The sequence below is a fragment of the Gopherus flavomarginatus genome, chromosome 12 (assembly GCF_025201925.1).
Source record: "Gopherus flavomarginatus isolate rGopFla2 chromosome 12, rGopFla2.mat.asm, whole genome shotgun sequence".
NCBI lineage: Eukaryota > Metazoa > Chordata > Testudines > Testudinidae > Gopherus > Gopherus flavomarginatus.
The window spans coordinates 129,628-1,238,320 of record NC_066628.1 but is presented as its reverse complement, the minus strand read 5'-3'; the positions used below and the strand labels follow the sequence as shown (position 1 = coordinate 1,238,320).

The following is a 1,108,693-nucleotide window of genomic DNA, read 5'->3' as shown; positions in this document are numbered from 1 at the left end:
AACACCTTCATGTGTTAATCCCCAACTGACCTGCCTCATGGGGAACTGAAACACAGCCAGGGAGAGAACCCAGGAGTCCTGGCTCCCAGCCCCTTACTCTAACCCACCAGCCTCCACTCCCCTCCCAGAACTGAGAATAGAACCCAGGAGTCCTGGCTCCCAGCCCCCACTCCCCTCCCAGAGCTGAGAATAGAACCCAGGAGTTCTGGCTCCCTGACCCCCTGCTCTAACTCCCCCCCAGAGCTGGCACCACCACACTGCATGCAGCTCTTGGCTTCCATTGAAAGAACAAGTAAGTTTCTGGCTCTGGTGGCTTGGGAACATGTGGCCTGAGGGAGCTGGGGGCCCAGAAGACAAACACAATCTCTGTCCATTAGTGTTCAGCAGAACTCAGGATCTGTGAACGTTCCGGGCTGGCAGTTCTGTACATTGGGGTGGGGACATTTGGGGGTTTCAAGGAGGCACGTATGGGGGTGCAGCATGGGCATATGGGGGTGCAGCAGGGAGACATGGGGAGTTGCAGGGGCACATGGGAGCCAGTACTCTTGGGTTCTATTCCTGATCTCTGGGGCGGGAGAAGGGTCTGCAGTAGAGGCATATGGGGTGCGAGGAAGGGAAGTGGGACAGTGGAGGGAGGGGTCCTGTAGGGGGAACAGCAGGGGGGTATGGGGCCAGCAGAGACGGGACGGGGGGATGGAGAGGGCGGCAGGGTGGCACATGGGGAGTACATGGGGGAGACGAGGTTAGGCGGCAGAGATGGAATGGGAGGTGGAGGGGGCACATGGGGGGCAGCAAGGGAAGATAGGGCCGGCAGACACGGGATGGGGAGCTGGAGGAGGGCACATGGGGGACAGCGGGGGGACATGGGGGTAGCAGCAGAGATGGGACAGTGCAGCGGAGGGATGGAGGAGGGCACATGGGGGCAGCGGGGGGACATGGGGTTAGCAGCAGAGACGGAATAGCGCAGCAGGGGGATGGAGGGGGCACATGGGGGGCAGCGGCGGGACATGGGGTTAGCAGCAGACATGGGACAGCGGGGTGGGAGGATGGAGCGGGCAGCAGGTGGGGGCACATGGGGGCCAGCGGTGGGGGATGGAGTTTGCCGGTAGAGACGGGACAGTGTGGGTGGGGGTGGAAGGGGCACATGGGGGGCAGCGGGGGGAGATGGGGTTAGCAGCAGAGACAGGACAGTGCAGCAGGGCGATGGAAGGGGCACATGGGGGAGACGAGGTTAGCCGGCAGAGATGGGATGGGAGGTGGAGGGGGCACATGGAGGGCAGTGGGGGGAGCTGGAGATTGCCGGCAGAGACGGGACAGCGGTGGTGGGGGGTGGAAGGGGCACATGGGGGCAGCGGGGGGACATGGGGTTAGCAGCAGAGACGGGACAGCGTAGTGGGGGGATGGAGGGGGCACATGGGGGGCAGCGGGGGAGATGGGGTTAGCAGCAGACATGGGACAGCGCAGTGGGGGATGGAGGGGGGCACATGGGGGCAGCGGGGGGACATAAGGTTAGCAGCAGAGACGAAATAGCGCAGCGAGGGGATGGAGGGGGCACATGGGGGACAGCGGGGGGACATGGGGTTAGCAGTAGATATGGGACAGCAGGGTGGGAGGATGGAGCGGGCGGCAGGTGGGGGCACATGGGGGGCAGTGTGGGGAGATGGAGTTTTCTGTCAGAGACGGGACAGCGGGGGTGGGGGGTGGAAGAGGCACATGGGGGGCAGTGTGGGGAGATGGAGTTTTCTGGCAGAGACGGGACAGCGTAGCGGGGGGATGGAGGGGGCACATGGGGGACAGCGGGGGGACATGGGGTTAGCAGCAGACATGGGACAGCGGGGTGGGGGGGATGGAGTGGGCGGCAGGTGCGGGTACATGGGTGGCAGTGTGGGGAGATGGAGTTTTCTGGCAGAGACGGGACAGTGGGGGTGGGGGGTGGAAGAGGCACATGGGGGGCAGCGGGGGGATATGGGGTTAGCAGCAGAGACGGGACAGCGCAGCGGGGGGATGGAAGGGGCACATGAGGGCAGCGGGGGGATATGGGGTTAGCAGCAGAGACGGGACAGCGTAGCGGGGGGATGGAAGGGGCACATGAGGGCAGCGGGGGGACATGGGGTTAGCAGCAGACATGGGACAGCGGGGTGGGAGGATGGAGCGGGCAGCAGGTGGGGGCACATGGGGGCCAGCGGGGGGGGATGGAGTTTGCCGGTAGAGACGGGACAGCGTGGGTGGGGGTGGAAGGGGCACATGGGGGGCAGCGGGGGGAGATGGGGTTAGCAGCAGAGACGGGACAGCGCAGCGGGGGGATGGAGCGGGCAGCAGGTGGGGGCACATGGGGGGTAGCGGGGGGGGATGGAGTTTTCTGGCAGAGACGGGACAGCGGGGGTGGGGGATGGAAGGGGCACATGAGGGCAGCGGGGGGAGATGGGGTTAGCAGCAGAGACGGGACAGCGTAGCGGGGGGATGGAGGGGGCACATGGGGGGCAGCGGGGGAGATGGGGTTTTCTGGCAGAGACGGGACAGCGGGGGTGGGGGGTGGAAGAGGCACATGGGGGGCAGCGGGGGGAGATGGGGTTAGCAGCAGACATGGGACAGCGGGGTGGGGGGGATGGAGCGGGCGGCAGGTGGGGGTACATGGGGGCAGCAGGCGGGTCCCAGCCGACCCCCCCGCCCCGAGCCCCTTTCAGGGTGTAAACGGGCAGAGTTCGCGCCGCCAGAGCATACGGAAAGCGAAAGCGGCTCGGAGCCTGGCCGGGGGGGCTGGGAGGAGGCTGAAGCCGCCCGGATTCCGCAGCCCCCGGGACCCGAGCCGGGCAGTGCTCCGGGGGGGCCGATCCAAGCCGGGCAGCCCCTAGGGCAATTCATGGGGCGCCCCCACTTTACCCCCTCCTGGGATTCCCCCGCAGCGGATCCCCCCCGGCCCCACTTACCCCCGTGCGGACCTCCCCGTCCGCCCAGCCGGGCCCCCCGCAGCCCGCCATGGTGCAGCGACCCCGGGAGCGATGCACCAGCGCCCGGGACAGCTCCGGGACCAGCCGCTCCCGCGCCGCCCTCCCTGCAGCGCCGCCCAGCTTCGCCAGGGGGCGCCCAGCAGCCAGCGCCGCTCGGAACCTGTCCCGCCCCGCTCTGCCGGGCAACAGGTGATGCCCGGGCCTGGAGGGCGGGGCTGGGAGTCCCTCCGTCCCTCCCCCGGCGTCCCAAACCGCTTCCCCCATCCATCATCTGCTGGGCCCTGACACCGGGTGAGAGGCGGGTGGCGCCGTGCCTGCCTATCCCGGGCCATACAGGAACCGCCTGGGCGGCTGCACTGGGCAGGGGGGCTGGGCCACGGGCCTGGCAGCTGTGGGGACCCCTATAGCCCTGCGCACCCCCAGCATCTCACTGGCTACAGCAGGGGGTCCTGCCCCCCGGGGGTGGGAGGCCCTGGGCGGGGTGCAGAGTGAGCAGTGGGGCTGGCTTGGCTCAGCTCTGGGCTGGCCCCACCTGTATCATGGGGCTCGCTGGGCTGGGCTCTGGGCCCCAGGACCTGGCCCCTGGCCCACAGGGTCTCAGTGCCACTCAGGGTCCATCCACACGGGAATAAAAGCCCCTGGCGCAGGCAGCCGGGTCAGCTGAGTCGGGCTCGGGTTGCTGGCTACACGCCACAGTGTGGACAATCCGGCTTCCCTGGAGGCCAGGGCCTGACATCTCAGGGAGGGCCCCAGAGCCGGGCTCCAGCCCCGGCCCCAACATCCACATGGGATTTCTTGTCCCGCCATCCTGAGTCAGCCGGACCGGCCCTGAGACCTGGGGGGGGGGCATGGGCCTTTAATGCAGTGTGGACGTCCCCTCAGTCACCGAGACCTGGCCAGGCCGCCCCATCCCCCCAACCCCTGGCAGACAGGCCCAGGCAGGCGTGTTACACCCACCAGTGTCCAACCAGCCTCCTGAAAGGTCCCAGGGGCCAGGTTGCACCGCCGGGATTGGGGAGCCAAGCCCAGCCTCTCCCACAGGGCAGGAGCCACTTCAGCCTGGATGGGGGTGGGGATGGGGGTCGAAGCGGGACAGTCCAGCGAATCCCAGGACCGCTGGGGGCTCTGCACTAGCCGGGGGCTGGAGAGACCTGGGTCCAGCTCCTGGTGCTGCAGGGCCCCCAGCTGTAACCTGGGCCGGTAGCCCTGGAGGGGGGGCAGCAGGGGTGTGACAATAATTCCACAACTGCCTGTGAGGTGCCCAGAGGCCACGGTGACGGGCGCAATGTGAGTCCCACAGCTACAGAGACCTGCCTGGACCCCACGGCCTGGGCTCAGTCTGAGCCCTCGCTGCGCCGGGCTGGCTGGGAGCAGAAATCCTGCGGACACATGTGAGCTTCAATACCCCCCTCCCTCGAGCTGCAGGTGCAGGGAGGGGGATCTGCGCCATGGGGGGGGGATTTATTATTTCATGCAACAGTAATTCACACCCAGCCTCTGCCCCAGGGTCCCTGCCCCCTCGCCCCCAGTCAGCGCAGAGCCCCCAGCCCGGCTGTAATTGTGCGGAGCCAGGGGGCGTCGCTTGCTATGGGGCGGGGGGGGCAGCTCCCCCCGTTATTCATAGGTCAACAGGCTCCATTATTCCCCCCCGCTCAGCCGGGTCCGAGCTCATCCCATGTAACGCGCTATGGCCCCCCCGGGCGGGCTCTGCGCTAATCCGGTTTCACTTTCACTTTCGGGAAGCCGCCTCCTTTCCCAGAAGCGGATCCGGGCAGCCGGGGACTTCCCAGGGCGGGCGGCGAACCGGGGTCCAGACCCGCCTCTCTCCGCCTCCGACCCCCAGTTCGCGGCTCCTCGCCCAGGCCGGGAGTTGCGGGCGGCGCGTTTCCACGGGGCAGCTGCGGAGCCGGACCAGGACTTGCCCCCGGCGCCTGGGATCCGCTAGCCCCGGAGCAGCCGCATCCAGACCCCGGCCCGCACCGGGAAAGGGGGAGACCCCAAGCGGAGTGGAACTGGATCGGCAGGACAGGTTCTGCGGTCACTCCGGCGCGGCTCTGAGCGCAGTGACCCGAGCGGCCGCCAGAGGGCGCCCCCGGCGGGGACCGGCCGCACCGGGTCTAGGAGACTTAGACACTCGCTGCTGAGCGCTGCAGGGACCAGCCACAGCTGGGACTAGGAGATTTAGACACTCACTGCTGAGCGCTGCAGGGACCGGCCCCTGGCATGAAGCTGGCCGTGGCCTGGGTCTCCCTGCCCCTGGCAATGCTGCTGGATTTCCTCACCCTGCGCCTGGCCCTGCTGCTCTGTCCCCCGCTGCAGGCCTGGGACCCCCTGGCGCTGGCCTGGGGGGTGGCGCTGGTGCGATGGGCATTGCTGAGCCTGAGCGCCCAGGCTGCCTGCGGCAGGGGGCAGGGCCTGCCCGGGGGGCTACGGGACGCGCTGCTGCCCCTGGCTGCCCTGCTCAGCCTGCTGCTGCCCAGCTATGTGACCCTGCAGGCGCTGGCCCAGCCCCGGGCACCCCCCTCGGAGCTGCTGCACGGCTGGGGCCGAGGGGATGTCTTCGGCCTGACCTACGGCGTGGCGGGGCTGGTGGCCGTGCTCTGGCACCAGCTGTTCCCTGCCGGCAAGGGGGATCTGAGGCCCTCGGCCTCGCTGGGCCGTCTGCTGGCCTGCATGAGGCCGGACCTGCTGCGCTTCGTGGCCATCGCGGGGTTCCTGGTGCTGTCCTCACTTGGTGAGTCAGGGGGACCGTGGCTGCGGGCGCGAGGGGGAAAGGCCCCGTGTCCTGTTCCCTGCCCCCCTGAGCCAGCCAGTCCCTGCCCAGGGGCCAGATAGGACAGAAACCAGCTGTGTGTTTATACGCCTCTGTCCTGTTTCTGGGCAGAGACTGTCTCTTCCTCTTTGTTCAGCGCCCGGCGCGACGGGGCCCTGACCCTGACTGAGTCCTGTGTGCATTACTGGGCCCTCTGACGAGGTGTGTGTGGGTGGGTGGGACGGTCACAGGGTCCTGGGCTAGTGTGATTTGTGTCTGCTGGGCTCACTCACAGAACGAAGGCTGCACAAATATAGGAAATGACCCTGAATGGGTGAGAGGTGGCCTCTCTGGACTCTCCCACTGGACCCCACTCCCCTCCTAGAGCTGGGAGAGAACCCAGGAGTCCTGGCTCCTGGCCCCCCCTGCTCTAACCACCAGCCCCCAGTGCCCTCCCAGAGCTAGGGAGAGAACTCAGGAGTCCTGGCTCCCAGCCCCCCCTGCTCTAACCACCAGCCCCCACTTCCCTCCCAGAGCTGGGGAGAGAACCCAGGAGTCCTGGCTCCTGGCCCCCTGCTCTAACCCACCAGCCCCCAGTCCCCTCCCAGAGCTGGGGAGAGAACTCAGGAGTCCTGGCTCCCAGCCCCCCCCTGCTATAACCCACCAGCCCCCACTCCTCTCCCAGAGCTGGGATAGGACCCAGGAGTCCTGGCTCCCTACTCCCCGTGCTCTAACCCACCAGCCCCCACTTCCCTCCCAGAGCTGGGATAGGACCCAGGAGTCCTGGCTCCCTACTCCCCGTGCTCTAACCCACCAGCCCCCACTTCCCTCCCAGAGCTGGGGTAGGACCCAGGAGTCCTGGCTCCCTGCCCCCCGTGCTCTAACCCACCAGCCCCCACTCCCCTGGAGAAGCCAGGAGTCCTGACCCCATGTGCTGTTGGGTTGCAGGGGAGATGGCGATCCCCTACTACACGGGGCGCATGACCGACTGGATTGTGAGCGAGAACGACCCCTCGGCCTTCGTCCGGGCCATCTGGGCCATGTCCCTCATCACCGTGGGCAGGTAGGGCTGGGGGAGCTGGGCTCACGGGGTGGGGTCAATGTGTATGGAGCGTGGGGAGAAGAGGTGGGTCATGGGGGGTGGAGGGGAGCTGGGGTCATGGGGTGCGGGATGTGTATAACAAGATCCCTACAGGAATTCAGGGGCATGTCTAGGGGGATCGTGGCTGTGTTGGGGGGACAGTGAATTGGGAGGTAGGTCTGGGGTGATTCTGGCTGGGTTTGGGGGGCTGGGGGTTGGGGGGCAGGTCTCGGGGATGGTTGCTGAGTTTGGGGGGATGGATGTTTGGGGACAGGTCTGGGGTGACTGTGACTGTGTGGGGGGCAGGGAGTCGGGGGCTGGTCTGGGGGGATGGTGGCTGGGTTTGGGGGAGCAGGGAGTTGGGGGGCAGGCAGTAGCCCCAGCACTAACCACTGCCCCCCACCCCCACAGCGCAGTGACAGAGTTCGTGTCCGACTGTCTCTATAACGGCACCATGAACCGGATCCACATGCGAATCCAGAGCCGGGTCTTCAGCTCCGTCCTGCACCAGGAGATCGGCTTCTTCCATGCCAACCGCACCGGTATGGGACCCACTCCTGCCCTACAGACCCCCCTGTCTCTGCCCCACACCGACCCCACAAACCCCCCTGCCTCTGCCCCACACCGACCCCACAGACACTCCCCCCGGACTCCCCCCCCATCCTGCACCAGGAGATCACCTTCTTCCATGCCAACCGCACTGGTATGGGACCCCTCCCCTGCCCCACAGACCCCCCACCCAGGGCTCCCCCCCACCCTGAGCCCCCTGCCCCACACTGACCCCACAGACACCCCCTGGGCTCCTCCCCCTGCCCCAACCCACAGCCAGGCCCTGCCCCATTGTCACAAACTCCTACTTCCCTGCTAGGGCTCCCACCCCCACCCCCCAACTAGCCCCTAAATACATGAGCAGGGCTGGCTGGAGACGCTGTGAATGAGGGAGGGAGGGACAGGAACAAGGGTGATGTGTGGCTGGACGGCCCAGGCTGGACGGGTCCCTGTGGAATCGCTCCAGGATCCGTCCCCCTCTCCCCCCACTGACCCTTTCTGCTGCCCCCGCCCAGGGGACATCACGTCGCGGGTGACGGCCGACACGGACGCTGTGAGCGAGGCGCTGAGCGAGAAGCTGAACCTGCTGATGTGGTACGGGATGCGGGGAGTCTTCCTCTTCGGCCTCATGGTGCAGGTGTCGCTGCGGCTGGCGCTCTTCACCGCCGTGGGGCTGCCCCTCGTCCTGCTGGTTCCCAAGCTCTCCGGGAAATTCCACCAGGTACCGGGCCTCCGCCCCACAGCCTGTCCCCAGCCCCCCGCCGTGCTCAGCCCTCTGCCCCCCAACCTGCCCCCAGTCCCCCACCCCACAGCCTGCCTCCAGCTCCCTGCCCCACTCAGCCCCCTGCCCACACCCCCCACTGCCCCTCGTCCTGCTGGTGCCCAAGCTCTCCGGGAAATTCCACCAGGTACCGCCCCTCCGCCCCACAGCCTGTCCCCAGCCCCCCGCCGTGCTCAGCCCTCTGCCCCCCAACCTGCCCCCAGTCCCCCACCCCACGCCTGCCTCCAGCTCCCTGCCCCACTCAGCCCCCTGCCCACACCCCCCACTGCCCCTCGTCCTGCTGGTGCCCAAGCTCTCCGGGAAATTCCACTAGGTACCACCCCTCCGCCCCACAGCCCGTCCCCAGCCCCCTGCCGTGCTCAGTACCTCGCCCGCACCCCACGCTTCCCCTCATCCTGCTGGTGCCCAAGCTCTCCGGGAAATTCCACCAGGTACCGCGCCTCTGCCCCACAGCCTGTCCCCAGCCCCCCGCCGTGCTCAGCCCCCTGCCCCCAACCTGCCCCCCACTTCCTTCCACGCTGCTCAGCCCCCTGCCCCCCAACCTGCTCCCCACTTCCCTCCATGCTGGTCAGCCCCCCACCCACACCCCCCGCTGCCCCTCGGCCTGCTGGTGCCCAAGCTCTCCGGGAAATTCCACCAGGTACCGCCCCTCCGCCCCACAGCCTGTCCCCAGCCCCCCGCCGTGCTCAGCCCCCTGCCCCCCAACCTGCCCCCCACTTCCTTCCATGCTGCTCAGCCCCCTGCCCACACCCCCCGCTGCCCCTCGTCCTGCTGGTGCCCAAGCTCTCCGGGAAATTCCACTAGGTACCACCCCTCCGCCCCACAGCCCCCCAGCCCCCCGCCGTGCTCAGTACCTCGCCCGCACCCCGCGCTGCCCCTCATCCTGCTGGTGCCCAAGCTCTCCGGGAAATTCCACCAGGTACCGCGCCTCTGCCCCACAGCCTGTCCCCAGCCCCCCGCCGTGCTCAGCCCCCTGCCCCCCAACCTGCCCCCCACTTCCTTCCACGCTGCTCAGCCCCCTGCCCCCCAACCTGCTCCCCACTTCCCTCCATGCTGGTCAGCCCCCCACCCACACCCCCCGCTGCCCCTCGTCCTGCTGGTGCCCAAGCTCTCCGGGAAATTCCACCAGGTACCGCCCCTCCCCACTCCCTAGTATCTCCCCCCTTCCCTCACCCCTACCATCTGCCCCCTCTGCACTGCTCCCCACTGCCCCTCCTTCCCACCCCCCACGGCAGCCTGTGGGTGCCCAGGATCCACACAAAATGGGTTAAAAACTGGCTAACTGATTGGTCTTCAAATGTAACTGTAAATGGGGAATTGTCATTCGGGGTGGGGGTTCTAGTAGGGCCCCCAGGGATCGGTGCTTGGCCCTGTGCTATTAAACGTCTTATCCATGATCTGAAAGAAAACCTACAACCCTCACTGAAAAAAGAACAGGAGACCTTGTGGCACCTGAGAGACTAACACATTTATTTGGGCATAAGCTTTTGTGGGCTAAAACCTACTTCATTGGATGCATGCAGTGGAAAATACAGTAGAAAGACAGATATACACAGAGAACATGAAATAATGGGTGTTGCCATACTAACTATAACGAGAGTAATCAATTAAGGTGGGCTATTGTCAGCAGGAGAAAAAAACTTTTGTAGTGATAATCAGGATGGCCCAGTTGATAAGAAGGTGTGAGTAACAGTAGAGGGGGAAATTAGCGTGAGGAAATAGTTTTTACTCTGTGTAATGACCCATCCACTCCCAGTCTTTATTCAAGCCTAATTGAATGGTGTCCAGTTTGCAAATTAATTCCAATTCTGCAGTTTCTCGTTGGAGTCTGTTTTTGAAGTTTTGTTGTTGAATAATTGTGATTTTGAGGTCTGTTACTGAGTGAGCAGGGAGGTCGAAGTGTCTCCGACTGATTTTTGAATGTTATGATTCTTCATATCAGATTTGTGTCCATTTATCCTTTTGCGTAGAGACTGTCCGGTTTGGCCAGTGTACATGGCAGAGGGGCATTGCTGGCACATGATGGCATATATCACATTGGTAGATGTGCAGGTGAATGAGCCTCTGATAGTGTGGCTGATGTGATTAGGTCCTATGATGGTATCCCCCGAATAGATATGTGGACAGCGTTGGCATCAGGCTTTGTTGCACGGATAGGTTCCTGGGTTAGTGTTTTTGTTCTGCGGTGTGTGGTTGCTGGTGAGTATTTGCTTCAGGTTGGGGCACGGTCTGTAAGTGAGGACTGGCCTGTCTCCCAAGGTCTGTGAGAGTGAGGGATCGTCCTTCAGGATAGGTTGTAGATCCTTGATGACGCACTTGAGAGGTATTAGTTGGGAGCTGAAGGTGATGGCTAGTGGGGTTCTGTTACTTTGCTCAAATAAATGTGTTAGTCTCTGAGGTGCCACAAGGACTCCTGTTCTTTTTGCGGATGCAGACTGACACAGCTGCTACTCTGACACCAGCCCTCACTGAGAGAGTCTGCAAATGACACACAAACTGGGGAGGGGTAGAAAAGAAAGTGTCGGGTCGGTGACATGGGGCAGGTCGCTGGGTAAGCCGGGTGCAGGCAAACGATCTGCGTTTTAATTCGGCTACGTGTACATGTACGGCTAGGAGCGAGGAGTGCGGGCTGGACTCACAGGCTGGGGCTCTACCCTGGGGGCAGCGACTCGGAAACAGATCTGGGGCTGGGCAGGGGGATGGAGGCGGAGGGGTGCCCAGAGCCCCCTGTTCTGACCCCCCCGCTCCGCCCCAGAGCCTGGCGCAGCGGGTGCAGGAGTCCCTGGCCAAGGCCAATGAGGTGGCAGTGGAGACCTTCCAGGCCATGGCCACGGTGCGCAGCTTTGCCAACGAGGAGGGGGCCGCCCGGCGCTATGGGCAGCGGCTGCAGGAGACCTACCGGCTCAACAAGCAGGAGGCAGCCGCCTACGCCGCCTCCATGTGGACCAACAGCGTAAGGGGGTGTCGTGGGGGCGCCACGGCAACGGGGGGAGGCGCCACGGCAGCGAGGGTTGTAGGGCTGCCATGGCAATGGGGGTACAGAGGCAGGGTGCAGCCGGGGAAGGCGCTGGCAGACTGTACCAAGGGGCCAGGGGAGAGTGGTAACCCTGGGGGCAGGGGGCAGAAGACACTATCCCTGGGACGGGCGGGCGGGGCCTGGTATCCCATGGCCGTGGCAGGAGCACGGGGGGCGTATGCTCAGGGTCAGACAGGAGGGGTATCTCTGGGGGATAGGGAGGTGGCAGAGGGGGCCAGGGAAGGGCAAAGGGGCCCCCCTGGGGGAGTCATGCTGGGCCCCTTCTCCCCATCAGAGTGGGGTCCCACAGCCTTGACCAAAGCTCCAAGCCCCCATCACTCCCCCATAAGATGGGGACCCCCCAGAGCTCCCTGGGGTGGATGGCAGACCCCCATTAACACTCTGTCCCCCCCAGCTGTCGGGGCTGGCGCTGAAGGTGGGGATCCTGTACTATGGGGGGCGACTGGTCACCGCCGGGGCCGTCAGCACCGGGGACCTGGTCACCTTCGTCCTCTACGAGATGCAGTTCACCACGGCCGTGGAGGTGAGTGTGGGGGTCCCCTGTTCCCAGGGGCTGCTGGCCACCTGCCTGGGGATGGGGGCTGTGGGGGGGTACACCCAGCCCTGACCTTCTGGGCCCCCCAGTGATGGGGGGTGAGTGGGGGGCTGTGGAGTGAGCTCACTCAGCCTGTCCCCCCCTGTCCCCCAGGTGCTGCTCCCTGTCTGCCCCAGTGATGGGGGGTGAGTGGGGGGCTGTGGAGTGAGCTCACCCAGCCTGTCCCCCCCTGTCCCCCAGGTGCTGCTCTCCATCTACCCCAGCGTGCAGAAGGCCGTGGGCTCCTCAGAGAAGATCTTTGAGTACATGGAGCGGACGCCCCAGATCAGCCCCCCTGGGACGCTGGCCCCCCCCAGCCTGCGTGGGCACCTCCAGGTGCAGGACGTCTGGTTCTCCTACCCCGGCCGGGATGATGCCCCTGTGCTCAAGGTACCCGGTGGGGGACCCAGCACAGAGTTTGGGTCAGGAGTGGGAATTCAGGGGGTTCCAGAGCAGAACCAAGGATTTGGGGGGCAGTAGCTGGAGGGGTTATGGGGGGCTGCAGGGGAGGAGGATCAGGGGGTCAGACTGGGGATTGTGGGGGCAGAGCCACCAGGGGAGGAAGGGGGGAATAGGGGAGGGGTGCCGGAGGGCCCAGGGCTGGGGGAAGGTTCCCCATGTCTAACCCCCTCCCCCGCAGGGGGTGTCTCTGGAGCTGCGCCCCGGGGAGGTGACGGCGCTGGTTGGCCCATCGGGCGCGGGGAAGACGTCGCTGGTGGCCCTGCTGGAGCGTTTCTACGAGCCCCAGTGCGGGCGCCTGCTGCTGGACGGGCGGGACCTGCGGGAGTACGAGCATCATTACCTGCACAGCAAGGTACCCCCCCTGCCAGCCCCCCACAGCACTCCCCATTGCTACCTGCACAGCAAGGTACCCCCTGCCACCCCCCCACTGCTCCCCCCATTGCTACCTGCACAGCAAGGTACCCCCCTGCTGCCCCCCATTGCTCCCCCGGCATCCCCTTCCCCCATTGCTACCTGCACAGCAAGGTACCCCCCTGCTGCCCCCCATTGCTACCTGCACAACAAGGTACCCCCCTGCCACCCCCCCACCTCCCCTGGCATCCCCTTCCCCATTGCTACCTGCACAGCAAGGAACCCCCCCCCGTCACCTCTCAGCTGCTCCCCCCATCGCTACCTGCACAGCAAGGAACCCCCCCCGTCACCCCTCAACTGCTCCCCCCATCGCTACCTGCACAGCAAGGTAACCCCCCCCCCCGCTGCCCACCCACCTCCCACGGCATCCCCTCCCCTATCGTTACCTGCACAGCATGGTACCCCCCTGCTGCCCCCTCACCTCCCTCCCCAGCATCCACTCCCCCATCACCACCTGCATCGCAAGGTACCTACCTGCCCCCCCTTCCCCCAGCATCCCCTCCCCCCACCACTACCTGCACCACAAGGTACCCCCTGTACCCTCCCACCCCGCTCAGGTGTCTCCACACCCCCTGGCGTGTCAATGTCTGGGGCATCGCCCCACCTCCCTCCGTCACCCCACGTGGGGCAGGGATCCCAGATGTTGGGGAGAGGAACTCCGCGGGAGCAGGATCCTCTCAGGGGGGCCTGATCCAGCCAGCTCCACACTAGGTCCCTGGGGCCCCTCAGCCTCTGTCAGCCCCCCGTTAGGTGCGGTGAGTCTGTGCGGTCTCAGCCCCTCGATCTCCTGGTCCCTTTCCATCTCCCCTCGCCTGCAGGTGGCGCTGGTGAGCCAGAAGCCGGTGCTGTTCGCCCGCTCACTGCACGAGAACATCGCCTACGGGCTGGGGGGGCGCAGCCGCCAGGAGGTGACGGGGGCTGCCCGGCGCGCCAACGCCCACGGCTTCATCGCCCGGCTGAGCCATGGCTACGACACAGGTACTGAGCCCTATACACCCCCTTGGGACCCCTATACCCCTCCCCAGCACCCCAGTGCCCCTGGGACCTCCCACTACCCTGGGACTCCTATACCCCTCCCCAGCACCCCAGTACCCCTGGGACCTCCCACTACCCTGGGACTCCTATACCCCTCCCCAGCACCCCAGTACCCCTGGGACCTCCCACTCTCCTGAGACTCCTATACCCCTCCCCCAGTACCCCCCTGTGACCCCAACCCCCGTGGGACCCCAATACCCCTTCCCAGCACCCCAGTACCCCTGGGACCTCCCACTACCCTGGGACTCCTATACCCCTCCCCAGCACCCCAGTACCTCCTGGTACCCCCCACTCCCGTGGGAACCCTATACCCCTCCCCTAGTACCTCCCTGTGACCCCCAACCCCCCTGGGACCCCAACTGCCCCCTCCTCTTCCCCACTGGCCATAGCACAGGCACCAGCCCATATCCCACCCTGTGACCCCCCAGTAAACTCTCTAGCAACCCCAGAACCCTTCCCCACAGGCCACGACACAGCACCCAGCCCTGTCCCAGGGTGTGTGTTAGGGGGGATGGAGTGGGGGGGCGCTACCCACATGCCTCACAGGGCACTGACCTCAGCTCCCCCCCACAGATGTTGGGGAGATGGGGGGGCAGATCTCGGGGGGGCAGAGGCAGGGGGTGGCCATTGCCCGAGCCCTGCTCCGAAACCCCCGAGTGCTGATCCTGGACGACGCCACCAGCGCCTTGGACACGGAGAGTCAGCTGTGGGTGAGTGATATGGGGGGGCCGCAGGCTGGGAGTGAGGGGCAGTGGCAGGGCTGGGGGAGAGCCCAGGGCTAGCAGGGGGTTGTGGGTCAGGAGTGAGGGGTATTGACAAAGACTCCATTGGCTGGGGCAGGGGTTGGGGTGGGGGGTGGCAGCTGGTGAAGGGGCGTTCCCCACATAGCCCCCCGCATCAGACTGTTTCTTATCCCGGGCATCTGCCATTGCAGGTGGAGAAGGAGATTTACGAGGGGGCCCGGGCCGGGCGCGCGGTGCTGCTCATCGCCCATCGCCTGAGCGCCGTGGAGCGAGCCGACCGCATCCTGGTGCTGGAGGAGGGGGAGATCCGGGAGCAGGGCACCCACCAGGAGCTGCTGGCGTGTCGGGGCAGCTACTGGCGCCTGGCGCAGAAACAGCTCAACGGGGACGCGGGGGGCGGCTCCGAGGGTGGGCTGGGGGCTGGGGGGCCGTGAGCCTGGCACCCCGGGGATCCTCCGGGGAGGGGGGTTTCAGCTCCTCCTGCATGTGTGGTTCCTCCCCAGGGTGGGGGGTTCTCAGAGCTTCCCCCCCATATGCGGCTCCTTCGCCCTGGGGACCCGGCACAGGACACAGGACCAGAGGGTGCGCAGGGGGCTCCATCTCTGGACAAACCCCAGCTCTGAGACCCATCGTGCTGCAGAGAGACCGGGGCCCCTCCCCAGCACGGGGGCTCTGCTGGGGGAGTCGAGGCGAGCGAGTGAGGGGTGGGGCGGCTGGTGTTTGTCTGGCTTGTGTGTAATAAAAAGTGTCTGTTTTCTCATGTGTTTCCTGCCTGATCCTTGGGGTCTGCTGCCCCCCGCCCCGCAGCACCAGGTCACCCCAGGGCCCAGCCTCACATCCAGGCGCCTGGAACCCCGGGGGGAAGGATCCCTCTTGGAACATGCTGCTGTGTCCCTTCCCCTGTGCGCTAGGGGGGTCCCTGCCCGGGGTAGGGGGGACCCCAGGGTGCCAAGGAGCTGGTGCAGACTCTGCTCTGTCTGAGCTTTGCAACGCCCCAGGCTGGGAACGGAGGGGCAGTGCTGGGGGCGAGGAGCTGTGAACGCCCCTGGCAGTGCTGGGGGGGAGGGAGGGAGGGGAAGCTGCGAACGCCCCAGGGCAGTGCCAGGTAGGGGGAGGTGTCATTAGCCGAGCCCCGCCCAAGGGGGGGACTCGCGTCAGCAGTTACCAGGCAGATCGGGCTGCACCAGGTTAGAGCTGCCCCCCTGCCCCCGTTTGCGCCCAGCGCCGGAGCAGCGCCCCTGGGGCCGGATGGGGGCAGCGCAGGGAGGGTCACACCCCTCCCCTCCCGCTGCTGTAGGGTGTCGGGCGGACCGGCCCGTGGCTGCTGGGAACCCCCTGCGCCCCCCCCCGTGCCCCGCGTGGGGGGATCCCTGCGCCCTTCGGTGCCACATTCCACGCTGGCTGCCCAGGGCCCCGCCCCAAGGACTTCCCCTGGGCTCCCCTGCGCCCCCCGACCCCCCCAGCGCTCTCAGCCCCTCTCCATGCGCCCCTGGACCGTGCGGGCACCGCCGCGCCCGCCCATGCCCAGGTGTTCCCTCCCCTAAGAGCCCCCGCACCCCGTGCGCCCCCTCCGCCGGGACACCCCCTTGCGCTCTCAGCCCCGCCCCGTGCGCTCTCCGTGGGCCCCTCCCCGGACCCCCCTGCGCTCTCAGCCCCTCTCCATGCGCCCCTGGACCGTGCGGGCCCCGCTGCGCCCGCCCATGCCCAGCTGTTCCCTCCCCTAAGAGCCCCCCACACCCCGTGAACCCGCCAGACCCTCCCCAGCGCACCCTCCTCCGGGACACCTCCCCCCCGCGCTCTCACTCCGCCCCGTGCGCCCCCCCAGGACCCCCCTGCGCCCTCAGCCCCTCTCCATGCGTCCCTGGACCGTGCTGGCCCCACTTGCCCGCCCATGCCCAGCTGTTCCCTCCCCTAAGAGCCCCCGCACCCCGTGCGCCCCCTCCGCCGGGACACCTCCCCCGCGCTCTCAGCCCCGCCCCGTGCGCTCTCCGTGGCGCCCCCCGACCCCCCCTGGGCTCTCAGCCCCTCTCCATGCGCCCCTGGAGCGCGCTGGTCCCGCTGCGCCCGCCCATGTCCAGCTGTTCCCTCCCCTAAGAGCCCCCCGCGCCCCAGCCCCCCTCCCCAGCGCCCCATGACATCTCCCTGCGCTCTCACCCCCTCCCACTGCGCCTCTCCCCAGGGCGCCCCGTGCGCTCTCCGTGCGCCCCTCTCCAGCGCGCCCTTGGCCGGGCCGGTCCCTCCCCAGCTGCCGCTTTCGGTTTCTCTTCCCCCGGCGCTCAGAGCAGGCGGGAGGCGCAGCGAGGCGATGGCGCTGGTCGAGGTGTGCGGGCCCCCCCGCGGGGGCTGGGACTGGGCCCCCCCCGGAGCCGCCGCTGCGCCCCGGGGATCCGATCACTACAGCTTCGGCCTGCGGGCGCCCGAGCTGGCCCTGCCGAGGGGGGAGCAGGTCAGTGCGGAGGGGCGGCAGGGAGAGGGCAGCGCCAATGGGGGGGCTGGGGGTCAGTGCAGTCGGGGGTGGCGGTGGGGAGTGGGGGCAATGCCATGGGCATGGGGGGGCAGGATGGGGCCAGTGCCCTGGCGGTGGGGCAGAGGAGGAAGTGCCATGGGGGGGCAGAGAGGGGGGTACTGCTCTGGGCAGGGGGGACAGGGCTGGAGAGCCTCCCTCACCATCTTCCCCCCCCCCCCAGCCGGCCCAGTTCCTGCAGACCTACTCCGAGGAGGGCCGGGACCGGGTGCGGATCCAGCTGGCCCACGGCACCACCACCCTGGCCTTCAAATTCCAGCACGGGGTCGTCGTGGCTGTTGACTCCCGGGCATCGGCTGGCAGCTACATTGGTGAGACGAAGCCCCCCAGCTCTCCCCTCCTGGGCCACTTTACCCAGCCCTTCCCCCCGCCCCCATCCCTACAGCCCCTTGGGCCTGGCTGGCTCCGTCCGCCCCTCCCTCGTGCAGGGTTGTGTCCAGGAACCTGGCAGGTGAGAGCAGGTGTCTACAGCTCCAGCTCCCCACCCCATCCTCATCCCTCTGCCCAGCGCCTCCACCCCACCCCTTGGCCTAGAGCTGACCCAGCTCGTGACCCCATATGCACCTGGAGGATCAGACCAGCCCCCCCATGCCCCTCCCCACACACACCACCACCACCACCACGACACCCTCCCCCAGCCATCTGCCCGTGTCACTCAGGGCCTGTCTCTCCTTCCCTACAGCCACCCTGGAGGCCAACAAGGTGATCGAGATCAACCCCTACCTGCTGGGCACCATGTCGGGCAGCGCCGCCGACTGCCAGTACTGGGAGCGGCTCCTCGCCAAGCACTGCAGGTGCCCGCCCGGGGAGGGGGGCAGGGAATGGGTGTGCAGGACAGGGGACTTAGGAGATGGGGGCTCAGGGAGGGTCTGGAGTGTGTGGGGGGGTGGGTACTCAAGGAGGGGACCCCATGGTGGGAAGGGGTTTGAGGTGGAGAGCTCAAGGGTCTGGGATCTGAGACTCACCCCATGTTGGGGTCTGCCTCCCCCCTACCCCAGGCTGTACCAGCTGCGGAACAAGGAGCGGATCAGCGTCTCAGCCGCCTCCAAGCTGCTGTCAAACATGATGTGCGAGTATCGGGGCATGGGGCTGTCCATGGGCAGCATGATCTGCGGCTGGGACAAGAAGGTATTGTCTGGGCCACCTGCCCCAAGCCACATGGCAGGGGACTTTGGGGGGGACCCCACAGGCTGCCTCAGTGCCCCATAGCTCAGCCCTCCCGCGTCTCCATCCACCTTCACCTCTACAGGGGATTCCCCTGGCTCAAAGACCCCCTGATATCAGAGTCCACAGTCTCCCTGTTGGGGCCCCCCTTTCCTTTGAGATTCAGGCCCCACAGAGCTTCTCCCCACCTCTGATCTGACCCGGGCAGCTCCAGTCCTTAGACGCACCCCCAACCCCCCGCTGGTCTCAGCCATGTCTCACCAGCTGCCCCATCCCCGCAGGGCCCCGGCCTGTACTACGTGGACGATAATGGCACCCGTCTCTCCGGCCCCATGTTCTCCACGGGCTGCGGGAACAGCTACGCCTACGGGGTGATGGACAGCGGGTACCGGCCCGACCTCAGCGTGGAGCAGGCCTACGACCTGGGGCGCCGCGCCATCGCCCAGGCCACCCACCGCGACGCCTACTCCGGGGGCGTCGTCAACAGTAAGGCATCAGGACGGGGGCGGGACCCCTGGGAGGTGAGCACCAGGACCAGGGCCGGCGCTTCCATTTAGGCGACCTAGGCGCTCGCTTAGGGTGCCAGGATTTGGGAGAGTGGTATTTTCCTGCCCTTGGCGGCAATTCTGCGGCAGGGGGGCGTCCTTCTGCGCTCTGGGTCGTCGTCGGCAATTCTGCAGCGGGTCCTTCACTCGCTCCGGGACCTGCTGCCAAAGTGCCCCGAAGACCTGGAGCGCGGAACGACCCCTCCCCGCCGCAGAATTCCCACCAATGACCGGCAGCGCGGAAGTACCCCCGCCTAGGGCGCCAAAGACCCTGGCGCCGCTCCTGACCAGGACACTGGGGTCCCATCCCTCCTCAGGGATGAGCATCCTGCACTGCTGTCCCGGACGCCTGGGTCCCATCCCCTCACTCCATGGGGGTTGGGAGCACTGCTGGGCTCACCCTAGGGATGCCCTTCCAGACTCCTGGGTCCCATGTCCTTGGGGGCTGGAAGCGCTGTGGGGTCCCCTGCTGGCTGCCCTTGACCCTCCCATGTCCTTCTCCCCCCAGTGTATCACATGAAGGAGGATGGATGGATCAAGGTGGAGAAGACCGACGTCAGCCAATTGATCCACAAGTACCTGGAGGCCAGGAAGTGAGACGGGCCAGCGACCGGGGGCTCCGGATTCAGGGACGCAGGAGACTCAGGGCCAGAGCGATGGAGGGAGCACGGGATGCGGTTAACGGGTTTCTGTGCGATGCAATAAAGAGAAACAGTGAAAACTCCAACGTGTGGCATCGGTTTAAAGTGTCTCCTGGCGGCTGGGCCGGGAATGGGGGTGAAGGGGATCTGGGTGGTTGATGAGGGGAACTGAGTTTTATAATGAAGCAGAGGCAATGGGAGGCAGGCACAGAAATTCCCAGGGGGTTAGTGCAGCGCCAGGAAAACCAGGAACCATTTGCCCTGTGCTGCTGGTGCCCCCAACCCTGCGCTGCCGGCCCTGGGCTCCCTTCCCGCCCAGTTCTGCCAGCACCTCCCAGTCTGACCCTGCCCCGCTGGTCCAGCCTGGGGGTCCCCCCATACAGCTCTGCCCAAACTCACCCAGCCCTGAGGCCTCTCTGCCCACAGCTCCACCAGTGCCCCTCAGTCCTGACACTCAGCCCCCCAACTGATCCAGGCTCTGCACTCCAAGGGCAGCGAAAGGACCCCGGGGAGCCCAGCCCCATCCCCCAGGCTGGATCCCACCGGGAGCCGAGGTTTGAAGCAGAATCTCAGACACTCACCCCGGGTGTCTTTAACCCGCGGGGATCTGACCTCGCCGGACCCGGACTCCCTCGGCGGCTCTGGCCCGAGGCCGGGAGTCTCCGGGGCAGCTGGAGGCTGAGCCCAACCCCGGGACCCCTTCGACTTCCAAGCACCTGTATGTCCAGAGCCCGCGCCCCTTCCCTGCAGTGACCAGGCCCCTGGCCCCAGCCCTGCGGGTGCGGGCTGCACGGGTCAGCCGGGGCTCATGCGGGGGCAGGTTGGCCCCGGCCCCTCTGCTGGAGGTAAGGGCACCAGATGTCTCGGTTTTAGAGGGACAGTCCTGACTTTCGGGTCTTTTTCTTACATAGGCTCCTGTTACCCCCACCCCGTCCGGTGTTTCACACTTGCTGCCTGGTCACCCAGCTGGAGGATGCTGCTGAGCCGCTGGGGCCGGGACAGGTGCATGGGGCCGTGGCGGGGGCCGGGGGCCGGGACAGGTGCATGGGGCCGGGGGCCGGATGGGACCGGGAGCTGGAGCCGAGCGCGGCCGGTGCAGCCCGGGCTCCCCCTGGCGGCCGCAGGCGGCAGCAGCAGCGGGCGGGGCCCGGCCCGGCCCGGGAATCCCCCGAAAGCGAAACCGGGCGGGCTCGGCGGGGTCCGGGGGCTGCCGCCCCGCGAGAAGGACCCGGAGCCGGAGCCGGAGCCGGAGCTGGAGCCGCAGGTGCCGGGCCCCGGGGCAGCAGCGGGCGCGTAGGGCATTGCCGGGGATCGGGGGGTGGTTTGTTCCCTCCCCCCGGAGCCCCAGTGTGTGGCTGGGAAGGGCTGGCTTTGCTGGGGTGCGGGCTAGAGGGGCGTTGGGATCTGGGGGGCATATCGGGGTGGGTGGGGACGGGGGGAACCGGGACTGGATCGGGGTAATGAGTGGGAGGTACGTGGGGGTGCTGGGTAGGGTGCAGCTCAGGGGCATAGGGTGGAGATGGAGCTATTGGGGGTAGATTGTGATTGGGATGGGTGGGGGGCAGGGGGTGGGAACTGGAGTCCAAGATAGTGGAGATTCGGGTATAGGGCAGGGTTGGGGGACAGATTGGGGTAAGGCATCGGGGGTCATCCAGTGCTGTGGGCCCCCAGCCCCCCTACCCTGTGTAACTCCCCTCATTCTTTCTGCAGACTGTCTTCCACCATGCCGCTGCCCCTCACCCTGCGTCTGGGCTGTCCCCTGCTGCTCTGCGACCTGGCCCTGCTGGCCCTGCTGGGCTGGGGCGTCCCCTCGCTGGCCCCCCTGGGGCTGCCGGCCACCTGGCTGGAAGCTGCTGTGCGTTTCCTGGGGCTCTGGGGAGCCTGGGGGCTGCTGGCCCCGGATCAGCCCCACCTGTCCCTCCCCAGGGCCCTGGCTGCCCTGTGCCTGCTGCCCCCCCTGTACCTCACCCTGCGGAGCTGCCTGCCCCTGCCCGACGTGCCCCCTGCCCTGCTGGCCGGTGCCCCCTGGGCCTGGCTGCTGCTGAGCTATGGGGCAGTGGGGCTGGCCCAGCTCACCTGGGGGGCCCTGGGGCAGGGAGATAGGGCCGGGGGGCCCGGCGCAGAGGACACGGAGTGGGAGTCCAGGGCCACCCTGCGCCGGCTGGTGGGGCTATCCCGGCCCGACGTGCCCTTCCTGTCCGGGGCCTTCGTCTTCCTCGCTATAGCTGTGATTGGTGAGTGGGGCCGGGGGGCGGCAGATACATAGGCTTAGGGGGAGGGGGCTTGGGGTGTGAGCGGGGGGCTGTGTTACTAACAGAGCCAGACAAAACCTTCCAGCCAGAGCCACGCAAGAGTGGCCCAGCAGCTCAGGTGCCAGCCTGTAAACCAGGAGCCCTGGGTGCAACTCCTGGTACTGTCATAGAGTCCCTGGGTGACCCTGGCCCTGTCACTTGCTTCTGCTGAGCCAGGGGTTTACACACAGATGGGCACTGGTAAGATTTACAAAAACACCCTGTCTGCAGTGTTAGGTGCCTAAACCCCTTGGGAAATCTGGCCACTGAGTGGTGAGGCCACTCTTGGAAGTGGGACTCAGCACCTGGTTCATGGGGTGATTTGGGAAATGGTACAGAGCTGGCCGTGGGGTCTGTGCAGATGTGAGCAGGCCCCCTTGCATAGTTCCCTGAGTCCCAGACCCAAGGCAAGTACCGCAGGGAGCTGCGGATGGGCGTGGGGTTTGGAGGGAGGTGGAGGGGTGTGCCTGGGAATGGATGGAGGTCGGCCAGTGTCACGGAGTGTGGGGGAGTCCGGCCCTGCACCCCTCTTCCTGGGACCCACAGTGACTCTCAGCCAGCCAGTAAAACAGAAGGTTTATTGGACAACAGGAACACAGGTTACAGCAGAGCTTGCAGGCACAGTCAGGACCCCTCCACCGAGTCCTTCTGGGCTTTCAGGGTGCTTGGATCCTAGCTAGGATACCTTGAATTCCACCCATCCAGCCCCAAGCCCAAACTCAAACTGCTTCCCTCCTGCCACTCCCTTCCTTTGTCCCCTTCCCGGGCAAAGGTGTTGACCTTTCCCCTCCCTTACCTAGCTCAGGTTACAGGCTCTGGCATCGTCCATCCCCTAAAGTCCTCCCCTGCTCTCCCACTCCCCACACAGACAGTCCCTACTGCATCACATCTCTCCCCCCTTCGAGACTGAACTGAGCGGGGTCACTCTGCCCAGTGACCTGGGGAAGTTCAGGGTCCCCTCTCCGGGACAACGCATCCGCTGTCAGGTTGGCACTTCCCTTCACATGGACCACGTCCATGTCATAGTCCTGCAGGAGCAGGCTCCACCTCAGGAGCTTGGCGTTGGCTCCTTTCATCTGGTGCAGCCAGGTCAGGGGAGAGTGGTCGGTGTACACGGTGAAGTGTCGCCCAAAGAGATATGGCTCTAGCTTCTTAAGGGCCCACACCATGGCCAGGCATTCCTTCTCGATGGCCGCGTAGCATTGTTCCCGGGGTAGCAGCTTCTTACTCAGGTACACGATGGGGTGTCTCTCCCCCTTTTCATCCTCCTGCATTAACACCGCCCCCAGTCCCGTGTCTGAGGCATCGGTGAACACCATAAAGGGTTTGTCAAAATCTGGGTTTGCCAGAACTGGGTCGCTAACCAGAGCCTCCTTCAGCGCCCGGAAAGCCTCCTGGCACTGCTCAGTCCAGATCACCTTGTCTGGCTTCCCCTTTTTGCACAGTTCAGTGATGGGGCCGGCTATGGCACTGAAGTGGGGCACGAACCTTCGATAGTACCCCGCCATCCCAATAAAGGCCTGGACCTGCTTTTTGGTTTGGGGAGCAGGCCAGTCTCTGATCACCTCCACCTTGGCTGGTTCCGGCTTCAGGCAGCCGCTCCCCACCCGATGGCCCAGGTAAGATACTTCAGCCATCCCCACCTTGCACTTCTCAGCCTTTACTGTTAACCCAGCCTTTCGGAGTCGGTCCAGGACTTCTTTAACCTGGGACACGTGGTCCTCCCAGGTCTGGCTGAAGACACAGATGTCGTCAATATACGCCACGGCAAAACTCTCCATCCCCCTCAGTAGCTGATCCACCAGGCGCTGGAAGGTGGCCGGCGCTCCCTTGAGGCCGAAGGGCAGGGTCAAAAACTCATAGAGCCCCAGAGGGGTGATAAAGGCCGATTTCAGCCTGGCATCTGCGTCCAGCGGCACTTGCCAGTAGCCTTTGGTAAGATCCATAGTGGTGAGGTACCGTGCACCTCCCAGCTTGTCTAGGAGCTCGTCAGGCCTGGGCATAGGGTAGGCATCAGATACGGTGATGGCATTGAGCTTTCGATAGTCCACACAGAACCGGATTGACCCATCCTTCTTGGGAACCAGCACTACTGGCGAGGCCCAAGGGCTGGAAGACGGCTGGATCACCCCCAAAGCCAGCATGTCCCTGACCTCTCTTTCAAGATCCTGGGCAGTTTTACCAGTGACCCGAAAAGGGGAGCATCTTATAGGGGGGTGTGACCCCGTCTCCACCCGGTGGACAGTCAAATTAGTGCGTCCAGGCTGGTTGGAAAACAGCTGTCGGTACAGATGCAGCACCCCTCTGATCTCAGCGTGCTGGCCCGGGGTCAGTTGCTCAGAGAGGGGAATCGCCTCCAGGGGGGAACCAGCTTTTGTCCCAGGGAATAGATCCACTAAGGGGTCATCTCCCTGCCCCTCCCAATGTCCACACACGGCCAACACCATATTTCCCCTGTCATAGTATGGTTTCATCATGTTCACATGGTACACCCGACGGTGATGTGCCCGGTTTGACAGCTCCACCACATAGTTTACCTCATTCAGTTGCTTGATAACCTTGAAGGGCCCTTCCCAGGCGGCCTGGAGTTTGTTTCTCCTCACGGGGATAAGAACCATCACCTGATCCCCGGTGGCGAAGGCATGGGCCCGTGCCGTGCGGTCATACCAGACCTTCTGCCTCCTCTGGGCTCGGGCCAGATTCTCCCTGGCCAGGCCCATGAGCTCGGCCAGTCTTTCCCGGAAGGTCAGGACATACTCCACTACTGACTCTCCCTCGGGAGAGGCCTTCCCCTCCCATTCGTCCCTCATCAGGTCTAGGGGCCCCCTCACCCGCCTTCCATACAACAGTTCGAAAGGTGAAAACCCGGTAGATTCCTGGGGTACCTCCCTGTACGCAAACAGCAGGTGAGGTAAGTACTTGTCCCAGTCCTGCGGGTGCTGGTTCATAAATGTTTTTAGCATCATCTTCAGCGTCCCGTTGAACCTTTCTACCAGCCCGTTGGACTGGGGGTGATACGCTGAGGCCCAGTTGTGCTGGACCCCACATTTCTGCCATAAGGACCGGAGCAGGGCCGACATGAAGTTGGACCCCTGGTCCGTTAAGACCTCCTTGGGGAACCCCACCCGGCTGAAAATTGTCAGCAGCGCATCTGCCACTGTGTCTGCTTCGATAGAGGACAAGGCCACCGCCTCGGGGTAGCGAGTGGCAAAATCCACCACCACCAGGATGTATTTCTTCCCTGACCGGGTCGTCTTGCTGAGAGGTCCCACTATGTCCATGGCCACCTTCTGGAAAGGTTCTTCTATGATGGGTAAAGGCCTCAAAGCCGCTTTCCCCTTGTCCCGGGCCTTCCCCACCCTCTGGCAGGGGTCACAGGATTGGCAGTACTGTCGGACATGGGTAAAGACCCCAGGCCAGTAAAAGTTCTGTAGCAGCCTCTGCCTGGTGCGCTGGATTCCCTGGTGCCCTGCGAGAGGGATGTCATGGGCCAGGTACAACAGCTTGTGACGGAACTTCTGGGGAACCACCAGCTGCCTCCTGATCCCCCATGACTCTACTTCCCCTGGGGGAGCCCATTCTCGGTACAGGAACCCCTTCTCCCACAGGAACCTCTCCTTGCAACCTCTCCTCATGGTCTGTACCGCACTAAGGTCAGCCCGGTCCCTGTGCTTCCGCAAGGAGGGATCTTTCTGCAACTCGGCCTGGAACTCAGCAGCTGGGACAGGAATGGGGACCGGCTCTCTCTTGCTGGCTGGGTCTGAGGCCGCAGCCTCTCTGCACCGTGCCCCTGGGCGTTCCCCGCTCCCTGAGTTAGGGTCCTGCACCTCAGGTCGAGTACCTTCCCCGTTTTCGGGGTGCAGTGCCATTTGCCGACTCTGACTACGAGTCACGACCAGGGCACTCTGGGTGTTACTAGGCCAGTCCTCAAGGTCCCCTCCCATTAACACGTCAGTGGGCAAATATTGGTGTACCCCCACATCCTTGGGGCCCTCCTTGGCCCCCCATTTCAGGTGTACCCTTGCCACGGGTACCTTGAATGGGGTCCCGCCCACGCCCATCAGGGTCAGGTAGGTGTCGGGCACCATCCGATCTGAGGCCACCACCTCGGGCCGGGCCAGCGTCACCTCTGCGCCCGTGTCCCAGTACCCAGTGACCTTCCTCCCATCCACTTCCAGGGAAACAATGCACTCTTTCCGGAGGGGCAGCCCCGCACCCACCCGGTAAACCAAAAACCCGGAACCGGGAGCATCCATAGGTGGTATGTTGCCAACCCCCCTTTCCTGGGAATGTAGCCCCTCCTCCGATTGGGTTTTTACCCAGTCCACCCTCTGCGGGTTGGGTCTGCTTGGTCTGTCCCTGAGCTTGGGGCACTGGGCCCGTATGTGACCTCGTTGGCCACAGCGATAGCAGCCCATATCTCGTGGGTCCCCTTGAGTGGATCGGAGGGACCTGCCGCTGGATGTTCCCCTTTTGGGGGGGTTCTCCATAGGCCCCCTTTGGGAGGTTCCATGTTGACACTCTCTCTGCGTTGAGGCAGGCCTGCTCCTTCGAGACTCCTCCCTGCCATCCCCTGCCCGACTGTCCACAAATTGGTCGGCCAGCTGGCCTGCATGCTGCGGGTTCTCCGGCTTCTGGTCCATCAACCACAGCCTCAGGTCGGACGGGCACTGCTCGTACAGGTGCTCCAGTATGAATAGGTCAAGCAGGTCCTCTTTAGTTTGGGCCCCAGCTGTCCACTTGCAGGCATACCCCTGCGCCCGGTTGACCAGTTGTAGGTATGTGACCTCACGGGTTTTACGCTGGCTCCGGAACTTTTTCCGGTACATCTCAGGAGTCAGCCCAAACTCACGGAGCAGGGCCTGTTTGAACAGTTCGTAGTCCCCTGCCTCCGCCCCTTTCAGTCGGCTGTACACCTCCACGGCTGTGGAGTCCAGTAAGGGGGTGAGAACTGCGATCCTGTCTGCAGGGTCAACCCTGTGCAGCTCGCAGGCATTCTCAAAGGCCGTCAGGAAGGTATCTATGTCCTCCCCCTCCTTACGCCGGGGCAGCAAGTGCTTATCAAAGCTCTTTGTAGGCTTGGGTCCCCCCTCACTCACCGCAGCCGGAGCCTCACTGCTCCTCAGCCGGGCCAGGTCCAGCTCATGTTTACGCTGTTTCTCCTTCTCCTCCCACTCACGCTGGCGCTGGTTCTCCTCATGTTTACGCTGGTTCTCCTTCTCCTCCCACTCACGCTGGCGCTGGTTCTCCTCATGTTTACGCTGGTTCTCCTCATGTTTACGCTGGTTCTCCTCATGTTCACGCTGTTTCGCCTTCTCCTCCAGCTCTCGCCTCTTTAACTCGAGCTCCCCCCGTCTCAGCTCCCTTTCATATTCCAGCCGCATCCGCTCCACGGATGCCGAGCGTTGCCGGGAGGATCCCCTGCTGGCCGGGGGTGTCACGGTGCCCTCGGTATACACTGGGCTCCTCCCCGCCCTTCCTCTACGCCTAGGAAGGGGGGGTCTCGGGAAGCCCTCGTCCGCCGGCTGACCACTCCCAGCGGGGACAGACACTGGTGCCTGCGCTGCATCTGCTCGGCTGCTTCCCTCAGAGACAGGGCTCCGTTCATTCATGCGGTCTCCCTCCTCCAGCTGGGCAATCAGCTGGTCCTTTGTGCGTCTCCCTGGGTGCAGCCCCCTCTGCTTGCACAGCTCCACCAGGTCACACTTGCGCCGCTTGGCATACATCTTCCTGCTGGCCACTCACAGGCCGGGGTGCTCGCCGCTCCCCACGGTTTCCAGGGGGACCCCTAGTGCACCAGCCCTTCTTGAGGTCACCACCTCACTGCCAGGGTCGAGCTGCAGACTCCTCCGCCCCTGGGACCGCTCGCTGCAATCCCCCGGGGGACCCTGTTACTGCAAAGTCCTTCTCACTGGGCACACACTCCCAGGGGCTAACCACCCCTTCGTTTTACTGCTCCCCAGTCACTTACTGCAGGAAGCGCCGTCCACGGGGTGCAGTATATCCCACCGCTGCCACCAGTTGTCACGGAGTGTGGGGGAGTCCGGCCCTGCACCCCTCTTCCTGGGACCCACAGTGACTCTCAGCCAGCCAGTAAAACAGAAGGTTTATTGGACAACAGGAACACAGGTTACAGCAGAGCTTGCAGGCACAGTCAGGACCCCTCCACCGAGTCCTTCTGGGCTTTCAGGGTGCTTGGATCCTAGCTAGGATCCCCTGAATTCCGCCCACACAGCCCCAAGCCCCAACTCAAACTGCCTCCCTCCTGCCACTCCCTTCCTTTGTCCCCTTCCCGGGCAAAGGTGTTGACCTTTCCCCTCCCTTACCTAGCTCAGGTTACAGGCTCTGGCATCGTCCATCCCCTAAAGTCCTCCCCTGCTCTCCCACTCCCCACACAGACAGTCCCTACTGCATCACAGCCAGCAGTTTGCGAAGGGCTCAGCGTGTGAGTCTCAGTTTTTGGGTGGCAGGGTGGGATGTTGCATGAGAGAATCTCCTGCTGGAGGATTCCTCTCCCTGAGGATCCAAGGAGACTCCCCCGCACAGGATGGCCCCTCTCTCACCCCCCGTCTCTGTGGCAGGTGAGACGTTCATCCCCTACTACACGGGACGTGTCATCGACATCCTGGGCAGTGCCTATGACCCCAACGCCTTCGCCACCGCCATCGTCCTCATGTCCCTGGCCTCCTTTGGCAGGTGAGACCCCCCAGTGCCCCTGTGGGACCCCCAGCCCCAGGGAGACCCCCCCAGAACCCCAGGAAAGCCCCATCACCTTTCCACTGCCACCCAGGACCCAGCCCTTGGAAGAAACCCTTCAGCCTTTGCTGATCCACAGCCTCTGACCCTCTCCCATGACACCCCAGCCCTGAGGAGACCTCTGCTGCTCCCAAACCCCAATCCTAACACAGGTTTCCCCCCACCTCACATGCTGCTCCCCCCATGGGATCCGAACCCTGCCCTCGGGTTTCCCAACCCAATGGGGTGGGGGCCGTGCTAGGCAAAGTGGGAGGATGGTGTATCTGGAACGGGCTCTGTATGAGGTGCTGGTTCCAGCGGTGGGATCAGTCTGCCCCATGTCTGTCTGTCCCCTCCCCCAGCTCCCTGGCCGCCGGCTGCCGTGGGGGGCTCTTCATGTTCACGTTCTCCCGGCTCAACATCCGCACCCGGTGCCAGCTCTTCTCCTCCCTGGTGCGCCAGGACCTGGCCTTCTTCCAGCAGGTCAAAACAGGTGGGTCCTCCCCCAGTGAGGCCCTCCTGCTTCTGCAACCCCAGCATCTACCCTATTGGCACCCCCCCTCCCCACCTCTGCCCCAACCCCCAGCCTCTGCTGCACCCCTACAGCCCAGCTCCCACATCCCCTGTATCGACATCGTCTTCCCCTCAGCATCTTCCCCCAGCCCTGCCCCGGCACCCTCCCAACACCCCCATGGCATCCCCTCTCCCTCAGCCCCCAACATCGCCCTCCCATTCTCCCCAACACTCCTCCCCCCAGCACTCCCCCTGCCCCAGTCTCCCTCTATCAGTGGGGCAACCTCTCCTCCCCCCAGCACTCCCCCTGCCCCAGTATCCCTCTATCAGTGGGGCAGCCTCTCCTCCCCCCAGGTCTGGACATTAACAAGGTCCTTGTTGCTGGCTGCAGCATTAAATGGCCCAGTGCAGCCCCACAGCCCCCATTCCTACCCTGCCCCCCCACGAGCTCCAGGCCTCCTGGGGCAGATCCTTCTCTCACTGTGTCCCCTCTCCCCCTCCAGGGGACCTGACCTCGCGCCTCTCCAAGGACATCACCATGATGAGCCGCTCGGTGCCGGCCAACGCCAACATCTTCCTGCGCAGCCTGGTGAAGGCGCTGGGGCTGTACGGCTTCATGCTGGGGCTGTCCTGGCGCCTGACGCTGCTCACGCTGCTCGAGACCCCCCTCACCATGGCCGCCCAGAACCTCTACAATGCCCGACACAAGGTACAGGTCTGGGGAGACCACCCCTTACCGTCCTGATCCTGGGGAGACGCCCTCCTCCCAGGATCTGGTGTCCCAGACCCCCAGCGCAGGGGGGCAGTCCCTTTATGAAGTTCCCTTCTCTGATCCCTGAGAGGGTCGCCCTCCAGTGGGGTGTTTCTGAAGGGTCCTGCAGGGCTGTTCTCCCCCCAGTGCTGTCCAGGGTTGTTATCGGATCTGGGGGGGAAGTTGGACCCCAGCTGGTTAGTCTGCAGGTGACACCGTGATGGGGACGGTCAGTCACACACAGTGAGCAGGGTCCTTGGTGAGCTGGGCCCATTCAAACAGAACTGTGAGCTCCCTGGGGCAGGGCCCATCGTTCTGTTCTGTGTTTGTACAGTGCCTAGCGCAGTGGGCAGCTGGGCCAGGACGGCTGCAGGGCCCTATTGTAATACAGATCACACAGCCAAGTGCCAGGTCAGACACCGCGGAGCCAGTGATGCGGGTTACACTGGATTGGGCTGGGGGCTCCATCCTAGGAAGCAGTGACTGGACAGGAGAGAGAGAGGCCACGCGGGATGAGCAGCTCTGTGTGATGCTGTGGTTAGAGGGGGGATGTGACCCTGGGCTATACAAAGCTGCCTTGTAATCTGGAGACTCCAGGAGCTCAGGCTGAGTTATTTAAAGGCATTTAGGTGTCTCTGCACTCAGCCCTGCAAGGCCTGATTGATTCAGGAGCTTGTCTCATTTTCAAAAGGGGTTTAGGCACTTGGGAGCCCAAATCCTCTTGATTGTGCCTAACCCCCTTTTGAACGTGATACTAGGCTCCTAAATCAATCAGGCCTTGCAACGCTGAGTGCAGCGACACCTGACCTCTCCAAACCTGGGCCTCCCGCTACATAGTTTATCCACAGGAAGGTTCAGGGGTAATTTGATCCCAGTCTGTCAGGACCCACACGGGGAGCAGATTTCTGGGAGCAGAGGCTCCATTCTCCCCGACAAAGCAGAACGAGAGGCTGCCTCTGGGAGCAGATGTGAGAAGAATTCAGACTGGAAATGAGGGGCAGATGTTTACCAGGGAGGGGATTAGCCACTGCACCAGCTGACCCAGGGACGGATCGAGATTTGAGAATCTCCTCAGAGCTCCACACCAGGCGGGTTATGGGGCTGGATGCTGGGGGCGATTCACTGGCCACGGCTATGCAGGAGTCCAGGCATGATGGGCGGGCTGTGACATCTCTGACCCCACGCCCCCAGGCCATGCTGAAGGCGATCCAGGACTCCATGGCGCGCTCCGCCGAGGTCGTGCGCGAGTCGGTTTCCTCCATCGAGACCGTGCGCAGCTTCGCCACCGAGGAGGAGGAGTCGCGGCGCTACGAGGCGGCGCTCGCCGAGACCCACCGGCTGAAGAACCGCCGCGACCTGGAGAGGGCACTCTACCTGCTCTTCCGCCGGGTGAGCCGGGAGGGGGACCCAAGTGTCTTGAGGAGGCACCTGGGGGCGGGGGAAGAGACCTAGGTGTCTGGGGGAGGTAGTTCTGGATCTGAAGGGGGAGCTGGGGAGGAGACCCGGGGAGGGGACCCAGGCATCCGGGGAAAATAGGCATGATTTGACAGGGGAGCCAGTGAGAGGGGACCCAGGCCCCCGGGGATGGTAGCTGATTATTCAGGGACAGGTGTCCAGGGAATATGCTTTGTGACTCAGTGGGAGAGGGAACCCAGGCATCTGGGCATGGCAGTTCCTGATGCAGTGGATTAGCTGGAGAACAAGGGACCCAGGCGTCCGGGGATGGCAGGTTCACGGTCTGACATGAGCTGGGGAGCAGGGCATTTTGCAAGCAGATGGGTGGGGGGAGGGGGACCCAGGCATCTGAGGGAGCTGCTGGTCATGCAGCCAGTTGGCAGGGGAGTGCGGGATGCTGATTTCAGGCTTGGGGCAGCCCCCTGCCCTGCTCCCCACTTGACTCTGTCTCCTTCCCCCCTCCAGCTGCTGCAGCTGGCCATGCAGGTGCTGATGCTGTACTGCGGGCACCAGCAGATCCGCGCCGGGCTCCTGACCAAGGGCAGCCTGGTCTCCTTCATCCTCTACCAGGGGGACGTGGGCAGCTATGTGCAGGTGAGGGGCCCTGCGCCAGGGACGGGGCCGTACTAGGGTCACAGCGACTGGTCCGTCATCCTCTGCGCATCCGTCCATCCTCACTCCCAACCACCCATCCATCCGTCCCCGCATTCCCCCAGCATCCATCCATCTACCACTCCACACCCCACCCTTCCATCCCTCCACACAGCTGAGTCTGGCTCTGTGCATCCAGCCCTGCCTCATCCATCTGTCTCCCTGTCTCTGGGGATGTCTACACGACAGACTCTGCCAGCGTAACTACGGCAGCGTAGTGATGCCAGTGTAGACACAGCCTGCGCCGATGGAAGGGGTTTCTCCATCGCTGTGGGAACTCCACCTCCCTGAACGCTGGTAGGTACATTGACAGAACCAACCGTCCCTCGGCCTAGCTGGGTCTGCACCGGCGTTTTGTCACCATAGCTACAGTGGCTGGGGAGTTTCACACCCCTGACTGTTAGCTGGCTGTGTTGACCTAACTTTTAAGTGTGGGCCGGGCCTCTGACTCGCTCTCCCCCCCGCCCCAGACCCTGGTGTACATGTACGGGGACCTGCTGAGCAACGTGGGGGCGGCGGAGAAGGTGTTTGAGTACCTGGACCGGGAGCCAGCTGTGCGCACCGACGGGACGCGGGCGCCGGAGTCGCTGCAGGGACACGTCTCCTTCCGCAACGTCTCCTTCTCCTACCCCTCCCGCCCGGACCACCAGGTCCTAAAGGTACCTACAGCGAGGCGGCTACACCCTACCCCCAGCTCATAGCCCCTGGGGAGGGGATCCACAGCTCCAGCCCCTTCCCCCGGGGTGGGGATCTCCCAGCCCCAGGCCCTTCCCCCGGGGATGGGATCCCCCTGGCTCCCAGCCCCTGTGATCCCCCATGTGACAGGCACTTTGATACTCTCCCCACTGTCCCAGGCCGTGTCCTTCGAGCTGCGCCCCGGGGAAGTGACGGCGCTGGTGGGGCTGAACGGCAGTGGGAAGAGCACGTGTGTGGGGCTGCTGGAGCGGTTCTACGAGCCCCAGGCCGGGGAGATCCTGCTGGACGGGGCTCCCCTCCGGGAGTACGAGCACCGGTACCTGCACCGCCAGGTGAAGGCAGTGGGGGGCAGGGGCAGGGCTGCTGCTCACTGGGTGTGACATGTTGGGGGTCTCAGCCCCTAACGCTGCCCCCTCTCGCTGGCAGGTGGCCCTGGTGGGGCAGGAGCCCGTCCTCTTCTCCGGTTCCATCCGGGAGAACATCGCCTACGGGCTGGGGGGCTGCGGGGAGGAGCAGGTCACCAGGGCGGCCAGAGCGGCCCACGCCTCTGGGTTCATTGCGGAGCTGGACAGCGGCTTTGAGACAGGTGAGTCACCACCACCCACGCTGCAAGGGCTTCTGGGAAAGGTCCTCTGCTGTAACCACTAGGCTCCCCTCCCCTCCCAGAGCCAAGGAGAGAACCCAGGAGTCCTGGCTCCCAGCCCCCCTGCTCTAACCCACGAGCCCCCACACCCCTCCCAGAGCTGGGGAGAGAACCCAGGAGTCCTGACCCCTCCCTCTCTCTCTAACCCCCTGCAGATGTGGGGGAGAAGGGTGGGCAGCTCTCAGCTGGGCAGAAGCAGCGGATCGCCATCGCCCGGGCGTTGATCCGCCAGCCGGCCGTGCTGATCCTGGACGAAGCCACCAGTGCGCTGGACGCGGAGAGCGAATGCGCGGTGAGTGGTGGGGGCGGTGGGATCCGAACTCCGAGCCTGGACAGCCTGAGTGTCTCTGGTCTGCGTTGGATGCGGATGGATCCTAACGCAGCTCTGCTCCTCCCCCTAGATCCGCCAGTCGGTGCTGAGCCGGGGGCCCCGGACGGTGCTGGTAATCGCCCACCGCATGCAGACGGTGGAGGACGCTGACCGGATCATGGTGCTGGAGGGCGGGGCCGTGGCCGAGGAGGGGACGCACGCCGAGCTGATGGGGCGCAAGGGGCCCTACTACAGACTGGTGCAGAGAGACCTCGCCGAGTAACCCCCCCCAGCACCAGCCTGACGACCCGTCCCCTCCTCCCCCCGGCACAGGGTGACATGGAACATACTGACAGTGTCTGATTAGTGTATGATGTCGGGTCACTGGCTTTATCGTCTGCGTTAGGGTGTCAGTTCTGCGCAGGGAGTCCTGGGGGGGGGCAGGCGTGTTCGACTGCCTGAGTGCGAGAAGAGTGGTTTGTAAAATACATTAACGAGGTGAAACATCCGACCGGCGTCTGTGACGGTCTCTGGCTGGAAACGCCGTCGCTGGTCTCCTGGCCCAGCCCAGGGCTGCAGCGTTCGCTCAATGGAACTGTCCATGGCTCTAACGCCCCACAGAACCAGTCGTGTTTAACGAAGGTCGTGGCCTCCCGGTCAGGCTGGTGCTCTGCGACCCGCCCGGAGCGCTGGGAATTGTGGGTCGGCGTGTGGCTGGGGCTTGGCCAGGGCAGTGCCAGCGCACGGCTGTGGAGAGCCAACAGGAGGCGCTCCAGGCTCCGAGCGGGTGGGTCTGTCACACAGTAACAGCAGCCGCTGTCTGTCAGCACCGGGGCCGGTGTCACTCCGGTTTCTGTCCCAGGCTGGCGGAGCAGAGCTGATCCCGGGAGGGGCTGCAGGCTCCGAGCGGGTGGGTCTGTCAGCACCGGGGCCGGTGTCACTCCGGTTTCTATCCCAGGCTGGCGGAGCAGAGCTGATCCCGGGAGGGGCTGCAGGCTCCAAGCGGGTGGGTCTGTCAGCACCGGGGCCGGTGTCACTCCAGTTTCTATCCCAGGCTGGCGGAGCAGAGCTGATCCCGGGAGGGGCTGCAGGCTCCGAGCGGGTGGGTCTGTCAGCACCGGGCGGTGTCACTCCGGTTTCTATCCCAGGCTGGCGGAGCAGAGCTGATCCCGGGAGGGGCTGCAGGCTCCAAGCGGGTGGGTCTGTCAGCACCGGGGTCGGTGTCACTCCGGTTTCTATCCCAGGCTGGTGGAGCAGAGCTGATCCCGGGAAGGGCTGCAGGCTCCGAGCGGGTGGGTCTGTCAGCACCGGGGTCGGTGTCACTCCGGTTTCTATCCCAGGCTGGTGGAGCAGAGCTGATCCCGGGAGGGGCTGCAGGCTCCGAGCGGGTGGGTCTGTCAGCACCGGGGCCGGTGTCACTCCGGTTTCTATCCCAGGCTGGCGGAGCAGAGCTGATCCCGGGAGGGGCTGCAGGCTCCGAGCGGGTGGGTCTGTCAGCACCGGGGCCGGTGTCACTCCGGTTTCTATCCCAGGCTGGCGGAGCAGAGCTGATCCCGGGAGGGGCTGCAGGCTCCGAGCGGGTGGGTCTGTCAGCACCGGGGCCGGTGTCACTCCGGTTTCTATCCCAGGCTGGCGGAGCAGAGCTGATCCCGGGAGGGGCTGCAGGCTCCGAGCGGGTGGGTCTGTCAGCACCGGGGCCGGTGTCACTCCGGTTTCCATCCCAGGCTGGCGGAGCAGAGCTGATCCCGGGAGGGGCTGCAGGCTCCGAGCGGGTGGGTCTGTCAGCACCGGGGTCGGTGTCACTCCGGTTTCTATCCCAGGCTGGCGGAGCAGAGCTGATCCTGGGAGGGGCTGCAGGCTCCGAGCGGGTGGGTCTGTCAGCACCGGGGCTGGTGTCACTCCGGTTTCTATCCCAGGCTGGCGGAGCAGAGCTGATCCCGGGAGGGGCTGCAGGCCGGCAGGGGGTCACTGGTCACAGATACTGAAATGTCAGACAGGCCTGAGCGCCTGGGGGCCGGGGGTGAGACAGGCTGTTAACGATGGCGGCTGTGGGAACATTGACCGTCTCTGTGCTCAATAAAACTTAACAAGGCGAATGGAAACTCTCCGCTCTCTGGGAAGCGGGTCAGTGTCACTGTGGTGCAGTAGGGACTGTCTGTGTGGGGGTGGGAGAGCCGGGGGTGACTTTAGGTGAGGGACAGGACCTAGGCCTGTAACCTGAACCAGGAAGGAGGGTCAGCCCCTTTGCCCGGGAAGCTGGACAAAGGAAGGGGCCAGCTGTAGGGAGTTAGTTCAGTTTCGGTTTTGGGCTGGGTAGTCAGAATTCAGGGAATCCCAAGCTGGGGTCTACGCTCCCTGAACCCCCAGAAGGATTTGATTGAGGGGTCCTGGTTGGGCCTCCAAGCTCTGCTGTAACCTGCGTTCCTGTTGTCCAATAAACCTTCTGTTTTACTGGCTGGCTGAGAGTCACTGTGGGTCCCAGGAAAAGGGGTGCAGGGCTGGACTCCCCCATTCCCGTCACTATCTCCAGGGGGGGAAACTGAGGCAGAGTAACAGGGGAGTGATTGTGTCAAAATTAGACAGCAAGTGAGTGGAGTCCCAGCTCCCAGCCTTCCCTCCCATAACCCACTAGCCCCCTCTCCCCTCCCAGAGCTGGGGAGAGAACCCAGGAGTCCTGGCTCCCAACCTCCCCCTGCTCTAACCAATAACAATTCTCTCCTGAACCTTTGTGGACTAAGCTGGCAGAACCAGCACTGCCTCCTGCTGCGCTGGGTGAGGTCGCTGAAGGAGGGGGGAGCAGGAGGGACAGATTTGGGGTGTGGGGTGCAGTGTTTGTAGAACTGGCTCTCATACCAGCCCTGCTCTGGAGGACGGGCTTGTTGCTCTGTAACAGCAGTGTGGGTGCTGGGGTTCTTCGAGTGATTGCTCAGATCCATTCCAGTTAGGTGTGCGCGCCGCGTGCACGTTCGTCGGAGAAACTTTTACCCTAGCAACCCAGGCGGGTCGGCTGGGCACCCCCTGGAGTGGCGCCGCTGTGGCGCCCAATATATATCCCAGCCGCCCTGGTCACCCTTCAGTTCCTTCTTACCGCCCGTGTCGGTCGTTGGAACTGTGGAGCGCGGCCTCGCTGACCTCCACACTCCCTAGCAGCTCATTTCGCTATCGTTGTATATAGTAGTTATAGTTATTATTGTACATATATATAGTTGTTAGTCAGTCAGTTATCTAGTGTTGTTAGTGTAGTTTTAGTTGTAGTTGAGGGGATCGGGGGTACCCCCCCCCTTCCCCGCACCGGGAGCCGGAGCTCATGCCCGGCTCATCGGGCTTCAAGCAGTGCTCGGCTTGTCACAAGCCCTGCCAGTTGGAGACCCCCATGACTCCTGCTTGAAGTGCTTCGGGGAGTCGCACTTATCGGCCAAGTGCTCGATCTGTAAGTCCTTTAAGCCGAGAACCAAGAAGGAGTGGGACATTAGATTGAGACAGCTCCTCATGGAAGCGGCCCTGACACCTTCGCCCTCGGCACCGAGCACAAGTCAGCCGGTAAGCAAGGGCACCGCCACGGCACCGAGTGCTACCACCAGAAAACCGGCACGGAAACCGGCCCAGAGCCGCTCCCTCTCCCCGAAGGCGAAGGCGCAGATCCTTTTGCCATCAACCGCCCCACAATCAGAGCCTGCGCAAAAAGCGGATCGCCCGACACCGACACCTGCCGCGGCACCGTCTAAGCCGGTACCATTGACTCCAACCCCGCGAGGGCCGTTGAGTCCGGCACCTGGCAGCTGCCCGGTGCACACCGTGGTAGAGCTGGCTTCACCCTCTACCCCGGAGGCGTTTGCTGCAGCGAGAGAGCTAATCGCCATCACCGAGGCTCCGTTGCCCTTACCCCTGGCACCGCCGGTGCGGGTACTATGCTCTATGGGCAAACCGACCCTGACCAGACCAGCTTCGGTCAGTGTGGCAGACCGGCACCGCTCCAGATCGCGGTCCCACGAACGCTCGGCATCGAGGCGCCACTCAGGCTTGCGACGTCGATCTCGATCCTGGCACCGGTCAGACTACCGGCACCGATCACCCCGGCACCGGTCAGGCTCCCGGCAGCGTTCACCTCGGTACCGTTCACGCTGTCGGCACCGGTCAGGCTCCCGGCGCCGGTCGACGTCCAGAGCGTCAACCCGGTACTCCCGGCACCGCTCCAGCTCACGGCACAGCAGTGGGCGCCGCACCTCCAGGAGCAGATCTAGACAAAGACACTCGAGATCCCAGTCGACCTCCCGGCACCGAGCCGGTCGCAGGTCCCGGTCTCGCTCCCAACACCGATACCGACACTGGTCACCACTATCCAGAGGTGTGAGGTCTGTCGGTACCTCGGCACCGACTTTCGCCGCTCCACCGTGGCCATCTAGAGGCACGTCAGCATCCTCCCAGGCGGGTAGCTATTACGAACGGGACCAGGACCCCAAAGTACCGCTGGGAGTGTTCCAAGACCCCCACCTGCAGGACGCAGGTGCCCAACAGTGGGGTTTTTGGACACCCTGGGCTTACCATCAGGCCCAGGGTGCCCTCGTGCCTCAGACACGTTCTACCGCCTCAGAACATCGGGTGCCGAAGGCCACCGTTTCCCGCCCCCCCGTGGTTGAGTCGGACAATCAGCTGCCTCCGGACTCCCCGGGTCAACACGAGCAGGAACCAGGCCAAGAACAAGAGACCGCGCAGGATACCCTCATCCCCGGAGTATCCTCCTCCTCCTCCTCACCGGATGAGGCAGTGGCTGGGTTGTCAGCGTCGGGACCCCTGCCTATAGACCTCAGGGCCCACCAGGACCTCCTCCGTAGAGTGGCCCTTAATATCAACCTACCGGTGGAGGAGGTCTCAGAGGTTGAGGACCCGGTAGTGAGCATCCTCTCGGCCGATGCACCTACCCGGGTAGCCCTCCCATTCATAAAGACGATCCAGTCTACCACCAAGAACCTGTGGCAGTCACCAGCCTCCATCCCGCCGACAGCTAAGGGAGTGGAGAGGAAGTACATGGTACCCTCTCGGGGGTACGAGTACCTGTATGTCCACCCTCATCCCTCCTCCCTAGTGGCCCAGTCGGTTAATGACAGGGAACGGCATGGCCAGCAGGCACCGGCCCCCAAATCCAAGGAGGCTAGGCGGATGGACCTCATGGGTCGCAAGGTGTACTCAGCTGGAGCCTTGCAACTCCGTGTGGCCAACCAGCAGGGCTTACTGGGGCGTTATAACTACAACATATGGGCGGAGGTGGGTAAGTTCTCCGAACTGCTACCCCAGGACTCACGCCCGGAATTTAACGCGTTCCTGGAAGAGGGTAAGAAGGTGGCCAGGACCTCCCTACAGGCCTCCCTCGACGCGGCTGACTCGGCAGCCAGAACCCTTGCTTCCGGAATAACCATGAGGCGCATCTCATGGCTTCAAGCCTCCACACTACCCCCGGAACTACAATATACAGTCCAGGACCTACCCTTTGACGGGAAAGGGTTGTTCTCGGACAAGACGGACTCCAAATTACAAAACCTGAAGGACAATTGAGTCATCATACGCTCGCTGGGGATGCATACACCTTCCACCCAGCATAGACCCTTCGGGCCCCAAGCACGACGCCCATACTTCCCACCCTGTCAGAGGCAGGACCTCAATAGACGGAGTGGCCGGGGGGGCCGCAGACGCCAATCCAGCTCCCAGGGAGGTCAAAGCCAAGGGCCTTCCAAGGCACCGCCGGACCCCAAGTCTGGCTTTTGAAGGTGCGCCCGGGGACGACATACCAGACTCAAGACAGGATCCTTCCCCTACCTTCTCCAACCGCCTCTCCCACTTCCTCCCGGCGTGGTCCCGGTTAACTTCAGACCGTTGGGTGCTACGCACGGTGAAGCACGGATACCATCTGCAGTTTGCTTCCTTGCCCCCTTCCCGCCCCCCCTTCCCGGTCCCTCTTCAGGGACCCCTCTCACGAGCAAACCCTCCTGCAGGAGGTTCGTTCCCTCCTTGTGGCGGGAACTATAGAGGAAGTACCTCTAGGCGAGAGAGGCAAGGGGTTCTACTCCCGATATTTTCTGATCCCCAAATCCAAGGGAGGTCTCAGACCCATCCTAGACCTGCGGGGCCTCAACAGATGGACGCTCAAGTTGAAGTTCCACATGATCTCCCTGGGAACCATTATCCCATCCCTGGATCCTGGAGACTGGTATGCTGCCCTCAACATGAAGGACGCGTACTTCCATATCGCCATCTTTCCACCGCACAGGAAGTACCTTCGCTTGACGGTCAGACATCAGCACTTCCAGTTCGCAGTCCTACCCTTCGGCCTCTCCACGGCCCCGAGGGTGTTTACCAAGTGCATGGCCGTTGTGGCCGCCCACCTCCGTCGGCGGAACATCCACGTCTTCCCGTACCTCGACGACTGGCTCCTGAAGGGGTCCTCCCAGTCGCAAGTGCGGAGTCATGTCGAGACCGTTACGGACCTATTCTCCCAGCTAGGCCTGCTTCTCAATGCTGAGAAATCCAGCCTGGTCCCCACACAGAGGTTGGACTTCATAGGCGCGACCCTGGACTCTACCCAAGCCAGGGCTTACTTACCTCAACCTCACTTCCAGACGATCGTCGTGATCATATGGAGCTTGCAGGCCTCCCCAATCACCTCAGCTCGCACCTGCCTCACACTACTAGGGCATATGGCTGCATGCACTTACGTGACAAAGCATGCCAGGCTCCGAATGAGGCCCTTCCAAACGTGGCTTCATTCCGTATTCCGCCCAGGCAGGGACCACCTGGATGTGTTGGTGACGGTCCCCCCCCAACCCTCTCCGCTCCCTCGACTGGTGGCTGACCCCATCCCTAGTATGCGCGGGAATGCCGTTCCATCCACAGCAACCGTCGATGACTCTAACAACCGATGCATCATCCCTGGGGTGGGGAGCCCACCTAGAACACATGTGTACCCAGGGCCTCTGGTCGTCCCAGGAGCTGTCACTCCACGTAAATGTCCGGGAGTTGAGGGCAGTCCGCCTCGCCTGTCAGGCGTTTCAGCGACGCCTACACGGCCGTTGTGTTTCCGTACTCACGGACAACACAACGGCCATGTATTATATCAACAAACAGGGGGGAACCCGTTCGTCTCCCCTATGTCAGGAAGCCATTCGACTCTGGGACTTCTGCATAGCCCAGTCGATAGATCTGGTGGCATCCTTCCTCCCAGGGGTCAAGAACACACTGGCGGACAGACTCAGCCGATCCTTCCTCTGCCACGAATGGTCGATCAGGCCAGATGTCATCCATTCCCTCTTCCAGAGGTGGGGCTTTCCCCGCATAGACCTCTTCGCAACCAAGTCCAGCAGGAAGTGCCAGGAGTTTTGCTCCTTTCAGGGTCTCTCTCCCGGGTCGATCACGGACGCATTTCTCCTGCCATGGTCCCGCCAGCTCCTGTATGCCTTCCCTCCGTTCCCTCTGGTGCACAAAGTCCTGTTGAGGCTGCGCAGGGACAAAGCGCGTCTAATCCTGATCGCACCTGCGTGGCCCAGACAGCACTGGTTCACCGCCTTGCTGGACCTGTCTGTGGACCCTCCAATCCCCCTTCCTCTCCACCCAGACCTGATTACGCAGGATCATGGCAGGCTCTGTCACCCAGACCTACAAGCCCTGCACCTCACGGCGTGGCTCCTGCATGGCTGAACACGGCGGAGCTCAGCTGCTCCGCACCGGTCCAGCATATCCTCCTTAACAGCAGGAAGCCTTCCACTCGCTCAACGTACAGGGCCAAGTGGAAGCGCTTCTCTTGCTGGCGTGCTACTCAGGGGGTGAACCCTACGCAGGCCCCGATTCCCACGGTCCTAGACTACCTCTGGTACCTTAAGCAGCAGGGCCTGGCGACATCCTCCTTAAAGGTGCACTTAGCGGCCATATCCGCCTTTTGACCAGGAGAAGGTGGCTGCTCCGTATTTTCCACCCCTTGGTCACCAGATCTGTTAAAGGCTTGGAGCATCTCTACCCCCCTGTACGCTGCCCTGCTCCTACCTGGGACCTTAACTTGGTCCTAAACAGGCTCACGCTCCTGCCATTCGAGCCACTGGCAACTTGCTCGCTCACGTACCTGTCATGGAAGACGGCCTTCTTGGTGGCCATTACATCGGCCAGACGGGTCTCCGAGCTCAGAGCTCTCACAGTCGACCCACCCTACACCGTCTTCCATAAGGACAAAGTGCACCTGCGACCCCACCCGGCGTTCCTCCCTAAGGTTGTTTCTGCCTTCCATACCAACCAGGACATCTTCCTCCCGGTCTTCTTCCCGAGACCACACTCTTCTCGGCGGGAGCAGCAGCTACACTCCTTAGATGTATGTAGAGCGCTCGCTTTCTACATTGAGCAAACAAAGCCGTTCCGGAAGTCTCAGCTGTTTGTGGCGGTCGCAGAACGGATGAGGGGTCAGCCAATCTCCTCTCAGAGGATTTCCTCCTGGGTAACTGCATGCATTGGCGCATGCTATGATCTAGCTCGTGTCCCCTCTGGCCACCTCACGGCACATTCCACGAGAGCGTAGGCGGCGGCGGCAGCCTTCCTGGCGCACGTGCCTATCCAGGAGATATGCCGTGCAGCGACCTGGTCATTGGTCCACACGTTCACCGCGCACTACGCGCTAGTCAGACAATCAAGAGATGACGCGGCATTTGGCGTAGCAGTTCTAAATACCGCCGCATCTCACTCCGACCCCACCGCCTAGGTAAGGCTTGGGAATCACCTAACTGGAATGGATCTGAGCAATCACTCGAAGAAGAAAAGACGGTTACTCACCTTTGTAACTGTTGTTCTTCGAGATGTGTTGCTCATATCCATTCCAAACCCACCCTCCTTCCCCACTGTCGGAGTAGCCGGCAAGAAGGAACTGAAGGGTGGCCGGGGCGGCTGGGATATATATCCGGCGCCATAGCGGCGCCACTCCAGGGGGCACCCAGCCGACCCGCCTGGGGTGCTAGGGTAAAAGTTTCTCCGACGAACGTGCACGCGGCGCACACACACCTAACTGGAATGGATGTGAGCAACACATCTCGAAGAACAACAGTTACGAAGGTGAGTAACCGTCTTTTTTTGGGCAGGTCCTACACCAGCTCTGGGTCATCTTCCACCCCCCGAGCTGTGGCTCTGGGATTCTCAGTCGGGGGGTGAATGGAACCAGATCTCCACTGAACGGGTGGGGAAGGGGGTGTGGCAGCCCCCCAGGGACACCCACCCATGGGAGGGGGTGGGAGGGAAGGGGGGTTCTGCTTACCCAGGGTAAAGGTACAAACTCCCTCCCTGGGTGTGTCGGCTGCCTGGAAGGAACAGGACCCTGCGGCTGGCCATTGCTCAGGGGTGATCCCCGACTGACCCCCCCCCCCCCCCCGCCAGTGTAGCCAGCGCTGTCAAGGGCAGAGCTGCTCCTGTCCACACAGCTCCTGCCTCTCCCGGAGGTGGAGCACCGACTCCCGTGGGAGACGCTCTCCTGGCTGCATAGGCGGCCGTTTCGCTAAGCATCCCAGCAGAGCAGCTGCACCGGTGCCGCCCTGGCAGCGGGGACCAGCCACAGTAACACTGACAGGAGAATGAAGCAGACGCCCAGTCCCCACTGTCAGGGCTGCCTCCCAGCAGCACCAGCCCCTTGACTAGGTCAGGGGCACGAGCCTGGGGGCTGGTAAATGTGGCTCCTGCTCTAGATCCCCCCGCCCCCCACTCACCTCCACCCATTAAACTGGGCCCCAGCTAGGGCAGGTGGATGGTTCTCAGGTGCCAGACTGGGCCTGGCCCAGCCCCCACAAAGCCTGTGTCTGAGCCTCTGAGCGAGACTCCCAAGGGGAGATTAGCCCCCTCCCCACCTCCTTCCCCTCCCCTGCACCACCCCGTCCACACACACGCTGGTCGCTGCAGCCAGGCCGGTGTAACCAGCGTGGTGTGTCGTTCCGCCCGGGGCTGCAGTGAAACACGGCTCGGCCTGTACAGGTGGGGGGGTGGGGGGCCTGCCAGGTGTGAGCATCTTGCTAGCAACACAACCTGTCCCGGTGAGGCACCAACTGACCTACCCCCATCAAAATGTCCCTGCCCTGCCTCCACCCAACCCAGTGACCCTGGTGCAAACCCCATATGAATCAGGCCTTAGCAGGCAAAGGTTTATCCCCCCGCGGGCGAGTGTCCGTGTGAAACCCCCAAGCACCACAGAGCACGTCACACACCAATTTACTGGGGTAAGAGACATGACTGGTAAAGGCGCAGAAACCCCCTAAACCAGCACCCTGATCACCCTCCCCTCGGGCCCTGTCAGCGACAGGGAGGAAAGGCCCCAACTGAGGTGCTGCTCTCTGAAGGATTCATTCTCCCCAGCTGGCACCACTCCTGTAACCCTGCGCTGGGCTGTGAGAGCCCCCAGGCGCCCCCCCGCCAGCCCCATTCCAGGATCTGAACCCATCCTAACCCGGGGGTCACTGTGTACAGTGTCCAGGCTACGTGGCCCCACATGGGGCGTACTGGCACTACAGCCATGGTGACCACAGCCTCCTGCAGCTCAGCCTGGCTCAGCCCCCCTGGTCAAGGGACAGCCAGCCCCGGACCCAGCTTAGCCCCCCCACTCTCCACCCCTCCACATGCTCTCTGCCCCAGCTGGAGGAGGGGTTCATGGATTGGCTGCTCAATGATTCATTTGAGCCCGAGTTTAAAGGAAGAGACCTGTGAGGCAGCTTCCCAAAGCACTAAGGGGTTTAGGAACATGAATCCTGGTATGCATGCTCCTAAATCCCTTAGGCACTATTGAAACTCTGCCTGAGTCACAGTCCCTGTCCCGTCATCTCTGCTTTGTATCCGATGAATGTTCAGCAGGGGCAGTCTGGCCTGGCTCAGACACCCTGTTACTCGGGGCAGGGCAGCTCTGGGTGGCTATGTCTCATTAGTGTCGCTGGTGCCCAGCCCTGCCCAACACCCATTATTCACCCCCAAACACGTCAGACCACCCCAAACCCAACGTACGCACACCAGCCCCTTCCTGCCAGGCCCCCGCGCTCCCCAGCACTGCCAGGCACCCCCCCATTCCCTGACCCGCCACAGACAGAATCCTCCAAATGGGCTGGAGAGAGATTAAAACCCCAAACCTACATTTATTGTGTCCAGCTGAAAATTGCCAAGAGATAGAACGTTACTATTTAAAACTGGTTTTAAAATCTTAAGCAAGAAAAAAAAATTACATACATCCATCACACACAAAATCAACCCATTTGGGAGCAGAGTTGGCGCCAGCTTAGGCTTTGTCTACACACAAACGTGCACCAGATCAGCTGGGGACACTGATCCTGGGAGAAGAAGTGGCTTTTTCTGGTGTCGCTTAGGTCACTTGGGAATCAGTTTAAATCAAAAGAAGCCTTGTCTTACACCAGACTAAGTGTCCACACAGGGATTTAACTAGGGCACTTCAAACTCACACCTCTGTAGTTGCACCGGTGCAAATCGCAATGTAGACAAGGCCTGACACTGGGGTGACCAGTGCCCTGACAGCAGGATTTAGCCCATTACACAGGAAGCTCCAGCAGCAAAAAGAACAACATCTTAATCCCTTAATCACAGCAGAAACTGAAATCTGGGTCTGTAACAATCACAGCAGACAGAACAGTGTGTGCTGGGTCCAGCCTTACGCTAACAATTCAGTCCAGCCACCCTGGTTATTTTTCTATACAAAAAAAGATCCCCATAGATTTAAGTTTTAAAACACGACAGTTCTGCAGAAATCAAACAATAAGCGACCCCGACCATCCCTGACAGTCTGCAGCCGGGGAGGTTTCAATTCTAAAGAGAATGTTGCAGTTGCTGTCTCACAGCTGGGCATTTAGCTCGGGTACAATCAAGGCAAAGGCTTTAAGCAGGATGTGGAAGGTGCTGATGAGCTGTTGCATTCCCAGGAGCCTGATCTGCTCCGGTCTCTCCTTGTGTCTGGGATCCCCCCAGCCAGCTGCACAGGGGCCGACGGGCTCCGTTACGCTGCAGAAATGAGACAGACAGTCAGCGCCGGGGTCAGGGTGAGCAGACCCAGCAGTGCCAGCTATGGTACTGGGCTCCCCTGGCGCTCGGGGTAAAGCTCTGACTGGGCGCTACACCCCACGCCGAGTGGGAGGAGACCGTAAAGCCGACAGCGATCACTGCTCCCGGCGCCCAGCGCAGCAGCTGTGACGCATCCCGACCCCTTCCTCTATAGCCAGGGACACTCCGACCCCCTCCCAGAGTCCTGCTCCTGGAACCCCTCCCTGCAGAGAGGAGATGCAGACCTGCCCCTGCATTCAGCACCCCCACTGCAGGGAGATCAGGGGCAGGGCTCCCTGGGGCCAGCTCATCAGAGGGGCAGGGCCTGGGTGACTCTTGGGAAGGGGTCTCGCCCCACTGAATCCCCCTGGCTAGTGTCCCCCTCACTTACCCTTGATACAGGTGTCTGATCCCTGGTTGCTTCCTGGGAGGGAGAAGGAGAAGGGGGGTGTTAGTGTCTCCGGCGCTGACCCCCCGCCCGGCCCCTTGTGTCAGCATTTACCCTGCTGCAGGGTGGGGGTGACACTGCCCCAGCCGATCGGCTGCACTTTGCCTGGTGTGAGGGACGGCGCAGGGTGAGCCAGCAGGAGTCAGGGCTGGTCACTGCTCCCCGGGGCTAAGATCCCTGCGCTGCCCCCCACTGGGGACTCGTACCTATGGGGGTGGGACTCTCAGAAGCACCTTAGTGACTCGGGAGCCCAAGCCCCATTGAAATCAGTGGGGCGGAGATTCCTACACCCCCCCTGCTCAGAGTACAACACGTCCTGTCCCAACAGCGCCAAACCCAGCTCCCGGCTGCAGCAGGAGGGTGAGGGGTTAGACCCAGGCCAGACACCACCAGGGCAAAATGCTGCTCCAAGGGGTCAGACGCACCCCAGCCCCACGGGAAACACACACGGCTGGTCTGGCATGAGAGGGGTGTGTGCCACCCTACCGACGTCACAGGCTGCAGCGGGAATTTCAATGCAGCCGCGGGGAGTTGGGTGCTGACACTCCTCTGACTCCCAGTAACTCCCCTAGGTTCCTCTGAACTCAGCCTAATCAGGGTTTTCTACATGGGGAAATGGGTCAGCGCAGCTGTAGCTGAATAATGTAGCTCTTCCGGTTGATCTCCCCATGCAGCCAAACTCCCTGTATCACTGAAACAGCAGGGACCCCCCCACCCCACAGAGGGACCCTGGGGTGTATTAACATGTCCTGTGCCTCCCCCAGCAGCCTCAGCGAGAGCAGCACGTCCCCTGGGCTAGTGTCACCCTCCCGTCACCTACCGGAGCTGGCAGAGCCTTCGTGAGCTGTGGGGGAGAAGGAAGCCGGGGTCAGTATCTGGCGGAACACAGGGTCCCGGTTCCCCCCGCCCCACACTGGTTATACACGTACACACCCCAGTGACTGACCCAGGTGTTGGTGTTTTGCTGTTGTGCCCAGACACCACGGTGATGGGTGACCTACACAGAGCACCCAGGCACAGCCAAGGCGTTAGTGTCACTGGCCAGTCCCACTGCTGCAGCTCCCCAGCCGTGGGGGGCTAGGGGAGGTCTCTTGGGATTGGCCCCAGGCTGCCACATACCGGGTCACACAGTGACAGGGACAGGGGAGAGGCTCAGCACTTACCTGGAGCCGCTTTGTAGCCGTCTTTCTTCTTCTCTGCAGAGACAAGGCAGATCGCAGTGAGTGCGGCTACTCCCGGGGCAGGAACCGGCTCCGCTCTGTGCCCATGGCTCAGAACCCAGGGGCCCGGCCCATCCCCAGGGCAGGACGACAGGCTCTGTACGAACCATTTTCCTCCCTGGGTTTCAGGCTGGTGGCTCTGGCCCAGTCAGGGCCACATAGAGTTTTGGGGGCCTGGGGCAGAGTCTGAGGCCCCCTCAAAGGTGTAAAAACACAGGGGGAGACCCAGATGATGAGGGGCAGAGAGCAACCCTGCCTCACATTCGTGCTGCCTTGGGGGCTCCTGTCCTGGGGGGCTGGGCCTGGCTCCCCACTCTTGGCCCTGCGACCTGGCGCATGTGGTCACAGCACAGACTCAGGTGTGACGCTGCAACCCCACGTGCCAGGTCAGCACCACTCAAGTTCTGCGGCTGGGGGCCCAGAGCAAACTGCCCCTTTGTTCCCCACCAGACAGCCCTGGGCCCAGCAGCAAAGTGGGGCAGCCACACAGCACTGCCGCCAGGGGCTGTAGGGGTGGGTGCAGGGGCCCAGCCAGGCCAGAGCAGGTCAGCAATCCCAGCCCAGGCTCTACGGTGATGGGCACATCACCATGGCCTGGCATAGACGGCGCGCCGAAGCCCCACCCGGCACTTACTGAGGAAGACAACGGCTCCAGCAATGGCAGCGACCAGCACGAGAACCCCGATGACGACACCCACGATCAGCATCACATTGGACTTGGGCACTGAAACGGGAATGGGCCGGTGAACAGGGGAACCACAAACCCTCTTGCTCTGTTATATGGGTCAGTCACTCCACCCCCCATTGGAGCCCCATACCCGGTGCCAACCCTCTTTCCCCATCCCAGGACCACACACCCCTTACCCCAGGGCACTCTCAGATCCTGCGCCAGGGTGGGGTGCTCCACGCAGCAGGTATAATTGGTCTCACTGCTGGGGTCGATCTCGATGGTGGCCCGGGTCTGGTAGGTCCCATCACCACTAGGAACGACCCCCCACTGGATCGTCTCCTGCGGCACGGCCATCCCCTTCTTCAGCCACACAACGGCCACGTTCTGTGGGTAGAAGCCGTGGACCCGGCAAGAGAGGGTGGTGAGCCCGTCCCGGCTCGGCCGGTCGCTCACCTGCACCCGCGGTGGCTCTGGGGGGGAAGGAGAGACGGAGTTACAGGGAATGCCCTGAGCTGGATCCCCTGGGGCTGCATCAGCCGAAGGGCCTGGCCAGAGGGACAGGAGCTGATTCAGCAGCGCTCTCACATCGGATTCTGATACATGCGGCCCACGGCCACAGCACAGGCACCCGAGGGGCTCGGCTTGGCTGGGGGGGTGGCGCTGAACAGAACGTGATGGGACAGGGAGACGAATGGCGGCTCCTGCAGCAACGCTGGGGCCGCGCCCAATGGGGGAACAGAAACGTCCTGCCAGGGACAACGCTCAGTGTGATGGACGTGGGGGAGCGATCTCTGCCGTGAGGATACACCCCGTTCAGTGACCCCGGGGTCTGACGTGCCCCCTCACCTCTCCTCTGCAGCGTCTCCTTCCCGTACTGCACGTACTTCCCCAGCCACTCGATGCAGGTCTCCTCCAGGTAAGCTTTCTGTCTCTGAGTGTAGCTCCTGTCAGCATCCCATTTCCCTTTGGTGATCCGAGCCGCGTCATCCGCCGCCACCCAGGTCTCCTTGTCCTTATCCAGGCTGATGAAGTCTCCCCCGTCGTAGGCGTACTGGTAAAACCCCCCTTTGGAGCCGTCAGCCCGGAGCTCACAGCCGTACTTCAGTTGGAAAGTGTGAAACCCTGAAACACGGAGCCGGGCCCAGGCTGGGTCAAGGTTGAGCCACAGGGAGCAGCTAGAGATTCTCCGACACCCCCAGGCCCTGTGACGGGGGCACCCGCCCTGAGACCCCCTGCTGGAGCCCCCCCACCCCCTGCCCCGGGAAAGGAGCAGTAGAGGGGAGTCCCCCAAGCTGCCTACAGAGGCTGCGGGGAGCAGCCAGTCAGGGACCAGCAGGACCATAAAAGGAGGAGCTGCTGGGCAGAGCCCCCCCCTTAACCCTGCCCTGCCCGGAGCGATGCACAGGGGCCCTCTGCCCCCTCCCCACTCACACAGACCCCACCCAGCAGCGCCCCCACCCCACACGTGCCCGACGTTCCCAGCGTCTCCCCGCTCACACAGACCCCACCCAGCAGCGCCCCGCCCCACACGTGCCCAACGTTCCCAGCGTCTCCCTGCTCACACGGACCCTACCCAGCAGCGCCCCCGCCCCACACGTGCCCGACGTTCCCAGCGTCTCCCCGCTCACACCGACCCCACCCAGCAGCGCCCCCGCCCCACACGTGCCCGACGTTCCCAGCGTCTCCCCGCTCACACCGACCCCACCCAGCAGCGCCCGCGCCCCACACGTGCCCGACGTTCCCAGCGTCTCCCCGCTCACACCGACCCCACCCAGCTGCGCCCCCGCCCCACACGTGCCCGACGTTCCCAGTGTCTCCCTGCTCACACCGACCCCACCCAGCAGCGCCCGCGCCCCACACGTGCCCGACGTTCCCAGCGTCTCCCCGATCACACCGACCCCACCCAGCAGCGACCCCGCCCCACACGTGCCCCATGTTCCCAGTGTCTCCCCGCTCACACCGACCTCACCCAGCAGCGCCCCCGCCCCACACGTGCCCGACGTTCCCAGTGTCTCCCCGCTCACACCGACCCCACCCAGCAGCGCCCCCGCCCCACACGTGCCCGATGTTCCCAGTGTCTCCCCGCTCACACCGACCCCACCCAGCAGCGCCCCCGCCCCACACGTGCCCGACGTTCCCAGTGTCTCCCCGCTCACACCGACCCCACCCAGCAGCACCCCCGCCCCACACGTGCCCGACGTTCCCAGCGTTTCCCCGTTCACACCGACCCCACCCAGCAGCGCCCCCGCCCCACACGTGCCTGATGTTCCCAGTATCTCCCCACTCACACCGACCCCACCCAGCAGCGCCCCCGCCCCACACGTGCCCGATGTTCCCAGTATCTCCCCACTCACACCGACCCCACCCAGCAGCGACCCCGCCCCACACGTGCCCGACGTTCCCAGTGTCTCCCCGCTCACACCGACCCCACCCAGCAGCGCCCCCGCCCCACACGTGCCCGACGTTCCCAGTGTCTCTCCGCTCACACCGACCCCACCCAGCAGCACCCCCGCCCCACACGTGCCCGACGTTCCCAGCGTTTCCCCGTTCACACCGACCCCACCCAGCAGCGCCCCCGCCCCACACGTGCTCAACATTCCCAGTATCTCCCTGTTCACACCGACCCCACCCAGCAGCGCCCCCGCCCCACACATGACCGACGTTCCCAGTGTCTCCCCGCTGACACCGACCCCACCCAGCAGCGCCCCCGCCCCACACGTGCCCGATGTTCCCAGTATCTCCCCGCTCACACCGACCCCACCCAGCAGCGCCCCCGCCCCACACGTACCCGACGTTCCCAGTGTCTCCCCGTTCACACTGACCCCACCCAGCAGCGACCCCGCCCCACACGTGCCCGATGTTCCCAGTATCTCCCCGCTCACACCGACCCCACCCAGCAGCGCCCCCGCCCCACACGTACCCGACGTTCCCAGTGTCTCCCCGTTCACACTGACCCCACCCAGCAGCGCCCCCGCCCCACACGTGCCCGACGTTCCCAGCGTCTCCCTGTTCACACCGACCCCACCCAGCAGCACCCCGCCCCACATGTGCCCGATGTTCCCAGTGTCTCCCCGCTCACACCGACCCCACCCAGCAGCGCCCCGCCCCACACGTGACCGACGTTCCCAGTTTCCCCCCGCTCACACCGACCCCACCCAGCAGCGCCCCCGCCCCACACGTGCCCGATGTTCCCAGTATCTCCCCGCTCACACCGACCCCACCCAGCAGCGCCCCCGCCCCACACGTGCCCGACGTTCCCAGCGTCTCCCTGTTCCGGTTTGTAGGGCACAGCTCCAGGCGCCGCCTAGCGCCCCGGGGGCGACCATGGCCAAGGCGCAAACCGCGCTGGTTCTGCTCCTGAGCCTGGCCACCTCTGCCACGGAGCTGGAGCCGCAGGACGCCCTGTGCTAGGATGGCCCGTTTCCCTACCAGCGGCAGAGACGCTGCCCCCGGCTAAGGTGGCCCCATGTGCCAGGGAACCCAGAGCAGGGCTGCCCTTGGTACGTGGCTGCACCCTGGGCTGTCAGGAGGTGGGGACGGACATGGGGGCAGGAAAGAGAAGCTAGTGGCAGGGAGGGCAACTGGCTCGGCAAACAGAAGCAGGGAGCCCATGGGTGCAGTGGGGGGAATGGTATGAGAATAGCCCAGGCGGGGACCCAAACACCCTCGCATACCCCCATCCCACACGGAGAAAGCCACAGTCTGGGCTGCGTGTTCACCAGTGACAGGCGATTTTGGGGAGGGGTCTAGCCAGAAACACTGAAAGGGGCCCAACGCTCTCACCTGGAAAGGCGAGCTGGGCACCCCCCCCTGCGAATCAGGCCCCTGTAGGGCGTGCAGCCAGCCCCCCACCTCCACTCACTGCATGGGGTTCAGGCCAAGCCAGTAACGGCAGCTCAGGGCCTGCTGGGGGCCGGAGCCAACCCCAGTAACCGTCCCCGCAGCCGGCACCGGCCTGAGCTCAGCGCAGGTTGGACACAATTAGCCCCCGTCTGCACACAAACCCCAAAGGTAGCCAGGGCTGGGCAGGCTGCTGGGTTCCACCTGCTCCCCCCAACACGGCACGTCTCACAGCCCTGCCACCACGCTGCTGGGGCCACGGGAGCAGCGAGACAAGCTAGCCAGAACGGCCCCCCTCCAGGCACTGGGGGTGCCCACCTCGCTTTCCTCCCCAGGCTCTTCCCATTTCCTGGGTCTCTCCTCCTGACCATCTCCTGCCTTTTGGGGTCTGCTCCCCATTGATTCCCACCCAGGAGAGTCTCCGCTCCAGCCCCTGCGCTGTCCTGCCCCCCAGCTCTGGGCACCCTCCCCCCGATGATGTCCTGTCTCAGCACCCTATGTACTCCCTCCGCACCCGCTGCCACCCTACAACAGCTCCTTCCACCAGCCTGATCCTGCAATTGCTCCCTCTGCCCCGGCCCCTCCACCCCGTACCCCAGCCCCCTCCGTACCCTGCTTGCTCTGTCCCACCCTGCCTCAGCACCAGCCCCTCTGCACCTTCTGTGCCCCCACCCCCCCTCCTTCTGCACCAGCCCCCTCAGTCCCCCCAACCCAGCTCCCCTCAAGATGCTGCCGTCCTCAGTCACCCCTGCCCCCCCCCCCCCAGTTGGGAGTGGAGCCTCCTGCCCTGTCAGGGAACAGCCTGAGCTGGCTGGCTGAGCGCGGCACGGCCGGGACACGCAGGCAGCTGGGAGCATGGGAAGCTCAGTGTAGACAGGACACGGAGGGGCCGGGAGTGGGGGGCACAGAATTAATGGATGAGGACACTGGGTTTGGAGAGAAGGTGGAAGCTCAGCCCCCATCCAACAGCCCCCGAGCCCTGCAGTGGGGCCAGAACCACCCAACTCTGGGCTAGTTCAGAGCTAGGGGAGCCCTGGGGCTGCGTGTGCATTCCTGGTTAGTGTGACCCCCATATGCCCTCACACGCCTTGGGTGGGGGGAGTCCCCCAAACGCCTCAGCCACGAGAAGGCTAAACAAACTATCCCCACATTAGGAAACTGATCCTGACTGACTGAAGCTTCCTCTTGGGGTTATTGGGGCCATAGCTCCGTCCCACACCCCAGGCCTGCTGTAGCTGCACGGGCAGACCAGACCCGCCAGGCACTGCTTGGGGAGGGTCTGGCCAGCTACCCGCAGAGCCTGCCTGCGGAGACAGCTCCCCGCACGGCCCAGGACACACGTCCCTGTGGGCAGACAGTCGGGAATGAGCCTCTAGGTGTTACAGAAATAAACGGTGAATTCCTGCTGCAGAGGAACCGGGGCATGGACCCACTGGGCTTTTTATCAACTCAGAGAAATGCTCCAAAGAGGGGAGCTGGTCATGGACCTTGTGACTCGAAGGAAATGGTCAGTCTGCCAGGCCATATTTTCCTTTTCTCTCCCTGCCACACGAGCAGAGACCCGTACCCCAGAGGATTCCCACAATGGGGAGCCATGAGGGGTGGGTCTAACAGAATGACAAGCCAGGGTGCTCAGCTCCTTCTCTGCTACCGGCAGACCCAGCGCTGGGCCCTCTCCCACTGACAGCAGCGTGGGCTGGTGCCAGCATGTCCAGCTGTGACAGTGTGGGAAGGTCTGAACCGGGCCAGGCAGATCTCACCACACAGGGCAGTACGGATCCTGCAGCCCCGTGGGCTGTTGCTGCCACTCTCAGCGAGGGGGGTGGAGGCAAGGTGCTGGGGCGGCTCTGACTTGTAGGCTGCGGGCTGCACCATCTCAGCCATCCTGGCATGGCAGATTTTGACAGTTTGTCCTTTAGTTGTGGGATGGCAGAGAACAAACCGAGCCCTGGCCATGCACAAACACCGTGTGCAGCGTATGTGGATCTTGAGGGCTCCATGAACACCCAGAGTTCCCAGAGCTCCTCCCTCGGTGAGATGGTGCTGGACAAAAGGAGGGGAGGTGCCATTCCTTGGGCCCCAGGACAAACAGGGGTCATCTCTGAGATTAAAGCTGAGTCTCTGTCTAAACAACCCCCTGATCACTGAGGGAAAATGGCCACTAACCTTTCTATAACCACTGTCCGTCGAGATGTGCTACACACATCCGTTCCCATGTAGGGGTGCGAGCTCCCCGAGCATCACTGCTGGAACATTTCCCCTAGTGCTACCTGTCGGGTCGGCTCTGGAGCACCTGGTGCCATGGGCTCATAGTGCCGGTATAAGGGGCCCTGCCGAGCCCGCACCCCTCAGTCCCGTCTTACCAACAACTCCGAGAGCGGGGCCGGGGGGTGGGTGTCTCATCTCAAAGAACAACAGTCACAGAAAGGTCAGTAACCATCATTCCTTCTTCGAGCACTTGCTCGTGTCCATTCCGATGTCGGTGACTCACAAGCCACGGCACTGGAGGGGGGCCCAGAGTTCAAGGACAAGCTGACTGCTGTAGCCCTAACGATTAATCTGCTGGTCTGTGTAAATATATCTCTTATAAATTTGAGTATTTGATGTAATAGGCTTATAGATTTATATTAAGAATAAGTTTGGCTGTAATGCAAGAGACCTACAGGGCCAAAACCCTGTATGTTAAGCTAATGCGAAGTTAACACATTTTGGGACCCTTACCCAGATATCAGTAAAATTAGACAAAAACACCCACGCAGATGTCTAGAGACCTTTGCCTGAACCAACAGTAAAGGGTGGAAAAGCAGGATTTTTGCCCACATATCTAACAAGTACACCACAAATGCATACATACCTGTCATTCATACGCACATACATATTAGCCTATGGAGTAAGTGTACCCTAACATTTCCATGGGGGAAGGATGAAATTTGGGCATAAGAGGAAGGATTTCTGACTAATGCCCTATAAAAAGGCGAGGTAGCTCACCATCAGGCAGGCAATCTACCCACCTATCTGCTCCCGTCTACTCTTCATTGCCTCCACCTTCAACAACGTGTCGATGCTACCCATCTGTGACAGTTATTAATATTAACAGGCCGTAGTTTATTTCTTTCAAACTGTAAGCGTACAGGGATTTAATTTCCCTTATGTTTTATTTTAGGCTCACAGGGTTAAGTTAGAGAGCAAACCGCTTTAACAGCCCTGCATTTAGCTTCCTCTGCCAGAGGTGTGAAAACAGAAATTGCCACAGGCGTGGTCTGTATCTTCCAACACCAGCTTATTAAAACAGAGCGTGAGTATTAACCATGTTTGCAGCTTACAATATTGTATTGTCATCTGTATCTCTCAAATAACAGTAATTCTAACTGTTTTACCATTTGCTTACTATTTTATTGATTTTAATAAAAGGTTTTTATAACTATACCTGTCTCAGTGTGAGCTTCCTGTCATAGCCCCAAAGTTCCTTTTATAAACTCTGTGAGGCCTGATTCAGGACGAACTTTATCTTCTGATCAAACAAATTGGAGAGCCAAAACCCATACTAATTAATATACATTTTAATAATTATTAAAATTATTTATTAATTAAAAATTAAATACAATTAAATTAAGCGGATAAATTAAATCAACACTACTAACACACCCCAAGTCAGGCTACGCTGCAGCACAGCACGGCCAGAGCATGCATTGTCCCTGGCCTGCTGAGTGACAGCCCAGTGCGCTGAGAACGTGTGCGCCGAGGAGCAGGTCGCAGAGCTGCAGATATCCTGAGTAGGGACTTGCGCTAGAAAGGCCGCTGAAGAGAACTGAGACCTTGTGACGTGAGCAGTGACCTTCGGCAGATGGGGAATCTCCGTGAGGTCAGAAGACACCTGGACGCGCGATGTAACCCAAGACGAAATCCTCAGAGCGGAGATGGGGAGCCCCCTTGTTCTTCCCGCTAGCACTGTGGAAAGCTGCGGGGATTTACGGGAAGGGCTTAGTCCCCGAATGTCAAATGCCAGCGCCCGTCTGGCATTCAGCGAGTGCAGGCCTTGTCCTGCTCGGTCTGCGTGTGGCTCAGGGTACAGGACCGGGAGAAAAATCAGCTGGTTCATGTGGAACTGGGGAGCCCACTTTTGGGAGGCACTTTGGATGTGGGCATAGCTGGACTCTGTCTCTAAAGTAGATTGTGTCCGGGGGCTCCACGGTGAGGGCTCGGATCTGACACTCGTCTAGCCGACATGATGGGAATCGGAAAGGCGACCTTCCCACAGGGGTGCAGCAGTGTGCATGGTGCTAGCGGCTCCAAGGCTGGGCCAGTTGGCTTTGTGAGGACAAGGTTCAGGTCTCGGGGGGTGATCGGTTCCTTCATCTGAGGGAAATACCCTCTCCAGGCCTCAAGCTGGTACGGTGAGAGCTGTGCCCAGATGATGTCTGGAAGGGGAGTGTACCACAGCCAGCCAGGCTGGAGAGGTCCGAGTCTCAGCCTCACGTGTCAAACCATGTACACGCCTGATGCCATGTGGCCAAGGAGTCGTGATGGGTGTGTCTGCAGGGGGGTTATCAGGGCCCAGGCTGTACAGAAGCGGTGCGCCAGAAGGGCCTTCACCCCCACCGAGTCAAGAACTGCCTCAGTGAACTCTATTCTTTGCACAGGAATAAGTGTCAACTTCTGTATGTTTCTCAGCAGACCTAAAGTCTGGAAGGTGGATTGTATGAGGTCGATGTCAGGCTCCACCTGAGCTCGGGACCAACCTGATCAACCAATTGTTGAGATATGGGAAAAAAACAGATTCCTAATCAGAAAGGCCCCTACTACTGCCACACACTGGGTGAAGGCTGCCGGGGCGGCCGACAGACCGAATGGCAGGGCTGCGACTTGCTAATGGGTCTGGTTTACCACAAATTTTAGACACCTTCTGTGGCCCTGGAAAATTAATATGTGAAAGTATGGACCTTTCAAGCTGAGGGCGGCAGACCAGTCCCCTGGATCCAGCCACAGGATGATGGAGGCTAAGGAGACCATGCAGAACTTTCACTTTCTGAGACAGTGGTTGAGCCGAGGCAGGTCTAGGATTGGTCTGAGATCTCCCTTGGCTTTGGAGATGAGAAAGTTAATGGGAATAGAGACCCTTCCCCCTCAGTGGGTGCGGAACCTCTCCCACAGCTCCCATCCAAAGGAGGATTGTATCTCCTGCTCCAAACGATGCTTGTGAGAAGGGTCCCTGAAGAGGGACGGGGAGAGTGGGTGGGTGGGAAGGAGTAGACAAAATTTGGAAGCTATACCCAGATTCCACTGTGTTTAGGACCCTGCACTCCAAGGTAAATGTGTTCCCAGGCACTGAGGAATAGGACGGTTGGAAGATACAGGGGTAACTGGATCCTGGTGTGGAGGGACTGGTATGTCGTTCTCAAGCACCATGTCGAAACGAGGGCTTTGAGATGCTGAAACGAAGAGGAGCCAACTGGGATGGCCCCGTGGAGGAGGAGGGTGGAAGGGGCCTATACGCAAACCCCTTGTTCTGTCTCCTCCACTGCTGGTGTCTGGGCAGTGGAGAACAGCATTGCCTGTATTGCTGGGGCCTATAGTGCCTTCTAGCTCATGCGGGCGAGTGCAGGCCCAGGGATTTCAGTGCTGCCCTAGAGTCTGGTGTCTGTCTGCTCTGAACAGAGCGAGGAACCTTCAAATGGGAGGTCCTGGGTCATCTGCTGCACGTCCTGTGGAAATCCCAGAGTTTGTAACCACGAGCTCCTGCGCGTGGTGACAACCGTGGCCACTGACCTGGCCGCAGAACCCATGACATCCAGGGTTGCCTGCAGAGAGGCCCAGGCCACTGCTCTCCCTTGCTGCACAAGGGCAGGGAACTCCAACTGGGCGCCCTAAGGGAGCAGGTCCTGCCATTTCTGCATCGCTTCCCACTTGCAAAAATCACAGCGACCCAGCCAGGCCTGCTGGGTCGCCACGCGGAGCTGCAATCCCCCCAGCGAGGGGGTTTCCTCCAGAACAAAGCCAACTTTGGGGATCCTTTGCATTTCCTGTGGGCCCCGTTTGAACTTGATGGTCCCTTTCTTCAGCAGCTGCCACGACTAGGGACGCGTGATTGTGAGAGAGAGAATAAAAATTCTCAGCCCTTGGCAGGTACAAAATATTCCCGCTCCGTTCGCTTAGGAGGGAGGGAGGCTGGGTTCTGCCAGAGCCTCAGTGGGCTCTGGGATCGCCTCACGTAGGGGAAGAGTGATGAGGGGCCTGCTGTCGCACAGCTAGCCGGGAAGGCCTGAGTGACTCTTTCACCACCTCTGCCTGGACACCAGTTTTGTGCCACTCGCTTCGATAAGTCCTGGTGGGCTTTGTGCTCACCCTGGGGTGGGGCACCTCTGGGGCCACCAGCGCCTCGTCTGGCAAAGAGGAGGAGGTGGTTAAAGCTGTTAAGGTCTCTGCTCTCTCCTCTGAGTGGGGAACCTGCTTCAGCTGCTCGGTACTGGGATGCGTACTGGGATTCGGGTCTGGTGTGTCTCGGTGCAGTACCGGAGGGGCTCTGCTCTGAGGCCACTGAGTCAGAGTGCCTGGAGCCGGTGCCCTGAGCTGGCGGAAACCCCCACAAGTTCCAGAAAGGCCCCTGCATGGGTGTCAGCCCCCGGTCCCAGTGTTCGGGACCCCATCGCACTAGATGTCCCTGTTGTGTAAGATGGCCATGGAGAACAGTGTGGATGGTCCTGACGATATGAAGCGAGGAGACCATGGCAGTGCCGACCCTCCCGGTGTCGGTGCCATGGGGACACCCTGGGCAAAGTGACCAGAGGGGGTTTCCCCGGAGAGTGGTCTTGGAGCCGTTCTACAGCTGGGTAGGGTCTCTTGCCGACGATGCCAAGTCCTGGACGTCCAGGGACCATGGTACCGGCAGTGTAAGCAGGTCCCTAGCTGCCGCGTACGCCCCTGGCGTGGATGGTACCGTGAAGTGTCTGGTACACTGACAGCAGGAGGGTGGTGCATCCCGTGGTGAGATACGAGGGACCCGCGTGGGTGTCTTTAGCAGCGGCTGCAGTGATGCCGGTGAGGGAGAGCAGCCTGGCGTGGGTCTCGCACTGTCCCGGTCTCCTTGCCTGTCCCCTTTCGGTGTCGGGGAGCGGCTCATGTCTTGGTGCCCGCGGTTCCTGTCCTTGGGCACCGGCGAAGAGAAGTGGTGCCGTGAGCCCCAACTGGTAGAAGGATGAAGCAGGGATGCAGCTGGGAGCAAACGCTGGATATCCTAGCGTACAGAGACCCTCTCCCTGCCCAGGGAGAGCACCCACTCGACGTGACATTGAGACTGCCAAGCCCTGGGTCCGACCCTCCTGCAGGAATTCCAAGACCTACATTAGAGCCGGTGAAGAAGCAGAGAAGCTCCGTCTCCTGCAGCACGGCTTGAACTGCCCCCGGCTCTAGATCAGGCAGACCCGGTGCAAGGTTTCCTGGATGCCAGCGGGATCCCTTCCAGCCGGGAAAGGAGGGACCCTGCAGCGTGGGTGAGACACAAATGGGTCTCTCAGTGAGACTGGAAATTCCCTCAGTAGGAACAGTAGGACGTCTGGGCGCAGGCTCCTGAGTGCCTGAGCCAGCTCTTCCCTGCGTCGCTCGTCACGCCTCATTCCTCGACCACGCTGGGGGCTTCGCTCCACACAGGACATCAGAGGGTCGGCTTCCTCCTGCTGGTGTGACGACCTCGTCCCGCCCTGTTCGCTGACGCAGGGCACTGCGCTGGTGTCGGTTCGGAGCAGGAGGAGGGAGCTGTTCAACCCTGGGGACAGGGCCAGAGCCCGCAGCCAATCACCCTGAGCTGCACCCAGTTCATGCCAGGTTCCGTCTCCTGCTCCGTACTCAGCTCACCTCACGCAAGCACCCAGCCCCACAGGCTGGCACTGCCCGTAGCGCTCTCCTGTCTGGCCCGGCTACAAGAAACGACAGGTGCTGAGCCCCATCCGAGAGGTGCTGAGGCTCCGGGGAAGCCAGACTCTCCTGTCCGGCCCGGCTACAGGAAACGACAGGTGCTGAGCCCCATCCGAGAGGTGCTGAGGCTCCGGGGAAGCCAGACTCTCCTGTCCGGCCCGGCTACAGGAAACGACAGGTGCTGAGCCCCATCCGAGAGGTGCTGAGGCTCCGGGGAGGCCAGATTCTCCTGTTCAGACGCACCAAGGTCTGAGCAGGCAGGGACAGCAGGAAAGACTGGAGCTCTCGTGTGCACTCACCCCAGTGTGTCCACACACAACACACCCAGCAGTGACACTGGGGCAGGCTGCGACCTCCTGCAGGCTGCTGGCCGTCCTGAACAAAGCAGGGAATTGTCCCATCTCTCCTGAGCAATAACCCGAGAGACGGTGGGTCATTCCCAGCCCCAGGCGAGCTCTCCGTGGGGTGGAGCTCAGGCGTCTCTCTTCCCAGCGCAGAATGAACCCACGGTTCCAGGATCCGGAGTGCCTGGGAAGTGGTTTGTGGGGCTCACCCTCTGGCTGGAGCGGCGCTGAGGATGGCCAGAGGTGACTCCTTCCTGTTTGAGGGCAGTGACCCTGACAATGAACCCGTGGCAGGTACCCGGGGGCTGTGGCGAGGCCGACGGGCGAGGAGCTGAACCGGATGTGCTGGGATGCAGAGGTGACACCGAGCTCTGAGGTGATGCTGACGAAGGGGGGTGGGCAGGGCTGTGTCTCAGTTCCATGGAGCACAGACAGGCCCTTTGCGGATCACCGCCAGGGTGGGACTTAAACATCTGTCTTGAATTGGGGCTGCCCAGGGCTCTTCCAGAGATGTTCCAGACCGAGCACGGTCCTATTGCCCCAATTTCTCCTTGAGCAGGGCCAGGATGGAGTACAGGCCCTGTCCCCTCTCTGGGACTGGTCCTATGGCCCCTGTCTGCAGGAGATGGGGGACAGCCGCCTGTACCCCCATTCTGAGGGGCCGGGGGAGAGGGAGAAGGGGCCAATCTGGGCAGAACCAGCGCCCACGCTCTCTGGACAGCACAGAACTCACCTGGTGCGGAGATCAGAGAAGAAGGATACGCACACTGGTGAATACGACCCCATGTGCTGCTCCATCCCCCTCTGCTCTGGCATCGAGTCACACCAGCTCCTCCCCCTTTCCAGCCCCTCGGGGTCCTTCTTCACACTGATATCCCGCCAACACTCACCCCCAATTACGTCTGTCCCCTCGCCCCATTCATACCACCCTCCCCCCACGACCACCGTGACGTTAGCCCCCTCGTGAACCCTCCCACACTGAGCCCCCACTCTCCTGTGAGTCCCTTTGTCCCTTCCCCCTCAATTTCCACCGACCCCCGCCATGGGTCCCCCTCCTCTGCTCCCCCACACCGACCCCCCAGCCCCCCCTACTGTGAGTCTCTCTGTCCCCTCCCCAAGTCACACTGACCCCCCCACAGGTCCCCCTCCTCCGCTCCCCCACACTGACCCCCAGCCCCACCCTGCTGTGAGTCCCCCGTCCCCTCCCCCCCAATTCACACCGACCCCCCCCACAGGTCCCCCTCCTCCGCTCCCCCTGTCCCCTCCCCCCCAATTCACACCGACCCCCCCCACAGGTCCCCCTCCTCTGCTCCCCCATGCTGACCTCCCAGCCCCACCCTGCTGTGTCCCTCTGTCCCTTCCCTCAATTCACATTGACACCCCCCATGAGTCCCCCTCCTCCGCTCCCCCACGCTGACCTCCGAGCCCCACCCTGCTGTGTCCCTCTGTCCCCTTCCCCCAATTCACAATGACAGCCCCCACAGGTCCCTTCTCTGCTCCCTCAAACCGACCCCCCCTACTGTGAGTCTCTCTGTCCCCTCCCCAAGTCACATCGACCCCCCCCACAGGTCCCCCTCCTCCGCTCCCCCACGCTGACCTCCCAGCCCCACCCTGCTGTGAATCCCCCTGTCCCCTCCCCCCCAATTCACACTGACCCCCCTCACGGGTCCCCCTTCTCTGCTCCCCCCACACCGACCCCCCAGCCCCACCCTGCTGTGTCCCTCTGTGCCCTCCCCAAGTCGCACCGACACCCCCCATGGGTCCCCCTCCTCTGTTTCCCCACACTGACCCCCCAGCCCCACCTTGCTGTGAGTCCCTGTGTCCCCTCCCCCCAATTCACACCGACCCCTCCCACGGGTCCCCCTCTGCTCCCCCCACACCGACCCCCCCCCGCTGTGAGTCCTTGTGTCCCCTCCCCAAGTCACACTGACCCCCCCCCACGGGTCCCCCTCCTCCGCTCCCCCCCCGCTGTGAGTCCCCGTGTCCCCCCCCCGCGCAGCCCGAGCCCCGTGTCCGGCCCGCACTCACCCCCGCTCTGGTTGTAGCGCTGGCGCGCGGTGTCCAGGTTCGCTCGGAACACGGGCTGCGCGCCCTGGAAGATCTGTGTGTTCCGCTCCCAGTACTGCGCGTCCAGGTTCCGCTTCGCCCACTCCGCGCGTGGCTCCGCGCTCCGCCGCTCGCTGTTGTACTGACCGAAGAGCTGATCGTCCACGTACCCGACTGTGATGAACTGGGGCAGCCCCGGGCCGGGCTCCGACACCGCCGTGTAGAAATAGCGCAGCGAGTGCGGGCCTGGGTCTGCGGGGACACGGGGGGGGGGGGGTGTCAGAGCCGGCACCGGGCACCGTGCGTGTGTGTGTGTCGGGTCTCAGCTGTAAGAGCCACGCGAGAGCGAGGGGGGGCAGGGAGCTGGACACGCCCGGGAGGGAGGCGGGGCCCATCGCATGGGACCGAGGGGCGGGGCTGGCCGCGGCTGGAGCAGGGGCGGGGGGGCCGCACACTCCTCTGGGAAGAGGTGGGGGACAGCAGGGGACCGTGAGGAAGGAAAGGGGTCCAGGAAGGGGGCAGGGAGAGGTGAGGGGGTTCAGGGCTGCAGGGGGCATGAGGGGGAGGGGAGCAGAGATGGGAAGGGGGGGCAGGCCTGCAGGGGGAGCAGGGAGAGGTCAGCACATGATCCCAGGAGCCGCCCTCTGCAGACATGGGGCAGGAGAAAGGGGGGGCAAAGCTTGGCAGGGCTTCGGGGGTGGGGCGAGGGCAATGCTGGATGGCCCTTGAGGGGCAGGAAGAGAACAGGGTTGCAGGGGCTGTGAGGAGGGGGATGTGGTTATGGGGGGTGGGGAACAGCCACTTGGAGCAGAAAGAGGTTATGGGGGAGGGCAGCACATTGTCCCAGAAGCAGCCCCCAGAAGGTGGAGCAGGAGAAGATGGGGGGGTTTGGAGATGCAGGAGCTGAAGCATGGGTGGGTCTACGGGGGGGGGGGGAAAGAGTGGTCCAAGCTGCAGGGGGACAGGACCCAGGGGCCCAGCTGCACACACACTGGGTCACTGATTCAGCCTATGGCTGCCCCCCAGGTCCCCGGTCGGGATTATGGCCTGTTGTGCCAGGCACTGCATGAGCCCTGCCCCATCGAGCTCACAGGCTGATGCCCTGTCCCTGCTGTCAAGTTCACCCCATGGGCCGGGTCGGGGGGGGGGGGGGAAGAGGAGAAAGGCTGCAGCTCCCAAAGGTGCTGCAGAGACTGAACCCCCAAGTCCCTTCACCCTGTGAGTGTCCCCCTGACATCAGTCACTGCTCAGGGGGTTGGGGCCTGGGGGTCAGGCTGATACAGCTTGTTTGATCCCACTAGCTCCTCAGCGTGTCAGGGGGCTCAGACCCTGCAGAGTTGCCATGTGGACCCTCCCTCACCCAAACAGCCCCACTGGAGCCTGCCTCACCTGAGTAATGTTACACACAGTGTACGCAGGATCAGGGCCTTGTTCGCTAGTTAGACCAGAGCCCCCCTGCGCTGGGCACTGGACACACACCAGGGACAGCCCTGCCCTGGCTTAGCTCTGTCTGGTTTCTCCCAGCTCAGACGTAACCGGAGTCAGACACCCCCTTTTCTTCTCCTCCGCTTCCTTGGCTGCTGATTACCCTGTATCTCCCCCCCCCCTTAACGCCAGCCACTTTCCCTCTTACTCTCCTTTGTTCAGAGCCCAAGGGCCCAATCCAGCAAGCAGGGCTGCTGCTGCTCCTCCTCTCTGGCCAACTAGTTATTGAATCAGTGGAGCAGGAGGACTGCCCACCCCCCCCCATCTCCCCCCTCCTTGGTGAGGGCTCCCACCACGCAAGAAAGGCCACACTGGGTCAGACCAAAGGTCCATCTAGCCCAGTATCCTGTCTGCTGACACAGGCCAATGCCAAATGCCCCAGAGGGAATGAACAGAACAGGGAATCATCCAGTGATCCATCCCCTGTCGCCCATTCCCAGCTTCTGGCAACAGAGGCCAGGGACACCATCCCTGCCGAGCCCGGCTAATAGCCATTGATGGACCTGTCCTCCATGGACTTATCTGTTCTTTTTTGAACCTTGTAATGGTCTTGGCCCTCACATCATCATCTGGCAAGGAGTTCCACACATTGACTGTGTGGTGTGTGAAGAAAAACTTAAACCTGCTGCCTGTTAATTTCACTTGGTGACCCCTAGTTCTTGTGTTATGAGGAGGGGTTAACATTGTTTGCTTTTTTGACTGCCACTGCACATTGAGTGGATGTTTCCAGAGAACTATCCAGTGACTCCAGGATCTTTCTGGAGTGGTAACAGCTAGTTTAGACCCCATCATTATATGTATAGTTGTGAGGATGTTTTCCAGGGTGCATTACCATTACAGTCATCAACATTGAATTTCATCTGCCAGTTTGTTGCCCAGTCAACCAGTTTTGTGAGACCCCTTTGTAGCTCTTCACAGTATGCCTGGGACTTACCTATCTTGAGTAGTTTTGTATCATCTGCAAATTTTGTCATCTCACTGTTTACTCCTTTTTCCAGATCATTTATGAATATGTGGAATAGGACTGGTCCCAGTATAGACCCCTGGGGGACACCACGCTTTACCTCTCTCCATTCTGAAAACAGCCCATTTATTCCTACCCCTTTGTTTCCTCTTTTAACCAGTTACCAATCCCTGAGAGGACCTTCTTCTCTTATCCCATAACAACTTTGCTTAAGAGCCTTTGGTGAGGGACCTTGTCTGGGGCTTTCTGGAAGTCTAAGTTCACTATAGCCAGCGGATCCCCTTTGTCTACATGCTTGTTGACCCCCTCAAAGAATTCTAGATCATTGGTGAGGCATGATTTTGTTTTACAAAAACCATGTTGACTTTTCCCCAACAAATTGTGTTAATCTCTGTGTTTGATAATTCTGTTCTTCACTGTAGTTTCAACCAATTTTCCTGGTCCTGAGGTCAGGTTGCCAGGATCATCTCTGGGGCCTTTTTAAAAAAATTGGCATCACATTTGCTATCCTCCAGCCATCCAATACAAAAGTGGATTTTAATGATAGGCTACATACCACAGTTAGTAGTTCTGCAATTTAATATTTGAGTTCCTTCAGAACGCTTGGGTGAATAGCCTCTGGTCCCAGTGACTTATTACTATTTAATCAATTTGTTCCAAAACCTCCTCTAATGAGACCTCAATCTGGGACAGTTCCTCAGATTTGTCTCCTAAAAAGAATGGGTCAGGTTTAGGAATCTCCTTCTCATCCTCAGCCAGGAAGACCGAGGCAAAAAATTCATTTAGTTTCTCTGCAATAGCCTTGTCCTTGAGTGTTCCTTCAGCACCTCCATCATCCAGTGGCCCCACTGGCTGTTCAGCAAGCTTCCTGCTTCTGATGAACGTAAATGTTTTGCAATTACTTTTTGATTCTTTGGCTAGCTGTTCTTCACTTTTTTTTGGCCGTTCTAATTATATTTTCACACTTCACTTACCAGAGTTTATGCTCCTTTTTCTATTTTCCCCCCAATAGGACTTGTACTTCCTAAAGGAGGACTTTTTGTCTCTCAGTGTTTCTTTCACTATGTTATTTAGCCAGGGTGACACTTTTTCAGTTCTCTGTTGTTTTTAATTTGGGGGTATACATTTAAGTCAAGTCTCTATTACGGCATCTTTAAAAGGTTTTCATGCAGCTTGCAGGGATTTCACTTTTGGGACTGTACCTTTTAATTTCTGTTTAATGAGCTTCCTCATTTTTGTGTAGTTCCCCTTTCTGAAATTAAATGCTACTGTGGTGACTGCTGTGATGTATTCCTCACCACATGTATGTTTAATTATATTATGGTCACTATTACCAAGCGATCCAGCTATATTCACCTCTTGGACCAGATCCTGTGCTCCACTTAGGACTAAATCAAGAATTGCCTCTGTCCTTGTAGGTTCCAGGACTAGCTGCTCCAAGAAGCAGTCATTTAAGGTGTCAAGAACCTTTCTCTCTGCATCTCATCCTGAGGAGACATGTACCCAGTCAATGTGGGGATAGTTGAAATCCACCATCATTATTGCATTTTAAAAAAAAAAAAATCTTATAGTTTCTCTGATCTGCCTGTGCATTTCACAGTCACTATCACGCTCTTGGTCAGGTGGTCAGCAATCAGGGTGGATAAAAATCTAGGATTAAAAAAAAAAAAACAGATTTTTTTGATAAAATGCTCTTTTAGGAAAAACCTATCTAAAGATACATTACGGAACAGGGATTATAAATTCTAATTCTATAGTATGAGATGATATATTCATGTCATGTTTAGGAAAAGTTTTGTAAATTGAGTTCCAATAGTTCATGGATTAGGGACCCAATTTTAAGGGGTTCCAGGGACTCCAGTATAGATTATTTAGGTTAATCTTTTGGTCTACCCAATGGGACTCAGTGCTCAGTCTAGAAGATATCAGCAGAGATGTTTAGTTTTTCACTTCTCAAACTGTGGATTTGTGTCTCCAGAGATAACATGCTTGTTAATAGCAAAAAATGTTTTAAAATAAATATATTGAGGGAGGTGAGAAATAACAGACCTCAACCCTATTGTCCCTCTGCAAATTTGTGTGCACAGCATCAATCCCTTACCTCTCTCTAAAAGTGCAAAGTTTCAAAAAGTGCAATGAACAGAAGATTGCTGGGGGAGGAATAGATCTGGACAAGGAGAAGTCTGGAGATAAACATAAGAAGGGAGGGACAGGCAGTAGAAACAAAAGTGGAACTGTTTGAGCAGCATATTCCAGAAGTCTTGAAATCTTTCTGAGTGTTGCCTTCATTGATATGAGATCTGCCAGTACTGTTCTCCCACTAGAAAGGAAAATCTGTAATGGCAGCAGGCCGTAAAAGAGACCCAGTTTGGGAATATTTTAATAAAGTTCCTCTACCTGTGGATAAGACGGGGATGCATCCAAAATGCAAACAGTGCAGCAAGGAAATGCAAGGCCTGGCTGCCTGAATGAAACATCATGAGAAGTGCTTCTTCTCAGGGGGAAGCTGCGTTGAAGATGATGAAAGGAACTTGTCTTAACATGAAGGATCTTGAAGTTGGTAAACTTTATTTCCTACTTCTTTCTTAAGGACTGCCTGTCTTCAGGACTATTGCTGAATTCTCATGTTTGAGCAAAAAAAAAATATATATATATACACACACCCCATAGAGTAGCAACTATCTTAGATGCATTTCTGAAAAATAAATAGCTGAAATAGGCAGTATGGTAATAATAATTAAATAGCCGCATTGACTTATTTTGTGTAGGAGAATCCATCCTCAATATACAGGATTCTGAAGACTATCCACCTTCAAGATCACCATCATTTTCTATAGTTTCAAAGTTACCTGCCAGTGATAGTGTTTCAGTCACATCATGTATGTCACATAGCCACAGTATATCTGTAGCAAAAAGAAAAAAATCTCCATCATCCAAAACCAACCACAGATAAGTCTGTGATAAGAACTAGATTACAAAAAGAGGTAATCGATGAAAAAAATTGTCCAGTTTGTTTATGCAAACAACTCTCCTTTCCCTATGACTGAGACCCCACACATCAACATAGTTCGGTCATGAGGACCAAGATACAGTCCATCCAACAGAGCAGATGTCGCAGGCAAATTGCTGGATAAAGTGTATGAAAGAGAAATTGAGCAGTGTGCAAAAGGTCTAGAGGGTGAAATTGTTAACCTGAGTCTTAATGGGCGGAGCAATGGCCACAGTGATCCTGTTGTGTGTGCTTGTGTGACAGAGAAACAACTGATACATCAGGACATGCACACGCAGCAGAATACTTACAAGGAGTAACAGTAAAAGCTGTAACAAACTGTGGGGAAAAAAATTCAAACGTCTAGTACACAGCTTGGTCACAGACAATGCTGCAAAGGTATCCAGGATGAGAAGAAATTTAGAAGAGAGTCCCAAGCTAACAACATACAGTTGCAGTGCCCATTTGATGCACCTCCTAGCCAAAGACTTCGGTGTTCCAAAAATAAAGGCTAACGTTGTTGGAATTGCAAAATATTTCCATAACAACCATTTTGCAGCAGCTGCTCTGAAAAAAGTGGGAGGAACCAAGCTAACTCTCACAAGATGTGCAATGGAACTCAGCAGTGGACTGTTTGAGCACTATATCAAGAACTGGCCTAATCTGATGACAGTTTGTGAACAAAATTGTGATAAAATAGATGGCACCGTCACAACCACAGTTGTCAACACTGGGTTTAAGAGAAATGTTGAACACATGCTGAGTACCCTGAAGCCTATTTCTCTAGCCTTGAACAAAATGCAGGGAAATAGCTGTTTTATTGCTGACGCTGTTGAAATTTGGAAGGAACCGAGTGAGACATTAGAAACAGAAATATGCAATGACAGAGTTAAATTACAAGTATTAAAAAAACAAATGGGACAAGCACTATCTCCAGCTCATCTTCTTGCAAATATTCTCAATAGTTGGTAGCAGAGTCAAACCTTAACTGCTGAAGAAGAGGAATTGGCTCTGACATGGACATCCAGCAATCATCCCTCCGTAGTGCCAACTATAATAAACTTCAGAGCTAGGGTGACCATTCAAGAAATACATGTTTGCTGATGCTATTTTAAAGAAAGGCACACCAGTGAACTGGTGGAAGTCACTTAAGCACTTAGATTCAGAGACTGTTGAAGCAATAAGCTCAGTTTTAACAGCAGTAGCTTCTTCTTCCAGCGTAGAAAGAATATTTTCTTTCTTTGCACTCATTCATTCCAAACTGAGAAATCGTTTGGAACCAGAACAGCACGAAAGCTTGTTTTTCTTTTCCAGATTATGAACAAAGAGGAAAACGAAAGTGCACATGACTGAGTTAGCTGCAGAAGCTAATATTTTAAATTTCTCATGTTGACCTGGCTGACAGTCAATTTAATTTTTTTTTAAACTTTTTAAACTATTTTAGTTAAACAATTTTAACAAAAACAAACCTGATTTTAAAAAACTTGAATGTTTAACTAAATTCAAAATTTATGCTTGTTTTGTTAAATTATATGTTTGCTGTTGAAGAAAAAAATCCAGAATACATAACGTTCTTGTTTTAGTTCAGGGGTAGGCAACCTATGGCACATGTGCCGAAGGCAGCACACGAGCTGATTTTCAGTGGCACTCACACTGCCCGGGTCCTGGCCACCGGTCCGAGGGGCTCTGCATTTTAACTTCATTTAAAATGAAGCTTTTTAAACATTTTAAAAATCTTATTTACTTTACATACAACAATAGTTTAGTTATATATTACAGACTTATAGAAAGACCTTCTAAAATGTATCACTGGCACGCAAAACCTTCAATTAGAGTGAATAAATGAAGACTCAGCACACCACTTCTGAAATGTTACCAACCTCTGTTTTAGTTAAATAAAACAGTTTAAGTGTCTGTTTGGTGATGTTCTCCTCCTAATACAGCACAGCAAGAAAATCCTCCAAATATTAACCTGTTGAATTGGAGATATTTATTAAGTCACTGAGAGGTCAACTGTCTGCTTCAATTATCTTTGGTAAATGAAATAACCAAACAATCATTCATTTTCTGATATAGCTGTAAACCTAATCTGAAAAGTTTTCAAAATAAATCAATCACTTAAAAAATGTATAGTGTGTACCTTCTAAAAATGAAACCTACATCTCTGAGTTGTGAAGAATATGTATTAAGGTTATAACAACTAACAAGAATGCACTTTTATTTAAAGTCTTCCTGACTAGTAATTTAAATCATGATTTAAACCATGATTTAAATCCAATCCACTCTGTCAGTAATATATCCCTACTGCTATATTCTTATTATTCAAGTATAGAATTACTATCCATGGAGACTCTATGGTACAGTTTGGTTCATTTAAGATTTTTACTTCATTTGAAGCTATGCTTTCTTTCACATCCAGTGCCACTCCCCCACCAGCACAACCTGTTCTGTCCTTCTGATATATTTTGTACCCTGGTATTACTGTGTCCCATGGATTATCCTCATTCCACCAAGTTTCTGTGATGCCTGTTATAGCAATATCCTTATTTAATATGAGGCACTCTAGTTCACCCAGCTTAGTATTTAGACTTCTAACACTGGTATATAAGCACTTTAAAAACGTTACCTTTTTTTAGCTGTCTGCCATTACGTGATGTAACTGAATGGGACTCTCATTTGACTGTTTCTCACCAGATCCTACCTGTATTTTGTCATCTTCCATCCTCTCCTCCTTATTAGGACATGGAGAATTTCCATTAACAAATCCTCCCCAAGGGATGTCTGTCCGAACCATGTGCTCCTCCACAACTGTCAGCGTTCCCCAGGCCTTAGTTTAAAAACTGCTCAATAACCTTTTTAACGTTAAGTGCCAGCAATCTGGTTCCATTTCGGTTTAGGTGGAGCCCATCCTTCCTCTACAGGCTTTGCCTTTCTCAAAAGTTTTCCCAGTTCTTAATAAATCTAAACCCCTCCTCCCTACACCATACTCCCTATACAATTGTCTCATCCAGGCTTTGAGACCTTGCAGCTCTGCCTCTCTACCTGGCCCTGTGCATGGAACTGGGTGCATTTCAGAGAATGCTACCATGGGGGTCCTGGACTTCAATCTGTTACCTAGCAGCCTAAATTTGGCCTCCAGGACCTCTCTCCTACCCTTCTCTAGGTCACTGGTACCTACACATACCACGACCACTGGCTCCTCCACAGCACAGCACATAAGTCTGTCTAGATGTCTTGAGAGATCCGCAACCATCGCACCATGCAGGCAAGTCACCGTGCAGTTCTCCCGGTCATCAAAAACCCAGCGATGTATGTTTCTAAAGATCGAATCTCCCATTACTAACACCTATCACTTCCTATTAACTGGAGTTCCCTGCCCTGAAGAGGCATCCTCAGTGCAAGAGGACACCACGGCATCATCTGGAAGGAGGCTGTTGTGATTCATTCTCCCCTATCCTCAATACTCCTGCCCCTCTGACCCAATGCAAGATTGGCCCTGCTAGCCCCCATCGCAGCTCACCCCCAACATCTGCTTCCTCCATTCCTGTAGCGCACTGCGGAGGGTCTCTGGCAGAAATCTCACTGCCAGGCTGATGTTCACTACAGATTTGTTCTCTTGTCCCTCAGTTCTGACATTTTCCTTGAGACACACCTTGACTTCTCCAGCCTCGCTGGATCCCCCACCCACAGTCCTAGCTGCCTCTTCTCCAACTTCGACTCCCCCCTCAAACTCTCCCCACCTCCTGCCCCCACTGTGCTCCGGACAGGATCTCTTCCCCGAAAAATTTACACAATAACCCCTCCCCTCAGCTCCCCTTTCCACCCTACAATTCCTGCCTCCTTCTCCCTCCTCGCAGAGGCAGATGTTTCTCATCTGCTCTCCACCAAACCCCTCTGCTGATCCCATCCTATCTCCTGATCTCCTCACTGCACTCCCCTCCAGCTCTTCCCCCTCACAACACAAACACGTTAGTGTCTTCCATCGTAAAGACCTTTGGCTCCATTTGCCTCTCCAGCGACCTCCCCTTCATCTCTCAGCTCACTGAACGTGCCTCTGAATCGCTGTCTGGAGTTCCACTCCTCCACTTCCACCCTAGTCTGTCCCCACCCCGGCTTCCACCCCCTGCGCTCCAGGGAAATCGCTCCTGCAAAGTCTGTAACGACTCTTCCTAGCTAACACTCGCACCCAGTGCTCCTCCTCACCCTGCTTGGCCTGCCAGCCGCTCTGACACCGATCACCAGGCTAACCTAGAAATCTTGTTCTCCTTGGCTTCCTTAGCACTGTCCCCTCCTGGGTCTCCTCCTACTCCTCTAACCACTCCTTCAGCATGTCCGCCAGAGCATCTTTCCCACCTCCCCTCCAGCTGTCTGTGGGGCTCTGCCCCCCTAGGGCTCTGTCCTGGGTCCCCTTCTCTTCTCCCTCTACAACTTATCTCTGGGCAAAGTCATCCACAAATTCAGCTACCGTCTCCATGCTAACAACTCACAGCTCTGCCTCTGTACTCCAGGCCGGTCTCCTTCTGTCCAAGCAACAATCTTGGCCTGTCTCTGACGTCTCCTTGTGGAGGTCCTGTCATCAGATCAAGCTCAGTGTGGTTAAAATAGAGTTCCCTATCTGCCCCCCCACACAGCCTCCCTGCTACCTCCGTTCTCAATTGCTGTGGACAATGCCAGCATCCTGCCCGTCACTCAAGCCCAGAACCTGGCATCATCTTGGACTCACACCTCTCTTCAGGTCCTCACATCCAGGTTATGTCTAAGTCTTGGTCACTCGTTCTGCAGAACATCTCTAAGATACAGCCCTTCCTCTCCACCTCCACAGCTAAAACTCTCACCCAGGCTCTCAGCATCTCGTGTCTCAACTGCTGCAACAGCCTTTTCTCTGGCCTAGACACACACAGTCTCACCCGCTGAGGTCCATTCAGAACATGCTGAAAAGATCATTTTTCTAGCTCGCTGATCAATATCACCTCTCTTTGCATCCCACCACTGGCTCCTTCTCCATCACACCAAACAGACATCACCTGCCTGTCTTCAACTGTGAGGCCCTTCGTGGCCAATCCCTACCCTCTCTTGCTACCGAAGTGTCACCCCTCACCTCCAATCGGCCCATGATCGCAACCTCCATCAGGCACTTGTTATATTTGCAAACAAGCCCCTTTGTCCTGTGTCCCATGCTGCCCCTCATGCCTGCGAGGAGCTCCCCATAAACATCCGCAAAGTGACCTCGTTACCCTGCAAACCCTCCTCAATGCTCTCTTCTGCCAGGCTGCCTAAAAACCAGATAACGGTTGGGCTACTGGTGCGACAAGCCCACGGCTGTCAGGCTGGCCTGTGCTGTCTCCTTGTTCCCTAGCAGTTCCCCACTGGTCTATATTCATCTCTGGTCTCATACTCAGATGGGACAGTCTGTGTATTCAGTGTCTGTGCAGCACCTGGCACAACAGGGGCCTGGACAATGACAGAGGTTCCTGGCACAAGACAATAACAAATAACGAGGATGATGATGGCAGAGCAGGGAGCTTTGCTTTTAAATTGGCTTATCCCCCACCCCCACCCCCCTTAGAAAGGCCAGTTCTATTGACCCTTTTTTCCTGAAAGACCCTGTGGGCAGCTGGAGAATTGGAGGGGAGGACGTGAAATCTGAGAAAATGAGAGGGGAAGGAATTATTATTTCAGGTTGTGGTAGCACAGATTAGCTTTAATCATGCTGGGGCTCCACTGTGCCGGGCGTTGTCCAGACAGAGCACATGACAGTCCCTGCCCCAAGCAGCTCACACTCTGCAGCCAGAGCCACACATGGTTTTTGTTCTGATTTAACTATTTCAGTCGGGGATGTGATTTGTTTCTCTCTCTCTTTTTACCGAAATAGTTAAATCAGTACGACCCCTTGTGTGAGTGCAGTTACACCTGCACAGCCCGGCTTTACACAACCCCTCGTGCGAGTGCAGTTACACCCGCATAGCCGGGCTTTACACAACCCCTCGTGCGAGTGCAGTTACACCCGCATAGCCGGGCTTTACACAACCCCTCGTGCGAGTGCAGTTACACTGGCACAGCCCGGCTTTATGCCAGCACCACTTATTGCTGTAAATGTAGGAGAATCATCTGCCCCTGTGCAACTGTGTCCACACTGAGCGGTTGTACTGACTTCACTATGATGGTTTCAAACTGTATGAAAGTGATACAAACACTGCATGTAGACCAGCCCTAAAAAGTTTATTCCAACTGTTTAAAAACTTCGTTAACACCTTGGTCTTGTCTACACACAACTGTAGAGTACTAGTCTAAGTTAAGGTGTTAGTTAAAATTGATTTAGTTAAACCAGTGCAAAAGGCTGTCTGGACAGCTGTTCCTGTTTAAGAGTGGTTTTTTTCAGTTTAGCTGAACTTGGTTGGGCCCTGTCCACAGGAAGAGTTGCACCAGTATAATTAAATGTAAACTGGTTCAGTTAAACTGGTGCAAAGCCCTATGTAGACACTCTTATTCCGATATAAGAGGAGCTTTTTTCAGTTAAGTCACTATTATACCAAAATAAGAAGGTCCACAACGGGGCATGCACTGATTTCTCTAAACCAGTTTAAAGTCTGATGTGTAGCAAAGGTCCTACTTAACCAAAGCACCTGTCAAGTAGTAGGAAGAAAACCATTCTTGGTAAAGATTCAACACCCTATGGCCCTTCAGCTGAGGACTGAGAATTTCTACCCCAGGTCTCTGGTGCTCCAAGGAGACCTCCAGCAAAACAGGGCAGACAAGAGCTACAATAAAACAAGCTGGGGAAAAAAACCCTTTGGGGCCTTCGCTATTCATTAGGAAGCAGCAGAAATGGACACAAAACCTATTCTCCCCCCTTATCAGGTCACCTCTGTCACTCAGGTATGAAGACAAAAAAACCCACCCTCCTGAATGCCAAAAGTTTTAATGGTGAAAAGTGCCAGCTGTGGACAGTGCTTTGTTAGGGGGAAGATGCTCTCCTGGCAATGAAGCTGCGGCCCCTCACTGGGATAATTTTCTTTTGTTGGGGTAGCTTTCTTTTGTCATCAGGAGAGCTCTCCCCTGGCAGCAGAGAGCAGCTACTCTGCGTGCCTTACAACAGCAGGGCTGTGCCACTGAAAGGTTGCCTAGGGTGACCAGACAGCAAGTGTAAAAAATCAGGACGGGGGTGGGGGGTAACAGGCACCTATATAAGATAAAGCCTTGAATATTGGACTGTCCCTATAAAAGCCGGACCTCTGATCACTAGGTGTGCAGTGTAGACCCAGCCTCAGTGAAGAGGGCCTGGCCAGGCATGGATGGGAGTTGGTGCTGGATTCAGTGTCATTAAACAAAACCAGACACACACTGATCTTCATTAACATCCTTCTCTGCACACACACCCAGCCCTACAGGCCCTGGGCCAAAGCTCTGTGCAGCTGGAGTTACACCAGTGCTGGGTGTGACCTCCTGCAAGGGCCTCCTGTCTCTTTGACCCAGAGGCACCCAACGTACAGACCCCCACTTCCATTCCCAGCCCCTAATGTGACTCGTCCTGTGGGGCCAGGCTGCACTGGGGCCTAACCCTGGTTACATCAAACCAGCCTGGCACTGAGGTGATGCGAGGGCAACCATGTGCCTGATACCACTTCAAACAAACCCCCAAACCCACCCTGCAGCCTCACCCAGCTGGCTACCGGCTGCAGAGCTCCCCGGGTCTGAGCTGCTCCCGCCTGGGGAACTCTGGGGCCAGGCTCGGGCCATGGGAGAGTCACGTCCACGCCAGGAAAAGCAGGACGTGCCCCTGCCCCTCTCCCCACACACCCCATGGGGATCCCGAAGCTCCTGCCCAGCAATCCCAGGAGATCCCAACAGCACACAGGCAGCAGCTGCTCTGTGCTCTGCAGCGGGCGCTCGCCCCCAAACTGAGCCCTGATTAACGCAGATCCTGGGGCTCCAGCTCTCCCCTGCCCTGGGCACACGGCCAGAGACAGGGGGTGGGGGTGACACATCCCCCCCTAGGATGACACCTCTAAAGCCTCGTCCCCACTTACAGACCCATCGCTGCCCGTGGGGGCGGCTGGCCTGGTGTGGACACAGCTCAGCCTAGCCCGGGCCAAGCCCCGCTCAGGTCTAGACACGGGTTAAACCCGGGGGCGGGGGGCGGGATATTTACCCCTGTGACTGACCCCCCGGGCTCTGCAGACAGCGGGAAGGCCCACCTGCCGGGAAGGACCCAGCCTGGCAGCGCAGCACAGCGGGGCCCCCGACCCCAAATCCTGTTCGGCACCGATCGGCGTTATCGTTATCACTGGGCCGGGATGGCCCCTGCAGTCCGGACCTTGCCCAAGACACGTGACCCCGGACCGCACAGAACTGACCCCCCGCCCCCCGCCTGTGAGCCGCACGGGCCGCTCGGGGTGCGCAGCGCCGAGCACAGCGGGGCCACGTGGTGGCTGGGAGCGAACCCGCGACACGCGAGAACCAGCCCCCGCGGGGGAGGGTATCCCGGCCGGGCACCGACCGGCCCCCCCGGCGGTCCGACACCCCCAGGTCTGGTCGAACCGCCGGCACCCCCCGCCCCCCGTGTCCGATCGGACCCCGCCCCCCGTGTCCGGTCCGGACGCAGAGCCCCGCCCAGCGCTGCTGACCCCCCCGTACTCACTGCAGTGCCCCCCCTGGATGGCCGCCACCACCAGCAGCAGCAGCAGCTGCAGCATCGCCATGGCCGCCTGGTCCCCGCCGCCAGCCGAACCCCGAGCCCGGCCGCTGTGAGCGCTGCCGCCCGCTGCCCGCTACTTATACCGCGCACCGCCCGCCGCCACCGATTGGCCGCGAGGGGAACGCGCCCGCCAATAGCCGCGCGCAGGCCCGTCCGCGTCACCGGTCGCTGGGCAGAACCCGGCCGGGCAGGTTGGAGCCGGGAAAGCGAAAGTCTGAGCAGGCGTGAGCGTAGCGGGGAATCCCGGGCGGCGCCCCGCCCCCGCCCTGAGGCCCCGCCCCCGGGCTGCGAATCCCGGGCGGCGCCCCGCCCCCACCCTCAGGCCCCGCCCTATAGTCAGAGCACCCTGGACAGCGCCCCGCCCCCAAACTCAGGCCCCACCCTTTGGGCCCACCCCTATCTGCCTTTCCCAGCCATCAGAGCGCACTTGGGTCAGGAGTTCAAACTTTCCTCCACAGCCCCAAGAGCTGGAAACCTCCCTTTGACTAACACCGGACGAGAGTCTCCCCCGCTCACCTGACTCCAGGAGCTGGGGCTTTACAGAAACACCAACAATACCGAGACCCACATTAGAGTCACGAGCAGGGGCAGCCCTGGCAGGGGGACACTGGCACCCGCCTGGGAACCCCCAGGGCCCAGCCTCCTACTTGCTATGGTCACTGGACGGGAGTTTGGTCCAGCTGAGAACTTGGCCCCAGGGCTTCAGTTACCAGAACAGCAATTAACTAACAAAGAATTAATTCTTTGCCCATCACCAGTGCCACCTCTAGAGATTTTTTTCTTTAAATTTATTCTAAGACCAGAAGGCACCATTGGCTCATCTTGTCTGACCTCCTGCAGCACCCAGGCCGGAGAACTTCCAGGTACCTCGGTCTGGAGCCCAAGAACCTGTCTGTCTTGCTGGGAACGTCAAGCACTTTATTAATGTAATAAACTAAACACCATAGCTGCCCTGTGTGGTGAGTGACAACACAACAATCCCCAGTGCGTCCAGAGCATCACTGCCCCCATTGCATGGGTGGGGAGGGGCACAAAGATGACATCGTCATCATCTGGACCCATGGAAACGAAGCCCTTGAGGAATTCCACCAGGATTTCAACAATTTCCATCCCACCACCAACCTCAGCCTGGACCAGTCCACACAAGAGATCCACTTCCTGGATACTACAGTGCTAATAAGCGATGGTCACATAAACATCAACCTATACCGGAAACCTACTGACTGCTATACTTACCTACATGCGTCCAGCCTTCATGCAGGACACACCACATGATCCACTGTCTACATCCAAGCTCTAAGATACAACCACATTTGCTCCAGCCCCTCAGACAGAGACAAACACCTACAAGATCTCTATCAAGTGTTCTTACAACTACAACACCCACCTGATTAAGTGAAAAAACAGATTGACAGAGCCAGAAGAGTACCCAGAAGTCACCTACTACAGAACAGGCCCAACAAAGAAAGTAACAGAACGCTACTAGCCATCACATTCAGCCCCCAACTAAACCCTCTCCAGCGCGTCATCAAGGATCTACAACCTATCATGAAGGACGAGATCCCTCACTCTCCCAGACCTTGGGAGACAGGCCAGTCCTCACTTACAGACTGTGCCCCAACCTGAAGCAAATACTCACCAGCAACCACACACCACACCACAGAAACGTTAACCCAGGAACCTATCCTTGCAACAAAGCCTGATGCCAACTCTGTCCACATATCTATTCGGGGGATACCATCATAGGACCTAATCACATCAGCCATGGCATCAGGGGCTCGTTCACCTGCACATCTACCAATGTGATATATGCCATCATATGCCAGAAATGCCCCTGTGCCATGTACATTGGCCAGACCGGACAGTCTCTACGGAAAAGAATACATGGACACAAATCAGACATCAAGAATTATAATATTCAAAAACCAGTTGGAGAACACTTCAACCTCCCTGGTCATTCGATTACAGACCTAAACGTTGCAATACTCCAACAAAATCTTCAAAAAGAGACTCCAATGAGAAACTGCAGAAGTGGAATTAATTTGCAAACTGGACACCATTAAATTAGGCTTGAATAAGACTGGGGCCATGTCTACATCTAAAATTTTGCAGCGCTGGTTGTTACAGCTGTATTAGTACAGCTGTATAGGGCCAGCGCTGCAGAGTGGCCACACTTACAGCAACCAGCGCTGCAAGTGGTGTTAGATGTGGCCACACTGCAGCGCTGTTGGGCGGCTTCAAGGGGTTTTGGGGAAGGCGAGAGCAAACCGGGGAAGGAGACCAGCTTCGCCGCGGTTTGCTCTCGCGTTCCGCGAACCACCCTGCAAACCGCAGGGAAGGAGACCTGCTTGCTCGGGGGTTCGGCGAACGCGAGAGCAAACCGGGGAAGGAGACCAGCTTCGCCGCGGTTTGCTCTCGCGTTCCGCGAACCACCCTGCAAACCGCAGGGAAGGAGACCTGCTTGCTCGGGGGTTCGGCGAACGCGAGAGCAAACCGGGGAAGGAGACCAGCTTCGCCGCGGTTTGCTCTCGCGTTCCGCGAACCACCCTGCAAACCGCAGGGAAGGAGACCTGCTTGTTCGCGGAACGCGAGAGCAAACCGCGGCGAAGCTGGTCTCCTTCCCCGGTTTGCTCTCGCCTTCCCGGAACCACCCAGCAAACCGCAGGGAAGGAGACCTGCTTGCTCGGGGTTCGGGGAACGCGAGAGCAAGCCGGGGAAGGAGACCAGCTTGATTACCAGAGGCTTCCTCAGGTATGCTGGGATACCTGCTTATTCCACGGAGGTCAAGAAAAGCGCTGGTAAGTGACTATACTTGATTACCAGCGCTGGATCACCAGCGCTGGATCCTCTACACCCGAGACAAAACGGGAGTACGGCCAGCGCTGCAAACAGGGAGTTGCAGCGCTGGTGGTGCCCTGCAGATGTGTACACCTCCTAAGTTGCAGCGCTGTAACTCCCTCACCAGCGCTGCAACTTTCTGATGTAGACAAGCCCTGGGAGTGAATGGCTCATTACACAAAGTGAAAACTATTTCCCCACGCTAATTTCCCCCTCTACTGTTACTCACACCTTCTTATCAACTAGGCCATCCTGATTATCACTACAAAAGTTTTTTTTCTCCTGCTGATAACTATCCACCTTAATTGATTACTCTGGTTATAGTTAGTATGGCAACACCCATTTTTTCATGTCCTCTGTGTATATATATCTTCCTACTGTATTTTCCATTGCATGCACCCGATGAAGTGGGCTGTATCCCACGAAACTTATGCTCAAATAAATTTGTTAGTCTCTAAGGTGCCACAAGTACTCCTGTTCTTTTTACAAAGAGGAAAGTGACTGATTTGCTATGTGACAACAGCAAAGATGGGAACAAAATCTAGGAGTCCTGGCTCCCAGCTCAAACCTCCTGGACCCTACTCCCCTCCCAGAGCTGGGATAGAACACAGGAGTACTGGCTCCCACTCCCTTCCCAGAGCTGGAAGAGAACCCAGGAGTCCTGGCTCCCAGCCCCCCTGCTCTAACCACTAACATGTGTGTTGTAAACAAGACATGAGAAGTCATTCTTCCACTCTACTCTGCGCTGGGTAAGCCTCAACTGGAGTATTGTGTTCAGTTCTGGGCACCGCATTTCAAGAAAGATGTGGAGAAATTGGAGAGGGTCCAGAGAAGAGCAACAAGAATGATTAAAGGTCTTGAGAACATGACCTATGAAGGAAGGCTGAAGGAATTGGGTTTATTTAGTTTGGAAAAGAGAAGACTGAGAGGGGACATGATAGCAGTTTTCAGGTATCTAAAAGGGTGTCATCAGGAGGAGGGAGAAAATTTGTTCACCTTAGCCTCTAATGATAGAACAAGCAATGGGCTTAAACTGCAGCAAGGAAGATTTAGGTTGGACATTAGGAAAAAGTTCCTAACTGTCAGGGTAGTTAAACACTGGAATAATTTGCCTAGGGAGGTTGTGGAATCTCCATCTCTGGAAATATTTAAGAGTAGGTTAGACAAATGTCTATCAGGGATGGTCTAGACAGTATTTGGTCCTGCCGTGAGGGCAGGGGACTGGACTCAATGACTTCTTGAGGTCCCTTCCTGTCCTAGAGTCTATGAATCTATAACCACCAGCACCCACTCCCCTCCCAGAGCTGGGAGAGAACCCAGAAGTCCTGGCTCCTTGCTCCAACCACCAGCTCCCACTCCCCTCCCAGAGCTGCAATAGAACCCAGGAGTCCTGGCTCCCAGTCCTCCCCTGCTCTAACCACCAGCTCCCACTCCCCTCCCAGAGCTGGCAGAGAACCCAGGAGTCCTGGCTCCCAGTCCCTGTTCTCAGCACAGGCAGATAACAATGACCCAACCCCTGGGTTTTCTCTGTCTTTACAAGCCACTCAGCTGTTTACATCATTTCTGGGAACTATTTTGCGTCCGTCTCCTCCCCTTGGGCAGGCAGCTCTGGGCCGTGTGAAGTTTGCCCCGTGCTGCAGCACAGTCACTGTGGGCGTTGGTATTGGTGGGGATCGGATCCTGCCCTGGGCTGGTCTCTCCTGGGCTGGGGAGCCAGGCTAAGGGGAGCTGCCCCCATCTGGGACATTATCCCACTTGGGCAGGTCAGTGGGGGGTGTTCACAGGGGTCGAGCCCCAATGCAGCTTCTTGTTTCCCAGCTCCAGAGCTATCGGTGGATCCCCCACTTGCTTTTGGTTTCTGCTCTATCACAGCAGGGCAGTTTGGACACAGACCAGCATCACCCCCGTGCCATGCACTGCGCGCCTCTCGCCCCTGTGCCATGTACACCTCTGGGTCTCTCCACAGCCCCGCTCAGAGCCTCCCCCACACTGGCTGGGGTGACGGTCTCTCACAAGCCAGTGACTCCAACACTTTCTGTCTCCTGGGGGTGGCTCTGAGTTGCTGGCACCGACTCTACACACAGGACATTTCTGGCCCCGTTCTGGGTCAGGTAGACATTTTGTGTGTCTGACGTGTGTGAGCGAACACAAGATGGCTGCTCCGATGGGGCTCCCCCTTTCGTCTGACGATCGCCCCAATCAGTCTGTCCCAGGCTGTGGATTAGCAGCTCAGGGCTGTGGGTGGGGCAGCCCCCCCAGTACTGTTTCAGAGCCTTGCCCTACGGCCAATGTTTTCAAAATGGCCTCCACAGCTGGACGTTTACATTTTTAGGTGCTCAGCTGGAGACACCTGGGCCCTGACTCTTGAGGGGCTGCGCACTCCCGGCTCCCTGGGATTTCCCCCAGCATTGTGGGTGCCCAGCACCCTGCAACATCAGCCTTGGGGGGGGCTCAAATTGTGCACTCAGAATAGGAGGCACCCAGAATTAGGGGCCACTTTTGAGAGCGTGGCCTTAAATCCCTCACTCCAGGGACCTCTCGGCAAAGAAAGGGGCTCAGCACCCCGCCCTGCTCTCCAGGGGGCCCCTACCGCCACTGAGGATCTAGCAGGGTGGGGAAGCGCTGGATCGGGTTCCCTGGGGAGGTGGTGGAATCTCCTTCCTTAGAGGTTTTTAAGGCCTGGCTTGACAAAGCCCTGGCTGGGATGATTTAGTTGGGGTTGGTCCTGCTTTGAGCAGGAGGTTGGACTAGATACCTCCTGAGGTCCCTTCCAACCCTGAGATTCTATGAGTCTGTGACCTCGTCTCCTTCCCCCTGCTCCAGAGACTCAGAGCTCAGAGGACAGGACGTGCCTGGGTGGGTTTCTTTGGGAATCTGGAGTTGGAAAAGACCGTCCCTGAGGTCGAGACTTGGGCTAAGGGGGTGGGGGTGGATCCCCCAGCCAGGCCAGTAATTCACAGTTATCAAGCTGGGAAAGTGGGCTCCTTACCAGCCTCTGAGCCATGCTGGGGTAGGGGCTGTGATCACCCTCAGAGCAGTGCAGCGAGCACCAGAGCCCCCGGGGAGGGGGTATCCTATATTCCCTGCCCCCTGTCAGGAGGGAGAGCTCCCCCTACTCTGGGGTTCACTGCTTTCCTGCCATTTCTGTAGTTCCTTTCACACCCAAGGGCTCACAGACTGTGCACAGCTCATGCAGCCCCATGGAGATGCAGCCACCTCTGGGGAAGAGTGCATCAGTCAGACACACAGGGCAAATGTCAGATGAGGTCTGTGGGGCAAATCCCTGCTCTTATGGAAAGTGCCCCATGAGGCCTTTAACCTACACCCGTCGGACAGGCCATGGGGTTTAAGGGCTGCCCCAAGGCCCCCTACATGATGACCTGGCAGGAGCTCAGTCCCAGGGGGAGGAAGCTGGGATTCCCCCCTGCAGTGCCCGTGTGTCACCCTGATACTCTCAGCCCTGAATCATCCCCCCCAGCTGCTGTGAATACACATCACTGCCTGAGCCCAGCAGGGACCCAGCACCCATTTAAACAGCCAACCCTTTTTTCAGCATGGCTATCTCCCTCTGTGTCTGTGGGGCTGATACGGGGAGCACAGGAGCAAAGATACAGGCTGAGATGGCAGAGTTCACTCTAGCTCCTATCTCTGGCTCACCCTGCCGGGCCTTTTCTCCATCGATCTGGGCTCAGGTCCCCCTTCCCCTGTAATGCAGTGGGGAGAACACGTCTGGCTCTGGGCTGGGGGTCCTGCCCCCCATTCACCAGGGACACTCTGTGTTTGTGGGGAACTTTAGCCTGGGCACCAAACTGACCCCCCAGGCCCAGCTCAGCTGCTCTCTTTGCTCCTGGGCTCCCCGTGCCCTGCTGGGGGGGTGTCCCCTGAGTGCCGTTAATTATCCTGGGACCAGCATGGCTCCAGCACTGCCCACATCAGTGATCCCATCCCACAGCCAGGTCCCCCAGGCACCCAGGGGACAGAGGTTCCCAGGCTGGGTCACACACTCAGGGGATTTCCCAGCCAGGGGATTTCCTCTCCCTGCCACCCCCGATTCCAGCTCCTCCCCAGCTGCAGCTGAGTCTGTGCTGAGCCTGCAGTGCCCCTGCAGCCCAGGGAGGGAACATTTCTGCCTCCTCACATGATTTCCCAGAAGCGGCAGCGTCTGACTCACTGGGGCTGGGATTAGACAGTGCAGCGTTTCCTTGTTCTCTGCCAGCGCGGGGCATTCCCTGCACCCGGCCAAAGAGCTCAGCTGGCAGCCAGGCCGGAGCAGGACACAGGCAGCCGCAGGGCTGGGGCTGAACGGCCGGTCCCAAGAGGAGTTTGCAGAGTGACCCATCCCTGCCCTGATCAGTTCCAGGCTGTGCCAGAGCCATGCAGCATCAGTGTGCGACACACACACCCTGCTGGGGTCACTGTCCTGTGTGAGCTGGGGTTAGCCATGCAGAATGGCTATACATGGCTGGCACGAGCCCCAGTAACCGAACAGGGTCGCTCCTACCTAGTCTAACCGGGATTAGTCACCCAGATGCAATCGGATTAGGATTAGCTGAGGCTGGGATCTCTTCACCCTGCACAGAGGCAGTCTAGCTGGGTTTGGGCACATCCTGGGCTGCTGTGTATCACGAGTGTGTCTGTATTTCTCTGGTCTGACTGTGTGGGGTACAAGTTATAATCAATGTTACTGAACCTCGGAGTAGTGGGAAACAAAGGGATTTACCTTCCCCCCTCCCCTGCGCCCCAGCATGACGACTCCATTAAATCCACCCGATAGCTCTGGACCGTACGAGCTGTCCCTGGGGCATGAGCAGATGCCCATTAGGAAGTCAGCCGCTGTTGGAGCATGGCCCAGCCAAAAACGGAGGGTCTGGGGGCGGGGGGGGGGGCCGCTGGACCCTTGTGTATAGTGGGGGGCTGAGAGCCATTGAACCAAACTGTGAACCCTGTGTGTGATGGAACCACTTCCAGCCAGGGGGTGCGGCAGCCCCCAGCCCCCCTAGTTCCAGCCCCTCTGTGCGTGTGAGCACAACAGGCAGTGGGTTTAGAGTGAGATTCACCAAGGCACCTAAACCCCACTGGATTTCAATGGGATTTGGGCACCGGACTCCCTTGGCCCCCTTTTGAAAATCCCACACTTCCCCCAATAGCCCCCGCCTTGGTAGGGGGCCACGCTTACCCCACTGGCCCAGGGCATGCTGCGATGTCCCACCGTTGCAGGCTGTCACCGCGGGGCACCTGGCAGAGACCAGAAGAGGGTCAATGACACACACGTGGCTGACATGCCCCGGATGGGTCCAAGCAGTGCCATAACAAGGGTTGTTCCCTCCCTTCGTGTGTCCCTGCAGGCGGCTGCCTGGCTAACAGCAGCCCCAGCCCCTGCAGCCCCCCAGCCACCCCTTTCCTCGAGCACCGGGACTTGGTCTGAGAGATTCCAGCCCCCAGCTCCAGGGCAGCCTACCAGCCACTGCCCGAGTCCCCGTCTGACCCCTCCGGCCTGAGCCAGCCCAGGCAGGAGGGGGAACGGGGAGAACCACTACCACATTGTGGCCCAGACGAGCCCCAACCCTGGAGAACTGGCCCGAGCCGCGGGGCTGGCAGGGGATGAGCCCGGCTGCCAGGAGGGTTTTAGTAGGAGCCAGAGGCAGGCCCAGTGCAGCCCGTGGAGCCCCGTGTCCTGTGGCTCCGCAGCTGGGAACTAGGAGCGGGGCCCAGGTGCAAGCAGCGCCCAAGTGCTACCCTGGCACAGCAGCTCCCTGGCTGGGCCCACAGCGCTCAGGGCCTGGGGCAGCGGGTGAGGTGCTCTGGGAGCAGCCGGGTTATTTCCCTTCCGGCCTGGCCAAGGATCGCAGCGCAGAGCCTGGGGGCTGAGCCGGCTCTGGGGGCTTCGGGCTCTTAGGTCCCAGCAGAGTTTGGAGGGGAGGCTACGAATGGGTGGGGGGCAGCTTGGCTGCGTTCGTCTAAGCAGCGAAGGGGGGGAAAGCTGTCCAGTCCTAGGGAAGGGTAAACCTCGGACATGCGGGAGGAAAAAGCAACAGTGCCCGCCCGCTCCAGCAGTGACCGGTTGATGGAGACGGTGAAAGATGAAACTAAAACCAACAGTTTTCTAGTTACAAACGTAAACAAACAGAAGAGCTTCCCCACCGTGTTTGCCTAAGTGCCGCAGCATGAAAAGGGTGGTGCACGGTTAAAACTTCCCGTTCTGGTGATTTCGTAAAGAGCAGTCGTTCATAGTCCGAACACAAATGCTCATGATTTAATTGGGAACAGAAACAAAATCCCTGATTGCTGGTGTTTCAAACAATATTTTTGTTCTGAAGACTTCCTAGTTCAAATGGATCTTATGATTAAAATAAATAAACGTTCTATTGTCGTTATTATTCTTGTTATTTATGTATTTTCCTTTTTTTACAAAGTAACTACTATGAAATTATATGGGGGGGAGGGGCACAATTTTATATTCTTGCCTTGGGTGCAAAAATAGCTAGTTACGGCCCTGGGTCCGAGTCCGAGGCCCAGCTCAGTGACTATCAAGGGAGATTAACACTCAGTCTCCTCTGGTTACCTGTATCCCCTTGACCGACCAGACAGCGCGCTGCCTCTCTGATTAGTGAGTAGGGGTAGGAAATCCGCTCAGGTTCTCTCCCTTTTCCTCTCCCCCCCCTCCAATAGTGATGTAACCCCCCAGAGTCTGCCCTGTCCCCCTCTCGGGGCTGCGCTACGCACAGATTTTACACCAATGTAACACTGGATTTCTGAACTGTAAAGTTAAATGGGTGTCTCCCCTAGTGTGGACACAGTTATATTAACACAGCTGAGTTGGTACATTTGCCAAACAAGCTAACCCAACAGAACCCCTTTCACACCGACTTGCCTGGGTCCACATTAAGGAGCGGTGCATTGATTTAACCAGATCAGGTTAAAAAAACCCAGCTAGTTAAACTGACACAAAACCTGGGTTCAGCCCAGCTCTAATTCTCAGATCCGGGTCCAGTGCTGCCAGCTCTGGCTATTTTATTGCAAATCTCACAGTATTTGGCATTTTCCCAAGAGCCTCAGCTCCTGGAGTCATGGGATGACGTGAGAATTTCAGCTTTAAAAAAATGTAGATTTCTGGCCCCCACAGTTGAGGGGAAAAGCTTGGAAATGTGACAGCCACAGGTTCCAAACCCAGAAGGCAAATTAAATAAACTCCCCACTTCTGTTATTCAAAGTCTCAAGATTTTTGAGCCAATGTTCTGACTTTTGGAGGGTGTAAGAGGCACCTGCCATCCACACACACCCCCGGCTGCTAGGTGCAGCTCTGCAAGTGCCCCTGCCCCAGCTGGGCCCTCAGGACGCTGACCGAGGCTTTTACACACTGAACAGCCCCACTCCCGGGGTTTGAATAGTTAATGGAAAGAGCCATAGACCCAAGCTCGCCCTTCCCCCAGACCCTTGGTGTGGGGCAGACTCCATGTGAGTGTCTCAGCCCCATGGCCAGGCCCTTCGCCCCCAGGGCACGGCCACCCTCCATTGCCTCCTTGCAGCCAGGCCCTCACCAGCCCACTGCAGCGCCTCTCCCATCCGCACACAGCTCCTGGCCGGCTGGGAAACCCCCCCAGCTCCCTCCCCTGGAGCTCTCCTGCTCTGTTCCCTTGGCCTGTTCGCTCCTACTCCCCTCCGGGAGCCTGTTCTCAGGGCCAGGGGCTCGTTAGCTGATTAGCTGTGACCCAGTCACCTAGAGTCAGGCCCAGCTCCCTCCCCTGGAGCTCTCCTGCTCTGTTCCCTTGGCCTGTTCGCTCCTACTCCCCTCCGGGAGCCTGTTCTCAGGGCCAGGGGCTCGTTAGCTAATTAGTTGCGACCCAGCCACCCAGAGTCAGGCCCAGCTCCACCAAGGGATTTAGGTTCCTCCCTTCCATTGCAGTCCTTGGGGGAGCCGAGCCGTGGTCCCTGACAGCTGGCTACAGGGGGCTGGTTCTCTCTAGAGAAGCCGTCACAGATAGACCAGGCCCTGACTCCCTTAATGGCTCAGCCAGCCCGGGAATGGTGCCTGACCGGGATCTGGGAATGATCTGGAGCTGGCTGGGCTCTGAGCTAAAATCCCCTCCGGTGTCGCCCTTTCCCCTCCAATGCACCACTACAGACAGACAATCCCCCCGATCTGGGGCCTCCTGCAGGTTTAACCCCAGCCCCTTTCCCTGGGCTTGGAAGGAGAATTGTTGTCCCGAGTCTTTGCCTGAGCTGGGGGTCCTCAGGGACAGTTCAAACCCCACAGCCATCAATTGTCCCCTCAGATACCGGAGTCAGATCCCTTCCCCGTCGCCATCAGTAACGCGCCGCCCGTCCAGGGTCAGCAGAGCTTTCCTGTTCGTGGCAAACACAACTGGTGGGTTGGTGACAGACGTGACTTGTCCCATATTTAATATTCACCTGGTGCCTGACAGGCCAGGCTGTTATTTCCCAGAGCCCCCACGGCCCCAGCCGTCCCCTCCCCTAGGCTGAGGTGTCCGTGCACCATGGACAGCACCTGGCTTTGTGGAAAATACCCAACCAGGCAACTGCTGCCCACTGGCCTCCTGCCCCCGGCATGGGCAGCGCCAGCTACCGCTGACTGGCTGCAGCCTGGGAGCACCTGAGTCCGCCTGACAGAAGACCCGAGCAGGGCCTGGAATGGGGCATCCCTGTGCCCCCAGGGGAGGGGAGAGCTGGGACGTTGGGTCTCAAACCCGGAGCTTCACAGGGCTCTCAGGCGCCTTTTCAATCTCCCCAGAGCTGCTCACTGCCCGCAGCGTAATTATTGGTATTGCCAGAGCAGTACTTCGATAAATGCAAAGTAATGAACATCGGATAACGTCATCCCAACTATCCCCCTGCAGAATGACAGGGTCTAAATTAGCTGTTACCACTCAAGAAAGATCTTGGCTTCACTGTGGACAGTTCTCTGAAATCATCCCGTCAATGTGCGGCAGGAATAAAAAAAGCGAACAGAGTAGTGGGAATCACTAAGGAAGGGATAGATAATAGGAGAAATATCATGTTGCAGCTATATACATCCATGGTACGTCCACATCTTGAATACTGCGAGCAGATGTGGTCGCCCCATCTCAAACAAGATGTATTGGAACTGGAAACGGTTCAGAAAAGGGCAACAAAAATGATGAAGGGTCTGGAACAGCTGCCGTATGAGGAGAGATTAATAAGACTGGGACTTTTCAGCTTGGAAAAGAGGCAACTAAGGGGCTATGATAGAGATCTATAAAGTCATGACTGGGGTGGAGAAAGTAAATGAGGAAGTGATATTTATGCCTCATAACGCAAGAATTAGGGGTCACCCAATGAAATGAATAGGCAGCAGGTTTAAAACAAACAGACAAAAGGCAGTATTTCTTCACACAACACAGCCACCCTGTGGGACTCGTTTCCAGAAGACATTGTGAATCCAAACCTATGACAGGGTTCAAAAAAGAACACGGTAAGTTCCTGGAGGACAGGTCCATCAATGGCGATTAGCCGAGAGGGGCAGGGATGGTGTCCCTGGCCTCTGTTTGCCAGAAGCTGGGAATGGGCACCTGGCATTAGCCACTGTTGAAAGACAGGACACTGGGCTGGATGGACCTTTGGTCTGACCCAGTGTGTTCTTATGCTACCTGGAACCCCGGACTGTAGCTGTGTAGTGCTGGGCACCGCCTAGATCTAGACTGAGATCAGGGCCCCATCACACCAGGCGCTACCCAGATCCCAACCAAAATCAGGGCCCCATCATGCTGGACACTGCCACACCCCTGCTGAGATTAAGGCCCATTGTACCAGGTGCTGCACTGACCCCCCCATTGAGCCATGTGCTGTATGCACAGATGGGGAAACTGAGGCACTGAGGTTCCATGCCCTGCCCAAGGTCGCACACAGAGTCTGTGGCAGAGCCAGGCAGTGAATCCAGGAGCCCTGAGCCCCAGGCCTGTAGCTTCACCACAGATCATCCCGCTCCTGGGCCACATTTGCAGAAAGGCTCCTGTAGCCTAGCGGGGAGGCGCCGTGGAACCAAAAACCTCCAGGGCCTGTGCATGGCTGGGCTGAGGGGAGCCGGGGTCTGAGCCCAGACAGCAGGTCCCATCCAGCAGCTGAGTCTGACTGTCCCAGGGAGAAGGTTCCTGCTTTGCACTGCGGTGCCGCTGGAGCGTTTCCCCTCCCCCGGGGCAGGCGCTGCGGGCGAGGGGCACCAGGGTGACCCAGGCCAATGGCTCCCTATCCCCATCAGCCTGGTTCCCCCCTGCCTGGCATCTTGTACTGCCAGTGGTACCCCTGCAGCCTGGGCATAGACACCTCCCGACAGCATTTCCCCCCGCTCTGCCCTGGCCAGCAGCAGGGCAACGGTGGGTGAACCAGGCACTGTGCGAGGCTGGGCAGGGTCAGAGACACCAGGTTCCCCCATCTCCCTGGGAGTCCAGCCACAGACCCCTTCCCCGGGAACGGCGGGACAGCCGGGAGGCTGCAGCTCGGCCTGAAAGCAGCGACTGAGGCAGGAACAGTGCCGTGGGGGGAGGGGAGGTTTGTGACCATATGATTCGTGTCAGCAGCTACAGAGTGGGGCCTAGTGGGTCAGAGTGCGGGGGGTGGGGGTGGGCCTGGGAGCCAGGACTCCTGGGTTCTGTCCCCAGGTTTGCTGCTGAGTCAGCGTGTGACCATCGAGTCAGCTCCCTTTCCCCTCTGTGCACTGGGGACAAAGCTCCCCACACCCTGGGTTGGGACCCCCAATGCTGACTGTGCACCCAGCACCTCTGGAGGAGGCGGTGCCAGGTGGGCAGAGGCCAGAGCAGCCCCTTGTGAACAGAGCCGGCTGCGTTTGCGATGCCTCCCCGGCCACAACAATCCGCTCCCAGGCTGGGCCCTTTGCCCGCTGTGGGATGTTCACTGGCGATCCCTGCCCTGGCTGTCAATCATTGGGCTGTCAGTGTCACGGCATCGGGGGGGTGGGATAGAGTGCCAGGGAAACAGCCTCCTTCCCCTCAGTCCATAGCACCCCACAGGCTCGTTGGCATTTCCATCCCAGCCATCACGTGCACCCCAGGACCTTGGCTGTGTCAGCCCTGCCCTGTGTTTATCCTGGCACAAGCAGAGTCTGGTCTCTGCACCTGGCCCCCTTCCAGCTGAGCAGTGACCCCGCACAGGGCCGGATCGCGGTGCCGGTGCTGACTGCCTGTGCCTGGGGCCTGGCCCTGCACTTGGAGCTGGCAGCGAGTAAAGCCGGCAGCGTCTAGCCTGGCTGGTTGCACAGAGGCACTGAGAACATGACTCCAGCAGTGACACTGCCTGAATATGCAGAGAGCCTGACCCCGTCGCTGGCGGAGGGAGCTGCCCTGAGTGTGACAGACTCAGCGACGCTGCCTGGGTCTGCACAGAGCCTGAATCCATCGCTCCAAGAGGGAGGAGCTGCCCTGAGGGTGACCAATGATGCCTGAGCGTGCAGAGAGCCTGAGCCAATTGCTATGGGAAGGGGCAGCTGCCCAGAGTGTGATCGATGCAGTGACGCTGCCTGGGTCTGCAGAGAGCCTGAGCCCAATGCTGAGCAGGGTCGGGGGGAGCTGCCCTGAGTGTAACTGGGGTAGGCAGGTGAAGGAAGGATTTTCCCATTTTACAGAGGGGGGCCTGAGGCCCACAGGCTGGGATTGTCAGAGGAGCCCAAGGGGCTTAGGCACCCCCTGCTCACTGAGTTTCTCTCAGCCAGATAAATTCAATGACTGGCCCAGGCAGGAACTGAACCCAGCTCTCCTGAGCCGTAACCATACACCTGCCAGCCAGGCCTGCGTGCCCCATGGTAGTGCCGCTCAGCCGCTCCCTGTGGGGCATGGGCACAGCAGCCCTGGACTGGGGCACAAATCAGGGAGGCCTGTGTCACGGAGTCCCTGGGCGATGCTCTGGAACTGCTCCCCACCAAGCCAGGCAGGACTTTGGGGAGCCTCCTCTCCCTTGGAGCAGACTGTCTGCAGGGCAAGAAGCTCACACAGCTTCACCTCCTGGGTCTCTCCTTGGAGCATTCAGCATCCTCTGCCCCTCCGTGCGCTTCCCACAGCGAGCCTGCCCCGGCGGGGTTCTGGGGAAGCCACAGGGTCCTGCACCCCACTTTGCAGTCAGATGTGACTCTCAGCCAGCCAGTAAAACAGGTTTATTTGATGCCAGGAACAGGGTCTAAAACAGAGCTTGTAGGTACCGTGAACCGGACCCCTCAGCCAGGTCCATTCTGGGGGACAGTGAGCCAGACCCCCAAGTCTGCACTTCACTCCTCGTCCCCAGCCAGCTCCAGACTGACAACCCCCTCCAGCCCCTCCTCTCTGCTCAGCCCCTTTCCCGGGCCAGGAGGTCACCTGATCCCTTTGTCTCCAACACCTTCAGCTGGCACCTTTGCAGAGGGGGGGCCCAGGCCATCAGTTGCTAGGAGACAGAGTGCCAGGCATTTAGGTGCACTGGCCCTTGCTCTGCCAGATACTTAAGAACTGCCATGGGGACACTGAGGCACCAACACAGTACTCAGAGAAAACATTAAGAACATTCCCAGTTCGTCACAGCCTGTCCCCTGGGAACAGCTGTGGGGGTGAGGGGCTTTGCTTGCATTCGGAGGTCCCCATCCCACCCCGACTGGGCAGATGCTGCAGCTCCCGTTGGCAGGTCTGAGCGACCTCCGGGGTAACCTCAGCTCCCCGCTGGAACGTGTCCTGGTGTGTGTGGGGGGGTGAGATACAGGCGTGCATGGGGCTGGGCGGGGCCGGCTGGAAAGTCCAGTCTCATGGCAGTGTCAAGGCTCAGTTCAGAGCAGGGAACATCCTTGCGGTGTGTGTGGCACCCCACAGGTCAGCTGTGCCCCTCAGTACAACAAAAACCTGATGGCAACTCTGGGAGCAATGGGGCAGGGGCTGGGACCACAGATTCCCAGCCTGGACGGAGGGGAGATCAGAGAGGCACAGAACTGGGAGAGAACCCAGGCGTCCAGGCTCCCAGCCCCGGCTCTCAGAAAGGCTGGCAGGGCTCCAGGTACCCAACTCCTTGGGTAGTGCCCAAATCCCTGGCGAGGCCTTTGCCCCGCACACGCTGCGCTGCCCTGTGCCCAGTTCCATGGCCGCTCTCTGGCTGCTGGGTGAGTCACGGGAAAGTCCCTCGGTGCCCGGGCTGGAGCTGGCACTGTGCCCGGCTCGCTGCCCGAGGCTCCCCGCCCCCTGCCGGCCACACGCCATGCACACCAGGATCTCGGCTGGTTTCCGAGAAATCACCTGGGTGTGGTGGGACGGTTAGAGCCGGTCACGAGGGCGGAAGGAGTGTGACCCTGTGACCCCCGCCGGGGGTGTAAACAGCCCAAGATTGTAGGGCCTGGCCTGCGATTCGGGGCTTTGTCTGACTCTATCACCCCTCCCCACCAGCCCGAGTTTTCACACTTGCTGTCTGGTCACCTGCCCCTGTCTGCCATGGGCCCACACAACCCACTGCGGGGTGATCCTATCGGAGCCCCTGGGAGAGAGACAGAGCCCCCCCACTGCCCAGCGAGGGTCATGCAGCAATCTCAGGCCCTCAGCCCCATGGCACAGATCCCACCCGACTCCTAGTGTGTTACCCACCTGCTGGGACTCCCGGCCCCTCGTCCTGCTCACATGCCCGGCCTGTTCCCTGGGCCATGTGCCCTATTTACCACTGCTGTAAGTCCAGCCACCAGCTGTGGGGCACTGGGGAGGGGAGGACATGACTAGACAGCCTGGCTCTTGGGGCTGCAGGGGTGAGGGGTACCAGGGTAGATGGGCCCCTGGGTCTGACCCGGGGCAGCAGGGCAGGCGGGGGGACACAGGGGCAGACGGGCCCCTGGGTCTGTCCCAGGGCAGCAGGGCAGGTGGAGGACACCGGAGCAGACGGGCCCCTGGATCAGACCTGGCACAGCCAGTGCCCTGCCCTGCCGGCAGGGAGCGACAAGGGGGCAGCGGCATCTCGGGGGGTCTATGACGGCGAAGAGAGTTTTCCCGTCAGTCGAAGCACCGTGGCTGGGGCTGGTCCTGGGCAGGGCCGGCTTCAAGTTTTTTCTTCCCCAAGCAAAATAATTTTCTCGTGTCCCCCTGCCCCCGCCCCGACTGCGCCCCATTCCAACCCCTTCCCCAAATACCCGGGCTCACCTTCTCCCCCAGGAGTGCAGCATTTCCCCTTCTACCCCTCCCTCCCTCCCTCCCAGGCAAGCTTGGGAGGGAAGGGGGAGAAGTGGAGAGAGGGTGCACCCTGGGGAGCGGAGGTGAACTGGGGGTGGCGGTTCTTCAGCCCCTGCAGGGTTACTCCCTGCGGCCCTCCCCGTGCCCCCCACCGCCGCAGCTCGCCTCCACTCAGGGACAGCTCCAGGCTTTTTGTGCCCCAAGCGAACAAGAGAGCCGGAGTTCTGCCCCTTGGAAAGTGCTGCCCCAAGCACATGCCTGGAGCGCTGGTGCCTAGAGCCGGCCCTGGTCCCGGGACAGGATCCAGACACGCAGGGGGAGGTCAGAGCTTTTCCCGGCCCCACGTCGGCTGCGGGAAGGGAGGGGCCCATGGGCGGCAGCACTCGGCGTCAAGGGTCGGGCTCAAAGCAGCAGAGCCGGGGCCCGGGGCCCGGACCGCTCAGCACCCAGAGTTAACGTGCCGGGAGTGACCGACAGTGACAGCCACGGGCAGGACAGCAGGTTGTCGAAGTCTCTCCCCTCGCTGGGAGCTCGCCGAGAGCTTGGCTTTCCTTATACCCCAACCAGTGACCGGTACCAGCTGCAGCTGGGAACCCCCCTCTCTGCGGACTGGGGAGCGGTGGGGGCTCCCAGCGCCTGGGGGCTGCTCCAAACCAGCATTGAGATTTACCGTCGCTGTATGGTGCATCCCACGGTAACGTGCCCCAGTGCTCCCTGGGACTGACCCAGCGAGAGGCCCTGCGGCTGGCTGGACTCCCCGGCGCTGAGAGCCGCTCTGCCCCCACGCGTGACTGGTACCAGCGGTAGCTCTGTCTGCTCCGAGTTCACCAGGCAGTGGGGTGGGGGGAAGCACCGTTGGCACCCACCCTGATGAAGCGGGGCTGGAGCAATCCAGGGGAGGGGAACACCAGCAGGGAGCAGAGCCAGAGCCCACCTCTGACTGGGACGAGGGTTTGGGGGCTGATTCCCGCCATATGCCCCCCATCAGCAGGGACGGCACTGGGGCGAGGGGGGCTGTGCAGGAAGAGGCTGGGCTGCATGAGAGAAGAATCAGGCCGCATGGGGACAGGAGCAGGTGGGATGGGAACTGCAGGAGATGCCGTAATGCCAGTTGGGGAGATAAAACTCCACAGCTCAGAGTGATGCTGAACCAGAACATGGGGGTCTGGGACACCAGGGACGGAGTGTTAAACTGTCTGTGCTGTTTATTCGGTGAGCTGTTCGGGGCAGAGCCTGTCTCTCACTGCAGGTCTGTGCACCACCCGGCATGACGGGGCCGTGATCTCGGTTGAGGTCTGGGCAGTGCCCAGAGCGATGGGGCCCTGATCTCCAGGGCCTTCAGTGACCACTGTATTAAATGGTAAAAGATAAACCCGAGCACTGTCTGTGCAGAAACGCTCCGAGAAGTTGGGGAGTGAATTCGCTTTGTGAGCGGGTGCTGAGCCGAAGGCTGCATCGTCTCTGGATTGTTGCACCAGGGCATAATGGGAAGTAAAGGTGTGTACTGAAGACCATGTAGCTGCTTGACATATCTCCTGAATAGGTACTTGAGCTAAGAAGGTGGCCAACGAGGCCTGGGCCCTGATAGAATGTGCGGTAATATGACCCGGAGAGGCATGAGCTAGATCATAGCAAGTCCGGATGCACGCTGTTACCCAGGATGAAATCCTCTGAGAAGAGACGGGTTGGCCTTTCATCCGGTCCGCCACTGCAACAAAGAGTTGGGGCGTTTTGCGGAAGGGCCTCGTTCGGTCGATATAGAAGGCGAGCGCCCTACGGACGTCGAGTGAATGCAACTGCTGCTCCCTACAAGATGTATGCGGTTTGGGGAAGAAGACCGGGAGGAATATGTCCTGGTTGAGATGAAAGGCCGAGACTACTTTAGGGAGGAAAGCCGAATGTGGACGTAACTGCACCTTGTCCTTGTGGAACACCGTGTATGGTGGGTCCACCATCAGAGCCTGAAGCTCAGAGACTCTCCTAGCCGATGTGATGGCTACAAGGAAGGCTGTTTTCCATGACGAATATAGGAGTGAGCAGGTTGCCAACGGCTCGAATGGAGGGGACGTAAGTCTTGTCAGGACTAAATTGAGGTCCCAGGAAGGGGCAGGGCATCATACTGGGGGTATAGACACTCCAAGCCTTTGAGGAACCTCGAGACCATAGGGTAGGAGAAGACAGAGTAAGTACCTTCTTGGAGGTGGAAAGTAGAAATAGCCGCCAAGTGCACTCGCAAAGATGAGATAGCGAGGCCTTGCTGTTTAAGATACCAGAAGTAGTCCAAAATAGTGGGGATGGGAACCTCCATAGGAGCAACATTTCGCGTTTGACACTAGCAGGAAAACCGCTTCCACTTGGCCAAGTATGTAGACCGGATGGAAGGTTTCCTGCTGCCCAGGAGTATCTCTTGCACGGGGCAGAGCAGCGTAACTCCGATTGGGTTAACCATGCAGGAGCCACGCCGTTAGATGGAGGGATTGCAGATCTGGGTGGTGAAGCCTGCTGTGGTCCTGCGTTATCAGATCCTGACGAAGGGGCGGGGGAACGGGTTGGCTATCGAGTGGTCCAGCAACGTGGTGTACCAGTGTTGTCGGGGCCATGCAGGGGCGATCAGGATCAGGTGAGCCCTGCCCCTGCAAAGCTTTACGAGAGCCCTGTGCACCATCGGGAAGGGTGGAAAGGCGTAAAGCAGGTGGTTCACCCATGAGATTAGGAAGGCGTCCGATATTGAGCCTGGGGCATGACCCGGGAAGGAGCAGAACCTCTGACACTTCCTGTTGTTGCGGGAAGCGAAAAGGCCTATGTGGGGAAAGCCCCACTTCTGGAAGATGGAATGTACAATGTCTGGGCGAAGCGACCACTCGTGGGAGAGAAAGGATCTGCTGAGATGGTCTGCCAGAGTATTCCGGACCCCTGGGAGGAAGGACGCTACAAGGTCTATAGAGTGGGCTATACAAAATTCCCACAGTTGGATCGCCTCCTGACAAAGGGGGGAGGATCGAGTCCCTCCCTGCTTGTTTATGTAGTGCATTGCTGTTGTGTTGTCCGTGAGTACTAGAACACAACGGCCCTGCAGATGTTGTTGGAACGTCTGGCACGCAAGGCGGACTGCTCTCATCTCCTGGACATTTATTTGCAACGCTAGCTCTTGAGATGACCAGAGGCCTTGCGTGCGACAATGGCCTAGGTGCGCCCCGCAGCCGAGAGACGACGTGTCCGTTGTTAGGTACACTGAGGGTTGTCTCGGTTGGAACGGCAGTCCTGCACACACCAGGGAAGGTGTTAGCCACCAGTTGAGGGAGCCTAAAACGCTCTGAGGAACAGTGATGACCATGTCTATGGCGTCCCTGCCTGGGCGGTAAAATGAGGTGAGCCAGGTTTGAAGGGGACGCAGGCATAGTTTGGTGTGCTTGGTTACAAAAGTGCATGTGGCCATGTGACCGAGAAGGCTGAGGCAGGTGCGAGCCGAGGTTGTTGGAAAAGTTTGGAGGCTTTCTATAACCGAAACTAGTGCCCGAAACTGGGGTAGTGGAAGGCAGGCTGTTGCAAGTTTGGAGTCTAGAATGGCCCCAATGAATTCTATTATTTGAGTGGGCACTAGAGTAGACTTCTCTAGATTGATCATCAGGCCCAACCGCTCGAATAGGTCCGTGATGATGGCAACATGCCTTGGTGACTTGGGCTTCGGAGGTCCCGCGAATAAGCCAGTCGTCTAGGTAAGGAAAGACGTGTATTCACCAACGACGGAGGAAGGCGGCCACTACAGCCATGCACTTTGTATACACGCGCGGGGCAGTAGAGAGGCCAAACGGAAGGACCGCAAATTGAAAATGTTGATGGTGCACCATAAACCGTAGGTACCGTCTGTGCGGAGGGTAAATGGTGATGTGAAAGTATGCGTCTTCATGTCGAGAGCAGCGTACAAGTCTCCGGGATCCAAGGATGGGATGATGGTCCCCAGGGACACCATGCGGAACTTCAACTTCTTCAGAAACACGTTGAGTCCGCACAGGTCCAGTATGGGTCAGAGACCTCCTTTTGCCTTGGGGATTAGGAAATATTGGGAGTAAAATCCCTTGCCCCTGAATTCCTCCAGTACCTCCTCTATAGCTCCGATGGAAAGGAGTGTATGAACCTCTTGCCAGAGGAATTGCTCGTGAGAGGGGTCCCTGAAGAGGGACGGGGAGGGGGCAAAATAAATTGGAGGCGGTATCCAAATTCCACCGTGCGTAGGACCCAACGATCTGAGGTTAATTGGGCCCATGCAGGGAGGAAGTAGGAAAGGCGGTTGGAAAACTGAAGGGGATCCTGAGGAAGGACTGGTGCTCTGCTCTTGGGAGCAGCTTCAAAAGTTTGGTTTGGGTCCCACTGATGGTTTGGTGGGACTGTTATTCTGGCCCCCTTGGGAAACCGATTGCCGTCTGCGGTTCCCGCGACCACACCTTCTGCCAAAGTCTTGTCGTGGCCTGGGTGGAGGGTAAGGGCGCTGAGGCTGGGTACGGAAGGACCTTCGTTGGGTTTGCGGAGTATGCATCCCGAAGGAACGCATAATGATGCGATTATCCTTGAGACTCTGGAGTCTAGGGTCCATTTTCTGAGAGAAAAGGCCCTGTCCATCAAACAGAAGGTCCTGGATAGTGTGTTGCAGTTCAGGAGGTAGGCCTGACACCTGCAGCCACGATATCCTCCTCATTGTAATTCCCGAGGCCACGGTTCTGGCCGCCGAATCAGCAGCGTCGAGTGAGGCCTGCCGGGAAGTCCGTGCCACTTTCTTCCCTTCCTCCAGAAGGGCCTGGAATTCCTGGCGGGAGTCCTGTGGGACCAGTTCAGCAAACTTACCCACCGACTGCCAGGTATTATAAATTATATCTGCTGAGCAGAGCCTGTTGGTTAGCCACCTGCAGCTGGAGGCCTCCGGCAGAGTAGACTTTACGTCCTAATAGGTCCATCTGTCTAGCCTCCCGGAATTTCGGGACGGGGGCTTGCTGGCCACGGTGCTCTCGCTCATTCACAGATTGAATGACCAGAGAGCATGGAGGAGGATGGGTATATAAGTATTTGTACCCTTTAGAGGGTACCAAGTATTTCCTTTCCACGCCTCTGGCCATGGGAGGGATAGACGCTGGAGATTGCCAAATGGTGTCCGCTTTGGCTTGGATGGAACGGATGAATGGCAGAGCCACGCGAGTTGGCGCATCTGCCGACAATATGTCTATGACTGGGTCTTCCACCTCCGGGACCTCCTCCACCTGGAGGTTGATATTTAAGGCGACTCGCCTCAGAAGGTCCTGGTGGGCTCGGAGGTCGATTGGGGGCGGGCCCGATGAAGAAGGACCGGCTACTGCCTCATCTGGTGAAGAGGAGGGTGACAGACCTGGCATGACTGGCTCATGCAGTGACTCCTGTTACTGAGGAACATCAGGATCCGGGAACACCTGAGGGTCCGGTGCCAGAGCCGAGTCGTCTGTACCCGCTGGAGGAGGGCAGCTAACAGTGGCCTCTGGTGCGCGATGTTCCGATGGGGCGGAACGAGATGGTACCGTGGGTTCGCCTTGGGCCTGGTGATATGCCCAAGGCGTCCAGAAGGACCACTGAGGCGCTTGTTCTGGGCCCTGAGCCTCCTGGAGGACACGGCTCTGTGTCTCTGAATCCCCGTAGGCGGTGCTATCAGCGTGCGAAGACTCAGATGGGTGCCGTGACGGCCATGGCGGAGCAGAGAGCACGTGAGGAGGAGCCCTGTGCGCAGGGTACCGTACGTCGTGCCGCACCGGAGAGCGGTACCGGGAGTCATACCACTGCCGAGAGGTTGACCGGGACCTGCGACCGGCGCAGTGCCGGGAGGTCGACCAGGATCGTGAAGCTCTATGGTGAGAGCGGCTGCGGCGTGAATGGTGCCGGGAGCTGGACCACCGTCTGGAATATCAGTCCGGTGAGCGGGATCTTGAGCGGTGCCGCGAGTACGACCGGTACTGAGAAGGAGAACGGTACCAGGACTGTGAGTGGCGCCTAGATCGGGACTGGTGGCGAGACCGGGAATGCTGGCGAGACCTCGATCTTGAGTGCTGCCTGCCTGCGGCATCGATGGAAGGTGGCCTGACCAGGGCAGGCTTCCCTGTTGATGTAATAACCCGTACCGGTGGTGCCGGGGGTTGAGGCAGGGTGGGCTCCGTTAGGGCAATGAGTTCCCTCGCCGTCGAAAAGGTCTCTGGCAGGGTGGGAACGATAAGCTCTACCGAGGCATCTGCCGGGGAGCTGTCATGCACCGGACTCGACGGCTCTTGCATGGCCGGAATCAACAGTGCCGAAATTGGCAGTACTGCGGCAGTTGCCGGTGCCGGGCGGCTTGGTTTCGGCTGCTGCTCAGACTGCGGTGCAGACATTGGAGCCGCAGGAGCTTTGAGCTTTCTGGCACACGGGGAGAGGGAGCGGTGCAGGGCTGGCTTCTGGGCCGGTGACGGCTGGTGCCAGGGCATCTTGGCAGTGCCGGCGCTCTCTGGTGCTGACAAGGCACTTCTCCCCTGCACGGACTGAGTGGCACTCGGTGCCGAAGACGGAGGAGTGAGGGCTGCCTCCATTAGGAGCTGCTTAAGGCGAAAGTCTCGCTCCTTTTTTGTCCGCGGCTTAAAAGACCTGCAAATCCGGCATTTATCTGTGAGATGGGATTCCCCCAGGCACTTTAGGCAGGAGTCGTGGGGGTCTCCCGTTGGCATCGGCAGCCGGCAGGCTGAGCATGGTTTGAAACCTGGTGAACCAGGCATGGGCCTGGGCACCAGGAGAGGGGAAGGGGCTAATCCCCAACCCTCTGAACTATATACACTAACTAACTACAACTATAAAACTAAATTATATACACAATAAGTACTAGAACGGTGAATAGCTAGGGAAGTGGAGATCAGCTAAGCTGTGCTCCACTGTTCCAATGACCGACAAGGCCGGTAAGAAGGAACTGAGGAGCGGACGGGTCGGCAGGGGTATATATTCGGTGCCATAATGGCGCCATGCCAGGGGGCGCCCAGCCGACCCCCCGGCACGCACACACCTAACTGGAATGGATATGAGCAACACACAGGGCTGGTGCAAGGAAGTTTCGTGCCCTAGGCGAAACTTCCATCTTGCGCCCCTCCAGCCCTGCAGCAGCTCCTCACCCTGAAGTGTGCCCCTCGCCTCCGCGGCAGCTCCCCACCCCCTGGCCCGAGGAGCCCTGCGGTACCTCCCCACCCCGGCTCACCTCTGCTCCGCATCGTCCCCGAGCACAAGCACGCTGTCCTGCTCTAATTCTCCTCCCAGGCTTGCGGCGCCAAACAGCTGATTGGCGCTGCAAGCCTGGGAGGCGGGAGAAGTGAAGTAGCAACTGTGCAGTGGAACGTCCGAGCTGCCGGTGGCACGCTGACCCAGGCATGCGTGGCAAGTTTGTAGAAATTTTGGTGGTGCCCAGAACCTGCCCCCCCAAACTCTGCTCCCACTTGCCTAAGGCTCTGGGAGGGGTTTGGAGGGAGAGCTCTGGGGTACAGGCCCTGAGCTGGGGATTAGGGTGCAGGAGGGGTGCAGGCTTTGGGATGGAGTTTGGATGCTGGGTGCAGGCTCCGGGCTGGGGCAGGAGGTGGGTGTGCAGGAGGGGGTGAGGGGTGCAGGCTTTGGGATGGAGTTTGGGTGCAGGCTGGGGGTGGGGGTGTAGGAAAGGGTGAGGGGTGCAGGCTCTGGGAGGGAGTTTGGGGATAGGAGGGAGTGCAGGAGGATGAGGGTTGGGGCTGAGGATGAGGGGTTCATGATGCGGGGGGGCTCAGGGTTGGGGAAGAGCATTAGGGTGCAGGAGGATGAGGGCTGGGGCTGAGGATGAGGGGTTCATGATGCGGGGGGGCTCAGGGCTGGGGCACAGGATCAGGGTGCGGAGGGATGAGAGTTGGGGCTGAGGATGAGGGGTTCATGCTGCGGGGGGGCTGAGGGCTGGGGAAGAGCATTAGGGTGCAGGAGGATGAGGGTTGGGGCTGAGGATGAGGGGTTCATGCTGCGGGGGGGCTGAGGGCTGGGGAAGAGGATTAGGGTGTGGGGGTTGAGGGGTTTGGGGTGTTGGAGAGACTCATGGTGAGGGCGGAAGCACAGGGTAAGGGCAGCCTGCCCTGCCAGTAGGAGATGGGGGGTACTAGGACCGTGGGACAGCAGACAGCAGTTCTGCCGGGAGCCGCTCTGCTCCAGTAACAGAAGCAGGCAGGGGAGAGACGCTGCGCTGCTTTCTGTGTGGCAGGGACGCAGCGGGGCGTGTGGGGCGGAGACCAGTGGGGGTCGGGGCCGGCCCCGATCCAGACAGGGCCGGGGGAGAGACCCAGCTCCAGATATTGCTGGAGCAGGGCCCCCAGCCCTGAATATTGCTGGTGCTCCAGCACTGCAGACATAACCTGCCCCCTATAAACCCTGGGCTGCCGGCTGCCGCGGCGGCGCCCTGACCCAGGGGACACCCTGGGCTGCCGGCTGCAGATGCTGCCTCCAGCAGCTCCAACTCCCTCTCTGTCCCAGTAGCAGTGGCCGCTCAACCACTTAAAAAAATTTTGGGGCCCTTTTTGGCACCCCCAAATCTCGGCGCCCTAGGCAACCGCCTAGTGCACCTAAATGGTTGCACCGGCCCTGGCAACACATCTCGAAGAACAACTCTTGTTCTCAGTCGGGGTAAATAGAACTGCAGCTGTTCCCCAGAGCAGGGTGAGGAATGGGGGGCCAGGGCAGCCCCACCGGGGGACACATGCCAGGGAGGGTGCGGGAGTAAAGGGGTTATTTTGCTTATCAGGGGTAAAAGTACCAAGTCCCTCCCAAGCAAGGGACAGCAGCAGCAGGAATGGGATCCCGCGCTGCGGCTGTATGTCACTAGCACTGACAGGAGCACAAGCAGATGCCCAGGCCCCTCCCAGCTGCACCAGGCCCTTGATCAGGTCACAGTCACTAGCCTGGGGGCTGGTAAATGCAGCTCCTGCTCAACTTCCTCATCCGCACTCACCTGCCACCATTAAACTGGGACCCGGCCCGGGCTTTTGGGTGGTTCACAGGTGCCAGCCTGGGCCTGACCTGGCCTCCCCAGATCCACTTGGCCTCAGCCTCTGAGCGAGACTCCCAAGTGGCGACGCTCCATCTGCCCTTCTCTGCACAGGCCCTGTCGACACAGACTGGTCACTGTGGTGCGTGGGTGCGGTTACACTGGGATGAACATGTCCACACGATGTGATGGGGCAGGGCCAGGTGGCTACAGTAAAGTGCTGAGGAACAGGTATGTTAGCCCCAGGCTAAACAAATCCCTGGTACCATGGCAACCAAATGGCAGTTGCTCCAGGTTAATCAAGATACCTGGGGCCAATTAAGATCCTTCCAGAAAGCAGTGGAGACAGCTAGGTTGATTGGGACACCTGAAGCCAATCAGGGGCTGGCTGGAACTAGCGAAAAGCCTCCCAGTTAGTCAGGTGGGTGTGCATGTCAGGAGCTGTGGGAAGTTGTGCTGTACACACCACACCACATCAGGCACAAGAAAGAAGGCCCTGAGGTAAGGGGGATGTAGCTCAGGGAATTGTACGTGTCCTGTTCTTAGAAGGTCAGCTACCACAGCTGATACTGTTAGGGTCCCTGGGCTGGAGCCTGGAGTAGAGGGTGGGCCGGGGCTCCCCCCTTTGCTCCCCTGATTAATCACTGAGACTGGGAGACAACAGAGACTGTGCAAGGGAGGGGAGCTTTGCCTCCCCTCCCTCCCTGGCTTACGATGAAAATGGCTCAGTAGACTGTGACCCTTCTCTCTAGAGAGAAGGGCTCTGTGGAGGGTCACAGTGAGCCTCTGAGGCTAGTGAAATCCCCTAGGGAATGTGGGACCCACAGAGACAAGGACAGAGCTTTGTCACAACGGGTACAGCTTGTTTGTCTACAGCACCATACGTGGCACCAGGGTAAGCACCATTATAGTGATGCAGCTGGTTTCTGGCTGGAGTTGTACTGATTTAACTACCTCACTAGAAAAGTCACATCTGGCCCCCACAACCGATGTAGTGAAGAGCTAGCGCAGGGGTCGGCAACCTTTCAGAAGGGCTGGGCCGAGTCTTCACTCTAAGTCAAGGTTTCGTGTGCCAGTTATACATTTTCATGTCTTGTAGAGAAACCTTCTACAAGTCTATATATTATATAACTAAACTAGTGTTTGTATTGTAACATGAACAAGGTTTTCAAAATATTTAAGAAGCTTCATTTTAAAATTAAATTAAAATGTTGATCTTATGCTGCTGGCCCGCTCAGCCTACTGCTGGTCTGGGGTTCTGTTCAGCTAGGCTGGCAGCCAGGACCCCCGACTCAGCCCACTGCTGCTCAGGGGTTCCATCTGCTGGCTCCTGCCAGCCAGGATCCCGGCTGCTGGGCCTGCTCAGCCCGCTGCTGGTCTGGGGTTCTGTTCCGCAAGGCTGGCAGCGGGCCGAGTGGGGCCTGCGGCCGGGACCCCAGCTCGCAAGGGTCCACCAGCCAGAACCCCAGACCAGCAGCAGGCTAGGCTGTGTGTGTGCGGGGTGGCCAGGAACCCAGACCGGCAGTGGGCTGAGCCGCTCATCCCACTGCCGCTCAGGGGTTCCATCTGCTGGCTCCTGGCTGCCGGACCCGCTCAGCCCGCTGCTGGTCTGGGGTCCCAGCCCTGCCCACGTACAGTGGGTACCTACCTTCTCCCTGGTTCTGGCCCATTCTCTTCTTCTGCACTGAGCTGAGGGTGGGAGTGGACCGAGCACAGGGCTGGGGGTGAAGGGTCTGGGCAGAAGCTAAAATGAGGGAGGGAGCTCAGGATTGGGGCAGGAGGTTTGGGTGTGGGGGCACTTACCTGGGCAGCTCCCATGTGGTGTGAGGGGTGCAGGTGGGAATGTGAGTAGGGGTGCAGGAGCTCCTGTTTGGTGCTCAGGGTGGGGATCTGTGGGGTGCATGGGATGTGGGGGGGCTGGGGATGTGTGGGGTGCAAGAGCCAGAGCAGAGGGCTGGGGGCATGAGGGGGGTGCAGGTGTCCAGGGTAGGGAGGCTGGGTATGTGTGGGGGTGCCAAAGTCAGGGCTGGGGTCATGGGGGGGGGGTGGAGGTGAAGGAGTCAGAGGGCTGGGTGGTACAGGGCTCAGGGCAGGGGTCGGGGGGGGCAGGGCTCAGGGCAGAGGACTGGATGACTTGCCCCCCCCTCAGAACCCCCAACCCCCTTGCTCCTTGTCCTAAGTACCCTCTCCGGGACCTCACCCCATATGTAAGCTTCCTTGTCCCCTGACTGCCCCCCTAGAATCCTACTCCCTACCTGTCCCTGACTGCTCCAACCCTTATGCACCCCCCCGCACCCAGACAGACCCCTGGGACTCCCATGCCTAGCTAACTGCTCCCTGCCCCCTGACAGGACCCCCAGAACTCTGGACCCATACAACCCCCCACAGCTCCTTGTCCCCTGACACCCCCTCCAGAGACCCCCCCAGGACCCTCCTTGCTCTCTAGTCCCTGACTGCCCTGACCCCTATCCACCCCTCACCCCCTAACAGACCCTGGGACTCCCATGCACCCCTGCTGCTCCCTAACTGACCCTCCAGAGACCCCCTGCCTCTAACCACCCCCCTGGGATCCCACCACCCATCCAACACACCCTGTCCCCTGACTGCCCCCACTCCTTATCCAACCCCGCCCCCCAGCCCTGGACCCAGACCCCTTTCCAGATGAGCAGGGAGCCTCATGGTGTTTTGTTGCTGCTGCACGTGCACCACCCACCCCTCAGAGCGCTGTGCACGCTGCAGCGTTGCTCCGGATGAGTGAGGAGCAGTTTTCCCTTCCCATGGAGCCAAACTTTGTCCTGCAGGAGTGCGCAGCCCCGGCCCCAGAGCAGCAGGCTCCAGCATGCCATTAAAAATCGGCTCGCATGCCATCTTTGGCACACGTCCCATGGGTTGCCGACCCCTGAGCTAGTGTAAACCCCATGTCAACAGGCTTTAGTGGGCGAAGATTTTCTCACCCTGCCTGAGTGTATGAAACCCCCAAGCAACACAGAGCACAGCACACATCACACACCATATTTATTGGGATAAGACACATGACTAGTAAAAGCAAAGAAACCCACCCAAACCTGAGCCTGGTCCGATACACTTGCCCCCATGTAGCCTGTTAGCTACAGAAAGGCACGTCCGCAGCCAAAGTGCTGCCCTCTTCTCCCCAGCTGGCCTGTCCTCTTAATCCTTGACAAGGCTGTCAGAGCCCCCACCCTAGGGCTAGCCCCCTGCCTTCACCCCCCACCCCAGCCCTGTTACAGGATCTGAACCCTGTTCTAGCCTGGAGGTTACTGTGTGCAGTGCCCAGGCTGGGTGGTCCCATGCAGGGCATATTGTCACTTGTAGCCCCCATTGCTCTAGGATCCAAACAGCCTCCTGCAGCTCAGCCTGGCTTAGCTCCCCTGTTCAAAGGGCCTGTCAGCCCCTGACCCAGCTGAGCTGCCCTGTTCTCCCCGCTGCACCCTGCCTGGAGGAGGGGTTCATGGGATGGCTGTTTGAGGCCTCATTAAGCCTGGGTTTAAAGGGACCTGTGGGGAGGTTTTCCAAAGCACTAAGGGGTTTAGGAGCATGTCCCATTGACTGTCCTTGGTAGTCATGCTCCTGAATCCCTTGGGTGCCCTTGAAACTCTCCCTCTTGAGTTACAGCCCCTGTAATGTTCCTGACCCCTCACCTCTGCTCTGTATCCGATGAGCGTTCAGCAGGGGCAGCCTGGCCTGTCTCAGACACCCTATCGCTCTGGGCAGCTGCCTCTCATCAGGGTCGCTGGTGCTCAACACCCATTCACCCCCAAACACCAATGCACATGCACTAGCCCCTTCCTGCCAGGCCCCTGCGCTCCCCAGCACTGCCAGGCAACCCCCCCTCCCCTGACCCGCCACAGACAATCCTCCAAACAGGCTGGAGACAGAAATTATAACCCCCAAACCTACATTTGTGTTCAAATGAAAATTGCCAAGAGATTTACAATGTTACTGTCTAAAAATTCTACTTCATCGGATGTAGCCATGAAAGCTTATGCTCAAATAAATGTTAGTTTCTAAGGTGCCACAAGGACTCCTGTTCTTTTTGCGGATACAGACTAACATGGCTGCTACTCTGAAACCTGTCTAAAAATGTGCTTAAAATCTTAAACAAAAAAATAAAATTACATCCCTCACACACAAAATCAACCTGTGGGAGCAGAACTGGCGCCAGCATAGGCTTTGTCTACACACAAATGTGCACCAGCTCAGCTAGGAGACACTGATCCTGGTAGGACACAAGGCTTTTTTGGTGTCACTTACGTGACTTGGGAAACAGTTGAAATAAAATGATGCCACTTCTTACATGAGAGCGTGTGTCCACACAGGGATTTCAATAAAAATTTAAATTTGCACCACTGTAAAGGTGTGAAACTGCAATGTAGACAAGGCCTTACGCTAGGGCCTTACACTTACTCAAGATAGTTAAGACCAAAGCAGATTGCGAAGAACTTCAAAAATATCTCCCAAAACTAAGTGATTGGGCAACAAAATGGCAAATGAAATTTAATGTGGATAAATGTAAAGTAATGCACATGGGGGAAAAATAACCCCAACTATACATACAATATGCTGGGGGCTAATTTATCTACAATGAGTCAGGAAAAATCTTGGAGTCATCATGGACAGCTCTCTGAAGATGTGCAGAAGCAGTCAAAAAAGCAAGCAGGATCTTAGGAATCATTTAAAAAAGGAATAGAGAATAAGACTGAAAATATATTATTGCCCTTATACAAACCCATGGTACGCCCACATCTCAAATACTGCGTACAGATGTGGTCTCCTCCCCTCAAAAAAGATACTGGCACTAGAAAAGGTTCAGAAAGGGCAACTAAAATGATTAGGGGTTTGGAGAGGGTCCCGTACGAGGAAAGATTAAAGAGGCTAGGCCTCTTCAGCTTGGAAAAGAGGAGACTAAGGGGGGATATGATAGAGGTACAGGACTGGTGCTAGTGTTTTTAGCACCCTAGGTGCATGGCCATTTCGCTGCCCCGCGTGCTGGTCCCGCTGCTCCAGTGGAACTGCTGCAGCTGTGCCTGTGGGAGGTCCACTGGAGCCGTGGGACTAGGGGACCCCCCCCGCAGGCACGCCTGCGGGAGGTCTACCGGAGTCACCTGCTGCCCCCCAATAATCCTAGTGCCTTAGGCCACCTAAATGGAAGCACCGGCCCTGTACAGGTATATAAAATCATGAATGATGTGGGGAAAGTGGATAAGGAAAAGTTATTTACTTGTTCCCATAATACAAGAACTAGGGGTCACCAAATGAAATTAACAGGTAGCAGGTTTAAAACAAATAAAAGGACGTTCTTCACGCAGCGCACAGTCAACTTGTGGAACTCCTTGCCTGAGGAGGTTGTGAAGGCTAGAACTATAACAGGGTTTAAAAGGGAACTGGATAAATTCATGGTGGTTAAGTCCATAAATGGCTATTAGCCAGGCTGGGTAAGGAATGGTGTCCCTAGTCTCTGTTCACCAGAGGATGGAGATGGATGGCAGGAGAGAGATCACTTGATCATTGCCTGTTAGCTTCACTCCCTCTGGGGCACCTGGCATTGGCCACTGTTGGTTGACAGATACTGGGCTAGATGGACCTACAGTCTGACCCGGTGCGGCTGTTCTTATGGGGTGACCAGTGCCCTGACAGCAGGATTTAGCCCATTACACAGGAAGCTGCAGCAGCAAAAAGAACATCTTAATCCCTTAATCACGGCAGAAACTGAAATCTGGGTCTGTAACAATCAAAGCAGACAGAACAGTGTGTGCTGGGTCCAGCACTATGCTAACAACTTATTCCAGCCAACCCTGCTTGCTTTTTTCTATAGAAACAAGATCATCAGTGACAAGTTTTAACTTGTTCAAAACCCAGCTAAAAGTTCTGCAGAAATCAAACAATACACAACCCTGACCATCTCAGCCAGTCTGCAGCCAGGGAGGTTTCAATTCTAAAGAGAATGCTGTAGTTGCTGTCTCACAGGCGGGTGTTTAGCTCGGGTACAATCAAGGCAAAGGCTTTAAGCAGGCTGTGGAAGGTGCTGATGAGCTGTTGCATTCCCAGGAGCCTGATCTGCTCCGGTCTCTCCCCTCGTGTCTGGGATCCCCCCAGCCGGGGCTGACAGGCTCCGTTACGCTGCAGAAATGAGACAGGGACAATCAGCGCCGGGGTCAGGGTGAGCAGACCCAGCAGTGCCAGCTACGGTACTGGGCTCCCCTGGCGCTTGGGGTAAAGCTCTGACTGGGCGCTACACCCCGTGCTGAGGGGGAGGAGACCGTAAAGCCGACAGTGATCACTGCTCCTTGCACCCAGCGCAGCAGCTGTGACACATCCCGGCCCCTTCCCCTAGAGCCAGGGACACCACGACTCCCTCCCGGAGTCCCGCTGCCTGGAACCCCTCCCTGCAGAGGAGAGATGCAGACCTGCCCCCGCACTCAGCAACCCCCTTGCAGGGAGATCAGGGGCAGGGCTCCCTGGGGCCAGCTGGTCAGAGGGGCAAGGCCTGGGGGACTCTGGGCAAGGGCTTCTCCCCACTGAATCCCCCTGGCTGGTCTCCCCCTCACTTACCCTTGATGCAGGTGTTTGATCCCTGGTCACTTCCTGGGGAGAAGAAGGAGAAGGGGGGTGTTAGTGTCTCCAGCCCTGATCCCTGCTCGGCCCCTTTGTCAGCATTTACCCTGCTGCAGGATGGGGGTGACGCTGTCCTGGCCGAGCGGCTGCACTTCGCCTGGTGTGAGGGACGGCACAGGGTGAGCCAGCAGGAGCCAGGGCTGATCTCTGCTCTCCAGGGCTAAGATCCCTGTGCTGGCCCCCACTGGAGTCTTGTACCTATGGGGGTGGGACTCTCAGAAGTACCTTAGTGACTCAGGAGCCCAAACCCCATTGAAATCAGTGGGGCTGAGGCTCTGACATCCCCTCACTCGGAGTACAACACGTCCTATTGGCACCGAACCCCACTCACAGCTGCAGCAGAAGGGGGCGGGGTTAGACCCAGGCCAGACAATGCCAGGACCATGTCAGGCCCGAGGCAACACTGAATGCCAGACTGCACCGCAGACTGCGGGCTGGGAATTTCAATGTGGCCGAAGGGCGTTGGGTGCTGATACGCCACTAACTCCCCTAGGTTCCTTTAAATGCAGCCTAATCAGGGCTCATCCACATGGGGACATTGACCAGCACCAGGGGCGGCTGCAGGCCCCAGCACACCAAGTGCGGCAAGCTGCGGGGGGCCTCTGCCAGCACCATGAGGGCGGCAGGCAGGCTACCTTCGGCGGCTTGCCTGCGGGAGGTCCCCTGGTCCTGCGGCTTCGGTGGACCTCCCGCAGCCTGCCTGCCGTGCTTGGGGTGGCGAAATGCCTAGAGCCGCCCCTGACCAGCCCAGCTGTAACAGAATAATTTAGCTCTACCGGTCAATCTCCCCGTGCAGCCAAACTCCCTGTGTCACCGAAACAGCAGGGACCCCCCCACCCCACAGAGGAACCCTAGGGTGTGTTAACACGTCCTGTACCACCCCCAGCAGCCTCAGCGAGAGCAGCACGTCCCCTGGGCTAGTGTCACCCTCCCGTCACCTACCGGAGCTGGAGGAACCTTCGTGAGCTGTGGGGGAGAAGGAAGCCGGGGTCAGTATCTGGCGGAACACAGGGTCCCGGTTCCCCCCGCCCCACACTGGTTATACACGTACACACCCCAGTGACTGACCCAGGTGTTGGTGTTTTGCCATTGTGCCCAGACACCACGGTGATGGGCGACCTACACAGAGCACCCAGGCACAGCCAGGGCGTTAGTGTCACTGGCCAGTCCCACTGCTGCAGCTCCTCAGTCATGGGGGGCTAGGGGAGGTCTCCTGGGACTGGCCCCAGGCTGCCACATACCAGGTCACAGGGACGGGGACAAGGTGTGGCGGTGGGAGGGCTCAGCACTTACCTGGAGCCGCTTTGTAGCCGTCTTCCTTCTTCCCTGCAGAGACAAAGCAGATCGCAGTGAGTGCGGCTGCTCCCGGGGCAGGACCTGGCTCCAGACTGTGTCTGCAGCCCAGAAATGGGGTACCCGGCCCTTCCCAGAGCCCTGGGACTTACTGACCAGGGATGGGATCTGTATGAACCATACCCCCTCCCCAGGTTTCTGGTTGGTGGGCAGGCCTGGCCCATCAGGGCCACACAGAGGTTTTGGGGGCCTGGGGCAAAATCTGAAGCCCTCAATCCTTCCAAGAGTGTAAAAGCACTGAGGGGAGGCCCCAGGGGTGGGTCAGGAGAGGAGTTACAGAGCGAGCCTGCCCTGCACTCACTCCATAGTGGTGGCTCCTGTCCTGTGGGACTGGGCCCTGTGCCCTGGTACACAGGGTCACAGCACAGACTTGAGTGTGGCGCTGCGACCCCACGTGCCAAGTTAGCACCATTCAACTTCTGTGGCTCGGGGGGCCCAGAGAAAACTGCCCCTTTGTTCCCTGCCAGACAGCCCTGGGCCCAGCAGCAGAGCGGGGCAGCCACACAGCACTGCCGCCGGGGGCTGTAGGGGTGGGTGCAGGGGCCCAGCCAGGCCAGAGAAGGTCAGCAATCCCAGCCCAGGCTCTAGGGTGATGGGCACGTCACAATGGCCTGGCACAGATGGCGCGTCGGTGCCCCACCCGGCACTTACTGAGGAAGATAACAGCTCCAGCGACGGCAGCAACCAGCACGAGAACCCCAGTAACAACACCCACGATCAGCTTCACGTTGGACTTGGGCACTGAAATGGGAACGGGCCAGTGATCAGGGGAACCCCAAACCCTCTCACCCTATTACAGGGATGAGTTTCCCTGCTCCCCACTGGTGTCCTGTGTCTCTCCCCTGAAATCCCCATTACATGGCTCAGTCATCCTGCCTCTCATTAGAGCCTCATAACCCTCCCCCCCCCCCGCAAAATCCTCACTCTGCCCATCCCAAGCCAGTCCCCGCTTACCCCAGGGCACTCTCAGATCCTGCACCAGGGTGGGGTGCTCCACACAGCAGGTATAATCGGTCTCACTGCTGGGGTCGATCTCTATGGTGGCCCGGGTCTGGTAGGTCCCATCCCCGCTGGGAAGCACCCCCCACTGGATCGTCTCCTGCGGCATGGCCACCCCCTTCTTCAGCCACACGACAGCCACGCTCCGCGGGTAGAAGCCGTGGACCCGGCAAGAGAGGGTGGTGAGCCCGTCCCGGCTCGGCCGGTCGCCCACCTGCACCCGCGGTGGCTCTGGGAGGTAGGAGAGATGGAGTTAGAGGGAACTCCCTGAGCTGGATCCCCTGGGAGAGGCAGCAGCTGAGAGCCTGGTGCCTCCCATCACAAGGCGGCTGGGGGTGTTAGAGACCCTCTAGCACTAGCCAGAGGCACCAGCCCAGCCCCCAGCTCCCCTGTACCCCGCCCAGTACCCACAGTCTGCTCCCCCTTCCAGCTAGAGCAGGCAGCGCTCGGACAATGCATGGCAGGGGACAGCACTGCCCTGTCCATGTCCAGAGCGATGGGAGCTGGTGCAGCCGCGCTCTCACATCTGATTCTGATACATAGGACAATGGCACAGGCACCCTGAGGGGCTCTGCTCCGCTGAGGGGGTGGCGCTGAACAGGGTGGGACGGGACAGGGAGACGAAAGGCGGCTCCTGCGGTGATGCTGGGGCCTTGCCCGATGGGCGCGGACAGAAACGTCCTGCCAGAGACAATGCTCAGCATGATGGACGTGGGGGAGCAATCTCTGCAGTGAGGATACACCCCATTCAGTGACCCCGGGGTCTGACATGCCCCCTCACCTCTCCTCTGCAGCGTCTCCTTCCCGTACTCCAGGTACTTCCCCAGCCACTCGATGCACTCCTGCTCCATGTAGGTTCTCTCTCTCTGAGCGATGCTCCTGTCAGCATCCCATTTCTGTTTGGTGATCTGAGCCCCGTCATCTGCTGCCACCCAGGCCCCTTGGCCCATATCGAAGCTGATGAAGTCTCGCCCGTCGTAGGCGTACTCAAAAAAAACCCCTTTGGCGCTGTCATCCTGGAGCTCACAGCCGTACTTCAGTTGGAAAGTGTGAAATCCTGAAACACACAGTGCCGAGGCCCAGGCTGGCTCAAGGTTTGAGCCACAGAGAGCAGCTAGAGATTCTCTAACACCCGCAGGCCCCTGTGATGGGGGGCACCAGCCCTGAGAGAGGCAAGTCCTCTAAGCTGCCTAGAGAGGCTGCAGGAGGGAGCAGCCAGTCAGGGACCAGCAGGACCATAAAAGGAGGAGCTGCTGGGCAGAGGAGCTCAATTGCTGGCTGGAGCCAAAGGAGCAAGTACGGTGCTCCTGGCTGGCTGCAGGGCTGGGCAGATCAGTGCTGGATGGAGCCAGGCTGCAAGAAAAGTCCCGGGGCTGTGGGGTAGTGGCCCAGGGAAATGCAGTAGCAGACAGTTAAAGGAAAGCAGCAGACAGCTGCTACTTATAGGGTCCCTGAGTCGAGACCTGGAATAGCGGGTGGGTGGGCGTGGGTCACTCCTATCAGTCTCAGTGGGTGGCTAAAACTCTGAGGAAGGAGTAGCCCAGAGGGTGCTGGAAACCCAGAAGAGTCACAAATTGTTATGTTGCCGCCCAGGCGAAGAGCCCCCAGGGAGGAAGCAGTGGGGGGCACGGCTCCACACCAGAGCAGGGGACAATACCTGAGCGAGCCCAGGAGGGGCTGTAAGCTGGGTACACTGATAGGACCTGTTGGACGGCATACCCCAGAAGGGGTCTATTTTCTGTGTGTTTCACACACAGACTGTGAGACTCGGCCAGGGGGGTGAGCCACTGACAACCTGCCCAAGAAGGTTCACTGCTGGCAGGGGTCACCACAAATCAATGTAAACTTGGAAAAAGCAGACACACATCTGGCTGGCAGGGGTGTTCATGAGAGGTGAGTGGGGCCCACCGCACCCCCTTACTGCAAGCTGTCTGCAGCCTGGCCATCCTGGAGTCCCCTCAGCCCTGTGCCCACCAGAGCTCACACAATTCCACATGTGCCCCCACAGTGGTGGGTGGGTTTCCCAGTGCAGGTGGGGCTCTGGCTGCAGCAGGGGAAAGCCCACCCACACTGACATTGCTCCCATCCCTTGTCCCTCACACTATGGTCAGTGCCCCACCTGTTCTGGGGGCCAGTCTCCCCATCCACAGCTCAGCCCCTGCTCTCTGGAGGGAGCCCCCAACACACTTGGGCTACAGCCAGAGGGGTTGTGATGGGAGCCCACCCCCTGGCATGGAGAGAGGGAACAGGGTCCCCATCTTTAACCCTGCTCTGACTGGAGCAACCACATAGGGTCCCTCTGCCCCCTCCCCGCTCACACCGACCCCACCCAGCAGCACCTCACCCCACATGTGCCCCATGTTCCCAGTATCGACTTGTTCCAGTTTGTAGGCACAGCTCCAGGCACCGCCCAGCACCCTGGGGCGTGACCATGGCTCAGGAGCAAACTCCCGTGGTTCTGCTCCTGTTCTGCCTGCCTGCTGTTTCCCACAGGGCTGGAGCCACAGGACGCCCTGTGCTAGGATGGCTCCTGTTCCCCTACAGCTGGGCAGGCGGCAGAGACTCTGCCCCTGGCTAAGGTGGCCCCACATGCCAGGGTTTGCCAGGAACCCAAAGCAGGGCTGCCCTTGTACATGGCTGCACCCTTGGCTGTCAGGAGAGGGACATGCTGGGGCAGAGGGCATGGGGGACAGGAAAGAGAACCTAGGGGCAGGAAGGGTGACTATGGGGGCAGGAGAAACACTGAAGGGGGAGCAGGACAGGCCCCTGGCTCAGTGAACAGAAGCAGGGAGCTGTGGGTGCAGTAGGGTGATGAGAACAGTCCAGCCAGGGTCCTGAACACCCTCACACTCCCCCCATCCCAGACACAGAGAAAACCACAGTCTAGACGGCTGCATGTTCACCAGTGACAGGCGATTTGGGGAAGGGGCCTAGCTGGAGACACTGAAAAGGGCCCTATGCCTAGGGAGAGCCGGGCACCCCCCTCTGCGAATCAGGCCCCTGTAGGGCGTGCAGCCAGCCCCCCACCACCACGGGTCACTGCAGGGAGTTCAGGCCAAGCCAGTAATGGTGGGGGCAGGAGCGACCTCAGTAACCGTCCCCGCAGCCGGCACCAGCCTGAGCTCAGCGCAGGTTGGACACAATTAGCCCCCGTCTGCACACAAACCCCAAAGGTAGCCAGGGCTGGGCAGGCTGCCGGGTTCCACCTGCTCCCCCCAACACGGCACGTCTCACAGCCCTGCCACCACGCTGCTGGGGCCATGGGAGCAGGGGAATGAACTAGCTAGAACGGTCCCCCCTCTCCCTCCAGGTACTGGGGGTCCCCGCCTGGCTTTCCTCCCCAGGCTCTCCCCATCCCCTGGGCCTCTGCTCCTGACCATCTTCTCCTGCCTTTTGGTGTCTGCTCCTCGTTGATTCCCACCCAGGAGAGTCTCCCCTCCAGCCCCTACACTGTCCTACCCCCCAGCTCAGGTTCCCCGAGCTTCTTAACCCTTTACAGGTAAAAGGATTTTGGTGCCTCTGGCCAGGAGGGATTTTATAGTATTGTACACAGGATGGCTGTTCCCTTCCCGTCACAGTTATAACAGAGTCCTTCTTTAAGGCCAGGCAGCCTGGCATCTGTCTGCTCTGAACAGAGCGAGGAACCTTCGAATGGGAGGCCCTGGATCGTCTGCTGCACGTCCCGTGGAAATCCGGAAGACTGTAACCAGGAGCTCCTGCGCGTGGTGAGAGCCGTGGCTACTGACCTGGCCGCAGAACCCGTGACATCCAGGGCTGCCTGCAGGGAAGCCCAGGCCACTGCTCTCCCTTGCTGCACAAGGGCAGGGAACTCCGGCTGGGCGCCCTGGGGGAGCAGGTCCTGCCATTTCTGCATCGCTTCCCACCTGTGAAAATCACAGTGACCCAGCCAGGCCTGCTGGGTCGCCATGCGGAGCTGCAGCCCCCTGGCGAGGGGGTTTCCTACTGAACAAGGCCAACTTCTTGGGGATCATTTGTGTTTGCCGTGGGCCCCACTTGACCTTGATGGTCCTTTTCACCGGCTGCCACCACTGGGGGGCGGAGAGAAGAGAAAGAGGGAGAGTGTGTGTGTGTGTATATAAATAAATAAAAATATTCCTGCTCTGTTCGCTTAAGAGCGAGGGAGGAAGGCTGGGTTCTGCCAGAGCCTCAGGGGTTTCTGTGATCACCTCAGGTAGAGGAAGAGTGACGAGAGGCCTGCTGCCACCCAGCTAGCCGGGAAGGCCTCAGGGACTCTTCCCCCACCTCCGCCTGTACGCCCAGATTTGAGCCACTTGTGCAGTAAGTCCTGGTGGGCTTTGTGCTCACCCTGGAGAACAGTCTCGGTGCCGTTCTACGGCCGGGTGAGGTCTCCTGGCCACCAGATGGTGCTGACGATGCCGAGTCCTGGACGTCCAGGGACCCTGGTACCAGCAGTGTAAGCAGGTCCCTAGCTGCCACGTACGCCCCCAGGGTGGATGGTACCGTGAAGTGTCTGGTACGCTGACAGCAGGAGGGTGGTGCATCCCTTGGTGAGGTACGCGGGACCCGCGTGAGTATCTTTAGCGGCAGCTGCAGCGGTGCCGGCGAGGGAGAGTGGCCCGGTGTGGGTCTCGCTCTGTCCCGGTCTCCTGGCCTGGCCCCTTTCGGAGCCAGGGAGTGGCTCTTGTCTCGGTGCCCGCGGTGCCTCTCCTTGGGCACTGGCAAAGAAGAGCTGTGCCATAAGCCCCGACTGGCGGGAGCCACGCTTTGCACTGACGCGGAGCTCAAGCACTCGCACTGCTAAAAATGACTTCCAATTAACCAACGACACACAATGAACTGAGAAACCCACTAGAAAATCCGGCTGAAGCGAGGAGGGAAGTTCCAGCAGCTGCCATTGGCGGTAAGAAGGAACTGAAGGGCGCAGGCTTGGCACGGCCCCTTATACCCACACTGTGAGTGCATGGCACCAGAGGCTGCCAGAACCGACCCGACAGGTACCACTAGGGGAACAATTCCATCCACGGTGCTCGGGTGCACACACCCCTACGTCGGAATGGACGTGTGCAGCACACCTCGAAGAACGTGCAGGACGAAGCCGTAAGAGATAAGGCCCCGAACTCCTACACCCCCAGGTGCAAGGGAGGGCAACCAGGGGAGGGCGGGCTATGAGGGGAGCCTCCTTGATGGACAGGAAACACTGGGATATCGTCCTGAGAGGCTCAAAGGGGCCCTGAGTCAGGGTGAGAAGGTCCCACACTGGCGCTGAATGAGTCTGAGAAGTATGAGACAGGGATGCATCTGGGAGCAAACGCTGGATATCCCAGAGTACAGAGACCCTCTGCCTGCCCAGGGAGAGCAGCCACTCGATATGACATTGAGACTGCCAAGCCCTGGGTCCGAACTCCAAACCCTGCATTAGAGCTGGCGAAGAAGCAGAGAAACTCCGTCTCCTGTAGCACGGCTTGAACTGCCCCCACTTCTAGATTAGGCAGATCCTGTGGGAACTTTCCTGGATGCTAGCAGAGAGATGTCACCACACGAGCCTCACATGAGGCTGCTCAAAGCCCAGGCTGTCAGTCTGGGGTGCGCTGGCTCTAGGGGACAGAGCGGTCCCTGGGATAGCACATCCTGCCCTAAAGGAGGACAAGGGGGTAGACTGAGCCACACTGGGATCAGGGAACCAGGGCCCCCTTGGCCAATAGGAAGCTGCTGACATCTCCGGCGCCCTCTCCCTACAGATCCCCTGGAGAGACAGGACTCAGTCTCATAGACTTTAAGGTCAGAAGGGACCATTATGATCGTCTAGTCTGACCTCCTGCACAACGCAGGCCACAGAATCTCACCCATCCACTCCTGTAACAAACCCCTAACCTATGTCTGAGTTACTGAAGTCCTCAAATCATGGTTTGAAGAGCTCAAGCTGCAGAGAATCCTCCAGCAAGTGACCCATGCCCCATGCTGCAGAGGAAGGTGAAAAACCTCCAGGGCCTCTGCCAATCTGCCCCGGAGGAAAATTCCTTCCCGACCCCAAAAATGGTGATCAGTTAAACCCTGAGCATGTGGGCAAGACTCACCAGCCAGCACCCAGGAAGGAATTCTCTGTAGTAACTCGGATCCCATCCCATCTAACATCACATCCCAGACCACTGGGCATACTTACCTGCTGATAATTTGGCAATTGATCTTTGATTAATTGCCAAAATTAAGCTATCCCATCATACCATCCCTTCCATAAACTTATCAAGCTTAGTCTTAAAGCCAGATATGTCTTCTGCCCCCACTACTCCCCTTGGAAGGCTGGGCCAGAACTTCACTCCTCTAATGGTTAGAAACCTTTGTCTAATTTCAAGTCTAAACCTCCTAGTGTCCAGTTTATATCCATTTGTTCTTGCGTCCACATTGGTACTAAGCTTAAATAATTCCTCTCCCTCCCTAATATTTATCCCTCTGATATATTTATAAAGAGCAAGCATATCCCCCCTCAGCCTTCTTTTGGTTAGGCTAAACAAGCCAAGCTCTTTGGATCTCCTTTCATATGACAGGTTTTCCATTCCTCGGATCATCCTAGTAGCTGTTCTCTGTACCTGTTCCAGTTTGAATTCATCCTTCTTAAACATGGGAGACCAGAACTGCACACAGTATTCCAGATGAGGTCTCACCAGTGCCTTGTATGTTACTAACACCTCCTTATCTTTACTGGAAATACCTCGCCTGATGCATCCTAAAACTGCATTAGCTTTTCTAACAGCCATATCACATTGGTGGTTCATAGTCATCCTGTGATCAACCAATATTCTGAGGTCCTTCTCCTCCTCTGTTACTTCCAACTGATGTGTCCCCAATTTATAACCAAAATTCTTCTTATTAATCCCTAAATGCATGACCTTGCACTTTTCGCTATTAAATTTCATCCTATTACTATTACTCCAGTTTACCTGTCACCCAGATCTTCCTGTATGATATCCCGGTCCTTCTCTGTGTTAGCAATACCCCCCAGCTTTGTGTCATCCGCAAACTTTATTAGTACATTCCCGCTTTTTGTGCCAAGGTCAGTAATAAAAAGGTTAAATAAGATTGGCCTCAAAACCGATCCTTGAGGAACTCCACTAGTAACCTCCTTCCAGCCTGACAGTTCACCCTTCAGTACGACCCGTTGTTGTCTCCCCTTTAACCAGTTCCTTATCCACCTTTCAGTTTTCATATTGATCCCCATCTTTTCCAATTTAACTAATAATTCCCCATGTGGGACCGTGTCAAATGCCTTACTGAAATTGAGGTAAATTAGATCCACTGCATTTCCTTTGTCTAATAAATCTATTACCTTCTCAAAGGAGGAGATCAGGTTGGTTTGGCACAATCTACCTTCTGTAAAACCATGTTGTAATTTGTCCCAATTACCATTGACCTCAATGTCCTTAACTACTTTCTCCTTCAACATTTTTTCCAAGACCTTACATACTACAGATGTCAAACTAACAGGCCTGTAGTTACTCGGATCACTTTTTTTCCCCTTTCTTAAAAATAGGAACTATGTTAGCAATTCTCCAGTCATACAGTACAACCCCTGAGTTTACTGATTCGTTAAAAATTCTTGCTAATGGGCTTGCAATTTCATGTGCCAGTTCCTTTAATATTCTTGGATGAAGATTATCTGGGCCCCCCAATTTAGTCCCATTAAGCTGTTCGAGTTTAGCTTCTACCTTGGCTGTGGTAATATCTACCTCCATATCCTCATTCCCATTTGTCATCCTACCATTATCCCTAAGCGCCTATTTAAAGTCTGAGGCAAAGTATTTGTTTAGATATTGGGCCATGCCTACATTATCTTTAACCTCCATTCCATCCTCAGTGTTTAGGGGTCCCACTTCTTTCTTTATTTTCTTCTTATTTATATAGCTATAGAACCTTCTACTATTGGTTTTAATTCCCTTTGCAAGGTCCAACTCTACATGGCTTTTAGCCTCTCACTTTATCCCTACATGTTCTGACCTCAATAAGGTAAATTTCCTTGCTGAGCACTCCCATCTTCCATTCCTTGTAGGCTTTCTGCTTTTTCTTAATCACCTCTCTGAGATACTTGCTCATCCAGCTTGGTCTACAACTTCTGTCTATGTTTTTTTTCCCCTTTCTTGGGATGCAGGCTTCTAATAGTTTCTGCAGCTTTGACGTGAAGTAATTTCAGGCCTCCTCCGCCTTTAGATCCACGAGTTCTTCAGTCCAGTCCACTTTCCTAACTAATTTCCTTAATTCTTTAAAGTTAGCCCTTTTGACATCAAAAACCCTAGTCCCAGATCTATTTTTGTTTATCCTTCCATCTAGTTTGAACTGAATTAGCTCATGATCACTTGAACCAAGGTTGTCCCCTACAACCATTTCTTCTGAGGTCCTCACTACTCACCAAAACCAAATCTAAAATAGCATCCCCTCTTGTTGATTCTTCAAACTACTTGGTGAAGAAATCCATCAGCTATCACATCCAGAAAAATCTGAGCCCTATTATTGTTACTAGCACTTGTCCTCCAGTCTATATCTGGGAAGTTAAAGTCTCCCATGATCACACAATTCCCATTAGTGTTTACTTTATTAAAAACATTAAAGAGGTCTCTATCCATATCCAAATCAGATCCCAGCGGTCTGTAGCACACCCCAAGCACTATCTCAGGGGAGGCTCTAGTAGCTTTCTTTCCCAGTGTGATTTTTGCCCAGACTCTGTCTTGTCTATTCCATCACTTATTTCTTTACAGTTAACCTCCTCATTGATGTACAATGCCACTCCACCACCTTTGCCTTTATTTCTGTCTTTCCTAAACAGCACATAGCCTTCAATACCCGTACTCCAGTCATGAGTACTATTCCACCATGTTTCTGTTATCCCTATAATATCCGGTTTCACTTCCTGCACCAGTAGCTCTAGTTCCTCCATTTTGTTACCTAGGCTCCTCGCATTAGGACATGGGACAAAGAGAGCTCTTGGGTCATGGAGTCCTGTCCGTGCCGTCACAGGCAGCCCCGCCATGACCCCATTCATAAACTGATCGCCATTAGCTCTGGGGAGCAGGGGACAGGTGTACAGGGGACCGACTGACCACCCCGGGAGATGCCCTCTGTGCCTATAGCCCTTGGACCCCTCTTTCAGCCAGGAAAGGAGGGGCCCCTGCAGCGTGGGTGAGAGGCAAACGGGTCTCTCAGTGAGACTGGAAATTCCCTCACTAGGAACAGAAGCACGTCTGGGTGCAGGCTCCTCGGTGCCTGAGCCAGCTCTCCCTTGCGTCGCTCGTCACGCCTCATTCCTTGACCACGCCAAGTTCGGCCACGCTAGGGGCTTTGCTGTACACAGGACATCAGAGGGTTGGCTTCGTCCTGCTGTGATGACGACCTCGTCCCACCCTGTTCACTGATGCAGGGCACTGTGCTGATGTCGGGTCGGAGTTGGGAGCTGCTCCACCTGGGGACAAGGCCAGAGCCCGCAGCCAATCACCCTGAGATGCACCCACTTCATGCCAGGTTCCCTCCCCTGCTCCGTGCTGAGCTGAACTCCACGCAAGCACTCGCCCCTCCCAGCTGGCACTGCCCGTAGCACTCTCCTGTCCGGCCCGGCTCTGGGAAACAACGGGCGCTGAGCCCCACCCGAGAGGTGCTGAGGCTCCGGGGAAGCCAGACTCTCCTGTTCAGACGCACCAAGGTGTGAGCAGGCAGGGACAGCAGGAACGACTGGAGCTCTTGTGTGCACTCACCCCAGTGCACTCAACACACAACACACCCAGCAGTGACACTGGGGCAGGCTGCGACCTCCTGCAGGCTGCTGGCCGTCCTGAGCAAAGCAGGGAATTGTCCCTTCTCTCCTGAGCAATAACCCCTGAGAGACGGTGGGTCATTCCCAGCCCCAGGCGAGCTCTCCGTGGGGTGGAGCCCAGGCGTCTCTCTTCCCAGCGCAGAATGAACCCGCGGTCCCAGGATCCGGAGTGCCTGGGAAGTGGTTTGTGCCGCTCACCCTCTGGCTGGAGCGTCGCTGAGGATGGCCAGAGGTGACCCCTTCCTGTCTGAGGGCAGTGACCCTGACAATGAACCCGTGGCAGGTACCCGGGGGCTGTGGCGAGGCCAACAGGCGAGGAGCTGAACCGGATGTGCTGGGATGCAGAGGTGACACCGAGCTCTGAGGTGATGCTGACGAAGGGGGGTGGGCAGGGCTGTGTCTCAGTTCCATGGAGCACAGACAGGCCCTTTGCGGATCACCACCAGGGTGGGACTTAAATGTCTGTCTTTAATCGGGGCTGCCCAGGGCTCTCCCAGAGATGTTCCAGACCGAGCACGGTCCTATTGCCCCAATTTCTCCTTGAGCAGGGCCAGGATGAAGTACAGACCCTGTCCCCTCTCTGGGACTGGTCCTATGGCCCCTGTTTGCAGGAGATGGGGGACAGCCGCCTGCACCCCCCCCCTCCCGAGGGGCCGGGGGAGAGGGAGAAGGGGCCAATCTGGGCAGAACCAGCGCCCACGCTCTCTGGACAGCGCAGAACTCACCTGGTGCAGGGACCAGAGAACAAGGATACGCACACTGGAGAAGACGACCCACCTGTGCGCTGCTCTGTCCTCGTGTCACACAGTGACTGGGACCAGAGGCTGCCTTGTGGGTGTCCCCCCGGATCAGCCACCTCTGGGTGTCGACACTTTCCCTGCAGTGGCTGGGATCATCTCACCTGCTGCATGGCTGGTCTGGATGCTGGGAAAGGCAGCCTGGGTTTGGAGCAGGATTTACAGCCCCCCGGCGGCCTTGGCAGGAGCCGGGGCATCTTTGCTTTGTCCGAGGAGTCATCCGTTGCCTTCCCACTGATTCCCCAGCTGGCACCATCCACGTGTGGGGAGGGGAGTTCAGGTCACTACAGCCTGGCCAGCTGTCTTCGGCACCCAGCTGCACACGCCGACAGGCAACCGCACTGCAGCCCTGGCCCCTGCTGAGTCCCGCAAGGTGTCCAGAGGGGAGTCAGACCAGATGGCTGCTGCCAGGGGAGTCGTTCTGAGCGCCCAGACCCAAGCATTTGCTGTTTGTGAAAGGGCCAGATTCACACAGGCCAGCTGGTCCTGCTGGGCAGAGCGCGGGACGCAGCAGGACTGTGAGGGACGTGGTGTCTCCAGGGTGCTGTGCCCACCCTTCTGGTTAGGGGCCGTAAGATTTCCGTCTCCCTGCAGAGGCCTTGCCGTGTCCTGAACTAGGGGTGTTCGTGCTCCATCGACCTCAGGAGAGGAAATGAACTCTGGCTCCAGCTGGTTCTTAGCCCCCCTGCTCCATCTCTCAGGGCACCTGCTCTTCCTGGATCACGTCTGTCGAGGTCAAGCTGAGAGAAATACCAGGTGGGTTTGGGAACCACAGGGGTAACACTGCTGAGTGGGGTCGCTGCTGTTCTGACCCCGCTCCTCCTCATCTACATTTCCTCGGGCGGTCGCTCTGAACTGGACGCCGCCCGTTTCCACGTGGCTTCCAAGAATCCCGCCTGGAGGAGTTCCCTGCTCTCCCTCTCCCATGGCTCCTGCTCCGAATCCAAGCACTGTCCCTTCTCCTGGGGGCACTGTTGGCTCCTGCGCCTCCCAGACCTGGATTCCTGCTTCCTTCCCTCAGCCCTCCCTGGAGAATCGGCAGCAGCAGACTCTGAACCGGACCGAGCTGCCGGATCCTGTGCCGGGGTCTAGCTCCCTGGAGCTGCTCTGCTTTTCCTGTGGCTTTGGAGAGGAGGTGGCGGCTGACAGCCATGGGGACTGGTCCAGTTGTCCCGTGGCTGCTCCCCAGCGCAATCTGAGGGTGACAGGGATGTCTCTCACCGCAGGGCTCAGAGGATGCCCTAACAGAGGGGAGAGTCCCGGTCCATGGGCCTGACCCCACTGTGTGCCCAGCACTGAGTCCCTGGCCTGTGTCCCCAGAGCAGGAGACTCTGACCGAGTCTGAACAGCGCAGGCCACTCCAGGGAAAGGTCACTATGGCGGATCCGGGTCCATGATGGGAAATCCCAGGGTTTGACCCTCCTCCAACTCGTGCTGGACAGAGCCTGGCAGGGACTGGAAATCTCCCCCAGGGATCAGGCTGCAGCAGGGGAGGAAAGGCCCTGGCCCTGGGTACACATCTGATGGGGGTGAGGGGATGAGGTGCCCAGCCTGCGGCTTTGCTGCTCCAGACTCAGGACAGGGGCTCCAGGATGGTCCCTGGCCCGGCCGGCTCTGCTGGGACATGCTGGGCGGCTGACACAGAACACACACAGACCCCCAGCCAGGGGCCCGAGGGGGTGCATGTCAGGCAGCCCCATCCCTCTTCTCCCCCACACTGCCCTCCATGGGGTGAGCCGGGGGGGGTGTATGTGTGACTGATGGGGTCTTGGAGGGACCAGACTTGTAGCTCCCCCATGCAGGTGGGGCCCAGACACAGCTACAAAAGCAAACTCTGTCCTGCTCTGCAGCAGCACCTTGGGGACCGTCCCGCAGCGCTGGGGGGCAAAGCGGGAACCTGGCGGCTCCTCTGGGCAGCGATGGGCAGGTCCAGCTCTGCCTGGGAGCTGCAGCGGGGGCAGCCCCTGTGGACAGAGCCGGGAACACACAGATGGAAGGAAATTGTGATGTAAAATCCCAGGCTACTGAAACTGATTTCACGAGGGGTCTAGGTCTGACGCGGGACGTCTGAACACTCAGGGTTGGGGACGCTGATTTCCAGCCTCCTCTCCCAGCCTCCAAGAGCCACCTCCCTGTAGGGCCCATCCTAATTACACACCCACCTCTGCCCCCCACTGGCCCTGCTCTAGCCCAGGCCCCTTCCCTGGGGCTCCCCTGGCCAGGAGGCGCCGCCCAAGGCCCACAGGCTCTGCCCTGGGTGGGGGGAGAGGAGGCAGCGCAGGGGCGGCAGCAGGGCCAGGACACCCTGGGGTGCAGATCTTAAAGCTCAGTGCTGGGAGCTGTTCCCAGGATGGGGGGCTGTGAGTGGGGAGACTGTCCCCCAGCACCCCCTTAGCGAGGGGCATGGGACTTGAGAATGGGGGGCAGGGGGGATGGGGGGCAGGAGGGAGCAGACCCCCTCCCATATATCAGCAGCAGGCGGTGAAGGCCACTCCTGCCCCTGCAGCCCTGACTGCTAAGGGGATGGGGGCAGAGAGGAGAACTCGCCTCTTCCCCCCCCCAGCTCCAATTGCTAGGGGGATGGGCAGACACCTGCTGGGGCCTCTCCCCCTGCAGAGCCCCATCTGCCTAGCGAGCTGGCAGGGACGCCCCCTGCATCCTGCCCCCTCCTTGGGCAGGAGGGCTGGCACCTAGGCCAAGAGCACCCTGTGGGGCAGGTGCTGCAGGACCAGAGCCCCAGCTCCAAGGCATCTGGGTGCACACGAGAGGAGCTGCCTTGGGGGGTGGGGCGCTTGCACTGTGTGTCACGGCTGGGCCTGCAGCCCCGTCCTTCAGCACCAGGGATTATCGCCTTCCCCACGCTCAGTCTCGCTCACTGGCCCCCTGGTGCCACCCCAGTGCTAACCATGGGGGGTAGATCTGTGTGTGGGAGACACTGACGGGGACTCTGCCGCACCCAGTGCTGAGGGGGAGTTTGGGAGACTCAGAGGGCAGCCCCCCACCCAGGAGCCAGAGGGGGAACAGGGCAACGTGGGAGTGGGTAGGAGGGAACTTGGGGGGGGGGGGGGCAGAGGGCTGTGGGAGGGGGTAGGAGGGAATCTGGAGGGGATAGCAGGTGGGGCAACCAGAGGTAAGCAGGAAGCTGCAGCGTCACCAACCCCAAGAGGGTGAAACGGCCATACAGACTCACACCCCATGGGAGTGTTTGTGTGTCAGGCTGAATTCCTGCTTCCCTCGGCTCTGAGCTGGGCACCCGGGAGGGGTGTGTGTGGGGCGGCCCTGGGGGGGGAGGGGGCGGGCTGGGCACTGCAGGAAAGGTTGAAACCACCAAAACTCACACACAGACTAATGGGCCCCTGCCCTGTACTGCTGGGGGGGTGGGATCCTGACCCAACACCTGCCCCGGTCCCTGCCCATGGACACACACCAGCTCCCTCGCCGCACACCTCCCATCCCCAACACTGCCCAAGCCAAGCCCCTGTCTGAGCCAGCAGCAGAGGGGTAGTTGGGGGGGGTGAGTGCAGCCAGGCTGGAGATAGGGGGTGGAGCTCACCCATGGGATCCCGCCCCCCACCACTCACTTTGGGTCCCCTCCGTCTCTCCAGATGGTAGTAAGTGGGGTCAAGGGTCTGGCAGGAACTGCCTCTGAACCATAGAATATCAGGGTTGGAAGGGACCTCAGGAGGGATCTAGTCCAACCCCCTGCTCAAAGCAGGACCAATCTCCCCCTCCCCCCCATACACAGTCCCACCAGCCACAGCCCCCTCTGCACACACCACTCCTGGGGGAGTTCTCTGCCACTCTACACATGCAGAATTCATGTCCCCCCCAGATTTTTTTCCTCTGCAGAAGATACATTCAGCTGGAGAGGTGCTGCAGTTACACCTTCATCCCACCAGGGGCTGCTATGGCACCAGAACAGCCAGCGGGGTTCCCCACAGCACCCCGCCTGTGGGGCCAGGTCGGGATATGGGGGGGCGGGACAGAGAGCGGGACACATGGGGCTACTAGGGGGTCACAGACTGGGCTCAGCAGGGCTAGTAGGGGGACAGACTGAATGGGAATGGAGGTGCAGGGCCCCAGGGGAACAGGGGCAGATGTTCCTCACTGAATGGGAGAGGCTGGGATCAGCCAGGGTCTGCAGGGGGGAGGCTCCCCAGCTCCCGAACAATCTCCCACCAAACAACCTGTTCCACAATTCTCCCAGCCACCCCCAATAACTCTCCGGGTTCACTCCTCGTTCCTGCTCAGCAATTCCCCCTCTCTCAGCTCCTCAGTTACCCCGACTGCTCCCAGCCTTTGCACTGCATCTGAGCCACAAGGAACCCAGGTGTCAGGAACAGGCAGGGAATTTGCTCTCACTGCTGCTACTTCAGTGTTGGGGGGCGGATACCAGGAGGGGCTAGGGACACTCCGGGGTGAGGACCGATGCCACAGGCCGGTATCCCAGACACAGGGAGTCACGAGACCAGGCAGTGATAGTCCCTGCTCAGGAAGGGCAGGGCAGGGCAGGCACGGTGGAGCAAAAGCAGCAGAGACCTGTCCCTAGCAGGGGAGGTCAGCAGCGCCCGGCACTCAACGCTTATGGATCACAACGCACAACAGCACAATCTCGGGGCCTGGCCAGGGGGCTACAGCCCCCCCTCAGGGACCCAGCATGAGGAACGGCTCTTTACCCCTCTATTGATAGTGAGTAGGGGAACCTGCCTCACTCGGGGGGGTCCAACCGGGGGTGGGGGGAAGGGAAGCCACACGTGCTGGGGTTTGTGCTGCCAGGAGTCAGGCAGCCAGGGAGTTTCTGCACATTACAGGGGCTGATTCTCTGAATCGCCAGCCCGAGTCGATGTCAGACCCTGGTTCTGAGCAGGGGAGAGGAACCGACCGTCAATAAACTCAGACTGGAGACAAGACAAAACTCCTTCTAGGGAGGCTCCCTGCTAAGCGGCTTCTCCCCAGGACTGGGTGAACGCAGGGCTGCCGCTCGCCTGACTGTACTGTGCCTCTCAGGACACTGGGTGGGTTTGGTAAAGACCCAGCGCCTGGAGTCCTGGGATTAGGGGGAATCTCAGCTCTTCCTTACAGCCCTCCTAGCGGCAGAGAGAACCCTGGAAATTTGACCCCTAAAGACACAAACCAGAGGCAAATAAAAAGAGAGCACAACTCCATTTATCCAACCCACCATTGGCAGCTCTCTGCATTAACCGGACACCCAGGAGTCCAGGGCCAGAAGCAAGAGCTCTCTCCTATGGCCGCTAGCTGGCCCTGTGGCACTGCATTTCCCCGTTATCCGGATTTCTGATGATCTGATCTCGCTCCAGATCCCAGCTAAGATCGGATACACAGGGCTCTGCTGTAACCGCCAACAGAATCACCACAAAACTGATATTTAAGCCAAACTCAGGATTTGTGGGACCTGACTTGTGATTTCTGAACATATGGGGCAGAGGTGCTGGCACTAGGGGGTGCTGCTGCACCCCCTGGCTTGAAGTGGATCCCACCATACCCAGGGTCCCAGTTTGGTTCAGTGGCTCTCAGCCCTCCCCCTCCATGTACAAACTGTCCCAGCACCCTGCCTTGGGGTGTCGATATTGGGACAGTGGCGCTGTCCCAGCAGGGAGGAACAGGGTCCCGCATGCAGGATCTGCAGGTGGGATTTTCTGGCCAGGGTGACCAGGAGACAGGACTAGCCAGGTCTGATGGGACCTTCTGGCCCTCACACTTGTGAGGGTCTGCCTGGGAACTGACCACAGCTGGACTAGGGGGCAGGGGGCCCTGAAGGGGGGCAAACTCAGCTGGAAGTGGGACTGATAGAAGTCTCGGGTGTTTGGGGTGGGGACTGCGACGAATTGTGGGGGGTTTCTTGGTTTTTCCGTGTTTTCCAGTGGGTTGCATGCAGTGGGGGTGGGGGGGGGCAGACTCAGTTTCCCTGGGTGTTACTGGTTTAATGAGGTGAGAGGAGAGGGAGTTTGTTGGTACACAGGACCAGAGAGGGAACTTGGGACCCCAGCCGATGGCCTGGAGAATGGAGACCCCAGCGACTGGTGACCCGGAGACCCGGCTCAGGAGACCCAGCCGGTTCTGGCCAGTGGGAGGACAATGGGCTGCAGGGAGAGGACCCCGGTGATCTGACCAGCAGGCTCCAGCCACATGGGGGCTGAGAGGAGAGGAGACCCAGGCCTTCCATTTATGACCCTGTTTCCCTGGAGAGAAGCCAATGGACAGAGGGGCTCGGGGCCGGGGATATGGGAGGCCCAGCTGGGAAGCAGAGGGGCTCGGGGCTGGAGAGGGGGAGCAGGCAGAGCCCCCGTGGCTGCAGGGGGACTGGGATGTGCTGTGCTGAGGGAAGCCAGGCCTGAGCCCTGAGAGTTTCCTGTGCTGGGTTCAACTCTCAATAAACCCTCCTGTGTTACGCTGGCTGAGAGTGGCTCCGGGCTAGAGAACAGGGCGAGCGGGGGGGGATATCATCTCCTTCGGGGGTGAGGAGGCCCAGGGGGTCCAGAGCGAGGGGACTCCCTGAGGGGGCCCACGGCAGAGACAGACATGCTGAGGCTCAGAGAGGTGCAGCTCCAGGAGGTGGAGGGGCCTGACCCCAAGAGAGAGGACCCCCGAGAAGGGTTGTCGCACTGGAAGGGGCACCCCCCACGGACCGCACAGGGCCAAGAGGGGGCACGATCTGTGAGTCCGTGACAGGGACAGCAAGAGATTCACACTTTGGAGGGCATCAAAAACGTCTTTCACATGAACCCCTCCCCACCCTGCAGCCCCCCCCGTTCACACTGACCCCCCCCATGAGAAATTGCCACCATGGGTCCTGTCTCCTCCACCCCAATTCACACTGCCTTCCCCTGAGGGTCCCTCAGTCCCCTCCCTCAGTTCCACTAGCTCCCCCCCTCCCAGCCCCTCGGGTGCCCCTGTTCACAGACTCCCCGATGCAACCCCCCCTCCTGAGAGTCCCTCCATCCCCTCCCCCCCAATTCACACTGCCTCCCTTGAGGGTCCTTCTGTCCCCTCCCTTCATGCACACCAGCCCCCCCTCCCCTCCTTCCAGCCCCTTGGGTGCCTCTGTTCACACTGACACCCCCCGAAGTTGCGTCCGTCCCCTCTCTCCATTCCTACCACCCTTCCCTCGCCCTTCCCCCCACAGAAACTCTGTTCACACCGACCTGCCTGACCCTAACCCCAACCCGAGTCTCCCTCCTCCCTCCCCCCACACCAACCCCCCAGCCCCCACCCTGCTGTGAGTCCCTCTGTCCCGCCCCTTCACACCAACCCGCCTCCGAGCCCCGTGTCCGGCCCGCACTCACCCCCGCTCTGGTTGTAGCGCTCGCGCAGGGTGTTCAGGTTCGCTCGGAACTGGGGCAGCCAGCCCTGTGATCTGTGTGCCTCCTCCTCCCAGTACTCCGGTCCCACGTTCCGCGCCATCCATTCCGCGCCAGGCTCCGCTCTCTGCCTCTCGCTGTCGTAGCGGTAGATGAGCTGATCGTCCACGTACCCAGCCTCTTTGAACTGGGGCAGCCCTGGGCCGGGCTCCGACACCCCCATGGAGAAATAGTGCAGTGAATGCAGGCCTGCAGGGACATGGGGGGTGCGGGGAGTCAGAGCTGCTGCTGCAGTGTATTAAATGGCTCCGTGTAGGAATGTGCTATTTGGGGTGCACTGAGTGCATCTACTGAAGCCACTGCCCTTCACCCTGCCCTTATACCCGTAAGATTCTGCAGACTGCTTTTGACAGGGGTTGAAAAGTGGAAAGAGGGCAAATCAGAGCAGGGGGGTGGCCAGGGTCTGAGCGGGGGGTGGAAATAGACTGGTCAGGGGTGTCAAGCAGCTGGAGGCAGGATTAGGAGAGGGGCTAAAGGGCAAAATCAGGGATGAGGGAGGGGGAGGAGGTGGAGTTGAGCCCAGGAGTGAGGCGATGCCAGAAGGCAAACCCCAGCACAGGCCGAGGCAGAGGGGGTAGCAGTTACCCCAGTGGCACTGAGACACCTGTGTTTGCAAAAATGGTGGGGGGCAAAGGGGCTTTTTTATTTCCCCTCTCACAGCCAGCAACTCTCAGCATTGGCTTCCCAGGGCTGGGTTCTCAAAGGCACAGGCATCCCACTGCCTGGTCACTGCCACTCTGTCTGATCTCACCGACTGAGGCTTTGTCTGCACCACAAAGTTCAAAGCGCTGCCATGGGTGCCAACGCTCCTGGCAATCCACCACAATGAGGGGATTAGCTCTGAGCACTGGGACCCGAGCATGTCCACACGAGCGCTTTGAAGCTCTCAAACTCGCTGCACTGGGGGGCGTGTGATTTTTCACACCCCTGAGCCAGCAAGTTATTGCGCTTTCACTTGCCAGTGTAGATAATCCCTGAGACTTAATTCAGTGAAACATTTTACACAGATCCCCTCAGAAACAAAAAATCCCTTATTGCTATATCTGATTGCATGGAGTCTCCGAGCAGTTTCCCAAATTGTCTTATCTGCTGCTGGGATTTCCTGAATTCTTAATTCTAACTTTTTCTTCTCATTTTTAGAGCAGATGTTTATTCTGTTGGATCAACTGACTTCCACTCTGACTGAATTTCTGGCCTAGTGTCAAAACTTTGTTTTGACTCCATCCACCAATGCAGATTGCATTTTTACAACTGTTATTTTGCCCTTCAGTCCAGCCCTTAGTGTTTTTCCGCATGCCATTGCTTGTGTGTACAACTTGATTCTCAAATATTCATTAAAGGCCATATACTCTCTCCTATAATGTCCTTCTCAAAAGCAAAAATCTATCGTAATTTTTGCTGAACATTAGAACTGCCGTAGTGGGTCAGACAAATAGTCCATCTAGCCCAGTATCCTGTCTTCTGACAGCGGCCAGAGCCAGGTGCTTCTAAGGGAATGAACAGAACAGGCAATCACTGAGTGAATCATCCCATTGTCCGCTCAGCATCTGGCAGTCAGAGGACACTTTAGGGACTCGCAGAGCATGGCGCTGCACCCCTGATTATCTTAACAACAGCCCTACTGGATCCAACCAAAGATCCACCTAGCCCTGTATCCTGTCTGCCAACAGTGGCCAGTGCCAGGTGCCCCAGGGGGAATGAACAAGACAGGGAATCATCAAGTGACCCATCCCCTGTCACCCATTCCCAGCTTCTGACAAACAGGCTCGGGACACCATCCCTGCCCATCCTGGTTAATAGCCATTGATGGACCTATCCTCCATGAACTTATCTAGTTCTTTTTTGAATCCTGTTATGGTCTTGGCCTTCACAACATCCTCCAGCAAGGAGTTTCACAGGTTGACTGTGCGCTGTGTGAAGAAATACTTCCTTCTGTTTGTTTTAAACCTGCTGCCTATTAATTTCATTTGGTGACCCCTAGTTCTTGCGTTATGAGAAGTAGTAAACCACACTTCCTTATCTATTTTCTTCACACCAGTCATGATTTTATAGACCTCTATCATATTTCCCCTTAGCTGTCTCTTTTCCAAGCTGAAAAGTCCCAGTCTTATTAATCTCTCCTCATACGGCAGCTGTCCCATATGCCTAATAATTTTTGTTGTCCTTCTCTGAACCTTTTCCAGTCCCAATATATCTTGTTTGAGATGGGGCGACCACATCTGCACATAGTATTCAAGATGTGGATGTACCATGGATTTATATAGAGGCAACATATTTTCTGTCCTATTATCTATCCCTTTCTTAATGATTCCCAACACTGTTCAGTTTTTTGGCTGCTGCTGCACATTGAGTGGATGTTTTCAGAGAACTATCCACAATGACTCCAAGACCTTTCTGAAGTGGTAACAGCTAATTTAGACCCTGTCATTATATGTACAGTTGGGATTATGTTTTCCAATGTGCATTATTTTGCATTTATCAACAGTGAATTTCATCTGCCATTTTGTTGCCCAGTCACCCAGTTTTGTGAATCCTTTTGTAGCTCTTCACAGCGTGCCTGGGACTCAACTATCTTGAGTAGTTTTTATCATCTGCAAATGTTGCCACCTCACCATTTACCCATTTTTCCACATCATTTATGAACACGCTGAATAGGACTGGTCCCAGTACAGACCCCTGGGGAACACCACTATTTCTCTCTCTCCATTCTGAAAATTGACCATTTATTTATTCCGACCCTTTTTTTCCTATCTTCCCACCAGTTACTAGTCCATGAGAGAACCTTCGCTCTTATCCCATGAGTTTACTTTGCTGAAGAGCCTTTGGTGAGGGACCTTGTCAAAGGCTTCCTGAAAGTCTAAGGCCACGTCCAGACTAGGGTATTAAAATCGATTTTAGATACGCAACTTCAGCTACATGAATAACGTAACTGAAGTCGAATTTCTAAAATCGAGGTACTCACCTGTCCAGACGGCGCGGCATCGATGTCCGCGGCTCTCCGTGTCGATTCCGGAACTCCGTTCGGGTTGATGGAGTTCCGGAATCGATGTAAGCGCGCTCGGGGATCAATACATCGCATCCAGACTAGATGCAATATATCGATCCCTGAGCAATCGATTTTAACCCGCCGATGCCGCGGGTTAGTCTGGACGTGGGCTAAGTCCACTATACCCACTGGATCCCACCTGTCCATGTGCTTGTTGACCGCCTCACAGAATGCTAGTAGATGGGCGAGGTGTGATTTCCCTGGACTAAAACCATGCTGACTCTTCCTCAACAAATCATCCATGTCTGACAATATTGTTCTTTATTATTGTTTCAACCAGTTTGCCGGATACTAAGGTCAGCTCGCGATATGGGAGAGTCACCTCCACGCCAGGAAAAGCAGGACATGCCCCTGCCCCTCTCCCCGCACACCCCGTGGGGATCCCGAAGCTCCTACCCAGCAATCCCAGGAGATCCCAACAGCACACAGGCAGCAGCTGGTCTGTGCTCTGCAGCGGGCGCTCGCCCCCAAACTGAGCCCTGATTAACGCAGATCCTGGGGCTCCACCTCTCCCCTGCCCTGGGCACACGGCCAGAGACGGGGGGTGGGGGTGACACATCCCCCCCTAGGATGACACCTCTAAAGCCTCGTCCCCACTTACAGACCCATCGCTGCCCGTGGGGGCGGCTGGCCTGGTGTGGACACAGCTCAGCCTAGCCCGGGGCCAAGCCCCGCTCAGGTCTAGACACGGGTTAAACCCGGGGTCGGGGGGAGGGATATTTACCCCTGTGACTGACCCCCCGGGCTCTGCAGACAGGGGTGGGGGGGGGCAGGGGAAGCCCCATCTGCCAGGAAGGACCCAGCCTGGCAGCGCCTGGCACAGGGGCTCCCCACAGCCCCGGGGCAGGGCGGGCAGCGGGGACCCAGACCCCAAATCCGGTTAGTCACCGATCGGCACCATCGGGCCGGGATGGTCCCTGCAGCCGGGACCCGACAAACCAGAACCGACCCCCCCGCGCGATCGGGCTGCGCAGCGCCGGGCACAGCGGGGCCACGAGCCTGGCGGCGCGAACCCGCGACAGGCCGAGAACCAGCCCCCGCCGGGGGATCCCGGACAGGCACCGACCGGACCCCCCCCCCGCTCCGGTCCGACCGCAGAGCCCGGCGCTGCTGACCCCCCCCCCCCGCACTGACCGGACCCCCCCGCTCCGGTCCGACCGCAGAGCCCGGCGCTGCTGACACCCCCCCCCGCACTGACCGGAGCCGCCCCCCGGGCTGGCCGCAGCCCCCAGCAGCAGCAGCAGGAGCAGCAGCGCCATCGCCACCCGGTCCGCCCGGCAGGGATCGGGCCCTTTCCCCCGTCCCGGGCTCCCGCCGGCCCCGCCAATAGCCGCGCGCAGGCCCGTCCGCGTCACCGGTCGCTGGGCAGAACGCGGCCGGGCAGGTCGGACCCGGGAAAGCGAAACTCACCAGCGCTGAGCGCAGCGGGGAACCCCGCCCGGAGGCCTCGCCCCATGGTCAGAGCACCCCGGGCAGCGCCCCGCCCCAGCCCTGAGGCTCCGCCCCTGGGCTGCACATCCCGGGCAGCGCCCCGCCCCCAGCCCTGAGGCTCCGCCCCCTGGGCTGAACATCCCGGGCAGCGCCCCGCCCCCATCCCTGAGGCTCCGCCCCCTGGGCTGCACATCCCGGGCAGCGCCCCGCCCCCAGCCCTGAGGCTCCGCCCCCTGGGCTGAACATCCCGGGCAGCGCCCCGCCCCCAGCCCTGAGGCTCCGCCCCCTGGGCTGCACATCCCGGGCAGCGCCCCGCCCCCATCCCTGAGGCTCCGCCCCCTGGCCTGCACATCCCGGGCAGCGCCCCGCCCCCATCCCTGAGGCTCCGCCCCCTGGCCTGCACATCCCGGGCAGCGCCCCGCCCCCATCCCTGAGGCTCCGCCCCCTGGACTGCACATCCCGGGCAGCGCCCCACCCCCAGCCCTGAGGCTCCGCCCCTGGGCTGCACATCCCGGGCAGCGCCCCGCCCCCATCCCTGAGGCTCCGCCCCTGGGCTGCACATCCCGGGCAGCGCCCTGCCCCCAGCCCCAAAGCTCCGCCCCCTGGGCTGCACATCCCGGGCAGCGCCCCGCCCCCATCCCTGAGGCTCCGCCCCCGGGCTGCACATCCCGGGCAGCGCCCCGCCCCAGCCCTGAGGCTCCGCCCCCTGGACTGCACATCCCGGGCAGCGCCCCGCCCCCAGCCCCGAGGCTCCGCCCCCTGGGCTGCACATCCCGGGCAGCGCCCCGCCCCCAGCCCCAAAGCTCCGCCCCCTGGGCTGCACATCCCGGGCAGCGCCCCGCCCCATCCCTGAGGCTCCACCCCCTGGCCTGCACATCCCAGGCAGCACCCCGCCCCCATCCCTGAGGCTCCACCCCCATCCCTGAGGCTCCGCCCCCTGGGCTGCACATCCCAGGCAGCGCCCCGCCCCCTAAGGCCCCACCCATTGCACAGTGAATCCCGGCCAGCACCCCACCCCCTTGCTGCCTTTCCCCGCCCCCAGGGCACTCTTAGGTCACAACTTCAAACTTTTCTGCACAACAGCTGGGGGCGTAAATGTCCCCTTGATGAATGACGGATGAGAGTCTCCCCCGCTCATGTGACTCCAGGAGCTGGGGCTTTACAGAAAAGCCAATGATAGCAAGACTCACACTAGAGTCAGGAGAGGGGGCAGCCCTTGCAGGGGTGTATGGTGGCACCCATCTGGGAACTGCCAGGGCCTGGCCTTGGCCTTGCTACAGTCACTGGGTGGGAGTTTGGCCCAGCTGAGAACTTGGCCCCAGGGCTTCAGTTACCATACCAGCAATTAACTAACAAGGAATTAATTCTCCACCCATCACCAGTGCCACCTCTAGAGATATTTTTTTCATGAAATTTATTCTAAGACTAGAAGGCACCATTGGCTCATCTTGTCTGACCTCCTGCAGCACCCAGGCCGAAGAATTTCCAGGTACCTCAGTCTGGAGCCCAAGAATGTGTGTGTCATGCTGGGAACGTCAAGCACTTTATTAATGTAATAAACTAAACACCAGGGCTGCCCTGTGTGGTGAGTGACAACACAACAATCCCCAGTGCGCCTAGAGCATCACTGCCCCATTGCATGGGTGGGGAGGGGCACAGAGAGGAAAGCGACTGATCTGCTGTGTGACAACAGCAAAAATGGGAATAAAATCCAGGATTTCTGACTCCCAGCTCAAACCCACTCACCCCCACTCCCATCCCAGAGCCAGGGAGAGAACCCAGGAGTCCTGGCTTCCTGCTCTAATCCACGAGCCCCCACAGCCGGAGAGAGAACCCAGGAGTCCTGGCTCCCAGCCCCCACTGCTGTAACCCACCAGCCCCTACTCCCCTCCCAAAGCCAGGGAGAGAACCCAGGAGTCCTGGCCCTGTCAGGCTGGAGCGGGTAACCACCCTGCTACACTCCCCCATCTGGGAGCTCACCCCTCTTGGGGCAGTCAGTGGGGGGCGTTCACAGGGGCCGAACCCCAATGCAGCTTCCCGGGGCAGCAGGGAGGGGGAAGACTGACTGACTGCCCCCCTCCTCATGTCCCCCGCTCTTGCCCCAGGCCGGTTGAGTCACCTTCATCTACCCACCCCACTGCTGTTAGAACTCAACGGCTGGGCTGGGGTGCATGCACCCCCTCCTTAGCAGCCACACCAGCTACCACCCTTCAAATCCCCACCCTCTCCCCCCATTCACAGCAAGCAGACACACCCCTAGTTCTCCGATTGGTAGGAGCGAGGCAAGACCCGCCTCCTTGAGCAGCTAGGCCACCCCTGTGCTTTTCATTGGAGCACCCCACCTCTTTTCTTCTAGTTTTCCCACGGGAGGGGGGGGGGGGTCCCACCTCCATTGCTCCCCATTGGCTGGCTGGGGCATGCACCGGCATGAGGCTCCAGTGCCCCGTTGGGATCTCAGCTGGTTTCCGAGACATCACTCAGGCATGAGACAAGGTGGTTGGAGCCAGTCAGAAGGAGCATGACCCTGTGACTCCCATGGAGGGAGGGGCAAATAGCCCAAGTTTATAGCACCTGGCCAGATGGGCCTGTTGGGCTGGGACGGGTCAGAGTGTGGGGGTGGAGGGATACCAAGCCACAGGGGTATATGGGTCTGTGACGGGGTTGGGACTCACCACCGCAGCGCCTCCCGCTGGTTGCTCTGGGATTTAGCTCAGTCTATGGGGAGCGCCCTCTGCTGGTGGTGTCCCATCCATCATCTGTTCCTCCATTGGCATCTTGACCTGTGTTGCTCCCCGCTCGGCCGTGTCCTCCTTCAGGCCACTGCCCTCCAGCAGTGCTCCCTGGTCCATCCTCACCCGCTTCCGGGCCGGGGTTAGCAACAGTCCTTGCACTGGCCTCAGTGGCCAGCCACAACCTCAGGCCGGTTGCAGTTTGCCTCAGCCAGCCTACTGCATGGCCAGTTGCAGTACAAAGGGGAAGGGGAGGAACCCAGGCCCACCCCCAACCCAGGGACCCACTAGTGGGAACCTCTCTGCCCTCCTCCTCTCCCCTTGTCTGACTGTCCCTGGGCCACTCCCCCCCTGGCCCCTCACACCCTCTAGGCCCTTCCTATCAGGACACACAGTCTGGCAGGTATTGGGCCAGAGCCCTACTGTGATCCCCCTGAGCCTGCCCAGCACTGCTCTGTCCAAGGTGAAATCTCCTGCCCTGGAGACAGACAGACAAACCTCCCCCCATGAAGGTCTGGGACAGACTGAGTACTGCTCTCCTGGGCAGCCTTTATATAGGGCCTAGCCTAGCCCTGATTGGCTGGCTCCAATCTCAGCCCCGACTGGCTCTCAGTAGACCCTTCTCTGATTGGCTACCAGCCTGCGCAGCTGCTCTGCCCTTCTCTAGCCTTCTCTTGCATGGGAGTGGGGCAGCCACAGGGTCTGACTGGGGTTGCCAACCCTCCAGGATTTTCCTGGAGTCTCCAGGAATTAAAGATTAACCTTTCCGTGAAGATGAAACCTCCAGGAATATGTCCAGCCAAAATTGGCAACCCTAGATCTGATGCCAGGAGGCAAGGGACACCATGCTTTCCTGTCTAGAAAACTCTGCAGCCATAAAACGTGGTGCCCAGAGTTCTGCAACAATTCTACTTTGCCACTACAGTCTATTCTATTATTTTAAAAATTGACACAGTATAATGGGTTATTCTGTGGAACTCCTTGCCACATGATATAAAAGGCAAGAGCTAAGAAGGATACCAAACAAATCAGAAAATATCTATCTAATGCTGCAATGTCTGAGCACCTCACAATCCTTTTATCCTCATGCCCCCTTGGCAAGAGGGAAAGACTATTATCCTGATTGGGGAAACTGAGGCCCAGAGAGACGAGGGTCACCCAGGAAGTGTGTGGCAGAGCCAGGTCTCCCAGGCTAGCACACTAATCACTGGAAGGCCACAGGCATACTCAGCACAACCAGCTGTACACTGGGATTCAAAGATATAACAGATATAAATCCCCTAGCTCAGGGCACAGGCCCGTGACTAACCGAGGGGCTGGAGGTGTGAGAAGCACAGACTGATTCGGGGGGGGCTGGGTGGCCTTTGGCTTGACCGGCTGGTATCCACCACCCTGGGCCCCCCAACGCTCTGGATCCACGTTGCTGAGGGAAATAAATGATCAATGCACAGGTCAACTTTCCCTCGACAGGCAGCAGCTGCCAGGTCTGGTGCCCGTCACTGGGGGATGCTGGGGCAGTTCTAGGGATCAGCCCTTGGTGGGGCTCAGAGTCTCCTCCGGAGCCCTGACGTCTGGGGAACAAACAGCCGAGCCGCCCATGTTCCATGGTCTGTGTTTTATTAGCTCAATAGCCGAGCAAAAGCATCAAACAAAATATGTACAAATGGAAGAACATGAAATCGTCCAGTTACTTACTGTGCTCAGGCAGGTTCACTAAACCACCCCACGTACATTAACAGCCCCCGCTAAGGGCTACGTAACACTCCGGGAGGCGGCGGATCTGGGTCGCTAGCAGCCCCACAGGCACCGCGCATCCCCAAGGCCAAGCTGGATGTTTCGGTTCCAGCCCAAGGGCTGACAGAGGGAGGGTCCGATCGCTCCCTGGTGACGTGAACAGCAGCAGCAGAGCTGTCGGTGCCATTAAGGCGCCTGCCCGGATTATGGCTGATTCGGTAACAGCCGATCTCTTCCCCCCACTCCCCTAGAGTCACATTCCAATATGCCCGGTTACGCTGAATGCTCATTGATGAATGTAGTGAAAACATCAGGACTTTGAAGGGTTAAAGGGACAGGTGCTAATCCCGAAATACCTGCCCATGTGTGATCTTTCCAATAGCGAGGCTGTTTGACCTAAGGCTGGTGTCAGGATCTGAGCAGCTACTCTATAGGCGCTGTGCTCATATAGATTCTGTGGGTCTCTCAAACACACACACGCAGGCCAGAACACTAAGCCAGAGGCATCTGCACCTACTACGAGAACTAGAAAACACCCAGAGAGGTGGACACTTTGCAGCTGTTCCAGCGCGACCCTCAGGGGTCCATTCAGGCGGCTGGACTGCTATTAGCCAGGGGCCTTGTCAGCCCATGTGTGTGAAGGTCGATGGCTTTGCAGGCCAGCTAGTGGTGACGCGCTTGTAGGTGTCAGATCTTTGACGCCCCCCGCTGCTGGATATTACCCCTCGGTGGCCAGCGGGGGGTGAAAGAGGCACAGGTGTGGCGACATGGCACAGCCAGAGGCTGCCAGCCTGGCCTGAGATGTGATGGCCAAACCTCAGGCACCCGTGGCCAATCAGAACGGGGTACTCGCTTTCTGAGGTCACTGGCATTACCCAATGGGGTCTGATTAGGACCCCTTTATGCAAATAAAGGACCTCCTCATTCTTGTAATTTTGGCCTCAGAAAGCCCTCGGATCCAAAAATATATGCAGTCCCCAGGTCCCTGAGACAATGGAGGTCCTGGATCAGCCCCAGACAATATTTGACCCTGTCTGCGAAAGTCCTGGTCTTACTGAAAAGGATTTAAAAAAAAAGAAAGCCAGCAAAAAGTTGGAACTGAAAAGGAAAACCCCCCAGTTCTGCATTCCCAGAGCGGGACAGGTCCTTGGCCTTCCGCTGTTCCTGCCCCCCAGAGACACACACACACGTATTACACACGTGCTGAGATTCTGACACTCAGCAGCTCAGCTTTATGCTGAATTTGCGGTGGTTTGACACACAACGTTCAGGGCAAAGCTCGGACCTGAGCGCGACCAGAGCACAGTCTTTTCCTCTGAAAATCACCATTTTGGGATTCGATTTTCCAAGCAGGCCCATTTGTCTCTCAGATGGGGGTGGGGTAGCCCATAATTCCCTGCTGTGGGGCTCCCCCGCCCCCATCTTTGCCTGCTCATCGGGCTCTGTGGCGGTTCCTGCTGCAAGGGGACCTGCCCGTCCCTGATGCAGGCAGCGCGGCCCCTGCAGAGACGAGACACTGGAGCGAGTCGGCCCTTTGGGGAGAAGGTGAGGCTAAGTCCTGGCTGCCGAAGCATAGACACAAACCCTACAATAACAGAGCCTGAGGCCCAACACCCCCAGGAGGAAACTGCTCTAATGATCAAGTTGGAATCTCCCCCGGAGCAGGGGGGAGTCAGAGGACAGAGATCGCCCAGCCAGCGGGGTCAGCAGCTGGGCAGGGTCACGGCCCCTAGCTCCAGGGTCCCATGCCCTGGGGGTCTGTTCCTGATGAAGAGCTGGAGGCAGAATCTTCCCCGCTCTTTGCTGTGGAGAGAGGAAAATCGTTCAGAGGTGGCGTAAGCTGTGGGGATCCTAGCTAGGGAAGGGGGATGAGAATTCAGCTCTGGGCTTCCTCCACACTGCACCCCCCACTAACTCCTCTCTATGGAGCGACCTGCCACGGGCTGGGAATGGACACGGGGTTTGAACCCCAAATGCAGCGCACGACCCTACTCATAACGGCCCCCGACAGACACTGCCGGGCTCTGGCTTTTCCCCACACACTGGCAGCTCCCGGATGGCTGGTCCAGCCTGTAATGGGTGTAGGAGTGACGTGTCTGGCTCAGTGTAAGGGGACTGCTGGCCTCTCACTGACACTGAGTGGGGGCTTTGGTTGGCCCTCCCCAATACCAAAAGGAAGAGGAAGGGTCGATGGGAAATCAGGACTCTGAGACCAACAGTCCCCAGGAGCAATGGGGAGAGACGGATGCTACAGGTCAGCCTGGCTAATGAGGGAGTCAGGAGGCCAGATGTCCCGTTCTCTATGTCAGCTGGAGCTGCCGGGCTGGAATGGACAGAGCTAAGGGGAGAGCAGGGGCCCGAGCTGAGCTGGGAAGCAGAGTTGCACCAAACTGAGTCAGAGGGGCCAGAGGAGCAGCCTGGGGAGCTGGAGGCAGAGCAGCAGCCGTGCTGAGGCAGAGCGGAGCTGAGTGCGATGAGCAGCTGGAGAGACCGAGGGGGCCCAGTGCAGGGACACCCCCCCAGCCAAGAGGCCTTGCAGGCCAGACTTGAGGGGAATCATAATCCCGATGCTGGGACCTCAGCCATCCAGAGCCAGAGGGCATGTGGCCATCGCCAGAACAACCTGCAGCATCCTTGCAGCACAGCCAGGGCCTGGGCAGGGGCCTGGGTCTTGTGAGGAAGACAGAGATGCTGGTTGTGACGCCCCGTGTCTCAGAGCAGAGTGACAGGTTTTCCTTTCACCTTTCCCATTTTTCCCCTCATTTTTTCTAATTAGTTGCTGTTTAATATATTATTTGTTTGAGCTGTAGGCAATGATCAGTGGGTCAGGGAAGTGTCCAGTGCGGAGAGAGCACCCTGGAGTGGGAACACCCTAGCCCCTGCCCTGAGTGACCATGACAGGGTTGGGGGTTGAGCCCCCAGGAATCCTGGGCCCAGCCTTGTCGGGGTTATGAGGACTCTGCCAGACAGGAGGGTGGCAGGGGAGCCCTCGAGGACAGGCAGGTCTCTGGGTAAAGGAAGTGGGAGCGAGGACTCAGATCCTTTCACTAACCCACTTCATCGGGGTAGCGTGAAGCCAGGAAAGTTCCCCACAATAGTGGGACCATCCCCTGCTTACATCATGCGGCCCAGCGCTGCTCCCCTGGAGCAGGGGAAATCAGTGCTCATGTCCAGTCACTACTGGGCTCCCTTCTCCCATCATGGGGACCCCCTACACACCCATAATGCACTGGGGCATGTGGGCCCCATACCCAGGATTTACTCACTGGCTGCTGGAGCATAGCCAGGTTTCCTGGGGCCTGAAACACAAGCAGAGAATGAGGGTTAGTGCAGAGGAGCAGGGTAACCCCTCCCCTCATCCCCCAGACACAGGGCTCCCCACCACCCCAACTGCACCTCACCCAGGTCAGTCTGACCCTAGTGCCCCCCACAACAGGCACACGGTGCCCAGCCAACGACAGAGCCCACTCTGCCCCCAGCAGGGCCAGGCTATGGTGACCCAGGGCTCACGGCACCTCCACATGGGGCCCATTGGCCCTGCCCCATCTCTCCTTGGGGGGCAGTGGGAGGAACGATTCCCCCTTGGGCTGGCAGGGCTGCCCCACTCCCCAGACCTCCCCACATCCCGGCTCCGCGGGGACCAGCTTTTACCTGCTGATTTTCTCCTCCACAGGACGACGCCGGCCCCTACGGCTCCACCCAGAACCAGCACAGCCAGGACGATGGCGGCCAGGACCCCAGGGGGCAGGGGGCGCTTCTTCCCAGGGGCTGTGGGATGGAGAGGGGCCCAGGTCACCGAGGGGAGCAGCCGCTGGGGCATCCTCCTGGGGCAGCCACAGGTCTTTGCCTCGAACGCCTCCCCGAGGGCATCTGCAGAGACCTGGCCCCAGGGGAGGGGAAGGCTGAGCCGGGAGGGGGATGGGGATGGGGCACAGAGTGCGGGTGCTCTGCCAGGCACTGCCAGACATGGAGCAAATGTAGCAACCAGGCCCCTCTCTCATAATAGCATCAGTCTGTGGAACTCCCTGCCACAGGATATCACCACAGCCAGGAACTTAATGAGATAATCTGAAGCATCGGCCATTTCTGTGGGTCACACAAATATCCAGAGCCAGAAGAGTTCACACTGACAGTGGGCAGGGATATTGACCTTCCTGTGGCCCAGCCTCATCCCCATCTCTGTAATTCCCATGGGGCTGTGCCCTGCCATTCACCCTTCCTTACCCCAGATGAGCGTGGGCTCCCCCAGGCTGCTGTGCTCCACCCGGCAGGCGTAGCGGTGCCTGTCCTGCTGCGGGGAGATCTCCAGGGATGACTGCATGTAGTAGGTGCTGTCGGCATTGGGCAAGATCCCGCTGGAGTCCGTCTCTGCCAAAATGTCTTCTCCGTCCCGCACCCAGGAGACATGGATGGGACGCGGGTGAAAGCCCCTGGCGCAGCAGGAGAGGGTGACGGAGCCGTCGACGGAGCCGTCGAGGGCGTCTCTGCGGAAAACTGAGACCTTGGGAGGCACTGGAAGGAAGACAGAGTATGTGAGCCACATGCCAGGAGCTGGGACCATGCAGCTAGGGTGACCAGACAGCAAGTGTGAAAAATCAGGACAGGGAGTAGGGGTAATAGGAGCCTATATAAGTAAAAGCCCCAAATATCGGGACTGTCCCTGTAAAATTGGGACATCTGGTCACCCTACATGTAACAGACAGAAGACAAAAGTGCACAATGCATAGGCACCGACTCCACGGGTGCTCCAGGGCTGGAGCACCCACGAGAACAAAAAATGGTGAGTTCTCAGCACCCCTGACAGCCCCCCCATCAGCTCCTCCTCCCTGCCTTTGATCAGCTGTTCAGCAGTGCAGGAGGCGCTGGGGGGAGAGGAGGAAGAGCGAGGGAGCTGTGCCCGGGAGAGGGGGACAGGGGCAGGAAAGGTAGGGTAGGGGTGGGGTCTTGGAGGAAAGAATGGAGTGAGGGTGGGGCCTGGGGTGGAGTGGGGGTTGAGCATGCCCCCAGGAAAGGACAAAATTGGCGCCTCTGCCGCAGTGTGTCAACCTTCCCTGTGTATGAGAGATGTGGTCTGCACCCATTTACACTGATTTGTAAATGGAGTTAGTTAATCTGGTGTAAATCCCCTCTGCAGAGTCAAACTGCTCTAATCCTTGCTCACATCTGGCAACTACCCAGTTCAGCTGCACCAAACAAGCCTGGGCCCAGGTCTCCTTCGCTGCGTGCTAGCCATGTTATAGCATGGGATATGTCCCAGCAGGTTGTCAGTGGGTCACCCAAACATGTGTGTGAGATTTAGAGGCTAAGGGCCAGATTTCCAAACGCCCCTCGGTGCCTCACCCCGATGATTTCATGGGGAGCTAAGTGCCTCTGCTCGGAAATCCCAGCTGGCCTGTCTGCATTGTCAGATGCTTAAATCCCTTTGTCACATGGTCCCGAGTTCCTGTCCATGTCTCTGCCCTTGACTGTGGAGGTGCCAGCGCTGGGCATAAGAACCTCAAAACAAGTTTTTCTTTGTACAGAGACACGTATCGCCCAGCCCTTTGAGAGTGTGAAGGGGGCAGGGAGGGGCTTTTCTGGCTCAAACATGCCAAACAAATCAACTCTCAGCCCAGAGCTGGGACGTTTCAGCCTGAAAAGGGAAGTCTGAGGGAGCTGGAAACCACGGGAAAGGCCCTGCAGAACGGAGATGCCCAGGCCGCCAGAACCAGCTAACAACGCTTCTGCTCTAAACAAGAGCCCGTAGCTCTTGTCTAGTGCTTGTCAAAGTGCTTTACAAAGGAGATCCGTGTCACTAACCCCATTGTACATGTGGGGAAATGGAGGCACAGAGCTGAGGCGTGACTGGCCCAAGGCAGCAGTGCAGAACCTCGGTAGATGTGGGGGAGTTACAAAGCCCTGCACCCTCCAGGACCTTGCCCCAGCCCCTCCCCTTCCCTTCCCCAAAGGCCATGCCTCCTGACCAGGCCAGAAGTTGGAGCTGGGCAGGGAGCCCGGGTTGCTGTGGGGAGCCACAGTACCTCCACCTGCCCTGGACAGGGGCTGGGGTACCCAAAAGCAGCCCTTGCCCCATGTCCACACCCCGGACCGGGCTCCCTGGGTGCTCCCACCACATCCTGGTTTCAGCTTCCAGCCTGGCGAGGAGGCAGGGCCTTGGCAGAAGAGGAGGAGCAGGGCTGTGGCCAGAGAAAGGGACGGGGCCTCGTGGTGAGGGGGGCTAAGGCCGACCTCAGCTCCCCCAATATGAACAGGCTGGTACTGCCAGCAGGGGCTGTGCTTTGTACCTGCCTGAGACTTGCATTTTGCGCGGGGGGAGGGGGGGAACGCGGCCTCCTGCCCCTCAAACTATGCCCATGTTAAAAAGTGGGTGAGAATGGCCCCAGCCCAAGGTCACCCTGCAGGCCAGTGGCAGAGCTGGGATTAGAACCCAGTTGTCCTGTGTCCCAGCCCAGTGCAATATCCACTAGGTCACACTGCCCCTTCTGATCAAGTCCAAGTCGCATTGGTGTTGCTGAGCCCTGTACCCCACTCCCCATAAGTCGTCCCCACTGCTCACTCACCCTGCTGCTCCAGCACCGCCCGCCCCTGCAGCACCAGGCTCTGCAGGGTCCCCAGGCACTCGGACTGCAGGTACTGCTGGACAAACTTGGTCCAAGCCTTGCCCGCCGTCTCCCAGTGCTGCTTCGGGGCAAAGGCCGGCTGCACGGCCGCGACCCACGTCCCCGTCTGGTTGTCAAAGCTGATGAAGTCCCTCCCGTTGTAGGCGAACTGGAACCTTGGGTCCATGGGGGCCTGGTCACTCAGCACACAGCCCACATGAACCTGCTCGGTGTGAACCCCTGCGGAGGGGAGAGAGAGAGAGAGAGAGAGAGCGCTCAGACCCTGCACTGAGAGCTGGGAAATGTGTCTGCAGGCGGGTGGGGTCAGAGGACACTCGGCGGGTTGGTGACACCAGCACTTTACCGTCTCTGACCGTGCACCTGGCCTCATGCTGAGCTAGCGAACAATCCCAGAGGACGCTGAGGGGCAGGAGGGGTCAGAGCAGAAACATGGGGAGGACTGAGGGGTTGGGGTCCTGTCAGACAGTTACTGAGCTCCTGGAGTCTCTCCAATGGTGAACATGAGAGGTGCCATACGGAGTGAGACTAAGGTCTGACAGTGACCAACACCAGGGACTCAGGGAGAGTGCACAGAACAGGGCAATTCTGGAGTGATCCTCCTGTCTTCCCCTCCTGGGTTCTGGCAGGTGGAGATTTAGAGTTGCCCCAGGCACAGGGCTGCATCCCAGACCATTTTGGTTAATAGCCATTGATGGACCTGTCCCCCAGGAGCTTATCTAGTTCTTTGCTGAACCCAGTTATACTTTTGGTCTTCACAACATCCCCTGGCAGTGAGTTCCGCAGGGTGACCGTGTGTTGTGTGAAAAAGTACTTCCACATGTTTGTATTAGACCTTTGATTTCATCAGGCAGCCCCTGTTTATTGTTGTAGGGAAGAGTAAAGACCACTTCTCTATTCACTTTCTCCACCCCAGTCATTGTATGGACTATCATATCCCCCGTTAGCCGTCTCTTTTCTCAGCTCAACACCCCGCATCTTTCTGGTCTCATGTACGGAAGAGGCTCCATACCTGTGATCATTTGTGCTCCCTTTTCTCTGAGCCTTTTTCAGTTCCACTCTGCTCTTTTGGCGATGGGGTTTGTGATGTTGCACCCCATCACGCAGTGAAGAACTGAGTCATGCAGGGACATATGACTTGCCCCTGTGACTCCAAAACTCCATCGTGTAGCTGTTTCTCTACCCAGGGAGAGAGGTGTTTCTACCCACAAGAGAGGTTATATAAGCCCCTGGGAGACCCCTCCATTTGGGCTTCAGCTGGCTCAAGAGAGCCCCTCCACCCCCAAGGACGCCAAAAGAAACTGGAACAAAGGGCAGTAACCACAGGGGTGGGAGTGATCGCTGGACCCAGACTACAAGGCGGCTAGTCTGTAAAAGAAGCTTCCTGGAACATCTCTGAGGGCGAGATTTACCTGCATTTAGTTTCCTTCTGTATTAGGCTTAGACGTGCATGTTTTATTTTATTTTGTTTAGTAATTTACTTTGTTCTGTCTCTTATTACTTTGAACCACTTAAATCTGACATTGTGTATTTAATAAAATCACTTTTTACTTATTAATTAACCCAGAGTCTGTATTTATATGGTGGGGGAGAGGGGGGAACAACTCTCAGTGTTACAGAGGGTGAACAACATATGATTTTTAAGCTTTATACAGGGTAAAACTGATTTATTTGGGGTTTGGACCCCATTGGGAGCTGGGTGTCTGGGTGCTAGAGACAGGAGCACTTCTTAAGCTGTTTTCAGCTAGGCCTGCAGCTTGCAGGGGACGTGGTTTAGACCTGGGCCTGTGTTTGCAGCAGGCTGGCTTGCCTGTCTCAAACAAAGCAAGGTACTGAAGTCCCAAGCTGGCAGGGAAAGTGGGCTCACAAGTAGTCTAGGCACATCAGGTGGCAGTTCCAAAGGGGTTTCTGTGATCAACCCATCACAGGGTGACCAGACCTGCACACAGTATTCAAGGTGTGGGAACACCATGGATTTATATAGTGGCAATATGATGTTGTCTTATTTTCTATCCCTTTCCTGGCCAGAAAACATTGATTTTCAGTTGGGGAAATTGGTCCTGGGGCTGCCCGGCTCCCTGCCTGGGATTCTCCTGAGATGGCATTTCTGAAAAATTTCCGTCCCATGGAAACCTCCCGTTTCTGACTTTCCTTCCAATCCGGAATGAAACCGCTTCTGGGAATAACATTTTCTGTGGGAAGAAAGCTCCATTTTCCTGCCAGCTCTGGTTTGGGCAGCACCTGGCACAGCGAGGCCCCAATTCCCTGGGGGAGTGATTCTGAGCAGGCAGCTCTCGTGTGTCCATTAACAACAACTCTCAGACACTCACCACCTGTCTGGTTGTACAGCTGCATCCACCTCCTGGTCTCAACTTTAGAGCCCTCCTCGTGCCTCCAGAACTGCTGGGTCTTTTCCTGGAGATACTCAGTGCCCAGGGTCTGTGCCACCCACTCCTGAGTGGGTCTGACCTCTCGTGTGTCGCTTCTGTAGTACGCGATCTTAACGTCATCCAGCCGGGCGATCATGATGAAGTGATGGGTCCCATCTTCGTTGATGACGGCTGTGACTAGCACTGCCAGGCTGTGATGCCCTAAAGCAACAGAATGGAGGTTGAGTTTACCAGCAGCTTCCTCCCTTGTTCAGGGGACACCAGGGTCACCCAGTGGGGACCAGCAGAGACCTCCCACCCCCATCCACATCCCCCTGCCGTCAGCCCCATCCTGGGTGAGGGACAAGCTGGGATCTGTCTGTAATACACAGGAATCAGGTAGGACAAACTCTCAGCCTGCACCTCTGAAAGCTGGTGGCTTGTTTGGGGGGGGCAGGGAGGGTCAGACATCGGTGTGTGTGGGGGGGTTAACTGCCCCCTGAAGGGCTCTCTCCCATGGGAAAGTGCCCTGAGGATGGGAGAGGTGGATGGGCAAATTGCTCACAGCAGAACCTAGGGCATTTGTGCTGTGTGTGCCTGCCTGTGGGGTGTGCACGTATGTGGTATGTATGTGTGCAGGGGACGGTTGTGGGTGTGCATGACCTTCATTGTCACTTTTTACTGAAAAAAAATTGTGGTTTCGATAGAAGCATTTTTTTGGGTGTTTACTGATTTTCACCCCAATTTTGGCTCAATCAGCTAACTGGAAATACTGATTGTTGTAAGAAAATCCAACCCGTGACAGCTGGTCGATGTGTTTGTGTGAACAATAGATGAGTCTAAGTGTGAGTGCAAGGCTGCCTGTTAAAGTGAGGAGATGGAGAGGAAGTTACACACACCATTACTGTGCAGTCCAGGAAATACACCACAGCATTAAACTCCTTTGATGTTCCCTCTGTGTTGCTGTTGGACCGTCTTTTCTCCCAGGTTTTAAATGTTTAGAACAAATACACCTGCACCCAGCTGGAGCGAGGTTGTTACAGGGAGCTGTCCCGTCTGACACCCCCAGCCAGGGGCTCACCCTGCCCCCTCACCCCGCCCCAGCCCGACCAGGTACTCACCGCCAGACGCAGCTGGTGCCAGGAGCCCACAGAGTGCCAGCAGCAGCCCCCAGGCCATGGCTCTTGTGTTGCACGGGGAGGGTGACCGGACAGTCCAGGTGGGGTGGGTAATAGGCACCTGTATAAGACAAGACCCTGAATATCTGGACAAGAGACTCAGCCCAGGTGGGCTGGTAAAGCCTGGCACAGACCCTGGCATCCCAGACCAGAGGGACCCACCGCCACTATCACTATCACTTTCCAAAGTGTCACAGCTGCCTGTGGCCATCGAATCAGGACACAGGCAGAGGCTGTTTGTCATTGGTATCCAGGCAGAAGTAGCTGTGTGAGGTTAAGGTGCAGAGCCCGTGACAGCAGAGTCCCGCCCCATGCCCAGGGGGGTGTGAAGGGAAGGGCAGCGCTGCTGGGCTGGGCAGGAAGGGGCTGGACCCACTCTGGGGCAAGGCACCGGGTGTGGGTACCATGGGCACAAAGGGGCCAGGAGTGAATCCCAGCTGGGAAGGAGAAGGAGGTTTTGGACCCTTCAAGGGGCAAGGCTGGAGCAGCCCCCATAGGAGCTATGGAGGCACAAACCATTCCTCCATTGCCAGAGTGAGCTGGCAAAGACCACAGGACTGTCTAGTGGGCGATGGGGGTCCAGGCTCAGCAGTTCATGTCCTGGTTACAGATCATGTTCCTAACACTCATGCTTCAGGGCCTCAGCCAGCCACTGGCAGGGGTCAGGAAGGAATTCCCCCACCCCACAATAAAATAATTCGTTGTGAGGTTTGTTTGTGTTTTATCTCCCCCCTCTGCAGTGGCAGGGCCAGCCCCAGCTGGAGATGGAACAGGGCCCCCCCCCACAGGCACTAGAGGGGCACCCAGCATTATCTCACCCACAGGTGAGGCTGGCTGGTCCTTGCACCCATGCTCAGGGTGTAGCTGATTCCCTGACTCCACCCATGGCAATTCCCCCCCCCAAGTCAGACTGGCAGTGACTTGGGGGTTCTCACCTTCTCCTGCAGCCTGGGGGCAGATCACTGGCCAGGATTATCAGCAGGGTGGGGACGGGGGGGGGGGGGTAGATGAGCAGACTCACCCCTGCAGCACCTCCTGCTGGTCTCTCAGGGAATTAGCTCGATTCAGCTCCAGAGAGCCCTCTGCAGGCTGGTGATCTAACCCCATGTCCCTCCCTGGACCCCAGTGCCCTTTTAACTGGGGTGCTGCCCCTGGCAGTCCATCACCAATCTGGGTCTCCCCTCCCTGTGGAACCCCCACCCACTATCCCCACCTCAGTATATGGCTACTGCCAGTTATCATCTAGCCCTGGGACAGACTGCAGTATCAGTCACTCATCACTGGCAAGGAGGGTTTGGACCTGCTGCCTTGGCCTACCCCTGGGCTGCCCTCTGCAACCCCCAGTACCTGTTAGCCCAATGCTAGGCTGCAGCTTGGGGCTTTCCAGGCTGGAGCTCCCCCTCAGCCCTGCTTCACCCAGGTACCCTGTGTCCAGCTCCTTGCAGCCAGGCCCTTCTCCCTCTACAGGCAGAGGAAGAGTTTGTGGATTTCTAGCTCACAGCCTCTTATAGGGGCCAGCTGGGCCTGATTGGGGAATGGCCCCAGCTGCAGCCACTTCCCTCAATCAGCCCAGCCTAAAAGTTGCTTTCTCCAGCTATAGCCCCCTCCCAGGGCTGTTATTAACCTTTCAGGGCAGAAGTGGGGGTCCAATCTGCTATGAGGGGGAGGTCTCTCACTTAACCCTGTCCCTGCCATTGCAGAGCCTTGGGCTTTGGTGCCCCTCACCTCCCCCTCCTCCCGTTCTCAGCCTGTGGCAGGTAACAGTCCAGTCTCCTGGGGGCTGTGGCCCTTCAGTCTCATTGTGGGTGTTGGGTTAGTGAGCAGGGGGCTGGTGGCCTGTGACGTACAGGAGGTCGGACCAGTTGAGCTGCTGGTTCCTTCTGGCCTGAAGCTCATGATACAGCCGGTCCAGGGGCTGCCCCGAGACGTGGGGTGATGAGTCCTCCATGTGGGATGAGCCGTTCCCGTGCCGGGCTCAGCCAGTCCCCGAGTCAGGTGCTGAGCTGGTGACTCTCAGGGCCAGTCAATGAGCCTCACAGGAGAACCAGCAGCTCCGTCTGCCCCACGTCACTCAGTAGCTTGGACCTGTCCCCTGCCTGAGTGCGGGATGGACCCCACAGCCGCAGGCTTCAGCTCTCTCCAGCCTGGCTCCCAGCCCTGAGTGTGCCTTGCCCTCAACTCCTGATTCCAGCTCTGAGCACTGGCTCTGGTTCCTGGCCCGACTGTCACTGCACCAACCACTGGGCCAAACCCTCTGCAGCTCGGTGTCTGACACACGGTCATCGCTAGGGTGACCAGCTGTCCCAATTTTATAAGGACAGTCCCTACTTTTGGGGCTTTTTCTTACATAGGTGCCTATTATCCCTCACCCCTGTCCTGATTTTTCATAATTTCTCTCTGGTCACTCTAGTCACAGCAGACAGACAAATGAGTGACAGACACAGTAGTGTAGCTAAGTGTAACCATTCTCATTTGGGGAAGATAGTTTGGGTTAATTTACCCTGGTCCATTTTACCAGTACACCACTGGCTAGATCGATTGATAGATATTCCAATACATACAGCCTGTCTGAGCACCCACCTCTCCATCCCTGCCCACACCCCTCCTCTGCCCATCCCAGGTCTGAGAGCGGCACCCATCACTGGAGATTGGCAGTGTCTCCCGTAAATCAGACCAGCAGCTCAGGTTCCTTTCTCCCTCCCCTCCAGCAAGCTGGGCCAGGCTGGGTTTGTTTGGGATTTATTTAATGAATACACAGAGCTGAGCGTGAGGAGGCTAGCGGGGGAAGCACAGAAATGGGCTATGTGGTTAGCTTGCAATGGAGAGAGTTTAGTGATCATCCTCCTCAGAGACATCCCTGGTGGGTGGGTGGAACAAATCAGCCTCCCTGCTAGTCTCTTCACCGTGTGCCCTGCACGCCCACCCACCACTCGCCTCCTCACCACCCTCCCCGCCTGCCGCTCTCCTCATTGCCGTCCTGCCTGTCCACCTGCCTCCTCACCCGTCCCGCCTGCCCATCTGCCACTCGCCTCCTCACCACCTTCCCCACCTGCCACTTTCCTCATTGCTGTCCTGCCTGCACACCTGCCACTGGCCCCCACGTTCACCTCCTCATCACGCTCACCCACTTCCCGCCTCACCTCCCCCACACCTCCTCATGGTTTTCCCGAAGCTTGGGGGCCCCCCAAAGTGTGGGGCTTGGAGCAGTTGCTCCAATTCGCTGTGCCCAGGGATGGCTCTGATCTCGTTTCATGGGGTTGATGGCTTCCATAGTCCCAGTCCAGCTCCTGAGATGGTTCCATTGCCCGTGGCTGGAGATTCCCTCGTTGGTCACCGGTTTCGTTGCCCAACTGGAACGGAGCCATTGTGAACATAAGAGCATAAGAACGGCCATGTTGTGTCAGATCAAAGGTCCATCTAGCCCAGTGTCCAGTCTCCTGACAGTGGCCAGTGCCAGGTGCCGCAGAGGGAATGAACAGAACAGGGAATCATCGAGTGATCCATCCCGTTGCCCACTCCCAGCTTCTGGCAAACAGAGGTTTGCAGACACCCAGGGTATGGGGGGGTCTGTCCCTGACCATTTTGGCTAACAGCCATTGATGGACCTGTCCTCCAGGAACTTATCTAGTTCTTTTTAGAACCCAGTTATACTTTGGGCCTTCACACCATCCCCTAGCAATGAGTTCCACAGGTTGACTGTGTGTTGTGTAAAGAACTACAGCCTTTTGTTTACTGCCATCAGGGTCCAGGCAATGTAATGGGTGTCCACTCAGCAACAGGCACCTTCCTGCATCTGCGTGCAGCGAGGCAGCTCTCTTCCTTTCTAAGCTGGCCAGGCCACCATCTCCACCCGTAGGATGACCTCCTGGGCCAGCTCCATCCTAGGACTTTCCCCCGCTGGGGCAGTCCACAGTACAGGGGAATGAACAAAACTCAGAGTCCAGATGAGTGGGAGAGGGGGACGCTTCCCTCTCAGGTTGTGTCTGTGGCAGGCCCTCCCTTCCCTCAGCTGTCAGGGGCAGAGATTCTGCCTTTCCCACCGCTCTCCTCTGCTGGAGCTGCAGGTTGCAGGCGGCTCTCTTCCCTGGGCTGCCCCCAAACCAGACGCTGCCCTGCCTTTGAACGCCTCCTGCAGCTGGTGCATTTCCTGCAGGTGTGGTGGGGCAGGGCTGGCTGGGCCCAGAGCAGCTCCTTAACCCCTGGCTGCCCACTGTGGGGTTTGTACACCCCATCGCACCCCCAGCGGTCGTCTCTCCTCTAAGGTGAACAGTCCCAGTGTTTTGAATCTCTCCCCATAAGGCAGCCATTCCACACGCCTCATCATTTCCGTTGCCCTTCTCTGCAGCTTGTCCAGTTCTGATATATATTTTTAAGATGAGGCGACCAGAATTGCACTCATTTTTCAAGGTGTGGGTGCACCATGGACTTCTATAGAGGCATTAGGATATTTTCTGTCTGATTATCTATCCCTTTCCTAACGGCTCCTTTGAGGAGGAACCTTGTCAAAGGCTTTCTGAGAGGCCAAGTACACTCTAGCCACTGGATCCCCCTTGTCCACACGTTCGTTGACCCCCACAAAGAATTCTACTAGATTGGTGATTTTCCTTTACAAAACCCTGCTGACTCGTCCCCCAAATACTGCGTTAATTGATGTGTCTGATCATTCTGCTCTTTACAACAGTTTCAACCAATTTCCTGATTCCGAAGTTCAGCTCCCCGGCCTGTCATTGCCAGGATCATCTCTGGAGCCTTTTGAAAAAATCTGCATTACATTCGCTACCCGCCAGCTATCTGCTCCAGAGGCTGAGAAGGGACAGGTCACTAGCCATATTTAATAGTTCTGCAGTTCCATAGTTGAGTTCCTGACGAAGTCCTGGGTAAGTCCCACTGATAGCAGAGAAACTCCATCTCATGTCCCTACCGTTCATCTTAAATAAGCCAGAGTCTCTCCCCCATTAAATGGTAGGTATGGGGCACCCAGCGCGCCAGACCAAAATGGCGGGAAAAGGGGGTAAACGGACATAACGCTGTGAGGTAAATTGAACAGGGGCTAACGGGCACAGGGGAGAATTGGCGGGAAGAAGGTTGTAAACAGCAATGATTGACAGAGCAAGGGTCCCACGACGTGATTGACGGGGCACGGGAGCAGAAGGCAGAGGGGGGCCGAAGGAGGCGAGGGGGGAATGGAGGTGAAGAAGATGCGAGGGAAGGGGAAGAGACGGATGAAGCAGGGGAGGGAGGGAAAGGAGAAACAGACACTGCATAGGCAGCTGAGTGCGTCAGACTCAGGGACAGGGCAGGGCAATGTCTGGGTGGGCGTAGGGGGTAACATTGATGTAGCTACGTGTGTGATCGCGAGAGGGATTTATCGGTGTCAAGCCGAATGCGTCGCTGCCCCTTGCTCTCACCTCCCTGTGAGCGCCTGGTCCCAGCCGCAGGGAGCAGCCACGTGGCGTCATTTCAAACTCTCCGGCAGGGCGGTGTGAGGGCTGTAGGGCTCCGGGTCTGGACTGTTACTGTGCCGGGGCCGTTATTACTGCTGTCAAGAAAAGGGGCCTGGCTTTGGAAAGAATACGGCCTGTGTCGGTCATTGATCAGAAGGCTGGAGCCGCGTCCTCCACGTATTTCCTCAGCCACCCCAGAGACCCCCACATTGAAGGGGGCAGATTGAGGGGGCAATCAGTGGGCTATGCAGGGGACACCCCAAAACCAGTTTTTCAGGGTAACACCTTCTGGTTCTGGTGTATAATTACTGTTTAATTGATCAATTTGTTCCAAACCCTCCTCTATCAACACCTGAATCTGGGACAGCTCCTCAGATCTGCCACCTAAACAGAATGGCTCAGTTGTGGGAACCTCCATCACAACCTCGGTTGTGAAATTCGATGCAGAGAATTAATTCAGCTTCTCCACAACGGCCTTGTCGTCCTTGAGTGCTCCTTTCGCACCTCGATCATCCTGTGGCCCCACTGGTGGTTGCCTCACTTCCTGCCTCTCATGTACTTAAAAAAACAATTTGCTGTTAGGTTTTGTGCCTTTTGTTCATTGCTCTTCAAATTCTTATACGTTTACACTTGACTTGCCAGCCATTATGCTCTGTTCTAATTTCCTCAGTAGGATTAGACGACCAGTTTTTAAAGACGCCTTTTTACCTCTAACAGCCTGTTTTACTCTGCTGGTTAGACAAGCTGGTATTTTTTTGGTCCTCTAATATTTTTTTATTTGGGGTACACATTTAGTTTATGCTTCAATGACAATGATTTTTAAAGGATTCTATGCAGCTTGCAAGCGTTTCACTCTTGTGACTGTTCCTTTCCATTTCCGTTTACCTAGCTTCCTCATGTTTTTGTGTTCCCCTTTTTGAAGTTAAATGGTGGGTGATTGTGGAGAAATACCACAGGCTTCCCCCACCTTTAACCCACTAAACACCACACCCTAGCGCTGGTGCAGGGCTGGAACCCTGGATCCCAGCGAAGAGGACCCAACTGTAAAACCGGCAGTTTCCAGACAGGGCCAGATGATCCTTGTCCTGCTAACTCGTCCCAGGTGCACACAGCTTTATCCCCACCCTGCTGTCTATGGGCACAATTTATCCCTGGTGTAAATTCAGGTAGCTGGTGTGGAGCAGCAGGGAATACCAGGCCAGACGGGTGTATGGGTCTGACACAGGGAGGCCAGGGACATCAGGTTAGACAGGCCAATGGGTCTGATCCAGTGTGGCAGGGACAGGCCCCAGGTCACACGGGGCAGCTGTCTCCTCTTGGGCTCTGCAGGATCCATGGGATGAAACTAACAAAGGGAGCCTCAGGTTGGGGGTCTGTGAGCTGGGATTCCCCTACCCAAGGGAAGGGCCAGGGTTTGGGGGTGTGAACTGGGGAGCAGTAGCCCTTGGGACTGGTGCATCTTTGGCCCAGGGATCCCCTCCCCAAGGGAAGGGCTGTGAGCCCCCAGGATCAGCGCAGATCCCCCCAACACCCACCAGTCATTTAAACCCCCCCTCCCAGAACCCCCCAGGCATGGGCACATGGTGGCTGTGAGGCAGATACAAACTGACAGTTTGCATAGCATTCCCGCACCGCGGCTCCTGTACAATGCACGTCCCTTGTGAGCACTTAGAATGAATCAAAATAGTTGTGTTTAAAAACAAGAGAGATGCCTCTAGAAAGCAGAGCAGTAGAAACAAGTGGTTACAATATTAACCCAAATCATAAAACAGGAGCTAGGGCCTGCCCTTATTAGCAGTTACCTTTCCTAGCTCCTAAGGTAGGTTCCCCCCACAGTCCAGTCTGGTGCAGAGCTGGTCGGTTTCCCAGGATCCAGCCTTTGCTGAAACCCTCTCATTCCACGAGACATCTCTGCTGTGAACGGATGCAGAGGGTCTTTCCCCACCCTACGACGCACCGACTCAGTCTTTTGTCTATTCCCAGCTAGGACGATCCCCACTCTGCTATAACCTTCCCTTTTTACCTCTAAGTGGTTCCAGTTGTTTGCAGTTGTCTTTGATGGGTTTCCATTGACTGTTTGGAGATGGGGCACGGGTAGATGACTGAGCCTTGCAACATATCACCAGAGGACTAGGGATGGGTAACACCTTCCCTCCGTGTCCCGCATGAATGGGCTGCTGGGAATCTTTTTTAATGTGTATTGGTACAGGGGGGAAAGTCTCTTTTCTATTGTCTGTAAGCTAAAAGACCCTGCAATGTTTACATCTTGAAGTTACAGAGATAATTCTTTGCTTTTCCTTTCTTTTATTAAAAGATTTCTTTTTAGAGAACCTGATTGATTCTTTCCTTGTCTCTCTTGTTATTCCAGGGGATTGGAATAGCTCACCAGGACTGGTGGGGAGACGGGAGGAAAGAATCAATCAGGTTCTCTAAAAAGAACTCTTTTAATAAAAGAAAGGAAAAGCAAAGAATTATCTCTGTAACTTCAAGATGTAAACATTACAGGGTCTTTTAGCTTACAGACAATAGAAAAGAGACTTTCCCCCCTGTACCAATACACATCAAAAAAGATTCCCAGCAACTGCACATACAAAAGTTAAGCCAACCAGATCCACAATTGCAGAGAGAGTAAAACAAATAGAAAGCCTAAGCCGCTTTTCTAACTTTATACTTACACAATTGGAACAGAAGATTAGAGAGCTTGAAGATAGACAGATCCTCTCAGAGCCGAGAGGGCACGGAACAGAGACAAAGGACACATGACAGCATCACCCAGACATATCCCAAGTGACTAACTTTTACATCAAAGCCCATAAGTTAGAATATTCCTTCAATCTTACCCACACACCCATTTCCCAGTGAGCAGGGACAGGTTACGAGCTTCTGCTGCAGCCCTCAGATGCTGCCCTTCCTGGCTCAGTACCATGGAAGTGCTGTGGGAGGTGCCGTGAGTCTGTCAGGTCTGGGACAGTGACCTCTTTGCCAGCTGGCACCAATGGGCCTGGCTCACAGGCAGCCCTTTGGAGGAGACCCTGAGCAAAGCCCTGGCTGGAGAAGGGCCCAGTGATCAGTGACTTGGAATGAACATGCTGCAAGAGAGAATGCAAACCCTGCAGTACAACAGCCTAAAACCCAACACCTAGAGGAGAAAATTGTTATAACGACCTAGCGAGAATCTCCCCAGGGCAGACAGGATCCATGGACAGGAGCTCTCCTAGCCAGTGGGGTCATGTCACGGAGTCACCAGGCGATGCTCTGGAACTGCTCCCCACCAAGCCAGGCAGGACTTTGGGGAGCCTCCTCTCCCTTGGAGCAGACTTGTTCAGGGCAAGAAGCTCACACGGCTTCACCTCCTGGGTCTCTCCTTGGAGCATTCAGCATCCTCTGCCCCTCCGTGCGCTTCCCACAGCGAGCCCGCCTCAGTGGGGTCCTGGGGAAGCCACTGGGACCTGCACCCCCACTTCGCAGTCGGACATGACTCTTAGCCAACCAGTAAAACAGAGGTTTATTCGATGACAGGAACAGGGCCTAAAACAGAGCTTGTAGATACAGCGAACCGGACCCCTCGGCTGGGTCCATTCTGGGGGTCAGTGAGCCAGACCCCCACGTCTGCCATCAGCCAGCTCCAGACTAACCCCCCCCAGCCCCTCCTCTCTGCTCAGCCCCTTTCCCAGGGCCAGTAGGTCACCTGATCTCTTTGTCTCCAACACCTTCAGCTGGCACCTTTGCAGGGGGGGCCCAGGCCATCAGTTGCTAGGAGACGGAGTGTCAGGCATTTAGGTGCACTGGCCCTTTGCTCTGCCAGATACTTAAGAACTGCCATGGGGACACTGAGGCACCAACACAGCAGCAGGGCACACGGCACCCAGCCAACGACAGAACCCACTCTGCCCCCAGCAGGGTCAAGCTATGGCGATCAACCCTGCCCCATGGCCCTGTACCACCTCTACTTGTGGGGCAGTGCTAGGAGCCACTCCCCCTTGGGCTGGCTGGGCCGCCTCACTCCCCAGACCTCCCCACATCCTGGCTCCATGGGACCGGCTCTCACCTGCTGATTTTCTCTTCCACAGGATGATGCCGGCCCCTACGGCTCCAGCCAGAGCCAGCACAGCAAGGACGATGGCGGCCAGGACTCCGGAGGACAGGGGGCCCTTCTTCCCAGGGGCTGTGGGATGGAGAAGGGCCCAGGTCACCGAGGGGAGCAGCTGCTGGGGAATCCTCCTAGGGCAGTCACAGGCCTTTGCCACGAACATCTCTCCGAGGGCGTCTGCAGAGACCTGGCCCCAGGGGAGGGGAAAGGCTGAGCCGGGAGGGGGACGGGGATGGGGCCAGAGGGTGGATGCTCTGCCGGACACTGCCAGATACACACGCCACACAGCAACCAGGCCCTTCCCTCGTAATGACGTCAGCCTGTGGAACTCACTGTCACTGGATGCCACCACGGCCAGAAACTTAATGAGAGTCTCTGAGGGATCAGCCATTTCTCTGGGTCACACGAATACCCAGAGCTAGACAAGTTCACACTGACGATGGGCAGAGATATTGACCTTCCTGTGGCAGGGCCGCACCCCATCTCTGTAACTCCCATGGGGCCATGCCCCCAACCCCTGGGTCCTGCTATTAACCCTCCCCCCCCTTATCCCAGACAAGCACGGGCTCCGGAAGGCTGCTGTGCTCCACTCGACAGGCATAGCGGTGCCCGTCCTCCTGCTGTGGGGAGATTTCCAGGAATGACTGCATGTAGTATGAGTGAATGTCGTTGGGCAGAATCCCGCTCGAGTACTTCTCCGCCAGGATGTCTTCTCCATCCCATACCCAGGAGACGTGGATGGGACGCGGGTAAAAGCCCCTGGCGTGGCAGGAGAGGGTGACAGAGCTGTCTGGGTCGTCTCTGCGGGAAACTGAGACCATGGGAGGTGCTGGGGGGGGAGACACAGCGTGTGAGCCACATGCCAGGGACTGGCACCAGTAAAAGACAAGAGATAAAGGCCCCACAGCGGGTGGAACACTCACATGTGTGTGAGACCTGGTCTGCACCCGTTTACACTAATTTGTAAATGGAGCTAGTTAATCAGATGTAAATCCCTTTGTGATGCTGTATGGAATTGAGAGACACTTTATATTATGAATAATAACAATATTGTAAAATTGCAATAAATCATGCCAGATATGCTGTGTAAGGTGTCATTGAGAATGTTAGATTTGTGAAGGATGATCACCTGGTTTAGATGTTTGTATCACCTTTGTACTATGAGTTATAGATTTCTATGGTTTCAAAACTTGTGCTGTGTTTCTGAGCGACGCACTCAGACAGATTGGCATCAGCACTAAGCCTGCTAGATGGCCCGCCAAGGGACATCAGCTGTACAATGAACCCATTGAAAAAACCCAGGGACTGCACCGTATGAGTCAGCAAGACATGTAGGGGCTGCCTATGGACACAACCCTAAGGCTTTTCCCTGTCATGTGCTGGGAGCTTGTGTCTGGGACACAGGAAGTACAAGCCACATGGTAAAGGATATAAAAAGGCAGCTGCATCATCTCCATTTTGTCTTCAGTCCTGCTTCTTACTCCGGAGTCACTTCTCTACACACTTAAGCCTTGAACAAAGCACTGAATGACCCACTCCAGCGGTGGATGTTCCAGAGGGACTTTCAAGCCAGCAAACTCACCAACACTGCTAGGAACCTGATAGATGGACTCCGAAGTTCTATGTGTGTCCCTGATTGCTTTACTGTTCAACAACTTTTTCTTTTCTTTTCTTTTCTAATTAACCTTTAGTTTTAGACACTAAAGCACTGGCTGGCAGCACGGGATTTTGGGTAAGATCCAACCTAATACTGACCTGGTAATGTGGCTGGCCCTTTGGGGTCAGAAGAACATTTTGTATAGTGAGCAGAGTCTTTAAATAACTTCTCGCTTTACTGGACCTAGGAGCTGATTGGGAGCCTGTAACAAAGCTGCCTCTGGTGGGACACAAGTGAGAGTATCAATTCAGGACAAATTGCTCAGAGCAGGGCAATCACAGCCCAAAGCTGGAATTCCTTTACTATTAAGGCACCAAACCCACCAGCCAGAGAGGACTTTGGTCTCACCCCACTGGCTAACCACAAGTCACACAAGCAATTCCCTCAGACGCTCCAGTCTCCCAGTGTCACCACCAGGGCCACTCGTTATGGGAATGAATGGTTATGAAAACCAACACCCCAGTAAAAGAAAAAGGTTCTCTCCAACCCAAAGGCCCAAGCCCCAGACCCAGGTCAATATACACATCAGATCTTACCTACAAATCACGCTGTTGCCAATCCTTTAGAATCTAAAATCTAAAGGTTTATTCATAAAGGGAAAAAGATAGAGATGAGAGCTAGAACTGGTTAAATGGAATCAATTACATACAGTAATGGCAAAGTTCTTGGTTCAGGCTTGTAGCAGTGATGGAGTAAACTGCAGGTTCAAATCAAGTCTCTGGAGAACATCCCCTGCTGGGATGAGTCATTCAGTCCCTTGTGCAGAGCTTCAGCTTGTAGCAAAGTCCCTCCAGAGGTCAGAAGCAGGACTGAAGACAAAATGGAGATGCTGCTGCTGCCTTTTATAGTCCTTTTGCCATGTGGCTTGTGCTTCCTTTGTTCCAACCACAAGCCACCCAGCACATGGCCTGGAAAAACCTGAGTTCTGTCCACAGGCAAGTCCCTGCCTGCCTTGCTCCTCTCAATGGGTCAGTTGTGTAGCAGATGGTCCTTAATGGGCCATCAAGCAGGCTAGGCAGAGCTGACACCAACTTGTCTGGGATGTCCCCCAGAAGCAGAGCACAAGTGTGAAATACAGACAGGACAGAGCCAATACTTGTAACTTGAAATACAAAACTGATGTATGCACCCAGATAGCATCATCATAACCAGCCAATCACAACCGTGGTTGCACCGATGAGCTATACGGTCACCGTTCATGTCAATAACGTCCCTGAGCCAGAGAACAGGAATGCAATAAAGGGGGCTTTGTGGTTTCTTTTTTTCAGCTTATTGATAACCAGTGTGGGGACTGAGAAGCACACAGGGGTGGCAGGTTTGTAGAAATTTTGGTGGTGCCCAGAACCTGCCCCCACCCAAACTCTGCCCTGGGAGGGAATTTGGGTGGGGGGAGGAGGTCTGGGGTGCAGGCTCTGGGAGGGATTTTGGGGATGGGAGGGGGTGTGGAGGGATGGGATGCAGAGGTGAGGGCTGTGCGGTGGGGCTGGGGGTTTCATGATGCAAGAAGGGGCTCAGGGCTCAGGCAGAGGGTTGGGTGTGGGGGGATGAGGGCTCTGGCTGGGGCCAGAGCTGAGGGGTTTGGGTGTTGGAGAGGCTCAGGGCTAGGACAGAGGGTTAAGGCGCAGGGGGGTGAGGACTCCGGCTGGGGTGTGGGCTCTGGGGTGGGGCAGGGCTGGGGATGAGTTTGGGGTGCAGGCAGGCTGCCCCGGGGCTGGAGCCAAAGAGGAGGACTCACCCCAGCCCTCTCCCCGCAGGGAGTAGTAAGCTCAGGGTGGGAGCCCCCCTCTTCCCCCGTCTCCTCCCCAGCAGCACACTCACTTTGCACCACTGTCACTGCACTTGCTCCTAGGGCACCTCTCAGGTCCAGGAAGCCTCCTCCCATCCCCTCTGGTGGGTGCCGGGGGGGGGGGGGAATCACATGTGTGCCTCCTCCCCTGCTGCTGCCCCTCACTGGGGGTGGGAGATGGGGCTGCCCCTTGCCCAGCGTGGGGCAGGAGCGGTGACTGCGGGCAGGGGGCCCTGTGCTGGTGGAGGGTCCCGCCGGAAGAGGGATGGGTCTGAGGCGGAAGGGCAGGGTAAGGGCAGCCTGCCCTGCCATTCATGGATGGGGGGGCACTAGAACCCTGCAGTGGCAGCTGATGCCAGGAGCCAGCAGAGCAGAAGCAGGTGGAGCTGCAGGGGAGAGGCAGGGACACACTCTGGGGCTGGGGGACACTCGGGGGAGGCGCGGGGGGGAGGCGTCAGGTAAGGCCGGGGGAGAGACCCGGCCCCAAACATTGGTGGAGCCCGGGCACCACGGGCCCATACAACTCACTGCCCCTGAAAGCACAGTTTGTAACTGGTTAGTGAATCAGCTTCAGTGTTAATCACCAGTTTTGGGAGAATCTGCTCGTCTGTCTGCAGCCTGCCCTGAGCTGGGCATTTTCAGTGAGGGCTGCCCCAGGCACCCGGCTCACACCCCTCTGCAGACTCACGCAAACTGCGCACATTGGTGGTAGCTGAACTGGGTAGTAACCAGAACAGGCCTGGGCCTGGGTCTCCTTCGCTGTGCATGATCCCGCGCTGTTAGGTAATAAAGCAAGTCCTCACTCACCTCTCCAGCACCCGAGTTCGTGCGGAGTTGGTATGGGGCACACAATTCTGTCAGAGACCAGACACCAATGCGTTGATCAACGGGCTCACACTATCCTTAGCTCTAAAAAGCTTTAGATTAAGTGTGGCCCCTTTATTAGGGGTGAGCATCAATATTTATACACAGAAGTAAACAAAGTGATTAACAAAAGATAATGGTCATGCATAATTAATCAAGATTTTACAGGAAAAGCAAGTTAACAAGTAAATGCATAGAGATAAAGGCTAATGGCTACTAGGGAAAGGGGGTGTCATGAGTAGTTTGCAGGTCAGTGCTTTGTTCAAAAGGGTTCAGGAAGGATTATGCAGAGACGGCCAGTCTGGGTGTGTTTTGGCTCCCCAAAGTTCACCAAAAGTTTAGACCCAACATTCCTCCATTTGTAGCTTTGAGATAACTATTAATCAAAAAGCTACACCCTATTTTAAGATCTCAAGGGCCGCTTGGCAATTTTAGCCTGGGCCAATTTGAAGAGAGTAAGGCTTTTAGCTGAAGTGGGAAAAGAATAAACTGACTTACATGAGTTTATGAGGGAGGGGACACACTGAATACAGCAACACAGTATTATAAGGACTACTATGGCCCCAACAACACCCACCAAGAGTTTTTTTTTTTTTTTTAACCCACCCAAATCCGGGCAGCCAATTTCATAAGGCTCCCCACCAATTATAAGGTGGCTGGCCAGAGGAGTAGTTTTTAGCCATTTCCCTTAGGTGTTTGGTACGTTGAAAAGTGTTAGAGTAGGTGTCATTTACAAAAACACAGCATTCTTCATAAGCAGAAAATAAACTAAAAAAGCATAAAAAAACATACAGTTGTCAGAATAAAGGGTCCTCTCATTTTTTTCGAGTCAATTTAAGTCTAATGTCTGAGAGAGGTAAGCTGGTCCACTGGTCGAAGGCAGTGTCCTCAGTGGTGACAAGAGCTGCTGGTCCGTCACTGTGGTCCACTACGGCTGGCTTGACGTGGGAGTGGTGGATCCAAGATTTGCGTCCTTCCAGGAACACTGCAGTCTGGGTTGTTAAAAGAACCTGGTGGGGTCCAGTAAACCTTGGCTGGAGGGTGTCGTCACGAACGAACTTTTTGGCCCAGACGAAGTCCCCTGGTTGGAACGGGTGGATCTGTTCCTCCAGCGGCACGGTCTGGGAAAACTGCGAGGCTTTCCAAAGGGTACGGAGGCGAGCCTGTAGGGAGAGAAACTGACACGCGGTTAAATGATCCCCTCCCAATAGTGAAACATCACCACGTGGTAGCGCCCCGCCTTTGAAAGGGGGGTGTCCATAGAGCAGTTCAAAGGGGGATAATCCCAATGCGCGGGTTGGGCGAGTACGAAGGTGAAACAGGACCAAGGGAAGTACCTGAGGCCACTTTAATCCTGTTTCCTGACAGTATTTAGCCAATGTAAACTTAAGTTCCCTATTCATACGCTCAACTTTCCCGCTAGACTGGGGGTGGTAGGGTGTATGAAAGGAGTGTGAAATGCCCAGTCCTTGTTCTAAACGGCCAAGGACATGACCAGTAAAGTGAGGTCCGCGATCTGAGTCGAGCACAAGAGGGATGCCAAAACGGGGTACAATGTCTCTAAGGAGAATCTTTGCCACTGTGGCAGCAGTACAATTAGCAGTAGGAAAAGCTTCGACCCAGGAAGTCAGAGGGCAAACCAAAACAAGGAGGTGCTTTTTCCCAAAAGCCTTTGGCATATCTGCAAAGTCAATTTGAAGATGTTGAAATGGAGCAGCAGGCGGAGGTCTTCCACCCTTAATTTTGTTAAGAGGTGGAGCAGGTTCATTACGCTGACATGTGCTGCATGCTTTCACTATTGATAGGCAATAGGGTTGAATGCCTGGAGTATACCAAAAGCGAGCGATGGTGTTCACGAGGGCGTGCGTGCCGTAGTGACCCCCTTTATCATGGTGCCAGCGAACTGCCACGGGGTATGTGGAGCGAGGGAGGCAGGCTCGGCCATCTGGCATAAGCCAGGTCCCTTTGACCAGAGTGGCCCCGAGGCTCTCCCACGATTGTAGTTCAGCAGCGGGTACTGGTACGGGGTGCGGTGGAGTAAAGGAGGAGGCTGCAATAGCCAATGTGGGCATGGCTAAAGGTAAGGTGGCAGCCTTCTTAGCGGAGGCGTCAGCCAGGGCATTTCCACGGGTAACGGGGCTACTATCTTTAGTATGGGCCCGGCAGTGAACTACAGCCAGGACAGAGGGTTTTTGGAGGGCGTCCAAAAGCTTGTGGATGAGGGGGAGGTGCTGAATGGGTTTACCGGCAGCTGTCTGGAAACCTCGAAACTTCCAGAGGTGGATATGACAATGCACAACTCCAAAAGCATATTTGCTATCAGTAAAAATGGTAACGGTTTTACCAGCGGCCAACTGGCAAGCTCGGGCCAGGGCATAGAGTTCAGCGGCTTGGGCTCCCCAGTTGCCTGGCAGTGAGGCGGCCTCTTGAATGTTCCATTCAGAGGTGACAGCATAACCAGTGAAACGCTTGCCATTAACATAGAAGGAGCTTCCGTCCGAGAAGAGGATGCAATCGGGGTTGTCCAGTGGCACGTCAAACAGGTTGTCTCTTATCTGTAAGATGCTGTAAACTACTTCCACACAGTCGTGCTGATCCTGGAGGACTGGCAGGTCAGGAAGCAAGGTAGCTGGATTAAGGGGTCCACACCTTTCAAAAATTAGGTTAGTGTCTTCTAAGAGTTCGGCCTCTAGCTGTTGCTGACGATGGGCCGAAAAGACTTGGGTTGTGCCCCTACGCAGAAGGGCTGACAAGGCATGAGAGGTCCAAACCGTGGTAAAATGACCCAGGGTTAGGCTCTTTGCCTTTGTGATCAGCAGGGCAGCTGCTGCCAGAGTCCGGGTGCAGGATGGGGTTCCCTGAGCGACAGGGTCGATTTGCTGAGAGTAAAAAGCAAGCGGGAAATGGTGGGGCCCGCTCAGCTGGGTAAGGACACCACTAGCAATTCCGCCCCTCTCGTGGACAAAAAGGTGAAAGGGTTTGCTGTAATTGGGGGGGCGGAGAGACATGGAGGAGGCCACACTGTCCTTGAGTAACTGAAAGGCTTGAATAGTGTCCGGGGACCACTGCAAAGGGTCAGGAGCAAGGTTAGCAGTGAGTCGGTGGAGCGGTTTGCTTAACTCCCCGCAGGACGGCAACCAGGGGCGACAGAAGCCAATTAATCCTAAGAAACCTCGAAGTTGTTTCTTGGTGTTCGGTAGAGGGCAGTTTTGATAGTCTTTATGCGGGCTGGGTCCATCTGTCTTCCCTCTGGGGTTAACAGGAAGCCCAGTGAGACCCACTGAATCTTTTTAGGGTCTACCTTGTGGCCTCTGGTGTGTAGGTATAATAAAAGTGCCTTACCATCGATGCGGAGGGCAGCTTCTTCGCGATTACCTAATAGGATGTCATCTACGCATAGGACCAATGTGGATCCCTGCGGACTGGTGAAACCTTCCAAGTCGTGGCGGAGGCACTGGCTGAAAATCGTGGGGCTGTCTCTGTAGCCTTGAGGAAGTCGTTGCCAGACATAACTTTGTCCCTCCCAGGTGAAACCAAAGAGATACTGAGAGTCTGGGTGCACAGGAATGCTGAAAAAAGCTGATTTTAAGTCAATAACAGTGAACCACTCAGCATCCCAGGGGATTTGGCTGATGATAGTAGCTGGGTCAGGAACTACTGCATGAAGAGGGACCACATACTGATTAACAACTCGTAGATCCTGTACAAAGCGCCAACGAACAGGGTCTCCGTCCTTTTTAGGAGGCTTTTTGACAGGCAGTATAGGGGTGTTACAGGGAGTGCGCTGAGGGCGGACTAGCTTTTGTGCAATGAATCCCTCGATAATGGGGCGGATGCCCTCCCGGGCTTCCAGCGACAGGGGGTATTGAGGGACTGACGGGGGGGGTTAAGGAAGGCTTCACCTGAATCCTTACGGGCTCTGCCGAAAGGAGCAGGCCAACATCAGTGTCAGAAATTCCCCAGAGGGTTGAAGGCAAGTCAGTGAGGTCAGGGGAGAGAGAGGGGGGTGTTTCCCAATTACCCTGAGTAGGGGCCGAATCTCCTAACACTGTCATCAATAATCCTACCCCTTCAGGAGTGCAGGTTAAAGTAGCCTCAAGCTTACAGAGTAAATCCCGGCCCATCAAAGGGATCGGACAAGCTGGGGAAAAAAGAAAACGGTGAGGAAAACATTTATCAGCATAAATAACATTCAAAGGCAAAGTGAGTCCCAGAGACTGTGGGTTGCCCTCCACCCCAGTCGCAGTTTTAACCTCAGAGGATAGCCAGGGAGAGGGGGCATGATTTAAAAGAGAGAAAGTAGCCCCAGTATCAATGAGGAAAGAGACAGGCAGTCCCTGGACTGAAAGGGTTAAACGAGGCTCTTTGCTGGGAGGGGAGAAAGTGAGAAAGGAGCCGGCTAAAGACATTAAGGAAATAAGACCATCACATTGTTTGTCTTCGCCCCCGGGGTACCGTCATTGAGGAGGCTGAGTTTGCTGCGGCTGCTGCTGTTTCCCGTAGTTGATCCAGGCCTGGGGAATGGGCTGAGCTGGTGGTGCAGCTGTAAAGGCATCTCTCTAACTATACTTTTATTACTCGCAAGAGATTTGACGGGGACATCCTCTGGGCTATCCTCAGGGGGGGGCATGCACCCTGCTGTATCTGTTTGGACATTAGCCTAGTAACTACTCCTCCCGAGGTTTGCCCCTCCATTTCCTCCTCATCCTTCTGCAGAAATTCCAATTTGGGATTCTGCAGATTCCCCTCTGCTACATGGAGAGAGTCCCCCTGCGGAGGAATAGGGGCAGGTGCAGAGGGGACCAGCTGACGAGTCAAAACACACCGTGGTTTACACCCTTCATCGAAATAACCTGGAGGGGGTTCACTCTCAGGAGAGTACCTGACTGCCATAATTTTTAAAGATTTCCACAGCTCTGCTGCTGTGTTCCAACAAAGCCAGTAACATAACTGTCCCGGATGGTCTTTTTCGATCTGGCTCTTTACTCCTCTTAAGGCAGCCTGTTCGAAAGAGCCATACGAAGGCCACCTCATCTCCGGGTCGGCCAATACCGCGGTATACCCAGTCCAATTCCTTACACATAGTGTGTACAACTTCTTCCTAGACATTCCTGTCTGTACTGGGAGTTTCCCTTCGTTCCATAACTTATTTACAATCCCCAACGGACTCTCAAGAGGCACGCTAGTCCCTTGACCCATGGTGTCTGACAGGAGCCCTCCAACTGGCGTTTACCCTGCTGTCCAATACACGACCCCTCAATATTGAATTGGCTGGGAGAAATCTCCTGTGGCGCCTTGCCAATTCATATATGAGTGGTCTGACCACTGGACAGAGGTACCGCACCAGAAGGAATCCCGGACGAGCCCCCAAATTGTTAGGTAATAAAGCAAGTCCTCACTCACCTCTCCAGCACCCGAGTTCGTGCGGAGTTGGTATGGGGCACACAATTCTGTCAGAGACCAGACACCAATGCGTTGATCAACGGGCTCACACTATCCTTAGCTCTAAAAAGCTTTAGATTAAGTGTGGCCCCTTTATTAGGGGTGAGCATCAATATTTATACACAGAAGTAAACAAAGTGATTAACAAAAGATAATGGTCATGCATAATTAATCAAGATTTTACAGGAAAAGCAAGTTAACAAGTAAATGCATAGAGATAAAGGCTAATGGCTACTAGGGAAAGGGGGTGTCATGAGTAGTTTGCAGGTCAGTGCTTTGTTCAAAAGGGTTCAGGAAGGATTATGCAGAGACAGTCAGTCTGGGTGTGTTTTGGCTCCCCAAAGTTCACCAAAAGTTTAGACCCAACAGCGCTATAACACGGCTACGCCCAGGCAGGCTGTCACTGGGCCACCCAAACACGCGTGTGCGATTTAGGGGCTAAGGGCCAGATTTCCAAACGCCCCTCAGCATCTAACCCCAGTGATTTCATGGGCAGCCAGGCGCCTCCGTTCGGAAATCCCAGCTGGTCCCTGTCTACATTGTCATGCGCTTAAATCCCTTTGTCACATGGTCCCAAGTTCCTGTCTATGTCTCTGCCCTCGGCTGTAGAGGTGACAGCACTGGGCACAAGAACCTCAAAACAATTTTTGCTTTGTATAAATGACAGCATGCATCCCCCTCCCCTCACCCGCTTCCTTCACACTCACAAGGGGCTGGGCCTTTTCTGGACCAAACTTGGCAAAATTAATCAATTCACAGCCCAGAGCTGGGACATTTCAGCCTGAAAAGGGAAGTCTGAGGGAGCTGGAAACCAACGGGAAAGGCCCTTCAGAACGGAGACGCCCAGGCAGCCAGAACTGGCTAATAACCCGTTTGCACTAAAAACAACCTGTAGCTCTCGTTGAGTGCTTGTCGTCGGTCGATCTCAAAGCACTTTATAAAACAGGTTGGTGCCATTATCCCCATTGTACTGATGGGCAAATAGAGGCACTGAGAGAGGGAGAGACTCACCCAAAGTCACCCAGCAGCAGAGGTGGGAATAGAACCCCTATGCACTGAACTGCGACTCAGAACACTATCCACTAGGTCACACTGCCCTTTCAGACATGCCCAAGTCCCACTGGTGTCCTTGTGCCCTGTCCCCTCCAATCCATAGCTGTTCGCTCACCCTGCTGCTCCAGGACCGCTCTTCCATGCTGCACCAGGCTCCGCAGGGTCTCCAGGCACTCGGACTGCAGGTACCTCTGGACGTACTGAGTCCAGAACTTATGCGTCTCCCACAGCTGCTTCTGAATGAAGGCCGGCTGCACGGCCGCAACCCACGTCCCCGTCCGGTTGTCAAAGCAGATAAAGTCCCCCCCGTCGTAGGCGAACTGGAACCTCGGGTCCATGGGGGCCTGGTCACTCAGCGCACAGCCCACGTGAACCTGCTCGGTGTGAACCCCTGCGGAGGAGAGAGAGAGAGAGAGAGCTCAGACCCTGCACTGAGAGCTGGGAAATGTGTCTGCAGGCGGGTGGGGTCAGAGGACACTTGGCCGGATGGTGACAGTTACTGAGCTCCTGGAGTCTCTCCAGTGGTGAACATGAGAGGTGCCATACGGAGTGAGACTAAGGTCTGACAGTGACCAACACCAGGGACTCAGGGAGAGTGCACAGAACAGGGCAATTCTGGAGTGATCCACCCGTCTTCCCCTCCCAGATTCTGGCAGGCGGAGGTTTAGGGACACCCAGAGCATCGGGTTCCATCCTTGGCCATCTTGGCTCATAGCCATCGATGGGCCAATCTTCTAGGAACTTCTCTAGTTCTTCTTTGAATCCAGTGACACTTTTGGCTTTAGAACGTTCCCCAGCAACATGTTTCTCGGGATGACTGTGTGTTGTGTGAAAAAGTACTTCCACGTGTCTGTATTAGACCTGCTGCCTATTCATTTCATCAGGTGACCCTTGTTTTTTTATTGTGGGGAAGAGTAAAGAATTATTCTATTCACTTTTTATCCACACCATTTTTCATAGGAAAATTTCAATTTGGCCAGAAAACATTGATTTTCTGTTGGGGAAATTGAAAGGAAAGATCCCAGGGCTGCCCAGCTCCCTGCCTGAGATGGAATTTCTGAAACATTTTCTTCCAACAGGAAACCTCCCATTTCCGACTTTCCTTCCAATCGGGAATGAAAACACTCCTGGGAATAACACATTTTCTGTGGGAAGTAAACTCCATTTTCCAGCCAGCTCTGGTTTGGGCAGCACCTGGCACAGCGAGGCCCCGATCCCCAGGGGGAGTGATTCTGAGCAGGCAGCTCTCGCATGTCCATGAATAATAACAATTCTCAGACACTCACCGCCCGTCTGGTTGTGCAGCTGCATCCACCTCCTGGTATCGCCTTTAGCGCCCTCCTCATACACCCAGAAATCCCGGGTCTTTTCCTGGAGATACTCAGCACCCACGGCCTGCTCTGCCCACGTCTGGGTGGCTCTGACCTCTCGCACGTCACTGCTGTAGTACGCGATCTTAACATCATCCAGCCGGGCGATCATGATGAAGTGATAGGTCCCATCTTCCTGGGTGACGGCTGTGACTAGCACGGCCAGGCTGTGGTACCCTAAAGCAACAGAAGTGAGGTTGAGTTAACAAGCGGCTTCCTCCCGTGTTCAGGGGACACCAGGGTCACTCAGTGGGGACCAGCAGCAGAGACATCCCACCCCCAGCCTCGTTCCCCTGCCCTCTGCCCCATCCTGGGCGAGGGACAAGCTGGGATCTGTCAATGACTCACAGGAATCAGGAGGGACGATCTCTCAGCCTGCGCCTCTGAAAGGTGGCGGCTTGTTTAGGGGGCTCAGACATTGGCGGGGGGAAAAGGTGTAGGCCAAAAGCCTAATGCGGCAGACACTGGTCGGGGGTAGCTTGCGTGTGTGTGTGTGGTCTGCATGTTTACATATGCGTGTGCCGGGGGTGTATGCATGTGGGGCGTGTAAGACACTTTGTTTTCAGTTTTAACTGACTTTTTACTGAATAATTCCCAGGTTTGACAGAAGCCGTTATTTGGGGTTTACTGATTTTTCACCCCAATTTTGGCTCACTCAGGCACAGGGAAATACTGATTGTGGTAAGAAAATCCAACCCGTGACAGCAGGTTGATGTGTTTGTGTGAATAATAAATGCGTCTGTGTCAGTGCAAGGCTACCTGTTAACCTAAGGCAATGGAGAGGGAGTTGCAAACACACACACAGCCCCCCACACGTGTACATACCGTTACTGTGCAGTCCATGAAATAACCCCCCCCTCTGTGCTCCTGTAGGCCGCCCAATGGGGTGCCCTCCCGCCCAGCTGGTAACTAGTCTAGTGCCCGGGGCCAGCAAGCATCTTTGTGCCCCCTACCCAGTTTTTTCATCATATTTCCACCCCATTTTCCACCCCTGCAGCTTTGCACCCTGGGCGGCTGCCCCCTCGCCCCGCTCCGGTTACAGCCATTTAAGCCGTGGGTGTAAACTGCTCCAGTCGCCCCCCCGCCCATCATTCACGGAATGTGTCGCGCCCCCGCCCATTACTGGTAATTGGCATTAATCCCTCGTCGTTGCTGCTGGCGGGGGCGCTGCTTTCAGAGTGGGGGGGCGGAGAGTGGAGGCTGCTGGCCGGGGTGGGGCGGGAGGACTATTATCTTACCCCTCTCCGCCCCGCAATCCCCCCCCCCCCGTTTATCCTGCGCCGCTATCACGGCAGAGGGTCCTGCGGGACCCCCAGGATCCCACTTTGTTCAGACCCCCCAAGAACCTCTTGTGCCCCCCAGTTTGTGCCCCCCACGCGTGTCACAGGGAGCTGCCCGGCCTGTTCCGGTGACACCCCCAGCTGGGGCACCCAGCGCCCCCCGGACTCACCACCCGCCGCGGCCGGAGCCAGGAGCGCCCCGCAGAGCGCCAGGAGCAGCCCCCAGGCCATGGGGCGGGGGCGGGGGCGGGGGGGGGCAATAGGCGCCTGTGTGAGACAAAGCCCCGAATATCGGGACGTGGGGTCACCCTGCACGCGGGGGGGCAGGGGAGCCGGGCAGCGCCGTGTCCCTTGCACTGACTAGCACCAGCGCTGCACCAGCACTGTCATAGCACTTCCACTTTCCAGTCTCTCAGCTGCCTGTGGCCGTCCAATCAGGACGCAGGCCGAGGCTGTTCGTCATCGGTATCCGGGCAGACCGGGCTGTGCAGGTCAAACATCCCCTGGCTGCGGGCCCGCGGGGATGCCCCAGCCTGGCCTGGGCCCGGGGTGCGAAGGGCTGAGTGGGGCGAGGGCTGCAGGGCCTGGGGGAGCCCGGGGGCTGGACCCGCTCTGGGGCAGGGCACCGGGTACCATGGGGCAGGGCACCGGGTACCGGGCCAGGAGCGAATCCCGGCTGGGAAGGAGGAGGTGGTTTTCGATCTTCCGAGGGGCGATGCTGGAGCGGCCCCATAGGAGCTGGGGGGCACAAACCAGCCCTCCATTCCCAGAGCCAGGGGACACAGTACAGCTGAGTCCTGAGTCCCCGGGCCTCAGCCCCTCCCCAGCCCCTCCCGTACTCACCCCCGGAGGCACCAACAGACCCGCAGGGCGACAGCCAGGCCCATGGTACCTGCCCTAGGGAGGGGTCTCACCCTCTGGCCATGGGGAAGGAGCGGGCGAGCCAACCGGCAGCCCCTGCAAACAGCCTGTGCACTTTGCTCACTGCACACCCAGGCAGTGCCAGGACCGAGGCCTGACCAGAGCAGGTAGCAGCCGTGTGCCAGGTGTGGCTCCCCGCGGGGTGTGACGTGCTGTGTGCACAGCTAATCCTGACACCTGACCGGCCAGCATCCCCGTGTGCCCCCACACAGGGCTCAGTCACCAACCAGCAGCCACCTGCCTTCCTGCAGCAGGCAGGGCTGCCCAGAGGATTCAGGGGGACTGGGGCAAAGCAATTTCGGGGGGCCCTCGCATAAAAAAATGTTGCACTACTATAGAATACTATATTCTCATGGGGGCCCTTGCAGGGCCTGAGGCAAATTGTCCCACTTGCCCCCCTCAACCCCCCCGGGCGGCCCTGGCGGCAGGACGACGCTGGGAGCAGACAGCATCCATGGGCGCTGACCCGGCACTCTGCAGGCCATAGACCCCCCGGTGCAGGGAGTGTCCCCGCGCCAGACACACTGTGGGACAAAGTCCTGATTTCCTCATGCTGCAGCCCCAGCCAGACATCCTCAGTCCCACTCGGTCACGGGGAATCTTCCAATCAGGGGCAGCAGCTGTGGCAGCTGGAAGAGTGGAGGTCACTGATTGGCTGGAGGCCTGATCACCATCTGTGATGAGGTGAGTGGCTGCTGTAACCCCAGGCAGAGGAGGCCCCTTGTGCCCAGGCTGGGGGTGGCTTTGTTAGCAACACTGGACACACCCCCCTGGGCCCATCCAGCCCAGGATCCAGATCAGACCAATGGGTGCATCTAGCCTGGTACCTAAGCACCTGCCCTTGCACCATGCCTTCCTATCTAGAGACAGGGCCAGCTCTACTGTTTTTGCCGCCCTAAGCAGCGAGCCAAATTGCCGCCGTGGACGGCGGGAACTGTCCGTGTGCCGTCAGGGCGGCTCGCGTGTTTCCGTGGTGGCGGCAATTCGGCAGCAGCATCTGTCTTTAGCCGGCTGAACAGGACAGGTGAACATAGAAGCTGCCGCTGAATTGCTGCTGCCGCCGAAACACAAGCCGCCCTAACGGCACACAGACTGCCCCCACTGTCCGCGGCGGCAATTCAGTGTGCTGCTTGGGGGCAAAAACACAGGGACTCACGGCCCGCCCCTTGCAGATTGCCGCCCCAAGCACCTGCTTGGAATGCTGGTGCCTGGACCAGCCCTGTCTAGAGAACACTGTAGCCATTAAATATGGTGCCGATAGTTCTGAAACAAATCTACTTTGCCATTAAAGTCTATTGTAGGATTTTTTTAAACAAGTGGAGTGCCCCAAGGGTCGGTCCTGGGGCCGGTTTTGTTCAATAGCTTCATTAATGATCTGGAGGATGGGGTAGACTGCACCCTCAGCAAGTTTGCAGATGACACTAAGCTGGGAGGAGTGGTAGATACGCTAGAGGGAGGGACAGGATACAGAGGGACCTAGACAAATTAGAGGACTGGGCCAAAAGAAATCTGATGAGGTTCAACAAGGACAGTGCAGAGCCCTGCACTTAGGATGGAAGAATCCCATGCACTGCTACAGACTAGGGACTGAATAGCTAGGCAGCAGTTCTGCAGAAAAGGACCTGCGGGTTACAGTGGATAAGAAGCTGGATATGAGTCAACAATGTGCCCTTGTTGCCAAGAAGGCTAACAGCATTTTGGGCTGTATAAGTAGGGGCATTGCCAGCAGATCAAGGGACGTGATCATTCCCCTCTATTCAAAATTGGTGAGGCCTCATCTGGAGTACTGTGTCCAGTTTTGAGCCCCACACTAGAAAAAGGATAAATTGGAGAGTCCAGCGGAGGGCAACAAAAATGATTAGGGGGCTGCAGCACATGACTTATGAGGAGAGGCTGAGGGAACTTGGATTGTTTAGTCTGCAGAAGAGAAGAATGAGGGGGGATTTGATAGCTGCTTTCAACTATCTGAAAGGAGATTCCAAAGAGGATGGATCTAGACTGTTCTCAGTGGTACTTGATGACAGAACAAGGAGTAATGGTCTCAAGTTGTAGTGGGGGAGGTCTACGTTGGATATTAGGAAACACTATTTCACTGGGAGGGTGATGAAGCACTGAAATGGGTTCCCTAGGGAGGTGATGGAATCTCCTTCCTTAGAGGTTTTTAAGGTCAGGCTTGACAAAGCCCTGGCTGGGATGATTTAGTTGGGGTTGGTGCTGCTTCGAGCAGGGGGTTGGACTAGATACCTCCTGAGGTCCCTTCCAGCCCTGATATTCTATGATTCTATATAATGGATTATCCTGTGGAACTCCCTGCCACATGATATAAAAGATGAACTAAGAAGGATACCTAACAAGTTGGGACATTTCTATCCAATACTGCAACGTCTGAGCATCTCACAATCCTTTTATCCTCATGCTTCCTTGGCAACAGGTCAGGCTATTATCCTGATGGGGAAACTGAGGCCCAGAGAGACTTGGGTCACCCAGGAACTGTGTGGCAATGCCAGGTCTCCCAGGCTAGTAGCCTAACCACTGGAAGGCCACAGGCATACTCAGAACAACTAGCTGTACACTGGGATTCAAAGATATAACAGATATAAATCCCCTAGCTCAGGGCACAGGCCAGTGACTAACTGAGGGGGTGGAGGTGTGAGGAGCACAGACTGATTCAGGGGGGACTGGTTGGCCTTTGGCTTGACCGGCTGGTATCCACCACCCGTCCCTGGGCCCCCAACACTCTGGATCCACGTTGCTGAGGGAAATAAATGATCAATGCACAGGTCAACTTTCCCTCGACAGGCGGCAGCTGCCAAGTCTGGTGCCCGTCACTGGGGGATGCTGGGGCAGTTCTAGGGATCAGCCCTCGGTGGGGCTCAGAGTCTCCTCCGGAGCCCTGATGTCTGGGGAACAAACAGCCGAGCCGCCCATGTTCCATGGTCTGTGTTTTATTAGCTCAATAGCCGAGCAAAAGCATCAAACAAAATATGTACAAATGGAAGAACGTGAAATCATCCAGTTACTTACTGTGCTCAGGCAGGTTCACTAAACCACCCCACGTACATTAACAGCCCCCGCTAAGGGCTACGTAACACTCTGGGAAGGCGGCGGATCTGGGTCACTAGCAGCCCCGCAGGCACCGCGCATTCCCGAGGCCAAGCCGGAAGTTTCAGTTCCAGCCCAAGAGCTGACGGAGGGAGGGTCCAATTGCTCCCTGGCGATGTGAACATCAGCAGCAGAGCTGTCGGTGCCATTAAGGCGCCTGCCTGGATTATGGCTGATTCAATAACAGCCGATCTCTTCCCCCCCTCACACAGAGTCACATTCCGATACACCCGGTTACGCTGAACGCTCTGATGACGAACGTAGTGAAAACAACAGGACTTCGCAGGGCTAAATGTACAGGTGCTAACCCTGAAGTACCTGCATGTGTGATCTTTCCAGTACTGAGGCTATTTGGCCTAGGGCTGGTGTCGGGATCTGAGCAGTGGCATAGCCAGGTGGAGGGAACAGGGGGAGCGATCAGAAAAAAAGGTGCCACCTGCTGCGGCGCTCGTACTCACCCGAGTCTTCGGCGGCACCTCGGCAGTGGGACCTTCACTCGCTCCGCATCATCCCCCTGCACCAGCAGCACATGCACCCCCGGCTGGACCCTCCCTCCTGGTACTCACACCCCACCAGGGGCACTCCTGGGCCAGACTCCTGGGCCCTCCCGCTGCTGCTCCCTGCAGGCTGTGCACAGGGCTGGCTGGATCGGTCCCCACAGGGCGGGCAGGTCCCTGGGCTTCCCCCTGCCTTGGCTCCACAGCCACTGCCAAGGCAAACCGCTTGGAGCCCCTGCCCCTGGCCGGACGGTGGACTTTGTGCATGCGTGAGGCTCTGCCCTAAGGAAAACCACGATTTGAGGACTTTAGTAGCTCAGCCGTAGGTCAGGGGTTTGTTCCAGGAATGAGTGGGTGAGATTCTGTGGTCTGCATTGTGCAGGAGGTCAGACTAGATGATCATAATGGTCCCTTCTGACCTTAAGTCTATGAATCTAATAAGGGGCGGCTGGCAGTGATGTGAGGGGTTCACATTCTCCTGCCTTCCCCTGCGGGCCGCTCCTATTGCTTCGGGGACTGGACGTGGGTGGGGAGGTGGGGCTCTCTTAAAGGGAAAGTAACACTCCTTCCAGCCCCCTCCTCCTCAGCGCTGTGTTCTGTGGCGTTTTTACTGACGGGGTGATGCTCCGGGTCTTCGGCGGCGGGTCCTTCACTAGCTCCCAGTGTCTTCGGCAGCACTGAAGGACTCGCTGCCGAAGCCCTGTGGAGCGAGTGAAGGGCTCGCTGGCGAAGACTGCGCCACAGCGGGTGGCGCATTTTTTTGTGAGTGAGTTAAAAAGGTGACACTTCTGGGGAATGTGCTCAGGGGGAGCGGCCGCTCCCCCTACTTCCCCTCCCAGCTGCGCTACTGGATCTGGGCAGCTATTCTATAGGCGCTGTGCTCATATAGATTCTGTGGGTCTCTCACACACCTAGAGGCCAGAACACTAAACCAGAGGCGTCTGCACCCACTAATGAGAATTAGAAAACACCCAGAGAGGCGGACGCTTTTGCTGGGTGTTTCAGCACGACTTTCGGGGGTCCATTCAGCCGGCTGGACTGCGATTAGCCGGGGGCCTTGTCAGCTCATGCGTGTGAAGGTCGATGGCTTTGCAGGCCAGCTAGCGGTGACTCGCTTGTAGGTGTCAGATCTTCGACGCCCCACGCTGCTGGATATTACCCCTCGGTGGCCAGCAGGGGGTGAATGAAGCACAGAGCACGTGTGATAAATACAATGTGGCGGGGGGGGGATAGCTTCCTTTTATGGACACCAAGCCAGCCAGTTAGCTATAAAGTCCCTCTTAGTAGCTGTTCTCTACTTGCTTTACCTGTGAAGGGTTAAAAATGCAGAGAGGAAGGGAGTGGGCACCTGGGCAAAAAAGCCAATGGGAAGTCTAGAACTTTTTAAAATTGGGAAAAAACTTCCCCATTGTCTGTCTGTGGTTGTTCTTGGGGAGAGGCAGATAGGGAGCAACTATGCTTCTATGACTGGGGCCTGTGACGATGTTGCCTGTAGGAGCCAGCCGAGGTCACTCAATCAGGGTGAACTGCAAACAGAATGGGACAAACAAACCCCCAACACTGGTAGATATTCCAATGCTGAGATTTCCCAAGCCAGCACAAAACAGCTTCTATAATATCTCACTGGTTGCTTAGAAGTGCCCAGCCTCAGGCCTCCGTCCAGACACACCTCAAACATATGATGATAAATTCTGAAAATCTTATCAAATTGTTAGGTAATAAAGCAAGTCCTCACTCACCTCTCCAGCACCCGAGTTCGTGCGGAGTTGGTATGGGGCACACAATTCTGTCAGAGACCAGACACCAATGCGTTGATCAACGGGCTCACACTATCCTTAGCTCTAAAAAGCTTTAGATTAAGTGTGGCCCCTTTATTAGGGGTGAGCATCAATATTTATACACAGAAGTAAACAAAGTGATTAACAAAAGATAATGGTCATGCATAATTAATCAAGATTTTACAGGAAAAGCAAGTTAACAAGTAAATGCATAGAGATAAAGGCTAATGGCTACTAGGGAAAGGGGGTGTCATGAGTAGTTTGCAGGTCAGTGCTTTGTTCAAAAGGGTTCAGGAAGGATTATGCAGAGACAGTCAGTCTGGGTGTGTTTTGGCTCCCCAAAGTTCACCAAAAGTTTAGACCCAACATTCCTCCATTTGTAGCTTTGAGATAACTATTAATCAAAAAGCTACACCCTATTTTAAGATCTCAAGGGCCGCTTGGCAATTTTAGCCTGGGCCAATTTGAAGAGAGTAAGGCTTTTAGCTGAAGTGGGAAAAGAATAAACTGACTTACATGAGTTTATGAGGGAGGGGACACACTGAATACAGCAACACAGTATTATAAGGACTACTATGGCCCCAACAACACCCACCAAGAGTTTTTTTTTTTTAACCCACCCAAATCCGGGCAGCCAATTTCATAAGGCTCCCCACCAATCATAAGGTGGCTGGCCAGAGGAGTAGTTTTAGCCATTTCCCTTAGGTGTTTGGTACGTTGAAAAGTGTTAGAGTAGGTGTCATTTACAAAAACACAGCATTCTTCATAAGCAGAAAATAAACTAAAAAAGCACAAAAAAAAAACATACAGTTGTCAGAATAAAGGGTCCTCTCATTTTTTTCGAGTCAATTTAAGTCTAATGTCTGAGAGAGGTAAGCTGGTCCACTGGTCGAAGGCAGTGTCCTCAGTGGTGACAAGAGCTGCTGGTCCGTCACTGTGGTCCACTACGGCTGGCTTGACGTGGGAGTGGTGGATCCAAGATTTGCGTCCTTCCAGGAACACTGCAGTCTGGGTTGTTAAAAGAACCTGGTGGGGTCCAGTAAACCTTGGCTGGAGGGTGTCGTCACGAACGAACTTTTTGGCCCAGACGAAGTCCCCTGGTTGGAACGGGTGGATCTGTTCCTCCAGCGGCACGGTCTGGGAAAACTGCGAGGCTTTCCAAAGGGTACGGAGGCGAGCCTGTAGGGAGACAAACTGACACGCGGTTAAATGATCCCCTCCCAATAGTGAAACATCAGCACGTGGTAGCGCCCCGCCTTTGAAAAGGGGGGGTGTTCATAGAGCAGTTCAAAGGGGGATAATCCCAATGCGCGGGTTGGGCGAGTACGAAGGTGAAACAGGACCAAGGGAAGTACCTGAGGCCACTTTAATCCTGTTTCCTGACAGTATTTAGCCAATGTAAACATAAGTTCCCTATTCATACGCTCAACTTTCCCGCTAGACTGGGGGTGGTAGGGTGTATGAAAGGAGTGTGAAATGTTCTAAACGGCCAAGGACATGACCAGTAAAGTGAGGTCCGCGATCTGAGTCGAGCACAAGAGGGATGCCAAAACGGGGTACAATATCTCTAAGGAGAATTTTCGCCACTGTGGCAGCAGTACAATTAGCAGTAGGAAAAGCTTCGACCCAGGAAGTCAGAGGGCAAACCAAAACAAGGAGGTGCTTTTTCCCAAAAGCCTTTGGCATATCTGCAAAGTCAATTTGAAGATGTTGAAATGGAGCAGCAGGCGGAGGTTTTCCACCCTTAATTTTGTTAAGAGGTGGAGCAGGTCCATTACGCTGACATGTGCTGCATGCTTTCACTATTGATAGGCAATAGGGTTGAATGCCTGGAGCATACCAAAAGCGAGCGATGGTGTTCACGAGGGCGTGCGTGCCGTAGTGACCCCCTTTATCATGGTGCCAGCGAACTGCCACGGGGTATGTGGAGCGAGGGAGGCAGGCTCGGCCATCTGGCATAAGCCAGGTCCCTTTGACCAGAGTGGCCCCGAGGCTCTCCCACGATTGTAGTTCAGCAGCGGGTACTGGTACGGGGTGCGGTGGAGTAAAGGAGGAGGCTGCAATAGCCAATGTGGGCATGGCTAAAGGTAAGGTGGCAGCCTTCTTAGCGGAGGCGTCAGCCAGGGCATTCCCACGGGTAACGGGGCTACTATCTTTAGTATGGGCCCGGCAGTGAACTACAGCCAGGACAGAGGGTTTTTGGAGGGTGTCCAAAAGCTTGTGGATGAGGGGGAGGTGCTGAATGGGTTTACCGGCAGCTGTCTGGAAACCTCGAAACTTCCAGAGGTGGATATGACAATGCACAACTCCAAAAGCATATTTGCTATCAGTAAAAATGGTAACGGTCTTACCAGCGGCCAACTGGCAAGCTCGGGCCAGGGCATAGAGTTCAGCGGCTTGGGCTCCCCAGTTGCCTGGCAGTGAGGCGGCCTCTTGAATGTCCCATTCAGAGGTGACAGCATAACCAGTGAAACGCTTGCCATCAACATAGAAGGAGCTTCCGTCCGAGAAGAGGATGCAATCGGGGTTGTCCAGTGGCACGTCAAACAGGTTGTCTCTTATCTGTAAGATGCTGTAAACTACTTCCACACAGTCGTGCTGATCCTGGAGGACTGGCAGGTCAGGAAGCAAGGTAGCTGGATTAAGGGGTCCACACCTTTCAAAAATTAGGTTAGTGTCTTCTAAGAGTTCGGCCTCTAGCTGTTGCTGACGATGGGCCGAAAAGACTTGGGTTGTGCCCCTACGCAGAAGGGCTGACAAGGCATGAGAGGTCCAAACCGTGGTAAAATGACCCAGGGTTAGGCTCTTTGCCTTTGTGATCAGCAGGGCAGCTGCTGCCAGAGTTCGGGTGCAGGATGGGGTTCCCTGAGCGACAGGGTCGATTTGCTGAGAGTAAAAAGCAAGCGGGAAATGGTGGGGCCCGCTCAGCTGGGTAAGGACACCACTAGCAATTCCGCCCCTCTCGTGGACAAAAAGGTGAAAGGGTTTGCTGTAATTGGGGGGGCGGAGAGACATGGAGGAGGCCACACTGTCCTTGAGTAACTGAAAGGCTTGAATAGTGTCCGGGGACCACTGCAAAGGGTCAGGAGCAAGGTTAGCAGTGAGTCGGTGGAGCGGTTTGCTTAACTCCCCGCAGGACGGCAACCAGGGGCGACAGAAGCCAATTAATTTTAAGAAACCTCGAAGTTGTTTCTTGGTGTTCGGTAGAGGGCAGTTTTGAATAGTCTTTATGCGGGCTGGGTTCATCTGTCTTCCCTCTGGGGTTAACAGGAAGCCCAGATATCGGACCTTTTGTGAGACCCACTGAATCTTTTTAGGGTCTACCTTGTGGCCTCTGGTGTGTAGGTATAATAAAAGTGCCTTACCATCGATGCGGAGGGCAGCTTTTTCGCGATTACCTAATAGGATGTCATCTACGTATAGGACCAATGTGGATCCCTGCGGACTGGTGAAACCTTCCAAGTCGTGGCGGAGGCACTGGCTGAAAATCGTGGGGCTGTCTCTGTAGCCTTGAGGAAGTCGTTGCCAGACATAACTTTGTCCCTCCCAGGTGAAACCAAAGAGATACTGAGAGTCTGGGTGCACAGGAATGCTGAAAAAAGCTGATTTTAAGTCAATAACAGTGAACCACTCAGCATCCCAGGGGATTTGGCTGATGATAGTAGCTGGGTCAGGAACTACTGCATGAAGAGGGACCACATACTGATTAACAACTCGTAGATCCTGTACAAAGCGCCAACGAACAGGGTCTCCGTCCTTTTTAGGAGGCTTTTTGACAGGCAGTATAGGGGTGTTACAGGGAGTGCGCTGAGGGCGGACTAGCTTTTGTGCAATGAATCCCTCGATAATGGGGCGGATGCCCTCCCGGGCTTCCAGCGACAGGGGGTATTGAGGGACTGACGGGGGGGGTTAAGGAAGGCTTCACCTGAATCCTTACGGGCTCTGCCGAAAGGAGCAGGCCAACATCAGTGTCAGAAATTCCCCAGAGGGTTGAAGGCAAGTCAGTGAGGTCAGGGGAGAGAGAGGGGGGTGTTTCCCAATTACCCTGAGTAGGGGCCGAATCTCCTAACACTGTCATCAATAATCCTACCCCTTCAGGAGTGCAGGTTAAAGTAGCCTCAAGCTTACAGAGTAAATCCCGGCCCATCAAAGGGATCGGACAAGCTGGGGAAAAAAGAAAACGGTGAGGAAAACATTTATCAGCATAAATAACATTCAAAGGCAAAGTGAGTCCCAGAGACTGTGGGTTGCCCTCCACCCCAGTCGCAGTTTTAACCTCAGAGGATAGCCAGGGAGAGGGGGCATGATTTAAAAGAGAGAAAGTAGCCCCAGTATCAATGAGGAAAGAGACAGGCAGTCCCTGGACTGAAAGGGTTAAACGAGGCTCTTTGCTGGGAGGGGAGAAAGTGAGAAAGGAGCCGGCTAAAGACATTAAGGAAATAAGACCATCACATTGTTTGTCTTCGCCCCCGGGGTACTGTCATTGAGGAGGCTGAGTTTGCTGCGGCTGCTGCTGTTTCCCGTAGTTGATCCAGGCCTGGGGAATGGGCTGAGCTGGTGGTGCACTTGTAAAGGCATCTCTCTAACTATACTTTTATTACTCGCAAGAGATTTGACGGGGACATCCTCTGGGCTATCCTCAGGGGGGGGGCATGCACCCTGCTGTATCTGTTTGGACATTAGCCTAGTAACTACTCCTCCCGAGGTTTGCCCCTCCATTTCCTCCTCATCCTTCTGCAGAAATTCCAATTTGGGATTCTGCAGATTCCCCTCTGCTACATGGAGAGAGTCCCCCTGCGGAGGAATAGGGGCAGGTGCAGAGGGGACCAGCTGACGAGTCAAAACACGCCCTGGTCTACACCCTTCATCGAAATAACCTGGAGGGGGTTCACTCTCGGGAGAGTACCTGACTGCCATAATTTTTAAAGATTTCCACAGCTCTGCTGCTGTGTCCCAACAAAACCAGTAACATAACTGTCCCGGATGGTCTTTTTCGATCTGGCTCTTTACTCCTCTTAAGGCAGCCTGTTCGAAAGAGCCATACGAAGGCCACCTCATCTCCGGGTCGGCCAATACCGCGGTATACCCAGTCCAATTCCTTACACATAGTGTGTACAACTTCTTCCTAGACATTCCTGTCTGTACTGGGAGTTTCCCTTCGTTCCATAACTTATTTACAATCCCCAACGGACTCTCAAGAGGCACGCTAGTCCCTTGACCCATGGTGTCTGACAGGAGCCCTCCAACTGGCGTTTACCCTGCTGTCCAGTACACGACCCCTCAATATTGAATTGGCTGGGAGAAATCTCCTGTGGCGCCTTGCCAATTCATATATGAGTGGTCTGACCACTGGACAGAGGTACCGCACCAGAAGGAATCCCGGACGAGCCCCCAAATTGTTAGGTAATAAAGCAAGTCCTCACTCACCTCTCCAGCACCCGAGTTCGTGCGGAGTTGGTATGGGGCACACAATTCTGTCAGAGACCAGACACCAATGCGTTGATCAACGGGCTCACACTATCCTTAGCTCTAAAAAGCTTTAGATTAAGTGTGGCCCCTTTATTAGGGGTGAGCATCAATATTTATACACAGAAGTAAACAAAGTGATTAACAAAAGATAATGGTCATGCATAATTAATCAAGATTTTACAGGAAAAGCAAGTTAACAAGTAAATGCATAGAGATAAAGGCTAATGGCTACTAGGGAAAGGGGGTGTCATGAGTAGTTTGCAGGTCAGTGCTTTGTTCAAAAGGGTTCAGGAAGGATTATGCAGAGACAGTCAGTCTGGGTGTGTTTTGGCTCCCCAAAGTTCACCAAAAGTTTAGACCCAACAATATAAAAGAAAAGGTTCTTCCAATCCCAAAGGATCAGCCACACACCCCGGTCCAATTATAACTTAGATCTTGCCCAAAATACACGCTATAGTCAACTCTTATTAACTAAACTAAAATTTATTTAAAAAGAAAAGAGAGAGAGAGTTGGTTAAAAAATTAATATACAGACAGACTTGAATTCAATTCTTGAGGTTCTGACACAGCAGAGATGAGTTTGTAGTTGCCAAAAGTCCTTTTAGAAATAGTCCAGAGGTTACAGTCCAAATGTCCATATTCAGGGTGGCTCCAGTCAGTGACTGGGGATCTCAATCCTTGTGGCTTAAGGTTTCCCCCTCTTGAAACCCAAAGCAGATCTGAGATGAAGCAGGATCGGGTCCCAGGGTTCTTATGCATTTCCAGCAGCCTCTTGGCCTGAGAAAACAATAGGCTGAACTCTCCTTCTCCCAAACATCCTGGCAATTAGCACAGGGTGATTTATCCATTAAACAGTTCAGATCCAGGTTACCACATCCTTCAAAGAGACACAGAGACAATAACACTATTTCCCTCAAGTATCTTCCTAAATGTTAATATTCCTTTTTTGATCTTTGAATCAAAACTATAGCAATAGACAAGACTTGTTTGCTTACTCACAAGACCTGAGCAAACACCTCCCCTTCTAACTCTAACAATGCAGACTTGCATTTCACAGCTCTGTTCATTTACAGATCTTCCTAACCCGTCTCTAAAGTTCGGCCATGGGTCAGGTCAATCTGTGAGGGAATTAACTTTTTCTGGCCCTGTCACCTGTCAATGAGATATTATATTACACTCATAACGTCACAGGGCCAGGTATGAAATCTTCATTGCTATCATACCTAGAAACTGTTCATTGGAAATCCCACATATGTAAGTAGATCAGAAAATGTCTAGGAAGACGTGATTAGGTTTATCCTTTTTATTTCTTTATGGCTTGTGGACTTCTCTGTGCTAACCTCAAAAGCTTTTGTTTTGCTTGTAACTTTTAAGCTGGACCTCAAGAACATTATTCTTGATGCTTAATCCTTCTAAGTGTTTTTTTTTTTAAATCTAGCAATAGCCTGAATTTCCAGATGTATTTTCTTTCTTTATGTTTTTAATAAAATTTACCTTTTTGAAGAACAGGATTGGATTTTTGTGTCCTAAGAGGTTTGTGCACACGTTTAATTAGCTGGTGGTAACAGCTGATTTCCTTTGTTTTTCTTTCTCAGCTCTTCCCCGGAGGGGGGATGAAGGGGCTTGAGGGTACCCACAGGAAGGAATTCCCAACTGCGCCTTCCTGGGCTCTCAAAGGGGTTTTGCACTTGGGTGGTGGCAGCATCAACCCATCCAAGGTCAGAGAGAAGCTGTAACTGTGGGAGTTTAATACAAGCCTGGAGTGGCCGGTATTAATTTTTAGAGTCCTTGCAGGCCCCCCCTTCTGCACTCGATGTGCCAGAGTGAGGCATCAGCCTTGACAGCACGTTGTGTAGACAGACTTATGTGTAGTGCTGGGGAGGAGCCGGTGGTCGTGGTACATGTAGGTACCAAGTATATAGGGAAGGGTAGGAGAGATTTCCTGGAAGCCAAATTTAGGCTGTTAGGGAAGAGACTGAAATCCAGGACCTCTATGGTTGCGTTCTCAGAAATGCTCCCAGTTCCACGTGCAGGGCCAGGTAGGCAGGCAGAGCTTCAGAGTCTCAATGCGTGGATGAGACGATAGTGTACAGAGGAGGAGTTTAGATTCATTAGGAATTTGAGAAACTTTTGGGATGAGGGGAGCCTATACAGGAGAGATGGGCTCCACCTAAACCAAAGTGGAACCAGACTGCTGGCACTAAACATTAAAAAGGTTGTAGAGCAGTTTTTAAACTAGGAGATGGGGGAAAGCCGACTGCTGCAGAAGAGTATGTAGATCGGACACAGACTTCTCTTAGGGGAGAGTCTGATGATGGAGAATCTCCAGGTTATAGTCAGGAGCAGAGGATGGAAGAGGATAATGAAAGGGTCAGATCAGATGATAAACAGTCACATAAAAAAGAATCTGACACATCAGAAAAGGGAAGACAAATAAACAGGGACAAGTTTTTAAAGTGCTTGTACACAAATGCTAGAAGCCTAAATAATAAGATGGGTGAACTAGAGTGCCTTGTGATAAAGGAGGATATTGATATAATAGGCATCACAGAAAACTGGTGGACTGAGAGCAATCAATGGGACACAATCATTCTGGGCTACAAAATATATCGGAAGGACAGAACAGGTTGTGCGAGGAGGGAGTGGCACTATATGTGAAAGAAAATGTAGATTCAAATGAAGTAAAAATCTTAAGCGAATCCACATGTTCCATAGAGTCTCTATGGATAGAAATTTCATGCTCTAATAAAAATATAACATTAGGGATCTATTATCGACCACCTGACCAGGACAGTAATAGTGATGATGAAATGCTAAGGGAAATTAGGCTATCAAAATTAAGAGCCCAATAATAGTGGGGGATTTCAATTATCCCCATATTGACTGGGAACATTTCACTTCAGGACGAAATGCAGAGATAAATTTCTCGATACTTTAAATGACTGCTTCATGGAGCAGCTGGTACGGGAACCCACAAGGGGAGAGGCAACTCTAGATTTAATCCTGAGTGGAGCGCAGGAGCTGGTCCAAGAGGTAACTATAGCAGGACCGCTTGGAAATAGTGACCATAATACAATAGCATTCAACATCCCTGTGGTGGAAAGAACATCTCAACAGCCCAACACTGTGGCATTTAATTTCAAAAGGGGGAACTATGCAAAAATGAGGGGGCTAGTTAAACAGAAGTTAAAAGGTACAGTGACTAACGTGAAATCCCTGCAAGCTGCATGGGCGCTTTTTAAAGACACCATAATAGAGGCCCAACTTCAATGTATACTCCAAATAAAGAAACACAGTAAAAGAACCAAAAAAGAGCGAGCATGGCCAGCCATGTAAAAGAAGCAGTGAGAGATAAAAAGACTTCCTTTAAAAAGTGGAATTCAAATCCTAGTGAGGCAAATAGAAAGGAGCATAAACACTGCCAACTTAAGTACAAGAGTGTAATAAGAAAAGCCAAAGAGGAGTTTGAAGAACGGCTAGCCAAAAACTCCAAAGGTAATAACAAAATGTTTTTTAAGTACATCAGAAGCAGGAAGCCTGCTAAACAACCAGTGGGACCCCTTGATGATTGAGATACAAAAGGAGCGCTTAAAGACGATAAAGTCATTGCAGAGAAACTAAATGGATTCTTTGCTTCAGTCTTCATGGCTGAGGATGTTAGGGAGATTCCCAAACCTGAGCTGGCTTTTGTAGGTGACAAATCTGAGGAACTGTCACAGACTGAAGTGTCACTAGAGGAAGTTTTGGAATTAATTGATAAACTCAACATTAACAAGTCACCAGGACCAGATGGCATTCACCCAAGAGTTCTGAAAGAACTCAAATGTGAAGTTGCAGAACTATTAACTAAGATTTGTAACTGGTCCTTTAAATCGGCTTCTGTACCCAATGACTAGAAGTTAGCTAATGTAATGCCAATATTTAAAAAGGGCTCTAGAGGTGATCTTGGCAATTACAGACTGGTAAGTCTAACGTCGGTACCTGGCAAATTGGTCAAAACAATAAGTTAAGAATAAAATTGTCAGACACATAGAAAAAACATAAACTGTTGGACAATAGTCAACATGGTTTCTGTAAAGGGAAATCGTGTCTTACTAATCTATTAGAGTTCTTTGAAGGGGTCAACAAACAGGTGGACAAGGGGGATCTAGTGATTTCCAGAAAGCCTTTGACAAGGTCCCTCACCAAAGGCTGTTATGTAAATTAAGCTGTCATGGGATAAAAGGGAAGGGCCTTTCATGGATTGAGAGCTGGTTAAAAGACAGAGAACAAAGGGTAGGAATTAATGGTAAATTCTCAGAATGGAGAGGGGTAACTAGTGGTGTTTCCTAAGGGTCAGTCTTAGGACCAATCCTATTCAACTTATTCATAAATGATCTGGAGAAAGGGGTAAACAGTGAGGTGGCAAAGTTTGCAGATGTTACAAAACTGCTCAAGATAGTTAAGACCAAAGCAGACTGTGAAGAACTTGAAAAAGATCTCACAAAACTAAGTGATTGGGCAACAAAATGGCAAATGAAATTTAATGTGGATAAAGGTACAGTAATGCACATTGGAAAAAATAACCCCAACTATACATACAATATGATGGGGGCTAATTTAGCTACAACTAATCAGGAAAAAGATCTTGGAGTCATCGTGGATAGTTCTCTGAAGATGTCCATGCAGTGTGCAGAGGCGGTCAACAAAGCAAACAGGATGTTAGAAATCATTAAAAAGGGGATAGAGAATAAGACTGAGAATATATTACTGCCCTTTTATAAATCCATGGTACGCCCACATCTCGAATCACCTCGAAAAACATATTCTAACACTAGAAAAGGCTCAGAAAAGGGCAACTAAAATGATTAGGGGTTTGGAGAGGGTCCCATATGAGGAGAGATTAAAGAGGCTAGGCCTCTTCAGCTTGGAAAAGAGGAGACTAAGGGGGGATATGATAGAGGTCTATAAAATCATGAGTGATGTGGAGAAAGTGGATGAGGAAAAGTTATTTACTTGTTCCCATAATATAAGAACTAGGAGTCACCACATGAAATTAGTGGGCAGCAGGTTTAAAATAAATAAAAGGAAGTTCTTCTTCATGCAGTGCACAGTCAACCTGTGGAACTCCTTACCTGAGGAGGTTGTGAAAGCTGGGACTATAACAGCCTTTAAAAGGGAACTGGATAAATTCATGGAGGTTAAGTCCATGAATGGCTATTAGCCAGGATGGGTAAGGAATGGTGTCCCTAGCCTCTGTTCATCAGAGGGTGAAGATGGATGGCAGGAGAGCGATCACTTGATCATTGCCTGTTAGCTTCACTCTCTCTGGGGCACCTGGCATTGGCCACTGTGGGTAGACAGGACCCTGGGCTAGATGGACCTTTGGTCTGACCTGGTACGGCCGTTCTTATGTTAGGCATGCCGACATGGCACGGCCAGAGGCCAGCATCCAGTGCAGGCCAGGCTGGCCTAACAAGTCAACGCCAAACCTCATGCTCCTGTGGCCAGTCAGAACAGGCACTCTCACTCTCTTTACTGGATTTAAATGTGGAGGAGGCCTGGAATTACTTTAAGTCACAGCTGCGGAGACTGTCGGAAGCCTGCATCCCGAGAAAGGGGAAAAGAACCATGGGCAGGAGCTGTAGGCCAAACTGGATGAGCAAGCAACTCAGAGAGGGGATTAGACAAAAGCAGAAAGCTTACAGGGAGTGGAAGGAAGGCAGGATCAGTAAAGAAAGCTACCTTGCTGAGGTCAGAACATGTAGGAATAAAGTGAGGAAGGCTAAAAGCCACATTGAACTGGAACTTGCAAAGGGAATCAAAACCAATAGTAAAAGGTTCTACAGCCACATAAATAAGAAGAAAACAAAGAAAGAAGAAGTGGGGCCGCTATACACTGAGGATGGAATGGAGGTTAAGGATAACCTAGGCATGGCCCAACATCTAAACAAGTACTTTGCCTCGGTTTTTAATAAGACTAGTGAGGAACCTTGCGATGATGGAGGGATGATAAACGGGAATGTGGATATGGAAGTGGATATTACTGCAACTGAGGTAGAGGCCGTACTTGAACAGCTCGATGGGACAAAGTCGGAGGGCCCGGACAATCTCCACCCGAGGATATTAAAGGAACTGGCGCGTGAAATTGCGAGCCCATTAGCGAGAATTTTTAAGCAATCGATAAACTCGGGGGTTGTGCCGTATGACTGGAGGATTGCTAATGTAGTTCCTATTTTTAAGAAAGGGAATAAGAGTGATCCGGGTAATTATAGGCCTGTTAGCTTGACGTCTGTAGTATGTAAGGTCTTGGAAAAAATTTTAAGGGAGAAAGTAGTTAAGGACATAGAGGTCAATGGTAATTGTGACGAATTGCAACACGGATTTACTAAAGGTAGATCGTGCCAAACCAATCTGATCTCCTTCTTTGAGAAGGTGACGGATTACTTAGATAAAGGAAATGCGGTAGATATAATTTACCTAGATTTCAGTAAGGCGTTCGACACGGTTCCGCACGGGGAGCTGTTAGTTAAATTGGAAAAGCTGGGAGTGAATATGAAAGTTGTAAGGTGGATAAGGAACTGGTTAAAGGGGAGACTCCAGAGGGTCGTATTGAAAGGTGAACTGTCGGACTGGAAGGAGGTCACCAGTGGAGTCCCTCAAGGATCGGTTTTGGGACCGATCTTATTTAACCTTTTTATTACTGACCTTGGCACAAAGAGCGGGAATGTGCTAATAAAGTTTGCGGATGACACGAAGCTGGGGGGTATTGCTAACACGGAGAAGGACAGGGATACTATTCAGGAAGATCTGAACCACCTTGTAAACTGGAGTAATAGAAATAGGATGAAATACAATAGTGAAAAGTGCAAGGTCATGCATTTAGGAATTAATAATAAGAATTTTGGATATACGTTGGGGGCGCATCAGTTGGAAGCGACGGAGGAGGAGAAGGACCTTGGGGTACTGGTTGATAGCAGGATGACTATGAGTCGCCAATGTGATACGGCTGTTAAAAAAGCAAATGCGATTTTGGGATGCATCAGGCGGGGTATTTCCTGCAAGGATAAGGATGTGTTAGTACCGTTGTATACGGCGTTGGTGAGACCCCATCTGGAATAGTGTGTGCAGTTCTGGTGTCCCATGTTCAAGAAGGATGAATTCAAACTGGAACAGGTTCAGAGACGGGCTACGAGGATGATCCGAGGAATGGAAAAACTGCCTTATGAAAGGAGACTCAAAGAGCTTGGCTTGTTTAGCCTGGCCAAAAGAAGGCTGAGGGGGGATATGCTCGCCCTATATAAATATATCAAGGGGGTTAACGTTAGGGAGGGAGAGGAATTATTTAAGTTTAGTACTAATGTAGCCACGAGGACGAATGGGTATAAACTGGATATTAGGAAGTTTAGACTTGAAATTAGACGAAGGTTTCTGACCATTAGGGGAGTGAAGCTCTGGAATAGCCTTCCGAGGGAAGTAGTAGGGGCAAAAGACTTTCCTGGCTTTAAGACAAAGCTTGATAAGTATATGGAGGGGATGTTATGATAGGATCGTTAATTTGGGCAATTGATCTTGAATTACCACCAGACAGGTCTGCTCAATGGTCGGCGGGGAGATGTTGGATGCGATGGGTACTGAGTTGCTGCAGAGAATTCCTTCTTGGGTGCTGGCTGGTGACTCTTGCCCACATGCTCAGGGTTTAGCTGATCGCCATATTTGGGGTCGGGAAGGAATTTTCCTCCAGGGCGGATTGGCAGGTGCCCTGGAGGTTTTTCGCCTTCCCCTGCAGCGTGGGGCACGAGTCGCTTGCTGGTGGTGTCTCTGCAGCTTGAGGTCTTCAAACCATTTTTGAGGATTTCAATAACTCGGTCCTGGGATAGGGGTTGTTATAAAATTGGTTGGGTGGGGTTCTGTGGCCTGCCTTGTGCAGGAGGTCAGACTAGATGATCAGATTGGTCCCTTCTGACCTATGAGTCTATGAGTCTATGAGTCTTTCGGAGGTCACTGACATCACCCAGTGGGGACCTGTAGAGCGGCGCGGCCGCGGTTTGTCCCTCCGCGGGGCTGTGGGGTATCCCACCGCCTTGCTACAGTCTGAGTCCGGCTCAGGCCCTAGGTCAGAGTGGAACAGCGAGCACGGAGTCCGAACGCCAGGCCCTCAGGCAGGGCTGAGCAGTACTCAGAGGCTCCAGCCTCCTCAGGCCAGGGGAAGGGGGAGACTGACACCCCAGAGTGGGGTGGCGGGGGGGACGCAGGCCCTCCCACTCCACTGCGTCCCAGCCCGGGGCCCTAGCAGCGGCGGGGAGTCACTGCTGTCAGTGGGGATCCTGGCCGCAACACACTGACATTGGCTCTGCCAGTGCTGCAGCCAGACGGGGGTCGGCTGCCCCCGGGCTGCTTCCACACTCCGCCTCGTCGGGGATCTGAGTCGGCGTAGCGTCACCGGTGGTCGGCTCCTCTGGGTGAGTGTGTGAGGGGGGGCTCAGTGGCTCCTCGGGGTAGCTAGCGAGAGGCAGGCTCGGCTCTTTCTCGGGGTAGCTGGAGCGGGGCAGGCTCAGCCAGTCCTCGGCGTAGCTGGAGCGGGGTGGTCCCGGCCAGTCCCCCCCGAGCGTGGGGCAGGCTCGGCTGGACGGGTGTGAGCTCCGGCTGGCAGCGGTCGCAGACGTCTGGCCCCTGCGGCGGCTGGGCCTCGACTGAACTCTGCCGGTCAGCTTTTATACTTCCGGGTCTGCGCCGTGAGCTCTGAGGACCCAGCGGCTCCGCCCATGGTGGTGGTAGGGGAGGTTTGTCCCTCAGCGGGGCTGTGGGGTATCCCACCGCCTGACTACAGGACCCCTTTAAGCAAATAAAGGACTTTCTCATTCCCATAATTTTGGGCTCAGAAAGCCCTTGGATGGAAAAATATAGTCCGCAGGTCTGTAGGTATCTAAGACACTGGACGTACTGGGTCAGCCCCAGACAATATTTGACCCAGCCTGTAGAAGTCCTGGCCTTATATTAAATGATTTAAAAAAATGCAAAGCCAGCAAGAAGTTAGAACTGAAAAGGAAAAAAACCCAGTTCTGCATTCCCGGAGCCAGGGCCAGAGAGGGACAGGTCCTCGGTCTTCTGCTGTTCCTGCCCCACAGAGACACACTCACGTATTACACACGCGCTGAGATTCTGACACTCAGCAGCTCAGCTCTGTGCAGAATTTGGGGGGTTTGGTGGGGGGAGGGGGTTTGACACACAACATTCAGGGCAAAGCTCGGACCTGAGCTCGACCAGAGCACAGAGTCTTTTCCTCTCAAAATCACAATTTTGGATTCAATTTTTCCAAGCAGGCCCATTTGCCTCTCAGATGGGGATGGTGTTGCCCATAATTCCCTGCTGTGGGGCTCCCCCGCCCCCATCTTTGCCTGCTCATCGGACTCTGTGCCGGTTCCTGCTGCTGGACCAGGGGAACTACCCGTCCGTGATGCAGGCAGCGCGGCCCCTGTAGAGCCGAGACACTGGAGCGAGTTGGCCCTTTGGGGAGAAGTTGAGGCAAAGTCCCGGTTGCAGAAGCAGAGATGCAAACGCTGCAATATGAGAGCCTGAGGCCCAACGCCCCCAGCAGGAAACTGCTCTAACGACAAGTGGGAATCTCCCCCTGGCAGGGCCAGCCCACAACATTTTGGCACTGGAAGTGGGAGCTCAAATGATACCCCCATGCCCCCTCGCTTGGGCCAAAACTTTGAAAGGTCTCAATTCTGCCTTCTTCCTGTTCTACTCCTCTCATGGTACTGCTCTGCCACCTACCCCAATAAAGGAGAACTAATAACTTAAAATGCCTTGTCCAAAAATTTTAAGTAACACTTAACTTTCAGGTTTCAGAGTAGCAGCTGTGCTAGTCTGTATCCGCAAAAAGAACAGAGTCCCTGTGGCACCTTAGAGACTAACACATTTACTTGAGCATAAGCTTTCGTGGGCTACAGCCCACTTCATCAGATGCAGGCAGTGGAAAATATAGTAGAAAGATATATATATATATTCACAGAGAACATGAAACAATGGGTGTTACCAGACACACTCTAACTTTCTAACTTAACTTTCAAATGTCTGAACAGCAAATGTAACTTTTCTTGTCTGCATAGTAAATACTGGCATTTTTATCTGTTTGAATAATCAAAGTGGTGCTTTCCGTGCCTTCTTGGTTGCAAAGATTTGAACTGCTTCCTCCTGAAGGTCCACAGTCTGGGCCAGCTCATGCTCTTTTGAGATGGTTGCAAGGCCGACTAGCCTCTCCTGTGTCATTGTGGAGAGTAGATGTGTTTTTATTAACTTCACCTAAATCACTCGCATCAATATCGTGCATGTCATCTTGTGTCAACACTGTCTCTAGTGCCCTGCATTGCTGGTGCAGGTCTTCTTCAGGTATAGTGAGGAGTTTTGGAATATCATACAACATCTCAAATATACTGCTGTGTTCCTTGAGCTGCATGAAACATTCTTCAACTTGCACAATCTAGCACCTGATTAAAGAATTCAACTTTGAATTGTTGTTTAGGGTCTCTTATGGGATTATCCTGTGCCTTGTCATCAAAATGTCTTCTTCTTCGGTGACTCTTGTATTCCTGAATGGGTGGGGAAATAGCTTCAGTGTGAAGTTCTTCTGCCAACTTCTGTGCACACTTCAGAACGTTTTGAAATCCCTCATCTGACCGGTAGGACTGTAGATATGACTTTGCTTTGTCCAGTTGTTCCATTGGTCCAAATATATCAAGGTCAACACCTTGGAGTCTCTTGCTTACACCATTTATTTCAAACAGTATGTCATGCCACAACACTAAGCCACACAGAAATTTTAAGTTACGTATGTTTCTGGTGACTCCATTTCCCTCTGTCACTGTTCTCTCATGAACAGTTCCTGTCATAGCATTATCCTCCATAATGGCAACTAGGGCATCATCTATCTTCCCCGTTTGGTGTTTGATAGGCTTTATCACCTCCACTCGACTTTCCCATCGCGTGGCACTCAGTGGTTTCAGTATCAGAGATGTTCCCAGATGTTGCTTCAAAATTTGCCGTCGATGAGCTGATGCAGAGAAAAATACATAGATGCTTTGAATTGCATTAAAAAATTCAGCAGCCTCACTAGAAGCTGATGCTGCATCACTGACCATCACATTCAGTCAATGAGAACTGCATGGGACAAAAAAAGCCAGAGGGTTTAACTCTCGGATCCGTGTCTGCACTCCTCTGTTCTTTCCTCTCATGTTGGCACCATTATCGTAGCCCTGACCTCTCATGTCAGCTATCGCAATTCCCATATCTTCCAGCTTTTTAAGGGGCACATTTGTCACACCAGCTCCTGTAGTATCATCAATGTCAATACATTCTAGAAAATGCTTTTTGACAGTCACCATTGCAGGGACATTTTCACTAGGTTCTGTTGCTGTTACAAAATGCACCATTGAAGTTATTTGTTCCGTATGGCTGATGTCAAGTGTGCAATCCGGAATAACAGAGTAATATCTTGCTGACTTCAGATCTGCCATAATCTTCTGTTTGACTTTTGTTGCCAGTAACTGTATGATCTCATTTTGAATTGTTTTTCCAAGGTAGTGGTGCGTGTAGATTTCTTGGGTGGTGACTCTTCTTAGATGCTCCTGGAGTACAGCATCAAACTCAGCCATCAGCTCCACAATTTTAAGGAAGTTTCCATTGTTTGGCACATACAGCCAATCGAAAGTGCCACGCAGTGCTAGGTTTTGGGTAGCAAGCATTCTCACAATGGCAACGAGCCTTTTCAGAACATTTTGCCAGTAAAGAGACTCTGATGCAATCTTCTCTTGATGCTGATCATCTGTGGTGGCCTTTAACCTTAGTCTCATCTCAAGATCTTTCCACCTATGGAATGCTCTCTGGCGATTTGCTTCCTTCTCATGGCATGCCAGATTTCTAGCCAGATTTTTCCAATCCTTTGTTCCTGTAGAACCCAAAGTGGCTGGAATATTAGACTGGAAGAGTTTGCAACAAAAACAGTATGCAGCATTCTGGGTTTTTGAGTACATAAGCCATGGCCTCTCCACTTTGTCACCATTGGGGATTTCACGCCAGTCATGTGTTGGATGGAAACTTCTATTTTCATTGTCTTTGGGGAACATGAAGTTTTTCACTTGCTGTGGCCCAGGCAGTACAAGGAAGTCCCTCAGGATACTGCTCAAGTGGGTCCACAGTCCTGGATCATCTAGACTTAAGGAACTAAACTCAGCAGCTGCTGTTTCCTGCACCTCCACCGCACTCTGCTGTGCAGCCCATGAAATAAACCACAGCATTAAACACCTTTGACTTTCACTACTCAGACTTTTCCCTCTTTGTTACTTTTTTCCTGCCCTCCAGTCCCCCAGGTGTAACCCCAACTTATGTTTCCACCTTAGCTGAGCCTGGTGCCCCCTATTTCTCCCCCGAGAAGGGTTACTGAACAGCCCTGCCAGAGGTAACCGGAGTTCACCTGCATCTCATTGGTGACATGGAGTTTCTCTGAGGTTAGGTGACCCACTGCTGTATCTACCATGACACCACTGCCCGCGAGGGTCGCTGGGCTGGTCCCCCTCTATTCCAACTTACCCCTGTGGGTCAGGTGGGGGGAGTCTTGGGCTGGGTGTTGGGGATTTCTGGCAGGCCCCCAAAGAAGGATGGGGGGGCTGCGGGGGGCTCTGGCCCATGGAGGAGAACGGAGCCGAGGGGCTGGAGGGTTAAGGAGCAGAGGCCTTGGCAGCAGGCTCTGCAGAAAGTTCTCACTGGCAGGTCATTTCTCCGCCCCCCAATGTTTCCAGCTGACTATCCCTGGTCTGTCTCCCCCTCCCTTCACCCCAGCTCTACTCACCATCTGCCACTGCTGCCCCCAGTGTCCCCCAGCACAGCCCCAGGGCCATGGCTCCTGTGCTGGGTCAGGGTTTTCCCCCAGTTTGGAGAGGAACAAACCCCCCAGCTCCAGCCCCTGGGAATCTGTAGCTGTGAGGTACGGGGAATGTTCTTGCTATGTTCTGTGAATGCTGAGTGGGGAGTATTGACCTGGGAAGGTTGCAGGGGAGTTGTGCTGGGACTGGCTGTCTTGGGGAAGGGAGGATACCTGAGCATGTAACCTGAGAACCCAGGAGGGGGATTGGAGGCCAGGTAACACCTCTGCCCCGGAAACTGGACAAAGGCTGGGGGAGGAGTCAGGGGGAGGCTGAGTGAGAGGCTGGGGGGAGTTTTCAGCTTTGAAGCTGGCTGGGAAATGGAGGGGTGCCCTGACGGGGCTCGGGCCTCCCAATGGGGCTGTGGCCTCCCTGGGGCCCCAGATGGACCTAACTAAGGGGGGTCTTGTTGTCTGTACCTGCAAGACCTGTTTGGGACCATGTTCCTATCATCTAAATAAACCTTCTGCTTTACTGGCTGGCTGAGAGTCATGTCTGACTGCACAGTGGGGGTGCAGGACCCTGTGGCTTCCCCAGGACCCGGCCTGGGCAGACTCGCTGTGGGAAGCGCACGGAAGGGCATATGCTGAATGCTCCTAGGAGAGACCCAGGAGGTGAAGCCGTGTGAGCTTCTTGCCCTGGAGACAGTCTCCTCCGAGGGAGAGGAGGCTCCCCAAAGTCCTGACTGGCTTTGTGGGGAGCAGTTCCAGAGCATCGCCCAGGGACTCCGTGACAACTGGTGGCAGCGGTGGGATGTACTGCACCCCGTGAATGGCGCTTCTTGCAGTAAGTGACTGGAGAGCAGTAAAATGCAGGGGGATTGACAGGGACCAGGTGGGCTGAAGATTCAGAGAGAGATGGCTTCAGGGGGCGATTAACCCCTGAGAGGTGGAGACCTCAAGAAGGGCTGGTGCACTAGAGGTCCCCCTGGAAACCGTGGGGAGCGGTGAGCACCCCGGCCTGTGAGTGGCCAGCAGGAAGATGTATGCCAAGCGGCGCAAGTGTGACCTGCTGGAGCTGTGCAAGCAGAGGGGGCTGCGTCCGGGGAGACGCACCAAGGACCAGCTGATTGCCCAGCTGGAGCAGGGAGACCGCATGAGTGAACGGAGCCCTGTCTCTGAGGGAAGCAGCTGGGCAGATGCAGCGCAGGCACCAGTGTCTGTCCCCGCTGGGAGTGGTCAGCCGGCCGCTGAGGGCTTCCCGAGACCCCCCCTTCCTGTGCCTAGGGGAAAGGCGGGGAGGAGCCCAGTGTATACCGAGGGCACCGTGACCCCCCGGCCAGCAAGCGATCCTCGCAGCAAAGTTCGCTGGCCAGCAGGGGATCGTCCCGGCGACACTCGACATCTGTGGAGTGGAAGCAGCTGGAATGGGAGAAAAAGCTAAAACTGAGAGAGCTGGAGGATCATGAGAAACAGAGGGAACATGAAGAGAGACAAAGGCAGTGGGAACTGGAGGAGAAAGAGAGACAGACAGAGCATGAACTGAAGCTGGCCCGGCTGAGGAGCAGCAGGCCCCCGGCTGCAATGAGTGAAGGGGGGCCCAGGACCGCGCGGAGCTTTGAGAAGTGCATCCTGGCCCAGCGTAAGGAGGGGGAGGACATGGATGACTTCCTGGATGCCTTGGAGACGGCCGGCGAGCTGCACCAGGTAGCTCCGGCAGACAGGCTCCGGGTTCTCACCCCCTTACTGGACCCCAAGGCCGTGGCATTGTACCACCGGCTGGGAGAAGAGGAGAAAGGGAACTACGAACTATTCAAGCAGGCCCTGCTGCGCAAGTTTGGGCTGACTCCTGAGATGTACCGGGAGAGGTTCCGGGGTCAGGATAAAACCCCTGAGGTCTCATATCTGCAACTAGCCATCTGCATGGAGGGATACGCCAGCACGTGGGTAGATGGGGCCCAGACGAAGGGGGACCTGCTTAAACTGCTGGTACTGGAGCAACCGTATGAGCGGTGCCCATCCGACCTGAGGCTGTGGTTGAGGGACCAAAAGCCAGAGAACCCGCGACATGCAGGGCGGCTGGCCGAAGAGTTTGTGAAGAGCCGGACGGGGGGTGGCAGGGAGGAGTCCCAAAGGAACAGGCCCGCCATGATGCAGAAAGAGAGTCATCCTGGGACCTCCCAAAGGGGGAATAGGGAGAACCCCCTCCCAAGGGGGACATTCGGCATTAGGGCCAACCGACCAGCTCGAGGGGACCAATGGGACATGGGCTGCTATCACTGTGGCCAGAGGGGCCACGTACAGACCCAGTGCCCCAGGCTCAGGGATAGACCGAGCAGACTGGACCCACAGAGGGTTAACTGGATAGTGGCCCAGCTGGATGAGGGGCAGGCTTCCCAGGAAAGGGGGGCTGGCAGCTTATCAACTGTTCAGGAGAGAGGAGGGCCCCAAGCCAACAACTCCGCAGAGCTGGATGCTCCAGACACCAGGTTTTCCGTTTACAGGGTGGGCGCAGGGCTGTCCCGGCGGAGCGAGTGCCTTGTTCCCCTGGAGGTGGATGGGAGGAAGGTCAATGGATACTGGGGCACGGGCGCTGAGGTGACACTGGCTCAGCCCGAGGTGGTAGCTCCAGATCAGGTGATGCCCAACACCTATCTGACCCTGACGGGGGTGGGTGGGACCCCCCTTCAAGGTGTCTGTGGTGAGGGTACACTTGACATGGGGAGAGGAGGGCCCCAATAAAGTCAGGGTGCACCCCCATTTACCCACTGAGGTGTTCATGGGAGGGGGACATGGAGAACTGGCCAAGCAACCCCCAGGGTGCCCTGGTCATGACCCGTAGCCCGAGCCTGCAAGGGACACTGTGCCCTGAGGCGCAGGACCCTAACCCGGTGGGGAGAGAACGCTCAGGGACACGGCTCAAGCAGGCTGCAGCTTCAGACCCAGCCAGCGAGAGAGAGCAGGTCCCCATCCCTGCCCCAGCTGCTGAGTTCCAGGACGAGGTGCAGAAAGATCCCTCCTTGCGGAAGATAAGGGACCTGGCTGACCTCAGTGTGGTACAGAGCATGGAGGGAGGTTGCTGGAAAAGGTTCCTGTGGGAGAAGAGGTTCCTGTACTGAGAATGGGCTCCCCCAGGGGAAATGGAGTCAGGGGGGATCAGGAGGCAGCTGGTGGTTCCCCAAAAGTATCGCTACTAACTGCTGTGCCGGGCCCATGACATCCCCCTCTTAGGGCACCACGGAACCTGGCGTTCCTGGCAGAGGCTGCTACAGAACTTTTACTGGCCTGGGGTCTTTACCCATGTCCAGCAGTACTGCCGATCCTGTGACCCCTGCCAGAGGGTGGGGAAGGCCCGGGACAAGGGGAAAATGGCTGTAGGACCCTTGCCCATCATTAAGGAACCCTTCCAGAGGGGAGCCAAGGTCAAAAGGGGGGCTCTGAACCAAGAGAGCCCGAATCACAGCCCCCCAGACTGGAACGCGTGGAGAAGACCCCAGCCCAGCTTGAACCCCAGGGGTATTGGGGTGGGGAAAGGACATGGGCCGCATCAGCTTTCCCACCTGCGAACTACGAGTGCCACCGAGCCCCCCCCCCGACCTAAAGAGGGGCAGGAAACGGGAAGGGCCTGGGGTAACACTTTCCCCACGAGGGGGCGGATGCTGGGGCATCCATGGGAACGTTGGTGGGTTCGAACTTCCCCAGGTCACTGGCTGAAGAGACCCCACTCAGTTCGGTCTCGAAGGGGGGAGATGTGACAAAGTGGGAATGTTCTGGCTGTGTTCTGGGAAGGCTGAGTGAGGAGTGTTGGCCTGGGAAGGTTGCACGGGAGTTGGGACTGGCTGTCTTGGGGAAGGGAGGATACGTGAGCATGTACCTGAGAACCCACGAGGGGGATTGGAGGCCAGGTGACACCTCTGCCCTGGACGCTGAACAGAGGACACAAAGGCTGGGGGAAGAGGCTGGGGGGAGTTTCAGTATGGAGCTGGCTGGGAAATGGAGAGGGGCGCCATGACGGGCCTTGGGCTTCCCAACAGGGCTGTGGCTTCCCTGGACCTAATTAAAGGGGGTCCTGTTGTCTGTACTGGCAAGACCAGTTTTGGCCTGTGTTCCTGTCATCAAATAAACCTTCCCAGCTGTGTCCCGGCTGGCTGAGAGTCACGTCTGACTGCGAAGTGGGGGTGCAGGACCTGGTGGCTTCCCCAGGACCCCGCTGGGGTGGACTCGCTGTGGGAAGCGCACGGAGGGGCAGAGGATGCTGAATGCTCCAAGGAGAGACCCAGGAGGTGAAGCCGTGGGAGCTTCTTGCCCTGCAGACAGTCTGCTCCAAGGGAGAGGAGGCTCCCCAGAGTCCTGCCTGGCTTGGTGGGGAGCAGTTCCAGAGCATCGCCCGGGGACTCCGTGACAGCAGCCCCACCTTGTCACTTTCCCTTTCCCAAGTGTTGCCAATCACAAGCCCAGCCGGCCAATCAGAATGCAGGGAGGGATCTTGCATCGCAGTATCTCAACAGAACCGGGTCTGGGAGGTTTCTCCCCAGAGCTGCAGGCGAAGAGCCATTCACTTGGCAGCACCCCAGGGAGGCTCTGCTAGCTGGTGCTGGGGGGACAGACTCCAGCACCTCGGGGGTCAGTCCCCACCCCCACAACCTCCTGCACGTGGGAGACCAGCCGTCAATTCTCACAAGGTCCTAGCTCCTGAGGCCAGACAGGCCCATCTAATCTGAGCTCTGCCTGGCCCAGGCCAGAGCCCTGCCCGGCATTCACTGCTGGTTGAACTGGGGCAGATCTCTGAGCAAACCTCTAGTCTCGCACGGTTTGGAGTCTGTTCTGAAAGCCCCAGCTCCCGGAGTCCTCTGGGTCTGTGAGAAGGACACTCTCCTCTTTGATTTTAACAAGCAGGTTCCTAGCCCTGGGGTTTGTGAAGAAAAGTTTGAAAACTTCAAGTGAGAGCGACTGAAAGGCCCAGATACCAGGCAAAAAAAGAAATACTATGCACAGTTAACCTGTGGAACTCCTTGCCAGAGGATGTTGTGAAGGCCAGGACTATAACAGTTCAAAAAAGAACTAGATAAGTCCATGGAGGACAGGTCCGTCAATGGCTATTAGCCAGGATGGGTAGGGATGGTGTCCTGAGCCTCTGTTTGCCAGCAGCTGGGATGGATCACTTGATGATTCCCTGTTCTGTTCATTCCCTCTGGGGCACCTGGCATTGGCCACTGTCAGAAGACAGGATACTGGGCTAGATGGACCTTTGGTCTGACCCAGTCTGGCAGTTCCTATGCTCTTAAGATATACTGGAATTGGAAAAGGTATAGAAAAGGACTGACAACAACATGATTATTGTGTGAGGTCTGAGCTATATATTGACCTGGCTGTGTGGCTGATCCCTTGGGATTAGAATGACCTTTTGTTTGATGAAATTGGTTTTAAATAACCACTCATCGTGAAGTCTAGTGTCCGGGTGATGAAATGAGTGCTGCAATGTCTAAGGACTTGACTTTTTGTTAACCAGTGAGGTGAGACAGTTTACTTTTGTTACTGGCTTAGTATATCTTATGGGAGAGTCACTCCCACTCTGGGATGCGTCTGCTCTATTTCTCAGCAGTTTGTCCTGAATTTGACATCCTTAGCTATGACCCACTGAGGCACAGTGATAGCATTACGACACTTTTCCACAGGGCCCCCGCTGTGTAGCTGGACTGGAGAATGGGAAGCAGACGCAAACACTGCGAGTCTTGTACGTTTCTATCCCTTAACCCAACATAATGAAACAAAGGGCAGCTCGAGCTCATGGAACTAGGCTGCAGCAAATCAAAACAAGAACTCACCAGAGCTCCCCTCTCCGGCATCACGTGCGCCAGAGACAGAGTGCTGGGACTGGCCTGAGTCCCCGGGGTGGAGAAGAGGTCCTGTCTCGCCAAGCTACCAGACAACCCTGTCACCTGTCCCACCTCATCCTCCATCTCCACTTCCTCCTCGGGGGTGAGTCTGCTGGCTGCTCTCTCCAGCCCCCCGAAGTGTCCACAGGGCTCTCGGTGATGGAGGTGGGGCTGCTGCTGAGGATGGCATCCAGCTCCTTGCTGCACCGGAATGACGGTCTGCCTCCCTTGCCTTCTGGTACGCCTGCCTCAGCTGCTTGATCTTCACACGGCCCTGCTGCATGTCCCGTTCATGGCCCTTATCCAGCATGCCACGAGAAATCTTCTCATAGGTATCAAAGTTCCTACAGCTGGAGCAGAGCTGGGAATGCACAGCCTCCTCCCCCTACAGACTGAGCAGATCCAATGTCTCAGCTGTGCTCCAAGCAGGAGAGCACTCGCCGCGTGGAGCTGCCATCGTCAGCGGGGAGGATGCAATGTGAGCTGTCCACACTGAGCAAACAGGAAGTGGCATTTCAAAAATTCCCGGTCCTTTAAAAGGGGGAGGGCAGATGCCCATGTGCCTGGGTGCAGGGCAGCAGAGTTTGAACTGCTGACCAGAGCGGTCAGGGTGGGCATTGTGGGACACCTCCTGGAGGCCATTTACAGTGACATAACCAAGCGCAGTGTCTACACTGACACTTTGTCAATATAATGTTGCCGCAAAAAGCTCTTTGCCTCTCATCAAAGTGGTTTTATTTTATTGGCATAGCAGGAGAGTTAAATCGGCGGGAGGAGCAGTGGAGTGTGTACACCTCCGCTGTTTAGTCGACAAAATTGTGTAGCGTAGACATGGCCTCAGTATCCCCCTCTGGAGATAGTGATGTTGACCAGTGGCCCAGGGGAGCGGAGAGATTCCATTCGCCTTGTTAAGTTTTATTGAGCTCAGAGACGGTCAAGGTTCCCACAGCCGCCTTCGTTAACAGCCTGTCTCACCACCGGCCCCCAGGCGCTCAGGCCTGTCTGACAATTCAGCATCTGTGACCCAGTGACCCCCTGCCGGCCTGCAGCCCCTCCCGGGATCAGCTCTGCTCCGCCAGCCTGGGATAGAAACCGGAGTGACACCGGCCCCGGTGCTGACAGACCCACACGCTTGGAGCCTGCAGCCCCTCCTGGGATCAGCTCTGCTCCGCCAGCCTGGGATAGAAACCGGAGTGACACTGGCCCCGGTGCTGACAGACCCACACGCTTGGAGCCTGCAGCCCCTCCTGGGATCAGCTCTGCTCCGCCAGCCTGGGATAGAAACCGGAGTGACACTGGCCCTGGTGCTGACAGACCCACCCGCTCGGAGCCTGCAGCCCCTCCCGGGATCAGCTCTGCTCCACCAGCCTGGGATAGAAACCGGAGTGACACCGGCCCCGGTGCTGACAGACAGCGGCTGCTGTTACTGTGTGACAGACCCACCCGCTCGGAGCCTGGAGCGCCTCCTGCTGGCTCTCCACAGCCGTGCGCTGGCACTGCCCAGGCCAAGCCCCAGCCACACGCTAACCCGCAATTCCCAGCGCTCCGGGCGGGTCGCAGAGCACCAGCCTGACCAGGAGGCCACGACCTTCGTTAAACACGACTGGTTCCGAGGGGCGTTACAGCCACGGACAGTTCCATTGAGCGAACGTTGCAGCCCTGGGCTGGGCCAGGAGATCAGCGACGGCGTTTCCAGCCAGAGACCGTCACAGACGCCGGTCGGATGTGTCACCTCATCAATGTATTTTACAAAACACTCTTCTCGCACTCAGGCAGTCGAACACGCCTGCCCCCCCCCCCGGGACTCCCTGCGCAGAACTGACACCCTAACGCAGACGATAAAGCCAGTGACCCGACATCATACACTAATCAGACACTGTCAGTATGTTCCATGTCACCCTGTGCCGGGGGGAGGAGGGGACGGGTCGTCAGGCTGGTGCTGGGCTATTCCTCGGGGCCAGGGGGTTACTCGGCGAGGTCTCTCTGCACCAGTCTGTAGTAGGGGCCCTTGCGCCCCATCAGCTCGGCGTGCGTCCCCTCCTCGGCCACAGCCCCGCCCTCCAGCACCACGATCCGGTCGGCGTTCTCCACTGTCTGCATGCGGTGGGCGATTACCAGCACCGTCCGGGTCCCCCGGCTCAGCACTGACTGGCGGATCTATGGGGAGGAGCAGAGCCGCATTAGGATCCGTCCGCACCCGACGCAGACCAGAGACACTCAGGCTGTCCAGGCTCGGAGTTCGGATCCCACTGCACCCACCACTCACCGCGCATTCGCTCTCCGCATCCAGTGCGCTGGTGGCTTCGTCCAGGATCAGCACGGCCGGCTGGCGGGTCAGCGCCCGGGCAATGGCGATCCGCTGCTTCTGCCCTGCTGAGAGCTGCCCACCCTTCTCCCGCACATCTGCAGGAGGTCAGAGAGAGAGGGAGGAGTCAGGACTCCTGGGTTCTCTCCCCGACTCTGGGAGAGTCTCCTCGACTCTAGTTAGTTACGGGGGGGCATTTCCCAGAAGCCCTTGCAGCATGGGTGGTGGTGACTCACCTGTCTCAAAGCCGCTGTCCAGCTCCGCAATGAACCCAGAGGCGTGGGCCGCTCTGGCCACCCTGGTGACCTGCTCCTCCCCGCAGCCCCCCAGCCCGAAGGCGATGTTCTCCCGGATGGAACCAGAGAAGAGGACGGGCTCCTGCCCCACCAAGGCCACCTGCCAGCGAGAGGGGGCAGCGTTAGGGGCTTAGACCCCCAACATGTCACACCCAGTGAGCAGCAGCCCTGCCCCTGCCCCCCACTGCCTTCACCTGACGGTGCAGGTACCGGTGCTCGTACTCCCGGATAGGGGCCCCGTCCAGCAGGATCTCCCCGGCCTGGGGCTCGTAGAACCGCTCCAGCAGCCCCACACACGTGCTCTTCCCGCTGCCGTTCAGCCCCACCAGCGCCGTCACTTCCCCGGGGCGCAGCTCGAAGGACACGGCCTGGGACAGCGGGGAGAGTATCAAAGTGTCTGTTGCACGGGAGGATTGGGAACCAGGGGGATCCTCTCCTTGGGGGAAGGCCCATGAGCTGGGGGTAGGGTGTAGCTGGGGGTAGGGTGTAGCCGCCTCGCTGTAGGTACCTTTAGGACCTGGCGGTCCGGGCGAGAGGGGTAGGAGAAGGAGACGTTGCGGAAGGAGACGTGTCCCTGCAGAGACTCTGGCGCCCGTGTCCCGTCGGTGCGCACAGCTGGCTCCCGGTCCAGGTACTCAAACACCTTCTCTGCCGCCCCCACATTGCTCAGCAGGTCCCCGTAGGTGCATGCCAGGGTCTGGGGAGGGCAGGGATGAGAAGAGAAGAGGAACAAAGGAGAAAACTACTAGCTAGATACAGCACTTCCCATCTCCCATTGTAAAGACGTGAAGGCCAGAACTGACCATCAGCTTATCCAGTCTGATCTCCTGTATAAAAGGCCGATGAGCCGCACCCTGTTACCCCGTAACTCAGGCGTCTTTCAGAAAAACTTCGAGTCTGGGCAACACCAAATAACAGAGAATCCATCACTTCCTCGGGGAGTTTGTTGTTCCAATGGTTAGGTACTGTCACTGGGAAAAATGTGTGTTTCATTTCTGATTTAAATTTGTCTGGCTGCAGCTTCCAGCCACTGGTTCCTGTTCTGCATTTCTCCGCTAGACAACGGAGCCCGTTAGTACCTGGTATTTTCTCCTGATGAAGCTCCGTCACGCACAATAATCAAGTCACTTCTCAACCTTTTTGCTGATACACAGATTGAGCTCTGTCCATCTCACTGTCTGACACGTTCTCCACCCTCACATCCTGTGTGTGGCTCTTTTCTGCATCCTCTCCAACTTCCCCAACACCCTTTGTACAGGATGTGACCACAGTGTTCCAGCATTGGCCTCTTCAGTGCAGTATAGAAAGGGAAAGTCACCCTTCCCCTACTAACTGCTCCCCTCTTTATACACCCCAGGGCCACATTAGCCCGCTGCCGCAGAATCGCACCGGGAGCTTGTGTTCCGTTACGCAAAGTCTACACTAGGAAATTAGATCAGCAGCTAAGTCCCCTCTAAGCTGTGTGGCTGCGTGACTGTGCAGCAGGCTATCAAAGGCCGTGCAGGTGGGAGAGGCACCCCCCCCCCCGAGCCCAGCCCTAGCTGAGCCCCTGGCTGCTGCAGCCTCTCCCTTGGCCCCGGGCTGCTGTAGAAAGAGAGGGCTGGGGGGAGCCCTGGGGAAGTCTGTGCCCCAAACCCCTCATTCCCGGCCCCACCCCAGAGGCCACACCACTAGCTGGAGCCCTCAGTCCCCCACACCCCAACCTTCTACCCCAGACCTGATCCCCCTCCCGTACACCCCTCATCCCTGGCCCCACCCCAGGGCCTCACCCCCTGCACCCCAACTCCCTGCCCCAGCCCAGAGCCCCTTCCCAAACTTCAAACTCCTCAGCTCCACCCCTACCACCACCACCTCCATATTGGCGCTTCTCCCACCAACACAGCTACTGCCTCTCGGGAAGGTGGAGCACCTGAGGGCAGACGCCCTCTCGCTGCTGTAGGTAGCGTCTTCACAAAGTGCACTTTAAGTGTAGACCTGCCCTTACTTGTCCACTATGACCCTAAAGTCTGCAGAGTCCCTGCTTTCCAGGATCCTGTCCCCTAGTCTGTGGTTATGTCCTGCATGCCTTGATCTTAGCTGTCTGACTTTGCACGTGGCTGTATTAAAACACATTCTGTTTGAACAGGTACAGATTACTTCCACAATCTATATCACTCTGCATGACTGCCCCGTCCTCAGCATTATTCACCATTGCCCCGATCTAGGGGTCAACCACAAATGTTATCAGCAGTGATTTTATATTGACTTCCTGATGACTGATTAAAATGCTGAGTAGTGCCAGGCCCAGTACTCATCCCTGCAGAGCCCCACTAGAAAACCCCACATTTGATAGTGCAGCAAGTTGGTTACCCGCTCCTGCCCTGAGGGGTTTAAAAAGCCGCCTGGCAGGGCCTGAAAGCTCTGCTCTAAAAGCTGGGCTGACTGGGGAAGCAGCTGCAGCTGGGCCACACCTGGCCTGTATATAAAGGCGCAGGCACAAACAGACTCCCTCTGCCTGTAGAGGGAGAAGGGCCTGGCTGCAGGGAGCTGGACACAGGGTACCTGAGTGGAGCAGGGCTGGGGAAAGGTAGAGGAGCTGGGGAGCTCCAGCCTGGAAAGCCCCAGGCTGTGGCCTAGGGTAAGGCCAACAGGTACTGGGGGTTGCAGGGGGCAGCCCAGGCAGCAGGTCCAAACCCTCCTTGCCAGTGATGAGTGACTGATACTGCAGTCTGCCCCAGGGCACGGGGCTAGATGATGACTGGCAGTAGCCATATACTGAGGTGGGGGTTCCACAGGGAGGGGAGACCCAGATTGGTGAGGGACTGCCGGGGGCAGCACCCCAGTTAAAAGGGCACTGGGGTCCAGGGAGGGACATGGGGTTAGATCACCAGCCTGCAGAGGGCTCTCTGGAGCTGAATCGAGCTAATTCCCTGAGAGACCAGCAGGAGGTGCTGCAGGGGTGAATCCGGCTGTCTACAGATAGTCACTTCCTACTGACACCATCTGAGACTGGCCAGCTTGTTTTTCAATCTAAAGTCCAATAACTGGCAGTGATAGCACTTGTTTAACTCTTACAGGGTTCGTTGCTAATCCCAACTAACATGGGTCTAAGCACCCCTGGGTTTAGCCTGCTTGTAAGTATCTTGATCAAATGGTTATAAATGTTTTGTTACTGTCTGGGTGTGGTAACTTGCTTATTACTTAGGTTTTTTAGCAGGGCTGTCAAGCAATTGGAAAAAATCATGATTGACTATGTGCTTAATCACACTGTTAACCAATAATAGCAGTTATTTAAATATTCTGGATGTTTTCTACATTTTCAAATTGATTTCAGTTACACCACAGAATACAAAGTGTACAGTGATCACTTTATATTTTTATTACAAATATTTGCACTGTAAAATGCTAAACAGTATTTTTCAGTTCATCTCATACAAGTACTGTAGTGCAATCTCTTATGAAAGTAACTTACAAATGTAGTTTGTTACATAACTGCACTCAAACAAAACATTGTCAAACTTTAGAGCCTACCAGTCCACTCAGTCCTCCTCCTTATTCAGTCAATCGCTCAGACAAACAAGTTTGTTTACATTTGCAGAAGATAATTCTGCCCTCTTCTTACTTACAATGTCACCTGAAAGTGAGAACAGGCATTCGCATGGCACTTTTGTAGCCAGCATTGCAAGGTATTTACGTGCCAGATATGCTAAATATTTGTATGCCCCTTCATGCTTCAGCCACCATTCCAGAGGACATGCTTCTATGCTGAAGATACTCATTAAAAAAATAGTGTGCTAATTTAAATTTGTGACTCAACTCCTTGGGGGGGAAATTTTATTTCTCCTTCTCTGTTTTACCTGCATTCTGCCATATATTTCATGTTATAGCAGTCTTGGATGATGACCCAGCACATGTTGTTCATTTTAAGAACACTTTCACTGCAGATTTAACAAAAAGCATAAAGAAGGTACCAATGTGAGATTTCTAAAGATAGCTACAGCATTCGACCCAAGGTTTAATAATCTGAGGTTACCTTCCAAAATCTGAGGGACACAAGGTGTGGAGCATGCTTTCAAAAGTCTTAAAAATGCAACACTCTGATTCAGAAACTACAGAACCTGAACCACCAAAAAAGAAAATCAACCTTCTGCAGGTGGCATCTGACCCAGATAATGAAAATGAACATGCATTGGTCCACTCTGCTTTGGATTGCTATTGAGCAGAAGCCATCATCAGCATGGACACACGTCATCTGGAATGCTAGTTGAAGCATGAAGGGGCATACAAATCTTTAGCACATCTGGCATGTACATATCTTGTGATTCTGGCTACAACAGTGCCATGTGAATGCCTGTTCTCACTTTCAGGTGATGTTGTAAACAAGACTGGGCAGCATTATCTTCTGCAAATGTAAACAAACTTGTTTGTCTGAGTGACTGGCTGAACAAGAAGTAGGACTGCGTGGACTTGTAGGCTCTGAAGTTTTACATTGTTATTTTTCAATAGTTATTTTTTGTACATAATTCTACATTTGTAAGTTCAACTTTCATGATAAAGAGATTGCACTACAGTACTTGTATTAGGAGAATTGAAAAATACTATATTTTTTATAGTGCAAATATTTGTAAAAAAAAATAGTGATCACTGTACACTTTGTATTTGGTGTTGTAATTGAAATCAATATTTAAAAATGTAGAAAACATCCAAAATATTTAATTTCAATTGGTATTTGATTGTTAATTATGCGATTAAAATTGCAATTAAATTTTTTAGTTAATTGCATGAGTTAGCTGCAATTAATCAATAGCCCTACTTTTTAGGCATCTTTAGAACAATTGTGTAAGTGCCATTCGGTCTCTGGATTTAATAAAGGAATTGATGGTTAAGTTAGCGTTGTGATAATACTCTCAAATAATTATAATTGCAACACACTCCCTCTTTCCCCAGGGACTGCTTTGGGCCTACAGGATCCCTAAGTCCAGCCCAGGAGGGATTTGAACCCAGCTCCCATCAGCATGTCAGACAAACACCTGCATGAGGACAGGCTGAGTCCCAGAAACCCTCCTTCCTCTCAGTCTATTAGGTGGTGGTCCTCTAGTAACCGTGTAGGGAGATCAGGCCATATGGGCCCATTAAGATCCAGCCCCTTACCTTAATGCAGCCCCCTGCATCCCACTGGTAGAGGATGAAGGAGACCAGGCTGCCCTTGGTCAGGAGCCCGGCACAGATCTGCTGGTACCCGCAATACAGCATCAGCGCCTGCACGGCCAGATGCAGCAGCTGGGGGAAAGAGAGAGTATTATACATGGTGTTGGGACAGGGGGCCCAGACCCCCAGCTGACCGGCTGTACAGTGTGGTTCTAAGGGTGCATCCCCTGGACACCTAGTTCCCCACATGCTGGCTAACCCATCCAACCACAAACTGCCTCCCCCGGACGCCTGGCTCCCCTCACCCCTGTTCACCTGGCAGAAGAGCAGGTAGAGCTCTCTTTCCAGATTGTGGCGCTTTTTCAGCCGGTGGGTCTCAGCCAGCGCCGCCTTGCAGCGCTGCGACTCCTCCTTCTCGGTGGCGAAGCTGCGCACAGTCTCAATGGAGGAGACCGACTCGTGCACAATCTCGCCGGAGTGCGCCATGGAGTCCTGGATCGCCCTCAGCACGGCCTGGGGAGAGAGGGGTCAGAGATGGGGGAGCCCCAACAAAAGGGACAGTCCCTGCTGCCCCAGGTACCTCTTCACATGTAGGGTCCCTGGCATGGAGGGAATCTCCCCTGCCCCATACCTGGTGTCGGGCATTGTAGAGGTTCTGGGTGGCCATGGTGAGGGGGGTCTGTCATAAACAGATAGCTAAGGGTTAATGTCTCTTCCACCTGAAGCACCTGACCAGAGGACCAATCAGGAAACCGGATTTTTTCAACTTTGGGTGGAGGGAATTTTGTGTCTGAGGTCTTTGTTTTCTGCCTGCCTGCTTTCTCTGAGCTTTGGAGAAGTAGTTTCTACTTTCTAGTCTTCTGTTTCTAAGTGTAAGGACAAAGAGATCAGATAGTAAGTTATATGGTTTCTTTTCTTTGATATTTGCATGAATATAAGTGCTGGAGTGCTTTGATTTGTATTCTTTTTGAATAAGGCTGTTTATTCAATATTCTTTTAAGCAATCGACTCTGTATTGTATCATCTTAATACAGAGATACCATTTGTATGTATTTTTCTTTCTTTTTATATAAAGCTTTCTTTTAAGACCTGTTGGAGTTTTTCTTTACTTCAGGGAAATTGAGTCTGTACTCACCAGGGAATTGGTGGGAGGAAGAAATCAGGGGAGATCTGTGTGTTGGATTTGCTAGCCTGATTTTGCATTCCCTCTGGGGAATAGGAAAGTACTTCTTGTTTCCAGGACTGGGAACAGAGAGGGGGGAAGGGAAAAAGGATTATTTCCCTTTGTTGTGAGACTCAAGGGATTTGGGTCTTGGGGTCCCCAGGGAAGGTTTTTCAGGGGGACCAGAGTGCCCCAAAACACTCTAATTTTTTGGGTGGTGGCAGCAAGTACCAGGTCCAAGCTGGTAACTAAGCTTGGAGGTTTTCATGCTAACCCCCATATTTTGGACGCTAAGGTCCAAATCTGGGACTAAGGTTATGATAGGGTCTCGAGCAGCGTGAGCAGCGTCAGGTGCCAGGACAGCCCCAGCATGAAGCCGTACAGCCCCAGCGCCTTCACCAGGCTGCGCAGGAAGATGTTGGCGTTGGCCGGCACCGAGCGGCTCATCGTGGTGGTGTCCTTGGAGAGGCGCAAGGTCAGTTCCCCTAAGGGGCAGGGGGAGGGACAGGATGTGGTGAGACATGGATCCATGCCAGAGAAGGGACCTGGTGCTGGGCTGGGGATGTCTCTGTGGTAGGGGTTTATGGCACAAAGAAGCCTCTGTCCGATGTTGTCTAGAGTGGGTGCAAATTCCACAATGTAGCTTGATCTCCCAAGGCAGGAGACAGGACGCTTGGGACAAACTGGATGGGCCTGATTCCCAGTTACCTGATCCCAGCAAGGGGGATGGGAGGTAGCTGGTTAAGGTGGCTTTAAACCCTATTCTGGCCCCTGTCTGCCCTCTGGGATAAGACAGAGCAGCATCAGGGCTATCACATTTAAAAACCTTAGTGTAGACAGGGTTGCTCATCAAGTGAACTTCACTGGAAGAGAGCTTAGGCTGTGACTCCACGGGACCCAAGGCCCCTGAGGTGCTGCCCTTATGGATAGAGAGACTGTGGGGAAGAGATGCCGGGGCCAGGACCCACCTGTTTTGACCTGCTGGAAGAAGGCCAGGTCCTGGTGCGTCAGGGAGGAGAAGAGGAGCTGGCGGATGCGGATGTTGAGCCGGGAGAGCGTGAACATGAAGAGCCCCTCGTGGCAGCCGGCAGCCAGGGAGCTGGGAGGAGAAGGGGAGACTAAGACAGAACAAAAGAGGAAAGACACACAGAGATTAATCCTACTTCTGCAATCAGCTGTGCATCCCCATACAGAGCTCACGCTGGCTAAACTGGGCAGGGCTATCTCAAACCTCACCTTTCAGAAACCCCACTCCACCCCAGAGAGACCCTCGGTGGGGAGCAGTGTGCGCAGTGAACAGTGGGGGCAGTCCATGAGTGTGACACTCTGTACCTCAAAGTAGCACCCCGGAACCATAGATTCACCATGGTGATGTGATTATGAGAGGTTTTGTACAAAGTATGCCCTGAGTCTTGATCTGCTGAACATAAATATCTTGTTGGATTGTACGTGCTCTCATTGTGTGGGAAGTTATGAAGTATTGCTGTGTGTATCACTGAAATATCTTGTGAGGTTGGGAACACCCACAACCAGCCTTTCAGGTACATCAATGCAGTAGCCCTCACTAGCCCGACAAGCGATTAATGGCTCATTAACACCCAATCCGCTATCTCAGAGGCTTCTCAGAGAAGGCACATTTACACCATGGGGGTGGACTAACATGTCACAGCGAGGATCTTTCTAGCAGCTGGAAGAAAGTATAAAAGAGGACCAGTGCCATCACCGCTTGGCTTTTCTCCTCCCCTATCGCAACATCTGGAAGCACAGCGGGAAGACAAAGACTTTGAGGAAGACTGGTCCCAGTCTGGAATGGGGTCTAGTCTGTGTACTGAGGCACTGTAACCGGCTTGCACCATCTGTCGGGGTGAAACACCTCTTCATTCAAATCTTGCTTAGTCTATTTAAGTTAGAATTTAGACTGTGAATTTATTTTTGTTTCTTAGGTAACCAACTTTGATCTCTGCACCTGCTACTTATAATCACCTTAAATCTCTCTCTTGGTAGTTAATAAACCTGTTTGATAGTCTACTTCCACCCACCTAAACCAGAGTGTTTTGGTTGAAGTACTTGGGAAACTCTCAGCTCAGTTGATAAAGGCTGGTGTGTGCCCTCTCCGCTCCACAGTCCAGGCTGCACCCCGGGGACCCCGTCACAATGGGGGTATCAGCTTAAGAGACAAGGCTCTTCTCCAGGGCAGGGTTGGAGTCTTGTGGGGTAGCAGTGCTGGTGGGGAAAGTGGGATCTCACCTGCCAAAGGAGGTCAGGCCCATGAGGACGATGGCGGTGGTGAAGGCGTGGCCGTAGCTGCTGCCCAAGATGTCGATGACACGTCCCGTGTAGTAGGGGATGAACATCTCACCTGCCACAGAGACACAGGGGTGAGCCAGCCCTAGGACAAGCAGGGCGCTATCCCCCAAAGCAAAGCCCTTCCTTCCTGCCCTACGAATCTGTGGACTTGTGTTTCTCTTGACCCTCATTCAGTATTTTCTGTCCCAGCAGGGGACTGTCAAACCCACCATTTCTCTTCTACTGGAAAGATATTAATAAACTTTAGGGACGTTCCCACATGCTGAGCCCTCTGCAAATTCTGCTCCCAATGGCAGGCTCAGAGAACACACTGGTCATGGCTGGAGGGGCGGGTGGCCCCCTTGAAGAGGAGTCAGGACCCATTGGCTTCTTTAAGGAGAAGGAGACCATCTCAGCCAGCTGTGAGTAATTAACTAACCAGATGCTCATTGGTTAACGAGCCCTGGCCCTGAGAACAGGCTGAGAAAACAGAGCAGGAGAGCTCCAGGGGAGGGAGCTGAGGGTGTCTCCCAAACAGCCCGGAGCTCTGTGCTGTGTTGCTGGGAGAGGTGCTGAAGTTGGTAGCAAGGGCCTGGTTGCAGGGAGGCCATGCCCTGGGGGCGAAGGGTCTGGCCATGGGGCTGAGACACTCACATGGAGTCTGCCCCGCGCCAAGGGCTGGGTGAGGAGCTGCCTTGGGTCTGCTGCATTAAAGGGGCAGGGGGGCTAGTCAATGCATAAAGCCTTGGTTACCTTACTATGACCCAGCTGGGGAAACTAAGGCAGGGGGTACATGCAGAGCTGCACCTGGCTGCTGGAGGTCTGTGGAGCTGGCATGCACCTTGGACACTGCCCCATAAAGCACTTGCTTTGTGTCTGTGACTTTACAGCCTGATGGGTTGGCTGCTTTGGGAAAGCCCCAGTCCCACTCACACACAACCTGAGACACAACTAGCTCTTTACAGCAAAAGCAGTAACAAGAGTTGGCTTCAAAAATGGAGGGGGGAGAAACGAGGGTGGGGTGACCAGACAGCAAGTATGAAAAATCGGGATGGGGTGGGGGGTAATAGGAGCCTAAATAAGAAAAAGCTCCAAAAATTGGGACTGTCCCTATAAAATCGGGATGTCTGGTTACCCTAAACGAGGGGGAAACAAAAACTTGTTTCTGCTTTGGAGGGTTCTATGGGTTTTTAAAAATCTTTCAGAAACATTTTATTTTAGGTGGGTTTTCCCCCCATTTTGCCTTGGGCTGGTCTGCAGTTTTTCTAAGCGTCTCAACCACTGGAATAGTGACAGGGCAGCAGAATTACACTCGTTTCTCCTTTCTGCCACTCGGTCACTTTTCCCAAAGCCGATGACGTTTGGATACTGAGTTGCCAAAGTAAACGGGGGGGGGGAGGAGCAAGAGTGGGGTCAAAATCACCTCTCCCCCGCCTACTCCCCAGGGCGATTGGTGAACCCGGGACAGGTATTCCTTGGCCTACAGGGTCCAGTCCGGAGATGTGCTCAGAGGCATCTCGCTGGCTTGAGCCCCATTCCGAATCCCAGAGAAGGTGGCAACTCCCTTACAGCTTTTAGCCCAACGCTTAGAGCCCACACCGGGGATGCTGAGAGACCCTGGTTCAAGTCCCCATCTGCCTGAACAGGAGAAGGGGTTTGAAGAGAGGTTTCCCACCTCTCACGAGAGGGCTCTGAGTTCTGAGCTGTGGGATATTGGTCTGCCTCAATCTCTCCTGGTGAAGTTGTGCCACGGTGGACAGACCCTTACAAGAGCCCTTGGGCCAGAGAGCAGGTGGGAATGACTGTGTCATCCAGCGGTTAGGGCCCCCACCCTATTCCAATCCTCTTTGCTCATCGTGGGGATGGGCACTTAAACTAGGGGGCTCCCACGCCCCAGGCAAGGTCGCTATCACTGGGCACCTCCTCCAGCACTTTCGCGCAAGACACAGCGCCTGCCTCACCAGGTGAGGGGCTCCCATGTGTGGGTCACAAGCAGTGGCTGGTGCCTCCCTGAGCCCTGGACTTAGGCAGCTGTCTCCGAAGGGGTTGTGTGGGGGCTCAGTACACGAGCCTCTCGTCAGCATCTCCTGTTGGCTAGCTAAGGCGGCTCCCCCCCTCTGTGCATCCACCCCCACCCCCCGTTGGCTGTACAGGGAGCCTTGGTGCTGGACTCAGGCTGTGTCGACCAGTGTTCCTGGGATTTCAGGGTAGGTGTTGCAATCCCGGCATCTCTTGAGGGCCAAGGCCTGTGTGACCTGTCAGAGCAGCCTGGGCGCAGCACGGAACTGAACCCGGGTCTCTGACTTTCTGATCGAGCTCTGAAGTTGTTCTGTCAGTAACTCCTTTGAGCCTGGCACCTGCAATTAGCACCCCTGCCTGGCAGCCTTCCCCCACAGGGCCCACTCGCCAATCACACCCAGGGTGAGGAAGATGAAGGCCCCAGGCAGGAAGGGCACATCGGGCCAGGACAGCTCCACCAGCCGGCGCAGGGTGGCCCTGGACTCCTGCTCTCTGTCCTCAGCACCGGGCCCCCCAGCCCTGTCCCTCTGCCCCAGGGCCCCCCAGGTGAGCTGGGCCAGCCCCACTGCCCCATAGCTCAGCAGCAGCCAGGCCCAGGGGGCGCCGGCCAGCAGGGCAGGGGGCACGTCGGTCAGGGGCAGGCAGCTTCGCAGGGCGAGGTACAGGGGGGGCAGCAGGCACAGGGCAGCCAGGGCCCTGGGGGGGGACAGGTGGGGCTGATCCGGGGCCAGCAGCCCCCAGGCTCCCCAGAGCCCCAGGAAACGCACAGCAGCTTCCAGCCAGGTGGCCGGCAGCCCCAGGGGGGCCAGCGAGGGGACGCCCCAGCCCAGCAGGGCCAGGTCGCAGAGCAGCAGGGGACAGCCCAGACGCAGGGTGAGGGGCAGCGGCATGGAGGTGACAGGGCCTGCAGAGAGACAGCAGAGGGGAGCAGTCAATTGAGGGGTTCATGCACCGACTGACCCCCCCATGTCCCTCAGTCCCCCAATTTCCAGTTTGCCCTCAATTCATCCCCATCCCTATCTGCCCTACTCTGCATCCTGATCCACCCCCAGATCAGTGATCTCCCTACACCTCCCCTGAATTCCCTCCACCCCCAGTTTTGTGAACTAGTTACATGGCAAACCTGGTGGCTGAACTTTGTGACTTTGTCCTCACCCACAGCTATTTCACATTTGGGGACAATATATACCTTCAGGTCAGCAGCACTGCTATGGGTACTCGCATGGCCCCACAGTATGCCAACATCTTTACGGCTGACCTAGAACAACGCTTCCTTAGCTCTCATCCCCTAACGCCCCTACTCTACTTGCGCTACATTGATATCCTCATCATCATCTGGACCCATGGAAACGAAGCCCTTGAGGAATTCCACCAGGATTTCAACAATTTCCATCCCACCATCAACCTCAGCCTGGACCAGTCCACACAAGAGATCCACTTCCTGGATACTACAGTGCTGATAAGCGATGGTCACATAAACATCAACCTATACCGGAAACCCACTGACCGCTATACTTACCTACATGCCTCCAGCTTTCATCTAGACCACGCCACACGATCCATTGTCTACAGCCAAGCTCTAAGATATAACTGCATTTGCTCCAACCCCTCAGACAGAGACAAACACCTACAAGATCTCTATCAAGCATTCTTACAACTACAACACCCACCTGATTAAGTGAAGAAACAGATTGACAGAGCCAGAAGAGTACCCAGAAGACACCTACTACAGGACAGGCCCAACAAAGAAAATAACAGAACGCTACTAGCCATCACATTCAGCCCCCAACTAAAACCTCTCCAGCACGTCATCAAGGATCTACAACCTATCCTGAAGGACGATCCCTCACTGTCACAGACCTCGGGGACAGGCCAGTCCTCGCTTACAGACAGTGCCCCAACCTGAAGCAAATACTCACCAGCAATCACACACCACAGAACAAAAACACTAACCCAGGAACCTATCCGTGCAACAAAGCCCGATGCCAACGCTGTCCACTTATCTATTCAAGTGACACCATCATAGAACCTAATCACATCAGCCACGCCATCAGGGGCTCGTTCACCTGCACATCTACCAACATGATATATGCCATCATGTGCCAGCAATGCCCCTCTGCCATGTACACTGGCCAAACCGGACAGTCTCTACGTAAAAGAATAAATGGACACAAATCAGACATCAAGAATAGCAACATTCAAAAACCAGTCAGATAACACTTCAACTTCCCTGGTCATTCAGTAACAGATTTAAAGGTGACAATTTTGCAACAGAAAAGCTTCAAAAACAGACTCCAACTAGAAACTGCTGAACTTGAATTAATATGCAAACTAGATACAATCAATTTAGGCTTAAATAGAGACTGGGAATGGCACTCAGCCCCTGCACCTGTCCCATCCCCGGCCCAGCTCCCTGCGCCCAGAAACCCCCCGTCCCGCCCCAGCTCAGTCCAGCCCCAGCCCTAGGTACCAGACACACCAGTCCCAGGTTCCAGCTCTCAGCTCCCTGCCTTAGTTTCTCAGAGCCTGGTGCACACAGGCCACAGCCCCTGCAGCTCAGATCCCAGCACACACCCAACTAGCTGGGATTCCCATCCCATTCCCCCCCACCCCACCCCCGGTGCCATGGGATTCAGTCTCCACTCTGAGTTCAGGCCAGGGCCAAGCACCCAGAGAGCTGCAGGGTAGGGGCACCGGGTCTGGGCTCTGGGCAAACAGGACTCTGGGGGACTTTCCCCAGCTCTGAGCTATGGGGTGTGAAGGTGGCCAGAGCCCCCCAGGTGACTGTGGGGCTGGGAACAGGCCAGGGGCTCCTCACACAGGGAGGGGGTTGGAGAGGTGGAAATCCCTCCAGCCCAGAGGTGATTCACCCACAGCGCCCACCCAGGGGCCAGGAACCAGGGAGAGGGATCTCCACGGGAATAGGGGCACTGCAGAGATTATCCAGGCACCCATCCCCAGGCACCCGGGCCCCCTGACCTGCCTCAGACACCGAGTACAACATTAAACAGGACAAGGGCAAAGTTGAGGCTATATTGAATTCTCCCCCTCCCCAACAACAGGGACCCCATCCCTCAGGTCACGGAAATCACTCTCATCCTCCCCACCAGGAATCTCTCCCTACCCCACCTCCATCCCACTGGGGGGTACAGGGACCAGGCAGCTGCAGCCCCAGCGGTCAGGGAGATGGGGCTCCTGGGGAGACCCCAAATGATGGGTGACATGACAAAGTGTGGAAGGGGGACAGTTCATGCTCCGTCCCCTGGTGCCCAGCGGGGCAGGGCCTGGGGGGTTGGTGCCTGGCTAGAGGGAAGGAACTGCGGGGGGGGGGCTGGTGCTCAGAGAGGGGGAGGGGGTCCTGGAGCCTCACTGGAAGGCAGGAACTGGGCAGTTTTGGAGGGTTTCTAGTGCCCAGACAGGGGGTCCCAGCACTCGGATAGGGGGAGTAGGACTCAGCCAAGCGGTGGAAAGAACCCCCAGAAAATATGCATAAAAATACAGATTTTATTACAAGCAACGAATAATAGAATAATAATAGAAACAACTTGATTTCCCCCCTCCAGGTCTCCCTTCCTCCACCACAACCCCCTCAATGTGGGAAGGGGCGGGTCCCCCTTTGCAAGGATGTCTCTGGCCCTGGTGCACACCTATCACAGCAGCTGTGCTCAGTGTGTGTGTGTGTCCCACCCCTGGTCTAGCAGGGTGTGAGTGACCTTGCACTCAGGAGCAGGAGGCTGCAGAGAGGTGGAGTCCCAGCTGAAGCCTGGTCTCCTGTAATCCATGCTCAGCACCAGCTCTGCGTCCCCTACTCAGAGCCATCAGCTAAATCAGGAACTAACTCAGCAGAGTTTAAACTCCCCCTGGGGGAAGGAGCAGCCACATGCCAGGGGCAGGGGGTCTGAGAACCTCCCATCCTGCAGAGGAGGGAGTCACACACCAGGGCACCCTGAACTACTCCCACCCCAGGGATGCCCAATGACAGCATCAGAGCCCCCCAACCTCCACGCTATCCCTGGAGCTGCCCTCTTCGTCCCCATTGAGCTGTTTCTGCGCCAGGCGCCAGTAGCAGCCCCGGCGCGCCAGCAGCTCCTGGTGGGTGCCCTGCTCCCGGATCTCCCCATCCTCCAGCACCAGGATGCGGTCGGCTCGCTCCACGGCGCTCAGGCGATGGGCGATGAGCAGCACCGAGTGCCCGGCCCGGGCACCCTCATAAATCTCCTTCTCCACCTGCAACGGCAGACGCCCGGGGTAACGAACCATCCCATGTATGGGAGCTGGCCGAGGTGGGCTGGGTGGTACAGGGCAGGGTGTGTGCAGTGCCCCATTAGATAATCTCCATAATCCAGCCCAGTGTATCAGTTACTGTCACACTCGACAGATTAAATCCAGTGAGGAAAACTTTCCACAAGTGGAAACAGGCCGTTGTTGGGATTCCTGTATCTCCCAGATGCCTCGTCCGGGACACCCCAAACTTTGCAGAGAAATTCCACCCCGGGCTGAGATTTGGCCCATGAAATGTCAGGGGAATCGGCTGGATCTGGGCAGTTAGGAGGTTGTCCAAGTGGAAACGGGAATCCAGCCTAGCACTGGGTTCTCAAACAGCTGCATGGATATTTATGAGCTGAGATGAAGAGGGGAGGGAGACACCAGGGGTGGGGATGTGTCACTCACTCGCAGCTGACTCTCCGTGTCCAGGGCGCTGGTGGCGTTGTCCAGGATCAGCACTCGGGGGTCTCGGAGCAGGGCTCGGGCAATGGCTACCCCCTGCCTCTGCCCCCCCGAGATCTGCCCCCCCATCTCCCCAACATCTGGGGGCGGAGAGCTGAGGTTACGACACTATGCAGCAGAAACACGGGTTCTCTGCCACCCACAACACAGGAGAGCAGGGTCCCAGAGGGGTGGGGAAGGGAATCATGGAGTCCCCAGGGCAGTGGTGTTATGAAGTTGCAGGGGGAGGGATCAGGGGGTGTCTTGTGGTCTCAGGGGCACGGGAGGGGTTGGGGGGGTCCCAGATGGAGGGGAAGTCCCAGGGCAGGGTGGGATCAGAGCTAATACCTGTTTTAGCCACTGGGGCAGGGCCTTGGGGATTGCACCTGGCTCAACAGGGGGAGCCTGGGGGGAGGGCGGTTGGGAGCAGGGGGGAGGAGTATAGGGTTCCTAAGGGGGAACTGGGGTGATGGGGGGAGGGGTGTTGGGGTCCTGGGGGGTCCTGGGGTGCAGGGTACAGGGGTCCCAGGGGCAACTGGTACCTGTGTCGTAGCCGTGGCTCAGCCGGGCGATGAAGCCGTGGGCGTTGGCACGCCGGACAGCCCCCGTCACCTCCTGGCGGCTGCGCCCCCCCAGCCCGTAGGCGATGTTCTCGTGCAGCGAGCGGGCGAACACCACCGGCCCCTGGCTCACCAGCGCCACCTGCAGGCGAGGGGAGATGCAGTGGGACCGGGAGGGGACAGCAGGGTGGGGTGGGGAGTGAGGGACCCGGGATAGAGAGCGAGAGGCTGAAAACGGCCAGACTCACTGTGATGGTGCACTGCATGTGCTTCATGAAAATATGTTTGTGAATGTGTAACTGGAATATGCTTCATGCCAAACGTCTCTTGTAAGGGATCGTTACAGAGCTTTTAATCTCTGAGCGTGATCATCCTGTTTGTATGAATGTCGCACTCTTGGATCTGAAACCAGGAATCTGAACTATAACTCTGAGGGCCGATTGTAGTTACGCAAAGTGTGGGCCGTTAATGGCTTGGAACCTTGCTGGCTCCCATGAACCAGGACAATCGGCTGTAAATGCTCTGTTTACTCACAAACCTTCCTGGGTCTGTGCAGGCCAACCCTGAAAGAATGGAGAATGATGTCTTGCAGTGACATGTGATCATGTCACCTGAACTGGAATCCATCTTTAACCTGGTGTTTTTCCATGCAGAAGGAGGGGGGGACCCAGAGAGGGACAAAGGATTCCCGCCTTGTGCCAAAGGTATATAAGGGGGAGGAACAGGACAAGGGGGGCTGCAGTCATGAGACATCCCCTAGCTACCACCTGAGCTGGAACAAGGGCTGTACCAGGGAAAGGACTGGGCCCAGACCAGGATGGCGTCTCCAGTCTGTGACAGAAGCTGATTGGAACCTCTGAGGGTGAGATTTTATCTGTGTTCACTTTCTGACTGTATTAGGCTTAGACTTGCATGTTTTATTTTATTTTGCTTGGTAATTCACTTTGTTCTGTCTGCTACTACTTGGAACCACTTAAATCCGACTTTTTGTACTTAATAAAATCACTTCTGTTAATTAATAAACCCAAAGTAAATGATTAATACCTGGGGGGCAAACAGCTGTGCATCTCTCTCTATCAGTGTTATAGAGGGTGAACAATTTATGAGTTTACTCTGTGTGGATTTATTTGGGGTTTGGATCCTATTGGGAGCAGGGTGTCTGGGTGCTGGAGACAGGTAACCTGCTGAGTGGTTTTCAGTTACATCTGCAGCTTTGGGGTTCTGGCCCAGACCTGGGTGTGTGTTGCAGCTGGTTAGCATGTCTGGCTCAACAGGGCAGGGTTCTGGAGTCCCAAGCCGATAGGGAAAACAGGGTCAGAGGTAGTTTCAGCACATCACATGAGAGTCCCAAGGGGGTCTTTGTGACCGAACCTGTCACACTCACCACGCCCACGGGGGCTGTTGGTGACGTCTGTTCCCCTGCAATGGGTACCCAGTAGGTACCTGTGGAGGGGGAGAAAAGGGCATGGGGCTATTGGGGGATGGAGAGTGATGCCGGGGGTGGGTGGGTCATGTCCATGCCTGTCCCTCACCTTGCTGTCCAAGTATCGCTGTGGGGGAGGGGTGTAGCCTATAGGGAAATGTTTGCTAATGTTAATTGAAAATGTGCTGGGTTCAAAAAAGAACTAGATAAGTTCATGGAGGACAGGTCCATCAATGGCTATTAGCCAGGCTGGGCAGGGATGGTGTCCTGAGCCTCTGTTTGCCAGAAGCTGGGAATGGGCGATGGTAGCGATGGGGGGAACAGTGGGGGTTCAGAGGGTACCTTGCGGTGCAGGTAGCGATAGGGGAAGGGAATGCCGGGGGGGGGGATGGAGGGGTACTTTGCTGTGCAGGTAGCGATGGGGGAGGGGATGCTGGGGGGAAGGAGGGGTACCTTGTGGTGCAGGTAGCGATGGGGGGAGGGGATGCTGGGGGAGGGGATGCCCGGGGGGCAGCCGGGGGCGTGGCAGGGGGGTATCTTGTGGTGCAGGTAGCGATGGGGGATGGGGGGAGGGGATGCTGGGGAAGGTGGGGGGATGGCAGGGGGGTACCTTGCGGTGCAGGTAGCAATGGGGTTAGGGGATGCGTGGGAGTTGGGGGGTGGAGGGAGGTTCCTTGCGGTGCAGGTAGTGAAGAGGTTAGGGGATGCTGGAGGAGGCGGGAGTGGCAGAGGGTACCTTGCTGTGCAGGTAGTGATGGGGGGAGCAGTTGAGGGGTGGCAGGGGGATACCTTGCTGTGCAGGTAGCAATGGCGGAAGGGGATGCAGGGGGACGTGGGGGGTGGCGGGGGGGTACCTTGTGCAGGTAGCAATGGCGGAAGGGGATGCAGGGGGAGGTGGGGGGTGGCAGGGGGGTACCTTGTTGTGCAGGTAGCAATGGGGGAGCAGTGGGGAGGTGGCAGGGGGGTTACCTTGCTGTGCAGGTAGCAATGGGGGGAGCAGTGGGGGGGTGGCAGGGGGGGTACCTTGCTGTGCAGGTAGCAATGGCGGAAGGGGATGCTGGGGGAGCAATGGGGGGGCAGCAGGAGGGTACCTTGCTGTGTAGGTAGTGATGGGGGTGGCAGGGGGGTACCTTGCTGTGCAGGTAGCAATGGGGGAGCAGTGGGGAGGGGGCGGGGGGGTACCTTGCTGTGCAGGTAGCAATGGGGGGAGCAGTGGGGGGATGGCAGGGGGGGTACCTTGCTGTGCAGGTAGTGGTGCTCGTACTCCCGCAGGTCCCGCCTGTCCAGCAGCAGGCGCCCGCACTGGGGCTCGTAGAAACGCTCCAGCAGGGCCACCAGCATTGTCTTCCCCGCGCCCGACGGGACCACCAGCACCGTCACCTCCCCGGGGCGCAGCTCCAGAGACACCCCCTGGGGAGGGAGCAGGTGGGGATTAAACCAGGGCCATCCACCCACACTCGCCCGGAGTCTGGGGATTCTCTCTGAGCTTCCTACTCTCGGTTCTGATCCATCCAAACCACACCCCCATCATGCATTACTCCCCCTTCTCTGGGCACCAGGGCTGTGAATCCCCCCATATCTCAACCAATCCCACCCACGACCTGCTCCCACGTCCTTCCCCCGGGTACCTTGAGCACGGAAGTGTCGTCCCAACTAGGGTAGGAGAACCAGATGTCCTGCACCTGGAGGTGTCCACGCAGGGCAGGGGGGGCCAGCATCCCGGGGGGGGCTGATCTGGGGCATCCGCTCCATGTATTCAAAGATCTTTTCCGAGGAGCCCACGGCCTTCTGCACACTGGGGTAGGTGGAGAGCAGCCCCTGGGAATGGGGGGTTGTCATAAACAGATAGCTAAGGGTTAATGTCTCTTTCACCTGAGGCACCTGACCAGAGGACCAATCAGGAAACCGGATTTTTTCAACTTTGGGTGGAGGGAACTAAGTGTTTTTGTCTTTGTTTTCTGGCTGCCTGCTTTCTCTGAGCTTTGGAGAAGTAGTTCTACTTTCTAGTCTTCTGTTTCTAAGTGTAAGGACAAAGAGATCAGATAGTAAGTTATATGGTTTCTTTTCTTTGGTATTTGCATGAATATAAGTGCTGGAGTGCTTTGATTTGTATTCTTTTTGAATAAGGCTGTTTATTCAATATTCTTTTAAGCAATTGACCCTGTGTTGTATCATCTAATACAGAGAGAACATTTGTACTTATTTTTCTTTCTTTTTATATAAAGCTTTCTTTTAAGACCTGTTGGAGTTTTTCTTTACTTCAGGGAAATTGAGTCTGTACTCACCAGGGAATTGGTGGGAGGAAGAAATCAAGGGGAGATTTGTGTGTTGGATTGCTAGCCTGACTTTGCATTCCCTCTGGGGGAATAGGAAAGTACTTTTTGTTTCCAGGATTGGGAACAGAGAGGGAGATTCACTCTGTTTGGATTCACAGAACTTGTGTCTGTGTATCTCTCCAGGAGCACCTGGAGGGGGGAAGGGAAAAAGGATTATTTCCCTTTGTTGTGAGACTCAAGGGATTTGGGTCTTGGGGTCCCCAGGAAAGGTTTTTCAGGGGGACCAGAGTGCCCCAAAACACTCTAATTTTTGGGTGGTGGCAGCAGGTACCAGGTCCAAGCTGGTAACTAAGCTTGGAGGTTTTCATGCTAACCCCCATATTTTGGACGCTAAGGTCCAAATCTGGGACTAAGGTTATTACATGAGTGGCAGCTGGTGGGAGACAGAATCCAGAAGCCAGTAGAAATATTATATTTTCTTTTCTCTGCTAAGGGCTTTTTAGCAGAGAGAAACAGTTGGTTTTAAAAGGGAACCAGAGAGAATTTTTTTTTTCTGCTCTCTCTCGCAGTTTGTGGCTTGCATGTTAAGGGTCTTTTGTCATGCAATAGCCCTCCCATTAGGGGGCAAGTACCAGCACTTATAGGCATGCAAATAAAGTGGTTTTTCTGGTTTCCCTTCATTGAACATTAGCTAGAGAGAGAAAGGGAAAAAAGCACTGTTGCTAGGCAGACTTCAGGAGGCAACAGAGAACCTGCAGTTCAGAAGATAAACACCGGAGGGCACCCCAACACAAGAAAACAGGAACCATGACTTCTAAGGCAAAAATTGAGGCCGAAGAACAAATCAAAGAAGCTGAACACAGGCGACAGATGGAGATGAAAGAAAAGGAAGAAAGCATCAAACTGGCAGCCTTCCAAAGAGAACAGGCGGCCCAAGAGGCAGCACACAAAAGAAAACTAGAAGAAGAAGAGGTGGCCCACCGCCGAGAAATGGAAAAGCACCAAAAAGAAATGGAAAAACAACAAAAAGAAATGGAAAAACAACAAAAAGAGAATGAAGAGAAGGAAAAAACAGAGAAAACATGAACTGGAATTGGCAAAAGCTGGGCTGCATGTGCCAGCCAACCCTAACAACCCGGTGCCAAATATTGCTCCACAGCACAGGAAATTTCCCACCTACAAGGCAGGTGATGACACCGAGGCCTTCTTGGAAAATTTTGAAAGAGCCTGTCTTGGGTACAAGATCCCCGAAGACCAGTACATGGTAGAATTGAGGTCACAGCTCAGTGGACCTTTAGCAGAGGTGGCAGCTGAAATGCCTAAGCACCAAATGAATGACTATAAACTTTTTCTAACCAAGGCCAGATACAGGATGGGGATAACCCCAGATCATGCCCGTCGGCGCTTCAGAACCCAAAAGTGGAAACCAGAGGTGTCATTTCCCAAACACGCCTACTACATTGCAAAAAACTATGAGGCCTGGATAACAGGAAACAACATTCAAACCTTGGAAGAACTGAACCTCCTCATACAAATGGAGCAGTTCTTGGATGGTGTTCCTGAAGACATCACGCGGTACATACAAGATGGAAACCCCAAGAATATCGCTGAGGCGGGGGAGATTGGAGCCAAATGGATGGAACTGGCAGAAAGCAAGAAAGCTACTGTCAAGGGGAACGATTACTCCAGGGGGCACACAGACCATAAACCCTACAACCGAGGACAGCCAAAGACCCCACATACCACCCAAGTAAAGCCACAGATACCCTACCCTTCAACCTCACCAGTCTCCAGTAACTCACCTCGGCCCAGTGACCCATCAGATGGAAGATGCTTTAAGTGTAATGAACTGGGACATATCAAGGCCAAGTGTCCCAAGAAAACCATGCGAGTGCAATTCATTACACCACCATCACACCAAAGATCCCCAGGCCCGGATGCCTCTCAAATACCCTTGGAGCGAAGGGAAAATTTGAGAGTGGGCGGAAAGAAGGTTACTGCGTGGAGAGACACGGGGGCACAAGTGTCAGCTATCCACCAATCCTTCGTTGACCCCAAATTCATCAACCCAAAGGCCAAAGTTACAATTTACCCCTTCATGTCACAAGCTGTAGACTTGCCTACAGCTCAACTGCCTGTCCAGTACAAAGGCTGGTCAGGAATGTGGACTTTTGCAGTCTATGACAATTATCCTATCCCCATGCTACTGGGGGAAGACTTGGCCAACCAGGTGAGGCGGGCCAAGAGAGTGGGAATGGTTACACGTAGCCAAACCAGGCAAGCTTCCAGACCCATTCCTGTTCCTGAACCGTCCACAGAGGCCCCGTCTGTGTTACCAGAGACCCAGACAGAGGTAGTGGACCCAGATTCCATGCCTACCACTGAAACAGCCACAGCATCTCCAGTCCCAGGCCCGGAACTGGAACAGCAACCAGCACCAGCAAGTGCAACTACATCTTCAAACTCAACGCCAGAGGGCGCCAGCGAGCCAAAACTGGCAGAAGCAAAAGACAGCCATACCCAAAAGGCTCAGCCAGAGCCTGAAATACCCTCAGGTGCACCAGCGGAGAGCGGTTCACCAGCAACGGAAACAACCCCATCACCTACATCGCTTCCAGAGGGACCAAGCCCAAGTCCACAGTCTGAGGAAGAACTGGTGACCCCAGCCTCAAGGGAACAGTTCCAGACTGAGCAGGAAGCGGATGACAGCCTTCAGAAAGCTTGGGCGGCGGCACGGAGCACCCCACCGCCTCTCAGCTCTTCTAATCGATCCCGGTTTGTTATAGACCAAGGACTTTTATACAAGGAAATTCTTTCTGGTGGACACCGGGAAGAATGGCAGCCGCAAAAACAGTTGGTGGTTCCAACTAAGTACCGGGGGAAGCTCTTAAGCTTAGCCCATGATCATCCCAGTGGCCATGCTGGGGTGAACAGAACCAAGGACCGGTTGGGGAAGTCCTTCCACTGGGAGGGGATGGGCAAGGACGTTGCCAAGTATGTCCGGTCTTGTGAGGTATGCCAAAGAGTGGGAAAGCCTCAAGACCAGGTCAAGGCCCCTCTCCAGCCACTCCCCATAATTGAGGTCCCATTTCAGCGAGTAGCTGTGGATATTCTGGGCCCTTTCCCAAAAAAGACGCCCAGAGGAAAGCAGTACGTACTGACTTTAGTAGACTTTGCTACCCGATGGCCAGAAGCAGTCGCTCTAGGCAACACCAGGGCTAACACTGTGTGCCTGGCCCTAACAGACATCTTTGCCAGGGTAGGTTGGCCCTCTGACATCCTTACAGATTCAGGGACTAATTTCCTGGCAGGGACCATGGAAAAACTGTGGGAAACTCATGGGGTGAATCACTTGGTTGCCACCCCGTACCACCATCAAACCAATGGCCTGGTGGAAAGGTTCAATGGAACTTTGGGGGCCATGATACGAAAATTCATCAACGAATTCTCCAATAATTGGGACCTAGTGTTGCAGCAGTTGCTGTTTGCCTACAGGGCTGTACCACATCCCAGTTTAGGGTTTTCACCATTTGAACTTGTGTATGGTCACGAGGTTAAGGGGCCATTACAGTTGGTGAAGCAGCAATGGGAGGGGTTTACGCCTTCTCCAGGAACTAACATTCTGGACTTTGTAAGCAACCTACAAAGCACCCTCCGACACTCTTTAGCCCTTGCTAGAGAGAACCTAAAGGATGCTCAGGAAGAGCAAAAGGCCTGGTATGACAGACATGCCAGAGATCGGTCCTTCAAGGTAGGAGACCAGGTTATGGTCTTGAAGGCGCAACAGGCCCATAAGATGGAAGCATCATGGGAAGGGCCCTTCACGGTCCAAGAGCGCCTGGGAGCTGTAAACTACCTCATAGCATTTCCCAATTCCTCACTAAAGCCTAAAGTGTACCATGTTAATTCTCTCAAGCCTTTCTATTCCAGAGACTTACAGGTTTGTCAGTTTACAGTCCAGGGAGATGATGCTGAGTGGCCTGACGGTGTCTACTACGATGGGAAAAAAGACGGTGGCGTGGAAGAGGTGAACCTCTCAACCACCCTGGAACGTCTGCAGCGGCAACAAATCAAGGAGCTGTGCACTAGCTTCGCCCCATTGTTCTCAGCCACCCCAGGACGGACTGAACGGGCATACCACTCCATTGATACAGGTAATGCTCACCCAATCAGAACCCCACCCTACCGAGTGTCTCCTCATGCCCAAGCCGCTATAGAGCGGGAGATCCAGAACATGCTACAGATGGGTATAATCCGCTCATCTACCAGTGCATGGGCATCTCCAGTGGTTCTGGTACCCAAACCAGATGGGGAAATACGCTTTTGCGTGGACTACCGTAAGCTAAATGCTGTAACTCGTCCGGACAACTATCCAATGCCACGTACCGATGAGCTATTGGAAAAGTTGGGACGTGCCCAGTTCATCTCTACAATAGACTTAACCAAGGGGTACTGGCAAGTACCGCTAGATGAACCTGCCAAGGAGAGGTCAGCATTCGTCACCCATGCGGGGGTGTATGAATTCAATGTCCTTCCTTTCGGCCTTCGAAATGCACCCGCCACCTTCCAGAGGCTGGTAGATGGTCTACTAGCTGGACTGGGAGAATTTGCAGTTGCCTACCTCGATGATGTGGCCATTTTTTCAGACTCCTGGCCCGAACACCTACTACACCTGGAAAAGGTCTTTGAGCGCATCAGGCAGGCAGGACTAACTGTTAAGGCCAAAAAGTGTCAAATAGGCCAAAACAGAGTGACTTACCTGGGGCACCAGGTGGGTCGAGGAACCATAAACCCCCTACAGGCCAAGGTGGATGCTATCCAAAAGTGGCCTGTCCCACGGTCCAAGAAGCAGGTCCAATCCTTCTTAGGCTTGGCCGGATACTACAGGCGATTTGTACCCCACTACAGCCAAATCGCTGCCCCACTGACCGACCTGACCAAAAAGACCCAGCCAAATGCAGTTAAGTGGACTGATGAGTGTCAAAAGGCCTTTACCCAACTTAAGGCAACGCTCATGTCGGACCCTGTGCTCAGGGCCCCGGATTTTGACAAGCCATTCCTAGTAACCACAGATGCATCTGAGCGTGGTATAGGAGCAGTGCTCATGCAGGAAGCAACAGATCACAACTTCCATCCTGTCGTGTTTCTCAGCAAGAAACTGTCTGAGAGGGAAAGTCACTGGTCAGTCAGTGAAAAGGAATGCTATGCCATTGTGTACGCCCTGGAAAAGCTACGCCCATATGTTTGGGGACGGCGGTTCCAACTACAAACTGACCATGCTGCACTAAAGTGGCTTCATACTGCCAAGGGGAACAACAAGAAACTTCTTCGTTGGAGTTTAGCTCTCCAAGATTTTGATTTTGAAATTCAACACATCACAGGAGCTTCTAATAAAGTTGCTGATGCACTCTCCCGTGAGAGTTTCCCATAATTCAGTAGTTAAAAAGTGTTCTTAAAATGTAGAAGTCTGTTAGTTATATACTTAGGAGTATATGTAAAGGTGTATGTGTTGTATTAATCTGTTTATTTTCAAGTTCTAGAAGGAAATCGCCGCCAGTGAGCTTCCCCACTGTCTGCAATTTGGGGGGCGTGTCATAAACAGATAGCTAAGGGTTAATGTCTCTTTCACCTGAAGCACCTGACCAGAGGACCAATCAGGAAACCGGATTTTTTTCAACTTTGGGTGGAGGGAACTGAGTGTTTTTGTCTTTGTTTTCTGGCTGCCTGCTTTCTCTGAGCTTTGGAGAAGTAGTTCTACTTTCTAGTCTTCTGTTTCTAAGTGTAAGGACAAAGAGATCAGATAGTAAGTTATATGGTTTCTTTTCTTTGGTATTTGCATGAATATAAGTGCTGGAGTGCTTTGATTTGTATTCTTTTTGAATAAGGCTGTTTATTCAATATTCTTTTAAGCAATTGACCCTGTGTTGTATCATCTAATACAGAGAGAACATTTGTACTTATTTTTCTTTCTTTTTATATAAAGCTTTCTTTTAAGACCTGTTGGAGTTTTTCTTTACTTCAGGGAAATTGAGTCTGTACTCACCAGGGAATTGGTGGGAGGAAGAAATCAAGGGGAGATTTGTGTGTTGGATTGCTAGCCTGACTTTGCATTCCCTCTGGGGGAATAGGAAAGTACTTTTTGTTTCCAGGATTGGGAACAGAGAGGGAGATTCACTCTGTTTGGATTCACAGAACTTGTGTCTGTGTATCTCTCCAGGAGCACCTGGAGGGGGGAAGGGAAAAAGGATTATTTCCCTTTGTTGTGAGACTCAAGGGATTTGGGTCTTGGGGTCCCCAGGAAAGGTTTTTCAGGGGGACCAGAGTGCCCCAAAACACTCTAATTTTTGGGTGGTGGCAGCAGGTACCAGGTCCAAGCTGGTAACTAAGCTTGGAGGTTTTCATGCTAACCCCCATATTTTGGACGCTAAGGTCCAAATCTGGGACTAAGGTTATTACAGGGGTAGGGGGAGTATCAGGGCTGGGTGAGCTGCCCCCACCCCACAGTATTCCCAGTCGCCCGCCATCAGGAGATAGCGAATCCACCGCTTCACACAGGAGTTGGTTTCTGTGGCTAATCACCCTTCACGTGAACCAGGAGAGGCTAATGAGCTTTAACTTCTACACGTGAACGTCGCCCCTTTGGTTAGCTCGTGGCACCTCTCCTGAGCATCCCCACCCAGGCGACCCCCAGCTCTCTCACTGCCCGGCACTTTCTCCAGCCTGCAAATCATTTTCGTGGCTCTTCTCTGCACCCTACAACCTGCCAGCCCCCTGAAGGTCCTTTGCAACATTCTTGTTAAAGGATGTGCCCATGAGAACTGTGGGTGTTATTCCAGTGTCTCACCAGCACCACCTACATAGGGAAAATCCCAGCCCTGCTCCTACCGGCTACCCCCGTTTTTGCACCCTAGGGTCGCATTAGCCCGTTTGGTCACAGCGTGGTCCATTGCCTGCCCACTATGATCCCTGAATCCTCTTTAGAGTCACTGTCTCGGACAGTCCCCCATGCTGCCGGTGTGGGCTGCAGTCCTTGTTCCCAGATGGGTCACCTTCCTGTCACTACCACACATTTCCTCTGAACAGGCTTCATGTCCCAAGCGATCCATATTGCTCTGTACGTCTGCCCTGTCCTCACCAGTACTCACCACTCCCCAGTCTGCGTGTGTCTGTTATCAGCCGGGATTGGAATGACAGAAATGTGATGGGATAACTCACTGTCATGGATGGGTATAAACTGTTCAGGAAGGACAGGCAGGGCAGAAAAGTGGAGGAGGAGTTGCATTGTATATAAGGGAGCGGTATGACTGCTCAGAGCTCCAGCATGAAACTGGAGAAAAACCTGAGAGTCTTTGGGTTAAGAGGCAAGAGCAACAAGGGTGATGTCATGGTGAGGGTGACCAGATATCCCGATTTTATAGGGACAGTCCTGATTTTTGGGTCTTTTTCTTATATAAGCTCCTATTACCTCCCACCCCCTGTCCCAATTTTTCACACTTGCTGTCTGGTCACCCTAGTCGTGGTGGGCGTCTGCTATAGAGCACCCGACCAGGAAGAGGAGGTAGATGAGACTTTCTTCAGAGAATTAACTGAAGTTTCCAGATCACAGGCCCTGGTTCTCATGGGGGACTTCAATTCCCCCTGACATCTGCTGGGAAAGCAATACAGCAGTGCACAGACAAACCAGGAAGTTTTTGGAGAGCGCTGGGGACAACTTCCCGGTGCAAGTGCTGGAGGAACCGACTAGGGGCCGTGCTCCTCTTGACCTACTGCTCACAAACGGGAAGGATTGGTAGGGGAAGTAGAAGTGGGTGGGAAGCTGGGCAGCAGTGACCATGAGATGGTCGAGTTCAGGATCCTGACACAAGGAAGAAAGGAGAGCAGCAGAATACGGACCCTGGACTTCAGAAAAGCAGACTGACTCCCTCAGGGAGCTGATGGGCAGGATCCCCTGGGAGGCTAATCTGAGGGGGAAAGGAGTCCAGGAGAGCTGGCTGCATTTTAAAGAAGCCTTATTGAGGGCACAGGAACAAACCAGCCCGATGTGCAGAAAGAATAGCAAATATGGCAGGCGACCAGCTTGGCTTAACCGTGAAATCTCAGTGAGCTTAAACACAAAAAGGAAGCTTACAAGAAGTGGAAATTTGGACAGATGACTAGGGAGGAGTATAAAAATATTGCTCGAGCATGCCGGGGTGTAATCAGGAAGGCCAAGGCACAGTTGGAGTTGCAGCTAGCAAGGGATGTGAAGGGTAACAAGAAGGGTTTCTACAGGTACGTTAGCAACAAGAAGGTCAGGCAAAGTGTGGGCCCCTTACTGAATGGGGGAGGCAACCTAGTGACAGAGGATGTGGAAGAAGCTGAAGTCTCAAGGCTTTTTTTCCCTCAGTCTTCACAGACAAGGTCAGCTCCCAGCCTGCTGCACCGGGCAGCACAGTGTGGGGAGGAGGTGAGCAGCCCTCAGTGGTGAAAGAACAGGTTAAGGACTGTTAGGAAAAGCTGGACGTGCACAAGTCCATGGGGCCAGATCTAATGCACCCAAGGGTGGTGAGGAACTTGGCTGATGTGATTGCAGAGCCATTGGCCATTATCTTTGAAACTCCTGGCAATCGGGGGAGGTTCTGGATGACTGGAAAAAGGCTAATGCAGTGCCCATCAAAAAAAAAGGAAGAAGGAGGATCTGGGGAACTACAGGCCAGTCAGCCTCACCTCAGTCCCTGGAAAAATCATGGAGCAGGTCCTCAAGGAATCAATTTTGAAGCATTTAGAGGAGAGGAAAGTGATCAGGAACAGTTAGCATGGATTAGCTAACAGTTAGCAAGGGCAAGTCATGCCTGACTAACCTGATTGCCTTCTATGAGGAGATAACTAGCTCTGTGGATGAGGGGAAAGCAGTGGACGTGTTATTCCTTGACTTTAGCAAAGATTTTCATACAGTCTCCCACAGTATCTAGCCAGCAAGTTAAAGAAGTCTGGGCTGGATGAATGGACTATAAGGTGGATAGAAAGCTGGCTAGATCGTCGGGCTCAGCAGATTGTGATCAACGGCTCCATGTCTAGTTGGCAGCTGGTTTCAAACCGAGTGCCCCAAGGGTCGGTCCTGGGGCCGGTTTTGTTCAATATTGTCATTAATGATCTGGAGGATGGTGTGGACTGCACCCTCAGCAAGTTTGCAGATGACACTAAGCTGGGAGGAGTGGTAGATACGCTGGAGGGTAGGGATAGGATACAGAGTGACCTAGACAAATTGGAGGATTGGGCCAAAAGAAATCTGATGAGATTCAATAAGGACAAGTGCAGAATCCTGCACTTAGGACGGAAGAATCCCATGCACTGCTACAGACTAGGGACCGAATGGCTAGGAAGCAGTTCTGCAGAAAAGGACCTAGGGGTTACAGTGGACGAGAAGCTGGATAGGAGTCAGCAGTGTCCTTGTCGCCAAGAAGGCTAATGGCATTTTGGCTGTATAAGTAGGGGCATTGCCAGCAGATCGAGGGATGTGATCATTCCTCTCTATTCAACATTGGTGAGGCCTCAACTGGAGTACTGTGTCCAGTTTTGGGCCCCACACTACAAGAAGGATGTGGAAAAATTGGAAAGAGTCCAGGGGAGGGCAACAAAAATGATTAGGGGGCTGGAGCACATGACTTATGAGGAGAGGCTGAGGGAACTGGGATTGTTTAGTCTGCAGAAGAGAAGAATGAGAGGGGATTTGATCGCTGCTTTCAGCTACCTGAAAGGGGGTTCCAAAGAGGATGGAGCTCGGCTGTTCTCAGTGGTAGCAGATGACAGAACAAGGAGCAATGGTCTCAAGTTGCAGTGGGGGGGGTCTAGGTTGGATATTAGGAAAAACTTTTTCACTAGGAGGGTGGTGAAGCTCTGGAATGGGTTCCCTAGGCAGGGGGTGGAATCTCCTTCCTTAGAGGTTTTTAAGGTCAGGCTTGACAAAGCCCTGGCTGGGATGATTTAGTTGGGGTTGGTCCTACTTTGAGCAGGGAGTTGGACTAGATACCTCCTGAAGTCCCTTCCAACCCTGATATTCTAGGATACTTCCAGATCACTGACAAAAATGTTGAGGGGTGTGTGTGTGAGGGCTGCGTGTGTGCCCCCTACCCCCAATTGACCTCTCCCCATTTCCTTATGCCCCATCCAGCTCCCAGCACTGGGACACACCAACAGCAGGGCCTGGTGTGGGGAGGAAAAGGGGGTCAGATGGAGGGTGTCTATGCTCCCCTCCCCACACTCCCATCCAGCCCATCTCCACCCACTATGGGACACACTCAGAGCAGGGCCTGGGGGGTAGAGACAGGAAGGCCTGGGCCTCACCAGCACCCCATGTCCCTCTGTGACTGTTCCCCACTCTGGGGTGTGTCAGGGGCAGGAGCTTGGGGACACAAAGGGCGGGGTCAGTCTGTGTCTGAGCATCACCTTCCTCCCCCCAGCCCCAATACCTGTTCAATCTCTGCAGCCCCAACTCACCTCCACGGCCGTGCTGAAATTTGTCGCATAGAGGACGAAGGTGACCAGGTCTCCGGTGCTGATGTCCCCTGCGGCGACCAGCCACCCCCCGTAGTACAGGATCCCCACCTTCAGTGCCAGCTCTGGCAGCTGGGGGCAGACAGGGGGTTAATGGGTTAGTCCTGGGGTGCTGGCCGTTTGGTCACACTCTCTTCCCTGCCCTTAGGGGCCGCCTTGGGGTGGGGGGCCTGGCTCACCCTGACACTAAAATGCCAGTGCTGAGAAATGGGGGGATGAGCCAGGAGGGGACAGCAGACAGACACTGGCAGGCTGGGGGGAGCCCAAAGGGGGCCCTCTGCATTCCCCTCCCCCGGTCCCCTAATGTCAGCCTCTCAGCCCCCCATGGCTGCCCCCTCCCCAGGATACTGCATCTCTCTGACTTCCTGCTACCAGGTCCCCATCCCTCGACCCCCTAATGCTGCCCCCAGGATCCAGCCTCCCTCTGACGTATCCTCCACCCCCAACGCCTCTCTGCCCCCATGGTGCTGAGCCCCACTGCTCCTTCCCTGTGAATACCAGGCCCCTCCCTCTGCCCCACCCCCTGAGTCACAGCCTGCTGCCCCCAAGCCCCCTTACGCTGTTGGTCCACATGGAGATGGCGCAGGCGGCTGCCTCCTGCTTGTTGAGCTGGTAGGTCTCCTGCAGCCGCAGCCCGTAGCGCTGGGTGGCCCCCTCCTCGTTGGCAAAGCTGCGCACCGTGGCCATGGCCTGGAAGGTCTCCACTGCCACCTCGTTGGCCTTGGCCAGGGACTCCTGCACCCGCTTAGCTAGATTCTTGGGGGAGGGGGAGGGGAGATGGGAGCCAGGTCACATCAGGCACTCAGGGGCTAAATGCTAAAGGGACAACACACGGGATACCCACACTCAGCCAGGCCGGGCGGGCTCCGTGCCTGGGACAGGCCCACAGTGCTGAGAGGATTGCGGGGACCCGGCTAACACAGGGTAACTCTGGCCACAGTGCTTAGAAGGTGGTCAGCACAGTTCTCTGGGGTGGGGAATGGGGCACATCCCCTCTAGGGGGTGTCGGCTCTGACCTGGCCCCAGGACGGGGACTGGCTGACTCGGGGGGCTGGGGAATGGGGCCTGGGTTGTGGTGCCCAGTGGAACTTCCCCAAGAGCCTGGGCACCAGCAGGATGACAGGCAGTGCCAGGTGCAGGTGGGACTGAGCAGGGTGGGGGCAGGCGCAGGGCAAGTTGTGGGGCGGAGGCGCGGTACCTGGTGGAATTTCCCAGAGAGCTTAGGCACCAGCAGGATGATGGGCAGCGCGGGGCGTGGGGCAGGGGGATGAGCAGGGTGGGGGGCAAGTGGGGGGCTGGGGGCAGGTTAGGAAGGAGCGGTACCTGGTGGAATTTCCCAGAGAGCTTGGGCACCAGCAGGATGACGGGCAGCCCCACGGTGGTGAAGAGCACCAGGCACAGCGACACCTGCACCATCAGGGAATAGAAGAAGACTCCCCGCATCCCGCACCACATCAGCAGGTTCAGCTTCTCACTCAGCACCTCGCTCACGGCGTCCGTGTCGGCCGTCACCCGGGAGGTGATGTCCCTGGGGACAGAGATGAGGATGGGGTCACATCAGTGCTAAGAGAAGGGGGAGGATCTATCCCATGGAGAGGATCCATCCATCAATAACCCAGATCAGCTCATTAGTAACCCTAATCAATCCATTAATAACCCAACCAATGCCCTTAATCCATCCAATCCACCACTACCTTCAACCAACAACCTCAATCTAATTAATCCATCAATAACACCCAGCCAATAATTCCAGTGAATCCCTTAACAACCCCAACCAACAACCTCAGTGTAACCAACCTATCGATAACCCCAATCAGTAACTCCAGTTCACCATCAACGGCTCCCAGGAAACAACCTCAGTCACTCCATTCATCACCCCAATCCATCCAACAGAGGACTGATTCATACAAAGCCTGGGGGACAGGCTGGGGTCTGTGAGTTGTGGGTACCAGCGGGGAGGGGTTGAGCTGGGGATGTAGAGGGAAATGTGGGGTTAAGGGAATGGAGAGGGCAGAGGGGGGCAGGTGAAATTGGGTCAGGAGAACACGTGGGAAGATGTGCACAAAACAAAGGGGCAATATAAGGGCATCCAAGGGTGATGTGGGGAGACTGGGGGCAATATGGAGGAGACCCTGGGGGTGCAGAAGGAGATCTGGGTTAATATTGTTACCGGTGCGGTTGGCATGGAAGAAGGCGATCTCTTGATGCAGGACAGAGCTGAACACCTGGCTCTGGATACGCATGTGGATCCGGTTCATGGTCTCCTTATAGACAACGTCACAGATGAATTTGGTCACAGCACTGGGGGAGGTCGGGGGAGACCAGGAGGTGACATGTCAGTATGAATTTTCCCTCCATCTGTTAGAGATCTGAGCCACATATACACTCCCAACTCTCCTGGGCACTTTGAAACTCAAGGCCACATGGTCTCACTGGGGCTAAGAGGATGGGACACTTACATGGATACCAGGAATAGCCACGGTTACATTACAGAGGCCGAAACATTTTATAAGGGATCTAAACCCCCATGCCTCAGCGCACGAGCCAATCTCTGAGTCCTGGGGTCCAAGAGGAATTTTCCCTGGAGACCGGCTACATTTGTATCAATAATACGAAAGGGGTGTCAGAAACACAATATGAAATTGCTTCAAGTTGAGTATTTTTATAACAAGTTTACAGCTGTACGCCAAAACTTTTCTTGTAATCCAACCACAAGAAACACAACATGAAAACAGAACCAAACATTGTGAAGCTAACATTAAGAAGGGGCAATCTACCTTTACACTTTTCTTTTAAAGAAACGAGGTGAAACTATTTCAATTCTTCATCAAAAAAGCAAAAATGCCTGAAAACTGAAATATTTTGATTTGGAAATGCTGCGGTGGTGCCCCACGGGAGTTGTAGTTTGGTTGTCTCGAGACCCCATTGTTTGTGTAACAGGCTTCCTGGCTGCTCTACATCTCCCACGATGAAAGGTGGCCAGGGACTCCCATGATGCATCATCTCCCCTCTCCAAGAAGGAACACGGTGGTGCATCATGGGAGATATAGTTCAACTGATCTATAAGGAGAATGGAAGCATCAGGCACCTGAATTACAACTCCCATCAGGCACTGCAGCAGCATTTCCAAATAGAAATATTTCAGTTTTCTATCCCTATTTTTTGATATTTGAATTTCAGCAAAAAACAAAACATTCCATGGGGAGCAGGGACGCCAAACATTTTTCACCAAGCTCTACTTTTGTGCTTAGAAAGTGGGTCTTCTCTCTGTCCATCGGAATTGAAGAGTGGGAGCTTTACATTTCAGTATGTGATTTTGGACTACAGCACATTACAACCTGCCAACCTGAAACATATTCTCACCAGTAACTGCACAGCGCACCATAATAACTCTAGCTCAGGAACCAATCCATGCAACAAACCTCGATGCCAACTCTGCCCACATATCTACACCAGCGACACCATCACAGGACCTAACCAGATCAGCCACACCATCACTGGTTCATTCAGCTGCACGTCCACCAATGTAATATACGCCATCATATGCCAGCAATGCCCCTCTGCTATGTACATCGGCCAAACTGGACAGTCGCTACGGAAAAGGATAAACGGACACAAATCAGCTATTAGGAATGGCAATATACAAAAACCTGTAGGAGAGCACTTCAACCTCCATGGCCACACTACAGCAGACCTTAAGGTGGCCATCCTGCAGCAAAAAAACTTCAGGACCAGACTTCAAAGAGAAACTGCTGAGCTTCAGTTCATCTGCAAATTTGACACCATCAGCTCAGGATTAAACAAAGACTGTGAATGGCTTGCCAATTACAGAACCAGTTTCTCCTCCCTTGGTTTTCACACCTCAACTGCTAGAACAGGGCCTCATCCTCCCTGATTGAACTACCTCATTATTTCTAGCTTGCCTGCATATATATACCTGCCCCTGGAAATTTCCACTACATGCATCTGACGAAGTGGGTATTCACCCACGAAAGTTCATGCTCTAAAACGTCTGTTAGTCCATAAGGTGCCACAGGATTCTTTGCTGCTTTTACAGGTCCAGACTAACACAGCTACCCCTCTGATACATTACAACCTTGTAACACGTTGATGTGACGGGCATGTAAAAGCAACTCAGTTAAAACAGATGTTTTTAAAATGTGATCACTGTCATACAGGGTCTTTATGAATTCCTAGAAGCAAAAACCCATTATTATTCCTTTATTCAGTTCATAAAATGTGCAAATCAAAATCTTCTTTATGTGTGACTTTAGCGAGGCGAAGTGGCTCCCCTCCCCCTCAGGGAGGGTCGAGCCCCGTCAATCATCCCCAGGGGCGGGACCGCCAGGCAGAAGTCCCGCCCCTCAGAGGGTCAGGTGGTGACTCAGAAGAATAAAAGGCGGGCCCCAGCCGTCAGTTGGAGCTCGGCCACCGGCGGGAGCAGACGTGTCCGCCGAGGCTCGTAACTGGGAGGCTGCCCCAGCCAGAGGCCGAGCCCAGGAGCTGCCAGAGCTTCCCCGCAGCCGATACGACGAGGAGCCGCCAGAGCTGCCTCGCCCCTACTACGGCCCCGAGGAGCCCCCAGACCAGGCTTGGCCGCATTTCCAGAGACGCTGCCGGCCCTGCCGCCCAGCCGGACTGGGAGGAACCGATGGTTCTGGGCGTCCCCGGACCAGTTAGGATCAGAGGAGGAGTTAGGAAGTAGCCCGGGGGCAGCTGACTCCAGTCAGGCTGCAGAGCTACCATTGCCCATGTCAGTGTGTTGCGGTCAGGACCCCACTGACCACCGTTAGCGGTGATAGCCGCTACCAGGGCCCCGGGCTGGAACGCAGAGGAGTGGGAGGGCCTGCGTTCCCCCTGCCACCCGTAACCGGGTGGCAGACTCCCCCTCCTGCCTTTGCCACTGCTCTGCCCTGCCCCAAAGGGCCAGAGCAGATAACTGTGTTTGGTGCCCTGCCCGAACCAAGGGCTGGGCCCCTTTTGACTTTGCCACTTCTCTGCCCTGCTCCAGAGAGCCAGAGCTGATTGAACCATTATAACTGTGGTTGGTGCCCTGCCCGAACCAAGGGCTGGGCCCCTTTTGACTTTGCCACTGCTCTGCCCTGCTCCAGAGAGCCAGAGCTGATTGAACCATTATAACCGTGTTTGGTGCCCCGCCCGAACCAAGGGCTGGGCCCCTCTCAACTTTGCCACCGCAGGGTCCTCCCCACAGGGACAGACCTCCGCGGGGCAGGACTGCGGGCCTGAGGAGCAGATCCGGAGACGACAGCGAGGCCGGAGTGGCTCCCCTCCCGCTCAGGGAGGGTCGAGCCCCGGCAGAACCCGTCTACAGTGACATTAACCCCTACAGAAGGCCCATGCGCCACTTAAATCCCTTTTCAGCCCCGTTTTGATTACTTAATTTTTGTATAAGCCACATACTGGGTGAATTTCCCCATAGGCACAATATCAGGCATCCCCATGGCTAACACCTCTCGTGCCATGACTACCGTGGTCTCGGCAGGGCTTCTCTCCCTCTCCTGTGAGTTCAGTTCTGGTCCAGGCACTATCGTTCCACCCCACCCCCAGCTGATGAAGACCCCGTCCCCTACCTGCCAACGGCAATGAGGGACATGTACCAGACGGCCCGGCTGAAGACTGAGGGGTCAGCCTCATTTATGATCCAGTCGGTCATGCGCCCCAAGTAGTAGGGGAATGCCATGTCCCCTGCAAAAGAACAGCCCGGGCTGAGACCAGGGGGCCAAGGCAGACAAGGGGAGTCCCAAGTAGAGTCTCTGACACCATGGAGACCCCTCCCCATATACACACACACCCCTCTGTTAAGAGCAATTTCTTAGTTAAAGACACTCCTGCCACGTATAGGTACCGCAACAGGCCCCTGAACCTGGCCCCATCCTTGCTTCACCCTAGGGAAGTAACTTGATACCTTGGGGGGTTGAGCCCCTGGAAGGACTCTGCACCTATCAGCACAGCATGTGACACCCCCAAGTGAGGAATCACAGAATCCTAGGACTGGAAAGAACCTTGAGGTCATCTAGTCCGGTCCCCTGAACTCCTAGGAGGACTGAGTGTTATCTAGTTGTATCATCTTCTCAAAACCCTGATCTACACTACGAGTTTAGGTTGAATTTAGCAGCGTTAGATCAATTTAACCCTGCACCCGTCCACATGACGAAGCCATTTTTGTCGACTTAAAGGGCTCTTAACATTGATTTCTGTACTCCTCCCTGACGAGGGGATTAGCGCTGAAATTGACCCTGCTGGGTTGAATTTGGGGTAGTGTGGACACAATTCGATGGTATTGGCCTCTGGGAGCTATCCCAGAGTGCTCCACTGTGTCCGCTCTGGACAGCGCTCTCATCTCAGATGCACTGGCTAGGTGGACAGGAAAAGCCCCACAAACTTTTGAATTTCAATTTCTGTTTGGCCAGCGTGGCGAGCTCAGAGGTGACCATGCAGATCTCATCAGCACAGGTGACCATGGAGTCCTAGAATTGCAAAAGAGCTCCAGCATGGACCGAATGGGAGGTACGGGATCTGATCACTGTATGGGGAGACGAATCCATGCTAACAGAACTCCGTTCCAAAAGACGAAATGTCAAAACATTTGAAAAACTCTCCAAGGGCATGAAGGACAGAGGTTATAACAGGGACCCACAGCAGTGCAGTGTGAAACTTAAGGAGCTCAGGCAAGCCTACCAAAGAACCAGAGAGGCAAATGGCCGCTCCGGGTCAGAGCCCCAGACATGTCACTTCTATGATGAGCTGCATGCAATTCTAGGGGGTGCCCCTACAACTACCCCACCCCCGTGCTTCCCTCCTCCCTCACCCCTCCCGGGCTACCTTGGCAGTTATCCCCCCATTTGTGAGACGAATTAATAAAGAATCCATGAATTTGAAACAACACTGACTTTATAGCCTCTGCAAGCAGAGATCAAAGGGGGGAGGGGAGGGGAGGGCAGTTGGCTTACAGGGAAATAGAGTGAACCAAGGGAGCATGTTTCATCAAGGAGAAACAAACAGAACTTTCACACTGTAGCCTGGCCAGTCATGAAACTGTTTTTCAAAGCTTCTCCGATGTGCAGTGAACCCTGCTGTGCTCTTCTAATTGCCCTGGTGTCTGGCTGCGCGTAATCAGTAGCCAGGCGATTTGCCTCAACCTCCCACCCCACCACAAATGTCTCCCCTTTACTCTCACAGATATTGTGGAGCACACAGCAAGCAGTAATAATGATGGGAATATCGGTTTAGCTGAGGTCTAACCGAGTCAGTAAACTGCGCCAGCGCACTTTAAATGTCCAAGGGCACATTCTACCACCATTCTGCACTTGCTCAGCCTATAGTTGAACTGCTCCTTACTACTGTCCAGGCTTCATGAGCCATAGGAGCAAGGGGTAGGCTGGGGTAAGAGCGAACGCGCAGTGCTGCCCACTGGGAGAGCAGCCTGATGCTGAACCCTTCAGCTGGCATGATATTCCAGGCAGGACTGAATCTCCATTAGATGAAATTTAAAGAAGAGAATGACCTGAAGTCATTCCCATTTTTGTCCAGGCCCCCCTGACTGACCTCACCGAGGCCGGCCAGGAGCACCCGCGGGATGACAATGATGGTGAGCAGTTGTATTGCACCGTCTTCCGTCGGCAAGGCAAGGAGCTGGTGCTGTGTAGCACTGCAGTACCACGTCTGCCAGGAGCACCCAGGAGACGTACGGTGACAGTGAGCTGAGCGGGCTCCATGCTTGCCGTGGTCTGTCATCTGTGACGAACTGGGAAAGTTCTTAATGTTTTCTCTGAATACTGTGTTGGTGCCTCAGTGTCCCCATGGCAGTTCTTAAGTATCTGGCAGAGCAAAGGGCCAGTGCACCTAAATGCCTGACCCTCTGTCTCCTAGCAACTGATGGCCTGGGCCCCTCCCCTGCAAAGGTGCCAGCTGAAGGTGTTGGAGACAAAGGGATCAGGTGACCTCCTGGCCCGGGAAAGGGGCTGAGCAGAGAGGAGGGGCTGGGAGGGGTTGTTAGTCTGGAGCTGGCTGGGGTCAAGGGTGGAGGGCAGACCTGGGTGTCTGGCTCACTGACCCCCAGAATGGACCCAGCCGAGGGGTCCGGTTCGCTGTATCTACAAGCTCTGTTTTAGACCCTGTTCCTGTCATCGAATAAACCTCTGTGTTACTGGATGGCTGAGAGTCACGTCTGACTGCGAAGTGGGGGTGCAGGACCCTGTGGCCCCCCCCGGACCCCGCTGGGGTGGACTCACTGTGGGAAGCGCACGGAGGGGCAGAGGATGCTGAATGCTCCAAGGAAAGACCCAGGAGGTGAAGACGTGTGAGCTTCTTGCCCTGAACAAGTCTGCTCCAAGGGAGAGGAGGCTCCCCAAAGTCCTGACTGGCTTGGTGGGGAGCAGTTCCGGAGCATCGCCCGGTGACTCCGTGACAACTGGTGGCAGCGGTGGGACGTACTGCACCCCGTGAATGGTGCTGCTTGCAGTAAGTGACTGGAGAGCAGTAAAACAAAGGAGGGATAATGAGGACCAGGCGTGCTGAAGGCTCAGAGAGGGACGGTTTCAGGGGGCAGTTAACCTCTGGGAGTGTGTGACCAGCGAGAAGGACTGTTGGAGTAACGGGGTCCCCCTGAGGATTGCAGCGAGCAGTCTCAGGGGCGGAGGAGCTTGCCGCTCGACCCTGGGAGAGAGAAGGATTTTTGCAGTAGCAGGGTTCCCCTGGGGATTGCAGGAGCAGTCCCGGGGTGGAGGAGTCTGCAGCTCGACCCTGGCAAAGAGGTGGTGATCACGAGAAGGGCTGGCACACCCGGGGTTCTTCCTGGAAACCATGGGGGAGCCAAGAGCACACAGGCCTGTGAGTCCAGAGCCACTTGGGAACGGTGAAGTGATGGTCTATCACCATCTCCTTAAGAAGGACATTGTGATCCTGTGCACAAAGAGAGGGTTACGCATGGGGACATTCACCAAGGCACAGTTAATCGTGCAGTTGGAGGAGGAGGACCGCTCTGAGGAGCAGATTCCTGGCCCAGATGGGGCTACAAGAGGATCTGAGAGCAGCTGGAGCATCAGCCAGGCATCCCCGGGAGTCTGGTCCCCAATCAGACGAGGGTCTTCACGATTGGGTTCCCCATCAGGAGATTGGAGACGGATGGGATGGGAGCAGAGCCCAAGAGAGCGAGAGGACCGTGAGAGAAAGCAAGAGCCCGAGGAAAAGCTGCAGGAGAAGCAGCAGCAGCGTGGACTGGTGATGGTGGAGCAGAGAGACATAGGGGGCTGCCCAGGGGTCAGTGGGAAAACACGCCTGCGGGGGCGAGACCCTGGGACAGAGAGAACTGTGGTGGTGCAGCCCCAGATGCTGAGGGACTGTGGAACCTGGGTGAAGTTCCCTGGGGTGAAGCCCCTCGCCCTGCCTGTGGCCCGGATCCCTGTGCAGACCCAGGAGGGGTCGGGCTGGCTGGTAGTCGGGATTCTCCACGATATCGGCTGGGAGGCCCTGTTGGGGGGTGACTGTCTCCCCATAGGACAGGATCCAGGCCCTGCTCCTGTAACGGCCGAAGGTTTGAATTCAAATCCAGGGAACCAATTGGCTAGGATGGAAATGGTCAGTGAAAATGCAAATGACCTGGCTGGCAGCGGGGAGGGGCTGCTGGGCTCAGGATACCTGCCTACCTGTAACCAGCCCCCTGGGGCTGAGTGGGAGGGAGAGATGCTCCCCGCCCCCCTGCACACCGGAGAGGGGGCTCACGCTGGCTCTGATGCTGTGACCAGAGCAGAGAGCTCGCTGCCTGCCCCCACTGGGACAGCAAGGGCAGTGCTGAGCACGGGGGCAGCTGAGATCCCAGCTGAGTGGGGGGACACCCAGGCAGGGCAGGTCGGCTGCCAAACAGGTTTGCCTGGTCCAGACGTGCTGCTGGGAAGTGATTACACAGCAGGGAGGGAGCTACCAGGGACAGGGCTCAGGGGGGCTGTGACCCCAGGCCCAGCCAGTGAAAGGGAGCAGGTCCCACTCCCTGCCCCAGCGGCTGAATCCCAGACTGAGCTGCAGAGGGATCCCTCCTTGGAGAAGCTGAGGGAACTTGCTGGCCACAGCGCTGCAACCCCCCTTGGGGAAGGCTGCAGGGACAGAGTCCTGCAGGAGAAGGGATTCCTGTACCGGGAATGGGCTCCCCAAGGGGAAGTAGAACTGGGGGGAATTGGGAGGCAGCTGGTGGTACCCCAGGAATCCACAGGGTTCTTCCCATTTGAGCTGCTGGATGGGAGGAGAGTGAGGGGAGCCCTGGACCTGAAGGGGGAGGACTGGATGGAGAGGGGGGAAGACCCCCTGGGGGATCTCTTCCCTGAGGTGGGAGACAATCTCCCCATCAGGTGTTCCCCATTCAGAGTCACTGGGAAAGCAGCCCAGATCCTGGAGAGAGAGGTCAGGGACATGCTGGCTTTAGATGGGATCCAGCCGTTTTACAGCCCATGGGCCTCACCCATGGGGCTGATCCCCAAGGGATACAGGATGATCTGGTTTTATGGGGGCTATCAGAAGCTTAAAGCCATCACAGTGTCCGATGCCGACCCCATGCCTAGGCCTGGGGAGATTCTAGACAAGCAGAGGGGGATGGAGAACTTGGCCCTGGCAGACACTGATAACATGTGCATCTTTAGCCAGACCTGGGAGGAACAGGTGTCCCAGGTGAAGAGGGGGCTGGGCTGCCTCAAGGAGGTGGGACTGATGGTAGAAGCTGGAAAGTGTAACGTGGGGACGGCAGAGGTGTTGTGTCTGGGCCACAAAGTGGGAAGCGGCTGCCCAAGCCCAGAGCTGGCCAAGGCCAAGATGGGGGCTCTTAACCAAAAGAGCCCGAATCACAGACCAGAGGGCTGGGAAAAGACCCAATCCCAGCTTGAACCTCAGGGGTATTGGGGTGGCAAAGGGTGTGGGCTGCATAAACCTTCCCACATGCGGCCTGCAAGTGCCATCAAGCACACCCGACCTAAGGGAGGGCGTGAGACTGGACTGTCCTGGTGTAACTCACACCAAGGGATGGGAGAGATGCTGGGGCATCCATGGGAACCTTGGTGGGTTCGAACTTCCCCAGGTCACTGGCTGAAGTGACCTCGCTCAGTTCGGTCTCGAAGGGGGGAGAGATGTGACGAACTGGGAAAGTTCTTAATGTTTTCTCTGAATACTGTGTTGGTGCCTCAGTGTCCCCATGGCAGTTCTTAAGTATCTGGCAGAGCAAAGGGCCAGTGCACCTAAATGCCTGGCACTCTGTCTCCTAGCAACTGATGGCCTGGGCCCCTCCGCTGCAAAGGTGCCAGCTGAAGGTGTTGGAGACAAAGGGATCAGGTGACCTCCTGGCCCGGGGAAAGGGGCTGAGGAGAGAGGAGGGGCTTTGAGGGGTTGTTAGTCTGGAGCTGGCTGGGGTCAAGGGTGGAGGGCAGACCTGGGGGTCTGGCTCACTGCCCCCCAGAATGGACCCGGCCGAGGGGTCCCATTCTCTGTACCTACAAGCTCTGTTTTAGACCCTGTTCCTGTCATCGAATAAACCTCTGTGTTACTGGCTGGCTGAGAGTCACGTCTGACTGCAAAGTGGGGGTGCAGGACCCTGTGGCTTCCCCAGGACCCCGCTGGGGTGGACTCGCTGTGGGAAGCGCACGGAGAGGCAGAGGATGCTGAATGCTCCAAGGAGAGACCCAGGAGGTGAAGACGTGTGAGCTTCTTGCCCTGAACAAGTCTGCTCCAAGGGAGAGGAGGCTCCCCAAAGTCCTGACTGGCTTTGTGGGGAGGAGTTCCAGAGCATCGCCCGGTGACTCCGTGACATCATCTGCTCAGGTAACCCAGGAAAAGAGGCAAGAAACAATTTTTTGCCGTTGCTTTCATGGAGGGATGGAGGGAGGGAGAGGGGGGCCTGATGACATGTATCCAGAACCACACGTGACAATGTTTTTACCCCATCAGGCATTGGGAGCTTAACCCAGAATTCCAATGGGCAGCGGAGACTGCGGGAACTGTGGGATAGCTACCCACAGTGCAATGCTCGGAAAGTCGACACTAACCCCGGCACTGTGGATGCACACCACCGACTTAATGCGCTTAGTGGGGACACACATAAATGACTGTATCAAATTGATTTCTAAAAAAATTGACTTCTATTAAATCAACCTAATTTCGTAGTGTAGACATACCCTCAGTTCTATGTCTCAGGGGGTTGGTCGTTCTCGTTACTTCTGTTATATATAGGAAGAAACTGAGGCACAGAAAGGGGATGGGACTTACCCAAGGTCAGACAGTGGCACAAGCTGGGGATAGAACCCAGGAGTCCTGGCTCCCAGCTCCAACCTACCACACCCCTCCCAGAGTTAAGATAGAACCCAGGAGTCCTGGCTCCCTGTTCTCTGCTGTGAGCACTACACGACGCTGCTACCTTTAACAAAACGTCCCGTCCAAGCAGATCCCACCATAGGGGTGTTAGACCTCAGGAAAGCGTCTCAGCAGAGAGAGACGTGGTGTCACTCCGGGCTGACGACCAGGAGCCCGAGAAGTGAGTTACAGGAGTGCAGGTCTGCGCTACGTCCTTATGGCTCTTTGTGGTAGTTGTGCCCTCACGTATCTCACAGACCTAGAGCCCATCGTCCCGGTGTGTCATTGTGATCCTCTGTCTGACTCCGTCCTCGGATACTAATACATTTGTCTGCCCCTCTGTCTGTCCTTCTAGCCTTCCCACCACAGTCTGTATCTCCAGCCCTTAATCCTAGCCTATCCACCCATCCGTCCCCACCGTCTATCGATTCCCCACATACACCTGCTCTGTCCATCTGGCCCCAGTCATTTAGAACAGTTATAGGACATCAGTTCCCCCGTATCTACACTGCTGCCCCTTTGCTGCCACGGCCCCGGGACCCACTTACCGAGGGAGGACAGCACCAGGAACCCCGCGATGGCCACGAAGCGCAGCAGATCGGGCCTCATGCAGGTCAGGAGACGGCCCAGCAAGGCCAAGGGCCCCGGCTCCCCCTTGCCGGTGGGGAACAGTTGGTGCCAGAGCGCGGCCAACAGCCCCGCCACGCCGTAGGTCAGGCCGAAGACGTCCCCTCGCCCCCAGCCGTGCAGCAGCTCCGAGGGGGGCGCCCGGGGCTGGGCCAGTGCCTGCAGGGTCACGTAGACGGGCAGCAGCAGGCTGAGCAGGGCAGCCAGGGGCAGCAGCGCGTCCCGCAGCCCCCCGGGCAGGCCCTGTCCCCTGCTGCGGGTAGCCTGGGCGCTCAGGCTCAGCAGTGCCCATCTCGCCAGCGCCACCCCCCAGGCCAGGCCCAGGGGGTCCCAGGCCTGCAGCAGGGGGCAGAGCAGCAGGGCCAGGCGCAGGGTGAGGAAGTCCAGCAGCACTGCCAGGGGCAGGGAGACCCAGGCCATGGCCAGCTTCATCCCCGGGCGCCGGACCCTGCAGCGCTCAGCAGAAAGTGTCTAAATCTCCTAGTCCCAGCTGCAGCCTGTCCCTGCAGCACTCAGCAGCGAGTGTCTAAATCTCCTAGTTCTGGTGCGGCCGGTCCCCGCCGGGGGCGCCCTCTGGCGGCCGTTCGGGTCACTGCGCTCAGAGCCGCGCCGGAGTGACCGCAGAACCTGTCCTGCCGATCCAGTTCCACTCCGCTTGGGGTCTCCCCCTTTCCCGGTGCGGGCCGGGGTCTGGATGCGGCTGCTCCGGGGCTAGCGGATCCCAGGCGCCGGGGGCAAGTCCTAGTCCGGCTCCGCAGCTGCCCCGTGGAAACGCGCCGCCCGCAACTCCCGGCCTGGGCAAGGGGCCGCGAACTGGGGGGCGGAGGAGGAGAGAGGCGGGACCCGCACCGCATTCGCCGCCTGCCCTTGGAAGCCCCCGGCTGCCCCAATCTGCTTCTGGGAAAGAAGGCGGCTTCCCGAAAGTGAAAGTGAAACCGGATTAGCGCAGAGCCCGCTGCGACCGGTTCTCGGGACCCACCAAGGTCATAAGCGGAATTGGGCTGTTCCCGGGGGGGGCCTTCTTCCGCTGCCTTTTTTCTTTTTTTCCAATTTCCCGCCTGCTCTGCTGGTTCGTTAACTCCTGGGGGGGATTCCCACGCCGGGGCAGAGGCTGGGTGTCAATTTCCGTTGCATTAATTAATGACATTCCCCCCCCCCCCCCGCGCCCCAGCAGTCCCCTGCCCCCTCCCCTGTGCGTCATCACGCAGAAAGTCCCCCCCCCAAAACTTTCTCATTCTCCACAGCCCTTCTGCCGGCCGTAAAGGTCATCTCTGTGAAGCCGGAATGCAAGATTTGACAGAAGCAGGATTGCAACACAGACAACACTGATTCAGTGCTTTAAAACACAGCGGGTCTAACACACCTGTCACTAACTGGCTGATCCCAGGCAAGCAGGCACCGCTGCAGAGAGCTGCTGGGCTTCCAGGATAGCACAGTTCCTGCTGCTCTTTCATTACTTGGATTTGGAGTTTAAGTCCTGCAACTTGGGACTCAGCTTGCAGCAGGTCCGTTCCCTCCTGTGAGATTCTCCGGCTCTCTCCTGCGCTGGGCCAAGGCTTGCTGCCCCTGCCTCCGAAGTTCTGCCATTTCTCTCTGGTGCTGACGAGCGCCGTTTTGATTCTGGATCACTCATAGTGACTAACTTTAACATTTAATACCCTCAGTTTTAAATTTCAGATCTGGAATAGTGTGGGGTTCTGATCCAAAACCCAAATGATCTAGTTCTGTGGATCCTGCCAACTAAGCCAGTGTGACCCATGGTGCCCGGGCTAGTCCTCACTGGAAATACCAAGGGCAGTCACAAACTGCTTCTGATCCCCTCCCCCTCCACCAGGCCGGTGCAACCACCAGGCGAACTAGGCACCATTTGCCCTTACACACACTGTGGGGGCTGGCTGGCTACCTGTGCCACCGCTGAGAGCCCCGGGGAGCCCGGCTCAGCCCGGCTCTGCTCTTTGGGAGGAGAAGCTGGGTGTCTACTCCACCTGCAAAGTACCTAGCCAGGTCGCAGGGAGCCGCACGGGCCACGGAGCGCCTGGGGGTGGGCAAGTCCAGTCCCTGGCCTGGGGAATGGTCTATGTGGAAGCAACCTAGGCACCCCTCCCCCAGCCAGCACCACCACCCCCTCCAACACCCACCGACCAGCTACCTTCTCCCCTGTGCACCCCCTGCCCCAGCAACCCACCATGTCCTACCACTTTTGCCTCTGGGCAACCTCCACCCAGCAAACTCCCCCCCCCCCAAGACAGCCACAGTCACCTTCACCCCTGCATCAACCTTGGGACACCCCCCCCCACCATCTCCCTCCTGCCCATTCCTCCCTGTGCAAACTCCTCAGTGCCACCTTCACCCCCCTGCAACAACCCCAGGCACAGACACTTCCCCCAGCCTGCCAGCCCCTTGCAACAACCCCCTCCTGCCCACTTCTCCCTTGTGCCACTCCCTCCCTGCCACTGCACCCCTTGCAACAAGCCCCTTTTGCATCTGTGCAATCTCTTCCCTGCCATTACACCCCCGCCCCCTCCACCTCTTGGCCACCTCCACCCCCTGCAACAATCCCATGCATCCCCCTCTCTGCCACCTTCACTCCCTGGAAGAGCCCCCATACGACCCCCCTCTTTGAAAACCCCCTGTGCCCTCTGCACTTTGTGAACATCTGGGCCACTGGGGGGAACTTGGCCGTAGGAAGGTGGGGCTGGACATCAGAGAGGGGGTGCAAGGTGGAAGTTACGCCTAGGACGCAAAATATCCTTGCACCGGCCCTGCCCTCCACACTGGTTATCAAGAAGCAAAATAAGAAATCATACAGCCCCCTTTATTGCATTCCAGTTCTCTGGCTTCCAATCAGCACCTAGGTCCAGTACAGTGAGAAGTTATATATGCTCACATATATAAAATGTTCTTCTGACCCCAAAGGGTCAGCCATGTCACCAGGCAGTATGGGATTGGATCTTACCCAAAATCCCACACTAGAACAGAAAAGAATTCTTACATGAAAAAGTAGATACATACAGAGACTTAAGAGTCTATATATGGGATGCGTTAACAGATGTGTTGTGAGCAAGACACGAGAAGTCATTCTTCCACTTTACTCTGCGCTGGTTAGGCCTCAACTGGAGTATTGTGTCCAGTTCTGGGCACCGCATTTCAAGAAAGATGTGGAGAAATTGGAGAGGGTCCAGAGAAGAGCAACAAGAATGATGAAAGGTCTTGAGAACATGACCTATGAAGGAAGGCTGAAGGAATTGGGTTTGTTTAGTTTGGAAAAGAGAAGACTGAGAGGGGACATGATAGCAGTTTTCAGGTATCTAAAAGGGTGTCATCAGGAGGAGGGAGAAAACTTGTTCACCTTAGCCTCCAATGATAGAACAAGCAATGGGCTTAAACTGCAGCAAGGGAGATTTAGGTTGGACATTAGGAAAAAGTTCCTAACTGTCAGGGTAGTTGGACACTGGAATAGATTGCCTAGGGAGGTTGTGGAATCTCCATCTCTGGAGATATTTAAGAGTAGGTTAGATAAATGTCTATTAGGGATGGTCTAGACAATATTTGGTCCTGCCATGAGGGCAGGGGACTGGACTCAATGACCTCTCGAGGTCCCTTCCAGTCCTAGAGTCTATGAATCTTTGAATCTATATCAGGTTCTTAGCAGTGTTGGTGAGTTTGCTGGCTTGGAAGTCCCTCTGGAACATGTCCACAGCTTCGACGGGTCGTTCAGTACTTTGTTCAGAGCTTCAGTTTGCAGCAAAGTCCTTCCAGAGTCAAGAAGCAGAATTGAAGACAAAATGGAGAAGATGCAGCAACCTTTTATAGTCTCTTGTTATGTGGCTTGTGCTTCCTTTATCTCAAACACAAGCTGCCCAGCACATGGCGTGGAAGCCTCAGAGTTCTGCCCATAGGCCTGTCCCTGCCTTGCTGAGTCACAAGGCATATCTGCCTTCTCTCAATGGGTCAGTTGTAGCTGATGGTCCTTAACGGGCCATCAACCAGGCTAGGCAGAGCTGATGCCACATTCTCTGGGGGTGTCACCCAGAAGCAGAGCCCAAGTTTAAAATACAGACATACATACATATCTGTAACTTATAATACAAAAGGTGATACAAACACATAAATGAGTTTATCGTATCTGGCACAACTCATTGCAGTTTTATAATGTCAGTATTTGTAATATACTCAAGCGTACCCCAGATCCCATATAGCGTCGTACCTACCTTCATAGGTACGCAGTGTGACGAAGGGGGGTTTTCTTAGCCTTTTGCACGAATACTGTGTGTGTCTCAGTTTCCCTGTGTGCTGCATGTGTAATAAGAGGGTGGGAGAGGGTTTGTGGCCAGGCGTGACCTCGCCTAGCAGCCGGGACCCCAGACACCAACCTGGAGACTGGGGACCCAGCCACTGGTGACCCCAGCCCAGCTTGAGAGCCAGCCGGTTCTGGCCAGTAGGAGGACAATGGGCTGAGGAGAGAGTGGCCTGGTGACCTGGCAAGCCAGTGGGTTCCAGCCAGTGGGTGAACAAAAGATGGAAGAGAGAGGGCCCAGGTGATTTTTTTTTGTCTGGGAGCAAAGACAAAGGACGAAGGAGGGGCAGTTGGGGGAGGGGATATAGGGGGCTCGGCTGGAAGGAGGGGGCGACTGGGCTGGGGACAAGGAGCAGCCTGAGCCCATGGGGACGGGGACAGACCCAGCTGGTCGGTGCTGAGACTGGCCAGGCCTGAGGGCCCTGAGAACTGCCTGGGCTGGGTCCAGATGGTCAATAAACCTCATGTTTGATGCTGGCTGAGAGTCACTGCAGGCTGGAGATCAGGGCCCATCTCTGGGGGTGGAGAAGGGCCACCACACTGAAGGGGTTTCCTCCTGGGGGCCGTATGGAGCTGAGAACACAGGGCCAGTGAGTCCATGAGAGGCCAGGTAACACCTCTGCCCAGGAAGCTGAACAAAGGCTGGGGGAGGAGATGTTGGAGAGGGAGAGAAGTTGCAGGAGGTGGCTGGGGAATGGAGGGAAGGACAGACAGGGATCTGACCCTCCCCCCCCCAAGGGGATTGTGGTGCTCCTGGGACCCCAAAATGGACCTAACTGGGGAGGATCCTGCTGTCTGTGCCTGCAAGACCTGTCTTGGACTGTGTTCCTGTCGTCTAAATAAACCCTCTGCTTTCCTGGCTGGCTGAGAGTCCTGGTGAATCGCAGACAGCCGGGGGTGTAGGGCCTTGACTCCCTCATACTCCGTGACAACTGGTGGCAGAGGCGGGATCTACTGCACCTCATGGACGATGCTTCCTGCAGTAAGTGACTGGGAAGCAGTAAAACAAAGGGGGATTGACGGGCACCAGGTGGGCTGAAGATTCAGAGAGAGACGGTTTCAAGGGGCGATTAACCCCTGAGAGGTGGTGACCAGAGAGAAGGAATTTGCAGTAACAGGGTCCCCCTGGGGGCATTTCAGGAGCAGTCTCAGGGGCGGAGGAGTCTGCAGCTCGACCCTAGCAGAGAGGGGGTGACCTGAAGAAGGGCTGGTGCATGAGGGGTCTCCCTGGAACCAGTGGAAAGCTGAGAGCACAGGCCGGCGAGTGGCCAGCAGGAAGATGTATGCTAAATGCCTTAAGGGCGACCTGGTGGAGCTGTACAGGCAGAGGGGGCTGCGCATTAGGAGGTCCACCAAAGAACAGCTAATTGCCCAACTGGAGGAGAAGAATCGCTTGGATGAACCGAGCCCTGTCCCTGAGGAAAGCCACCCGGCAGATGCAGCTTGGACCCCGGGGCCTGACATGGCTGGGAGGGGCCAGGCTGCTGCTGAGAACACCCCGAGACCCTGCATACCTATACTTGGGGTGAGGTTGGGGGAAGCCCAGTGAATACCGAGGGCACCCTGACCCCGGCAGCCAGCAGGGGATCGTCCTGGTGGAGATCCCCGTCCCTGGAACGGATGTGGCTGGAATATGACAGGGAGCTGAGACAGGAAGAGCTCAAGTTAAGGAGGCAAGAACTGAAGGAACGGAAGAACCAGTGTAAGCATGAGGAGAACCAGCGTAAATACGAGACGAACCAGCACCAGCATGAGCTGGAACTGGCCTGGCTGAGGAGCAGCGGGGTCCCGGCTGCGGTGAGCGAGGGGGGACCCAAGCCTACAAAGAGCTTTGATAAGTGCTTCCTGGCCTGGCGTAAGGAGGGGGAGGACATAGACACCTTCCTGACGGCCTTTGAGAATGCCTGTGAGCTGCACAGGGTTGACCCTGCAGAGAGGATTGCAGTTCTCACCCCCTTACTGGACTCCACAGCCGTGGAGGTGTAAAGCCGACTGAAAGGGGTGGAGGCGGGGGACTACGAACTGTTCAAACAGGCCCTGCTCCGCGAGTTTGGGCGGACTCCTGAGGTATACCGGAAGAGGTTCTGGAGTCAGCGTAAAACCCGTGAGGTCACATACCTACAACTGGTCAACCAGGCGAAGGGGTATGCCTGCAAGTGGACAGCTGGCGCCCAAACTAAAGAGGACCTGCTTGACCTATTCATACTGGAGCACCTGTACGAGCAGTGCCCGTCCAACCTGAGGCTGTGGTTGATGGACCAGAAGCCGGAGAACCCGCAGCACGCAGGCCAACTGGCCGACGAGTTTGTGGAGTCGAGCAGGGGATGACAGGGAGGAATCCCAAAGGAGCAGGGCCGCCACAATGTGGAAAGAGAGCGACCTGGGGACCTCCCAAAGGGGAAGCATGGAGAACCCTGCTCGAGGGGACCCATGGGACATGGGCTGCTATCACTGTGGCCAACGAGGCCACATACGGGCCCAGAGCCCCAAGCTCAGGGACAGACTGAGCAGACCCAACCCACAGAGGGTTGACTGGGTAAAGACCCAGCTGGATGAGGAGCAGCGTTCCCAGGAAAGGGGGGCTGGCCGCGTACCGCCTGCTAAGGAGAGAGGAAGGCCCCAGGGGTCAGCTCCTCTGGGGGGCTGGATGCTCCGGACTCCAGGTTTTTGGTTTACAGGGTGGGCGTGGGGCTGTCCCTCTGGAGTGAGTGCCTTGTTTCCCTGGAGGTAGATGGGAGGAAGGTCACTGGGTACTGGGACACGGGTGCAGAGGTGACGCTGGCCCAGCCCAAGGTGGTGACCTCAGATCCGTTGGTGCCCGACACTTACCTGACCCTGACAGGGGTGGACAGGAACCCATTCAAGGTACTGGTGGTGAGGGTACACCTGAAGTGGGGGGACAAGGAGGGCCCCAAGAAAGGGGGGTACACCCGCATTTGCCCATGGAGGTGTTAATGCAGGGGGGACCTGGAGGATTGGCCAAGCAATGCCCGGGGTGCCCTGGTCGTGATCCATAGCCAGAGCTGGCGAGGGGCACTGCACCCTGACAACGAGGAGGGTACCTTGCCCGAGGTGCAGGACCCTGACCTGGTGGGGAGGGAACGTCCAGGGACACGGCTCAGAGAGGCTGTGGCCTCAGACTCAGCCAGTGAGAGAGAGCAGGTCCCCATCCCTGCCCCAGCTGCTGAGTTCCAGGCCAAGTTGCAGAAAGATCCCTCCTTGCAGAAGGTAAGGGACCTGACTAACCTCAGTGCAGTACAGACCATGGGGGCACATTGTCGGAAAAGGTTCCTGTGGGAGAAAGGGTTCCTGTGCCGAGAATGGGCTCCTCCAGGGAAAATGGAGTCGGGGGATCAGGAGGCAGCTGATGGTATCCCGGAAATATCGCCGCCAGCTGCTGTGCCGAGCCCATGACATCCCCCTCTCAAGGCACCAGGGAATCCGGCGCACCAGGCAGAGGCTGCTACAGAACTTTTACTGGCCTGGGGTCTTTACCCATGTCCAGCAGTACTGCCGATCCTGTGACCCCTGCCAGAGGGTGAGGAAGGCCTGGGACAAGGGGAAAATGGCTGTAGGACCCTTGCCCAGCACAGAGGAGCCTTTCCAGAGGGGGGCCCAGGTCAAAAGGGGGTCTTTGAACCAAGAGAGACTGAATCACAGCCCTCCAGGCTGGAACGCTGGGAGAAGACCCCAGCCCAGCTTGAACCCCAGGGGTATTGGGGTGGGGAAAGGACATGGGCCGCATCAGCCTTCCCACCTGCGAACTACGAGTGCCACCGAGCCCCCCCGACCTAAAGGAGGGTGTGAAACTGGAAGGGCCTGGGGTAATTCTCACCCAGGAATGGGAGGGATGTTGGGGCATCCCTGGGAACGTTGGGGGGTTCGAACTTCCCCAGGTCACTGGCTGAAGTGACCCCGCTCAGTTTGGTCTCGAAGGGGGGAGAGATGTGAGGAACTGGAACTGTTCTTACTGGGGGCTGTGAATGCTGAGTGGGGGGTGTTGGCCTGGGAGGACGATCTGCACTGGGGGATGGGAGACTGGCCTGGAGGGAGAGTCACTGAGCAGGTAACGTGAGACCCCAGGAAGGGGTGAGAGGCCAGGTGACACCTCTGCCCGGGAAGCTGAACAAAGGCTGGGGGAGGAGATGTTGGAGAGGGAGAGAAGTTGCAGGAGGTGGCTGGGGAATGGAGGGAAGGACAGACAGGGCTCTGACCCTCCCCCCCCAAGGGGGCTGTGGTGCTCCTGGGACCCCAAAATGGACCTAATTGGGGAGGATCCTGTTGTCTGTGCCTGCAAGACCTGTCTGGGACTGTGTTCCTGTCGTCTAAATAAACCTTCTGCTTTACTGGCTGGCTGAGAGTCGCGGGGTGTAGGGCCCTGACTCCCCCACACTCCGTGACACACGAAGAACCTGGGAGTAGCTGGCGGGGGGCAGTCTGTGTAGCAACAGGGGATCCACTAGGCCTGGTTTACCAGGCAGCAGAGAAGCTCATGGAGAGAGGCATGCTGACACCTCAGAGGTGCGGTCCCGGGCGGTGGCAGGGCTAAAGGCCTAAGCCCAGAGAGCAAATGCAACCCTCTCAGAGGGCTGTTGCACTGAAGGGGGTTACTCCCATGGACGGTATGAAGCCGAGAGAGCACCGGCCTGTGTATCTGTGACCACTTGGTTTCCCTCCCCCAGTGGATTGGAATTGGAGCAGAGAGCGAAGAAGCTGGAACCCACAGAGGCATCCCAGGAGTGAGGCCAGGTAAACCCAGAGGTGGAGGAGAAACCGATGGAGGGACTTCAGAGACCGGAGATGTGATTGCTGCAGGCAGACAGAGCGTAAGTGGGTGCGATGCCCAAAGATAAAGGGAATCTTGGCCCCGGAGAACCCTCGAAGGGCTAGCTTGGCAAATGGAAGACAGCCTGTAACACAGGCTCAGAGAGAGCTGCATGTCTGTCCCTTTGGGAACCGGAGGAAGCATTCACCCCACCAGCGCCTGGGGCAGAGTGGCCAAGGGAGGAGTGACAGATGGGCTTCCACTCCAAACCCAGTGGGAGCAAAAGGTGGTGGTCTGTGGGGAGGCATTCACAGGGTGTCGGTGTGGGGCAACCCCACCGTAACTTGGGGGAAGGTTCCCTGTGCAGACACAGGAAGGATCGGGCTGCAGGGCTGGTAGCTGGGGTTCTTCAGCACATCAGCTTTGATGTATTCTTGCGAGGTGACTGTGTCTCTCTAAGATCCAGATCCTGAGCCAGTAACAGCCCAAGAGCTGAACCCAGAGATCGGAAGGTGGAGAGGGCAGGAGCATGTGAATGGCCGTCCGGCAGGGAGGATACTTTCCCCCCTGGCTAGTAGCACAAGGGAATTGCTGAGAAGCTCCAGTTATCTGCCTGTCCCTAGCCAGCCCTGGAGCTGAGTGGGAGGGGCATGCTCCCCACCCTGCACATGCTAGCTCTGATGCTGTCACTAAAGCAGTGGGCTCGGTGCCTGCCCTCACTGGGACAGCAAAGGCAGAGCTGAGGCTGGTGGGAGCTGAGACCCCGACCGAGCGTGGGCAGAACTGGCAGGGTGGGATGGCTGCTAACCAGGTTGCTTTGTCCAGAGGTGCGAGCGGCCCAGGGAGGGGGAAGCAGCTGGAAGGGTGCAGCTGGAGACAGAGCCATTTGGTCAGAGGGTGGCCATGGCCAGAATGGGTTCCCTTAACCAAGACAGCCCAAAGCTCAGTCCTCCAGACAGGGGGGCCAGGAGACAACTCAATCTGCAGGGGGCACAGGGCAGAGCCCGCAGGGCAATCACCACATCATCACCATCAAAGGGTCCAGGGGCAGTGGGACATGGGTGCGGAGGTGACATTGGCATGGCCGAGGTGGTGGACTCAGACTAGGTAGTGCCCAGTGCAAACCTAACCCTGAATGGGATGATCAGACCACCCTGGTTAAGGTACCTGTTGTGAGGATACATCTCAAATGGAGGCCCCAAAGGGGGATCTCAGGAGGTTGGGGTGCATGATCAGCTACTTGTGGAGGTGCTGGTGGGGGATGGTTTGGAGAACTGGCCAGCTGGTGCCCTGGATCGTGCCCATGGCTGGAGCTAGGGAGGGTCACTCAGCCCAGCACTGGGGATCTGCCCAACAGGGAGTGTGGAACCTCTAACCAAGGCTTTGTCCTGAGGTGGAGAAACTGAGGGCTGGGGCCCCAAAGCCAGCAGCTGAATTCCAGACTGAGCAGCAGAAGGATCCCTACTTGGAGAAGCTGAGAGCCCTTGCCAGCCATGGTGCTGCGATACCCTGGGGGAGGACTACAGGGAAAGATCCCTATGAGAGAAGGATCCAACACCAGGAAAGGGCTCCCTGAGGGAAAAATGAATCTTGGGGGATCAGGGAGTGGCTAGTGGTCCTCAGATGTACCACTACCAGTGGTTGTATCTGGCCTGTGACCTCTCTCCAGACATCAGGGTCCCAGCACACCTGGCAAAGGCTGGTGCAGAACTTTTACTGCCCCAGGAATTCACAGGGGTCCCCCCCTTCTGAGGTGTTGTCTGGGAGGAGAGTGAGGGGACCCCTGGACTGGATGAGGGATAAGTGGGAGGGGAAGATCAAGGGGAAATCGGTGGTGGAGTATGAACTAGCGGTCTGGGGAGAGCTCATAGAGCTCATGGGCTTGGCCAGGGAGAACCTAGCCAGGGCCCAAGAGAAGCATAAGGGCTGATACGGCCGCCTGCCAGCTCCTAAGGCACCGGGGACCAGGAGAGGGGTCTCAGCTCAGTGCTGAGGGCTTCTGGGACAGGCCCTGTCAGGTCATCAAGCAGCTGAATGAGGAGAACAATGTGCTGGAGCTGCCCAGTTGGGCTCACAGCCACCAAGGGGACCAGGTGAACATTATGGAGCCGAACTGTGACAGGGAGAGGCTGGTCCTGGCTGTGTGTGTCCAATGGGAAAAGGGGGAAGATCCCCTGGTGGGTCTCTTCCCTGAGACTGGAGCCAGCCTCTTGCTGGAATCAGCAACCCTCTCTGACCAGCTAACCCCAGTCCAGCAGGCAGAGATCAGAGCGGTGCTGCGTTGTCACCAACGGCTGTTCTCCAGCCAGCCTGAGCTCACTAACCTGGTTGTGCACCAGGTGGGGACAGGAGCCCACCCTCCTGTCAGGTGTCCCCCGTTCAGGGTCACTGGGAACCCAGCCCAGGACCTGGAGAGAGAGGTGGAGATATGCTGGCTTTAGGGGTGATCCAGCCATCCGCCAGCCCCTGGGCCTCGCCAGTGGAGCTGGTCCCCAAAAAGACAGGTTGATCCAGTTCTGTGGGGACTATTGAAAGCTTAAAGCCATCACTGTGTCCGTTGCCTACCCCATGCCTAGGACCGATGAGATCCTAGACAAGTTGGGGGGGCTGTTACCTCCCTTCTGTGGGTCTCGCCAAGGGCTACTGGCTGGTGCCTTTGGACCCAGATGCCAGCTTGGAATCTGCCTTCATCATCCCTATAGATCTCTTTGGGTTCCTGGCTCTCCTTTCGGTCTCAAGGAGGTGCCGGTCACATGTCAGCGCCAGGTGGATCAGTTGCTCAGGGGTCTGGAGGACTTTGCTCTGGCGTATATTGACGATATCTTTGTCTTTAGCCCGACCTGGGAAGAACATGTGTCCCAGGGGAAGAGGGTGCTTGGTCACCTCCAGGATGCAGGACTGACCAGAAAAGCTGAAAAGTGCAAGGTGGGGATGGAGGAGGTGTCATACCTGGGCCACAAGGTGGGGGGTGGCCACCTGAAGCCGGAGCCGGCCAAGGCGGAGGTGATCCAGGACTGGCCCGCTCCCCAGACTAAGAAGCAGCTCCAGGCTTTCATTGGGATGGCGGGGTACTACCAGAGGTTTGTGCCCCACTTTAGCTCCCTGGCAGCTCCCCTCACGGCAAGCCAGACAAGGTGGTCTGAACTGGGCAGTGGTTTCAGGGGCCTCTGGGCCAGGCTCCCGTCTGTGCCAGTGACTGGCGCCAGCCGGGTCAGAGCCAGGGGCCTCCGGGCCGGGCTCCCATTCACGCCAGTGACCAGCGCCGGCCGGGGCAGAGCCAGGGGCCTCCGGGCCGGGCTCCCGTCCACACCAGTGACAGGCGCCGGCCGGGGCAGAGCCAGGGGCCTCTGGGCCAGGCTCCCGTCCATGTCAGTGACCAGCGCCGGCCGGGGCAGAGCCAGGGGCCTCCGGGCCGGGCTCCCATCCACACCAGTGACTGGCGCCGGCCGGGGCAGAGCCAGGGGCCTCTGGGCCAGGCTCCCGTCCATGTCAGTGACCAGTGCCGGATTGGCCTCAGCCCAACCGCATTGCACTTATCGCACAAACCCCTTCAGTTCTTACTATCCAATCGGGTCAAGGATGGGCAGGTCTCCAATGCCTGTGTGGTCCATTGGGCTTTGTTGTTACAAGGGAAGGATATTGCAGTGAAACCTGTTAGGACTCCATCTCTGCTTCCAACTACTCTATTGTATCAACGGGAGCCCCATGTTTGTCCAGACACGGATGAACTGAGTCCAAGGAGGGTGGTAGAAAGGAAATTTTTCCTACCTTTGATCCCGGAGAAAGATTCCTTCAAAGGATACCACTTCTGTGTGGATGGGTCGAGTTATGATTGGGGAAACCATGCACAGGGTTTGGAACCTCTGTCATTGCTCCCAAAGGGGAAAACCTTGGGAGAAAGGATACCTGTGCACCCCACGTTAGCCGCGGTGTCTTGTGTATTGGAGCACTGTGTCCAAGCCTCCATCAAACCTCGGACTGTTTTCAGACTCAGCTTGGGTGTGCAGTTCTCTCACAGAGTTCCTACCCCGTTGGGAAACCAATGGGTTTACGTCCTCTGATGGGTCGCTGATCACATATGCATCACTAGTGAGGTACATCCATGACTTGGTGTTAAAAATCAGTCCCAGGATGGCCAGTTACAGTGAAAAAGGTCAAGGCCCACTTGAAATCAGACCCAGTGCTGTTGAGAATGGAAAGGCTGATAGATTAGCCTGAGAGGAAGCCCGATCAGGGGAGTTCTGGAGGGAGAAGGTCCTAGAACATTTCATCATAACCCTTGGTCCTAAGTGCCCCGTTGCTGCTCCCAGAGTGGTAGGAACTGACATTTCTGACGTAAAGGAGAAGCAAACATGAGACAAGGACAGAGTGGAAATAACCCATTCTAAAGCAGGAGAATGGCCACCTGTGTTAAACTGTTTATAGGGGAGATATAGGCAGTCTCTACAGGTGGTAGATGGAATCCTCATGTATACGGGAGGGTCCTTCTCCTGTGTGGAGTCTCAACTCCCAGGAGAAGGGAAATGATAAACATGGTCCATGACACTCCAACAGGGGGACATCAAGGGGTGGACAAAACGATCCAACGTCTCTTAACTGTGGGATGGTGGCTGCTCCTTAGATTGGATGTACAGCAGTCCTGTCACAATTGATTGGCTTGTGCCCAACCCAACCCAACTCCATCCAAAAGAAATGCACCATTGTAATCTCAGGTGTATGAAGGACCATGGATGGCTTTGCATATTGATTTCATAGGCCCTTTACTGAGGACCCAAAGAGGCAATCAGTACCTCTGGTGATCATCGATCCTTTCTTGAAATGAGTGGAGGTCTTTCCCCTGGAAGCCAATATTGCCAAGCCAAGGTCCTAGTAGAACAAGTCTTCTCTCATTGGGGGATCCCTGTGAAAGTGGAATCAGATCAGGGATCACATTTTACAGGACAGTTCTTCAAAGACTGTCTTAAATTGATGGGAGTCCTGCAGAGACTACACATCCCATATAGACCACAGTCATCTGGGATGGTGGAACGAACTAATCAGACCATCAAGGTGATGTTGAGGAAACTGGTTGATGCTGAAGGATGCAATTGGGATTCCCTCATGCCTCTGATTCTCATGGCATTAAGGGCAACTCCTGCTGCATCCACTGATAAAACACTCTTTGAGGTTATGACGGGCAGAAATATGAGATTGCTGGAACACTTGATCTGGCACACAAGTGGCACTCAATTGGAGGGAATCAAAATGGACGCCTACCTGCAAAATCTGCAAGAACATTTAAATCAGGTCCATCTGCAGGTAACCGCTAAATTGGGGAAATTCCGGCGTATTGGAGTACACATTTAGTTTATCCTTCGATGACGATGATTTTTAAAGGATTCCATGCAGCTTGCAGGCATTTCACTCTTCTGACTGTTCCTTTCCATTTCCGTTTACCTAGCTTCCTCATGTTTGTGTCGTTCCCCTTTTTCAAGTTAAATTGAGCGGGGGTTGGAGAAACACCACAACTCCCCCCCCCACTTTAACCCACTAAGCCCCACACACCCCGGACTGGGGTTAGAACCCTGGAATCCTGATGTCCCCAAAGGGGACCAAACTGTACAATCAGCAGTTCTCAAACAGGGCCAGAGGTATCCTTGTCCTGCTGAGAACTGGTCCCAGGTGCACACAGCTTTATCCCCACCCTGCTGTCTATGGGCACAATTTATCCCTGGTGTAAATTCAGGTAGCTGGTGTGGAGCAGCAGGGAATACCAGGCCAGACGGGTGTATGGGTCTGACACAGGAAGGCCAGGGACACCGGGTTAGACAGGCCAATGGGTCTGATCCAGTGTGGCAGGGACAGGCCCCAGGTCACACGGGGCAGCTGCAGCAGGGCTGGAAATGCATCCAGGGCTCCGGGGTCACAATTGCCTCAATGACAATTCAACTTTCCTCTTGGGCTCTGCAGGAGCCATGGGATGAAATTAACAAAGGGAGCCCCAGGTTGGGGGTCTGTGAGCTGGGATTCCCCTACCCAAGGGAAGGGCCAGGAGCCCCCAGAACCAGGGCTGACCCCCCAACACCCACCAGTCATTTAACGCCCCCTCTCCCAGAATCCCCCTCAGGCGTGGGCACATGGTGGTTGTGAGGCAGATACACACAGACACGTGCACAGCATTCCCGCACCGCAGCTCTTTTACTGACCAGACAAAGCCCAGGGAGGACAGAGCAGATAGAAACCACAGTCAATTGTGACCCCTGTGGGGCAGGGCCCCTATCCTTGGTCTGTGATTTGGCAGCACCAGCACAACGCCAGCCTGGACCAGCACCAATATTTAAATCACTGAAGAAATGCAGAGTTGGAGCAGAAATCAGAGGACAGCCCCAGTCGGTCATTCCCTCAGCCGTGCCAGAAAGGGACAGACACAGGCTCAGAGCCGGCTCTGACATTGGGAGACTCAGCGGCTCAGCCCTGAGCAGCTTGGGGTGGGTGGGTGAGGGAGTTTGACCCACATAATCAGGGCGAAAGCCCCGAGCTGAACTCAGAGTACAGAGATGGGTCCTCCTGCTGGTCACAAGCTGGGGGTTGGTTTGCCAGGCTGGCCCATCTGCCCCACGGAGGGGAGTGGGATCCCATAGAGTACCCCACTTGCCCCAGCCTCTGCCTGCTCGTCTGACTCTGTGCTGGCTCCTGTGACTGGAAAAGGGGAACTGCCCCGTGACCGGCACTGGCAGAGACGGGAGACAGGATTGTGTCAGACCCTTTGGAGGGAAGCTGAGGTGAAGCCCTGCTGGAGAAGGGCCCAGTTACCGGTGACTTTGAATGAAAAAGCTGCAGGAGAGACGCAAACCCTGCAATACAACAACCTAAGACCCAAGACCCAAAAGAGGAAACTGCTCTGACAACCGCGCCAGAATCTCCCCCAGAGCAGAAGGGAGAGATCACTGAGACAGCAGGGTCAAGAGCTGGGCAGCGTCACCCCAACACCGTGGTCCCACGCTCCGGGTGTCTGCTCCATGAAGAGCTGGAGGCAGAATTTTCTCTGATCTATGCTGTGGAGAGAGAAGGAAATCATTCTGAGGCGGCTTTAGCTGTGGGGGATCCCAGCTAGGGAAGGAGGATGGGAATTCAGCTCTGGGCTCTCCCCTCAGTGTCACCTATGGACCCCAAACTGCGCCCTGCACAGAAACCCCCCAGTTCTGACAGCAGGACAATGGACAGGCACCCAGGAGAGAGGGTAACACCCCTACGCAGCTCCGGGTACCGGCCTGCAGTCCTGTTCCCAGAGTCACGCTAAGGGGGGCCAGTGCATGCTGGGGTGCTGGCTGAGCTGAGCTCTGCTCTCAGGGTGACCTGTGGATGCTGTTCCGGCCCTTTGGGGTTCTCTGGGTTTGGGCGAAGGCAGCGTGTGTCAGAGAATCCCGGGGAGCCGGGGAAGAGCGACGGCTGGGGACGGCCTCGCAGATTCCCACACGCTGAGGAATTGTGAGACCCAGAGTAACCAGCAATCGGGGGCTATCTCCAGTCACTGCTGGGCTCCCTTCTCCCCTGACGGGGACATCCCCATGCACTCATAATGTGCTGGGGCATCTGGGCCCCATACCCAGGATTTATTCACTGGCTGCCAGAGCGTAGGGGCCTGAAACACAAGCAGAGAATGAGGGTCAGTGCAAGGGAGCAGGGTAATCCCTCCCCCACGGAGACCCCGACCCCCTGTCCCCTCCTACACAGGGCTCCCCGTGACCCCAACTACACCTCGCCCAGGTCAGCCCCATCCCAGGGTCGCCCACAGCAACGACAGAGCCCACTCTGCCCCCAGCAGGGCCAAGCTATGGTGATCAGCCCAGCCCCATGGCCCTGCCCCACCTCTCCTTGGGAGGCAGTGCTAGGAGCCATTCCCCCTTGGGCTGGCTGAGCTGCCCCACTCCCCAGACCTCCCCACATCCTGGCTCCATGGGACTGGCTCTCAACTGCTGATTTTCTCCTGCACAGGATGACGCCGGCCCCTACGGCTCCAGCCAGAACCAGCATGGCCAGGACAATGGCGGCCAGGACTCCGGAGGACAGGGGGCCCTTCTTCCCAGGGGCTGTAGGGTGGAGAAGGGCCCAGGTCACCGAGGGGAGCAGCCGCTGGGGCATCCTCCTGGGGCAGGCACAGGTCTTTGTCTTGAACGTCTCCCTGAGGGCGTCTGCAGAGACCTGGCCCCAGGGGAGGGGAAAGGCTGAGTGGGAGGGGGACGGGGATGGGGCCAGAGGGCGGGTGCTCTGCTGAGCACTGCCAGCCACACACACCACACAGCAACCAGGCCCTTCCCTTGTAACGATGTCAGCCTGTGGAACTCACTGCCACTGGATGCCACCACGGCCTGAAACTTAATGACAGTCTCTGAGGGATCGGCCATTTCTGTGGGTCACACGAATACCCAGAGCTAGACGAGTTCACGCTGACAGTGGGCCGGGACATTGACCTTCCTGCGGCCCAGCCTAACCCCATCTCTGTAATTCCCATGGGGCTGTGCCCTGTCATTCACTCCCCCCTCACCCCAGACGAGCGTGGGCTCCCCCAGGCTGCTGTGCTCCACCCGGCAGGCATAGCGGTGCCTGTCCTGCTGCGGGGAGATCTCCAGGGACGACTGCGTGTAGTAGGTGCTGTCGGCATTGGGCAGAATCCCGCTGGAGTCCTTCTCTGCCAGGATGTCTTCTCCGTCCCGCACCCAGGAGACATGGATGGGACGCGGGTAAACGCCCCTGGCGTGGCAGGAGAGGATGATGGAGCTGTCGGGGGTGTCTCTGCAGGAAACTGAGACCTCGGGAGGCACTGGAAGGAAGACACCATGCATGTGAGCCACATGCCAGGGGCTGGGACCATATAACAGACAGAAGACAAAGGCTCCACATTGTGTGGGTTACTCACGTGTGTGTGAGACCTGATCTGCACCTGTTTACACTGATTTGTAAATGGAGCTAATTAATATAGTGTAAATCCTCTGCTCACATCGGTGCAGCTGAACTGGGTAGTTGCCAGAACATGCCTGGACCCGGCTCTCCTTCGCGGCATGCTGTCCCGCGCTATAACACGGCTACGCCCAGGCAGGCTGTCACTGGGCCACCCAAACGCATGTGCGATTTAGGGGCTAAGGGTCAGATTTCGAAACACGCCTCGGTGCCTCACCCTGGTGATTTCATGGAGAGACAGGCACCTCCGTTCAGAAATCCCAGCTGGCCCCTGTCTGCATTGTCAGCCCCTTAAATCCCTTTGTCACGTGGCCCCGAGTCCCTGTCTATGTCTCTGCCCTCGGCTGCTGGGGTACCAGTGCTGGCAAAAAAACACAAAACAAATTTTTCTTTGTATAGAGACATCATGCATCCCCCTCCCCCCACCCACCTCCTTCACACTCACAAAGGGCTGGGCCTTTTCCGAACCAAACATGCCAAAAGAAACAACTCACAGCCCAGATAGGGAAGTGTGAAAAGTCAGGACAGGGGATTGGGGGTAATAGGAGCCTATATAAGAAAATGCCCCAAATATCGGGACTGTCCCTATAAAATCAGGACATCTGGTCACCCTACGCCCAGAGCTGGCATGTTTCAGCCTGAAAAGGGAAGTCTGAGGCAGCTGGAAGCTAACGGGAAAGGCCCTGCAGAACGGAGATGCCCAGGCAGCCAGAATCATCTGACAACCCGTCTGCACTAATAACAACCCACAGCTCTCATCTAGCACTTGTCATTGATCATTCTAAAGTGCTTTACAAAGGAAGTCATTGTCATTATCCCCATTTCACAGATGGGAAAACTGAGGCACAGAATGTGGGAGTGACTGGCCCGAGGTCACCTTGCAGGCCAGTGACAGAGCTGGGACTAGAACTGAGGTGTCCTGAGTCCCAGCCCAGTGCACTATCCATAGACCAGTGTTTCTCAGTGACCAGTTGTCACGGAGTCCCTGGGCGATGTTCTGGAACTGCTCCTCACAAAGCCAGGCAGGACTTTGGGGAGCCTCCTTTCCCTCGGAGCAGACTGTCTCCAGGGCAAGAAGCTCCCACAGCTTCACCTCCTGAGTCTCTCCTTGGAGCATTCAGCATCCTCTGCCCCTCCATGCGCTTCTCACAGCGAGCCCACCCCAGCGGGGTCCTGGGGAAGCCACAGGGTCCTGCCCCCCCACTTTGCAGTCAGACGTGACTCTCAGCCAGCCAGTAACACAGAGGTTTATTCGATGACAGGAACAGGGTCTAACACAGAGCTTGCAGGTACCGCGAACCAGACCTCTCAGCAGGGTCCATTCTGGGGCCCAGCGAGACAGACAACCCCATCTGCCCTCACTTCCCATCCCCAGCCAGCTCCAAACTGACCCCCTCCAGCCCCTCCTTTCTGGCCTTTGTCTCTTTCCCGGGCCAGGAGGTCACCTGATCTCTTTGTTCACCTTTAGCTATTTCCTTGCAGGGAAGGAAGGGCCCCAGCCATTTGCTGCCAGGATACACAGTGTCGGCCATTTATACACACTGGAGACTTAAGAAATGCATAGGGGAAACTGAGGCACCCACACAGTATTCAGAGAAAACATTAAGAACAGTCCCACTTAGTCACATCTCTCCCCCCCTCGAGACTGAACTGAGCGAGGTCACTTCAGCCAGTGACCTGGGGAAGTTCGAACCCAGCAACGTTCCCATGGATGCCCCAGCATCTCTCCCATTCCTGGGTGTGAGTTACACCAGGACAGTCCAGTTTCACTCCCTCCCGTGGGTCTGTTGTGCTTGATGGCACTCGCAGGCCGCATGGGGGAAGGTTTAAGGGGCCTGTGCCCTTTTCCCACCCCAATACCACTGGGGTTCAAACTGGGACAGGGTCTTTTCCCAGCGCTCCAGTTTGGAGGGCTGCAATTTGGGCTCTCTTGGTTACGAGCCCTCAGCTTGACCTTGGCCACCCTCTGAACAGGTGTCTCTGTCCCCAGCAGCTCGGCATCAGCCCCTTGCATTTGACGCCGCCACGTCGGAGGAGTCAGTATACACAGTAAAGCGCCACCCAAATAGATACATCTGCAGCTTTCTAAGGGCCTGCACCAAGGCCGGGCATTTCTTCTCTGAGGCCACAGAGTTCTGCTCCCAGGGCAGCAGTTCCATGCTCAGGTACCCGATGGGGTGTCTGTCCCCCCGAGCATCAGCTGGCATCAGCACCGTGCCCAGCCCTACGTCTGAGGCATCAGTGAACACTGCAAGAGGCTTGGCAAAGTCTGGGTTTGCCAGATTTACTGGGCCCTGGATTAGAGCCTCCTTCAGTGCACAGAGACTCTCTGGCACTACTCGGTCCAGAGCACCTCATTTGGCTTCACTCTCTTACATAGCTCCGGGATGGGGCAGCTAGGGGGCTAATGTGGGGTAGAAATGCATAGGGGAAACTGAGGCACACACACAGTATTCAGCGGAAACATTAAGAACAGTCCTACTTTGTCACATCAGTCCGTGGCCCACGCCTGGTCCGTGGCAGCCTCGTTGCCTGAGATTTCCCCAACATAGAATATTAATATGCAAAATGTAAAGGGCCAGTCCCTGGTATCAGAGAGGTTAAGAAGCACTGCACTACGCCACACCGCCCCTTCTGGACATGCCCACGTCCCATCAGAGTCACTGTGCCCCGTCACCCCAACCCATGACAGATCCCTGCTGCTCACTCACCCTGCTGCTCCAGCACTGCTCTCCCCAGCTGCACCAGCGCCGCAGGGTCTCCAGGCACTCGGACTGCAAGAGCCACTGGACGTACCGAGTCCAGGTCTTGGCCAACGTCTCCCAGCGCCGCTTCACGGGGACAGCCAGCTGCACGGCCGCGACCCACGTCCCCATCTGGGCATCAAACCTCAGGAAGTCCCCCCATTGTAGGCGTACTGGAACCTCGGGTCCACGGGGACCTGGCCGCTCAGCGCACAGCCCACACGAACCTGCTCAGTGTGAACCCCTGTGGAGGAGGGAGCGAGCTCAGACCATGCATTAAAATCAGGGAAAGGTGGGGTCAGAGGGGCCTCGGCCAGACGGTGACACCAGGGCACTGAGATCCAGGAAAAGTGTCTGTAGGTGGCTGGTGTCGGAGGGTTTTAACCTTTCCCAGTTCTACTCTACTCTTTTGGAGAAGGGGTGACCAGACCTGCACACAGTATTCAAGGTGTGGGCGCACCATGGATTTATATTGAGGGTTTATGATATTTTCTCTCTTATTTTCTGTCCCTTTCCTAATGGTTCCTGACGTTTTGTTAGCCTGGGGACAGGCTGTTTCTGCAAAATTGTTATTTTTTGTGAAAAAATTTTGGTTTTTGCCAGAAAACATTGAATTTCTGTTGAGGAAATTCAAAGGGAAGATCCCGGGCTGCCCGGCTCCCTGCCTGGGATTCTCCTGAGATGGAATTTCTGAAAAATTTCCTTCCCATGGAAACTTCCCATTTCCGACTTTTCTTCCGATTGGGAATGAAACCACTTCTGGGAATAACATATTTTCTGTGGGAAGAAAACTCCATTTTCCAGCCAGCTCTGATTTGGGCAACGCGTGGCACAGCGAGGCCCCGATCCCCAGTTGGAGTGACTCTAAGCAGGCAGCTCTCGCGTGTCCATTAATAACAGCAACTCTCAGACACTCACCGCCCGTCTGGTTGTGCAGCTGCATCCAACTCCTCGTAAGGACTTCAGAGTCCTCCTCGTGCAGCCAAAACTCCTGGGTCTTTTCCTGGAGATACTCAGCGCCCACGGCCTGTTCTGCCCACGGCTGCATGGGTCTGACCTCTCGCATGTCACTGCTGTAATACAGGATCTGAATTTCATCCAGCTGGGCAATCATGGTGAAGTGATAGGTCCCATCTTCGTTGAGGACGGGCTGTGACTAGCACGGCCAGGCTATGGTACCCTAAAGCAACAGGAGCGAGGTTGAGTTAACCACTGACTTCTTCCTTTGCTCAGGGGACACCAGGGTCACCCACTGGGGCCCAACAGAGACCTCTCAGCCCCAGCCACATCCCTCTGCCCTCAGCCCCATCCTGGGCGAGGGACAAGCTGGGATCGGTCAGTAACTCAGACTGCATAGAGCTGAGAGGGAATCAGGTAGGACGATCTCTCAGCCTGCATCTCTGAAAGCTGGCGGCTTGTTTGGGGGGTGTGTGTCAGACATTGATGGGGGGGTTAACAGCCCGATAAAGAACTGCCCCCCATGGCAAAATGCCCTGAGGATGGGAGGGGTGGATATGCCAACTGCCTACAGCAGAACCTTGGGTGTTTGTGACCCGTGTGGCTGTCTGCGGTGTGTGTGGGGGGCATGTGAGTGTGATGTCTGTACAGCTGGGGCAGTGGGGGTGTGGGTGTGCAAGGCTCTTCGGTGTCAGTTTTAACTGATTTTTACAAAAAATTCCCAGAAATGAGTTTACACTGATTTTTTACAGAAGTGAGTTTACACTGATTTTTCACAGAAGTGAGTTTTTACTGATTTTCACCTCAATTTTGGCTCACTCAGCTACAAGGAAATGCTGATTATGGTAAGAAAATCCAACCCGTGACAGCAGGTCAATTTGTTGGTGTAACCCCAACTTTTGTTTCCACCTTAGCTGAGCTCGGTGCCCCTCCATTCCCCCGTCCCTCCGCTGGGCTATCGCACAGCACTGCCAGAGCCGGGGTACCAGGGGTAACGGGAGCTCACGCATTTCCCATCGGGGAACATGGTGTTTCACTGTTAGGTGACGCACTGCTGTTTTTCCCACTACACCACTGCCCGCGAGGGTCACTGGGTTGGTCCCCCTCTGCTCCAACTTACCCCTATGCATTGGGGGGGGATCTTGGGCTGGGGGTTGGAGATTTCAGGCAGGCCCCCAGAGAAGGATGGGGGTTGTGGGGGGCTCAGGCCCATGGAGGAGAACGGGGGTTGGAGGGTTAAGGAGCAGAGCCCTTGGCAGCAGGCCCTGCAGAAAGTTCTCACTGGCAGGTCATCCCCCCACTCCACCGTGTTTCCAGCTGATTTTCCCTTGTCTGCCTCCACCCAATCCCCCCAAGTGCCGCTAATGCAGCTAGTGCCTGACTCCCTTCACTCCAGCTCTGCTCACCATCTGCTGCTGCTGCCCCCAGCACCCCCCAGCACAGCCCTGGGGCGACACCCAGGGCCATGGCTCCTGTGCTGGGTCAGGGGTTTCCCCCACTCTAGAGAGGAACAAACCCCCCAACTCCAGACCCTGGGAATCTGCAGCCCCCACCCCCTGTCACTTTCACTTTCCCAAGTGTTGCCAATCACAAGCCCAGCCGGTCAATCAGAATGTGGGGAGGGATCTTGCTGGCAGTATCCCAGCAAAACCAGGTCTGGAAGGTTTCTCCCCAGAGCTGCAGGCAAAGAGCCGTTCACCTGGCAGCACCCCAGGGAGGCTCTGCTAGCGGGTGCCAGGGGGAAACAGACTCCAGCACCTCAGGGGTCAGTCCCCACCTCCACAACCTCCTGCACGTGGGAGACCAGCCGTCAGTTCTCACTATGTCCTAGCTCCCGAGGCCAGACGGGCCCATCTAATCTGAACTGTGCCTGGCCCAGGCCAGAGTCCTGCCTGGCAATCACTGCTGGTTGAACTGGGACAGATCTCTTAGCAAACCTACAGTCTCGCACTGTCTGGGGTCTGTTCTGAAAGCCCCAGCTCCCAGAGTCCTGGGGTTCTGTGAGAAGGAGACTCTCCTCTTTGATTTTAACAAGCAGGTTCCTAGCCCTGGGGTTTGTGAAGAAAAGTTTGAAAACTTAAAATGAGAGAGACTGAAAGGCCCAGAAACCAGGCAAAAAATACGAAAGAAAGAAAGAAAGAAAGAAAGAGAAAGCCACAAATGTATTTTTCTTAAAATCTCTCTCAATTTTTAAGCTGAACGTGATCAGGGCTGCAGACGCTGCAGACCGTGGCGTGAGTGATGTCCTCGGCACCCCTAGGCCAGTCGTTCTCAAGCTTAAATGCTCACTCCCCCCTTCTTTGTGTCTGTAGCAGTTTCACACGCACTAGTACATGCACTGATATACGCAGTGACGGTGCCTCACATGAATCCGTTTCCGCTTCTTTGTGCTTCACGTGAGATGGTTTTGCTGTTGTTGCACAAATGAGCCAATGAGCCAATGTAATAAGAGCAAAAGCAAACCTGCGGTTGTGGGCCATGCTTACAACAACCAGCTGTGCACGCCGCCTTGGAGCAACTGGGTTAACGTACCGATAGTAGCGCCTGCGTAAGGCCATGCAAGCTTAACAGAAACCCATCAAAATGCACCACGGCATCTCGAGTCTAACGTGCAGCGCCACCTGAGGACCGGATCTGTCTGGCGGAATCAGCGGTGCTAGTTATTCAGTGCTGGGGGTACAATGTGCGCAGTGTGTTGGTTTTCCCTAAAAATTCTCAGCTTCCCCCCCAACCCCCGAATACATTCCACATACCTCAGTTGATGAATCTCTGCCCTACGTCACTGGGGCACAAACTGGGGGGCACAAAGAAACTGGATCCTGTGCGTCCTCCAGGACCTGCTGCCATAATAGTGGAAGTTGGACAAAAATAAAGCAGATGCTGTGGGGTGGGAAAAAAAAATTAAAATTCTCCTGTGCAGCAACCAACACGAATGCCCCGACCAGCAGCTGCTGCTCCCCAGCCGCTCAGCCCTGAAGGCAGCGTCGCTGCCAGCAGCAGCGCCAATAGACTGATTAATGTCAATTACCAGTAATGGTGGGGGGCAGGCGCAACACATTCCGTGCATGGAAAGCGGGTGCACGACTGGAGCAGTTTGTGCACCACTGTCTGAGGCAGCTGATAGCAGAGCCAGGGATGAAGTCACATCTCCCTGAGGACATTCCCTATGTCCCACGGCAACAGGGCCCTGTGATCACCAGTCTGCCCTGTACAACACCAGGCCAGAGAACTGTCCCTACGTAAACCCTGGAGCAGATCTTACAGACAAGCAGCCAGTCCTGGTTCACAAACTGCCAGGGATGGAGAATCCCCCACGGCCCTGGGGCAGATGTTCCAATGGTTAATTCCCGTCACTGTAAAACTCTGCTGCTTATGTCCAGCGCCTGCGCACAGGCTGTGCCTGCTCCCAACAGCCCCGTGAATCTCGGCAGAGAAGTGCAGCTGTTATTGCTGGCGGGAGAAATCTCCAGCCCCTCCAAACCCCCAGCCCCAGGCTGGACTGGGCAGGGCCTCCCGGGGGCGGGGGGCAAGTGGGGCAATTTGCCCGAGGACAGGAATATAGTGTTCTATAGTATTTCAACTTCTTTTTTATGGAAGGGGCCCCTGAAATTGGTTTGCCCCAGGCCCCCTGAATCCTCTGGACGGCCCTGGGTCTGGGCCCGACACAGCAGGGGGGCTCGTACCCAGCCAAACACTTCTCAAAAGGGCCCCTGGCTTTGGGTGACACCGCGACCTTCCCGGGGCGCGTGAACCAGAGCCAGCCCTAAGATCCCTGGGGCTCTGCACGGCCCCCCTTCTGCCTCACTGCCTCCTCCAGATACCAGGGGACACGGTGCAGCTGGGCCCTGAGTGCCTGGCTTCAGCCCCTCTCCAGTCCCTCCCGTACTCACCCCCAGCAGCCGCTGCCCCCAGGAGGCACCAACAGACCCCCAGGGCGACAGCCAGGCCCATGGTTCCTGCCCTGGGGAGGGGTCTCACCTCTGGCCACAGGGAAGGAGCGGGAGAACCAGCTGGCAGAACTTCGCCCATTGTGGACTTTGCTCACTGCACGCCCAGGCAGTGCCAGGACTGAGGCCTGACCGGAGCAGGTAGCAGCCGTGTGCCAGGTGCGGCTCCCTGCAGGGTGTAACGTGTGCTGTGTGCACAGTTAATCCTGACACCTGACCGACCAGCATCCCCATGTGCCCTATGCACAGGGCTCAGTCACAAACCAGCAGCCACCTGCCTCCTTGCTCCAGGACGACGCTGGGAGCAGACAGCGTCGATGAGCGCTGACCCGGCGCTCTGCACAAGGCCATAGACCCCCCGGTGCAGGGAGAGTCCCCGCACCAGACATGCTGTGGGACAAAGTCCTGATTTCCTCATGCTGAAGCCCCAGCCAGACATCCTCACTCCCACCTGGTCACGGGGAATCCTCCAATCAGGGCCAGTGGCTGTCGCAGTTGGAAGAGTGGAGGTCACCGATTGGCTGGAGACCTGATCACCATCTGTGAGTGGGTGCTGTAACCCCAGACAGAGGAGGCCCCTTATGCCCAGGCTGGGGGTGGCTTTGTTAGCAACACTGGACAGACCCCTATGGGCCCATCCAGCCCAGGATCCAGATCAGACCAATGGGCGCATCTAGCCTGGTACCTTGGCACCTGTCCTTGCAGAAAAACACCATGCTTTCCTGTCTAGAGAACTCTGCAGCCATAAACATGGTGCCCAGAGTTCTGAAACAATTCCACTTCATTAAGGTAAATTATAGGATTCTAAAAAATGATACAGTATAATAGATTATCCCGTGGAACTCCCTGCCACATGATATAAAAGGCAAGAGCTAAGAAGGATACCAAACAAGTCCGAACATTTCTATCTAATGCTGCAGCATCTGAGCACCTCACAATCCTTTTATCTTCATGCCCCCTTGGCAACAGTCCAGGCTATTATCCTGATGGGGAAACTGAGGTCCAGAGAGACTAGGGTCACCCAGGAAGTGTGTGGCAGCACCAGGTCTCCCAGACTAGCACCCTAACCCGTGGAAGACCTGAGGGATACTCAGAACAACTAGATGTACACTGGGATTCAAAGAGATATAAATCCCCTACCTCAGGGCATAGGCCAGTGACTGAGGGGCTGGAGGTGTGAGGGGCACAGACTGATTCAGGGTGGACTGGTCGGCCTTTGGCTTGACCGGCTGGTATCCACCACCTCGGACCCCCAACGCTCTGATTCCACGTTGCTGAGGGAAATAAATGATTATCACACGGGTCAACTTTCCCTCAACAGCCGACAGCTGCCAGGTCACTGGGGGATGCTGGGGCAGTTCTAGGGATCAGCCCTCGGTGGGGCTCAGAGTCTCCTCCGGAGCCCTGACGTCTGGGGAACAAACAGCCGAGCCGCCCATGTTCCATGGTCTGTGTTTTATTAGCTCAATAGCCGAGCAAAAGCATCAAACAAAATATGTACAAATGGAAGAACATGAAATCGTCCAGTGTCTTACTGTGCTCAGGCAGGTTCACTAAACCACCCCACGTACATTAACAGCCCCCGCTAAGGGATACGTAGCACTCCGGGAGGCGGCGGATCTGGGTCGCTAGCAGCCCCACAGGCACCGCACATCCCCAAGGCCAAACCGGACGTTTCGGTTCCAGCCCAAGAGCTGACAGAGGGAGGGTCCGATCGCTCCCTGGTGACGTGAACAGCAGCAGCAGAGCTGTCGGTGCCATTAAGGTGCCTGCCCGGATTATGGCTGATTCGGTAACAGCCGATCTCTTCCCCACGTCACACAGAGTCACAAACTTTAATAACCTATGAACTTCTTTCACTAAAATGTCTAGTCCTGTGAACCCCCTCCTAAAAATCAATATTTACATGGATTTTCCCCCTTACTCAGCATCAATTATAAAAGCATTGATCTTGGACATAAAAAATTTGTTTTTATGACATGCTTATTACACACTATTTATTATTATTTATTATTTCAGTATTTTTATTACATTATGAAAATGGCAACACTCTTCCAAGATCTCACTTCTGTAGCTTGTATCACTTTTGATTAAGCCTGTTATAAGACAAGGCTCCTATCAGAGGTGACAATAGAAAAAAGGGGTGTGGGGGCAAAGCCCCCACGCACTCCTGGCCCTGGGGGGGCACTGCCAGAGGCTGTTTGGCTGTTTGGCCTGGGGGCTGGTGTGAAGGTCGATGGCTTTGCAGGCCAGCTAGCCGTGACTCGCTCCTAGGTGTCAGATCTTCGAGCCCCACACTGCTGGACATTACCCCTCGGTGGCCAGCGGGGGGTGAATGAGGCACAGGTCGGCACGGCCAGAGGCCAGCAGCCAGTGCAGGCCAGGCCAGCCTGAGAAGTGATGGTCAAACCTCAGGCACCTGTGGCCAATCAGAACGGGGTAGCCCATAATTGCCCGCTGTGGGGCTCCCTCGCCCCCTTCTTTGCCTGCTCATCGGGCTCTGTGCTGGTTCCTGCTGCTGGACAAGGGGACCTGCCCGTCCCTGATGCAGGCAGTGCGGCCCCCGCAGAGACGAGACACTGGAGCGAGTCAGCCCTTTGGGGAGAAGTTGAGGAAAAGTCCTGGCTGCAGAAGCAGAGACGCAAACACTGCAATAGCAGAGCCTGAGGCCCAACACCCCCAGGAGGAAACTGCTCTAACGATCAAGTGGGAATCTCCTTTGGGGCAGAGGGGAGTCAGAGGACAGAGATCGCCAAACCAGTGGGGACAGCAGCAGGGCAGGGTCACTGCCCCTAGCACTGGGGTCCCACGCTCCGGAGGTCTGTTCCTGATGAAGAGCTGGAGGCAGAATCTTCCTCGCTCTTTGCTGTGGAGAGAGGAAAATCGTTCAGAGGTGGTGTAAGCTATGGGGATCCCAGCTAGGGAAGGGGGATGAGAATTCAGCTCTGGGGTTTCCCCACACTGCACCCCCCACTAACTACTCTCTGTGAAGTGACCTGCCCCAAGCTGGGAATGCACACGGGGTTTGAAGCCCAAACGCAGCATATGACTCTGGTCGTACCGGCCCCCGACAGACACTCAGAAGCTCCCGGATGGCTGGTCTGGCCGGCAACGGGCTGTTGGAGTGATGCCTGTGACTCACGCAGACCAGCCCCATCAGTGCCCACATCCCTTCTCCCCTCATGGGGACCCCCCCCATCCATAATGCACTGGGACACTGGGCCCCATACCCTGGATTTACTCACTGGCTGTTGGAGTGTAGCCAGGTTTCACAGGGCCTGAAACACAAGCAGAGAATGAGGGTCAGTGCACGGGAGCAGGGTAACCCCTTGTGACAGTGCACTCCATATGATTTTATGGAAATATGCTAATGAGTGTGAATATAATGTAACTGGAATATGCTTCATGCAAAAGGTCTCTTGTAAGGGACCGTTACAAAGCTTTTAATCTACTGAGTGTGATCATCCTGTTTGTATGAATGTACCACTCTTGTATCTGCAAGTAGAAATCTGAAATATAACTCTGAGGGCCAATTGTAATTATGCAAAGTGTGGGCCATTAATGGTGCTTTGGTATCTTGATGACTCCCATTAACCAGGACAATTGTCTGCAGATGGGTGTGTTTTACCTTAAGTCTTCCTGTGTACGTGTGTGCTGGCAAGTGGGCAATGATGTCTTGCAGTGACATGTGATCATGTCACCTGCACTGGAATCCATCTTCAACCTGGTGTCTTTCCATTGAGAAGGAGGGGGTGGGAACCCAGAGAGGGTGTCATGGAGTCCCTGGGCGATGCTCTGGAACTGCTCCCCACAAAGCCAGTCAGGACTTTGGGGAGCCTCCTCTCCCTTGGAGCAGACTGTTTTCAGGGCAAGACATGACTCTCAGCCAGCCAGTAACACAGAGGTTTATTCGATGACAGGAACAGGGTCTAAAACAGAGCTTGTAGATACAGCGAACCGGACCCCTCGGCCGGGTCCATTCTGGGGGCAGTGAGCCAGACCCCCACTTCACTCCTCATCCCCAGCCAGCTCCCAACTAACAACCCTCTCCAGCCCCTCCTCTCTGCTCAGCCCCTTTCCCGGGCCAGAAGGTTACCTGATCCCTTTGTCTCCAACACCTTCAGCTGGCACCTTTGCAGAGGGGGGGCCCAGGCCATCAGTTGCTAGGAGACAGAGGGTCAGGCATTTAGGTGCACTGGCCCTTTGCTCTGCTAGATATTTAAGAACTGCCGAGGGGACACTGAGGCACCAACACAGTATTCAGAGAAAACATTATGAACATTCCTAGTTCGTCACAGAGGGACAAAAGGATTCCTGCCTGGTGCCAAAGATAGATAAAGGGATGGAAGAGAGCAAAGGGGAGAGAAAAGCCATCATGAAGAATCCCCTAGCTACCACCTGAGCTGGAACTATAGCTGTACCAGGGGAAAGAATTGTGCCCAGGCCTGAACGTGTCCAGTCTGAGGAAAAAACTTACTGCAGCATATCTGAGGGTGAGATTATCTGTGTTCAGTTTGATTAGACATAGATTTCTGCATTGCATTTTATTTTATTTTGCTTGGTGACTTACTTTGTTCTGTCCGTTACTACTTGGAACCTCTTAAATCCTACTTTCTGTATTTAATAAAATCACTTTTTACTTATTAATTAACCCAGAGTAAGTATTAATACCTGGGGGGGGAGGGGGCAAACAGCTGTGCATCTCTCTCGATCAGTGTTAAAGAGGGCGAACAATTTACAAGTTTACCCTTTATAAGCTTTCTACAGGGTAAAACGGATTGATTTGGGTTTAGACCCCACTGGGAGTTGGGCATCTGAGTGTTAAAGACAGGAACCCTTCTGCTAGCTGCTTTCAGGTTAAGCCTGCAGCTTTGGGGCAAGTAATATAGACGCTGGGTCCGTGTTGGAGCAGATGGGAGCGCCTGGCTCAGCAAGACGGTGCTGTATTTGGGAGCTGGCAGGGAAGGCAGGGGCAGAAGTAGTCATGGCACATCCGGTGGCAGCTCCCAAGGGAGTTTCTGTGATCCAACCCATCATACCCCTCATCCCCGTGACCCCGACCCTGTGTCCCCTCTGACACAGGGATACCCATGACCCCAATTACACCTCACCCAGGTCAGTCTGACCCCAGCGCCCCCCAGAGCAGGGCACATAGCGCCAGCCAACAACAGAGCCCACTCTGCCCCCAACTGGGCCAGGCTACGGTGATCGGCCCTGCCCCACCTCTCCTTGGGGGGGCAGTGGGAGGAGCCATTCCCCCTTGGGCTGGCTGGGCTGCCCCACTCCCCAGACATCCCCACATCCCGGCTCCGAGGGGACCAGCTCTCACCTGCTGATTTTCTCCTCCACAGGACGATGCCGGCCCCTACGGCTCCAGCCAGAACCAGCACGGCCAGGACGATGGCGGCCAGGACTCCGGGGGACAGAGGGCCCGTCTTCCCAGGGGCTGTGAGATGGAGAAGGGCCCAGGTCACCGAGGGGAGCAGCCGCTGGGGCATCCTCCTGGGGCAGCCACAGGCCTTTGCCTTGAACGTCTCCCTGAGGGCGTCTGCAGAGACCTGGCCCCAGGGGCGGGGAAAGGCTGAGCCGGGAGGGGGACGGGGATGGGGCCAGAGGGCGGGTGCTCTGCTGGGCACTGCCAGCCACACACGCCACACAGCAACCAGGCCCTTCCCTTGTAACAATGTCAGCCTGTGGTACTCATTGCCACTGGATGCCACCACGGCCTGAAACTTAATGAGATTCACTGAGGGATCAGGCATTTCTGTGGGTCACACGAATACCCACAGCTAGACGAGTTCACACTGACAGTGGGCAGGGACATTGACCTTCCTGTGGCCCAGCCTCATCCCCATCTCTGTAATTCCCATGGGCTGTGCCCTGCCATTCACCCCCCCTTACCCCAGACGAGCGTGGGCTCCCCCAGGCTGCTGTGCTCCACCCGGCAGGCGTAGCGGTGCCCATCCTCCTGTTGCAGGGAGATCTCCAGGGACGACTGCGTGTAGTAGGTGCTGTCGGCGTTGGGCAGGATCCCACTGGAGTCCTTCTCCGCCAGGATGTCTTCTCCGTCCCGCACCCAGGAGACGTGGATGGGACGCGGATAAAAGCCCCTGGCGTGGCAGGAGTGGATGACAGAGCCGTCGGGGGTGTCTCTGCGGGAAACCGAGATCTTGGGGGGCACTGAAGGGACAGACAGTGTGTGAGCCACATGCCAGGGACTGGGACCATGTAACAGGCAGAAGACAAAAACCCACAGTGTTGAGGACTCAAATGTGTGTGAGACCTGGTCTGCACCTGTTGACACTGATTTGTAAATGGAGCTAGTTAATTTGGTGTAAATCCCCTCTGTAAACTCATCTGAGCTGCTCTAATCCTTGCTCAAATTGATATAGCTGAACTGGGTAGTTACCAGCACAGGCCTGCACTCAGATCTCCTTCGCTGTGTGCTGTTCGGTACCTTAAGATGGGTACGCCCAGGCAGGTGGTCACTGAGCCATTATAAGAATGGCTAGACTGGGTCAGACCAACGATTCATCTTGCCCAGTATCCTGTCTGCTGACAATGGTGTGACCAAGTGGGACTATTCTTAATGTTTCCTCTGAATCCTGTGTAGGTGCCTCAGTTTCCCCATGCATGTCTTAAGTCTCCAGTGTGCATAAATGGCTGTCAATCTGTTTCCTAGCAACAAATGGCCGGGGCCCTTCCCCCCTGCGAGGAAATAGCTAAAGGTGAACAAAGAAATCAGGTGACCTCCTGGCCCGGGAAAGAGACAAAACCCAGAGGCGGAGGGGCTGGAGGGGGTGTCAGTCTGGAGCTGGCTGGGGACAAGGGTGGAGGGCAGACCTGGGGGTCTGGCTCACTGCCCCCCAGAATGGACCCAGCCGAGGGGTCCGGTTTGCTGTATCTACAAGCTCTGTTTTAGACCCTGTTCCTGTCATCGAATAAACCTCTGTGTTACTGGCTGGCCGAGAGTCACGTCTGACTGCAAAGTGGGGGTGTGTGCAGGCCCTCTGGCTTCCCCAGGGCCCCCGCCTGTCCTCCAGGAACTTATCTAGCTCTTTTTTGAACTCTGTTATGGTCCTGGCCTTCACAACATCCTCTGGCAAGAAGTTCCACAGGCTGTGTGTTGGGTGAAGAAATACTGCCTTGTGTTTGTTTTAAACCTGCTGCCTATTAATTTCATTGGGTGACCCCTAGTTCTTGTATTATGAGGAGTAAACAACACTTCCTTATCTACTTTCTCCACACCTGTCATGATTTTATAGACCTCTATCATCTTCCCTCTCAGTCATCCCTTTTCCAAGCTGAGAAGTCCCAGTCTTATTAATCTCTCCTCATACGGCTGCTGTTCCATACGCCTCATCATTTTTGTTGCCCTTTTTGAACCTTTTCCAATCCCAATAGATCTTTTTAAAGATGAGGCAATCACACCTGCACGCAGTATTCAAGATGCGGGTGCACCATGTATGACGCAGTGAGGAGCGGGGTGGATTGACCTGGGAATGTTGTCTGGTTTTACTGGTGTCAAGTTGCATCCGACGAAGTGGGTATTCACCCACGAAAGCTCATGCTCCAATACGTCTGTTAGTCTGTAAGGTGCCACAGGACTCTCTTGCTTTTAGTTTTACTGGGACTGTCTGCATGGGGGAAGGGAGAGCAGGGGGTGACTTTAGGTGATGGTACCTGATCCTTTAACCTGAGCCGAGGGGTGGGGGGTTGGGGGGGGTGAGGTGACACCTTCACTCCGGAAATGGACAAAGGGAGAGGGGGAGAGCCTGCTGGAGGGGTTTTGGTTTCAGTTTTGGGCTGGCTGGGAAGAGGCAGGGAACCCCAAGTCTGGGGTCTAAACTCCTTGCCCTCTCCTGCCCCTCCCTCCCAGAAAGTCCTAAGCGCAAAGTGCTGGTAGGGGAAGGAACAGCTGTTTGGTAGTGCTTAGGACTTTGGGAGGGAGCGGGAGAGATGTGCTGTATTCCAGAGAGGAGGTGGGGTGGGGATGGGAAGAGGTGGGCCTGGAGCATTCCTAGCAAAATCGGAGCCTGTTCTCTGGGGAAGCTGCTGCGCAAAGGTGCTTCCTAGTGTCCTGGCCTGCAGCAGGCTGTGCCTGTGTGGGGTAAGCCGGGGCACTTCCTAACCATGGTACAGTACATGATGCCTTTTGTCTGCGCCAAAAAAATTTCCTTGGAACCTAACTGCCCGCATTTACATTAAATCTTATGGGACACCTGGATTCGTTTAACATTGTTTCACTTAAAGTTGCATTTTTCAGGAACAGAACTACTACTAGGTTAAGTGAGTTACTGTAGCAGCCGGTAGCTCTCCTCCAGCACTTGCTCTTAAAGTGCTTTACAAAGGAGGTCAGTGTCATTAGCCCCATTGTACACATGAGGAAACTGAGGCACAGAGCATGGGACTGATTCATCCAGCAGGCCAGCGGCAGATGTGGGGCTGGAATTCAGGTTTCCTGAGTCCCAGCCCAGTGCACTATCCACTAGGCCACACCACCCTTTCTGGACATACCCACCTCCCACTGGTGTCCCTGTGTCCTATCACCCATGCCCCACGACAGATCCCCGCTGCTCACTCACCCTGCTGCTCCAGCACCGCCCTCCCCCGCTGAACCAGGCTCCGCAGGGTCCCCAGGCACTCGGACTGCAGGAACTGCTGGACATACTGAGTGTAGCTCTTGCCCGTCTCCCAGCTCTGCTTCGGCGCGAAGGCCGGCTGCACAGCTGCCACCCATGTCCTCATCTGGGCATCAAAGCTGATGAAGTCCCTTCCATCGTAGGCGTACTGGTACCTCAGGTCGCGGGGGGCCTGGCCGCTCAGCGCACAGCCCACGTGAACCTGCTCGGTGTGAACCCCTGCGGAAGAGAGAGAGAGCTCAGACCCTGCACTGAGAGCTAGGAAATGTGTCTGCAGGCAGGTGGGGTCAGAGGACACTTGGCCGGACGGTGACACCAGCACTTTACCGTCTCTGACTGTGTGCCTGGCCTCATGCTGAGCTAGCGAACAATCCCAGAGGATGCTGAGAAGCAGAAGGGGTCAGAGCAGACCCACAGGAAGGATTGAGGGGTTAGAGTCCTGCCAGACTGTTACTGAGCTCCTGGCTTTTCTCCAGCAGTGAACACGAGAGTTGCCATACTTGGCATGACCAAGGTCTGACAGTGGCCAATACCAGAGATTAGGAGGAGCATACAGAACAGGGCAATTGTGGCAGCTGGAGGTTTAGGGTTGCCCCAGGCATGGGGGTGTGTCCCTGATCATCCTGGCTAATAGCTGTTGATGGAACCATCCTCCAGGAGCTTATGTAGTTCTTTGTTGAACCCAGTTATACTTTTGGTCTTCACAACATCCCTCGGCAATGAATTCCACAGGGTAACTGTGCGTTGTGTGAAGAAATACTTTCTCATGTTTGTATTAGACCTACTGTCTATTCATTTCATCAGGGGACCCCTGTTTTTTTATTGGGTGAAAGGGTAAAGACCACTTCTCTATTCACTTTCTCCACACCAGTCATGATTTTATAGACCTCTGTCATATCCCCCCTTAGCTGTCTCTTTTCTAAGCTCAACACCCCGCATCTTTCTAGTCTCTCCTCAAATGGAAGCTGTTCCATACCCGTGATCATCTTTGTTACCCTTTTCTGAGCCTTTTCCAGTTCTACTCTGCCCTTTTGGAGAAGAGGTGACCAGACCTGCACGCAGTATTCAAGGTGTGGGATGCCATGGATTTATATAGAGGGTTCATGATATTTTCGGTCTTATTTTCTATCCCTTTCCTAATGACTCCCGACATTCTAGTAGCCCTGGGAAAGGCTGTTTCCACAGAATTGTTATTTTTGTGAGAAGATTTCAATTTGGCCAGAAAACATGGATTTTCTGTTGGGGAAATTGAAAGGGAAGATCCTGGGGCTGCCCAGCTCCCTGCCTAGGATTCTCCCGAGATGGAATTTCTGAAAAATTTCCTTCCCATGGAAACCTCCCATTTCCGACTTCCCTTCTGATCAGGAATGAAAACACCTCTGGGAATGTGAAATTTTCTGTGGGAAGAAAACTCCATTTTCCAGCCAACTTTGGTTCAGGCAGCACCTGGCACAGCGAGGCCCCGATCTCAAAAATGATCTACTGGAATTAGGAGAGGCTCAGAAAAGGGCAACACAAATGATTAAGGGTAGGAAGCAGCTTCCATATGAAGAGAGATTAGTAAGACTGGGCCTTTTCCGCTTGGTAAAGAGACGACTAAGGGGGGATATGACAGACGTCTATGAAATCATGACTGGTGTGGAGAAGGTAAAGAAGGGATCACCAAGTGGAAATAATAGGCAGCAGGTTTAAAACAAAGAAAAGGAAGTAAGCTGGGAATGGGTGACAGGGGATGGGTCACTTGAGGATTCCCTGCTCTGTTCGTTCCCTCTGGGGCACCTGGCACTGGCCACCGTCAGCAGGCAGGACACTGGGCTAGATGGACCCTTAGTCTGACCCAGTGTGGCCGTTCCTATGTTGTTATGACCTCCGGTAGGAGTGATTCTGAGCGGGCAGCTCTCCGGTGTCCATTAATAACGATAACTCTGACACTCACCGCCCGTCTGGTTGTGCAGCTGCATCCACCACCTGGTCTCGACTTTTGAGCCCTTCTCGTGCCTCAAGAACTCCTGGGTCTTTTCCTGGAGATACTCAGCGCCCACGGCCTGTTCTGCCCACGTCTGGGTGGGTCTGACCTCTCGCGTGTCACTGCTGTAGTACGCGATCTGAACGTCATCCAGCTTGGAGATCATGAAGTAGTGATGAGTCCCATCTTCCTGGGTGACGGCTGTGACTAGCACGGCCAGGCTGTGATGCCCTAAAGCAACAAGAGCGAGGTTGAGTTAACCACTGACTTCTTCCTTTGCTCAGGGGACACCAGGGTCACCCAGTGGGGCCCAGCAGAGACCTCCCAGCCCCAGCCCCAGCCCCGTCCCCCTGCTGTCAGCCTCACCCTGGGCGAGGGACAAGCTGGGATTGGTCAGTGACTAACACTGCCCAGAGCCGAGAGGGAATCAGGAAAGACGATCTCTCAGCCTGCACCTCTGAAAGCTGGCAGCTTGTCTGGGGGGGACAGACAATGGTGGGAGGTAGGAAGTGCATTCCCAGCCTGGGGCAGGTCACTTCCACCTTGTGCCCTCCCCCGTCCCCGAGCCCCCGCCCTGAGGTGCCCCCCCGTGGCAGCTCCCCCCACCACGGCAGCTCCCCATCCCTCAACCTCCACCCTAAGAACCCCCCCGCAGCTCACCCCTACTCCACACATGAGCACCCCGAGCATGCCATCGCTGCTTGACTTCTCCTGCCTCCCAGGCTTGCGGTGCCAATCAGCTTAGGGGCTGCAAGCCTGGGAGGTGGGAGAAGTGAAGGGGCCACAGCGTGCTAGGGGAGGAGGTGGGGCAGGGGTGAGCTGGGGCAGGGAGCTCCCCTGCATGCTGCCCCCCCCTTACTTGCTGCAGGCAGCCGGGGCCCTCCCCGTGCCCCCCTGCCCCAGCTCCCTCTGCCTAAATGCCAGAGGCGACCAGGGAGGCCGAATATCCGACCGCTGTGGTTGCTGCTCAAGAAAATGGCGCCCCCCAAATCCCAGCACCCTAGGCGACCGCCTAGGTCGCCTAAATGGTTGCACTGGCCCTGCTCCTGGAAACGTAAGTTACTTTCTTTTGTTTCCACTTCAGATGAGCCTGGTGCAGCCAGCCCGGTTACTGCACAGCGGTGCCAGAGCCGGGGTACCAGGGGTAACTGGAGCTCACCCCCTTCTCATTGGGGACATGGAGTTTCGCTGAGGTTAGGTGACCCCCTGCTGTATTCACCCCGACACCACTGCCCACGAGGGTCGCTGGGCTGGTCTCCCTCTGCTCCCGTAGCGTGGGTGGCTCCTCCCCCTAGGGGTGGGGGGCAGTTCTTGGGCTGGCATGTGGGGATTTCTGGCGGAGCCCCCAAAGCAGGATGGGGGGGGCCACGGCTCAGGCCCATGGAGGAGACAGAGCCGAGGGGTTGGACGGTTGTAGATTTCAAGGTCAGAAGCAGGGCCGGCTCCAGGCCACAGCGCGCCAAGCGCTTGCTTGGGGCGGCATGCTGCGGGGGGCGCTCTGCCGGTTGCCGGGAGGGCGGCAAGCGGCTCTGGAGGGTTTGCTGGTCCTGCGGCTCCGGTGCAGCATCCACAGTCACGCCTGCGGCAGGTCCACCAGAGCGCGGGACCAGCGGACCCTCCGCAGAAACGCCTGCGGGAGGTCCACCGGAACCGCGGGACCGGCGAGCGGCAGAGAGCCCCCCATGGTGTGCCGCCGTGCTTGGGGCGGTGAAATAGCTAGAGCTGGCCCTGGCCAGAAGGGACATTCACTATCTGGACTAGGGCAGCGTCCAGGAGCCTCCATCGTGGCCCAGGACCGGGCTGCGCGGGTGCTGTACAAACCCAGAACAACCCAAGGAGCTCACAACCCCTCTGCGCCACTGTACGGCCACCCTGGGGTGCCCCCAGCCCGCCCCCAGCTGGTAACTAGCCGGTTTAGTGCCGGGGGCCAGCAAGCACCTTTATGCCCCCCCCCCGGGGTTCTGTCATATTTCCACCCCTGCAGCTTTGTGCCCCCCCCCGCAGGTTTTTGTCATATTTCCACCCCTGCAGCTTTGTGCCCTGGGCGGCTGCCCCCCTCGCCCCGCCCTGCTTACAGCCTCAAGCCGGGGGTGTGAACTGCTCCAGTCGCCCCCCCATTACGGGTAATCGGCACTAACCCGTCTGTCGGTGCTGCCTTCGGAGCCGGGGGGCGGACAGCGGCGGGGTGGGAACCAGTTTGCTCAGCCCCCCCCCGAGAACCTCTTACCCCCGGAAGGTCGCATCCCGCAGTTTGCCCCCCACGCGTGTCCCAGGGAGCTGCCCGGCCTGTTCCGGTGACACCCCCAGCTGGGGCACCCAGCGCCCCCCGGACTCACCACCCGCCGCGGCCGGAGCCAGGAGCGCCCCGCAGAGCGCCAGGAGCAGCCCCCAGGCCATGGGGCGGGGGCGGGGGGGGCAATAGGCGCCTGTGTGAGACAAAGCCCCGAATATCGGGACGTGGGGTCACCCTGCACGCGGGGGGGCAGGGGAGCCGGGCAGCCTGGCTCCCCCCGCTGTGTCCCTTGCACTGACTAGCACCAGCGCTGCACCAGCACTGTCATAGCACTTTCACTTTCCAGTCTCTCGGCTGCCTGCGGCCGTCCAATCAGGACGCAGGCCGAGGCTGTTCGTCATCGGTATCCGGGCAGACCGGGCTGTGCAGGTCAAACATCCCCTGGCTGCGGGCCCGCGGGGATGCCCCAGCCTGGCCTGGGCCCGGGGTGCGAAGGGCTGAGTGGGGCGGGGGCTGCAGGGCCTGGGGGAGCCCGGGGGGCTGGACCCGCTCTGGGGCAGGGCACCGGGTACCGGGCCAGGAGCGAATCCCGGCTGGGAAGGAGAAGAAGGTTTTGGACCCTCCCAGGGCCGAGGCTGGAGCAGCCCCCACAGGATCTGGGGGGGCACAAACCATCCCTCCATTGCCAGAGCGACTGGCCCCCGGGACTGTCTGGAGGGCGATGGGGATGGTGGGTCCAGGCAATGGGGCCCATGTCCCGGTTACAGCTCGTGTTCCTAACGCTCATGCTTCAGGGCCTCAGCCAGCCACCCAGGGGTCAGGAAGGGACTCCCCCCCTCAACAAAATAATGTGTTGTGGGGTTTGTTTGTGTTTTATCTCCTCCCTCTGCAGTGACAGGGCCGGCCCCAGCTGCAGATGGGACCTGTGTGTGGAGGCGGGGTGCTGAGGGGGCACCCAGCATTATCTCACTCGCGCTGTAATTAAAAAAATAAAAAATTAAAAACCCAGGGCCCCTCTGGAGCAACACAAGGGGTGAGGTGCACAAGGAAGCAATGTTAAAAACACTGAGCCTTAAGACGGCTCTGTGTAATCAAACTGTCACTTTAATTCGGATACATAAAACCTGTGTAAGCACAAAATAACCCAGTTACACCTTATGTCAAAATTAATATGGCTAAAATAATGTTATAAAAGTTAAACTATGGAAGGAAGGTGCATATCCCAGGACACATGCAGTGTATATTGGAGAGGGGGTAAAAGAAATGCAAACAAAACATGGTACTTAATTAAAATCCTATGAGGGCTCCAGACAGAGCCACACTAGGCTGAGTTTTCTTTTTCAGATCTTGCTGTGTTTTAAAAGCAGGAGTTGAAAGTGAAAAGGGATCAGAACTCACAGGGGCAGCTCTAGACATTTTGCCGCCCCAAGCACAGCGGCACGCCTGTGGGAGGTCCACCGGAGCTGCCTGCTGCTCTCCCGGCGACCAGCAAAGTGCCCCCCGCAGCATGCTGCCCCAAACACGCACTTGGCATGCTGGGGCCTGGAGCCACCCCTGAGAACTCGGGTGGAAGTTGATTGTGGCCCTTTTAAGACAGAGTCCCTGAGTTGCGGCTGGCCTTGGGTCCAAAAGCATCTGTGTCAATGCAAATTACCTGATAAAAAACAAAACAGCCCATAAATGGCAGCATAAAGGAACTGCAGATAAAGGACAGACCTGGTCAGCAAACAAACTACCCAAAACTAAAAGGCTCAAATTCTGATCCTCCACAAAAAGATAAACCTAAAAAAAAAAATACAGTAAAAGTTTTGTTAAATCCACTATTAGCAAAAATAAAAATTGGTATAAATTAAACTCAGCTAAATGTGTCTAAATTGGAACCTAAATGTTCACCCAACTCCCTTCCTATTATAACAGCCTAAATAAAAACACATCAACACCCCAATGGCTCAGCTAAAGAAAATACCTCATTTTGTTTAGCTCAGCCATTGGGGTGTTGATGTGTTTTAGACACTATATTAAAAAATGTTTTTAAAACAAAAATTATAAATACTATAAACCTAAAGGTAATTAAAAATAAGTTAAGTTCCTTGTCACAACCGCAAAATAGTCTCATTCACAAGCAGGCAGATACTACTATAAACTGGGTACAAATCAGTCTAAAAAGCTAAAAGCCACATGGAATAGACTCATAGACTTTAAGGCCTGATCAATACGTGGTGGTAGCTAACCACCATCTCCTGGCTGCTGTATAAACCACAAAGTTAAAGAATAAAACTGCCTGGGCCAGAGGCTGTACTGAGCTACAAATTCTTAGTTTAGCATCACTCGAACACAAAATATTTTGGGTAATATCTGGGAATGTTCGGGTATTAACGCATCTTTTAAAACAAGAAAAAAGGTCCTTGTTCAAAACCTACAAACATAAACGAATCAATATCTTCCCAGCATAATTAAGCCTAATTCGTTATTAGGTAAAATTATTGTTAAAATTGCTCACCAACAGTATAAACACAAAACTATTAAAATTGAGCCCGCTCCCAAAATTGACCATGGGATCCTTTTGGCTACCCCGGGTTATGGGCCAGTGGGCTGGAAAAGAGGAGAAATTATTGGACACCCGAGGGTGTACGGCGTGGAGCCCTCAGAAATGGGTGCACTTGTCCCTACACAAAACCATGTAGCAAAAATACCTCATTGGGAACATGTGTGTGGGACAAATTAGAAAATGCAACGCGTTTTGTACGACGGACAATGTGTATGTGTTACATCCTGGGATAATGCAAGTGTCAGCCACCCCCCAGTGGATGAATGTAGATGCAATGCCAATGTGTTATATACTAGCAATCACACGTACCATTCACCAAAAATTAAAAAAGCACAGAGCATTGTAGCCGCTACTCCGGTTAATTTCTCTGTTACCCTTGGCCTGCATTGGCACAATCTAACTAATCACTTTTTGTCAAAAACCAAGGTGACTCCGTTTTTACAACAAACACCAAAAAATATAAAAAAGTGTCATTCAAACATGATGTGCAAATGGAGACTTGCTAAAAATTGCTCGGTTTAAAACACAACGGACAGCCTATCACGGGGACGACGTTTTTACAGGCTGGTCCCCGACCTCTAAGAGTAGATTGCCTATTAGGTTTCACCCATTGCTAGTCGTGTTAATAGGGTCCTGTGTTTGCTTGCTAGGAAAGTGTTGTATGTGCTGTTTGACAAAAGGAATGTTTGTTAAATTACAACCACAAGCTCAAATGGCCTCTCGGTGTATTGTTCTGAAACAGTCATATAAAATATGACCCAGTCAAGAATTGTTCTTGAGGGATCAAAAGGGGGACATGTAGTCTTAGGATTTTATGTTTGTATAATTTACAATAAAAATTAATACTGTAGCATGTATTAAATGTATTGGTGTAGGATTTAATCATAGCCTGCCAGCCACCCTTTCTGAAGAGCAGGAAGGAATGGCCGAATGGGCCATTGGTAGAGAGGCATCAGTCGCAAACTGTGTCTGGGCTGATTGTTTTTCTCTTGCGCTGCAACTTGATGTTCCTGTTCAAAATGTTCTGTGTAAATTAATCCTGTGTTGTGTATAAATAAAAAATATGTGGATTAAAAAATAAGTGTAAAAGCCATCACCAAACCACGGGTTCTAAACAAACCCCAAACAAACACAAAGGCGCCAAAAAATTACAACACGCCGCTATTAAAATGTCAAAAAAAAGCAAATTCACAACTCTAAAAATAAAACAGGCACCTATCACCGGGGACAAACAGCTATAATCAAAGCCAGCCTGGGGCAACTCCCGAAAAAAACTTAATAACAAAATTAAAAATTAAAAAAAAAACAATTTAAGAAAACGAGCACTCGTCAAAGGACAATTCAGCACGACGGTGCAGAACTCGCTGGTCCCAAAGAAGAAAGATCATTGTATAACCAGGAGGCCTTGCCATGAAACTGTGGGTTCATCCTGCCAAGACTTCCCCGGAGCATCGTGTCTCGACCGACAGGACCCGACTCCTCCCTACCCACAATCAACCCAGCTGGGCACTAGATTGATCCAGACTGGACTGGTCACTGTAATATCGACTGGCAGGACAGAGAGAGAGAGAGAGAGAGAAAGAGTGTGTGTGTGTGTTGCCTGAGCTGCAGGGTCTCTCCCAAATACACCCCGTCTCGTTATGAGCTGCCAACGCACCAGCAGCTCTTTGGTGGGGGGGGGGGGGGGGTTTGCAGAAACCAGACCAGGCCCCTGCCCCAGACACACCCGGGGGGCCCTAGGGAGCGATGTCCAGAGGCCGGGGAGACAGAGCAGAGTCCCATGTAACACAACACTCAGCGCTCGTGTGATTGTTCAGCCACAGCCCCGGCTTGTCACCTGCTTGGAGGTTTTCTCGTAGTGCAGCAGCAAATCCCGGGTCTTTTCCTGGCAATACGCCTGGCCCCAGCCTCCGCCATCCAGGCCCCGGCAGGCAGGTTCTCAGAGCTGGCGGGAAAAGGCCACAAACCATCCATGGTGGGGGAAGCGCAGGTGTAAGGAGGGTGTTGTCAATGGCAGGTGTCATGCCAGAAACTGCTCAAGTGAGGGCAGGGGGAAGGGCAGTGGCTTCAGCAGATGTTACTGAGCATGCTCAGTGCACCCTGCACAGCACATTCCCACAGGGGGCAGTTTCTCACACTACCCCAGAAGGTCCCCCAAGCCCTCGGGTCTCTCCCTACCCCCACCCCAGCCAATTGCACCAGGCTGGTCGCTAGCCAGGGCCACTGCTGGCCAGGCCGGGTGCCCCTGGCTGGAACCCACTGCTGGAGTTAGGGTGCAGCCACTGCTGGGGGGGCAGAAGGGACTGGCCCAGGGAGAGGAGAGATGTGGGGGGACTCAGGGCTGGGCTCCCCCAGTGCACTACCCCAGCCCCACACTGCTCTGCTCAGGGGAACCCCAACACCCCCCTATGGCACACAGGATGTGTCTCCCTGGGGTGTGGGGCTCTGGCTCAGCATGGGGGGGTCCCTCAGATTCCAGGGAAGGATGGCGGCTCACAAGGGGCTGGGGTGGAGGGAGCAGGGACCCCACCCCCAGGTTGCCCCTTGCATCTCCCCCACACCCTGTCACTCACTCCAGGCACCTCCTGCCCCCAGCAGCCCTGTGTCCCTCGCGCTGTGGCTGAGCCTTGGCAGGGGTCAGGGGGCCAGCTCCACCAGGGCTAGGAGGCCATCACAGGCAGATCCCAAGGGGTCTAGCTGGCCCAGTATTCCCTCTCCCTCATCAACCCCATCCTGCCTGCATCAGACCCATAGCCCCATCCAGACCATCAGACACCCCTGCCCCCAGCTCTGGGGGAGGGGAGTGGGGGCTGGTGGGTTAGAATGTGGGGGGGAGCTGGGAGCCAGGACTCCTGGGTTCTGTCCCTGGCTCTGGGAGGGAAGTGGGGGCTGGTGGGTTAGAGCAGGGGGGGCTGGGAGCCAGGACTCCTGGGTTCTATCCTGGCTCTGGGAGGGGAGTGGGGGCTGGTGGGTTAGAGCAGGGGGGGCTGGGAGCCAGGACTCTTGGGTTCTCTCCCCGGCTCTGGGAGGGGAGTGGGATGCAGGGGGTTAGCTCTGGAGCAGCAGGGATGGAGGGGGCAGGGGGCCGGTGGGCAGTTAAGCCCCTTGGTCAGAACTCATGCAGCATCCTCCTTCCCCACGGGGGGGCAGCACTGGGGCAGGGATAACTACATATTTCCCACACTGCGGCTTTACCATGAATCCCAGAGCCGCGTGGGCTGGGACAGCAGAGCAGAGACCTGCTGTAATGACCTAGGCTGCTCAGTGCCAGAGCCCCTCGAGCCCTGGGGTGCAGCAACGCCCACGGCACCACGACCAGCCCCAGGGGTCCCAGTAACACTCAGACACTGTAATAACCTTAGTCCCAGATTTGGACCTTAGCGTCCAAAATATGGGGGTTAGCATGAAAACCTCCAAGCTTAGTTACCAGCTTGGACCTGGTTTCTGCTGCCACCACCCAAAAAATTAGAGTGTTTTGGGGCACTCTGGTCCCCCTGAAAAACCTTTCCTGGGGACCCCAAGACCCAAATCCCTTGAGTCTTACAACAAAGGGAAATAATCCTTTTTCCCTTCCCCCCTCCAGGTGCTCCTGGAGAGATACACAGACACAAGCTCTGTGAATCCAAACAGAGTGAATCTCCCTCTCTGTTCCCAATCCTGGAAACAAAAAGTACTTTCCTATTCCCCCAGAGGGAATGCAAAGTCAGGCTAGCAATCCAACACACAAATCTCCCCTTGATTTCTTCCTCCCACCAATTCCCTGTGAGTACAGACTCAATTTCCCTGAGTAAAGAAAAACTCCAACAGGTCTTAAAAGAAAGCTTTATATAAAAAGAAAGAAAAATACATATAAATGCTCTCTGTATTAAGATGATACAATACAGGGTTAATTGCTTAAAAGAATATTGAATAAACAGCCTTATTCAAAAAGAATACAAATCAAAGCACTCCAGCACTTATATTCATGCAAATACCAAAGAAAAGAAACCATAGAACTTACTATCTGATTTCTTTGTCCTTACACTTAGAAACAGAAGACTAGAAAGTAGAACTACTTCTCCAAAGCTCAGAGAAAGCAGGCAGCCAGGAAAACAAAGACTTAGACACTCAATTCCCTCCACCCAAAGTTGAAAAAATCCGGTTTCCTGATTGGTCCTCTGGTCAGGTGCTTCAGGTGAAAGAGACATTAACCCTTAGCTATCTGTTTATGACATGCCCCCCAAATTGCAGACAGTGGGGAAGCTCACTGGCGGCGATTTTCTTCTAGAACTTGAAAATAAACAGATTAATACAACACATACACCTTTACATATACCACTAAGTATATAACTAACAGACTTTTACATTTTAAGAACACTTTTTAACTACTTAATTCTGGGAAACTCTCACGGGAGAGTGCATCAGCTACTTTGTTAGAAGCTCCTGTGATGTGTTGAATTTTAAAATCAAAATTTTGGAGAGCTAAACTTCAACGAAGAAGTTTCTTGTTGTTCCCCTTGGCAGTATGAAGCCACTGTAGTGCAGCATGGTTAGTTTGTAGTTGGAACCGCCGTCCCCAAACATATGGGCGTAGCTTTTCCAGGGCGTACACAATGGCATAGCATTCCTTTTCACTGACTGACCAGTGACTTTCCCTCTCAGACAGTTATTTGCTGAGAAACACGACAGGATGGAAGTTGTGATCCGTTGCTTCCTGCATGAGCACCGCTCCTATACCACGCTCAGATGCATCTGTGGTTACTAGGAATGGCTTGTCAAAATCCGGGGCCCTGAGCACAGGGTTAGACATGAGCATCGCCTTAAGCTGGGTAAAGGCCTTTTGACACTCATCAGTCCACTTAACTGCATTTGGCTGGGTCTTTTTGGTCAGGTCGGTCAGTGGGGCAGCGATTTGGCTGTAGTGGGGTACAAATCGCCTGTAGTATCCGGCCAAGCCTAAGAAGGATTGGACCTGCTTCTTTGACTTTGGGACAGGCCACTTTTGGATAGCATCCACCTTGGCCTGTAGGGGGTTTATGGTTCCTCGACCCACCTGGTGCCACAGGTAAGTCACTCTGTTTTGGCCTATTTGACACTTTTTGGCCTTAACAGTTAGTCCTGCCTGCCTGATGCGCTCAAAGACCTTTTCCAGGTGTAGTAGGTGTTCGGGCCAGGAGTCTGAAAAAATGGCCACATCATGGAGGTAGGCAACTGCAAATTCTCCCAGTCCAGCTAGTAGACCATCTACCAGCCTCTGGAAGGTGGCGGGTGCATTTCGAAGGCCGAAAGGAAGGACATTGAATTCATACACCCCCGCATGGGTGACAAATGCTGACCTCTCCTTGGCAGGTTCATCTAGTGGTACTTGCCAGTACCCCTTGGTTAAGTCTATTGTAGAGATGAACTGGGCACGTCCCAACTTCTCCAATAGCTCATCGGTGCGTGGCATTGGATAGTTGTCCGGACGAGTTACCGCATTTAGCTTACGGTAGTCCACGCAAAAGCGTATTTCCCCATCTGGTTTGGGTACCAGAACCACTGGAGATGCCCATGCACTGGTAGATGGGCGGATTATACCCATCTGTAGCATGTTCTGGATCTCCCGTTCTATAGCAGCTTGGGCATGAGGAGACACTCGGTAGGGTGGGGTTCTGATTGGGTGAGCATTACCTGTATCAATGGAGTGGTATGCCCGTTCAGTCCGTCCTGGGGTGGCTGAGAACAATGGGGCGAAGCTAGTGCACAGCTCCTTGATTTGTTGCCGCTGCAGACGTTCCAGGGTGGTTGAGAGGTTCACCTCTTGCACGCCACCGTCTTTTTTCCCGTCGTAGTAGACACCGTCAGGCCACTCAGCATCATCTCCCTGGACTGTAAACTGACAAACCTGTAAATCTCTGGAATAGAAAGGCTTGAGAGAATTAACATGGTACACTTTAGGCTTTAGTGAGGAATTGGGAAATGCTATGAGGTAGTTTACAGCTCCCAGGCGCTCTTGGACCGTGAATGGCCCTTCCCATGATGCTTCCATCTTATGGGCCTGTTGCGCCTTCAAGACCATAACCTGGTCTCCTACCTTGAAGGAACGTTCTCTGGCATGTCTGTCATACCAGGCCTTTTGCTCTTCTTGAGCATCCTTTAGGTTCTCTCTAGCAAGGGCTAAAGAGTGTCGGAGGGTGCTTTGTAGGTTGCTTACAAAGTCCAGAATGTTAGTTCCTGGAGAAGGTGTAAACCCCTCCCATTGCTGCTTTACCAACTGTAATGGCCCCTTAACCTCGTGACCATACACAAGTTCAAATGGTGAAAACCCTAAACTGGGATGTGGTACAGCCCTGTAGGCAAACAGCAACTGCTGCAACACTAGGTCCCAATTATTGGAGAATTCGTTGATGAATTTACGTATCATGGCCCCCAAAGTTCCATTGAACCTTTCCACCAGGCCATTGGTTTGATGGTGGTACGGGGTGGCAACCAAGTGATTCACCCCATGAGTTTCCCACAGTTTTTCCATGGTCCCTGCCAGGAAATTAGACCCTGAATCTGTAAGGATGTCGGAGGGCCAACCTACCCTGGCAAAGATGTCTGTTAGGGCCAGGCACACAGTGTTAGCCCTGGTGTTGCCTAGAGCGACTGCTTCTGGCCATCGGGTAGCAAAGTCCACTAAAGTCAGTACGTACTGCTTTCCTCTGGGCGTCTTTTTTGGGAAAGGGCCCAGAATATCCACAGCTACTTGCTGAAATGGGACCTCAATTATGGGGAGTGGCTGGAGAGGGGCCTTGACCTGGTCTTGGGGCTTTCCCACTCTTTGGCATACCTCACAAGACCGGACATACTTGGCAACGTCCTTGCCCATCCCCTCCCAGTGGAAGGACTTCCCCAACCGGTCCTTGGTTCTGTTCACCCCAGCATGGCCACTGGGATGATCATGGGCTAAGCTTAAGAGCTTCCCCCGGTACTTAGTTGGAACCACCAACTGTTTTTGCGGCTGCCATTCTTCCCGGTGTCCACCAGAAAGAATTTCCTTGTATAAAAGTCCTTGGTCTATAACAAACCGGGATCGATTAGAAGAGCTGAGAGGCGGTGGGGTGCTCCGTGCCGCCGCCCAAGCTTTCTGAAGGCTGTCATTCGCTTCCTGCTCAGTCTGGAACTGTTCCCTTGAGTCTGGGGTCACCAGTTCTTCCTCAGACTGTGGACTTGGGCTTGGTCCCTCTGGAAGCGATGTAGGTGATGGGGTTGTTTCCGTTGCTGGTGAACCGCTCTCCGCTGGTGCACCTGAGGGTATTTCAGGCTCTGGCTGAGCCTTTTGGGTATGGCTGTCTGTGGCTTCTGCCAGTTTTGGCTCGCTGGCGCCCTCTGGCGTTGAGTTTGAAGATGTAGTTGCACTTGCTGGTGCTGGTTGCTGTTCCAGTTCCGGGCCTGGGACTGGAGGTGCTGTGGCTGTTTCAGTGGTAGGCATGGAATCCGGGTCCACTACCTCTGTCTGGGTCTCTGGTAACACAGACGGGGCCTCTGTGGACGGTTCAGGAACAGGAATGGGTCTGGAAGCTTGCCTGGTTTGGCTACGTGTAACCATTCCCACTCTCTTGGCCCGCCTCACCTGGTTGGCCAAGTCTTCCCCCAGTAGCATGGGGATAGGATAATTGTCATAGACTGCAAAAGTCCACATTCCTGACCAGCCTTTGTACTGGACAGGCAGTTGAGCTGTAGGCAAGTCTACAGCTTGTGACATGAAGGGGTAAATTGTAACTTTGGCCTTTGGGTTGATGAATTTGGGGTCGACGAAGGATTGGTGGATAGCTGACACTTGTGCCCCCGTGTCTCTCCACGCAGTAACCTTCTTTCCGCCCACTCTCAAATTTTCCCTTCGCTCCAAGGGTATTTGAGAGGCATCCGGGCCTGGGGATCTTTGGTGTGATGGTGGTGTAATGAATTGCACTCGCATGGTGTTCTTGGGACACTTGGCCTTGATATGTCCCAGTTTATTACACTTAAAGCATCTTCCATCTGATGGGTCACTGGGCCGAGGTGAGTTACTGGAGACTGGTGAGGTTGAAGGGTAGGGTATCTGTGGCTTTACTTGGGTGGTATGTGGGGTCTTTGGCTGTCCTCAGTTGTAGGGTTTATGGTCTGTGTGCCCCCTGGGGTAATCGTTGCCCTTGACAGTAGCTTTCTTGCTTTATGCCAGTTCCATCCATTTGGCTGCAATCTCCCCCGCCTTAGCGATATTCTTGGGGTTTCCATGTTGTATGTACCGTGTGATGTCTTCAGGAACACCATCCAAGAACTGCTCCATTTGTATGAGGAGGTTCAGTTCTTCCAAGGTTTGAATGTTGTTTCCTGTTAGCCAGGCCTCATAGTTTTTTGCAATGTAGTAGGCGTGTTTGGGAAATGACACCTCTGGTTTCCACTTTTGGGTTCTGAAGCGCCGACGGGCATGATCTGGGGTTATCCCCATCCTGTATCTGGCCTTGGTTAGAAAAAGTTTATAGTCATTCATTTGGTGCTTAGGCATTTCAGCTGCCACCTCTGCTAAAGGTCCACTGAGCTGTGACCTCAATTCTACCATGTACTGGTCTTCGGGAATGCTGTACCCAAGACAGGCTCTTTCAAAATTTTCCAAGAAGGCCTCGGTGTCATCACCTGCCTTGTAGGTGGGAAATTTCCTGTGCTGTGGAGCAATATTTGGCGCCGGGTTGTTAGGGTTGGCTGGCACATGCAGCCCAGCTTTTGCCAACTCCAGTTCATGTTTTTTCTGTTTTTCCTTTTTTTTAATTCTCTTTTTGTTGTTTTTCATTTCTTTTTGTTGTTTTTCCATTTCTTTTTGGTGTTTTTCCATTTCTCGGTGGTGGGCCAACTCTTCTTCTGCTTGTTTCCTTCGGTAGGCTCTCTCTTCTTCTTCTAGTTTTCTTTTGTGTGCTGCCTCTTGGGCTGCCTGTTCTCTTTGGAAGGCTGCCAGTTTTATGCTTTCTTCCTTTTCTTTCATCTCCATCTGTCGCCTGTGTTCAGCTTCTTTGATTTGTTCTTCGGCCTCAATTTTTGCCTTAGAAGTCATGGTTCCTGTTTTCTTGTGTTGGGGTGCCCTCCGGTGTTTATCTTCTGAACTGCAGGTTCTGTTGCCTCCTGAAGTCTGCCTAGCAACAGTGCTTTTTTCCTTTTCTCTCTCTAGCTAATGTTCAATGAAGGGAAACCAGAAAAACCACTTTATTTGCATGCATATAAGTGCTGTTACTTGCCTCCTAATGGGAGGGATATTGCATGACAAAAGACGCTCAACAGCCTCTTAATGGCTTCTCGCTTAACATGCAAGCCACAAACTGCCAGAGAGAGCAGAAAAAAAAAATTCTCTCTGGTTCCCTTTTAAAACCAACTGTTTCTCTCTGCTAAAAAGCCCTTAGCAGAGAAAAGAAAAATATAATATTTCTACTGGCTTCTGGATTCTGTCTATCTCCCACCAGCTGCACACCATGTAATAACCTTAGTCCCAGATTTGGACCTTAGCGTCCAAAATATGGGGGTTAGCATGAAAACCTCCAAGCTTAGTTACCAGCTTGGACCTGGTACCTGCTGCCACCACCCAAAAAATTAGAGTGTTTTGGGGCACTCTGGTCCCCCTGAAAAACCTTTCCTGGGGACCCCAAGACCCAAATCCCTTGAGTCTTACAACAAAGGGAAATAATCCTTTTTCCCTTCCCCCCTCCAGGTGCTCCTGGAGAGATACACAGACACAAGCTCTGTGAATCCAAACAGAGTGAATCTCCCTCTCTGTTCCCAATCCTGGAAACAAAAAGTACTTTCCTATTCCCCCAGAGGGAATGCAAAGTCAGGCTAGCAATCCAACACACAAATCTCCCCTTGATTTCTTCCTCCCACCAATTCCCTGTGAGTACAGACTCAATTTCCCTGAGTAAAGAAAAACTCCAACAGGTCTTAAAAGAAAGCTTTATATAAAAAGAAAGAAAAATACATATAAATGCTCTCTGTATTAAGATGATACAATACAGGGTTAATTGCTTAAAAGAATATTGAATAAACAGCCTTATTCAAAAAGAATACAAATCAAAGCACTCCAGCACTTATATTCATGCAAATACCAAAGAAAAGAAACCATAGAACTTACTATCTGATTTCTTTGTCCTTACACTTAGAAACAGAAGACTAGAAAGTAGAACTATTTCTCCAAAGCTCAGAGAAAGCAGGCAGCCAGGAAAACAAAGACTTAGACACTCAATTCCCTCCACCCAAAGTTGAAAAAATCCGGTTTCCTGATTGGTCCTCTGGTCAGGTGCTTCAGGTGAAAGAGACATTAACCCTTAGCTATCTGTTTATGACAGACACGCAGCTCGGTGGAGGGGTATTTACTGGGGCCAGCAGCAAAGGGGGCGAGGGCAGATCCCCCCCAGCCCAGAGGCAGCTGCAGTTCCAGGGGACCAATAGCAGCTCCAGTTCAGGGCCCTGGGGTGGCCCAGTAGAGACTCCGGATCCGTCAGCTGCGTGCCGGGGGCACCCGCTCCAGTCCAGCCCCTAGCCCAGCCAATCGGTGTCTGTGGGATTCTGGGCCCGGCTCGGAAAGTCTCTCTCCTGGGGCCCCCGGCTCCTGGTCTCTGCTGCCCCGAGTCCTCCGCAGACCTGCCCCGGCTGAGATGCCTGGTGCACTCGCAGCCTGTTCCCCGCGCGGCTCTGGCACCGTCCCTGGGCTTTGCTCCAGCTGCCCCACGGCTCCTGGCTGCTGTGTCTGGGGAGGAGCCGTGCACACAGTGCCACGCGTGGGGTCTCTGCTGCGGGCGACTCCTGGCAATCAGGGGCTGTGGGTGGTGGGTTCAGAGAGTCACAGATCCCAAGGCCAAAAGGGATCACTGCGATCATCGGGTCTGATCCCCTGCACAGACCTGCCATAATCCCAGAGCAGATCCTGGAGAAAACCAGCCAATTGTGAGTTAAACACGCTGGGGTGGAGAATCCAGCAGGACCTTTGGGAAATAGCTCCAGGGGTTCATTCCCCTCACTGGTAAAACCTGGCGCCTCATCTCCAGCCTGGCTGAGCAGCACTCGGCGTCTCACACAGGCGGGGTCCGACGCGGGCCAGCGGGTCCAGTCTGGCAGGGGCAGTGGGTCACCGGGTGCCCGGCCCATCACACAGGCGGGGTCCGACGCGGGCCAGCGGGTCCAGGCTGGCAGGGCCTGTGGGTGGTGGGTCACCGGGTGCCTGGCCCATCACACCGGCGGGGTCCGACGCGGGCCAGCGGGTCCAGGCTGGCAGGGCCTGTGGGTGGTGGGTCACCGGGTGCCTGGCCCATCACACCGGCGGGGTCTGACGCTGGCCAGCGGGTCCAGCCTGGCAGGGGCTGTGGGTGGTGGGTCACTGGGTGCCCGTCCCGTCTCACAGGCAGGGTCTGACGCTGGCCAGCGGGTCCAGGCTGGCAGGGGCTGTGGGTGGTGGGTCACTGGGTGCCCGTCCCGTCTCACAGGCAGGGTCTGACACTGGCCAGCGGGTCCAGGCTGGCAGGGGCTGTGGGTGGTGGGCCACCGGGTGCCAGGCCCATCACATCGGCGGGGTCTGATGCTGGCCAGCGGGTCCAGGCTGGCAGGGGCTGTGGATGGTGGGTCACCGGGCACCCGGCCCATCACACAGGTGTGGTCTGACGCAGGCCAGCAGGGTCCAGGTCGGGCGTGGGATCCTCTCCTGGGGAGGCGGAAGAAGGTTTATTCCGTGTTCCCAATTTCACAGTGTGACCCTCCTCCTCCCCCCTCCACCCCTTGGGGTTTTCCAGACTGAGTCTCTGGGGGCCCTGCCCAATGGACGGCAGCTAACCCCGAGCCCAGCCCCAGGCCTGGCGTCGGGTGGGCACAGAGGGACTGGCTGCCCCGCTGGGCACTATGGAGGCGGCTGCAGGGGGTCAGTGACCTGGACCAGCAGCCCGGGGGCAGGGCCCAGCCAGCGAGGGCCCCCCCGATGTACCCACAATGCACTGGGGTGGGCAGTCCCGGGCGGGGCGGAGGATCTGGCCCTGTGTCCCCGGGTCACTCACCAGCAGTCGGGGCGAAGCTGCTTCTGCCAGAGTCTGAAATGAAGTAGAAAGCATAAGCGTGTCATGACCGGGCACTGGGGGAGGGGTGAACTGGTTGTGGGGCTCCCACCCCCCCCAGCAATCCCTGCCCTACCTGAACCCCCCTTCCTAGTGACCCCCATCTCCACCCCCCAGCCAGCCAAGGACACCCCCATCCCACGGTGATCCTGATCCCACCTACCCCAGCTCAGCTCATCACCCGTCTCTGCCAAGGCAAGAACCCGCCACGCCACGCCCCATCCCATTGCCCTGTGCCATGGAGCTACCTACCCCACCGCACGGCCCCGCGCCCCGGCACCGCCTCACCCTCCCAGAGGAGACTGTCGCCCTCTCCGCGCCCCTCCCCAGGCTCTGCCCCCAGCCCTGCCTGATGGGGATCCCCCTTCAGTTGCTCCCTTTACCCGAACGCTTTCTCCTCCGCACCACGACTCCAGCCAGCACGGCGCCGGCCCCAGTCAGCACAGCGAGGCCGAGGGCAGCCAGGATCCCGGGGGCCGGATCCCCATCTCCCCAGGAGCTGCGGGGATGAGGAAAGAGGGTCACTGGGGTGAATGGGGGATTTACTGGGCGTTGGACTCAGGGCCCTCCCTGCTCTGTGTCGCTGCCCATGGGGGCCGAGTTACCTCCCGCCCCGGTCAGGGTCCAGGTCATGCTGGGACAAGCCGGCTTGGCCTGGGATCCCCACCCGGGGCTGGCAGGGCCCTGAGCTGGCACCGGGAGAGTCAGGACAGGCCATTAGCCCCGGGCAGCCCCGGCTTGTCCCTAAAGCAGGGAACCTCCTCGCAGAGTCTGATTTCAGCCGCCCCCCCACCCCCCCGCACACAGAGCGCGCAGGAGCCAGGGGCTGAACTCACAGGCCCCATCGGGGTGAGCTGGGTCGTGGGGCTGCCCCAGGGTGCTTGGGGGTCAGCCCAGCAATGGTGTCACTGGGGACAGGCTGGGGAGAGCCCAGCTGGGAACCCGGGACAGTTCCTATGGGCTGGATTGGAGCCAGTCCCTGCTGCAATGAGCACCGGTTCTGGGGGCAGCGGGGCTGCAAGGGCCCCGAGGGAGTGGGGCAGCCCAGGGCTGCAGGGCTGAATCTCGCTCAGGGTCTGGGAGCGGAGCTGCGTCCGTTCCCCCCTTTGCAGGCTGGTCGGCTCAACAAGGAGGCTGCTGGGACATCAGTGTAAATACGTCCCTGTCCTGTAACCACTGAAACAGGGGGTTTGGAGCCTGTGCTTCCCCCTCGATCCAGACCCAACAGCAAGAACTTAACGTTCAGAGCAGAACAAATGTTGGGTGTCTCCTTTTCTCTCCCCGTACAGCCCTGCCCAAGGTCTCGGTTTCCCACAGAGACTCCCCTGATGGCTCTGCCACCCTCTCCTGCCGCGCCAGGGGCTTTGACCCACGACCCATCCACATCTCCTGGGTGCGGGATGGGAAGGAGACCCCGGCGCCCCCCATCAGTGACCCGTCCCAGCTCCAGAGATCTGTGGGGATCCCACAGCAGGGCGGGGCCGGGCACAGCTACTCCTGCCGCGTGCAGCCCCACGGCCTGCAGGAGGAGCTGGCGACCCCAGGTAACGGGCTCTCTCGGGGCAGGGGGAGGGATGGGACCCCCGAGCAGGTCTCCAGCATGAGCTATTGCTGAGCACGTCCTGCTACATCTCCTGCCCGAGGCGGGGACCGAATTGATGCCCTCGGATGTGGCAGCAGGAGCCAGGTGACCCATTGCCCATGGCCCCCACACTGTGCCCACCCACCTAGCCCGATTGGAGTCCCCTGAAAGCCGGGCCTCTTGGGGACTCGGACACCCGCCATGTTTGCTCCCAGCTGGGGGAATGAGACATGTCCCTCCCGACCCCCAACAGGGGCCTGCCCCAGACTGCACCAGGGCAGAGGGTAACTCAGTCCCCATGGGCAACGACACAGAGCAGGGAGGGCCCTGAGTCAAATGCCCAGTAAATCCCCCATTCACCCCAGTGACCCTCTTTCCTCATCCCTGCAGCACCCGGGGAGATGGGGGGCCTGGCCCCTGGGATCCTGGCCGTCCTCTGCCTTGCTGTGCTGACTGTGGCCGGTGCCATGGTGGCTGGCGTCGTGGTGTGGAGGAGAAAGCACCCAGGTAAAGAGAGCGACCGTGGGGGGGGCTGGGGGCAGAGCCTGGGAAGGGACACGGAGAGGACAACGATCTCCTCTGGGAGGGTGGGGCGGTGCCAGGACATGGGGCTATGGGGTGGGGTGGGTAGCCCCATGGCAAGGGGGCTGTGGGGTGGGGCAGGTTCCTGCCTTGGCGAGGTGAGTGATGAGCTGGGCTGGGGTAGATGGGGTCAGGATCACCTTGGCTGGCTGAGGGAGGTGAAGACGGGGTCACTAGGAAGTGAGGGTTCAGGTGGGTCAGGGATTGCTGAGGGGGTCCTATGCTGGCTGGGGGGGTGGAGAAGGGGTCACTGGGGAGGAGGGTTCAGGTGGGGCAGGGATTGCTGGAACGGGGGTGTGACAGGCTGAATCAGAGAAACCCCCCTGGGAGCTGCCACGTGATGTGCCAAGACTACTTCTGCCCTCTGCTTTCCTGCCCGGTCATCTTAGGACCTCAGTGCCCTGCCTGGTTTGAGCCAGACCCGCTAGCCTGCTGCAAACCCAGACCCCGGTCAGAACCACAGCCCCTAACACCGGCAGGCTTAAACTGAAAGCAGCTTAAGAAGTGTTCTTATCTTTAACACTCAGATGTCCAACTCCCCGTGGGGTCCAAACCCCAAATAAATCTGTTTTACGCTGTATAAAGCTTATACAGGGTAAACTCGTAAATTGTTCGCCCGCTATAACACAGATACAGAGAGATGCACAGCTGTTTGCCCCCCCCCAGGTGTTAAACACATACTCTGAGTTAATTAATAAGTAAAAAGTGATTTTACTAAATACAGAAAGTTGGATTTAAGTGGTTCCAAGTAGTAACAAACAGAACAAAGTGAATTACCAAGCAAAATGAAATAGAACATGCAAGTCTGTGTCTAATCAAACTGAATACAAATAACACCTCACCAGTTCCAGTGAGCTTCCTTTTACAGACTCGCCTCCTTCTAGTCTGGGTCCAGCGATCACTCAGGCCTGGTCTACACTACGCTCTTAAACCGATTTTAACAGCATTAAATTGATTTAATGCTGCACCCGTCCACACTACACTGCTCTTTATATTGATTTAAAGGGCTCTTTAAATCGATTTCTGTACTCCTACAAAACGAGAGGAGTAACGCTAAAATCGATATTACTATATCGGATTTGGGTTAGTGTGGACGCAAATCGATGTTATTGGCCTCATTATTTTACAGTAGCTACCCGCAGTGCACCGCTCCAGAAATCGATGCTAGCCTCGGACCATGGACGCACACCACCGAATTAATGTGTCTAGTGTGGACGCGCACAATCGACTTTATAATATCTGTTTTATAAAATCGGTTTAAGCTAATTCAAATTTATCCTGTAGTGTAGACTTAGCGTCACACCCCTGTCGTTACTGTCCTTTATTCCAGATTCTTTCAGGCATCCTTGGGGGTGGAGAGGCTCTCTTGAGCCAGCTGAAGACTAAATGGAGGGGTCTCCCAGGGGGTTAAATAGACTCTCTCTTGTGGATGGAGACCCCCCTCCTCTCTCCTATGCAAAGTCCAGCTCCAAGATGGAGTTCTGGAGTCACCTGGGCAAGTCACTGTCCATGCAGGACTCACAGTTTCTCACCAGGTAGCAGCCATGGGTCACATGCTGCCTTGAACGTCCTCAGGTCGACTTCTTATGTGGATTGGAGCCTCCCAAGATCCATTGTCCTTTAAGTGTTTCTTGATTAGGTACTTAACTTGCACATTCCTTTCTCCGGGAACTGACTAAATGCTCTGCTAAAGTTGTTTAGAAATCAAGCCAGTATGCGGCCAATATTCATAACTTTGAATACAGCAATGACACAGGCATACAAATAGGATGAATAGATTCCGCAGATCAGAACCTTTACAGAGATCTGTTACATGGCCTATGTAGCATAACACATACTCCAGTTATGTCAGATATACATTCATAAGCATATTTTCATAAAGCCTTATGGTGGGGCGCCATCCTTGGCTGGCTGGCGGGGTGGAGATGGGGGTCACTAGGAAGAGGGGTTCAGGAGGGGCAGGGATTGCTGGACGGGGAGGGTCCTTGTCTAGTGGGAGGGTGCAGATGGGGTCACAGGGAAGGAGGGTGTTCAGGTAGGGCAGGGATTGCTGGAGGGGCAGGGGTACCCCAACCAGTTCAGCCCCCCCACCCCAGTGCCCGGTCGTGACACGCTCTCTGCTTCCATTTCAGACTCCTGCAGAAGCAGCTACACTCCGACTGCCAGTGAGTGACCCCGGGGACACGGCCCGATCCCCACCCCACCACCGGGACTGCCTGTCCCAGTGCATTGTGGGTACACCGGGGGGGGAGGAGAACAGCACTGACTGAATGTGGGTGCTGATTGCCCCCCAGGGTGGAGATCAGGCCCATCATGGAGTCGGTGGGGCAGAACTGTATTTCCATTTCCCCTCCCCCCGGGGTCACCCCAAAACTTTCTTCATCTTCCTCCAACACACAAACTCCTCCCGCCCCAGCTCCTGTCCCGGCACGTCTGCATCCGGCTGGCGCCCACGGGCTGGGGGCCCTGAGACGGGCGCTGCCACAAGGTGGCTTTGGTTGGCTCAGACCAGACCCACCCCCTAAGGGTCCTCTCCTGCCTGGCCCCGGCTCGCTGGCCCCTGGGGCTCGCTGGCTCTTGTCTGGGCCGGTTTGGAGCTCTCTCCATGGGACTCTGGTCACTGTGGGGCTGGAGCTGTCGGGTCCATGGAGTTGGTGTCTTGGAGTAGCACCAACGCCTCCAGGGCCCGTGGGGCACAGCCAGGACCCCTGAGCTGGCCTGTGTCTGCAGCTCCTGAGCTGGAGCCCCCTGGGGCAGCACCTGCCTGTCCCCTTGCTGGCTGGGCCCTGCGCAGGGCTGCTGGTCCAGGTCACCCACCCCAGGCAACCCCCTCCATAGTGCCCAGTGGGGTGGCCAGTCCCTCTGTGCCCACCCAACACCAGTCCCGGGATGGGGCTCGGGGTCAGCTGTCATCCATTGGACAGGGCCCCCAGAGACACAGTCTGGGGCTCCAGGACCTGGGAAACCCCAAGGGTGTGGGGGAAGGGGGAGTCACACCTGGTTAGGGTGACCATATGTCCCAGTTTGGCTAGGACAATCCCTTTTTTAGGCCCTGTCCTGGCCGTCCCCACATCTCTGACAGAAGTGGGCATTTGTCCTGTTCACTCCTGCCGACTGATCATCAGTTGGCAGAGCAAAGGGGACAAATGCCCACTTTTGCCAAAAAAGCGGGGTGGGACCCCTAGGGAGGCATGAAGGAACATCTGTGGGGGTGCGGGAGTGGCACCCCAGCCCTGCGCTGGAGGGAGGGCGAGGGAGAGTGGCTCGGGCCAGCCCATCCTGCATGCAGGGATGATGAGAGGACCTTGGGTGGCCCTGGGCGGGGGCTTGTGGCAGGGGGTTTGGACAGCCACCCCAGTGCGTGGAGGCGAATGGGTCTCAAGGAGGAAGGGGGATCGCAGGTGGGCGGTGGAGGGGTTTGGAGGACCAGCCCCATGAACAGGCAGGCAGTGGGGAGGCTCGGAGCAGCCCCATGCAAAGAAGAGGGGGGCAAAGGTGGCTGTGAGTGGGCATTGGGGGGCTCGGGCCAGCCCCGGGCACCAGTGGGGTGGCTGGCCCCATGTGGGTGGGAGGCAAGGAGGGCTTGGGCTGGGCCCACGTGTGTGGGGGTGAGGGTGGCCTCGGGTGGCCCCATGTTGGTGGGAGGCAGGGAGGGCTTGGGCTGGGCCCACGTGTGTGCGGGGTTGAGGGTGGCCTCGGGTGGCCCCACAGGGAGGGTTGCGGTAGGACTCAATCCAGCCCTGTGAGGGTGAAAGGCAGGGAGGGCTTGGCTTGGTCCCACGGGAAGGCGGGGGAGAGGGGCTATTTTCCATTTGGAAAAATATGGTTGCCCTGGGGAACACAGACTAAACCTTCCTCTGCTTCCCCAGGAGAGGATCCCGGCCTGGACCCCGCTGGCCAGTGTCAGCCCACGCCTGTGTGGTGGACCAGGCACCCGGTCACCTCACCACCCACAGCCCCTGCCAGCCAGGACCCCGCCAGCCAGCCTCAGACCATGCCTGTGTGAGAGGCCAGGCACCCAGTGACCACACAGTGACCCCAACACCCACAGCCCTGCCTGCCAGGAGTCACCCACAGAGACCCTGAGCGTGGTACCGTGTGCATGGCTCCTCCCCAGACACAGCAGCTCCTCGGTTGCCAGAGGCTCCGGCTGCCCAGGCCCTGCGGCTCTCGCACTGGCTCAGAACACAAACGCCCTGTGCAGCTCGCTGGGCCTCTGCAGTTCCAGCTCCCAGACAGCCGTGCGGAGCCCTGGGGAATTGGATGTGATCAAGGCTGGATTAACCTTTTGTGGTCCTGGCGCCAACATATCTGTGGACCCCCATGGGGACAAAGAAGCCTGGCGTGGGGAGGTTGGTCCCCAGAGCAAGGGGCCAGCCAGGAGCAGTGGGGTATAGCGTGGTGGGGCCAGCCCCGCTCCACCCAGCCCAGTGCAGGGCACGATTTACAAACCGGCCATTGCCAGACGCACACTGGCCCTCCCGGCCCTGTGCTGCCAGCGTGTCCCTTCCCCTCAGGGGTGGGCCCATGCCGCGCCACACAGCCCCCAACTTCCTATGCCCAGCATCCCAACACACAGACCCTCCACCACAAATGCACAGCAGCCTGCACACCCCTGCCCAGCATCCCCCCCAGCCCCACCACTACTGCCCAGTGCACTTCCCCACAGCCCACCACCACAACTACACAGCACCCCACTCAGACCCCCCCACTGCCCAGCATCCCAACACACAGCCCTTCCCCACCCCCCCAAGAGACCGCCCACTGGCCAGCAGCCCACCCCCCCACACCTCCAGAGACCCACTCCCTCACACCCTGCCCCCTGGTCACACTCACCGGCTGAGCTGGCAGCACGGCCGGGGTCGGTCCAGTGCCAGGGCGGGGAATCACTCCAGCCTCTCGGGACTGGCACTATTAGCCAGGCCAGGGTCTGCCCCTGGCCTGGCTGGACTCCCTCATGACCCACTTGCATGGAAATAGGGTGACCATATGTCCCCGTTTGGCCAGGACAGTTCCCTTTTTGACCTCTGTCTTTTTTTGAGCCATCCTGACTTTTTTTGACAAAAACTGGCATTTATCCTGTTTGCTCTTCCCAACTAATCAGTTGGGAAGAGCAAATGAACAAATGCCCAGTTTACCAGAAAAGTCTGGTGCGCCTCCCGTGCGGGTCATGGAGGAACATGTGTTGGGGGGGTGGGGGTGGCAACAGCAGGACAAGATGTGACCAAGTGGGACTGTTCTTAATGTTTCCTCTGAATACTGTGTGGGTGCCTCAGTTTCCCCTGTGCATTTCTTAAGTCTCTAGGTGTTGGGATAAAGGCCAGGGTGCATAAATCACTGACACTCTGTCTCCTGGCAACTAATGGCCCGGGCCCTTCCCCACTGCAAGGGGATGCTAAAGGTGAGGGAGAACAAAGAGATCAGGTGACCTCCTGGCCCAGGAAAGAGACAAAGGCCAGAGAGGAGGGGCTGGAGAGTCAGTTTGGAGCCGGCTGGGGACGTGGGGTGAGTGCAGACGGCTGGTTCACTGCCCCCCCAGAATGGACCCGGCCGAGGGGTCCGGTTCTCTGTACCTACAAGCTCTGTTTTAGACCCTGTTCCTGGCATCGAATAAACCTCTGTGTTACTGGCTGGCTGAGAGTCACGTCTGACTGCAAAGTGGGGGTGCAGGACCCTGTGGCTTCCCCAGGACCCCGCTGGGGTGGACTCGCTGTGGGAAGCGCACGGAGAGGCAGAGGATGCTGAATGCTCCAAGGAGAGACCCAGGAGGTGAAGACGTGTGAGCTTCTTGCCCTGAACAAGTCTGCTCCAAGGGAGAGGAGGCTCCCCAAAGTCCTGACTGGCTTGGTGGGGAGCAGTTCCACAGCATCGCCCAGGGACTCCGTAACACAGGGCTTTGGGGGGTCAGCCGCAGCCCCAGGTAGAATGGCGCTTGGGGGGGTTAGGGGACAACCCTAGCCCCAGCCCTTGGCAGCGGTGTGGGGAGCTGGGGCGAGGGAGGGGGTCAGCCCCTGGCTGCAGCGTGGGGAGCTGGGGCGAGGGAGGGGGTCAGCCCTTGGCAGCGGTGTGGGGAGATGGGGCGAGGGAGGGGTCAGCCCCTGTCCTGGCAGCAGCATGCGGAGCTTGGGGAGTGGGGGGTCAGCCCTTGGCAGCGGTGTGGGGAGATGGGGCGAGGGAGGGGTCAGCCCCTGTCCTGGCAGCAGCATGCGGAGCTTGGGGAGTGGAGATCAGTCCCTGGTTGCGGTGTGGGGAGCTGTGACGGAGGAGTCAGCTCCAGTGGTGGATTTAGAGTTAGTGGGGCCCTGTGCTCAGCTTCATTTTTGGGGCCCCTCCTTGGGACCCAGCCAAGAAAAAGAACATTCTCTCTTACCTCTCCCACCCCCATTTTTCATTCTTTTTTTCTTCATCCGCCTCCCATAAATAATAGCAAGGAAATGAAAAGAAAGCGAGGTCCCTTGATTGTTTTTGTAGTCAAACTTATTTTTCTACAGACCACTTAAAAATCGCTGGGGATCTTGGTGGACCATGTAATGATCCTTCCAAATATTGTTTGTACCATTATCTGACTATTGTAAAGCGCTTTGGATAAGAGCCCTTTATAAAAAAAAATAAGTAAAAAATTGTTCGGGTGCGGGGTCTGGCCAGGCGCTAGGGTGAGGGAGGGGGCTCAGGGCTGGGGCAGGAGGTTGGGGTGTGGTGCCCTTACCTGGGGCAGCTCCCATTTGGTGCTCAGGGTAGGGGTGGGGATGGGGGGGGGTGCAGGAGTCAGGACACGGGGCTGGGGGTGTGGGCTGAGGTCATGGGGGTGCTCCCAGCCCCCTGCCCTGAGCGGCTCATGGCAGGTGGGGTACGTGTAGGGGGACTGCAGGGCCCCGCCTTTGCTCTGCTCTGCCCCAATTGCACTCCCTTCCCCAAGGCCCCGCCTCCTCCCCGTCCGGGGTGCAGCGGGCGCCCCCCGGCACCTGGCTGATGAGCCTGGACTCTCCACTGGCTGCCCCAGGGCCCTGAACTAGAACCGCTCTCGCTCCCTGGGACTACAGCTGCCTCTGGGCCATGGAGACCTGCCCTCATCCTTCTGCTGCTGGCCCCGGTTGCCCAGTAAATACCCCTTCCCTGAGCCGCGTCTCTGGGGCTGGGTGCGGTGCCAGGGTACAGCGGGTGCTGCTGGCACCCCAGGGCTCGGGGGGCTCTGGCACTGAGAAGCCTCAGTCATCTCATGTGTGAGGAGGGGGATGTCCCCCCGTCCCAGCCCACTGGGCTCTGGGAGTCTCAGTAAAGCTGCATTTCATGCCCTGGGACAACATGGCCCTGCAGCACCCTCCCACGGGGCCCCCAGCCCAGCGCCAGGCCTCTGGCCTTTCTGCCCCTCAGCTCGGGGGGCCTCACACCCCCTCCCTCCATGGGATGCGAGGGGATCCCAGCCCCTTCTATGCTGCTCCAGGGCCACCTCTAGCCAGCAGCAGCGGTGCCCCTGCCCCAGCCCTGGGGCTGCCTCTCCCCTTTGGGTCTCCTCAGGGTGCCTGCCACCCTCCGCCCTGCAGCTATGGCATCTCCTCTCTTCCTCCCAGGGCTGGGCAAGTGCCGGCTGATTGGGACCCCCGCCCTGGGCTGCCTTCCATGATCCCAACCTCTCAGCCCAAATCCAGCCCCAGGGGCCAGATAGCTAAGCAGGGAATCCCATTGGGGGGGGACGGCCCCCTAGAGGGCTGTGCAAAGGGACCGCTGGCTGGAGAGAGACCTCAGGATGGCTATAGGCCTTCCTCCTATCTCCCCCCCACCCCTCCCAGGGTGTGTCAGCACCAGATGTGCTGCGGAGTCTCTCACTGTCACAGACCCCAGAATGCCTGACATCTTTATACAAAACACAGCACATTGGGGGGTTCCGTTTTCTTCCCTTGCTGCCCGCCTTCTGAGCCGTCCGGGCGCCCTCATGTCCTGGTCTCAAGCCTCTTGCCACCAAAACATGGATCGAGACGTCCTGTTTTACAACAGCCGCCGCGAGACGCCCATGATCCCGGGACTCCAGGCGCTGGGGCTTTAAGGAACAGCGCCAGACTGGCGAGGAAGCAGTGAGAGTTGGTGACGCAGCTCACCAGCAGCAACTGGTTCCAGCTGGGGGAGGGGGGGGGGCTGTGCTGGGTCCTTCCTGTGGCCAGCAGGAGGTTCCTGCCCCGGGCCCTGGGTTACTTGGGAGCATTTCCCAGCAACTCCAGGTGGAACCACCAACTGCTTGTGTCTGACCCTGCTGGGCGAGGGCTCTTCCCACGCCCTGATTGGACACCCAGGCCACTGGCAACTTGAGTGAAAGCAACCAGGGGTTTGCAGAGTTTGCTGGAGCAGGGACAGGGGTCTCTTCTTTCTGCAGGGGGGAGACCCCTGGCCCAGCACAGGAGCCATAGCCCTGGGTATCACCCTGGGGCTCTGCTGGGGGGTGCTGGGGGCAGTGGCTGATGGTGAGTAGAGACGGGGCGAAGGGGATCAGGCATGGGGGGGAATGGGGGAGAGGCAGACAAGGGAAAACCAGCTGGGAACACTGGGGGGAAACACCCAGCCAGGGAGACCTTTCCGCAGGCCCCCCACCCCCCACTCCACTGCCAAGCTCCCTGTCCGTGTGTGGCTGCAGCTCGCACAGCTGGGACGTGCTGCCAGGGCCCCCCAGAGTGGACGGATCCCACTGGCACCACGGCAGGGCAGCTGGATGATTTTAAAATGCTGGATTGAAGCCCGCCAGGGCCTGGATGGCAGAGGCTGTGGGCCAAGTGTATTTCCAGGAAAAGATCTGGGATTTCCTGCAGCAGGAGAAAACCTCCAAACTGGTGACAAACTGATGGATGGGTCTGAGCAATCACACAAGTGGTGAATGGTTCTGTGGGTCTCCCTCCCCAAACCCAGGGACCACAGCCTGCTCTGGGGGTCACTCCCTAGGGCTGCACAGGGGGTGTCTGGGGCAGGGGACAGGTCCCACTGAGGCCAAGGATTCACGTGCTGCTGCGTTGGCTGAGTGGCGAGGGGACAGCCCATCACACCAGAGACACCGCAGTCAAACCAGCAGAAATGAGTGGGTGTGGTTCCCAGCCCCGGGCTCTGCAGGAGCTCAGACCAGCCCCATCCCTTCCGGCCTTGACCTCTGTAAAGCTGCGTAAAGTTAGAGCCTCACGTCTGGGCTTTGCTGGCTCAGGGCCTGGATCTGCCAAGGCCTGGCACCTGCTCCAGAGTCTCAGCATTGCCTGGCTTTAGCACCATGGCTGGTATCTTTCTCCAAGTTCCAGATCCTGGAGTCCTGGGACTATGGAAGCATCAAATGTGAGTTTCTGGGTCTCATGGGCAGAGGAGACACGACCAAAAGCTGTGACCCCAGTAGGTGCAAACCCCAAATGAGGTAATAACCAGACCCTAGACATAGTGATCGCTATAATCCCTTCCCATGGGTTTGCGGGCCCAGCTGCCTAGTGATCTCTGAGCGCTTGTGGCTGATGATTTAGTTCTGTTCCTCTTTTCCCCCAGAGCCCCACATGATGCAGGTTCTTGTGGGCTGCACTCTAGACAGGGACACTCCCATAGGGGCGAAGTTCCAGTACGCCCCGGGGGGACTTCATCCGCTTCCACACAGCGCAGCTCCTGTGGGTGGCGGCCGTGCAGCCGGCTGGGACCAGAAGCAGCTGTGGGACCCCAGCCTACACTAGGGCTGCTTCGCTCAGTGGTCCCTGCAGAACGAGTGTCTGGAGCCCGTGCGGAGCCTGGCGTGGGTGGGAATGGGGACCCTGGAGCGGTGGGTGAGTCTGGGCTGTGGGCCGGGAGGGAGCTGCCGTTCCCTGGGAACTGGCCCAGCCTTGTCTCTACCGGAGCATCAGTTCAGGCAGGTTGGAACCTTCGATCCCCCTGAGCTCTGCGCCTAAGAAGTGATGAGGAATTGAAAGGGATTGAAGCAGCTATTTTGGGAGCGGGGGCTGCATCTTGGGAACCCCTGGGCCAAATGTCCCCAAATTTGCACCACAGACTCTACACTGGACCCTGTTGCTGCGCCCGATTCCTCACCCCAGTCTCCCGTGCGCTCCCACGTTAGAGCAATGGGATCATTACAATTAGCGTCTCCTGAGAGTGCCTCTATCTGGGGCAGCCCAGGACCAGACACCCTCAGATCTGCCCCCTTAACTCGGCTCCGACTCTGATGCACCATAGCAGCTCTCAGACCAATCCGTTTCTGGATGGGACCCCAGCACTCGCTGCGGTACCAGCTCAGAAACCCCAAGCATTGAGCTGCTGAGAACAAAACTCCCTGAAGCCGCAGCAGGCCACGAGCGACGGGCACAGCTGACAGTCTCCGCGCTGCTGGGAGAGACTCGAACTCACAGCCTGCGGGTGCTGCTCACAGTCAGCACATCCCCTCGGGGGGGGCCTGGCTGCCTGCAAACCCCCTGGCATCAGCACAGCCCCTGGCCTGCGGCACGAGCCCATTTCACACGCTGCACCTCAGTGTGGCGCGACCCAGGTAAGGGCTCCCAGCACACCCCTGTTTGCAGTACAGCTTCCCCCAAGGGGCAGTGGGGGCTGGGCGCTAGCTGGGGGCTGTCCCGAGGGCTGAGCTGGGCTTGGGAGGGTCACAGCCAGAGTTCCCAGAAAACAGCAGCCGCACTGGAAAATGTTGGTGTCACATGGTATTTGGGGGGGTCTTGGTCTGCCGAACCCCCATCCTCAAACAACCTCAGATTTGCACCACTCACCCCACCCCAAAACCCAACCAGGGTCAGTCCATTTCAAGCTGATCTGAGTCCACGGGTGGATTTTGGAGCACTTAGAAAAATCAGCGACTCTCAGCCTGGCTTGCCAGGCTGCTGCCTCCCCCAGCAATGGACCCGCTCCCGGGGCAGGGTCACACTGTGCACCCTGCCTGGCACGTCTCTGAGGCCTGATGAGACCCAGCAGCTGGACAAACTGAAACAGGGACTTGGGCAGATTTTCCCCCGCTAGGGGAATGACCCTCGGACTCCCTGGGCCGGGTTCTCCGTCCCTGCACGTGTAACTCCAGGGAGACATCTCTCTGAGATCTGTGCTGGGCCAAGCAGGGGTTAACCCCCGGTAGGGCAATGGCCCGGGCTACCCAGGGGTCTGACCAGCTGGGCACAGGACCCCTCTGGCCTGAGTGTGGACCCATGACCCCTCTTTTGCCGTAACTCACGGCAGGGAGCAAAGACCGGACATGTGAGCCCCCGGGTCTGTCGGCTCCGCTAGCTGCCCAGGCCCCATCAGGGGAGGGGTCACTGAGTCAGGCCCTGCCCAGCCCCGCAGGGACGTGGGGCTCCTGCTCCAGGACGCTGAGCCCCACATGAAGGGTGAGGGAGGGAGCTGCAGCCAGTGCCTGGCTTTATGGCAGATGAGCAGACGCGTCAGCTCCCCTCTGCACCCCTGGACCTGCCCTTCCACAGCCACCGGCTCCTGCCAGGCCTGGGTGAGTGTTGGGGAGGGAGCTGGCAGGGGTGGGCACTCCTACTCGTTTGGGGGGGGCGCTATGGGCAGAGAGACACTGGCACAAGCTGGACTAGCCAGCGGCTAGGCCTGTCTCTCCTGCCTGTTACACTGTCCTGGCCTCTGGTACGTGGCTCCCGCGCTGTGTCTCTCCCCAGCACCCCCCGAGGTCTCAGTTTCCCGCAGGGACACCCCCGATAGCTCCGTCACCCTCTCCTGCCACACCAGGGGCGTTTACCCGCGTCCCATCCACGTCTCCTGGGTGCGGGACGGAGAAGACATCCTGGCAGAGAAGGACTCCAGCGGGATCCTGCCCAACGCCGACAGCACCTACTACATGCAGTCATCCCTGGAAATCTCCCCGCAGCAGGACGGGCACCGCTACGCCTGCCAGGTGGAGCACAGCAGCCTGGGGGAGCCCACGCTCATCTGGGGTAAGGGAGGGTGAATGGCAGGGCCCAGGGGTTGGGGGCACAGCCCATGGGAATTACAGAGATGGGGTGAGACAGGGCTGTAGGAAGGTCAATATCCCGGCCCACTGTCAGTGTGACCTCTTCTAGCTCTGGGTATTCGTGTGACCCACAGAAATGGCCGATGCTTCAGATTATCTCATTAAGTTCCTGGCTGTGGTGATATCCTGTGGCAGTGAGTTCCACAGACTGATGATGATATGAGGGAAGGACCTGGTTGCTACATTTGCTGCATGTCTGGAAGTGCCTGGCAAAGCACCCACCCTCTGGCCCCATCCCCATCCCCCTCCCAGCTCAGCCTTTCCCCTCCCCTGGGGCCAGGTCTCTGCAGACGCCCTTGGGGAGACGTTCAAGGCAAAGGCCTGTGGCTGCCCCAGGAGGATGCCCCAGTGGCTGCTCCCCTCAGTGACCTGGGCCCTTCTCCACCCCACAGCCCCTGGGAAGAAGGGCCCCCTGCCCCCCGGGGTCCTGGCCGCCATCGTCCTGGCCATGCTGGTTCTGGCTGGAGCCGTAGGGGCCGGCGTCATCCTGTGGAGGAGAAGATCAGCAGGTAAGAGCTGGTCCCCGCGGAGCTGGGATGTGGGGAGGTCTGGGGAGTGGGGCGGCCCAGCCAGCCCAAGGGGGAATGGCTCCTAGCACTGCCCCCCTGAAGGAGAGATGGGGCAGGGCCATGGGGCAGGGCTGATCACTGTAACCCGGCCCTGCTGGCGGCAGAGTGGGATCTGTCATTGGCTGGGTGCCATGGGCCTGCTGTGGGGGGCACTGGGGTGGGGCTGGCCTGGGCGAGGTGTAATTGGGGTCACGGGGAGCCCTGTGTCAGAGGGGACAGGGGGTCGGGGTCACTGCGGGGGAGGGGTTACCCTGCTCCCCTGCTCCCCTGCACTGACCCTCATTCTCTGCTTGTGTTTCAGGCCCCTACGCCCCGGCAGCCAGCGAGTAAACCCTGGGTATGGGGCCCAGATGCCCAGTGCATTATGGGTGCGGGGGGTTGGGGCCGGCTCTGGGTGTCATATGGAAATACTAGCCGGGCGCTGTTGCTCCCTGCAGCCCGTGCTGGGTCTGGGACCCTCCGTTAGCCCCACGAGCCCCGTGTGTTCCCCTGGTCCACAGGCGCGGGAATTTCCCATCCCAGCCTTGCTGCATCCTGGGCCCATCGCTGCCACGAGGGCGACGTTCCCAGGGTCACACCCAGACCTTCGTGCGGCGCAGGGAGCTGGGAGCTCTGGCCTCACTCCATCCCCAGCCAAACCCCGACACACACAGCGTGAGGACGGGGGCTGGGATTCATGGGGGTGCAGCAGGGGAAGCCTGGAGCTGAATTCCTTCGGGGACAGACCCTGCCCCAGCTGCTGACCCCACGGACTCCGTCCTGCCCTGGGGGGAGAGTCCAGTTTGCTCACTACAGCAATTTCCTCCTCTGGCTGTTCAGTCTTAGGCTATTGTATTGCAGGGTTTGCGTCTCTCCAGCAGCGTGTTCATACCAAGTCACCGGTCACTGGGTCCTTCTCCAGCCAGGACTTCGCTTTCACTTCTCCCCTTGGGATTTTTGTGTCTATCTAGATTCTTCTGTGTCCATCCCTGTGGTATCCGGGCACCTCCCAGGAGCATAAGAAGCTTGGTTTTGGTCTGGACATCCGTACAAGTGTGAAAGCGAGGGGCTGTCCCCGGAGAAGCCAGGTGAGGAGGAGGGATGTGAATGCAGCGAGGTTAGAGCCCATTCTCATTTCATGGGGCGGGGAGTTCCACAGTCCATGTCCAGCCCATGGGAAGGGTCCAGGACTCCCTTGCTGGGCGACAGCTGCATGGTTCCCGTGGAGCACGGCTGTCTGATGGCCGGGAGGGAGGTGTCTCTTCGATCCATCGCCTTTAAGGCCAGAAGGGACCTTTAGCTCATCTCTGACTCCTGGCAATCGCAGGCCACCACATTGCACCAGTCACCCTGCTGCAAGCCACTAGCGTGGGGTAACCTGAAGCATTTCAGTCCTCAGGAGACTAAACATGTGCCAGGCAGAGATCAGAAGGGACCAAGGCCCCTGCGACGGCTGGGCGCTGGACAGGTGGGGATCCGCCCGGTATCTCTCAGGGCTGTGAATGTCACGACTTTGCTGACGGTGTCAGAGCTGGGTCCCAGGGGATCTGTCGCTGAGCAGGCAGCTACTGCTGGTACCGATGCCGCAGCCTGTCTCTGGACATGGAGCTTTGTCCATAGGCAGAGAGAGGAACCCTGCTCCGGCCTGTCCCTCGCCCAGCGTGGGTCTGAGCCCTGTGCTCATCAGGCCACGCACAGACAGGGGGTGACAGGATTCTGCTCCCCGGAGCTGTGTGTGTCCCAGGGCAGTGTGAGGGACAGGGTTCCCTCCCCATTCTGAACTTTGGGGTACAGTCGTGGGGACCCACATGAAAAAACCCTAAGCTTATATTCTACCACCTTAGGTTCAAAACTTCCCCAAGGCACAAATTCCACCTTGTCCTTGGACGGTATCGCTGCCATCACCGAGTGATTTAGACAAAGATTCAGGAAAAGGACCACTTGAAGTCCCTGTTTCCCCCAAAATATCCCCCCAAGCCCTTCACCCCCTTTCCTGGGAGGCTTGAGAATACTATACCAACCAAACAGGTTAACCAAATGAGCACAGACCAGACCCCTGAGTTTTTAGGACACTAAGATCAATCTGGTTCTTAAAAGAAGAACTTTATTACAAAGAAAAACGTAAAAGAATCGCCTCTGTAAAATCAGGATGGAAGGTAACTTTACAGGGTAATAAAAAGATTCAGAACACAGAGGATTCCCCCTCTGGACTCAGCTCCACAGTTACAAAAACAGGAATAAAACTACCTCTTAGCACAGGGGAGATTCACAAGCTAAAACCCAAGAGAATCTAACACATTTCCTTGCTATTACTTACAATCGCTGTAATTGTAGGTGTATCATTTCAGTAGGAGCTGGTTACCTGCTTGGTCTCTCTCTCTCGCTCTCTCTCTCCAGAGGGAACAACAAAGAGAACACAAACAACCCCCCCACCCCACCCCAGATTTGAAAGTATCTTATTTCCTTATTGGTCCTTTGGTCAGGTGCCAACCAGGTTAGTTGAGCTGCTTAACCCCTTACAGGTAAAGGAGGGATTTGATGCTCCCCTTGGCTGTATGTTTATGGCAGTGGGGGACAGGGCCCCCGTGCTCTGCTGGTGGAGGTTACCCTGTGGGGCAGTCGCCTCTGCTGGCCGGAGCTCGTTGTGGAGGAGAGGGTCAGAGCGCTGCCCTCTTCCCACCGCGTCACCTGAGCCGGGGAGAGCCTAAACAGTCAGTGACTACAGGCCCCAAGGGAAGCCTTGGCCCAAGGGGCCCATCTAGCCCAGTCTCTGGGCACCGCAGCAGCCAGCACCAGCCGCACGAGCGGCAGAGGCACTGTTACTAAATAATTGTGTTATGGGAGCACAGAGGAGCTCCAGTCACAGCCCAGACCCCCAGTGTGTAAGGTGCTGTATGTTATATATTAGGTGTATTACGGTAGTGCCCGGGAGCCACAGCCACAGCCCAGGACCCAAGTGTGCCAGGTGCTGTACATTTATATTAGGTGTATTACGGTAGTGCCCGGGAGCCACAGCCCAGGCCCCGAGTGTGTCAGGTCCTGTACGTTATACATTGGGTGTATTATGATAGTGCCGGGAGCCACAGCCACAGCCCAGGCCCCGAGTGTGCCAGGTGCTGTACATTATATATTAGGTGTATTACAGTGGTGCCTGGCAGCCCCGGCGGCTCAGGCCTCCAGTGTGTCAGGCACTGGACAGATACAGAACAGATGGGCTGTGCCCCAGTAGCCCTGCCCAGGGCAGTTATTGGCTGACCCACCCCTAGGGGGCACCCCCCCATCAGTCAGTCACCGACTCCCACACGGAAGCATGGGGATGCCTAGTGTGATGCTCGATGGGCTCTCTGCCCGCGCCCTGCCCCGGCTGGCACTGGCTAAGTCCCAGTGTCAGTGGCAGCGGGTAGTGCACTGGGCTGGCACTCAGGAGCCCCGGGTGCTATTCCCAGCTAGGCCAGCTGGGTTAAGTTGGGCCACACGCATCCCCTCCCTGTGCCTCAGTTTCCCCACCTGTTTGACTGAGTGCTGAGCCTGCCCTCTTTTGCGGCGTGTGTGGCGATCTCTGGGGGCAGCACTGGGGATTGTTGTTTCTGGAGGATGCCTGTGTTGGCAGGACGGGGTGCAGTCATGGTGCAGGAATCGCACTCCTGTAATTGCACCTGCGTGGAGGGAAGGTGTCCCTGGGCAAAGCCCCTCCTGTGGGTGGGGGGGTGGGTCGCCCGGGTTGTGTCAGACAAAGCTGCTGTGCATTAACGCTCTGTGGCGTCCTGCATTATTGCGGTGAACTCGCTGCAGGGCCCCCTCCGAGGGGAAATCCCAACAGCCCTGGTCACGGCACCAGGTGGGTCACCGACCCAGAGCACGATCGAACCAGCAGAGTCACTACCCTGGGCACTAACAGACCCACCTCTGGACTGGCCCAGCAGCCTCTGTGTGTCCCAGCCACCAGGAGCCGGGACAGGGCCAGGATGGGCTGCAAACACACATGCCTTATGAGACCCTGGAGAGGGAAATGGCTGTGGGAGGGGAGTAGGGGCTGGGAGCCAGGACTCCTGGGTTCTCTCCCAGGCTCTGGGAGGGGAGTGGGGGCTGGTGGGTTAGAGCAGGGGGGGCTGGGAGCCAGGACTCCTGGGTTCTATCCCAGCTCTGAGAGGGGAGTGGGGGCTGGTGAGTTAGAGCAGGGGGGGCTGGGAGCCAGGACTCCTGGGTTCTATCCCAGCTTGGGGAGGGGAGTGGGGGCTGGTGGGTTAGAGCTGGGGGGTGGGAGCCAGGACTCCTGGGTTCTATCCCAGCTCTGAGAGGGGAGTGGGGGCTGGTGAGTTAGAGCAGGGGGGGCTGGGAGCCAGGACTCCTGGGTTCTATCCCAGCTCTGAGAGGGGAGTGGGGGCTGGTGAGTTAGAGCAGTGGGGCTGGGAGCCAGGACTCCTGGGTTCTCTCCCAGGCTCTGGGAGGGGAGTGGGGGCTGGTGGGTTAGAGCAGGGGGGCTGGGAGCCAGGACTCCTGGGTTCTATCCCAGCTCTGGGAGGGGAGTGGGGGCTGGTGGTTAGAGCGGGGGGGGCTGGGAGCCAGGACTCCTGGGTTCTCTCCTGGCTCTGAGAGGGGAGTGGGGGCTGGTGGGTTAGAGCAGGGGGGCTGGGAGCCAGGACTCCTGGGTTCTATCCACTGTTCCCTCTAAGCTGTGCGTGTGTGCGCGTGCACACAGATCCTAACCCCCCCCCCACACACACAGCAAAACACTGTGCACAGAAGCACAAAAATTTGCACAGAAGAAATTTGCCTGTCAAAAATTAGAGGGAACATTGGTTTCTGTCCCAGTTCTGGGAGGGCAGTGGGGGCTAGTGGGTTAGAGCAGGGGGGCTGAGAGCCAGGACTCCTGGGTTCGATCTCTGGGTGGGGAGGAACCAGTGCTACATTCCTATCCCTCTGTCCAAATCCCATGTCCCCACCCCCTATGGCTGAGGCCATGGGCACCATCCACAGAGCATTCCCTGCTGCACCAGAGAGGATCTTTAATGGGGGGAGAGGGAGATTACAACAGCCAACCTCTCCGTACACACAGCACATGGTCAGCACCCTGAATCAGCTACCCGCTCCCTATAGCCCTGCCCCACCCCATTGTGAATAGTGCCAGGTGAGGGTGTTGTGCCTGCTGGGGGGGGGGGGGGGGGAAAGTGGGGGCTGGCTGCCATGCTTGAGGGGTGGCTGGGTGAGTAATGGGGGAATCGTATGATGACCCAGGGGGGAGCCCTGGTCTAGGGTGACCCCTGGTGGGGGAAGTGGGATTGTACCGGGGCTGGGATTGTACCAGGGGGTGGAGAATTGGACACATCCCCCAGTGCTGAGGGATCTGTGGGGCTGGGGAGAGGCTAGGGGTCTGATCAGGTCATTATATCCCTGTATTGCCCTGCTGAGCTGTACAGGGCAGAGGGCTTCAAGTCTGTGGGGATGGGGATCTATTACTGGGGTTCCTCTAGCTCTTTATGGGCCCTGCTATACACAGCGGGGTGCATGGGGGGCAGTCCTTGTGGGCTCAGGGGCTCTGTCTGGAGGGGGTGGCAGGGGCTGGTCCCTATCTCCATCTATAGCCTCAGTATACAAGTGTGGTCTGTATGGGCTCTGGGGCTCTGAGCTGGGGAGAAGTTGAAGGTGGGGGTATGTAGGGGATCTGTATTCAGGTCATTATATCTGTGTATTGACCCGCTGGTCTATATAGGGTAGCTGGCTCTAATCTTGGGCTTGAGGCCAGCAAGCAGGTCATTATATGGTTATTTTATCCTACTTGCCTCAGACACTTGCAGTTGGGAAGGGGAGGTCTCTATAGCCATGTATAGGCCCCAGTATATACAGCCACAGTGGGGGGAGGGGTGCAGCAGGTGCTGGTCCGTACGGGCTCCATGAGCGACCTGGTCTGAGCTGTCCTCGCTGCGGTGCCCGGCTGGCCCGGAGACATGTCCTGTCTCGGTCCCACAGATCCCAACTCCATGGGGAGGGGTGAGGGGGCGACAGACAGGACGAGCCGGGATCCTCCACTGGGGTGGGGGGACTGGAGCCAGGGGTCTCGGTGCCCACGGGCGTTAGGTGCTGCCTGCAGGGTAAACAGCACGAGAGAGGCGTGAATGAACCAGGACAGACAGAGGGGGGCAGACGGAGACGGGGGGGGCAGACAGAGGGGGGCAGATGGAAACGGGGGGACAGATGGAGAGAGAGGGGGCAGACGGAGACAGAGGGGGGCAGACGGAGACAGAGGGGGGCAGCATAGTTACCTCCAGCATAGTTGTGCCCTGCGAGGGGAGAATAACCTGGAAGGGGGAAGGAAACAGAGTTAGTCTGAGGTGATCCTGCCCCCCTCCCGCACATGCTTTGCCCCAGCCAGCAGGAGGCAGCGGGGCACACACACACACACACACACACACACACACACACACACACACACACACACACACACCCAGCAGGGGGCAGGGGGACACACACACAGAGCAGGGGGCAGCGGGACACACATACACACACACGCACACACACACTAGGGTGACCAGATGTCCCGATTTTATAGGGACAGTCCCGATTTTTGGGTCTTTTTCTTATATAGGCTCCTATTATCCCCTACCCCTAGTCCTGATTTTTCTCACTTGCTGTCTGATCACCCTAACACACACCAGCAGGGGGCAGCGGGACACACACACACACACACACACACATGCACACACAAGCAGGGGGCAGCGGGACACACACACACCCCAGCAGGGGGCAGCAGGACACACACACACACACACACACACACACACACACACACACACACACCAGCAGGGGGCAGCAGACACACACACACACACACACACACGCACACACCAGCAGGGGGCAGCGGGACACACACACACACACACACCAGCAGGGGGCAGCGGGACACACACACACACATATGCACACACCAGCAGGGGGCAGCGGGACACACACACACCCCAGCAGGGGGCAGCAGGACACACACACACACACACACACACACACACACACACACCAGCAGGGGGCAGCGGGACACACACACACACCAGCAGGGGGCAGCGGGACACACACACACACACACACCAGCAGGGGGCAGCGGGACACACACACCAGCAGGGGGCAGCGGGACACATACACACACACATACACACCAGCAGGGGGCAGCAGGACACACTCTCACACACACACACATACACACACACACACACACCAGCAGGGGGCAGCGGGACACACACACACACACACACACACACACACACACACACACACACCAGCAGGGGGCAGCGGGACACACACACACACACACACACACACACACACACACATGCACGCACACAAACCGCAGGGGGCAGCAGGAAACACACACACACACACACCAGCAGGGGGCAGCAGGACAAACACACACACACACACACACCAGCAGGGGGCAGCGGGACACACTCTCACACACACACACATACACACACACACACACACCAGCAGGGGGCAGCGGGACACACACACACACACACACACACACACACAAGCAGGGGGCAGCGGGACACACACACACACACGTACGCACACAAACCGCAGGGGGCAGCAGGAAACACACACACACACACCAGCAGGGGGCAGCAGGACACACACACACACACACACACCAGCAGGGGGCAGTGGGACACACACACACACACACACACACACACACACACACACACACACCAGCAGGGGGCAGCAGGACACACACACACACACACACCAGCAGGGGGCAGCAGGACACACTCACACACACACACACACACCAGCAGGGGGCAGCAGGACACACACACACACACATCCCGCCAGGGGGCGGCGGGATACACACACACACACACACACACACATAGCAAGGGGCAGTGGGACACACACACACACCCCAGCAGGGGGCAGCGGGACACACACACACACACACACCAGCAGGGGGCAGCGGGACACACACACACACACACACACACACACCAGCAGGGGGCAGCGGGACACACACACACACACCACACACACACACACATAGCAAGGGGCAGTGGGACACACACACACACACACACACACACACATACACACACAGCAAGGGGCAGTGGGACACACACACACACACATACACACCAGCAGGGGGCAGCGGGACACACACACACACACACCACACACACACACATAGCAAGGGGCAGTGGGACACACACACACACACACACACACACACACACACACATACACACACAGCAAGGGGCAGTGGGACACACACACACACACACATACACACACAGCAAGGGGCAGTGGGACACACACACCACACACACACACACATAGCAAGGGGCAGTGGGACACACACACACACACACACACACACACACACACATACACACACAGCAAGGGGCAGTGGGACACACACACACACACATACACACCAGCAGGGGGCAGCGGGACACACACACACACACCACACACACACACACATAGCAAGGGGCAGTGGGACACACACACACACACACACACACACACACACACACACACACACACAGAGCAAGGGGCAGTGGGACACAGACACACACACACACACACACAGCAAGGGGCAGTGGGACACACGCACTCTCAATCCCCAGCTCCTGGGAAGTGCGCCTCACGTTGTCCCCGTCTCTTGTAGGGACCCCAGGGACCCCCCCCCCGTTGGGAATTGGGTTGGGGGCTCAGGACCCCAGACGAGGGGGACACATGGCCCCAGCCCCCCACTCCTTACCCGGGGCGGGCGCCCTCCACCAGAACACCAGGCCGGTGCCCAGGAAGATGAGGCCGAGGATCAGCACCACGACAGCCACGCTGACCTTGACCGTCAGCCCCGGGGACAGGCCGGGCCCTGGGGGGGACAGCAGGGGAGGGGTTAATGGGGGGTAGACTGGGGAGCCCCCCACAGCACCCCTGCACCCCCAGTTGGAGTCCTACCCAGATCCCCTTCACCCTGTGACTCTCTCCCCGCTCCCTGCCCCATTCCACTGCCCTGCACCCCACTCCTACTGCCCCCCAACCCCCAGCATGAGCTTCCCCAACCCCATACTCCTGCCCCCAGCACCCCATTGCCCTGCCCTGCACCCTACTCTATGCCCTGCCCCCCAGAACCCCATTCCCCTGCCCTACACCCCACTCCATGCCCTGCCCCCCAGCACCCCATTCCCCTGCCCTGCACCCCACTCCTGCTGCCCCCAACCCCCAGTACACCCTCTTCCCATCTTGTACCCCTGCCCCCTGCATACTCCCACCCCGTGCCCCTACCCCAAACCCCCCACTCCATGCCCTGCCCCCAGCACCCCATTCCCCTGCCCTGCACCCCCTCCTGCTGCCCCCCATCACCCCAACTACCCAGCATTCTCTCCCCCCCACCCTCTGCCCTTGCCCCCCAAGCCCATACCCCACCCTGCCTGGCTCACCCCACTCCTCCTGGTGGGGCTCTGCCAGGCTGGCGTGCTGCACATGGCAGGTGTAGGTGTCCCCGGGCTTGGGGGCGGTGAGCAGGCTGACTTGGGTCTGGTAGGTCCAGTCGCCATTGGCCAGCGCCGGGCTCAGGCCGCCCTCGGTGGGCTCCACGGGGCTCCCGTTCCGCAGCCAGGTGACCCCCACCTCCGCCGGGTAGAAGCCCCAGACGTGGCAGGTGAGGCGCACGGTCCCCGCGGGGTTCGACAGGGCCGTGGAGACGATGCGGACACTAGGGGGCGCTGTTGGGGGGGAGTCACTGTATGGACCGGCTCCTGGTACCCCCACCGCCCCCACATACATGGGGGTCAGACCCAGTATCCCCCGCCTCAAACCTGTTCCAGACCTCGTCTCGGTGCCAGGGCCACCCCACAACCCAGCTCTGTGCCAGGGGCCCCACAGTCTCTCCCCTACCCCGGTTCAGTGCCATGGGCCCCGCAGCCCCTCCCCCACCCCAGCTCATCACCAGGGGCCCCGCAGCTCCTCCCCCACCCCGCTCAGTGCCCCGCAGCCCCTCCCCCATCCCGGCTCATCACCAGGGGCCCCGCAGCCCCTCCCCCACCCCGCTCGGTGCCCCGCAGCCCCTCCCCCATCCCGGCTCATCACCAGGGGCCCCGCAGCCCCTCCCCCACCCTGCTCGGTGCCCCGCAGCCCCTCCCCCACCCCGGCTCATCACCAGGGGCCCTGCAGCCCCTCCCCCACCCCGCTCGGTGCCCCGCAGCCCCTCCCCCACCCCAGCTCATCACCAGAGGCCCCGCAGCCCCTCCCCCACCCCGCTCGGTGCCCCGCAGCCCCTCCTCCACCCCGCTCGGTGCCCCGCAGCCCTTCCCCCACCCCGGCTCAGCACCAGGGACCCCCAGCCCCTCCCCCACCTCGCTCGGTGCCCCATAGTCCCTCCCCCACCCCGGCTCAACACCAGGGACCCCCCACCCTTCCCCCACCCCAGCTTGGAACCAGGGGCCCCGCAGTCCCTCCTCCAACCCGGCTCAGCACCAGGGACCCCCCCAGCCCCTCCCCCACCCCGCTCGGTGCCCCGCAGCCCCTCCTCCACCCTGGCTCAGCACCAGGCACCCCCCCAGTCCCTCCTCCACCTCGCTCGGTGCCCCGTAGTCCCTCCCCCACCCCGGCTCAACACCAGGGACCTCCCACCCTTCCCCCACCCCAGCTCGGAACCAGGGGCCCCGCAGTCCCTCCTCCACCCCGGCTCAGCACCAGGGACCCCCCAGCCCCTCCCCCACCCCGTTCGGTGCCCCGCAGCTCCTCCCCCACCCCGCTCGGTGCCCCGCAGCCCCTCCCCCACCCCGGCTCAGCACCAGGGACCCCCAGCCCCTCCCCCACCCCGCTCGGTGCCCCGCAGCCCCTCCCCCACCCCGGCTCAGCACCAGGGACCCCCAGCCCCTCCCCCACCCCAGCTCGGAACCAGGGGCCCCGCAGCCCCTCCCCCACCCCGCTCGGTGCCCCGCAGCCCCTCCCCCACCCCAGCTCATCACCAGGGGCCCCGCAGCCCCTCCTCCACCCCGGCTCAGCACCAGGGACCCCCAGCCCCTCCCCCACCCTGCTCGGTGCCCCGCAGCCCCTCCCCCACCCCGCTCGGTGCCCTGCGCCCCCACTCACTCTTCCTTTGCGCCGTGCGGCTCCAGAGGTGCTGGCTCTGGCTCTGGCAGGCCTGGCGCCCCCCTGCCACGCGCTGGAGCAAGCCGGGGTCTGTGTTCATGGCGGCGGCCATGTCCACGGCCAAGGGATTGAGCAGGCCCATGTCGCAGGCCTCGAAGAGCCGGTCCTGCTCGTTGTAACACACCAGCGGGTTCTTGTTGAAGACGAAGGCGAAGTAGAACCGGAGCACGGAGCCGTCGGCGGCCAGGGGGCACTTGCTGGCCAGGTGCATCAGGAACCCGCCTGCGGGGACGGCGCCGTCAGGAGCGGGTTCGGGGCAGGGGCTGGGCTGGGGTGAGGGAGGAGATGGGGCAGGGAGGGCAGGACATTGGGGAGATAGGGATCAGAGAGGTGAGGGGGACAGATGGGAACACGTTCCACACTAGCCTGTGTCCCCGGGGTGTAGACCAGGGGATGGTGGGTTTACGCCCCTTTCAGATGGTTCCTTTGCAGCTGTAGTGCCCTACTGTGGGTGTGTGCGCTGGGAACGACAGGGCTTAACCACCTCCTACAGACACACACAGCCCCCAGGGGTACAGACTGGGGTTATACCCCCATCCACACACACAGACACAGCCTCTAGGGGTATAGACTGGGGTTAACCCCCCATCCACACACAGACACAGCCCCTAGGGGTACAGACTGGGGTTAACCCCCTTCCTCACACAGACACAGCCCCTAGGGGTACAGACTGCGGTTAACCCCCCTCCACACACAGACACAGCCCCTAGTGGTACAGACTGGGGTTAACCCCCCATCCACACACAGACACAGCCCCTAGGGGTACAGACTGGGGTTAACCCCCCTCCTCACACAGACACAGCCCCAAGGGGTACAGACTGGGGTTATACCCCTATCCACACACACAGACACAGCCCCTAGGGGTACAGACTGGGCTTATACCCCATCCACACACAGACACAGCCCCTGGGGTACAGACTGGGGTTAACTCACACACACACACAGACACAGCCCCTAGGGGTATAGACTGGAGTTATACCCCCATCCACACAGAGACACAGCCCCTAGGGGTACAGACTGGGGTTATACCCACATCCACACACAGACACAGCCCCTAGGGGTACAGACTGGGGCTATACTCCCACAAAAACAACCCCCTAGGGGTACAGATGGGGGTTATACCCCCCCAGACAACCCCCCAGGGGTACAGACTGGGGTTATCCCCCATCCACACACAGACACAGCCCCTAGGGGTACAGACTGGGGTTAAGCCCCATCCACACACACGCACTGTCTCCTAAGGTTAGACAAGCCCTATCCTGACATCGCCAGCAAGGGTACTGATCCGGGGCACAACTCTGGGGAACAGGTGGTCGGACACTCGCTAGGCTGGTCCCTGAAGCGGGGACCCCCGGATAGGATTCTAGGGGGCAGGGACCCCAAGCTCCCCCCAGGCCTGTGGCACCGACGGGTGTCCTCACCTGCTCCGTGGTGGCCCAGAGCCATGGACAGCAGCCACAGCACCAGCTTCATGGCGGCCCCTCAGTCCCAGGCCAGGGCAGGTCTGTCGGGGTCCCCGGCTCGGTGCGGGGGTCTCGGGTCTCTGCTCCTTGAAGCGAGTTTCCAGCTCCCTGGCTCTGCTGTGGGTCCACTCTGGGATCTCTGGCTGGAGGATCCCTCGGGATCCCACACACCCTGCTCCCTGCTCTGCGGGGGGAGATCTCTGGATCCCAGGGGCACCGGGAGAAGATCTCTCTGCTGCTTTGGGGTGATCCCACTGGATCCGGGGCTTGGTGGGGGCGCTGGGGATCCTGGGCTCTGTTGCAGGAGATCTCTCCTGGGACCCCTGGGTCTAGGAGGGGCAGATCTCCCTGGGACCCCTGGGTCGGGGGGGCAGATCTCTCCTGGGATCCCTGGGTCTGGGAGGGGCAGATCTCTCCTGGGACCCCTGGGTCTGGGAGGGGCAGATCTCTCCTGGGATCCCTGGGTCTGGGGGGGCAGATCTCTCCCTGGATCCCTGGGTCTGGGAGGGGCAGATTTCTCCTGGGACCCCTGGATCGGGGGCTGGGGCAGATCTCCCTGGGACCCCTGGGTCTGGGAGGGGCAGATCTCTCCTGGGACCCCTGGGTCTGGGAGGGGCAGATCTCTCCCTGGATCCCTGGATTGGGGGCTGGGGCAGATCTCTCCTTCGGACCCCTGGGTCTGGGAGGGGCAGATCTCTCCCTGGATCCCTGGATTGGGGGCTGGGGCAGATCTCTCCTGGGATCCCTGGCTCTGGGGGGGGGGCAGATCTCTCCCTGGATCCCTGGGCTCTGCAGGGGTCTCTCTGGATCCCGGCTCCGGACCCCGCAGGCAGCTCCCGCTGTCCTGACCCACATCCCGCCCCCCGGCCCTGGCCAATGGCAACCGGCTCCGCTGCGGCATCACCCGTCGCTGGGTGGAGGCGGCCGGCCCGGGAGCCCGACCGGGAGATGTCCCGCTGCGCCTGGGGGCCGGGCCAGCCTCGGAGCAGCCCGCGGTCCGGGGTGGGTTTATCTCCCCAGATCTCCCGCGGCGTCAGGGGATCCTGACACCCCTCCCCCCGCCCCCGTTACAGGTGGGGAAACTGAGGCACGGAGCAGCCACGGGACGTGCAGCGAGGGGGTTGGTTGCAGGGGAAAGGGACGAGTGATGGTGGGGTGGGGATCCTGGAAGAAGGGGGGCCCTGATGGGGGGCTGGGAAGGGGATCCCGGCAGAGGGGCAGCTGGGGGGAGGGGCGGCTGCCCTGGCCAGAACAGGGGATGGGCCCCATGTCTCCCAACGTGGGGATTTCACTTCCCCCGTGGGCCAGGGCGTGTCTGAAACCCCGATCCTGCTGCTTCCCCTATTCTGGGCCCAGCTTCCCCTATTTCAGGGGTTCACAACCTTTCTCTTTCTGAGCGCCCCCCCCCCCGCTATAAATACTCCACAGCCCACCTGTGCCACGAGCCGTTTTTCTGCGTATAAAGCCAGGGCCGGTGTTAGGGGGCAGCCAGCCAGGCAGTTCCCCAGGGCCCCACCCCACAGGGCCTCCCACAGAGCTAAGTTGCTCAGGCTGCGCCTGCAGCCCCAGGTGGCAGGACTCAGGGCCCCGGGCTTCAGCCCCATGTGGTGAGGCTTCGGCTTTCTGCCCTGGCCCCTGAGAGTCTAACACCAGCCCTGCTTGGAGCACCCCGAAACCTGGTCCAGGCCCCTGGGGGGGCCTGGTGGAGAACCACCCCCCATTTCCTCACCGTGCACCAGACGCTTCCCCTCGGCCCAGTGCCAACAGCTTTCTGTTTCCAGCAAAGCTAATGGCCCCTCCCCACGGACCCCCTCCCCCAGCCCCCTTATGGGGAAGTGGAGCCTGGCACTTCACAGGCATCTGGGCTGCAGCTGGCCCCCCGATCTCCACTCCCGGCTGCATGGGGACCTGAAACCAACCAGGCTCAGCCTGAGACACGTTCACTTCCTCTCTGACCGGGACAGAGACTTTGATTATCCAGAGGAACTGGCCGGTTCGGGAACGGGCGGCGAGGAGTGAGACATGGGGTCTGTCCCTTCTGGGGGTCACTGGTTCTGATACGGCCCCAGGGCAGGGACTGGCTGGCTCAGACAGTGAGGAATGGGATACAGGGCGTTTCCCTTCCCGGGGGGGGGGGGGGCGCTGGTTCCGATACGGCCCCAGGGCAGGGCCTGGCTGGCTGGGGAGGCGGGGACGGGGACACGGGGCCTTTCCCTTCCAGGAGTCGCTGGTTCTGATACAGCCCCAGGGCAGGGCCTGGCTGGCTGGGGAGGCAGGGATGGGGACACGGTGCCTTTCCCTTCCGGGGGGCGCTGGTTCTGATATGGTCCCAGGGCAGGGCCTGGCTGGCTCAGGCAGCGAGGAATGGGACATGGGGCCTGTCCCCTCTGGGGGTCACTGGTTCTGATACAGCCCCAGAGCAGGGCCTGGTTGGCTCAGGCAGCGAGAAATGGGATACAGGTTCTGATCAGTGTCACGAATTTGGTGGGTCTCAGCCAATATCCTAGCAGGACAGGTGCCCCCGGCACGAGCAGTAACTGTCCTCTTCGCTGAGGGCTGAACTGGCTGCAGCATGTGAGCTCCCCCCCGCCCCAGCGGGGTCCCTGCAGGACAGGAAGGGTTGGGGTGGCATGGCGGGAGGGTTATGGGGGTGTGGGGAGAGGTGAGGATGCAGGGGGCAGAGGCGTGACAGCTCCAGGAAATAGATCTTTATTAGCAGGAGGCTGGATAAGGCACCGATACGCCAGAGTGGGGCGACCCCTGGCACAGACCGCGAGTCGGAGGCTGCCCCAGGCACGCTGCACAGCTGGAATGCTGGAGGGGGCAGAACGTGGTACCCCCGGAGGAGAGGCACCAGGTTCCCACGGACGTGGCCCGTGTGTAGTGATTGTGTCCGGTCTCAGCACCATGCTGACTGCAGCTGGTTCCAGGAACTGCCTTTCCCACAGTTCCCAAGGGCTGGGGGGCTGGAATGGGGAAGGGTTCGGGGCTTCTCCTCACAGTTCTTCGGGTGTTTCCAGCCACCGGAGTTCACTCTGAGGGTGAAAACGCAGAACAAGGAGATTCAATGGAAGGGATAGAACCCAGGAGTCCTGGCCCCCAGACCCCGCTGCTCTAACCCACTAGATGCACCCTCAAGCCAGGGATGGAACCCAGGAGTCCTGGCCCCCAGACCCCGCTGCTCTAACCCACTAGATGCACCCTCAAGCCAGGGATGGAACCCAGGAGTCCTGGCCCCCAGCCCCCCTGCTCTAACCCACTAGACGCACCCTCAAGCCAGGGATGGAACCCAGGAGTCCTGGCCCCCAGCCCCCCCTGCTCTAACCCACTAGACGCACCCTCAAGCCAGGGATGGAACCCAGGAGTCCTGGCCCCCAGCCCCCCTGCCCTAACCCACTAGACGCACCCTCAAGCCAGGGATGGAACCCAGGAGTCCTGGCCCCCAGCCCCCCTGCTCTAACCCACTAAATGCACCCCCAAGCCAGGGATGGAACCCAGGAGCCCTGGCCCCCAGCCCCCCTGCTCTAACCCACTAGACGCAACCTCAAGCCAGGGATGGAACCCAGGAGCCCTGGCCCCCAGCCCCCCTGCTCTAACCCACTAGACGCACTCCCAAGCCAGGGATGGAACCCAGGAGCCCTGGCCCCCAGCCCCCCTGCTCTAACCCACTAGACGCACCCTCAAGCCAGGGATGGAACCCAGGAGCCCTGGCCCCCAGCCCCCCTGCTCTAACCCACTAGACGCACCCCCAAGCCAGGGATGGAACCCAGGAGCCCTGGCCCCCAGCCCCCCTGCTCTAACCCACTAGACGCACCCTCAAGCCAGGGATGGAACCCAGGAGCCCTGGCCCCCAGCCCCCCTGCTCTAACCCACTAGATGCACCCTCAAGCCAGGGATGGAACCCAGGAGCCCTGGCCCCCAGCCCCCCTGCTCTAACCCACTAGACGCACCCCCAAGCCAGGGATGGAACCCAGGAGCCCTGGCCCCCAGACCCCGCTGCTCTAACCCACTAGACGCACCCTCAAGCCAGGGATGGAACCCAGGAGTCCTGGCCCCCAGCCCCCCTGCTCTAACCCACTAGACTCCCCTCCACCCCCAACTGGGGCAGCCCCCTGGCGTACCTGTGGGGCTGGGCCTGCGGGATTTGAGGAGGAGGACGATCCCGGTGACCATGAAGAAGATGCCCAGGGCGATGGCCAGGCCGCACAGCGCGTTCTCCAGCAGCTCTGATGGGATGGGGTTCTGGGGCACTAGAGACACAGCGGCAGGGGGAGGGGGATACAGAGTGAGGCCAGAGCTACCAGGGAGATTGGGGGAGGGGCTCCCGGCAGCGGGGCAGGCGGGAGGGGGCCAAGGGTGGGGAATCAGGGAGGGATCCCAGAAGTGGGGGGAGCTGGGGAGATGCAGGGTCAGGTGGAGGGGGATTGGGTATGGAGGGGATCAAGCTTGAGGGGGGCTCGAATTAAGTGCAGGGGGGAAATCTCTCACCCCAGTGGGCCATGGTGGAGAAGCAGTCCCAGGGGCGGCTCCAGGCCCCAGCACGCCAAGCGCGTGCTTGGGGCAGCATGCCACGGGGGGCGCTCTGCCGGTCGCCGGGAGGGCGGCTCCGGTGGACCTACCACAGCCGTGCCTGCAGAGGGTCTGCTGGTCCCGCAGCTTCGGTGGAGCATCCAGCACGCCTGCGGGAGGTCCACCAGAGCCGCGGGACCAGCGGACCCTAAGCAGGCACGTCTGCGGGAGGTCCACCAGAGCCGCAGGACCGGCAACCGGCAGAGCGCCCCCCACGGGGTGTCGCCGTGCATAAGGTGGCAAAATGGCTAGAGCCACCCCTGAGCAGTCCCCAGGCTGTACAGGTAGGGAGACGTGCAGGGGAGGGATAGCAGGATTGGGGAGGAGTGGGGTGCAGAGGATGGATCGGGGGGGGTCTCTCACCCCAGTAGGCCACAGTGGAGAAGCGATCCCTGGGCCGCGTGATGGTGCAGGTGGGAAGACATTGGGGAGGGATAGAAGGATGGGGAGGATCGGGGTGTAGCAGAGAGGAATGGGGTGCAGCAGGGAGGAATAGGGTGCAGTGGGGAGGAACGGGGTGCAGCGGGGAGGAACGGGGAGTGGATCGGGGGGGGTCTCTCACCCCAGTAGGCCACAGTGGAGAAGCGATCCCTGGGCCGCGTGACGGTGCAGGTGTAGATGTCCCCCTCCTGCGGGATGAACTCCAGGTAGGAGAAGAGCAGGAAGCCCAGCTCCTCGGTGGGATAGTACCGCGTGGTGTTGACACCCTGGCTCACGGGCTCCCCCAGTCGCTGCCACGACACGGTCACCGAGGCCGGGAAGAGGTTGCCCACCTGGCAGATCAGGGTGTTGGGTTTTCCCAGCTCCAGGGGCTGGGCTGTGAACACGTTGGCCATGGGGGTGCCTGAGGGGAGAGGGGAGATGGTAAGCGGGGGCCTGCGGGGGCTGGAGCACTGGGGGTATCTGGGGAGGAGGAGGGAGTGCTGGGGTGGCTGGGAAGGGGGGATGGGGTTGCTGGGGGGATGTGGGCAGGGAGGGGGTACCACCGTAAGGGGCTTGGGCACCTGTGCAGGGGGTGCTGGGCAGTGAAGGGCCTGGGTGCACAGACACTGGGGTGCCACGGGAAGGGGGTGTGGGCACCTTTGCCTCGGGCAGGGGCAGGGCAGTATCAATGATTGCTGGTTGCTGGGTGATTGTGGGGGGCCCACGGGTGCTGGGCGAGACACGGGCACCAGGGGTCAGGGCCCTGGGGGGGGCAGGGCAGTATCAGTGATCGCTGAGGGTGCTGTAGGGGGGGACACAGGCACTGGGGAAGACACGGGCACTGGGGGAGACCAGGCGCCGGGTACCTCTGGCCTCGGGCAGAGGCAGGGCAGTATCAGTGATTGCTGGGTGCTGGGGGGCCTGTGGAGGGGCCGCAGGCGCTGGGCTAGACATGGGCACTGGGTACCTCTGGCCTCGGGCAGGGGCAGGGCGGTATCAGAGATCGCTGGGTGCTGGGGGGCCTGTGGAGGGGCTGCAGGTGCTGGGCTAGACATGGGCACTGGGTACCTCTGGCCTCGGGCAGGGGCAGGGCAGTATCAGTGATTGCTGGGTGCTGGGGGGCCTGTGGAGGGGCCGCAGGTGCTGGGCTAGACATGGGCACTGGGTACCTCTGGCCTCGGGCAGGGGCAGGGCGGTATCAGAGATCACTGGGTGCTGCGGGGTCGTGGGGGGGCCCATGGGCACTGGGAGAGACATGGGCCCTGGGGGCCGGGCACCTTGGCCTCAGGCAGGTGCAGTATCAGTGATCCCTGGGCGTGCCATGGGGAGGGCTGTGGATGCTGGGGCAGACACGGGCACAGGGGGCTGGGTACCTCTGGCCGGGGCAGGGCAGTATCAGGGATTGCTGGGGGTGCCGTGGGGGGGGACATGGGTGCTGGGGCAGACACGGGCACAGGGGGCTGGGTACCTTTGGCCTCGGGCAGGGGCAGGGCAGTATCAGGGATCGCTGGGGGTCTCGTGGGGGGGGCCGCGGGCGCTGGGGAGGACGTGAGTGCTGGGGGGGCAGTGGCCACTAGGGGAGACACGGGAGCTGGGGGAGACCAGGCGCCGGGTACCTTTGGCCTCGGGCAGGGGCAGGACAGTATCAGGGATCACTGGGGGTGCCATGGGGGGGACACCGGTGCCGGGGAAGACACGGGCACCAGGGGCTGGGTACCTCTGGCCTCGGGCAGGGGCAGGACAGTATCAGGGATCGCTGGGGGTGCTGTGGTGGGGGCCGCGGGTGCTGGGGAGGACATGGGCACTGGGGGGACAGCGGGCACTAGGGGAGACACGGGCGCTGGGGGATACCGTGTACCGGGTACCTCTGGCCTCGGGCAGGGGCAGGACAGTATCAGGGATTGCTGGGGGTGCCGTGGGGGGGACCCGGGTGCTGGGAGAGACACGGGCGCTGGGGGATACCGTGTGCCGGGTACCTCTGGCCTCGGGCAGGGGCAGGGCAGTATCAGGGATCGCTGGGGGTGCCGTGGGGGGGACGCGGGTGCTGGGAGAGACACGGGCGCTGGGGGATACCGTGTGCCGGGTACCTCTGGCCTCGGGCAGGGGCAGGACAGTATCAGGGATCGCTGGGGGTGCCGTGGGGGGGACCCGGGTGCTGGGAGAGACACGGGCGCTGGGGGATACCGTGTGCCGGGTACCTCTGGCCTCGGGCAGGGGCAGGGCAGTATCAGGGATCGCTGGGGGTGCCATGGGGGGGACGCGGGTGCTGGGAGAGACACGGGCGCTGGGGGATACCGTGTGCCGGGTACCTCTGGCCTCGGGCAGGGGCAGGACAGTATCAGGGATCGCTGGGGGTGCCGTGGGGGGGACGCGGGTGCTGGGAGAGACACGGGCGCTGGGGGATACCGTGTGCCGGGTACCTTTGGCCTCGGGCAGGGGCAGGACAGTAATCAGGGATCACTGGGGGTGTCATGGGGGGGACACCGGCGCCGGGGAAGACACGGGCACCAGGGGCTGGGTACCTCTGGCCTCGGGCAGGAGCAGGGCAGTATCAGGGATCGCTGGGGGTGCTGTGGTGGGGGCCGCGGGCGCTGGGGAGGACATGGGCACTGGGGGAGACCGTGTGCTGGGTACCTCTGGCCTCAGGCAGGGGCAGGACAGTATCAGGGATCGCTGGGGGTGCCGTGGGCGCTGGGGGGACAGCGGGCACTAGGGGAGACACGGGCGCTGGGGGATACCGTGTACCGGGTACCTCTGGTCTCGGGCAGGGGCAGGACAGTATCAGGGATCGCTGGGGGTGCCGTGGGGGGGACGCGGGTGCTGGGAGAGACACGGGCGCTGGGGGAGACCGTGTGCCGGGTACCTCTGGCCTCGGGCAGGGGCAGGGCAGTATCAGGGATTGCTGGGGGTGCCGTGGGGGGGGACATGGGTGCTGGGGCAGACACGGGCACAGGGGGCTGGGTACCTCTGGCCTCGGGCAGGGGCAGGGCAGTATCAGGGATCGCTGGGGGTGCCGTGGGGGGGACCCGGGTGCTGGGAGAGACACGGGGGCTGGGGGATACCGTGTGCCGGGTACCTCTGGTCTCGGGCAGGGGCAGGACAGTATCAGGGATCGCTGGGGGTGCCGTGGGCGGGACCCGGGTGCTGGGAGAGACACGGGCGCTGGGGGAGACCGTGTGCCGGGTACCTCTGGCCTCGGGCAGGGGCAGGGCAGTATCAGGGATCGCTGGGGGTGCCGTGGGGGGGACCCGGGTGCTGGGAGAGACACGGGCGCTGGGGGATACCGTGTGCCGGGTACCTCTGGTCTCGGGCAGGGGCAGGACAGTATCAGGGATCGCTGGGGGTGCCATGGGGGGGACGCGGGTGCTGGGAGAGACACGGGGGCTGGGGGATACCATGTGCTGGCTACCTCTGGCCTCGGGCAGCACGCCCGTGGTGATGTTGGTGAGCACCGAGAGCAGTTGCCGGCACAGACTGGAGTCGTTGCCGATCTGCTCCTTGCTCTCCTGGGTGCCCAGCCAGGGCTGGAAGTCGGGCAGCCGGGCCTCCCAGCGCGCCCCCGGGAAGTCGAATGAGAACAGCTGGTCCCCGTCGAAGGTGTCGGCCAGGCCCAGGGAGGGGCGGTCAGGCTGGCAGAACAGCACGCGGGACAGGACGTGGGCTGTGGGCGCTGCAGGAGAGAGACACCGACTGAGGTCACAACGGGGCACGCACGCGCTGTGCACACACACACCCTGCACACACACACTCATCATCATCCTGTACACATACTGTCACACACACTGCGCACACAGTGCCCCCCCTTTTCTGTGCACACACAAGTTCACACATTCCTCAGGCACACAGGCACACCCACCCTATGCACACAGTCACACGCACACAGAATCACGACAGTCCCTAAACACACACATTCCTTTGCATACACAGTCCATTCACCCTCACTACAGCCCCTGTACACACACAGCTCCCACCACACAATGCTATCCCTCACATACAAATACACATTACAACCCATGTGTAAGCACACTCTTCCCATACACCCACACTCGCCCACACTCCACACCCTGTACACACAGCCACACACGTGCATTAAATACCCTACGTACACACACAGTCTGCATATGCACAGTGACAAAACACAACACAAGCTGCCCAACCCTGACCCCACACTGCACACCTACACAATCACACACAACCAACACCCCCATACTCTGCACTCCCCTGTGTGCACAATCACACACACACACAAAATCGACTGCCACGCCACACTCCCATTTACATGGTTACACACCGTGCAACCCCATGCACCCAGCAATACCCATGAACACAACATTGGACACGGACACACACTGACAGAGCAGGGATAGCTTCCTCCCCATACACACTCAGGCAGGGCCTGCTAACTCCTGGGAAGTGCTTGCTCTCACACACACACACACAGTATAACACACCCTATTTACACACAATCTCCATGCACGCCCAATTCCACAAACACTTTCACAACCCCGACACACTTTCACCCTCCATGCAAAAACACACTCCCCCGAGATGCATCCATACACTTGCATACACACAGCCGCACTCATACAGTCTCCAAGCATGCACACACAACCACACATACAATCCCCAGCATGCACACACACGGTGACACACACAACCACACATACAATCCCCAGCATGCACACACAACCCCCGTGTGCACACAGCTGCACTCACTCACACAATCCCCGTGCATGCACACACACGGTGACACACACAATCCCCTTGTGCACACACACAACCACACATACAATCCCCGAACATGGACACACAACCCCCGTGTGCACACAGCTGCACTCACTCACACAATCCCCGTGCATGCACACACACGGTGACACACACAATCCCCTTGTGCACACACACAACCACACATACAATCCCCGAACATGGACACACAACCCCCGTGTGCACACAGCTGCACTCACTCACACAATCCCCGTGCATGCACGCACACGGTGACACACACAATCCCCTTGTGCACACACACACACGCTGGCCGTGCAATGCTCCCCTCCCTCGCCCGCCAGTAACGTCCGTGGGCAGCTCCTACCCTCTGTCGCGGCGGTGGCCGCCGCCCCCCGCAGCAGCCCCAGGGCCAGCAGCAGCCCCCAGCAGCCGGGCGCCTCCATCCCCGGCGGGCTGCCTCTGCTCCCGGCCCGCCCCGGGCTCCGTGGGCACTCCGGCCGGCTGCCGGCCAATCCGCGCGCGCCCCGCCGCCTCCTGGCCAATGGCTGGGCCCCGCTACCCCTTGTCACCTGTTACTGGGGAGACGTCCGCAGCGGAGCGCCGGGGAGCGCAGATGGGCGGCCGGGACGGGAACACGTGGGAGGGTCCGAGGCCAGGAGGGACCCTTGCGAGCATCTGGTCTGACTCCTGTCTAGACGATCCAGAGCCCTGCTCCGGATTCACCCCAGATAGCCCCTGCTTCGGATTCACCCCTGTCTAGACAGGCCAGAGCCCTGCTCTGGATTCACCCCAGATAGCCCCTGCTTTGGATTCACCCCTCTGTATAGCGCAGGCCAGAGCCCTACTTCGGAGTCACCCCAGATACCCCTGTTCTGGATTCACCCATGTATAGACACTCCAGAGCCCAGCTCCAGGTTCACCCCAGAGAGCATCTGCTTCGGATTCACCCCTGTCTAGACAGGCCAGAGCTCTGCTCCGGATTCACCCCAGATAGCTGCTGCTTCAGATTCACACCTTTCTAGACAGGCCAGAGCTCTGCTCCAGATTCACCCCAGATAGCCCCTGCTTCGGATTCACCCCTGTCTAGACAGGCCAGAGCCCTGCTCTGGATTCACACCTGATAGCCCCTGCTTTGGACTCACCCCTCTGTATAGCACAGGCCAGAGCCCTACTTCGGAGTCACCCCAGATAGCCCCTGTTCTGGATTCACCCACGTATAGACAGTCCAGAGCCCTGCTCCAGATTCACCCCAGAGAGCCCCTGTTCCGGATTCAACCCTGTATAGACAGGCCAGGGCCCTGCTCCGGATTCACCCCAGATAGCCCCTGCTTCGGATTCACCCCTGTCTAGACAGGCCAGAGCCCTGCTCTGGATTCACACCTGATAGCCCCTGCTTTGGATTCACCCCTCTGTATAGCACAGGCCAGAGCCCTACTTCGGAGTCACCCCAGATAGCCCCTGTTCTGGATTCACCCACGTATAGACAGTCCAGAGCCCTGCTCCAGATTCACCCCAGAGAGCCCCTGTTCTGGATTCACCCCTGTATAGACAGGCCAGGGCCCTGCTCCGGATTCACCCCAGATAAGCCCTGTTCCGGATTCACCCCTGGCTGAACCAGAGCTGATCTCTCTGGGATGTCCACACAGCAAAGCGAAACCCGGGGCCGTGCAGAGCCAGGGTCTGCAGACGTGGTCGGCAGTGCCAGTGTTTCCCCCAGGAGTTGAACTCAGAGGGCAGAGAGTGTTGGAATTTCCAGGGAGTGAAGGGCGAGGCCGCGATGGCGAAGGTGCACCGTACGGTTTCACCAGGAAGGCCATTCGGCTCTAAGTCTCGGCCCACGCTCTACACAGGGTACGACACCAATAAGCAGCAGCCTTGGGACTGAGGATGATTTATTGTTGTTTATAAATCAGACTGTGACATGGTCAGGTTGGCCAATGCGGCCGAAAGGAACGTGCCGGGCGCCGGCTGCTGGCAGCACAAACGCAGCGATGTGAGGAGACGAGGCGTCAGTCCCACTTTCAAACCTGTCGTATGTTTTCAGGGACGAGCCTTTTATCACCCGTCTGCTCTGAACGTGACTCTTCAGGTTTCAGTTTCAATTCAAATTTCCAACCAGACTAAATGGGACTGGTTCCAAACTAGAAAATGTGTGTGTGTGTGGGGGGGGGAACGGATCTAGCTGGAAAATAACTAAAGTGGCGGCTCTGCATATAACGAGTTGACCACTAGGGCACATGGGGGTGCTCGGGGGGGGGTGCACACCCCGGTGTGAGGGGGGAGGGGAAATGGGCTCAGACACTGGACCTGGAGGGGTGCAGAACCCGAGCCCCAGCCCCAGCCCAAATGGCTACTCGGCTATTTTCAGTGCCCTCGCATGAGCCCCAGTCTGTAGACCCCTCACAGGGTCTGAGACTCACTGCTGGGGTGGGGGGTTGCCATGTAGACACACCCTGACAAACCACCCCCATCTCAGAGCTATGCATTGCCAGGGACGGAGAACCCACTGCTGCCTGGACCTCTTGTCCCGGTTGTTAGTTCCACTGGGGTAGAAATTTGCACCCTATTTCCAGTCAGAACTTCTCCAACAAAATATAAAATAAAAAGGCGTCATATAAAAAATGGAAACTAGGTCAGATCACAAAGGACGAATACAGGCAAATAACACAGGGGCAAGATTAGAAAAGCAAAGGCACAAAATGAACTCAAACTAGCTATGGGAATAAAGGGAAACAAGAAGACTTTTTATCAATACATTAGAAGCAAGAGGAAGACCAAGGACAAGGTAGGCCCACTGCTCAGTGAGGAGGGGGAAACAGTAACAGGAGACTTGGAAATGACAGAGATGCTTAATGACTTCTTTGTTTCAGTCTTCACTGAGAAGTCTGAAGGAATGTCTAATATGGTGAATGCTTACGGGAAGAGGGTAGGTGTAGAAGATAAAATAAAAAAAGAGCAAGTAAAAAATCACTTAGAAAAGTTAGATGCCTGCAAGTCACCAGGGCCTGATGAAATGCATCCTAGAATACTCAAGGAGTTAATAGAGGAGGTATCTGAGCCTCTAGCTATTATCTTTGGGAAATCATGGGAGACGGGGGAGATTCCAGAAGACTGGAAGGGGGCAAATATAGTGCCCATCTATAAAAAGGGAAATAAAAACAACCCAGGAAACTACAGACCAGTTAGTTTAACTTCTGTGCCAGGGAAGATAATGGAGCAGGTAATTAAAGAAATCATCTGCAAACACTTGGAAGGTGGTAAGGTGATAGGGAATAGCCAGCATGGATTTGTAAAGAACAAATTGTGTCATACTAATCTGATAGCATTCTTTGATAGGATAACGAGCCTTGTGGATAAGGGAGAAGCGGTGGATGTGATATACCTAGACTTTAGTAAGGCATTTGATACAGTCTCGCATGATATTCTTATAGATAAACTAGGAAAGTACAATTTAGATGGGGCTACTATAAGGTGGGTGCATAACTGGCTGGATAACCGTACTCGGAGAGTAGTTATTAATGGCTCCCAATCCTGCTGGAAAGGTATAACAAGTGAGGTTCCGCAGGGGTCTGTTTTGGGACCGGCTCTGTTCAATATCTTCATCAACGATTTAGATGTTGGCATAGAAAGTACGCTTATTAAGTTTGCGGACGATACCAAACTGGGAGGGATTGCAACTGCTTTGGAGGACAGGTTCAAAATTCAAAATGATCTGGACAAATTGGAGAAATGGTCTGATGTAAACAGGATGAAGTTCAATAAAGATAAATGCAAAGTGCTCCACTTAGGAAGGAACAATCAGTTTCACACATACAGAATGGGAAGAGACGGTCTAGGAAGGAGTATGGCAGAAAGAGATCTAGGGGTCATAGTAGACCACAAGCTTAATATGAGTCAACAGTGTGATTCTGTTGCAAAAAAAGCAAACGTGATTCTGGGATGCATTAACAGGTGTGTTGTGAGCAAGACACGAGAAGTCATTCTTCCGCTCTACTCTGCGCTGGTTAGGCCTCAACTGGAGTATTGTGTCCAGGTCTGGGCACCGCATATCAAGAAAGATGTGGAGAAATTGGAGAGGGTCCAGAGAAGAGCAACGAGAATGATTAAAGGTCTTGAGAACATGACCTATGAAGGAAGGCTGAAGGAACTGGGTTTGTTTAGTTTGGAAAAGAGAAGACTGAGAGGGGACATGATAGCAGTTTTCAGGTATCTAAAAGGGTGTCATCAGGAGGAGGGAGAAAACTTGTTCACCTTAGCCTCCAATGATAGAACAAGAAGCAATGGGCTTAAACTGCAGCAAGGGAGATTTAGGTTGGACATTAGGAAAAAGTTCCTAACTGTCAGGGTAGTTAAACACTGGAATAGATTGCCTAGGGAGGTTGTGGAATCTCCATCTCTGGAGATATTTAAGAGTAGGTTAGATAAATGTCTATCAGGGATGGTCTAGACAGTATTTGGTCCTGCCGTGAGGGCAGGGGACTGGACTCAATGACCTCTCGAGGTCCCTTCCAGTCCTAGAGTCTATGAGTCTATGAGCTTCAACTTCCAGCCACAGGAGCGCGTTAGACCTCTGGGCTGGGCCAGTGGGCGCCTGGCCAGTGGGGTGCCCCCAACGCAGAGCCTCCCTGCGTCCTTGTGCCCCCCCGTCTGTCTCTCTGCACAGCCCTGACCCAGGACTGCAGTCTGCTGGCACCCCAATGAGAGAGAGAATCATTAATAATAGGAGGCGAATAAGAGGGTACTTGAAAACAGTAACAGCTAGCTCGTCTCCTCAGCAGCTCTCAACGCATTGTGCAAAGGAGTCAGGATCATTATTCCCCTCATACAGAGGGGGAAACTGAGGCACAGAGAGGGGCTCTGACTGGCTAACGTCACCCACCAGAGCCAGGTATCCTCACTTCATCACGCCAAGTTTCCTGAGTCCCAGTTCAGTGCTCTAGTCACTAGAGAACACTGTCTCTCCTACAGTTAGACTGTGGAACTCATTACCACAAGACCTCACTGGGGCCAGGAGCTCAGCGGGATCCCGCAAAGGGGGGGAGATTTCTATGGACAATGAGACAACCCAGAGTGACACTAGATAGGATCAAACATCAATTGATTGGGGATGTAAACTCTCAGACCCAATCTGATATGGCTGGGGCATGGGGACTCATCCCCTGAGGGCAGGTCAGCCCATCCGTGTAGGGTTTTTGCCCAGTCTCTGGAGTAGCTGGTGCTGGTCACTCTCGGAGCCGGGATGCCGGGGTAGATGGGTCCATTGATCTGAACCAGCGCAGGAATTCCACAGTTCCATAGCTAGAAAAATTAGCGAAATGATAACAATACAAAGCTAATTCTGCTTTGCTCTCCAGCCCCTGCATCTGTACCAGCTCCCGTTGGATGTAAGCAACCCAGGGCCGGGAAAGTGCTTATCTGTGCCCAGATTCAGCAGCGCTACTACGCAAGCGTTCAGCTTTATGGGACTAACTTAAATCCCTTTGGAGTGAATGGGATTTAAGCACATGACTTATCATACAGCACCGAGCACAGGCCCCGATTCAGGAAAGTATGTGCTGTGCCAAGCACAGACCGAGGTGCTGTAAAACAGCCATTGGTAATGCTTTATTTATACCGATCATGATGTCTGTATGCGTTGCCTAGGATAGGGGCACACAAATACCACCCTTCCTATGGATTTATTTCTATTCTGCTGATATCCGTATATTATTTATTTATAAATATTAACATTAGGATTAATTAATTATACGCAGTTCTGTGATTTCAGTTAGAGCCTGTAGGTGCTCTGGGAACATGATTTCTATCGGGGTGGACTGATTTCAATCAAGTGGTGCCATCACTAGCAATGCTATTCGCCGTCACTGGCAATGTTTTTCTGGAAGATTTGCTCTAATTCAGGGATGGGCAATCTATGGTCCCTGGGCTGGATCCAGCCCACCAGCTGTTTTAATCCGGCCCTCGAACTCTCGCTGGGGAGTAGGGTATGGGGCTTGCCCCACTCCAGCGCTCCAGCTGGGGAGCAGAGTTGGGGGCCACTCCACATGGCTCCTGGAAGCAGCAGCATGGCCCCCCTCCGGCTTCTACACATAGGGGCAGCCAAGGGGCTCCCCTCTGCATGCTACTCCCCACTCCAAGCACTCCCCCACAGCACCCGTTGGCTGGGAACCGCGGCCAATGGGAGCTCCAGGGGCGGTGCCTGTGGACACGGCAGTGCGCAGAGCCACCTGGCAGTGCCTCCACATAGGAGCCAGAGGGGGTGATGCCGCTGCTTCCGGGAGCCGTTTGAGGTAAGTGCCACCCGGAGCCTGCACCCCTGAGCCTCTCCCTGCAGCCCAACCCCTGCCCCAGCCCTGATCCCCCTCCTGCCCTCCAAACCCCTCGATCCCAGCCCTGATCCCCCTCCTGCACCCCAAACCCCTCATCCCCAGCCCCTCTCCAGGGTCTGCACCCCCAACCAGAGCCCTCAACCCCTCCTGCACCCTAACCCCAATTTTGTGAGCATTCATGGCCTGCCGTACAATTTCTATTCCCAGATGTGGCCCTCGAGCCAAAAATCCCCCTCCCCGCCCCCGTCTAATTCACTCAGGATTGAATTCAGGGCAGTCCTACGGCCTGTGTGTATATGAGGTCAGACTAGAATGATCACAGTGGGTCCCTCTGGCCTAAGAGTCCATGAATAATTAATCCCAGCTTCATTATGGGAAATGAAATTCACATCATCACCAAGCAGCAGGATTCAAAAAGTCATGAGTCAATGCCTCCCCCCAGCAAAAAAACCCATAAGTCTGTGTCACGGAGTCCCCAGGCGATGCTCTGGAACTGCTCCCCACAAAGCCAGGCAGGACTTTGGGAGCCTCCTCTCCCTTGGAGCAGACTGTCTGCAGGGCAAGAAGCTCCCACGGCTTCACCTCCTGGGTCTCTCCTTGGAGCATTCAGCATCCTCTGTCCCTCCGTGCACTTCCCACAGCGAGTCCGCCCCGGCGGGGTCCTGGGGGGCCACAGGGTCCTGCACCCCCACTTTGCAGTCAGACGTGACTCTCAGCAGCCAGTAACACAGAGGTTTATTTGATGACAGGAACACAGGCCAGAACAGGTCTTGCTGGTACAGACAACAGGACCCCCTTCAGTTATGTCCATCTGGGGCCCCAGGGAGGCCACAGTCCCGTTGGGAAGCCCAAGCCCCGTCGGGGCCCCTCTCCATTTCCCAGCCAGCTCCAAATTGAAAACTCCCCCCAGCCTCTCACTCAGCCTCCCCCTGGCTCCTCCCTCAGCCTTTGTGTCCTTTGTTCCGTGTCTGGGCTCAGTGGTTTGAGCATTGGCCTGCTAAACCCAGAGTTGTGAGTTCAATCCTTGAGGAGGCCGTTTAGAGGTCTGAGGTAAAAATCTGACTGGGAATTGGTCCTGCTTTGAGCAGGAGGCTGGACTAGATACCTCCTGAGGTCCCTTCCAGCCCTGATATTCTATGACCCACTTTGGGATCCTTCTGTCAAATGTATTAATTTAAAGCCATGACCTTTATGCCTCATCAATGCAGTTACCGTGCCTGTATTTAATTTATCTTCGTAGAATGGCCTGTTTTGAATGACTCTTCCGGGCTCTGAGAGACTCCCGAGGCTTTCATCTGAAGAGGTTACAGAATGCACCTTCCATTGGGCAGGTCTGCACTGGAGGCTTTATTAACTGAAGCTAATTGCCTGCCAATTAACCTGCCTTTAGAAATGCTAGTCAAGGCACCCAGTGGGCCTGGCACAATGAAATCCAAGGGAGTTGAAGCTAGATACGTTCAGAGTAGAAGTGAGGGGCAATTCTTTAAACAGTGCGGGGAGCTAACCTGGGCTCTGGTGGATTCTCCAGCACCATCAGGATTACATCTCTCTCTAAATAGGGTGCCCAGACAGCAAGTATGAAAAATCAGGACAGAGTGTGGGGAGTAATAGGCGCCTATATAAGAAAAAGCCCCAAATATTGGCACTGTCCCTATAAAATCGGGACATCTGGTCACCCTATTTCTAAAGGACAAGCTGGAGCTCAGCCAGTGCCGTGGGCTTGATGCTGGGTGAGATTCTCTGCTTGTGATGTAGAGGGGGTCAGACTACAGGGCACCCTTCTGGCCTTAATATCTATTCATCAAACTTCAGGTGGGATACAAACATTTGCAGCTTGTCTCATGGAACAGAGGCTGTGTGGCCAGCTCTCTCGCAGCAGGTGAGTGGCGTCTCAGCTCCCGGGGTCGTGAGATTGTGTAAGAACCTCAGCACTCGTCTTTAAACAGTAAGTTGTTAACTCTAATGGTTGTGGAGAAAATCTTGACACGATGATCCCGAACAGCTCAAAAACACCAAGAAGAATAGGAGGTGAGGAGAAAGAACCCAGCCGTTATTACTTTCTTTTGCTGGCATGATTTTTAAGCCAATCTCATTATTTCTGCGGCTCTGGCTCACGATGGGTTCTTTGTCAGGGGCAATTTTTACACCAAGCACGGTGGTTTTTCTAGAAGGTGTTCTAGCTCAAACAGGGGTTAATTCGGGGCAGCCCTGTGTCCTGGGCGCTGCTAGCCTGGATGATCACAGTGGTCCCTTCTGGTCCCGGCCTCACTGAGTTTTGAATGCAGGGGTGCCACCGCTTGCCCCCCAATGATCTGATGTGACCAGGGGGGTTGAGGAGATGCTGGAACTATTTTATCCCTGACCCTTGCAGAGGAGTTAATGTCACTTTTTATCATCATTCCTTGAGTTAATTGCATGCAAATCACAACCTTCAGGTCCTGTCCCTGAGGTCACTGTTCAAAGGGGTGGGAGGTGTCTCTAGACTAACCTTTCCAAAGTACTTCACGCTGTTGAGTTAAACTGTAAACTGCAGAATGGACGGGACTCCGCTTTAACGCCAAAAAGTGCGCGTCCCTCCACGTCAACTGCAGCAAGAACTCAGTGCAGGCTACGGACTTCCTCATCCAGGGTGAATCCGTCGTCCCCCTGGCCGAGGGGCAGGCGTACCAACACCTCGGCACGCCGACGGGCTTCCGTGTGCGGCAGACCCCCGAGGACACCATCCAGGAAATCCTGCAGGACGCCGCCAGGATCGACGTTTCCCTGCTGGCTCTGTGGCAGAAAATCGATGCCCTCAACACGTTCCTGATCCCCCGCATTGCCTTCATCCTGAGAGGATCCGCCGTAGCAAAGGTGCCCCTCAACAAGGCGGACAACGTCATCCGGCAACTGGTGAAGAAGTGGCTGTCCCTGCCCCAGAGAGCAAGCAACGAGCTGGTCTATATCGCTCACCGGCACGGTGGCACCAACGTCCCCCGCATGGGAGACCTCTGCGATATCGCGGTCGTCACACACGCCTTTCGCCTCCTGACGTGCCCGGACGCCATGGTAAAGAACGTCGCGACGACCGCCCTGCGCTCCGCCACCGCAAAGCGAATCGACAGAGCTGCCTCTGGCCAAGATACAGCCAACTTCCTGAGCGGCTCCATGGACGGTGACTTCGCCCGAGACAGAGGCGACATAGCCTCACTGTGGACCCGTGCCCGCAATGCCACGCGCCGACTGGGGAAACGACTAGGCTGCCGCTGGGTATGGAGCGAGGACCGACGGGAGCTGGGAATCCTGATACCGCGGACCGAGACGGAGGACAACACCGTCATCAGCCCTGGAGCCAGAGGCACACTGGAGAGGTCGCTGAAGGCCGCTGTACGCACGCTCTACTTGGGCACGCTGAAGAAAAAAACAGACCAGGGCAAGGTTTTCGAGGTCACCAGCAAGTGGGACTCCAGCAACCACTTCCTCCACTCAGGCAGCTTCATCCGCTTCGCTGACTGGCGCTTCATACACCGCGCCCGACTAAACTGCGTCCCGCTCAACGGAGCCGTCCGCCACGGGAACCGAGACAAGCGCTGCAGGAAGTGTGGGTACGCCATGGAGACCCTGCCCCACGTCCTGTGCAGCTGCAAGCCCCACGCCAGAGCCTGGCAGCTGCGTCACAATGCCATCCAGGACCGTCTGGTAAAGGCCATCGCTCTGCACCTGGGAGAAAAAGCCACCAACCGCACCATCCCTGGCACCGACAGCCCACTGCGCCCGGACATCGTCGTCACGGATGAGGCTCGAAAAAAGATCATCCTCGTTGACGTGACGGTTCCTTTCGAGAACAGGACCCTGGCCTTCTGCGAGGCCCGAGCCCGAAAGCTCAAAAAATACACCCCCTTGGCGGACATTCTGAGGTCAAAGGGCTACGAGGTCTATACCGACACCCTGATTGTTGGGGTCCTGGGCGCCTGGGACCCTTGTAATGAACGCGTGCTTCGGGCTTGCGGGGTAGGCCGTCGCTACGCGCAGCTCATGAGACGCCTGATGGTCTCGGACACTATCAGATGGTCCAGAGACATCTACATGGAGCACGTCACCGGTCACCGCCAATACCAGGAGTAAGCGGGCGTGACTCCGTGCACCCGAAGGGGGGAGGAGATCTTCACAGTCCCCCATTGGACTCTATCCCCTGAGCCCTGAACCCACCAAACCAAACTCCAGTATGTGAGGGTCGCCCTCTCCTCATCACCCAGCTCGCTCCTTTATTCCCACGACTGTCTGTAACCTGTTTGTATGAGCGATGTACCCTCACTGCCTCTCGACTGTATCTTGATCTCACCCACCGTTCACCCCGCATTGGGGACATGACAGACTGTATATGGTATATGCTGCCCAATACCAGAATACTGACCCCCCCCCCCGTAGTCTGTATGCTATCCCCGATGAAACAATAACTGATGCTTTAAACTCTCTGTATCGTTTATTTTCAAATATTCAATAATAAACATTAATGTCTGTGGAAACTTTTGTACCTTTAATTTCAGCTGTGATCTTAACTGTGTGAACGGTTTGCACAGCCCAGATCTGAGCCCTGGAAGATTCACAGCTGGGCTGAATTAACACCTCATTGAGCTGAATGAGGTTTTGCTGAAGCCGTTATTTATTTCCTGCAACACTGTCCGGCGGACACGGTAAGAAATGACAGGGTTCATTCCATCTTTGCTGCAAAATTAAATAGAAATCTTATTTTTTTTAAATCAGATCTTAAACTCTGCAGAAGACGGCACTCAGACTAAACTACCCCAGGGTCTGAAGTCAGTTTTGGCAGCAGGTAGATCCCAATACCTATTTACTTTTAAATTCCTTTCTGCCCAATTTTAGGCTTGATCCTCTCATGCCCTAGAGGCAGTATGGAGTGAGCATTCAGTGCTTTACAGCACTGGTCTGTCTTCTCAGATAGGGACCTGCATGTATTTTGCAATATGTGATTTCATATTGCATTGCCCACCACTCTTTTACTTTGCACAATTGGCGATAATATTTCACAGAGCGCTGCCCTGTTTTATGCTGTCATATGCTGTTGTGCATTGCACTGCATTTTCTCTTGTATTGCCTAGAATGATTTCCTGGGTATAATTTCCCATTTTTATAGTGCATTGTAGTAGTGATTATCGGATGGTTTTATTTCATTTGACATCAAACTGCACTGCATTATTTTACAGTGCAGGGCTGTATTCTGTGCTGCATTGTATAGGTCACACTGTACAGGCCCGGAAGCTATGCAGTCACAAGCTGGAGTTCCTATATCTAAACCCCAGTACTGTGATGTACATGTGTAAGCGGGCTCCCAGGGGGCCATACTGGAGTTACTTAATGAGGGTGAACTGCAAAGAATGGGGCAGACAATCCCCAAAGCTGGTGGATATTCCAACACTTAGATTCACCAAGCCAGCACAGCACAGTTCCCTTAAAGCAACCCGGCCTTGGGCTCCCACCCAGCCAGCCAAGTCAATATGATGACAATTACTGAAAATCGTATTCGTCATGTAAGAAAGTTCTACCAATCCCCAAAGGATCACACACACGACCTCCCAGGTTAATTGGTGGTAAGCAGGGTCAGGCTGAGCTCTACCCTGACATCTGGTGGTGAATTATGGCGAGTGTGGAAAAGAATTTCAGGGGCTGAGCTTGTTTGCATAGGCACACCCACCCTGCCTAGCATAGGCCACGGCAGCCTAAAATGGTCACTTTGACAGCTGTGGGATCCCCAATTTCTTTGTTAGTGGGGCAGGAGGAATAAAGTGTTGTTACCCTGATTATGTGAATGAGGAACTATGAAACTGCTTTATGACAGAGGATCTCACCATCAATTAAGTAGCATTCGCTAGACAAGGGACATGGGTGCCAAAACCCAGTGAATTAAGTGAGGCTAGGGATAGGTGTGTGAGTCAGAAGCATTAATTACACTGTTTCCTCTCTCCACTGTGGAATATCAGAACTGATTTTTGATTTCTTTAAGAATCTAGTAACCGGTTACTGATTTGAGCTCTCTTTGGGCTAATAGTGCACCAGCACTGGGGCTCCCCTACTACGAGCTGCAATCGCTGAGCTGAAAGCATTGAGTGCTGTGGTAACTAGTGGGGGAGCAGAGATGCTGGCAGAGCAAAGCAGTTTGTGGGACCACTGGAGCGGATCATGGGACTGTTGGTGGAGCAGAGCAGCTGGCAAAGCGGAGCGGAGTGGCGCTGAGCAGTTTGTGAGGACGGCTGGAGGAGCAGAGTGGAGTGGCTGGTAGAGCGAAGCAGTTCGTGGTGAAGGCGGAAGTAGAACCCCACGGAGAGGCAAGGCAGTTGGCCCCGGACCATGTAAGGTGCCCCTTTCTACCGGGGGGGCGGGAAAACCCCCTGCAGATAGACTCTTGAACTCTGGGGCTGCACTGACCTGGGACAGAGACTTTTGGGTTGTGGTACTTTTGGGACTGTGGGTGATCTTTGGTTGCTGGACTCTAGGGACATTTGGTGTTTTGGACTTTGGAGTCTTGGGGTGATTTGAGGGTTGCTGGACTCAAGAGCCCAGGGAAAAGGACACGGCCCAGTTCCCTGGGGTGGGTCTTTGCTCACGGTTTGGTCTATGAACTCTAGTTGAGGTGTTTTCCCAATTTAATGCTGATGTTGTTTATCTCATGTAATTAAACATTTTCTGCTACACCGAAACTGTACTTGCGAGAGGGGAAGTATTGCCTCTTTGAGGCGCCCGGGGTGGTGTAAGATTTTCCCAGGTCACTGTGTGGGGACTCGAGCTGGTTTTGCATTGCTTTGTAGGGAAGGGACCCCTATGTATTGAACCCGGCCCTTGCTGCTATCAATTCGGCCTGGCAGAAGGGTTACATGAATATTCCAGATCTTACCCAAATACATGCTGCAGCCAATTCTTATTAACTAACCTAACATTTATTTAAAAAGAAAAGAGAATATTGGTTAAAAGATCAGTCTACATGAGTACAGGTCTGAGATCAGATTCATGGTAGAGATGGTGAGCTTTGTAGTTGCAAAGAGTTCTTTCAGAACCAGTCCACATGTTATAGTCCAATGTTCATACTCAGGGTGATCCAGATTAGGACCGGAGATCTCAGCTTTATGACTTAAGCTTCTCCTGCATCAAACATCAAGCAGAACTGAAATAAAAAGGATCAGGACCCAAGGTTTTTTTATACTGTTCCAGGCCTTCTCTTGACAGCTTGGGGTCCTGAACAATAGGCAATCATGGATTCTTTGAAGTAGACCTATTTCCTAAGCATCACTGGTAATTAGCTACACAGATTAATATATGGCAATTAGCTGTTATTCCACCATTTGCAGATTATTTTCTGTACATTTCAAAGCGAGATGAATAGTGATATCATAGAATCATAAAAGATTAGGGTTGGAAGAGACCTCAGGAGGTCACAGAGTCCAACGTCCTGTTCAGAGCAGGACCAACCCCAATTAAATCATCCTAGCTAGGGCTTTGTCAAGCCGGGCCTTAAAAACCTCTAAGGATGGAGATTCCACCACCTCCCATTCCAGTACTTCACCACCCTCCTAGTGAAACATTTTTCCTAATATCCAACCTAAACCTCCCCCACTGCAACTTGAGACCATTACTCCTTGTTCTGTCATCAGGTACCACTGAGAACAGTCTAGATCCATCCTCTTTGGAACCCCCTTTCAGGTAGTGGAAAGCAGCTATCAAATCCCCTCTCATTCTCTTCTGCAGACTAAACAATCCCAGTTCCCTCAGCCTCTCCTCATAAGTCATGTGCCCCAGCCCACTTGACTCTCTCCAATTTGTCCACTTCCTTTCTGTAGTGGGGGGCCCAAAACTGGATGCAGTGCTCCAGATGTGACCTCACCAGTGCCAAATAGAGGGGAATAATCACTTCCCTCTATCTGCTGGCAATGTTCCTACTAATACAGCCCAATATGTCGTTAGCCTTCTTGGCAACAAGGGCACACTGCTGACTCATATCCAGCTTCTCGTCCACTGTAATCCACTCAGCTAGTCAGTCCCCAGCCTGTAGTGGTGCATGGGATTCTTCTGTCCTATGTGCAGGACTCTGCACTTGTCCTTGTTGAACCTCATCAGATTTCTTTTGACCCAATCCTCCAATTTGTCTAGGTCACTCTGGACCCTATCCTTACCCTCCAGTGTATCTACCTCTCCCCCCAGTGTAGTGTCACCTGCAAACTTGCAGAGGGTGCAATCCATCCCATCATCCAGATCATTAATGAAGCTGTTGAACAAAACCGACCCTGGGACACTCTGCTTGAAACCGGCTGCCAACCAGACATCAAACCATTGATCACTACCCATTGAGCCCAACAATCTAGTCAGCTTTCTATCCACCTTATAGTCCATTCATCCAGCCCAGACTTCTTTAACTCACCGGCAAGATACTGTCGGAGACCGTATCAAAAGCTTTGCTAAAGTCAAGGAATAACACATCCACTGCCTTCCCCTCATCCAGAGAGCCAGTTATCTCCTCATAGAAGGCAATTAGGTTAGTCAGGCATGACTTGCCCTTAGTGAATCCATGCTGACTGTTCCTGATCACTTTCCTCTCCTACAAGTGCTTCAGAATTAATTCCTTGAGGACCTGCTCCACGATTTTTCCAGGGACTGAGGTGAGGCTGACTGGCCTGTAGTTTCCTGGATTCCCCTTCTTCCCTTTTTTAAAGATGGGCACCACATTAGCCTTTTTCCAATTGTTCGGAACTTCCCCTGAATGCCAGGAGTTTTCAAAGTTGATGGCCAATGGCTCTGCAATCACATCAGCCAAGTCCCTCAGCACCCTCGGGTGCATTAGATCTGGACCCATGGACTTGTGGACATCCAGCTTTTCTAAATAGTCCTGAACCTGTTCTTTCACCACTGAGGGCTGCTCTCCTCCTCCCCATACTGTGCTGCCCGGTGCAGCAGGCTGGGAGCTGACCTTGTCTGTGAAGACCGAGGCAAAAAAAGCATTGAGTACTTCAGCTTTTTCCACATCAGCTGTCACTAGGTTGCCTTGCCCATTCAGTAAGGGGCCCACACTTTCTGTGACCAACTTCTAACATACCTGTAGAAACCCTTCTTGTTACCCTTCACATCCCTTGCTAGCTGCAACTCCAACTGTGCCTTGGCCTTCCTGATTACACCCCGGCATGCTCGAGCAATATCTTTATACTCCTCCCTAGTCATCTGTCCAAATTTCCACTTCTTGTAAGCTTCCTTTCTGAGTTTAAGCTCACTGCCATATTTGCTATTCTTTCTGCACATCGGGATGGTTTGTTCCTGTGCCCTCAATAAGGCTTCTTTAAAATACAGCCAGCTCTCCTGGACTCCTTTCCCCCTCATGTTATTATCCCAGGGTGTCTTGCCCACCAGTTCCCTGAGGGAGTCAAAGTGTACTTTTCTGAAGTCCAGGGTCCGTAATCTGCTGCTCTCCTTTCTTCAGGATCCTGAACTCAACCATCTCATGGGCACTGCTACCCAGGTTGCCACCCACTTCTACTTCACCTATCAATTCTTCCCTGTTTGTGAACTGCCCCTGGTCGGTTCCTCTAGCACTTGTACCAGGAAGCTGTCCCCAACCCTCTCCAAAAGCTTCTTGGATTGTCTGTGCACTGCTGTATTGCTCTCCCAGCAGATGTCCCTTGTCACTATGTGTACAATTTATGTAAATGTTAATGTTTCCTTTGGTCTCTGAATTAAGAGAACACAGCATAGGCAGGGACGGTTTGATTCCATATATATTATTAGAGGTTAACAGTGTAAACACACAAACATTATCTACCAAAATGCCTGTAAAGGTTGAATTTGGGTGATTTATCCTGCAGGATGCTAAACCCTTTCTGGCCATGCATCACAACATGTTTAACTCGAAGCACTAGAATCATTCCACTGACTACTTGCGAGAGTAAAATCAGGCACTTGCTTAGCTGTTAGCAGGACTAGGACCATTTAAAATTCTTTCTAAGTTTGCCTTCCACCACTTCATGCAGTATTCTTCTTGCTTTGCATGTGCTGAATTTCCAACTCCACAGCATCTGTGCTTTGCACTATTAATTAGTGTGCACATGGAAATTCTGCAATGCATTTTCCTGCTGTGCACTTTTCAATTGTTAGCACAGAATGCTGCATGCCCACTGCACTACTTTACTTGGCACTGTTGCATGCAGCATGGGGTTATTTCTCATGGCACGCTGCCAGCTGGCAGTGTGGTTCTGTGCTGCACACTGCACGCCGGTATCTCACAGCGGGACACGCTCTCTCCCTGCAGGGTTGTCCCATTGGCACTGCAGGCTGTTGCTTGCATTCATCTCCTTTGGCACTGCCCAATTCCCAGGGCCTGGTTGATGTGGTTTCCCGTGCCGGCTGCCCCACGTTGCCCGCCCCAGGGATACTGCACCCCTGTTAGCACTGCAGTCACGTGCACGAACACACTGCACGCTCCCTGGACACTGCAGAGCCCCTGCCCCTCCCCCGCCCGGCCCTGGAGGAGGGGGTCGGAGCTGCAGCGAGAGCCCAACGCGCATGCGCATGCGCCCTCCCCGCGCACGCGCACTGGGCTCCTTGTGCCGCCGCCATGCTGACATTGACCCAAAGCAGGAGCCGGGGGGGCTGGTGGGAAGGGCCCCCCCGCGCGCCCCGATTCTCGGGCCCGGCCGGCCCGCGGCCCCCCGGCGGCTTTGCCGGCTCCGAGCGGGGGATCGGCCCCGGGGGGGTAGAGAGAGAGAGAGCGCGCGTTGGAGCGTCACGTGACGGCGGCAGCCAATCAGCGCGGCGGTGACGTAGGCGGCGGCTCCCTCCGCCCCGGGATGCGTTGGGCCCCCGGCCGGGGATCAGGGCCGGGCTCCGCCGGGGGCGAGGAGATGGGACCCCCGCGCCTCGGGACGGGGCTTTGCCGCCCGCCCGGCAGCCCCTCCGGTGAGTGCTTCGTGCGCCTTTAAGGGCGGGGGGGGGAGAGCCACGTGGCGTGCGGAGCTGTCAATCACCCGCGTGCCCGCCCTGGCTCTGGTCCTCCGCCAATCGGGGCCGAGCATGGCGGTGACTGACGGGCGCAGAGAGCCTCGCGCCGATCGATGCGTCACGTGGTCTGCTAGTGGGGGGCGCCACCATGTGGGGCCGAACCGGGGGGGGGTATTGCGCTGTAACGAGCAGTCTAGCGGGGTAATTAGCAAACATTAGCATATGGCTTAATTTGGGGAAGCTGGGGTGGGGGTGAGGACAGGCACTTGGGGGGCTGGGGATTCCTGGGCACAGGGGCCAGGCATGACGGGGGGGGCCTGGTGGGGGTCACTGGGGGGTAGGGGGGAGTGAAAGCCTGGGGTGGGGCTGGTCAGGGCAAGGGGTGGGGAGAGATCCCTGGAGGGGGGTCACTGGGAGGCAGGGGGCATGAGAGACTGGAGTGGGGCTGGTCAGGGCAGGGGGGTGGGGAGAGGTCCCTGGAGGGGGGTCACTGGGAGGCAGGGGGCATGAGAGACTGGAGTGGGGCTGGTCAGGGCAGGGGGGTGGGGAGAGGTCCCTGGAGGGGGGTCACTGGGAGGCAGGGGGCATGAGAGACTGGAGTGGGGCTGGTCAGGGCAGGGGGGTGGGGAGAGGTCCCTGGAGTGGGGGTCACTGGGGGACAGGGGGAGTGAAAGCCTGGGGTGGGGCTGGTCAGGGCAAGGGGTGGGGAGAGATCCCTGGAGTGGGGGTCACTGTGGGACAGGGGGAGTGAGAGCCTGGAGTGGGGCTGGTCAGGGCAAGGGGTGGGGAGAGATCCCTGGAGGGGGGTCACTGGGAGGCAGGGGGCATGAGAGACTGGAGTGGGGCTGGTCAGGGCAGGGGGGTGGGGAGAGGTCCCTGGAGTGGGGGTCACTGGGGGACAGGGGGAGTGAGAGCCTGGGGTGGGGCTGGTCAGGGCAGGGGGGTGGGGGTCACTGGAGGGAAGGGGACAGTGAGAGCCTGGGGTGGGGGTCACTGGGGGTAAGGTGGTGGGGAGATCCCTGGAGTAGGGGTCACTGGGGAGAAGGGGGCAGTGAGAGCCTGGGGTAAGGCTGGTCAGGGCATAGAGATTGTGGGGAGTTGGGGAGAGTTTCCTGCGGGGATCACTGTGGGGAAGGAGGGAAGTGAGCACTAGGGCAAGGAGGGCTGAGGGGTCGCTGTGGAGAGGGGGGCTGAAGGAGCTAGGGGTGGGGATTGCTATGGGGAAGGGGGGCAATGGGAGGAATCCCAGGAGTGGGGGGTCACTCAGAGTAGGGGGAATCCTTGTGGGTAAGGTGAATAGGGGTGTCCCCGTAGCTCAGGGTTTGCGCCAGGGGTTCTGTGGGATGGAGGTTCTCTTGGCTTGGGATCTGACTTTCACCTGGGGTAGAGGCAGCGCAGTTACCAAAGGGGGGCTGGTTTCATCTTGGCCCAGTGTCTGTTGGTGACCTTGGGCAAAGAGGGTATTTGCCCCTCGAATAAGCTGCCGTGAGGATGACCTAGACAGGGAGATTTGCTGTGAGTGAGAGACGGGCGGAGAGCTGGTACCAACCATAAAAGATACTTAATACCAAGTATTAGTACAAAGCAACCGTATGAAATCACTGGGTTGAATGTAAACCAGGAAAAATGAGGTTTAAATCTGCCTGGGCCTTCCCAGCTCTTCACTCCCTGCAAAGTAAGGGGGGGTGTTTAGAGGGGATAGTAATGGGGTTAAACACCCCCAAAACCCTAGAATCATCCCCCCCCAATCCACATCTATCCCTGCAGGAGTGATCACTGCAGTTAAGGCGACAAAGCAGTTTCCAGTATAATATATCTAAGTTATTTCCTGGTGCAAATCATGCCGCAGCAGGCGAGAAGCCGTGAAAATGCTGTGTCACGGCTGTAGGAGGGAGTGGGCCCTGCACCAGGGGGTGGGACCGCCTAGCACAAAGACCTGGTGACTTCAGGGGCTGAAATGACTCATGTGCCTCGCTGTCCGCCTCGTGTTACCACCCTGGAGGGGCAGCGCCTGATCCTTTCAGGGCGTTATTAGGGCGTCGAGCCTGGGATCTGCGCGAACGCGACTAGGGCTTTCCATGTAAAATGGCCGCTGCAGACAGACCTGAAGGGTGGGATCCACCTCCCCACCATGTCTGGCACTAACCCCCCGTTCTGAGATCACTGATCCCCCACGCCACCACCTTCCCTTCTTGGGGGTCAGCCCTGGACCGAGGCGTGAGCGGGGAATTTCCATCTCACTGGATCAGGGAGGATGAAATGTGGAGAGACAAGGAGAGGTGGGGACGGACGGGCAGAGAAAAGGGAGGGAACCCACGCCCGCCCACAGGAAAAGGGAGGTGAAAAACCACCAGACGCCCCCTCAAGTTACCCCATAATCGTTCCGCTTTCCCCGCCCTCCGGAGAGCTTTCGGGAGGAGGTTTGCTGCCTATATTAAAGGGGAGGCGGAGGGAGGGGGGAGCTGCCAAGATGGTGGCTGCCTGCACCTTGGAGACAGCCTGACAACAGAGGGGAGAGAGAGAACAAAACGTGTTTCGAGGCCAAAACCCTTTAGTTCCATCCGCATTCCTTTGTGTTTTGGGAGAAGCCCTGGTCACTTACCTTTGCTAGCCACTTTGGGGGAGTTTCAGAGTAGCAGCCGTGTCAGTCTGTATCTGCAAAAAGAACAGGAGTACTTGTGGCACCTTAGAGACTAACACATTTGTTTGGGGGGGGATGACTCTAGAAACCCCACATCTGCCCCCTCTGTGAGGACCTTTAACCCTTCTGAGGAGCGAAGCCCGCTCCCTAATGGGGTTCCGTGTCCCTAAGCTGAGCTGGTCCCACGGTGTGAAAGGTGCTGGAGCAATGGGTGGGGGTCATTGTGTGTGTGTGTTGGGGGGGATGGCACCATTAGCATCCACGCTGTGGGGGGCTCAGCTCAGAAGGGGTGTCGGGTGTGGAGACAGGAATTCCTGTGGGGTTTCTGTTTGCATTCCGTGGTACACGGGAACGGTGGTGTCTGTGCTCGGGGTTGTAGGTGAGGGTTGGCGTGAGTGCCGAAGGGGATGGGGAGGTGGTAGTGCCGCAGGGGGATTGGAGTGGTTTTCTGACAGTATTTTTGTGACATCCGTGTTTTATCGGGGTTTGGGGGGTGAGGTGGGATTGGAGGGGACGGTGCTGTTGACATCTGTGCTGATGGGGAGGGTGGAGGGGGTTGGCCTGAGAGCATGCAGGGGGAGGGAAATGGTAGCATTGTGGGGGCATAGGGATGCGTTTCTGGCGGGATTTCGGGTACCCTCCATGTTTGAGGATGATTAACTGTGTATGTGGGGTATGGTTGGAATGAGGGGGACGATGCTGTTGTCTTGCGTTGGGGGGGCTGGAGACGGCTTGGTGTGAGAGCTGGATGGGGGAGGGAGATGTTAGCATTGTGGGAAGCATATGGATGTTTCTGGTGGAATTTCGGGTACCTCATGTTTGGGGTACGGCTGGGAAGGGGGACAGTGCTGTTGACTTGCATTGGGGGGGTTGGAGAGGGGTTGGCGTGAGAGCAGGATGAGGGAGGGAATTAGATGTTAGCATTGTGGGGGGCATAGGAATGCGTTTCTGGCGGGATTTCGGGTACCCCATGTTTGGAGTACGGCTGGGGGGTGGACTGTGCTGTTGACATCTGTTCTTATGGGGGGCTGGAGAGGGGTTGGTGCGAGAGCAGGATGGGGGAGGGAAATGGTAGCATTGTGAAGGGCGTAGGGATGTTTCTAGTGGGATTTCGAGTACCCCCCCATGTTTGGGGTATGGCTGGGAGGGGGGACTGTGCTGTTGACTTGCTTTGGGGGGGCTGGAGAGGGGTTGGCGCGAGAGCAGGATGAGGGAGGGAGATGGTAGCATTGTGGGGGGCATAGGGATGCGTTTCTGGCGGGATTTCAGGTACCCCCATATTTTGGGGGGGATTAACTGAATATGTGGGGTATGGCTGGGATTGGAGGGGATGGTGCTGTTTACATCTGTTCTGATGGAGAGGCTGGAGAGGGGTTGGCTCGAGAGCAGGATGGGGGCGGGAGATGGTAGCATTGTGGGGGGGCATAGGGATGCATTTCTGGTGGAATTTAGGATACGCCACATTTGAGGTACGGCTGGGATGTGGGGACAGTGCTGTTGACATCTGTTCTGATGGGGGGGGCTGGAGAGGGGTTGGTAGCTTTGTGGGGGGCATAGGGATGCGTTTCTGGCGGGATTTCAGGTACCCCATGTTTGGGGTACAGCTGGGAGGGGGATGGTGCGGTTGACTTATGTTGGGGGGGCTGGAGAGGGGTTGGCACGAGAGCAGGATGGGGGAGGGAGATGGTAGCATTGTGGGGGGCATAGGGATGCGTTTCTGGCGGGGTTTGGGGTACGGCTGGGAGGGGGGACTGTGCTGTTGACATCTGTTCTGATGAGGGGGCTGGAGAAGGGTTAGAGGATGGGGGAGGGAGATGGTAGCATTGTGGGGGGCATAGGGATGAGATTCTGGCGGGATTTCGGGTACCCCCCATGGTTGGGGTACGGCTGGGAGGGGGATGGTGCTGTTGACATCTGTTCTGATGAGGGGGCTGGAGAAGGGTTAGAGGATGGGGGAGGGAGATGGTAGCATGGGGGGGGCATAGGGATGAGATTCTGGCGGGATTTCGGGTACCCCATGGTTGGGGTACGGCTGGGAGGGGGACGGTGCTGTTGACTTGCGTTGGGGGGGCTGGAGAGGGGCTGGTATGAGAGCAGGATGGGGGAGGGAGATGGTAGCATGGGGGGGGCATAGGGATGAGATTCTGGCGGGATTTCGGGTACCCCCATGGTTGGGGTACGGCTGGGAGGGAGATGGTAGCATGGGGGGGGCATGGGGATGTTTCTGGCGGGATTTCGGGTACCCCCATGGTTGGGGTACGGCTGGGGGGGGTGGTAGCATGGGGGGGCATGGGGATGTTTCTGGCGGGATTTCGGGTACCCCCCGTGGTTGGGGTACGGCTGGGAGGGGGGGCGGTGCTGTTGACTTGCATTGGGGGGGCTGGAGAGGGGCTGGTATGAGAGCAGGATGGGGGAGGGAGATGGTAGCATGGGGGGGCATGGGGATGAGATTCTGGCGGGATTTCGGGTACCCCCCATGTTTGGGGTACGGCTGGGAGGGGGGATGGTAGCATGGGGGGGCATGGGGATGTTTCTGGCGGGATTTCGGGTACCCCCCGTGGTTGGGGTACTGCTGGGAGGGGGACGGTGCTGTTGACTTGCGTTGAGGGGGCTGGAGAGGGGTTGGTATGAGAGCAGGATGGGGGAAGGGGATGGTAGCTTTGTGGGGGGCATGGGGATGTTTCTGACGGGATTTCGGGTACCCCCGTGGTTGGGGTCCGGCTGGGAGGGGGATGGTAGCATGGGGGGGGCATGGGGATGTTTCTGGCGGGATTTCGGGTACCCCCATGGTTGGGGTACGGCTGGGAGGGGGATGGTAGCTTTGTGGGGGGCATGGGGATGTTTCTGGCGGGATTTCGGGTACCCCCCGTGGTTGGGGTACGGCTGGGAGGGAGATGGTAGCATTGTGGGGGGCATGGGGATGTTTCTGGCGGGATTTCGGGTACCCCCCATGTTTGGGGTCCGGCTGGGGGGGGTGGTAGCATGGGGGGGCATGGGGATGTTTCTGGCGGGATTTCGGGTACCCCACGTTTGGGGTACGGCTGGGAGGGGGATGGTAGCATGGGGGGGCATGGGGATGTTTCTGGCGGGATTTCGGGTACCCCCGTGGTTGGGGTACGGCTGGGAGGGAGATGGTAGCATTGTGGGGGGCATGGGGATGTTTCTGGCGGGATTTCGGGTACCCCCCATGGTTGGGGTCCGGCTGGGGGGGGTGGTAGCATGGGGGGGGCATGGGGATGTTTCTGGAGGGATTTCGGGTACCCCCCGTGGTTGGGGTCCGGCTGGGGGGGGTGGTAGCATGGGGGTCATGGGGATGTTTCTGGCGGGATTTCGGGTACCCCCCGTGGTTGGGGTACGGCTGGGAGGGAGATGGTAGCATTGGGGGGCATGGGGATGTTTCTGGCGGGATTTCGGGTACCCCATGGTTGGGGTCCGGCTGGGAGGGGGATGGTGCTGTTGACGTGCGTTGGGGGGGCTGGAGAGGGGTTGGCACGAGAGCAGGATGGGGGAGGGAGATGGTAGCATTGTGGGGGGCATAGGGATGAGATTCTGGCGGGATTTCGGGTACCCCCATGGTTGGGGTACGGCTGGGAGGGAGATGGTAGCATGGGGGGGGCATGGGGATGTTTCTGGCGGGATTTCGGGTACCCCCCATGTTTGGGGTACGGCTGGGAGGGGGGTGGTAGCATGGGGGGGCATGGGGATGAGATTCTGGCGGGATTTCGGGTACCCCCATGGTTGGGGTACGGCTGGGAGGGGGGCAGTGCTGTTGACTTGCGTTGGGGGGGCTGGTATGAGAGCAGGATGGGGGAGGGGGATGGTAGCATGGGGGGGCATGGGGATGAGATTCTGGCGGGATTTCGGGTACCCCCTGTGGTTGGGGTCCGGCTGGGAGGCGGACGGTGCTGAGGGCTGAGCAGAGGCTGGACTGACGCCAGGCGCTGGCGTTAGTTGGGGGGCACCGGGCAGGCTTTCGGGGCCTCTCCCCGTCTCTTGCGGCGAGGGCCGATGGCGATGGCCGGGCCCGGGCCGGGTGAGTTCGGGGGCACGTTCGTGGCGGGATGTTTGGAGCGGGCCGCGGTGTATGTGGGGCGCACTGGCGGCAGTGGCGCGGCGCAGGGGCCCTCTGAAGGGAGCAGCCGGTTCATTGTCCGCCCTCTTCCCCGCTGCAGCTCAAAATGGCGCCTCGCTCCTCTCCTCTCCTCCTCCCCCGCGGGGAGCAGCGCAACAACAGCCAACTGCCAGTGCCAACGGTCGCCCCGCCCCACGTGACTCGGCAGCCAGTCAGCCAGCAACCAATGGCAGCGCTGGCCAATGGCAGCGCGCGCCGCCTAGGCCGGCGGCTCGAGCGCCCTACGAGGGGGCGGGGAAGAGCGAATATGTGACTGATGGTTTTGGAGGCCCATCAGAATGCGGCGTCTGGCAAGCTTCCGCCCAATGAGCCGGCGAAGGGGCGAGCCCGGATGGCGGGGTGATGTCACATCTGTCGGCGCCCAATCGGAGGCAAGCCGCTGTCTATATAAGGCCGACCGGGGACAGGCTGAGAGGCGCCATTTCGCTGAAGCGGAGGAAGGAGCTGGTCGAGGATTAGTCCGTGAAGGGGGCGGATTCAATCCAGATCCATCCTCCGCCGGGCAGCCCCCAGCCACCGCCTCTACACCACCTACGGGCCCGCAGGACCTCCCCGGCTTCCGTAGAGACCTCTGCCTGCGGCCTCGAGGGCCCTGGCGGAACGCCCCATCCCCCTGGCGGCCAAGATGGAGCCGGGGCAGTGATCCCAGTACAATCCAGTGCCATCCGCCTCTCTGACGGGGACCATCCTGCCGGGGACCGGCCTCTACGGGCAGAGGAGGCGCCGGCGGACCCAACGAGCCCTATATTGACCGGATCCCGACAGGATTTGGAGCCCGTCGGGGGCTCCGAAGAGGGGGCCCCCACCCTGCACCCCCCTCCGTTCAGCCGCCGCCATTTTCTTTGCGTCCATTCATGTAAAGCCGGTGAATGGTGCTGGGGCCCCCGCCCCCTTCTGGCGCTGCTCGCCTCGCTGGAGACCATCGGCCCCGCGGCGGTGCCTCGGCCCGGCACCCGGCCGCTGCTAGCCTGAGCCCCTGCGCCGGGTGCTAGCCCGCTGGGGGGAGGGGAGGGGGTGCCGGGCTTGTCCCCCTCCCCCCGCGTGACGTGATGCTCGGCAGCGGGCAGCCCTGCTCCCAGCGGTGCGGGAACAGCGTGTGTCGCTAGGGCTCCTCCTCCCCGCCCCTGCGCCCGCACCCTGGCAAAGTGGGGGTCCCCCGAGGGCCCAGGATCTGGAGGAGGAGGAGGAGGAGGAGGACTCCTGGGGGAGAGACCCTGGAGAGCAGCCGCTGCAGGCATGTTGCAGAATGTGAATCCCCACAGCAAGTAGGTACCTAGGTCTCTGCCGGGGGGGCAGGGGTGGGGGGGCGGTGTATGCCGTGGGGGTGCCATGCTGTTACCTGCGGCCTGCCGCGGGGGTGTTCTATGCAGAGCAGTTTTGCACTGTTGTCTTTAGTGGGGGGGAAGTGGTGTGTCCGCAGTGACCCCTTGCCATGGGCTTGGATTTATTTACACCCTCCCTTTCCGTTACTGGGGCCCGTGGAGGGTTTGCGTTCAGCTTCCCTTGCGAAGCGCTGTTGTGTGTAAGGTGGGGAGAGTGGCTGTTTGTGCAGGGTTAGGGGCTTGGATTGATCCCGTTCTGTGGTAACCAGGGGCCTGGCACCCTGTGTTTCTGCAATGCACAGTTAATGGGGGGTGCCAGCCCCTACTGACACGTCTGTACCTTGCCTGCTAACCTCACTGCATGTGGAGGTGCCGCTTCTCCTGAGGGCGAAAACATTGTCTGCTGTTTGCTTCATGAGGTGGATTGGGAGTGCCAGACACTGCCAGTGTATTTGTGGAGTGGGTCGTTTTTTAAACAATGCGTTAAATGGGCATGTGGATGCGCTGCCTCTGGGATTCCTGTGTTATGTGGGGAGTTTATGCAGTTGATGGCTTGGGTTTATTTACACAGAATCAGTTTCTATCATGCCCTTCCTTTTGGGAGATGCCCTTATTTTAGCCACTTTTGGCTGTCAGGGCATGTGTTTTGGGTGCTTTTTATTTGCCTTTGGTGAGAAGATGCTGGATCTGCCCCCCACGTGTTGGCGGTGTGAGCATGGGAACTCAGACCTGCCACTGCTGTGATGGGGTGTTTGAGAGGTAGGGCTGTGCTGTCACTGCAGTTGTGCCTTGCGGCAGGGTCATTGGAGTGGGGTCTGGGCTGGGGGGGGGGGTGAGTTTTCTGGGCAGTCATGCTTGTGGCAAAGGGAGGAGGGCTGCAGTAGGGGTGAGTCAGGCACATGTCAGCCCTGGCCAGTTTGCCCGCTTGCCCCTGGCCTGCTCCCACCACTGTTCACTAGCCCTGCCCCTTTGGGAGAGAAGGGAGGTTGCTCCTAGTCCCTGGAGGTAGAAAGATTGGGTTCATGTTAGGGCAAGAAGAAGGGGTCATTAGGAACAGATCTGATTTGTACAACATAGAGGATTCTCCTCAGTGGTCCCTGCTTCCTGCCCCCTTGTTATCTGGAGTGGCTGAGAGGGAACAGGTGTGAGGTCAACCCTTTGGGATTGCTTACAGCCTCAGCCTGTCTCCAGACTCCCCAAGGGGACACTGAACCCAACCCAAACAGAAGCAGTAAGCTTCTCCGGTGTGGACTAGATCTGCTAAGTGGCTTTTCAGCTTGGCTCCAGTGATCCCCTCCTCCATTGTCCATTGCTGAGTAATGGGCTCCTGGCTCTCTTCAGGCAGAGGGTGTGGAGCAGGATGGTGTATTGGCAACAGGGCTCTGTGGGGTGGTGCAGCACTGGAGCAGATGGACCCCTCTGTGCTGCACTGTCCCCTGTGTGGGAAAGGAGGAGTGACCCTCACCCTGTCCTCCTGGGAATTACTCCTGGCTAATCAGAGGTACAGAGATTCCTGTCCCTTTATCCTTGGTATCTGAGTGTGTCCACACAGCCTGGGGAATCCCCCACACAGGGCCTCCTGCCCATGACAGATGAGCTGTCAGCGACATGACCCTGATGTGTCAGCGCAGGGCATTCTGGCAGGGAGATCTGGCCCCCCAGGGAAGGCAGGAATTGTCAGAGCTAGTCCCCTGGCAAAGACCACTTGCCCTGGAGTTGAGTAGTAGTTGCTTAGGGAGGGGTGAAGTGGTGATTTTGCTAGGTGTCTCACGGAAACAACAACTCTCTCCCTGGATGACAGCTTGAGGCCCCTGCTGCTGCTTACCGGCTCCTGACTCCACCCCTGCGGCCCCCCCCCCCCAAATTCTTGTTAAGCAGGATGCAAGCTCTGAACTGGGATTGTAACACCAGTTTGGTTCCCCTGGTTTTTGCAGGGCTGTGATTAGAGGCCCTATAGCAACCTGGTGACACAGTCCCAGCCCGTCAGTGCCTTGCTGTGTGCACCTCTGAGGAGAGTGGTGGGGATGTCTGGTTTGGCCCTGGGGATGCTGTTCCCCTGAGTGTATTCATTGGCCAGCTCTGACTAGTTTGCACAGCTCTGTACAGAAGCTCCCTGACTTACGCATAAGTCGAATTTTGCATAAGTGATATCTCCGACAATTATGCGCCCAAAAGAAGCTTGGTTTGCGTAACCCGGGGAGTGTCTGTATAGCACAGGTGATTTCATTCACTGGAGATGGGGTTCTCCACAAAAATTACTAAACAACCCCAGAAGGGGGAACCTGAGCCTGCCGAGGGGCAGCGGGGAGGTCAAAGCAAAGGCCCAGGAGCTTCATCCCTGGGGGGTTCTGTAACCTGAGCTCTGTCGTCCAGGGCTGAAGCAGAAGCCTGAGCCCTGGGTGATGAGGCTTGGGCTTAGTGCCAGCCCCAGGCAGTCTAATGTGGGCCCTGGTGACCCATCCCGACTTTGGGGTCCCGCTGCATTAGAGAGAAGTGGTGAAATATACCAGCCTGGGATACACAGAAGGTCAGACTGGCCTACTAAAGTAGATTCCATGCTAGATTGCTGAGCTGCAGGAGACCCCCATGTGGTGTGACTTCTGCTTGTGCTACCTGTGTCTCCTTGGCATGTAATGCTACCTAAGTGGAGTCCCCATCTCCTGTCCCTTCCACATCCTCCTGGAGGGCCCTGCCCTGTGCCATTGGGACCTTGGGCAGTGACTTCTAGGGAACAGTCCTGTCCAGAAGGCATAGAAATAAGAGGCTTTTCATGGAGCTCATCTGCCACCCTTTGTTTCCAGACATAACCTGGATGTGTGCCAGAACCTTGGCTCTGCAGCCCTGAATCTCTCTGGTATCTGCAGTGTGGATTCATAGCTAGTCCCTCACTGGTGACACACTAGTGTTGTGTGGGGTGTTGGTGTTCGACAGCAAGGTCTCTGGGGTCTGGGCCCTTAGGAGAGACCCTTGGTTCGTGCTCCCATAGAAACAGTTGGGAATGCCACCCTAGGCTAGCGGCAACTGAGGAGAGTTCATGGCCTCTCCCTGGGCATGCATGTGGCTGAGAATTCACTCACATCCCAGAGGCAGATTGCCTTTGTATACTTTCCTCTCTGCCTTTTGCTTGGTTTTGGATGGATGTTTTCGTAGAAGCAGCACAATCTTTCCATCACTAATTGTGCCCTAGGAGTGGGTATAAATAGCACAGGCGCCTCTCAGCTTTGCTTCAGGAATGGCTTTTGGGAAGACTTTTCAGAAGAGCTCCTTCCCGGACCCAGGAGTAGCTGTCGCCAGCAGGCACATTGTTCTTTCTCTCCACCCCAGGTGTCCTGCCCCCATGGTGTCTGCGAGCCCTTTTGCTCTGTGTTGCTGTGTGCTGGTGGCCCAGGGCCAAATGGCATGAGCTGTTTAGTCCTAGAGTTAACCTGTTAATGGTGTCTTTGCTCCCATTTCAGGATTTTGGGGGAGGGCAGTACTGGGCTCATGGGCCTGGCGACGGAGTCGACCCCAGGCAAGCGGATCCGCAAGCCGTCACTGCTCTACGAGGGTTTCGAGAGCCCCACCATGGCGTCAGTGCCAGCCCTGCACCTGCCTCAGGTGAACCCTCCACCACCGGAGGTGTCCAACCCCAAAAAGCCAGGCAGGGTCACCAACCAGCTGCAGTATCTCCACAAGGTGGTGATGAAGGCCCTGTGGAAACATCAGTTCGCCTGGCCCTTCCGCCAGCCCGTCGATGCTGTCAAGCTGGGCCTGCCGGTAATGAGCCCTATGGGCTGAGCATGAGAGTGACTGAGGCCCAGAGGGTGGGAGGTGTGTGTGTGTGTGTGTGTGTCTGTCTGTCCGTCCCCAGTTGATCCTTACTGGCTTGGGGAGTGTGTACCGTTCCAGGGGTGTTAGGAGGGTGCCTCATTCAAATATTGCTTCACCATGTGGCCTAACCTAAAGTATTCCCCCCCAGCCTGACAGTCCCAGGGACAGCACTGTCCCATCCTGGGGTCTGTGCCACAAAGATGCAGCTGCAGGTGCCTGGGCTGTGCTATCCCCAACTCCTCCTTCCTGACCTATGGTGGTCCCTCAGCTGGTTCCATGCTGTCCCAGAGCTGAGGGTCTCCAGGTCCCTGTAGATCTGGCCTGGTTGGCTTGTCCTGGGAGCTTCCCCAGACCAGCTGCCCCACTCTACTGCTCCCTACAAAGGTGTAGATGAGGTGATGCAGCCCCTTTACAGGTAACCCGGACACTTCCCCACCTAATCTCTTGTGCCCTGAATGCGTTTTACAGATTCCCATCCATGAATTTGTAGAAGACATCACGTGACCCCAATATTAAACGCCAGCCCCCCGTGCACCTGTGGCGCTCAAGGATTTAAAGCCCGGAGGTAAATTCCACTTAGGTTTGCACTTTCCTTAGCTTTAGTCTCCCAGCCCTGTCGCCTCCCTCCTGGGACTGGAGTAGTCCAGGTTATTGCCTCACTGGGACCGCAGCCATTCATGGTCACCAGCTGTCCCAGTAGCTTAGCCGTCACTGCTCCGGGGTGCGCAGGGGTCCCCGTCCATGAGTTGTATGCGAGGCTGAATCCAGCGCTGGAACGCTGCAGGCACCCTAGGAAGTGTCTGTGAGCGGATACAAGCTCTGTCCTTTGCCAGGTGACTTGAGTGTAGAAACTGGAATGAGATCTGTGTGCATGAGTGACTTTACACAGCTCCTGCGTCCGTGTGCTCCTCTTGGGTATTTCTGGGCTGAAATGCCACCCCACTCCCTTGATCGTGTGACTGGGATCCTTGTTGTAGGGCTCACGCCTTGTGACTGACCTCCTGGCCCCTTGTGCTCTTCTGCTGGCAGGATTATCACAAGATTATCAAGCAGCCCATGGACATGGGGACCATCAAGCGACGTCTGGAGAACAACTATTACTGGGGGGCGGCGGAGTGCATGCAGGACTTCAACACCATGTTCACCAACTGTTACATCTACAACAAGGTGAGAGCCAGGCCTCCCTGCAGTGCTCTCCTCCTTGGGCTTTCCCTGGAGCCGGCGTTAGCCCCAGCCCCTTCCCTGCACCCTCTAATCCCTCACCTCTGCGTTGGCCTACAGCCTACGGATGACATTGTGCTGATGGCCCAGACCCTGGAGAAGATTTTCCTGCAGAAAGTGGCTCAGATGCCTGCAGAGGAGCAGGAGATTGTGATCACCGTGGCCAAGAACAGCCACAAGAAGGGGGCTTCCCGGGCGGCAGGTACGTGCACTCTGTGATGGGGAGACTGGCCGGAGTTTGCTCCAGAGGGGTGGGGGCAGCAGCTCTGGTGTGGGGGTTAGCAGATCCCAGACATGGAGGAATGAGTGTCCCCCTGGAAGGGTGGTCTGGAAATGTGGGGGATGTAGTGGTTAGAGATGGGTGGGCTGAGAGCCAGGACTCCTGGATCCCATGGTCAGCTGTGACATTGGGCCAGTCCTTGTGTGGTGGTGACTATATTCCCAGGTGCTGGTGCTAACTGGTGCTCGCGTATTCCCCCAGCTCTCCTGGCAGGAGCAGTCACTGCAGCTCACCAAGTGCCCGCAGTCTCCTCAGTCTCGCATGCCTCGCTCTACACCCCAAGCGCTGAGATCCCCACCACTGTGCTCAGTATCCCCCACCCCTCGGTGATCTCAGCACCGCTTCTCAAATCACTGCACTCCGCCGCCTGCCAGCCAGTGCTGGCTGTGCCCGCTCCCACGCAGCCTGTGGCCAAGGTAGGCACTCACCTGTCTGGCGTGGGGCTGGGGGTGGTCGAGGGAACAATTGGTGAGACTGGCAGGGGGGTTGGTCGGTCAGGCCTGTGGGGCAGAGGGGTTTGGCTGGGTTGAGCCATCTGCAGTCTGTCCTGCTGTGGAGGGGGTGGCATTTGCAGACCTGGAGGAAGGGGATACGGTTGGCCACATGGAGGTCAGAAAATACTTGGCTGTGGGGGTGCTGTTTGCATTTGGGCCACAGGATGGAGGGGTTTCTGCAGTTGTCCCACGTGGGATAGGTGCTGGGTGGTTTGGGGTTTCAGTTGGTTCTGTATAGGTATGAAATTGGGGGGCTTGCTCAGCGCAGTGCTCATATTCTCTGTCCCTGCCCCACAGAAGAAGGGTGTGAAGCGAAAAGCAGACACCACCACCCCCACCACCACAGCCATCATCGCCACTAGCGGGGAGTCATCCCCGTCGGCCACCCTCCTGGAGCCCAAAGCGGCCAAGATCCCCACCCGGCGGGAGAGCGGGCGCCCCATCAAGCCCCCCAAGAAGGACCTGCCCGACTCGCAGCAGCACCAGACCTCCAAGAAGGGCAAGCTGTCCGAGCAGCTCAAGTATTGCAACGGCATCCTCAAGGACCTGGTGTCCAAGAAGCACGCTGCCTACGCCTGGCCGTTTTACAAGCCCGTCGATGCCTCTGCCCTGGGGCTGCACGACTACCACGAGATCATCAAGTGCCCCATGGACCTCAGCACCATCAAAGTACGTCTGGGGGCTCTGCAGGGAGGGAGGGAAAGGGAAAGGGGTGCTGGGGAACCTCCGGGTGTGTCGTGGAGTCTTCCTCCAGGGACTGGGAGAGAGCTTAGTACCAAGGCATCACTGAAGTGCAGCCTGTGACCTGGCCCTAGGAAGGGGGCATCCCAGAAACCTCCGTGCTGTCCAGGTATGAGCTGAGGCCTTCCTGGTGCCAGTCTGCAGGAGATAGGTCCCCCACTGGGGAGACTGCTGGATCGCCCCGCATCTCCGCCATGTGGCAGCCTGAGACTCTGTCCCTCCTCGGGGACGGTGGGGGCTGTGCTGCCCCCAGCAGTGCCAGGAAGGCTCTGGCCAGTGGTAACTGCCTGATGGGCTGTTCTGAGCCCCCTTGCTGCAGCCCGGTCTGGGGAGAACCTTGGGGGTGGGAGGGTCTGTGCCCCTTCCCTGGTGCAGCCACCCCCACTCACCCTGTGTTCTCTGCCCGTGGTGCAGCGGAAGATGGAGAACCGGGATTACCACGATGCGCAGGAATTTGCTGCCGACGTCCGGTTAATGTTCTCCAACTGCTACAAGTACAACCCTCCCGACCACGACGTCGTGGCCATGGCTCGCAAGCTGCAGGTGAGTGGGGCAGCGGGGGCCAGGTGGAACTTCCCTTCCCCTGCCCCAGGACTCAGCACGCCTTTGTGTCCCCACTGCACCTGCTGACCCTGGCCTCCCTCGCCCTCCCGCAGGACGTGTTCGAGTTCAGCTATGCCAAGATGCCGGACGAGCCCCTGGACACCAACCCGCAGTCGGCCGGGCTGTCTGGAGCCCTCTCGAAATCCTCCTCCGAGGAGTCGTCCAGCGACGACGAGGATGAGGATGAAGATGAGGATGAGGACGACGAAGAGAGCAGCAGCGAGAGCTCGTCAGAGAGCGAGGAGAGCTCCGACTCGGAGGAGGAGCGCGCTAACCGGCTGGCGGAGCTGCAGGAGCAGGTGAGGCCGTCGACGCTGACCATAGGGGTGTGGAGGCAGTGCCTTCTCTGGGGGGGCCAGTGCTTGGCTTGGTCCTTCCACTCAGCACTTAGGTCCTCCGTGGGGTGCTGTCTCCCTGCCTCTGGGACAGCCTCTTGTCCCATAGTTAGCAGTTAGATCCCTCTGCCCCTAGTTGTGTCTTCCTTGCTGTCTCTGGTTTCCATGTCCCTCCTGGCCACAGGCAGGGCGCTATCTTCCCTGGGTTCCCTGGCTGTGTCCTGGCCCCCTTGCACAGGGGCCCTGTCTCTGGGCTAGCGCTGAGCTCCCTTCCTCTGCTCCCTGTCATCCCTCTCCAGCTGCAGCTGGTGAGAATTCATGTATCTCTGGGTCCTCTCTCACTGTTGTCTCTTCCCCCCCAGCTGCGGGCAGTGCATGAGCAACTGACCGCCCTGTCGCAGGGTTCGGCTTAGCAGCCCCCTCGTGTCTCTAGGTCCCCTCACTGGCCTCACTGGGTCCCCTCTCACTGGTGTCTCTCTCCCCCCAGCTGCGGGCAGCGCATGAGTAGCTGGCTCCCCTGTCGCAGGGTTTGGCTTAGCAGCCCCCTCGTGTCTCTGGGTCCCCTCTCACTGGTGTCTCTTCCCCCAGCTGCGGGCAGTGCATGAGCAGCTGGCTGCCCTGTGCATGGTTCGGCTTAGCAGCCCCCTCGTGTCTCTGGGTCCCCTCTCACTAGTGTCTCTCCCCCCAGCTGCGGGCACTGCATGAGCAGCTGACCGCCCTGTCGCAGGGTTCGGCTTAGCAGCCCCCTCGTGTCTCTAGGTCCCCTGGCTTCTGGGTCCCCTCTCACTGGTGTCTCTCTCTCCCCCCAGCTGCGGGCAGTGCATGAGCAGCTGACCGCCCTGTCGCAGGGTTTGGCTTAGCAGCCCCCTCGTGTCTCTGGGTCCCCTCTCACTGGTGTGTCTCTCCCCTCAGCTGCGGGCACTGCATGAGTAGCTGGCTCCCCTGTCGCAGGGTTTGGCTTAGCAGCCCCCTCGTGTCTCTAGGTCCCCTCTCACTAGTGTCTCTCCCCTCAGCTGCGGGCAGTGCATGAGCAGCTGGCCGCCCTGTCGCAGAGCCCGGTCTCCAAGCCCAAAAAGAAGCGAGAGAGGAAGGAGAGGAAAAGGAAGAAGAAATCGGAGAAGCACAAGGGCCGGGGAGGCGAGGAGGAGGCCCGGGCACGCCAGGCCCAGCTGAAGAAGGCCAAAAAAGCAGGGGGCAGCAGTGGAGGGACGAGCGGGAGCAGCAGCAGCAGCATCACCAAGTGAGCAGGGTGGGGCGTGGGGGTGGTGGGGATACGTAGAGGTGGCAGGGCAGCCCATGTTCCACCCAGCAGCAGAGCGGCGAGGGCAGCCGCGTGATGACTTTCTTTCCCCGGCGGATCGACCGTGGCGATGACCTTGTGTGAACAAGCCAAAGCGTGTCTGACGGCTGCCTGTTCCCTGAGATGCCCTTGGCTGGGTGGGGGTACAGGTCCTCACTGGGCTTAGCTGCTCCTGGGACAGTGTGAGTCTGACATCCAGTGGGCAGCTCCTGGGGTCCCCGCACTGGCGGCAGGGGCTTCCAGGGTCCCTAGGAGCACCTCAGTGTGTGAGCACCTCTCCCCTTCCACGTTAATCCCTGTCTCAGCAGCATCAGCTTCCTGATGGGTGTGTCTGACAGGGTGTGAGCAAAGGGTCTTGCTCACCTCTCTGCTTCCACTGGCCCCCCATGCCCACATGAGTTCCACAGCAGATCCCTTGGGTGGTGGGTTGGCTCCTGCGATCCCCACAGGAGGTAGATTTGTGGCCATCACGGTGGATTGATTTCAATCAAGAAGCAGAAAATCTGGATTGAAATTCTGTTTTGCCATTGTATTTAGTTCTTTTCCTACAAAGGGTCATTCTTGTTAGTTGAGAACCATTAAAACATGTTGATTTGCAAAAAAGCTAAGAGGGTGTTGGGAATCATTAAGAAAGAGATACAGACAGAAATATATTGCCACTATATAAATCCATGGTACCCCCACGTCTTGAATACTGCGTGCAGATGTGGTCACCCCATCTCAAACAAGATGTATTGGAATTGGAAACGGTTCAGAAAAGGACAGCAAAAATGATGAGGTGTATGGAACAGCTGCCATATGAGGAGAGATTAATAAGACAGGGACTTTTCAGCTTGGAAAAGAGACGACTAAGGGGTGATATGATAGAGGTCTATAAAATCATGACTGGTGTGAAGAAAATAAATAAGGAAGTGTTATTTACTCCTCATAACACAAGGGGTCACCAAATGAAATGAATAGGCAGCTTATTTAAAACAAAAGGAAGTATTTTTTTTTTCACACAACACACAGTTAACCTGTGGAACTCCTTGCCAGAGGCTTTTGTGAAGGCCAAGCCTATAAATGGGTTCAAAAAAGAACTAGATAAGTTCATGGAGGATAGGTCTATCCATGGCTCTTAGCCAGGGATGGTGTGTGTCCCTGGCCTCTGTTTGCCAGAAGCTGGGAATGGGTGACGGGATGAGTCACTTGATGATTCCCTGTCCCGTTCATTCCCTCTGGAGGGCCTGGTTCTGGCCGCTGTTGGCAGACAGGATACTGGGCTAGATGAACGTTTGGTTTGACCCGGTACGACCGTTCCTATGTTATGTAACTGAATATAAGCTTTATGCCAAACTTAGTGATACTTTTTGCTGTTCAGGAGGAAACAGTAGATCTCTACATTTTTATTTAAGCCGTTATATTGCATGTTTTATTTTGCAAAGAAATTGGGAAGGATGCATTTATTTACTATATTTGTTGTGATCTATTTTGATGGACATTGGAATGCAATTTAAAAAGGCACACAACATTTTTGGGCTGATTTGTAATTCAGTAAAATGACCTCATGTCTTGGAAACGTAAAAGAAAAGAAGCTTATCAAAAACTTTGTGTTTACAACTGATCTGGTGAGCAAGTTAGTGAACTGAAGTGGTTGTTTCTGGTCACTGTGTCCTTCAAGCCTTCGGAAGGAGTAGCTCTGATCGTCTCACACCTAAGTTCTCCTCAGAGATTGGAAAAGGATAAACAAGCGTTGTCCTGCCTTTTCAGTTCCCGGTTAGGTTCTTTTTGATTTCCACTCTGGCCATGTGGGTGGCCAGGGTGTGTGGGGAGATGTGGGCTGGATGGGGTCTCTGGCCATGTAGGTGGCAGGGCTGGCTCTGTGGTACACGGTGGCCCAGAAGAGGGGTATCTGGCCATGCATGACATCCACCTCCCCCCCCCGGACAGGAATTCCAGTAAGGTGTCGAAGGGGGCGCTGCCGGCACCCCCCATGCTCTACGACTCCGAGGAGGAGGAGGAGAGCAAGCCCATGACCTACGACGAGAAGCGCCAGCTCAGCCTGGACATCAACAAGCTGCCGGGGGAGAAGCTGGGGCGTGTGGTGCACATCATCCAGTCGCGGGAGCCCTCGCTGCGCGACTCCAACCCCGAGGAGATTGAGATCGACTTCGAGACCCTCAAGCCCTCCACCCTGCGGGAGCTGGAGCACTATGTGCTGTCCTGCCTGCGCAAGAAGCCGCGCAAACCCTACAGCGAGAGTGAGTAGGGGGATGGTCCTGGGCTGGGCTCCGGCCTGGGATGTGGGAGCCCTGCTACAGACCCCTCGATTCAGTCCCTGAGCCTCGTGGTGCTGACGTGAGAGGCTCTGCCATGCTGCCGGGGTAAAGACGTGGTGGAGGGAGCGCCCCAAGACTTACCGCAGAGAAGCGCCAGATATGAGCTGGGGGGCTGGGAGCCTTGCAGCAAGGGTGGAGGGGGGTGAAGTTGTTAGGATGGGAAATCAGGGAGCTTAGGGGGTTGGGTGCCTCCCAGTGAGAGCGTGGGAGGATGTTCTGGGGTTAGCATGAGAGCAGTGAGTTAGCTGGGGGGAGATCTCAGCAGTGACCCCCTCTCCTGCCTGTACACATCCCCGAATGCATTACGAGGGATGGGGGGACATTGGGGGAGCCTTGGGGAGCAGTGCACTCTGCCCCGTGCACACTGTACAGAGATGGGGTGGGGCTGAGTGCAGGGCTGGGCTTGTCTGCTCCCCAGGCGGGTGGGTGTAGGGGGAGCTCAGGGAGGCAGCCAGCCGGGGAGCCCTCTGAGCACGTCTGTCCCGCTCACTGCAGCCATGAAGAAGCCGGTGGGGAAGACGAAGGAGGAGCTGGCGCTAGAGAAGAAACGGGAGCTGGAGAAGCGGCTGCAGGACGTGAGCGGCCAGCTCAACTCCACCAAGAAGCCCCCCAAGAAGGGTGAGTGCTGGGCAGGGGGCGGCAGGTCCCTGCCTTCCCTTTGTGGGGCATCAGCGTTGGCGTCCGTGAGGCAGGGATTCAGAGCTGGGTGAGGGGGAATGATTCCAGCTCTGCTGGTGCCCCTCACTGCCGACCTGCAGTCCCGGCTAGCCCAACCCTGGCCCCCTAGCTCTGCCAGTGTTTCTCACTGCCGACCTGCAGCCCCAGCTAGCCCAACCCTGGCCCCCTAGCTGCCAGTGCCCCTCACTGCCGACCTGCAGCCCCTGCCAGCCCAGCCCTGCCCCCCTAGCTCTGCCAGTGCCCCTCACTGCCGACCTGCAGCCCCTGCCAGCCCAGCCTGGCTCCCTAGCTCTGCCAGTGCCTCTCACTGCCGACCTGCAGCCCCTGCCAGCCCAGCCCTGCCCCCCTAGCGCTGCCAGTGCCCCTCACTGCCGACCTGCAGCCCCTGCCAGCCCAGCCTGGCTGCCCAGCGCAGGATGAAGAGGGCGTGTTCTGTTTGCTGACCAGCTCCCTCCTTTCCCTGCAGCCAATGAGAAGCCAGAGTCTGCCCAGCAGGTGCCCGTCTCGCGGCTCAGCGCCAGCAGCTCCAGCTCCGACTCCAGCAGCAGCAGCTCCAGCTCCTCGTCCTCGGACACCAGCGACTCGGATTCCGGCTAGAGCTGGGCGGTGATGGCAGTGGGTGGGCGGCGGCGTGGCCGGGTGGAAGCGTGGGAAGGTTCAGAAGAGGCTCTGCGGGACCGGACCCCATGTGAACCGGACTGAGCAGCTCCACCCGGCGGGCAGCACCCCCAAGGCAAGGGAGGGCGCCAGTGACTGCCCCCTCCCGCACATGGGCACTGCCCCAGCGTTTACAGTTCGGAGGCCCCTGGGGGTTGTCGGCGCAGAGGCACCTGCTGGGCACAGCCTGTGCAGGCCCTGGCACGACCCCAGCCAGGTTTTACCGTTTGGTTTGGTTTGGTTCTGACCCATGGGAGCTTTTCCCAGGGCAGAGTTTGGGTTTTAAAGGGTTTGGAAGTCTCCACGTTTGGATTTGCTCTTGAGGGGTGGGGCTGGGGGTTTGAGGGGGCCTGGCTGGACAGATGGAAGCTGCAGGCCCCTCACGTGCTCTGGGCTGCATCGCCGGACCCCCCCCATCTCACGTCCTGCTGGCGGCCTCGTCCCCTTCTCCGGGGAGGCTTTATTTATTTGAGCAGCGGTTGGGCCACGGCCCTGCAGAGATGGGTGTCACCTGCCCGGCTCCAGGACTGCAGTGTACATGGCCCGCGGGGCACAGCCTGGGCAGCATGCTCATTACTGGGGGGGCAGGGAGGGGAGGGGGGCTGTTTTTTATGTTGACTGTACAATTGTTTTCTACTCCTTCCTTTTCCCTTCCTGTCCCCTGCTCACCCTGTCAGACCCCGAGGGTGGGCTCAGCTGTTCTGACCTTTCCAGCCTGGAACATGTAAATAAAGAAAATATTATTGGAGTCCCTGGTCTCTCTGCGGGTGTCTCTGCCTGGGCTTCGTTCCTCGGTGCCCGCTGGGCCTGGGAACATGGTCACTCAGCCCGTGGCAGACGTGGGATGGAGTCCTAGACACCCCCACTTGCTGAGATGGAACCCCAGAGTCCTGAATCACCGACCCCGTCCCCCTCCAACCTCTGTAGACGGAGCTGAGACTAGAGCCCCGGGCTCTGCAGAGCACCCCGTGGAGGGGGACGGAGCCCCAGGGGCTATAGCGGCCTACAACTGCTGAGCCGTGAGCCCTCGGGCTGGAAGGGGGTGAGGAGGGAGCCAGAAATGCTGGGGGTTGGGGACCCCCCCTGCAGTGTTGGGGTCTCCCAGCACATCCCATCTCTTCCCAGCTGTCGGACCCCTGGTATGGAATGTGCAAGGAGGTTCTGTGGCCAGGGATGGAGGTGGGGTCCCTAGTCCCTGCTTCGGCTTCAGAGCTGGTGCTGGCACATCCCCTCCCTGAGGCTTACAGCCTGGGGCAGTGGTGCCAGTGGGGAACCCCAGACCTGCCCCTCCCAGCACCCTTCCTTCCCCCCCCCCCCCCCCCCGGGCATGAGGGCAGTGAACCCTGGGAACAGCTTCTGAGGGGGTGGGTGGAGGCTCCAGCCTGCCAGGGTTAGATCAGGCTGGGATGGCTTCCTGAGAGCTGTGCTGGGTCCCAGCCAGCCATGTCCCTGGGCAGGTGCGGAAGCCCTGGACCAGGTTCCCTAGAGAGGTGGTGGAATCTCCTTCCTTAGAGGTTTTTAAGGCCCGGCTTGACAAAGCCCTGGCTGGGATGATTTAGTTGGGGTTGGTCCTGCTTTGAGCAGGGGGTTGGACTAGATACCTCCTGGTGGTCTGTGATTCTGTCTGTGCTAGAAACACACCTGGGGGCAGCACTGTCCTGTAGACACGCCCTGGGGGGCAGGTTCTGCCATTGCTAAATCCACCTCGATGGGTGGGGGCGAGGTCGCTGGAGAACTCTTGTTGGCCCAGCTCCCACTCCGCTGGGCTCGGGCTGGCTGAGCTGTGGTGCCCAGGAGAGGAGATTTTAGCTCCGGCTCCCCATATTCTTGGTCCAGCCCGGGCCCAGCTCGGTACAGGCTCCTTTGCCCTTGGAATCCTAGGGCTCCGGCTGGCGGAGCTGGTTGCTCAGAGAGAATTTGGTGCTGGCCTGGCCTGGCAGCAGCACCCGAGGGGAGGAAAGTTGCCATAACTAAGAACAGTCGGGGGGTGTCTGCTCAATTTTTTTTTATTTGAACCAAACTGCAGCCCAGGATTTTCTACAGCCTTTTCCAGGGCGCTGACTCTGTCCGCTGGGTTTTGTGCAAACGGAGACAGCCACGAGGGGCAGCAGGGGGTGGCTGGGAGCCAGGACTGTGTGCAGTGGGGTAAATCCCCCCCTCTCTGGGGTTCTGTTCCCAGCTGTAATGGGGGGGGGGGGCGATTCCCCCCTCTGTCTTGTCAGGCTCCTGCAGGCAAAGCCTCTGGGTCTGGGTAGCACCCGGCACAACACAGCCCTGCTGTCAGCCGGGGTCTGTACAGCCCAGGGTGGGGGGCACTGGTACATGGGGTCTTTTCCGCCCTCCCCCCTGTGAGCGCTGGCTCCACTCCAGCACTGGGACGGGCACTGGCCGTCCCAGGGGCTGGGGATTGGGGCAGGTTGATTCCATTTCATTCCAAACTGTTAGAACACATTGGGTTGCTGCTCACTGGAGCCTTTATGCCGCCATTCCCCTGGGACCGGGGCTTTCTACCCAGCAGTGTCCACTGCTCTGCCTGCGCAGTCGCTCGCCTGGTGCGATGACCAAACCAGTGACCCCCTTGGCCATTGCTGAGTAACGGGCTCCCTGCTGTCTCCAGGCAGAGGGTGTGGAGCAGGATGGTGTGTTGGCAACAGGGCTCTGTGGGGTGGTGCAGCACTGGAACAGATGGACCCCTCTGTGTGCCCCACATGTTTCCCCTGAGTGGGAAAGGAGGAGTGACCCCTGCTCTGTCCTGGGAATTACGCTCCTGTCCCTTTATCCTCACCGTGGCCCACACCCACTTATTGTCTGCATGGATGTGGTCAGCCGTGCTCGACTTCCTGTGGACCTGCAAGCGTGGCTGGCTGTGGTCGGTATCACTGGCAGGCAGGGCCTTGGACCAAGTGGTCACGGGGCCAAGCCACATCTTTCGGCCCTGGACTGGTGGCTGGATCCCAAGTTAGTGCTGCAGGGAGCTCCCTTCGTGACCCCATTGCTCACCCTGGACGCAGACGCGGCGGTTCTGGGCTGGGGAGCCCATCTGGGTGAGCTGAACACCCAGGGCTGGTGGTTGTAATACAACCTGGCCCTTCGTATCAACATCCGGGAGCTCAGAGCGGTTCCCCTGGCCTGCCCAGTGTTCTCGCTCCAGCGGAAGGGCCGGGGGATACAAGGCCTGATGGACAGTACAGCCGTGGTGTGTTACTTCAACAGGCAGGGTGGGGCCAAGGCTTCAGCCTGGTGTCGGGAGGTGCTCAGCCATTCACCTGGTACCCGCCCACCTGCCTGGTGCGAAGAACATCCTGGCCGATCCCCTCAGCAGGGCCTTCTCATGAGTAGTTGCTCCATACGGTCGTCGTCCTCTCTTGCAGATGGGGGCTCTCCGACTGAACTGATCCGAGTCCCGGCAGAACAGGAAATGCCCGAGGTTCTGGTCTCTGCAGGGCAGCGACAAGGGCTCCCTGTCAGACGCTTTCCTGATCCTGTGCTCAGGGACGCTGACGTTCACCTTCCCACCAGTGCCGCTGCTCCTCTTGGTCCTGCTAAGGGTGAAGCAGGACAAAGCGACTGTCACTCCATAGCCCCGGCGTGGCCTCCCCAGCACTGGTCCGTCAGCGGCCAGCCCCTACAGCTGCCTCTTCGGCTGGACCGGCTGTCCCAGAGCCCTGGGAACCTGCTGCACCGAATCTTGCGGCACTGCCTGACAGCATCTGCACCTGCCTTTCTGCCCAAGGTCGTCTCCCTGTTCCATACTGGTCAAGACATTTACTTACCAGTCCTCTGTCCAAAGCCTCATGCAATGGAGGAGGAACGCAGGCAGCATCCCTGGATGTCAGAAGGGGGCTGGCCTCCTACATGGATAGAACAAAACCATTCTGTAAGTCAACGCCATTGTTTGTTACTGTTGCAGACAGGATAAAGGGTTGCGCAGTGTCTAGCCAGAGAGTCTTGTCCTGGATCACGGCCTCCATCCCCTCCTGTTACGAGCTAGCAAAGGTCCCCCCACTGGTGATCATGACGGCTCGCTCAGCTAGGGTGTAGGGACCTATCCAAGAATTCTGTTGGGCTGCTACCTGGTCACCCATCCTCACAGTCGCTTTGCACTAAGCACTGACCCAGCGAGCTCGAGGTGACGCTGGTTTCGGCAGAGCAATTCTCCAATCGGTAAGACTGAACTCCGAGCCCACCTCCGTGGAGTCTGCTTGTGCGTCCCCTAGAATGGAATCCACATGAGCAGGCGCTCGACGAAAACCGGTTCCCTGCCTCTCGTAAGTGGTGGTCTTCAAGGTGTGTTGCTCACGTCCCTTCCTTTACGCGCCCGCCTGCCCCTCTGTCGGAGCTGCTGGCGAGAAGGATCCGAGCAGGTGCAGGGCCGGCAGCGCCTGATATACCAGCGCATGAGCACGGGGCTCCAAAGGGCACCAGAGCCGGCCTGGGGATACTGCTAAGGCAGAAATCTCTGCCACCAGCGCACGTGGGCGCGCACCTAGAATGGAAGGGACGTGAGCAGCCCGGCTCGAAGAACGTTGGTTGGTAACCGGGTTTGGGGGGTGGAGGGGTTGGTGCAGACTCAGCCTAGCTGGTCACAGGGATTTTGCCCTTGAAATCCCAGTGCTGTCGGTCCAGGGGCGCAGGCCGGCTGAGCTGCATTGTTCAGAGCGAGTTTGTCACGCCCTGGAGCGCTGCAGCTCCCTTGACCCAAATGTTTGGTGCAGACCAGGCCTGGCTGGTTTTGGGGCCCTTTGCCCGTCAATGTCTGTGACTGGGCCCTGCAGGGGCCTTAACAGACCCCCCGCCCCCCAGCCTGCCCCTGCCGCTTCCACTGTGGCTGCTGTTCCTGCCTTGCCCTGCAGAGGGCGCCCTCCTCTTTCCCATGGGGCAGGGGCTGGGCTGGCTCTGGGCTGGGGGGGTCTACGTGTGGGGCTGGTGGCTCTTGCCTTGGGGTCTCTGGGTCTCCCGAGGCTCAGGTGGGAAGAAAGCCTGGACTTGTTCTGTTCAGCACTTGCGGAAACAGTTTGGTACAGTTGCTATTTGGAGCACTCACAAAACCATCTCTTCTGCCCTGAGTCCAGCCCTGCTCCCCACCACCACTCACTGGCCCCCATCCATCCCTGCCCACTGCCTCTGCTCCCCAGCCAGCCTTGATCTCCTGTCGCTGCCCCACGTCCCCCCTCGCTGCCTCTGCTCCCCAGGAGTGAGCTGCCATCACAGCCTTAGCAGGCCCTGCCGCTGGCAGCAGCACCCGAGGTGCGGAAAGCTGCTGCAGCCCAGAACGACTGCGGGGTGTCTGCAAAGAGTTGTGGTGATTGCAACCAAACTGTGGGCCGGGAGTTCCTTACAGCCCTTCCCGTGGTGCTGCGTCTGCTCGCCGGCCAGCAGGGACGTGTGTAAGGAGGGAGGCACCCACTAGGGGGCAGCACGGGCTAGAGCCGGGGCTGGAGGTGGCTGGGAGCCAGGACTCCTGGGTTCCGCTCCCACCTTTGCCACTGATTTCATGTGTCCTCTTGGGCAAATCCCCCCCTCTGCCCAGGGCTCCGTTCCCAGCTGTAACGTGGGGCAGCTGATCCCACCTTTGTCCCGTGGGCAGAGCCTGTGGGTCTGGGCAGCGCCCGGCACAACACAGCCCTGCTGTCAGCTGGGGTCTGTACAGCCCCTGGCAGGGGGACTGACTGGCTCGGACGGGGGGCATGACTGGGACATGGGGTCTTTCCCCTCTGGAGGGCCCCAGCTCCAGCACTGTCTGGCCCAAAGGGTCGAGGATCAGGATGGGCTGATTCTTCAAGTGCTCGTTCCTGTCCGTTCCTGGTCAGGTGTGTGCGCTGCGTGCCCCGGTGCTGGGGATTCCCCCCCCCCCCCCCCCCCCCCGCTGGTATCCATAGGGCTGGCTCTAGGGCCTCTCCTGCATTAGTATAAGGGGCCTCACACGCCCTGCCCCCGTCCAGCTCCTTCCTACCCCCCGTGGCGGTTGCTGGAACACAGGGCCGTCCTTAGGATTTATGGTGCCCTAGGCGAGATTATTAAACTGGTCCCCCTGTGCCTGATCTGCTCTTAGCAACACAAATATAAGCTTACAGTATTGGAAAACTTGCCACATTCACATTATTAAAACCAGTTTAACTTAATTAAGCATACTGTAATGCTGATGGACTAGCACTAAAGAAGCAGCACTATAGAGAAAATTCTGATATGACAGAATGATGCAAATTTTTTTTAATTTATCAAAATTTTATTGGAAATTTATATAAAGAGGTATTGGAACAAGGATTTGTTTTTAATTAAAAGCAATCTTTCTGGCTTTTTTGGCTGCAAAATCAGTAATAATGTCATTGTATGACAAAGACAAAGTTGTGTCTTGTTCGATTGCAAGAATAGCAAGACCAGTTAAGCGTTCCTGACTCATTGTAGAGCGGAGATAGTTTTTAATGAGCTTTAGTTTTGAGAAACTCCGTTCTCCTGATGCTCCTGTTACAGTAGAATACGAGTGGCAATGTACACGTTAGGATATATGTCAACAAGTTTGCGGGTATGAATAAACTGTACAATGTCCATCACCGATTTTGCATGTGGCAACATTTGATGACAGCGTACTCAATTCTTCGTACACTTCAAGTCTATTTAAATCAAAACTATCACCGTGCTTCAGGAGGCTCTCTAGGTTCTTGCACTTTGTCATTAGTTGCTCTTGTTTTCCTATTTTGTTTGATTTAGTTATGTCATACAAAAATCCAATCCTGCTCAGGCCACTGCCAGCTGAGTAAATGAAACCCCAAACTGGCAGCGGGCTGGTGGCTGGAACCCTAGACAAGGATCCCAGGCTCTGCTCAGCCCGCTGCTGGTCTGGGGTTCTGACCACCAACTCCTGCCAGCCAGGATCCCGGCCGCCAACCCCCCTCAGCCCGCTACCAGCCTGGGATTCTGCTCCCCCAGGCTGGCAGGAGGCAGAGTGGGGCTGGCGGCTGAGCTCCTGACTGGCAAGGGGCCGGCAGCCGGAACCCTGGAGTAGCAGTAGGCTGAGTGCTGCTGGCACCCCAGACTGGCAGCAGACTGAGCCACTCAACCCCCCATCGGCCCTGCTCAGCCCACCACCAGCCCACTCAGCCCGCTGCTGACTGAGTGAATGGAACCCCAGGCTGACAGCAGGCTGAGTGGTTCAGCTGGCCTGCTCAGCCCACTGCCAGCCTGGGGTTCCTTGGGGGTCCCCAGGCCAGCAGCAGGTGCTGAGTGGGGCCGATGGCTGGTATTCCAGCTGGCAATAGGGCAGCAGCCGGAACCCCAGAGCAGTGATGGGCTGAGCCGCTCAGCCTGCTGCTGCGTACCATCAAAAATCAGCTCACCTGCCACCTTTGACACGTGTGCCGTAGGTTGCCGACTCCTGCTTTATACACTAGTAAGGAGATGAGCATATTACAGTTGTTGGAGGGCTCTTATCAGGAGTAACAGGCTATAGGAAAGTCAGTCAACATTTTTTGTTTCTCTGATGAAAACTGGCCCACTCCCTGCCTCAAACCAAACCTGTCACTAATAATTGTCAACAACTTAATTTTCTGTTTTTGGCTAAGATATTGATTTTTTTTTTAAATAATATTGAAATTGGATTCAGGATTGTTAGCAAGAATTTTTGGCAAACAAAGTTGTTAAATGACAATTTAAATGGCAACACAGTACTGCTTTCATGCTTGGCTCACCCCCCAGCCTGCTGGTCCAACAGCTGCAGTAGAGGAGGCGATAGGTGGAAAACTGCAGGACCCCAAAATCCACCTCTTGGGGTGCAGAGTGGCAACAGCAGCAGCAAACCCTCAGGTCCAATCACACGCCAATGGGCACCGCCGCCAGCCTTACGGACCATGGTGAAGTTAGCACAGCATCTGATCTCAGGGACAGGGCACCCATGGAGCCACAGCAGCTCATCCTGCCCTGTGCAGCTCCCCCCGGATGAGATGGATCGCTGGCAGCTGCCAGCCCGAGGAGAGATGCTCTCCAGCTAGGGTGATAGATCCAGATGTCCTGATTTTATAGGGCCAGTCCCGATATTTGGGGTTTTGTCTTATACAGGCACCAATTACCCCCACCTAGAGTGACCAGACAGAAAGTGTGAAAAATCAGGACAGGGTGTGGGAGGTAGGGGGTAAAAGGAGCCTATATAAGAAAAAGACCCCAAAATTGGGACTGTCCCTATAAAATAGGGATATCTGCTCAACCTACCCCAATCCCCTATCCTGATTTTTCACACACCTGGCTAACCCCAGCCAAGCCCTGTGTGACATTCCAATCCTGGCTGCCTGCCCAGGAAGTGAGTTACTTTCACTTTCATTCCTCAGCAGGCAGCCAGCCAGCCCTCCCCCCACCTACCCCCCAGCACCTCACCCAACCCAGCCCTGACGGAGGGGAGGGAGGAGAGAGAGAGGGGTGCTCCTAGGGAGGAGGGAGAAAGGAGGGGGTGCTCCGTGGGGCAGGGGGGAGAAGAATGGATGTTATGGGGACAACAGAGGATACTGGTTCCAGAGCCACAGATCCTGCCTCACCTGACCTCAGCCGGGGGGACAGAGTCACACTCACAGGTGAGCTCCTTTCCCAACCCTACCTCCTCCCCTTCCCAGAGACCCCAGCAGCCAATCCCCTCCCTCAGACTGTGCTGCATTCGGCTCTCTCTAGGACCCAGCAGCCCTGCTTCTACACTGTCTGGGCTGCCTGCAGAGCGGTGCCCCCAGGCAGAGTGAGGCCCTATGCAGCTGCCTATTCTGCCTATGCCTAGGGACGGCCCTGCTGGAACAGTCTCTCTCACTCTGGCAGCTTCCTGCAATGGTCATTGCTGGACTGTTGTGAGGAGCTGATAGTTGTCAGGAGTTAGTCCCTAAAAAGGGACCTTGTTCCCGGCCTGGGGCCGGCCCTGGTGTCCAGGCCTCAAGCCAGGCCCAGGAATGGTCCCTGCACTAGTTGTCTGAACGGCCTGGGGGAGACACATGGACAGGCCACATGCAGGATCTGCCAGAGTTTCAGGCCCTGCATGTGAAGGGACAGGGACATTCAACTGATGTGACCCGTGTCAGGCCACTCGCCTTCCCATCAAAGGCGACAGCCCTGCTCACGAGCAGCGTCTCGCCCAGGAGCTGCCGGCCCTGCTGCGGGTTGGGTCGGTGGAGGTGACTCCCCCGGCGCGGAGAGCAAAGGGATCCTCTTACTGCTGTTTCCTTGTTCCCAAGGCAAAGGGGTGTCTACGCCAACCCTAGACCTGCATCGACTCTCCACGTCGCTCAAGAAAGTGAGCTTCCGCCCCGTCTCCCTGGCCTCCATCATCCCCCCTAGATCCAGGGACTGGGACACCACCCTCGATTTGAAGGGCACGTGTTTTCATATCTCCATTTTCTGGGCACACAGGCGCTTCCTCGGGTTTGTGGTGGGCCACGCTGCGCTTCCCTTGGGCCTTTTGGTGGCCCCACGAGGCTTCACACCGTGCAGGGCATTGATCACAGCCCACTCAGATCTACCCGTACCTGGACGAGCAGGTGATAAAGGGCGATGCGAAAGGTCATGTCCAGCACAGCATCTCGGTGGTACAAGGCATGTGCAGGGCACTGGGCCTCTTAATCAATGAACAAAGTCCACGTGGGTCCTGGTACAGAGAATAGAATTCACAGGGGTGCCACTCGAGGCATCACAGGTCAGGCCCTTCCTGCCAGAGGCCAGGTTCAAGGCCGTGACAAACTTAATCAATGGAACCGAATGGACATGAGCAGGCACTCGAAGAAGAAAATGCGGTTCCCTGCCTCTCATAACTTGTTCTTCCAGATGTGTTGCTCACGTCCATAGGCGCCAACTCCATGGATGCTCCGGCGCTGGAGCACCCAAGGGGAAAAATTGGTGGGTGCAGCCAAGCTCCCTGCCCCAGCTCACCTCGCCTCTTCCCCTGAACGCGCCACGTACCTGCTTCTCCTCCCAGCGCTTGCCACCATGAAACAGCTGTTTCAGGATGTAACAAGCTGTGGGAGGACTGCGGGGGGGAGCGGGAATGAGGCATGCTCAGGGGAGGAGGTGGGGAAGAGGCAGGGTTGGGGCGGGGATTTGGGGAAGGGTTTGGAATGGGGGCGGGGAAGGGGTGGAGTCGAGGTGGGGGGGTCAAGCACCCACCAGTGCCAAGAGCTTATGTTTATGTCCATTCGTAACCCACCCGCCTTCCCCCCTGTTGGAGATTGGGAAGAAGGAACTGAGGGTGCAGGGCCAGTGGTATCTCATTTACTGGTGCATGAACACAACGCTCCAGGAGGCATGAGAGTCGGCCCGACAGGTACCACTGGGAGACAAATCTCTGGCAATGGTGCAGGCTGTGCATCCATCTGACATGGAATGGACGTGAGGAACACACCTTGAAGAACAACAGTTATGAAAGCTGTTTTTTGTCATTAGTTGCAAACCCTTAAAACATGTTAATTGGTAACTTGCTGTAGCCTGTATGCTAAATCTGGCCAGTCCCGTGCTGTCCCTGTGTACCCCCCACCATCGGTCACCCGTGCTCCGTGCCCCTGAGACGGGGGGTTCTAGCCAGCATCTCTGTGCCTGCGCAGTCGCTCGCCTGGTGCTCCGAACCGAGAGGCTCAGGTGTGGCCCAGACCAGTGGCTCTCCAGGGCATGTCGTGGCTGCCTGGCCTGAGGCACCGTACTCTGTGTCCGGTGCTGCCTTCACATCCTCTCTTTCCAGCAGCTGTGAATACGGCTGTATTTGTACGTGGTTACTGGTGTTCTTGGCTTTAGTACTCACTGTCTAGGTAATTGAGTGTCTGCTCACCTGGGGGGCTTCTCCCTGCGGAGCAGGACTCTGCCCAGAGTCCCGGGGTTTAAGAGCTGTGTCTTCTCACGCCCCCCACCCCATCAGCTGTGAACACAGCACTCCCTCTGCAGCCCCAGGGAGACTCACAGCACCACCGAGTGCAGCATGTGTCCCTCCCTCCCTCCCCAACCTGGGAGGCCCCAGATCTCTGCCTGAGAGACTCCAGGTCAGGGACCCCCCTGTACAACAGCCTCAGGCTGCGAGCAGGGCCCCTCCCAGCACCAGTTCTGGTCAAAACTACTGAGCCTACAAAACCGCAGCCACAAGCCTCTGCCAGAGCAAGGGGTGTCTTGTGGGTGCAGGGCAGGTCCCCAATCCGCCTGTCACAGAACAGATCCCTCCGCCACTCGGCCCAGGTCTGGTGGGTCCTCGGGTGGGGCTCCGCCCAGCAGGGAAAGAGAGAGGATGTGGTTGTATTGAGACCAACGGGGAGCAGCACATGGCCTCCCCTTGGACAGCCCAACGTGTTCCAGGGGGGACCTGCCGCCTCCCTGCCCTCGGTCACCCCAGATCTGCAGTCCTGACCCTGGAACTCTGCCAACTCCGAGAGGGGCTGAAACCTTCCCAGCAGCTGAGGACCTTTCTGCCTCCCTGGACCTGCAGCCTCTCCTCCTCAGGCCACAGCTGCACAGAGACGCTCCCACAGAGAGAAGGGGACTTTCCCCTACCCCTGCTCCCTCTCGAGACCGTCTCCGTGGGTGGGGCTGGTGCAATCGCAGTGGGTCTCTGGGTCTGTCCCATGGCAAACACTGGAAGGAAGTTGTGATTTTTGTTGTTGTTTGTTCAAAAGTTGCAGCCACCGTTTGTTAAAGTTGTGGTTTTGGTGTGATCACCTGAAAATCACAACTCCACCCCACTCCCAGCCCCCCCCACTCCCACATCCAGCCCTGCTCCCCCATCTCTGCCCCACACCAAGCCCCTCTCTCCGCCCCACACCCAGCCCTGCTCCCCCCATCTCTGCCCCCATGCCCAGCCCCACCACTCCCACATCCAGCCCTGCTCCCCCATCTCTTCCCCATGCCCAGCCCCCCCACTCCCACATCCAGCCCTGCTCCCCACTCTCTGCCCCACGCCAAGCCCCCCTCTCCACCCCACACCCAGCCTCCCTCTACCTTGTCTCCAGCCCTGCTCCACAAACACCCCCCTCCAGCCGGTAACAGGTGCAGAGGCCCAGCACTAGCAGTGGCCCAGGCTCCCCCACATCCCGGTTGTGGGGCGAGGGAAGTCGTCTCCACTAAGAGTGGTTGTGGGGTGTCTGTGAAGAGTTGTGGTTATCACAACAAGACTGCAGCCCAGGATGTTCTTACAGCCTTTCCCAGGGCACAGCTGGGGCTGCTCACTGGGGGCCCTGTACAGGAATATCTCCCCCCAGTACTAAACAGGCCAGTTCTTATAATGAAAGGAACATGGGGCCCCTTGCGCTGCTCGGGGCCCTAAGCAATTGCTTGGTCGGCTAGTGCGGGCTCTGCCCCTGGCACTGAATCCACCTCAGCTGTAAGGAGGGAGACAGACGCAAGGGGGCAGCATAGGCTAGAGCGAGAGGGGGTGGGGTGGGAACCAGGACTCCTGGGTTCTATCCCCCGCTCTGGAGAGGGGGAGCCTATGACGGGGGAATTGCTAATACCAAGGGCACCAGAGCCTTGTAGAAGTGAGGGGGGGCATGGCCCCCTGCCCCCTCCCAGTTCCAGCACTGTTGGTGGGGGTGGGAAGAGGAGCTGAGGTTTGCTGAGGCAGAGCCCCCCCCAGAATTCCCCTTGCCGAGAGTGGCAGGGTCCTGAGCCACTACCCCAGGAAGGCGAGGAGAGTCCCTCGGGGATGGGGGGCAGAGTCTGTCTGTGGAGGGGTGGGGGCTGGCCCAAGCATGGCAGAGATGGGGTGGGGATGAGGGCAAAGCCACAGCTCTGAGAAGCAGATGGGGGCAGGGAGGTGCGTGGGTTACCCTCTGCCCAGATGGGAGGAGGAGAAGGGGAAGGACCCTGCAGCATGGGGGGCGGGGAGGGGCTGAGTGTCCTTCCTACCCCCAGAAGCCTCCTCCCCACTGCCCTCCATTTACCTTCTCCCGCTGAAGCCTCTGACCCTGGCCATCTTGTCCTGCAGCCCCCCGCCCGTCCCCCTTTCCCATGAGCTGACTGAACTGGCTGGGCTCACGCTGCAAGCGAACCCCAGCCCGGTGGTGCCCCTACCTCATGGGTGGGCCTAGGGACTTCCTGGCCAGCTGAGGAGGGAGTGGCCGTGTCAGCGCAGGAATGGGGAGGATGACTGGGGCAGGTGTTAAGCAGCATTCAGGGGAAAAGTGGGGGGGGGCATGGCCTCCTTGGCGGCCTCACCTCCTCCTCCCCCCCCAGTTCCAGCACCATTGGTTAATACAGTACCAATTTCTAACAAAGGTGTGTAGGGAAGTGATCCAGGAAACTACAGGCCCACTCATTTGACCCCAAATGTACACAAGGTCTTGGGACAAGTTTTGAAAGAGGAAATAGTTACAGACATAGAGGTGATTGGTAACTGGGATAAAATACAACAGGTAGATCGTGCCAGACCAACCGGGTCTCTTTCTTTGAGAGGATTACCCATTTTCTAGGCAAAGAAAATGCAGTAAATATCATCCACTTGGATGTCAGGAAGGCATTTGAGCCAGTTCCACATGGGAAATTAGTAGTGAAACTGGAGAATTTGGGCATTAATACTAGAATGTCGAGGTTGGTAACAAACTGGGTAAAGGGAAGACTGCAACAGGTCACACTGAAAAGTGAACTGTCAGGGTGGAAGCAGCAAAGAATCCTGTGGCACCTTATAGACTAACAGACGTTTTGCAGCATGAGCTTTCGTGGGTGAATACCCACTTCGTCAGATGCATGTAGTGGAAATTTCCAGGGGCAGGTATATATATGCAGGCAAGCTAGAGATAATGAGGTAGTTCAATCAGGAGAGTATGGCATAATCTCTCACTGTGGTCTGTGTAGTATGTAGATAGCAGTGGATTTTTTACCTTTAGTCCATTTGGTATGATGTCCATCCATTTGCATTTGGAAAGGAAGATGATATCTGTCTGTATTTGTGCAAGTTTCTTCATGAGGTTGATGATATATATACCTGCCCCTGGAAATTTCCACTACATGCATCTGACGAAGTGGGTATTCAGCCACGAAAGCTCATGCTCCAAAACGTCTGTTAGTCTATAAGGTGCCACAGGACTCTTTGCTGCTTTTACAGATCCAGACTAACATGGCTACCCCTCTGATACTTGTCAGGGTGGAGAGAGGTTGCTAGTGGAGTTCCTCAGGGATCGGTCTTGGGACCAATCCTATTTAACATTGTCATTAATGACAAAAAGTGGGAGTGTGCTAATAATATTTGCGGATGACACAAAGTGGGCAGGTTTGGCCAATACAGAGGAGGACCAGAATATCCTACAATAAGATCTGGGTGACCTTGTAAACTGCAGTAATAGAAGTGGGATGATCTTTAAGAGTGCAAGGTTGCATTTAGGGACTAACAACAAGAATTTTTGCTCTAAGGTGGAGATGTATCAGTTGGAAGGGACTGAGGAGGAGAAAGACCTGAGTGTATTGATTGATCACAGGATGACTATGAGCTGTCAAAGTGATGTGGCCGTGAAAAGGCTCACATGGTCCTGGGATGCATCAGGGGAGGCATTTCCAGTACAGACAGGGAAGGGTTATTGCCATTATACAAGGCACTGGTGAGACCTCACCTGGAATACTGTGTGCAGTTCTGGGCTCCCATGTTTAAGAAGGATGAATTCAGACTGGAACAGGTGCAGAGACGGGCTACTAGGGTGATCAGAGAAACCGCAAACGTGTCTTATGAGAGGAGACTCAAAGAGCTTGGCTTGTTTAGCCTGACCAAACGAAGGTGTAGGGGAGCCATGATCGCTGTCTGTAAATACCTCAGATGGATAAATACCAGGGAGACACAGGAGTTATTTAAGTTAGGCACCAATGTGGGCACCAGAACAAATGGATACAAACTGGCTATCAACAAGTTCAGGCTTGAAATTAGAGGAAGGTTTCTAACCATCGGAGGAGTGAAGTTCTGGAGCAGCCCCCAAGGGGAGCAGTGGGGGCAAAAAACCCTAACTGGCTTCAGGACTGAGCTTGGTGAGTTTGTGGAGGGGATGGTTTGATGGGACTGCGTACAACTGTGTGTGTGGCCCATCGGCGACTGCCTGTAGCAAAACTCCCCAAAAGCCAGAGACAGGACCCTAGCTGGAGAGGGCTCTGAGTTACTACAGACAATTCTTTCCCAGGTGTCTGGCTGCTGGGTCTTGCCCTCATGCTCAGAGTCTAACCGATCCTCAGATTTAGGGTGAGGAAGGAATTTCCCCTGAATTAGATTGGCCAAGACCCTGGGGGGTGAGTGTTCACCTTCCTCTGCGCAGCATGGGGCAGGGGTCACTGGCAGGTTTAAACTCATGTAAATGGTGGAATCTCTGTAATGTAAAGTCTTTGACCAAAGAGCTGCAAGTTGGGGGTGGGGGGAATTGGGGGGCTGGCTGGCTTATTGGGGGGTTTACAGCCTCTCCCTCGCAGAGGCTCCAGCTTTAGTCTAGCCACAGCATGAGGAGACAGGCTGGCCGGGGGGCAGTAAGCTATGGGGCCTGTCCCCTCTAGGGGGCACTGGCTCTGATGCAGGGGCTTGTTGGTTGCAATGGCTGTTTGCCCCAGCAGGGACGTGGGGGCCCTGCCAGCAGCCAAAGCTCTGTGTGCCATGGGCTCTGTGCTCCCCTTGCCCTAGAGACGGGTGATGTGGGGTCCTTCTCTCTCCCCACTGGCCCCGCCACAGGGCTGCCTGGCCCAGGGGAACCGCCCAGCCAAAGCCGCTTCCCCTCTGAGCCCTGGAACCCTCCAGCTTCTCCCTTTCACTTCCCCCAGCACTGGACTCTGCCCAGTGCGGGGTGGCAGGGGGGGAACCGAAACCTCGGGAGTCTGCAGCGTCACTCAGCCCCTGCGTGGTGACCCCAGCACTGAGACGCTGGACCCAGGGTCAGCTTCAAGGTGCTGGGGACTTCACCCATGGAGAGCTGGTCTGATCCAGCCCCAGTTTCAGTCGGGGTCTGTGCAGTGCCTGGCACAATGGGGCCCTCATCTCTGTTGTGGGAGTTTGGGTTGTGCCTGGCACAGTTGAGAGTGGCCTCAATTTCAGTCTGGGATGTATGTGTAGCACCCAGAACAAAAGGGACCCCAGTCTGAGGCCTGCAGACCCCACTGTACTAGAAACAATTAATACAAGAACAAGGGACAGTCAGTGAAATCTGAAGGTGGCCAATTTAAAGCTGGCAAAAGGAAATATGTGTTGTTGGCCTGTGGAACTCACTGCCACAAGATCTCATGGGGGCCAAAAGTTCAGCTGGATTTACACAAGAGCTGGAGATTTATAAGGATGGAGTGTATGCAGTAAGGGTTAACAGGAGTTCCCTGTCAGGACTGGAGCTGAACTCTAGCTAGTGGGGGTTAAACATCCTCTTGGGCAGGTTATCCCATCCCTGAGACTTCCTGTCCTCCACTCCCAATGGAGCAGCTAGGACTGGCCCCCCTCAGAGATAGACCCAGGAGTCTGGGCTCCCAGTTCCCCAGGTACTGGGCCCCGCTGGCTGTCTTGGGGCAAGCTGGGCACTGGGGGAGGGCTGGGTTGGTTGGGGGCTCGGACATGGGAGCCAGGTTGAGGGGGGCACTTCAGCAGGGACACCCAGAGGATTCAGGAGGCCTGGGGTGTTCGGCGGCTGGAGTCCTTCTGCTCCGAATCTGCAGGGCAGTTTGGCAGCGGGTCCTTCACTTGCTCTGGGTGCGTTCGGCGACACTGAAGGACCTGCTGCCGAAGACCCGCCGAAAATGCTCATGGGGCCCCCTGAAAACCCTCTTGGGGGCCCCTGCGGGGCCTGGGGCAAATTGCCCCACTTGCCCCCCTGTGATGAACTAGGAATGTTCTTAACGTTTTCTCTGAATACTGTGTTGGTGCCTCAGTGTCCCCTGTGTAGTTCTTAATATCTAGTGGTGGGATAAGGGGGTGTGATTGCTGCAGAGCAAAGGGCCAGTGCCCCTAAATGCCTGACACTCTGTCTCCTAGCAACTGATGGCCTGGGCCCCTCCTCTGCAAAGGTGCCAGCTGAAGGTGTTGGAGACAAAGGGATCAGGTGACCTCCTGGCCCGGGAAAGGGGCTGAGGAGAGAGGAGGGGCTGGAGCGGGTTGTCAGTCTGGAGCTGGCTGGGGTCGAGGAGTGAAGTGCAGACGTAGGGGGTCTGGCTCACTGCCCCCCAGAATGGACCCAGCCGAGGGGTCCGGTTCTCTGTCCCTACAAGCTCTGTTTTAGACCCTGTTCCTGTCATCGAATAAACCTCTGTGTCACTGGCTGGCTGAGAGTCACGTCTGACTGCAAAGTGGGGGTGCAGGACCCTGTGGCCCCCCCAGGACCCCGCTGGGGTGGACTCGCTGTGGGAAGCGCACGGAGAGGCAGAGGATGCTGAATGCTCCAAGGAGAGACCCAGGAGGTGAAGCCGTGGGAGCTTCTTGCCCTGAACAAGTCTGCTCCAAGGGAGAGGAGGCTCCCCAGAGTCCTGCCTGCTTGGTGGGGAGCAGTTCCGGAGCACCTCGTGACACCCCCTCCCGCCCCCTGGACAGCCCTGCAGTTCTGTCTCTGGTGCCCCCGCCCTGACTCTGATTTCAGGCTTTGCACAAAACTCCTCTGGGCTCAGAGGGCAGCTGAACTCAGCTCCCTGCCGGGGCGGGGCTGGACTGAGCCTGAGGGGGGTGAGGGATCCGCTGCCCCCCTCCTCCAGCCCAACCCGCCGGCCGCTCCAGCCCCTCAGCCTGCCCCAGAGCAGCCTGGCCTGGCCGGAATCTGCCGGAGACCGATGACGCTGCCCAGAGCCGCGCGCTGATTGGCTGGGGTGGGGGGGTCACTTGAGTTCAAGGTGGGAAGGAAGCTTCTGGGGAAAGCCCTGGCTGCGGGTGGGAGAGGGGGAGAGGATGAGGAGCGCTGCGGGGAGGGGGGGCAGATGGGGACACTGGACTGGGTGGGGGAGGGGTGATGAACCCTGGGCGGCTCCTGAGTTCGGCCCTGCCTGCAGCAGAAGTGGGTCCAGACAAAGCTCTGAGCTCCTGGAACCCACCCGGCTGCTACCGCACCCTGCAAAGTACTTGTTGGGGCAGGGATCTGCAGTGACCCCCTAGGCCCTGCTCTGGGTCACGGCTCTCCAATCCAGGCCCCATCCTGTGAGTCTAACCGGCATTCCTGGTGCCCAGCTGGGTCCGTCCCTGATGCTGCTGCAATGGTAACAGAAGGTTTCCCTTCGCTAACCAAGGAGGAGGTGAAGCTGCTAAAATCAGAGACTTTCAAATTAACAGTCCCTGATAATTTACACCAAAGAGTGTTAAAGGAACTGGCTGAGGCATGCTCAGAGTGCAAATACAGCCCAATGTCAGGTCGTTTACTTCCCCTTTTCCCAGCCTTTGTACTGACCAGGCTTCGATCTCCGTCCAGCTCCAGGCTTGCATGTTTCAGCCATCCAGGTGTTCTTAAAAGCCTTTGGGAACCCAAAGCCTCAATCCTGCTGGGGGCTGTCTGTGGGTGGGCTCCGGTGCCCCTGAAGAACTCAGCGGGGCTCCCCAGACACAAGGTCTGCGTGTACAGATCCAGTCTCAGGTTCACGGCTGTGTTTGGAGAGCAATGGGCTCCCACTGGCTCAGCTGTGCTAATGATTAGGAGCCCTCCCTGTTAAAAATGTGCTCCTTGTGTCTAGTCTAAGTTCATCTCACATCACTCCCCAATGCCAACACTCACTCTGCTTTGTCTGGGAGACTGAAGAGCCCTCTGCGCTCAGAAATCTGCTCCCCATGTGGGTACTTGCAGACCTGGTCCAGGATCAGGTAACCCCTGAACCTCCTCCTGGAGGAATTGCACAGAACAGGCTCCTTCCGTCTCTCACTCAAAGCAGGTTTCTCCAGACCTTCATCTTTGTGGCTCCTGTCTGAACTCTGCCAACATTTCAGCAAGTGTCCACGTTGCAGGGCCAACGCCAGGGCTGGACACAGCAGCAGTGACGATCTCACCAGGGCCGTGTACAGAGGTGACGCCATCTCCCTGTGCCTGCCCCATATTCCCCTGTTCGCACAGCCCAGGGTCACACCTGCCCCCTAAGCCACAGCATGGCACGGGGAGCTCATGTTCAACTGGCGTCTACCATGACCTCCAAGTCCAGTTCAGAGTCACTGCTTCCCAGGGTACAGCTCCCCCTGCCCCCTAGTTTGTGGGGCCTACATCCTTGGTTTCTAGATGCCCAGCCGTGTATGTGGCTGTATTAAAACACATGTGAATGGGCCCAGCTCAGTGAGTGACCCAGCTGCCGGTGTGTTACTGACCTGTCCCATCATCACCTGCTGCCCCCCCAGTCTCAGTATCACCTGCAGATGTGCAGGGCAGCGAGTTGTCTGGGCCTGCGGTGCCCGGGCTCCAGGAAAATTACAGGCCTGGAGGCCCTGTCTCCACCCATGTTCAGGGCTGGATCTCTCCCCCCGCACTGCACACCTCTCTTGAGTGTCCCTGCCTGCCCTGGGCAGTGGGTGGCTGCCCTGCAGCTCTGTGCTGTGTTTCCTCGCCAGCCGCTGCCGGCTACAAGGGAGCAGTGCCGGGGGCAGGCTGAGGCAGCTGCTGCGCCTGCAGAGGGGGAGGGGAGGAGGCGCATGGTTCCCCCCCCCCCCACAGGTGACTCCGAGTGGGGGAGAGTTATCCTGGCTTGACCTCCTGAGCACCAGCCTGGGGGGCCTTAGGTGAGTGTTATGCGAGGGGCCGGGGGGACTTTCCCCAGAGCTCACTGCTGCTGGTAGGAAGAGGCCTGTGGGGAATCCTCCTCTCTGGTCCCACGCCCCAGGCCCGGGACAGCATGGCTGCTGCACCCCAAACTCCTCATCTCAGCCCCCTGCCTGCTCCCACACTTCAAACCCCTGCCCCAGCCCAGAGCCTGCACCCCAAATCCCCATACTGCACTCAAATTCCCTCTCAGAACCTGCACCCCAACCTCTGCCCCAGCCCAGAGCCTGCACCCCAAATCCCCATACTGCACTCAAATTCCCTCTCAGAACCTGCACCCCAACCTCTGTCCCAGCCCAGAGCCTGCACCCCAAATCCCCATGCTGCACTCAAATTCCCTCTCAGAACCTGCACCCCAACCTCTGCCCAAGCCCAGAGCCTGCATCGCCTCCCACACCCCCTTCCGCACCCAAACTCACTCCCAGAGCCCACACTCCACAACCCTCACCTCCTGCACCCCAACCGTCTGCCCAGCCGAGAGCCTGCACCCCAAACCCCTTCCTACACCCAAACTCCCATCCAGAGCCTTAGGCAGGTGTGTGGGGGGTGCAACTTGGACCCCTTCTGGGCACCACCAAAAATTATACCTGCCTGGTACCCCACATCGTCTTTTGGCCCCGCCAGACCCCACTGCAAACAGCCCCCCAGCCGCGTGCGCAGCCCCCTAGGGCCAGGTCCTGCCAGACCCCACTGGAATCAGCCCCCTCCCCAGCCACGTGCCCAGCCCCCCAGGGCCTCCCCAGCTGGCAGGGCCCCAGGGCCTGTGTCTGGAGCTGCCTAAAGGGAGCTGGGAACATTCCCCCCAGGGACAGCTGGACGGCGGCAGCCAATGGGAACGCACAGGAGGCTGGTCCAGGGCTCCAGCGGCCAATGGGAGAGCTTGGTCGGTTGGTGGCGTTATTGGCAGGTTGGAGCAGCCAATCGCTGCTGGTGGGAGCCAGGGTGGGGCGAGGTCTCCCAGCACATGCCAGGGGAGGGGTGTGAGGAAGCTGGGCTGGGGGCTCGGTGCCATGTTCAGGGGGGGCGGGGCATCTGCCCTTCATGTCACAGTGACCCCAGCCTGGGAGACGTCACCGCAGCCCCCAGACAGGCCAGCGTCTCTCTGCAGCCGCTCGCCTTGCGGGGTTCAGTCCCGGGGGAGCCTGGCTCATGAACCCTGCCCTGCTCCAGGGCTCCTGGCCATGGGATGAGCTCAGCCCTTCGTGGACCATCCCTCAGCTTCAGAGCTGCCCCCACCACTGCCCAGGAAGGGACTGACCACATTTCACACAAGGGGAAACTGAGGCACAGGAAATGTCACACCTTGCAGTGAGCCAGTGTCAGGAACGGGACTAGAACCCTGGAGTTCTGACTCCCAGTTCTCCCCGACTAGCCCCTCCCAGAGCTCAGACAGAACCCAGGAGTCCTGGCTCCTTCCTTACCCTCATACCAAACTCCCTTAACTCCCAGCATGACCCGGTGCCCTGGACACACTGCGGCTAGGCTGGGATAACACAGGCTGCCACAGGCACGGTGCAGACTGACCAGATTTTAAATCACAATCAAAAACTCAGAAATGACCCAAACCCACTTTATTGCTGTTGGCAAAGCTGCAGAGTGATGGGGGCGCAGGACTGTGGACACACCTGGGGCACAGGGCGGGGGCTGTACAGGGACTGGGTCCTTCCCACACAGACCCCACGCTGGGCGCTGGGCTCAGCAGGGCTGGACCCCAGGGGAGCTGCACATGGGCACAATGAGGCCTTTAACTGGGGCTGCTGCCCCCCTACCCCAGGCATGGGCCCAAAGCCTTCGCGGTAATGGCAGGAGGGGCATTACCTGGGGTGACTGACAGCAGCCTCTGGCCAATAGGGGCCGGGCTCGGGGCCCAATCCAGCGCCTACTGGAGTCAAGAGAAACCTTCCCCATGACGGCAATGGGGTTTGGATCAGCCTTGTGGGCCCTGCTGCCCCCCGATGAGGGGCAACCCCCATTCCCAGCCCCATGGGGCAGCAGTCCTCTCCCCTGATGCTCCCTGACGAGGTGCGACCCCCATTCCCAGCCCTATGGGGCAGCAGCCCTCTCTCTGGATAGGTGCCCCCCCCCAGCCCAGCAGGGGGTGAGTGAGGGAAGTCCAAGGCGCTGGCTCCCCAGGGAGTCTCTAGTGGGTTGGCTCGATGCAATTACAGGGCCGGGGGGCTCCCGCTTGGGTACAGCAGCTGGCACTGATGGGAGCAGAGCAGGGACGCTGAGGGCAGTGCTGGGTGTGTGTGTGTGCGTGAACAGGTCTCACGAAGGCACTTGGGGGATTCGGGGCCCCCGGCTCCTCCCCGTGTTTATCTGAAAGGCAAAGAGGGTCAGTTACCAGGAGACCTGGACCCAATGCAAGGCTGGCAGGGATTGGGGCCGAGCCCCAGCACCCAAAGGAGACTCCCATTCAAACAGGGGGTGTGGGTGGGCCATGGGGTTGTAGCTGGGGGGGCACAGCATGTGGGGGGTCTCCGCAGTGGGTGCTGGGTGAACCCAGGGGCTGCAGGTGCAGTGGGTGCCTCCCTGGGCAGCGGCTACTCACAAGGGGCCCCGCGGGTTGCGGGCGGCGTTCATCTTCATCCCCTTGATGATGAGGATGGTGCCCACGATGATGCCGACGATGCCCACGGCCAGGCCCAGGGCGCACACCAGGGTCTCTGTGGTCTCGGGGACAGGGGTGGGCACTTGGGCTTCTGGAGAGAGGGACCGGGCATGGAGTGAGGGAGGCTGTTCCCACCCTTCCCTCCCAGAGCTGGGAGAGAACCCAGGAGTCCTGGCTCCCAGCCCCCATACTCTGACCCACCATCCCCCACTCCCCTCCCAGAGCTGGGGATAGAACCCAGGAGTCCTGGCTCCCAGCCCTGTGCCCAGCGGGGTCCCCTGGCACCCCAGCCTCACCCCAGTGCTTCGTGAAGGGCTCGGGCAGCCCCCAGTGCTCCACTCGGCAGTCGTAGAAGTCGCCCTGGCTGGGGAGGAAGGGCAGGTAGGAGAACTTGCGGAAAGAGTAGTCTGGGCGGGGGTAGAAGTCGGTCTCGGAGACGCCCTCGGTCACCTCCTGCCCATTCTTCAGCCACGTCACGCTGAGCACCGGTGGGAAGAACTTGTCCACGAAGCAGATCAGGACGTTGGGCTCGCCCAGCTCCACGGGGTCTTCAGGGAACATGGTCACCTCAGGGGGCACTGGGGAGACAGGGGTTAGTGGGTCCCATTGCCTGGCCCTGAGCCAGCCAGGCCCTGCCCTGGGGCCAGATGGGAGCCAGCGCCCCCCAGAGGGGAAGGGCCCATGCCCCATTCTCTGCCCCCCTGAGCCAGCCAGTCCCTGCCCTGGGGCCGGATTGGAGCCAGCACCCCCCCAGAGGGGAAAGGCCAGTGCCCCATTCCCTGCCCCCCTGAGCCAGCCAGGCCCTGCCCTGGGGCCAGATGGGAGCCAGCACCCCCCAGAGGGGAAAGGCCTGTGCCCCATTCCCTGCCCCCCTGAGCCAGCCAGTCCCTGGTGCTCACGCTCCAGCTCAGGGGTCTCTCCCCAGGACTGTGGGGGTGTCACCGGGGCCGTCCCAGCTCCCTGCCCTGACGGCTCATGGGGCACAAGGGGCAGGGGAGAGAATCCCTCAGTGGCAAGGCCTGGCACTGGGCAGGGGCCACGAACAGCCCTCGGCAAAGGAGCTGCCCTGGGCCCCCAGCCTGGAGGGTGTGAACTGCCCGGCCCCCCTGCCCTGCAGAGCCCTGGCCCGGCTGACTGGCTCCCCGGAGCCCTGCAGGGGCTGGGATGTCTCTATTGTGTCTGGTACTAGGCCCATGTGAGCAAGGTCCCACAAGCAGTGCCTGACAGCGAAGCTGCCCATCCCCGTGCCGTACCATTCTCAGCCCGTGTGTGGTTGGACCTCTTGATCAGGATCTCCAGGTTGTTCTTCAGCACGGCGATGTTGCTCAGGGCGCCCTGCGCCTCGAAGCTGGTGAACTTGCTGAAGTCAGGCAGGCGCCAGACGGTCTCCTTCCTCTCCAGGTCCACATAGAACATCTCCTCATGGTCGAAGTCCTGCATGTACTCACCCGACCCCCGCTGGGACTGGTCCGTGCGCTGGTAGAAATTCACTTGAGAGTGCATGTGGTCCCCTGGGGGAAGGTGAATGTCAGCACCAGCCCCCCTGCACACATCCCCTAACCCCCCCCCCTTGGCATTCACACTGGGACTCCCCCGTGTGAGCGGAAAGCAGCTGCAGGGAGCACAGGGACCCCTGGTATCACGCTGGGGCACCGGGGTCAGCGCTGCCTGGAGGGGACAGCACCCCATACTGTACCCCCTGCACACATCCAAGTAGTGACCAGGTCTCTACCCACTTAGCTTGGGAAGGGTCCAGAATCATGTGGGAGGGGGAAGTTGGAAGCTGCGCGTGCAAGACATTTCATTCTGCCATCTGTGCGTGAGGCTGGGTCAGTGTTCTGGCAGTGCCATGACCTGTTCTCGGGGCAATTTCAGTCCCTGGCCCCCAACACTCACCCCCAAGGACTGGTCACTGGGAGACCCTGGAACTCCCCAGCCAGAGACAATAAAGCTGTGCTGCGGGGAGGGGGGAGTCAGACACACTCCGGGAGGGGGAGGGGTCTGGCTCCAGGCTGGGACTCCCCAGGGCCCAAGGGAGTTGGGCACCTGCATTCTAGGGAGTTGTTCGCTGACCCCAGCTCGCCCGGCAGGATCTCACCGAGCGACTGCAAAGGAGGGAACCCGCCACCACCAGCCAAGGAGAGAATCTGCCCCACAGAGGCTCCCCCAACCCTGGGGGTCTGAGCCCTGGCGGGAAGGGGGACAACGGGGACAGGCCGGGGAGCGGGGCTAGGGGCTCCCTGTTCTGCACAGACGCACTCACTGCTCAGCAGGGTCTGGCCCTGGTGCGGCTCTTTGGGGAATGTTCCCCCATCCCCCCTGTACCTGGCGACCGCCTCGAGGAGGTATCAGCCCCCAAGTCCCTGTGGGGGAGGGGGCTGCACCCCTAGGGCAGGGCAGTGTCATACCCAAACCACAGAGACTTCCCCGCGATCCCTCTGCTGCCCCCGCACCAGCCTCCCCTCCCCCACTGGCATGGAGGTGAGACCCTCCCCTGCCTGCAGCCCCCATTCTGCCCAGATCAACCCCCATCCTCCTTCCTGCCCACCCTATCCCCTCCCCACTATGGGGTGAAACCCTCCTCCCAGTAGCCCCCACCCCAACTGGCTCACCCCATGCCTCTCTCTGCCCCATCAGCCCCCATTGTCCCTCCCCTGGGGGTGGGAGCCGGGTGCTCCGGTGGTGAAGCCCAGGCCAGGTGTCCCAGCCCGCGCCCCGCCCGTACCTGTCACTGCCCCGGCACCCGGCAGGGCCAGCAGGGTGAGCAGGGCCAGCTGGGCCATGGGGACGCCCCGTCCTGCGCCCATCTCCTCTCCCCGGCACTGGGCTGGGTGCGGGGCTGGCAGTGCTAGGGGACCGGGGGGCACATGTCACACCCGGGGGGGGGGAATAGCACCTGGCATTGGCCAGGGGAGCCCAGCCTAGGGCCGGCACCCAATGGCAAAAATCCCTGCGCTGACCAGGCTGTTACCAGGCAGAGCAGCAGTGCTGAGCCTCCCTGAGAGGAGATGGAGAAATTCAGGGTTCTCAGCTCTCAGGATTGTGTCAGGATAATTCTTGTGTTTTCCTAAAGCCCCAGCTCCAGGAGTCATGTGGGTCTAGGACAATTCCAGCCTCATTCTTAGAGACCAAGGGAGTGTCCAGCTCTCGGGCTGTGGGGAGAGCTTCAAACTGTGACCCCCGGGCACCCTAAGGCTCAAAGAGCATAAGGCAAATAAACCCCACAGCTGGGATTTGTACAGAATTGCAGGATTTTTTAACATTTGGGGTTGGCAATACTACAAATCCCCAGCCAGAGACCTGCTCCTGGGGTTGGATCTGCAAAGTGGTGCAGCATTACTGGCAGCCCAGAGTGGATCCAGCACCACCAGGAGGGCTCCGTCCCCAATGTAGCGACAGAACCTCCCCACATGGCACTAATTCCGGCCACAGATGCCCTGTTCTGCATATGGGGGTATGTGCACATGGGGGGCTTGGCCAGTCCAGCTCTGCACTGGGGGGTCACACTGTCACAGAGTGTGAGGGGACACAAGGCCCTGCACCCCTGGCTTCCTGCAATTCCCCAGGACTCTCAGCCAGCCAGTAAAACAGAGGGTTTATTTAGACGACAGGAACACAGTCCCAGACAGGTCTTGCAGGCACAGACAACAGGATCCTCCTCAGTTAGGTCCATCTTGAGGTCTCAGGGACACCACAGCCCCACTGGGGGGTCAGAGCCCCGTCTGGGCTTCCCTCCATTCCCCAGCCAACTCCTGAAACACTCTCATTCCCCAGCAGAAGCACTGGGTGGGTGGGGGAAGCCCCATGTACAAACCTCATTTCCCCAGCAGGAGTGTGGGGGAGGCGTGGGGGGGGGTACTACAGGTGGAAGGGGCAGGAAGGGGCCCCTCTTGCTGTGGCCCAGGGCCCAACAAAACTGTAATCCACCTTTGGGGATGGAGCACCCCAGGCAGGGCTGGCTCCAGGCACCAGCCCAGCAAGCAAGTGCTTGGGGCAGCCCCTGGAAGGGGGCGGCACGTCTGGCTCTTCAGTGGGTCCTTCTGTCTGTGTCGGAGGGAAGGACCGGATGCCGAATTGCCACTGAAGAATGAAGTGGGCATAAGAGATACAGACCTGGATCGCAGCTTTTAGTTATTTATTTATTTTGCTTGGGGTGGCAAAAACTATGGAGCCAGCCCTAAGCCCAGGCCCGTTGCTGGGGGCCCTGCTCTGGTGGGGGCTGGTCCCTGGGCTGGCCCCGCTCTCCAGCTGCCCCGGGGCCATGGCAGGTGCCGGGTGAGTCCTGCAACCCGACCCCAGGCCCTGCTCTGCCCCGTACGAGGGAGAAGTAGGGAACCGAGCCCTGCTGGGGCCGGCTCTGCCTGGCGACTGGTGATGCTGCCCAGCCCCGGTGCTGACTGGCCCCTGGGCTGGGGGTGCCCAATCCCCGGGGCCGTGGGCAGCGTCCCGGGGCTGGTGCTCGGAGCTGGACAGAGAAGGTCTCAGTCTGGGGGGTGCCGAGGAGTTTCCAGGTCTCTCCCTCCTGAGCAGCGATGGGGGCGGGTCGGATCCTGGGGGCCGGGAGCCGCTGGGCTGGGGCTCTGCTAGTGACACTGATGGTGCTGAGAACCCACTTGGCTCATTGCATGGAGCCCCCAAGTGAGTAGAGACCCCAGCGCCCCAGGGAGCCCCGTGCTGGGCGGTGCTGGGTGTATCCGGGGGGGGGGTCAGACCCCAGCGCCCCGGGGAGCCCCGTCCTGCCTGTGCCAGGGTGCCCCCATCCAGTCTCTGCTCTGCTGCCCCTGCGGACTGTGGTCCCATACCCCTGCCCGCCCGCCAAGCCCCCAGGGATCCGGGCGGAGTCCGGCTGTTCCTTCCCCCTGCCCCGGCGGTAGGACGGGGAGCAGCCGGCGGCGGGTCCCTGAGCCCAGCCCCCATCTCCCGCAGGGGGGTTCGTGTATCAGCAGAACGCGGAGTGTTACTTCACCAACGGCACCGAGCGGGTCCGGTTCCTGCACCGCTCCATCTACAACGGGCGGCAGGATGTGCACTTCGACAGCGACCTGGGGGTGTTCGTGGCGGACACGGAGCTGGGGCGGCCCGACGCCGAGGGCTGGAACAAGGACCCGGCGATCCTGGCGCAGGCGCGGGCTGAGGTGGACCGGTTCTGCCGGCACAACTACGGGGTGGACGCGCCTTTCACCGTGGCCCGGAGAGGTGAGTGCGGGGGGGTCCGGACACACTGCCCCCCCCGGGTTATCCCCGTGCTCCCGACCTGGGCCAGGGGCGGGGGATGGGAGGGGCTGAGAGGGTTCTGCGGCCCGGGGAGCAGGGAGAGGGCGGGGCCCGGGCACGGGGAGCAGGAGCCGGCGGGGGCGGGGTCAGTCAGCGGCAGGTGTGGGGGGGGGCGTCTCCTCCCATTCCCCCCGCTGCCCCCGGGTCTGGCTGCGGCGCCCCCTCTCTGCAGGGAACAGAGCCCACCTGGGTCAGTCTCTGGGTGCCTGTGTGACTGACCTACCCCCTGCCTCTCTGGGGGTTCAGCCTCCAGTGCCCCCCACTCAGACCCCTGGGGCAGGTACTTCCTACCCCTCTTCCTGAGCTAGGGGGGCTGGGTGATGGGGCAGAACTTTCCCCTCCTCCCAACCCTGCCCCTCCCCCCTTGGGGTGCCCCTGCTGTGGGGTGGGAGCAGCCCCTGGGCTGACACCATGGGCCCAGGGTCTGACAGTCCCTGGCTCTGTCCCCATGGGGGTGACGGGATGCGACTCCCCTCAGGCCCCTCTACCAGAGCCTGGAACATTTGGGGGGTTGGGGCCTTTCCCTGAGAGCGGGCTGTCACCTTTTCTCTCTCAGCCCTGCTCTGTCTCCTGCTCATTTCTGTCTCTCTGTCCCTAGTTCGGCCCAAAGTGAAAGTTTCCCCTACGAAATCAGGGTCCAAGCCCCACCCCGACCTGCTGGTTTGTTCCGTGACGGGGTTTTACCCCGGGGGGATCGAGATCAAGTGGCTGAAGAACGGGCAGGAGCAGACGGCCGGGGTGGTGTCCACGGAGCTGCTCCAGAACGGAGACTGGACCTTCCAGATCCTGGTGATGCTGGAGATGAGCCCCCGGCGCGGGGACGTCTATACCTGCCAGGTGGAGCACATCAGCCTGCAGGGCCCCATCGCCGTGCACTGGGGTAAGAGCCTGTGGGTGTGGGGCAGCCCCTGAGCCCGCAGGGGCACCCCTTGGGGGATGGGCCTGAGTCAGAGAGCTCATCAGAGCCCTGCTAACCCAAATCTATCGACCTGGGCTGGGAGCTCGTGTCCACGGGCTGAAAAATGCCATGGGGCAGTGTGTTGGTGCTGCCCATAGGAGCCAGCTGAGGTCAGTCAATTAGGGTCAACTGCAGACAAAATGGGGCAAACCCCAAATGCTGGTGGATCTTCCAATACTTAGATTTACCAACCAGCCCAAAACAGCTTCTACAGTACCTCACTGGTTACTCAGAATCCAAGCAACGCAGTTCCCTTAAAGTGCCCAGCCTCAGGCCTCCGTCCAGACACACCTGTCAGATATGATGATGATTATTGAAAATCTTATCTCATTGTATAAAAGAAAAGGTTCTTCCAACCCCAAAGGATCAGCGACACACCCAGGTTCAATGATAACTTAGATCTTACCCAAAATCCACGCTTATAGTCAACTCTTATTAACTAAACTAAAATTTATTTAAAAAGAAAAGAGAGAGAGAGAGTTGGTTCAAAGATCAATATACAGACAGACTTGAATTCAATTCTTGAGGTTCAGACACAGCAAAGATGAGCTTGTAGTTGCCAAAAGTCCTTTTAGAAATAGTCCAGAGGTTACAGTCCAGTGTCCATATTCAGGGTGACTCCAGTCAGTGACTAGGGATCTCAATCCTTGTGGCTTAGGGTTTCCCCCTCTTGAAACCCAAAGCAGATCTGAGATGAAGCAGGATCGGGTCCCAGGGTTCTTATACATTTCCAGCAGCCTTTTGGCCTGAGAAAACAATCGGCTTAACTCCCTCTGCCAAACATCCTGGCAGTTAGCACAGGGGAATTTATCCATTAAACAGTTCAGTTACAGGTCACCACAGCCTTCAAAGAGACACAGAGACAATAACACTGTTGCACTCAAGTATCTTCCTAAATGTTAATATTCCTTTTTTGGTCTTCGAAGCAAAGCTCTAGCAATAGACAAGACTTGTTTGCTGACATCACAAGACCTGAGCAAACATCTACCCTTCTATCTCTAAAAATGCAGATTTGCATTTCACAGCTCTATTCATTTACAGATCTTTCTAACCAGTCTCTATAGTTCAGCCGTGGTTCAGGTCAGTCTGTGAGTTAATTAACTCTTTCTGGCCCAGTCACCTTTCAATGAGATATTATATTACACTCATAACGTCACTGGGGAGAGGAGAAAAGTCTCCATAATAATGACTGGTCTGGAGTAGGGAAATTGGAGCGTCTGTTCTCCCTGTCTCACAGCACAAGGACAAGGGGATACTCAGTGGAATGGAAAGGGGCAAATTCACACCTGGTAAAAGGAAGGACATTTCCCAGGCACTGTGTAATTAGCCTGTGGAACTCACTGCCACAAGGTGTCACTGAGCCCAAGAACAGAGCAAGGTTCACACAGAGACTGGCTATTTCTGTGTCTCACAGACTGTCCAGGGCTAGACTCAGAGCTGTCCTTTGGGTAGGGCGAATCAGGGCAATGGCTCCGAGCCCCACAGGCCGGTGCAATTGACCAGCATGGTCTGTCCTGAAAGAGACTGTGACAAAGTTCCTCTTCTACCTTGGGTTCTGCACTTATTGGCGGATTTGCTCACCTCAGAGATCTTCCCCTCTGGTGGAACGCACAGTCCAGGCAGTAGCGTAGCTGGGGGGATGCAGGGGGAGCACCTGCTTCCCCAAGCCCAGGATTCCCCAAGTGGCGCCTTTTCCAGCACCTCTCTGTCTTTCGGCAGCTCTGCGCATGCGCTGTTCCATCTTTCAGTGGCATTTCGGCGCATGCACAGGGCCACCGAAATGCCGCCAAAGGATGGAGCGGCACATGCTCAGGGCCGCCGAAATAAGAATAATTTCGGTGGCCCTGCGCATGCACCGCTCTGTCTTTCGGTGGCATTTCGGTGCACGCGCAGGGTCGCCAAAGGACATGTGCCTTTTCTCTCCGCCGCTCCTCCTGGGCAGCAAGCCTGGCTATGCCACTTAGTCCAGGTCAACTCCTCCTGTGTCTGATCAGGAGTTGGGAGGTTTGGGGGGAACCCGGGCCCGCCCTCTACTCCGGGTTCCAGCCCAGGGCCCTGTGGATCGCAGCTGTCTATAGTGCCTCTTGTAACAGCTGCATGACAGCTACAACTCCCTGGGCTACTTCCCCGTGGCCTCCTCCAAACATCTTCTTTATCCTCGCCACGGGACCTTCCTCCTGGTGTCTGATAACACTTGTACTCCTCAGTCCTCCAGCAGCACAGCCTCTCACTCTCAGCTCCTTGCGCCTCTTGCTCCCAGCTCCTCACACACACTTCCTCTCCTTGGCTCCCCCTCCCCTGACTGGAGTGAGCTCCTTTTTAAACCCACGTGCCCTGATTAGCCTGCCTTGATTGATTCCAGAAAGTTCCTGATTGTCCTGGAACCTTCCCTGTTACCTTACCCAGGGAAAAAGGACCTCCTTAACCTGGGGCTAATATATCTGTCTTCGATCACTCTCCTGTAGCCATCTGGCCTGACCCTGTCACAAGACGAATCCGTTACTTCTGCCCTGGGCCCCGCACCCCCCTAGGGACGGCTCTGGCTAGACCAGTTCATGTTGACAACGGGCTGGGATAGGCCTGAGCAGAGCTCTGACTATCACAAACCAGGAGGAGCCCTGATGTGGGGCAGGTTGTCCCAAAGCTGATTCTGCAGGCCCTGGCCCCTGGCTCTGCCCCGGCTGGCGCCAGTCACTGGCGCTGACAGGAGCCTGGCCCGGAGGCCCCTGGCTCTGCCCTGTCCGGCGCCGGTCACTGGCGCAGATGGGAGCCTGGCCCGGAGGCCCCTGGCTCTGCCCCGGCTGGTGCCGGTCACTGGCATGGACGGGAGCCTGGCCCGGAGGCCCCTGGCTCTGCCCCGGCTGGTGCCGGTCACTGGCATGGACGGGAGCCTGGCCCGGAGGCCCCTGGCTCTGCCCCGGCTGGTGCCAGTCACTGGCGCAGATGGGAGCCCGGCCTGGAGGCCCCTGGCTCTGACCCGGCCCGTTCCATGTCCCTGTTTCAGAGGCGCAGTCTGACTCCGCCAGGAGCAAGATGCTGACGGGGGTCGGGGGCTTCGTGCTGGGGCTGATCTTCCTGGCGCCCGGACTCCTCATCTACCTGAAGAATAAGAAAGGTGAATGGCTCCGGGTGGGGGCGGGGCACCAGGGGGTCTGTGGGGGGATGTGGGGCTAGGGGGGCTCAGGGGAATCTGGCCTTGTCTGCAGGCCCCCCCACCCCCAGCAGGGACTGCTCAGAGTCTGGCAGGGGCCTCCCAGCTTCTCCTCTCCTGGGGCCAGGCTGGGTCAGACCCTCCCCACTCCTAGGGCAGGGACAGAGCAAGGGCCCTGGGGAGATCTCAGTGTGGGGCACCAGGGCCGGGCTGGGAGCTCCCGCTCTCCCCTCACCCGGCCGAGCCCCCGGGGTGGGACAGACCCCGACCCCTCACAGTGCAGGGAGCTGCCCCTGCCCCGGGGCTCAGAGCGTTTCCGTCCCCTCCTCCCCTGGGCAGGGATCCTGGGTCAAGGATTTACAGTAATAACGGGGGAGGGAGGGTAACCCAAGGCCTGGGGGCCGGAGTGGGGCTGGGTTCCTAGTGGTGGGCGTTCCATGCCGTGGAGCAGAGGCTGGAGCTCTGACCCCCAGGAACCGGCTCCCTCGCCCAGGGCTCTGACCATGTTTCTCTTTGTTTTTCAGGGCGCCCTGTTCCCCAACCTGCAGGTAATTTCAATCCCCCTCCCCCATTAAGCCCACCTCCCCCTACACTGACCACAGGCTGCCTGGGGCACCCGTGGGGCGGCTGCTTCTTCCCCTCGGCCCATGACACCCACCCAGCTCAGCCCCTGGGCAGCTGGGCAATGGGGCGCTGGCCCCACGGAGGAGGAGTCTGCGGCTCCCTTGGTCCCCATTCACGCCAATCCCTGAGGTGCTCCCGGGGGCAGAGGGTCCTGGGTCCTGCCGAGCATCGCCCAGCCCTGTGGCTGCCGGGCAGAGTCACTGGGGGCACCTTGGGGCCTGGCAGAGAAAATCCCCTGTCCGTCCCGCTAGCCCCCCGGCCAGGGGCTGATTTCTCTCCCCTCTCCCTGCAGGGCTCCTGAGTTAGATCCTGGGCGTCGGATCCCCCGGCCGGCAGGAGTTTCCGTCCCTCTCTCCCAGCACCTCGCCCAGCCCGGAGAATGCAGAACCTGGGTCCGGTCCCTTCCTGTCCCCGTCTGCTCCCCGCACTCTGCCCGGCTCCAGCCCGCGCTGCCCCCCCCGGGGACCCGTCCCTGCCCCTCAGTCCCTGCAGGGCCCTGGGGCGACCCTGTCACGCTGTCTGGAGAGGCTCCCACCTGCCGACCTCATCTAGTAACAGCCTAACGAGACTGTTAGGAGCTGGGGCACAAACCTGAAACTGGCTGAGTTCTACACTTAGATCTCACCAAGGTATCAGGTGTGAACTCTGCAGGCCCTGTAACAACCGAGTCCTGGAGTCACAGTCCCCTGGGGTTCTCTGCTCTGTCTGGCCACCCCAGCCAGCCTGCCCTTGTGATCGATTGATCGTCCCTTCCACCCCAAATCACAGCGACATTCGGGTCACTCCCTGTCCCACAGGACCAGTCGCTCACCCCAGGGCACTTTTGCCTTTGAACTGATCTCACTCCACAGACAACGCTTGTAGCCAGTCCTGTAATAACCTTAGTAAAGATTCATTAACTACGACAAAGCGCTGAGAGTGCTTTACAAAGTTAAAGCAGGTCCCACACACAGCGGGGAGTTACATTCCCGGGTTTCAAAAGGAAATAGAAGCTCCAGTAAGAAGCAAGCGCTGCGTGTCCTTTGGGGCCAGCCCAGGCACAGCCAGGGGATCTGGCGCTTATGCCTGGCCATTCCTGCCCCTTCAGAGCCCAAGCCACAGACCGATATGGATTGCTCCTCGAAGGGGAATGTTATTCCCTTCCTCCCTGAGTTTAAGCTGGTGGGACAAGCGCTTCTCTGTGCCTCCTCTTCACGGGGAGGGAACCATCAGCGAAGTCCTGTGTCCTCTGATGTCCCCCAATGGCCCATTTGAGGCTTAGGGCCTTCTGTTGGTGGGTGGGAGATAACCTCCCCCCCACACACACACACACTAGTATTTCACACTTGGCAATGCGTCTCTCCTGCCTGGCTTTACTGTTTCGTTTCACTATCGCCTTATCACGTGGGGTACAGCTGCGGCAATTTACCAGCATTTCACAACGTCCTGATCACCTTTGCTCAGTCTAATCCCAGTTTTAACAATGCGAACACGCAGCTGAGCCCGGCCGGTTTCCAGCCAGGGATCTGTCAGTGATAACCTAGGGCCTTGGCATGAGCTGGTATCTGGTCTGACAGTGTCCAAGACCTTCCCCTGCATTCCCCCTTTCCCTGCCCCAGCCCAGCCCCACGTTCCCTTTCACTGACCCTGCTGGGGGTGGGAGGATGCACAAGCCAGCAGCCCTGGGGGAGGGAACTCCCCAGACACACCCTGATCTGAGCTGTCCATTTAGCAGCTGGGCGGAGAGTCAACAGGTCTCGGGGTCTGTCTCCATGGGGCTCGCTGCCTGGAGCTTCCAGGGGGGCTGCAGGCCCAGATGTCCAGCCTAAGAAGGCAGGGAAGCCACGAGGCTCACCCTGGAGGGAGGGTGAGACCCCCGAGGGTCTGGCTCACTGATGGGTCCTCCTAGAGCCTGTTCCAAAGCCAGGCCCACCCAACCCCGTGTACCTGGGACACCGGTTCCCCCTGGCTCACGCTCAGCAGAGACAGCAATTCACAGGGGAAAAGCATCATCAGCGAGAGAAACAACCTGATATAACCTGCCCTGCCCAGCAGGAATCGCCCAGCTCCTACGTGGGGCGTGGGATGGGCCCGAGTTCTTCCCACCCCTCCAACCAGGATTGGGCCCATCTGTCGCTGGATCAAAGCAAGGCCCTGAGTCTGTTTAACCTCATCTCTCTGGCCCCAGTTTGTTCTGCGGCCCTCACCCCTCCTCTAGCCCAGCCCTGTCAGCCTGGGACCCACCCGGGTGGGGGGACATCTCTGAACCGGTCCCAGTCCCAGGCACTGCGGTGATCACCCCCCCGCTGCTGTTAGTGCCTGGGGAGCTGGGGTGACCCCCCCACAGAGCAGATCAATCCCTGGCCTGCAGTGATCCATAAACCCTGCATGGACGTAACCCAGCGTGGGCCCCACAGCCGTTGCCCGGGGTGGGGATACCTGTCACCGCTCCCCCATGGAGGCATCATGGACCCAGGCTGGCCGACTGGTGTCCTGGGGGAATCTGTGGCTCATGGCCTGGCCAGGCACCAGCTGGGAGAGCTGCGTTCCCTGTAGCATGGATAATCCCCGCACCATTCGCTGGGGCACCAGGCTCCATTAGTCCCCTGGCCTGAGCCCCTGTCACTGGCTGGGGGCCGGCGAGGGGTCAGCACAGACAGGGCGACGGCTCCAGGACAGACAGGGCTGTGGTTTGCGCAGGGTCCAGCCCCAGGTCAGACGTTCATTGTCCATTGTCCCCTAGTTCGCTCCGGGAAGCAGTGTCTTGCTCAGATCTGCCCCAGGGGTCGGGGGTGTCTCATGTTTCATGGTGTCGCAGCAGCGCAGCCTGTCAGAGGCGGCTGTGAAACCCACAACCAGTGTGTCACAGTCAGGGCTCCCCAGAGCTGGGTCAGTGCTCAGGGCTGCCCCCTGTTCCCAGCCAGCCCGTGGGCCCCATTAGACTAGACGCCCTTGTGATGTCTGCACAGTGAACAGGAGGGCAGGGGAGGACTTTAGGTGAGGGACAGGACCTGAGCCTGTAACCTGAGCCAGGCAGGGGGCAGGGGAGTGGGCTCCTGGGGCCGGGAAGCTACACAAAAGGAAGGGGCCGGCTGGAGGAGGGGCAGTTCAGTTTCAGTTTTGGGCTGGTGGTTGGAATTCAGGGTATCCTAGCTGGGATCCAAGCACCCTGAACCCCCAGAAGGACTTGATGGAGGGGTCCTGACTGTGCCTGCAAGCTCTGCTGTAACCTGCATTCCTGTTGTCCAATAAACCTTCTGTTTTACTGGCTGGCCGAGAGTCACTGTGGGTCCCAGGAAGAGGGGTGCAGGGCCGGACTCCCCCACACTCCATGACACCCTTGTCTGCTGCCCCGGCTCACACAGGCCCGTGACAGGGCGGGTGGGTACCACAGCGAGGAACAATCTCCGGCAATCCCCTGCCAGCAGCCGATGGCCGGTACCTGCTCCCTTGGCTGGGGATGGGCCCAGTCTCAGTCCCTCCACTGTTGCAGGCTCTGGTTTCATGCAGCCCCTCCCGCCTCCATGGCCAAGATCCCCCCTCTGCCAGCCCCCCCTCCCCCCGCCCGGCTCCCCCTTCCCAGGCAGGGCTGGGGTCTGGATGTCACACAGCCCCCACCTGACACGGGTCACGGGCTCTGCCCAGGTCTGACTAACATACAAACACCCTCTAGCCACGCTGGGGACACGCCCAGCCCACCCCACACTGGAGCTACCGGCAGCTGGAAGGGAGCTGGGAACCCCCCAGCCCAAACGGCAGGACCAGGAACTGCAAGAGCCCCAGTGAGGGGTCAATGCTGCCTGGAGCCGGGTATCTGAGGCAGGGCCAGTGCAAGGAAGTTTTGCGCCCTAGGTGAAACTTCCACCTTGCGCCCCCCGCCCCCACGGCAGCTCCCCACCCCCTGGCCCGAGGAGCCCTGCAGTACCTCCTCACCCCAGCTCACCTCTGCTCCGCGTCCTCCCCGAGTACGCTGTCCTGCTCTAATTCTCCTCCCAGGCTTACTGGGCCAAACAGCTGATTGGCGCTGCAAGCCTGGGAGGCGAGAGAAGTGAAGCAGCGACTGCGCAGTGGAAACCCCGGGCTGCTGGCGGTGCGCTGACCCAGGGGACCCCCTAGGCTGGAGGCTGCTGGCGGCAGTGCACTGACCCAGGGGATCACCTGGGGTGCCAGTGGTGGCACGCTGACCAGGGGAACCCCTAGGCTGGAGGCTGCCGGCGGTGGCATGCTGACCGGGGGAGCCCCTGGGCTGCCCACTGCCGCTGCCACCATCAGCTCAGACTCCCTCTCTGTCCCAGCAGCAGCGGCCGCTCAACCATTTAAAAAAAATTGGGGGACGCTGCTTTTTGGCGCCCCAGGCAACCTCCTAGTCCACCTAAATGGTTGCACCAGCCCTGATCTGAGGCCAAGGCCCCTGCCAATGCCCGTTAGTGAGGTCAGCCGTGATCAGGAACAGGCCCCTTCCCAGCCTGGCCAGGATCTCACCCGTCCTAGGCACGGAGCAGGTGTCAGACACGGGGATCACACGAGCTCTCTGCAACCCACCCAGGCTCTGATCTCCCCAAACTTCTCAGGTACCCGCACAGCGGGGGCTGCCCGTGGACCGTCGGATCCCCCCCCTCACTCCAGCCCAGCAGTGATTTCCCCTGCCAGGCTCCAGGCTGTCTCCCGGTAACCCTGGGGGGTGGGCTTGTTACTGGGGCCTGGGCTCCCGGCTCCAGCTGGTGGCAGCCAGCGAGGGGCATCCTGGCTCTCCGGAAAACACCTGCTCGTAACCCAGCCACACGCACTGATCTCTGCTCGCCCGGGCAGGCTGGGGAGTCTGGGGAGGGGCTGGCTGGTGGGTCTCACCCACATGCTCAGGGTCTAACTGATAGATAGATTTGGGGTCAGGAAGGAATTTTCCCGCAGTTCAGATGGCAGAGACCCTGGTGGTGGTGGTGGGGGGGGGAAGTGGGGTGTTTTGCCTTCCCCTGCAGCCTGGGACACGGGTCACAGCAGGTTTAAACTAGGGTCAATGATGGGGTCTCTGTAACTTTAAGTCTTTAACCCACGGTTTGAGGGCGTCAGTGACTCAGCCAGAGCTCAGGGTCTGTGACAGGAGCGGGTGGGTGAGGTTCTGTGGCCTGCGATCTGCAGGGATCAGACTAGATTATCTTGATGGTCTCTTGAGGCCTTAAAGTCTATGAGTCTATGAGCAAGAGGCCTGGGAATCAGGATGTTACCTGCACAAAATTCTCTCTCACTAACACACTCTAGGGGCTCCCACCCTCACCCGGTCCTAGGGCTCAGGTGTAACCCTCTGAATTTAGGCACCCACCCACCCCTGCCCTGCTGTGGGCTCAGGCATAACCTTACACTCTGCCGGTGTGCAGGGGCTTTCACCAGTGGAAAAGCCTCGCACAGTAATAGCCTGATCCTCTATTTGTTCCCAATCCCCACAAGCAGACGCACACGCTGCACACACAGTGCTCACCTCTCCCAATAAGACACGTGAACTTTCCCTGCTGGCCAGTCAGGATCAGGTCCACGTGGGGAGCTCCAGTCTCTGTGTGGTGATCTTGGGGGCCGCATCCTGGAGTTGGTTCCAAAGAACTTCCAATTTTGACCCTAGTTTATAGAGTGAAACTTGAGTTCTGCTTAGCTGCACCTTAACTAGCCATTTTACTAAAATGTTACTAACCAACCCTAACATAGTGTAGTGTAATTCTCTAACCAATCCTACCCCACCACCTTCACTGATTTACACCCAGAAAAATTAATTATACAGTGACAGAAACAATCAAAGAACCAGACAAATCACACAGACAAACAATAGGGAAGAGGGGACAATAATGGTAGAACAATAAAAACATGAGGATTTCAGAACCACAGCTATTGATAAGTGGTCTCATGTCAGACAGACACCATCAAACTAAGGCCATGGCTACACTGGAGAGTTGCAGCGCTGGTGGTGGGTTTACAGCGCTGCAACTTACTCTGTGTCCGCATCTGCAAGGCACATCCAGCGCTGCAACTCCCTGGCTGCAGCGTTGCAGCGCTGGCTGTACACCTGCTCTGCCTGGGGTATAAGGATTGCAGTGCTGGTGATGCAGCACTGCTCCGCAAGTGTGGCCACCAAAAGCGCTGTAATTAGCCTCCAGAGTATTAGGAGGTATCCCAGAATGCCTGCTCACAACAAACCGGAAGAGTGGCTGGGCTCCACAGAGCTGCTTATCTAAAAAACAAACACAGCTCCTGTTTGCTGAGCAGAGGCAGGCAGGGGGATTGCTTTGGAATTTCACAGCTGTTTGCTTGAGGAGAGAAGCCACAGGGCGGAGGGGGTGGAGGGAGTCCGTGTTGGAGCTCGCAGTGCATAATTTGCATTTAGTGAATAAGAGAGGGGTGGGGGAAGGGCTCCAAACTTTTAAATTGATTGCAGGTTGGTGCTGTGTATGTTCCAGTCCTTAGAACTTGCAAGGCAGGGAGCTGACAGCTCCAAAAATCCACTCTCTCTCTCTCCCCCATGCTCCACCTCAGCCCCCTCTTTTGAAAAGCAGGTTGCAGTCACTTGAACGCTGGGATAGCTGCCCACAATACACCACTCCCAACAGCGCTGCAAATGCTGCCACACTGCAGCGCTGGCAGCTGTCAGTGCGGCCACACGTCAGCGCTTTCCCTACACAGCTGTACCTCCCAGCGCTGTAGAGCTGTAAGTGTAGCCACAGCCTAAGTTTTCTTTAGCTGTCTTAAGATCTGTTTCTGTATCTGGTGATAGTGGGGGCCATTAGGATGAGGTCTCCTTCCTAACAGCCGAATATGACACCGTTTTAATGTAAGTTAGATGGAATGTGAGGATGTGACTTCCTGCTTCTCCACTCATGGCTGCTGCTTGGCTGCTCTTTCAGTCTGGCTGGAGACGAAGGCCGTAGGCTTTAGGCCTGACAATATGGCTGCAGACAAAGGCCTGACCCTTACAGTCCACTCCTTAATGACACTTTTACCAAAGCTGTCGTTGCTATTCCAGGAGTCCAATGCTGAGACCTGCCAAGCTTGGGTTTCCCTCCTGGGTAGAATTAACAAGGGCCTTATTTGACTTTGCATGGCAGCTTCCTGTAGTCTTCGGACCGTTCTCTTCGCCCAGCCAAAGCTATTACGCTTGCTAATAAAGCCAGTTAGATTCCAATGATCACCACAATGAGGTGAACCATGATATTTAGCACACCCGTTGCAGAAGGTAACAACCCCAGTAGTGTCTTGCACCAGGAGCGATGTCCTGCATCTGCAACAGTTTTTACTCTGAGCGATTTCTGCATGATCACGTTGTACTTCAATACGTATTTGTTCTCCTGTCTGTGCAATACGCAGTTAATGCGAATGTAACACGGGATGGTGTGGCATTATCTGATTGTAATGTGAACGCACAGATCATTGCTGCAACCACTGTTCTACATTTGCAACAAATCTTGTACAATATAGGCTAAGACAGACGTCTATGAAAAGGTCGTGATTGGCTGGTGATGACGATGCTCTCTGGGTGCATGTATCGCTTTTGTATTTGCAGTTATGAATATTGGCTCTGTACCTGATTTCAAACGTTTGAATCCTGGGGCAACACCCACAAAGTATTTAGCCAGCAAGTCTTGGCGGGACGATTCAAGTTGATTAGCAGAACTTGACTGACAATGGGCCTTGGAAGATGCCAAACCACATCTGATGATCCTTCCTATGAACGTTCAAACTAGCACGTGGCCAGTGGCATCTACCTGTAAAGAACTGAGTCACGCATGGACAGGTGATGTGCCCATGTGATGGCTTATGTGACTCGAAACCACCTTGTTACTGTGATTTTGCACAGAGAGAACAAAGGATTTCTCTGCCCTGGGCAGAAACTATATAAGGCCTTAAGAACGTCTCCATTTTGGCTTCAGTCCTGGTTCCGATCTTTGGAGGAACTTTGCTACAAACTGAAGCTTTAAACAAAGGCCTGAATGACCCATCCCAGCTGGGGCTGTTCCAGAGACTTGACACAAGCTAGCAGTTTATTCCATCAAGCCTGAAACAAGCCTGAACCAAGGACTTTGCAATTGTTGTATGTATTTGATTCCTTCAACCAATTTTACTTTTTCTTTCTTTCTTTCTTTCCTTCTGGATAAACCTTTATATTTTAGATTCTAAAGGATTGGCTACAGAGTGATTTTTGGGTAAGATCTAAGTTATATATTGACCTGGGATGTGGCTGGTCCTTTGGAATCAGAAGAACCTTTTACTGGGGCCACTGGTTTTCATAACCACTCATCCCCACAAGGAGCGGTGCTGGTGGTGATACAGGGAAACAGGAGTGTCTGAGGGAATTGCTTGTGTGACTTCTTGTTAGCCAGTGGGGTGAGACCGAAGTTCTCTTTTGGGCTGGTTTGGGATACCTTGTAAGCAAAGGATCCCCAGCCTCGTGGGCTGTGACTGCGGGTTTTTCAGCAATTTGCCCTGAATTGGTGCTCTCAGCAGTGTCTCACCAAGGCCCCCCTTGTTACAGATGGATTAACAATTTGCTTATCATGGTTATATTCATGCCTAAGGTTACAGGCGTTACATTGTGATACAATTGTGGTTTAAACTTCAAGTAGTTTACAGTCCATACAGGTACATAGTATTCAAAATCACAACGTTTAATCTTTGTAATGTTACAAAAACATCTATTGAGTAAATAAGTCATAAAATACAATTCCTCATCCTCTACTTCTACCATTAGACCATGACCCCTAACCCAAACACATCCCCTTCCTGCATATACAACAGCTGACTTTTGTTCAGTGAGTATCTCAAACATGCATCTTTGGGTTCCTTTGTCTTTAACACAGAAACATTCATCTCGTTCTTGTACATTTTGATCCTAACACACATCCCAGATTTCCGTGGGCTCCCCACTGAAACGTGTCAATCGTTTTCTGTTGTTGGTTTTCTTTATATGCCCAGGAATGATGATCAGATTCAGTGGAACACAGAACCAGATTTTTTCGTTAGCTGGATTCCCACAGGTACCCCTGGATCTATATCAGTAGCTAGGCTGGGGTGTACGGTTACTACATGTGCTTGTAGAACCATTTGATCTTTATTTAGGGTAAAATGTACAGATTTCCGCCACACCATTAGTTGTTTCTCCCCTTGTGCAACATGTTCTCACAACTTTTTTATTTCCAAAGGCAGATTTCCTGGCCTGCCTTCCCAGAGTATTTGAATGACCAGTTGCTGACTCAGTTCCTGGGCCTGTGCACAGGCTAATGCTAGAGACACATTTTCTTGTATTGATTCCATAGTCCCTGCTAACAGTAACGAATCCTTTTCCCCTCGTTGTTGCCAGACTGGCCGTATGTTAGAAAACAATTGTTGCCCCATTCCTAACTTTGACAAGGATGCACTGATGGGCTTTCCCGATTCTTGTGTTTCAGCTGTAACATAATTTAGTGTGTTTGCCAATACCTCGATGTTCGGGTCTGGCTACACTTACAGCTGTATAGTGCTACCGTGGCAGCGCTCCTACAGCAGCGCCTTAAAGTGCGAGTGTGGTCGCAGGACCAGCGCCGGGAGAGAGCTCTCCCAGGGATGAGCTCCCAGCGCTGGGATGCTGTTTACACTGGCGCTTTGCAGCTCTGTAACTTGCTGCGCTCAGGGGGGTGTTTTTTCACACCCCTGAGCAAGAAAGTTGCAGCGCTGTAAAGCGCCAGTGTAGCCAAGGCCTTAGTAGCATCCAGTGCTCCACCTCCTAATCCAGTTCCACCCAAAACACTCCTTCGGGTTCTCTTCCTTATGGACTTTTCAATACACCATTATTTTAACCATGCTGCCCACCCCGAGGGAGAGTTTGTACATTCGGGGAGCATTGAGGTACGATCTTGGACACATTTACCCCCATCACGTCCAGCTCAGTTTGCTTTTGAGATGCTATTGGTGATATAATAATTTGTTCCCTATGATCCAAGTTTACCACATATGGTCCATTTAATGGGTGTTGTCTTGAGTTTCGCATATCAGGATCCATGGCAATTATTTTAAACTGTACTTTTACCCAGATGTTTTGCAATACACATTCACCTAGTTGGGCAGGGATATTATGAAAATTAGTCAGACACTGATATTGTAATTGAACTTTAGGTGGTTTTTAGTACATTCACTGCCCTGAGTTTCTTTAATCCATCCTGGGGGTCCCAGTTCCTCTGTATCCCGGATATCCCCCTGCCAAGGTGTGTTGGGGCAGTTTCCTGATGTTTGCAATTGCTGCCCTGAGGGAATAGTCAGTGTGCTCAGCCTTGAGTCCTAGATTTGAAGCAGGTGAGGCTCATTAAACCCCAATAACATCCTACTGTCAATGTCCCTCATTGTGGGGTGTCTGCGAAGAGTTGTGGTGATTGCAACAAACCTGTGGCCCGGGAGTTTCTTACAGTCCTTCCCGTGGCGTTGCCTCTGCCAGCCGGCCAGCAGGGACGTGCGTAAGGAGGGAGTATCATAACCTAGTCCCAGATTTGGACCTTAGCGTCCAAAATATGGGGGTTAGCATGAAAACCTCCAAGCTTAGTTACCAGCTTGGACCTGGTAAAGCTGCCACCACCCAAAAAATTAGAGTGTTTTGGGGCACTCTGGTCCCCCCAAAAACCTTCCCTGGGGACCCCAAGACCCAAATCCCTTGAGTCTCACAACAAAGGGAAATAATCCTTTTTCCCTTCCCCCCTCCAGGTGTTCCTGGAGAGATACACAGAAGCAAACTCCGTGAATCTAAATAGAGGGACTCCACCCTCCCCGTTCCCAGCCTTGGAAAACAGAAGTACCGAGAGTTAATCTCTCTCCCCCCCTCACCCAGAGGGAATGCAAAGTCAGGCTAGTAAATCTAACACACACAGATTTCCCCCTGACTTCTTCCTCCCACCAATTCCCTGGTGAGTTGCAGACTCAATTCTCTGGAGTTCCCCACTAAAGAAAAACTCCAACAGGTCTTAAAAAGAAAGCTTTATATAAAAAGAAAGAAAAGTACATAAAAATGGTCTCTCTGTATTAAGGTGACACATACAGGGTCAATTGCTTAAAAGAAATATGAAGAAACAGCCTTATTCAAAAAGAATACAATTTAAAGCACTCCAGCAACTATACCTATGTAAATACAAAAGAAAATATATAAATCACTATCTGATCTTTGTACTCACAACTTGGAAAAGACGGTTACTCACCTTTGTAACTGTTGTTCTTCGAGATGTGTTGCTCACATCCATTCCAGTTAGGTGTGCGCGCCGCGCGTGCACGTTCGTCGGAAACTTTTTACCCTAGCAACTCCAGTGGGCCGGCAGGTCGCCCCTGGAGTGGCGCCGCCATGGCACCCGATATATACCCCTGCCGGCCCACCCGCTCCTCAGTTCCTTCTTACCGGCTACTCCGACAGTGGGGAAGGAGGGCGGGTGTGGAATGGATGTGAGCAACACATCTCGAAGAACAACAGTTACAACGGTGAGTAACCGTCTTTTCTTCTTCGAGTGATTGCTCACATCCATTCCAGGTAGGTGATTCCCAAGCCATACCTAGGCGGTGGGGTCGGAGTGAGAAGTCGCGGCATGGAGCACTGCAGATCCGAAGGCCGCGTCCTCTCTTGACTGCTGGACCAGGGCGTAGTGGGAAGCAAAGGTGTGGACCGATGACCTGGTCGCTGCCCGACAGATTTCCTGGATGGGCACACGGGCGAGGAAAGCCAGCGACGACGCCTGCGCCCTGGTAGAATGTGCAGTCACACGGCCCGTAGGGACGTGGGCCAGCTCATAGCAGGTCCTGATACAGGACGTTACCCATGAGGATAACCTCTGCGAGGAGATAGGAAGCCCCTTCATGCGGTCCGCTACTGCCACGAAAAGCTGGGGGGATTTGCAGAACGGTTTGGTCCTCTCCACATAGAATGCGAGAGCCCTACGGACATCAAGCGAGTGGAGCTGTTGCTCCCTGCCTGAAGAGTGAGGTTTCGGGAAAAAAACCGGGAGGAATATCTCTTGGTTGATGTGGAAGGCTGAGACCACCTTGGGGAGAAAGGCAGGGTGTGGCCTCAGCTGCACCTTATCTTTATGGAAGACTGTATACGGGGGGTCTACCACGAGAGCCCGGAGTTCCGACACCCGTCTAGCTGAGGTGATAGCTACTAGAAAGGCAGTCTTCCAAGAGAGATAGAGCAGGGAGCAAGTAGCTAACGGCTCGAAGGGGGGCCCCATGAGCCGAGACAACACCAGGTTAAGATCCCAGGTTGGAGCAGGGAGTCGGACGTTAGGGTACAAACGTTCCAGCTCCTTCAGGAATCTAGTCACCGTCGGGTAAGAAAAAACGGAGCGGCCATCCCCACCCGGGTGAAAGGTGGAGATAGCTGCCAGGTGGACCCGCAAAGACGATATCGCCAGGCCCTGTTGTTTGAGGGACCAAATATAGTCTAAAATATTGGCCACCGAAACTTCCATAGGGCGGAGACCTTTCTCCACGCACCAACAGGAGAAACGCTTCCACTTGGCCGAGTATGTCGCTCTAGTGGAAGGCTTCCTGCTGCCCAAGAGTACCTCCCGTACCGGGGTGGAGCAGCGCAACTCAGAACTTGTCAGCCACGCAGGAACCACGCCGCTAGGTGCAGCGACTGCAGGTCCGGGTGACAGAGAGTCCCGTGCTCCTGGGTGATCAGGTCCGGGTGAAGGGGCAGGGGAACTGGGTCGGCTATGGCAAGGTCCAGCAACATGGGGTACCAATGCTGACTGGGCCACGCCGGGGCTATCATGATCACGCGAGCCCTGTCCCTGCGCACCTTCAGAAGGACCCTGTGGACCAGCGGGAACGGGGGAAACGCGTAGTACAAGTGGGTCGTCCACGGAATAAGGAAGGCATCCGCTATAGACCCGGGCTCCCTGCCCTGAAAAGAGCAGAACGCCTGGCATTTCCTGTTCCCCCCGGACGCGAAGAGGTCCACACGGGGATAACCCCACCTCTGGAAGATTGAGAGGGCGACGTCCGGGCGAAGGGACCACTCGTGCGATAGGAAGGATCTGCTCAGGCGGTCCGCCAGCGTGTTCCGTACTCCGGGGAGGAAGGAAGCCGTGAGGTGAATGGAGTGGGCTACACAAAAGTCCCAGAGTCGCATCGCCTCATGACATAGGGGAGAGGATCTGGTGCCGCCCTGCTTGTTGATATAGTACATGGTCGTCGTGTTGTCGGTAAATACCGCGACACAACGACCCCGAAGCTGGTGACAGAACGTTTGACAAGCAAGGCGGACCGCTCTCAACTCCCGCATGTTGATGTGCAGCTTCACCTCCTGTGGGACCACAGGCCCTGTGTTCTCAGGGATCCCTGGTGGGCCCCCCAGCCGAGATCTGAGGCATCCGTCGTTAGGGACACCGAGGGCTGGGGTGGGTGGAAAGGGAGCCCCGCACACACTACGGACTGGTCCAGCCACCAGCTGAGAGAATCTAACACCCCCCGGGGGATTGTGATCAGCATGTCTAGTGGTTGCCTTGCCGGCCGGTAATGTGCGATGAGCCACAACTGGAGGGGCCTCATGCGGAGCCGAGCGTAACCGGTCACAAATGTGCATGCTGCCATGTGGCCTAACAGGGTTAGACATGTCCGTATTGATGTTAAGGGGGCTGCCCGCAAGCGCTGAACAATCGCCGACAACGCCTGGAACCTTGGCAACGGCAGAAGAGCCCTGGCCACGGTGGAGTCCAGGACGGCCCCGATGAACTCCACCCTCTGCGTGGGGAGCAGGGTGGACTTGTCTACGTTGATCATGAGGCCCAAGGTAGCAAACAGGCCGGTGATCCTGCGGACGTGGCTGCAAACCTGTAGCTCCGACGTGCCCCGAATTAACCAATCGTCTAGGTAAGGGAACACGTGGATACGACTGCGCCGAAGATGCGCCACAACGACGGCCATGCATTTTGTGAATACCCTCGGAGCCGTAGAAAGGCCAAATGGGAGGACTGCAAATTGGTAGTGAAGGCGGCCCACCACGAATCGAAGGAAACGTCTGTGGTGTGGCCAAATGGCAATGTGAAAATAAGCGTCCTGCATGTTGAGGGCGGCGTACCAGTCTCGCGGATCCAGGGATGGGATAATGGTCCCCAGGGATACCATGCGGAACTTCAACTTCACTAGGTACTTGTTGAGCTCTCGCAGGTTGAGGATAGGCCTGAGGCCTCCCTTGGCCTTGGGGATCAGAAAGTAGCGGGAATAAAACCCCTTGCCTTTCTCGTTCTCCGGAACCGCCTCTATAGCTCCTTTGCTGAGGAGCGTCTGTACCTCCTGTTGAAGGAATTGCTCGTGAGAGGGGTCCCTGAAGAGGGACAAGGAAGGGGGGCGGGAAGGAGGAAATGATATAAACTGCAGGCGGTATCCCGTCTGCATCGTACGCAAGACCCAGCGGTCCGATGTTATTTGGGTCCACGCCGGGAGGAAAAACGAAAGGCGGTTGGAAAACAGGGGGGAAGGATCCGTGGGGAAAACTGTTACTGCGCCCTCAGGCGCACCTTCAAAACGAAGGCTTGGGCCCAGGCGGGGGCTTAGAGGAGCTTTGATTCTGCCCCCCCTGGTTCCCCGAATGTCTACGCCTTCCATTCCTGCCACGGCGCCTGTTAAGGTCCTGCCGTTGGCGGAACTGGGGGTATGGCCTGCGCTGCTGTTGCTGCTGTGGCCGGAAGGGTCTGCGCTGCGTTCCCGGCGTGTGCATCCCGAGGGAGCGCATAATGACCCGATTGTCTTTAAGACTTTTGAGTCTGGGGTCTGTCTTTTCTGAAAACAGGCCCTGGCCTTCGAACGGGAGGTCCTGGATGGTATGTTGGAGCTCCGGTGGAAGGCCAGAGACCTGAAGCCAGGAGATACGGCGCATCGTTACCCCCGAGGCGAGGGTGCGGGCAGCCGAGTCTGCAGCGTCCAAAGAGGCCTGCAACGAGGTTCGTGCAACCTTCTTGCCCTCGTCCAGAATGGTCGCAAATTCTTGGCGGGCCTCCTGTGGCAGCAGCTCTTTGAATTTGTCCGCTGCCACCCATGAGTTAAAAGCATATCTGCTGAGAAGGGCTTGTTGATTTGAAACCCTGAGCTGAAGGGCCCCAGCCGAGTAGACTTTGCGGCTGAGGAGGTCCATACGCCTGGCCTCCTTGGATTTGGGGGCTGGAGCTTCCTGTCCATGGCGCTCCCTCTCGTTTACCGACTGCACCATCAGGGAACACGGTGTCGGGTGGACGTGGAGGTACTCGTAGCCCTTGGAGGGGGCCATGTACTTCCTCTCGACGCCCCTCGCCGTAGGGGGGATGGAGGCCGGTGACTGCCAGATTGTATTGGCGTTGGCCTGGATCGTCCTAATGAAGGGTAGGGTGACCCTGGTGGGAGCATCAGATGAGAGGATGGTGACGATGGGGTCCTCGATCTCAAAGACCTCCTCGGCTTGCAAGCTCAGATTCTGTGCTACTCGCCTAAGGAAGTCTTGGTGTGCCCTGAGATCTAGCGGAGGAGGGCTACTGGAGGAAGTGCCAGCCACCGCTTCGTCAGGGGAGGAGGATGAGGAGACCCCTGGCAAGAAAGTGTCCAGTGGGGGGTCTCCCTCAGCCCTCGCCTCTGTCTCAGGAGCAAGACCAGGGTCTTGCTGCTTCGATCCTTCCTCTCCATCAGGGGAGGGAGGGGGGCGAGACAACGAAGCCTCTGGCACCCTGTGCTCCGCCGTTGCAGGCCTAGCAGGAAGCTGTTGGGGGCCCTGGGCTTGATGGTATGCCCAGGGTGTCCAAAACCCCCACTGCTGCGGACCCTGGTCCTGTTGCGGAGGGTCCTGAAATAATGCCGCCTGCCTGTCGGTGCCCAGCGCATACACGCTGTCAGCTTGAGACGACACTGACGGCTGCCTAGAAGGCCACGGCGGGGCTGACCCTGGCTGGTAAGGGTCTGTGCGGTTCGGCACCGAAGATCTTCTCGGTGCCGGGGATCGGTACCGGGACTCATAGCGGCGCCGGGATCGGGACCAGGTTCTGTCTCGGTGCTGGGATCTGGATCGGTACCAGCCGCTGCTTCGGTGCCGGGATCGGGACCGGGACCTGCCACCGACATGGTGCCGGGAGGTCGACTGGGACTGGGACCTGCCACCAGCTCGGTGCCGGGAGGTCGACCAGCGCGGTGAGTGACGGCGAGACTGGCTCCTCGAGTCACGGTGCCGGTATCGATGGCTGGAGTCAGACCACGACCGTCTGGAGGTCGATCGGTGCCGCGAGTGCGACCGGTACCGCCGAGGGGAGCGGTGCCGGGACTGCGAGCGGCGGCGGGATCTCGAGCGACCGTGGCGTCGGGACCTCGATCGCGAGCGCGAGTCCCAAGACGGTGCCGACATCATGGGCTTGCCCCTAGATGCTACCCGCACCGGAGGTACCGGGGGTGGCGGCTGAGTAGACTCAGTCAGGGCGATAAGGTCCCGTGCCGAGGCGAAGGTCTCCGGAGTGGATGGGACCAATAGCTCAACTCCAGATCTTATGGGGGAGCTTGGCGGTACCGGACTCGACGGACCCACCGGGCCCGGAGTCGACGGTGCCGGCAGCGCTGCGGCCGATGTCGGTGCCAGGCGCTCCATTCGGGTCTGCCTGGCTGGAGTAGCAGACGTTGGTCTCGCTTCTGCACCCGGTGCCGGGGAAGGTCGGTGCCGGGGAGTCTTTCCGGTGCCGGTGCGATCCGGTGCCGGCGTCGAGATCACGGCCTGTGAAGCTGCCGGGTCAAGTGCCGCCTCCATTAGGAGAGTCCTGAGTCTCTGGTCTCTCTCCTTCTTTGTCCTGGGCTTAAAAGCCTTGCAAATGCGGCACTTGTCCGACCTGTGCGATTCCCCCAGGCACTTTAGACACGCGTCGTGGGGGTCGCTGGTTGGCATAGGCTTTTTACAGGCCGCACACTGCTTAAAGCCCGGCGAACCAGGCATGAGCCCGGTGCCGGGTGCCGGGAAGGGCTACAGCCCAGACCGGCGAACAACTATATACAAATACTATTTACACTACAACTAATTAACTAACTATACTTAACGACTAACTAACAACTGTAATAATAACGGTAGTTAACAAGGAGAGCTAGGGACGTGGAGGACAGCTATGCCGCGCTCCACAGTTCCAACGACCGACACGGCGGTAAGAAGGAACTGAGGAGCGGGTGGGCCGGCAGGGGTATATATCGAGCGCCATGGCGGCGCCACTCTAGGGGGCGACCTGCCGGCCCACTGGAGTTGCTAGGGTAAAAAGTTTCCGACGAACGTGCACGCGCGGCGCGCACACCTACCTGGAATGGATGTGAGCAATCACTCGAAGAAGAAACAGAAGATTAGAAAGCAGGAAATAGAAATCACTCCTCATAGCCGAGAGAGCATACAGGCAGACAGAAGACCCAAGAACAAAGGACCCACACACAAAACTCCCTCCACCCAGATCTGAAAAAGTCTGGTTTCCTGATTGGTCCTCTGGTCAGGTGTTTCAGGAACTTCTTTCTAGGTGTAAGAGACATTAACCCTTAGCTATCTGTTTGTGACAGGGAGACACCCACTAGGGGGCAGCACGGGCTAGAACGCGGGGTGGGGGTGGCTGGGAGCCAGGACTGTGTGCATGGGGGTAAATCCCCCTTCTCTGGGGCTCTGTTCCCAGCTGTAACGTGGGGGGACCCAATCCCACCTTTGTCCTGTCGTCAGGATCCTGCAGGCAGAGCGTGTGAGTCTGGGCAGAGCCTTTATGCTAAACCTGGACAGTCACGTGCTGTCCCTGTGGGTTCCCACTCGTGGGTCGCTCGCGCTCCACGCGCCTGGGACCAGGGGTTTCTACCCAGCAGCGTCCACTGCTCTGCCCGTGCAGTCGCTCGCCTGGTGCGACGACTAAACCAGTGACCCCCTTGGCCATTGCTGAGTAACGGGCTCCCGGCTGTCTCCAGGCAGAGGGTGTGGAGCAGGATGGTGTGTTGGCAACACTGCTCTGTGGGGTGGTGCAGCACTGGAACAGATGGACCCCTCTGTGTGTGCCACACGTTTCCCCTGGGTGGGAAAGGGGGAGTGACCCCACCCTGTCCTCCTGGGGATTAGGCTCCTGACCCTTTAGCCTCACCATGGCCCACACCTGCTTGCGACTGCCTGCACAGATGTGGTCAGCGGTGCTCGACTTCACCTGTGGACCTGCAAGCGTGGCTGGCCGCGGTCGGTATCACCAGCAGGCAGGCCTTGGACTGAGTGGTCACGGGGCCAAGACACGTCCTTTTGGCCCTAGACTGGTGGCTGGATCCCAAGTCAGGGCTGCAGGGAGCTCCCTTCGCGACCCTGTTGCTCACCCTGGTCGCAGATGTGTTGGATCTGGGCTGGGGAGCCCACTTGGGTGAGCTCAACACTAAGGGCCGATGGTTGTAACACGACCTGGCCCTTTATATCAACGTCCGGGAGCTCAGAGTGGTTCCCCTGCCCTGCCCGGTGTTCTTGCCCCAGTGGAAGGGCCGGGGGATGCAGGGCTTGATGGACAATACAGCCGCAGTGTGTTACATTAACAGGCAGGTGGGGCCAAGGCTTCGGCCCGGTGCTGGGAGGTGCTCAGCCATTCGCCTGGTACCTGCCCCCCTGCTTGGCACCAGGAACATCCTGGCGGATCCCCTCAGCAGAGCCCTGTTGTCTCCCCTCGAGGGTTCACTCCATCCGGAGGTATCAGCCTCATTTCCCGCAGGTGGGGGGCTCTCCAGGTGGACTTGTTCACATCCCAGCAGAACAGGAAGTGCCCTGGGTTCTGGTCTGTGCAGGTCAGGGACAAGGGCTCCGTGTCAGACGCCTTCCTGATCCCGTGCTCAGGGACGCTGACGTTCGCCTTCCCGCCGGTGCTGCTGCTCCACAGGGGCCTGCTAAGGGTGAAGCGGGACAAAGCGAATGTCACCCCATAGCCCCGGCGTGGCCTCGCCAGCACTGGTCTGTCAGCGGCCAGCCCCTACAGCTGCCTCTTCAGCTGGACTGGCTGTCCCAGAGCTCCGGGAACCTGCTGCACCGAACCTGGCACTGCTGCCTGACAGCCTGGCTGCTGCGTGGCTAAGTCTGGACGAACAGGTGTCTCTCCGCTGGTGTCCAGTGTTGTCCCACAAACTTACACAGGATCGTTTTAGGGGTTAAGACAAAGATGCCACATTTATTATTAATCCGTAACTATTAGCAAATACCTTAATGCTTATACACATACACTCACACACACACACACCCCAAAATGTTCTGCAGCTGCTGGATAGTTACCAGTTCTGATTGCAGTTTGAGTTCGCAGCTTGGGATCGGAGCTCGTGGCAGCTAACTGGCCAGGAAAGCTGAGCACGAGGAGGAGCCGGGTCTCTGTCGGGCGCGCACCGATGCTCCTTGACGTTGGTAGCAGAACGTTACCCAAAGTCTCTCATCTCACCCTTCCCTTTTTATAGGAGTTTAGTTTGGATTCAAAGTTCCTAGGTCTCGCTGTGTCATGCCGCCTCTGGGTTTGCTTGATCACCAGTCAATTGCAGGCGTGACTGTTAGCCTGGGACCTGGCTTTGATCTTCCTTCTGTTGTTTCTTTTTAGGGTGGATGCTTCTTGCTTGAGTTAGGGCTGTTGTCTAGTTCTTCAGCCGTTGGTATTTGAACTTTATCTCATCAGGACGGGCTGGTGCTGGAGGTTGATTCTATCACCCATGCATACCTCATTTACACATCTCAACTAGACTAATAAAATTACAGTATGGCTTGCAAAAATGGGGGCTGCTGCACAAGCCTTCTACATGTAACCCTTCTGCCCCTCTAAGTTGGCAGCAACAAGGGCCGGGTTCAGTATCCAGAGGTTCCGTTTCAATAACCCAATGCCAAACCAGCTCGAGCCCCCACCCAGTGACCTGGGAAAATCTTACACACACCCCTAGGCGCCTCAAAGAGGCAATGCTTCCCCTCTCGCAAGCACAGAGTCTCGGTGTAGCAGAAAAGATTTAATACATGAGATAAACAACAAACACTAAATTGGGAAAAACACCTCTACTAGAGTTCATAGACCAAACCGTGAGCAAAGACCCACCCCAGGAAATTGGGCTGTGTCCTCTTTCCTGGGCTCTTGAGTCCAGCAACCCCCAAATCACCCACAGTCCCAAAAGTCTCTGTCCTGGGTCAGTGCAGCCCAAAGTTCGAGAGTCTATCTGCAGGTCTCCCCCCCCAGCCTGGTAGAAAGGGGCACCTTACGTGATCCGGGGCCAACTGCCCTGCCTCTCCGTGGATTCTGCTCCCGCCTTCTCCACGAACTGCTCCGCTTTACCAGCCGCTCCACTCTGCTCCTCCAGCCGTTCTCAGAAACTGCTCCGCTCCGCCAGCTGCTCTGCTCCACCAGCTGTCCTGTGAGCTGCTCCAGTTGTCCCTGCAAACTGCTCAGCTCCGCGGGCCGCTCACAGCTACTCCGCTCTGCCAGTCGCTCCGCTGCCACCAGCTGTCCCGTGATCCGCTCCAGCCGTCCACACAAACTGCTCCACTCCGCCAGCAGCTCTGTTCCACAGTATAGCTTTGGGCTCCCCACTAGTTAGCACAGTACTCAGTGCTCTCAGCTCAGTGATTTTAGCTCTTTAGTGATTTTCAGCTCTTAGTGATTCCAGCTCATAGTAGGGGAGCCCCAGTGCTAGTGCACCATTAGCCCAAAGTGAGTTCAGCTCAGTAACCTGTAATTAAATTCTTAAGGGAATAAAAAAACAACTCTGACATTCCACAGTGGAGAGAGGAGGGGGTGGAACTGGTGCTTCTGGCTCCACAAGGAGACTGCACCACCAGGCACAAATACCTGTCCCCAGCCTCTCTCAGTTCTCTGGGTTTTGGAACCCATGTCCCATGTCTAGCCAGTACCACCCAACTGAGGGTGAGTAATTTGTCACCAAGCAGTCCCACAGCTTGGCAGTCTGGGATAGGGTGGGCGTGCCTATGCAAATACATTCTCTCACATTCTTTCCACCAGATGTCAGGGTAGAGCTTATCCTGACTCTGCTTACATCCAAAATGGAGTCAGCATTTTAAAATGGGTTTTAAGTTACAATATTGCACAGAAGTTACAATGTTACAATGTAGGCAAAATGGCAAGTGTAATGAAATGGTGAACAGAAGTTACAATGGTACAGTGACTAACTAAAAACAATTTCATTCACATTGGTTCTACACCAGCTGGTCCTGCCGGGCAGCAGAAAACCCTCCACCAGCTCTGCCTACGTGGGGAAGGGGAAGCAGTTCGCATGCTGGGCCTCGGATTGACACATTCAGGTTGAAGAGGCCCCATTGCAGGACGTTCGGGGCTATTTGCTGCACCTTAAACTCCAGGGCCGGTTGCTCTCTTCGGTCAAGGTCCACCTGGCGGCCATTTCAGCATTCCACCCTCCATTTCACAGCAAGTCGGTCTTCGTCCGTCTCATGACGGCGCAGTTCCTGAAAGGTCTGGAACACCTTTACCTGCACGTCCGGGAGCTGGTCCCGCCATGGGATCTGAATCTGGTGCTGTTGAGGCTCATGGGTCCCCCTGTCAAACATTTGGCTTCCTGCTCCCTCCTGCTTCTCTCCTGGAAGGTCTCCTTGGTCGCTATAACCTCAGCCCACAGGGTGTCCCAGCCGGGTGCTCACGTCAGAGCCACCTTATACGGTCTTCTATATTGACACGGTCCAGCTGTGTCTGCACCCGCCTTTCTGCCCAAGGTCGTCTCCCTGTTCCATACTGGTCAAGACATTTACTTACAGGTCCTCTGTCCGAAGCCTCATGTGATGGAGGAGGAACGCAGGCAGCATCCCTGGATGTCAGACGGCAGCTGGCCTCCTGCATGGATAGAACAAAGCCATTCTGTAAGTCAACGCCATTGTTTGTTGCTGTTGCAGACAGGATAAAGGGTTGCGCAGTGTCTACCCAGAGAGTCTCGTCCTGGATCACGGTCTCCATCCCCTCCTGTTACGAGCTAGCACAGGTCCCCCCACTGGCGATCATGACGGCTCACTCAGCTAGGGCACAGGGGCCTATCCAAGAAACCTGTCGGGCTGCTACCTGGTCACCCATCCTCATGATCACTTTGCACTAAGCACTGACCCAGCGAGCTCGAGGTGACGCCGGTTTCGGCAGAGCAATTCTCCAATCGGTAAGACTGAACTCCGAGCCCACCTCCGTGGAGTCTGCTTGTGCGTCCCCTAGAATGGAATCCACATGAGCAGGCGCTCGACGAAAACCTGTTCCCTGCCTCTCGTAAGTGGTGGTCTTCAAGGTGTGTTGCTCACGTCCCTTCCTTTACGCGCCCGCCTGCCCCTCTGTCGGAGCTGCCGGCGAGAAGGATCCAAGCAGGGGCAGGGCCGGCAGCGGCTGATATACCAGCGCATGAGCACGGGGCTCCAGAGGGCACCAGAGCCTGCCTGGGGATACTGCTAAGGCAGAAATCTCTGCCACCAGCGCACGTGGGCGCGCACCTAGAATGGAAGGGACGTGAGCAGCACGGCTCGAAGAACGTTGGTTGGTAACCGGGTTTGGGGGGGTGGAGGGGCTGGTGCAGACTCAGCCTAGCTGGTCACAGGGATTTTGCCCTTGAAATCCCAGCACTGTCGGCCCAGGGGCACAGGCCGGCTGAGCTGCATCGCTCAGAGCGAGTTTGTCACACCCCAGAGCGCTGCAGCTCCCTTGACCCAAGTGTTTGGTGCAGACCAGGCCTGGCTGGTCACGGGGCCCTTTGCCCATCAATGTCTGTGACTTGGCCGTGCAGGGGCCCTAACAGACCCCCCCCCCGCCCCCCAGCCTGCCCCTGGCGCTTCCACTGCGGCTGCTGTTCCTGCCTTGCCCTGCAGAGGGCGCCCTCCCCTTTACCATGGGGCAGGGATTTAGCTGGCTCTGGGCTGGGGGGTCCCCAGCTGGCTGCTGTGGGGGGACAGACACGTGTGGGGCTGGTGGCTCTTGTCCTGGGGTCTCTGGGTCTCCCGTGGCTTCGGTGGGGAGAAAGGTGGGACAGGTTCTGTTCAACAGTTTGGTACAGTTGCTATTTGGAGCACTCACAAAAACAGCTCTTCTGCCCCGAATCCAGCCCTGCTTCCCCCTCAGTGCCCCCCATCTGGCCCTGCCCCCTGCCCCTACTCCCCACTTGCTGCCCCACATCTGGCCCTGCCCCCCCCTCACTGGCCCCCATCCAGCCCTGCCCTCTGCCTCTACTCCCCACTTGCTGCCCCACATCTGGCCCTGCCTCCCCTCACTGGCCCCCATCCAGCCCTGCCTGCTGCCCCTGCTCCCCCCTTGCTGCCCCTACTTGCCAGGAGTGAGCTGCCATCAGAGCCTTAGCGGGTGGACGTGCACGGCCCAGACCCCCCTGCCCCAGCATGGGCCAGGCTTCCCCCGCACTGCTGGGCTGCCAGGGCCCCTTCCAGCCTCCCCAGCCCGTGGAAGCTCTGTGCACCTCAGCCCAGTGTGACGTGGTGCCTGGCGTTGTGATAGTGCCGGGTCCCTGTGCCGCACGCTCAGAGCTGCCCCAGCTGCCCCCTGCCATTGCTGCTGTCCTTGGCATGGAGCCGGGGCACAAGGAGCCGCTGGGCACAGGCTTGGCCCTGCCACTGGCAGCAGCACCTGAGGTGAGGAAAGTTGCTCAGCTAAGAACGACTGTGGGTGTTTGCGAAGAGTTGTGGTGATTGCAACCAAACTGTGGGCCGGGTGTTCCTTACAGCCCTTCCCGTGGCGCTGCCTCTGCCCACCGGCCAGCAGGGACGTGTGTAAGGAGGGAGGCACCCACTAGGGGGCAGCACGGGCTAGAGCCGGGGCTGGGGGTGGCTGGGAGCCAGGACTCCGGGGTTCCGCTCCCACCTTTGCCACTGATTTCATGTGTCATCTTGGGCGAATCCCCCCCTCTGCCCAGGGCTCCGTTCCCAGCTGTATCGTGGGGGGGCCGATCCCACCTTTGTCCTGCGAGCAGAGCCCGTGGGTCTGGGCAGTGCCCGGCACAACACAGCCCTGCTCTCAGCTGGTGTCTGTACAGCCCCTGGCAGGGGGACTGGCTGGCTCGGGCGGGGGGCACGACTGGGACATGGGGTCTTTCCCCTTTGGAGGGCCCCTGCTCCGGTATTGTCTGGCCCAAGGGATCGAGGATCAGGACGGGCTGATTCTTCAACTGCTCGTTCATGTCCAGTCCCGGTCAGGTGTGTGCGCTGCATGCCCCGGTGCTGGGGATTTCCCCTGGTGGTATCCATAGGGCTGGCTCTAGGGCCTCCTGCACCAGCATAAGGGGCCCCATGCGCCCTGCCCCCGTCCAGCTCCTTCCTACCCCCATGGTGGTCACTGGAACAGTCTCTCTCACTCTGGCAGCTTCCTGCAATGGTCATTGCTGGACTGTTGGGAAGAGCTGATAGTTGTCAGGAGTTAGTCCCTAAAAAGGGACCTTGTTCCCGGGCTGGGGCTGGCCCTGGTGTCCAGGCCTCAAGCCAGGCCAGGGAATGATCCCCACACTCATCTGAATGGTTGGGGGAGCCTCATGGACAGGCCACGTGCAGGATCTGCTGGAGTTTCAGGCCCTGCAAGCGAAGGGACAGGGACATTCGACTGGGAGCCGCGCTGAGACCGGCCTCCGAACCGATGGGACTCAGCATCGAGCACATCTGCCTCTGTGCGTAGTGCCTCCCCCCCCGCATCGTCCCCGCTGGCACTGGGGCGCCCTCGGTGCTGCTTGGCCTCCCCAGCGCCGGCAAAGCAGCATAGGACACGCGCCGACAAAGGACGCTGCCCAGTGCCTAGAAGAGACCAGGACGGCCCAAGGGGGTGAGATGTGACCCGTGTCAGGCCACTCGCCTTCCCATCAAAGGCAACAGTGGGGGAGGTCATACTGCCTACGGTACCCAGGCCACCGACAGATCCTCCAGGTACCCGGGCACTAGGAGAGGCCTGGCTCGCCACAGGGCATCTTCTACACCAGAGCCTTTCCGGCTGCCAGGGACCTAATGGCCCTACTGGCTCCTCCCACACCTAGGGACCACCAGCCCCCCCAGGAAGCCATCTCAGACAGTGGGATCCAGGGGGAAGCTCGTGTTGGGCCCCTTCGGTGGTCCCTAGCCGGTCACTGGTCTCCATCTCCAGTCAAGTTTCTGGCAGTGAGGTGCCGTTCCCCAGCAGGCCGGTGCCGGTCACCCAATCCCAGGCATCGATCGCCAGAGATCCGACGTCGTTCCAGCTGCATGGCACCAGTCCCCTGAGGCCTGTGTCAGTCCCTGCAGCCCCGGCACTGACCACCGAGCCCCGAGAGTTGTTTGCCGGTACCGAAACCTCACTCCCTGGCGTCCCATCCTAACCGGCTGTTACCTGCACAAAATTCTGTCCCTCATACACTCTGTAGGCACCGACCCTCCCCTGTTCCTAGGGCTCAGGCATAACCTTTCCATGCTGCGGGCGTGCGGGGTCTTTCACCCATGGAAGAGCCTCGCACAGTAATAGCCTGATCCTCTGTTTGTTCCCAATCCCCACGAACAGACGCACATGCTGCACACACAGTGCTCACCACTCCCAGTAAGACAGGTGGCCAGTCAGGATCAGACCCATCTGGGGGCTCCAGTCTCTGCGCGGTGCCATTGGCAGGGTGCTGAGCTCTGGCAGCTCTGATCTTGGGCCGTGTCCTGGAGCTGGTTCCCAAAGTGCTTCCTTCTGGACCCAGTTTATAGAGTGAAACTTGAGTTCTGCTGAGCTGCACCTTAACCAGCCATTTTACTAAAATGTTACTAACCAACCCTAACGTAGTGTAATGTAATTCTCTAACCAGTCCTACCCCACCACCTGCATTGATTTACACCCAGCAAAATTAATTATGTAACAGACAGAAACAATCAAGGACCCAGACAGAGACCAGACAGACAAACAATAAGGAAGTGGGGACCCTAATGACAAAACAATAAAGCAATGGGGATTTCACATTTGACAAGTGATTTCTCGCCAGACAGACACCATCAAGCTAAGTTTTCTTTAACCATTTTAAGTTCTGTTTCTGTTTCTGTATCTGGTGATGGTGGGGGCCATTAGGTCGGAGTCTCCTTCCTGACAGCCGGGTGTGACACTGATTCAATGTAATTTAGATGGATTGTGAGGAGGTGACTTCCTGCTGCTCAGCTAATGGCTGCTGCTCTGTCAGTCTGGCTGCAGACCAAGGCCATAGGCTTTAGGCCTGGCAATATGGCTGCAGGAAAAGGGCCTGATCCTTACACAGCAGGCAGGTGCAATGGCATCACCACGGTCGTTGCACGAGGAATCTGCGTCGGATGCCGAGAGGAGCCAGTGCTGCCTCCGAAGACAATGACCAGCGCTACCCCAGAGAACAAGGAGGCAAAACGCTAGGACCCTTTTGGCAGAAAGGCTTCTCCTGCTGCGTCTGGCGAACCAGCAGCTCTGGCTGAGGCGATGGGATTTTGCTGTCTGGGACTCCCTGGCTGGACTCAAGGGTTTGCTGCCCCAAGGTGGGTGGCAGGAATTCCCGGCCGATGTGCAGCAGGGAACGAGGGTGGCAAGAACCTCCCCCAGGGCTGCTCAGGACACGGCAGACTCGGTGGCCAGACCGGTCACCGTGCAGACAGGCTTGTGGCTGCAGATGTCGGGGCTCTCACAGGAGGGGCAGCACCGACTGCAGGGCCTTCCCTTCAACGGGGCCTTGTTCTGCTGGAACCACATGGACACAAAGCTGCCTGGCCTCAAAAACTCCAGAGCCGCATTGCGATTGACCCCTGGCCTTGTGCACATCAGCCGTCTCACACAAGTGTGTCAGGCCTCAGCAGCCCCTTGGGTTTTAGGTCTCTCCCGGCACAAGCCTCACAAACGAAAGGGGAGAGGTGACAGGTGCCATCAGAGCTTGCTGGGATCCACCTCTGCCCAGCAGGGCACTAGCCATGCGCTGAGTGGGCATAGACAGGCCTTCTGAAGGCAGGCCTGGGAACGGACAATCAGTCTCCCCCCTGGATCACCAACACCTCTACCCCCTCATTGTTTATTTCTGCACGGCCTTTCCCCACACCTCCCCACTTGGGCAGCAATGACGTCAGAGCACTGTAGGCTCAGCACCGGTGCACCCCTCAGTGTATTCCCATCCCTCCTCCCCACTCCCTTCCCTGTCCCTCTTCAGGGGCCTGTCTTGGCCACGGCAAGGACTCTCTGGCACTTTCCTATGGTCATGGTCAGGCGGTTGCCACACGCTCTCCCTCCGATTCCCCTCGTTCACACGGTTCTCCTGGAGATACAGGGAGACAAGGCGAGGGTGGTTCTGATCGCTCCAGCATGGCCGCGCCCTCATTGGTTTGACATGCTCCGGGATCTCATGGTAGCAGCCTCAGACCTGATTTGCTGTCTCAGGACCACAGGTGCCTGCTCCATCTGACTCTAGCAGGCCTGCACTTGATGGCATGGCTGCTGCATGGCTGAATCTAGCCGAGGGACCAGGCTTTGAGCAGGTCCAGCCAATTCTGCTAGGTAGCGGGAAGCCAATTACCAGGGCCACGGGCCTGGCCCAGTGGACACGCTTCGCTTGCTGTGCAGCCGAGCAGAGCTGGTGCCCATCGCCAGCACCATCCATTGTGGAATATCTCCTGCACCTGAAGCAGCAAGGCCGTTCACTGCCTTCAGTCAGGGTCGACCTGGCAGCCATCTCTGCGTCCCAGCCCCCAATCTGAGGCAGATTGGTCTCCGCCCAGGAGATGACAAGCAGGTTGATTAAAGGGTTGGAGAAGCTCTACTCACAGGTCCTGGACCCGATCCCACCGTGGGCCCTAAGCCTGGTCCTCTCTAGGCTCAGAAGGCCTCATTCGAGCCCTGCATCCTGCTCCTGGCTGCTCCTCTCGTGAAGGTCACTTTCCTGGTGGCAAATCACTCTGGCCAGGAGAGTCTCAGAGCTTCAGGCCTTCACCTTGGGACCTCCCTATATGGTTTCTTTAAGGACAAGGTCCAGCTGCATCCCCGCCCCGCGCAGCCTTCCTATCCAAGGTGGTCTCACTGTTCCATGTCAACCCAGACATTTCTCTGCCGGTTTTCCTGGAGCCGCATGAGTCAGAGGTGGAAAGACCCCTGCACACTCTGGATGTGAGAAGGGCCCTAGCCTTTATATTGGCTGGACGAGCCCCTTCCGCAGATTGACGCAGCTGTTTGTCGCAGTCGCAGATAGAATGAAAGGTCTCCCGGTGCCCTCCCACAGGGTCTTGTTGTGGATCAGGGCCTGCACCCGGGTGTGCTACAAGCAGGCAAAGATCCTGCCTCCAGCCATCGCAAAGGCCCATTTTACGAGAGCACAAGAGTCTTCTGCAGCCTTCCTGGCACCGGTACCAATCCAGGACATTTTCAGGGCCGTAACATGATCCTCGATCCACATATTCACGTCCCATGATGCCATCATCCAGCAGGCCAGAGATGGCACTGGCTTCGGGAGAGCTGTGTAGCTATCGGCAGGCCCGTGAGCTCCAAGCCACCAGGGATACGGCTGTGAGTCACCAAGAATGGAATCGACATGAACAATCAGCTGAAGAAGAAAAAATGGTTCCCTGCCTCTCGTAGCTGTTGTTCATCGAGATGCTGCTCATGTCCGTTCCAAACCTGCCCTCCTGCCCTGCTGGCGGAGCTCGGCAATAAGGAACCGAGAGGGCGCAGGGCCAGCAGCCCCTAATATACCAATGCATGAGCATTGCACTCCGGGGACACCAGAGCCAGCCCGATGGATACGCTGGGAGACCAGTCGGTGCACACGACACACACCTGACATGGAACAGACGTGAGCAGCACATCTCAAAGATGACAGTTACGAGAGGCTGTGATGCAGTAGGGACTGTCTGTGTGGGGAGTGGGAGAGCAGGGGAGGACTTTAGGGGATGGACGATGCCAGGGCCTGTAACCTGAGCTAGGTAAGGGAGGGGAAAGGTCAACACCTTTGCCCGGGAAGGGGACAAAGGAAGGGGGTGGCAGGAGGGAAGCAGTTGGAGTTTGGGCTTGGGGCTGTGTGGGCGGAATTCAGGGTATCCTAGCTAGGTTCCAAGCACCCTGAAAGCCCAGAAGGACTCGCTGGAGGGGTCCTGACTGTGCCTGCAAGCTCTGCTGTAACCTGTGTTCCTGTTGTCCAATAAACCTTCTGTTTTACTGGCTGGCTGAGAGTCACTGTGGGTCCCAGGAAGAGGGGTGCAGGGCCGGACTCCCCCACACTCCGTGACAGAGGCAGGGAACCGTATTTTCTTGTTGGCTTGTAACCATTAAGCCATGTTACTTGGCAGCTCGCTGTAGCCTTTATGCTAAATCTAGACATTCTGCTTCGCTGCTGGCCCTGTTTCCCACCCGTGGGTCGCACACACTCCATGCAGCTGGGACTGGGGGTTCTAGCCAGCAGTGTCCACTGCTCTGCCTGCGCAGTCACTCCCCTCGTCCTCCGAACTGAGAAGGTCCTTCTTCGGCGGTGCGACTGGTGTGGAACCAGAAGCTCCTGCGCACCTCGTGTGGAGTGCACAAAATGCCACCTCCCGAATCCTGGCACCCTAGGCGACCACCTAGGGTCACCTAATGGATGCGCCGGTCCTGCTGAGAGCCCCGAGAGGGACCAGCTCCTGGTGGAGGCTGTGAGACCCAGTCGGCTCCAGGCCAGGGACCCCCCTGTACAATGGGCTCAGGCTGTGTGCAGGGCCCCCCTGAGCATGAGTTCTGGCCAAAACCACTGAGCCTACGAAACCACAGCCACAGGCCTCTTCCAGGGTAAGGGCAGCTTTCTGATCCGCCTCTCACAGAACAGATCCCTCCCCCACTCGGCTCAGGGCCGGTGGGTCCTCATGCAGGGCTCAGTCTAAATCTTCAGCCCAGGAGGGGAAGGAGGAAGGATCCAGCTGTACCAGCTCTGGCTCCGGCTCATAGACTGACGGTTCGGACCCCACTGGTACCAACTGGGCACTCTACATTGGCCTCCCCTTCGATGAGTCGACACGTTCCAGGAGGGACCTGCTGCCACCCTGCCCTCGGCCGCCCGTGATCTGCCGGCCCTGACCCTAGAACTCAGCCAACGCCGAGAGGGGCTGAAACCTTCACACTCCCTGGGGATGTTTCTGCCTCCCCCAACCTGCAATGTCTCCTCCTTTCAAGCTGTCCTCCCTCCACAGAGACACTTTGACACCAGATGACACCTCGAGGAGACAGGGCTTCTCTGCACCCTGTCCCCAGCCAGAACGTCTCCGCGGGTGGGGCTGGTGCAATCGCCTTGGTTCTCTGGGCCTGGCCCATGGCGAACTGTGACGGAGCAGGGAGCGGGCGGATTTGACCTGGGAATATTGCAGGGGAGTTACATTGGGGATGAGGGACTTCCCTTGAAGGAAGCTCCCTGAGCTGTAACCTGAGCCAGGAGGGGGGTGGGAGAAGTGACACCTTCTGCCCGGGAGACTGGACAAAGGCTGGAGGAGTTGCTGGGGGAGGCTGTGAGAGTCAGCTGCAGGGGTTTGAAGTGGGTAGTTGGCTGGAGAAGAGGAGGGAGCGCCCCAGGTCTGGGGTCTAATTTCCTTGCCCCCCAGAAGGGCCGGACGGAGGAGTCCTGTTTGTACTCACAAGCTCTGGTTCGGACTGTGTTCCTGTCGTCCTTACTACACCGTCTGTTCTACTGGCTGATTGAGAGTCACGGTGAATCACAGGAAGTGGGGCCCTGACTCCCCCTCACTCGTGACACGAATGCTGGAGAAAGTTGTAATTTTTGTTTGTTCAAAAGCCGCAGCCACAGTTTGTTAAAGATGCGGTGTGGCGGGGCGCTGCTAGGAAAGCCCTTAATCAGCTCCTGCCATCCCAACCCCAATTGAGAGAATGGCTTGGGGCTGGGTAAATAGCCAGCGCTTGCCTGGGAACTGCCCGCACCTGCCAGCCTCATTAGCAGGAGCTAAGAGCCTGGGAGGAAGGAGACCAGGAGTGGAAAGTGTGACATTGTGAGTGTAATATAATATCTCATTGAAAAATGACACAGGACCGGAAAGAGTTAATTACCTCCCAGACTGACCTGACCCAGGGCCGAACTTTAGAGCCTGGTTAAGAAGATCTATAAATGAACAGAGCTTTGAAATGCAGCCGCATTGTTAGTGGTAAAAGGGGAGGTGTTTGCTCAGGTCTTGTGATGTACGGGAACAAGTCTTGTCTATTGCTAGAGCTTTGATTCAAAGATCAAAACAGGAATATTAACATTTAGGAAGATACTTGAGGGAAATAGTGTTATTGTCTCTGTGTCTCTTGGAAGGTTGTGGTGACCTGGGTCTGAACTGTTTAATGGATAAATTACCCTGTGCTAATTGCCAGGATGTTTGGGAGAGGGAGTTAAGCCGATTGTTTTCTCAGGCCAAAAGGCTGCTGGAAATGTATAAGAACCTGGGACACGATCCTGCTTCATCTCAGATCTGCTCTGGGTTTCAAGAGGGGGAAACCTTAAGCCACAAGGATTGAGATCCCCAGTCACTGACTGGAGCCACCCTGAATATGGACATTGGACTGTAACCTCTGGACTGTTTCTAAAAGGACTTTTGGCAACTACAAGCTCATCTCTGCTGTGTCTGAACCTCAAGAATTGAATTCAAGTCTGTCTGTATGTTGATCTTTTAACCAACTATCTCTCTTTTCTTTTGTAATAAATTTTAGCTCAGTTAATAAGAATTGGCTGTAGCGTGTATTTTGGGTAAGATCTAAGTTGTAATTGGACCTCGGTGTGTCGCTGATCCTTTGGGGTTGGAAGAACCTTTTCTTTTATATGATGAGATAAGATTTTCAGGAATCATCATCATATCTGACAGGTGTGTCTGGATGGAGGCCTGAGGCTGGGCACTTTAAGGGAACTGCGTTGTTTGGATTCCGAGTAACCAGTGAGGTACTGTAGAAGCTGTTTGGAGCTGGTTGGTAAATCTAAGTATTGGAAGATCCACCGGCATCTGGGGTTTGTCTGCCCCGTTTTGTTTGCAGTTCAACCTGACTGAGTGACCTCAGCTGGCTCCCACGGGCAGCACCTTCACAGGAAGTCAGGCTCAGAGGGAGGAAGGAGCCTGCTAGTCTGCTGCTGGTCAGGTCGGTGTGAGGCCAAGGAGTGTAAATAGCCTGAAAACAGTGGGGAACTGGTGGTGGGGAACAGACAGTAGCTGGGAGCGTCCCTGAGTCTTTAAGGAGCAGGTCTGAGGGGGCAAATCCAGTGGGACACGGCATGCACCCTGTTACATGCGGTTTTGGTGCAATTACATAAAAACCGCAACTCTGCCCCACATCCAGCCCTGCTTCACACACACACACACACACACACACCCCTCAGGCCAGGAACAAAAGGCCCAAGGCCAGCAGTGGCCGTGGCCCAGGTTCCCCCCTCAGTCCCTTCCCAGGCCGGGCAGCCAGGGGCTCATTTCAGCAACACCATCCCTTGGATGCTCTGTGGGCTTCTGTTCCTTGTGGCCAACAGCCCGGCTTGACCTGGCACCACTGCGCTGCCACCTCGCACCCCAGGTCCCTGTGCCTCGCACTCTGGTCTGGCCTGGCGCCGCTGTCATCACGGCCCTGCTTGGCAGGGGATCGGGACACATGAAGCCAACTGGGCAGAGGCTGGACCCCACTGCTGGCAGCAGCACCTGAGGGCTGGCAGGGAGGGAAGTTGCAGCAACTAAGAACAGTCGTGGGGTGAGTGCGAAAAGTTGTGGTTATTGCAGCCAAACTGTGGCCCAGGATCAGGGCCGACTCCAGAGTTTTTGCTGCCCCAAGCAGCAAAAAAATAAAAAAGATAAAATAAAAAGCTGAGATCGGCAGCACTTCAGCGGCAGCTTTACCGCTGCTGCTTCAGTCTTCGGCAGCTGGTCCTTCGCCCTGAGCAGGAGTGAGAGACCTGCCACCGAAATGCCGGGCGTGCTGCCCCTTTCCATTGGCCGCCCCAAGCACCTGCTTGCTGGGCTGGTGTTGGAGCCGGCCCTGCCCAGGATGCTCTTACAACCTTTCCCCAGCGATGACTCTATAGCCGGCCAGGAGTGACTTGGAAACACCCACAAGGGGGCAGCATGGGCTAGAACAAGAGGGGGTGGGCTGAAAATCAGGACTCCTGGGTTCTATCCCCTGCTCTAAGAGAGAAGTGGGACCTAGGAGTGGAGAACTGCTAAAATAGTACCAGTTATTAAGGAAAGAGGGAAAACGTGATCCAGGAAACTACAGGCCCATTCATTTGACCCCAAATGTACGCAGGGTCTTGGGACAAGTTTTGAAAGAGGCTATAGTAAAGGACATAGAGGTGAACTGTAATTGGGGTAAAACACAGCATGGTTTTACAACAGATAGATCATGCCAGACTGGCCTGATCTCTTTCTTTGAGAGGATAACCCATTTTCTAGACAAAGGCAGTAGATCCAGTGGTGCAGAATTTATTTCTTACCAGTATGCTGCTGTCATGGGACGGACACAAAGAGGGGGTCATGTGATCTCCCCATGTGACTCCTCCCCAGCCTGGGCTCCCCACGCTCTCCCCATGATCCATCCCACATTACCTGGGGGGCGGGGGACTCTCTGTTCTCCTCCCACTGTGCCAGAGACTTCTGAACCGCAGGGCTCTCTGGAACCGCCGTAGTGACAGGAGCAGAATGTGGGGCCACTGAGTGGCCCGTCGCCAGCAGCTCCTCTGGCGTGGCTGAACCGCCCCAACCCCTGTCCTCCGGTGGGGCTGTACAGACCCCAGGCAGGACTCAGGAGACGCAGATGCGTGGAAGGGCTGGGGGTGGTACAGCCATGCGGGAGGAGCTGCTGGCGTGGGACTGCCTGACAGTGCCACATTCTGCCAGGGCCGCCCAGAGGAATCCGGGGCCCTGGGGCAGTCAGCGGCAGGCAGCTCCAGTGGACCTCCCGCAGGCGGGGTCTGCTGGTCCCACGGCTCCGGTGGAGCATCCACAGGCATGCCTGCAGGAGGTCCACCGGAGCCGCGGGACCAGCGGACCCTCCGCAGCCATGCCTGCGGGAGGTCCACCGGAACCATGGGACCGGCAAGCGTCAGGGCGCCCCCCACCTGGCGAAATGTCTAGAGCCGGCCCTGTACGGCGGCGGGGGGCCCTTCCATTCTGGAACCCACTGTCGAAGTGCCCTGAAGACCCGCGGCGGGGGCCCTCCGCCAGCGAATTACCACCGAAGCGGGACCCGCCGCCAAAGTGCAGCCCGCTCTTCGGCGGTAATTCGGTGGCAGGGGGCTCCCACCGCGGGTCTTTGGGGCACTTCAGCAGTGGGTCCCGGAACGGAAGGGCCCCCCACCGCCGAATTACCGCCGAAGACTGGGTTGTACTTCGGCGGCAGGTCCCGCTTTGGTGGTAATTCGCTGGCAGGGGTCAAGAGTTTTCCGGGCCCCCCAGAGCGAGTGAAGGACCCTGCTCCAGAGGCCCCGAAAAACTCTGCGGAGCCCGAGGCCTGGGGCAAATTGCCCCTCTTGCCCCTCCCCGGGCAGCCCTGCATTCTGCTCCTCCTGTCTCTTTCTGGTACAGTGTACTGGCTATAAATATCTTAATGGTACAGCACACCACACCGTGCCACTGTACCTGCACAACTGAGTAGATCTCCTCTACCTGGATGTCAGGAAGGCACTGGATACAGTTGCACATGGGAAATTCTTAGCTAAATTGGAGAATTTGAGGATTAATATGAGACTTGAAGGGTGGATAAGGAACTGGTTAAAAGGGACTACAACACGTCACACCGAAAGGGGAACTGTCAGGCAGGAGGGAGGTTACTAGTGGAGTTCCTCAGGGATCGGTCTTGGGACCAATCTGATTTAGCATTTTTACTATTGACCTTGGCACAAAAAGTGGGAATGTGCTAATAACATTTGCAGATGACACAAAGCTGGGAGGTATTGCCAATATGGAGGAGGATCGGAATATCACACAAGATCTGGATGACCTTGAAAACTGCAGTAATGTAAATGGGATGTTCTTTAAGAGTGCAAGGTTGCATTTAGGGACTAACAACAAGAATTTTTGCTCTAAGCTGGGAACGTATCAGTTGGAAGGGACCGAGGAGGAGAAATACCTGGGTATATTGGTTGATCACAGGAGGACTATGAGCCGCCAACATGATGCAGCCGTGAAAAGGCTGACGCGGTCCTGGGATGCATCAGGAGAGGTATTTCCAGTAGAGACAGGGAAGGGTTATTGCCATTATACAAGGCACTGGTGAGACCTCATCTGGAATACTGTGTGCAGTTCTGGTCTCCCATGTTTAAGAAGGATGAATTCAAACTGGAACAGGTACGGAGAAGGGCTACTAGGATGATCCGAGGAATGGAAAACCTGCCTTATGAGAGAGATGCAAAGGGCTTGGCTTGTTTAGCTGGACCAAACGAAGGCCAAAGGGAGATATAATTGCTCTCTATAAATACCTCAGAGGGATAAACACCAGGGCGAAAGAGGAGTTATCTAAGTTAAGCACCAGTGTGGACCCCAGAACAAACTGGCCATCATTGAGCTCAGACTTGAAATTAGGCGAAGGTTTCTAACCATCAAAGGGGTGAAGTTGTGGAACATCCTCTCAAGGGGAGCAATGGGGGCAAAACACCGGACTGGCTCCAGGACTGAGCTTGGTGAGTTTATGGAGGGGATGGGATGATGGGACTGCCGACAATGGCATGGAGCCAATCTGTGACAGCCTGTAGCAAAAATCCCCAAAGGCCGGTGATGGGGCACTAGCTGGGGAGGGCTCTGAGTTACTATAGGGAATTCTCTCCCAGGTGTCCGGCTGCTGGATCTCACCCACATGCTCAGGGTCTAACTGATCTCCAGATTTGGGGTTGGGAAAGAATTTTCCCTGAGTCAGATTGGCAGAGACCCTGGGGGGTTCACCTCCCTCTGCAGCTTGGAACACGAGCCACTCACTGGTTAAACTAGTGTCAATGGTGGAGTCTCTGTCACTTAAAGTCTTTAAATCATGATTTGAGTCTGTCAGTAACTCAGCCAGAGATTCGGGGTCTGGTAGAGGAGTGGGTGGGTGAGGTTCTGCAGCCTGTGATGTACAGCAGGTCAGACTAGATTATCATGGTTACAGGAGTGAGGCAGGAGGCTGTGTCCATCCTTCATGATGCTGTGGATGGACCAGAAAATTTCCCATCTCTAACAAAGGAGGAGGTGAGGCAGCAGCTGCTAAAATCAGACACTCTCACATCAACAATCCTGGATCATTTACACTCAAGAGTCACAAAGGAACCGGCTGAGGTGTGCTCTGAGTTTAAATACAGCCAGTGCTAGTGTGACAAAGTGGGACTGTTCTTAATGTTTCCTCTGAATACTGTAGCAGTGACTCAGTTTCCCCAATGCATTTCTTAAGTTTCTAGGTGGTGGGATAAAGGCCAGTGTGCATAAATGGACGACACTCTGTCTCCTGGCAACTAATGGCCGGGGACCTTCCCCCCTGCAAGTGGATAGCTAAAAGTGTTCGAGAACAAAGAGATCAGGTGACCTCCTGGCCCAGGAAAGAGACAAAGGCCAGAGAGGAGGGGCTGGAGGTGGTTTCAGTTGGGAGCTGGCTGAGGACGGGATGTGAGGGCAGACGTGGGGGTCTGGCTCACTGCCCCCCAGAATGGACCTGGCTGAGGGGTCTGGCTCTCTGTACCTACAAGCTCTGTTTTAGACCCTGTTCCTGTCATCGAATAAACCTCTGTGTTACTGGCTGGCTGAGAGTCACATCTGACTGCAAAGTGGGGGTGCAGGACCCGGTGGCTTCCCCAGGACCCCGCTGGGGCGGACTCGCTGTGGGAAGCACACGGAGGGGCAGAGGATGCTGAATGCTCGAAGGAGAGAACCAGGAGGTGAAGACGTGTGAGCTTCTTGCCCTGCAGACAGTCTGCTCCAAGGGAGAGGAGGCTCCCCAGAGTCCTGCCTGGCTTGGTGGGGAGCAGTTCCAGAGCATCGCCCAGGGACTCCGTGACAGCCAGGCAGTCCAGCTGGGCACCAGGACTGTAGATTATTAGACCTACAGGACGGGGACTGCCCTGGAAAGCCACAGCCCAGAGCAGGGTCCGGGGTCACTGCAGATCCCTGCCCCAACCGGAGCTTTGCCCTGGGCTGTGGCCGGGTGAGTCCCAGGATCTCAGGGAGATGTGGTGGGGGAGGGAAGCTCAGAGCTTTGACTGGCCCAGCTTCTGCTGCGGGCAGGGACGAGCCCCCCAACCAGGGCTGGCTTTAGGCAGATTCACCTGATTCCCAGGAGTCGGGACCCGCGCCTTAGACACTTTTTTTTTTTTTAAACTTACCCCGGGTCCCTGGCTGCGATCTGCTCCGGGGTCTTCCGGGTGGTCCTGCTCCCTTGAGCGAAGCGCAGGCTGAATCGCGGCAAGCCCCGAGGCCCCGTTCTCCCGGCTGGAGCCCCAGCCGGAGCGTGTCAAGCCCCGCGGCCCCGGCTGGAGTTCCGCTCTCCTGGCTGGAGCTCTGGGCGCTTTAAATAGCCCTCAGAGCCCTGGGGTAGCGAGAAGCTCTGGGGGCTATTTAAAGGGCCAGGGCTCCAGCTGCCTCTGCCACCTCGGTCCTTTAAATAGTCGCCAGAGCCCCGCCACCCCCATGCATTCCCCCAGGCTCCCGCGGCTATTTAAAAGGTCCGGGGCCCTTTAAATAGCCTCCAAAGCCCTGAGATAGCAGGGAGCTTGGGGGCTATTTAAAGGGCTGGGGCTCCAGCTGCCTCTGCTGCACCCCCTGCCCTGCCCACACCAGCCCCTCCCCCCCTGCCTGCAGCCAGCTCTGCACCCCGTGCCCACAGCCAGCCCCTGCCAAACCCCCTGCCGTGTCTCCAGTCAACCCCTGCCTGAAGCCAGCCAGTCCCACACTCCTCTGTCTCCAGCCCTGCCAACCCCTGCTGCACCCCCCTGCAGCCCTGCCTGAAGCCAGCTCACCCCACACACCCCTGTCTCCAGCCAGCCCCACACCCCTTGCCCTGCCTGCAGCCAGACCCTACCTCCAGTCAGCCCCTGCCCTGCCTCCAACCAGCCCCATGTCCACTGGCGCCTGCAGTTCCCAGGCCAGTAACCTGCACACCTGCTTCAATGAGGGGGGCAGGGAGCAGCTGGGACCCACACATGTGCACACCCCCAGGGAGTGGCGGGGACCCACACATGTGAAACTACGGTCATTAATAACCAATCAACAGCATATATGATGCAATGTATATAATATATAATTGTATAATTTATATAGTTATGGAAAGTAACTAATACATGAAAGAAATGAAAGGCTTTTTTTTTAAGTCATCCCTGCCAGGGCCCCGCTGAAAACGTTCAAATTGGGCCCCGCACTTTCTACAGCCGGCCCTACCCCCAACTTCCCAGAGCCCTTCGCCCTCCCCTACCCAGCGTCCCCGCCTGCCCCTCCCCTTCCCTCCTCCACCAATTCCCAGCAGCCGGGGCTTTCTCCAGAAACGCTCCCCTTTCACCTTGAACTCAAGTAACCCCCCACCCCGGCCAATCAGCGCACGGCTCAGGGCTGCGTCATCGGTCTCCGGCAGATTCCGGCCAGGCTGCTCTGGGGCTGGTTGATGGGCTGGAGCAGCTGGATGGGTTGGGCTGGTGACGGGGAGGGGGGTTGGAGTCCGGGGATAGGGGCAGCGTGCTTGGGGTGGCACGCCACGAGGGGCACTCTGCCGGTCGTTGCCTGCGGGAGGTCCACCGGAGCCGCCTGCCACCCTCCCGGCGACCGGCAGAGTGCCGCCCGCGGCGTGCCACCCCAAGCATGTGCTTGGCATGCTGGGGCCTGGAGCCGCCCCTGGATAGGAGCAGCTCCCCCAGGCCACCCTCTGCAGACTCAGTCCGCCCTGACACCCCACTCCCCGGCAGCAGGGAGCTGAGTTCAGCCGTCCTCAGACCCAGGGGATTTTTGCACAAAGCCTGAAATCAGGATGTGGGCTGGGGAGGAGGACCAGAGCCCGAGCTGCCCTCACCCCAGGGCCGGCGCTACCATTTAGGCAGCCTAGGCAATCGCCTAGGGCGCCAGAATAATTGGTGGGCTCCATTTTGCCGGAGGGGGCGGCAGGCGGCTCCAGCGGAGCTGCCACAGTGGTGCCTGCGGAGGGTCCGCTGGTCCGCGACTCCGGTGGACCTCCCGCAGGCACGACTGTGGCAGCTCCCCTGGAGCCGCGGAGCACCGGACCCTCCGCAGGCACCACTGCGGCAGCTCCACCGGAGCCGCGGGACCAGTGCATGGGGCGGCGAAATTGCCATCCGCCTAGGGCGCTCAAACCCCTAGTGCCGGTCCTGTCTCACCCCCTGGGCCTGGTTCTCATGTCCAAGCCCGCAACCCAGCCTCCCCTCCCCCCCAGTGCCCAGCTTGCCCCAGGACAGCCAGCGGGGCCCAGAACATGGGGAACTGGGAGCCCAGACTCCTGGGTTGGTTCTATCCCAGCTCTGGGGGTCTGCTGGGTTAGAGTGGGGAGGGGCTGGGAGCCAGGACTCCTGGGTTCTGTTCCTACCTTTGCCAGTACTGTGCTGTGAGCACTGGGTAAATCCCCCCCTGTCTGGAGCTCCGTTCCCAGCTGTGACGTGCGGCTGGCGACCCGGCTTTGTCCTGTCGTCTTAGGGTGTAACCTCCCGAGGGCAGAGCCTGTGGGTCTGAGCAGTGCCTGGCACAACACGGCCCTGATCTTGGTGGGGGCCTGGCTGGCTAAGGGGGAATGGAAATGAGACATGGAGTCTTTACTCTGTAGGGGCACCAGTTCTGATCCAGCCCGGTTTGACTCCTTCCCCGCCCCGTCAGACCAAACCCCTCCATGGGCCCAGGCCAGCCTATTAGTAGCCACAATTCCCGCCTGCCTCTGGTGCCCTGAAGGGTTTTGCCGGCCCAGCCGGCTCTGCCAGCCCTGCGATGCCTGGACAAGAACCTTCCTGTGACCCAGCCCTGGATTCCAAGCCCACGTGCTGGGCTTTGGGCCTGGGGACGTTTGGGATCGGGGTGGGCAGATGTCTGATGTAAACAGCCCCTTAGAAGGGCAGGGATCTCCAGAGCAGCTCAGACCAGGGGCCCATCTAATGTGGATTTCCATTTCTGAGGGGAGGCCAGTCCCAATTGCCCCTGCAAGAGGGGGGCAGGAACCCCACAGGGATGGGATAACCTGCCCCAGGGGACGCTTAACCTCCCAGCAGCTAGAGCTCAGCTCCTGTCCTGACACATGTGGGGGTAGATCTTGTCCCAAACTCCTGCTAACCCCTCACTGCAGATACCCCCCCATCCTTACAAACCTCCAGTTCCTGTACAAATCCTGCTGAGCTCTTGGCCCAGTGAGATCATGTAGCAGTGAGTTCCACAGACCATCAGCACCTATTTCCTTTTGCCAGCTTTAAATCGGCTGCCTTTCACTTTCACTGACTATCCCTTGTCCGTGTATTAATTATTTCCATGACAGTGGTGTCTAGAGGCTGGGTTTCGGTTCCCCCCCATCAGCCCTGCGCTGAGCAGAGTCCAGCCCTGGGGGAAGTGAAAGGGAGAAGCTGGTGGGTTCCACTCAGAGGGGAAGTGGCCCTGGCTGGGCGGTTCCCCCGGGCCAGGCATCTCTGTGGTGAGGCCAGTGGGGAGGGAGAAGGGCCTCGTGTCACCCGTCCCCAGGGCAAGAGGAGCGCAGAGCTCAGGGCACGCAGAACTCAGGCTGCTGGCAGGGCCCCTTGTCCCTGCTGGGGCAAAGAGCCATTGCAACCGACAGGCCCCTGCAACAGAGCCAGTGCCCCCTAGAGGGGAACTGCCCCACAGCTCACTGCACCCCCCACCCCATCTCCCCTCTCTGGGGCTGGGCTGCAGCTGGGAGGGGGCCTGTACCCCACCCCCAATTCCCACCTAACCTAGAGCCTCATTCCTCTGAGTTAGAAAGCACAGATGATGTGTCTGAGATCAGGTCAGGAGTCCTGGCCCCCAGCCCCGTTCTAACTACTGAACCCCACTCCTGTCCCAGATCCTGGATAGAACCCAGGAGTCCTGCCCCCAGCCCCGTTCTAACTACTGAACCCCACTCCTGTGCCAGATCCTGGATAGAACCCAGGAGTCCTGGCCCCCAGCCCCGTTCTAACTACTGAACCCCACTCCTGTGCCAGATCCTGGATAGAACCCAGGAGTCCTGGCAACCAGCCCCGTTCTAACTACTGGACCCCACTCCTGTCCCAGATCCTGGATAGAACCCAGGAGTCTGTCACGGAGTGTGGGGGAGTCCGGCCCTGCACCCCTCTTCCTGGGACCCACAGTGACTCTCAGCCAGCCAGTAAAACAGAAGGTTTATTGGACAACAGGAACACAGGTTACAGCAGGGTTTGCAGGCACAGTCAGGACCCCTCCACCGAGTCCTTCTGGGCTTTCAGGGTGCTTGGATCCTAGCTAGGATACCCTGAATTCCGCCCACACAGCCCCAAGCCCAAACTCAAACTGCCTCCCTCCTGCCACTCCCTTCCTTTGTCCCCTTCCCGGGCAAAGGTGCTGACTTTTCCCCTCCCTTACCTAGCTCAGGTTACAGGCCCTGGCATCGTCCATCCCCTAAAGTCCTTCCCTGCTCTCCTACTCCCCACACAGACAGTCCCTATTGCATCACATCTCTCCCCCCTTCGAGACTGAACTGAGCGGGGTCACTCTGCCCAGTGACCTGGGGAAGTTCAGGGCCCCCTCTCCGGGACAACGCATCCGCTGTCAGGTTGGCACTTCCCTTCCCATGGACCACGTCCATGTCATAGTCCTGCAGGAGCAGGCTCCACCTCAGGAACTTGACGTTGGCTCCTTTCATCTGGTGCAGCCAGGTCAGGGGAGAGTGGTCGGTGTACACGGCGAAGTGTCACCCAAAGAGATATGGCTCCAGCTTCTTAAGGGCCCACACCATGGCCAGGCATTCCTTCTTGATGGCCGCGTAGCTTTGTTCCCGGGGTAGCAGCTTCTTACTCAGGTACACGATAGGGTGTCTCTCCCCCTTTTCATCCTCCTGCATTAACACCGCCCCCAGTCCCGTGTCTGAGGTGTCAGTGAACACCATAAAGGGTTTGTCAAAATCTGGGTTTGCCAGAACTGAGCCGCTAACCAGAGCCTCCTTCAGCGCCCGGAAAGCCTCCTGGCACTGCTCAGTCCAGATCACCTTGTCTGGCTTCCCCTTTTTGCACAGTTCAGTGATGGGGCCCATCCTTCTTGGGGACCAGCACTACTGGCGAGGCCCAAGGGCTGGAAGACGGCTGGATCACCCTCAAAGCCAGCATGTCCCTGACCGCTCTTTCAAAATCCTGGGCAGTTTTACCAGTGACCCGAAAAGGGGAGCATCTTATAGGAGGATGTGACCCGGTCTCCACCCGGTGGACAGTGCGTCCAGGCTGGTTGGAAAACAGCTGTCGGTATAGATGCAGCACCTCTCTGATCTCAGCGTGCTGGCCCGGGGTCAGCTGATCAGAGAGGGGAATCGCCTCCAGGGGGGAACCAGCTTTTGTCCCCGGGAATAGATCTACTAAGGGGTCATCTCCCTGCCCCTCCCAATGTCCACACACAGCCAACACCACATTCCCCCTGTCATAGTATGGTTTCATCGTGTTCACATGGTACACCTGACGGTGATGTGCCCGGTTTGACAGCTCCACCACATAGTTTACCTCATTCAGTTGCTTGATAACCTTGAAGGGCCCTTCCCAGGTGGCCTGTAGTTTGTTTTTCCTCACGGGGATGAGAACCATCACCTGATCTCCGGTGGCGAAGGCATGGGCCCGTGCCGTGCGGTCATACCAGACCTTCTGCCTCCTCTGGGCTCGGGCCAGATTCTCCCTGGCCAGGCCCATGAGCTTGGCCAGTCTTTCCCGGAAGGTCAGGACATACTCCACCACTGACTCTCCCTCGGGAGCGGCCTTCCCCTCCCATTCGTTCCCTCATCAGGTCTAGGGGCCCCCTAACCCGCCTTCCATACAACAGTTCGAAAGGTGAAAACCCGGTAGATTCCTGGGAAACCTCCCTGTACGCGAACAGCAGGTGAGGTAAGTACTTCTCCCAATCCTGCGGGTGCTGGTTCATAAATGTTTTTAGCATCATCTTCAGTGTCCCGTTGAACCTTTCTACCAGCCCGTTGGACTGGGGGTGATACGCTGAGGCCCAGTTGTGCTGGACCCCACATTTCTGCCATAAGGACCGGAGCAGGGCCGACATGAAGTTGGACCCCTGGTCCGTTAAGACCTCCTTGGGGAACCCCACCCGGCTGAAAATTGTCAGCAGCGCATCTGCCACTGTGTCTGCTTCGATAGAGGACAAGGCCACCGCCTCGGGGTAGCGAGTGGCAAAATCCACCACTACCAGGATGTATTTCTTCCTTGACCAGTCATCTTGCTGAAGGGTCCCACTATGTCCATGGCCACCTTCTGGAAAGGTTCTTCTATGATGGGTAAAGGCCTCAAAGCCGCTTTCCCCTTGTTCTGGGCCTTCCCCACCCTCTGGCAGGGGTCACAGGATTGGCAGTACTGTCGCACATGGGTAAAGACCCCAGGCCAGTAAAAGTTCTGTAGCAGCCTCTGCCTGGTGCGCCGGATTCCCTGGTGCCCTGCGAGAGGGATGTCATGGGCCAGGTACAGCAGCTTGTGACGAAACTTCTGGGGAACCACCAGCTGCCTCCTGATTCCCCATGACTCTACTTCCCCTGGGGGAGCCCATTCTTGGTACAGGAGTCTGAGTGTAGCAAAATCTTTTTAATAAAGGAAGGAATCAATGCAGCATCCCATTGGAGAAACACCACAAACAGGGTTATAGCACAAACCATAAACAAAAACCCACCTCCAAGTATGTTTGGCAATGTCCTATTCCCCTTAGGGTCTTAAGTCCAATCACCCCAAAGTCCAACAACCCAAAAGTCTCTGGTCAATGCCACCCCAGAGTGCGAGAGTTTATCTGTAGTGGTCCCTCCCCCCAGCCTGGGTAGAAAGGGGCACCTTACGTGGTCCGGGGCCAACTGCCCTGCCTCTCCGTGGGTTCTGCTTCCGCCTTCTCCACGAACTGCTCCACTTTACCAGCCGCTCCACTCTGCTCCTCCAGCCGTCCTCAGAAACTGGTCCGCTCCACCAGCTGCTCTGCTCCATGAGCTGCTCCAGTTCTCTCTGCAAACTGCTCGGCTCCGCTCGCTCTGTGGGCCGCTCCACCCGTCCCACAGCTACTCCGCTCTGCCAGCTGCTCTGTTCCGCAGTATAGCTTCAGGCTCCCCCACTAGCTAGCACTGAACTCAGTGCTCTCAGCTCAGTAATTTCAGCTCTTCAGTGATCTCAGCTCTTAGTAGGGGAGCCCCAGTGCTAGTGCACCATTAGCCCAAAGTGAGTTCAGCTCAGTCACCTGTATTTAAATTCTTAAGGGAGTAAAAAAAATCAACTCTGACATTCCACAGTGGAGAGAGGAGGGGGTGGAATTGGTGCTTCTGGCTGCACAAGGAGACTGCACCACCAGGCACAGATACCTGTCCCCAGCCTCTCTCCATTCACTGGGAATTGGAACCCATGTCACTTGTCTAGCAAGTACCACCCAACTGAGGGTGAGTCATTTGTCACCAAGCAGTCCCACCGCTCGGCAGTCTGGGATGGGGTAGGCGTGCCTATGCAAATACACTCTCTGAAATTCTTTCCACCAGCTGTCAGGGTAGAGCTCATCCTGACTCTGCTTACATCCTCCTCCCAGCCAAGAATTTGTCGTCCCGACAAATCACATTCCCTACTATACCAACTCATTGGTCCCCTCCAAAGGCCTCAGATAGCCCACTTCAGCTTCCACAAACCTGTGTGCTAAATGTATAGGCTCCTCACTAATCACCCCAGGTGCATCCTAAGTTAACCATTTCACTGGCTTTATTACCCTGTCTTGCTTATTGAGAATCTCTGTTGCTGTGGTAGGAGGGACATCCTCTTGAGTGATGGATGGGGAGGTTTCCTGTGAGTTCCCCTCGGATACTGGCATAGGCCCCTGCATTTCTAGGTCAAAGGTGCTCAGGTCATCTTCCATCTGTGTGTCACCACTGTCCAATAACTTGTGTATGTCATCACACGGGGGTTCCACCAGTGGTTCAGGAGTGTCAGGAATGGGCCTAAATACTTCTGCCATAGGGTTTAGTGCAGAAGAGGATGTGCTCTCTTTTGATTCAGCTGATTGAGACTGGAATCTTGTCTTCATCCCAGGATACACCATGGTTGTGTCTTCCTCCTCAGACTCACTGTCAGATGTGCTGAGTAGGGGTAGGTTAGCTGCAGGAGGCCGGCTGTCCACGTTGGAAGGCGGCTTTGGTACCACACCTTCATTCTGCCCAGTTGCCCTGTTGTGGCCCATCTCATAAGGGCTGCCTACTAATTCCCCCACAGGGAGCAAAATGTTTCTATGCACAGTTTTGGTCTTCCCTGGACCCTCTTCAGGTTTGATCTTGTAAACCAGCAGGTCTCCTAGCTTTTCCACCACTAAGTAAGGTATTGCCTTCCATCTGTCAGCTATCTTGTGTTTGCCAGCAATATCCAAATTTCGCAGCAGGACTCTGTCCCCTGGCTGGAGCTCTTGCAGGCGCACTCTAGCATCATATCGCTGTTTGTTGCGGTCTGCGTTCTTCCGAGCTGCAGACGTAGCTAAGTGATAAGCATCCCGTAGCTTTTCTCGTAGTCGGGATACATATTGCTGATGGGTTTCATAGCTATCGCCATCCTCTGATACACCAAAGCATAGGTCTATGGGTAGTCTTGGTTCTCGCCCAAACATCAAGAGATATGGGTGTGACGAACTGGGAAAGTTCTTAATGTTTTCTCTGAATACTGTGTTGGTGCCTCAGTGTCCCCATGGCAGTTCTTAAGTATCTGGCAGAGCAAAGGGCCAGTGCACCTAAATGCCTGACACTCTGTCTCCTAGCAACTGATGGCCTGGGCCCCTCCTCTGCAAAGGTGCCAGCTGAAGTTGTTGGAGACAAAGGGATCAGGTGACCTCCTGGCCCGGGAAAGGGGCTGAGGAGAGAGGAGGGGCTGGGAGGGGTTGTTAGTCTGGAGCTGGCTGGGGTCAAGGGTGGAGGGCAGACCTGGGGGTCTGGCTCACTGCCCCCCAGAATGGACCCAGCCGAGGGGTCCGGTTCGCTGTATCTACAAGCTCTGTTTTAGACCCTGTTCCTGTCATCGAATAAACCTCTGTTTTACTGGCTGGCTGAGAGTCACGTCTGACTGCAAAGTGGGGGTGCAGAACCCGGTGGCTTCCCCAGGACCCCGCCTGGGTGGACTCGCTGTGGGAAGCGCACGGAGGGGCAGAGGATGCTAAATGCTCCAAGGAGAGACCCAGGAGGTGAAGCCGTGTGCGCTTCTTGCCCTGAACAAGTCTGCTCCAAGGGAGAGGAGGCTCCCCAAAGTCCTGACTGGCTTGGTGGGGAGCAGTTCCAGAGCATCGCCCGGTGACTCCGTGACAATGGGGTGACTCCCGTAGCATCGTTCTTTGTGGCATTGTAGGCATGCACCAGAAATGCAACATGTTGGCTCCAAGTTGTCTTCTGCTCTGGCCGCAAAGTCCCTAACATATCTAATAGGGTTCGGTTGAACCTCTCTGGCTGAGGGTCACCTTGCAGGTGGTAAGGCGAACAGGAGCTGCTAACAGGGAGTTTTGCAAGGGAGTTCTCCAGGTGAAGGAGGAGCACATACAGCATCTGTGGGGTAAGTGACTGTCTGCAGTGTTTGGGTTTGTGTGTGTGTTTGGGGGTTACTTGCTGTGTGCTGAGCTTGTGTTTGTCAGTCTGTTTGGTTTGTTTGTTTGAAGGACCGTGTGCTGTAGCTGGCAGTTTGAGGTGGAGCTACTAGGAAGGTTTGAAAGCTAGAAGCCTCTGGTAATTGGCTGAGCCTTAACCAGTGGGCTGGGCATTCACTCAGGCCAGGGCTTTATAAAGCTGCGCACAAGCGACCAGGAGCTGCTAACAGGGAGTTTTGCAAGGGAGTTTGGAAGGCGAGTAGGAAGGGAAGAGGGGTCCCTTGTCGGTCTCATCTGTGACCCATTGGTCCCTTGAACCCATAACCTGAGCCGCATCGAAAACCTTTCTGTTTACAGCAAAGAGGAGCGGACAGAGAGCTGTAGATGGGAATTTGAGAGTTTGACAGAGGGAGGCTTACAATGGTGAGGAGGACCCGCAACACCTGTGCCAGCACTGCTTCTGTCTCCTCCACCTGTGCCTGTAGCCAGACACAGCACCAAAGCATGGATGCTTTTACCCAGATTCTGGTGTGGGCTTGCAAAGACTGTAATTTGCAATTTCCACTTACTGATATCCAGGCTGGGGGTGGCATCCAATGTGAAAGGTGCCTACTGGTGGAATCTCTCAGGCAGCAGGTGGGAGAGCTACAGGAGGAGGTGGCCAGGCTGAGGAACATCCATGTCCATGAGCAATTCCTGGACAGTATCCATGTGGAGACAGCTGATGGTGCTGTCCCAGTTGACAGGACTACTGACACTGCAGTGGAAGAGGAGATGCCTCAGGGTGTACCTGACACACCAGTGGAGGAGGAGGCTCAGGGTGGACACAGCCAGCTGGTTACTTCTAGCAGCGGGCAGTGCTCCACTGCTGCTGCGAACCCTCCTGTTGTGGTAAAAGATACAGGAGAGAAGAAATCACCCCCAACAGTTAAGGGGGTGAAGCCTCGTACCCCTAAGGCTGGGAGGTCTGCTGCCACCACTGATAAGAAACGTAGGGTAGTGGTGGTTGGAGACTCTCTGCTGAGGGGGACGGAGACACCCATTTGTCTCCCTGACCGTTCATCCCGGGAGGTATGCTGCCTGCCAGGGGCCCGTATCCGAGATGTTACAGAGGCTTTGTCGAGAATTATCCGGCCTTCTGACTACTATCCCATGCTACTCATCTATGTGGACACAAATGATACTGCGAGGTGTGACACTGAGCAGATCAAGAGTTACTACAGGGCTCTGGGAGTACGGGTTAAGGAGTTTGGAGCGCAGGTGGTATTCTCTTCGATTCTTCCTGTTGAAGGTAGGGGTCCGGGCAGAGACAGATGCATCGTGGAGGTGAATGCCTGGCTGCGAAGATGGTGTCGCCAGGAGGGCTTTGGCTTCCTTGACCACGGGATGCTACTTGAGGAAGGACTGCTAGGAACAGATGGCGTTCACCTTTCGAAGAGGGGAAAGGCCTTATTTGCGCACAGACTGGCTAACCTGGTAAGGAGGGCTTTAAACTAGGTTCGACGGGGACAGGTGAGCAAAGCCCACAGGTAAGTGGGGAACAAGACCTGGGAGATGGGTTGGAAACAGGAGGGAGCATGGGCTATAATGGCAGAGAGGAAGGAGGGTCAGGGCAAAGCTGGGAGGCAAAATCAAACCAGTATCTTAGATGCCTTTATACAAATGCAAGAAGTATGGGTAATAAGCAGGAAGAACTGGAAGTGCTAATAAATAAATACAACTATGACATTATTGGCATTACTGAAACTTGGTGGGATAATACACACGACTGGAATGTTGGTGTGGATGGGTATAGTTTGCTCAGGAAGGATAGACAGGGGAAAAAGGGAGGAGGTGTTGCCTTATATATTAAAAATGTACACACTTGGACTGAGGTGGAGATGGACATAGGAGACGGAAGGGTGGAGAGTCTCTGGGTTAGGCTAAAAGGGGTAAAAAGCACAGGTGATGTCGTGCTGGGAGTCTACTACAGGCCACCTAATCAGGCGGAAGAGGTGGATGAGGCTTTTTTCAAACAACTAACAAAATCATCCAAAGCCCAAGATTTGGTGGTGATGGGGGACTTCAACTATCCAGATATATGTTGGGACAATAACACCGTGGGGCACAGACTATCCAATAAGTTCCTAGACTGCATTGCAGACAACTTTTTATTTCAGAAAGTTGAAAAAGCTACTAGGGGGGAAGCTGTTCTAGACTTGATTTTAACAAATAGGGAGGAACTTGTTGAGAATTTGAAAGTAGAAGGAAGCTTGGGTGAAAGTGATCATGAAATCATAGAATTTGCAATTCTAAGGAAGGGTAGAAGGGAGTACAGCAGAATAGAGACAATGGATTTCAGGAAGGTGAATTTTGGTAAGCTCAGAGAGCTGATAGGCAAGGTCCCATGGGAATTAAGACTGAGGGGAAAAACAACTGAGGAAAATTGGCAGTTTTTCAAAGGGACGCTATTAAGGGCCCAAAAGCAAGTTATTCCGATGGTTAGGAAAGATAGAAAATGTGGCAAAAGACCACCTTGGCTTACCCTTGAGATCTTGCGTGACCTACAAAATAAAAAGGCGTCATATAAAAAATGGAAACTAGGTCAGATCACGAAGGATGAATATAGGCAAATAACACAGGAATGCAGAGGCAAGATTAGAAAAGCAAAGGCACAAAATGCGCTCAAACTAGCTATGGGAATAAAGGGAAACAAGAAGACTTTTTATCAATACATTAGAAGCAAGAGGAAGACTAAGGACAGGGTAGGCCCACTGCTCAATGAGGAGGGGGAAACAGTAACGGGAGACTAGGAAATGGCAGAGATGCTTAATGACTTCTTTGTTTCGGTCTTCACTGAGAAGTCTGAAGGAATGTCTAGTATAGTGAATGCTTACGAGAAGAGGGTAGATTTAGAAGAGAAAATAAGGAAAGAGCAAGTAAAAAATCACTTAGAAAAGTTAGATGCCTGCAAGTCACCAGGGCCTGATGAAATGCATCCTAGAATACTCAAGGAGTTAATAGAGGAGGTATCTGAGCCTCTAGCTATTATCTTTGGGAAATCATGGGAGACGGGGGAGATTCCAGAAGACTGGAAGGGGGCAAATATAGTGCCCATCTATAAAAAGGGAAATAAAAACAACCAAGGAAACTACAGACCAGTTAGTTTAACTTCTGTGCCAGGGAAGATAATGGAGCAGGTAATCAAAGAAATCATCTGCAAACACTTGGAAGGTGGTAAGGTGATAGGGAATAGCCAGCATGGATTTGTAAAGAACAAATCGTGTCAAACTAATCTGATAACATTCTTTGATAGGATAACGAGCCTTGTGGATAAGGGAGAAGCGGTGGATGTGGTATATCTAGACTTCAGTAAGGCATTTGATACAGTCTCGCATGATATTCTTATAGATAAGCTAGGAAAGTACAATTTAGATGGGGCTACTATAAGGTGGGTGCATAACTGGCTGGATAACCGTACTCAGAGAGTAGTTGTTAATGGCTCCCAATCCTGCTGGAAAGGTATAACAAGTGGGGTTCCGCAGGGGTCTGTTTTGGGACCGGTTCTGTTCAATATCTTCATCAACGATTTAGATATTGGCATAGAAAGTACGCTTATTAAGTTTGCGGACGATACCAAACTGGGAGGGATTGCAACTGCTTTGGAGGACAGTGTCAAAATTCAAAATGATCTGGACAAGTTGGAGAAATGGTCTGAGGTAAACAGGATGAAGTTCAATAAAGATAAATGCAAAGTGCTCCACTTAGGAAGGAACAATCAGTTTCACACATACAGAATGGGAAGAGACTGTCTAGGAAGGAGTATGGCAGAAAGAGATCTAGGGGTCATAGTGGACCACAAGCTTAATATGAGTCAACAGTGTGATACTGTTGCAAAAAAAGCAAACGTGATTCTGGGATGCATTAACAAGTGTGTTGTAAACAAGACACGAGAAGTCATTCTTCCGCTTTACTCTGCGCTGGTTAGGCCTCAACTGGAGTATTGTGTCCAGTTCTGGGCACCGCATTTCAAGAAAGATGTGGAGAAATTGGAGAGGGTCCAGAGAAGAGCAACAAGAATGATTAAAGGTCTTGAGAACATGACCTATGAAGGAAGGCTGAAGGAATTGGGTTTGTTTAGTTTGGAAAAGAGAAGACTGAGAGGGGACATGATAGCAGTTTTCAGGTATCTAAAAGGGTGTCATCAGGAGGAGGGAGAAAACTTGTTCACCTTAGCCTCCAATGATAGAACAAGAAGCAATGGGCTTAAACTGCAGCAAGGGAGATTTAGGTTGGACATTAGGAAAAAGTTCCTAACTGTCAGGGTAGTTAAACACTGGAATAAATTGCCTAGGGAAGTTGTGGAATCTCCATCTCTGGAGATATTTAAGAGTAGGTTAGATAAATGTCTATCAGGGATGGTCTAGACAGTATTTGGTCCTGCCATGAGGGCAGGGGACTGGACTCGATGACCTCTCGAGGTCCCTTCCCGTCCTGGAGTCTATGAGTCCTCGACTTTTTAATACCTGCTATCCTCAGCACCTCCTTCAGAAGGTGACTCTCAAAGTCTCGTCCCTGATCCGAGTGTATCCTGGCTGGGAATCCATAGACTGAGAAATATTTTTCCCACAGTACTCGAGCAACAGTGGTGGCCCTCTGATCACGTGTGGGATATGCCTGCGCATATCGCGTATAATGGTCGGTCACTACTAGAATGTTCCTAATATTCCTCTTGTCCACTTCCAAAGACAAGAAATCAATGCAAACCAGCTCCAGAGGTTTGTTGCTGGTGATGTTCTTCAGATATGCAGCCCTCGTGGGCAGAGTTTTCCTCTGAACACATCGCGCGCAGGTCTCACATTTCCTGCAAACATCTTCAGCCATCCGTGGCCAATAGAATCTACTGCGGATAAGTTCCAGGGTCCTCTCCATCCCTAAATGTCCAAAGTCATTATGCAGGGCCCTCATGGCCAGGGCTCTGTAATCTTTCGGCAGCACCAGTTGATTCCGTTGCTTTTGTAGAGGGTCTGTGGTCGTGCGGTGTAGCACTCCCTGAATCAGTTTTAGTTTGGTCCATTCTCTCAATAGTAGTTTGCCCTCTGGGGTAGGTGGGACAACCTCAGCTGGGCCTCGCCCCTCTCTTTTGGCAAGTAGTGTATCACGAATGTCAATATCTTGCAGCTGGGCTTCCTGCCAGTCAGCCGCATTGAGCATGGGCAAGGGAGATTGGTCCAAAGCAATATAGTTTACTGAAGCAGAAGGCACGCATTCAAGGGGTAGGCCCAAAGTTTCAGCAACACATCCATGAAGACTCTCATGGGCCTCCGGCTCTCGGCGACTCACACTGCAAATAGCTCTCACTCCATCCGTGGGTATCACAGCAAGTCGTGGTGCCTGTGGATGCCTGGACAATGCATCTGCATCTACGTTGCTTCTCCTTGATTGGTACTGAATGCTGAAGTCATAGCTAGCCAAAGCGGCCACCCATCTTTGCCCTGTAGCATCCAGTTTAGCACTTGTTAACACATAAGTCAGTGGGTTGCTGTCTGTCCACACGTGGAACTGAGCTCCATACAAGTAGTCTCAAAATTTCTCAGTGATGGCCCATTTCAAGGCCAAGAACTCCAGCTTGTGGGTGGGATAGCGGGTTTCACTATCAGACAGTCCTCGGCTGGCAAAGGCTACAGGTTTACGCTTGCCTTCCACCTCCTGGTACAGTACTGCCCCCAGACCCTCCAAACTGGCATCAGTATGCAGTATAAGTGGCTTGCTTGGGTCAGCAAAGACTAGGACTGGGGCATGAGTTAGGCAAGTAATGATTTCTCAAAAAGCCCTTTCACATCTCTCATCCCACCGTGGCCCAAAGGGTTCGGAGAGGCCATAATGTCTCTGCACGGAAGGCCCTTTATTCTTGGTCTTAGATTTGTCCTTGCTGGACTGATATCCCCTGGTAAGCTCATTGAGGGGTTTTACAATTGTAGCATAGTTTTTCACAAATCTGCGGTAATAACCACTAAACCCAAGGAAGGTCTTGCGTTCTCTGTAATTGCTTGGACGTGGCCATGTAGTGAGTGCTTCTATTTTATCAGGATCAGTACTCACACCCTCTTGGGACATGATGTGCCCCACATACTTCACCGAGGTCCTGCAGAACTGGCATTTGTCAATTGAAAGCTTCAAACCATAATCCTCCAGCCTATCAAGCACTTTAAGAAGTCTTTCTTCATGCTCCTCCAAAGTTCTTCCAAACACAATCAGGTCATCCAAATAAACTAACACTTGCAGTAAATTCATGTCTCCCACAACTTTCTCCATAAGACGTTGAAATGTGGCAGGTGCTCCAGAAATCCCTTGGGGCATGCGTTCAAACAGATAAAACCCTAATGGGCAGATGAAGGCTGTCTTCTCCTTACCTTCTTCACCCAGAGGGATCTGGTAGTATCCACTCCGAAGATCCAACACAGAGAACCACTGACTACCCAGCAAACAGTCTAAGGTATCTTGGACTCGAGGCATTGTGTACTGGTCAACCACAGTACGGCGGTTTAGGGTGCGGTAGTCAATACACATCCGGATTTTCCCATTCTTTTTATGGACCACCACAATGGGCGAGGCGTATGAGCTGCGGGACTCTGTAATGATGCCATTTGCAGCCAGCTCTTGAATATGTTGTCGCACATCTTCCATCTCGGAGAGAGCAAGCCTCCTAGATCTCTCTCTGAAAGGTCGAGAGTCATGTAGTCTGATGTTGTGCTCTACTCCTTTTGCACATCCCACATCCCACTCATGCAATGAGAACACCTTGGATCTTTCACAAAGTTTCCTTCTTAGGCGATCTTTCCACTCCTCGGACAATGGTGAATCTCCAAAGTCAAACTTTGCTGGGTCTATTGTTGGCACTTGAGTCTCACACTGGGGTTTTACAATTGATTCAGGCTCGAAGAGGTCTGCTATCTTTTGTCCTTGCCTCACAACAACATCTCTACTTGTTTCATTAGCAATCAGTATAGTCACCTTTTCCTGGGCTTCAGCAGGTAGGGTTATGACCCCACTGGGGACCAGCACTCCTTCCGGGAGCTCTCCTTCAGCCGGCTGCTCTATCATTGCTAATGCCCCTTTACTGCCTTTCAGCCTGGTACTTCTTGCTCCGTCCTTGCAGGCACTACTAAGGGGGTTGTACCCATGTACTTCAGTGCCCCAATCGGTAGCTCAGATGTCTCCTTCTTGGTGCTCTCAATCTTCCTATAGGCTTCAGCACAAAGCGTATGGATCCTCAGGGTACTCAGGTACTGGTCCCCAGCCCGTTGTCTGCAGTAATCCGCGAGCACCTTGAAGAGGCTGGAGTTGGTCCCTATCAGCACAGACACATCAGAGGTCCCTTTCGGGTCAGGGCATATTAAGGCAGCGGTGTCCACCTCTTGCTTTACCCCAGCAACCTCCTCTGGGAATTCCAGGTGCACTATGACATACCCTTGATAGGGGTATTCATCCATGCTGAGGCCACACAGACCAATGCCAGTCAGTGGCTGTATGGGCAGGTGCCTAAGCATCTGTTGGTAGAATGACTGAAATATAATAGTCACTTGAGATCCAGTGTCAAGCACGGCTTTACACTCCGCCCCTTCAATCCTCACCATGACCTCTGCTCGAGGCCCTATCAGTCCTGCAGGGATCCCAGCTGGATGGTCTCTTCTGGGGGAATCTTCAAATCCTCTAGGCCTAGATGGTCTCTGTCCCCGGACCTTCTGGCAGCTACTGGATCTCTTCCAACTAATCCTCAGCTTTTCATACACTAAGGAGGGGTTCTCTTCCTTATGGCAGTTAGCAGCACTGTGCCCATCCTGACCACACCGGTAGCAAAAGAATTGTCCTTTCCCCATTCGGCGAGGTGGGACGGTGACTCTAGATACTGACTTCTCTATCGTCACAGTCTGAGGCTCCTTATTCCTGGAAATCTTAGCTTGGTCAATGATGCTTTGCAGCTCAGCTATCCGTTCTGTCAGGACCTGCATTTGTTGGACAAGTTCCTCTGTGGTGCTCGCCATCAGTACACTGGCCATTGGCGGTGGCGTCGTGCTGGCTGGTTCCAATGTTTGGGCTTCCCAACACTCGCTGGTTTCCTGCCTTTCTTCTTCTTCCCTGACCTCCTTTATCAGCTGGGAGTAACTTGGGGGATGTTCCTGCCGTTCTCTTAGTCGGAGGTGAAGTAGGATCGGGTTCCGATACTGAGTCCCTCTTACAACCTGAGCCAGTCTGGTCTGATCCATCTGCTCAGCAGTCACTGCTCCCCTCATAACAGCTCTCTGAAGTAGTCTCTCCAGCCTCTGTATATAGGCTGAAATTTTCTCACCCCGTTGCTGTCGGGAATTAATGAATTTACAGTAACTGTCCTCAGGGCCCTCTACGCTCCCAAAGGTATTATCAATGGCCTCTAGGCAGTCCTTCACACTGACCTCAGGGTTAATGAGCTTCAGGGTGCCAATTACATCTAATGCTGGGCCACTAAGGCTCTCTATTAGACATCGTCGCTTTTCTACATCGGGTACGGCCCACTCCCGCAGCATTTCAGTAGTATGCTCCGACCAGAGTTCAAACTCCTCTTCCCCATCAAATAACCTTAACTTACGACAAGAGTTAGACGTAGCATAGGCCAACACAATCTTTTCCAATATATGCCCCAGTGCTTTTGCCCAATCATAGGCTGAGTCTGCCGCCCCTGAGCTAGAGGCTGCAGGACTGGGGCCCAACAAACCCGACATATTAGCCATTATACAAACAGTAGTTTCCTCAAAATATAAACACAATTATTTCCCAATACAGTGGAACACTCAACAGGTGCTTGCGAGGGGTACTGACCCAGGGATCCCGGACAAGCCCCCAAAAATGTAACCCTTCTGCCCCTCTGAGTTGGCAGCAACAAGGGCCGGGTTCAGTATCCAGGGGTTCCGTTTCAGTAACACAATGCATAACCGGCTCGAGCCCCCACCCAGTGACCTGGGACACTCACATACCACACCCCCCTGGGCGCCTCTAGGAGGCAATACTTCCCCTCTCGCAAGCACGGAGTCTGAGTGTAGCAAAATCTTTTTAATAAAGGAAGGAATCAATGCGGCATCCCATTGGAGAAACACCACAAACAGGGTTATAACACAAACCATAAACAAAAACCCACCTCCAAGTACGTTTGGCACTGTCCTTTTTCCCCTTAGGGTTTTAAGTCCAATCACCCCAAAGTCCAACAACCCAAAAGTCTCTGGTCAATGCCACCCCAGAGTTCGAAAGTTTATCTGTAGAGGTCCTTCCCCCCAGCCTGGGTAGAAAGGGGCACCTTACGTGGTCCGGGGCCAACTGCCCTGCCTCTCCGTGGGTTCTGCTTCCGCCTTCTCCACGAACTGCTCCGCTTTACCAGCCGCTCCACGCTGCTCCTCCAGCCGTCCTCAGAAACTGCTCCGCTCCACCAGCTGCTCTGCTCCATGAGCTGCTCCAGTTCTGCCTGCAAACTGCTCAGCTCCGCTCACTCTGTGGCCTGCTTCACCCGTCCCACAGCTACTCCGCTCTGCTCCACCAGCTGTCCTGTGATCCGCTCCAGCCGTCCCCACAAACTGCTCCACTCCGCCAGCTGCTCTGTTCCGCAGTATAGCTTCAGGCTCCCCCACTAGTTAGCACAGTACTCACTGCTCTCAGCTCAGTAATTTCAGCTCTTTAGTAATTTCAGCTCTTAGTGATCTCAGCTCTTAGTAGGGGAGCCCCAGTGCTAGTGCACCATTAGCCCAAAGTGAGTTCAGCTCAGTCACCTGTATCTAGATTCTTGAGGGAATAAAAAAATCAACTCTGACATTCCACAGTGGAGAGAGGAGGGGGTGGAACTGGTGCTTCTGGCTCCACAAGGAGACTGCACCACCAGGCACAGATACCTGTCCCCAGCCTCTCTCCATTCACTGGGTTTTGGAACCCATGTCCCTTGTCTAGCAAGTACCACCCAACTGAGGGTGAGTCATTTGTCACCAAGCAGTCCCACAGCTCGGCAGTCTGGGATAGGGTAGGCGTGCCTATGCAAATACACTCTCTGAAATTCTTTCCACCAGATGTCAGGGTAGAGCTCATCCTGACTCTGCTTACACTCCAAACACAGACTGAAGTAGCTATGGGACATTTCTGCCTTTCCTGCTTCACTTGTTACAGTTTCACCATCTGCATCAAGCACTGGACCTGGACCCGACCTAGGGCTGTTTGTTCCTGACATGTTTTTAAGCTGGCTTCTTATTGTACTTCACACTATTGGCCACTAGATCCTTTAGTTTCCCTTATCAGTTGCCTACATTTTTACTTGTAACATATTCTTTGCCATTTACTTCCTGTTTCCCAGCCTCCGTACTGAGTGGGCTTTGAGCTCCATCCAGCTCAGTGTTGGCATGTTCCAGCCATTCACGCAGTGTTCTTAAAAAGCCTTTTTAACCGAAAGTCTCTACTCTGCTGGTGACTGTCCTTGAGTGGACTCCTGTCCCTCTGCAGGACTCAATGGGGCTCCCCCCATACATGGTCTGTTTGTGCATACCCAGTCTCAGGGTTTGGCTGTGGTTGGAGAGCAACGTGCTCCCACCAGCTCAGCCATCGCAGTGGTTCAGGGCCCCCCCTGTGAAAAATGGGACCCTGGTTTCTAGTCTGAGGTCATCTCATGTCAGCTCCAAGACGCTGGCTTCTGTTCTGCTTTGTCTGGGAGGCTGACACACCCCTTGCTCCCAGAAATCGGCTCCCCAGGTGGGTCCTTACAGACCGGGATCAGGTCACCCCTGAGCCGTGCACAGAACAGGCTCTTTCCATCACTAACGCACAGGCAGCTTCTCCAGACCTTGAGGCACCTTTGTGGCTCCTCTGTGAACCCCTGTGATGTTATTGTTAGGCCTGAATAAAAATATAGCAGACAAAACCAGGTATCCCAACCTGACCAAAGTCAGGCTAACAGAGGTTTGTGGGTAATCCCTGAGTGGAAAAGAACTGAGAAGCAGCATGTCTCACGAAGCACTGGGAAAAAGTAAGATAAGGGAGGGGCTGCATTCCTGGTATAGTACCAACTGTGCTGTGTTAGGAACAGTTCCTTTGAAGAACTAATAAGAAATCCCAGCCTCCCTGTTTTCACTCCTTGGTTCAGTTCTCTGTCTGTTTTAACTCCCCTACATTCCTAACTTCTGGTGCTTGCTAAAATATTGTTAATCACCTAATGCTGTAAAACATGTATACTAAAAGTGTCTAGTTTCTAGTTGTTAGAAGAAGGGGGTGGGTTGCTCCAGTGAATAATTTATGACGCGACGGAACTGTCTATATAGGCCTATACTAAGATGTAAAGAGCAGGCTGGTTCTCTCTGGAGACGAGCTGCTCTCTATTGATGCGTGCACTTGTCAATAAAGAGCTTTTGATTGGACCTTGCTGGTGTTGCCTGTCTCTCTCGCAGTCAGACAACGAACTTTGCCGTCTGGGTTAGAGTCCCTGACATCTTTGGCGACTCCGCCGGGACCAGTCTGACTCTCTGGCGGGGGATCAGACCCTGAGGCAATGCAGCACACATCCTCCGGTTTAGAGGAGCCTTGCCTGGTGATCTGATCTCTGCATTGGCGATAAGGCGTGTTCTGTGAACCAGCTGAAGCTCATAGAAATCCAGCAACATCCACCTACCCGTTGAGTAGGGTCCAGGTTGTCGGGGTTAGAGTCCCTGACAACTTAGGTCTAGGTTAGAGTCCCAGTCCAGGTCTGGGTTTGAGTCCCAGTCCAGGTTTGCGCAGGATCCAAGTTGTCTGGGTTAGAGTCCCAGCCTGGGTTAGAGTCTCAGTCCAGGTGTTCGAGTCCCTGGAGAGGTAAGCGAGCGCTTGACGCGAGGAGGAGGGGGTTAGAGTCCCTTTACCTCGACCCGGGGAGGAAGGGTTAGAGTCCCTTCATGAAGAGGGGTTAGAGTCCCTTCATCAAAATGGGACAAGTTGGCAGTAAGTGCCCGGGGGACACCCCGTTGTCTCTGATACTTAGAGATTGGAAAGAGATTTCTGAGACCACTGGTCTAGTTAAATTTAAGATGAGAAATCTGTGTTAAATCCAATGGCCATCATTTACCTTTCATTTGTCCCCGACTAGAGACTGGCCGGAGTGTGAAACCTTTTCCACAGATAGGATGAACTCCTTAAGGGATATTTTGGTTGATCTTAGGCCGGGACAAATGGATTATTTGTTTGTATGGTATAATTAAAAATCCATGGAGGGACGGGTAGCTTTTAAAGCTATTTGTATGGAGAGCTCTCGTAAAAAATCCCCCACCATATGCCCCAGAGCCGCACCGGGAGGAGGACACTTTTGTTCCTGTTCTTCCCCCCGTCTGGTGGAGTGCAAGGATTCAAAAGCAGGTTAGGGACAGTTCAGGGACAGAGGAGAATCAAGGGGGAGCTCAGAGTGATGTTCCCTCATCTTCAGAGGAATCAGGCAGCCTCACCCCGTGTGCAGCCTCCAGCCAGCCTTTCGCAAACTTGGACAGGGACTGCTTCTCAAACACTCCCAATATTACAGCAGCCCTCGTCCTCACCCTTGTGGACCCCAACTAGGTTACTTAACTTCATGAGGGAGAATGTTTTTAAGACACCCCTGATATTACAAGCCTCGTTGAGAACTTATCTGGTTCCACCGGTTGCTGGGGGACATGAGATGGTTTTTACCCATACCCTGTTTGCAACTTCAGATTTGTTTAACTGGCAGCGCACTATGCCTCACTTATGAGACAATCCTGAGGCAGTGGAAAGAATGTTCTGCACAATCTTTTTCACTCATGTGCCCACCTGGGCAAATGTAAATCAGTTATTAAATACTCTCATGACAGAAAATGAAAGACCGAAAGTAAAAGAAAAATCTGCAGGTCATTTGAATGCACCTTGGCTAATTACTGACCCTAACTGGAATCCCAATAATCCAGCTCAAAAGACAAAGTTGGATGGATTTTTGAAAGCTGTTTTGAATGGTATTAGAGATGCAGGGGAGGCTACTCCAAATTGGAGCAAGGTGACTGCTTGTGTTCAACGTCCAGACAAGCACCCCTCTGACTTTTGTGCTCGACTGATTTGTGAAGTTAAAAAGCATGGGAATTTAAATCCTGAAACTGATCATGGAAAGGAGATGGTTAAAATGGTTTTCATGTCACAATGTGCAAAGGATATTGCAAAAAGATTTAGAAAGCATCCAGATGGTATGTAAGGGAAAAGTTTGTCTAAAATAGTTAACATTGCTACTAAAATGCTTAATGGGAAAAAAAAGACATAAGGAAGGGTGGGGGCTAGCTGAGAAGCCCACCCTCCTAGCTAAACTGGTAGTGGAACAAGCTGGTACCTATGGAAAGGATGGTTCAGTAAGAAAAGCAGGATCGGGCCCAGGCGGGCAGGCAACAGACAGAGAGATTGGAAAACAGTTTGGAAAATTTTGAGGGTGTAGTGGAAGGAAGGAGTGAGTAAGTGTAAGCATGGGAATTTCAAATACCCAGGACAATACTTGAAATGGTGATTTAAGTTAATAAAAGTGGCTGTTGAGAAACAAGCAAGTAATTTAAGGGAAAGTAAGAAGTTAACTCTGTAGCTGCTGGAGGAAGCAGCAGTTGAACTTTGTAAAAATGCTAAAGAGGAAAGTTCTTGGTGTCTTTAAAATGTCTTTGAAATGTTTGTAAATAAATTCAGGCAAAGAAATTATTGGATTGCAATCATTTGGATAAAAACAATTTAGTTAAATTAGCTGAAAAATGTAGACAGTGCTATGTAATTAAAATTTTATTAGGCTGTAAGGGCACTATACGTGGTGATGTTTTCTTTCAGTGTTTGAAAACAGGAGTTAAAAGTAAAAAGCAAGCCAGAAAGCATCTGTATTAATGCAAATTATCTAACTGATAAGGTAGGAGCCACTGAAACCTGGGCTGCCTATGAAACACATACAAAAAAATATGGGGTAATTCCTCTGTTTTTCCTAAAATCAACAAGGGTATTTGTCTATTTTAAGTGATGATTGTCTGCCCAGAAGGGGTAGACCTCTGTTTTTTGTCTTTCAGATAATCAGAAAAAACTAATGCCAGCTAAACAGCATTCAACGTACCATGCATTTACTGGCACAATAGGAATTATGTTTTGTGTTCTATGTTCTGTCTTGTGGTGTTTGTCTTGTGGCCGGAATTGTTGTGTTTAGTGTTTTCATGGGATGGTCTGGTTTGAAATCAAACAAAAAGGTTAAATTAAAATGCAGATACTTGTTTTGTTCAACTTGGAATACAAAGTGTTTGGATACATCAGAAAAATGTAATATACTAGAGTCTAATACATTTCCTTAAGTAAAAAAAAGAAACTTCATTGGCCAGATTGTTAATTGAAAATTGTTATTAAAATTTGCATACCAACAGTCTTTGAAAGCAAAGACATAAAAAGTTAACCCACTCCCCATATTGTACATGGGATCCTTCTGGCTACCTCAGATTTCTAGCCAGAGGGCTGGGGATGGTGGGAAGCTATTGGACTAGAGGTTGAATTGAATGAACTCCTCAAAGTGGGTGTGCTTGTCCTGGCCTCTTGCTCCAAAGATCTGTAATAAAGTTATTTTAGTGGAAGGGTATATGTGGCATGCATTGAATAATAAGACTAATGTGCTGTATAATGGCAATGTTTATGTGTTCGTTGTTGGGAAAAAGGTGTATAAGTGAAAAGTGGAAGTTTCCTTTGTAGGTTAAAAGAAGCCAAGAAGGTAAAAAGAACAAAAAACAAAATAAGTTAACTAAAAAAAGACAAAAAATAGCAAGTTCAGGCTATAGATAGGACACTGACTCCATTCACAGTCAAGACTTGGCTGACAACCAAGAAAAGGAGGCGGGGGGGCTTGAATATGCCCAAACAGCTATGAGATCTGCAAAACACTGCCAGGCGCTAATGAAATGTGTTAGGTTTCTTTTCTCACAGGTAAAGAAGTGCTACCCAAAGACCCTAGCAGCCCTGCCACTTCTTGAAACCAGGAAACCGGGTTAATGTAGAGGTCCACCAGCAAAAGACTGCTTTGGCTCCATGCTGGAAAGGCTGTTATTAAGCCCTGCTGACTACCAACACCGCTGTGAAGTGCCAAAAATTCACTGCTTGGACCCAAAATTCTCACTGCAAAAAGACCCCTCCACCTCGGGAGAATTCTCCTACTGATGATTATCCTGTTTCTCCTTCTAGCTCCACTGTGCCTTCTGGACAGTAGAAAAAAAGTACAAGGTAAAGTACTAGTAACCTCTCCCTTGTCCACTAACAAATCTACTGTGCCTTTGGATTTTTCTAAAAAAATCAAAACCATTACAGGGTAATGTGCTAGTAACCTCTCCCCTGGGGATGCTGCACTATGACTGTTTTGGAAAAAAGAAGGAACACTCACACCACTAAAATTGCCAAAGTCCAGAAATTCCTGACTAGAAAGGACATTAAAAACTGACCCTAGTAAAAAAACAAAAAATTATACACTGGCAAAAAAAAATTTGTGGGACCCATGCTTGGGAATGTGGTATTAATTGGATTTTGGGGTTTATTCTACAGGCTGCTCCCTGTGTTCTAAATAAATCCTTCAGCATGTATTGCTCTCTCTAATTGAATTTTAAATGACAAATACCAAAGGCATCTTGTTGCCACTGCCTCTGCCATCTCCTCCATTACACTATTACCCATGTAATACATCCAAATACAGACAATGCCATATATTTAACAAAACCAATGGCCAAGCCCTCACACTTTAGTAATTTATTTAAATATTGTTTAAAAAAATATATTTAAAGTTCAGGATATCCCATATAAGCAAACAATTAAGTAAAGAATAAATAAATCAATGGAAACAAAAATCTATAATATCACTACAAATGAACCCCAAGAATCTGTAATTGAAATTAATGGGTTCCATAGTAAAGTAGTTATGATGGCTATTCCTAAAATTTGTAATGTGTTACATAAAAGAAGCCCTTATTGTTATTTGGTCACCCAATTAGTAATTAATCAAATGAATACCCAAAAAGTTTGTTCTGCCACTAAAAATTTTACCTGTATGGAAATTATTCCAGTGACTAATAATGTAACCCCCTCCTATGCTATTAATGCTAATACCTTTTAAAAGTACCTGAGAATAGTTAAATAACAAATGTAATATAGTACTACACCAAAAAAAATGGTATTAAATATCACTGAGGCTGGGAAGGCATTGCAGTGGGATCTAGTATGTTTAGAAATTCAGGATTTCCTGAATGACCAGCTGATGGCCATTCCAAGTAATCTTGAGTACCAGACTTGGCCCACTGTCCTTACAGACACATCAGGAGTACCATCTGATCTGTGGTCATGAAGACATACTGAAGACTTTCTGGGTGGAAGTGTGAACATTTACAGTGCCTTCCAAGCATTTGGACCAGGGGGTGGGGGCTTCCACATACCGAATCCTGACGGGTCCATGGGGAGGATGCACATGGAACTGGATTATTCACTGACACATCTGAAAAATTAGACCACTTGGTATACCTAACTGATTTATAGTCAGAGCCCTAATCCCTTGGTTGTCAGACAAACAGAATTCCACTCTTTTGTCCGTGCACTCATTCCTGAATTGTGGGTGGCTAAGCTCAAAAGAGCAGTTGTAAATATTTCTGCAGAGCTTAAAAAAAACCAGCTAACGCATTAATAAACACTTTCCAAAAGTTGCAACAAAAAATAAATAAAGTAGCAGAAGTGACTTTGCAAAATAGACGTGTGCTAAATGCCATAAATGCTTAATTAGGGGGGGCTTGTGCTCACATCAAAAAAAATGTTGCTTTTCGGTTAATCACTCTGGCTTAATTGACAAAAATTTACAAGCTATTAAGAATGCTGCTGTTGTTTTCCATGCTGTATCTCTTAATCACACTTTTAGTTTTGAGGACCTCCTCCCAGACCTTGGGTCATAGTTTACTAGCCTCTCCCGTACAATTGTTAAATAAATATGTGTCCCAAGAGTCCCGTTATGGTCCTCTAGGGACAAAGGGGGGATTGTTAGGCCTGAATAAAAATATAGCAGACAAAACCAGGTATTCCAACCTGACCAAAGTCAGGCTAACAGAGGTTTGTGGGTAATCCCTAAGTGGAAAAGAATTGAGAAGCAGCATATCTCACGAAGCGCTGGGAAAAAGTAAGATAAGGGAGGGGCTGCATTCGGTATAGTACCAACTGTGCTATGTTAGGAACAGTTCCTTTGAAGAACTAATAAGAAATCCCAGCCTCCCTGTTTTCACTCCTTGGTTCAGTTCTCTGTGTGTTTTAACTCCCCTACATTCCTAACTTCTGGTGCTTGCTAAGATATTGTTAATCACCTAATGCTGTAAAACATGTATACTAAAAGTGTCTAGTTTCTAGTTGTTAGAAGAAGGAGGTGGATTGCTCCAGTGAATAATTTATGACGCGACGGAACTGTCTACATAGGCTTATACTAAGATGTAAAGAGCAGGCTGGTTCTCTCGGGAGACGAGCTGCTCTCTATTGATGCGTGCACTTGTCAATAAAGAGCTTTTAATTGGACCTTGCTGGTGTTGCCTGTCTCTCTCGCAGTCAGACAATGAACTTTGCCGTCTGGGTTAGAGTCCCTGACATTATTGACATAACCTGTGACCGTATAGATCACTGTTGCAACCACTTCTGCAAATATACAAAGGTTGTCATGTGAGGTATCTATGGAAAGGTTGATTTGCTGGTTACAATTATGCTATCTCTATGTGTGTATCATTTTTGTAGTTAAAGTTATGAACATTGGCTTAGGGTGACCAGATCACAGAGATAAAATATCAGGACGCGCGGGGGGCGGGGAGGGCGGAGCTGTCATAGTATAATTCCCCACTCTGAACCTTAGCGTCCAATAGATGGGGTACCAGCATGAATTCCTCTAAGCTCAATTACCAGCTTAGAACCTGTAGCGCTGCCACCAACCAGGAATTCCAGTGCCTGGTACACTCTGGTCCCCCCAAAACCTTGCCTGGGAATCCCCAAGACCCAGTCCCTCTGGATCTTAACACAAGGAAAGTAAACCCTTTCCCTCACCATTGCCTCTCCCAGGCTTCCCCTCCCTGGGTTACCCTGGAAGATCACTGTGATTCAAACTCCTTGAATCTTAAGCAGAGAGGAAAATGCACCTTTCCCCCTCCTTCTCTCTCCCCCTCCCAGACTCTCCCTGAGAGAGAATGTAATCCTGGCACAGAGAGAAAATTAACCTCTCTCTTCCCCTTCCCTCCTTTCTCCCCAGTCCCAGTCCCCTGGGGTCTCAGCAGAATAAAAAAACAATTAGGTTCTTAAACAAGAAAAGCTTTTAATTAAAGAGAGAAAAACAGTGAAAATTATCTTTGTAAATTTAAAATGGAATAGGCACAGGGTCTTTCAGCTATAGACACTGGGAACACCCTCCCAGCCTAAGTGTACAAGTACAAATTAGAATCTTTTCAGCAAAATGCCAATTTGAACTCCTTTCAGCCAAATACACATTTGAATTTCTTCCAACCAAATACACATTTGCAAATAAAGAAAACAACCATAAGCCTAACTCGCTTTATCTACCTAGTACTCACTAGTCTGAACTTATAAGAGCCTGTATTGGAGAGATTGGAGAGAAACCTGGTTGCACGTCTGATCCCTCTGAGCCTCCAGAGAGAACAACAACCAAACACTAACAGCACACACACAAACTTCCCTCCCTCAAGATTTGAAAGTATCCTGTCCCCTGATTGCTCCTCTGGTCAGGTGACAGCCAGGCTCACTGAACTTGTTAACACTTTACAGGCAAAAGAGACATGAAGTACTCCTGTTCTATTAACCCTTAACTATCTGTTTATGACAAGGAAAAAAAAAAGCAGTTTCACAGGGGCCAGCGGCCTTAGCAGGCCCTGGCCGCGCCGCAGGACCACATACAGCACCCCAGCCATGCGCGCTGCCCTCCTCGCGGAGCCTCCCGCTCCCTGGCCCACTCAGGGCACATGTGGCACGTCCCACCACCACCCCACCAGAAAAGAGCTGCTGGAACGCTGCCGAGTGGGAGAGGCGCAGGGCTCCCTGGCAGCACCGGGAAAGTTTATCGGTTCGGGGAACTCCGACTGGCTCCTCGCCCCTATCTGCTGGCCACTCCGCCTGGGACAAGTCTCGCCCCCGCAGCCTCTCTCCACCGCGTGTCTCCGGCGGGTGGCCCACACCCCTGGGCCACACTACCCACCTGGGCCCTGCCCTCTCCGCGCTGCCCCCAGACCCTTGATTGGGTACCCATCGGGGGATTGGAGACGGATGGGATTGGAGCAGAGCCCGAGAGAGCGAGAGGACCATGAGAGAGAGCAAGAGCATGAGGAAAAGCTGCAGGAGAAGCAGCAGCAGCATGGACTGGTGATGGTGGAGCAGAGAGACATAGGGGGCTGCCCAGGGGTCAGTGGGGAAACACGCCTGCGGGGGCGAGACCCTGGGACAGAGAGAACTGTGGTGGTGCAGCCCCAGATGCTGAGGGACTGTGGGACCTGGGTGAAGGTCCCCGGGGTGAAGCCCCTCACCCTGCCTATGGCCCAGATCCCTGTGCAGACCCAGGAGGGGTCAGGCTGGCTGGTGGTTGGGGTTCTCCAGGATATCGGCTCAGAGGCCCTGTTGGGGGGTGACTGTCTCCCCATGGGACAGGATCCAGGCCCTGCTCCTGTAACGGCCGAGGGTTTGAATTCAAATCCAGGGAACCAATTGGCTAGGACGGAAATGGTCAGTGAAAATGCAAATGACCTGGCTGGCAGGGGAGAGGGGCTGCTGGGCTCAGGATCCCTGCCTACCTGTAACCAGCCCCCTGTGGCTGAGAGGGAGGGAGAGATGCTCCCCGCCCCCCTGCACACCGGAGAGGGGGCTCACGCTGGCTCTGATACTGTGACCAGAGCAGAGAGCTCGCAGCCTGCCCCCACTGGGACAGCAATGGCAGCGCTGAGCACGGGGGGAGCTGAGACCCCAGCTGAGTGGGGTGCACCCAGGCAGGGCAGGTCAGCTGCCAACCAGGTTTGCCTGGTCCAGACGTGCTGCTGGGAAGTGATTACACAGCAGGGAGGGAGCTACCAGGGACAGGGCTCAGGGGGGCTGTGACCCCAGGCCCAGCCAGCGAGAGGGAGCAGGTCCCACTCCCTGCCACAGCAGCTGAATCCCAGACCCAGCTGCAGAGGGATCCCTCCTTGGAGAAGCTGAGGGAACTTGCTGGCCACAGCGCTGCAAACCCCCTTGGGGAAGGCTGCAGGGACAGAGTCCTGCGGGAGAAGGGATTCCTGTCCCGGGAATGGGGTCCCCAAGGGGAAGTAGAACTGGGGGGAATCGGGAGGCAGCTGGTGGTGCCCCAGGAATCCACAGGGTTCTTCCCGTTCGAGCTGCTGGATGGGAGGAGAATGAAGGGACCCCTGGACCTGAAAGGGGAGGATTGGGAGGAGAAGGGTGAAGACCCCCTGGGGGATCTCTTCCCTGAGGTGGGAGCCAATCTCCCCATCAGGTGTTCCTCGTTCAGACTCACTGGGAAAGCAGCCCAGAACCTGGAAAGAGAGGTCAGGGACATGCTGGCTTTAGATGGGATTCAGCCGTTCTACAGCCCATGGGCCTCACCCATGGGGCTGATCCCCAAGGGAGACAGGATGATCTGGTTTAGTGGGGCCCTTCGGAAACTTAAAGCCATCACAGTGTCTGATGCCGACCCCATGCCTAGGCCTGGGGAGTGTCACGGAGTCCCTGGGCGATGCTCTGGAACTGCTCCCCACCAAGCCAGGCAGGACTTTGGGGAGCCTCCTCTCCCTTGGAGCAGACTTGTTCAGGGCAAGAAGCTCACACGGCTTCACCTCCTGGGTCTCTCCTTGGAGCATTCAGCATCCTCTTCCCCTCCGTGCGCTTCTCAGAGGGATCCTGCCCCTGTGGGGTCCTGGGGAAGCTACAGGTCCTGCACCCCCACTTTGCAGTCAGACGTGACTCTCAGCCAGCCAGTAAAACGGAGGTTTATTCAATGACAGGAACAGGGTCTAAAACAGAGCTTGTAGGTACAGCGAACCGGACCCCTCAGCCAGGTCCATTCTGGGGGGCAGTGAACCAGACCCCCAGGTCTGCACTTCACTCCTCGTCCCCAGCCAGCTCCAAACTAACCACCCCCTCCAGTCCCTCCTCTCTGCTCAGCCCCTTTCCTGGGCCAGGAGGTCACCTGATCTCTTTGTCTCCAACACCTTCAGTTGGCACCTTTGCAGAGGGGGGGCCCAGGCCATCAGTTGCCAGGAGACAGAGAGTTAGGCATTTAGGTGCACTGGCCCTTTGCTCTGCCAGATACTTAAGAACTGCCATGGGGACACTGAGGCACCAACACAGTATTCAGAGAAAACATTAAAAACATTCCTAGTTCATCACATCGGGAGATTCTAGACAAGCGGAGAGCAATGGAGAACTTGGCCCTGGCAGACACTGATAACGTGCATCTTTAGCCAGACCTGGGAGGAACAGGTGTCCCAGGGGAAGCGGGGGCTGGGCTGCCTCAAGGAGGTGGGACTGACGGTAAAAGCTGGCAAGTGTAAGGTGGGGACGGAAGAGGTGTTTTATCTGGGCCACAAGGTGGGGAGCGGCTGCCCAAGCCCACAGCTGGCCAAGGCCAAGATGGGGGCTCTTAACCAAGGGAGCCCGAATCGCAGACCAGAGTGCTGGGAAAAGACCCAGTCCCAGTTTGAATCCTAGGGATACTGGGGTGGCAAAGCGTATGGGCTGCATAAACCTTCCCATATGTGGCCTGCGAGTGCCATCAAGCACATCCGACCTAAGGGAGGGCGTTAGACTGGACTGTCCTGGTGTAACTCACACCAAGGAACGGGAGAGATGCTGGGGCATCCATGGGAACGTTGGTGGGTTCGAACTTCCCCAGGTCACTGGCTGGAGTGACCTCGCTCAGTTCGGTCTCAAAGGGGGGAGAGATGTGACAAACTGGGAATGTTCTTGATGTTTGCTCTGAATACTGTGTTGGTGCCTCAGTGTACCCTGTGCAGTTCTTAAGTGTCTAGGTGGTGGAATAAGGGTGTGTGATTGCTGCAGAGGAAGGGGCCACTGCACCTAAATGCCTGGCACTCTGTCTCCTAGCAACTGATGGCCTGGGCCCCTCCTCTGCAAAGGTGCCAACTGAAGGTGTTGGAGACAAAGGGATCTGGTGACCTCCTGGCCCGGGAAAGGGGCTCAGCAGAGAGGAGGGGCTGGAGGGGTTGGTTAGTCTGGAGCTGGCTGGGGACAAGGAGTGAAGTGCAGACCTGGGGGTCTGGCTCACTGCCCCCCAGAATGGACCCAGCCGAGGGGTCCCGTTCGCTGTATCTACAAGCTCTGTGTTAGACCCTGTTCCTGTCATCGAATAAACCTCTGTGTTACTGGCTGGCTGAGAGTCACGTCTGACTGCGAAGTGGGGGTGCAGGACCCGGTGGCTTCCCCAGGACCCCGCTGGTGTGGGCTCGCTGTGGGAAGCGCACGGAGGGGCAGAGGATGCTGAATGCTCCAAGGAGAGACCCAGGAGGTGAAGACGTGTAAGCTTCTTGCCCTGCAGACAGTCTGCTCCAAGAGAGAGGAGGCTCCCCAAAGTCCTGCCTGGCTTGGTGGGGAGCAGTTCCAGAGCATCGCCCAGGGACTCCGTGACACACCTCTGCCCAGGAAGCTGAACAAAGGCTGAGTGAGAGGCTGGGGGGAGTTTTTCAGCTTGGAAGCTGGCTGGGAAATGGAAGGGTGCCCCAATGGGGCTCAGGCCTCTCAACGGGGCTGTTGCTTCCCTGGGGCCCCAGACGGATCTAACTGAGAGGGTCCTGTTGTCTGTACCAGCAAGACCTGTTTTAGACCGTGTTCCTGTCATCTAATAAACCTCTGTTTTACTGCCTGGCTGAGAGTCACATCTGACTACAAAGTGGGGGTGCAGGACCCTGTGGCCCCCCCTGTGATGGAGTAGGGGCTGTCTGTGTGGGGGATGGGAGAGCCCCAGCTGGACGAGGGGCAGCGTTCGCAGGAAAGGGGGGCTGGCCGCGTACCATCTGCGAAGGAGGGAGGAGGGCCCCAGGTCAGCTCCTCTGGGGGGCTGGATGCTCTAGGCTCCAAGTTTTTGGTTTACAGGGTAGGCACAGGGCTGCCCCCTCCGGAGAGAGTGCCTGGTTTCCCTGGAGATAGATGGGAGGAAGGTCACTGGGTACTGGGACAAGGGCACAGAGGTGACACTCGCCCGGCCCGAAGTGGTGGCCTCAGATCGGATGGTGCCCGACACCTACCTGACCCTGATGGGTGTGGGCGGGACCCCATTCAAAGTGCCCGTGGCGAGGGTACACCTGAAGTGGGGGGCCAAGGAGGGCCCCAAGGATGTGGGGGTAAACCCACATTTGCCCACAGAGGTGTTAATGGGGGGGACCTGGAGGTCTGGCCAAGTAACGCCCAGGGTGCCCTGGTCATGAACCGTAGTCAGAGTCAGAGCAGGGCACTGCGCCCCGACAACGGGGAAGGTACTCTGCCCAAGGTGCAGGACTCTAACTTGGTTGGGGGGGAACGCCCAGGGACACGGCTCAGAGAGGCTGCGGCCTCAGACCCGGCCAGCAAGAGAGAGCAGGTCCTCATCCCTGTCCCAGCTGCTGAGTTCCAGGCCGAGTTGCAGAAAGATCCCTCCTTGCGGAAGCCCAGGGACCGGGCTGACCTTAGTGCGGTACAGACCATGAGGAGAGGTTGCAAGGAGAGGTTCCTGTGGGAGAAGGGGTTCCTGTACCGAGAATGGGCTCCCCCAGGGGAAGTAGAGTCATGGGGGATCAGGAGGCAGCTGGTGGTTCCGTAGAAGTTTCGCCACAAGCTACTGTACCTGGCCCATGACATCCCTCTCGCAGGGCACCAGGGAATCCAGCGCACCAGGCAGAGGCTGCTCCAGAACTTTTACTGGCCTGGGGTCTTTACCCATGTCCGACAGTACTGCCAATCCTGTGACCCCTACCAGAGAGTGGGGAACGCCCGGGACAAGGGGAAAGCGGCTTTGAGGCCTTTACCCATCATAGAAGAACCTTTCCAGACGGTGGCCATGGACATAGTGGGACCTCTCAGCAAGACAACCCGGTCAGGGAAAAAATACATCCTGGTGGTGGTGGATTTTGCCACTCGCTACCCCGAGGCGGTGGCCTTGTCCTCTATCGAAGCTGACACCGTGGCAGATGCGCTGCTGACAATTTTCAGCAGGGTGGGGTTCCCCAAGGAAGTCTTAACGGACCAGGGGTCCAACTTCATGTCGGCCCTGCTCAGGTGCTTGTGGGAGAAATGTGGGGTCCAGCATAACTGGGCCTCAGCGTATCACCCCCAGTCCAACGGGCTGGTGGAAAGGTTCAACGGGACGCTGAAGATGATGCTAAAAACATTTATGAACCAGCACCCGCAGGACTGGGACAAGTACTTACCTCACCTGCTGTTCGCGTACATGGAGATACCCCTGGAATCTACCAGGTTTTCACCTTTCGAACTGTTGTATGGAAGGCGGGTAAGGGGGCCCCTGGACCTGATGAGAGACGAATGGGAGGGGAAGGCCATTCCTGAGGGAGAGTCGGTGGTGGAGTATGTCCTGACCTTCCGGGTGTTAAGATAAGTTCCTGTCTGCATCCTAAAAACTTGCCCATACCGGTATTGCCCTGGCCTCTTCTTTTGTCATTCAGTGTTGAACGCATTCTATACTATTTGCATTTCCTTACCTTTTGGGGGCAAAGCCAGACTTTTAGGCACCTGCTCCCCTACTTGGTGTAAACTTTGCTTGTACCAATCAGAAACGAACACACACAGGTTTTGGGCACCGTCCCCTATGACACTTCTATGATGTCATAGGGGGTACTTTAGGCCGGTCTGCCATGTGCAGGCAGACAGAGGAGAAAGAAAAACGAATCCTGTGTACCCTGTGCACACCTTGTAACCGAGCCTGATCACCTCGAAGCCTCTCTCTCAGCTCACGTGTTTTAAGCAGAGTTTCTACGTTTGCCGGTCGTTCTGAGTTGGTTAGTATGTGTAAGTATTGATTATTACTAAATGCTGCATTTTTGTTTATAAATATTGTGTTAGCAAATACTTTAGTCATTGTATGTTTTAAGTTTCATTAACTCTATTAGCTAATCACATGCTGCTCCCTTACCCCTTGTAACTATCCCCAATAAAACTTTAAATTGATTGATTTTAGTTGTGTGCGTGCCTGCAGTTTGCATCGTGACCCATACTCTCCTTGCATCCCTTACCTATATAGTCTATTGCCACGTGTAGCCTGGTAAATAACAGGTCTGCATTTTTCTTTCGACCCTAAAAGTACGTGGCAATCTACACTGGGAAAGACTGGCCGAGCTCATGGGCCTGGCCAGGGAGAATCTGGCCCGAGCCCAGAGGAAGCAGAAGATCTGGTATGACCGCACGGTGCAGGCCCGCGCTTTAACCACCAGGGATCAGGTGATGGTTCTCATCCCCGTGAGGAAAAACAAACTCCAGGCCACCTGGGAAGGGCCATTCAAGGTTGTCAAGCAACTAAATAAGGTAAACTATGTGGTGGAGCTGTCAAACCGGGCACATCACCGCTGGGTGTACCACGCGAACATGATGAAGCCATACTATGACGGGGAACGTGGTGTTGGCCGTGTGTGGACATTGGGAGGAGCAGGGAGATGACCCCTTAGTGGATCTATTCCCTGGGACAAAAGCTGGTTCCCCCCTGGAGGCAATTCCCCTCTCTGATCAGCTGACCCTGGCCCAGCACGCTGAGATCACGGGGGTGCTGCATCTGTACCGACAGCTGTTTTCCAACCAGCCTGGACGCACTAATTTGACTGTCCACCGGGTGGAGACCGGGTCACACCCCCCTATAAGATGCTCCCCTTTTCGGGTCACTGGTAAAACTGCCCAGGATCTTGAAAGAGAGGTCAGGGACATGCTGGCTTTGGGGGTGATCCAGCCGTCTCCTTGCCCTTGGGCCTCGCCAGTGGTGCTGGTCCCCAAGAAGGATGGGTCAATCTGGTTCTTTGTGGACTATCGAAAGCTCAGTGCCATCACTGTGTCTGATGTCTACCCCATGCCCAGGCCTGACGAGCTCCTAGACAAGCTGGGAGGTGCTCGGTACCTCACCACCATGGATCTTACCAAGGGCTACTGGCAAGTGCCGCTGGACGCAGATGCCAGGCTGAAATCGGCCTTTATCACCCCTCTGGGGCTCTACGAGTTTCTGACCCTGCCCTTCGGCCTCAAGGGAGCACCGGCCACCTTCCAGCGCCTGGTGGATCAGCTACTGAGGGGGATGAAGAGTTTTGCCGTGGCGTATATTGACGACATTTGCGTCTTCAGCCAGACCTGGGAGGACCACGTGTCCCAGGTTAAACAAGTGATGAACCAACTCCGGGAGGCTGGGTTAACAGTAAAGGCTGAGAAGTGCAAGGTGGGGATGGCTGAAGTATCTTACCTGGGCCATCGGGTGGGGAGCGGCTGCCTAAAGCCGGAACCAGCCAAGGTGGAGGTGATCAGAGACTGGCCTGCTCCCCAAACCAAAAAGCAGGTCCAGGCCTTTATTGGGATGGCGGGGTACTATCGAAGGTTCGTGCCCCACTTTAGCGCCATGGCCGCCCTCATCAATGAGCTGTGCAAGAAGGGGAAGCCAGACAAGGTGATCTGAACCGAGCAGTGCCAGGAGGCTCTCCGGGCGCTGAAGGAGGTTCTGGTTAGTGGCCCAGTTCTGGCAAACCCAGACTTTGACAAGCTATGGTGAACTAGAAATGTTCTTAAATGTTTTCTCTGAATACTATGTTAGTGCCTCAGTGTCCCCATGGCAGTTCTTAAGTATCTGGCAGAGCAAAGGGCCAGTGCACCTAAATGCCTGACTCTCTGTCTCCTGGCAACTGATGGCCTGGGCCCCCCCTCTGCAAAGGTGCCAACCGAAGGTGTTGGAGACAAAGAGATCAGGTGACCTCCTGGCCCGGGAAAGGGGCTGAGCAGAGAGGAGGGGCTGGGAGGGGTGGTTAGTCTGGAGCTGGCTGAGGGCAGATGTGGGGGTCTGGCTCACTGCCGCCCAGAATGGACCCAGCCGAGGGGTCCTGTTCGCTGTACCTACAAGCTCTGTTTTAGACCCTGTTCCTGTCATCGAATAAACCTCTGTTTTACTGGCTGGCTAAGAGTCACGTCTGACTGCAAAGTGGGGGTGCAGGACCCTGTGGCTTCCCCAGGACCCCGCCTGGGTGGGCTCGCTGTGGGAAGCGCACGGAGGGACAGAGGATGCTGAGTGCTCCAAGGAGAGACCCAGGAGGTGAAGACGTGTGAGCTTCTTGCCCTGAACAAGTCTGCTCCAAGGGAGAGGAGGCTCCCCAAAGTCCTGACTGGCTTGGTGGGGAGCAGTTCCAGAGCATCGCCCGGGGACTCCGTGACAACTGGTGGTAGAGGTGGGATGCCAGCCAGGTTATTTGCATTTTCACTGACCATTTCCATCCTAGCCAATTGGTTCCCTGGATTTGAATTCAAACCCTCGGCCGTTATAGGAGCGGGGCCTGGATCCTGTCCCAAGGATACAAAGTCACCTCCCAACAGGACCTCCCTGCCGATATCCTGGAGAACCCCAACTACCAGCCTGCCCGACCCCTCCTGGGTCTGTACAGGGATCCGGGCCATAGGCAGGGCCAGGGACTTCACCCCAAGGACCTTCACCCAGGTCCCACAGTCCCTCAGCATCTGGGGCTGCACCACCACAGTTCCCTCTGTCCCAGGGTCTCACCCCCGCAGGTGTGTTTCCCCACTGACCCCTGAGCAGCCCCCTATGTCTCTCTGCTCCACCATCACCAGTCCAGGCTGCTGCTGCTTCTCCTGCAGTTTTTCCTCAGGCTCTTGCTCTCTCTCACGATCCTCTCACTCTCTCGGGCTCTTCTCCCATCCCATCCGTCTCCGATCCCCTGATGGGGAACCCGATCGTGAAGACCCTTGTCTGGTTGGGGACCAGACTCTCAGGGATGCCTGGCTGCTGCTCCAGCTGCTCCCAGATCCTCTTGTAGCCCCATCTGGGCCAGGAATCTGCTCCTCAGAGCGGTCCTCCTCCTCCAACTGCACGATTAACTGTGCCTTGGTGAACTTCCCCACGCGTAACCCTCTCTTTGTGCACAGGATCACAATGTCCTTCTCAAGGAGATGGTGATAGGCCATCACTTCACCGTTCCCAAGTGGCTCTGGACTCACAGGCCTGTGTGCTCTTGGCTCCCCCATGGTTTCCAGGAAGAACCCCTGGTGTGCCAGCCCTTCTCGTGATCACCACCTCTTTGCCAGGGTCAAGCTGCAGACTCCTCCGCCCCTGGGACTGCTCCTGCAATCCCCAGGGGAACCCTGCTACTGCAAAAATCCTTCTCTCTCCCAGGGTCGAGCGGCAAGCTCCTCTGCCCCTGAGACTGCTCGCTGCAGTCCTCAGGGGGACCCCGTTACTCCAACAGTCCTTCTCGCTGGTCACACACTCCCAGAGGTTAACCGCCCCCTGAAACCGTCCCTCTCTGAGCCTTCAGCATGCCTGGTCCTCATTATCCCTCCTTTGTTTTACTGCTCCCCAGTCACTTACTGCAAGCAGCGCCATTCACGGGGTGCAGTACGTCCCGCCGCTGCCACCAGTTGTCACGGAGTCACCGGGCGATGCTCTGGAACTGCTCCCCACCAAGCCAGGCAGGACTTTGGGGAGCCTCCTCTCCCTTGGAGCAGACTTGTTCTGGGCAAGAAGCTCACACGTGTTCACCTCCTGGGTCTCTCCTTGGAGCATTCAGCATCCTCTGCCCCTCCGTGCGCTTCCCACAGCGAGCCTGCCCGAGCGGGGTCCTAGGGAAGCCACAGGGTCCTGCACCCCCACTTTGCAGTCAGACGTGACTCTTAGCCAGCCAGTAAAACAGAAGTTTATTCGATGGCAGGAACAGGGCCTAAAACAGAGCTTGTAGATACAGAGAATGGGACCCCTCGGCCGGGTCCATTCTGGGCGGCAGTGAGCCAGACCCCCAGGTCTGCACTTCACTTCTTGTCCCCAGCCAGCTCCAGACTAACCACCCCCTCCAGCCCCTCCTTTCTGCTCAGCTCCTTTCCCGGGCCAGGAGGTCACCTGATCCCTTTGTCTCCAACACCTTCAGCTGGCACCTTTGCAGAGGAGGGGCCCAGGCCATCAGTTGCTAGGAGACAGAGAGTCAGGCATTTAGGTGCACTCGCTCTTTGTTCTGCCAGATACTTAAGAACTGCCATGGGGACACTGAGGCACCAACACAGTATTCAGAGAAACCTTAAGAACATTCCCAGTTCATCACACGGGGAAAGGAGCTGAGCAGAGAGGAGGGGCTGGAGGGGGTTGTTAGTCTGGAGCTGGCTGGGGACGAGGAGTGAAGTGCAGACGTGGGCGTCTGGCTCACTGTCCCCCAGAATGGACCCGGCCAAGGGGTCCGGTTCACGGTACCTACAAGCTCTGTTTTAGACCCTGTTCCTGTCATCAAATAAACCTCTGTGTTACTGGCTGGCTGAGAGTCACATCTGACTGCAAAGTGGGGGTGCAGGACCCTGTCACTTCCCCAGGACCCCGCTGGGGCGGACTTGCTGTGGGAAGCGCACGGAGTGGTGGAGGATGCTGAATGCTCCAAGGAGAGACCCAGGAGGTGAAGCCATGTGAGCTTCTTGCCCTGGAAACAGTCTGCTCCAAGGGAGAGGAGGCTCCCCAGAGTCCTGCCTGGCTTGGTGGGGAGCAGTTCCAGAGCATCGCCCGGTGACTTCGTGATACAAGCCCTTTATGGTGTTCACTGACACCTCAGACACGGGACTGGGGGTGGTGTTAATGCAGGAGGATGAAAAGGGGGAGAGACACCCCATCGTGTACCTGAGTAAGAAGCTGCTACCCCGGGAACAAAGCTACCCCGGCCATCGAGAAGGAATGCCTGGCCATGGTGTGGGCCCTTAAGAAGCTAGAGCCATATCTCTTTGGGCGACACTTCGCCGTGTACACCGAGCACTCTCCCCTGACCTGGCTGCACCAGATGAAAGGAGCCAACGCCAAGCTCCTGAGGTGGAGCCTGCTCCTGCAGGACTATGACATGGACGTGGTCCATGTGAAGGGAAGTGCCAACCTGATAGCGGACGCGTTGTCCCGGAGAGGGGGCCCTGAACTTCCCCAGGTCACTGGGCAGAGTGACCCCACTCAGTTCAGTCTTGAAGGGGGGAGAGATGTGATGGAGTAGGGGCTGTCTGTGTGGGGGATGGGAGAGCTGGGGATGTCTTTGGGTGAGGGACAGGATCTTTAAGCCTGTAACCTGAGCCAGGTAGAGGGAGCGGATGTCATAAACAGATTGTTAAGGGTTAATGTCTCTGCTACCTGTAAAAGGGGTAACACCAGTAACCTGAAACACCTGACCAGAGGACCAATCAGGAAACAAGACTTTTTCCAATCTGGGTGGAGGGAAGTTGTGTCTGAGTTTCCTTTGTCTTATGCCTGGCTCTCCCGGCTATGGGAGGATTTTGTTCTGTCTCCTGTTTTTCTAATCTTCTGTTTTCCAGTTGTAAGTACCGAAGATAAGGCAGTGATTTATATTGTTTAATTTCTGTATTTGCATGTGTGTAGTGGCTGGAGTGTTTAAATTGGATTTCTTTTTGAATAAGGCTGTTTATTCATATTTCTTTTAAGCAATTGACCATGTATTTGTCACCTTACAGAGAGACCATATTTTATGTACTTTCTCTTCATTTTTATATAAACGCTTTCTTTTTAAGACCTGTTGGATTTTTCTTTTAAGGGAATTGAGTCTGTACTCACCAGGGTATTGGTGGGAGGAAATCTCTGTGTGTTAGATTTGCTGGCCGGGCTTTGCATTCCCTCCGGAAGAAGGGGGGTGAAGGGTGGAATCTCTCTGTTGTGATTCAGGGAGCTTGTCTCTGTGTATCTCTCCAGGAACCCAGGGAGGGAACACCTGGAGGTGGAGGGGGGAAGGGAATAGTTTATTCCCCCTGGTTGTAAGTCTCAAGGAATTTGGGTCTTGAGGTCCCCAGGGAAGGTTTTCGGGGGGACCAGAGTGCCCCAAAACACTTTAAATTTTGGGTGGTGGCAGCTTTACCAGATCCAAGCTGGTAACTAAGCTTGGAGGTTTTTTCATACTAACCCCCATATTTTGGACGCTGAGGTCCAAATCTGGGACCAGGTTATGATAGGGGGTTAGCACTTTGGCCCGGGAAGCTGGACAAAGGAATCGGACGGCTGGAGGAGGGGCAGTTCAATTTCGGTTGTGGGCTGGGTGAGGGGAATTCAGGGGATCCTATGCTGGGATCCAAGCGCCCTGAACCCGGAGAAGGACTCGATTGGGGGGGTCCTGGTTGGGCCTCCAGGCTCTGCTGTAATCTGCAATCCTGTTGTCCAATAAAACTTCTGTTTTACTGGCTGGCTGAGAGTCACTGTGGGTCCCAGGAAAAGGCGTGCAGGGCCGGACTCCCCCACACTCCGTGACACACCCCCAGGACTCCGCTGGGGCGGGCTCGCTGTGGGAAGTGCACGGAGGGGCAGAGGATGCTGAATGCTCCAAGGAGAGACCCAGGAGGTGAAGCCGTGGGAGCTTCTTGCCCTGAACAAGTCTGCTCCAAGGGAGAGGAGGCTCCCCAAAGTCCTGACTGGCTTGGTGGGGAGCAGTTCCAGAGCATCGCCCAGGGACTCCGTGACACTATCTCCTGTGCCTGCCCGATATTCCCCCGTTCCTACCAGGGCCGGCTCCAGGTTTTCTGCAGCCCGAAGCGGAAAAAAAAAAAAAAAAGCCACGGCAGCACAATCATGCCGCTCCACTCTTTGGCAGTGGGTCCTTTGTTCTGAAAGGGACTGAGGGACCAGTCGCCGAAGACCTGGACCTGCCGCCCCAGTAGCAGCCAGAGGGCCACCCCTTGGTATTGGCTGCTGCAAGCACCTGCTTCTTTAGCTGGTGCCTGGAGCTGGCCCTGGTTCCTACAGCCCAGGATCATACCTTCCCCCTAAGCCACAGCACGGCCCTGGGAGCTCACGTTCAGCTGGGTTCTGCCTTAACCCCCACGTCCAGTTCAGAGTCTCTGTGTCCCAGGGTACAGCTCCCTCGACCCCTGTCATGGGGGACCCACATCCTCAGTTCCTAGTTGTCCAGCCTGGCCCCTGACTGTGTGAAAACACGTGTGAATGGGCCCAGCTCCCCGCATGCCCCAGCTCACTGCATGTAACTGACCCATCTCGGCATCACCCCCCACTGCCCAGCCTCAGTGTCCCTGCAGACACGCCCCGTGGTGGGGTTACATTGTCGCTCGGCTCACCCAGCTATTGACTAGCCCTGGCCCCAGGACCCGGCCTCTGGAAACAGCCACCCCAGCCGCGCGCCCAGCCCCTCCCGGGCCCAGCCCCACCAGACCGCACTAGAAACAGGCCCCCCAGCCACGCGCCCAGCCTCCTAGGGCCAGGCCCCCCCAGCCGCACACCCAGCCCCCCAGGGCCGGGCCCCGCCAGCCCCACTGCAAACAGCCCCCGCAGCCGTGCGCCCAGCCCCCCGGGGCCCGGCCTCGCCAGACTCCACTGCAAACAGCCCCCCCAGCCGCGTGCCCAGCCCCCCGGGGCCCGGCCTCGCCAGACTCCACTGCAAACAGCCCCCCCAGCCGCGTGCCCAGCCCCCCAGGGCCCGGCCCCGCCAGACCCCACTGGAAACAGCCCCTCCCAGCCACGCACGCAGCCCCCCAGGGCCCGGCCCCGCCAGACCCCACTGGAAACAGCCCCCCCCAAGCCACGCGCCCTGCCCCCCCAACCAGGGCCGGTGCAACCATTTAGGCGAACTAGGCAGTTGCCTAGGGCGCCGAGATTTGGGGGCACCAAGAAGCGCCCCCAAATTTTTTTTTAAATGGTTGACCAGTCGCTGCTGCTGGGACAGAGAGGGAGTCTGAGCTGCCGGCGGCAGCCGGCAGCTCAGGGTGTCCCATGGGTCAGGGCGCCGCCGCGGCAGCCGGCAGTCCAGGGTGTCCCCTGGGTCAGGGCGCCGCCACGGCAGCCGGCAGCCCAGGGCTTCCTCTGGGTCAGCGTGCCGCCGCAGCAGCCAGCAGCCTAGGGCTTCCTCCGGGTCAGCGCGCCAGCAGGGCTGCCCAGAGAGGGGGGCAAAAGGGGCAATTTGCCCCAGGCCCCGCAGGAGTCCCCACGAGAGTTTTTCGAGGCCCCTGGAGTGGGGTCCTTCGCTCACTCCGGGAGCCCTGGAAAACTCTCGCGGGGCCCGGGCCCCTGGAGCTCCTTCTGCTCCCGGTCCATGCCGGCGGGGGGTCCTTCCGCTCTGGGGAAGAAGGACCCCCCGCCAGTGAATTACCGCCAAAGCAGGACCCGCTGCCGACATGCAGCCCGGTCTTTGGCGGTAATTCGGCGGCGGGGGGCCCTTCCACTCTGGGACCAGTCGCTGCAGTGCTCCGGAGACCCTTGGCGGGGGCCCTCTGCCACAGAATTACCGCTGAAGACCCGGCTGCACTTCGGCAGCTGGTCCCACTTCGGCGGCAAGTCAGCGGTGGGGGGGCCCCGCGGCGGGTCTCCGGGGCACTTCCGTGGCAGGTCCCAGAGCGGAAGGGCCCCCCGCCACTGAATTACCACCAAAGCGGGGGCCCCCCGCTGCCAAAGACCCCAGGCCCCCAGAATCCTCTGGGCTGCCCTGGCGCGCCACTGGCAACCCAGGGAGGTCCCTTGGGTCAGCACGTTGCTGCTGGTAGCCGCCAGCCCAGGGGTTCCACTGCGCAGTCCTGCTTGGAGAGGACGCAGAGCAGAGGTGAGCTGGGGTGGGGAGATACCGCAGGGCTCCTCAGGCAGGCCAGGGGGTGGGGAGCTGTCCCGGGGAGCTGCCCCAGCGGTGGGGGGCACACTTCAGGGCAGGGGGGGCAGGGAGCTGCTGTAGGGCTTGGGGGGGCGCAAGGTGGAAGTTTCGCCTAGGGCGCGAAACTTCCTTGCACCGGCCCTGTCCCCAATCCCTCTGCAAACAGCCCCCCCAGCCGTGCACCCAGCCCCCCAGAGCCAGGCCCTGCCAGACCCCACTGTAAAAAGCCCCCCAGCCGCATGCTCAGCCCCCCAGGGCCCGGCCCCGCCCCCACCCCGCCAGACCCCACTGGAAACAGCCCCCCCCCAGCCACGGACCCTGCCCCCCCAACCCCGCTGCAAACAGCCCCCCCAGCCGTGCGCCCAGCCCCCCAGGGCCAGGCCCTGCCAGACCCCACTGCAAACAGCCCCCCAGCCGCATGCTCAGCCCCACAGGGCCTCCCCAGCTGGCAGGAGCCCAGGGCCTGTGTCTGGAGCTGCCAAAAGGGAGCTGGGAACATTCCCCCCAGGGACAGCTGGATGGCAGCAGCCAATGGGAACGCGCAGGAGGCTGGTCCAAGACTCCAGCGGCCAATGGGAGAGCTTGGTTGGTGGGTGGCATTACTGGCGGGTTGAAGCATCCAATCACTGCTGGTGGGAGGATCTCCCAGCACATGCCAGGGGAGGGGTGTGAGGAAGCTGGGCTGGGTCTCGGTGCCATGTTCAGGGGGGGCGGGGCATCTGCCTTTCGCGTCACAGTGACCCCAGCCTGGGGGACGTCACCGCAGCCCCCAGACAGGCCAGCATCTCTCTGCAGCCGCTCGCCCTGCGGGGTTCAGTCCCGGGGGAGCCTGGCCCATGAACCCTGCCCTGCTCCAGGGCTCCTGGCCATGGGATGATCTCAGCCCTTCGTGGCCTATCCCTCAGCTTCAGAGCTGCCCCCACCACTGCCCAGGAAGGGACTGACCACATTTCACACAAGGGGAAACTGAGGCACATGACGGTAATTTACCTGGGGGCATGCACTGAGTCAGTGGCAGCAACAGAACTAGAACCCAGGAGTCCTGGCTCCCAGCACCCCCCTGCTCTAACCCACCAGCCCCCACTCCCCTCCCAGAGCGGAGAGAGAACCCAGGAGTCCTGGCTCCCTGACCCCCCTGCTCTAACTCACCAGCCCCCACTCCCCTCCAGAGCCGGGGAGAGAACCCAGGAGTCCTGGCTCCTTCCTTACCCCTCATACCAAACTCCCTTAACTCTTGGTATAACCCAGTGCCCCTGGACAGACTGCGGCTAGGCTGGGATAACACAGGCTGCCGCAGGCATGGCGCAGACTGACTAGATTTTAAATCAGGATCAAAACCTCAGAAACGTCCCAAACCCACTTTATTGCTGTTAGCAAAGCTGCAGAGCGAGATCGGGGGTGGCCGGGCTGTGGCCACACCCAGGGCACAGGGCGGGGGCTGTACAGGGACTGGCCCATCCCACACAGACCCCGCGCTGGGCTCAGCAGGGCTGGACCCCAGGGGAGCTGCACACGGGTGCGATGGGGCCTTTAGCCAGGCACTAGGGCTGCCCCCCACCCAGCCATGGGCCTGATCCCACCCCCACAGGGACCCTATTGACCAGGATTGGCCAAATCTGGCCCAAAGCCTGCTGGGTAATGGCTGGGGGGGCTTTATCTGGGGTGACTGATAGTAGCCTCTGGCCAATAGGGACCGGGCTCGGGGCCCAATCCAGCTCCCACTGGAGTCAAGAGAAACCTTCCCCATATCGGCAGTGGGGTTTGGATCAGCCCCGTGGGCCCTGCTGCCCCCTGACGAGGGGCGACCCCCATTCCCAGCCCCACGGGCAGCAGCCCTCTCCCTGGATAGGCGCCCCCCATCCCAAGCCCAGCACAGAGGTGTGGGGGGGGGAGCCCAAGGGGGGCCGGCTTCCCGATGAGTCTCTAGCGGGTTGGGTGTCACGGTTACAGGGCAGGGGGGCTCCTGCCCCTGGGTACAGCAGCTGGAACCGACAGACATGGAGCAGGGACGCTGGGGGCAGAGATGGGTGTGTGTGCGAGTGGGTCCCACAAAGGCACCTGGGAGATTCAGGGGCCCCGGCTCCTCCCCATGTTTATCTGAAAGGCAAAGAGGGTCAGTTACCAGGAGCCCTGGGCCCGATGTGAGACTGGCAGGGATCGGGGCTGTTCCCCAGCACCCCCAGGGACTCTCCCATTCAAACAGGGGGTGCTGTGTGGGGGAGGGGCTGTGCCTGGCTGGGGGCACACAGCAAGTGGAGGTCTGCCCAGGGAGGTGATGGGGGGCCCAGGGACTGTGGCTGGCTGTGGGGGGACACAGTGGGTGGGGGAGTCTCCCCAGGGGGTGCTGGGTGGGCCCAGAGGCTGTGGCTGGCTGGGAGGGCACAGGAGCTGGACGCTCTCCCCAGGGGATGTGGGTGGGGGAGGGACTGTGGCTGGCTGGGGGGGCAGAGCGGGCAGGGGGAGTCTCCCCAGGGGGTGCTGGGTGGGCCCAGAGGCAGCGGGTGCAGCGGGTGCCCTCTCCGAGCAGCGGCTACTCACAAGGGGCCCCGCGGGTTGCGGGCGGTGTTCATCTTCATCCCCTTGATGATGAGGATGGTGCCTGCGATGATGCCGATGATGCCCACGGCCAGGCCCAGGGCGCACACCAGGGTCTCTGTGGTCTCGGGGACGGGGGTGGGCACCTGTGCTTCTGGAGAGAGGGGGAGAGGGACAGAGCATAGAGTGAGGGGGGCTGTCCCCACCCCTCCCTCCCAGAGCAAGGACAGAACCCAGGAGTCCTGGCTCCCAGCCCTGTGCCCAGCGGGGTCCCCAGCCTCACCCCAGTGCTTCGTGAAGGGCTCGGGCAGCCCCCCGTGCTCCACCCGGCAGTCGTAGAAGTCGCCCTGGCTGGGGAGGAAGGGCAGGTAGGAGAACTTGCGGAAAGAGTTGTCCTGGCGGGGGTAGAAGTCGGTCTCGTAGACGCCCCCGGTCACCTCCTGCCTGTTCTTCAGCCACGTCACGCTGAGCGTGGGTGGGAAGAACTTGTCCGCGAAGCAGATCAGGACGTTGGGCTCCCCCAGTTCCACGGGGCCTTTGGGGAACACGGTCACCTCAGGGGGCACTGGGGAGACAGGGGTTAGTGGGTCCCATTGCCTGCCCCTGAGCCAGCCAGTCCCTGCCCTGGGGCCGGATGGGAGCCAGTGCCCCCTAGAGGAGACAGGCCCTGTGTCCCATTCCCTGCCCCCCTGGGCCAGCCAGTCCCCAGTGCTCACTCTCCAGCTCAGGGGTCTCTCCTTAGGACCATGGGGGCATCACCAGGGCCGTCCCAACTCCCTGCACTGCACTGATGGCTCATAGGGCACAAGAGACAAGGGAGAGAATCCCGCAGGGGCAGGGCCTGGCACTGGGCAGGGGCAACGAACAGCCCTCGGCAAAGGAGCTGCCCTGGGCCTGGAGGGTGTGAACTGCCTGGGCCCCCTGCCCTGCAGAGCCCTGGCCCGGCTGACTGGCTCCGCGGAGCCCTGCAGGGGCTGGGAGGGGAGGGGGCGGAAGCTAAGTGGGTACTCGTACTGGACACGCATGAAGAGGGAAGGGTCCCAGGAGGGTGCCTGGCAGGGAAAATGTCCCACCGTTCTGGGCCCGTGTGTGGTTGGACCTCTTGATCATGATCTCCAGGTTCTGCTTGTCTATGGCGATGTTGCCCAGGGCTCCCTGCGCCTCGAAGCTGGCGAACTTGCTGAATTCAGGCAGGCGCCAGACGGTCTCCTTCTTCTCCAGGTCCACATGCAAGCTCTCGTCCCCGTCAAACTCGAACATGAACTCCCCAGACTCCTGCTGGGATTGGTCCGTGCGCTGGTAGAACTCCACCTGGGAGGACACGTGATCCACTGTGGGGAGACAGGCATCCCCATCAGCACCCACACCAGCCCCTCCCCCGGGATACAGGGTCTCTGATCTCTTCCCCTGGGGCCACAGCCCCCAGCCGTGACATTGGCACTGGGGCGCCCCAGTGTGAGGAGAAAGCGGGTGCAGGGAGCCCAGGGACCCCTGGTATCGTGCTGGGGCATTGGGGACAGCGCCCCCTACTGTGCCCCCCTTCTGCTTACCTCAATCCCATCCAAGCTGTGGCCGGGCCTATCCCCACTTAGCTTGTGAAGGGGACATGGCCCCAGCCCACAGCAGTGTAGGGGGGACGTTGGATGTCATTACTGCCTCACATTTCATTCTCCCGTCTGCGTGGGGCTGGTTCCATGTCCCAGTGTCGCCATGACCTGGTTCTTGGGGCAATTTCAGTTCCTGGCCCTGACACTCACACCCCAGGGCTGGTCACTGGGAGACCTGGGAACTCCCCAGCCAGAGACATTAGAGCTGTGCTGGGGGGTCAGACACACTCTGGGAGGGGGAAGGGTCTGGCTCAAGATCTGAGCCCTGGGGGGAAGGGGAACAATGGGGCCAGGCTGGGGAGCGGGGCCAGGGGCTCCCAGCTCTGCACAGACGCACTCACTGCTCAGCAGGGTCTGGCCCTGCCGCAGCTCTTTGGGGAACGTTCCCCCATCCCCCCTGTGCCTGGTGCCCCCCTGGGGGGATCAGCCCCTGAGTCCCTGTGGGGGAGGGGGCTGCACCCCTAGGGCAGGGCTGTGTCGTACCCAAACCAGAGAGATTTCCCCGCGATCCCTCTGCTGCCCCCATGCCGGCTTCCCCTTCCCCCTCCTGCCTTGGGGTGAGACCCTCCCCCCTGCAGCCCCCACCCAGATCATCCCCCTTGTACTCCTCCCTGCCCCATCAGCCCCCCATTGTCCCCTCCCTGTGGGGGAAGCCCCCCGGGCCCAGGTGTCCCAGCACCCACCCCACCCGTACCTGTCACTGCCCTGGCGCCGGGCAGGGCCAGCAGGGTGAGCAGGGCCAGCTGGGCCATGGGGACCCCCTGTCCTGCACCCATCTCCTCTCCCCGGCACTGGGCTGGGTGCGGGGCGGGCAGTGCTAAGGGGCTGGGGGGGGGCACATGTCACACCCGGGGGGGCACGGTTGGGAGCAGCGCCCAGCATTGGCCAGGGGAGCCCGGCCCAGGGACCTGCACCCAATGGCAGAAATCCCTGCGCCGACCAGGCTGTTACCGGGCAGAGCAGCAGCACCGAGCCTCGCCCAGAGGAGATGGAGAAATTCATGGTTCCTGGCTTGCAGGATTATGTCACGAGTCAGGATAATTATTGTGTTTTCCTAAAGCCCCAGCTCTGGGAGTCACGTGGATCTGGCAGCAATCCAGTGTGGAAGCAGTGCCTCCAGGAGGGGTTTGTGCCGGTTGTGGTGCCGCTGGGGAGGGGGTGTTGTCCCCATTTTGGAGACAGCACCTCCCCGCACAGCGCTCACACCACCCCCAGACTCCCTGTTCTGCAGCACGGCTGTGTGCACACTGGGGACTTGGCTGGCCCAACTCTGCCCTGGAGGGTCACATCCCGACCCACAGAGCTCTGCCGGGACAAGTGTTTTAAGCGCAGACCAGGCCACAAATGGGGTTTGGGGAACCACCCATGGATGACTGGGACCCAGGACCATTCCCCTCTAGGAGACGCTGTTCCCATCCGGCCCCAGGGCGGGGACTGGCTGGCTGGGGAGGTGGGGACGGGGACATGGGGTCTTTCCCCTCTGCTGGCACCAGCTCCAATCTGCTGTTAGTGACCAAACTCCCTCCCTCTGGGGTCTGTCCTGGGCCCTGTGTGGGGCACGTTGGTCCCTGTCCCCTGCCCAAACCTGCCGCCTCCCGCCCCCATGGCACCAACTCGCCCCCCCCCCCCGCCCAAGTACCGCGCTGGGTGTTCACACTGCCCCTGGCAGGAGGGGCTGGGCGCTGGAGGGGCTGGAGAGGGGCCAGCCCAGCAGTTCGGGGCTGGCCTGGGACCCAGGAGCCCTGGGGTTCTTCCCAACCCTGTCACAGACTGTGTGTGACCCTGGGCCAGTCACTAACTTCTCTGGGCCTCCCTCCCCAGCTGGGCCATGGGGACAATGGCCCGGCCCTGCCCCACGGATGCGGGTGGTGAATGAAGCAGAGAGGGGGAGGGGCTCAGAGACTGGGGGGCCAGAGAAGCCCCTTAGGGAGGCCGAGCTGTGCCTGACCCATGGAGATTGAGCCCCCGCTCTGGTGGGGTGCCTGGGGGGCAGGGCTCAGGCCCGTTGGGGTGGGGGAGGGGGAAGCTCAGAACTTCTCCCTGTGGGGCCAGCCCCAAACCTTCCACTGGGGCTAAATTTACCCAGACAAACCAGAGACCCCCACACACCCATCCTGCCCCAGCCGGCAGCAGAGGGTCGAGGCACCAGGGGAAGGGGACGGTGGGTCCCAGGCCCGTTGCTGGGGGCCCTTCTCTGGTGGGGGCTGGTCCCTGGGCTGGCCCCGCTCTCCAGCTGCCCCAGCGCCATGGCAGGCGCCGGGCGAGTCCTGCAGCCCGACCCCAGGCCCTGCTCTGCCCCCTGCGAGGGAGAAGTAGGGAACCGAGCCCTGCTGGGGCCGGCTCTGCCTGGCGACTGATGATGCTGCCCAGCCCCGGTGCTGACTGGCCACTGGGCTGGGGGTGCCCAATCCCCGGGGCCGTGGGCAGTATCCCGGGGCTGGTGCTCGGAGCGGGGCAGAGAAGGTCTCAGTCTGGGGGGTCCCGACGAGTTTCCAGGTCTCTCCCTCCTGAGCAGCGATGGGGGCGGGTCGGATCCTGGGGGCCGGGAGCCGCTGGGCTGGGGCTCTGCTGGTGACAGTGACGGTGCTGAGAACCCACCTGGCTCATTGCAGGGAGCCCGAAGGTGAGCAGAGACCCCAGCACCCCAGGGAGCCCCGTCCTGGGCAGCGCTGGGTGTATCTGGGGGGGGGTCAGACCCCAGCACCCCGGGGAGCCCCGTTCTGGGCAGCGCTGGGTGTATCCTGGGTGGGGTCGGACCTCAGCGCCCCGGGGAGCCCCGTCCTGCCTGTGCCGGTGTCTCCCCCACTCGGTGTCTCCGCCCCTGTGCCCGGCACAGTCTCTGCCCTACGGCCCGTCCCCCGGGGTCAGTGTTACTGTCACTCCCCTCCCTCCCCCAGCCCTGCCCGCCCGCCCGCCCGGCTCCCCTGGGACTGGGAGGGGTTCGCGGGGGGGTACTGGGGGCTCCGGCTGTTCCCCCCCCCATGGGCTGCGAGCCTGGGGGCAGGAAGGGGAAGGGCAGCTGGCGGGTCCCTGAGCCCAGCCCGTCTCCCCCCGCAGGGCGGTTCGTGTTCCAGGCGAAGTATGACTGTCTGTTCACCAACGGCACCGAGCGGGTCCGGTTCCTGCAGCGCTACATCTACAACCGGCAGCAGTTCGTGCACTTCGACAGCGACCTGGGGGTGCATGTGGCGGACACGGAGCTGGGGCGGCCCGACGCCGAGCTCTGGAACAAGAACCCGGCGTTCCTGGCGGACCAGCGGGCTGCGGTGGACACGTTCTGCCGGTACAACTACGGGGTGGACAAACCTTACACCATCGACCGGAGAGGTGAGGGGGGGCAGGGCGGTGAGTGCAGGAGACACGCGGGGCGGCGGGGGTCCCGCTGCTCCAGGGTCATGGCCAGGGGGCGGGGTCACGGGCAGGGGGCGGGGTCACCCAGCGGCAGGGGCGGGAGCGAACCAGGGTCTGGAACCGGCCAAGATCGTGGCGGGGTCTGCCTGCGGCGCCCCCTGTCGGCAGCCAGCAGAGCCCCAGTCCCGGGTCAGGCCCGGGGGGGCGTGACTGACCCTTCCCCCACTCCCAGCCCCTGCCCCTCTGAGGGGTTCAGCCCCCAGTGCCCCCCCACTCAGACCCCCCGGGGCAGGAGGCTGCTGCAGCTCCTACCCCCCTTCCTGGTTGGGGGGCTGGGCAATGGGGCAGAACTTTCCTCTGGCTACGGGTTGGGGGCAGCCCCTGCTCCCTGAGCTCAGACCCCGTCTCCCTGGGCCCCAAGCATCAGACAGTTCCTGGCTCTGTCCCCATGGGACTGATGGGACACGACTCCCCTCGGGCCCTCTCTGCCGGAGCCTGCCCAGGGGGCAGGAGACAACCAGCCTGGGGCGTAGATGGGGGGCTGGGGCCTTTCCCAGGGGCAGGGGGGCACCTCTTCTTCCTGAGCACCCTCCATCTCCAGCCCCTTTCCCAGCCCTCCTCTCTCTCTCTCTCCCCCCAGTTCAGCCTGAGGTAAAAGTTTTCCCCATAAAATCGGGGTCCCAGCCCCACTCCCACCTGCTGGTTTGCTCCGTGACGGGGTTTTACCCCGGGAGGATCGAGATCAAGTGGCTGAAGAACGGGCAGGAGCAGATGGCCGGGGTGGTGTCCACGGAGCTGCTCCAGAACGGAGACTGGACCTTCCAGATCCTGGTGATGCTGGAGATGAGCCCCCGGCGCGGGGACGTCTACACCTGCCAGGTGGAGCACATCAGCCTGCGGGGCCCCCTCACCGTGCACTGGGGTAAGAGCCTGGGGGTGTGGGGCAGCCCCTGAGCCTGCAGGGGCAGCCCTCGGGGGATGGGCCTGGGTCAGAGCGCTCACATGAGCCCTGATAACCCAAATCTATTGACCTGGGCTGGGAGGTCACGTCCACAGGCTGCAAAACGCCATAGAGACACAACCTGAGTGGGGCAGTGACGGGGCGGGAAACAGAGAAAAGTCTCCATAATAATGACTGGTCTGGAGAAGGGAGATCGGAGCGTCTGTTCGCCCTGTCTCACAGCACAAGGACAAGGGGACACTCAGTGGAATGGAAAAGGGGCAAATTGACACCTGGTAAAAGAAAAGATGTTTTCCACACTGTAATTAGCCTGTGGAACTCACTGCCACAGGGTGTCCCTGAGCCCAAGAACAGAGCAAAGTTCACACAGAGACTGGCTATTTCTGTGGCTCACAGACTACCCAGGCGCTGGTCACTGGCGCAGACGGGAGCCCAGTACGGAGGCCCCTGGCTCTGCCCTGGCCGGCACTGGTCACTGGCTCGGATGGGAGCCTGGCCCGGAGGCCCCCGGCTCTGCCTCGGCAGGCCCGGTCACTGGCACGGACGGGAGCCCGGCCCAGAGGCCCTTGGCTCTTCCCCAGCCGGCGCTGGTCACTGGCACAGATGGGAGTCCGGCCCGGAGGCCCCTGGCTCTGACCCGGCCCGTTCCATGTCCCTGTTTCAGAGGCGCAGTCTGACTCCGCCAGGAGCAAGATGCTGACGGGGGTCGGGGGCTGCGTGCTGGGGCTGATCTTCCTGGCGCCCGGACTCCTCATCTACCTGAAGAATAAGAAAGGTGAACGGTTCTGGGCGGGGGCAGGGAACCAGGGGGTCTCTGGGGGGATGTGGGGCTGGGGGGGCTCAGGGGAATCCGGGCCTGGCTGCAGGCTTCCTTCCCCCTCCCCCTCCACCCCCCGCAGGGGCTGCTCAGAGTCTGGCAGGGGCCTCCCGGCTTCTAGTCCCCTGCGGCTGGGGCTGGGTCAGACCCTCCCCCTCCTAGGGCAGGGGCAGAGCAGGGGCCGTGGGGAGATCTCAATGCGGGGCCCCGGGGCCAGGCTGGGAGCTCCCACTCTCCTCTCCCCCAGCTGAGCCCCCAGGGTGGGACAGACCCCAACCCCTCGCAGTGCAGGGAGCTGCCCCTGTCCCGGGGCTCAGACGTTTCCGTCCCCTCCCCCAGGGCAGGGATTCTGGGTCAGGGATTTACAGTAATAATGGGGGGGGGGTAACCCCAGGTCTAGGGGCCAGAGTAAGGCTGGGTTCCTAGTGAGGGACGTTCCATGCCATGGGGCAGGAGCTGGAGCTCTGACCCCCAGGAACCGGCTCCCCTTCCCAGGGCTCTGACCATGTTTCTCTTTGTTTTTCAGGACGCCCCATTCCCCAACCTGCAGGTAATTTCAATCCCCCTCCCCTGTTAAACCCACCTTCCCCCACACTGAGCACAGGCTGCCTGGGGCACCCATGGGGCGGCTGCTTCTGCCCCTCGGCCCATGACACCCGCCCGGCTCAGCCCCTGGACAGCTGGGCAATGGGGCATTGGCACCGTGGAGGAGGAGTCTGCGGCTCCCTCAGTCTCTGTTCAGGCCGATCCCTGAGCTGCTCCCAGGGGCAGAGAGTCTTGGGTCCTGCCGAGCATCGCCCAACCCTGCGGCTGCCAGGCAGAGTCACTGGGGCACCCTGGGGCCTGAGTCCTTCCCGCTAGCCCCACGGCCGGGGCTGATTTCTCTCCCCTCTCCCTGCAGGGCTCCTGAGTTAGATCCTGGGCGTCGGATCCCCCGGCCGACAGGAGTTTCTGTCCGTCGCTCCCAGCACCTCGCCCAGCCCGGAGAAGGCAGAACCTGGGGCCGGTCCCTTCCTGTCCCCGCCTGCTCCCCGCACTCTGCCTGGCTCCATACCGCGCTGCCCCCCTGGGGACCTGTCCCTCAGTCCCAGCAGGGCCCTGGGGCGACCCTGTCACGCTGACTGGAGTGGCGCAAGAGTGTGAGGACCAATCTCAGGGCACAGTTAGTACCCGGGGCAGCAACCCCAAATTGGCTGAGTTCTGTACTGAGATTTCTCCAAAGTATCGAGTGTGAACTCCACAGGCCCTGTAACAACGCAATCGCAGAGCCCCAGACAGTCCCCCTGGGCTCTCCGATCTGTCTGGCCACCCGGCCAGCCTGCCCTTGTAATCGGTCGATTGTCCCTTCCACCGCAAATCACAGCGACATTTGGGTCACTCCCTTTTCCAAAGTAGCAGTCACTTACCCCCGGGCAGTGGCATCTTCGATCTCACTCCACAGACAACGCTTATAGCCAATCTTGTAATAACCTCAGTAAAGATTTGTTAACGAAGACAAAGCACGGAGAGTTCTTGACGAGGTTAAAGCACGTTCCCCACACGCCAGGAAGTTACAGCCCTAGGGGTCCAAAGGTCACAGAAACTCCTGTCAGAAGCAAGCGCTGTGTGTGCTGTGGGGCTGACCTGGTGTCACAGAGTCCCTGGGTGATGGTCTGGAACTGCTCCCCACAAAGCCAGTCAGAACTTTGGGGAGCCTCCTCTCCCTTGGAGCAGACTGTCTGCAGGGCAAGGAGCTCACACGGCTTCACCTCCTGGGTCTGACCTTGGAGCATTCAGCATCCTCTGCCCCTCCGTGCGCTTCCCACAGCGAGCCCGCCCCAGCGGGGTCCTGGGAAAGCCACAGGGTCCTGCACCCCCACTTTGCAGTCAGACGTGACTCTCAGCCAGCCAGTAACACAGAGGTTTATTCGATGACAGGAACAGGGTCTAAAACAGAGCTTGTAGGTACAGAGAATGGGACCCCTCGGCCGGGTCCATTCTGGGGGGCAGTGAGCCAGACCCCTACGTCTGCACTTCACTCCTCGTCCCCAGCCAGCTCCAGACTCCCAAAACCCCCCCAGCCCCACCTCCTTTCCCAGACCAGGAGGCCACCTGACCTCTTTGCTCTCCCCCACCTTCAGCATCCCCTTGCAGGGGGGAAGGGCCTGGCCATTAGTTGCCAGGTGACAGAGGGTTGGCCAGGAACTGAGGCCCCCACACAGTATTCAGAGGGAACATTAAGAACATTCCTAGTTCGTCACACCCGGCACAGCCAGGGGATCTGGTGCTTATGCCTGGTCATTCCTGCCTCTTCCCATCCAGGCAGGGTCCAGCAAGGGATTTCTCCTGGACGGGGTTTTCATGCCCTTCCTGCCCATGTTCAAGCTGGTGGGACGAGCGCTCCTGCACCTCTCCTCTTCAGGGGTATGTGTCTGGAGGGCCCCTCAACAAAGTCCTGTGTCCTCTGAGGTCCCCCAAGGGCCCCCCTGGGGCGCAGGGGTTGTCCACACACCCAGCGCTGCTGCAGCACATCTGGTGACGACGCTTCGTGCCGGTGGGCGGGAGATCTCCCTTGGCCTGATAACCCATCTCTGCACGGCAGGGGAGTGGGGGGGAGACTCTCTCAGCTGGCAGCACCAGGCACACGAGTGCTTGTGTCCATGTCACTTACATCACGCAGGGAGGTGGTTTATTCACACAGGGACGTGGGCCGGGGGAGTGTGTTCAAGCAGGGGCATCCACCCCCCAATCAGTGCAGGCCCAGAACTCCGCCAGCCCCAGTGGGGAGACAAGAGGTCCTCAAGCCCTGGAGCTGCGGGGGGAGATCCAGCTCCTCCGGCTAGGGGGGAGGAGGGGGAGCCAACCCCTCCAGGCACAGGAGGGTACAGAAAGGGCCCCTCCAAAAGTGGGCACATTTGTATTCCTGTGCATGCCCCTGCGACACCCTGAGCGACGTCAATCACACTGACACAAGCGCGGTGCAGACTGACACTAGGGCATCTGTCGCTGGGCTGGGTGGGGAGAACCTGTCCTGGGCACTCTGGTATTTCACACCTGGTGATGCATCTCTCCTGCCTGGGGTCATTGATTCAGAGCAAACCTTTCCCTGTCGCCGGACAGCCTGGGACACGCTGTTCTAGGTGAGACTGACGCAGACAGTCATTGCCAGCATCTCACACAGTCTGACCCCACTGGGATCCATCTAACCCCGTTTTAACAGTGCGAACACACAGCTGAGCCTGGCTTGGCACAGGGCAGGGGCCAGATCTGATTGGCAGGAGCGCACGGGGCAGCTCTGAGCAGGGGGTGATTCCTGGGGGAGGCTGCAGGTTTGCTTCTAGGCTGGACGGGCTCCTTTCCCAGGGGTGGGGCGAGCGGGGAGGGAGCATCAGGAGCCCTGGGGAGGGGGCCCCCGAAATCTCTTCCCCAGGGGAGAGGTAGCTGGAGAGATGCTCCTGTCCCAAGCCCGGGCTGCAGTGACCAGCCTGACACCCAGCCCAAGGGGCTTGGCAATGGGGCAGCAGAGCTGGGGAGCAGCTCAGGGGCAGCACACGGGGTGGGGGGGCAGTTATTCCAAACTCCCCCACCCCCAGGGAGTCACAGCCCCTCACCCCCCGGGGCCCAGAGATTCTCTCCCCAGCCACCCTGGAGCCCCGTCCCCAGCAGAGAGTCCCAGACCTTTCTCAGGGGGGTTGGTCTGAGCTCCAGTATTTGCCGGCAGTTACCAGGTGTGACGACAGGGGAATTTTCTGTGATGTTATGAGTCCTGTGTATGCCTCAGTTTCCCTCATGTGCTGCACTATTACCCAGTGGAGTGGAGAAGGACTGTCTGCTCTCAGGGCAGGCTAGGAGCCACAGGTGTGGGTATCACCCAGCTGCCGGGGCTGTAGGCCCCAGATCAGTGGAGCAGCTGAGAATGGCAGAGCCAGTGGCCAGGACATTGACACACGGAGCACCCAGCGCCCCAGAGAGAGATGGACTCGACTCCCTGCCTCTCCTCAGGGGGCTGAACGACGAGCCCCAGCTGGAGAGCAAAGGGCTGGGTGGGAGGGGCTGGTTGCTGAGAGGAGTCAGGGCTTCCACCTGGCGTCTGCCGAAGGAGGAGAGACAGATGGAGCCTGAGCCCAGGGGTTCCTTGCAGCCAGGCTGGGCGCTGGGCTGACCATGGGCCGACCTGTAACGCTCCGTCCTCTGGGCTCCCCTCAGGCTTCCCTGTGCTGGGGCAGCTGGGGAATAAACCCCCTGTTCTGACAGCGCCGTGTGCGTCCCTGCAAACGCTGGGCTGGGGGCACTGATCCCTGAAGAGCGGCCAGGTCTCCCCCAGGGTATGCAGAGAACAGCGACTCTCAGGGGAAAGCATCACAGAGAGACATAGATAAAAACCAATAACCAGATGTAACCATGCTGTCATAAACATACAGTTAAGGGTTAATTCCTCTTTTACCTGTAAGGGGTTAAGAAGCTCAGGTAACCTGGCTGACACCTGACCCAAAGGACCAATAAGAGGACAAGATACTTTTAAATCTGTGAGGGGGGAAAAGTCTTTGTCTGTTGTTGGTCTCTATGCTTTTGCCAGAGAAGATCCGGGAGGCAGCCATCTAACCCCCTTTGAATTAGTAAGTAATAACAGAAGAAATACATTAGGTTACTTTTATTTTTGTTTGTGATTTCCTTTGTAAAAAGAGGGAGGCTATTTCTGAGTTTTGTAACTTTAAAGTTTGCCTAGAGGAGAGATCTTCTATGTTCTAAATTAATTCACCTTTTTTCCTTAATTAAAATGCTTCTTTTAAGAACCTGATTTATTTTTCACTGTTTTAAGATCCAACGATTTGGGTCTGTGTTCACCAGGACTAATTGGTGAGGATATATTCTCAAGTCTCCCCGGGAAAGGGGGTGTAGGGGCTTGGGGAGATATTTGGGGAAAGCAGAGCTCCATGTGTCTCTCCTTAAATGTTGTTTAAATCACTTGGTGGTGGCAGTGTTACCTTTTAACCTAAGCTGATAGAAATAAGCTTAGGGTTTTTTTTCATGCGGGTACCCACATCTGTACCCTAAAGTTCAGAGTGGGGAAGGAACCCTGACATGTGTCCTGAGCAGCAGCAATTGCCCGTCTCCCACACGAGGTGTCGGATGGGCCGAGCTCTTCCCCAGCCGCCAGCCAGAATTGGGGCCCCAGGACCAAAACCCTGTCTGTCACTAGATCCAAAGCAAGGTCCAGCCGGTTAAACTCCCTCTCTCTAGCTCCAGTTCATTTTGTGGCCTTCATCTCTCCTCTGGCCCAGCTCTGCCAGTCTGGACGACCCGCCCCGGGTGGGGGGACGTCTCTGAGCCTGTCCCTGTCCCAGTCCCAGGCACGGCAGTGATCACACACACACCCCCTGCTGCTGTTAGTGCCTGGGGAGCTGGGGTGACCCCCCCCGAGCAGATCAATCCCTGGCCTGCAGGGATCCATAAACGCTTCATGGACATAACCCAGCGTGGGCCCCACAGACACCACCTGGGGCTTAGATATCATCTTCCTCATGGAGCAGTCATGGACCCAGGGCAGCCAGCTGGCATCCTCCGGGAATCCATGGCTCACGGCCTGGCCAGGGCACCAGCTGGGACAGCTGCGTTCCCCATAGCATTGATCATCCCACACCATTTGCTGGGGGCACCAGGTTCCATTCGTCCCCTGGCCTGAGCCCGTCACTGGCTGCGGGCCGGCGAGGGGTCAGTGCACGCAGGGCGACGGCTCCAGGACAGACAGGGTTGGAGTTTGCACAAGGCCCAGCCCTGGGCCAGCGTGTGTGTGTGTGTGTATCTCCCCCGTTCTTGGCTTCACAGCAGCCCAGCCTGTCAAGAGGCGGCTGTGAAACCCACAACCAGTTTGTCGCAGTCAGGGCTCCCCAGATCTGGGTCTGTGCTCAGGGCTGCCCCCATTCCCAGCCAGCCTATGGCCCCGTTAGACTAGACGCCCCTGTCTGGCTGCCCCGGCTCACACAGACCCGTGATGGGGCGGGCAGGTACCACAGCGAGGGACAATCTCCGGCAATCCCCTGCCAGCAGCTGACAGCCGGTACCTGCTCCCTTGGCTGGGGATGGGCCCAGGTCTCAGTCACCTCCACTATTGCAGGCTCTGGTTTCATGCAGCCCCTCCACTGTCCATGACCGAGATCCCCCCCTCTGCCAGCCCCACCTGCCCTGCTCCCCCTTCCCAGGCAGGGCTGGGGTCTGAATATCGTGCAGCCCCCACCTGACACGGGTCACAGGCTCTGCCCACAGTGATTTCCCTATACACCCTCCTGAATTTCCCCAACACCCCCTCCCCCTAGTTTTGTGAACTAGTTACTTGCCAAACCTGGTGGCTGAACTTTGTAACTTTGTCCTCACCCACAACTATTTCATTTTTGGGGACAATATATACCCTCAAGCCAGCAGCACTGATATGGGTACCCGCTTGGCCATGCAGTATGCCAACATCTTTATTTCTGACTTAGGAGATGAGAGCTAAGGAAGCGTTGGTCTAACGACCCTACTCTACTTGTGCTACACTGATGACATCATCATCTGGACCCATGGAAACGAAGCCCTTGAGGAATTCCACCAGGATTTTAACAGTTTCCATCCCACCATCAACCTCAGCCTGGACCAGTGCACACAAGAGATCCACTTCCTGGATACTACAGTGCTAATAAGCGATGGTCACATAAACACCAACCTATACCGGAAACCCACTGACTGCTATACTTACCTACATGCCTCCAGCTTTCACCCAGACCACACCACACGATCCATTGTCTACAGCCAAGCTCTAAGATACAACCGCATTTGCTCCAACCCCTCAGACAGAGACAAACACCTACAAGATCTCTATCAAGTGTTCTTACAGTTACAACACCCACCTGATTACGTGAAGAAACAGATCAACAGAGCCAGAAGAGTACCCAGAAGTCACCTACTACAGAATAGGCCCAACAAAGAAAGTAACAGAACGCTACTAGCCATCACATTCAGCCCCCAACTAAACCCTCTCCAGCGCATCATCAAGGATCTACAACCTATCCTGAAGGACGATCCCTCACTCTCCCAGACCTTGGGAGACAGGCCAGTCCTCGCTTACAGACAGTGCCCCAACCTGAAGCAAATACTCATCAGCAACCACACATCATACAACATAAACACTAACCCAGGAACCTATCCTTGCAACAAAGCCCGATGCCAACTCTGTCCACATATCTATTTGGGGGATACCATCATAGGACCTAATCACATCAGCCACACTATCAGAGGCTCGTTCACCTGCACATCTACCAATGTGATATATGCCATCATATGCCAGCAATGCCCCTCTGCCATGTACATTGGCCAAACTGGACAGTCTCTACGCAAAAGAATAAATGGACACAAATCTGACATCAGGAATCATAACATTCAAAAACCAGTAGGAGAACACCTCAACCTCCCTGGTCACTCAGGGCTTGGCTACACTGGAGGGTTGCAGCGCTGGTGATGGGGTTACAGCGCTGCAACTTACTCACCGTCCACACTTGCAAGGCACATACAGTGCTGCATCTCCCTGGCTGCAGCGCGGGCTGTACTCCTGCTCTGCCTGGGATATAAGGATTGCAGCGCTGGTGATGCAGCGCTGCTCTGCAAGCGTGGCCACCAAAAGCGCTGTAAATGGCCTCCGAGGTATTCGGAGGCATCCCAGAATGCCTGTTCAGCCACTCTGCGCATCAGTTCGCACTCTACTGCCCTGGCCTCAGGTGACCTGCCCTTTAAATGCCCCGGGAATTTTAAAAACCCCCTTCCTGTTTGCTCAGCCAGGTGTGGAGTGCAATCAATCAGTGAATCTTTCCAGGTGACCATGGCTCCACGCGCCAAACGAGCCCCAGCATGGAGCAATGGCGAGTTGCTGGACCTCATCAGTGTTTGGGGGGAGGAAGCTGTGCAGTCACAGCTGCGCTCCAGCCGTAGGAATTACGATACCGATGGGCAGATGTCATAAACAGATAGTTAAGAGTTTTACCTGTAAAGGGTTAACAAACAGGGAACCAAACACCTGACCAGGGGACCAATCAGGAGACAAGATACTTTCAAATCTCGGTGGAGGGAAGCCTTTGTTTGTGTTTTTTGGGTTTGGCTTTGTTCTCTCTGGGATCTGAGAGTGACTGGAAGTACTACAGGCTCTAATTTTCTATTCAAGTAGTAAGTGCAAGTAGAAAGGCGGTTTAGTCTTTTTAATTGGTTTTCTTTATTTGCAAATGTGTATCTGGCTGGTAGAGGTCTAATGTGTATTTGGCTGGAAGTATTTTAAATTGTATCTCTGCTGGAGGAGGCTTTTTTCTCCAGTTTCTATAAGCTGACAGACCCTGTAACTTTTACCATCTAAATTGCAGAGATAACTTTTACCTTTTTTCTTTCTTTTTATTAAAAGTTTTGCTTTTAAGACCTGTCTGATTTTCCCCCTTGTTGAGGCTCAAGGGAATTGAGTCTGTACTTAACAGGGAAGGGGAAGGGAGGGGAGAAGGGGGAATCCCTTTGTTTCAATTCACGGAGCTTGAATCTGACTATCTCTCCAGGATAACCCCAGGGGGGGCACCAACCTGATTTCTCTGTGTTGTGATTCAAGGAGTCTGAATCACGGTGATCTCCTAGTGTACCCAGGGCAGGAAGGATCTGGGAGGAAGAAAGGAGAAGGGGAGGGAAATGGTTTATTCCCCTGTGTTGTAAGACTCAAGGAATCTGGGTCTTGGGGGTCCCTAGGGAAGGTTTTGGGGGGACCAGAGTGTATCAGGCACTGGAATTCCTGATTGGTGGCAGCTTATCAGATCTAAGCAGGTAATTAAGCTTAGAGGAATTCATGCTGGTACCCCAACTTTTGGACTCTAAGGTTCAGATTCGGGAAAGATACTATGACAGCAGATCTCAAGGGCCATGCTGGAAAGGAGCCATGACCGGGATGCAGTGCAGTGCAGGATTAAAGTGAAGGAGCTGTGGAGTGCCTATTGCAAAGCCCGCGAGGGAAACCGCCGCCCCGGCGCTGACCCCATGACCTGCCGTTTTTACAAAGAGCTGGACGTGATACTTGGGGGTGACCCCACCTCCACTCCGAGGACCACGATGGACACTTCAGAGCGAGGGGGGAGGAGGAGGGGAGGAGGAAACCGAGAGTGAGGGTACTGGGGTGGGGGGATACACCCCGGAGTCCCAGGAGGAAGGCAGCCAGTCGCAGCAGCCAGTACTTGGTGAAGGACAAGCAGAGGAGCGGGTTCCCGCTAAGCAGCTTTTATTTTCAGGATGGTAATGTTTCAGGAGAGGAGGGAGGGTTAGGGCTGCATGCATGCATGCCTAGATGTGGAATAGGCCATTGATGTGGTCTATCATGTTGCAGTAATCGGCCTCGGTAATCTCTTCAAAAGTTTCAGCCAGAGCGTGGGCAATACGTTTGTGCAAGTTTATAGGGAGAGCCACTGTGGTCCTTGTCCCAGTCAGGCTAACGGGTCCGCACCACTGTGCTGCAAGGGGTGGGGGGACCATTGCTACACACAGGCAAGCTGCATAGGGGCCAGGGCGGAATCTGCATTGCTGTAGAAGACCCTCCCGCTCTTCCCAGGTAACCAGCAGCAGCGAGATATCTTCCAGGATTAACTCCTGTGGAAAATGTTGGGAGAGTGTTCAGTGTAGGTGCCTCCTGCAGCTGTTTGCTTTCCCCAATGCACAGAAACCCCAGCACAGCCCTGAAGCAATCATTCCCCCTTACTCACCATTTCGGGGCTCCTGTGGGTTATGTTCGCTCTGTTGGGTATGGGAAAGTATGCTAAAGTGAAGACTGTAAACTCCTTCACTGTGGGGGAATAACTGTCTGAGATTATAAACAATGCTGCCTCTGTTAACTGTTGCCATTTTTGCCTTTCTGCAAGTGTCCTTGACTTCTCGACTGCCCATATTATCAACTGCTCAGAGGCTACAAAACCTCCAGAAGAAGCCGCGAAAAAGCAAAGACGACCCGCTGCAAGCAGTTATGGATCAGTCTGCCAGAGAGAGTAAAAAACTGCAGGACTGGAGGGAAAGGGAAAGCAGGATCCGCCAGAGAACCGCAGCGGCTAAGAAGAAAAGCACAAGGCAGCTGATAAGCATCCTGGCGCGCCAAACGGACTCTGTTCAGTCACTCGTAGCCCTGCAGGCAGAGCACTACCGTGCCAGCTCCCCCGTCCCAAATCTCTTTCCCTTGTGCCCCAGTGTCAGCTCCAAACCCCCTTCCTCAGCATCCAGGTTCTTACCTCCACCAGCTGCCTCCAACACCTGTATGTTCACCAACCAGCCCTGAGAACTACGACTCTTACCCTCTGCACTCAACCCCCATCACCATGCAGTATAGGCATCCTGAAGTGCAGCAGTCATTGCACAGCACTCCAGACAGGACATATTCAAACCTGTGACCGTACAGTTCACCACCCCACCCCCGTGCCCTTTTAGGTTCCCAAAATGTTGTGTGTCTGTCAGGAAAGTTATTTTCTTTTCAATAAATGAATTTTTGGCTTTGAAAACAGTCTTTATTATTGCAGAAAGTGAAAGATATCATAGCCCAGGAAAGAAACAGGCACTGCAAATCATTTTAGGAAAAACAGATTCCTACTAACATTGTAACCACTGCACTTCACTCCCGTGCAAGGCACCAAACATTACTGTTGGTTTTCAGCCTCAAATTCCTTCCTGAAGGCATCCCTAATCCTTGTAGCTCTGCGCTGGGCCTCTCTAGTAGCCTGCTCTCTGGCTGTGCAAATTCAGCCTCCAGGCGTTGAACCTCGGAGGTCCACTCCTGACTGAATGTTTCACCCTTCCCTTCACAAATATTATGGAGGGTACAGCACACGGATATAACCGCAGGGATGCTGCTTTCCCCCAAATCTAGCTTCCCATACAGAGATCGCCAGCACCCTTTTAAATGGTCAAAAGCACACTCCACAGCCATTCGGTACCAGTTCAGCCTGTAGTTGAACCGGTCCTTGCTCCTGTCAAGCTTCCCTGTATACGGTTTCATAAGCCAAGGCATTAACGGGTAAGCAGGGTCTCCAAGGATCACAATGGGCATTTCGACGTCCCCTACTGTGATCTTGTGGTCTGGGAAAAAAGTCCCGGCCTGCATCTTCCTGAACAGGCCACTGTTCCGAAAGATGCGTGCATCATGCACCTTTCCAGGCCAGCCTGTGTTAATGTCAGTGAAATGCCCATGGTGATCCACAAGCGCCTGGAGAACCATAGAGAAATATCCCTTCCGATTAATGTACTCGGATGCTAGGGTGGGGTGGTGCCAGAATAGGAATATGCATCCCATCTATCGCCCCTCCACAGTTAGGGAAACCCATTTGTGCACAGCCATCCACAATGTCCTGCACGTTCCCCAGAGTCACGGTTCTTCTTAGCAGGATGCGACTAATGGCCCTGCAAACTTGCATTCCAAGGGTCGACTTTCCCACTCCAAACTGGTTTGCCACCGATCGGTAGCTGTCTGGAGTTGCCAGCTTCCAGATTGCAACAGCCACCCGCTTCTCCACTGGCAGGGCAGCTCTCAATCTTGTGTCCTTGTGCCACAGGGTGGGGGCGAGCTCCTCGCACAGTTCCATGAAAGTGGCTTTTCTCATCCGAAAGTTCTGCAGCCACTGCTCGTCATCCCAGACTTCCATGACAATGTGATCCCACCACTCGGTGCTTGTTTCCTGAGCCCCAAAGCGGCATTCCACGGTGCTGAGCATTTCCGTGAATGCCACAAGCAATTTAGTGTCGTACGCGTCAGACAACTCGCAATCATCGTCAGACTCCTCACTGTCACTTTGGAGCTGAAGGAATAGCTCAACTGCCAAACGTGATGTGCTGGCGAGACTCATCAGCAAAGTCCTCAGCAGTTCGGGCTCCATTTCCCACAGAAATCGCGCTGCACAGAAACCGTTGGGAGAGTCACAATGTTGCCAAATGTGGACAGAAAAACAGTGACTGCTGGGATTTGAAGCGATGCACCACGGGGCGTTGGGACAGGAAGCGGAATGACCCGCACCCTTCCGTCCCCTTCCCACAACCCACGGTACCAAAATGGGACGAGGAGCTCTGTGGGATCGCTGCCCATAATGCACCACTCCCAACAGTGGTGCAAATGCTGCAAATGTGGCCACACTGCAGTGCTGGTAGCTGTCAGTGTGGCCACACTCCAGCGCTTTCCTTACACAGCTGTAGGAAGACAGCTGTAACTCCCAGCGCTACACACCTGCAAGTGTAGCCAAGCCCTCAGAAACAGATTTAAAGGTGGCAATTTTGCAACAGAAAAGCTTCAAAAACAGAGTCCAGCTAGAAACTGCTGAACTTGAATTAATATGCAAACTAGATACAATCAATTTAGGCTTAAATAGACACTGGAAATGTCTGAGCCATTACACACATTGAATCTATTTCCCCGTCTTAAGTATCCTCACACCTACTTGTCAAACTGTCTTAAATGGGCTACCCTGATTATCACTACAAAAGGTTTTTTTTCTCCTGCTGACAATAGCGCATCTTAATTAATAAGCCTCTTAGAATTGGTTGGGCAACTCCCACCTTTTCATGTTCTCTGTATGTATATACATCGCCTCACTATAAGTTCCATTCTATGCATCCGATGAAGTGGGTCCACGACAGCTTATGCTCAAATACATTTGTTAGTCTCTAAGGTGCCACAAGGACTCCTGTTCTTTTTGCAGATACAGACTGACATGGCTGCTACTCTGAAACATGCCAATTTAGTGACTGTTTGGAAATTTAAATTGAAATTGAAACATTAATACACATTTTAAAAGCATATACAGTGCATGATAAAATACGTGTATCTGAAAGTAGAATAGATTTGAAAAGTATGAACATAGACTAGCTTCCTTATACAGCTGTTGTTTTTTATGACAATGTCAGTGCATTCATTTCGGTGACGTTGGCCAACCTAATAATTTCAAATGATGATTTGTAAGCAAAGTCTAAATGAGCTCTCCCTGACAGCTGGTGATGAGCTGGGGCTGCGGGGAAAGGCTTCAGGACCAGACTGTATTTACATTCACACCTAATCTACCTAGGGATCCAGCAAACAGAGCTGTGTTGTCCAAGTGATAGATTTTGGCTGGGGTTGGGTTACAAATCACTTGAATGCGGGCGGTGGGGGGGATTCATAGATTCATAGACTCTAGGATTGGAAGGGACCTTGAAAGGTCATCGAGTCCAGTCCCCTGCCCTCATGGCAGGACCAAATACTGTCTAGACCATCCCGCATAGACATTTATCTAACCTACTCTTAAATATCTCCAGAGATGGAGATTCCACAACCTCCCTAGGCAATTTATTCCAGTGTTTAACTACCCTGACAGTTAGGAACTTTTTCCTAATGTCCAACCTAAATCTCCCTTGCTGCAGTTTAAGCCCATTGCTTCTTGTTCTATCATTGGAGGCTAAGGTGAACAAGTTTTCTCCCTCCTCCTGATGACACCCTTTTAGATACCTGAAAACTGCTATCATGTCCCCTCTCAGTCTTCTCTTTTCCAAACTGAACAAACCCAGTTCCTTCAGCCTTCCTTCACAGGTCATGTTCTCAAGACCTTTCATCATTCTTGTTGCTCTTCTCTGGACCCTCTCCAATTTCTCCACATCTTTCTTAAAATGCGGTGCCCAGAACTGGACACAATACTCCAGTTGAGGCCTAACCAGTGCAGAGTAGAGTGGAAGAATGACTTCTCGTGTCTTGTTTATAACACACCTGTTAACGCATCCCAGAATCACGTTTGCTTTTTTTGCAAAAGTATCACACTGTTGACTCATATTTAGTTTGTGGTCCACCATGACCCCTAGATCTCTTTGTGCCATACTCCTTCCTAGACAGTCTCTTCCCATTCTGTATGTGTGAAACTGATTGTTCCTTCCTAAGTGGAGCACTTTGCATTTGTCTTTATTAAATTTCATCCTGTTTACCTCAGACCATTTCTCCAATTTGTCCAGATCATTTTGAATTTTGACCCTGTCCTCCAAAGCAGTTGCAATCCCTCCCAGTTTGGTATCGTCTGCAAACTTAATAAGCGTACTTTCTATGCCAACATCTAAGTCATTGATGAAGATATTGAACAGAGCCGGTCCCAAAACAGACCCCTGCGGAACCTCACTTGTTATACCTTTCCAGCAGGATTGGGAGCCATTAACAACTATTCTCTGAGTACGGTTATCCAGCCAGTTATGCACCCACCTTATAGTAGCCCCATCTAAACTGTATTTGCCTAGTTTATCGATAAGAATATCATGCGAGACTGTATTAAATGCCTTACTAAAGTCTAGGTATATCACATCCACCGCTTCTCCCTTATCCACAAGACTCGTTATCCTATCAAAGAAAGTAATCAGATTGGTTTGCACGATTTGTTCTTTACAAATCCATGCTGGCTATTCCCTATCACCTTACCACCTTCCAAGTGTTTGCAGATGATTTCTTTAATTACTTGCTCCATTATCTTCCCTGGCATAGAAGTTAAACTAACTGGTCTGTGGTTTCCTGGGTCGTTTTTATTTCCCTTTTTATAGATGGGCACTATATTTGCCCTTTTCCAGTCTTCTGGAATCTCCCCCGTCTCCCATGATTTTCCAAAGATAATAGCTAGAGGCTCAGATATCTCCTCTATTAGCTCCTTGAGTATTCTAGGATGCATTTCATCAGGCCCTGGTGACTTGCAGGCATCTAACTTTTCTAAGTGATTTTTTACTTGTTCTTTTTTTATTTCATCTTCTAAACCTACTCTCTTTCCATTAGCATTCACTATATTAAGCATTCCTTCAGAATTCTCAGTGAAGACCGAAACAAAGAAGTCATTAAGCATCTCTGCCATTTCCAAGTTTCCTGTTACTGTTTCTCCCTCCTCACTGAACAATGGGCCTACCCTGTCCTTGGTCTTCCTCTTGCGTCTCATGTATTGATAAAAAGTCTTCTTGTTTCCCTTTATTCCCATAGCTAGTTTGAGCTCATTTTGTGCCTTTGCCTTTCTAATCTTGCCCCTGCATTCCTGTGTTGTTTGCCTATATTCAGGCTTTGTAATCTGACCTAGTTTCCATTTTTTATATGCCTCCTTTCTATTTTTTAGATCATGCAAGATCTTGTGGTTAAGCCAAGGTGGTCTTTTACCACATTTTCTATCTTTCCTACCCAGTGGAATAGCTTGTGTAACCCTTCTGCCGCTCTGAGTTGGCAGCAACAAGGGCCGGGTTCAGTATCCAGGGGTTCCGTTTCAGTAACACAATGCATAACCGGCTCGAGCCCCCACCCAGTGACCTGGGACACTTACATACCACACCCCCCCGTGCGCCTCTAGGAGGCAATACTTCCCCCCTCACAAGCACGGAGTCTGAGTGTAGCAAAATCCATTTAATAAAGGAGGGAAACAATGCAGCATCCCACTGGAGAAACACCACAAACAGGACTGTAACACAAATCATAAACAAAAAAAACCTCACCTCCAAGTACTTTTGGCAATGTCCTTTCTCCCTTAGGGTCTTAAGTCCAATCAACCCAAAGTCCAACAACCTGAAAGTCTCTGGTCAATGCCACCCCAGAGTTCAAAAGTTTATCTGCAGTTTTACCACCCCCATCTTGGGTGGAAATGGGGGGGGGAAGTCCACACAGGGTGTTAAGAGGCACGTTACATGGGCCAGGGCCAACTGCTTCACCTCTCTGTGGAGTTCTGCTGCAGCCTTCACCACAACCAGCTCCACTACACCCACTGTGCCACTCCTCCAGCTGACCCATGAGCCACTCCAGCTGTCCCTGCAAACCGCTCCACTCCTCTCTGTTCTGTGGCTGCTTCAACATGCTGCAAACTGCTCCGCTCTGCCAGTCGCTCAGCGACAGATCTTCAGGCTCCCCCACTAGCTAACACAGCACTCAGTGATTTCAGCTTGTAGCAGGGGAGCCCTGGTGCTGGCGCACCATTGGCCCAACATGAATTCAGTTCAGCAGTCTATAGATGGACTCCTAATGGAATCAAAATTAGCTCTACTCTTTAACAGTGGAGAGAGGAGGATGTGCAATTGGTGTTCCAGGCCCTCAAAAAGGGCCCATACCATCAGGTGTACACACCAATCCCCAACCTCTCTCAGTTCACTGGGTTTTGGAACCCATGTCCCTTGTCTAGCAAGTACCACTTAATTGAGGTTGAGTCATTTCTCTCATAAAGCGTCTCATAGTTCCTCATTCACGTAATCAGAGTGACAACACTTTTTTTTCCTCCTTCCCCAATAACAAAGAAATTGGGGATCCCAGAGCTGTCAAAATAACCATCCCAGGCTGCCGTGGGCTATGCCGGGGGGGGAGGGTGTGCCAATGCAAATATTTGAGATTCCACACTCCCTGAAATTCTTTCCACACTCCCCATAATTCACCACCAGATGTCAGGGTAGAGCTCAGCCTGACTCTACTTACACTTGCTTTTGGGCCCTTAACAGTGTCCCTTTGAAAAACTGCCAACTCTCCTCAGTTGTTTTCCCCCTCAGTCTTGATTCCCATATCAGCTCTCTGAGCTTACCAAAATCCGCCTTCCTGAAATCCATTGTCTCTATTTTGCTGTACTCCCTTCTACCCTTCCTTAGAATTGTGAACTCTGTAATTTCATGATCACTTTCACCCAAGCTTCCTTCTACTTTCAAATTCTCAATGAGTTCCTCCCTATTTGTTAAAATCAAGTCTAGAACAGCTTCCCCCCTAGTAGCTTTCTCAACCTTCTGAAATAAAAAGTTGTCTGCAATGCAGTCCAGGAACTTATTGGATAGTCTGTGCCCCGCGGTGTTATTTTCCCAACATATATCTGGATAGTTGAAGTCCCCCATCACCATCAAATCTTGGGCTTTGGATGATTTTGTTAGTTGTTTAAAAAAAGCCTCATCCACCTCTTCCACCTGGTTAGGTGGCCTATAGTAGACTCCTAGCATGACATCACCTTTGTTTTTTACCCCTTTTAGCCTAACACCGAGACTCTCAACACTTCTGTCTCCTATGTCCATCTCCACCTCAGTCCAAGTGTGTACATTTTTAATATATAAGGCAACACCTCCTCCCTTTTTCCCCTGTCTATCCTTCCTGAGCAAACTATACCCATCCACACCAACATTCCAGTCATGTGTATTATCCCACCAAGTTTCAGTGATGCCAACAATGTCATAGTTGTATTTATTTATTAGCACTTCCAGTTCTTCCTGCTTATTACCCATACTTCTTGCATTTGTATATAGGCATCTAAGATGCTGGTTTGATCTTGCCTCCCAGCTTTGCCCTGACCCTCCTTTCTCTCTGCCATTATAGCCCGTGCTCCCTCCTGTTTCCAACCCATCTCCCAGGTCTTGTTCCCCACTTACCTGTGGGGTTTGCTCACCTGTCCCCGTCGAACCTAGTTTAAAGCCCTCCTTACTAGGTTAGCCAGTCTGTGTGCAAATAGGGTCTTTCCCCTCCTCGAAAGGTGAACGCCATCTCTGCCTAGCAGTCCTTCCTCGAATAGCATCCCGTGGTTGAGGAAGCCAAAGCCCTCCTGGCGACACCATCTTCGCAGCCAGGCATTCACCTCCACGATGCATCTGTCTGTGCCCGGGCCTCTACCTTTGACAGGAAGAATCGAAGAGAATACCACTTGCGCTCCAAACTCCTTCACCCGTACTCCCAGAGCCCTGTAGTCACTCTTGATCCGCTCAGCGTCACACCTCGCAGTATCATTTGTGCCCACATGGATGAGTAGCATGGGGTAGTAGTCAGAAGGCCGGATAATCCTCGACAATGCCTCTGTAACATTTCGGATACGGGCCCCCGGCAGGCAGCATACCTCCCGGGATGAAATGTCAGGGCGAGAGACGGGTGCCTCCGTCCCCCTCAGCAGAGAGTCTCCGACCACCAGTACCTTACATTTCCTATTTTCAGTGGTGGTAGCCGACCTCCCAGCCTTAGGGGTACGAGGCTTCCCCTCCTTAACTGTAGGGGGTGATTCCTTCTCTCCTGTATCAAGAAGAGCATAAGTTACCTATTACCACGGTGGGAGGGTTTGGGACAGGGGTGGAGCACTGCCTGCTGCCAGAAGTAACCAGCTGCCAGTGTCCACCCTGAGCCATCTCCTCCTCCACCAGTGGTGTGTCAGCAGTCCTGTGTACTGGGACAGCTACCTCAGCTGTCTCCACATGGACACTGTCCAGGAATTGCTTGAGGATTCGGATGCTCCTCAACCTAGCCACCTCCTCCTGTAGCTCTCCCACCTGCTGCCTGAGAGATTCCACCAGTAGGCACCTTTCACATTGGATGCCCCCCCAGCCTGGGTATCAGTAAGTGGAAATTGCAAGTTACAGTCTCTGCAAAACCACACCAGGATCTGGGTAGAAGCATCCATGCCCTGGTGCTCTGTCTGGCTACAGGCGCAGGTGGAGGAGACAGAAGCAGTGCTGCCACAGGTGTTGCGGGTCCTCCTCACCATTGTAAGCCTCCCTCTGTCAAACTCGCTCTCAAACTCCCCTGTCTGCAACTCCCTGTCCGCTCTGAAATGTTGTTGTTCTTATTGTATGAGTAAAGGGCAGTAGAACTGTACTTAGCCTGTGATGATTTGAAGGCATCAAGAGGGAGGGTGGGGACCTGTCCCTCTCCACTGTTTAGAGGCAGAGCTGACTAGGCTCCATAGAGAGTCTTTTGTTCTGTTAAGTGACCACTGCAGCTGAAATCACTGACAATCAGGTCGAAGTGCTTAGTCCTGTTCTGGGGACAGTGTTCCTGTGGGGACAGTGTTTTTGTGTAAGAGACAGCCCAGACTGCACCAGCAGCGAGCGAGGTTCCCACACTGAGAGCTCAGCTGAAATCACTAAGAGCTGGGTGAACCTCAAGAGACCAACTCGCAGAGGTCACAGGGGCAGGTGGCAGCAGAAGGTGACTGTGCAGGGCCATTGGCAACAGAGCGGTGGAGTGAAAACTGGCACAACAAACAGCCATGGCCAGAGCGAGCAGTGAGCAGCTGGAGGAACGAGCAAGGTGCCTTCTTGTCCCCCACCTGGGAGGTGAACTCACCTGAAAGCACCTCTGAACTCTGAGTCTCCACTGACCAAGGACAACACCGGTGAGTGGGGTGCGGTGGAGGGAAAAGTGAGGGGCATGTTAAAGAAACGTTTGTTGGACTATAATTTAGTGACTTTGCTCCAGAATGCTAGATTTGTGACTGGGAATGGAAACTTATATAAATATGTTTCCTAATAGATCAAGATTTTTAAAATGCATTATTTGCCAAGGTTGTTATCTCACATTGTTGCTATCTTGAGAGGTCATTATGCTGGGGAGTTTCTGTACTAAACATTTTTATTATTGTAAGCAGAGTCAGGATGAGCTCTACCCTGACATCTGGAGGTGAATTTGTAGAACGGATAAATGAAATTGTTTTTAATTGTTCACTTTATTAATGTAACTTCTGTTCACCATTCACTACACTTGCCTACATTGTAACTTCTGTTCACTGTTTGCCATATTGAAATTCAAACCCCATTTTAAAACATTCATTCCATTTTGTAAAAGCTTCCTCCAACCTTCATTTTTGCAAACCCTGCTGTGATCTTATTAGTTTAGTTTAGATGTGTGAATGAGGCATGCATGGATGATGGAATCAACCTCCAGCCCCAGCCTGTCCTGATGAGATAAAGTTCAAACACCAACTGCTGAAGACCTAGACAACAGCCCTAAACAAAGTAAGAAGCATCCACCCTAAAAAAAAAGGACAAAAGAAACAACAGAAGGAAGATCAAAGCCAGGTTCAAGGCTGAAAGTCACGCCTGCAATTGATGGGTGATCAATCCAAACCCAGAGGCAGTGTGACACAACAAGACCTATAGACTTTGAATCCAAACTAAAAGCTTATAAAAAAGAAGGGTGAGATGAGAGACTTTGGGTAACATTCTGCTGCCAACATGGGAGAACTTCGGAGCAGGCCCAACAGAGACCCAGCTCGCCCTTGTGTCCGGCTTTCCTGGCCAGTTAGCCACCACAAGCTACGAACCCAAGCTGCAAAATCAAGCTATGAACTTAAGCTGTCTTCAGAACTGGTAACTATGCAGCAGCTGCAGAACACCTGATGGATGTGCGTGTGTGTGTGTATAGGTATTAGATATAATGTGTCTTGTGTATAAGAATTAAGATATTAGTTATTAGTCATAAATCAAATTGTTATCATAATAAATGTGGCATTTTTGTCTTGCCCCCTGAAAAGATCCTGTGTAGTTTTGTCTGTACAACAAATTATGGCGAGTGTGGAAAAGAATTTCAGGGGCTGAGCTTGTTTGCATAGGCACACCCACCCAGCCTAGCATAGCCACGGCAGCCTAAAATGGTCACTTTCACAGCTGTGGGATCCCCAATTTCTTTGTTATTGGGGCAGGAGGAATAAAGTGTTGTCACCCTGATTAAGTAAATGAGGAACTATGAAACTGTTTTATGATAAAGGGTTTCACTATCAACTAAATAGAACTTGCTAGACAAGGGACATGGGTTCCAAAACCCAGTGAATGGAGAGAGAGAATGTGTGTCTGAGCTCCTGCTCCTGCTCCTGCTCCTGCTCCTGCTCCTGCTCCTGCTCCTGCTCCTGCTCCTGCTCCTGCTCCTGCTCCTGCTCCTGCTCCTGCTCCTGCTCCTGCTCCTGCTCCTGCTCCTGCTCCTGCTCCTGCTCCTGCTCCTGCTCCTGCTCCTGCTCCTGCTCCTGCTCCTGCTCCTGCTCCTGCTCCTGCTCCTGCTCCTGCTCCCTAAATACAGGTGACTGAGCTGAACTCACTTTGGGCTAATGGTGCACTAGCACTGGGGCTCCTCTACTGTTAGTTGAAATCACTAAAGAGCTGGAATTGCTGAGCTGAGAGCACTGAGTACTGTGCTAACTAGTGGGGAGCCTCAAGCTATACTGTGGAACAGAGCAGCTGGTGGAGTGGAGCAGTTGCGGGGACGGCTGGAGTGGATCACGGGACAGCTGGTGGCAGCAGAGCGGCTGGCAGAGCGGAGTAGCTATGGGATGGGTGGAGTGGCCCACAGAGCGAGTGGAGCTGAGCAGTTTGCAGGGACGGCTGGAGCGGATCATGGGATGGCTGGTGGAGCAGAGTGGCTGGCGGAGTGAAGTAGAGCAGTTTGTGGGGATGGCTGGAGGAGCAGAGTGGAGCGGCTGGTAGAGGGGAGCAGTTCGTGGAGAAGGCAGAAGCAGAACCCTACGGAGAGGCAGGGCAGTTGGCCCCGGACCACGTAAGGTGCCCCTTTCTACCTGCGGTGGGGGGGCAGGAAAACCCCCTGCAGATAGACTCTTGAATTCTGGGGCTGCACTGAACCGGGACAGAGACTTTTGGGTTGTGGGACTTTTGGGACTGTGGGGGATCTTTGGGTTGCTGGACTCTAGGGACATTTGGGGTATTGGACTTTGGAGTCTTGTGGTGATTTGGGGGTTGCTGGACTCATGAGCCCAGGGAAAAGGACACGGACCAATTTCCTGGGATGGGTCTTTGCTCACGGTTTGGTCGATGAACTCTAGTTGAGGTGTTTCCCCAGTTTAATGCTTGTTGTTTATCTCATGTAATTAAACCTTTTCTGCTACATTGAGACTCTGTACTTGCAAGAGGGGGAAGTATTGCCTCTTCGAGGCACCCAGGGGCGTGTGTAAGATTTTCCCAGGTCACTGGGTGGGGACTCGAGCTGGTTTTGCATTGCGTTGTAGGGAAGGGACCCCTATGTATTGAACCCGGCCCTTGCTGCTATCAATTCAGCCTGGCAGAGGGGTTACATGCTATAATTAATTTTTACATAAGAATGGTAATACTGGGTCAGACCAATGGTGCATATAGCCCAGTATCCTGTCTGCCAACAGTGGCCAGTGCCAGGTGCCCCAGAGGGGATGAACAGAACAGGGAATCATCAAGTGATCTATTCCCTGTTGCCCATTCCCAGCTTCTGGCAACAGGCTAAGGCCACTCATCTCTCTCCATCCTGGCTAATAGCCACTGATGGACCTATTCTCCGGGAATTTATCTTGTTCTTTTTTTAATCCTGTTATAGTTTTGGTCTTCACAGCATCCCCTGGCAAAGAGTTCCACAGGTTGACTTTATGTTGTGCGAAGAAGTACTTCCTTTTTTTTTTTTAAAAAAAACCTGCTGCCTATTAATTTCATTGGGTGACTGCTAGTTCTTGTGTTATGTGAAGGATTAATTAACATTTCCTTATTCACTTTCTTCACACCAGTCAAGATTTTATAGACCTCTATCATAACCCCCCTTAGTCGTCTCTTTTCTAAACTGAAAGTTCCCAGTCATTTTAATCTCTCCTCCTGTTTCATTCCCCTGATCATTTTAGTTGCCCACCTCTGTATCTTTTCCAATTCCAATATATCTTTTCTGGGATGGGGTGACCAGATCTGCACACACTATTCAAGGTGTACACGTACCATGGATTTATATAGAGGCAATATGATATCTTCTGTCTTATTATCTATCCCTTTGTTTAAAAAGCAAAGGTTTCAGAGTAGCAGCCATGTTAGTCTGTATCTGTAAAAAGAACAGGAGTACTTGTGGCACCTTAGAGACTAACAAATTTATTTGAGCATAAGCTTTCGTGGGCTATATCTGATGAAGTGGGCTGTAGCCCAGGAAAGCTTATGCTCAGATAAATTTGCTAGTCTCCAAGGTGCCACAAGGACTCCTGTTCTTTTTAAAAAAGCAAACAGAATGTTGGGAATCACTGACTGCCCCTGCACATTGAGTGGATGTTTTCAGAGAACTATTAACACTCAAGAAAGATCTTGGAGTCGTTGTGAACAGCTAATTCAGATTCCTTCATTTTGTATGTATAGTTGTGAGGATGTTTTCCAATGTGCACTACTTTGCATTTATCAACACTGAATTTCATCTGCCATTTTTGTTGCCCAGTCACCCAGTTTTGTGAGACCCCTTTATAACTCTTCACAGTCTGCCTGGGACTTAACTATCTTAAGTAGTTTTGTATCATCTGCAGATTTTGCCACCTCACTGTTTACCCATTTTTCCAGATCATTTATGAGTATGTTGAACAGTAATAGCCCCAGTACTGACCCCTCAGGGATACCACTGTTTATCTCTCTCCATTCTGATAACTGATCATTTATTCCTACCCTTTGTTTCCCATCTTTTAACCAGTTACTGATCCATGAGAGGCCTCTCTTATCCCATGATGGCTTACTTTTCAAAAGTCAATTTAAATTAAATACTTTTAAAAAAAATTATATTTTTGTTAGAAAACTAGACCTGTTATGTGTTTTGGTGTAATGTGCATTATCCTTATGTTAAATTTGCATTAGCCTAACAAAACATTTACTTTATTCATATCTCTTTTATATAGCTCATCGGTCCTGACACCCCCCTGTAAATTTGAACACCCCCCCTAATTTCAATTCCTGGGGAAACCACTGTCTGCCCAGGTCTGACTAACATACAAACACCCTCTAGCGATGCCAGGGGACACTCCCCAGCCCACCCCACACCGGAGCTACCGGCTGCTGGAAGGGAGCCGGGACCCCCCCAGCCCAAACAGCAGGACCAGGAACTGCAAAGCCTCAGTGAGGTTGGGGGCAGGGGTAAATGCCAACGAGCCGGGTATTCTGAGGCCAGGGCCCGTTAGTGAGGTCAGCCGTGATCAGGAGCGGGGCCCCCCCAGCCTGGCCAGGATCTCACCCATCCTAGGCACGGGGCAGGTGTCAGAGACAGGGATTGCACAGAGCTCTCTGCAACCCACCCAGGGTCTGAGCTCCCCGACCTCCTCAGGTATCTGCACAGCAGGGGCTGCCTATGGATGGTCGGATCCCCCCTCATGCCAGCCTGGCAGCTATTTCCTTTGCTGGGTTCCGGGCTGTCTCCCGGTAACCCTGGGGGCTGGCTTGTTACTGGGGCCTGGGCTTCCGGCTCCAGCTGGTGGCAGCCAGCGAGGGGCATCCTGTCCCTGCTCCCGGGAAAACACCTGCTGGTAACCTGGCCACCCGCGCTGATCTCTGCTCGTTGGGCGGGGTCAGTGACCAGAGTGGGCTGGGGAGTCTGGGGAGGGGCTGGCTGGTGGGTCTCACCCACGTGCTCAGGGTCTAACTGATAGACAGACTTGGGGTCAGGAAGGAATTTTCCCCCAGCTCAGATGGCAGAGACCCTGGTGGGGGGAGGGAGTGGGGTGTTTCGCCTTCCCCTGCAGCCTGGGACACGGGTCACAGCAGGTTTAAACTAGTGTCAATGGTGGAGTCTCTGTCACATGACGCCTTTAACCCATGGTTTGAGGGCATCAGTAACCCAGCCAGAGGTTCGGGGTCTGTTATAGGAGCGGGTGAGTGAGGGGCTGTGGCCTGCGATGTGCAGGGGTCAGACTAGATGATCACAATGGTCCCTTCTGGCCTTTGAGTCTGAGCAGGAGGACATGGAGCCAGGACTCCTGGGTGCTATCCCAGGTCTGGGAGGGGAGCGGAGGCTGGTGGATTAGAGCAGGGGAGCTGGGAGCCAGGACTCCTGGGTTCTATCCCCCCAGAGGGGGCGGCCTGGTGGGTTAGAGCAGGGGGCCAGGAGCCAGGACTCCTGGGTTCTCTCCCCAGCTCTGGGAGGGGAATGGGGTCTAATAGATAGAACGGAGGGGGGCCAGGACTTCTGGCCTAATCTCAGACACATCATCTGTGCTTTCTACCACAGAGGAATGAGGCCCAAATGGCTCCAGGCTGGAGGGGAATTGGAGTGGCTGGTTGGTTCATGGGGGGGATGGGGTACAGGGCCTCTCTCCTCTAGAGAGGGCAGTGAGCTATGGGGCCGTTCCCATCTAGGGGGCACTGGCTCTGATGCAGGGGCCTGTCGGTTGCAATGGCTGGTTGCCCCAGCAGGGATGAGGGGCTCTGTGTGCCCTGGGCTCTGCACTTTCCTTGCCCTGGGGACAGATGACGCGGGGCTCTTCTCCCGCCACAGGGCTGCCTGGCCCGAGGGAACCACCCAGCCAGGGCCGCTTCCCCTCCGAGCCCTGGAACCCACCAGCTTCTCCCTTTCACTTCCCCCAGAGCTGGACTCTACTCAGCGCAGGGCTGATGGGGGGGAACTGAAACCCTGGGCATCTGCAGTGTCACTCGGCCCCCGTGTGGAGACCCAGCACTGAGACACTGGACCCAGGGTCAGCCTCACGCTGCTGGGGGCTTCCCGCATGGAGAGCTGGCCCCATCCAGCCCCAGTCTCAGTCCAGGTCTGTGCAGCGCCTGGCACAGTGGGGCCCTGATCTCTGCTGTGGGAGTCTGGGAGGTGCCTGGCACAGTAGCAAGGCTGAAGTCTTAGTCTGGGGTGTACATACAACCCCTGGCACAACAGGGAGTCTGGGACCTCTAGACAGCGCAGTATTAGAAATAATTACTAGAAGAACGAGGGGACAGTCAGTGAAATTGAATCCTGGCTAATGTAAAGCTGGCAAAAGAAAAGATGCACCTCTGGCCTGTGGAACTCACTGCCACAAGCTCTCATTGGGGTCAGGAGCTCAGCAGGATTCACACAGGAACTGGAAGTGTATATGGACTGTGAGAGTATCCCGTACGTGTTAAGAAGGGATTGGGATGGGAGCAAACACCAGCTGCAGCGGGACAGCAGCTGAATTCCAGCTACTGAGGGTTAAACTTCTCCCAGGGCAGGTTATCCCATCCCTGCGGGGTTCCTGCCCCTCACCCTGGAGCAGCTGGGACTGGCCTCTGTCAGAGATGGGGACCAGGTTAAATGGACCCCTGGCCAGGCTGAGCTGCTCAGGGATTCCTGCCCCTCGATGGGCTGTTTACATCAGATCCCTGACTGACCCGACCCCAAACTCCCCAGGACAAAAGCCCAGTGCGTGGGCCCAGCGTCTGTGTCCAGCACCTCCTGTTGCCAGGAGCCGGCTGTGCAGGGAAAACCCTGGAGGGCACCACTCAGCTACTGGGGCTGGGAATTGGGATCGTACAAACTGGCTGCACTTGGCCCAGGGGTGGGTTTGGAGAGACTGGAGCAGGCAGCTGAAGAGCCAGACCTGGGGCTGGATCGGAGCTGGCGTCCCCCTAGATGGGAAAGGGCCTGTGTCCCCTTCCCTGCCCCCGTGAGGTAGCTATTCCCCGCCCAGGGGCTGCACAGACCCAGCTGGGATTGGGGCCGGGTTGCGCTGGGCACTGCCCAGACACATGGGCGCTGCCCTCGGGAGGTTACAAGCTAAGATGACAAGACACAGGCAGGGCTGGCTCCAGCTTTTTTGCTGCCCCAAGCAGGAAAAAAAGAAAAGAAAAGAAAAAGCTGTGATCAGCAGCATTTTGGCGGCAGCTCAGCGGTGCTGCTTCGGTGGCAGGTCCTTTGCTCCGAGAGGGACCTGCTGCCGAACTGCCACCGAAGAGCCAGACGTGCTGCCCCTTTCCCCATTGGCTGCCCCAAGCACCTGCGCTGGTGCCTGGAGCCGGCCCTGTTCACAAGTGGATTGTCAGACCCACCTCACAGCTGGGAACAGAGCCCCAGACAGGGAGGGATTCACCCCCCAGCGCACACAGCCCAGTAATAACAAAGGGGGGGACTGAACCCAGGAGTCCTGGCTCCCAGCACCGTCTGCTCTAACCCACTGGACTCCAATCCCCTCCCAGAGCCGGGGGCTGGCTGTGCTGGGACGAGCTGGGCACTGGGGGAGAGCAGGGTCGGGGAGTCAGACATGGAAGCCAGGCCTGGGGGGGGGCAGCAGTTCGGGATCCGGTGCCCCCCGCACCCCGAGTGTGATTTCAGTCTGTGCAAAGCTCCGCTGGGCTCAGACGACTGACCTCAGCTCCCTGCCGAGGGGCGGGGTGGGGGCTGGACTGAGCCTGTGGGGGGGATCCGCTGCCCCCTATCCCCAGCCCCCCTCCCCGTCACCAGCCCAACCCGCCGGGTGCTCCCAGCCCCTCAACTTGCCCCAGGCAGCCCGGCCCAGCTGGAATCTGCCGGAGACCGATGACGCGTCCCGGAATCGCGCGCTGATTGGCTGGGAGAGGGGGGGTTCCTTGAGTTCAAGGTGACGTGAGAGCGTCTGGGGAAAGCCCCGAGGGCGCGGTTGAGCTGGGCGGGGCGCGGCGCAGCGCAGGGCGGGGGGCGGATGGGGGGACACTGGGCCGGGGATGGGACCGACGCTGGCACCGGCCCTGCCATGGAACGGTCCCCTGCCCGTGTGGTGATGCACCAAGAGCCATGGGGGGCTAACCAGGGAGGGGGTGTTAGACACGGGGGGCAACTGGGATGTGGGACCCTCTGTGGCGAACTGGGAATGTTCTTAATGTTTTCTCTGAACTCTGTGTTGGTGCCTCAGTGTCCCCTAGGCAGTTCTTAATATCTAGGTGGTGGGTTAAGGGGGTGTGATTGCTGCAGAGCAAAGGGCCAGTGCCCCTAAATGCCTGACACTCTGTCTCCTAGCAACTGATGGCCTGGACCCCCCCCCACCCCCCGCAAAGGTGCCAGCTGAAGGTGTTGGAGACAAAGAGATCAGGTGACCTCCTGGCCCGGGAAAGGGGCTGAGCAGAGAGGAGGGGCTGGAGGGGTTGTTAGTCTGGAGCTGGCTGAGGGCAGACATGGGGGTCTGGCTCACTGACCCCCCAGAATGGACCCGGCCGAGGGGTCCGGTTCGCTGTATCTACAAGCTCTGTTTTAGACCCTGTTCCTGTCATCGAATAAACCTCTGTGTTACTGGCTGGCTGAGAGTCACGTCTGACTGCAAAGTGGGGGTGCAGGACCCTGTGGCCCCCCCCAGGACCCCACTGAGGCGGGCTCGCTGTGGGAAGCGCACGGAGGGGCAGAGGATGCTGAATGCTCCAAGGAGAGACCCAGGAGGTGAAGACGTGTGAGCTTCTTGCCCTGAACAAGTCTGCTCCAAGGGAGAGGAGGCTCCCCAAAGTCCTGACTGGCTTGGTGGGGAGCAGTACCAGAGCATCGCCCGGTGACTCCGTGACACCCACCCACCCCGGGGCACTTGGGGGTCAGGGCCAGCTGCCAGCACTGGTGTGATGGGTCAGATTGGGGGCCTGGGTTAAAGAGGGGCTAGCGCTGTGGGAGGGCAAAGGTCAGGGTCCCCCTCACCCTAGTATCCCAGCTCCTGAACATACTGCGCCTGGCCCAGGCTTCAGGGTAGCCCCCAGCTGGATGAATCAGGGCCAGGCTTCCCCAGCTGCAGCAGGTGCTGGGCCAGGAGTGACACCCACCAGGAACAGGCCCCCAGCACAGCTCCATAGACAGCCAGGGCAGCAGGGACCATGGGATTGTCCGGCCTGTCCCCCTGCAGCCCAGCGACCCATGGCCAGATCAAGGCTTTTTTATTTATTTAAATAATTGGAGATATACCTATATTCTAGAGCTGGAAGGGACCCCGAAAGATCATTGAGTCCAGCCCCCTGCCTTCACTAGCAGGACCAAGTACCGATTTTTGCCCCAGATCCCTAAGTGGCCCCCTCAAGGATTGAACTCATAACCCTGGGTTTAGCAGGCCAATGCTCAAACCACTGAGCTTTCCCTCCCTGATGTGGCCCCAGCCAGAGCCCAGGAGGGACCAAGGGGCCCCAAGGGCTGACACCCCTGCAAAGGCAGGGACCTGATCTGCTAAGCCCAGCCGGTGACCCATACCCCGCACTGCAGGGGAATGGGAAACCCCCCAAGGGCTCTGCCTGTCTGTCCTGGGGGAGATTCCTTCCCTGCCCCCAATCTGGGGACCCCCAGCATGAAAGCCAGACAGAATCTCTGGAGCTGCTCAGAGTATCACCCCCCAATGCAGTGCCCCGTCTCCAGCTGGGATGAGCCCTGACACTTCAGAGGAAAAGCCCCAGAGATGTCTGGCTAACTGAGTCTCGGGAAGCAAATCCCTTCCTGACCCCACAGGTGACTGGCTGAAGCCCTGATGCCTGAGGTTGGATGAGAGCCGTAGTCTGAGTGTTACACATGCTGAGAGCAATGCAGGTGACCCTGTTCTCCCCTGGCCTGTGAAGGGAGGGGACAGATGGGGGAACCCCAGATTCACATACTCCGAGGTCAGAAGGGACCCACCCAGCCCGACCCCTCCCCATTACACAGGCTATAGGGAGGCTGGATTAAAGCAAATCTTTTACGCAGAGATCCCATCTCGTTTCAAAGACTCCGCGAGGGTGCGAATCGCCACCCACCTCCTCTAGGGGCTGTTCCAGTGTCAGTCACCACCCTCTGCTGGGAGACAGCCCCTTATTTCAAACCGAGTTCTGTCTGACTTCAGCTTCCAGCCATCGGCTCTTGTTCTGCCTTTCTCAGCAGGACTCAGAAGCCGCCCCACTCTCAGATCTGTCTGGAGGCCAGGACCTAGCCCCAGTGACCAGCCCCCTCAGCCCTTAGCCTCATCGCCTAAGGGTTGTTACCCGGCCCGTGGACATGGAGCGTTTTTCTCGCCCTCCTTTGAATTCGCTGCAGCATTTCCACATCCCTCTTCAAGTGCAGACCCCAGAGCTGGACACAGCAATCTCTGCACCAATGCACCGTACACAGGCAGGGTCACGTCCCTATTTCTACTCAATATTCTCCTGCTTATACAGCTAAGGATCTGCTCGGCCCGCCTTGCCACAGCCCTGCACTGAAAATTCACAGCGAGGCAGATATCTGCCCTGACCCTTGAGCCTGTCTCTGAGTTATGGCTTTCCAAGGCAGTCCCCGTCCTACAGGTACAACCTGCGTCCTAGATGCCCAGAAGGGCTGCCTGGCCTTGGGCTGTGTTTAACCTCAAAGCTCCCCTCATCTAGTTCCTTTGAGACTCTTGGGTGTAAATGATCCAGGACAGTTGATTTGAAAGTGTCTGAGTTTAGCAGACGCTGCTTCACCTCGTCCTTTGCTAGAGATGGGAAATGTTCTGTTCCAGGATGGACCCAGCCGCCTGCGTCACTCCAAACACAGGCAGGAATAGCTGTGGGACATTTCTGCCTTTTCTGCATCTTTAATGTTTTACCATCTGCATCGAGCATTGGACCTATACCTGACCAAGGAGTATTTTTGTTCCTAATATGTTTTAAAATGTCTTTATATTATCCTTAACCCTGATGGCCATTGAATCTTTTAGCTTCCCTTATCCATCACCTGTATTTGTTGACTGGTAACATACTAGTTGCCATTTACTCCCCCTTTTTTCCATCCTTTGTATATGGATTGTTTAATGTTCGATCACTGTTCCCACATCTCCTTTCAAGCAGGATGGCTTCTTGCTGAGCACAACTTTTTCCATGTCTGTGGAAATGTGGCTTGTGAGGGGTCTGTGAGCTGTAAGGGGGAGCCCTAGGGCTGGGGGATTTGTGAGCCAGGGGATCCTTTCCCTAAGGGAAGGTTCAGGAACCCCTTGGTTGGGTGGGTGTGAAATGAGGGGATCCCTCTCTCTGAGGGAAGGGGGCGTCCAGGCAGGATTTCCTGAGCTGGCCCAGCCGCCCTATCTGACTTAGCTGCCCTCACAGTGTCTCTAGTCTGGGCCGCTTGCCACTCCGTGATGCACTGGGTGCTGCTCCCCATTCCCTGCGCTGGGCCGGCACCAGGAACTCTCCCAGGCTCGGTTCCCTGGCACATGCTCCTGGGACCCGCGGCTTTGCCAGGGACTTTCCGGGCACCAGGTGTGGATCCAGAAGAACCAATCGCAGGTCCTGGGGCCACTGGGTCACCAGTTACCAGGTGAAACTGCTGCAGCGAGAGCTGGGTCTGGGATCTGCAAGAGCCGTGTCTGCTCCATCCCTGGCCCAGGGGACAGGGCCGCCCCGAGCTGCAGAGACACCCCGGCTGGCTGGAGGGACAGCAGCCTCCCTGCGCCCTGGCATAGGGCAACCAGTGCCCTGCAGCCCTGTGATCCCTGACCTGCTGGACCCTCCTGAATCCCAGCCACTCCCTCAGCCCCAGCCCCTGCCCCAGGTAACCCCTGACCCTGCCGGACCCTGTCCTGTGTTCTCCCTGATCCCCCCATTCCAACTCGTCCCCCAGCCGTACATCCTCACCCCACCCTGGGTAACCCCTCATCCCTCCAGACCCTGTCCTGTGTGATCCTGAGCCCCCCAATCCCAGCCCCGCCTCAGTCTTCCCCCCCGGGTAACCCCTGACCCCTCCAACCCTGTCCTGTATGCTCCTGAGCCCCCCAATCCCAGCCTCTCCTCAGCCCTACCCCCCCCCCGGGTAACCCTCGACCCTGCCAGACCCTGTCCTGTGTGCTCCTGAACCCCCCAATACCAGCCCCCCCTCAGCCCTATGCCCCCCCAGGTAACCCCTGACCCGGCCAGACCCTGTCCTGTGTGCTCCTGAACCCCCCAATACCAGCCCCCCCTCAGCCCTATGCCCCCCCAGGTAACCCCTGACCCCTCCAGACCCTGTCCTGTGTGATCCTGAGCCCCTCAATCCCACCCCCCCTCAGTCTTCCCCCCTGGGTAACCCCTGACCCTGCCAGACCCTGCCCTGTGTGCTCCTGAACCCCCCATTCCAACTCCTCCCCCAGCCCTACATCCCCGCCCCACCCTGGGTAACCCCTGACCCCTCCAGACCCTGCCCTGTGTGCTCCCTGAACTCCCCCATCCCAGCTCCTTCATCAGTCCCAGGCCCCACCACAGCTAACCCCTGACCCCTCTAGACTCTGTCCTGTGTGCCAATCTGTCACAGAGTGTGGGGGAGTCAGGCCCTGCACCCCCACTTCCTGCAATTCCCCGGGACTCTCAGCCAGCCGGTGACACAGAAGGTTTATTAGCCGACAGGAACGCAGTCCCAAGCAGGGCTTGTAGGTACAAGCAGGACCCCTCAGCCAGGTCCCTCTGGGGGGCAGGGAGCTTAGACCCCAGACTCGGGGTTCCTGCCTCTTCCCAGCCAGCCCAAAACTGAAACCAAAACCCCTCCAGCAGGCTCCCCCCCCCGCTCCTCCTCTCCTTTGTCCAGTTTCCCTGCTGAAGGTGTCACCTCGTGCCCCCACCCTCCCCGCTCAGGTTACAGGCTCAGGTACCACCCCTCCTCTAAAGTCACCCCCTGCTCTCCCATCCCCCATGCAGACAGTCCCAGTAAAACAAGACGACATTCCCAGGTCAATCCGCCCCACTCCCTCCTGCGTCACAGAACCCCTAGCCCTAGCCCCAAGCCCCACATCTGACTCTGGGTAACCCCAGAACCTCCACATCCTGGCCCCTTCCTGAGCCCAGACTCTGCTACACCCTGCCCAGAGCCACCCCCCACCACACCCCAACCCTGGGCAGTGCCCTGAGGCTGAGACCCTGCCAACCATTGTCTCTGCCCCCCCCAACCCTGCTGGCACCCCCCCGTGCCCTGCCCTCCCCACCACTGTTCAGTCTGCAGTTCGCCCCACTGCCACCCGCCCCCACCCCCAGTGCTGCCCTGCAGCTCCTGGTCGTTCCTCCCCCCCCCTTTATATTTCCAGGGCTTTCTCCCTGGTGCTGTTAGTTCCCATACCCCAGCCAGGGCCCAGGAGGGAGCTTTCTGGGGCAGTAATCGCCAGGAGCGCTCTGCTGGCCTCTCCTGAAAGTTGGTACCATGTCCCTGGGGCCCTCACCAGTTCTGGGCACCGCATTTCAAGAAAGATGTGGAGAAATTGGAGAGGGTCCAGAGAAGAGCAACAAGAATGATTAAAGGTCTTGAGAACATGACCTATGAAGGAAGGCTGAAGGAATTGGGTTTGTTTAGTTTGGAAAAGAGAAGACTGAGAGGGGACATGATAGCAGTTTTCAGGTATCTAAAAGGGTGTCATCAGGAGGAGGGAGAAAACTTGTTCACCTTAGCCTCCAATGATAGAACAAGAAGCAATGGGCTTAAACTGCAGCAAGGGAGATTTAGGTTGGACATTAGGAAAAAGTTCCTAACTGTCAGGGTAGTTAAACACTGGAATAGATTGCCTAGGGAGGTTGTGGAATCTCCATCTCTGGAGATATTTAAGAGTAGGTTAGATAAATGTCTATTAGGGATGGTCTAGACAGTATTTGGTCCTGCCATGAGGGCAGGGGACTGGACTCGATGACCTCTCAAGGTCCCTTCCAGCCCTAGAGTCTATGAATCTATGAGTCACCCCACATCCCAGTCATGGAGCCAGAGCTGCCAAGGGAGGGACCGTTTGGAGCATCTGGTCTGAGCTCCTGCTTGCACAAGCGAGAGAGTCACATCCAGGGATCCCAGCATCCAGCCCATATCTGGTAGTCGAGCTAGAGCGGGTCTGTTAGAAAGAGACGTCCCAGCCTGATGTACAGACTCCAAGTGCTGGCAAATCCACCGTGTCCCTGAGTCGGCTGCTCCAACGGTTAGTGCCCCTCCTGGTTAAACGTGTGTCCCTTATTTCTCATCTGAAGTTGTCTCACTTCAGCTGCCAGCCACTGGCTCTTGTTTTGCTTTGTCTGTGCGATCAAAGAGCCCCCTGCTCCCAGACATCTCCTCTCCAGGAACCATCTCTTGGATGAACGGCACAGCCTGGGCCCCTTCAGTCTCTCACTAAATGGCAGGTTTTTCCAGTCCTTGACTCATCCTTGTGGCTTCTCTATGAACCCCGCCAACATTTCCGCCTCCTTTCTGCAGGGCAGTGCCCAGGACACAGCAGTCACTGACACTCTCACTAGGGCTGTATATGGGGGTGACACCATCTCCCTGCACCTGCCTGATATTCCTGTTTATACAGCCCAGGGTCACATTCACCCTCTTCGGGTACATCTACATTGCACTAGGCACCCACGACTGGCCCGCGCCAGCTGATGGGCTCGCAGGGCTCCGGCTGCAGGGCTGTTTCATTGCAGTGTCGACTGCCAGGCCTGGGCTGGAGTCCAGGGTAAAGCCACACGAGATGGGAGGATCCCAGAGCCCTGGCTCCAGCTCGAGCCTGGAAGTCGACACTATAATGAAATTATTTTAGCTGCACAGCCCAAGCCTCATGAGCCCGAGACAGCTGGCCCAGGCCAGCCAGGGTGTCTGGTGGCAGGACAGACACACCCCAGCCTCAGCAATGCACGGGGAGCTCGTGTTCAGTTGGGTTCTGCCGTGACCCCCACGTCCAGTCCAGTCACTGCTGCCCAGGGTACAGACCCACCCGCCCCTCCTGTGAGGCCCATGGCCTTGGTTCCCAGATGTACAGACTGCCTGGGTTATTTGTAGATGAGCCCAAGGCCAGAAGGGACCATGTGACGGTCTCATCTCACCCCCGGTCCAGCACAGTGCAGAGACCTGCCCCAGGATAACTCCTAGAGGAGATCTCAGAGAAAACAGCCAATTGTGATTCAAATACTGCCGGGGTGTAGAACCCACCACACTCCTTGGGAAACGTCCAGTGGTTCATTCCCCTCACTGGTAAAAACTGCACCTTAGTTCCAGCCTGAGCATGGCTGGCTTCAACTTCCAGCCATCGGATTGTTTGACCTCTCGCTGCTGGGCTGAAAAGCCCATTAGTAAACACTTATTGCCCCTGTCAGTCAGTGTCAGCAACGGGAGTAGAACCCAGGAGTCCTGGCTCCCAGCCCCACCTGCTCTAACCCAGAAGCCCCCCTTCCCCTCCCCTCCCCTCCCCGAGCTGGGGAGAGAACCCAGGAGTCCTGGCTCCCTTCCTTAACCCTTCTCTCAAACTCCATTAACTCCCATTATAACCTAGTGCCCCTGGACAGATGGCAGATGTGCTGTTGTGTATGTCACAGATTGGCCAGAGATTTTAAATAATAATAAAAAATGTCCCAAAAACCCACTTTATTGCTGTTAGCAAAGCTGCAGAGCGAGATCGGGGGCGCAGGGTTGTGGACACACACGGGACACAGGGCGGGGGCTGTACAGGGACTGGGCCCTTCCCACACAGACCCCGTGCTGGGCTCAGCAGGGCTGGACCCCGGGGGAGCGGCACACGGGTGCGATGGGGCCTTTAACCGGGCGCTGGGGCTGTCCCCCTAGCCATGGGCCTGATCCTGCCCCACAGGGACCCCATTGACCAGGAATGGCTGAATCAGGGCCAAAGCCTTCTGGGTAATGGCTGGAGGGGCTTTACCTGGGGTGACTGACAGCAGCCTCTGGCCAATAGGGGCCGGGCTTGGGGCCCAATCCAGCACCCACTGGAGTCAAGAGAAACCTTCCCCATGACAGCAGTGGGGTTTGGATCAGCCCTGTGGGCCCTGCTGCCCCCTGACGAGGGGCGACCCCCCCATTCCCAGCCCCACGGGGCAGCAGCCCTCTCCCCTGCTGCCCCCTGACGAGGGGCGACCCCCCATTCCCAGCCCCACGGGACAGCAGCCCTATCCCTGGCTAGGTGCCCCCCCACAAGCCCAGCACAGGAGTGCGGAGAAGGGGGGGAGCCCAAGGGGCTGGCTCGCTGGTGAGTCTCTAGCCTGTTGGCTCAGCGCGGTTACGGGGCCAGGGTCTGGGTACAGCAGCTGGCACCAACGTCACAGAGTGGGGACAGTGGGTGGTGGTGCGAGTGGGTCCCATGAAGGCACCGGGGGGATTTGGGGGCAATGGCTCCTTCTCGCGTTTATCTGAAAGGTAAAGAGGGTCAGTTACTAGGAGCCCTGGACCCTGATGTGAGGCTGGCAGGGATCAGGGCCGTTCCCAGTGCCCCCAGGGAGTCTCCCATTGACACAGGGTAGGGCTGGGGGGGTCCCAGGGGCTGTGGCTGGCTGGGGGGCACAGGGGTTGGGGGTCTCCCAGTGGGTGTTGGGTGGGCCCAGAGGGTGAGTGGCAGGGATGGGCACAGCAGGTGGGCGGGATTGTGACAAAGTGGGAATGTTTTTGCTGTGTTCTGTGAATGCTGAGTGGGGAGTATTGACCTGGGAAGGTTGCAGGGGAGTTGTGCAGGGACTGGCTGTCTTGGGGAAGGGAGGATACCTGAGCATGTAACCTGAGAACTCAGGAGGGAGGCTGGAGGCCAGGTGACACCTCTGCCCGGGACACTGAACAAAGGACACAAAGGCTGGAGGAGGAGCCAGGGGGAGGCTGCGTGAGAGGCTGGGGGGAGTTTTCAGTTTGGAGCTAGCTGGGGAATGGAGGAGAGCCCCGAAGAGGCTTGGGCTTCCCAACGGGGCTGTGGCCTCCCTGGGGGACCCAGATGGACCTAACTAAAGGAGGTCCTGTTGTCTGTACCTACAAGCTCTGTTTTAGACCATGTTCCTGTCGTCTAAATAAACCTCTGTGTTACTGGCTGGCTGAGAGTCACATCTACTGTGAAGTGGGGGTGCAGAACCCGGTGGCTTCCCCAGGACCCCGCGGGGGCGGGCTCGCTGTGGGAAGCGCACGGAGGGGCAGAGGATGCTGAATGCTCCAAGGAGAGACCCAGGAGGTGAAGACGTGGGAGCTTCTTGCCCTGCAGACAGTCTGCTCCAAGGGAGAGGAGGCTCCCCAAAGTCCTGCCTGGCTTGGTGGGAAGCAGTTCCAGAGCATCGCCCAGGGACTCTGTAACAGGGATTTCTCCAAAGGGTGCTGGGTGGGCCCAGGGGCTGTGGCTGGCTGGGGGGGCACAGCGGGTGGGAAGGTCTCCCCAGGGGGTGCTGGGTGGGGGAGGGGCAGTGGCTGGTTAGTGGGGCACAGCAGGCAGAGGGGTCTCCCCAGGGGGTGCTGGCTGGGCCCAGGGGCTGGGGGCAGCGGCTACTCACAAGGGGCCCCGCGGGTTGCGGGCGGCGTTCATCTTCATCCCCTTGATGATGAGGATGGTGCCTGCGATGATGCCGATGATGCCCACGGCCAGGCCCAGGGCGCACACCAGGGTCTCTGTGGTCTCGGGGACGGGGGTGGGCACCTGGGCTTCTGGAGAGAGGGGGAGAGGGACGGGGCATGGATTGAGGGGGGCTGTTCCCACACCTCCCTCCCATAGCTGGGATAGAACCCAGGAGTCCTGGCTCCCAGCCCCCCCTGCTCTAATACACCAGCACCCACACCCCTCCCAGAGCTGGGAGAGAACCCAGGTGTTCTGGCTCCCAGCCCCCCTGCTCTAACCACCAGCCCCCACTCCCGACCCAGAGCTAGGAGAGAACCCAGGAGTCCTGGCTCCCAGCCCTGTGCCCAGCGGGGTCCCCTGGCGCCCCAGCCTCACCCCAGTGCTTTGTGAAGGGCTCGGGCAGCCCCCAGTGCTCCACTCGGCAGTCGTAGAAGTCGCCCTGGCTGGGGAGGAAGGGCAGGTAGGAGAACTTGCGGAAAGAGTTGTCCTGGCGGGGGTAGAAGTCGGTCTCGTAGACGCCCCCCGTCACCTCCTGCCCGTTCTTCAGCCACGTCACGCTGAGCACCGGTGGGGAGAACTTGTCCACAAAGCAGATCAGGACGTTGGGCTCCCCCAGCTCCACGGGGTCTTCGGGGAACACGGTCACCTCAGGGGGCACTGGGGAGACAGGGGTTAGTGGGTCCCATTGCCTGCCCCGAGCCAGCCAGTCCCTGCCCTGGGGCCGGATCGGAGCCACCGCCACCCAGAGGGGACAGGCCCCTGCCCCATTCCCTGCCCCCCGATCCAGCCAGTACATGCCCTGGGGCTGGATCAGAGCCAGCGCCCCCCAGAGGGGACAGACCCCTGCCCCATTGCCTGCCCCTGAGCCAGCCAGTCCCTGGTGCTCACGCTCCAGCTCAGGGTCTCTCCCCAGGACTGTGGGGGCATCACCGGGGCTGTCCCAGCTCCCTGCACTGACGGCTCATGGGGCACAAGGGGCAGGGGAGAGAATCCCTCAGGGACTGGAGGGGGAGCTGAGGGGGGTCTGGTATTGGGCTGGGTGGGTGTGTGAGCAGGGGACCGTGGGGCAGAGACAGAAGGGGTCTCTGGATAAAAAGGTGGGGGGAGGGCTCAGGTCCCTGGTGGGGAAGGTCGGGGGACAGGTCAGGCCCCTGGCGGGAAAGGTGCCCCCACACCCCCATGCCGTACCGGTCTGGGCCCGCGTGCGATTGGACCTCTGGATCATGATCTCCAGGTTCTTCTTCAGCACGGCCATGTTGCCCAGGGCGCCCTGCGCCTCGAAGCTGGTGAACTTGCCGAAGTCGGGCAGGCGCCAGACGGTCTCCTTCCTCTCCAGGTCCACGTGGAAGATCTCGTCCTGGTCGAACTCGAACATGAACTCCCCGGCCTCCCGCTGGGCTGGGTCCGTGCGCTGGTAGAAGGCCACCTGGGAGAGCATGTTCTCCGCTGCGGGGAGACGGACGTCAGTACCGGCCACCTGGGGGGGCTGCTCCTCACCCCGGCGGAGGGGGTCTCAGCGCTTCCCCCAGCAGTGCAGCCCCCCAGCTCCCGGGCTGTGACATTCACACTAGGGCTCCCCGGTGTCAGGGGAAGGCAGATGCATGGAGCACGGTGCCCCCCAGCATCGCGGTGGGGCTCTGGGGCCAGCACTGACTGCCAGGGGAAAGCGTCCCCGTCCCTGCCCCTGCCCCTGCCCCTGCCTCCAGCACAGGCCCCCTAGGGCTGCCCTGGTGCAAGGACTGAGAGAGCAGAGACCCCCCTGCTGACCCCTGCTCAGTTCCCTGGTTTCCAGTCACGTCTCCCAGCCGAGCAGTGACCAGAGCAAACCCGGCTCCGCTGGCAAGTGGGGACGTGAACCAGCCAAAGCAGCTCCTGGGGGGAGTTGGAGGCTGCAGCTGCAGGACATTTCATTCTCCCGTCTGTGCGTGGGGCTGGTTCCGTGTCCCAGAGTCACCATGTCCTGGTTCTTGGGGCAATTTCAGTCTCTGGCCCCTGCCACTCACCCCGCAGGGTCGATCACTGGGAGACCCTGGAACTCCCCAGCCAGAGACATTAAAGCTGCGCTGGGGGGTCAGACACACTCCAAGGGGGAGAGGTCTGGCTCCAGGCTGGGAGTCCCCAGGGCCCAAGGGAGCTGGGCACCTGCATTCTAGGGAGTCATTCGCTGACCCCAGCTCGCCCGGCAGGATCTCACCGACCGACTGCAAAAGAGGGAACCCGCCACCACTAGCCAAGGAGAGTCGGCCCCACAGAGCCCCCCCCAGCCCGTGGGTCTGAGCCCTGGGGGGAAGGGGGACAATGGGGCCAGGCCGGGGAGCGGGGTCAGGGGCTCCCTGCTCTGCACTGACACACTCAGTGCTCAGCAGGGTCTGGCCCTGGCGCGGCTCTTTGGGGAACGTTCCCCCCATCTCCCCTGTGCCTGGTGCCCCCCTGGGGGGATCAGCCCCTGAGTCCCTGTAGGGAAGGGGGCTGCACCCCTAGGGCAGAGTTGTGTTCTACCCAAACCACAGTCACTTCCCCACGATCCCTCTGCTGCTCCTGCACCAGCCTCCTCTCCCCCCTCCCTGCCATGGGGATGAGACCCCCCTCCCTCCACCCCATCCAGATCAGCCCCCACTTCCTGCCCTGCCCACCCCATCCCCTGCCTACTATTGGATGAGACCCTCCTCCCTGCAGCTCCCGCCAAAGCTGGCTCCCCCCATGAGCCCCCCCCATTGTTTCATCTCTGGGGGGGAGCCGGGCGCTATGGGGGTGAAGCTGCCCCTCCCCTCGCCCAGGTGTCACAGTCCCTGCCCCACCCGTACCTGTCACTGCCCCAGCACCCGGCAGGGCCAGCAGCGTGAGCAGGGCCAGCTGGGCCATGGGGACGTCCCGTCCTGCGCCCATCTCCTCTCCCCGGCACTGGGCTGGGTGCAGGGCCGGCAGCACTAGGGGGTCGGGGGGGCACGTCACACCCGGGAGAGCACAGCTGGGGGCAGTGCCTGGCATTGGCCAGGGGAGCCCGGCCCAGGGGCCCACACCCAATGGCAGAAATCCCTGCGCTGACCAGGCTGTTACCGGGCAGAGCAGCAGCGCTGAGCCTCCCAGACAGGAGATGAAGAAATTCAGGGTTCCTGGCTCGCAGGATTGTGTCACGAGTCAGGATAATTATTGTGTTTTCCTAAAGCCCCAGCTCCAGGAGTCATGTGGGTCTGGGAGGATTTCAGCCTCGTTCTGAGAGACAAAGTGAGTGTCCAGCCCTCAGGCCTGTGGGGAGAGCTTCAGAGTGGGACCCCTGGGCGCCCTGAGGGCTCAGGACACAGCTGGTATTTGTACATCATTGCAGGACTTTTGGTGAGCCTAACTCATGATTTTTGGGGGGGGGTCACACCATAGGCGTTGTTTGACTTCCATATTTGGGAGTGCAGCTTCAGTCAGGCCAACGGGGCTATGCATGGGGGGCACAAATTCTGTGCCTGTCCAATGTTTGCAGTTTGGGGGGGACAATGGCCCCCCTGCTCCATCAAATTACACCCATAGGTCATAGCTCTGACCTATACAGTTGTGCAATGGGGGAGGGGGTGTAACACCTCTGACTACCAGGTACCCTGATGGCTCAAAGAGCAGAAGGCAAATAAAGAGAACCTCTGTGACAAGGTGGGACTGTTCTTAATGTTTTCTCTGAGTGCTGTGTGGGTGCCTCAGTTTCCCCTATGCAGTTCTCGAGTGTCTAGGGGTGTGTGATTGTTGCAGAGCCCTAGAGGGCAGGTGTGAAGGTGTTTGCACAGAGAATGACCGACACTCTGTCTCCTGGCCACTGATGGCCTGGGCCCCTCCCCGGCAAGGTGCCAACGGAAGGGGTTGGAGAACAAAGAGATCAGGTGGCCTCCTGGCCCCGGAAAGGGACAAAAGCCAGAGGAGGGGCTGGAGGGGGTTTCAGTTTGGAGCTGGCTGGGGAAATGAAGGGGAGCCCAGACGGGGCTCTGGCCTCCCTGGGCCCCCCCCCCCCCAAGATGGACCTGAGGGGTCCTGTTGTCTGTACCTGCGAAACCTGTCTGTTATTTAGACTGTGCTCCTGTCATCTAAATAAACCTTCTGCTTTACTGGCTGGCTGAGTCACAGAGAATCACAGGAAGCCGGGGGTGCAGGGCCCAGACTCCCCCAAACTCTGTGACAACCTCACAGCTGGTATTGTTACATAAACTCAGGATTTTACAGCCAATCTCATAATTTTGGAGCATTTGGGGTTGGCAGTACTGCAAATTCCCAGCCAGACGCCTGTTCCCGCAGGCTGTGTGCGCACAGCGGGGCCCGGAGCAGTGCGGGTGCAGCAGCACCGCCAGGGGGAGTTTGTCCCAGGTGCAGACGTGGCGCTGGGGCCAGAGAAGCCCCTTAGGGAGATTGATGGTGGGAGCAGCTGGGAGGCCGAGCTGTGCCTGACCCACGGAGACTGAGCCCCCGCTCTGGTGGGGGGGGGGAATGGCTCAGGCCCATGAAGGTGGCAGAGGGGGCAGCTCAGAACTTCTACTTGTGGCGCCAGCCCCAAACCTTCCCCTGGGACTAAATTTACCCCCAACAAACCAAAGACCCCCACACACTCATCCTGCCCCAGCTGGCAGGAGAGGGTCAAGTTACCAGGGGAAGGAAACAGGGGGTCCCAGGCCCGTTGCTGGGGGCCCTGCTCTGGTCCCTGGGCTGGCCCCGCTCTCCAGCTGCCCCGGGGCCATGGCAGGCGCTGGGCGAGTCCTGCAGCCCGACCCCAGGCCCTGCTCTGCCCCGTACGAGGGAGAAGTAGGGAACCGAGCCCTGCTGGGGCCGGCTCTGCCTGGCGACTGATGATGCTGCCCAGACCCGGTGCTGACTGGCCCCTGGGCTGGGGGTGCCCAATCCTTGGGGCCGTGGGCAGCGTCCTGGGGCTGGTGCTCGGAGCCGGGCAGAGAAGGTCTCAGTCTGGGGGGACCCGACAAGTTTCCAGGTCTCTCCCTCCTGAGCAGCGATGGGGGCGGGTCGGATCCTGGGGGCCGGGAGCCGCTGGGCTGGGGCTCTGCTAGTGACACTGACGGTGCTGAGAACCCACCTGGCTCATTGCATGGAGCCCCCAGGTGAGCAGAGACCTCAGCGACCCAGGAAGCACCCAGGGAGCTGGGTGTATCTGGGGGGATCAGACCCCAGCACCCCAGGGAGCCTCGTCCTGGGCAGCGCTGGGTGTATTCGGAGGGGGCTCAGACCCCAGCGCCCCGGGGAGCCCCGTCCTGGGCAGCGCTGGGTGTATCTGGGGGGATCAGACCCCAGTGCTCCCTGTCCTGAGCAGGTGCCAGATGTTTCGGGGGGGGGTCAGACCCCAGTGCCCCGGGAAGCCCCGTCCTGGGCACCGCTGGGTGTATCCGGGGGGATCGGTGCCCACACACCCTGCGGATCATGTCCCAGGTGGGTGCCGGGTGTATCTGTGAGGTTCAGTTTGGACTGGACGACCCCACATGCCCCAGGGAGCCGTATGCCCAGCTGGCGCTGGGTGTATCAAGGGGATCAGACCCCACATGCCCTGCGGAGCCCCATCCTGGTCACGAGTGTATTGGGGGAATTGGACCCTACTCACCCCTGGGTGCCCTGTGCCAGGCAGCCACCAGGCGTATCAGGGGAAGTGGACCCCACACACCCCGGGGAGTCCTGTCTTGGGCAGGCGCTGGGTATATCAGGGAGATTCAGCCCCATATGCCCTGGCGAGACCCCATCCAGGCAGACAGCAGATGTATGGGGGTGGAGGGGAATTGGACCCCAGGCATCCCAGCGAGTCCTGTCCTGGGCAGGTGCTGGGTGTGTTGGTCTCTGTCCTTCCTCCATGAGCTCCGGCTCCGCCTGCGGCGTTTGGGGGGGCCCCAGGGTGGGCAGTGGGAGGGGCCATGGGGATCCAGGCCCCTCCCATGGGAGTGAGACACAATGCACAGAATCGTTCCCTTTTACACCCCCTGCCCCAGGGGAACCTGGGGTGAACCCACATTAACAGGCTGCTCCAGAGCCAGACCCTGGGGCCTTCTCCTGCCCCACAGCGACCGGCCCCCAGCCCCTGTGTCAGGGCCCCTGGCCTGGCTCCCAGCCCCCCTGCACCTCCCCTATCTGTGCTGTGCCCCCCCGTGACTGAGTCTCTCCGCACCCTGTGCCCCACCCTGCCCCCATTTCTCTGCTGTGCCTCCTGCCCCACCCCTCCGCCCCGTGCCCCCTGCTGAGTGTCTCCAGGCCCCCAACCTGCCCCTCCCCCACGTCTCCCCATGTTACTGTCATCCCCCCCTCGCAGCCCTGCGGGTTCCCGTCAGCGCCCAGTGGATCCAGGGTGGTGCCGGGGGGGGGGGGTCCTGGGGCTGTGGTTGTCCCCTCCCCCCCCCGCTGAGCTCCGAGCCCCGGGGCAGGAGGCGGGTCTCTGAGCCCAGCCCGTCTGCCCCCCAGAGCATTTCCTGTACCAGACAAAGCACGAGTGTTACTTCACCAACGGCACCGAGCGGGTCCGGTATCTGTACCGGCACATCTACGACCGGCAGCCGCTCGCGCACTTCGACAGCGACCTGGGGGTGTACGTGGTGGACACGGAGCTGGGGCGGCCGAGCGCCGAGTACTGGAACAGCCGGCCCGAGATCCTGGCGCAACAGCGGGGTGAGGCGGACCGGTTCTGCCGGCACAACTACGGGGTGGCGCAGACGGGGAAGATGGTCGGCCGCACAGGTGAGAGGGGCCGGGGCTCCGAGGGGGCGGGGTAACGGGGGGAGCCCCCCACCGCCTCCGGGTCTGGCTGCGGGGCCCCCTGTCGGCAGAGCGCAGAGCCCCACCCACGTCAGTCTGGGGGGAGTAGCTGACCCCTCCCCCTTCCCAGCCCCCCACCCCTCTGAGGGGTTCAGCCCCCAGCGCCCCCCCTGACCATCTGGGGCAGGCGGCTGCTGCGGCTCCTACCCCCCTTCCTGCACTGTGGGGACCAGGCGATGAAGCAGAACTTCCCACCCCCCAACCCCACCCCTCCCCCCTCAGGGTGCCCCCTGGCAGGGGGTGGGGGCAGCCCCTGGGCTGAGACCCCGTCTGCCTGGGCCCCGAGCGTCAGACAGTCCCTGGCTCTGTCCCCATGGGGGTAACAGGACGCAACTCCCCTCAGGCCCTTTGTGCTGATCCTGCCTGGGACAATGGGGGGCAGGAGAAAACCAGCCCCACCCCGGGGCAGTGAGGGGGGAACGGGGTGGCTGGGGAATCGGACCCCACACACCGTGGGGAGCCCTGTCTGTCACGGCCATGTACAGGGGAACGGGACCCACACATCCAGGGTGCCTTGCCCCAGGCAGCTGCCAGGAGTATCAGGGGGTTGGATGCCCTGTCCTGGAAAGGCGCCGTGTGTGTGGTTGGGGGCATTGGACTCCACACACCCTGGGGAGCATCACCCTTGGCAGGTGCTGGGCATATGGGGGGGTGAATATTTCCATGTGGGGGTACCTGTTCTCCCTGAGCCCCCCTCCATCTCTAGACCCTTCCCCAGCGCGCTCTCTCTCTCTCTCACCCCAGTTCTGCCCAAGGTGAAAGTTTCCCCCACGAAATCAGGGTCCCAGCCCCACTCCCACCTGCTGGTTTGCTCCGTGACGGGGTTTTACCCCTCGGGGATCGAGATCAAGTGGCTGAAGAATGGGCAGGAGCAGACGGCCGGGGTGGTGTCCACAGAGCTGCTCCAGAACGGAGACTGGACCTTCCAGATCCTGGTGATGCTGGAGATGAGCCCCCGGCGCGGGGACGTCTACACCTGCCAGGTGGAGCACATCAGCCTGCAGGGCCCCCTCGCCGTGCACTGGGGTAAGAATGCTGGGTCACCCAGCCCCCACAAATACCACCCCAAGCCAAGACTTCAAAGCGCTGTCTACTGTAGCCTTTTATTCTATTTAATATTAATTATGTTTCAGTGGGTTCAGATCTGGGCTACAGCCTCAAGTTCAACAACGTTATCTCTGTTTGTTCTGGATTTAGAGCCCATGGGACCATAGCCACCTAAAACGTACACGAGCATCTCTCTTTTAGCAGTTTTATTAGGGTTACCAACAAAGGTCTAAATGTCACAGCACATACAACCCCTAAACATAAGTACCACGTACTAGTCACATCCTCCTAGAGATGGTGTTTGTCTGGTGCCCTCTCATGGATTGACCATCAAGATATGGGAGTGGTTCCTGCTGGAGTTTTCCGTCCATTTTCCTGCTCTGAGCACTTTGAAGTATTTATTGATAAGTTTGGTTAATTTCACTTCCTGGTTTTTATACTCCGTGTGCGGAGCTGAAATCCAGGGTGCTGCGTTAGTTGCTCCTGCAGTGGGTTGAGGTGGGGTTTGCTGACTGTTCAATATCACGGAATTCATTTGCTGCTGTCTTTCTTACACTTCAACGCTCGTGAGAATTTAGGTTCAGGGTAAAGTACTGATCATGCCCACGCTGGGAGCACTCTTCCAGAAGTGCTGAACTCATTATCTAAAACTTATCGTTATATTCAAACCCAACAGGTGCCAATGGTAGAAAACCATTTTGTGTTGGGATTTACAGATTAATTAGATTAGGCATTTTGGTTACAACAGCTGTAACAGCTGGAGACACTTCATTTAATTTTTGATAGTCAGTACTGAGATGCCACGATCCATCTGGTTTTTGTCAAACTGGAGAATTGCACGTGGAAGTACATGCACGAATGATTTCCTCTTGCAGCAGAGATTCAGTGGTTTCAGCAGTACAGGTCTGTCACATCTTATGCGCATTTAACATGCGCAATTTCAGCTTTACGCGGATGGGAGCCCGGCCCGGAGGCCCCTGGCTCTGCCCCGGTCGGCGCCAGTCACTGGCGCGGACGGGAGCCTGGCCTGGAGACCCCTGGCTCTGACCCGGCCGGCACCGGTCACTGGTGTGGACAGGAGCCCGGCCCGGAGACCCCTGGCTCTGACCCGGCCCGTTCCATGTCCCTGTTTCAGAGGCGCAGTCTGACTCCGCCAGGAGCAAGATGCTGACGGGGGTCGGGGGCTTCGTGCTGGGGCTGATCTTCCTGGCGCCCGGACTCCTCATCTACCTGAAGAATAAGAAAGGTGGACGGCTCCGGGTGGGAGCGGGGCACCAGGGTGTGGCTGGGGAGCTGGGGAGGGCTCAGGGGAACCCGCCAACACTAGCCAAGGAGGGAGTCTGCCCTGCAGAGCCTCCCCCCAGCCCACCGGGACTCTGGGTCAGGGATTTACAGTAATAACAGGGGAGGGAGGGTAACCCAAGGCCTGGGGGCCGGAGGGGGGCTGGGTTCCTAGTGAGGGACATTCCACGCCGTGGGGCAGGGGCTGGAGCTCTGACCCCCAGGAATCGGCTCTCCCCACCCAGCGCTCTGACCATGTTTCTCTTTGTTTTTCAGGGCGCCCTGTTCCCCAACCTGCAGGTAATTGCAATCCCCCTTCCCCTGTTAAACACCCCTCCCCCTACACTGAGCACAGGCTGCCTGGGGCATCCGTGGGGCGGCTGCTTCTGCCCCTCAGCCCATGACACCTGCCCAGCTCAGCCCCTGGGCAGCTGGGCAATGGGGCGCTGGCCCCGCGGAGGAGGAGACTGCAGCTCCCTCAGTCCCTGTTCAGGCCGATCCCTGAGCTGCTCCTGGGGGCAGAGGGCCCTGGGTCCTGCCGAGCATCGCCCAGCCCTGCGGCTGCCGGGCAGAGTCACTGGGGCACCCTGGGGCCTGGCAGAGAAAATCCCCCGTCCGTCCCGCTAGCCCCACAGGGCCAGGGGCTGATTTCTCTCCCCTCTCCCTGCAGGGCTCCTGAGTTAGATCCTGGGCGTCGGATCCCCCGGCCCGCAGGAGTTTCCGTCCGTCTCTCCCAGCACCTCACCCAGCCCGGAGAAGGCAGAACCTGGGGCCGGTCCCTTCCTGTCCCCGTCTGCTCCCCGCACTCTGCCCAGCTCCAGCCTGCGCTGCCCCCCCGGGGACCCGTCCCTGCCCCTCAGTCCCTGCAGGGTCTGCCTCGGTGTGACCCCTCCTGTGTTAACCCTTTCCCTGCCCCAGCCCAGCCCCACTTTCCCTCTCGCTGACCCCACTGCCCTCGGGGAACCTTCGGGGGATGCTGCTCCGCAGCCGGGGGGGAAGCTGGACTGAGGCCGGGTGCTGTTAGAACTGCTGCACCCTAATAAACCATTCCCAGCCCCCCCTCTCCTCCCCCGGCTCCATGCTCATTGCTCCCACAGGGCCGGGACAGGGCTGGGGGCTCTGGGCTCTGGCTGGGAGGAGGGGACTCGGGCACAGAGCAGCTGCCCTGGGGGAGGGGACTCCCCAGACACATCCTGGGGCCATTCAGCGGCTGGAGGGATCAGGGCTGTGCTGGGCAGGGCCGGATCTGACTGGAGGGAGGGGGCAGTACCCCAGAGGGGGGCTCTGCGGGTGGGGGTGGCTCCTGGGGGGGGGCTGTGGGTTCCCAGTCCCAGTGCAGACTGGTTCCTTCCCCAGGGGTGGGGGCAGCAGGCAGGAGGCCGTGGGAAGAGGGCCCCCAAGCCCCTTTCCCATGGGAGAGGCAGCTGCAGAGGGGGAGATGCTCCCATCCCCAGCCCAGCAGCATGGACACCCTGGCCTGAGGGGCAGCGATGGGGCAGGGCTGGGCTGGAGGGGGTTGTCAGTGAGCTGGGCTATGGGAGAACCTCACAGATGGGGCAGGGCAGTTGTTATCCAGGGGTCCAAACCCCCCAGGGAGTCAAAGCTGGGTGCTCACATTCCCCCTCCCCCCAGTCCAGCCTGCGCTGCCACCCTGCTCCAGGGCTGCCCAACTGTGGCCATTAACGCTCCCCTGGCCCATCCCCCCACTGCTCCCATTGGGTACTGGTGTCCCCGCCACTTCCTGTCCCAAAGTGCCATGTGCTGTTCCCCAGCTGCCAGGCCCCACCCCAGAGGTGGCTGCATTTCTGGGGGGCGAATTGGCCCCAGTGCTATCGGGTGCAATTACCTCTGAGATCCTGGTGGGGGAACGTCCCAGAGAGCGGGGAAACCAGGCTGTGGGGACGTCCCTGTCAGCTGCTCCCATGGGCTGTCCCCGCGGGAGGGGACACAGGACGAGGGTGTGAATCTGTGTCACTCAGAGCCTGGCCTGCTGCTCCCACTGCTGGCCAAGGCCCCCCTGCCCTGGAGTCTCCTCTCTTCAGCACCTCACACGGACCATCCCGTCCCTGCTCCTACCCGCCCCCGCCCCCCAGCTATTCACCATCCTGACACTGTGGGCAAGTGGATGGGGCTGCGCTGAAGGGCCGGAGGGGAGGGAAGGAGGGACTGGCTGGCTCAGGGGGTCAGGGATGGGACACGGGTGCCTCTGCCCTTTTGGGGCTGGGGGCTCTGATCCAGCCTCAGGGCAGGGGACTGGCTGGCTCAGGGGGCTGGGCCCAGGACATGGGGCCTTGGTAGTCCAGGACCATCAATCCAGTGTCAGCATGAAAGTCCCCGTGCAGTTGCCCACAGCCCCGTGGAGATGTTTCTCTGGCCCCGTGACCCAGAAAGGGTTAACGCTCTACGTCGTTTCACACCCCGTCTGCCTGTGGGAGGACAGATGGACAGACTGACGCCTGCTTTCCCTCACCTGGTTTCACTTCCTCCCCCCCCCCGCCCCAGGGATGATTCTGAGCCCCCCCAGCCCCGGGGCCCCAGCAGCATCCAGCCCACTGTGCTCCCCGGCCCTCCCACCCCGACTCTGCCCAGCGCCCAGTGATGCTGGGTTGGCACCGCGCTGCCACTGGCCGAGCCCCGGAGGCGCTAACCCCGGCCCAGCATCTCTGCCTGTTTGTGCGTCAGTGAGACACCAGGTCCCATGGGCGGGCGTCATTTTGGTGCCAGGGACTTTCCACCTGAAACCCCCTGGGCCTGCAGCCTGGCTGGCACCAGGGGGCTGGCCCAGCCCCAACCCTGCACTGGAGAGAAATAAACTGCAAGTGAAATGCAGCCCCGGTCGGTGTCCTCACCCCATGATACAAAGGGGACACTGAGATCAAGGGACTTGTCAGAAACCACAGAACTGTGATAGAACCCAGGAGTCCTGGCTCCTAGCCCCCTCCTCTCCCCCTGCTCTGATTCACTAGCCCCACTCCCCTCCCAGAACTGGGAGAGAACCCAGAAGTCCTGGCTCCCAGCCCCACCTGCTCTGACCACTAGCCCCCACTCCCCTCCCAGAGCCAGGATAGAACGGAGAGGTCCTGGATTCCCAGCTCTAACTGTTACACCCCACTCCCCGCCCAGAGCCAGGACAGAACCCAGGAGTCCTGGCTCCCAGGTCCCCACACCCCCACATGCTAGAGACAATGATGGGGCCTGCCTGTCTGGGGTGCTCAGTCAGAGGAGTGGGGCTGGCGTGGAATGAGGGGTCCTGGCTGAGGATTGGGGTTTGGGGGTGCTCAGGCTCGGGGTGCAGATGGAGGGACAGGCTGTGGGTCATGGATACAGACACCCCTGCCCAAGCAGGACCCTGTGCAGCCGGCTTCCCTGCAGGCAGGTTCTGGGGGTGTTGGGTGGGGAAGGAGGTGTCTGTGGGCCATGTCCCCTCCCTCATGGGTGAGGCACTTCCCAAGCAATCCAGCCCACCCTGCACTTCCCCAGCTGGATTCCCCTCCACCATGTTCCTGCCCCCCCCCCCAGCTCTACGGAGCGGGTGCTGCTGTGGGTGTGAACGGAGCCCCCGGTGACGCTCTCAGAGACAGACACGGGTCGCTCCCTGGCCCCACAGCATCAGCAAATACTGCTCCCTGCAGGGACCCCGGGCCCAGGGATCCCCCTGCCCTGTCCCACCCCGGCACAGACCCATAGCGAATCCTGTCCCACAGCTGACAGCCTGCCCCACGGGGCTCCAGAGAGCAGGACAGCGTGAGCAGCAATGGGGTGAATCCAGGGGCTCAGCAAAGACCAGCTGCTCCCCATGGGGTGGGGGTCAGGCGCTCTCTGCCCACCCAGCTCACACCCACCCAGCAACGGCTGCCTCCACCACAAGGTCTTGTCTTGATAGCTGGGCATTTGAAAGGGAGCAGTCCCTCAGCCCGGGCAGGAGACACATGGGGGTGGGGCGCAGGGGAAAACACAGCTCTGCCCCCCTACCTCCACACCTGTCACAGAGGGCAGGGTTCCCTGGGCCCATGGGGGGGGGAGCTCTGGTGGGGCCAAGCTGAGCAGGGGGCATGCTGGTCCCAGGGCAGTGCCAGGCGGCTGTATGGCCTGGCTATGGAAGGCCAGGTACTCAGCGGGGTCACGCGGCACTGACTGATGGCACGACACCAAGGCATAGAATGGGATCAGAACGGCTACAGGGTGGGATGTGGTGGGGGGGACGACATTCTCCCCAGGTGACTGGTCAGACCCAGGGCAGAGGGTCTCCAGAGATTTACCAGCTCCCATCTGGCTCTGGGGCTGCCTCCGTCTCAGCGTGGGGAACCCTCCCCTGCCCCATGGGGACCAACCAGCCACGATTCCCTCTGTCCTCTCCCTTTGCAACCCCCACACTGGGCTGTGGATGGGGGGGACACCAGCCGGGACTCTTCTGGCACCACAGAGCTGGCTGAGACTCCAGCAGCGCCTAGCGATGGGGGCCAGCAGTGCCCGTTCGAGGGGCTGGGCCGTTACGCTGCACTATGGGCCTGCTCCACAGACATCGGGGCTCCTCAGGGCATCCTGGGTCAGGCCTCTGGAGATAGAGGGACCATAAGTCACCTCAGGACATGCCCCCATTCCCAGTTCAAGGCAGGGGATGGAGCCGGGCCGAGGAGCAGTGGGGATGGGCTGGCAGGGGGACGGGGGGACACACACCTTGCAGGTGGCAGCGAGGGCAGTGTCTGGAGCGCCAGGGTCCTTCATTTGGTTAGCGGCGTCTCCCTCCTGCAAAGGCCCAGCCTGAGATGGTGACAATGGTACCTCCCCTGCCCCTGGGCTCCCCCCAGAACTCCAGGGGCACCCCACTGACACCTCCTCCCCAAAGCCAGATCCCTGCAAATGCCGGCAGGAGACAGGCCAAACGCCCGGCTCTGGGCTGTGCTGCACACCCGTCCCGCAGCAGGACGCAGGAGGGGGGCTGGACGCCAGATCTCAGGCCAGTCTGGGGGGCCCAGCCTGGGGTGTAGCCGGGCGGACGTACAGCCAGTCAGGACAAGCTCCTCGCGAGGCCGGACACAGGGATCCCGGCTGAAATCCCTGGGGCCGAGTTACGCAGGAGGCCAGGCTGGCTGAGCAGAACCCGGGGGACATTTCAGAGGCCTGGGACTGCACCCCCCGAGCCCTGGCTCCTGCGATACCCGGGAACCCCTGGCCTGAAACCCCCCAACACACAGACCATCAACCGTCACATTTCACACCTCTTAAAAATGCCCCACCCCGGGCTGCTACAGCAACCAGCGCCGGGCGCCTGCCTGGAGCCCTCTGAGCCCAGCTCCTCGGCCAGTCGGCCCCTCTCCTCCAGGGAGCCCCTGGGCCCCCCGCCCGCCTCTGGGGAAGGGGCAGCGCTGGAGAGCTGGGGGAGCACCAAGGCTCACGGCGAAGGGGCAGCCGGGGCCCAGCTGGGGGGACCTTGCTGGGGTGACGTGACGCAGTACGAAATGGGGTGGGTTGACCTGGGACTGCATGGGGGATGGGAGAGCAGGGGATGCCTTTAGGTGGGGGACGGTACCTGAGCCAGGAAGAGGGGTGGGGTTAGTGGACACCCCCCCCTGAGCTCCTAGGTACAGAGAACGGGACCCCTCAGCCGGATGGGAGACCTGTAAGAGCAAATGAGCAGTGTGGGGGGCACCGTGGGGGGTGCTGTCCCCTCCAGGCAGCGCTGACCCCCGCGATGCCATGGGGAGTATTGACCCGGTAATGTTGCAGGGGAGTTGTACTGGGACGGATGGGGGACTTTCCCTGAGGGACGGTACCTGAGCCTGTAACAGGAGAGCCCAGAAGGTGGGTGGGGCCAGGTGACCCCTCTGCCTGGGAAACTGGACAAAGGAGGGGGGAGGGTACACAGCCAGCTGGAGGGGTTTTAGTTTCAGTTTTGGGCTGGCTGGGAAGAGGCAGGAACCCCAAGTCTGGGGTCTAAGCTCCCTGCCCCCCAGAGGGACCTGACTGAGGGATCCTGCTTGTACCTACAAACCCTGCCTGGGCCTGTGTCCTGTCGGCTAATAAACCTTCTGTGTTACGGGCTGGCTGAGAGTCCCGGGGAACCGCAGGAAGTGGGGGTGCAGGGCCTGACTCCCCCACACTCTGTGACGTGTGCGTGTGTGTGTGAGGGGGACGCAGCATGGGGAGGGAGGCTCAGTTTGCCCCCGAACCAGCAGAGCACGTCAGCACACGCGGCATCTCACAAACTCAAGGGGGTCGCTCACCAGCTCGTCGCTCGGCACGTTCACAGGATCGGGGCCTCTAGCCCCTTACTGACCTGCCTGCATCCCCCTCCCCTGCCAGTCTGAGACCTCGGTCCAGCTCCTCCTGCTGCCGAGACACAGACATGGCCAGGCCTGTCCCCCACAACCTGGGGCCTGACCACACCAGAGAGGGGTGTGTGTGTGTGTGTGTGTGTGTGTGTGTGTGTGTTTGTGTGTGTGTATATTCCAGGGGACCACAGGCAGATTGGCCCGCCCAGGCAGCTGCAGGCCTCCCCCCCCCCCAGCCTGCAAGCCCCTGCACCCCCCCAGGGGATTACCAGGGTCCTGCTGCAGCTGCCTGGCTCTGACATACCCAGCGGGCCATGCCTGGGCCTCGCACCCATCTGACACAGCACCAGGGCCCCTCTGGGTGCCAGGCTGAGGGTGAATCCCTCTGGGGCAGCTCCTGCCCGGGTGCAAACCAGCATTGCCGTCGGGGGGGGGGGGGGATTGCTGATTTACACCGCTGAGCGAGCTGGGCCCAATTCATCCTCAAGTGGCCATTTCCACCTGTCCCTGACAGCAGGCAGGACGGGGTCTCCCGGATCCCTTTGCCAGGCCCCCAACAGGAGCATCCCGCCCGCAGACGTGTCTGGCTCCGGCTCCACACTCAGGAATGTCTCTTTCACGCTCTGCACTGGTGGGCGGCTACGCCAGCCCCTCCCTCCGCTGGGGGCTGGAAACGGGCTACGTGCCGGCCTCAGCCTGCTCCTGACCAGGTCCCCCACTGGTTCTCGGGCCTTGGCCTGTAACTGCAGCAGCTCGTCCCCCCGCCAGGTGTTTACCCCCCTTGCTACAGAGCGATGGAAGCCCCTGGCAGCCGAGCTCCTCCGGCCTCCTCTAGGTCAGCTCCAGCCCCCGCGCGGCCCAGCAGCCCTTTGGGGCTCATCGCTCGGCCTCACGGGACCAGAACCGGCCTCAGCGTACCAGCTCTGCACCAGATTGGCTGGCACAAAACGGGAGCAAAGCACTCGCCCCCCACCCCCATGTAACTGGCTGCATGACACACTGGGCGGTGAATGGGGGTGGGCTCCGGGATAAAATCCAGCTGCCAGCGGCTGGTGCAGACCATAGGCCACAGGCCGGCCTTGCAGGGGGCCACAGATCCGCACGTGGGTTTGTTCCTGGCCCGTATTTTCATGGGGGCTGAAGGAAAACAGAGCAACAGAAAAAGCCCCGAGCAGGGCGAGGCCGGGTGGGGTTGGGGGGAGCCAAGGGGGCAGGACACCAAAAATAACAACCCCCAAAAGCAGCAAAATTCTAGCTGATCTATTAACACAACTTCCAACATTACTTACAAACATTCCACCGGCTGCCGGCTCAGCACCGGGGGCACCTGCTCCCTGTCAAACCCCGAAAAGCCAAGACAGTCACCCTGTGAAACGTGTGTCCAGCGGTCCTGAGAAAATCAACTGGATCCCCCCCCAGCCCCCTGCTGCAGGACGGGCAGCGTCGCTGGAGCGCTGGGTTCGTGTGGGATTCAAACTCCGCGGCAGGGCCCAGACCCCTGTGTGTCTCCACACCTTAAATAATAGAATTAATTTAAAATAAAACAATGCAACCAGCGTCCTTCTCTTCGCTCCTCGGCCTCTTCCACGGGGGGAGGTTGGTGAAGTCTTTTAAAATACACCCAGAGCAACGATTCCTTGCAAACAACCTGTTGGGGGGGGTGGGATCTGAGCCCTGGGGAGATGTTAATTAACAGGGTTTGTTCATTATTTTAACTGATACAGCAGGGAAGGGAGAGAACCCAGGAGTCCTGGCCCCCAGCCCCGTGCCTCCCTCCCATCATACTCAACTCCTGCTTCTCTTTGGTGGGGAAGAGGCAGGTCTCCCCGCCAGCCTGAAGTCGCAGAGCACCTTGAAGGAGTCCCGGGGGCAGCCCTCGTTGGGGTCGATCCAGTACTCGCCTGGTGGTGGTGGGGAGTTTCAGTGCACTAATGTCACAGAGTGTGGGGGAGTCCGGCCCGGCACCCCTCTTCCTGAGACTCACAGTGACTCTCAGCCAGCCAGTAAAACAGAAGGTTTATTGGACAACAGGAACACAGGTTACAGCAGAGCTTGGAGGCCCAACCAGGACCCTCCAATCGAGTCCTTCTGGGCTTTCAGGGTGTTTGGATCCCAGCTTAAGATTCCCTGAATTCCAACCCCCAGCCCAAAACTGAAACTGAACTAACTCAACTCCCTCCTGCCGGCCCCTTCCTTTGTCCAGCTTCCCGGCCAAAGCTGTTGACACCCTCCTCCCCTGCCTAGCTCAGGTTACAGCCTTAGGTCCTAGTCCCTCACCTAAAGTCCTCCCCAGTTCTCCCATCCCCCACACAGACAGTCCCTACTCCATCACATCTCTCCCCCCTTCGAGACTGAACTGAGCGGGGTCACTCTGCCCAGTGACCTGGGGAAGTTCAGGGCCCCCTTTCCGGGACAACGCGTCCGCTATCAGGTTGGCACTTCCCTTCCCATGGACCACGTCCATGTCATAGTCCTGCAGGAGCAGGCTCCACCTCAGGAGCTTGACGTTGGCTCCTTTCATCTGGTGCAGCCAGGTCAGGGGAGAGTGGTCGGTGTACATGGAGAAGTGTCGCCCAAAGAGAGATGGCTCCAGTTTCTTAAGGGCCCACACCATGGCCAGGCATTCCTTCTTGATGGCCGTGTAGTTCTGCTCCCAGGGTAGCAACTTCTTGCTCAGGTACACGATGGGGTGTCTCTCCCCCTTTTCATCCTCCTGCATTAACACCGCCCCCAGTCCTGTGTCAGAGAACACCATAAAGGGCTTGTCAAAATCTAGGTTTGCCAGAACTGGACCACTAACCAGAGCCTCCTTCAGCGCCCGGAGAGCCTCCTGGCACTGCCTGGTCCAGACCTCCTTGTCTGGCTTCCCCTTCCTGCACAGTTCAGTGATAGGGGCAGCTATGGCGCTAAAGTGGGGCACGAACCTTCGATAGTACCCCGCCATCCCAATAAAGGCCTGGACCTGCTTTTTGGTTTGGGGAGCGGGCCAGTCTCTGATCACCTCCATCTTGGCTGGTTCCGGCTTTAGGCAGCTGCTCCCCACCCAATGGCCCAGGTAAGATACTTCAGCCATCCCCACCTTGCACTTCTTAGCCTTTACAGTTAACCCAGCCTCTTGGAGTCGGTCCAGCACTTGTTTAACCTGGGACACGTGGTCCTCCCAGGTCCAGCTAAAGACACAGATGTTGTCAATATACGCCACGGCAAAACTCTCCATCCCTCTCATAGCTGATCCACCTGGCGCTGGAAGGTGGCTGGCGCTCCCTTGAGGCCAAAGGGCAGGGTCAGAAACTCATAGAGCCCCAGAGGGGTGATAAAGGCCGATTTCAGCCTGGCATCTGCGTCCAGCGGCACTTGCCAGTAGCCCTTGGTAAGATCCATGGTGGTGAGGTACCGAGCACCTCCAAGCTTGTCTAGGAGCTCGTCAGGCCTGGGCATAGGGTAGGCATCAGACACGGTGATGGCATTGAGCTTTCGATAGTCCACACAGAACCGGATTGACCCATCCTTCTTGGGGACCAGCACCACTGGCGAGGTCCAAGGGCTGGAAGACTGCTGGATCACCCCCAAAGCCAGCATGTCCCTGACCTCTCTTTCTAGGTCCTGGGCAGTTTTACCAGTGACCCGAAAAGGGGAGCATCTTATAGGCGGGTGCGATCCTGTCTCCACCCGGTGGACAGTCAAATTAGTGCGTCCAGACTGGTTGGAAAACAGCTGTCGGTACAGATGCAGCACCCCCCTGATCTCAGCGTGCTGGCCCGGGGTCAGCTGATCAGAGAGGGGAATTGCCTCCAGGGGGGAACCAACTTTTGTCCCAGGGAATAGATCCACTAAAGGGTCATCTCCCTGCTCCTCCCAATGTCCACACATGGCCAACACCACATTCCCCCTGTCATAATAGTATGGCTTCATCATATACACATGGTACACTCGACGGTGATGAGCGCGGTTCGACAGCTCCACCACATAGTTTACCTCATTTAGTTGCTTGATAACCTTGAAGGGCCCTTCCCAGTCAGCCTGGAGTTTGTTTTTCCTCACGGGGATGAGAACCATCACCTGATCCCTGGTGGCGAAGGCACGGGCCCGCGCCTTGCAGTCATACCAGACCTTCTGCTTCCACTGGGCTCGGGCCAGATTCTCCCTGGCCAGGCCGATGAGCTGGGCCAGTCTTTCCCGGAAGGTCAGGACATACTCCACCACTGACTCTCCCTCGGGAGAGGCCTTCCCCTCCCATTCGTCTCTCATCAGGTCCAGGGGCCCCCTTACCCGCCTTCCATACAACAGTTCGAAAGGCGAAAACCCGGTAGATTCCTAGGGTACCTCCCTGTACACGAACAGCAGGTGAAGTAAGTACTTGTCCCAGTCCTGCGGGTGCTGGTTCATAAATGTTTTTAGCATCATCTTCAGCGTCCCATTGAACCTTTCCACCAGCCCGTTGGACTGGGGGTGATACGCTGAGGCCCAGTTGTGCCGGACCCCACATTTCTCCCACAAGCAACAGAGCAGGGTCGACATGAAGTTGGACACCTGGTCCGTTAAGACTTCCTTGGGGAACCCCACCCAGCTGAAAATGGTCAGCAGCACATCTGCCACAGTGTCTGCTTCAATAGAGGACAAGGCCACCACCTTGGGATAGTGAGTGGTGAAATGTACCACCACCAGGATGTATTTCTTCCCTGACCGGGTCATCTTGCTGAGGGGTCCCACTATGTCCATGGCCACCTTCTGGAAAGGTTCTTCTATGATGGGTAAAGGCCTCAAAGCCGCTTTCCCCTTGTCCCGGGCCTTCCCCACCCTCTGGCAGGGGTCACAGGATTGGCAGTACTGTCGGACATGGGTAAAGACCCCAGGCCAGTAAAAGTTCTGTAGCAGCCTCTGCCTGGTGCGCCGGATTCCCTGGTGCCCTGCGAGAGGGATGTCATGGGCCAGGTACAGCAGCTTGTGACGAAACTTCTGGGGAACCACCAGCTGCCTCCTGACCTCCATGACTCTACTTCCCTTGGGGGAGCCCATTCTCGGTACAGGAACCCCTTCTCCCACAGGAACCTCTCCTTGCAACCTCTCCTCATGGTCTGTACCGCACTAAGGTCAGCCCGGTCCCTGGGCTTCCGCAAGGAGGGATCTTTCTGCAACTCAGCCTGGAACTCAGCAGCTGGGACAGGGATGGGGACCGGCTCTCTCTAGCTGGCTGGGTCTGAGGCTGCAGCCTCTCTGAGCCGTGTCCCTGGGCGTTCCCCCCCCACCAGGTTAGGGTGCTGCGCCTCGGGCAGAGTCCCTTCCCCGTTGTCAGGGCGCAGTGCCTTCGCCGACTCTGACTGCGAGTCACGACCAGGGCACCCTGAGCGTTGCTTGGCCAGACTTCCAGGTCCCCCCCATTAACACCTCTGTGGGCAAATATGGGTGTACCCCCACATCCTTGGGGCACTCCTTGGCCCCCCACTTCAGGTGTACCCTTGCCACGGGCACCTTGAATGGGGTCCTGCCCATGCCCATCAGGGTCAGGTAGGTGTCGGGCACCATCCGATCTGAGGCCACCCCCTCGGGCTGGGCCAGCGTCACCTCTGTGCCCGTGTCCCAGTACCTAGTGACCTTCCTCCCATCTACCTCCAGGGAAACAAGGCATTCTGTCAGGAGGGGCAGCCCCGCGCCCACCCTGTAAACCAAAAACCCGGAGCCTGGAGCATCCAGCCCCCCAGAGGAGCTGACCTGGGGATTTCCTCCCTCCTTCCCAGGTTGTACGCTGCCAGCCCCCCTTTCCTGGGAATGTTGCCCCTCATCCGACTGGGTCTTTACCGAGTCAACCCTCTGCAGGTTGGGTCTGCTTGATCTGTCCCTGAGCTTGGGGCACTGGGCCCATATTTGGCCTCGTTGGCCACAGTGATAGCAGCCCATGTCTCGTGAGTCCCCTCGAGTGGGTCGGATGGACCTGACGCTGGATGTTCCCCTTTGGTGGGGGTTCTCCATAGCCCCCCTCTGGGAGGCTCCATGGTGACTCTCTCTCTGCGTTGAGGCAGGCCTGCTCCTTCAAGACTCCTCCCTGTTATCTCCTGCCCAACTGTCCACAAATTGGTCGGCCAGCTGGCCTGCGTGCTGTGGGTTCTCCGGCTTCTGGTCCATTAACCACAGCCTCAGGTCGGACGGGCACTGCTCGTACAGGGGCTCCAGTATGAATAGATCAAGCAGGTCCTCTTTAGTTTGGGCTCCAGCTGTCCACTTGCGGGCATACCCCTGCGCCCGGTTGACCAGTTGTAGGTATGTGACCTCACGGGTTTTACGCTGACTCCGGAACTTTTTCCGGTACATCTCAGGAGTCAGCCCAAACTCGCGGAGCAGGGCCTGTTTGAACAGTTCGTAGTCCCCTGCCTCCGCCCCTTTCAGTCGGCTGTACACCTCCACGGCTGTGGAGTCCAGTAAGGGGGTGAGAACTGTGATCTTGTCTGCAGGGTCAACCCTGTGCAGCTCGTAGGCATTCTCAAAGGCCGTCAGGAAGGTGTCTATGTCCTCCCCCTCTTCACGCCGGGGCAGCAAGTGCTTATCAAAGCTCTTTGTAGGCTTGGGTCCCCCTCACTCACCGCAGCCAGGGCCCCACTACTCCTCAGCCGGGCCAGGTTCAGCTCATGTTTACGTTGGTGTCACTAGGCATAAATCTAGGCCTCAGTGAACCAAAGCTCCTCCATGTTGAACTCTACTTGATCTAGCAAGCCAGCAGCTGTGAAATTAAATGTGTAGCAGTAAGTTATCAGTTGCAGCACAGCTCAAACCAGTCTAAAGCAGTAGTGATAAGGCCTGTGCACCTTTAGCAGAAGGACAAGATAACTTGCAGAAGGAAAACTTACTAACGAGCTGCTGCCGCGGCCAAGATTACTTAATGCACCTGCGCTTACGTAACTGCTACAGGAGGCAGAAGGGGGGGCGAAGAAAGAAGAAAGAGAAAAAAAACTTATAAAAAGGGAAAAGCCGCTTGTGTCGGTGTGCGTGATTTGAGGCGTTCGTCTCCTTGCACCGCTTTGAGGTCTCAAATAAACTTTGATTGCTTCTCCACCCTGGTGTGTTCATTGTTGCTACGCACTCTGGGCAACGAACCACTGTTGCTTGCCTCGGGCACCCTCTGTGCCTGCAACACTTCTTTGACTTGGAGCTGAAGTCTGGCAGTTTTTGTCGCATCTTGTCAGTCTCCTGTTGCCTCTGTCTAGCTTTCTCCTCAGCAGCCAGCAGTTCCAGACGCCCCTTACGAGCTTTTTCTTCCAATTCAGCATTTTTTTGCTTTTCCAGCAATCAAAGATCTGCTAGACTCCGTTCATGCTCAAGTTGCAGTTTATTTGCTGCCTTTTGCATTCTAATTGCTTCTCTATCATCAGGTAAGGGCTGTGCTCCTGCCTCCTGATCACTGGCTATTAACAGCTCTCTCAGTTCTTGATTTGTAGCTTTCTTTCTAAAGCTTATCCCCTTTTCTGAACACAAATCTTCCAGGGCTTTTTTGTCAAGATCCTCATATACTTTTTGCTCCTCCATTGCAACTGCTCCCTAACCAACCAAAGTCTCAATACCAAAAATCCAATTTGGATAGCATGGGGTTCTGACCCAAAGCTTAATTGACCTGGTTCTGTGGATCCTTGCACGATTACGCCACTGTGACGGTTCTGCCCTTGGGAGCCAGCCAAGGTCACTCAATCAGGGTGAACCCCAAACAAAACAGGGTAGACATACCCCAAACGCTGGTGGTTATTCCAATACTTAGATTTGCCAACCAGCACAAAACAGCTTCTAAGTAACCAGTGAGGTACCACAGAAGTCCAAACAACACAGTTCCCTTAAAGTACCCAGCCTCAGGTCTCCGTCCAGATACCTATCAGATATGACGATGATTCCTGAAAATCTTACTTCATCATATAAAAGAAAAGGTTCTTCCAATCCCAAAGGATCAGCCACACACCCAGGTCCAATTACAACTTAGATCTTACCCAAAATACACGCTATAGTAAATTCTTATTGACTAAGCTAAAATTTATTAAAAAAGAAAAGAGAGAGAGTTGGTTAAAAGATCAATATACAGACAGACTTGAATTCAATTCTTGAGGTTCAGGTACACAGCAGAGATGAGCTTGTAGTTGCCAAAAGTCCTTTTAGAAATAGTCCAGAGGTTACAGTCCAATGTCCATATTCAGGCGGCTCCAGTCAGTGACTGGGGATCTCAATCCTTATGGCTTAAGGTTCCCCCCTCTTGAAACCCAAAGCAGATCTGAGATGAAGCAGGATCGTGTCCCAGGGTTTTTATACATTTCCAGCAGCCTTTTGGTCTGAGAAAACAATAGGCTGAACTCTCCTTCTCCCAAACATCCTGGCAGTTAGCACAGGGTAATTTATCCATTAAACAGTTCAGATCCAGGTTACCACATCCTTCCAAGAGACACAGAGACAATAACACTATTTCCCTCAAGTATCTTCCTAAATGTTAATATTCCTTTTTTGATCTTTGAATTAAAACTATAGCGATAGACAAGACTTGTTTGCTTACATCACAAGCCCTGAGCAAACATCTACCCTTGAGATCTCTAACCATGCGGCTGCATTTCAAAGCTCTATTCATTTACAGATCTTCCTAACCAGTCCTCAAGGTTCACCCATGGGTCAGTTCAGTCTGTGAGTTGATTAACTCTTTCTGGCCCTGTCACCTTTCAATAAGATATTATATTACACTCATAATGTCTCACAGCCTCCCGGGGCTGAGTGGGAGGGAGAGATGCTCCCTGCCCCCCTGCACACCGGAGAGGGGGCTCACGCTGGCTCTGATGCTGTGACCAGAGCAGAGAGCTTGCTGCCTGCCCCTACTGGGACAGCAAGGGCAGCGCTGAGCACGGGGGGAGCTGAGATCCCATCTGAGTGGGGGGACACCCGGGCAGGGCAGGTCAGCTGCCAAACAGGTTTGCCTGGTCCAGACGTGCTGCTGGGAAGTGATTACACAGCAGGGAGGGAGCTACCAGGGACAGGGCTCAGGGGGGCTGTGACCCCAGGCCCAGCCAGCAAGAGGGAGCAGGTCCCACTCCCTGCCCCAGCAGCTGAATCCCAGATCGAGTTGCAGAGGGATCCCTCCTTGGAGAAACTGAGGGAACTTGCTGGCCATGGCGCTGCAAAACCCCTTGGGGAAGGCTGCAGGGACAGAGTCCTGCAGGAGAAGGGATTCCTGTACCGGGAATGGGCTCCCCAAGGGGAAGTAGAACTGGGGGGAATCGAGAGGCAGCTGGGGGTGCCCCAGGGATCCACAGGGGTCTTCCCTCTCGAGCTGCTGGATGGGAGGAGAGTGAGGGGACCCCTGGACCTGAAAGGGGAGGATTGGGAGGAGAAGGGGGAAGACCCCCGGGGGATCTCTTCCTTGAGGTGGGAGCCAAACTCCCCATCAAGTGTTCCCCTTTCAGAGTCACTTGGAAAGCAGCCCAGGACCTGGAGAGAGAGGTCAAGGACCTGCTGGCTTTAGATGTGATCCAGCCGTTCAACAGCCCATGGGCCTCAGGGCCGGCTTTAGACCAATTCCACCAATTCCCCCGAATCGGGCCCCGAGCCTAAGAGGGCCCAACGCCCAGTGAGAATCTCTTCCCTGGCTAGAGACGCCTTTTTAATTTTTACTCACCTGGCGGCGCTGTGGGTCTTCGGCGGCACTTCGGCGGTGGGTCCTTCAGTGCCGCCGAAGACATGGAGCGAGTGAAGGACCCGCTGCCGAAGTGCCGCCGAAGACTCGGATCACCGCCCAGTGAGTACAAGCCCCGTGTGGTTTTTACGTTTTTTTTAAATTTTTTAATATAGTCATCCCTGCCGGGGCCCCATCAAAACTGTTCGAATTGGGCTCCACATTTCCTAAAGCCGGCCCTGATGGGCCTCACCCGTGGGGCTGATCCCCAAGCGAGACAGGATGATCTGGTTTTGTGGGGGCTATCAGAAGCTTAAAGCCATCACAGTGTCCGATGCCGACCCCATGCCTAGGCCTGGGGAGATTCTAGACAAGCAGAGGGGGATGGAGAACTTGGCCCTGGCAGACACTGATAACATGTGCACCTTTAGCCAGACCTGGGAGGAACAGGTGTCCCAGGTGAAGAGGGGGCTGGGCTGCCTCAAGGAGGTGGGACTGACGGTAAAAGCTGGAAAGTGCAAGGGGGGACGGCAGAGGTGTTGTGTCTGGGCCACAAGCCCAGAGCTGGCCAAGACCAAGATGGGGGCTCTTAACCAAGAGAGCCCGAATCGCAGACCAGAGGGTTGGGAAGAGACCCTGTCCCAGTTTGAACCCCAGGGGTATTGGGGTGGCAAAAGGGTTCGGGCCACATAAACCTTCCCACATGCGACGTGCAAGTGCCATCAAGCACACCCGACCTAAGGGAGGGCGTGAGACTGGATTGTCCTGGTGTAATGCACACCCAGGAATGGGAGAGATGCTGGGGCATCCATGGGAACGTTGGTGCGTTCGAACTTCCCCAGGTCACTGGCTGGAGTGACCTTGCTCAGTTCAGTCTGGAAGGGGGGAGAGATGTGATGAACTGGGAATGTTCTTAGTGTTTTCTCTGAATATTGTGTTGGTGCCTCAGTGTCTCCTATGCAGTTCTTAATATCTAGGTGGTAGGATAAGGGTGTGTGATTGCTACAGAGCAAAGGGCCAGTGCACCTAAATGCCTGACACTGTCTCCTGGCAACTGATGGCCTGGCCCCCCCCCTCTGCAAAGGTGCCAACTGAAGGTGTTGGAGACAAAGGGATCAGGTGACCTCCTGGCCCAGGAAAGGGGCTGAGCAGAGAGGAGGGGCTGGAAGGGGTTGTTAGTCTGGAGCTGGCTGGGGACGAGGAGTGAGGGCAGATGTGGGGGTCTGGCTCGCTGGGCCCCAGAATGAACGCGGCCGAGGAGTCCCATTCTCTGTACCTACAAGCTCTGTCTTAGACCCTGTTCCTGTCATCAAATAAACCTGTTTTACTGGCTGGCTGAGAGTCACATCTGACTGCGAAGTGGGGGTGCAGGACCCGGTGGCTTCCCCAGGACCCCGCTGGGGTGGGCTCGCTGTGGGAAGCGCACGGAGGTGCAGAGGGTGCTGAATGCTCCAAGGAGAGACCCAGGAGGTGAAGCCGTGTGAGCTTCTTGCCCTGCAGACAGTCTGCTCCAGGGGAGAGGAGGCTCCCCAGAGTCCTGCCTGGCTTGATGGGGAGCAGTTCCAGAGCATCGCCTGGGGACTCTGTGACACTTCCCCTTTTTCCATCCTTTGTATACTGATTGTTTAATGTTTGATCGTTGTTCCCACATCTCCTTTCAAGCAGGATGGCTTCTTGCTGAGCACTTTTTCCATGTCTGTGGAAATGTGGCTTGTGAGGGGTCTGTGAACTGTTGGGGGGAGCCCTAGGGCTGAGGGGTTTGTGAGCCGGAGGATCCTTTCCCTAAGGGAGAGTTCAGGAGCCCCTGGGTTGGGTGGGTGTGAAATGAGGGGATCCCTCTCTCTGAGGGAAGGGGGCGTCCAGGCAGGATTTCCTGAGCTGGCCCAGCCGCCCTGTCTGGCTTAGCTGCCCTCACAGTGTCTCTAGGCTGGGCCGCTCCCCACTCCGTGATGCACTGGGTGCTGCTCCCCATCCCCCATGCTGGGCCGATGCCAGGAACTCGCCCAGGATTGGTTCCCTGGCATGAGCTCCTGGGACCCGGGGCTTTGCCAGGGACTTTCCGTGCACCGGGTGCTGATCCAGAAGCACCAATCGCAGGCCCTGGGGCCGCTGGGTCACCGGTTACCAGGTGAAACTGCTTTAGTGAGAGCCGGGTCCAGGCTCTGCATGAGCCGTGTCTGCTCCATCCCTGGCCCAGGGGACAGGGCCGCCCCGAGCTGCAGAGACACCCCGGCTGGCTGGAGGGACAGCAGCCTCCCTGCGCCCTGGCATAGGGCAACCAGTGCCCTGCAGCCCTGTGATCTCTGACCCGCTGGACCCTCCTGAATCCCAGCCCCTCCCTCAGCCCCAGCCTCTGCCCCAGGTAACCCCTGACCCTGCCGGACCCTGTCCTGTGTTCTCCCTGATCCCCCCATTCCAACTCGTCCCCCAGCCGTACATCCCCACCCCACCCCGGGTAACCCCTCATCCCTCCAGACCCTGTCCTGTGTGCTCCTGAGCCCCCCAATCCCAGCCCCCCCTCAGCCCTATGCCCCCCCAGGTAACCCCTGACCCCTCCAACCCTGTCCTGTCTGCTCCCTGATCCCCCCATTCCAACTCCTCCCCCAGCCCTGCATCCCCGCCCCACCCTGGGTAACCCCTGACCCCTCCAGACCCTGCCCTGTGTGCTCCCTGAACTTCCCCATCCCAGCTCCTTCATCAGTCCCAGGCCCCACCACAGCTAACCCCTGACCCCTCTAGACTCTGTCCTGTGTGCCAATCTGTCACAGAGTGTGGGGGAGTCAGGCCCTGCACCCCCACTTCCTGCGATTTCCCGGGACTCTCAGCCAGCCCGTAACACAGAAGGTTTATTAGCCGACAGGAACACAGTCCCAAGCAGGGCTTGTAGGTACAACCAGGACCCCTCAGCCAGGTCCCTCTGGTGGGTTAAGGATCTTAGACCCCAGACTTGGGCTCCCTGCCTCTTCCCAGCCAGCCCAAAACCAAAACTAAAAACCCCTCCAGCAGGCTCTCCCCCTCTCCCTTTGTCCAGTTTCCCGGGCAAAGGTGTGGACTCGCCCCACCGCCCTGCCTGGCTCAGGTTACAGGCTCAGGTCCTGTCCCTCCCCTAAAGTCACCGCCTGCTCTTCCATCCCCCATGCAGACAGTCCCAGTAAAACTAGACGACAATCCCAGGTCAGTCCGCCCCGCTCCCTACTGTGTCACACAACCCCTGTTCCTAGATCCAAGCCCCACACCCGACTCTGGGTAACCTCACATCCTGGCCCCTTCCTGAGCCCAGACCCTGCTACACTCTGTCCAGACCCATCCTGGGCAGTGCCCTGAGCCCCAGACCTTGCCAACCTCTGACTCTGGGCCCCTCCCCAGACCCTGCTGGCACTGTGCCCTGCCCTCCCCACCACTGTTCAGTCTGCAGTTTGCCTCACTGCCACCCGCCCCTAACCCCAGTGCTGCCCTGCAGCTCCTGGTCATGTCCCCCGCCCCCCGCTTGGTATTTCCAGGGCTCTCTCCCTGGTGCTGTTAGTTCTGTTACCCTGAGCCGGCGCCCAGGAGCGAGCTTCGCAGGGCAGTAATCACCAGGAGCGCTCTGCTGGCCTCTCCTGAAGGTCGGTACCACGTCCCTGGGGCCCTCACCCCACACTCTGTCATGGAGCCAGAGCTGTCAAGGCCAGAAGGGACCGTTTGGAGCATCTGGTCTGAGTTCCTGCATGCACAGGCCAGAGAGTCACATCCAGGGAATCCCAGCATCCAGCCCATATCTGGTAGTCGAGCTAGAGCGAGTCTGCTAGAAAGAGACGTCTCAGCCTGATGTACAGACTCCAAGTGCTGGCAAATCCACCGTGTCCCTGGGTAAGCCCTACCCGGTTAAACATGTGTCCCTCATTTCTAGTCTGAAGTTGTCTCACTTCAGCTGCCAGTCACTGGCTCTTGTTCTGCTTTGTCTGTGCCATCAAAGAGCTCCCTGCTTCCAGATATCTCCTCTCCAGGAACCATCTCTTGGATGAACGGCACAGCCTGGGCCCCTTCAGTCTCTCACTAAATGGCAGGCTTTTCCAGCCCTTGACTCATCCTTGTGGCTTCTCTATGAACCCCGCCAACATTTCAGCCTCCTTTCTGCAGGGCAAATCCCAGAACGGGACACAGCAGCCAGTGACGGTCTCACCAGGGCTGTATATGGAGGTGACACCTTCTCCCTGCACCTGCGTGATATTCCCGTTTATACAGCCCAGGGTCACATTCACCCTCTTCGGGTACATCTACATTGCACTAGGCACCCATGGCTGGCCTGTGCCAGCTGATGGGCTCGCAGGGCTCCGGCTGCAGGGCTGTTTCATTGCAGTGTCGACTGCCAGGCCTGGGCTGGAGTCCAGGGTAAAGCCACACGAGATGGGAGGATCCCAGAGCCCTGGCTCCAGCCCGAGCCTGGAAGTCGACACTATAATGAAATTATTTTAGCTGCACAGCCCAAGCCTCATGAGCCCGAGACAGCTGGCCTAGGCCAACCAGGGTGTCTGGTGGCAGGACAGACACACCCCAGCCTCAGCAATGCACGGGGAGCTCGTGTTCAGTTGGGTTCTGCCGTGACCCCCACGTCCAGTCCAGTCACTGCTGCCCAGGGTACAGACCCACCCGCCCCTCCTGTGGGGCCCATGGCCTTGGTTCCCAGATGTACAGACTACCTGGGTTATTTGTAGATGAGCCCAAGGCCAGAAGGGACCATGTGACGGTCTCATCTCACCCCCGGTCCAGCACAGTGCAGAGACCTGCCCCAGGATAACTCCTAGAGGAGATCTCAGAGAAAACAGCCAGTTGTGATCCAAATACTGCCGGGGTGTAGAACCCACCACAGTCCTTGGGAAACGTCCAGTGGTTCATTCCCCTCACTGGTAAAAACTGCGCCTTAGATCCAGCCTGAGCATGGCTGGCTTCAACTTCCAGCCGTCGGATTGTGTTCAACCTCTCGCTGCTGGGCTGAAGAGCTTATTCCCCAGGTATCTTGCCCCTGGCTGTGTGAAAACAGGTGTGAATGGGCCCAGCTCCCCGCCTGCCCCAGCTCGCTGTGTGTAACTGACCCGTCCCGGCATCGCCCCCCACTCGCCAGCCTCAGTGTCCCTGCAGACGTGAGGTTACATCGTCTCTGCTCACCCAGCTACTCACTAGCCCTGGCCCCAGGGCCCAGCCCCGCCAGACCCCACTAGAAATAGCACCCCACAGCCATGTGCCCAGCCCCCCAGGGCCAGGTCCTACCAGACCCCACTGGAAACAGCCCCCCCCCAGCCGTGCACCCAGCCCCCCAGGGCCTCCCCAGCTGGCAGGGCCCCAGGGCCTGTGTCTGGAGCTGCCTACAGGGATCTGGGAACATTCCCCCCAGGAACAGCTGTACAGCGGCAGCCAATGGGAACGCGCAGGAGGCTGATCCAAGGCTCCAGCAGCCAATGGGAGAGCTTGGTTGGTTGGTGGTGTTATTGGCGGGTTGGAGCAGCCAATCGCTGCTGGTGGGAGCTGGGTGTGGTGTGGGGTGGAGTGGGGTGGGTCTCCCAGCACATGCCAGGGGAGGGGTGCGAGGAAGCTGGGCTGGGGGCTCAGTGCCATGTTCGGGGGGGGGCAGGGGGATCTGCCCTTCACGTCACAGTGACCCCAGCCTGGGGGACGTCACCGCAGCCCCCAGACAGGCCAGTGTCTCTCTGCAGCCACTCGCCCTGCGGGGTTCAGTCCCGGGGGAGCCTGGCCCATGAACCCAGGGCTCCTGGCCACAGGACGAGCTCAAAGTGCTCCATGGACCATCCCTCAGCCCCAAAGCCTCCCCCACCAACCCAGGGGGAGACTGGCCATATTTCAGACATGGAGAAACTGAGGCACAGGAAGCCTCACAGCTTGCAGCAAGTCAGTGTCAGCAATGGGAACAGAACCCAAGAGTCCTGGCTCCCAGCCCCGCCTGTTCTAACCATTAGCCCCCCACTCCCCTCCCAGAGCTGGGAGAGAACCTAGGAGTCCTGGCTCCTTCCTTAACCCTTCTACCAAACTCCCTTAACTCCTGGTGTAACCCAGTGCCCCAGACGGTGGATGTGCTGTTGTGTATGTCACAGATTGATCAGAGATTTTTAAATAATGATAAAAAAAGTCTCCAAAAAACCCACTTTATTGCTGTTAGCAAAGCTGCAGAGCGAGATCAGGGGCTCAGGGCTGTGGACACACCCAGGGCACAGGGCGGGGGCTGTACAGGGACTGGGCCCTTCCCACACAGACCCTGTGCTGGGTGCTGGGCTCAGCAGGGCTGGACCCCGGGGGAGCGGCACACGGGCTGGACCCCACCCCCAGCCATGGGGCTGCCCCACCCCCAGCCATGGGCCTGATCCTGCCCCACAGGGACCCTATTGACCAGGAATGGCTGAATCTGGCCCAAATCCTGCTGGGTAATGGATGGAGGGGCTTTACCTGGGGTGACTGACAGCAGCCTCTGGCCAATAGGGGCCGGGCTTGGGGCCCAATCCAGCACCCACTGGAGTCAAGAGAAACCTTCCCCATGATGGTAATGGGGTTTGGATCAGCCCTGTGGGCCCTGCTGCTCCCTGACGAGGGGCGACCCCCATTCCCAGCCCCACTGGCAGCAGCCCTATCCCTGGTTAGGTGCCCCCCCACAAGCCCAGCACAGGAGTGCGGAGAAGGGAGGGAGCCCAAGGGGCTGGCTCGCTGGTGAGTCTCTAGCCTATTGGCTCAGCGCGGTTACGGGGCCGGGGTCTGGGTACAGCAGCTGGCACCAATGGGCGCAGAGTAGGGACAGTGGGTGGTGGTGCGAGTGGGTCCCACGAAGGCACCAGGCAGATACAGGGAACCTGGCTCCTCCCTGCGTTTATCTGAAAGGCAAAGAAGGTCAGTTACCAGGAGCCCTGGGCCCCGACACGAAGCTGGCAGGGATCAGGGCCATGCCCCAGGGACTCTCCCATTGACACGGGGGGTGCTGGATGAGTCCAGGGGCTGTGGCTGGCGAGGGTGATACAGGGGTTGGGGGGAGCTCCCAGTGGGTGCTGGGTGGGCCCAGAGGGTGTGGGTGGCAGAGAGGAGCACAGCAGGAGGGGGGGATTTCCCCAAGGGGTGCTGGGTGTCTCCAGGGGGTGCTGGGTGTGGGAGGGGCTGTGGCTGGCTGGGGGGGCACAGTGGGTGTGTAGGTCTCCCTAGGGGGTGCTGGGTGGCCCAGGGGCTGTGGGTGCAGTGTGTCCCCTCCCCGGGCAGCAGCTACTCACAAGGGGCCCCGCGGGTTGCGGGCGGCGTTCATCTTCATGCCCTTGATGATGAGGATGGTGCCTGCGATGATGCCGACGATGCCCACAGCCAGGCCCAAGGCGCACACCAGGGTCTCTGTGGTCTCAGGGATGGGGGTGGGCACCTGGGCTTCTGGAGAGAGGGACAGGGCATGGAGTGAGGGGGGCTGTTCCTGACCCTCCCTCCCAGACTTGAGATAGAACCCAGGCGTCCTGGTTCCCAGCCCCCCCCGCGCTACCCACCAGCCCCCACTCCCCTCCCAGAGCTAGGATAGAACCCAGGAGTCCTGGCTCCCAGCCCTATGCCCAGTGGGATTCCCGGCCTCACTCCAGTGCTTCGTGAAGGGCTCGGGCAGCCCCCCGTGCTCCACCCGGCAGTCGTAGAAGTCGCCCTGGCTGGGGAGGAAGGGCAGATAGGAGAACTTGCGGAAGGAGTTGTCCTGGCGAGGGTAGAAGTCGGTCTCGGAGACGCCCCCCGTCACCTTCTGCCCATTCTTCAGCCACGTCACGCTGAGCACCGGTGGGGAGAACTTGTCCACGAAGCAGATCAGGACGTTGGGCTCGCCCAGCTCCACGGGGTCTTCGGGGAACACGGTCACCTCAGGGGGCACTGGGGAGACAGGGATCAGTGGGTCCCATTGCCTGGCCCTGAGCCAGCCAGTCCCTGCCCTGGGGCCGGATCGGAGCCAGCGCCCCCCAGAGGGGACAGGCCCCGTGTCCTATTCCCTGTCCCCCTGAGCCAGCCAGTCCCTGGTGCTCAGGCATCTCTCCCCAGGTGGGGGTGTCACTGGGGCCGTCCCAGCTCCATGCACTGATGGCTCATGGGGCAGGGGAGAGAATCCCTCAGGGGCAGGGCCTGGCACTGGGCAGGGCCACGAACAGCCCTCGGCAAAGGAGCTGCCCTGGGCCCCCAGCCTGGAGGGTGTGAACTGCCCCGGGCCACCTGCCCTGCAGAGCCCTGGCCCGGCTGGCTGGCTCCGCGGAGCCCTCCAGGGGCTGAGAGCTCTCAGGCTCTGGTGGGGGCTGGTACTGGGCCTGCATGGGCGTGGGGGGGGGAGGAGGGTCCATGGGTGAGCCAGGTGGGGAGGGATCCCAGGAAGGGATGCCTGGCAGAGAAGGGCCCCCCTGTGCCGTACCATTCTGGGCCTTTGTGTGGTTGGAGTTCTGGATCATGATATCCAGGCTGTTCTTCAGCACAGCCATGATGCCCAGGGCGCCTGCGCCTCGAAGCTGGCAAACTTGCTGAATTCGGGCAGGCGCCAGACGGTCTCCTTCCTCTCCAGGTCCACGTGGAAGATCTCGTCCTGGTCGAACTCGAACATGTACTCCCCGCCCTCCTGCTGGGTTGGGTCTGCGCGCTGGTAGAACCCCACCTGGGAGAGCATGTTCTCCGCTGTGGGGAGACGGGTGTCAGCACCGGCCCCCCTGGGACAGGGTCTCTCAGCACTTCTCCTAAGGCCACAGCACCCCCCCGGCCGTGACATTCACACTAGGACTCACTGGCATGCGGGGAAAGCAGCCGCAGAAGCACAGGGACCCCTGGCATCATGCTGGGGCATTGGGGTCAGCGCTGCCTGGAAGGGGACAGCGCCCCATACTACTGTGCTCCCTCCCGGGCTAATTTGTTCACTACAGGTCTCCCATCCAAGTGCTGGCTAGGCCTCTACCCACTTAGGTTGTGAAGGGGGACATAACCCCTGTCAAATGTGCTCCTGGAGGGAGTTGGGAGCTGCAGCTGCAGAGTCTGTGTGTGGGCCTGGTTCCCTGTATCAGTGTCTCATTCTGTGTCCTAGTGTTGCCATGACCTGGTTCTTGGGGCAATTTCAGTTCCTAGCCCCTGACACTCACCCCCCAGGGCCGGTCACTGGGAGACCCTGGAACCCCCTGGCTAGAGACATTAAAGCAGCGCTGGGGGTCAGACACACTCCGGGGGGGAGGGGTCTGGCTGGGGGCTGAGGCTGGGAGTCCCCAGGGCCCAAGGGAGTTGAGCACCTGCATTTTAGGGAGTCGTTCGCTGACCCCAGCTTGCCCGGCAGGATCTCATCGAGTGACTGCAAAGGAGGGAACCTGCCACCACCAGCCAAGGAGAGTCTGCCCCACAGAGCCCGCCATCCCATGGGTCTGAGCCCTGGGGGGAAGGGGGACAATGTGGCCAGGCTGGGGAGAGGGGCTAGGGGCTCCCTGCTCTGCACAGACACACTCACTGCTCAGCAGGATCTGGCCCTGCCGTGGCTCTTTGGGGAATGTTCCCCCATCTCCCCTGTGCCTGATGCCCCCCTGGGGGGGATCAGCCCCTGAGTCCCTGTGGGGGAGGGGGCTGCACCCCTAGGGCAGGGCAGTGTCATACCCAAACCACAGAGACTTCCCTGCGATCCCTCTGCTGCCCCCACACCAGCCTCCCCTCCATCCTCCCTGCTACAAGGGTGAGACCCTCCCCCCTGCAGCCTCCACCCCAATCCAGCTCACCCCAGTGGCCCATCAGCCCCTATTGTCTCTTTCCTGGGGGCGGGAGCCAGGCGCTATGGGGGTGAAGCCCCAGGTGTCCCAGCCCCCGCCCCGCCCGTACCTGTCACTGCCCCGGCGCCTGGCAGGGCCAGCAGGGTGAGCAGGGCCAGCTGGGCCATGGGGACGCCCCATCCTGCACCCATCTCCTCTCCCCGGCACTGGGCTGGGCGCGGGGCCGGCAGCACTAGGGGGCCGGGGGGGCACATGTCACACCCTGAGGGGGGCAAGGCTGGGGGGCAGCGCCCGGCATTGGCGAGGGGAGCCCAGCCCAGGGGCCCCCATCCAATGGCAGAAATCCCCACGCCGACCAGGCTGTTACTGGGCAGAGCAGCAGCACCGAGCCTCCCGGAGAGGAGGTGGAGAATTTCCGGGCCAGGCGCCGGCTCTCAGGGCTGGGCTGCCCAGCGGGGCCTGGAGAGGGGCGGCTCCGCTCATCCCAGTATGGGAACAGGGCTGCCAGGAGGGGTTTGGTCCCAGTGTGCATGTGGCACCACCAAGGAGGGTTTGTCCCTAGTGTGCATAAGCATGGGAACTAGAGGTCCAGGTGGTGCTGCAGCACCCCCAATTTTTCCATGGGTCCTGGCCACCAGTCCCACACTAGGGACTCTGCTCCTACCCCCAGCTTTGGTCCCAGCTTCAGTCCCCTTACCCCTGTCTACGCCCCCCCTCCCTCTGAGCCACGGCCCAATCCTGGCCCCAGGTCTGGGGAGAGGGGGTCTCACAGGTCGTGCCCACTCTTGGCCCCGTGCGGCCCGTGGGGGGTGCCCCTTTCAGTGCGACAGCCCTTCTCGGGGGTCCACTCTCTCTCGGGATCAGGCCCCTCCACCTCCTGGAGCTGCACCTCTCTGAGCCTCAGCACGTCTGTCTGTGCCATGGGACCCTCGGGAAGTCCACGCGCTCTGGACCCCCCAGGCCTTTACTCCCTGAAGGGGATGATGCCTCCCCCCCGCCCTGTTCTCTGGCCCAGAGTGACTCTCAGCCAGCGTAAAACAGGAAGGTTTATTGAGGGTTGAACCCAGCACAGGAAACTCTCAGGGCCTCAGGCCTGGCCTCCCTCAGCCCAGCACATCCCAGTCCCCCGGCATCCAGGTGGGCTCTGCCTGCTCCCCGTCTCCAGCCCAGAGCCCCCTGCTTCCCAGCTGGGCCTCCGATATCCACGGCCCTGAGCCCCTCTGTCCATTGGCTTCTCTCCAGGGAAACAGGGTCATAAATGGAAGGCCTGGGTCTCCTCTCCTCTCAGCCTCCCTCTGGCTGGAGCCGGCTGTGACTCCTGAGCTGGGTCTCCAGTCGCTGGGGTCTCCATCCTCCAGGCCATCGGCCGGGCTCTCGAGTTCCCTGTCCAGTCCTGTGTCCCAACAAACTCCCCCTCCCCTCCCCTTGTTAAATCAGTATGACCTGGGGACACTGAGTCCCACTCCCTCGGCATGCAACCCAGTGGGGAAAAAAGGAAAAACAAGAAAATCCCCCACTTCATCACAGGGGGCATGGACAGGGTAAGGGGGTGTGAGGTAAAAAGTTTGGGGGCCACTGACTGTTCAGGGTTTAGCCGATCGCCATATTTGGGGTCAGGAAGGAATTTTCCTCCAGGGCAGATTGGCAGAAGCCCTCGGGGGGGTTCGCCTTCCTCTGCAGTGTGGGGCACGGGTCACTTGCTGGAGGATTCTCTGCAGCTTGAGGTCTTCAAACCACGATTTGAGGATTTCAATAACTCAGACATAGGTTAGGGGTTTGTTACAGGAGTGGATGGGTGAGTGTCTGTGGCCTGCTTTGTGCAGGTGGTCAGACTAGATGATCATAATGGTCTCTTCTGACCTTTAAGTCTATGAGTCTATGATTCAGCACTCCTGCTGTAAAAATTATTCCAGAGCCACTGCCAGTGTGGACACAGCACTGCCGCACAGGGTGTCACGGAGTGTGGGGAGTCCAGCCCTGCACCCCTCTTCCTGGGACCCACAGTGACTCTCAGCCAGCCAGTAAAACAGACGGTTTATTGGACAACAGGAACACAGGTTACAGCAGAGCTGCAGGCACAGTCAGGACCCCTCCACCGAGTCCTTCTGGGCTTTCAGGGTGCTTGGATCCTAGCTAGGATCCCCTGAATTCCGCCCACACAGCCCCAAGCCCAAACTCAAACTGCTTCCCTCCTGCCACTCCCTTCCTTTGTCCCCTTCCCGGGCAAAGGTGTTGACCTTTCCCCTCCCTTACCTAGCTCAGGTTACAGGCTCCGGTATCGTCCATCCCCTAAAGTCCTTCCCTGCTCTCCCACTCCCCACACAGACAGTCCCTACTGCATCACACAGGGGTGTGTGTGTTATCCCCAATATGAGAACAGCACCTCCCTGTAAGGGCACTCGCCCGGTCCACACATGCCATGTTCTGCAGAGTGACTGTGTGCACATGGGGGGGCTTGGCAACCCAGCTTTGCACTGGGGCGGAGGGGTCACATCCCTGACCCACAGAGCTCTGTAAAGAGTAGACCAAGCCACAGACAGGTTTTCGGGGATCATCCATGGCAGATTGGGACACTGGGCCCTATGTGTGGCGTGTTGGTTCCTGTCCCCTGCCTAAACCCTCCCCACCCCACATGGCACCAACTTGCCCCCCGCCCCAGCTAACGCGCTGGATGTCCACACTGCACCCGGCAGGAGGGGCTGATCGCTAGAGGGGCCGGCCCAGAAGTTGGGGCGCTGGCCTTAAGGTGACCAGATGTCTCCATTTTACAGGGACTGTCCCGATTTTTGGATCTTTTCCTTATCTATTACACCACACACACACACACACACACACACACACACACCCCTTCTGTCCCAATTGTTCACACAATTGCTGTCTGGTCACCATAGCTGACCTGGGACCCAGGAGCCCTGGGGTCATTCCCGGCCCTGCCACAGACCGTGTGTGACCCTGCACCAGTCACTGACTTCTCCAGGCCTCCATCCCCAGCTGGGCCATGGGGACACTGACCCAGCCCTGCCCTGCCCCACGGGGTGGGGGGTGAATGCAGCAGAGAGGGGGAGGGGCTCAGAGACTGGGGAGCCAGAGAAGCCCCTTAGGGAGATCGATGGTGGGAGCAGCTGGGAGGCCGAGCTGTACCTGACCCACGGAGACTGAGCCCCCGCTTTGGTGGGGTGCCTGGGGGGCAGGGCTCAGGCCTGGGGGGGTGGGGGAGGGGAAGCTCAGAACTTCTGCCTGTGGGACCAGCCCCAAACCTTCCCCTGGGACTAAATTTACCCCCAACAAACCAGCAACCCACACACACACACACACCCGGCCTGCCCCAGCTGGGAGCAGAGGGTCGAGGTACCAGGGGAAGGGGATGGAGGGTCCCAGGCCCGTTGCTGGGGGCCCTGCTCTGGTGGGGGCTGGTCCCTGGGCTGGCCTCGCTTGCCAGCTGCCCCAGGGCCATGGCAGGCACCGGGCGAGTCCTGCAACCCGACCCCAGGCCCTGCTCTGCCCCATACGAGGGAGAAGTAGGGAACCGAGCCCTGCTGGGGCCGGCTCTGCCTGGCGACTAATGATGCTGCCCAGACCCAATGCTGCCTGGCCCCTGGGCTGGGGGTGCCCAATCCCCGGGGCCGTGGGCAGCGTCCCGGGGCTGGTGCTTGGAGCCGGGCAGAGAAGGTCTCAGTCTGGGGGGTCCCGATGAGTTTCCAGGTCTCTCCCTCCTGAGCAGCGATGGGGGCGGGTCGGATCCTGGGGGCTGGGAGTTGCTGGGCTGGGGCTCTGCTACTGACACTGGTGGTGCTGAGAACCCACCTGGCTCATAGCACGGAGCCCCTAGGTGAGTGGAGGCCCCAGCGCGCCAGGGAGCCTCATCCTGGGCGGTGCTGGGTGTATCTGGGGGGGGTCAGACCCCAGCGAGCCCCGTCCTGGGCGGTGCTGGGTGTATCCGGGGGGGTCAGACCCCAGAGAGCCCGTCCTGGGCGGTGCTAGGTGTATCTGCGGGGGGTCAGACCCCAGCGAGCCCCGTCCTGGGCGGTGCTGGGTGTATCCGGGGGGGTCAGACCCCAGAGAGCCCCATCCTGTCTTCCCCTGTCTCCCCCCCCCCGCCCCCCGCCGTCTGGGCTCGGTGTGACTGTCCTTGCCCGCCTGCCGGGCTCCCCTGGGTGCGGGAGGGGTTTGGGGCAGGGGGGGATCTGGAAGGTCTGGCTGTTTCCCCCCTGCTGAGCTCTGATCCCCCGGGGTAGGCGGCGGGTCCCTGAGCCCAGCCCGTCCCCTTGCCCCGCAGGGCGGTTCGTGTATCAGGCGAAGTCTGACTGTCTGTTCACCAACGGCACCGAGCGGGTCCGGTTCCTGGAGCGCTACATCTACAACCGGCAGCAGTTCGCGCACTTCGACAGCGACCTGGGGGTGTTCGTGGCGGACACGGAGCTGAGGCGGCCCCAGGCCGAGCACTGGAACAAGGACCCGGCGATCCTGGCGGATGAGCGGGCTGCGGTGGACACATTCTGCCGGCACAACTCCGGGGTGGCCGCGCCTTTCAGCATCGAGCGGAGAGGTGAGCGCGGGGGGCCAGGACAGGTGCGGGCGGGTGAGGGCGGGAGACACGGGGCAGCCCGACGCCGAGTGCTGGAACAGCCGGCCCGAGGCACTGCCGGACAGGCGGGCTGATGTGGACACGTTCTGCCGGCACAACTATGGGGCAGCGCAAGCGGGGAAGGTGGTCGGCCGCACAGGTAAGCGGGGGCGGGGCCAGGAGCGGGGGCGGGGCTCCGAGGGGGCGGGGCCGCAGCAAGCCACGCTCCCCCTCTCTATGGGCCCGGTCCGTCAGCTGGGCTGGCGGGTAACAGAACGTCTCGTGCTATGGGTGGGAGCAGCAGGCGCTGGGGCGGGGTAACGGGGGGGAATCTCCCCTCTTCCCCCCCCGCCGTCCCCGGGTCTGCCTGCGGCGCCCTCTGTTGGCACAGCGCAGAGCTCCACCCGGGTCAGTCTCGGGGAGTAGCTGACCCCTCCCCCTTCCAGCCACCCACCCCCCTGAGGGGTTCAGCCCCCAGCGCCCCCCCCCCACTCAGACCCCCCGGGGCAGGTGGCTGCTGTGGCTCCTACCCCCCTTCCTGAGCTGCGGGGGCCAGGCAATGGGGCAGAACTTTCCTGTCTCCCGAACCCCATCCCTCCCCCCTCGGGGTTCCCTGGCTAGGGGTTAGGGGCAGCCCCTGGTGCCTGGACTGAGACCCCGTCTCCCTGCACCCCGAGAGTCAGACGGTCCCTGGCTCTGTCCCCATGGGGGTGACAGGACGTGACTCCCCTCAGCCCCTTTCTGCCAGAGCCTGCCCAGGGCAGCGAGGGGCAGGAGAGAACCAGCCCCACCCCGGGGCAGTGAGGGGGGAACGAGGTGGCCAGGGAATCAGACCCCACACACCATGGGGAGCCCTGTCTGTCCTCAACATGTACAGGGGAACGGGACCCACACATCCAGGGTGCCCTGCCCCAGGCAGCTGCCAGGTGTATCGGGAGTCGGATGCCCTGTCCTGGAAAGGCGCCGTGTGTGTGTTTGGGGGGATTGGACTCCACACACCCTGGGGAGCATCACCCTTGGCAGGTGCTGGGCATATGGGGGGGTGAATATTTCCCTGAGGGGGCACCTGTTCTCTCTGAGCCCCGCTCCATCTCTGGATCCTTCCCCAGCGCTCTCTCTCTCTCTCTCTCATCCCAGTTCAGCCCAAGGTGAAAGTTTCCCCCACGAAATCAGGGTCCCAGCCCCACTCCCACCTGCTGGTTTGCTCCATGACAGGGTTTTACCCCTCGGGGATCGAGATCAAGTGGCTGAAGAACGGGCAGGAGCAGACGGCCGGGGTGGTGTCCACGGAGCTGCTCCAAAACGGAGACTGGACCTTCCAGATCCTGGTGATGCTGGAGATGAGCCCCCAGCGCGGGGACGTCTACACCTGCCAGGTGGAGCACATCAGCCTGCAGGGCCCCCTCGCCGTGCACTGGGGTAAGAGTGCTGGGTCACCCAGCCCCCACAAATACCAGCCCAAGCCAAGACTTCAAAGCGCTGTCTAGTGTAGCCTTTTATTTTATTTCATATTAATTATGTTTCAGTGGGTTCAGCTCTGGGCCACAGCCTCAAGTTCAACAACGTTATCTCTATTTGTTCTGGATTTAGAGCCCATGGGACCATAGCCACCTAACACGTACACGAGCGTCTCTATTTTAGCAGCAAAGAGTCCTGTGGTACTTTATAGACTAACAGAGGTTTTGGAGCATGAGCTTTCGTGGGTGAATACCCACTTCATCCGATGCATGTTATTTTAGCAGTTTTATTAGGGTTACCAACAAAGTTTTAAATGTCACAGCACATACAACCCCTAAAGATAAGTACCACGTACTAACAACGGGTGTACTTATGGCACCTTAGAGACTAACAAATTTATTTCAGCATAAGCTTTCGTGAGCTACAGCTCACTTCTTCGGATGCACAGAACGGAACACACAGACAGGAGATATTTATACATACAGAGAACATGAAAAGGTGGAAGTATGCATACCAACAGGAAGAGTCTAATCAACTGAGATGAGCTATCCTCAGCAGGAGAAAAAAAAACAACTTTTGAAGTGATAATTGAGATGACCCATAGAAGGTGTGAGGAGAACTTAACATAGGGAAATAGATTCAATTAGTGTAATGACCCAGCCATTCCCAGTCTCTGTTTAGGCCTGAATTAATTGTATCTAATTTGCATATTAATTTGAGTTCAGCAGTCTCTCTTTGGAGTCTGTTTTTGAAGTTTTTTTGTTGCAAAATTGCCACCTTCAAGTCTGTTAGTGAGTGGTTAGAGAGGTTGAAGTGTTCTCCCACTGGTTTTTCAATGTTATGATTCCTGATGTCAGATTTGTGTCCATTTATTCTTTTGCGTAGAGACTGTCCAGTTTGGCCAATGTACATGGCAGAGGGGCATTGCTGGCACATGATGGCATATATCACGTTGGTAGATGTGCAGGTGAATGAGCCCGATAGTGTGGCTGATGTGATTAGGTACTATGATGGTGTCACTTGAATAGATATGTGGACAGAGCTGGCATCGGGCTTTGTTGCAAGGATAGGTTCCTGGGTTAGTGTTTATGTTGTATGGTGTGCGGTTGCTGGTGAGTATTTTCTTCAGGCTGGGCGTGCTGTCTATAAGCGAGAACTGGCCTGTCTCCCAAGGTCTGTGAGAGTGAGGGATCATCTTTCAGGATAGGTTGTAGATCCTTGATGACGCACTGGAGAGGGTTCAGTTGGGGGCTGAAGGTGACGGCTAGTGGCATTCTGTTACTTTCTTTGTTGGGCCTGTCCTGTAGTAGGTGACTTCTGGGTACTCTTCAGGCTCTATCAATCTGTTTTTTCACTTCAGCAGGTGGTTACTGTAGTTGTAAGAACACTTGATAGAGATCTTGTAGGTGTTTGTCTCTGTCTGAGGGGCTGGAGCAAATGTGGTTGTATCTTAGAGCTTGGCTGTAGACAATGGATCGTGTGGTGTGTCCTGGATGGAAGCTGGAGGCATGTAGGTAAGTATAGCGGTCACTAGCCATACTTGACGATCCCTCACTCTCACAGATCTTGGGAGACAGGCCAGTCCTCGCTTACAGACAGCAACTGCACACCGTACAACATAAACGTTAACCCAGGAACCTATACTTACAAAAAAGCCACAAGGACTCCTGTTCTTTTTGCGGATACAGACTAACACGGCTGCTACTCTGAAACCTACCACATACTAGTTACACCTACACCTAGTACCATGTACTAGTCACATCCTCCTAGAGATGGTGTTTGTCTGGTGCCCTCTCATGGATTGACCATCAAGATACGGGAGTGGTTCCTGCTGGAGTTTTCCGTAGGAAGCTCCATTTTCCTGCTCTGAGCACTTTGAAGTATTTATTGATAAGTTTGGTTAATTTCAATTCCTGGTTTTTATACTCCGTGTGAGGAGTTGAAATCCAGGGTGCTGCGTTAGTTGCTCCTGCAGTGGGTTGCGGTGGGGTTTGCTGACTGTTCAGTATCATGGAATTCATTTGCTGCTGTCTTTCTTACACGTCAACGCTCGTGAGAATTTCGGTTCTTGGTAAAGTACTGATCATGTCCACGCTGGGAGCACTCTTCCAGAAGTGCTGAACTCATTATCTAAAGCTTATCGTTATATTCAAACCCAACAGGTTCCAACGGTAAAAAACCATTTTGCTTTGAGATTTACAGATTAATTAGATTAGGCATTTTGGTTACAACAGCTGCAACAGCTGGAGACACTTCATTTAATTTTTGATAATCAGTACTGAGATGCCGTGATCCATCTGGTTTTTGTCAAACTGGAGAATTGCACGTAGAAGTACACGCACGAATGATTTCCTCTTGCAGCAGAGATTCAATGGTTTCAGCAGTACAGGTCTGTCGCATCTTATGCGCATTTAACATGCGCAATTTCAGCTTTACGCGGATGGGAGCCCGGCCGGATGCCCCTGGCTCTGACCCGGCTGGCGCCGGTCACTGGCACGGACGGGAGCCTGGCCTGGAGGCCCCTGGCTCTGACCCGGCCAGCGCTGGTCACTGGCACGGACGGGAACCTGGCCCGGAGGCCCCTGGCTCTGACCCGGCCAGCGCTGGTCACTGGCGCGGACGGGAACCTGGCCCGGAGGCCCCTGGCTCTGCCCCGGTCGGTGCCAGTCACTGGCGCGGACGGGAGCCCGGCCTAGAGACCCCTGGCTCTGCCCCAGTCGGCGCCGGTCACTGGCATGGACGGGAGCCTGGCCCGGAGGCCCCTGGCTCTGACCCGGCCCGTTCCATGTCGCTGTTTCAGAGGCGCAGTCTGACTCCGCCAGGAGCAAAATGCTGACGGGGGTCAGGGGCTTCGTGCTGGGGCTGATCTTCCTGGCGCCCGGACTCCTCATCTACCTGAAGAATAAGAAAGGTGAATGGCTCCGGGTGGGAGCGGGGCACCAGGGTGTGGCTGGGGAGCTGGGGAGGGCTCAGGGGAACCCGCCAACACTAGCCAAGGAGGGAGTCTGCCCCGCCGAGCCTCCGCCCCCGCCCCCCGGGACTCTGGGTCAGGGATTTACAGTAATAACTGGGGGGACAGGGTGTAACCCCAGATCTGGGGGCCGGAGGGGGGCCTGGTTCCTAGTGAGGGACGTTCCATGCTCTGGGGCAGGGGCTGGAGCTCTGATCCCCAGGAACCGGCTCCCCCCTCCCAGGGCTCTGACCATGTTTCCCTTTGTTTTTCAGGGCGCCCCGTTCCCCAACCTGCAGGTAATTTCAATCCCCCTCCCCCATTAAACCCACCTCCCCCTACACTGAGCACAGGCTGCCTGGGGCACCCATGGGGCAGCTGCTTCTGCCCCTTGGCCCATGACACCCTCCCGGCTCAGCCCCTGGGGAGCTGGGCACTGGGGCGTTGGCACCGTGGAGGAGGAGTCTGCGGCTCCCTCGGTCCCCATTCAGGCCGATCCCTGAGCTGCTCCCGGGGGCAGAGGGTCCTGGGTCCTGCCGAGCATCGCCCAGCCCTGCGGCTGCCAGGCAGAGTCACTGGGGCACCCTGGGGCCTGGCAAAGAAAATCCCCCGTCCGTCCCGCTAGCCCCACGGCCAGGGGCTGATTTCTCTCCCCTCTCCCTGCAGGGCTCCTGAGTTAGATCCTGGGCATCGGATCCCCCGGCCAGCAGGAGTTTCCGTCCGTCTCTCCCAGCACCTTGCCCAGCCCGGAGAATGCAGAACCTGGGGCCGGTCCCTTCCTGTCCCCGCCTGCCCCCTGCGCTCTGCCTGGCTCCAGCCCGCGCTGCCCCCCCGGGGACCCGTCCCTGCCCCTCAGTCCCTGCAGGGCCCTGGGGCGACCTCTCCTGCGTTAACCCTTTCCCTGCCCCAGCCCAGCCCCACGCCCACTCTCGCTGATCCCACAGCCCTTGGGGAACCTTTGGGGGATGCTGCTCCACAGCCTGGGGGGAAGCCGGACTGAGGCCGGGTAGTGTTAGAACTGCTGCACCCTAATAAACCATTCCCAGCCCCCCCTCTCCTCCCCCTGGCTCCATGCTCATTGCTCCCACAGGGCCGGAACAGGGCTGGGGGCTCTGGGCTCTGGCTGGGAGGAGGGGACTCAGGGCACAGAGCAGCTGCCCTGGGGGAGGGGACTCCCCAGACACACCCTGGGGCCATTCAGCGGCTGGAGGGATCAGGGCTGTGCTGGGCAGGGCCGGATCTGACTGGAGGGAGGGGGCAGTACCCCAGAGGGGGGCTCTGCGGGTGGGGGGGGCTCCTGGGGGGGGGCTGTGGGTTCCCAGTCCCAGTGCAGACTGGTTCCTTCCCCAGGGGTGGGGGCAGCAGGGAGGAGGCCGTGGGGAGGGGGCCCCCAAGCCCCTTTCCCAGGGGAGAGGCAGCTGCAGAGGGGGAGATGCTTCCATCCCCAGCCCAGCAGCATGGACACCCCGTCCTGAGGGGCAGCGATGGGGCAGGGCTGGGCTGGAGGGGGTTGTCAGTGAGCTGGGCTATGGGAGAACCTCACGGATGGGGCAGGGCAGTTGTTATCCAGGGGTCCAAACCCCCCAGGGAGTCAAAGCCCTGTCCCCCCAGGGCCCAGAGACTCAGCAGTGACACCAGAGCCCTATCCCAGTCAGAGTCCCACATCCCGCTTGGGGGGTTGACTGTGGGGTCCCAGCTACGGGGGACCCCACAACTCTGGGGCGATATGTGGGCTGGGTGCTCACATTCCCCCTCCCCCCAGCCCAGCCTGCTCTATTGCTGCCACTCTGCTCCAGGGCTGCCCCACTGTGGCCATTAACGCTCCCCTGGCCCATCCCCCCACTGCTCCCATTGGGTACTGGTGTCCCCATCACTTCCTGTCCCAAAGTGCCATGTGCTGTTCCCCAGCTGCCAGGCCCCACCCCAGAGGTGGCTGCATTTCTAGGGGGGGAATTGGCCCCAGTGCTATCGGGTGGAATGACCTCTGAGATCCTGGTGGGGGAACGTCCCAGAGAGCGGGGAGACCAGGCCGTGGGGACGTCCCTGTCAGCTGCTCCCATGGGCTGTTCCCGCGGGAGGGGACACAGGACGAGGGCGTGAATCTGTGTGAGTCACTCAGAGCCTGGCCTGCTGCTCCTACTGCTGGCCAAGGCCCCCCGCCCTGGAGTCTCCTCTCTTCAGCACCCCACACGTACCATCCCGTCCCTGCTCCTGCCCCCTCACCCCCCGGCTATTCACCTTCCTGACACTGTGGGCAAGTGGATGGGGCTGCACTGAAGGGCCGGGGGAGGGAGGGACTGTCTGGCTCAGGGGGTCAGGGATGGGACACGGGGCCTCTGCCCTTTGGGGGCTGGGGGCTCTGATCCAGCCTCAGGGCAGGGGACTGGCTGGCTTAGGGGGCCGGGGCCGGGACATGGAGCCTTTGCAGTACAGGGCCGTCAGTCCGGTGTCAGCGTGAAAGTCCCCGTGCAGTTGCCCACAGTCCAGTGGAGACATTTCCCCGTCCCCGCGACCCAGAAAGGGTTAACACTCCGTCTGCTTGTGGGTGGACAGAGGGACAGACTGACACCTGCTTTCCCCTCACCCTGGTTTCACTTTCCCCTCGGGATGGTTCTGAGCCCCTCCAGCCCCAGCCCCAGCAGCATCCAGCACACCCTGCTCCCCGACCCTCCCACCCCGACTCTACCCAGCGCCCGGTGATGCCACAGCAACCTGTATCTAGACTCTTGAGGGAATAAAAAAATCAACTCTGACATTCCACAATGGAGAGAGGAGGGGGTGGAACTGGTGCTTCTGGCTCCACAAGGAGACTGCACCACCAGGCACAAATACCTGTCCCCAGCCTCTCTCCATTCACTGGGAATTGGAACCCATGTCCCTTGTCTAGCAAGTACCACCCAACTGAGGGTGAGTCATTTGTCACCAAGCAGTCCCACAGCTCGGCAGCCTGGGATAGGGTGGGCGTGCCTACGCAAATACACTCTCTGAAATTCTTTCCACCAGATGTCAGGGTAGAGCTTATCCTGACTCTGCTTACATTTACAACACACCTGTTAATGCATCCCAGAATCAGGTTTGCTTTTTTTGCAACAGTATCACACTGTTGACTCATATTAAGCTTGTGGTCCACTATGACCCCTAGATCTCTTTCGGCCATACTCCTTCCTAGACAGTCTCTTCCCATTCTGTATGTGTGAAACTGATTGTTCCTTCCTAAGTGGAGCACTTTGCATTTACCTTTATTGAACTTCATCCTGTTTACCTCAGACCATTTCTCCAATTTGTCCAGATCATTTTGAATTTTGACCCTGTCCTCCAAAGCAGTTGCAATCCCTCCCAGTTTGGTATCGTCTGCAAACTTAATAAGCATACTTTCTATGCCAACATCTAAATCGTTGATGAAGATATTGAACAGAGCCGGTCCCAAAACAGACCCCTGCGGAACCCCACTTGTTATACCTTTCCAGCAGGATTGGGAGCCATTAATAACAACTCTCTGAGTACGGTTATCCAGCCAGTTATGCACCCACCTTATAGTAGCGCCATCTAAATTGTACTTTCCTAGTTTATCTATAAGCATATCATGCGAGACCGTATCAAATGCCTTACTAAAGTCTAGGTATATCACATCCACCGCTTCTCCCTTATCCACAAGGCTCGTTATCCTATCAAATATCAGAGGGGTAGCCGTGTTAGTCTGGATCTGTAAAAGCAGCAAAGAATCCTGTGGCACCACGATTTCAACAGCTTCCACCCCACCATCAACCTCAGCCTGGACCAATCTACATGGGAGGTCCACTTTCTTGACACCACGGTGCAAATAAGTGATGGTCACATTAACACCACCCTATATCGAAAACCTACCGACCGCTATGCCTACCTTCATGCCTCCTGCTTCCATCCCGGGCACATCACACGATCCATTGTCTACAGCCAAGCACTGAGGTACAACCGCATCTGCTCTAACCCCTCAGACAGAGACCAACACCTGCAAAATCTCCACCAAGCATTCTCAAAACTACAATACCCGCACGAGGAAATAAGGAAACAGATCAACAGAGCCAGACATGTACCCAGAAGCCTCTTACTGCAAGACAAACCCAAGAAAGAAACCAACAGGACTCCACTGGCCATCACATACAGCCCCTAGCTAAAACCCCTCCAACGCATCATCAGGGATCTACAACCCATCCTGGACAATGATCCCACACTTTCACAGGCCTTGGGTGGCAGGCCAGTCCTTGCCCACAGACAACCTGCCAACCTGAAACATATTCTCACCAGTAACTGCACACCACACCATAATAACTCTAGCTCAGGAACCAATCCATGCAACAAACCTCGATGCCAACTCTGCCCACATATCTACACCAGCGACACCATCACAGGACCTAACCAGATCAGCCACACCATCACCGGTTCATTCATCTGCACGTCCACCAATGTAATATACGCCATCATATGCCAGCAATGCCCCTCTGCTATGTACATCGGCCAAACTGGACAGTCTCTACGGAAAAGGATAAATGGACACAAATCAGACATTAGGAATGGCAATATACAAAAACCTGTAGGAGAACACTTCAGCCTCCCTGGCCACACTATAGCAGACCTTAAGGTGGCCATCCTGCAGCAAAAAAACTTCAAAGGACCAGACTTCAAAGAGAAACTGCTGAGCTTCAGTTCATCTGCAAATTTGACAGGATTGAACAAAGACTGTGAATGGCTTGCCAATTACAGAACCAGTTTCTCCTCTCTTGGTTTTCACACCTCAACTGCTAGAACAGGGCCTCATCCTCCCTGATTGAACTGACCTCGTTATCTCTAGCTTGCTTGCTAGCATATATATACCTGCCCCTGAAAATTTCCATTACATGCATCTGAGGAAGTGGGTATTCACCCACCAAAGCTCATGCTCCAAAATGTCTGTTAGTCTATAAGGTGCCACAGGATTCTATCCTATCAAAGAATGCTATCAGATTAGTTTGAAACGATTTGTTCTTTACAAACCCATGCTGGCTATTCCCTATCACCTTACCACCTTCCAAGTGTTTGCAGATGATTTCTTTAATTACTTGCTCCATTATCTTCCCTGGCACAGAAGTTAAACTGACTGGTCTGTAGTTTCCTGGGTTGTTTTTATTTCCCTTTTTATAGATGAGCACTATATTTGCCCCCTTCCAGTCTTCTGGAATCTCCCCCGTCTCCCATGATTTCCCAAAGATAATAGCTAGAGGCTCAGATACCTCCTCTATTAACTCCTTGAGTATTCTAGGATGCATTTCATCAGGCCCTGGTCACTTGCAGGCATCTAAATTTTCTAAGTGATTTTTTACTTGCTCTTTTTTTATTTTATCTTCTACACCTACCCTCTTCCCGTAAGCATTCACCATATTAGACATTCCTTCAGACTTCTCAGTGAAGACCGAAACAAAGAAGTCATTAAGCATCTCTGTTCTTTCCAAGTCTCCCGTTACTGTTTCCTCCTCCTCACTGGATAGAACCCTTGTCTTGATAGCTGGGCATTTGCAAGGGAGGAGACACATGGGGGTGGGGCGCAGGGGAAAACACAGCCCTACTCCCCAACCTCCACACCTGTAACAGAGGGCAGGGTTCCCTGGGCCCATGGGGGGGGGGAGCTCTGGTGGGGCCGAGTTGAGCAGGGGGCAGGCCGGGTCCCAGGGCAGTGCCAGGCAGCTGTAGGGCCTGGGTATGGAGGGCCAGGTACTCAGCTGGGTCACGCGGCACTGACTGATGGCACGACACCAAGTCATAGCATGGGATCAGAACGGCTACAGGGTGGGATGTGGGGGGACGACATTCTCCCCAGGTGATTGGTCAGACCCAGGGCAGGGGGTCTCCAGAGATTTACCAGCTCCCGTCTGGCTCTGGGACTGCCTCCATCTCAGTGTGGGGAACCCTCCCCTGCCCCATGGGGACCAACCAGCCCCGAATCCCCCTGTCCTGTCCCCCTGCAATCCCCTCACTGGGCTGTGGATGGGGGGATGCCAGCCGGGGCTCTCCTGGCACCACAGAGCTGGCTGAGACTCCAGCAGCGCCTAGCGATGGGGGCCAGCAGTGCCCGTTCGAGGGGCTGGGCCGTTACGCTGCACTATGGGCTTGCTCCCCAGACATCGGGGCTCCTCAGGGCATCCTGGGTCAGGCCTCTGGAGATAGAGGGGCCATAAGTCACCTCGGGACATGCCCCCACTCCCAGTTCAAGGCAGGGGATGGAGCCGGGCCGAGAAGCAGTGGGTATGGGCTGGCAGGGGGACGGGGGGCCAGACTCCTTGCAGGTGGCAGCGAGGGCAGTGTCTGGAGCGCCAGGGTCTTTCAGTCGGGTAGCGGCGTCTCCCTCCTGCAAAGGCCCAGCCTGAGATGGTGACAATGGTACCTCCTCTGCCCCTGGGCTCCCCCCAGGACTCCAGGGGCACCCCACTGACACCTCCTCCCCAAAGCCAGATCCCTGCAAATGCCGGCAGGAGACAGGCCAAACGCCCGGCTCTGGGCTGTGCCGCACACCCGTCCCACAGCAGGATGCAGGAGGGGGGCTGGACGCCCGATCTCAGGCCAGTCTGGGGGGCCCAGCCTGGGGCGTAGCCGGGCGGACATACAGCCAGTCAGGACAAGCTCCTCACGAGGCCGGACACAGGGATCCCGGCTGAAATCCCTGGGGCCGAGTTACGCAGGAGGCCAGGCTGGCTGAGCAGAACCCGGGGGACATTTCAGAGGCCCGGGACTGCACCCCCCGAGCCCTGGCTCCTGCGATTCCAGGGATCCCCTGGCCTGAAACCCCCCAACACACAGACCATCAACAGTCACATTTCACACCTCTTAAAAATCCTCCCCGCCCCCCGGGCTGCTACAGCAACCAGCGCCGGGCGCCTGCCTGGAGCCCTCTGAGCCCAGCTCCTCGGCCAGCCGGCCCCTCTCTTCCAGGGAGCCCCTGTGCCCCCTGCCCGCCTCTGGGGAAGGGGCAGCGCTGGAGAGCTGGGGGAGCACCAAGGCTCATGGCGAAGGGGCAGCCAGGGCCCAGCTGGGGGGACCTTGCTGGGGTGATGTGACGCAGTAGGGAACGGGGTGGGTTGACCTGGGACTGTCTGCATGGGGGGTGGGAGAACAGGGGATGCCTTTAGGTGGGGGACGGTACCTGAGCCAGGAAGTGGGATGGGGGGAGTGGTCACCCCCCCCCCAGAGCTCTTAGGTAAAGAGAAGGGGCCCCCTCAGCCGGATGGGAGACCTGTAAGAGCAAATGAGCAGTGTGGGGGGCACCGTGGGCGGTGCTGTCCCCTCCAGGCAGCGCTGACCCCCGCGATGCCGTGGGGAGTATTGACCCGGTAATGTTGCAGGAGAGTTGTACTGGGACGGATGGGAGACTTTCCCTGAGGGACGGTACCTGAGCCTGTAACAGGAGAGCCCAGAAGGCGGGTGGGGCCAGGTGACCCCTCTGCCTGGGAAACTGGACAAAGGAGAGGAGTGGGGGGAGCCAGCTGGAGGGGTTTTAGTTTCAGTTTTGGGCTGGCTGGGAAGAGGCAGGAACCCCAAGTCTGGGGTCTAAGCTCCCTGCCCCCCAGAGGGACCTGGCTGAGGGGTCCTGCTTCTACCTACAAACCCTGCCTGGGCCTGTGTTCCTCTCGGCTAATAAACCTTCTGTGTTACCGGCTGGCTGAGAGTCCCGGGGAATCGCAGGAAGTTGGGGTGCAGGGCCTGACTCCCCCACACTCTGTGACGTGTGCGTGTGTGTGTGAGGGGGACGCAGCATGGGGAGGGAGGCTCAGTTTGCCCCCAAACCAGCAGAGCACGTCAGCACACGCAACATCTCACAAACTCAAGGGGGTCGCTCACCAGCTCGTCGCTCGGCACGTTCACAGGATCGGGGCCTCTAGCCCCTTACTGACCTGCGTGCATCCCCCTCCCCTGCCAGTCTGAGACTTCGGTCCAGCTCCTCCCGCTGCCGGGACACAGACACGGCCGGGCGTATCCCCCACAACCTGGGGCCTGACCACACCAGAGAGGTGTGTGTGTGTGTGTGTGTGTGTGTGTGTATTCCAGGGGAGCACAGGCAGATTGACCCACCCAGGCAGCTGCGCCCCACCCCCAGCCTGCACACCCCTGCGCGCCCCCCAGGGGATTACCAGGGTCCTGCTGCAGCTGCCTGGCTCTGCCATACCCAGCGGCCATGCCTGGGCCTCGCACCCATCTGACATAGCACCAGGGCCCCTCTGGGTGCCAGGCTGAGGGTGAATCCCTCTGGGGCAGCTCCTCCCCGGGTGCAAACCAGCATTGCCGTCGGGCGGGGGGGGGGGGCATTGATGATTTACACCGCTGAGTAGCTGGGCCCGATTCACCCTCACGTGGCCATTTCCACCTGTCCCTGACACCCGGCAGGACGGGGTCTCCCAGATCCCTGTGCCAGGCCCGCGACAGGAGCATCCCGCCCGCAGATGTGTCTGGCTCTGGCTCCACACTCAGGAATGTCTCTTTCCCGCTTTGCGCCGGCGGGCAGCTGCGCCAGCCTCTCCCTCCGCTGGGGGCTGGAAACGGGCTACGTGCCGGCCTCAGCCTGCTCCTGACCAGGTCCGCCACTGGTTCTCGGGCCTTGGCCTGTAACTGCAGCAGCTCGTCCCCCCGCCAGGCTTTTACACCCTTTGGCTACAGAGCGATGGTAGCCCCTGGCAGCCGAGCTCCTCCGGCCTCCTCTAAGTCAGCTCCAGCCCCCGCGCAGCCCAGCAGCCCTTTGGGGTTCATTGCTCAGCGTCGCGGGACCAGAGCCGGCCTCAGCGTACCAGCTCTGCACCAGATTGGCTGGCACAAAACGGGGGCAAAGCACTCGCCCCCCACCCCCGTGTAACTGGCTGCATGACACACTGGGCGGTGAATGGGGGTGGGCTCCGGGATAAAATCCAGCTGCCAGCGGCTGGTGCAGACCGCAGGCCACAGGCCGGCCTTGCAGTGGGCCACGGATCTGCACGGTGGGTTTGTTCCTGGCCCGTATTTTCATGGGAGGTGAAGGAAAACAGAGCAACAGAAAAAGCCCCAAGCAGGGCGAGGCTGAGCGGGGTTGGGGGGAGCCAAGGGGGCAGGACACCAAAAATAACAACCCCCAAAAGCAGCAAAATTCTAGCTGATCTATTACAACACAACTTCCAACATTACTTACAAACATTACACTGGCCGCCGGCTCAGCACCGGGGACACCCGCTGCCTGTCAAACCCCGAAAAGCCAAGACAGTCGCCACATGAAACGTGTGTCTGGCGATCTGAGAAAATCAACTGGATCCCCCTCCAGTCCCCTGCTGCAGGATGGGCAGCATCGCTGGAGCGCTGGGCTCGTGTGGGATTCAAACTCCGCGGCAGGACGCAGACCCCTGTGTGTCTCCACACCTTAAATAATAGAATTAATTTAAACCCCCCTCGCCCTGTTCTCTAGCCCGGAGCGACTCTCAGCCAGCGTAACACAGGAGGGTTTATTGAGAGTTGAACCCAGCACAGGAAACTCTCCAGCCTCAGGCCTGGCCTCCCTCAGCCCAGCACATCCCAGTCCCCCTGCAGCCAGGTGGGCTCTGCCTGCTCCCCCTCTCCAGCCCAGAGCCCCACTGCTTCCCAGCTGGGCCTCTGATATCCCCGGCCCCGAGCCCCCTCTGTCCATTGGCTTCTCTCCAGGGAAACAGGGTCGTAAATGGAAGGCCTGGGTCTCCTCTCCTCTCAGCCCCCCGCTGACCCCTCTAGCTGGAACCAGCTGGTCAGGTCCCCGGGTCCTCTTCCTGCGGCCAATTGTCCTTCCCCTGGCCAGAACCGGCTGCCATGCCCAGGACCGGCGCTAGGGGTTTGAGCGCCCTAGGCGGACGGCAATTTCGGCGCCCCGCGCGCTGGTCCCGCGGTTCCGGTGGAGCTGCCGCAGTCGTGCCTGCGGGAGGTACACCAGAGCCACGGGACCAGCGGACCCTCCACAGGCATCACTGTGGCAGCTCCACCGGAGCCACCTGCCGCCCCCCCCGGCAAAACGGCGCCCACCATTTATTCTGGCGCCCTAGGCGATTCCCTAGGCTGCCTAAATGGTAGCGCCGGCCCTGGCCACACCTGAGCTGGGTCCTCGAATCACCAGGTCACCAGTTGCTGGGGTCACCATCCTCCAGGCCGTTGGCCAGGGTCCCGAGTTCCCTCTCCAGTCCTGTGTCCCAACAAACTCCCTCTCCCCTCCCCTCTTTAAACCAGTAACACCCGGGGACACTGAGTCCCAGCCCCTCTGCATGCAACCCACTGGAAAACCACGAAAAGAAAATCCCCCACTTCGTCACATCCCCCCACCCCGCCCCCTGCAGCCCAGCCCCTAGCACCGCTCTGGGGCAATGGGGAGCCCTGACTGCCCAGGCAGAGCCCACTGCTGCCCCCCCTGCAGCCCAGCTCCTAGCGCCACCCTGGGGCAATGGGGAGCCCTGACTGCCCAGGGAGAGCCCACTGCTGCCCCCACCCCCTGCAGCCCAGCCCCTAGTGCCGCCCTGGGGCAGTGGGGAGCCCTGACTGCCAGGGCAGAGCCCCCTGCTGCACCCCCTGCAGCCCAGCCCCTAGCACCGCCCTGTGGCAATGGGGAGCCCTGACTGCCTGGGCAGAGCACCCTGCTGCCCCCACCATGCTCCCTGCAGCCCAGCCCCTAGCACCGCCCTGGGGCAATGGGGAGCCCTGACTGCCCGGAGAGAGCCCCTGGCTGCCCTCACCTCGCTCCCTGCAGCCCAGCTCCTAGCGCCTCCCTGGGGCAATGGGGAGCCCTGACTGCCCGGGGACAGTGCCCCCTGCTGCCCTGCCCCCTGCAGCCCAGCCCCTAGCGCTGCCCTGGGGCAATGGGGAGTCCTGATTGCCCAGAGAGAGCTCCCCGCTGCCCCCGCCCTGCTCCCTGCAACCCAGCTCCTAGCACTGCCCTGGGGCAATGGGGAGCCCTGACTGCCCAGGGAGAGCCCACTGCTGCCCTCACCCCAGCCCCTGCAGCCCAGCCGCTAGTACCGCCCTGGGGCAATGGGGAGCCCTGACTGCCCAGGGAGAGCCCACTGCTGCCCCCACCCCCTGCAGCCCAGCCCCTAGTGCCGCCCTGGGGCAGTGGGGAGCCCTGACTGCCCAGGGAGAGCCCACTGCTGCCCTCACCCCCTGCAGCCCAGCCCCTAGCACCGCCCTGGGGCAATGGGGAGCCCTGACTGCCCAGAGAGAGCCCCTGGCTGCCCCCACCTCGCTCCCTGCAGCCCAGCTCCTAGCGCCGCCCTGGGGCAATGGGGAGCCTTGACTGCCCGGGGAGAGCCCCCTGCTGCCCTGCCCCCTGCAGCCCAGCCCCTAGCGCTGCCCTGGGGCAATGAGGAGCCCTGACTGCCTGGGCAGAGCACCCTGCTGCCCCCACCATGCTCCCTGCAGCCAGGCCCCTAGCACTGCCCCATCTCCCATCGAGCCCGGCCTGGCACTCACCGTTGGGCAGGTCGGGGTGGTAGAGCCACAGGTCCTGGCAGGTGCGGGCCGGGTTGTCCTTGGTGCCCATCGGGTGCTTCATCTGCTCGATCTCCCTCTTGAGGGCGTTGAGGGAGCCGAAGATCTTGTCCATGCCGCCTGCATGGCCGTGGGCCCCGTCCGCTGCCATCCCCTCCCCGTCCTCGCTCACCAGCTGGCTGGCATTGATCAATCACTTCCTCTTCCTAGGCAGCTGGATGGCAGTGGCTGGATCACCTTCCTGGGGGGCCCTGCACCGGCACAGCACCGTCAGTGGGGCAGGAGCAGGGAGGGAGGGGGAGGAGGGAGGGCAGGGACAGGAGGTGCTGGGAGGAAGGCAGGGAAAGCAGGGGGAAGGAGGGTCGGAGGGGCACCACCATGTTGTGTGACTAGAGTGACCAGAGAGCGTGGGGGGTAATAGGAACCTGTCTAAGAAAAAGACACAAAAATCGGGACTGTCTCTATAAAATCAGGACATCTGGTCACCCTGCGTGTGACAGACACTTGACAAAATTACCGAACTTAGTGAGAGACATTGAGGAGGGGTATTACGTCATTCAGTCATTCAACCTGTAAACTAGCGCACATAATTTTCCACACTGAAAAAAACCAGTAACCTAGCTAGCTAGCTAATAAATAATAATAACAATAAAAAATTCAACTCATATAATTAATGACAACGTGTGTGTACACTGTGTATGAGATTATTACGTGAGAAATGAAAAGAAGTTTGGGGATTTCACAAGGCACTTCTATCATTTAAACGCATTTGGTGCCCTGAGCAATGATAACACTTCTTGCAAATCGCATAACTAGGGAACCCAGGGTCCTCTTCCCTCACCCCATTGCCAAGGCCCAGTGGTTATTGCTGGCTGCCCCAGGGCTGCAGAAAACCCTATGGGCAGAACATATGGAAAGAAGGGGGTCAATTTATACAAAGGGCTGAAGGGGGCTCCCATAGTGCATTAATTAACACAATAAATACATCAAAATGAAATGCATTACAGAGATAAGAACCTGTCATGCCAGACTTTACTTCATGAGACGCTCCAGAGAAAGAAGTCCCAGGGGGAGTAATGGGAGTGGGGGTGTCATAAACAGATAGTTAAGGGTTAATGTCTCTTTTACCTGTAAAGGGTTAACAAACAGTGAACCGGACACCTGACCAGAGGACAAATCAGGAAACAAGATACTTTCAAATCTCGGTGGAGGGAAGCCTTTGTTTGCGTTTTTTGGGGTTTGCTTTGTTCTCTCTGGGTCCTGGAAGGGACTAGACGTGCAACCAGGTTTCTTGCCAATCTCCCTGCTACAGTCTCTTATATATTCAGAATAGTGAGTATTTAGTAAGAAAGGCGGTTATAGTCTTTTAATTATCAGAGGGGTAGCCGTGTTAGTCTGGATCTGTAAAAGCAGCAAAGAGTCCTGTGGCACCTTATAGACTAACAGACGTTTTGGAGCATGCGAAAGCTCATGCTCCAAAACGTCTGTTAGTCTATAAGGTGCCACAGGACTCTTTGCTGCTTTTACAGTCTTTTAATTGTTTTCTGTATTTGTAAATGTGTATTTGGCTGGAAGTATTTTAAATTGTATTTCTACTGGAGGAGGCTTTTTCTCCGCTTTCTATAAGCTGACAGACCCTGTAACTTTTACCATCTTAAGTACAGAGACAACTTTTACTTTTCTTTCTTTCTTTTTATTAAAAGTTTTGCTTTTTAAGACCTGTTTGATTTTTTTTCTCCTACTTAAGGCTCAAAGGAACTGAGTCTGTACTCACCAGGGAATTGGTGGGGAGAAGGGAAAGGTGAATTTCCTCTTTGTTTTAGATTCACGGAGTTTGAATCTGTATTGCCTCTGGGTGAAGGGAAAAGAAGAGGAGGGGGGAAGGTAACATTCCTCTCTGTGTGGTGATTCAAGCAGTTTGAATCACGGTGATCTCCTAGTGTACCCAGGGTGGGAAAGAGCTGGGAGGAAGGAAGGAGGGGGAAGGGAAATGGTTTATTCCCCTTTGTTGTGAGACTCAAGGAATTTGGGCCTTGGGGTCCCCAGGGAAGGTTTTGGGGGGACCAGAGTGTATCAGGCACTGGAATTCCTGATTGGTGGCAGCTTATCAGATCTAAGCAGGTAATTAAGCTTAGAGGAATTCATGCTGGTACCCCAACTTTTGGACTCTAAGGTTCAGATTGGGGAAAGATACTATGACAGGGAGATCCTAGGGAGGCCAAAGGGGCTGGTGGAGGGAGCGGACAGAACAGGGGTAGAGGCAGAGTCGCTGCAGGGTTGACCCCTGTGGGAGATGGCAAAGTGTGTCCAGATATGGATTTCAAACCCCTTCACTGTAGAGATTATAAGGCTGACTAAAGAACAAGTGAGAGAAGAAATTGCTGTTCAAAATTCCATCCTTCACCCAATGAAAGAGGTAGGTTCTCAAAACAGCATAAACCATCACAGCAAAACTTCAGAATCACCTGCAGACTTGGAAGAACCCATAAAAGAACCTGAACAACCTAACATGAGCGTGGCAAGCGACGTGAAGGTTTCTGTTTGGGTTTATTTTTGTGAGATTTACAATGAGTACGTTTACCACTTTTTGCTCCCAGTGTCAACTGACAAGAAAAGATGGTTGCTGTGTCTTACTCAACAGGGCCGGCTTTAGGCCGATTCGCCCGATTCCCGGGAATCGGGCCCTGCACCTAAGAGGGCCCCGTGCCTTAGGCACCTTTTTAATTTTTTTTTTTTTTTTACTTACCTCAGGTCCCCGGCTGCGGTCTGCTCTGGGGTCTTCCGTGGTCCCGCTCCCTGACCAAAGCGCAGGCGGGAGCGTGGCAAGCCCCACGGCCACACTCTCCCGGCTGGAGCTCCGGCCAGAGTACGGCAAGCCCCGCGGCCCCGGCTGGAGCTCCAGGCCCTTTAAATAGCCCCCAGAGCCCTGGGGTAGTGGGGGGATCCGGGGGCTATTTAAAGGGTCAGGGCTCCAGCTGCCTCTGCCACCTTTTAAATAGCCGCCGGAGCCTCGCCACCCCCATGCATTCCCCAGGGCTCCCGTGGCTATTTAAAAGGTCCGGGGAGGGGTAGAAGCTGGGGAACCCCGGACCCTTTAAATAGCCGCCAAAGCCCTGCGATAGCAGGGGGTTTGGAGGCCATTTAAAGGGCTGGGGCTTCAGCTGCCTCTGCTGCACCCCCTGCCCTGCCCACACCAGCCCCGCTCCCCCTGCCTGCAGCCAGCTCTGCACCCCGTGCCCACAGCCAGCCCCTGCCAAACCCCCTGCCCTGTCTCCAGTCATCCCCTGCCACACACCTCTGCGGCCCTGCCCAAAGCCAGTCAGCCCCACACACACTGCTGCCTGCACCAGCCCTGCACTGCCCGCCCTGCCCTGTCTCCAGCCAACCCCTGCCTGAAGCCAGCCAGTCCCACACTCCTCTGTCTCCAGCCCTGCCAACCCCTGCTGCACCCCCCTGCAGCCCTGCCTGAAGCCAGCCCGCCCCACAAACCCCTGTCTCCAGCCCTGCCAACCCCTGCTGCACCCCCCTGCAGCCCTTCATGAAGCCAGCCTGCCCCACACACACCCTATCTCCAACCAGCCCTGCACCCCTTGCCCTGCCTGCAGCCAGACCCTACCCCCAGTCAGCCCCTGCCCTGCCTCCAGCCAGCCCCATGTCCACTGCTGCCCTGCAGTTCCAGGGCAGTAACCCTGCACACCTGCTTCAATGAGAGGGGCAGGAAGCAGCTGGGACCCACACATGTGCACACCCCCAGGGAGTGGCAGGGACCCACACATGTGAAACGGGTGGTCATTAATAACCAATCAACAGCATATATGATGCAAAGTACATAATATATAATTTTATTATTTATATAGTAATGGAAAGTAAATAATACATGAAAGAAATGAAAGGCTTTTTTTTCCACTCTTTTTTTTAAGTAATCCCTGCCAGGGCCTCGCCGAAAATGTTCGAATTGGGCCCCGCACTTCCTAAAGCCGGCCCTGCTACTCGAGACATCAGAGGCTGCTCTGATGTAAAAGATCTGCAGTGGATTCAGATTTCTGATTCAAAAGCAGCTACTAAACTTCTGCAGCTCGGGCTGAAGCACCAGAGTGTTGCTTGCACCAAAGGGAATCCTTACTGCAGTCCAAGTCGCAGCATATTCACTGTTCAGTGTTAAAGACTGAAGATTGGAAGCACCTGATGTAACACCAGCCAGTGACTCTGCGATCTTGCTGGCTCAGAAACACACACGTACCAAGACGCGCAATGAAGGTGATTGAAAGAGAGTGGAAATATTAACACTTCTCTACTCATTCTAGCTAAATGCATCAGTGCACTCAAGAACAGTCCACAGTCAGAGCTGCAGCTGCACATACCGTTTGGGGAAACTCACTTCCGTCAAGGCCATTTCAGTGGAAAAGGGAAGCTACATATGATGGTAAACAGCAGCCAGTGTGCTGCTGCATATGACAAAACGCTCAATGCTCCCCGAGAGCAGCCATTTGTCCAGAAGTCTGCAAGAGACGTGGCTCTCATAATAACGCTGAGACTAAAACGCAGGTGGCAGGAAGAAGAGCCCCGGTACTTTGGGAGAGGAACCTGGGGGATGTGATAGAAGATGATGATCATTTAACTGTGGCTAACAATGACACACACGAACAGCATGATATGGCAGAAGAGATGTCAAATGAGGAGGAGGAAAAGAAAGTAATTCTTGGAAAAGAAGAGGATCTGAGATTACTAGCTATAAGAGAAGACTTGAGAAGGAAGCTGATCAACGAGAGAAAAGATAAGTGACTCCTGGAATTTAAACTTCGTGAAGAAGTCACACAAGAATTCACTCAATATTTTGCTCAACGGAAACCAGATTTCAGGCAATGCCTTTCTCGTGATCCAGAGTTGCTGGAAGAAGCCTCTGAACAACGCTTGGAAATCTACCAGGATTTGGTAAACGAATGTGCCAAAAAGCTGGATGAAGAACAGGAGATAAAGAATTCCCACTGCAGTGAAAGAGCTGGAATGCTGGAAGGAGGCAACAATGTAGCTCCTGAAAACTGTATTGCTCTTGAGGGCATTACTGATTCTCTGCCAGCTGATGTCACTGGTAGTAAGAAGCAGGCAGGAGGAGCTCACAGGATCCCTAGCAGACCCACAGGAAGCTATTCCTTGGCTTGAACAACAACTGGGGAAAGTTCCCGTTGAGCTAACCAAACCCAAAGAAGGGCTGACACAGAGAACCGAAGAGCTTGGAATGCAAGTGATGACGTGAATCTGCTCGACAGAAGAAGCTACTGAGAAAATGACGACAGGGAATAAACGGATTCAAGAGCTAACGCACATTGTGGAGCAACAAGAGGATGTTAGAAGTAGACTACAGGACTTAGTATCCCATTTAGAAACTACAGTAAAAGACTATAGGTTCGTCTACACTACGGGATTATTCTGATTTTACATAAACCGGTTTTATAAAACAGATTGTATAAAGTCGAGTGCACACGGCCACACTAAGCACATTAATTCGGCTGTGTGAGTCCATGGTCCGAGGCTAGTGTCGATTTCTGGAGCGTCGCACTATGGGTAGCTATCCCGTAGCTATCCTATAGTTCCTGCAGTCTCCCCTGCCCCTTGGAATTCTGGGTTGAGATCCCAATGCATGATGGGGCAAAAATCATTGTCGCTGGTGGTTCTGGGTACAGCCTCACTCCTCCCTCCGTGAAAGCAGCAGACAACCGTTTAGCGCCTTTTTTCCTGGGTAAACTGTGCAGACGCCATAGCACAGCAAGCATGGACCCTGCTAAGATCAATGCCGCAATCGTGGACGTTGTAAACACTTCACACATTCTTGTGCAGTCTATGCTGAACCAGGACCTGCAAAGCCAGACGAGGAGGCGGCGGCTACGGCAGAGCGACGACGAGAGCGATGAGACATGGACACAGAATTCTCTCAAACCGGGGGCCCCTGCGCTTTGGAGATCATGCTGGTAATGGGGCAGGTTCTAGACATTGAACGCTGATTTTGGGCCCGAGAAACAAGCACAGACTGGTGGGACTGCATAGTTTTGCAGGTTTGGGACGATTCGCAGTGGCTGTGAAACTTTCGCATGCATAAGGGCACTTTCATGGAACTTTGTGACTTACTTTCCCCTGCCCTGAAACGCCAGAATACAAAGATGAGAGCAGCCCTCACAGTGGAGAAGCGAGTGGCAATAGCCCTCTGGAAGCTTGCGACGCCAGACAGCTACCAGTCAGTCGGGAATCAATTTGGAGTGGGAACATCTTCTGTGGGGACTGCTGTGATGCAAGTAGCCAAAGCAATCATTAAGCTGCTGCTACGAAAGGTTGTGACTCTGGGAAACATGCAGGTCATAGTGGATGGCTTTGCTGCAATGGGATTCCCTAACTGTGTGTGTGTGGGGGGGGTGATAGATGGAACCCATATCCCTATCTTGGCACCGGCGCACCAGGGCACCCAGTACATAAACCGCAAGGGGCACTTTTCAATGGTGCTGCAAGCACTGGTGGATCACAAGGGACGTTTCACCAACATCCACGTGGGATGGCCAGGAAGGGTTCATGATGCTCATGTCTTCAGGAACACTACTCTGTTTAAACGGCTGCAGCAAGGGAATTACTTCCCAGACCAGAAAATAACAGTTGGGGATGTGGAAATGCCTGTAGTTATCCTGGGGGACCCAGCCCACCCCTTGATGCCATGGCTCATGAAGCCATACACACAGGCAGCCTGGGCAGTGGTCAGGAGCTGTTCAACTACAGGCTGAGCAAGTGCAGGATGGTTGTAGAATGTGCATTTGGCCGTTTAAAGGCGTGCTGGCGCACATTACTGACTCACTCAGACCTCAGCCAAACCAATGTCCCCTTTGTTATTGCTGCTTGCTGTGTGCTCCACAATCTCTGAGAGAGTAAGGGGGAGACCTTTATGGCGGGGTGGGAGGCTGAGGCAAATCACCTGGCCGCTGACTACGTGCAGCCAAACACCAGGGCGATTAGAAGAGCACACCAGGAAGCGGTACGCATCAGAGAAGCTTTGAAAACGAGTTTCATCATGGGCCAGGGTACGGTATAACTGTTGTGTTCGTTTCCCACTTGATGAACCCCCCCCTTGATTGACTCATTCCCTGTAAGCAACCCACCCTCCCCCTTTGATTACAGCTTGCTTAAGGAAATAAAGTCACTATCGTTTTAAAAGTCAATTGTTCTTTATTAAAAAGACATTATAAAAAGAGGGAGAGAAATGACAAGGTATCCTGGGTGTGGTTTGGGAGGAGGATAGGAGGGAAGGAAAAGGCCATTAAACACATTTCAATGTAATGACAGCCTTTTGGTTGGACGGTCCATGGGGGTGGAGTGGACGGGTGCACCAGGACCGGCGCTAGGGGCTTGAGCTCCCTAGGCGGACAGCAATTTCGCCGCCCCACGCGCTGGTCCCGCGGCTCCGCTGGAGCTGCCGCAATGGTGCCTGCAGAGGGTCCAGTGCTCCGCGGCTCCAGTGGAGCTGCCGCAGTCGTGCCTGCAGGAGGTCCACCAGAGCCGCGGGAGCAGCCGACCCTCCACAGGCACCACTGCGGCAGCTCCACCGGAGCCGCCTGCTGCTCCCTCCGGCAAAACGGCGCCCACCAATAATCCTGGCGCCCTAGGCAATTGCCTAGGCTGCCTAACAGGTAGCGCCAGCCCTGGGGTGCACGAAGCCTTCTCCCACGCGTTCTTACACGTCTGGGTGAGGAAGATATGGAACATGGTGAGTGGGGAGGGTGGTTAAACATGGGCTGCAGCGGCACTCTGTGACCCCGCTGCTGTTCCTGAAGCTCCACCAGACGTCGGAGGATGTCAGTTTGATCACGCAGCAGCCCCAGCATTGCATCCCCCTACCGCTGATCTTCCTGCCTACACCTCTGATCTTCCTGCCGCCACCTCTCATCTCGAGCATCTCTCCTGTCCTCACGTTGGTCCCTCCTGTCCTCACGTTCACTGCCGTCTTTCCTGTAGTTTGATACCACGTCCTTCCAATCATTCAGATGAGCTCTTTCATTGCAGGTTACTTCCATGATTTCCGAGAACATTTCTTCTCACGTCTTTTTTTTCTTCCTCCTTATCTGAGATAACCTTCGGGATGGAGTAGGGAGACTTGAAAAATGTGCAGCTGCATGAGGGAGGGAAAAAAGGGAAAGAAGTATTTAAAAAGATACATTGTGCAGAACAATGGTTATACTCTTTCACAGTGAACAACACTATTCACCTTACATAGCACATATGATTTCACTACAAGGTCGCATTTTGCATCTTAATATTGAGTGCCTGTGCCTCTGGGGTTACAGATCTCACAGACGCAGGCCTGGGCATCAGAATTCAGCTTGCATGTGGCCATGGTAAGCCATTGTCTTTCGGCTTCTGCAGCCTTCATATACACAGTGCCCTCCTTTCCCAAATACCAAGCAAAGCCCTTTCAGTGATGCTTCTGTCCTGTTAACATGCAGCAGCAGAAGCCACCCCCACCTCCAATTCTGTGGGATGATCGCGTTACCCCTCCCCCCACCCCATGGCTGGTTTCATGGAAGATCACTGATAATCACCCCCCTTACCCCCCTCCACCACGTGGCTGGTAGCAGGGAAGATCCCTGATAGCCAAGCGCAAAAAAGCTCAGCGCTATTCCCCTCCTCCCCTGCCTCCGCTTGGCTACGTGCAAGGAAGGATTTCTTTTAAGCAACAGGCAAACAGTCCAGTAGGAATGGCCATCTCTGTCCCCTTACTTAAATTCCTGAATTTCAACCAGGTTACCATGAACGATATCACTCTCCTGAGGATAACACAGCGAGATAAAGAAGGGATGTTTCTTGAATGCCAGCAATCGCCGGGACCATACGCAGCTAGGCTTTGTCATGCAATGATACCAGATTACTTGCCACATGCATGGCGTGGTCAAGTGTCCTACCATGGGGGACGGAACAAGGCTGCCTTGCCCAGAAACCTTCTGCAAAGGCTTTTGGAGTACCTCCAGGAGAGCTTCATGGAGATGTCCCTGGAGGATTTCCGCTCCATCCCCAGACATGTTAACAAACTTTTCCAATAACTGTACTGGCCGCGAATGCATCCCAAGTCCTCAGGGCAAATCAATCATTAAAAAACACTTGCTTTTAAACCATGTTTTATATTTTCAAAGGTACACTCACCAGAGGTTGCTTCCATGGCTTCACTGTCTGGGCTAGTGGCTTGGGAGGGCTGGGAGGGTAATTCCGTCTGGGTGAGAGAAAGCTCCTGGCTGTTGGGAGAATGGAGTGCTGTGTGCTCTCTGCAAGCTCGTCCTCCTCTTCCTCCTCCTCATCTTCCCCGTCCGCAGAATCCTCAGGCATGGCTGAGATTACCACCCCCACCGCGGACTCCACGGACAGGGGTGGGTAGTGGTGGCGCAGCCCCCTAGAATTGCATGCAGCTCAGCGTAGAAGTGACATGTTATAGACTCATAATCTCATAGACTCATAGGTCAGAAGGGACCAATCTGATCATCTAGTCTGACCTCCTGCACAAGGCAGGCCACAGAACCCCACCCATCCAATTTTATAACAACCCCTATCCCAGGACCGAGTTATTGAAATCCTCAAAAATGGTTTGAAGACCTCAAGCTGCAGAGAAACCACCAGCAAGCGACCCATGCCCCACGCTGCAGGGGAAGGCGAAAAACCTCCAGGGCCCCTGCCAATCTGCCCTGGAGGAAAATTCCTTCCCGACCCCAAATATGGTGATCAGCTAAACCCTGAGCATGTGGGCAAGACTCACCAGCCAGCACCCAAGAAGGAATTCTCTGCAGTAACTCAGTTCCCATCCCATCCAACATCTCCCTGCAGACCATTGAGCAGACCTGTCTGGTGGTAATTCAAGATCAATTGCCCAAATTAACGATCCTATCATAACATCCCCTCCATATACTTATCAAGCTTTGTCTTAAAGCCAGGAAAGTCTTTTGCCCCTACTACTTCCCTCGGAAGGCTGTTCCAGAACTGCACTCCCCTAATGGTCAGAAACCTTCTTCTAATTTCAAGTCTAAATTTCTTAATATCCAGTTTATACCCATTCGTCCTCGTGCCTACATTAGTACAAAACTTAAATAATTCCTCTCCCTCCCTAACGTTAACCCCCTTGATATATTTATATAGAGGAAGCATATCCCCCCTCAGCCTTCTTTTGGCCGGGCTAAACAAGCCAAGCTCTTTGAGTCTCCTTTCATAAGGCAGTTTTTCCATTCCTCGGATCATCCTTGTAGCCCGTCTCGGAACCTGTTCCAGTTTGAATTCATCCTTCTTGAACATGGGACACCAGAACTGCACACAGTATTCCAGATGGGGTCTCACCAACGCCTTATATAACGGTACTAACACCTCCTTATCCTTGCAGGAAATACCCCGCCTGATGCATCCCAAAATCGCATTTGCTTTTTTAACAGCCGTATCACATTGGCGACTCATAGTCATCCTGCTATCAACCAGTACCCCAAGGTCCTTCTCCTCCTCCGTCGCTTCCAAATGATGCGCCCCCAACGTATATCCAAAATGTTTTCGGCCCTGCCCCAGACCTTCCGTTTGCTGCTCTGGTTTTCTGGTAGGCTTGTCTGAGCTCCTTAACTTTCACTCTGCACTGCACTGAGTCCCTGGTGTGGCCTTTCTCCATCATAGCCTTGGAAATTTTTTCAAATATTTTTTCATTTTGTCTTTTGGAACGGAGTTCTGTTAGCACGGAATCCTCTCCTCATACAGCGATCAGATCCAGTACCTCCCGTGTGGTCCATGCTGGAGCTCTTTTTCGATTCTCAGGAGACTGCATTGTTATCTGTGCTGATGAGCTCTGCGTGGTCACCTGTGCTGATCAGAGCTCCACGCTGGCCAAACAGGAAATGAAATTCAAAAGTTCACGGGGCTTTTCCTGTCTACCTGGCCAGTGCATCTGAGTTCAGATGGCTTTCCAGAGCGGTCACAGTGGTGCACTGTGGGATACCGCCCAGAGGCCAATACCGTCGATTTGCGGCCACACTAACCCAAATCCTATACCGATTTTAGCGCTACTCCTCTCGTCGGGCAGGAGTACAGAAACCAATTTAAAGAGCCCTTTATATCGATATAAAGGACCTCGTAGTGTGGATGGCTACAGCGTTAAATCGGTTTAACGCTGCTAAAATGGGTTTAAACGTGTAGCCTAGACCAGACCTACGACAACTCTGGAACTACTAGTGAAAGACAAGTGGCAGAGGAGACCAACAATGGGACAGTAGAAGGCACTCAGTCTGGTGAAAGTGTGAAGCATGTGTTGGATGTAGGAAGAAAACACTGGTTTGAAAGTAAGCCTACCCACAAGGAAGAGACACCTACAAAGAAAGGCCTCGTTTCTACCACAGCCGAACAGGAAGCCTTCTGAAAAAATCACATTCCAATGCCAGCACCAGAGCAAAACCTTGCAATTCGTAAACTTTTTTGACTGAGAAGAAAGTCAGCAACATGAAATGCTATGTGGAAGTAACTGTTTATTTTCATTGTCTTGTCTGTTGCCTCAAAATTCATAAAATAAAATAAAATAAAATAAAATAAAATAAAATAAAATAAAAAACTGTTTTTAGAAAAAACAGTCTCCCCTGCGGGTGGAGACACTGATCACTATCACTGAAGGAGGGACAATAGAGTGGGATGCCCAGAGGAATGAATGGCTTGAGGACAATGTCCTGAAGGGACCCCTACCCTTGCAGAGTTTTCTAGCTCTGACACATTTCCACATGGGGTGGTTTCGCCCACAAAAATAAAAATCTGCACATCTTCCGTGTCATTTTGGACCAATGGAAAAAAAACAGGTACAATTCAAGTGATTTTTAAAATTGCCTCTAAAACTGAGTTAAAAAAATAAAGAAACAACCAGAACATACACTTTGCAAGTGAAAACCGATAAATGGAGTTCTTTGCAAAGAAATTGTATGTTTTCTTACTGGAAAAGCCACCAGCTGTCTGGAAAGGAAGAGTAGTCTGAATTACTTGCCTCAGTGAAATTAAATCCCCAAACAGAGACTTGTTGGGCCTGTGATGCTGGTGACTGGGGCTTGCTCACCCGTGGCTCCCCCTCCTCACACTGTGGAGGCACCAGGCAGGTCTGAGTCTGCAAGCAGGCGCCTGCCTCAGGTGCAGCTCCCATTGGCCACGGGGTCCAATGGGCTGGGGGGATGGGGAAGGCAAAGGGGGAGATTGCAGGCAGGGGGGACAGGAGCTATCTCTGGAGGCACAAAGGGTGGGCTCTCTGGAGAGAGGTGACAGGGGCACAGGGGCCGGTGGGGGTTTCTCGGGGGGCAGAGGGTTATGTGGGTCTCTGTGGGGGTGGGAGTGATGGACGGAGCCAGCTGCAGCCCGGGTCTGCTCTGCAGGGAGGGGTGTTGCTATAGTCCCCTCCAGGAAGCCCCCTCTGTACGGTGTATTAAATGCCAGCCCCAGGGTGCCCATCGCTGCTCCCCCACATCTGTCTTCCCCCCCCTTCCCCCGGCTGTGTCTGTGCCTGTGACAGACTCCTGCTGTTCGCTCTGCCTGGGGCTCAGCCACTGCCTGCAGCTACCTGCCCCACCCTGCAAATGGAATTAAAGCAGCTGGAGATGGATGCGCGAGAAGCGACAGAGGAAGAACCGCACAAGCAGAGATGCCGAAGAAGAGGCTGCGAACCAGAGCACCCTGGAACTGAGACCGATAGAGGCTGATAAGGAGACTGAGGCCCAGAAGCTTGCCATGGAGGAGAAGGAAGGAGAGAGGATGCATGAACTGGACTTGATAGAGAGGTGGAACCAGCACCCCACACACACACACCAGGGATCCCACCACTCCAAAAATCCACCAACGGGAGCGGTTGTGTCCTGCCTACGGCGACAGGGACATGGCTGAATATTTCATCACCTCTGAGCGGCTGTGTGTGCTCCATGCGGTCCCTGAGGACCAAACGATGCCCACGTTGGTTGCGAAGGTGTCTGGCAGAGCTCTGGACAGATTCAATGAGATGCCTGTTGGTGATGCTGCAGATTCTGGTACATTCAAGGGAATGGTTTTAAAACACTTTTACCCTTGACACATCTAGAGTAGAGTTCAGAAGCCTAAAGCGAGGGGCTGGAATGAGCAATGTGGCCTGCGGCAGCAGCTGAGAGAGGTGATAGAGAAGGGGGTACGGGGCGGGAGGTATTACAAGCTCTGCAGAAATGGGTGATCCTGTTGCTCAGGGGCATTTCCTGAGTGTGTGTGATGATGATGTAAAACAGCGTTTGTGGGGTCTTCCAGCATGTGCTACTCCTCGGTTGGGGGGTTCGGTGCCATGTTGCGGGGGGCATCTGCCTTTCGCGTCACAGTGACCCCAGCCTGGGGGCCGTCTCCGCAGCACCCAGACAGGGCAGTGTCTCTCGGCAGCCACTCACCCTGTGGGGTACAGTTCTGGGGCAGCCTGGCCCATGAGCCCTGCCCTGCTCCAGGGCTCCCAGCCATGGGACTGTGATGAAGTGGGGGGTTTTCTTGGGTTTTCTGCATTTTCCAGTGGGTTGCATGCAGAGGTGGTGGGACTCTGTCCCTGGGTGTTACTGGTTTAACGAGGGGAGGGGAGAGGGAGTTTGTTGGTGCACAGGACCGGAGAGGGACTCAGGACCCCGGCCGATGGCCTGGAGGATGGAGACCCCAGCGACTGGTGACCTGGTGACCCGGAGACGCAGTTCAGGAGTCACAGCTGGTTCTGGCCAGTGGGGGACAATGGGCTGCGGGGAGTGGACCCTGGTGACCTGACCAGCCAGTTCCAGCCAGAGGGGCCAGAGGAGGGCTGAGAGGAGAGGAGACCCAGTGACCCTGTTTACGACCCTGTTTACCTGGAGAGAAGCCAATGGACAGAGGGGGCTCGGGGCCGGGGATATCGGAGGCCCAGCTGGGAAGCAGGGGGGCTCGGGGCTGGAGATGGGGAACAGGCAGAGCCCATCTGGCTGCAGGGGACTGGGATGTGCTGGGCTGAGGGAGGCCATGCCTGAGGCCCTGAGAGTTTCCTGTGCTGGATTCAGATGCTCAGTAAACCCTCCTGTGTTACACTAGCTGAGAGTCACTCCGGTCTAGAGGACAGGGTTGCATCAACCCCTTCGGGCGGGTGAGGAGGCCCCAGAGGGCCCAGAGTGAGGGGACTCCCTGAGGGGCCCATGGCACAGACAGACGTGCTGAGGCTCAGAGAGGTGCGGCTCCAGGAGGTGGAGGGGCCTGACCCCAAGAGAGTGGCCCCCCGAGAAGGGCTGTCGCACTGAAAGGGGCACCCCCCACGGACCACGCAAGGGCACGACCTGTGAGTCCGTGACAATGTGGTAGCAGAGGATGGTTGGCAGATGCCCCCTGTAGATGTTTGGCTGCGGGCGAAGGCGCTTCGCAGCGAGTGGCTGCCAGCGATAGAACGAGGGTATTGAATGGAACCAGCCTGGAACTGGCCTAGAACCGGCTCCGTAAGAGACACCTGGCAGGTCTGGGCAGGGAGAGGGGGCTGAGTGTGGGGAAGGTCCCTAAGGAGCGGCTGATTGCTCAGCTTGTAGAGAATGACCAGTCTGAGGAACAGGCTCCAGACCCCAGGGGGGCTCCTGGGGTGCCCGGTGAGCCGGGGAGTAGCCGGGGGGGCAGTCTGTCTAGCGACCGGGAGGGTGTCAGACCCGACTCCCCAGTCAGCACAGGGAGACCCCAGTCAGGTTCCTCCCTCGAGGAGCTGCGGAAACTAGAGCTGGAGCTGAAAGCGAAGGAGCTGGCGCTGGAGGAGTGGAGGCTGGTGGACCGTGTAGAACAGTGGAAGCACGAATTGGAGCTGGAGGAGTGGCAGCCAAGAGGGTCAGCTGGAGAGTAAGTGGAGAAGGGCCCCAAGATGCTGGTATTGAGGGGAATCTAGACACCAAAACTGCTGCCCCAGTTCAAGGGGGGGAGCAATATTGATGCCTATCTCACAGTCTTTGAGAAGGCCTGTGTTCTGATCCAGATTCACCCCACAGACAGGCTCCGCTGTCTAATCCCCCAGCTGGGTCCCAAGGCTATAGAGGCATTCAACCAAATGGATGGTGTTGAGATGAGAGACTACGACCTGTTCAATCAGGCTTTGCTGCCGAAGTTTGAACTGACCCCAAAACGTACAGGAAATGATTCCGGGATGTACGCAAGGGTCACGGAGTGTGGGGGAGTCAAGGCCCTGCACCCCCCACTTCCTGAGATTCAGTGTGATTCTCAGCCAGCCCATAAAACGGAAGGTTTATTAGATGACAAGACACAGTCCCAAGCAGAGTGTGTGGGTACAACTAGAACCCCTCAATCAAGTCCTGGGGGGTTTAGGGAGCTTAGACCCCAGCTTGGGGTTCCCTGTGTTGCACCACCCAGCCCAAACTGACTCTCAAAATCCCTCCAGCAGCTTTCTCCCTCCTGCCCTCTGCTCCTCCTCTCCTTTGTCCAATCTCCCGGGCAGAAAGTGTCACTTCTCCCAACCCCCCTCCTGGCCCAGGTTACAGCTCAGGTAGATTCTTTCTCATCCCCAATGTAACTCCCCTGCAACATTCCCAGGGCAAATCCACCCCGCTCCCTGCTCCGTCACAGCAAGACCTCAGGTGTCACTTACAAGGAGGTTGCCAGCCTGCTGGGGGAATATCTCCGCAAGTGGGGGAAGGGCGCAGGGGCCACCACCGCAGAGGACCTGTATAACCTGGTGGGGTTGGAGCAGCTGTGTGACATCTGCCCTCTGGACCTTAAGTTGTGGCTAGTGGACCAGAAGCCCAAGGATCTGCGCAGTGCGGGGTCACTGGCGGATGAGTTTGTAGACAGCAGATCAGGGGCAGGAGGAAGGCCCACTTCGGGGACTCAGAAGGGGAGTCACCCAGAGACCTCTCAAAGGTGGACTCCAGGAAGCCCAGCTCAGGGGTGACCGGCAACACTGGGGTGGCCGACCTCCCGCATGGGACTTGAGGGACCTGAAATGTAATTACTGTGGCCAAAAGGGACACAAGGTGGCCCAGTGCCTGAAGATGAAGGAAATGGAGGCCAAGCAGACCCCACGGGGTGTTATCTGGGTGGAAGCCCACCAAGAGGGGGCACTGCCAGGCCAGGGAGCCGCAGTTGAGAGGGCGCCGGGTGAGCGTGGGACAGACCCCGGGGGACAATTGCCACATCAGCCTCATTGAGGTGGGGGGCTAAGGAGGGACCCAAAGAGGTCGGGGTGCACCATCATCTGCCTACCGAGGTGCTAATGGGTAATGTCTTGGAGAACTGGCCGGATGGCACTCAGAGCGCCCTGGTCCCTACCCGGAGCCAGAGCCAGCAAGGGTCGCTGGACCTCCCGAGGGGGGCCCGAAGCGCCGAGGGTAGGGCTTGACCAAGCTGGGCTGGAGCCTCTGTCCCAAGATGGGGAAACTGAGGCACCACCAGCCAGGGCTGTATCCTCAAACCCAACCGCTGAATTCCAAACGGAGCTGCAGGTGGATCCCTCCCTGGAGAAACTGAGGGCCCTGGCAGGCCACGGCGGGGCAGGGTCCCAGGAGGAGGACCGCCAGGAGCGATTCCTGTGGGAGAAGGGATTCCTCTACTGGGAATGGGCTGGTTCCGGGCACATTGAACCTTGGACAGGTGGGAGGCAGTTGGTGGTTCCCCAGAGGTACCACCGCAGACTGTTGTACTTGGCCCACGATATTCCCCTGTCAGGGCATCAGGGCATCCGGCACACCAGGCAAAGGCTGCTGCAGCACTTTCACTGGCCTGGGGTCTTTGACGCTGTCCAACAGTATTGCAGGTCCTGTGACTCCTGCCAGAGGGTGGGGAAGGCCCGGGAAAAAGGTGAAGCACCACTGAGACCTTTGCCCATCATAGAGGAGCCTTTCCAGAAGGTGGCCGTGGACATAGTGGGGTCCTCAGCAGGGTGACCTGGGCAGAGAAGAAATACATCCTGGTGGTAGTGGATTTCGCTATGCGCTACCCCGAGGCGGTGGCCTTGTCGTCTATCGAGGCAGATACCGAGGCAGATGCGCTGCTGACCATCTTCAGCAGAGTGGGGTTCCCCAAGGAGGTCCTTACAGACCGGGGGTCTAACTTCATGTCAACCCTGCTCCAGTGCTTGGAGGAGAAGTGTGGGGTCCGACACTCCTGGGCCTCGGCCTGTAGAACTGATGAATGAAATTGCTTTTAATTGTTCACTTTATCAATGTAACTTCTGTTCACTGTTTGCCATATTGTAATTCAAACCCCATTTTAAAAAGCTCACTCCATTTTGTGGAAGGTTCCTCCAACCTTCATTTTTGCAAACCCTGCTGTAATCTTATTAGTTTAGGTTAGATGTGAGACTGAGGTGTGTATGGATGATGGAATCAACCTCCAGCCCCAGTCTGTCCTGATGAAACAAAGTTCAAACCCCACCTGCTGAAGATGCAGACAAGAGTCCTAACAAAGAAAGAAGTGGGCATTCACCCATGAAAGCTCATGCTCCAATACATCTGTTAGTCTATCTGGTGCCACAGGACTCTTTGCTGCTTTTACAGATCCAGACTAACACGGCTACCCCTCTGATAAAGTAAGCAGAGTCCACCCTAAAAAGAAAAGGTATAATAGAAGGAAGATCAAAGCCAGGTCCGAGGCAGAAAGTCATGCCTGCAACTGATAGGTGATCAATCACCAAACCCAGAGGCAGCCTGACACAGCAAGACCTATAGACTCTGGATTCAAACTAAAGCCTACAGAAAGGATGGGTGAGATGGGAGACTTTGGAGGGTAACGTTCTGCTGCCAACATGGAAGGACATCAGTGCATGTCCAACAGAGACCCAGTTCGTCCTTGTGCCAGGCTTTCCTGGCCAGTTACCGCCACAAGCTACAAACCCAAGCTGCAAAATCAAGCCACAAGCTCAAGCTGTCTTCAGGACTGGTAACTGTGCAGCAGCTGCAGAACATCTGATGAGAGAGAAAGAGAGAGAGAGAGAGAGAGAGAGAGAGAGAGAGTGTGTGTGTGTGTGTGTATAGCTATTAGGTATAATGTGTGTGTATAAGGATTAAAATATTAGTTATTGGTCATAAATCAAATTATCATAATAAATGTGACATCTTTATCTTGCCCCCTGTGTAGTTTTGTCTGTACAACATTATTGGTGGAGAATGCAAAGGGGGGGCAAGCACAGAATCCACAGTTATTATAAACACTAGTTTGCACTCCGCCAGCTTTAGTAAGCCTGGCTCTATAGGAAAAAATTGTAAACTTTATGATTAAAAGGTATACACACCCTCAGTCATAGCAGGGCTGAGAAAAAGGGGAGAGGTTTAACATCCCTCTCTCCACCCTGGACGGCTGGGGGGAAATAATTGGAGGTGGGTATATCCCTGGTCGTAGTAAGGTTGGGAAACAGGAGGAGGACTTAGAGATCCTCGCTCCACACTGAAAAATCCTGTGTGCATACACCCTCAACCATAGCAAGACTGAGCTAAAAAGGAGAACGTAATGTTTCTCGCTCTATCCAGGGAAGGATTTTTATAGTTGGTGCATGAATCCTCTGCAGTAGTAGGCCGAGTGATACAGAGGGAGGCTTAGGGTATGTCTACACTACGGGTTTATTCCAATTTTACAGAAACCAGTTTTTGGAAACAGATTGTATAAAGTCAAGTGCATGCAGCCACACTAAGCATGTTAATTCGGCGGTGTGAGTCCATGTACCGAGGCTAGCGTCGATTTACAGAGCGTTGCACTGTGGGTAGCTATCCCGTAGCTATTCCATAGTTCCTGCAGTCTCTCCCGCCCATTGGAATTCTGGGTTGAGATCACAATGCAAGATGGAGCAAAAACAGTGTCACGAGTGATTCTGGGTAAATGTCATCAGTCAATCCTCCCTCTGTGAAAGCAACGGCAGACAATCATTTCGCGCCCTTTTCCCTGGATTGCCCGGGCAGACGCCGTAGCATGGTAACCATGGAACCCATTCAGCCTTTTTTCACTGTCACCGTATGTCTACTGGATGATGCTGACAGACGCGGTACTGCAGTGCTACACAGCAGCATCCCCTTGCCTTTTGCAAGTTAGCAAAGATGGTTACCAGCTCTCCTGTATCATCTGCTGCTTTGAAAGTTGACAATGACAGTTACCAGCCATACTGTACTGTCTGCTGCTGTCTTGGGTGCTCCTGGCCGGCCTCGGTGAGGTCGGCCGGGGGCGCATGTACAAAATTGGGAATGACTCCCCAGGTTATTCCCTTCTTTAAATTTTGTCTAATGGCAAGTCAGTCCTGCCTAGACCATCAGGCAAGTCTACTAAAGAACCAGAGAGACAAACAGCCACTCCGGATCAGAGCCCCAGACATCCCTCAGAAATGATGAGCTGCATGCCATTCTATGGGATGCCCCTGCAACAACCCCACCCGTTGCTTCCCTCCTCCCCCACCCCTCCTGGGCTACCGTGGCAGTGTCCCCCCATCAGTGTGATGAAGTAATAAAGAATGCAGGAATTTGAAACAACACTGACTTTATTGCCTCTGCAAGCAGAGCTCAAAGGGGGGAGGGGAAGGCAGCCTCCAGCTGCCATGATATTCCAGGCAGGACTGAATCTCCATTAGACAAAGCTTAAAGGAGAGAATGACCTGGGAGTCATTCCCATTTTTGCCCAGGCACCCCTGGCCAATCTCACCGAGGCCAGCCAGGAGCACTCACGGGACGAAGATGACAGATACCAGTCCTACTGTACCATCTGCCGTCCGGAAGGGAAGGGAAGGGGATGCTGCTATGTAGCTCTGCAGCACCACGTCTGCCAGCAGCATCCAGTAGACATACGGTGACATTGAAAAAGGGTGAAAGAGGATTTTTTCTCTTTGCTTTCAAGGGGGGGCGGGGGGGGCAATGACGACATATACCCTGAACCACCCACGACAATGTTTTTGACCCTTCAGGCTTTTGGAGCTCAGCCAAGAATGCAAATGGCTTTCGGAGAGTGCGGGAAGTGTGGGATAGCTACAGTCGTCAGTCGTCCCTCCCTCCATGAGCGTCCATTTCATTCTTTGGCTTTCTGGTACTCTTGTCTCAGCTCCTTAAGTTTCACGCAGCACTGTGTTGAGTCCCTGTTGTAGCCTCTGTCCATCATAGCCTTGGAGATTTTTTCAAATGCTTTGGCATTTCGTCTTTTGGAACGGAGTTCTGATAGAACAGATTCATTTCCCCATAGAGAGATCAGATCCAGTATCTCCCGTACGGTCCACGCTGGAGCTCTTTTTTTATTCTGGGACTGCATCACCACCTGCGCTGATCAGCTCTGCACGCTGAGCAAACAGGAAATGAAATTCAAAAGTTCACAGGCTTTTCCTGTCTACCTGGTCAGTGCATCCGAATTCAGATTGCTATCCAGAGCGGTCACAAAGGTGCACTGTGGGATAGCTCCCGGAGGCCAATACCATTGAATTGCGGCCACACTAACCCTAATTTGAAATGGCAATGCCGATTTCAGTGCTGCTCCCCTCGTTGGGGAGTAAAGATACCAATATTAAGAGCCCTTTATATCGATATAAAGGGCTTTGTTGTGTGGATGGATGCAGGGTTAATTCAGTTTAACGCTGCTAAATTCGAAATAAACTCATAGTGTAGACCAGGCCATAGTGTCTCTCCCTCTGGCCCAGAGAGGGTTAAGTTGTTCTGCTAGGAGTTAAAAAGGGAAACTGTTCTTTCAGAAGCTGTAAGCTGCTCTTTTAGGAATTAGGGGTTATAGTGCTTAATATTTATCAATTTGGTTTTGTTGTGGTTGGTCGTTGCTCACAACTGTTGGGAAGAATGTTTAAGAAAACACTGTCTAAAGATATTCTTTAAAAAAAACCCAAACAACAAATTGGCTATTAGTAGTAATAAGCTCGATAGTATTCATCACCATGCAATTTTGACAGGTTTCCACGCCCCTTTTAGGGCTTATGTCCGGCCTTCCCACCCCCCGTTTCGGTTGGCGCCATCGGCCATTTTGAAAAAAGTGCGCGTGTATGTGTTTGACTAGGGGAAGTGTTGTGTATGTTTGTGCTTGGTGACACGAATAAAAAATGTATTAAATATCAGGGTGGATTAAGAAAAAAGTTAAATAATATGGAAAGCTATGTTTATAAAGGGAATTTTCTAAGGCAAAACCTGTTTGGTAAGCACAGTATAAAAAGGAATTGAAACTAGTTAATATCAATGTAGGTTAAGAAAGAAACATTATAAACTAAGTTTAAAAGGATAATTATCTGAAGCAAAACCTGTTTTGTAAGGACATAACCAAAAACTATAAGGAAATACTTAAAAACTAGGTTTAAAAAAAAATTGACCAAGGCAAAGCCTCTTTGGGAGGCCCTGGGTAAAAAAGTGAATAAAAAGGCATTGAAACTATTGAATACCAATATAGGTTAAAAAAAAGCTTTTTAATATTATTAAATAATATTAAAAACAATACAGCTAGGTTTAAAAGGGGAATTGCCTGAAGCAAAACCTGTTTAGTAAGCACATGGCCAAAAACTATAAAGGGGTACTAAGAAAAAGTCATTTAAAAACATTAAAAACTAGGTTTAAAAGAAAATGTACTAAGGCAGTGTAATAAAAGTAAATAAAACATATTAAAACTGTTTAACAGCGGTGTAGGTTAAGAAATTTACTAAAAAATACAATTAAAACTATTTAATGCCGGTGTAGGTTAAAAACTAGGTTTAAAAGAAAATGTACTAAGGCAGTGTAATAAAAGTGAATAAAAAGGCATTGAAACTATTGAATACCAATGTAGGTTAAGAAAAAACGAGGTTTAAAAGGAAAATTGACAAAGACAAAGCCTGTTTGGTAAGCACAGGGTAAAAACTCTATAAAAAAGTGGCTAAGAAAAATACAATAAAGCTCAGGGTAAAATTAAAAAATGTTTACCTTTGCAGTCTTTTTGTAAAATGCGGCAGCTTTTCTGGTTTAACCCTAGTAAATAAAACACATTAAAACTAGTTAATACCAATGTAGCTTAAGAAAAAACGAGTTTTAAAAGGAAAATTGACCGAGGCAAAGCCTGTTTGGTAAGCCCGGGGTAAAAAAGCATTGAAATTATTCAATATCAGTGTAGATTAAGAAAAAAGAGCAAAGATAGAGAGCACACGGTGGAATCAGAATGAGACAGAGAGAGAAGCAGGCAGAGTCTGTTTAGTAAGCACAGGATAAAAAAGCATTCAGAATCAGGGCGGGTTACAAGACAAGAAAAGCGAGGAGAGAGTCCGCTTTGCAAAGAGCAAAGATAGAGAGCACAGGGTAGGATTAAAGAAAAAGAGAGAGAATTGTTACCTTTGCCCATCTTTCTGTAGAATGAGGTAGCTTTCCTGGTTCTGACCCTCTCCGGCTTGTTATCACCGCCTTTGGATCGGCCCAATCAGAGGTGTTTTACAACAGCGTCATAGAATTCATTTTCCTGAACCAATCCTAGTGTTTCAAGAGTTTAAGCAAGAGCCTTTTAAAAACCAGCTATTGTCTACCAATCAGCACGTGTTTTTGTGTATAAAAACACGTGGTTTTGCGAGCGGGTTTTTTAACACAGAGAAACTAAACACAAAGGCATGTCCCTGTACAAAACACCTACAGAAGCCAAGAAGCCGGAATTGCCCCTGGGTGCGCCAGACCGTGTTCAGAAAAGAAGGCTCCTTTACAGTTATTTTGCCAACGAGAAAGGGTTGTTGCCAAGCCCTGTGTTTTATTCTGAAATAGAACTGAAAAAAGAGGAGCCACAGCTGTTTGTAAAAAATCAAGTGCGAAAAAATTTGTGGTCAGATTTGGAAAAAACAGAATTAAAGGCAGAGGTAAACCTTTTTTTTTGTAACAAATTACAAAATGTTTTATAAAAATAAAGGGTTAAATCTTTTTGTTTTTATAGTGGGGAATGGAAGAAGAGCCTATATATGAGGACATGGCAACCGAGGAACAGCCGCAGGATAGCGATGTTGAAAACCAGCCCATAGACCCCGAGTTGTGGAAAGATGGCGATATTGTTACGGTAAAAGCTTTATCAGTTGTAAAAAAATAAAATAAAAAATTATTGTATTTACACTTTTAAAAAATGACTTTTGATTTTTTAACAGATAACCAAGCCTGGGCCATACAAGATTACTGCTTTGGTGTGTAACAAACGGCCAACAGTTGCAGAGACAGAAACACCCGAGGAAGTAAAGACAGCTTAACTTATTTGAAAAAAATATATATATATATATGTGTGTATGACACTAATTAAGCATTAATATACGGTTGGTTTAATAATAGGCTGCTGAAACTATGATTGACGGAGGTGATTCAGAAACAAAGGACACAAACGAGGTGTCAATGGTAAAACCCAAAGAACACGGCGAGGTAAAAGTTACTTAAATAATTTTAAAAATATATAAATATAAACATATATAAGAGTGGTAAAATAAAACTATATGTTTTGTGTTTAATAACAGGAAGGTGATACGGGGTTCAACGGTGCGTCAGTTGAGGATGATGATAATTCAGAATCAGACGAGGGTACGACTGAGGTAGCACAAATAAACTGTAGGTTTTTTTATTTTAAAATTTTTGCATCAAAAATCTTAAAATATGTTTTTACAATGTTTTTAACAGACATCTTCAGAGGATGAAAAGAGGCGGCCTCTAAGCAGAACAGCCGTAATATGTACCTGTTGTTTTTATGTGAAGCAAGATGTTAAAAAAAAGTCTGTAAAAAGTAAGGAGAGTGACCAGAAAAGCTGTGAAGAAGAAGAAGATGCCGTTATGGCTGATATTATTAGAGCTGTTGTAGTAAAAGCCTTTTACCACTGTTTGAAAAAACAACTTTTGGAAAACTGTGCAGCCTGCGCTGTAAATAAGTCCAACCCTTTTAGTCACCCTTGTATTTTTTGGGATCGCTCAGAAGTATTTTACCAGCTTAGACGTATTTCTTCTAAACTGAACGCGGCCCAGCTGGTAAATGTAATTATAGCTGAAGGCTACAAACTGAAAAAGCTTAACATAACCACTGAAACTATAACCAAAGTTGTTAAAATGATTAGGGAGGTTGGAAAATCGTCTGACCCAGTGGCCTTGCTGGTAGACCTGTCAAAAGAGGTGGCCCCCGATATTGGCCGAGCGGTGTGTAGCAGGGTTCGTCAAATGGATTATAAAAGTTTTTACATGCAAGCTTGTGACCCTAGAGGCTTAAAAAAATATATTAATTAAAATGCATTGTTAAAAAAAATTGTATCACAGTTTTTATATTATTTTGCTTAAGCGTAAAAAAATTTATGTAATTGTATCGTATATTACTTTGCTGCAGCTTTAAAAGTCAAATGTGTATAAACGTTGTTGTGTTAAATAAAAACAAAAGCAGAAACAAACTTTTGTGTATACGAGTGTTTTAAAGCAAGACGGGGTAAGCATGGCAAAGTTGCTAAAGAAAATTTATTACTCACCCGAAAAAGTTGGTAGTTTTGGGGGCATAACACCCTTATTTCAGGCCGCTAAAAGACACCATAAAAGCTTAAGCAAAAAGCAGGTTTCCGCTTGGCTTGCGGATCAAGACGCTTACGCTTTACATAAACCTGCAAGGCTTAAATTTAAAAGAAATAAAACAGTGGTGTCTAATGTGGATACGCAATGGCAGGCAGATTTGGTTGATATGACCGCCTATTCTAAAGACAATGACGACTGTAAATATATTTTAACAGTAATAGATATTTTGTCTAAATACGCCTGGGCGGTAACCCTAAAAAATAAAACAGGAAAAGAGGTGGCAGAGGCGTTTAAAGCTATTTTTACAAAGGGGCGCGTGCCTCAAAAATTACAAACAGACCGAGGAAAAGAGTTTTTAAACAAAGCTTTAAAAAATTTGTTAAAGCAATATGGAGTACACCATTTTGTTACCAATAACAAAGTTAAAGCGGGAATTGTGGAGAGGTTTAACAGAACTTTAAAATCAAAGATGTGGAGGTATTTTACCGCCCGTAACACCTTTCGCTACATTGATGTGCTGCAGGCCTTCATAGACGGTTACAACAGAAGTTATCACAGAACTATCAGAGGGCGCCCAATTGACGTGACACAAGCTAATGCGCTAAGCGTGTGGAAAACCGTCTACGGGGGTAGTTTTAAAATAAAGAGGCAACGTGTGATTTTTAAAAAAGGGGATCACGTAAGAGTATCTAAAACGAAGGGCACTTTTGAAAAGGGCTATCAGCAAACCTTTACCGATGAAATATTTATCATATCAGGGGTTTTATTAAGAGGACAAAGACTGGTGTATGCATTACAAGATTATGAAGGGGAGGAAGTCGTGGGGTCTTTTTATCCTGAAGAATTACAAAAAGTAAACCCTAACCAGGACCGCGTTTACAAGGTAGAAAAAATTTTAGCAAAAAAAGGTCGGGGAAGAAACAAATATTTTTTTGTAAAATGGAAAGGCTGGCCTAAAAAATTTAATAGTTGGGTTAAAGCGTCTCAAGTGCACGACCTTTAATAAAAAAAATGACTGAACAAAGTTTTTACATGACATTACCAAGCAACGCCTCAGCGGGGGCTTTTCCTCAAAATACTAGTTTCAATTTTACAATACAACTAGCCAAGCCTTTAAATTTAATAGGGCGGTGGGATGTCGCTTTATCGGAAATTCATTATTGTCACTCTTGGAACACGCTTCTTTACGATACAGCATTTACGTTAGCATCGGAAAAAAAAATTCGAACCTACTACATGGATGCCGGCTATTATTCAAGCATTCACCATTTAATGGAAGTCATCAACAAGAATATAGACAAAAATGCCGAAAAACCAAATGCCTACGTTATTTACAACCCTGTGACTAGAAGGGTTCAGTTAAAACCAAACAATGGAAAGTACTTTTTTTCCACAGGTGGTAAATTGGCAACAATATTGGGAATGCTTTCAAATCATCTGTGTAGGATAGCACCGTACCCCGCAGACATTACGGGGGGTTTTAAGTCTTTATATGTGTACACGGACATAGTGGAACATCAGTTAGTGGGGGACTACTATGTGCCGCTGTTGTGCTGCGTTCCCATCCGCGGTAACAACAACGAATTTGTTACCATAACGTATGACAAACCGCATTACGTCCCCGTAAGTAAGCAGCACATCGGAACCATTACTATTGAAATAAAGACGGATCAAAATAAACACGTTTCATTTAGTTTTGGAAAGGTAATTGTTAAACTACATTTGCGCCCCAAAAAAGCTGAAGAATGGTGACTATGAAAAACTACGGGGACCCCTTTTTGTATAGAAACTACTACAAGGCCCAGGCTGGCTATGGCTTACCAGGATATCAAGGATTACCCGTTATGTACGGGGCAGGTTCAGGAGGGATATTTCGCAGACTTTTTAGAAAAGCCGTGCCACTTTTAAAAAGAGGTTTTGACATTATTAAACCCCACATGAAAACAGCCGCAAAAAATATAACCAAAGACGTCGTAAACCATGTGTCTAGCGCAGTTATAAACAAAATAGGAGCACAGGAAGATTCCGGTTTAGTGGTAATGAGAAGAAAAAGAGCAGCGTTGCGCCAGCCATTTAAAGGACCACCTAGACCCTTAAAAAAAAAAAAAGCTGTCAGAAGAGGTCTTAGCCATATACCTAAAAGGCGTCCTAAGAAGAGGAAGCGTTGCGTTACCCGCGATAAAAGGGATATATTTTAAAATGGCTTTTATTCATTGTGGCTCTGACGAATGCACCAAATCGGAACTGGATTTATTTCAAATTGCTCCCACACAAACCAGTATTGAAAATAGCTTTTATGTAGAGGTGCCTCCTTTGGCCGCTTTAACGGTAAACGCCCCTCTTGAATTTTTTATTTCGGGACATGGGGATCATTACTTAGACCTTAACAACACACTGCTGTACGTGTGCTGCAAGGTGATAAAAGAAGACGAGTCAGACATTGATGATGATGCCTGGGTGGCCCTAACAAACTACCCCATCGCCACTCTTTTTAACCAGCTGGATGTTACTTTAGGCGATCGTCTTATTAGCCAGAGCAACAATTGTTACCCTTACAGAGCCTTAATAGAGCTAATTTTAAACTATAGCCACGACACCCTCGCTACTCAGTTTTCGACAGGCGGATTTTATAAAGACACGGCAGGGGGCCACGAAAGCACCCTTTTGGTTGGCCAGGCCAATGAGGGGTTTATACGCAGGGCCGAACTAACGGTCGGCAGCAGGAAGCTGGATTTGTTGGGACCTTTACACAGCAATTTGTTTTTTCAAGAAAAACTACTGCTAAACGGCGTGGATTTAAAAATTAAACTAACACGTAGCAAAGATGTTTTTTGCCTCATGAGCGGCACTGCCAATGAGAATTATAAAGTACACATTATTTCGGCATCCCTGTTTGTAAAATGTGTAAAAGTAACCCTGGGTGTTCGTTTGGGGCATGCTGAAGCTTTAATGACCGCCAACGCTAAGTATCCTGTAGACCGGGTAAGCATAAAGGTGTTTAGCATACCGGCCGGCAGTCGTGTCAGTAACCAGGAAAACCTTTTTTTGGGACAGCTACCCAAGCAGCTAGTAATCGGTTTTATAGATAACGATGCCTTCAGCGGCAGCTACGTTAAAAACCCTTTTAACTTTAAACATTATAACATTAATTTTGTGGCCTTGTATGTGGATGGCGAACAGGTGCCAGCAAAACCCCTACAACCCGATTTTGAAAATGGAAACTGCGTGAGGGAGTACATGCAGCTCGTGCAGGCTACTGGAAAATATGTAAAAGACCGATCGCTCTTAATTAACCGCGATGAATTTTCCCAGGGCTATATGCTGTACGCCTTTGATTTGACCCAGGATCAGGAGTGCGCCGACCATTATTCTTTAATTAAAACTGGAAACCTGAGAGCGGAAATTCGGTTTGCAAAGGCTTTGCCCTCTAGGGTTAACATGATAGTGTATGGGGTTTTTGATAACGTGCTCGAAGTAAATCATAGAAGAAACGTTCTGTTTGACTATATGTAATCATGAACACCATGCAGCTACGAGATATTTTATCAAAGGACCCTTCTTTTTTAGATGTTTTTTCTAGCGACTTCCTTCCGAAAGGTTTTGTGTCTGGAAGACCTTTGGGGCTTATTGTTAACACCTACCCCCATAAGTTACCCGGGGAACATTGGCTGGCCCTTTATTTACCAAAACGTGGGCCCGGCGAGTTTTTTGACTCCTACGGTTTTTCCCCAGACAGTAACTTTTTCTCTAAGTCTATTATGACTTTTTTAAACCGTAACTGTGACAATGTTGTGTTTCATCAGAGACAACTACAGGACCCCCTAGCTGTAACCTGCGGTTATCATTGTATTTTTTTTTAAAACAACGTAATAAGGGTTTATCTTTTGATTGTATTTTAAAATTGTACTCCGATGATTTACCAGGAAATGACCGCTTGGTGGTGCGATTTGTAAAAGGAAAAAGACCCGGCATGCCCAGACCTGTTTTAAGCATGTTTCAACATGTTCAAACGTGTTTATCTTGTTGTGTGTTTAAAGAAGTGCATCAATAAAACACAATTTTTAATTTTGTTTACGTCTTTTATTTTACATTGTTAACCAGTCGATTTTTCGTTTTTTAACAGGGACGCTTTTAAAAGGGGTGGTGTTACTTGTGGCCTTGACCGGCTTTAGCCCTATTTTTAGATGCTGTAAAAATTGTTTATTGGTAACATGTCCTACGACGGTCGTACGCATGTTTAGCTCTGCCAAGGCTTTCATAAAAACATGCCACCCTTTAGGAGTCCTCTTGTTAGTGAAAGAATAAGAGCCGGTTACCCCCCTGACTAAATCAAGCATGTGAGACCCCTCAATCGCTTTCCCCCGGTACACAAAACGGCCGTTATCAGCCCAAGAAGAAACATCTTTACTCTGTTTAAGCTTATTTAACAATATTTCAGCTTTTTTTTATAGTGAGGATTTACCCCCTCCAACACCTCCTGAATAACAAAGTCCGATACACCCCCCTGAACGTTAGGAGGTTGAAGCTCCTCTTGCTCTTGCTCTTGCTCTTGCTCTTGCTCAGGGGAAAAAAAAGGTTTATTTTAGTCTTTTCCATTTCACCACGCTTGGCCAATACCAGGTATCTTTGCAGGACCCCCTCGTAGAGTTTAGCCTTTTCGTAGTCGGATAAACTGGTTCTTTGAAGAATGTCTTTCATTTCTGAATCCAATTGGTGAGTGGTTGTGGTTCTGATATTTTCTTCACCGCTAGAAGCCAGCATTATTTGTTCTAACTGGTGGCTAGGAACGAGGTACATTTTTTCGGCGTGTTCCATTATCTGTTAATTAAAAGGCTTGACAGCAGGGGGAGTGCAAAGCTTAACAAAGGGCCAATAAAGCCACCGGTTTGTTTTACAATAAGCTTTTTTCTTTTGAGGGATAGCTTTTTATCGCTTGGTTTTTTAATAATTTTTCGGTTTTTTTTAAGGATGTTTATTTGTCGAGGTTTTAGAGGAACGTTTCCTTTTAAAGTGTTAAGCGCTATTTCTGAGATGGCCGCTACTAGGTCATCAGAAGCCGTACAAAGAATAGCCTTTCTTTGAGGCGGCTTGGCTTTGATAAGAAATTTTAAAAGAGCCAGGTTTTTTTGCACACGGTAAGACATGTTTGTTTTTTGGCATCTTTGTCTATATTCTTGTTGATGATTTCTATTAAATGGTGAATGCTTGAATAATAGCCGGCATCCATGTAGTAGGTTCGAATTTTTTTTTCCGATGCTAACGTAAATGCTGTATCGTAAAGAAGCATGTTCCAAGAGTGACAATAATGAATTTCCGATAAAGCGACATCCCACCGCCCTATTAAATTTAAAGGCTTGGCTAGTTGTATTGTAAAATTGGAACTAGTATTTTGAGGAAAAGCCCCCGCTGAGGCGTTGCTTGGTAATGTCATGTAAAAACTTTGTTCAGTCATTTTTTTTATTAAAGGTCGTGCACTTGAGACGCTTTAACCCAACTATTAAATTTTTTAGGCCAGCCTTTCCATTTTACAAAAAAATATTTGTTTCTTCCCCGACCTTTTTTTGCTAAAATTTTTTCTACCTTGTAAACGCGGTCCTGGTTAGGGTTTACTTTTTGTAATTCTTCAGGATAAAAAGACCCCACGACTTCCTCCCCTTCATAATCTTGTAATGCATACACCAGTCTTTGTCCTCTTAATAAAACCCCTGATACGATAAATATTTCATCGGTAAAGGTTTGCTGATAGCCCTTTTCAAAAGTGCCCTTCGTTTTAGATACTCTTACGTGATCCCCTTTTTTAAAAATCACACGTTGCCTCTTTATTTTAAAACTACCCCCGTAGACGGTTTTCCACACGCTTAGCGCATTAGCTTGTGTCACGTCAATTGGGCGCCCTCTGATAGTTCTGTGATAACTTCTGTTGTAACCGTCTATGAAGGCCTGCAGCACATCAATGTAGCGAAAGGTGTTACGGGCGGTAAAATACCTCCACATCTTTGATTTTAAAGTTCTGTTAAACCTCTCCACAATTCCCGCTTTAACTTTGTTATTGGTAACAAAATGGTGTACTCCATATTGCTTTAACAAATTTTTTAAAGCTTTGTTTAAAAACTCTTTTCCTCAGTCTGTTTGTAATTTTTGAGGCACGCGCCCCTTTGTAAAAATAGCTTTAAACGCCTCTGCCACCTCTTTTCCTGTTTTATTTTTTAGGGTTACCGCCCAGGCGTATTTAGACAAAATATCTATTACTGTTAAAATATATTTACAGTCGTCATTGTCTTTAGAATAGGCTGCCATATCAATCAAATCTGCCTGCCATTGCGTATCCACATTAGACACCACTGTTTTATTTCTTTTAAATTTAAGCCTTGCAGGTTTATGTAAAGCGTAAGCGTCTTGATCCGCAAGCCAAGCGGAAACCTGCTTTTTGCTTAAGCTTTTATGGTGTCTTTTAGCGGCCTGAAATAAGGGTGTTATGCCCCCAAAACTACCAACTTTTTCGGGTGAGTAATAAATTTTCTTTAGCAACTTTGCCATGCTTACCCCGTCTTGCTTTAAAACACTCGTATACACAAAAGTTTGTTTCTGCTTTTGTTTTTATTTAACACAACAACGTTTATACACATTTGACTTTTAAAGCTGCAGCAAAGTAATATACGATACTATTACATAACTTTTTTTACGCTTAAGCAAAATAATATAAAAACTGTGATACAATTTTTTTTAACAATGCATTTTAATTAATATATTTTTTAAGCCTCTAGGGTCACAAGCTTGCATGTAAAAACTTTTATAATCCATTTGACAAACCCCGCTACACACCAATTGGCTATGTAATATACTGCACAATCACATACATTTTTAACGCATAAGCAAAATAATACAAATTTGTACAATGCATCTTAATTAATATATATTTTTTAAGCCTCTAGGGTCACAAGCTTGCATGTAAAAAGTTTTATAATCCATTTGACAAACCCTGCTACACACCGCTCGGCCAATATCGGGGGCCACCTCTTTTGACAGGTCTACCAGCAAGGCCACCGGGTCAGATGATTTTCCAACCTCCCTAATCATTTTAACAACTTTGGTTATAGTTTCAGTGGTTATGTTAAGCTTTTTCAGTTTGTAGCCTTCAGCTATAATTACATTTACCAGCTGGGCCGCGTTCAGTTTAGAAGAAATACGTCTAAGCTGGTAAAATACTTCTGAGCGATCCCAAAAAATACAAGGGTGACTAAAAGGGTTGGACTTATTTACAGCGCAGGCTGCACAGTTTTCCAAAAGTTGTTTTTTCAAACAGTGGTAAAAGGCTTTTACTACAACAGCTCTAATAATATCAGCCATAACGGCATCTTCTTCTTCTTCACAGCTTTTCTGGTCACTCTCCTTACTTTTTACAGACTTTTTTTTAACATCTTGCTTCACATAAAAACAACAGGTACATATTACGGCTGTTCTGCTTAGAGGCCGCCTCTTTTCATCCTCTGAAGATGTCTGTTAAAAACATTGTAAAAACATATTTTAAGTTTTTTGATGCAAAAATTTTAAAATAAAAAAGCCTACAGTTTATTTGTGCTACCTCAGTCGTACCCTCGTCTGATTCTGAATTATCATCATCCTCAACTGACGCACTGTTGAACCCCGTATCACCTTCCTGTTATTAAACACAAAACATATAGTTTTATTTTACCACTCTTATATATGTTTATATTTATATATTTTTAAAATTATTTAAGTAACTTTTACCTCGCCGTGTTCTTTGGGTTTTACCATTGACACCCCGTTTGTGTCCTTTGTTTCTGAATCACCTCCGTCAATTATAGTTTCAGCAGCCTATTATTAAACCAACCGTATATTTACGCTTAATTAGTGTCATACACATATATATATATATTTTTTTTTTTCAAATAAGTTAAGCTGTCTTTACTTCCTCGGGTGTTTCTGTCTCTGCAACTGTTGGCCGTTTGTTACACACCAAAGCAGTAATCTTGTATGGCCCAGGCTTGGTTATCTGTTAAAAAATCAAAAGTCATTTTTTAAAAGTGTAAATATAATAATTTTTTATTTTATTTTTTTACAACTGATAAAGCTTTTACCGTAACAATATCGCCATCTTTCCACAACTCGGGGTCTATCGGCTGGTTTTCAACATCGCTATCCTGCGGCTGTTCCTCGGTTGCCATATCTTCATATATAGGCTCTTCTTCCATTCCCCACTATAAAAACAAAAAGATTTAACCCTTTATTTTTATAAAACATTTTGTAATTTGTTACAAAAAAAAAAGGTTTACCTCTGCCTTTAATTCTGTTTTTTCCAAATCTGACCACAAATTTTTTCGCACTTGATTTTTTACAAACAGCTGTGGCTCCTCTTTTTTCAGTTCTATTTCAGAATAAAACACAGGGCTCAGCAACAACCCTTTCTCATTGGCAAAATAACTGTAAAGGAGCCTTATTTTCTGAACACGGTCTGGCGCACCCAGGGGCAATTCCAGCTTCTTGGCTTCTGTAGGTGTTTTGTACAGGGACATGCCTTTGTGTTTAGTTTCTCTGTGTTAAAAAACCCGCTCGCAAAACCACGTGTTTTTATACACAAAAACACGTGCTGCTTGGTAGACAATAGCTGGTTTTTAAAAGGCTCTTGCTTAAACTCTTGAAACACTAGGATTGGTTCAGGAAAATGAATTCTATGACGCTGTTGTAAAACCACCTCTGATTGGGCCGATCCAAAGGCGGTGATAACAAGCCGGAGAGGGTCAGAACCAGGAAAGCTACCTCATTCTACAGAAAGACGGGCAAAGGTAACAATTCTCTCTCTTTCTCTTTAATCCTACCCTGTGCTCTCTATCTTTGCTCTTTGCAAAGCGGACTCTCTCCTCGCTTTTCTTGTCTTGTAACCCGCCCTGATTCTGAATGCTTTTTTATCCTGTGCTTACTAAACAGACTCTGCCTGCTTCTCTCTCTGTCTCATTCTGATTCCACCGTGGGCTCTCTATCTTAGCTCTTTTTTCTTAATCTACACTGATATTGAATAGTTTCAATGCTTTTTTACCCCGGGCTTACCAAACAGGCTTTGCCTCGGTCAATTTTCCTTTTAAAACTCGTTTTTTCTTAAGCTACATTGGTATTAACTAGTTTTAATGTGTTTTATTTACTAGGGTTAAACCAGAAAAGCTGCCGCATTTTACAAAAAGACTGCAAAGGTAAACATTTTTTAATTTTACCCTGAGCTTTATTGTATTTTTCTTAGCCACTTTTTTATAGAGTTTTTACCCTGTGCTTACCAAACAGGCTTTGTCTTTGTCAATTTTCCTTTTAAACCTCGTTTTTTCTTAACCTACATTGGTATTCAATAGTTTCAATGCCTTTTTATTCACTTTTATTACACTGCCTTAGTACATTTTCTTTTAAACCTAGTTTTTAACCTACACCGGCATTAAATAGTTTTAATTGTATTTTTTAGTAAATTTCTTAACCTACACCGCTGTTAAACAGTTTTAATATGTTTTATTTACTTTTATTACACTGCCTTAGTACATTTTCTTTTAAACCTAGTTTTTAATGTTTTTAAATGACTTTTTCTTAGTACCCCTTTATAGTTTTTGGCCATGTGCTTACTAAACAGGTTTTGCTTCAGGCAATTCCCCTTTTAAACCTAGCTGTATTGTTTTTAATATTATTTAATAATATTAAAAAGCTTTTTTTTAACCTATATTGGTATTCAATAGTTTCAATGCCTTTTTATTCACTTTTTTACCCAGGGCCTCCCAAACAGGCTTTGCCTTGGTCAATTTTTTTTAAACCTAGTTTTTAAGTATTTCCTTATAGTTTTTGGTTATGTCCTTACAAAACAGGTTTTGCTTCAGATAATTATCCTTTTAAACTTAGTTTATAATGTTTCTTTCTTAACCTACATTGATATTAACTAGTTTCAATGCCTTTTTATACTGTGCTTACCAAACAGGTTTTGCCTTAGAAAATTCCCTTTATAAACCTAGCTTTCAATATTATTCAACTTTTTTCTTAATCCACCCTGATATTTAATACACTTTTTATTCGTGTCACCAAGCACAAACATACACAACACTTCCCCTAGTCAAACACATACACGCGCACTTTTTTCAAAATGGCCGACGGCGCCAACCGAAACGGGGAGTGGGAAGGCGGGACATAAGCCCTAAAAGGGGTGTGGAAACCTGTCAAAATTGCATAGTGATGTATACTATCGAGCTTATTACTACTGCTAGTTACTTATTAAACCCTCAACTCCAATGAAAAAGGAAGCAGCCACAGTTTGGCTTCTATGGAAAACCTGTCATGAGGTATTCCTTCAATTGGCTAAATGTAAAAATTAAAAACTGCACCAAGATTTACAAGCCTCTGCTGCAAAAGCAGAGAAATAAAAATGTATGTAGCACCCAAACCCAGTTAGATGCCCTTAAGGTTGGGTACAGAGAATTAAAACAGCACTCTCACATCTTACAGCAGCAGTAACATCAGAAAAAGGAATGTAACCTTTCTGCCCCTCTGAGTTGGCAGCAACAAGGGCCGGGTTCAGTATCCAGGGGTTCCGTTTCAGTAACACAATGCATAACCGGGTCGAGCCCCCACCCAGTGACCCGGGACACTCACATACCACACCCCCCTGGGCGATTCTAGGAGGCAATACCTCCCCTCTCGCAAGCACAAAGTCTGAGTGTAGCAAAATCTTTTTAATAAAGGAAGGAATCAATGCGGCATCCCATTGGAGAAACGCCACAAACAGGGTTATAACACAAACCATAAACAAAAACCTACCTCCAAGTACATTTGGCACTGTCCCTTTTCCCCTTAGGGTTTTAAGTCCAATCACCCCAAAGTCCAACAACCCAAAAGTCTCTGGTCAATGCCACCCCAGAGTTCGAGAGTTTATCTGTAGAGGTCCCTCCCCCCAGCCTGGGTAGAAAGGGGCACCTTACGTGGTCCGGGGCCAACTGCCCTGCCTCTCTGTGGGTTCTGCTTCCGCCTTCTCCACGAACTGCTCCGCTTTACCAGCCGCTCCACTCTGCTCCTCCAGCCGTCCTCAGAAACTGCTCCGCTCCACCAGCTGCTCTGCTCCATTAGCTGCTCCAGTTCCCTCTGCAAACTGCTCGGCTCCGCTCGCTCTGTGGGCTGCTCCACCGGTCCCACAGCTACTCCGCTCTGCCAGTCGCTTCGCTCCACCAGCTGTCCTGTGATCCGCTCCAGCCGTCCCCACAACTGCTCCACTCCACCAGCTGCTCTGTTCCACAATATAACTTCAGGCTCCCCCACTAGCTAGCACAGTACTCAGTGCTCTCAGCTCAGTCATTTCAGCTCTTCAGTGATTTCAACTCTTAGTGATCTCAGCTCTTAGTAGGGGAGCCCCAGTGCTAGTGCACTATTAGCCCAAAGTGAGTTCAGCTCAGTAACCTGTATTTAGATTCCTGAGGGAATAAAAAAATCAACTCTGACATTCCACAGTGGAGAGGGTGGAACTGGTGCTTCTGCCTCCACAAGGCGACTGCACCACCAGGCACAGATACCTGTCCCCAGCCTCTCTCAATTCACTGGGTTTTGGAACCCATGTCCCTTGTCTAGCAAGTACCACCCAACTGAGGGTGAGTCATTTGTCACCAAGCAGTCCCACAGCTCGGCAGTCTGGGATGGGGTAGGCATGCCTATTCAAATACACTCTCTGAAATTCTTTCCACCAGATGTCAGGGTAGAGCTCATCCTGACTCTGCTTACAGGAATATCTGAGACCCCAGAAGGTGCAGACTTTTGGGACCCCTCCAGAGAGTGGGAAGGGGGATATTTGGGTAGATTCCTCCTCCCAGGGCCAAAATGTCATTGCAACGGAGCCTGCTCCTGCCTCAGACCTCCAGGCCATGGCAAAGTGGCTGGGGATTTTAAAATGGAAAAAATTTAAACTCACAAAGTAATGCACCACTTAATTAGCATTTGTGCAGCCCCAAGTACCAAACACACCGTGGCAGAGACTGAGCAGGGTCTGCCACGTGGGAGCACTGTGCTAATTTTGTTTCTAAGCTTCTATCTTTCAGGCTCTGAATGAGAACATCAAGAGAGCTGGTACCAGCTGAAGAGTTATAAAATACCATGGTTACAGTGTCGCGACAAAGTCTGTGTTCAGTGTTGCATGTTCTGTGTTGCATGTTCTGTGTCTGTCTCTAGTGGTGTCCTGTGCTAACATTGGGTCCAGAAACAGAGTAACACTACACTAGACAGGGGAAATGTCTTTTCCACTCTCTACTTCCCCCATGACCATCCAATTTATCAATCATCACTTGTCTCAAAAAGCAGGGCCGCCCAGAAGGGGGGGGGGGCAAGATGGGCAATTTGCCCCAGGCCCCGGGCTCCGCAGGGGCCCCTACCAGAGTTTCTCGGGACCCCTGGAGTGGGTCCTTCACTTGCTCCAGGGGGCCCGGAAAACTCTTGCGGGGCCGGGCCCTGGAGCTTCTTCCGCTCCCGGTCTTTGCTTTGGGGGGGAGTTCCTTCTGCTCCGGGGCAGAAGGACATCCCGCCAGCGAATTACCGCCGAAGCGGGACCTGCCGCCAAAGTGCAACCCAGTCTTCAGCGGTAATTCGGCGGCTGGGGGCCCTTCCGTTCCGGGACCCGCTGCTGAAGTGCCCCGAAGACCCGTGGCGGGGACCCCCCGCCACCAAATTACAGCCGAAGAGCGGGCTGCAATTCAGCGACAGGTCTCGCTTCAGCCGTAATTCGCCGGCAGGGGGCCCCCCACCGTGGGTCTTCGGGGCACTTCGGCGGCAGATCCCGGAACAGAAGGGCCCCCCGCTGCCAAACAGGGCCGGCTCTAGACATTTCGCTGCACAGGGGGCGACCTGCCGCTTGCCGGTCCCGCGGCTCCGGTGGACCTCCCACAGGCTTCCCTGCGGATGCTTCACCAGAGCCACAGGACCAGCTGACCCTCCGCAGGCACGCCTGCAGGAGGTCCACCGGAGCCACCTGCCGCCAATGGCCCCAGACCCCTGGAATCCTCCGGGCGGCCCTGTCCAAAAGACTTTGGTCCCCAGTGCATCAGGTTTATTTTTTGTTAGGTTCTCTAATAGTCATTTTGTTGTTAATTTTTGTTATTGATTCATTTGTATTGTTAGTTACATTTGCTTGTATTGTTAATTCCATACTTTCCTCTATGCACCCTGGTTCTACTTCCCCAAGACCTAAAGGGTAGTTCTTGGGCCCCCATAACCTGTAAGACCTTGGCCCATAATTGTAGGGCCCCATCTTTCAGGTCCCCAGAAACCTCTTGAAAACTGTTAAAAATAGGGGATTCTGCAACATTTTAGCAACTAAACGTTAGTTTAAGTCCAAATCAGCTTAACTTTGCATAACAACTGTGGTCCTCCTACAAAATCTTATTTGTTGTGTGTGCTTAAGAAGGTCCTGACTTCGGTAACTTTTGTTGTTTGATAGCTATTGTAGCATCAAACTTGGGCCTCATTTTATTTGTCAATGTACCTAATGATTGTAATGGTTTTACTGTATTCTCAATTATTATAACTATAATTGTTTGCATTTGTGTGTAGGTTATATCTGGTGTTGAGTCAATTGTAATGGGTTTAGTTATATTCACCTGGTTATAATTGTTTGGTTTGTTTGCAACAGATCACCTGTGCCCTACAATGACAACAACTACTGTAATAATCATTGATCAAGGGGCAGAGTATAGTAGGAGCAGCCCACCTGGCCAGCAGTTCTAAATGTAATTTTTCATTCCCTCATTGTCCTCTTAGTAATCCTGTTACATTGGTTCTGCCTTAAAACAATTACATAAAGTGTGACCCATTCAATACCCCTGGACTGAAGGGTCAAAAGGGGGACAATGTAGAACTGATAAATGAAATTGTTTTTAATTGTTCACTTTATCAGTATAACTTCTGTTCACTGTTTGCCATCCACTACACTTGTCTACATTGTAACTTCTGTTCACCGTTTGCCATATTGTAATTCAAACCCCATTTTGAAACACTCACTCCATTTTGTGGAAGCTTCCTCCAACCTTCATTTTTGCAAACCCTGCTGTGATCTTATTAGTTTAGGTTAGATGTGTGACTGAGGCACGTATGGATGATGGAATCAACCTCCAGCCCCAGCCTGTCCTGATGAAATGGAGTTCAAACCCCACCGGCTGAAGATGCAGACAAGAGCCCTAACAAAGTAAGCAGAGTCCACCCTAAACAGAAAAGGTACAGTAGAAGGAAGATCAAAGCCAGGTCCGAGGCAGAAAGTCACGCCTGCAACTGATGGGCGATCAATCACCAAACCCAGAGGCAGCCTGACACAGCAAGACCTATAGACTCTAGATTCAAACTAAAGCCTACAGAAAGGATGGGTGAGATGGGAGACTTTGGAGGGTAACGTTCTGCTGCCAACATGGAAGGGCATCGGTGCATGCCCAACAGACCCAGCTTGTCCTTGTGCCCGGCTTCCCTGACCAGTTACCGCCAAAAGCTGCAAACCCAAGCTGGGAAATCAAGCCACGAACGCAAGCTATGTCCAGGACTGGTAACTATGCAGCAGCTGCAGAACATCTGATGAGAGAGAGAGAGAGTGTGTGTGTGGGTGTGTGAGTGTGTGTGTGTGTGTGTATAGCTATTAGGTATAATGTGTGTGTATAAGGATTAAAATATTAGTTATTGGTCATAAATCAAATTGTTATCATAATAAATGTGGCATCTTTGTCTTGCCCCCTGAAAAGATCCTGTGTAGTTTTGTCTGTACAACAAGCCTACCACCCTCAGTCCAATGGGCTGGTGGAGAGATTCAATGGGACCCTAAAGAGGATGCTGGAAAACCTTCATGGACCAGCATCTACAGGACTGGGATAAGTATTTACCCCACCTGCTGTTCGCATATAGGGAAGTTGTCATAACCTTAGTCCCAGATTTGGACCTTAGCGTCCAAAATATGGGGGTTAGCATGAAAACCTCCAAGCTTAGTTACCAGCTTGGACCTGGTACTTGCTGCCACCACCCAAAAAATTAGAGTGTTTTGGGGCACTCTGGTCCCCCTGAAAAACCTTCCCTGGGGACCCCAAGACCCAAATCCCTTGAGTCTCACAACAAAGGGAAATAATCCTTTTTCCCTTCCCCCCTCTCTGTTCTCAGTCCTGGAAACAAAAGTACTTTCCTATTCCCCCAGAGGGAATGCAAAATCAGGCTAGCAATCCAACACACAGATCTCCCCTGATTTCTTCCTCCCACCAATTCCCTGGTGAGTACAGACTCAATTTCCCTGAAGTAAAGAAAAACTCCAACAGGTCTTAAAAGAAAGCTTTATATAAAAAGAAAGAAAAATAAGTACAAATGGTCTCTCTGTATTAAGATGATACAATACAGGGTCGATTGCTTAAAAGAATATTGAATAAACAGCCTTATTCAAAAAGAATACAAATCAAAGCACTCCAGCACCTATATTCATGCAAATACCAAAGAAAAGAAACCATATAACTTACTATCTGATCTCTTTGTCCTTACACTTAGAAACAGAAGATTAGAAAGTAGAACTACTTCTCCAAAGCTCAGAGAAAGCAGGCAGACGACAAAAGACTCAGACACTCAAATCCCTCCACCCAAAGTTGAAAAAATCCGGTTTCCTGATTGGTCCTCTGGTCAGGTGCTTCAGGTGAAAGAGACATTAACCCTTAGCTATCTGTTTATGACACGCCCCCCAAATTGCAGACAGTGGGGAAGCTCACTGGCGGCGATTTCCTTCTAGAACTTGAAAATAAACAGATTAATACAACACATACACCTTTACATATACTCCTAAGTATATAACTAACAGACTTGTACATTTTAAGAACACTTTTTAACTACTGAATTTTGGGAAACTCTCACGGGAGAGTGCATCAGCAACTTTATTAGAAGCTTCTGTGATGTGTTGACTTTCAAAAATCAAATTCTTGGAGAGCTAAACTCCAACGAAGAAGTTTTTTGTTGTTCCCCTTGGCAGTATGAAGCCACTTTAGTGCAGCATGGTCAGTTTGTAGTTGGAACCACCGTCCCCAAACATATGGGCGTAGCTTTTCCAGGGCGTACACAATGGCATAGCATTCCTTTTCACTGACTGACCAGTGACTTTCCCTCTCAGACAGTTTCTTGCTGAGAAACACGACAGGATGGAAGTTGTGATCTGTTGCTTCCTGCATGAGCACTGCTCCTATACCACGCTCAGATGCATCTGTGGTTACTAGGAATGGCTTGTTAAAATCCGGGGCCCTGAGCACAGGGTCAGACATGAGCGTTGCCTTAAGTTGGGTAAAGGCCTTTTGACACTTATCAGTCCACTTAACTGCATTTGGCTGGGTCTTTTTGGTCAGGTCGGTCAGTGGGGCAGCGATTTGGCTGTAGTGGGGTACAAATCGCCTGTAGTATCCGGCCAAGCCTAAGAAGGATTGGACCTGCTTCTTGGACCGTGGGACAGGCCACTTTTGGATAGCATCCACCTTGGCCTGTAGGGGGTTTATGGTTCCTCGACCCACCTGGTGCCCCAGGTAAGTCACTCTGTTTTGGCCTTAACAGTTAGTCCTGCCTGCCTGATGCGCTCAAAGACCTTTTCCAGGTGTAGTAGGTGTTTGGGCCAGGAGTTTGAAAAAATGGCCACATTATTGAGGTAGGCAACTGCAAATTCTCCCATTCCAGCTAGTAGACCATCTACCAGCCTGTGGAAGGTGGCGGGTGCATTTCGAAGGCCGAAAGGAAGGACATTGAATTCATACACCCCCGCATGGGTGACGAATGCTGACCTCTCCTTGGCAGGTTATATAGCGGTACTTGCCAGTACCCGTTGGTTAAGTATATTGTAGAGATGAACTGGGCACGTTTCAACTTTTGTAATAGCTGATCGGTACGTGGCATTGGATAGTTGTCCGGACGAGTTACAGCATTTAGCTTACAGTAGTCCACGCAAAAGCGTATTTGCCCATCTGGTTTGGGTACCAGAACCACTGGAGATGCCCATGCACTGGTAGATGAGCGGATTATACCCATCTGTAGCATGTTCTGGATCTGCCATTCTATAGCAGCTTGGGCATGAGGAGACACTCGGTAGGGTGGGGTTCTGATTGGGTGAGCATTACCTGTATCAATGGAGTGGTATGCCCGTTCAGTCCGTCCTGGGGTGGCTGAGAACAATGGGGCAAAGCTAGTGCACAGCTCCTTGATTTGTTGCCGCTGCAGACGTTCCAGGGTGGTTGAGAGGTTCACCTCTTCCACGCCACCGTCTTTTTTCCCGTCGTAGTAGACACCGTCAGGCCACTCAGCATCATCTCCCTGGACTGTAAACTGACAAACCTGTAAGTCTCTGGAATAGAAAGGCTGGAGAGAATTAACATGGTACACTTTAGGCTTTAGTGAGGAATTGGGAAATGCTATGAGGTAGTTTACAGCTCCCAGGCGCTCTTGGACCGTGAATGGCCCTTCCCATGATGCTTCCATTTTATGGGCCTGTTGCACCTTCAAGACCATAACCTGGTCTCCTACCTTGAAGGACCGATCTCTGGCATGTCTGTCATACCAGGCCTTTTGCTCTTCTTGAGCATCCTTTAGGTTCTCTCTAGCAAGGGCTAAAGAGTGTCGGAGGGTGCTTTGTAGGTTGCTTACAAAGTCCAGAATGTTAGTTCCTGGAGAAGGCGTAAACCCCTCCCATTGCTGCTTCACCAACTGTAATGGCCCCTTAACCTCGTGACCATACACAAGTTCAAATGGTGAAAACCCTAAACTGGGATGTGGTACAGCCCTGTAGGCAAACAGCAACTGCTGCAACACTAGGTCCCAATTATTGGAGAATTCGTTGATGAATTTTCGTATCATGGCCCCCAAAGTTCCATTGAACCTTTCCACCAGGCCATTGGTTTGATGGTGGTACGGGGTGGCAACCAAGTGATTCACCCCATGAGTTTCCCACAGTTTTTCCATGGTCCCTGCCAGGAAATTAGACCCTGAATCTGTAAGGATGTCGGAGGGCCAACCTACCCTGGCAAAGATGTCTGTTAGGGCCAGGCACACAGTGTTAGCCCTGGTGTTGCCTAGAGCTACTGCTTCCGGCCATCGGGTAGCAAAGTCCACTAAAGTCAGTACGTACTGCTTTCCTCTGGGCGTCTTTTTTGGGAAAGGGCCCAGAATATCCACAGCTACTCGCTGAAATGGGACCTCAATTATGGGGAGTGGCTGGAGAGGGGCCTTGACCTGGTCTTGAGGCTTTCCCACTGTTTGGCATACCTCACAAGACCGGACATACTTGGCAACGTCCTTGCCCATCCCCTCCCAGTGGAAGGACTTCCCCAACCGGTCCTTGGTTCTGTTCACCCCAGCATGGCCACTGGGATGATCATGGGCTAAGCTTAAGAGCTTCTCCCGGTACTTAGTTGGAACCACCAACTGTTTTTGCGGCTGCCATTCTTCCCGGTGTCCACCAGAAAGAATTTCCTTGTATAAAAGTCCTTGGTCTATAACAAACCGGGATCGATTAGAAGAGCTGAGAGGCGGTGGGGTGCTCCGTGCCACCGCCCAAGCTTTCTGAAGGCTGTCATCTGCTTCCTGCTCAGTCTGGAACTGTTCCCTTGAGGCTGGGGTCACCAGTTCTTCCTCAGACTGTGGACTTGGGCTTGGTCCCTCTGGAAGCGATGTAGGTGATGGGGTTGTTTCCGTTGCTGGTGAACCGCTCTCCGCTGGTGCACCTGAGGGTATTTCAGGCTCTGGCTGAGCCTTTTGGGTATGGCTGTCTGTCGCTTCTGCCAGTTTTGGCTCGCTGGCGCCCTCTGGCGTTGAGTTTGAAGATGTAGTTGCACTTGCTGGTGCTGGTTACTGTTCCAGTTCCAGGCCTGGGACTGGAGATGCTGTGGCTGTTTCAGTGGTAGGCATGGAATCTGGGTCCACTACCTCTGTCTGGGTCTCTGGTAACACAGACGGGGCCTCTGTGGACGGTTCAGGAACAGGAATGGGTCTGGAAGCTTGCCTGGTTTGGCTACGTGTAACCATTCCCACTCTCTTGGCCCGCCTCACCTGGTTGGCCAAGTCTTCCCCAGTAGCATGGGGATAGGATAATTGTCATAGACTGCAAAAGTCCACATTCCTGACCAGCCTTTGTACTGGACAGGCAGTTGAGCTGTAGGCAAGTCTACAGCTTGTGACATGAAGGGGTAAATTGTCACTTGGGCCTTTGGGTTGATGAATTTGGGGTCAACGAAGGATTGGTGGATAGCTGACACTTGTGCCCCCGTGTCTCTCCACGCAGTAACCTTCTTTCCGCCCACTCTCAAATTTTCCCTTCGCTCCAAGGGTATTTGAGAGGCATCCGGGCCTGGGGATCTTTGGTGTGATGGTGGTGTAATGACTTGCACTCGCATGGTGTTCTTGGGACACTTGGCCTTGATATGTCCCAGTTCATTACACTTAAAGCATCTTCCATCTGATGGGTCACTGGGCCGAGGTGAGTTACTGGAGACTGGTGAGGTTGAAGGGTAGGGTATCTGTGGCTTTACTTGGGTGGTATGTGGGGTCTTTGGCTGTCCTCGGTTGTAGGGTTTATGGTCTGTGTGCCCCCTGGGGTAATCGTTCCCCTTGACAGTAGCTTTCTTGCTTTCTGCCAGTTCCATCCATTTGGCTTCAATCTCCCCCGCCTCAGCGATATCTTTGGGATTTTCATCTTGTATGTACCGTGTGATGTCTTCAGGAACACCATCCAAGAACTGCTCCATTTGTATGAGGAGGTGCAGTTCTTCCAAGGTTTGAATGTTGTTTCCTGTTATCCAGGCCTCATAGTTTTTTGCAATGTAGTAGGCGTGTTTGGGAAATGACACCTCGGGTTTCCACTTTTGGGTTCTGAAGCGCCGACGGGCATGATCTGGGGTTATCCCCATTCGGTATCTGGCCTTGGTTTGAAAAAGTTTATAGTCATTCATTTGCAGCTTAGGCATTTCAGCTGCCACCTCTGCTAAAGGTCCACTGAGCTGTGACCTCAATTCTACCATGTACTGGTCTTCGGGGATGTTGTACCCAAGACAGGCTCTTTCAAAATTTTCCAAGAAGGCCTCGGTGTCATCACCTGCCTTGTAGGTGGGAAATTTCCTGTGCGGTGGAGCAATATTTGGCGCCGGGTTGTTAGGGTTGGCTGGCACAGGCAGCCCAGCTTTTGCCAAGTCCAGTTCATGTTTTCTCTGTTTTTCCTTCTCTTCATTCTCTTTTTGTTGTTTTTCCATTTCTTTTTGTTGTTTTTCCATTTCTTTTTGGTGTTTTTCCATGTCTCGGCGGTGGGCCGCCTCTTCTTCTTCTTGCTTCCTTCTGTGGGCCAACTCTTCTTCTGCTTGTTTCCTTCGGTAGGCCACCTCTTCTTCTTCTAGTTTTCTTTTGTGTGCTGCCTCTTGGGCTGCCTGTTCTCTTTGGAAGGCTGCCAGTTTGATGCTTTCTTCCTTTTCTTTCATCTCCATCTCTTTTTGTTTTATTTCCAGTTGTCGCCTGTGTTCAGCTTCTCTGAATTGCTCTTCGGCCTCAATTTTTGCCTTAGAAGTCATGATTCCTGTTTTCTTGTGTTGGGGTGCCCTCCGGTGTTTATCTTCTGAACTGCAGGTTCTCTGTTGCCTCCTGAAGTCTGCCTAGCAACAGTGTTTTTTTCCTTTTCTCTGTCTAGCTAATGTTCAATGAAGGGAAACCAGAAAAACCACTTTATTTGCATGCCTATAAGTGCTGGTACTTGCCTCCTAATGGGAGGGCTATTGCATGACAAAAGACCCTTAACAGTTTGGTAATGGCTTCTTGCTTAACATGCAAGCCACAAACTGCCAGAGAGAGCAGAAAAAAAATTCTCTCTGGTTCCCTTTTAAAACCAACTGCTTCTCTCTCTGCTAAAAAGCCCTTAGCAGAGAAAAGAAAAATATAATATTCCTACTGGCTTCTGGATTCTGTCTATATCCCACCACTGCTACACCATGTCATAACCTTAGTCCCAGATCTGGACCTTAGCGTCCAAAATATGGGGGTTAGCATGAAAACCTCCAAGCTTAGTTACCAGCTTGGACCTGGTACTTGCTGCCACCACCCAAAAAATTAGAGTGTTTTGGGGCACTCTGGTCCCCCTGAAAAACCTTCCCTGGGGACCCCAAGACCCAAATCCCTTGAGTCTCACAACAAAGGGAAATAATCCTTTTTCCCTTCCCCCCTCTCTGTTCCCAGTTCTGGAAACAAAAGTACTTTCCTATTCCCCCAGAGGGAATGCAAAATCAGGCTAGCAATCCAACACACAGATCTCCCCTGATTTCTTCCTCCCACCAATTCCCTGGTGAGTACAGACTCAATTTCCCTGAAGTAAAGAAAAACTCCAACAGGTCTTAAAAGAAAGCTTTATATAAAAAGAAAGAAAAATAAGTACAAATGGTCTCTCTGTATTAAGATGATACAATACAGGGTCGATTGCTTAAAAGAATATTGAATAAACAGCCTTATTCAAAAAGAATACAAATCAAAGCACTCCAGCACTTATATTCATGCAAATACCAAAGAAAAGAAACCATATAACTTACTATCTGATCTCTTTGTCCTTACACTTAGAAACAGAAGATTAGAAAGTAGAACTACTTCTCCAAAGCTCAGAGAAAGCAGGCAGACGACAAAAGACTCAGACACTCAAATCCCTCCACCCAAAGTTGAAAAAATCCGGTTTCCTGATTGGTCCTCTGGTCAGGTGCTTCAGGTGAAAGAGACATTAACCCTTAGCTATCTGTTTATGACAGAAGTGCCCTAGGAATCCACAGGGTTCTCCCTGTTCAAGTTGCTGTATGGGAGGGAGGTGAGGGGACCCCTGGACTTGATGAGGGCCGAGTGGGAGGGAAAGGCCTCTCCCAGTGGAGAATCTGTGGTGAAGTATGTACTGGCTTTCCGGGAAAAGCTCATGGGCTTGGCCAGGGGGAACCTAGCGAGGGCCCAGAGGAAGCAGAAGGTCTGGTACGACCACTCAGCACAGGCCCGCTCCTATGCTACTGGGGACCAGGTGATGCTCCTCATCCCCGTGAGGAGGAACAAGCCGCAAGCTGCCTGGGACGGCCCCTTCAAGGTCATCAGACAGGTAAACCAGGTGAACTGTGTGGTGGAACTGACCAGCCAGGCACACAGTCACCGGGTGTATCATGTCAACATGATGAAACCGCACTGGGACAGGGAGAAGTTGGTGCTGGCTGTGTGTAGGCAGTGGGAGGAGAAGGGAGAGGATCCCCTGGTGGGACTCCTCCCTGAGGCAGGGGCTAACCCCCACTGAAATCAATTCCCCTCTCTAACCGGCTAACCCTTGCCCAGCAGGCAGAGATCAGAGAGGTGCTGCATTCATATTGGCAGCTGTTCTCCAACTGGCCTGGGCTCACTAACCTGGCTGTCTGCCGGATGGAGACGGGAACCAACCCTCCCGTCAGGTGTTCCCCATTCACGGTTACCTGGAAAACAGCCCAGGATCTGGAGGGAGAGGTCGGGGATATGCTGGCTTTAGGGGTGATCCAGCCGTCCGCCAGCCCCTGGGCCTCACCGGCAGTGCTGGTCTCCAAGAAGGATGGGTCGATCCGGTTCTGTGTGGACTATCGGAAGCTCAATGCCATCACCGTGTCTGATGCCTACCCCATGCCTAGGACCAATGAGATCCTACACAAGTTGAGGGGTGCCCGGTACCTCACTACCATGGATCTTACTGTGATGCAGTAGGGACTGTCTGTGTGGGGAGTGGGAGAGCAGGGGAGGACTTTAGGGGATGGACGATGCCAGGGCCTGTAACCTGAGCTAGGTAAGGGAGGGGAAAGGTCAACACCTTTGCCCGGGAAGGGGACAAAGGAAGGGAGTGGCAGGAGGGAAGCAGTTGGAGTTTGGGCTTGGGGCTGTGTGGGCGGAATTCAGGGTATCCTAGCTAGGATCCAAGCACCCTGAAAGCCCAGAAGGACTCGGTGGAGGGGTCCTGACTGTGCCTGCAAGCTCTGCTGTAACCTGTGTTCCTGTTGTCCAATAAACTTTCTGTTTTACTGGCTGGCTAAGAGTCACTGTGGGTCCCAGGAAGAGGGGTGCAGGGCCAGACTCCCCCACACTCCGTGACAACTGGTGGCAAAGGTGGGATATACTGCACCCCGTGGACGGCGCTTCCTGCAGTAAGTGACTGGGGAGCAGTAAAACGAAGGGGTGGTTAACCCCTGGGAGTGTGTGCCCAGAGAGAAAGACTTCGCAGTAACAGGGTCCCTCGGGGGATTGCAGCGAGCGGTCCCAGGGGTGGAGGAGTCTGCAGCTCGACCCTGGCAGAGAGGTGGTGACCTCAAGAAGGGCTGGTGCACTAGGGGTCCCCCTGGAAACCGTGGGGAGCAGCAAGCACCCCAGCCTGTGAGTGGTCAGCAGGAAGATGTATGCCAAGTGGCGCAAGTGTGACCTGGTGGAGCTGTGCAAGCAGAGGGGGCTGCACCCAGGGAGGCTCAGCAAGGACCTGCTGATTGCCCAGCTGGAGCAGGGAGACCGCATGAATGAACGGAGCCCTGTCTCTGAGGGAAGCAGCCGGGCAGATGCAGCACAGGCACCAGTGTCTGTCCCCGCTGGAAGTGGTCAGCCGGCGGACGAGGGCTTCCCGAGACCCCCCCTTCCTAGGCCTAGGGGAAGGGCGGGGAGGAGCCCAGTGTATACCGAGGGCACCGTGACACCCCCGGCCAGCAGGGGATCCGCCCAGTGAAGCCCACCCCCCAGCAGGGGATCCTCCCGGCAACGCTCGGCATCCGTGGAGTGGACGAGGCTGGAATATGAAAGGGAGAAGCTCGAGTTAAAGAGGCAAAAGCTGGAGGAGAAGGCTAAACAGTGTGAACATGAGCTGGAGGAGAAGGCGAAACAACGTGAACATGAGGAGAAGCAGCGTAAACATGAGCGGGAGGAGAAGGAGAAACAGCGTAAACATGAGCTGGAGCTGGCCCGGCTGGCGAGCAGTGGGGCCCCGGCTGCGGTGAGTGAGGGGGGACCCAAGCCTACAAAGAGCTTTGATAAGCACTTGCTGCCTCGGCGTAAGGAGGGGGATGACATAGATACCTTCCTGACAGGTTTGGGAATGCCTGCGAGCTGCACAGGGTTGACCCTGGAGACAGGATCGCAGTTCTCACCCCCTTACTGGACTCCACAGCCGTGGAGGTGTACAGCCGACTGAAAGGGGCGGAGGCAGGGGACTACGAACTGTTCAAACAGGCCCTGCTCCGCAAGTTTGGGCTGACTCCTGAGATGTACCGGAAAAAGTTCCGGAACCAGCGTAAAACCCGTGAGGTCACATACCTACAACTGGTCAACCGGGCGCAGGGGTATGCCTGCAAGTGGACAGCTGGGGCCCAAACTAAAGAGGACCTGCTTGACCTATTCATACTGGAGCACCTGTACGAGCAGTGCCCGTCCGACCTGAGGCTGTGGTTGATGGACCAGAAGCCAGAGAACCCACAGCGCGCAGGCCAGCTGGCCGACCAATTTGTGGACAGTTGGGCAGGGGATGGCAGGGAGGAGTCTCGAAGGAGCAGGCCTGCCTCAACGCAGAGAGAGAGTCATCATGGGACCTCCCAAAGGGGGCCTATGGAGAACCCCCCCAAAAGGGGAACATCCAGCGGCAGGTCCCTCCGACCCACTCAAGGGGACCCACGAGACATGGGCTGCTATCGCTGTGGCCAACGAGGCCACATACGGGCCCAGTGCCCCAAGCTCAGGGACAGACCAAGCAGACCCAACCCACAGAGGGTGGACTGGGTAAAAACCCAATCGGAGGAGGGGCTACATTCCCAGGAAAGGGGGGCTGGCAACATATCACCTGTGGATGCTCCAGGCTCCGGGTTTTTGGTTTACCGGGTGGGCGCAGGGCTGCCCCTCTGGAAAGAGTGCATTGTTTCCCTGGAGGTAGATGGGAGGAAGGTCACTGGGTACTGGGACACGGGCGCAGAGGTGACACTCGCCTGGCCCGAGGTGGTGGCCTCAGATTTGATGGTGCCTGACACCTACCTGACCCTGATGGGCGTGGGCGGGACCCCATTCAAGGTGCACGTGGCAAGGGTACACCTGAAGTGGGGGGCCCAGGAGGACCCCAAGGATGTGAGGGTACACCGATATTTGCCCACTGACGTGTTGATGGGAGGGGACCTCGAGGACTGGCCTAGTAACACCCAGAGTGCCCTGGTCGTGACTCATAGTCAGAGTCGGCAAAGGGCACTGCACCCCGACAACGGGGAAGGTACTCGACCCGAGGTGCAGGACCCTAACCCAGGGAGCGGGGAACGCCCAGGGGCACGGTTCAGAGATGCTGCGACCTCAGACCCAGCCAGCAAGAGAGAGCCGGTCCCCATCCCTGTCCCAGCTGCTGAGTTCCAGGCCGAGTTGCAGAAAGATCCCTCCTTGCGGAAGCACAGGGACCGGGCTGACCTTAGTGCAGTACAGACCATGAGGAGAGGTTGCAAGGAGAAGTCCCTGTGGGAGAAGGGGTTCCTGTACCGAGAATGGGCTCCTCCAGGGGAAATAGAGTCATGGGGGTCAGGAGACAGCTGGTGGTCCCCCAGATGTTTCACCACAAGCTGCTGTACCTGGCCCATGACATCCCTCTCGCTGGGCACCAGGGAATCCGGCGCACCAGGCAGAGGCTGCTACAGAACTTTTACTGGCCTGGGGTCTTTACCCATGTCCGACAGTACTGCCAATCCGGTGACCCCTGCCAGAGGGTGGGGAAGGCCCGGGACAAGGGGAAAGCGGCTTTGAGGCCTTTACCCATCATAGAAGAACCTTTCCAGAAGGTGGCCATGGACATAGTGGGACCCCTCAGCAAGACGACCCGGTCAGGGAAGAAATACATCCTGGTGGTGGTGGATTTTGCCACTCGCTACCCCGAGGCGGTGGCCTTGTCCTCTATCAAAGCAGACACAGTGGCAGATGCACTGCTGATAATTTTAGCCGGGTGCGGTTCCCCAAGGAGGTCTTAACGAGTCAGGGGTCCAACTTCATGTCGGCCCTGCTCCGGTCCTTATGGCAGAAATGTGGGGTCCAGCACAACTGGGCCTCAGCGTATCACCCCCAGTCCAACGGGCTGGTGGAAAGATTCAACGGGACGCTGAATATGATGCTAAAAACATTTATGAACCAGCACCCGCAGGACTGGGACAAGTACTTACCTCACCTGCTGTTCGCGTACAGGGAGGTGCCCCAGGAATCTACCGGGTTTTCACCTTTCGAACTGTTGTATGGAAGGCGGGTAAGGGGGCCCCTAGACCTGATGAGGGACGAATGGGAGGGGAAGGCCGCTCCCGAGGGAGAGTGAGTGGTGGAGTATGTCCTGACCTTTCGGGAAAGACTGGCCGAGCTCATGGGCCTGGTCAGAGAGAATCTGGCCCGAGCCCAGAGGAAGCAGAAGGTCTGGTATGACCGCACGGCACGGGCCCGTGCCTTCGCCACCGGAGATCAGGTGATGGTTCTCATCCCGGTGAGGAGAAACAAACTCCAGGCTGCCTGGGAAGGGCCCTTCAAGGTTATCAAGCAACTGAATGAGGTAAACTATGTGGTGGAGCTGTCAAACCGGGCACATCACCGTCGGGTGTACCATGTGAACATGATGAAACCATACTATGACAGGGGGAATATGGTGTTGGCCGTGTGTGGACATTGGGAGGGGCAGGGAGATGACCCCTTAGTAGATCTATTCCCTGGGACCAAAGCTGGTTCCCCCCTGGAGGCGATTCCCCTCTCTGATCAGCTGACCCTGGCCCAGCACGCTGAGATCAGGGGGGTGCTGCATCTATACCGACAGCTGTTTTCCAACCAGCCTGGATGCAATAATTTGACTGTCCACCGATTGGAGACCGGGTCACATCCCCCTATAAGATGCTCCCCTTTTTGGGTCACTGGGAAAACTGCCCAGGATCTTGAAAGAGAGGTCAGGGACATGCTGGCTTTGGGGGTGATCCAGCCATCTTCCAGCCCTTGGGCCTCGTCAGTGGTGCTGGTTCCCAAGAAGGATGGGTCAATCCGGTTCTGTGTGGACTATCGAAAGCTCAATGCCATCACCGTATCTGATGCCTACCCTATGCCCAGGCCTGACAAGCTCCTAGACAAGCTGAGAGGTGCTCGGTACCTCACCACTATGGATCTTACAAAGGGCTACTGGTAAGTGCCGCTGGACGCAGATGCCAGGCTGAAATCAGCCTTTATCACCCCTCTGGGGCTCTACGAGTTTCTGACCCTGCCTTTCGGCCTCAAGGGAGCACCAGCCACCTTCCAGCGCCTGGTAGATCAGCTATTGAAGGGGATGGAGAGTTTTGCCATGGCGTATATTGACGACATCTGTGTCTTCAGCCAGACCTGGGAGGACCACATGTCCCAGGATAAACAAGTCCTGGACCGACTCCGGGAGGCTGGGTTAACCGTAAAGGCTGAGAAGTGCAAGGTGGGGATGGCTGAAGTATCTTACCTGGGCCATCGGGTGGGGAGTGGCTGCCTAAAGCCGGAACCAGCCAAGGTGGAGGTGATCAGAGAATGGCCTGCTCCCCAAACCAAAAAGCAGGTCCAGGCCTTTATTGGGATGGCAGGGTACTATCGAAGGTTTGTGCCCCACTTTAGTGCCATAGCCGGCCCCATCACCGAACTGTGCAAAAAGGGGAAGCCAGACAAGGTGATCTGGACTGAGCAGTGCCAGGAGGCTTTCCGGGTGCTGAAGGAGGCTCTGGTTAGTGGCCCAGTTCTGGCAAACCCAGATTTTGACAAGCCCTTTATGGTGTTCACTGACGCCTCAGACACGGGACTGGGGGCGGTGTTAATGCAGGAGGATGAAAAGGGGGAGAGACACCCCATCGTGTACCTGAGTAAGAAGCTGCTACCCCGGGAACAAAGCTACACGGCCATCGAGAAGGAATGCCTGGCCATGGTGTGGACCCTTAAGAAGCTAGAGCCATATCTCTTTGGGCGACACTTCACCGTGTACACCGACCACTCTCCCCTGACCTGGCTGCACCAGATGAAAGGAGCCAACACCAAGCTCCTGAGGTGGAGCCTGCTCCTGCAGGACTATGACATGGACGTGGTCCATGTGAAGGGAAGTGCCAACCTGACAGGGGATGTGTTGTCCCGGAGAGGGGGCCCTGAACTTCCCCAGGTCACTAGGCAGAGTGACCCCGCTCAGTTCAGTCTCGAAGGGGGGAGAGATGTGATGGAGTAGGGACCGTCTATGTGGGGAGTGGGAGAGCAGGGGAGGACTTTAGGGATGGACGATACCGGAGCCTGTAACCTGAGCTAGGTAAGGGAGGGGAAAGGTCAACACCTTTGCCCGGGAAGGGGACAAAGGAAGGGAGTGGCAGGAGGGAAGCAGTTTGAGTTTGGGCTTGGGGCTGGGTGGGCGGAATTCAGGGGATCCTAGCTAGGATCCAAGCACCCTGAAAGCCCAGAAGGACTTGGTGTAGGGGTCCTGACTGTGCCTGCAGCTCTGCTGTAACCTGTGATCCTGTTGTCCAATAAACCTTCTGTTTTACTGGCTGGCTAAGAGTCACTGTGGGTCCCAGGAAGAGGGGTGCAGGACTGGACTCCCCACACTCCATGACAATGGGCAAAACCAAGTATCAATCCCCAGCAGCGTGGATTTGATTTAAATCATGATTTAGATCACTGGTCAGGAAGACTTGATTTAATCATGGATTTCTACATACAAGTGCATTCTTGTTGGTTGTTATAACCTTAATACATATTCTTCACAACTCAGAGATGGATGTAGGTTTTGTTTTTAGAAGGTACACACTATACATTTTTAATGTGATTTATTTTGAAAACTTTTCAGATTAGGTTTACAGCTATATCAGAAAATGAATGATTGTTCGGTTATTTCATTTACCAAAGGTAATTGAAGCAGATATTTATGAAGTCATTGGGAGGTGAGCTATCTCCAATTCAACAGGTTAATCATTAATATTTGGAGGCTTTTCTTGCCAGGCTGTATTAGGAGGAGAACATCACCAGACAGACATTTAAACTGTTTTATTTAACTAAAACAACAATGTTATGTATTCTGGATTTTTTTCTTCAACAGCAAACATATAATATTTTAACAAAACAAGCATATGAATTTTTGAATTTAGTTAAACATTCAAGTTCTTTTAAATCAGGTTTGTTTTTGTTAAAATTGTTTTTAACTATAATAGTTAAATGAAATATTTAAAAAAAAACAAATTAAATTGACTATGTCAGCAAGATCAACATGAGAAACTTAAAATATTGGCTTCTACCACTAACTCAGTCATCTTCACCTTCATTTTCCTCTTTGTTCATAATCTGGAAAAGAAAAACAAGCTTTCCTGCTTTTTCAGGTCCCAAACAATTTCTCAGTTTGGAATGAATTAGTGAAAAGGAAGAAAATATTCTTTCTACACTGGCAGAAGAAGCTACTGCTGTTAAAAGTGAGATTATCACTTCAACAGTCACTGAATCCAAGTGCTTACATGATTTCCACCAGTTCACTGGTGTGACTTTCTTTAAAACATCAGCAGCAATCATGTATTTCTTGAATGGTCACCCTAGCTCTGAAGTTTATTATAGTTGGCACTATGGAGGGATGATTGCTGGATGTCCATGTCAGAGCCAATTCCTCCTCTTCAGCAGTTAAGGTTTGACCCTGGTACCAAGTACTGAGAATATTTGCAAGAAGATGAGCTGGAGATAGTGCTTGTCCCATTCATTTTTTTTAATGCTTGTAATTTAACTCTGTCATTGCATATTTCTCTTTTTAACATCTCACTTGGTTCCTTCCAAATTTCAACAGCGTCAGCAATAGAACAGCTATTTCCCTGCATTTTGTTCAAGGCTACAGAAACAGGCTTCAGGGTACTCAGCATGTGTTCAACATTTCTCTTAAGCCCGACATTGAGAACTGTGGCTGTGACGGTGCCATTTATTTTATCACAATTTTGTTCACAAACTGTCATCAGATTAGGCCAGCTCTTGATAGAGTGCTCAAACAGTCCACTGCTGAGTTCCATTGCACATCTTGTGAGAGTTAGCTTGGTTCCTCCCACTTTTTCCAGAGCAGCTGCTGCAAAGTGCTTGTTTACGGAAGTATTTTGCTATTTCAACAACACTGGCCTTTATTTCTGGAACACCGAAGTCTTTGGCTAGGAGGTGCATCAAATGGGCACTGCAACTGTATGTTGTTAGCTTGGGACTCTCTTCTAAATTTCTTCTCATCTTGGATACATTTGCAGCATTGTCTGTGGCCAAGCTGTGTACTAGACATTTGAATTTTTTTCCCCACAGTTTGTTACAGCTTTTACTGTTACTCCTTGTAAGTATTCTGCTGCGTGTGCATTTCCTGCTGTATCAGTTGTTTCTCTGTTGTCACAACAGGATCACTGTGGACATTGCTCCGCCCATCAAGACTCAGGTTAACAATTTCACCCTCTAGACTTTTGCACACTGCTCAATTTCTCTTTCATACACTTTATCCAGCAATTTGCCTGCGACATCTGCTCTGTTGGGTGGACTGGGTCCTGGTCTTAATGACTGAACCATGTTAATGAAGTGTGAGGTCTCAATTATACGGAAAGGAGAGTTTGTTGCATAAACAAACTGGGCAATTTTTTCATCAATTACCTCTTTTTGTAATCTGCTGGTTCTTATCACAAATTTATCTATGGTTGTTTCTGGATGATGGAGATTTTTTTCTTTCTGCTACTGTAGCTATGTGACATACATGATGTGACTGAAACACTGTCACTGGCAGGTAACTCAAACTATAGAAAATGATGGTGATCTTGAAGGTGGATAGTCTTCAGAATCCTATATGGTGAGGATGGATTCTCTTGCACAAAATAAGTCAATGTGGTTATTTAATTATTATTACCATACTGCTCATTTAGTGTTACTCATTGCATTCACTGACACTCAGTACTACTTTAAAGGTGAAATTGTAAAAGGAAGATCTGTCTGTGACTGTGCTGCCCGTGGGAGCCAGCTGAGGTCACTCAATCAGGGTGAACTGCAAACAAAACAGGGCAGACAAATCCCAAACACTGGTGGTTATTTCAATACTTACATTTACCAACCAGCCCAAAACAGCTTCTGTAGCACCTCACTGGTTACTTAGAAGTTTGAACCACGCAGTTCCCTTAAAGTGCCCAGCCTCAGGCCTCTGTCCAGACACACCTGTCAGATACGATGATGATTCCTGAAAATCTTATCTCATCGCGTAAAAGAAAAGGTTCTTCCAACCCCAAAGGATCAGCAACACACCCAGGTCCAATTACAACTTAGATCTTACCCAAAATACACGCTACAGCCAATTCTTATTAACTGAGCTAAAATTTATTAAAAAAGAAAAGAGAGAGAGTGTTGGTTAAAAGATCAATATACATATAGACCTGAATTCAATTATTGAGGTTCAGACACAGCAGAGATGAGCTTGTAGTTGCCAAAAGTCCTTTTAGAAACAGTCCAGAGGTTCTAGGCCAATGTCCATATTCAGGGTGGCTCCAGTCAATGACTGGGGATCTCAATCCTTATGGCTCGAGGTTTCCCCCTCTTGAAACCCAAAGCAGATCTGAGATGAAGCAGGATCATGTCCCAGGTTCTGAGGGCTTGGCTACACTGGAGAGTTGCAGCGCTGGTGATGGCTTTACAGCGCTGCAACTTACCGTCCACACTTGCAGGGCACATACAGCGCTGCATCTCCCTGGCTGCAGCACTGGCTGTACTCCTGCTCTGCCTGAGGTATAGGGATTGCAGTGCTGGTGATGCAGCGCTGCTCTGCAAGTGTGGCCACCAAAAGCGCTGTGATTGGCCTCCGAGGTATTCGGAGGTATCCCAGAATGCCTGTTCAGCCACTCTGCTGTTTTGTTGTGAACTCCGGGCTCCGGGCTGCGTATCTAAAAAACAAACACAGCTCCTGTTTGCTGAGCAGAGGCAGGCAGGGGGATTGCTTTGGAATTTCACAGCTAGTGTTTGCTTGAGGAGAGAAGCAACATGGCGGGGGGGGGGGGTCCGTTTTGGAGCAGCTGCTTATCTGGTCTGAAGGCTATTTAGGAGTGCATAATTTGCATTTAGTGAATAAGAGAGGGGTGGGGGAAGGGGTCAAAACTTTTAAAATGATTGAAGGTTGGTGCTGTGTCTCTTCCAGTCCTTAGAACTTGCAAGGCAGGGAACTGACACAGTGTCACCTCCAAAAATCCACTCTCTCTCTCTCCCCCATGCTCCCCCTCAGCCCCCTCTTTTGAAAAGCACCTTGCAGTCACTTGAACGCTGGGATAGCTGCCCACAATGCACCACTCCCAACAGCGCTGCAAATGCTGCAAATGTGGCCACACTGCAGTGCTGGTAGCTGTCAGTGTGGCCACACTGCAGCGCTTTCCCTACACAGCTGTACGAAGACAGCTGTACCTCCCAGCGCTGTACAGCTGTAAGTGTAGCCATGGCCTTATACATTTCCAGCAGCCTTTTGGCCTGAGAAAACAATAGGCTTAACTCCTTTTCCCAAACATCCTGGCAATAAGCACAGAGTAATTTATCTATTAAACAGTTCAGATACAGGTTACCACAACCTTCAAAGAGACACATAGACAATAATACTATTGCACTTGAGTATCATCTTAAATGCTAGGTATCAGGGTAGCAGCCGTGTTAGTCTGTATCCGCAAAAAGAACAGGAGTACCTGTGGCACCTTAGAGACTAACACATTTATTTCAGCATGAGTTTTCGTGAGCTACAGCCCACTTCTTTGGATGCTAATATTCCTCTTTTGATCTTTGAATTAAAACTGTAGCAATAGACAAGACTTGTTTGCTTACATCACAAGCCCTGAGCAAACACCTCCCCTTCTACCTCTAACAATGCAGACTTGCATTTCACAGCTCTGTTCATTTACAGATCTTCCTAACCAGTCCTTAAGGTTCACCCCTGGGTCAGGTCAGTCGGTGAGGTGAGTTAATTAACTCTTTCTGGCCCTGTCATCTTTCAATGAGATATTAGATTACACTCATAACGTCACACTGCCTATTTCAGCTATTTATTTTTTATCACAACTGCATCTAAGATGATAGTTGCTACTCTATAGTGTGTGTGTGTATATGTGTGTGTGTGTGTGTATATATATATAACTTTCTTTTGCTCAAACACAAGAATTCAGCAATAGTCCTGAAGACAGGCAGTCCTTAAGAAAGAAGTAGGAAATAAAGTTTACCAATGTGAAAATCCTTCATGTTCAGACATGTTCCTTTCATCATCTTCAACGCAGCTTCCCCCTGAGAAGAGGCACTTCTCATGATGTTTCATTTGGGCAACCAGGCCTTGCATTTCTTTGTTGCCCTGTTTGCATTTTGCACGCATGCCTGTCTTACCCACAGGTAGAGGAACTTTATTAAAATATTCCCAAACTGGGTCTCTTTTACGGCCTGCTGCCATTACAGGTTTTCCTTTCTAGTGGGAGAACGGTGCAGGTAGATCTCAAATCAATGAAGGCTACACTCAGAAAGATCTCAAGACTTCTGGAATATGCTGCTCAAACAGTTTCACTTTTGTTTCTACGGCCTGTCCCTCCCTTCTCACATTTATCTCCAGACTTCTCCTTGTCCAGATCTATTCCGCCCCCAACAATCTTCTGTTCGTTGAACTTTTAGAAACTTGGCACTTTTAGAGAGAGGTAAGGGACTGATGCTGTGTACACAAATTTGCAGAGGGACAATAGGGTTGAGGTCTGTTATTTCTCACCTCCCTCAATATATTTATTTAAAAACATTTTTTGCTATTAACAAGCATGTTATCTCTGGAGACACAAATCCAGTGTGAGAAGTGCAAAACTAAACATCTCTGCTGATATCTTCTAGCCTGAGCACTGAGTCCCATTGCGTAGACCGAAAGATTAACCTAAATAATCTATACTGAAGTCCCTGGAACCCCATAAAATTGGGTCCCTAATCCAGGAACTATTGGAATTCATTTACAAAATGTTTCTTAAACATTACATGAATATATTGGCTCATACTATTAAATTAGAATTTATATTCCCTATTCTATGATGAGAGATCTTTGAGCTATAATGTATCTTAATTAAAACTATCTTTAGATATGTTTTTCAACTCAAAAAGCATTTTATCAAAAAAATCCGATTTAAATTTAAAAAAAATCCTATTATTTTTATTTTAAAAAATTTATTTGTATCCACCCTGTTTCCCATCCATGCTCTGAGGAACGGCTGGAACTTTCAGCTCTAATCAGAGCCCAGCACGGTACATTTCAGGCCAAACTCCCGCTCTAGGCAGAAACGTTGGTATTGTTTGTTATTGGGCCTGGCAGCCCCAGATATGGAGCAGGCCCCCCTGATGCTCTGTCCTCCAGTGCCTTGGCTGGTCAGAAATCCCACCACTGCCCACGGGAGGCTGTGTCAGAGGAGAGTTAGTGCTAGGAAACTTTTCCTTTCCTCAGATCCACTCCAGCCTCCGTTTCCTCTGCTAAACTATCCCTCCCCCTGCTTGGGTCTCTGCCTGCCCAGAACGTGGGGACAGGGCTAGATTAGTTCATGCTGACAATGGGCAGGGATCTCAAACCTCGCGCTGCAGGGCCTGAACCGATCTCTGAGGATCACAGACCAGGAGGAGCCCTGACATGGGGTAGATTGTCCCACAGCTGCTCCTGCAGGCCCTGGCCCCTGGCTCTGCCCCAGCCGGCGCCGGTCACTGGCACAGACGGGAGCCTGGCCTGGAGGCCCCTGGCTCTGCCCCGGCAGGCGCTGGTCACTGGCCCGGAGGCCCCTGGCTCTGCCCCGGCCGGTGCCGGTCACTGGTGTGGACAGGAGCCCGGCCAAGAGGCCCCTGGCTCTGCCCCGGCTGGCGCTGGTCACTGGCCCGGAGGCCCCTGGCTCTGGCCCGGCTGGCGCTGGTCACTGGCCCGGAGGCCCCTGGCTCTGCCCCGGCCGGTGCCGGTCACTGGTGTGGACAGGAGCCCAGCCCGGAGGCCCCTGGCTCTGCCCCGGCTGGCGCTGGTCACTGGCCCGGAGGCCCCTGGCTCTGCCCCGGCCGGTGTCGGTCACTGGTGTGGACAGGAGCCCGGCCCGGAGGCCCCTGGCTCTGCCCCGGCCGGTGCCGGTCACTGGCACAGACGGGAGCCCAGCCCGGAGGCCCCTGGCTCTGACCTGGCCCGTTCCATGTCCCTGTTTCAGAGGCGCAGTCTGACTCCGCCAGGAGCAAGATGCTGACGGGGGTCGGGGGCTTCGTGCTGGGGCTGATCTTCCTGGCCCCGGACTCCTCATCTACCTGAAGAATAACAAAGGTGAACGGCTCCGGGGGGGGGCGGGGCACCAGGGGGTCTGTGGGGGGATGTGGGGCAAGGGGGGCTCAGGGGAATCCGGGCCTGGCTGCAGGCTTCCCTCCCCCTCCACCCCAGCAAGGGCTGCTCAGAGTCTGGCAGGGGCCTCCCGGCTTCTCCTCTCCTGGGGCCAGGGCTGGTCAGACCCTCCCCCTCCTCGGACAGGGACAGAACAGGGGCCCTGGGGAGATCTCATTGCGGGGCCCTGGGGCCAGGCTAGGGGCTCCCACTCTCCCCTTCCCCGGCCAAGGCCGCAGGGTGGGACAGACCCCGACCCCTCGCAGTGCAGGGAGCTGCCCCTGCCCCAGGGCTCAGCGTTTCCGTCCCCTCCCCCGGGGCAGGGACTCTGGGTTAGGGATTTACAGTAATAATGGGGGGGGTAACCCCAGGTCTGGGGGCCAGAGTGGGGCTGGGTTCCTAGTGGGGGGCGTTCCATGCTGTGGGGCAGGGGCTGGAGCTCTGACCCCCAGGAACCGGCTCCCCCTTCCCAGGCCTCTGACCATGTTTCTCTTTGTTTTTCAGGGCGCCCTGTTCCCCAACCTGCAGGTAATTTCAATCCCCCTCCCCCCGTTAAACACCCCTCCCCCCACACTGAGCACAGGCTGCCTGGGGTGCCTGTGGGGCAGCTGCTTCTGCCCCTAGACCCATGACACCCACCCAGCTCAGCCCCTGGGCAGCTGGGCAATGGGGCGCTGGCACCGCGGAGGAGGAGACTGCAGGTCCCTCGGTCCCCGTTCAGGCCGATCCCCGAGCTGCTCCCGGGGGCAGTGGGTCCTGGGTACTGCGGAGCATCGCCCAGCCCTGTGGCTGCCGGGCAGAGTCACTGGGGGCACCCTGGGGCCTGGCAGAGAAAATCCCCCGTCCGTACCGCTAGCCCCACGGGGCTAGGGGCTGATTTCTCTCCCCTCTCCCTGCAGGGCTCCTGAGTTAGATCCTGGGCGTCGGATCCCCCGGCCGGCAGGAGTTTCCGTCCGTCTCTCCCAGCACCTCGCCCAGCCCGGAGAATGCAGAACCTGCGGCCGGTCCCTTCCTGTCCTCGCCTGCCCCCGCACTCTGCCCGGCTCCAGCCCGCGCTGCCCCCCCGGGGACCCATCCCTGCCCCTCAGTCCCAGCAGGGCCCTGGGGTGACCCTGTCACGCTGTCGAGTGGCTTACGATTGTGGGTACCAATCTCAGGGCACAGTTAGTACCTGGGGCACCAACCCCAAATTGGCTGAGTTCTGTACTGAGATTTCACCAAAGTGTCAGGTGTGAACTCCACAGGCCCTGTAACAATGCAATCGCAGAGCCCCAGACAGTCCCCTTGGGCTCTCCGATCTGTCTGGCCACCCGGCCAGCCTGCCCTTGTGATCGATCGATCGTCCCTTCCACCCCAAGTCACAGCGACATTCGGTCACTCCCTGTCCCACAGGACCAGTCGCTCTCCCCCGGGCAGTGGCACCTTCGATCTCACTGCACAGACAACGCTTGTGGCCAACCCTGTAATAACCTCAGTAAAGATCTGTTAACAAAGACAAAGCACTGGGAGTTCTTGAGAAGGTTACAGCACGTTCCCCACACGCCAGGGAGTTACAGCCCTAGGGGCCCAAAGGTCACAGAAACTCCTGTCAGAAGCCAGCGCTGTGTGTGCTGTGGGGCTGACCCGGCACAGCCAGGGGATCTGGTGCTTATGCCTGGCCATTCCTGCCCTGTCACAGCCAAGCAGCATCCAGCGGGAGATTTCTCCTGGATGGGGTTTTCATGCCCTTCCTGCCCAAGTTCAGGCTGGTGGGACGAGCGCTTCTGCACCTCTCCTCTTCAGGGGTGTGGGGAGGGGCCCTCAACCAAGTCTTGTGTCCTCTGAAGTCTCCCAGGGCCCCTCTGGGGCACAGGGCTTGTCCACATGCCCAGCGCTGCTGCAGCATGTCTGGTGATGACGCTTCGTGCCCATGGGTGGGAGATCTCCCCTTGGCCTGATAACCCATCTCTGCACGGCAGGGGAGTGTGGGGGAGAGGCTCTCTGCTGGCAGCGCTGGGCACACAAGTGCTTGTGACAGTGACACTTATATCATGCAGGGAGGTGGTTTATTCACACGGGTGTGTTCCGGGGGGTCAAGCAGGGGCACCTCCCCCAATGAGCACAGGCACAGAACTCCCCCAGCCCCAGGGTAGAGGACAGGTCCTCAAGCCCTGGCGCCATTGGGGGAGATCCAGCTCCGGGAGGGGAGAGCCAACTCCTCCAGGCACGAGGGGCACAGAAAGGGCCCCTCCAATAGCAGCCACCTTTGTATTCCTGTGCATGCCCCTGTGACACCCCGAGCAACATCAATCACACTGACACACACGTAGTGCAGACTGACCCTAGAGTGTCTGTTGGTGGGCCGGGTGGGGAGAACCCGGCCAGGGCACTCCGGGGTCCCTGATTCAGAGCAAACCCTTCCCTGTCTCCGGACAGCCTGGGACGCGTTCTAGATGAGACTGATGCCGACAGCCACTGCCAGCATCTCACACAGTCTGACCCTACTGGGATCCGTCTAAGCCCATTTTGACAGTGTGAACTCTCCCAGGGTCTGCCTCAGTGGGGCTCGCTGAGCGGAGCTCATGGGGGAGCAGGGGGCTGCAGGCCCAGACGTCCAGCCTAAGGAGGTGGTGAAGCCGTGGGGCTCCGCCTGGCGGCAGAGTGAGACCCCAGAGGTCTGGCCCCTGGCCTGACGGGGCCTCCCAGAGTCTGATCCAACGCTGGACCATAGCCCTGACCCCGTGTGCCTGGGACATCAGTTCCCACTCAGCTCACACTCAGCAGAGACAGCGACTCTCGGGGGGAAGCCTCACAGAGAGACAGATAAAAACCAGTAACCAGATGTAACCACGCCCTGAGCAGCAGGAATTGCCCGTCTCCCAAATGGGGTGTTGGATGTCCCGGGCTCTTCCCCGCCCGGCAGCCGGAACTGGGGCCCCTGGGACCAAAGCCCCGTCCGTCGCCGGATCCAAAGCAAGGCCTGGAGCCTGTTAAACGCCGTCTCTCTAACCCCAGTTCGTTTTGTGGCCCTCACCTCTCCTGTGGCCCAGCCCTGCCAGGCTGGGAGACCCGCCCCGGGCAGGGGGACGTCTCTGAGCTGGTCACAGTCCCAGGCACTGCGGTGATCACCCCCCCACTGCTGTTAGTGCCTGGGGAGCTAGGGTGACCCCCCACAGAGCAGATCAATCCCTGGCCTGCAGGGATCCATAAACCCTTCATGGACGTAACCCAGCATTGGCCCCACAGACACTGCCCGGGGCTCTGATATCCCGTTCCTTGTGAAGCACTCATGGACCCAGGTGGCCCAACTGGCATCCTGGGGGAATCCGTGGCTCATGGCCTGGCCAGGGCACCAGCTGGGAGAGCTGCGTTCCCTGTTGCATGGATCACTCCCACACCAGTCCCCCTGTTCATGGTGTCACAGCAGTGCAGCCTGTCAGAGGCGGCTGTGAAAGCCACAACTGGTTTGTTGCAGTTGGGGCTCCCCAGTGCTGGGTCTGTGCTCAGGGCTGCCCCCGTTCCCAGCCAGCCCATGGCCTCGTTAGACCAGACGCCCTTGTCTGCTGCCCCGGCTCACACAGGCCCGTGACGGGGCGGGCGGGTACCACAGTGAGGGACAATCTCCGGCAATCCCCTGCCAGCAGCCGACGGCCGGTACCTGCTCCCTTGGCTGGGGATGGGCCCAGGTCTCAGTCCCTCCACTATTGCAGGCTCTGGTTTCATGCAGCCCCTACCCCGTCCATGGCCGAGATCCCCCCTCTGCCAGCCCCGCCCCCAGCCCGGATTCCCCTTCCCAGGCAGGGCTGGGGTCTGGATGCCTCACAGCCCCCCCCCCCCCCCCCCCGACACCGGTCACAGGCTCTGCCCAGGTCTGACTAACATACAAACACCCTCTAGCAATGCCAGAGACACTCCCCAGCCCACCCCACACTGGAGCTACAGGCCGCTGGAAGGGAGCCGGGACCCCCCCCAGCCCAAACAGCAGGACCAGGAACTGCAAGAGCCCCAGTGGGGGGTAAATGCTGCTTGGAGCCGGGTATCTGAGGCCAATGCCCCTGCCAAGGCCCGTTAGTGAGGTCAGCTGTGATCAGGAACAGGGGCCCCCCCAGCCTGGCCAGGATCTCACCTGTCCTAGGTGCGGGACACATGTCAGACACGGGGATCGCACAGAGCTCTCTGCAACCCCCCCAGGGTCTGAGCTCCTCGATCTCCTCAGCAGGGGCAGCTCTAGGGATTTTGCTGCATCCAGGTTGGCTCTGCCTGGTCCCCCTCTCCAGCCCAGAGCCCCCCCTGCTTCCCAGCTGGGCCTCCCATATCTCCGGCTCCAAGCCCCCCCTGTCCATTGTCTTCTCTCCAGGGAAACAGGGTCATTGGGCCTCCTCTCCCCTCTTCTGTTCTCTTGCTCCTCTGGCTGGAACCGGCTGGTCAGGTCACCGGGGTCCTCTCTCCACAGCCCATTGTCCTCCCACTGGCCAAACCCAGCTGTGTCTCCTGAGCTGGGTCTCCGGGTCACCAGGTCACCAGTTGCTGGGGTCTCCATCCTCCAGGCCATCAGCCAGGGTCCCGAGTTCCCTCTCTGGTCCTGTGCACCAACAAACTTCCTCTCCCCTCCCCTCGTTAAACCAGTAACACCCAGGGACACTGAGTCATACCCGCTATGCATGCAACTCACTGGAAAACACAGAAAACCCCAAGAAACTCCCCCACTTCATCACATCTCTCCCCCCTTCGTGGCTGAACGGAACAGGGTCACTTAGCCAGTGACCTGGGGAAGTTCAGGGCCCCCGCCCCATGATAAAGCATCAGCTATAACATTGGCCCCTCCTCACATGAACCACCTCCATGTCGTACCCCTGGAGGAGCAGGCTCCATCTCAGCAGCTTGGCATTAGACCCCTTCATCTGGTGCAGCCACGTCAGGGGAGAGTGGTTGATGTACACGGTGAAGCGCCACCCAAATAGATACGGCTGCAGTTTCTTAAGGGCCCACCCCATGGCCAAGCATTCCTTCTCGATGGCTGCATAGTTCTGCTCCCGGGGTAGCAACTTCTTGCTCAGGTACATGATGGGGTGTCTCTCTCCCTTCGTATCAGTTTGCGTCAGCACCGCCCCCAGCCCTGTGTCCGAGGCGTCGGTGAACACCAGGAGGGTTTGTTAAAATCCGGGTTTACCAGCACCGGGCCCTGGATAAGTGCCCCCTTCAGCGCACAGAGAGCCCTCTGGCACTGCTCGGTCCAGACCACCTTGTCTGGCTTCCCCTTCCTACACAGCTCCGTGAGGGGAGCCGCCAGGGAGCTCAAGTGAGGCACAAACCTCCGGTAGTACCCCGCCATCCCAATGAAAGCCTGGACCTGCTTCTTAGTCTGGGGAGCGGGCCAGTCCTGGATCACCTCCGCCTTGGCCGGCTCTGGCTTCAGGTGGCCGCCCCCCACCTTGGCCCAGGTATGACACCTCCGCCATCCCCACCTTGCACTTTCCAGCTTTTCTGGTCAGTCCTGCATCCTAGAGGTGACCCAGCACCCTCTTCCCCTGGGACACATGTTCTTCCCAGGTAGGACTAAAGACACAGATATCGTCAATATACACCAGAGCAAAGTCCTCCAGACCCCTGAGCAACTGATCCACCAGGCTCTGGAAGGTGGCAGGTGCCCCCTTGAGACCAAAAGGCAGGACCAGGAACTCAAAGAGCCCTATTGGGGTGGTGAAGGCAGACTTCACCCAGGCCTCCGGGTCCAAAGGCACCTGCCAGTCGCCTTGGGTAAGATCCATGGTAGTGAGGTACCAGGCGCCCCCCAACTTGTCTAGGATCTCATCGGTCCTAGGCATGGGGTAGGCATCAGACACGGTGATGGCATTGAGCTTCCGATAGTCCACACAGAATCGGATCGACCTGTCCTTCTTGGGGACCAGCACTACCAGTGAGGCCCAGGGGCTGGCGGATGGCTGGATCACCCCTAAAGCCAGCATATCCCCGACCTCTCTCTCCAGGTCCTGGGCTGTTTTCCTAGTGACTCTGAATGGGGAACACCTGATGGGAAGGTTGGTTCCCGTCTCCACCCAGTGGACAGCCAGGTTAGTGAGCCCAGGCCGGATGGAGAACAGCTGCCGGTATGAATGCAGCACCTCTCTGATCTCTGCCTGCTGGGCAGGGGTTAGCTAGTCAGACAGGGGAATTGATTTCAGTGGGGGTTAGCCCCTGCCTCAGGGAGGAGTTCCACCAGGGGATCCTCTCCCTTTTCCTCTCACTGCCCACACCCAGCCAGCACCAACTTCTCCCTGTCCCAGTGCGGTTTCATCAGGTTGACATGATACACCCGGTGGCTGTGGGCCTGGCTGGTCAGTTCCACCACACAGTTCACCTGGTTTACCTGTCTGATGACCCTGAAGGGGCCGTCCCAGGCAGCTTGCGGCTTGTTCCTTCTCACGGGGATGAGGAGCATCACCTGGTCCCTGGTAGCATAGGAGTGGGCCTGTGCTGAGCGGTCGTACCAGACCTTCTGCTTCCCATGGGCCCTGGCTAGGTCTCCCCTGGCCAAGCCCATGAGCTCCACCAGGGCCGGCTTTAGGCCAATTCGCCCAATTCCTAGGAATCAGGCCCTGCGCCTTAGACATTTTTTTTTCAAACTTACCATGGGTCCCTGGCTGCGATCTGCTCAGGGGTCTTCCATGGTCCCGCTCCCTTGAGCGAAGCGCAGGCGGGAGCGCGGCAAGCCCCACGGCCCTGGCTGGAGCCCCGGCTGGAGCGCAGCAAGCCCCGTGGCCCTGCTCTCCCAGCTGGAGCTCCGGGCCTTTAAATAGCCTCCAGAGCCTTGGGGTAGTGAGGGGCTCCAGGGGCTATTTAAAGGGTCAGGGCTCCAGCTGCCTCTGCCACCCCAGTCCTTTAAATAGCTGCCAGAGCCCCGCCACCCCCACGCATTCCCCAGGGCTCCCGAGGCTATTTAAAAGGTCCAGGGAGGGGTAGAAGCTGGGGAGCCCCAGGCCCTTTAAATAGCCCCCAAAGCCCTGGGATAGCAGGGGGCTTGGAGGCTATTTAAAGGGCTGGGGCTCCAGCTGCCTCCACTGCACCCCCTGCCCTGCCCACATCAGCCCTGCTCCCCCTGCCTGCAGCCAGCTCTGCACCCTGTGCCTGCAGCCAGCCCCTGCCAAACCCCCTGCCCTGTCTCCAGTCAGCCCCTGCCCTGCCTCCAGCCAGCCCCATGTCCACTGGTGCCTGCAGTTCCCAGGGCAGTAACTCTGCACACCTGCTTCAATGAGGGGAGCAGGAAGCCGCGGGAACCCACACATGTGCACACCCCCAGGGAGTGGCAGGGACCCACACATGTGAAACGGGTGGTCGTTAATTACCAATCAACAGCATATATGATGCAATGTACATAATATATAATTTTATTATTTATATAGTTATGGAAAGTAAATAATACATGAAAGAAATTAAAGGCTTTTTTTTCCACTTTTTTTTTTAAGTCATCCCTGCCAGAGCCCCACCGAAAGTGTTTGAATTGGACCCCGCACTTCCTAAAGCCGGCCCTGAGCTCCACGAGCTTTTCCCGGAAAGCCAGTACATACTCCACCACTGATTCTCTGTCTGGAGAGGCCTTTCCCTCCCACTCGGCCCTCATCAAGTCCAGGGGTCCCCTCACCTTCCTCCCGTACAGCAACTCGAATGGGGAAAACCCTGCGGATTCCTGGGGCACTTCCCTATATGCAAACAGCAGGTGGGGTAAATACTTGTCCCAGTCCTGCGGATGCTGGTCCATAAAGGTTTTCAGCATCCTCTTTAGGGTCCCATTGAATCTCTCCACCAGCCCATTGGACTGAGGGTGGTAGGCTGAGGCCCAGGTGTGTCAGACCCAACACTTCTCCCACAAGCACTGGAGCAGGGTTGACATGAAGTTAGACTTCTGGTCTGTAAGGACCTCCTTGGGGAACCCCATTCTGCTGAAGATGGTCAGCAGTGGGTCTGCCACGGTGTCTGCCTCGATAGACGACAAGGCCACCACCTCAAAATCCACTACCATCAGGATGAATTTCTTCCCTGCCCAGGTCACCCTGCTGAGGGGCCCCACTATGTCCACGGCCACCTTCTGGAAAGGCTCCTCTATGATGGGCAAAGGTCTCAGTGGTGCTTTACCTTTGTCCCGGGCCTTCCCCACCCTCTGGCAGGAGTCACAGGACCTGCAATATTGTCAGACAGCGTCAAAGACCCCAGGCCAGTAAAAGTGCTGCAGCAGTCTTTGCCTGGTGCGCTGGATGCCCTGATGCCCTGACAGGGGAATATCGTGGGCCAAGTACAACGGTCTGCGGTGGTTCAACTGCCTCCCACCTGTCCAAGGTTCAGTGTGCCCGGAACCAGCCCATTCCCGGTACAGGAATCCCTTCTCCCACAGGAATCGCCCCTGGCGGTCCTCCCCCTGGGACCCTGCCCCGCTGTGGCCTGCCAGGGCCCTCAGTTTCTCCAGGGAGGGATCCACCTGCAGCTCCGTTTGGAATTCAGCTGCTGCGTCCGAGGATACAGCCCTGGCCAGTGGTGCCTCAGTTTCCCACCCTGGGACGGAGGGGCTGGCCCAGCCCTGTCGAGCCCTACCCTCGGCACTTCGGGCCCCCTCCTCGGGAGGTCCCACAATCCTAGCTGGCTCTGGCTCTGGGTAGGACCAGGGCACTCTGAGTGCCATCCGGCCAGTTCTCCAAGTCATTACCCATTAGCACCTTGGCAGGCAGGTGATCGTGCACCCCGACCTCTTTGGTCCCTCCTTAGCCCCCATTTCAGGTGTATCCTCGCTACAGGCACCTTGACGGGGGGGGGGGGGCCGAACACTCACCTCAGGGTCATGTAGGCCTCAGACACTAGCTGGTCTGGGTCCACCCCCTCGGACCGCGCCAGCGTCACCTCCGCGCCCGTTTCTCAGAACCCCTGGATGCTCCTTCCCCCCACCTCAATGGGGATGATGTGACAATTGTCCCCTGGGGCCTGTCCCACGCTCACCTGGCGGATGGAGTACGGTCGCTCTGGACCTGGGGCCCCGCCTTCTCCTGCTGGCCTTGCCTGGCCTGGCGGTCCCCTCCCCCGGCACAGCCCTCTCAACTGCAGCCCCCTTGCCTGGCAGTGCCCCCACTGGGTGGGCTTCCACCCAGTTAACACCCCTCGGGTACTGCTTGGCTGCCATTTCCTTCATCTTCAGGCACTGGGCTACCTTGTCCCCTTTGGCCACAATCCCTCAAGTCCCATGCAGGGGGTCAGCCAACCCCAGCATTCCCAGCCACCCTTGAGCTGGGCTTCCTGGAGTCCACCTTGGAGAGGTCTCTGGGTGACACCCCTTCTGAGCCCCCAATGTGGGTCTCCCTCCTGCCCCGATCTGCTGTCCACAAACTCATCCGCCAGTGACCCCGCACTGCGCAGATCCTTGGGCTTCCGGTCCACTAGCCACATCTTAAGGTCTGGAGGGCAGATGTCACACAGCTGCTCCAACCCCACCAGGTTATACACGTCCTCTGCGGTGGTGGCCCCTGTGCCCTTCCCCCGCTTGCGGAGATATTCCCCCAGCAGGTTGGCAACCTCCTTCTAAGTGACACCTGGGGTCTTGCGTACACCCCGGAATCGTTTCCTGTTCGCCTCGGGGGTCAGTTCAAACTTCAGCAGCAAAGCCTGTTTGAACAGGTCGTAGTGCCCCATCTCAACACCATCCATTTGGCTGAACTCCTCTATGGCCTTGGGACCGAGCAGGGGGGTCAGACAGTGCAGCCTGTCTGTGGGGTCAATCTGGTTCAGATCACAGACCTTCTCAAAGGCTGTGAGATAGGCATCAATATCCCCCCCTCCTTGAACTGGGGCAGTAGTTTGGTGTCTAGAGTCCCCACACCACTGGCGTCTCGGGGCCCTTCCCCACTTCCCCCCAGCAGGCCCTCTTGGCCCGCCGCTCCTCCATCGCCAACTCGTGTTTTCTCTGTTCTACACGGTCCTCTCGTTCTCTCTCTGTCCACCAGCCTCTGCTCCTCCAGCGCCAGCTCCTTCGCTTTCAGCTCCAGCTCTAGTTTCCGCAGCTCCTCGAGGGAGGAACCTGACTGGGGTCTCCCTGTGCTGACTGGGGAGTCGGGTCTGACACCCTCCCGGTCGCTACACAGACTGCCCCCCCGGCTACTCCCCGGCTCACTGAGCACCCCGGGAGCTCCCCTGGGGTCTGGAGCCTGTTCCTCAAACTGGTCATTCTCTACAGGCTGAGCAATCAGCCGCTCCTTAGGGACCCTCCCCACACTCAGCCCCCTCTCCCTGCCCAGACCTGCCAGGTCGCTCCTACGGAGCCGGTTCTAGGCCAGTTCCAGGCTGGTTCCGTTCAATACCCTCGATCTATCGCTGGCAGCCGCTCACTGCGAAGCGCCTATGCCCGCAGCCAAACATCTACAGGGGGCATCTGCCAACCATCCTCTGCTGCCACATTGTCACGGACTCACAGGTCGTGCCCACGCGTGGCCCATGGGGGGTGCCCCTTTCAGTGCGACAGCCCTTCTCGGGGGTCCTATCTCTTGGGGTCAGGCCCCTCCACCTCCTGGAGCCGCACCTCTCTGAGCCTTAGCACGTCTGTCTGTGCCATGGGCCCCTCAGGGAGTCCCCTCACTTTGGACCCCCCAGGCCTCCACCCCCAAAAGGATTGATGCCCCTCCCTCGCCCTGTCCTCTGGACCGGAGCGACTCTCAGCCAGTGTAACACAGGAGGGTTTACTGAGAGTTGAACACAGCACAAGAAACTCTCAGGGCCTCAGGTCTGGCCTCCTTCAGCCCAGCATATCCCAGTCCCCCTGAATCCAGGTGGGCTCTGCCTGCTCCCCCTCTCCAGCCCCGAGCCCCTCTGCTTCCCAGCTGGGCCTCCGATATCCCTGGCCCCAAATCCCCCCCCGTCCATTGTCTTCTCTCCATGGAAACAGGGTCGTAAACAGGGTGGCCTGGGTCTCTTCTCCTCTTAGGCCCCCTCTGGCCCCTCTGGCTGGATCCGGCTGGTCAGGTCACCGGGGTCCTCTTCCTGCAGCCCATTGTCCCCCACTGGCCAGAACCGGCTGCCACGCCTGAGCTGGGTCTCCATCCTCCAGGCCATCAGCCGGGGTCCCGAGTCCCTCTCTGGTCCTGTGTACCAACAAACTCCCTCTCCCCTCACCTCATTAAACCAGCAACACCCAGGGAAACTGAGGCCCCCCACCTCCACATGCAACCTGGAGAACGCAGAAAATCCTTCGGCACACTCGCCCACATGCTCAGAGTCTAACTGATCACCAGATGGTGGGTGGGGAAGGAATTTCCCCTGGGTCAGATTTAGCAGGGGGATGTGGGGGAGTGTGTTTCGCCTTCCTCTGCAGCATGGGGCACAGGGAACGGACAGGTTTAAACTAGTGTCAATGGTGGAGTCTCTGTCATGTGACATCTTTAACCCATGGTTTGAGGGTGTCAGCGACTCAGCCAGAGGTTCGGGGTCTGTCACAGGAGTGGGTGGGTGAGGGGGTTGTGGCCTGCAATGTGCAGGGGTCAGACTAGATGATCACAATGGTCCCTTCTGGCCTTAGAGTCTATGAGCAGGAGGACATGGAGCCAGGACTCCTGGGTTCTCAACCCGGCCCTGGGAGTGGGGCTGGTGGTTAGAGCAGGGGGGCTGGGAGCCAGGACTCCTGGGTTCTCTCCCCGGCTATGGGAGGGGTGTGGGGTTTAGTGGATAGAGCATGGGGGGGTGGCTGGGGGCAAGGACTCCTGGCCTAATTTCAGACACATCTTCTGTGCTTTCAACCGCAGAGGAATGAGGCCCAAGTGATCAAATGGCTCCAGGCTGGAGGGGAATTGGGGTGACTGGTTGGTTTGTGGGGGAGCAGGGTATAGGGCCTCTCCCTTCTATGGGCACCAGTTCCAGTCCACCCCCATTACAGGGAGACAGGCTGATGGGGGGGGGGCATTAAGCTATGGGGCCTTTCCCCTCTAGGGGGCACTGGCTCTGATGCAGGGGCTTGTTGGTTGCAATGGCTGTTTGCCCCAGCAGGGACGAGGGGCCCTGCCAGCAGCCCGAGTTCTGCATGCCCTGGGCTCTGCGCTCCCCTTGCCCTAGAGACGGGTGATGTGGGGTCCTTCTCCCTCCCCATTGGCCCCGCCACAGGGCTGCCTGGCCCGGGGGAACCGCCCAGCCAAAGCCGCTTCCCCTCTGAGCCCTGGAACCCTCCAGCTTCTCCCTTTCACTTCCCCCAAGGCCGGACTCTGCCCAGTGCAGGGCGGCAGGGTAGGAACCGAAACCCCAGGCAGCTGCAGCATCACTCGGCCCTCACGTGGGGACCCAGCACTGAGACGCTGGACCCGGGGTCAGCCTCACGGTGCTGGGGACTTTCCCCATGGACAGCTGGCCCCATCCAGCCCCAATCTCAGTAGGGGTCTGTGCAGCGCCTGGCACAGTGGAGCCCTGATCTCTGCTGAGGGAGTCTGGGTGATGCCTGGCACAGTGGTGAGGCTGAAGTCTTGGTCTGGGGGTGTATGTGCAGCCCCTGGCACAACAGGGAGTCTGGGGCCTCTAGACAGTGCAGTATTAAAAATAATTACTAGAAGAACAAGGGGACAGTCAGTGAAACTGAATCATGGCCAATGTAAAGCTGGCAAAAGGACAGATGCACCTCTGGCCTGTGGAACTCTCTGCCACAAGATCGCACTGGGAGCTCAGCAGGATTCACACAAGAACTGGAGGTGTATATGGACCGTGAGGGTATCTCGTAAGGGTTAATAAGGGATTGAGATGGGGTCAAACACCACCTGCGGCAGGACAGCAGCTTAACTCCGGCTACGGGGGGTTAAACTTCTCCCTGGGCAGGTTATCTCTTCTCTGTGAGGTTCCTGCCCCTCTTCCCGGAGCAGCTGGGACTGGCCTTTGTGAGAGACGGGGACCAGGTTCGACAGGCCCTGGCCAGGCTGAGCTGCTCAGGGATTCCTGCCCCTCGACAGGCCTGTTTAAATCACACACCTGTCTGACCCGATCCCAAACTCCACAGGACCAAAGCTCAGTGCTCAGCATCTGCATCCGGCACCTCCTGCTGCCTGGAGCCGGCTGTGCAGGGAAAACCCTGGAGGGCACCAGTCAACTGCTGGGGCTGGGAATCAGGATCGTACAAACTGGCTGCACTTGTGTGACATTATGAGTATAATATAATATCTCACTGAAAGGTGACAGGGCCAGAAAGAGTTACTTACCTCCCAGATTGACCTGACCCAGGGCCAAACTTTGGAGACTGGTTAGGAAGATCTGTAAATGAGCAGAGCTTTGAAATGCAAGTCTGCATTGTTAGAGGCAGAGGGGTAGGAGTTTGCTCAGGTCTTGCGTGTAAGAAAACAAGTCTTGTCTATTGCTATAGCTTTGATTCAAAGATCAAAAATGGAATATTAACATTTAGGAAGATACCCGAGGGAAATAGTGTTATTGTCTCCGTGTCTCTTTGAAGGGTGTGGTAACTGTATCTGAACTGTTTAATGGATAAATTACCCTGTGCTAATTGCCAGGATGTTTGGGAGAGGGAGTTAAGTCGATTGTTTTCTCAGGCCGAAAGGCTGCTGGAAATGTATAAGAACCTGGGACACGATCCTGCTTCATCTCAGATCTGCTTTGGGTTTCAAGAGGGGGAAACCTCGAGCCATAAGGATTGAGATCCCCAGTCATTGACTGGAGCCACCCTGAATATGGACATTGGCCTAGAACCTCTGGACTGTTTCTAAAAGGACTTTTGGCAACTACAAACTCATCTCTGCTGTGTCTGAACCTCAAGAGGCGAATTCAGTCTGTCTGTAGATTGATCTTTTAAACAACACTCTCTCTCTTTTCTTTTGTAATAAATTTTAGCTCAGTTAATAAGAATTGGCTGTAGTGTGTATTTTGGGTAAGATCTAAGCTATAATTGGACCTGGGTGTGTTGCTGATCCTTTGGGGTTGGAAGAACCTTTTCTTTTATACAGTGAGATAAGATTTTCAGGAATCAGCATCATATCTGACAGGTGTGTCTGGACGGAGGCCTGAGGCTGGGCACTTTAAGGGAACTGCGTTGTTTGGATTCTGAGTAAACAGTGAGGTACTATAGAAGCTGTTTGGAGCTAGTTGGTAAATCTAAGTATTGGAAGATCCACCAGCGTTTGGGGTTTGTCTGCCCCGTTTTGTTTGCAGTTCACCCTAATTGAGTGACCTCAGCTGGCTCCTACAGGCAGCATCGTCACAACTTGGCCCAAGGGTGGGTTTGAGGAGACTGGAGTAGGCAGCTGAAGAGCCAAACCTGGGGCGGGATCGGAGCCAGTGCCCCCTAGATGGGAAAGGTCCTGTGTCCCCTTTCCTGCCCCCGTGAGCCAGCCAGTCCCTGCCCTGGGGTTGTACGGAACCCAGCTGGGATCAGGGCTGGGTTGTGCCAGGAGCTGCCCAGACCCACAGGCTCTGCCCTTGGGAGGTTACACCCTAAGATGACAAGACAATGAGGGGTCGCCAGCCCCCCGTCACAGCTGGGAACAGAGCCCCAGACAGGGAGGGATTCACCCCAGTGCTCACAGCACAGCATGGGCAAAGGGAGGAACTGAACCCAGGAGTCCTGGCTCCCATCCCCTCTCCCCTGTAACTCACCAGACCCCCGAACTGAGGTCAGAACCCAGGAGTCCTGGCTCCCAGTCCCCGCTGCTCTAATAATCAGACCCCACTCCCCTCCCAGAGCCAGGGGCTGGCTGTCCTGAGGCCAGCTGGGCACTGGGGGAGGGCTGGGCTGGGGGCTCAGCTATGGGAGCCAGGCCGGGATGGGGGGAGCTGCTCGGGCTCTGGTGCCCCCCTCCCCGATCCTGATTTCAGGCTTTGTGCAAAACTCCTCTGGGCTCAGAGGGTGACTGACCTCAGCTCCCTTCGGGGGGGCGGGACTGAGCCTGCGGGGGTGAGGGGCTGGGAGATCCGCTGCCCCCTATCCCCAGGCCCCCTCTCCCTCATCAGCCCAACCCGCCCAGCTGCTCCAGCCCGTCAGCCCGGCCCGGCCGGAATCTGCCGGAGACCGATGACGCTTCCCGGGCCGCGCGCTGATTGGCCTGGGAATGGGGGGTTACTTGAGTTCAAGGTGACGTGGAAGTTTCTGAGGGAAGCCCGAGGGGCGGGGCTGTACAGGGGCGATGGGGGGACTCTGGGCCTGTGGGGGGGATGGGACAAACGCTCGCACCAGCCCTGCCATGGACACAGACCCCCCCCACCTGTGTGGAGATGCACCGAGAGCCATGGGGGGGCTAACCAGGGAGGAGGTGATAGTCCGGGGGGGCTGGGATGTGGGACCCACCCGCCCCGGGGGAATTGGGGGTTGGGGGCTGGGCTGGGGCCAGCTGCCAGCACGGGTGTGACAGGTCGGATTGGGGGGCGGGGCGGGTTAAGTTGGGGGCAGGGCTGGGGGCTAGCGCTGGGGGAGGGTGAAGGTCTGGGTCCCCCTCAACCTAATGAGCCCCAGGCTCCCAGCTCCCAAACACCCTGCACCCAGCCCAGCCCTCAAAGAAGTGCCCAGACTGGTGAATAGGGGCCGGACTCCCCCGGCCGCAGCGGGTGCTGAGCCGGGAGTGACACCCACCAGGAGCAGCCCCCCAGCATGGCTCCATAGAGAGCCAGGCCAGCTGGGACCATCGGATCCCTGGCCTGTCACCTTGAAGCCCAGCCCAGCCCAGGGACCCGTGGCCAGTCCCTAGTGCCTGGTTGGACCAAAGCATTTCAGCCCTTGGGGGACCGAGCTGATGTGTCCCCAGCCAGAGCCCAGGAGGGACCAAGGGGCCCCAAAGGCCAACACCCCTTCAATGGCAGGGACCCAATCCGCTGAGCCCAGCCAGTGACCCACACCCCACGCTGCAGCGGAAGGTGAAGCTCTGTCCAGCTCACATGCCCTTGGGGGGTTTTCCCCTTCCGCTGAAGTCTAAATGCCTAGACTTTAGTAAGGCATTTGATACGGTCTCGCATGATATTCTTATAGATAAACTAGGAAAACTAGGAAAGTACAATTTAGATGGGGCTACTATAAGGTGGGTGCATAACTGGCTGGATAACCGTACTCAGAGAGTAGTTGTTAATGGCTCCCAATCCTGCTGGAAAGGTATAACAAGTGGGGTTCCGCAGGGGTCTGTTTTGGGACCGGTTCTGTTCAATATCTTCATCAACGATTTAGATGTTGGCATAGAAAGTACGCTTATTAAGTTTGCGGATGATACCAAACTGGGAGGGATTGCAACTGCTTTGGAGGACAGGGTCAAAATTCAAAATGATCTGGACAAATTGGAGAAATGGTCTGAGGTAAACAGGATGAAGTTCAATAAAGATAAATGCAAAGTGCTCCACTTAGGAAGGAACAATCAGTTTCAAACATACAGAATGGGAGGAGACTGTCTAGGAAGGAGTATGGCAGAAAGAGATCTAGGGGTCATAGTAGACCACAAGCTTAATATGAGTCAACAGTGTGATACTGTTGCAAAAAAAGCAAATGTGATTCTGGGATGCATTAACAGGTGTGTTGTAAACAAGACACGAGAAGTCATTCTTCCGCTTTACTCTGCGCTGGTCAGGCCTCAACTGGAGTATTGTGTCCAGTTCTGGGCACCGCATTTCAAGAAAGATGTGGAGAAATTGGAGAGGGTCCAGAGAAGAGCAACAAGAATGATGAAAGGTCTTGAGAACATGACCTATGAAGGAAGGCTGAAGGAATTGGGTTTGTTTAGTTTGGAAAAGAGAAGACTGAGAGGGGACCTGATAGCAGTTTTCAGGTATCTAAAAAGGTGTCATCAGGAGGAGGGAGAAAACTTGTTCACCTTAGCCTCCAATGATAGAACAAGAAGCAATGGGCTTAAACTGCAGCAAGGGAGATTTAGGTTGGACATTAGGAAAAAGTTCCTAACTGTCAGGGTAGTTAAACACTGGAATAGATTGCCTAGGGAAGTTGTGGAATCTCCATCTCTGGAGATATTTAAGAGTAGGTTAGATAAATGTCTATTAGGGATGGTCTAGACAATATTTGGTCCTGCCATGAGGGCAGGGGACTGGACTCGATGACCTCTCGAGGTCCCTTCCAGTCCTGGAGTCTATGAGTTTATAAGGTGCCACAAGTCCTCCTGTTCTTTTTGTGGATACAGACTGACACAGCTGCTACTCTGAAACCATCTCGTTTCAATGACTCCGCGAGGGTGTGAATCGCCACCCACCTCCCCTGGAGCTGTTCCAGTGTCAGTCACCACCCTCTGCTGGGAGACTGCCCCTTATTTCAAACCGAGTTCTGTCTGACTTCAGCTTCCAGCCATCGGCTTTTGTTCTGCCTTTCTCAGCAGGACTCAGAAGGCGCCCCACTCTCAGATCTGTCTGGAGGCCAGGACCTAGCCCCAGTGATCAGCCCCTCAGCCCTTAGCCTCATCGCCTAAGGGTTGTTACCCGGTCCGTGGACATGGAGTGTTTTTCTCGCCCTCCTTTGAACTCGCTGCAGCATTTCCACATCCCTCTTCAAGTGCAGACCCCAGAGCTGGACCCAGCAATCTCTGGCGGTCTCACCAATGCACCGTACACAGGCAGGGTCACGTCCCTACTTCTACTCGATATTCCCCTGCTTATACAGCTAAGGATCTGCTCAGCAGATATCTGCCCTGACCCTTGAGCCTGTCTCTGAGTCACGGCTTTCCAAGGCTGTCCCCGTCCTACAGGTACAACCTGCGTCCTAGGGGCCCAGGGCTGCCTGGCCTTGGGCTGTATTTAACCTCAAAGCCCCCCTCATCTAGTTCCTTTGAGACTCTTGGGTGTAAATGGTGCAGGACAGTTGATTTGAAAGTGTCTGAGTTTAGCAGATGCTGCCTCACCTCGTCCTTTGCTAGAGATGGGAAATGTTCTGTTCCAGGATGGACCCAGCCGCCTGCGTCACTCCAAACACAGGCAGGAATAGCTGTGGGACATTTCTGCCTTTTCTGCATCTTTAATATTTTACCATCTGCATCTAGCAATGGACCTATGCCTGACCGAGGGGTATTTTTGTTCCTAATGTATTTTAAAATGTCTTTATATTGGCCTTAACCCTGATGGCCATTGAATCCTTTAGCTTCCCTTATCCATCACTATATTTGTTGACTTGTAACATATTAGTTATCATTTACTCCCCCTTTTTCCATCCTTTGTATATTGATTGTTTAATGTTTGATCACTGTTCCCACATCTCCTTTCAAGCAGGATGGCTTCTTGCTGAGCACAACTTTTTCCATGTCTGTGGAAATGTGGCTTGTGAGTGGTCTGTGAGCTGTTGGGGGGAGTCCTGGGGCTGGGGATCTGTGAACTGGGGGACCCTTTCCCCAAGGAAGGGTTTGGGAGCCCCTTGCTTGGGTGGGTGTGAGATGAGGGGATCCCTCTCTCAGAGGGGAGGGGGGATCCAGGCAGGATTTTCTCAGCTGGCCCAGCCGGCCTATCTGGCTTAGCTCCCTTATGGTGTTTCTAGGCTGGGCCGCTCCCCACTCCGTGATGCACTAAGCACTGCTCCCCAGCCCCCATGCTGGGCCGATGCCAGGGACTCGCCCAGGATTGGTTCCTTGGCACGTGCTCTCGGGACCAAGGGCTTTGCCAGGGACTTTCCGTGCACCGGGTGCAGATCCAGAAGCACCAATAGCAGGCCCTGGGGCCGCTGGGTCACCGGTTGCTGGGTGAAACTTCTGCAGCAAGAGCCGGGTCCAGGCTCTGCATGAGCCGTGTCTGCTCCATCCCCAGTCCAGGGGACAGGGTGCGCCCCAAGCTGGAGAAAGATCCCAGCTGGCTGGAGGGACAGCAGCCTCCCGGTGCCCTGGCATAGGGCAACCAGTGCCCTGCAACCCTGTGATCCCTACCTGCTGGACCATCCTGAATCCCAGACACTCATCTCTGCGCCCTGCCCTGGGTAACCCCTGACCCTGCCAGACCCTGTCCTGTGTTCTCCCTGATCCCCCCATTCCAACCCCTCCCCCAGCCCTACACCCCCCAGTAATCCCTGACCCTGCTGAACCCTATTCTGTGTGCTCCCTGAGCCCCCCCAATCCTAGCCCCTCACCCCCAATCTGGGTAACTTCTTACCACTCCAGACCCTGCCCTGTGTGCTCCCTGAACACCCCCATCCCAGCTCCTTCATCAGTTCCAGCAGGGCCGGCTCTAGGTTTTTTACCGCCCCAAGCAAAAAAAAACGTTGGCTCCCCCCTGCCCTTTTTTTGGCTTTTACACGTTTGCTCTTTGCAATTTTGTTTGTTTTGTTTTGTTTTTGTTCCTATTATTTAGGAAACGGGAGAAGATGCAGGGCTGAATGGAAAGACACACTGACCAGCAGAAGAGTAACGTAGGCTTTTAATGTTTTTGGTGAGCTTATCACAGAGGGAGACTTTATGTGTTTAAACGTACGGGTATTATTGTGAGATGTATCTGATGTTGCAAGATGAAAAAGCAGCAGTGATTGATCCTGGGTTACTGGAGCACAACAAAGTGCCTTGGGTGCTAGAAAGGGGAGAGAGTAGGGAGAACAACGTAAGGCTCTTTGGATCCACTTCTCATCCTGAGTCAGCTCCTTCAGGTGACAGTTTCCCTAGCCCCAGACCCCCCGAGCCAGACTTGCGGCTCAGATCCCAGCCTCAGGGCCAGCTCCATGCACCAGCATCCCAGGGAAGCAGGGTCACCTGGGTCTCCTCTCCCAGATTGGACAAATGACCAGGGAGGAGTATAAAAATATTGCTCAGGCTGCAGGAGTGAAATCAGGAAGGCCAAATCACACTTGGAGTTGCAGCTAGCAAAAGATGTTAAGAGTAACAAGAAGGGTTTCTACAGGTGTGTTAGCAACAAGAAGAAAGTCAAGGAAAGTGTGGGCCCCTCACTGAATGAGGGAGGCAACCTAGTGACAGAGGATGTGGAAAGAGCTAATGGACTCAATGATTTTTTTGCCTCTGTCTTCACAAACAAGGTCAGCTCCCAGACTGCTGCACTGGACAGCACATGTGGAGGAGGTGACCAGCCCTCTGTGGAGAAAGAAGTGGTCCGGGACTACTTAGAAAAGCTGGACGAGCACAAGTCCATGGGGCCGGATGCGCTGTATCCGAGGGTACTAAAGGAGTTGGCGGATATCACTGCAGAGCCATTGGCCATTATCTCTGAAAACTCACGGCGAATGTGGGAGGTCCCAGATGACTGGAAAAAGGCTACTGTAGTGCCCATCTTTAAAAAAGGGAAGAAGGAGAATCCGGGGAACTACAGGCCAGTCAGCCTCACCTCAGTCCATGGAAAAATCATGACCACATCCTCAAGGAATCAATTCTGAAGCACTTGGAGGAGAGGAAAGTGATCAGGAACAGTCAGCATGGATTCATCAAGGACAAGTCACGCCTGACTAACCTAATTGCCTTCTGTGAGGAGATAACTGGGTCTGTGGATGAGGGGAAAGCAGTGCATGTGTTATTCCTTGACTTTAGCAAAGCTTTTGACACAGTCTCCCACAGTATCTTGCCAGCAAGTTAAAGAAGTATGGGCTGGATGAATGGACTATAAGGTGGATAGAAAGCTGGCTAGATCATCAGGCTCAATGGGTAGTGACCAATGGCTCCATGTCTAGTTGGCAGCCAGTTTCAAGCGGAGTGCCCCAAGGGTCGGTCCTGGGGCCAGTTTTGTTCAATATCTTCATTAATGATCTGGAGGATGGTGTGGACTGCACCCTCAGCAAGTTTGCAGATGACACTAAACTGGCAGGAGTGGTAGATACGCTGGAGGGTAGGAATAGGATACAGAAGGACCTAGACAAATTAGAGGACTGGGCCAAAAGAACCTGATGAGGTTCAACAAGGACAGTGCAGAGCCCTGCACTTAGGATGGAAGAATCCCATGCACTGCTCCAGACTAGGGACCGAATGGCTAGGCAGCAGTTCTGCAGAAAAGGACCTAGGGGTTACAGTGGACGAGAAGCTGGATATGAGTCAACAGTTTGCCCTTGTTGCCAAGAAGGCTAACGGCATTTTGGGCTGTATAAGTAGGGGCATTGCCAGCAGACTGAGGAACGTGATCATTCTCCTCTATTAGACATTGGTGAGGCCTCATCTGGAGTGCTGTGTCCAGTTTTGGGCCCCACACTACAAGGCAGCTGTGGAAAAATTGGAAAGAGTCCAGCAGAGGGCAACAAAAATGATCAGGAGGCTGGAGCACGAGACTTATGAGGAGAGGCTGAGGGAACTGGGATTGTTTAGTCTGCAGAAGAGAAGAGTGAGGGGGGATTTGATAGCTGCTTTCAATTACCTGAAAGGGGGTTCCAAAGAGGATGGATCTAGACTGTTCTCGGTGGTGGCAGATGACAGAACAAGGAGCAACGGTTTCAAGTTGCGGGGGGTGGGGAGAGGTCTAGGTTGGATATTAGGAAAAACTTTTTCACTAGCAGGGTGGTGAAGCAGTGGAATGGGTTCCCTAGGGAGGTGGTGGAATCTCCTTCCTTAGGGGTTTTTAAGGTCAGGCTTGACAAAGCCCTGGCTGGGATGATTTAATTGGGAATTGGTCCTGCTTTGAGCAGGGGGTTGGACTAGCTGACCTCTTGAGGTCCCTTCCAACCCTGATATTCTATGATTCCCCTCTTCTGTCCTCTGGTCCCTCTGGCTGGAGCCAGCTGGTCAGGTCACTGGGGTCCTCTCCCCACAGCCCATTGTCCCCCACAGGCCACAACCGGCTGTGACTCCTGAGCTGGGTCCTTGGGTTATCAGGTCACCAGTCGCTGGATCTCCATCCTCTAGGCCATTGGCTGGGGTCCCAAGTTCCCTCTCCGGTCCTGTGCACCAACAAACTCCCTCTCCCCTCACCTCGTTAAACCAGTAACACCCAGGGACACTGAGTCCTACCCCCTCTGCATACAAACCATTGGAAAAACCACAGAAAACAAGAAAAAAACCCACTTCATCACACCTTCCTGAGCCCAGACCCTGCTACACCCTCTCCAGACCCACCCCTCACCACTCCCCACCCTGGGCAGTGCCCTCAGCCCGAGACCCTGCCAACCTCTGTCTCTGGGCCTCTCCCCAGACCCTGCTGGCACCGTGCCCTGCCCTCCCCACCACTGTTCAGTCTGCAGTTCTCCCCACTGCCACCTGCCCCCAGTGCTGCCCTGCAGCTCCCGGTCCTGCCCCATCCCGGTATTTCCAGGGCTCTCTCCCTGATGCTGTTAGTTCCCGTACCCCAGCCAGGGCCCAGGAGGGAGCTTTGTGGGGCAGTAATCGCCAGGAGCGCTCTGCTGGCCTCTCCTGAAGGTCAGTACCAAGTCTCTGGGGCCCTCACCCCACACTCAGTCATGGATCCAGAGCTGCCTTGGCCAGAGAATTGCCCCCAGGGATCCCGGCATCCAGCCCATATCTTGTAGTCGAACTAGAACTGGTCTGTTAGAAAGAAACGTCCCAGCCTGATGTACAGACTCCAAGTGCTGGCGAATCCACCGTGTCCCTGGGTCATTCCAATGGTTAGTGCCCCTCCCAATTAAATATGTGTCCCTTATTTCTCATCTGAATTTGTCTCACTTCAGCTGCCAGCCACTGGCTCTCGCTCAGCTTTGTCTGTGAGATCAAAGAGCCCCCTGCTCTCAGACATCTCCTCTCCAGGAACCTTCACTTGGATAAACTATATAGCCTGAGCTCCTTCCATCTCTCACTCAAAGGCAGGTTTCTCCGAACCTTGAATTCTCCTTGTGGCTCCTCTCTGAACCTTTCAATGGCCTTTCTGCAGGGCAGACTCCAGAACGGGACACAGCAGCCAGTGACGGTCTCACCAGGGCTGTATACAGAGGTGATACCCTCCCTGCCCAATATTCCCCTGTTCATATGGCCCATGGTCACAGTCACCGTCTCAGGGTATATGTACACTGCAACTAGACACCCACGGCTGGCCCGTGCCAGCTGATGGGCTTGCGGGGCTGTTTCATTGCAGTGTAAACTGCCAGGCTTGGGCTGGAGACCAGGGTCTAGGAGCCCGCGTGGTGTGAGGATCTGTCACGGAGTCACCGGGCGATGCTCGGGAACTGCTCCCCACCAAGCCAGGCAGGACTTTGGGGAGCCTCCTCTCCCTTAGAGCAGACTTGTTCAGGGCAAGAAGCTCACACAGCTTCACCTCCTGGGTCTCTCCTTGGAGCATGCAGCATCCTCTGCCCCTCCGTGCGCTTCCCACAGCGAGTCCACCCCAGCGGGGTCCTGGGGAAGCCACCGGGTTCTGCACCCCCACTTTGCAGTCAGACGTGACTCTCAGCCAGCCAGTAAAACAGAGGTTTATTCGATGACAGGAACAGTCTCTAAAACAGAGCTTGTAGATACAGCGAACCGGACCCCTCGTCTGGGTCCATTCTGGGGGGCAGTGAGCCAGACCCCCAGGTCTGCCCTCCGCCCTTGACCCCAGCCAGCTCCAGACTAACAACCCCTCCCAGCCCCTTTCCCGGGCCAGGAGGTCACCTGATCCCTTTGTCTCCAACACCTTCAGCTGGCACCTTTGCAGAGGAGGGGCCCAGGCCATCAGTTGCTAGGAGACAGAGTGTCAGGCATTTAGGTACACTGGCCCTTTGCTCTGCCAGATACTTAAGAACTGCCATGGGGACACTGAGGCACCAACACAGTATTCAGAGAAAACATTAAGAACTTTCCCAGTTCGTCACATCTCTCCCCCCTTCGAGACCGAACTGAGCGAGGTCACTCCAGCCAGTGACCTGGGGAAGTTCGAACCCACCAACGTTCCCATGGATGCCCCAGCATCTCTCCCATTCCTTGGTGTGAGTTACACCAGGACAGTCCAGTCTCACGCCCTCCCTTAGGTCGGGTGTGCTTGATGGCACTTGCAGGCCGCATGTGGGAAGGTTTATGCGGCTTGAACCCTTTTGCTACCCCAATACCTCTGGGGTCCAAACTGGGACGGGGTCTTCTCCCAGCACTTAAGAGCCCCCATCTTGGCCTTGGCCAGCTCTGGGCTTGGGAAGCCGCTTCCCACTTTGTGGCCCAGACGCAACACCTCTGCCGTCCCCCCTTACACTTTCCAGCTTTTAAGGTCAGTCCCACCTCCTTGAGGCAGCCCAGCCCCCTCTTCACCTGGGACACCTGTTCCTCCCAGGTCTGGCTAAAGATGCACATGTTATCAGTGTCTGCCAGGGCCAAGTTCTCCATCGCCCTCTGCTTGTCTAGAATCTCCCCAGGCCTAGGCATGGGGTCAGCATTGGACACTGTGATGGCTTTAAGCTTCTGATAGCCCTCATAAAACCAGATCATCCTGTCTCCCTTGGGGATCAGCCCCACGGGTGAGGCCCATGGGCTGTAAAATGGCTGGATCCCATCTAAAGCCAGCATGTTCCTGAGCTCTCTCTCCAGGTTCTGGGCTGCTTTCCCAGTGACTCTGAACGGGGAACACTTGATGGGGAGATTGGCTCCCACCTCAGGGAAGAGATCCCCCAGGGGGTCTTCCCCCTTCTCCATCCAATCCTCCCCCTTCAGGTCCAGGGGTCCCCTCAGTTCTACTTCCCCTTGGGGAGCCCATTCCCGGTACAGGAATCCCTTCTCCTGCAGGACTCTGTCCCTGCAGCCTTCCCCAAGGGGGTTTGCAGTGCTGTGGCCAGCAAGTTCCCTCAGCTTCTCCAAGGAGGGATCCCTCTGCAGCTCAGTCTGGGATTCAGCAGCTGGGGCAGGGAGTGGGACCTGCTCCCTCTCGCTGGCTGGACCTGGGGTCACAGCCCCCCTGAGCCCTGTCCCTGGTAGCTCCCTTCCTGCTGTGTAATCACTTCCCAGCAGCACGTCTGGACCAGGCAAACCTGTTTGGCAGCTGACCTGCCCTGCCTGGGTGTCCCCCCACTCAGCTGGGGTCTTAGCTCCCCCCATGCTCAGCGCTGCCCTTGCTGTCCCAGTGGGGGCAGGCAGCGAGCTCTCTGCTCTGGTCACAGCATCAGAGCCAGCCTGAGCCCCGTCTCCGGTGTGCAGGGGGGCGGGGAGCATCTCTCCCTCCCACTCAGCCCCAGGGGGCTGGTTACAGGTAGGCAGGTATCCTTAGCCCAGCAGCCCCTCCCCCCTGCCAGCCAGGTCATTTGCATTTTCACTGACCATTTCCATCCTAGCCAATTGGTTCCCTGGATTAGAATTCAAACCCTCGGCCGTTACAGGAGCGGGGCCTGGTTCCTGTCCCATGGGAAGACAGTCACCCCCCAACAGGGCCTCCCAGCCGATATCCTGGAGAACCCCAACTACCAGCCAGCCTGACCCCTCCTGGGTCTGCACAGGGATCTGGGCCATAGGCAGGGCAAGGGGCTTCACCCCAGGGAACTTCACCCAGGTCCCACAGTCCCTCAGCATCTGGGGCTGCACCACCACAGTTCTCTCTGTCCCAGGGTCTCGCCCCCGCAGGCGTGTTTCCCCACTGACCCCTGGGCAGCCCCCTATGTCTCTCTGCTCCACCATCACCAGTCCACGCTGCTGCTGCTTCTCCTGCAGCTTTTCCTCGGGCTCTTGCTCTCTCTCACGGTCCTCTCGCTCTCTCGGGCTCTGCTCCCATCCCATCCATCTCCAATCTCCTGATGGGGAACCCAATCGTGAAGACCCTCGTCTGATTGGGGACCAGACTCCCGGGGATGCCTGGCTGCTGCTCCAGCTGCTCTCAGATCCTCTTGTAGCCCCATCTGGGCCAGGAATCTGCTCCTCAGAGCGGTCCTCCTCCTCCAACTGCATGATTAACTGTGCCTTGGTGAACTTCCCCATGCGTAACCCTCTCTTTGTGCACAGGATCACAAAGTCCTTCTTAAGGAGATGGTGATAGGCCATCATTTCACCGTTCCCAAGTGGCTCTGGACTCACAGGCCTGTGTGCTCTTGGCTCCCCCATGGTTTCCAGGAAGAACCCCTGGTGTGCCAACCCTTCTCGTGGTCACCACCTCTTTGCCAGGGTCGAGCTGCAGATTTCTCCGCCCCTGGGACTGCTCCTGCCATCCCCAGGGGAACCCTGCTACTGCAAAAATCCTTCTCTCTCCCAGGGTCGAGTGGCAAGCTCCTCCGCCCCTGAGACTGCTCACTGCAGTCCTCAGGGGGACCCCGTTACTCCAACAGTCCTTCTCGCTGGTCACACACTCCCAGAGGTTAACCGCCCCCTGAAACCGTCCCTCTCTGAGCCTTCAGCACGCCTGGTCCTCATTATCCCTCCTTTGTTTTACTGCTCCCCAGTCACTTACTGCAAGCAGCGCCATTCACGGGGTGCAGTACATCCCACCGCTGCCACCAGTTGTCACGGAGTCACCGGGCGATGCTCGGGAACTGCTCCCCACCAAGCCAGGCAGGACTTTGGGGAGCCTCCTCTCCCTTAGAGCAGACTTGTTCAGGGCAAGAAGCTCACACAGCTTCACCTCCTGGGTCTCTCCTTGGAGCATGCAGCATCCTCTGCCCCTCCGTGCGCTTCCCACAGCGAGTCCACCCCAGCGGGGTCCTGGGGAAGCCACCGGGTTCTGCACCCCCACTTTGCAGTCAGACGTGACTCTCAGCCAGCCAGTAAAACAGAGGTTTATTCGATGACAGGAACAGTCTCTAAAACAGAGCTTGTAGATACAGCGAACCGGACCCCTCGTCTGGGTCCATTCTGGGGGGCAGTGAGCCAGACCCCCAGGTCTGCCCTCCGCCCTTGACCCCAGCCAGCTCCAGACTAACAACCCCTCCCAGCCCCTTTCCCGGGCCAGGAGGTCACCTGATCCCTTTGTCTCCAACACCTTCAGCTGGCACCTTTGCAGAGGAGGGGCCCAGGCCATCAGTTGCTAGGAGACAGAGTGTCAGGCATTTAGGTACACTGGCCCTTTGCTCTGCCAGATACTTAAGAACTGCCATGGGGACACTGAGGCACCAACACAGTATTCAGAGAAAACATTAAGAACTTTCCCAGTTCGTCACAGGATCCCAGAGCCCTGGCTCCAGCCCAAGCCCAGAAGTCGACACTATAATGAAACAGCCACACAGCCTGAGCCCCATGAGCCTGAGTCAGCTGGCCCAGGCCAGCCATTACGTCTAGTTGCAAGGTGCACCTACCCTTAGCCACAGATTGCTCTGGGAGCTTGTGTTCAACTGGCTTCTAGCATGACCCCCCCCAAGTCCAGTTCAGAGTCACTGCTTCCCAGGATACAGCCCCACCCAGCCATCTTGTGGGGCCTACAGCTTTGGTTCCTAGATGTACAGCCTTTCTAGATTTTTTGTAGATCCCAAGGCCAGAAGGGACCATTGTAATCTCCTCTGACCCCTTGTGCAACACAGGCCAGAGACCTGCCCCACAATAAGCCCTAGAGCAGATCTCGGAGAAAACCAGCCATTCATGATCCAAACTTTGCCAGGGTGGAGAATCCGACACAGCCCTGGGTAACGTGTTCCACTGGTTTCTTCTCCTCACTGGTAAAAATTGTGCCTGATTTCCAACCTGAACTGGTCTAGCTTCAATTTCCAGCCATTGGACCGTGTTAGACCGTCCTCTGCTAGGCTGAAGTGCCCATTATTAAATATTTGTTCCTCATTTATCTTGCACCTGGCTGTGTGAAAACACATGTGAATGGGCCCAGGTACCAAGCGAACCCAGCTGCGCCGTAGTGTAACTGACCTGTCCTATCATGATCAGCCGCATCACAGTCTTGGTGTCCCTGCAGAGGCGCCCCATGGCGGGGTTACATCGTCTCTCGGCTCACTCAGCTACTTACTAGCCTTGGCCTCAGGGCCAGGCCCTGCCAGACCCCACTGGAAACAGCCCCCCCAGCAGCGCACCCAGCCCCCCCCAGGGCCCGGCCCCATCAGACCCCACTGGAAACAGCCCCCCCAGCCACGCACCCAGCCCCCCAGGGCCTCCCCATCCGGCAGGGCCCCAGGGCCTGTGTCTGGAGCTGCCTAAAGGGAGCTGGGAACATTCCCCCCAGGGACAGCTGGATGGCGGCAGCCAATGGGAACGTGCAGGAGGCTGGTCCAAGGCTCCAGCGGCCAATGGGAGAGCTTGGTCGGTTGGTGGCATTATTGGCGGGTTGGAGCAGCCAATGGCTGCTGGTGGGAGCCAGGGTGGGGTGGGGTCTCCCAGCACATGCCAGGGGAGGGGTGCGAGGAAGCTGGGCTGGGGGCTCAGTGCCATGTTCCGGGAGGGGGGATCTGCCCTTCACGTCACAGTGACCCCAGCCTGGGGGACGTCACCGCAGCCCCCAGACAGGCCAGCGTCTCTCTGCAGCCGCTCGCCCTGCGGGGTTCAGTTCCAGGGGAGCCTGGCCCATGAGCCCTGCCCTGCTCCAGGGCTCCTGGCCATGGGATGAGCTCAAAGTGCTCCATGGACCATCCCTCAGCCCCAGAGCTCCCACCATCGCCCCAGGGGGAGACTGGCCACGTTTCACACAAGGGGAAACTGAGGCACATGAAGGTGATTTACCCAAGGGTATTCACTGAGTCAGTATCAGCAATGGGAATAGAAGCCAGGAGTCATGACTCCCAAACTCCACCCCTGGTCTAAGCCACTAGCCCCCACTCCTCTCCCAGAGCAGGGATAGAACTCAGGAGTCCTGGCTCCTTCCTTACCCCTCCTACCAAACTCCCTTAACTCCAGGTATAACCCAGAGCCCCTGGACAGACAGGGGTTGGGCTGGGCTAACACAGGCTGCCGCGGGCACGGCCCAGACTGACCAGATTTTAAATCAGGATCAAAACCTCAGAAACGTCCCAAACCCACTTTATTGCTGTTAGCAAAGCTGCAGAGCGAGATGGGGGGCGCAGGGCTGTGGACACACACGGGGCACAGGGCGGGGGCTGTATAGGGACTGGGCCCTTCCCACACAGACCCCACGCTGGGCGCTGGGCTCAGCAGGGCTGGACCCCAGGGGAGCTGCACACAGGTGCGATGGGGCCTTTAGCCGGGCACTGGGACTGCCCCACCGCCAGCCATGGGCCCGATCCCACCCCACCTGGATCCTGTTGACCGGGAATGGCCAAATCTGGCCCAAAGCCTTCTGGGTAATGGCTGGAGGGGCTTTACCTGGGGTGACTGACAGCAGCCTCTGGCCAATAGGGGCCGGGCTTGGGGCCCAATCCAGCGCCCACTGGAGTCGAGAGAAACCTTCCCCGTGACGGCAATGGGGTTTGGATCAGCCCCATGGGCCCTGCTGACCCCTGACGAGGGGTGACCCTCATCCCCAGCCCCATGGGCAGCAGCCCTCTCCCTGGATAGGTGCCCCCTCCAAGTCCGGCACAGGAGTGCGGAGAAGTGGGGAGCCCAAGGGGCCGGCTCCCTGATGAGTCTCTAGCGGGTTGGCTCAGCACAATTACGGGGCCAGTGGTCTGAGTACAGCAGCTGGCACCAACGGGCATGGAGCAGGGACGCTGGGGGCAGCGCACAGGGGGCGTGCGAGTGGGTCCCACGAAGGCACCTGGGGGATTCAGGGGCCCCACCTCCTCCATGCGTTTACCTGAAAGGCAAAGAGGGTCGGTTACCAGGAGCACTGGGCCCTGACATGAGGCTAGCAGGGATCGGGGCCACTCCTCAGCACCCCCATAGAGCCTCCCATTAAAACAGGTGGTCCTGTCTGGGCAGGCACAATGGGTGGGGGGTCTCCCAAGGGGGTGCTGGGTGGGGAAGGGGCTCTGGATGTGGCTGGGGGGGGTCACAGCAGGTGGGGGTATTTCCTGAGGGGGTGCTGGGTGGAGGAGGGGCTGTGCTGGCTGGGGGAGCACAGCGGGTGGAAGGGTCTCCCCAGGGTCTGGGTGGGCACAGGGGCTGTGGCTGGCTGTGGGGGAACAGGAGCTGGACGCTTTCCCCAGGGGTGTGGGTGGGAGAGGGTTATGGCTGGCTGGGGGAGCCCAGGGGCTGTGGATGCAGCGGGTGCCCTCTCCAAGCAGCGGCTACTCACAAGGGGCCCCGCGGGTTGCGGGCAGCGTTCATCTTCATCCCCTTGATGATGAGGATGGTGCCCGCGATGATGCCAATGATGCCCACGGCCAGGCCCAGGGCGCACACCAGGGTCTCTGTGGTCTCAGGGATGGGGGTGTGCACCTGGGCTTCTGGAGAGAGGGACGGGCATGGAGTGAGGGGAGCTGTTCCTGCCCCTCCCTCCCAGACTTGAGATAGAACCCAGGAGTCCTGGCTCCCAGCCTTCCCTGCTCTAATCCACCAGCCCCCACTCCCCTCCCAGAGCCGGGAAAAGAACCCAGGAGTCCTGGCTCCCAGCCCTGTGCCCAGCAGGGTCCCCGGCGCCCCGGCCTCACCCCAGTGCTTTGTGAAGGGCTCGGGCAGCCCCCCGTGCTCCACCCGGCAGTCGTAGAAGTCGCCCTCGCTGGGAAGGAAGGGCAGGTAGGAGAACTTGCGGAAAGAGTTGTCCTGGCAGGGGTAGAAGTCGGTCTCGTAGACGCCCCCCGTCACCTCCTGCCCATTCTTCAGCCACGTCACGCTGAGCGCGGGCGGGAAGAACTTGTCCGCGAAGCAGATCAGGACGTTGGGCTCGCCCAGCTCCACGGGGTCTTCGGGGAACACGGTCACCTCAGGGGGCACTGGGGAGACAGGGGTCAGTGGGTCCCATTGCCTGGCCCTGAGCCAGCTAGTCCCTGCCCTGGGGCCAGATGGGAGCCGGCGCCCTGTAGAGGGGAAAGGCCCCGTGTCCCATTCCCTGCCCCCCTGAGCCAGTCAGTCCCTGGTGCTCACACTCCAGCTCAGGGGTCTGTCCCCAGGACTGTGGGGGCGTCACCGGGGCCACCCCAGCTCCCTGCCCTGACGGCTCATGGGGCACCAGGAACAGGGAAGAGAATCCCTCAGGGGCAGGGCCTGGCGCTGGGCAGGGCCACGAACAGCCCTCACAAAGGAGCTGCCGGGGACCCCCAGCCTGGAGGGTGTGAACTGCCTGGGCCCCCTGCCCTGCAGAGCCCTGGCCCGGCTGCCTGGCTCCCCAGAGCACTCCAGGGGCTGGGAGAGGAGCTGAGTGGGGACGCGCAGTCTCTGGTGGGGGCTGGTATTGGAGCCGTGTGAGGAGGGGAGAGCCCACTGGTGAGCAAGGCGGGGAGAGGGCCCCGGGAGGGGTGCCTGGCAGGAAAGGTAGGGGGAGGGTCAGGTCCATGGCAGGGAAGGTGCTCCCCGTGCCGTACCATTCTCAGCCCACGTGTGGTTGGACCTCTGGAACAGGATGTCCAGGTTCTGCTTGTCCACGGCGATGTTGCCCAGGGCGCCCTGCGCCTCGAAGCTGGTGAACTTGCCGAAGTCGGGCAGGCGCCAGACGGTCTCCTTCCTCTCCAGGTCCACATAGAAGATCTCATCCTGGTCGAACTCGAACATGAACTCCCCAGACCCCTGCTGGGACTGGTCCGTGCGCTGGTAGAACTCCGCCTGGGACAGTATGTTCTCTGCTGCGGGGAGATGGGTGTCAGCACAGGCCCTGCCCAGGGAACGGGGTCTGAGTGCTCCCCCTAAGGTCACAGCCCCTCCAGCTCCCAGGCCTTGGCATTAGGACTCCTCGGTGTGAGGGGAAAGCAGCCACAGGGAGCACAGGGACCCCTGGCATCATGCTGGGGCATTGGGGTCAGCGCTGCCTGGGAGGGGACAGCGCCCCATACTACTGTGCTCCCCCCATGCTGATTTGTTCACTACAGGTCTCCCATCCAAGTAGCGGTGTCCAGGCCTCTACCCACTTAGCGTGGGAAGGGGGACATGACCACAATCAAAAATGGGGAGGGGGGAGACATTCCATTTTCCCCACTGTACCTGGGGCTGGTTCCATGTCCCGGGGTCATCATGACCTGGTTCTCGAGAGATTTCAGTCCCTGGCCTCCGACACTCACACCCCTGGGTCAGTCACTGGGAGACCCAGGAACTCCCCAGCCAGAGACATTAAAGCTGCGCTGGGGGGTCAGACATACTCCAGGGGGGAGGGGTCTGGCTGGGGGCTGAGGCTGGGAGTCCCCAGGGCCCAAAGGAGTTGGGCACCTGCATTCTAGGGAGTCATTCGCTGACCCCAGCTCGCCCGGCAGGATCTCACCGAGTGACTGCAAAGGAGGGAACCCGCCACCACCAGCCAAGGAGAGTCGGCCCCACAGAGCCCCCGCCCCCCGTGGGTCTGAGCCCTGGGGGGATGGGGGACAACAGGGACAGGCCGGGGAGCGGGGCCAGGGGATTCCTGCTCTGCACAGACACACTCACTGCTCAGCAGGATCTGGCCCTGGCGTGGCTCTTTGGGGAATGTTCCCCCATCTCCCCTATGCCTGATGCCCCCCTGGGGGGGATCAGCCCCTGAATCCCTGTGGGGGAGGGGGCTGCACCCCTAGGGCAGGGCTGTGTCATACCCAAACCACAGCGACTTCCTCACGATTCTTCTGCTGCCCCTGTGCCGGCCTCCCCTCCCCCCTCCCTGCTACAGGGGTGAGACCCTCCCCCTTGCAGCCCCCACCCTGTCCAGATCAGCCCTCTGACCCCTCTCTGCCCACCCCATCGCCTGCTTGCCATGGCACGACATCCTCCTCCCTGCAGGCTCCTCCCCAATCCGGCTCCCCCTGTGCCCCTCCCTGCCCCATCAGCCCCCCATTGTCCCCTCCCTGAGGGGCAGCTGGGCGCTATGGGGGTGAAGCTGCCCCCCCCGGCCCAGATGCCCCCGCCCCGCCCGTACCTGTCACCGCCCCGGCGCCTGGCAGGGCCAGCAGGGTGAGCAGGGCCAGCTGGGCCATGGGGACGCCCCGTCCTGCACCCATCTCCTCTCCCCGGCACTGGGCTGGGTGCAGGGCCGGCAGCACTAGGGGACCCCGGGGGGGCACATGTCACACCCCGGGGGGGGGCAAGGCTGGGAGGCAGTGTCCAGCATTGGCCAGGGGAGCCCAGCCCAGGGGCCTGCGCCCAATGGCAGAAATCCCTGCGCCGACCAGGCTGTTACCGGGCAGAGCAGCAGCCCCGAGCCTCGCCCAGAGGAGATGGAGAAATTCCCAGGCTGCACAGCCAGGCCCGGACTGTGGGGCGGCTCCAACCAGCACCCCAGTGTGGGGGCAGCACCGCCGGGGAGGGGGGTGTTGTCCCCGGTGCAGGAACAGCACTGCCGCGAGGGGACTGTCTGTCCCCAGTGTGGACGCAGTGCCACTAGTGGGGGTTTGTCCCTGGTGTGGGGACAGCACCTCCCCGCACGGCACTCGTCCTGTCCATAGACACCTGCAGCACGGCTGTGTGCACAGCGGGGGCTTGGCTGGCACAGCTCTGCATTGGGGCGGGGGGTCACCCCCTGATCCTAAGAGCTCTTCCCTGTAGGGGTCACATCCTGACCCACGGATCTCAGCACAGATCTTTGCCAGGATAAGCAGTAAGTGCAGGCCAGGGCACAGACAGGTAACAAGGGAATTCTCCATGGGACACTGGGGCACGGGGCCTTTCTGTCTAGGGGGCACCAGCTCTGATGTGGGGGTGGGGGACTGGCTGGCCCAGGGGTGGGGGATGGGACACAGGATCTGTCCCAGAAGCTGCCAGCTCCAATCTGCTGTTAGTGACCAAACTCCCTCCCCCCATCCCATCTGTTCTGGGCCGTGTGCAGAAGGTTGGTCCCTGTCCCCTGCCCAACTCCCCTCGCCCCCCGCCCTGGCACCAACTCTCTCCCCGCTAATGCGCTGGGTGGTCACACTGCGCCTGGCTGAGGGTCTAGGGACAGGAGAGGCCAGAGAGGGCTTTGGTTAGGGTTAGTTTGGGGGCTGGCCTGGGACCCAGGAGCCCTGGGGTCATTCCTGGCCCTGCCATAGACTGTGTGTGACCCTAGGCCAGTCACTGACTCCTCTGCGGGGCCGGCGCTTTCATTTAGGCGGCCTAGGCAATCGCCTAGGGTGCCAGGATTATTGGTGGGCGGCATTTTGCCGGAGAGGGCGGCAGGCGGCTCCGGTGGAGCTGCTGCAGTCCTGCCTGCGGACAGTCGGCTGCTCCTGCGGCTCCGGTGGAGCTGCCATGCCTGCGGCAGCTCCACCGGAGATACGGGACCAGCGTGCGGGGCGGCGAAATTGTTGTGCGCCTAGGGTGCTCAAACCCCTAGTGCCGGTCCTAGTCCTCTGGGCCTCCCTCCCCAGCTGGGCCATGGGAACACTGGCCCGGCCCTGCCCCACGGAGTGGGGGCTGAATGCAGCAGAGAGGGGGAGGGGCTCAGAGATGGGGGGGGCCAGGGAAGCCCCTTAGGGAGATTGAGGGTGGGAGCAGCTGGGAGGCCGAGCTGTGCCTGACCCATGGAGACTGAGCCCCCGCTCTATGGTAGGGTGCCTGGGGGCAGGGCTCAGGCCCACCAACAGGGCCGGCACCAGCCCACCAAGCAGGTGCTTGGGGCGGCCAATGGAGAGGGGCGGCACGTCCAGCTCTTCAGCAGTGGGTCCCTCACTCCTGCTCGGAGCGAAGGACCAGCCGCAGAATTACCGCTGAAGAAGAAAGTGGTGGTGGAGCTACTGCCGGGGTGCCGCTTGCGATCGTGGCTTTTTTTTTTTCCTCCGCCACTTCGGGCGGCAACAACCCTGGAGCCGGTCCTGCCCACCAAGGTGGGGGACAGGGGAGCTCAGAACTTCTCCCTGTGGGGCCAGCCCCAAACCTTCCCCTGGGGCTAAATTTACCCAGACACCTCCCCACACCCATCCTGCCCCATCCAGCAGCAGAGGGTCGAGGTATCAGGGGAAGGGGACGGAGGGTCCCAGGCCCGTTGCTGGGGGCCCTGCTCTGGTGGGGGCTGGTCCCTGGGCTGGCCCCGCTCTCCAGCTGCCCCGGGGCCATAACAGGCCCCAGGCGAGTCCTGCAGCCCGACCCCAGGCCCTGCTCTGCCCCCTGTGAGGGAGAAGTAGGGAACCGAGCCCTGCTGGGGCCGGCTCTGCCTGGCGACTGATGATGCTGCCCAGCCCCGGTGCTTACTGGCCCCTGGGCTGGGGGTGCCCAATCCCCGGGGCCGTGGGCAGCGTCCCGGGGCTGGTGCTCGGAGCGGGGCAGAGAAGGTCTCAGTCTGGGGGGTCCCGACGAGTTTCCAGGTCTCTCCCTCCTGAGCAGCGATGGGGGCGGGTCGGATCCTGGGGGCCGGGAGCTGCTGGGCTGGGGCTCTGCTAGTGACACTGATGGTGCTGAGAACCCACCTGGCTCATTGCATGGAGCGCCCAAGTGAGTAGAGACCCCAGCGCCCCGGGGAGCCCCGTGCTGGGCAGCACTGGGTGTATCCGTGGGGATCAGACCTCAGCGCCCTGGGGAGCCCCGTCCTGGGCAGGTGCTGGGTGTATCTGGGGGGGGTCAGACCCCAGTGCCCCGGGGATCCCCGTCCTTGGGCAGCGCCGGGTGTATCCAGGGGGGTCAGACCCCAGTGCCCCGGGGAGCCCCGTCCTGAGTAGGGGCCGGGTGTATCGGGGGGGGGTCAGACCCCAGTGCCCCAGGGAGCCTCGTCCTGGGCAGGGGCCGGGTGTATCCGAGGGGGTGGGACCCCAGTGTCCCGGGGAGCCCCGTCCTGGGCAGGTGCTGGTTGTATCTGCGGGGCGGGGTCAGACCCCAGCGCCCCAGGGAGCACTGTCCTGGGGAGGTGCTGGGTGTATCTGCGGGGCGGGGTCAGACCCCAGCGCCCCAGGGAGCACTGTCCTGGGGAGGTGCTGGGTGTATCGGGGGAGGGGGGTGGGACTCCAGTGCCCCGGGGAGCCCCGTCCTGGGCAGCGCTGGGTGTATCCGGGGGCAGGGGCGGCAGGTTTGTATAATTTTTGGCTGTGCCTAGAACGGGTCCGGGTCCAAGTCCCACCTCCCCCCACACCTGCCTTGTAGCCAATCTATATTTTAAAATAATGTAAAACTGGACTGGAAACGATGAGTGTTTGCAGTTTCCCTCTATTGCACAGAATCACTATTGTAAGAAAACTTTTTTAGCTGAATATCAACTTTAATACTCTGTTGAATACAGAAACAACCCAGCACTTGGCTCAATAACCCTCCAACGCAAACACTTTCTAACATTAAAGCCAAACGGAGCCCCTTCTTTTGTGACATTCTTCAGGAGGCAGCCAGCACTTTTCGGCCTTGTTCGGGGGGGGAAGGGGCAGGGGATGCGGCAGGAGTGGTGACTGCTGATGGGGGGGGGCAGGGTGTCATGACACTCCCCAAGCCCCAGCTGCTCACGTGCAGGGAGCCCCCTCATCTCCCTTCTGCTGGGTGCCGGGGGCGGGGGAGGGGGTGGAGCTGCCGTCACTGAGCACCTCCTCCCTGCTGCTGCCCCTCACCGTAGCCTCACTGGGGTTGGGGGGTGGGGCTGCCCCTGCCAAGCGTGGGGCAGGAATGGTGACTGCGGGGTGGGGGGGCAGGGTGTCAGGAGTCCGACACTCACCCAAGCCCCAGCTGCTCGGGTCCAGACTCCAGGAAGCCCCCCCGAGTCGGAGTTGTCTCCTGGTGGGTGTCGGGGGGAGGGGGATCACATGCGCCCCTCCTCCGTCTGCAGGCTCAGCAGCCGCGTAGCCCGGCGGCCAGTGAGCGAGCCCAGCGCAGAGTGGCAGGGACGCTTGGGGGAGAGAGGCGGGGGCAGCAGGCAGGGCCAGGGGATGCTTTGGGGGAGACATGTGGGGGCGGTGGGAGAGACCTGGCCCTGAATATTGCTGGAACAGGGGCACCATGGGCCCATATAACTCGCCACCCCTGTCCGGGGGCGTCAGACCCCAGCGCCCCGGGGAGCCCAGTCCTGGGCAGCGCTGAGTGTATCGGGAGGGGGGGTCAGACCCAGCGCCCCGGGGAGCCCCGTCCTGGGCAGCGCTGAGTGTATCCGGGGGGGGTCAGACCCCAGCGCCCTGGGGAGCCCCGTCCTGGGCAGCGCTGGGTGTATCCGGGGGGGGGTCAGACCCCAGCGCCCCGGGGAGCCCCGTGCTGGGCAGCGCTGGGTGTATCCGGGGGGGGTCAGACCCCAGCGCCCCGGGGAGCCCCGTCCTGCCTGTCCCGGTGTCCCCACCTCCGCTCAGTTTCTCCCCCTCCCCGTCTCTGCGCTGCGGCCCCTACGGTCTGTGCTCGGAGTTACGGACATGCCGGGACCCGGGGCGGGTCCCTGAGCCCAGCCCGTCTCCCCCCGCAGGGCGGGTCGTGTTCCAGGGGAAGTCTGACTGTCTGTTCACCAACGGCACCGAGCGGGTCCGGTTCCTGGACCGCTACATCTACAACCGGCAGCAGCTCCTGCACTTCGACAGCGACCTGGGGGTGTACGTGGCGGACACGGAGCTGGGGCGGCCCCAGGCCGAGCACTGGAACAAGGACCAGGCGATCCTGGCGCAGGCGCGGGCTGAGGTGGACCGGTTCTGCCGGCACAACTACGGGGTGGCGCAGACGGGGAAGATGGTCGGCCGCACAGGTGAGCGGGGCCGGGGCTCCGAGGGGGCGGGGTAACGGGGGGAGCCCCCCACCGCCTCCGGGTCTGGCTGCGGCGCCCCCTGTCGGCAGAGCGCAGAGCCCCACCCACGTCAGTCTGGGGGGGTAGCTGACCCCTCCCCTTTCCCAGCCCCCCACCCCTCTGAGGGGTTCAGCCCCCAGCGCCCCACCTGACTATCTGGGGCAGGCGGCTGCTGCGGCTCCTACCCTCCTTCCTGCACTGTGGGGACCAGGCGATGGGGCAGAACTTCCCAACCCCACCCCTCCCCCCTCAGGGTGCCCCTTGGCTAGGGGGTGGGAGCAGCCCCTGGTCCCTGGGCTGAGACCCCCGTCTCCCTGGGCCCCGAGCGTCAGACAGTCCCTGGCTCTGTCCCCAGGGGGTAAGAGGACGCAACTCCCCTCAGGCCCTTTCTGCTGATCCTGCCTGGGACAATGGGGGGCAGGAGAGAACCAGCCCCACCCCGGGGCAGTGAGGGGGGAATGGGGTGCCTAGGGAATCAGACCCCCCACACCGTGGGGAGCCCTGTCTGTCATGGGCACATACAGGGGAACGGGACCCACACATCCAGGGTGCCCTGCCCCAGGCAGCTGCCAGGAATATCAGGGGGTTGGATGCCCTGTCCTGGAAAGGCGCCGTGTGTGTGGTTGGGGGAATTGGACTCCACACACCCTGGGGAGCATCACCCTTGGCAGGTGCTGGGCATATGGGGGGGTGAATATTTCCATGGGGGGGCACCTGTTCTCCCTGAGCCCCCCTCCATCTCTAGACCCTTCCCCAGCGCGCTCGCTCTCTCTCTTTCTCACCCCAGTTCAGCCCAAGGTGAAAGTTTCCCCCACGAAATCAGGGTCCCAGCCCCACTCCCACCTGCTGGTTTGCTCCGTGACGGGGTTTTACCCCTCGGGGATCGAGATCAAGTGGCTGAAGAATGGGCAGGAGCAGACGGCCGGGGTGGTGTCCACGGAGCTGCTCCAGAATGGAGACTGGACCTTCCAGATCCTGGTGATGCTGGAGATGAGCCCCCAGCGCGGGGACATCTACACCTGCCAGGTGGAGCACATCAGCCTGCAGGGCCCCATCGCCGTGCACTGGGGTAAGAGTGCTGGGTCACCCAGCCCCCACAAATACCACCCCAAGCCAAGACTTCAAAGCGCTGTCTACTGTAGCCTTTTATTCTATTTAATATTAATTATGTTTCAGTGGGTTCAGATCTGGGCTACAGCCTCAAGATCAACAATGTTATCTCTGTTTGTTCTGGATTTAGAGCCCATGGGAGCATAGCCACCTAACACGTACACGAGCGTCTCTCTTTTAGCAGTTTTATTAGGGTTACCAACAAAGGTCTAAATGTCACAGCACATACAACCCCTAAAGATAAGTACCACGTACTAGTCACATCCTCCTAGAGATGGTGTTTGTCTGGTGCCCTCTCATGGATTGACCATCAATATTCGGGAGTGGTTCCTGCTGGAGTTTTCCATAGGAAGCTCCATTTTCCTGCTCTGAGCACTTTGAAGTATTTATTAATAACTTTGATTAATTTCACTTCCTGGTTTTTATACTCCGTGTGCGGAGTAGAAATCCAGGGTGCTGCGTTAGTTGCTCCTGCAGTGGGTTGAGGTGGGGTTTGCTGACTGTTCAGTATCATGGAATTCATTTGCTGCTGTCTTTCTTACACGTCAACGCTCGTGAGAATTTAGGTTCGGGGTAAAGTACTGATCATGTCCACGCTGGGAGCACTCTCCCAGAAGTGCTGAACTCATTATCTAAAGCTTATCGTTATATTCAAACCCAATAGGTGCCAATGGTAGAAAACCATTTTGCTTTGAGATTTACAGATTAATTAGATTAGGCATTTTGGTTACAACAGCTGTAACAGCTGGAGACACTTCATATAATTTTTGATAATCAGTACTGATATGCCATGATCCATCTGGTTTTTGTCAAACTGGAGAATTGCACGTAGAAGTACACGCACGAATGATTTCCTCTTGCAGCAGAGATTCAATGGTTTCCGCAGTACAGGTCTGTCACATCTTATGCGCATTTAACATGCGCAATTTCAGCTTTACGCGGATGGGAGCCCGGCCCGGAGGCCCCTGGCTCTGCCCCGGCCGGCACCGGTCACTGGTGCAGACGGGAGCCCAGCCCGGAGGCCCCTGGCTCTGACCTGGCCCGTTCCATGTCCCTGTTTCAGAGGCGCAGTCTGACTCCGCCAGGAGCAAGATGCTGACAGGGGTCGGGGGCTTCGTGCTGGGGCTGATCTTCCTGGCGCCCGGACTCCTCATCTACCTGAAGAATAAGAAAGGTGGACGGCTCCGGGTGGGAGCGGGGCACCAGAGTGTGGCTGGGGAACTGGGGAGGGCTCAGGGGAACCCGCCAACACTAGCCAAGGAGGGAGTCTGCCCTGCAGAGCCTCCCCCCAGCCCACCGGGACTCTGGGTTGGGGATTTACAGTAATAACAGGGGAGGGGGAGTAACCCAAGGCCTGGGGGCCGGAGGGGGCTGGGTTCCTAGTGAGGGACGTTCCATGCTGTGGGGCAGGGGCTGGAGCTCTGACCCCCAGGAATCGGCTTTCCCCACCCAGGGCTCTGACCATGTTTCTCTTTGTTTTTCAGGGCGCCCCGTTCCCCAACCTGCAGGTAATTTCAATCCCCCTTCCCCTGTTAAACCCGCCTCCCTCCACACTGAGCACAAGCTGCCTGGGGCATCCGTGGGGCAGCTGCTTCTGCCCCTCAGCGCATGACACCCGCCCAGCTCAGCCCCTGGGCAACTGGGCACTGGAGCATTGGCCCCGCGGAGGAGGAGACTGCAGCTCCCTCAGTCCCCGTTCAGGCCGATCCCTGAGCTGCTCCTGGGGGCAGAGGGCCCTGGGTCCTGCTGAGCATCGCCCAGCCCTGCGGCTGCCGGGCAGAGTCACTGGGGCACCCTGGGGCCTGGCAGAGAAAATTCCCCATCCGTCCTGCTAGCCCCAGGGCCAGGGGCTGATTTCTCTCCCCTCTCCCTGCAGGGCTCCTGAGTTAGATCCTGGGCGTCGGATCCCCCAGCTGGCAGGAGTTTCCGTCCGTCTCTCCCAGCACCTCACCCAGCCCGGAGAATGCCGAACCTGGGGCCGGTCCCTTCCTGTCCCCCTCTGCTCCCTGCGCTCTGCCTGGCTCCAGCCCGCGCTGCCCCCCCGGGGACCCGTCCCTGCCCCTCAGTCCCTGCAGGGTCTGCCTCGGTGTGACCCCTCCTGTGTTAACCCTTTCCCTGCCCCAGCCCAGCCCCACTTTCCCTCTCGCTGACCCCACTGCCCTCGGGGAACCTTTGGGGGATGCTGCTCCGCAGCCGGGGGGGAAGCTGGACTGAGGCTGGGCGCTGTTAGAACTGCTGCACCCTAATAAACCATTCCCAGCCCCCCCTCTCCTCCCCCCGGCTCCATGCTCATTGCTCCCACAGGGCCGGGACGGGGCTGGGGGCTCTGGGCTCTGGCTGGGAGGAGGGGACTCAGGGCACAGAGCAGCTGCCCTGGGGGGACTCCCCAGACACACCCTGGGGCCATTCAGCGGCTGGAGGGATCAGGGCTGTGCTGGGCAGGGCCGGATCTGACTGGAGGGAGGGGGCAGTACCCCAGAGGGGGGCTCTGCGGGTGGGGGTGGCTCCTGGGGGGGGCTGTGGGTTCCCAGTCCCAGTGCAGACTGGTTCCTTCCCCAGGGGTGGGGGCAGCAGGGAGGAGGCCGTGGGAAGGGGGCCCCCAAGCCCCTTTCCCAGGGGAGAGGCAGCTGCAGAGGGGGAGATGCTCCCATCCCCAGCCCAGCAGCATGGACACCCTGGCCTTAGGGGCAGCGATGGGGCAGGGCTGGGCTGGAGGGGGTTGTCAGTGAGCTGGGCTATGGGAGAACCTCACGGATGGGGCAGGGCAGTTGTTATCCAGGGGTCCAAACCCCCCAGGGAGTCAAAGCTGGGTGCTCACATTCCCCCTCCCCCCAGTCCAGCCTGCGCTGCCACCCTGTTCCAGGGCTGCCCAACTGTGGCCATTAACGCTCCCCTGGCCCATCCCCCCACTGCTCCCATTGGGTACTGGTGTCCCCGTCACTTCCTGTCCCAAAGTGCCATGTGCTGTTCCCCAGCTGCCAGGCCCCACCCCAGAGGTGGCTGCATTTCTAGGGGGGGAATTGGCCCCAGTACTATCGGGTGCAATGACCTCTGAGATCCTGGTGGGGGAACGTCCCAGAGAGCGGGGAGACCAGGCCATGGGGACGTCCCTGTCAGCTGCTCCCATGGGCTGTTCCCGCGGGAGGGGACACAAGACGAGGGCGTGAATCTGTGTGAGTCACTCAGAGCCTGGCCTGCTGCTCCTACTGCTGGCCAAGGCCCCCCGCCCTGGAGTCTCCTCTCTTCAGCACCCCACACGGACCATCCCGTCCCTGCTCCTGCCCCCTCACCCCCCGGCTATTCACCTTCCTGACACTGTGGGCAAGTGGATGGGGCTGCACTGAAGGGCCGGAGGGGAGGGAAGGAGGGACTGGCTGGCTCAGGGGGTCAGGGATGGGACATGGGGCCTCTGCCCTTTGGGGGCTGGGGGCTCTGATCCAGCCTCAGGGCAGGGGACTGGCTGGCTTAGGGGGCCGGGGCCAGGACATGGAGCCTTTGCAGTACAGGGCCGTCAGTCCGGTGTCAGCGTGAAAGTCCCCGTGCAGTTGCCCACAGTCCAGTGGAGACATTTCCCCATCCCCGCGACCCAGAAAGGGTTAACGCCCCGTCTGCTTGTGAGTGGACAGAGGGACAGACTGACGCCTGCTTTCCCCTCACCCTGGTTTCACTTTCCCCTTGGGATGGTTCTGAGCCCCTCCAGCCCCAGCCCCAGCAGCATCCAGCACACCCTGCTCCCCGACCCTCCCACCCCGACTCTACCCAGCGCCCGGTGATGCCGGGTCAGCGCCACGCTGCCACTGGCCGAGCCCCGGAGGTGCTTACCCCAGCCTAGCGTCTCTGCCTGTTTGTGCGTCAGTGAGACACCAGGTCCCATGGGTAGGCGTCATTTCGGTGCCAGGGACTTTCCACCCAAACCCCCCCCGCCCCTCGGGCCTGCAGCCCGGCTGGCACTCGGGGCCTGGCCCAGCCCCACACCTGCACTGGAGAGAAATAAAGTGTGAGTGAAATGCAGCCCCAGTTGGTGTCCTCACCCCACGGTACAGAGGGGACACTGAGGGCAAGGGACTTGTCAGAAACCACAGAACTGTGATAGAACCCAGGAGTCCTGGCTCCCAGCCACCTCCTCTCCCTCTGCTCTGATTCACCAGCCCCACTCCCCTCACAGAACTAGGAGAGAACCCAGGAGTCCTGGCTCCCAGTCCTACCTGCTCTGACCACTAGTCCCCACTCCCCTCCCAGAGACAGGATTCATAGATTCATAGACTCTAGGACTGGAAGGGACCTCGAGAGGTCATCGAGTCCAGTCCCCTGCCCTCATGGCAGAACCAAATACTGTCTAGACCATCCCTGATAGACATTTATCTAACCTACTCTTAAATATCTCCAGAGATGGAGATTCCACAACTTCCCTAGGCAATTTATTCCAGTGTTTAACTACCCTGACAGTTAGGAACTTTTTTCTAGTGTCCAACCTAAATCTCCCTTGCTGCAGTTTAAGCCCATTGCTTCTTGTTCTATCATTGGAGGCTAAGGTGAACAAGTTTTCTCCCTCCTCCTGATGACACCCTTTTAGATACCTGAAAACTGCTATCAGGTCCCCTCTCAGTCTTCTCTTTTCCAAACTAAATAAACCCAATTCTTTCAGCCTTCCTTCATAGGTCATGTTCTCAAGACCTTTAATTATTCTTCTAGCTCTTCTCTGGACCCTCTCCAATTTCTCCACATCTTTCTTGAAATGCGGTGTCCAGAACTGGACACAATACTCCAGTTGAGGCCTAACCAGCGCAGAGTAAAGCGGAAGAATGACTTCTCGTGTCTTGTTTATGTAACCCTTCTGCCCCTCTGAGTTGGCAGCAACAAGGGCCGGGTTCAGTATCCAGGGGTTCCTTTTCAGTAACACAATGCATAACCGGCTCGAGCCCCCACCCAGTGACCTGGGACACTCACATACCACACCCCCCCGGGCGCCTCTAGGAGGCAATACTTCCCCTCTCGCAAGCACGGAGTCTGAGTGTAGCAAAATCTTTTTAATAAAAGAAGGAATCAATGCGGCATCCCATTGGAGAAACACCACAAACAGGGTTATAACACAACCATAAACAAAAACCCACCTCCAAGTACGTTTGGCACTGTCCTTTTTCCCCTTAGGGTTTTAAGTCCAATCACCCCAAAGTCCAACAACCCAAAAGTCTCTGTTCAATGCCCCCCCCAGAGTTCGAGAGTTTATCTGTAGAGGTCCCTCCCCCCAGCCTGGGTAGAAAGGGGCACCTTACGTGGTCCGGGGCCAACTGCCCTGCCTCTCTGTGGGTTCTGCTTCCGCCTTCTCCATGAACTGCTCTGCTTTACCAGCCGCTCCACGCTGCTCCTCCAGCCGTCCTCAGAAACTGCTCCACTCCACCAGCTGCTCTGCTCCATGAGCTGCTCCAGTTCTCTCTGCAAACTGCTCAGTTCCGCTCGCTCTGTGGCCTGCTCCACCCATCCCACAGCTACTCCGCTCTGCCAGCCGCTCCGCTGCCACCAGCTGTCCCATGATCTGCTCCAGCCGTCCCCACGACTGCTCCACTCCGCCAGCTGCTCTGTTCCACAGTATCACTTCAGGCTCCCCCACTAGTTAGCACCGTACTCAGTGCTCTCAGCTCAGTAATTTCAGCTCTTTAGTGATTTCAACTCTTAGTGATCTCAGGTGCTAGTGGGGGAGCCCCAGTGCTAGTGCACCATTAGCCCAAAGTGAGTTCAGCTCAGTCACCTGTATTTAGATTCTTAAGGGAATAGAAAAATCAACTCTGACATTCCACAGTGGAGAGAGGAGGGGGTGCAACTGGTGCTTCTAGCTCTACAAGGAGACTGCACCACCAGGCACAGATACCTGTCCCCAGCCTCTCTCAATTCACTGGGTTTTGGAACCCATGTCCCTTGTCTAGCAAGTACCACCCAACTGAGGGTGAGTCATTTGTCACCAAGCAGTCCCACAGCTCAGCAGTCTGGGATAGGGTAGGCGTGCCTATGCAAATACACTCTCTGACATTCTTTCCACCAGATGTCAGGGTAGAGCTTATCCTGACTCTGCTTACATTTACAACACACCTGTTAATGCATCCCAGAATCAGGTTTGCTTTTTTGGCAACAGTATCACACTGTTGACTCATATTAAGCTTGTGGTCCACTATGACCCCTAGATCTCTTTCGGCCATACTCCTTCCTAGACAGTCTCTTCCCATTCTGTATGTGTGAAACTGATTGTTCCTTCCTAAGTGGAGCACTTTGCATTTATCTTTATTGAACTTCATCCTGTTTACCTCAGACCATTTCTCCAACTTGTCCAGATCATTTTGAATTTTGACCCTGTCCTCCAAAGCAGTTGCAATCCCTCCCAGTTTGGTATCGTCTGCAAACTTAATAAGCATACTTTCTATGCCAACATCTAAATCGTTGATGAAGATATTGAACAGAGCCGGTCCCAAAACAGACCCCTGCGGAACCCCACTTGTTATACCTTTCCATCAGGATTGGGAGCCATTAATAACAACTCTCTGAGTACGGTTATCCAGCCAGTTATGCACCCACCTTATAGTAGCCCCATCTAAATTGTACTTTCCTAGTTTATCTATAAGCATATCATGCGAGACCGTATCAAATTCCTTACTAAAGTCTAGGTATATCACATCCACCGCTTTTCCCTTATCCACAAGGCTCGTTATCCTATCAAATATCAGAGGGGTAGCCGTGTTAGTCTGGATCTGTAAAAGCAGCAAAGAATCCTGTGGCACCACGATTTCAACAGCTTCCACCCCACCATCAACCTCAGCCTGGACCAATCTACACGGGAGGTCCACTTTCTTGACACCACGGTGCAAATAAGTGATGGTCACATTAACACCACCCTATATCGAAAACCTACCGACCGCTATGCCTACCTTCATGCCTCCAGCTTCCATCCCGGGCACATCACACGATCCATTGTCTACAGCCAAGCACTGAGGTACAACCGCATCTGCTCTAACCCCTCAGACAGAGACCAACACCTGCAAAATCTCCACCAAGCATTCTCAAAACTACAATACCCGCACGAAGAAATAAGGAAACAGATCAACAGAGCCAGACGTGTACCCAGAAGCCTCCTACTGCAAGACAAACCCAAGAAAGAAACCAACAGGACTCCACTGGCCATCACATACAGCCCCCAGCTAAAACCCCTCCAACGCATCATCAAGGATCTACAACCCATCCTGGACAATGATCCCACACTTTCACAGGCCTTGGGTGGCAGGCCAGTCCTCGCCCACAGACAACCTGCCAACCTGAAACATATTCTCACCAGTAACTGCACACCGCACCATAATAACTCTAGCTCAGGAACCAATCCATGCAACAAACCTCAATGCCAACTTGCCAACTCTGCCCACATATCTACACCAGCAACACCATCACAGGACCTAACCAGATCAGCCACACAATCACCGGTTCATTCACCTGCACGTCCACCAATGTAATATACGCCATCATATGCCAGCAATGCCCCTCTGCTATGTACATCGGCCAAACTGGACAGTCTCTACGGAAAAGGATAAATGGACACAAATCAGACATTAGGAATGGCAATATACAAAAACCTGTAGGAGAGCACTTCAGCCTCCCTGGCCACACTATAGCAGACCTTAAGGTGGCCATCCTGCAGCAAAAAAACTTCAAAGGACCAGACTTCAAAGAGAAACTGCTGAGCTTCAGTTCATCTGCAAATTTGACAGGATTGAACAAAGACTGTGAATGGCTTGCCAATTACAGAACCAGTTTCTCCTCTCTTGGTTTTCACACCTCAACTGCTAGAACAGGGCCTCATCCTCCCTGATTGAACTGACCTCGTTATCTCTAGCTTGCTTGCTAGCATATATATACCTGCCCCTGAAAATTTCCATTACATGCATCTGAGGAAGTGGGTATTCACCCACCAAAGCTCATGCTCCAAAATGTCTGTTAGTCTATAAGGTGCCACAGGATTCTATCCTATCAAAGAATGCTATCAGATTAGTTTGAAACGATTTGTTCTTTACAAACCCATGCTGGCTATTCCCTATCACCTTACCACCTTCCAAGTGTTTGCAGATGATTTCTTTAATTACTTGCTCCATTATCTTCCCTGGCACAGAAGTTAAACTAACTGGTCTGTAGTTTCCTGGGTTGTTTTTATTTCCCTTTTTATAGATGAGCACTATATTTGCCCCCTTCCAGTCTTCTGGAATCTCCCCCGTCTCCCATGATTTCCCAAAGATAATAGCTAGAGGCTCAGATACCTCCTCTATTAACTCCTTGAGTATTCTAGGATGCATTTCATCAGGCCCTGGTGACTTGCAGGCATCTAACTTTTCTAAGTGATTTTTTACTTGCTCTTTTTTTATTTTATCTTCTAAACCTACCCTCTTCCCGTAAGCATTCACTATACTAGACATTCCTTCAGACTTCTCAGTGAAGACCGAAACAAAGAAGTCATTAAGCATCTCTGTTCTTTCCAAGTCTCCCGTTACTATTTCCTCCTCCTCACTGGATAGAACCCTTGTCTTGATAGCTGGGCATTTGCAAGGGAGGAGACACATGGGGGTGGGGCGCAGGGGAAAACACAGCCCTACTCCCCAACCTCCACACCTGTCACAGAGGGCAGGGTTCCCTGGGCCCATGGGGGGGGGAGCTCTGGTGGGGCCAAGCTGAGCAGGGGGCAGGCCGGGTCCCAGGGCAGTGCCAGGCAGCTGTAGGGCCTGGGTATGGAGGGCCAGGTACTCAGCGGGGTCACGCAGCACTGACTGATGGCACGACACCAAGTCATAGCATGGGAGCAGAACGGCTACAGGGTGGGATGTGGGGGGGACGACATTCTCCCCAGGTGATTGGTCAGACCCAGGGCAGGGGGTCTCCAGAGATTTACCAGCTCCCGTCTGGCTCTGGGACTGCCTCCATCTCAGTGTGGGGAACCCTCCCCTGCCCCATGGGGACCAACCAGCCCCGAATCCCTCTGTCCTGTCCCCCTGCAATCCCCTCACTGGGCTGTGGATGGGGGGACGCCAGCCGGGGCTCTCCTGGCACCACAGAGCTGGCTGAGACTCCAGCAGCGCCTAGCGATGGGGGCCAGCAGTGCCCGTTCAAGGGGCTGGGCCGTTACGCTGCACTATGGGCCTGCTCCCCAGACATCGGGGCTCCTCAGGGCATCCTGGGTCAGGCCTCTGGAGATAGAGGGGCCATAAGTCACCTCGGGACATGCCCCCACTCCCAGTTCAAGGCAGGGGATGGAGCCGGGCCGAGGAGCAGTGGGGATGGGCTGGCAGGGGGACGGTGGGCCAGACTCCTTGCAGGTGGCAGCGAGGGCAGTGTCTGGAGCGCCAGGGTCATTCATTTGGGTAGCGGCGTCTCCCCCCTGCAAAGGCCCAGCCTGAGATGGTGACAATGGTACCTCCTCTGCCCCTGGGCTCCCCCCAGGACTCCAGGGGCACCCCACTGACACCTCCTCCCCAAAGCCAGATCCCTGCAAATGCCGGCAGGAGACAGGCCAAACGCCCGGCTCTGGGCTCTGCCGCACACCCGTCCCGCAGCAGGACGCACGAGGGGGGCTGGACGCCGGATCTCAGGCCAGTCTGGGGGGCCCAGCCTGGGGCGTAGCCGGGCGGACGTACAGCCAGTCAGGACAAGCTCCACACGAGGCTGGACACAGGGATCCCAGCTGAAATCCCTGGGGCCGAGTTACGCAGGAGGCCAGGCTGGCTGAGCAGAACCCAGGGGACATTTCAGAGGCCCGGGACTGCACCCCCCCGAGCCCTGGCTCCTGCGATTCCAGGGATCCCCTGGCCTGAAACCCCCCAACACACAGACCATCAACAGTCACATTTCACACCCCTTAAAACTGCCTCCCGCCCCCCGGGCTGCTACAGCAACCAGCGCCGGGCGCCTGCCTGGAGCCCTCTGAGCCCAGCTCCTCGGCCAGCCGGCCCCTCTCTTCCAGGGAGCCCCTGTGCCCCCTGCCCGCCTCTGGGGAAGGGGCAGCGCTGGAGAGCTGGGGGAGCAGCAAGGCTCACGGCGAAGGGGTAGCCGGGGCCCAGCTGGGGGGACCTTGCTGGGTTGATGTGACGCAGTAGGGAACGGGGTGGGTTGACCTGGGACTGTCTGCATGGGGGGTGGGAGAGCAGGAGATGCCTTTAGGTGGGGGACGGTACCTGAGCCAGGAAGTGGGATGGGGGGACTGGTCACCCCCCCACAGAGCTCTTAGGTAAAGAGAAGGGGCCCCCTCAGCCGGATGGGAGACCTGTAAGAGCAAATGAGCAGTGTGGGGGGCACAGTAGGGGGGTGCTCTCCCCTCCAGGCAGCGCTGACCCCCGCGATGCCGTGGGGAGTATTGACCCGGTAATGTTGCAGGGGAGTTGTATTGGGACGGATGGGAGACTTTCCCTGAGGGACGGTACCTGAGCCTGTAACAGGAGAGCCCAGAAGGCGGGTGGGGCCAGGTGACCCCTCTGCCCGGGAAACTGGACAAAGGAGAGGAGGAGTAGGGGGGGGGGTACACAGCCAGCTGGAGGGGTTTTAGTTTCAGTTTTGGGCTGGCTGGGAAGAGGCAGGAACCCCAAGTCTGGGGTCTAAGCTCCCTGCCCCCCAGAGGGACCTGGCTGAGGGGTCCTGCTTGTACCTACAAGCCCTGCCTGGGCCTGTGTCCTGTCGGCTAATAAACCTTCTGTGTTACCGGCTGGCTGAGAGTCCCGGGGAATCGCAGGAAGTGGGCGTGCAGGGCCTGACTCCCCCACACTCTGTGACATGTGTGTGTGTGTGTGAGGGGGACGCAGCATGGGGAGGGAGGCTCAGTTTGCCCCCGAACCAGCAGAGCACGTCAGCACACGCAACATCTCACAAACTCGAGGGGGTCGCTCACCAGCTCGTCGCTTGGCACGTTCACAGGATCGGGGCCTCTAGCCCCTTACTTCCCTGCCTGCATCCCCCTCCCCTACCAGTCTGAGACCTCGGTCCAGCTCCTCCCGCTGCCGGGACACAGACACGGCCGGGCGTGTCCCCCACAACCTCGGGCCTGACCACACCAGAGAGATGTGTGTGTGTGTGTATTCCAGGGGAGCACAGGCAGATTGACCCGCCTAGGCAGCTGCAGCCCCCCCCCCCCAGCCTGCACACCCCTGCGCCCCCCCCAGGGGATTACCAGGGTCCTGCTGCACCTGCCTGGCTCTGACATACCCAGCGGCCATGCCTGGGCCTCGCACCCATCTGACATAGCACCAGGGCCCCTCTGGGTGCCAGGCTGAGGGTGAATCCCTCAGGGGCAGCTCCTCCCCGGGTGCAAACCAGCATTGCCGTCGGGCAGGGGGGGGGCATTGCTGATTTACACCGCTGAGTAGCTGGGCCCGATTCACCCTCACGTGGCCATTTCCACCTGTCCCTGACACCCGGCAGGACGGGGTCTCCCAGATCCCTGTGCCAGGCCCGCGACAGGAGCATCCCGCCCGCAGATGTGTCTGGCTCTGGCTCCACACTCAGGAATGTCTCTTTCCCGCTTTGCGCCGGCGGGCAGCTGCGCCAGCCTCTCCCTCCGCTGTGGGCTGGAAACAGGCTACGTGCCAGCCTCAGCCTGCTCCTGACCAGGTCCACCCCACTGGTTCCCGGGCCTTGGCCTGTAACTGCAGCAGCTCGTCCCCCCGCCAGGCGTTTACACCCTTTCGCTACAGAGCGATGGGAACCCCTGGCAGCCGAGCTCCTCCGGCCTCCTCTAAGTCAGCTCCAGCCCCTGCGCAGCCCAGCAGCCCTTTGGGGTTCATTGCTCAGCGTCGCGGGACCAGAGCCGGCCTCAGCGTACCAGCTCTGCACCAGATTGGTTGGCACAAAACGGGGGCAAAGCACTCGCCCCCCACCCCCGTGTAACTGGCTGCATGACACACTGGGCGGTGAATGGGGGTGGGCTCCGGGATAAAATCCAGCTGCCAGCAGCTGGTGCAGACCACAGGCCACAAGCCGGCCTTGCAGTGGGCCACGGATCTGCATGTGGGTTTGTTCCTGGCCCGTATTTTCATGGGAGGTGAAGGAAAACAGAGCAACAGAAAAAGCCCCAAGCAGGGCGAGGCTGAGCGGGGTTGGGGGGAGCCAAGGGGGCAGGACACCAAAAATAACAACCCCCAAAAGCAGCAAAATTCTAGCTGATCTATTACAACACAACTTCCAACATTACTTACAAACAATACACTGGCCGCCGGCTCAGCACCGGGGACACCCGCTGCCTGTCAAACCCCGAAAAGCCAAGACAGTCGCCCCGTGAAACGTGTGTCTGGCGATCTGAGAAAATCAACTGGATCCCCCTCCAGTCCCCTGCTGCAGGATGGGCAGCATCGCTGGAGCGCTGGGCTCGTGTGGGATTCAAACTCCGCGGCAGGACCCAGACCCCTGTGTGTCTCCACACCTTAAATAATAGAATTAATTTAAAATAAAACAATCCAACCAGCGTCCTTCTCTTCGCTCCTCGGCCTTTTCCAAGGAGGGAGGTTGATGAAGCCTTTTAAAATACACCCAGAGCAAGGATCCCTTGCAAACAATCCGGGGGAGGGGGGCGGGATCTGAGCCCTGGGGAGATGTTAATTAACAAGGTTTCTTCATTAGTTTAACTGATACAACAGGGAAGGGAGAGAACCCAGAAGTCCTGGCCCCCAGCCCCCCACATCACACTCACCTTCTGTGTCTCTTTGGTGGGGAAGAGGCAGGTCTCCCCACCAGCCTGAAGTCGCAGTGCACCTTGAAGGAGTCCCGGGAGCAGCCCATGTTGGGGTCGATCCAGTACTCGCCTGGTGGGGGACGTCCCCCCGCCCTCCTGAGCTACCCCAGCAGCACGGCCCCCTAGCGTCGCCTGGGCAGAGAGCCCCCCGCTGCCCCTGTCACGGGCTCACAGATTGTGCCCACGCGTGTCCCCGTGCGGTCCATGGGGGGTGCCCCTTTCAGTGCGACAGCCCTTCTCGAGGGTCCACTCTCTCTCGGGGTCAGGCCCCTCCACCTCGTGGAGTCGAACCTCTCTGAGCCTCAGCACATCTGTCTGTGCCATGGGCCCCCTCAGGGAGTCCCCTCACTCTGGGGCCCCCAGGCCTCCTCAGCCCCAAAGGAATTGATGCCCCCCCCCTCGCCCTGTTCTCTAGCCCGGAGCGACTCTCAGCCAGCGTAACACAGGAGGGTTTATTGAGAGTTGAACCCAGCACAGGAAACTCTCCAGCCTCAGGCCTGGCCTCCCTCAACCCAGCACATCCCAGTCCCCCTGCAGCCAGGTGGGCTCTGCCTGCTCCCCCTCTCCAGCCCAGAGCCCCACTGCTTCCCAGCTGGGCCTCTGATATTCCCCGCCCCGAGCCCCTCTGTCCATTGGCTTCTCTCCAGGGAAACAGGGTCGTAAATGGAAGGCCTGGGTCTCCTCTCCTCTCAGCCCCCCGCTGACCCCTCTGGCTGGAACCAGCTGGTCAGGTCCCCGGGTCCTCTCCCTGCGGCCAATTGTCCTTCCCCTGGCCAGAACCGGCTGCCACGCCCAGGACCGGCGCTAGGGGTTTGAGCGCCCTAGGCGGACAGCAATTTCGGCGCCCCGCGCGCTGGTCCCGCAGCTCCGGTGGAGCTGCCGCAGTCGTGCCTGCGGGAGGTCCACCGGAGCCGCGGGACCAGCGGACCCTCCACACGCATCACTGTGGCAGCTCCACCGGAGCCGCCTGCCGCCCCCTCCGGCAAAACGGCGCCCACCATTTATTCTGGCGCCCTAGGCGATTGCCTAGGCTGCCTAAATGGTAGCGCCAGCCCTGGCCACACCTGAGCTGGGTCTTCGAATCACCAGGTCACCAGTCGCTGGGGTCTCCATCCTCCAGGCCGTTGACTGGGGTCCAAACTTCCCTCCCCGGACCTGTGTCCCAACAAACTCCCTCTCCCCTCCCCTCTTTAAACCAGTAACACCCGGGGACACTGAGTCCCACCCCCTCTGCATGCGAACCACTGGAAAACCACAAAAAGAAAATCCCCCACTTCGTCACATCCCCCCACCCCACCCCCTGCAGCCCAGCCCCTAGTGCCACCCTGGGGCAATGGGGAGCCCTGACTGCCCAGGGAGAGCCCACTGCTGCCCTCACCCCCTGCAGCCCAGCCCCTAGTGCCGCCCTGGGGCAATGGGGAGCCCTGACTGCCCGGAGAGAGCCCCTGGCTGCCCCCACCTCGCTCCCTGCAGCCCAGCTCCTAGCGCCGCCCTGGGGCAATGGGGAGCCTTGACTGCCTGGGGAGAGCCCCCTGCTGCCCCCCCTGCTCCCTGCCCCTAGTGCCGCCCTGGGGCAATGGGGAGCCCTGACTGCCCGGGCAGAGCCCCCTGCTGCCCCCCCCCCTGCAGCCCAGCTCCTAGCGCCGCCCTGGGGCAATGGGGAGCCCTGACTGCCTGGGCAGAGCACCCTGCTGCCCCCACCATGCTCCCTGCAGCCAGGCCCCTAGCACTGCCCCATCTCCCATCGAGCCCGGCCTGGCACTCACCGTCGGGCAGGTCAGGGTGGCAGAGCCACAGGTCCTGGCAGGTGCGGGCCGGGTTGTCCTTGGTGCCCATCGGGTGCTTCATCTGCTCGATCTCCCGCTTGAGGGCGTTGAGGGAGCCGAAGATGTTGTCCATGCCGCCTGCATGGCCGTGGGCCCCGTCCGCTGCCATCCCCTCCCCGTCCTCGCTCACCAGCTGGCTGGCATTGATCAATCACTTCCTCTTCCTAGGCAGCTGGATGGCAGTGGCTGGATCACCTTCCTGGGGGGCCCTGCGCCAGCACAGCACCGTCAGTGGGGCAGGAGCAGGGAGGGAGGGGGAGGAGGGAGGGCAGGGACAGGAGGTGCTGGGAGGAAGGCAGGGAAAGCAGGGGGAAGGAGGGTCGGAGGGACACCACCATGTTGTGTGACTAGAGTGACCAGAGAGCGTGGGGGATAATAGGAACCTGTCTAAGAAAAAGACACAAAAATCGGGACTGTCTCTATAAAATCAGGACATCTGGTCACCCTGCGTGTGACAGACACTTGACAAAATTACCGAACTTAGTGAGGGACATTGAGGAGGGGTATTACGTCATTCAGTCATTCAACCTGTAAACTAGCGCACATAATTTTCCACACTGAAAAAAAACAGTAACCTAGCTAGCTAGCTAATAAATAATAATAACAATAAAAAATTCAACTCATATAATTAATGACAACGTGTGTGTACACTGTGTATGAGATTATTACGTGAGAAATGAAAAGAAGTTTGGGGATTTTACAAGGCACTTCTATCATTTAAACGCATTTGGTGCCCTGAGCAATGATAACACTTCTTGCAAATCGCATAACTAGGGAACCCAGGGTCCTCTTCCCTCACCCCATTGCCAAGGCCCAGTGGTTATTGCTGGCTGCCCCAGGGCTGCAGAAAACCCTATGGGCAGAACATATGGAAAGAAGGGGGTCAATTTATACAAAGGGCTGAAGGGGGCTCCCATAGTGCATTAATTAACACTTAATAAATACATCAAAATGAAATGCATTACAGAGATAAGAACCTGTCATGACAGACTTTACTTCATGAGACGCTCCAGAGAAAGAAGTCCCAGGGGGAGTAATGGGAGTGGGGGTGTCATAAACAGATAGTTAAGGGTTAATGTCTCTTTTACCTGTAAAGGGTTAACAAACAGTGAACCGGACACTTGACCAGAGGACAAATCAGGAAACAAGATACTTTCAAATCTCGGTGGAGGGAAGCCTTTGTTTGCATTTTTTGGGTTTTGCTTTGTTCTCTCTGGGTCCTGGAAGGGACGTGCAACCAGGTTTCTTGCCAATCTCCCTGCTACAGTCTCTTATATATTCAGAATAGTGAGTATTTAGTAAGAAAGGCGGTTATAGTCTTTTAATTATCAGAGGGGTAGCCGTGTTAGTCTGGATCTGTAAAAGCAGCAAAGAGTCCTGTGGCACCTTATAGACTAACAGACGTTTTGGAGCATGAGCTTTCGCATGCTCCAAAACGTCTGTTAGTCTATAAGGTGCCACAGGACTCTTTGCTGCTTTTACAGTCTTTTAATTCTTTTCTGTATTTGCAAATGTGTATTTGGCTGGAAGTATTTTAAATTGTATTTCTACTGGAGGAGGCTTTTTCTCCACTTTCTATAAGCTGACAGACCCTGTAACTTTTACCATCTTAAGTACAGAGACAACTTTTACTTTTCTTTCTTTCTTTTTATTAAAAGTTTTGCTTTTTAAGACCTGTTTGATTTTTTTTCTCCTACTTAAGGCTCAAAGGAACTGAGTCTGTACTCACCAGGGAATTGGTGGGGAGAAGGGAAAGGTGAATTTCCTCTTTGTTTTAGATTCACGGAGTTTGAATCTGTATTGCCTCTGGGTGAAGGGAAAAGAAGAGGAGGGGGGAAGGTAACATTCCTCTCTGTGTGGTGATTCAAGCAGTTTGAATCACGGTGATCTCCTAGTGTACCCAGGGTGGGAAAAAGCTGGGAGGAAGGAAGGAGGGGGAAGGGAAATGGTTTATTCCCCTTTGTTGTGAGACTCAAGGAATTTGGGCCTTGGGATCCCCAGGGAAGGTTTTGGGGGGACCAGAGTGTATCAGGCACTGGAATTCCTGATTGGTGGCAGCTTATCAGATCTAAGCAGGTAATTAAGCTTAGAGGAATTCATGCTGGTACCCCAACTTTTGGACTCTAAGGTTCAGATTGGGGAAAGATACTATGACAGGGAGATCCTAGGGAGGCCAAAGGGGCTGGTGGAGGGAGCGGACAGAACAGGGGTAGAGGCAGAGTCGCTGCAGGGTTGACCCCTGTGGGAGATGGCAAAGTGTGTCCAGATATGGATTTCAAACCCCTTCGCTGTAGAGATTATAAGGCTGACTAAAGAACAAGTGAGAGAAGAAATTGCTGTTCAAAATTCCATCCTTCACCCAATGAAAGAGGTAGGTTCTCAAAACAGCATAAACCATCACAGCAAAACTTCAGAATCACCTGCAGACTTGGAAGAACCCATAAAAGAACCTGAACAACCTAACATGAGCGTGGCAAGCGACGTGAAGGTTTCTGTTTGGGTTTATTTTTGTGAGATTTACAATGAGTACGTTTACCACTTTTTGCTCCCAGTGTCAACTGACAAGAAAAGATGGTTGCTGTGTCTTACTCAACAGGGCCGGCTTTAGGCCGATTCGCCCGATTCCCGGGAATCGGGCCCTGCACCTAAGAGGGCCCAGCGCCTTAGGCACCTTTTTAATTTTTTTTTTTTTTTACTTACCTCAGGTCCCCGGCTGCGGTCTGCTCCGGGGTCTTCCGTGGTCCCGCTCCCTGACCAAAGCGCAGGCGGGAGCGTGGCAAGCCCCACGGCCACACTCTCCCGGCTGGAGCTCCGGCCGGAGTACGGCAAGCCCCGCGGCCCTAGCTGGAGCTCAGGGCCCTTTAAATAGCCCCCAGAGCCCTGGGGTAGTGGGGGGATCCGGGGGCTATTTAAAGGGCCAGGGCTCCAGCTGCCTCTGCCACCCTTTAAATAGCCGCCGGAGCCTCGCCACCCCCATGCATTCCCCAGGGCTCCCGTGGCTATTTAAAAGGTCCGGGGCGGGGTAGAAGCTGGGGAGCCCCGGACCCTTTAAATAGCCGCCAAAGCCCTGGGATAGCAGGGGTTTGGAGGCCATTTAAAGGGCTGGGGCTCCAGCTGCCTCTGCTGCACCCCCTGCCCTGCCCACACCAGCCCCGCTCCCCCTGCCTGCAGCCAGCTCTGCACCCCGTGCCTGCAGCCAGCCCCTGCCAAACCCCCTGCCGTGTCTCCAGCCAACCCCTGCCACACACCTCTGCCGCCCTGCCCAAAGCCAGTCAGCCCCACACACACTGCTGCCTGCACCAGCCCTGCACTGCCCGCCCTGCCCTGTCTCCAGCCAACCCCTGCCTGAAGCCAGCCAGTCCCACACTCCTCTGTCTCCAGCCCTGCCAACCCCTGCTGCACCCCCCTGCAGCCCTGCCTGAAGCCAGCCCGCCCCACACACCCCTGTCTCCAGCCCTGCCAACCCCTGCAGCACCCCCCTGCAGCCCTGCATGAAGCCAGCCTGCCCCACACACCCCCTATCTCCAACCAGCCCTGCACCCCTTGCCCTGCCTGCAGCCAGACCCTACCTCCAGTCAGCCCCTGCCCTGCCTCCAGCCAGCCCCATGTCCACTGCTGCCCTGCAGTTCCAGGGCAGTAACCCTGCACACCTGCTTCAATGAGAGGGGCAGGAAGCAGCTGGGACCCACACATGTGCACACCCCCAGGGAGTGGCGGGGACCCACACATGTGAAACGGGTGGTCATTAATAACCAATCAACAGCATATATGATGCAAAGTACATAATATATAATTTTATTATTTATATAGTTATGGAAAGTAAATAATACATGAAAGAAATGAAAGGCTTTTTTTTTCCACTTTTTTTTTTAAGTCATCCCTGCCAAGGCCCCACCGAAAATGTTCGAATTGGGCCCCGCACTTCCTAAAGCCGGCCCTGCTACTCGAGACATCAGAGGCTGCTCTGATGTAAAAGATCTGCAGTGGATTCAGATTTCTGATTCAGAAGCAGCTACTAAACTTCTGCAGCTCAGGCTGAAGCACCAGAGTGTTGCTTGCACCAAAGGGAATCCTTATTCCAGTCGAAGTAACAGCATATTCACTGTTCAGTGTTAAAGACTGAAGATTGGAAGCACCTGATGTAACACCAGCCAGTGACTCTGCGATCTTGCTGGCTCAGAAACACACACATACCAAGACGTGCAATGAAGGTGATTGAAAGAGAGTGGAAATATTAACACTTCTCTACTGATTCTAGCTAAATGCATCAGTGCACTCAAGAACAGTCCACAGTCAGAGCTGCAGCTGCACATACCGTTTGGGGAAACTCACTTCCGTCAAGGCCATTTCAGTGGAAAAGGGAAGCTACATATGATGGTAAACAGCAGCCAGTGTGCTGCTGCATATGACAAAACGCTCAATGCTCCCCTAGAGCAGCCATTTGTCCAGAAGTCTGCAAGAGACGTGGCTCTCATAATAATGCTGAGACTAAAACGCAGGTGGCAGGAAAAAGAGCCCCTGTACTTTGGGACAGGAGCCTGGGGGATGTGATAGAAGATGATGATCATTTAACTGTGGCTAACAATGACACACACGAAGAGCATGATATGGCAGAAGAGATGCCAAATGAGGAGGAGGAAATGTAAGTAATTCTTGGAAAAGAAGACGATCTGAGACTACTAACTGTAAGAGAAGACTTGAGAAGGAAGCTGATCAACGAGAGAAAAGATAAGTGACTCCTGGAATTAAAACTTCGTGAAGAAGTCACACAAGACTTCACTCAATATTTTGCTCAATGGAAAACAGATTTCAGGCAATGCCTTTCTCATGATCCAGAGTTGCTGGAAGAAGCCTCTGAACAACGCTTGGAAATCTACCAGGATTTGGTAAACGAATGTGCCAAAAAGCTGGATGAAGAACAGGAGATAAAGAATTCCCACTGCAGTGAAAGAGCTGGAATGCTGGAAGGAAGCAACAATGTAGCTCCTGAAAACTGTATTGCTCTTGAGGGCATTACTGATTCTCTGCCAGCGGATGTCACTGGTAGTAAGAAGCAGGCAGGAGGAGCTCACAGGATCCTTAGCAGACCCACAGGAAGCTATTGCTTGGCTTGAACAACAAGTGGGGAAAGTTACCATTGAGCTAACCAAACCCAAAGAAGAGCTGACACAGAGAACCGAAGATCTTGGAATGCAAGTGATGAAGTGAATCTGCTCGACAGAAGAAGCTACTGAGAAAATGACGACAGGGAATAAACGGATTCAAGAGCTAATGCACATTGTGGAGCAACAAGAGGATGTTATAAGTAGACTACAGGACTTAGTATCCCATTTAGAAACTACAGTAAAAGACTATGGGTACGTCTACACTACGGGTTTATTCTGATTTTACATAAACCGGTTTTATAAAACAGATTGTATAAATCGAGTGCACACAGCCACACTAAGCACATTAATTCAGCTGTGTGAGTCCATGGTCCGAGGCTAGTGTCGATTTCTGGAGCGTCGCACTATGGGTAGCTATCCCATAGCTATCCTATAGTTCCTGCAGTCTCCCCCGCCCCTTGGAATTCTGGGTTGAGATCCCAATGCATGATGGGGCAAAAATCATTGTCGCTGGTAGTTCTGGGTACAGCCTCACCCCTCCCTCCGTGAAAGCAGCAGACAACCGTTTAGCGCCTTTTTTCCTGGGTGAACTGTGCAGACGCCATAGCACAGCAAGCATGGACCCTGCTAAGATCAATGCCGCAATCGTGGACGTTGTAAACACTTCACACATTCTTGTGCAGTCTATGCTGAACCAGGACCTGCAAAGCCAGACGGGGAGGTGGCGGCTACGGCAGAGCGGCGATGAGAGTGATGAGACATGGACACAGAATTCTCTCAAACCGGGGGCCCCTGCGCTTTGGAGATCCTGCTGGTAATGGGGCAGGTTCTAGACATTGAACGCTGATTTTGGGCCCGAGAAACAAGCACAGACTGGTGGGACTGCATAGGTTTGCAGGTTTGGGACGATTCGCAGTGGCTGTGAAACTTTCGCATGCGTAAGGGCACTTTCATGGAACTTTGTGACTTGCTTTCCCCTGCCCTGAAACGCCAGAATACAAAGATGAGAGCAGCCCTCACAGTGGAGAAGCGAGTGGCAATAGCCCTCTGGAAGCTTGCAACGCCAGACAGCTACCAGTCAGTCGGGAAACAATTTGGAGTGGGAACATCTTCTGTGGGGGCTGCTGTGATGCAAGTAGCCAAAGCAATCATTAAGCTGCGGCTACAAAAGGTTGTGACTCTGGGAAACGTGCAGGTCATAGTGGATGGCTTTGCTGCAATGGGATTCCCTAACTGTGTGTGTGTGTGGGGGGTGATAGATGGAACCCATATCCCTGTCTTGGCACCGGCGCACCAGGGCACCCAGTACATAAACCGCAAGGGGTACTTTTCCATGGTGCTGCAAGCACTGGTGGATCACAAGGGACGTTTCACCAACATCCACGTGGGATGGCCAGGAAGGGTTCATGATGCTCGTGTCTTCAGGAACGCTACTCTGTTTAAACGGCTGCAGCAAGGGAATTACTTCTCAGACCAGAAAATAACAGTTGGGGATGTGGAAATGCCTGTAGTTATCCTGGGGGACCCAGCCTACTCCTTGATGCCATGGCTCATGAAGCCATACACAGGCAGCCTGGACAGTAGTCAGGAGCTGTTCAACTACAGGCTGAGCAAGTGCAGGATGGTGGTAGAATGTGCATTTGGCCGTTTAAAGGCGCGCTGGCGCACATTACTGACTCGCTCAGACCTCAGCCAAACCAATGTCCCCTTTGTTATTGCTGCTTGCTGTGTGCTCCACAATCTCTGAGAGAGTAAGGGGGAGAACTTTATGGCGGGGTGGGAGGCTGAGGCAAATCACCTGGCCGCTGATTACTTGCAGCCAAACACCAGGGCGATTAGAAGAGCACACCAGGAAGCGGTGCGCATCAGAGAAGCTTTGAAAACGAGTTTCATCATGGGCCAGGGTACGGTATAACTGTTGTGTTTGTTTCCCACTTGATGAACCCCCCCCTTGATTGACTCATTCCCTGTAAGCAACCCATCCTCCCCCTTCGATTACAGCTTGCTTAAGGAAATAAAGTCACTATCGTTTTAAAAGTCAATTGTTCTTTATTAAAAAGACATTATAAAAAGAGGGAGAGAAATGACAAGGTATCCTGGGTGTGGTTTGGGAGGAGGATAGGAGGGAAGGAAAAGGCCATTAAACACATTTCAATGTAATGACAGCCTTTTGGTTGGATGGTCCATGGGGGTGGAGTGGGCGGGTGCACCAGGACCGGCGCTAGGGGTTTGAGCTCCCTAGGCGGACGGCAATTTCGCCGCCCCACGCGCTGGTCCCGCGGCTCCGCTGGAGCTGCCGCAATGGTGCCTGCAGAGGGTCCGGTGCTCCGCGGCTCCAGTGGAGCTGCCACAGTCGTGCCTGCGGGAGGTCCACCAGAGCCGTGGGAGCAGCCAACCCTCCACAGGCACCACTGCGGCAGCTCCACCAGAGCTGCCTGCTGCCCCCTCCGGCAAAACGGTGCCCACCATAATCCTGGCGCCCTAGGCAATTGCCTAGGCTGCCTAACAGGTAGCGCCAGCCCTGGGGTGCATGAAGCCTTCCCCCACGCGTTCTTACACGTCTGGGTGAGGAAGATATGGAACATGGTGAGTGGGGAGGGTGGTTAAACATGGGCTGCAGCGGCACTCTGTGACCCCGCTGCTGTTCCTGAAGCTCCACCAGATGTCAGAGGATGTCAGTTTGATCACGCAGCAGCCCCAGCGTTGCATCCCGCTACCACTGATCTTCCTGCCTACACCTCTGATCTTCCTGCCGCCACCTCTCATCTCGAGCATCTCTCCTGTCCTCACGTTGGTCCCTCCTGTCCTCACATTCACTGCCATCTTTCCTGTAGTTTGATACCACATCCTTCCAATCATTCAGATGAGCTCTTTCATTGCAGGTTACGTCCATGATTTCCGAGAACATTTCTTCTCGCGTCTTTTTTTTCCGCCTCCTTATCTGAGATAACCTTCGGGATGGAATAGAGAGACTTGAAAAATGTGCAGCTGCATGAGGGAGGGAAAAAAGGGAAAGAAGTATTTAAAAAGATACATTTTACAGAACAAAGGTTATACTCTTTCACAGTGAACAACACTGTTCACCTTACATAGCACATGTGATTTCACTACAAGGTTGCATTTTGCATCTTAATATTGAGTGCCTGTGCCTCTGGGGTTACAGATCTCACAGACGCAGGCCTGGGCATCAGAATTCAGCTTGCATGCAGCCATGGTAAGCCATTGTCTTTCGGCTTCTGCAGCCTTCATATACACAGTGCCCTCCTTTCCCAAATAACAAGCAAAGCCCGTTCAGTGATGCTTCTGTCCTGTTAACATGCAGCAGCAGAAGCCACCCCCACCTCCAATTCTGTGGGATGATCGCGTTACCCCTCCCCCCACCCCATGGCTGGTATCATGGAAGATCACTGCTAATCACCCCCCTTACCCCCCTCCACTGCATGGTTGGTAGCAGGGAAGATCCCTGATAGCCAAGTGCAAAAAAGCTTAGCGCTATTCCCCTCCTCCCCTCCCTCCGCTTGGCTACGTGCAAGGAAGGATTTATTTTAAGCAACAGGCAAACAGCCCAGTAGGAATGGCCATCTCTGTCCCCTTACTTAAATTCCTGAATTTCAACCAGGTTACCATGAACGATATCACTCTCCTGAGGATAACACAGCGAGATAAAGAAGGGATGTTTCTTGAATGCCAGCAATCGCCGGGACCATACGCAGCTAGGCTTTGTCATGCAATGATACCAGATTACTTGCCACATGCATGGCGTGGTCAAGTGTCCTACCATGGGGGACGGAACAAGGCTGCCTTGCCCAGAAACCTTCTGCAAAGGCCTTTGGAGTACCTCCAGGAGCGTTTCATGGAGATGTCCCTAGAGGATTTCCTCTCCATCCCCAGACATGTTAACAAACTTTTCCAGTAACTGTACTGGCCGCGAATGCATCCCAAGTCCTCAGGGCAAATCAATCATTAAAAAACGCTGCTTTTAAACCGTGTTTTATATTTATGTAACCCTTCTGCCCCTCTGAGTTGGCAGCAACAAGGGCCGGGTTCAGTATCCAGGGGTTCCGTTTCAGTAACACAATGCATAACCGGCTCGAGCCCCCACCCAGTGACCTGGGACACTCACATACCACACCCCCCCGGGCGCCTCTAGGAGGCAATACTTCCCCTCTCGCAAGCACGGAGTCTGAGTGTAGCAAAATCTTTTTAATAAAGGAAGGAATTAATGCGGCATCCCATTGGAGAAACACCACAAACAGGGTTATAACACAAACCATAAACAAAAACCCACCTCCAAGTACATTTGGCACTGCCCTTTTTCCCCTTAGGGTTTTAAGTCCAATCACCCCAAAGTCCAACAACCCAAAAGTCTCTGGTCAATGCCACCCCAGAGTTTGAGAGTTTATCTGTAGAGGTCCCTCCCCCCAGCGTGGATAGAAAGGGGCACCTTACGTGGTCCGGGGCCAACTGCCCTGCCTCTCCGTGGGTTCTGCTTCCGCCTTCTCCACGAACTGCTCCGCTTTACCAGCCGCTCCACGCTGCTCCTCCAGCCGTCCTAAGAAACTGCTCCGCTCCACCAGCTGCTCTGCTCCATGAGCTGCTCCAGTTCTGCCTGCAAACTGCTCAGCTCCGCTCGCTCTGTGGGCCGCTCCACCCGTCCCACAGCTACTCCACTCTGTCAGCCGCTCCGCTGCCACCAGCTGTCCCATGATCTGCTCCAGCCGTCCCCACAACTGCTCCGCTCCACCAGCTGCTCTGCTCCATGAGCTGCTCCAGTTCTCTCTGCAAACTGGCTCCACTCGCTCTGTGGGCCGCTCCACCCGTCCCACAGCTACTCCACTCTGTCAGCCGCTCTGCTGCCACCAGCTGTCCCGTGATCCGCTCCAGTCGTCCCCACAAACTGCTCCACTCCACCAGCAGCTCTGTTCCACAGTATAGCTTTGGGCTCCCCGCTAGTTAGCACCGTACTCAGTGCTCTCAGCTCAGTGATTTTAGCTTTTTAGTGATTTTCAGCTCTTAGTAGGGGAGCCCCAGTGCTAGTGCACCATTAGCCCAAAGTGCGTTCAGCTCAGTCAGCTGTATTTAAATTCTTAAGGGAATAAAAAAACCAACTCTGACATTCCACAGTGGAGAGAGGAGGGGGTGCAACTGGTGCTTCTGGCTCTACAAGGAGACTGCACCACCAGGCACAGATACCTGTCCCCAGCCTCCCTCTCTTCTCTGGGTTTTGGAACCCATGTCCCATGTCTAGCCAGTACCACCCAACTGAGGGTGAGCAATTTGTCACCAAGCAGTCCCACAGCTCAGCAGTCTGGGATAGGGTAGGCGTGCCTATGCAAATACACTCTCTGAAATTCTTTCCACCAGATGTCAGGGTAGAGCTTATCCTGACTCTGCTTACATCCTCCCCCCAGCCAAGAATTTGTCGTCCCGACAAATCACATTCCCTACTATACCAACTTATTGGTCCCCTCCAAAAGGCATTAGATAGCCCACTTTAGCTTTCACAAACCTGTGTGCTAAATGTATAGGCTCCTCACTAATTACCCCAGGTGCATCGTAAGTTAACCGTTTCACTGGTCTTATTACCCTGTCTCGCCTATTGAGAATCTCTGTTGCTATGGTAGAGGGGACATCCTCTTGAGTGACGGATGGGGAGGTTTCCTGTGAGTTCCCCTCGGGTACTAGCATAGGCCCCTGCATTTCTAGTTCTAACAGTGGAGGGTCGCAGGTGCTCTGGACATCCTCCATCTGTATGTCACCACTGTCCAATAGTCTGTGTAAGTCATTACACAGGGGTCCCACCAGTGGCTCAGGGATGTCAGGAATGGGCCTAAATACTTCTGCCATAGGGTTTAGGGCGGAAGAGGATGTGCTCTCTTCTGATTCAGCGGATCGAGACTGAAATCTTGTCTTCATCCCAGGATACACCATGGTTGTGTCTTCCTCCTCAGAGTCACTGTCAGATGTGCTGAGTAGGGGTAGGTTAGCTGCAGGAGGCCGGCTGTCCACGTTGGAAGGCGGCTTTGGTACAGCACCTTCGTTCTGCCCAGTTGCCCTGTTGTGACCCATCTCATAAGGGCTGCCTACCAATTCTCCCACAGGAAGCAAAAGGTTTCTATGCACAGTTTTGGTCTGCCCTGGACCCTCTTCAGGTTTGATCTTGTAGACCGGCAGGTCTCCTAGCTTTTCCATCACTAAGTAAGGTATTGCCTTCCATCTGTCAGCTATCTTGTGCTTGCCAGCAATACCCAAATTTCGCAGCAGGACTCTGTCCCCTGGCTGGAGCTCTTGCAGACGCACCCTAGCATCATATCGCTGTTTGTTGCGGTCTGCGTTCTTCCGAGCTGCAGATGTAGCTAAGTGATAAGCATCCCGTAGCTTTTCTCGTAGTCGGGATACATATTGCTGATGGGTTTCATAGCTATCGCCATCCTCTGATACACCAAAGCACAAATCTATGGGTAGTCTTGGTTCTCGCCCAAACATCAAGAGATATGGGGTGACCCCCGTAGCATCGTTCTTTGTGGCATTGTAGGCGTGCACCAGAAATGCAACATGTTGGCTCCAGGTTGCCTTCTGCTCTGGCCGCAAAGTCCCTAACATATCCAATAGGGTTCGGTTGAACCTCTCTGGCTGAGGGTCACCTTGTGGGTGGTAAGGCGTTGTCCTCGACTTTTTAATACCTGCTATCCTCAGCACCTCCTTCAGAAGGTGACTCTCAAAATCTCGTCCCTGATCTGAGTGTATCCGGGCTGGGAATCCATAAACTGAGAAATATTTTTCCCACAGTACTCGAGCGACGGTAGTGGCCTTCTGATCACGTGTGGGGTATGCCTGTGCATATCGCGTATAATGGTCGGTCACTACTAGAATGTTCCCAATATTCCTCTTGTCTACTTCTAAGGACAAGAAATCAATGCAAACCAGCTCCAGAGGTTTGTTGCTGGTGAAGTTCTTCAGATATGCGGCCCTCGTGGGCAGAGTTTTCCTTTGAACACATCGAGCGCAGGTGTCACATTTTCTGCGAACATCTTCGGCCATCCAAGGCCAATAGAACCTACTGTGGATAAGTTCCAGGGTCCTCTCCATCCCTAAATGTCCAAAGTCATCATGCAGGGCCCTCATGGCCAGGGCTCTGTACTCTTTTGGCAGCACTAGTTGATTCCGTTGCTTTTGTAGAGGGTCTGTGGTCACGCGGTGTAGCACTCCCTGAATCAGTTTCAGATTGGTCCATTCTCTCAATAGTAGTTTACCCTCTGGGGTAGGTGGGACAACCGCAGCTGGGCCTCGCCCCTCTCTTTTGGCAAGTAGTGTATCACAAATGTCAACATCTTGCAGCTGGGCTTCCTGCCAATCAGCTGCATTGAGCATGGGCAAGGGAGATTGGTCCAAAGCAATATAGTTCACTGAAGCAGAAGGCACGCATTCAGGGGGCAGGCCCAAAGCTTCAGCAACACATCCATGAAGGCTCTCAGGGGCCTCCGGCTCTCGGCGACTCACACTGCAGATAGCTCTCACGCCATCCGTGGGTATCACAGCAACATCAGGTGCCTGCGGACGTCTGGACAAGGCATCTGCATCTACATTGCTCCTCCCTGATCGGTATTGAATGCTGAACTCATAGCTAGCCAAGGCGGCCACCCATCTCTGGCCTGTAGCATCCAATTTAGCACTTGTTAACACATAGGTCAGTGGGTTGTTGTCTGTCCACACCTGGAACTGAGCACCGTACAAGTAGTCTCGAAATTTCTCAGTGATGGCCCATTTCAAGGCCAAGAACTCCAGCTTGTGGATGGGGTAGCGAGTTTCACTGTCAGACAGTCCCCGGCTGGCAAAGGCTACCGGTTTGCGTTTGCCTTCCACTTCCTGATACAGTACTGCTCCCAGACCCTCCAAACTGGCATCAGTATGCAGGATAAACGGTTTGCTTGGGTCAGCAAAGACTAGGATGGGAGCATGAGTTAGGCAAGTAATGATTTCCCGAAAAGCCCTCTCACATCTTTCATCCCACCGCGGCCCAAATGGTTCGAAGGGGCCATAGTGTCTCTGCAAAGGAGGCTTTGGAGGCCTCCGCTTATTCTGGGTCTTAGATTTGTTCTTGTTGGACTGGTATCCCCTGGTAAGATCATTCAGAGGTTTTACAATCGTAGCATAGTTCTTCACAAATCTGCGGTAATAACCACTAAACCCAAGAAACGTCTTGAGTTCTCTGTAGTTACTGGGACGTGGCCAGGTAGTGAGTGCTTCTATTTTATCGGGGTCAGTACTCACACCCTCTTGGGACACGATGTGACCTACATACTTCACTGAGGTTTGGCAGAACTGGCATTTATCGATTGAAAGCTTCAAACCGTATGCCTCCAACCTATCGAGCACTTTAAGAAGTCTTTCTTCATGTTCCTCCAGGGTTCTTCCAAACACAATCAGGTCATCCAAGTAAACTAACACCTGCAGTAAATTCATGTCTCCCACGACTTTTTCCATAAGTCGTTGAAATGTGGCAAGGGCTCCAGAAATCCCTTGTGGCATGCGTTCGAACTGGTAGAACCCTAACGGGCAGATGAAGGCTGTCTTCTCCTTATCTTCTTCTCCCAGAGGGATCTGGTAGTATCCACTCCGAAGATCCAACACAGAAAACCACTGACTACCCAGCAAACAGTCCAAGGCATCTTGTACTCGTGGCATGGTGTATTGATCAACTGTAGTGCGCCTGTTTAGGGTGCGGTAGTCAATACACATCCGGATTTTTCCACTCTTCTTACGAATGACCACAATGGGTGAGGCATAGGGGCTTCGTGACTCTGTGATACCATTCGCGATCAGCTCTTGAAGATGATGGCGCACGTCTTCCATCTCAGAGAGGGCAATCCTCCTAGACCTCTCCCTGAAGGGTCGGGGATCTTGTAGCCTGATATGGTGTTCCACTCCCTTTGCACATCCCACGTCCCACTCATGTAGTGAGAACACCTTGGATCTCTCGCAAAGCTTCTTCCTCAGGCGATCCTTCCACTCCTCAGACAGCGGTGAGTCCCCGAAGTCAAACTTCGCAGGATCTATCATTGGAACTTCAGCTTCACACTGGGGTCTCACAACACTTTCAGGCTCAAAGATATCTGCAATCTTCTGCACTGGTTTTACAAACACATCACGGCGTGTTTCATTAGCAACCAGTATCGTCACCTCCTCCTGGGCTTCAACAGGTAGGGTTATGACTCCACTGAGAACCAGCACTCCTTCTGGGAGCCCTCCCTTGGTTGGCTGCTCTACCACAGCTAATGTTCCCTTACTGCCTTTTAGGCAGGTACTCCTGACAATCACCTCCTTTTCTGACATGGCAGGCACCACTAAAGGGACTGGGCCCGCATACCTCAGTGCTCCTACTGGCAAATAAGGCATCACTCTTCTTGTGTCCTCAATTTTTCTGTAAGCCGCGGCACAGTGTGTGTGTATCACCAAGGTGTTCAAATATTGGTCTCCTGCTTGCTGTCTGCAGTAATCGGCCAGTATCCTAAAGAGGCTGGAGTTGGTCCCTATCAGCACAGACACATCAGAGGTCCCTTTCGGGTCAGGGCATATTAAGGCAGCGGTGTCTACCTCTTGCCTTACCCCAGCAACCTCCTCTGGGAATTCCAGGTGCACTATGACATACCCTTGATAGGGGTATTCATCCATGCTGAGGTCACACAGACCAATGCCAGTCAGTGGCTGTATGGGCAGGTGCCTAAGCATCTGTTGGTAGAATGACTGAAATATAATAGTCACTTGAGATCCAGTGTCAAGCACGGCTTTACACTCCGCCCCTTCAATCCTCACCATGACCTCTGCTCGAGGCCCTATCAGTCCTGCAGGGATCCCAGCTGGATGGTCTCTTCTGGGGGAATCTTCAAATCCTCTAGGCCTAGGTGGTCTCTGTCCCTGGACCTTCTGGCAGCTACTGGATCTCTTCCAACTAATCCTCAGCTTTTCATACACTAAAGAGGGGTTCTCTTCCTTATGGCAGTTAGCAGCACTGTGCCCATCCTGACCACACTGGTAGCAAAAGAATTGTCCTTTCCCCATTCGGCGAGGTGGGACGGTGACTCTAGATACTGACTTCTCTATCGTCACAGTCTGAGGGTCCTTATTCCTGGAAATCTTAGCTTGGTCAATGATGCTTTGCCGCTCAGCTATCCGTTCTGTCAGGACCTGCATTTGTTGGGCAAGTTCCTCTGTGGTGCTCGCCATCAGTACACTGGCCATTGGCGGTGGCGTCGTGCTGGCTGGTTCCAATGTTTGGGCTTCCCAATACTCGCTGGCTGCCTGCCTTTCTTCTTCTTCCCTGACCTCCTTTATCAGCTGGGAGTAACTTGGGGGATGTTCCTGCCGTTCTCTTACTTGGAGGTGAAGTAGGATCGGGTTCTGATACTGAGTCCCTCTTAAAACTTGAGCCAGTCTGGTCTGATCCATCTGCTCAGCAGTCACTGCTCCCCTCATAACAGCTCTCTGAAGTAGTCTCTCCAGCCTCTGTATATAGGCTGATATTTTCTCACCCCTTTGCTGTTGGGAATTAATGAATTTACAGTAACTGTCCTCAGGGCCCTCTACGCTCCCAAAGGTATTATCAAGGGCCTCTAGGCAGTCCTTCACACTGACCTCAGGGTCAATGAGCTTCAGGGTGTGAATTACATCTAATGCTGGGCCACTAAGGCTCTCTATTAGACATCGTCGCTTTTCTACATCGGGTACGGCCCAATCCCGCAGCATTTCAGTAGTATGCTCCGACCAGAGTTCAAACTCCTCTTCCCCATCAAATAACCTTAACTTACGACAAGAGTTCCACGTAGCATAGGCCAACACAATCTTTTCCAATATATGCCCCAGTGCGTTTGCCCAATCGTAGGCTGAATCCGCCGCCCCTGAGCTAGAGGCTGCAGGACTGGAGCCCAACAAACCTGACATATTAGCCATTGTACAAACAGTAATTTCCTCAAAATATAAACACAATTATTTCCCAATACAGTGGAACACTCAACAGGTGCTTGTGAGGGGTACTGACCCAGGTATCCTGGACGAGCCCCCAAAAATGTAACCCTTCTGCCCCTCTGAGTTGGCAGCAACAAGGGCCGGGTTCAGTATCTAGGGGTTCCATTTCAGTAACACAATGCATAACCGGCTCGAGCCCCCACCCAGTGACCTGGGACACTCACATACCACACCCCCCTGGGCGCCTCTAGGAGGCAATACTTCCCCTCTCGCAAGCACGGAGTCTGAGTGTACCAAAATCTTTTTAATAAAGGAAGGAATCAATGCGGCATCCCATTGGAGAAACACCACAAACAGGGTTATAACACAAACCATAAACAAAAACCCACCTCCAAGTACATTTGGCACTGTCCTTTTTCCCCTTAGGGTTTTAAGTCCAATCACCCCAAAGTCCAACAACCCAAAAGTCTCTGGTCAATGCCACCCCAGAGTTTGAGAGTTTATCTGTAGAGGTCCCTCCCCCCAGCGTGGATAGAAAGGGGCACCTTACGTGGTCCGGGGCCAACTGCCCTGCCTCTCTGTGGGTTCTGCTTCCGCCTTCTCCACGAACTGCTCCGCTTTACCAGCCGCTCCACTCTGCTCCTCCAGCCGTCCACAGAAACTGGTCCGCTCCACCAGCTGCTCTGCTCCATGAGCTGCTTCAGTTCTCTCTGCAAACTGCTCAGTTCCGCTCGCTCTGTGGGCCGCTCCACCCGTCCCACAGCTACTCCGCTCTGTCAGCCGCTCCGCTGCCACCAGCTGTCCAGTGATCCGCTCCAGCCGTCCCCGCAACTGCTCCACTCCACCAGCTGCTCTGTTCCACAGTATAGCTTTGGGCTCCCCACTAGTTAGCACAGTACTCCGTGCTCTCAGCTCAGTAATTTCAGCTCTTTAGTGATTTCAACTCTTAGTGATCTCAGCTCTTAGTAGGGGAGCCCCAGTGCTAGTGCACCATTAGCCCAAAGTGAGTTCAGCTCAGTCACTTGTATTTAGATTCTTGAGGGAATAAAAAAATCAACTCTGATATTCCACAGTGGAGAGAGGAGGGGGTGGAACTGGTGCTTCTGGCTCCACAAGGAGACTGCACCACCAGGCACAGACACCTGTCCCCAGCCTCTCTCCATTCACTGGGTTTTGGAACCCATGTCCCTTGTCTAGCCAGTACCACCCAACTGAGGGTGAGTCATTTGTCACCAAGCAGTCCCACAGCTCGGCAGTCTGGGATAGGGTGGGCGTGCCTATGCAAATACACTCTCTGAAATTCTTTCCACCAGATGTCAGGGTAGAGCTTATCCTGACTCTGCTTACATTTACAAAGGCACACTCACCAGAGGTTGCTTCCATGGCTTCACTGTCTGGGCTAGTGGCTTGGGAGGGCTGGGAGGGTAATTCCGTCTGGATGAGAAAAAGCTCCTGGCTGTTGGGGAGAACGGAGTGCTGTGTGCTCTCTGCAAGCTCGTCCTCCTCTTCCTCCTCCTCATCTTCCCCGTCCACAGAATCCTCAGGCATGGCTGAGATTACCACCACCACCATGGACTCCGCGGACAGGGATGGGGTAGTGGTGGTGGACCCCCCTAGAATTGCATGCAGCTCAGCGTAGAAGCGGCATGTTTTCGGCCCTGCCCCAAACCTTCCGTTTGCTGCTTTGGTTTTCTGGTAGGCTTGTCTGAGCTCCTTAACTTTCACTCTGCACTGCACTGAGTCCCTGCTGTGGCCTTTCTCCATCATGGCCTTGGAAATTTTTTCAAATGTTTGTTCATTTCGTCTTTTGGAACAGAGTTCTGTTAGCACGGAATCCTCTCCCCGTACAGTGATCAGATCCAGTACCTCCCGTGCAGTCCATGCTGGAGCCCTTTTTCGATTCTCAGGAGACTGCATTGTTATCTGTGCTGATGAGCTCTGCGTGGTCACCTGTGCTGATCAGAGCTCCACGCTGGCCAAACAGGAAATGAAATTCAAAAGTTCTCGGGGCTTTTCCTGTCTACCTGGCCAGTGCATCTGAGTTCAGATGGCTGTCCAGAGTGGTCACAGTGGTGCACTGTGGGATACCGCCCGGAGGCCAATATCGTTGATTTGTGGCCACACTAACCCAAATCTGATATGGTAATACCGATTTTAGCGCTACTCCTCTCGTCGGGCAGGAGTACAGAAACCAATTTAAAGAGCCCTTTATATCCATATAAAGGACCTCGTAGTGTGGATGGCTACAGCGTTAAATCGGTTTAACGCTGCTAAAATGGATTTAAACGTGTAGCCTAGACCAGACCTACGACAACTCTGGAACTACTATTGAAAGACAAGTGGCAGAGGAGACCAGGCACTCAGTCTGGTGAAAGTGTGAAGCATGTGTTGGATGTAGGAAGAAAACACTGGTTTGAAAGTAAGCCTACCCACAAGGAAGAGACACCTACAAAGAAAGGCCCCGTTTCTACCACAGCCGAACAGGGAGCCTTCTGAAAAAATCCCATTCCAATGCCAGCACCAGAGCAAAACCTCGCAATTCGTAAACTTTTTGACTGAGAAGAAAGTCAGCAACATGAAATGCTATGTGGAAGTAACTGTTTATTTTCATTGTCTTGTCTGTTGCCTCAAAATTCGTAAAATAAATAAAATAAAATAAAATAAAATAACTGTTTTTAGAAAAAACAATCTCCCCTGCGGGTGGAGACACTGGTCACTATCACTGAAGGAGGGGCAATAGAGTGGGATGCCCAGAGGAACGAATGGCTTGAGGACAATGTCCTGAAGGGACCTCTACCCTTGCAGAATTTTCTAGCTCTGACACATTTCCACATAGGGTGGTTTCGCTCACAGAAATAAAAATCTGCACATCTTCCGTGTCATTTTGGACCAATGTTAAAAACCAGGTACAATTCAAGTGATTTTTAAAATTGCCTCTAAAACTGAGTTAACAAAATAAAGAAACATCCAGAACATACACTTTGCAAGTGAAAACCGATAAATGGAGTTCTTTGCAAAGAAATTGTATGTTTTCTTACTGGAAAAGCCACCAGCTGTCTGGAAAGGAAGAGTAGTCTGAATTACTTGCCTCAGTGAAATTAAATCCCCAAACAGAGACTTGTTGGGCCTGTGATGCTGGTGACTGGGGCTTGCTCACCCGTGGCTCCCCCTCCTCACACTGTGGAGGCACCAGGCAGGTCTGAGTCTGCAAGCAGGCGCCTGCCTCGGGTGCAGCTCCCACTGGCCACGGGCTCCAATGGGCTGGGAGGATGGGAAAGGTAAAGGGGGAGATTGCAGGCAGGGGGGAGGGGAGCTATCTCTGGAGGCACAAAGGGTGGGCTCTCTGGAGAGAGGTGACAGGGGCACAGGGGCCGGTGGGGGTTTCTCGGGGGGCAGAGGGTTATGTGGGTCTCTGTGGGGGTGGGAGTGATGGACGGAGCCAGCTGCAGCCCGGGTCTGCTCTGCAGGGAGGGGTGTTGCTATAGTCCCCTCCAGGAAGCCCCCTCTGTACAGTGTATTTGTCACGGAGTCACCGGGTGATGCTCTGGAACTGCTCCCCACCAAGCCAGTCAGGACTTTGGGGAGCCTCCTCTCCCTTGGAGCAGACTTGTTCAGGGCAAGAAGCTCACACAGCTTCACCTCCTGGGTCTCTCCTTGGAGCATTCAGCATCCTCTGCCCCTCCGTGCGCTTCCCACAGCGAGTCCACCCCAGCGGGGTCCTGGGGAAGCCACCGGGTTCTGCACCCCCACTTTGCAGTCAGACGTGACTCTCAGCCAGCCAGTAACACAGAGGTTTATTCGATGACAGGAACAGGGTCTAAAACAGAGCTTGTAGATACAGCGAACCGGACCCCTCGGCTGGGTCCATTCTGGGGGTCAGTGAGCCAGACCCTCAGGTCTGCACTTCACTCGACCCCAGCCAGCTCCAGACTAACCACCCCTCACAGCCCCTCCTCTCTCCTCAGCCCCTTTCCCGGGCCAGGAGGTCACCTGATCCCTTTATCTCCAACACCTTCAGCTGGCACCTTTGCAGAGGAGGGGCCCAGGCCATCAGTTGCTAGGAGACAGAGTGCCAGGCATTTAGGTGCACTGGCCCTTTGCTCTGCCAGATACTTAAGAACTGCCATGGGGACACTGAGGCACCAACACAGTATTCAGAGCAAACATTAAGAACATTCCCAGTTCGTCACAGTATTTAATGCCAGCCCCAGGGTGCCCTTTGCTGCTCCCCCACATCTGTCTTCCCCTCCCTTACCCCCGCTGTGTCTGTGTCTGTGACAGACTCCTGCTGTTCGCTCTGCCTGGGGCTCAGCCACTGCCTGCTGCTCCCTGTCCCGCCCCGCAAATGGAATTAAAGCAGCTGGAGATGGATGTGCGAGAAGCAGCAGAGCGAAGAACCGCACAAGCAGAGATGCCGGAGAAAAGGCTGCGCACCAGAGCGCCCTGGAACTGAGACCGATAGAGGCTGATAAGGAAACCGAGGCCCAGAAGCTCGCCATGGAGGAGAAGGAAGGAGAGAGGAAGCATGAACTGGACTTGATAGAGAGGTGGAACCAGCACCCCCACACACACACCAGGGGGTCCCACCTCTCCAAAAATCCACCAACGGGAGCGATTGTGTCCTGCCTAACGGCGACAGGGACATGGCTGAATATTTCATCACCTCTGAGCAGCTGTGTGTGCTCCATGCGGTCCCTGAGGACCAAACGACGCCCACGTTGGTTGCGAAGGTGTCTGGCAGAGCTCTGGACAGACTCAGGAAGATGTCTGTTGGTGATGCTGCAGATTCTGGTACATTCAAGGGAATGGTTTTAAATCACTTTTACCCTTGATACATCTAGAGTCGAGTTCAGAAGCCTAAAGCGAGGGGCTGGAATGAGCACTGTGGCCTGCGGCAGCAGTTGAGAGGTGATGGAGAAGGGGATACGGGGGGGGGGTGTTACAAGCTCTGCAGAAATGGGTGAGCTTGTTGCTCAGGGGCATTTCCTGAGTGTGTGTGGTGATGATGATGTAAAACAGTGTTTGTGGGGTCTTCCAGCATGTGCCACTGCTCGGTTGGGGGGTTCGGTGCCATGTTGCAGGGGGCATCTGCCTTTCGCGTCACAGTGACCCCAGCCTGGGGGCCGTCACCGCAGCACCCACACAGGGCAGTGTCTCTCGGCAGCCACTCACCCTTTGGGGTACAGTTCTGGGGCAACCTGGCCCATGAGCCCTGCCCTGCTCCACGGCTCCCGGCCATGGGACTGTGATGAAGTGGGCGGGTTTCTTGGGTTTTCTGCATTTTCCAGTGGGTTGCATGCAGAGGTGATGGGACTCTGTCCCTGGGTGTTACTGGTTTAACGAGGGGAGGGGAGAGGGAGTTTGTTGGGACAGAGGACTGGAGAGGGACTCAGGACCCCGGCCGATGGCCTGGAGGATGGAGACCCCAGCGACTGGTGACCTGGTGACCCGGAGACGCAGTTCAGGAGTCACAGCTGGTTCTGGCCAGTGGGGGACAATGGGCTGCGGGGAGAGGACCCTGGTGACCTGACCAGCCAGCTCCAGCCAGAGGGGACAGAGGGGAGCTGAGAGGAGAGGAGACCTAGGTCACCCTGTTTATGACCCTGTTTACCTGGAGAGAAGCCAATGGACAGAGGGGGCTTGGGGCCGGGGATATCGGAGGCCCAGCTGGGAAGCAGGGGGGTCTGGGCTGGAGAGGGGGAGCAGGCAGAGCCCATCTGGCTGCAGGGGGACTGGGATGTGCTGGGCTGAGGGAGGCCAGGCCAGAGGCCCTGAGAGTTTCCTGTGCTGGGTTCAGATGCTCAGTAAACCCTCCTGTGTTACGCTGGCTGAGAGTCACTCCGGTCTAGAGAACAGGGTGCGGGGGGGGACATCAACCACTTCGGGCAGGTGAGGAGGCCCCAGGGGGCCCAGAGCGAGGGGACTCCCTGAGGGGCCCACAGCAGAGACAGACGTGCTGAGGCTCAGAGAGGTGCGGCTCCAGGAGGTGGAGGGGCCTGACCCCAAGAGAGAGGACCCCCGAGAAGGGTTGTCGCACTGAAAGGGGCACCCCCCCACGGACCACGCAAGGGCACGACCTGTGAGTCCGTGACAATGTGGCAGCAGAGGATGGTTGGCAGATGCCCCCTGTAGATGTTTGGCTGCGGGCATAGGCGCTTCGCAGTGAGTGGCTGCCAGCGATAGAACGAGGGTATTGAACGGAACCAGCCTGGAACTGGCCTAGAACCGGCTCCGTAAGAGACACCTGGCAGGTCTGGGCAGGGAGAGGGGGCTGAGTGTGGGGAGGGTCCCTAAGGAGCGGCTGATTGCTCAGCTTGTAGAGAATGACCAGTCTGAGGAACAGGCTCCAGACCCCAAGGGGGCTCCTGGGGTGCCCGGTGAGCCGGGGAGTAGCCGGGGGGGCAGTCTGTGTAGCGACCGGGAGGGTGTCAGACCCAACTCCCCAGTCAGCACAGGGAGACCCCAGTCAGGTTCCTCCCTCGAGGAGCTGCGGAAACTAGAGCTGGAACTGAAAGTGAAGGAGCTGGCGCTGGAGGAGTGGAGGCTGGTGGACCGTGTAGAACAGTGGAAGCACGCATTGGAGCTGGAGGAGTGGCAGCCAAGAGGGCCAGCTGGAGAGTAAGTGGAGAAGGGCCCCAAGATGCTGGTATTGAGGGGAATCTAGACACCAAAACTGCTGCCCCAGTTCAAGGGGGGGAAGCAATATTGATGCCTATCTCACAGTCTTTGAGAAGGCCTGTGTTCTGATCCAGATTCACCCCACAGACAGGCTCCGCTGTCTAATCCCCCAGCTGGGTCCCAAGGCTATAGAGGCATTCAACCAAATGGATGGTGTTGAGATGAGAGACTACGACCTGTTCAATCAGGCTTTGCTGCCGAAGTTTGAACTGACCCCAAAACGTACAGGAAATGATTCCGGGATGTACGCAAGGGTCACGGAGTGTGGGGGAGTCAAGGCCCTGCACCCCCCACTTCCTGAGATTCAGTGTGACTCTCAGCCAGCCCATAAAACGGAAGGTTTATTAGATGACAAGACATAGTCCCAAGCAGAGTGTGTGGGTACAACTAGAACACCTCAATCAAGTCCTGGGGGGTTTAGGGAGCTTAGACCCCAGCTTGGGGTTCCCTGTGTTGCACCACCCAGCCCAAACTGACTCTCAAAATCCCTCCAGCAGCTTTCTCCCTCCTGCCCTCTGCTCCTCCTCTCCTTTGTCCAATCTCCCGGGCAGAAAGTGTCACTTCTCCCAACCCCCTTCCTGGCCCAGGTTACAGCTCAGGTAGATTCTTTCTCATCCCCAATGTAACTCCCCTGCAACATTCCCAGGTCAAATCCACCCCGCTCCCTGCTCCATCACAGCAAGACCTCAGGTGTCACTTAGAAGGAGGTTGCCAGCCTGCTGGGGGAATATCTCCGCAAGTGGGGGAAGGGCGCAGGGGCCACCACCTCAGAGGACGTGTATAACCTGGTGGGGTTGGAGCAGCTGTGTGACATCTGCCCTCTGGACCTTAAGTTGTGGCTAGTGGACCAGAAGCCCAAGGATCTGCGCAGTGCGGGGTCACTGGTGGATGAGTTTGTAGACAGCAGATCAGGGGCAGGAGGAAGGCCCACTTCGGGGACTCAGAAGGGGAGTCACCCAGAGACCTCTCAAAGGTGGACTCCAGGAAGCCCAGCTCAGGGGTGGCCGGCAACACTGGGGTGGCCGACCTCCTGCATAGGACTTGAGGGACCTGAAATGTAATTACTGTGGCCAAAAGGGACACAAGGTGGCCCAGTGCCTGAAGATGAAGGAAATGGAGGCCAAGCAGACCCCACGGGGTGTTATCTGGGTGGAAGCCCACCAAGAGGGGGCACTGCCAGGCCAGGGAGCCGCAGTTGAGAGGGCGCCGGGTGAGCGTGGGACAGACCCCGGGGGACAATTGCCACATCAGCCTCATTGAGGTGGGGGGCTAAGGAGGGACCCAAAGAGGTCGGGGTGCACCATCACCTGCCTACCGAGGTGCTAATGGGTAATGTCTTGGAGAACTGGCCGGATGGCACTCAGAGCGCCCTGGTCCTTACCCGGAGCCAGAGCCAGCAAGGGTCGCTGGACCTCCCGAGGGGGGCCCGAAGCGCCGACGGTAGGGCTTGACCAAGCTGGGCTGGAGCCTCTGTCCCAAGATGGGGAAACTGAGGCACCACCAGCCAGGGCTGTATCCTCAAACCCAACCGCTGAATTCCAAACGGAGCTGCAGGTGGATCCCTCCCTGGAGAAACTGAGGGCCCTGGCAGGCCACGGCGGGGCAGGGTCCCAGGAGGAGGACCGCCGGGAGCGATTCCTGTGGGAGAAGGGATTCCTCTACTGGGAATGGGCTGGTTCCGGGCACACTGAACCTTGGACAGGTGGGAGGCAGTTGGTGGTTCCCCAGAGGTACCGCCGCAGACTGTGGTACTTGGCCCATGATATTCCCCTGTCAGGGCCTCAGGCACACCAGGCAAAGGCTGCTGCAGCACTTTCACTGGCCTGGGGTCTTTGACGCTGTCCAACAGTATTGCAGGTCCTGTGACTCCTGCCAGAGGGTGGGGAAGGCCCGGGACAAAGGTAAAGCACCACTGAGACCTTTGCCCATCATAGAGGAGCCTTTCCAGAAGGTGGCCGTGGACATAGTGGGGCGCCTCAACAGGGTGACCTGGGCAGGGAAGAAATACATCCTGGTGGTAGTGGATTTCGCTACGCGCTACCCCGAGGCGGTGGCCTTGTCGTCTATCGAGGCAGATACCGAGGCAGATGCACTGCTGACCATCTTCAGCAGAGTGGGGTTCCCCAAGGAGGTCCTTACAGACCAGGGGTCTAACTTCAAGTCAACCCTGCTCCAGTGCTTGGAGGAGAAGTGTGGGGTCCGACACTCGTGGGCCTCGGCCTGTAGAACTGATGAATGAAATTGTTTTTAATTGTTCACTTTATCAGTGTAACTTCTGTTCACTGTTTGCCATATTGTAATTCAAACCGCATTTTAAAACGCTCACTCCATTTTGTGGAAGCTTCCTCCAACCTTCATTTTTGCAAACCCTGCTGTGATCTTATTAGTTTAGGTTAGATGTGTGACTGAGGTATGTATGGATGATGGAATCAACCTCCAGCCCCAGCCTGTCCTGATGAAACAAAGTTCAAACCCCACCTGCTGAAGATGCAGACAAGAGCCCTAACAAAGAAAGAAGTGGGTATTCACCCATGAAAGCTCATGCTCCAATACATCTGTTAGTCTATCTGGTGCCACAGGACTCTTTGCTGCTTTTACAGATCCAGATTAACACGGCTACCCCTCTGATAAAGTAAGCAGAGTCCACCCTAAAAAGAAAAGGTGTAATAGAAGGAAGATCAAAGCCAGGCCCGAGGCAGAAAGTCGCCTGCAACTGATAGGTGATCAATCACCAAACCCAGAGGCAGCATGACACAGCAAGACGTATAGACTCTGGATTCAAACTAAAGCCTACAAAAAGGATGGGTGAGATGGGAGACTTTGGAGGGTAACGTTCTGCTGCCAACATGGAAGGACATCAGTGCATGTCCAACAGAGACCCAGTTCGTCCTTGTGCCAGGCTTTCCTGGCCAGTTACCGCCACAAGCTACGAACCCAAGCTACAAAATCAAGCCACAAGCTCAAGCTGTCTTCAGGACTGGTAACTGTGCAGCAGCTGCAGAACATCTGATGAGAGAGAGAGAGAGAGAGAGAGAGAGAGAGAGAGAGAGTGTATGTGTGTATAGCTATTAGGTATAATGTGTGTGTATAAGGATTAAAATATTAGTTATTGGTCATAAATCAAATTATCATAATAAATGTGACATCTTTATCTTGCCCCCTGTGTAGTTTTGTCTGTACAACATTATTGGTGGAGAATGCAAAGGGGGGGCAAGCACAGAATCCACAGCTATTATAAACACTGGTGTGCCCCCCGCCAGCTTTAGTAAGCCTGGCACTATAGGAAAAAATTGTAAACTTTATGATTAAGAGGTATACACACCCTCGGTCATAGCAGGGCTGAGAAAAAGGGGAGAGGTTTAACATTCCTCTCTCCACCCTGGACGGCTGGGGGTAAATAATTGGAGGTGGGTATATCCCCGCTTGTAGTAAGGTTGGGAAACAGGAGGACTTAGAGATCGTCACTCCACACTGAAAAATCCTGTGTGCAGACACCCTCAGCCGTAGCAAGACTGAAGTAAAGAGGAGAACGTAATGCTTCTCGCTCTATCCAGGGAAGGATTTTTATAGTTGGTGCATGAACCCTCGGTGGTAGTAGGCCGAGTGATACAGAGGGAGGCTTAGGGTATGTCTACACTACGGGTTTATTCTGATTTTACAGAAACCAGTTTTTGGAAACAGATTGTATAAAGTCGAGTGCACGCAGCCACACTAAGCACGTTAATTCGGCGGTGTGCGTCCATGTACCGAGGCTAGCGTCGATTTCCAGAGCGTTGCACTGTGGGTAGCTATCCCATAGCTATCCCATAGTTCCTGCAGTCTCTCCCGCCCATTGGAATTCTGTGTTGAGATCACAATGCATGATGGAGCAAAAACGGTGTCGCGGGTGATTCTGGGTAAATGTCGTCAGTCAATCCTCCCTCTGTGAAAGCAACGGCAGACAATCATTTCGAGCCATTTTCCCTGGATTGCCCAGGCAGACGCCATAGCATGGCAACCATGGAACCCGTTCAGCCTTTTTTCACTGTCACCGTATGTCTACTGGATGGTGCTGACAGATGCGGTACTGCAGCGCTACACAGCACCATCCCTTTGCCTTTTGCAAGTTAGCAAAGGTGGTTACCAGCTCTCCTGTATCATCTGCTGCTTTGCAAGTTGACAATGACAGTTAACAGCCATACTGTACTGTCTGCTGCTGTCTTGGGTGCTCCTGGCCGGCCTCGGTGAGGTCGGCCGGGGGGGCATGTACAAAAACGGGAATGACTCCCCAGGTCATTCCCTTCTTTAAGTTTTGTCTAATGGAAAGTCAGTCCTGCCTAGACCATCAGGCAAGTCTGCTAAAGAACCAGAGAGACAAACGGCCACTCCGAGTCAGAGCCCCAGACATCCCGCAGAAATGATGAGCTGCATGCCATTCTAGGGGGTGCCCCTGCAACAACCCCACCTGTTGCTTCCCTCCTCCCCCACCCCTCCTGGGCTACCGTGGCAGTGTCCCCCCATCTGTGTGATAAAGTAATAAAGAATGCAGGAATTTGAAACAACACTGACTTTATTGCCTCTGCAAGCAGAGCTCAAAGGCGGGAGGGGAGGGCAGCCTCCAGCTACCATGATATTCCAGGCAGGACTGAATCTCCATTAGACAAAGCTTAAAGGAGAGAATGACCTGGGAGTCATTCCCATTTTTGCCCAGGCTCCCCTGGCCGACCTCACCGAGGCCAGCCAGGAGCACTCACGGGACGAAGATGACAGATACCAGTCCTACTGTACCATCTGCCGTCCGGAAGGGAAGGGAAGGGAAGGGGATGCTGCTGTGTAGCTCTGCAGCACCACGTCTGCCAGCAGCATCCAGTAGACATACGGTGACATTGAAAAAGGGTGAAAGAGGATTTTTTTCTCTTTGCTTTCATGGGGGGCGAGGGGGGCAATGACGACATATACCCTGAACCACCCACGACAATGTTTTTGACCCTTCAGGCTTTTGGAGCTCAGCCAAGAATGCAAATGGCTTTCGGAGAGTGCGGGAACTGTGGGATAGCTACAGTCGTCAGTCGTCCCTCCCTCCATGAGCGTCCATTTCATTCTTTGGCTTTCTGGTACTCTTGTTTCAGCTCCTTAAGTTTCACGCAGCACTGTGTTGAGTCCCTGTTGTAGCCTCTGTCCATCATAGCCTTGGAGATTTTTTCAAATGCTTTGGCATTTCGTCTTTTGGAACGGAGTTCTGATAGAACAGATTCATCTCCCCATAGAGAGATCAGATCCAGTATTTCCCGTACGGTCCATGCTGGAGCTCTTTTTTTATTCTGGGACTGCATCACCACCTGTGCTGATCAGCTCTGCACGCTGAGCAAACAGGAAATGAAATTCAAAAGTTCACAGGCTTTTCCTGTCTACCTGGTCAGTGCATCCGAATTCAGATTGCTGTCCAGAGCGGTCACAAAGGTGCACTGTGGAATAGCTCCCGGAGGCCAATACCACTGAATTGCGGCCACACTAACCCTAATTCGAAATGGCAATGCCGATTTCAGTGCTGCTCCCCTCGTTGGGGAGTAAAGATACCAATATTAAGAGCCCTTTATATCGATATAAAGGGCTTTGTTGTGTGGATGGATGTAGGGTTAATTCAGTTTAACGCTGCTAAATTTGAAATAAACTCATAGTGTAGACCAGGCCATAGTGTCTCTCCCTCTGGCCCAGAGAGGGTTAAGTTGTTCTGCTAGGAGTTAAAAAGGGAAACTGTTCTTTCAGAAGCTGTAAGCTGCTCTTTTAGGAATTAGGGGTTATAGTGCTTAATATTTATCAATTTGATTTTGTTGTGGTTGGTCGTTGCTCACAACTGTTGGAAAGAATGTTTAAGAAAACACTGTCTAAAGATATTCTTTTAAAAAAGCCCAAACAACAAATTGGCTAGTTACTTATTAAACCCTCAACTCCAATGAAAAAGGAAGCAGCCACAGTGTGGCTTCTATGGAAAACCTGTCATGAGGTATTCCTTCAATTGTCTAAATGTAAAAATTAAAAACTGCACCAAGATTTACAAGCCTCTGCTGCAAAAGCAGAGAAATAAAAATGTATGTAGTACCCAAACCCAGTTAGATGCCCTTAAGGTTGGGTACAGAGAATTAAAACAGCACTCTCACATCTTACAGCAGCAGTAACATCAGAAAAAGGAATGTAACCTTTCTGCCCCTCTGAGTTGGCAGCAACAAGGGCCAGGTTCAGTATCCAGGGGTTCCGTTTCAGTAACACAATGCATAACCGGCTCGAGCCCCCACCCAGTGACCTGGGACACTCACATACCACACCCCCCTGGGCGCCTCTAGGAGGCAATACTTCCCCTCTCGCAAGCACGGAGTCTGAGTGTACCAAAATCTTTTTAATAAAGGAAGGAATCAATGCGGCATCCCACTGGAGAAACACCACAAACAGGGTTATAACACAAACCATAAACAAAACCCACCTCCAAGTACGTTTGGCACTGTCCTTTTTCCCCTTAGGGTTTTAAGTCCAATCACCCCAAAGTCCAACAACCCAAAAGTCTCTGGTCAATGCCACCCCAGAGTTCGAGAGTTTATCTGTAGAGGTCCCTCCCCCCAGAGTGGATAGAAAGGGGCACCTTACGTGGTCCGGGGCCAACTGCCCTGCCTCTCCGTGGGTTCTGCTTCCGCCTTCTCCACGAACTGCTCCGCTTTACCAGCTGCTCCACGCTGCTCCTCCAGCCGTCCTCAGAAACTGCTCCGCTCCACCAGCTGCTCTGCTCCATGAGCTGCTCCAGTTCTGCCTGCAAACTGCTCGGGTCTGGTCACTCTGCAGGCCACTCCACCCGTCCCACAGCCAGCTGCTCTGCTGCCACCAGCTGTCCCGTGATCCGCTCCAGCCATCCCCACAACTGCTCCACTCTGCCAGCTGCTCTGTTCCACAGCATATCTTCAGGCTCCCCCACTAGCTAGCACAGTACTCAGTGCTCTCAGCTCAGTCATTTCAGCTCTTCAGTGATCTCAGCTCTTAGTGGGGGAGCCCCAGTGCTAGTGCACCATTAGCCCAAAGTGAGTTCAGCTCAGTCACCTGTACTTAGATTCCTGAGGGAATAAAAAAATCAACTCTGACATTCCACAGTGGAGAGAGGAGGGGGTGGAACTGGTGCTTCTGGCTCCACAAGGAGACTGCACCACCAGGCACAAATACCTGTCCCCAGCCCCCTCTCTCAATTCACTGGGTTTGGAACCCATGTCCCATGTCTAGCCAGTACCGCCCAACTGAGGGTGAGTCATTTGTCACCAAGCAGTCCCACAGCTCGGCAGTCTGGGATAGGGTAGGCGTGCCTATGCAAATACACTCTCTGAAATTCTTTCCACCAGATGTCAGGGTAGAGCTCATCCTGACTCTGCTTACAGGAATATCTGAGACCCCAGAAGGGGCAGACTTTCGGGACCCTTCCAGAGATTGGGAAGGGGGATATTTGGGTAGATTCCTCCTCCCAGGGCCAAAATGTCATTGCAACGGAGCCTGCTTCTGCCTCAGACCTCCAGGCCATGGCAAAGTGGCTGGGGATTTTAAAATGGAAAAAATTTAAACTCACAAAGAAATGCACCACTTAATTAGCATTTGTGCAGCCCCAAGTACCAAACACACCGTGGCAGAGACTGAGCAGGGTCTGCCACGTGGGAGCACTGTGCTAATTTTGTTTCTAAGCTTCTATCTTTCAGGCTCTGAACGAGAACATCAAGAGAGCTGGTACCAGCTGAAGAGTTATAAAATACCCTGGTTACAGTGTCGCGACAACGTCTGTGTTCTGTGTTGCATGTTCTGTGTTGCATGTTCTGTGTCTGTCTCTAGTGGTGTCCTGTGCTAGCATTGGGCCCAGAAACAGAGTAACACTACACTAGACAGGGCAAATGTCCTTTCCGCTCTCTACTTCCCCCATGACCATCCAACTTATCAATCACCACTTGTGTCGAAAAGCAGGGCCGCCCGGAGGGGGGGGCAAGAGGAGCAATTTGCCCCAGGCCCCGGGCTCTGCAGGGGCCCCCACTAGAGTTTCTCGGGGCCCCTGGAGCAGGGTCCTTCACTTGCTCCAAGGGGCCTGGAAAACTCTTGCGGGGCCAGGCCCCGGAGCTTCTTCCGCTCCCGGTCTTTGCTGGCAGGGGGGGTCCTTCTGCTCCGGGGGGAAAGACCCCCCGCCAGCGAATTACCGCCGAAGCGGGACCTGCCGCCGAAGTGCAACCCGGTCTTTGGCGGTAATTCGGTGGCTGGGGGCCCTTCCGTTCCGGGACCCGCTGCTGAAGTGCCCCGAAGACCCGTGGCAGGGCCCCCCCCCACCGAATTACAGCTGAAGAGTAGGCTGCACTTCAGCGGCGGGTCTCACTTCAGCTGTAATTCGCCGGCAGGGGGCCCCCCGCCGTGGGTCTTCGGGGCACTTCGGCGGCAGATCCCGGAACAGAAGGGCCCCCCGCTGCCAAACAAGGCCGGCTCTAGACATTTCGCTGCGCAGGGGGCGACCTGCCGCTTGCCGGTCCTGCGGCTCTGGTGGACCTCCCGCAGGCTTCCCTGCGGATGCTTCACCGGAGCCGCAGGACCAGCAGACCCTCCGCAGGCACGCCTACGGGAGGTCCACCGGAGCCGCCTGCCACCAATGGCCCCAGGTCCCTGGAATCCTCCGCGCGGCCCTGTCCAAAAGACTTTGGTCCCCAGTGCATCAGGTTTATTTTTTGTTAGGTTCTCTAATAGTCATTTTGTTGTTAATTTTTGTTATTGATTCATTTGTATTGTTAGTTACATTTGCTTGTATTGTTAATTCCACACTTTCCTCTATGCACCCTGGTTCTACTTCCCCAAGCCCTAAAGGGCAGTTCTTGGGCCCCCATAACCTGTAAGACCTTGGCCCATAATTGTAGGGCCCCATCTTTCAGGTCCCCAGAAACCTCTTGAAAACTGTTAAAAATAGGGGATTCTGCAACATTTTAGCAACTAAACGTTAGTTTAAGTCCAAATCAGCTTAACTTTGCATAACAACTGTGGTCCTCCTACAAAATCTTATTTGTTGTGTGTGCTTAAGAAGGTCCTGACTTCAGTAACTTTTGTTGTTTGATGGCTATTGCAGCATCAAACTTGGTCCTCATTTTATTTGTCAATGTACCCAATGATTGTAATGGTTTTACTGTATTCCCAATTATTATAACTATAAATGTTTGCATTTGTGTGTAGGTTATATCTGATGTTGAGTCAATTGTAATGGGTTTAGTTATATTCACCTGGTTATAATTGTTTGGTTTGTTTGCAACAGATCACCTGTGCCCTACAATGACAACAACTACTGTAATGATCATTGATCAAGGGGCAGAGTGTTGTAGGAGCAGCCCACCTGGTCAGCTGTTCTAAATGTAATTTTTCATCCCCTCATTGTCCTCTTAGTAATCCTGTTACGTTGGTTCTGCCTTAAAACAATTACATAAAGTGTGACCCATTCAATACCCCTGGATAGAAGGGTCAAAAGGGGGATAATGTAGAACTGATACATGAAATTGTTTTTAATTGTTCACTTTATCAATATAACTTCTGTTCACAGTTCGCCATCCACTACACTTGTCTACATTGTAACTTCAGTTCACTGTTTGCAATATTGTAATTCAAACCCCATTTTAAAACACTCACTCCATTTTGTAAAAGCTTCCTCCAACCTTCATTTTTGCAAACCCTGCTGTGATCTTATTAGTTTAGGTTAGATGTGTGACTGAGGCATGTATGGATGATGGAATCAACCTCCAGCCCCAGCCTGTCCTGATGAAATGGAGTTCAAACCCCACCGGCTGAAGATGCAGACAAGAGCCCTAACAAAGTAAGCAGAGTCCACCCTAAGAAGAAAAGGTACAATAGAAGGAAGATCAAAGCCAGGTCCCAGGCTGACAGTCAGGCCTGCAACTGATGGGTGATCAATCACCAAACCCAGAGGTAGTGACACAGCAAGACCTATAGACTCTGGATTCAAACTAAAGCCTACAGAAAGGATGGGTGAGATGGGAGACTTTGAAGGGTAACATTCTGCTGCCAACATGGAAGGACATCGGTGCAGACCCAACAGACCCAGGTTGTCCTTATGCCCAGCTTTCCTGCCCAGTTACCACCACAAGCTACGAACCCAAGCTGGGAAATAAAGCCACGAACGCAAGCTATGTCCAGGACTGGTCACTATGCAGCAGCTGCAGAACATCTGATGAGAGAGAGAGAGAGAGAGAGAGAGAGAGAGTGTGTGTGTATAGCTATTAGGTATAATGTGTGTGTATAAGGATTAAAATATTAGTTATTGGTCATAAATCAAATTGTTATCATAATAAATGTGGCATCTTTGTCTTGCCCCCTGAAAAGATCCTGTGTAGTTTTGTCTGTACAACAAGCCTACCACCCTCAGTCCAATGGGCTGGTGGAGAGATTCAATGGGACCCTAAAGAGGATGCTGAAAACCTTTATGGACCAGCATCCGCAGGACTGGGACAAGTATTTACCCCACCTGCTGTTTGCATATAGGGAAGTGCCCCAGGAATCCTCAGGGTTTTCCCCGTTCGAGTTGCTGTACGGGAGGAAGGTGAGGGGACCCCTGGACTTGATGAGGGCCGAGTGGGAGGGAAAGGCCTCTCCCAGTGGAGAATCAGTGGTGAAGTATGTACTGGCTTTCCGGGAAAAGCTCATGGGCTTGGCCAGGGGAAACCTAACGAGGGCCCAGAGGAGGCAGAAGGTCTGGTACGACTGCTCAGCACAGGCCCACTCCTATACTACCGGGGACCAGGTGATGCTCCTCATCCCCGTGAGGAGGAACAAGCCGCAAGCTGCCTGGGACGGCCCCTTCAAGGTCATCAGACAGGTAAACCAGGTGAACTATGTGGTGGAACTGTCCAGCCAGGCACACAGCCACCGGGTGTATCATGTCAACATGATGAAACCGCACTGGGACAGGGAGAAGTTGGTGCTGGCTGGATGTGGGCAGTGAGAGGAGAAGGGAGAGGATCCCCTGGTGGGACTCCTCCCTGAGGCAGGGGCTAACCCCCACTGAAATCAATTCCCCTCTCTGACTAGCTAACCCCTGCCCAGCAGGCAGAGATCAGAGAGGTGCTGCATTCATACTGGCAGCTGTTCTCCATCCGGCCTGGGCTCACTAACCTGGCTGTCCGCCGGGTGGAGACGGGAACCAACCTTCCCATCAGGTGTTCCCCATTCAGGGTCACTAGGAAAACAGCCCAGGACCTGGAGAGAGAGGTCGGGGATATGCTGGCTTTAGGGGTGATCCAGCCGTCCTCCAGCCCCTGGGCCTCACCGGTAGTGCTGGTCCCCAAGAAGGATGGTTCTGTGTGGACTATCGGAAGCTTAATGCCATCACCGTGTCTGATGCCTACCCCATGCCTAGGACTGATGAGATCCTACACAAGTTGAGGGGTGCCCGGTACCTCACTACCATGGATCTTACCAAGCCTACTGGCAGGTGCCTTTGTAGGAACATTAAAGAAGGTACTAACAGTGAATCCCCCAAGTGACAGTGACCCCCCATAACTTGTCCCCCACACTTTAAAAATCCAACAGTTTCACCAAGTACAGAAAACTTTTAGTTCTTCTGTTAAAACTTGTAAGTTCCTGTCTGTAGACACCATTTATTGTATCTGTCCTGTGAAAGATACCCTATTACTATGTAAAACTTATAAACAAGTTAATTGACTTTGTTCTTTGAAGTGAACACTATGCTACCACCCCTGCTGTGAGCCTTAAGCTGTAATTGATACAATGTAAACAAACCCTATAAGCTGTTAAGTGATTTTCACACACTCTGAAAGTGGTGAAAACAGTAAATTAAAATATTGTTAAGATATGGAATGTATGTTGACGAATGCTTGATGTACATGAATGGTCAGGGAGGTGCCAACCTAGGAAGAAAGTTTCCATCAGTTGAAGAATGTGTCAAGTGGACCACCAGACAAGCCCCGGAGGGTAAACTTGGATCCACCCCATCAGCTGGAAGGATGAGAAACACAAACTTTGCACAATGTGGAGTCACCAGGAATGTGCCAACTGCTGATTGAGTCAGCAACAGCAGGATGAAACAGCTCCCACACACTAACATAGGAATTAATTCCTGTAAGAATGGACTCCAAGGACTGAGGACTTTGAGTGTCTGGTTCTGCTGCCAACCTCCAGGAGCATCAGGTGCATCTGACATAGACTCGGCTCCATCCTCATGACCAAGATACCTGGCCAGTAACTTGGCATGAGCAACTTCTAGGCTGGTAACTATAACACCTTTACAGAACCTGAATGAATGATTGTGTGTGTGTGTGTGTGTGTGTGTGTGTGTGTGTGTGTGTGTGTGTGTGCGCGCGTAAAGAATACGTAGTGATTGGAATAAGTAGTTAAACAACATTGTTTACTTTTATCTTTTGCTTTATTATTATATTTACAATAAATGTGGCATCTTTGCCTTATCCCTCTTAATAAGATCCTGCTGGTTTTTATTCTATCGGTATAACACCTTTGGACCCGGAGGCCCAGGTGAAGTCTGCTTTCACCACCCCAATAGGGCTCTTTGAGTTCCTGGTCCTGCCTTTTGGTCTCAAGGGGGCACCTGCCACCTTCCAGCGCCTGGTGGCTCAGTTGCTCAGGGGTCTGGAGGACTTTGCTCTGGCGTATATTGACGATATCTGTGTCTTTAGCCAGACCTGGGAAGAACATGTGTTCCAGGGGAAGAGGGTGCTGGGTCACCTCCAGGATGCAGGACTGACCATAAAAGCTGGAAAGTGCAAGGTGGGGATGGAGGAGGTTTCATACCTGGGCCAAGGTGGGGGGCGGCCATCTGAAGCCGGAGCTGGCCAAGGTGGAGGCAATCCAGGACTGGCCCGCTCCCCAGACTAAGAAGCAGGTCCAGGCTTTCATTGGGATGGCGGGGTACTACCGGAAGTTTGTGCCCCACTTGAGCTCCCTGGCGGCTCCCCTCACGGAGCTGTGTAGGACGGGGAAGCCAGACAAGGTGGTCTGGACCGAGCAGTGCCAGAGGGCTCTCTGTGCGCTGAAGGGGGCACTTATCCAGGGCCCGGTGCTGGTAAACCCGGATTTTAACAAACCCTCCTGGTGTTCACCGACGCCTCGGACACAGGGCTGGGGGCGGTGCTGATGCAAACTGATACTAAGGGGGAGAGACACCCCATTGTGTACCTGAGCAAGAAGCTGCTGCCCCGGGAGCAGCACTACTTGGCCATCGAGAAGAGAGGCCTGGCCATGGTGTGGGCCCTCAAAAAACTGCAGCCGTATCTATTTGGGCGGCGCTTCACCGTGTACACGGACTATTCGCCCCTGACGTGGCTACATCAAATAAAAGGGGCTAATGCCAAGCTGCTGAGATGGAGCCTGCTCCTCCAGGGGTACAACATGGAGGTGGTTCATGTGAGGGGGGGTGCCAGTGTTATAGCTGATGCTTTATCATGGGGTGTGATGCAGTAGGGACTGTCTGTGTGGGGAGTGGGAGAGCAGGGGAGGACTTTAGGAGATGGACGATGCCAGAGCCTGTAACCTGAGCTAGGTAAGGGAGGGGAAAGGTCAACACCTTTGCCCGGGAAGGGGACAAAGGAAGGGAGCGGCAGGAGGGAAGCAGTTGGAGTTTGGGCTTGGGGCTGTGTGGGCGGAATTCAGGGTATCCTAGCTAGGATCCAAGCACCCTGAAAGCCCAGAAGGACTCGGTGGAGGGGTCCTGACTGTGCCTGCAAGCTCTGCTGTAACCTGTGTTCCTGTTGTCCAATAAACCTTCTGTTTTACTGGCTGGCTGAGAGTCACTGTGGGTCCCAGGAAGAGGGGTGCAGGGCCGGACTCCCCCACACTCCGTGACAACTGGTGGCAGCGGTGGGATATACTGCACCCCGTGGACGGCGCTTCCTGCAGTAAGTGACTGGGGAGCAGTAAAACGAAGGGGTGGTTAACCCCTGGGAGTGTGTGCCCAGTGAGAAGGACTTTGCAGTAACAGGGTCCCCCGGGGGATTGCAGCGAGCGGTCCCAGGGGCGGAGGAGTCTGCAGCTCGACCCTGGCAGAGAGGTGGTGACCTCAAGAAGGGCTGGTGCAATAGGGGTCCCCCTGGAAACCGTGGGGAGCGGCGAGCACCCCGGCCTGTGAGTGGTCAGCAGGAAGATCTATGCCAAGCGGCGCAAGTGTGACCTGCTAGAGCTGTGCAAGCAGAGGGGGCTGCACCCAGGGAGACGCACCAAGGACCAGCTGATTGCCCAGCTGGAGGAGGGAGACCGCATGAATGAACGGAGCCCTGTCTCTGAGGGAAGCAGCCGAGCAGATGCAGCGCAGGCACCAGTGTCTGTCCCCGCTGGGAGTGGTCAGCCGGCGGACGAGGGCTTCCCGAGACCCCCCCTTCCTAGGCGTAGAGGAAGGGCGGGGAGGAGCCCAGTGTATACCGAGGGCACCGTGACACCCCCGGCCAGCAGGGGATCTGCCCGGCGAAGCCCACCCCCCAGCAGGGGATCCTCCCGGCAACGCTCGGCATCCGTGGAGCGGATGCGGCTGGAATATGAAAGGGAGCTGAGACGGGAGGAGCTCGAGTTAAAGAGACGAGAGCTGGAGGAGAAGGCGAAACAGCGTGAACATGAGGAGAACCAGCGTAAACATGAGGAGAACCAGCGTAAACATGAGGAGAACCAGCGTAAACATGAGGAGAACCAGCGCCAGCGTGAGTGGGAGGAGAAGGAGAAACAGCGTAAACATGAGCTGGACCTGGCCCGGCTGAGGAGCAGTGAGGCTCCGGCTGCGGTGAGTGAGGGGGGACCCAAGCCTACAAAGAGCTTTGATAAGCACTTGCTGCCCCGGCGTAAGGAGGGGGAGGACATAGATACCTTCCTGACGGCCTTTGAGAATGCCTGCGAGCTGCACAGGGTTGACCCTGCAGACAGGATTGCAGTTCTCACCCCCTTACTGGACTCCACAGCCGTGGAGGTGTACAGCCGACTGAAAGGGGCGGAGGCAGGGGACTATGAACTGTTCAAACAGGCCCTGCTCCGCGAGTTTGGGCTGACTCCTGAGATGTACCGGAAAAAGTTCCGGAGCCAGCGTAAAACCCGTGAGGTCACATACCTACAACTGGTCAACCGGGCGCAGGGGTATGCCCGCAAGTGGACAGCTGGGGCCCAAACTAAAGAGGACCTGCTTGACCTATTCATACTGGAGCACCTGTACGAGCAGTGCCCGTCCGACCTGAGGCTGTGGTTGATGGACCAGAAGCCGGAGAACCCGCAGCATGCAGGCCAGCTGGCCGACCAATTTGTGGACAGTCGGGCAGGGGATGGCAGGGAGGAGTCTCGAAGGAGCAGGCCTGCCTCAACGCAGAGAGAGAGTCAACATGGGACCTCCCAAAGGGGGCCTATGGAGAACCCCCCCAAAAGGGGAACATCCAGCGGCAGGTCCCTCCGACCCACTCAAGGGGACCCACGAGATATGGACTGCTATCGCTGTGGCCAACGAGGTCACATACGGGCCCAGTGCCCCAAGCTCAGGGACAGACCAAGCAGACCCAACCCGCAGAGGGTGGACTGGGTAAAAACCCAATCGGAGGAGGGGCTACATTCCCAGGAAAGGGGGGTTGGCAACATACCACCTATGGATGCTCCTGGTTCCGGGTTTTTGGTTTACCGGGTGGGCGCGGGGCTGCCCCTCCGGAAAGAGTGCATTGTTTCCCTGGAAGTGGATGGGAGGAAGGTCACTGGGTACTGGGACACGGGCACAGAGGTGACGCTGGCCCGGCCCGAGGTGGTGGCCTCAGATCGGATGGTGCCCGACACCTACCTGACCCTGATGGGCGTGGGCGGGACCCCATTCAAGGTACCAGTGGCAAGGGTACACCTGAAATGGGGGGCCAAGGAGGGCCCCAAAGATGTGGGGGTACACCAATATTTGCCCACTGACGTGTTAATGGGAGGGGACCTTGAGGACTGGCCTAGTAACACCCAGAGTGCCCTGGTCGTGACTCGTAGTCAGAGTCGGCAAATGGCACTGCACCCCGAAAACGGGGAAGGTACTGGACCTGAGGTGCAGGACCCTAACTCAGGGAGCGGGGAACGCCCAGGGGCACGGTGCAGAGAGGCTGCGGCCTCAGACCCAGCCAGCAAGAGAGAGCCGGTCCCCATTCCTGTCCCAGCTGCTGAGTTCCAGGCCGAGTTGCAGAAAGATCCCTCCTTGCGGAAGCACAGGGACCGGGCTGACCTTAGTGCGGTACAGACCATGAGGAGAGGTTGCAAGGAGAGGTTCCTGTGGGAGAAGGGGTTCCTGTACCGAGAATGGGCTCCCCCAGGGGAAGTAGAGTCATGGGGGATCAGGAGGCAGCTGGTGGTTCCCCAGAAGTTCCGTCACAAGCTGTTGTACCTGGCCCATGACATCCCTCTCGCAGGGCACCAGGGAATCCGGCGCACCAGGCAGAGGCTGCTACAGAACTTTTACTGGCCTGGGGTCTTTACCCGTGTCCGACAGTACTGCCAATCCTGTGACCCCTGCCAGAGGGTGGGGAAGGCCCGGGACAAGGGGAAAGCGGCTTTGAGGCCTTTATCCATCATAGAAGAACCTTTCCAGAAGGTGGCCATGGACATAGTGGGACCTCTCAGCAAGATGACCCGGTCAGGGAAGAAATACATCCTGGTGGTGGTGGATTTTGCCACTCGCTACCCCGAGGCGGTGGCCTTGTCCTCTGTCGAAGCAGACACAGTGGCAGATGCGCTGCTGACAATTTTCAGCCGGGTGGGGTTCCCCAAGGAGGTCTTAACGGACCAGGGGTCCAACTTCATGTCGGCCCTGCTCCGGTCCTTATGGCAGAAATGTGGGGTCCAGCACAACTGGGCCTCAGCGTATCACCCCCAGTCCAACGGGCTGGTAGAAAGGTTCAACGGGACGCTGAAGATGATGCTAAAAACATTTATGAACCAGCATCCGCAAGATTGGGACAAGTACTTACCTCACCTGCTGTTTGCGTACAGGGAGGTACCCCAGGAATCTACCAGGTTTTCACCTTTCGAACTGTTGTATGGAAGGCGGGTGAGGGGGCCCCTAGACCTGATGAGGGACGAATGGGAGGGGAAGGCCTCTCCCGAGGGAGAGTCAGTGGTGGAGTATGTCCTGACCTTCCGGGAAAGACTGGCCGAGCTCATGGGCCTGGCCAGGGAGAATCTGGCCCGAGCCCAGAGGAGGCAGAAGGTCTGGTATGACCGCACAGCACGAGCCCGTGCCTTCGCCACCGGGGATCAGGTGATGGTTCTTATCCCCGTGAGGAGAAACAAACTCCAGGCCGCCTGGGAAGGGCCCTTCAAGGTTATCAAGCAACTGAATGAGGTAAACTATGTGGTGGAGCTGTCAAACCGGGCACATCACCGTCGGGTGTACCATGTGAACATGATGAAACCATACTATGACAGGGGGAATGTGGTGTTGGCCGTGTGTGGACATTGGGAGGGGCAGGGAGATGACCCCTTAGTGGATCTATTCCCTGGGACAAAAGCTGGTTCCCCCCTGGAGGCGATTCCCCTCTCTGAGCAACTGACCCCGGGCCAGCACGCTGAGATCAGAGGGGTGCTGCATCTGTACCGACAGCTGTTTTCCAACCAGCCTGGACGCACTAATTTGACTGTCCACCGGGTGGAGACGGGGTCACACCCCCCTATAAGATGCTCCCCTTTTCGGGTCACTGGTAAAACTGCCCAGGATCTTGAAAGAGAGGTCAGGGACATGCTGGCTTTGGGGGTGATCCAGCCGTCTTCCAGCCCTTGGGCCTCGCCAGTAGTGCTGGTTCCCAAGAAGGATGGGTCAATCCGGTTCTGTGTGGACTATCGAAAGCTCAATGCCATCACCGTATCTGATGCCTACCCTATGCCCAGGCCTGACGAGCTCCTAGACAAGCTGGGAGGTGCACGGTACCTCACCACTATGGATCTTACCAAAGGCTACTGGCAAGTGCCGCTGGACGCAGATGCCAGGCTGAAATCGGCCTTTATCACCCCGCTGGGGCTCTATGAGTTTTTGACCCTGCCCTTCGGCCTCAAGGGAGCGCCGGCCACCTTCCAGCGCCTGGTGGATCAGCTACTGAGGGGGATGGAGAGTTTTGCCGTGGCGTATATTGACGACATCTGCGTCTTCAGCCAGACCTGGGAGGACCACGTGTCCCAGGTTAAACAAGTCCTGGACCGACTCCGAAAGGCTGGGTTAACAGTAAAGGCTGAGAAGTGCAAGGTGGGGATGGCTGAAGTATCTTACCTGGGCCATCGGGTGGGGAGCGGCTGCCTGAAGCCGGAACCAGCCAAGGTGGAGGTGATCAGAGACTGGCCTGCTCCCCAAACCAAAAAGCAGGTCCAGGCCTTTATTGGGATGGCGGGGTACTATCGAAGGTTCGTGCCCCACTTCAGTGCCATAGCCGGCCCCATCACTGAACTGTGCAAAAAGGGGAAGCCAGACAAGGTGATCTGGACTGAGCAGTGCCAGGAGGCTTTCCGGGCGCTGAAGGAGGCTCTGGTTAGCGACCCAGTTCTGGCAAACCCAGATTTTGACAAACCCTTTATGGTGTTCACCGATGCCTCAGACACGGGACTGGGGGCGGTGTTAATGCAGGAGGATGAAAAGGGGGAGAGACACCCTATCGTGTACCTGAGTAAGAAGCTGCTACCCCGGGAACAAAGCTACGCGGCCATCGAGAAGGAATGCCTGGCCATGGTGTGGGCCCTTAAGAAGCTAGAGCCATATCTCTTTGGGCGACACTTCACCGTGTACACCGACCACTCTCCCCTGACCTGGCTGCACCAGATGAAAGGAGCCAATGCCAAGCTCCTGAGGTGGAGCCTGCTCCTGCAGGACTATGACATGGACGTGGTCCATGTGAAGGGAAGTGCCAACCTGACAGCGGATGCGTTGTCCCGGAGAGGGGACTCTGAACTTCCCCAGGTCACTGGGCAGAGTGACCCCGCTCAGTTCAGTCTCGAAGGGGGGAGAGATGTGATGCAGTAGGGACTGTCTGTGTGGGGAGTGGGAGAGCAGGGGAGGACTTTAGGAGATGGACGATGCCAGAGCCTGTAACCTGAGCTAGGTAAGGGAGGGGAAAGGTCAACACCTTTGCCCGGGAAGGGGACAAAGGAAGGGAGCGGCAGGAGGGAAGCAGTTGGAGTTTGGGCTTGGGGCTGTGTGGGCGGAATTCAGGGTATCCTAGCTAGGATCCAAGCACCCTGAAAGCCCAGAAGGACTCGGTGGAGGGGACCTGACTGTGCCTGCAAGCTCTGCTGTAACCTGTGTTCCTGTTGTCCAATAAACCTTCTGTTTTACTGGCTGGCTGAGAGTCACTGTGGGTCCCAGGAAGAGGGGTGCAGGGCCGGACTCCCCCACACTCCGTGACACGGGGCGGGGGCCCTGAACTTCCCCAGGTCACGGGCTAAGTGACCCTGTTCCATTCAGCCATGAAGTGGGGAGAAATGTGACCAAGTGGGGGAGTTTCTTGGGGTTTTCTGTGTTTTCCAGATGGTCGCATGCAGAGGGGGTAGGACTCAGTGTCCCCGGGTGTTACTGGTTTAACGAGGTGAGAGGAGAGGCAGTTTGTTGTTACAGAGGACTGGAGAGAGAACTTGGGACCCCAGCCGATGGCCGGGAGCATGGAGATCCCAGCGACCGGTGACCTGGTGGCCCAGCTCAGGAGTCACAGCCGGTTCTGGCCAGTGGGAGGACAATGAGCTGCAGGCAGAGGACCCGGTGACCTGACCAACCAGTTCCAGACAGAGGGGCCCAGAGGAGGGCTGAGAGGAGAGGAGACCCAGGCCTTCCTGTTTATGACCCTGTTTCCCTGGAGAGAAGACAAGGGACAGAGGGGGCTTGGGGCCGGGGATATCGGAGGCCCAGCTGGGAAGCAGGGGGGCTCTGGGCTGGAGAGGGGGAGCAGGCAGAGCCCACCTGGCTGCAGGGGGACTAGGATGTGCTGGGTTGAGGGGGGCCAGGCCTGAGGCTGTGAGAGTTTCCTGCGCTGGGTTCAACCCTCAATAAACCCTCCTGTTTTATGCTGGCTGAGAGCTGCTCGGGGCTAGACAACAGGGCAGGGGGTGGGGGGAAAACAACCTCTTTTGGGGGTTGGGAGACCCGGGGGGCCCAGAGCGAGGGGACTCCCTGAGGGGGCCCATGGCACAGACAGACATGCTGAGGCTCAGAGAGGTGCGGCTCTGGGAGGTGGAGGGGCCTGACCCTGGGAGAGAGTGGCCCCCCGAGAAGGGCTGTCTCACTGAAAGGGGCACCCCCCATGGACCACACTGGGCCACGAGTGGGCACGATCTGCGAGTCCGTGACAGGGACAATCTCAAAGTGCTCCATGGACCATCCTTCTGCCCCAGAGCTCCCACCACTATGGCAGAAGGAGACTGGCCATATGTCACACAAGAGGAAATTGAGGCACAGGGTGTGTCACCACTTGCAGCAAGTCAGTGTCAGCAATGGGAACCCGAGAAGCCTGACTCCCAGTTCTCCCCCACTAGCCCCCACTCCCCTTCCGGAGCTGGGATAGAACCCAGGAGTGAGTCCTGGCTCCTTCCTTACCCCTCGTACCAAACTCCCTTAACTCCAGGTATAACCCAGAGCCCCAGGACAGACAAGGGCTGGGCTGGGCTAACACAGGCTGCCGCAGGCATGGCCCAGACTGACCAATTGTAAATCACAATCAAAAACTCAGAAGCATCTCAAAACCCACTTTATTGCTGTTAGCAAAGCTGCAGAGCGAGATGGGGGGCGCAGGGCTGTGGACACACACGGGGCACAGGGCGGGGGCTGTACAGGGACTGGGTCCATCCCACAGAGACCCTGTGCTGGGCGCTGGGCTCAGCAGGGCTGGACCCCGGGGGAGCCGCACACGGGTGCGATGGGGCCTTTAGCCGGGCACTGGGGCTGCCCCACCCCCAGCCATGGGCCCAATCCTGCCCCACAGGGACCTCATTGACCGGGAATGGCCGAATCTGGCCCAAAGCCTCCTGGGTAATGGCTGGAGGGGTGTTACGTGGGGTGACTGACAGCAGCCTCTGGCCAATAGGGGCTTGGTGCCCACTGGAGTCAAGAGAAACCTTCCCCACGGGACAGCAGCCCTCTCCCCTGCTGCCCCCTGAGGAGGGGTGACCCCCATTCCCAGCCCCACGGGGTAGTAGCCCTCTCCCCTGCTGCCCCCTGAGGAGGGGTGACCCCCCATTCCCAGCCCCATGGGGTAGTAGCCCTCTCCCCTGCTGCCCCCTGAGGAGGGGTGACCCCCATTCCCAGCCCCACGGGATAGTAGCCCTCTCCCCTGCTGCCCCCTGAGGAGGGGTGACCCCCATTCCCAGCCCCATGGGGTAGTAGCCCTCTCCCCTGCTGCCCCCTGAGGAGGGGTGACCCCCATTCCCAGCCCCACGGGGTAGTAGCCCTCTCCCCTGCTCCCCCTGAGGAGGGGTGACTCTCATTCCCCTGCTGCCCCCTGAGGAGGGGTGACCCCCATTCCCAGCCCCATGGGGTAGTAGCCCTCTCCCGGGATAGGTGCCCCCCTCCCAAGCACAGAGTGGAGGCAGGGTCAGCCTGAGGGGCCGGCTCCCCAGTGAGCCTCTAGTGGGTTGGGTGTCACGGTTACGGGGCCGGGGGGCTCCTCCCTGGGTACAGCAGCTGGCACTGACGGGCACGGAGCAGGGACGCTGGGGGCAGAGCTGGGTGTGTGTGCGAGTGGGTCCCATGAAAGCACCTGGGGGGTTCGGGGGCCCCGGCTCCTCCCCACATTTATCTGAAAGCCAAAGAAGGTCAGTTACCAAGAGTCCTGGGCCCCGATGCGAGGCTGGCAGGGATCGGGGCCATTCCCCAGCACCCCAAGGAGTCTCCCATTGACATGGGGTGCTGGGTGGGCTGCAGGGCTGTGGCTGGCTGGGAGAGAACAGCGGGTGGGGGGGTCTCCCCAGTGGGTGCTGCGTGGGCTGCGGGGCTGTGGGCTGGCTGGGAGAGAACAGCGGGTGGGGGGGTCTCCCCAGGGGGTGCTGGCTGGGCCCAGGGGCTGGGGGCAGCGGCTACTCACAAGGGGCCCCGCGGGTTGCGGGCGGCGTTCATCTTCATCCCCTTGATGATGAGGATGGTGCCCGCGATGATGCCGACGATGCCCACAGCCAGGCCCAGGGCGCACACCAGGGTCTCTGTGGTCTCGGGGACGGGGGTGGGCACTTGGGCTTCTGGAGAGAGGGACAGGGCATGGAGTGAGGGGGGCTGTTCCCACCTTCCCTCCCAGAGCTGGGATAGAACCCAGGAGTCCTGGCTCCCAGCCCTGTGCCCAGTGGGGTCCCCAGCCTCACCCCAGTGCTTTGTGAAGGGCTCGGGCAGCCCCCCGTGCTCCACCCGGCAGTCGTAGAAGTCGCCCTCGCTGGGGAGGAAGGGCAGATAGGAGAACTTGCGGAAAGAGTTGTCCTGGCGGGGGTAGAAGTCGGTCTCGGAGACGCCCCCCGTTACCTCCTGCCCGTTCTTCAGCCACTTCACGCTGATCACCGGTGGGGAGAACTTGTCCACGAAGCAGATCAGGACGTTGGGCTCCCCCAGCTCCATGGGGTCTTCAGGGAACACGGTCACCTCAGGGGGCACTGGGGAGACAGGGGTTAGTGGGTCCCATTCCCTGCCCCCCGAGCCAGCCAGTCCCTGCCCTGGGGCCGGATCGGAGCCAGCGCCACCCAGAGGGGACAGGCCCCTGCCCCATTGCCTGCCCCTGAGCCAGTCAGTCCCTGGTGCTCACGCTGTAGCTCAGGGTCTCTCCCCAGGACTCTGGGGGTGTCACTGGGGCCATCCCAGCTCCCTGCACTGATGGCTCATGGGGCACAAGGGGCAGGGGAGAGAATCCCTCAGGGACTGGGAGGGGAGCTGAGGGGGGTCTGGTATTGGGCTGGGTGGGTGTGTGAGCAGGGGACCGTGGGGCAGAGACAGAAGGGGTCTCTGGATAAAAAGGTGGGGTGAGGGCTCAGGTCCCTGGCGGGGAAGGTCGGGGGACAGGTCAGGCCCCTGGCGGGAAAGGTGCCCCCAGACCCCCATGCCGTACCGGTCTGGGCCCGCGTGCGATTGGACCTCTGGATCATGATCTCCAGGTTCTTCTTCAGCACGGCCATGTTGCCCAGGGCGCCCTGCGCCTCAAAGCTGGTGAACTTGCCGAAGTCGGGCAGGCGCCAGACGGTCTCCTTCCTCTCCAGGTCCACGTGGAAGATCTCGTCCTGGTCGAACTCGAACATGAACTCCCCGGCCTCCCGCTGGGCCGGGTCCGTGCGCTGGTAGAAGGCCACCTGGGAGAGCATGTTCTCCGCTACGGGGAGACGGACGTCAGTACCGGCCACCTGGGGGGGCTGCTCCTCACCCCGGCGGAGGGGGTCTCAGTGCTTCCCCCAGCAGTGCAGCCCCCCAGCTCCCGGGCTGTGACATTCGCACTAGGGCTCCCCGGTGTCAGGGGAAGGCAGATGCATGGAGCACGGTGCCCCCCGGCATCACGGTGGGGCTCTGGGGCCAGCACTGACTGCCAGGGGAAAGCGTCCCCGTCCCTGCCCCTGCCCCTGCCCCCAGCACAGGCCCCCTAGGGCTGCCCTGGTGCAAGGACTGAGAGAGCAGAGACCCTCCTGCTGACCCCTGCTCAGTTCCCTGGTTTCCAGTCACGTCTCCCAGCCGAGCAGTGACCAGAGCAAACCCGGCTCCGCTGGCAAGTGGGGACGTGACCCAGCCAAAGCAGCTCCTGGGGGGAGTTGGGGGCTGCAGCTGCAGGACATTTCATTCTCCCGTCTGTGCGTGGGGCTGGTTCCGTGTCCCAGAGTCACCATGACCTGGTTCTTGGGGCAATTTCAGTCTCTGGCCCCCGACACTCACCCCCCAGGGTCGATCACTGGGAGACCCCGGAACTCCCCAGCCAGAGACATTAAAGCTGCGCTGGGGGGTCAGACACACTCCAAGGGGGAGAGGTCTGGCTCCGGGCTGAGGCTGGGAGTCCCCAGGGCCCAAGGGAGTTGGGCACCTGCATCGTAGGGAGTCATTCACTGACCCCAGCTCGCCCGGCAGGATCTCACCGACCGACTGCAAAGGAGGGAACCCGCCACCACTAGCCGAGGAGAGTCGGCCCCACAGAGCACCCCCCGCCCCATGGGTCTGAGCCCTGGGGGGAAGGGGGACAATGGGGCCAGGCCGGGGAGCGGGGCCAGGGGCTCTCTGCTTTGCACAGACTCACTCACTGCTCAGCAGGGTCTGGCCCTGGCGCGGCTCTTTGGGGAACGTTCCCTAACCCCCCTTGTGCCTGGCACCCCCCTGGGACGGGTCAGCCCCCGAGTCCCTGTAGGAAAGGGGGCTGCACCCCTAGGGCAGGGCTGTGTTGTACTCAGACCACAGCGACTTCCTCACGATTCTTCTGCTGCCCCTGTGCCGGCCTCCCCTCCAGCCCTCCCTGCCATGGGGATGAGACCCTCGTTCCTTCACCCCATCCAGATCAGCCCCCCCTTCCTGCCCTGCCCACCCCATCCCCTGCCTACTATTGGATGAGACCCTCCTCCCTGCAGCTCCCCCCAAATCTGGCTCACCCCATGAGCCCCCCCATTGTCTCCTCTCTGGGGGGGAGCCGGGCGCTATGGGGGTGAAGCTGCCCCTCCTCTCGCCCAGGTGTCACAGTCCCTGCCCCACCCGTACCTGTCACTGCCCCGGCACCCGGCAGGGCCAGCAGGGTGAGCAGGGCCAGCTGGGCCATGGGGAGGCCCCGTCCTACGCCCATCTCCTCTCCCCGGCACTGGGCTGGGTGCAGGGCCGGCAGCACTAGGGGGCCGGGGGGGCACATGTCACACCCGGGGGGAGGTGTTGGGGGCAGCACCCGGCATTGGCCAGGGGAGCCTGGCCCAGGGCCCCCACCCAATGGCAGAAATCCCTGCGCCGACCAGGCTGTTACCGGGCAGAGCAGCAGCACTGAGCCTCGCAGAGAGGGGAGATGAAGAAGTTCAGGGTTCCTGGCTCGCAGGATTGTGTCACGAGTCAGGATAATTATTGTGTTTTCCTAAAGCCCCAGCTCCAGGAGTCATGTGGGTCTGGGAGGATTTCAGCCTCATTCTGAGAGACAAAGTGAGTGTCCAGCCCTCAGGCCTGTGGGGAGAGCTTCAGAGTGGGACCCCTGGGTGCCCTGAGGACTCAAGACACAGCTGGTATTTGTACATCATTGCAGGACTTTTGGTGAGCCTGACTCATGATTTTTTTGGGGGGGTCACACCATAGGCGTTGTTTGACTTCCATATTTGGCAGTGCAGCTTCAGTCAGGCCAACGGGGCCATGCATGGGGGGGCGCAAATTCTGTGCCTGTCCAATGTTTGCAGTTTGGGGGGGACAATGGCCCCCCTGCTCCATCAAACTACTCCCATGGGTCATAGCTCTGACCTATACAGTTGTGCAATGGGGGAGGGGGTGTAACACCTCTGACCCCCAGGTACCCTGATGGCTCAAAGAGCAGAAGGCAAATAAAGAGAACCTCTGTGACAAGGTGGGACTGTTCTTAATGTTTTCTCTGAGTGCTGTGTGGGTGCCTCAGTTTCCCCTATGCATTGCTCGAGTGTCTAGGGGTGTGTGATTGTTGCAGAGCCCTAGAGGGCAGGTGTGAAGGTGTCTGCACAGAGAATGACCGACACTCTGCCTCCTGGCCACTGATGGCCTGGGCCCCTCCCCGGCAAGGTGCCAACGGAAGGGGTTGGAGAACAAAGAGATCAGAGGAGGGGCTGGAGGGGGTTTCAGTTTGGAGCTGGCTGGGGAAATGAAGGGGAGCCCAGACGGGGCTCTGGCCTCCCTGGGCCCCCCCCCCCAAGATGGACCTGAGGGGTCCTGTTGTCTGTACCTGCGAAACCTGTCTGTTATTTAGACTGTGTTCCTGTCATCTAAATAAACCTTCTGCTTTACTGGCTGGCTGAGTCACAGAGAATCACAGGAAGCCGGGGGTGCAGGGCCCTGACTCCCCCAAACTCTGTGACAACCTCACAGCTGGTATTGTTACATAAACTCAGGATTTTACAGCCAATCTCATAATTTTGGAGCATTTGGGGTTGGCAGTACTGCAAATTCCCAGCCAGACGCCAGTTCCCGCCGGCTGTGTGCGCACAGCGGGGCCCGGAGCAGTGCGGGTGCAGCTGCAACGCCAGGGGGAGTTTGTCCCAGGTGCGGACGTGGCACTGGGGCCAGAGAAGCCCCTTAGGGAGATCAATGGTGGGAGCAGCTGGGAGGCCGAGCTGTACCTGACCCACGGAGACTGAGCCCCCGCTCTGGTGGGGTCTAGGGGGGTGGCACGGCTCAGGCCCATGAAGGTGGCGGAGGGGGAAGCTCAGAACTTCTACTTGTGGGGCCAGCCCCAAACCTTCCCCAGGACTAAATTTACCCCCAACAAACCAAAGACCCCCACACCCATCCTGCCCCAGCCGGCAGGAGAGGGTCAAGTTACCAGGGGAAGGAAACGGGGGGTCCCAGGCCCATTGCTGGGGGCCCTGCTCTGGTGGGGGATGTGATGCAGTAGGGACTGTCTGTGTGGGGAGTGGGAGAGCAGGGGAGGACTTTAGGAGATGGACGATGCCAGAGCCTGTAACCTGAGCTAGGTAAGGGAGGGGAAAGGTCAACACCTTTGCCCGGGAAGGGGACAAAGGAAGGCAGTGGCAGGAGGGAAGCAGTTTGAGTTTGGGCTTGGGGCTGGGTGGGCGGAATTCAGGGGATCCTAGCTAGGATCCAAGCACCCTGAAAGCCCAGAAGGACTCGGTGGAGGGGTCCTGACTGTGCCTGCGAGCCCTGCTGTAACCTGTGTTCCTGTTGTCCAATAAACCTTCTGTTTTACTGGCTGGCCGAGAGTCACTGTGGGTCCCAGGAAGAGGGGTGCAGGGCCGGACTCCCCCACACTCCGTGACAACTGGTGGCAGTGGTGGGATATACTGCACCCCGTGGACGGCGCTTCCTGCAGTAAGTGACTGGGGAGCAGTAAAACGAAGGGGTGGTTAACCCCTGGGAGTGTGTGCCCAGTGAGAAGGACTTTGCAGTAACAGGGTCCCCCGGGGGATTGCAGCGAGCGGTCCCAGGGGCGGAGGAGTCTGCAGCTCGACCCTGGCAGAGAGGTGGTGACCTCAAGAAGGGCTGGTGCACTAGGGGTCCCCCTGGAAACCGTGGGGAGCGGCGAGCACCCCAGCCTGTGAGTGGTCAGCAGGAAGATGTATGCCAAGCGGCGCAAGTGTGACCTGCTAGAGCTGTGTAAGCAGAGGGGGCTGCACCCAGGGAGACGCACCAAGGACCAGCTGATTGCCCAGCTGGAGGAGGGAGACCGCATGAATGAACGGAGCCCTGTCTCTGAGGGAAGCAGCCGAGCAGATGCAGCGCAGGCACCAGTGTCTGTCCCCGCTGGGAGTGGTCAGCTGGCGGACGAGGGCTTCCCGAGACCCCCCCTTCCTAGGCGTAGAGGAAGGGCGGGGAGGAGCCCAGTGTATACCGAGGGCACCGTGACACCCCCGGCCAGCAGGGGATCTGCCCGGCGAAGCTCACCCCCCAGCAAGGGATCCTCCCGGCAACGCTCGGCATCCGTGGAGCGGATGCAGCTGGAATATGAAAGGGAGCTGAGACGGGAGGAGCTCGAGTTAAAGAGGCGAGAGCTGGAGGAGAAGGCGAAACAGCGTGAACATGAGGAGAACCAGCGTAAACATGAGGAGAACCAGCGTAAACATGAGGAGAACCAGCGCCAGCGTGAGTGGGAGGAGAAGGAGAAACAGCGTAAACATGAGCTGGACCTGGCCCGGCTGAGGAGCAGTGAGGCTCCAGCTGCGGTGAGTGAGGGGGGACCCAAGCCTACAAAGAGCTTTGATAAGCACTTGCTGCCCCGGCGTAAGGAGGGGGAGGACATAGATACCTTCCTGACGGCCTTTGAGAATGCCTGCGAGCTGCACAGGGTTGACCCTGCAGACAGGATTGCAGTTCTCACCCCCTTACTGGACTCCACAGCCGTGGAGGTGTACAGCCGACTGAAAGGGGCGGAGGCAGGGGACTATGAACTGTTCAAACAGGCCCTGCTCCGCGAGTTTGGGCTGACTCCTGAGATGTACCGGAAAAAGTTCCGGAGCCAGCGTAAAACCCGTGAGGTCACATACCTACAACTGGTCAACCGGGCGCAGGGGTATGCCCGCAAGTGGACAGCTGGGGCCCAAACTAAAGAGGACCTGCTTGACCTATTCATACTGGAGCACCTGTACGAGCAGTGCCCGTCCGACCTGAGGCTGTGGTTGATGGACCAGAAGCCGGAGAACCCACAGCATGCAGGCCAGCTGGCCGACCAATTTGTGGACAGTCGGGCAGGGGATGGCAGGGAGGAGTCTCGAAGGAGCAGGCCTGCCTCAACGCAGAGAGAGAGTCAACATGGGACCTCCCAAAGGGGGCCTATGGAGAACCCCCCCAAAAGGGGAACATCCAGCGGCAGGTCCCTCCGACCCACTCAAGGGGACCCACGAGATATGGGCTGCTATCGCTGTGGCCAACGAGGTCACATACGGGCCCAATGCCCCAAGCTCAGGGACAGACCAAGCAGACCCAACCCGCAGAGGGTGGACTGGGTAAAAACCCAATCGGAGGAGGGGCTACATTCCCAGGAAAGGGGGGTTGGCAACATACCACCTATGGATGCTCCCGGTTCCGGGTTTTTGGTTTACCGGGTGGGCGCGGGGCTGCCCCTCCGGAAAGAGTGCATTGTTTCCCTGGAAGTGGATGGGAGGAAGGTCACTGGGTACTGGGACACGGGCGCAGAGGTGACGCTGGCCCGGCCCGAGGTGGTGGCCTCAGATCGGATGGTGCCCGACACCTACCTGACCCTGATGGGCGTGGGCGGGACCCCATTCAAGGTACCCGTGGCAAGGGTACACCTGAAATGGGGGGCCAAGGAGGGCCCCAAAGATGTGGGGGTACACCAATATTTGCCCACTGACGTGTTAATGGGAGGGGACCTTGAGGACTGGCCTAGTAACACCCAGAGTGCCCTGGTCGTGACTCGTAGTCAGAGTCGGCAAATGGCACTGCACCCCGAAAACGGGGAAGGTACTCGACCTGAGGTGCAGGACCCTAACTCAGGGAGCGGGGAACGCCCAGGGGCACGGTACAGAGAGGCTGCGGCCTCAGACCCAGCCAGCAAGAGAGAGCCGGTCCCCATTCCTGTCCCAGCTGCTGAGTTCCAGGCCGAGTTGCAGAAAGATCCCTCCTTGCGGAAGCACAGGGACCGGGCTGACCTTAGTGCGGTACAGACCATGAGGAGAGGTTGCAAGGAGAGGTTCCTGTGGGAGAAGGGGTTCCTGTACCGAGAATGGGCTCCCCCAGGGGAAGTAGAGTCATGGGGGATCAGGAGGCAGCTGGTGGTTCCCCAGAAGTTCCGTCACAAGCTGTTGTACCTGGCCCATGACATCCCTCTCGCAGGGCACCAGGGAATCCGGCGCACCAGGCAGAGGCTGCTACAGAACTTTTACTGGCCTGGGGTCTTTACCCATGTCCGACAGTACTGCCAATCCTGTGACCCCTGCCAGAGGGTGGGGAAGGCCCGGGACAAGGGGAAAGCGGCTTTGAGGCCTTTACCCATCATAGAAGAGCCTTTCCAGAAGGTGGCCATGGACATAGTGGGACCTCTCAGCAAGATGACCCGGTCAGGGAAGAAATACATCCTGGTGGTGGTGGATTTTGCCACTCGCTACCCCGAGGCGGTGGCCTTGTCCTCTATCGAAGCAGACACAGTGGCAGATGCGCTGCTGACAATTTTCAGCCGGGTGGGGTTCCCCAAGGAGGTCTTAACGGACCAGGGGTCCAACTTCATGTCGGCCCTGCTCCGGTCCTTATGGCAGAAATGTGGGGTCCAGCACAACTGGGCCTCAGCGTATCACCCCCAGTCCAACGGGCTGGTAGAAAGGTTCAACGGGACGCTGAATATGATGCTAAAAACATTTATGAACCAGCATCTGCAAGATTGGGACAAGTACTTACCTCACCTGCTGTTTGCGTACAGGGAGGTACCCCAGGAATCTACCGGGTTTTCACCTTTCGAACTGTTGTATGGAAGGCGGGTGAGGGGGCCCCTAGACCTGATGAGGGACGAATGGGAGGGGAAGGCCTCTTCCGAGGGAGAGTCAGTGGTGGAGTATGTCCTGACCTTCCGGTAAAGACTGGCCGAGCTCATGGGCCTGGCCAGGGAGAATCTGGCCCGAGCCCAGAGGAGGCAGAAGGTCTGGTATGACCGCACAGCACGAGCCCGTGCCTTCGCCACCGGGGATCAGGTGATGGTTCTTATCCCCGTGAGGAGAAACAAACTCCAGGCCGCCTGGGAAGGGCCCTTCAAGGTTATCAAGCAACTGAATGAGGTAAACTATGTGGTGGAGCTGTCAAACCGGGCACATCACCGTCGGGTGTACCATGTGAACATGATGAAACCATACTATGACAGGGGGAATGTGGTGTTGGCCGTGTGTGGACATTGGGAGGGGCAGGGAGATGACCCCTTAGTGGATCTATTCCCTGGGACAAAAGCTGGTTCCCCCCTGGAGGCGATTCCCCTCTCTGAGCAACTGACCCCGGGCCAGCACGCTGAGATCAGAGGGGTGCTGCATCTGTACCGACAGCTGTTTTCCAACCAGCCTGGACGCACTAATTTGACTGTCCACCGGGTGGAGACGGGGTCACACCCCCCTATAAGATGCTCCCCTTTTCGGGTCACTGGTAAAACTGCCCAGGATCTTGAAAGAGAGGTCAGGGACATGCTGGCTTTGGGGGTGATCCAGCCGTCTTCCAGCCCTTGGGCCTCGCCAGTAGTGCTGGTTCCCAAGAAGGATGGGTCAATCCGGTTCTGTGTGGACTATCGAAAGCTCAATGCCATCACCGTATCTGATGCCTACCCTATGCCCAGGCCTGACGAGCTCCTAGACAAGCTGGGAGGTGCACGGTACCTCACCACTATGGATCTTACCAAAGGCTACTGGCAAGTGCCGCTGGACGCAGATGCCAGGCTGAAATCGGCCTTTATCACCCCGCTGGGGCTCTATGAGTTTTTGACCCTGCCCTTCGGCCTCAAGGGAGCGCCGGCCACCTTCCAGCGCCTGGTGGATCAGCTACTGAGGGGGATGGAGAGTTTTGCCGTGGCGTATATTGACGACATCTGCGTCTTCAGCCAGACCTGGGAGGACCACGTGTCCCAGGTTAAACAAGTCCTGGACCGACTCCGAAAGGCTGGGTTAACAGTAAAGGCTGAGAAGTGCAAGGTGGGGATGGCTGAAGTATCTTACCTGGGCCATCGGGTGGGGAGCGGCTGCCTGAAGCCGGAACCAGCCAAGGTGGAGGTGATCAGAGACTGGCCTGCTCCCCAAACCAAAAAGCAGGTCCAGGCCTTTATTGGGATGGCGGGGTACTATCGAAGGTTTGTGCCCCACTTCAGTGCCATAGCCGGCCCCATCACCGAACTGTGCAAAAAGGGGAAGCCAGACAAGGTGATCTGGACTGAGCAGTGCCAGGAGGCTTTCCGGGCGCTGAAGGAGGCTCTGGTTAGCGACCCAGTTCTGGCAAACCCAGATTTTGACAAACCCTTTATGGTGTTCACCGATGCCTCAGACACGGGACTGGGGGCGGTGTTAATGCAGGAGGATGAAAAGGGGGAGAGACACCCTATCGTGTACCTGAGTAAGAAGCTGCTACCCCGGGAACAAAGCTACGCGGCCATCGAGAAGGAATGCCTGGCCATGGTGTGGGCCCTTAAGAAGCTAGAGCCATATCTCTTTGGGCGACACTTCACCGTGTACACCGACCACTCTCCCCTGACCTGGCTGCACCAGATGAAAGGAGCCAATGCCAAGCTCCTGAGGTGGAGCCTGCTCCTGCAGGACTATGACATGGACGTGGTCCATGTGAAGGGAAGTGCCAACCTGACAGCGGACGCGTTGTCCCGGAGAGGGGACCCTGAACTTCCCCAGGTCACTGGGCAGAGTGACCCCGCTCAGTTCAGTCTCGAAGGGGGGAGAGATGTGATGCAGTAGGGACTGTCTGTGTGGGGAGTGGGAGAGCAGGGGAGGACTTTAGGAGATGGACGATGCCAGAGCCTGTAACCTGAGCTAGGTAAGGGAGGGGAAAGGTCAACACCTTTGCCCGGGAAGGGGACAAAGGAAGGGAGTGGCAGGAGGGAAGCAGTTTGAGTTTGGGCTTGGGGCTGTGTGGGTGGAATTCAGGGTATCCTAGCTAGGATCCAAGCACCCTGAAAGCCCAGAAGGACTCGGTGGAGGGGTCCTGACTGTGCCTGCGAGCCCTGCTGTAACCTGTGTTCCTGTTGTCCAATAAACCTTCTGTTTTACTGGCTGGCTGAGAGTCACTGTGGGTCCCAGGAAGAGGGGTGCAGGGCCGGACTCCCCCACACTCCGTGACAGGGGCTGGTCCCTGGGCTGGCCCTGCTCTCCAGCTGCCCCGGCGCCATGGCAGGCACCAGGCGAGTCCTGCAGCCCGACCCCAGGCCCTGATCTGCCCCCTATGAGGGAGAAGTAGGGAACCGAGCCCTGCTGGGGCCGGCTCTGCCTGCCAACTGATGATGCTGCCCAGCCCCAGTGCTGACTGGCCACTGGGCTGGGGGTGCCCAATCCCCGGGGCCGTGGGCAGTATCCCGGGGCTGGTGCTTGGAGCCGGACAGAGAAGGTCTCAGTCTGGGGGGTCCCGAGGAGTTTCCAGGTCTCTCCCTCCTGAGCAGCGATGGGGGCGGGTCGGATCCTGGGGGCCGGGAGCCGCTGGGCTGGGGCTCTGCTAGTGACACTGATGGTGCTGAGAACCCACCTGGCTCATTGCACGGAGCCCCTAGGTGAGCAGAGACCTCAGCTCCCCAGGGAGCCCCATCCTGGGCAGGTGCTGGGTGTATCTAGGGGAGGGGGGTGATGAGACCCACATGCCCCAGGGAGCCCCGTCCTGGGCAGCGCTAGGTGTATCTGGGGGGATCAGACCCCAGTGCTCCACATCCTGAGCAGGTGCCAGGTGTTTCAGGGGGGGTCAGACCCGAGCGCCCCAGGAAGCCCCATCCTGGACAGCGCTGGGTGTATCTTGGGGGGTCGGAACCCACACACCCTGCGGATCATGTCCCAGGTGGGTGCTGGGTGTATCTGTGAAGTTGAGTTTGGACTGGACGACCCCACATGCCCCAGGGAGTTGTATGCCCAGCTGGCACTGGGTGTATCAAGGGGATCAGACCCCACATGCCCTGCGGAGCCCCATCCTGGTCACGAGTGTATTGGGGGAATCGGATGCTACTCACCCCTGGGTGCCCTGTGCCAGGCAGCCACCAGGCATATCAGGGGAATTGGATCCCACACACCCCGGGGAGTCCTGTCTTGGGCAGTTGTCACGGAGTCACCGGGCGATGCTCTGGAACTGCTCCCCACCAAGCCAGGCAGGACTCTGGGGAGCCTCCTCTCCCTTGGAGCAGACTTGTTCAGGGCAAGAAGCTCACACGGCTTCACCTCCTGGGTCTCTCCTTGGAGCATTCAGCATCCTCTGCCCCTCCGTGCGCTTCCCACAGCGAGCCCACCCCAGCGGGGTCCTGGGGAAGCCACCGGGTCCTGCACCCCCACTTTGCAGTCAGACGTGACTCTCAGCCAGCCAGTAAAACAGAGGTTTGTTCGATGACAGGAACAAGGTCTAAAACAGAGCTTGTAGATACAGCGAACCGGACCCCTCGGCTGGGTCCATTCTGGGGGGCAGTGAGCCAGACCCCCAGGTCTGCCCTCCACCCTTGACCCCAGCCAGCTCCAGACTAACAACCCCTCCCAGCCCCTCCTCTCTCCTCAGCCCCTTTCCCGGGCCAGGAGGTCACCTGATCTCTTTGTCTCCAACACCTTCAGCTGGCACCTTTGCAGAGGAGGGGCCCAGGCCATAAGTTGCTAGGAGACAGAGTGTCAGGCATTTAGGTGCACTGGCCCTTTGCTCTGCCAGATACTTAAGAACTGCCATGGGGACACTGAGGCACCAACACAGTATTCAGAGAAAACATTAAGAACTTTCCCAGTTCGTCACATCTCTCCCCCCTTCGAGACCGAACTGAGCGAGGTCACTCCTGCCAGTGACCTGGGGAAGTTCGAACCCACCAACGTTCCCATGGATGCACCAGCATTTCTCCCATTCCTCGGTGTGAGTTACACCAGGACATAGGTCGGGTGTGCTTGATGGCACTTGCAGGCCGCATGTGGGAAGGTTTATGCGGCTTGAACCCTTTTGCCACCCCAATACCTCTGGGGTCCAAACTGGGACGGGGTCTTCTCCCAGCACTTAAGAGCCCCCATCTTGGCCTTGGCCAGCTCTGGGCTTGGGCAGCTGCTTCCCACTTTGTGGCCCAGACACAACACCTCTGCCGTCCCCCCTTACACTTTCCAGCTTTTAACGTCAGTCCCACCTCCTTGAGGCATCCCAGCCCCCTCTTCACCTGGGACACATGTTCCTCCCAGGTCTGGCTAAAGAGGCACATGTTATCAGTGTCTGCCAGGGCCAAGTTCTCCATCCCCCTCTGCTTGTCTAGAATCTCCCCAGGCCTAGGCATGGGGTGGGCATCGGACACTGTGATGGCTTTAAGCTTCTGATAGCCCCCATAAAACCAGATCTTCCTGTCTCCCTTGGGGATCAGCCCCATGGGTGAGGCCCATGGGCTGTAAAACGGCTGGATCCCATCTAAAGCCAGGATGTTCCTGACCTCTCTCTCCAGGATCTGGGTTGCTTTCCCAATGACTCTGAATGGGGAACACCTGATGGGGAGATTGGCTCCCACCTCAGGGAAGAGATCCCCCCAGGGGTTCCATAAGTACATAGACTCATAGACTCTAGGACTGGAAGGGACCTCGAGAGGTCAGCGAGTCCAGTCCCCTGCCCTTATGGCAGGACCAAACACTGTCTAGACCATCCCTAATAGATATTTATCTAACCTACTCTTAAATATCTCCAGAGATGGAGATTCCACAACTTCCCTAGGCAATCTATTCCAGTGTTTAACTACCCTGACAGTTAGGAACTTTTTCCTAATGTCCAACCTAAATCTTCCTTGCTGCAGTTTAAGCCCATTGCTTCTTGTTCTATCATTGGAGGCTAAGGTGAACAAGTTTTCTCCCTCCTCCTGATGACACCCTTTTAGATACCTGAAAACTGCTATCATGTCCCCTCTCAGTCTTCTCTTTTCCAAACTAAACAAACCCAATTCCTTCAGCCTTCCTTCATAGGTCATGTTCTCAAGACTTTTAATCATTCTTGTTGCTCTTCTCTGGACCCTCTCCAATTTTTCCACATCTTTCTTGAAATGCGGTGCCCAGAACTGGACACAATACTCCAGTTGAGGCCTAACCAGCGCAGAGTAAAGGGGAAGAATGACTTCTCATGTCTTGTTTACAACACACCTGTTAATGCATCCCAGAATCATGTTTGCTTTTTTTGCAACAGTATCACACTGTTGACTCATATTAAGCTTGTGGTCCACTATGACCCCTAGATCTCTTTCGGCCATACTCCTTCCTAGACAGTCTCTTCCCATTCTGTATGTGTGAAACTGATTGTTCCTTCCTAAGTGGAGCACTTTGCATTTATCTTTATTGAACTTCATCCTGTTTACCTCAGACCATTTCTCCAATTTGTCCAGATCATTTTGAATTTTGACCCTGTCCTCCAAAGCAGTTGCAATCCCTCCCAGTTTGGTATCGTCCACAAACTTAATAAGCGTACTTTCTATGCCAACATCTAAATTGTACTTTCCTAGTTTATCTATAAGAATATCATGCGAGACTGTATCAAATGCCACCGCTTCTCCCTTATCCACAAGGCTCGTTATCCTATCAAAGAACACTATCAGATTAGTTTGACACGATTTGTTCTTTACAAATCCATGCTGGCTATTCCCTATCATCTTCCCCCTTCTCCATCCAATCCTCTCTCTTCAGGTCCAGGGGTCCCCTCACTCTCCTCCCATCCAGCAGCTCAAATGGGAAGAGCCCTGTGGATTCCTGGAGCACCACCAGCTGCCTCCCGATTCCCCCCAGTTCTACTTCCCCTTGGGGAGCCCATTCCTGGTACAGGAATCCCTCCTCCTGCAGGACTCTGTCCCTGAAGCCTTCCCCAAGGGGTTTTGCAGTGCTGTGGCCAGCAAGTTCCTTCAGCTTCTCCAAGGAGGGATCCTTTTGCAGCTCGGTCTGGGATTCAGCAGCTAGGGCAGGGAGTGGGACCTGCTCCCTCTCGCTGGCTGGGCCTGGGGTCACAGCCCCCCTGAGCCCTGTCCCTGGTAGCTCCCTTCCTGCTGTGTAATCACTTCCCAGCAGCACGTCTGGACCAGGCAAACCTGTTTGGCAGCTGACCTATCCTGCCTGGGTGTCCCTGCACTCAGCTGGGGTCTCAGCCCCCACCCCCGTGCTCAGCGCTGCCCTTGCTGTCCCAGTGGGGACAAGCAGCGAGCTCTCTGCTCTGGTCACAGCATCAGAGCCAGCATGAGCCCCCCTCCGGTGTGCAGGGGGGCGGGGAGCATCTCTCCCTCCCACTCAGCCCCAGGGGGCTGGTTACAGGTAGGCAGGTATCCTGAGCCCAGCAGCTCCTCCCCCCTGCCAGCCAGGTCATTTGCATTTTCACTGACCATTTCCATCCTAGCCAATTGGTTCCCTGGATTTGAATTCAAACCCTCGGCAGTTACAGGAGCGGGGCCTGGATCCTGTCCCATGGGGAGACAGTCACCCCCCAACAGGGCCTCCCAGCCGATATCCTGGAGAACCCCAACGACCAGCCAGACCAACCCCTCCTGGGTCTGCACAGGGATCTGGGCCATAGGCAGGGCAAGGGGCTTCACCCCAGGGACCTTCACCCAGGTCCCACAGCCCCTTAGCTGCTGGGGCTGCACCATCATAGTTCTCCCTGTCCCAGGGTCTCGCCCCCGCAGGTGTGTTTCCCCACTGACCCCTGGGCAGCCCCCTATGTCTCTCTTCTCCACCATCACCAGTCCACGCTGCTGCTGCTTCTCCTGCAGCTTTTCCTCGGGCTCTTGCTCTCTCTCTCATGGTCCTCTTGCTCTCTCGGGCTCTGCTCCCATCCCATCCGTCTCCAATCTCCTGATGGGGAACCCAATCGTGAAGACACTCGTCTGATTGGGGACCAGACTCCCGGGGCTGCCTGGCTGATGCTCCAGCTGCTCTCAGATCCTCTTGTAGCCCCATCTGGGCCAGGAATCTGCTCCTCAGAGCGGTGCTTCTCCTCCAACTGCACGATTAACTGTGCCTTGGTGAATTTCCCCATGCGTAACCCTCTCTTTGTGCACAGGATCACAATGTCCTTCTCAAGGAGATGGTGATAGGCCATCACTTCACCGTTCCCAAGTGGCTCTGGACTCACAGGCCTGTGTGCTCTTGGCTCCCCCATGGTTTCCAGGAAGAACCCTTGGTGTGCCAGCCCTTCTTGTGATCACCACCTCTTTGCCAGGGTCGAGCTGCAGACTCCTCCGCCCCTGGGACTGCTCCTGCAATCCCCCGGGGAACCCTGCTACTGCAAAAATCCTTCTCTCTCCCAGGGTCGAGCGGCAAGCTCCTCCGCCCCTGAGACTGCTCGCTGCAGTCCTCAGGGGGACCCCGTTACTCCAACAGTCCTTCTCGCTGGTCACAAACTCCCAGAGGTTAACTGCCCCCTGAAACCGTCCCTCTCTGAGCCTTCAGCACGTCTGGTCCTCATTATCCCTCCTTTGTTTTACTGCTCCCCAGTCACTTACTGCAAGCAGCGCCATTCACGGGGTGCAGTACGTCCCGCCGCTGCCACCAGTTGTCACGGAGTCACCGGGCGATGCTCTGGAACTGCTCCCCACCAAGCCAGGCAGGACTTTGGGGAGCCTCCTCTCCCTTGGAGCAGACTGTCTGCAGGGCAAGAAGCTCACACGGCTTCACCTCCTGAGTCTCTCCTTGGAGCATTCAGCATCCTCTGCCCCTCCGTGCACTTCCCACAGCGAGCCCACCCCAGCGGGGTCCTGGGGAAGCCACAGGGTCCTGCACCCCCACTTCGCAGTCAGACGTGACTCTCAGCCAGCCAGTAAAACAGAGGTTTATTCGATGACAGGAACAGGGTCTAAAACAGAGCTTGTAGATACAGCGAACCGGACCCCTCGGCTGGGTCCATTCTGGGGGGCAGTGAGCCAGACCCCCAGGTCTGCCCTCCACCCTTGGCCCCAGCCAGCTCCAGACTAACAACCCCTCCCAGCCCCTCCTCTCTGCTCAGCCCCTTTCCTGGGCCAGGAGGTCACCTGATCCCTTTGTCTCCAACACCTTCAGCTGGCACCTTTGCAGAGGAGGGGCCCAGGCCATCAGTTGCTAGGAGACAGAGTGCCAGGCATTTAGGTGCACTGGCCCTTTGCTCTGCCAGATACTTAAGAACTGCCATGGGGACACTGAGGCACCAACACAGTATTCAGAGCAAACATTAAGAACTTTCCCAGTTCGTCACAGTAGGCGCTGGGTATATCAGGGAGGATCAGCCCCATATGCCCTGGCGAGACCCCATCCAGGCAGACAGCAGATGTATGGGGGTGGGGGGGAATTGGACCCCAGGCATCCCAGCGAGTCCTGTCCTGGGCAGGTGCTGGGTGTGTTGGTCTCTGTCTTTCCTCCATGAGCTCCGGCTCCGCCTGCGGTGTTTGAGGGGGCCCCAGGGTGGGCAGGGGGAGGGGCCATGGGGGTCCAGGCCCCTCCCATGGGGGTGAGACACAATGGACAGAATCGTTCCCTTTTACGCCCCCTGCCCCAGGGGAACCTGGAGTGAACCCACATTAACAGGCTGCTCCAGAGCCAGACCCTGGGGCCTTCTCCTGCCCCACAGCGACCGGCCCCCAGCCCCCGTGTCAGGGCCCCTGGCCTGGCTTCCAGCCCCCCTGCACCTCCCCTATCTGTGCTGTGCCCCCCCGTGACTGAGTCTTTCCGCACCCTGTGCCCCACCCTGCCCCCATTTCTCTGCTGTGCCTCCTGCCCCACCCCTCCGCCCCGTGCCCCCTGCTGAGTGTCCTCCAGGCCCCCAACCTGTCCCTCCCCCACATCTCCCCATGTTACTGTCATTCTCCCCCCCGCTCCAGACCTGCGGGTTCCCGTCAGCGCCCAGTGGATCCAGGGTGGTGCCGGGGGGGGGGGGGTCCTGGGGCTGTGGTTGTCCCCTCCCCCCCTGCTGAGCTCTGAGCCCCGGGGCAGGGGTCGAGTCCCTGAGCCAAGCCCGTCTGCCCCCCAGAGCATTTCCTGTACCAGACAAAGCACGAGTGTTACTTCACCAACGGCACCGAGCGGGTCCGGTATCTGTACCGGGACATCTACAACGGGCGGCAGGATGTGCACTTCGACAGCGAGCTGGGGGTGTACGTGGCGGACACGGAGCTGGGGCGGCCCGACGCCGAGTTCTGGAACAAGAACCCGGCGATCCTGGCGGACAGGCGGGCTGCGGTGGACACGTTCTGCCGGCACAACTACGGGGTGATCGAGCCTTTCAGCATCGAGCGGAGAGGTGAGTGCGGGGGCGGGGGCCAGGAGGGGGGGCGGGCGGGTGAGTGCGGGAAACACGGGCCGGTCCAAGACACTGGCATACAAACGGGGGCAGGCGGACCGGTTCTGCCAGCACAACCACGCGGCGGCGCAGGCGCGGAAGGTGGTCGGCCGCCGAGGTGAACGGGGGGCGGAGCCAGGACAGGGGGCGGGGTAATGGGGGGAGCCCCCCACCGCCTCCGGGTCTGGCTGCAGCGCCCCCTGTCGGCAGAGCGAAGAGCCCCACCTGGGTCAGTCTCGGGGGGTAGCTGACCCCTCCCCCTTCCCAGCCTCCCCACCCCTCTGAGGGGTTCAGCCCCCAGCCCCACCCCGACTATCTGGGGCAGGCAGCTGCTGCGGCTCCTACCCCACTTCCTGCACTGTGGAGGCCAGGTGATGGGGCAGAACTTCCCACCCCCCAACCCCACCCCTCCCCCCGCAGGGTGCCCCCTGGCAGGGGGTGGGGGCAGCCCCTGGCCTGAGACCCCATCTGCCTGGGCCCCGAGCATCAGATAGACCCTGGCTCTGTCCCCAGGGGGTAACAGGACACAACTCCCCTCGGGCCCTTTGTGCTGATCCTGCCTGGGACAATGGGGGGCAGGAAAGAATCAGCCCCACCCCGGGGCAGTGAGGGGGGAACGGGGTGGCTTGGGAATCGGACCTCACACACCGTGGGGAGCCCTGTCTGTCATGGGCATGTACAGGGGAACGAGACCCACACATACAAGGTGCCCTGCCCCAGGTAGCTGCCAGGAGTATCAGGGGGTTGGATGCCCTGTCCTGGAAAGGCGCCATGTGTATGGTTGAGGGGATTGGACTCCACACACCCGGGGGAGCATCGCCCTTGGCAGGTTCTGGGCATATGGGGCGGGAATATTTCCCTAGGGGGGCACCTGTTCTATCTGAGCCCCCCTCCGTCTCTGGACCCTTCCCCAGCTCTCTCTCTCTCTCTCTCGCCCCAGTTCAGCCCAAGGTGAAAGTTTCCCCCACGAAATCGGGGTCCCAGCCCCACTCCCACCTGCTGGTTTGCTCCGTGACGGGGTTTTACCCCTCAGGGATCGAGATCAAGTGGCTGAAGAACAGGCAGGAGCAGACGGCCGGGGTGGTGTCCACGGAGCTGCTCCAGAACGGAGACTGGACCTTCCAGATCCTGGTGATGCTGGAGATGAGCCCCCGACGCGGGGACGTCTACACCTGCCAGGTGGAGCACATCAGCCTGCAAGGCCCCCTCGCTGTGCACTGGGGTAAGAGTGCTGGGTCACCCAGCCACCACGAATACCAGCCCAAGCCAAGACTTCAAACTGCTGTCTGCTGTAGCCTTTTATTCTATTTCATGTTAATTATGTTCCAGTGGGTTCAGCTCTGGGCTACAGCCTCAGGTTCAACAACGTTATCTCTGTTTGTTCTGGATTTAGAGCCCATGGGACCATAGCCACCTAACACCTACACGAGCGTCTCTCTGTCTTTTAGCGGTTTTATTAAGGTTACCAACAAAGGTCTAAATGTCACAGCACATACAACCCCTGAAGATAAGTACCACGTACTAGTTACACCTACACCTACACCTAGTACCACGTACTAGTCACATCCTCCTAGAGATGGTGTTTGTCTGGTGCCCTCTCATGGATTGACCATCAAGATACGGGAGTGGTTCCTGCTGGAGTTTTCCGTAGGAAGCTCCATTTTCCTGCTCTGAGCACTTTGAAGTATTTATTGATAACTTTGATTAATTTCACTTCCTGGTTTTTATACTCCGTGTGCGGAGTTGAAATCCAGGGTGCTGCGTTAGTTGCTCCTGCAGTGGGTTGAGGTGGGGTTTGCTGACTGTTCAGTATCATGGAATTCATTTGCTGCTGTCTTTCTTACACTTCAACGCTCGTGAGAATTTAGGATCGGGGTAAAGTACTGATCACGTCCACGCTGGGAGCACTCTCCCAGAAGTGCTGAACTCATTATCTAAAGCTTATCGTTATATTCAAACCCAACAGGTGCCAACAATAGAAAATCATTTTGCTTTGGGATTTACAGATTAATTAGATTAGGCATTTTGGTTACAACAGCTGTAACAGCTGGAGACACTTCATTTAATTTTTGGTAATCTGTACTAAGATGCCATGATCCATCTGGTTTTTGTCAAACTGGAGAATTGCAGGTAGAAGTACACGCACGAATGATTTCCTCTTGCAGCAGAGATTCAATGGTTTCCGCAGTACAGGTCTGTCACATCTTATGCGCATTTAACATGCGCAATTTCAGCTTTACCCAGATGGGAGCCCGGCCCGGAGGCCCCTGGCTCTGCCCTGGTCAGCGCCGGTCACTGGCACGGACGGGAGCCCGGCCCAGAGGCCCCTGGCTCTGACCCGGCCGGCGCTGGTCACTGGCGCGGACGGGAGCCCAGCCCGGAGGCCCCTGGCTCTGACCTGGCCCGTTCCATGTCCCTGTTTCAGAGGCGCAGTCTGACTCCGCCAGGAGCAAGATGCTGACGGGGGTCGGGGGCTTCGTGCTGGGGCTGATCTTCCTGGCGCCCGGACTCCTCATCTACCTGAAGAATAAGAAAGGTGGACGGCTCTGGGCGGGGGCGGGGCACCAGGAGGTCTGTGGGGGGATGTGGGGCTGGGGGGGCTCAGGGGAACCCGCCAACACTAGCCAAGGAGGGAGTCTGCCCTGCAGAGCCTCCCCTCCGCCCCCCAGGACTCTGGGTCAAGGATTTACAGTAATAACGGGGGAGGGAGGGTAACCCAAGGCCTGGGGGCCGGAGGGGGCTGGGTTCCTAGTGAGGGACGTTCCGTGCTGTGGGGCAGGGGCTGGAGCTCTGACCCCCAGGAACCGGCTCCCCCCACCCAGGGCTCTGACCATGTTTCTCTTTGTTTTTCAGGGCGCCCTGTTCCCCAACCTGCAGGTAATTTCAATCCCCCTTCCCCTGTTAAACCCGCCTCCCTCCACACTGAGCACAAGCTGCCTGGGGCACCCGTGGGGAGGCTGCTTCTTCCCCTCGGCCCATGACACCCGCCCAGCTCAGCCCCTGGGCAGCTGGGCAATGGGGCGCTGGCCCCGCGGAGGAGGAAACTACAGCTCCCTCGGTCCCCATTCAGGCCAATCCCTGAGGTGCTCCCGGGCACAGAGGGTTCTGGGTCCTGCCGAGCATTGCCCAGCCCTGTGGCTGCCGGGCAGAGTCACTGGGGGCACCCTGGGGCCTGGCAGAGAAAATCCCCCGTCCGTCCCGCTAGCCCCACGGGGCCAGGGGCTGATTTCTCTCCCCTCTCCCTGCAGGGCTCCTGAGTTAGATCCTGGGCATCGGATCCCCCGGCCCGCAGGAGTTTCCGTCCCTCTCTCCCAGCACCTCACCCAGCCCGGAGAATGCAGAACCTGGAGCCGGTCCCTTCCTGTCCCCGTCTGCTCCCCGCACTCTGCCCGGCTCCAGCCCGCGCTGCCCCCCCGGGGACCCGTCCCTGCCCCTCAGTCCCTGCAGGGCCCTGGGGCGACCTCTCCTGCGTTAACCCTTTCCCTGCCCCAGCCCAGCCCCACTTTCCCTCTCGCTGACCCCACTGCCCTCGGGGAACCTTTGGGGGATGCTGCTCCACAGCCTGGGGGGAAGCTGGACTGAGGCCGGGCGCTGTTAGAACTGCTGCACCCTAATAAACCATTCCCAGCCCCCCCGCTCCCTCCCCCGGCTCCATGCTCATTGCTCCCACGGGGCCGGGACAGGGCTGGGGGCTCTGGGCTCTGTCTGGGAGGAGGGGACTCAGGACACACCCTGGGGCCATTCAGCGGCTGGAGGGATCAGGGCTGTGCTGGGCAGTGCCGGCTCTGACCGGAGGGAGGGGGCAGTACCCCAGAGGGGGGCTCTGGGGGTGGGGGTGACTCCTGGGGGGGGCTGTGGGTTCCCAGTCCCAGTGCAGACTGGTTCCTTCCCCAAGGGTGGGGGCAGCAGGGAAGGGTCCATGGGGAGCGAGAGCCCCAAGCCCCTTTCCCAGGGGAGAGGCAGCTGCAGAGGGGGAGATGCTCCCATCCCCAGCCCAGCAGCATGGACACCCTGGCCTGAGGGGCAGCGATGGGGCCGGGCTGGGCTGGAGGGGGTTGTCAGTGAGCTGGGCTATGGGAGAACCTCACGGATGGGGCAGGGCAGTTGTTATCCGGGGGTCCTAACCCCCCAGGGAGTCAAAGCCCTGTTCCCCCAGGGGCCCAGAGACTCACCAGCGACACCAGAGCCCCATCCCAGTCAGAGTCCCACATCCCGCTTGGGGGGTTGACTGTGGGGTCCCAGCTATGGGGGACCTCACAGCCTCTGGGGCAATATGTGGGCTGGGTGCTCACATTCTCCCTCCCCCCAGCCCAGCCTGCTCTATCGCTGTCACCCTGCTCCAGGGCTGCCCCACTGTGGCCAGTAACGCTCCCCTGGCCTGTCCCCCCACTGCTCCCATTGGGTACTGGTGTCCCCGTCACTTCCTGTCCCAAAGTGCCATGTGCTGTTCCCCAGCTGCCAGGCCTCACCTTTCTTTTTATATAAAGCTTTCTTTTTAAGACCTTTTGGAGTTTTTCTTTAGAGGTGGCTGCATTTCTGGGGGGCGAATTGGCCCCAGTGCTATCGGGTGCAATGACCTCTGAGATCCTGGTGGGGGAACGTCCCAGAGAGCCGGGAGAGGAGGCCGTGGGGACGTCCCTGTTAGCTGCTCCCATGGGCCGTTCCCGCAGGAGGGGACACAGGACGAGGGTGTGAATCTGTGTGAGTCACTCAGAGCCTGGCCTGCTGCTCCTACTGCTGGCCAAGGCCCCCTGCCTTGGAGTCTTCTCTCCAGTGCCCCACACAGACCATCCCGGCCCTGCTCCTGTCCCCCACTGTCATAAACAGATAGCTAAGGGTTAACGTCTCTTTCACCTGGAAAGAAGTAATCTGAACCACCTGACCAGAGGACCAATCAGAAAACAGGACTTTTTCAAATCTGGGTGGAGGGAGTTTTGTGTGTGGGTCCTTTGTTCTTGGGTCTTCTGTCTGCCTGTATGCTCTCTCGGCTATGAGGAGTGATTTCTATTTCCTGCTTTCTAATCTTCTGTTTCCAAGTTGTGAGTACAAAGATCAGATAGTGATTTATATATTTTCTTTTGTATTTACATGTCTATAGTTGCTGGAGTGCTTTGAATTGTATTCTTTTTGAATAAGGCTGTTTATTCATATTTCTTTTAAGCAATTGACCCTGTATTTGTCACCTTAATACAGAGAGACCATTTTTATGTACTTTTCTTTCTTTTTATATAAAGCTTTCTTTTTAAGACCTGTTGGAGTTTTTCTTTAGTGGGGAACTCCAGGGAATTGAGTCTGCAACTCACCAGGGAATTGGTGGGAGGAAGAAGTCAGGGGGAAATCTGTGTGTGTGAGATTTACTAGCCTGACTTTGCATTCCCTCTGCGTGAGGGGGGAAAGAGAGATTAACTCTTGGTACTTCTGTTTTCCAAGACTGGGAACGGGGAGGGTGGAATCCCTCTGTTTAGATTCACGGAGTTTGCTTCTGTGTCTCTCTCCAGGAACACCTGGAGGGGGGAAGGGAAAAGGTTTATTTCCCTTTGTTGTGAGACTCAAGGGATTTGGGTCTTGGGGTCCCCAGGGAAGGTTTGGGGGGACCAGAGTGCCCCAAAACACTCTAATTTTTTGGGTGGTGGCAGCTTTACCAGGTCCAAGCTGATAACTAAGCTTGGAGGTTTTCATGCTAACCCCCATATTTTGGACGCTAAGGTCCAAATCTGGGACTAGGTTATGACACCCCCCCCCATGGTTATTCACCATCCTGACACTATGGGCAAGTGGACGGGACTGCGCTGAAGGGCTGGGGGCGGGGAGGGAGGGACTGGCTGGCTCAGGGGGTCGGGGACGGGACACAAGTGCCTCTGCCCTTTGGGGGCTGGGGGCTCTGATCCAGCCTCAGGGCAGGGGACTGGCTGGCTTAGGGGGCCGGGGCCGGGACATGGAGCCTTGGCAGTCCAGGGCCATCAGTCCAGTGTCAGTGTGAAAGTCCCCGTACAGTTGCCCACAGCCCAGTGGAGACGTTTCTCCGGCCCCGTGACCCAGAAAGGGTTAACGCTCTACGTTGTTTCACACCCCATCTGCCTGCGGGTGGACAGAGGGACAGACTGACGCCTGCTTTCCCCTTACCTGGTTTCACTCCCCCCCCCTGCAGGGATGGTTCTGAGCCCCCACAGCCCCGGTGCCCCAGCAGCATCCAGCACTCTTTGCTTCCCAGCCCTCCCACCCCGACTCTGCCCAGCGCCCGGTGATGCCGGGTTGGCACCGCGCTGCCACTGGCCGAGCCCCGGAGGTGTTACCCCGGCCCAGCGTCTCTGCCTGTTTGTGTGTCAGTGAGACACCAGGTCCCATGGGTGGGCGTCATTTCGTTGCCAGGGACTTTCCACCTGAAACCCCCTGGGCCTGCAGCCTGGCTGGCACCCGGGGGCTGGCCCAGCCTCAACCCTGCACTGGAGAGGAATAAACTGCGAGTGAAATGCAGCCCCGGTCGGTGTCCTCACCCCACGGTACAGAGGGGACACTGAGGGCAAGGGACTTGTCAGAAACCACAGAACTGTGATAGAACCCAGGAGTCCTGGCTCCCAGCCACCTCCTCTCCCTCTGCTCTGATTCACCAGCCCCACTCCCCTCCCAGAACTGGGAGAGAACCCAGGAGTCCTGGCTCCCAGCCCCACCTGCTCTGACCACTAGCCCCCACTCCCCTCCCAGAGCCAGGATAGAATGGAGAGGTCCTGGATTCCCAGCTCTAACCGTTACACCCCACTCCCTGCCCAGAGCCAGGACAGAACCCAGGAGTCCTGGCTCCCAGGTCCCCACACCCCCACATGCTAGAGACAATGATGGGGCCTGCCTGTCTGGGGTGCTCAGTCAGAGGAGTGGGGCTGGTGTGGAATGAGGGGTCCTGGCTGAGGATTGGGGTTTGGGGGTGCTCAGGCTCGGGGTGCAGATGGAGGGACAGGCTGTGGGTCACAGATACAGACACCCCTGCCCAAGCAGGACCCTGTGCAGCCGGCTTCCCTGCAGGCAGGTTCTGGGGGTGTTGGGGGGGAAGGAGGTGTCTATGGGCCATGTCCCCTCCCTCATGGGTGAGGCACTTCCCAAGTAATCCAGCCCATCCTGCACTTCCCCCTGGATTCCCCCCTGCACCATGTTCCTGCTCCCCCCCTGCGCCCCCCCCCCCAGCTCTACGGAGCGGGTGCTGCTGTGGGTGTGAACGGAGCCCCCAGTGATGCCCTCAGAGACAGACACGGGTTGCTCCCTGTCCCCACAGCATCAGCAAATACTGCTCCCTGCAGGGACCCCGGGCCCAGGGATCCCCCTGCCCTGTCCTACCTGGAACAGACCCATAGCGAATCCTGTCCCACAGCTGACAGCCTGCCCCACGGGGCTCCAGAGAGCAGGACAGCGTGAGCAGCAGTGGGGTGAATCCAGGGGCTCAGCAAAGACCAGCTGCTCCCCATGGGGTGGGGGTCAGGCGCTCTCCCCCCTGCCCACCCAGCTCACACCCACCCAGCAACGGCTGCCTCCACCACAAGGTCTTGTCTTGATAGCTGGGCATTTGCAAGGGAGCAGACCCTCACCCCGGGCAGGAGACACATGGGGGTGGGGTGCAGGGGAAAACACAGCCCTGCCCCCCTACCTCCACACCTGTCACAGAGGGCAGGGTTCCCTGGGCCCAAGAGGGGGGAGCTCTGGTGGGGCCAAGCTGAGCAGGGGGCAGGCTGGGTCCCAGGGCAGTGCCAGGCAGCTGTAGGGCCTGGCTATGGAGGGCCAGGTACTCAGCTGGGTCACGTGGCACTGACTGCACGACACCAAGTCATAGCATGGGATCAGAACAGCTACAGGGTGGGATGTGGGGGGGGACGACATTCTCCCCAGGTGATTGGTCAGACCCAGGGCAGGGGTCTCCAGAGATTTATCAGCTCCCATCTGGCTCTGGGGCTGCCTCCGTCTCAGTGTGGGGAACCCTCCCCTGCCCCATGGGGACCAACCAGCCCCAATTCCCTCAGAACCGCCTCTGTCCTCTCCCCCTGCAATCCCCTCACTGGGCTGTGGATGGGGGGGAAACCAGCTGGGACTCTCCTGGCACCACAGAGCTGGCTGAGACTCCAGCAGCGCCTAGCGATGGGGGCCAGCAGTGCCCGTTCGAGGGGCTGGGCCGTTACGCTGCACTATGGGCCTGCTTCCCAGACATCGGGGCTCCTCAGGGCATCCTTGGTCAGGCCTCTGCAGATAGAGGGGCCATAAGTCACCTCGGGACATGCCTCCACTCCCAGTTCAAGGCAGGGGATGGAGCCGGGCCGAGGAGCAGTGGGGATGGGCTGGCAGGGGGTCGGGGGGACAGACACCTTGCAGGTGGCAGCGAGGGCAGTGTCTGGAGCGCCAGGGTCATTCAGTCGGGTAGCGGCGTCTCCCCCCTGCAAAGGCCCAGCCTGAGATGGTGACAATGGTGCCTCCTCTGCCCCTGGGCTCTCCCCAGGACTCCAGGGGCAGCCCACTGACGCCTTCTCCCCAAAGCCAGATCCCTGCAAATGCCAGCAGGAGACAGGCCAAACGCCCGGCTCTGGGCTGTGCCGCACACCCGTCCCGCAGCAGGACGCAGGAAGGAGGCTGGACGCCGGATCTCAGGCCAGTCTGGGGTGCCAGCCTGGGGCGTAGCCGGGCGGACGTACAGCCAGTCAGGACAAGCTCCGCGTGAGACCGGACACAGGGATCCCGGCTGAAATCCCTGGGGCCGAGTTAACGCAGGAGGCCAGGCTGGCTGAGCAGAACGGGGGACATTTCAGAGGCCTGGGACTGCACCCCCCGAGCCCTGGCTCCTGCGATTCCAGGGATCCCCTAGCCTGAAACCCCCCAACACATAGACCATCAACAGTCACATTTCACAGCTCTTAAAAATGCCCCACCCCAGGCTGCTACAGCAACCAGCGCCGGGTGCCTGCCTGGAGCCCTCTGAGCCCAGCTCCTCGGCCAGCCAGCCCGTCTCCTCCAGGGAGCCCCTGTGCCCCCTGCCCGCCTCTGGTGAAGGGGCAGCGCTGGAGAGCTGGGGGAGCACCAAGGCTCACGGCGAAGGGGCAGCCGGGGCCCAGCTGGGGGGACCTTGCTGGGGTGATGTGACGCAGTAGGGAAGGGGGTGGGTTGACCTGGGACTGTCTGCATGGGGGATGGGAGAGCAGGGGATGCTTTAGGTGGGGGACGGTACCTGAGCCAGGAAGGGGGGTGGGGGGAGTGGACACCCCCCTCCAGAGCTCTTAGGTACAGAGAACGGGCCCCCTCAGCCGGATGGGAGACCTGTAAGAGCAAATGAGCAGTGTGGGGGCACCGTGGGGGGTGCTGTCCCCTCCAGGCAGCGCTGACCCCCGCGATGCCGTGGGGAGTATTGACCCGGTAATGTTGCAGGAGAGTTGTACTGGGACGGATGGGGGACTTTCCCTGAGAGACGATACCTGAGCCTGTAACAGGAGAGCCCAGAAGGCGGGTGGGGCCAGATGACCCTTCTGCCTGGGAAACTGGACAAAGGAGAGGAGGGGGGGGTACACAGCCAGCTGGAGGGGTTTTAGTTTCAGTTTTGGGCTGGCTGGGAAGAGGCAGGAACCTCAAGTCTGGAGTCTAAGCTCCCTGCCCCCCAAATGGACCTGACTGAGGGGTCCTGCTTCTACCTACAAACCCTGCCTGGGCCTCTGTTCCTGTCAGCTAATAAATAAACCTTCTGTGTTACCGGCTGGCTGAGAGTCCTGGGGAATCGCAGGAAGTGGGGTGCAGGGCCTGACTCCCCCACACTCTGTGACATGTGCTTGTGTGTGTGTGAGGGGGACACAGCATGGGGAGGGAGGCTCAGTTTGCCCCCAAACCAGCAGAGCACGTCAGCACACGCAACATCTCACAAACTTCAGGGGGTCGCTCACCAGGTCGTCGCTCGGCACGTTCACAGGATCGGGGCCTCTAGCCCATTAGTGACCTGCCTGCTGTCACGGAGTGTGGGGGAGTCTGGCCCTGCACCCCTCTTCCTGGGACCCACAGTGACTCTTAGCCAGCCAGTAAAACAGAAGGTTTATTGGACAACATGATCACAGGTTACAGCAGAGCTTGCAGGCACAAGTCAGAACCCCTCCACCGAGTCCTTCTGGGCTTTCAGGGTGCTTGGATCCTGTCACGGAGTCACCGGGCGATGCTCTGGAACTGCTCCCCACCAAGCCAGGCAGGACTTTGGGGAGCCTCCTCTCCCTCGGAGCAGACTTGTTCAGGGCAAGAAGCTCACACGTCTTCACCTCCTGGGTCTCTCCTTGGAGCATTCAGCATCCTCTGCCCCTCCGTGCGCTTCCCCCAGCGAGCCCGCCTCAGTGGGGTCCTGGGGAAGCCACCGGGTCCTGCACACCCACTTTGCAGTCAGACATGACTCTCACCCAGCCAGTAAAACAGAGGTTTATTCGATGAGAGGAATAGGGTCTAAAACAGAGCTTGTAGGTACAGAGAACTGGACCCCTCGGCCGGGTCCATTCTGGGGGTCAGTGAGCCAGACCCCCACATCTGCCCCCAGCCAGCTCCAGACTAACCACCCCTCCCAGCCCCTCCTCTCTGCTCAGCCCCTTTCCCGGGCCAGGAGGTCACCTGATCCCTTTGTCTCCAACACCTTCAGCTGGCACCTTTGCAGAGGAGGGGCCCAGGCCATCAGTTGCTAGGAGACAGAGTGCCAGGCATTTAGGTGCACTGGCCCTTTGCTCTGCCAGATACTTAAGAACTGCCATGGGGACACTGAGGCACCAACACAGTACTCAGAGAAAACATTAAGAACTTTCCCAGTTCGTCACAGATCCTAGCTAGGATACCCTGAATTCCGGCCACACAGCCCCAAGCCCAAACTCAAACTGCTTCCCTCCTGCCACTCCCTTCCTTTGTCCCCTTCCCGGGCAAAGGTGTTGACCTTTCCCCTCCCTTACCTAGCTCAGGTTACAGGCCCTGGCATCGTCCATCCCCTAAAGTCCTCCCCTGCTCTCCCACTTCCCACACAGACAGCCCCTACTCCATCACATCCCTCCCCCCTTCGAGACTGAACTGAGCGGGGTCACTCTGCCCAGTGACCTGGGGAAGTTCAGGGTCCCCTCTCCGGGACAACACATCCGCTGTCAGGTTGGCACTTCCCTTCACAAGGACCACGTCCATGTCATAGTCCTGCAGGAGCAGGCTCCACCTCAGGAGCTTGGCGTTGGCTCCTTTCATCTGGTGCAGCCAGGTCAGGGGAGAGTGGTCGGTGTACACGGTGAAGTGTCGCCCAAAGAGATATGGCTCTAGCTTCTTAAGGGCCCACACCGTGGCCAGGCATTCCTTCTCGATGGCCGCATAGCTTTGTTCCCGGGGTAGCAGCTTCTTACTCAGGTACACGATGGGGTGTCTCTCCCCCTTTTCATCCTCCTGCATTAACATCACCCCCAGTCCCGTGTCTGAGGCGTCGGTGAACACCATAAAGGGCTTGTCAAAATCTGGGTTTGCCAGAACTTGGCCACTAACCAGAGCCTCCTTCAGCGCCCGGAAAGCCTCCTGGCACTGCTCAGTCCAGATCACCTTGTCTGGCTTCCCCTTTTTGCACAGCTCAGTGAAGGGGGAAGCTATGGCACTAAAGTGGGGCACAAACCTTCGATAGTACCCCGCCATCCCAATAAAGGCCTGGACCTGCTTTTTGGTTTGGGGAGCAGGCCAGTCTCTGATCACCTCCACCTTGGCTGGTTCCGGCTTCAGGCAGCCGCTCCCCACCCGATGGCCCAGGTAAGATACTTCAGCCATCCCCACCTTGCACTTCTCAGCCTTTACTGTTAACCCAGCCTTTCGGAGTCGGTCCAGGACTTGTTTAACCTGGGACATGTGGTCCTCCCAGTTCTGGCTGAAGACACAGATGTTGTCAATATACGCCATGGCAAAACTCTCCATCCCCCTCAGTAGCTGATCCACCAGGCGCTGGAAGGTGGCTGGTGCTCCCTTGAGGCCGAAGGGCAGGGTCAGAAACTCATAGAGCCCCAGAGGAGAGATAAAGGCCGATTTCAGCCTGGCATCTGCATCCAGCGGCACTTGCCAGTAGCCCTTTGTAAGATCCATGGTGGTGAGGTACCGAGCACCTCCTAGCTTGTCTAGGAGCTCGTCAGGCCTGGGCATAGGGTAGGCATCAGATACGGTGATGGCATTGAGCTTTCGATAGTCCACACAGAGCCGGATTGACCCATCCTTCTTGGGGACTAGCACCACTGGCGAGGCCCAAGGGCTGGAAGACGGTTGGATCACCCCCAAAGCCAGCATGTCCCTGACCTCTCTTTCAAGATCCTGGGCAGTTTTACCAGTGACCCGAAAAGAGGAGCATCTTATAGGGGGATGTGACCCGGTCTCCACCCGGTGGACAGTCAAATTAGTGCGTCCAGGCTGGTTGGAAAACAGCTGTCGGTACAGATGCAGCACCCCTCTGATCTCAGCGTGCTGGCCCGGGGTCAGTTGATCAGAGAGGGGAATCGCCTTCAGGGGGGAACCAGCTTTGGTCCCAGGGAATAGATCTACTAAGGGGTCATCTCCCTTATCCTCCCAATGTCCACACACGGCCAACACCACATTCCCCCTGTCATAGCATGGTTTCATCATGTTCACATGGTACACCCGACGGTGATGTGCCCGGTTTGACAGCTCCACCACATAGTTTACCTCATTTAGTTGCTTGATAACCTTGAAGGGCCCTTCCCAGGCGGCCTGGAGTTTGTTTCTCCTCACGGGGATGAGAACCATCACCTGATCTCCGGTGGCGAAGGCACGGGCCCGTGCCGTGCGGTCATACCAGACCTTCTGCCTCCTCTGGGCTCGGGCCAGATTCTCCCTGGCCAGGCCCATGAGCTCGGCCAGTCTTTCCCGGAAGGTCAGGACATAGTCCACCACTGACTCTCCCTCGGGAGCGGCCTTCCCCTCCCATTCGTCCCTCATCAGGTCTAGGGGCCCCCTTACCCGCCTTCCATACAACAGTTCGAAAGGTGAAAACCCGGTAGATTCCTGGGGTACCTCCCTGTACGCGAACAGCAAGTGAGGTAAGTACTTGTACCAGTCCTGCGGGTGCTGGTTCATAAATGTTTTTAGCATCATCTTCAGCGTCCCATTGAACCTTTCCACCAGCCCGTTGGACTGAGGGTGATACGCTGAGGCCCAGTTGTGCTGGACTCCACATTTCTGCCATAAGGACCGGAGTAGGGCCGACATGAAGTTGGACCCCTGGTCCGTTAAAACCTCCTTGGGGAACCCCACCCTGCTGAAAATTGTCAGCAGCGCATCTGCCACTGTGTCTGCTTCGATAGAGGACAAGGCCACTGCCTCGGGGTAGCGAGTGGCAAAATCCACCACCACCAGGATGTATTTCTTCCCCGACCGGTTTGCCCTGCTGAGAGGTCCCACTATGTCCATGGCCACCTTCTGGAAAGGTTCTTCTATGATGAGTAAAGGCCTCAAAGCCGCTTTCCCCGTGTCCCGGGCCTTCCCCACCCTCTGGCAGGGGTCACAGGATTGGCAGTACTGTCGGACCTGGGTAAAGACCCCAGGCCAGTAAAAGTTCTGTAGCAGCCTCTGCCTTTTGTGCCGGATTCCCTGGTGCCCTGCGAGAGGGATGTCATGGGCCAGGTACAACAGCTTGTGATGAAACTTCTGGGGAACCACCAGCTGCCTCCTGATCCCCCATGACTCTACTTCCCCTGGAGGAGCCCATTCTCAGTACAGGAACCCCTTCTCCCACAGGAACCTCTCCTTGCAACCTCTCCTCATGGTCTGTACCGCACTAAGGTCAGCCCGTTCCCTGGGCTTCCGCAAGGATGGATCTTTCTGCAGCTCGGCCTGGAACTCAGCAGCTGGGACAGGGATGGGGACCAGCTCTCTCTTGCTGGCTGGATCTGAGGCTGCAGCCTCTCTGAGCCGTGCCCCTGGGCATTCCCCGCTCCCTGGGTTAGGGTCCTGCACCTCGGGCCAAGTACCTTCCCCATTGTCAGGGTGCAGTGCCCTTTGCCGACTCTGACTACGAGTCACAACCAGGGTACTCTGGGTGTTATTAGGCCAGTCCTCGAGGTCCCCTCCCATTAACAAGTCAGTGGGCAAATATGGGTGTACCCCCACATCCTTGGGGCCCTCCTTGGCCCCCCACTTCAGGTATACCCTCACCACGGGCACCTTGAATGGGGTCCCGCCCACGCCCATCAGGGTCAGGTAGGTGTCAGGCACCATCCGATCTGAGGCCATCACCTCGGGCCGGGCCAGCGTCACCTCTGCGCCCGTGTCCCAGTACCCAGTGACCTTCCTCCTATCTACCTCCAGGGAAATCAGGCAGTCTCTCCAGAGGGGCAGCCCTGCGTCTACCCTGTAAACCAAAAACCCGGAGCCTGGAGCATCCAGCCCCCCAGAGGAGCTGACCTGGGGACCTCCTCCCTCCTTCACAGGTGGTATGTTGCCAGCCCCCCTTTCCTGGGAATGTAGACCGTCCTCCGATTGGGTTTTTACCCAGTCCACCCTCTGCGGGTTGGGTCTGCTTGTTCTGTCCCTGAGCTTGGGGCACTGGGCCCGTATGTGGCCTCGTTGACCACAGTGATAGCAGCCCATGTCTCGTGGGTCCCCTCGAGTGGGTCAGAGGGACCTGATGCTGGATGTTCCCCTTTTGGGAGGGTTCTCCATAGGCCCCCTTTGGGAGGTCCCATGATGACTTTCTCTCTGCGTTGAGGCAGGCCTGCTCCTTCGAGACTCCTCCCTGCCATCCCCTGCCCAACTGTCCACAAATTGGTCGGCCAGCTGGCCTGCGTACTGTGAGTTCTCCGGCTTCTGGTCCATCAACCACAGCCTCAAGTCGGACGGGCACTGCTCGTACAGGTGCTCCAGTATGAATAGGTCAAGCAGGTCCTCTTTAGTTTGGGCCCCAGCTGTCCACTTGCGGGCATCCCCCTGCGCCCGGTTGACCAGTTGTAGGTATGTGACCTCACGGGTTTTACGCTGGCTCTGGAACTTTTTCCGGTACATCTCAGGAGTCAGCCCAAACTTGCGGAGCAGGGCCTGTTTGAACAGTTTGTAGTCCCTTGCCTCCGCCCCTTTCAGTCGGCTGTACACCTCCACGGCTGTGGAGTCCAGTAAGGGAGTGAGAACTGCGATCCTGTCTGCAGGGTCAACCCTGTGCACCTCGCAGACATTCTCAAAGGCCGTCAGGAAGGTATCTATGTCCTCCCTCTCCTTACGCCGGGGCAGCAAGTGCTTATCAAAGCTCTTTGTAGGTGTAAGCAGAGTCAGGATAAGCTCTACCCTGACATCTGGTGGAAAGAATTTCAGAGAGTGTATTTGCATAGGCACGCCTACCCCATCCCAGACTGCCGAGCTGTGGGACTGCTTGGTGACAAATGACTCACCCTCAGTTGGGTGGTACTTGCTAGACAAGGGACATGGGCTCCAAAACCCAGTGAATTGAGAGAGGTTGGGGATAGGTATTTGTGCCTGGTGGTGCAGGTGCCTTGTGGAGCCAGAAGCATCAGTTCCACCTCCTCCTCTCTCCACTGTGGAATGTCAGAGTTGATTTTTTTATTCCCTCAGGAATCTAAATACAGGTTACTGAGCTGAACGTGCTTTGGGCTAATGGTGCACTAGCACTGGGGCTCCCCCACTAGCACCTGAGATCACTAAGAGTTGAAATCACTAAAGAGCTGAAATAACTCAGCTGTGAGCACTGAGTACTGTGCTAACTAGTGGGGGAGCCTGAAGTTACACTGTGGAACAGAGCAGCTGGTGGAGTGGAGCAGTTGTGGGGACGGCTGGAGCGGACCACGGGACAGCTGGTGGCAGCGGAGCGGTTGGCAAAGCGGAGTAGCTGTGGGACGGGTGGAGCGGCCCGCAGAGCGAGCGGAGCTGAGCAGTTTACAGAGCAGCTCATGGAGCAGAGCAGCTGCTGGAGCGGAGCAGTTTCTGAGGATGGCTGGAGGAGCAGAGTGGAGCAGCTGGGGAAGCGGAGCAGTTCATGGAGAAGGCAGAAGCAGAACCCACGGAGAGGCAGGGCAGTTGGCCCCGGACCACATAAGGTGCCCCTTTCTACCCAGGCTGGGGGGAAGGACCTCTACAGATAAACTTTCGAACTCTGGGGTGGCATTGACCAGAGACTTTTGGGTTGTTGGACTTTGGGGTGATTGGACTTAAAACCCTAAGGGGAAAAAGGACAGTGCCAAACGTACTTGGAGGTGGGTTTTTGTTTATGGTTTGTGTTATAACCCTGTTTGTGGTGTTTCTCCAATGGGATGTCACATTGATTCCTTCCTTTATTAAAAAGATTTTGCTACACTCAGACTCCGTGCTTGCGAGAGGGGAAGTATTGCCTCCTAGAGGCGCCCAGGGGGGTGTGGTATGTGAGTGTCCCAGGTCACTGGGTGGGGGCTCGAGCCGGTTATGCATTGTGTTACTGAAACGGAACCCCTGGAAACTGAACCCGGCCCTTGTTGCTGCTACTCAGAGAGGCAGAAGGTTTACATTTTTGGGGGCTCGTCCGGGATGCCTGGGTCAGTACCCCTCGCAAGCACCTGTTGAGTGTTCCACTGTATTGGGAAATAATTGTGTTTATATTTTGAGGAAACTACTGTTTGTATAATGGCTAATATGTCGGGTTTGTTGGGCCCCAGTCCTGCAGCCTCTAGCTCAGGGGCGGCAGACGCAGCCTATGATTGGGCAAAAGCACTGGGGCATATATTGGAAAAGATTGTGTTGGCCTATGCTACGTCGAACTCTTGTCGTAAGTTAAGGTTATTTGATGGGGAAGAGGAGTTTGAACTCTGGTCGGAGCATACCACTGAAATGCTGCGGGAGTGGGCCATACCCGATGTAGAAAAGCGACGATGTCTAATAGAGAGCCTTAGTGGCCCAGCATTAGATGTAATTCGCACCCTGAAGCTCATTGACCCTGAGGTCAGTGTGAAGGACTGCCTAGAGGCCCTTGATAATACCTTTGGGAGCGTAGAGGGCCCTGAGAACAGTTACTGTAAATTCATTAATTCCCGACAGCAAAGGGGTGAGAAAATTTCAGCCTATATACAGAGGCTGGAGAGACTACTTCAGAGAGCTGTTATGAGGGGAGCAGTGACTGCTGAGCAGATGGATCAGACCAGACTGGCTCAAGTTGTAAGAGGGACTCAGTATCGGAACCCAATCCTACTTCATCTCCGACTAAGAGAAAGGCAGGAACATCCCCCAAGTTACTCCCAGCTGATAAAAGAGGTCAGGGAAGAAGAAGAAAGGCAGGCAGCCAGCGAGTGTTGGGAAGCCCAAACATTGGAACCAGCCAGCACGACACCACCGCCAATGGCCAGTGTACTGATGGCGAGCACCACAGAGGAACTTGCCCAACAAATGCAGGTCCTGACGGAACGGATAGCTGAGCTGCAAAGCACCATTGACCAAGCTAAGATTTCCAGGAATAAGGAGCCTCAGACCGTGACGAGGGAGAAGTCAGTATCTAGAGTCACCGTCCCACCTCGCCGAATGGGGAAAGGACAATTCTTTTGCTACCGGTGTGGTCAGGATGGGCACAGTGCTGCTAACTGCCATAAGGAAGAGAACCCCTCCTTAGTGTATGAAAAGCTGAGGATCAGTTGGGAAAGATCCAGTAGCTGCCAGAAGGTCCGGGGACAGAGACCATCTAGGCCTAGAGGATTTGAAGATTCCCCCAGAAGAGACCATCCAGCTGGGATCCCTGCAGGACTGATAGGGCCTCGAGCAGAGGTCATGGTGAGGATTGAAGGGGTGGAGTGTAAAGCCGTGCTTGACATTGGATCTCAAGTGACTATTATATTTCAGTCATTCTACCAACAGATGCTTAGGCACCTGCCCATACAGCCACTGACTGGCATTGGTCTGTGTGGCCTCAGCATGGATGAATACCCCTATCAAGGGTATGTCATAGTGCACCTGGAATTCCCAGAGGAGGTTGCTGGGGTAAAGCAAGAGGTGGACACCGCTGCCTTAATATGCCCTGCCCCGAAAGGGACCTCTGATGTGTCTGTGCTGATAGGGACCAACTCCAGCCTCTTCAAGGTGCTCGCGGATTACTGCAGACGACGGGCTGGGGACCAGTACCTGAGTACCCTGATGATCCATACGCTTTGTGCTGAAGCCTATAGGAAGATTGAGAGCACCAAGAAGGAGACATCTGAGCTACCGATTGGGGCACTGAAGTACATGGGTACAACCCCCTTAGTAGTGCCTGCAAGGACGGAGCAAGAAGTACTTGTCATGAGTACCAGGCTGAAAGGCAGTAAAGGGGCATTAGCAATGATAGAGCAGCCGGCTGAAGGAGAGCTCCCGGAAGGAGTGCTGGTCCCCAGTGGGGTCATAACCCTACCTGCTGAAGCCCAGGAAAAGGTGACTATACTGATTGCTAATGAAACAAGTAGAGATGTTGTTGTCAGGCAAGGACAAAAGATAGCAGACCTCTTTGCGCCTGAATCAATTGTAAAACCCCAGTGTGAGACTCAAGTGCCAACAATAGACCCAGCAAAGTTTGACTTTGGAGATTCACCATTGTCCGAGGAGTGGAAAGATCGCCTAAGAAGGAAACTTTGTGAAAGATCCAAGGTGTTCTCATTGCATGAGTGGGATGTGGGATGTGCAAAAGGAGTAGAGCACAACATCAGACTACATGACTCTCGACCTTTCAGAGAGAGATCTAGGAGGCTTGCTCTCTCCGAGATGGAAGATGTGCGACAACATCTTCAAGAGCTGGCTGCAAATGGCATCATTACAGAGTCCCGCAGCTCATACGCCTCGCCCATTGTGGTGGTCCGTAAAAAGAATGGGAAAATCCGGATGTGTATTGACTACCGCACCCTAAACCGCCGTACTGTGGTTGACCAGTACACAATGCCTCGAGTTCAAGATGCCTTAGACTGTTTGCTGGGAAGCCAGTGGTTCTCTGTGTTGGATCTTCGGAGTGGATACTACCAGATCCCTCTGGGTGAAGAAGATAAGGAGAAGACAGCCTTCATCTGCCCATTAGGGTTTTATCTGTTTGAACGCATGCCCCAAGGGATTTCTGGAGCACCTGCCACATTTCAACGTCTTATGGAGAAAGTTGTGGGAGACATGAATTTACTGCAAGTGTTGGTTTATTTGGATGACCTGATTGTGTTTGGAAGAACTTTGGAGGAGCATGAAGAAAGACTTCTTAAAGTGCTTGATAGGCTGGAGGATTATGGTTTGAAGCTTTCAATTGACAAATGCCAGTTCTGCAGGACCTCGGTGAAGTATGTGGGGCACATCATGTCCCAAGAGGGTGTGAGTACTGATCCTGATAAAATAGAAGCACTCACTACATGGCCACGTCCACGCAACTACAGAGAACTCAAGACCTTCCTTGGGTTTAGTGGTTATTACCGCAGATTTGTGAAAAACTATGCTACAATTGTAAAACCCCTCAATGAGCTTACCAGGGGATATCAGTCCAGCAAGGACAAATCTAAGACCAAGAATAAAAGGTCTTCCGTGCAGAAACACTATGGCCCCTTCGAACCCTTTGGGCCACGGTGGGATGAGAGATGTGAAAGGGCTTTTCGAGCAATCATTACTTGCCTAACTCATGCCCCAGTCCTAGTATTTGCTGACCCAAGCAAGCCATTTATCCTGCATACTGATGCCAGTTTGGAGGGTCTGGGGGCAGTACTGTACCAGGAGGTGGAAGGCAAGCGTAAACCTGTAGCCTTTGCCAGCCGAGGACTGTCTGATAGTGAAACCCACTATCCCACCCACAAGCTGGAGTTCTTGGCCTTGAAATGGGCCATCACTGAGAAATTTTGAGACTACTTGTATGGGGCTCAGTTCCAGGTGTGGACAGACAACAGTCCACTGACTTATGTGTTAACAAGTGCTAAACTGGATGCTACAGGGCAAAGATGAGTGGCCGCTTTGGCTAGCTATGACTTCAGCATTCAATACCGATCAGGGAGAAGCAATGTAGATGCAGATGCATTGTCCAGGCATCCACAGGCACCACGACTTGCTGTGATACCCACGGATGGAGTGAGAGCTATTTGCAGTGTAAGTCGCCGAGAGCCGGAGGCCCATGAGAGCCTTCATGGATGTGTTGCTGAAACTTTGGGCCTACCCCCTGAATGCGTGCCTTCTGCTTCAGTAAACTATATTGCTTTGGACCAATCTCCCTTGCCCATGCTCAATACGGCAGACTGGCAAGAGGCCCAGCTGCAAGATATTGACATTCGTGATACACTACTTGCCAAAAGAGAGGGGCGAGGCCCAGCTGAGGTTGTCCCACCTACCCCAGAGGGCAAACTACTATTGAGAGAATGGACCAAACTAAAACTGATTCAGGGAGTGCTACACCGCACGACCACAGACCCTCTACAAAAGCAACGGAATCAACTAGTGCTGCCAAAAGAGTACAGAGCCCTGGCCATGAGGGCCCTGCATGATGACTTTGGACATTTAGGGATGGAGAGGACCCTGGAACTTATCCGCAGTAGATTCTATTGGCCACGGATGGCTGAAGATGTTTGCAGGAAATGTGAGACCTGCGCGCGATGTGTTCAAAGGAAAACTCTGCCCACGAGGGCTGCATATCTGAAGAACATCACCAGCAACAAACCTCTGGAGCTGGTTTGCATTGATTTCTTGTCTTTAGAAGTGGACAAGAGGAATATTAGGAACATCCTAGTAGTGACCGACCATTACATGCGATATGCGCAGGCATATCCCACACGTGATCAGAGGGCCACCACTGTCGCTCGAGTACTGTGGGAAAAATATTTCTCAGTCTATGGATTCCCAGCCAGGATACACTCGGATCAGGGACGAGATTTTGAGAGTCACCTTCTGAAGGAGGTGCTGAGGATAGCAGGTATTAAAAAGTCGAGGACAACGCCTTACCACCCACAAGGTGACCCTCAGCCAGAGAGGTTCAACCGAATCCTATTGGATATGTTAGGGACTTTGCGGCCAGAGCAGAAGGCAACCTGGAGCCAACATGTTGCATTTCTGGTGCACACCTACAATGCCACAAAGAACGATGCTATGGGGGTCACCCCATATCTCTTGATGTTTGGGCGAGAACCAAGACTACCCATAGATTTGTGCTTTGGTGTATCAGAGGATGGCGATAGCTATGAAACCCATCAGCAATATGTATCCCGACTACGAGAAAAGCTACGGGATGCTTATCACTTAGCTACGTCTGCAGCTCGGAAGAACGCAGACCGCAACAAACAGCGATATGATGCTAGGGTGCGTCTGCAAGAGCTCCAGCCAGGGGACAGAGTCCTGCTGCGAAATTTGGGTATTGCTGGCAAACATAAGATAGCTGACAGATGGAAGGCAATACCTTACTTAGTGATGGAAAAGCTAGGAGACCTGCCGGTCTACAAGATCAAACCTGAAGAGGGTCCAGGGCAGACCAAAACCGTGCATAGAAACCTTTTGCTCCCTGTGGGAGAATTGGTAGGCAGCCCTTATGAGATGGGCCACAACAGGGCAACTGGGCAGAACGAAGGTGCTGTAGCAAAGCCGCCTTCCAACGTGGACAGCCGGCCTCCTGCAGCTAACCTACCCCTACTCAGCACATCTGACAGTGAGTCTGAGGAGGAAGACACAACCATGGTGTATCCTGGGATGAAGACAAGATTTCAGTCTCGATCCGCTGAATCAGAAGAGAGCACATCCTCTTCCGCCCTAAACCCTATGGCAGAAGTATTTAGGCCCATTCCTGACATCCCTGAGCCACTGGTGGGACCCCCATGTAATGACTTACACAGGCTATTGGACAGTGGTGATATACAGATGGAGGATGTCCAGAGCACCTGCGACCCTCCACTGTTAGGACTAGAAATGCAGGAGCCTATGCCAGTATCTGAGGGGAACTCACAGGAAACCTCCCCATCCGGCACTCAAGAGGATGTCCCCCCTACCATAGCAACAGAGATTCTCAATAGGCGAGACAGGGTAATAAGACCAGTGAAACGGTTAACTTACGATGCACCTGAGGTGATTAGTGAGGAGCCTATACATTTAGCACACAGGTTTGTGAAAGCTAAAGTAGGCTATCTAATGCCTTTTGGAGGGGACCAATAAGTTGGTATAGTAGGGAATGTGATTTGTCGGGACGACAAATTCTTGGCTGGGGGGAGGATGTAAGCAGAGTCAGGATAAGCTCTACCCTGACATCTGGTGGAAAGAATTTCAGAGAGTGTATTTGCATAGGCACGCCTACCCTATCCCAGACTGCTGAGTGGTGGGACTGCTTGGTGACAAATGACTCACCCTCAGTTGGGTGGTACTTGCTAGACAAGGGACATGGGTTCCAAAACCCAGTGAATTGAGAGAGGCTGGGGACAGGTATCTGTGCCTGGTGGTGCAGTCTCCTTGTGGAGCCAGAAGCACCAGTTCCACCCCCTCCTCTCTCCACTGTGGAATGTCAGAGTTGATTTTTTTTTATTCCCTCAAGAATCAAATTACAGGTTACTGAGCTGAACTCACTTTGGGCTAATGGTGCACTAGCACTGGGGCTCCCCTACTAAGAGCTGAGATCACTAAGAGTGGAAATCACTAAAAGCTGAAATAACTGAGCTGAGAGCACTGAGTACTGTGCTAACTAGTGGGGGAGCCTGAAGTTACACTGTGGAACAGAGCAGCTGGTGGAGTGGAGCTGTTGTGGGGACGGCTGGTGGCAGCAGAGCGGCTGGCAAAGCGGAGTAGCTGTGGGACGGGTGGAGCGGCCCACAGAGCGAGCGGAGCCGAGCAGTTTGCAGAGCAGCTCATGGAGCAGAGCAGCTGCTGGAGCGGAGCAGTTTCTGAGGACGGCTAGAGGAGCAGAGTGGAGCAGCTGGTAAAGCGGAGCAGTTCGTGGAGAAGGCAGAAGCAGAACCCACGGATAGGCAGGGCAGTTGGCCCCGGACCACATAATGTGCCCCTTTCTACCCAGGCTGGGGGGAAGGACCTCTACAGATAAACTTTCGAACTCTGGGGTGGCATTGACCAGAGACTTTTGGGTTGTTGGACTTTGGGGTGATTGGACTTAAAACCCTAAGGGGAAAAAGGACAGTGCCAAACGTACTTGGAGGTGGGTTTTTGTTTATGGTTTGTGTTATAACCCTGTTTGTGGTGTTTCTCCAATGGGATGCCGCATTGATTCCTTCCTTTATTAAAAAGATTTTGCTACACTCAGACTCCGTGCTTGCGAGAGGAGAAGTATTGCCTCCTAGAGGCGCCCAGGGGGGTGTGGTATGTGAGTGTCCCAGGTCACTGGGTGGGGCCTCGAGCCGGTTATGCATTGTGTTACTGAAACGGAACCCCTGGATACTGAACCCGGCCCTTGTTGCTGCTACTCAAAGAGGCAGAAGGGTTACATAGGCTTGGGTCCACCCTCACTCACCGCAGCTGGGGCCTCACTTCTCCTCAGCTGTTTCGCCTTCTCCTCCAGCTCTTGCCTCTTTAACTCGAGCTCCTCCCGTCTCAGCTCCCTTTCATATTCCAGCCGCATCCGCTCCACGGATGCCGAGCGTCGCCGGGAGGATCCCCTGCTGGGGGGTGAGCTTCGCTGGGAGGATCCCCTGCTGGCCGGGGGGGTCACGGTGCCCTCGGTATTCACTGGGCTCCTCCTCGCCCTTCCCCTAGGCCTAGGAAGGGGGGGTCTTGGGAAGCCCTCGTCCTCCGGCTGACCACTCCCAGCGGGGACAGACACTGGTGCCTGCGCTGCATCTGCCCGGCTGCTTCCCTCAGAGACAGGGCTCCATTCATTCATGCGGTCTCCCTGCTTCAGCTGCGCAATCAGCTGGTCCTTGTTGAGTCTCCCCAGGCGCAGCCCCCTCTGCTTGCACAGCTCCAGCAGGTCACACTTGCGCCGCTTGGCAAACATCTTCCTGCTGGCCACTCACAGGCCGGGGTGCTCGCCGCTCCCCACAGTTTCCAGGGGGACCCCTAGTGCACCAGCCCTTCTTGAGGTCACCACCTCTCTGCCAGGGTCGAGCTGCAGACTCCTTCGCCCCTGGGACCACTCGCTGCAGTCCCCCGGGGGACCCTGTTACTGCAAAGTCCTTCTCACTGGGCACACACTCCCAGGGGTTAACCACCCCTTCGTTTTACTGCTCCCCAGTCACTTACTGCAGGAAGCGCCGTCCACGGGGTGCAGTATCTCCCGCCGCTGCCACCAGTTGTCACGGAGTGTGGGGGAGTCCGGTCCTGCATCCCTCTTCCTGGGACCCACAGTGACTCTCGGCCAGCCAGTAAAACAGAAGGTTTATGGGATAACAGGAACACAGGTTACAGCAGGGCTCGCAGGCACAGTCAGGACCCCTCCACCGAGTCCTTCTGGGCTTTCAGGGTACTTGGATCCTAGCTAGGATACCCTGAATTCCGCCCACACAGCCCCAAGCCCAAACTCAAACTGCTTCCCTCCTGCCGCTCCCTTCCTTTGTCCCCTTCCCGGGCAAAGGTGTTGACCTTTCCCCTCCCTTACCTAGCTCAGGTTACAGGCTCTGGCATCGTCCATCTCCTAAAGTCCTCCCCTGCTCTCCCACTCCCCACACAGACAGCCCCTACTCCATCACACCTGCATCCCCCTCCCCTGCCAGTCTGAGACCTCGGTCCAGCTCCTCCCGCTGCTGGGACACGGACACGGCCGGGCATGTCCCCCACAACCTGGGGCCTGACTGCACCAGAGAGATTGATTGTGTGTGTGTGTGTGTGTTTGTGTGTGTGTGTGTGTATATTCCAGGGGACCACAGGCAGATTGGCCTGCCCAGGCAGCTGCGCACCCCCCCACCCCAGCCTGCACGCCCCTGTGCCCCCAGGGGACTACCAGGGTCCTGCTGCAGCTGCCTGGCTCTGACATACCCAGCGGGCTATGCCTGGGCCTCGCACCCATCTGACACAGCACCAGGGCCCCTCTGGGTGCCAGGCTGACGGTGAATCCCTCTGGGGCAGCTCCTCCCCAGGTACAAACCAGCATTGCTGTCGGGGGGGGGGGGCATTGCTGATTTACACCGCTGAGTAGCTGGGCCCGATTCACCCTCATGTGGCCATTTCCACACATCCCTGACACCCGGCGGGACGGGGTCTCCCGGATCCCTTCACCAGGCCCCCAACAGGAGCATCCCGCCCGCATGTCTGGCTCCGGCTCCACACTGAGGAACATCTCTTTCACGCTCTGCGCCGGCGGGCGGCTGCGCCAGCCCCTCCCTCCGCTGGGGGCTGGAAACGGGCTACATGCCGGCCTCAGCCTGCTCCTGACCAGGTCCGCCCCACTGGTTCTCGGGTCTTGACCTGTAACTGCAGCAGCTCGTCCCCCTGCCAGGTGTTTACCCCCCTTGGCTACAGAGCGATGGGAGCCCCTGCCAGCTGAGCTCCTCCAGCCTCCTCTAGGTCAGCTCCAGCCCCCACACAGCCCAGCAGCCCTTTGGGGCTCATCACTCAGCACTGGGGGACCAGAGCCGGCCTCAGCATTCCAGCTCTGCACCGGATTCACTGGCAAAGCATTTGCCCCCGTGTAACTGGCTGCATGACACACCGGGCGGTGAACGGGGCTGGGCTCAGGGATAAAATCCAGCTGCCAGCAGCTGGTGCAGGCCACGGGCCGGCCTTGCAGTGGGCCACGGATCCGCACGTGGGTTTGTTCCTGGCCCGTATTTTCATGGGGGGTGAAGGGAAAACAGAGCAACAGAAAAAGCCATAAGCAGGGCGAGGCCAGGCGGGGTTGGGGGGAGCCAAGGGGGCAGGACACCAAAAATAACAACCCCCAAAAGCAGCAAAATTCTAGCTGATCTATTACAACGCAACTTCCAACATTACTTACAAAACATTTCACTGGCCACCGGCTCAGCACTAGGGGCACCTGCTCCCTGTCAGACTCCGAAAAGCCAAGACAGTCGCCCTGTGAAACGTGTGTCTGGCAGCCCTGAGAAAATCAATTGGATTCCTCCCCAGCCTGCTACTGCAGGACGGGCAGCGTCGCCGGAGCGCTGGGCTCATGTGGGATTCAAACTCCTGGCAGGGCCTAGACCCCTGTGTGTCTCCATACCTTAAATAATAGAATTAATTTAAAATAAAACAATCCAACCAGCGTCCTTCTCTTCGCTCCTCGGCTTCTCCCATGGGGGGTGGTTGGTGAAGGCTTTTAAAATATACCCAGAGCAACGATCCCTTGCAAACAATCCCGGGATGGGGGGGGGAATCTGAGCCCTGGGGAGATGTTAATTAACAGGGTTTCTTCATTATTTTAACTGATACAGCAGGGAAGGGAGAGAACCCAGGAGTCCTGGTCCCCAGCCCCGTGCCTCCCTCCCATCACACTCACCTCCTGTGTCTCTTTGGTGGGGAAGAGGCAGGTCTCCCCGCCAGCCGTGAAGTCGCAGTTCACCTTGAAGGAGTCCCGGGAGCAGCCCTCGTTGGGGTTGATCCAGTACTTGCCTGGTGGGGGACGGGGTGTTTTCAGTGCACAAAGAATCCTCTTCATTCCCCGCCCCCCCGAGCCACCCCAGCAGCACGACCCCCTAGCATCGCCCAGGCAGAGAGTCCCCTGCTGCCCCGTCACGGACTCACAGATCGTGCCCACTCGTGGCCCTGTGCCATCCGTGGGCGGTGCCCCTTTCAGTGCGACAGCCCTTCTCAGGGGTCCACTCTCTCTTGGGGTCAGGTCCCTCCACCTCCTGGAGCCGCACCTCTCTGAGCCTTGACACGTCTGTCTGTGCCGTGGGCTCCCTCGGGGAGTCCTCTCGCCAGAGCCGTAGCAACAAAGAACGTGGCCCCCTCCAAACATATGTCCAGAGCCCCTTACAATGCAGAAACGATAAAAAACTAAACAACTAAATTAATAACATTTATCCGCCGACCGCCATTATGAACGCAAATACACATTCTTTGAATGGGTCCAACTAAAATTTGAAACTGACCGACAGACAACTGATGTAGCCAATAGCATTATGATGTATCATAATGATTTCACGGTTTTGTCAGTAAAACCGACATGGATTGTGCAATAGCATCAATAAATATCACTTACCTAGTTATACCTTACATTTTTTTTTGGCACTTTTAGGGGCCCCCTTCCTTGCGGGGCCCCCTCCAGTCGGAGGGTACGGAGGGCGCTCGCTACGCCTCTGGTGCAGCTCGGGCTGAAGCATCAGAGTGTTTCTTGCACCAAAGGGAATCCTTACTGCAGTCGAAGTCGCAGCATATTCACTGTTCAATGTTAAAGACTGAAGATTGGAAGCACCTGATGTAACACCAGCCAGTGACTCTGCGATCTTGCTGGCTCAGAAACACACAAGTACCAAGACGCGCAATGAAGGTGATTGAAAGAGAGTGGAAATATTAACACTTCTCTACTGATTCTAGCTAAATGCATCAGTGCACTCAAGAACAGTCCACAGTCAGAGCTGCAGCTGCACATACCGTTTGGGGAAACTCACTTCCGTCAAGGCCATTTCAGTGGAAAAGGGAAGCTACATACGATGGTAAACATCAGCCAGTGTGCTGCTGCATATGACAAAACACTCAATGCTCCCCGAGAGCAGCCATTTGTCCAGAAGTCTGCAAGAGACGTGGCTCTCATAATAACGCTGAGACTAAAACGCAGGTGGCAGGAAAAAGAGCCCCGGTACTTTGGCAGAGGAGCCTGGGGGATGTGATAGAAGATGACGATCATTTAACTGTGGCTAACAATGACACACACGAAGAGCATGATATGGCAGAAGAGATGTCAAATGAGGAGGAGGAAAAGAAAGTAATTCTTGGAAAAGAAGAGGATCTGAGATTACCAGCTATAAGAGAAGTCTTGAGAAGGAAGCTGATCAACGAGAGAAAAGATAAGTGACTCCTGGAATTTAAACTTCGTGAAGAAGTCACACAAGAATTCACTCAATATTTTGCTCAACGGAAAACAGATTTCAGGCAATGCCTTTCTCATGATCCAGAGTTGCTGGAAGAAGCCTCTGAACAACGCTTGGAAATCTACCAGGATTTGTTAAACGAATGTGCCAAAAAGCTGGATGAAGAACAAGAGATAAAGAATTCCCACTGCAGTAAAAGAGCTGGAATGCTGGAAGGAGGCAATAATGTAGCTCCTGAAAACTGTATTGCTCTTGAGGGCATTACTGATTCTCTGCCAGCAGATGTCACTGGTAGTAAGAAGCAGGCAGGAGGAGCTCACAGGATCCCTAGCAGACCCACAGGAAGCTATTCCTTGGCTTGAACAACAACTGGGGAAAGTTCCCGTTGAGCTAACCAAACCCAAAGAAGGGCTGACACAGAGAACCGAAGAGCTTGAAATGCAAGTGATGAAGTGAATCTGCTCGACAGAAGAAGCTACTGAGAAAATGACGACAGGGAATAAACGGATTCAAGAGCTAACGCACATTGTGGAGCAACAAGAGGATCTTATAAGTAGACTACAGGACTTAGTATCCCATTTAGAAACTACAGGAAAAGACTACGACACCCCTGGAACTACTAGTGAAAAACAAGTGGCAGAGGAGACCAGCAATGGGACAGTAGAAGGCACTCCGTCTAGTGAAAGTGTGAAGCATGTGTTGGATGTAGGAAGAAAACACTGGTTTGAAAGTAAGCCTACCCACAAGGAAGAGAGACCTACAAAGAAAGGTCCCATTTCTACCACAGCCGAACAGGGAGCCTTCCGAAAGAATCCCATTCTGGTGCCAGCACCAGAGCAAAACCTCGCAATTTGTAAACTTTATCGACTGAGGAGAAGAAAGTCAGCAACATGAAATGCTACATGGAAGTAACTGTTTATTTTCATTGTCTTGTGTGTTGCCTCTAAATTTGTAAAATAGAATAAAATAAAATAAAATAAAATAACTGCTTTTAGAAAAAACAGTCTCCCCTGTGGGTGGAGACACTGATCACTATCACTGAAGGAGGGAACAATAGAGTGGGATGCCCAGAGGAAAGAATGGCTTGAGGACAATGTCCTGAAGGGACCCCTACCCTTGCAGAGTTTTCTAGCTCCAACACATTTCCACACAGGGTGGTTTCACCCACAAAAATAAAAATCTGCACATCTTCCATGCCATTTTGGACCAATGGAAAAAACCAGGTACAATTCAAGTGACTTTTAAAATTGCCTCTGAAACTGAGTTAACAAAATAAAGGAACAACCAGAACATACACTTTGCAAGTGAAAACCGATAAATGGAGTTCTTTGCAAAGAAATTGTACATTTTCTTACTGGAAAAGCCACCAGCTGTCTGGAAAGGAAGAGTAGCCTGAATTACTTGCCTCAGTAAAATTAAATCCCCAAACAGAGACTTGTTGGGCCTGTGATGCTGGTGACTGGGGCTTGCTCACCCGTGGCTCCCCCTCCTCACACTGTGGAGGCACCAGGCAGGTCTGAGTCTGCAAGCAGGCGCCTGCCTCAGGTGCAGCTCCCACTGGCCACGGGCTCCAATGGGCTGGGGGGATGGGGAAGGCAAAGGGGGAGATTGCAGGCAGGGGGGAGGGGAGCTATCCCTGGAGGCACAAAGGGGGAGCTCTCTGGAGAGAGGTGACAGGGGCACAGGGGCCGGTGGGGGTTTCTCGGGGGGCAGAGGGTTATGTGGGTCTCTGTGGGGGTGGGAGTGATGGATGGAGCCAGCTGCATCCCGGGTCTGCTCTGCAGGGAGGGATGTTGCTATAGTCCCCTCCAGGAAGCCCCCTCTGTACAGTGTATTTAATGCCAGCCCCAGGGTGCCCATCGCTGCTCCCCCACATCTGTCTTCCCCCCCTTCCCCCGGCTGTGTCTGTGCCTGTGACAGACTCCTGCTGTTCGCTCTGCCTGGGGCTCAGCCACTGCCTGCAGCTCCCTGCCCCGCCCTGCAAATGGAATTAAAGCAGCTGGAGATGGATGCGCGAGAAGCGACAGAGGAAGAACCGCACAAGCAGAGATGCCGGAGAAGAGGCTGAGCACCAGAGCACCCTGGAACTGAGACCGATAGAGGCTGATAAGGAAACTGAGGCCCAGAAGCTCGCGATGGAGGAGAAGGAAGGAGAGAGGAATCATGAACTGGACTTGATAAAGAGGCAGAACCAGCACCCCCACACACACACCAGGGGGGTCCCACCGCTCCAAAAATCCACCAACGGGAGCGATTGTGTCCTGCCTACGGCTACAGGGACATGGCTGAATATTTCACCACCTCTGAGCAGCTGTGTGTGCTCCATGCGGTTCCTGAGGACCAAACGATGCCCACGTTGGTTGCGAAGGTGTCTGGCAGAGCTCTGGACAGATTCAGTAAGATGCCTGTTGGTGATGCTGCAGATTCTGGTACATTCAAGGGAATGGTTTTAAAACACTTTCACCCTTGACGCATCTAGAGTAGAGTTCAGAAGCCTAAAGCGAGGGGCTGGAATGAGCAATGTGGCCTGCGGCAGCAGCTGAGAGAGGTGATGGAGAAGGGGGTAAGGTGGGGGGAGGTGTTACAAGCTCTGTAGAAATGGGTGATCCTGTTGCTCAGGGGCATTTCCTGAGTGTGTGTGATGATGATGTAAAACAGCGTTTGTGGGATAAAACGGTGAAAACTCGCTGAACTGGCGGCTCCAGCTGATCAGTTTGAACAGCCCCAAGGGTCTGTTAGGAGTAAATCACGGGCGGAGGGGCTACGTGTGGTAACTTGGCTTTGTTTTGTCTAACACCAGTGTGTGAAAATCAGAAGGGGGGCAGGAAGCTGTACATATTCCTCTCCACACTGCGGGCGGGGGCGAATGTCACGAGCTGGCGCTGTACCGATCTCTGTGCAGCACCAGACGGTGTAATTCTGGGTTTACCCTCTAAAGGGGGGTGCAATGGGTACGGGGCAGGTCCCTCGCTGAGCCTTCCCCTGCAGAGCTGATCTCAGTCTGTGTGCGAAGCTGCAGCTGGGTGTGTCCCCACCTGCGTGTGCTGGTACCGTGCTGGCTGAAGCTGGGGAGGGGGAAGTGGGGCTTGGCAGGCTGCAGAGCAGTGTGGGGTAAAGGGAACCCAGGCTGATGAGTCAGGCGGGGTCAGTGGTGCCCCAGTTCCAAGTGGCACTATGGGGCAGGGGGGGACCCATCTTAGGGGTCTCCCAGCACATGCTACTGAAGGGGTGTGAGGAACCGCTGGGTTGGGGGCTCAATGCCATGTTTGGGGGGGATCTGCCCTTCATGTCACAGTGACCCCACCCTGGGGGACGTCACCGCAGCCCCCAGACAGGCCAGCGTCTCTGCCGCCATTCGCCCTGCGGGGTTCAGTCCCGGGGGAGCCTGGCCCATGAACCCCACCCTGCTTCTGGGCTCCTGGCCATGGGACAATCTCAAAGTGCTCCATGGATCATCCCTCTGCTCTTAAGCCCCCATCACCGCCCCAGGAGGAGAACGGCCACATTTCACACAAGGGGAAACTGAGGCACAGGGTGTGTCACTACATGCAGCAAGTCACTGTCAGCAATGGGAACCCCAGAAGCCTGACTCCCAGTTCTCCCCCACTAGCCCCCACTCCCCTTCCGGAGCTGGGATAGAACCCAGGAGTCCTGGCTCCTTCCTTACCCCTCATACCAAACTCCCTTAACTCCTGGTATAACCCAGAGCCCCTGGACAGACAGGGGTTGGGCTGGGCTAACACAGGCTGCCGCGGGCACGGCCCAGACTGACCAGATTTTAAATCAGGATCAAAACCTCAGAAACGTCCCAAACCCACTTTATTGCTGTTAGCAAAGCTGCAGAGCGAGATGGGGGGCGCAGGGCTGTGGACACACACGGGGCACAGGGCGGGGGCTGTATAGGGACTGGGCCCTTCCCACACAGACCCTGCGCTGGGTGCTGGGCTCAGCAGGGCTGGACTCCGGGGGAGCTGCACATGGGTGCGATGGGGCCTTTAACTGGGCATTGGGGCTGCCTCCCCCCCCCGAGCCATGGGCCTGATCCTGCCCCACAGGGACCCTGTTGACCAGGAATGGCCGAATCTGGCCCAAAGCCTTCTGGGTAATGGCTGGAGGGGCTTTACCTGGGGTGACTGATAGTAGCCTCTGGCCAATAGGGGCCAGGCTCGGGGCCCAATCCAGCGCCCACTGGAGTCAAGAGAAACCTTCCCCGTGACAGCAGTGGGGTTTGGATCAGCCCCATGGGCCCTGCTGCCCCCTGTTGAGGGGTGACCCCCATTCCCAGGCCCATGGGGCAGCAGCCCTCTCCCCTACTGCTCCCTGATGAGGGACGACCCCCAGCCCCATGGGGCAGCAGCCCTCTCCCCTACTGCTCCCCGACAAGGGGCGACCCCCATTCCCAGCCCCACGGGGCAGCAGCCCTCTCCCTGGATAGGCGCCCCTCCAAACCCAGCAGGGGTGAGTGAGGGAAGTCCGAGGGGCCAGCTCCCCGGTGAGTCTCTAGCCCAGGGGTGGCTCCGGCGCCACGTGCGGCTCTTCAGAAGTTAATATGCGGTTCCTTGTCTAGGCACCGACTATGGGGCTGGAGCTACAGGTGCCAACTTTCCAGTGTGTGAGGGTGCTCACTGCTCAGCCCCTGGCTCTGCCACCGGCCCTGCCCCACTCCACCCCCTCCCACCCCCTCCCCTGAGCCTGCCCTGCCCCCCCTCCTCCCTTTCCTGCCCCCTCCCCTGAGCCTGCCCTGCCTCCCTCCACCCCTTCCCACCCCCTCCCCTGAGCCTGCCCTGCCCCACTCTACCCCCTCCTGCCCCCTCCTCTGAGCCTGCCCTGCCCCCCCTCCTCCCCTTCCTGCCCCCTCCCCTGAGCCTGCCCTGCCCCCTCCACCCCTTCCCGCCCCCTCCTCTGAGCCTGCCCTGCCCCCCTCCACCCCTTCCTGCCCCTTCCCCTGAGCCTGCCCTGCCCCACTCTACCCCCTCCTGCCCCCTCCTCTGAGCCTGCCCTGCCCCCCTCCACCCCCTCCCACCCCCTCCCCTGAGCCTGCCCTGCCCCCCTCCACCCCTTCCCGCCCCCTCCCCTGAGCCTGCCCTGCCCCACTCTACCCTCTCCTGCCCCCTCCTCTGAGCCTGCCCTGCCCCCCCTCCTCCCCTTCCTGCCCCCTCCCCTGAGCCTGCCCTGCCCCCTCCACCCCTTCCCGCCCCCTCCTCTGAGCCTGCCCTGCCCCCCTCCACCCCTTCCTGCCCCCTCCCCTGAGCCTGCCCTGCCCCCCTCCACCCCTTCCCGCCCCTTCCCCTGAGCCTGCCCTGCCCCACTCTACCCCCTCCTGCCCCCTCCTCTGAGCCTGCCCTGCCCTCGCTCCTCCCCGCAGAGCCACTGCCACAAACAGCTGATCGGGAGGTCCAGGGAGGGAGGGGGAGGCGCTGGTCGAGGCTGGGCGGTGGGCGGGAGGCGCTGGGGGTGGGGCGGGGGGAGCGGATGGGGGGGGCTGCTGAGTGTTTCTGTGTCTCTTTGGCAATGTCCATTGGTAAATTCTGGCTCCTTCTCAGGCTCAGCTTGGCCCCCCCTGCTCTAGGGGTTGGGTGTCACGGTTATGGGGCTGGGGGCTCCGGCCTGGGTACAGCAGCTGGCAACAGGCATGGAGGAGGGACGCTGGGGGCAGAGCTGAGTGTGAGTGGGTCCCACGAAGGCACTGGGCAGCTTCGGGGGCCCAGGCTCCTCCATGCGTTTATCTGAAAGGCAAAGAGGGTCAGTTACCAGGAGCCCTGGGCCCCGACGTGAGGCTGGCAGGGATCGGGGCCATTCCCCAGCACCCCCAGGGAGTCTCCCATTCAAACAGGGGAGTGGCTGGGGGGGCACAGTGGGTGGGGGGTCTCCCAGGGGGTGCTGGGTGGGGAAGGGGCTGTGGCTGGCTGGGGGGACATGGGTTGGGGGTCTCCCCGGGGGATGCTGGCTGGGCCAAGGGGCTGTGGGTGCAGCAGTTGCCTCCCCAGGCAGCGGCTACTCACAAGGGGCCCCACGGGTTGCGGGCGGCGTTAATCTTCATCCCCTTGATGATGAGGATGGTGCCCGCGATGATGCCGACGATGCCCACGGCCAGGCCCAGGGCGCACACCAGGGTCTCTGTGGTCTCGGGGACAGGGGTGGGCACCTGAGCTTCTGGAGAGAGGGACCGGGCATGGAGTGAGGGGGGCTGTTCCCACCCTTCCCTCCCAGAGCTGGGATAGAACCCAGGTGTCCTGGCCTCCACTCCCCTCCCAGAGCCAGAAGAGAACCCAGGAGTCCTGGCTCCCAGCCCTGTGCCCAGCAGGGTCCCCTGGTGCCCCAGCCTCACCCCAGTGCTTTGTGAAGGGCTCGGGCAGGCCCCAGTGCTCCACCCGGCAGTCGTAGAAGTCGCCCTGGCTGGGGAGGAAGGGCAGGTAGGAGAACTTGCGGAAAGAGTAGTCTGGGCGGGGGTAGAAGTCGGTCTCGGAGACGCCCTCAGTCACCTCCTGCCCGTTCTTCAGCCACGTCACGCTGAGCACCGGTGGGGAGAACTTGTCCACAAAGCAGATCAGGACATTGGGCTCGCCCAGCTCCACGGGGCCTTTGGGGAACACGGTCACCTCAGGGGGCACTGGGGAGACAGGGGTTAGTGGGTCTCATTGCCTGGCCCTGAACCAGCCAGGCCCTGCCCTGGGGCCAGACGGGAGTCAGCGCCCCCCAGAGGGGAAAGGCCTCTGCCCCATTCCCTGCCCCCCTGAGCCAGCCAGTCCCTGATGCTCACGCTCCAGCTCAGGGTCTCTCCCCAGGACTGTGGGGGCATCATCGGGGCTGTCCCAGCTCCTTGCACTGATGGCTCATGGGGCACAAGGGGCAGGGGAGAGATTCCCTCGGGGCAGGGCCTGACGCCTGAGGGGGGGAGGGAGGAGAAGGGGCAGTCCGTGTTGGAGCTCGGAATTTGCATTTAGTGAATAAGAGAGGGGTGGGGGTAGGGCTCCAAACTTTTAAATTGATTGCAGGTTGGTGCTGTGTATGTTCCAGTCCTTAGAACTTGCAAGGCAGGGAGCTGACAGCTCCAAAAATCCACTCTCTCTCTCTCCCCCACGCTCCCCCTCAGCCCCCTCTTTTGAATAGCACCTTGCAGTCACTTGAACGCTGGGATAGCTGCCCACAATGCACCACTCCCCACAGCGCTGCAAATGCTGCAAATGTGGCCACACTGCAGCGCCGGTAGCTGTCACACTGTGACAAGGCGCCTTGTCACACTGCAAATGTGGCCACACTGCAGCGCTTTCCCTACACAGCTGTACGAAGACAGCTGTAACTCCCAGTGCTGTACAGCTGTAAGTGTAGCCATACTCTAAGTATTGGAAGATCCACCAGCGTTTGGGGTTTGTCTGCCCCATTTTGTTTGCAGATCACCCTAACTGAGTGACCTCAGCTGGCTCCCACGGGCAGCATCATCACAGAGGGGGCTCTCAGTCTCTGGTGGGGTCTGGTATCAGCCCGGGTGGGTTTGCGAGCAGGGGAAGGTGAGCGAGAGATGGGAGGCATCTCTGCTCAGGAAGGTGGGGAGAGGGAAGGTGGGGGAGGTCTCAGGTCCCTGGGGGGCAGGTGGGAGAGGGGGCAGGTCACTGGCAGGGAAGGAACATTGTATGTAAGGGAGTGCTATGATTGCTCAGAGCTCCAGTATGAAACTGGAGAACAGCCTGTTGAAAGTCTTTGGGTTAAGTTTAGAGGCGAGATGTCGTGGTGGGCGTCTGCTATAGACCTCCAGACCAGGAGGATGAGGTAAACAAGGCTTTCTTCTGGCAACTAGCAGAAGCTTTGAGATCATAGGCCCTGGTTCTGATGGGGGACTTCAATCACCCCAACATCGGCTGGGAGAGCAATGCAGCGGTGCACAGACAATCCAGGAAGTTTCTGGAGAGCGCTGGGGACAACTTCCTGGTGCACGTGCTGGAGGAACCGACTAGGGGCCGTGCTCCTCTTGACCTGCTGCTCACAAATGGGAAGGATTGGTAGGGGAAGTAGAAGTGGATGGGAACCTGGGCAGCAGTGACCATGAGATGGTCGAGTTCAGGATCCTGGTGTAACCCTTCTGCCCCTCTGAGTTGGCAGCAACAAGGGCCGGGTTCAGTATCCAGGGGTTCCGTTTCAGTAACACAATGCATAACCGACTCGAGCCCCCACCCAGTGACCTGGGACACTCACATACCACACCCCCCCGGGCGCCTATAGGAGGCAATACTTCCCCTCTCGCAAGCACGGAGTCTGAATGTAGCAAAATCTTTTTAATAAAGGAAGGAATCAATGCGGCATCCCATTGGAGAAACACCACAAACAGGGTTATAACACAAACCATAAACAAAAACCCACCTCCAAGTACATTTGGCACTGTCCTTTTTCCCCTTAGGGTTTTAAGTCCAATCACCCCAAAGTTCAACAACCCAAAAGTCTCTGGTCAATGCCACCCCAGAGTCCGAGAGTTTATCTGTAGAGGTCCCTCCCCGCAGCCTGGATAGAAAGGGGCACCTTACGTGGTCCGGGGCCAACTGCCCTGCCTCTCCGTGGGTTCTGCTTCCGCCTTCTCCACGAACTGCTCCGCTTTACCAGCTGCTCCACTCTCCTCCTCCAGCCGTCCTCAGAAACTGCTCCGCTCCACCAGCTACTCTGCTCCATGAGCTGCTCCAGTTCTCTCTGCAAACTGCTCAGCTCCGCTTGCTCTGTGGGCTGCTCCACCCGTCCCACAGCTGCTCCGCTCTGCCAGCCGCTCTGCTGCCACCAGCCGCCCCCACAACTGCTCCACTCCGCCAGCTGCTCTGTTCCACAGTATAGCTTCAGGCTCCCCCACTAGTTAGCACCGTACTCAGTGCTCTCAGCTCAGTGATTTCAGCTTTTAGTGATTTTCAGCTCTTAGTGATCTCAGCTCTTAGTGGGGGAGCCCCAATGCGAGTGCACCATTAGCCCAAAGTGAGTTCAGCTCAGTCACCTGTATCTAGATTCTTAAGGGAATAAAAATATCAACTCTGACATTCCACAGTGAAGAGAGGAGGGGGTGGAACTGGCGCTTCTGGCTCCACAAGGAGCCTGCACCACCAGGCACAGATACCTGTCCCCAACCTCTCTCAATTCTCTGGGTTTTGGAACCCATGTCCCATGTCTAGCCAGTACCGCCCAACTGAGGGTGAGTCATTTGTCACCAAGCAGTCCCACAGCTCGGCAGTCTGGGATAGGGTAGGCGTGCCTATGCAAATACACTCTCTGAAATTCTTTCCACCAGATGTCAGGGTAGAGCTTATCCTGACTCTGCTTACACTGGCACAAGGAAGAAAGGAGAGCAGCAGAATACGGACCTTGGACTTCAGAAAAGCAGACTGACTCCCCCAGGGAACTGATGGGCAGGATCCCCTGGGAAGCTAATCTGAGGGGGAAAGGAGTCCAGGAGAGCTGGCTGTATTTTAAAGAAGCCTTATTGAGGGCACAGGAACGAACCAGCCCGACAGGGCCGTCCTTAGCCATAGGCAGAACAGGCAGTGGCCTAGGGCACCACTAGGTCTGGGGGCACCGCTCTGCCGGGAGCCCAGACAGACGGGAAGCAGTGGAGAATGTAAGAGCAGGGCTGCTGGGTCCTAGAGAGAGCTGAATGCAGCACAGTCTGAGAGAGGGGATTGGCTGCTGGGGTCTCTGGAAGGGGTGGGGGAAGGAACTCACTTGTAGGGTGACCAGATGTCCTGATTTTATAGGGACAGTCCCGATTTTTGGGTCTTTTTCTTATATAGGCTCCTATTTCCCCCCACTCCCCCATCCCTGTCCTGATTTTTCACATTTGCTGTCTGGTCACCCTAGGTGGGGGTAATTGGTACCCATATAAGGCAAAGCCCCAAATATCGGGACTGGCCCTATAAAATCAGGACATCTGGATCTGGTCACCCTAGCTGGGGAGTGCGTCTCTCCCTCAGGGCTGGCAGTGATCCATCTCATCCAGGGGGAGCTGCAGGGGGCAGGATGAGCTGCTGTGGCTCCATGGGTGCCCTGTCCCTGAGATCAGATGCTGTGCTAACTTCACCACGGTCTGTTGGGCTGCCGGCGGTGCCCATTGGCGTGTGATCGGACCTGAGGGTTTGCTGCTGCTGTTGCCACTCTGCACCCCAAGAGGTGGATTTTGGGGTCCTGCAGTTTTCTACCTATCTCCTCCTCTACTGCAGCTGTTGGACCAGCAGGCTGGGGGGTGAGCCAAGCACGAAAGCAGTACTGTGTTGCCATTTAGATTGTCATTTAACAAATATGTTCACCAAAAATGCTTGCTAACAATCCTGAATTCAATTTCAATATTTTTTTTAAAAAATCAATATCTTAGCCAAAAACAGAAAATTAAGTTGTTGACAATTATTAGTGACAGGTTTGGTTTGAGGCAGGGAGTGGGCCAGTTTTCATTAGAGAAACAAAAAATGTTGACTGACTTTCCTATAGCCTGTTACTCCTGATAAGAGCCCTCCAACAACTGTAATATGCTCATCTCCTTACTAGTGTATAAAGCAGGGGTCAGCAACCTACGGAACATGTGCCAAAGGTAGCACGCGAGCTGATCTTTGATGACATGCAGCAGCAGGCTGAGCGGCTCAGCCCGCCACGGCTCTGGGGTTCCGGCTGCTGCCCCATTGCCATCCAGGGTCCCAGCCGCCCGCCCCACTCAGCACCCGCTGCTGGTCTGGGGACCCCCAAGGAATCCCAGAGTGGCAGCCAGCTGAGCAGACTGGTGTCTGATACCCTGGCTGAGCCACTCAACCCGCTGTCGGCCTGGGGTACCATTCACTCAGAGGGTAGCAGGCTGAGCAGGATTAAATTCAATGAAATAGGAAAACAAGAGCAACTAATGACAATGTGCAAGAACCTAGAGCAGTGGTCCTCAACCTTTCTTGTCTGGCGGTCACCAGATGAAGGACCATGGCAGTGGACGATCATCCACCGAAATGCCGCGAAATTCGGTGGCATTTCAGCGGTGACGCCTCTGGATGAAGCTGCTTATTGGCGGCAAGCAGCATCATCCAGAGGCGTCGCCGCAGAAATGCTGCCGAATTTCGGTGGCATTTCAGCGGATGCTCGTCCGCCGGCCAGCACGCAGGTGCATTGAGAGGCCCCTGTGGGCGCCATGGCACCCTCGGGCACCGCGTTGGGGACTCCTGACCTAGAGAGCCTCCTGAAGCACGGCGATCATTTTGATTTAAATGGACTTGAACTGTACGAAGAATTGAGTACACTGTCATCAAATGTTGCCACATGCAAAATCGATGATGGACATTGTACAGTTTACTCATACCAGCAAACTTGTTGACATATATCCTAATGTGTACATTGCCACTCGTATTCTACTGACAATTCCTGTAACAGGAGCATCAGGAGAACGGAGTTTCTCAAAACTAAAGCTCATTAAAAACTATCTCCGCTCTACAAGGAGTCAGGAACGCTTAACTGGTCTTGCTTTTCTTGCAATCAAACAAGACACAACTTTGTCTTTGTCATACGATGACATTATTACTGATTTTGCAGCCAAAAAAGCCAGAAAGATTGCTTTTAATTAAAAACAAATCTTTGTTCCAATACCTCTTCATATAAATTTCCAATAAAATGTTGACAAATTAAAAAAATTATATTATTTGCATCATTCTGTCATATCAGAATTTTTTCTATAGTGCTGCTTCTTTAGTGCTAGTCCATCAGCATTACAGTATGCTTCATTAAGTTAAACTGGTTTTAATAACGTGAATGTGGCAAGTTTTCCAATACTGTAAGCTTATGTTTGTGTTGCTAAGAGCAAGACAGGCACAGGGGCATCAGTTTAATAATCCCGCCTAGGGCACCATAAATCCTAAGGACGGCCCTGCAGCCCGATGTGCAGAAAGAATAGCAAATATGGCAGGAGACCAGCTTGGCTTAACCGTGAAATCTCAGTGAGCTTAAACACAAAAAGGAAGCTTACAAGAAGTGGAAACTTGGACAGATGGCTAGGGAGGAGTATGAAAATATTGCTCAAGCATGCCGGGGTGTAATCAGGAAGGCCAAGGCACAGTTGGAGTTGCAGCTAGCAAGGGATGTGAAGGGTAACAAGAAGGGTTTCTACAGGTACGTTAGCAACAAGAAGGTCAGGCAAAGTGTGGGCCCCTTACTGAATGGGGGAGGCAACCTAGTGACAGAGGATGTGGAAGAAGCTGAAGTCTCAAGGCTTTTTTTCCCTCAGTCTTCGCAGACAAGGTCAGCTCCCAGCCTGCTGCACCGGGCAGCACAGTATGGGGAGGAGGTGACCAGCCCTCAGTGGTGAAAGAACAGGTTAAGGACTCTTTAGAAAAGCTGGACGTGCACAAGTCCATGGGGCCGGATGTGCTGCATCCAAGGGTGCTGAGGGACTTGGCTGATGTGATTGCAGAGCCATTGGCCGTTATCTTTGAAAATTTGTGGCGATCGGGGGAGGTCCCAGACAATTGGGAAAAGGCAAATATAGTGCTCATATTTTTAAAAGGGAAGAAAGAGAACCCAGGAACTACAGACCGGTCAGCCTCACTTCAGTCCCTGGAAAAGCCATGGAGCAGGTCCTCAAGGAATCAATTCCGAAGCACTTGGAGGAGAGGAAAGTGATCAGGAACAGTCAGCATGGATTCCCCAAGGGCAAGTCATACCTGACTAACCTGATTGCCTCCTATGAGGAGATAACTGGCTCTGCAGATGACGGGAAAGCAGTGGACGTGTTATTCCTTGACTTTAGCAAAGCTTTTGATACGGTCTCCCACAGTGTTCTACCCAGCAAGTTAAAGAAGTCTGGGCTGGATGAATGGACTATAAGGTGGTGTAACCCCTTTGGGGTTTAGAGAGCATGGCCTCTTTAAATCTTTTTCCCAGGGGGAGGAGGAGAGTAAGAAAAAGGAGGAAAACACCAGGGGGGCAGCGCTGGAGCTCCAGGGAGAGAGGGAGGCAGCCAGCAGGCCCTGGAGAAGGAAGCAGGGAGAACCTGCCTGAGGAGGACAGGCCCAATCGGGGACAGCCCAGGACAGGAGCCAGGAGGAGCTCTGTGCCGGGGGGAATCGCCCAAGGAGGAGGGCCGGAGCTGGACCCAGGGTCACGGCTGCCCAGAGCTGCATGGGGCTGGGAGTACTGGGCTGGTGACTCTGCATTGGGAACAAGGAGGGAGGTTGTAGCTAGTTAAGTGGGAAGGTGGTCGCTCTGGGGGCTTTGCAGAGAGCGGCAGAAGAGGGCACCGGAGGCAGGGCCGGTGCAACCATTTAGGCGAACTAGGCGGTTGCCTAGGGCGCCGAGATTTGGGGGTGCCAAAAAGCGCCCCCGAATTTTTTTTTAAATGGTTGACCGGCCGCTGCTGCTGGGACAGAGAGAGAGTCTGAGCTGCTGGCAGCAGCCGGCAGCCCAGGGTGTCCCCTGAGTCTGGGCGCCGCCGCGGCAGCCGGCAGCCCAGGGGGTCCCCCAGGTCAGGGCGCCACTGCGGCAGCCAGCAGCCCAGGGTGTTGCCCAGGTCAGGGCGCCCCCGCGGCAGCCCGGAGCCCAGGGTTTCCCTGGGCCAGGGGATCCCCTGGGCTGCCGGCTGCCGCAGCGGCGCGCTGACCTGGGGGATCCCCTTAGCTCTATCCCATTTAAGTTTGTATATCACTTGGCAATTATTGCTTTGAATATTATTACTTATGTATTCTGTGTCCAAAAATGTTCTAGGATCTCTGCAGACAAATAAAAGAGACTCACTAGCCCAAAGAGCCTGTGATCTAAATTAAAAATGACACCAAGTGATAGTGACAAACAATGGGAGCAAAATAAGGAAATGGGAAGAGGAGGATACAAAAATCAGATGACATAGTTACTTGTTAGGTTCACATCATGGTCTGCAAAATCTGTACAGTTTTTTATATTCCCTTTCCTGTTTGTATCTAAACTGTTCCCGCATTTTCTAAACTTGAAGTGATTTTCTGTTTCATTAATAAACAGACCCCTTACAAACAATCCATACACCCTTGTGTGTTGTTTTAAACTATTGCATGTGTTAAAACCTACTAAGCCCCCACTTCTTAGCTTAAGAGCTCGTTTACACATATTTCCTATCTTACTTCACCACCAACCACCCTTAGCCCAGATCCCCAACCCAGGTGACTGTAAGCCTCTCATCCTCGGATATCTCCACATCTCTTCCATCCCCAGCAATCATGTCCTTATTTCAGTAAGTCAGTATTTTCATTGCCCAGAAATGAGAAGTTTACAAAAGTTACTCTTGTTATCAGAGGCCTTGATCCACCTTCATAGAATCATAGAATCTCAGGGTTGGAAGGGACCTCAGGAAGTCATCTAGTCCAACCCCCGCTCAAAGCAGGACCAACCCCCAGACCTTGAAGTCAGTGGGAAAATTCCCACTGATTTCAATGGGTTTTAGATCAGGCCCAGAGGCTCCAAGAGCCACTTCTTCCTCTTCCTTCACAGAAGCCCTTCAACATCCTATGGCCTCCTGTTCCAGCACTCAGCTCAGGCTCCCTGTTACATAACAAAGAACTTCTGGGGCTATTACCTCAGAAAAGCAGAACGTTTGTTACTCCTGTTCTATTGTCCCATTTGAATTCTTTAAAATGTAGGTTTCTCTTGTGTAAGGTAACAAGTGACTCAGGATCACCATCTAGCCACAACATGCACGATGCTGAGAAATAAGTAGGTGTGGTGGTTGTTTGCTGACCGGTAAAGCCCTGATTTGATACTAAATACTGGAACAGACATGAACTATTAATATCTCTAGAGCTCCCAGACCTCTCCCTTGATGGCCTCCTCTTTCGCAATCAAGCAAATGGGATTTGCATGTGAATTCTTACAATGTAACATTCAAGGATTAGCTGGACAGCTCGGAGCACCTTGGAGTTGTACCTTCTGTGAACTTTCATCTTTTATCATTCTTTCTAGCAGAGCAGCACAATAGTGGGATCCTAGGTTGTACTAGCCAGATGTTTTCCTTACTAACTTGGAAGGTTGCTCTCCTATTATTTTGTCAGATGCTTGAATTGCACCTATCTCAAGTGAGGTAAAGTAGAACAAGGCAAAACATCTTAACAGATACCTTCTGCATAAGTGATTGCAGGATAGGGGTCTATTTCTTTAAAACAAACCTGGACCACAATGCTTCTGAGAAACTTGACAACCCCTAATATGGAACAACTTTTTGATCCTATCCAGAGCAGTTGCTGTTACACCAGTAGGATAAGATCTGCCTACATCTGTGCTTTTGTTTAGTGTAATGGTTGCAACATAAACCTAACAAGGCTTGAATACTCAGGCTTAAGCTTGAAAGTCATCTTGATCTCTTAATCAATATTGACGTCAAATAGTTGATGAAATTCAAATAGTTAATTATAGTAAGTGACATGCATTCTCTATCCTTTACTTTTAATAGTGAACAAGAAAAAGGACTGATAGGAATAAAATTTCATTTTTTTTCATTTACAGTTGATGCAGCCTCGTGGCAGATTTAAAAAAAAAGGTCTGGGGCACAATTTCGTGACCGTGTATTGTGTATAATGTATGTGATTTGGGGGGCGGGGGGCGCAAGATGGAAGTTTCTCCTAGGGCGCAAAATATCCTTGCACCGGCCCTGACCGGAGGGGTTTGCTGGGGAGAGTTCACTGTCGCCGAAGACGACCAGGAGCACCCACGACTCACCACTGGACTGGAACTTTGCTCAGGCCTCCTGAACTCTGTGTGCAGACACATTGCTCAGTGCCTGCCCCTCCAGACTGTGCTCCCACTGGGCCTGTGGGGCCTTGGCTTGGATGCAGCCCTGTTCTACTGCTCCCCTTATATTTCCCCTTGTTGTATTGCTCCTCTCATCCCTCTGTAAATAAGTATCTCCCTTTCCTAAATCCATTGTACTTTTCCTGTGGGTGGGTGTGTTCACTCAGGGAAGGTTGGAACAGGTGCCCCTGGGGTGGAGTGTCTCCTGCTGCATTCCTGCACGTGCCTTCTCTTGGCCAGAGCTGCCTGCAGAGCAGACTCCATCTTGGCCACGAGGGTGCTAAAGTTACAGTGGATAGAAAGCTGGCTAGATCGTCGGGCTCAGCGGGTAGTGATCAACGGCTCGATGTCTAGTTGGCAGCCAGTATCAAGCGGAGTGCCCCAAGGGTTGGTCCTGGGGCTGGTTTTGTTCAATATCTTCATTCATGATCTGGAGGATGGCGTGGACTGCACTCTCAAGAAGTTTGCAGATGACACTAAACCTGGAGGAGAGGTAGATACGCTGGAGGGTAGGGACAGGATATAGTAACAGAGGGACCTAGACAAATTAGAAGGCTGGGCCAGAAGAAACCTGATGAGGATCAACAAGGACAGTGCAGAGTCCTGCACTTAGGACAGAAGAATTCCATTCACTGCTACACACTAGGGACCGAATGGCTAGGCAGCAGTTCTGCAGAAAAGGACCTAGGGGTTACAGTGGACAAGAAGCTGGATATGAGTCAACAGTTTGCCTTTGTTGCCAAGAAGGCTAACAGGGTTTTGGACTGCATTAGTAGGGGCACTGCCAGCAGATCGAGGGAAGTGATTACTCCCCTCTAATCCACCTGGTGAGGTCTCATCTGCAGTACTGTTTCCAGTTTTGGGGCCCTCCCACTACAAAAGAGATGTGGACAAATTGGAGAGAGTCCAGCTTTGAGCAGGGGGTTGGACTCAATGACCTCCTGAGGTTCCTTCCAACCCTGATATTCTATGAAGGTGGGAGGAGGGCTCAGGTCCCTGGCAGGGAAGGTCGGGGGACAGGTCAGGCCCCTGGCGGGAAAGGTGCCCCCACACCCTCATGCCGTACCGGTCTGGGCCTGCGTGCGATTGGACCTCTGGATCATGATCTCCAGGTTCTTCTTCAGCACGGCCATGTTGCCCAGGGCGCCCTGCGCCTCGAAGCTGGTGAACTTGCCGAAGTCGGGCAGGCGCCAGACGGTCTCCTTCCTCTCCAGGTCCACGTGGAAGATCTCGTCCTGGTCGAACTCGAACATGAACTCCCCGGCCTCCCGCTGGGCTGGGTCCGTGCGCTGGTAGAAGGCCACCTGGGAGAGCATGTTCTCCGCTGCGGGGAGATGGACGTCAGTACCGGCCACCTGGGGGGGCTGCTCCTCACCCCGGCGGAGGGGGTCTCAGTGCTTCCCCCAGCAGTGCAGCCCCCCAGCTCCCGGGCTATGACATTCGCACTAGGGCTCCCCGGTGTCAGGGGAAGGCAGATGCATGGAGCACGGTGCCCCCCAGCATCGCGGTGGGGCTCTGGGGCCAGCACTGACTGCCAGGGGAAAGCGTCCCCGTCCCTGCCCGTGCCCCTGCTCCCAGCACAGGCCCCCTAGGGCTGCCCTGGTGCAAGGACTGAGAGAGCAGAGACCCTCCTGCTGACCCCTGCTCAGTTCCCTGGTTTCCAGTCACGTCTCCCAGCCGAGCAGTGACCAGAGCAAACCCGGCTCCGCTGGCAAGTGGGGACGTGACCCAGCCAAAGCAGCTCCTGGGGGGAGTTGGGGGCTGCAGCTGCAGGACATTTCATTCTCCCGTCTGTGCGTGGGGCTGGTTCCGTGTCCCAGAGTCACCATGACCTGGTTCTTGGGGCAATTTCTGTCTCTGGCCCCCGACACTCACCCCCCAGGGTTGATCACTGGGAGACCCCGGAACTCCCCAGCCAGAGACATTAAAGCTGCGCTGGGGGGTCAGACACACTCCAAGGGGGAGGGGTCTGGCTCCGGGCTGGGAGTCCCCAGGGCCCAAGGGAGCTGGGCACCTGCATTCTAGGGAGTCATTCGCTGACCCCAGCTCGCCCGGCAGGATCTCACCGACCGACTGCAAAAGAGGGAACCCGCCACCACTAGCCAAGGAGAATCGGCCCCACAGAGCCCCCCCCAGCCCGTGGGTCTGAGCCCTGGGGGGAAGGGGGACAATGGGGCCAGGCCGGGGAGCGGGGTCAGGGGCTCCCTGCTCTGCACTGACACACTCAGTGCTCAGCAGGGTCTGGCCCTGGCGCGGCTCTTTGGGGAACGTTCCCCCCATCTCCCCTGTGCCTGGTGCCCCCCTGAGGGGATTAGCCCCTGAGTCCCTGTAGGGAAGGGGGCTGCACCCCTAGGGCAGAGTTGTGTTCTACCCAAACCACAGTCACTTCCCCACGATCCCTCTGCTGCTCCTGCACCAGCCTCCTCTCCCCCCTCCCTGCCATGGGGATGAGACCCCCCTCCCTCCACCCCATCCAGATCAGCCCCCCCTTCCTGTCCTGCCCACCCCATCCCCTGCCTACTATTGGATGAGACCCTCCTCCCTGCAGCTCCCCCCAAAGCTGGCTCACCCCATGAGCCCCCCCATTGTCTCCTCTCTGGGGGGGAGCCGGGCGCTATGGGGGTGAAGCTGCCCCTCCCCTCGCCCAGGTGTCACAGCCCGCGCCCCACCCATACCTGTCACAGCCCTGGCACCCGGCAGGGCCAGCAGGGTGAGCAGGGCCAGCTGGGCCATGGGGACGCCCCGTCCTGCACCCATCTCCTCTCCCCGGCACTGGGCTGGGTGCAGGGCCGGCAGCACTAGGGGGCCGGGGGGGCACATGTCACACCCGGGGGGGGTGTTGGGGGCAGCACCCGGCATTGGCCAGGGGAGCCTGGCCCAGGGCCCCCACCCAATGGCAGAAATCCCTGCGCCGACCAGGCTGTTACCGGGCAGAGCAGCAGCGCTGAGCCTCGCAGAGAGGGGAGATGAAGAAATTCAGGGTTCCTGGCTCGCAGGATCGTGTCACGAGTCAGGATAATTATTGTGTTTTCCTAAAGCCCCAGCTCCAGGAGTCATGTGGGTCTGGGAGGATTTCAGCCTCGTTCTGAGAGACAAAGTGAGTGTCCAGCCCTCAGGGCTGTGGGGAGAGCTTCAGAGTGGGACCCCTGGGCGCCCTGAGGGCTCAAGACACAGCTGGTATTTGTACATCATTGCAGGACTTTTGGTGAGCCTGACTCATGATTTTTTGGGGGGGTCACACCATAGGCGTTGTTTGACTTCCATATTTGGCAGTGCAGCTTCAGTCAGGCCAACGGGGCCATGCATGGGGGGGGGCAAATTCTGTGCCTGTCCAATGTTTGCAGTTTGGGGGGGACAATGGCCCCCCTGCTCCATCAAACTACACCCATGGGTCATAGCTCTGACCTATACAGTTGTGCAATGGGGGAGGGGGTGTAACACCTCTGACCCCCAGGTACCCTGATGGCTCAAAGAGCAGAAGGCAAATAAAGAACCTCTGTGACAAGGTGGGACTGTTCTTAATGTTTTCTCTGAGTGCTGTGTGGGTGCCTCAGTTTCCCCTATGCAGTTCTCAAGTGTCTAGGGGTGTGTGATTGTTCAGAGCCCTAGAGGGCAGGTGGGAAGGTGTCTGCACAGAGAGTGACCAACACTCTGTCTCCTGGCCACTGATGGCCTGGACCCCTCCCCAGCAAGGTGCCAACGGAAGGGGTTGGAGAACAAGGAGATCAGAGGAGGGGCTGGAGGGGGTTTCAGTTTGTAGCTGGCTGGGGAAATGAAGGGGAGCCCAGACGGGGCTCTGGCCTCCCTGGGCTCCCCCCCCAAGATGGACCTGAGGGGTCCTGTTGTCTGTACCTGCAAGACCTGTTTTGGACTGTGCTCCTGTCATCTAAATAAACCTTCTGCTTTACTGGCTGGCTGAGTCACAGAGAATCACAGGAAGCCGGGGGTGCAGGGCCCTGACTCCCCCAAACTCTGTGACAACCTCACAGCTGGTATTGTTACATAAACTCAGGATTTTACAGCCAATCTCATAATTTTGGAGCATTTGGGGTTGGCAGTACTGCAAATTCCCAGCCAGACGCCAGTTCCCGCCGGCTGTGTGTGCACAGCGGGGCCCGGAGCAGTGCGGGCACAGCTGCACCGCCAGGGGGAGTTTGTCCCTGTCACAGAGTGTGGGGGAGTCAGGGCCCTGCACCCCCCCCCCCCGGGATTCACCAGGACTCTCAGCCAACCGGTAAAACGGAAGGTTTATTAGATAACAGGACACAGTCCCAAGCAGAGCATGTAGGCACAACCAGGACCCCTCAATCAAAGTCCTTCTGGGGGTTCAGGGAGCTTAGACCCCAGCTTGGGGTTCCCTGCGCTGCCCCACCCAGCCCAAACTGAAACTAAAAAAATCCTCTCCTCACTTTCTCCCCCCTCCCCTCTGCTCCTCCCCCTTTGTCCAGTCTCTGGGCAGAAGGAGTCACTTCTCCCCACCCCACTCCTGGCTCAGGTTACAGCTCAGGGAGTTTCCTTCTCATCCTCAGTGTAACTCCCCTGCAACATTCCCAGGGCAAATCCAATTATCCACCCTGCTTCCTGCTCCGTCACAGTCCCAGGTGCCAGCTGGGAGGCCAAGCTGTGCCTGACCCATGGAGACTGAGCCCCGGCTCTATGGTGGGGTCCCCAGGGCCGCCCAGAGGATTCAGGGGGCCTGGGGCAAAGCAATTTTTGGGGCCCCTTCCATAAAAAAAAGTTGCACTACTACAGAATACTATATTCTCGTGGGGGCCTCTGCAGGGCCTGGGGCAAATTGCCCCATTTACCCCCCCTCTGGGTGTCCCTGGGGGGCAGGGCTAAGGCCCATGGAGGTGGGGGAGGGGAAAGCTAAGAACTTCTACCTGTGGGGCCAGACCCAAACCTTCCCCTGGGGTTAAATTTACCCAGACAAACCAGAGACCCCCGCACACCCATCCTGCCCCAGCTGGGAGCAGAGGGTCGAGGCACCAGGGGAAGGGGACAGAGGGTCCCAGGCCCGTTGCTGGGGGCCCTGCTCTGGTGGGGGCTGGTCCCTGGGCTGGCCCCGCTCTCCAGATGTCCCAGGGCCATGACAGGCACCAGGCGAGTCCTGCAGCCCGACCCCAGACCCTGCTCTGCCCCCTATGAGGGAGAAGTAGGGAACCGAGCCCTGCTGGGGCCGGCTCTGCCTGGTGACTGATGATGCTGCCCAGACCCGATGCTGCCTGGCCCCTGGGCTGGGGGTGCCCAATCCCCGGGGCCGTGGGCAGCGTCCCGGGGCTGGTGCTCGGAGCTGGGCAGAGAAGGTCTCAGTCTGGGGGTCTCGATGACTTTCCAGCTCTCTCCCTCCTGAGCAGCGATGGGGGCAAGTCAGATCCTGGGGGCCGGGAGCTGCTGGGCTGAGGCTCTGCTGGTGACAGTGACGGTGCTGAGAACCCACCTGGCTCATTTCACAGAGCCCTCAGGTGAGTGGAGACCCCAGCACCCCGGGGAGCCCCGTCCTGGGCAGCGCTGGGTGTATCTGGGGGGGTCGTACCCCAGCACCCCAGGGAGCCCTGTCCTAGGCAGCGCTGGGTGTATCTGGGGTAGGGGGGTGATCAGACACACATGCCCCAGGGAGCTCCATCCTGGGCAGTGCTGGGTGTATCTGGGGGGGTCGGAGCCCACACACCCTGCGGATCATGTCCCAGGTGGGTGCTGGGTGTATCTGTGAAGTTCAGTTTGGACTGGACGACCCCACATGCCCCAGGGAGCCGTATGCCCAGCTGGCGCTGGGTGTATCAAGGAGATCAGACCCCACATGCCCTGCGGATCCGAATCCTGGTCACAAGTGTATTGGGGGAATCGGACCCTACTCACCCCTGGGTGCCGTGTGCCAGGCAGCCACCAGGCGTATCAGGGGAATTGGATCCCACACACCCCAGGGAGTCCTGTCCTGGGCAGACGCTGGGTATATCAGGGAGGATCAGCCCCATATACCCTGGCGAGACCCCATCCAGGCAGACAGCAGATGTATGGGGGTGGGGGGGAATTGGACCCCAGGCATCCCAGCGAGTCCTGTCCTGGGCAGGTGCTGGGTGTGTTGGTCTCTGTCTTTCCTCCATGAGCTCCGGCTTCGCCTGCGGTGTTTGGGGGGGCCCCAGGGTGGGCAGGGGGAGGGGCCATGGGGATCCAGGCCCCTCCCATGGGAGTGAGACACAATGCACAGAATCATTCCCCTTTACACCCCCTGTCCCAGGGGAACCTGGGGTGAACCCACATTAACAGGCTGCTCCAGAGCCAGACCCTGGGGCCTTCTCCTGCCCCACAGTGACTGGCCCCCAGCCTCCCTGCGCCTGGCTCCCAGCTCCCCTGCGCCTCCCCCATCTGTGCTGTGCCCCCCTGTGACTCAGTCTCCCTGCACCCTGTGCCCCACCCTGCCCCCATTTCTCTGCTGTGCCTCCTGCCCCACCCCTCCGCCCCGTGCCCCCTGCTGAGTGTCCCCCAGGCCCCCAACCTGCCCCTCCCCCACATCTCCCCACAGAGGCATAGCGAGCACCCTCCATACCCTCCGACCAGAGGGGGCCCCACAAGGAAGGGGGCCCCTAAAAGTGGCAAAAAAAATGTAAGGTATAACTAGGTAAGTGACATTTATTGACACTATTGCACAATCCATGTCAGTTTTACAGTATGATACTGTCCTCAGCGAACTTTTACAGAGGATTAAGAAGGCAGAGACACATGTTCAGTACCTCAGGCCACAGATCCCAAACGAGCTGATTCAACTTGTTGCCAGTAACATTCAAGAGGCCAACATAGCGCAGCTTAAAAAAGCAAAATATTATTCAGTTATTTTGGACTGTACTCCCGACGTGTCACATTGTGATGCAGTAGGGACTGTCTGTGTGGGGAGTGGGAGAGCAGGGGAGGACTTTAGGGGATGGACGATGCCAGGGCCTGTAACCTGAGCTAGGTAAGGGAGGGGAAAGGTCAACACCTTTGCCGGGAAGGGGACAAAGGAAGGGAGTGGCAGGAGGGAAGCAGTTTGAGTTTGGGCTTGGGGCTGTGTGGGCGGAATTCAGGGGATCCTAGCTAGGATCCAAGCACCCTGAAAGCCCAGAAGGACTCGGTGGAGGGGTCCTGACTGTGCCTGCAAGCTCTGCTGTAACCTGTGTTCCTGTTGTCCAATAAACCTTCTGTTTTACTGGCTGGCTAAGAGTCACTGTGGGTCCCAGGAAGAGGGGTGCAGGGCCGGACTCCCCAACACTCCGTGACACACATGAAGAACAGATGTCTGTGGTGTTACGCTTTGTTGAATGCTACAGTGAAGATGGTGTCAATATTCGTGAAGCGTTTGTTGGTTTTCTTAATGTTCATGATACAACTGGCGAGGGCTTATTGGAAGCGTTTCTTGAAAAGGCAAACAACTTAGGAATCGACATTGCTGACAGAGGCCAAGCTTATGATAACGGCGCAAATATGAGAGGAAAGAATAAAGGAGTTCAAGCCCACATGCTAGAAATAAATGACCGTGCCTTGTATGTACCATGTGGAGCTCACACTTGGAATCTTGTGATCTCAGACGCGGCAAAGTCATCGAAATATGCCATTGACTTTTTCGGTCTGATTAACAGAATATACATTATCTTTTCTTCTTCACCTTCATGTTGGGATATACTTCAAGAACATATGCCAATATCTGTTAAAGGGTTATCGGACACTCGTTGGGAGTCGAGAATTGATGCTGTGAAGCCATTGCGTTATGACCTTGAAGAATTGTGCAATGCTTTGTCATCTTTGCGAGAATATGCGCTCAAAAAGAAAGATGGCAATACAGCAACAGAAGCCGGTGCACTTTTAGACCATGTTACTACGTGGCCTTTTGTTCTGACTGTGTACACGTGGTACGATATACTATTTCACATCAATAAAACCAGCAAATTAATTCAGTCACCAGATGTGTCAATTGACGTACTGCAGGCAGAAGTCGGTGCTACAATGAAGTTTTTGGAAGACTATCGAAATACAGGATATAACTCTGTGGTCACAAATGCACGTGAAATAGCAGAGCATGTGGGTATTGAGCAGGTGTTTCCAGAAACCAGGGTGCGACGTAAGAAGAGAATGTTTGATTACGAATGTGCTGATGATTCGAGTCGTCTTTCTGCTGAAGAAAAATTCAAATCGCAGTTCTTTCTTGTTCTCACTGATCAGGCCATATCTTCTGTTTCATCGCGATTTGACCAACTCGTGGAGTGGTATAAGTTGTTTGGATTTCTGTACAACGCTAACAGCCTGAAGCAGCGTCACAGAGAAAATGAACTGGAGAATCACAGCAAACATTTTGAAAGAAAAATGGTAGACATTGATGCCAACGAACTCATAATGGAATTGAATCGTTTTATTTATGTCATCAAGAAAGAGAGAGGACTTGTCACGGCAAACAATTTTTTAACGTACATATACAAGAACAGCCTTCAGGAGATAGATCCGAATCTTTGCATTTGCATCAGAATTCTTCTGACCACACCAGTTACTGTCACTGGTGCTGAAAGGAGCTTCAGCAGAATGAAACTGATCAAGAATATCCTGCGCTCCACCATGACAGATGACAGGCTTTCTGCGCTTGCAGTTATCTCCGTCGAAAACCAGATTGCCAGATCTCTGGACTATGACGCATTGATTAACCAATTTTCGGAGAACAAGGCTCGAAAGAAGCGCTTTGCATAAATACGGAATACATGTACACTGTAGGCCTATGTATACATAATATGAACCCTGTATATTGTATAAAATAAATACCACATTCCAGTTTCTGCATTGTAAGGGGCCCTGGACATATGTTCGGAGGGGGCCACATTCTGTGTTGCTACGGCCCTGTCTCCCCGTTACTGTCATTCCCGCCCGCCGCAGTCCTGTGGGTTCCTGTCAGCGCCCAGTGGATCCAGGGTGGTGCCGGGGGTGGGGGGATCCTGGGGCTGTGGTTGTCCGTCCCCCCCCGCTGAGCTCCAAGCCCCGGGGCAGGGGTCGAGTCCCTGAGCCAAGCCAGTCTCCCCCCCAGAGCATTTCCTGTACCAGATAAAGGCTGAGTGTTACTTCACCAACGGCACCCAGCGGGTCTGGTATCTGTACCGGGACATCTACAACAGGCGGCAGGATGTGCACTTCGACAGCGAGCTGGGGGTGTTCGTGGCGGACACGGAGCTGGGACGGCCTGATGCCGAGCACTGGAACATCCGGCTTGAGAGCCTGGCGCAGGCGCGGGCTGATGTGGACACGTTCTGCGGGTACAACTACGAGGTGTTCGAGCCTTTCACCATTGACCGGAGAGGTGAGTGCACGGGGGGGGAGAGGGGGGGAGACAGCAAGCTGGGGCGGTTCGAGGCGGACACGGAGCAGGACCGGCCTGAGACACTAGCAGACACGGAGCTGGGGCGGCCCGACACCGAGGGCTGGAACAAGGACCCGGCGATCCTGGCGGACCAGCGGGCTGCGGTGGACACATTCTGTCGGTACAACTACGGGGCGGCGCAGGCGGGGAAGGTGGTCGGCCGCACAGGTAAGCTGGGGGCGGGGCCAGGAGAGGGGGTGGGGCTCCGAGGGGGCGGGGCTCTTGGGGGGAGTGCAGGGGGCGGGGCCGCAGCACAACACGCTCCCCTTCTCTATGGGCCCGGTCCACCCGCTGGGCTGGGGGGTAACAGAACGTCTCGTGCCTGGGGGGGGACAGCTGGGGCGGGGTAATGGGGAGGAATCTCCCCCCTCCTCCGCTGCCCCCGGGTCTGGCTGCGGCGCCTCCTGTCTGCAGAGAGCAGAGCCCCACGCCCGGGTCAGTCTCGGAGGGGGACCCCTCCCCCTTCCCTGCCCCCTACCCCTCTGAGGGATTCAGCCCCCAGCGGGCCCCCCCCCAGACCATCTGGGGCAAGCTGCTGCGGCTCCTACCCCCATTCCTGGGCGGTGGGGGCCAGGTAATGGGGCAGAACTTCCCACTCCCCCCTCAGGGTGCCCCCTGGCTGGGGAGTGGGAGCAGCCCCTGGGCTGAGACCCCATCTGCCTGGGCCCCAAGGATCACACAGTCCCTGACTCTGTCCCCATGGGGGTAACAGGATGCAACGCCCCTCGAGCCCTTTCTGCAACAGCCTGCCCAGGGCAACGGGGGCAGGAGAGAACCAGTCCCACCCCAGGGCAGTGAGAAGGGAACAAGATGGCCAGGGAATCGGACCCCACACACCGTGGGGAGCCCTGTCTGTCCTAGGCACGTACTGGGGAATGGGACCCACACATCCAGGGTGCCCTGCCCCAGGCAGCTGCCAGGTGGATCGGGGTCGGAGTTGGATGCCCTGTCCTGGAAAGGTGCTGTGTGTATGGTTGGGGGGGATTGGACTCCACACACCCTGGGGAGCATCGCCCTAGGCAGGTGCTGGGCATACTGGGGGGAGGATATTTCCCTAGAGGGGCACCTGTTCTCTCTGAGCCCCCCTCCATCTCTGGACCCTTTCCCAGCTCTCTCTCTCTCTCCCCTGTTCAGCCCAAGGTGAAAGTTTCTCCCACAAAATCAGGGTCCCACCTCCACTCCCACCTGCTGGTTTGCTCTGTGACGGGGTTTTACCCCTCGGGGATCAAGATCAAGTGGCTGAAGAACGGGCAGGAGCAGACAGCCGGGGTGGTGTCCATGGAGCTGCTCCAGAACGGAGACTGGACCTTCCAGATCCTGGTGATGCTGGAGATGAGCCCCCAGCGCGGGGACGTCTACACCTGCCAGGTGGAGCATATCAGCCTGCAGGGCCCCCTCGCCGTGCACTGGGGTAAGAATGCTGGGTCACCCAGCCACCACGAATACCAGCCCAAGCCAAGACTTCAAAGCGCTGTCTGCTGTAGCCTTTTATTCTATTTCATGTTAATTATGTTCCAGTGGGTTCAGCTCTGGGCTACATGTAGCCTCAAGTTCAACAACATTATCTCTGTTTGTTCTGGGTTTAGAGCCCATGGGACCATAGCCACCTAACCCCTACACGAGCATCTGTCTGTCTTTTAGCGGTTTTATTAAGGTTACCAACAAAGGTCTAAATGTCACAGCACATACAACCCCTAAAGATAAGTACCACGTACTAGTTACACCTACACCTACACCTAGTACCACGTACTAGTCACATCCTCCTAGAGATGGTGTTTGTCTGGTGCCCTCTCATGGATTGACCATCAAGATACGGGAGTGGTTCCTGCTGGAGTTTTCCGTAGGAAGCTCCATTTTCCTGCTCTGAGCACTTTGAAGTATTTATTAATAACTTTGATTAATTTCACTTCCTGGTTTTTATACTCCGTGTGCGGAGTTGAAATCCAGGGTGCTGCGTTAGTTGCTCCTGCAGTGGGTTGAGGTGGGGTTTGCTGACTGTTCAGTATCATGGAATTCATTTGCTGCTGTCTTTCTTACACGTCAACGCTCGTGAAAATTTAGGTTCTTGGTAAAGTACTGATCATGTCCACGCTGGGAGCACTCTTCCAGAAGTGCTGAACTCATTATCTAAAGCTTATCGATATATTCAAACCCAGCAGGTGCCAACGGTAAAAAACCATTTTGCTTTGGGATTTACAGATTAATTAGATTAGGCATTTTGGAAACAACAGCTGTAACACTTCATTTAATTTTTGATTATCAGTACATGGATCTGAAGAAGTTGGGGGGGGTTTATGTACAAAAGCTTATGCCCAAATTAAATCTGTTAGTCTTTAAGATGCCACTGGACTCCTTGTTGGTTTTGTGGCTACAGACTAACACGGCTGCCCCGTTAAGATGCCATGATCCATCTGGTTTTTGTACTGGCCAAATTGGAGAATTGCACATGCAAGTACACACACAAATGATTTCCTGTTGCAGCAGAGATTCAATGGTTTTAGCAGTATAAGGTTTGGCCTGATTTGGAAAAGGACACTGCTTTTGTGGGGGGAATTTTTCTTCTTCAATTTTAACAGTTACATCCATATTTTTACATGTATGCTTGTGTTTAGCAAAAGCATCAACCCTACTCACAATTTTTAGAGCACTTGTACGAGCCCTGCTAACCCAAATCTATTGACCTGGGCTGGGAGCATCTGTTCTCCCTGTCTCAGAGCGCAAGGACAAGGGGACACTCAGTGGGATGGAAAGGGGCAAATTCACACCTGGTAAAAGGAAGGACATTTTCCACCCACTGTGTAGTTATTCTGTGAACTCACTGCCACAGGACATAACGGACCCAAGAGCTGAGCAAGGTTCACAAAGGGATTGGACATTTCTGTGGCTCACAGGAGTATCCGGGACTAGAACAGTTCATGCTGACAATGGGCAGTGATATCAGACCTTGCGATGCAGGGCCTGAGTTGATCTCTGAGGATCACAGACCAGGAGGAGCCCTGATGTGGGGCAGATTGTCCCACAGCTGCCCCTGCAGGCCCTGGCCCCTGGTTCTGCCCAAGCTCGTGCTGGTCACTGACCCAGAGGCCCCTGGCTCTGACCCGGCCCGTTCCATGTCCCTGTTTCAGAGGCGCAGTCTGACTCCGCCAGGAGCAAGATGCTGACGGGGGTCAGGGGCTTCGTGCTGGGGCTGATCTTCCTGGCGCCCCGACTCCTCATCTACCTGAAGAATAAGAAAGGTGAACGGCTCCGGGTGGGAGCGGGGCACCAGGGGGTCTGTGGGGTGATGTGGGACTCGGGGGGCTCAGGGGAATCCAGGCCTGGCTGCAGGCTCCCGTCCCCAGCAGGGGCTGCTCAGAGTCTGGCAGGGGCCTCCCGGCTTCTAGTCCCCTGCGGCCAGGGCTGGATCAGACCCCCCCCCTCCTAGGGCAGGGACAGAGCAGGGGCCATGGGGAGATCTCAGTGCGGAGCCCCAGGGCCAGGCTGGGAGCTCCCACTCTCCCCTCACCCGGCCGAGCCCCCGGGGTGGGACAGACCCCGACCCCTCGCAGTGCAGGGAGCTGCCCCTGCCCCGGGCTCAGAGCGTTTCCGTCCCCTCCACCGGGACAGGGATCCTGGGTCAGGGATTTACAGTAATAACGGGGGGGGGACCCCAGATCTGGGGGCCGGAGTGGGGCTGGGTTCCTAGTGAGGGGCGTTCCATGCCGTGGGGCAGGGGCTGGAGCTCTGACCCCCAGGAACCGGCTCCCTCGCCCAGGGCTCTGACCATGTTTCACTTTGTTTTTCAGGGCGCCCCATTCCCCAACCTGCAGGTAATTTCAATCCCCCTCCCCCATTAAACCCGCCTCCCTCTACACTGCACAGGCTGCCTGGGGCACCCATGGGGTGGCTGCTTCTGCCCCTCGGCCCATGACACCCACCCAGCTCAGCCCCTGGGCAGCTGGGCACTGGGGCTTGGCCCCGTGGAAGAGGAGACTGCAGCTCCCTCGGTCCCCGTTCAGGCCGATCCCCGAGCTGCTCCCAGGGGCAGAGGGTCCTGGGTCCTGCCGAGCATTGCCCAGCCCTGCGGCTGCCAGGCAGTCACTGGAGCGCCCCCTCCCGGGGACCCGTCCCTGCCCCTCAGTCCCAGCAGGGCCCTGGGGTGACCCTGTCACGCTGTCGAGTGGCTCACGAGTGTGGGGACCAATCTCAGGGCACAGTTAGTACCCGGGGCACCAACCCCAAATTGGCTGAGTTCTGTACTGAGATTTCACCGAAGTATCGAGTGTGAACTCCGCAGGCCCTGTAACAGCGCAATCGTAGAGCCCCAGACAGTCCCCTTGGGCTCTCCGATCTGTCTGGCCACCCGGCCAGCCTGCCCTTGTGATCGATCGATCGTCCCTTCCACCCCAAATCACAGCGACATTCGGTCACTCCCTGTCCCACAGGACCAGTCGCTCTCCCCCGGGCAGTGGCACCTTCGATCTCACTGCACAGACAACGCTTGTGGCCAACCCTGTAATAACCTCAGTAAAGATCTGTTAACAAAGACAAAGCACTGGGAGTTCTTGAGAAGGTTACAGCAGGTCACACCCAGTGACAGAAATTACACTGACATGAGCTGCAGTGCAGACTTACTCTAGGGCCGTCTGTTGCTGGGCTGGAGGGCTCAGGGCTGTGCTGGGGAGGGGCCTGGGCAGGGCCAGATCTGACTGGAGGGAGGGGGCAGGACCGCAGAGGGAGGCTCTGGGGCAGAGGGGCTGTGGGTTCCCAGTCCCAGTGCAGACTGGTCCCCTCTCTGGGGGTGGGGGCAGCAGGGAGGAGGCCCTGGGAAGCGGGAGCCCCAAGCCCCTTTCCCAGGGGAGAGGCAGCTGCCGGGAGGGATATGCTCCTGTCCCCCTGGAGAGCCCAGGCTGCAACCCAGCAGCACGGACACCCCGGCCTGGGGGGCAGTGCCATCCCGGTGGGGGAGCGTCCCTGAGAGCGAGGAGGAGGCCGTGGGGACGTCCCTGTCAGCTGCTCCCATGGCCTGTCCCACCGGGAGGGGACACAGGACGAGGGCGTGAATCTGTGTCACTCAGAGCCTGGCCTGCTGCTCCTACTGCTGGCCAAGGCCCCTGCCATGGAGTCTCCTCTCCAGTGCCCCACACAGACCATCCTGGCCCTGCTCCTATCCCCACCCCGCCACACCCCACGGCAGGGCTGGCTGTAGGCACCAGCTTTCCAACATGTGCTTGGGGTGGCACTTTCCAAGGGACTGTGCTCCAGTCCCCCCCGCCTTTTTTTTTTGCTTGGGGCACACAAAGCCGGGGGCCGGCCCTGAACCAGGATGTGCCCTGTCAGCTGAGGCTTTCAGGCTGAGCTGGAACTGACGCTGCAGTTCAGGCTGCCCTGCTGCTGGGAAGCCCGAGCATCATCCCCCGGAGCTGGGCCTGGGCTGCGGCGGCGAGAGGGGCTCAGCTCCAGGGGATGATGCTCTGGTTGTCCAGCGGCAGTGCAGCCTGGGTGTGGGGTGCCGGGGAGGGAGGGAAGTGGGGCCCGGGCTGCGGCGGCGAGAGGGGCTCAGCTCCAGGGGATGATGCTCGGGCTCTCCAGCTGCAGTGCAGCCTGGGTGTGGGGCGCTGGGGAGGGAGGGAAGTGGGGCCCGGGCTGCAGCAGCGAGAGGGGCTCAGCTCCAGGGGATGATGCTCTGGTTCTCCAGCGGCAGTGCAGCCTGGGTGTGGGGCGCCGGGGAGGGAGGGAAGTGGGGCCCGGGCTGCGGCGGTGAGAGGGGCTCAGCTCCAGCGGATGATGCTCGGGCTCTCCAGCGGCAGTGCAGCCTGGGTGTGGGGCGCCGGGGAGGGAGGGAAGTGGGGCCCGGGCTGCGGCGGCGAGAGGGGTTCAGCTCCAGGGGATGATGCTCTGGTTCTCCAGCGGCAGTGCAGCCTGAGTGTGGGGCGCCGGGGAGGGAGGGAAGTGGGTCCCAGGATGCAGGGAGGGTCCTGCCGTTGCTGCTGCCACTCTGTCTCCCCAGGGTGGTGCGGCGTTTCCCCGCCCGAGGGGGCTGTGCAGGGCGCCACCAGGCTGGGCAGGGAGCGTGGATCCCGGCTTGCGCGCTGACAGGGCGAGTGGCTGGGCAGCCTGAGCTGCCAGGGAGCTGCCCCCTCCTGCCCCCGGACCCATCCCACCGGGCACCTCAGCCCTGCGCTGCCGGCCCTGGGCGGGGAGAGGCAGAGCCCAGCTCCGAGTGGGGCAGAGAAAGGGGAATGCTGCCCTGCTGGGGGACCCCCGGCCTCAGGCACCTGGGGGTCAGTGTCTCTCCTCTCGGCTCTGCCTGCACGGGGCTGGGGAAGCAGCTGTCAGCGCCTGCCCCTCTCAGACAGTGCACCCCCCCATCCCGCTCGCAGCCTCTTCACTTGTACCTCCCCCCATCACTCCTTCCCCTTGTACTCTCCCTTCACCCACTCCTCTCCCCTTGCACCCTCCCCCAGCCCTGTCCTCCCGCACCCCCCTTCCTCTGCCCCTCTTCTCCTGCAACCCTCCTGATCCCCCCTCTCCTCCTCCACATCACACCCCACTTGTCTGCCAGTGTGGAGCCCCCAAGCACCCCCACACCCGCTCCTCTGCCTGAACCCTCTTTACGAGATCCCCATCCCTTTCCGAGTGCAAGGTTTGAGGGTTAGTCCCTGTGCCGTCCATGTGCATTTGGAGCACTAAAGTTGGGTTTGTGGGGGACGGGAGGTGAGATTTATACTAAAGTGAACTAAAAGTAGGAGAAATGGTTTGATCCTCACTGCAGGTGTGTCATAAACAGATAGCTAAGGGTTAATGTCTCTTTCACCTGAAGCACCTGACCAGAGGACCAATCAGGAAACCGGATTTTTTCAACTTTGGGTGGAGGGAATTGAGTGTTTTTGTCTTTGTTTTCTGGCTGCCTGCTTGCTCTGAGCTTTGGAGAAGTAGTTCTACTTTCTAGTCTTCTGTTTCTAAGTGTAAGGACAAAGAGATCAGATAGTAAGTTCTATGGTTTCTTTTCTTTGGTATTTGCATGAATATAAGTGCTGGAGTGCTTTGATTTGTATTCTTTTTGAATAAGGCTGTTTATTCAATATTCTTTTAAGCAATTGACCCTGTGTTGTATCATCTAATACAGAGAGAACATGTGTACTTATTTTTCTTTCTTTTTATATAAAGCTTTCTTTTAAGACCTGTTGGAGTTTTTCTTTACTTCAGGGAAATTGAGTCTGTACTCACCAGGGAATTGGTGGGAGGAAGGAATCGGGGAGATTTGTGTGTTGGATTGCTAGCCTGATTTTTGCATTCCCTCTGGGGGGAATAGGAAAGTACTTTTGTTTCCAGGACTGGAAGCAGAGAGGGAGATTCACTCTGTTTGGATTCACAGAACTTGTGTCTGTGTATCTCTCCAGGAGCACCTGGAGGAGGGAAGGGAAAAAGGATTATTTCCCTTTGTTGTAAGACTCAAGGGATTTGGGTCTTGGGGTCCCCAGGAAAGGTTTTTCAGGGGGACCAGAGTGCCCCAAAACACTCTAATTTTTTGGGTGGTGGCAGCAGGTACCAGGTCCAAGCTGGTAACTAAGCTTGGAGGTTTTCATACTAACCCCCATATTTTGGACGCTAAGGTCCAAATCTGGGACTAAGGTTATTACATGAGTGGCAGCTGGTGGGAGATAGACAGAACCCAGAAGCCAGTAGAAATATTATATTTTTCTTTTCTCTGCTAAGGGCTTTTTAGCAGAGAGAAACAGTTTGGTTTTAAAAGGGAACCAGAGAGAAATTTTTTTTTTCTGCTCTCTCTGGCAGTTTGTGGCTTGCATGTTAAGCAGAAGTCGTTAAGGACTATTAACAGTCTTTTGTCACACAATAGCACTCCCATTGAGAGTCATACCAGCACTATATGAATGCAAATAAAGTGGTTTTTCAGGTTTACTTGACATTGAAGATTAGCTAGAGAGAGAAAAGGAAAAAAGCACTGTTGCTAGGCAGACTTCAGGAGGCAACAGAGAACCTGCAGTGCAGAAGATAAACACCGGAGGGCACCCCAACACAAGAAAACAGGAATCATGACTTCTAAGGCAAATATTGACGCCGAAGAGCAAATCAAAGAAGCTGAACACAGGCGACAACTGGAAATAAAACAAAAAGAGATGGAGATGAAAGAAAGAGAAGAACAGATCAAAGAGGCAGCCTTCCAAAGAGAACAGGCAGCCCAAGAGGCAGCACACAAAAGAAAACTAGAAGAAGAAGAGATAGCCTACCGAAGGAAACAAGCAGAAGAAGAGTTGGCCCACCACCGAGAAATGGAAAAACACCAAAAAGAAATGGAAAAACAACAAAAAGAAATGGAAAAACAACAAAAAAAGAATGAAGAGAAGGAAAAACAGAGAAAACATGAACTGGAGTTGGCAAAAGCTGGGCTGCATGTGCCAGCCAACCCTAACAACCCGGCGCCAATTATTGCTCCACAGCACAGGAAATTTCCCACCTACAAGGCAGGTGATGACACCGAGGCCTTCTTGGAAAATTTTGAAAGAGCCTGTCTTGGGTACAGCATTCCCGAAGACCAGTACATGGTAGAATTGAGGTCACAGCTCAGTGGACCTTTAGCAGAGGTGGCAGCTGAAATGCCTAAGCACCAAATGAATGACTATAAACTTTTTCTAACCAAGGCCAGATACAGGATGGGGATAACCCCAGATCATGCCCGTCGGCGCTTCAGAACCCAAAAGTGGAAACCAGAGGTGTCATTTCCCAAACACGCCTACTACATTGCAAAAAACTATGAGGCCTGGCTAACAGGAAACAACATTCAAACCTTAGAAGAACTGAACCTCCTCATACAAATGGAGCAGTTCTTGGATGGTGTTCCTGAAGACATCACACGGTACATACAAGATGGAAACCCCAAGAATATCGCTGAGGCGGGGGAGATTGGAGCCAAATGGATGGAACTGGCAGAAAGCAAGAAAGCTACTGTCAAGGGGAACGATTACCCCAAGGGGCACACAGACCATAAACCCTACAACCGAGGACAGCCAAAGACCCCACATACCACCCCAGTAAAGCCACAGATACCCTACCCTTCAACCTCACCAGTCTCCAGTAACTCACCTCGGCCCAGTGACCCATCAGATGGAAGATGCTTTAAGTGTAATGAACTGGGACATATCAAGGCCAACTGTCCCAAGAACACCATGCGAGTGCAATTCATTACACCACCATCACACCAAAGATCCCCAGGCCCGGATGCCTCTCAAATACCCTTGGAGCGAAGGGAAAATTTGAGAGTGGGCGGAAAGAAGGTTACTGCGTGGAGAGACACGGGGGCACAAGTGTCAGCTATCCACCAATCCTTCGTTGACCCCAAATTCATCAACCCAAAGGCCAAAGTTACAATTTACCCCTTCATGTCACAAGCTGTAGACTTGCCTACAGCTCAACTGCCTGTCCAGTACAAAGGCTGGTCAGGAATGTGGACTTTTGCAGTCTATGACAATTATCCTATCCCCATGCTACTGGGGGAAGACTTGGCCAACCAGGTGAGGCGGGCCAAGAGAGTGGGAATGGTTACACGTAGCCAAACCAGGCAAGCTTCCAGACCCATTCCTGTTCCTGAACCGTCCACAGACGCCCCGTCTGTGTTACCAGAGACCCAGACAGAGGTAGTGGACCCGGATTCCATGCCAACCACTGAAACAGCCACAGCACCTCCAGTCCCAGGCCCGGAACTGGAACAGCAACCAGCACCAGCAAGTGCAACCCCATCTTCAAACTCAACGCCAGAGGGCGCCAGCGAGCCAAAACTGGCAGAAGCAACAGACAGCCATACCCAAAAGGCTCAGCCGGAGCCTGAAATACCCTCAGGTGCACCAGCGGAGAGGGGTTCACCAGCAACGGAAACAACCCCATCACCTACATCGCTTTCAGAGGAACCAAGCCCAAGTCCACAGTCTGAGGAAAAACTGGTGACCCCAGCCTCAAGGGAACAGTTCCAGACTGAGCAGGAAGCGGATGACAGCCTTCAAAAAGCTTGGGCGGCGGCACGGAGCACCCCACCGCCTCTCAGCTCTTCTAATCGATCCCGGTTTGTTATAGACCAAGGACTTTTATACAAGGAAATTCTTTCTGGTGGACACCGGGAAGAATGGCAGCCGCAAAAACAGTTGGTGGTTCCAACTAAGTACCGGGGGAAGCTCTTAAGCTTAGCCCATGATCATCCCAGTGGCCATGCTGGGGTGAACAAAACCAAGGACCGGTTGGGGAAGTCCTTCCACTGGGAGGGGATGGGCAAGGACGTTGCCAAGTATGTCCGGTCTTGTGAGGTATGCCAAAGAGTGGGAAAGCCTCAAGACCAGGTCAAGGCCCCTCTCCAGCCACTCCCCATAATTGAGGTCCCATTTCAGCGAGTAGCTGTGGATATTCTGGGTCCTTTCCCAAAAAAGACACCCAGAGGAAAGCAGTACGTACTAACTTTAGTGGACTTTGCTACCCGATGGCCAGAAGCAGTCGCTCTAGGCAACACCAGGGCTAACACTGTGTGCCTGGCCCTAACAGACATCTTTGCCAGGGTAGGTTGGCCCTCTGACATCCTTACAGATTCAGGGTCTAATTTCCTGGCAGGGACCATGGAAAAACTGTGGGAAACTCATGGGGTGAATCACTTGGTTGCCACCCCGTACCACCATCAAACCAATGGCCTGGTGGAAAGGTTCAATGGAACTTTGGGGGCCATGATACGAAAATTCATCAACGAATTCTCCAATAATTGGGACCTAGTGTTGCAGCAGTTGCTGTTTGCCTACAGGGCTGTACCACATCCCAGTTTAGGGTTTTCACCATTTGAACTTGTGTATGGTCACGAGGTTAAGGGGCCATTACAGTTGGTGAAGCAGCAATGGGAGGGGTTTACGCCTTCTCCAGGAACTAACATTCTGGACTTTGTAAGCAACCTACAAAGCACCCTCCGACACTCTTTAGCCCTTGCTAGAGAGAACCTAAAGGATGCTCAAGAAGAGCAAAAGGCCTGGTATGACAGACATGCCAGAGAACGTTCCTTCAAGGTAGGAGACCAGGTTATGGTCTTGAAGGCGCAACAGGCCCATAAGATGGAAGCATCATGGGAAGGGCCATTCACGGTCCAAGAGCGCCTGGGAGCTGTAAACTACCTCATAGCATTTCCCAATTCCTCACTAAAGCCTAAAGTGTACCATGTTAATTCTCTCAAGCCTTTCTATTCCAGAGACTTACAGGTTTGTCAGTTTACAGTCCAGGGAGAGGATGCTGAGTGGCCTGACGGTGTCTACTACGACGGGAAAAAAGACGGTGGCGTGGAAGAGGTGAACCTCTCAACCACCCTGGAACGTCTGCAGCGGCAACAAATCAAGGAGCTGTGCACTAGCTTCGCCCCATTGTTCTCAGCCACCCCAGGACGGACTGAACGGGCATACCACTCCATTGATACAGGTAATGCTCACCCAGTCAGAACCCCACCCTACCGAGTGTCTCCTCATGCCCAAGCTGCTATAGAACGGGAGATCCAAAACATGCTACAGATGGGTATAATCCGCTCATCTACCAGTGCATGGGCATCTCCAGTGGTTCTGGTACCCAAACCAGATGGGGAAATACGCTTTTGCGTGGACTACCGTAAGCTAAATGCTGTAACTCGTCCGGACAACTATCCAATGCCACGTACCGATGAGCTATTGGAAAAGTTGGGACGTGCCCAGTTCATCTCTACAATTGACTTAACCAAGGCGTACTGGCAAGTACCGCTAGATGAACCTGCCAAGGAGAGGTCAGCATTTGTCACCCATGCGGGGGTGTATGAATTCAATGTCCTTCCTTTCGGCCTTCGAAATGCACCCGCCACCTTCCAGAGGCTGGTAGATGGTCTCCTAGCTGGACTGGGAGAATTTGCAGTTGCCTACCTCGATGATGTGGCCATTTTTTCAGACTCCTGGCCCGAACACCTACTACACCTGGAAAAGGTCTTTGAGCGCGTCAGGCAGGCCGGACTAACTGTTAAGGCCAAAAAGTGTCAAATAGGCCAAAACAGAGTGACTTACCTGGGGCACCAGGTGGGTCGAGGAACCATAAACCCCCTACAGGCCAAGGTGGATGCTATCCAAAAGTGGCCTGTCCCAAAGTCAAAGAAGCAGGTCCAATCCTTCTTAGGCTTGGCCGGATACTACAGGCGATTTGTACCACACTACAGCCAAATCGCTGCCCCACTGACCGACCTGACCAAAAAGACCCAGCCAAATGCAGTTAAGTGGACTGATGAGTGTCAAAAGGCCTTTACCCAACTTAAGGCAACGCTCATGTCGGACCCTGTGCTCAGGGCCCCGGACTTTGACAAGCCATTCCTAGTAACCACGGATGCATCTGAGCGTGGTATAGGAGCGGTGCTCATGCAGGAAGCAACAGATCACAACTTCCATCCTGTCGTGTTTCTCAGCAAGAAACTGTCTGAGAGGGAAAGTCACTGGTCAGTCAGTGAAAAGGAATGCTATGCCATTGTGTACGCCCTGGAAAAGCTACGCCCATATGTTTGGGGACGGCGGGTCCAACTACAAACTGACCATGCTGCACTAAAGTGGCTTCATACTGCCAAGGGGAACAACAAGAAACTTCTTCGTTGGAGTTTAGCTCTCCAAGATTTTGATTTTGAAATTCAACACATCACAGGAGCTTCTAATAAAGTTGCTGATGCACTCTCCCGTGAGAGTTTCCCAGAATTCAGTAGTTAAAAAGTGTTCTTAAAATGTAGAAGTCTGTTAGTTATATACTTAGGAGTATATGTAAAGGTGTATGTGTTGTATTAATCTGTTTATTTTCAAGTTCTAGAAGGAAATCGCCGCCAGTGAGCTTCCCCACTGTCTGCAATTTGGGGGGCGTGTCATAAACAGATAGCTAAGGGTTAATGTCTCTTTCACCTGAAGCACCTGACCAGAGGACCAATCAGGAAACCGGATTTTTTCAACTTTGGGTGGAGGGAATTGAATGTTTTTGTCTTTGTTTTCTGGCTGCCTGCTTGCTCTGAGCTTTGGAGAAGTAGTTCTACTTTCTAGTCTTCTGTTTCTAAGTGTAAGGACAAAGAGATCAGATAGTAAGTTCTATGGTTTCTTTTCTTTGGTATTTGCATGAATATAAGTGCTGGAGTGCTTTGATTTGTATTCTTTTTGAATAAGGCTGTTTATTCAATATTCTTTTAAGCAATTGACCCTGTGTTGTATCATCTAATACAGAGAGAACATGTGTACTTATTTTTCTTTCTTTTTATATAAAGCTTTCTTTTAAGACCTGTTGGAGTTTTTCTTTACTTCAGGGAAATTGAGTCTGTACTCACCAGGGAATTGGTGGGAGGAAGGAATCGGGGAGATTTGTGTGTTGGATTGCTAGCCTGATTTTTGCATTCCCTCTGGGGGGAATAGGAAAGTACTTTTGTTTCCAGGATTGGAAACAGAGAGGGGGAGTCTCTCTGTGTAGTTTCACAGAGCTTGTGTCTGTGTATCTCTCCAGGAGCACCTGGAGGGGGGAAGGGAAAAAGGATTATTTCCCTTTCTTGTGAGACTCAAGGGATTTGGGTCTTGGGGTCCCCAGGGAAGGTTTTTCAGAGGGACCAGAGTGCCCCAAAACACTCTAATTTTTTGGGTGGTGGCAGCAGGTACCAGGTCCAAGCTGGTAACTAAGCTTGGAGGTTTTCATGCTAACCCCCATATTTTGGACGCTAAGGTCCAAATCTGGGACTAAGGTTATTACAAGGTGTAAACGGGGATTTCTGTGGTGAACAAGGTGGTCACATTGGGGGGGGAGCCCAGGGCTGGAGTGGTGAGCAGCCAAAAATTTTTTTGCTTGAGGTGGCAAAAAAACCTAGAGCCAGCCCTGCCCCCTGGCTATTCGCCACCCTGCGGCTGTGCTAACCAACGTCTGTGTCACAACTTAACTATCAGGCGCTACGTCAGCCCCACGGCGTCAGGACTCCTGGGCTCCAGCCCAGCTCTGAGTACGGGCCCTGCTGACTCCAGCCCCTCGGCTTTCCCTGCGCAGGCCCCGTCTGGGGGACAAGTGGACGGGGCTGCGCTGAAGGGCTGGTGGAGGGGAGGGAGGGACTGGCTGGCTCAGGGGGTCAGGGATGGGACATGGGGCCTCTGCCCTTTTGGGGCTGGGGGCTCTGATCCAGCCTCAGGGCAGGGGACTGGCTGGCTTAGGGGGCTGGGGCCGGGACATGGGGCCTTGGGAGTCCAGGGCCGTCAGTCCGGTGTCAGTGTGAAAGTCCCCGTCCAGTTGCCCACAGCCCCGTGGAGACGTTTCTCCGGCCTCGTGACCCAGAAAGGGTTAACGCTCTACGTCGTTTCACACCCCGTCTGCCTGTGGGAGGACAGATGGACAGACTGACGCCTGCTTTCCCCTTACCTGGTTTCACTTCCTCCCCCCCCCCTGCCCCAGGGATGGTTCTGAGCCCCCCCAGCCCAGGGGCCCCAGCAGCATCCAGCACTCTTTGCTTCCCAGCCCTCCCACCCCGACTCTGCCCAGCGCCCGGTGATGCCGGGTTGGCACCGCGCTGCCACTGGCCGAGCCCCGGAGGTGTTACCCCGGCCCAGCATCTCTGCCTGTTTGTGCGTCAGTGAGACACCAGGTCCCATGGGTGGGCGTCATTTTGGTGCCAGGGATTTTCCACCTGAAACCACCCAGGCCTGCAGCCTGGCTGGCACCCGGGGGCTGGCCCAGCCCCAACCCTGCACTGGAGAGGAATAAACTGCGAGTAAAATGCAGCCCCGGTCGGTGTCCTCACCCCACGGTACAAAGGGGACACTGAGATCAAGGGACTTGTCAGAAACCACAGAACTGTGATAGAACCCAGGAGTCCTGGCTCCTAGCCCCCTCCTCTCCCCCTGCTCTGATTCACCAGCCCCACTCCCCTCCCAGAACTGGGAGAGAACCCAGAAGTCCTGGCTCCCAGCCCCTTCCTGCTTTAACCACCAGCCCCTATTTCCCTCCCAGAACTGGGAAAGAACCCAGGAGTCCTGGCTTCCAGCCCCCGCTGCTCTAACCCACCAGCCCCCATTCCCCTCCCAGAGCCAGGGAGAGAACCCAGGAGTCCTGGCTCCCAGCCCCTCCTGCTCTGATCCATCAGCTCCACTCCCCTCCCAGAGCTGGGAGAGAACCGAGGGGGGTCCCGGATTCCCAGCTCTAACCATTACACCTCACTCCCCTCACAGAGCTTGGAATAGGACCCAGGAGTCCTGTCTCCCAGCACCCCCACACTAGACCCGACTCCTCTCCCAGAGCCAGGACAGAACCCAGGAGCTCTGGCTCCCAGGCCTGCCTCCCTGCATGCTAGAGACAAGTATGGGGTCTCTGTCCATTTGGGGTGCTCTGAGAAGTGGGGCTGGCGTGGAATGAGGAGTCCTGGTTGAGGGTTTGGGGGTGGTCAGGCTGGGGGTGCAGACAGAGGGGCAGGCTGTGGGTCACAGATGCAGACATCCCTGCCCAAGCGGGACCCTGTGTGGCCGGCTTCCCTGCGGGCCAGTTCTGGGGGTATTGGGGGGGGGGTCTGTGGGACACGTCCCTTCCCTCATGGGTGAGGCACTTCCCAAGAAATCCTGCCCATCCTGCACTTCCCCCACTGGATTCCCCCCTGCCCCCGTTCCTGCTCCCCCACCCCATTCGTGCTCCCCCCCCCCAGCTCTATGGAGCAGGTGCTGCTGCGGGTGTGAACGGAGCCCCCGGTGACGCTCTCAGAGACAGACATGGGTCGTGCCCTGTCTCCACGGCATCAGCAAATGCTGCTCCCTGCAGGGACCCCAGCCCAAGGGACCCCCCGTCCCATCCCACCCCAGCACAGACCCATAGCGAATCCCATCCCAGAGCCGACAGCCTGCCCCACGGGGCTCCAGAGAGCAGGACGGGGTGAGCAGCAGTGGGGTGAATCCAGGGGCTCAGCAAAGACCAGCTGCTCCCCATGGAGTGGGGGTCAGGCGCTCTCCCCCCTGCCCACCCAGCTCGCACCCACCCAGCAATGGGGGGCTCTGGTGGGGCCAGGCCAGGTGACAGGGCAGTGCCAGGTGCTGTAGGGCCTGGCTATGCAGGGCTCGGTCCCTAGCCGGGGTCGCTCGGCACTGATCTCAGGCAAAACCACCCCCTCCCCTAGTTTCCATGGGGTGAGAATGGCTACGGGGGGGGGGGGGGGGATGACAACATTCTCCGCAGGTGATTGGTTGAACCCAGGCAGGGGTCTCCACAGCTTTACCAGCTCCTATCTGGTTCTGGGGCTGGTTCCGGCTCAGCGTGGGGAACCCTCCCTCATCCCATGGGGACTAACAAGCCCTGATTCTCTGTGTCCTCTCCTCCTGCAATCCCCTCACTGGGCTGTGGATGGGGGGACGCCAGCCGGGGCTCTCCTGGCACCACAGAGCCGGCGGAGACTCCAGCAGGGCCTGGCGATGGGGGCCAGCAGTGCGCGGTCGAGGGCTGGGCTGTCACGCGGACATTGGGGCTCCTCAGGGCGTCCTAGGGGGTGAGATTGTTGCAGAGCAAAGGGCCAGTGCATAAATGGCCGACACTCTGTCGCCTGGCAAGTAATGGCTGGGGCCCTTCCCCCCCCTGCAAGGGGATGCTAAAGGTGGGGGAGAACAAAGAGATCAGGTGACCCCCTAGACCGGGAAAGGGGCTGAGCAGAGAGCAGGGGCTGGAGGGGTTTTGGGAGTCTGGAGCTGGCCGGGGACGAGGAGTGAAGTGCAGACGTGGGGGTCTGGCTCACTGCCCCCCAGAATGGACCCGGCCGAGTGGTCCGGTTCACTGTATCTACAAGCTCTGTGTTAGACCCTGTTCCTGTCATTGAATAAACCTCTGTGTTACGGGCTGGCTGAGAATCACGTCTGACTGCGAAGTTGGGGGGCAGGACCCTGTGGCTTCCCCAGGACCCCCCCTCCCCCAACTGGCCGAGACTGGCCAGGCTTCTGCCCCAGTTCCAGGCGGCTCAGCTCTGAGGAGACAGGTGGGGCCCCACAGGTGGTGGGAAGCCCAGAGCCAGCGGTGCACTGGGGTCCGGCCAGGGGGCAGAGAGACGCAGGGGAGTGGGGACAGGGGGTGAAGAGGAGCTCTCGGTGGGTGGCTGAGCCAGTGGGGTCTCAGGGCACAGTGCAAGCAGAGCAGACCAGGGCTCCTTATGAGCATGGGCCCGGCTCCATGGGGCCACGGGCGCCATTGTAAACCTGGCACTGCCCTCCCCCCAGGCAGCTGCGCCCCCTCCCCTGCCAGCCAGCACCCCATGAGCCCCCAGGGGATTACCAGGGTCCTGCCATAGCTGCCTGGCTCTGTCTGAGGCCAGGCTGAAGGTGGATCCCTCTAGGGTAGCTCCTCCCTGGGTGCAAACCAGCATTGCCGTAGGGGGCATGTTGCTGATTCACACTGCCGAGTACCTGGGCCCAATTCAGCCTCACGTGGCCATTTCCATGCATCCCTGTCACCGGGCGGGATGGGGTCTCCAGGATCCCTGCGCCAGGCCCCGACGGGAGCGTCACGGCCGCAGACGTGTTTGGCTCCGGCTCCACACTCAGGAACGTCTCTTTCCCGCTCTGCACTGGCAGGCGGCTGCGCCAGCCCCGCCTTCCACTGGGGGCTGGAAACAGGCTACGAGCCAGCCTCAGCCAGCTCCTGGCCGGGTCCCCCGCACTGGTTCTTGGGCCTTGACCTGTAACTGCAGCAGCTCGTTCCCCCCACCAGGCATTTACACCCCTTGGCTACAGAGCGATGGGAGCCCCTGGCAGCTGAGCTCCTCCGGCCTCCTCTAGGTCAGCTCCAGCCCCCGCACGGCCCAGCAGCCCTTTGGGATTCATTGCTCGGCCTCACGGGACCAGAGCCGGCCTCAGCGTTCCAGCTCCGCACCAGATTCACTGGCACATAACAGGGGCAAAGCACTCGCCCCCATGTAACTGGCTGCATGACGCACCGGGCGGCGGTGAACAGGGCTGGGCTCGGGGATAAAATCCAGCTGCCAGCAGTTGGTGCAGGCCGCAGGCCACGGGCCGGCCTTGCAGGGGGCCATGGATCCGCACGTGGGTTTGTTCCTGGCCCGTATTTTCACGGGGGGTGAAGGAAAACAGAGCAACGGAAAAAGCCCCAAGCAGGGCGAGGCCAGGCGGGGTTGGAGGGAGCCAAGGGGGCAGGACACCAAAAATAACAACCCCCAAAAGCAGCAAAATTCTAGTTGATATATTACAACACAACTTCCAACATTACTCACAAACATTCCACCAGCCGCCGGCTCAGCACTGGGGGCACTCGCTGCCTGTCAAACCCCGAAAAGCCAAGACAGTCACCCCGTGAAACGTGTGTCTAGCGGCACCAAGAAAATCAACTGAATCCCCCCCCAGCCGCCTGCTGCAGGACGGGCAGTGTCGCCGGAGCGCTGGGCTCGTGTGGGATTCAAACTCCGCGGCACGGCCCAGACCCCTGTGTGTCTCCACACCTTAAATAATACAATTAATTTAAAATAAAACAACCCAACCAGCGTCCTTCTCTTCGCTCCTCGGCTTCTCCCACAGGGGGAGGTCGCTGAAGGCTTTTAAAATACACCCAGAGCAACGATCCCTTGCAAACAACCCAGGGGGGGGGGGCGGATCTGAGCCCTGGGGAGATGTTAATTAACGGGATTTGTTCTATATTGTAACTGATACGGCAGGGAAGGGACAGAGCAGGTGTACGGCAGGGAAGGGCCATGGAGCCCTGCCCATGTCAAATAATATTAATTAGTACTAGGGGGAGGGGGCACCCCACTGATATTAATTAATTCGTTTTGCTCCATTGATATTAATTAGTCCAGTGGGGGAGGGGTTGTAGCCTCACAAATCAATACTAATTATCATGGTGGGGGAGGGGAGGGGAGAACCCCACTGAGATTAATGTCAAAGGAAGAAATGTTAATTAGTGCGGCGGGGGAGGGGGACTGGAGCCCGTTGATAGGGATGAAGGAGGTGGAGGAATCCCAGCCTGGACCGGACCAGAGGCCCATCTAGCCTGGCCTCCCGCCTGTGGCTGCTCTGGGTGGAAAGGGCAGGAACCCTGCAGGAGGTGACTAAACAGGGAATTAAACGAGACCTCAGTGAGGACGAAGTTTCCTCCTGACCCCATCCCTGCAGGCCAGCACCTGCCCTGAAGCATGAGGTTCGTTGTCACTGCGACAGGTGTCAGCACTGTGGGGAGGGGGGATGGGAGCCCACTGGGGTTAACCCAGGTCCTCTATCCACGATGCTGCCCAGCATAGGGGAGCCGGCCACCCTGCTGACGTTAATTAACTCTGGATCGCTCACAATGTTCATTAGACATTAATGGCTTTGCAATTGGGCTACCGGGTCCATCGTTACGGGGTGGCTCCAGTCTGGGGTTAAGCTGAGGGGCTCTGGGAGATATGGAGGGTGTGCCCTGAGACACTCTGGGGAATATGGCCCACGGGCAATGAGGGCTGTTGCTGGGGCATTCTGGGAGCTCTGGCTGGAGGATTGTGGGGCTCCGAGGGATCCAGCCAGTGCATGGATGTAACTGTCCTCTCTCTACACATTAAAATACAAGAGGGCTCTAAGCGGTGACGTCTCTTCGGTGTCTCTCTCCGGTCCCTGGTCCCAGTGGCAGGTGCATCAGTCTCAGTGGCTGTGGGTGGTCGTGACGGGTCCATCCCTCGGGTGGTCGGTAGGTCCCGTAGCTTCGCTGCTCGGGGGTGGTGGGGCCTGGGCCAGGCTGGGACGTTCCCTCAGGGACCAGGGCAGGGCTCACAGGGGTTGATCCTAGCCCAGGAAACAGACGGGTCCCACCTCGAACCCAAACTTCTGGTTGGGCTCCCCAAAGTCCGTGAAGTGCACGTCCAGCAGGGGGAGCTGCTCCACGCGGGGCGTGTTCACCTCCAGCACCGTCCTGTCCGGGCCCTTCCGCCGCTGCAGGGAGAAGGACGGGGGGAGGGTCAGGCCGCGGGGTCAGCGCCTCCAGGGACTGTTCCTGCCACGGGCTCCCCCGCGGGGTCTGTCTCGCCGCGGCGACCCGGGCTCTGCCCTCTGTTCCTGCCCTCTGTCCCCGCCAACTGTCTGGTCATCCAGCCTCCCTCCTAGTGTATCCATCCATCCTTCCATCCTTCCCTCCATCCTTCCAGCCTCCCTCCTAGTGTATCCATCCATCCTTCCCTCCATCCTTCCCCCATCCTTCCAGCCTCCCTCCAGTGTATTCATCCATCCTTCCCTCCATCCTTACATCCCCCCTCCTAGTGTATCCATCCATCCTTCCCTCCATCCTTCCCTCTATCTTTCCAGCCTCCCTCCTAGTGTATCCATCCATCCTTCCCTCCATCCTTCCAGCCTCCCTCCTAGTGTATCCATCCATCCTTCCCTCCATCCTTCCCCTATCTTTCCAGCCTTCCTCCAGTGTATCCATCCATCCTTCCCTCCATCCTTCCCCCATCCTTCCAGCCTCCCTCCTAGTGTATCCATCCATCCTTTGCTCCATCCTTCCCGCCTCCCTCCTAGTGTATCCATCCATCCTTCCCTCCATCCTTCCAGCCTCCCTCCTAGTGTATCCATCCATCCTTCCCTCCATCCTTCCAGCCTCCCTCCTAGTGTATCCATCCATCCTTCCCTCCATCCTTCCAGCCTCCCTCCTAGTGTATCCATCCATCCTTCCCTCCATCCTTCCCCCATCCTTCCAGCCTCCCTCCAGTGTATCCATCCATCCTTCCCTCCATCCTTCCAGCCTCCCTCCTAGTGTATCCATCCTTCCCTCCATCCTTCCAGCCTCCCTCCTAGTGTATCCATCCATCCTTCCCTCCATCCTTCCCCCATCCTTCCAGCCTCCCTCCTAGTGTATCCATCCATCCTTCGCTCCATCCTTCCCGCCTCCCTCCTAGTGTATCCATCCATCCTTCGCTCCATCCTTCCCGCCTCCCTCCTAGTGTATCCATCCATCCTTCCCTCCATCCTTCCAGCCTCCCTCCTAGTGTATCCATCCATCCTTCCCTCCATCCTTCCAGCCTCCCTCCTAGTGTATCCATCCATCCTTCCCTCCATCCTTCCCCCATCCTTCCATCCCCCCTCCTAGGGTATCCATCCATCCTTCCCTCCATCCTTCCCCCATCCTTCCAGCCTCCCTCCTAGTGTATCCATCCATCCTTCCCTCCATCCTTCCATCCCCCCTCCTAGTGTATCCATCCATCCTTCCCTCCATCCTTCCCCCATCCTTCCAGCCTCCCTCCTAGTGTATCCATCCATCCTTCCCTCCATCCTTCCAGCCTCCCTCCTAGTGTATCCATCCATCCTTCCCTCCATCCTTCCAGCCTCCCTCCTAGTGTATCCATCCATCCTTCCCTCCATCCTTCCAGCCTCCCTCCTAGTGTATCCATCCATCCTTCCCTCCATCCTTCCCCCATCCTTCCAGCCTCCCTCCAGTGTATCCATCCATCCTTCCCTCCATCCTTCCAGCCTCCCTCCTAGTGTATCCATCCTTCCCTCCATCCTTCCAGCCTCCCTCCTAGTGTATCCATCCATCCTTCCCTCCATCCTTCCCCCATCCTTCCAGCCTCCCTCCTAGTGTATCCATCCATCCTTCGCTCCATCCTTCCCGCCTCCCTCCTAGTGTATCCATCCATCCTTCGCTCCATCCTTCCCGCCTCCCTCCTAGTGTATCCATCCATCCTTCCCTCCATCCTTCCAGCCTCCCTCCTAGTGTATCCATCCATCCTTCCCTCCATCCTTCCAGCCTCCCTCCTAGTGTATCCATCCATCCTTCCCTCCATCCTTCCCCCATCCTTCCATCCCCCCTCCTAGGGTATCCATCCATCCTTCCCTCCATCCTTCCCCCATCCTTCCAGCCTCCCTCCTAGTGTATCCATCCATCCTTCCCTCCATCCTTCCATCCCCCCTCCTAGTGTATCCATCCATCCTTCCCTCCATCCTTCCCCCATCCTTCCATCCCCCCTCCTAGTGTATCCATCCATCCTTCCCTCCATCCTTCCAGCCTCCCTCCTAGTGTATCCATCCATCCTTCCCTCCATCCTTCCCCCATCCTTCCAGCCTCCCTCCTAGTGTATCCATCCATCCTTCCCTCCATCCTTCCCCCATCCTTCCATCCCCCCTCCTAGGGTATCCATCCATCCTTCCCTCCATCCTTCCCCCATCCTTCCAGCCTCCCTCCTAGTGTATCCATCCATCCTTCCCTCCATCCTTCCATCCCCCCTCCTAGTGTATCCATCCATCCTTCCCTCCATCCTTCCATCCCCCCTCCTAGTGTATCCATCCATCCTTCCCTCCATCCTTCCCCCATCCTTCCATCCTCCCTTCTAGAGTATCCATTCATCCTTCCCTCCATCCTTCCCCCATCCTTCCATCCCCCCTCCTAGGGTATCCATCCATCCTTCCCTCCATCCTTCCCCCATCCTTCCAGCCTCCCTCCTAGTGTATCCATCCATCGCTCCATCAATCCACCCCTCCCCATCCCGTCCATCCATCCCCCCTCCTAGTGTATCCATCCATCCCTCCATCCTTCCATCCTTCCCTCCATCCTTCCAGCCTCCCTCCTAGTGTATCCATCCATTGCTCCATCCATCCATCCACCCCTTCCCATCCCCCGTCCATCCATCCATCCCCACTCCTAGTGTATCCATCCATCGCTCCATCGATCCACCTCTCCCCATCCCCCGTCCATCCATCCCCCCTCCAAGTGTATCCATCCATCGCTCCATCGATCCACCCCTCCCCATCCCCCGTCCATCCATCCCCCCTCCAAGTGTATCCATCCATCACTCCATCGATCCACCTCTCCCCAACCCCTGTCCATCCATCCCGCCTCCTAGTGTATCCATCCATCGCTCCATCCTTCCATCCCCCCTCCTAGTGTACCCATCCATCGCTCCATCCTTCCCTCCATCCTTCCAGCCTCCCTCCTAGTGTATCCATCCATCCCTCCATCCTTCTACCCTCCCTCCTAGTGTATCCATCCATCCTTCCCTCCTAGTGTATCCATCCATTGCTCCATCGATCCACCCCTCCCCATCCATCCATCCCTCTGAGTGTATCCATCCACTCTCCTCAACCCTACAACTGTCTATTCACCCATCCCCGGGTATCCATGCTGTGACAGTGCACTCCATATGATTATATGGACATATGCTAATGAGTGTGACTATGATGTAACTGGAATATGCTTCATGCAAAATGTCTCTTGTAACGGATCGTTACAAAGCTTATAATCTACAGAGTGTGATCATCCTGTTTGTATGAATGTACCACTCTTGTATCTGAAAGTAGAAATCTGAAATATAACTCTGAGGGCCAATTGTAATTATGCAAAGTGTGGGCCATTAATGGTGCTTTGGAATCTTGATGACTCCCATTAACCAGGACAATTGTCTGCAGATGGGTGTGTTTTACCTGTAAGTCTTCCTGTATACGTGTGTGCTGGCAAGAGGGCAATGATGTCTTGCAGTGACATGTGATCATGTCACCTGAACTGGAATCCATCTTTAATCTGGTGTTTTTCCATGCAGAAGGAGGGGTGGGGACCCAGAGAGGGACAAAGGATTCCCACCTTGTGCCAAAGGTATATAAGGGGGAGGAACAGGACAAGGGGGGCTGCAGTCATGAGAAATCCCCTAGCCACCACCTGAGCTGGAACAAGGGCTGTACCAGGGAAAGGACTGGGCCCAGACCAGGATGGCGTCTCCAGTCTGTGACAGAAGCTGATTGGAACCTCTGAGGGTGAGATTTTATCTGTGTTCACTTTCTGACTGTATTAGGCTTAGACTTGCATGTTTTATTTTATTTTGCTTGGTAATTCACTTTGTTCTGTCTGCTACTACTTGGAACCACTTAAATCCGACTTTCTGTATTTAATAAAATCATGTTTTACTTATTAATTAACCCAGAGTATGTATTAATACCGGGGGGGGGGATACAGCTGTGCATCTCTATCAGTGTTATAGAGGGCAAACGATTTATGAGTTTACCCTGTATAAGCTTTATACAGAAGGTGCACTTCTTAAGCTGTTTTCAGTTCAGCCTGCAGCTTTTGGGGGACGTGGTTCAGACTTGGGTCTGTTTGTAGCAGGCTAGCGTGTCTGGAGCAACCAGGCAGGGCACTGAACCCCCAATTGGCAGGGAAAATGGGCTCAGAGGTAGTCTCAGCACATCAGGTGGTAGTTCCCAAGGGGGTTTCTGTGATCCAGCCCATCACAGTGTCCGAAATACAATGGGGTTTCCCCGCACAACTGTCCTTTGTTCCAGTTTCTTTCAGGTATCCTGGGGGGTGGAGCCAGCTGACGACTATATGGAGGGGGGTCTCCCAAGGCTTTACATAGTTTCTCCTTGTGGGTCTAAACCCCTCCCTCCCCCTGTGTAGAATCCCCTCTACAAGCTGGAGTTTTGGAGTCACATGGGCGAGTCACATGTCCCTGCAATACTCAGTTCTCTCCAGGAAGCTCCCAGGAAAGCTCAGATGTGGACTGGCATCTGTCAAGGTCCATTGTTCACCAAGTACTTCCATGTACTTCAGTAACCCCCTCACACTTCGCTGATCACATCTGCCTGAGGTGCTTCCTACAGCAAACACTTGAAATAGAAGCATCAAGCCAACGCTCATAACTTCCGATATAAAAATGATAAATGAATACGAATAGGATGAAAACATTCAGTAGAACGTAACCTGTGCAAAGATGTGTGACATGGCCTATATAGCATAAACGTATCGCAGTTATGTCATATTTACATTCATAAGCATATTTCTATAACGCACTATGGGGTGCGTCACACATCCCTCCCTCCCAGAGCCTCCATCCAGTATATCTGTCCCTCCCCAGACCTCCACGTGCTCCCGTCTCGCCCTTCGCCCCCTATCCCAGCCTGTCCCTCCCCCAGGCCCGCCCTGGCCCTGCTCACCGCGCAGCCGTCGGTGAGGGCCGTGATGTAGGGGCTGTTGTCGTAGCTCATGTCCTCCTCGTTGGCACCCCGGAGGCGCAGGGCGCGCTGGTGGTCCCCAGAGGGGGCGCTGCGCCAGGCCACCGAGCGCTGGCAATGGTAGGTGAAGTTCTGCCGGGCGGCCACGCTGAGTAGCCGCAGGAAAGTGAGCTGCACCGCACCCACCGGGCGCCCGTCCGCGTCCACGTACGAGAACTGGGGGGGGGGGGGCAGGGACACATTAGGGGGAGATGCACATGGTGGCCACCCTCCCGCATTCCCCACTTGGGGCAAGGCATGAGGAGCCCCTGCCCGGGGGGCACTCAGTGGGGATCAGAGTCTGTGCTCCGTGGTGAAGGGCGCCAGAGGCAGGGAGAGAGATGGACAGAGATGGAGACAGACAGGCGGGCAGAGCGGATGACAGGGGATGGACAGCTCCAAGGACAGGGGCATTAGGGCTGACCAGATGTCCCGCTTTAATAGGTACAGTCCTGATTTTTGGGTCTTTTTCTTATATAGGCTCCTATTACCCCCTACCACTGTACTGATTTTTCACACTTGCTGTCTGGTCACCCTAAGGGCATGGACAGAGCCACAGACGCGTTTCTCTGGTGTGGATCTGCCACGCCGCAGACAGAGGGACTCAGGGCTGGACAGACATTAGATGGGCGACTAGCCGGGCAGACAAGACTCCAGGTGGGTCTAGGGATGGGTAGATTCCAGAACGGGTGGATTGATGGATCAGATGGAGGAGAGTCTGGGGCCAGAGGGAGACACCCTCGGGGCTAGGCACAGAGGGGGATTCCAGGGGGGGATGAATGACAGAGGAGTTTGAAGGCTGGACAGACTAACGTTAGCTGGAGGGGGGTGCGGTCACTGGAGACCACCCTGCAGACCGCAGGTGTCAGCGGGGGGTCAGCGTTGGAGTTGGGGGGTACAGGAGGTTTCTGTGCACACACACACACACACACACACACGATCAGGTGGGGCCTGTCTCTGGGGCTCATTCAGAGGTGCCAGGGTCGTGTACCAGGGGCGTGAGCTGTATTATCAGGATGCAGGATCCCCGGGACCAGGACGGCTGTCGAGGTGACCCTGGTGGTGTCACCGAGCCCAGGACACCCCCACCAGCCGCCCGGCCTGGCTCTCACCTTTCTTCCTTCCCGGAACTGGCTGAACCAGCGCGGAGGCTTCTCCTCCTGCCACGCAGACATCTGGACCTGGCGGGGGAGACCAAGAGAGACGGGCTCAGGGGGGCGGCAGCTGGAGGTGTCCCACATGCACTGACCCTGGCTGGGAGCCGGGGGCGAGGCTGGGGCTAAATCCTTCCTTCAGCCACCACCGCTGATCTAGTGCCAAAACCAGACAGCGGCAGCTTGGGACTGTTATAACAGGAAAGAACCCAGGAGTCCTGACTCCCAGCCCCCTCTGCTCTAACCCACCAGCCCCTACTCCCCTCCCAGAGCTGGGATAGAACCCAGGAGACCTGGCCCCTAGCCCCCGCCCCCCGCCCCCCATTACACTCACCTTCTGTGTCTCTTTGGTGGGGAAGAGGCAGGTCTCCCCGCCAGCCGTGAAGTCGCAGTGCACCTTGAAGGAGTCCCGGGAGCAGCCCTCGTTGGGGTCGATCCAGTACTCGCCTGGAGGTGGGGAGGGTCAGTGCACAAAGAATCCTCTTCGTTCCCCCCCAGCCCCAAGCCACCCCTGCAGCCCAGCCCCTAGCGCCGCCGTGGGGCAATGGGGAGCCCTGACTGCCCAGGCAGAGCCCCCTGCTGCCCCCGCCCCACTCCCTGCAGCCCAGCCCCTAGTGCCACCCTGGGGCAATGGGGAGCCCTGACTGCCCAGGCAGAGCTCCCTGCTGCCCCCTGCCCCCACCCTCTGCAGCCCAGCCCCTAGTGCTGCCCTGGGGCAATGGGGAGCCCTGACTGCCTGGGCAGAGCCCCCTGCTGCCCCCAACTCACCCCCTGCAGCCCAGCCCCTAGCGCCGCCCTGGAGCAATGGGGAGCCCTGACTGCCGGGGGAGAGCCCCCTGCCCCCCCACCCCCTGCAGCCCAGCCCCTAGCGCCGCCCTGGGGCAATGGGGAGCCCTGACTGCCTGGGCAGAGACCCCTGCTGCCCCTGCCCCGCTCCCTGCAGCCCAGCCCCTAGCACTGCCCCGTCTCTCATCCAGCCCGGCCCGGCACTCACCGTCGGGCAGGTCAGGGTGGCAGAGCCGCAGGTCCTGGCAGGTGCGGGCCGGGTTGTCCTGGGTGCCCATCGGGTGCTTCATCTGCTCGATCTCCCGCTTGAGGGTGCTGAGGGAGCCGAAGATCTCGTCCATGCCGCCCGCATGGCCGTGAGCCCCGTCCGCCGCCATCCCCTCCCCGTCCTCGCCCACCAGCTGGCTGGCATCGATCGACCTCTTGCTCTTCCTGGGCAGCTGGATGGGCAGTGGCTGGATCACCTCCCCAGGGGGGCCCTGCGCCGGCACAGCACCGTCAGTGGGGCAGGGGCTGGGGAGATGGGGCGGAGAGAGGGCAAGGGCAGGGCGGGGACGGCAGGGACAGTGTGGGGCAGGGAAGGAAGGGTCGGGGGTACAGGGGGAAGAGTGGGGCAGGAGGGGCAGGGAGGGAAGGAGCAGGGTGGGGCAAGGGGGCAGGGAGGGCAGGGGGCCGGGTAAGTAATTGAGCCGGGAAGAGGGAAGATGCTGCGAGCGAGAGATGGGGGGGAGCAGAGGGAAGGGCAGAGAGGGATGGGTGGCAGAGCAGGGAAGGAAGGGGGCAGGGCGGGGCAACGGGGCAGGGAGGGAAGGGGGCAGGGCGGGGCAGACAGCAGGGTAAGTAACCGAACCAGGAAGGGGAACGATGCTACGAGCGAGAGATGGGGGGGAGCAGGGGGAAGGGCAGAGAGGGATGGGGGGCAGGGCAGGGAGGGAAGGGGGCAGAGCGGGGCAGACAGCAGAGTAAGTAACCGAGCCGGGAAGGGGGACAACGCTGTGAGCGAGGGATGGGGGGGACCAGGGGAGCAGCTGCTGTGCAGGGAATGGACAGTCCAAGGCAGCAGGTCGAAGGGAAGCAGGGTGAGGGGGCCACTCACCGGGTGTCCAGGGGGGCCAGGGACGCCTCGCTCACCCTTGGGGCCGGCTTGTCCCTGGTGGGGAGAAAACAGAGAAGTCAGCTGCCTGTAGGGGTAGGGGGGTGGGGGGGAGGGCACTCCCTGCTGGGGCACCAGGGTCAGTGCTTACCGTGGCTCCTTTCGCACCCTTGGGACCGGACGGGCCCTGCAAAGCAAAGACAGGACAATCAGAGACACGGGGGGCTGGGAGTGGGGGACCCTGGCAGCCCTCAGGCCGGGGTGGGGCAGTGTGACAGGATGCACCCTGTATTCACACCCCTAGTGAGGTCCCTTTGCACACCAGTGACTGGCTGGTCCGTGCGCTCACGGGGCCCCACGGAGCCACGTCGAACACACATCACGGACATGCTGCAATCACGACTGACAGGTCTGGGGAGGCGACAAGGGCCTACGTCCAGCCAGGCACCGCACCCAGCAAGCGGCCGTGCTCTGGCACGGGGCCGGGGCAGGAACAAGCCGGTCTGAGGCCAGGGCTACACTGCAGACTCTATCGGTGTAACCACGTCATTTGGGGCTGTGAATAATCCACCCCTAAGCGAGGCAGTTAACGCCGACCTGCTGTGGGAGAGCTCTGCCCGCCGACACAGCGCAGGCCCCTCGGGGAGGTGGATTAACTCTGCCGACGGGAGAGCTCCCCAGCATCAATGTGCCCTGGGCTCAGCACAACGGCCCCCCGCCCGACTCCACGTCCCCTCGCGCCGGGGGACAGAGCGTTATCTGGGGGGCCCCTGGGGGACAGAGCGTTATCCAGGGGCCCCTCGGGAGCGGGCAGGCATGTCCCAGGGGCTGAGCTATCCAAGGGGGGCGGACACCCCACCCTCTCACTCCCTACACAGGCCTGGGGGGCTGGGTGGGGTGGGGGGTGGGCTGGGGTCACCCTGTAGCACTAACCCAGGCTGGTGGGCCAGGCATGACCTGGGCGTGGCTGGCAGGTGGCATCTGTACCCAGTTCTTGGGGGGAACATGCTGGGGAGGTTGTGGGGGGTCCAGGCTGGGAGCTCCAGCAGCAAGGCACTGCAGGGCACCCCAGGATACCGGGCAGGCAGTAACACAGCCCCTGCCCCAGTCTGGACCGCACCCCGTAGTGTCACGGGCAAGCTACAGGGGATGCCCAGACACAAGGGTGAGGGGTAGATGACAAAACGGGGCCCATTACAGGTGATGCTCAGATGGGGGGGGCTATGGGGTGAGGCACAGAAGGTCAAAGGTCACTCACAGGAAGTCCCGGGGGGCCAGCGGGGCCGATGGGGCCGGTAGCACCAGGGATCCCCTGCAGGGCGAGAACAGAGCAGAATTAGCATGAGACCAGGAGCACCCCAATTAACCCCTCACACGTTAGACCTCACAAGGGCTACCATGTTTGCCCCCCCGTCTGCCCTGGGTCCAACACAGCCTCCTCCCTGGGCAGCCCTGCTCACCACTCTCACCTCCACCCTCAGAGCAGTGATTAGAACCCAGGAGTCCTGGCTTCCAGCCCCCTCTGCTCTAACCCACCAGCCCCCACTCCCATCCCAGAGCCGAGGAGAGAACCCAGGAGTCCTGGCTTCTGGCCCCCCAAGCTCCCACTGCTCCCCACATGGCAGGGGTCTCTGGCGGTGGAGAACTCCCCCTTTCCCGATACTCACGGTCTCTCCTTTGGACCCCAGGGAGCCCTGCGGGCCAGGCAGGCCCCGGTCCCCTTTCTCTCCCTGCTCGCCCGGGGGCCCGATCAGACCAATCAGACCAGGGTGGCCCTGGGAAAGACACAGTGGTCAGTGCAGGACAGACAGAAGGGGGACGGCATCGAGGGCTGGGTGTCGGACAGACAGACAGACGGGCTGCATGCTGGGGGCTGGGCGTGTCGGTACGGGCAGCGTGTGGGGAGGGGTCTGCGTGCGGGTCTCTGCCCTGGGCGCTCACACACCCTCGTGCCCCTTGTGCGGGCTGTGGGACGTGCGCCTCAGGAATACTAGTAGGCGTTTGTGCTGACGTGTCTGGTTCACACTGACTTGTGTATCTCCTGTGCCACGCTCATGATGCGCGTGTCGTGGGCGTTCCCATCTCTCGGTGCATTCACCCACACTGTGTACCACGTGTGCTGACATGTTCCCTGGCACTGCGTGGCGTGGGCTGGCGCCACGTGGCACATGCTGGTGCACACTGGTGCACGGGGCATGCATCATTCCCCCCCCCACATGGGTGTGTTCTGTGCATTCATACACAGGCTGTGCACCCCCCGTGTGCCCCCCGCTCACCTTCTCTCCTTTGGGTCCGGAGTCCCCTTTGAGGCCTGGCAGCCCCGGAGGGCCCTGCAGGGAGACACAAGCAGAGCGGTTAGCCAGGGAGGGGAGGGGGGCTCCATTGCATGGGAGGGCAGAGTCACACTCACCACAGGTCCAGGGGGGCCCGTCTGGCCCGTCGCGCCCGGCTTGCCTTGTTCTCCCTGCGGCGGATGGAGGGGAGAGGTTAGCGCTAAAGGCTGCCCCAACCATGCCCTGGGGCTGCCCCCCACAGCCCAGCCCCAGAGTCCCCATCCCTCTGCTCTAACCCACCAGCCCCCACTCCCCTCCCAGAGCCAGGGATAGAACCCAGGAGTCCTGGCTTCCAGCCCCCCCTGCTCTAACCACCAGCCCCGACTTCACTCCCAGAGCTGGGAGAGAACCCAGGAGTCCTGGCTCCCAGCCCCCCCTGCTCTAACCCACTAGCTCCCACTCCCCTCCCAGAGCCAGGGATAGAACCCAGGAGTCCTGGCTCCCAGCCCCCCCTGTTCTAACCCACTAGCTCCCACTCCCCTCCCAGAGCCAGGGATAGAACCCAGGAATCCTGGCTCCCAGCCCCCCTGTTCTAACCCACTAGCTCCCACTCATAGACTCATAGACTCATAGGTCAGAAGGGACCAATATGATCATCTAGTCTGACCTCCTGCACAAGGCAGGCCACAGAACCCCACCCATCCAATTTTATAACAACCCCTAACCCAGGACCGAGTTATTGAAATCCTCAAAATTGGTTTGAAGACCTCAAGCTGCAGAGAATCCACCAGCAAGCGACCCATGCCCCACGCTGCAGGGGAAGGCGAAAAACCTCCAGGGCCCCTGCCAATCCGCCCTGGAGGAAAATTCCTTCCCGACCCCAAATATGGCGATCAGCTAAACCCTGAGCATGTGGGCAAGACTCACCAGCCAGCACCCAAGAAGGAATTCTCTGCACTAACTCAGTTCCCATCCCATCCAACATCTCCCCGCAGACCATTGAGCAGACCTATCTGGTGGTAATCCAAGATCAATTGCCCAAATTAACGATCCTATCATAACATCCCCTCCATATACTTATCAAGCTTTGTCTTAAAGCCAGAAAAGTCTTTTGCCCCTACTACTTCCCTCGGAAGGCTGTTCCAGAACTTCACTCCCCTAATGGTTAGAAACCTTCGTCTAATTTCAAGTCTAAACTTCCTAATATCCAGTTTATACCCATTCGTCCTCGTGCCTACATTAGTACTAAATTTAAATAATTCCTCTCCCTCCCTAGCGTTAACCCCCCTGATATATTTATATAGAGCAAGCATATCCCCTCGCAGCCTTCTTTTGGCCAGGCTAAACAAGCCAAGCTCTTTGAGTCTCCTTTCATAAGGCAGGTTTTCCATTCCTCGGATCATCCTTGTAGCCCGTCTCTGAACCTGTTCCAGTTTGAATTCATCCTTCTTGAACATGGGACACCAGAACTGCACACAGTATTCCAGATGGGGTCTCACCAACGCCTTATATAACGGTACTAACACCTCCTTATCCTTGCTGGAAATACCCTGCCTGATGCATCCCAAAATCGCATTTGCTTTTTTAACAGCCGTATCACATTGGCGACTCATAGTCATCCTGCTATCAACCAGTACCCCAAGGTCCTTCTCCTCCTCCGTCGCTTCCAACTGATGCGTCCCCAACGTATATCCAAAATTCTTATTATTAATTCCTAAGTGCATGACCTTGCACTTTTCACTATTGTATTTCATCCTATTTCTATTACTCCAGTTTACAAGGTGGTTCAGATCTTTCTGAATAGTATCCCTGTCCTTCTCCGTGTTAGCAATACCCCCCAGCTTTGTGTCATCCGCAAACTTTATTAGCACATTCCCGCTCTTTGTGCCAAGGTCAGTAATAAAAAGGTTAAATAAGATCGGTCCCAAAACCGATCCTTGAGGGACTCCACTGGTGACCTCCTTCCAGTCCGACAGTTCACCTTTCAATACGACCCTCTGGAGTCTCCCCTTTAACCAGTTCCTTATCCACCTTACAACTTTCATATTCACTCCCAGCTTTTCCAATTTAACTAACAGCTCCGTGTGCGGAACCGTGTCGAACGCCTTACTGAAATCTAGGTAAATTATATCTACCGCATTTCCTTTATCTAAGTAATCCGTCACCTTCTCAAAGAAGGAGATCAGATTGGTTTGGCACGATCTACCTTTAGTAAATCCGTGTTGCAATTCATCCCAATTACCATTGACCTCTATGTCCTTAACTACTTTCTCCCTTAAAATTTTTTCCAAGACCTTACATACTACAGACGTCAAGCTAACAGGCCTATAATTACCCGGATCACTTTTATTCCCTTTCTTAAAAATAGGAACTACATTAGCAATCCTCCAGTCATACGGCACAACCCCCGAGTTTATCGATTGCTTAAAAATTCTCGCTAACGGGCTCGCAATTTCACGCGCCAGTTCCTTTAATATCCTCGGATGGAGATTGTCCGGGCCCTCCGACTTCGTCCCATCGAGCTGTTCAAGTACGGCCTCTACCTCAGTTGCGGTAATATCCACTTCCATATCCTCATTCCCGTTTATCATCCCTCCATCATCGCTAGATTCCTCACTAGTCTTATTAAAAACTGAGGCAAAGTACTTGTTTAGATGTTGGGCCATGCCTAGGTTATCCTTAACCTCCATTCCATCCTCAGTGTATAGCGGCCCCACTTCTTCTTTCTTTGTTTTCTTCTTATTTATGTGGCTGTAGAACCTTTTACTATTGGTTTTGATTCCCTTTGCAAGGTCCAGTTCAATGCAGCTTTTAGCCTTCCTCACTTTATTCCTACATGTTCTGACCTCACCAAGGTAGCTTTCCTCACTCCCCTCCCAGAGCCAGGGATAGAACCCAGGAGTCCTGGCTCCCAGCCCCCCTGTTCTAACCCGCTAGCTCCCACTCCCCCGCAGAGCCGGGACAGGACCCGGGCGTCCCACTGGCATCACTGGCTGTCACTTACCACTGAGCCAGGGATGCCTCTCAGCCCGTCAGGCCCCTGCTTGCTGGTCGGTCCCTGAGGCCCCACGGGGCCAGTCTTGCCAGGGGGTCCCACGGCGCCTGGCTCGCCCTGGGGGACAGAGGGGCAGGGTGAGCTTGGCGATGGGCGACACAGTCACAGCTGTGGTGGGGGCTCCTTGGCGTCACCGCACCCCGTTGGGGTCAGAGGCCATCCTGGGGCTCCCTGTCACACCGACCCCAGAGCATCATGGGACAGGAGCCCTTGGCGTGGCCAGGCCGCGGCCTGGCTGGCTGCACCGAGAGCTTCCAGCCTGGGCTCTGGGACAGACCCAGCTGTGCCTCGTCTGCGGGGAGCTCCAAGCTGGGTCTGACCCCAGGGGATCCGGGACCCGACACCTCCCCAGCAGAGACCCCACCCCAGGGGGGGGGCGGGGCATGGAGCCTGAGTCACTTACCTTAGTGCCCTTCTCGCCCTGACGCCCCTCGGGACCCGGAGAGCCTGCGGGACCCTGCAGAGAGAGGAGACAGGGATGAACAAGGGAATGGGGCACAGGGCCTGTCCCCTCTAGGGAGCACTGGCTCCCATCTGGGCCCAGGGCAGGGACCGGCTGGCTCAGGGGGGCAGGGAATGGGGCCTGGGGCCTGTCTCCTCTAGGGGGCGCCGGCTCCCACCTCACCCCCGGGTGGGGACCAGCTGGCTCAGGGGGGCAGGGAATGGGGCCCGGGGCCTGTCTCCTCTAGGGGGCACTGGCTCCCACCCCGCCCCCTGGGCAGGGACCGGCTGGCTCAGGGGGGCAGGGAATGAGGCCCGGGTCCTGTCTCCTCTAGGGGGCGCCGGCTCCCACCCCGCCCCAGGGCAGGGACCGGCTGGCTCAGGGGGGCAGGAAATGGGGCCCGGGGCCTGTCTCCTCTAGGGGGCGCTGGCTCCCACTCCGCCCCCGGGCAGGGACTGGCTGGCTCGGTGTGGGGCGGGAGGAGTCCCTGGAGCTAAGCGGTTTCCCTGTTATTAGCTGCTGCGCTCTGGCCCAGGCATTTCACTCGCTGCTGGGGACGGGAAGGAATTTCCTGCCCTTGGTGCCAGCCCCACCCTCCCGGCAATGAGATTCCCACGGAGCTGGATTTGTGTGTGTGCATCTCTGCTGCCCCCTGCTGGCGGGTCACTGTGGCTGCAGACGAGGTGGGTGCCTGGCGTGGGGGGGTCTGCGTAGGTCAGAGTCCTGTCGCACAGTGGCTGGGACAGGAGGCGCGTCCCTCACACCCCCTGTGCAGTGAGACTCTTCTGCCCTGCTCCTGGGGGACGGCAGGAGGAGGGGAGTGACCTGGGCAGGGGAGGGGGGTCCAGACAGACCCATCACTTACCCTCTTCCCTGGGGGGCCTGGAGGGCCGTTCTCTCCTGTCGGGCCTGGCGAGCCCTATAGAGAGAGAAAGAGCTGGAGTTAGGAGAACCAATTTAACCCAGAACATCATGAAGAGGGGAACCCGGAGAGGTGAGGAACCTGATCCAGAACATGAGGGCAAGGAGAACCCAGAGATGGAGGTCTGATCCAGAACAGGGGAACCCAGAGTACAATCAGAGAGGGAGGATCCGGAACATCAGAGGTGGGTTCCAATTCAGAACATCGGAGGAGCCAATCAGGAAGGTTGGACAGAAAGGAATCCAGAGAAGGACCCGATCTGGAAAGAGGGGGCTTGTGGAGTCTGATCAGACTGTTGGAGGGACTCGGGGGGGGGGGAGGGGGCTGGGGACACAGGTGGGGTGTCCAGTCCAAATGTCAGGGGAGATCCATTCCAAACCATCGGGGGGGGGACCCCATCAGGGCCCCGCTCGGTAGCCCTGGTCACTCACCAGCTGCCCGGGTTCCCCATCCTCGCCTCGCTCGCCCTTCGCCCCGTCCTGGCCCTGGAGGGGGAAAACAAGCCCTGAGTCAGAGGAGGCCTCAGCAGGGACCCCAAACCCCAGCCAGGGGGCTCCAAACCCAGCTGCATGCCCCCTGGGTCCCCACCCGACCTCCGAGCATCTCCCCTGCCCCCAGACTGCAGGGACCTGGAGGGCAACGCATGGGACTGTTACTTACCCTGGGGCCCATTTCACCTGGGGGGCCTGGATCCCCTGGGAAACCAACAGGACCCTGGAAGAGACAGGAATGAATTAGCCTGAGCCACCTTCTCCTACAGCCAGGCACAGAACCCAGGAGTCCTGGCTCCCAACACCCCCCCCCCACCCTGCTCTAACCACTAGACACCACTCCTCTCCCAGAGCTGGAATAGAACCCAGGAATCCTGGCTCCCAACACCTCTCTGCCCCGCTCTAACCACTAGACTCCACTACCCTCCCAGAGCTGGGGAGACAACTCAGGAGTCCTGGCTCCCCCTCCCCTGGTCTCTGCGCCACGTCACTCACGGGGTTCCCCTTGGGCCCATCGTCTCCAGGGGGCCCTTTCCCTCCAGGGGGTCCAGCTGTGCCAGCGGCTCCGGTTTCTCCTTTCTCCCCTCGCTCTCCTCGTGGGCCCTGGGAAGGAGACAGAACGGAGGGGGCAAGGTGTCAGTGTGGGGTCCGTGGGCACAGGGAGGATGGGGGGAGTGGCCTGGCAGGGGGCAGAGCTCTGGGGGTCAGCTGTAGGGGAGGGATCCCAGCCTCAGTGTCCCTTGGGGAGATCCACCATGTGGGCAGGGGAAGGAGTCTCTTTGGGGGGGGCTGTCATGGGGGAGAGGTCCTAGCCCCAGTATCTCTGGGATGGGGTCCACAGCCCGGGGAGAGGGAAGCACTCCAAACTGGGGGGGGGGGTTCCTGCTGGAAGAAAGGGGCTCCGGGGTGGTTCTCACTGGGTGGGGGAAAGGCCAGGCCTGGCCCTAGGACTCCCCCCACAAGGCAGGGGATAGATGGGCCCTGAGGGGCCCTTGTCTGGGGGGGAGCAGTGCTCTGGGGGTCCCTGACAGGAGACACCCCAAGGAGGGGTCCCTGGCTGGAGGCTGACAGCTCTGGGTGGGCCTTAATAAGGAAGAGACACATGTGGGGAGCTGGCCACTGATCCCCATGGGGGCAGGGCCCCAGTAGAGGGGATGAAGGAGGGTTCGGGGGGCTCCTTGGTGGGGGAAGGAGCAGGTGCGTCCCATGAGATAGCGTCTGTGCCGCCAGGTGGGGGCGAGGACCGCGGGGAAGCCCCGGGGGGGTAGGAGAGGGACAAACAGGGGGAAGGGGTTTCCCAGGGGGGTTAGTGGCCGTGCTGCCAGGTAGGGTGTGCGAGGAAGCAGGGGCAGGGGGGCCCAAAGACTCACCTTGACTCCTGGCTCCCCAGGGATGCCAGGGGCCCCCGACTCACCAGGCTCACCCTGAAATGGGAGAAACGTCAGTGCTCGCACTCCAACCTGTCCCCCTGGATGGTCCCAGGGACACAGCGTGGCAGCACCCCACAGGCCCTGTGTCACTAGACCCCACTCCCCTCCCCTCCCCTAGCCGGGAGAGAACCCAGGAGTCCTGGCCCCGCTCCCCTCCCCGAGCCACGAGAGAACCCAGGAGTCCTGGCCCCGCTCCCCTCTCCGAGTGGCGAGAGAACCCAGGAGTCCTGGCCCTGCTCCCCTCCCCGAGCCGCGAGAGAACCCAGGAGTCCTGGCCCCGCTCCCTCCCCGAGCCAGGAGAGAACCCAGGAGTCCTGGTCCCACTCCCCTCCCCAAGCTGGGAGAGAACCCAGGAGTCCTGCCCCAGCTTCACATTCCCCTGGGCGACTGGTGGTGGGTCCCTTTGACTCCTGCAGTCTGTGACTCTGAGTCCCCCCATCTATTCTCGGGCCATGGGGAGAACAGGGTGGCCTGCATTGCCCCTCTGCACAAGGACAGTGACTTGTCCAGTCTCAGGCTGCAGGGCAGCAGGGTCAGGAAGGGAATTGCTCCCCAAGACTCAATCAGCTGGAGACAGGCACCACACAGCGGGGCACTGCTCTGAGGGGCTCCAGAGATACCTCTGTCTGGCTGCTGAGTCTGGCTCACATGCTGGGGGTCCCCAGACTGGGGGCAGGGAAGGAATCTCCCCCAGGACACACAGCCGAGGCCCTTGGGAGGTTTCCTGTTCCCCCGCAGCGCGGGGTGTGGGTCACTGGCTGAGCTCAGCAGATCAGATCCCTGCCATCGCAGGGGTGTCGGCCCTTGGGGTCCCTCGGTCCCTCCTAGGCTCAGCTGTTGTGGCCCCAGGCTCGGTCCCCTGGGCGCTGATACGTGTCGGTCCAGCCAGGTCACGGGGCTGGGCACAGGGTGACAGGAAGTGATTCTCCGCCTGCTGCTGTCCAGGGGCCGGGCTGGAGCGAATGGGCCCTTCTGGCTTTGAACTCCATGAAATCTACCAGCCCCACTCTGCCCCCTCGGGGCTGGGAGAGAACCCAGGCGTCCTGCCTCCACCTACCTTCTCTCCGGGGGGGCCCAGATTGCCGATGCCTCCAGGGCCACCTTGGGGTCCCTGCAGGGGGAGAGAGCAGAGCTGGTTACCTCCGGGGACGTGCGGGGCAGGGCTGAACGGGTGCGGGGGGCGAGGGAGGAACTTACATCTGCTCCGGAGGGTCCGGCTGGGCCACGTGGGCCCGGTGGTCCGGGGGGGCCCTGTGGGGAGAAAGAACAAGGTGAGGGGGGCTCTGGAACATTCCCACCTGGGGGGAGCTCGGAATGGGGGGCAGCCGGTGTCACTTACCATGGGGCCCACGTCACCTGTCTCACCCTTCTCCCCCGCCGGGCCCGGCAGACCCTAAGGAGAGACAGAGCATCAGTGCGGGGCACATCTGGACTGGGGGGAGGGGGCTGATCAAGGGGCACATCTGGATCCAGGGAGTTGGGGGAAGCAGGCAGCACATCTGGATTTGGGATGAAGAGGGACTTAGACCTAGGACATATCTGGATCTGGAGGATGCAAGGGGGGGAGAGATGGAGGGACACATCTGTTTCAGGATGGGATGGTGGCCTAGAGGGAGGGACACATCTGGAGCAGGGATGGGGAGAGGGGACCCAGACAGAGGGGCACATCTGGATCCAGGTAGGTGTGGAGGAGGGCACACAGGGATTGGTTCCCCCCGCCTCCCAGAACAGCTGGCTCGGGGGTGGGACCCAGCAACAACTGGCCAGGGGTCGCACGGTCATGCTGCCCAGCAGTTTGGGACAGGAAGTGAAGGGGAATCCTGTCCCTAGCTAGAACTGCACCATGGGGCAGGAGTTACTTAGGGAGGCCGGAATGGGTGGCTAGGGCTGGGCCCATGGCTAGGCAAGGGGGTTCGGGTCGGGTTGGGTCTGGGTCCAGGGGGAGGTCGGAGACAGGTGGGAGGTATAGAGCATGGGGCTGGGCCAGGGACAGGTGTAGGGTTGGGGCTATGGCTAAGTAAGGGGGCTCTGGTCGGGTCGGGTGTGGGTCCAGGGGGAGGGCGGGGAAAGGTGGGAGGTATAGAGCATGGGGCTGGGCCAGGGACAGGTGTAGGGCTGGGCCCATGGCTAGGTAAGGGGGTTCGGGTCGGGTCGGGTCTGGGTCCAGGGGGAGGGCGGAGATAGGTGGGAGTATAGAGCATGGGGGCGGGGCCAGGTGTAGGGGTGGGGCCAGGGCACTGGAGTGGCTCAGTGAGGGGCAGAAGGGGAAACCCTGCAAGGCCAGTGACAGGCCCCACTCACCTGCAGCCCGATGGGGCCAGGCGGCCCATTGAATCCGCGGGTTCCTTCGTCGCCCTTTGCCCCAAAATGGCCCTGGGGGCCCCGAGCGCCTGGCTCCCCATCAGCCCCCTCGACACAGACACAAGAGAGAGTCAATGACAGGCCTCGAGCGGCCCCGGAGAGATGGGACTCGCTGAGCGGGCGAGGGGGGGGGAAGGTCTCGGCGCTGTGGGAGCAGCGGGAACCCCCACCACCACCATTCCCTGGAATCCCAGCCATGCTCCTGCAGTGCGATGTGGGGCCCCTGTGCCATCAGAAACCGAGCACCTCGCCTCATGGCATGAGTGAGGGGCCGGGACACTGCGCTGCCAGGAGACAGGGACCTTCCACCCGGCATGGAGCAGACCAGGCTCCATCGCCCTCAGCTACGTTCCCCCCGCCCACATGGAGCCAATCTGGCTCCATCACCCAGGCCCTGCACGGACCTGACCTGGGTCCATCATCCAGCCTGGCAAACAGAAGACCCAGCTCCATCATCCTCAGCTCTGTCCCGCAGCCCAGCATGGAGCCAACCCGGCTCCATCACCCCCACCCTGCATGGAGCAGACCCAGCTCCATCCCCCTGCCCTGCACAGAGCCAACCAGCTCCATCACCATCAGCTCCACCCGCCGCCCTGCATGGAGCCAACCCAGCTCCGCTGTCCGGCACTGCCCCGTGCTACCAGCCACAGAGACCCTCCGCCCTGTGCTGCAGGAGGCTGTCTGAGGGGTGCAAGGTACTTACGGCTGCTCCAGGCTGCCCGACTGGGCCCATGGGACCTGGGGGGCCTGGGGGACCCTGGAAGGAAGGAGACGGGGGTCAGTGATGCTGAGACACAGAGATACCCCAGGCAGGAATTGGTGGGGGGGGAATCAGCCCCAGTCTGGGGTCAGGGGAGCCCCCAGTTCCTACTCACGTGTTCTCCCTTGTTGCCTTTGCCACCCTTCCGGCCCGGCTCGCCCACCTCGCCCTGCAAAGAGGAGAAGGGGGGGTTAGCCCATTGTCATGGGGGGGACAGGACACAGACACAGATGGGGCCTTACCTTGTCGCCGTCCTCACCAGCACCCCCTGGGGGCCCCGCTGGGCCGGGAAGCCCAACTGGACCCTGGACTCCGTCGCGGCCAGCGGGGCCTATGGGACCTTTCTCACCCTAGGAAGAAACAGAGGGGAGTGAAGTGCAAAGAACCCTGGAGTCCTGGCTCCCTCCCACTCCCCGTTCTAACCCACCCAACCCCCATCCTCTCCCAGCACTGGGGACAGAACCCAGAAATCCTGGCTCCCAGCCCCCCTGCATTTGACTAAGCCCTGCTCCCCCCATGCCCTCTACTCACAGGAACTCCTTTCTCTCCAGCGGGGCCTGGTGGCCCTTGGGGGCCCGGTCTTCCTGGGGGTCCGATGGGGCCGCCCTGCCCAGGGCCACCTCTCTCGCCGGGGGAGCCCTGGAGGAGGAGAGAGGAGGAGTCACTTGCTGCCCCCCGTGACGAAGTGGGGCTGGTTTTAATGTTTCCTCTGAATACTGTGGGGGGCCTCAGTTTCTGGTTGAGACACTGTCTCCGTGGCAACTAACGGCCAGGGCCCTTCCCCCCTGCAAGGGGATGCTAAAGGTGGGGGAGAACAAAGAGATCAGGTGACCTCCTAGCCCGGGAAAGAGACAAAGGCCAGAGAGGAGGGGCTGGAGGGAGTTGCAGTTGGGAGCTGGCTGGGGACAAGCAGTGAGGGCAGATGTGGGGGTCTGGCTCGCTGGGCCCCAGAATGGACCCAGCTGAGGGGTCCCATTCTCTGTACCTACAAGCTCTGTTTTAGACCCTGTTCCTGGCATCGAATGAACCTCTGTGTTACTGGCTGGCTGAGAGTCACGTCTGACTGCAAAGTGGGGGTGCAGGACCCTGTGGCTTCCCCAGGACCTCGCTGGGGCGGGCTCGCTGTGGGAAGCGCACGGAGGGGCAGAGGGTGCTGAATGCTCCAAGGAGAGACCCAGGAGGTGAAGCCGTGTGAGCTTCTTGCCCTGCAGATAGTCTGCTCCAAGGGAGAGGAGGCTCCCCGAAGTCCTGCCTGGCTTGGTGGGGAGCAGTTCCAGAGCATCACCCGGGGACTCTGTGACACCCCCACAGCGGGGTCCCCCGGACACATTGCGGGGACCGGGATCAGGGGTGAAGGAGGGGGCAGATCAAGGGGCTCAGAGGTCGGAAGTTAGGGAGGAGAGGGGCTGATGGGGGAGTGAGGGAAGGGAAGTCAAAGAACAGTTGGGGAGGTGGGGGCCTATGGGCATAGTTGGCGGGAAGGAGTTGGGGGAGGGACTGGCGTGGGCGTCCCCATATCATACTCACTGCAGGTCCTGGAGGTCCGGCCGGCCCCTCATTCCCTTTCAGCCCCGTGCCACCCTGCGGGGAGAAGCACAGGTTAGAGCCTGCTGGCACCGGGGACAGACTGGGGGCATTGGAGGGGGCAGGTACTCACTGGGGTGCCGGGCAGGCCACGCTCACCAGGGAAACCACGCAGTCCAGCCGGGCCGTCTTTCCCGAGGGCTCCTGGGGGGCCGGGGTCTCCCTGCGCCGGGGGAAGGAGAAGGAGAATTAGGTGGGTCCCCCACCCTGCTCCCTGCAGCACAGCGCCCCCTAGCGCTGCACTGAAACATCACAGCTCCTTACCTTGGTTCCTTCTTTCCCAGAGGGTCCTGGCAAGCCCTGCTCTCCCGGAGGCCCGGGGGGGCCTGGGTGACCTCTCTCCCCCATCTGACCAGACTCTCCAGAAGCGCCCTAGTGCAGGGGGAGACAAGAAACAGTGTGAGACCTTCAGGGAATTGGCCAGACCCTTCGACCCCTGCCTCTTCCATCACCAGGAGGAGCTGCTGACGGCTGCTCCCAGCCCACCCCGGCACCCCTCACCACCCGGCTTCTTACCTGAGGTCCCACCACTCCCGGGGGGCCAGGGGGTCCCGTCTTGCCTTGGAAACCCTGAAAGACAGAGAGAGATGGGGGCATTAGCATGAGCCACAGCAGATGGCTCTGCCCCACAACTCCCCGAGTGTAAGTGGAGAGTCACATAGGAGTGTGCGAGGAGCAACACAGAAAAGTGTGAGAAGTAACCATGGAGTATCCAGAGTGTAACACATGAGTGTGTGAGGAGTAACCATGGTGAATCCAGAGTGTAACACGTGAGTGTGTGAGGAGTAATGTGGGGGTAATCAGAGACTAACACTGGAGGATGTGAGGAGTAATGCAGGAGTATCCAGAATGTAATACATCAGCATACAAGGATTAAAATGGGAATATCCTGAGAGTTACACGGGAGTAAGAGAGTAGTAAAGTGGGAGTAACCAAGAGTAACAGCGGAGTGAGCAGAGAGCAATGTGCAAGAGAGGAGTAATGCGGGAGTAACCAGAGTGCAACACAGGAGTGAGGGAGAAATAACACAGGAGTATCCAGAGAGTAATATGTGAGCAAGCAGAATGCAAAGTGGGAGTGAAAGAGGAGTAACGGGAGTATCCAAAGCATAATGTAGAAGAATGTGAGGAGTAACATAGAAGTATCCAAAGAGTAATGTGGGAGTAATTTGAGGTAACATGGGAGTAACCAGAGAGGAATGCCAGAGCATGCGAGGTGTAATATGAGAGTCACACGAGAGTAATCAGAGAGTAACAGGGGAGTAAGAAAGGAGTAACAGGGAATAATCAGAAAGTAACAAGGTACTATGTGAGGAGTAATGAGGGAGTTACTTAGATTTAACCTGGGAGGAACCAGAGTGTAACACGGCAGGAACCACAGAGTAACACAGGGGTAACAGAAAAGTATCTGAAGCCTAACATGCAGTAACAGTGCAGTAACGTACGACTTCTCCTCGCTGACCAGGGTGCCCGGGAAGTCCGTCCTTGCCAGGAGGGCCCTGTGGGGAGGAAAATGGAGAGGTCAGTGGGGCAGGGGAAGATCATAGTGGGAGGGAACTGGGGAGCAGTCAGGAGGGCAGGGGAGCCAGCTGGGGAGCCGGAGGAGCAGGCAAGTGGGAATGGCAATGGGAGAGGGCTGGGATGCAGGCAGGGAGACTGGGGAGCAGGTGGGGGTAGCTTGGATGCGGGGGCGGGGGCTGAGGAGCTGGCAGGGGGGTGGGGGCAGGCAGAGGGGCAAGGGAGCCAGTAGGTAGTGCACGTTACTCACCGGTGGCCCTTTGGGTCCGGGGAAGCCGTTTGGCCCCTGGGAGCCCGGAAGTCCCTGTGGAGAGAAGAGCGGAAGTTAGGGGAGCTGGGGGTGCAGGGAGAACAATGCCTGGCCCTGGAGACACCAGCACGGCCAGGGCCAGCCGTAGTGAGCGGGGCCAGGCCAATGTTGTACCCGGAGCCCAACTGCATAAAACCGGCCATGTTGCACTGCAGTGACCCGCCCCTCGCACCAGGGAACTGCTGAGGCTGCTGCACACCATGCTGGGCCCAGCAGCTGTGACTGGGGCCGTGCGAGCACCACACTGCAGTGACCTGTCCCTCACACCAACAAATCGCTGTGGCTCCGAGCAGCAGGTCTGGAGCCGGCTCACGGACAGGCTGAACAGTGCTAGCGACGCTCAGACAGGGCAGGCTGGATGAGGCCCAGCGGTGGTGAGCAGAGGCCTAGTGCGAGTGTCGCACTAATGTGACCCATGCCTGGCACAGCTGTCGCACAGGGCCCTGGAGAGGTGAACAGGAATGAGCACAAGGCAGGGCAGGCTGCATGAGGCCCAGCAGTGGTGTTCCAGGCCCAGCTGATGCAGCGAAGGGCGGCGCCCGGTACCCAGGGCTCTGTGCACACCCAGGTCCCCCCCACGCCACGCCCACACTCACCCTTTCCCCGGGAGGGCCATGGGGGCCATCACCGCCAGAGGTGCCCTGAGAGGGAGATAAATGTGAGAGGTAACCAGGAGCACATCCCCTTCCAATATACACTGACACACGTGCACAGACGTGTACATTCATCCCTGTGCAAGCACACACACCCATTCTCACACTCACACACACTCGGATGTACACAGACACCCACAGAGAGAGACAGAGACACACACACAGACACATGGGGACACACACACAGACACACACACAGGGACAGACACAGACGAGACACACACAGACACACACAGAGATACAGATGGGACATACACACATGGACAGACAGAGACACACAAGCACACACACAAAGGAACACATTCAGCCTTGCACGTTTGCACGCCCAGAGCCTGCTCACACACGCTGACCTCTGAGCCCTGCCCAAACCTCACCCTGCGACACACTGGCCCCATCCTACTCCAACCCGACATTTACAGACAGACAGACCCGGAACCCCAGTCCTCACCTTCGCCCCCAGCTTTCCAGTGGCTCCTCGTGGCCCCCGCTGGCCCCTGGGACCCTGGAGGAATGAGACAGAGGCGGGTGAGTGTCTGAGCCCTGGCTCTGCCCCCTCTCATCCTCCAACTCCCCCTTCCTGGGGGGCAGAACCCCAGCAATCCACACAGTGCCCTGGGGGCATTAATGAGGATCTCAGGGGTGGAAGCGGCAGACTGGAGGGACCCACCAGCCACACAGGACGCGGATGGGCACATGACCCCTAGCCCTGTTAGGGGAATGCTGGACCCCCCCAACCCCAGATGGGAGGATTAAGGAGGGTAGGTGGAAGGGGATATTTGCCCCCCCCACCAGAGAGGGGCCCAGTCCCGAGGCCCTGTGCCAACGCGAGGTGGAGCCCAGAGGGGACACATTATGTATCAGTCAAGCTGAGAGGTGAGCCCCATGGCAGGAGGTCTGGCTGGTCCCAGGGGTCATGGGCAGGACCTCACTGGGGACAGGGTGAGGGGGGTTCCATAGGAGGGGCAGAGGCCGGGATGGGGAGGCCTGCACTGGGCAAGGATGGGTGGATGGACGGGCGGGCGGACAGACAAACAGGCTGACAGAAGAAATATGGATGGGAGAAGGAGGAGATGGAGGTTTCAGATGGAGAAAGCAGAGGGAAGGATGGACAGACCGATGAGAAGGGACGGATCGAGGGGGTTCGGGATGGAGGATTGGGGCAGGATGGGAGGACAGGGGGTGGATGGATGGATGGAGAAAGCAGAGGGAAGGATGGACAGACAGATGAGAAGGGATGGATCGAGGGGGTTCGGGATGGAGGATTGGGGCAGGATGGGAGTACGGAGGGGTGGATGGATGGATGGAGAAAGCAGAGGGAAGGATGGACAGATGAGAAGGGACGGATCGAGGGGGTTCGGGATGGAGGATTGGGGCAGGATGGGAGGACAGGGGGTGGATGGATGGATGGAGAAAGCAGAGGGAAGGATGGACAGACAGATGAGAAGGGATGGATCGAGGGGGTTCGGGATGGAGGATTGGGGCAGGATGGGAGGACAGAGGGATGGATGGATGGATGGAGAAAGCAGAGGGAAGGATGGACAGACAGATGAGAAGGGACAAATCAACGGGATTGAGACAGAGGACTGAGGCAGGATGAGAGGACGGAGGGGTGGATGGATGGATGGAGAAAGCAGAGGGAAGGATGGACAGACCGATGAGAAGGGACGGATCGAGGGGGTTCGGGATGGAAGATTGGGGCAGGATGGGAGTACGGAGGGGTGGATGGATGGATGGAGAAAGCAGAGGGAAGGATGGACAGATGAGAAGGGATGGATCGAGGGGATTGGGATGGAGGATTTGGGCAGGATGGGAGGACGGAGGGATGGATGTATGGATGGAGAAAGCAGAGGAAAGGATGGATAGACAGATGAGAAGGGACGGATCGAGGGGGTTCGGGATGGAGGATTGGGGCAGGATGGGAGGACGGAGGGGTGGATGGATGGATGGAGAAAGCAGAGGGAAGGATGGACAGACCGATGAGAAGGGACAAATCAACGGGATTGAGACAGAGGACTGAGGCAGGATGAGAGGACGGAGGGGTGGATGGATGGATGGAGAAAGCAGAGGGAAGGATGGACAGACAGATGAGAAGGGACGGATCGAGGGGATTGGGATGGAGGATTGGGGCAGGATGGGAGGACAGAGGGGTGGATGGATGGATGGAGAAAGCAGAGGGAAGGATGGACAGACAGATGAGAAGGGACGGATCGAGGGGGTTCGGGATGGAAGATTGGGGCAGGATGGGAGTACGGAGGGGTGGATGGATGGATGGAGAAAGCAGAGGGAAGGATGGACAGACCGATGAGAAGGGACAGATCGAGGGGGTTCGGGATGGAGGATTGGGGCAGGATGAGAGGACGGAGGGGTGGATGGATGGATGGAGAAAGCAGAGGGAAGGATGGACAGACCGATGAGAAGGGACGGATCGAGGGGGTTCGGGATGGAAGATTGGGGCAGGATGGGAGTACGGAGGGGTGGATGGATGGATGGAGAAAGCAGAGGGAAGGATGGACAGATGAGAAGGGATGGATCGAGGGGATTGGGATGGAGGATTTGGGCAGGATGGGAGGACAGAGGGATGGATGGATGGATGGAGAAAGCAGAGGAAAGAATGGACAGACAGATGAGACGGGACGGATCGAGGGTATTGGGACAGAGGACTGGGGATGGAGGGGAGGATGGAGGGCTGGACAGACATGGAGAGATGGATCGGGGGGATTGGGACGGAGGACTGGGGCAGGGATGGGAGGGCTGGATGGAAGGAGAACACAGATGGAGGGATGGACAGATGTGGAGAGATGGTGTGACAAAGTGAGGGGTTTTCTTGGTTTTTTCTGTGTTTCCCAGTGGGTTGCATGCAGAGGGAGGGGGATTCAGTGTCCCCGGGTGTTACTGGTTTAACGAGGGGAGGGGAGCGGGAGTTTGTTAAGACACAGGACTGGAGAGAGAACTTGGGACCCCGGCTGATGGGCTGGAGGACGGAGACCCCAGCGACCGGTGACCTGGTGACCCAGAGACCCAGCTCAGGCATGGCAGCCGGTTCTGGCCAGGGGAAGGACAATGGGCTGTGGGGAGAGGACCCCGGTGACCTGACCAGCCAGTTCCAGCCAGAGGGGCAAGAGGGGGGCTGAGAGGAGAAGAGACTCAGGTCTGCCTGTTTATCTAGAGAGAAGCCAATGGACAGAGGGGCTCGGGGTGAGGGATATCAGAGGCCCAGCTGGGAAGCAGGGGGGCTTGGGGCTGGAGAGGGGGAGCAGGCAGAGCCCACCTGGCTGCAGGGGGACTGGGATGTGCTGGGTTGAGGGAGGCCAGGCCTGAGGCCCTGAGAGTTTCCTGTGCTGGGTTCAACTCTCAATAAACCCTCCTGTGTTAGGCTGGCTGAGAGTTGCTCCGGGCTAGAGAACAGGGCGAGGGGGGGGCATCAATTCCTTTGGGGGGGAGGAGGCCTGGGGGCCCAGAGCGAGGAGACTCCCTGAGGGGGCCCATGGCAGAGACAGACGTGCTGAGGCTCAGAGAGGTGCGGCTCCAGGAGGTGGAGGGGCCTGACCCCGAGAGAGAGTGGACCCCCGAGAAGGGCTGTCGCACTGAAAAGGGCACCCCCCACGGACCGCACGGGGACACGAGTGGGCACAATCTGTGAGTCCATGACAGATGGATTGGGGGGAGGGAGGATGAATGGGGGAGCCCAGAGACTTGGCTGCAGTAACACCCCCACCTCCCTCCAACACTCACCGAGGGGCCGCGCTCACCCCGGGGCCCTGGCTTCCCGGATAGACCCTGCAACAGAGAGAGTCAATGAGACACAGCCAGGGCATGGGCACCCATGGGAGAACTCCTCAGCCAGCCAGGGCCCTGCTGGGACCCATAATGTACTCACCCACGGGAAACACACAGGGACCCCCCACGCCCCACCCAAACCATCCAGGGACCCCTCAGCCAGCCAGAGCCCAGCAGGCACCCCTAACACTCACCCCTGGGACCCGCCACCCAGAACCAACCCCATCCCAGCCCCTATAAAGACCCCCCATCCATGGCTCTGCAGGGCCCCCCATCCCCACAGAACTTGCACAGGGATCCCCAATCCAGCGGTCTACAGAGACCTGGCCCATAGGACACCCTATTCACAGCTCTACAAGGACCCCCAACTCCAGCCCCCATGGGGACCCCACCCAGGGATTTGCAGACACCCCTATCAAGAACCACCCCCCATCTAGCCCATCCCCAGAAGACCCTCCCCTACCCCTCAACAGCCTCTCACTCTTCACCCAGCCCCACTAGTAAGTCCCAGTTCCAATCCATCCCTTGGGGGGGATGCGTGTAAGCCCCACCCAGCAGGACCTGCACCCCCCCTCAGATCCCCCCAGCAGGTTCCCACGTGGGGATGCCTCCTGCGGAGGGAAACATGGACCCCACTCCACCAGGGGGCAGTGGTAGGAGCTGTACTGGAGCTGGGGGGAGCCATGCTGGGAGAGTGATGGAGGGTTACTCACCCGAGCACCCTTCTCACCATTGCTGCCAGGGAATCCAGGGAAGCCCTGAGATCCCTGCGGAGAGAGAAGAGATGGGGGTTAAGGAGAGTGCTGGGGGGCAGGGGGTTAGACCCACCATCCACAGCGCTCACCTTCGGGCCTTGCCGTCCTGGGTATCCGGGAAGACCTGGTACACCCAGCTTCCCCTGCAAGAGAGAGAGAGATGGGGTTAGGGGGATGGGACATGGGGCCTTTCCCCATTTGGGGGCGCTGGCTCTCATCCGGCCACAGGGTTGGGGGCTGGCTGTTCGGGGAGTCAGGGAATGGGACACGGCGCCTTTCCCCTCTTGGGGGCGCCGGCTCCCATCCGGCCTCAGGGTGGGGGGCTGGCTGTTTTGGGGGGCAGGGAATGGGACACGGGGCCTGTCCCCTCTAGGGGGCACTGGCTCCCATCCGGCCCCCAAGCAGGGACTGACAGGCTCAGGGGGCAGGGAACAGGCACATGGTCAGGGGCCCACTCCCTCATGCTCGGCACTGCCCAGTCCTGCCCCATGGTGCCCTGGCTCCTCACCTTCTCTCCCACCAGTCCGAGGGGACCCGGGTCACCCGAGGGTCCAGTCCGGCCTTTGGGACCTTCCGGTCCATCCTCTCCTCTGGCTCCTGGGACACCCACCTCGCCCTGTGGGGGCAGAGATGACAGAGAGGTGGGTGAGACTGGCATCGCCAGGACTAGGTGAACAGCGAGGAGCGGGGGGCTCCGGGCACAAACTTACCCTCTCTCCTTTCACACCGAAGTCACCTTTGAACCCAGGGAATCCGTCCTCACCCTGCAGAGACAGACAGACCGGTGACCGTCAGACAGCCAGAGAGGAAAGGCCAGAAGGAACCAGCAGCTCAGCCGATCTGACCTCCCATGTGTCATAGGCCACCAGCCCTCCCCCCACACACACAAACCCCACTAACCCAGCCCCCGAAATGAGACCAAAGTGCCACAGCCCCTGGGACACTCGGCTGTTACCTGCCAATGGCTGAGAACCAGGGCAGGGCGAGGGGCACCTGAGCACGAGGCTCTGCAATGGCAGGGAAAGGGTTAAGTGAGAGACACCCCCTCCCCCAGATAATCTTTAAATTAAATATATGGAGATGTACCTATCTCCTAGAACTGGAATGGACCCTGAAAGGTCATCGCGTCCAGCCCCCTGCCTGCACTAGCAGGACCAAGTACTGATTTTGCCCCAGAGCCCTAAGTGGCCCCCTCAAGGACTGAACTCACAACCCTGGGTTTAGCAGGCCAATCCTTTCCCTCAGTGACCTGCCCCCAGGCTGCAGGGGAAGGTGAGAACCCCCAAGTCACTGTCAGTCTGACCGGGGGAGGGGGGGAGAATTCTCCCCAACCCCACCCACAGCGATCAGCTACACCCTGAGCATGGGCGCAAGGACTAGCCAGCCACTCCCATGGGTGCGATAATGCTGAGTGCCCCCTCAGAGCCCGCCACCCCCAGTCCCATCTCCAGCTGGGCCAGCCCTGAGGCTGCAGAGGGAGGAGAGTTAAAACAAAAAACCCAGAATACACTGGGGAGGGGGAAATCCCTTCCTGACCACTGGTCAGGGGTCTGCAGGTAGGGAGCGCTGTGCACTATTCCCCCAGCTGGGCACTAGGGGGCACTGTGCACCATTTCCCTAACCCGGCACTAGGGGGCGCTGTGCACTATTCCCCCAGCCAGGCACTAGGGGGTTCTGTGCACCATTCCCCCTAGCCTGGTACTGGGGACTTCAAGTATCAGGAAGTAGCCGCAAAAATAAGGAGTCCGGTGGCATCTTATCTGTTAGTCTTTAAGGTGCTACCGGACTCAATTTTTAGGGGATGTCATGCACCATTCCTGCAGCCTCGCACAAGGGGGTGCTGTGCACCATTCCCCTAGCCAGACACTAGGCGGCGCTGTGCACCATTCCCCCAGCCTGGCACTAGGGGGCACTGTGCACCATTCCCCTAGCCTGGCATTAGGGGGTGCTGTGCGGTGCTGCCAGCAAGATGTCTGATGTGCAGTTGAGGGTGGGGGAAGCAGAACTCACCTTTTCACCTTTGTGACCCTTCAGCCCCCGAATTCCATCTACGCCCTGGAAGAGATGGGGAGAGTTCAACAGGGTGAGCTGCACTGCAGAGACCAGCCACAGATCTAGGCAGAGAACCCAGGAGTCCTGGCTCTCAGTTCCCACCGCCCCCTGCTCTAACCACTGGACCCCACTCCCCTCCCAGAGCTGGGATAGAACCCAAGAGTCCTGTCTCCCAGCCCCTGCTCTAACCCACCAGCCCCTACTCCCCTCCCAGAGCCGGGGATAGAACCCAGGAGTCCTGGCTCCCATTGGCTACAATCCTCTTGTCTTGTTTTCCATTGTAGCCAGAATCCTCTTCTCCCTTGAGGGTCAGGGACCTCCTGGCTTCTGGACCTTCACCCATCCTTACTAAGAATTGTGAGTAATATCCCGGTGCCAGAGAGTCACGCCAAGTCCTGGGACCAATCAGCCGCTTACCTTCACACCACGTGGGCCTGGGTAGCCAATCGGACCTTGGGGACCGGACGGACCCTGCAATAGAGAGAGATTAGACCAATCACAGGGGAGAGTGGCTGGTGTCCCTGCTCCCTACTTTGGAGGGGTTAGAATCACGGATGGGAGACATGTCACCCCACTGACCTGGGGGCCAGGGTCTTGGTACCTCACCCCTAGCACCTGGGGGGTTGTGACTTGGCTGCCAAGGTCTGAAAGGGCTCGGACTGGGGGCAGGGGAGCTTGACCCCAGTGCCTGAGGGGCGAGGGGATATTGGGGTCTGGGGGGACGACGGGAAGGGGAAGGAGTGGACATTATCCCCTTACCTGGTTACCTTTGGTTCCCGACGGACCTTCCTTCCCCGGATGCCCCTGAGAGGGAGGGAATGGGAAAGGGAGGAGACAGAGAGGGATGAATCGTTAACGCCAGCACCACAGCACTGGGCGTTGCTCCGTCCCCCTACATGGGGAGCCACCTCAACATCTCACATGCACCCCCGCTCCTGTGGCAAGGGCAGTGCCCCCTGCCTGTGGGGCAGGAATAGCCCAGCTGCCCTTTGACCTGAACTCTTTTAACCAAGCATTGGGGTCACCTGGCCCAGCTAGGGGTGAATGGTCAGTGGAGCTTGATTGCGCCAGGGGGTGCAGGCCAGGGTTGGCGTGAGTGAAGGTAGCTGCCTTTGGGGACCAGGCCAGAGCTGAGGCCAGAGGCTCTGGGGCCAATCCCACTCGCTGGCATTTAACGGGGTCAACCAACCAAGCCGGGCTGAAAGGAAACCAACATCAACAGGAAGTGGTACTGGCTCACTTCCTGTTAAACATGGCCACCAGGTCCTCACCCCATGAGCAGGGGTGCTAGTGAGGGGCCAACAGGAAGTCATACTAGCTCACTTCCTGTTAAACATGGCCACCAGGTCCTCAGCCCATGAGCAGGGGTGCTGGGGGGGCCAACAGGAAGTGGCACTGGCTCACTTCCTGTTAAACATGGCCACCAAGTCCTCACCCCATGAGCAGGGGGCGCAAGTGGGGGGCCAACAGGAAGTCATACTAGCTCACTTCCTGTTAAACATGGCCACCAGGTCCTCACCCCCATGAGCAGGGGTGCTAGTGGGGGGCCAACAGGAAGTGGCACTGGCTCACTTCCTGTTAAACATGGCCACCAGGTCCTCACCCCATGAGCAGGGGGTGAAAGTGGGGGGCCAACACAAAGTGGTGGTAGCTCGCATCCTGTTAAACATGGCCACTAGTCATTGCCCCATAGCTGGGGGCACTGCTCAAGAGCATCCCTATGATGATGGGGCCTCTACAGGAAATGTGATAGCTCACTTCCTGTTAAGCATGGCTGCCCCACCCTTGCACCCATGCCAAGGTCAGGCAAGGAGTCAAAAGGAAATGGCAATGACCCACTTCTTGTTAAACATGGTCGCCGGGCTCTCACCCCAGGGGCAGGAGGGAGCCATGCCGTGCAGGAGGCCAACAGTATGGGCTCACTTCCTGTGAAATATGGCCGTCGTATTGCCATTCCAGGGCTGGAGGAGTCTGAGGGCCAGGGTGCTGGGAGGAGAGGGTGGAAGGAAGAAGGGGAGGAGCTGGGGTGAGAACGTTACTCACAGGAGGCCCGTCAGACCCTGGCATGCCAGGGAGGCCAGGTTTGCCACTGGGACCCTGCAGAGAGAGAGAAAAGCAGAGATCAGAGCTGGCAGAGCAGAGATCCCCGTTGTGTGACCCAGGCTGGTGTGGAGGGCGGGGGCTGCACAACATTGGGGGGCAGAGTAGGTTTGGGGCACTCACCTTCTCTCCGGGGGGGCCCATAGCACCTTGTGGGCCAGGCAATCCCTGAAAGAGAGACACACAGTCAGATCCAGCCCCTATTCCCTACCCAAAGCCGGGGACAGAACCCAGGAGTTGCTCCCAGCTCCCCCTGCTCTAATCCATTGAACCCCACTCCCTACCCAGAGCAGGGACAGAACCCAGGAGTCCTGGCTCCCAGCTCCTCACCCCCCTGAACCCCATGTCCTCAGAGCTGGGCTGTTTCAGGGGGAGGGTTTTCCTTACCTGGGTGCCAGGAGTTCCCTGCAGACCTGGGGGGCCTGGCTCACCTTGCGGCCCCTGTAACAGTCAGACGCAACTGGAGTTAGAACCAGAACCACCCACATGTTACACAGAAGGGAGAGAGGGCACTGCTGCAGGGGAAGTTCACAACACTGGGATCATTGGATGGGGGCACTGCTGTAGGGCAAGCTCACAGCACCAGAGACCCCATTTAGGGCACTGCTGTAGGAGACGCTCGCAGCACTGGAGACGCCATCTGGGGACACTGCTGTAGGGGAAGCTCACAGCGCAAGAATCCCCTGCTGGGAGCACTGCAGTAGGAGAAGCTTACAGCACTGGCATCCTTGGGTGGGCACCCCAGGGCATTTCCAACCCAGTCCGTAGCAGGACCAGGCAGCGCAGACAGACAGACAGACAGACGTGCCGACTCACCAGGTTCCCTTTGGGCCCGATGGGACCATCTATGCCACGCACGCCCTGCCGAGCAGACAGACAGACAGACAGGTGGAGGTTAGTGTGGTGGGGGTTACTGGGGCGGAGGGAATTGGGATGCATGCGTGGCACTTACCAGAGGCCCGGGGATCCCCGGTGGGCCTTTGGGTCCAAGCAAACCTCTGGGTCCCTGCAGGGAGGGGAGAGACCAGAGTTAGTGAGGCTGTGGGGACAAAGCCAGGCCTGGGTCCCCCCAACAGGGCTGTGGGGGGAGCCAGCAATTGCCCCCAACACTACCCTCCCCTTGCCCAGCAAACAGCAGCATACGTGCGCACACACACACACGCATATGCACACCCTGCACCAGCCAGCACTCCCGGCACCACACTGAGCAAGCAACACATAAACCCTGGAGCTGAGGACCCCATGAGGACACTGCTCCATGGTGCAGACCCTGCCCCTCTCTGATTCCAGACCCTGGGCTGCGTGCTGGGGTGAAACCCCAGAGCAACCTGGGACATGGCACCAAGACCCCTCAGTTTCAGTTCAACGAGACTCCGCTGGCGCCCGTATTAGGACACACTGGGCCCTTGTGGAGTCTGCCAGGGACAGGCACAGGGGGACCCTACAGGCCAGATCCCCAGCTGGTGTTGCTCTGTCCCCAAGGCCTGGCCCTGGACGGCTCATCCGTCCATCCCGTGGGTAGCAAAGGGCTAATCCCCAAACAGATTCTGGGGGCTCATCCAAAAGGGAACTGCTCTCAGGGAAGAGCGTTCTGGGTAATGGGGAATCGGGCACCATGTGGGAACGTTCGCTTCGCTCGGGCTGTCGATGAACCCAGTGTTTCAGAGAGTCCAGACGCTTGCATTTGTCCTGCATTTTACTACCAAATGTGCCAGGAGAAAGGATTTTGGGGGGGTTCTCATCCTTCCCCCAGCCCGGCTGTGGCTTTTCCAAACAGCGTCAAATCTGTAAATGTAACAGAGCCGCAAGAGGGGGGAAGGGACAGGAGAAAAGAGAAAACAAACCCAACCAAACCCCAAAGCCACCAACGCCTAATCCAATCCCAATGCCAACCCTAACACCAACAATCATCCTAACACCAACGCCTACTCCAATCCCAACGCCAAGCCTAAAACCAACCACCGTCCTAACACCAACACCTACTCCAATCCCAACACCAACCCTAACACCAACCACCGTCCTAACACCAAAGCCTACTCCAATCCCAACGCCAACCTTAACACCAACCACCATCCTAACACCAACACCTACTCCAATCCCAACGCCAACCCTAACACCAACCACCATCCTAACACCAACACCTACTCCAATCCCAACGCCAACCTTAACACCAACCACCGTCCTAACACCAACACCTACTCCAATCCCAACGCCAACCCTAACACCAACACCAACGTCCACCCCAACCCTAACACCAACCACAGTCCTAACGCCAATCTCAACCCTAACACCAACACCTACTCCAATCTCAACGCCAAACCTAACACCAACCACCATCCTAACACCAACACCTACTCCAATCCCAACGCCAAGCCTAAAACCAACCACCGTACTAACACCAACGCCTACTCCAATCCCAACGCCAACCTTAACACCAACCACCGTCCTAACACCAACACCTACTCCAATCCCAACGCCAACCACCGTCCTAACGCCAACACCTACTCCAATCCCAACGCCAACCCTAACACCAACCACCATCCTAACACCAACACCTACTCCAATCCCAACGCCAACCCTAACACCAACCACCGTCCTAACACCAACACCTACTCCAATCCCAACGCCAACCCTAACACCAACCACTGTCCTAACGCCAACACATACTCCAATCCCAACGCCAACCCTAACACCAACCACTGTCCTAATGCCAACACCTACTCCAATCCCAGCATCAACTCTAATCCCAGCTCCAGCTTCAATTCCAACCCTAACACCAACCACAATCCTAACACCAAAGCCAAAGCCTACTCCAACGTCAATGCCAACTCTGAACCCCAATGCCAACCCTAACACTAACTCCTATTCCAATCCCAGCATCAACCCTAATCCCAACTCCAGCTCCAATCCCAACTCTAACTCCGACAACAATCCTAACACCAATCCCAGCGTCAACTCTATCAGTGACACTATCCCTAATACCAACTCCAATATCAACGCCAACCCTACCACCAACTCCAGCCCCAACCAACCCTAATACCAACTGCAATCCCAATGCCAACTCCAGTGCCAACCCCAGCCCAATGTCAACTCCCATACTAAGCCTAATGCCAACCCCAACGCCGATCTCAACCCTAACACCAATGCCAGTGGCAGCCCCAATACCAACACCTAGCCCAACCATAGTGCCAGCCCCAATCCCTGCCTGGGACCCATTTTCCAAACCGATATGTCAGAGTGTTCCCTGTGCTAGTCGGCGCTCCCCTGTCCAGAGCTAGCTGCATTCCCATCCCGCATCTCCCCAGCAGCAGGGCATTAGCACCCCCAGTTTTCAGCCCACCCCTAAAGGCGTCTTCAGGGACCCAGGTGGGGATTTTCAAATGGAGTCTAGGGCCCCAATTTGGATCCCTTCCACACCGTGCTAATCCTTGGCTAAATCCTGCCAATTTCAAACTCCTCCCCTCCACACTGCCAGCTCCTGAGGCACCAAGGAGTCTCGTCCCAGCAATACCAGGGGTGCAGGGGCACAGGAGGGAGTCTGGACACAGGTGGGAGCAGATGGAGGTTTGGGGGTAACCCATTAACTGGCTTGTTTCTGCTGAAGTGAGGGGGGTGAAGAAGTTAACGTTGGGCTTTGATTTTGCCATCAGTAGGTTCAATGGTTAATGGTGATTTTATGGAGAGGCGTTAACACAGGGGTGGGCAAAATATGACCCGCGGGCCACGTCCAACCCATCAGACCTTTTAATCCAGCCTTCGTGCTCCCGTTGGGGAGCAGGGTCAGGGGCTTGCCCCGGGGGTCTGCACATGCCGTGGCTCTGTGTGGCTCGCAGACGCAGTGGCACAGCCCCCCTCCAGCTCCTGCATGTAGGGGCAGCCAGTGGGTTTCTCATACTGCCCCCGCCCCAAACAGCAGCTCTGCAGCTCCCATTGGCCAGGAACCGCAGCCAATGGGAGCTGTGGAGGTGGCGCCTGTGGACGGGGTAGCACTGCAGAGCCACATGGTCGGTGCCGCGCCTCTGCATAGGAGCCGGAGTGGGGACATGCTGCTGCTTCTGGGAGCTGCTTGAGGTAAGCGCCGCCCGGAGCCTGCAGCCCTGACCTCCTCCCATGCTCCAACCCCCTGCCCTAGCCATGATCCTCCTCTTGCCCTCTGAACGCCTCGGTCCCAGCCTGGAGCCCCCTCCTGCACCCCAACCCCCTCATCCCTGGCTCCACTCCCAAGCCTGTACCCCTAGCCCGAGCACTCACCCCCCCGCCGCACCTCAACCCCCTGCCCCAGCCTGGAGTCGCCTCCTGCACCCCAAACCCCTCATCCCTGGCTCCACTCCCGAGCCTGCACCCCCAGCCCGAACACTCACTCCCCCCACCCCCACACTTCAACCCCCTGCCCCAGCCTGGAGCCGCCTCCTGCACCCCAAACCCCTCATCCCTGGCTCCACTCCCGAGCCTGCATCTCTAGCCCGAGCACTCACCCCCCCACCGCACCTCAACCCCCTGCCCAGCCTGGAGCCACCTCCTGCACCCCAACCCCCTCATCCCTGGCTCCACTCCCGAGCCTGCACCCCCAGCCCGAGCCCTCACTCCCCCCACCCCCACACTTCAACCCCCTGCCCCAGCCTGGAGCCGCCTCCTGCACCCCAAACCCCTCATCCCTGGCTCCACTCCCGAGCCTGCACCCCTAGCCCGAGCACTCACCCCCCCCCCCGCTGCACCTCAACCCCCTGCCCCAGCCTGGAGCCGCCTCCTGCACCCCAACCCCCTCATCCCTGGCTCCACTCCCGAGCCTGCACCCCCAGCCCAAGCCCTCACTCCCCCCACCCCCACACTTCAACCCCCTGCCCCAGCCTGGAGCCCCCTCCTGCACCCCAAACCCCTCATCCCTGGCTCCACTCCCGAGCCTGCACCCCCAGCCCAAGCCCTCACTCCCCCCACCCCCACACTTCAACCCCCTGCCCCAGCCTGGAGCCCCCTCCTGCACCCCAAACCCCTCATCCCTGGCTCCACTCCCGAGCCTGCACCCCCAGCCTGAGCCCTCACTCCCCACACCCCCACACTTCAACCCCCTGTCCCAGCCTGGAGCCGCCTCCTGCACCCCAAACCCCTCATCCCTGGCTCCACTCCCAAGCCTGCACCCCTAGCCCGAGCCCTCAGTCCCCCGCCGCACCTCAACCCCCTGTCCCAGCCTGGAGCCGCCTCCTGCACCCCAAACCCCTCATCCCTGGCTCCACTCCCGAGCCTGCACCCCCAGCCCCAGCCCTCACTCCCCCCTCCCCCACACTTCAACCCCCTGCCCCAGCCTGGAGCCCCCTCCTGCATCCTGAACTCCTCATTTCTGGCTCCACCCCAGATCTCAAAGCCCCAGACGGAGCCCTCATCCCCTCCCACACTTCGAGCCCCAATTTCGTGGCCCGCCATACAATTTTCATACCCAGATATGGCCCTTGGGCCAGAAAGTTGGCCCACCCCTGGGTAAACAACACAGAGCTGAGCACCAAGGGGTTGAGAATCAAGGCTCAGATGTGGCAGTTGCCTGCCCTCAGAGCAGTGGTTTCAGGCCCTCTGCAGACTCAGGCAGGGCCAGGAAAGTGAGGATCGTGGGGCCCAATTCCACGGAGTGGAGGGGGAGTAAATCATGTGGTGGGCAGGGTAAATGGGGCCTTGATTATCCCTCTGCACGACCCTAGGGAGCTGCTCCTTCTCACACTGGCACAAGCTCCTGCTGCCTGCCTGGCAGGGAGGGAGGGGACGTACCGGTTCTCCAGGGAGCCCTCTGGGGCCGACCTCTCCATCGTCTCCCTGGGGGAAGAGAAAAAGGGGGTGAGGCAGAGAACAGGGAGGAGGAGGAAGCTCAACTCCCCCCTGCCATCCCTGCTCCCCATTTCCAGCTCCCTCTGCTCCCCCCACCTCCAGCCCCCTCCATCTCCCCATTCCCCCATAGCTCTCCCACATCTCCCTCCCCGGGGAGCCACCTCAGCTCCCTCCCACCCCCCAGACCCTCCAGTGAGCAATTACTCACCCTCTGTCCATCCTCACCAGGGGGGCCTGGGATGCCCTGGGAACCCGTCTCACCCTGCGGGGACAAAGGTTTGGATCAGCTGGGTGGGCGGGCGGGGAGCCATGGGGGTTGTGTACAGGGGATAACCAGGGCTTTGGGGCTGACTGTGTGTGATGGGGGCACGGCTGCATGTGCTGTGGGGGTGAGTGTGACCGAGTATGTAATTGCAGGGCGGGGGATGCATCGCAAATGTGCCGGATGTGTATGTGTTGTGCTGTGAACTGTGTACAGCTGTGTTGTTGTGCGTACGTGCACAACTGCCTGTGTGCTGTGTGTACTGTGTTTGTGCGACTGCACGTGTGTGGGGCTGCGTGTGAATGCAGTGGCTTTGTGTGTATTGCTGCGTATCTGAGTGTGTGCACACGTAGTTAGGAGAGTGTTAGTGTGTGCGTGGTTGTGTCTATGTGACTATGTGACTGCACGTGCCTGGCTGCACAAGTGGCGGCTGTGTGTGTACTGCGTGGTGCGGTGCGGTGTGTTTGTGGTGACACGGCTGTGGAGACGTGCGTGGTTGTGCGTCTGTAGTGTTCCGCGTGGCTGTGTGCGTAGTGCAGGGTGCATAAGACTGTGAGTAGATTCTGAGGCCAGAAGGGCTCGGCTCCGACGTCGGTCTGCCCCAAAACAAGCCCTGCTGGAACTAGACTGTATATATCTGTGTGCGTAGATACACTTGTGTGCGCTGGTAGGGCGGTGTGTGACTGCGAAGGGGGGGCAGTGGCTCTGGCTGTGTGGTGTACAGTTGTGTGTCTGTGTGTGTATCAATGCTCAAAGGGGGGTGCACAATTGTGTAGCACACACATGGGCTGGCCAGAACTGACTGTGGGGCGGCCCCATCTCTCAGGGAGATCCCAACAGTGCACCTGGACAGTCCCCCCACCTCCCCACCGCAAGGCGCCCGGCCAACGCAACTCACCCTGTACCCCTTGTCCCCCGGCAGCCCCGGCAAGCCATCAAAGCCTCGGTCGCCCTGCAGAGAGAAACACAGAACAGCTCCCTGAACCAGCACGCCCCAGCTGGGGAGACGCCCCTGCAGGACCCCCTTCCAGGGCACCCCATCCCCGGGAGGCGGGCTGCAAATCCCCACTGGGAACGAGGGTGGGCCTGTCCCGCGGGGGCCCCCAGGGATCCTGGTCCTGAAGCAGTGATGTTCCCACACAGAACCAGAGGGTCGCTGGTTGAGTTAGTGGGTCTCCAATATGCTAGAGTGGATCACAGGTGCACGAGGATCACCATGCTGCGTGGGTGGGTTACCAGGACAGTGCATCACCAGGAGATTCGTGCACACACCGAGTGGATCACTCACACAGCAAATGACTAGATCGCTAACGGATCGTCAGGCTGAATGCGCGAGTTACTAGAAGAGTGGATTACCACTGGATCATGCACCATCAGTGGATAACCAGCTCAGGTGATCTAATGATCTTCAGTGCCTTCACCTCATAGACTATTGGTGGATTCGCAGGGGCAATGACCTAGTGGATTACCAGCAATGCAACCTACTGGATCAACACTGCTACAGTCCAGTGGGTCACCAGAGCAGTGACCGACTGGATCATCAGTGGATCTACACTGCTGGGACCTAGTGGATCACCAGCCCAAGGAGGCCAGGCCCTGGTTGGTCCCCCGGGCAGGCTCACATCCAGTGCCTTGTCCATGGAAGCCATGACTCTGTTACCTTAACACCAGGCTCCCCGGGCATCCCCCGGGCACCATCGACTCCAGCACGACCCTGCCAGAGACACAGAGACGAGGTGAGAGGAGACTCTCCAGGCACAGAACTGCCCCTACCCTGGGGTATCCCCACCAGGATGCACACACTTACCCTCCTTCCAGGCTTCCCTGGGGGGCCAGACAGGCCCTGCGGCCCGCGGGGTCCCTACAAAGAGAGAGGGAGGGAAAGGGTGAACAGAGCTTCCCCCACAAGCAGTAGTGGGGGGAAAAGAAGAGGGAGAAATGGGGGTGGGAGCTCTCCAGGGTCCTGGGGGTTAATGGGGGTTCTGGGGGGTCAGATCAGGGTTAGGCTTCAGGGTGGGATGCGGTTCATGGGATCAGGCCGGGGGGTTCTTCCCCAGTGTCTGAGGGGTTAATGAGGGGTGGGGTGGCAGAGAGCAGTAACAAAGGGTAAACAGAGGGGTGGGCGGCAGCGACCCCGGCTCTGGGTCAGGGTTGTAAGTCACAGGATCCAAACAGCCCAGAATAAATCCAGCGTTGAACCAGGGGTCAGAGGTCACTTGCCAGCATCAAGGGTTAGACATCAAGGTCAGGGGCCACTAATCGTGAGTCAGGGTCACAGAACAGAGGTGCGGGTCACAGGTCATTCACCCTGGTCAGGGGCCAATGATTGGGAGTCAGGGTCAGAGACCAGGGTCACGGGCTGGAGAGAGAGGTCAGGGTGAAGGGGTCAGGGGTTAGTGACAGGTCAGATTCCTGAGGTTAGAATGAAGGGGTCAGAGGTCAGTGGCTGAGATAAGAGGTCAGTGACAGGGTCATGTCCCTGGGTCAGAGCAAGAGGTCAGAGCAGGAGCCAGGGGTCAGAGTCGGGGTCGTGCTGGGCTCCAACCCCTTGATCTCCTGCCAAGGCCAAGCCTGTTACCTGGGGTCCAAAGTCTCCAGCTTCCCCCTTCAGCCCAGGGCCCCCTGGCTGCCCCTGGAATGAGATAGCAGAGCAGAGGGGGTTACATAGGGGCAGCACGTGGGCTAAGGGCCACAACCCTCCCCACACTCTCCCCAGGTCGCTGGGACCCACAGAACCTGGGGACGTGAAATTCCAGTGACACTAGTCCCCCGCCCTACCCCCGGCCCCATACCCCAGGGTGCTGGGACCCACAGAACCTGGGGACATGACATTCCAGTGACACCAGGCCCACACACGCAAAGCACGGGGAACACAAGGACATGAAGCCCTAGTGACTCCAGCGCTCCGTGTCCCGCCCCAGGGACAAGCCGACACGTCCCCCTAAGCCCTGACACCCGCCCCCACATCCCCAAAGCACCAGCCATCAAGTAATGCCGCCTCACAGCAGATACCTACCAGGGGCCCAGGCCGGCCGGTGTATCCCATGGGTCCCGGGGGGCCACGCAGGGCCATCTAGGGGTGAGAGAGGAGAAGGAGAATTAGACAGCAGCAAGCCAGGATCCCAGACAAACTCAGAACAAAGCAGGGAATAAGGGGTGGGATTAGAATAGGGCTGAACAGGAAACTTGGGGATCTAGAGAGTTATTGGGGTTTGGGGGGATTAGAACGTGGTCCCAGCTGGGGATCTAAGAGGGGGATAAAATATGAATTTATCAGCATCAATAGACTGGAGGGAAAACAGCGATGTTCGGTGTTCTAGAAAAGAAGCAGCAGATTTACTGGGGTTTCTGGAAAAAGCACATTGTGATGTCAGCAGGGTTCTAGAAGGGGACAAGTATGGTCCTAGAATGGGGGTTCTAGAAGGGTGACAAGTTGAGGCCTCATTGGAGTTCTAGAAAAGGGGAAACTGTGATTTGCTCAGCACTCGGGAGGGTTAATAAGGTTTGAGGTTTGAAGGGAAGATAAATCACAGTCTTAAGGCAATGATCCATGATAGTCTTGGGATTCTAGAAATGCAGTAAAATGTTTTGTTATAAGGGTTCTAGGTGGGCACAGACTGTAACCCCCGTGGTTCCAGGAGAGCAGTCGACTGTAATCTCGTCCTGGTTCTAGAAGGGCAGTACACTGAGATGTTGTTGAAGAACTACTTAACCATAAGATTATAAATGAACCTAGAAAGGTAAGAAACAGGGATCTGCTGAGATTCTAGAAAGGTGACAAACCATTATCCTGCGGTTCTAGACTGGCAGTAAATTGTGACCTTGCGGAAGCTCTGGAAGGGCACAACCACTATTTGGTACGGAATCTTAAAGAGTAATAAAAGAGTGACCCATAACATGGTTCTAGAAAGGTAACAACCCATTGGTATCTGGGTTCTTGATTACCAAATTTATCAGGGCACCAGGGAAGAAAATAAGGCAGGATCTTTTCCAGGCTCCTTGGATCCCCTATCCTGACCCAGCCCAACTCTCCCTGCCCTGTCTCCATCTGGACTTACCCGGGCTTGCTGTAAAATGGCCTGTGCTTGTGCCTCTTGTGCTGACACCGCAGGCCCCTTGTCTCCGCCGCTGCTCCCAAACCGGAACTGGGGGAGGAAAGACAAACCTTCAGGTGTGAAAATCACACTGGTGCCATCCCTGAATTCACATCACTATCCCAGAACTGGGCTCCTGGGAGACATGCCCAGAGCCCTCCCTAGAGCTCCAGAGCCCAAGTCCTGCTCTGTCCTTCTCACTTCATGGGGGGGCAGGCAGATCACATTGCCGGAGCTTCCCTGGCCTGTTCTAGACTCCCAGAGATTTGCTGCAACCTATCCAATTCCAGGCTGCATTCTTGGTATTCCCCCTTCTCATCTAGACTCACACAGACCCACTGCGTGCTCTATGGTTCTAGGTAATACAACCAGAGTACCCATTTCTGTTCCATACTCACATAAGCCCACTGTATATCCTTGCTAGTTCCAGGTAATGCTATCAGCTGTTCTAGACACCTATAGACTCACTGCATCATCTTTGGTTCTAGATAATGCTATTAGTACTAGCCTTTTGCTTCTCAACTCACTGTGCTCTCCAGTTCTAGATCTCACTACAAGGGCTCTCCCTTCTATCCTAAATTCCCATATCCCTATTATGTTAACTACATTTCTAGAGAATAGCACCAGAGTCCTCTGGTCCTGTTCTAGATTCCACACAGGCCCACCCACAGTGCAATCTCCAGTTCCTGATCACATATACAAAGTTTTTCTTCTGATATAGATCTAGACATCTGCTCTGTTTTTAGGTAATATTTGCAGAATCCATCTCATCTGTTACAGCTTTATACTCTGAAATACCTCTGTTTTAGGAGTTACTCTCTGGGTTCTAGATTAAAAGATCCCCACTACATACTAACCAGGACTAGCTAAGAGAGTCAGTCTCCTCTCTCCCATATCTTAGATCCTCACAGATCCACTCTACAATCTTCATTCCAGATCACAGTACTAGAGTTCCCCTTTTTGTTTTAGAATCCAGCTGACCCACTGTATCCTCCCCAGTTCTAGGCCATGCTATCAGAGTTCTTCTTGTTTTACTTTAGACCCCGCAGGCCCACTGTATAGTCTACGGTATTAGGTATCTGAGTTCTTGAGCCCCACAGACCCATTGTATCACCTACTAGTTCTGGATACTGCTATCTGAATCCTCATGCCTGCTCTAGACTTCCACAGACACATCGTATTGTCCCTAGTTATAGGTAACACAATGAGAGTCTTCCTTGATTTATTCAAGACCCACAAACCCACATTATCCTTTCTGGTTCTAGATCACACAATTAGTTCTCCTGGTCTTATTCTAGACCTGAGAGCCCCAACCTTCCATACACTTCCTTGGTCCAGCTCCCACAAGTATTTCTTCTGGTTTTATTCTAGATCCCACAGAGCCACCCAAGCTCTAGGTCATACTATCAGCACTTTCCCCTGCTGTCCTAGACCCTAATCAGCCTACGTTAGCCCATTCCATTCCAGACTGCAGCAGCCCCATCATTAACCCATCAAACACCTCCTCACTCACCGGGAGCATGAGAGATGTGCCAGGGGGTCCAGGTGTCCCATCCGAGCCAGGGAGACCTGAACGGCCAGGAGGACCCTGTTGGAGAGAGAGGCAGAGTGGGAGGTTATTGCATGGGGTGGGCGGGGCTGCGATCTTGCCCTCAGACAGTGCTGCTGCTTCCCCTGCCCTTCTCAGCACCCACAGCTCCCCCAGTGGTGCATCAATCTTCCCCACACACAGTGCGAGTCTCATATTCTCCCAACACTCTGACATACACTGACACTTGCCGGGATCTCTGGCCTATCCCCAAACATCCCAGGCCATTGGTGCTGCGTATGCACAATCACATACGCTAACGCATGCACACTCCCAGGCACTCACACGCACAGCGCCTTCCCCAGCCAAGAGGGCACAATGACATCCCACTCCAGCGCACATTCACACCTCCCCGTGCAAACACACACTCACTCCTCCCTTGGAAGGGAGGCTGCGGTCTCCCCCAGAGCTGATGCCGGACCCACAACCCCTGCCATGCGGCCAGGTTCCAGCTCGCACTCACCCTCTCACCAGGATCTCCTGGGGGTCCCGGGGGGCCCTGTGTGCCCGGTGGCCCCGATATGCCCTGAGGAAACACACGAGAGACACACAGTGAGACTAATGCACCAGCACGGGGATCTGCCCCCAGCCCCAGAGCATCCCCTAGAACTCCCCAGACAGACAGACAGACAGGCTCTTACCGCAGGTCCCTCAGGGCCGGGGGGGCCCTCCACCAGCATTCCCTGCGGAACGAGAGGCAGATAACAGGGTTAGGCCAGTGACAGGCCCAGGTGGGGCGAGGGCACAGTGGGCCGGGGGGGTGGGGGATAAAGCCCCCAGCTGAGGAGCCCTTAGGCAGACATGACCCCAGCCATGAGGTGCCCTAGAGAGACTTGGGACTGCCCTGGTGAGTTTGAAAAGGGAGAAGATCTCCTGACTCATCCACACCCCTCGCCCACTCTCCTCATCAGGAGAGAGGGGCATGGGCTGAGAACACACGACTGTGCACCCTCCCACACACGCAGACATATACTAACCCAAACATGCAAATATTGTGGCATGCATGCACCAGGGTGTGCAAATACACACACACACACACACACCCCGTGGTGCGTAACAGATGCACACGCATGGGAACTAACACCAACATGCAAACTAGATGTGCACACACAGGTACTTGCAAATACACAAATGTGCACCGTAACAGCTGCAAGCACTGACAGACAGATGCAAATGTGAATCTGCATGCAGGGGCTTGTGCAAACTCATGCACACACTCAGAGGCACATGCAACATATGTGCGCACACAATTTTTCACACTTAAGGTGTGACAATACATATATGCTTGTTCACACAGGTGTATGCAGACACACACACGTCTCATCCTGCCACGTGCACTCTGCCCCCCTGCATACATACACTACAGATCACTACGTTCATCGCGCACACGCAACCCAGGGGAGGTTCCAGGCCCAGGTGACCTGTGACGGGGCATGCAGGGCGCGCTGACCTCTGAATAGGGCAGGGGCTGAGACAGGACAGGAGGCACTGGAGGCGAGGTGGGCTCTGTCCCATGCACAGCAGGATATCCTGCTCCTGCCACAGGGTGCATCGGGGGCTGCATGGGGGTGAGGGACCCCACGGCCCGGGCTATGCAGAGATGGGCAACGTCCAGGCATGAACAATGGAGGGGCAGGTGGGAGCAATTGGTCTCCCCGTAACCAGTCAACGCAGGGACCTACCGGTTCCATGACGGCCGGCTCTCCCTTCTCTCCTTTGTAGCCTCTGACTCCACGCACAGCCTGGGGGTAACACACATATAACCGCAAAGAGGGGCCCGGTCAATATAACACACCCGAGGCCCCACTCTGGCACCCTCCCAGCCCTGCAAATCCCAGCTCCTGCACCGGGCAGCAGGGCTTGTCCAGCACCACTCAGCTGCACCACCACAGGCTCTGTTATCTGAGGCTCCCTATCCCCCATGGTCTGAGGAAAAGTGGAGTAAAGTCTGAGTCAAAACTGGTGCAAGGGCTCAGTGAAGATGGAGCAGGGTCCAAACGAGGTGCAGATAAAAGTGGAGCCCATCTCACTAAGATCTGAGTAAAACAGGAGTGAAGTTTGAGTAAAACTGGAGAAAGCTCTGAAAACGGAGCAGGGTCTGTGTAAATGTGGAGTAAAGTCTGAGTGAAAATGGAGTAAGGTACGCATGTCCATGCAGCAGAATCTGTGTAAATGTGGAGTAAAGTCAGAGTAAACCTGGGGCAGGCTTTGTGTAAGGCCCCAGCATTTTGTCCCAACCCTTCAGTTATCCTTCTGGGACCTAGGGAGAGACAGCTGCTGTTTCTCACTGGAGCCCACCCTCACCCCTACCAGCTCCCTTGGAGCCTCGTGAGTTAGGATGCTTTGTTAGCTCTGAGCTAATCAACGCATCGCGACCCACAGCGGCTCTGAACGGAAGCTGAGGACAGGTTACATCACCAGATGAAACACACCCAAGGGGAGGGAGTCAGGGGGAGGAGATATTTAAAGACTCACATCTGGAGATGCCCCTGGCCCTAAATCCCCAGCCCCATTGAGATGGCAGCGTGGGGAGAGGGGAATTACCGCATCCCTTTTGGGGATTATCCCCCCAAATCGGTAATTGACACCAACACTGACAATACTCGGAGAGGTGGGTGAATAACAGAGATGGCTGTACATGGGGATGACATCACAGGGCATAAGATGACATCACAGAGTGGGGATGCCCTGGCGGGTTAGGGGCATTGCCAAGGCAGAGGATGTCATGGTTTCAACATCAGGTGTGATGCCATCGGGGCACGACAGGCCCATCTCTGAACCTACAAGGTGGGGCAGGGTGCTGATGTCACTCCAAGCAAGAAGTGACCTCACAAGAGAGGAAACGCATCATAGGAAATGGAATGGCGGAGGGAAAGTGACACAATGGTCAGTGAGGTGCAAGGAAGGACTGCCAAAGACAGGAAGCGACCCCCACACTGGGCAAGAAGTGAAGGCAGCGAACAGGAAGTAATGCCGCAATGGACAGCCATGAGCCCCACGATGCCGAGCCAACATGGAGGAAGTGATGTCACAACAAACAGGAAATGACCATGACACAACAGTAAATGCTGACAAGGAGGCAGGGATGCCACAAACAAAATGACACCACACAGGAAGTGACAACATGGCAAACAGCGGTGACACCATGAAAAGCAGGAAGTGACACATCAACAAACAGGAATTAACACATCAGAAAGTGATACCACGGCAAACAGGAAATGACACCAGGACACACCAACAAATGGCCACAAGCAGGAAGTGACACCACAATGATAACAACACAGAGCCATGAATGGGAAGTTACATCTCAACAAACAGGAAGTGACACCATGAGACACCAACACAGGACAACAAAAAGGAAATGACACCACAATAAACAGGAAGTGATGCCACAACAGGAAATGCTGCCAACAAAAGACCACAAAGAGGAAGTGACACCACAACAAAGAGGAAGTGACCAGAGAAAGACCGCTCATGAGAGGCCAGCAGGAGGAAGGGCCTGAGGAGACGTCCCCGTGCCCCACTTACGCCTCCATTCTGGGGAGTCTCCGCGGAGAGCACGGGCCCCAGCTCCGATGGCTCGGCTCCCTCGGGAAAGTCCTTATAGACATACTCGTACTCCTGCCCCGTCACAGCTGTGTCCTCCCCCGTCATGTACTCCTCCACAAGCACCTCGTCCTCACCCGGAGCGGCAGGGGCCGGGCTGGGAGCCTCCTGCCCCACGGGATGGGGGAGAAGGAGAAGAAACCCAGCAACACATTAATGCACAGCACAGCGCCTACTGGGAAACAGGATGAAGGAGGTGTGCCAAAACTGGATCCCCCAGACCTCCTTGACTCCCAGCCTCCTCTCTCCCGGCTCTGACCCGTTAGACCCCTTTCTCCGCCCAGAGCTGGAGATAGAACCCAGGAGTCCTGACCCCCCGTCCCGAATCCTCAGTCCTTTCCCCTCTGACCCTGGAGCCTCTCCCCCAGGGTCTCCATCTCTTCCATCGTGGGATCAGCACAGAGGCAGCTCTCAGGGGGACCAGCCTTGAATTGCATTTAAGGCCCCACCTCACTGAGACAGATAGTGGGGCCGTGGGAACTAGTGGGGAGCTAGACCTCGCCCTGGAGCCAGCTCAGCCCCCTGCTCCTTCCCATCCAGCCCCTTAGCCACCCCTCAGTCCAACCCCAGGGCGGTTACCTCAGCCCAGGGCTCCGAGGGGGAGGGGGGAGATGCCTCCAGCCCCATTGTCTCCTCCCAGTAGTCACCATCAGGGTCCTGGTCAGGGGGTAGGGTATAATCCAGGTACTCGCCAGCCCCCCAGGGCTCCTCCGTAGGGGACAGCCCCACATCCTGGGGGGTGGGGGTCAGCAGTTGCCAGGGCCAGGGGGGAACAGGGTAGGAACAGCAGTCATGGGGGCAGGGGAGAAAGATGGATGGATGGATCGATATGCATGTGGATGGATGGATGGAGAGAAGGATGGATATGCATGAGGACAGATGGATGGATGGATGGATATGCATGTCGATTGATCGATGGATATGCACGTGGACGGATGGATATGCACACGGATGGATGGAAGGATGGATATGCATGAGGACAGATGGATGGATATGCATGTGAATGGATGGATATGCATGTGGACAGATGGATGCAATGGATGGATAAACATGCAAAGGGATGGACAGACAGATGGACAGACAGGCAAATATGCACAGGGATGGATGGATGCAGTGGACAAACGGAAGTGCATGGAGATGGATGGAGATACATGCATGAGGATGGATTGACAGATATGCAAAGGGATGGATGGATTAGAGGAGAGAGGGAAAGAGGACAGAAGTATTAGTAGGCTATTCTTGTTCTCCCCCCTGCCCTGGGGAAGGGGCACGGGCAGCTGAACTGGATTCATCCCGGCTCATTTTCCTGGACACACAGAGACAAACCGATCGCTGATGGAATCGCGCCCCCCTGCAGCGCCCCCTGCCGGGGAGCGACTGCCCCATGTCACTCAAGGGGGACTTGGGGTGTCCATTCACAGGAAAGAAGGTGCAAGATAAATTAACACAGAGAGAAAATGTGAGGGAAGTGGGACATGGGGCCTTTCCCCTCTAGGGGGCGCCAGCTCCCACCCGGCCCCAGGGCAGGGACTGGCTGGCTTGGGGGGTGGGGAATGGGGCAGGGGCCTGTCCCCTCTAGGGGGCGCCGGCTTCCACCTGGCCCCAGGGCGGGGACTGGCTGGCTCAGGAGGGCAGGGAATGGGGCAGGGGCCTGTTCCCTCTAGGGGGCGCCGGCTCCCACCTGGCCCCAGAGCGGGGACTGGCTGGCTCAGGGGGGCGGGGAATGGGGCAGGGGCCTGTCCCCTCTGGGGGGCGCCAGCTCCCACCCGGCCCCAGGGCGGGGACTGGCTGGCTAGGTGGGTGGGGAATGGGGCAGGGGCCTGTTCCCTCTAGGGGGCGCCGGCTCCCACCTGGCCCCAGAGCGGGGACTGGCTGGCTCAGGGGGGCGGGGAATGGGGCATGGGGCCTGTCCCCTCTAGGGGGCGCTGGCTCCCCCCGGCCCCAGGGCAGGGACTGGCTGGCTCAGGGGGTGGGGAATGGGGCAGGGGCCTTTCCCCTCTAGGGGGCGCTGGCTCCCACCCGGCCCCAGGGCAGGGATTGCCTGGCTCAGGGGGGTGGGGAATGGGGCGGGGGCCTGTCCCCTCTAGGGGGCGCCGGCTCCCCCCGGCCCCAGGGCAGGGACTGGCTGGCTCGGGGGTGGGTGGGGAATGGGGCAGGGACCTGTCCCCTCTGGGGGGCGCTGGCTCCCACCCAGCCTCAGGGAGGGGACTGGCTGGCTCGGGGGTGGGTGGGGAATGGGGCAGGGAATGGGACACGGGGCCTGTCCCCTCTAGGGGGCGCCGACTCCCACCTGGCTCGGGGGTGGGTGGGGAATGGGGCAGGGAATGGGATTTGAGGCCTTCCCCACATTCCCCATCTGCTGATTTATTTTTGTTGCCGAGGCGTTTCCCGAATGGCCCTGTCACAGACAGACAGACAGACACGAGCGAGATGCACAGACGGGGGGAAGGGAGGGGGTGGGAGGAGCATGCTCCCCCCACAGATCTCAGATCGTGCTATCCCTTGGGGGGGGGTGCCCAGCACCGATCTGGATGCCTCGCTCTTGCTCTACCTGCTGGTAGCCGTTGCCGTGTTTCCTGGGCGTGCCGGCGCCAGCGTAGGCCATGCCCCCCGTCTGGGCCTTACCCAGGGCATTTTTCACGGCTGGGTGTTTCCCCCCAGCTGCCATCTTGGCGTTGCCGGGGGATTTGCTGTTGCCAGGGGATTTGCCGTTGCCAGGGGACTTGGCGTTGCCGGGGGCTTTCCCGGGGGACTTCCCGCCACTGGGAGCTTTGCCGTAGGTTGAGGCCATGCTCATCAGCTGCTGCCGTTTCTGCTGCTTGGGCGCCGGCTTGGCAGGCGCTTTGTGGCCCGGCCCGGCGGGTTTCTGGTGCCGCGACGGCAAGGAGGAGGAGGATGGAGGTGATGAGGGTGAGGATGAGGATGGCAGCGGCAGCGACACACACACAGACCGGGAGCCGGGCACAGAAAGAAAACACAACACACACGGCATGAGTTCACGGGGAGCCGGGGCTGCTACAAGGACTCCCTGGTGTACGGAGCACCCCACATCCCTCAGGGTCACCCCAAACCCCTTCTGTCCCTGGGAGCTTGTTACATTCAGAGCACCCCAAATCTCCAGGGGTCGCCCCGGAGCCTCTCCACCTTGGGGACCTGGATACATACAGAGCACCCCAAATCTCCGGGGGTCATCCCAGAACCCTCATTGTCCTTGGGATCCCCATGTGTATGGAGCACACATCGGGATTCCCTCCCCTCTGCCCCCCCCCGGAGGCCCCACCATCAGGTTACAATATGGGGGGGGCATGGTTTGCCCCCTACTAGTAGCCCCATTCCCTGCCCCCCCAACCTGTGCCACCTGCACCCCTGCTCGGAGTGCCATGAAGCAGTGATGGATGGATGGATGGACGGACGGACGACACTGCCATGAGAGGATGAGACTCAGACACAACGGGAGCTGAGACAGACGGACGTGGGAGGGGGAGCAGAACCTGCCCCCCCATGTTACCTGCTCCACTTTGCCCCCCGAAAGCGTGGGGAGGGGTGCGCTCCCATCCTCCTTATTCCCGTGAGAGTCGGGGTACTCATAGTACTCCATTTCATCAAAGTACTGGGCGCCGGGGGTGGGGGGGAGGATGGTGGAAGGGGGAAAAGGAGGAGAACAAAACAATCATAATAGAAACCCACAGCAGGGGGAGGGTCAGGGGCTGGACCAGGGTGTAAGGGTCTGTCTGCTCCCCCTGCCCCAGTTCTCCCCCTCCCCCGCTCGCTCTCCCTGGGCCTGACTCTCAGTTCCCCCACTCAGGGCAGGGATGCAGTGGGCAGGGCAGAAGTGCCTTTAAACCTCCAGTTCTGGGGTTCACCCCCTACCCCTCCATGAGCCAGAGCAGGCTGCCCCAAGAAAGAGCAGGGCATGCTGGGAATACAGGGGCGCGTGGCCCCGAGAAGGAGCAGGGCATGCTGGGAATACAGGGGCGCGTGGCCCCGAGAAGGAGCAGGGCATGCTGGGAACACGAGGGCGGATGGCCCCGAGAAGGAGCAGGGCATGCTGGGAACACGAGGGATGGGTTGCCCCGAGAAGGAGCGGGGCATGCTAGGAATACGGGTGCAGGTGGCCCCATATGGGGGACAGTTGAGGGGACAGCAGTTATGAAGGGCAGGTGGGAGGTCTGGGCCCCCGAGATGAAGCTGGCAGTGTTTCCCTAGGGGGTAAGTTCAGAGTCCCAGTGGGTGGGTGGGATCTGAGGGACAGATAGGGGGTGGGGGGTTGAGATGAACCCGGCATTGTCTCCTCGGGAGGTTTCAAGTTTTTTCCTTTTGCACCTGAAAATGTCAGCAAAGGACCAGCAGTCCCGTATCTCCCCCAGATCTGCTCCAGGGGCCCAACTAGCTCTGTAACCCCCCCAGATCAGACCCACGGGCCCAACCAGTCCCATATGCCCCCTAGGCTTGCCAACATCCTACATGCACAAAACCGAACACCCTTACCCCACCCCCTGCCCGCCCCTTGTCTGAGGTCCTGCCCACCGCTCACTGCATCCCCCCTCCCTCCGTCACCCACTCTTCCCACCCTCACTCACTCGCTCATTTTCACCGGGCCAGCTCAGGGGGTCGGGATGGGAGAGGGGTTGTGGGCTCCGGCTGGGGGTGTGGGTTCTGGGCTGGGGCCAGGGATGAGGAGTTCATGGTGCGGGACAGGGCTCTGGGCTGAAGCAGTGGGTCGGGATGGGAGAGGGGTTGAGGGCTCCGGCTGGGGGTGTGGGTTCTGGGCTGGGGCCAGCTATAAGGGGTTTGGGGTGTAGGAGCGTTCTTTGGGCTGGGACTGAGGGGTTTGGAGGGCGGGAGGGGAATCAGGGCTGGGGCAGGGGGTTGCGGTGCTGGGGAGGGGGTCAGGGGTGGAGGCCCCAGGTGGTGCTTACCTCAGGCAGCTCCTGGAAGCTGCGGCATGTCTCCTCTCCAGCTCCTATGTGGAGGCATGGCCAGGTGGCTCTTCACGCTGCCCCTACCACAGGCGCCACCCCCGCAGCTCCCATTGGCCATGGTTCCCGGTCAATGGGAGCTGTGGGGCCGGTGCTTGGGGCAGGGGCAGCATGCGGCCCCCCCGGCCGCCCCTACGCATAGGAACCGGAGGGGAGACATGCCGCAGGTTCTGGGAGCTGTGCAGAGCCACAGCAGGCAGGCAGCCTGCCTTAGCCCCGCTGTGTCGCTGACCGGACCTTTCACGGCTCAGTCGGTGTTTCTGACTGGAGCCGCCAGGGTCCCGTTTCGACCAGGCGTTCCAATCGAATACTAGGCACCTGGCAACCCTAATACCCCCAGATCAGCCCCACGGGCCTGACCAGCCCTGTAACCCCCCTCAAATCAGCCCCACAGGCCCGACCAGCCCTGTATATCCCCTAGATCAGCCCCACGGGCCCGACCAGTCCCGTATCTCCCCCACAGGCCATCCAGCCTCGTATCCCCCATGAGATCAGCCTCCCGGCCTGTCCAGCCCTGTATCCCCCCAAGATCAGCCTGCTGGGCCCATCCAGCCCAGTATCCTCCTCGAGACCACACCCAAAGGCCTGACCTGCTCGGTCTGCCCCACGTCCCTCACCTCGGGCCTGGCAGGTCTCCGCTGCGCCTCCTGTGCCTGGGGAGCATGGGGCTGGGCGTGGCAGTCAGGGCTGTAGTGCTCACAGTAGTCGTAGGCTGCCTGCGGGTTTGGGGCGATGAGCAGCTGCTGGATGTCACCCTGCAGAGAGAGACAGACGGGGTGATGGGGGGACGGGCACTGCTGGGCCTGGAGTCCCCACCCAACACTAATCATAGACTCATAGACTATCAGGGTTGGCAGGGACCTCAGGAGGTATCTAGTCCAACCCCCTGCTCAAAGCAGGACCAACCCCAACTAAATCATCCCAGCCAGGGCTTTGTCAAGCTGGGCCTTAAAAACCTCTAAGGAAGGAGATTCCCCCACCTCCCTAGGGAACCCAGTCCAGTGCTTCACCACCCTCCTCGTGAAATAGTGTTTCCTAATATCCAACCTAGACCCCCCCTCCCGACTGCAACGTGAGACCATTGCTCCTTGTTCTGTCATTTGCCACCACTGAGAACAGTCTAGATCCATCCTCTTTGGAACCCCCTTTCAGGTAGTTGAAAGCAGCTATCAAATCCCCCCTCGTTCTTCTCTTCTGCAGACTAAACAATCCCAGTTCCATCAGCTTCTCCTCCTAAGTCATGTGCTGCAGCCCCCTAATCATTTTTCTTGCCCTCCGCTGGACTCTTCCCAATTTGTCCACATCCTTCTTGTAGTGTGGGGCCCAAAACTGGACACAGTACTCCAGATTAGGCCTCAGCAACATTGAACAGAGGGGAATGATCATATCCCTCAATGGGGAAAGGGGCCAGAGAGGGAGGGATAGGTGCTGCAGGGAGGAGTGGGAGGGGATGGATCACGGATGGGTTGTGGGGGATAGACGGATGGGGAGCTGCAGGGAGGGCATGAAAGGATGGATCACGGATGGATTGGGGATGGACAGAGGATTGGGTGGATGTACAGGTGTGTGGGGATGGATGGAGGGAGGAAGGTAGGGATGGAGGGATGAATGGATGGATGGATGGATGGACAGGTGTGTTTGGGGATGGATGGATGGGTGGGTGGAGGGGTGTGTGTAGGGATGGAGGGAGGGAGGGAGGTGGGGATGGAGGGATGGATGGGTGGATGGACAGGTGTTTGGGGATGGATGGAGGCAAGGAGGGTGGGGATGGAGGGAGGGATGGGTGGAGGGGTGTGTGTAGGGATGGATGAATGGAGGATTGGGTGGATGGACAGGTGTGTGGGGAATGATGGAGGGAGGAAGGTGAGGATGGAGGGAAGGATGGGTGGATGGATGGACAGGTGTGTGGGGATGGATGGGTGGAGGGAAGTGGGGATGGAGGGGGGACAGTGATGGGTGAGTGGAGGGGTGTGTGCAAAGATGGATGGATGGATGGAGGATTGAGTAGATGGACAGGTGTGTTTGAGGATGGATGGAGGCAAGGAGGGTGGGGATGAAGGTATGGATTGTGGATGGATTGGGGCATAGATGGATGGCAGGATGGATGGATTGGGGGAATAGATGGAGGGGTGTGTACAGGGAGGAAGGGCGGGAAGAAGAGGAGTTACCCTGATACCATCCTGCTTCCCCATTGTGATCCCACCCAGAAATAACCCTCAACATCCCCCCAAACCAACCCCAGGCACCTCCCCCCATTCCTCACACACAGTCTTAGGGGAGACATGGGGGTCAGGCAGGGTCCCCGTGGGCAGGGGGACGCAGGGTGGGCTGGGCTGGTACCTGGAAGACCTCCTCGTCGAGGATGCGGGTGCCAAAGACAGTGATGCCGCGGGTGTCGATCACCGGGCGGGGGCCCCGGGGCAGCGGCCGCGTCACCTTCTTCTTACAGTCCAGGATCAGCGTCACCGACTGCTTGCGCACGCTCAACGCCAGCCGGTGCCACCTGGGGACACGGACACACTGATGGGAGCAGGCAGGGATGGAAAGGGGAGTCCTCAGGTGTTGGAGTAGGGTCGGTGTAGGGGGCAGAGGGTACCCATGTGCTGCAGTGTTGGGGGTCAGGGTCAGGGGGTACCCACTTGCCATCAGCGAGGTTCATGTCCCAGAAAAGTGGGTAGTCCTCGGGGGTGGGATGGGTGGGTTGGGGGTCAGGGGGTACCCACTTGCCGTCAGTAAGGCTGATGCCCCGGAAGAGCGGGTAGTCCTCGGGGGTGGGATGGGGGGGTTGGGGGTCAGGGGTCAGGGGGTACCCACTTGCCGTCAGCGAGGCTGATGCCCCGGAAGAGCGGGTAGCCCTCGGGGGTGGGGTGGGGGGTTGGGTGTCAGGGGTCGGGGGGACCCACTTGCCGTCAGCGAGGCTGATGCCCCGGAAGAGCGGGTAGCCCTTGGGGGTGGGGTGGGGGGTTGGGTGTCAGGGGTCGGGGGGTACCCACTTGCCGTCAGCGAGGCTGATGCCCCGGAAGAGCGGGTAGTCCTCGGGGGCGGGGTGGGGGGTTGGGGGTCAGGGGTTGGGGGTCAGGGGTCAGGGGGTACCCACTTGCCATCAGCGAGGTGGGTGCCCCAGAAGAGGGGGTAGTCCTCGGGGGCAGGGTGGGAGGTCAGAGGTCCAGGGGTACCCACTTGCCGTCAGCAAGGCTAATGCCCCGGAAGAGCGGGTAGTCCTCGGGGGCGGGGTGGGGAGGTTTGGGGGTCAGGGGTCAGGGGGTACCCATTTGCCGTCAGCAAGGCTGATGCCCCGGAAGAGCGGGTAGCCCTCGGGGGTGGGGTGGGGGGTTGGGGGTCAGGGGTCAGGGGGTACCCACTTGCCGTCAGCGAGGTGGGTGCCCCAGAAGAGGGGGTAGTCCTTGGGGGCAGGGTGGGAGGTCAGAGGTCCGGGGGTACCCACTTGCCGTCAGCAAGGCTGATGCCCCGGAAGAGCGGGTAGTCCTCGGGGGCGGGGTAGGGGGTCAGGGGTCAGGGGGTACCCACTTGCCGTCAGCGAGGCTGATGCCCCGGAAGAGCGGGTAGTCCTCGGGGGCGGGGTGGGGAGGCTGGGGGGTCAGGGGATACCCACTTGCCGTCAGCGAGGTGGGTGCCCCAGAAGAGGGGGTAGTCCTCGGGGGCAGGGTGGGAGGTCAGAGGTCCGGGGGTACCCACTTGCCGTCAGCAAGGCTGATGCCCCGGAAGAGCGGGTAGTCCTCGGGGGCGGGGTAGGGGGTCAGGGGTCAGGGGGTACCCACTTGCCGTCAGCGAGGCTGATGCCCCGGAAGAGCGGGTAGCCCTCGGGGGCGGGGTGGGGGGTTGGGGGTCAGGGGTCAGGGGGTACCTACTTGCCATCAGCAAGGCTGATGCCCCGGAAAAGCGGGTAGCCCTCGGGGGTGGGGTGGGGGGTTGGGGATCAGGGGTCAGGTGGTACCCACTTGCCGTCAGCGAGGCTGATGCCCCGGAAGAGCGGGTAGCCCTCGGGGGTGGGGTGGGGGGGTGGGGGTCAGGGGGTACCCATTTGCCGTCAGCGAGGCTGATGCCCCGGAAGAGCGGGTAGCCCTCGGGGGTGGGGTGGGGGGTTGGGGGTCAGGGGTCAGGGGGTACCCACTTGCCGTCAGCGAGGCTGATGCCCCGGAAGAGCGGGTAGCCCTCGGGGGCGGGGTGGGGGGTCAGGGGTCAGGGGTCAGGGGGTACCCACTTGCTGTCAGCGAGGCTGATGCCCCGGAAGAGCGGGTAGCCCTCGGGGGCGGGGTGGGGGGTCAGGGGTCAGGGGTCAGGGGGTACCCACTTGCCGTCAGCGAGGCTGATGCCCCGGAAGAGCGGGTAGCCCTCGGGGGCGGGGTGGGGGGTCAGGGGTCAGGGGTCAGGGGGTACCCACTTGCCGTCAGCGAGGCTGATGCCCCGGAAGAGCGGGTAGCCCTCGGGGGCGGGGTGGGGGGTCAGGGGTCAGGGGTCAGGGGGTACCCACTTGCCGTCAGCGAGGCTGATGCCCCGGAAGAGCGGGTAGTCCTCGGGGGCGGGCCGGCCGCTCTGGTCCTGGTAGAGGAAGACGGGCGAGCGCCCCAGCTCCACGCCCAGCTGCTGGGTGCCGTGCTGGTCGTACACGGAGAGCAGGAACGCCTGGCTCCCGGCCTTGGCCTTCACCAGGGCCATGATGGAGAAATCCTCCGGGAACTTCCCTGGGGAGACACCGGGGCTGTGGGACCCCACGGGGCCATTCGGGGGGCAGGACACTGGGGTGCAGGGACAGCCAAAGGGGGATGTAGGAATGTTCCACTAGAGACACAGGAGGGGGGGGCGTGGGAACGTCCCAATGGGGGTGTAGGAATGTTCCACTACGGACATGGGGGTGGGGGTGCAGGGATATCCCAAGAGGGGCGTGGGAATGTTCCACCAGTGACACAGGAGGTGTGGGAACATCTCAAGGGGGCATGGGAATGTTCCACTAGACTAGGGACTTGGGGGTTGTGGGAACATCCCAATGGGGATGTAAGAAAGTGGAGGTGGACACACAGGAATTTTCCACTAGTGATATGGAAGGTGTGAGCATATCCCAAGGGGGCGTGGGAATGTTCCACTAGTGGCACAGGAGGTTTGAGAACATCTCAAGGGGGCATGGGAATGTTCCACTAGACTAGGGACTCGGGGGTTGTGGGAACATCCCAATGGGGATGTAAGAAAGTGGAGGTGGACACACAGGAATTTTCCACTAGTGATATGGAAGGTGTGAGCATATCCCAAGAGGGGCGTGGGAATGTTCCACTAGTGGCACAGGAGGTTTGGGAACATCTCAAGGGGGCATGGGAATGTTCCACTAGACTAGGGACTCGGGAGTTGTGGGAACATCCCAATGAGGATGTAAGAAAGTGGAGGTGGACACACAGGAATTTTCCACTAGTGATATGGAAGGTGTGGGAACATCCCAAGGGGGCGTGGGAATGTTCCACCAGGGACACAGATGAGTGCGGGAACATGCCAAGGGGGATATAGGAACGTTCCACTAGGGGCACGGGACCATGCTGGGAGCTGGGAGGTGTGGGACCAGCCACAGAGGCGGGGGAAGCCTGTGGGAACAACGCCCGTGGGCCGTGGGAAGGGCACGGCTGATGGAGGACACAAGGAGGGGGAACACGCCGCAGGACAGGGAGGGGGTGGACTATCCCATGCGGGAGGGGGGCGCATGGCCCAGTACCTGGGAAGAGCTGCCTGGTGGGGGCGCTGATCTGTGCTTGACGTGATATCCTGTAGGCCACATCCGGCCCCATCCCTGCCCGCCTGGCGGGGCAGAACCCCATCGTCTTCCGCACACCATCCGGCTGGGCCTGGAACTGCAGTGCCTTCAGCACGTCCACTGGCTCTGCTGTAGGACATGGGGGGCGGGTGGTGGCAAAGCTTTGCAAACAGTCCCCACCTCCCCGACAGGGGCCCCCTCCCCAGCCACACAGAGCTCCCCAGTTCTGGGATCACATGAACTCACTTGCCCCCCCGCAGCTACCAGGGTCCCCCCCTCCAGCTGTGATTCCCATCTCCATATTCAGCCTCCCCCAACCTATGAATCCCCTTCCCCGAGATAGTCCTTCTGCCCTGGGGGCTGAGCTGGGGGAGGTCGGGGATGCAGATGGTGGAGGAACACTCCCAGAGCGGGCAGGCCTGGCTGCATGGAAGTGGGTGTCTGGACAGCTAAGGGGGGCTGGCCGTGAGTGAGGAGATCGGGTCCCCCTGCCCAGGTGCACTGGAGGCCAACTATTGGACTCCTGGCTGGGGCTCAGGGCAGGGGGGCCCTGGCTGGGAAGCAGGGAGGACTAGCAGGACTGGGGAGGGGGTAGGGGTCCCCTCAGGTGCGCTGGCCAGCTCTATCCAAATTCCAGTCTCCCCTCCCGGGACACTCACAGAGACGGGCTTTTTCAGACCCAATCAACAGTGTCTTTGTTCCCAGCTGGCGGGGGAGGGGGTGTGGAGGGTCCAAGGGAAATACACACGTGGCACACGCACACACACACACACACACACACACACACACTCAGAGCAAAGGGGGCAGCAGTTCACTCACACACCCCATCTCGCAATCACCCCCTCCCAGGCACACAGCCTTTGCTGCCCAAACACAGCCCCTCCCCCCACAATCCCACCCAACTACGCATCGCATGCACAGAACGCACCCCCTGCCAGCAGCAGGCACCCAGCCTGCTTCAGCACCGCACGCACGCTGTCTCGCACACACATGCACCATTTCACCATGGCCCATTCCACAAGCACAGCCGCCTCATCACAAATCGCACACCACCCCGCCACACAACGGCGCCCTCCCCCTGTGTCAGTCACAGTCACACACCCTGCCTCACAGATGCACCCACCACAAGCTCACAATCACCAGTTGCACATACCCCATAGCACAGTGGCTCACAGGTATCACAATTACACACACACACGCCCCACTTCACAGCCACACAGAGCCCATTTCACAATTGCATGCAACTCCCAGGCTGCCCCCGCCCCCCGCGCCCCCTCTCAGCTGGGCCCAGTATTTCACTCTGAACAAAAACAAGTCTGCAGAAGCCATCAGCTGCAGCCATGCCTGGCTCATGGCCCACCCCCCTGCCCACGCTCCACACCTCAGGCGGGGCCGACCCCTCCCAGCCAGGGGCGAGGGGTGATGGGTGGCAGCAAGGCCATCTGCATAGGGGAGCGGGGGGGTGGCGCAGAGGCGCTCAGACGGATGGGGACATGGTCCAGGTGACCCTCCCTCCAGACAAGACGGGTTCCTGAGGGAACAGCTGGAAAAACAGAGGCAAAGGAGCCATCACCACCCCGGCCTCTTGGAGTCAGGATCCTTTTGAGGGAATTCCCCCCCCCCCCGGACACTGGCCACAAGGGGGAGCCCAGGCCGGCTCGCTCGGTCAAGGGTGGGCAGTGCCTGCCGGGTGGGGGCACTTCCCCCCCAAGTGCAGGGGCTGCCCTGGGTGGGGGTGATGGAGCAGGGTTGGAGGCAGGGTGCTCAGGGGGTACTGCGCCGTTGCTGACCCCCCAACACACACCCCTCTCTGTCTGCTTCTCTCCACACCTGTCCCCCTCTCCCATTTTCCCATCCAGCCTCCATCTGGGTTTCTCATCAGCCCCAAGTTTACGGCCCTGATGTGAAGGCGGGAGCCCCATTCCTCCCCCGTCCTTGTTCCATTCGGAATCTGGCATCCATTAATATCCCCAGCAGGACACAGTGAGACAGACCAGAGCCCTTGGCGCAGGGCACTGCCAGGGGGAAGCTCACAGCACTGGGAGATCTCCAGCTGGGGGCACTGCTCCAGGGAAGTTTGCAGCACCAGACTCCCCAGCTGGGGGCATTGTTGTGGGGAAGCTCGCAGCACCAGAGAACTGGCAGGGGAGGGGAACATTAGCCCCTGGTAGAGAGGATCGAAGCCCACACACACACACACTCAGGGCCCATCTCAGAGCCATGTCCCCACTCGGGGTCTCCCGGCCCCCCGCCAAGCTTGGCGCTGGCCCAGCCCCAGCCAGGAGCGCTGGCAGCTAGGCCATGCCAGCTGCACAGAGATACTTTTCTTCTGGCTGCCAGGCGGGCGCGAGGAAAAGCCATTAGGGCTGCATAGCACAACTCCCTGGGGAGGGGTGGGGCAGGAATGGGGGAGGGGAGCCCCAGAGCCAGGGCTGGAGCAGGGGGGGGGAGTCTGAGGGAGGAGACACTAGAGGAAGAGGGGGTGGGGGTCAAGGGGGGATATTGGCTGTAGAAAGAAGTGAGAGGAGAAGGGCCAGGAGCAGGACGGGCAGGAGGGAGAGGGCTCTGGTGTAGGGGTCACAGTGTTAGGTCGGGGTCAGGGGAGGGGGTTGTTCAGGTGGAGGAGGAGCAGGAATGGGGGGGTCAGGTGGAGTGAGAGGGGCCAGAGAGGTCACAGTGGGAGGTCAGGGGAGGAGGGTGCAAAGAGGAGGGGAAGTGGGGGCAGGAAGAGGGGGCAGAGGGGAGGGGACATGGGGGGCAGGTGGAGAGAGGCAGAGGGGAGACATGAGGGGCAGGGGAAGTAGGGGAGATGAGGGGGCAGAGGGCCGGAAGTGGGGGCAGGCAGAGGGAAGGAGAGCGGGAAGTCAGGGGGAGGGACAGAGGGCGGGAAGTGGGAACCAGTGGGAGGGGCAGAGGGTGAGAAGTAGGGGGCAGGTGGAGAGGGGCAGAAGGGAGGAAGTGGGGGGCAGGGGGAGCGGACTGGGCCGCAGAGAATAGGCCCTTTATATGAGTCACTTCCTCTGTTTGAACCACCAGCTCCCCAGCATGGGGGGCCATGTGGGGGCTTGGGACCGGACAGGGTCACCTGATCCTGCCGGTGACCGCACAACCCACAGCTCCCCCGGCAGCTGCCCTGGCTCCCCCTGGCCATGCCCCCCTTCCCATGGCCCTGCTGCAGGCTTGGCGGAGACAAGACATATTTGCAGCAAGACGCAGGGACCTGCCAGGGACCTGGGAAAGTGATTAGCTCCTCGCCCTGCACCTGCTACTCCCAGGCACCAGCCCCACAGCTGCACGGCCCAGAGGAGTGGGGGGCAGAGTTCCTGCACAGCCCTATGGGGGGGATCTCTGGGGCACGGGACCCTGAGCATCTGCTGGGGATGTGCAGGAGGCTCTGCCCCGAACCAGTCGGAGCTGAGCGGCCTCGGCCTCCGCTCCTGAGAATCCAGCCACTATCTGAGTCTGTCCGTCTCTCCTGTTCCCAGGTCACCGTGTCTGTCCTGTTCCCCCAGTCACACCGTGTCTATCCTGATCCTGGGTCACGCCATGTCTGTCCGTCTGTCCTGATCCCCCGGTCACGCCATGTCTGTCCGTCTCTCCTGTTCCCCTGATCACACCGTGTCTGTCCTGTTCCCCCGGTCACGCCATGTCTGTCCATCTCTCCTGTTCCCCTGATCACACCGTGTCTGTCCTGTTCCCCCGGTCACGCCGTGTCTGTCCGTCTGTCCTGTTCCCCTGATCACACCGTGTCTGTCCTGTTCCCCTAGTCAGGCCCTGTCTGTCCGTCTTTCCTGATCCCGGGTCACGCAAGTCACAGCCAACCCAACCCCACCACTACACAGATCATGCCAGCCATCCCAGAATGCCTCGGGGCCACAATCCCACGGGGCAGCCAGTGCTCCCCTCCCACATCCCTCAACTCTCTCCCAACATACCCCTAGCTCCCACCATCCCAGGGAGGACCTGGCGCACCCACCCCACAGCTACATCCCAGGGGGGACCCAGCACTCCCACCCCATGGCTCCATCTCAGGGGGGACCCAGCACGCCCAACCCACGGCTCCATCCCTGGCAGCCCTTGGGCTCCACATCCCAGGGGGGACCCAGCACTCCCACCCCACAGCTCCATCCCAGGGGGGATCCAGTGTGCCCACCCCATGGCTCCATCCCTGGCAGCGCTTGGCCCCCACCATCCCAGGGGGGACCCAGCATGCCCACTCTATGGCTCCATCCCAGGGGGACCCAGCGTGCCCCAGTTCCACACCAGCAGGTCACCAAAACAAGGACCCAGCAGCATCCTCTATATTCCAGCTGACACTGGCTCTTCCCAGGCCCCAGGGAGGGACTAGCAGAGCCCCCAGTGCCCCCCACCACCAGAGCACCCTGCTGCCAGGGCAGGGACAGACTGAGAGACATGCTGGTATCTGGGGCTGCTGACCCTATACAGGACACCCAGCTCCACTGCCTGCTAAGACAGACCCTCCCCAGTGTCAGCTACCCCCGTCCCCCAGCAGCCTCCATGGATAGGAGTCCCCCCTCCATCCCTCCACCCCTCCTGTATAAGATCCCAACTCTTCCCACAGAGTCCCACCCTGGACCTTGGCTCTGCCTCCCCCCACCAACTGCCCCCACTCTGCCCCCTTACTCTGATCCCCATAGCCCCCACACCCCCGCATATAGGATCCTGTTTCTGATCCCACCCCCCACCCCCGACCAGAAAATCAGGGTTGGTGCCCTGGTGTCTGTTTCTCCCCCTCCCCTACACACCCCAGTGCTAGATCTGGCTGCTGTGCCCCCCACCCCAGAGGTGGCTGCATTTCAGGAAGGCTGGGTCCCCAGAGAGCAGGCGACAGTGCTCTGGGATCCTTTTCGGGGGGAGGGGGGATATTCCTATTGCCCAGAGCACAGGGACCCCACACAGAGGGGATACATACCCCCCATTCGGGGGGAGGGGGAGATTGGCTAGACAGGCAGGGACCTGGGGACAGAGACAAGCACTGCTACCTGGGGACAGACACTGGGACCCAGGGATGGACAGACAGCAGAGTGGGAACCTGGAGCCAGATGGACAGACAGACAGCGGGATCTGGGGGACAGGACAGAGGGACACACTGGGACACTAGGCTCTAGGGTGGATGGACAGACAGCAGAGCGGGAACCTGGAGCCAGATGGACAGACAGACAGCGGGACCCGGGGGACAGGACAGACACCCACAGTGACACCTGGGGACAGACCGGGGGGACAGACACTAGGACCTAGGGATGGACAGACAGGAGACTGGGAACCTGGAACCAGATGGACAGACAGACAGCGGGACCCAGGGGACGGGACAGACACCCACAGTGACACCTGGGGACAGACCGGGGGGACAGACACTAGGACCTAGGGACGGACAGACAGCAGAGCGGGAACCTGGAGCCAGATGGACAGACAGACAGCGGGACCCGGGGGACGGGACAGACAGCCACAGTGACACCTGGGGACAGACCGGGGGGACAGACACTAGGCTCTAGGGTGGATGGACAGACAGCAGAGCGGGAACCTGGAGCCAGATGGACAGACAGACAGCGGGACCCGGGGGACAGGACAGACACCCACAGTGACACCTGGGGACAGACCGGGGGGACAGACACTAGGACCTAGGGATGGACAGACAGGAGAGTGGGAACCTGGAGCCAGATGGACAGACAGACAGCGGGACCCAGGGGACGGGATAGACACCCACAGTGACACCTGGGGACAGACCGGGGGGACAGACACTAGGACCTAGGGATGGACAGACAGGAGAGTGGGAACCTGGAACCAGATGGACAGACAGACAGCGGGACCCAGGGGACGGGACAGACACCCACAGTGACACCTGGGGACAGACCAGGGGGACAGACACTAGGACCTAGGGATGGACAGACAGGAGAGTGGGAACCTGGAACCAGATGGACAGACAGCGGGACCCGGGGGACGGGACAGACAGCCACAGTGACACCTGGGGACAGATCAGGGGGACAGACACTAGGACCTAGGGATGGACAGACAGGAGAGTGGGTACCTGGAACCAGATGGAAAGACAGACAGCGGGACCCGGGGGATGGGACAGACACCCACAGTGACACCTGGGGACAGACTGGGGGGACAGACACTAGGACCTAGGGATGGACAGACAGGAGAGTGGGAACATGGAACCAGATGGACAGACAGACAGTGGGACCCAGGGGACGGGACAGACACCCACAGTGACACCTGGGGACAGACCGGGGGGACAGACACTAGGACCTAGGGATGGACAGACAGGAGAGTGGGAACATGGAACCAGATGGACAGACAGCGGGACCCAGGGGATGGGGACAGACACCCACAGTGAGACCTGGGGACAGCCAGGACAGAGGGACACGCTGGGACACTAGGCTCTGGGGTGGATGGACAGACAGACAGCCACTTGGCGCGGGGCAGACAGAAAGCCACCCCCACCCCTTGGTGAGCGCTCCTCTCCCCCAGCTCGGTGCTGTGTGAAAGGCTCTCAGCCCCCCAGGCCAGGTGGGGCAGGGCTGGAAGTGGGGGGCTGAAGGGCCCCTTTCTCTGCCGCCCACGGCCCCAGGGGTCAGGACAGCGGCTGACAAACCACAGGAGCGCACGGCTCCCGCCACAGGCCGCTGGCTGGGCCACCAGACATCAGTGCACTGAGAGAGCCATTCATACTGCTTTGCCGGCCCCAGCCCCAGGGGCATCACACCCTGGCCACCCGCTGCCACCAGCCCCCTCGGCACCGCACACACGACTCACCCCACCCCCCAGGACTCGTGGGTTCTATTCCTGGCTGTCGGAGGGGAGTCAGGTCCAGTGTGTTATAGCGGGGGGCTGGGCACCAGGACTCCTGGGTTCTATTCTCTAAGGGGGAACTCCTTTCCCTTTTTTGTGCCTGTTTCCCTGTCTGGGATAAAGCCCCATTGCAAAGTGCTCTGAGAACCACAGATGTACCATCCCCCCCAGCACAGAGACCAGCTATTTACCCCACTCCCTCCGAAGTTCAAACCATGTACCCCTAACTCTTCCCCTACCTGCTTATCCCTCAGACCCTCACCAGCAGGCTTGTGTGGGAGGGGCTGCTGCTTTCACAGTCAGATGAGGAGAAGAGGGGCAGCTCAGACAGGGTCCCCAATCCTTGATAGCTTTCCCATCTCCTGGCTTGACCCCCAAAGTCCAGGTGGGGCTCTCAGTGACCCAGGGGTTGGGCTGCACTGGAATAAGGGAGAGACCACACTGGGACTTCTACATACAGTGCAATGCAGCCAACTCTAGGCAGGAGCACGGAAAGCTGAGTATAACAGTGCAAAGTGGGTGAGGGATTTTAACTAAGGACAAAGAGGGGGGAATATGGTACCCTGGGGTTATTAATACCCCACAGAGCTGGGTTTGGGGATCCGATAGACTCCACCCCCGACCCCAGAGGCACAGATAGAACCCAGGTGTCCTGGGCCCATTCCCTGCAGCCCCAATCTGTGTGGCCCTGACCTCCCGCTGCCCCTGCCCCACCCAGCTGTGGTTTCTACCCCACTTCTTCCTACCCAGCTCCTCCAGCCAGTACAACCCAACTGGCCTCCTGTAGAGGGAGCAGGGGAGACCCTGCCTGGCACTGGGGGGCAACCAACCCCTACAACACTCAGGGCAGGGTGGGGGTGGATTGTCTTGGAGAACTAAAGAAATGAGCAGAGGAGCTGCAATACCCTGGGGCTGGGGGCTGCAAAGGACCAGATGCCACGGGGATAGATAGATAGATAGATAGATAGATAGATAGATAGATAGATAGATAGATAGATAGATAGATAGATACTGAGTGAAGTATGGAAATGGAGGGATGGTGATGCAAGAAGAATGGAATGGATGACACCTTAGGAGCAAGGAAGGGAGAGAGGGATGGATGAAAGTGAGGGATACATGGAGGGATGGAAGCAGACAGATGGGATATGGGGAGGGAGGGATGGAAGCAAGGGATACATGGAGAGATGGAAGCAGACAGATGGGATCTGGGGAAGGTGGAAGCAAGGGATGGAAGCAAGGGATACATGGAGGGATGGAAGCACAGATGGGATCTGGGGTGGAGGGAGAGAGGGATGGAAGCGAGGGATACATGGAGGGATGGAAGCACAGATGGGATCTGGGGAGGGAGGGATGGAAGTGAGGGATACATGGATGGGTGGAAGCACAGATGGGATCTGGGGAGGGATGGAGGGATGGACGCGAGGGATACATGGAGGGATGGAAGCACAGATGGGATCTGGGGAGGGAGGAATGGAGGGACGGAAGTGAGGGATACATGGAGGGATGGAAGCATAGATGGGATCTGGGGTGGAGGGAGGGAGGGATGGACACGAGGGATACATGGATGGGTGGAAGCACAGATGGGATCTGGGGAGGGATGGAGGGATGGACGCAAGGGATACATGGAGGGATCAGGGCCGGCTCTAGCCATTTCACCGCCCCTATCACGGCAGCACACCATGGGGGGTGCTCTGCCACCCGCTGGAGCCGCGGGACCAGCGGACCCTCCACAGGCACGCCTGAGGGAGGTCCACCGGAGCCGCCTGTGGCCCTCCCGGCAACCGGCAGAACGCCCCCCGTGGCATGCCGCCCCAAGCACGCACTTGGTGCGCTGGGGCCTGGGGCTGGCCCTGGGAGGGATGGAAGCACAGATGGGATCTCGGGATGGAGGGATGGAAGTGAGGGATACATGGAGGGATGGAAGCACAGATGGGATCTGGGGATGGAGGGATGGAAGCGAGGGATATATGGAGGCACAGATGGGATCTGGGGAGGGAGGGATGGAGGGATGGAAGCGAGGGATATATGGAGGCACAGATGGGATCTGGGGAGGGAAGGATGGAAGTGAGGGATACATGGAGGGATGGAAGTACAGATGGGATCTGGGGATGGAGGGACGGAGGGATGGAAGTGAGGGATACATGGAGGGATGGAAGCACAGATGGGATCTGGGGATGGAGGGATGGAAGTGAGGGATACATGGAGGGATGGAAGCACAGATGGGATCTGGGGATGGAGGGATGGAAGCGAGGGATACATGGAGGGATGGAAACACAGATGGGATCTGGGGAGGGAGCAGGGCCGACTCTAGGTTTTTTGCTGCCCCAAGCAAAAAAAATTTTGGCTGCCCCCAATCCCAGCCTTGGGCCCCCCCTGTACCCTCTTGCTGCCCCAGCCCTGGCTCTCACCCCAACATTCCCTGCCACCCCAGCGCTGGGCTTCCCCCTTTCCCCCCCACCAGTGCCCTCCCCCCACCCAGATACAGCCCCAGCCCTGGGCTCTCCCGTTCCCCCCCACCAGTGCCTCCCCACACCTCCTGCCATCCCAGCCCTCAGCTCTCCCCCCCCCACCTGCACCCTCCTTGCACCCCAGCCCTGGGTCACTGGTAACTCGCTCTCAGGGTGGGTCATTCAGCAGGAATTTTGGACGTACACAGAGCACAGACAGGATTGGCTCCCATATGGTTAGAGCTGCAGTAAAGTGGAACAATTTTCAGCTTGTGTGACTGGAGGATCTCTGGATGCAGATTATCAGACTGTCCTACATGAACGAGGAAAAGCTGAGGTGCCTTTATTATTCTTTTGTTCCACTCTTTCTTTCTCTGGGGAATTCGCCAGTGCAATAGCACTGTCTTCCTTTTAAACAAACAAACACACAAAGGCACTGGCTGTTGAAAATAGCAATTCCAGCCCTAATAACCACGGGGAAGCATTTCTTGCTCCATTTTATCCTACTTCTTCTCAGCAAGTTACAGTGGATCAGGATATCTGATTTGGGAAGAATGAAGTAACAGCTGCCCAAACTGAGCTTGAGCACTCCTGAATTTGGAGGTGTTCAAATCTGGAAGGCAGGTGCTGGTGGGGGGCAGGGGCTATGGGCTCCGCGGGGGAGCATGGCAGCACGTATGCAGCAGCGTGTCTGGAGCTGCGCGGAGCCAGACACGCTTGTCTGAGTGGCCCGGTAAGGGGGCTGGGGGGTTGGAGAAGGGGTAGGGGTTCCGGGGGGGCAGTCAAGAGACAGGGAGCAGGGGGGTTGGATGGGGTGGAGGTTTGGGGGGGCAGTCAGGGGCAGGGAGCGGGGGGGTTGGATGGGTCGGAGGTTCGGGGGGGCAGTCAGGGGACAGGCAGCGGTTGGATAGGCATGGGAGTCCCAGGGGTTTGTCAGGGGACAGGTAGGGGGTGGGGTCCTGGGGGGAAGTTGGGGGGTTCTCAGGAGGGGGCAGTTGGGGACAAGGATCAGTTAGGGGCAGGGGTCCCCGGAGGGGGCAATCAGGGGACAAGGACCGGGGGTGCTTAGATAGGGGGTGGGGTCCTGAGGGGCAGTTAGGGGCAGGGGTCCCGGGAGGGGGTGATCAGGGGACAGGGAGCGGGGGGGGTGCTGGATGGGCTGGGGTTTCTGTGGGAGGCAGTCGGAGGGAGTGGATGGGGGCAGGGTGGGGCTTCCTTCTCTCCCCCTGGAGTGTCCCGTTTTTTGAATGTTACAGTATGGTCCCTACCACTCTCCACTCACAGCACGCTGCAGCATGAGGTCCCCCTCCTTCCTTTCTAGTTGGTAGTGGCCAAGGGAATGCTGGGAAATGTAGTTATTTCCCTGCTCCAGGGCTGGCTCTATAGGCAGGGATCTAACCAAGGAACTACAACTCCCAGAGCCCCCTGTTGGGCTGCCCCAAGTAGGTGCTTGCTTTGCTGGTGCCTATAGTCGCCCCTGGGAGGGAGGGATGGACGCGAGGGATACATGGAGGGATGGAAGCATAGATGGGATCTGGGGATGGAGAGAGGGAGAGATGGAAGCGAGGGATACATGGATGGATGGAAGCATAGATGGGATCTGAGGAGGAAGGGATGGAGGGATGGACACGAGGGATACATGGAGGGTTGGAAGCACAGATGGGATCTGGGGATGGAAGGAGGGAGAGATGGAAGCGAGGGATACATGGAGGAATGGAAGCACAGATGGGATCTGGGGATGGAAGGAGGGAGAGATGGAAGCGAGGGATATATGGAGGGATGGAAGCACAGATGGGATCCGGGGATGGAGGGAGGGAGAGATGGAAGCGAGGGATACATGGATGGATGGAAGCATAGATGGGATCTGGGGATGGAAGGAGGGAGGGATGGAAGCAAGGGATACATGGAGGGATGGAAGCACAGATGGGATCTGGGGATGGAAGGAGGGAGAGATGGAAGCGAGGGATATATGGAGGGTTGGAAGCACAGATGGGATCTGGGGATGGAGGGATGGAGAGATGGAAGCGAGGGATACATGGACGGATGGAAGCATAGATGGGATCTGGGGATGGAAGGAGGGAGGGATGGAAGCAAGGGATACATGGAGGGATGGAAGCACAGATGGGATCTGGGGATGGAAGGAGGGAGAGATGGAAGCGAGGGATACATGGAGGGATGGAAGCACAGATGGGATCTGGGGATGGAAGGAGGGAGAGATGGAAGCGAGGGATATATGGAGGGATGGAAGCACAGATGGGATCCGGGGAGGGAGGGAGGGAGAGATGGAAGCGAGGGATACATGGATGGATGGAAGCACAGATGGGATCTGGAGAGGGAGGGATGGACCTGAGGGATACATGAAGGGATGGAAGCACAGATGGGAGATGGGGATGGATGGAGGGAACAGCAGGTGGAGCGATGAATGGAGGGATACTCTGGGTTCTAGAGATCAGGGGAGGATACACATTCCCATGAGCTGCAGGTCCCTGGTACCTCTGTGGGGTTATATAACTGGAGGGCCACGCATGAGAAAGGATGGTCTGGAGACATGGGAAGGGCTGCGGCTGCGGCTGTGGGTGGAGATGAGGCAGCAGGGAAAGACGTGGGGGATGATCCTTCATCGGGTCCAGCTCCAACCCGGTGGGACCATCCCAGCCAGCCCCCCAGCCCCCCCCCCAGATCTGTCCCAGCCAAACCCCCGGAACCCCCCCAGATCTGCCCAGCCAGACCCCCAACACCCCCTGTATCTGTCCTAGCCAGACCCCCAGCACCCCCCCTGGATCTGCCCCAGCCGGACCCCACCCTGAATCTGCCCCGACCGGGTGGGCTCAGCCGATCTGGAGGCCTGACTCTGCAGTGTCTATTTTGGGCTGGTCCAGCTTCCGCCCGGAAACCCAAACAGTAATTAGAGCGAGTGAGGGGGAGGGGCCGGGGGGCGGCCCAAAGGAAAAGTGGGGACGGGGGAGGATTCAGAAAAGGAATGAACAGGAGAAGAGCTAACAGGGAATGAAAGAAGAAACAAAAAGGAGGAGAGGAAGGGCCCAGACACTGGGGTCTGGAGGGGGGAAGAGGAGAGGAAGGGCCCAGACACTGGGGGTCTGTGGGGGAGGAGAAGAGGACGGGCCCAGACATGGGCCCGGGGGGGAGGAGAGGAAGCGTCCAGACACTGGGGTCCGGGGGTGGGGGAAGGAGAGGAAGAGCCCAGACACTGGGGGTCTGGGGGGGGAGGAGGAGAGGAAGGGCTCAGACACTGGGGGTCAGGGGGGGAGGAGAGGATGGGCCCAGACACTGGGGGTCTGGGGGGGAGGAGGAGAGGAAGGGCCCAGACACTGGGGGCCCAGGGGGGAGGAGAGGAAGGGCCCAGACACTGGGGGTCCGGGGGGGAGGAGGAAAGGAAGGGCTCAGACACTGGGGGCCCAGGGGAGGAGAAGAGGAAGGGCCCAGACACTGGGGGTCAGGGGGGGAGGAGAGGACGGGCCCACACACTGGGGGTCCGGGGGGGAGGAGGAGAGGAAGGGCCCAGACACTGGGGGTCAGGGGGGGAGGAGAGGAAGCGTCCAGACACTGGGGTCCGGGGGTGGGGGAAGGAGAGGAAGAGCCCAGACACTGGGGGTCTGGGGGGGGAGGAGGAGAGGAAGGGCTCAGACACTGGGGGTCAGGGGGGGAGGAGAGGATGGGCCCAGACACTGGGGGTCTGGGGGGGAGGAGGAGAGGAAGGGCCCAGACACTGGGGGCCCAGGGGGGAGGAGAGGAAGGGCCCAGACACTGGGGGTCCGGGGGGGAGGAGGAAAGGAAGGGCTCAGACACTGGGGGCCCAGGGGAGGAGAAGAGGAAGGGCCCAGACACTGGGGGTCAGGGGGGGAGGAGAGGACGGGCCCACACACTGGGGGTCCGGGGGGGAGGAGGAGAGGAAGGGCCCAGACACTGGGGGCCCGGGGGGGGAGGAGAGGAAGGGCCCAGACACTGGGGGCCCGGGGGGGGAGGAGAGGAGAGGGCCCAGACACTGGGGGTCCTGGGGAGGGGAGGAGGGGAAGGGCCCAGACACTGGGGATCTGGGGGAGGAGGAGAAGAAGGGCCCAGACACTGGGGGTTGGGGGGGGGGAGAGGAAGGGCCCAGACACTGGGGGTCCGGGGGGGAAGAGGAAGGGCCCAGACACTGGGGGCCCGTGGGCAGAGGACAGGAAGGGTCCAGACACTGGGGGCCCGGGGGGGGAGGAGAGGAGAGGGCCCAGACACTGGGGGTCTGGGAGGGAGGAGGAAAGGAAGGGCTCAGACACTGGGGGCCCAGGGGAGGAGAAGAGGAAGGGCCCAGACACTGGGGGTCGGGGTGGGAGGAGAGGAACAGGCCCAGACACTGGGGGTCCTGGGGAGGGGAGGAGGAGAAGGGCCCAGACACTGGGGATCTGGGGGAGGAGGAGAAGAAGGGCCCAGACACTGGGGGTTGGGGGGGGGGAGAGGAAGGGCCCAGACACTGGGGGTCCGGGGGGGGGAGGAGAGGGCTCAGACACTGGGGGTCCAGGGGAGGAGAAGAGGAAGGGCCCAGACACTGGGGCTCGGGGGGGGGGGGAAGAGGAAGGGCCCAGACACTGGGGGCCTTGGGGAGCAGGAGGAGAAGGGCCCAGACACTGGGGGTTGGGGGGGGGGGAGAGGAAGGGCCCAGACACTGGGGGTCCGTGGGCAGAGGACAGGAAGGGTCCAGACACTGGGGCTCGGGGGGGGGGGGGAAGAGGAAGGGCCCAGACACTGGGGGTCCGTGGGCAGAGGACAGGAAGGGTCCAGACACTGGAGGCCCGAGGGGCGAGGAGAGGAAGGGCCCAGACACTGGGGGCCCTGGGGGAGGGGGAGGAGAAGGGCCCAGACACTGGGGGCCCGAGGGGCGAGGAGAGGAAGGGCCCAGACACTGGGGGCCCTGGGGGAGGAGGAGGAGAAGGGCCCAGACACTGGGGCTCGGGGGGGGGGGGGGAAGAGGAAGGGCCCAGACACTGGAGGTCCGGGGGAGATCGGGACTTGCTACCTCCCTTCCCGGCTGCTGCCCCCTCTCCGCACCCAGCTGGCTTTGGGTCCCCCCATGCTGCCACCGTGGGCCCTACCCAGCCCCTCGCCCTTCTCATTCCCCACCCTGCTTCCCCCTCCTCCCCCACCCACAGATACCCCCAACACTCCCCCTGCTCCCATTCTCCTTCCCCCCAGGATCCCCCTCTTTGTTGGCAGGAGAGACGGGGGTGGGGGAATCACAGAAAGAAAAAATGTTTCAGAGAGAGGGAAAGTTGAGGCCTGTGAAGGAGGTGGGGGCTCCTTACAGCCCCCACAACCAGTGTGGGGGGGTGATATCCCTCCTTACAGCCCCCCATCTGCCCCTCCCCCCAGCCATTCCCAATGCCCCCTCACTATGTCTGCCCCCTCCCAGCCAGTTACTACTCCCCCGTCTGTCCGAAGGGACCCCCCTCCCTGCCCCCCCGGGAATCGCCCCCCCACACCCTGCAGGGGCCATCCCAGCTAAATGGTGGGACTAACCCCCCTCCCAGCAGCCCCGTGATCTGGGCTGGGTAAGGGTGATGGGGGGAGGGAGATTAAAATGGTACACAGCGGGTGTGTGAAGGAACAGAGAGACACCACTACACACCCACACCAACATTCCCCCAGGGGGAGACACAACTACACAACTGTCTACACACACAACCTGGGGGGTGGGGATACGGGGACAAAAGTATACGCACTCACACACACAACACACACACACCCCTTGTGGCAGGAAACACAACTACACAACTGTATGAAACACACACAGAGCTACACACCAGTGCACACACATACCCTGTGGGGAGACAGAACTGTACAATCCACACACACACACAACACAGGGCCAGAACGGTGCGGACCAGGCACATGCAGCCCCCCCACCAGCCCCAACCCAGTAACACAGAGACCCCGTGAGTCCACCCCTCCCATCCCGGAGTCAACCCTGTGAAGAGAGTAGGGGAGTGAAGGGGGGGTGCAGGGGGAATGAAGAATATGGGAACGGGGGAGCAGGGGGAGATTGCGGGGTGCAGGGCTCAGCAGGGGAGGGGGGTGCAGTGGGGGCACAGTGGGGCCCTGCACTCACTTCCCAAGGGTTATAAATCCCCACACACAGGGGAGGCGGCTCTGGCTCAGCGCAGGCCAGGCGGGGCAGGGGGTTGGGGGAAGCCGCAGCCCAAAGATAAATAAACCCCCCGCGCCCAGCCCAGCGCACACTCCCGCCCTGTTCCCAGCACAAAGAGCCTCTGTGTTAGCAGGGCCCGGGAGGTGCAGGCCACACGGGCAATGGGGGCTCTGGGGGGCGCAGGACATGTGGGCAATGGGGGGCTCTGGGGGTACAGGCCACATGGGCAATGGGGGGCACAGGCCATATGGGGGAGCACAGGCCACATGGGCAATGGGGAACCCTGGGGGGCACAGGACACATGGGCAATGGGGGGCTCTGGGGGACACAGGACATGCGGGCAACAGGGGGCTTTGGGGGACACAGGCCACATGGGCAATGGAGGGCTCTGGGGGGCGCAGGCCACATGGGGGGGTACAGGACATGCAGGCAATGGGGGGCTCTGGGGGATGCAGGACACATGGGCAATGGGGGGCTCTGGGAGACACAGACCACATGGGCAATGGGGGCTCTAGGGGTGCAGGACACGCAGGCAATGAGGCAAACCCGGACAGGTCGAGGGGGCGGATCCCCCATTTTCAGTCCAAACCAGTCCGGGTGGGGGGAGGCTGGATAAACAGGGTTGGATTCATGGCACCAGAGAACCCCCTGTGCCCCCAAGCCAGCAATTCCCTCTCCCAGAGCCCCCCAATACCTGAGACATCCCCACTTTGCCTCTGATGCCAGAGAAACCCCAACAGCCCCCTGCTGCCAAAGATCCACCCCCAAGCCTGGGGGAGGCTCCCCCATAACAAGTTGGGGGGGCTAAAGTTGGAGGTGGAATAAAAAGGAAGAAGTGTACCCCCCAAATTCCTGACCTCTCCCTGCCCCCCACTCCATGATGCCTTCATCCAGTTCTCATTGCCCTAAAATCCAGGCTGTCCCTAAACCCTCAAATTCAGGCCCCCATTTTCAGATCCCCTGAATTTCTGACCCTCCTGCCCCTTAACCCCCTGCCCCCAGTGCCTGTCCCCTTGTCCTCCCATGCCCCCAGTGCCTGTCCCTAGGATCTGCCGTGATGCCCAGAGGAGAAGTGCTGTTTCTGCCACATCACCCCAGCTGGGGCCCCCAGCCCTCTCTGGCCACCTGCTGGCAGCTCCGCAAAGCACAATGGGGGGTGCTGGGTGACAGGGAGGGACACCCCTTCCCTGGGGCTCAGCTGTCACAGCTGAGACCTGCCTTCCCCATTCCCCCACCCATCCCCCCTCTGGACACCGGGCACCCACCCACCCCCGGCCTGCCCGAGTCTCCACTCACACACCCAGACCCCAAACCTGGCACCCGCCTGTCCCCTAACCCTAGCCTGGGCTCCAGGGGACCATGCCAGAGCCACAGTGCCTCTGCCCCCTCTTTGTCCCCTGGCACTGACACCCCCTATGCCAGCCCTGAACTAGGCACTGACCTCCTACCACAGCCCCTGATCCCCCCATCCAGGGCAGGGACACCCCCCGACACTGCGTCCCAGAGACAGACACACACACACATACACCCGGCACAGAGCAGGACACTGACCCTGGTCCTGATCTCTTGGTCCCAAACACAGAGACCCCCCGTGCCCTCCCAGCGCCCCAAACACAGACCCCCAAGCACCCCCCTGCGCCCCTACACAGACCTTCCCGTGCTCTCCCTGAGCCCCAGACACAGACCCCCGAGCACCCCGTGCCCCGACACAGACCTCCCGTGCCCTCCCTGAGCCCCAGACACAGACCCCCGAGCACCCCCCTGCGCCCCTCTCCCCCCCCCACCGTACCTGCCCGTGCGCACAGAGGCAGCAGCAGGAGCAGAGGCAGCAGCCCGGGGACCCGGGGGCGCCTGGCGCGGGCCATGGCCGAGGGGGGCTCTCCGGAGCCTGGCAGGAGCGGAGAGGGCAGCCCGGGGTCGGGGGCGCAGGGCGAGGGGGTCCCGGCTGCTCGGTAGCTCCGGCTGCCCCGTGTCCAGCTCCGGCTCTGTCTGCGAGCGCCCGGCTCCCCTGCACCGTCCCAGCCTGGTCGGCTCCCCTCCGGGCCGGCCCCCCTCAAGCCCTGCCCGGCCCCCCTGGCCCGCCCCAATGCCCGGCCCCCCTCCAGCCCTGCCCGTCCCGGCCCCCCCCACTGGCCCCCCAGCCATGCCCAGCCCGCCCCCACCTCCATCTCCCACTGCCCCCTCCATCCCGGCCCGGCTCCCCTGCACTGTCCCAGCCCGGCCCGCCCCATTGCCCGCGCCCCGTCCAGCCCTGCCCGCCCCCCACTGACCCCCCCCCAGCTCGGCCTGGCCCGCACCACTGCCCGGTCCTGCCCCCCAGCCCTGCCCGCCTCGCCCCCCTACTGACCCCTCCAGCGCCCCCCCCCACTGATCCCCCCGGCCCGGCCCCTACACTGCCCCCCAGTCCTGTCCGCCCCGGCCCCCCTGTACCGTCCCAGCCCGCCCCGCCCCACTGCCCCCTCCACCCCCGGCCCGGCCCCCCTCCAGTCCTGCCCTCCCCAGCCCAGCCTGTCCCCCGTCCAGCCCTGTCCGCCCCGTGCCCCCCCACTACCCCCTCCATCCCGCCCCGGCACCCCCACTGCCCTTCAAGCCCTGCCCCGCTACTGCCTCCTCCCTCCCGGCCCGGCCTGGCCTCACTCCAGCCTCCCAGTCCTATCCTGTCCGCCCCTGCTTGACCCTCCCTCCAGCCCTGCCCACCCCTCATCCTTCCCTTTCTCCCCTCCCCATCCTAGTCTTGCCCTGCTGGCCCCAGCCCTGCCCGGCCCCGCTCCAGCCCCGCGCTCCTCTCCTCTCCCCTCCTCGGCCGAGAGACCTGCCCCTTCCTAGGCCCCTGCCCACTCCTCCCACCCTGAGATCTCAGCCCCCCACTCACACCTGCAGCCCCGCCCACCTGCCAGCTCCACTCCACCCCCCTGCCCTGCTCCTTACCCAGCTGGGAGACGTCTCTCCTCTAACCCCCCCACCTCTCCCTGGGAGACCCAGTTTCCTGCACACTCTGCCCCTAACCGCCCCTCCCCCCACCTGACCCACAGACTGATCTCGCCCCCCACTCAAAAATCCCCTCCCCCCAGAGATGCCCTTCCTCCCTTTACCCCTCCCAAGCCCCCCCCCCCGACCCTTTCCAGGTGAGACCCACCCCAGTGCCATCTCCCTTTCCTGGCTCAGAGCCCCCCATCTCCTAGCAACTCCCCCACTAATGCAGGAACCCCCCCATCTCCTAGCAGTCCCCGCCCCCTGCTCATGCAGGGAACCCCCAAGCCCCTGGGGGATGCTGTAGGAAATGGGGCTCCTCTTGCTTGGTGTACTTGGAGGGAGGGGGAGCTAATCACACACACAGCCCTGGACTGCACATCCACCCCACTCCCCCAAACAGGGACACAGCCCCTGGGCTGCAAAATCCAGACTGGTTCAGGGGGGCAGGGGCCTGTCCCTTCTAGGGGGCGCCGGCTCCCACCCGGCCCCAGGGCAGGGACTGGCTGGCTCAGGGGGGCAGGGAATGAGGCAGGGGCCTGTCCCCTCTGGACAGTGCTGGCTCCCCCCCTGCCCCAGGGCAGGGACTGGCTGGCTCGGGGGGCAGAAAATGGGGCAGGGGCCTGTCCCCTCTAGGGGTCGCCAGCTCCCATTCAGCCCCAGGGCAGGGACTGGCCAGTTTGGGGGTGGGAGCCAGGAGGCCTCCATCTCCCCAGCACAGCCCATCGGTCAGTGCATGAGTGACCGTGTATGTGCAGGTGCCCGTAAATCCGTGTGCTGCGCTGCGAGCTGTGCTGGTGAGCCCATGTGTGCGGCTAGAGGTGTGAGTGTGTCGGCTCACAACCTGGGTGACAGCATGTGTGTATGCGCACATACGCCTGTGTTAGCATGCCCAGGGGTGTATGTCAGTGTGCACACGTCAGTGTGCGTGTGGGCGCTGGCAGCAATGGAGGGGTGAGGAAGGACACGCTTGTGGACGAGGCCCTGGCCTGGCTGGTTTGATCCCCAGCTCCTCGGGTCCCCACGGCAAGTCACTGGGGCTCTCTGGGCCTCAGCCCCCTCCCTCCTGGGCCCCATGCTTGGTCTATGAGAGGGGGTGGGGAGGGTGAAGACACAATATGTGGGCAGAAGGATCCCATCCCCTCCCCACTCTGCAGGGCCACAGGCTCCCCTGGAAATGGCCTAGTGATCATGGCGGCCGTGTGCATGAGTGTGTAACCATGCACGAGTGTGCATGTTGCAGACACGTGTATGTGTGAAACTGGGCACATGCGTGTGACTGTGGGTGTGCACACATACACCTGCCACCTGCAACACCCTCTTCATCACAGCCCAGGCCTGTCCTGGCCCAGCCCGAGTCACCATCCAGCCCCTACTCGATGCCATCGCCACTCAGTACCGTCATACACCAGCCCCCCACCCCCCCCAGCTGGCTCCAATACGGGGAGGTGGGAGACTGAACCCCAGGGCCGGGGGATCCCACAGTGTCCCGGATCCCACTGGCTGGGCGCAGGGGCTGGCTGGTTCCTGGGCTGCCAGGGTCAAAGGCGGGGGGGGGGACAAGGGGGGTTGTGGCTCATGGCTGGACCCCGGCACAGCAGCCAGGCAGGAGGGGCAGCTCCCCCAAGACAGCCACAGAACTACCCCCAAACCTGCCTCCCCACTCACCAGTACTGGGACGCTTGCCCCAGCCCCGGCTGCGGGGATGGGCACCACGATTGCCTGGCTCCACTCACACCCTCGGCAGCTCCTGGCACCGGCTGGACGCTGACTCCCAGGGCTGAGCCAGCCCGGACACTCTCAGGCTGTGGGTGCACCAGGCTCAGCTTGGCTGCCCCAGCAGCGTGGCATCGGGGCCTTGTGCCCCCCGTCTGTCTGTCTGTCTCCGGCGGGGCCTTGGCCAGGCCTTACGCTGTAACTGCTGGGCTGGGGCTTCGCTCTGGGTTTGTGCTGCGCCTGGCACAACGGGGCTGAGGTCCCTGCGCTACCATAATACAGCTAGCAAATACCAACAGCCAGCGGGGGAAGAACAGCCCTGCCTGCGGCTCCCCGCCCGCACACCGGAGACACCCCAGCTCCCTGGAATCCGTCGGTGCTGCCCCTGTGGAGCGGTCTGAGACTAGAGCCCCCAGGACAAGCTCCTGCTGCCAGTAGCCATGCAGCAGACGGGGCCTCGCCCAGCTCCTGGGCCCCAGCCCAGTGCTCCCACCACTCCCTGCACATGGGGGAAGGAGACACGGAGGGAAGACACCTGCGGGGGAGACCCATGGGGAGAAGGTATGGGGGGGTGGAACAGGAAAGCCGCCGTGCCCAGGAGACTCCAGCCCAGCCCAGCGCGAGGTATATTTGGATCCAGAGCTCCGGACCCAAGCTGTAATCAAGGCTCTGTAATTAGCCAGCACTTCCCCTAGGAACCAGGGGCCCTGTCTTGAGGGTGGGAGGCTGGAACAGATGGAGACAGAGCCTGAAAATAGAAGGGGAAGGTTGGGGGAAGGCTGAGATGAGGGGACCCCAGGGGGAGGGGCAGGCTGAGGGGATGGAAGGGGAAGCAAGCTGGCTGGAAGGTGGAGACGGGGGAAAGGACAGGGGCTGGCAGGGGAGGGGGCCAGTTGGGAGGGACAGGGGCAGGTGGGGGGCCAGTGGGAGCCGCGTCTGTGGCCCAGAGCCAGGCCTCTGACTAAGGCCAGCCCCACCCCAGCACCCACAATGACTGGTTCCTCAGTAATTGCAGCCTGGCTCGGCCTGCCCCAGGGAGACTCCCAGAGCCACCCACATCCGCCCAGGGCTTCCCATAGTCTCGGCTGGGGGGTGGGGGCATGGCCCAGCAGGGACAGCGCTTGCTTGGCAGTGGGACCCACGGGGGTGGGTGCACGGAGAGCAGGTATATGGGGAGGTGGGAGACTGAACCCCAGGGCCGGGGTATCTCACAGTGTCCCGGATCCCACTGGCTGGGCGCAGGGGCTGGCTGGTTCCTGGGCTGCCAGGGTCAAAGGCAGGGGGGGCCGGGGGCGGGGGTTGTGGCTCATGGCTGGACCCCGGCCCAGCAGCCAGACAGCTGGGCCGTTCATGCCTGCACAGAGCTGCCTCTGTCCACCCTGCGGATAAACACGGCACTGAGACACTGCCCAGGTTCAAAGGGGCCCCGCCCGGCCAGCTCCCAGCCACGGGGCCGGGCTCTGCGCCGGGATGGGGGGTGCCCATGGTAGCCCGGCTGGGAACGGCCCCCCACTGTCCGTGAGGCAAGGAACATCCTGCAGGGGGCAGGGCCTGCGTGAGAATCTTACAGCCGGCCCGTGTGCACCTGTGTGCATTGCACTAGTGTGTGCGAGGGAGTCATGTGTGTCTGGCAAGGCATGTGAGCTTGGCATATGTCAGTGCATGTGCCACATGTGTGTGTGCGTGCACGTGCGCCTGCCCAGAGGTGGGCGGATTCATGCTGGCCAGTGTTTCAGAGGCCAGCTTGTCTGTGCACAAGCGTGTGCTTTGCACCAACGCCTGTTTCTCCGAGGGCACGCTGGGTTGTGCACATCTGTACCCACCTCAAGGGCTCCCACCAGGGTGGAGGTGGGGGGGGATCTGCAGCACTGGCTCTCCCATAACTGGGGGCCAGATGGGATCCCTGAAGGGGGGGCAGCTACCTCTGCTGGAGCCGTCTTTGGTCTCCCCCCACCCCGCTCCAGCTGCCTCCTGCCCCCCAGGAAGACAAACACCAGTAACCCACAGACACCCCCTACCTAACACTCACCCACACAGATGCTACCCCCCCTCCCCAGCTATTTTGGGAGATGGGAGTTTGCTTTGGGCTGGAACCAGAAATAGACACTGTGGCCAGAGGGGAGGCACCGTTCCCTGCACCACCACCCATCGCTCCCCCCACCATCCCCTCCTGCCCTCCTCCTCCCCCCCCACCTGCCTTGATCCAGCCCCACGCCCGGGAACTGGCTGGCTGGGGGGACCAGGGAGGGGGAGGGAATGGGACATGGAGCCTTTCCCCTCTAAGGGGCACCTGGGACCCAGTGTCACCCACTCCTGTAGGAGTCCCCCAGCCCCCAGCATCCCAGACCCGCCCCTAGCACAAGGGATCAACCCCACCTAATATCCCAGCCCCCTAACCTCCCCTGCCCCTCCCCCACAGGCAATAGCCCAACCCATCCCCCCCCACAAATCGGTGGGGGGAAAGAGTTTAGAGCCCTCAGTCCTGCCTCCTCCCCCCAACAGCTAACAGGACTGGGGGGCAGGGGAGGTTGGGGGGCCCAATCCCCACCCCACCCCAGAGAACGGCTGGGGAAGAACAGACAGAAAGGGCCCAATCCTGCCCCAGCTGCTCTCAGGGCTGGGGGACCAGACTGAGGGGCCCGATCCTGCCCACTGGAGCCAGGTCTGTACGGGGTTCCCGGCCTGGCAGGTGAGCTCAGCTCCGGGCACAGGGTAGCTTTGAGCGGGGCCCAGGCCAGCTGAACAAAACCCCCCTTGTCCGCCCCCCCCACACTCAGCTCAAACAAGCCCTATTGATGAGACACAGTGGGGTCATCTCAGGCCACGGGAAGGGGTGTTTCCTGCCGGGGGCAGGGACCCCACGGGGAGCGGCCGGCCGCGACTGGGCTCTTGCTGCAGCAGGACCCCCCGCTCCCGTGCAAGGGCAGGAGGAGGGGGGTAGCTGGAGGAGAGGCTGTGTGCACAAGTGGGGAGCAGGGTGGGTGGAAAGGACTTGGCTGTGCGGGGGGGGGTCACATGTCCCTACTGCAGAGGGGAAGCGTCGGGGGACCCAGCTGTGCAGGGATGGGGGGGGTCAGGTGTCCTTGCGGGGGGGGAGCTGTGCAGGGAGGGGGGTCAGGTGCCCTGCGGGGGAGGAGAAACTGTGCAGGGATGGGGGGCGGGTCAGGTGTCCCTACAGTGGGGAAGGAGGAGCTGTGCAGGGATGGGGGTGAGGTGTCCCTACAGCAGAGGGGGGGAGCTGTGCAGGAATGGGGGGGTTAGGTGTCCCCTACAGCGGGGTGTGCAGGATGGGGGGGGTCAGATGTCCCTACAGTGGGGGGGAGGAGCTGTGCAGGGATGGGGGGGTCAGTTGTCCCTACAGCAGAGGGGGGAGCTGTGCAGGGATGGGGGGGTCAGGTGTCCCCACAGCCGGGGAGGAGCTGTGCAGGGATGGGGGGGGTCAGGTGTCCCTACAGCGGAGGGAGGGAGCTGTGCAGGGATGGGGGGGGTCAGGTGTCCCCACAGCAGAGGGGGGAGGAGCTGTGCAGGGATGGGGGGGGTCAGGTGTCCCTACAGCGGAGGGAGGGAGCTGTGCAGGGATGGGGGGGGTCAGGTGTCCCCACAGCAGAGGGGGGAGGAGCTGTGCAGGGATGGGGGGGTCAGGTGTCCCCACAGCGGAGGGGGGAGGAGCTGTGCAGGGATGGGGGGGTCAGGTGTCCCCACAGCCGGGGAGGAGGAGCTGTGCAGGGATGGGGGGGGTCAGGTGTCCCTACAGCGGAGGGAGGGAGCTGTGCAGGGATGGGGGGGTCAGGTGTCCCCACAGCCGGGGAGGAGGAGCTGTGCAGGGATGGGGGGGGGTCAGGTGTCCCCACAGCAGAGGGGGGAGGAGCTGTGCAGGGATGGGGGGGGGTCAGGTGTCCCCACAGCAGAGGGGGGAGGAGCTGTGCAGGGATGGGGGGGTCAGTTGTCCCTACAGCGGAGGGAGGGAGCTGTGCAGGGATGGGGGGGGGTCAGGTGTCCCCACAGCAGAGGGGGGAGGCGCTGTGCAGGGATGGGGGTGAGGTGTCCCTACAGAGGGGGGTGAGGCGTTGTGCCGGGATGGGGTGAGGTGTCCCTACAGGTGGGGGGGGAGGTGCTGTGCAGGGATGGGGTGAGGTGTCCCTACAGAGGGGGGGGAGGCGCTGTGCAGGGATGGGGGGGTCAGTTGTCCCTACAGCGGAGGGAGGGAGCTGTGCAGGGATGGGGGGGGGGTCAGGTGTCCCCACAGCAGAGGGGGGAGGAGCTGTGCAGGGATGGGGGTGAGGTGTCCCCACAGGTGGGGGGGGAGGTGCTGTGCCGGGATGGGGTGAGGTGTCCCTACAGAGGGGGGGGAGGCGCTGTGCAGGGATGGGGTGAGGTGTCCCTACAGGCGGGGGGGAGGCGCTGTGCAGGGATGGGGTGAGGTGTCCCTACAGGCGGGGCGGGTGGTGCTGTGCCGGGATGGGGGTGAGGTGTCCCTACAGGCGGGGGGGAGGCGCTGTGCAGGGATGGGGGTGAGGTGTCCCTACAGGCGGGGGGGGGGAGGCGCTGTGCCGGGATGGGGGTGAGGTGTCCCTACAGCAAGGGGGTGGCCATGGGGTGCTCATCACTTGTGGATAGAGATGGAGGCCACGGCTCAGGGAGGGTCCCTGCAGTCCAGGCAGACTGGGGAAGCAAGTGGGGCTGGGGAGGTGGGGGGGCAAGAGACCAGATAGAACCTTCCCTGCCCCCCACATCTCTCCTGGATGGTCGCCCTGGAGAAGGACCGACACCCCCGCCTGCCCCCCGACAGTGTGAATCAGCCCAGAACTGTTCCCCCCATCCCATCCGGGGGTCACAGCTCAGCCCCAGGCAGTGGGACCATCCCACCCCACTGTGATGAGCAGGGGAGTCACTCAGGGACCCCCCCACAGCCCTCCTGGGTCCCAGTTTGAACCATCCTCCCTCTGGTCTCTTTCCCCCCACTCCCAGGTCCAGTTGTGGACCACTCTCCTTCCCCCCCATCCTGGTCTCTTCCAGCCCCCCACCTCGGTCAAAGTTTGGACCATCGCCCCCGCTGCCCGCAGAGTTCCAGTCCCCCCGATGTCAGAGAAACATCCTTTCCCAGGGTCCCAGAGGAACACCCCCTGCCCCCCACAGTCCCAGTCCCCCCTGGGTCCCAGAAGAACACCCCCTGCCCCTCCAAGGTCCCAGTCCCCCTCCCATCCCAGAGGAACACCCCCTGCCCCCCATGGTCCCAGTCCCCCCTGGGTCCCAGAAGAACACCCCCTGCCCTCCCCCACGGTTCCAGTCCCCCCCCATCCCAGAGGAACACCCCCTGCCCTCCCCCACGGTTCCAGTCCCCCCCCATCCCAGAGGAACACCCCCTGCCCTCCCCCACGGTTCCAGTCCCCCCCCATCCCAGAGGAACACCTTCTGCCCCCCATGGTCCCAGTCCCCCCACTGCTCCCAGAGGAACACCCCCTGCCCTCCCCCACGGTCCCAGTCCCCCCACTGCTCCCAGAGGAACACCCCCTGCCCTCCCCCACGGTCCCAGTCCCCCCACTGCTCCCAGAGGAACACCCCCTGCCCTCCCCCACGGTCCCAGTCCCCCCACTGCTCCCAGAGGAACACCCCCTGCCCTCCCCCACGGTTCCAGTCCCCCCACTGCTCCCAGAGGAACACCCCCTGCCCTCCCCCACGGTTCCAGTCCCCCCCCATCCCAGAGGAACACCCCCTGCCCTCCCCCACGGTTCCAGTCCCCCCCCATCCCAGAGGAACACCCCATGCCCCCCACGGTCCCAGTCCCCCGCCATCCCAGAGGAACACCCCCTGCCCCCCCCCCCACGGTCCCAGTCCCCCCTGGGTCCCAGAGGAACACCCCCTGCCCCCCACGGTCCCAGTCCCCCCGCCGCTCCCAGAGGAACACCACCTGCCCCCCACGGTCCCAGTCCCCCCCGCCATCCCAGAGGAACACCACCTGCCCCCCACGGTCCCAGTCCCCCCCGCCATCCCAGAGGAACACCACCTGCCCCCCACGGTCCCAGTCCCCCCCGCCATCCCAGAGGAACACCACCTGCCCCCCACGGTCCCAGTCCCCCCCGCCATCCCAGAGGAACACCACCTGCCCCCCACGGTCCCAGTCCCCCCCGCCATCCCAGAGGAACACCACCTGCCCCCCACGGTCCCACTCCCCCTCGCCATCCCAGAGGAACATCCCCTGCCCCCCACGGTCCCACTCCCCCCTGGGTCCCAGAGGAACACCCCCTGCCCCCCCCACAGTCCCAGTCCCCCCACTGCTCCCAGAGGAACACCCCCTGCTTCCCCCACGGTCCTAGTCCCCCCATCCCAGAGGAACACCCCCTGCTTCCCCCACGGTCCCAGTCCCCCCTCCATCCCAGAGGAACACCCCATGCCCCCCACGGTCCCAGTCCCCCCTCCATCCCAGAGGAACACCCCATGCCCCCCACGGTCCCAGTCTCCCCCCCATCCCAGAGGAACACCCCCTGCCCCCCACGGTCCCAGTCCCCCCCGCCATCCCAGAGGAACACCCCCTGTCCCCCCACGGTCCCAGTCCCCCCCGCCATCCCAGAGGAACACCCCCTGCCCCCCACGGTCCCAGTCTGCACAAGGCACCGGCCTATCACCACCAGGGGGAGGCGCTGTCCTTGGTTGAGAAGCAGCAGCTTTAATCACTGTAACTCCAAAGCAATGGGGGGGGGGTAATAATAATAAAAGCGAAAATAATGGGGGAGGGGTGGGCGAGCAGAAGGGCCGAGCGCAACGGGGACGCTGCTAAGGCAGGGCCCCCACCGACACACTCCTCCCCCCACAGCAACTCAAACGAATTGTCCAAGCAGGGGTGCCCCCCAGACCCTGCAAATGGGGGCGGGGAAGTGACATTCCTGCCACCCCCAATTCACCAGGGGTCTGAGCTCTGGCTCACAGCCACAGACCCCCCCAGAGGCTGTAGGACCTACAATGACCCCCCACCCACACCCCACGGGAGAGCTCATGGTCAGCGTGGCTGGGGGAGGCTGCAGTCTGGACTCTGGAAGTGGGAGCTGGGGGGGAAGGGGGTCTGGTACCTGCTGCATAGTTTGAGGTGGGGGAGGGGCGCAGGGTGTCAATTCAAAGTGCTAACCGGGTGCCTGAGAAATGGGGGGTGGGGGGGCAAGCAGGGCACAATCCCCCAAACCCCCTACCAGGGACTGCCCTCCCCTGGCAGAATGGCAGGGAGGCTCGGGGGGGGGGGGGGGGGGGGGACTTTGAGAACTAATGACAGACATGAGCTGGCCCCCACCCAAGAATGACCCCCCCCCACAGGGCAGGTAACAGCTCCCACGGGCCCTGGGGGTGGTCAGCACTGACACAGACCTCTCCTCCCCTCCCCAACAGCACAGGAGTCTCTCCACACACCCCCATTCCTCACAGGAGCCTCGAGGGGGATTTCACCAGAAGACCCCCCCAGATAGGGGAAGGGGGCCATGCCAGGAACCCCTGAAGGGAATGAGGCCAGAAGGTCCCCGCACAAGGTGAAGGGCTGGGCCAGGCTTCCCATGTCATGGGGGGTCCCACTGCCCTGCAGAGAGAAGGGGGAGATGGAGGATTATTTTACAGTGGGGAATTTGGGGGGGCTCCTCTCACCCCCCTACCTGAAATCTCTACCTTTGCTGCCCCCCAGCACACCAATACTGGGGTGCCACAGCACTGAGGGAGCCTGGGAGGTCAGCCCGGGGCACCCCACTACGGACAAGGGACCTAGGGTACCTCCAGGGGGTGCCAGCAACTGGGGGAACGAGGTACACCCCATGGCCCACCCCTGGGGAGCGGTCTGGGGCCACCCCAGCTCTAGGCAGGCACACAGGGTACACCCTAGGGGGCTCCCAAACCAGGGATGGGGAAAGGGGGTACGCCCAGGGGGCCCCAACACACAACTGACAATGCTACCCCCAGGGCCTTCTCCTGGTAGCCCCCCAAAGAGTCCGCAGCCCCCCAGTCCAGCGGTGGGCGCTGGGGAGCCACCGCAGGCTGCGTCGCTCTCGCGTGGCCGGCCAGGGGCTCAGGACAGCTGGTGGGGGGCCTCCAGCATCTCCATGAGGAAGGTGTCGATGGGGGTGTCCCCGATGAGCTTGAAGAAGAAGAGATGCTCCAAGCACTTCAGCCCAATGGAGCGCAGAGCCGGCAGGCGCAGCAGCAGCTTGGCGAACCTGGGGGCAGGCAGGGGGGTTAGATGGGGAGATCCCACTGCTAGTGCCCCAGAACCCCCCATGCTCCCCGTATACACAGCACCCTGGAGACACACACTCCAACATCCCCCACTACTGCCCTAGAACCCCACTACACACAGCACCTTGCACCCCCAACATCCCCCATACACATGGCATCCTGCACCCCCAGCATCCCCCACCACTGCCCCAGAACCCCCCAAGCTCCCCCTACACACAGCACCCCACATCCCCGCCACTGCCACAGAACCCCCCATGCTCCCCCTACACATGGCACCCTGCACCCCCTACATCCCCCATACACATAGTACCCTGCATCCCCTACCTCTGCCCCATAACCCCCCACGCTCCCTGTACACACAGCACCCAACATCCCCCGTACACACGGCATCCTGCACCCCCAGCATCCCCCGTACACACGGCATCCTGCACCCCCAGCATCCCCCGTACACACGGCATCCTGCACCCCCAACATCCCCCATCACTGCCCCAGAACCCCCATGCTCCCCATACACACTGCATCCTGCACCTCCAACATCTCCCACCACTGCCCAAGAACCGCCCGTGCTCCCCGTACACACAGCACCCCACATCTCCCAACATCCCTGTCATAAACAGATAAGAAAAGTTAATAGCACAGAAGTACCTTATATCTCTTTGCCTGGAAGTTTAACAAGAACAGTGAGCCTGGCTGTCACCTGACCAGAGGAGCAATCAGGGGACAGGATACTTTCAAATCTTGAGGGAGGGAGGGAAGTTTTGTGCTGTGCTGTTAGTGTTTGGTTGTTGTTCACTCTGGGGGCTCAGAGGGACCAGACGTGCAACCAGGTTTCTCTCCAATCTCTCCAATACAGGCTCTTATAAGTTCAGACTAGTGAGTACTAGGTAGATAAAGCGAGTTAGGCTTATGGTTGTTTTCTATATTTGCAAATGTGTATTTGGTTGGAAGAAATTCAAATGTGTATTTGGCTGAAAGGAGTTCAAATTGGCATTTTGCTGAAAAGATTCTAATTTGTACTTGTATACTTAGGCTGGGAGGGTGTTCCCAGTGTCTATAGCTGAAAGACCCTGTACCTATTCCATTTTAAATTTACAAAGATAATTTTTACTGTTTTTCTCTCTTTAATTAAAAGCTTTTCTTGTTTAAGAACCTAATTGTTTTTTTATTCTGGTGAGACCCCAGGGGACTGGGTCTGGATTCACCAGGGAATTGGTGGGGAGAAAGGAGAGAAGGGGGAGAGAGAGGCTAATTTCTCTCTGTGCCAGGATTACATTCTCTCTCAGGAAGAGTCTGGGAGGGGGAGAGAGAAGGAGGGGGAAGGTGGATTTTCCTCTCTGTTTAAGATTTAAGGAGTTTGAATCACAGTGATCTTCCAGGGTAACCCAGGGAGGGGAAGCCTGGGAGAGGCAACGGTGAGGGAAAGGGTTTACTTTCCTTGTGTTAAGATCCAGAGGGTCTGGGTCTTGGGGGTCCCTGGGCAAACTTTTGTGGGGACCAGAGTGTACCAGGCACTGGAATTCCTGGTTGGTGGCAGCGCTACAGGTTCTAAGCTGGTAATTGAGCTTAGAGGAATTCATGCTGGTACCCCATCTTTTGGACGCTAAGGTTCAGAGTGGGAAATTGTACCATGACAATCCCCTATACACATGGCATCCTGCAACCCCACCACTGCCCCAGAACCCCTCACACTCCCCGTACACACAGCACCCCACATCCCCCAACATCCCCAGTACACACTGCATCCAGCACCCCCAACATCCCCCACCACTGCCCCAGAACCCGCCACGCTCCCCCTACACACGGCACCTCACATCCCCCGTACACACGGCATCCTGCACCCACATCATCCCCCGTACACACGGATTCCTGCACCCCCAACATCCCCCATCACTGCCCCAGAACCCCCCACGCTCCCCTTACACACAGCACCCCACATACCCCAACATCCCCAATACACACTGCATCCTGCACCCCCAACATCCCCCACCACTGCCCAAGAACCCCCCGTGCTCTCCATACACACAGCATCCCACATCTCCCAACATCCCCTATACACACGGCATCCTGCAGCCCCACCACTGCCCAAGAACCCCCCACGCTCCCCGTATACACAGCACCCCATATCCCCGCCACTGCCCCAGAACCCCCACGCTCCCCTGACACACAGCACCCCACATCCCCAACATCCCCTATACACACTGCATCCTGCCCCCCCAACATCCCCCACCACTGCCCCAGAACCCACCACGCTCCCCGTATACACAGCACCCCACATCCCCGCCACTGCCCCAGAACCCCCCACGCTCCCCTGACACACAGCACCCCACATCCCCAACATCCCCTATACACACAGCATCCTGCACCCCCACCACTGCCACAGAACCCCCCACGCTCCCCGTACACACAGCACCCCACATCCCCAACATCCCCTATACACACTGCATCCTGCCCCCCCAACATCCCCCACCACTGCCCCAGAACCCACCACGCTCCCCGTATACACAGCACCCCACATCCCCGCCACTGCCCCAGAACCCCCACGCTCCCCTGACACACAGCACCCCACATCCCCAACATCCCCTATACACACAGCATCCTGCACCCCCACCACTGCCACAGAACCCCCCACGCTCCCCGTACACACAGCACCCCACATCCCCCAACATCCCCCATACACACTGCATCCTGCCCCCCCAACATCCCCCACCACTGCCCCAGAACCCACCACGCTCCCCGTATACACAGCACCCCACATCCCCGCCACTGCCCCAGAACCCCCCACGCTCCCACTACCCACGGCACCCTGCACCCCCAACATCCCCTGTACATACAGTACCCTGGATCCCTCACCACTGCCCCAGAACTCCCCACGCTCCCTGTACACATGGCACCCTGGACACACACAACCCCAAATCCCCCACCACTGCCCCAGAACCCCCATGCTCCCTGTACACACAGCACCCCACATCACCCAACATCCCCTGTACACACTGTATCCTGTACCCCCAACATCCCCCACCACTGCCCCAGAACCCGCCACGCTCCCCGTATACACAGCACCCCACATCCCCGCCACTGCCCCAGAACCCCCCACGCTCCCACTACACACGGCACCCTGCACCCCCAACATCCCCTGTACATACAGTACCCTGGATCCCTCACCACTGCCCCAGAACTCCCCACGCTCCCTGTACACATGGCACCCTGGACACACAACCCCAAATCCCCCACCACTGCCCCAGAACCCCCATGCTCCCTGTACACACAGCACCCCACATCACCCAACATCCCCTGTACACACTGTATCCTGTACCCCCAACATCCCCCACCACTGCCCCAGAACCCGCCACGCTCCCCGTATACACAGCACCCCACATCCCCACCACTGCCCCAGAACCCCTCACACTCCCCCTACACACGGCACCCTGCACCCCCCACATCCCCCATACACACAGTACCCTGCATCCCCTACCACTGCCCCAGAACCCCCCAAGCTCCCTGTACACACAGCACCCCACATCACCCAACATCCCCTGTACACACTGTATCCTGCACCCCCAACATACCCCATCACTGCCCAAGAACCTCCGATGCTCCCTATATACACTGTACCCTCTGCTGCCCCCATCACTGCCCCAGAGCCCCCCGTGCTCCCCATACACACGGCATCCTGCACCCCCAACATCCCCTGTACATACAGTACTCTGGATCCCTCACCACTGCCCGAGAACCCCCCACGCTCCCTGTACACATGGCACCCTGGACACACACAACCTCAAATCCCCCACCACTGCCCCAGAACCCCCACGCTCCCTGTACACACACCACCCCACATCTCCCGTACACACAGCACCCTGCACCCCCCCAACATCCCCACCACTGCCCCAGAACCCCCTACACTGCCTATATACAGTGTACCCTCTGCTGCCCCCATCACTGCCCCAGAACCCCCCACGCTCCCCGTACACACAGCACCCTGCACCCCCCGATATCCCCACCACTGCCCCAGAACCCCCCACGCTCCCCATACACACGGCATTCTGCACCCCCAACATACCCCATCACTGCCCCAGAACCCCCTACACTCCCTATATACAGTGTACCCTCTGCTGCCCCCATCACTGCCCCAGAACCCCCCACGCTCCCCGTACACACAGCACCCTGCACCCCCCAATATCCCCACCACTGCCCCAGAACCCCCCCGTGCTCCCCATACACACGGCATTCTGCACCCCCAACATACCCCATCACTGCCCCAGAATCCCCTACACTACCTATATACAGTATACCCTCTGCTGCCCCCATCACTGCCCCAGAACCCCCCACGCTCCCCGTACACACAGCACCCTGCATCCCCCAACATCCCCACCATTGCCTCAGAATCCCCCGCACTCCCTGTACACACGGCATCCTGCACCCCCAACATACCCCATCACTGCCCCAGAACCCCCTACACTCCCTATATACAGTGTACCCTCTGCTGCCCCAGAACCCCCTACGCTCCCCGTACACACAGCACCCTGCACCCCCCCAACATCCCCCACCACTGCTCCAGAACCCCCCCACGCTCCTTGTATACACTGTACCCTCTGCTGCCCCCACCACTGTCCCAGAACCCCCCACGCTCCCCTTACACATGGGATCCTGCACCCCCCCAACATCGCCGACTACTGCCCCAGAACGCCCCATATCCCCTGTAAACCTGTGGGATCCCCCCACCCCATTCTCACTGCACCCCCCCATGCCAGACAAGCTCTGGGTCAGGCACAGGGAGCTGGCACCACCTAGTGGCCACCTGCAGCATCTACCGCTCCGGAACTGGCCTCCCTGGGAGCAGCAGCACCCACCCTTCCCCACTCCCGCCTGGGCCTGGGTGAGCAGCGGCTCCGGGTGCAGACACCCAGGCACTGCCCCATGCCCCCAACACCATCCCGGGCCTCTCCTCCCTCCTGCCCCACCCCTGTACCCATCCCGCTGCCCAGGTGGTACCCACCCACCACTGCCCACCCCCGTACCTGCCCCACTGCCCAGCGTACCCCCCCGCTGCCCCACTGCCTGGCGTACCCGCCCCGCTGTCCCCCTTCATACCTGCCCCACTGCCCGGCGTCCCCCTGCTGCCTGGGGTACCCCACCCCTATACCCCGCCACACTGCCCAGCATGCCTCCCCATCACTGCCCACCGCCATACCCGCCCCATTGCCCAGGGTACCCCTCGCTACCCCACCCCCATACCCCACCACACTGCCCAGCATGCCTCCCCACCACTGCCCACCGCCATACCCGCCCCATTGCCCAGGGTATCCCCCACTACCCCACCCCCATACCCCGCCACACTGCCCCATCCCCATACCTGCCCCACTGCCCGGCATCCCCCTGCTGCCCCACTCCTGTACCTCCCCGGCTGCCTGGGGTACCCCCCCCACTGCCCCACCCCCATACCCCGCCACACTGCCCAGCATGCCTCCCCACCACTGCCCACTGCCGTACCCGCCCCATTGCCCAGGGTACCCCCCGCTACCCCACCCCCATACCCGCCCCACTGCCTGGAGTACCCCCACCACCACTGCCCCATCCCCATCCCCACCCCACAGCCCTGTGTACCCCCCACTACCGCACCCCTGTACCGCCCCACTGCCTGGGGTACCCCCCACCACCACTGCTCCTCCTCATACCTGCCCTGCTGCTCGGGGTACTTCTGCTTGCAGTAGGACTCCAGAGACGCATAGACCTTCTCCCGCAGCAGCTCCACCTCCCCAGGGTTCGACAGCCCCTTGGCATCTGTGGGGGGTCAGCGTGCACACAGCCCTCCTGGGTCAGCGCACACACAGCCCTCCCTGCCCTCCCCCAGGGCAGGGGGGGCCTGGAAGGTCAGCAGGGTCAAGAGACCCCAAGGTGAATATGGTGGTGGACAACTGGCATGGGGGGGGGGGGTGTTCCTTACCCGGATTGTAGAGGACGATGGGGGAAGGAGTCCCAGGGGATTGGGGGGAGGATTTTCTGGGGAGGTCCCTTACCTGGGCTGATGAGGATGACGGGAGGCAGGCAGGGCTGGGGGAGGTCTCGGGGGGGTCCCTTAGCCGGGTTGAAGAGGATGAGGGGGGGCAGGCAGCGCCAGGGCATCTCAGGGGGGTCTCTTACCCAGGATGAAGGGGGGGGGGCAGTGCCAGGGGTCTCAGGAGGGTCCCTTACCCGGGTTGAAGAGGATGATGGCCCGGAGGCAGCCAAGCTCCGTCTTGTCCATCCGCATGTCCCGCATCTTGGAGACCAGCTCAGTCAGCACCCTGGGGGGGAGGGGCACACATCAGTGGGCCCTGGGGCAGGGACGCCCCCCCACTGAGAGCTCAACACGGGCTCCCCGACCCCTCCTGAATCCCAACACCATGCCCTGGAGACCCCGTCCCCACCTGTCAGCAAAGGCCCCCTCGGACTGCCCGTCGCTGTGCCCCATGGGAACCACAGCCTTCTTGTCAGCCCTGTGCCCCCCAGTGAGCACAGCCCCCTTACCAGTGCTGTGCCCCCTGGGCCCCTGCCCCCCACCTGTCGAAGATGGCCCCCACGCCGGCGCTGTGGGCGCTGTTGCGATGCACGTGCAGCCCCGTGGCCAGCAGGATCCCGTCCTTCACCGAGATGGAGCGGTGCGAGAAAGACGCGATGAGTAGCTCGTTCCAGCCTGGGGTGCAGAGAAAGCGGCTGAGAGCCAGGCCTGGGGACCCCAGATCCCCTGCACCCCCCCTCCAAACCTCTGCCCTCCCCCAGAACCTCTGCCCTCCCCACAGCTTGTGCTCAGAGCCCCTCTCATCCCCACAGCTTGTACCCAGGACTACTCTCATTGTGAGGGGCGAGGGAAATCCACCCCACCCACCACATTACTTAAGAGCAAAGCCAACCCAGTTCCACTGGCAGTCGCCCCACTGCAACAGGACCTGTCCCCAGGAGCCACAGACCAGAGCGGACAGTTTGGGGTCCCCTCCTTCTCTAGGGTCCAGCCTAAAACCATGTGCACCAAAGCCCCCTTGTCTCACTCCACCACCCTCTGCCTGAGGGCAGCCCCAGGGAGGCACCCGTGCACCTCCCTCACCCCCACCCCCGTTGTCACTCACTCTCCCCCACCCATCACTCACCCGCTCGCAGCAGGACGTTCCGCCCCTGCACCCCATGTCATTCACCCGCCCACAGTAGGACATCCCCCCGCTCCGCCCCGCATCACTCCCCTGCCCACAGCAGGATGTCCCACCCCCACGCATCACTCCCCTGCCCGCAGCAGGACATCCCGCCCCTGTACCCAGTGTCACTCACCCGCCTGCAGGAGGACGTTCCGCCCCTGCACCCCATGTCACTCACCCACCCTCAGCAGGATGTCCCGCCTCCACCCATCACTCTCCTGCCCACAGCAGGACATCCCAACCCTGCACCCCGTGTACTCACCCGCCCGCAGCAGGATGACCTGGTCATCCAGAGGCAGCTCCGAGAAGTGAGGGATGCGCTTGGCCCACTCCACCAGTGTGAACAGCTGCTTGTCGGCCGCCTGGCAGATGTTGGTCACCGGGTCGTTTGGCTGGAGGGTAGGGTCAGAGACAGGGGTGGGGGGTGGGGGGTCAGATGCAGCCTCCTCCCCCCCACCGCAGCCTCCACTCTCCCTCCCCCCTGCTCTGCCCCCCCAAAGCCTCCTGCCCTGCCCCCCTCGAACCCAGCCCCACCCCAAGGACCCCCCCTTCCCCAGAGCCCCCTGCCTCCCTCTGAGACCTGAAACCTCATCCCTCTGGAACCCCTTGCCAGGGCCTGGCTCTGCCTTCCACTTCCCAGCTCTGCCCGCACCCCCACCCCCCGCTCACCGAGCTGCCCCCGGTGCCAGAGCCATCAACACTTTGGTCCGATTTCTGCTCCACAGCCAGCTCTGCCTCCAGGATCTTCTCCACCGGCATCTCCTCATTTGCGCCACCTGCAAAATCCCCCTCGCCATCCTTCTCCTTCCCCCGCTGCCGCTCCTCCTGCACCGCTGCAGGGGACAGGGACAGGTCAGACATGGCACAGACATCATCACCCCCCCCACTCCCTGATGCCGCTCCTCCTGCACTGCTGGGGGAGACAGGGATGTGTCAGACATGGCATAGACATCATCACCCCCCACCCACTCCCCGCTGTCGCTCCTCCTGCACCGCTGCGGAGGGGATGGGTCAGATACGGCACAGACACCCCCCTCCCCGACAACACCCTCCCCACGCCTTGCTGCCACTCTTCCTGCACTGCTGGGGGGGGGGGGGGCGGGGACGGGTCAGACACACCACAGAACCCGCCACAACAAAGACTTCCATGCCCTCTGCTGCCATCCCTCCTGCAAGGTCACACATGGCATAGGAAACCCCCACCCCCCTGCTGCTGCTCCTCCTACATCTCCCAGAGGGGGATTGTCCCCTCAGACATTTCTGGTAGCAGCAGTACCCGCCCTGGCCCCGCCCCCTCTCCCTCTGGTCCCGCCCCATTCCACAGGTCCCGCCCCCAGGCGGGCAGTACCTTCCCTCTTCATGCCAGTGGCCAGGCATTTCTGGTAGGGACAATACCCGCCCTGGCCCCACCCCCACTCCCTCTGGTCCCGCCCTATTCCACAGGCCCCGCCCCCAGGTGGGCAGTACCTTCCCTCTTCATGCCAGTGGCCAGGCATTTCTGGTAGGGGCAGTACCTGCCCTGGCCCCGCCCCCTCTCCCTCTGGCCCCGCCCCCAGGTGGGCAGTACCTTCCCTCTTCATGCCAGTGGCCAGGCATTTCTGGTAGGGGCAGTACCCGCCCTGGCCCCGCCCCCTCTCCCTCTGGCCCTGCCCCATTCCACAGGTCCCGCCCCCAGGCGGGCAGTACCTTCCCTCTTCATGCCAGTGGCCAGGCATTTCTGGTAGGGACAATACCCACCCTGGCCCCACCCCCACTCCCTCTGGTCCCGCCCTATTCCACAGGCCCTGCCCCCAGGTGGGCAGTACCTTCCCTCTTCATGCCAGTGGCCAGGCATTTCTGGTAGGGGCAGTACCGGCCCTGGCCCCGCCCCCTCTCCCTCTGGCCCCGCCCCATTCCACAGGCCCTGCTGCCAGGTGGGCAGTACCTTCCCTCTTCATGCCAGTGGCCAGGCATTTCTGGTAGCGGCAGTACTGGCAGCGGTTACGCTGGCGCTTGTCCACGATGCAGTCCTTGTTATCCCGGCACGTGTAGGTCAGGTCCTTGCGGATTGTGCGCTTGAAGAAACCCTTGCAGCCCTCGCAGCTGTACACCCCGTAGTGCTTCCCTAGGGGGAGGGGGAGAGTCAGAGAGAACCCTGGCATTCGGGCCCCCAGCACTCCGCAACCCACTCCCTTCCCAGAGCCAGGGACAGAACCCAGGAGTCCTGGCTCCCAAGCCCTCCACAGCCAAGGACAGAACACAGGAGTCCGGGCTCCCATCCCTCCACAGCCAGCTCCGCTCCTACAGCCAGGGACAGAACCCAGGAGTCCTGGCTCCCAAGCCCTCCACAGCCAAGGACAGAACCCAGGAGTCCGGGCTCCCAGCCCTCCACAGCCAGCTCCGCTCCTACAGCCAGGGACAGAACCCAGGAGTCCGGGCTCCCAGCCCTCCACAACCAGCTCCGCTCCCACAGCCAGGGACAGAACCCAGGAGTTCGGGCTCCCAGCCCTCCACAACCAGCTCCGCTCCCACAGCCAGGGACAGAACCCAGGAGTCCGGGCTCCCAGCCCTCCACAACCAGCTCCGCTCCCACAGCCAGGGACAGAACCCAGGAGTTCGGGCTCCCAGCCCTCCACAGCCAGCTCCCCTCCCACAGCCAGGGACAGAACCCAGGAGTCCGGGCTCCCAGCCCTCCACAGCCAGCTCCGCTCCCACAGCCAGGGACAGAACCCAGGAGTCCAGGCTCCCAGGCCCCCCCACCCCCCATTTCCCTGCTCTAGCCCACTAGTCCCCACTCCCCTTTCAAGCTGAGGATAGAACCCAGGTGCCCTGGCCCTCGGTACCTGATGATCTGTCCCCACAGATGGCACAGAGGCGCTTCCCCGGCATCATGCCACCGTGGGGGTGGCATGGGAGACTCCGCACGCCCAGGGGGGGCTTGACATCTTCCGAGCTGCTGACGGAGTGCATGCCCGACAGGTTTACAGTGGAGTTAATCTGGAGGCAGACAGATGGGAGCTGACCTGGCTACCCTGCCAGGGAGCCTGCCCCACTCCCCAATCCCTCCCCTCAGCTCCCACCCCCTCATGGGTATCAGCCCCCAGAGGAGCACGCCCCAGTCACTGCTAGGATTCAGCCTTTCCCTCCCCTTACTCCTGCAGCCCCCAGCCCAGCCCCACACGCGCTCCTATCCCCATCATGTCTGTGACCTCTCATCTCATCTCTCCCAACTGGGGCACATTCTCTATTTTATCCACTTCCCAATTCACTGGCTGCCCATTCCCGCACGCTGGATCCTGGCTCCTTTGATAGGATAACGAGTCTTGTGGATAAGGGAGAAGCGGTGGATGTGGTATACCTAGACTTTTGTAAGGCTTTTGATACAGTCTCGCATGATATCCTTACCAATAAACCAGGCAAATACAATTTAGATGGGGTTACTATAAGGTGGGTGCATAACTGGCTGGATAACCGTACTCAGAGAGTAGTTATTAATGGCTCCCAATCCTGCTGGAAAGGTATAACAAGTGGGGTTCCGCAGGGGTCTGTTTTGGGACCGGCTCTGTTCAATATCTTCATCAATGACTTAAACGTTGGCATAGAAAGTACGCTTATTAAGTTTGCAGACGATACCAAACTGGAAGAGATTGCAACTGCTTTGGAGGACAGGGTCAAAATTCAAAAGGATCTGGACAAATTGGAGAAATGGTCTGAGGTAAACCGGATGAAGTTCAATAAAGAAAGACAAATGCAAAGTGCTCCACTTAGGAAGGAACAATCAGTTTCACACATACAGAATGGGAAGAGACTGTCTAGGAAGGAGTATGGCACAAAGAGATCTAGGGGTCATAGTGGACCACAAGCTAAATATGAGTCAACAGTGTAATACTGTTGCAAAAAAAGCAAACGTGATTCTGGGATGCATTAACAGGTGTGTTGTAAACAAGACACGAGAAGTCATTCTTCCGCTCTACTCTGCACTGGTTAGGCCTCAACTGGAGTATTGTGTCCAGTTCTGGGCACCGCATTTCAAGAATGATGTGGAGAAATTGGAGAGGGTCTACAGAAGAGCAACAAGAATGATGAAAGGTCTTGAGAACATGACCTATGAAGGAAGGCTGAAGGAATTGGGTTTGTTTAGTTTGGAAAAGAGAAGACTGAGAGGGGACATGATAGCAGTTTTCAGGTATCTAAAAGGGTGTCATCAGGAGGAGGGAGAAAACTTGTTCACCTTAGCCTCCAATGATAGAACAAGAAGCAATGGGCTTAAACTGCAGCAAGGGAGATTTAGGTTGGACATTACGAAAAAGTTCCTAACTGTCAAGGTAATTAAACACTGGAATAAATTGCCTATGGAAATTGTGGAATCTATCTCTGGAGATATTTAAGAGTAGGTTAGATAAATGTCTATCAGGGATGGTATAGACAGTATTTGGTCCTGCCAGAGGGCAGGGGACTGGACTCGATGACCTCTCGAGGTCCCTTCCAGTCCTAGAGTCTATGAATCCTCGCCCTCCAAGGAGACCATCCCCCTAACTCCCAGCCCTCTCCCCAGGGCTCGGCTCCATGGCACTGCGCCCCCTTGGGGAAGCCCCCAGCCTCCCTCACCATCCCACAGCTCCCCTCTGCCCCCTGGGGGAGGAGCCACCCTCTCCCTTACCTGGGGGCTGCTTACGGGGCCATAGCCGCTGGAGGGTGTAGCTGGGAGCCCAGGAGACCCCAGGGATGAGCTGATGACGGGGAAGGGGGAGCCCAAACTGCTGATGGGTGAGTTGATGGAGGAGGTCATGGCCGAGCTGATCATGGAGGGGTGAAGTGGGGCCGAGAGCTCCGGTGGGGGTGATGAGCTCAGAGATGAACTGTCGGGGCTCCTGCAGTCTGGGGCGGAGAGAAGGGGATTAGCTCATCAGCACAGTGACCCCCAGTGCCTGGCAGGGGAGACGGGGCGGAGACGGGATATAACCAGTACACACTCTGGCAATGTGGCGCCCCTGAGCACCCGGCTCGGGAGATGTGCCCCCTTCTCCCCCGGGGAAACAGGGGACAGCTGAGACAACATCCTTGATGCAGCATAGCACCCCGTAGTGCCCAGCTGGGGAGACAGGGCACAGCCAGGACATCCCCCTCCCCCTCCAGCAGTGTGGCACCCCGAGCACCTGGCTGGGGAGATGTGCCCCCACTTCCAAGGAGATGGGGGACAACTGGAATGACACTTCCCCCACAGCATGGCGCCCAGTTGGGGAGACAGGGCACCGAGGGCAGGGCCCCCAGTAACATGACACCTCCTGGGGTGACAAGGCACAGCCGGGACCCTCCCCCAGCAGTGTGTTGACCCCTGGGGAGATGGGGCACCAAGGGGAGGGCCCCCAGCAGCATGGCACCTCACCCTGGGGTTACTGCAGGTCAGAGTCTGCCCAGATGTCTGCACTTCCCCTCCACACTCCCGCTATTGCACAAGAATCCAGTGAGCACATGATCACCCTTCTCTGCCCATCACCCCGGCAACAAGCACCTTGGGGGAGGGAGGATCAAGAGTGGGCCCCGGAAATGGGTCCTCTCCCAGTGAGGCACCCCTTTGCCCCAATCCTCCAGCACTGGGAATGGTCCCTCAACCTCATAACCCCCTTATTTCCCCTTCCACCTGCAATCCCTGTGCAGATCTCAGCCTACAGTGTGGGGGGGGTATGTGCTCTGGGGGACAGGTCTCCCTAGAATCCCAGAGAGGGACAGCCCACCCCAGCCAGGGGTCCCTGGAACACAGGACCCCCATGGTGGAGGAGAGGCCCTCGAGAAGGGCTTGCCTAGGCCCCACCCCAACCCACCCCCTACTCTGCAACCTCACAACCCCACCGTTATTCATACTGCCCCCCGCAAAGCTGCCTGACCTCACTGGCTGTTCACATGGAGCCTCCTCTCTGCCCTGGGCACCCTCCCACCCTCCTCTCCGCCCTGAGCACCCAGCACCCCACCCCCTCCTCTCCACCCCCTGAGCGCCCAGCACACCCGCACCCTCCTCTCCGCCCTGAGCACCCACCACCCTCCCTCTCCAGGCAGCCACCCCCTCCATCCCTAGCACCCCCCCTCCTCTCCACCCCCTGAGCACCCAGCAACCCTCAACCCTCCTCTCCGCCCCGAGCACCCAGCACCCTCCCCCCCAGGCAGCCACCCCCTCCATCCCTAGCACCCCCCCCTCTCCACCCCATGAACACCCAGCACCCCCCAACCCTCCTCTCCGCCCTGAGTGCCCAGCACCCTCCATCCCTAGCACCCCCCCTCCTTTCCACCCCCTGAGCACCCAGCACCCCCCAACCCTCCTCTCCGCCCTGAGCGCCCAGCACCCTCCCCCCCAGGCACCCACCCCCTCCGTCCCTAGCACCCCCCCTCCTCTCCACCCCGAGCACCCAGCACCCCCCAACCCTCCTCTCCGCCCTGAGCGCCCAGCACCCTCCCCCCCGGCACCCCCCCCCATCCCTAGCACCCCCCCCTCCACCCTCTGAGCACCCAGCACCCTCCAACCCTCCTCTCCACCCCCTGAGCGCCCAGCACCCCCCAACCCTCCTCTCCGCCCCGAGCACCCAGCACCCTCCCCCCCAGGCACCCACCCCCTCTGTCCCTAGCACCCCCCTCCTCTCCACCCCCTGAGCACCCAGCACCCCCCAACCCTCCTCTCCGCCCCGAGCACCCAGCACCCTCCCCCCCAGGCACCCACCCCCTCCGTCCCTAGCACCCCCCCTCCTCTCCACCCCGAGCACCCAGCACCCCCCAACCCTCCTCTCCGCCCTGAGCGCCCAGCACCCTCCCCCCCAGGCACCCACCCCCTCTGTCCCTAGCACCCCCCTCCTCTCCACCCCCTGAGCGCCCAGCACCCCCCAACCCTCCTCTCCGCCCTGAGCGCCCAGCACCCGCTGGCTCTCGACGGGCCGGGCCCCACGCTACGTCACGCCGCTGCCTGCACCCCCGGGTGCCCCCCCACGCAGGGCGGGGCCCCCGCGGGGTGTCTCGCCCCCCCCGGCTCACCGCGGCCGCGGTCTCCCATCCCGGGGGTGCCCGCTCCCTGCCGGGGGGATCCGGGTCTCAGACCCCCCCGGGCTCCGGCCTGATCCAGGCTCCGCCACCGCCTCCTGCGGGCGCCGAGCGGACCCACAGTGCACCGCGGCCGGGCCCAGCCGACCCAGCATGCCCCGCGCGGGGGCCTCCCCGGCCCAGCATGCACCGCGGCCGGCCCCAGTATACCCCGAGCGGGGAGGGGGATTCCGGCCCATAATGCACCGCGCGGGGAGGTGATCCGGCCCATAATGCACCGTGGCCGAGCCTATAAAAGAGCCCACAATGCACCATTGACAATCACGAGAACCCGCCCGCTCCGCCTTCCCGGCATGCAATGCTGTAAACCATAGAGACAGGATTTGTTCCAAACAGTCACTGTGACGGCTCTATCTCATGGACACGGCTTTCTTCCACGCCACTTACAACACCCCAAACTGTCCGGTTTGTTTGCTCCCAGACCGGTGGGAAGGTGAAAGCGCTCCGCCCTAAACAAAGATGGCGACCGCTAGTCAGTCTTCACCCCGCCCCGCACAAAGATGGCGCCCTATGGCAATAGTCCGGCTATGTCTCGTCACAGTCACCATCTTTGTGAGGGGCACACGGACGGCCTCCTGCGGCCTCCATCTTTAAGAGGGGCGATATTAAGGTCTATGGTTGCCGCCATCTTTGTGAAGGGCACTGCCTGCTCGCGGGGGAGGGGTGCACGGGTCTCGGAATTGTTCCCGCGAGATTTTGGAGGGGGAGGAGTCTGGCTGCCACGTCGGGGGTGAGCCGGAGATAACGGGTCCCGGAGACGGTGAGACCCCCGGGGCATAGAGAGGGGGAGGGGGCTAGAGGGGCCGCGTGGATGTGGGTTAGAGGGCTGGGCGGACGAGGGGCCCGTGGCCATAGAGAGGAAGGGGTGGGGGCTAGAGCGCCCCTTGGGGTGGGGGTGCGAGGGGCCCCGGGTCACAGAGACAAGCCCCGGCTGGACACGGCGGAGGGGTAGAAGGGCCTGGAGGGCTGCCCGGCAGGTAGAGGGGGCCACGTGGAGGTATAATGGCCATAGAGATGCTAGGCAAGAGGGGCCAGAAGGGCTGCACCAACCCTAGAGCCTGTGGGAAGCCCCGGGCTATAAATCCGTGGGTGGCAGAAGGCGCCACTGTGTGATCCTAGCCCTGGGCAAGCAGTAGGCAGGGCCGTGTAGGGCCACGGCGCTGGGAAGGAGGGCACTGCAGGGTCATAGAGGGGACAGGGAAGGGCATCTAGAGCCCTGGTTCTCAACTAGGGGTACATGTACCCATCGGGGTGTGCGGGGTCTTCCAGGGGGTACATCAGCTCAGCTCGAGTCTTGCCTAGTTTTACAACAGGCTGCATGAAAAGCACCAGCCAAGTCACTGCAGACTGAAATATCACACACCTGAGGAGAGAGCCAGCCATGATTCAGTAATGGTGGGCTGTGACGCCTGGAGTGTTATGTCTGGTTTTATAAGCAGGTAGTTTTTAAGTGAGGTGAAACTTGGGGTAGGCAAGACAAATCAGCCCCCCGAAAGGGGTGCAGTCGTCTGGGAAGGCTGAGGGCCGTGGGTGTAGAGCGTGTACTACATGAGTCATAGTGATTGTGAGAAGGATCTTGCAGGGGTTCTTCGGGAGCAGCATTTCTCACTTTTTCTGATACCAGGGACCAGCTTGTTGCCTTCCAACCTGTGTCAGGGAGATCTCTGAGATGGCGCTGGTCCCCAGACCGGTTGTTGAGAAACGCTGTTCTAAACCCTCCTCTTGTGATCCCTGTGACCCAGCAGTGCCGTTCTAGACACTCCTCTCCATCACTGTGGCCCTGCAGTGCTAGATCTGTTCTGGTTAGTTATGGTCATGCAGTACAGGCTCTAGACTCTGCTGCGCCACTATGATTTTACACTGGCCTCTCTAGAATTTCTTCCACATTTCTGTGGTTCCTCTACCTCTGCTGGAGAGAACGGGGACTAGAGGGGATATGTGAGCGTGACGGGGAATGTCATGCTCACACTCCTGCTTTCCAGCCGTGACAGCAGGATGGTGCTGCCTGGACAGACGCAGGGCAGAGCGGGACTCTGTGGCCCAGTCGCCGCCATGATGGTTTGTGCAGCGCTGATACAGATTACTTCTTCACACGAGGATCTGCACCACAGGCATTCGCATGAGGATCTGCACCATGGGCACAGCCTTGCTGGGCACGGCCATGAGGATCTGTACCACGGGCATTCACACGAGGATCTGCACCATGGGCACAGCCATGCTGGGCACGGCCATGAGGATCTGTACCACGGGCATTCACACGAGGATCTGCACAATGGGCGCAGCCATGCTGGGCACGGCCATGCTGAGGATTTGCACCACAGGCACAGCACCGTTGGGCACAGCCACGAGGATCTGCAGCATGGGCACAGCCATGCTCACCACAGCCACTTGCACAGGGACTTCCACGGCTATGGGCATTCACACAAGGACTTCCACGGCCCCAGCGAGGCCGACTTTAGCCACCAGCCCAAGGAGGTCCATGTTCCGCACTCAGCTAAGGGGTCCCCGAGCCACCAGCAGTTGCCTGGGAAGGAGAGGCAGGACTTGGTCAAGCTATGGACACACGTGAGTTCCTGTGTCGAACGCGGAGGTGCTGCCTTGCACGTGCTTGCACCGGCGTAACCCCCTGACAGTATCTCTCCTCCCCCTCTCCCCGCAACCTCTGCAGGCCATCGGAGCCACCTTGCTGATCAGCGCCGCCCCCTACTTCATCCTCTTCCTCATCCCTGTGGAATCAAACACTTCCCAGCACCAAGCCCTGCTCAGGTTGCTGCTCAGCTTTGCCTCGGGGGGACTCCTGGGGGACGCCTTCCTGCACCTCATCCCCCATGCTTTGGGTGAGCAGCACACAGATGGAATGGGACATGGGTCCTCTCCCCTCTCAGGGTCCCAGCTCCAGTCTGGCCTGGGGTAGGGGGCAGGGAATGGGATACGAGGCATTCCTCTCTGGGAGGTGCCTGGGATGTGGCCGATCTGGCTCAGGGGGCAGGGAATGGGCCCTGGGGCCTCTTCCTTTGTGGGGGTCTGGTCACTCATCTCTGCCCCTTTCCCTCCCCAGTGCCCCATTCCCATCACACGGAAGGCGGCCATGTCCATTCTCACTCCCCCACGGTGTCAGCTGGCCATGGTCACTCCCACCAAGGTGAGGCGGGGGGCAGTGGGTCGGGGAGAGAAGGCTGGGCAGACTAGGGAAAGGGGGCTGTGGTTGGAGGTTTGTGTGGGGCAGCGTGAAGCGGGGCCCAGAAGGGCTAGGGTTTCTGCAGAGAGCTGGAGAGGCTCGTGTCTGTGGCTGGGCAGGGGATGGAGGTAATGGCTATAGGGGAGGTGTAGTGGGGGACAGGTTAGTGGGTTGGCACTCTTTCCAGCCACCCCCCCAGGGCAGCATTCCAGGCAAGTGACAGCAGTGGGGCTCTGGTCCTGGGAGAGGGCTGTACCGTTGTGGGGGAAGAGGGGCTGATAGTCTCTTTCCCAGCCTGCCCCACGTCATCTCTGCTCCCCAGGGCAGGATCACCAGCGGATGATGGCTGTGGGGCTCTGGGTGCTGGCTGGCATTGTAGCCTTCCTGGTGGTGGAGAAGTTTGTGAGACACGTGAAAGGGGGACATGGCCATGGGCACAGCCACGGCGGACAGAACCATGGTACGTACCACATGGGAACTCCCACCATGGTTCCCCCAGCCATGGACACAGCCGGACACCCCCCCACACACATGTCCCACCCGCCCCCCTCAATGGTTCCCCCAGCCATGGGCACAACCGGACACCACCCCCTGCATGTGCCACCCGCCCCCCATGGATCTCCCAGCCTTGGGCACAGCCATGGTACGTACCGTCCAGGACCCCTCCCCCCCATGTCCCCCCAGATCCCCTCCCCACAACCCAACCCTCCCCCAGATCACCTGGCCATGGGCAGAGCCACAGTGGCACAGCCACGGTATGTACCAGCTGGAACACCCTCCCCCATTTCCAGCACCCCTGGCTTGTACACGGTGTTAGATCCCCGGGTCCAGTTTTGGAGCCCCTAACTGAGGGGGATGGGGGGGATAGCTCAGTGCTTTGAGCATTGACCTGCTAAACCCAGGGTTGTGAGTTCAGTCCTTGGGGGGGCTATTTAGGAATCTGGGGCAAAAATCAGTACTTGCTCCTGCTAGTGAAGGAAGGGGGCTGGACTCAATGACCATCCAGTTCTATGAGATAGGTGTATTAACTCCAGCGGGCTGGGGATACATTGGGGAGGGGTCAGAGAAGAGCCATGGGAACGGTGGAGGGCTGGAAAGCCTGGAGTCCAGAAGCACCGTCTGTTTCACTGACCCCGGAGAAGGCGAAGGGGTGGCGTGATCCCCGTCTCCATCCTGCTGGGCTCCTCTGTCTAGCCCAGGACGGTCTAACGCCATCCACCGGCTGGGGAATGAACCAGTGGAACCATTTCCCAAGGTCCTGGCAGATTCTCCAGCCCGGCCCTATTTAACCTAGAGTTGACTGGTTCTCTCCGAGATCTGCCCTGGGGATTACTATGGGGCAGGTTGCTGGCCTGTGCTGTACGGGGGGTCAGACCGGTCCCTTCTGGCCTCGGAATCCATGGATTGGAGTGGGCTTGGGAAGGGGAGTGCCATATAAGGGCCCTGACGGGTCTGCAGGTGACTCTGGGGATCAGTGGGAGGGGTGCTGATGGGTCCTGGACCCACACGGTAGCGAGAGTCCCCCTCCTCTCCCTGCACTGTCTCTGGGCAGGCTCCTGGGAGAGGGACTAGGGCAGTCTGCCCTGACCCCCCCAACTACCCCCTGGTCCACCCACAGCTCCGAAGGCGAAGAGCAGCTCTGGCGAGGAGGACAACGGGCCCCAGGAGAGGAAGGCCGGCAAGGTGCGTGCCCCTGACAAGGCAGCCCCCAAAAAGAGGGGCCAGGAGTCAGAGGAACGGACTCAGGAGTCCAGTAAGTTGTCAGGGGTGCTGGAGGGAGGGAGCTGGGTCCGTGGGGGGCACCATGGCACAGAGAGCATCTGGGGAAGGAGAAGGGGGGCGCAGCGGAGAGCGTTTGAGGGGGAGGTTTCAACTCTTGTCTCCCTCCCCCCCCCCTGCAGCAATGAAGGTCTCTGGGTATCTGAACCTGGCGGCCGACCTGACGCACAACTTCACGGACGGGCTGGCGATCGGGGCGTCATTCCTGGCGGGGGCTGGGGTGGGGGCTGTGACCACCCTCACCGTGCTGCTCCACGAGGTGCCCCACGAAGTGGGCGACTTCGCCATTCTCGTCCAGTCAGGCTGTAGCAAGCGCAAGGTACAGCCTTGGCCCTGGGATCCCTGCTAACCCTGCCCCGGACCCCGCCCCCCTCCCCCCCCCCCCCGCTGCTGCCTGCCTCCCCACCGTGGGACCCCTGTTGACCCTGCCTCCTTGCTAACCCCGCCCTGGATCCCTGCTGCTTCCTGCTCCTGCCCTGGGACCCCCACTGACCCCGCCCCCTTGCTCACCTCACCCTGGGACCCTCCCTGCTAATCCCGCCCCCTTGCTGACCCTGCCCCAGAGCCCTGCTGCTGCCGCCTGCCCTCCCCCGTCCTGGGATCCCTGCTGAGCCCACGCCCTTGCTAACTCTGCCCCGGACCCCTTCTGCTGCCAGCTTCCCCCCCCACCCCCGCCCTGGGACGCCCACTGACCCCGTCCCCTTGCTAACCCCGCCCTGGGACCCTCCCTGCTGACCCCGCCCCCTTGCTAACCCTGCCTCAGAGCCCTGCTGCTGCCTGCCCTCCCTCGCCCTGGGATCCCTGTTGACCCCACCCCCTTGCTAACCCCACCCCAGACCCCTACTGCTGCCTGCTCCCGCCCTGGGCTCCCTGCTTACTCTGCCCTCTTGCTAATCCCACCAGGGACCCCTGCTGCTGCCTACCCCGGCCCTGGGATCCCTGCTGACCTTGCCCCCTTGCTAACCCTGCCTCGGACCCCCCGCTGCTGCCTGCCCCCACTCCTGTATTCCCTACTCACCCCTGCCCCGGGACTCCTGCTAAGGCCTGACCTCGCCCCTCTGTAGTCTCCTGCTGACCCTGCCCCACACCCCTACTTGCCCCCCAGTCCCACCAACCCCCATAGCCCTCCACTGATACCCCCCGGTCCCTCTCTCTCCCCCGCAGGCGATGAAGCTGCAGCTGCTGACGGCGCTGGGCGCCCTGGCGGGCACGGCTTGCTCACTGCTGGCCGAGGGCATCGGGGAGGCAGCCACGGCCTGGATCCTGCCCTTCACGGCAGGCGGGTTCATCTACGTGGGCACCGTGTCAGTGATCCCGGAGCTGCTGCGGGATGCGGCGCCCCTGCAGTCCCTGCTGGAGGTGCTGGGGCTGGTCTGCGGCGTCGCCATGATGGTGCTCATCGCGCACTACGAGTAGCAGGCCCCAGCAGGGGGCGCCTGGGGGGCGGTGGTGCGTGGACCCAGGCATCTGGGATGGGACTCCAGGGGCGGGGGGTGTGGTATGCCCTGGCATCCGGGACACAGGGGGGAGGGGAGCGGGGACCAGTTCTGCGTGGACGCAGGTGTCCAGGATTGGGGGTGCTATGTGGGGGGAGGCCACATGAATCCTGGTGACCAGGGTGGGGGACATGCCCCTCCCCATCCCAGATGCCTGAGTCCACCCAGAACTTCCCCCTGGGGTGGGGCTGCTGTGTGAGCCCTGGGGCTATCTGGGGGGCAGGGAGGATGCAGTGCGTGCCGTGGGAAGAGGGTGGCACGGACACTGGTGGCCAGGTGCCGACACACTCACGCTGGAATTGGGTGGTGGCAAGGACCCCAGTAATGGGGCTGGCGCAGTGCAGGCTCTGGGGCTGGGTTAGACCTCGGGGTGGGCACCATATAGACGTGGGGTTGTGAGTGCCCTGTAGACACAGGCACCTCTGCTGGGGGGAGGGGGCAGCCGCACAGCCCCAGTAGCCAGGGACAGAGGATGGCCCAGACACTGGCATGGGGGGAATCTCATTGGCCTTGGCATCCGGAGGCATCATCTGACTTCCAGCTGAACAGGGGGCAGGGGGGTGCGAACCTGGGGCGAGGGAGGTAATGTGATGCTGCTTGATTTGTTTTCTGGGAGGGTCCAAATCCAAGTCCCTCCCCAGCCCTGTGTGTCCCCTAGAGGTGAGATGGGGGGCAGCAGGGCCGCCCTTTGCTTTGGAAGGGGGACCTTATGGAAGTGAATCCTCTTGGCAACATCATGGGTTCGTTTGAAGAAGATGGGGAGAAAAGCACCTGCCCTCTGGACCACGTGGGGGGCTACATGGGGGGGTTACCCAGAATCCTTTGCTTCTTGGACCAGGTTTTCTTGGGGCAGATTACTCAGAATTCTCCCCCACAACCCACCCTGTGTGACCCCCAAACCAGAGCAGCTATCCAGGCTAGTTCCATATGGGGTGACTGCCCTGACCCCCCCACCACACTTGGGACCAAAGGGGCATTGAGCGGGGCTAATCAAGACACTGCTAGGCGACAGTTCCCCGACAGAGGTTATTTTGGAGGGAACTGGGGGTAATTCTTGGGTGCAGGGGCTTTGGTGATGGAGGGGACAAGCAGACCCAGTCATCTGGGGCTGCTGGGGGAGAAGGGGGATTAGCATGCGGACCCTGGCATCCCGACCTGGGGGAATTATTATGAACTGCGGGATCCAGGGGGTCCACGTGGATCCAGGCATCTGGAGCTGGAAGGCAAGTCACAAGCACCCAGCTCGATGGTGTCCCTATTGAATGGTATGTCCTGGGGGAGGGGCTGTTAATTAGGGGTGACTTTGGAGCCTGGTGGTTGTGGGGTCAATTACTCCCGGGGGGAGGAGGGCAGGAAAGGTTTTAGAAGAGGGGGTATATTTTTGTAGATGATTTTGCTTTTGTATGGGTGCACTGGGGGCCAGGAAAGGGCGGAGGGGGGCCCTGCGGGACTACTTTGTGGATGATTGTAGCAAAAATTGTTTTATTAATTAACGGATTAAACAATGATCTGAGATGCTGCTGGTGCAAAGTCTGTATGTAATGGAGGAGGGGGTGGTACCCCATGGACAGCAGGGGGCATGGAGTGACCACCTCACTGCTTGTTTCATCAGGATCTGGTCCTGACTCCTACCCCCCCCCCCCCCGAGCAGGGAGAGAACCCAGGAGTCCTGGCTCCCAATCCTCGCCCCACCCCCGAGCGGGGAGAGAACCCAGGAGTCCTGCCCCAGCTCCCGCACTCTGGGCCGGGAGGACTCTGACCATAGAGTTCCCGCCTAGAGCTGCCGTCTCTGGGGCCCGTCCCCGCCCCCGCTCTATGGTCCCCGCGCCGCTGTCATGGCGGCCCCGCTGCGGCTCCGCGCCACGCTGGCCCTGGTGACAGGTGCACCCAGCAGGGGGCGCTCGGGGGCGGGGCTGGGGCAGCTCCCTGGGGGGGCGCAGTGTAGGGGGGGCCAGGGGACTGGGGGGCTTAGAGGGCTCCCTCAGGCTGGGGGGGCTCGGGGGGGGTCTGAGTCCCCCCGTCTCTGACCCTGGTTCCCCCCATGGCAGGCGGGGAGGGCAGCGGGATTGGTATAGGTATCTGAGGGGTGTCTGGGGGTCCCTACAGGCGTTCTGGGTCCCCCCTCGTCTCTGACCCTGGTTCCCCCCATGGCAGCTGGGGAGGGGGGAGGCAGCGGAATTGGTATATGCATCTGCAGGGGATGTTTCTGGGGGTCCCTGGAGGGGTTGTGGGTCCCCCCCACCCCATCTCTGACCCTGGTTCCCCCCATGGCAGGCGGGGAGGGCAGCGGGATTGGTATAGGTATCTGAGGGGGGTCTGGGGGTCCCTACAGGCGTTCTGGGTCCCCCCTCGTCTCTGACCCTGGTTCCCCCCATGGCAGCTGGGGAGGGGGGAGGCAGCGGAATTGGTATATGCATCTGCAGGGGATGTTTCTGGGGGTCCCTGGAGGGGTTGTGGGTCCCCCCCACCCCATCTCTGACCCTGGTTCCCCCCATGGCAGGCGGGGGCAGCGGGATTGGTATAGGTACCTGGGGTTTGTGTCTGGGGGTCCCTACAGGGGTTCTGGGTCCCCCTCGTCTCTGACCCTGGTTCCCCCCATGGCAGGCAGGGGGGGTAGCGGGATTGGTATGGGTATCTGGGGGGGGTGTCTGGGGGTCCCTACAGGGGTTCTGGGTCTCCCTGTCTCTGACCCTGGTTCCCCCCATGGCAGGCGGGGAGGGCAGCGGGATTGGTATAGGTATCTGAGAGGGGTCTGGGGGTCCCTACAGGGGTTCTGGGTCCCCCCGTCTCTGACCCTGGTTCCCCCCATGGCAGGCAGGAGGGGTAGCGGGATTGGTATGGGTATCTGGGGGGGGTGTCTGGGGGTCCCTACAGGGGTTCTGGGTCTCCCTGTCTCTGACCCTGGTTCCCCCAATGGCAGGCGGGGAGGGCAGCGGGATTGGTATAGGCATCTGGGAGGGGGTCTGAGGGTCCCTACAGGGGTTCTGGGTCCCCCCGTCTCTGACCTTGGTTCCCCCCATGGCAGGCGGGGAGGGCAGCGGGATTGGTATAGGTATCTGAGGGGTGTCTGGGGGTCCCTACAGGCGTTCTGGGTCCCCCCTCGTCTCTGACCCTGGTTCCCCCCATGGCAGCTGGGGAGGGGGGAGGCAGCGGAATTGGTATATGCATCTGCAGGGGATGTTTCTGGGGGTCCCTGGAGGGGTTGTGGGTCCCCCCCACCCCATCTCTGACCCTGGTTCCCCCCATGGCAGGCGGGGGCAGCGGGATTGGTATAGGTACCTGGGGTTTGTGTCTGGGGGTCCCTACAGGGGTTCTGGGTCCCCCTCGTCTCTGACCCTGGTTCCCCCCATGGCAGGCAGGGGGGGTAGCGGGATTGGTATGGGTATCTGGGGGGGGTGTCTGGGGGTCCCTACAGGGGTTCTGGGTCTCCCTGTCTCTGACCCTGGTTCCCCCCATGGCAGGCGGGGAGGGCAGCGGGATTGGTATAGGTATCTGAGAGGGGTCTGGGGGTCCCTACAGGGGTTCTGGGTCCCCCCGTCTCTGACCCTGGTTCCCCCCATGGCAGGCAGGAGGGGTAGCGGGATTGGTATGGGTATCTGGGGGGGGTGTCTGGGGGTCCCTACAGGGGTTCTGGGTCTCCCTGTCTCTGACCCTGGTTCCCCCAATGGCAGGCGGGGAGGGCAGCGGGATTGGTATAGGCATCTGGGAGGGGGTCTGAGGGTCCCTACAGGGGTTCTGGGTCCCCCCGTCTCTGACCTTGGTTCCCCCCATGGCAGGCGGGGAGGGCAGCGGGATTGGTATAGGTATCTGAGGGGTGTCTGGGGGTCCCTACAGGGGTTCTGGGTCCCCCCTCGTCTCTGACCCTGGTTCCCCCCATGGCAGCTGGGGAGGGGGGAGGCAGCGGAATTGGTATATGCATCTGCAGGGGATGTTTCTGGAGGTCCCTGGAGGGGTTGTGGGTCCCCCCCACCCCATCTCTGACCCTGGTTCCCCCCATGGCAGGCGGGGGCAGCGGGATTGGTATAGGTACCTGGGGTTTGTGTCTGGGGGTCCCTACAGGGGTTCTGGGTCCCCCTCGTCTCTGACCCTGGTTCCCCCCATGGCAGGCGGGGAGGGCAGCGGGATTGGTATAGGTATCTGAGAGGGGTCTGGGGGTCCCTACAGGGGTTCTGGGTCCCCCCGTCTCTGACCCTGGTTCCCCCCATGGCAGGCAGGAGGGGTAGCGGGATTGGTATGGGTATCTGGGGGGGGTGTCTGGGGGTCCCTACAGGGGTTCTGGGTCTCCCTGTCTCTGACCCTGGTTCCCCCAATGGCAGGCGGGGAGGGCAGCGGGATTGGTATAGGCATCTGGGAGGGGGTCTGAGGGTCCCTACAGGGGTTCTGGGTCCCCCCGTCTCTGACCTTGGTTCCCCCCATGGCAGGCGGGGAGGGCAGCGGGATTGGTATAGGTATCTGAGGGGTGTCTGGGGGTCCCTACAGGCGTTCTGGGTCCCCCCTCGTCTCTGACCCTGGTTCCCCCCATGGCAGCTGGGGAGGGGGGAGGCAGCGGAATTGGTATATGCATCTGCAGGGGATGTTTCTGGGGGTCCCTGGAGGGGTTGTGGGTCCCCCCCACCCCATCTCTGACCCTGGTTCCCCCCATGGCAGGCGGGGGCAGCGGGATTGGTATAGGTACCTGGGGTTTGTGTCTGGGGGTCCCTACAGGGGTTCTGGGTCCCCCTCGTCTCTGACCCTGGTTCCCCCCATGGCAGGCAGGGGGGGTAGCGGGATTGGTATGGGTATCTGGGGGGGGTGTCTGGGGGTCCCTACAGGGGTTCTGGGTCTCCCTGTCTCTGACCCTGGTTCCCCCCATGGCAGGCGGGGAGGGCAGCGGGATTGGTATAGGTATCTGAGAGGGGTCTGGGGGTCCCTACAGGGGTTCTGGGTCCCCCCGTCTCTGACCCTGGTTCCCCCCATGGCAGGCAGGAGGGGTAGCGGGATTGGTATGGGTATCTGGGGGGGGTGTCTGGGGGTCCCTACAGGGGTTCTGGGTCTCCCTGTCTCTGACCCTGGTTCCCCCAATGGCAGGCGGGGAGGGCAGCGGGATTGGTATAGGCATCTGGGAGGGGGTCTGAGGGTCCCTACAGGGGTTCTGGGTCCCCCCGTCTCTGACCTTGGTTCCCCCCATGGCAGGCGGGGAGGGCAGCGGGATTGGTATAGGTATCTGAGGGGTGTCTGGGGGTCCCTACAGGGGTTCTGGGTCCCCCCTCGTCTCTGACCCTGGTTCCCCCCATGGCAGCTGGGGAGGGGGGAGGCAGCGGAATTGGTATATGCATCTGCAGGGGATGTTTCTGGAGGTCCCTGGAGGGGTTGTGGGTCCCCCCCACCCCATCTCTGACCCTGGTTCCCCCCATGGCAGGCGGGGGCAGCGGGATTGGCCGCGCGATCTGTACCCGGCTGGCTGAGGAGGGGGCGCTGTTGGCCGTGGCTGACCAGAATGAAGCGGGGGCTGCAGAGACAGTGCGGGGGCTGCCACGTGGGGAGTCCGGCCAGGAGCACGAGGCATTTGGGGTAGACGTCAGCTCAGCCCAGAGCGTGGGGGAGCTCATGGCTCGGATCCAGGTAACGAGGATGGAGAAAACCCAGGAGTCCGGGCTCCCCCTACTGTAACCAATTGATTCCTCTCCCCTTCAGAGAACCCAGGAGTCCTGGCTCCCACCCCACGACTCTAACCACTAGGCCCTCCCTGAGACCCCAGTTGTCCTGACACCCCCCTCACTCACACACACACACACAGACACACACACACACACTATCCACTATGCCCCACTGGCCTCTGAGAGAACCCAGGCCCCCTGACCCCTTCCCCCGCCACCCCACCCTAAGCACAAGCCCCTACTGGCCTCTGGGAGAACCCAGGCCCCCTGACCGCCTGCTGTCCCCAGGCCCGGTTCTCCACCCCGCCCCGGGTCTGCGTAAGCTGCGCCGGGATCACCATGGACGAGTTCCTGCTCAAGCAGACAGAGGCTGCATTCGACAAGGTGCTCCAAGTCAACCTCAAGGTACATGGTTTCTGGATGGGGGCAGGGCAGAACCCCCCCTGCTGGAACCCCTCCAGCTAACTTACCCCCCCTCTCCCCAGGGAACCTTCCTGGTCACCCAGGCTGTGGCGCGGGGGCTGGTGGAGAGCAGAGCCCCAGGGGGGTCCATCATCAACATGGGCAGCATCGTGGGCAAGGTGAGAGCTGCAAGCTTCCTTGGGGCAGTGTCCTGGGGTGATAATAGGAGCTGTGAACTTCCCTAGAGCAGTGCTATGGGGGGATAATAGGGGCTGTCAGCTTCCCTGGAGCAGTGCCCTGGGGAGATAGTGGGGGTTGTGAGCTTTCCTGGAGAAGTGCCCTGGGGGGATAATAGGGGCTGTGAGCTTCCCTGGAGCAGTGCCCTGTACTCACATGTCCCTCTCCCTGACAGGTGGGGAACCTGGGGCAGGTGAGCTATGCAGCGTCCAAGGCTGGTGTGGAGGGGCTGACCAAGACCGCTGCCAAGGAGCTGGCCAGGTGGGGCTGAGTACTCCAAATGGCAGGGGGGCAGCCTGGGGTGGGGACTGCAGGGCAGCAAGGGGGCAGGCTGAAGGGAGGAGGGCGGGGCAGGCTCGGGGGGGGGACTGCAGGGTGGCAAGGGGGCAGGCTGAAGGGAGGAAGGCGGGGCAGGGCAGGCTGGGGGGGGACTGCAGGGTGGCAAGGGGGCAGGCTGTGGGGGACTGCGGGGTAGGCTGGGGATACAGGCTGGGTGGTGCAGCTGGGGGGCAGGCTGAGGAGGCCTGGGAAAAGTAGGGCAAATCATGGGTAGGGTGGCAGGCTGTGGGGCAGGGCAATGGTGTGGGGGGCTATGCTGGGAAGATGCGGGGCTGGGGCTTAGGCTGGGGTGGAGGTTTGGGGGAAGCAGGCCAGGGGGAGCTGTGGTGACCAGGCAGGAGGGCTGCCCTCTCCCCCATGGTCCCCCCTGCAGGTTTGGGATCCGTTGTAATGTGGTGCTTCCCGGGTTCATCGCCACCCCCATGACAGACAAGATGCCTCCCAAAGTGCTGCAGAAGGTAACACCAGAGGGGCTGGGCCCCATAACTCCCCGCCCCCTCCCTTCAGAGAACTTGCCCTGTATTACCCTGAGCCCCACAGCCCCCTCTGCCTCGTATCTGCCTCCCCCTGGGCTTCACAACCCCTCTCTGCCCCATATCCCCCCGTCTCACAACTCCCCTGACCCATATTCCCCTCAGCCCCATAGTCCCCGTCTACCCCGTTATCCACAAGCACAGCCCTATTCCCCCATCACCCTGGCCCCCACAGGCCCCTGTGTCCCATACCTCCCCCAGTTCCCTCCTCCCCACTGAGCCCAACAATCCCTCTGCACCCCTTATTCCTGCCCAGTACCCCCCATTGCTCCACAACCTAGGGGATGGGGGATATTGGGGCTGTGAGCTTCCTCAGAGCAGTGCCCTGGACAGAGCTATCTGGGGCTATGAGCTTCCTCGGAGTGGTGCATGGGGTGAGGGGGCACTATCTCCCCTGAGGCACCCAGCCCATAACCCCATATTACCCCCATAACCCCTTATTACCCCTGCAACTCCATGCCCTGCCCCTGGTTCCCCTCTTTCCCCTGGGGTGCAGGGGGGCTCCATGCTCACCAGTCATCTCTGACCCCTCCCCTCCCGCTGCTCAGTTTGCAGGGATGGTGCCGTTGGGACGACTCGGGGACCCCAAAGGTGAGACCCACTGACTCAGGGTTCCCTGTGCAGGGGGGCTGGATCTGCTGGGCGTGGGGAGGAGTGGTGTGGGACACAGTTCTGGGGGGTGCATATATAGATTGGGGTCCTGGGGGGGTCAGGGCTGTGCACACTGATTTGGGGTGTTGCACAGAAAGCTCCCCATTAGGGAAGGGGCTGTGGCCCCCACACATGCGGCTGTTACTGACCCGCCCCCCTTCCGCCCTTAGAGGTTGCTGATGTCTGCGTCTTCCTGGCCTCAGAGGAGAGTCGCTACATAACAGGGGCCAGTGTGGAGGTGACAGGTATGGGGGGGGGGGGGCAGGAGCCAGGACTCCTGGGTCCTATCCCAGCTCTAGGAGGGGAGTGGGGCCGGTAGGTTAGAGCAGGGAAGGCTGGGAGCCAGGACTCCTGGGTTCTCTCCCAGCTTGGGGAGGGGAGTGGAGGCTAGTGAAGTAGAGACCAACCAGGAGGGCCGGAGGATGGGGTGAGAGATAGAGATGAGGGGAGGGGCAGGGATATGGGGTGCTTGGGAGTAGGGGCAGGGGTGGGGGGAAAGCGGGAGGAACAGAGAGACCAGGGAGCGGGGGGAGACAGTTGGGGGCTCCCTCCTCCATCGGGGGCTCCCTCATTCTCTGTCTGTCGCAGGGGGTCTCTTTCTCTGATGGATCTGCCCCCGGTCTCTGGACACACGCCCACTGCTGGGGGAAGCAGCGGTTGCCAAGTGCCTCTGTGAGCTGCCCCCGGGAAGCCCCTGGCCCTGCAGGATCTGGGGAGCGGAGCTGAGCTGGAGGGGTCCGGGGCAGCGTATTAAAATAAAACACTGATTGTACCAGGCTGATTCCGTCTCCCATTGATTTCTTCCCTGATGCTCCCGGACTCCTAGGTTCTATCCTCAGCTCTGGGAGAGGAGCGGGGTCTAGTGGGTTAGAGCAGGCAGGGGTGCGCGAGTGGGGTTTGCAGCCACGGGTGGGGGGAGCCTGGGGCTGGGGAAAAGGGGAGGGACTGGGACAGGTGGGGGGCAGGGATTTGGGGCCTGGGGGTATAAGCTGGGGGGAGGGGAGGAGTGGGGATATTGGGGAGGGGGTTGTAGGATTAGAGTACTGTGGGGGGCTGTGGGGAGGGGAAGAGGTTTGCGGGCAAAGTGGATTAAGGGGTTGTGGGGACGAGGGGCAGGGAGATTGGGGGTCTGGCTGTGGGGATGGGAGGGGGCTGTGGGGAGGAGGGGCAGAGGGATTAGGGGGATGTCTTTAGGGAGGGGAGGGGGCTGTGGGGAGGAGGGGCAGGGGGATTAGGGGGCTGTCTTTGGGGAGGGGAGGGGGCTGTGTCCCACACGCTTCCCTCCTGTTTGAAGCCTCCGCCCCCTTGTCTCGGCGGGGCGGGTGGTGGGGGGGTCGCTGGGGGAAGATGCCTCCTATTCATGGCCCCATCTCTCAGGGCAACGGCCGGGGGCGGGGGAGCCGCGCACAAAGGGGGCAGAGGGGAGGGAAGGACCCTCGTGTGTCAGAACCAGTGTGTGTGTGGGGTGGGCTTTGGGGGTCTGACCCCTTCTCCCTTCTCCCTCCGTCTGAGCCCTAATCTGGGGGGCTGAGCCCCTGGCCCTGCCCCCCAAATGAGCTGGGGGTCTTTGCCCCTCTGGGGGGCTGAACCCCTCGCCCTGCCCCCAAAGTGAGCTGGGGGTCTCTGCCCCTCTGGGGGGGTCTGAGCCCCTGGCCCTGCCCCCCAAGTGAGGTGGAGCTGGGGGTCTCTGCCCCTCTGGGGTGGTCTGAGCCCCCGCCCCACCGCCCTGGGTGGCTGCCGGGCCGAGGGGCGGCGGGGGACACACACCGCGCCCCATAGGGAAGGGGGCGGACCCATCCCCATTCAGGCAGCTTCCCCCGAGCCTATTCAGCCGGCCGGAGGGTCCCCCGCCCCCTCCCCCTCCCGCCTATTGTGGCCCAGCTGCCTGGCCCCTCGGGGGGGGATTGCGGGGGGGGGTCCGGCCGGAGCCTGCCCCAGCTCACACACCCAGGACGGAGCCGGCGCACAGAGCCCAGGACGGGGTTCGGGGAGGGGTGGGGGAATCTGTCCGCCCCCCATGGGGAATGAGTGGAGGGAGATGGGGGGCAGCACCCCCTCTTAGCTGCTATGGGAGGGGCCGGCGGGAGAAAACCAGACACCCCATCTCATGGGGGGGGCTCGGGCGGAGCCCCCAGGGGAGAGGGAGCCGGTGGACAGGGGCTGGGGGATTCAGAGGGAACAGGAATAGGCGACAGGATGGGTGCTGGGGGGGATTTGGGGCTGGAGGTCTGAGGCTGGGGGGGAGGGGACTGGATTTGGGGCTGGGAGCGGGAATGGAGCTGCAGAGGTTTGTGGGGGGATTTGGGGGTGGGGGAGCAGGAATGGGGCTGTGAGGGGGCTGGGACACAGGAGATGGGAGTGGTCATGGTAGCGTGTAGGGATGGGGGAGCAGGATGGGAGTAGTGAGCAGGGAAGTGGGGGAAGGAATAGGGGGCTGGATTGGGAGGGATTTGGGGGGGCAGGAAGGGAAGCAGGAATTAACCTCTTTTCTCCCTCCCCATGAGGTGGAATTTAGGAAGGCGACAGGTGGAGTTTGCCCACCCCAGCACACACTGACCCCAATGGGGGGAACTGGTGTCAAACCTCCCCCCCTCCAGCCCCCCACGGCTGCCCTGGAACGGATGGACAGCCGGACAGCCAGGGACTTTGCAAAACCTTCCGCTTTGTATTTGATGGGGAAACACCCCCAGCTCCTGGGGGTGGGAGTTGGGGGGCTGGGAGCAGGAGTGGGGGGCTGGCGGAGGTTTGCCCAGCTGTCTCTCCCCACCTGTTTCTAGGCGGCGTTGCTGCAGGGGGGTGGGACGAGGTGGAGAAGCTTGTGTTAGCTTGTGGGTTTGTTAGCTCCGGTATGTTCTGGGTTGTATCAGCTGAGGGCAGTCCTGCATGTTAACATGCATGTCACACATGTGGCAGTCGGGCTGGCTGGGTTAACGTGTGGGAGCCTGTGTCACCATGTGTGTTTAGCAGACAGGCTGTTGGGCGTTCCATGTGTATTAGCGTGTCTCTGTGTGGGGATGGCTGTACAGTACACATGCCAGCACATATGTCTGTGTGTTTGGGGTAGTGTGAGGGCTGGTGGGGGTCCACATGTGTCTGAGTGTGTGCCAGCAGTGCATTAGCATGTAGGATTTCGGGTGTCCTCTGTGTTATTGGGAGGGCTGCAAGGTGTCCCGTGTGTCTCATGTGGTAGCATGTGTACATGCCTGTGTTATTGTGTAGGAATCAGGTCTCTGACACGCTGAGAGCTTTGCGCTGTCTGTGTCCATGTGTGTTGCATGAGGGTTGTGACATGCACTGCACACTAGTGTGTGGGATTTACAGTGTTTGTGTGTTAGCGTGTTGCTTGAGGGTATCCTGTGTGTTACCATGTCTTGAGGTGTGTTAGTGTGTGTCAGGCATGTGGGATGGAGGGGTTCTGCATATTAGCATGTCAGCTGTAAGATGTCCTGGGTGCTAGCTAGTGACATGCATTATCCAGGGGAATCCCCCATGGGACCTCTCAGCACTCAACTGATCCCCTGGGGACCCCCCTGTCCTGGGACCATCCCGAGTGACTATTCCGAGCTGGTTTGTCTCAGACACACACACACCAGTCCACGTCCCGTGTCTGGGTGCCAGGGATTGGGGTCCACAAGGTGAGTTCCCTGCTTTCCTTAAGAGTGTGTGTGTGTGTGTTAGGAGGTAACAGGTGAGTTCCTGAGGTCACACGTGAATTCCTGGGATTATCCATGTGTGCTCACAAGATATCTGGGTTCATATGTGGGACTCAGGTCACAATGGTTATTGAGTTCAGGTGGGCATGTGTCAGCCGTGTGTATATGTCTGTGTGTGTGTCTGTGTGTGTGTGTGCACCTCCACACTTACTTTCATGTGTGTAGAGGATCATGTATGTGAGATCACATGTACTGACAGCACAGCTCACACTTGTGTGAAGCCACGTGTAGATCACGTGTGAAGCAGATGCCATGTTTAATGGTGAGCTCATGTGTGTTTATAAGAACACATTAATTGATGTTTATTTCTGATCAGACAAGGTTGGATCACATTTATCTGTGAGTTCATGCATGTCTGCATTCGAGTTCTTGTGAAGTCACATTGACACTTGTGCAATTCCATGTGCACTCATGTCAGACACTGTGCTGCTTGTGAGCTCGGGTGTGTTGGAGGTCATGTGGCTTTGCATGGGAGCTCAGAGTTGTGCCAGACAATGTATGTGAGTTCGTGTGTGTTAATTAGCCTTGTTCATAAGTCTGTGAGCTCAGCTGTGGTCAGTTTATATCACATGCATATGTGAACTCACGTGAATGAGCTCACGTGTTTGAAGAGCTCCTACATGTAAGAGCATGTTTGATTTCATGTGTGTTTGTGGTCATGTATGCACATGCATGTGGGTGGTGAGCTCACATGTGTTTACATCATGGTTCATGGTTATTTTTTATTTCATGTCTTTGCCACACAAGGTCACTTTTTTGTTTGGTTGGTTTTGGTTCATGGATGGCATGAGGACATATATGTGAGTTAACAAAGGTTTGCATCAGCATTCATACGTGTGTGAGTTCATGTTACCCATGATTCCATGTGTGTTTGGACCAGATCCCATGTGTCAGTTCCTATGTTTGAGTTTACACATATGACAGCTCACATGTATAGTTGTGAGTTAACACCTGTTTGCATAACAGCTCATGACTGCCATGTTCAAATGGACACATGTTCATGCCAGGGATCACACGCGTGTGAGTGTGCGGGTTTATGTGCATTTGTAGCCAATCATGTATATGAGGTCACATGACAAGAATCACCTGTGTTGATTGCCCTGTTTGCACATATAGATTCACATGTTTAGACAACTCTATTGACAACAGAGTTCACTTTTGTATCAGACTCATTTACTGTGGGTTCATGTATGTTTGCATCAGGCACTGTGTGTGTGTTCACATATATGCTTGTGTATGGTGTGTGATGCGTGTGTGTGATCGTGTGTGATGACGTGTATGATTATATAGTGTGTCTGAATTCACATATTTGCATCACAGCTCACCCATGTGCAAGTCTATGGGTTTCCAACCCAGTTCAGTTGTGTAATGTGACACGTGTGAGCTGGCATGTTTGTATAATGGCTTATACATGTGATATTGTGTCTGAGTTCACACTGATCTGAACTCCAGATCACACCTGTTTCAGCCCAAATACTTATCAGCATGTTGTCGTCTGAGTTGGTCTCGCTGCTCATGGGAGGTGATGTGTGTGAATCGTCCCCTCACGGTGTCATTCACACCCCTCCCTGCACTGTGGCTGCCCCCACATATCCCCCAGCCCCTGGCTCTGCCTGCGTCCTGCACTGAACGCCGGCTCCTGATTGTCCAAACGCAATTCTTGTGTCTGTGCCCAAGAATTGAGTGTGGACGTCGTGAGCCGGGGTTTCCTATCGACACCTGGCGGAGATGGGGAGGCACGACCCCCCACAGCACCCCACACAGCCTGGGGGAATGGGGCCTTTCCCCTCTAGGGGGCGCCGGCTCCCATCTGGCCCCAGGGCAGGGACTGGCTGGCTTGGGGGGTGGGGAATGGGGCAGGGGCCTTTCCCCTCTAGGGGGCGCTGGCTCCCATCTGGCCCCAGGGCAGGGACTGGCTGGCTTGGGGGGTGGGGAATGGGGCAGGGGCCTTTCCCCTCTAGGGGGCACTGGCTCCCATCTGGCCCCAGGGCAGGGACTGGCTGGCTTGGGGGGTGGGGAATGGGGCAGGGGCCTTTCCCCTCTAGGGGGCGCTGGCTCCTATCTGGCCCCAGGGCGGGGACTGGCTGGCTCGAGGGAGGGGGAATGGGGCCGGGGCCTGTCCCCTCTAGGGGGCGCCAGCTCCCACCCGGCCCCAGGGCAGGGATTGGCTGACTCGGGGGTGGGGGGCAGGGCGGGTGATTCTCCCCTTCCAACCTCTCTCATTCATCAACCCCAAACTTGTCAGCCCCTATGACCTCTGGCCTTTGACCCCCCATCTCGTTATCTCTATGGAGCCCAGTGGCCAACCTTGGTAGGTGGCAACCCATAACCTGGGGATTATCCCGCCCCACTTTCACCATTTGAAAACTGATTGGCCAAGGGGTAGGGGTGCAAATACAGGTGCAAATAATTGGTTGGCAGATGGCAGGGAATATAGACAGCGCCCTCTGATTGGCTGCTAGGGAAGGTCACAGACCCGACTGGCTGAATGTACTTGCCAGCTCCCTCCCCCTCCCCATTCTGGTTGGACAAGAGGTGGGGAGATATGGATTTGTCATGACCTGATTGGCCAGCGGTGTGAAGGCGACACTCCCTGATTGGTTGACAGATGGGGGCGTGCAGGTGGCTCAGGTTTTAGGTTACAGGGCCCCCCACAGTGTTGAGGGGCCATTTCTAGGGTCTCTAGGGGGCAGGGCCTGAGAGCAGAGCCCAGGGGCAGAGGGAGGCGAGGGGAGACCCCGGGGTGGGGTGACGGGGCAATGAGGAGAGGGGGGTGGGGCTCTGCCTGTGTCTGGTGTGAGCCCCTCCCAACTCCAACCCTAGCGCTAACTCCCCCACCCCCGCTCCCAGCCCATAATCCTCTGGGCCCTTTCACTGGGGACAATGGGCGGCTGGGGGGGGCGCAGCCTGTGTGGTCCCAGCCCCATTCAAAGGCCTGGCAGAGACACCCGGAGCAGCCACCGCTCCCGCCCACCCCCCTTCTTAGCCAGCCCCTCCCCCACTCACCCCACCCTGCAGCAAACACTGAGCCGCTGTCCCCAGGGGGGTGAATGGGGGGGGTCAGGTCAGGAGACTGGGGCTGAGAGAGACATGTGGTGGGAAGGGGGCATTGGCAGGGAACCCTCCCACCTGTTTTCACCCCGTCTGCACTCCTGAGCCCCCGACCCCCCCCAGTCTCCTTCAATTCCAACCAGGCCCCCTGCTAGCCCAGCCCTGGGCTCCCCCTGCCCCCCCCAGCGCTGCCAGTGCCCCTCACTCCCAACCTGCAGCCCTCCCAGCTCCCAAGTTCTGGGGTCACCCTGATGGAGGTGTTGGGGGGGCTAATGGCAGGTAAATCACACGTGGGGGAAACAGTGACGGGGCTCCTGCAGCTACAGGGAATAGACTCTGGGGTCTCTGTCTCAGGGGGCTGGGGGGCCCGTTCTAGGGGGTTAAGCTCTGCCTAGTGTGAGGGGTCGGGGGGGGCAGGGTCTCTCGAGGGGGGGAAGGGGAGGGACGGGGGTGGTGGTTAAACCCCTTTGGAAACAGGTCCGAGGGTGTCTGTTGGGGCCAGACCCTATCTGTGGACAGGGCTGGGGGGCACTGGGGGAAGGGGCGTTGGGGAAGGTCTCTGTTGGGGGCTGGGGGCGTCTCTCAGAGGGGAGACTCTCTAGGAGAGGAGCCATGGGGGCTCATTAAGAGGGGATGGGGGGTCTCTGTCTCGAGGGGGTCTCTCCAGAGAGTCTTGGGGAGTCTCTCTGGGGGACGGGGCATGGGGGTCCCATTAAGGGCGGATGGGGGGGTCTCTCCAGAGGGTCTTGAGGGGTCTCTCTGGGGGAGGGGATATGGGGGTCGCAGTAAAGGGGTCGGGGGGGTCTTTCCAGAGGGGTTGGGGGGTCTCTGTCTCGAGGGGTCTCTCTGGGAGAGGAGCCATGGGGGCTCATTAAGGGGGGCTGGGGGGTCTCTGTCTCGGGGGGTCTCTCCAGAGGGTCTTGGGGGGGTCTCTCTGGGGGAGGGGCTGTGGGGGTCACAGTAAGGGGGCCTGGGGGGGTCTCTGGGGGAGGGCCCATGTGGGCTCATTAAGGACGGATGGAGGATCTCTCTGGGGGAGGGGCCGTGGGGGGGTCTCTGTCTCGGGGGGTCTCTCTAGAGTGTCTTGGGGGGTCTCTCAGGGGGTGGGGCCATGGGGGTCGCAGTAAGGGGGTCGGGGGGGTCTCTCCAGAGGGGTTGGGGGGTCTCTGTCTCAGGGGGTCTCTCTGGGAGAGGAGCCATGGGGGCTCATTAAGGGGGGCTGGGGGGTCTCTGTCTTGGGGGGTCTCTCCAGAGGGTCTTGGGGGGTCTCTGGGGGAGGGGCCGTGGGGGCCCATTAAGGGCGGATGGGGGATCTCTCTGGGGGAGGGGCCGTGTGGGGGGGTCTCTGTCTCTGGGGGGTTTTTTCCAGAGGGTCTTGGGGGGTCTCTCTAGGGGAGGGTACATGGGGGTCGCAGTAAGGGGTCTGGGGGCTCTCTGGGGGAGGGGCCATGGGGGCTTATTAAGGGCGGATGGGGGATCTCTCTGGGGGAGGGGCCGTGGGGGTCGCAGTAAGGGGGCTTGGGGGGGTCTCTGGGGGAGGGGCTGTGGGGAGGTCTCTGTCTCGGGGGGGTCTCTCTGGGGGAGGGGGCCAGGGGGGTCTCTGTCTCAGGGGGTCTCTCCAGAGGGTCTTGGGGGGTCTCTCTGGGGGAGGGGCCGTGGGGGCTCATTAAGGGCGGATGGGGGATCTCTCTGGGGGAGGGGCCATGGGGGTCGCAGTAAGGGGGCCTGGGGGGGTCTCTGGGGGAGGGACCGTGGGGAGGTCTGTGTCTCGGGGGGGTCTCTCTGGGGGAGGGGCCATGTGGGGGGGTCTCTGTCTCGGGGGGGTCTCTCCAGAGGGTCTTGGGGGTCTCTCTGGGGGAGGGTACGTGGGAGTCGCAGTAAGGGGGCCTGGGGGGGGTCTCTGGGGGAGGGGCCGTGGGGGCTCATTAAGGGCGGATGGGGCATCTCTCTGGGGGAGGGGCCGTGGGGGGGTCTCTGGGGGAGGGTACGTGGGGGTCGCAGTAAGGGGGCCTGGGGGGTCTCTCTGGGGGAGGGGCCGTGGGGGCTCATTAAGGGCGGATGGGGGATCTCTCTGGGGGAGGGGCCGTGGGGGTCGCAGTAAGGGGGCTTGGGGGGGTCTCTGGGGGAGGGACCGTGGGGAGGTCTGTGTCTCGGGGGGGTCTCTCTGGGGGAGGGGCCGTGTGTGGGGGTCTCTGTCTCGGGGGGGTCTCTCTGGGGGAGGGGCCGTGGGGGCTCATTAAGGGCGGATGGGGGATCTCTCTGGGGGAGGGGCCGTGGGGGGGGTCTCTGGGGGAGGGGCCGTGGGGGTCGCAGTAAGGGGGCCTGGGGGGGTCTCTGGGGGAGGGACCGTGGGGGTCGCAGTAAGGGGGCCTGGGGGGGGGTCTCTGGGGGAGGGGCCGGGGGGGTCTCCGTCTCGGGGGGATTCCCCGGAATCCCCGCCGGCCCCGTTACGCTTCAGGAGGGGGCGTGGTCGGCGGGTGACATCACCGGCGGTGGCGTGGGTGTATGACGTCACGGGGAGGAAGGGGAGGAAGTGACGTCTCTGGTGGAGGGGAGGCCCCGCCCCCCGTGAAAGTGAAGGAGGAAAGAAAATCTTGTTTGTGTGTCGGACCCGGAGAGCCGGTGAGGGGGGGGCCCTGCAGCTGGGGGTATCCTGGGGGGCTGGGAATGGGGGGATCCTGCAGCTGGGGGTATCCTGGGGGGCTGGGAATGGGGGGATCCTGCAGCTGGGGGTATCCTGGGGGGCTGGGAATGGGGGGATCCTGCAGCTGGGGGTATCCTGGGGGGCTGGGAATGGGGGGATCCTGCAGCTGGGGGTATCCTGGGGGGCTGGGAATGGGGGGGCCCTGCAGCTGGTGGGTATCCTGGGGGGCTGGGAAGGGGGGGATCCTGCAGCTGGGGGTATCCTGGGGGGCTGGGAATGGGGGGATCCTGCAGCTGGGGGTATCCTGGGGGGCTGGGAATGGGGGGATCCTGCAGCTGGGGGTATCCTGGGGGGCTGGGAATGGGGGGGTCCTGCAGCTGGGGGTATCCTGGGGGGCTGGGACCCTGCAGCTGGGGGTATCCTGGGGGGCTGGGAATGGGGTGGGACCCTGCAGCTGGGGGTATCCTGGGGGGCTGGGAAGGGGGTGGGATCCTGCAGCTGGGGGTATCCTGGGGGGCTGGCAATGGGGGGATCCTGCAGCTGGGGGTATCCTGGGGGGCTGGGAATGGGGGGATCCTGCAGCTGGGGGTATCCTGGGGGGCTGGGAAGGGGGTGGGACCCTGCAGCTGGGGGTATCCTGGGGGGCTGGGAAGGGGGTGGGACCCTGCAGCTGGGGGTATCCTGGGGGGCTGGGAATGGGGGGATCCTGCAGCTGGGGGTATCCTGGGGGGCTGGGAATGGGGTGGGACCCTGCAGCTGGGGGTATCTTGAGGGGCTGGGAAGGGGGGGATCCTGCAGCTGGGGGTATCCTGGGGGGCTGGGAAGGGGGTGGGACCCTGCAGCTGAGGGTATCCTGGGGGGCTGGGAAGGGGGTGGGACCCTGCAGCTGAGGGTATCCTGGGGGGCTGGGAAGGGGGTGGGACCCTGCAGCTGAGGGTATCCTGGGGGGCTGGGAAGGGGGTGGGACCCTGCAGCTGAGGGTATCCTGGGGGGCTGGGAAGGGGGTGGGACCCTGCAGCTGAGGGTATCCTGGGGGGCTGGGAAGGGGGGGACCCTCCAGCTGGGGGTATCCTGGGGGGCTGGGAATGGGGGGGCCCTGCAGCTGCGGGGCTGGGAAGGGGGTGGGACCCTGCAGCTGGGGGGATCCTGGGGGGCTGAGAATCAGGGGGGACCCTGCAGCTGAGGAGGTTCGGGGCGGGCTGGGAATGGCGGGGACCCTCTAGCTGGACAAACCCTGGAGGGGGAGCTGGGAATTGGGGGAAAACCCTGTGACTTGAGGAGGGGCAGTTCCGTCTCAAGGGACCCTGGGGAGCTTGGTGTATGTGGGGGGCTTCCTGGGTATCCCCAGCTTTGGCTGCTCCCCATTAATCTGTTGTGTCCCCCCCAGCTCCCCTCCCCTCAGCCCCCACCGCCATGGCGACTCCGGCCAATGCTCAGAGTGCCAGCAAGACCTGGGAGCTGAGTCTGTATGAACTGCACCGGACCCCCCAGGTGAGACACATGAGGGGGGGATGAGGGCGGGGGCTTGGCTGGGGTTGGGGTGGGGATAACAGGCTTGGAGAGAGGGGTTGGATGGACGCATTGGTCTGATTTGGTAGGGTAGGGGTATGAGGACAGAGGGCTGGGATGCGTGGGGGAACACCAAAGTGGGAGGTGGGGCTGGGGGTATGCCAGGCTGTAAGGGGGGGGCTGGTCTGTGGGTGCCTGGGCTCTGACACCCCCCCCCCCCCCCCCGGCAGGAGGCCATCATGGACAGCACAGAGATCGCGGTGTCTCCGCGCAGCCTGCACAGCGAGCTGATGTGCCCCATCTGCCTGGACATGCTGAAGAACACCATGACCACCAAGGAGTGTCTGCACCGCTTCTGCTCCGACTGCATCGTCACCGCCCTGCGCAGCGGGTATGGGAGGGCAGGGCATGGGGGGGCAGCGGGGAAAGACGGAAGGGAAGGAGGTTTCTTGGGGAAGGGATGAGGGCCGCCTGGAAGTGTGTCAGAGAAGGCCTGGAGTTGTGGGGGGTTGCTGGAGGGTGCATTGAGTGAGAGTGGCTGGGGAATGGCCGGGTGGGTCGGGGGGTCGCTGGGGCGTGTATTAGGTGGGGGGTGGCTGTGGGGGTGGTTGCTGGACAGCGCATTGGGTGGGGGCGGCTGTGCGGGGTGGCTGGGTGGGTTGGGGGTCATTGGGGAGTGTATTGGGTTGAGGGTGGCTGCGGGAGTGGTTGCTGGACAGCGCATTGGGTAGGGGGTGGATGCAAGGGGCAGCTGGGGAAGGGCCGGGTGGGTTGGGGGAATCACTGGGGGGTTTATTGGGGGGGAGGTGGCTGCAGAGGGTGAACAGGAAAGGGCCGGGCGGGTCGGAGGGTTACTGGGGCGTGTATCGGGTGGGGGGGTGGCTGTGTGGGGCAGACAGGGAAGGACCCAGCAGGTCAGGGGGGCCCATGCCCAGAATAACCCCCCCCTCGGTGCAGGAACAAGGAGTGCCCCACCTGCCGGAAGAAGCTGGTCTCCAAGCGTTCGCTCCGCCCCGACCCCAACTTCGACGCCCTCATCTCCAAGATCTACCCGAGCCGGGACGAGTACGAGGCGCACCAGGACCGCGTGCTGGCCAAGCTGAGCCGGCTCCACAACCAGCAGGCGCTCAGCAGCAGCATCGAGGAGGGGCTCCGCATGCAGGCCATGCACAGGTGGGGGGCAGGACCGAGGCGTCCGGGGGCAGGGGGGCTCCCTGGGATCACAGCTGCATTTCACACAGTTGTTGGCAGGGAATTTCCTGGGTTTTTACTGCCCCTTTTTTTGTGCAGAGGAACCAGGGTGTCGCTATAGCAATGCCCCCCACCCCGTCCCTCAGGACCCTCCCTAAATCCCACCCGTTAGCTCTGCCTTCAGCGCCCTGCTCTGGGGGGCTGGGGCTGGCTGAGGGGTCCGGCCCAAAGTGAGAGCTGCGTCTATTGGCTCAGTTCGGCATTTCCTGCAGGTTTTGCTGGGAGTTTCCTAATGTTTTCCCCCTTCTGGCCGGTCTCCCTCCGCTCCGCCTCCCCCAGATAACGCCCCTCTGCTCCCCCTACCCCAGGGCGCAGCGGGTGCGGAAGCTGCACCAGGAGTCTGACAACACCACGTTCAGCGGGGGGGAGGACAACTGCGACAGCCGCTCCCACCTGAGCAACGCCTCGGCCCCCAGCCACCCCGAGGCCGGCCCCAGCCGCAAGCGCTCACGCGCCTCCGACGACTCAGGGCCCGAGCCCGACCCTGAGACCTCTCACGACGGAGGGGGCTGCGGGACCCCCGAGCCGGGTGCTGAGCCGGGCAGCAGCGAGATCGAACTCGTCTTCCGCCCCCACCCCGTGCTGGTGGAGAAAGGGGAATACTCCCAGACCAGGTGAGAGCAGCTGGGGGCCCCTCCATTCCATGATCCCCCCTGAGTCCCAGTGTCCCCCTCCGAGAACCCAGGCTTCTCCCTGTGCTGGGGGAAGTGGGAGTTCTCTCAGACCAGGGGAGAGCAGCCTCCAGGGACCCCTCCATTCTACGATCCCACCGAGCCAGCCGCAGCAGAGGGGACAGCCTGGGGACCCCAAGAGTCCAGCACCCCATTGTCACACGTGCCCCCTAGAGCTCTGCCCGCTCCCACCCCATTGCACCTCTCTCAAGTGCAGCCTCCAAAGTGACCTGCTCCTCTGTCCCCTCGCCTGGCACTCATACCCCCCTCCCAGCACCCATACTTCCCCCCGGGCCTGGCAATCCCCCTCACTCTGCCCCACGCCCGGCAGGTACGTGAAGACGACAGCTAACGCCACGGTGGACCACCTCTCCAAGTACCTGGCCCTGCGCATCGCGCTGGAGGAGGCGCCGGCCCCTGGTCCCGAGGCCCCCGGCCTGGAGGACGTGAGCGAGAAGCAGTACACAATCTACATCACCACCTCCGGGGGGCCCTTCACGGTATGGGGGCTGGGAGGCAGTGCTGGCCCTAGGGCAGTGCTAGGGGTCTGTGCTGTGAGGCAGGGGTAAGCAGGGGGCACTCTCCCCTGCAGTCAGGGATGGCCCCTTTGCAGCACTATGGAGCGGGGAGTGTGGGGTCAGCAGGGGGCACTCCCCCTTGCAGTCAGGGATGCCCCAATGCAGCACTATGGGGTGGAGAGTATGGGGGTCAGGGGTCAGCAGGGCGTACTCTCCCCTGAAGTCAGAGATGGGTCCCATTGCAGCACTACGGGGCAGGGACTGTGGGGGTCGGGGTCAGCAGGGGGTGCTCTCCTCTGGCAGCCAGGGATGGCCCCATTGCAGCACTATGGGACAGGGACTGTGGGGGGTCAGGGGTCAGCAGGGACGCTCTCCCCTGGCAGCCAGGGATGGCCCCATTGCCACAGTAGGGGGGTGGGGGCTGTGGGCAGCAGGGGGCGCTCCTCCCACCACACTAACCCTGTCTCCCTGCAGACCCTGAATGGCTCCCTCACCCTGGAGCTGGTGAATGAGAAGTTCTGGAAGGTCACCAAGCCGCTGGAGCTGTACTACGCCCCCACCAAGGAGCAGAAGTAGGGGGGCCCCTCTGACCAGGACTGACCTGTCCCCCCATGGAACTCAGCCCGGCGATTGCCTTGCTGCTGCACCCTCCTGTACAGCCGCTGGAGCCGGCAGGGCCCCCACAAAGCTGGAAACATCCCCCCAAGGACGGGGTGCTGCTCCCAGGACAGATGCCTGCCCCTAAGGGGCTGTGTAGGGGCACCCCTAGGTTCTGCTTTGTCCCCTCTGCACAGGGGGCCGCCTGCTGCTTCCCCTCATGCTGGGGGTGGGATTCGTTTGGGGCTTTTCAAAGTGGTTCTGCTGTTTGTGGCTCATTAAGCAATTTGGGTCTTTGAAGCATCAGCGTCTGAGTCTCTTGGGGTTTGGGGGCAAAGTGGAGGAGCCTGGGCCCTATCTTCACAGAACTGCTCTGACCCAGCAGCCCCCACTCCCCTCCCAGAGCCGGGAGAGAACCCAGGAGTCCTGGCTCCCAGCTCCTGCTGCTCTGACCCCCCAGTCCCCTCCCAGAGCTGGGGAGAGAACCTGGGAATGGGAAGAGACTGTCTAGGAAGGAGTATGGCAGAAAGAGATCTAGGGGTCATAGTGGACCACAAGCTTAATATGAGTCAACAGTGTGATACTGTTGCAAAAAAAGCAAACGTGATTCTGGGATGCATTAACAGGTGTGTTGTAAACAAGACACGAGAAGTCATTCTTCCGCTTTACTCTGCGCTGGTTAGGCCTCAACTGGAGTATTGTGTCCAGTTCTGGGCACCGCATTTCAAGAAAGATGTGGAGAAATTGGAGAGGGTCCAGAGAAGAGCAACAAGAATGATGAAAGGTCTTGAGAACATGACCTATGAAGGAAGGCTGAAGGAATTGGGTTTGTTTAGTTTGGAAAAGAGAAGACTGAGAGGGGACGTGATAGCAGTTTTCAGGTATCTAAAAGGGTGTCATCAGGAGGAGGGAGAAAACTTGTTCACCTTAGCCTCCAATGATAGAACAAGCAATGGGCTTAAACTGCAGCAAGGGAGATTTAGGTTGGACATTAGGAAAAAGTTCCTAACTGTCAGGGTAGTTAAACACTGGAATAAATTGCCTAGGGAAGTTGTGGAATCTCCATCTCTGGAGATATTTAAGAGTAGGTTAGATAAATGTCTATCAGGGATGGTCTAGACAGTATTTGGTCCTGCCATGAGGGCAGGGGACTGGACTCGATGACCTCTCGAGGTCCCTTCCAGTCCTAGAGTCTGAGTCTATGAGTCCTGGCTCCCAGCTCCTGCTGCTCTGACCCAGCAGCCCCCACTCCCCTTCCAGAGCTGGGAGAGAACCCAGGAGTCCTGGCTCCCCCTCATGTTAGGGAGGGGAGGTACTGGGTGAACTGGACACACTGGTCTGAGCTGGGGGAGTTCAGGCCGCCGGAGCATGTGTCTGAGCCGGGTACCAGACGCAGGCCCTGATTCCCACCCCATCTCCCCTCTCTGTGCTAGGGCAAGGTGTGTGGGGTCTTCCCTGCTGTTCCCCTACTCCCCATGCCAGGGGTCCCAGACAAGCTGGTGAGTAGCAAGGAGTTTATTGTCACTATACAAAGCCAGATACACACACAAGCCACCTGGAGGGGAGGGAAGAGCCTCCTGACACGCACCTGCAGGTCCCTCACCTTCCCCCTCCCTTGTGGGGAGCCACTGCAGGGCAGAAAGGGGTGCTGACATGAGGGGGACGGGTCCCTGCTGCAGCCTGGAGCTGCCCCCCCAACCATAGGGGCCCCACAAGTCGGTGGCGAGCGCTGGGGTTGGACTGGTCACAGTGGGTTACAGCAGCAGGGGGAGAAGGGAAGAGTGGGACAAGGATTTTCCACTCCCCACAGTACACTGGCGAGAGGGGGCACAGACCCCGTGCCCACACAGGGGAGGGGGCTGTGCTGATCCCCCCCAGGCCTGAGGCAGGGTTGGGGGCCGCAGCTTCCCCTCTCCTAGAAGTTGGGCTTGTGTTTCTTCAGCTCCACCATGAGGTGGTGGATGTTGATGAGCTCGGCCCGGGCCGGCAGGGCGCGCAGGGGCGGCTGCGCCAGCACCTTGTGGAAGCGGTGATAGTACTGTATCAGCTGGGTCAGCACCCCCTGCAGGGGGGAGAGAGGGGTGGAGTCAGAGGCCCTCAGTCCGTCCCCCCCGGGCAGTGCCGCCTCCGCCCAGACCTCGGCGCTCCCTGTGCTCCAGTCCCCACCACCTGGCGGGGGCTAGCTCTCAGGCCGACCCCCTCCCCCGTACATTACAGCTGCTGGGCCACGTCCTTAGCCCCTCACTCAGGGAGCAGCTGCAGGGTAACATCCCAGCCCCCTTCACGCCTGTCCCTGCCAGGGGTCCGGGGGGCTACATGAAATGTCTGTAAGGGGGAGCTTGTCAGACTGGGAGGGTGTATCTAGGGGGGTCCTGCCGGGGTCGGTCCTGGCTCCTGTACTAGTCAATAGTTTTACTAATGGCTTAGAGAACGGAGCAGAGATGCTGCTTACCAATCTGCAGCTGACACCAGGTGGGGGGGGGGGCTTGCTGCACGGTGGAGGGCAGGGTTAGAATTCTAAACAAGCCGGACACCTCGGAGAACTGGTCTGAATTCAGTAAAGTGCAAAGTAGGTCCCTGAGGCAGGAGAACAGACAGCTCCAGCCTCGGGCCTAGCTGTCTGGGGGGCTGCTGAGCCACACTGGGGGTTTTGGTGCCTCACGCAGCGAGTGGGAACCAGCCCTGTGCTGCAGCTGGTGAAAGGCTGGTGTCACGCTGGGCAGTGCTAACGGGTGGCGTGTGTAAGACGCAGGAGGTAACGGTCCCGGAGTGTGTCCAGCCCTGGGCCCCGCTGGGGACAAGTGGGAGAGTCCAGAGGAGAACACAAGTGACAAAGGGTTAGGGACCCTGACCTGTGAGGACAGGTTAAAACCGCCTGGCTCGGTTAGTCCTGGGGGGGGCTGAGAGCAGCCTTCAGCTCAGTCCCGGGCTGTTCTAGAGAGGACAGGGGTCGCTTGCTCCCCGTGGCCCCAGCAGGCAGGACATGGAGCAAGGGGTGAGTCCGGCTGAAGATGAGGAAACGTTTTCTAACTCCCCAGGCAGCGAAGCCCCGGACCACGCGCTGGGTCAGGAGGCTGAGGCCCCGGACCAGGCGCCGGGGTGGGAGGCTGAGGCCGAGGCCCTGGACCAGGCCCCACATCCAGGAATCCCCGTCCCTGGAGGATTTTCAGGCCAGGTTGAACAAGCTCCCACAGGGGCTGGGCTGGGCTGAGTTTACTTGGCCCGGCCTCAGCACAGGGGGCTGGACTCGGTGGCCTCTGAGGGTCCCTGCCAGCCTCCCAGCTCCGTGATTCGCTGCCTGTCTCACCTGAATGATGCTGGTCCCGTTTTTGAAGTTGCTGAAGGATCTCATGACATCCTGGCTCAGTGATTCCACCGAGGCCTTCCACGTGGTGGAGAATCCGCGCACCAGCTGGGTCACCCGGGCTGGGGAGAGATGGGTCAGTGACACTGGGGGGACGGGACAGAGCCTAGAACCTCCCCTTATCTGGGGAACCCTTTTATAGAGAACCCAGCACCGGGGACAGGCTCAGCCGCCGGCCGAGGGACCCTTGCAGCTCCCCTGCTGGTGTAGCCAGTGGAGCAGTGGAGACAAGGGGGTAGGAACGGGATCCCTGTTTGTCACCCTCCTTGTGTGGGGGCCAGGGAGGTCCCCGTGTCTCACCCTCCTCCCCACGCAGCCGGTCGAGCTGCCCCTTCTCAATGAGTGACTCCGACTCCTTGACGAAAGCAATCATCCCCCCGAACGGGGGCGACAGGATCTCCTCGATGAACTCCTGGGGGGGGAGGGGAGAGTCAGCACCGGCCCTGCCCGCCCATCCTTCCCCCACTCCCACCCTCATCCCAGCGCCGGCCCTGTCCCCCCATCCTCCCCCAACTCCCACCCCCAGCACTACCCCCCCCAGCACAGCATCCCCCCCACCCCATTTCCTACCCCTAGGTCCCAGGCCTGGATCAGGGCACCCCAGGAAGCTTCCCGCTGGGTGCGGAGACCCCATGTGGGGGGGTCCTTGTGGTGGCACCAGGTGGTCAGACCCCTTTCCCCACTCCCCCTCCACACATCCCAAAAAGGGCCACGTGACACATTCTTCAGTTCCAAGGCCAGAAGGGACAATCGTGACCCCAGGATGGAGCTTGGGCTCAGCTGATTCCTCACTACGCCCTCCCATCTGTTCCAGATCCCCACCCTGCCCCCTGTCTGTTCCAGAGCCCTGCCCCTACTGCACACACCCCCCATGTCTGTTCCAGACCCCCACCCCCCACTGCGCCCCCTGTCTGTTCCAGAGCCCTGCCCCTACTGCACACCCCCCCATATCTGTTCCAGACCCCCACCCCTCACTGTGCCCCCTGTCTGTTCCAGAGCCCCGCCCCTACTGCACCCCCCATATCTGTTCCAGACCCCCACCCCCCACTGTGCCCCCATCTGTTCCAGAGCCCTGCCCCTACTGCACCCCCCATATCTGTTCCAGACCCCCACCCCTCACTGTGCCCCCTGTCTGTTCCAGAGCCCTGCCCCTACTGCACACCCCCCCATATCTGTTCCAGACCCCCACCCCCCACTGCACCCCCTGTCTGTTCCAGAGCCCTGCCCCTACTGCACACCCCCATATCTGTTCCAGACCCCCACCCCTCACTGTGCCCCGTCTGTTCCAGAGCCCCGCCCCTACTGCACCCCCCCATATCTGTTCCAGACACCCACCCCCACTGCGCCCCCTGTCTGTTCCAGAGCCCTGCCCCTACTGCACACCCCCCCATATGTTCCAGACCCCCACCCCTCACTGTGCCCCCTGTCTGTTCCAGAGCCCCGCCCCTACTGCACCCCCCATATCTGTTCCAGACCCCCACCCTGCCGCCTGTCTGTTCCAGAGCCCTGCCCCTACTGCACACCCCCCCATATCTGTTCCCGATCCCCACCCCCCACTGTGCCCCGTCCGTTCCAGAGCCCTGCCCCTACTGCAAACCCCCCCATATCTGTTCCAGACCCCCACCCCCCACTGTGCCCCCTGTCCGTTCCAGAGCCCTGCCCCTACTGCACACCCCCCATATCTGTTCCAGACCCCCACCCCCCACTGTGCCCCCGTCTGTTCCAGAGCCCTGCCCCTACTGCACCCCCCCATATCTGTTCCAGACCCCCACCCTGCCCCCTGTCTGTTCCAGAGCCCTGCCCCGCAGGTCAGTGCCCCCTGCCTGGACCCACACCCACGCTTTGGCCCTAGCTGTGCGGCGCTTGGGAACTCACCTGGGACCGGGCTGAAAGCAGCTGCTGGAAGCCCTCCACCTCCTTGCTCTCCTCCACCGCCCGCTCCTGGGGAAGGAATGGGGCAAGGGAGTGACTTGTCAGCCCAGGGCCCTCAGCGCCAAGCTGGGGGGGGCGGGGGCAGAGAATGGGGCAGGGGGCGTGACCTTCAGCCCAAGCACCAAGCTGGGGGGGGACCTGTCAGCACCAAGGTGGGGGGGGCTGCCTGGCTCAGGGGATGGGGAGGAGAGGGAGGCAGGGAAAGGGAGACAAGGCCTCTCCCCTCTATGGGGCACTGGCCGTCAGCCGGCCCCAGGGCAGGGGAGTAAAAGGCTGGGGGAGGTTGGAATGGGACACTGGGCCTGTCTCTTCTAGGGGGCGCCGGCTCCCACCCAGCCCCAGGGCAGGGACTACCTGGCTCAGGGGGGCAGGGAGGGGACACGGGGCCTGTCCCCTCTGGAGGGTGCCAGCTCCCCAGGGCACGGGGCACAGGCTGGCTCTGGGGGCCGTTACCATGAGGACGCTCAGCATCATGTCATAGTTGTTGATGAGGAAGATGAGCTGCTCCTTGCGCGATGAGAACTCAGCCGCCACCCGCAGCACGAAGTTCTCCACTTCCACCTGGGGCAGAGCCAGGGCTGAGGGGCCGAGCCAGTCACCCCTGTGCCCGAGCTGGGTGTGCCCCACCCCCATGGCCCAAGCGACCCCAGGACTCCTGGGTCCTCTGGCTGGGTGTCCCCACCCCCATGGGTCCGAGCAACCCCAGCTCCCCCCGGCCGCAGGAATCCTGGGTCCCCTGGGCTGTATCTCCCTCCTCATGGTACCCATAGCTCTTTGGCAGCACAAGGGCACCCCCCATTGTGCTGGGTCTCCCTCCCCCCCCCATACCTGCAGCTGCCCCAGCAGCGTGTGGGTTCGCTCGTTGGGGAAGGTCTGGTTGATGCTGACGATGGCAGAAGAGAACTCTGCATAGCGCCGTGTGATCTGGGGGGACATGGGGTGGGGGGGGTTGAGGGTACAGCGGGTTCCCGGGGACCCCCAGACACTGCTCCCTCGGCGTTCCCTGACCTCCAGCCCTGACACCCCAACCCCCCCAAACTACTCACCCTGCCCTAGGCCAGCCCCCCCCCCACGCCCCAGACAACCCTCACCCCCCTTACCCCATAGGAGCACCCACTAACTCTCCACACCCCCAACCCCCCCCACCAACATTATCCACCCTTCCCAGGGTGAGCCCCCACCCCCTCCCATGCCCATCCCCCCTACATAGTGGGGGCGCGTGTCCAGGAAGCCCAGTCTCTGGGGGTCCGTGTTCTGGATGCTCTGGATGTTCAGCTCTAGGATGTACTCGAACCGCGGCCACAGGATCCCCAACAGCGTGTCCCAGTACCTGGGGGGAGCCAGAGGCCTGGGTTCTCTCCTGGCTCTGGGTGGGCTGTGAGGCCCAGCGGGCAGAACAGGGGGCTGGGAGCCAGGACTCCTGGGGGCTATCCCAGAGTCAGCTGAGGAGTGGGGCCCAGCGGTCAGACCAGGGGGCTGGGAGCCAGGACTCCAGGGGGCTCTCCCAGCACCAGGTGAGGAGTGGGGCCCAGCGGTCAGACCAGGGGGCTGGGAGCCAGGACTCCGGGTCTCTCCCAGTGCTGTGCAGGCAGTGGGGCCCAGCGGCTGAGCAGGGGGCTGGGAGCCGACACTCTGGGGGACTCTCCCAGCGCCAGGTGAGGAGTGGGGCCCAGCGGTCAGACCAGGGGACTGGGAGGCAGGACTCGGGGGGGCTCTCCCAGCGCCGGGCTGGCAGTGGGTCAGAGCAGGGGGCTGGGAGCCAGGACCCCGGGGCTCTCCCAGCGCCGGGGGGGGGGGGGGTATCTGGGGCCCAGCAGCAGAGCAGGGGGAGGTACCACACTCACTTGTCGATGGCGGGGACGTTGCGCTTGGCCATGATGGCTCGGAAGCGCAGGACAATGTGGATGCAGAGGAAGATGGCGATGCTGTCATAGCAGTCGCACACGTACGCATCCATGTGTTTCTAGGGGGCACAGACACGGGGTCAAAGGGGCCGAGAGCCCACAATAGCTGTCCCCTCCCCACAGCAACATCCCAGCATCTCCCCCCTGGCCTGCCCCCTCCCGCCGAGCCCCCCTCCCCCAGGCTCAACAGAAATATGGCCAGCATCTTGCCCATCTCCCCCGGCCTGCCCCCCCCGCTGAGCCCCCGCCCCGAGGCTCACCAGAAACATGGCCAGCGTCTTGCCCATGACGGCGTTGAAGAGCTCCTGGGCGCTGGGCCCCGTCACCAGGAAGAAGTCGCAGAGGAAGAGATACTCGCGGCAGCTGTTGTCCAGCAGAGCGTAGTGCTGGCTGCGGAACAACGACTCGAAGGGGTACTGCCGGGGGGGCGGGATTAGCTGGGGGGTGGGGACACAGCCCCCCCAACCCCTCTGGCAGGGGAACCACGACTCAAAGGTGTACTGCCGGTGGGGAGGAACACACACCCAGCACCTCCTATCCTGTTTCCCCAGTGACCCCCCTGATCCACTGGCCCTAACAGGTCACAGCCTCCTGCCCCTCCCCCCACAGCTGGGCCAAGCCTCCTGTCCCCACTACATCTCCTCCTCTGACCCCTAGTCTGCCCCCCAAAAACCCGCATTTGCTCACACGGACATCGCTCTTCTGGGCAGCATGGGGCACAATGATGGGCCCCTCCAGCTCAGCCCCCCCAATCACGCTGCCCCGGTTCCCCAGCGTGAAGATCGTGTTGCGGTTCTTCAGTGACGGCTTTGAGAAAAACCGTGCGGGGAGGTGTCAAGGAAAAGAGTGGGGAGATGCTGCCCCCCCCAGCTCCACTTCCCTCACCTTCCCAGCCAGTCCCCCCCAAGCCCCACCCTCCCTTGCCTTCCCAGCGAGCCCCCCCACCCTCAGCCCCACACCCTTTCCCTGCCTCACAAGGTGCCTGGGAATGCAGCTGTCCAGGCACAGGGAGCCAGGATATCTTTCTTGGCCGTGTCCTCCACTCCCATCAGGTCGTCCTTCTCCGCCACCTCCTCGTACTGCAGGACAGACAGGCAGATGGGGTGGTCAGTGTGGGGTCCCCAGCCCCTCCCCCCAACAGTGATGGACAGACAGGGGTCAGGGTGGGGCTCCCAGTCCCTCCTCCCAGTACTGCAGGACAGATGGAGGGGAGGTTAGCATGGGGTCCCCCATCCCCACCCCGTCATTCACATGGTGGGGAACCAGAGCACACTGTGTGGAAATCCCCACCCCCACACGCCTGCCCCATGAGGCTCTGTACACCGCCCCCATCCCCAAGGGCTGCCCCACTCTCCCCAGGCTCCCCTCACCTGGATCTTCATGAGGCGGCCGGTGTAGGATTTGAAGTAGGACAGGTAGATCTTGCTCATGGTCTCCACATACTGCTCCCGCAGCTCCTGTGCCACCGACCGCTCGTTCCCAAGCAGGAACTGGTAGAAGAACCTGCCAAGGTGCGTCAGTCTGGGGAACTGCCCACCACTGGAGCAGGGCATTCTGGGAGAGCTCCATAGCCCCTGTTGCCCGCTGGCTAACTTGTAGTGGAGCAGGGAATTCTAGGAGATCCCCATGCACTCCCATCCACACTCCAATGGCTGACATGTACTGGAGCAGTGCATTCTGGGGAATCCCCATTAACCTCCACTCCATAGCTGACCTGTACTGGGGCAGGGCATTCTGGGGGATTCTTATTTACCCCCCACCCCATGGCTGACCTGTACTGGAGCAGGGCATTCTGGGGAAACCCCATTAACCTCCACTCCATAGCTGACATGTACTAGAGCAGGGCATTCTGGGGAAACCCCATTAACCTCCACCCCATAGCTGACATGTACTGGAGCAGGGCATTCTGGGGAAACCCCATTAACCTCCACCCCATAGCTGACCTGTACTGGGGCAGGGCATTCTGGGGGATTCTTATTTACCCCCCACCTCATAGCTGACCTCTACTGGGGCAGGGCATTCTGGGGGATTCTTATTTACCCCCCACCCCATAGCTGACCTCTACTGGGGCAGGGCATTCTGGGGGATTCTTATTTACCCCCCACCCCATGGTTGACCTCTACTGGGGCAGGGCATTCTGGGGGATTCTAATTTACCCTCCACCCCATAGCTGACCTGTACTGGGGCAGGGCATTCTGGGGGATTCTCGTTTACTTCCCACCTCATGGCTGACGTACTGGAGCAGGGCATTCTGGGGAAACTCCATTAACCTCCACTCCATAGCTGACCTGTACTGGGGCAGGGCATTCTGGGGGATTCTCGTTTACTTCCCACCTCATGGCTGACCTGTACTGGGGCAGGGCATTCTGAGGGATTCTTATTTATCCCCCACTCCATGGCTGACCTGTACTTGAGCAGGGCATTCTGGGGGATCTGGTAGTTGGTCATGGGTTTGCGGAACGAATAGATTTTCTGTAGGACGAACTCCCGGATCTTGGTCACAGCCTGCAAAGGGTCGAAGGGGAGCGGATCATGGACCACAGGGCAGACTGAGCCCACGCAGACATCCTTCCCTTCCCCCTAGCACCTCCCCACTCCCTCAGCTCCACATCCACTGCACCTCCATCCCACAACACCCGTGTGACCAGCAGGGCCACCCCATGTGCAGAGATCCCCTGGGACGGGCCGAGTTTGGCCTCCCAGGGAGGGGCTCACCTTGACCTTCAGCCGATCCAGCACGTTGTGCACATCAGTGCAGGCCATGGTCTCGCGGAAGGCCTGCTCCTTCACATAGTTCATCTTGTTGTTCAGCTCGTGCAGCTGCTCCAGGAAGTCCTGCTCAGTCACTGGGGCCTCCAGGATAGTGCTGGAGGCGCGGGGGCAGGGACAAAGGCGTCCCAGGGTCACACCTCACAGCCTGCGCATCCAGCCCAGAGGTGGTGGCCAGCATCCCAAACTCCCCTACCCACCAACGCCTACAGCCTCATCTCCCTGCAGCCTGTCCACGCACAGTGCCTTCCCCACACCTCCCACCCCACTGCCTGGTAGCAGGCCCTCAGCTCAACCCCCCTCCCCCAAACATGGCAGCCAGCCCCCAGCCTGTCCCCCCATGGTGCCCTCCCCACACCTCCCATCCCCCTGCCTGGCAGCCAGCCCTTAGCCCAGTCCCCCACCTGATCATGGCAGACGGCCCCCAGCTCAGTCCCCTACCTGACCACGGTGGCTGGCCCCCAGCCCAGCTCCCCACCTGATCATGGCAGCTGGCACCACGAGCTCGTCCACCAGCTGGCTGAGCTGGCTACGCACGGCCTGGCGGTTCTTGAGCCGCAGGTTCATGGCCACCGACTGCTCCTGCAGCGTCTGGATCTCGCAGCTGATGCTGCTCAGGTCACACTGGAAGGAGCTCAGCATCTGCTCCATGCGCTGGGTGGGAGGGCAGACCCGTCAGAGACATGAACTGCAGACAGTGCTCTGGGGAGCGGGGGGTGGGGCTGTGGAGAGTTTGGGGGCATCAGGAGGTTGGGGGGGCTATGGGGTTCCAGGTCTCACCTTCAGACTGGTAACCCAGGCAGTGACTTAAGGGTGGGGCACTGAAGGGGTGGGGGTCCCACAGGGTTCAAAGGCTCACCTCCACGATGGCGTCACAGGCGGTGATCTGGTTGTGCAGGGAGGTGATGTTCTTGCTCTCCTTGATGTCTTTAGGGCAGACAAGCAGCTAAGGAAACGGGCATGGGGGACCCAGCCAGCCAGGCAGTGGGGGGAATGCTTGTGAGAGGTCCTGGGGAGGGACCACTTTCTTCTTTCTCCTGGGGAGGGGTTTGCCCCTTGACACCCCCTTTGCCATGGCGCCTGAGGGCACCGCGTTGGGAGCCTCTGCCCCAGGGTATGAAGCAGTACAGCCAGAGTGCAAGGACCTCCCCCGACACTGAGACCTCCCCCCATCTGCCCCCACCCACATTGTGTGGGCTGCAGGGGGACTCCAGGAGGCAGGATACAGTCGCTGATGGAGGCGTGCTCAATGTGCTGCAGCTCCAGTTCCACCTGCTTGGAGTACTGCCGCAGATCAACACCCTGGGGAGAGAGGGGAGTCACCTGGGAGCGAGGGGGGGCTCAGCTGGGCCCCTGCCCCAGGAGAGGGAGGAGCGGGGCAACTTACTGTCTTCAGCGCCTCCTGAACCAGGGAGTCCTCCAGGTTGGCTTGGATGTGAACTAGGGTAGGGGAGACTGGGTCAGTTCCCATAACAGTGGACCCCCAAACCCACCTCCCCACAGTACCCCCCCACCTCCCTGCATTCCCCCCATGCCACAGTGCTCCCCCACCTCCCTACATGCACCCAAACTACTCCTGGCCTCCCCCACCTCACGGCCTTCCCCCACTTTCCCAGATCACTATCTGCCCCCCACTGGTTGCTGTGCAGGGGTAAGCCCCCCTTACTGTCCACTTCATCCAGGATGAACTCATCTGAGGTGAGGTCCAGGTCCCCCAAGTTCAGCTGCAGCGACTGCTCCTCTCCACGGCCCTAGGGAGTGCAGATCAAGCTGTTACGGGGGGGCTGTGGGGGAGCAATGAGCTCCAGTAGGCTCTGCGGAAGGGGTCTTGGAGGTACACCCAGAGACCAGGCTAGGCAGGCTGGAGGCTGGGGGGTTTAAGGGCCATAAAGGTTCAGGGAATAGAGCTCAGGGTTACCGGGGGGGTGGGCTAGGAACAGAGGGACAAGTGGGGGTCAAGGAGGGAGCACAGACCATAGGGCTCACTGCAGAGATCAAAGACTACAGGGACATGGAATAGGAGTTGGAAGCTGTGGGGCACAAAAAGAGGCCAGTGGGGTTCTATCACCCATGAAACAGGAGGTCCCAGGGTCATGGGGGACACTGTGGGGTCAAAGATGACAGCTGAGAGTGGATTCAGGGGATATGTAGCAAGGGTGGATGGATGGGTTATGGGAGGGTGGACAGGGCATCGCAGGGAGTGAATGATCATGGTTAACACATGGAGACCGAGGATACATAGCACTGGTGAGAGTCAGCACCTCAGTTCCTTGTAAGCTGTGCGGCCACACAGCAGCCTATTTAGCGCCGTGCAGGCTCTCAGGGAACCCACCCGAGGATCTACTGCGGCTGGGGTGTCCCTCCCCTGGCCTCAACTCTGCCACAGCCCAGACCTGCTGGGGTCGGGGCACCTATCCTGCAGCCCCAACCCCAGAGCTGCCATGGTGGGGAGGGGTGCCTCTCCCCCACCAGCCCAGGTGCTGCTGCTTAGAGAGAGAGAGCTGGGGGGAGTCCTCTCTCCCCACTGTAGCCCTGGGGCAGCCTGCACTCCAAAACCCTCATCCCCAGCTCCATACCACAGCCCACACCCCCAGCCAGAGCCCTAACCCCCTCCACACCCCAAACCTCTGCCTCAGCCCTGAGCCCCTCATCCCCGGCCCCATACCACAGCCAGAGCCCTCATTCCCCCACATCCTAACCCTCTGCCTCAGCCCTGAGCCCCTCCTACACTCCGAACCCCTTGGCCCCACCCCCATCACATGAATTTTGTTATGTGCACCAATATGAAGGGGATGTGTCACATGTCACCTTCCATACTGGGGCAAAAACCAAAATTAATTCCACACATGGATGGGAAAACGCCATGCACCAGCTGAGACGCAGGACAGACGCCACTGGGTCCGGACAGGAGGGGCAAGGTGGGGCCCCGAGCAGCTGAGTCGGGGGCGGGGGGGGCACAGAGAGAGGGAACAAAGCAGGGGAGGGGCAGAGGTCGGGGGACCAGAGGGGGCAGGTGGTTCAGGGTGGGGTCAGGGGTCACAAGGATATGGGGTCACATGAACAGGCATGGGGGTGACAGAGTGGGATGGGGTCATGTTGGGGTCAGAGGTCAAAGGTCGCTGACCTTTCAGGCTCCCACACTTCACACATTTAACGTGGTCACATGCAAATCCTGCCCAGACCCAGAACCGCCCCACAGCACGCTGGGGGTAGGGGGTAAATGACAAGTGGGGACCAATTTGGACACCAGGGGGTGGTTCCCCACTACGGGCCTATTTTGAAGGGACCGGAAGCGGGGTGCCTGGGGACCGGAAGTTGGGCTGGGGGACCCTCACCATGCCCTCCTCTTCTTCCATCTCAGTCACCCGCAGCCCCAGCTCCTCATCGCGCCTCAGCGCCGCCATCATCCCTGTCCCTCTCCTTCGTTCGCTCCCACCACATCCGGGCCTCCAAGGGCTCATTTCCGGTCGTGTGCCTTTAAAAAACTACAACTCCCATGATGCACCGAGTGGGCTGGGATCTACCGGAAATGAGGCAAAAAGCCCCTCCTTTAGAGAACGGGAGCGGGTGACTGGTATGAACATGTCCCCCGAGTCGAAGGGGGTCAGTCCCTATCAAATAGGGGGGATTTAATCCCATAGGAACCTTCTGTCATGGGGCAGGTTTCATACCCGGACCTCACATATTGGTGCCCAACCCGGTTTCCGTGTCCCTAGTGGAACTCTGCGGGAGGATGACCGGAAAGACTACGGGGAGAGCCGGAAGTTTGTCGGCTCTGCCGGAAGGTGAACTGCCCTGACCGGAAAGTTATCTGCCTGTAGGGGGAGTTTCTATAAGAGGCATTGCGTCACTTCCTCTCTCTCTTCCGGACGGGGCGAGACTAGAGCGCGGAGTAGGCGCCATGGTGAGAGCTGCGGGGAATCTGGGTTCATCCGCCCCGGGGAAAGGGGCAGCGGGGCTGACGGGGGCTTGTCCCAGAGGGCGGAGCCGGGGCTTCCTGGGGCGCCCCCCATTTCCCGCCGGGGGCTCCCCGGGGAGCCGATAGGGGGCAGGAAGGGGCCGGGGGGGGAGCTGCGATCAGGCTGGGGGGGGTGGAGTGGGGGAATCGGGGTCCATCCGTCCCGCAGCAGGGGGCAGTGAGGCCCGCCCGCGCTCCCTGGGAAGGGTAGAAGCGAGGCTTTGCGGGGCGGTCCCCCTGTGTGGGGAGAGACGGGGGGGGTTACAGGGGAACTGGCCCAGGGCGGGGGGGGGGAGGCTGGGACGTGCTGGCTGTGGGGAGGGGGGAGGAGGGGGCTGGCTGCTAGGCAGGAGTTGGGGGCTCCAGGGGACTGGCACTGGAGGCAAGGCTGGTAGAGTGAGGGGATGCCTGCTGCTATGTATAACAACCAAGTCTAGGGGGTGCTGCATCCGGGAGGGGAGGGGCGGGGCTGACTCCTGCCTTGTGGGGAGTGTGTCCCCAGCGGGGGGGCTTCAGAAGGGGGCATTGATGGGGGACAGTTCTGTGCTGACACACACACCCTGCTCCTTTTTTCACAGTCTCTTGTGATCCCTGAGAAATTCCAACACATCCTGCGAGTGCTCAACACCAACATAGATGGGCGACGGAAAATCGCCTTTGCCATCACCGCCATCAAGGTGAGGGGGGTATGGGGTATCCCCCCCGGTGGGGCATGGCTGGGTATCCCTGCTGTCAGCTCTGGGAATGCTGTACCAGAGCGAGAACAGCAAAAACATCCCAGTGCCTCTGTGTGCATCCATGGGGTGCCCTCCCTGGGGAGATGGGGTTCTGCTGGGGGGGGCCATCTAAGACTTGGGGGTCAGGGCTGACCCTGTGTGGCGGAGCGGGCAGGCCCGCGGAAGGAGAGGTGCTGCACAGCTGAGATGGGATGGAGAAAGGGGTTGGGCTCCCAAAGGTTCTCACGCCATGCAGTTAGTCAGGGGAACTCCCTGTCACAAGGTCTCGCTGAGCGGGGTGCAGGTGTAACCCAAACACCTCCGGGTGTAGTGTCTGTCGCATTTAGTAGCACTGACATCACTCAGAGACAGATTAACAATCCGGGCTAATGGCTAGGTGGCTTTTACCTCATGCAGTAGAGCTGCAGAGGTCCCAGGTTCGATCCCGTGGTCTGTCTGTGTTTCATGGGCAAGGGTGGGGGTGTATACAGAGGCATGTATGGGGTGTGATAAAGCTGGGCTATACCCTAGTGTCTCTTGAAGCAGATTCTTCTGTCCTGGTGTGTGGAGGGTCTTGCTTTCAGCATCAGAGACTGAGCTTCCCCGGGAACGTTATGGGGTGGAGGGAACTGAGTCCCTGCCCTGGGGCTTTATTAATGTTTCTTCCCCCTTCCAGGGTGTAGGTCGCCGCTATGCCCATGTGGTGCTGAGGAAGGCGGACATTGACCTGACCAAGAGGGCTGGGGAGCTGACAGAGGATGAGGTGGGCAAGGGGGGAGGGCGGAGGTGGTCTCTCTGGGACCATGAGGGGTGGCCCTTCTCTCAGATGGGGTGGGGGTCTAAAGAAAGCTGGAGTCTCTGAGATGAAGGTGATATGGCTCTCACTTGGGAACCTGGGTGAGGGGCTGTGCGGTGAAGGGAGCTGAGGCTTGGGGTGTATCTGGGAGCCAGCTGAGGGGTGTTGGGTGGGGGTGGATTTCTTGGGGTATCTAGGTGGAGGTTGTGATCAAGAGATTGGGAATGTCTCGGGGCGGGGGGGGAGGGATGTCTGAGATGAAGGAGGGAGATCCCTCTGGAGTGAGGGGAGCCCCCTGCCTAATCCCATCTCTGTGCCCCCCACAGGTGGAGCGTGTCATCACTATCATGCAGAATCCCCGACAGTACAAGATCCCCGACTGGTTCCTCAACAGGCAGAAGGACGTCAAAGACGGCAAATACAGCCAGGTGAGAGCGGGGTGTGGAGCCCATTGTTTGGTGTGTGTTTTGGGGGTGCAGGGGGCTCTGATGCTCAGAGCAGTGTGGGACTGGGCTTGTTCCTCCCCTCACTGCAGGGGCTGCTCTGGGGTCCCGTAGGCAGCAGAGGGCTTTGTCACCCCAGTGTATTGTGGGGGCACCAGCCCATTGGCTGTCACTGCAGAGTTAGCAGGAATCCTGTCCTAGCATGCATGCCCTCAGCGCTCAGGAGGGGCGAATCGGGGGCTTCTGGCTCCATGACTCCTGCTGTGAGGATGAGGGGAGATGCCATGGAATTGAAAGGGGATAAGTTCAAACCTGCTACAAGGAAAGACTTTTTCATACGTGCCCTCTACTTAGCCTGTGGAACTCACTGCCACAGGATTCACAGAGGGATTGGGCATTTCTGTGACTCACAGACTATCCAGGGCTGGACCAGTTCATGCTGACAATGGGCAAGGATATCAAACCTCACGCTGCAGGGCCTGAGACGATCTCTGACAATCACAGATCAGGAAGATCCTTGAGGTGGGGCAGATTGTCCCACAGCTGCTCCTGTGGAGCTCTGCCCCAGCTAGCGCTGGTCCCTATTGCAGAAGGAAGCTTGGCTGGGGGTCTCTGAGGCAGTCCAGCTGTGCCTGACAGTCGTCTTCTCTCCCCCCCCCCCCCCCAACCATGTCTGTCTCCTCAGGTTCTGGCCAATGGGCTGGACAACAAACTGCGTGAGGACCTGGAGCGGCTAAAGAAAATCCGGGCGCATCGGGGCCTGCGCCACTTCTGGGGGTACAAGAGGAGCGAGAGCTGTGGGGGTGGGAAGGGTGAATGGGGGGGCCTTTTCCTACTCCCTGGGAGATGGTTGGGGGTCCCCTTCATCCTTTGCTGTGCAGTGGGGATGGGTAACTGAAGATAAAGGGGGTCATTGGGCTGGATAAGGGGAGGGGGAATTGGGCGCAGAGCCTTTGCATGTGAGTGTAGCAGGGGATTATGAGACAATGCAGAACCGGGGGTGTAGGGCCATAGGAGTTGGCTGAGGGGTGGATTCAGAATTTTGGGGGGTAGGGGGGTCAGGTCTGGAACCTGGGAGCAGCAGCAGGGCGACCCAGGGTCTGGTCCCATCTCACTCCTCTCTTTCCCCCAGGCTGCGCGTGCGGGGCCAGCACACCAAGACGACCGGGCGCCGGGGCAGAACCGTTGGTGTCTCCAAGAAGAAGTAGTGTCTGCTCTGTGTCTGCAATAAAGTGCTGTTCTCAGAGCTGCCTCCTTACTGTGTGGGGGAGGGCGATCTTTGTGACTAGGGATTGACCCCCAACAGGGAGAGATTAGGGGGTTGTCATCGCCTTAGGGGGAGGGCAATGGGGAGGAGTAAACCTGGGCACAGGGCCCAGCCGGGCCAGCATCATTCTGGCCTGGGCCCCAAAGATTCTGGAGGGGGTTGGTGTGGGGCTGGGTCTCAGGGGGCCCTTTCCCCCATGAACTGGGTAAGGGTGGTCAGTGCAGGCCCTAGCGGTGTTGGGGCAGGAGTGTGGGGTTCCATTCTGCATCCTGCACTACCCCCAATTGGGGGTGGGATACAGGAAGCTTCTTCATGGCCTGTATGCAGTTCTTCAGACCCTGTACCTTGCCCCACCTACAGCTGTGCCCCGTGAGGGATCCCTGCATAACCAGCTCTCATGCCCCGCATCAGGCAGCTGCACCTTACCAGTGGGTGGTGGGTCTCTGCATTCAAATTAGGGGAGTGGGAAATAATGAATATGGCTGTTCACTGATTTAGCAGGAGCCATGGTGCTTGGTAAGCTGGCCCCCTGAGAAAGTGTTTTAATGAAGCTAAATCTCTGCAGACAGTCAGAAACAACAGCAGAGACCATGGCGGACTGTCTGGGAAGAGGAGGCTCTGAAAAAGTTGTGGGGGTCATGGTGAATAAATGTTGGCATGTGGGCTGCCTGGGGGATGCTGGGCAAAAGTGCTCACAGGCTGCTGAGCTGCAGAAAGGGGAGTTGTGAACAGATTATTTTCCCTCCGGAGGGGGCCCTGGCACAGCTGCTGCTGGAATCAGGTGTCCTGTTCTGCTGCCCACAATTCCAGGAGGCTGTTGATAAGCTGGAGCTGTGAGAAGGAAGAGAGGAAGGAAAAGGCCATCCAGCACTAGGCTCCAGGAGGCCAAGCGGTGGGGCTAACAAGGTGAATGGGTGACAGCCTCCGTAGGTATCTACTTGCCAATCAAACGTCTGGCAACAGGATTCACTGGCTGGTGCTGGAGTTACAGGAACTCACACCGAAATCATCAATTTTTAATGCTGAGAGTAATTAAACCAATTTCCACAGGTGGGTGGGGGTGGATTCTTGGACACGGCTGGGTTTTAAATGAGGATTGGGTGCTTCTCGAAAACGAATTCTGCACTAGGGATTTTGGTGGGGCTGGTTGCTGGCCTAGGATTGGACTAGATGGCCACAAATGTCCCTTTTGGCTTTGGAATCTGTGAAACCCCCTGCCACTCCCCAGAGGTGGCTGGATCTCTGTGCCCCGTAGCGTGACCCTGGCGAGGTCCCCCTGTCACGTGGGCTGTGGTTATTTCACTGGCCTCTCTGTCAATGGGTCTGTAAGGGACGGCCTCGGCCTGTGCCCTCATCCAAGATGGCCGCCGCTTGACTTTGCCCAGACCCCTTCGCTCCGTTGAGTTGCCCTCACCCATGATGTCACCTCTAGGGCTTCACTACGGGGCGGGTTGTCGCCACGTTGATTGGCCGCGGGCTCAGTCGCCTCGCTCCATGATTGGGTGCGGCGGCCGGGAGCGGAAGAACCTGGCTCGCAGCTGGAGGCTACACGCGGTCCAGGCGCTGAGGATGGAGGTGGTGGCTGGGAGCAGGGCGCACGGGGGGTCAGCCGGGGGAGGGAAGAAGGTGAGTGCCGGGGCAGTGAGCCCCCTGCTCTCGGGGGCAGTTCCCACCCTGTATCTGTGGGGCGAGGATTCCCCGTGGGAGGGGGCACTTCCCACTCTGTGTCTGTGGGGCGGGATTCCCCGTGGGTGGGGGGCAGTTCCCACCCTGTGTCTGTGGGGCTGGGATTCCCCGTGGGTGGGGGGCAGTTCCCACCCTGTGTCTGTGGGGCGAGGATTCCCCGTGGGAGGGGGCACTTCCCACTCTGTGTCTGTGGGGCGGGATTCCCCGTGGGTGGGGAGCAGTTCCCACCCTGTGTCTGTGGGGCGGGGATTCCCCGTGGGAGGGGGCACTTCCCACTCTGTGTCTGTGGGGCGGGGATTCCCCGTGGGTGGGGGGCAGTTCCCACCCTGTGTCTGTGGGGCGGGGATTCCCCGTGGGTGGGGAGCAGTTCCCACCCTATGTCTGTGGGGCTGGGATTCCCCGTGGGTGGGGGGCAGTTCCCACCGTGTGTCTGTGGGGCTGGGATTCCCCGTGGGTGGGGGGCAGTTCCCACCGTGTGTCTGTGGGGCTGGGATTCCCCGTGGGTGGGGGGCAGTTCCCACCGTGTGTCTGTGGGGCTGGGATTCCCCGTGGGTGGGGGGCAGTTCCCACCGTGTGTCTGTGGGGCTGGGATTCCCCGTGGGTGGGGGGCAGTTCCCACCGTGTGTCTGTGGGGCTGGGATTCCCCGTGGGTGGGGGGCAGTTCCCACCGTGTGTCTGTGGGGCTGGGATTCCCCGTGGGTGGGGGGCAGTTCCCACCGTGTGTCTGTGGGGCTGGGATTCCCCGTGGGCCGGGGCAGTTCCCACCCTGTGTCTGTGGGGCGGGGATTACCCGTGGGCCGGGGCAGTTCCCACCCTGTGTCTGTGGGGCGGGGATTCCCCGTGGGTGGGGGGCAGTTCCCACCCTGTGTCTGTGGGGCGGGGATTACCCGTGGGCCGGGGCAGTTCCCACCCTGTGTCTGTGGGGCGGGGATTCCCCGTGGGTGGGGGGCAGTTCCCACCCTGTGTCTGTGGGGCGGGGATTCTCCATGGGGGGGGCAGTTCCCACCCTGTTTGTGGGGCTGAGATTCTCCTTGGGGGGGGACAGTTCCCACCCTGTGTCTGTGGAGCAGGGATTCCCCGTGGGTGGGGGGCAGTTCCCACCGTGTGTCTGTGGGGCTGGGATTCCCCGTGGGTGGGGGGCAGTTCCCACCCTGTGTCTGTGGGGCGGGGATTCCCCGTGAGCTGGGGCAGTTCCCACCCTGTGTCTGTGGGGCTGGGATTCCCCGTGGGTGGGGGGCAGTTCCCACCCTGTGTCTGTGGGGCGGGGATTCCCCGTGGGGGGGGGCAGTTCCCACCCTGTGTCTGTGGGGTGGGGATTCTCCGTGGGGGGGGCAGTTCCCACCCTGTTTGTGGGGCTGAGATTCTCCTTGGGGGGGCAGTTCCCACCCTGTGTCTGTGGGGCGGGGATTCCCCGTGGGGGGGGGCAGTTCCCACCCTGTGTCTGTGGGGCGGGGATTCCCCGTGGGGGGGGGCAGTTCCCACCCTGTGTCTGTGGGGTGGGGATTCTCCGTGGGGGGGGCAGTTCCCACTCTGTGTCTGTGGGGCGGGGATTCCCCATGGGAGGGTACAGTTCCCACCCTGTGTCTGTGGGGCGGGGATTCCCCGTGGGGGGGGACAGTTCCCACCCTGTGTCTGTGGGGCGGGGAGTCCCTGTGGGGAGCAGTTCCCACCCTGTGTCTGTGGGGCAGGGATTCCTCGTGCGGGGGGGGGGGATGCAGTTCCCACTCTGTGTCTGTGGAGCCGGGTTTCGACGTGGGGGGGGCAGTTCCCACCCTGTGTCTGTGGGGCAGGGATTCCCCATGAGGGGAGGCAGTTCCCACTCTGTGTCTGTGGGGCAGGGATTCCCCATGGGAGGGTGCAGTTCCCACCCTGTGTCTGTGGGGCAGGGTTCCCCGTGGGGGTGGGTGCAGTTCCACTCTGTGTCTGTGGAGCCGGTTTCGACGTGAGGGGGGCAGTTCCCACCCTGTGTCTCTGGGGCTGGGATTCCCCCCAGGGGGGTGGTGGTTACCCCATGTCATGAGCAGGGAGGGGGCAGGTCACTAACACGGGCCGGGGGTGAGCACCCAATTACAGGGTTTGGGGGTGTTTATTGCCCCCAGCCATGTCCATGAGGTGGTGGGGTCTCTATGGCTCATCTAGTAACCTGGGGGCAGGGGGGAGGGGCTGGCTGTATCTGTGGGGTGTCCCGCGAGGAGTGATCTGGGGGGCAGGGCTGGCCCTCTTCCAGGGGCTACAGCAGGAGCAGCTCCATCCCCGCAGAGGGGCAAGTCTTTCTCTGGTCGGGGTGGGGGGCTGGAGGGCAGTTCCCCCCACACACGATAATGTGTTGTGGCTAGTGGTTCTGCCCCTCGTGGTGGGGGCTGCTCCCCATCAGGCCAGTGGGAGTGCCTGGCTATTCTGCCCTGTGAGGCAGGTATCTCCCCACAAGTTGGGGGGCCATTTTAGTCTGTGTCCTCTGCCCCCCACGCCCAGCTGGGGGAACTGACTCCCCCCATGTCTCACCCCCTCACCAATTTCCCCACCTCGCGAGCTGGGGGTAACTGATTCACCCCCATGATTCATCACCGCTTTCTCTTCTCCTGCCCCCCGAAGAAAAAGATGACCAAGAAGCTGCAGCGCTACTGGGAAGGGCCCCCCCTGCCGGACACCCCCGCAGGTGCTCCCTCCAAGGCCAAGAGGCGCCGCAATGAGAAGACTAGGCCACGGGCTGGGGCAGAGGGGAGCCTGCAGGCCAGGAAGGTGCTGCACGGGTCAGAGGCTGCAGGCCAGATCTCGGGGGTAAAGTTGGGAATGCTGGGGGGCTGGCCATGGGGGGAGGACGAGGGCCGGGGGATTGCACGGCAAAGGGGAGTACTGCTGGGGCTCTTGGGGGGATGGGGGCCTGTAGCAGACCCCCCCACACACACTCTCCATCTGTCTTTCTCTCCCTAGAAGAGGGACCCATTCCCTGGTGCCGCCCCCCTCCCTCAGCACAAGGTGAAGAAATTCCAGCGGGGCCAGAAATCGCAGCTGGTGAGTCAAGGGGCGTGGCGGAAATTGAGGGGCAGCTGGGTCCTGGGGGTTGCCAGGCAAGGTCATCCCTGGGAGGGGGTCCCCCATGGTTACTGACCCCCAGTGGTGGGGGTCAGGAGGAACAGGGCCACATGTGGCTCTCACCCCGTCTGTGTGTCTGTCCATCCACCCCCCCAGGCAGAGGTGTCCAGCCAGCGGCTCCGGGACCATCTGGCCTTGCTGGAGCAGAAGGTGGAGCTGGCAGTGCAGCAGGCAGCGCGCATGGAGCTGCTGCTTCCCGAGGAGCCAGGGTGAGTGTCTCCTCTCCCCTGCCCCCCCGTGACCCCCATCGCCCCCTCCCTTCGGGCCCCCGCCCAGGGCTGCCGCTTGAGCTGGGCTATGCGCTGGTTCTCCCCCCAGTGCCCCCCATCATCCCCTCCCTTCGGGCCCCCGCCCAGGGCTGCTGCTTGAGCTGGGCTACGCGCTGGTTCTCCCCCCACCCGATGGGATAGGTGACCCTCCCCACCCAGCTCCACACACACACCCCCAATCCTGGCCGGCTCCCCTCCCCCACCAGTGCCGGCTCCATTCCTGGCTCTCACCCCCACCCACCCCCACAGGTTCCTGGAGGGGGACCCCGGTGAGGACACCTGCACCATCGCCCAGGCCGACATCGCCAAGGCCGCCGACATCGCCAGCGCCACCAAGGTCAGAGACGCCCCCAGGCGCCGGGGGGGGGGGGGTGCATGTGTGTTGTGAGGTGGGGGGAATGGCAGGGGGAGGGGTCATCCCTAGGATATGGCGGCGGTCAGTGGGCAGTATTGGGAGGGGGAGAGCCTTTCTCGGTATCCTTGGGCAGCATCTCAGTGGTGCGGGGGGTCAGTAGGAGGATCCCGGGGCAGCGTCTCTGGGGAGTTCACCCGGGGTTGGGGTTAGTGTCTAACCAGGTCTCTCCCCCCATAGCACTTTGAGCTGACACTGAACCAGTTTGGCCCCTACAGGATGGATTATACCCGACCTGGCCGGTGAGTGGGGCGTGGGCAGGGAGGAGCATGTGCAGGGAGAGTATGAGGGAGGGGGACCCATGGGGCAGGTGGGAATCAGTGGGGAAGGTGTGGGGGCTGGTCGGCTGTACCTAGGTGGCAGGTCTTCTAGGGTGCGGTTTGAGAGGCAGGGCCCGACTGGGTTCTCCTGTGGGGTGGAAGGTCTGCGTCAGGGACCCCTGACCCCACAGGCCTCCCCTGAGCTGCTCTGTGGGTCCTAGCGGGGTCCCAGAGGGGCAGGTCTGGAGATATACAGAGACTGGATTGTGTGTGTTAGAAGATGAGTCTCCCCAGGCCAGGACCCTGGTGCATGGCTGGGGGGTTCCCCAGCTGCTCCCCTTACCCCTCCCATCTCCCCCCGCAGGCACCTGCTGCTGGGGGGCCGGCGGGGCCACGTGGCAGCCCTGGACTGGCAAACCAAGTCACTGCTGTGTGAGATCAACATCATGGAGACAGTCACTGATGTCACGTGAGTGTGTGACTAGGGGTGTGTGACATGGATGGGCCACCAGGGGTGTGCAACACGGAGGAGTTGGGGGGGGGGGGCCCTGCATCCGCTGCTCCCTGCAGGTGTAATGGTGCATCAACAGGACGTGCCCATCGCACCTGTGGGCGTGCATCAGGAACGTGAGTGTGCACGTCCCTGCCCGTCTGTGGCCAGGGAGGTTGGTTGGGTTGCACGAGGGGGCATGTTGCACAGGCAGTGTTTGGCAAGTTGCGCTTTGGCTGAGTCGTGCAATGGGACACATTGTGGTGTCCCCCCTGTCCCCAGGTGGCTACACACAGAGAATATGTTCGCAGTGGCCCAGCGGCGCTGGCTCTACGTCTACGACAACCAGGGCGTGGAGCTGAACTGCCTGAAACGCTTCAACGGGGTCCTGCGCATGGAGTTCCTGCCCTACCACTTCCTGCTGGCCACTGCCGTGAGTGTGTGTGTGTGGGGGGGTCCTGCTGGCCACTGCCATGAGTGTGTGTGTGTGGGGGGTCCTGCTGGCCACCGTGGGGGTCGGGGGTCCTGGGCATGGAGTTCTGCCCTACCACTTCCTGCTGGCCACTGCCGTGAGTGTGTGTGTGGGGGGGGTCCTGCTGGCCACTGCCGTGAGTGTGTGTGTGGGGGGGGTCCTGCTGGCCACTGCCGTGAGTGTGTGTGTGTGGGGGGGGTCCTGCTGGCCACCGTGGGGGTCGGGGGTCCTGTGCATGGAGTTCTACCCTACCACTTCCTGCTCTCCGCTGCCATGAGTGGGGTGGGGGGAGGGAAGGGGGGTCCTACTGGCCACCGCTGTGTGTTTGTGTGTGGCGAGGGGGTCCTGCTCGCCACCGCGGGATGCGGGGGGTGTCCTGCGCATGGAGTTCCTGCCCCTCTACTTCCTGCTGGCCACCACAGCGAATGGGGGTGTGTGTGTCCTGCTGGCCACCACAGCGAATGGGGGGTTCCTGCTGCAGGGGGGTCCAGATGCCAGGGTTCCTGCTGCCCACCACAGCAAAAGAGGGGGGCCTGGACACCAGGGCTCCTGCTGGCCAATGTGGTAAAGCCAGGAGTGGGCTTGGGCGCCAGGGCTTAGGGGCCGGTGCCCCACTGATCCCTCGTGCTCTGTGCAGAGCGAGACGGGGTTCCTGCAGTACCTGGACATCTCAGTGGGGAAGGAGGTTGCCACCATCTGCACCCGGGGGGGACGCCTGGGCGTGATGGGACAGAACCCAGCCAATGCCATCATCCACCTGGGACACAGCAACGGTGAGACCGCCCCACGGCTACCCCCAACCCCCACTGTTACCCCCCAACTCTTCCCCCAACCCCGCTCCAAACCCACCGCTACCCCCAGCCTCCACTGCTACCCCTAACTCTTCCCCCCAACCCCGTCCCCACTCCAAACCCACAGCTACCCCCAGCCAGACCTCACCACTACCCCCGACCCCACTGCTACCCCTCAACTCTTCCCCCAACCCCACTCCAAATCCACTGCTACCCCCTAACCCGACCCCACCACTATCCCTAACCCCACTGCTACCACCAACCCAACCCCATCATTACCACCAACCCCACTGCTACCCACAACTCTTCCCCCAACCCCGCCGCTACCCCAACCCCCACTGCTGCCCCCAGCTCTTCCCCCGACCCTGCCCCAAGCCCACTGCTACCCCCAACCCCGTCCCCACTACCCCCAACCCCACTGCTACCCCTAACTCTTCCCCTAACCCCGTCCCCACTACCCCCAACCCCACTGCTACCCCTAACTCTTCCCCTAACCCCGTCCCCACTCCAAACCCACAGCTACCCCCAGCCAGACCTCACCATTACCCCTGACCCCACTGCTACCCCCTAACTCTTCCCCCAACCCCGCTCCAAACCCACCGCTACCCCCAACCCTGTCCCCACTCCAACCCCACTACCCCCAACTCCTACTGCTACCCCCAACTCTTCCCCCAACCCCGTCCCCACTCCAAACCCACTGCTACCCCCTAACCCGACCCCACCACTATCCCCAACCCCACTGCTACCACCAACCCAACCCCATCATTACCACCAACCCCACTGCTACCCCCAACTCTTCCCCCAACCCCGCCCCAATCCCACTGCTACCCCAACCCCCACTGCTGCCCCCAGCTCTTCCCCCGACCCTGCCCCAAGCCCACTGCTACCCCCAAACCCGACCCTGCCCCAAACCCACTGCTACCCCCAACCCCGTCCCCACTCCAAACCCACTGGTACCCCAACTCTTCCCCCAACCCCATCCCTGCTCCAAACCCACTGCTACCCCCCACCCCTACTGGTACCCCAATTCTTCCCCCAACCCTGTCCCCGCTCCAAACCCACGGCTACCCCCAACTCTTCCCCTGCCCCAAACCCACCACTACCCCCCGTCCCCACTCCAAACCCTCTGCTACACCCAACCCCACACTGCTACCCCCAACTCTTCCCCCGACCCTGTCCCCACTCCAAACCCTCTGCTACACCCAACCCCACACTGCTACCCCCAACTCTTCCCCCGACCCTGTCCCCACTCCAAACCCTCTGCTACACCCAACCCCACACTGCTACCCCCAACTCTTCCCCCGACCCTGTCCCCACTCCAAACCCTCTGCTACACCCAACCCCACACTGCTACCCCCAACTCTTCCCCCGACCCTGTCCCCACTTCAAACCCTCTGCTACACCCAACCCCCACTGCTACCCCCAACTCTTCCCCCAACCCTGTTCCCACCCCAAACCCACTGCTAAACCCAACTCCGCCCCAAACCCACTGCTCCCCCCCAACCTGACCCCACCACTACCCCCAACCCCACTGCTACCACCAACCCGACCCCACCATTACCACCAACCCCACTGCTAACCCCGACTCTTCCGCCAACCCCGCCCCAAACCCACTGCTACCCCCCACCCCCACTGCTGTGCCCAGCTCTTCCCCCAACCCCATCCCCACTCCAAACCTACCACTACCCCCAACCCCTACTGCTATCCCCCAACCCCATCCCCACTCCAAACCTACCACTACCCCCAACCCCCACTGCTATCCCCCAACCTCATCCCCACTCCAAACCCACTGCTACCCCGTCAACCTGACCCACCGCTACCCCCAACTCTGACCCAATCCCACTGCTACGCCCAACCCAACCCCACCACTGCCCCCAGCCCCATTGCTACTCCCCCATACCCCATAACCAACCAACCACCCGCCCAGTCACCACCCTTGTCCACCAGGGGCAGAGCAACGGTGAGACCTCATAGACTTTAAGGTCAGAAGGGACCATTATGATCATCTAGTCTGACCTCCTGCACAAGCAGGCCACAGAATCTCACCCATCCACTTCTATAACAAACCCTTAACCTATGGCTGAGTTACTGAAGTCCTGAAATCATGGTCTGAAGACCTCAAGCTGCAGAGAATCCTCCAGCGAGTGACCTGTGCCCCATGCTGCAGAGGAAGGTGAAAAACCTCCAGGGCCTCTGCCAATCTGCCCTGGAGGAAAATTCCTTCCCGACCCAAAATATGGCGATCAGCTAAACCCTGAGCATGTGGGCAAGACTCACCAGCCAGCACCCAGGAAAGAATTCTCTGTAGTAACTCAGATCCCCGCCATCTAACATCCCATCCCCTGACAATCAAAGATCAATTGCCAAATTAATTGGCAAAATTAGGCTATCCCATCATACCATTCCCTCCATAAACTTATCAAGCTTAGTCTTAAAGCCAGATAGGTCTTTTGCCCCCACTACTCCCCTTGGAAGGCTGGTCCAGAACTTCACTCCTCTAATGGTTAGAAACCTTCGTCTAAGTTCAAATCTAAACTTCCTAGTATCCAGTTTATACCCATTTGTTCTTGTGTCCACATTGGTACTAAGCTTAAATAATTCCTCTCCCTCTCTAATATTTATTCCTCTGATATATTTATAGAGAGCAATCATATCCGCCCTCAACCTTCTTTTGGTTAGGCTAAACAAGCTAAGCTCTTTGAGTCTCCTTTCATAAGACACGTTTTCCGTTCCTCGGATCATCCTAGTAGCCCTTCTCTGTACCTGTTCCAGTTTGAATTCATCCTTCTTAAACATGGGAGACCAGAACTGCACACAGTATTCCAGATGAGGTCTCACCAGTGCCTTATATAATTGTATTAACACCTCCTTATCTTTGCTGGAAATCCCTCGCCTGATGCATCCTAAAACCGCATTAGCTTTTTTAACGACCATATCACATTGGCGGCTCATAGTCATCCTGTGATCAACCAATACTCCGAGGTCCTTCTCCTCCTGTGTTACTTCCAACTGATGTGTCCCCAGTTTATAACCAAATTTCTTGTTATTACTCCCTAAATGCATGACCTTGCACTTTTCACAATTAAATTTCATCCTATTACCATTACTCCAGTTTACAAGGTCATCCAGATCTTCCTGTATGATATCCCGGTCCTTCTCTGTGTTAGCAATACCTCCCAGCTTTGTGTCATCTGCAAACTTTATTCACACATTCCCGCTTTTTGTGCCAAGGTCAGTAATAAAAAGGTTAAAAAAGATTGGTCCCAAAACTGATCCCTGAGGAACTCCACTAGTAACCTCCTTCTAGCCTGACAGGTCACCTTTCAGTATGACCCGTTGTTGTCTCCCCTTTAACCAGTTCCTTATCCACCTTTCAGTTTTCATATTGATCCCCATCTTTTCCAATTTGACTAATAATTCCCTATGTGGAACCGTGTCAAATGCCTTACTGAAATCGAAGTAAATTAGATCCGCTGCATTTCCTTTGTCTAAATAATCTGTCACCTTCTCAAAGAAGGAGATCAGGTTGGTTTAGCACGATCTACCTTTTGTAAAACTATGTTGTATTTTGTCCCAATTACCGTTGACCTCAATGTCCTTAACTACTTTCTCCTTCAAAATTTTTTCCAAGACCTTACATGCTACAGATGTCAAACCAACAGACCTGTAGTTACTCGGATCACTTTTTTTTCCCTTTCTTAAAAATAGGAACTATGTTAGCAATTCTCCAGTCGTGCGGTACAACCCCTGAGTTTACAGATTTGTTAAAAATTCTTGCTAATGGGCTTGCAATTTCATGTGCCAGTTCCTTCAATATTTTTGGATGAAGATTATCTGGGCCCCCCGATTTCATCCCATTAAGCTATTCGAGTTTGGCTTCTGCCTTGGATGTGGTAATATCCATCTCCATATCCTCATTCCCATTTGTCATCCTTCCATTATCCCTAAGCTCCTCATTAAAAACTGAGGCAAAGTATTTGTTTAGATATTGGGCCATGCCTACATTATCCTTAACTTCCATTCCATCCTCAGTGTTTAGCGGTCCCACTTCTTCTTCTTTCTTTGTTTTCTTCCTATTTATACGGCTATAGAACCTTTTACTATTGATTTTAATTTCCTTTGCAAGGTCCAACTCTACATGGCTTTTGGCCTTTCTCACTTTATCCCTACATGTTCTGACCTCACTAAGGTAGCTTTCCTTGCTAATCCCACCCATCTCCCACTCCTTGTAGGCTTTCTGCTTTTTCTTAATTACCTCTCTGAGATGCTTGCTTATCCAGCTTGGTCTACAACTCCTGCCTATGATTTTTTTCCCCTTTCTTAGGATGCAGGCATCTGACAGTTTCTGTAACCTCCCTGTGCCCCACCATAATCCCCTGACACCCCTGTACCCTATAACCAATCCGCAGCCTGGCCAGCACCATCATGCACTATGGGTACAGAAACGGAGAGACCCCCCTGTGCTCATCCCACCCCAGAGCCATCGTCCCCTGCCCCACACTGCTAGGAGCGTTTCTCCCAGGGCCCTCACTCTCTGTGTGTGTGTCAGTGTGTCATCCCCACCCCGCCCCGCAGGCCCCAGCGCACTGGCCTAGCCAGGCCCATCACTGGGGCAGGCGGCAGCTCAGACAGGGATATTCCATCAACCTTCCAGCATGCACTGGGCTCAGCGTGGCCCCATTCTGCCCTAGGGACCCGTGGCTGCATCTTCCACACACACACCCCCCAGCCCCTGCAGCCTGGCCTGGTCAGTCAGACCCAGTACTATGACTGCCCCTTAGTGACACTCTCCCCCCACCCCCCCAGCGGTGAGCCTGATTCTGTCCATCCCCTCCACCCCTCGCTAACCCCTTGTGCCCAGTGGGGGGTGATGCCTCGTTAACTCCTCCTGCTCTGTGCCCCGTCCCCAGGCACGGTGACCCTGTGGAGCCCCAACATCAAGGAGCCCCTGGTGCGGATGTTGTGCCACCGAGGGGGGGTCCGGGCTGTGGCCGTCGACAGCTCCGGAATGTGAGTGACTGGTGGGGGCAGCCCTGCTGTGGGGGGAGGGGGCCTGAGGGGGGTGAGCGGAGAAAAGGGGCTGCAGGGGTGCATGTGGGAAAAGGAGGGGAGCTGGAGGGGTCTCCTCCCCACTTCCCCCAGCTACATGATTGCCATAAACAGATGTTTAAGGGTTAATGTCTCTTTTACCTGTAAAGGGTTAACTAGCTCAGTAAACCTGGAACACCTGACCAGAGGACCAATCAGGAGACAAGATATTTTCAAATCTCGGTGGAGGGAAGCCTTTATTTGTGTTTTTTGGGTTTTTGCTTTGTTCTCTCTGGGGGCTAAGAGAGGCCAGACATGCATCCAGGTTCCTCCAATCTTTCTGAAAAAATCTCTTCTGTTCAATTTAATAAGTACTAGTTAGAAAGGTGGTTTAGTCTTTTGATTGTTTTCTTTATTGCAAATGTGTATTTTGCTGGAAGGATTGTATCTCCAGCTGCAACTTGTATTATGCTGGGGGGAGGATTCTCTCTAGTCTCTATAAGTTGAAAGACCCTGTAACACTTTTTCATCTTGATATTACAGAGATAATTTTTTACTTTTTCTTTCTTTTATTAAAAGTTTTTCTTTTTAAGAACCTGATTGATTTTTCCCTTGTATAAGACTCAAGGGGAGGGGGGGGACTGCACTCACCAGGGAATTGGTGGGAGGAAGGAGAGAAGCGGGGAGGAAAAGCCTGATTTCTCTCTGTGTTAGGAATCTGTCTCTCTCTCAGGGAGTGGTGAGGGGGAAAAGAGGAGGGGGAAGGCGAATTTCCTCTTTGTTTTAGATTCACGGATCTTGAATCTGTATAGTCTCTCCAGGATAACCCGGGGGGGGGACGCCTGGGAGAGGCAACGGCGGGGGAAAGGGTTTACTTTCCTTGTGTTAAGATCGAAGGGGTTTGGGTCTTGGGGTCCCCAGGGAAGAGTTTGGGGAGTCAGAAAGTGACCCAAAACACTATATTTTTGGGTGGTGGCAGCTCTATCATTTCTAAGCTAGTAATTAAGCTTAGAGGGGTTCATGCAGGTACCCCATCTTTTGGATGCTAAGGTTCAGAGTGGGGATACTACCTTGACAATGATGTCATCAGGGCAGGGGTGGAATATGGAGAAGGGGTGGGAGGGTCACGGTGTGGATCTCCCCCCACCTTCCTGGGGCAGGATATTGGGGTGTGTGTGTCATGCAGTGAGTCTCTCCGTGCCTCCCCCCAGGTACATGACAATGTCAGGACTGGGGGGGTGTCATGCTGTGGGTCTGCCCCACCTCCCCCCAGATACATGGCAACGTTGGAACTGGGGGGGGGGTCATGCTGTGGGTCTCCCCCTGCCTACCTCCAAGTACATGGCAATGTCAGGGCTGGGGGAGGTGTCATGCTGTGGGTCTGCCCCACCTCCCCCCAGATACATGGCAACGTTGGAGCTGGGGGGGGGGGGGTCGTGCTGTGGGTCTCCCCCTGCCTACCCCCAAGTACATGGCAATGTCAGGGCTGGGGTTGGAGTGGGAGGTAGGGCTTGGGGGTGATGCTGTAAGGGGGGGGTCACACTGTGTGTCTCCCCCTGCTTCCCCCCAGGTACATGGCGACGTTGGGGCTGGGGAGGGTTGGTCATACTGTGGGTCTGCCCTGCCTCCCAGCAGATACATGATGGTGTCATGCTGTGGTCTCTCCCCGTCTCCCCCCCAGGTACATGGCGACGTCAGGGCTGGACCGGAAGCTGCACATCTACGACCTCCGAGCGTATCAGCCCGTGCAGTCGCTGGTGCTGCCTGTGGGCGCCGGGCACCTGAGCTTCAGCCAGCGGGGCCTGTTGGCGGCCACCTGTGGGGAAGTGGTGCAGGTAACGATTCCACCTTCCCCATCCCTGCACACACCCCCCACTACTCCCCACACACACACCAGCACTGGGCCTTCAGCCAGCTGGGGGTAGCTGTGGGGCCGTGGTGCAGGTAACGATTCTACCTTCCCCATCCCTGCACACACACCCCCCACTACTCCCCACACACACACCAGCACTGGGCCTTCAGCCAGCTGGGGGTAGCTGTGGGGCCGTGGTGCAGGTAACGATTCCACCTTCCCCATCCCTGCACACACACCCCACTACTCCCCACACACACACCGGCACTGGGCCTTCAGCCAGCTGGGGGTAGCTGTGGGGCCGTGGCGCAGGTAAAGGAGAGGCCCTTGTATTCCGGGCCATTCCCCCGCTCTCGCTGGGCTCAGCAGGGCCCCATCTGTCCTGCATCCTTCCCCCGCAGACTGGGGATTGCTCAAACCCACTTCCCATTTCCCCCCAACTCCCTTCCAAAAAAGCTGGGCACTGCTTTGTAGAGAGGTAAATAGTGGTGTCCCCCAGGGGGTCTGTATTGGGCCCAGTCCTATTCCACATATTCATAAATGATCTGGGAAAAGGGGTAAACGGTGAAGTGGCCAAATTTGTAGATGATACAAAACTACTCAAGATAGTTAAGTCCCAGGCAGACTGTGAAGAGCTACAAAAGGATCTCGCAAAACTGGGTGACTGGGCAACAAAATGGCAGATGAAATTGATTGTTGATAAATGCAAAGTAATGCACTTTGGAAAACATCATCCCAACTATACAATGATGGGGTCTAAATTAGCTGTTACCACTCAAGAAAGATCTGGGAGTCATTGTGGACAGTTCTCTGGAAACATCCACTCAATGTACCACGGCAGCCAAAAAAACAAACAGAACATTGCAAATCATTAAGAAAGGGACAGATAATAGGACAGAAAATATCATGCTGCCTCTATAGAAATCTGTGGTCACTGTGGCAAATTGCCGGTACTGTTATGCTGGGTCTTGCGCTTTCTCTTCCTTGGGGAAGGTTCAGGGCGCCATTGCTTGCCTCTGAATCAGTATTTTAATTACCCCACTAGTGTCCTTGGGGGAGGGGAGTGGAGAGGGAGGGACCTGGGCCCGCCCTCTTCTCCAGGTCCCAACCCAGAGGCCCTGAGGTTTGTGGTGAACCACTTGAACTAGCGGTTCCTTTCCCTGTGCTGCTTCCCTCTCCTGCCCTTCAGCTTGGGAAGGGGCTTCTTGCCCTCCTTCTACACAAGCCAGGTGCCCCTTACCTAGGGTTTCTCTTGGATTTCTCAGCCCACCACACCACTCCTCCAAACTTTCCTTTTGTCTCTCTTCAATACTGTTCTCTTCTCCAACTCCTTCAAACTGCTCTCTGCTCCAACCAAACCTTCCTGCTCCAACTCCCACCCTGTCTGACTGAAGCAGGGGGTTTATCACATGCCTGACTGCTGGTGCTCTAATTGGCTTCATGACTCTAGTTAATCTATAACAAACCTGGCTCCCTGCTAACAGTCTCCTGCTGCCCTCTGGCCATGCTGTATCACATCACCCACATCTTGAATACTGTGTGCAAATGTGGTCACCCCATCTCAAACAAGATGTATTGGAATTGGAAACGGTTCAGAAAAGGGCAACAGAAATGACGAGGGGTCTGGAACAGCTGCCGTATGAGGAGAGATTAATAAGACAGGGACTTTTCAGCTTGGAAAAGAGAGACGACTAAGGGGTGATATGATAGAGGTCTATAAAATCATGACTGGTGTGGAGAACTAGGAGTTACCAAATGAAATTAATAGGCAGCAGGTTTAAGTATTTTTTCACAGAACTCTTTACCAGAGGATGTTGTGACACCAAGACTATAACAGGGTTCAAAAAAGAACTAGACAAGTTCATGGAGGATAGGTCCATCAATGGCTGTTAGCCAGGATTGCAGGGATGGTGTCCCTGGCCTCTGTTTGCCAGAAGCTGGGAATGGGCAACACGGGATGGATCACTTGGTGATTCCCTGTTTGGTTCGTTCCCTCTGGGGCACCTGGCACCAGACACTGTCAGCAGACAGGAGACTGGGCTAGATGGACCTTTGCTCTGACGCAGTGTGGACGTTCTTATGAGCCTGGGTCCTATCTGTCCCCCACCTCCAACCTGGGCACCACCTGAGGAGTGGCTCTGACTGCCCTGTGCACTGACACCCCCTGTGAGCCAGGCCCTGCTGCAGGCACTAATCCCCCATGTCTGCCCCCTCCCCCAGGTGTACCGGGACGTGCCCATGCAGCCGCCTCACAAGCCCTACCTGTCGCACACGCTGCCCTGGACAGCCCACGGCCTGCGCTTCTGCCCCTTCGAGGACGTGCTGGGCGTGGGGCACGGCAGCGGCTTCACCAGCCTCCTGGTGCCAGGTACGGACCCCTCCATAGCCCCCACTCCCCCAGCACAACTCCCCATCCCCCACGGTGTCACCAGCCCCACGGTGCCAGGTACCAACCCCCCCAACCCCCACCCAGTACCAGCCCCCAATCCCCCATGGCATCACCAGCCTCCTGGTGCCAGGTATGGAACCCCTCCATAGCCCCCCCCCGCAGTACCAGCCCCCAATCCCCCACAGCTTCACCAACCTCCTGGTGCCAGGTATGGAACCCCCACTGTCCCCCTGTACCACCACCACCACCCCATCCCCCACGGCGTCACCAGCCACCTGGTGCCAGGTACGGACCCCCCACCGATTGTGCCCCCCCCCCAACTCCCCATCCCTCACAGCGTCACCAGCTTCCTGGTACCAGGTGTGGCCCCCCACTATGCCCCCTTAACCCTCCCTGTGCCCAGTAGCTGACATGCCTGTTGTGTGCCCCCTGCTACAGCCTGCGTGGTCCTGGCATGGCTGTGTGGCTGTGTCCATGGCAGAGGGGGGATGGCTCCCCCCACCACTAACCTCCTGTCGTCTTCTTCGCCCCCCCTCCTCTCCCCATCCCAGGTGCTGGACAGGCAAATTTCGATGCCCTGGAGAACAACCCTTTCCGGAGCCGGAAGCAGCGGCAGGAGTGGGAGGTCAAGGCCCTGCTGGAGAAGGTAACATCACCCCTGCAAACAGTGTGCAACCCTGCCCCCCCGGCTCCCCCCATGCAGCCCCAGCTAGGGGGCAGCTGGATCTCAGTGGTGGGCTACTGCTCCGGGGCCAAGGGGGCTCATGCTAAGGGAGGGAGCTCTGGGGCTTCGGGGAGGGGACAGCAGGGTCAGTAGCTGGGATGTCTGTGGGGGCACTGTCAGGAGGGGCGGTGTTGTGGGAAGGGGGAGCCTGGGTGATCCAGGCCCCCCCTTACGGCTTGGTCCCCGGCAGATCCCGTCGGAGCTGATCACGCTGGACCCAGGGCAGCTGGGCCAGGTGGATGCCATCACCATGGAGCAGAAGCACCACGAGCGAGTGCAGCGGCTGGTGAGTGACTCCAGGGGGGCGGGGGAGGCGCTACCGTGGTGCATTGGGGGAAGTGTGGGGGGGTGACACTGTGGTGCATTGCGGGGTGTGGGGACCAGGCAGTGCTGTGGCTGTCACACAGGGGGCAACGTGGTGCATGGGGGGGGGGGGAGGGGGCGCTACCATGGTGCATTCTGGGAAGTGAGGGTGACACTGTGGTGCATTGCGTGGTGTGGGGACCAGGCAGTGCTGTGGCTGTCACACAGGGGGCAACGTGGTGCATGGGGGGGGGGGCGCTACCATGGTGCATTCTGGGAAGTGGGGGTGACACTGTGGTGCATTGCGTGGTGTGGGGACCAGGCAGTGCTGTGGCTGTCACACAGGGGGCACTGTGGTGCATGGGGGGGGGCACCACCATGGTGCATTAGGGGAAGTGGGGGGGGGTGACACTGTGGTGCATTGCAGGGTGTGGGGACCAGGCAGTGCTGTGGCTGTCACACAGGGGGCAACGTGGTGCATGGGGGGGGGGGCGCTACCATGGTGCATTCTGGGAAGTGGGGGTGACACTGTGGTGCATTGCGTGGTGTGGGGACCAGGCAGTGCTGTGGCTGTCACACAGGGGGCACTGTGGTGCATGGGGGGGGGGGCACCACCGTGGTGCCTTGGGGGAAGTGGGGGGGGGTGACACTGTGGTGCATTGCGGGGTGTGGGGACCAGGCAGTGCTGTGACTGTCACACAGGGGGCACTGTGGTGCATGGGGGGGGCACCACCGTGGTGCATTAGGGGAAGTGGGGGGGGGTGACACTGTGGTGCATTGCAGGGTGTGGGGACCAGGCAGTGCTGTGGCTGTCACACAGGGGGCACTGTGGTGCATGGGGGGGGCACCACCGTGGTGCATTGGGGGAAGTGTCGAGGGGTGACACTGTGGTGCATTGCGGGGTGTGGGGACCAGGCAGTGCTGTGGCTGTCACACAGGGGGCAACGTGGTGCATGGGGGCGGGGGGGGGGCGCGCTACCGTGGTGCATTGTGGGAAGTGGGGGGCTGTCATTGTGGTGCATTGCGGGGTGTGGGCACCAGGCAGTGCTGTGGCTGTCACACAGGGGGCACCGAGGTGCATGGGGGGGGCACCACCATGGTGCATTGGGTGAAGTGGGGGGGGTGACACTGTGGTGCATTGCGGGGTGTGGGGACCAGGCAGTGCTGTGGCTGTCACACAGGGGGCAACGTGGTGCATGGGGGCGGGGGGGGGCGCGCTACCGTGGAGCATTGTGGGAAGCGTGGGGGGGTGACACTGTGGTGCATTGCGGGGTGTGGGGACCAGGCAGTGCTGTGGCTGTCATGTAGGGGGCACTGTGGTGCATGCAGGGGGGAGCGCACCACCATGGTGCATTGGGGGAAGTGGGGGGGGGGGGTGACACTGTGGTGCATTGCGGGGTGTGGGGACCAGGCAGTGCTGTGGCTGTCACACAGGGGGCACTGTGGTGCATGGGGGGGGGAGCACCACCGTGGTGCATTGTGGGAAGTGGGGGTGACACTGTGGTGCATTGCAGGGTGTGGGGACCAGGCAGTGCTGTGGCTGTCACACAGGGGGCACTGTGGTGCATTGTGGGAAGTGTGGGGGGGTGACACTGTGGTGCATTGCGGGGTGTGGGGACCAGGCAGTGCTGTGGCTGTCACACAGGGGGCACTGTGGTGCATGGTGGGGGGGGGGCACCACCGTGGTGCATTGGGGGAAGTGGGGGGGGTGACACTGTGGTGCATTGCGGGGTGTGGGGACCAGGCAGTGCTGTGGCTGTCACACAGGGGGCACCGTGGTGCATGGGGGGGGGGGGCGCGCTACCGTGGTGCATTGGGGGAAGTGGGGGGGGCTGTCACTGTGGTGCATTGCGGGTGTGGGGACCAGGCAGTGCCGTGGCTGTCACGTAGGGGGCACTGTGGTGCATTGTGGGAAGTGGGGCGGGTAGGACAGTGGGGACCAGGCAGTGGCACAGTCACTGTGGCACGTCAGGAGCGGGGGGGGGGCACCATGGTGCATTGTGGGATACAGGAGGACTCTCACTCCTTCCCACCCCCCAGGGCTTCGACCCCCAGGCCAAGCCGGCATTCCAGCCGCGCCGGAAGCTGAAGGGACGCAGCTCAGCCGGGAGCCTCCTACAGCGCAAGAGGAAGGTGGCAAACGAAGAGCAGCGGGTACGTCCGTCCTTGGGTCAGGCTTTATCCCCCACCCCCAAGAGCCAGCTCTCCACTTCCTGTCTCATTCAGGGACTTCCCATGTGCCTGCCCCCCACCACAACTACCCCGTCCGACTGGGCCAGTGACATCTAGGGGCATCTCCCCTGTACCCCAGGCTCCATTACGCTGGGAATTGGGGTGTGGGTTGGATCCCAGGGCTGCTCCTCCGCATTGGGCTATTTACAGGGTGTCCCCAGCTCACCCCTGCTCCCCCTCCCCCCAGACCAAGATCCGGAAGAGCCTGGAGCAGCAGCAGGCGGTGGAGCAAGAGCGGAAGGCGGCACCCCGGGCTCAGAGTTCGGCGTTGGATCGGTTCAGGAAATAGCCTTGGGGAGGCTGTGGGGAGGGGATTGCCCCCCATGGGGGCGATGGGGTAACGAGCGTTACCCATCCCCTCCGGGGTAGGGGCTGTGGGGTCCCCCACTCAACCTACACTGGACCCTGACATTTTTGTATTAAAGTTGTCATTGGCTATGCCTGACTCTCTGGTTTGGTGGGGGCAGAGGGGGGCATGGCTGAGAGCTGATTGCAGGCTTGGGGGGCTCTGTGCAGCAGGGAGTGTTTGGGGGCAGGGGTTACTGGAGGTACTGGAGGCACAGGGGCCGTGTGTAGGGGCAGAGGGGAGCGTGACTGGTAGCCAAGCGCAGGCTGGGGGGCTCGGGCGGCTCTGTACAGGGGAGGGAGAAGAGCTCCTGGCAGCTACCCACACCCGGCCAGCTGGGGATAAACAGGTCAGGAGCACAGGGAGGTGGAAATTCAAAGGCTTGCGGGTGTCAGCGGAAGGTTCTGTACCAGCACCAGCGGGGGCTCTGTTCCAGCCCCTGGAGTCCTGTTCGTTTTACACCTCTGCAGGGGAACAGAGCCTATGTGTGTGGGACGTCCAGGCCCTTGTCAGGGTGCATCCTGCCCCCCGCCAGAGCTGAGATCACACCCCGCTGGGCTGCCCTGCCCTGGGACCAGTGCTGCCCCCACAGTTCCAGCACTCTCACTCCCTCACCCAGCTGTGGGGTCACGGGTTAACTCGTCATGGGCTCTGTGACAGGTGTAACACATGTTCCCTCTCTGCCACTCCCCCCCCATTGCTCTCCTAATGTGAGGGGACAGGTGCTGATCTAGCCAATTACACTCTCACCCCCCAGCCAGGCAGCCGAATGACTCCCCAGCGTCCCCGCTTTGCTGGGGATGAGCTGCAGCCCCTGCCAGCCCCCCATGGAGTCCCCAGGGGTGCTGTGCACACGCCCTGCCCACATTCAGCTGTTGTGTGACCATGCTGTGGAGCTGGAGCCGTTTATCACAGGGAGTCCTCGGTCTGGTTGAGAGCCTGCCTTCAGGAATGGCGACACGCTGCCCGTTCGCTTCCTCGCTGCAGGTTGGGTGACTGCTGGCTTTGCCTCCTAGCAATGCCCCTAACCGTCACTGGCTGTGCTCTGAGACACGGCTGTGCAGGCCCCGTGCTCTCCCACGGCTCTGGGACAGTCCTGGGGGACCCCTTCAGGGTATCAGCCCCCTTAGCATCACACACTCGCTGGGCGTCACCTCCTGGGCTGACCCTTGGAGCCTTCAGCATCCGTCCTTCAGGCTGTGAACGCCCCTCAGTGACCCAGGGAAGACTTGCACCCCCAAAGGGAGCGCTGCACCCCCAGCTCCCTTGATCTAAGGTGACTCTCAACCAGTATTGTAAAAGCAGAAAGGTTTATTAGATGTCTGGAACACAGCGTAGCAAGTCTTTAGTTAACACAGGCAACGGAACGTTACAGCCAGGTGGATCTGGATCCGTCCAGAGCCCTCTAACTCCTCTTTAATCCCAGTCCAGAAGCTTCTTTCCTGCCTCCAGCAGCCCACACTTAACCCCCTCCCCCCTTGTTAACCATGCAGCACAGGGGAAACTCACATCGCAGGGGCCATGCATCAGTGTTCGCATCCCACCCATGTCTGGCAGTGCCCAGCCCAGGGAAGCTAGTGATCCACCCACTGGCCCGTCATGGGCCAGCTGAGGCTCGTGCGTATGCTAAGGACTTAGGCTTTCCGCCAGCCAGGGGGTGAGCCCCACACAGCGGGTGAGCTCTTCAGTTCCCTTTGGCTGGTGACAAATCCCCGACCGCCGTTGTCAGCGTCGCTCACTGTAACGCCTCAGCTGGCAGCTGTACGCAGGGCTGGCGCTTGCATTTCGGCAGCCTAGGCAATCGCCTAGGGCACAAGGATTACTGGTGGGCGGCGTTTTGCCGGAGGGGGCGGCAGGCGGCTCCGGTGGAGCTGCCGCAGTTCTGCCTGTGGGCGGTAGCTGCTCGCGCGGCTCCGGTGGACTTCCCGCAGGCACCACTGCGGCAGCTCCACCGGAGCCGCGGGACCAGCGCGCAGGGCGGTGAAATTGCTGTGCGCCTAGGGCACTAAAACCCCTAGCGCCGGTCCTGGCTGTATGTCCCTGGCACAGTGCGAGGCCTGGCCTGACCCAGCAGGAACTGGCGGTGACCCCTGCCCCTTGGCACTGAGTGGCTTGGGGCACATTAACCCTTGGGTTGGTGCTGAGCCCACGAACTGAGCACAAAGGGCTCGGATGTTTCTCTGGCTCTGAGGACGGGCCGCCATTAATGCTAACAACAGGCAGAGCTCGCCAAGCCTGCCGTCCCCACCCACTGCCAGGGACTCCAAGGGGCAGGTACCAGCTCCTGAGGGAAAGGGGGGGGGCACCTGTCCCCTCCCTGCTAATTACAGAGTCTGTCCCCACCACCACACCCCATCCCATTCAGTCTATGTCCTGGCGCCTCCCCAGAACTGGGTGCAGCACAGGGCCCTTGTCAGGGTTCCCTCCCTACTCTGAACTCTGGGGTACAGTTGTGGGGACCCACATGAAAGACCCTCTAAGCTTATTTCTACCAGCTTAGGTTAAAAACTTCCCCAAAGCACAAATTCCTTTCCTTGTCCTTGGACGGTATCGCTGCCACCACCAAGTGATTTACACGAAAATTCAGGAAAAGGTCACTTGGTATTTGTACCCCCAAAATATTCCCCCTTCACCCGCTTTCCTGGGGAGGCTTGAGCATAATCTACCAACCAACTGGTGAGCACAGACCAAACCTTTTATCTTGAGGACACTAAACTCAATCAGGTTCTTAAAAGAAAAACTTTATTATAAAGAAAAAAGGAAAAGCATCACACCTGCAAAATCAGGATGGAAGATAACTTTACAGAGTAATAAAAAGATTTAAAACACAGAGAATTCACCCTCTGGACTCAGCTTCACAGTTACAAAAACAAGAATAAAACTACCTCTTAGCACAGGGAAAATTCACAAGCTAAAATAAAAGATAGTCTAACACATTGCCTTGCCTCACGTGTAATTCTTAGATAGCTTCTGCCAGGTATGTTTTCAGGCGATGTCCCTGCCTGGTTTCTCTCATTATCCGAGGAGGGAACAACCAAAAAAAGAAAGAGCATAAACAACACACACACACACACATATATTAGATTTGAAGGTATCTGCTTTCCTTATTGGTCCTTCTGGTCAGGTGCCAGCCAGGTTATTTGAGCGTCTTACCCCCTTACAGGTAAAGCGATTGAGTACAGCTGCCCTTATCTCTAGGTTTATGACAGCCCTCATTGCGTGGCAAGACCCGTGAGTGAGAGCAAGCCCCCCCACCCCCCACTGACCAAGCTCAGGGCCCCGGTTTGGCTGAGCGCTGCACAGATCCACACTGACACTCACGGTTTACTAGACAAGACAGACAAAGGCAACAGCCTCATTTAACTGATGAGAAACTGAGGCACAAAGTGCTTCGGTGACTTGCCCCAGGTGTCTCACACAGAGCCAGGGCACAACCCAGGAGTCCTGGTTCCCCCCACCCCCCAACTCTAACCCACTATCCCAGTGATATTCAGTGAGAGCTCCCCACTCTTTGGGTAGCCCATTGGCACACGTCTGACAAAAAACACTTGAGCTGCCAACAAATACAACCCCTGAGTGCAAGGTAAGTATTAGTGATTCCATCTTCTAACACAGGTTTCAGCGTAGCAGCCGTGTTAGTCTGTCGCTGCAAAAAGAACAGGCGTACTTGTGGCACCTTAGAGACTAACACATTTATTTTCATGGGCTACAGCCCACTTCATCAGCTTTATCAACATTATTACCCGTGTTTGTGGCACTCGCTAGTGGGAGAGGTGACAGCAACAAGCATGACGAGTGGATTGTAGGCGGTCAGACCAAGGCCCATGCATGCATGAAGATGCTCGTCCATCAGGTGATTGACTTTCTGCTAATGTTCATGGCAGAAAACCCAGCTTTGCAGAGGTACATTGGGCCGAACACGGTTAAAAGCCAGACGCTGGCTATTCTGAAACTGGTCAGCAGACTGAGTCCAGAACTCACAAAGTCCCACATCTCTGGATTTTGCCTTCAAGACATCTGAGCTCTAGAGCCTTACATTTTCTAATAGAAAGGCCCCTTCATTGGTTGAATCAAGAGGGTTCTTTGATTCAGAAGGGTAAGGTCCACCGGCAGAGACAACAAATAAAATCAAATCCTTGGGAATTTTAAAATTCTCAAATCCCATTTTAAAATTTTTGATCAGATTGTTTAGGAATTCGTGCAGCATTTCTATTGAGGTTTCATCTGTCACAACAACATGCAATGTGGGAAAGTGCAACATCTTTCTTGTTAAGTCTGCTTGAAAGATTTCAAGATTCCTCTGACAGGCACACACTTTCTCAAACAGCTCCCTGGCACTGCTTGCACGACTGTGGAGCTGCAAGCTGAAGGAATTCTAGCAACCAGTAATATCGCACAGAAAGGCTACTTGTGACAGCTTTCATAAATTCCAGGAACTTGCAACCTTGGTGGTCTTGTGGTTTGAAAGGATTCTATTATTCCTTTTTGAAGCGCACAACACCTGTATCATGCATCCCACTACTTAACCAACAAACGTCACACTGCAACAGGTCACTGACTTCGGCTGAAATGTCTTGTAAGACAGTTTTATAAAGACAATGTTGCAGGGTAGAAGTTGAGCGGATGGGCAGTGATAGTGTCTCTTTCCCTGTCACGGAGGGACCTCTGTCTGTAACAAGCAAGTTTATTTTCTGCAGACCTAAACCCATTTTTTTCCAAAAAGCCTTTTAACTTTACAAAAATGCTCCTTCCTGTGGGGTAGGTTTCTAATGGTATTAAGCATAAAAATTCTACCTTCAAAATTTCACCATCCTAAAAATCTAACAAGTAGCACTGGCTGGAGGGCGTCACTTAAATCGCTTGATTCGTCCACCACAGGAGCCGTGTCTTTGGTGTTTTTAAATCGGAAAGCAGTGCTGACAGTCAATTCACATAAATTACAAATATCAGCCACTCTTAGCACTACCGTGGAATCGGACAGGGGAACCTGCGTCACACAGGTCACAATGTCAGCTTTGTTTTTACCCCCAGCAAAGAGCTCCTCCAGTGGTTCTAGTGTGCGCTCCTTCACAAGCTTGGCATCCAGGAAAGGCCTTTTCCTTTTAGCGAGTGCCCACGTTCTCCAACGAGAGGCAGCTGTTGCTTTCCCCTGTAAAGTTGCTGATCTCGTGAGAACCTTTCAAGTAGGACCCGAAGACTTCCGATTTTCCATTTTGTCACATTTTGCAGCACCACCAGGTGGCCAGGCCGCATGGACGTGACTGTGCTTTGAGCCAAAGTGGCACCTCCCTGTGTCGACCTTACAGACAGATCCAGTGGTTTGGCAGAGGGAATGCCAAGGCTTTGCCTTTAAATGAGGTGGCATAATAAAGACAAAATCCGCTGTGCAGCTTGGGTTAAATGCTCGGTATTCGCTGGTGACTTTGCAACGTTTACTCCCCCACTCACATTGATTTCCGGCTCCATTTACATCACCAATTATCAAACAGGCAGCGTCCCAACTCAGTCGTAGCCGATGATATCGGAGAACCTAAGCTCCAGTACGTTACTTACTAAGGAAGCCGTAGGCAGCACATCGCTGGCCATGAATTTAGTTACAAACATTTTTTTAAGGTGAGCTGGCGGGTCACATTTGGCCCAGGGGCCGCCATTGAGCATCATTGCACTAACAGCTGGGGTTAGAACCCAGGAGTCCTGGCTCCCAGTCCCCCCCCCGGCCTGTGGCTCTCAACCTTTCCAGACGACTGTGCCCCTTTCAGGAGTCTGATTTGTCTTGCGTACCCTCAAGTTTCACTTAACTTAAAATCAACTTGCTTACTTAACTCAGACATAAAAATACAAAAGTGTCACAGCCACTATTACTGACAAACCGCTGCTTTCTCATTTTCACCATACAATTGTAACATACACTGATTGGAATATAAATATTGCACTTGCATTTCAGTGTACAGTACACAGTGCAGTCTGAAGAAGTCATTGTCTGGATGAAATTTTAGTTTGTACTGACTTGGCTAGTGCTTTTTGTGTAGCCTGTTGTAAAATTAGGCAAATCTCTAGATGCGACAATGCACCCCCGGAAGACCTTGGTGTACCCCAATGGTACACATGCCCCCCGAGAACCACTGGACTAGCCCCCACTCCCCTCCCAGAGCTAAGGCTAGAACCCAGAAGTCCTGGCTCCCAGCCCCCATGTCCCTCACAGACCCTCCAGCAGGGCTAGCACCTTACACCTCAGCACTCCCAGCCCCCTGTGCAGTGGGGTACAGGCTCTCCCTTCTCCCCCCACCATAGCCCAGGCTGCCCCCATCGCCTGAGGGCCCACCTGGTGCACGCTGTACAGCACCTCCCCATAGCAGCAGGGGTCCATGGGGTAGTGGGTGGATCCAGCCATGCGGGCTGTGTGGGTGGGGGCCAAGCCGGACCAGCGAGCACACAGCCCCACATAGACGTCCTCCAGGGGCACGGGAGGCACGTGGGGGGTGGCCCCCAGCACCCCCAGGACAGCGTCGCCGGACAGCACATAGGCCGTGCCACTGCAGTAGGGAGGGAAGGCCCTGGCCGGGTAGGTGGAGGCCGGGACGTGGTGCCGGTTGCCGGGGTCGCGGTTGGGCTGCACCCACCAGTGGATGCGGCCCAGGTAGAGCCGGCGAGGGCTGGGCAGCGCCCCCAGGTGGCGGGCTAGGGCAGGCAGGTTGAGAAAGACGTCGTCGTCGACCTTCACCACAAAGGCGGCGCCAGGGCAGTGGGCGGCTGCCCAGCCCAGCAGCATCATGGTCTTGAGGGTCAGGTTGGCGTAGGTGTCGGCGAAGCGGCCCTGCACCAGGTCTCCGTGGCGCTGGGACTCCTCCTCCAGCCGAGTCTGCTCCTCGCTCGAGCCTGGTGCCCCCAGGGCAAAGAATGTCCGCACTGGATACCCCCCGGCCCAGCGGATGCCCCCCCAGCTGGCACGCACCGCCTGGCGCTGGGCTGTGTGCCCTGGCGCGCTGGCCACCAGCACCAGCAGGAAGGGGGCCCGCGGCTCGCAGCCCTCCACGTTGGGCAGCAGGAAGGAGTCGGAGCCAGGCAAGGGGGGATCTGCGTGCCGGAAACCTCCCCTGCCTCCCAGGAAGGGGGCCAGTGACCACGATAGCAGCTCTTCTCCTGTGCCCCCAACCAGGAGGCTCACAAGTGCCAGCCCCCCCAGCCCTGCCAGCAGGCCCCGCAGAAGCCAGGCAGAGGGGCGCCGGGGCGGGCAGAGCCGGGGGGCCATACAGGGTGAGGGGGGGTCAGCAGGTGGTGGAGGTCGCCTGCGAGAGAGAGAGAGATGGGGGATCACGCACAGAACAACTCCCCAGTGCCCCTGCAGCCCCCCCCAGTATGAGCCCCCCACTACCCCGGCCCACAGCTACCCCGGGCTGGGAGCGCAGTGGATGGGGGTATGGAAATTTGGGGGGATGGGCAGGGCAAGCAGAGGAAGAGGAGGCAGGAGCCGGGGGGGGGGGGGGCGTGGAGAGAAAGGGAGGCAAAGCCCCAGGGGGTCATGGCAGGGGAGGGGCGAGGAGCCGGGGGGGGGGAAGCGGAGGGGGGAAGGGGGCAGGAGCCAGGGGGACGCGGAGGCGGAGGTGGGGGCGGGAGGAAGAGGGGCAGGAGCTGGGGCAGGTACGTGGCAGGGGAGGGGGCAGGGGGCGAGCGGGGGGCCCGGGGACCCGCACTCAGCTCCCGGCCACGCTCCGCTCCGAGCTGCGTCACTGCCCCCCCGGTGGTAGCTCGTGAGCGGTGCGCAGGGATGGGTGTAAGGACCGTGCGTGTGCGCAGTGAAACCCGCAGTGCCCTGCGCAAACCCAGATCCCCAGTCCCGGGAGCGCCCCTGCCTCGCAGACCGGCTTGCACCAGGGGAGCGGCACCCAGGAAAATACAAACCCTAATGGTGGCTGTGTGCACAGACCATCCACCCCCCCACCCAGTCACCCTCAGCCCTCCTCTTCTCCCCAGCTCAGCCCGCCGGGGTGTAGGGCTGGGGGCCCCGGGGGTTCCTGAAGCCAGGCCCCCCCAGCACACCTGGGGCTGCTAGAGCCTGGGCCAGCCCAGTCAGGAGGGGGGAATGCCTGGGACGGGGCATCGGGCTGCACAGCACACGGCAGGACCAGCTCACCGGCCAGGGCCCCCAGGAACACGCCCCACTTGGGGGGTCCATCGCCCCCACAGGAACTACTGGCACCTGTAGGCTGAGAGCCAGGGCTGTTGGGAAGAGGGGCCAGTGGGGAAGGAAATAGCAATCGGCCGCTGGGATCCGTAGCAATGGGAGACAAAGCGCTCCCCGCCAATGGGGTGCCATTAGCCCCCACGGAGTGGGACCATGGGCCTGCAGCCCCCAGCAGCGCTCCCAACAGCACCACCTCTTCCCCCTCCATACACCATGAACTGAGCCCCCCCACCACCACCACATGGCCTGGGAGCTCTCAGGGACAGGGTAATCCCTCCTGCTCCGTGAGAATCTCCCCACCTCAAGCCAGGGAACCCCACGGTGTATGGTGCTATGGGGCGACTCCAGTACACCACCCTCACCCCTCAGGCTATGCTCACCCCCATCCCTCCCAACAGCCGGTCCCCGAGCTGGGCTGAGCAACCATCACCGAGAGGGGCTGGATCAGCAGGGCCAGGGCACGGGTGTCTCATTGCACCATGCTGCCCAACCACTGTGCTGAGAGATGGCGTGTTGCTAGCGGCACTGCCCACGGGGTTAGCCGGACATGGGGCAGGCCCAGGCGGAGCAGAAGATGGTGCTCAGAGACGGGGCATGCAAACCAGCCATGGCCACGGCCCCCTTGCCTGTGGAGGTACCAGAGGTACTGCCAGCAGGACAGAACCATCTCTGCCCCATCCCTGCACTGAGCATGGAGCTCTGGGGCTGGGGTGGATGGGAAGGACAGAACCCAGGAGTCCTGGCTCCCAGCACCCACCCCCCTGCTCTAACCACCAGCCCCCACTCCCCTCCCAGAGCCGGGAAGACAACCCAGGAGTCCTGGCTCCCAGACCCCCACCCTGCAGCAGTCACAGTCAGACAAGAACCCCCCTGGGCTCCCAGACAGGGAGGGGGCTGCGAGGCGCAGGTGCCGGCTCGAAGCCCAGAAAGGAGATAGCGGCTCCTGTTCCACCCACCCAGCTCCTGTCCAGGCCTGGAGAGCTCTGAGCTGCAGCCATATTGAGGCCAGCTCATAGCGTGTGGGGATTCTTCCCATGGCATGTAGGGATTCTCTCCAGTGGGTGTGGGCTCTGGAGGCTGGGCTAGGCCCCCCCACAAGCCCAGAGAAGAAGGGAGCCTCTCTCCCCCTCCCACTCCCTTCCTTCCAGGGCAGTTCCAAGGGGGCTGTTGCCCCCATCCCGGATCCCCTTAGGGGCAGGCAGCCCCTGTGACACTGAACATCTCTCGGCCCCAAGCTGGCCATGAACACACCTGGCCCTCCCCGCCATCCCATTGACAGACCCTCTGCCCAAACCAGAGCCAGGCACACTGGACCGAGATGCCCCAGGTGTAGATAAATCTCTGCATTAAGCAGTTTCGCGTAGCTATATCATTTTCAGATGACTTTGTATTGTGCCCCTTCATATACCCTTGTGTTCAGTAGTTCCATATATAAACTCTACTTTCGTACAACTTTGTATCGAGTCCTTAGATAGAAACTTTGTACTGAGCCTTGGTATAAGGTTATTGCCCCTCAGGACAGTTAAGGTCGAAGAAAAATGTCTCTTTGCTCGGAGTAGAAGCCAGACCCAAGGACAATAAAACGTGCCAAGTGGGCTCACTAGAGAAGCTCAGACACACTGACGGCCTCGGGGGTTAGAAGCCAGCACCTTCCCTTGGAAACACCCTCTGTGCAGCATTGGGACAACACCCAGAAGGAGGCACCACAGATGACCAATGGACACACGCAGATTTTGAATCTGGTGCAGATTTGCTTGAGAGGGAAGCTGCTATGAAGGGGAGGTGTCTTGCAGAGGACCCCGGCTCCACCCCTCCCCCGTCTAACTTACCTGGCCAGTGAAGTTAAGGGGAGCAACTAATTGGTAACAACAATATGGAGTGTGCTTGTGAGTGTGATCTAGATCATACGCAGATGACACAGTGCGGGTTGATACATGTATTACCAAGAAATGTGGCACTTTGCCTTATCCCCCCGGAAAAGATCCTGTGCAGCACTTTAAGTACAACATATGTCCCATCCTCCCCCCGCCCTCCGCTTACAGCAGGAGAGCTGCACCCCTGAGCAGAGACACCCCCTGGTTCTATGCAGGCAGCACCTCCCTCCCAAGGGCCCTGGGCATTGTTTGGCCACCAGACCCGCAGGGCAGCAGCAGAGAGAGATTTGCCCCTCCCCTCCCCGGGAGAGTCACGGAGGGGAAAGAGTCCCTCAGGGAGCCCCCAGCCCTGGGGAGCCCCCCCAGGAATGTGTAAGAGGCAGGAGGATGGGTGTCCAGGGTGCCCGCCCCCTGGATGGAGGGTGAAATTTGAGGTCCCCAAAGCAGCTGCTTCCCAGCATATCCCAGCACATCCAGCACCCCCCAGCGCCCAGGACATGGCCAGGTGCCCCTCACCATGAGATCAGTGACCCCGAGGGTGGGTCAGCCCAGAGGTCAGGACTGGCACCATCCCTGCTCAATGTGTGTGAGGAAGGAGAAAACCCCCAAGGGCCCTTTGCACCCCCACCAGTGGGAGCACCCCTGGCACTGAGGGAATCCCACAGTTCAAGTGCCTAAATAGAGGCCACTGCTGAGGGGATGGGTCAGAGATGGTGCTGTGGGGGAGGTGTGGGGGGCATGGGAGAGGGTACCTGCAACCTCTCACTCAAGTGTCACTCCTGTCGGTGGCCTGTCACTCAGCACCTCCCTCTGGGCCTCTCCCGCTCCCCAGGGTCGGGAGCCAGGGCCTGGCCTGTCACCCCTCTGAGGCCCCGGGCAGGGCTTGGTGGCTGCGCTCTCCTGGCAGGCTGGGGCAGGCAGGATCCAGCAGCTGCAAGGGAGGGACCAGTCGGGGTGCAGAGCCGGCACTTTCTGAGCTGGACCTGCTGGTCCCCTAGAAAATGTCCAAACATGGCCTGTGATTTGAACCATCTCCCCTGGCGGTGCTGAATGGGCCAAACAAAAGCTCACATCTGGGACCCCCAAGGGCTCTGCTTGCTGGGGTCTGGAGACAAGACTCAGGGACCCCCCCTAGAATCGGGGTAGTGGGGAAGCATTTAATCCCCAGCTGCTCAGCTCCTGGACAGTGCTGGCAATGTCAAGCCAGGGGGTCCCAGGCCAGCTCACAGTTCCTGCCCCTGCAGCTCGCCCAGACCCATGTAGTAGGACAGATGTTGGCAGACCCAGGGCAGCACCCTCCCCGCTGCCCCAGCCTGAGGCAGGAGGATGCCGCTCGGTGTCATCTGGCACCCCTTTGAGCTGAGCACGGGATATAATTATGATTAATGACCTGGCATTAGGTTGTCGCTAATACAAGAATGACCAAATCAGGACAGGTCTGAATAGTATTCACGTATACAGCATTGCACGGGATACCATATAATGACCATATAATGATGTGCTAGCAGGAGGGCTAGGACATAGCTGGGATAACATTAATTAGCCCCATGGTACTACACAAGATATGACATCATTAACGCTGTGTCTGTGATGACCTATGATGCTGGGTATGATGTCATTAATGCCATGTCAGCAACATGCTGTGACTCTGGATGTGATGTTAGTGTGTGTTGGTGACGTGCTGTGATGCTGGGTGTGATGTCATTAATTGTGTATCGGCAACGTGCTATAACTCTGGATGTAATGTCATTGTGTGTTGACGATGTGCTGTGCTGTGATGCTGGGTGTGATGTCATTAATACCGTGTTGATGACATGCTATGATGCTGGGTATGATGTCGTCAATGTCGTGTCAGCAATGCGCTGTGTTACGGGATGTGATGTAATTAATGGTGTGTCAGTGATGCGCTGTGATGTTGGGTGTGATGTCATTAACACTGTTTGGGTAACATATTGTTAGGCCTGAATAAAGATATTGCAGACAAAACCAGCTATGCCAACCTGACCAAAGTCAGGCTAACAGAGGTTTGTGAGTAATTCCTGAGTGGAAAACACTGAGAAGCAGCATATCTCACAAGCACTGAGAAAAAGTGAGGTAAGGGAGAGGCTGCCTTCCTGGCATAGTACCAGATGTGCTGTGTTAGGAGCAGACCCTTCAAAGAACTGATAAGAGCCCTAGCTTCCCAGCCTCCTTGTTTTCACTCCCTGGTTTTGTTCTTTGTTTGTTTTGAACTCCCCTACATTTCTAACTTTAAGCATGCATGTATACTAAAGGTGTCTAGTTGTTAGAAGAAGGGAGTGGGTTGCTCCAGTGAATAATTTATGACGTGACGGAACTGTCTATATAGGCTTATACTAAGATGTAAAGAGCAGGCCAGTTCTCTCTGGAGACGAGCTGCTCTCTATTGATGCGTGCACTTGTCAATAAAGAGCTTGTGATCGGACCTTGCTGGTGTTGCCTGTCTCTCTCGCAGTCAGACAACAAACTTTGCCGTCTGGGTTAGAGTCCCCGACATCTTTGGCGACTCCGCCGGGACCCGTCTGACTCTCCGGCGGGGGATCAGACCCTGAGGCAACGCAGCGCGCATCCTCCGGTTTAGAGGAGCCTTGCCTGGTGATCTGATCTCTGCGTCGGTGATAAGGTGTGTTCTGTGAACCAGCTGAAGCTCGAAGAAATCCAGCAACATCCACCTACCCGTTGAGTAGGGTCCAGGTTGTTGGGGTTAGAGTCCCTGACGACTTAGGTCTGGGTTAGAGTCCCAGTCCAGGTCTGGGTTTGAGTCCCAGTCCAGGTTTGCGCAGGATCCAAGTTGTCTGGGTTAGAGTCCCAACCTGGGTCTGAGTCCCAGTCCAGGTGTTCGAGTCCCTGGAGAGGTAAGCGAGCGCTCGACGCGGGGAGGTGGGGGTTAGAGTCCCTTTACCTCGACCCGGGGAAGAGGGGTTAGAGTCCCTTCACGAAGAGCGGTTAGAGTCCCTTCATCAAAATGGGACAAGTTGGCAGTAAGTGTCCAGGGGATGCCCCATTGTCTCTGATACTGAGAGATTGGAAAGAAATTTCTGAGACTGCTGGTCTAGTTAAATTTAAGATGAGAAATCTGTGTTGGATCCAATGGCCATCATTTACCTTTCATTAGTCCCCGACTAGAGACTGGCCGGAGGGTGAAACCTTTTCCACAGATAGGAGGAACTCCTTAAGGGATATTTTGGTTGATCTTAGGCCAGGACAAATGGATTATTTGTTTGTATGGTATAATTATAAACCCATGGAGGGATGGGTAGCTTTTGAAGCTGTTTGTATGGAGAGCTATTGTAAAAAATCCCCCACCATATGCCCCAGAGCCGCACCGGGAGGAGGACAATTTTGTTCCTGTTCTTCCCCGTCTGGTGGAGTGCAAGGATTCAAAAGCAGGTTAGGGACAGTTCAGGGACAGAGGAGAATCAAGGGGGAGCTCAGAGTGATGTTCCCTCATCTTCAGAGGAATCAGACAGCCTCATCCTCTCTGTGCAGCCTCCAGCCAGCCTTTTGCAAACTTGGTCAGGGACTGCTTTTCAAACACCCCCAATATTACAGCAGCCCTCATCCTCGCCCTTGTGGACCCCTACTAGGTTACTTAACTCCATGAGGGAGAATGTTTCTGAGACACCCCTGATATTACAAGCCTCTGTTGAGAACTTATCCAGTTCCACTGGTTGCTGGGGAACATGAGATGGTTTTACCCATACCCTGTTTGCAACTTCAGATTTGTTTAACTGGCAGCGCACTATGCCTCACTTATGAGACAATCCTGAGGCAGTGGAAAGAATGTTCTGCACAATCTTTTTCACTCATGTGCCCACTTGGGCAAATGTAAATCAGTTATTAGATACTCTCATGACAGAAGATGAAAGACAAAAAGTAAAAGAAAAATCTGCAGGTCATTTGAATGCACCTTGGCTAATTACTGACCCTAACTGGAATCCCAATAACCCAGCTCAAAAGACAAAGCTGGATGGATATTTGAAAGCTGTTTTGAATGGTATTAGAGATGAAGGGGAGGCTACTCCAAATTGGAGCAAGGTGACTGCTTGTGTTCAGCGTCCAGACAAGCACCTCTCGACTGATTTGTGAAGTTAAAAAGCATGGGAATTTGAATCCTGAAACTGATCATGGAAAGGAGATGGTTAAAATGGTTTTCATGTCACAATGTGCAAAGGATATTGCAAAGAGATTTAAAGAGCATCCAGACGGTATGTAAGGGAAAAGTTTGTCTAAAGTAGTTAGCATTGCTACTAAAATGTTTAATGGGAGAGAGGAGAAGAAAGAAAAAGAGAAAAGGAAGGAAAGGCAGAAGGATATAAAGGAGCAAGTATCACTGTTGGCAGCAGCAATGACTGGGGGAAGGGGAAGAGGTCACGGATGGAACAGAGGTGGATGAAATGAATGGAAAAAAGAAAAAGCAGCCAGAGGCAGAGGATGTGAATAATGAGTTAGGAGTAGTGGTTGTCATTATTGTGGTGCAGAAGGACATTGGAAAAGAAAAGTTGTTTGTGAATGGATCGGCATTTGTTTGTGAAAGAATCAGACATTCTGGATATGCACTTACTGATAGGCAGACTGTATTAATAGGGGAAGCTCTTTCTCCCGGGGTGAGTGCCCAAGCTGCGGAGTTGAAAGCCCTAACTGCAGCCTGCCTTCATGCTAAAGGGAAAAGGGTTAACATTTCTACTGACTCTAAACATGCCTTTGGGGTGTGTCATGCTACTGGAGCCATTTGGAAGGAGAGAGGATTCATTACTTCCTCAGGATCTCAGATTGCTCATGGAGAAGAGATAGCTGAGTTACTGCAAGCTATCCAAGCCCCTAAAGAAATTGCAGTTATTCACTGCAGGGCTCATACCAGACAGACTGATCCAGTGTCAGTAGGAAATCGTTTTGCAGATGAAGCTGCTAAGGCAGCTGCACTACAAAATACACATTTGACTGTGGGTTCCCCTCTTTTGACTTGGCAACAGCAAGCCCCGGATGGTGAAAAAACAATCTGGTAGAAGTGGGGAGCTAAGCCCAACTCGACAGGACTTTGGGAATGCGATGGTCACTATGTGTTGCCTAAAAGTTATCAGAGTGAGGTGGTGCAACAGATTCACAATAATACACACTTGGGGGCAAACAAAATGGCCCAAATTATCCTAAGATAGTTTGTTTCTCCAGGACTTTATGAGGTAGCCAGGAGAACAGTAGAAAAGTGTGCTGTATGTCAGCAATGTAATCCAAAGGGTGTGAACAAACAAGCACCGCCTGGAGGGGGGCGCAGATGGGCTCATAGGCCCATGCAGCACATTCAAATTGATTTACTGAATTACCCCCCTCAGAAGGAAAGCCAGTCCAAAGCAGTTTGCAAGGTGCTTCTTAATGAGCTCATACCAGGATTTGGCCCTCCTGAAAAATATTATTTCTGACCAGGGAATGCATTTTACAGCAAAAATTTGCAAGAAACTTACTGAAGCAGTTGGAACAAAATGGGTTTTTCATGTTCCCTGGCATCCTCAGAGCTCAGGCCTGGTGGAGCGTATGAATGGAACTCTAAAGATCACCCTAACCAAGTTGTGTAAAAATCTTCAGATGAAATGGACTAAAGTTTTTCCTTTGGCTTTGTATATTGTCCGGACTACCCCGAATACTAGGACTAAGGTAGCACCCTTTAAAATATTTTTTTTAACATGTACCACCTTCTTTTACTTCTCTGGTTTCAATACTTAGTGACACTGATCTGACTTGTGAAACAAAAACTTATGTAAAAGCTTTGCAGCAGCATTTAACTTCATTACAACAGTACTCAGCACAGTCTCAATCTTTACCATTGTGGGAAGCTGTTCATTCTGTTTCGCCAGGTGACCCAGTGTGAATCAAAGCTTACTGAAAGACTTCCACTTCAACTCCAGTGGCTAGGACCGTTCAAGACTATCCTGGTGAGCCCTACTGCTGTTTGGGTCAAGAAACTTAGATTCATCATACCAGAATCAAGAGGAGCACTGCTCGGGAACCTGACCTGGTAAAGGGTTCCCCAGAAGCAGACAACGTCGGACTTCGAGGGAGCCACGCACGTTCACCCCACCGTGAACCGGGTGAGCCAGAAGCAGACAACCATCGCGCCCAGGACACATGGACTGCTACCCCCTTGGGCAACCTGAGGCTAAAGCTCAAGAAGAAGTATACTGGTGCCTATTCTCCAAGGAATGGCAACGAATAGTCGCTTGGGGAATTGGTGAACTCATTTGTGTATTGTTTGTTGTTTTTCTTTGTGGTGGTTAAATTAACTAGGGGATATAAATATAATGTCTTTATTCGCTTTTTTCATGAAGCGAAAGCCCGTATGCCAGCACTGAATAATATTTCATGTTAGGTATGGTCTTCCCATGATCCCCATACCTCTTAGCCCTATGAATATGACATGGACTCCTTCACGGAAGGACTCCTCAGGCTTGCAGAACCTAACCTGGGCAAATTCAGGAATCCAGATTAATAGATACCTTACAATGTGGAAGCGACCTGGTGAGTGGTGCTTCCTGGGCTCAGGAAATGTGCCTGTAGGAATTAGCAATTGTAAAGCCTATTTTAATGGAACCCATTTTGGTGGTAGCTGTGGCCCTGATTGTACCCTGGAAAGTCCTGGTATATTTTCCCTGCTAACTTTTGCAGCTTGTTTAATTGGTTGGTATTGGGTAAACCTCATGTGTTTACCAGAATAGGTTGCTTTATAGCACCAAATTTATTACACACTGATTGCACCGCAGTGCTGGAGCATTCAGAGATCATTCACATACACTGCATAAAAAGGCATTCTTTTAATTCTTCGGGTACTAAGTATTCTGTGTGTCAGTGTATTAATAATGCTACTAATAGTTTTCACGATCTCTGTGCCTGGACTGGATGGTATTACAAATCTCAATATACTGCATTTGTTATATCTAGTCCCTTGTTTGGAGTCTATTGGGTTTGTGGAGCAAAGACTTATTTGAGCTTGCCTGTCTCCTGGAAGGGGTCGTGCTATTTGGCCTGGTTAGAACACCTGTCCTATATCAAGATCACCTTCCTTCTGGACGTTTAAGAAATGTGCGAGATGCCAGGGAAGATGTTGACAGGTCTCGACCCCTTACCTGGAAAGCACTTGATGATTGGACAAGAACCTGTGCAGCCCTTTTCTTTACATGTGGAGGTGCTACTTACCGTATAGGGGAAGGTATAATGAGATTACAAGGAGTGTTAAAAACAATGGCTAAACACTGGTGAAACCCTCACTGATCTGGCCACCGAGCAAAAACAGCTTAGGCAAATGGTTCTTCAAAATAGAATGGCTTTGGACGTTTTGTTAGCCTCACAAGGAGGGACATGTGCCTTAATAGGACAAGAATGTTGTGTATATATTCCTGATGTTTACAACACTACATGGGAGAGAGCAAAACATCTTGAAAAAATTGCAAGGGATCACGGAGGAAAGCGACCCAGCTGGAACTCCTGGTGGAGTGATTTCTTTAGCTGGTTGCCTGATGTAGGTGGATGGCTACATAATCTGCTTAAAAGTGCTGCTGTTATTATTTGTGGATTTTTGTTGCTTTATGTAATTGTTGGTGTCACTAGGCATAACCCTAGGTAACTCGGGAGGGTGGTAGACCACAAGTGTCAAGGAAGCCCTCCTGTTGTAGGCCTCAATGAACCAATGTTCTTCCCTGTTAAAAACTTCGTGTAACCTAGTACGTTAGGAGCTGTAAAATGTAAGGTCAGCAGTTAGTTTTCGGAGTGTAACAGCCAGTTCCCTGCTGTAATCCACTGGAGCTAAACTGAAGCAAGTTTCAAGGCCGCTTTTAGGCCATGTCTACATCTAAAATTTTGCAGCGCTGGTTGTTACAGCTGTATTAGTACAGCTGTATAGGGCCAGCGCTGCAGAGTGGCCACACTTACAGCAACCAGCGCTGCAAGTGGTGTTAGATGTGGCCACACTGCAGCGCTGTTGGGCGGCTTCAAGGGGTTTTGGGGAAGGCGAGAGCAAACCGGGGAAGGAGACCAGCTTCGCCGCGGTTTGCTCTCGCGTTCCGCGAACCACCCTGCAAACCGCAGGGAAGGAGACCTGCTTGCTCGGGGGTTCGGCGAACGCGAGAGCAAACCGGGGAAGGAGACCAGCTTCGCCGCGGTTTGCTCTCGCGTTCCCCGAACAAGCAGGTCTCCTTCCCTGCGGTTTGCAGGGTGGTTCGCGGAACGCGAGAGCAAACCGCGGCGAAGCTGGTCTCCTTTCCCGGTTTGCTCTCGCCTTCCCGGAACCACCCAGCAAACCTCAGGGAAGGAGACCTGCTTGCTCGGGGTTCGCGGAACGCGAGAGCAAACCGCGGCGAAGCTGGTCTCCTTCCCCGGTTTGCTCTCGCCTTCCCGGAACCACCCAGCAAACCTCAGGGAAGGAGACCTGCTTGCTCGGGGTTCGCGGAACGCGAGAGCAAACCGCGGCGAAGCTGATCTCCTTCCCCGGTTTGCTCTCGCCTTCCCGGAACCACCCAGCAAACCTCAGGGAAGGAGACCTGCTTGCTCGGGGTTCGGGGAACGCGAGAGCAAGCCGGGGAAGGAGACCAGCTTGATTACCAGAGGCTTCCTCAGGTATGCTGGGATACCTGCTTATTCCACGGAGGTCAAGAAAAGCGCTGGTAAGTGACTATACTTGATTACCAGCGCTGGATCACCAGCGCTGGATCCTCTACACCCGAGACAAAACGGGAGTACGGCCAGCGCTGCAAACAGGGAGTTGCAGCACTGGTGGTGCCCTGCAGATGTGTACACCTCCTAAGTTGCAGCGCTGTAACTCCCTCACCAGCGCTGCAACTTTCTGATGTAGACAAGCCCTCAGATACAGCAGACAAGGCTCTGTAGCAGCAAGGGGGCGAGGGAGGGGGAGACAAAGGAGGGCGTGAGAAGAGAAGGCTGCAGCCCCACAGAAGAGGGAGGGGAAACGGGGGATTGTCAGCAGCAAGAAAAGTTCCTGATGCTGCCATCTTGGAAAAAGGCGGAAGTGTCTTAATCTGCTTCTCGCCTGAACCCGCGGCCATCTTGGAAAGAGGCGGAAGTGTCTTAATCTGCTTCTCGCCTGAACCCGCGGCCATCTTGGAAAAAGGCGGAAGTGAGCTGCCCTTCCGAGCCCCCATCCGGCGGTCATATTGGAAGCGGGCGGAAGTGAACGGCTATTTATCGCCTTCCCTTTCCCCCAGCCCAGGAGAGCGCAATTGGCCTTGATCCGGCAGGGGGAGGAAGGGGACGGGCTCAGAGGCAGGACTACAAATCCCATGGTGCACCGCGGCGCCCGGCAGACGTGGACTGTACGGAAGCCGGGTGGAGAGGTCGCATGCGCGGGGCGGGGCTCAGCACCGGAGCAGCGGTAGGTGCGGGTGGGGCTGCGGGGCGCTCGGGAGGTGGGGAAGGACCATGTGCCCCCCCCCCGCTCTAACCCCCCTCCCCCCGCAGGCGGACCGGACCGGATCCTCATGGCGGACCTGATCCAGAAGAAGCTGCAGGGCGAGCTGGAGAAATACCAGCAGCTGCAGAAAGGTACCGCCCGCCCCATAGCCGGCCGCGGCCCCCTCCCCCCCCGCCCCCTAACCACCCTCGGCCCCTTCCCGCCGCCCCATCATCTCCCTCCCCCCGCGCCCCATAGCCGGCCTCAGCCCCCTCCCCCCCGCCCCCTAACCACCCTCGGCCCCTTCCCGCCGCCCCATCATCTCCCTCCCCCCGCGCCCCATAGCCGGCCTCAGCCCCCTCCCCCCGCCCCCTAACCACCCTCGGCCCCTTCCCGCCGCCCCATCATCTCCCTCCCCCCCCCCCACTCCATAGCCGGCCGCGGCCCCCTCCCGCCGCCCCATCATCTCCCTCCCCCCCCCCGCCCCATAGCCGGCCGCGGCCCCCTCCCGCCGCCCCATCATCTCCCTCCCCCCCCCCCGCCCCATAACCGGCCTCGGCCCCCTCCCGCCGCCCCATCATCTCCCTCCCCCCGCGCCCCATAGCCGGCCGCGGCCCCCTCCCGCCGCCCCATCATCTCCCTCCCCCCCCCGCCCCATAACCGGCCTCGGCCCCTTCCTCCCCCCCATCATCTCCCTGCCCCGCCATTCCCCCAGGTCCCCCCCCCCCGCCCCATAGCTGGCCTCAGCCCCTCCCCCCGCCCCATAACCGGCCTCGGCCCCCTCCCGCCGCCCCATCATCTCCCTCCCCCCCCCGCCCCATAACCGGCCTCGGCCCCTTCCTGCCCCCCATCATCTCCCTGCCCCGCCATTCCCCCAGGTCCCCCCCCGCCCCATAGCCGGCCGCGGCCCCCTCCCGCCGCCCCATCATCTCCCTCCCCCCCCCGCCCCATAACCGGCCTCGCCCCCTTCCTCCCCCCCATCATCTCCCTGCCCCCCCGCCATTCCCCCGGGTCTCCTCCCCCCCGCCCCATAACCCGCCTCTCCCCCGTCACCCCTGGCCCCGCCCCGCCCCCTTCCTCTCTCCCATCATGCCCGGCCCTGCCCCCTTCCCGCCTGCCTGTCACCATCGCCCCCTCCAGCTGCCCCATAACCCCGGCCCATTACCCGCCCCCCATCCCCCTTCGGCCCATAACCTGCCTCAACCCCCATCACCTCCCTGCCCCCGCCAACCCCTGGGCCCCCATTCCTCCATGAGCCCCCTCCCTGCATTACCTCATAACCCGTCTCTTACCCCTTCCCCACTACACGCCTCTGCCCTATCATCCCCCTCCCTCCACCCCATAACCCCCAGGACACCCCTCCCCCCTCATTGCTCCATAACCCCCAGGGCTCCTCACCGCCCCAGAGCCCTAAGCGTCCACGCCATAACCCCGGGCCTCTCCTTTCCCCATCACCTCCCCACTAATTCCTGCCCTTAACCCACTGCCACCTTGGGCCCTGCCCCAGTGCCTGCCCCTAACCCCCTGTGCCTGATAGTCCCCCAACCCCAATAACTTGCTTGTGTCCTATAGCCTACTGTGCCCTATAATCCATCCCTGCTCCTCCTCCCCATAACTCTCCCTGCCCCCTTCCACCCTCTGAGGTTCCTGTTGCCCCCCCCCCCCGACAAACTACCCACAGTTCCTCAGATTCTCTCCCCACCTTCATTGCACCCTCCACATTCCCTCCCGCCACATCCCTGAACCCCACCTCTGCCCTCTTCCCCCAGTTACTCCTAATGTGAATACACAGGCTGGCTTGGCAGACTGAGGTCTCTGATTCCAGTGGGGAGAGTAACCCTGCCCTGGGGTCTCCCTGCCACCTGAGTTGTGGCACAGAGACCCCCAGCCTGCAGAGCCCCACTGCGGGCGGAGTGAAGCTGAGTCTGTGTCTCCCCCCCCCCCATCTCCTCCTGCAGAGTCAGGGGTTATTCACCTGTGCTGCACTATAAGAGATGACAGGTTGATTTCTGGGCAGCTGTGATGTGGGCAGGGGTCCTGGCTGCTCCCTAGGGGGCTGCAGCCCTGCAGCTCATGGGGTCCCCTCTGTGTGTGCCCCTCAGATCTCAGCAAGTCCATGGCGGCGCGGCAGAAACTGGAGGCACAGTTGACTGAGAACAACATTGTCAAGGAGGTGAGTTCCCCACCCCCAATTCTGTACTCTCTCCCACCCCCCCCCTCAGCTGCCCCTCACCTCCCCTTGTTCTGCTCCCTCACAGGAGCTGGGGCTGCTGGATGCGACCAACACCGTCTACAAGCTGATTGGCCCGGTGTTGGTGAAACAGGACATGGACGAGGCTAAAGCCACTGTCAGCAAGCGGCTGGACTATATTGCTGGGGAGATGTACGTGTGGAGGGGGAGAAGGGGGTTTCCTGTGTGGTGGGCTGGCTCCCTGCTCCTCCAGCCCCCAGGCAGGGGCACTGGCTGGCTCACAGGATGGGCCCTTCCCCTCTAGGGGGCACTGGTTAAGATCCACTCCCAGGCAGCCCTGGCTCGCTCATGGGGTGGGGAATGGGCATTTCCTCAATCCAGCCCCATGGTGGGCAGGGGCCTGAGCTCTGGGGCCTCTTGTTTTTGGGGCTGGGAGGAGGGTTCTAGGCCCAGCTCACTCTCCCTTCTCCCCCTACAGCAAGCGCTACGAGCTGCAGATGCAGGAGTCTGAGAAGAAGGCAGAACAGCAGCGGGAGGTGCTGGCCCGGCTGCAGCAGGAGTATCAGCGATCCCAGGGCAAGGGGGCGGCCAAGGCATGAGACAATGCTTGTGGGGGGCTGTATTTAAGTGTTTCACTGTTTGAAATAAAGATGTGATGCACAAACTGATGGTACCTGGCCCTCTGTGCTCCCTCCCCTCCCCTCGGTACCCACTCACCGGCCCTGGGCCCCTGCTGTTTACCAGCTCTGGCTGCCAGCTGGGCTTGTCTCTGTGCCCCTGGCTGCCTCCTGGCAGGGCAGGGCACGCTGAGCTTTGTCCCCTCTGCTTTCTTTGGCTGGGCCCTGCACGGCTCGCTCCCCCCCAGGCACAGCTCTCTGCCAGCTGCTTCTAGTGTCTTTATTGCATTAGTGTTACAGCGAAGAGGGCTAGGGCCACAAGCCCCCCTATACAGTGATGGGGGGTATCAGCTGCCCCTGCAGGGCTTGGATCACACAGTCCTTCCCCCTACACCTCCAGTCGGGACAAGTCCCTAAGAAGCTGCCATCTCTGCACCAGTGGGGCACCCCATATCCCCCCCATGTCTAGCAGGACGTTACCACGCTGGCCTCCCCACGGAGTCCTTGTGGCAGGGGTGAGACCATGCTATGGGGGGTCACTGCCCCTGCCCCCCATGGGGGCTGTACCTCCTGGGTGGACAGGAAGTAGGTCCTGACCTCTGGGGGAGGAGCTGTCAGGACATCACCCATTTCAAGGCACTTAGGTCATGGCCCTGAGGCTGCTGGGCAGGCTGCCCCCTGGACAGTCCTGGGGCAGACCAGACCCTGATGCCAGGAGACATGAAGGCAGCCCCAGGCCAAGTAGACAGCCCTAGGCAGCTCCAATTCCCTTCCTCAAAGCCTGGGAGGGTGCAGGTCACTTCCTTTCCTCCAGGCCCAGGAAGCCCCAGGGCGGTTTTGGGGTTCGCCGTCAGAAGAGGGCCCTGGCAAGCTTGCGGCCGGTGGCCTTGATCTTGGGGAAGGTGGCGCTGAGCTCAGCCCTACGGGGCACGGCACTGGGGGGCAGGGGAGGCTCCCTGGCGCTCTTGGGACGCAGCACAAAGTCCAAGCTGGAGCCATTCATGGCATAGAAGACATTGGCTGTAGGCGGGAAGGTCAGCTCTGCAGGGGAAGAGACAGGGTGTGAGGGGGGGGTAGGGAATAGGGTCCCCCCACCCACTCATGGGACCCAGCTCCCTAGGGAGACCCCATTGCTGTGGGTGCTCCCTGCTCCCCCAATCCCTACCCCAGGGACACCAATTCCCCCTGCCCCCCTCACCTTTCCCCTCAGGCAGCAGCTGGACCAGCTCGAATTGGGGGGCAACCCCCGGCTCCTGGCCGTGCTTCTCCAGCACCTTGGCGATGACAGACAGGGTCTTGTCCTGGCTGGTCACCTACAGCAACACAACTCCCACTGTGCACAACAGAGCCAGCCCAGGCACCCCAGAGAGCACCACCACGTACAGGGAAGTGATCACCCCACAGAGATAACAAGCACACCCACAAAGACATGCCCCCCACACATACAACATGCAAAGCTGGGAGAACGCAGCAAATCCCACCAGACATCCCAGAAAGCCTCATGCCCACCCAGTCAACACCCCCCGCCAACAATGCACGCACACACGTAGGGCTAACCTGTTCATACCAGACACACACAATGGGGCAGCCCCTCCCCACAGGGAGAGACACTGAGTCAGGGGACCAGCTGCCCCCTCCCCATAGCAGCTGTTGGATTGGGGTCACCTTGGGGAAACAGGAGGTTCCTAGGCTAAACTAATAGCCTGGCCCACCCCCAACACACTGACTGCAGCAGAAAGTGTCACAGCAAGACAGACAGGGCAGGGTTGAGAACCCAGGAGTCCTGGCTCCCAGCTGCCCCTGCTCTAACTCACCAGCCCCTACTCCCCCCGAGCTGGGATAGAACCCAGGAGTCCTGACTCCCAGCTGCCCACTCCCCCTCCCAGAGATAGGAGAGAACCTAGGCCTCCTGGCTCCCAGCCCCCCCCCCCCCGAGACAGGACCCAGGCATCCAGGTGCTCACCAGGATGCTTTTATAGAGGCTGCCGTTGTGCAGGGCCATGCGGGCGCGGATGATGCAGCAGTCAGAGGAGGGGGTCCCAGGCTCCGGGTTGGGAGGGGCAGGGAAAGCAGAGCCGCATGAAGCCGAGCGCCGGTGCCCCCGGGGAAAGTCCCCCCCGGTGGGGGTGGGGGGCGAGAGGCCCCCGGCCGAGGAACCCACGTCCTCAGGAGCTGTGTCCAGCGCGGAGACTGACGGCCACTTCATGTGCTGCGGGGACGCAGATGGGGTGACGGGGGTGGCGAAGGGCACAGTGCTGGGATTGAGGGAGGGGGAGGAATGGGACAAGGGGCAGAGGACCGACGGGGAAAGGGGGGTGGGGTGGGGGAGGAATGGGACAGGGGATGGGGGTGCAGGACTGGGGGGAGAGAGAGATCAGGCAGGGGGCTGGGGGCAGGAAGCGGTGGTGGTGGGGGTCTCTCACCTGCGCCAGGCGAGACAGCAGCTGCGTGGGGCCACGGGGAGGCGGCAGCAGGTCAGGGCTGCAGCCAGAGGGCCCCTCATGGGAGCTGGGCCCCTCCCAGGAGACCAGGGGGTTCCCCACGGAGCTCAGCAGCCTGAGACATAGGGGAGGTAACAGATGGAGCAAGGGGGGGCTGCTACCTCAGCCTCACCAGCCTCCAGCCCCCTTCCCTATCCCTCCAGCCCCTCAATGTCCCAGAGCCCCCCTCCCTCAATCACTGCTCAGCCTTGCCCCCCGCCCATGCTCACTCTGTGCAGTGGGTGATGACCAGGGTGGGCTTCAGGAGCTGCTGGGGGGTTGGGGCCTCCCCAGGGGGTTCAATCTCACAGGAAAGACTGTGACTGTGGGAAGAGGGGAATTAGAACTGCATAATACACACAACCCCCCCAAACTTCCACACAGACACCCACATGCACCACCACAACCCCCCAAACTCCTCTACACACACATACCCCTCCTACATGCAACACTCCTTACACAAACTCCCATATACATGCAACACCACAACCCCCAAAACCCTACACAACCTCCCACAAACTCCCACCGACCCAAAACCCTACACAACCCCCACACCATACAACCCTACATGCAGCAACCCACTTCACGCAGCTCCTACAAGCACCATACCCCCACCCACCACCACCAGCCACAGGGGCGCTCCTCCCTCCCGCTACCTTTGTGCCTCAGAGAGGGGGGGCAGCGCCCGCAGCCAGCACTGAAACGGGGGGCTGGGCTGGACACTGTAGTTGCGACACACGGACTGCAGGAGACGCAGCTGGGCCAGCACCTCGAACTCCTGGGGGGGAGAGTGGGGCAGTTACATGGTGGGGGTCACTGCCAACAGCAGGGCAGAGAGCGGGGCAGAGAGTATGACAGGACAGCAGGGCAGAGAGCGGGGGGGGCTATACTGCGGGGCGGAAGGGGGGGCCGAGCCTGTAACCAGCGGGGGAGGGAACCGCACAGAGAGCCCAGGGGGCTGTATGAGGTGGGGGGCAGAGAGCGATACAGGGGGGCTGTACTGGGGGGGGCAGAGAGCGACAGAGGAGGGCTGTACCGGGAGGGAGCAACAGAGGGGGGCTGTACCGGGGTGGGGGGAGGAAGAGGGACAGAGGGGAGCCCCAAGCCAGACATGGAGGGAGCCCAGTGGCCCTGGCACAGCCTGGTACCTTGCGCCGCTTCTCGAAGTTGATGTATCCGTTCTGCCAGAGAAACGAGACATGCCATGAGCCCCACAACCGACCCACACGTGTGCCAGGCCCCCCCATCACTCCCCAACCCCCCACTGCTCCCCTCCCCCTGCTGTCCAGCCCCTCACTGCCTGGTCCATTGCTCCCCTGCTGCTTCCTTGCCTGGCCCCCCAGTTCCCCCATTGCTCCCCTGCCCCCACTGCCCAGCCCCCTCATAACCGCCCACTGCTCTCCTAACCCCTGCTGTCTCCTTACCTGGCCCCTCCATGGCACACATGCCCCCCTGGCCCCACTCCGTGGCTGGCCCCATCCCGCCTCATACCTAACCCTAACCCAGCCCCTCACCCCTACTCCCCGCCTCCTGGTCTTACCTCCAGCTCGTCCTTCATGGCCGTGTCCAGCATCACCAGGTCTCGCAGGAAGGTGCCCAGGTACGGAACCACGCCCTGGGGGGAGCAAGGGTCAGAGAACGGGCAGTCAACCCTCCCGCCCAGCCCCCCCATTTCCCCACTGTGCCCCGTCCCCACCCACCTCGCTGTGCACCCTCCGGCCCTGCACAAACCACCCCGCCAACCCCTGCACCCCACCTAGCCCCTCCCATGCCCACCATGCACCCTTCAGCCCCCCACAGCCCCTCCATCCCACAGCACTCCACCTAGCCCCCCCAGGCCCACCATGCACCTTCTAGCCCCCCACAAACCCCCCTGCCCCACAGCACATGCCTAGCCCCCCCCACGCCTGCAATGCACCCTCCAGCCCCCCACAACCCCCCACCAATCTCTCCACCCCACAGCACCCCGCCTAGCCCCTCACACCCACCGTGCACCCTCCAGCCCCCCACAATCCGCCTGCTACACAGCACCCCACCTAGTCCTCCCACGCCTGCCGTGAACCCTCCAGCCTTTGTTATATTGTATGTGTCTTACTGTTGAGCCTATGTGAGTTTTACTGTTTTGCATGAATGTGTGCCTCAGTTTCCCTGTGTGCTGCACCAATACCTGGGTGGTGGGAACAGGGGTGTGTGATTTTTGGGGCAGGTGATGCTGTTCCAGCTGCCTGCACATGTGCTATGGCCAGTGCCCTTTGTAACCTGAGAACCGGAGCTGTGTTAGTCCGTAGCTGTAAAGAACGACAGAGCCTGTGGCACCTTACAGACTCACAGACGTGCTTATGCTCCAATGCGTCTATAAGGTGCCACAGGACTGTGTCGCTCTTGGCAACCAGGTGAGTCTTGGCCTGGGAAGCGAGACAAAGATGTGGAGAAGCAGCAATGGGGGTGTCTGCGGTGGGGTCACTGGAAGCTGGCAGTCTGCTTGGGGGGACTGGAAGAGGGGGAGTCCAGGCCGCCTGGCCCAGGACTCCCCAAGATGGACTTGGCTGAAAGTCACTGATTTCTGTGCTAACAAGCTCTGTTCTATGCCGTGTTCCTGTCAACTAATAAACCTCTTTTACCTGCTGGCTGATAGTCACATCCAACTGCAGAGTTGGGCTGCAGGGCTCTCTGGCTCCCCCAGGACCCCGCCCGGGCGGACTCACTGCGGGAAGTGCACGGAGGGGCAGAGGATGCTGAATGCTCCAAGGAGAGACTCAGGAGGTGAAGCCGTGTGAGCTTCTTGCCCTGGGAACAGTCTGCTCCAAGGGAGAGGAGGCTCCCCAGAGTCCTGCCTGGCTTGGTGGGGAGCAGTTCCAGAGCATCGCCTGGGGACCCTGTGACACCCGCCTACCCATCCCACACCCACCATGCACCCTCCAGCACCCACATAGCCCCACACAAAGCACACTGCCAATCCCCTCGCCCCACAGCCCCCTGCCTGGCCTCCACCCACCCCAGTGTACCCCCTTCAGCCCCCCATATACCCCCACACAAACCATACCTCCAACCCAAGCTACTGGGCCCCCCACATATTCCCCACCCTATTGTGCCTCTGCCCAGCCCCCCATATACCCCAACCAGGGCTGCCCAAGCCCACCACACCTCAGTATCCCCCCCACCTCTGCCTTCCTGGGCCCTGAAGGGGGAGAACAGGGATGGGGCAGCCCCTCCTATCCTTTGCCCCTCCCTCCCCCACTCACCACTGGGCGCTGCTCCTGGGGTCTCCGCAGCTGCCGGCGTGGGGCAGGGTCGGTGCCAGACGGTTTGGAGGTGCCCTCCTGGGGGGCAGAGGAATGAGAGAGGGGCACAGGGTGCGAGTGTGAGGAGGAACAATGAGACATGGGAAGGTGTCGGGGATGAGGGCGGATACAGGAGATGTGGTGAGGCACAGGGGTTGGGCCAGTTGGGTAGGGAAGGGGCAGAGGGAGGGAGTAGGGGGCAGGATGGGAAAGGAGGACATTAGGAGGCCATGGTGAGGAGGTGGGTAGGAAGCAGTATGGGGGGCAGGGAACCAGGGGGCAGGATGGGGGCACAGGAGCCGGGAGGCCGGATGGGGGGCAGGGAGATAGGGGGCAGGATAGGGAACAGGAGCTTGGGAGCCGAGGGGGCAGAATTGGGGGGCACAGGAGCCGGGGGGCCGGATGGGGAGTGCACAGGAGCCAGGGTGGCTGGGGGGAAGGTGTGGGGCAGGATGGGGGCACAGGAGCTGGGGGGCCCGGGGAGAAGGTGTGGGGCCAGATGGGGGTGGGGTACAGGAGTCGGGAGGCAGGAGGCCCCTCACCTGGAACAGCAGCTGCCGACTCAGGCTGTAGTTATCCTGTTCAGAACAGATGGTGCTGAGCTCCTCGTAGCTGCGCAGCGCATCCCTGGCGGGAGGATTGGGGGGGGGGGTGAGTGACCCCTGAGACATTGCCCTCCCGATGGCCTCCCACCATCCCAACCACCCAGCTCCACACACACACACCGGCCCAGCCCCACCTGGCAGTCTCGTCCCAGGTCCGTTTGAGCCGGTGCACGGGGCTCGACTGCAGGGCAGAGATGATGGCGCAGAGAGACGAGAAATTCCTCAGGGCGCGGCACTCCTGGGGGCACAGCGGTCAGGGTCATGGGGGGCCAGCTGCAGGGCAGGGGCTGGGCTGACTCAGGGGTGAGGGGTCAGGGAGGCCTGGCTGGTACTGGGGGCAGAGCTGAGATCAGACGTTGCTCTCACTTCCACTGTGTGAATCCTTTTCCCATGAGCCAGGGGCCCATTGCTGGGGGGGAGGGTGGGCAGGGATGGCCCAGGCTGTGGGGCCAGGGGCCAGACACAGTGCGGTGACTCTGACCCCAGAGCACTGAGCTCCAGCCCCACACTCACCTCGGCCACGTGGATCCATTTCTCCAGGATGCAGGCCCGGTGCTGGGGGCCAGGGATGCGGTTAGGGTTTGGGGGCCCGACGCAGTGTGACGACCCCGACCCCAGAGGGTTGAGCTCCAGCCCCACACTCACCTCAGCCACGTGGATCCATTTCTCCAGGATGAAGGCCCGGTGCTGGGGGCCAGGGACGCGGTTGGGGTTTGGGGGCCTGACGCAGTGTGACGACTCCGACCCCAGAGGGTTGAGCTCCAGCCCCACACTCACCTCAGCCACGTGGATCCATTTCTCCAGGATGAAGGCCCGGTGCTGGGGGCCAGGGACGCGGTTGGGGTTTGGGGGCCTGACGCAGTGTGACGACCCCGACCCCAGAGGGTTGAGCTCCGGCCTCACACTCACCTCAGCCACGTGGATCCATTTCTCCAGGATCCGGGCCCGCTGCTGGGGGCGCAGCCCCGGCCTCGCCAGGCAGGAGCGGATCACAGCCCCAGCCAGGCGGTTGAACTGGTGCACAGTGGCACGGACGCTGGGGCAATCCCGCTCCCGCCCCTTCTTGTCCCGCTGAGACCAGAGTGAGCCCAGGCACTGGTAGGGCACGACCCGCAGGAACAGCGCCTGTGGGGAGGGGCAGGGGTTAATGGGAGGCTGCACCCCAACCCCTCCCACCTACTGCCTCTGGGAACAGCACCTGAGGGGGCAGGATTAATGGGGGGCTGCACCCTGACCCCCACCCACTGCTAGGGGTGTCCCTTACCCCTCACCCACAGGAACATCTCCTGGGGTGTCCTGAACCCCCACACCCTGTAACCTAAACACTGAGTTTGTCTGCCGGGGGCTAAGATACAGGATGTGGACTTGAGCCTGAATACGATCTTAGCGGGAGCGGGAAAAAATCCATTGATTATCCTTCATGTGGGAACGAACGACACGGCTAGTTACTCACTGGACTGTATCAAGGAGGACTATGTCAGACTGGGGAAGAGGCTTAAAGACATCGAGGCTCAGGTGATCTTCAGTGGGATTCTGCCGGTTCCTAGAGCGGGGCGACGAAGGAGTGACAAGATTATGACGATCAACAGATGGCTCAGGGAGTGGTGTTATAAGGAGGGCTTTGGGATGTACGGTCACTGGGACGCATTTACGGATAGACAACTGTTTGCTCAGGATGGACTTCATCTCAGCAAGGAGGGAAATAGAATTCTAGGATGGAGGCTCGCCGACCTCATCAAGAGGGCTTTAAACTAGAAAGTTGGGGGAGATGGTTGGGAAATGTTCGGGAGATCTCCACGCCAGAACATAACCTGGAGAGGGAAGTAAACAAAGTGAGCGGGGATACCCTTGCGGCCCCAAGATTTGATCCAAGGAGGAATAGTGGAGTAGAAACCAGAGTAACGGGTGATGCTGGTGGTAGAAAGTTTGTGCACGACGGGGGAAAGAATGTCACTGACGCCAAACGCCGAAAATTAAAAGGTTTGTACACTAATGCGAGGAGCCTAGGTAACAAGATGGAGGAACTGGAGTTACTCGTGCAGGAAGTGAAGCCAGATATTATAGGGATTACCGAAACCTGGTGGAATAGTACTCATGACTGGAGCACGGGTATTGAAGGCTATGTGCTGTTCAGAAAAGACAGGAAGAAAGGCAAAGGTGGGGGAGTAGCCTTGTACATCAATGATGAAATTAAATGTAGCGAAATAAGATGCGATGGAATGGATAAGACAGAGTCCGTCTGGGCAAAAAATCACGCTGGGTAAAAAAGCAACTAGAGCTTCCCCTGAGATAGTGCTTGGGGTGTGCTACAGACCGCCGGGATCGGATTGGGATATGGATAGAGACCTCTTTAATGTCTTTAATGAAGTAAACACAAAGGGGAAATGTGTGATTATGGGGGACTTCAACTTCCCGGATATAGACTGGAGGACGAGTACTTGCACGAATAATAGGGGTCAGATTTTTCTGGATGTGATAGCGGATGGATTTCTTCATCAAGTAGTTGAAGCACCTACAAGAGGGGATGCCATTTTAGACTTGGTGTTGGTGAGCAGTGAGGACCTCGTAGAAGAAATGGTGGTAGGGGACAACCTTGGTTCGAGTGATCATGAGCTGATTCAGTTCAAACTAGATGGAAGGATAAACAAATGTAGATCTGCGATTAGGGTTTTTGACTTCTCCAGGGCTAATTTTAAAGAGTTAAGGAAATTAGTTAGGGAAGTGGACTGGATGGAGGAATTAGTGGATTTAAATGTGGAGGAGGCCTGGAATTACTTTAAGTCACAGCTGCGGAGACTGTCGGAAGCCTGCATCCCGAGAAAGGGGAAAAGAACCACGGGCAGGAGTTGTAGGCCAAACTGGATGAGCAAGCAACTCAGAGAGGGGATTAGACAAAAGCAGAAAGCTTACAGGGAGTGGAAGGAAGGCAGGATCAGTAAAGAAAGCTACCTTGCTGAGGTCAGAACATGTAGGGATAAAGTGAGGAAGGCTAAAAGCCACATTGAACTGGAACTTGCAAAGGGAATCAAAACCAACAGTAAAATGTTCTACAGCCACATAAATAAGAAGAAAACAAAGAAAGAAGAAGTGGGGCCGCTATACACTGAGGATGGAATGGAGGTTAAGGATAACCTAGGCATGGCCCAACATCTAAACAAGTACTTTGCCTCGGTTTTTAATAAGACTAGTGAGGAACCTTGCAATGATGGAGGGATGATAAACGGGAATATGGATATGGAAGTGGATATTACTGCAACTGAGGTAGAGGCCGTACTTGAACAGCTCGATGGGACGAAGTCGGAGGGCCCGGACAATCTCCACCCGAGGATATTAAAGGAACTGGCGCGTGAAATTGCGAGCCCGTTAGCGAGAATTTTTAAGCAATCGATAAACTCGGGGGTTGTGCCGTATGACTGGAGGATTGCTAATGTAGTTCCTATTTTTAAGAAAGGGAATAAGAGTGATCCGGGTAATTATAGGCCTGTTAGCTTGACGTCTGTAGTATGTAAGGTCTTCGAAAAAATTTTAAGGGAGAAAGTAGTTAAGGACATAGAGGTCAATGGGAATTGTGACGAATTGCAACACGGATTTACTAAAGGTAGATCGTGCCAAACCAATCTGATCTCCTTCTTTGAGAAGGTGACGGATTACTTAGATAAAGGAAATGCGGTAGATATAATTTACCTAGATTTCAGTAAGGCGTTCGACACGGTTCCACACACGGAGCTGTTAGTTAAATTGGAAAAGCTGGGAGTGAATATGAAAGTTGTAAGGTGGATAAGGAACTGGTTAAAGGGGAGACTTCAGAGGGTCGTATTGAAAGGTGAACTGTCGGACTGGAAGGAGGTCACCAGTGGAGTCCCTCAAGGATCGGTTTTGGGACCGATCTTATTTAACCTTTTTATTACTGACCTTGGCACAAAGAGCGGGAATGTGCTAATAAAGTTTGCGGATGACACGAAGCTGGGGGGTATTGCTAACACGGAGAAGGACAGGGATACTATTCAGGAAGATCTGAACCACCTTGTAAACTGGAGTAATAGAAATAGGATGAAATACAATAGTGAAAAGTGCAAGGTCATGCATTTAGGAATTAATAATAAGAATTTTGGATATACGTTGGGGGCGCATCAGTTGGAAGCGACGGAGGAAGAGTAGGACCTTGGGGTACTGGTTGATAGCAGGATGACTATGAGTCGCCAATGTGATACGGCTGTTAAAAAAGCAAATGCGATTTTGGGATGCATCAGGCGGGGTATTTCCTGCAAGGATAAGGATGTGTTAGTACCGTTGTATACGGCGTTGGTGAGACCCCATCTGGAATACTGTGTGCAGTTCTGGTGTCCCATGTTCAAGAAGGATGAATTCAAACTGGAACAGGTTCAGAGACGGGCTACGAGGATGATCCGAGGAATGGAAAAACTGCCTTATGAAAGGAGACTCAAAGAGCTTGGCTTGTTTAGCCTGGCCAAAAGAAGGCTGAGGGGGGATATGCTCGCCCTATATAAATATATCAAGGGGGTTAACGTTAGGGAGGGAGAGGAATTATTTAAGTTTAGTACTAATGTAGCCACGAGGACGAATGGGTATAAACTGGATATTAGGAAGTTTAGACTTGAAATTAGACGAAGGTTTCTGACCATTAGGGGAGTGAAGTTCTGGAATAGCCTACCGAGGGAAGTAGTAGGGGCAAAAGACTTTCCTGGCTTTAAGACAAAGCTTGATAAGTATATGGAGGGGATGTTATGATAGGATCGTTAATTTGGGCAATTGATCTTGAATTACCACCAGACAGGTCTGCTCAGTGGTCTGCGGGGAGATGTTGCATGCGATGGGTACTGAGTTGCTGCGGAGAATTCCTTCTTGGGTGCTAGCTGGTGACTCTTGCCCACATGCTCAGGGTTTAGCTGATCGCCATATTTGGGGTCGGGAAGGAATTTTCCTCCAGGGCGGATTGGCAGGTGCCCTGGAGGTTTTTCGCCTTCCCCTGCAGCGTGGGGCACGGGTCACTTGCTGGTGGTGTCTCTGCAGCTTGAGGTCTTCAAACCATTTTTGAGGATTTCAATAACTCGGTCCTGGGATAGGGGTTGTTATAAAATTGGATGGGTGGGGTTCTGTGGCCTGCCTTGTGCAGGAGGTCAGACTAGATGATCAGATTGGTCCCTTCTGACCTATGAGTCTATGAGTCCCCAACCCCATTACCTACCCCCACCCCCGAAATACCCTGACGAGGGGACCTATGGGGTACAGCCCCCTCCCCCGCCCCCCCCCCACTTACCGCCTCCACCAGCGTCAGCTGAGCAGCCACATGGTCGGCTTGGAAGATCAGGATGTCAAGGGGGTCAGGGTCCCCCCTGGGGGTCACACACCCCTCAGGGCCATCTTTCCCTACCCCCCATTCCTCTTCCTCCAGCTCCCCTGCAAGGGGGGGGCAGCGTTAGACCCAGCAGGGAAGAGCCTGCCCCACAGATAGACCCTTCCCCCAACCCCAGTACCCCCTTCCACCTCCCCACCCCCCAGATCTGCCCCCCACCCTTATCTGCCTGCCTCTCGGCCCCCCAACTCCTCTCCAACCAGACCCTTCCCCCATCCATCTGCCCCCCTCCCCAGTCTGCAGGCTTCCCCACCCCCATTAAATAGAATCCCTATTCTAGTCACGCCTCACCTCCATTGCTGGGCCCCCCCTGCACCCCCCGTAGGGCGAGCAGGCATCTCTCGGCCTCGGAGCCCTGCCCCAGGGCACATTGCAGGCTCCGGCCCAGTCGCTCCACCAGGCCCGGGTCCAAGGCCCCTCCGAAATCCTCGGGGTACCCATCCAGCCAGGAGCACATCACCGAGGAGAAGGCCCTGGGGGGAGATGGGGGTGAATGGGGGACACGGCCAGGGGAAGGGAGGGGGAGGCTGTGGGGGGGGTCACTCACCGCTGTAGCTCAGCTGTCTCTGGGGAGACGGGCCCCAGCTCCAGCGCCCCGACCTCCTCCAGCCTGAGGGAGAGACCGGGTCAGGGGGGCTGCCATGGCCCCTGCACTCCCATTCCCACACCAGACGGCTCCTTTCCCTATGTGCACGTCCCCTACCCCGCCACCGGGTCCCAGCCCTCCCCTCTCATCTCCCCATGGCCCCTGCACTCCTCTCCCCACACCAGCATGTCCCCTAACCCTCTGCTCTGGGTCCTAGCCCTCCCCTCTCATCGCCCCATGGGGCCTGCCTCTTCCCTTGTGTCCCCCCATTCCCTCTGCCCCCACGACCCCCCCATAATCCCTATTCTAGTCACGCCCCACTTTCCCCCAGCGTCGTGTCCCCCTTCCCCCTACTTATCCCGTGTCCTGCACCCCCTTCGCCCCCCCTACTTAACCCAGCATCCTTCCCCTACTTACACCATGTCCTGTACCCCCTCCCCTTACTTACCCCGTGTCCTGCACCCCCTCCTCCCCCCCACTTACCCCCAGCATCCTGCGCTCCCTTCTCCCCCCACCATCCTGCGCCCCCTCCACCCCGAGCACCATCACCTGTCAAGCAGCAGCCCCAGCACCGTAGGGGGGTGGGCAAACACCCGGTAGGTGACCAGGAAGGCAGGAACGTAGGTGGTGTCGCCCAGCATCTGGGCCTCCAGCAGGTGCCGAACCAGCCGGACCAGTGACCCGGCCTTCAGCGAGCGGGCCTGGCTCCCTGCCCCCACCGGGGCCTGTGGGGAGAGCGCCAGTCAGCCTGGGCCCCCTACTCCTACCCAGTGACCTGGCCTGGCTCCCCACCCCCCCCCGGGGCCTGTGGGGAGAGCGTCAGAGCCAGCCTGGACCCCCACTCTGCCACAGTGACCCGGCCTGGCTCCCTGCCCCCCCCTCCAGGGCTTGTGGGGAGAGCGTCAGAGCCAGCCTGGACCCCCCATGCTCCCCCAGTGACCCAGCCTGGCTCCCCACGTGCCTGGGGCCTGTAGGGAGAACATCAGAGCCAGCCTAGACCCCCCTCCACGTTCCCCCAGTGATTCGGCCTGGCTGCGCCCCCCCCTTAGCCTGTGGGGAGAGCGTCAGAGCCAGCCTGGACCCCTCACACCATCCCCTCTCAGTGACAGCCCCCCCCATACCGCTGGGGGCCCGGGAAGAGATGGCACCAGAGCCAACCTGCCCCCCACACTCACCCCTGGCTGGGCGCCCCCGGGCTGGCGTGTGGTCACTGTGTAGATCACTCCCTCCTCAGCCTCCTCAGTCAGGGTCACTGGGGGCTGGGGGAGAGCGGAGGATTACCCCGGGTATCACTGCTCCCCACCCCTCCATCTGCAGGAGTCTCATCCTCCCTCCCCCTACTCCAGCCGCCCCCCTGGATTTCCCCTGGCCAGCTGTATAGGAGCGGCCCCACGCCCCTACAGGAGTTGTCACAGTCCTGTCCCCCCCCCACCCCCACACACCCAGCTCACCTTGACAGGCAGACAGTACCACCGAGTCCGGGACAGCCCCCCTCCCTCCTGACTTCCTGGCCCCAGGCACGCCCCCAGGCGCAGGAAAACCTTCATCAGCACCCCCCCCCCCGACAGAGACCCCCTCCTGCTGCTTACTGGGGCGTGGCCCCCACCAGCCTCCCCCGGAACTGCCCCCTTCCCTCAGGCAGAGGGAGCACTCTGGGGGACATCCGGGTACGTGGGGGGGGACAGACAGATGGCTGTCACCACCCCCACCCCAAGGTGCGTGTGTGCTGAAGAGGTTCACTGGGTCCTGCTCAGCCCCACCTAGGGGCACGACTCTCACTGGGGTGGGGCGTCGGGGGGAGAGAATCACCCAGCTGAGCCCCCCCGCAGTCCTATGGGACAGGCCTGGGCCTGTGGACCTGGGCAGAGGAGTTTGGGGTGCATAGGGCTGGGGGGCAAGGTGGGAAAGTTATGGGACACAGCAGGGGTTCAGGGGCACAGACAGTAGGGGGGAGGGAGGGGGTGCAGCAGGACCCAGTGAACCTCTCAAACATGCAGCCCAGGGCAGCCAGCCAGCCTTCCTGCCTCCCCAGTCACACACACACCAACAAGAAACCCCCCCTACACTCCCTTGTCTGTCCCCGTCCCCTTCCCCTCCCCTGTCTGTCTGTCCCTGCTCCCCTCCCCCGTCTGTCTGTCTCTCTGTCCCCCCTCCCCTCCCCCGTCTGTCTGTCCTGTTCTCCCTACACTCCTCCCCGTCTGTCTGTCCCCATTCCCCTCCCCCGTCTGTCTCTCCTGTCCCCCCTCCCCTCGTCTGTCCGTCCCTGCTCCCCTCCCCCGTCTGTCCGTCCTGTTCTCCCTACACTCCTCCCCGTCTGTCTGTCCCTGTTTCTTCCTGTCTCCCTCCCTGTGCTTCTTCCGCCTTCTCTGTCTGCTCCAGCCCCACCCCCTCCCGCCCTGCCCCCCCCGGGCACTTCCCCAAACCTGCCAGGTTACCTGCCCTGCCCCCCCAGCGCAGGGACTGGGTGTGTCCTCGGAAGGGGGCGCTCACCTGAGCCCTATGACCCCAGGGAGCGGCAGGGCAGCTGGGGACCAAGGGGAATTTGGGACAGGAAGTGAAGGGACATCTCAGGCCCACTTGCACCCAAGCCCCACACTGCCCCTCACCACAGCACCAGCCCCCCAGCTACTCACTCCTCACAAATAGTCCACAACACAGACACCCCCCCAAACATCCCACCACTCCACACACCCCCATCCACACCACCACACCGAGTGAGCTGCATAACTACCAGCAAAGCCAACACAATCACACACAGCTCAACTACCAACGACGTGTACCCCCCATGACAATGCTTCACATGCAACTGTGTGACCCCACCATACACATCTGAGAATACACGGCTCCACAAACCCCAGAGGTGTGACTTCACAACACACACCCGACAACACACGACTACACCCCCCCCCATGTACCACATACACCAAGGGTGTGACAGTACAACATGCCCTCCCAACACACGGCTCCACAAACCCTCATGGGTGTGACCCCACCACACAACACACAGCTTCACAACCCCCCCCTTGCACCACATACTCCCACAATGGTGTGACCCCATAACACCCCCCTTCACACCTGCGTGACCCAACACCACACAGAATCTCCTCCCCCAACCACACACAAGGGCGTGACCCCACATCCCCTCTAACCCCACACACCCCGACTGCTGCCAGCAACACCCGAGCTGACCACCCCACGCCACCCCCACGGGGCTGCCACTCCTTCCCCATATCCCCCTCAGCGCACACCTGTGCCCCCCCCCGTGCCCCCCAGCCTACTCCCTGCAGCCCCTCACATGCCCCCAGCCCATCTCACCTGCGGCTGCGGGGGGTCGGGGGACCAGCTCCGGTACCCGCTCAGAGTGACCCCCTGCTCCTCCCCCAGCTCCAGCCGGGCCCCCTCCAGCAGATGGCGCAGCGAGCGGGGCAGCATGGGGGGGCCGTGGGGGGAGGGGACTTCTCAGCCCCACGGAGGAGTCATGGGCTGCCCCCGGAGAGGTCCAGGACTGAGAAAGATGGGGACGGGGACGGGGACGGAAGGACATGGGAGGGAAGTTAGAACTTCTCCAGGAGCAGGAAATATTTGGGGGGACTTGGTCCCCCTCCCTCCTGCAGCCCCCTGCACCCACTTCACCCCCAACACACCCACTGCACCCCTCCCCCACCCTACACCCCCATATTCCACACTGCCCCCAAAACATCCCTCCCTGCACCCCCATATTCTATACTGCACCCCTGCCCTGCTCCCCACCCTACAACCCCATATTCCACACTTCCCCCAACACATCCCTCCCTACACCCCCATATTCTATACTGCACCCCTGCCCTGCTCCCCACCCTACACCCCCATATTCCACACTGCCCCCAACACATCCCTCCCTACACCCCCATATTCTATACTGCACCCCTGCCCTGCTCCCCACCCAACACCCCCATATTCCACACTGCCCCCAAAACATCCCTCCCTGCACCCTCATATTCTATACTGCACCTCTGCCCTGCTCCCCACCCTACAACCCCATATTCCACACTGCCCCCAACACATCCCTCCCTACACCTCCATATTCTATACTGCACCCCTGCCCTGCTCCCCACCCTACACCCCCATATTCCACACTGCCCCCAACACATCCCTCCCTACACCCCCATATTCTATACTGCACCCCTGCCCTGCTCCCCACCCTACACCCCCATATTCCCCTAGCACACCCCATATCCTCCATTGCACCCTCTGCTCCCCCCGTGCACGCCCACCTGGGTGCCAGGCTGGGGGCGGGACGCTCTCTTCGCCCCTCGAGCACCGGCTCCCTGCTGCGCCCCGGGGCCAGGCTGAGTGCGCTGGGCGGGGCGGGGCTGGGCGGAAACCCGGAGCCGGCTTGGGAACGGAGCCAGGGGCCGGGGAGACTCAAAGCCCGGAGCTGGATAGCAGGGGCACGACGGAGTGGAGTCACGGGATGGAGAGAGAGAAATCCGGAGCTGCAGTCAGAGCGGACAGCACGGAACTGGACAGAGTCTAGGAACAGAGCCCGGGGCCAGATAGACAGAAAGCCCGGAGCTGGAGCCAAGCAGGGGCAGGAAGTGGGGGCAGGACAGAAAATCTGGAGCTGGAACCAGGGAGGGGCAGGAAGGGGGGAAGGACGGAAAGCCCGGAGCTGGAGCCAGTGGAGCGGCACAAAGCCCGGAGCTGTATCAGCCTGGAGTACCTCCAGGGAATGGTAAAGCCGCCAGGACTAAAAGGGGGTGGATGGGAGTCAGAACCGCATAGCCTGGAGCAGAGCCTACCGGGGAGATCAAAACTGGAAAGGAAGTGACATGAAATCCAGAGCAGAGCGTTAAAGCCCAGACTGGATCCGCCTGGGAACAGAGCCAAGGCCAGAGAGACCTAGAACCTGGGACAGACACGCTATGTGGCTCTGTCCCATGGCTGCGTGTTTCCCAGATCTCCATTTTGTATATTTCCCCCTCCCCTGGGATCCAGCTCCATGTTGCCAGTTCTCCACTCCTCATATTCCCCTTGGGATCCGGCTCCATGTTTCCCAGTGCTCATCTGTATATTCTTCCCCTTCCCCCCAGGATCCGGCTCCATGTTTCCCAGCGATGCAGTCTGTATATATGCTCCCCCCTCCACGTGTTTGTATATTCTCCCACTCCCCTTGGGAGCTGGATCCAACGTTTTCCACCTCGCGGGTCTCTACATTCCGCCTCACTATCCAGTTCTGTGTTTCCCATCTCTCCAGTCCATATATTCCCCCCTCCAGTGGGGTCTGGAACCTCTAGTCCCTATATTCTCCCCTCTCTCTCCACGGAGAGGAAGCTGAACAATGGGGACTCCCTTCCTGTCTCCCTCCAGCCAGGAAGTCCCCCCTCCAGTGCCTGTCGGCTGGGTATGAACCCAGCATAGGCAATGCTTAGAGAGCGAGGAGAGCTGGGAAGTCAAGACCAGGACATACAGGACTCTGTAACATAAGGGGGGGAATGGGAGCAACTCAGGGTAGGAAGGATGGTGGGAAAGGCTCTGTCTCCCTGACCCTGTGGAACTCTCTGCTACTGGGCATTCAGCCTTGGGACCGTGTGCCCTGGGTCTTAGGGAGAGGAGACTCTCTGAACCCAACTGGCCCGGGCTATGAGGGTGCCAGGGATGGGGAAGCTGGGGGCGGGGTAAGGGGATGGGAAAGTCTCCTGCTGAGGCAGAAGGAGATGGGGGCACTGGGGGCAGGGGCAGTTTGGGCAGGGCCAGGGCCAGCTCCAGGCACCAGTTAAAGAAGCAAGCGCTTGGGGTGACCAATACCAAGGGGCGGCCCTCTGGCTGCTATTGTGATGGCAGGTCCAGGTCTTCGGTGGCCTGAATTGCTGGCTGAATTCCCTGCTGAACTGCCGCTGAAGAGTGGAGCAGCGCAATTGCGCTGCCGTGGCTTTTTGTTTGTTTGTTTGTTTTTTGCGCTGTTTGGGGCAGCAGAAAACCTGGAGCTGCCCTGCGCAGGGCATGTGGGGCTGGGTGGGGAGAGGAGACCTCTGCTGTGGGGGCTCCGGGGAGGGATGCTGAGAGATGACGACGCCCATTCAGCAGTTGGGTGGTCACAGCAAAACATTTTTATTTCTGGGGCCAAAGCCCCCATATAGCAGTGCAGACCAACAGCCCCCCAATCTTAAACAGAACAGACCATTTGCCTGACCCCCCCCAGGGAGAGGCAGGCAGCAGGGGGAGCATGGGTGGGGGTGGGGGCTCAGGCTGAGGAACCCCGGCAGCAGGAGAGGTGGGTGCTGTGGGCAGAGCAGGCCAAGAGGGGGTGGGGAAGCAGCAGGGGAGGCGGGAGGGGGCGGGTTGAGGCATGATTCTGGCAGCATGGAAGGGGTACCAGAGAGGAAGTTAACCCTTTATTGATCATTAAGCCCCCTAACTCTGGTTCCTGGCCTGAGGTTCACAATCTTATTATGGGGGTCACAGATCAGCCCCCATATCTCAGCTTCCCTGGGCACGTCTCACTCTGATTTCTGTGGGGAGAAGAGAGTCGGGTAAGAATCACCCTAGGTACTCCAGCCCCAGCCTCTCCCAGCAAGGGGTGCTGGGGAGGGGCAGGGCAGGAGCACTGGTGGGGTGTGGAGGGGTATTTACCTTGCTTTTCTCTTCAGCTCCGGATGGACAGACTGAAAAAGAAACCAAGAGAGAGGAGTGAGACCCTGGCTCAGGAGTAGGAGGGAGGTGGTATATAGGCCTGTCCGTGAGGACACAGGGGAAGGACAGGGGGTGCAAAGCGGAAGAGGGGGTCTGAGGGGAGCGGGGGCAGCGGAGGTCTGAGGGTACACATCCTTCCCGAGGAGATGTGGGGAAGAGGAACAGATGTGGCCTGGGAGGCAGAGGGCTCATTGGGGGGTACCTGGGGGCTGAGGGGTGTATGGAGTGGCAGTATGAGGGGGTGTTGCAGAGGAGGCTGGATGGTTGGGAGTGCAATGGAGGTTGGTATGGGGGGATAGGACTGGGGGGGATACGGGAGCAGTGGGAGGGTTGGGGGCTGTATGGGAGGCAATGGGGTGAATGGTGGCAGGGCAGCACCTACCCTTGTCCTGGAAGAGGCACTGGGGATCGGGGCATATGGGGGGAGGGGGTAACATGAGGGGCAGTGGGGGGAGGGGAAGTGACACAGGAGGGCACACATCCTTGTCCCAGAGGAGGCGGTGGGGATAGGGGTGTATGGGGGAAGGGGAAGTGATACAAGGGGCAATGGGGGTGGGGGTGACACACGGGGGGCAGTGGGGGGCAGGGGAAGTGACACGGGGGGCACAAACCTTTGTTTCCGAGGAGGCGGAAGAGCCCATAGAGCAGGAACGCGGCCAGGAACATCCCAATGGCATCCTCCAGGGAGGGGCCCGTGGCACCTGGGGCAGAGGGGGAATGAGACCGAGAGACACTCCCCATTCCACCCCCTGCCCCACACCACTGCCTTACCCCCTCCCCTTTCTCCCCTCTGCCCCCTTCCCCCAAGCTCCCCCCCCCCCGTCCCTGCACTCCTCTCCCATTGCCCCTTGCCCTGTCCCCACCTGCCACGCACAGCCGGATGCTCCTCCGGGCAGGGGTGGCCAGGGCGGCATGGGTCACATGGCAGCTGTAGGTGGCTCCGTGGTCGCGGGGCTGGACGGGCGCCAGGCGGGCGAAGCTGCTCAGGCTGTAGGTGCCGTCGGGGCCACGCCGGTGCCCTGACTCCCAAGTCTCAGTCACATACTCCAGCAGGTTGCCCCCTGCCTCCCCAGGGCCCCGGCGCAGCCAGCTCACCGTCACGTCCAACGGGTAGTAGCCAGAGATCTCACAGACCAGCTCGGCTGGTGCCCCAGGGGCCACCGATAGGGGGTCAGGGCGCAGCATCACCACAGGGGGCTCTGAGGGGAGAGGGGGTGTCATAAACAGATGGCTAAGGGTTAATGTCTCTTTTACCTGTAAAGGGTTAAGAAGCTCAGTGAACCTGGCTGACACCTGACCACAGGACCAACGGGGGGACAAGATACTTTCAAATCTTGATGCAGGGAAGTCTCTGTTTGTGTTGTTTGTTTTGTTCTTTGTTCGCTCTTGGGGCTAAGAGGGACCAGACGTGCACCCCAGGTTTCTCCAATCTTTGTGAAACAGTCTCTCATGTACAAAATAGTAAGTACTAGCTAGAAAAGGCGGATTAGTCTTATGTTTGTTTTCTTAACTTGTGAATGTGTATTTTGCAGGAAGGATTTTTACCTCTGTTTGCTGTAACTTGAATCTCAGGCTAGGGGTGGGGAAAGTCCCTCTAGTCTATATGAGCTGAATACACTGTAAACATTTTCCATCCTGATTTTACAGAGATAATTTTTACTTTTTTCTTTCTTTAATTAAAAGCTTTCTTTTTTAAGAACCTGATTGATATTTTCCCTTGTTTAAGACCCAAGGGGATTGAACTCACCAGGGATTGGTAGGGGGAAAGGAGGCCAGGGAGGTCAATTCCTCTCTGTTTTAAGATCCAAGGAGTTTGGATCAGTGTAATCTCTCAGGGTAACCCAGGGAGGGGAAAGTCTGGGAGGGGGAAAGGAGGGGGAGGAATGGTTCATTTCTCCTGGTTTTGAGACCTAAGGGGTTTGAGTCTTGGGTTCCCCAGGGAAGGTTTTGGGGGAACAGAGAGTGTGCCAAACACTATATTTTGGCTGGTGGCAGCGCTATCAGATCTAAGCTAGGAATTAAGCTTAGAAGGGTACATGCAGGTCCCCACTTTTTGGACGCTAAAGTTCAAAGTGGGAAAAATACCTTGACGGGGGTTACAGACTGGTCCCATATGGGCCTGTACAGCCCAGCCTGGTGTCCCTCCTCCGCCAGGAGACACAGACAGAGGGCTGGCGTGCAGCGTAACCATGGGGGTAGGGGGAAGTGGGTTCAAAGGAAGAGATGATTTATGACCTAGTCTGGCCTCCCTCATCTCCTGGGGCCATGGGGTACAGTGCCACTACCTGGGGCTCTGGGAGGAAGGAGGGATTAGAGATCAGTCCCATACAGCCCTGTATAGCCCAGCTAAGCATCCCCAAAGTCTGTTGTTTCTAGGGGGTGCTGGCTCAATGTGGGGAACTCTGGGACCCCTCCAAATCAGGGGGGAAATATTGGGGTTCACAGCCCAGGCTGTGGGAGCATCAGTTCAGGGGCCCTCCCTAGAATCAGTTGTGTATCACCAGCCTGGGCCGAGGGGAAGATACCTATGTGGTGCAAACATCGTCCCATACTGACCTCCCCCAAGGCTGGGAGCAGAGGCAGGAGCTCAGAGGAGCTCCCCCAGACTCACCGGTGATGCGCAGCTCCAGGGCCTGCTGGGCGTGGAGGTGGGGCAGGTAGATGGTGCAGATGTAGGTCCCTTCGTGCCGCACCCCAACCTGGGACAGTCGCAGCGAGACGTTGGTGTCTGCGTCCGCCCTCCCCTCCTCCAGGAACAGCTGCGCCCCCTCCTCGGCCACATGGGCCCGGCCTGACACCCCGTCGTAGGCCAGCACCACGCGTCCAGCACCCCGGTACTGGTACCGCCACTCCACCGAAAAGGGGCCGGGTGGTGCTGTGAAGCCACAGTCCAGCAGCACATCCCGGCCCAGGCGGGAGTGCAGGTGTGGGGTGCGGGAGAACACGGACAACACCGCTGAAGGGGGGAGATGAAGGGGTTACTGCTGTGAGCACCACAGAGACAGTGCTACGGGGGTGGGGGGTTACTGCTGTGAGCACCATGGGAACAGTGCCACCGAGAGGGGAGCAGGGTTGTGAGCACCACATGGACAGTGCTACGGGGGCGGGTTAGTACTGTGAGCACCATGGGAGCAGTCCCACTGAGGGAGGGGCAGGGTTGTGAGCACCACAGGGACAGTGCCCTGGGGTGGGCAGTGCCATGGGGAACTGTTAGGACTGTGAGCATGATGCCTCAGAGGTAGTGCTTTGAGCATTACGGTAACAGTGGCACAAGGCAGGACAGTGAGCACCATGGGAACAGTGCCTTGGAGGAGGGCAGGGCTGTGAGCACATGGACAGTGACACGGGGGTGGGGGGTTACTGCTGTGAACACCATGGGAGCAGTGCCACCGAGGGAAGGGCAGGGTTGTGAGCACCACAAAGACAGTGCCAGGAGGGTGGAGGGTTACTGCTGTGAGCACCATTGGAGCAGTGCCAGGGGGATGCAGGGTTGTGAGCACCACAGGGACAGTGCCATGGGGGTGGGCAGTGCCATGGGGAACAGTTAGGACTGTGAGCATGATGCCTCAGAGGTAGTGCTTTGAGCACTACGGGAGCAGTGGCACAAGGCAGGGCTGTGAGCACCATGGGAGCAGTGCCTTGGAGGAGGGCAGGGCTGTGAGCACCACATGGACAGTGTCCTGGGAGGGGTAGTGCTGTGAGCAGCACAGCAGGATGCGGGGGCAAGGGAAGGAGCTCAGGGCCGCAAGGAGGGTTTTGGGAGGGTCCCACAGCAGGTTTTGGGGGAAGGCCGCTCCCACCCTACATTCCCAGTTGCCCTGGTTACCAGTTGCCATGGTGACTGCTGGTTGCAGGGACATTGCAGCCTCCTCGCTCTTGAGGACAGCGCTGACCCCGTAGCCCCTGGGTGGGACCTGGATGCTGCTGATGAACCAGGGCCCCCCCAGGCCCAAGGGGCTGCGGTGCTCGGGGGTCAGGCTGGCCGCCCAGGGCACGTGGGCCTCCTGCGGTATGTAGGTGTTGATCTCACAGGATGGCAGCTCCCCCTCCTTGCGGCGCCCCCCTGCTGGGAGGGGGACACGGTGCAGGGCCCCTGCAGGGTCTGGAGAGGAGAAAGAAATCAAGCACCCCAATGCCCACCCTTGCCAGGAGGGGGATACAACGCAGGGGCCCCCAGAATCTGGGGAGAGAGACGGCGAGCAGTTGTGGGGCATAGTAAGGCGAATGAGGGACATGCCAGAGAGGGGAGTGGGGGGGCACTGGGGGGCAGGGCGGAGGAGTGGGGGAGCACTTGGGAAGGATGGGGAAAGGAGTGGGCTGTAAGAAATGGGATGGGGGAGCACGAGGGGGAGCAGAGGGGAGGAGCAAGGTATGGTGAACAGGTGGGATAACACTGGGGCAGGTGGGAGGTAAGGGTTGTCCTGGGGGGCAGGAGCAGGCAGCAGGGTGGTAGTGTGGGCAGGCACTGGAGGAGCAGGGTGTGGTGAACAGGTGGGATAACACTGGGGCAGGTGGGAGGTAAGGGTTGTCCTGGGGGGCAGGAGCAGGCAGCAGGGTGGTAGTGGGGGCAGGCACTGGAGGAGCAGGGTGTGGTGAACAGATGGAGTAACACTGGGGCAGGTGGGATGTAGGGGTTGTCCTGGGGGGCAGGAGCGGGCAGCAGGGTGGTAGTGGGGGCAGGCACTGGAGGAGCAGGGTGTAGTGAACAGAGGGGGTAACACTGGGGCAGATGGGATATAGGGGTTGTCCTGGGGGGCAGGAGCAGGCAGCAGGGTGGTAGTGGGGGCAAGCACTGGTGGAGCAGGGTGTGGTGAACAGATGGGGTAACACTGGGGCAGGTGGGATGTAGGGGTTGTCCTGGGGGGCAGGAGCGGGCAGCAGGGTGGTAGTGGGGGCAGGCACTGGAGGAGCAGGGTGTGGTAAACAGATGGGGTAACACTGGGGCAGGTGGGATGTAAGGGTTGTCCTGGGGGGCAGGAGCGGGCAGCAGGGTGGTAGTGGGGGCAGGCACTGGAGGAGCAGGGTGTGGTGAACAGATGGGGTAACACTGGGGCAGGTGGGAGGTAAGGGTTGTTCTAGGGGGCAGGAGCGGGCAGTAGGGTGGTAGTGTGGGCAGGCACTGGAGGAGCAGGGTGTGGTGAACAGATGGGGTAACACTGGGGCAGGTGGGATGTAGGGGTTGTCCTGGGGGGCAGGAGCAGGCAGCAGGGTGGTAGTGGGGGCAGGCACTGGAGGAGCAGGGTGTAGTGAACAGATGGGGTAACACTGGGGCAGGTGGGATGTAGGGGTTGTCCTGGGGGGCAGGAGCGGGCAGCAGGGTGGTAATGGGGGCAGGCACTGGAGGAGCAGGGTGTGGTGAACAGATGGGGTAACACTGGGGCAGGTGGGATGTAGGGGTTGTCCTGGGGGGCAGGAGCGGGCAGCAGGGTGGTAGTGGGGGCAGGCACTGGAGGAGCAGGGTGTAGTGAACAGATGGGGTAACATTGGGGCGGGTGGGATGTAGGGGTTGTCCTGGTGGGCAGGAGCAGGCAGCAGGGTGGTAGTGGGGGCAAGCACTGGTGGAGCAGGGTGTGGTGAACAGATGGGGTAACACTGGGGCAGGTGGGATGTAGGGGTTGTCCTGGGGGGCAGGAGCGGGCAGCAGGGTGGTAGTGGGGGCAGGCACTGGAGGAGCAGGGTGTGGTGAACAGATGGGGTAACACTGGGGCAGGTGGGATGTAGGGGTTGTCCTGGGGGGCAGGAGCGGGCAGCAGGGTGGTAGTGGGGGTAGGCACTGGAGGAGCAGGGTGTGGTGAACAGATGGGGTAACACTGGGGCAGGTGGGATGTAGGGGTTGTCCTGGGGGGCAGGAGCAGGCAGCAGGGTGGTAGTGGGGGCAGGCACTGGAGGAGCAGGGTGTGGTGAACAGATGGGGTAACACTGGGGCAGGTGGGATGTAGGGGTTGTCCTGGGGGGCAGGAGCGGGCAGTAGGGTGGTAGTGGGGGCAGGCACTGGTGGAGCAGGGTGTGGTGAACAGATGGGGTAACACTGGGGCAGGTGGGATGTAGGGGTTGTCCTGGGGGGCAGGAGCAGGCAGCAGGGTGGTAGTGGGGGCAGGCACTGGAGGAGCAGGGTGTGGTGAACAGATGGGGTAACACTGGGGCAGGTGGGATGTAGGGGTTGTCCTGGGGGGCAGGAGCAGGCAGCAGGGTGGTAGTGGGGGCAGGCACTGGAGGAGCAGGGTGTAGTGAACAGATGGGGTAACACTGGGGCAGGTGGGATGTAGGGGTTTTCCTGGGGGGCAGGAGCAGGCAGCAGGGTGGTAGTGGGGGCAGGCACTGGAGGAGCAGGGTGTGGTGAACAGATGGGGTAACACTGGGGCAGGTGGGATGTAGGGGTTGTCCTGGGGGGCAGGAGCAGGCAGCAGGGTGGTAGTGGGGGCAGGCACTGGAGGAGCAGGGTGTGGGTGCCTTGGGGGGAGGAGGGGAAGGACATACCTACGATGTCAAAAATCATGCCTGGCTCCAGGTCAGGGGGCAGCTCAGGCTCCGTCTCGGGGTGCCCCCCTCTCACCCCCCGCAGCAGCAGCAGAGCCCTGCGCTGGGTCACGGAACTCGGCATCACCCCCACGCCCCCCCCGGCCTCCTCCACGAACCAGCAGCTCAGCCGGGGGGGCCCCGCCGCAGCCAGACACAGAGTGAAACCTAGAGGCCAGGGCCAGGGGTTAGTGGGGACACCAGGACCCCCAAAGCTCCCTGGGACACCGGACTGCCCCAGATTGTCCCCTCCCCAGGGCAAGGACCCTCGAGAGACGCCGCTCCCCAGGGATGACCCCTCATCCCCTCAGGGTCTGATTTCTCCCCTGCCACCAATAATCAGCAGGTGCCTCTACATCCCACCCAGGCCCTGAGCAGCCCCCCCATCACCGCCTCCTCCCGGACACCCTGCGGGAGCACAGCCCCGGCCCAGCTCAGGGGCAGCGGCCGGACCAGACGGGGCGGGCTGCAGCTCATAGGCGCCTCTATAAGCAAAAGCCCCAAATAGCAGGACTGTCCCTCTAAACCCGGGACATCCCGGCACTGGGCGGGGGGGGAGTCGAAGGCGAGGACTGGGAAAGAACCGTGTCGGGGTGGGGGGGAGAGCCATGTCTCGGGGGGGTTCATGGTCCCTGGGCGGGGGAGCTGAGTCCCGGGGGGGCAGTTTGTCCTTGCGGGGGGGAACAGGTGTGCCCCGTGGACGGACGCGCAGAGTGTCGGGGGGTCTGAGGGACGGGGAGGAGGAGGAGGGTGGCTCAGAGAGCACCTCCCCCCCCCAACTCACCGGGCAGGAGCAAGGCCAGGGCCAGGGCCCCCACGGGGGCGAGTGAAGTCATGGCGGCTGGCGAGGGAGGGGTGAAAATACCCGACCTCCCCCCCCCCCGCGCTTCTACTTTCACTTTCGGGGAGCGGGCGGGTGAGACAGACACAGCCTGGCCCCGCCCTCCCCCGCCTGGAGCCCAGCTGCCCAGGCCCCGCCCCCCCCTTCCACTGCCCCCCAGCTCCCTCTTCCCCGCCCCCTCCCTCTACTGCCCCATCTTCCTCTGCCCGCTCCGTCCCTCCCCTGCCCCGATCTTCCTCTGCTCCGCCCCCAGCTCCCTCTCCCCCACCCCCTCCCTCTACTGCCCCATCTTCCTCTGCCCCGCTCCCTCCCTCCACTGCCCCTATCTTCCTCTCCCCCACCCCCTCCCTCCACTGCCCCATCTCCCTCTGCTCCCGCACCCAGCTCCCTCTGCCCCGCCCCTCCCTCCACTACCCCATCTTCCTCTGCCCCACCCCCTCCCTCCACTGCCCCATGTCCCTCTGCCTCGCTCGCTCCCTCCACTGCCCCCATCTTCCTCTGCCCCGCTCCCTCCCTCCACTGCCCCATCTCCCTCTGCTCCGCCCCCAGCTCCCTCTCCCCCACCCCCTCCCTCCACTGCCCCATCTCCCTCTGCCCCGCTCCCTCCCTCCACTGCCCCATCTCCCTCTGCTCCCGCACCCAGCTCCCTCTGCCCCGCCCCTCCCTCCACTACCCCATCTTCCTCTGCCCCGCTCCCTCCCTCCACTGCCCCATCTCCCTCTGCCCCGCTCGCTCCCTCCACTGCCCCCATCTTCCTCTGCTCCGCCCCCAGCTCCCTCTCCCCCACCCCCTCCCTCCACAGCCCCATCTCCCTCTGCCCCGCTCCCTCCCTCCACTGCCCCATCTCCCTCTGCTCCCGCACCCAGCTCCCTCTCCCCCACCCCTCCCTCCACTGCCCCATCTCCCTCTGCCCCGCTCCCTCCCTCCACTGCCCCCATCTTCCTCTGCTCCCGCCCCCAGCTCCCTCTCTCCCACCCCCTCCCTCCACTGCCCCATCTCCCTCTGCTCCCGCACCCAGCTCCCTCTCCCCCACCCCTCCCTCCACTGCCCCATCTCCCTCTGCCCCGCTCCCTCCCTCCACTGCCCCATCTCCCTCTGCTCCCGCACCCAGCTCCCTCTCTCCCACCCCCTCCCTCCACTGCCCCATGTCCCTCTGCCCCGCTCCCTCCCTCCACTGCCCCATCTCCCTCTGCTCCCGCACCCAGCTCCCTCTCCCCCACCCCTCCCTCCACTGCCCCATCTTCCTCTGCTCCCGCACCCACCTCCTTCTCCCCCACCCCCTCCCTCTACTGCCCCATGTCCCTCTGCCCCGCTCCCTCCCTCCACTGCCCCCATCTTCCTCTGCTCCCGCCCCCAGCTCCCTCTCTCCCACCCCCTCCCTCCACTGCCCCATCTCCCTCTGCCCCGCTCCCTCCCTCCACTGCCCCATCTTCCTCTACTCCCGCACCCAGCTCCCTCTCCCCCACCCCTCCCTCCACTACCCCATCTTCCTCTGCCCCGCTCCCTCCCTCCACTGCCCCATCTCCCTCTGCCCCGCTCCCTCCCTCCACTGCCCCCATCTTCCTCTGCTCCGCCCCCAGCTCCCTCTACCCCACCCCCTCCCTCCACTGCCCCATCTCCCTCTGCCCCGCTCCCTCCCTCCACTGCCCCATCTTCCTCTGCTCCGCCCCCAACGCCTTCTCCCCCGCCCCCTCCCTCCACTGCCCCCATCTTCCTCTGCTCCGCCCCCAGCTCCCTCTCCCCCACCCCCTCCCTCCACTGCCCCATCTTCCTCTGCCCCGCCCCCCAGCTCCCTCTCCCCCGCCCCCTCCCTCCACTACCCCATCTCCCTCTGCCCCGCTCCCTCCCTCCACTGCCCCCATCTTCCTCTGCTCCGCCCCCAGCTGCCTCTCCCCCACCCCCTCCCTCTACTGACCCATCTTCCTCTGCCCCGCTCCCTCCCTCCACTGCCCCCATCTTCCTCTGCCCCGCTCCCTCTCTCCCCTGCCCCCATCTTCCTCTGCTCCGCCCCCAGCTCCCTCTCCCCCACCCCCTGCCTCCACTGCCCCATCTCCCTCTGCCCCGCTCCCTCCCTCCACTGCCCCAGCTCCCTCTGCCCCGCCCCCACCTCCCTCTCCCCCACCCCTCCCTCCACTACCCCGTCTTCCTCTGCCCCGCTCCCTCCCTCCACTGCACCATCTCCCTCTGCCCCGCTCCCTCCCTCCACTGCCCCCATCTTCCTCTGCTCCGCCCCCAGCTCCCTCTACCCCACCCCCTCCCTCCACTGCCCCATCTCCCTCTGCCCCGCTCCCTCCCTCCACTGCCCCATCTTCCTCTGCTCCGCCCCCAACGCCTTCTCCCCCGCCCCCTCCCTCCACTGCCCCCATCTTCCTCTGCTCCGCCCCCAGCTCCCTCTCCCCCACCCCCTCCCTCCACTGCCCCATCTTCCTCTGCCCCGCCCCCCAGCTCCCTCTCCCCCGCCCCCTCCCTCCACTACCCCATCTCCCTCTGCCCCGCTCCCTCCCTCCACTGCCCCCATCTTCCTCTGCTCCGCCCCCAGCTGCCTCTCCCCCACCCCCTCCCTCTACTGACCCATCTTCCTCTGCCCCGCTCCCTCCCTCCACTGCCCCCATCTTCCTCTGCCCCGCTCCCTCCCTCCCCTGCCCCCATCTTCCTCTGCTCCGCCCCCAGCTCCCTCTCCCCCACCCCCTGCCTCCACTGCCCCATCTCCCTCTGCCCCGCTCCCTCCCTCCACTGCCCCAGCTCCCTCTGCCCCGCCCCCACCTCCCTCTCCCCCACCCCTCCCTCCACTACCCCGTCTTCCTCTGCCCCGCCCCCCAGCTCCCTCTCCCCCGCCCCCTCCCTCCACTAACCCATCTCCCTCTGCCCCGCTCCCTCCCTCCACTGCCCCCATCTTCCTCTGCTCCTCCCCCAGCTCCCTCTCCCCCACCCCCTCCCTCTACTGCCCCATGTCCCTCTGCCCCGCTCCCTCCCTCCACTGCCCCCATCTTCCTCTGCTCCCGCCCCCAGCTCCATCTCCCCCACCCCTCCCTCCACTACCCCATCTTCCTTTGCCCCGCTCCCTCCCTCCACTGCCCCATCTCCCTCTGCCCCGCTCGCTCCCTCCACTGCCCCCATCTTCCTCTGCTCCGCCCCCAGCTCCCTCTACCCCACCCCCTCCCTCCACTGCCCCATCTCCCTCTGCCCCGCTCCCTCCCTCCACTGCCCCCATCTTCCTCTGCTCCGCCCCCAGCTTCCTGTCCCCCACCCCCTCCCTCCACTGCCCCATCTCCCTCTGCCCCGCTCCCTCCCTCCACTGCCCCCATCTTCCTCTGCTCTGCCCCCAGCTCCCTCTCCCCCACCCCCTCCCTCCACTGCCCCATCTCCCTCTGCCCCGCTCCCTCCCTCCACTGCCCCATCTTCCTCTGCTCCGCCCCCAACGCCTTCTCTCCCGCCCCCTCCCTCCACTGCCCCCATCTTCCTCTGCTCCGCCCCCAGCTCCCTCTCCCCCACCCCCTCCCTCCACTACCCCATCTCCCTCTGCCCCGCTCCCTCCCTCCACTGCCCCCATCTTCCTCTGCTCCGCCCCCAGCTCCCTCTCCCCCACCCCCTCCCTCCACTGCTCCATCTTCCTCTCCCCCGCCCCCTCCCTCCACTGCCCTATCTTCCTCTGCCCCACTCCCTCCCTCCACTGCCCCATCTTCCTCTGCCCCGCTTCCTCCCTCATCTGCCCCCATCTTTCTCTGCTCCGCCCCCAGCTCCCTCTCCCCCACCCCTCCCTCCACTGCCCCATCTTCCTCTGCCCTGCCCCCCGGCTCCCTCTCACCCGCCCACTCCCCTAACTACTGCCTGGACAGGTAAACCTGTCCCCCTAGTCAGCCCTTTGCCCAGCTCCTGCCTGGACAGGGAAACCTGTCCCCTAGTCACTCGATACCCCAGCTCCTGCCTGGAAAGGGAAACCTGTCCCTCTAGTCACCTCTTTTCCCAGCTGCTGCCCGAACAGGTAAACCTGTCCCCTAACCACTGCTTTCCCCCAGCTCCTGCCTGGACAGATAAATCTGTCCCCTAGTCACCTCTTTTCCCAGCTGCTGCCCGAACAGGTAAACCTGTCCCCTAATCACTGCTTTCCCCCAGCTCCTGGCCGGACAGGGAAATCTGTCCCCTAGGCACCTCTTTTCCCAGCTGGTGCCCGAACAGGTAAACCTGTCCCCTAATCACTGCTTTCCCCCAGCTCCTGGCCGGACAGGGAAATCTGTCCCCTAGTCACCTCTTTTCCCAGCTGCTGTCCGAACAGGTAAACCTGTCCCCTAATCACTGCTTTCCCCCAGCTCCTGCCCGGACAGGGAAATCTGTCTCCTAGTTGCCCCTTTCCCCCAGCTCCTGCCTGGACAGTGAAACCTCTTCCCTAGTCACCCCTTTTCCCAGCTGCTGCTCAGACAGGTAAACCTGTCCCCCTGGTCACCCGTTTCCCCCAGTTCCTGTCTGGACAGGTAAGTATTTCCCCCTAGTCACCGCTTTCGCCCAGCTCCTGCCTGGACAGGGAAACCTGTCCCCTAGTCACCCCTTTCCCTCAGCTCCTGCCCGAACAGGGAATCCTGTCCCCTAGTCACCCCTTTCCCCCAGCTCCTGCCTGGACAGGGAAACCTGTCACCTAGTCACCCCTTTCCCTCAGCTCCTGCCCGGACAGGGAAATCTGTCTCCTAGTTGCCCTTTTCCCCCTGCTCTTGCCCAGACATGCAGATCTGTCCCACTAGTCACCCCTTTCCCCCAGCTCCTGCCCGTACAGGGAAACCTGTCACCCTAGTCACCCCTTTCCCCCAGCTCCTGCCCGGACTGGTAAATCTTTCTCCTAGTCAGCGCTTTCCCCCAGCTCCTGCCCGGACAGGGAAACCTGTCCCCTAGTCACCCCTTTTCCCAACTCCTGCCTGGACAGGGAAACCTGTCCCCCTAGTCACCGCTTTCCCCCAGCTCCTGCTCGGACAGGGAAACCTTTCCCCCAGCTCCTGCCTGAACAGGTAAATCTGTCCCCTAGTCACCCCTTCTCCCAGCCCCTGCCTGGATAGGTAAACCTGTCCCCCTAGTCCCCCCTTTCCTCCAGCTCCTGCCTGGACAGGGAAACCTGTCACCTAGTCACCCCTTTCCCTCAGCTCCTGCCTGGACAGGGAAACCTGTCCCCTAGTCACCCCTTTCCCTCAGCTCCTGCCTGGACAGGGAAACCTGTCCCCTAGTCACCCCTTTCCCTCAGCTCCTGCCCGAACAGGGAATCCTGTCCCCTAGTCACCCCTTTCCCCCAGCTCCTGCCTGGACAGGTAAACCTGTCCCCCTAGTCACCCCTTTCCCTCAGCCCCTGCCCAGTCAGGTAAATCTGTCCCCGCCCCACAGAAACCATCCCTTCCCCATAGTCTGGTGTGAAAGAGAAACCTGTCTCCTAGTGCCCCCCACAACTCTAGTAACAAATAAACCTACTCCCACCCCCCAGGACCCCCTTACCCCCAGATCCTCGCATAACAGGTCAACTTGGTGTCCCCACTGACACCACTCCCAGCTCCTGGGGTAACAGACAAACCCAGCCCCCTAGGCACCCCCCAGTGTAACCCTTTAACTTGTCCCTGTGGTACAACAGGTAAACTGGGCCCCACACTGACATTCCTCCCAGCTGCAGCTTGTACCCTGTAAAACTGCTCCCTAGGGACCGCAGCTTCTGGTGTAACATCTAGGGGCATGGATGATTCTGTGCCAGCAAGATAGCGGGGGGGGGGGGTGTTGGGGGGAGAGCAGGGCAGCCCCCAACCCCTAGGGTGACGAGACAGCAAATGTGAAAAATCGGAGTTGGGGGGAGTAGGTGCCTATATAAGCCAAAGTCCCAAATATCAGGACTGTCCCTGTGAAATCGGAACTTCTGGTCACCCCACCAACCGCCCACCCCTTCGCAAAGGCCCCGGGTTTGGGGCCAATTGCCCAGCCTCCCACTCCCCACAGCTCAGCACCCCCTACTGAGTTGCTCCCTTGCAATTTTCCCTGCTGCTGCGCCCCAAGGAACACTGGCCCCTGCTCTGCCCCAGCACCCCAGGGAGGCAGCAGACAGGTCTCCCCCGACCTGTTGTAGCCGGCAGAGTAGTGCTAGGAGTGGTCAAAGTGCCGGGCGTCCCACCCTAGAGAGGCGTCAAGGGCCCAGCTGTGGGTCCCTTGATTGGCGTCCGTGAGCCACCCGCCCAAAGGAGTGAACGTAGGTGGGCAGAGCAGGGAACCACTCGATGAAAACCTGGGCCAGACACAGAGGGAGGGTGTCAGCCCCAACCAGGCATGGGTGTGTGTGTGTGTGGGGGGGGGAACGGGTCACAGCAGGGTCAGTGGGGAGCAATGTGGGGGCAGTGGGGTCACTCAGTGGGTTCGGTGGGGGGGTCACAGCAGGGTCAGTGGGCAGCAATCTGGGCAGTGGGGTCACTCGGTGCGTTTGGTGGGGGATCACTCACCACAAGCTCGGTGGGCTGTGGGGGGGGGGGGTCGCCCTGCCATGCTGCCAGCAGCAGGAAGGAGATGGCTACTCCTGCGTCTCCCCAGCAGCCTGGTCCACCCAGGTCAGAACTGGTGACGTCATCGGGATCCTCACACCTGCCGCGTTCATCTCATGTTTACTCAGAATCCACATTCCCCCCACCCCAGAACCAATCCCCAGCCCCCCTCAGCTGCAGCCAGCTCTTGGCGAGGGTAGAGACCCCTCTTTTCTTCTGTCCCTGTTCTACCAGGGCTCATTAAACATGAAGCAGCGCCAGGGATCGGGGGGGGGGGGGAAGAAGGCCCAACCCTCTATGTCCCTCCCCTTAGCCCCTGGGGACCTTGGAGGAAGTTTCTTGTTGTCATGAGGTCTCTGAGGGATGGATTATGGGCTATCTGGAGCAATGGAGTTGGGGGGCTCTTGGAGTCACTATGGGGGGGGCCTGTAGGGACCCCATGGGAGAAGGCTGTGGGGTTTGGGGGACTTGGGAGGGAGATGAGGGCTATGGGTGGAGCAGGGCTGTGGGTGCTCTAGGGGTTCTAGGAGGGGGGTTACATGTGGGGGTCAGGAGCTGTGGACTCTCTAGGGGTTGCGATCTGAGGCTGGGGGCAGAGGGGTTATGGGGGTCACCTTACCCAGCTGGTTCCGGCCCTGGATGTAGCGGAAGAGGAGCCAGAAGCTGGTGGTCTTGGCGACTGTGTATGTTGTTCACATGGGTGCTGACCCAGGCTGGGGGGGGGGGTAAAGCCAGGCCTAGTGGGGGCAGGGAACAACAGGAGCATGGTGGGGGTCAATTCCTTCCCATGCTTCCTGCTCCATCCCTCCAACCCCCTCCCTCCCAGCTTCAGGAGGACTGGCTGGCTCCAGAGGGTGGGAAATGAGACGCGGATTCTTTTCCCGCTATGGGGCACAAGCGCCAGTCCAGCCCCAGGATGGGGGAACTGGCCATCTCAGGAGGGGGTATTTTAGCAGGTTTTCCCTCCCCTCACAACTGACCCTCACCTCGTAGTCAGAGCTGTTGCAGATGAGATCAAAGGTGAAACATTCGGTGACTTCCCCGCAGAACTTAGGCGTCTCCCTGCAGAACCAGATGGGGAGTCAGGGCGGACAGCCCCCCTAGGATTGGCCCCATCACACTGGGGGTGCTGTTGCCCCCAGGGGTTTGTGCAAGGATCAATCTCCACCTCTGAGGCATTGGGGAAGGGGTTTGGGGATGTTCCCTCTACCACCCTCTGCAGTGTGGGGAGAGACCCCCACTCCTTTCTCCCCAGACCCCCCGTGTCAGGGCCAGGGCCAGGGCCAGGTGCAGGAGTGCAGCCAGGAGCAGCAGCATCATGAGGGGCACTATGGCAGAAGCTGCAGGGAGAGATTCAGGCTGGTGATGAACCCCCCTGACACCCACACCCCACGCTGCCAAGACCAGAGAGCCTGAGGCACAATCTGCCAAGCCTGTAGGTCCCTGCACCCATCAGTCCCCCCAGCCCATCAGGATCAGCTCCCAGGTGCACCCCAAATCCCAAGACACCCAGACTCTGAACCCCCCCATCACTCCCTCTCTCCATGCCCCCAGCTGCTCCATCACTCTGCAGACTCTTGCATGGAGAGTTTGGGGTATGACCTAACTCTTCTCATGCGGATGGGCACCAGGCAGAGATGGGGCTGCTTTTAGCCCCCTCCTCACCCCCCCCGCCACAGCAGGTTACATAACCCCATGCCCAGCCCCTGAATCAGGCATGCGGTTGGGGTTGTGTAACAGGGTGGGGTGTGTGTGAGATATAACCAGCAATGGGAACAGAGCGGCACCTCAAAACCCAGCCTGGTGCTAGGGGCCGCTGTGCGGTGGGAGGCCCTATTGCACCCACTGTCCCCAGCCTCGTGGGCCGGGGGTACTGCTGTGGGCGCAAATACGCAGTCTCCCCAGCCCAACACCAGAGGGCAGTGTGCTGTGAGGGATCCTGGTTGTGCCCCACCTCGCAAGCCTGGCGCTGGACAGTCCTCATGCCATTTTGGGGGGTGCTTTCCTGGAGGAGCACTGCCTGAGGGTCCCTCTGCCCATTTGGGGGGCACAGGCACACAATGAGAAGCAGGAGCCAGGCACCAAACAGACCAATAAATATTTATAGACATTAAAAAACCAACAAAGAATCAAGTTACAAAAGAACTGAAGGAGACAGGAACTGAGGGGGATGGGGAAGCCCCACTCTGAGCAGAAGCAGAAGTGCCGCAGCCAGTTCCTCGCCCCCAGGCTGCAGTGGGGAAAACAGGCACAGAGGTGGAGTGGGGCGAAGGGCTTACTCCCAAAACAGGACAGGACCCAGGGGTCCCGCCTCCCAGCCCCTCCCCTCTGCTCTAACCCACCAGTCCTCGCTCCCAGAGCTGGGGAAAGAACCCAGGAGTCCTGGCTCCCAGCCCCTCCCCTCCCACAGCCGGGGAAAGAACCCAAGAGTCCTGGCTCCCAGCCCCTCCCCTCTGCTCTAACCCACCAGCCCCCACCCCCTTCCCAGAGCCAGGGAGAGAAACCAGGAGTCCTGGCTCCCAGCCCCCCTGCTCTAACCCACCAGCCCCCATGCTCCTCCTAGCACCAGGCAGAGAACCCAGGAGTTCTAAGGCCCAATCCAGTGACTTCTCCACTAGCCCAGCATTGGGGTGGGGGGTGGGGGTGCTGTGCATTAGAGGGATCCCCATGCCCCTGTTCAGTTTGTAATGGGGGGATTACTACATCACACCCCAAACATCAGGTGCTCCTACCACTGGGGCCTGCACTTCCCACTGGAATGCCCCCCCAGTAGGGCCGGGGGTCATTCACCCCCAGCCCTTGGCAGGGAAGGGGGCGTCGTACCTATATTCAGGTTAGCTCTATGCTTAGGGAGTGGGGGGAGGGTGTTGTACCAGGGAGGAAGGGGGAGCAGTCCCTGAAGGGGGGATATGGAGGGGTGTTGTCCAGGGAGGGGAGAGATGGAGGAAAGGGAGCAGAGGATGCTGTCCTGAGGGCAGTTGGGAGGGAAGGGGGGTGCTGTCCCAGAGAGGGACTGGGGGCGGGAAAAAGGACAGAGGCGCAGGGGACCCCACCCCTACTATAGGGTGAAGGGACACTGGCCCTGCCCCCAGGAGGGGATATTCATAGATCCCCAGGCCAGGTCTCGCCTGCCCCTCGCAGAACACAGCCCAGCGACCCACCCAGCACTGCAGCAGCTCTCTCAGCCATCCCATCCTGGTCAGAAGGTGCCCCCCTTGGCAGCTGCTCCCAGCCTTATTCCCCTCCCTGGTCTCCAGCCTCCAGCTGCTGGGTCAAAGGGCCCTTGCATCACAGCTCTGTTCCCAGGTGGGGATCCAGTCACCCCTTCGCCATCTCTGCGTAAGCAACTTGAGTCTCTCTCTGCAAGGCATGTTCCCCGCAGCTTTCAGCATTCTCGGGGCTCTCCTCCAGCCCCTCTCCAACATATCCCCACCTGTGCGGGAGTGCCGGCCCCAGTCCTGGGCACTAGAGCCCAGTGACGGCTGCCCCAGGGCCAGGTACAATGTAAAATCACATCCTGCCCACAACTGCCCTGTCTGTACCTCCAAGGATCACACTAGCCCTCTGGCCATAAATTGGGGTCCAGGGGGCACTGGCCCAGGGAGGAGGGGTGAGGGTGGTCTGAGGGGAGAGTGGGGGTTGCCCCATCCTCCAGAAGGGATAGAGCAGGGGGGCTGCAGGTTCCAGCTCAGCATCAGTCATTACATGTACGAGAAAGCCAAAGTGAATCACAGACAGACAGACAGGGACAGGACAGACTCACTGACCCACAGGTCAGCCTGCTACACACAGCACAGAGGGATCACACCTCACAAACATCTCCCCCGCCCAGTCTCCTTAGCCCATCATGGGCGAGGGAGGTGCCCCCGACCCAGCAAGGGGCGGGGGGGTTAGTGTTAAGAGTCCCTCAGGGACCCAGGAGTCCAGGCCCCCCCAGGGTACACAGTTATGGACCCACAATGCCACGGCCTAGGAATCCAGCCCCCACCTGGCCCCGGAAGGGGAGGGAGGCACAGAATTCACAACCCGGGACCCCGACAGAGACTTCAGTCTGTACAATCATCACTGCGTCCTGTCTCACCCCACCCCCAGAGTGTCCTGGCTCCTCGGCTCCCCCGTCCCTGCTCCACAGCATCCTGGGAAGAGCGGGCCGCTCCAGGTGGGGAATCCAGTAACTGGTGAGTCTGTGCGTCTGGGATGGGTGTGGGGGAGGGCATGTCTGTGCCCCAGGGTCTGTCAGGGAGGAGGGGGTGTCCATGTGCAGGGCAGGGGAGGCCATCTGCCACCTGCTCCCCCACTTCACATCTTTGCCCCGCTCCCCCCGCCGAAGCCCAGTTCACTGCGCGGAGACCTCCCGGCAGCCTGGGGCTCCCGTAGCGCCGCCCAGTCGCCCTCCCCTGCCCCGCCTGCCACCACGGGCTCCTTCTTGGGTCCCCCGCCTGCCCCGGCCAGGCGGTGGCGCCGCTCGCAGTGCCCCTTGTGGCGCATGAAGCTGTCTCGCCACATGAACTTCTTGGCGCAGACGTCACACTCGTAGGGCTTGAGGCCCGTGTGTGTCTTCATGTGCTCCGTCAGGTGGTGCTTCATCTTGAACTTCTTGTTACAGACGGGGCAGTCGAAGGGGCGCAAGTTGAGGTGCATGTTGACATGCCGGTCGCGCATGCTCTTGTGGGAGAAGGCCTTGCCACAGTGACACATGAAGATCTTGTTGCCATCGCCCGAGCCGGCTGCCAGCTGCACAGCCCCGTGCTCCACGGGGGCCTGCGGGGGGAAGACCAGGATCTGGTTGCCCTGCATGTCCATGGGCATGAGGGAGCGCTGAGCAAAGCTGCCGCCGCCACCCGGCCCCTCCTCCAGCCCCTCGTAGGGCGAGGGAAAGTCCTCCGAGGACTCGCAGAAGTTGACCTGCTCCTCCAGCTTGGCCCCGGAGGGCTCGGTCAGTGTACGCACATCACTGATGCTGAGGGGGGGCTCACCGGGGGCCGGCCCCACCTCCACCGGGTCCTCATCCTCCTCGCATGTCAGCACCAAGTCCTCCTGGGACCGCTCCTTCTTGATGTACACCCACTGCTTCTGGGGCATGATGCTAGGCTGCACGTAGGCTGGGCGCCGCCCCCCGCCCCCACCACTGCCCCCATCCCCGCCGCTGTCACTCACGTCATCGTCAGTCTCCAGGATGAACTTGCTGCTGCCAGAGAAGGGCTCAGGGCAGCGGGAGGGACCCTTCTCGGCCTGGAAGATCACCTCCTCATCTGGCCCCTCCGATCCATCCCGCTCTATGCCACCTGCCACCCCTCGCAGTGCATACTTGGCAGGCCCGTGCTCCGGCCCCTCACCCGTCTCCCGGGGGCTGAAGTAGTTACTGCTGCTGGGTGACTGGTTCTCACTGGTGCGGCTGGAGTGGGCACGGAAGGAGGAGGAAGGCGAAGGGCCGGCGGTGCCCCGCCCCTCCTTGAGCAGCTCCGTGCACTTGTCCACGATGTGCCACATCTGCAGCACGCTGCCCACGGTGAGGAAGTTGACGATCTCGTCTGAGGCCATGCTCAGCTTGCCGGTATACGCGGAGCCCAGCACCATCTCAAAGGCGCTCGGGTCCATGACGTTGGGCAGCACGATGGACGTCATGTTCTTCAGCAGCACCTGGTCGTGGAAGTAGGGCGAGGAGGCGGCCAGCACGGCCCGGTGGGCCCGGAACACCTGGCCCTGCACGTGGATGGAGATGTCGCACAGCTTGCCCTCCACCCGCTGCTGGTTCAGGTTCTCCAGCAGGGCACTGGTGATCTCAGGGAAGTCCACGTGTACAATGGCACCGCACGCCGGGTCCATGGTGCCGGGGATGCACTGCCTGCGAGAGACAGAGGATTAGAGCTGTGGTGTGCTGAGAGATCCCCCATCCTTCCTCAAATGCTACGTTCCAAAGATCCCCGGGGCAGGGCGGGGGTCTTCTGTCTGTGGGCCCCCGCCCCAGATCCTGTGACCCAGACGCCCCCCACAGCACAGGGAGCAGGGCAGGCCCAGGATCTGAGGAGATTCACTGAGACATTTAACCCTTTGTGGAATGGACCATAGGGGACAATTGTGCCTCAGTCCCAACTCCCCAGGGGAGAGCGATTCCAAACACAACACCATGAACTCTGCCTCTGGGACCAACCAACTCCTGCAAATCCATACTGGCTCCTCTTGGCATCCGCCCCTCAGACAAGACCTTCCCTCAACTCCTCCACAGTACCACCACCCGCAGCTCCCCCAGCACTTGGCCGAGGTCTGTCTGGGCTGTCCAGCGGGTTTGAAAAGAACAGTGAAATACAAGTGTGTCTGGGAATGTGAGGGAGTGGGAGCCCCAGGCAAAGAGACAGGGTTTCCAGGTTGTAGGAGCAGAACCAGGGCACTCAGAGAGACTGGGGTGTGTGGGGCACCCATCACACACACACTGAGCCCCCTCCAGCCCCCCTCTTCCCCATCACAATCCACCCCACTTCCCTCAGCACTACCTCCCTTATTGCCAAACTGCAGCTTCTCCTCCACACCCTCCCCTTAGCCCCTATTATAACCCTCCAACCAAAAACCGCGATCTCCCACCCATCCCTGCTCCTACTATATAACTAACCCATGCCCAGCTCCCCTTCCCACCCATACCTCTCCTTATCCCCCCCAGCCTAACCCTACCAGCCCCTGCCCCAGCCCATGACCCCCCCACATCCCTGCAGCCCCAAACCTCAGGAAAAGGGTGAACAGTGAGGGGGCCAAATCTGCAGATGATATAAAATTACTCAAGATAGTTAAGTCCAAAGCTACTAAGGGATCTCACAAAACTGGGTGACTGGGCACCAAAATGGCAGGTGAAATTCAATGTTGATAAATGCGAAGTAATGCACGTTGGAAAACATCATCCCAACTATACATATAAAATGATAGGGTCTAAATTAGCTGTTACCTCTCAAGAGAGAGATCTTGGAGTTGTGGATAGTTCTCTGAAAACATCCACTCAACGGGCAGTGCCAGCCAAAACCAGTAAAGAATGTTGGGAACCGTTAGGAAAGGCATAGATAACCAGACAGAAAAGGTCATGTTGCCTCTCTATAAATCCATGGTGCGCATGCAGATCTGGTCGCCTCATCTCAAACAAGAGATATTGTAATTGCAAAAAGTACAAAGAAGGGCTACAAAAATGATCAGAGAGGGGGAACGGCTTCCATATGAGGAGAGAGTAAAACAACTGGGACTGTTGGAAAAAAATGCGACTAGGGGTACAGCAGAGTGCACGGGGTGGAGAAATTGAATGAGCTGGGAGTGGGCGACAGGGGATGGATCACTCGATAACTGCCCCTTTCCGTTCATTCCCTCTGGGACACCAGCACCAGCCAGAAGGCTAGATGGGTAATTGGTCGGACCTAGTGCAGTCACTCTTATGTCCTTATCATAAAGTAATCCCTGAGCCCCTGCCTGGCTCCCGAAGCCCTCAACTTATAACTGCCCCTGACACCCCCCACCGCTCAGGTCATAACCTCTCCCAACCTCCCAACTCTCAGGCACCACCTGATCACAACCTCCGACCTTGTACTTCCCTTCTGAAAACTTCACATAGCACATCTCAACCCGCACAGAGCAGCTTCCCCCCAATTCAGGGTCTGCCTCCTCCCCAACAGACCCCTCACAGCTCACTTCCCAGCCGCCCAGTGTCCCTCATGTCATGTCCACCCCCAGCCCTCCTTCCATCTCCTACCCTGCCCCTAGCCCCCTGCAACCTCAAAGGCAACTAGCCTCCCGCACAGTGCCCCAATCCCCAGGCCCTCTGCCCACAGACCCCTTGGACCCCCTCCCCCCTCATGTCACTGCCTCAAATCCCTCCACCCCTTTGTCCATAGACCCCTCAGGCCCCTCCCTCCTCATGTCACCCTCCCCCAGATCCTCTGCCCACAGGCCCCTCGGGCCCTTCCCCCCACATCACCCCGCCGATCCCCCTGCCCCTCCACCCACAGACCCCTTGGGCCCTCCCCCCTCATGTCAACCCCTCAAACCCCCCTGCCCCACCACCCAGACCCCTCGGGCCCTTCCCCCCTCATGTCATCCCCCCTGCTCCCCCCAGACCCCTCCCCCCATGTCACCCCCAGATCCCCCCGCCCATCTGTCCACAGACCCCTCGTGCCCCTCCCCCACATGTCACCCCCCCGTTCCCCCCAGACCCCTCCCCCCCCATGTCACCCCCTCAAATCCCTCCACCCCTTTGTCCATAGACCCCTCAGGCCCCTCCCTCCTCATGTCACCCTCCCCCAGATCCTCTGCCCACAGGCCCCTAAGGCCCTTCCCCCCACATCACCCCGCCCGATCCCCCTGTCCCTCCACCCACAGACCCCTTGGGCCCTCCCCCCTCATGTCAACCCCTCAAACCCCCCTGCCCCACCACCCAGACCCCTCGGGCCCTTCCCTCTTATGTCATCCCCCCCGCTCCCCCCAGACCCCTCCCCCCAGGTCACCCCCAGATCCCCCCGCCCATCTGTCCACAGACCCCTCGTGCCCCTCCCCCACATGTCCCCCCCAGATCCCCCTGCCCCTTCCCCCACAGACCCCTCGGGCCCTTCCCCCCTCATGTCACCCCCCCGTTCCCCCCAGACCCCTCCCCCCCCATGTCACCCCCTCAAATCCCTCCACCCCTTTGTCCATAGACCCCTCAGGCCCCTCCCTCCTCATGTCACCCTCCCCCAGATCCTCTGCCCACAGGCCCCTCAGGCCCTTCCCCCCACATCACCCCCCCGATCCCCCTGCCCCTCCCCCCTCATGTCACCCCATCAAATCCCCCTGCCCCTCCACCCACAGACCCCTTGGGCCCTCCCCCCTCATGTCAACCCCTCAAACCCCCCTGCCCCACCACCCAGACCCCTCGGGCCCTTCCCCCCTCATGTCATCCCCCCCGCTCCCCCCAGACCCCTCCCCCCATGTCACCCCCAGATCCTCCCGCCCATCTGTCCACAGACCCCTCGTGCCCCTCCCCCACATGTCCCCCCCCAGATCCCCCTGCCCCTTCCCCCACAGACCCCTCGGGCCCTCCCCCCTCATGTCAACCCCTCAAACCCCCCTGCCCCACCACCCAGACCCCTCGGGCCCCTCCCCCACATGTCCCCCCCAGATCCCCCTGTCCCTTCCCCCACAGACCCCTCGGGCCCTCCCCCCTCATGTCACCCCCTCAAACCCCCCTGCCCCACCACCCAGACCCCTCGGGCCCCTCCCCCACATGTCCCCCCCAGATCCCCCTGTCCCTTCCCCCACAGACCCCTCGGGCCCTTCCCCCCTCATGTCACCCCCCCCGTTTCCCCCAGACCCCTCCCCCCCCGTCACCCCCTCAAACCCCCCTGCCCCACCACCCAGACCCCTCGGGCCCCTCCCCCCTCATGTCCCCCCCAGACCCCTCGGGCCCCTCCGCGCGCGCTCACCCGCCCGCTCGCGCTCCGGGGCTCTCAGGCCGCCGCCACCATCTTGTTCCTCACCCTCCTCCCACTAGCCCCCGGCCCCGCCCCTGCCTGGCTTAAAGGGGCAAGCGCCGTCGCCCTCAGGCTGCCATGGGGGCATTATCCACCGACACCCGGCCCTCCCCTTTAACGCAGCCCAACCCACCCCGCGCGCAGAGTGTGGCGTCCACTAACTCCGTCCTCTTAAAGGGGCAGGCTCAGCCGCCGTTTCGCCAACGTCGACCGACACCGCAATTTTGCCTTTAAATGCCGGGCCTTAAAGGAATAATCGCTGCGCAGGCTCTGTTCCTTCCCGGGAGAAAGCGGCCTCCGACAGCGCCCCCTGCTCTTTAACTCCCCCCTCCATGACAGACAGGGCCGGCAGGGGGCGGGGTTAGCTGGGGGGCGGGGTTAGCTGCAGCTAACCCCGCCCCCACCGCAGTCAGCTGTGCCCCCACCCCCCACAGAGCTACCTGCCCCCCAGGCCCTTTACCCCTTAGTGCCCCCCAGCTCAGTCACGGGCCAGCCCCCCTCCCCCCAGGACCTTTACCCCTTAGCGCCCCCCCAACTCAGTCACAGCCCAGACTGTCCCCCCACAGAGCCTCCTGCTCCCTAGGCCTCTCCCCCTTAGCACCCCCGCAGCTCAGTCACAGCCCAGGCCCTCCCCCCCAGAGGCACCTGTCCCCCACCTCTCCCCCCCATGTCCCTTTACCGCCTCCACCCCCAGCTCAGTCACAGCCTAGAACCAGCAGCTGCTGAGTAACAAAAAGATTTTATTTTTGGGTGTTTTTTTTTGTTTTTTAACCATTTCTTTGTACAAAGAGGGAGGGGTAGCCTAGGAGATGTGGAGGGCTCTGCTCCACCCCCTAACCCCACCCCATAACCAGCCACAAACAAACCCTGTCACCCTCCCTGACCCCCAGAGTCTCCAGCCCCCCTGGGCAGGCAGGGGGTCTAATCCGAGTCCGACAGAACGATGATCTCCTCCGGGTCACACTGGGTCGCCACGCTGGTCTGGGGAGAGAGCAGGGCAGGGACAGATGGTCAGGCCACCTCTCACCCAAACTGGCATCCCCACTCACCCCCCACCTCAGCCAGCCCCTCACCTTGCAGGCCTTGGGCAAGAGGCGCTGGCACAGCTGGGGGCTGCCCTGGGAGCTGCTGACCAAGCTCTGGAAGGGCGAATCGGCACGGGTGGAGTCAGGGAGGGGGCTGTGGGGCAGCAAGCCATCTAGCGGCAGCTCCAAGTCCTCATCCTCTGAGCCGATGCTGTGAACCTCGAGGCAGCTGCTGGCAAGAGCGGGAGAGATGGGGTCATGGGGGAGGGGACAGCATGAGGTGGCACCTGGAGTCAGCCCATCACACCAGGGGCAGGGTTCCCCTTCTCCCGCAATGCACCCCTCCCACCAGGGCCCGCCCACCCTCCCTCTGGCAATCCAAGAGGGAAGATGGTTCCTGGACCCATGGGCCCCTTGGAACAGGCTCTACTCCCAGCCCCCTTCACCCGCTGGGGATGGCCAGACATGGAAGGGCTGGAGTGGCCACCACACCGTGACAGTAACTGCCCCACCAAGGCCCCCCATGCAAAGACACCCCTCCACCCACTGCTGTGGTTCCCAGTCAGGAATAGGACAAGAGAGGGACCCAGTGTCAGCTCTAACCCAGTATCCCCTCCTTGATGTGCAGGGTCCAGTGCCTTCTCCCTTGCTGTCTCCTCACCTGTCACAGAGCTCCCCCCACCTCACACACTGCCTGGCCTGGCGTGTCTCCCTTTGCCCCCACCTGTTGCCACAGGGCAGCTCCTGGCGTCCCCTCTTGCAGGCCGGGGGCCCAGCGCTGCCGTTGAAGCTGGTGGAGCTGATGATGCTGCCCCCGTTCTCCAAGGGCCGGGCAAAGGGGCTCCTGGGAACAGACAGCCTTCTCTTGGCAGGGGGCTGAGTCCGGAGCCCGGAGTCCCCCATGCTGCCTCCCTCCTGCTTCACCGCAAAACTAGCAGGCTCCTTCAGGGAGACCTCCCACTCAGTCCGGGAAGAGACGGTCTCAGGGGAGGCGGGGCCCAGTGGGGTGGCCTCAGAGGGCTCTGGGGATGAGGGGGCAGCCTTGGGGGTGGCTTCGGAGCCCCCTGGGATTTGAGGGGAGGGGGGTGGTGTCTCGCTGAGTTCCAGGGGCAGCGCCTCAATCTCCAGCACAAACAGCTCCTGCATTGGGCTGAATGGTGGCCCCTCCCCCTCCTTGGGGGATGGGGGCCCCTGGCCCTCTGCAAGTGCCAGGGGCTCCTCATCTTCATCCTCCTCTTCCTCTTCCTCCAGATCCTCCCCGCCTGACGAGTATGGCAGCGGCTCCAGGCCCAACTCCATGCACTGGTCCTCCTGGTCCCCTGCCGTGTCCTCACCTGCTGCTTCTGCATTTGGGAGAGTCACCACAGAATAGAACCCAGGAGTCCTGACTCCCAGCCCCCCCCCACAACCCACTGGACCCCGCTCCCCTCCCAGAGCTGGGATAGAACCCAGGAGTCCTGGCTCTGTGTGGTATGTACCTTGCATGGCTGCATCCTCTTCTTCCTCCTCCCCGCCTTCTTGGCTCTGCGGCAGCTCCTCCTCAATATCTGTGTCTGATGAGGGCTCTTCCTCCTCCGACTCATCATCCTCTTCCTCACTGACCGCAGGTGCCCCTTGGCTTGCAGCGCTCGTGCTGGGGCTCCCCTGGGGAGGATGGGGTGTTACGCCAGCTGTGTCCTCACAGGCCTGTCTACAAACTCCCTTCATTCCTCCCGACACACACACACACACACACACACACACACACACACACCCACACACCCACACACCCACACACCCACACACCCACACACCCACACACCCACCCTCTCCCATGCTGGGAGACTCGCTGGCAAGTACTGTGCAGCTCCAGGGCACAGCTCATGCCAGGCAGCCCAGGAGCTGAAGTACTCCCTTCCCCATGCAGGGGGCTGGGCAAAGCACATGGCACAGCTTGGGAGCTCTGTTCCCACCCCCACGGTGCACACAGCCATATGCACCCAACCTCACCTGCGTGTGGGGCTGCCCCTCCCCAGGGTCTGGCGCCATGGGGCAGGGTGGTGGCAGTGGCCCCTCCTGCCGGGGGGCAGCGCTGCCACGGGCTTGGGCAGCTCTCTTGCGGACACGCTCCTCCTCCTCACTCTCATCCTGCAGCTGGGCATAGCGCGAGACGACACTGTCCAGCCGCATCAGCGCCACCTCGCGGTTCTCCCGCAGCCGCCGGGCCAGTGCAGAGTCCCTCCGGGCGGGGTCAGTGTCTACACACGGGGGGGGGGGGGGCGGTCAGAGGGGCCTCGAACGGAAACACTCCCCCTCCCACCCCCAACCTGGGATAACCCCACCTGCCCTTCTCTCTAAAATGACTGGGTAGGGTCTCCTCTGCCCTTCCCAGCCCTCCCCAACCAATGCTGCCTCACCACCAAATGGTTTCACCAGGCTGGCAAAAGTTGGTATGTCCTGCCTGCCCTCTCACTAGCCCAGCACTAGTCAGTACACGCCCCACTTCCCCTTCTCACTGGGCTGGTACTAGTCGGCACCCCCCGCAAATGCTCTCACCAGGTCGGTACTGGTCATCATGCATCCCCCAACTCCCCACGCTCTTACCAGGCCAGTATGCACCCCCCTCCCCCTCAGCAGGCCAGTACTGGTCAGTATGCCCCCGCCCCATTCCCCCGCGCTCTCACCAGGCCGGTACTGGTCATTATGCATCCCCCACCTCCCCACGCTCTTACCAGGCCAGTATGCACCCCCCTCCCCCTCAGCAGGCCAGTACTGGTCAGTATGCCCCCGCCCCATTCCCCCGCGCTCTCACCAGGCCGGTACTGGTCGGTGAGGTGGCTACCGAAGTTGTAGACCAGGTCAAGGTGCCGCCGCTCCTGCAAGCGGTTGCCCACCTCGCGGAAGGCATCCAATGCCATGCTCTGCATCTGGCGCTTGGCCAGGCCCAGGCTGTGGCGGGCACTGGCCTTCTGGATCACCTTGAGGATGTCCGTGTAGTCGGGGAAGACGTCAGGCCGGTTGATGAAGCGCTCGATGCGTCGGTTGACCTCCGGGTAGCGGGTGCCCCGGTAGGGGATGCGCTGCTCGATCACCCGGCCCGTCAGGCTGCTGCACTGCTTGAGCTGGCACAGCCGCTTGAAGATGTGCATCATCTTGCGCTTGAGACGGCTCTCCTGCAGGTAGGTGGAGTCCTCGCTGTCCAGCTCAGCCAGGTCCAGCTCCCGCTCCTGCAGCCGCCGGATCTCCCCCATATAGACACGCAGCAGGTTTTCCAGGTAGCGGATTTGCCTTTTGGAGCCAGTGCCACGCTGTCCTGACGTCCCTTCCCCCTCCTCCTCGGGCGCTGCTGGCTCCGGCTGGTGGGGGGTGGCGGGGGCTGAGCTGAGTGCCAGCTTGCGGCGCTGCGTGTGGGCCTTGAGCACGGTGCACAGCTCGTTGATGTAGACATAGACTTTGCTGCGCTTGCTCTGCACACGCGTCAGGCAGCGCCCCAGCACGTTGCGAAACTCAGCTGAGGCCAGGAACTCGGCACTGGCCTTCTGGTGCCGGCTGGCCAGGAATGGGATCACCTCGGGGTGCTCCTCCGTCAACCGGCTACAGCATTCCAGGAACTGGGGCGAGAGGCATGGGGGGAAATGGTCAGACAGGTGCCAGCACTCCAGGACCAGGCGGAAGGGAGAATGGGTATCCAGCCCAGGTGGAGACAGAGCTAGGGCGGGGGGCGCACATGCTCACACAACATACAGGTTGTCACATGGACAGCAGGGCCAGTGGGGCAGAGGACCGAGGGGAGCAGAGGGCTTGAGGGGACAGGCCCCCTGTTCACAGGAGCACCTCCCCGAGCTCTTTCACTTTCAGTTCCCAGGGTCTGATAAAGAACCAAAACCAGAGCCTCCTCCCCTCAGCGGGGTCAGCCCTGGAGATCCACTCACCTCCACTCCTCCCAGATCCCACAAGCCACGGGCTGTTCACGCTTCAGACCACACAGGCCTCCCTCCCAAGCCCCTTTCACAAAGCAGGGGAGCAGGCTGGGCTCGGCTCAGACCCACAGGGCAGGATCAGCCCAGCAGACTTAGCCAGGCAGAGCAAGCCCCAAGCCTCACAGGCTAGCTGGCTGAGGGATGAGACACGGGGCCTTTCCCCTCCAGTGCGTGTCAGCTCAGATCCCGCTCCAGAGCAGGGACTGGCTGGCTCAGGGGGACAGGGAACAGGACGCAGGGTGGGGGATATGCAGAAGGGACACAGAAGTCCATGGCTGTGGGAGGGGTATATGTGGGGGTAGGGGAGAACAGGGGTACATAGCTAGGGAAGGCCATACATGGGCGATGGGGACTCTGCCAGGGGCACTCACCTCTGTAAAGAGCCGTTCATTCTCAGCCTTGAAGCTGCCACCATGCTGGGCCAGGGGATCTGGTTTCTTGGTGGGGGTCCCATTGGTCTGGGGGGAGGCAGGGGTGGGCCCTGGGGACTCCCTGGGCATAGGTGGTGGCAGCCCTTCCTCCTCATCGTCCAAGACGATGATGTTGCTCTCCACTGTGGCAGCCATGGGGGTAAGTCACTGCCTGGGTTGGGGATCAAAGCTGCAGGGAAGGCCTGAGGGAAGGGCACATCCCGGAGGGGGTAGCATACGGGGAGTAACCCCCACAGTGCAGGCAGTCTCTCAGTCCCCGGGGGCACTGCCTGCATGAGGAGATAGTACAGTGAGTGCTATCCCAGTGACCCACCTCCAGTATTCACTCTACAGCCCTAACTCCATGCCAGGCCCCGTACCCACCCCCAATGCCAATCCTACTTCCCTATATGCCCCAGCCAGTAACCAGAGCCTGCCCTATATCCCCCCACCACATACCTACTGCTTTCCTTACACGGCCCCTCACCCACCCTGGGATCCAGCATCTGCCTCAGCCCCATCCTGTACCTGCGCCTCACTCCACCCTGGTACACAGCCCCCATCCTGTAGCTATCCCATATCCAAACCTCACCCCATCCCTGGGAGCCACCCTATAGTCCCCCACCCTGCTACCCATCACATATCACTTCACACCAGACCCAGGCCTTACCTCACCTATAGCTATTGGGTGACCAGCCAGCAAGTGTGAAAATTGGGACAAGAGATGAGGGGATAATAGGAGCCCATATAAAAAAAAAATCCTCAAATATTGGGACTGTCTCTATAAAATTAGGACATCTGGTCACCCTAACAGCCATACACATCCCATACCCACCCCATATCTGTCCTCAGGCCCTGTCCCCCCCCTCAAGTCCCCCAGATTCCCATGGACCCCACCCCCCAGGTTCTCCACATCCCACATCCCACCCCACAGATCCTCCCCGCCCCTCCACCCCCAACATCCCGCCCAACAGATCCTCCACCCCCCCACATCCTCCCCGCCCCTCCACCCCACAGATCCTCCACCCCCCCATCCTCCCCGCCCCTCCACCCCCAACATCCTACCCCCAGATCCTTCCCTACCCTCCACCCCCCCGATCCCGCCCGACCCCACAGATCCTCCACCCCCCACATCCTACCCCCAGATCCTTCCCTACCCTCCACCCCCCCCGATCCCGCCCGACCCCACCCCCCAGATCCTCCACCCCCCCATCCTCCCCGCCCCTCCACCCCCAACATCCCGCCCCCAGATCGTCCCCGACCCGAACCCCCAGATCATCCACCCCCACATCCCCCGTGACCCCACCCCACAGATCTCCGCCCCCCACATCCCGACCCCAAGCGCCCCCCACAGACACCCCAGGCCCTGCCCCGCCCCCCAGCCCTCGCGCGCTCACCTGCCTCCTGGTTCCTCCTCCGAAGCCCAGCACCGGAAAAACCGATTTCTTCTCCTCCCCAGTGTGCGCAGGACCGGAAGTGGCCCTTTGTCACCACTGGGCGCCGCCATGATAGCGTACGGCGATAGGTTCCAGAGCTGCTGCCCAATCAGATCGAGGAGCTCCCCCTGGGTTTGGAGACCGGACAAGGGTGTCGCATACGCCGAACCAATGAGCGACTGAGCCAAGACGCGATCCTGTCGCCGCCGCCGCCGTCTTGTGCAGCCCTTACGTAACCGCAAACGGGCGCGGCCATTTCCCTGTACGGAAAGTGCCTTCGTCTTTCTTACGTCACGTAGTCACGTTCCGCCAATCAGAGGCCTGAGACTCGTGAGAGACTGTCCCGCCCACGGGAGAGGGGGCGGGGCTGCTCTGTTGCACGTTGAGGGAGAGGGCCGGACTGTTCCATTCCGTTACGGGGAGGAACGCGTTCTACATCCGGGCACTGTTCTGGTCCCTCAGGCGGTCGGGTAGAGACCATTTTTCCAGTTAGGGAGAGGGGCTGGATTGGACCCGATGAGCTGCCGTACAACATGGAGCGCTCCACGGCTCAAACCTTTCCTAGCACCGCCCAAGCCTGCTCAGTGCGCATGCGCAGCTAGAATAAAGCCGAGTGACAAGATGGCATCTGACAGCCCTGATTGCGCATGTGCCGCTCAGCATGTGCCGGAGAAGATGGCACACCCGCTCGGCAGCCTGCGGTGGGCACCTATCGCGCCTGCGCAGTTTGTTCCATACATCAGGCGGGCCTATTCCCCATCCCGTGGCAGCTGCCTCCGGCTCGCCCCTCTCGCAGCGAGTCACGTGTACGCCGTACACAAACATGGCAGCCGCGAGTGGCCGTGTACGGAAGTGTGAGCTGCCATTGACGCATGCGCAGCGCTGCTTGTCGGAGCTGCACTGACCCAGGACAGGGAGAGAACCTCGTTCAGCTACGCTGTGCTGCCGAGCGTCCCAGAGCCCACACCCCCTCCTGCACCCCAGCCCTGAACCCCGCCCCTGAGGCCACACCCCCTGCTGCACCCCAGCCATGAGACCATACCCCCTCCTGCACCCCAGCCCTGAACCCCGCCCCTGAGGCCACACCCCCTCCTGCACCCCAACCCTGAACCCTGCCCTTGAGACCACACCCCCTGCTGCACCCCAGCCCTGAACCCTGTCCCGGAGACCACACCCCCTGCTGCACCCCAACCTCAGCCCTGAACCCCGCCCCAGAGACCACACCCCCTCCTGCACCCCAACCCTGAACCCCGCCCCTGAGACCACACCCCCTGCTGCACCCCAGCCCTGAACCCCGTCCCGGAGACCACACCCCCTCCTGCACCCCAACCACAGCCCTGACCCCGCCCCTTAGATCACACCCCCTCCTGCACCCCAACCCCAGCCCTGAACCCCGCCCCTGAGGCCACACCCCCTCCTGCACCCCAACCCCAGCCCTGAACCCAGCCCCTGAGACCACACCCCCTCCTGCACCCCGCCCCGGAGACCCGCCCCGGACACCACACCCCCTGCTGCACCCCAGCCCTGAACCCTGTCCCGGAGACCACACCCCCTCCTGCACCCCAACCCTGAACCCCACCCCTGAGACCACACCCCCTGCTGCACCCCAGCCCCGAACCCCGTCCCGGAGACCACACCCCTCCTGCACCCCAACCCCAGCCCTGAACCCCGCCCCTGAGGCCACACCCCGTCCTGCACCCCAACCCTGAACCCCCTCCTGTACCCCAACCCTGAACCCTGTCCCGGAGACAACACCCCCTCCTGCACCCCAACCCCAGCCCCGAACACCCTCCTGCACCCCAACCCTGAACCTCGCCCCTGAGACCACACCCCCTCCTGCACTCCAAACCCAGCCCTGAACCCCCTCCTGCACCCCAACCTTGAACCCGTCCCGGAGACCACACCCCCTCCTGCACCCCAACCCTGAACCCGTCCCGGAGACCACACCCCCTCCTGCACCCCAACCCCAGTCCTGAACCCTGTCCTGGAGACCACATCCCCTTCTGCACCCCAACCCCAGCCCTGAACCCTGCCCCTGAGACCACACCCCCTCCTGCACCCCAACCCCAGCCCTGAACCCTGCCCCTGAGACCACACCCCCTGCTGCACCTCAACCCCAGCCCTGAACCCCCTCCGGCACCCCAACCCTGAACCTCGTCCCGGAGACCACACCCCCTCCTGCACCCCAACCCCAGCCCTGTACCCCCTCCTGCACCCCAACCCTGAACCTCACCCCTGAGACCACACCCCCTCCTGCACCCCAACCCCAGCCCTGAACCCCGCCCCTGAGCCCACACCCCCTCCTGCACCCCAACCCCAGCCCTGAACCCCCTCCTGCACCCCAGCCCTGAACCCCGTCCTGGAGACCACACCCCCTGCTGCACCCCAGCCCTGAACCCCATCCTGGAGACCACACCCCCTCCTGCACCCCAACCTCAGCCCTGAACCCCGCCCCTGAGACCACACCCCCTCCTGCACCCCAGCCCTGAACCCCGCCCCTGAGACCACACCCCCTGCTGCACCCCAGCCCTGAACCCCGTCCCGGAGACCACACCCCCTCCCCTACACCCCAACCCCAGCCCTGACCCCGCCCCTGAGGCCACACCCCCTCCTGCACCCCAACCCCGGCCCTGAACCCCCTCCTGCACCCCAACCCTGAATCCCGTCCCGGAGATTACACCCCCTCCTGCACCCCAACCCTGAACCCCGTCCCGGAGACCACACCCCCTCCTGCACCCCAACCCCAACCCTGAACCCCGTCCTGGAGACCACACCCCCTCCTACACCCCAACCCCAGCCCTGAACCCTGTCCCGGAGACCACATCCCCTTCTGCACCCCAACCCCAGCCCTGAACCCCGCCCCTGAGACCACACCCCCTCCTGCACCCCAGCCCTGAACCCCTTCCTGTACCCCAGCCCTGAACCCCGTCCTGGAGACCACACCCCCTCCTGCACCCCAACCCCAGCCCTGAACCCCCTCCTGCACCCCAGCCCTGAACCCCGTCCTGGAGACCACACCCCCTGCTGCACCCCAACCCTGAACCCCGTCCCGGAGACCACACCCCCTCCTGCACCCCAACCCCAGCCCTGAACCCCGTCCCGGAGACCACACCCCCTCCTGCACCCCAACCCCCTGCCCTGAATCCCGTCCGGAGACCACACCCCCTCCTGCACCCCAACCCCAGCCCTGAACCCTGTCCCGGAGACCACACCCCCTCCTGCACCCGAACCCCAGCCCTGAACCCCTCCCGGAGACCACACCCCCTGCTGCATCCGAACTCCAGTCTTGAACCCCGTCCCGGAGACCACACCCCCTGCTGCACCCCAACCCTGAACCCAGTCCCGGAGACCACACCCCCTCCTGCACCCCAACCCCAGCCCTGAACCCCGTCCTGGAGACCACAACCCCTCCTGCACCCCAACCCCAGCCCTGAACCCCCTCCTGCACCCCAACCCTGAACCCTGTCCTGGAGACCACACCCCCTCCTACACCAGAACCCTGAACCTCGTCCCGGAGACCACACCCCCTTCTGCACCCCAACCCCAGCCCTGAACCCTGTCCCGGAGACCACACCCCCTCCTGCACCCCAATCCTGAACCCTGTCCTGGAGACCACACCCCCTCCTGCACCCCAACCCCAGCCCTGAACCCCGTCCTGGAGACCACACCCCCTCCTGCACCCCAACCCCAGCCCTGAACCCCGTCCTGGAGACCACAACTCCTCCTGCACCCGAACCTCAGCCCTGAACCCCCTCCTGCACCCCAACCCCAGCCCTGAACCCTGTCCCAGAGACCACTCCCCCTCCTGCACCCCAATCCTGAACCCCGTCCTGGAGACCACACCCCCTCCTGCACCCCAACCCCAGCCCTGAACCCCGTCCTGAAGACTACACCCCCTCCTGCACCCCAACCCCAGCCCTGACCCCCCTCCTGCACCCCAACCCCAGCCCTGAACCCCGTCCTAGATACCACACTCCCTCCTGCACCCCAACCCCAGCCCTGAACCCCCGGCTGGAGACCATGCCCTCTTCTGCACCCCAACCCCCTGCCCTGAGCCCCCTCTCAGACACCACACCCCCCATCTTCCTCCTACTCTGAGCCCCCTCCTGCACCCCAGCCCCCTGCCCTGATCCCCCTCCCTGAGACCACACCCCCTCCTGCACCCCAACTGCCTGCCCTAATCCCCCTCCCAGAGACCACACCCCTTCCTGCACCCCAACCCCAGCCCTGGACCCCGTCCCAGAGACCATGCCCTCTCCTGCACCCCAAACCCAGCCCTGAAACCCCTCCCAGAGACCACACCCCCTCCTGCACTCCAGCCCCAACCCTGAACCCCATCCCAGAGACCATGCCCTCTCCTGCACCCCAAGCCCAGCCCTGAACCCCCTCCCAGAGACCACACCCCCTCCTGCACCCCAACCCCCTGCCCTGAGCCCCCTCCTGTACCTCAGCCCCCTGCCCTGTGCCCCCTCCCAGAGACCAAACCCTCATCCTGCCCCTACGCTGAGCCCCCTCCTGCATCCCAACCACCTGCCCTGAACCCCCTCCCAGAGACCACACCCCCTCCTGCACCCCAACTCCCTGCCCTGAATTCCCTCCTGGAGACCACGCCCCCTCCTGCACCCCCACCCCCTGCCCTGAGCCCCGTCCTAGAGACCACACCCCCTCCTCTACCCCAACCCCTTGCCCTGAGCCCCCTCCTAGAGACCACACTCCCGCCTGCCCCCTACCCCAGCTGTGATCCCCCTCCCAGAGACCACATCCCCCTCCTGCCACTACCCCCTGTCCCTGCCCTGAGCCCCCTCCTGCACCCCAGCCCCCTGCCCTGAGCCGTCTCCCAGAGACCACACCACTGAGGTGTTAATGAGGGGGACATGGAGAACTGGCCACGCAACCCCCAGGGTGCTGTGGTCGTGACCCGTAGCCTGAGCCTGCAAGGGACACTGCGCCCTGACCTCGGGAAGGGTACCTTGCCCAAGGTGCAGGACCCTATCCCGGTGGGGAGGTATCATACCTTAGTCCCAGATTTGGACCTTAGCGTCCAAAATATGGGGGTTAGCATGAAAACCTCCAAGCTTAGTTACCAGCTTGGACCTGGTACTTGCTGCCACCACCCAAAAAATTAGAGTGTTTTGGGGCACTCTGGTCCCCCCAAAAACCTTCCCTGGGGACCCCAAGACCCAAATCCCTTGAGTCTCACAACAAAGGGAAATAATCCTTTTTCCCTTCCCCCCTCCAGGTGCTCCTGGAGAGATACACAGACACAAGCTCTGTGAATCCAAACAGAGTGACTCCCCCTCTCCGTTCCCAGTCCTGGAAACAAAAAGCACTTTCCTCTTCACCCAGAGGGAATGCAAAATCAGGCTAACAAATCCAACACACACAGATCTCCCCTGATTTCTTCCTCCCACCAATTCCCTGGTGAGTACAGACTCAATTTCTCTGAAGTAAAGAAAAACTCCAACAGGTCTTAAAAGAAAGCTTTATATAAAAAGAAAGAAAAATACATACAAATGGTCTCTCTGTATTAAGGTGACGAAATACAGGGTCAATTGCTTAAAAGAATATTGAATAAACAGCCTTATTCAAAAAGAATACAAATCAAAGCACTCCAGCACTTATATTCATGCAAATACCAAAGAAAAGAAAACATATAACTTACTATCTGATCTCTTTGTCCTTACACTTAGAAACAGAAGATTAGAAAGCAGAACTACTTCTCCAAAGCTCAGAGAAAGCAGGCAGACAGACAAAGACTCAGACACAAACTTCCCTCCACCCAGAGTTGAAAAAATCCAGTTTCCTGATTGGTCCTCTGGTCAGGTGCTTCAGGTGAAAGAGACATTAACCCTTAGCTATCTGTTTATGACAGGAGGGAACACCCAGAGACACAGCTCAAGGAGGTTGTGGCTTCAGACCCAGCTGGCGAGAAAGAGCCGGTCCCCATCCCTGTCCCAGCTGCTGAGTTCCAGGCCGAGTTGCAGAAAGATCCCTCCTTGCGGAAGCACAGGGACCAGGCTGACCTTAGTGCGGTACAGACCATGAGGAGAGGTTGCAAGGAGAGGTTCCTGTGGGAGAAGGGGTTCCTGTACCGAGAATGGGCTCCCCCAGGGGAAGTAGAGTCATGGGGGATCAGGAGGCAGCTGGTGGTTCCCCAGAAGTTTCGTCACAAGCTGCTGTACCTGGCCCATGACATCCCTCTCGCAGGGCACCAGGGAATCCGGCGCACCAGGCAGAGGCTGCTACAGAACTTTTACTGGCCTGGGGTCTTTACCCAGGTCCGACAGTACTGCCAATCCTGTGACCCCTGCCAGAGGGGAAGGAAGGCCTGGGACAAGGGGAAAATGGCTGTAGGACCCTTGCCTAGCACAGAGGAGCCTTTCCAGAGGGTGGCCAAGGTCAAAGAGGGTGGGGGGTCTTAACCAAGAGAGCCTGAATCACAGCCCCCCAGACTGGAACGCTGGGAGAAGACCCCATCCCAGTTTGAACCCCAGAGGTATTGGGGTGGAAAAAGGGTACAGGCCACATAAGCCTTCCCGCACGTGGACTACGAGTGCCATGAAGCATCCCCGACCTAAAGTGAGCAGGAAACTGGAAGGGCCTAGTGTAATGCTCAACCAGGAAGGGGGGTGGATGCTGGGGCAGCCATGGGAATGTGGGTAGGTTTGAACTTCCCCAGGTCACTGGCTGAAGTGACCCTGCTCAGTTCGGTCTCGAAGGTGGGAGAGATGTGATGAAGTGGGAATGTTCTTGCTGTGTTATGTGAATGCTGAGTGAGGAGTGTTGACCTGGGAAGGTTGCAGGGGAGTTGGGACTGCCTGCCTTGGGGAAGGGAGGATACCTGAGAACTCAGGAGGGGGGCTGAAGGCCAGGTGACACCTCTGCCCGGGAAAAATGGACAAAGGACACAAAGTGGGGGGGTGGCAGGGGGGCTGAGGGAGAAGCTGGAGGATGTTTCAGTTTGGAGCTGGCTGGGAAATGGAGAGGAGCCCCCAACAAGGCTTGCACTTCCCAATGGGGCTGTGGCCTCCCTGGAGCCCCCAGAGGGACCTAACTAAAGGGGGTCCTATTGTCTGTACCAGCAAGACCTGGTTTGGCCTGTGTTCCTGTCATCTAAATAAACCTTCTGTTTTACTGGCTGGCTGAGAGTCATGGGGAATTGCAGGAAGTCGGGGGTGCCGGGCCTAGTCTCCCCCCACACTCTGTGACACCCACCAGTTATCTGTGTGTGTTTGAGTGTGCTGTTTCTTGTGCAATAAAATCAAAGTTTTCAAATGGTAACATCTTTATTTGTTGCCTACAAATTGAGATTGCAGGCACTACCAGTACACGCACAGGCATTTTAATAATTTGCTTACTGGAATGTAAGGCCCCAAATGTCACCATTGCTTCCTAGGAAAACTGCATGTAATGTAACATTGCAGCACTAATCACAGAAATATACATTTCTAGTTCTCATTTTCAAAGTGGTGCCTCAAAGCCTCCCTGATTCAAACTGGCCCTCTCTGGGCTCCTCTGATAGCCCTGGTACCCGGCTGCTCAAAATTGGCAGGCAAGCGGTCTGCCTCAGTACTCCACCCGAGCAAACCTTTCACCCTTAGCCTCACAGAGATTATGCAACATACAGCACGTGGCTATGACTATGGGACTATTATCCTCATTAAGGTCTAACCAGCCATAAAGGCATCACCAGCGTGCCTTTAATCTGCCAAAGGCACATTCACCTGTCATTTGACACCTACTCAGCCTATGGTTGAACCACTCCTTACTGCTGTCCAGGTGTCCTGTGCAAGGCATGACTGTAAGGGGTACACAGGTCTCCCAGGATCACCATGGGCATTTCAGCATCCCCCACTGGAATCTGATTTGGAAAGAATGTCCCTGCTTGTACCTTTCTGTACAGGCCAGTGTTCCTGAAGATGCATGCCTCATGCACCTTCCCGGACCACCCCGTGCTGATGTCAGTGATCTACACGCGCCTGGAAAAAGGCAAAAATCTGGCATCTGATATCAATGTTCAGTCGTTAAAGAGAGAAAAGTGGAAATCTGAAGAATTTTGAATCAACTTTCACAAAGTAGAGAGAAAAGTGTAAAATTGTGAGGGATTATGTATCAATAGACAATAGTAAGCACAGAGGTAAAATCTGAGTGAATTTCATATCGTTATTCGAAAAGGGGCAACAGCTGCAAAGATTTGTTATCACTATTCAAGAATTTGAGAAAAAGTCAAACTCGGGATTTTATGTTAATATTCTATAATTAGAGAGATAGGGAAAATCTCAGGGAATATTAAATTAGTAAAAAAGATAACTAGAGAGGAAGCAGGGCAAAATTTTAGTATCTTTCAGGATATTCTCCTGAAGAGCTCTGTGTAGCTCAAAGCTTCTCTCTCTCACCAACAGAAGTTGGTTCTGTAAAAGGTATTACTTAACCTACCCTGTCTCTCTAAATGCAAAGCACTGCACATTGGCGAGGAAAATTGGAACTCCTCATACACCTTACTGGGTTGTAAATTACCTATCATCTCAAGTCAATTGCATGCTGCTGTAGACAGCTTAATTAAAACAATCCACTCAATGCACAGCCACTGCTCAAAAAAGCTAACATGTAAGGAGTCATAAGGAATGGTATGGAGAATAACACCAAACACTGATCTATAAATCAAAGGAGCAGCCTGTAATATCCTGGGAGCACCATGGCTACCACAGGAGCGCACTCTGGGTAGTTTAGATCTATCTTTGAGAATTGGGGAGGAAATAGATCAAAATATTTAATATGACAGAAAACCATCAAGATCTGAAGGGATTTTTCTATTGATACTAAATAGGTGAGAAAAGTGGGACAGTTTGATGGGATTCTCTACGGCTGCTCATTAAACTGTCAGTCACCAGGAACCCTTTGGGGAGCTGCTTTGGGGTGGGGGAGGGGATGGAGGAAAAAGACCCCCTGGCACTGGGCGGGTAGCTGCGTGGGGCAGTTGTGTGCTGGGGGCAGTAGCTGGGACTGGGGACGAGTTGGTGTGTGCGGGGGGGCAGTAGCTGGAACTGTGGGGGGCAGTAGGTGTGTGCAGGGGGGCAGTCGCTGGGACTGCGGGGGGGGAGTTGGTGTGAGGGGGCAGTAGCTGGCACTGTGCGGGGGGGTTGGTGTGTGTGGGGGGCAGTAGCTGGCACTGCAGTGGGCAGTTGGTGTGGGGGGGCAGTAGCTGGGACTGCGGGGGGGGTTGGTGTGTGCGGGGGGCAGTAGCTAGGACTGCAGGGGGGCAGTTGGTGTAGGGGGCAGTAGCTGGCACTGCGGGGGGGTTGGTGTGTGCGGGGGGCAGTAGCTGGCACTGCAGTGGGCAGTTGGTGTGGGGGAGCAGTAGCTGGGACTGCGGGGGGGTTGGTGTGTGCGGGGGCAGTAGCTAGGACTGCAGGGGGCAGTTGGTGTGGGGGGCAGTAGCTGGCACTGCGGGGGGGTTGGTGTGTGGGGGGGCAGTAGCTGGGATTGCAGGGGAGTGTGTGCGCGGGGGGGCAGTAGCTGGGACTGCGTGGGGGGGTTGGTGTGGGGGGCAGTAGCTGGGACTGCTGGGGTGTTGGTGTGTGCGGGGGGGCAGTAGTTGGGACTACAGGGGGGAGTTGGTGTGTGCGGGGGGGCAGTAGCTGGGACTGCAGGGGTGTGTGTGTGCGGGGGGGGCAGTAGCTGGGACTGCGGGGGGGGGTTGGTGTGGAGGGCAGTAGCTGGGACTGTGGGGGGGTTGGTGTGTGCGGGGGGGCAGTAGCTGGGACTGCGGGGGGCAGATGGCATGTGTGGGGGGGCAGTAGCTGGGATTGCGGGGGGCAGTAGGCGTGTGTGGGGGGCAGTAGCTGGGACTGCGGGGGGGTTGGCGTGTGCGGGGGGCAGTAGCTGGGACTGTGGGGGGGAGTTGGTGTGTGCGGGGGGCAGTAGCTGGGACTGCGGGGGGGAGTTGGTGTGTGCGGGGGGCAGTAGCTGGGACTGCAGGGGGGAGTTGGTGTGTGCGGGGGGGCAGTAGCTGGGACTGCAGGGGTGTGTGTGTGCGGGGGGGCAGTAGCTGGGACTGCGGGGGGGTTGGTGTGGGGGGCAGTAGCTGGGACTGCGGGGGGTAGTTGGCGTGTGCGGGGGGGCAGTAGCTGGGACTGCGGGGGGCAGTTGGCGTGTGCGGGGGGGCAGTAGCTGGGACTGCAGGGGGCAGTTGGCGTGTGCGGGGGGGCAGTAGCTGGGACTGCGGGGGGCAGTTGGCGTGTGCAGGGGGCAGTAGCTGGGACTGCGGGGGGGGAGTTGGTGTGTGAGGAGGGGGCAGTAGCTGGGACTGAGGGGGGCAATTGGTGTGTGCGGGGGGCAGTAGCTGGGACTGCGGGGGGGGTTGGTGTGGGGGGCAGTAGCTGGGACTGTGGGGGGGTTGGTGTGTGAGGGGGGGCCACAGTTGGGGCTGCGGGGGGGAGTTGGTGTGTGAGGAGGGGGTAGTAGCTGGGACTGCGGGGGGCAATTGGTGTGTGCGGGGGGGCAGTAGCTGGGACTGCTGGGGTGTTGGTGTCTGCGGGGGGGCAGTAGCTGGGACTACAGGGGGGAGTTGGTGTGTGCGGGGGGGGCAGTAGCTGGGACTGCAGGGGTGTGTGTGTGCGGGGGGGGCAGTAGCTGGGACTGCAGGGGTGTGTGTGTGCGGGGGGGGCAGTAGCTGGGACTGCGGGGGGGGTTGGTGTGGAGGGCAGTAGCTGGGACTGTGGGGGGGTTGGTGTGTGCGGGGGGGGCAGTAGCTGGGACTGCGGGGGGCAGATGGCATGTGCGGGGGGGCAGTAGCTGGGATTGCAGGGGGCAGTTGGCGTGTGTGAGGGGCAGTAGCTGGGACTGCGGGGGGGGTTGGCGTGTGCGGGGGGCAGTAGCTGGGACTGTGGGGGGGAGTTGGTGTGTGTGGGGGGGCAGTAGCTGGGACTGCAGGGGGGAGTTGGTGTGTGCGGGGGGCAGTAGCTGGGACTGCACAGGGGTGTGTGTGCGGGGGGGCAGTAGCTGGGACTGCGCAGGGGGTTGGTGTGGGGGGCAGTAGCTGGGACTGCGGGGGGCAGTTGGCGTGTGCGGGGGGGCAGTAGCTGGGACTGCGGGGGGCAGTTGGCGTGTGCGGGGGGGCAGTAGCTGGGACTGCGGGGGGCAGTTGGCGTGTGCGGGGGGCAGTAGCTAGGACTGCGGGAGGGGTGGTGTGGCAGGCCATAGCTGGGGCTGCGGGGGGGGGAGTTGGTGTGTGAGGAGGGGGCAGTAGCTGGGACTGCAGGGGGGTTGGCGTGTGCGGGGGGGCAGTATCTGGGACTGCGGAGGGGTTGGTGTGTGTGTGGGGGCAGTAGCTGGGACTGCAGGGGGGTTGGTGTGTGCAGGGGGGGCAGTAGCTGGGACTGCGGGGGGCAATTGGTGTGTGCGGGGGGGCAGTAGCTGGGACTGCAGAGGGGTTGGTGTGTGCGGGGGGAGCAGTAGCTGGGACTACAGGGGGGAGTTGGTGTGTGCGGGGGGGCAGTAGCTGGGACTGCGGGGGGGTTGGTGTGTGTGGGGCAGTAGCTGGGACTGCGGGAGAGGTTGGTGTGGGGGGGGGCAGTAGCTGGGACTGCAGGGGGGTTGGTGTGTGCGGGGGGGCAGTACCTGGGACTGCGGGGGGGTTGGTGTGGGGGGCAGTAGCTGGGAATGCGGGGGGGTTGGTGTGTGTGGGGCAGTAGCTGGGACTGCGGGGGGGTTGGTGTGCGGGGGGGGCATAGCTGGGACTGCGGGGGGTGTGTGGGCGGGTGGCAGTAGCTGGGAATGCGGGGGGGATGAGCGGGGGGGTGGTGTGTCCGGGGGGGCAGTAGCTGGGACTGGGAGGGGGTTGGTGTGTGCAGGGGGCAGTAGCTGGGAATGCGGGGGGGATGTGCGGGGGGGTTGGTGTGTCCGGGGGGGCAGTAGCTGGGACTGCGGGGGGGGTTGGTGTGCGGGGGGGGCATAGCTGGGAATGCGGGGGGATGTGCGGGGGGGCAGTGGCTGGGACTGCGGGGGGGGTGTGCGGGGGGGTTGGTGTGTCCGGGGGGCGGAATTAGGATTTCACACCGCCCCCCCGGGATCCCGGCAATGGGCGCGCCACCGCGTCTCCCCTCAGCCGGGCCCGCCCCTTCCGGTTCCGTCAGTCTGAGCCCCGGCCCCCTCCGCCGACGGCAGGCCGGGCGTGCGAGACAGAACTACGCTTCCCAGTGTGCCCCGGAAAAGCGGGGCGGGGCACTTCCGCCTCCTGAGGGACAAGAACGCCCGCCACTGCGGAAGACGTGACGTCACTTCCGGCATGAGGAGAGTCAGGAACTACACCTACCAGCCTGCCTCGGGCTCTTCCGTCCTGTGGGGGCCCAGCGACAGGAGGGCTCCAGGGTCAGCGTGTCCCTCCTTCCGGGCGCAGCTGTCTGCCTCGGTCTGGTCGTTCACCCAGGGGCTGGTGCAGGGACTGAGCATGCTCAGTAACATCTGCTGAAGCCACTGCCCTCACCCGGCGTTAAAATGCGCTGGCTGCTGGGGGAAGGGCAGATGCTGGGCGGGGCGGGGCAGGGGAACGCGGGCCGGATCCCACCGGCCAGTGCAGAAGCCGGGAACGGTCCCTACAGTAGGTGCCGCCTGTGAAACCTGCCAGGCTGCTGCGCAGGGCCGGGGGCTGTGACTGGTGCCTACTGCCCCCGTTGGGGCCGGGCCCCAGACTGCACTCGGGGGCGGCTCGACGGATTTTGCCCCACCAAGCAGGTCCCCAGTCCGCGGGTTTGGCGGCAGCCCGCGGGAGGTGCCTGGTCCGCGGGTTCGGCGGCAGCCCGCGGGAGCTCCCTGGTTTGCGGGTTCGGCGGGAGGTCCCCGGTCCACGGCTTCGGCGGCAGCCTGCGGGAGGTCCGCCGAAGCCGGGACCAGCGGACCCTCCGCAGGCATGCCGCTGAAGGCAACCTGCCTGCCGCTTTCGCGGTGACCGGCAGAGCACCCCCCGTGGCTTGCTGCCCCAGGCACGCACTTGGCATGCTGGTATCTGGAGCTGCCCTGACTACACTTTCCCTGGCCTCGCCCCCTTCATCTCTTACCTACATAACCTCTGCATCCCCTACACTCACACTGGCTCAGACCCCCACTAGGCAAGAGCCCAGCCTGAGGTGCACACAGGGCACCCACAGCTCTTCCAGTATCAAATTCCAACCGCCTGGGGCAGGGCCCATCTCTCATTGCACCTGTGCACTGGGGTGGGGGGCTGTATAGAGCATACCTTCCATGGGGAAACCCCATCTCTGTTTTGTGGGAGGCGGGGTATGTTAGTACCTGGCATGACAGGAAGGCCAAGCTCAGGAATGTGGCAGGGTAGGTGGTGACTGGCACTACTCCCACCCACCCCAACTATATTAATAACTATATACTCCCCTCCCCCATGTACAAGAAGTATCATTCCCCATCACCTTCCCTGGCAGGAGAACTGCATTATTGAGCGGGCCTGGGGAATCTTGCTCCCTGAGGAAGAAGTAGGCACAGAAATTAAATTGCTGTCAGCAACACAGCGGGATGCGAGCATGGTCCCAGCCTGAGGCAGTGGCATTGCTGGAACAGGGGCATTTCTGTATCCTCAGCAGCACGTGAGACACTGGAGCCATTAGTGAAGCCTAAATTTATTGCTATGGATCATGCACACAGAACTCCGTTAGCCCCCCACCCTTCAGCTGGGAACCGCATGGTTGTTAGCGTAGTCTTGGTTCTCAAACTTCGCTGTGTACCTGTCTGCATGCACAGACGCATAAAGCTCTGACTGCGGCCGAGTAGCCTCTCTGCCCTTCAGGGGCCCCCCGCCCCAAATCTCTGGCTCTGACCGCCTGGGCCCCGTCACCACCACATCTGTGTACTGGATCTCAGCACCCCCCACTGATGATTCTGGCAGCTGCCGGCCTTGGGGTTTCAGCATCTTGAAGTTGGCGTAGCATGTAGGCTTCTGGGGACAGAGCAGAGGTGTCGGAGGGAGGGTGGCATGTGCCCTAGGGTTGGGTGGAGGCCTCTGGCTGCTTAGGATGCCATTGGCAGCACTAACTCCCACCCTCTCTTGTAACCAACAAATTCCCTGTGGGATGGGTTTTGCTCCTGCTGGGGATGGCAGAGCTGAGCAACCCCTGACTAGCAGGAGGGTCCCTTTGCTCCCTCTCAGGAAGAGCATCACCCCCATGCTGTGGGTTTCATGGTGCCGCAGGAAAGGCACTAACAGTCCCCTAACACTCAGGGCTTGGCTACATTCACACTTTACAGCGCTGCAGCTGGGGTGTGAAAAAACACCCCCTTGAGCGCTGCAAGATACAGCGCTGTAAAGCATCAGTGTAATCAGGGCAGCAGCGCTGGGAGCGCGGCTCCCAGCGCTGCACGCTACACCCGTAAGGGATGTGGTTTACATGCAGCGCTGGGAGAGCTCTCTCCCAGCGCTGCCGCTCTGACTACACTCACACTTCAAAGCGCTGCCACAGCACTGTCGGGGCAGCGCTTTGAAATTCCAAATGTAGCCATACCCTCAGAGACCAGATTATCTCCAGAGCAGGGAAATACCTGGAGTCCCCTCTACCATCTGTGCCTGGGGAACTGTGTGCCACAGCTTGTTCCCTGGGGCTTTAGCCTTCCCCAGTGCTGCTACTCAGCCCTCTCCTTGCACAGAGGATGCCTCAGCACCCCTTACCACACAGCCTGCCCGACTGTGAGACCACAAATGCAGCTAGGGCCTCAGCTCAGCTCAACAGATCCTGCTCCCATCAGCCATAAAGTGTCTGTGACAACAGGGCTCTGAGGCAACGATGGGTGTTCAGTCTCACTCATGTGTTCCCTTCCTGCTCTGTGCTGCCTGCTCTGTCCATCAGAGCTAACCCCCACCATCTGCAAACTGCATCCCAGTTTCATGCCTGGTGGTCCCGCTGCTCACTGGAGGCAAACACAACTGTGGGACATGGAGCAGCCAGCAGTCAATGGCAGAAAGTAGGTCGAGGAGAGGAGATGGTCTCAGCACAGAGATGCTCAGGGCTGATAACTCACCACTTCCTGCCACTTTGCAAGCAGTTAATCTCCACACACAGCCCCTGAACATAGGAATGTAACAATTGCAACTACACAGCCCCCAGCTCTCCCACCCCATCTGGACCTGCACTCCCCTACTATTCCAAGCCTGGGCTCTCTCCCATCCACACCAGCACCCCTCAATCACAACCTGCAGCCCCCTGATATCCCATCCCTGTGCTTCCTCATCCACACCTTACCCCTACTCAACTTCTAATGCCACAGGTCAGTCAGTCAGTGGGGACAGCCCCTGCACCATCAACTCCCCAGCTGACTGCTGCGGCTTCTGTGGCTACAGATGTCTTTGGCCACAGATGTATCAAGAGCTCTGCTCACCTTGGGGCTGGATTCCTGCTTTTTCTGGGACTCTGGAACCACTGAGCTTTCAAACCCAGAACTTTGCCCTGTCAACAGAGGGAGAGGGAAGGTTGCTGCTGATGCTGACAGTCCAGAATCAGCTCAGAAATAGAAGCCGGCTCCAGTTTGCACGGGTACTGAGCAGCTGGAGCCCCCATTCACAGGCAGCACCTGGCTGTCTTAATGAAGCCTGAGTCAGGGCAGCCACAGACTTCCAGGGCCCTCAGGGGTGGGGGGGGGGGTGGATCCGCAGCCCCAGAAGCTGCTGCCTCTTTGCACACATGGACAAAGCTGCTTCAAACACCTCCCCTCAGCATGCACAAGAAACCAGCCCATGAATGGCCCTTCTTAGAGCCAAGAGCCAGGCTCCCAGCAGATGCAAATCAGCATTGATGATGCTGACATGCCTGCTGCCAGTTGGGGACTCGACCAGTAATGTCATAGAACAGGTGACAGAATTATCTCCCCTCCACACACACTGTGTGTGTGAGTGCACACGTGTGCTCTTTTATTCAGGGCAGAGACCAGGCATCCTCAGCACAATGGGACCTGATCCTGTGAGGGGCCCGGGTGCTACTCACCTGTCTGCAGGTAACTGATGTTGCCATAAACTGGAATCTCCTCAGTCACATGCTTCACACTGGGATGGAAACCAAAAATCCAGTAAATCACTCAGAGCCAGGGTCTAGGTGAATGCACAGGGGACCGGCAGAGGAGGATGGGGAAAGATGGTGGTGGTGGTACACACCCAGAGAGGGAAAAAAGGCTTGTGTGGTCTCAATCTGTAACAATCCCCTTAATTCAATCCAGGGGCCCGTCCAGCCAGAGCGGGCTGAGTGGGTAGTGATGTGCAGGATGGGGAATCGGCACCCCTGATTCCTGGGCCAGCTCTGGCAGGGGAGTGGGATCTAGGGGTTGAGAGCAGGAGAGGAAGCCTGGCAGTCAGGACTCCTGGGTTCTATTCCTTGGTTCGGATTCCCTGTGACATTCCCCCCTTCTCCCTGCCTCTGTTCCATCTCACTGGCTGACAAAGCTGCCCCCCTTCCCTGCCCCTAACAGCACGATGAGAACCTCAGTGGTGATGCTCTGGGACTCGGACAATGCAGTGATTCATTGCTCCTGCTGTTTCCTCTGTTGGACTCACCTTCTGCTGAACTGAGGCAAGAGCTTCCTGGACTCATCTGTGCAGGCAGGGCAGGAAAGAGAGAGAGAGAGAAAGAAAAAGCGATCAGCCCCATAGGCTGTAACCGGGGGTGGGGGGAGGGACAGATCTCTGGGATGCTGGTGGTGCCAGTGGGGTGTGGCAGGCAGAGAGATGGGAGGAGAGGGAGTCAGCGGGGGATGGGATTGTGGGTGGGGGAGCCTGGCATGAGAGAGGCTGAAAGCCATGGAGAAGAGGAGCTGGGCTCCCTATGGAGTAAGATGGGGAGAGGGAGGAGTTGGGGCTGGGACATGGAGTGAGGGGGCTAAAGGGTGCCCTCTGCAGGAAGACACACAACAGGCAGAGGGCAAGAGGGGATTGGAGGCAGTAGCCCCTTCTGGAGATATATGGGGAGGGGGACCCAGGAGACAGAACCCTGTAGGGAAGAGGGATATGGGAGCCAGCACCCCCTGTGCACCAAGACAGTCTGGGAGACAGAGGAGCAGGGGACAGGAGCCCTACATAGGGGTTGTAGTTAAGGGGGGTAGGAACTGTGCCCCTGTGCTCTGAACAGACTGTTCCCTCCTTGCAACACCTACCTCTGTGTGCCGTGTGTCTCACGCAGCAGAAAATATTCCACAACAGGGACACCAGATGCGACAGGACCAGTGCCCCGACAAGCCCCCACATGGCACCAGTGCCTTGCAGCTGTCCCAGACCTGCAAAACAGAAGGGCTGCTGGGAGCACTGGGCCCAAACTGTCTGGAGAGAGCCCTGCCCCACCCGATCCAGGCACTGCACTAGAGGGGTAAGCATGGCTCCCAGGCAGCTCATTGCATAAACCCTGGCTGAGCTGTCAGGGCTCCCCGGGGATTCTGCCATCACACTACGAACAGCGAAGGTTCCAGCAATCGTCACATCCAACGTGGGGATGGTCCCCCACACGCTGCCCCTCCCCGCGTCATGCTGAGGCACAGAGATGGCCCAATTTACCTTTACAAACACCAAACTGGACAGATGTTTGAGCCTCTCCGCTCAGCACAGCAACGCCCAGACTCACCTGAAATGTCACTGCAGTTATAGCTAGAGGAGCCCATGGGTGGGAAACACAATTTTCTCCTATGGTGAAAAATCCTTGATCCCAGACTGGAGTGACTCTGGATTCAGGGCAGATGCCCACACTGGTTGCAGCTGCTCCAGAGTGGATCCAGGCAATGTCTCCTGCCCCGATCCTGATGGCACCAGTCTTACTGCTTCATTTCCCGAGCCTTGGTGGAGACCCCCTCCCCCTACATCTTGTCTTGCTGAAGCAGCAGCTCGGGCTGTGCCCGGGGGGTTAGCATCGCTGCAGTTGTAACCCACGGGGATTTCCGGTGCCAGAGCCCACAGACATCTCCTCCCTCTGCTCTGGCTCCTGCTGCTCACGGCTCAGCAGCTGCAGCACACAGCTCCTGCCTTTCTGGGCAGGTTCCAGTGAAAGGTGGGTCTGCTGCAGGGTGGGGATGGGACTCAGAGGTGACTCCAGAGCATCTCCCCCATTCTCATGCAATAATTCTGTGCTCCCAAACTCCCATCTCTGCTCCTCCTCTAGTACTAGGGTTCTTCACACCCTCTCCCAGGCCTGCTCTTCTTCACCCTTCCCAGCTGCAAGGATGGGGGAGGGAGGGGGACTCTTTTCATTCCTTCCCCTCCTGCAAGGATGTTGTTGGCTGCTCCCCCTGCCCCTCCATCACCCAGACACAGCTCTGGAGAGGAGGGGAAAGAGCTCCAGCTGCCTCTGCAGCAGCCCTGATTGGCTGCTCATCCCCAGGAGGTGAAAAGGCAGCCAACCAGAATGGTTTTCCCATGTGCCAGGCTGAAATTCCCAGGAAGGCTGGAGAGTTTCTTGCATCATCAGGAAACCGACTGTAACAGATGCCAAAAATCACATCACTGTGAGGAGGAAACTGGGAGCTGGCAGCACTGAAGAGGTCTCATGACTGCACTGCTAGCGTGCCTGCCTCCAACCTGTTCCATCCCCATTCCCCTCACTCCCTGCCCTCGGGGCGGAGGCTGTCCCTGCAGGGGTCTGTGTGTGTGTAAGGGTGGAGGCTGTCCCTACAGGGAGGAGGGGGAGAGAATGAGGGCAGAGGCTGTCGCTACAGTGGGGAGAGGGCTTGTGTGAGGGCAGAGGCTGTCCCTGCAGGGGTGTGTGTGAGAGGGTGGAGGCTATCCCTGCAGTGGGTGGAGTAGGGGATGAGGGCGGAGGCTGTTGCTGCAGTGGGGAAGGGGCTTGTGTGTGAGAGGGCGGAGGCTGTCCCTGCGGGGGTGTGTGTGTGTGTGTGTGTGGTGTATGTGAGGGTGGAGGCTGTCCCTGCAGTGGGTGGAGGGGGAGGATCAGGGTGGAGGCTGTCTCTCATCGGAGGATACATTGCAGCTGACAGCGAGCACTGTAGTCATTGGCTGTCTAATGTGAGCCTTCAGCGACATCCCCACAGCTCTTTTTAGCACATTAGCACTAGTCTGCCTACCCAGGCTGGGAGGCTTGTTCCCAGATGCAGTGTAGATGCTCCCTGCATAGAGTTTCCTGGTCCCAGAGGCTGTTGCATGGACACAGGCTGACCGAGCCCAGGACCAGGGCCGCTCACAGGATTCAGGAGGCCTGCGGCAAAGCAATTTTGGAGGTCCCTTCCATAAAAAAAGTTGTAATACTATAGAATACTATATTCTTGTGGGGGTCCCTGCGGGGCCTGGGGCAAATTGCCCCACTCCCCCCTGGGTGGCCCTGCCCAAGACTGGGGAGTGCTGGGGCTGTCCTCACCAAACTGAGGGAAATTTAACACAGCTGGAGATGAGCCCCCACCTCCCCGCACAAAGCGGTTGCAGGAAGTGGTTTAGAAACCCATGCCCTCACAAATCCCAGTGATTCCCAGTGTACAGGCCTCCTCTCCCCCCATAAATTCCCAGCAAGTGGCTAGCTTCCCCCCCGCCCCCATGGCGCCGGGGGGGGCCTTCGCATTCACAGACCTCACGAGTCACCTCTTCAGGTGCAGGAAGTTTATTAGATGCCAGCAGGTGCCCAGGGGTCTGGATACTCCAGGTCTCACAGAGGGGTGCAGGGGAGCTGGGAAGGGGAGCCTGGGGGTCCTGTGTTCCCAGACATCGCAGAGGGCCATAGTCCTGATGGGGCAGAATCATGTGGGAGAGCCATAGATCAGAGGAACTGTAGATGGGGGGGATTGTGACTCCCAGGTTTGTCCACTTCTCACCCTATCTCTGCTGGGGCTCAGTGCAGGTCTGCGATGTGGAGATTCCCTCCCACGCCAGCCACAGCCACCACCCGCCCACCGGGTGCTACTGCCACAGCCTGCACTGGTTTGTTGGGCAGCAGGATCTCGCCGAGCACCTGGAGACAAAAAGCATTTCACGCAGGACTAAGCACCCTGCTGCCCTGGCTCACACCACTCAATCCCTGGCCTCCCTTCACCTCACCCCTCCATTCTTGCTCACCGCCCCAATCTCCCTACTGTCCTTGCTCACATCATATCACATCACCCCACCCCTCTAACCACCCCCTCCCCTGCTCTGCTCCCCTGGCTCATACCACCCAAGGCCCCCAAACATCCCCCACCCTGTTCCCTGGCTCACACTGCTCCCCTACCCTCAAGGTGTAACCCAGTTCCACTAGCTCTCACTGTCATCCCCCCAAGTGGGGAATGCCTACTCCCCCTTTGCTCCCAAGCAGAGTTAGTCCACCTTCTCACCTGGTTAGTGCCAGTGTGGATGGCGCTGGCTCCACTGGTGCCGCTGCCCCCAGCCACCACTATGTCCTGGTCACAGAACCGGGCTGCGTAGAGGAACTGGCCCTGTGTGGGGCCTCCAGGAAAGAGGAGGTTCTTCTGCAGTTGGGATGTCCGTAGATCCCAGAGCTGAAGTGCATTGTGGGGCACCCAGGAGCCAGTGAGCACGCAGTTACCCTGGGGTGAAAGGAGTCAGACTCAGATATAGGGCATTATCTCTCCCCCGGGGCACACAGGAGCTGGTACCAGAGCATAGTTACCCTACATGGGTAAAGGTTACTTCTCCAGTGGGGATGGGGTATTAGAGAGCAGGTGACCCTGGTCCCAGAGCTATTGGTTCACAGTCAGCACAGACCAGCCCTGGCCAAGACTTTGCATGCCCACACAATGTAACTCATGCCCTCTGTCCCCCTGTCACCTCCCACATCTCACCTGGATGTCAAGGCCTGGGCCACAGATGTGAGGCCCATTGATCACTCTCTGAGCCTCCTTTGCCATCCGCTTGTCCCAGATCTAGACACAGATAAGAGACAGGTAACAATGGTAGCATCCAGAACCCCTCCCCATTAGCCAGAGGCCACAGACACAGCCCCCGCTCCCCTTTTCTCCTGCTACCCCTCCATCCGTACCCACCCATAATGCAGGGCCTGACCTTCACACAGTCATCCCAGCCAGCTGTCAGGAACATATGGCGATCTCCAGGGTGAAAGCGGAGGGCAAAGATGCGGCGAGAGTGCCCACTGCTTGGTGTCACATCACCAGTCATGAAGTCAGGAGCCTGCAGAATGTGGGACAGCTGTGGGGAAGGGAAGCAGAATCTGGGTCATGGGGTGACTGGGGGACACAGCTGGGAGCAGGGGCAACACACGTACACTCCAACTCCAGGCCTGGCTCTTCCCCAAGACAGAACACATCATCCTTGCTGCCCACCCACAGTCCAGATAGAGCCCTTCCCTAGATACCACCCCTCCCCTCATATGTGCTGCCTGCACACTCTTCTGGCATGCCCCTCTCGACTCACCTGGTTGGTGTGGCTGTCATAGAGCCGAATATGTCGGTCCTTGCCAGCTGTGGCGTAGGTGCTGCCGTCCACGCAGAAATCCATGGCATTGATCTCATTCTCCTTCTCTGGGATGGGACAGACACAGGGAGAGCAACCAGCAAGGGCTGTTACCCCAGCAACAAGGACAAAGGTGAGGAAGGGATTCCTCCAGCTCACCGACCCCTACACCACAGGGCCAGGGCTCCTGGCCCTTTCCTTGGGGAGAAGAGGGAAAGACCCACCCCCAGGCACATGGTGACAAGGTTCCCTATGGAATGTCTCCAGATACCTGTCATTGTTGCCAGCGGTGTCTCTGAGTCCATGCTGTAGAGAGAGATGATGCCGTCAGCCCCCACAGCCAGGAGCAGGCTGGGTCTCCCTGGGTGGTAGGCCAAGGCAGTGATCGCGTGGCGCGTACGGTGTCCTCGGAAAAGGGACAAGTGCAGGGAGGCTGTGGCCACGTTCACAATCTGAGTGCGACGGGGAAAATGGAGAATGGGATGGATGATGTGATGGGAACGGTGTTACACTCATCTCTGGTACCCCCTCCAACTCCATCCCAGTACCCACGCGGTCCAAATTCCCTTCCCCCCCACTACCTTCCAACCCCCTCCCAGTATCCATGCAGCCCCGTTACCCTTCAACCTCCCCTCCCCCGGTACCCTATAACCTCCCCGTACCTGCACAGCCCTGTTACCCCTCAACCTCCCATCCCCCCATTACCCTCCAACCCCAAGTGGCCCTGTTACCCTCCAACTCCTGCTTCCCCTCCGTTACCCTCAATCTCCTTCCTGGTACCCACTTGGCCTTTTTACCCTCCAACTCCCCTCCCCCTGGTACCGCCCCATAGTCCCCTTCTCCCCCCAGTACCTGCACAGCCCCGTTGCCAAACCCGGCTGCCAGGCACCCTCCGGCTGGAGCGAAGCGGAGGCTGTAGATCCCATGTGGGTCGCTGCTGAGTGGCACCTGGTACCTGATGCAGAGCTGTGCGGGGCCCTGGGCCGCCTCCTCCCTCTCCGTGCTGCGCGACTCTAGCAGTGCCCGCACCAGCCGCCTCCGTGCCATGGTGGCTCTGCCCCCACACGGAGCAGTTAGCGGGATCACACAGCGATGGGCAGCGCAGGGGGGCCGTTACCGGTATCATACAGCGACAGGCAGAGTGGGGGGTGAGTGGTTACCAGGGTCATGGGGTGACGGGCATGGGGCGGGGGGTGGTTACTGGGGTCACGGGGTGATGGGAAGGGCGGGGGCAGTTACCGGGGTCACAGGGTGAGGGGCATGGGGCGGGGGGCGGTTACCGGGGTCACGGGGTGACAGGCAGGGTGGGGGGTGGTTACCGGGGTCATGGGGTGACGGGCATGGGGCAGGGGGCAGTTACCGGGGTCACGGAGTGACGGGCGGGGGGGGCGGTTACCAGGGTCACAGGGTGACAGGCACGGGGGGGTGGTTACCGGGGTCACGAGGTGATAGGCAGGGCGGGGGCGGTTACCGGGGTCACAGGGTGACGGGCAGGGTGGGGGCGGTTACCGGGGTCACGGGGTGATAGGCATGGGGCAGGGGGCGGTTACTGGGGTCACGGGATGACGGGCACGGGGGGGGCGGTTACCAGGGTCACGATGTGACGGGCAGGGCGGGGCGGTTACTGGGGTCACGGGGTGATGGGCATGGGGTGGGGGGCGGTTACCGGGGTCACGGGGTGACGGGCAGGGCGGGGGCGATTACCGGGGTGATGGGCATGGGGCAGGGGATGGTTACTGGGGTCATGGGGTGATGGGCACGGGGGGGGCGGTTACCGGGGTCACTGGGTGACGGGCTCGGGGGGGTGGTTACCGGGGTCATGGGGCGATGGGCTCGGGGGGGGTGGTTACCGGGGTCACGGGCAGGGCAGGGGGCGGTTACCGGGGTCACGGAGTGATGGGCACGGGAGGGCAGTTACCGGGGTCACTGGGTGACGGGCTCGGGGGGGTGGTTACCGGGGTCACGGGGCGACGGGCTCGGGGGGGTGGGTACCGGGGTCACGGGGTCACGGGCAGGGCAGGGGGCGGTTACCGGGGTCATGGAGTGACGGGCATGGGGTAGGGGGCGGTTACCGGGGTCACGGAGTGACGGGCACGGGAGGGCGGTTACTGGGGTCACGTGGTGACGGGCAGGGCCGGGGCGGTTACCAGGGTCACGGGGTGACGGGCTTGGGGAGGTGGTTACCGGGGTCATGGAGTGATGGGCATGGGGTAGGGGGCGGTTACCGGGGTCACAGGTGACGGGCACGGGGAGGCGGTTACCAGGGTCATGGGGTGACGGGCATGGGGCAGGGGGCAGTTACTTGGGTCTCGGGGTGACCGGCAGGGTGGGGGCAGATACCAGGGTGACGGGCGGGGGGCGGTTACCAGGATCACGGGGTTACGGACAGGGTGGAGGCGGTTACCGGGGTCACGGGGTGATGGGCATGGGGCATGGGGCGGTTACCGGGGTCACGGAGTGACAGGCAGGGCGGGGGCGGTTACCAGGGTCACGGGGTGATGGGCAGCGTGGGGGCGGTTACTGAGGTCACGGGGTGAGGGGCATGGGGCAGGGGGCGGTTACCGGAGTAACGGGGTGATGGGCAGGGCGGGGGCGGTTACCGGGGTCATGGGGTGACCGGCAGGGCAGGGGCGGTTACCGGGGTCACGGGGTGACGAGCATGGGGCAGGGGGCGGTTACCGGGGTCACGGAGTGACGGGTGGGGGGGGCGGTTACCAGGGTCACAGGGTGACAGGCATGGGGGGGCAGTTACCAGGGTCACGAGGTGATGGGCAGGGCAGGGCGGTTACCGGGGTCATGGGGTGACGGGCATGGGGTGGGGGGCGGTTACTGGGGTCACAGGGTGACGGGCAGGGCGGGGGCGGTTATCGGGGTGACAGGGTGACCGGCAGGGCGGGGGGCGGTTACTGGGGTCACAGGGTGACAGGCATGGGGCGGGGGGCGGTTACCAGGGTCACGAGGTGATGGGCAGGGCGGGGGCGGTTACCGGGGTCACGGGGTGACAGGCATGGGGCAGGGGGCGGTTACCTGGGTCCGGGGTGAAGGGCAGGGCGGGGGTGGTTACCAGGGTCACGGGCAGGGCAGGGGGCGGTTACCAGTGGTCATGGAGTGATGGGCGCGGGAGGGCGGTTGCCGGGGTCACGGAGTGACGGGCTCGGGGGGGCGGTTACCGGGGTTTCGGGCATGGCGCGGGGACGGTTACCGGGGTGATGGGCTCGGAGGGGGTGGTTATCGGGGTCACCGGGCGATGGGCTCTTGCGGGTGGTTACCAGGGTCACGGGCAGGGCGGGGGGCGGTTACCGGTGGTCACGGAGTGATGGGCATGGGGGGGCGGTTACCGGGGTCACGGGGTGATGGGCGCGGGGGGGCGGTTACCGGGGTCACGGGGTGACGGGCACGGGGGGGCGGTTACCGGGGTGACGGGCTCGGGGGGGCGGTAACCGGGGTCACGGGGTGACGGGCTCAGGGGGGCGGTTACAGGGGTCATGGGGTGATAGGCATGGGGCAGGGGGCGGTTACCGGGGTCACGGGGTGACGGGCTCGGGGGGGCGGTTACCGGGGTCACGGGGTGACGGGCACGGGGGGGCGGTTACCGGGGTCACGGGCACGGGGGTGGTGGTTACCGGGGTTACGAGGATCCCCCTCCCCTTTCTTCGCTTCCACCGGGCCCCGGGGTTGAGTCAAACTGTTTCCATGGGAACAGCTTCCTGAGCCAGCCTCCTGATCGGCGGAGCCAGCCTCCCTGCACGAGGATTGGACGAAGGCTGAGACACGCCCCCCCCCGTGCTCTTCTGATTGGCGGGAGGATCCGAAGCGGCGCTGCGATTGGCCCGAAAGCCCCGTGTCCAGCGGGGGCGGGGGGCGAGGCCACGATTCAGCCCCGGGATCCCGTCGATGGGTTCCCACATGGGGGCAAAGATCGCGGCCAGAGTCCTCGCTATTACAGAGGTGTATGGGGGCAAAAGGGGGCAGGGGGCGTATGGGAGGCAGGGGTGTATGGGGGTAAGACGGGGTAGGGGGTATATGGCGGTGAGACGGGGCAGGGGTGTATGGGATAAGAGGGCAGGGGGTGTATGGGAGGCAGGGGTGTATGGGGGCAAACGGGGGCAGGGGTGTATGGGATAAGAGGGCAGGGGGCGTATGGGAGGCAGGGGTGTATGGCGGTGAGACGGGGCAGGGGTGTATGGGATAATAGGGCAGGAGGTGTATGGGAGGCAGGGGGTGTATGGGATAAGAGGGCAGGGGGTGTATGGGAGGCAGGGGTGTATGGGGGCAAACGGGGGCAGGGGTGTATGGGAGGCAGGGGGTGTATGGGGGCAAAAGGGGGCAGGGGTGTATGGGATAAGAGGGCAGGGGGTGTATGGGGGCAAACGGGGGCAGGGGTGTATGGGGGTAAGATGGGGCAGGGGGTATATGGGGGTAAGACGGGGTAGGGGGTATATGGGGGCAAAAGGGGGCAGGGGTGTACGGGATAAGAGGGCAGGGGGTGTATGGGAGGCAGGGGTGTATGGGATAAGAGGGCAGGGGGTGTATGGGAGGCAGGGGTGTATGGGGGCAAACGGGGGCAGGGGTGTATGGGATAAGAGGGCAGGGGGCGTATGGGAGGCAGGGGTGTATGGGGTAAGACGGGGCAGGGGGTATATGGGGGCAGGAGTGTATGGGGTAAGAGGGCAGGGGGTGTATGGGAGGCAGGGGTGTATGGCGGTGAGACGGGGCAGGGGGTGTATGGGGGCAATAGGGGGCAGGGGTGTATGGGATAAGAGGGCAGGGGGTGTATGGGAGGCAGGGGTGTATGGGGGTAAGACGGGGCAGGGGGTATATGGGGGCAGGAGTGTATGGGGTAAGACGGGGCAGAGAGTGTATGGGGTAAGAGGGCGGGGGCAAGGGGGGGCAGGGGTGTATGGGGGTAAGAGGGGGCTGGGGGTATATGGGGGCAGGAGTGTATAGGGGTAAGACGGGGCAGAGGGTGTATGGGGTAAGAGGGCGGGGGCAATGGGGGGCAGGGGTGTATGGGAGGCAGGGGTGTATGGGGGTAAGATGGGGCAGGGGGTGTATGGGGGTAAGAGGGGGCTGGGGGTATATGGGGGCAGGAGTGTATAGGGGTAAGACGGGGCAGGGGTGTATGGGGTAAGAGGGCGCAGTAAGGGGGGCAGGGGGCGTATGGGAGGCAGGGGTGTATGGCGGTGAGACGGGGCAGTCGGTGTATGGGGGCAAAAGGGGGCAGGGGTGTATGGGATAAGAGGGCAGGGGGCAGGGGGTGTATGGGAGGCAGGAGTGTATGGGGGTAAGACGGGGCAGGGGTGTATGGGGGTAGGAGTGTATAGGGGTAAGACGGGGCAGAGGGTGTATGGGGTAAGAGGGCGGGGGCAAGGGGCATATGGGAGGCAGGGGTGTATAGGGGTAAGACGGGGCAGAGGGTGTATGGGGTAAGAGGGCGGGGGCATGGGGCGTATGGGAGGCAGGGGTGTATAGGGGTAAGAAGGGGCAGGGGGTGTATGGGGGTAAGAGGGGGCTGGGGGTATATGGGAGCAGGAGTGTATGGGGGTGAGACAGGGCAGGGGGTGTATGGGATAAGAGGCAGGGGGTGTATGGGGGGAGGCACCCATGGAGGGGGCAGAGGAATACAGGGCAGGTGCCCAAGGATGAAGTGGGTATCAGGGATGGGGTTTGGCCCTTTTCCCATCTGTGGCAGCCCTGAGAAGGTCAAAATGAAACTCTTGCAAATCTGCTTAGATTCCATAGCAAAATTTTATACAATATAGACATTTGGGTTTGTACAACTGCTACACACAAGAACCCTGCGCTAATTGGTTCATGCCCCTCTCCACAGAACTCTCCCTGTATGATCCCCTCCATGCCAGAGTTTCTGAACCATCCTTGGGTCCCAAGGCAAGATTGAGCTTCCTCCAGCCCTCCCCTCAGGGAAGGGATCCCACCAGTCCGTCAGAGACAGGGGATTGTTTCAGAGCTCCTGGAACAGTGACTCTCAGCTCTCTCCATTTGGATCCCCCTATGTCAGGGGTTCTAACTGGGGGTCGGGACCCCTCAAGGGGTTGTGAGGTTATTACATAGGGGGGTTGTGAGCCGTTATCTTCCACCCCAAACCCCACTTTGCCTCCAGCATTTATAATGGTGTTAAATATATTAAAAAGTGTTTTTAAATTTACGGTTAGTACAAAAGTTTGAGAACCACTGCCCTACATGTTCCCTTCGCCCTAGTCCTTGGCACTGGCAACCTTCAGACATTAGTAGTTACAACCCTATCTCCTCCCCAGCCATCACTTTGCTGAGATGGCCAGATTCAGCTCAGTCTCCCCCCAGCAGGGACAAAAGAAAACATGCAGAAAACTGAAGCTACTTGGGTCAGAAATGCTTGGTCTGTATGGACCCCCTGCTAGAGCAGCACCCTGCTCTGGAACAAGCTAATCTCATTCACATCCACACGGAGTGTTCCTGAGCTAGTCAACAGGGAAGAAATTAAAATCCTTGAACCCAACCCAGAGGCTACAGAATGTTAGGAACCATTAGTAAAGGGATAGATAATAAGACAGAAAATGTCATAATGCCACTAAATAAATCCACAGTACAGCCACACTTTGAATGCTGTGTGCAATTCTGGTCCCCTTTCTCAAAAGATATATTAGAATTGCAAAAAGTATAGAAAAGGACTAAAAAAAAAAAGATCAGGGGTATGGATCAGTTTCCATATGAAGAGAAAGTAAAAAGATTGGGATTGTTCAGCTTAGAAAAGAGACGACTAAGGTGGGATATGATATAGGTCTATAAAATCATGAATGGTATGGAGAAAGTGAATAAGGAAATCTTATTTACTCATTCCCGTGACACAAGAACTAGGGGTCACCCAATGAAATTAAATAGGCAACAGGTTTAAAAACAAACAAATGGAAGTATTTCTTCACACAATACACAGACAACCTGTGGAACTCATTGCCAGGGTATGTTGTGAAGGCCAAAAGTATAACTGGGTTGAAAAAAGAACTGGATAAGTTCCTGGAGGACAGGTCCATCAATGGCTGTTAGCCAAGATAATCAGGGATACAACCCCATGCTCTGGGTGTCCCTAAACCTCTGACTACCAGAAGCTGGGACTGGATGAGAGAGGATGGCCCTTGATAAATTGCCCTGTTATATTCATTCCCTCTGAAGCATCTGGCACCAGCCACTGTCACAAGACAGGATATGGGGTTAGATGGACCAATGGTCTGACGCAGCATGGCTGTTCTTATGTTCTTAACCACCAATAGCAGAGGCTGCGGTGAAGAGATGTGTGTGCACAGCCCATGCAGGGGGACCCAGGGAGGTGCATACACTTAAAAACAAGGGAATGGCTTTCCCTCTTTGGCTGAGTGAGAAGGCTCAAGGTGTTATTCAAGGAAACAGATTCCCACTCAAGCCAGTGATGCCAGTGGCAAAGGGCATGAACCACGGCAGGGAACTGGTGGGAAGAAGAGGGCAAATAAAACAAGTCCAATAAGAAACACACCCACAGCAGGAAACCAGGGACAAGAATGGGTGAGGCTGCTGAAGCCAGAAGACGGGGAGAAATCAAGCAGACTAAGGGGATTGCAGAGGGGCTGACAACCCCACCCCCACATGGGTTACGGTGGAAGTGACCCAGGGACTTCAGCTCCACAAAACTGACCTCTGGCGCTTGCTCTGAACATGTCACTCTGCCACCTGCTTTGTGCACCAGCCATTAGAAGGGTGGGCAAAGACCCACACTCTCTAGTGTACAGCACATTCACACCAGCCTCTACCCCTGTCCCCAACCTTGTGCTGTGGCTCACAGGGGAATCTGAGTCCCTAGGCCTGGGATGTGCCTCACAGCACAATGAAGGGGTTGAGAATGGAGTGGCTGAGCTGCTCTGGCAGGAGGGGGAGCTCACACTGGGCCTGGTTTGAATGAGGGTGGTGGACCAGGGAGCCTGGGCAAAACCACTAGAGTTATATGACCATGGCTCCCACAATGAGCTTTCCCCATCCTCCCCATGCATGCCACGGTGCTGGGGTTTGTAGCCTCCAGGTTACTGACCTAGCCAGTGACTGCAAGAGAAGAGAGTTATGTCTGTATCAAATGGGGAACTGCATTTGGCTTTGATTTCTGTTTATGTGCCTCTCTCTCATTCTGTGCACCGTGTAGAAAAGCTTGCCTGACTTCGACACAGCCAGTCTATTCCAGACACTGCCCTGCCAGGGAAAGGACCATCAATGACTGGACCATCAAGGCCCATCAACTTTGGATGATTCAAAGACTGGCCCAGTTCAGGAGCAATGGTTTTCTTCACTGGGCCTCACAGGGCATGGGGTTGGAATATCCTAGACTGGACACATGGTCCAGAAGGGTCAGAGACTAGGTTTAAGGGGAATGCTCCTGGAGAAGGGCGGGCTGCCCTGCCACACTCCACAAGACAGGATTGAAGGGAAGAAGGCAGTAGGGACTCGGCCTTGTCTGGGTCACTGACCAGAACTCAGTCTCGCAGGAGTGAGATCAGACTAGAGGGCAGCTCAGGACGGTGGTTTGCACAGATCTGTAACACTCCGCTGCTTTAAGAGTAAAGTGTCTGTGATTAAGAAATCACTTTGCTGAGCCTGTGTTTTTTGCTCACCTACCTTATTGTCCCTAAGGGGTTAGTCATCTGCCCTGAGCACCCACAGCAAGGTGGATTCTGAGGGAATGTGTACAAGCAGTTGAGGGCTGGAGAAGGCTGAGGTGCTGGTTTTGGTGGCTAGGGTGGTTAGGCTGCAGATTCCCACATCCCAAGGAAAGGTAGCAGCCATGGAATCCACACCTGGGAGTGTGCCTTATAAACCCAGAGGCAGGAACAGTGACACAGCTCTGCTCAGACTCAGCTGAGTGAAGAGTATGTGGGATCCAGCAGTTGAGTCCGCTCACAACAGAGCTGTATTCTTTCAGAGGAGGGCAAGGCCAGACTGGGAATAGGGATGTAATATGGCTGTTAATCCCTAGCCTTGAGGTTCCCATTAGCCTCTTGCTCCATCCTCCTGCCCTGAGCTCCAACATTAGCCTGGGGCATCTCCCCTCCTTTGACCCATGGCAGGTTCTGTATGTCAGAAACACTAAGCCATGAAGCAGCATGGGGAGCTAACATGCTGGGGCCAAATCCCCTGGTCTGCCCAGCTCCCATTTGTGTCCTTTCATGTTTTGGTGTCCCCGGGGCCCTGGAGCAGGTTACCAAGCTCAGGAGGGCAGATCCGCAAGGATCCAGAGCAACAGAACTCAGGGGCTAGATCAGGCCTAGAGAAGGCTGGCAGGAGTCCTCCACTCAGTGCCATCCCAGGTTTTATTTGTAGGTCCAGCAAGCAGTGGCCCAGCCCTGGCCCTTGCACAGCTCCTTGTGCTTGAGGAAGCAGTTCTGCACACGGAACTTGCGCCCACAGTCCTCGCATGAATACAGGTTCCCATCGTGGGTCTTCATGTGCTCCGTCAGGTGGTGTTTCAGCTTGAACTTCTTGTTGCAGATGGAACAGCCAAAGGGGCGCAGACTGAAGGTCAGCATGATGTGCCGGTCACGCTTAGGCTTGACAGCAAAGCGCTTGCCACACAGGCAGCCAAACTTCTTTCCATCAGGTGCCGTCACAATCTTAACAGGCGCATGCACCACCTGGCCATGCACTGCATGGGCAATTATCTCATTTCCATGTAGGTCCACTGGCTTCCAGGAGCTCTGGGGGAACCCGGCCTCTTCAGTGGAGAGGGGCTGGGCCTTAATGGTGAAGCCAGGGGCAGTGATGGAGGAGGAGGAGGCGGCACCAGTGCCTGCAGCAGGGATTATATAGCTAACTTCACTGCTTGGCTGGAACTCCGCCTGGCACAGGCCCTGAACCTCAGCCATGCCCAACGCCCGCCCCTGTGCCAGCGACTTGAGAAAGCTGGCCTCACCTGCAGCACTCACACCACCTCCCAGTGCTGCCACTGCTGCCTCGTCAGGGTCAAAGCGCTCCTGCTTGATATAGAAGATCTTGGGGTGGTCACGGGGGCCACGAAAGGCACTGTCCAGCTCCCCTGAAGACGGCCCCTTGGAGCCACCTCTGCCACCACCCTCTTCATCTTCCTCCAGTACAATCTTCACAGCCTTGTCCATTGAGCCGCTACAGATCTGGGCCTGATGGTCCTCCTCCTCCTCTTCCTCCTCCTCTTCCTCCTGTGACACCCGGATCTTCATCACCTCATTGTCAAGGCAGCCTGGAGCTGCCCGGCCTGATGACACCCCACCATGCCCTGGCCCCTCTGAGCTGCTGCCCCCTGGTTCCCCGTCGTCCTTCACGGCAAAATAGTTGCTGCTACTGGGAGACTGGCTCTCGCTTGCCCGGCTGGACCAGGGGCGGCAGGGTCCCCCCTCCAGCTCTTTAAGGATCTCAGAGCACTGGTCCACCACCTGCCACATCTGCAGCCCGCTGGCCACCAGCAGGTGACTGGGCAGTGCCTCCATCAGCAGCTTGAGACGGCCAGAGTAGATGAGCTGCAGCAAATTCTCAAAGGCCTCTGGCTCAATGACACTGGGCAGCACAATGCAGTTGGTGTCGTTGAGGAGCAGCTTGTCATGGAAGTAGGGCGAGGAGGCGGCCAGCACACTCTTGTGAGCCTGGAAGACCTGGCCCTGCACGTGGATGGAGATGTCGCAGAACTTGCCCTCCAGGCGGTGCTTGTTGAGTGATTCCAGCAGCACCGCAGCATAGTGCGGGAACTCAATCTGGATGCTGCGGGTCTCTGGCTCCATGGCACCGCCTGCCCAAGGCAGGTCACTACAAAGGGAGAGACAGGGAGTGAAGGATGCTGAGGCTAAAAAAACCTCCCCACCCATAGTGCTGCCTGCCACAGGGATGGAGAGCAACTGCAATGGGAGGAGCAGAATGAGGGGAAAGGCTGGAGCCCCAAGAAACCCCCACCCTCCGCACTGCCTGCTGCAGGAGGAAAATGTCAATGGAGCAGGACAGATGGGGTGCTCGGGCCCAGAGAACACCCCCCCAACCCACCCTTTCCGTGGCACGGCCTGTTACAGGAGAGCGCTGGTGCAGAGTGGTCGGGGTTCGTTACTGGGCCTTCAACCCTCCCACCCCCACTGGGGGTCACGGGGCCCGACAGGGGGTCGAATGAGTGTTCGCAGCCCAGGACCCTGAGAGCGGGGACCCTCAACCCCCCTCCCACAGCAGTGCCCCCGGGAGCTCCCTACCCCGCTTCCCAGCACCGCGACCCCACAGCACAGCCTGCCAGCCCCACGGCGGGTCACTCCCACCCAGCAGCGCCTACCGGCGGCCAGCGGTGCCCCAGGGCGCGTCCCAGCAGCGAGGTCTGCTCGGGCCAACCGAGAGCGAGCCCCAGAAACCCCGCCCCCACCGCCCGGGCCAACCGAGAGCGAGCCCCGGAAACCCCGCCCCCACCGCCCGGGCCAACCGAGAGCGAGCCCCGGGAAACCCCGCCCCCACCGCCCGAGCCAACCGAGAGCGAGCCCCGGAAACCCCGCCCCCACCGCCCGGGCCAACCGAGAGCGAGCCCCGGGAAACCCCGCCCCCACCGCCCGGGCCAACCGAGAGCGAGCCCCGGGAAACCCCGCCCCCACCGCCCGGGCCAACCGAGAGCGAGCCTGAAACCCCGCCCCCACCGCCCGGGCCAACCGAGAGCGAGCCCCGGGAAACCCCGCCCCCACCGCCCGGGCCAACCGAGAGCGAGCCCCGGAAACCCCGCCCCCACCGCCCGGGCCAACCGAGAGCGAGCCCCGGAAGCCCCGCCCCCACCGCCCGGGCCAACCGAGAGCGAGCCCCGGGAAACCCCTCCTACTCTGCTGGGTCACGAGGCAAGCGCGGAAGGACACTCACCCCCACTCCTAAGCGAGCCTGGCCCCTCCCCCACACAGCATCCTCCCCGAGTGCCCCCCAGCACTTGGCCAGCCAACCAACCGCTGCTCGAGCGCGAGCCACCTCCAGACCCTGGCACCCGCGGGCCAACCAAGAGCTGACCCTGGGGCGCCGCCTCAGCCAACCGGCGCTCGGCTCACCCCGGGACACGCCCTGCGCGGCCCAACGCAGGCCAGAGATCGGCCACCCAGCGTCGCACCCTGGCAGACGGAGCCGCCGATTGGTGGGCTCCTGATCTTTCTCCAGCCAATCACAGAGACCGGCGTTTGGCTAGTGGTCGGGCGCCCCTCTCGTCCCGCACTCTGATTGGCCAGAGGTGGGAGGGGTCTGTGATTGGTCGGGGGGACGCTGAGAGCCAGGCCCATCCCACGGGGGTCTGCGCTGGGCCGGGGAAACCCGCTCTGCCCCTTCCCAGGCGCCACAGTGCGCTGGGCGCCCCCGCA

The 1,108,693-nt window shown here is 57.6% G+C and overlaps 40 protein-coding genes, 8 long non-coding RNA genes and 3 pseudogenes across 146 annotated transcripts in view; 17 read left to right on the top strand and 34 right to left on the bottom strand.

Moving 5' to 3' along the window:
• PSMB9 (proteasome 20S subunit beta 9) overlaps positions 1-3,227 on the bottom strand; it is an 8,911-nt gene extending 5,684 nt beyond the window's left edge. Inside the window, exon 1 of the mRNA XM_050920295.1 lies at positions 2,928-3,227. Coding sequence (XP_050776252.1) covers positions 2,928-3,212 — 285 coding nt within the window. The 5' untranslated portion in view covers positions 3,213-3,227. The remainder of the gene's footprint in view (positions 1-2,927) is intronic.
• A 1,444-nt stretch (positions 3,228-4,671) lies between these two features.
• LOC127033085 (uncharacterized) lies at positions 4,672-33,577 on the top strand. Its single transcript, XM_050920888.1, has 30 exons — positions 4,672-5,682; positions 6,649-6,763; positions 7,193-7,323; positions 7,846-8,051; positions 10,867-11,064; positions 11,543-11,671; positions 11,924-12,112; positions 12,363-12,536; positions 13,414-13,573; positions 14,204-14,340; positions 14,565-14,803; positions 16,654-16,819; positions 17,061-17,208; positions 17,580-17,691; positions 17,896-18,025; positions 18,343-18,547; positions 19,115-19,199; positions 20,068-20,092; positions 20,372-20,511; positions 20,958-21,481; positions 28,120-28,234; positions 28,636-28,766; positions 29,290-29,495; positions 30,729-30,926; positions 31,458-31,586; positions 32,114-32,302; positions 32,498-32,671; positions 32,766-32,925; positions 33,138-33,274; positions 33,384-33,577. Exons 1-30 carry the CDS (start codon positions 5,172-5,174, stop codon positions 33,573-33,575), a joined length of 5,355 nt encoding a protein of 1,784 aa, XP_050776845.1. The 5' UTR covers positions 4,672-5,171; the 3' UTR covers positions 33,576-33,577.
• On the top strand, positions 16,529-19,333 carry PSMB8 (proteasome 20S subunit beta 8). Its single transcript, XM_050920290.1, has 6 exons — positions 16,529-16,819; positions 17,061-17,208; positions 17,580-17,691; positions 17,896-18,025; positions 18,343-18,547; positions 19,115-19,333. The coding sequence occupies exons 1-6, from the start codon at positions 16,679-16,681 to the stop codon at positions 19,201-19,203; spliced, it is 825 nt and encodes a 274-aa protein (XP_050776247.1). The 5' UTR covers positions 16,529-16,678; the 3' UTR covers positions 19,204-19,333.
• Positions 33,578-44,401: 10,824 nt separating the features above from the next.
• LOC127032751 (H-2 class I histocompatibility antigen, Q9 alpha chain-like) lies at positions 44,402-75,997 on the bottom strand. Of its 4 annotated transcripts, none has more exons than XM_050920283.1 (9): positions 75,887-75,996; positions 61,793-62,062; positions 48,519-48,794; positions 47,867-48,142; positions 47,637-47,726; positions 46,946-46,978; positions 46,603-46,626; positions 45,726-45,758; positions 44,402-45,295 (listed from the first exon to the last, which is right to left on the bottom strand). In XM_050920283.1, the coding sequence occupies exons 1-9, from the start codon at positions 75,945-75,947 to the stop codon at positions 45,291-45,293; spliced, it is 1,068 nt and encodes a 355-aa protein (XP_050776240.1). In that variant the 5' UTR covers positions 75,948-75,996; the 3' UTR covers positions 44,402-45,290. The 4 variants fall into 4 exon arrangements, with proteins under 4 accessions (XP_050776240.1, XP_050776241.1, XP_050776242.1 ...); XM_050920284.1 differs by having other exon boundaries at positions 61,793-62,056; positions 75,887-75,989; XM_050920285.1 differs by lacking the exon at positions 46,603-46,626 and having other exon boundaries at positions 75,887-75,997.
• On the bottom strand, positions 49,607-122,794 carry LOC127032755 (uncharacterized). Of its 4 annotated transcripts, none has more exons than XR_007768900.1 (3): positions 121,529-122,794; positions 50,461-60,596; positions 49,607-49,932 (listed from the first exon to the last, which is right to left on the bottom strand). XR_007768900.1 is itself a non-coding variant. In XM_050920293.1 (2 exons), the coding sequence occupies exon 2, from the start codon at positions 52,472-52,474 to the stop codon at positions 51,569-51,571; it is 906 nt and encodes a 301-aa protein (XP_050776250.1). In that variant the 5' UTR covers positions 52,475-60,596; positions 121,529-122,794; the 3' UTR covers positions 50,344-51,568. The 4 variants fall into 4 exon arrangements, 1 of the variants encoding a protein (XP_050776250.1); XR_007768902.1 differs by lacking the exon at positions 121,529-122,794 and adding an exon at positions 120,713-121,460 and having other exon boundaries at positions 50,461-59,773; XR_007768901.1 differs by lacking the exon at positions 121,529-122,794 and adding an exon at positions 114,688-114,904 and having other exon boundaries at positions 50,461-57,278.
• On the bottom strand, positions 108,090-133,244 carry LOC127033084 (major histocompatibility complex class I-related gene protein-like). Its single transcript, XM_050920887.1, has 10 exons — positions 133,137-133,244; positions 128,818-129,081; positions 111,723-111,998; positions 110,897-111,172; positions 110,561-110,683; positions 109,883-109,915; positions 109,532-109,555; positions 108,636-108,686; positions 108,527-108,559; positions 108,090-108,094 (listed from the first exon to the last, which is right to left on the bottom strand). Exons 1-10 carry the CDS (start codon positions 133,195-133,197, stop codon positions 108,090-108,092), a joined length of 1,146 nt encoding a protein of 381 aa, XP_050776844.1. The 5' UTR covers positions 133,198-133,244.
• A 4,454-nt stretch (positions 133,245-137,698) lies between these two features.
• Positions 137,699-148,199, bottom strand: LOC127032745 (class I histocompatibility antigen, F10 alpha chain-like). The gene is made up of 7 exons (XM_050920274.1): positions 147,940-148,199; positions 146,780-147,040; positions 144,393-144,671; positions 142,057-142,344; positions 141,484-141,600; positions 141,099-141,131; positions 137,699-139,635 (listed from the first exon to the last, which is right to left on the bottom strand). The coding sequence occupies exons 1-7, from the start codon at positions 148,136-148,138 to the stop codon at positions 139,562-139,564; spliced, it is 1,251 nt and encodes a 416-aa protein (XP_050776231.1). The 5' UTR covers positions 148,139-148,199; the 3' UTR covers positions 137,699-139,561.
• Positions 148,200-158,045: 9,846 nt separating this feature from the next.
• LOC127032756 (class I histocompatibility antigen, F10 alpha chain-like) lies at positions 158,046-171,351 on the bottom strand. The gene is made up of 4 exons (XM_050920294.1): positions 171,153-171,351; positions 169,619-169,879; positions 168,448-168,723; positions 158,046-158,359 (listed from the first exon to the last, which is right to left on the bottom strand). The coding sequence occupies exons 1-4, from the start codon at positions 171,211-171,213 to the stop codon at positions 158,061-158,063; spliced, it is 897 nt and encodes a 298-aa protein (XP_050776251.1). The 5' UTR covers positions 171,214-171,351; the 3' UTR covers positions 158,046-158,060.
• Positions 171,352-174,832: 3,481 nt separating this feature from the next.
• LOC127032749 (class I histocompatibility antigen, F10 alpha chain-like) lies at positions 174,833-285,925 on the bottom strand. Of its 2 annotated transcripts, XR_007768897.1 has the most exons (8): positions 285,724-285,925; positions 283,358-283,618; positions 281,365-281,640; positions 278,681-278,959; positions 278,109-278,225; positions 276,025-276,057; positions 274,383-275,645; positions 174,833-174,994 (listed from the first exon to the last, which is right to left on the bottom strand). XR_007768897.1 is itself a non-coding variant. In XM_050920277.1 (7 exons), exons 1-7 carry the CDS (start codon positions 285,782-285,784, stop codon positions 275,572-275,574), a joined length of 1,101 nt encoding a protein of 366 aa, XP_050776234.1. In that variant the 5' UTR covers positions 285,785-285,925; the 3' UTR covers positions 274,220-275,571. The 2 variants fall into 2 exon arrangements, 1 of the variants encoding a protein (XP_050776234.1); XM_050920277.1 differs by lacking the exon at positions 174,833-174,994 and having other exon boundaries at positions 274,220-275,645.
• On the bottom strand, positions 203,189-247,514 carry LOC127033082 (antigen peptide transporter 2-like). The gene is given in 22 exon segments (XM_050920886.1): positions 203,189-203,623; positions 203,733-203,869; positions 204,008-204,167; positions 204,262-204,435; positions 204,576-204,764; positions 209,198-209,326; positions 209,510-209,707; positions 209,826-209,873; positions 210,756-210,841; positions 211,325-211,455; positions 212,604-212,715; positions 215,050-215,565; positions 218,651-218,888; positions 219,333-219,469; positions 219,911-220,070; positions 222,588-222,761; positions 222,980-223,081; positions 223,083-223,169; positions 234,104-234,232; positions 234,719-234,916; positions 235,484-235,688; positions 247,054-247,514. Coding segments are annotated over 22 exon segments (3,873 nt in total). The 5' UTR covers positions 247,425-247,514; the 3' UTR covers positions 203,189-203,431.
• On the bottom strand, positions 214,798-215,578 carry LOC127032771 (antigen peptide transporter 2-like). The gene has a single exon (XM_050920353.1). It carries the CDS (start codon positions 215,549-215,551, stop codon positions 215,006-215,008), a length of 546 nt encoding a protein of 181 aa, XP_050776310.1. The 5' UTR covers positions 215,552-215,578; the 3' UTR covers positions 214,798-215,005.
• LOC127033081 (class I histocompatibility antigen, F10 alpha chain-like) lies at positions 263,135-268,989 on the bottom strand (annotated as a pseudogene).
• Positions 285,926-298,503: 12,578 nt separating the features above from the next.
• LOC127032777 (uncharacterized) lies at positions 298,504-300,756 on the bottom strand. The gene is made up of 3 exons (XR_007768920.1): positions 300,611-300,756; positions 300,171-300,203; positions 298,504-299,824 (listed from the first exon to the last, which is right to left on the bottom strand). It is a non-coding gene; the product is annotated as an uncharacterized LOC127032777 (long non-coding RNA).
• Positions 300,757-301,214: 458 nt separating this feature from the next.
• LOC127033080 (class I histocompatibility antigen, F10 alpha chain-like) lies at positions 301,215-314,976 on the top strand (annotated as a pseudogene).
• Positions 314,977-316,997: 2,021 nt separating this feature from the next.
• Positions 316,998-327,581, bottom strand: LOC127032768 (HLA class II histocompatibility antigen, DM beta chain). Its single transcript, XM_050920348.1, has 6 exons — positions 327,483-327,581; positions 326,002-326,283; positions 324,345-324,629; positions 323,660-323,776; positions 321,174-321,209; positions 316,998-320,995 (listed from the first exon to the last, which is right to left on the bottom strand). Exons 1-6 carry the CDS (start codon positions 327,532-327,534, stop codon positions 320,985-320,987), a joined length of 783 nt encoding a protein of 260 aa, XP_050776305.1. The 5' UTR covers positions 327,535-327,581; the 3' UTR covers positions 316,998-320,984.
• Positions 327,582-330,217: 2,636 nt separating this feature from the next.
• Positions 330,218-337,720, bottom strand: LOC127032770 (class II histocompatibility antigen, M alpha chain). Of its 3 annotated transcripts, XM_050920351.1 has the most exons (6): positions 337,606-337,720; positions 335,926-336,186; positions 332,706-332,937; positions 332,457-332,506; positions 331,646-331,774; positions 330,218-330,559 (listed from the first exon to the last, which is right to left on the bottom strand). In XM_050920351.1, exons 1-6 carry the CDS (start codon positions 337,682-337,684, stop codon positions 330,555-330,557), a joined length of 756 nt encoding a protein of 251 aa, XP_050776308.1. In that variant the 5' UTR covers positions 337,685-337,720; the 3' UTR covers positions 330,218-330,554. The 3 variants fall into 3 exon arrangements, with proteins under 3 accessions (XP_050776308.1, XP_050776307.1, XP_050776309.1); XM_050920350.1 differs by lacking the exon at positions 332,457-332,506 and having other exon boundaries at positions 332,656-332,937; positions 337,606-337,719; XM_050920352.1 differs by lacking the exons at positions 332,457-332,506; positions 335,926-336,186; positions 337,606-337,720 and adding exons at positions 335,482-335,592; positions 335,704-335,881 and having other exon boundaries at positions 332,656-332,937.
• A 16,635-nt stretch (positions 337,721-354,355) lies between these two features.
• BRD2 (bromodomain containing 2) lies at positions 354,356-375,818 on the top strand. Of its 7 annotated transcripts, none has more exons than XM_050920268.1 (12): positions 354,356-354,496; positions 366,089-366,389; positions 367,473-367,610; positions 367,725-367,866; positions 368,146-368,360; positions 368,736-369,107; positions 369,594-369,722; positions 369,836-370,081; positions 371,131-371,357; positions 373,347-373,657; positions 374,231-374,353; positions 374,880-375,818. In XM_050920268.1, the coding sequence occupies exons 2-12, from the start codon at positions 366,117-366,119 to the stop codon at positions 375,008-375,010; spliced, it is 2,307 nt and encodes a 768-aa protein (XP_050776225.1). In that variant the 5' UTR covers positions 354,356-354,496; positions 366,089-366,116; the 3' UTR covers positions 375,011-375,818. The 7 variants fall into 7 exon arrangements, with proteins under 7 accessions (XP_050776225.1, XP_050776226.1, XP_050776224.1 ...); XM_050920269.1 differs by lacking the exon at positions 354,356-354,496 and adding an exon at positions 362,290-362,576 and having other exon boundaries at positions 366,089-366,230; XM_050920267.1 differs by lacking the exon at positions 354,356-354,496 and adding an exon at positions 362,290-362,576.
• Positions 375,819-396,275: 20,457 nt separating this feature from the next.
• LOC127032769 (HLA class II histocompatibility antigen, DR alpha chain-like) lies at positions 396,276-400,183 on the bottom strand. The gene is made up of 5 exons (XM_050920349.1): positions 400,056-400,183; positions 398,584-398,841; positions 397,627-397,908; positions 397,271-397,421; positions 396,276-397,038 (listed from the first exon to the last, which is right to left on the bottom strand). Exons 1-5 carry the CDS (start codon positions 400,135-400,137, stop codon positions 397,035-397,037), a joined length of 777 nt encoding a protein of 258 aa, XP_050776306.1. The 5' UTR covers positions 400,138-400,183; the 3' UTR covers positions 396,276-397,034.
• Positions 396,276-568,575, bottom strand: LOC127032760 (HLA class II histocompatibility antigen, DR alpha chain-like). 2 transcript variants are annotated; one of them, XM_050920303.1, is made up of 5 exons: positions 568,450-568,575; positions 491,334-491,591; positions 490,544-490,825; positions 490,264-490,414; positions 396,276-397,038 (listed from the first exon to the last, which is right to left on the bottom strand). In XM_050920303.1, the coding sequence occupies exons 1-5, from the start codon at positions 568,529-568,531 to the stop codon at positions 397,035-397,037; spliced, it is 777 nt and encodes a 258-aa protein (XP_050776260.1). In that variant the 5' UTR covers positions 568,532-568,575; the 3' UTR covers positions 396,276-397,034. The 2 variants fall into 2 exon arrangements, with proteins under 2 accessions (XP_050776260.1, XP_050776261.1); XM_050920304.1 differs by lacking the exon at positions 568,450-568,575 and adding an exon at positions 536,433-536,557.
• Positions 396,276-810,282, bottom strand: LOC127032759 (HLA class II histocompatibility antigen, DR alpha chain-like). Of its 12 annotated transcripts, none has more exons than XR_007768904.1 (8): positions 810,102-810,235; positions 681,140-681,157; positions 679,629-679,886; positions 678,759-679,040; positions 678,404-678,554; positions 677,614-677,962; positions 531,735-532,050; positions 396,276-396,344 (listed from the first exon to the last, which is right to left on the bottom strand). XR_007768904.1 is itself a non-coding variant. In XM_050920299.1 (6 exons), the coding sequence occupies exons 1-6, from the start codon at positions 810,226-810,228 to the stop codon at positions 532,450-532,452; spliced, it is 840 nt and encodes a 279-aa protein (XP_050776256.1). In that variant the 5' UTR covers positions 810,229-810,236; the 3' UTR covers positions 532,235-532,449. The 12 variants fall into 12 exon arrangements, 6 of the variants coding, with proteins under 6 accessions (XP_050776256.1, XP_050776255.1, XP_050776253.1 ...); XR_007768908.1 differs by having other exon boundaries at positions 396,276-396,598; positions 532,031-532,050; XR_007768907.1 differs by lacking the exons at positions 396,276-396,344; positions 531,735-532,050 and adding exons at positions 489,306-489,382; positions 565,060-565,140.
• LOC127032762 (DLA class II histocompatibility antigen, DR-1 beta chain-like) lies at positions 401,647-689,251 on the top strand. Of its 27 annotated transcripts, none has more exons than XM_050920326.1 (6): positions 401,647-401,968; positions 402,257-402,526; positions 403,203-403,484; positions 406,567-406,677; positions 543,004-543,027; positions 577,979-578,363. In XM_050920326.1, exons 1-6 carry the CDS (start codon positions 401,863-401,865, stop codon positions 577,990-577,992), a joined length of 807 nt encoding a protein of 268 aa, XP_050776283.1. In that variant the 5' UTR covers positions 401,647-401,862; the 3' UTR covers positions 577,993-578,363. The 27 variants fall into 27 exon arrangements, with proteins under 27 accessions (XP_050776283.1, XP_050776276.1, XP_050776293.1 ...); XM_050920319.1 differs by lacking the exon at positions 543,004-543,027 and adding an exon at positions 497,523-497,546; XM_050920336.1 differs by lacking the exon at positions 577,979-578,363 and adding an exon at positions 543,398-543,484.
• Positions 619,887-621,442, bottom strand: LOC127032754 (uncharacterized). Of its 2 annotated transcripts, none has more exons than XM_050920291.1 (5): positions 621,330-621,442; positions 621,161-621,244; positions 620,980-621,066; positions 620,813-620,887; positions 619,887-620,727 (listed from the first exon to the last, which is right to left on the bottom strand). In XM_050920291.1, exons 1-5 carry the CDS (start codon positions 621,414-621,416, stop codon positions 620,137-620,139), a joined length of 924 nt encoding a protein of 307 aa, XP_050776248.1. In that variant the 5' UTR covers positions 621,417-621,442; the 3' UTR covers positions 619,887-620,136. The 2 variants fall into 2 exon arrangements, with proteins under 2 accessions (XP_050776248.1, XP_050776249.1); XM_050920292.1 differs by having other exon boundaries at positions 619,888-620,727; positions 620,824-620,887.
• Positions 683,399-767,463, top strand: LOC127032765 (HLA class II histocompatibility antigen, DR beta 5 chain-like). Its single transcript, XM_050920337.1, has 7 exons — positions 683,399-683,465; positions 756,956-757,115; positions 763,520-763,789; positions 764,769-765,050; positions 766,254-766,364; positions 766,682-766,705; positions 767,077-767,463. The coding sequence occupies exons 2-7, from the start codon at positions 757,010-757,012 to the stop codon at positions 767,088-767,090; spliced, it is 807 nt and encodes a 268-aa protein (XP_050776294.1). The 5' UTR covers positions 683,399-683,465; positions 756,956-757,009; the 3' UTR covers positions 767,091-767,463.
• On the top strand, positions 683,460-767,463 carry LOC127032761 (DLA class II histocompatibility antigen, DR-1 beta chain-like). 2 transcript variants are annotated; one of them, XM_050920307.1, is made up of 6 exons: positions 683,460-683,625; positions 685,556-685,828; positions 686,655-686,936; positions 688,041-688,151; positions 688,462-688,485; positions 767,077-767,463. In XM_050920307.1, the coding sequence occupies exons 1-6, from the start codon at positions 683,520-683,522 to the stop codon at positions 767,088-767,090; spliced, it is 810 nt and encodes a 269-aa protein (XP_050776264.1). In that variant the 5' UTR covers positions 683,460-683,519; the 3' UTR covers positions 767,091-767,463. The 2 variants fall into 2 exon arrangements, with proteins under 2 accessions (XP_050776264.1, XP_050776263.1); XM_050920306.1 differs by lacking the exon at positions 767,077-767,463 and adding an exon at positions 688,854-689,251 and having other exon boundaries at positions 683,464-683,625.
• Positions 810,283-812,501: 2,219 nt separating the features above from the next.
• Positions 812,502-820,688, top strand: LOC127033079 (HLA class II histocompatibility antigen, DR beta 4 chain-like). Its single transcript, XM_050920885.1, has 5 exons — positions 812,502-812,873; positions 816,449-816,722; positions 817,888-818,189; positions 819,904-820,014; positions 820,564-820,688. The coding sequence occupies exons 1-5, from the start codon at positions 812,768-812,770 to the stop codon at positions 820,686-820,688; spliced, it is 918 nt and encodes a 305-aa protein (XP_050776842.1). The 5' UTR covers positions 812,502-812,767.
• Positions 820,689-835,017: 14,329 nt separating this feature from the next.
• On the bottom strand, positions 835,018-887,373 carry LOC127032741 (collagen alpha-2(XI) chain-like). Its single transcript, XM_050920243.1, has 60 exons — positions 887,150-887,373; positions 882,675-882,734; positions 881,634-881,675; positions 881,456-881,518; positions 880,918-880,992; positions 879,369-879,455; positions 878,327-878,383; positions 877,889-877,942; positions 877,118-877,171; positions 876,971-877,024; positions 876,209-876,262; positions 875,257-875,310; positions 874,992-875,036; positions 870,190-870,243; positions 870,054-870,098; positions 869,625-869,678; positions 869,361-869,405; positions 869,181-869,234; positions 867,897-867,941; positions 867,555-867,608; positions 867,096-867,140; positions 865,796-865,849; positions 865,594-865,701; positions 865,175-865,228; positions 865,044-865,097; positions 864,286-864,330; positions 861,002-861,055; positions 860,497-860,541; positions 859,841-859,894; positions 859,518-859,571; positions 858,590-858,643; positions 858,338-858,445; positions 858,147-858,236; positions 858,017-858,070; positions 857,021-857,128; positions 856,732-856,839; positions 856,605-856,658; positions 856,433-856,486; positions 855,670-855,777; positions 854,708-854,761; positions 854,566-854,619; positions 854,426-854,479; positions 853,309-853,362; positions 852,434-852,541; positions 852,108-852,161; positions 851,879-851,932; positions 851,391-851,444; positions 850,487-850,540; positions 850,033-850,140; positions 847,166-847,219; positions 847,032-847,085; positions 846,423-846,530; positions 846,014-846,067; positions 844,907-844,942; positions 844,759-844,812; positions 843,871-844,141; positions 843,211-843,323; positions 842,835-842,903; positions 841,666-841,899; positions 835,018-836,685 (listed from the first exon to the last, which is right to left on the bottom strand). Exons 1-60 carry the CDS (start codon positions 887,264-887,266, stop codon positions 836,539-836,541), a joined length of 4,314 nt encoding a protein of 1,437 aa, XP_050776200.1. The 5' UTR covers positions 887,267-887,373; the 3' UTR covers positions 835,018-836,538.
• A 324-nt stretch (positions 887,374-887,697) lies between these two features.
• On the bottom strand, positions 887,698-912,612 carry LOC127033078 (collagen alpha-1(V) chain-like). Its single transcript, XM_050920884.1, has 7 exons — positions 912,524-912,612; positions 895,294-895,461; positions 894,070-894,280; positions 891,918-892,080; positions 890,168-890,332; positions 888,107-888,208; positions 887,698-887,751 (listed from the first exon to the last, which is right to left on the bottom strand). The coding sequence occupies exons 1-7, from the start codon at positions 912,597-912,599 to the stop codon at positions 887,698-887,700; spliced, it is 939 nt and encodes a 312-aa protein (XP_050776841.1). The 5' UTR covers positions 912,600-912,612.
• Positions 900,757-901,692, bottom strand: LOC127032775 (uncharacterized). Its single transcript, XR_007768916.1, has 3 exons — positions 901,582-901,692; positions 901,379-901,453; positions 900,757-901,255 (listed from the first exon to the last, which is right to left on the bottom strand). It is a non-coding gene; the product is annotated as an uncharacterized LOC127032775 (long non-coding RNA).
• A 9,451-nt stretch (positions 912,613-922,063) lies between the features above and the next one.
• On the bottom strand, positions 922,064-937,926 carry RXRB (retinoid X receptor beta). Of its 2 annotated transcripts, XM_050921443.1 has the most exons (10): positions 937,785-937,926; positions 935,428-935,645; positions 933,611-933,764; positions 932,713-932,892; positions 931,458-931,621; positions 931,051-931,180; positions 930,163-930,295; positions 929,815-929,906; positions 929,298-929,403; positions 922,064-923,606 (listed from the first exon to the last, which is right to left on the bottom strand). In XM_050921443.1, exons 1-10 carry the CDS (start codon positions 937,801-937,803, stop codon positions 923,459-923,461), a joined length of 1,344 nt encoding a protein of 447 aa, XP_050777400.1. In that variant the 5' UTR covers positions 937,804-937,926; the 3' UTR covers positions 922,064-923,458. The 2 variants fall into 2 exon arrangements, with proteins under 2 accessions (XP_050777400.1, XP_050777401.1); XM_050921444.1 differs by lacking the exon at positions 935,428-935,645.
• A 585-nt stretch (positions 937,927-938,511) lies between these two features.
• Positions 938,512-945,818, top strand: SLC39A7 (solute carrier family 39 member 7). Of its 4 annotated transcripts, none has more exons than XM_050919089.1 (8): positions 938,512-938,580; positions 939,833-940,415; positions 940,519-940,687; positions 940,909-940,992; positions 941,351-941,488; positions 942,647-942,781; positions 942,930-943,126; positions 943,972-945,818. In XM_050919089.1, exons 2-8 carry the CDS (start codon positions 939,846-939,848, stop codon positions 944,221-944,223), a joined length of 1,545 nt encoding a protein of 514 aa, XP_050775046.1. In that variant the 5' UTR covers positions 938,512-938,580; positions 939,833-939,845; the 3' UTR covers positions 944,224-945,818. The 4 variants fall into 4 exon arrangements, with proteins under 4 accessions (XP_050775046.1, XP_050775047.1, XP_050775045.1 ...); XM_050919090.1 differs by having other exon boundaries at positions 938,526-938,610; positions 941,356-941,488; positions 942,647-942,711; XM_050919088.1 differs by having other exon boundaries at positions 938,526-938,610.
• Positions 945,819-946,924: 1,106 nt separating this feature from the next.
• On the top strand, positions 946,925-949,298 carry LOC127032083 (uncharacterized). 4 transcript variants are annotated; one of them, XR_007768708.1, is made up of 5 exons: positions 946,925-947,126; positions 947,773-947,877; positions 948,418-948,522; positions 948,733-948,764; positions 949,199-949,298. It is a non-coding gene; the product is annotated as an uncharacterized LOC127032083 (long non-coding RNA). The 4 variants fall into 4 exon arrangements; XR_007768707.1 differs by lacking the exon at positions 948,733-948,764 and having other exon boundaries at positions 949,169-949,298; XR_007768709.1 differs by lacking the exons at positions 948,418-948,522; positions 948,733-948,764 and adding an exon at positions 948,088-948,119.
• On the bottom strand, positions 947,199-949,058 carry LOC127032084 (uncharacterized). The gene is made up of 4 exons (XR_007768710.1): positions 948,919-949,058; positions 948,334-948,377; positions 947,639-947,795; positions 947,199-947,308 (listed from the first exon to the last, which is right to left on the bottom strand). It is a non-coding gene; the product is annotated as an uncharacterized LOC127032084 (long non-coding RNA).
• Positions 949,299-949,658: 360 nt separating the features above from the next.
• On the top strand, positions 949,659-952,882 carry HSD17B8 (hydroxysteroid 17-beta dehydrogenase 8). 2 transcript variants are annotated; one of them, XM_050919099.1, is made up of 8 exons: positions 949,667-949,904; positions 950,228-950,344; positions 950,425-950,520; positions 950,754-950,839; positions 951,291-951,375; positions 951,999-952,041; positions 952,272-952,346; positions 952,690-952,882. In XM_050919099.1, the coding sequence occupies exons 1-8, from the start codon at positions 949,695-949,697 to the stop codon at positions 952,704-952,706; spliced, it is 729 nt and encodes a 242-aa protein (XP_050775056.1). In that variant the 5' UTR covers positions 949,667-949,694; the 3' UTR covers positions 952,707-952,882. The 2 variants fall into 2 exon arrangements, with proteins under 2 accessions (XP_050775057.1, XP_050775056.1); XM_050919100.1 differs by lacking the exon at positions 951,999-952,041 and having other exon boundaries at positions 949,659-949,904.
• Positions 952,883-961,386: 8,504 nt separating this feature from the next.
• On the top strand, positions 961,387-966,355 carry RING1 (ring finger protein 1). The gene is made up of 7 exons (XM_050921035.1): positions 961,387-961,487; positions 962,897-963,000; positions 963,249-963,409; positions 963,976-964,191; positions 964,578-964,883; positions 965,272-965,440; positions 965,933-966,355. Exons 2-7 carry the CDS (start codon positions 962,923-962,925, stop codon positions 966,032-966,034), a joined length of 1,032 nt encoding a protein of 343 aa, XP_050776992.1. The 5' UTR covers positions 961,387-961,487; positions 962,897-962,922; the 3' UTR covers positions 966,035-966,355.
• Positions 966,356-967,555: 1,200 nt separating this feature from the next.
• Positions 967,556-979,491, bottom strand: VPS52 (VPS52 subunit of GARP complex). Of its 2 annotated transcripts, none has more exons than XM_050921030.1 (20): positions 979,360-979,491; positions 977,691-977,775; positions 977,412-977,464; positions 977,251-977,326; positions 976,884-976,951; positions 976,503-976,678; positions 975,971-976,121; positions 975,660-975,760; positions 974,626-974,758; positions 974,277-974,334; positions 973,943-974,076; positions 973,516-973,671; positions 973,196-973,314; positions 972,558-972,681; positions 972,180-972,275; positions 971,805-971,912; positions 971,295-971,360; positions 969,720-969,831; positions 969,363-969,481; positions 967,556-968,117 (listed from the first exon to the last, which is right to left on the bottom strand). In XM_050921030.1, exons 1-20 carry the CDS (start codon positions 979,483-979,485, stop codon positions 967,971-967,973), a joined length of 2,208 nt encoding a protein of 735 aa, XP_050776987.1. In that variant the 5' UTR covers positions 979,486-979,491; the 3' UTR covers positions 967,556-967,970. The 2 variants fall into 2 exon arrangements, with proteins under 2 accessions (XP_050776987.1, XP_050776988.1); XM_050921031.1 differs by lacking the exon at positions 979,360-979,491 and adding an exon at positions 978,833-978,939.
• Positions 975,155-975,567, bottom strand: LOC127033227 (uncharacterized). 2 transcript variants are annotated; one of them, XR_007769022.1, is made up of 3 exons: positions 975,544-975,567; positions 975,303-975,372; positions 975,155-975,244 (listed from the first exon to the last, which is right to left on the bottom strand). It is a non-coding gene; the product is annotated as an uncharacterized LOC127033227 (long non-coding RNA). The 2 variants fall into 2 exon arrangements; XR_007769023.1 differs by lacking the exon at positions 975,544-975,567 and adding an exon at positions 975,431-975,454.
• A 324-nt stretch (positions 979,492-979,815) lies between the features above and the next one.
• RPS18 (ribosomal protein S18) lies at positions 979,816-983,181 on the top strand. 2 transcript variants are annotated; one of them, XM_050921036.1, is made up of 6 exons: positions 979,817-979,928; positions 980,561-980,659; positions 981,375-981,461; positions 981,821-981,922; positions 982,623-982,714; positions 983,070-983,181. In XM_050921036.1, the coding sequence occupies exons 1-6, from the start codon at positions 979,926-979,928 to the stop codon at positions 983,143-983,145; spliced, it is 459 nt and encodes a 152-aa protein (XP_050776993.1). In that variant the 5' UTR covers positions 979,817-979,925; the 3' UTR covers positions 983,146-983,181. The 2 variants fall into 2 exon arrangements, with proteins under 2 accessions (XP_050776994.1, XP_050776993.1); XM_050921037.1 differs by lacking the exon at positions 981,375-981,461 and having other exon boundaries at positions 979,816-979,928.
• A 1,027-nt stretch (positions 983,182-984,208) lies between these two features.
• Positions 984,209-1,003,643, top strand: WDR46 (WD repeat domain 46). Of its 2 annotated transcripts, none has more exons than XM_050921033.1 (17): positions 984,209-984,254; positions 984,637-984,830; positions 987,483-987,629; positions 987,822-987,902; positions 988,080-988,192; positions 988,502-988,589; positions 988,845-988,906; positions 989,289-989,393; positions 989,697-989,847; positions 990,524-990,659; positions 995,588-995,687; positions 997,387-997,540; positions 999,778-999,925; positions 1,000,498-1,000,592; positions 1,000,861-1,000,956; positions 1,003,014-1,003,127; positions 1,003,393-1,003,643. In XM_050921033.1, the coding sequence occupies exons 1-17, from the start codon at positions 984,224-984,226 to the stop codon at positions 1,003,492-1,003,494; spliced, it is 1,917 nt and encodes a 638-aa protein (XP_050776990.1). In that variant the 5' UTR covers positions 984,209-984,223; the 3' UTR covers positions 1,003,495-1,003,643. The 2 variants fall into 2 exon arrangements, with proteins under 2 accessions (XP_050776990.1, XP_050776989.1); XM_050921032.1 differs by having other exon boundaries at positions 987,483-987,668.
• LOC127033226 (uncharacterized) lies at positions 990,688-991,881 on the bottom strand. The gene is made up of 3 exons (XR_007769021.1): positions 991,133-991,881; positions 990,768-990,887; positions 990,688-990,706 (listed from the first exon to the last, which is right to left on the bottom strand). It is a non-coding gene; the product is annotated as an uncharacterized LOC127033226 (long non-coding RNA).
• Positions 1,003,644-1,006,271: 2,628 nt separating the features above from the next.
• B3GALT4 (beta-1,3-galactosyltransferase 4) lies at positions 1,006,272-1,013,412 on the bottom strand. Of its 2 annotated transcripts, none has more exons than XM_050919124.1 (2): positions 1,011,243-1,013,412; positions 1,006,272-1,010,837 (listed from the first exon to the last, which is right to left on the bottom strand). In XM_050919124.1, exon 2 carries the CDS (start codon positions 1,010,798-1,010,800, stop codon positions 1,009,748-1,009,750), a length of 1,053 nt encoding a protein of 350 aa, XP_050775081.1. In that variant the 5' UTR covers positions 1,010,801-1,010,837; positions 1,011,243-1,013,412; the 3' UTR covers positions 1,006,272-1,009,747. The 2 variants fall into 2 exon arrangements, with proteins under 2 accessions (XP_050775081.1, XP_050775082.1); XM_050919125.1 differs by having other exon boundaries at positions 1,011,451-1,013,412.
• A 9,387-nt stretch (positions 1,013,413-1,022,799) lies between these two features.
• PFDN6 (prefoldin subunit 6) lies at positions 1,022,800-1,025,875 on the top strand. The gene is given in 6 exon segments (XM_050921056.1): positions 1,022,800-1,022,968; positions 1,022,970-1,022,998; positions 1,023,085-1,023,168; positions 1,025,119-1,025,189; positions 1,025,275-1,025,399; positions 1,025,686-1,025,875. Coding segments are annotated over 6 exon segments (492 nt in total). The 5' UTR covers positions 1,022,800-1,022,906; the 3' UTR covers positions 1,025,807-1,025,875.
• A 215-nt stretch (positions 1,025,876-1,026,090) lies between these two features.
• Positions 1,026,091-1,042,939, bottom strand: RGL2 (ral guanine nucleotide dissociation stimulator like 2). Of its 4 annotated transcripts, XM_050921051.1 has the most exons (20): positions 1,042,404-1,042,939; positions 1,041,466-1,041,655; positions 1,039,326-1,039,409; positions 1,038,700-1,038,875; positions 1,038,112-1,038,174; positions 1,037,856-1,038,037; positions 1,037,469-1,037,608; positions 1,033,100-1,033,315; positions 1,032,836-1,032,967; positions 1,032,325-1,032,428; positions 1,032,128-1,032,212; positions 1,031,547-1,031,624; positions 1,029,845-1,029,919; positions 1,029,453-1,029,485; positions 1,028,961-1,029,082; positions 1,028,535-1,028,627; positions 1,028,248-1,028,380; positions 1,027,788-1,028,033; positions 1,027,023-1,027,137; positions 1,026,091-1,026,865 (listed from the first exon to the last, which is right to left on the bottom strand). In XM_050921051.1, the coding sequence occupies exons 2-20, from the start codon at positions 1,041,580-1,041,582 to the stop codon at positions 1,026,675-1,026,677; spliced, it is 2,385 nt and encodes a 794-aa protein (XP_050777008.1). In that variant the 5' UTR covers positions 1,041,583-1,041,655; positions 1,042,404-1,042,939; the 3' UTR covers positions 1,026,091-1,026,674. The 4 variants fall into 4 exon arrangements, with proteins under 4 accessions (XP_050777008.1, XP_050777012.1, XP_050777011.1 ...); XM_050921055.1 differs by lacking the exon at positions 1,027,788-1,028,033; XM_050921054.1 differs by lacking the exon at positions 1,032,836-1,032,967.
• Positions 1,042,940-1,044,216: 1,277 nt separating this feature from the next.
• Positions 1,044,217-1,052,273, bottom strand: TAPBP (TAP binding protein). 4 transcript variants are annotated; one of them, XM_050921048.1, is made up of 8 exons: positions 1,052,123-1,052,273; positions 1,051,300-1,051,506; positions 1,048,649-1,048,924; positions 1,047,434-1,047,778; positions 1,045,697-1,046,021; positions 1,045,434-1,045,523; positions 1,044,763-1,044,794; positions 1,044,217-1,044,641 (listed from the first exon to the last, which is right to left on the bottom strand). In XM_050921048.1, exons 1-7 carry the CDS (start codon positions 1,052,172-1,052,174, stop codon positions 1,044,776-1,044,778), a joined length of 1,314 nt encoding a protein of 437 aa, XP_050777005.1. In that variant the 5' UTR covers positions 1,052,175-1,052,273; the 3' UTR covers positions 1,044,217-1,044,641; positions 1,044,763-1,044,775. The 4 variants fall into 4 exon arrangements, with proteins under 4 accessions (XP_050777005.1, XP_050777007.1, XP_050777004.1 ...); XM_050921050.1 differs by having other exon boundaries at positions 1,045,918-1,046,021; positions 1,052,123-1,052,272; XM_050921047.1 differs by having other exon boundaries at positions 1,045,686-1,046,021; positions 1,052,123-1,052,271.
• On the top strand, positions 1,048,931-1,051,288 carry LOC127033234 (uncharacterized). Of its 11 annotated transcripts, none has more exons than XR_007769027.1 (5): positions 1,048,931-1,049,224; positions 1,049,661-1,049,776; positions 1,049,886-1,049,987; positions 1,050,097-1,050,314; positions 1,050,424-1,050,828. It is a non-coding gene; the product is annotated as an uncharacterized LOC127033234 (long non-coding RNA). The 11 variants fall into 11 exon arrangements; XR_007769032.1 differs by lacking the exon at positions 1,048,931-1,049,224 and adding an exon at positions 1,049,238-1,049,313 and having other exon boundaries at positions 1,049,641-1,049,667; XR_007769026.1 differs by lacking the exon at positions 1,048,931-1,049,224 and adding an exon at positions 1,049,238-1,049,313 and having other exon boundaries at positions 1,049,641-1,049,776.
• A 4,962-nt stretch (positions 1,052,274-1,057,235) lies between the features above and the next one.
• Positions 1,057,236-1,059,990, bottom strand: LOC127033077 (heme-binding protein 1-like; annotated as a pseudogene).
• A 763-nt stretch (positions 1,059,991-1,060,753) lies between these two features.
• ZBTB22 (zinc finger and BTB domain containing 22) lies at positions 1,060,754-1,068,180 on the bottom strand. Of its 2 annotated transcripts, none has more exons than XM_050919093.1 (2): positions 1,068,099-1,068,180; positions 1,060,754-1,064,515 (listed from the first exon to the last, which is right to left on the bottom strand). In XM_050919093.1, the coding sequence occupies exon 2, from the start codon at positions 1,064,494-1,064,496 to the stop codon at positions 1,062,970-1,062,972; it is 1,527 nt and encodes a 508-aa protein (XP_050775050.1). In that variant the 5' UTR covers positions 1,064,497-1,064,515; positions 1,068,099-1,068,180; the 3' UTR covers positions 1,060,754-1,062,969. The 2 variants fall into 2 exon arrangements, with proteins under 2 accessions (XP_050775050.1, XP_050775049.1); XM_050919092.1 differs by lacking the exon at positions 1,068,099-1,068,180 and adding an exon at positions 1,065,605-1,066,374.
• Positions 1,068,181-1,068,866: 686 nt separating this feature from the next.
• On the bottom strand, positions 1,068,867-1,075,502 carry DAXX (death domain associated protein). Of its 5 annotated transcripts, none has more exons than XM_050919094.1 (8): positions 1,074,938-1,075,502; positions 1,073,502-1,073,830; positions 1,071,963-1,072,761; positions 1,071,156-1,071,408; positions 1,070,650-1,070,804; positions 1,069,896-1,070,514; positions 1,069,220-1,069,403; positions 1,068,867-1,069,127 (listed from the first exon to the last, which is right to left on the bottom strand). In XM_050919094.1, the coding sequence occupies exons 2-8, from the start codon at positions 1,073,694-1,073,696 to the stop codon at positions 1,069,068-1,069,070; spliced, it is 2,265 nt and encodes a 754-aa protein (XP_050775051.1). In that variant the 5' UTR covers positions 1,073,697-1,073,830; positions 1,074,938-1,075,502; the 3' UTR covers positions 1,068,867-1,069,067. The 5 variants fall into 5 exon arrangements, with proteins under 5 accessions (XP_050775051.1, XP_050775055.1, XP_050775054.1 ...); XM_050919098.1 differs by having other exon boundaries at positions 1,069,220-1,069,400; XM_050919097.1 differs by having other exon boundaries at positions 1,073,502-1,073,826.
• Positions 1,075,503-1,088,586: 13,084 nt separating this feature from the next.
• Positions 1,088,587-1,094,822, bottom strand: SIT1 (signaling threshold regulating transmembrane adaptor 1). Of its 3 annotated transcripts, XM_050921430.1 has the most exons (8): positions 1,094,765-1,094,822; positions 1,094,535-1,094,675; positions 1,094,027-1,094,157; positions 1,092,116-1,092,235; positions 1,091,520-1,091,556; positions 1,090,957-1,091,015; positions 1,090,355-1,090,422; positions 1,088,587-1,088,921 (listed from the first exon to the last, which is right to left on the bottom strand). In XM_050921430.1, exons 2-8 carry the CDS (start codon positions 1,094,669-1,094,671, stop codon positions 1,088,652-1,088,654), a joined length of 822 nt encoding a protein of 273 aa, XP_050777387.1. In that variant the 5' UTR covers positions 1,094,672-1,094,675; positions 1,094,765-1,094,822; the 3' UTR covers positions 1,088,587-1,088,651. The 3 variants fall into 3 exon arrangements, with proteins under 3 accessions (XP_050777387.1, XP_050777389.1, XP_050777388.1); XM_050921432.1 differs by lacking the exons at positions 1,094,027-1,094,157; positions 1,094,765-1,094,822 and having other exon boundaries at positions 1,094,523-1,094,626; XM_050921431.1 differs by lacking the exons at positions 1,094,027-1,094,157; positions 1,094,535-1,094,675; positions 1,094,765-1,094,822 and adding an exon at positions 1,092,577-1,093,149.
• On the bottom strand, positions 1,094,673-1,100,045 carry LOC127033402 (uncharacterized). 3 transcript variants are annotated; one of them, XM_050921427.1, is made up of 8 exons: positions 1,099,949-1,100,045; positions 1,097,208-1,097,409; positions 1,096,627-1,096,807; positions 1,096,317-1,096,462; positions 1,095,948-1,096,091; positions 1,095,728-1,095,808; positions 1,095,260-1,095,472; positions 1,094,673-1,094,901 (listed from the first exon to the last, which is right to left on the bottom strand). In XM_050921427.1, exons 2-8 carry the CDS (start codon positions 1,097,400-1,097,402, stop codon positions 1,094,782-1,094,784), a joined length of 1,080 nt encoding a protein of 359 aa, XP_050777384.1. In that variant the 5' UTR covers positions 1,097,403-1,097,409; positions 1,099,949-1,100,045; the 3' UTR covers positions 1,094,673-1,094,781. The 3 variants fall into 3 exon arrangements, with proteins under 3 accessions (XP_050777384.1, XP_050777383.1, XP_050777385.1); XM_050921426.1 differs by having other exon boundaries at positions 1,099,979-1,100,035; XM_050921428.1 differs by lacking the exon at positions 1,099,949-1,100,045 and having other exon boundaries at positions 1,096,317-1,096,423; positions 1,097,208-1,097,402.
• On the top strand, positions 1,098,371-1,102,046 carry LOC127033404 (uncharacterized). Its single transcript, XR_007769093.1, has 3 exons — positions 1,098,371-1,098,412; positions 1,099,864-1,100,305; positions 1,101,787-1,102,046. It is a non-coding gene; the product is annotated as an uncharacterized LOC127033404 (long non-coding RNA).
• Positions 1,102,047-1,102,084: 38 nt separating this feature from the next.
• ZBTB9 (zinc finger and BTB domain containing 9) lies at positions 1,102,085-1,108,369 on the bottom strand. Of its 6 annotated transcripts, none has more exons than XM_050921425.1 (2): positions 1,108,353-1,108,369; positions 1,102,085-1,107,140 (listed from the first exon to the last, which is right to left on the bottom strand). In XM_050921425.1, the coding sequence occupies exon 2, from the start codon at positions 1,107,113-1,107,115 to the stop codon at positions 1,105,679-1,105,681; it is 1,437 nt and encodes a 478-aa protein (XP_050777382.1). In that variant the 5' UTR covers positions 1,107,116-1,107,140; positions 1,108,353-1,108,369; the 3' UTR covers positions 1,102,085-1,105,678. The 6 variants fall into 6 exon arrangements, with proteins under 6 accessions (XP_050777382.1, XP_050777379.1, XP_050777381.1 ...); XM_050921422.1 differs by having other exon boundaries at positions 1,108,293-1,108,362; XM_050921424.1 differs by lacking the exon at positions 1,108,353-1,108,369 and adding an exon at positions 1,108,212-1,108,228.
• Positions 1,108,370-1,108,693: the final 324 nt, after the last annotated feature.

Bases quoted from the DNA above. Each gene is read 5' to 3' on its own strand.
- LOC127032760 (XM_050920303.1), bottom strand. From the start codon at position 568,531: ATGGGTGCAGGATGGGGCGTCCCCATGGCCCAGCTGGCCCTGCTCACC. The intron at 491,592-568,449 runs GTACGGGCGGGG...GTCTCCCCACAG, and splicing joins AGGCGCCGGGGCAGTGACAG to TGGATCACGTGTCCTCCCAG. The intron at 490,415-490,543 runs GTGAGGCTGGGG...CCCTCTCTCCAG, and splicing joins GCCCTTCACGAAGCACTGGG to AAGCACAGGTGCCCACCCCC.
- VPS52 (XM_050921030.1), bottom strand. From the start codon at position 979,485: ATGAGCCCTTGGAGGCCCGGATGTGGTGGGAGCGAACGAAGGAGAGGG. The intron at 974,077-974,276 runs ATATCCTGGCTC...ACCTCCCCGCAC, and splicing joins GGAGGACACGGCCAAGAAAG to GGTTTTTCTCAAAGCCGTCA. The intron at 969,832-971,294 runs GTGAGTTCCCAA...CTCCCCCCCCAG, and splicing joins TGCTTTCAGCCCGGTCCCAG to GAGTTCATCGAGGAGATCCT.
- LOC127032754 (XM_050920291.1), bottom strand. From the start codon at position 621,416: ATGGCAACCGAGGAACAGCCGCAGGATAGCGATGTTGAAAACCAGCCG. The intron at 621,067-621,160 runs GTAAAGACAGCT...GTTTAATAATAG, and splicing joins AGACAGAAACACCCGAGGAA to GCTGCTGAAACTATAATTGA. The intron at 620,888-620,979 runs GTAAAAGTTACT...GTTTAATAACAG, and splicing joins AACCCAAAGAACACGGCGAG to GAAGGTGATACGGGGTTCAA.
- TAPBP (XM_050921047.1), bottom strand. From the start codon at position 1,052,174: ATGACTTCACTCGCCCCCGTGGGGGCCCTGGCCCTGGCCTTGCTCCTG. The intron at 1,047,779-1,048,648 runs GTAACCAGGGCA...TCCCCCCTTCAG, and splicing joins AGCAGTCACCATGGCAACTG to CGGTGTTGTCCGTGTTCTCC. The intron at 1,046,022-1,047,433 runs GTGAGTCTGGGG...CTCTCCCCTCAG, and splicing joins CCTGGAGCTGCGCATCACCG to AGCCCCCTGTGGTGATGCTG.
- HSD17B8 (XM_050919099.1), top strand. From the start codon at position 949,695: ATGGCAGGCGGGGGCAGCGGGATTGGCCGCGCGATCTGTACCCGGCTG. The intron at 950,521-950,753 runs GTGAGAGCTGCA...TCTCCCTGACAG, and splicing joins TGGGCAGCATCGTGGGCAAG to GTGGGGAACCTGGGGCAGGT. The intron at 952,042-952,271 runs GTGAGACCCACT...TTCCGCCCTTAG, and splicing joins ACGACTCGGGGACCCCAAAG to AGGTTGCTGATGTCTGCGTC.
- LOC127033402 (XM_050921427.1), bottom strand. From the start codon at position 1,097,402: ATGGCACGGAGGCGGCTGGTGCGGGCACTGCTAGAGTCGCGCAGCACG. The intron at 1,096,808-1,097,207 runs GTACTGGGGGGA...CGTCGCACTCAG, and splicing joins TTGGCAACGGGGCTGTGCAG to ATTGTGAACGTGGCCACAGC. The intron at 1,096,463-1,096,626 runs GTATCTGGAGAC...CTGGGGTAACAG, and splicing joins ACCGCTGGCAACAATGACAG to CCCTTGCTGGTTGCTCTCCC.
- SIT1 (XM_050921430.1), bottom strand. From the start codon at position 1,094,671: ATGGCCCTCTGCGATGTCTGGGAACACAGGACCCCCAGGCTCCCCTTC. The intron at 1,092,236-1,094,026 runs GTAGGCAGACTA...TCTGTTTTGCAG, and splicing joins GAACAAGCCTCCCAGCCTGG to GTCTGGGACAGCTGCAAGGC. The intron at 1,091,016-1,091,519 runs GTGAGTCCAACA...TTTCCATCCCAG, and splicing joins TTGCCTCAGTTCAGCAGAAG to TGTGAAGCATGTGACTGAGG.
- RING1 (XM_050921035.1), top strand. From the start codon at position 962,923: ATGGCGACTCCGGCCAATGCTCAGAGTGCCAGCAAGACCTGGGAGCTG. The intron at 963,001-963,248 runs GTGAGACACATG...CCCCCCCGGCAG, and splicing joins AACTGCACCGGACCCCCCAG to GAGGCCATCATGGACAGCAC. The intron at 963,410-963,975 runs GTATGGGAGGGC...CCCTCGGTGCAG, and splicing joins GTCACCGCCCTGCGCAGCGG to GAACAAGGAGTGCCCCACCT.
- WDR46 (XM_050921032.1), top strand. From the start codon at position 984,224: ATGCTGAGAGTAATTAAACCAATTTCCACAG. The intron at 984,255-984,636 runs GTGGGTGGGGGT...TGTCACCTCTAG, and splicing joins AATTAAACCAATTTCCACAG to GGCTTCACTACGGGGCGGGT. The intron at 995,688-997,386 runs GTGAGTGACTGG...TCTCCCCCCCAG, and splicing joins GCCGTCGACAGCTCCGGAAT to GTACATGGCGACGTCAGGGC.
- LOC127033084 (XM_050920887.1), bottom strand. From the start codon at position 133,197: ATGGCGCTGCTGCTCCTGCTGCTGCTGCTGGGGGCTGCGGCCAGCCCG. The intron at 129,082-133,136 runs GTCAGTGCGGGG...ATGTCCCTGCAG, and splicing joins CAGCCCGGGGGGCGGCTCCG to GCCTGCATTCACTGCACTAT. The intron at 111,173-111,722 runs GTGAGGGGGCAT...CCTACCTCCCAG, and splicing joins GGAGACGCTGCAGAGGAGAG to AGCCACCGCGGGTGCAGGTG.
- LOC127032745 (XM_050920274.1), bottom strand. From the start codon at position 148,138: ATGCCAGGGTCTGTGCCAGGCTTTACCAGCCCACCTGGGCTGAGTCTC. The intron at 144,672-146,779 runs GTGAGTGTCTGA...TCCCCTCCGCAG, and splicing joins GCTGTACAACCAGACAGGTG to GGGTTCACACCGAGCAGGTT. The intron at 141,132-141,483 runs GTAAAAGCTGGT...CTTGTGTTTCAG, and splicing joins GTGGAGGAGAAAATCAGCAG to GCCCCAGGAAACCTGGCTAT.
- LOC127032756 (XM_050920294.1), bottom strand. From the start codon at position 171,213: ATGGCCTGGGGGCTGCTCCTGGCGCTCTGCGGGGCGCTCCTGGCTCCG. The intron at 169,880-171,152 runs GTGAGTCCGGGG...CTGTTGCTTTAG, and splicing joins GGCTCCGGCCGCGGCGGGTG to GGTACCACAGCCTGGCCGTG. The intron at 168,724-169,618 runs GTGAGTGTCTGA...TCTCCTCCGCAG, and splicing joins GCTGCACAACCAGACGGGCG to GGGTTCACACCGAGCAGGTT.
- LOC127032768 (XM_050920348.1), bottom strand. From the start codon at position 327,534: ATGAAGCTGGTGCTGTGGCTGCTGTCCATGGCTCTGGGCCACCACGGA. The intron at 324,630-326,001 runs GTGAGTGGGGGC...CCCCCCCAACAG, and splicing joins CCGCACGGCGCAAAGGAAGA to CGCCCCCTAGTGTCCGCATC. The intron at 323,777-324,344 runs GTGAGCCAGGCA...TGTCCCCCCCAG, and splicing joins GCCCCACCAGGAGGAGTGGG to GGCCCGGCCTGTCCCCGGGG.
- LOC127032751 (XM_050920283.1), bottom strand. From the start codon at position 75,947: ATGGCGATGCTGCAGCTGCTGCTGCTGCTGGTGGTGGCGGCCATCCAG. The intron at 48,795-61,792 runs GTGAGTGCGGGC...TCCGTGTTTCAG, and splicing joins GCGCTACAACCAGAGCGGGG to GGTTTCACACTTTCCAACTG. The intron at 45,759-46,602 runs GTAGGTGACGGG...TCTCCCTCCCAG, and splicing joins CGAAGGCTCTGCCAGCTCCG to GAAGCAACCAGGGATCAGAC.
- LOC127032765 (XM_050920337.1), top strand. From the start codon at position 757,010: ATGGGGGCGGGTCGGATCCTGGGGGCCGGGAGCCGCTGGGCTGGGGCT. The intron at 757,116-763,519 runs GTGAGCAGAGAC...TCTGCCCCCCAG, and splicing joins TCATTGCACGGAGCCCCTAG to AGCATTTCCTGTACCAGACA. The intron at 766,365-766,681 runs GTGGACGGCTCT...TTTGTTTTTCAG, and splicing joins CTACCTGAAGAATAAGAAAG to GGCGCCCTGTTCCCCAACCT.
- LOC127033079 (XM_050920885.1), top strand. From the start codon at position 812,768: ATGGGGGCAAGTCAGATCCTGGGGGCCGGGAGCTGCTGGGCTGAGGCT. The intron at 816,723-817,887 runs GTGCACGGGGGG...ACCCTTTCCCAG, and splicing joins ACCATTGACCGGAGAGGTGA to CTCTCTCTCTCTCTCCCCTG. The intron at 820,015-820,563 runs GTGAACGGCTCC...TTTGTTTTTCAG, and splicing joins CTACCTGAAGAATAAGAAAG to GGCGCCCCATTCCCCAACCT.
- ZBTB22 (XM_050919092.1), bottom strand. From the start codon at position 1,065,738: ATGACCTTTTCTGTCTGGTTATCTATGCCTTTCCTAACGGTTCCCAAC. The intron at 1,064,516-1,065,604 runs GTAACAGCTAAT...TGTCTCTCGCAG, and splicing joins CAAGATCTCTCTCTTGAGAG to GCAGTGCATCCCCGGCACCA.
- SLC39A7 (XM_050919089.1), top strand. From the start codon at position 939,846: ATGGTGCTGCCTGGACAGACGCAGGGCAGAGCGGGACTCTGTGGCCCA. The intron at 941,489-942,646 runs GTACGTACCACA...GTCCACCCACAG, and splicing joins CCACGGCGGACAGAACCATG to CTCCGAAGGCGAAGAGCAGC. The intron at 942,782-942,929 runs GTAAGTTGTCAG...CCCCCCCTGCAG, and splicing joins GGAACGGACTCAGGAGTCCA to CAATGAAGGTCTCTGGGTAT.
- LOC127033078 (XM_050920884.1), bottom strand. From the start codon at position 912,599: ATGGCCCGCGCCAGGCGCCCCCGGGTCCCCGGGCTGCTGCCTCTGCTC. The intron at 895,462-912,523 runs GTACGGTGGGGG...CATGTCCTACAG, and splicing joins GCCTCTGTGCGCACGGGCAG to CAGAGCCAGTGGACGTGCTG. The intron at 888,209-890,167 runs GTCAGGCCTTTG...CCCGGCGCCCAG, and splicing joins ACGTGGGGCAGACCGAGCAG to TACTTTGATGAAATGGAGTA.
- RGL2 (XM_050921051.1), bottom strand. From the start codon at position 1,041,582: ATGCTGCCCCGCTCGCTGCGCCATCTGCTGGAGGGGGCCCGGCTGGAG. The intron at 1,032,213-1,032,324 runs GTGGGGCTGGGC...TCCTCCCGCCAG, and splicing joins ACCTGGGACGAGACTGCCAG to GGATGCGCTGCGCAGCTACG. The intron at 1,028,381-1,028,534 runs GTGAGCATGGGC...CCTATGTCTCAG, and splicing joins GTCATCACCCACTGCACAGA to GCTGCTGAGCTCCGTGGGGA.
- LOC127032769 (XM_050920349.1), bottom strand. From the start codon at position 400,137: ATGGGCGCAGGACGGGGCGTCCCCATGGCCCAGCTGGCCCTGCTCACC. The intron at 397,909-398,583 runs GTACGGCACGGG...CTGTCTCCCCAG, and splicing joins CCACACACGGGCTGAGAATG to TGCCCCCTGAGGTGACCATG. The intron at 397,422-397,626 runs GTGAGGCTGGGG...CCCTCTCTCCAG, and splicing joins GCCCTTCACGAAGCACTGGG to AAGCCCAAGTGCCCACCCCT.
- LOC127033085 (XM_050920888.1), top strand. From the start codon at position 5,172: ATGAAGCTGGCCGTGGCCTGGGTCTCCCTGCCCCTGGCAATGCTGCTG. The intron at 14,804-16,653 runs GTGAGCCTGGCA...CCCGGCGCTCAG, and splicing joins GGGCTGGGGGCTGGGGGGCC to AGCAGGCGGGAGGCGCAGCG. The intron at 28,235-28,635 runs GTGAGACCCCCC...CCCCTCCCCCAG, and splicing joins TCCCTGGCCTCCTTTGGCAG to CTCCCTGGCCGCCGGCTGCC.
- LOC127032770 (XM_050920351.1), bottom strand. From the start codon at position 337,684: ATGGAGGCGCCCGGCTGCTGGGGGCTGCTGCTGGCCCTGGGGCTGCTG. The intron at 336,187-337,605 runs GTAGGAGCTGCC...TCTCTCCTGCAG, and splicing joins GGCCACCGCCGCGACAGAGG to CGCCCACAGCCCACGTCCTG. The intron at 332,938-335,925 runs GTAGCCAGCACA...CTCTCCCCTCAG, and splicing joins CGTGCTGCCCGAGGCCAGAG to GCACCCCCATGGCCAACGTG.
- LOC127032762 (XM_050920313.1), top strand. From the start codon at position 538,604: ATGGGGGCGGGTCGGATCCTGGGGGCCGGGAGCCGCTGGGCTGGGGCT. The intron at 540,322-541,143 runs GTGAGAGGGGCC...CTCTCACCCCAG, and splicing joins GAAGATGGTCGGCCGCACAG to TTCTGCCCAAGGTGAAAGTT. The intron at 541,426-542,581 runs GTAAGAATGCTG...TCCCTGTTTCAG, and splicing joins CCCCCTCGCCGTGCACTGGG to AGGCGCAGTCTGACTCCGCC.
- RPS18 (XM_050921036.1), top strand. The intron at 980,660-981,374 runs GTGAGGGGGGTA...TCCCCCTTCCAG, and splicing joins TTGCCATCACCGCCATCAAG to GGTGTAGGTCGCCGCTATGC. The intron at 982,715-983,069 runs GTACAAGAGGAG...TCTTTCCCCCAG, and splicing joins GGCCTGCGCCACTTCTGGGG to GCTGCGCGTGCGGGGCCAGC.
- DAXX (XM_050919094.1), bottom strand. From the start codon at position 1,073,696: ATGGCTGCCACAGTGGAGAGCAACATCATCGTCTTGGACGATGAGGAG. The intron at 1,069,404-1,069,895 runs GTGGGGGCAAAG...CGCTCTTGCCAG, and splicing joins GAGCTGCCCTGTGGCAACAG to CAGCTGCCTCGAGGTTCACA. The intron at 1,069,128-1,069,219 runs GTGAGGGGCTGG...CTCTCTCCCCAG, and splicing joins TCTTGCCCAAGGCCTGCAAG to ACCAGCGTGGCGACCCAGTG.
- LOC127032755 (XM_050920293.1), bottom strand. From the start codon at position 52,474: ATGGGGGCTGAGCTTCCACCTTCTCTCCAAACCCAGTGTCCTCATCCA.
- LOC127032761 (XM_050920307.1), top strand. From the start codon at position 683,520: ATGGGGGCGGGTCGGATCCTGGGGGCCGGGAGCTGCTGGGCTGGGGCT. The intron at 686,937-688,040 runs GTAAGAGTGCTG...TCCCTGTTTCAG, and splicing joins CCCCATCGCCGTGCACTGGG to AGGCGCAGTCTGACTCCGCC. The intron at 688,152-688,461 runs GTGGACGGCTCC...TTTGTTTTTCAG, and splicing joins CTACCTGAAGAATAAGAAAG to GGCGCCCCGTTCCCCAACCT.
- LOC127032771 (XM_050920353.1), bottom strand. From the start codon at position 215,551: ATGCCGCTGCCCCTCACCCTGCGTCTGGGCTGTCCCCTGCTGCTCTGC.
- LOC127032749 (XM_050920277.1), bottom strand. From the start codon at position 285,784: ATGGCCTGGGGGCTGCTCCTGGCGCTCTGCGGGGCGCTCCTGGCTCCG. The intron at 278,960-281,364 runs GTGAGTGAGCAG...CTGTCCCTTCAG, and splicing joins GGCGGTGCTGGAGCAGCAGG to TGCCCCCCAAGATCTCGGTT. The intron at 276,058-278,108 runs GTGAGAGCTGGT...CTTGTGTTTCAG, and splicing joins GTGGAGGAGAAAATCAGCAG to GCCCTGTGAAACCTGGCTAC.
- RXRB (XM_050921443.1), bottom strand. The intron at 932,893-933,610 runs GTACCGAGGGCC...CCCTCCCCCTAG, and splicing joins CTGTGGGGACAGATCATCAG to GGAAGCACTACGGGGTGTAC. The intron at 931,622-932,712 runs GTACTGCCCACC...TGTCCCCTGCAG, and splicing joins CACTGGCATGAAGAGGGAAG to CGGTGCAGGAGGAGCGGCAG.
- LOC127032759 (XM_050920300.1), bottom strand. From the start codon at position 810,267: ATGCCGGGTGCTGCCCCCAACACCCCCCCCGGGTGTGACATGTGCCCC. The intron at 798,281-808,474 runs GTACGGCATGAG...CTGTCTCCCCAG, and splicing joins TCGCACGCAGGCCCAGACCG to TGCCCCCTGAGGTGACCGTG. The intron at 797,824-797,998 runs GTGAGGCTGGGG...CCCTCTCTCCAG, and splicing joins GCCCTTCACAAAGCACTGGG to AAGCTCAGGTGCCCACCCCT.
- BRD2 (XM_050920267.1), top strand. From the start codon at position 362,548: ATGTTGCAGAATGTGAATCCCCACAGCAA. The intron at 362,577-366,088 runs GTAGGTACCTAG...CTCCCATTTCAG, and splicing joins AATGTGAATCCCCACAGCAA to GATTTTGGGGGAGGGCAGTA. The intron at 373,658-374,230 runs GTGAGTAGGGGG...CGCTCACTGCAG, and splicing joins GCGCAAACCCTACAGCGAGA to CCATGAAGAAGCCGGTGGGG.
- LOC127032741 (XM_050920243.1), bottom strand. From the start codon at position 887,266: ATGGCAGCTGGGGGGAAACACCCAGCCGTGAAAAATGCCCTGGGTAAG. The intron at 867,942-869,180 runs GTGAGTAACGTT...CCTCCCTCTCAG, and splicing joins CAGGGTCTGACGGGCCTCCT to GGGCATCCGGGGAAGGAAGG. The intron at 850,141-850,486 runs GTAAGTGACTCA...TCTGTCCCCCAG, and splicing joins AGGGCGAGAAGGGCACTAAG to GGCGAGCCAGGCGCCGTGGG.
- ZBTB9 (XM_050921425.1), bottom strand. From the start codon at position 1,107,115: ATGGAGCCAGAGACCCGCAGCATCCAGATTGAGTTCCCGCACTATGCT.
- PSMB8 (XM_050920290.1), top strand. From the start codon at position 16,679: ATGGCGCTGGTCGAGGTGTGCGGGCCCCCCCGCGGGGGCTGGGACTGG. The intron at 17,209-17,579 runs GTGAGACGAAGC...CCTTCCCTACAG, and splicing joins ATCGGCTGGCAGCTACATTG to CCACCCTGGAGGCCAACAAG. The intron at 18,026-18,342 runs GTATTGTCTGGG...CCATCCCCGCAG, and splicing joins TCTGCGGCTGGGACAAGAAG to GGCCCCGGCCTGTACTACGT.
- B3GALT4 (XM_050919124.1), bottom strand. From the start codon at position 1,010,800: ATGGCCCCCCGGCTCTGCCCGCCCCGGCGCCCCTCTGCCTGGCTTCTG.